This window comes from Sciurus vulgaris (genome assembly GCF_902686455.1).
Source record: "Sciurus vulgaris genome assembly, chromosome: 5".
NCBI classification, from domain to species: Eukaryota; Metazoa; Chordata; class Mammalia; order Rodentia; family Sciuridae; genus Sciurus; species Sciurus vulgaris.
This window is the reverse complement of record NC_136465.1, coordinates 69,095,090-70,188,144: the sequence shown is the minus strand read 5'-3', so window position 1 is coordinate 70,188,144 and position 1,093,055 is coordinate 69,095,090. Positions and strand designations below refer to the sequence as shown.

At 40.0% G+C, this 1,093,055-nt stretch overlaps 8 protein-coding genes, 3 long non-coding RNA genes and 11 pseudogenes across 25 annotated transcripts; 10 read left to right on the top strand and 12 right to left on the bottom strand.

The window, feature by feature from the left end:
• Positions 1 to 4,717: 4,717 nt before the first annotated feature.
• LOC306661378 (peptidyl-prolyl cis-trans isomerase FKBP4-like) lies at positions 4,718 to 13,947 on the bottom strand. Its single transcript, XM_079140356.1, is given in 11 exon segments — positions 4,718 to 5,818; positions 7,424 to 7,663; positions 8,136 to 8,321; positions 8,564 to 8,647; positions 8,731 to 8,821; positions 9,429 to 9,585; positions 9,841 to 9,961; positions 10,802 to 10,833; positions 10,836 to 10,944; positions 11,588 to 11,731; positions 13,698 to 13,947. Coding segments are annotated over 11 exon segments (1,377 nt in total). The 5' UTR covers positions 13,803 to 13,947; the 3' UTR covers positions 4,718 to 5,710.
• Positions 13,948 to 14,087: 140 nt separating this feature from the next.
• LOC306661359 (maestro heat-like repeat-containing protein family member 1) lies at positions 14,088 to 186,736 on the top strand. The gene is made up of 44 exons (XM_079140303.1): positions 14,088 to 14,147; positions 23,845 to 23,910; positions 24,236 to 24,272; positions 28,175 to 28,248; positions 94,082 to 94,185; positions 94,507 to 94,629; positions 95,534 to 95,696; positions 96,764 to 96,856; positions 97,261 to 97,415; positions 97,758 to 97,898; positions 108,991 to 109,089; positions 109,606 to 109,684; positions 110,219 to 110,329; positions 111,448 to 111,521; positions 112,518 to 112,634; positions 112,861 to 112,905; positions 113,765 to 113,909; positions 114,573 to 114,616; positions 115,352 to 115,511; positions 116,019 to 116,071; positions 116,651 to 116,755; positions 123,799 to 123,915; positions 132,089 to 132,211; positions 132,540 to 132,692; positions 133,453 to 133,575; positions 133,917 to 133,996; positions 134,597 to 134,732; positions 136,100 to 136,189; positions 141,675 to 141,779; positions 142,745 to 142,880; positions 143,325 to 143,422; positions 143,982 to 144,131; positions 145,093 to 145,247; positions 145,526 to 145,661; positions 146,618 to 146,811; positions 147,566 to 147,703; positions 147,911 to 148,028; positions 148,440 to 148,580; positions 149,015 to 149,188; positions 163,881 to 164,039; positions 164,305 to 164,427; positions 165,087 to 165,192; positions 166,539 to 166,604; positions 185,814 to 186,736. The coding sequence occupies exons 2-44, from the start codon at positions 23,865 to 23,867 to the stop codon at positions 186,035 to 186,037; spliced, it is 5,013 nt and encodes a 1,670-aa protein (XP_078996429.1). The 5' UTR covers positions 14,088 to 14,147; positions 23,845 to 23,864; the 3' UTR covers positions 186,038 to 186,736.
• Positions 32,031 to 33,534, bottom strand: LOC306662205 (protein phosphatase 1 regulatory subunit 36-like; annotated as a pseudogene). The gene is made up of 2 exons: positions 33,381 to 33,534; positions 32,031 to 33,294 (listed from the first exon to the last, which is right to left on the bottom strand). The product of its transcript is annotated as a protein phosphatase 1 regulatory subunit 36-like (transcript).
• On the top strand, positions 33,533 to 58,378 carry LOC306662204 (ribosome production factor 2 homolog; the record flags this gene model as incomplete). Its single annotated transcript, XM_079141747.1, has 4 exons — positions 33,533 to 33,608; positions 34,298 to 34,578; positions 34,624 to 36,386; positions 58,368 to 58,378. The coding sequence occupies 3 exons, from the start codon at positions 33,533 to 33,535 to the stop codon at positions 35,149 to 35,151; spliced, it is 885 nt and encodes a 294-aa protein (XP_078997873.1). The 3' UTR covers positions 35,152 to 36,386; positions 58,368 to 58,378.
• LOC306661405 (something about silencing protein 10-like) lies at positions 36,956 to 39,861 on the bottom strand (annotated as a pseudogene). The gene has a single exon. The product of its transcript is annotated as a something about silencing protein 10-like (transcript).
• Positions 49,282 to 52,167, bottom strand: LOC306662654 (RING finger protein 11-like). Its single transcript, XM_079142566.1, has one exon. The coding sequence runs from the start codon at positions 51,861 to 51,863 to the stop codon at positions 51,396 to 51,398; it is 468 nt and encodes a 155-aa protein (XP_078998692.1). The 5' UTR covers positions 51,864 to 52,167; the 3' UTR covers positions 49,282 to 51,395.
• Positions 186,737 to 221,294: 34,558 nt separating the features above from the next.
• On the top strand, positions 221,295 to 222,350 carry LOC306661373 (intraflagellar transport protein 25 homolog; annotated as a pseudogene). Its single transcript has one exon. The product of its transcript is annotated as an intraflagellar transport protein 25 homolog (transcript).
• A 16-nt stretch (positions 222,351 to 222,366) lies between these two features.
• Positions 222,367 to 234,043, bottom strand: LOC306662203 (interleukin-17 receptor A-like; annotated as a pseudogene). Its single transcript has 4 exons — positions 233,979 to 234,043; positions 233,773 to 233,784; positions 223,360 to 224,085; positions 222,367 to 223,220 (listed from the first exon to the last, which is right to left on the bottom strand). The product of its transcript is annotated as an interleukin-17 receptor A-like (transcript).
• Positions 234,044 to 321,101: 87,058 nt separating this feature from the next.
• On the bottom strand, positions 321,102 to 464,368 carry LOC306662202 (voltage-dependent L-type calcium channel subunit alpha-1C-like; annotated as a pseudogene). The gene is made up of 27 exons (XR_013766653.1): positions 464,251 to 464,368; positions 463,683 to 463,812; positions 455,132 to 455,158; positions 447,545 to 447,705; positions 446,309 to 446,571; positions 418,500 to 418,707; positions 417,448 to 417,568; positions 415,464 to 415,578; positions 414,608 to 414,723; positions 414,217 to 414,286; positions 408,310 to 408,521; positions 406,619 to 406,678; positions 406,412 to 406,471; positions 402,054 to 402,160; positions 401,554 to 401,629; positions 400,987 to 401,039; positions 400,560 to 400,693; positions 398,930 to 399,137; positions 397,186 to 397,338; positions 396,442 to 396,550; positions 366,874 to 366,957; positions 366,179 to 366,262; positions 333,363 to 333,465; positions 326,590 to 326,715; positions 325,984 to 326,119; positions 324,636 to 324,985; positions 321,102 to 321,863 (listed from the first exon to the last, which is right to left on the bottom strand). The product of XR_013766653.1 is annotated as a voltage-dependent L-type calcium channel subunit alpha-1C-like (transcript).
• Positions 456,976 to 465,761, top strand: LOC306662201 (putative UPF0607 protein ENSP00000381514; the record flags this gene model as incomplete). Its single annotated transcript, XM_079141746.1, has 2 exons — positions 456,976 to 457,835; positions 458,617 to 465,761. Exon 2 carries the CDS (start codon positions 464,505 to 464,507, stop codon positions 465,759 to 465,761), a length of 1,257 nt encoding a protein of 418 aa, XP_078997872.1. The 5' UTR covers positions 456,976 to 457,835; positions 458,617 to 464,504.
• Positions 465,762 to 475,588: 9,827 nt separating this feature from the next.
• LOC306661369 (WD repeat-containing and planar cell polarity effector protein fritz homolog) lies at positions 475,589 to 476,838 on the top strand (annotated as a pseudogene). Its single transcript has one exon. The product of its transcript is annotated as a WD repeat-containing and planar cell polarity effector protein fritz homolog (transcript).
• Positions 476,839 to 590,358: 113,520 nt separating this feature from the next.
• On the bottom strand, positions 590,359 to 1,038,372 carry LOC306661381. 4 transcript variants are annotated; one of them, XR_013763863.1, is made up of 6 exons: positions 1,038,279 to 1,038,372; positions 1,036,833 to 1,036,915; positions 630,009 to 630,157; positions 628,646 to 628,722; positions 605,666 to 605,794; positions 590,359 to 590,751 (listed from the first exon to the last, which is right to left on the bottom strand). It is a non-coding gene; the product is annotated as an uncharacterized lncRNA (long non-coding RNA). The 4 variants fall into 4 exon arrangements; XR_013763864.1 differs by lacking the exons at positions 630,009 to 630,157; positions 1,036,833 to 1,036,915; positions 1,038,279 to 1,038,372 and adding exons at positions 638,426 to 638,510; positions 640,240 to 641,250 and having other exon boundaries at positions 628,646 to 628,720; XR_013763865.1 differs by lacking the exons at positions 630,009 to 630,157; positions 1,036,833 to 1,036,915; positions 1,038,279 to 1,038,372 and adding exons at positions 638,426 to 638,510; positions 640,443 to 641,250 and having other exon boundaries at positions 628,646 to 628,720.
• LOC306661376 (voltage-dependent L-type calcium channel subunit alpha-1C-like) lies at positions 643,196 to 1,091,924 on the top strand. The gene is made up of 7 exons (XM_079140354.1): positions 643,196 to 643,481; positions 664,735 to 664,863; positions 1,072,408 to 1,072,473; positions 1,073,494 to 1,073,585; positions 1,090,263 to 1,090,429; positions 1,090,992 to 1,091,119; positions 1,091,791 to 1,091,924. Exons 2-5 carry the CDS (start codon positions 664,789 to 664,791, stop codon positions 1,090,336 to 1,090,338), a joined length of 309 nt encoding a protein of 102 aa, XP_078996480.1. The 5' UTR covers positions 643,196 to 643,481; positions 664,735 to 664,788; the 3' UTR covers positions 1,090,339 to 1,090,429; positions 1,090,992 to 1,091,119; positions 1,091,791 to 1,091,924.
• LOC306661258 (NADH dehydrogenase [ubiquinone] 1 alpha subcomplex subunit 5-like) lies at positions 687,182 to 688,012 on the top strand (the record flags this gene model as incomplete). The annotated part of the gene is made up of 1 exon (XM_079140115.1): positions 687,182 to 688,012. One exon carries the CDS (start codon positions 687,182 to 687,184, stop codon positions 687,527 to 687,529), a length of 348 nt encoding a protein of 115 aa, XP_078996241.1. The 3' UTR covers positions 687,530 to 688,012.
• Positions 816,162 to 817,435, bottom strand: LOC306663050 (lupus La protein homolog; annotated as a pseudogene). Its single transcript has one exon. The product of its transcript is annotated as a lupus La protein homolog (transcript).
• On the bottom strand, positions 827,754 to 828,448 carry LOC306661499 (prostaglandin E synthase 3-like; annotated as a pseudogene). The gene has a single exon. The product of its transcript is annotated as a prostaglandin E synthase 3-like (transcript).
• Positions 840,352 to 849,631, bottom strand: LOC306662200 (V-type proton ATPase 116 kDa subunit a 2-like; annotated as a pseudogene). Its single transcript has 3 exons — positions 849,496 to 849,631; positions 848,625 to 849,447; positions 840,352 to 841,258 (listed from the first exon to the last, which is right to left on the bottom strand). The product of its transcript is annotated as a V-type proton ATPase 116 kDa subunit a 2-like (transcript).
• Positions 866,447 to 879,778, top strand: LOC306661374 (uncharacterized protein). The gene is made up of 3 exons (XM_079140351.1): positions 866,447 to 866,688; positions 875,965 to 876,174; positions 878,921 to 879,778. The coding sequence occupies exons 1-3, from the start codon at positions 866,546 to 866,548 to the stop codon at positions 878,970 to 878,972; spliced, it is 405 nt and encodes a 134-aa protein (XP_078996477.1). The 5' UTR covers positions 866,447 to 866,545; the 3' UTR covers positions 878,973 to 879,778.
• On the top strand, positions 884,744 to 894,899 carry LOC306661380. The gene is made up of 3 exons (XR_013763862.1): positions 884,744 to 889,207; positions 891,899 to 892,046; positions 894,797 to 894,899. It is a non-coding gene; the product is annotated as an uncharacterized lncRNA (long non-coding RNA).
• Positions 954,823 to 955,815, bottom strand: LOC306662199 (histone-lysine N-methyltransferase SETMAR-like; annotated as a pseudogene). The gene is made up of 2 exons: positions 955,770 to 955,815; positions 954,823 to 955,616 (listed from the first exon to the last, which is right to left on the bottom strand). The product of its transcript is annotated as a histone-lysine N-methyltransferase SETMAR-like (transcript).
• Positions 982,746 to 986,390, bottom strand: LOC306662198 (NADH dehydrogenase [ubiquinone] flavoprotein 2, mitochondrial-like; annotated as a pseudogene). The gene is made up of 3 exons: positions 986,381 to 986,390; positions 984,058 to 984,095; positions 982,746 to 983,557 (listed from the first exon to the last, which is right to left on the bottom strand). The product of its transcript is annotated as an NADH dehydrogenase [ubiquinone] flavoprotein 2, mitochondrial-like (transcript).
• LOC306661382 lies at positions 1,039,093 to 1,046,662 on the top strand. Its single transcript, XR_013763867.1, has 4 exons — positions 1,039,093 to 1,039,206; positions 1,039,572 to 1,039,729; positions 1,041,036 to 1,041,266; positions 1,043,918 to 1,046,662. It is a non-coding gene; the product is annotated as an uncharacterized lncRNA (long non-coding RNA).
• Positions 1,091,925 to 1,093,055: the final 1,131 nt, after the last annotated feature.

The following is a 1,093,055-nucleotide window of genomic DNA, read 5'->3' as shown; positions in this document are numbered from 1 at the left end:
CTTCAATATGATTGAATATCCTGATACTTCCTAATTTCTGATTATGATTTTTATAATGTGTTTGTTTGAATAAGAATCCAAATAAAATTCCATTTTAAGGTTGTTCAACTTGTCTTTTATTTTATTTCATTTTTTTTTGGAGATGAGGTCTCTGTTGCCCAGGCTGAGCTCAAACTCCTAGGCTCAAGTGATCCTCCTGCCTCAGCTTCCCAGTAGCTGGGATTATAGGTGCAGGCACCATGACTGGCTTCATAGCTTTTGATTAACATATTTCTAAAAATTTTTTGAAGTTATAGATGGACAGAATGTCTTTTTTTTTTTTTGTGGTGCTAAAGATTGAACCCAGTGCCTCACACATGCTAGGCAAGTGCTCGGCCACTGAGCTACAACCCCAGCCTGAAATGAACATATTAATAAATAGTTCTTGGAACAAAATAAATAAGGATCACCCTGCTTCTCTCAATGCCCGGCCTGACAATTTCCTGAAGTCATACCCTGACCCAGCACTCCACAATGTCTTAGTTCTATCTTCCGCATCCCCACCTCCTGGCATGGCTGACCCTGGGCTGGGGAATGAGCCCAGGCCTTGTGCATGCTAGGCAAGTGCTGTACTACTGAGCTATATACCCTGCCCTTCATTTGGGCTTCTTGTTCTGGGTCTTTCTGTGCCAAGGCAGTTTTTGTTTGTAGATTGTTTACCATAAATTTCATGTCATTTTGATCACTACTTGGATGCCATGCTTTTGGTTTTTGCTAAAGCAAGCCAAGTAAAGTTAGAAAGGGAGGAAGGGTTTCCAGGTATTGGGGCATGTCTATGTCTCTCCCTGCCTTGCATCATTTAAGTGCATTGTTACCTTCACGATAGGTGGAATACATGAAAGGTGCTGTAGCAGTGAGGATAAAGGATAGACTCCTGCTTCACGAGAAGCACCCTTATTTTTGGCACCCTTCTAAGGGAATGGCTGGTGGGTTTCTATTGGCATTATCCAACTCCTATCTTGTCTAAGTCAAGCACTCTTTTAATGTTTTTTTGGCTTAAGAAAACAAACGCTAACTAGGTTGTCTTCCTGGTTAGGTGACATGAATACAGTTGTGTGGGTGGCATATTCACTCTTTATAAAAACAGTAGCTTTAATAGGAACTTCCATCAGAGGGGATGAAGGATTAAGTGGGAAGCATTTCTAGGAGTTTGACCATTCCAACCTCCGAGAGTAGATAGATTGGTCCTGCTCAAGGTGCCAAGAAACAGGACCTTCAAAATTCTTTCTACATGAGGCCCAGAGCACCCTAGAAGCAGGTTCCACAGCTTCCTAACTGGATGTTTTTGAAACTCATATGACTTTTACCTTTCTCTATAGTGTACCTTAGCATAATAAAGTTTGTGGAAAGTTATGAAGTACAGGAACCTATTTCTCAAACTTACTTAAGAAATCAGAACACTGGGCTTTCTCAAACTTACTTAGGCAATCAGGCAGAACACTGGGCAGCTCTGCTGAGTGAAATGCTATTACGCAGACTGCCCTCTTCCTCACAAGTTTGGTGCTATCAGAAATCACCAGTTCTGTAAAGTTGTGAATGCTAAAACCACTTTGGTTGCATATACAATTGTATTGAAGGATGAATAGTTCTCATTGTCACTTAAGTTCAAATGAGGAAATGGGCTTAAAACACAAAGGATGAGAAAGGTGTTTTGAAGAGAAGAGATGGTTACTAACACTGAATAGTCTAAATGCCACAGAGTTGTTCACTTTTATTTATTGCACTGGGGATTGAACCCAGGGGTATTTTGCCACAAATTCACAAAGGCATTGCTTTTTTCCTTGAAAATCCCTCCTTAGGACAAGTTTGGGAACCCTTCATTCTTTGTTTTTTGGTTTTTTTTTTTTTTTTTGGTACTGGGAATTGAACTCAGGGGCACTCGACTACTAAGCCACATCCCCAACCCTATTTTGTATTTTGAGACAGGGTATCACTGAATTGCATAGCGCCTTGCTTTTGCCGAGGCTGGCTTTGAACTCAAGTTCCTTCTGCCTCGGCCTCTGGAGCAGCTGGGATTACAGGTGTGGCCCACTGTGCCCAGCATTCTTTGCTTCTTAAATTGGCATACTGCCTAACACTTGCTAAATTAATGTGGATTCCTAGATTTTATAATGGGATAATTGGTGCATCAACATTTTCTGAGGTTGGCAAATAACTAGGGAAGAAGTATAGTCATAAATAAGCAATACTGATTTTCAGAAAATGTCTACTGACTTTATTCAGTAGTGCTCTTTAGCTGGTCATTTTGGCTTGAGTTACAAGAATCTGAGTCATTCTGAATTTGAAAAATTAGTTATGACAGAAAAAAGGAATAAATCAGGAAAAATCCCACTGATATTTTCCAATAATGATTTTCTCAAAAAGTATTACTTTTTCCTTTTCCTGCCTAAATGTCTTTCATGTGTTTTTTCTTCAGCTGAAATACACAGCTGGGTGTGGTGGCACATGCCTATAATCCCAGGTGCTTAGGAGGCTGAGGCAGGAGGATCACAAATTCAAAGCCAGCCTCAGCAACTTAGTGATGCCCTAAGCAACTCAGTGAGACCTTGTTCTTAAATAAAATGTAAAAAGGACTGGGGATGTTGCTCAGTGGTTAAGTGCCCCTGGATTCAATCCCTAGACCCCCCCCCCCCCCAAAAAAAAGGAAAGATAATGAGATACACAATTCACCTTCAGTATCAAAGCTGGCAAAGCTGGCAACTCACACCTTGTGGGCTATCATAAGGATTCTGATCTTAATCCCAAATGGGATGGGAAGCCATTGAAGGTGCCGGGACATGACATGGATGTAGTGAAGTGTATGTGGGGCAAGAGGATGCAAAGTAAGAACCTTTTGTAGGAGAGCAAGCCAGAGGGGCATGGTGATGTTAGGAGGTGGGTGGTGATGGAGACACTTAGGAGATCAAATTTATAGGATGGCAAGATTGTTAATATTTTGGTGATAAGACTTACAGAATTTTGGTATTTGAACCAGCAATAGGGTAAGATAAACCCCATTTTAGATTTTTCCATAGTGAGTCCACATGTAATCTGCATCAGTAACAATACTGGTTGCTACTAGATTTTCTGATTCAAACACATGCATAAAGAAAAGATGTACATGTAACTGTTTGGGAAACAAACTTGAGTGATAACCTAGACCAGAGTTGTGTGTGGTAGTATTTTTAGCTTTAAAGATATAAACTAAGGCTTATCTATCTCCAGTTTTTTTACTGGAATCCTACAGAAGCATTCAGAGCTGGACAAGACCTTAGGAGTCCCTTTTGTCCATCTACTTTTTTGGTACTGGGGATTGGATCCAGGGATGCTTTACTGAGCTACACCCTGCATCCTTTTTGAGGCAGCATCAGGCTAAATTGCTGAGGGTGTCCCCAAGTTGCTAAGGCAAACTTCAAACTTGAGATCCTCTTGCCTCAGCCTCTCCCGAGTTGCTGGCCTTACAGGTGTGCACTCCATGCCTGGCTATCCATCTACTTTTACAGATGAAGAGAGGCATGAGTTGGCCAAAGTCATATGTAGTTTGGATTATTTCAGAGACCTTCACTTTCCAGGCAGACCTTTTCATTTTTGTTTTTGAGCCTTGGTTTTTTCATTTCTAAAATGGGGAAATGCTTCTTTTGCAGGCTTGTTGTGAGGATCAAGGTTGACCTACCTATATGTGGCTCTTGATAGCGTGCTAAATAAGCTTAAAAGTGCTTACCAAGCTAGGCACAGTGGCACACGCCTGTAATCTGAGCTGCCTGGGAGGCTGAGGCAGAAGGATGGCAAGTTTTGAGACCAGCCTGGACAATTTAGCAAAACCATGTTCCCCCTCAAAAGGCTGGAGAGGTAGCACAGTGGTAGAGTTCCCCTGAGCTTACTCCCCATTACCATTCCCCTGCCAAATAAAGTGCTTAATAAGGGCTCACTCATATGGCTGCAGGGGCAAGAATCTGAAATTTTTAGTGATTTTTTTTTTTTGGTGTGTGTGTATGATACTGGTCACTAAAACTGGGGCTTCACACACACTAGGCAAGCACTCTGCCACTGAGGTACATCTCAGTTCCAAGAGTCTAATTCTGAAAAAGGATCCAGGTATACCTCCAATACAGGACTGTCTTAAACCCAGAAAGAAGCAAGCAGGACCTGGGGAGACTTGAACACTCGTGGCTGCAGCCAGCACCAACCACTTTATAACTAAACGAAGTATTTTTCACACATTATCTTTCATAATGTGCACGTGGCCAGATTTCTTCTGAAAGAAGTATATAGGCATGTGGGTAGAAAGACTGCCTTATCACTGTTTGGGAAGGACTGGACAGCTCACACAGGAGGCAGGTAAGGGCACAGATATATGTGAGTGTGTGTGTGTGTGTGTGTGTATATATATATATATATATATATACACATATACATACATACATACATACTCTGGACTGAAGCCAGGATCATCTGGAGGTAGCTTGGCATGACAACTTGTGTCCCCTGGCTTCTCCTAGGGTCCCAAGATGCTGTAGAAGTCAAGGATTAAGTGTAGAAAAGCAGCAAAAATGTTGTCTTAACATTAAGAAAACTGGGTATGACCACTGCTCCACACTAGGTTTTAGACCTTGTTAAGAAACCAAGAAAGTAAAAAGATGACTACCAGATCAGAGTGAGGTATAACAGAAGTCTAACTTCAGAACAAACAAGTAGGGTCCCAGACTTCTATGTATTTATTTACACTTTCCTCTTAAGTATCAACAAAGAAAACCAGAGGCACTGCTGGGTTTCTGCAGGGAAGCATGCTGAGAACCCACAGCAAGGCTACAGCATCGTCCCAGTCACAGCCTGCACAGGTCTGCAGTGGGGATGCTTCCTGTTCCATGGCTTTGTCTACATCACATGCTGCATTTAAGCTGGACTGGGAACTAGAAGGGTCACCCCACCCCCCTTCATTCTGCCCCTGCTCACAGCACACCCACGATACCCCACCCTTCAAAGCTGAACACAAAGGGTTGCCTGACACCAGGTTTTGTTTCCACTTTATTGCTCAAGCATGGGACTTGAGGCGTGCCTGGACCTTCAGCAACGTGCAGAGAAGAGGCTGGGGGGTGGGGGAGGGGCTGGGGACACAACCTGGCCAAGAAGGGACACTGAGACAGGGTGGTCATCATGACACCAGAAGATATCATTAGCCATACCATGTGGGGTGAGGAAGGGATCAGGGAAGAGGTAATGGGCACAGCAGTGGTTTTTCCCATGCCCCTAGCACCCACATGGAGGCCGCCTGTTTGGAAATAGACTAGAGAGGGAAAGGATGAGGAAAATGGCTGCCCAGTAATCTCCCTCTCCACCCTGGTTTCACTTTAGACTCCATGCCTGCCACTCACCCCCTTCCTACCATTTGGAAATGGACCTAACATAACAGAGGGAGCAAAATAAATTAACATTCTGATGCATATGTATGGATGGACATATGTTCATGTGTGATGGGGGAAGGGAAGGGGGGGCGATGCCACTTAAAATTATCCCCCACCTCAACCCCCTAGCCTATTCCTTTTCCCCTTCCCCCCCAAAACCACCATCCAACCAGATAGAAAAATAAAGGTCTAATTCACTCAAAATTCTTCAGTTTTTACAAAACTAACAGGGTGGAGTAGGGACAGGAGCAGGGGAGGCAGGCAGCCGTAGGAGTAGGGCTGGGGAGAGGCTATGCTTCCGTCTCCACCTGAGATTGGCTCCCTGCCACATTGTTCTTCTGTTCATCCTTCATCTCTGTGTCAGTGTGATGGTCTCCTGCAGCTACCTCTGACTTTGCCTGCATATACAAGAGAAAAGAACAGGCTGAATTCCCAAGTTAAAAACCATGCAATTTCAAAGAGTTGAACAAACACTGCAATTCTAGAACTGCCTTAAAGATATCTATACATATGCAAATTGTGAATGTGTAAGGTCATTCATTTTAATATTATTTAGAACTATGCTCATTGCCTAGCTAAATTAATGTGTTTTAAGTGCAAAATAACATTGTATTTTGAAGATTTAGTCTGGGGGAGGGCAGAAAAAGGGAAAACAACAACAACAAACAAATGCACTGGGTATGGTGGTGCACGCCTGTAATCCCAGTGGCCTAGGAGGCTGAGACAGGAGGATGGCAAGTTCAAAGCCAGCTTTAGCAAAAGCAAGGCACCAAGCAACTCACTGAGACCCTGTCTCTAAATAAAATACAAAATAGGGCTGGGGATGTGGCTCAGTGGTTGAGTACCCCTGAGTTCAATCCCCAGTAACCCCCAAAACAAAACAAAACAAAACAAAACACAAATGCATCATCATTAAGAAACTACAATGTTCCAAAAATTCAGATACCTAGAGTTAAGTATTATTAAAATCTAATTCTAAGCCTAGCAGGGATGGCACATGCCTGTAATCTCAGATTTGGGAAACTGAGATAGGAGGATCACAAATTTAAGATCAGTGTGGGCAACTTAGTGAGACTCTATCAAAAAAAAAAAAAAAAAAAAAAAAAAAAGGAAGAACTGGGGATGTAGCTCAGAGGTAATGGGTTCAATCCTCAGTTAAGAGAGAGGGGGAAAAAAAAAACAACCAACCATTTTTTTTAAAAACATTTTTAACATTTTTAAACACTGCTACTAAAAAAAAAAAAATTAAAATTAGCATGTTTGCATTATATTTCTGGAGTGTGCTGGTTTAGAATATCAAAGAAACTATGAAACAGGAATAGTGAACTGGTTAGTTTAAGATATGGTATGTTACACGTAGTGGAAATACTATGCATAAGGAAGAACGACAAAACTTGTAAGTATTAACGAAATTAACTTTCTGTTATCATTATGTGACAAAAACCACAGTATGGGAATATGTGGAGTGTGTTGCCTTGAAAGTAACATGATTGTCTGCCTATATATGTAAGCAACACAGTGGAATGATACAAGAACTGGCCGGATCACTTGCTTCTGGGGGGAGGCAGGTTTTTCTTACTACTATCCTTTTGTGCACTTTGAATTGAACTACATAAATGTATTACCTATTTAAAACCCACCTAGAGTTCAGTGGTAGGGCATGTGCTTTAGTAGGCTTAAAGCATTGGATCCCCAGCACCAAAAACCTCTGTACTCTCTAAAAGCATGTGGCTCTTTTTAGAGGCTCTAGGCCCAGAAGAGAATAGAAACTGGGAACTACACTAGTACTCCTGACTGGTAGGGACTGTGAGTGAATTTCCAGCCAGGCTCACCACCTGGACAACACACATGCTCCTTGCTGGTCCTGGAAAGAGGGCAACTTCTGGTTTCCAGAACTGGCAAAGACAACCACAGGCATGAAGAGCTCATACTAGATGAGCTAAGGAGCACAAGGAAATACTTCTTTTACTATTCATTCCAACTGTTCCCCACTTGATCCTCACCTTGCTCTCTTCCTCAGCTAGCCTCTCAAACATGTTGGCATAGAGCTTCTTCTCCCGGGCAAGCTGCTTGCGGATCCGCTGCTGGCACACAGTCAGCTGGGCCTTGGCAGCTTTGTTGTTAGGGTAGAGCTGTAGGACCTTCTGGAAGTCAGCCCGTGCCAGGTCAAAGTCGTTCACAGCCAGGTGGGCCTCCCCCCGGCGGAAGAGACCTTTTTCATTGTTGTTGTCCAGTTCTAGGGCCTAAGGGTGCAGACAGGAAAGCAACAGTGAGACTTCAGGTGCAAAACTCATACAGCCAAGGCTGGCTTCCAGCAGAATGAAAAGGATGAACAGCTGGTGCTACCTCAGAAAAAATAAGGATTTAAACTAGGAAGGACCTCATTTATAGTCCAAGAGAAAGAAAAGGAAGACAGCAGGTCCTTGGATGAAAGAAAGGCCTTTGATGTTTCCATTCTTTTTAGAATAAAGAAGGAAAGTAGGAGGGAGAGGCTAAGAACCAGAGTGAGAAATAATTCTTTAGTGCTCACTCCTTTTTCTGTGTCAATTGCCACCTACCACTAATGCCAAAGTGCTTGCAACTTGTTCCCAATGCCTCTGGGCCTGTGATTTCAGAGCACCCAAGTAACATATCCCACTACCCCTGGTCAGGTCACTGAGGGCAAATTCCAGATGTGCTGGAGCTTGCCCACGCCTGCCATGAAAGTTACCTTACCTTGTTACAGCTTTCAATGGCAGCTGAGAAGGCCTGCAGTTTCAGATGACACATGGCCAGGTTGAGGTGGGAGGCCAGTCGAAGGGCCTGTGCCTTCTGTATTTCCTCACTGGAGAAACTTGACTCGTATTCTAGCCAGGACACAATCTTCTTGTACTGTAGTAAGGCTTGCTTGTACTTGCCTTCCTAGAGTAGGAGGAAGGCTCAAGTACCCAGCACAGGTTCAGAAGACAACAGTGACCCATGGGTACAAAATTCCTGCTTGCTCCCCTCTCCCTCTCAAGACCAACAGGTTCAGATATACTATGTGACAACTGCAGATGCTAACTTGCCCATTTCTCGCAGAAAATGAGCTCAGTCATTAGGGAAGGGTGGGTCCAGAGCAGCCCTCCCTAAGGGTGTCTTATGAAGTGTAACTATCATCTCACCTTGAAGTACACAGTGCCCCGCTCTTTCACTATGGTGCTCTGCTCCAGTTTCTCCTCGGAATTCATCTCCCAAGACTCCTTGGCCTGCCCAGGGGAGAGAAATGGTCAGCTCTCTCAGAGACACTGATAGGGTGAATCTGACTCCAGAAAGTCATGATTAAACTCACCTTCTCAAAACTCTTGAGGTGTATTTCGTATCTCAGCTCAGCATATGGTGGAATCTGGAATTTTTCCTTTCCCGCACTGCCAAAAGCATAGCTGTAGGGAAAAAAAAAAAAAAAAAAAAAAAAAAAAAAACAACAACCAAAAAAAAAACCAAAAAAACTTTGGGTCATCTTGGTAGCCTTCACTTGCTCTAGGCTGAAAAAGTTTCTTGGCCACTTCCTGAAAAGTACCTCCTCATCTTTTGAGACTTGGTTCAAATGTTTCATGTTTGACAAACTCTTTCCTAACCTCTTTATACTCACTATTAGGTGGTCCTAACAGCTGTTTCTATAGCTTTCTCAAAACTCTAAATGGTACCTCAACAGGGGAGTCACTAGAAGGCAAAAATGACAGTCTACTAGTCTTTGTACCTCTAGGTATTTCTAAGCAGTCTCTGGAACAGAGAAAGTATGTTTTAAATAAATTATATTGATAATTAAATCAATTAATGGGAAATGAAAATCTTGATGCTAGCAAAGAAAGTACAACATAGACAACTGTGGCCACACTTCCAAATATAATGAAAAAGTTATAATGGCCTACATGTTTGGTGAACACAGCAACAGGAAGGGAAGAAGATACAACTTGCCAGTGTAACTGTGGTCATTCCGATCTCTGACTTTTGTTTGCCTACCTGCTCTATAAAGTATCCATGCCTCACCTGGACTTGAGGTACACAATGGAATGTTCTCCTTTTTCCATGCGCTGAATGGCCTTCTCCAGCCCACAGGGCAGATCAAGACTCTCCCCCTCACCAACCTCAAAGCGGAGCTCCCGCTGGTCAAAGAGCTGGTCCTGGTAGTACCCTTTCAGTATGACTGGAATGAAAAGAGAGACAATTACCAGGGTGTGAAAGGACTGTGCACTGAAGAAGGATGTCATCGGCTTCCCTACATATCTCCATCACTTCACCTCTTGCCCCTAACATAATTCATCATGTTTTTGGACCAAGAGGGATGCTAAGAGGGTATGGCCTAACCCCTCATTTTATGGATAAGGCAATAGGCTCAGAAAAAGGAAGTGACTTGCCTAAAACCACCCAGAATCAATATATCAAGATTATATTGTCTCACCTTCCACAATGGCGCCCTCATTGGGCCGGGCATAGCCTTCACCCCGAGTCCGTATTCTGCGGATGATTCCACCATCTTCATCTTCTGTCAGGTCTTCTCCCTTGAATTCAAACAGCTCAACCTATGGAAATAAGATACAAGGTGATTATGTATGTATATTCTGCCACAATACATTCTACAGTCATGCATAACCAGGGGAAAAAAAAAGTCTTAAGGTTAAGGTAACCATGCCTTCCTGCACTAACTTATTTGACATTGAAATACAATTTCCTTCTCATCAAGATGAGAAAGAACTATAACTGCCATACTAGATCTGACTATAGGGGCAATTAAGAAGTAGTGGGAGTGGATAAAGTAGTACTTCTGCCAAGTTCTCCGGAGCTGCCCTGGTCTCTCTTTTGGCAGAGGCACGTATGCTACACAGATTTCAGGAGATCAATTTATTTCCTATGCTTACCTAAAAAGGACATGAGAGGCCTAATCTGGCAGGTGTCAAAAGTGACCTGCCATTTCTCAGCAGTCTTCTGAATGTTCCCCAATGTTAACTGGTTTGCCATTTTCAGAGTCAACAGAGTCAGTTCTGTTTCCTCTGGGAAGCCCTTCCTCAACCCAACCTATAACCCTTCCATCCAAAGCCCTGTAGTGTCAATATGGATTGTTTTTTATAATTGTGCGTACCTTCCACTCTTCTGATTCCTTTCAATGAGAAGGCCTCAACCGATGAACCTATTTTCAGTCTGGAAAAGCTCTATGCTCCTCTTTTCCAATTTGAAGCCTCCCATCACTGATCACTTTCCGCCAGCAACAGAGCCAGCTGATCCCTCCATTTATCCTCCTAAGGCCAGGCCCTCAGCCTTGGCTACATTGTCTCCAAGAGGCAGGAAGGGCTGGAGGGCAGCCAGGCACTGGGCTGAGATAAGGGCCTGGCCCTTTGCCTGGATCTCTGTGGCCGGACACTCACCTCAAACACAAGTGTGGCATTGGAGGGGATCTTGGAGGGCTGCCCGCTGAACCATACGCATATTCTGGTTTGCAGGTGATGTGGCATACTTCCCCCACCTTCATGGTCGCTACAGCAATATCCCAAGCTTTGATGACCTCCCCCTGCAGGTAGAGGCAAACAGTACCCTCTTAGCTGGAGTATGACTCTGGGTCAAACAGTGCCCCAAAAAGAGAATGAATCACTGCACCCAAGGGGAAGCTGGACACCCTTTAGATAAGACAGGTGATAAGATTGTATTAAGTGCTGTCAGGTCTCAGAACGTTACTATCACTTAACCCTAGAATAGATGAAGCAAGATAGTTCACCACTGAAGAGGGAGGTGCTGAGAACTGAGAAGAGGGTGACAGAATCCATAGAGTTACAGAAAAGTAGAAGAAAAAAAAAAAAACCCACAGAATGAGTAATAGATTGTGATTAATGACCCCTCAAGAGTGGTTCTGAAGCTGGGCACGGTGGTGCACGCCTATAGAGCAGCTTGGGAGGCTGAGGCAGGAGAACTGTGAGTTCAAAGCCAACCTCAGCAAAAGCAAGGTGCTAAGCAACTCAGTGAGACCCTGCTTGTAAATAAAATACAAAATAGGGCTGGGGATGTAGCTCAGTGGTCGAGTGCCCCTCAGTTCAATCGCCCAGTACCAAAAAAAAAAAAAAAAAAAAAAAAAAAAAAGGTTCTGAGAAGAGTTTCTGCTTGTGACACCTTCTATCCATCTTAACATCTACCCCACAAGCCCAGTAACCATGCCTACCTTTTCCCAGATCAAAGGAGAACTTGTCCTTGCGATCCAAACTGGAGTCAAACTTTGTGCCATCTAATAGCCAGCCAGTGTAGTGGACAGTGACTCGGTCCCCAATCATGGGCGTCTCTGTGCCTGTACCCTCTCGCTTGATGACCTAGGAGCAAGAGGAGAAAGTGAGGACCTTAGGAATGGGGGCAAAAAGGGGCCCCAAATTTCCTACAAGTCTCCAAGAGGAACATAATGGGACTCTTCTGTGTTCCCCCTTCCCCAGCTTCCTTGTAAGCAGATTCAAGGGAACAATCCTCCTCTGATTCTGATACTAGCAGTTTGGCTAGGAGTCAGTTAACCCTCCCCATCGTTCTTGAAATGCAGCAAGACCTGGTTTGAAAAAACTGGACACAAAAGATTCAAGTTCAAGTTTTTGTTTTTGGTTCATGATTCCAGTTAAAGTCACTAAACTCTCTGGACCTTGATTATAAAGCAGTGATGACAATCTCCTAGAACTGCTAGAAGACCAAATCAATAAACAGTTGAATACAGTTTACAGTTACCAACAGCAAAGGGGGTAGTCTTTATGCTGCATTTCCTCATTCCTTTTAAATGCCAGTGGCCATTAGAATAGTCTGATTTGAACAGACGAGAGGAACATGAGTAATGAAGAGAACAGAACAGTTCAAATGGGGAAAAGAAAAAGTCAGATTACAGATGAGCACTGAAGCTGTCCATAAGCCTTAGACTCTGACTTGGGATACTGATCTTCCTGACTCAGACTTAGAACTGAGTCCTTTATTTCAGAACTTGAGTATTTACTAGGGACGTATAGGCTTCTGCCTTCTTTTCAGAATTTATAAAAGGGTGACCTCACAGGCCACCCGGTGTGTGTATATGTGCCCTCTGAGAAAACTCTACCATGACAGAATGTATAGGGGCCTCAGGGAAGAATAAAAGGGGAAATGACCCTTCCTGGAATCAACCTTGTGGAAAACAGCAGGATGCAGTAGAGAGAAGAGGAAGCCACATGTTCACAGGAGAGCAGCTGGAGCAAATGCTGCAAGTATCTGGGGCAAAGCCCAGATGCTGTTTTGGACCAGGTGAAAGCTTCATGAGGCCTCTGGCTTTGCATATGTCACACACGCGTGGGGTTGAGCAATGAGAAGCCGGGAGGAGAAACAATGGCCTGGAGAGCGCACACAACGCGGGTTAGAATTTCACGGCCTGGGAGTGCCAGCAGAACCGGCTCTGAACCATTGCGGGTTGTCCTGACCCGGGTCAAGATGTCCTCCCCCTCGCTCCTCGGGCTATTCGTAGTCAGGCGGTTGCTGAGGAGTCGGCTCCAGGCAAATTGCTTCCTTCCCGCCCGCACCCCTAAGCCCCAACTCTGGAAGGCGCACGGGGTGCGGGGGGCGGGGAACTACAGGTCCCGGCATGCACCGCTCCTGGTTTCCCGGGACTAAAGGAGGGGGCCCAGCATGGCCGGGCGGGTGACCTCGCTAGGTCCCCGCGTTGGGAAAGGAGGCCCCCGAGAGCGCCAGAACCTTCCTCGAGGCCAGGCCCGTGAGCCGAGTGGCACAAAGGGCTCTGGGACACGAAAGCACTCCCGGGAGTTGTTTCACGTCCTAGTTAATGTTTAACTCTAAGGGTGGGCGCGCTCTCGCACCACCGCCCAGGCTGCCAGGGACTTTCCGGCTACCGCCCGCGGGTCGCCAAGGGGCGAGGGCAGGGCGGTGTCGGGGCGGGGCAGGCCCGGTCCCGTCCCCAGCCCCGTGCGCACGCTGCTCTGGCCCCCTGGCTGCGACTCGCGTGCGCTGCGGCCGCCCCGCCCCTCTCCGCCGCACAGTGCACGCTGGAGTTGGCTCTGCAGTCCTGGCCCCCTCCCGGGCCCATACGCTGCGGGCTGGGGGGCTCAAACCGAGCAACCGGCTTCCAGGGAGCCGCGAAAGGGCCTCTTGGCACCTAGGCCGCCCTCCTACAGAGTGTACTGCCGCTCCCGCCACCCCCAACAACGCAGCCCGGTTCGGGAACACTATGCCACTGGCTGCACGACCCAAAGGGTCAAGGCCGAAAGGCTGCGACCGGGGGTTCCGGGTCTGGCCGATCCCCGACAGACCCCGGCCCCTCACCTTAAGCACGCCTTCATCGTGCTTGGGGCTGATGTCCACTCCCTCGAGGGGCAGAGGCGCCGACTGCGCCCCGCTCTCGGTTGCCTTCATCTCCTCGGCGGTCATCGCCGCTCGGCGCGCCGTTGGCTGTGGTAGCTGGGTAGGCGCGAGCCGGGCGCTGTGTCGCCAGGCCTGAGTGCCAGGAGTCGACGGAGGGACGGAGCGGCGGCCTCCCACCGCGTACGACTAGCTTGGAGGCTCGCGCACCTCTGGCTGCCGGCGCGTTCGCAGCCCGCGGCCGAGACCGGCGGGCGCGGAGGGGGCGGGCACAAGTCGGCCGTGGGGAGTGATTGGTCCCACCCGCCCAGGGGGAGGGACTGGGAGGAGCCGCTGCGCGAGCGCGCGACGGAGGGGTTGGAGCGGAGAACTTTCTAGAGACGCCGGCTGCGGAGCCGGTTCGGCCTCTTGTTGGTAAGGGAGCTCTTAGGATTTTTTTTTTTTTTTTTTCCTCGCACATTCCTCCCGTTGGCTGCCTACTCCCCTACTCTTGGGACCCTCCTGGGACTCTGGGGACCAGTCCCGCCTCCCAGCGCTCTCCCCAGGTCCTCCCCCGCCCCATTTCCCGGTCTAGCTGGATTCTTCCAGATCCTTCCCGGTCCCTAGAATCACTCCCAAGTCCCGGCCTGCGGGTCGCCCCCAACCCGCTCTGTGCACTGCAGCCGGCAGCCGGGTTTGACAGAGCCGCTCAGCCGAATGTGAGTGGCGCTTGTCCTCTTCCCAATCCGGACCGCAAATACCGACGGCATGGCCTCAACTGTCTTTACCGGGCATGGCCACTTGATGAGTGGCGGAAAAAGGGACCAAGGTAGTGGACGGGTGCTGGGTGGGCCTGGACAGCGGCTACCCGGATGCATAGAATTGGGAGAAGCAACCCTGATCTCCCCAGGACCCGAAAGCTCCTGCCACGGCCAGAAGATGTGCAGCTTTCAGCTCTTCAGAAGGCTAAGAGCTACCGATTTGCAAGAAATGACCAGTTGAGCTAAGGACTCCTAAATGGGGCATTTTATTAAAGGAACTTCCCCGACCACAATAAACGACCGGATGGGTTAATATTAAAAACAAAATGTTTTAAACTCAAGAAAGAAGCCATTCTTTTTTACTAAAGGTGCATAGGAAGGAATATTTTCTCAATGCCTGTCCCCAGGTGTTTATGGAGTGCCTTGGAGTTCAGAGTGTGTATGTTTGGGTCAAAACTCTTTGCAGCACCTAGTTACCTATACAATTCTGGTTTGACCGAAAGATCTATCCAGAGCGGGTTCTGATTTTGCTGTGCTGTTAACCTCAGTTTAGCACAGAACCTGGTGAGTGGTAGCAAATGGATATTGACTCCATGAATTTTATTCCAAAATAATAAACTTTTATTTGGGCACTCGGTTCTTGCCTGTCATTGTGTGGTGGTCGCAAATAATCATAGGTAGCTAAGATGAAATTTTAGTATCAATTTGATAACTCAGTAAAAGTGTTCATTCTAGCAATTTAATCTTAGTCGAGTCACAACTAAGAAATTTCTCAGGTGACTGGAGATACCCTCCAAAGATATGTGGGACGTTGCCTCTGTAGGAGTTAAATCTACTTTTTGCAAAAGCAGCAGTACCAAGGCCCACCAAGCCAACAGGAGACAGGATGTGGATACAGTTTGTGCACCTGCTGATTGTGTGTGGAAGTTAGCTAGGGCCCTTGGGTATAATCTCATAGAACAAGTTGGGATAGAAGAACCTTTAGAGCAACACTTTTCTGGTCATTTTCTTCGTTGGGAGCAGACAGCAGGTCTAGCTTCTTTTAGTCCATCCAACACACACTAATTTAGATGTGATTGCCATTGCATAAACATATGCTTAATAACATGGTGCATGACAGGTATATTGGTGCACATCTTTAATCCAGGCTACTTGAAAGGCTGAGGGAGGAGGATTATATATTCAAAACCAGCTTCAACAACTTAGGCCCTAAGCAACTTAGCTAGACTTTGTTGTAAAAATAAAAAGGGCTGGAGATGTGATCGAGTAGTTAAAAACCTCTGGGTTTATCCCTGGTACTAAATAAATAAATAAATAAATAAATAAATAAATAAATAAATAAATAAATAAGGTGGAAAGAGCATGTGGTTTGGAGTAAAGAGCAAACTGGGTCACTCACTTGTCAGCTATTTCAATTAGGGCAGATTACTTAATCTTCAAGCCTTAATTTCTTGTCTAAAAGGGAGATCGGAACGTCCAAAAGTGAGGGTGATTTAATGGTTCAGAGGGAACATATTTTTAGTATCTAGCACAGTGCTTGCCTCCAAAGAAAGGGTTAATAAAAAATGATCATTATTGTAATGTGAATGTGCTAAGATGGGTGAAGAGGACAAAGGATTGAGGAGACAGATCAGGAGAGGGAAGAGGGGGTGCAAGGGCATGAGGGCAAGGTTTTCAGTAAGCAAGCCACCTCCATGCAGTGTAGGAGTAATGAGGGAGCTGCACACATTGGGGTCTTGAATGCTAGAGTGAGACTTTTATTAATTCTAGAATTTTTCCTGTTTGTTTATGTTATAATTTTTTGATCATAAAACTTTCACATATTGTAGGAACTGCACAGGTGTTTTATTTTCAGTTCTCTTCCTCCTCACCCCTTTTCTAGCTCACTTAAATTAATATTTTCATTAAAAATGTTTACTGATATTACTGAAAATTCTTCCAAAATTTCCCCTTTTCACAAGAGGCAGAGAGCACACATTTTCCCTCCCTTTTCAGTACTGGGCATCAAACCCAAGGCCTTATGCATGCTAAGTAAGTGAGCCCCCAGCTCAAAGGGTGCACTTTTGGTCATCTTCCTTAACTCTGTAGATGGCAGCTTTGTTATTGCAGAATGAACCTCTCTGAGCTCACTTAGCTATGTTCCTAATTCTGGATCCTTGTTCTCACATGAAGATCTCTTATTTTTTACAGTTGATATTTTGGCCTTAGGCTGCCAGTTCACTTAAATATTTAAAAAAATTATATAATATCTGAATCATTTAAAAGAATTGAAGATGAATGTGTATACACGTATTCACACACATGTTGTATAGCATACTACTACAATGAAACTTGAGAATCTACCACCCAAAGTAAAAGAACATAATTTGTATAAAAAATGTACTGTCAAAAAATTTTAAAGACTCTTACATAATTTCTTGGTACCTTTTGTGTCTGTTGACTAAGAAAACAAATTATGCTGACCAAAAGAGCTACTACAACATTTATCTATGATTATAGCTCCTTTTTTTTGGTACCAGGGACACTCAACCCCTGAGCCACATCCCCAGCCCCATTTTGTATTTTTATTTAGAGACAGGGTCTCTTTTTTTTTCCCAAAGTTCTAATATTTTTAATATTTTTGATATTCAATACATTTTATTCAAATAAATTAATGTATATCACTAAAATAAAAGAATAGTTTTTTAAAAAATTTATTTTTATTGTGAACAAATGGGGTACATCTTGTTTCTCTGTACATGAAGTAGAGGTATACCGTTTGGGTAATCATACATTTACATAGGGTAATGGTGTTTGATTCATTCTGTTATTTTTTCCTCCCCCCCTCCCACCCCTCTATACAGTCCCCCCCTTCCTCCATTCTTGCCTCCCTCCCACCCCCCATTATGTATCATCATCCGCTTATCAGCGAGATAATTCATCCTTTGTTTTTTGAGATTGGCTTAGCTCACTTAGCATGATATTCTCCAATTTCATCCATTTGCCTGCAAATGCCATAATTTTATTATTCTTTATAGCTGAGTAATATTCCATTGTGTATATATATATACCACAGTTTCTTTATCCATTCATCAATTGAAGGGCATCTAGGTTGGTTCCACAATCTGGCTATTGTGAATTGAGCAGCTATGAACATTGATGTGGCTGCATCATTGTAGTATGCTGATTTTAAGTCCTTTGGGTATAGGCCAAGGAGTGGGATAGCTGGGTCAAATGGTGGTTCCATTCCAAGTTTTCTAAGGAATCTCCATACTACTTTCCAGAGTGGCTGCACTCATTTGCAGCCCCACCAGCAATGTATGAGGTGTGCCTTTTTCCCCACATCCTCTCCAACACCTATTGTTGCTTGTATTCTTGATAATCGCCATTCTAATTGGGGTGAGATGGAATCTGAGGGTAGTTTTGATTTGCATTTCTCTTATTACTAGAGATGTTGAACATTTTTTCATATATCTATTGATTGCTTGTACATCTTCTTCTGTGAAGTGTCTGTTGATTTCCTTAGCCCATTTGTTGATTGGATTATTTGTATTCTTGGTGTAGAGTTTTTTGAGTTCTTTATAGATTCTGGAAATTAGTGCTCTATCTGAAGTATGAATGGCAAAGATTTTCTCCCAATCTGTAGGCTCTCTCTTCACATTGCTGATAGCTTCCTTTGCTGAGAGAAAGTTTTTTAGTTTGAATCTGTCCCAGTTATTGATTCTTGCTTTTATTTCTTATGCTATGGGAGTCCTGTTAAGGAAGTCTGATCCTAAGCTGACATGTTGAAGATTTGGACCTACTTTTTCTTCTATAAGATGCAGGGTCTCTGGTCTGATTCCAGAGTCCTTGATCCATTTTGAGTTGAGTTTTGTGCAGGGTGAGAGATAGGGGTTTAGTTTCATTCTGCTGCATATGGATTTCCAGTTTTCCCAGCACCATTTGTTGAAGAGGCAAGGGTCTCACTGAGCTTTTTAGTGTCTCCCTGTTGCTGAGGCTGGCTTTGAACTCACCATCCTCCTACCTCAGTCTCCTGAGCCAGTGGGATTACAGGCATGTGCCACTGTGCTGGACTCGATTTTCATATAGTTTTAAAATAATAGTTGTCCAGGGCTGGAATGTAGCTCAGGGGTAGACTGGGTCCTTGGCATGCATCAGGCCCTGAATTCCATCCCCAGCACACCCCCATGCTCCCCAAATCAAATAAAATATGTGCCTGTGTGAAGTCTGCACATAGTGGAAAACCGTGTAAAGTTTTTATGCAGACGCTGGATTGGTTCATGTGGTTCAGATTCTTGCCCAGGTTCTCCATTGGGTTTATCTAGGTTCAATCTGATCTTCATCATTGAACAAATCATGACTTTTGGGGCAAGTTTTCCTCATCTCTAAAATGGCCATCATGATACCACATGATTATTAGGATTTTAAAAATTTGTTGATGATTGCCTAGTTATTCATGGGAGAAATACTTAAAATAGTGTGATGCATAGTCAGTACGCAAATGGTAATCTGTATGTGTGGCATGTTTTATAAAGCCTATTGATTGCTGGAATTTGAATATGGAGTTGAAGATGTGGAGGTCTCTAGCCCTGAGGGTGAGAGCCCCTGGTCAGTTTTTGTTTTGTCAACTCTGGAGAAGTGCTTCTCTTTATATGTTAAATCACATGGGTACTTTCTATTCTTTAATACTGGATTTGGAACTTGACTATCTAAGGTAACTTAAGGTAACTGTGAACTGATAATTTGTCTTTCCAGTGAGAATGGGAGCCTTTGAAGGTAAGGACTTGGTTTTAACAATTCCTTTGGCCCCACCATTGTCTTATTTTGAGGGGAGGGCAACAGGATATTTGGTGGTTGTCATGTTGAAAGTTTTTTCCCCTTCTTTTTTTTTTAATAAAATTGGATTTCATGCTTCATATAAATATATATTTTTGTTTTGCTCTTAGAAAAAGTAAAATGTAGCTAGTCTTCATCCTATTATATCTATGGATGCACTGAAATTGCCTTGGCCTTTTTATTTAGAGGGTTAAGTCACCAAATGCCTATTTCAGTATTCTAATTTCTTCATATTTGTGAATGATCAAGTATCAGATGTTTGTCTATATTATTGTCATTATTAATTAGAGTAATTAGAAAAAAGATTTTCTTTTAGGAAAAATGAAATCTTACCCTCCATCCTCTGTTGAAAGTAATGTAATATAAATGTAACAAACATAAACATGTAATATAAATATGAACATATCATATAAATGTCCATTGTAGAGACCACAGGAGCAGCTAACTCAGTAGCTCTCTCTACTGATAAATTAAGAAATTATTATTCCTTCAGTATCAATGACCAGTTGATGTCAAAGTTCTATGATTGGTCTGCTAGCATTTTAAAATGTTTGAACTGTAAGAGTAATAAAATTTTTAATGAGACTTCAAGTTTATTCTTGTATCCCAGAAATTTATTCTGTGTTGGTCATAGTTTTAGTCAAATACTGACTTTATTATTTTTTTGGTATTGAAGATTGAACCCAGGGGTGTTAATCACTGAGCCACATACCCAGTCCTTTATTATACTTTATTTAGAGACAGGGTCTCACTAAGTTGCTTAGGGCATGGCTAAGTTGCTGAGGCTGGCTTTGAACTCAAAATCTTCCTTCCTCAGCCTCCCAAGCAGCTGGGTTATCAGCGTGTGTTACCATGCCTGGCTAAATATTGACTTTAATACTTATTCTTTCAGCATTTAGCTAAAAATGCATATTAGAGCATTTCTGAGTTTAACCCTTCACATGGGCTCCACAAATGGATCACGTTAAGTAGCCCTTCTGTGCCTCAAGTAGCCTCCTCTGGGTGGATTATAGTTTTCCGGTATTTCTTTGGGTTTACTTCTTCACCTTTAATTTCCCCATAGGGAGAAAGTTTTCTGGAAAAAAGGGTGGGGATACTCATATAGATTCCTCGGCAGACCTGATTTTTTTTCCACTTATTTTTTATTGGTTCATTATAACTGCACATAATGGTGGGATTTGTTGTAACATATTTGTATATGCACACAGTATAACAATGTAATTTGGCTGGTATCATTCTCCAATATTTCCCCTCTTCCCTCCCTGGAAAGACCAGATTTATTCCTGCATAGACTTTTACCTTTGATTAAAAAGGGATATCTTTTTAAAATTTTAAAAATGTTTATTAAAGGGACTCTTGATTTGCCATAGGCTTCATTGATTGATTAGTTAACACCTCAAACATCCTCTCTATTCTTTCCCATGGGAAGGAAAAGAATGATGGAGAACATCCCTTAGCCCCTGTCCTCAAAGTTTGCTCCACTTATTGTAAATGATCAGTTAATGTAAAGTTATTTATTGAGCGCCTGCTAGGTACCTAGGTTAATGCGAGAAGCTGTGGGGCTCACAGTGTCTACAAAGGAATTAATTCCCTTTAAGGAGCTTGTGCATACAGGGAATTAGGGCAAAATTGAGGGCTAACCAGTGTGCCACAGTTTCAAAGTGCAGAATGGCAGCATTTACTAAGGGAAATGTTATGGTTGTTTTGTTTTGATATGGTTAGGGTTTTAAACATTCCCCAAAGACCCATATGCTAATGGCTTGGTCTTCAGCCTGTACAATATTGAGAGGTGGTGGAACATTTAGGAGGTGGGGTCTAGTGGGAAGAAGTTAGGTCATTAGGGGTATGCTCTCAAAGGGGATGTTGGGACCCTGGCCTCTTCCTCTCTTTCTCTGCTTCCTAGGCTACTGTAACATGAGCAGTTTATATCTACCACACATGTCTGCCATGATCTTCTTCCTACCGTGGACCCGAAAGCAGTAGGTCCAAGCAACCATTAGATTGAAACTATGAGCCAAAATAAATCTTTCCTCCTTTTAACTTATTTATTCCAGGTGTTTTATTACAGCAACAGATATCTTACTAACACAGATTATCCTGGGAAGGCTTCATAAAGACCTAGAACTTGAAAAAGATCTTGAGCTGGGTGTGGTGGTGGTGCATGTCTGTAATCCCAGCGGCTCCGGAGGCTGAGGCAGGAGGATTGTGACTTCAAACCCAGCCTCAGTAAAAGCGATGCATTAAGCAACTCAGTGAGACCTGGTCTCTAAGTAAAAATACAAAATAAGGCTGGGGATGTGGCTCAGTAGTTGAGTGTCTCTGAGTTCAATCCCCAGTAAACCACCCCCCCTCAAAAAAAAAAAAAAAAAAGATCTTGAACAAAGGATAATAAATATCTATTTACTTAAAAAATATCACATAAGGGTTGGGGATACTCGGTGGTAGAATATGTGCTGGGTTCAATACCACACCAAAAGAAAGAAAAAAGGATATTATATAAGTCTTAAATGTATAGTTTGATAAATTCTTACATACCCCCAAACTACTATGCACATCCAGATGTAGAAGTTTTCAGCATCCCAACAGGCTTTGCATGTTCCCTTCCAGTTGACATTCAACTCTGAGAGTAACCACTATTCTGACCTGTGTCATACTAAATTACTTTTGTTTCCATCATTTAAAAGGAATTCGTATGTACATTTTTGTGATTGGCCTTTTCCATATTGTGTTTGTGGAATTCATCCATTTTATTGTATATGGGAATAGTTCCTTACCTTTCATTTTTTTTTTTGGTGGTACTGGGAATTAAACCCAGGAACACTCTACAACTGAACTATATCCCCAGCCCTTTTAGAATTTTATTTTGAGAAAGAGTCTTGCAGATTTCCCAGGCTGGCCTCAAACTTGTGATCCTCTTGCCTCAGTCTCCTGAGACACTGTGTTTACAGGCCTGCCCAACTGCACCTTGCCCATTGTTTTATAATATTCCATAGTCTAAATATACCACACTGCCTTCATTCTGTTGTTGATGTAAAGTTGTTTCTAGTTTTTGACTATTATGAATAAAGAAACTTTTCTGAGCAATTCTGGTACATGACTTTTATGGACGTGAATGTTAATTTCAGTTTGATATATACCAAATAAATGGAATTGCTAGGTCATGAGGTTTCTTTCTATTTAGCTGTAGTAGATACTGACAATTTTCCAAAGAGGTGGTATCAAGTTAAACTCCAACCCAGAATGTGAGAATATTCTAGTTGCTTCACTTTCTTACAAAACATAGTATTGTCAGTCCTTTTAATGTTAGCTCATCTGGTGTATGTAGTACCATGTAATCTGTATTTTTTGATAGTTAATGCAACTGAATACTTTCATATTGGCTATCTGGATAGCCTCTTTTGAGAAGTTCTTGCTCAAATCAAACATTGGTCATGTGATGGTAAGAACACACTTAACTGTTGGAGTGCTTAAATGGTTCATAAGAATATGGAGGTGACTGGACAGGGAAGATATAAGCCTTGGGGAAAACAACTCTTCTGCCCCTTCCTCTCTGTTCTGATGGGCAGACAAATTTGGCATGCTGTTTGGTATGTTAGAATGGTATTACACAGTTCCCTGAACCCAGGGGATTAACGAGGGTTGGGGAATCAGAGCCAGGATCACCTCATCCCTCTGGTACCCAGCATGTCCTGTATCTCAATCTTATAATTGGTGCTTGCCTCACTGATGACCTGAGATGGTGCTGTCATCCTGGGTAACACTTTGGTCTAGTTTACCAGAACTTTATCCATCATTCTCCACCTTTTCAAGGCATGGAGTTTGTTGGAGGAGGGCCTTTTGCATAGAAAGCTAAAGTATGCTGTTTGGGATCTGGAAAGGTAGAGCAGTTGTGTTCTATTCTGCTCCTGCCTTGGTGGCACATCTCTCAACAGTGAGAACGGGTTGGGTGACTCACCACTTCACACCCATGTCCCTCTACCTGTAACCTCTGTCCAAGACTCTAGGCCTGGGGAACCCAGGATATCTCCCAAACCACTGGACAATAAATTTTCCATTCTCTTTCCTACTTTTACTTACTCTAAGGATGTTCAAATGCAGTCACCTTCAGAAAACCTGCCAATAGCCTCACCTAATTAAGTGCACTTGTTTTATATGCTGCACATTTTCAGTATTCATTGATTGCCAATTCAATATTTCATGATGCATGTTCCTACACAGATCTCTAATTCTAGAGAATTAAGTGTGGGATGGATGCCTTCTAGTGAGGTCACAAACTTCTCTCTCTATCTAGGCAGAGAACTATATTAACCTTTATTTCAAACTTTAGTCCCAGGTATCTTCAGCTTAATTAGCTGCAAAGAATGAATTGTGTATAAAAGAAAAACCTGAAAATAGTTTCATTGCTAAAGGGGCTTAAAATATTAGAGATCTATATTTTATTAGATTCATAAATAAAACAAATTTAAAACTATTTATCATAATGTAAAATAACAGCTCCCAAGAACTTCAAGTTTTATCTTCAGAAATTGACTCAATTCAATTTGCTTCATTCTTAGAAGCCTCATCAAAATGCTCCATGAGATCTGTGTCTTCATCATCATCATCCTCTCCAGGAACAAGAGGTACTTTTCCATCCACAGATTGTTTGGGTGCAGCTTCAGCTACTCTGCTTAAACTAGTCAGACTGTCTGCACCAAGCTGGTTTAAGATGCTGGGTAGCAACTCTGTCAGATGCTTTGTCTCAGTGTGCTCTGTAATGGTGACAGTTTTTTGACATAGATGCTTCAACTTTAGGGTTGTTAAAGTGACACCGTGCCTTGGTTTGTAAACATATTCACCTCCTCAGTACCAGAGATAGTGTTTACCCTTAACCTCTTTAAGAAGAACTAAAAGTTTTTTTTTTTAATCATCTGTAACTTCTGTGAACCACCTTCATTCTGCAAGCAGTTCCTTTCTACCACTGTGCACTTTTGCCTGCAGTTTGGTGAGTTTCTGGTTCATGATAGTCTTTCATTTTATCAAAGTGCAGATGGGACTGTGTGGCAGGGACTAGAGTTGGCACTCAAGAAGAGCAGACCAACTGTTGGGCACACCCATGCAGGGATGCAAGATGGTAGCTAGAGGGATGAGATCACAGACTTCTTGGGGACAGGAAGCAAACTTTCCTCGTTTGTTCAGTGTCTCACCAAATTATTATAAATCACTGGAGGACAGGTGTTGTTTTGTATGACAACATCTGTGGTGCCATTCTAATAATTGTTCAGTAAATTTCTTAGGGAAGGAATGAGTGGGATTGAAATAAGTAAGAGATAAGAAAAAGCGTCTTTGGAAGCCCAGGAGAGATTATTTGTTAATTGGAAAGGGTATTTCCTGCCTAATGTGGTGGATTTCTAAATTTAGGGCCAAACTTGTCAGGTGGCTCTAACTATTTTACATTATGAGAAGATGGTCTCTTTTGCTGCCTTTTTTTTTTTTTTGGTGGTATTGGGAATTGAACCCAGGAGCCCTCTACCACTGAGCTACATCCCCAGCCCTTAAATTTATTTATTTTGAGACAGAATCTTACTAAGTTGTCCAGGCTGGCCTCAAATTTATGATCCTGCTGGCTCAGTCTCCTAAGTAGCTGGGATTACAGGCGGGCCATTGCATCCAGCTCACTTTTGCTTTTTTTGTGTGCTCTGTCTTCATTTGTTCAGTAGACATCTAATGTTTACAAGTGCCTATGAGATAGAGATTAAATATTCAAAGGTGAACAATAGGCAGTCTATCTTAGCTGAGAAGAGGCTTTATCTCTGTGAATGTCACTCCAAATCTCTGTTTCAGTTCTTCCCCAAATTTGTTTCCTATTTAGATTTTAGACAACTTTCTCCATGTCAAGAAATGGACAATTAGGTCTATAAGAGGAGCTGAGGTAATGCTGCTTCTTGCCAGCAGAGGGCACAGGCTATCATATGACTTGCTGAAGCAGTGGGAAAGTTTGGAAGTGGAGGGATCCTAACTGATATTTGGAGTTCAGCAGAAAGTGGAGAAACTTGGAACATCAGAGGTAACCTCCTACCAGTAAGAAGCTGAATTAAAACCAGGAAAAACTAGCAGTTACATTCAGAGTTTTTTTTTTTTTTTTTTTTTTCACACAAGAGCAAAACATGGTTTATAACAATGGAAGAAAACATTAGTGATTATATACATAAGTAAATGAAAGTAGTGGTAGTAACAATGACAATAAGATATAGTGAGGAAAATGATATAATCCAAAGAGTTGATAGTTTAGTGCAGGAAGATAGACCCACTCCCTTTGAAGCACAGAGCTGGCTTCTGCCCTCACGGACACGGTAATGGTCTAGGAGCTGACAAAGGTATCTCACCAATATCTCAGACCAATTTGTGTCTTTAGACACCTTGTCAGTGCCCCCAGCTCCATTTTCTGTCTTGATTTCTTCCTGGCAAGGTGGGGAGATGTCTGTCTGACCAATGCCCCACATTGCCAGTAGAGGGCAGCAGATTATTTTCCCTGCCTCAGCTCTAACCTCAGTGTTATCTAGGATTACAATCGTTTTTTTTCAGTGATTACTGAGTGCCCACTATGTGTGAGATTCTCTGCTGGGCACTGGTGATACAAAGCTATGTGTATCTGTGTGGAAAAACTCATGATCTAAAAGAATGAGACAGCCATGGTAACAGTAAAGTGCCATGTGGTGGGGTGAGGTCCTACGGTAGGAGGCCTTTCAGGGTCTAGAGGCCCAAGGAAGTAAAAAATTGCCCCAAGGAGGAACTTCATCTTGAAAGATAGTAGTTTTCCCTCAGTGTAAAAGACCAGGAAATGCATCCCAGGCAGGAAAGTCAAGGTGAGCATGATACTATGTAGTGGACTCAAGCTTATTCAAAGGGTGCTGGGGAGGGGGCAAGAGAAGAGTCTCACGGAGTTAATGGAGCATGGAGGTCTGTCCTTGGAGCATGGAGGGCTGTCCTTGACTGATATGAATTAGAAGAGCCATGAAGTAAATGGAAAATCACTAAAGGATTATGGAAATAGCACTGTTCTTGAACAGTGCAGCCCTAGTGTATAAGGAGTGGCCCCAACGTGCCATGAGACAGACCAAAGAAAGAAAGGCAGACAGACCTGGCAATTTATTGGGAGTGCAATTTATCAGGAAACTTACTGATGGAAGTATGGTTCTGGATGGCAGTGAGACCAGTCAAATCCCTGCATTTTATGTCAGAAGGACTAGCATGTATATGGGCTAGGACTTCATCCTGGCTGAAATGTACCTGGTTTATCTTAAACTAGTATCAAAAAGTCAAGCACATTCTTAAAACCAGTTGGAAAACTTCACATGCCTCTATAATGATTTGTCTATAATTTACTGGGAAATTATGTAGGAAAAAAATCTAGGTTTATTCTGGGGCAGTCATGGTGGTTGTGATTGTAGGAAGGGCAGGTCTGAAAACTGATGGTCATTTGAAATTTGCTTGAGATAGGTAGAGTGAGAGGTGGTGGTAGTCTGAATTGAGGTGGGAACAGTAGAAATGAAAAGGAGTGGAGGTTGAGATGACAGATGTTGGTTTTTGGTCAGATGGGATGGGATAAGGGCTGAAGCCTCCCAGGTTTCTAACTTCAGTAGCTGGGGTGAATGTTGGTGGCATCTGGTTAGATGGAAAAACCAAGGAGAGGGGAAGAGAACTCTGGAGAAAGGCTGTAAGTTGTGGACAATTATGGGGTATCAGGTCCAGTCCTCTGTTTCATCTCCACTGCGACCCAAATCTAAGTCTTTACTACTTTTCACTGGTTCTGTGACAGTGGCTTCCTATTGGGTCTCACAATATTCAGTCTCTCTTCCTGTTGGAATAATGTATGCATTCTTTCACTTAATACATATCTACTAGCAACCTGTTATCTGCAGGCACTAGGATAAGTTCCTTCTTTGGTCTAGTGTAGCAGGTGGGGATGAAGGAAGACAAAGATGATGAAGCCAATAGTTGCAGTACAGTGTGAAAAATGCTTTCATATGTGGAGATCAGGATACATGAGAACATTCCAGGAGGGGCATGGAATCTGGATTTAGGAATACTAGGAAAAGTTTCCTAGAGGAATAATAAAGTAAGTAGGGGCTCACCCAGTGAGTGGGGAGAAGGTGTTTAAGTAAGATCAGGAGGGATAGGGGGTGCATTGCCTGGCTCTGAGATGTGCAGAACATGAGAAAACAATCTGTTTGAGAGGGCACAGGAAGCCATACCCTCAGATTTCATCAAGGAATGGAGATAAAGAGGGCATTCAAGGAAGAGCCTAGTTTGCATAGTGTGGAGTCTTTTCATAGGGCCTCCTGGAGAAGTTTGAGGGAATGGAACAGATAGGTATGTGGGGAGGAACACAATGAAATTTGCAAATCAGACATTCATTCATTGTTCAGCAAGCATGTGCTAAGTACATAATTTAGGCTGGACATACATTGATGAACAAGACCAACAAATTTCCCAATTTCAAGGAACTTATATTTTAGTGGGAGAAGACAATAAAAAATAAGATAATTTCAGATAATGGTAGGTGCTATGAAGAATGGAAAACAGGAGATTGTGATAGATAGTTCTAGGGAGGAGTTTCTTTAGTCTGGGGAAATTCTCTCTGATAAGGTGGTGTGTGAGTTGAGTGGGAGGTGAGTATTCTATATAGAGGGGACAGTAAGAGCCAAGGCAAAGAGAGTGGAAGGGAATGGATGTGTGGAGGACTTGTGTTTTGGGTGGTGAGCAAACATAATAGCAGTGGGGTACCTGATGGGTTTAGTTTTCACTATTTAGGCAGAGTTAGTCCTGCAAGTATTCCAGTGGGGGGATGGATCCTCAGGCCTGGAGGGATGATAGACCTGAAGGATCCTTCTTCTTCTTTGATAGGTGGGGCTTGGTCGGTGACAGGAGTTGTGTCTGGATTGGTCACTTGGACTTTGGGAAGAGGCTGCAAACTCTAGGTAAAGCCTTGGCAAACTGTGGCAAAGACACATACACACACACACACACACACACACACACACACACACACACATTCCTTCATTTATCAGTGTTGGTTTTAGCCAGTTGAATAGTTGCAACAGAGACCACATGAACAGCAAAGCCTGAAACATTTGCTCTCTGGCTCTCTATGGGGAAATTTTGCTAAGTCTTGCTGTCAACTGTGACAGGCAGCTTTCTTGGAGATAGTTCAAACTTGGTCAGCTGTGCTGAGAAGGTAAGGCCATACTCTGAATGGCCTTCAAAAAAAAGTCCTTCTCAGGTTAGGTAAATCTGTGGCTCATTAAACTTATTACATGATATAGTAATGTGCTGGGAGCTTGAAGGTACAGGTCCAGCTTAAATTGGCCTTCTATGAGTGGTCTATGATTCTGACACATGCTGCTAGAGGAATCTTCCCAAGTCACATGGTATTCCCTGCTTAGCAAAATTAAGGGGCTCTCAGTTGCTTACTAAGGAAATTAAGATGCCTTAACATGACCTTCTCCACATGCAGCTCTAGTGTGTCATTCCAGTCTTAATATCCACCTCTACCCACATACCTATTTAATGCTTCTGCTGCCTCTGGCTACTACCATTCTCCAAACATACTTTCTTCACCTTGGTCACCGAATCATTTTGGGACTACTAATCTCATTCAGTTTCCTGTTCTTGGTTATTTGGGTTTTTATATCATTGGGTAAATTTCTTTTCTCCACTCAACTACTACTACTACTACTACTTCTTCTTCTCCTCCTCCTCCTCCTCCTCTTTATTATTAACTCAGAGACAATCTTATTTCATGTATACTCTTACCTACTTCTCCTCTTCACTTATGATTTTGAAGCAAATCCCAGATGTCATAATTTTATCCATAAATATTTTAGAATATTTATGTAAAAGACAATGATTCTTTAAAAAACATGACCACAATGTCATCATCATACCAGCTGCCCCACAGAATTATTCTTCAATATGATTGAATATCCTGATACTTCCTAATTTCTGATTATGATTTTTATAATGTGTTTTGTTTGAATAAGAATCCAAATAAAATTCCATTTTAAGGTTGTTCAACTTGTCTTTTATTTTATTTCATTTTTTTTTGGAGATGAGGTCTCTGTTGCCCAGGCTGAGCTCAAACTCCTAGGCTCAAGTGATCCTCCTGCCTCAGCTTCCCCAGTAGCTGGGATTATAGGTGCAGGCACCATGACTGGCTTCATAGCTTTTTTGATTTATAGGTGTCCCCTTTCATCTCTTGTTTCTCCCTTGCAGTTTATTTATTGAAGAAACCAGGTTGTGCATGGTTTAGATTTTGCTACTTGTGTCCTCAGTAATGTTGTTCCTCTTTTACTTTGTTCTCTGTATTTACTATAAATTAGTAGTTTGATCTAAAGGCTTGATTGGATTCAGGTTAGAGGAGGTGGGAAGGGCAAAAAGACTGTGCCAGTTTCTACCATTAGAAGGTATGTGATATCTGGTTCCTTTCCTTCCTGTACTGGGAATTGAATCCAGGAGCATTTTGTCTCTGAGCTACATCCCCAGGCCTTTTTAAAAATTTTGTTTTGAGATGGGATTTTGATTATATTGCATAGGCAGGCCTGGAACTTGCAATCCTCCTGCCTCTGCCTCTTGAGTAGCAGGAATTATAGGCATGTACCATCATATTCTGCTGATTTTCTTTTTTTATGATAATGTTAGCAGCCATTGATCAATTGTCAATTAAAAATGGTAGTATTATATTATTTCTTTATTAGCCGGTATACTTTTATAAAGAGATATTGCCCATTATAAATTATTTTGTTACTCAGTTGTTTAACTTATATAGAAAACTCTAGAAAGTTACTTGATTTTTGTTTGTTTTCGCTGCTGGGGATTGAACCCAGGGCCTTGCTCATGCTAAACACATGCTCTATCAATGAGCTACACTCATAGTCTCTTTTTTAGAATTTATTGTTTTTTATTTACCACTTTTCAAAACAGTTGTTTTATTCATCTTTCAATGGTGATTACTTTTTTTTAAAGAAAGAATTATTATGAAGTCTGGGGGTATAACTCTGTGATAGAGTGTTCGTTTAGCATGTGCAAGCCTCTGGGTTCAATCCTTAGCAGTGCAAAATGTTATTATTAAGGCAGAGACTTAAACATATTTGACATATTTTAATCCATCATAATTATTATCCTTATTAATGTACAAAATGATGGTTTGGGAGGCTGAGGCAGGAGAATCACAAGTCCAAATCAACCTCTGCAATATAGTGAGGCCCTAAGCAACTTAGTGAGATCCTGACATCTGGTGATGGAACATCATGGTGGGGACCATGTGGTGCAACATAGTTACCTCATCCTGGTGTATCCTCATCCCCAGCCAGGAAGGGAAGAGAGAGAGAGAGGGATAGGTACTAGGGACAAGTCCATAATCCCCAGTGACCTACTTCACTTAACTAGGCCCCATTTTCTATAGTTTATACCACCTTCCAGTGGTGTCACCAGCTGGGGATCAAGCTTTCAACACATGAGTCTTTAGGGGGGAATTCCACATCCAAGCTATAGTATTTATAAATATTTTCTCCTGTAAGTTGTCTTTTCACTTTCTTCATTGTGTCTTTTTTTGGGAGGGGGCAGAGGGAATTGAACTCAGGGGCATTCAATCACTGAGCCACATCCCAGCCCTATTTTGTATTTTATTTAGAGATAGGGTCTCACCCACTTGCTTAGCACCTTGCTCTTGCAAAGGCTGGCTTTGAACTGGGGTTCCTCCTGCCTCAGCCTCATGAGCAGCTGGGATTACAGGCTTGCATCACTGTGCCTGGCTAAGAGTTTTATAGTTTAGTCCTTACATTTATGTCTGTGATATATTTTGAGTTAATTTTTTTAAACTTGAACAATTTAAAAAGTTTAATAATAATAACAACATATATCGATCCTGCGGGGGCGCCCGGCATATAGAACTCATGCCAAGGGAATGTGCCTGGCGGATAACAGCCCATGCCAGAGGTTGGAAACTTCCTCTGGAAGATGTTGGCAAGGACTCGTCGTAAGTTGGGCTCTGCTAAGGCCTTCCTTGGAAGACGCTGGCAAGGACTCGTCGTAAGTTGAGTAAAGCCGGAGCCCCTTCTTTAAAATATTGACTTTTTCCCTTTCTTGTTTTTCTAATGGAAGCTCACCTTGCTACAGTGAGTGATTATGCTCAATAAAGCTTCTCAGTTGAGGGATGGTAGGAACACAAACAATTCAAATCATTTCCAACAAAATAAGTTCAATTGATTACACTAAACACTAATTTTCCTATGGGGAACGCTGAACATTCTGAAGCAACATGTTTTGTTAGCTTTAGGTAAAGGTTAAATCTTAAAGAAAAATGTGCGTCAGCATATTCTGTAGGTTTCGGGTCAAGAAGAGCCCATTACGGAAAAATGTTAAGTGTCAGGTGGCACCAGTTGGCTGATTTTACAACCTAACTTCTGTTATCTATTGAAACTTTTAAAGAAGTGGGAGCAAGGGTATATAAGCTGTAAAGGAGTTCAATAAAGTTGTCAGCATTCCAACACTGACCCGAGTCCGTGTGGTTTGCTGTCCATCTCCGACGCTGCGCCGCTTAATTCTTTGGGGGCTTTTGCTTTTCAGGCCATCGAGGACCCTTGGACTCTGCTGCTAGGGCTGGTCCCCGGCACGATCCTATATCAGTTAAATCAAAATAGTTTACTTAAAGTGCAGGGACTTGATTACAGAAGTGGAATATACCAGGTTATTTAGGGCATATTTAAGAAGACAATGTTTTTATGACTAATTCCAGTGTCTCCTGAATTTGCGTATTATCTCTCTCTACCAGGGAAGGATGTCTTCCAGATATTTTTGCATTTTCTTTTGGATCAAGGGGGAGAGGGTATGAGGGTTGAACAGACATGGAGGCTCCCGCAAGATACCAACTACTGACATGGACACAGAGTCCACACTTTGCGTGTGTTTTTGCACCCGGACTGAGAGTTTGATGCCTACTGGATGATACTTTTTCTTAAAGATATTCTGAGCTTTTTCTCTGAGAGATGGCAGCAGAGTAGACCTGACTGGAAAATGCATGTTAATGGCTTTTTAAATTGCTGGGCATTTTGCCATCATTCTCCTGAATTGAACAAAAGTCATGTGCTTCTTCTACCCTCCTGATTCTTCATCCTCCTGTTTCCTTGAGGAACGTTGAACATATTGGTTCGGAAGAGTCTTCCTATTTCTTCCTCAATCTCTGTCAAGTGTTGGCCTTGGAAGACAATCCATGCTATATATGTACAGAAAGTGAAAAAGGACTCAAAGAATTTCCAGTCTTTTTGTGTGTCTGACATTGTCTCCTTTCCACAGCTCATGTGATGCTTTTCAGGAAGCCCAGCACAAGGACACAGTACTTCTGAGCCAAGTATTTCTGTGCTGCTTCCAACTTACTTAAAACCAGCTCCATCTCTTTTTTCTCTACAAGGCCCATCATATAGCTTCCGGGCTTATTTTCCAGTGAGTTTTTTTCCCCAAGTAATGAGATAAATAGTACAATAATGCCAGGAGGAAATTGTCAAGATTCTTATTTCTCAAAAGCGTAAAAGAACAGATCTTCTGCATCTCAGTATCTTGTAGCAAAAGCAAAGCAACAAACTTAACATCGTCCAATGTAACATTGCCCTGCTGACCTCTGTTTCTCCAAGGCTTTCGCTGATTTATCCTCTCTTGAAGAGAGCCTTTATCTGTCAGCCATCGGCAGCACTGGCATGGATAAGAAGTGAAACCACCTTTCTTTGAAGCGGGGCCATCAATTTCAGCAAAGTGAACGACTTAGTCTTTCTTTCCTTTTTCCTTGAGTTCTATGGCAGATATAAAACTTCTGAATTCAAGAGTTCTGGTTTCATCTTTCCAGTACCACATTCCTAACTGTAATCCTGATTGCTCTCTAGTTTTGTTTTTGTGGACAAATATACCGGTTTGTTTTTGAGAACCGCCGGTCGGGACGAAGGCGGCGACCCGCCTGTGGAGGAGGGTGCCGGGCGCTGCAAAGGACAAGGGCGTGCGGGTGCCGACGCGTTGTCAGCCCAGGCTCCCGCCAATCCTGCTACCGCGAACTGCCGACAGCCACCCGCGCCCGCGGCGGTGGGAGCGGTCTGGGAGAACAGGGCCGCCTTCACCGGCCCAGAGAGGGGGATAACACAGGCGGAATGCACTTCCTTCCGGGCAGAGGCCTGCTTGTCCCACTGCTTCTTCTTTGAATTCGACTCGGGCAGACTGTACATGGCCCCAACCTGGCCGCCTCAGAGCATCGCCCCAGCTACCGTCCGCCAGCGCCTGCACACTCGGCGGGCGCGGGGCGGGGCGGGGCCCTTGAGATAATTTTTGTGTATGGTATTAGGTAGGGACCCAGATTAATTATTTTGCATGTGGATATCCAGTTGCCCCAGCCACCATTACTTGAAAACACTGTTCCTTTCCCATTGAGTTTTCTTGGCATTTTTGTTAAAAACAATGGGATATAAATATAAGAGTTTATTTTTGAACTTTCAAGTATATTCTGTTGACTTATACACCTATATCATTATGCTAATACAATACTTTCTTTTTAGTTGTAGATGAACATGATGCCTTTATTTATCTAAGTGGTGCTGAGTATCCAACCCAGTGCCTTACAGGTGCTAGGAAAGTGCTGAACTACAACCTCAGCCCCTAATATCATACTTTCTTGATTACTTTGTTTCCATATGTAACTATTTTATAACAAGTATGAATTACTTTGCAAATCTTTTTAAGAGATAGTATTTTATCCTTAAGAAAACAGTTCTTAAAAAAACAGAAGAAAACAGTTCTTTTACCATTAGCAAAATATTGTATACAGAGGTAGTGAAATAAATTCATACACACCATATTATCAGTACATGAGACATCATGAAAAGTACACTAATTATCCAAAATAAGATTGTTTTTAACTTCAATAATGCATAGTAATTTAACCACTAAATCAGAATTTATAAAATTAGAAAGGCGGTTTCCATCTTTCAACAGTTTGGGGCTGCGGTAGCCATGGACGCCTTGGATCGAGTTATTATGCACTGAAAAAACCGTATGGCGTTCTGTATAAAAAGAAAAATATTACAAGACCATTTGAGGATCAGACATCACTGGAATTCTTTTCAAAGAAGTCAGATTGTTCTTTATTCATGTTTGGTTCCCATAACAAGAAGCGGCCAAATAATCTAGTAATAGGTCGCATGTATGACTACCATGTGCTGGATATGATTGAATTAGGTGTTGAGAAGTTTGTGTCTCTCAAAGATATTAAGATTTGAAAGAAGGCTCTTATAAGATCCCCATTTGGTCAGCTTCCTCAGAATAGTAAATGTCCCGAGGGAACAAAACCCATGTTAATATTTGCTGGTGATGCTTTTGATGCAACTGAAGACTACAGAAGATTAAAAAGTCTTCTTATTGACTTTTTCAGAGGCCCCACAGTATCAAATATTCGCCTGGCTGGATTAGAGTATGTTCTGCATTTCACTGCACTGAATGGGAAGATTTACTTTCGAAGCTATAAGTTGCAGTTGAAGAAATCTGGTTGCAGAACACCACGGATTGAATTGGAAGAGATGGGACCTTCATTGGATCTGGTTGTGAGGAGGACACACCTGGCATCAGATGACCTTTATAAATTATCTATGAAAATGCCAAAAGCCCTCAAGCCAAAGAAGAAGAAAAATATCTCCCATGATACTTTTGGTACAACTTATGGAAGGATTCATATGCAGAAACAAGACCTAAGCAAACTACAAACTAGAAAAATGAAGGGGTTGAAAAAGCGACCTGCAGAAAGAATAACTGAAGATCAGGAGAAAAAATCAAAGAAAATGAAAAGAAATTAGTGGAACTTAGCCAGCCCCTGCAGTTTTATTCTGTTCTCTTAAAAGAGTTAGTTGTCAAGCTTTAGTTCATTCAGTTTCTTACAAGATTTTATCATAGGGCTGGGGATGCAGTTCAGTGGTAGAGTATTTGCCTAGCATGCAGGAGGTTCAATTCCTAGCACCATACACACACACAAAAGATTTTATCATATATTTTTATAATATGATAACTTACTATATATTATTATGAGCAGTAATATAAATATAAATATACTTGTACTGTTAAATTCTTTTGTACTGTTTTCTCTCTGGTGTGATAGCCCCAGCCTCCCAAAACTTCTCTCTCAATGGGTGAATGAGGGAGAAGGGATCTCCCCCAAAAAATGGTGTTTTTTAAAAGTTTCTAGGTTGGGTATTAGATAAAGGGAGAAAGTCATGGAAAGCAGAAAGGAATCAACGCCATACATATACATTCTCAGTATGAGATACCTGGACAGTCATACCCCATCTCTGTGATTTTTATTTTTTACTTTTCTGTAATTTTTTGTCTGAAATTCACTTAAAATTTTAAAATATAGATCTTTGAGAGAGATGTCCATTACCTGATCATTGACACATTACTATGTAATTAATTATTTAACATGATTGTGGGACTGGGAGTGTAGCTCAGTTGTAGGGCAGTTGTATAATATGTGCAAGGCCCTAAGTTTGATTCCCAGCACCCCAAAATTAATGTTTTGACTTAAGTAGAGGACTGGGGATGTAGCTTAGTGATAGGGTGCTTATGGCATGTATGAAGTGCTGTGTTCAATTCCCGTAAAGAAAAAAAAAGAAGAAAAAAACCAGAAACGTTAACTCTAGAATGCTACTAGAGATGGAAATGATAGGCACTGTGTGTGTGTGTATTGGGAATTGAATGCAAGCTTGCTTTACCACTGAGCTACATCCCCAGCCTTTTTTAATGTTTTATATTGAGACAGCGTCTTGCTCAGTTGCTGAGGCTGGCTTTGAGCGTTAGATACTCCTGGCTCAGCCTCCCAAGTCCCTGGGATTACAGGCATGTGCCACTGTAATAGTCGTAATTTCTTGAGCTAAATACAGGAAATTCTCTTGATGTATGACAATGCTTAGTCTGGTATATAGTCTTGCTTCTCAGCGTAGCCTGACAGTTGCCTAACCCAAAAAGATATACACTGCTATTATGTGGAATCCCACCCCTCTTCTCTGAGACAAAGGAAGGTTTTTGGGTCTTTTTTGTGGTGCTGGGGATGGAACCCAGGGCTTTGTGCTTGCAAAGCAAGCACTACTGACTGAGCTATCTCCCCAGCCCCAAAGGAAGTTTTGAAAGGCAAGAACAGGTGAATGAGTTTTAAGGCACAGGCACTTTAGGGAACCAGGTAACCCTCAGTAGCTAAAGGTTGCTTGAGGGGCCTGGGTATTTATAGACAAAGTAGAGGTAAGTCGGAGCCTAACTGCTTGTGGTTTTTTTTGTGTGTGTGGTGCTGGGGATCAACTGAGCTATCTCCCCAGCCCCTAACTGCTTGTTTTGAAAGTTTCTTGAAGATCATCGCTCTGCCTAGACAAATGGGAAGATGCATTCTATGTCCTCCCTACTAGCATTGCATGCGTGTTATTCCAGAATGGGGAATTTAAGCTTCTTTGAGTCCTTTGCAAACAAGCTCCTTTATACAAGTACAAGCCAGTTATATTGTTAAAAAAAAAAAAAAAAAAAAATACATAAACTAATTGGTTACATGATAGACAAAAAAAAAAAAAAAAAAAAAAAAAAAAAAAAAAAAAATAAAATTAGAAAGGCACTGTATATATCAAACCTAATTATTTTCATGAAACTGGTGACAGTTTTTAAACAATTGTCTAGGTCAAATTGTATTCATACCTAAGATGTTTGTTTCCTTTCAAGTTTTCATTGCCATGGCAAATTCAGTTTTATGTTTTTTATAGTAAAACTATATTGAGTATTCCATGAATTTAACAACTTTATAACTTATAAACTTCGAGTGAAATCTTTATCACATGATTATCCTTTGAGAAGACTTTTGAGAATATTATTCATATTAATCAAAGTTTTCTTAATTAAAAAAATGAAGGTTATTGCTAATGACAGGTCTTTACAGGAACCTCTCATCGGGGTGTTCTCTCCATGTACACACAGCAAACCTCCATTATATCTGCAGTAGCTCTTCTGCAGGTAGTGTAGAAACTTTCTTATCATAAGAGAGTTCCCTTATACAAATACTTGGAGAATCATATACTAATTTAAATTCTAAAAATAAAAATGCTTCATGATAGGTGTATATGAAACATCTTACATATTCCTAAACATACATTAACAATCATTTGTTATTTTCTATTCCTGAAAGATGAGTTCACTGATTTGCACATCCTCTCATTTTTTTGTGTAAGAATGTCATTATTTATTTGTATTACTAGAGAGGACTTCAACACAGCTGTGTAAATGTTACAATAAACATTTAGTTTCTATTGTGTACCTGCCCTATTGTTCTTTGTTCTCCCTCTTTTCCCAAAAAAAAGAGACCTTTTCTACACGGGGGCCCGGGAGGTAGGAAAGGCAGCATCCTTTAAATAGACCACGAACCAGAGAGAGAAGCCATGTCTTCTAGTTATGTATATAGTTACCTTTTGTTATTATATTTTTTAGTAAAAATATTATTCAAATTATCATCAGTGTTATAGGAGACAAAGTACAGTTTTTTTTTTTTAAACTTTTAACCAAAGCTCTTTATTCCCATGCTTTTACCACACAGAATGTGCAAAATCCAGGTTAACATTAAACCCACATGTTAATAAGAATCCTACTCAAGAATTGTAGGTAGGTAAGTGAAATATACACCAGAACTATTTTACAGGTTATCTTACAAGATGACAGTCAGAGGTGCATTCTCTTAATGTGAAAAGTTATACAAATATTCTAGTTCCAGTAAAGCTCTGCAATTAGCTGGGAAATTTAGGCTAATACCTGACAAAATATTGGCGAACTTTTTTTTCAACATGATCTTTCCCTAAGCACCTTCATACTGCTCCCTCAGTTCCCTCAGTAAGACTTTAATGTAAATTGAAGGGCAAATAAGTCAATCAACAACCCAAGCAAAATTTCCCTGTTGACAAAAATTTTGAAAGATTAGGTAGCATACAAAAATACAATCACTTCAGTTAAAACAAAAATTTATTGATCTAAAATTATTCCAAAAACCTTATGTAAGTTCAGTGAAAACTTTACTTTAGCTTAATGCTCTTTTTAACTCCTGCACGAATGCCAGATAGTTCACCACTGTAGTGTTGCTCTTCTCTATGAACTTCATGAACCTGGCCTCTTCTTCGAATTTTGGCTCTTTTGAACTTCTCCCTATGTTTCATTCTGGGATTTTCATCAGTTTTCTTTCTTCTAGGTGTAAGTCCCCTATTTTTAGCAATCTGATAGGTAATGGCTCTCTTTACATTTTGATCTTCAAGAGACTGTTCTTTAATGCTATTTTCTTCTATCTTTCTCTTCAATTTTTGCCTGTCATCTATTTCTTTGTAGTGTTTCAATGCAGCTTCATCAAAATCAGAACCATGAGAGAGATCTACAGCCAAAGCAGAAGTCTCTGAAACAGCTTTGGCTTGGATTTGATGAATTTTTCTCTTGCATTCGGTTCTTTCTTTACAGCATCACCCTTGAGTAGATGACGAATTTCAGAGGACAGTCTCTGATCCACAACTGATATTGTTGATTAGATTTTGGTAGGTGACAGCCTTTCTATGACAGGATGTCCATGTACAGGGACTCTTCTAGCTTTTAGAATCAAATAAAAACTGATGTTGGAGCAATAGTTCAAGTAGAGGTTATACTTGGTTCTCAGGTATTTGCTTTCTTTTCCGGATGGAATGATCCATTGCTCCACCAACTGTAACAATGGCTCTAGCTCATCCTTCACTTCTGTGAACTTGACTTTCAGGTCTTCTATTAGCTCCAAGAGCTCTGGTGATTCCTTTCGCAACATCTTCAACTTCTCTTCCACTGAAACTTTAGTCAAATCTCTCACAACCCGTGTCTCAACCTCATCTACCTGAGGCACTGGTTTTGCAAAGGCCTCCACCTAGGCAACTCCAAAATCATCTTCTTGTAGGACCTGGGCTAGACGCCACTGAATTACCTGTGCCTCCTCCTTTTCCTCTCTTTCCTCCTCCTCTACTTGTTGACTCTGCCCACCTCGGGATTTGAAACCATAATCTGTGTCATAGTAAAGTTTTTTCCCTCTGACCCCACGACAAACTGGGACCCACTGGGTCCTCATTTTCAATCTGCACGGAGCTTCCACTACCATCATCATCATCGTCGCTATCCTCCTCATCCCCCGTACTCTCTCCATCTTTGTCGTTTTCATCGTCAATGTCTAAGGCCAGCACCTCCTCCTCCTCATTGCCATCCTCATCCCCACTCTCAACCTCGCTCCAACCTTTGGCCAAGGCTGCCAGAGGTCGTGCCTCATGAAAATCATCTACCTGATCCTGGTAGTAGCTGGAGTCTCTGGGTGAGGGTGGCGATTCTAAGTCTTCATTTTCATCTGCAGTGGTGCGACCTGCCTTGGCTCGCGCAGCTGCCCACTTGGCCACTCCGCGCCACTGGGATCTCCTAATCATGGCTCTCCCTCGGTCTCACGTTCTGCAGCAACGCCGGAATTTAGGCCACCCTGGCCTTGGCACACAAACAACGCGTCCAGCAGCAAGTCGCTTTAAACTTAGGCGCGCTCTCCTACCACACGACCATACCCGGCACCTGAGTCAGCTGGGGGAGTTATCACGCCAAAGCACAGTTTTATGTCATGATTAAATTAGGTTAAAGGGTAATGGACTCTCTAAAAGCAAACTGTGGGGGATCAGGAGCCCTCTTCAGTAGTCTTCCACTGTCCATGGTGAAGCTTACAGGCTTTATTTTGAAGGGCAGTTTTAACTTAGTGCTGGATTTCCTGAACAGTAGTACTGGCACCACATCCCTAAGTATTAGCCAAGATTTTAAATGCAGTAATCTGGGACCCATCCCAGATACAATGAATCAGATGGTAGGAGTAGGCATTTTTAGAAAACTTCCCAAATGATTCTTACACTAAGGCTTGTGCATTATTGTGAACTATTCATTGCTTAAAGGTTTGAGTCCTAGATAACCATTCAGGGGGTCAGTGATGTCAAAACTTTTTTTTCATAATGTTAAGGTATTATGTACTTGTTTTTCATTCTCTCATGAATGTACAGTGGTGTTTTTCAGAGGCTACATGATGTGTGCATCAGAGTGAATGTAGAAGCAGATATGAGAACCCATCTGGGACTGGGGATGTAGCTCAGTAGTAGAGTGCTCACCTAGTATGTGCGAGGCTCTGGGTTTGATCTCTAGGACTGTGTGAAAAAAACAAAACCTTCCCACAACAAAAAAGAGAGTACTGAGTTAGATGGTAAAGATTCAAGAAAATACATCACTTGTGTTTTGGAGGTTGTTAATACCATTATTTTTTTAAAAAATATTTTAAAGAGATAGTGCTTCACCATGTTGCCAGGCTGGACCTGAACTCTTAGGCTTAAGCAAACTTCCTGCCTCAGTCCCCTGTGTGACTGGGACTACAGGCAAGCACCACTGTGTCCAGGTGGGAAGTAATTATTTTTCAGTGAATAAATATTTTAAAATTTTGAATTTTTGGAGTCAGGTGCTATGGTGCATACTGGTAATTGCAGCCACTGGGAAAGCTGAGGCAGGAGGTTCCAATTCGAGGGCAACCTGGGCAACATAGAACTTGCCCCTGTCCTCTGGTGCTCTCTCTCATACACACAAAAAAAACCTTTGAATTTTAATATATTTATAATGATGTAGGACAAAAGAGGCTGGACACCTGAGGAATTTTCAGGAAGCAGTTTTATTGACTGCAGGGTTCAGAGGGGCTGTTGCTTAAATTTTCTTGGGCTTGAGTCTGGAAATTCTTAGAACTTTATACCTAAGGGGGAGAGGGGTTTGAAGGTTTACATGACAAGTGTTTTTCCATTTTTTTAGATGAGAGGTTTTGCAAGATTTTTTTTTTTCTGCATACCTGGCATTTACAACAAAGAGGAAGCTACAGACCACATTGCCCTCTACACAAGTTTTTGCTGATATCCTGTGTAAAAAGCTTTCTGAAGAGGAACTTATGTTACAAATATGGTGGTGGTTTCTGCTTTATTATGGTAAGGGTCTTCTGGGTAGGGGATCTCTGGTCTGCTTCAGTATAACCTATATAAACAAAAGATCTTGAGACCAAAAGCTTCATAGCATACATCTAGCACCCTGTGAATGTTCCTGCTGATATGGGCCACTTAAGCCTTGGTACACTCAATGTACACTTTTAATATGATTTAAAAGATCATTTGAGGGATAGTCAAGATGGTGATCTAGAGGGAAGCTGCATTCCTGGTTGCTTTGTTACCTGGGATTCAAGCAGCGGGAATATTGTTTCTCTGAGAGGTGTATGAAAGAGGGATTTCACTAAGACCCAATATTGGATATTCAGAATATCTTAGAGTCTCATAAATTTGGGTACATTAAATAAAGAAGACTCCATTGGAGCCCAGCTGGTAGCAGCAGCAATAGCAGTCATGGTTCTGGTTCAGTGCAGAACCATGGTTCTTCTGCATTCTCTGTTCACTTTGTGAAATTGTAAATTCTCTTCTACCTTCCTATCACATTTCCTTTTCTCTCAATTAACTGTATTCTTACCATCTTTTAGCAGTAATTATGTTATTGACATGGTGTCCAGTTAGGGTCCACGTCCTTGGTGTCCTGAACAAAGAATTGAGCAAATAAAGGCAAAGTACAGATTTATTGAAGGTGAAGGTGAAAATAGCATTTTCTAAGATGAAGCAGAAGGGACTGAGCAGGTAAGAGAGGCTCAAGGCCCTGATTTCTGGAAATTGGTCTTATATGCTGAGCTGTGAGTTGGTCTGTTCCCTATGTGGACCTGATTGAAGATCTTATCCCATTTGCATCTGTTGGTTACCTTATACCTGATTAGAATATTGTCCAATTTTCTGTATTGGTTAATTTAAAAAACCTAATTAGAATATAGCCCACTTTATCTCCATTGGTCATTTAAAAATACTGAACCTGTGGTGGGAGTTGTCATGGTGGTAAGTCTTCAGTGGCAGGAGTTATCATGGTAATGGAATTTATTGTAAACAGGGACAGGACTCCTTGTCTTCTAGCACCTTCTTTTTAATACTCTGTCTCCACCATCTTGGTGTCCCTGAACTCCTACCACAGTTGGTTTATATAATGCCTGCCCTCACTATTAATGTTGTTGCAATTATTAATGCTGTGGATGCCATAGTTAATACCTGTTGTTTGATTTAATGCCAAATGTAATACATGATTACTAATTTTTTAACTGATAGCAATTACTAACCCTGCCATTTCTTTTTTTGTTGTTGTTGTAGTTAACACTGTAGATATCATAGTAGGAACCATATTTAGCTTAATGCTGTAAGTTGTTTATATTAGTTGTTGCTATTATTTGTTTCCCCCTAATCTGTGAGGTACTGGAAACTTACAGGGACACTGCAAGTTCACAGGATAGAAATTCTGCTGCTGAACAAAACTCAACCAAACGACAGCTCACCTTGGTGCACATACAAATTAATGACACTGAATCTTCAGCTATACTTTAATACAAAGAACAGAAGAGACACAAAACCCAAACTAATGAGCACGCCTCAAGTAGAAATAGTTAGGGATGGGCCTCCAAGTCCCACCTGTGGATATCATTATTATAGTAGAAACAGAGTGAAATAACACAAAGGTGTTTGACAAAAGTTACAGAAAACTAAGAAAACATATCCATACTAATGCTGAATGTTAATGGTCTCAACTTCCCAATTAAAAGATGCAGATTAGCAGAATGCATCAAAAGACAAAAGCCAAATATATGCTGTTCATAATTGACCCATCTTGTAAGCAAAGACACTCACATGCTGAAGGTAAAAGGATGGCAAAAATTATTCCAGGCACATGGTCCAAGAAAACAAGCAGGAGTAGCTATTCTTGTATCTGACAAAGTAGATTTCAAGCAAAAATTAATCATAAGAGACAAAAAAGAATATTACATCCTGGTAAAGGGGACAATTCAACAAGAAGTTTTAACTATAGTTCATATTTATGCCCTAGATGTCAACTATATGGAAAAAATACTCCATGACATTAAATTCCACATTGACCCCAACACAACTATACTGGGGAATTTCAATACACCTTTAGCACTAATAGATCATTCAAATAAAAAATCAACAAAGATATCATAAACCTAAACAACACTATAAATCAAATTGACCTAATAAACAACTACAGAATGTTCCATCACCAAACAGCTGAACTTACCTTTTCAGCTGCACGTGGAACTTTTTCCAAAATAGATCATATTCTAGACCACAAATCAAATCTTAGAAAATATAAAAATCTTATATAATTCCATGTATCCTATTACATCATAATGGAATGAAACTAGACATCAATAGCAAGAAAAATAATAGAAACCATATAAACTCATGGAGATTTAACAGTATTCTCTTAAATGAAGAATAGATCAAAGAGGAAATGAGAACAGAAATCAATAAGTGCTTAGAAATGAAGGAGAAAAAAGACACACATATCAAAATCTCTGGGATACTGTGAAAGCAGTTCTAAGAGACAGACTTAGAGCACTGAGTGCCTACATTTAAAAAATAGATCAAAATAAATAAGTTTACTTTCCACCTCAAGGCCTTAAAAAGGCCTTGTTATTTGTTCTACAAACTAACCCTCAAACCAGTAGAAGACAGGAAATAATTAAGATCAGAGTCAAAATCAATGTCATTGAGAATAAGCAAACAATACACAGGATCAATGTAATAAAGAGTTGGTTCTTTGAAAACATAAATAAAATGAACAAACCCTTAGCAAAACTAAGCAAAAGAAAGTGAGAAACAGCAAATCAGTAAGATCATAGATGAAAAAGGCTATATCAGAACAGACCCCTTCTAAAATCTAGAGGATTATCAGATCCTATTTTGAAATTTTACTCCAATAAACTGGAAAATCTGGAAGGCATGGACATATTTTTAGACACATATGACCTGCCCAAATTGAACCAGGAAGATACAGAAATCCTAAACAGACCAATATCAAGTAATGAAATTGAAACAGCAATGAAAAACCTTCCATAAAAGAAAAGCCTTGGACCTGATGGATTTTCATCTGAGTTTTACTAGACCTTGCAGAAGAACTATCACCAATCTTTCTTTAATTATTCCCCAAAATTGAAAGAGTGGGAACACTCTTAAATAATTTTTATGAAGCTCCTGTAACCCTGATACCAAAACCAGATAAAGATGCATCAAGGAAAGAAAACTAGAGACCAATATCCCTAATGAACATGTATGCAAAAATTCTAAATAAAATATTAGTGAACACATTTAAAAACACAAGAAGATAATACACCATGATCAAGTGGGTTTCACTGCAAGGATGCAAGTTTGGGTTAACATGTGCAAATCAATAAATGTGATTCATCACTTAAACAAAATGAAGAAAAAAAAAAAAAACCCACACAATCATCTCAATAGGTGCAGAAAAGACCTTTGATAAAATCCCAACACCCATTCATGTTAAAAATCCTGGAGAATCTAGGAATTGAAGGAACTTCCCTCAATATCTTAAAGGCCATTTATGACAAACCCAAAGCCAACATAGTACTAAATGGAGAAAAACCTAAAAGCATTTCCACTAAATTCAGAAACAAGGCAAGGATATCCACTCTCACTTCTACTATTCAATATTATCCTTGAAATATTAGCCAGGGCAATCAGGCAAGAAAAGGAAATCTAAGGGATACAAATAGGAAAAGAAGAAGTCAAAATATCTCTGTTTGCTGATGATAGGATCATATATCTAGAAGTTCCAAAAAACTCCACCAGAAGACTTCTATAACTTATGAGTTTAGTGAAGTATCAGGATACAAGATCAACACCCATAAATCAATAGCTTTCCTATACTCCAACAGTGAGAGGAGGAAATCAGGAAAACGATTCATTCACAATAACCTAATTAATCAATGAGGTTAAAGAGCTGTACAATGAAAATTACAGAACACTGAAGAAAGAAATTGAAGACAATCTTAGAAGATGGGAAGACATCTCATGTTCTTGGATAGGCAAGAGTTAATATTGTCAAAATGGCCACACTACCAAAAGATTCAATGAAATTGCCATCAAAAACGTATGACATTCTTCACACAATTAGAAAAAACAATTCTTAAATTCATTTGGAAGAATAAGAGACCTGGAATAGCCAAACCAATACTAAGCAAGAAAAGTGAAGCAGGAGGAATCAAAATACCTGATCTGAAATTATACTACAGAGCTGTAGTGACAAAAACAGCAGATATTGGCACTGAAATACACATAAAATAGGATACACAGAAACAAACCTATAACCTAGAGCTGTCTGATATTTGACAGAGGTGCCAAAAATATACCTTGGACAAAAGACAGCTTTATAAATAAATGGTGCTGGGAAAATTGAATAGTTATATGTAGGAAAATGGAATTAGACCCCTATCTTTCACCCTGCACAAAACCTCAACTCTAAATGGATTAAAGACTTAGGAATTAGACCAAAAACTGCTAGAAGAAAAAATAGGGTCAACACTCCCATTATATAGGTACTGGCACAGACTTCTTTAGTAAGATCCCCAAAGCCCAAGAAATAAAACCAACAAGCAATAAGTGGATGCCATTAAACTAAAAATCTTCTGCACAGCTAAGGACATGATTAAGAGCATTAAGAGAGAGCCTACAGAATGGGAGAAGATCTTGACCAGCTACTCATCTGATAGAGGATTAATATTCAGAATGTATAAAGAACTCCAAAAACTTAGCACCAGAAAAAACAATTAACCTGATCAATAAATGGGCAAAGCAACTAAACAGAAATTTCTCAATAGAAGAAACAAAAAGGCCAACAAGTACATAAAAATATATTCAACATCTCTAGTAATCAGGGAAATGCAGATAAAAACTACACTAAGATTCCATCTCACTCCAGTCAGAATGGCAAGGGTCAACAATACAAACAACAGTAAATGCTGGTGAGGTTGTGGGGAGAAAGATATACATTTTTGGGACCTCAGACTAGTACAAGCACTCTGGAAAGCAGTTTGGAGATTCCTTGAAAAATGAATGGAACCACCATATGACATAGCTATCCCATGCCTGGGTATTTTCCCCAAAGATCGAAAGTCAGCATATTACAGTGACACTGCCACATCAATATTTATAGCAGCACAGTTCACAATAGCTAAGTTATGGAATCAACCCAGATGCCTGTCAATAGATGAATGGATTAAGAAATTGTGACATGCATGCACACACACACACACACACACACACACACAGTGGAGTTTTATTCAGTCATTAAAAAGAGTGAAATTATGGCATTTGCTAGCAGATGAATGGAAATGGAGAACATCATGCTAAGTGAAATTAGCTAAGTTCAGAAACTCAAAGGTCAAATATTTTCTTTCATATGCAGAAGCTAGGGTAAAATAAAGGAAAGGGTGTTATGGTTTGGATGTGAGATGTCCCCCAAAAGTTCACGTGTGAAATGGTGCAAGAAGGTTCAGAGGAGAAATGATTGGGTTGTAAGAGTTTTAACCCAATCAGTGAATTAATTTTCCTGATGGGGATTAACTGAGTGGTAACTAAAGAGGTAGGGTGTGGCAGGAGGAGGTGGCAGTTGGGGGAGTGGCTTTGGGTATATATTTGTGTCTGGTGAGGGTAATCACTCTCTGCTTCCTGATCATTATGATGTGAGCTGCTTCCATCTGTCACACTCTCCAGTGATGAAGTTGCCTCAAGCCCTGAGGAATGATGCTGGTCTTCTGTGGACTAAGACCTCTGAAACTTGAGCCCTCAACTAAACTTTCCTCCTCTATAGTTGTTCTGGTCAGGTCCTTTAGTTACAGCAGTGAAAAATCTGACTGAAACAGAAATTGGTACTGAGAAGTGGGGTCGTTGCTGTGACTAACCTGACCACATGGTTTATAAGTGTTTGGAGCATTTTGGAATTGGGGGGATTTTAAGATGCTTAGCAGTGCAAGTTGGAAGAACTTTAGATTGTTGTAAGCAGAGATTAATGGTTGATTCTGGTGGGAGCTCAGAAGACCAGATGGTGACAGGACTGTGGTCAGTGAAGGCCAGACTCAAGAGGGTTCAGAAAAGGAAGACTATAGGAATTTGGAGTAGAGGCTATTCATGTTAAGTTCTGGCTGAGAAGGTGTCTGCATTTTGCCTGTGTCCTGAGACTTTTTGAGAAGCTGATTTTAGAAACAATGAACTTTTTAATCTGGCAGAAGAAATTGCTCTGTAGTATAGTTTAAGGTCTCCTTAGTGTGATGCCTCCTGCTTCACTCTTCCTGCTAAGGATTGCCTTTGCTATTCTAAATGAATTTTATGATTGCTTTTTCTAGTTCTATGAAGAATGTCATTGGAATTTTAATAGGAATTGCATTGATTCTGTATAAAACTTTTGCGAGTATGGCCATTTTGACAATATTAATTCTGCCTCTCCAAGAGCATGTGAGATCTTTCATCTAAAGTTTTCTTCAATTTCTTTCTTTAGTGTTTTGTAGTTTTTACTGTAGAGGTCTTTCACCTCTTTTGTTAGATTGATTCCCAAGTATTTTATTTTTGTTGAAGCTATTATGAATGGGGTAGTTTTCCTAATTTCTTTTGCCGTGGATTCATTACTTATGTATAGAAATGCATAGAATTTGATTTATGGGTATTGATTTTATATCCTGCTACTTTGCTGAATTCACTTATGAGTTCTAGAAGTTTTCTGGTGGAATTTTTTGGATCTTCTAAATATAGAATCATGTTGTCAGCAAATAGTGATAGTTTGAGTTCTTTTCCTATTCATATCCCTTTAATTTCTTTCGCCTGTCTGATTGCTCTGGCTGGGGTTTCAAGGACAATGTAGAATAGAAGTGGTGAAAGAGAGCATCCCTATCTTGTTTCAGTTTTTAGGGGGAATGCTTTCAATTTTTCTCCACTTAGAATGATGTTGGCCATGTGCTTAGCATAGATATTTTTTACAATGTTGACGTATATCCTACTATCCTTAGTTTTTCTAGTGTTTTGAACATGGAGAGGTGCTGTATTTTATCAAATGTTTTCTCTGTATCTATTGAGATAATCATACGATTCTTGTCTTTAAGTGTATTTATGTTATTCTTTTATGTTGAACCAACCTTGCGTTCCAGGGATGAACCCCACTTGATCATGCTACACTACACTACCTTTTTAATAAAATTTTGTATGTGATTTGTCAGAATTTTATTGAAATTTTTTTGTCTATGTTCATGAGGGATATTGGTCTGAAGTTTTCTTTCCTTGGTGTGTCTTTGTCTGGTTTTGGTATAAGGGTGATACTAGCCTTATAGAATGAATTTGGAGGGGTTCCCTCCTTTTCTATTTCATGGAATAATTTGAGGAGTATTAGTGTTGATTCTTCTTTGAAGGTCTTGTAGAACTTGGCTGAGAATCCATCTGGTCCTGGGATTTTTTTTGGTTGGTAGGTTTTTGATGGCATCTTCTATTTTATTGCTTGAAATTGATCTGCTTAAATTATGTACGTCCTCCTGCATCAGTTTGGGTCGATCATATGTCTCTAGAAATTTGTTGATGTCTTCAAGATTTTCCATTTTGTTGGAATACATATTTTCAAAACAGCTTGTATTTTCTATTTCAGTAGTGTCTGTTGTGATATTTCCTTTTTAATCACAAATTTTAGTAATTTGAGTTTTTTCTCTCTTTCTCTTTGTTAGTGTGGCTAAGGGTTTATCAATTTTGTTGATTTTTTCCCCAAAGAACCAACTTTTTGTTTTATCAATTTTTTGAATTGTTTCTTTTGTTTCAATTTCATTGATTTCAGCTCTGATTTTAACTATTTCCTCTCTTCCACTACTTTTGGTGTTGCTCTGTTCTTCTTTTTCTAGGGCTTTGAGCCATAGTGTTAGGTCATTTATTTGTTGACTTTTTGTTGACACAATCAACTAAGGTTATTTAAAGATTTTTACTCTTTTTTTTTGGTGGTGCTGGGGATTGAACCCAGGGCCTTGTGCATGTTAGGCAAGCACTCTACCAAGTGAGCTATATCCCCAGCCCCATGCTTTTTACTCTTTTAAAAAGAAAAGCTTGTCTTTGTGTTAGGTTTCTGACATGAGATCTGTTTACAAGTATAGATAAGACCTTTTCACAGACCCCTGTTAATTGGACTAAGTAAAGAATGAGAGAAGAGAGAAACTCTTAAAACAATAATCTACTTTCATTCCAATAAAATAATTTCTTTTGTTGAGTTTTATTATTTAGAGAAACTAATCTTAAAGAAATTAAGATTTGTATAATTTTGGTTAAACAATAACTGTTAGAGTATCACATTACATTCCAGATTTCAAATTTTTTTCCTCCAAATTTGCTTTATATAATTGGATGGATATAAATTATCAAACAGAAATTTAAGCAAGATACATTAACATTTTAACAAAACTCGATAATCTAATTTCTTTCAATTTTTCTCAAATTCATTTGAGTGTTTCCATCATGGCGCTCATAAGGAAATTAAACAACATACGGCTACTACAGTTGAATGTCAAATTAAGTACTTATGACATACTAAATTCTTCTATAATACAGTTATGAAGAATCTTCAAGGAACTTATGTTTTGTATGTAGAAAAGTGTTAAGAGTCAAACATTCAACTCAATAAAAACAAGAAACATTTCTGATTCCTTTGTTAGGTGGAAACTGCTTCTCCTTTTGCTAATGAATGTTTTTGAGCTGTAATATCACTGAGCTGAACAGTTAAATCACCTTGAGTACATCAGGAAAAATAAACACACGCTAAATGGATAAACATTACTACTACATCTTTACTAGACCATCTCTACCTCTAACACTTCAGAAGCTTAGAGAGTTAGAGTATTACTTTAACTGCAAGAAAAATTAAAGGAGAAATTCCTTTTTTGAAATCACAACTATGAAGTCATGTGGTTATACAAATTCTGCATTTGTGTGCAAAACATGAAGCACATTTACCTTTATTCTCCCTACTTAGTCTTGTCAATCCTAGCCGGACTTAACAGATACCTTTCCAAGAAATAGAGACCAAGATATATTTATATAACTTCAATTACCTCATCACTACAGTAATGAGAGATGCAGTATCCTTTTGCTATGGTTCAAGACAACAGGGAAGGAGATCACAAGAAAGAGAAATCAAAATTATTACAACTGAGAAACTACTTCTCATTAAGTTTCACTGGGGTGCCACCTTCATTTTTACATAAGCATGGTGGCATAATTCAAACTCAATAAATCAGAAATTTTAACATTTAAAATTTACCTTGACTTTCATTTATCACATTAACAAACAAAAGAATTAGATAAAACCTATAGGAAAGTGTAATATTAAAACCACTCTGCTCAGTTGATTTATTGACACATTAACTCAATTTTTATAGAAAAGGGATAGTACATCTCAGTTTGCTTACAAGCTAGGCGATTACTTAAAATTCTGCATTTCCTAACTGCAAACAGAATATAGCAGTTACAACAGGTTATAAATAAACTGGTTTTCAAGCATAGAGCCAGGCCCAACGATAATACTCTATTTAAAAAGACCTAAGGCAATGAATTCCATTTCCAATGGAAAAAAAGAACTGTGCAAACAAGCTTAAAACTACTTTTTTGGTGCCAGTGTTATAAAACGTAGCTTTTAATAAAACCTTGACCCAATGCCAGTAACTTCAGAAAAGAATTTGGTGGAGAGAAGTTATTTCATTTAGGAAAAATAACCACTATCTTTTTCCTAATCTTCAACACACACACTTTAAACATATACAGCTGCTTTAACACTTCACACAGTTCCTATGTACTGGAGCAATAACAAGATCTAAATACAATTATATTTTTAAACACTGGGTCAAGGCTTTATATAAAAATACCATTCTACTCCCTCCCACCCCAAGTTTCTAAAATATCACATACTTTCCTCAACATCTGCAGCCATCCAGGAATTTTTAGGAAACTTTTGTGCATGATATTCATTCCTAATCCCTGGTTCTTTGGGCTCAGTGCCGAAAGATCAAAACCACCAAAAATGATGGTTCACTTGAAGTCAGATGAGAGACCCTGGCTCAATTAGTCTCATAGGATGAAAGCAGTGCTGCATCAACTGGCTCCATGCAGGAGGGGCACGTGAAGGATCTCATCAACCAGTCATCTATACAGGCCAGGTGATAGATGTGCATGCACGGCAGAAATAGAATTCGGTCACTATAAACAAAGTCCATCATATAGATCACACTCTCCCGGATCTTTTTTTCTGATCCATGTCTTCCAGGGTCATAAACTCCTTTAGGCAGATGCTGTATAAGGCCTATCCCTTGAGCTACCCTAATTTGTTCCTCTTCAGTCAGCTGAGTTGCTAGCTGAGTCTGGCTAGGTGTTGGATGATAAACTGGAACTGGAACTTGTTCCTGATATGGCAGCGGTGGATCCTGATCCGGCTCCGCCCCCTCGTCAAAGCTAGCCCAGTAGTAGGACTGAGACTCGTGAAGCAGGGAGATGTCATCCGAGGTGGGGGATTTGAGGCAGTTCCCCATCTTCCAGGGTTGGGGTGTGTGATCTGACTCTGAAACCTCTGGCCCGTCTCCCACACATCCACTGCTCCAACCTGGCTTAAGTCTCCCCTCTTACCTTTGCACTGTTCTGACAGTCTTCTCCTCAACGTTTTCTTTAAAAGCTAAACTTGGTTAGTATAAAAACATCAGTGTAATTGTGATAATGTTATTGATTTCTACATTTACTAAATAAATTTTTATTTCCAAAATATACACACCTTTAAAATCTAAAATTTTTAGGAACATTTTAGTAAGCTGATGCTCTTCAAACTAAAATTTTCTACAACAGTGGTCTCTTATAAACTTATATAAAAATAACAAATTAATTGGCAATTTGTCAGTTAATATTTTGTAATTGAATAAATATAAATTATAAAACTTTATGTTACTCTTTACACTGAGAAGTAAACTTAACTATATTTCTAAAAGACAATGAAGAGAGCTTGGCTTATTTAAAGGTTAACAATATGAGATATAAAAATCTTTTGCCACTTTTCCTAAAGAGGGGGTTCAAAGCTCTCTTAACTTTCTGTTTCATGTTTCAAATATATGGATAAATTATGTTAACGAATTTATATTGATTCAAAAATTTTATATTTTATATAAAAATTTTATAATATCCAAGTAAGAAACTAAGATTAATTTTAAAACTAAAACACCTTACCTAAGGTGCCAAGAGGTCACCTCACCTAAGTTAAGACTCTGCCTCTCATCTCATTCCAGGTTAAGATAACCATTCAAGTTCATTTAAATTAAGTTTAAAAGATAGCTTTTTGTTATAAAATCACTATATTCCTAAAATAAACAAAAATACTATATATACATAACTAAATAAAGGTTTAAAATGATAAATTCTGTTACTTGGTTCATAGCTATTACAAAAATGTAATGTTTTTACTCTTGTTAATTTCATTTTATATTTTCCTTACAAACTTTACAACCATTGTCTGTTAATGCCTTACATAAGTATTAATTCTAATATAACAACTTAATTTAATATAATAAGGCTATTGCCTTTAGGAGAAATAAGTTGTAAAACTGGCTTTCAGTATTTATACTGACCCTATTTTATTGCTCAGCCCATTACTAGACACAAAGTCAAGTCACACAACTGGTAAAAACTAGGCCTTCTTTTACTGTGATACCCTCTTCAGCTCAACAACATTGACTAACAATCCTCATATACTTAACAGATAACTTTTGCTAATTTTCCTGGCCAAATAAAAATATTTATTAAGTCACTTCTTTTAAAAATTAAAAAAAAATTGATGCACCTTTATTCATTTACTTATGTGTGGTGCTGAGAACTGAACCCAGTGCCTCACACATGCTAGGTAAGCACTCTACCACTGAACCACAATCCCAGTCCTTATTAAGTTACTTCTTACTGTTTAAATACTTTTATAATGCTGGGATATTCTGTATAATTTAAGATGATGCTAATGATGCTAATGATGCTAATGATGCTCTAGCTTAATATCAACTTTTTTCTACAATTTTTTTTAAAGTGGGAAACAGAACCCCACATAACCCCACAAAATTCCACAAAATTATTTTATCACTTAGCATGATATTCTCCAATTCTGTTCATTTACTTGCAAATGCCATAATATTATTCCTTTTTATGACTGAATAATATTCTATTGTGGGGGGTGGGGAGTGAGAGAAGAATGGAGGAACTTTAGATTATGTAGAAGGAAATGAGAGGGAGGGGAGGGTATGAAAAATCGTGCAGTGAGACAGACATCATTACCCTGTGTACATGTATGATTACATGAATGGTGTGACTCTACATTGTCTAAAACCATAGAAACAAAATTATGTACCCCATTTGTGTACAATGAATCAAAATGCAGTCTATAAAAAATAAAAAAATAAATGAATAATAAAAAAAGTCTCACTGCTGCTGAGTGACACATGGAGCCATAGAATGGACCACATTTAGTAATAATATAGCATAGAGGTTATGCTTGTGTATTTCCAGAAATCCAAACCTGTCATCATGGAGACAAAGGAAGGACCCAACACTTCAGGCTAAGCAGATAGTTCAACAGCAGGGAGGTAATAAGACTCCAACCACAATGTTTGTGGCCAAGCTAGCTGTTGTCAGGTAAGTGAAGTGCATGGAGAAACATATTGAACCTATTATCCAGATCCACCTTTAGTACATCCAGATTTGTGGACTGGAGGAACTATTCCAGTATTTACTAATGATGCTCATATGATGGGAGGTTTCACAGACAAACACCTTACACCTATTTATGTAACTGGATGTAATTATATTGGCTACAGTGGGAATTCACCTATATGTTGTCCCATGATAATTATGCTGGGAACATAATTAGGGGACCTAGACCAACAAATCAAACTGGACTTTGGGACTTAAGATCAAACATCCAGTTATTAAGATGGAACTTTCCTGTAACAGGCTAGATATTCCTATGGAACATCCTTATTGCCCTATTCAATCTGCAGTAGAATTTGGTGACTTTCCTAGGTGGACGTATTGTCTTGCCAGTACAGCATAAAATCTTAGAAGTGGTGGATATGTTTTGGATTGGTCTCCAAGAATTGATAAAAGACAACTACATCAGGATCCTATAACTCCTGGAGGAGTTATATCAATAATATCCTTTCAGTGAGACATAGGAAAAGATCTGTGACTTTTAATAGCTTCCTCAGATTTTCTCCATTTTACAGATGGTTGTCTGCCTGATTTTATAGCCAGGAATTGCAAGGAGGGTTACTGCTATGGCCTGCAGGTCTGTGTTCAATCTTCTTATGCCTTAATTTCTGGAAATGTGAGAGTACAGAGAAAAAGGGAGAAAAATATGTAACTTGGTAACAAGGTATAATCTAATGGTGTCACTAGATAAGAGAAAGGGATATTGGTCTCCGTTACCAACCCTCCTTTGTTTTACTCCAAGCTAACATTTCAGGTCATGGTATGCTGATGCTGAAATTCAGGTTTTACAACAGATGCATAACCAGATAAGTAGACCACAGTGAGCGATTGGACTTATAGTAGGAGTGGCTGTTTTAATTACTTTTATAGCTTCTACAGTCACAACTTCTATGATTTATCTAGAAATATTCATACTGCTCATTTTCTTAATAATTTGGCTCAAGATACTTCCAGAGCCCTGTACAATCAGGTAAATATTGATGAAAGAGTTGAGACTAAATGCTTTGGAAACTACTGTTATTAATATCGGAAATGAACTTACTGCTCTCAAATTTAAGCAAAGACTTAGATGCCATGCTGGTTACAAATATGTCTGTGTTATTGCAGCCAAGTATAATGCTTCCCATTAGGGTTGGGAAAAGGTAAAAAGATCATCTAATGGCATTTGACCTGATAATAACAACAACCTGGATCTTGTGGGGTTACATCATCACATCCAGGATATCCAGAAAAGCAATATTGACCTCATGGATCCTGAGTGTCTGGCTGAACAAATACTTCATGATCTAAAAGGCTTTAATCCTGGAAATCCTGGAAATGTATTGCATATTCTGCATGGTATACTTTTGGAATTATGTGTTTGCTACTAATTCTTTTTTGTGTTATGATAACAGGTTGTCATATCCTCAGAAATGAAACCTGGGAACTTCAAGTAACAATAAACCACTCGCACTTAAAAAACAAAGAGAGGGGAGATGTTGGAAGCCACAAATGAACTGAGGGCATGTCTAAGCCATCTTTAAGGTGTACCACTTGGAAAACTCTTGGTGTAATCTCACTGATCTGAAACTACTTTGTTGTCTTGGCAAACATCCTGCTCAAGAGAAATTCTGTGCTACCACAGAATTTATTGACTCAGACAGCCCTGGATTTAAATGCAACACCCCAGAGGTAGAGAGAGATACCAGTGCCCCAACTAGCCTTGTGGTGCCAGCTACCTGGAGGAGGAAGAATTACTGTGCAAGTGACAAGTCCCCCATCAGGCCAACTTCCCCACAGCCTCTGACTTCTTATTTACCTTGAAGAACCCCTCCTCACAATAAATTCCTTTGGTGTGTTCCACTATAAATAATTCACTGACTTTTTCCCTTTGCTAAGATCAGATCCATCAGGTCTTTTCCACCCATCAAGCCCCCGCTTTCAATATATATATATTTCTGTTGTTCTTTGTGTTGTTTCTTTTTTAAATTTATTTTTATTGTAAACAAATGGGATACATGTTGTTTCTGTTTCTACATGGGGTAACAGCATACCATTTGCATATTCATACATTTACATAGAGTAGATGATGTGTTGGTTCATCCCGTTATTTTTTTCCTCCCCCATCCCTCCCACCTCTCTTTTCCCTCTATACAGTCCCTCCTTCCTCCATTCTTGCCCCCCCCCCCCCCCCCATTAAGTGTCATCATCTGCTTATCAGTGAGATTGTGTTGTTTCTTAATACTACTTTTCTAGAGTTTTATTTCCAGCTGGCCCATACCTCCGAGGGTTACTTATTCCTTCCCCATGCAGGCTGTGACTGAGATTGAGTAGTGTTTATTTTTTTAAGTTGGGCTCACCAACCTTTAGAGTATGTCTGTATTTACAATCATTATACTCTCCTGCTGGATTGTTCTATTTATCAATATATAGTAAACCTTGACTGGGGTTGAAACCAGGGATGTTCATCCACCAAGCCACATCCCCAATCCTTTTAATTTTTTTGTTCTGAGACAGGGTTTTGCTAAGTTGCTTAGGACCTCACTAAATTGCTGAGGCTGGCCTCAAACTTGCAATCCTCCAGACTTAGTTGGTGGGCTGTGCAATGTAAGCATGTGTTCTCTCCACAGACCTCAGACTAAGAGGTTGGGGGTTGGTATTTGAAGTACAGCAAGTGACTTCTTTCTAGGTGAGCTTTGGCATTATGTGGGCTGTACTCAGTCAGCATGTGAAAATTCAGGCCTGTGGACTTCAGTGTTCCCCCTAGGGGCATAGCAAATGTCCAAGTGGGAGGTGCACACTGAGGATGATTCAGGCTGTGAGTGGGGGAAGTTATACCAGTGAGTTCTCTCCTAGAGAGGGGCAGCACAGAAACTCTTTTACCACCCTTGTTCCCAGTGCTCTTAGACTGATTCTTTGCCTTCCCATCTCTGACTGGTCTCATTTCCTTATTGCAGAGGAACTCCAGTGACTACTGTGTCCTTCATTCTCCATCCCAGCTTGTGCTCCCCAATGCTATACCACCTTAGTTGTTTTGTATATGTCTATCAAAGTCATAACTGTTTTATGTAGATATTTCCCACCCAGTTAATATGGTGGGTATCCACATGGGCCCTAAATTTTGATTTTGATTTTCTGCTCCCCCTAGTAGTCTTCCCCCAACAATAGGATCCTTCTCAAAGGTAGCTTCTAGTTTTAGGACTCAGAGTTTGCTGAGCAATGTATTGATTTTCTTCTCTAAAGTTAACTTGTGGTGCAGGAGGAAACACTTGTAGACCAGATCCCTGAACTGGATTTAATGGATTTAATGCTCCCATGAACCATGGATTTCTCTTGAAATTAGTACAGCCAATTTGCAGCTATTGACCTTATGCTTGCAATGACTGGTTCCTCTCACTTGACTCTGCCAATTCTCCATGCTGCGTAGATTTCCTTTCACTTCTCCAGAGTTTTCTCTTCCTTTCTCTCCTCAGAATATATTTTTTCTTTTATTGCTGTGGTTCTTCTTACAGAGTCACACAAAGGGAACTTCTATTCAGCCATTTTGCCTCCTCTCCCTCTTGAAATATATTTCTTAATCAGAAAATATTTTAAAAGTTGTAGTTCCATTATTTCTAGCTTAATTACACTGGAAAGAGAACATGTTCTTTAAAAATTTTTTTTTGTAATGCTTGAAATTGAACTCAGGTCCTTGTACATGTGCTCTCACTGAATTACACCCTCAGCCCAGTTTTCTTTTCTGAAAACTGAAAAAGTATGTAATAACCTTGTTTTTCTTTTAAGGAATATTCTGTCAATTTAAGGAATATTCCATCAATTTACATTGAATATAGCTACTAATATTTAGTGTTAAATCTACTATCTTTAAAAAAAACTAAATTTTTTGTGTCCCTAATTTATTTTTTCTGCCTTTTTTTCTTGAGTTATTTTAAAACCATTCCATTTCCACCTTTCATTGTCTTGGTATTTTTACACTTTTTCATACTTATTCAGTCATTTCTGTAGAGTCTGTAGAGAGTATGACATATATCCTGCACTTTCTGTTCTTCCTTTTTTTTTTTTTTTTATCAGTACTGGCAATTGAATCCAGGGCCTTGTGCATGCTTGGCAAGTCTTCTCATTAAGCTGTATTCAAAGCCCCTTATACATGTTTTTAATTTTGAGTCAGGATCTTACAAGTTGCCCAGGCTGGCCTCAAACTTAGGATCCTTCTGTCTCAGGCATCCCAGTCACTAGGATTACAGGGTGTGTGCCACCACTCTCAGCAATGTGATATCATTTTCAAAATAAATTTTTATATAAGGTGTGAGCTTTAGGTTGAGGTTGTTTTTTGCATATGAAAGTCCAAATGTTCCAAGCCATTTGTTGAAAGACTATGCTTATCTGCTTGTCTTTATCTTGTGTCATGAACTCAATTGGCTATATTGTGTAGATTTATTTTCCAAAGATGCCCCTGTTGTAGGCATTTGCAAAGTGCTTTACCCCCAGATTCAGCTCACCAACCTGGTGCTGGCAGCCATGGGGGGAATGACCATCATCAAGACCAAAGTGTCTCTGGTTGCAGCCCAGCTGATGAAGACTGTCATGAAAGAGTGAGGTGGAAGCATGATAAAGGTAGGGTGATGCTGTGGCAGGCTCCTGCAAACAGGAACAGTGGCTTCTCCCCTGACTCTGTTACTCACTAGCTGAGAGGCCTTGAGCAAGTTCCTTCTCTTCTGTGGGCCTACATGCACTCACCTATAACATGTAGCCTTGAACTAGATTTTGTCTATGGTCCCACTGATCTCCAACATCTGTATTCATGAGTTCATAACTGCCTCCTGTCTTGGGAGTGATCCTTAGTTAATGGGAGTCTAGACAGAAGGCCCAGTAGCTGGAGCATAAGGAAGCACAGTTGAGGGGATTTACCCTGGTTCCCTGGGGTGCTAAGGGGGGTATTAAACTGTGGACTGCAAACCAACAAGTTAGTGGAATGTCTCTGAAATTCAGACTTTTTATTTTTTAGGCTAACATGTATGAAGGAGAAGATTTTGTATATAAATCTATGTTTCCTTCTTCATTGAAAAGAACCGAGTGGCCACTGTTCCAATTCCTTTATATGGGCTTTATAGGGATGCATGGACTATATGGAAAGGGCTTTCCAGAGACCATGTATTAGGAATCTGAGGGCTAGGGTAGAGCCTGTGGTATCCCCATCTCCAATGCCAACCATTGCTGTAACTTTGAGGGTCAAAAGCTGGGAGAGGAACCCTGAAGTATCCCCATGTGTTTGCCTTTCCTCCCGGAGGGTCTGGTCCCTCCTGAGTAACCAAGGAGACTCCTGTGTGGGGTTTGGGCTGTGGACAGGCATCTGGCTTGGTACTTCTGAACTTCCTTCTGTGGTCCCTGCTGGTATGGTCCCTGACAACCCCAGAACTCTGCCTCAAGAGGGAGGCACTGGGCAGGATTACAATGAGGGGCCCCCTTGAATTTGGGGAAAACAAATAGTGGTAGGGGACTAGACTGAAAGGAAGCAGTTTATGAAGACTTCCTGCTCATCCCTGCAGATTGAGGGAGATTGTGGAGGGCATCCTTCAGTGGCTCAACTCTCAGCTTGGAGCCCAGCACAAAGGAGGAAAACCCTGCAGGCCATGTGCTCACTGCAGGCAGCAATCCCACACCATGGTGCCCATGCTGCTCAACAAACCCCTGCCTTGGGATAGGTACCTCTCCACGGCCCAGGGGCATAGTCTTCAGCTCACCAGCTCCCCTCCCCATCCACCCCAAACACAGAACGAAAATTACTGCTCCAGGGTGCTTTCTGTCTCCCTCCTTTCTGTTTGATCCCAGTCAAGCCTCATCTTCATGTTCTCTGTCCTGTTCCTCTTGGGTCTCACTCCCTCTGGCCCCTGAGAATTGGCTCTTCATGGGCCTGAGAACAGACTAGTCCTAGGAACGTGAGCACCAGGGACTGTGACATAGCTTTCCCTGGGTCCTGCAGAATCCAGCTGGCCCTGTGGAGGACATTTGGCACCCAGCGAGAGACCACAATCAATGTCCTGCAGCTGCTCATGGGCATCCTAGAGAAGAACAACCCCAGAGAAGAACAAGAAGAGATGGCCTCCCAGCCTGTGGCAGTCAGTCCAAAGGAGGGGAGGGGGCCCTGGGCTTACTGTCCTAGGAACCTGTGGGCAGAGCTGATGACCCAGGGGCTTGTCCTGAGGGGCCAAGCAGGCTTTGGGGAGGAGCAAAGAGGAGAGTGTTAGTACTGGAATCTTGATGCCGAACATCAGATTAGCCCTTTAGCCTCCTTTTTGTACCTTTATACCAAGAACTGCAGAAAGGCAGGGGTCAGTCACATTTTATGGACAAGGAAATTGACACGCAAGGTTAAGTAGCTTTTTCCAGGGCTGGGATTATTTTACTGGAAGCCTGCTATGGGGATATGGGATGGGGGATGGGAGACAGGAATTTCAGTTAATTGGGATTGGGATGGCCAAATTTTGCCTCAAATCATCTGCTGAGTAGGTTCTGTTCCCTCCCCTTCCCATTCCTTGTCCCATTTCTTCTTATTCCCTTATCTTCTCTCCCTTTCTCCCTTTTTTCTTCTGTATCTCTCTTCTTCCCTCTTTCTTTCTTCTCTTCCTCCCTCTGTTCTTCTCTCTTTCCCTCTCTCGCTTTTATTTCTTTTTATGGAAATGGGGTCTTGTTTTGTTGCCCCATACTCCTGGACTCCCCTGCTTTAGCTTCCTGAGTACCTGGGACTATGGGTATATACCACCAGGCCCCTTTCTTTTTCTTTTTTTCTTTTGGTACTAGTGTTTGAACCTAGGGGTACTTAACCACTGAGCTACATCCCCAGCCCTTTTACATTTTTCAAAAATTTGAGACAGGTTCTCACTGAGTTGCTTCGGGACTCACTAAGTAGCTGAGGCTCACTTTGAATTTGTAATCCTCCTGCCTCAGTCTCCCGAGTTGCTAGAATTACAGGTGTGTGCTACACACTACACTACACCTGGTCCCTTTCATTTTCTAATGTCAAGTGAGCAGAAAAGAAAAATGATTGCATGTGTGTGGCACCTCCTTTCCCTAGGGAGAATGTTTTGGTTTCAGCTTGGGGGTGTTTGTTTCCTACAAGGCTGAGTTACAGTGTACTGTTCACAGCAGGCAGTGGGAATGTGGGCAGGGCTGGTTTGCAGTCTGGGCTTTTGGTGTGGTTCAAGCTTAGTCATCCTGCCTCCCATCTCTCAGGTAGCACGTCATTTGTGTGAGATGCTCTCAGGACTCCTGTACCAGAAGGCTGTTCAGGACCTTTAACCACAGTTGTTGCTGTTGAGTGACTGAGCAATGTGCTTCCCAGAAGATGGTGGTTTATGCTAAGAAGGGGACCCCAGGCATCAAGAGCAAACGCTTTGACCCCACTATGTAAGCCTAACTTCCAGGTGATGGAGCAGTGGAACTAGTTAATTCCTGAGAGCTGCTTGGATGGGAGGAAGAGACCAACAGAGAGGGGAGGTAGACCATGGGTATGGGTACTGGAGCACGTACTCATGTACTGATTCACACAGCAGTTCATATCCATGAACGAGTCACTGCATATGAAGAGATTCAGTTTAGATGGCAAATGATGGGGCAAGACTATCATTTTCTTTATGTGAGTTGGGCCATTTCAGTCAGTCTGGTTAGTCTCTGTCTTGGCTTTGTCACCAGTTGTGTCATCTTGTACAAGTCACTGCTAGAATTCAGTTTCCTCATCTGTGAAATGGGAGTGGAACTCCTGAATGGATTGTTTTCATACTTTTTTCTTTAGCCTCGAAATATTTATTCAAATGAAATCTTATATGAAAATGAAACAAATATAGCCAATAAAGATGAGAACTTCTGAATTGAAAGATGTGGAGGTGAGGAGAGATCCTAACCCTGCTGCTGTGTCCTTGTAAGCAGAATTTGAAAATTCTCTATAGTCTAGAATCTATACAGTCTCTTTCATAAGACTCTGTAGTTGGATGGGGACCACAGTTGGAGGGGTGAGTGGATGAGCAATTGGAATTGGATTCTATAGAGCCATGAATTTTTATTACTTTTGGTGGTACTGAGGACTGAACCCAGGTCCTCATGCCTGCTAGGCAAGTGCTGTCCCTGAGCTACATCTCTAGCCTGGGCTGTGAATTATTGTTAGCAGGAAAGTAAAATCTAGCAACCTGAGCTGAGAACTATCTCCTAATTTACCCCTCCTAATGGAGGGGTATAGCCTGGGGCATCCATCTTCCAACCATCTGTCCCTTCATTTTCACAAACTCAGTGGTGGCCTTTAGTGTGCCCTGGTAGTAGTGAAGTTGGTGTTCACACAGCAGTGTATGATGACTTGGTGGTCTATGCCTATAAACATCACTGCTGGGACCTTCTGCCCAAACAGTATCTTACTACATAGGGATCATGGATCTGACTATGTAGAACCATTTCCCCAACACCCCTGCCACCATTCTATCCCTAACCCAAATCTTCCAGGTCTCAATAGTCAAATTACACAGTAAACTTTGGCCCTCTCTTCCCCAGCCTTCTGGTCTCCTGATTCCTTAGCCCTTGTGTTTTCTTTGCTCTGTGCACACTGGTTCTGGCCACTTTCTCTAGCAACTCCTGGCTTCCTGTGTCCCCTCTGAGTGGCATTGTAAAGAACTGTGAACCCTTCATCATGCACCAAATGCTGAACCACATCAGGAACCTACTCAATTGCTTGGATGATGATCAGAAGATCATAGCCAGGACCTTTTATGTGCCACTGAAAGCTGGGGATATGCCAAAAACTCTATAAACATTTCCTATAGTGGTGGAACTATGCACCAGAATGTACATAATTTACTCCAGAAAGGAGAGAAGAATAGAATTGAGCCAGTGAACATGGAGTTCCCTTCCTGGGTACTTCAGGGGTCTGGTTAAAGGGAACATGGAAAGCCTGGGGAGGAAGTTAGATCTAGAATGATTCAACAATCCTAGCATCTGGCTCAAAATTGCAACCTCATCTGCATCATCCCCCAAATCCTTACCCTTAATCTCCACTCTGTGTACAGATCAACCACTGCTCTAAATTGAACACAGTCCTCATTTGAGTACAGGGCCAGAAGGCATGCTTGGGGAATACCAGGTACCCATGAGCTTTTCTCCATCTATAGCTATGATTCTCCTTGCCTGCAAAGCTCCTCTGGCACTCATCAGTGGTACAGACAATGGGGAGAGACCTTGTGGGTGATCTGATCAGGTGGATCAAGCAGCCCAACATCATCATGAAGGAAATCAGTCTGCAAGGAATCAGTAACCTTGTACTACATCCAGAACATATGAGACGAGAGAACCCAGTGAATCTAAAGGTAGTCCCTGAAGCCTTTGATCAACCTCCCTTGGGTCAGCTACTTAGGCCTTTGTGAATACCCCAGTCCTTCACCCTAGGGCATCACAACATGTTGTTTTAGGACCTCCATCCACTTGTCCTCAAGCTGCCCCTGGCCCCCAAAACTTTCCTTTTCATTCCTTCCAAAAACTTCTAGATTTCACAAGGTTGGTGTCTTTTAGACACCATATATTTTCAAAAAACCCTGTCTACAAAGCATTGTGTGATTCCCCAGAGTTATGAGTGACCTCTACCATTTCAAATATTCAGATGCTCTTAAGAGCCCGGTTCCATTCTTGTGAGACTTCCATTCTTGAGAGTGGCAGTGCAGGTAGGGAGAGGTCTGCAGAACATCAGCTACCATGGGCAAGAGGAGGACACGAAGGTGGTCTTTCACGTTTCCTAAGCAATTGCATCCACTCATCAATGATGTGTGGGTCTAAGTTCCTGGGTCAGTTGGGAACAATATGGGCTGGGACTGAATATAAACCCTGGAAGCTGAACTAAGGGTTTTGGGTCTAGGCTCAGGAATGATGGTGGAACACTGAGCTAACTGGGGGGCAGAGAAAGGAGATTTGGCATAGGATGCACCCCAAATGCATTCCATTACTATCCACTTACTCTCTCACTGGAAGTTCCCCAAAGGAGCCACTGGATCAAAAATACAAGTGTAGCATACAGATGGTTGGTTCTGAGTCCCAGGGTCTCTTGCAGACTCCATTCATGACATGAAGGGAGGAGAGAGGATGATGACCCTACTCTCCTCCCAAACAATACAAGGTCTTTAGAATGCTAGGGTTCTCGTGGCAAAAAAAAAATTCAACTTATCAGACAAAAAGCAATTCACTCCACGTTTCATCCTCCTTACAGGTCATAGAAATGTAGAGCTGGGAGGGACTTTACATCCCTGAGACAGACACATGCTGACAGATACTCCTGTTCTGGCATTTATAACTTTTTCAATTTATGAATTTTGGATTTGAATTATGTATCATTAAATGCCAAGGTCAGTATCTGATTTATCCATCTTTCAGTTACTTTTTAAAATTCAGAATGTACACTTGACTTAACAAAACCTTAAGATCTCTTTTTCCTCCATCCAAGCAATGCAAGAATCTTATAATGCTTTAATTCTAACCACACCCTCCCATAGTATATATCCATATTGTAAAATATTTAGTTCCACCTCATATTTGATTATCCAGTTTTGTACTTTTTGTCAGCATCTTTGTGATTGTTATTATTTCATAAGTCATATATTTACATACGGGATTTTCACATATGTTTACAAATTTCTTTGCTTAGTCTACCTTCCTGCTGTTTTCTCCTTTCTCCTATATTCATTTTTTTCTCCTTACTTGTGGTTCCTTCATTGAGGAATGTTAGTAAAGAACATGTTCAATCTTCATCTGAAAATGTCTTCATTTTGCCTATTTGTCTTCATTTTTTAGCGGTTTCTAATGTGTCTGGTTATAATTTCTTTAATTTTAACCTTTTTGGAGTTTACTGAGCTTCTTGGATTTCCAAGTTTATGTCTCTCACCAAATAGGCAATGTTTTAAGCTATTATTTCTTAAAAAAAAATTTAAGTCCTATAATCGTTCTCTGATTCTTCTAGAATTCCAGTGACACAAATGTGCAATCTTTTTTATTGTCTCATTGTTCATAAGATTCTTTTTGCTCTCAGTAATATCTCTTAGTTCAGAGCAAATGATTTTTGTTGACCTGTCTTCAAGTTCATGGATTCTTTCCTCTAACATCACCATTTCATGAACAAGTCCATAAAAGTTTGTATTTCTCAGTTCAAAATTTTCCATAGTTCTTCTTTGTAGCTTCTATTTTTTTTTTTTTGCCAAGACTTTATTTTTCTGTATTCATTGCAAGAGTTGTTTGTTGTTGCTTTCTGGAACATTTAATATAATAACCACATTAAGGCATTTGTTTGGTACAGGGTCTTGCTGTATTATCCAGACTGACCTTGAACTCCTAGGTTCAAGTGATTCTTGTGCCTCAGCTTTCCAAGTAGCTAGGACTACAGGTATGTGGTGCTGGGTCTGACTTATTTTAAAGTTTTTATCAGATAATTCTAACTTCTGTTTTCTCTTGACTTTGGCATATACATTGTCTCTTTCCATATGAATTGAGATTTTCCTGTTTCCTTTCAGGCTGAGTAAATTTGATTTTGTCAAGCACATTATGGATTTTAGTGAGACTTGGAGGCTCCTCTGAGAGAATGCTTGTTTTTTCATTTTAGCAAATAATGGGCCTGTTTTAAATTCAGGCTGCAATCTGACCAGTCTTCTGTGACTTGTGACTCAATTTAAATTCTGAGTTCAGAGATTGAGTTTGTGCCACAGTGGCCAGAGTGGGATCTGGATGGGATTTTGTTCTCGAGGTCTATGGTGTGCTGTTTAGGAAACTTGTAATGAGCTCAGGAGTTTATAAACAACTTTACAGAATCACTTTCCTGAGCTGCTTCCCCTGTATAAAAATGCTCCTAGCACATCACAATTAGCCCTCTGGCCAGAAAGCTGGGACTTTAGTTATCCCACAATGCCAGGTGCTGCTGTGAAGGTACCACATCTGGTGCTAAGTGGCAGGGAGGCAGAGGAACTATAGCTTCCTTCCCCTAGGCACATGTTCCCTTGCAATGTGGAGTCCTTCAGAGTTTTGGCTCCTCTAGGTTCCCATTGATAACCTGTTTAGAGCTGCTGCAGGAGGGCCTGGAGAAGAAAAAATGTGGGATTTCTCCACTTTCTTTGAACATTTTTTGTTCCTTGCAGTCTCCTTGTCCTTCACTGCAGGGCTTCTCTTGAGCTATCTATGGCCCACTGTCCGGTGGATGCCTAGCCTGCAGATCGGGCTCCCAGTGGACATTAAAAGCCAAGGCCCCAGGGTTATTGAAACCAGTAATGCTCTCCTTCCACTGGGACATCCACTTCCATTTTGGCTCTGGTATTTTTTTCCTACTTTATTCAAGTCTCAACTATCCATTTAAAAAATATTTTTCATGCATTTTATCTAGTATTAAGCATGTTTATAATGGGAATGTTATCTTCTATATGCTGGACTAGGATGTCCAGGGATTTATACACTAATCAAGAAATATTTAAGTGGTCATCATCAGCACAATGGCAGGCTGGTGACCTGGGAAGTGTTCCTGAAATCTGTGTGCCAACTGTTGCTTGACCATTTGCTGAGTCATTTGAACTGAGACAAGTCAGTGAGGCAAAGCTGTCTAGTTCTATCATCCATAAAATTTTTTTTTAATTTTGTTTAGCATGTTCTCTTTTCTTTCTGTTCTATCTTTTGCAATGTCTTTGGACTTACTCTGCATGTTTCTTAATTTTTCTTTTATATTTCCTGTCTCTTTGTCCACTTTGGAAAAATTCCTGGACTTACTCTTCTCTTAAAAATTTACATTTTTAGCTATGGTTATTTTGCTTTCAACCCATTGATTGAATTTTTACTTATTATTTTTTTCAGGAGACAGATGCTCTAGTTGATGGTGTGATATCTCATAGTCATTCATTACCTTTCATTTGTCTATATAATGTCAAAGTTTGGATACCTAAGAACTTCAAAAATGAAGTCTTTTTTTTTTTTGAAAGACCCAAGACTCTAAAATTTTGTTCAGGTTATTATCTGTGTCCTTGTATTATAGATTTTTTTTATTGTTTCTCAAATGTGGTCCCTTTCTTCTGTGGTCTTGATTTCCCCAAATGTGTGCTGAATCTTCATAGTGATTTCTGGCATCTTTATCTGAGAAATTTTGGTGAAAGTGGTGCCTAGGGGTCCATCATGATTACAGTAATCATTGAGGCACATCCAGGGGCACATGGATAGATAGTATGCCAATCAATAGCCAGTGTTTTAACTAAGGTCTTCTTGCTCTTCCTGGGTGTTAATCAGGGAACTATCCTATCTCTCTGGTCTAGAAACTCCCTGCTCTTGGGGTGATACATGTCATTGTTGCTTGCTAGGTAGTAAATGGAGCTACTGCAGAAACAGACTGGAGAAACTCAACCTTCTGACTAAACTACAGCACCCTCCAAAACCCATTCTGTTGGCTTCCCAGAGTCACCTGTACTCACTATATCCACATCCTCCAAGCTCAGAGAATTCCCAGACCTATGGTTTCTACTTTTTTTTTGTATGTGTAGTTCTGGGGACAAACCTAGGGCTTCACACATGCTAGTAAGTGCTCTGCCACTGAGCTACATCCCAGTCCTGTGGTTTCAGCTTTAATTTGCTGTTTGTGTTTTAGGGAAAATGTGTGTCCTTCTGTGGTGAGGAAACACCTTCTAATATTACAGATCCATATGAAGTTAAAAATAGATCTCTACTATTTTTTGTAGAGATTTGGGACAAAAAGAGATGACTGAAGCCATCTTGTCACCCTTCTGGAGCCACTTTGCATGTGACATTTTTGTCTTTGGTTTTGCTTTATTTTTGCAGAGCTGGAAAATGATCCAGGGTTTCAGACATGCTAGGCATGTGCTGTATCAGAGACTCACATCCTCAACTCCTCTCTGCTTCTTCAATTAAAATTCTAACAGAATTATTTCTGTTTTGCCATTATATTATAATGTGTAATCCAACCTGTTAAATTGTCTGCTTTTGTGTCTGGGACTCTGTCCTGTTCTACCATGTCTCTATTATTTGACATTGTGCCTAGCTCATGGTAGGTACTTTTAAGATTGTTTCAATTTACATGCAGTATTATTTTAAAAGTATACAAAACTCAGCTGTTAGTGATTAGTGTTAGTATACACAAGATAAAGTAGATTTAAGCAATTATATGCATGTTACCTTGACATTATGTAACATAATGCAGAGGGTGTGCTGTGAATATGGAGAATGAGATGTGGGAGGAAGGAAGCCAGGCCAGGCAGGGCCAGGAAATCACTGCCACCTCATCTCCCTTTTGTGCTTCATGGCAGGAGAGTGACTAGGTGAGGCTATCAGTTACCTCTGCTCTGAGCGACATGTTACACTGAATTTTCAAATTCAAGTCAGGATCCTTCATTTGCAAAGAATGGTATACTTTTCTAGTCCTTTTGCTGCTTAGAATGCAGGACAACAATATTGAAGTAGTTAAGGTAGTAGTCACTTGTTTCTTGCCAACCCCAGGCCTGACTCATTCCCAATTTCTGCTGCAGCATACCACCTTTGCTCTTCCCTTTGTCTCCTTTGTCATGAGCCTGGCTTTGGCTGTCCATTCTACCTCCACCTCTTGGGCCTCACCGTCTTGGCTGGCTCTGGGCACTTGGACCTCTCCTCATAGTCTTCCACTCAGCCCCTAACCTGGGGAATCACTGCAGTGGAGTTTTGGGGATTCCCTTCTCTCCATCTTTCCAGTCTGTAGTGGGGCCCCTGACTGAGTGAACTAATGTGACTGGCTGGCCATCCCAGAATTACAGGCATACCACACTTAGGGATCACATTCAAGTAGTAGAAGAAACTTTCAAACTCCTGTTGAGAGTCCTTGAGGAATCTCAGTCAAAATGTCCATGTTAAGGGCTCAGCCATGTGTTGGGTGGTCAAAGCAGGGCAAGCTGACCAAAAGTGGCTTCCTTCTGTTCCTTGATTCTCATTCTTTATCATTGGTCAACTCAGAGAACTCATATTTAGGATGCCAGTACCTCTTTCTCTGTAGTTGATCCTGCCAGTATTATAATCTCTGCCTGCTAGGTTACTGGTTGGTGATAGACCAGAGGTCTTCTGATTGGATTTGGAAGAAGAGATGTGGGTAGTTGTCAAGACTTTAGCCCAGTAGTCATGATGTTAAGGGTCTATCTCTCATATGAAATCAAGCACAGGCCTGATATCAGGAATTTGTATTGAAAAATAAATGAGGGCTTAACAGACTGATTAGGAACTAAATTGAATAATGTGAATCCTTTACCTTGGCAGAGCACATTACAAAGCACTTTGCTATCTATTATCCCATTGAAGCCTTATAATTAGGGAGATTGGCAGGTTCTATTTCTTTTTTTCCTCTTCTTTCTCCTTCTTCTTTTTCTTTTTTCTTTTTTTTTTTTTTGAGTTGAACTTTGAGCAGAGTGAGAAATAAGAGATCTAATTTCATTTTTCTACATATGAATATCCAGTTTTGGGGGGCACCATTCGTTAAAAAAGCTTTTTTTTTTTCGGTGCTGGGGATTGAACCCAGGGCCTTGGGCTTGCAAGGCAAGCACTCTACCAACTGAGTTATATCCCCAGCCCAAAAAGGCTGTCTTTAATCTATGTTTTTGGCATGTTTCTCAAAGATTAGATAATTGTGTGGGTTTGTCTCTGTGTTCCAGTCTATACCATTGGTCTATGTGTCCATTTTTATGCAAATATCATGCCATTTTTGTTATGACAGCTCTGTAGTATAACTTTAAATTGGATAGTGTGATGACTTCAGCATTGCTCTTATTGTGTAGAATTGTTTAGTGTATTCTGGGTTTTATCTTCCATATCAACTTTTTTCTGGAATCTGAGATTGAACATAGGGGCACTTTACCACTGAGCTACATTCCCAGACTATTTTTAAAAATTTGAGACAAGATCTCACTAAGTTGCTGAGGGTCTTACTAAATTGCTGAGAGTGGCCTTGAACTTGCAATCCTCCTGCCTCAGCCTCCTTTGTTGCTAGGATGACAGGAAGGTGCCACTGAGTTCTAGTTCTAGCTTCTAGTTCTGTGAAGAATGTCATTTTGATGGGGAGTACATTCAATCTGTAGATTGCTTTTCATAATGTGTCCATTTTAACAGTAGTAATTCTGCCCATCCATGAACACACTCTTTCTGCCTTTCGGTGTCTTTTTCAATTTCTTTAGTGTTCTAAAATTTTCATTATAGAGGTCTTACACCTCCTTGGTTAGATTTATTCCTAGGAATTCTTTGAAGCTATTGTGAATGGAATTATTTCCTGATTCCTTTTTTAGTGGATTCATTATTATCCCACCATGATTATTTCATCAAAATAAATTTCACATAGAATTGCCAGACTAAAAAGGTATGCAAAATTTTAAGGATTTGAATGTTCATTGCCATACTGGTCTTGAAAAAGTTTGAGTCATTTTTTATTCCCACTAGTAGTATATGTAGTTATCCATATCTATAGGCATTTGCAATCCTGGGTAATATTTTAAAAATTACGACCAGTTTAATAGATGAAAACCTATACTTTGTCTTTTTTTAAAAATATTTTTTCATAGTTCATGTACCTTTATTCCATTTATTTATTTATATGTGATTCTGAGAGTCAAACCCAGTGCCTCACACATGCTAGGCAAGTGCTCTACCATTGAGCCACAACTCCAGCCCCCTTTGTTGTCTTTTGATTAATATATTTTTTTTTATCACAACCAGGTTAAAATTTTTTTCCTATATTGATTGGAAATGTACACTTTATCATTGGAAATTATGGCATGTTTCTTTTCCATCTTTCTATTGATACAGTACCCTCATGAAAAACACCCTGGGCTTATTTTCTGCTCACCACCTGTGGACAATAATTTTGGGTCACAGCTACTCTGAGAGAGTGGTTGTTTTACTAAGACACAGACATTGTGTTGTTTTACTAAGACACAGTAGTGTAAAGGACATTTTTAACCAATCTTACCCAGGACTATGTCTAAGAGAAGTTCTTGGTAACATTGGTTCTTGGTAATAGTGCAATGTCCTTTGCACTATTGAACCTATGGAAGGGATGGCCCAAATGTCCAGAAATTGTGCAAGGACTTCTGTCCTGTCTTCAAGATTAACAACTAGAATCATAAACACGAATCACATACATGAGAATGATGTACAGTTGATAGGGCATGGTGAGTTGGGGCCTTGCTCTGAGTTCCACCAGCGATGGGCAAGATCCAGTTGAGGATGGGAAAATTTCTTAAGGACATGTTTCATTTTTAAAGTTTATTTTTACCATGTAAATGTAGCATAGAACAGTGTAGAATGGAGAAAAGTAGGAAGAATCAAATTATTTGGTGCCCTTCTAGTAAGGGTATACCCTCTGCCCAGTCTTCTTCCCCTCTCTCCTTTGATGCCTGTGCTGTGTAACCCTGTATTCTTTCTCTGTATATATATTACACATATAGCATGTACACATACACACATGCACACACATATATTGTGTAAGTCAGTGTTCTGTGACTGTAACAAATACCTGAGATAAATCTTATGTGGTTTACGGTTTTGAAGTTTTCAGTCCATGAGTGATTATCTCTGTTGCTTTGGACTTAGGGCAAAGCAGCACTTCATGGTAGGGAGCACATATTTGAGCAAACTGTTAACCTCACAACACAGGAAGAGGAAGAGAAAGAGAAAGAAACAGAGGAAGAGGAAGAGACTGTGGTTTGATAATCCCCTTTGAGGACTTGCCTCCAATGACCTAACACTTCCTAATTGTGGCATGTCCCTTTTCCATTTTTCTACCTCCTAAAGGCGCCACCACCTCCAATAGCATGGAGCTAGGGGACAAACCTTTATTTTAACACATGGGTCTATAGGAAATATTGCAGCTACAAACTATAGCATACATACGCACATACATGCATGCCCACACACATACACATGCATGCACACATAGTAGTTTTTACAGCTTTTTTCCACTTAATATTTTGGCACATATGGATTTATTGCAAACCTAAACTCCCACATAGTTTTCCATAGTATTGATGTGTTATAGCTTATTACTCATTCCCCATATAGATGAACTTTTATTTATAATATTTTTATTGTTCAAACAATACTACCATGAGCATTCTTATATATGTCCCTGTATATACATTTGTAAATGTTTCTCCAGGCTAGATTATAAAAGGAAGACTTTTGTCATGCATATTTAGCTTAACAGAGTTTAGAAGGAAAACATTTTAACTTCTATTTTGACATTAGTTCCACTCACTAAGTTTTCTCATGTCAGTCATCTTTAAATCACTGTGAAAGAAAACCAGAGGTAATCAACTTATTGGGAGGAAAGTTTATTTTGGGTGAAGGTTTCAAAGGTTTCATTCCTTGGTTGCTTGGTAGTGTTGCTTTGGGCCTGTTGTGGTACAGAATATCATGGTAGGAGTAGGTGGCAGAGGAGACATGTTCACCTCATTGTGGCTAGGAAGCGAAGAGAAAAAGAGGAAGGGAATGGGCATGTTCACAATGAACTACTTAACTTCCACTAGAACCTAACTCCTAAAGGTTCCACCACTTTTTAGTAGCACCAAAGGCTGTGGACCAAGCCTTCAACACCTAGGCCTTTGGGAGAATTTAAAAACCAAATGAGATCTTATAGACATTATTTTTTTGTGATACTGGGGATTAGAACCTGGGTGCCCTACCACTGAGGTAAGGACCCAGCCCTTTTTAAAATTTTATTTTGAGACTGGATCTCAGTAAGTTGCTCAGGCTGGTCTTTTTTTTTTTTTTTTTTTTTTTTTTTTTGCATCACTATTTTGCCATTTTTTTTTTTATTGTAAACAAATGGGATACATGTTGTTTCTCTGCTTGTACATGGCATAAAGGCATACCATTTGTGTAATCATAAATTTACATAGAGTAATGTTGTTTGATTCATTCTGTTATTTTTTCCCTTCCCCCCACCCCTCCCTCAGGCTGGTCTTGAATCTGCAATCCTACTGCCTTGGCCTCCTAAGTGGCTGGAATTATAATAGCTGCAACACCATACCCAGCTCTCATGGGCTTTGTTAGTCAATGTTTTAGTTTTTTCTCTCTTTTTAAACCCAGAATTTAGATATTATGGTTATTTTTATTTTGTACAACCTGTTTAAAATTACTATAGTCCTTACCATTCTTTTTTTGCTTCTCTGACCATTCTTTGGAGACCATTTTTCTTCATTCTGGAGTACTTCTAGAAGTCTCTTTGTAAGAATTCTTTCTTACTGTTTTTTTGAATGATAATTTTACTGGTGAGCCATTTTTAAGCCACTAGTTATTTTTTCTGAACACTTTGAAGATATCACACTAGTGTTTTCTGATTTGCTTTTTAGTAAATTGGTTCTTCTTAGTTATGCATGACAGTAGAATCCACTTTGACAAAATTATACAAGCTTGGACTATATCTTATTCTAATATCCATTCTTGTGGGTGGACATGATGCTGGGATTCACTTAGGTATTTTCATATGTGTACATAAGAAGATTATGTTAGATTTATTCTACTGTCTTTCCTATTCCTATACTTCCTCCCTTCCTCCACAAAGATATTGTGTTCTTTGTCTAATCTACTAAACTTATCTTCTTTCCTTACCCCACCTGCTTCCCTTATAATAGTGGCTGCTATTATAATTCCAGCCACTTAGGAGGCCAAGGCAGTAGGAATTGCAGATTCAAGACCAGCCTAAGCAACTTACTGAGATCCAGTCTCAAAATAAAATTTTAAAAAGGGCTGGGTCCTTACCTCAGTGGTAGGGCACCCAGGTGGTTTAGCTTATGTGGTTTAGCTTCCACATATCAGCAAAAACATTCAGTTTTTTTGGGATTGGCTTATTTCACTTAGCATGATTGTCTCCATATTCATCCATTTAGTGGCAAATGTCATGAAGTCATTCTTTATGGCTAAATAATATTCTGTTGTGTATATATGCCATTTGTCCATTCATCTGTTGATCGGCATCTAGGTTGGGTCCATAGCTTAGCTATTGTGAATTGTGCTATAAATATTGATGTGGTGTGTCAATTATCAAGAATACAAGTAACAACAAATGTTGGTGAGGATGTGGGGAAAAGGGAACATTCATATATTGTTGGTGGGACTACAAATTGGAAAGCAGTATGGAGATTCCACAATACAGTAAGAATGAACCCACCATTTGACCCAGGTATCCCACTCCTCAGCATATATCCACAGGATTTGAAATCAGCATACTATGGGGTTGGGGTTGTGGTTCTGTGGTACAGTGCTTGCCTAGCATGTGTGGGGCACACATAAAATAAATAAATAAAATAAAGGTATTGTGTCCATCTACAACTAAAATATATTTAAAAAAGAATTGATATGTACTTAAAAAATCAGTATACTACACTGACTTGCTTTTTTTATGATTGAGTAATTTTTGCCTTATTTTTGTAGCTGCATTATACTTTGCCTCTGGCTATTTCTTTTTCTCTTGCAGTTTCTACAGAAATACAGAGAATAGTGTTGTCAATTCCCATGTATTCATCCTCCAAATACAGCAAGTATCAATTCATGACCAACCCTTTTTTCCTTATTTCTGTACCTATACCCATTTCCTGCCAGGATTATTTAAAATAAAATCCCACACCTTATATTATTTCATCTAAAATACATGTTTCTAAACAATTCTTTTAAAATTAATACATGAAAAAAGATAATGTACCATAATGGAAGAGAATGTAAGCCATCAATAAATTAAAAAAAATTTTATAGTTGTAGATGGAAAGAATGCCTTTATTTGCCTATTTTCATGTGGTGCTAAGGATCAAAGTCTGTCTCACACATACTAGGTAAGCACTTTGCCACTGAGCTACAGTCCCAGTCCCATTTTTTAAATTTTTTTTTTAGATGTTGATAGACCTTTATTTTATTAATTTATTTTTATGTGGTGCTGAGAATCAAACTCAGTGCCTTTCACTTGCTAGGCAAGTGCTCTACCGCCAAGCCACAACCCCAGCCCCAACCATCAATAAATTTTCAAAATAAAAGAAGTTTTAAGAATTTGAAAAAGGGGTTTGAGGCATCTTATCCAGGTCCCTGGGGCTACAACTTTATTCTTTTCTGCCTTTGAAGTTAGGAGCACTTCAGAGAAGCATTTACTGGTCCTAATTTACCACTCTCCTAACTTCAGAGACTGAATCATTTCTCCCAAGTTCACAGAAGTGAATTACTGGGGGAAACAGTATTCAATTTCTAATTCAGGGCCCTTTCCATGAACCCATGCTCCCACATGGTTTGGCAAGGTCCCAAGAAAGAAGAAGGGAATGGGAATTGGAGGTTTGAAGAAAGATGCTCCTGATATTTCCAGTGTATATCAGAAGAAAAATTTGATCTCATCTGTCAAAACACTTTGTTAGCCCCAACAGCCATGTTTTTTCTTTCAATACTTTTTTCTACATAAAAGGTATACATTTATGCGATGAAATATTCCATGATCCAATGTAAAATTCAAATATAAAAATATTAAAAATATAGCAATATCTATTTAAAATTAAGGATAATATCTATATTAAATTTTTTTAGTTTTATCTATTAACTATTATTTTCATTATAAGGATAAATGAGATACAGTATAATGGCTCAATATAGGTAATGTATTGTGTAATAATCAAACCAGGATAGTAAACTTTTCCATTTCCTTAAATATTTCTAAAAAGTTTTTGAGTCAGGCACAGTGACTCACACCTATAATCCCAGTGGCTGGAGAGGCAGGAGGATCACAAGCTCAAAGCCAGCCTCAGCAACTTAGCATGGCACTAAGCAATTTAGTGAGACTCCATCTCTAAATAAAACATAAAAAGGACTGGGGATATGGCTCAGTGGTTAATTGCCCCTGGGTTCAATCCCTGGTGCCAAAAATGTTTCCAATTAACATGTAATTATACATATTTATGTTTTATAGTGAGAACTTTCATTGCATACATGTAATATGTACTGATCTAATCAAGGTAAGTAGCATTTCCATTTTCTTTTGTCCCCCTTTTTATTGCTGTGTAGATGACTTTTTAACTTGTTGCTGTTCCATTTATTAATTCTTGGTATTATTTACTGAGGTTTATGAGTCCTGTTGAGGAAGTTGTTGCTTGTGCCTATATGTTGTAGTGTAGGCCCTGTTTTCTTCTATGGCAGTTGTAAAAGTTTCTTGTCTAATTCCAGAGTTTTGATCTGTTTTGAGTTGACTTTTGTGCAGGGTGATGGATAGGGATTCATTCTTCTACTTATAGATATCCAGTTTTCTCAGCACCATTTATTAAAAAGGCTGTTTTCTCTAATACATGTTTTTGGCACTTCTGTCAAGGATCAGGTGACTATATCTTTGTGGGTTTGTCTGTATCATCTTTATGGATCATTGGTTTATGTTTCTGTTTTTATGCCAGTATCATACAGTTTTTATTACCATAGCTTGGTAGTTTATATGATGTCAGGTATTGTGATGCTCCCAGCATTGCTTTTTTTGACTATTCTGGATCTTATGTTCTTCCAAAGTGAATTTTAGGACTGTTTATTTAGTTCTGTGAAGAACATAATTGGTATTTTGAAGGGGATTGCACTGAATCTGTAACTTGCTTTTGGTAGTATTATGGTTTGGATGTGAGGTATCCCACAAAATCTCATGTGTGAAACAATGCAAGAAGGTTCAGAGAAGAAATTATTGGGTTATGAGAGCCTTAACCCAATCAGTGAATTAATCACCTGATTGGATTAATTGAGTGGTAACTGAAGGCAGGGTGTGTGTGGCTGGAGGAGGTGGGGCATTGGGGGTATGGGTTTGAAGTATATATTTATATCTGGTGAGTGGACATCTCTCTCTCTCTCTCTCTCTCCCTCTCTCTCTCTGCTTCCTGATCATCCTGTGAACTACTTTCCTCTGCCACACTCTTCCTCTATGACGTTCAGCCTTACCTTGAGCCCAAGGAATGGAGTCTGCTACCTGTGAACTGAGTACTCTGAAACTCTGAGCCCCCAAATAAACTTTTACTACTTTACAGTTGTTCTGGTCAGGTCCATTAATCTCAGCAGTGAAAAAGCTGACTAAAACAAGTAGAATGGCCATTTTAACTATTAATTCTGCCTGTTTATGAACATGGGAAGTTTTTTCCATCTTCTGATGTCTTTTTCAATTTTTTTTCTTCAGTATTCTATAATTTTCATTGTATAGGTCTTTCACACCTCCTTAGATTAATTCCTAGTTATTTTATATTTCTTTGAAGTTCTTGTGAATGGAATTGTTTTCCTGATCTACTTTTTAGCAAATTCATTACCAGTATATAGGAAAGCTGTTGATTTTTATATGTTAATTTTATATCCTGAGTATTTCCATCTCCTTATCATAACGTTGTATTTGGAGCCTTTGAGCTCCTCTCTTCTAGTACTTCATAAAAGTATAATAGGTTATTATAGTGAGCTATATAGTCCCCCCACTGTGCTGTGGTGCACTAGGACTTATGACTCCTACCTGCGTTTGAGTTTCCTTATGACCTCACTCTGTCATTCTACTTCTCTGCCCTTCCCAGCTTCTAGCAGTTACAGTTTAGAATGTCCTGCTAACACCTGGTCCTTGCCAGGAGAAGGGGGGTCAAGGAAAAATGGATTTGTTGGTTGCATCTCCAGAAAAGCAGCCATGATACATCAAGGACACTAATAATTAGGTAGCAGTATGTGTCCCCTTTGCTCTAACTCTGGCTACAGTTCTGACCCCCAGCGTGTTGTATCTCAGATGTTTTGTCCTTGCTTTTACAACTGAGATTTCTACTGTATAATAGACCCCTATTCCCAGCCCACCAGCCATCTCAGGAAAATTATATCATGGATAGAATGGTAGACCCCTCTGTGTACCAGAGACCTTGCCTCCCTTATTGCACCCAGCCTCCAGCAATAGTGGCTTACCTCATCCAGGCAGGAGGATGCTTTTACAAAGGAAGGTAATTCTAGCTACACTTAATCCATACCTAATGCCCAGTACTTCTTGTGGCAAAAAAAAAAAAAAAAAATCATCTTTTCCAAATGGCTTTCATCTTTTCTGTTGTAATGTGGGCAAGCATAGCTCTTTCTGTTCCTGATATAAATGAAATCAACATGATACTGTAGACTTTGCTAGGTTTGAAGGCCTAATACTAAAACATTTTGTTTAATAAAGATTCTTTCTGTGTCCTTATCCTTTTCATGCTAGGAACTTTCCTGTCTCTACCTCCTCTGTTCCCATATTAAAGCCCCCCACCATTCCCTACTTTGGCCAAAGTAACAACCCCTAGCACCCTCTTTCTCTCTTCTACATGGCAACCAGTATCCCTTTAAAATGTGTACCTTGTTTCATGTCACCTCCTTGCTTAAGACCCTCAACAGGTTCCCACTGTTCTTAAGGTCAAATTCTGGTCTTGCATGATTTGGTTTCTGGCTGCCTCTCTAACTCTTAGCCATGTGACTGGCTGATCTTTTGATTTTCAGCTCAAGCCTCAACTTCTCCTATAGGCATTTACTGATGACCTATCTACAGGGGTTCTTTTTTTTTTAAAGTATTTTTTTTAGTTGTAGATGGATACCATATCTTTATTTTTATGTGGTGCTGAGGATTGAACCCAGTACCTCGCATATGTGAGGCAAGTGCTCTACCATTGAGTTACAGCCCCAGCCAGTACAGGGGTTCTTTCAGTATTTTTTCTCATTAATCAGTTCAGATTCCTTCTTTGTTCTGAATTTGTGTTTGCTTGTATATGTGTCTTTCCCTCAGTAGAATGTTAACTTCTTAAGGGTGGTAAATCTCTTGTTTACCACTGTATCTATAGCACCTAGCCAGAGTGTCTGATGACAGTAAGGACTTAATAAGTATGAATAAGTGAATGAGTGTTGTTTGTAACAGTGAAAAATTGCTATTTTTTCAGTAATGGGTGTTCATTAAAATATGATAGAATCATGTGATTAGATACACTGTATGGAAAAAATATATTTTAGTTGTAAATGGATGTAGTATCTTTTTTTAAAATGTATTTTTATGTGGTGCTGAGGATTGAACCCAGTGTGCCTCACACGTGCAAGGCAAGTGCTCTATGACTGAGCTACTGTCCCAGCTCTGGAAAATATTTTAAGGAAAGAAAAAATGTTAATCTTATTTTTGTAAAGCAAAATTCTATCTTCAGTATTTAAAAAAAACTGCAAGGATAGTTATCAAAATATCTGTGTTTTCTCTGAGTATGAGTAATTCCTCACCCTCCCCACAATTGGCTTTTTTTTTTTTTTTTTTTTTTTTTTTTACTTTGGTACTGGGGATTGAACTCAGGAGTGCTTAACCACTGAGCCACATCCCCAGTTCTTTTTTTTTTTTTTTTTTTTGCATTTTTTTTTTATTGTAAACAAATGGGATACATGTTGTTTCTCTGTTTGTACATGGTGTAAAGGCATACCATTTGTGTAATCATAAATTTACATAGAGCAATGTTGTTTGATTCATTCTGTTATTTTTTCCCTTCCCCCCACCCCTCCCACCCCTCTTTACCCTCTATACAGTAGTTCCTTCCTCCATACTTGCCCCCCTCCCTAACCCTAACTCTAACCCTTCCCTCCCCCCCATTATCTGTCATCCTCCACTTATCAGCGATATCATTCGTCCTTTGGCTTTTTGAGATCGGCCTATCTCACTTAGCATGATATTCTCCAATTTCATCCATTTGCCTGCAAATGTCATAATTTTATCATTCTTTATGGCTGAGTAATATTCCATTGTATATATATACCACAGTTTCTTTATCCACTCATCAATTGAAGGGCATCTAGGTTGGTTCCACAGTCTGGCTATTGTGAATTGAGCAGCTATGAACATTGATGTGGCTGTATCCCTGTAGTATGCAGATTTTAAGTCCTTTGGGTATAGGCCAAGGAGTGGCATAGCTGGGTCAAATGGTGGTTCCATTCCAAGTTTTCTAAGGAATCTCCACACTGCTTTCCAGAGTGGCTGCACTAATTTGCAGCCCCACCAGCAGTGTATGAGTGTACCTTTCTCCCCACATCCTCGCCAACACCTGTTGTTGCTCGTATTCTTGATAATCGCCATTCTAATTGGGGTGAGATGGAATCTTAGGGTGGTTTTGATTTGCATTTCTCTTATTACTAGAGATGTTGAACATTTTTCCATATGTTTGTTGATTGCTTGTAGATCTTCTTCTGTGAAGTGTCTATTCATTTCCTTAGCCCATTTGTTGACTGGATTATTTGAATTCTTGGAGTAGAGTTTTTTGAGTTCTTTATAGATTCTGGAGATTAGTGCTCTATCTGAAGTATGATTGGCAAAGATATTCTCCCACTCTGTAGGCTCTTTCTTCGCATTGCTGATAGTTTCCTTTGCTGAGAGAAAGCTTTTTAGTTTGAATCTATCCCAGTGGTTGATTCTAGCTTTTATTTCTTGTGCTATGGGAGTCCTGTTAAGGAAGTCTGGTCCTAGACCAACAAGGTGAAGATTTGGACCTACTTTTTCTTCTATAATCTGCAGGGTCTCTGGTCTGATTCCAAGGTCCTTAATCCATTTTGAGTTTAGTTTCGTGCATGGTGAGAGATATGGGTTTAGTTTCATTCTGTTGCATATGGATTTCCAATTCTCCCAGCACCATTTGTTGAAGAGGCTATCTTTTCTCCATTGCATATTTTTGGCCCCTTTGTCTAGTATGAGAAAATTGTATTTATTTGGGTTTGTGTCCGTGTCCTCTATTCTGTACCATTGATCTACCTTTCTATTTTGGTACCAATACCATGCCGTTTTTGTTACTATTGCTTTGTAGTAGAGTTGAAGATCTGGTATTGCAATACCCCCTGTTTCACTCTTCCTGCTAAGGATTGCTTTAGCTATTCTGGGTTTCTTATTCTTCCAGATGAATTTCATAATTGCTTGCTCTATTTCTGTAAGGTACACAATTGGGATTTTAATTGGAATTGCATTGAATTTGTATAGCACTTTAGGTAGTATGGCCATTTTGACAATATTAATTCTTCCTATCCAAGAACATGGAAGATCTTTCCATCTTCTAAGGTGTTCTTTAATTTCTTTCTTTAGTGTTGTATAGTTCTCATTGTAGAGGTCTTTCACCTCTTTTGTGAGATTGATTCCCAAGTATTTTATTTTTTTCGAGGCTATTGTGAATGGAGTAGTTTTCCTAATTTCTCTTTCTGAAGATTCATCACTTATGTATAAAAATGCGTTGGATTTATGGGCATTGATCTTGTAACCTGCTACTTTACAGATAGGGTCTCACTGAGTTGCTTAGGGCCTCACTAAGTTGCTGAGGCTGGCTTTGAACTCATGATCCTCCTATCTCAGCCTCCCAAAAGGCTGGGATTACAGGCCTGTGCCACCACATCTGGCCCCACTTTTTTTTTGAGGAGGGTCTTGTTATGTTACCCAGACTTACCAGGAGCTCCCTGGCTTAAACAATTTCTTTGTTTCAGTCTGCTGAGTAGCTGGGACTATAGGTGTGTACTACCACACCTGGTTTTCCTCTTTTCAAAAACAATTTGTGTTTCAAATATTTTATACAATGAAACAAGTGTTAATTTTACAGTGTCAAGAAAGATTCTAAATGGAATTATGCAATAATGACCTAGCATTGGGGAGGGCATGAGTGGGGCCAGGTAGACAGTTCTCAGGGATCCAGAGTCTGAGTTGATCTCCTCTGGTTTCAGCTTTTGAATGTGTGAAGAGTGATCCCAGGGAACCTATCAAGTTGATGGTCAATACTATCCTGAAAAAAGTGGATGATGATGTAAGGCCCAGTGTTCTCGTACTTCCAGACTGAGCCAAATTAGCATTAACTGCCTCAAAAATTTTGGCATTAAAGTAAGTCCCAGAGAGAAAGAAGCACCTCTTCAAGACTGTCAGATGGGAGCGGATAATGGTGACAAGCACTAATATGTAATCTGGAATTAATTCCAAGGTTGTCTAAATTCCTTTTGTAAATGGCACAATGGAAATGTGAAAAACACCCTGTTTATAATTGGCAATTTATATAAAACCTCAGTGGAGACAAGCACCAGTATCTAAAAGTCCAATGAAAGAAGCTAAGTCTGTCTACAAAGCAGCTACTTAGCAGTCTGTGACTATTTAAAGCTGGTAACTGAGGCTTTTTCCATTTGTTTGTGCACATGTTCATGCTTTTGTCCAGTGGAATGTATAATTTTGACCTTGGAAGATATGTTATGCTTCTTGTCCTTTATCTCCCTAGGGGATGGTTGGCTATGGACATATGTATTTGTAAATTTATTTTTGTACCTCAATGGGAGAGGGTTCAGAAGGGAAAGGATTGGGTTGTGAGAGCTTTAACCCAATCAGTGAATTAATCACCTGATGGAATTAACAGAGTGGTAACTGGAGGTAGGTGGGGGTGTGGCTGGTGGAGATGGGAACTGAGGGCATGCCTTTGGGGTATTTATTTTGTATCTGGTAAGTGGAATCCACTTCCTGATTATCATGTTAGCTGCTTCCCTCTGCCACAATCTTCCACCATGATATTCAACCTCACCTTGAGTCCTGAGGAATGGAACCAGCTGTCTGTGGATGGAGGCCTCTGAAACCATGAGCCCCCAAATAAATTTTTCCTCCTCTACAGTTGTTCTGGTTGGATCCTTTTCTCACAGTGGTGAAAAACCTGACTAAAACAATTAGTGATCTTCAGTATCTGTGTATGTGCTTCTGGACCATTTGTATATCTTCTTTGGAAAAATGTTCAAGCCTTTGCCCATTTTTTAAAATTTATTTATTTATTTATTTTTTAAATATTTTTTTAGATGTTGATAGAACTTTATTCATTTATTTATATGTGGTGCTGAGAATTGAACCCAGTGCTTCACACATGCGAAGCAAGTGCTCTACCACTGAGCCACAACTCCAGTCCCAAGACTTTGCCCATTTTTAAATTGATTTGTTTTCATATTGTTGAATTGTAGTTTTTTACATATCATAGATATAAACCTGTTATCAGATATATGATTTATAGATATTTTCTCCCATTGCAGAGTTGCCTTTCTGTTCTGTTGATAATGTTCTTTGACACACAGGATTTTTAATTTTGTTATTCCTATATTCATCTAGTTTTACTTTTGTTGCCTGTGATTTTGGTGTCATATCCAGGAAACATTGCCAAAGTTAATGTCATGCAACCCTCCTACCATATTTTCTTCAAAGAGTTTTATAGTTTCAGCTTTAACTTTTAGCTGCATTGTGGGTTTAGTTTGATATATGCTATAAGGCAAGGATCATTTGCATATGAACACCTCTGTCATTTTAAAAGTACTATTTACTTCATAAATCTTACTACTGCTTTTTAATCAAGGGTGATCAAATTAATATATCCAACTTTTACCTCTTTCCTGCATTCTAGACCCCCATTTTCAAATACCACTGAAAACCTCATGAAGGCACTATGAACATGGTAGCCTGAAAATTCAGTGTGGCTAATTTTATCTGTGGAAATGATGTGTCCTACACCCACCATAGAGTGACTTAATGAGCAGAAGTAGTACATCGACACACACATGGACACAGTAATAAAAATAACTAGGTTTCAGAGAAATGTTATTAGGGTACATCTTTTTTTGTTCTAATTGGTTATATATGACAGTGGAATGCATTCTGACACATCATTCTCATTCATTAGAGTACACTTTGAACTGCTAATGAGGAAAGGCACATGGGGTCTTGGGGACAGGAGCAAGGTCTTTAGACAGGTATTTTCTCTTATGGACAGACACATTTCATGGGACTTTCCCAGTACCTAGGTAACATGTCTCATTCAAATTACTATGGCTTCCTTGTTATGACTATGCTAAGCAATCGTTCAGGTCACACACACAAAAAATGAGCTTTTGCTAACTGGAAATAGCTTCTTTATGATGAATCCATTGCATGAATGCAAATTTAGCAATTTGCAGTGAGTCTGAGACTTTTTACTGAGATAATTTAGCTTCTGGATTGATATTCAGGTAATATTTGAATGAATGTGTACCAAGGTTAGGCTAGACCCCAAGAAAAGATGGCTTTCAGAGGTCTTAGTGCTGCCTGAAACATGGATGTTTCCTCTCCTTGCCCCCAATAATGTTCATCTATCGAACCATAAATATCTCAACAGTAGAATATTTATGTTTGCCTTTTTTATTTTCTACTTTCTTTAAAATTTTTGGTTCTTTTTAGTTATACATGACAGTAGAATGCATTTGATGTAATTATACAAGCATAGAATATGTCTTATTCTAATTAGGACCCCATTCTTGTGGATGTACATGATGGTGGGATTCACTGTGGTGTAGTCATATACGTACATAGGAAAATTATGTAAGATTCATTCCACTGTCTTTCCTCTTCCTCTTCCCTTCCCTTCACTTCATTCCCCTTTGTCTAATCTATTGCATTTCTATTCTTCCCCTCCTCCCTAATGTTTGCCTTTGAGATGTACTATTACTCTTGAATTCATTATATTTGCCCTTTCAGTTGCCAGAAGGACAGTCAGGAACAATTTATTACTATTATTAGCTTTTATTCATTTATTATTAGATTTATATTATAGCTGTATCCAAAAGACCTAAGAAAACATAAGAAAAAGCATAGGCAGCTAAACAAAATCCAGTTCATGAAATATTAGCCACAACTAACATTATTGAGCTTTTGTAATGTGGCATGCAATGTTTTAAGTGCTTTATAGGATTTCTCATTTTACCTCACAAGAACACTTTAAGGTAGGTCCTATCTGTCATGTCCATTTTATAAGACAGAATCTCAGAGGGCTTAAAGTCACCCAGCTGATTTAATAATGTGGGGATCTGAACTCCGGCAGTGTGATTTTATGCATGTACTTAACATTAGCAAGAAATAAAGGTGCAAACACAAAGTAAAAGAAATGCTGGCCAATGAATACTAAAAAAACTGCACAGAATTTAGCTTTGAGATTACTAGTAGTAAATACAAAGACATAATGGGTTTAAATAGCTCTGTGGATCTACAGAAAGCAGCTTTATACACTAGTAGAATAACTTTTCTTCCTAGTCATGAGTTCCAAAGGGGTTTGTTGAGGCGGTCTTTGAATTAATTCAACAAATTTCATCTGAGACTGTTTAGTAAGAAATTCACTGGTGGTCCCCATAGGGCTAGCTTCTGATTTTACATTTGAGTTGAAGCCCAGGATCTAATGTTAGGAATATGACTCTCTTACTATAAAAGCTTCTGAGGTAGGAGTGAGGGGAGCATAGAAGGATCAATCCAGGTTTACAGCCTAGTATTAATTGCCTTAATCCTCTCTATTCCTGTTGTCATTCTTATTTTGCATTACTGGGAATGGAATCCATGGCCTTGGGCATGCTTGGCAAGATCCACATCCCTGGTCCTCTGTTACCACTCTTGAAGTTCAAGTCCCTATGGCACTGTATGGTTTACCACACAACCCAATTTGTCTGCCTGCTTCTGATCTCTTTCCCTGCAAAATCATCCTTCACACAACTTCTGGCTTAATGTTTCTAAGCCATTTTGTCATTCAATTCCTTTGTTCAAAACCCTTGAGTAGCAAATTGCTTACAATATGAAGTATAATTTTTTTTAAAAAAATATTTTAGTTGTAGATGGACAAAATACCTTTGTTTATTTTTATGTGGTGCTGAGGATGGAGCCCAGTGCCTCACAGGTGCTAGGCAAGCACTCTTATCACTGAGCCACAACCCCAGCCCAAATTCTAAACTTTTTAGCTTGCTGTTTAGAACCTCCTACAACCAATCCGACTGACCTTCATGTCCTAATCACCTTCTATTTCTCCAATGGTTGTTCTTAAACTGGAGAGATGGGGAGATTTGAAGCAAAAGGGTAAAACCTAGTGTTTATTTTTCAGTGTAAATGAACAGTTACTTCAAAAAATTCTTATGCTGAAACAACAAATATGGATGAAATGTAATATTTCCATGATTTTTAAAGTTTTAAACTTTAAAGACCTTTTCAGGGTTTTCTTGAGCCATATTTCATGACCACAAAGAGTATAAGTTCCTTGCCCTCTCCTAACTCTTTCAGGGGGTGGTAACTGGAAGCAGACAGCAAAAACTGACCCTGACATAACCTTTTGAAAATTCCCACGTCCAAGCTTTTACACAGCTTGGAACACTGGCTTCTTTCCTCAAAAACCTTTCCTCCAGGTCCCAGCAATTCTTCCTGATATCCCTGCCCTGTCGGGAAGTCAGTTCAATTTCCAAAATCATCCCCTGGAACTCTAGCACAAAATACTCCCTGTTATAATTTTAAGAAAAATCTAGCCCAATTTCCCATTGAAAAAAGGAGAAACTTCAGGGACGTGAAGGGACGTGTCTTGTCGTAATTTGAAGGTGAGCCCTCTGAGAACAGGGTTGTGCTGTAGCTTCTTCCGCCTGGCGGTGCCAGGCATGGAGTAGAACAATTCCGGGGAACTGTCATTTACAGAGCGCGTTCACTTAGACTCATCTCTTCAGGCTGAAGATGCCGCACAGCTCTGTGGAGGTGGCAGGGCAGGGTTCCTCCCTTTTTGAGGCAAAATAACGAAACTCCAGTCATGGTGTGGACTGACAAGAGCCGGGACCAGAATGCAGGTTTCAGATTCTCGAGGGCAGCGCCTCGACCTTGGGGTGTTCAGTAAAATATAGGCCAGTTTGATCAAGCCAGGGACTGCCCAGCGCCAGGTACTTTTCAACCAAACACGCCGGCACCGGTCGGAAAAGCAGGGAGGCGGGCACTGAACCAGTGGTTGTGGTCTGAATTCCAGACCAGACCACTCCTCTCCTGGCCAGCGTTGGCGGACGTTGCGGAACGTTGGCCGACGTTGACAGTCGTTGGTGCAGAGGCGGGGCGATTCAAATGAGCTACCGGCCGCCGTGAGTCCTCGCGGGTCCGACCTGTTCCCGCGGTGACAGGCGGCGAGCGCAGCAGAGGACCAAAGGGACTCGAGAAAGTGCCGCCCCTGGAGACGCGCGCGTGGGACTGGCTTGGCAGTAGGACTTCTGTCTGTATTGTTTCAGTTATTCCGCATCAATTCTGGGGAGGCAGAGGTGAGGGCTGGGATATCTTTACTATTTCGGACATCGTATTTCTTTTCTTTTTCTTTCATTTTTTTCACCTCTTTTTTTCTTTTCTTTTTTTTCTTTTTTGAACTCAGGAATGCCTTAGCACTAAGCTATATCTTTTCCCCCCCCCCCCCCCCCTTTTTTTTTCCTGGTGCTTTTAATTTTTTTCTTTTGAGACAGTTTCATTAAGTTGCTTGAACTGGTGATCCTCCTGCCTCAGTCTCTGGAATCCTTGAGATTACAGACCCGCACCACAGAGTCTAGCCAGACAACGCATTCATCTGAGTTTTCAGCATGCATTTCTAACAAATCAGTACTTTAAAAAGTACATAATCACATCTAACAAATTATTTAAATCTTAATATCTGTGCATATCCAATAAATATTCAGCTGCCTCTTAAGACATTGTCTTAGAAACGTCCCTTCATAGTTTTTTTTTTTATCTGAATCAGCATAGTGACTAGGTTCAACTCTGCATTTCTTTATAATCACCCATTTTTTGCCCCCCTTTACAAGCTTCGTTTACAAAACTGGGTTACTTTTCCTATGCACTTTCCTATCTAGTGAATTTGGCTGAGTGCTTGTTTGTGATGTTTATTTTTTTTTCCAGTTTAACTTGTAACAGTTGATTTCACATAAACTGGTAGACCCAGAGGATTGATAGTTCCTGGGTGGTGCTTTGTGGCTTCTATTTCATTGCATCTAGACCCTGGGAAATTTCACTTGTAGTATATTCATGTTATCACTTTGACCCTGATAATAAAGTTCCATTAGCCTTTTACCTAATGGTTTCACTATTCATTGATGTTCAGTGTTAGATCCATAATTTCATTGAGGTTGAAACTGGTGATTTGATGACTTGCTCATTCCTTTTCCATTTACTAGCTAGAATTAAGTTGAGAACTTTTTTCAGTAATTATTTGGTTACTCTGTAACTTGTACAGGAAAGGTAGGAAAAAAGCATGATGTTTCCATTTATCAATTTACAAAGTAAGGATCTGGTATACTAGTAATCAATAATGGTGAAAAATGAGTAATATTCCATGGTATGGATGTATCACAGTTTGTCTAGCTGTTCACTTATTGAAGGGCATTTTGGTGATTTAGCTTTTGGCTATAACAAATAAAACTGCTATGCACGTTTGTTTTGCAGATTGCCTCCAGGCAAGGACAGTGGTCAAGGGGGTAGTATTGGTAAAAGAGTGTGCACCTCTGGGGTCCCACATATGTACCAGGCCATAGGAATGGACCAGAAGCAGGAAGATAAACCCCTTTTCCTGTACTTTCCCTCCAGTCCCCTCTACTAATAAAGGCTACCACTGTGTTAACTGGCAAATAAGAGATGTTCCAAAGTTTACTTTCAGGATTATGAAGTGAAGCATTGAAGGGCTTAAACATAGGGCCTCAGGTATGCAAAGCACATGCTTTACCACTGAGCTACATCTTTAGCTCTGAGATAGAGCAGTCTGAATTTGTATGAGTCTAATAACTTTAAATGTATAAAGCATAAAATTAACAGAACAAAAAATAGAAATTGGTAAACCCATACTACAAATAGAGATTTTAACTCCTCTTTCAAATAAAATAAAGTATAAATATATATATTTGAAAGGTATAACTAGCAAAATTGATAAAATGACAATATGTATTCTTCTCTAGCACACAAATATAAAAATGAATAATACACTGGGCACTAAGGCCAATCTCTATGGATTTTGAACAACTAAATTTATATAGAACACATTCTCTGTCTGCAATGTAGTTAGCTAGAAATCTGTGCTTTGCATACCTGAGTTCTTGTTTTTGAGCACTAGCACTAAATAAGGAGAAGGAGAAGGAGAAAAGGAAGGAGAAATTAATATGCTTTTTGGTGAATTAAATGTGAAATGTCCTTTGTAATGCTCTTTGCCTGCAGATCTATTTTATTTTCTGTTAAGCTACCTATGCTAGCTTCTTTTTTCTCCTCCTCCTCTTTTTTTTTCTGAGGATCAAACCCAGGGCCTCATGCATGCTAGGTAAGTGCTGTACCACTAGGCTACATTCCCAGTCCTATAGCAGCTTTCCTTTGATTAGTGTTTATATAGTATATTTTTGCTTTTGTATCCTTTTGCTTGCAAATAGCACATGGCAAGTTTTCTTTTTTATTGCTAGGAATTGAATCCAGGGCCTTGCCCATGCTGGATGAGTACTCTATTTCTGAGTTACATACCCATTCCTGTTTTCTTTTTAATGCAGTCTGCCAACAATCCTTTTCTTTTTACTTGGCATATTTACTCAATTTACATTGAATGTAGATGGTAATATTTGAATATGCTTGTACTATCTTTTTAAAAAAATTTTAAAAAATTTTGGTACTGGGGATTGACCCCAGGGGCACTTTACCACTGCTTTATATCCCCAGTCCTTTTATACTTTTTATTTTGAGACGGGATCTCTCTAAGTTGCTGAGGATCTTGTTGAGTTGCTGAGGTTGGCCTCAACTTGCGATCCTTCTTCCTTAGTTCCTAGAGTCATTGGGATTACAGGCATGTACACCACTCCTGGAACATCTTCCATCTTTTAAAAGCATTTTCTCAATGTCCCACTTGTTCTCTGTCCCTAATTTCTCTTTTCTGTCTTTATTCTTTGAATTGAGTTGTTTTTAAACAATTCAGTTTCTCCCTTTTTTTTGGTGGCTTTACATTCTTCATACTTTTTCAGCCATTACTGTGGAGTACCAAATACTTCCTACAGTTTCCTTACTTCCTCCTGGCATGTCTTGTTGCCCTTTACAAACTAGTCATCAGTATGGTTGCTATTCCTTTGTTAGGTGATTTGTATTTCATTCTCATGGCTTCAGGATTTTTCTTTTTACTTCTGATTTCTTAAGTTTTGCTAAAGCATGGGTTTATCTTTAGAGAATACCATTGTTGAACTTTAAATGAGAAGATTCTGGTCTTTTTTCACTTCTGGAAGTTCTCAATTACTTTTAGATACTGCCTTCCCTCCATTCTTGTAGAACTCCTCTATCTTCCACATCTGTTCATTGTTCTTTTATGAATAGTTATTGTGTTTCTCTGCTTTGTATAATGGATGAATTCCTCAGAACCATTTTCCAATTTGGTTATTCTCTCTTTAACTGTTTCCAATCTTAATTATATTCTGTTAAGATTTAAAATGTTAATGCCTACTTTTTTAATTTCTAAATTTTATCATCAGTTCCTTATCACATCCTATTTTTATTTTATAATATCTTAAATATTATTTAATAATATTTTATAATATCTTGCTCTTTTTTTAAAATTTATTTTTATTGTAAACAAATGGTATACATGTTGTTTCTGTTTGTACATGGAGTAACAGCATACCATTTGTGTAATCACACATTTACATAGGGTAATGGTGTTTGAATCACTCTGTTATTTTTTCCTCCCCCCACCCCTCCCACCCTTATTTTCCCTGTATACAGTCCCTCCTTCCTCCATTCTTGCCCCCCTCCCACCCTCCATTATGTGTCATCATCCTCTTATCAGTGAGATCATTCGCCTTTTGGATTTTTGAGATTGGCTTATCTCACTTAGCATGATATTCTCCAATTTCATCCATTTGCCTGCAAATGCCATAATTTTTTATTCTTTATGGCTGAGTAATATTCCATTGTGTGTATGTGTATATATATCACAGTTTCTTTATCCATTCATCAATTGAAGGATATCTAGGTTGGTTCCACAATCTGGCTATTGTGAATTGAGCAGCTGTGAACATTGATGTGGCTGTATCTCTGTAGTATGTTGATTTTAAGTGCTTTTGAGTATAGGCTGAGGAGTGGGATAGCTGGGTCAAATGGTGGGTCCATTCCAACTTTTCTAAGGAATCTCCACACTGCTTTCCAGAGTGGCTGCACTAATTTGCATCCCCATCAGCAAAGTATGAGTGTACCTTTTCCTCCACATCCTCTCCAACACCTATTGTTGCTTGTATGAAATAGCATTTTTTGTGTCTCTTTTACTTCCCCTCCCTCTCCTCCTTTGTGCTTAATCCTCTTTTATGGTTGTTTTGTGGTGGTATTACCTGCATCCCTACAACATGATCTGTTTTAAAATGTTTTAAAATGGCAATGAATACTACTGGGTATGGTGGCACATACTGTGGTCCCAGTGACAGGCAGGAGTACTGTCATTTCTAGGCCAGCCTTAACAACCTTAGCAAGACCCTCACCTATACCCTAGTTACTATAGTACATATATTGTTTCACATAATGCTCATAACAACTCTGTGAAGTAGGTAAAACTACAATATAATGATGATGATGATGATGATGATGATGATGACCACAAAGATGACCACATGCACTTTATAAATGAGTAAAGTAAGGCATGGCAAAGTTAAGTAATGTCTTTTTTTTTTTTTTTTGCATTTCCACACAGACTTTATTCATATGACTTAATTTCCATGAGATTTTTTTCTGTAGAGAAGCAAATATTATTTAAAAAAATATTTTATACCAATTAAAGTTTCTTCTTCAATTGTGGCCCTCAGTTTTAAATTTTACAAATATGGTAAAAGGCTACTTCACATTTTTTACATGTATTATATTTTTTAAAATCAGTGTAGACTGTGCTACAATCATAGAAGTTTTTCTCCACCATGGGTTTATAAATGCAGATATTAGGAGGTTATCTCAAACAGATGATGTTCCTACAGTTTATCTCCTATCAGTTCTCTCATGCTGTCTAACATTATAAGATTGAATGGTGCCATTGATGTGGTTTCTCTTGACTGAGCATTGGATTGTGTTTTCTAAGGTTAAGGTATTAAAATAGGCTTTCCCACATAGATGATAATCCAATGGTTTCTATCCAAAGTGAGTCATCTTCCATTTCTTAATAGTAGAGTGATGGTTGAGGACTGTGTCACACAGGTGGCAGGCATATTATTTTGCTCCAGTGCATGTTTTCTCATGAAATCTAAGGCCAGATGATCGACTGAAGGCTTTCCCACAAAGATGACATTCATATGGCTTCTCTCCAGTATGTGTTCTCTCATGCTGTTTCATGCCAGAGTACCGACGGAAGGCTTTCCTACACAGATGACATTTGTATGGTTTCTCTCCAGTATGTGTTCTTTCATGCTGCCTCAGGCCAGAGCACCTACTGAAGGCTTTCCCACACAGATAGCATTTGAATGGTTTTTCTCCAGTATGTGTTCTTTTATGTTGTGTAAGGCCAGATGATCGACTGAAGGCTTTCCCACATTCGTGGCATTCATGTGGTTTCTCACCAGTGTGGATTCTCTTATGTAGTCTAAGGTAGCATGATTGACTGAAGAATTTCCCACACAAGTGGCATTGATATGGCTTCTCTTCAGAGTGAGTGTTCTGATGACTTCTTAGGTAAACTGATTTACTGAAGGATCTCCCACACAGATGGCAATTGTATAGTTTCTCTCCAGTGTGTGTTCTCTGATGAAATCTAAGGTTAGATAAATCAGTGAAGACTTTCCCACACAAATCACATAGGTATGGTTTCTCTTCAGTGTGGATATTCTCATGTATTTCAAGTAGGTTGACTCACCAAAGGCTTTCCCAAGGTTACTCTTCTTGCATTTTCTAGGCTTTATACAATTCATATGCCCTTTCTAATATGCATGAAATTCACCTGATATGTTGCTGCAAATTTCCTTGTTTCCACTAAGGTACAAATTGTCACCAAGGGATCGTTCACAATGTTTCTTAACCCAGTGCTCCATTGCTGGGTGACTAAATAAATGTTGACTCCAAGCAGAGTTGTAGTTTAAATCATCTCCTAAATTATTCCATTCAAAAGAATCTTCTTGGATATGAGAGTTCATTGATATGATGATTGGCATGTCCTTCCTGCCAGTAAGTGGGTTATACACACTTTTACATTTTTGGTGTATATTTTCCCTACCTGGACTTTGGCATGGAGGAAACTCTGTTCCTGCTACCCTCCACAGAATTTCTCCTTCCTTCAAATGCAAAGTCATATCGGATTTACAAAATAGATACCCAACTGATACTAGATGACTGATGATTTCCAGCATCACTGATCTGTGCAGCTTTTTCTGAAGTTTGTCCAGTATGGCCCACTCTTCTTGGGTGAATCTTACAGTTACATCTTCAATGGTAATGGATTCCAGTGGATACATGGCCATTAATTTTGCTTCCTGCAATCTTCCTCTGTTTAATCACTTATATGAAGTCCAAATAATTCTCAGGCCTTGGGTCTAGCCAAGAGGTGGTCTTTTTCTTATGGTTTATTTAGTAAATTTCTCCATCCTGAGTCATGGCTTGTTCCCATCCATCAAGAAGAGGACCTGAGGGTGTGTTCATCAAATTCTGCTGCACTATGAAGATCCATGAGGGCTCAGATGAAAGTAATGTCTTTAATAAAGACAAATGAAGCATTTAAATAAATAAATTATCCTTAATAGTAGTAAATGGAGACCCAACTTATCAATTTGCTAAGTTATTTTCTTTCTGAATAATAGTAACCTAAGACTCAGGTTAATGTAACTGTAATTATATATAAACTGTAGTTTATATAATTATAACTTTTAGTTCTGTGGTTAAACACCCACCACCCTTAAAACTCACTGATCTCCTTAAAAGGCATGCATGACCTTAGGGGAAATGATGTGATACAACAGACTGGAATAAATTCAGAAAGTTGATACCTACCAACACATATCCCATTATTTTTGATTCTTATGTTAATTTTTATTATACTTATTTCATGGATGAAGAAGTAGAGGTTGCTGGTGTTAAAAATTGCTTAATATGTCATATTATGACAGAGTTGGAATCAGGAGTAAAACTTATGTCTTCTTATTCTTTAATGTCATTTTTTGTGTATTTTCTCCATACTATGTTGAAATACTTCCAAGGAAATACCAACCCCAACATGAAATAAACAGTTCCCTTCCTTGCCCTTTTTATTGTCTATAGAGATATTTACAGTTATGTTAGCTACCGCTGAAAGGGACTTGGAATGGAATATCTCAGGAAGGAACATCAGGAAATTTATGGAAGCCCTCCAAGTTGCTGGTGAGGTGAGGATGTCTTAGATACCTTCCTGGCTCCAGGTGGGACCACCTCCATCAAGGTAGCTGGTTGGGCACATAACCACTATACCAGGAGAATAGGGAGAATTTCTGTTCAGCAGAATGCTACATGGTCCAGTACAGTCACAGCTCTAGATCTGGTTTCCATGTCCCTGGTCTGACCCACACTTTCTCCACACAAACCCTGGCCCAACTTTAATTCACTCACTAGGTTCACTCTTCCTGTTCCTTTCTCTACTAGGTATTGTTATTCTTTTACTATTTCTACCCTTCAACATTATTTCTTCTTGAGTCCCGTCTTTCCTACAGGTGTCAGCAGATAATGTCTTAGAAACCCTCAAGTTACTAGAAGCCAAAATCTTAAATAATAAGATGTCAACTGCATTGTGCCAGAAGGTGACAGATACCATCATCACCTACCTGAAGATGTTGGTGAGGAGCCTATGCCTCTATGACAGGGGAAAGGAAAGATCTGATCCCTGGAGTTCTCTTTTGGTGGCTTATGGCATTTGGAGGCTAAGTGAGACCTGGAATACAAGTAACTCAAGTTTCTAAAAAGTTTATTTGAGCCCATGTCTTGTATCCTAGCACATATCTAGAACTGTGATCTAGGTAGTTTGAATATATAGCAATGGAGTGAAGGGATAGACAGGAGAAGTGAGATGGAAATGGGGAAGGGTTTGGGCTATTGACCTTGAAGTATGATCTTGTCCTCAGATTGTGACCTAAACCTCCTTCTGGGATGCTTTACACAGTCATATTTGTTACTGAAACTCAACTAATCATTTTAGGCTGTTTACTAACTAACCTATTTATAGCTGCCCAACTGTCTGCTAGCCCTTTTAGACTAAACTTTCATGTTGTTTACGGATCTATCGATTCACATTCATACTTTTGTATTTACTTTTATGATCCTGGGTTAATCCGTTGTCTTATTTTCTGAGTTAACTATCTACCTATGAGGTGTCCTCCTTTCAGGTAACCTGCCTTCCCCTGGCACACTTGTCTTCTGACCTAGACCTCAGATTTGTCAGGGATTTTCCAAAGTTGTTGGTTCTGTTCACTTTTATTGGTTCACTTACTGCCGCAGGGAAAGCTCTGTACTCTGGAAACCCCAGTCCCTACCCCACCATAGAGACAGAGACAGAGACACAGACAGAGACTGTGCAGACTTAAGAACATCACTAGAAGGATGCGTATTGGCTGAGGTGGGAGGTTGTAGGTGAGTTTCTGCCCTCTTGATAGAATTGGTTATTGACAAAAGCTGATTCTCAGAAACCTGAGGAATGTGTCTTGGTTGTTAGCCTTGGCACAGTTAGTTTTTCTTTCTTTCCAGAAGCCACATGGAGAACTGGAGGAGAGGTGTACTGCAGTCTTAATGGCTCTGGGGTCCCACTGCCCAGGAATGATCATTGTGAAGCTGTGGGACAGATCCGATCTGCATAGCCTTCCCCCGAGGAGCCTCTTGGTGGCAGTGGGGAAACTTAACCTCTACCACGGTATGGATCCCTGTGATGGAGGAGTTAGTTTGATTAGAAGGCAGGACATTGGGGTGTGGGGTACTGTTGTTTGGACCTGAGACTGTCTTCATCCCCCTAGTTCTTCTCACTGAACAGCTCCATCTGGGTCAGGCTGAGGCTGTATGCAGGGGAGGACAGGGACAAACCAACATCTCAGTAGGGTTATGGGAACATAGGAGAGTGTTTCTGGAGACCAGGAATGGCATAGAATGAAAGATGTTAAGGCCTGGGAGCCTGTGGGGCTGGGGAAGAGGCTTAGGAACAAAGAATGGAGTGAGTAGGAAGAGTAGAAAGTCCCCATTTGACAGTGGGAGTGGGGAGGTCATGAGGAATGCTTTGTATAGGAAAAACTGGTTTTGAATTTGATTAAAATCTCATAAGGTAATAGTGCCGTAGTAGGATGAGGGAAGAGAATCACCATAGAGTACAGTCTCCATCTCTGTGGCTCAGTAGCCAGTGGTGACTCTTACCCATTCCACTCCAACCTCAATAAAAAAATCACCAAGCAGGTGACACCTGCCCTTTATTTACCACTTGTATCTGAAGTCAAATACTGGGGGAAGTCAGCATTTCTTATGGGTACTGGCTTCAAAATGATAAGGCATGTGGGTTGGACTACCAGAAATCTCAGAAGACTTGGCAATGAAAACTGGAGATGTGCATTCTGATCTAATCCAGGCACATGCCTCATATTGACCTCAGACAACCCAGCTCTTTGTTGTTCAAGTTTCCTTGAAAGGGTGTGTTAGCAGGCTGTGTGGCATTATCTTGGATATATGTGCTGTAATATCAGCCATTATTAAGCTTTACCTTTCCTGTGAGTTTCCTTTGAGTTCTCTGTAACCACATCAGAAACTATAGTTCTGTCTCACAGTGGAAGAAACTTAAGTCCAGATAAATTGTATCTAGTTCTAGGTTTCCTGGACTCTTTGGATGTAGGCCTAGGGGCAGAATTCAGACCTTATGGCCCCTAACTTATGTTTTCTAAACTACATTTGGAAGGCTCACCTCCCTAGGATAGGCTCATCTCTCCTTATCCCTCCCAGGTACAGCCACCTACATTGGTGCTACGTGGAATTATATCCTACGCCTGCTGAGGATGGCTGAGGAGGAGGAGGACATGTTGGCCATGTGTCATGGTGAGGCTCAGATTTCCCTGGGGAAGGCTTTTGTTAGAGTCAGGATAGGAGGAAATAAGGGCAGGAAAAGGCCAGATAGTGTGGATCCAAGTAGTCTGGGGAAAGGACAGAAAATGGTGGGACTAGGACAGGATATGAGCAAATGCTTGCTATCCCCTGGTTGGGGACAAGAGCCAAACTTGATAGGAATGCTGTGGGTGAGTAAGAGCATCATCAATTTCCTTGTTGCTTCTGTGTGAACCAGCTGTAGTTGGAAGGAAAGATAATTGGTGAGGCAGTGAATGGGTTGGTGTTTGCTGCACAGGATCCCGGTGACCCTTTTAGGGTTGGGTATAGGAGGACTATATCCTTTTGTGGGAAATGAAAGTTCAATGGGCAGCTCAAGTTCTGTGCTCCTTTCATAGTGCTCAGCAGATTGGTTGTCAGTGCCCGGAAGCATCTGGAACTGGGCTCTAAGGACAATGAAGAGATGGACATAACCCCTGAGACAGCGTCCATCAAGGCCTGCCACACCCTTCGGGTTCTGTTCAACCGCTGGCCCCTGAAGAACATGAAGAAGGTGAGAGTGGGGATAGTTGGATTTGTGTTGATGGGCTGAAGGATTGATGCTGAAGCCCAAGCAGTGACATTAAGGAGCAGTGTCTGTCCCCCAAGAGGAGGGTGATGGTTTTCCTATTTCCTCTTCCTATTGTCCAGAAAAGGGAACAGTCAAAAAACACTCTACTGTCCATCCATTTTTTATTAATGTTGTAATTGTTACTTGCATTTACTGAATACCCTCAGTTTGCCAGTCACTTTGCTAGGCTCTGGGAAGACAAAGATGAATGAGGCAAAGCCACTGAGGACTTGTCCTATCTTCATCCTTGAACTGAGGCCAGCTTATTCATCTCCTTGTTCACAGGTGGCAGAGCAGGTACTGGTGATAACAGGCCATCTATTCTTCCTCATGTCACCAAACAAACTCAAGAACCAAGTGAACTGGTTAACTCAACGGTTAATGACTTTGTTGTCAGGAAACTTGAAGCCTTTCTATATTTCCCAGGTAACTGCATTGTGGACGAGAAGGAAATGTATTGAGTAGTGAATTTGGGCTTGGTAGAGCATGGCCCACAGGCTAAATCCAGGCTGAAGCCTGTTTTTGAAAATAAGGTTTTACTGGAACTTAGCTGTGCCCACTTATTATTTATTTATTTATTTATTTTACATATTGTCCATTGCTGTCTCTCTGTTAAAACAGCAGAGTTGAGTGGTTGGTTACAGAGACCCTATGGCAAATGTAGTGTGAAATATTTCTTGGGTCTGGGGGCTTGGATCAATGATAGAGTGCTTGCCTACCATGCACGAGTCCCTGGGTTTCATCCCTAGGATCATAAAAGGAAAATAATAAGACTATAAGAAAATATTTAAAAAAATACACAGATATTGCTTATCTGACCCTTTCCAGAGAAAATTTGCTGCCCTCTGTGTTAATGCTTTCCACATTTATTGAGACACTACTATATATACCAGGCTGTGCAAATGGAGGTGATAAATCACCTTCTGTGGGGAAAAGGAACTATGAGAACTACAATTTAGGTGATGAATGCTACAATTAGAGGTTCTATATAAAGATAGGACTGTATTAAGACCTTTTGGAGCATGGAGAAGAAGGGAATAGTTTTGCATGCAGGAATTTAAGGAAGGCTTCTCAGAAGAGATGACATTTGAATTGCACCTTGAAGAAGGTAGATAGATCAAATAAGGAGATTGAACCAGCAGTAAAATCTCCCATCAAAGAAAATCTCAGGACCTGATGGCTTCTCTGCTGAGTTCTACCAAACATTTAAAGAACTAATACCAAGCATTCTCTGATGTTCTCTCGCAAAAGAAAGTCAAAGGAGGGGGAATACTTCCAAAATATGATGTCACTATTACCTTGATACTAAAGCCAGGCAAGGATGTTACAAGAAAAGAAAGTTACAGGCCAAATCCCTGATAGTCAGAGCTACAGAAACTCTACAAAATACTTGCAAATCACTTTCAACAACATGTTAAAAGGATCATTCATCATTCTCAGGGATGCAGGGATGGTTCTACATTTATAAATAGTATGCAGCACATGTTAACAAAATGAAGAACAAAAACCTCTATGATCACCTCAATAGATGCAGAAAAAGCATGTGACAAAATTGAATGTTCTTACGTGATTAAAAACCCTCAATAAATAAGGTATAGAAGGAATATACATAAAGACCATATACGACAAAGTTCACAGTTACTATCATTCCATGGTGAAAAGTTAAAAGTTTTTTTCTAAGGTGCATGCCTGTGTTCATTGTAGCATTATTCATAGTAGTAAAGATATGGGATCAACCTATGTGTCCATCAGCAGATGAGTAGATATAGAAAATGTACATATACACAATGGAATATTTTCAACTTTGGAAAAAGGAAATCCTGCCATTTGTGACAAAATGGATAAACCAGGAAGACATTAGGTAAAGTAAATCAGACATAGAAAGATAAATACCACATGATGTCACGTGGAATCTAAAGAAATTGAACTTATACAGAGTAAAATAGTGGTTATCAGGGATAATCTGGGAGATACTGGTCAAAGGCCAGTATGTCATTTAGACAGGAGGAACAAGTTCAAAGAGATTATTGCATGACATGGTGATCATATATACATAGGTATGATAATAGTAATGTATTCCTGAAACAGCAGAGTGGATTTTAAGTGTTTTCTCCAGAAAAAAATAAGCATATTATACATATGTTAATTAGCTCAAATTAGGACTTCCCCAAGCAGCCCAGCCCCCTCCGGCGGGAAGCGCCTCTCTAGGCTAGCTTCTCGGAGCAGACTGCCCAGTGAGAGCCTTTTGACGCAGAGCCAGCCACAAGTCCCCAAGCCAGCGGACACCTCCGACCTGCAAGCAGCTTCTGGGACCAGGGCTGGGCAGCCAGAGACCTCTCCAGGCAGCCTTGCCCCCCTCCAGCTGCAGGCTTTTTCCACGGGGTGATCCAAGATGGCGGACTAGAGGGTGACTGCATCTCCAGTCGCTCCAGAACCCAGGATTCAAGAAGGGGAGGCACTGAGAGACTCGGACTAAAATAGAACCACGGGGTGAGTCTCCCTCACCCAGTGAAGCTCAGCTTGGAGGCAGGCCTGGATTCGAGCAGCTTATTAGAGTAGGACAGGGCAGATAGAGTCTCCCCCAGGCAGCTCTGAGCACTCTGGTGGTGGGCTCCTCCCACAGGGCCAGGTTCTCCAGCCTCGCGGAGCAGGCCCCCCAGTGAGAGCCTTTCTGCACAGAAGCAGCCCGGCCAGCTCTGGCCTGCCCCGCTGCCAGCTCCGGCCCGCCCGCAGGTTGCTTCAGAGACCAGCACAGGGCGCCAGGGACTTCCCCAAGCAGCCCAGTCCCCTCCAGCGGGAAGCGCCTTTCTAGGCTAGCTTCTCGGGGCAGACCACCCAGTGAGAGCCTGTCTACGCAGAGCCAGCTACAAGTCCCCAAGCCAGTGGAGACCTCTGACCTGCAAGCAGCCTCTGGGACCAGGGCTGGCAGCAAGAGACCTCTCCAGGTCTCCCTCCCTGGAACCAGTAGCGGGCTAGGGGCAGCGTTCTTTGGAAGCACTACATTATCAAGTTAATCCAAGACTTCAGGCTACTGAAGGCTGGTAGGTGATACACTGGAAATCTACGGGGACACTATAAGCCAATAGAGGAAATCTACAATATCAGAGTCCCACTGACATCTGACCAATATGAGAAAACAAGGGAAGAAAATGTCCGAAACAAACCTAGATACTATATCAATAAAACCCAATGACAGCACAGCAGAAGAAATGTCAGAAAGGGAGTTCAGAATGTACATAATTAAAACAATCAGGGAAGCAAACGAGGAGATGAAAGAACAAATGCAGACATTAAATGAACGCACCAATCAACAGTTAAAAGAGCAAATACGGGAAGCAAAAGAGCATTTCAATAAAGAGATAGAGATACTGAAAAAAAACCAAACAGAAATCCTTGAAATGAAGGAAACAATAAATCAAGTAAAAAACTCCATAGAAAGCATAACCAATAGGATAGAACACCTGGAAGACAGAACCTCAGATATTGAAGACAAAATATTTAATCTTGAAAACAAGGTTGACCAAACAGAAAAGGTGGTAAGAAATCATGAACAGAATCTACAAGAATTATGGGATATCATGAAGAGGCCAAATTTAAGAATTATTGGGATTGATGAAGGCTTAGAGAAACAAACCAAAGGAATGAACAATCTATTCAATGAAATAATATCAGAAAATTTCCCAAATCTGAAGAATGAAATGGAAATCCAAGTACAAGAGGCTGATAGGACTCCAAATAACAAAATTACAACAGACCCACACCAAGGCACATTATTATGAAAATACCTAACATACACAATAAAGACAGAATTTTAAAGGCCGCGAGAGAAAAGAATCAGATTACATTCAGGGGGAAACCAACAAGAATATCAGCAGATTTTTCAATCCAGACCCTAAAAGCTAGAAGGGCCTGGAACAACATTTACCAAGCCCTGAAAGAAAATGGATGCCAACCAAGAATTTTATACCCAGCAAAACTTACTTTCAGATTTGACGATGAGATAAGATCCTTCCATGATAAACAAAAGCTAAAGGAATTTACAAAAAGAAAACCAGCATTACAGAACATTCTCAGCAAAATATTCCATGAGTAAGAGATGAAAAACAACAATGTAAATCAGCAACGGGAGGAACTAGCCTAAAGGAATAGCCAAATAAAGGAGAAACCAAATCATGTCAAAAAACAAAAATTTGCAGGCAAATGGATGAGATTGGAGAATGTCATGCTAAGTGAGATGAGCCAATCTCAAAAAACCAAAGGACGAATGATATCGTTAATAAGTGGAGGATGACACATAATGGGGGGGAGGGAAGGGTTAGTGTTAGGGTTAGAGTTAGGGTTTGGGAGGGGGGCAAGTATGGAGGCAGGAAGTACTGTATAGAGGGTAAAGAGGGGTGGGAGGGGTGGGGGGAAGGGAAAAAATAACAGAATGAATCAAACAACATTACTTTATGTAAATTTATGATTACACAAATGGTATGCCTTTACGCCATGTACAAACAGAGAAACAACATGTATCCCATTTGTTTACAATAAAAAAAACAACAACAACAAAAAAAACAAAAATGAGTCCAATGACTAGGAATACAAATCATATCACAATAATAACCATGAATGTTAATGGCCTGAACTCATCAATCAAAAGACATAGACTGGCAGATTGGATTAAAAAGAAAAATCCAACAATATGCTGCCTGCAAGAGACTCATCTCGTAGAAAGAGATACCCATAGACTAAAGGTGAAAGGATGGGGAAAAAACATACCATGCACACGGACACAGCAAAAAAGCTGGAGTATCCATCCTCATTTCAGATAATGTGGACTTCAAGCCAAAACTAGTCAGAATGGATAAAGAAGGCCACTACATACTGCTTAAGGGAAGCATAAATCAGCAAGACATAACAATCATAAATATCTATGCCCCGAACATTGGCTTATCCATGTACGTCAAACAAATCCTTGTCAATTCCAGAAATCAAATAGACCACAACACAATAATACTAGGTGATTTGAACATACCTCTCTCACCGCTGGATAGATCGTCCAAACAAAAATTGAATAAAGAAACCATAGATCTCAACAACACAATCAACAATTTAGACTTAACCGACTTCTATAGAATATACCATCCAACAAAGAACGAATACACTTTCTTCTCAGCAGCACCTCTTTTGTGAGATGAGTTTGGGAGGCTTCCCTCCTCTTCTATTTTATGGAATACTTTGAGAAGTATTGGAATGAGCTCTTCTTTAAAGGTTTTGTAGAACTCGGCTGAGAACCCATCTGGTCCCGGACTCTTCTTTGTTGGTAGGCTTTTGATGACCTCTTCTATTTCATTGCTTGAAATTGATTTATTTGTGTATGTCCTCCTCGTTCAGTTTAGGTAATTCATATGTCTCTAGAAACTTGTTGATGTCTTCGAGGTTTTCTGTTTTGTTGGAGTATAGATTTTCAAAATAGCTTCTAATTATGTATTCTTCTCTAAAATAGACCATGTTTTATGCCACAAAGCTGCTGTTAGCAAATACAAGAAGATAGAGATACTACCTTGTACTCTATCAGATCATAATGGACTGAAATTAGAAATAAATGACAGAATAAAAAACAGAAACTTCTGCAATACTTGGGGAATGGATAACAGAAGACATCAGGAGGGAAATTAAAAAATTCTTAGAAGTAAATGAGAAAAAAGACACATCATATCAAAATCTCTGGGATACTATGAAAGCAGTACTGAGAGGAAGATTTATTTCATGGGGCACATTCAACAAAAGAAGTAGAAATCAACAAATAAACGACTTAACATTACAGCTCAAAGCCCTAGAAAAAGAAGAGCAGACCAATACCAAAAGTAGTAGAAGACAGGAAATAGTTAAAATCAGAGCCGAAATCAATGAAATTGAAACAAAAATAAAACAATCGGAAAAATTAACAAAATAAGTAGTTGGTTCTTTGAAAAAATAAACAAAATTGATAAACCCTTAGCCACACTAACAAAGAGAAAGAGGGAGAAAACTCAAATTACTAAAATTCGGAATGAACAAGAAAATATCACAACAGACACGAGTGAAATACAAAACATAATTAGAAGCTATTTTGAAAATCTATACTCCAACAAAACAGAAAACCTCGAAGACATCAACAAGTTTCTAGAGACATATGAATTACCTAAACTGAACGAGGAGGACATACACAAATAAATCAATTTCAAGCAATGAAATAGAAGAGGTCATCAAAAACCTACCAACAAAGAAAAGTCCGGGACCAGATGGGTTCTCAGCCGAGTTCTACAAAACCTTTAAAGAAGAGCTCATTCCAATATTTCTCAAAGTATTCCATAAAATAGAAGAGGAGGGAAGCCTCCCAAACTCATCTCACAAAAGAGGTGAAAGACCTCTACAATGAGAACTACAGAACACTAAAGAAAGAAATTAAAGAAAACTTTAGAAGATGGAAAGATCTCCCATGTTCATGGATAGGAAGAATTAATATTGTCAAAATGGCCATACTACCAAAAGTGCTATATAGATTCAATGCAATTCCAATTAAAATCCCAATGATGTACCTTACAGAAATAGAGCAAGCAATTATGAAATTCATCTGGAAGAATAAGAAACCCAGAATAGCTAAAACAATCCTCAGTAGAATGAGTGAAGCAGGGGGTATCGCAATACCAGATCTTCAACTCTATTACAAAGCAATAGTAACAAAAACAGTATGGTATTGGTACCAAAATAGAAAGGTAGATCAATGGTACAGAATAGAGGACACGGACACAAACCCAAATAAATACAATTTTCTCATACTAGACAAAGGTGCCAAAAATATGCAATGGAGAAAAGATAGCCTTTTCAACAAATGGTGCTGGGAAAACTGGAAAACCATATGCAACAGAATGAAATTAAACCCATATCTCTCACCATGCACAAAACTCAACTCAAAATGGATCAAGGACCTCGGAATCAGACCAGAGACCCTGCATCTTATAGAAGAAAAAGTAGGTCCAAACCTTCAACTTGTTGGCTTAGGATCAGACTTCCTTAACAGGACTCCCATAGCACAAGAAATAAAAGCAAGAATCAACAACTGGGATAGATTCAAACTAAAAAGCTTTCTCTCAGCAAAGGAAACTATCAGTAATGTGAAGAGAGAGCCTACAGAGTGGGAGAATATCTTTGCCACTCATACTTCAGATAGAGCGCTAATATGTAGAATCTATAAAGAACTCAAAAAACTCTATACCAAGAATACAAATAATCCAATCAACAAATGGGCTAAGGAAATGAACAGACACTTCACAGAAGATGTACAAGCAATCAACAGATATATGAAAAAATGTTCAACATCTTTAGTAAGAAGAGAAATGCAAATCAAAACTACCCTAAGATTTCATCTCACCCCAATTAGAATGGCGATTATCAAGAACGTAAGCAACAATAGGTGTTGGTGAGGATGTAGGGAAAAAGGTACACTCATACATTGCTGGTGGGTTTGCACATTAGTGCAGCCACTCTGGAAAGCAGTGTGGAGATTCCTCAGAAAGCTTGGAATGGAACCACCATTTGACCCAGCTATCCCACTCCTTGGCCTATACCCAAAGGACTTAAAATCAGCATACTACAGAGATACAGCCACATCAATGTTCATAGCTGCTCAATTCACCATAGCCAGAGTGTGGAACCAACCTCGATGCCCTTCAGTTGATGAATGGATAAAGAAAATGTGGTATATATATATACAATGGAATATTACTCCGCCATGAAGAATGATAAAATTATGGCATTTGCAGGCAAATGGATGAAATTGGACTATATCATGCTAAGTGAGATAAGCCAATCTTCAAAAAACTAAAGGACGAATGATCTCGCTGATAAGCGGATGAGGACATATAATGGGGGGTAGGAGGGGTTAGCGTTAGGGCTAGGGTTAGGTTTAGGGTTAGGGATAAGGAGGGTGGTAAGAATGGAGGAAGGAAGGACTGTATAGAGGGAAAAGAGGGGTGGGAGGGGTGCGGGGAAGGGAAAAAATAACAGAATGAATCAAACAACATTGCCCTATGTAAATTTATGATTTTTAATAAAAAAATGGAAAAAAATTAGCTCAATTTAGCCATTCCACAGTGTAGACATTTCAAAACATCCGTGTTACATACCATAACATATACAATTTTCATCAATTAAAAAAGAAAGCAGACATTCACCAGTTAGACAAGGTCAGGGAAGTGATTCAAGGCAGAGGAACCAGCATGAGCTTAGAATCCTTTTCTGGGCCAGTTGCTGTATGACATTTGGGGTAGATGAGAAGGTGCTTATTCTCATAAAGTGAGAGCTAATTCTTGTGCCTGGGAAATATTCCCTTGACTGGAGCATCATCATATTCCCCAGCTCCTGATGTCATCTGTTCCTAGAGAGCCCAAAAGAGCTGTTGCAGGAACCGGGATACAATATACCCAGAAGAACTTAAGAGCACTTTAGGGAAGCAATTCTCAACCTGTTTTGTGACTCAGACCTCTTTGAGATAAGATGAAATACACATATGCCCAGAACTTCGCATATAGACTTTCTGAAGCTCATCCCTAGTGTCTAGATTAAGAAGTCTTGTTTGGACTAGGCATGGTGGTTCATATCTATAGACCCATTTTAGAAACTGAGGGAGAAGGATCACTTGAACCCAGGAGATTGAGATCAGCAACACCTTGTCTGAATGAATGGGGGAGTAGCTCAGTGGTGGAGTGTGTCATGCATGAAGCGCATACACATAGAAGGACTCTTGCTTTAAACTGTTGTAATTTATGTCTTAGTAGGAAAGAAGGATCCATAAATGAGTGTGGTGGCGCACACCTGTAATCCCAACTAGTTGGGAGGCTAAGGCTGAAGAATCTTTTTTGAGCTCAGGAGTTGGTGGTTAGGGCATTGTGAAACCTCATCTCAAAAAAAAAAAAAAAAAAAAAAAAAAAAAAAGAGAGTAGAATTCACAACAAAGAATAAAAAGTTCATTTCATAATGATAAATGAATCTATTCATTAAGAACACACAGCAACTTGGTGTGGCTGAGACAGGAGGATTGTGAGTTCAAAGACAGCCTCAGCAACTTAGTGAGACCGTGTCTCAAATACAAAAAAAGGGGCTGGGGATGTGGTTTGGTGGTTAAATGCTCCTGAGTTCAATCCCTATTAAAAAAAAAAAAAACACGTAACAATTCTAAATGTTTGTATACTTGATAATAAAACTTCAAGATAACATTAGGGGAGCACTGATAGAACTGCTAGAAGTAGTAGACAAATGTATAATTGTAATCTGAAATTTTAACACCTTTCTTTTTAATAACTGATAGAACAAAATATGAGGTCAACCAATAAGCATATCAAAGATTGGAACAACACTAGCTAGCATTTGGACCTAATTGGCATATGCACTGAAAAGGAAGATATGCAACTGTATATGCAGGCAACATGAACATGTATATAAAAATATGAAGTACATAGTAATAAATCTTTAAAAAGACTTATTCTTTTTTTTTATTTAAAAGTAAACATGTTTTATTAAGTTTGAGTAGGTAAAGCTTATACATAATGATAAAAAAATCTTTAAACAATACAAAGCAAACATACTGAAAACTAAATCTCCTTCCCACTTTTGCCCCACAATTTCCTATCTTCTACATAGAGGCAGCCATGGTCATTAGGTTCCTGTTGGTTTCTTAGATATACTTTTGTTTTACATATATATATATATGTATATGTATATGTATATGTATATGTATATATACACATATATGTATAAATATATACATATACATATATATACATACATATACATACATATACATATATATATATATGCATGAGAAATAGATGATAGTTACCTTCAATATTTAGTAGCATATTAATGCACTTTCTTCTGTAACTTGTTTTTCTCATTTATCCTGAAAATATGCCAATATGTATCAAGTTGTTTTGTACTTAAACATACCCATAATATTTCATTTAATCAATTCCCCACTGATAGACATTTAGATAATTTCTAAAATTTAGCTCAGATGAAGTACTTAAGCAGTAAAATTTCCATTAGATAATGCCACCTCATCTTCCTGTGAGGTCCACTAATTTATACTTTTAATAACAATCCAAGACTTATTCTTTTAAAGAATAAATATATACAAGACCTGTTCATTGTTAACTACAAACCACTGCTAAGTTTAATTAAAGATTTAAGTAAATGGAAACATATGGTATGTTTGTGAATAAGAAGAGTAAATATTGCTAATGTCAGTTATTTCCAGATTAATATTTGCATTCTACACAATTCTATCTAGCATACCAAGTGGTTTTTTAAAAGTGAGCTGATATGAAATTCATATGGAAGTATACAAGACTCAACATACTCAAAATAATTTCAAAAAAGAGGAATGACTTAGAACTACAATAATGAAGATTGTGTGGAATTGGCATCAAGAGAGATGCATAGATCAATGGAACTGCACATGTATACTATCATTTGATGTTTGGTAAAGATGTAAAGGCAGTAAAGTCTCTTCAACAAATGGCATGGGTACATTTGGGTATCTGTGTGCAAAAAGATGAGCTTCAATTCATAACTCATGCCACAAAGAGCAACTCAAAATGAATCAGTAAACCCTCAAACTCAATGTTCTACATGAAAACATGGGGAAAATCTGTCTGAACTTGGATTGGTCAAAGATAACTTAGCAACAGTACTATAAACATAATCCATAAAAGGAGAAAAATGAATAAATTGGACTTTAAGCAATAACTTCTCTTTGAAGATACTATGAACAGAATGAAAAAATAAGCTTCTGACTAGGAGAAAATATCTGAAAATCACAAATACATCTATGCTATATAAAGAACTAACAAAACAGATAAAAGTTTTGAACTTATACTTCACAAAAGAAGATATGTGGATGGCGGATAAGTACAGAAAAATCACCCAACTTCATTTATACACTAGGGAATTTAAAATCACAGTGAGATACCACTACACACTTGTTAGAATAATTTGGTATAGCCATTTTGGGAGTTTATTTAAAAGTATGGAACAGATAAGTGACAATAGATCAGTGGTTACCTGAGGAAGGGCAATGTACTGGAAGGGAAGGGATGGAGGGCTTATAAAGAGGCTAGAGGAAACTTTTGGAGGAGGTGGGCAAAATTTTGAATATCAGAGAATAATAAAACCAATTATTGCTTTGCTTATGATTAATCTATCTCATTTCTTTGAAGTTGGGCAACACTCAGTATTGAGTTGCCCTAAAAGTTTCCATGGAATAATGGAGTTATTTGAATTCAAGTGTAGCTTCCTCGGTAAGATAAAAAGACAGGCTATGGCAGTACTTAGCTGTGGAAGAACTAGACCCTGAACCTGCCCTGAAAAGGTCCAAAAGGGCCATGTGACATTATGATGATTTAGACCATCCTTGAAGAGTTGAGGAAAGAGTATTTGCCTTGGGTCCGTGGAGAAGCTGAGAGTCTTGTTCTGACTGTCCCTGTGTACACAGTGTATTTGTCAACTCTTGGATGCTCTGGCTCTCAGTGGCTATGGAGGAGTCAACTTGCTGTCACAGCTGGAAAATGTTACAGGCATGCTGTTCAAGCTGGTAAGTGCGGTGGGGCTGAGAACTTCCTTGCCTTGCCTTGGACTTGCCTTGTCTCTCTTCTTTGGAGGTGATGACTTCTCCAGTGCAGGTCACCACCTCCACATGACCATTGTCTTTCATGTGGTGTCCGTACCTATCCATACCTTGGAGCAGGCAAATGCCTGGATTTGGGCACAACGTAGGATATTCTTTGTCAATAAATTGGACACATCTTATGTTTCTGGGAAAAGGGCAGAAGGCTCAAGCCACTCCATCATGCCTATGGGAAATGCCAGGCCTTCTGCCTTATGACCTAGGATAAGAAGACAACTGAACATTTGTAAAAGGGTGATACCTTCCAGAGAATTAATTTGTTGGCTGGTGTCTTCCCTCAGGAGCTAAGTATGAGTTGTATCTTCTTGTTTTCCTTATTGCCAACACCACACTTTCATGACTTTAAGCCTCAGTTTCCCCATCCATGTGTAGGGGTGCTGGTTTTCAGTTCTTCCAGGTCTGATGGTCTTGGTTCCCTCATAGGTGAGTGAAAAAATCACCAACATAGATCCTCATTCTGTGCAGAACCACAACCTTTCCCTGAGGGCTTTCTCCCTGCTGAGTAAGTGAACATATTTCCCTGGCCCCAGGTGTGTGTTCCTTACTTTTGTCTCTGGACTAGAGTTGGCTCCCAGGTTCCCATGGGGGGGGGGTGCTTCCATCCTTCTAGATAAGATACAAAGTTATTCATATAAGATTTGAAACTTAATCAATCTGAAAGGGCGTGGACCTTGCTCCACCTCCACCCCTTTCAATCCTGTTCCCTGGGGATAGGATTGAATTCCCTTTCTCCAATAGTGATCCCCAGCTCAGAAAGGGAATAATGTGATATATAGCACTGATGGGAGTTATTGGTTTGCTGATCTGTGGGGGGCAGGTGGTTGGCAGGAGAGGGACAAGGCATAGCTCTGGAAAAATATCTGCATGGCAAATCCTGGACAAATGCTTGTTTTCTTATGTCTTCCTTTCTCCATGGTAATGGGCCCTAATTTATTCATTCCATGTCATGGGGTTTGCTGTGAGTATGATTTATTCCTCCTTATAACTGACACTTAAATATACCCTTGATTATCTTGTATTTACATTCTTGTAATAGCCAAGTTGTACAATGATCAGATGGTATTTTTAATACGAAAGACCATGGAATCCAAGGATCCAGCCAGGGTTGTGTCAGCCCTTCAGGTCTTCCGGGATGTATTCCATGTTGGTGAGTGGAAATGGGGCATGGTCCTGGGACTTTAGGATTTGGTCTTTACTAGGAAGATCTTGTTTCTCAGGAGACTGTCTAGTGAACTAGCTACAAAGATGGTTTTAAATTCAAAGTAAACTTAGTGTTTTCAATCTTGGTTTTGCCTCTTACTAGCTGTGCAACCTTGGACAGATAACATTTCATTTCTACCTCTCTTTCCTCATTTTAAAAGTGGAGGTAAAAGTAATATCTGCCTTTGGTGTTTTTTAGTGAGGATTGAAGAAAAACAGGTGAGATGCTTAGAACAGTGCCTATCATGCCATTGGTTTGAGTGGTGTATATATGATTTTCCAAGAGAGTTTCCCCTCCTAGTGTTTTGTGAATCTTTCACTGTGTGCTTAGCACAGTGATAGACACTGAGAATATACATATAAAACATGTTCTGTGTTCCCAAGAAACTCACTATTGGACAGGTGTTATGGTTCATATATGGGGTGTAAAACAATGTAAGAAAGTTCAGAGGTGTAATGATTGGGTTATGAGACCCTTCATCTTATTAGTGCATTAATTCACTGGTGGATTAACTGGTTGATAACCATAGGCAGATAAGGTGTAGCTGGAAGAAGTAGGTCACTGGGGGTATGCTTTTGGCATACATATTTTGTCCCTTGCGAGCAGAGCTCTCTTTCTCTCTCTGCTTCTTTGTTGTTATGTCCTGAGCTGCTTTCCTCTGCCACATACTTCTGCCATGATATTCTACCTCACCTGGGGCCCAGAGCTACGGAGCTGAAGAACAAAAGTCAAAGTTCTAAAAGTTGAGGTGGAAGAGATGGGGGAGAACAGCTTGAGTGGAAAGATGAATTTGTGTGTTCCGCAACGGAAGATTAGAAGGAATGGGGCTTAGCTGCCAGCTGGATGAAAGTACTGTTTCAGATAACTTTCGAGTCTGGGCTAATCATTTTCAGGGTGCCTGGGAGTCAAGGGATGACTGAGATGCCTTTGGAGACTCCACCTAGCCTTTGGAGACCAGTACTGTGCCTGGAATTCTTTCCATCTGTCTGTCTTCTTATGTCTCTCCAGAAACAGAGAAGGAGGGAGGAAGCTGACCTCCTGCTGCATATGTGTGTTTTCTCTAGTGCCCCAGACAAAGAAACTGCAGAGTGAGGTGATAAATTCTGTCATCATCGTGATACAGGAGGATTTCAAGACGGTGAGCAGAGGATGAATGTTTGTGCTGGGAGGGCCATTGCTTTCTGAGTTCTTAAGGTGGTATAAAATGGAGAGGGGGAGGGCCATGGGAAATGAGGAAGGTTGGGTCCTACAGCCAGTCCAGTTCTGGTGTCAGACCTCAGTTCTTGGGTTACATTGGAGTTTTTCAGAGCCTGAGAAGAAGTTGAGAAATGGACAGTGCTTACAGCCTGTCTTTTTTTGGACCTTTTCTGCAGGAAGCAGTGTGGTGTCTCCAGTGGGGACGCAGCTCTAAGTGACATTAATTTAAGCCCCTGAGAACACATAATTGCTGTTTTGTTTTGTTTTGAGAGAAAATCTCCAATATCATATCTGGGGTAGGATCCTCCAAAGCTGTATTTTTAACAAGCCCACTGCCAGGGTTGGAAGCAGCGGAGACTCCCAGCTCTGGATTGAGCAGGACAGAGCATTGAGGTGCCTGAAACAGGGACAGTGGTTTTGAGTGCCAAGTGGAGAATAATGAAACCATCCTAAAAAAGAGAGACATAAAGAAGGTTAATGAAGAGGATGGGGTCTTGAGGGTTGGGCTTTCAGGAGTTACAGATTCATTCCTGGCTTTACCTTGGAAGGCCAGAACATAGGAACCTTTCTGGACTCAGATTCTTTCCCTCCTTAACTCTCCTGCCATTTTCAGTAGCTCTGGGGACAAAAAGTACCTAGCATTCTATAAGATGGTGACAGAATTGAAGTGGATTGAAACTTCAGGACAGAGTACTAAAGTGGTCAGTTTCATTGGTAGGTGGTCTGTCATGGCCGTTGAGTCAACAGAAGAGTCACGCTGGGCTTGGAGTGGGGAGATTTGTAAGTAGGGAGATCTAGAGTGGGGAGATCTGCATTCTTTGATGACCTCCCTAATCTTCCTAATCCTCTGTGTCCTCACTGGAACATGAAGGATTCTGCTGGCCATCCCTGAGATATCCTTCCCAGCCTTACCATGTGATGGTCTGTACCCCCACAGGTGCGTATACCCCTCCTGAACTTCATTGAGACCCTAAGCCAGTATGACTACTTAACTCTGTCCCAAGGGAACATCATCGTTGACTACCTCATCAAGCTCAGCCAGTCCAGTTCCTCAGTGAGTAGAGGGCAGGGGTGAGGGAAGACACAGATGGGGGGCAAGCCTCAAGAGGCAGAAGGCGAAAGGGCAGAGTTAAAAACAGCAGGGCAACAAGAGGGAGGGGTAGCTGGCATGATGTGGAGGGGCTTTGGCACCTAGGACCCTGAGCAGTGAGTAGGCAAGGAAAGGCTAGTAAAGGCCTCACATTGATTTCAAATTTTAAAATTTCCTTTTCTTATTCCAGAATGAAGAGGACATTCGAATAATGTGCTTCAAAATCCTACAGATGGTACAGCTAGACAGGATCAAAGGGGCTTTTTTCCTCTTCTGCTGGCTCTCAGATCGCTGCTCTGCCCTATCTTCCACTCACCCTCCATCTTATTCCTGGTTCTGTCTCTCCTATCCCTTGCCACCTCCATCTGTTTCCACTCAGGTGCTGGGGGCCCCTCTGAGCAGTAGCTTGGCAGAGTATAGGATGAGGACATTGGGCAGCAAGACTGGAGGCCTGAGCCTGAGTTTCATTGATGGTTTCCAGTTGTAAACTCTTGAATTAATTGTCCTCTGGACCACTTTCTCCTTCTGTGATAAAAGGGACGATCATGAGCCCAGCATGCTCACAGAACCTCCAATAATTCATGGCTGCTCTAAGGAGCTAACTCATGGATCAGAGCTGAGAAGGGGGGCCAGGAGGAAAAACAGCTGTGATTTATGCTCCTCCCTGGATTTGCAGTCATTCTTTTTCTTGAAAAGTTCTGTCTTCTGACCATTAGCATTTTTTTTTCTGCATTTGTAATGTTTCCTCATGAAGGCGATTAGAAGTCTCACAGTTCCAGATTTCACAAAGCCCCTCTATATAATCATTTCCTTCCTTGTATTATTTTAACAAGGACCTCAGTTACATTTCACTAATATGGGCTGAAAGGGGGAAGAAGAGAGGGTAAAAAGGAGAGAGGGAGTTAGGGAGGGAAGGGAGAGGGAGAGAGAGAGAGAGAAAATATGAATGAAGGGGAGGGATGCTAGATATGAAGTGAAGGTCTCAAATGCCCCTCTAGGAAACCAGGAAAGGAATACGAGATCATGGGTTGGAGAATGTATGATTGGGGCTGCCTTGCTTTTGGAATTGAAGCCCTTGGTACATCCCTTGCCAGGTGTCCTTGCCCATACTGATCACCTTGGTGTGTCATCCCAACAACATCTTGTCCTTTGTGACTCTAAGTAAGGCAGCCACAGAGGTAGCTCTGAAGGCACGGACCCTGGGCCGAGTCCCCTACCTCAGCAGCTTCCACCTCAAGCGTGAGTACAGGGGAGGGGCAGCCTCTGGACAGGTGGCAGCTGTGAGCATCCAGGCTGTGACAGACCTGGTATGGGAGTGTGAGGCAGTTGAGACCCTGTGGGGGTGGCAGGTTGAGGAGGGAGGGGTGCATTTCTATGATGTGGGTGAGGCTGCCATTGGGGACTTAGCCCAGGCATAAGTGAGAAGGCAGATGGTCAGGCAGCAGCCTAAGGTTACTTGGCCCCTTATGATATACAAGGGGCCTCCTGTGAAAGAGAAGCAGCCCTGGACACAGTTTCTTCCTGCCTATAGTCTTTATTTTAAAACTCTGGAGTCAAGACATGAAAACATTGTTGGTTAATTATAAAGTTGTCGGTCTGCAGGCATTCCTGAGCCTCTGTTTTTCCTTGGCCCCAGCTTGGAGCCTTGCTCCATACTTACCCCATCCCTGACCTGTAGTCTTGGTGGCATTAGCGATGGGGTAAGGGTGTCATTCAGCACTTTATTCATTTTTTTTAAACTGAAAATACATTGTTCGTTTTTTTTCTTTTTCTGAGTCAAGATGTCACAAGACACCTGGTACTGGTGTTGATGTTCCTTCTCCACTTTGCTTTTTCTCCTCCTGTGTGGTTCTGATGGTGGCTGCAGTGCACTGACTCTGTACCCTTCCTTTATCCTCTCAGCTGACCAGGTCATCTCCCCTCAGAAACTACTGACCCATCTTGTGGTAAGTGATGCTGGGATGAATATTCTTGTCTCCATCTGTCCATTCACACACCATCACTCGTCTGTCTGTCTGTCCATTTAATAATCCTTAAATAGTTTGAGAACTATTATTATTCTAAGTCTTATGCTGAATATGTAATAAGGAGGTAAGACTAAGGATCATGTCAGTCCTAGGGAGATGCAGTCTGGGCTAAAGAGCTTGGAGGAGGGAACTGTAGCATAAGTGGTAGGACTTGGAGCCTGGGATCTGAGTGTAAGATAGAAAATGCTTGACCTGCCTCCTGCGTGGTCTGATGGTGAACTTCTTTCTCTTGACCTTGGGTAAGTCCCCATGCCTTTCTGGATGTCATTTTTCTCAACAAGTGTGTTTTGTTTCTCTGTCTGCTCACCACTATGACAGATGTTACGAACACTTGGAGGGATGGAGAGACCTGAGATGTCCACAGTTGTAATGAGGGAAACAAGTAATCTAGTCACTACAGATCAATGTGATGAGTGTACTAACACAAGGTGCAGTGGGGTCTTAACGGAGTAATGGGCCAACTTGGTCCCCAGGCGTCATGAAAGGTGTGGCAGAAGAGGTGATGTTTGAGAGCATTTTGGAGAACGTGTTTAACAAGTGGAAATGAATGGGGAATGTCTAAGCTTCAGGTCTACCTTTCTGTGATTTTATTCTAATTTTCTTCATTCTTAAATTCTTTTTCTCTGCCTCCTGTTTGCTTTTCTTGTTTCTCAGATGCTTTCCCTGAAGCCTTACAGAGAAAAGGAGTTTGGTGTGAGCTCCTTAAGGCTCTTATTTGCCCTGCATCCTATCACTTCCCTGCATCCTGTTATCAACTCAAGCGTGGGTCAGGTTTGGAAGAAGGAGATCCCCCAGATGTTGCGGATCCTGGATGGTGAGGAGTGGGCTGGGAGGGTGGAGGGGAGGGATGGAGCTGGGGCAGTGGGGCAGACTCCAGAAGGGTTTGAGTCACAGGTATAGAAAGGATCTGGTTAGGGGTGAGGAGGTGTGGGAATATCTGCTTTCCCTTCTGGAATGCTCTTTGGAGGGGTCTGCTTATTTGGTTAATGTTCTATGTGAAGCAAATTCTCAGTCCAGAGCTCTGAGTCTCTATAATCCCAGAGTGACTATTGCCTATTCATGTGAGTTGAGGATTATGGGAGAATGTGAAAGGCTTTCAGACAGACCCAGGTTTGCATCCTTGCTCTGACACTGAACAGCTATGGGTATCTGACCTTTGGAATGTCACTCATCTATTGGGGCCTCATGAAGTGGGTTAGCAGTTGTCTTGCAGGGTTGTAGTGAGAGTGAGATGAGAGGGTAGAATGTTCTGGTGTTGGTTCTTTTTTCCCTGGATGGGGCCTTCTGATCTGGAGCATCTTCATACTGTTATCTTTTCCAGATCACACTGAGAAGACCCTGAATCAGAAGGAGTGGGAGGAGAGACTCCTCCAGGTGAGGCCATCCCTGAGAGATACCTCTCTCCACCCAGTGAGGTTCCCTCTTCAGCATGATAGGGGAAGAGAGGCTCTGGGAACCCCATGGTGAAGGCCATGATCAAGGGACCTTCTTGACCAAGGGAACCTTTGTCTGGGGACTTGTGACTCCTGGTCCCTGTATGGGGGGTCTCTGATGATACTCTAAAGATTTGACCTTTCACACCCATAAGGCCCAAACTGCAGTGGAGAGCAAGGAAAGATCCCTGGTTGTTATGTTCTTGGGCAAGCCATTTAGCCTCTCCAGACCACTGCCTCTTCATCTGCAAACTGAATGATCATTGTTATCTCACACAGTTCAATAGGATGATAAAGGAGAGGGCTTTGTGAGCTGAAAGGATCCTCTTCATACACGAGTTGGCATGACCATTATTCTAGTGTTGTTCTTGAGTCTCTGACCAAGCTGGACTCCATTTTTGGTCTTTCTGTATTTTCAGACAGTGTCCTTGCCTCTTGGTTCTTTCTTACTCCACTTCTATGAGGCAGAGAAACCCACCCACCTTTCCTTTTGGCTTTCTCCTCCCTTCCTTTTTCTCAGTTTTCAGGTCAGTCACTAATGGCCATCAATGATGATGATTGGCTGAAGCAACTCACCAAAGCCGTCCTGGAGAAGATAAATTACTTTAGTGACAATGAGGAGAAGGTATGGATGTGCGTGTGGCTGGGGTGGGAGTTGTAAGGGAAGCAGGTGGGGGCATGGAGTGAGGGTGAGGAAGGAACCTGGTGGGAAGGGTCATAGAAATGCTCATGAAGGACAGGTCTTGGGGGCAAGAGTAAAGTGGTGTCCCTAGGCCCTGAGGAATCGAGGAATGAGCAAGATCACTCTGGAATGGCAAGAGCATGAGAGTATCTCATGTTTGCATAGTGTTTTAGGCTTTCTCTATTTTCTGTTGTCTTAATGGAACCTCCCAGCAATTCTGTACAGAATATAGCTGGTACTTGGGTACAATGGAAAGATTATTGACCATAGAGTCAAACTTAAGCAAGTTAATTTAAACTGTTTGAAGATGTAGCATGGTTTGAGGACTGTGCTTGACATTAGGATCCAGAGCTGACTGAGATAGTGGGACACCTTTCTTCATAGTGTTTGTATCCATGATGACAAAGGCCTGGGTCCTCATTCTGGCTGTTGCAAGTGTTCTGGGCATCAGATGCCTTAGTCTGTGTTTAATCTAACTTGCCTACTTGGGAAATGGCAAAAATAACCTCTAGATCCTAGGAGGGTTGATGAGGAGCAAACACAGGGATCCTGTGAAGATGCTTTGTCAACTCAAAAGGCTAAACAACCCAGTATCCAGGGGTTTTACAGTCTTCAGCAGATTATTATACAATTGGCATTTGAATCCAGGTTCTTTGATTTTTGATCTTGTTTGCCTGTCCCTGAGCAATACTTTATTTTAGCTTAGGAATCTCCAGGCAAGAGGCCTTACTTCTAAGACCTTAAGTACTGGCAAATATTTACAAAGCACCTACGAGATGCTCTGCTTTGTAGATGGTGGCTTAGGGATGCAACATGACACGAGCAGGAATTGTTATCTTATAAATTCAGTTACTAGAAATATGTACTAGGTGCCCACAATGCAGCAAGTATTGTTAGTCCCAGGTTCATCATGTAAAAGACAGGCCCTGTCTTCAGGGAAATCATGTGTACCTGAGGGAGTAGTCTAAGAGATAGCACTGCAGAGGGGAACTACTTATGTGACCTGTGAAGGGGGACAAAGCAACTTTCATGGAGATGATTCACCATCTTGATTTTCTTGTGGTTGTCCCAGTTATATTTTTAATTGGTGTATTACAATTATACATAACAGAGGATTTTGTTGTTACAAGTTTGCACATAATCACCATAAAAATATAATTTGTTCACTTTCATAGAAGTTGTCCCAGGTTTAACACTAAAAGTCCAGAAAAGGCCTTGGTCCTGGGTACACTGGGAAGATGGCCCACCTTGCAGAGGAAGATTAGTAGTAATTGCCAAGTAAAATCAGTGCCTTAGGTCAGGTGGTAGAAGCAGAGTCTGAGGTGTGGAGAGTCTTGCTTAAGTGATCTATCATGTAGGTGGTGTTTGTAGTGCAAGTGATTTATCAAGGGAGTTCTCTCTCTCTGTCTCTCTCTCTCTCTGTCTCTCTCTCTCTCTCTCTCTCTGTGTCTCTCTCTCTTTTTAGATAAACAAACTTTATTTACAAAAGCCAGGGACCAGACTTGGCTCACTGTCTGTTCTACATATATGGAGAAGCATAGTGAGATATAACATATGCCAGGCACTATGCAGTATTTTCATTTAGTCACCAAAAAAAAAAAAATCACTGTGAAGTATGATAGAGAAGCCCACTTTATAGGTGAAGAAACTTATATTCAGAGAGATTAAGTAACTTAGTTAAGGTCGTATAGAATTCAACCTCAGATATGTGGTATTGACAGGGAACAGACAGGTGTGAATGGTGGGAGCATGAGGTTAAGGGAATAATTCTATAAAATGGGCCCACTGTGCTGATCCCCACATGCTTTCTTTTCTAAGAACCAATTTACTTGCAGCCCTGCCTGGCTTAAGCAGACAGGATATGTCACATTCCGCAGCAATCTATCTGTTATCTGCAGGAAAAATGGAGACCCAAAAAATATCTGTAAAAGGAACTCAAGTTATGCTGTAGGAGCTGGAAGACTTTTGTGACACTTTTCATAGAGCAGATCCCAAAAAACCTCCTAACAATACAATCTGTAAGAATTTATGGTGAAGAGTCCAGTTAGAGCTGGGATTGTGGCTCAGTGGTAGAACACTTCCTGGTATGTGTGAGGCACTGTGTTTGATTTTCAGCACCACATATAAATAAATGAATAAAATGAAGGTAAAAAAAAAAAAAGAAAAAAAAAGAATCCAATTAGAACCTGTCAGCATGAGCCAAAGTGATCTAGAGTTGTCATGGCAGTGAATACTTGAAAGTCTGATGTCATCCTGCTGTCAATCAAAAGTCAAGAGACATCCTTCCCTGCAACTGGGGTTGGGATTAATTATATCTAAACCACATGCCTGATTACCAGGGAAAGGTTACTAATTTCCCCATGATTAATCAGGGCTGTGTTGGAAACTTCTCTGGACTCTCCAATAAAACTGGAGTGCAGGAGAGGCATGCTGTCCCTCTCCTTTCTGAGAGGACCTACTCTTTCCCTAAAGAGTGTCCCCTTGTCCCTTTCCCATTCCTTCTAATATATTCATGCCTGTTCCTCTTTGCAACCTGTCTAAAATCTTTGTGACTTGAGTGCAAGAATTGGGGTTTGAGCCCTGCATAGTGGCCCACACCTAGAATTCCAATGACTCAGGAGGTCAGGGTAGGAGGATCCTGAATTCAAATCTAGCCTCGGCAACTTAGTGAGGCACTTAGCAATTCAGCAAGACCCCATCTCCAGGGGCTGGGGTTGTGGTTCAGTGATAGAGCACTTGCCTGGAACATGTGAGGCACTGGGGTCAAACCTGAGCACTACATAAAAATAAAGTATACATTTGTTGATTGGATTATTTGTATTCTTGGTGTAGAGTTTTTTGAGTTCTTTATATATTCTGGAAATTAGTGCTCTATCTGAAGTATGAGTGGCAAAGATTTTCTCCCACTCTGTTGGCTCTCTCTTCACATTACTGATAGTTTCCTTTGCTGAGAGAAAGCTTTTGTTTGATTCTTGCTTTTATTTCTTGTGCTATGGGAGTCCTGTTAAGGAAGTCTGATCCTAAGCTGACATGTTGAAGATTTGGACCTACTTTTTCTTCTATAAGATGCAGGGTCTCTGGTCTGATTTCAAGGTCCTTGATCCATTTTGAGTTGAGTTTTGTGCAGGGTGAGAGATAGGAGTTTAATTTCATTCTGTTGCATATGGATTTCCAGTTTTCCCAGCACCATTTGTTGAAGAGACTGTCTTTTCTCCATTGCATATTTTTGACCCCTTTGTCTAGTATGAGAAAATTGTATTTATTTGGGTTTGTGTCCATGTCCTCTATTCTGTATCATTGATCTACCTGTCTATTTTGGTACCAATACCATGCTGTTTTTGTTACTATTGCTTTGTAATAGAGTTGAAGATCTGGTATTGCAATACTCCCTGCTTCGCTCTTTCTGCTAAGGATTGCTTTAGCTATTCTGGGTTTCTTACTAAGGAAATGAACAGACACCTCACAGAAGAAGATGTACAAGAAATCAACAGATATATGAAAAAGTGTTCAACATCTCTAGTAATAAGAGAAATGCAAATCAAACTACCCTAAGATTCCATCTCACCCCAATTAGAATGGCAATTATCAAGAACACAAGCAACAACAGGTGTTGGAGAGGATGTGGGGAAAAAGGTACACTCATACATTGCTGGTGGGGTTGCAAATGAGTGCAGCCACTCTGGAAAGCAGTGTGGAGATTCCTTAGAAAACTTGGAATGGACCCACCATTTGACCCAGCTATCCCACTCCTTGGCCTATACCCAAAGGACTTAAAATCAGCATACTACAGAGATACTGCCATATCAATGTTCATAGCTGCTCAATTCACAATAGCCAGATTGTGGAACCAATCTAAATGCCCTTCAATTGATGAATGGAAAAAGAAACTGTGGTATATACATACAATGGAATATTACTCCGCCATGAAGAATGATAAAATTATGGCATTTGCAGGCAAATGGATGAAATTGGAGAATATCATGCTAAGTGAGATAAGCCAATCTCAAAAATCCAAAAGGCGAATGATCTCACTGATAAGAGGATGATGACACATAATGGAGGGTGGGAGGGGGGCAAGAATGGAGGAATGAGGGACTGTATAGAGGGAAAAGAGGGTTGGGGAGGGGTGGGGAAAGGGAAAAAAAGGGGTGGAGAAAGGGAGGGGAAGGGAAAAAAATAACAGAATGAATCAAACAACATTACCCTATGTAAATTTATGATTACACAAATGGTATGCCTTTACTCCATGTACAGAGAAACAACATGTATCCCATTTGTTTACAATTAAAAAAAAGGAAAGCCAATTCCCAGCTCAGTTCTTAGCTTATACATTGCCTCCCTATGACCATTCCCTCAAATTGTTAAGTACCCATTTTATATTTTTGTTTGAAATTTTTTTCATTCTCTAGAATAAATGAAGACCACATTAAAAAATATACAATTTGACTTTTTTTTAAAAAAGACCCTGTGTCTAAATAAAATAAAAAAAAAGGCTGGGGATGTGGCTCAGTCATTAAGCACCCTGGATTCAATTCCCCCCCAAAAATTCAATTCAATACCAAAATTCAATATAAAAAAAAAAAAGTCAGATCTTCATGCTGCCTGTTTCTCAGTAGGCCCTAGCCCTATGACCAAATCCCAAAGCCTGTACTTTGTGACTGTGGCAGAGCACTTGCCTAGTATAGAAGAGGCCCTGAGTTCAATCCACCAAAACACACATACACACCAAACCTGTGTGTTTTCTACAGAAACAAAAATGTGCAGAATACTGAAAATAGATGGGCCTCAAGATCTCACCAAATTCAACATCCTCATTTTGTAGAGAGGAAATGGAATAATGGGGCAAGAGCACACTAAATCAAACTTGTCTGTCTTTCCTAATGTCGTCACTTGGGGTATAGCATCTCCCTTCCTGGATAAGTGGTCTTCAGGGGAATTTCCACTCCCTGAGTGGACACTAACTCTTCCTTTAGAGTCTCATCTTCCTCAGCACTGATTTAAATCTCAGGGAAACTTTCCCTCATAGTTGCACAACAGGCACTCTTGAGGCTACATTTTTCCTTATTTGCAAACTTCCTCCAAAGAGAACTTTCTTAGAAACCCCTGTGATCTTTTCCTTGCTTCCTACTGATTTGAAGTACCCATTTTATCTTATTTTATTTTTTCTTGTGAGGGAGTACCAGGGATTGAACTCAGGAACACTCGACCACTGAGCCACATCCCCAGCTCTATTTCACTTAGCTCTATATTTCACTTAGAGACAGTGTCTCAATGCATTGCTCTGTGCCCTGCTTATGCTGAGGCTGTCTTTGAACTTGCCATCCTCCAGCCTAGAATCCCAAGCTGCTGGGATTACAGGCATTTGCCACCTCGCCTAGTTGATGTACCCATTTTCTTTTATTTTTTTAAAATTTCATTTATTTAAAAATTTTTTTAGAATATTTAGAGGATTCAAATACTTTTATTAATGTCTGAATAGACAATGTTTTTTTACAAACATAAACATCTCATCATTCATTTTTAATGATTTTTTAAATTTTAAAATGCATTTTGAAGATGAAAAAAAAATCAATGCTGCTAATTTAATTCAACCTTAGCAGAAGAAAGTGAAGCAAGCTGGAATGAAAGTGTGCATTCTGTTGGGCTTCTCCACAAGTCGTTTTTCTTTTTTGTATGTAATATTTTATTTATTTATTTTTTTATTTATACAGACTGCATTTTGATTCATTGTACATGGATGGGGTACAACTTTTCATTTCCTTGGTTGTGCACGATGCAGATTCATACCACTTATGTAATCATACATGTACATAGGGTAATGATGTCTGTCTTATTCCACTATCTTTAAGGGAGTACTCTTGGGAGAAGCTGGAGTAGCATGAAGGAAGGTAGATGGGGAAAGACAGAAGGCATATGAAGACCTGGTCTGACCCCATGAAAGTCCTTGGTGTAAATTGCACTGCAGAGTCTTTCCTGCCTAGAGACAATCAAGGGGGGCTTTTGCGCCTAGGTCTCTGCCTATCTGTCTGCCCTTAGCTTTAGGCTTCCATAGTTTGGTAGGAGGCTAGGCAGGAGGATGGAAGAATGCAACTCCAAGGCTCCCCTGGGCACAGAGGCCCAGATTAACCTGGGGAATGATGGGAGAAGTCTATAGGTGAAACTGGCCTGTGGCCAGTCACAAGGAAAGCGCTCTCAAGTCTGGACAGGGAGCCAACAGCACAGGACAGAGTGGGGAAAATGTTCTGGTAAAACATTTGTTCATCAAGGAGGACATCTGTATGTGTGCTGTTCAGGCTCTGCATAGGCACTGGTGATCAGCAAGATAAACAATGCAGCTGAGCTACATTCTGGGCAGAGATGTGGGCTGGGGAGAGTTGGGAATAAACCAAACAAATACATGAACAGAATCACTAGTGACGGATGAGATTCTGAAGGAAAGGAGCAGTGTGGTGTATTGGAGGGGAACTTAGAGGAGGTCATGGGAGGCATGGGGCTAATGTGAGTGAAAGAAGAATAGGGAAAGAGTGTACAAATAGAAAATAATAGGAAATGCAAAGACACTAAGTTGGAAAGTAGAGAAGTATATAGTAAGCAAGGATAAAGATCACTGGACTAAGGGAGAAAGACTATGTAAACATATCTACCATTATGCAATTTTGATTTAAACATGCAAATTTAAGGAACTGTATTTCCCAGGTGGAAGTGGGAAGTTTGTTTATCAGGGAATTTCTTGAGATGGGATGGTCCCTACCCTAAGAGACTGAGAAATGAGATATGCAACTTTCTCTTCCCTTTAGCTTTAGCTGCTATACTATGAGACTGCTACCTTATCCATACCCCCACCCTGACCCTGAGGACTAAGAAGGCTGGCGGGGAGGTTGAGACAGAAAGGAGACTGGTGGCTGACAATTCCTGTCTCTGAAATGACTGTTCCCTTGGCTGTCCCAACTTCATTCCAATCTATCTCATATTCCCATCTATCTCAGGCTTTCCTATATAAATTCTTCGGCTTCACCCTGAGAACCTCAAGGAATCTTCATCTGGTGAAGACCATGCTCTTATCCATCCTGAACAGTGCCCACGAGGAGCTGCAGGAGAGAGAGGTGAGGCAGAGGACCATGATAAAAGGGGAACATTTCTCATTTTAGAGAGGTTAAAAGCTCATATTTGACAAGCTGGACTTCCTGGGTTGGAATCTCAATTCTGCTCCTTACTAGCTATGTGCCCTTGGGTAAATTACCAAATCTTTCTGTATTTCTGTAAAATGAGGCTATGGTACCTTCCTCTGAGGATATTTTCTAAAAAACTTTTTATTTTGAAATAATTTCATATTTACAGAAAATTTATCAAAGAAAAACAAACAATAGTATAAAGAATTTCTGTATACCCTTCCTTCAGATTTCCCAAAGTGTAACATTTTCCTTTGTATTATCATCTCTCTCTTTTTTTCATATATGTGTGTGTGTGTATAAACATATATATTTATTATTTTGTGAATCATTTCAGGAAATTGTATGATGCTCATTTACCTCTAAGTACTTCAGTGTACATTACCTAAAAGCAAAAATTTTCTCATATATAGTCACAGTGAAAAACCTAAATCAGGAAATTAACTTTGCTATAGTATCATTATCTAATTTATAGGCCCAATTCAAATATTGCCAATTGTTCCACCACTATTCTTTTTGGTTTCTTTTTGAGACAGGGTTTCACTAAAATAGTGAGGTTGTCCTTGAACTTGTGATTCTCCTGCCTCAGCCTCCCCAGTTGCTTCACGGAGTAGTCTTAATAAAGGCTGCATGGTGGTGGCTGAAACTATTGCTACTTGAACTGGTGGAGACAGTATAGTTGGAGGAAGCAGTTCTTCCCACAGGATAATTTTCCCCAAGCTGAGACTGGAGAGAAGAGTAAGAACCTCGGGGCATGTCTGGAGAGCAATTAGTTTTCTGGTTGCCCTGGAATGCAGAGTTCTTTGACAGGGAAGTGAAAGTGATCCTCTGCCAGTACTTGGGAACAGACTGGATGCAGGGCAAGGCAAATGCCCTAGATGTTACCTGGGTTTCTGGTGTGCCTAGTCAGGAGGTTCATAGTGTTTTTGATGAGAGCAAGGAATTCAGGAGAAAACCGGGGAGCAAACTGATGCAGTTGACTTTTGACAGGAGGGGTTGGGGTCCCCATGGTACAGCCAGGTAGGAATGTCTAGTAGCCAAGGACATCTGGATCTCTGATCTGGGTTGGACATCTGGATTTGGGAGCCATTATACTTCCCTGTGTGTAAGATGGGGATGATAATATCTACATGAAAGCCTTAGTGTGAGGATCAGAGAGATAACATGTGTAAGGCTGGCACAAACTAAGTACTGATACGGGCAAGTAAGGATGATGATGATGACCATGATGAGTAGAAGCTGGTGGCTGAGGGAGGACCTGAGAAGACAGACTGAAGAGAACCCCTTCAATATGCTCAATTTGTCCTTCCTTAATAACTAGGAAAAAACTTCCCTTTATTTGCTTGGAGGCCAGTGATCTATACATCTCAATAATTCTTTCTTGAGGGTCTGTGTTCTGGGGAAATGGTTCCTCCTCTCAATGGTGACTCCAGCTTCAGGAAGAGCAAAATAACTAGCTAGTTGCAGCTGGCACCTGCAACTCTGTATTGGCAGTCTCTGTGCTCAGTGATCCTTGTTGAGTGAGACCTAGGGAAAGGCTTGGCATAAGACAGAGGGATTTGAATTAGACTGTGACCTCACAACTGACCAGTCACCCCCTTAAATCAACGTGGCCTCTTCCAACCTCCAGATAGCAACAAATTAAATCAGAGGGAGTACTCCAGCAGTAGGATCTCTTAAGAATCGATATAGAAATAACTTGTAGAGGGATTGCTACTGGTCGAAAGCTGTTAAAACCATTTCTCTGTACTGCAAACAAGGGTAGTGGGGTGGAGCAGACTGGCTTGGGAAGTATTCACCCAACCCAGCACTCTGCACAGCCTCTGTGGGAGCCAGGGAGCCTGGATGGAGACTGAGTAGAGGATACTTGCAATTTGTGAGAAGTGAGAGCCCCGATCCATGTGACAAGGCAGTTTTGGCCCCAGTAGAGGAAAGGAGAACAGTCAGGATTGCTGCCACCACTGAGTGCTGAAGTTGGGGGGAGGAATGGTGACATGTTGCCTGTGATTAGAAGCCTAGAGGGACTGTCCCCTTCATTGTGGCTGCAGTCTGCATGGGGCCTGTCTTGGAGGGAAACTGCCTGGATATCTAGTGGCATAGAGGGATGATTTCTGGATCATGGCAGCAGCCTGTAGAAGGCCATAGTGAAAAGTGGCTTGAGTACCCCAGAAGCTTAAAGGGAAGGGCCTGGATCATTACCATAGCCAAAGGAAGGTCATTCAAAGCAGAAGTTCCCTGGGTCCAAGGAAGCAGAGAGTGATGGCTTCTAGCTTGACTGGGCTCCTGGCCTGACCCATGGTGGCAACTGGTGAGTGTTAGGGCACTGTTTGGGACACTGATTGGACCCTATCTCAGTCAGTCAGTAGAGGAAATCAGCACCCACTGTTTACAATCTGGGGCAGTGGAAGCTGGAACCCAGGTGAACCAGTTGAATATCTTTACTCAGTACTAAGGGCAGTACCCCAGTGAGCTATGTTGGCCAAGAGGAATGTATCTACACCACAGATCACCTGTGTAGAATCCACAACTGCAGGACCTGTGCTTGTAGACAGCCATTAGGCTGTACCACAAAAAGGATCCTATAGAAGGGAATGGGTACACAGTGACCCACAGTAATCAGGACAGCTTAGAGCTCTGCATCCTGAACTACTTCACACAATAGAAATAACCAGCTGCACCCTCTGAGCAGCCATCCACAGGCCCCTGAGCTGATAAACCAGAACTAGCTGCTGAGAGGTTCATAGCAACTAAGGGAGTGGTCCCTGTGCCCCAGCACCTCTGGAGGGATCCAAAGTCAAACAATGACAAGGTGTCTTATAAATGTGCCAAATCCTAATGTAATACATATCAAAATTTAAAAAAGAACTTTCTTAACCTTGGCATGGTTAACTAAAAATAACTCTAAATGTCAACTTTAATCATATACATTACTCTTTATCTAGATTAATAGTTGTTACCTTAATAACCAACATTGTACCTTCAATCCATCTGAATGTGTTTCTTCTAATGCTTTAAAGCATTAATTGAAATTATTTTCTTTTTGTCTTCCTAGCTCTACTTTATACTTGCTCCTTTTACCCACTATTCTCCCTCTCTCTCCTTTTTTACCTGGACATGTATTATTCTATATTGTCTTTTTCTTTTTATCTCTCATTTATCAAATCTTTCTTCTTTCTCTGTGAGCCCCCATATAATATAGCAATTTTACTATACTTAATAATCTATTCCAAAACTTTATTACAAGTTTATACCTGGATTAGAGAAATGTGGAGAACAATATGAACAACTTTCTCACTTTTTATGAGGCTGAATATTATGTGTCTTGGCTTTGAAGTGATTGTAGTAAATAGGGTTCCGTGGCTCTTTCAAAGTGATGCTGATATTGGGATCAACAGAGGCCACATATTGAGTTAAAGTATCAATACCCAACTCAGGTCTCTTAAGAGAAAAAAAGCTCACAAAAGAGTCCCTTGCTTAAAAGAGGAAGTGATAACCATCCCAATAGATGGGCAAGAAATATGAAAAAGCAAGGGAAAAAAACCATCCCAAACAGCCCATAACACTTTAACAACTGACTCCATTGATATCACAGTGGAGAAATGTCAGAGAAAGAATTTACAAAGTTCACAGTTAAATTGTTCAGTGAGCTAAAGCATGTAAGGGATAAAATTAGAAAATACAGAATGTGAAAGATCACTTCAATAGAGATTCTGAAACAGACCCAAATGTAAAATTCAGTGGAAAGCATCACTAATAGATTAGACCATTTTCAAAATAGTTTTTCAAGTCTTGGAGACAAAGCATATAATCTTGAAAATAAGCTTGACCACAAAGAAAAGATGTTAAGAGAACCATGACCAGAATATTTAAGAAATCTGGAATAGCATCAAGAGATCAAACTGAAGAATCATCAGGGTAGATCAACTAAAGGGATGCATAATCTGTTTCAATGAAATATTATAAAATTTTCTAAATCTTAGGAATAAAATGGAAATTCAAATACAAGCAGCATATAGAAATCCAAATAGAATCAGAATAGATCTACTCCAAGACACATTATAGTGAAAATGCCTAATATACAGAGTACAGATAGAATTTTAAAAGCTGCAAGAGAAGAAAACTGGTCACATTTAAAAGTGAAGTAATTCAGATTTCTAAAGATTTCTCAACCCAGCCCTAAAAATCAGGAGGGCTTGGAATAATATATATTCAGCTGTGAAAGAAAACAGGTGCTAACCAAGATTACTATACCCAATAAAATTATCCTTCATAATTGAAGATGAAATAAAAACCCTTCATAGAAACTAAAAGAATTCATAATTGCAGAGCCTGTAGTACAAAACCTACTCCATGAAATATTTCATGAAGAATGAAAAATTAAAATGAAGACCAGTATAGGAATGAATTACACTAGAAGAATAGTCACAAATCTGAATTAAACATTAGAAGTAAATCAAAATGGCAGAAAGTAAAAATCATCTCTTTAAAATAACATTGAATGTAAATAGCATAAACTCTAATTAAAAGACATAGATTGGCAGATTGGATTAAAAAACAAGATCCAACAAGAGACTCATTGACAAACACTGAAGGTGAAACATGGGAAAAGATACCATGCAAATGGTAGCCAAAAGGAAGCAGGGATCGCTACTCTGTCATCAGACAAAGTGGACTTCAAGCCAAAATTAATCAGAAGAGACAAGGTCACTTCATACTGGTTACAGGAATCATCCAACAATAAGATATAATGATTGTAAATATTTATGCCTCAAACAGTAGTGCATCTACATACATACAACAAGCCCTTCAACACACTTCTCACTACTAGCTAGATTATCCAGACATAAACTAAGATTCTTAAGAACTAAAAAAATACTATTAATCGAATTGACATATAAGACATCTATAAAATATTTCATCCATCAATGACTAAATTTATTTTTAACAGGGCATGAAACATTCTCTAAAATAGACCAGAAGCAAATCTTAGCAAATACAGAAAAGTAGAGATAATTCTTTGCATCCTATCAGATCATAATGGAATGAAATTGAAAATCAATGACAAGATAAAAAAACAGAAACCACTCTAACCATAAGAGGTTAAATAATTCACTTTTGAATGATGAATGGATAGCAGAAGATATCAGGAGAGAAATTTAAAAAATGAGAATAGTTATACAATGTATTAAAATCTCTAGGACACTGTGGAGGCAGTTCTAAGTGGAAAGTTCATAGCATTGAGTTCATACATTAAAAAGAATAGAAAGATGCCAAATAATCTAACATTACACCTCAAGACACTAGAAAAAGAAGAAAAAACAAACACCCAAATTAGTAGAAGACAGGAAATAATTAAAATTAGAGATGAAATCAATAAAACTGAGAATAAAAACACAAAAATTGGTTTTTTGAAAGGATAAAGAATATTGATAAACACTCAAACTAATCAACAAAATTAGACATAAAAAAGGAAATATTATTGCAGATACCACTGAAATCCAAAGGATCATCAGAAATAATTTTGAAATTTTGACTCCAGAAAGCTAGAAAATTTTGAAGATCTGGATGAATTTCATGACCTACCCAAATTGAACTGTGAGAATACAGAAAACATATAGGACCTCAATTTATACTACAGAGCTGTAGTGACAAAAAGAGCATGGTACTGGAAACAAAACAGACATGAAAACCAATGAAATAGAATAGGGGACACAGAGGCAAACCCACATAAGTAGTTATCTGATACTAGACAAAGGTACCAAAACCATATATTGGAGAAAAGATAACTTTTTCAATAGATGGTGCTGGGAAAACCGAATATTCATATGCAGAAGAATGACATTTGACCTCTACACAAAATTCAACTCAAAGTAGATCAAAGACCTGAAAATTAAACTAGTAACTCCACAATTGCTGGAAGAAATTGTAGGCCCAAATTAAAAAGCTTCTGCACAGCAAAGGAAACAATGAAGAGAGAGCCTATGGAATGGGAGATCTCCATTACCTGCTCCTCAGATAGGGCATTAATATCAAGAATATTTAAAGAAATAAAAGAACACCAAAAAACTCCCAAATAAACCAGTTAATAAATGAAGAAAAGAACTAAACAACACTTCTCAAAAAAAGAAACACAAATGGTCAACAAATATATGAAAGAAATGTTCAATATCTCTAGCAATTAGAAATGCAAATTAAAACTACATTGAGATTTTACTTCAGGGTATTACAAAGAATACAAATGCTATTAAGTGTTGGTGAGTACATGGGGAGAAAGGTACACTCATACATTGTTGGTGAGAATTCAGTGCAACAACTCTGGAAATCAGTATGGAGATTCCTTAAAAACTAGGAATGGAACCACTATATAACCTAGCTATCCCACTCCTTGGTATATATCCAAAATATCTAAAATCAGCACACAGTGTTTGTAACACTGATGTGCAGCCACATCAGTGTTTATAACAGCACAATTCACAATAGCTAAGCTTGGAACCAATGGAGTACTACTCAGAAATGAAGAATGACATTATGGCATTTATTGGTAAATGGATGGAACTGAAGACTATCATACTCAGTGAAATAAGCCAAACCCCAAAAGTCAAAGGTAGAATGTTTTCTCTGATATTCAGAAACTAGTCCAAAATAGGGGGAAAGAAGGTAAAGGAAATAGAAGATAAATGGAGTAGATGAAAAGGACTGAGGGGGAGGAAGGAGAGGGTTTAAGGGAGAGCAGTGGAATGGATCTGACCTAACTTTCCTGTTTATGTATATGAATGTACCACAGTGAATCTCATCATCACATACATCCATAATATGCTAATAAAAAACTGTAAGTGAGTAGGAGAAAGATCAGTAGAATAGAGAAAGGGAACAGGGGGATGGGGGAGAAGAGAGAAAGGGCAACTTCTGGGGACTGAATTAGAGCAAATTATATTCCATGTTTTTATAATTTTGTCAAGATGAATCATAATGTTATATATGACTAAAAAGAACCAATAAAAATGACCCCTCCAAAGACTGTCCCTGGCTGAGCATGGTGGCATACCCTGTAATCCAAGAGACTCAGGAGGCTGAGGGAGAAGGATAACAAGTTCAAGGCCAACCTCAGCAACATAAGGAGACTCTCAGCAATTTAGTTAGACCCTGTCTCAAAACTGGGGATATAGTTCAGTGGTAAAGCACTCCAAGATTCAATCCCCAATAAATAAATATATACATATATACAGTTGCTGGCAGATACTAAAGAATTCCAAGTCTTTTCTTCATATTTCTGGTTGCCACTTACATGGTCAGTTCCCAGATAAATGCTTTCAGCCACAACATTTTCTCTTATTTGTCCTACCACTCTGTTGCATACAACATCCAGAATTCACTCCCTCCTCTCTTCCCTATTCCAGATGGGCCTCCTTTTCCCTCTGCCCATTTTGATTAGAGTGACTGCTATTTTTTTATTCTCCTACACTGGCCTGGAATTCTCTGAAAGCATTTTAAGGCTTCCCACTTCCATTTTTCTCTAATTAGCCACTAATCCTGTTGATAATGTACCTTGGGTTTGTACTTCCCCTCTACTCCCACCTCAGACCAATGCTTCTCTGACTTCCTAGTGCATAAAGTTTCCTCTGTTTTACAGTGTAGAACTTGATAATCCTCAAATTTTGTTAGCCAGTGACTCTAGTCGCTTTTTTTTTTTTTTTTTTTGTAGCAGGGATTAAATCCAGGGGTGCTTACCATTTAGCTACATCCTCAACCCTTTTTTGTATATTTAGAGACAGAGTCTCACTGTATTCTTTAGGGCCTTGCTAAATTGCTGAGGCTGACTTTGAACTTGTGATTCTCCTGGCTTGGCTTCTTGAGCTGCTGGGATTACAGGTGTGCACCACCACGCATGGCTTTAGTTGCTTTTTAAATTACTTCTTGCTATAGTGTTTGGCTCTTCACCTGGATTTTGAACAATATAAGTCCAAAGGACCACATTTCCCTTTTATCTCCTTTCTTTTTCTTTCCTGTCCCTTCCTTTCTGTCTAAATATCTGGTTCTGGAGAAGCACATTAGAGGTGCTCAGCACATGGTAAATTGTGGTGTGGGCTTGGGACTGTCCCTGCTTCAGGGCATTGCTGTGGCGCTTAGCATCGTGTCCTTGGAACATCTGAAGATAACTCTGGACCAGCTGGAGGAATATGGTACTATTCTCGTGGACCAAGACACATCATCCATCCTCAAATTGATGAAGGTGATGACATTCCCATGGGCTCTGCCAGCATCCCCCATCACCAGTCTCCCCACTTCTACCAGGCCTGTGACTCAACTATAAAGTGTCCTCTCTCATTGTATTAAACCTTAGGGCAATTTCATCATCCATGTCTTTTCCCTTGCTCTCTTATGGCTATGCTTCAGGATCTGCTATCACCACTCATCCCCACCATCACCAAGTTGACCCTTCTATAGCTCCATCTACCCTTTGGGGCTCTCTGCACAATCTTTTCCTCTCTGGGCCTCAATTTCCTCATGAAAAAAGAGGACAAGGTGAAGAGAAGGCAAGTTTCCCTTTTCCCCTACAGGAATATCAGCAAAAAGAGTGGGGGCTGGTCTGTAGCACTATCTACTTAAGTTATAGCAAGATTATGTCAGAGAGCAAGGGAGCCATCTTCCGTCATTTGAACACCATCTTTACTTTGGTCCTACAGCACTACCACAACTGCATTGTGGAAAAGGTACTTTCTGATTTCTTTCTTTCACCCACATCCTATCCCTCCCTTACTTCTCTCTCCCCTCTAAGGAACCTTTGCTTGGCTTACAGTGTAATTTAGTGGGTGGGGCGCTTATTGCTGTTTCTTTTCCATTTCAATCCTTTTTTATTCCTTTATCCTGCCACTCAGAAACTACTGGCTGGAGGAGAGTGCAGTCATTTTAGGACTGTTGAAAAGTTTCTCCTTCCCCACTGACATGCTGTGTGGCATGGTTATGGGCTTCTCATTGCCCTTTCCTTTGAAGGGAAAAGCAATGCCTAAATTCCCTAACACGTTCAAGGAAAGAAACATTTAGTGGTGTCAAAGGGTGTCTGGACAAACTTACTAACTTTGTTGTTTGTCCAGAGCATGTGTCCCTAGGGTAGAGAGGACAAACTCTTCCCATTCCCTGTCCATCTACCATCCAACTGGACAACCTAATATTGAAGACAATATTCAGTGGAAAGACAATCCCTTGAGAGATAAGAATACTACACTATTGAATTTAAGAGTTTCATGAAGAAGAGTTGCTTCAGGGGACTGGTGAGAGGGATGGCCCTTTCCCTCTAAGGGTGCATAGTCTTTGCCTCTTCTCAGCTGCCCTCAAGAGAACATGCATGGACTCATTGTAGAGAGGCTATGGAAGGCTTAGTTCATCATCCCCAGATTGTAGGTGGGTTTCCCTGGGCCAAGGACTATTCCTATCCTTGTGGGGAGTGGTCTGTGAGCCCGCTGCCTTGTTCAGGATAACAGTATGAAGCTGGATTTCTTGAATGCTCTGTCTCATATGACAATCATCCTGAGCAACCTGCCCATCACCTTACGTTTTGAGATTTCCCCAAAACCAGAAATCATAGCCTTCATGGTGGTAAGTAGCACTCAAAAAGGATGGAGGTAGAAGGGGAGACGAGGGTGTATGGGTTCACTGGAAATCATTGGAAGGCTCCTTGTTTAGACCTGTAGGATAGTAGTCTAGTTACTTTCTCCTACTTTCACCTTACCTTTCTGTCCTCCAGGTGGGAGTGAGTACTGTGGGGAGGTTGGGAGTTAGAGAGAGGTGCTGTCCCTCAGAGTCCGGTTATTGGAAATCCCTGAGGATTCTAGGTCCAACCCTCTTGTGAGTATGGCCCAGGATGGAGGAGGAAGAGAATGGTAAAAAAAAGCATTCATGATACTTTTGGTCTCTGTGGGTGGGGGTGGTTGTCACAGGAGCTAATCAGGGAGGAGCCAATGGATTGTGTCTCCAGCTCCATTAGGCAGATGGCCATGAACATCATCACTGACTTCAGGTAACAGTGTGCTATCCATTCTTTATTTCTTGATTTCTTGATTATTTCTTGATTTGATTTCAACTATTCACCTCTCCCCACCTCTCTCATTTTCTGCGTTGGTTTCCAGTATAGGGGTCCCCAGGCAGTAGTAGACAATGTAATTTTCTTTTGCTGAGATTATCTTGGGAGGGATTTTCTGAGCATCTGGCAGAGATTGCCTATTCCTCTTCTGTAGGTACTTGCTGTCACTTCTGCTGTAGACTTCCTTCTGCTTTCTGGGCTGGCCCTGACTAAACAGTTCCAGGTCTACTCCTAACCATTGATAGTCCCTCAGAACATCTGGGGGACAGAAAAGTGATGTTATCCCAAAACATCAGGTGCCCTTGCCTCCAACAGGTGTGCTTGCTGTCTTTGCTTTACTTTCCACTTCCTGGTCCTCTTCACCTTATCATTTCTTCCCTTTTACTCTTCTGATTACTTCTTCTTCTGGTATCTTTGTTTCCTTCTCCTGCCCATCCCTGTCTCTACCATCTCTCTCTGTACTATTTTATATTCTCTCCTTTAGCTGTCATGCCAGACAACTCACTGGTTACATCTTTTCTTCATCCTGGATCTTAGGAATTTCAAGCCCTGCTTAGAACCAGAAATCACAGTAGAGGTGCTTCAAACATGCTTCAAGAGTGTGTTCTGCCTACCATCCTCCAATACGATGTGGAAAGAAGCATCCAGTCCCCAGGAGGGCCAGGCCATTGTGGTAATTAGCTCTTTGTTCTTTCTTTTTTATTTTCAAGAGAGTGAGAGTATAGACTTTGGCATTTTATGAAAAGATCTGCCTTTAATAAAATGAAATTACTAAAAAGAAGACCTCTTATGAAGAAGAGACTAGAGGTCAGGCAGTCTGAACTCTACCCATGAAATTTACTTCCTCTTTTGGGGCACTCATTACTCACCTTTAATACTCTGATCCAAAGGTGGTTACTTGCTTGTTCCTTCCCTTTATAACTGTCATATGCGTGCAACCAGGTAGGAAGTTTCACACATGATTTACTAAAAGCCCTTAGCTAAATAAGTTCCTGGGAATCTCAGTAATAAAAGATCTGAGTTCATTTCCTACAGGGCCTTTGAAGAAGGAGGAAAAGGTTCATTGTTTAAATTTGCATTTTTAGGTTTCACTCCTAGGAACTCTGTTGTATTCTTTGATTGTTCTTTCATCTTGACTGGTTATTCTTATTTTATTGATGTCAGAGTCTCTTGAATTTTGGAGTGATAATAAGAATTTTTCTTTTTCTTTTTTTTTTCAGTGCTGAGAATGGTACCCAGGGCTTCACACATGCTAGGCAAGCACTCTCCCACTGAGCTACACCCCCAGTAGATTTTTTTTTGGATACCAGGGATTAAGCCCATGGGCACCTTACCCCTGGGCCGCATCCCAGTCCTTTATAATATTTTATTTAGGGGCAGGGTCTTGCTGAGTTGCTTAGGGCCTTGCTAAGTTGCTGAGGCTGGCTTAGAACTCAAAATCCTCCTGCCTCAGCCTCCCAAGCCACTGATATTACAGGCATAAACCACTGCACCTGACTAATAAGAATTGTTTTGAAAGAAAGTTTTCCTGAATTATTGTGGTTTCTTTTAGGATTAGTTGGTCTGTTTGTTTATTTGAGCCTTTTAAAAAAAAAAAAAACAACTCCCTCTGCCTCTCTTATATGGCCCCAGAGACCAAAACCCATGATTTCTTCCTTGTTTTTTTCAAGGAAGAGAATATCTGGAGAATATCTTTAGGTAACTTCTAAAATTAAACAGTGCATGAGAGTTAACATTAATGAGCCTTTACACATCTGAAAATGATATTCATTCTGTTCTCAGCCTGATCTCAGGGATTAGGCTATATTATCAGAGAACTTCCAGCCTACAAAGACAAATTGCACACTAGGCAGATATGTGCTCTTGTGAACATGACAGAGGAGTTATCCAAATTACAGGAAGTGGCACTTGGAAATGTGGGTAAACTTATAGGGCAGAACTGAGCAAGTAAAGCTTTCTGAGGGAGAAGAGTGTCAACTGGAAGTTAGAAGAGAGGAGCTGATAGCTCAGCAATGTTCTGAGTCCCTTTTCCCTCCTCAGGAGCTATACAAGGAGACCCTGCAGTCTCTTCGAAGGGTAATGGAAGCACTCATCACTGAGAAGCCCACTCAGATCCAGGTCTGCTTGGAGGTCAGTAGGAAGGAACCCTTGAACATTGATGTATTTGTTCCTATAGCTACCTTACAATGTACCTTAACTGGTTTCAAAGGGCTAAAAATCCAAAATCAAGGTGCTGGCAAGGTTGGCTTTTACTGGAAGTGCCAATACAGAATCTATTTCATGGCTATCTCCTGGCTTCTGGGTTTCCTGGGATCCTAGGTATCCCTTGACTTTGTACATATATCTTTCCAATCTCTTCCTCCATCTTTCCTTCACATGGCAAGTTCTCTCTCTCTCTCTCTCTCTCTCTCTCTCTCTCTCTCTCTGTGTATGTTTGTGTCTGTGATGTGTGTTCTCTTAATAAGGACAGCAGTCGTTGGATTAGGTAGGGCCTCACTTCAACTTGATCACATCTGCAAAGACCCTGTGTCCAGACAAGGTCACAATATGAGGTCTAGGTGGACATGAATTTTTTCAAGTCATTTGAGTTGGGAACAGAACTCTCGGGGGCAGTATAAAAGGTAGAACCAAGAAGGAAGGTGCAGAGTGTTGAGGGAAGGCAGGAATCAGGGCTACGGTCCAAATGATGTTAATCTTCCCCGTGGAGGAGAAACTTCCTTTTTCCTCTTCACCCACTGCCAGGACCACCTTCTCTGCTTCTTCATATAAAGGTTAGAAGTATGGGCTTTGAACTTTATATGCTGAAGTTCCAGATTCTGATTCTGTTGTTAGATATGTGGCCTTGGGGAAAGTTATTTAATTTCTCTTGGCCTCTGTTTTCTCTTGGAAAATGAGATGACAAACATACAAGTCATTTTGGTAATCAAGCAAGATAATGTTTATAAAATGCTTGGCTCTACAGTAATGTAACCACGTCAATGTTTATAGCACCTCAATTCACAATAGCTACATTGTGGAACCAACCTAGATGCCCTTCAACAGATGAATGGATAAAGAAACTGTGGTATATATATATACACAATGGAATATTATTCAACCATAAAGAATAATAATATTATGGCATTTGCAGATAAGTGGATGGAAATGGAGAATATCATGCTAAGTGAAATAAGCCAAGCCCCAAAAAACCAAAGGCCAAATTTTCCCTGATAAGTGGATGATGAAACATAATGGGGGTGGGGGAGTAGGGGGTAAGAGAAGAATGGAGGAAGAGGAACTTTAGATTATGTGGAGGGAAATGAGAGGGGGGAGGGAATGGGGGTATGAAAGATGGTGGAATGAGACAGACATCATTACGCTGTGTACATGTATGATTACATGAATGGTATGAATCAACGGTGTGCACAACCATAGGAACGAAAAGTTGTACCCCATTTGTGTACAATGAATCAAAATGCAGTCTGTAAAAATAAAAAAGCAAAATAAAAAATATATAAAAATACTTGGCTCAAAGGAGTAAAGTGAAAATTCAAGTAATTTGTCCAGTTTTCCTTTGGATTGTCTTTTTGTGATTGATATGGCTTATTTGATGTTAATGTTAATGTGATACTTTGGCCTTCTTTTGAATATTTTATTCCCCATTATCCCATGAGGTTTGAGTTCTTTTTCTAAAGTGTTTTCTTAGTTATAGATGGGCACAGTACCTTTATTTTATTATTTTATTTTTTTATTGTTATGTGGTACTGAGTATTGAACCCAGTGCCTCACACATGCTAGGTAAGCACTCTACCACTGAGCCACAACCCCGATTTAAGTTCTTTTTGTTGTCAGAATATAGAACACTGAGGGATATTGTCACAATATTTTGTTAAAAGTTATTTGAGGTAATTATTCATCTGTGTTTATAGAGCCAAATTGACAGAATTTTGATTTATTTGTATTAAACTTCAGGGTTTCTTTTTCATTTAATTGAATATTTTGATTATATAAACATTTACATAATAAATTATGTAATTTAAAGATTTACATAATTAAAAGATTTACATAATTTACAAATGAAGTTTTATTTGGAATAGTCTTGCTCCCATACCTGTCCTTTTACCTCATTCCCACTCACTCTGTAGAGATGACCATTTTCATTAGCTTCTGATTTTTTTTTTATTGTAAAAAGGAGCAAGTGTGTGATTGTGGTACATGTTTTTTTCTTTTCCGGTGTTGGGGATCGAACCCAGAACCTTGTGCACACAAAGTATAGACTCTACCACTGAGCAGTATCCCCAGCCCTATGGTACATTCTTATTTTCATTTTTCTCACATGGTAGGTAGTGCATTCTGTCTAGTTCTCTGCATCTTGCTCTTGTTTCACTTATCCACATCAGTTCACAGATTATTTTTTAAATTCTTAAATATACTTTTTAAATAATACATAGTGATTGTACATATTTATGCATTTATGAAATGCATATGTGGCATTTCAGTATGTGCATACTTGTATAGTGATCAGATCAGGGCAACACAACCATCATATCACCTCAGACACTTATCATTTCTTTATGTTGGGAGCACCTTATTTTTAATGATTACATAAAATTTGTAAATATACTATGGTTCATTCAGTCAGGTGGACATTACACTGTTTCCACTCTTCTGTCTGTTAGTTTTCTTTTTAAATTTTTTTTTTATTCATTGTATACAAATGGAGTACAACTTTTCATTTTTCTGGTTGTACACAAGAAATGGCCAAAAATATCATCTGGAGTTCTTGCATTCTCCTAGAGGTTACATCTTATATGGCATCAGTACCCTATCAAAACTAGGGAATTGGTATTGGGGCAATATCTTTAGACAACAGAACTTATTCAGCTCTGCACTAATTTTTGCGTGTGTCCCATGCAGTCTGTAGAAATGTGTAGCCACCACTATCGCCATGATGTAGAATTGTTCCCATCACTAAGATTGTGCATTCCTTTAACTTGTGTTACAGAGCCTTCATCCATCCTCATGAATCTGATATTTGGCCTTTTAATGTTATCCCAGATTTCTTGAATATTCTGTTCATGGTCTCTTAACATCTTTTCTCTATGGTTGGCTTTATTTTTAAGATTATATACTTTGACTTTGAGGCCTGAAAATCTGTCTTCAAAGTGGTCTTATCTATTGGTGAAGCTTTCCATTGATTTTTTAAATTTGATTTATTGATTCCTTCATTTCGAGGATTTGTTTGATTCTTCTTTAGAATCTCTATCTCCTTATTGAAGTAATCTTTCACTTTTTGTGTTTTTTCTCTGATTTCACTTTTTACATCATCTTTTACCTCATAGATCAGTTTAACTGTGAGCTTTCTAAATTCCGTCTCTGACATTTCCTCCAATGCAGTATAAATGAAGTCTGTTGTTGAAGCATTTTGGGTTGTTTGGAATGATTTGTTTCCTTGCTTTTTCATTAATTTTATCAGTGTAGTTCTGACTTGTTTTAAGTGAAGGACTACCATGTGAACTTCTTTTTCTTAAGAACCTTAGGTTGGGTGGATATCTAGATAATGATATTTAATTCAGCTTGTGCCCTCTGCTGATCACAATATCAATTCCACTGAGGCCTATTTACTGTAATCACTTCTGAGCCAAGCCTCATAGTATTCAACCTTGTAAGAACAAAAACTTGTTAAAATTATTCTCTGGGGTTCCTGAAATTCAGATAGATACCTGTAATAAATTTTTTGGAACAGGTCAAAATTAGTAGTCAAATTTAGTAAACTTACTATAACCTTAAGTGAGTTCTAAAAGGAGGGAGGAAGGAAATTTGGGTAAATGGGAGAGGCATAAAGGACAGAAAGAAAGATCAGGGAGTGAAAGTGGGAGAAGTTATACAAGGGTAATTTATACTGATGTAGAAAGGAGAAAAACAGTAAATGGGTATTATTTAAGGTAGTAGCAGATAGTGCAAGAAGATGAGTCAGGGTAAGAGAAGCAGGTATAGACTAGAGCTAGGAAAACAAAGATAGGTAGATTGATGCTTTAAATCACTAGATGAAATACATTCAGATGAATTGGAGGTACAATGTTAGCTATTGGGATAATGATTATCATTCAAGTTAAGGAATTAATTATATGATCAAAGTTGACATTAGAGTTGTTTATAGTTTCAGAGGGTGCATTGTTGTGAGTTGGCTAATTCTAATGTTGCAGAAGTTCAGGATGCAGGCTCTAAAGTGCCCCTGTGTTTTCTGTACCTGTTCCCACGTGCCAGACTCTTTTCATGGCAGTGAAGATCCTAGTAGTTGTCTCTGTGTGTAGGAACACTAGTTGTGGATTTTCTGTAGGTGTTTTGTCATGCAGGCGTATCCCCCCTGCTGCCTCTACTCTCTGAGGTACTGTAGTGAAGGGTCTCTGGTGGTTCATTTGGACTCTAGTTTCCACTGCCCCAGGTTGTAAATGGTGGGCATTGATTGCCTCTGCTTAATAAGTCTGGTGCAAGGTCCCAAAAGTATCAAACAATGCCCTATCACTTGCTAGTTGTGATCACAGTTCAGGCTGTGCCCCTGTTTAGGCTGGTATCTGGCCCTTTCTGTGGCATAGCCTCTGGCAATTTCCCACTGGTCTATATGTCACTGGATATTCAGGTAGTTTCCCTCTGGTATGGGTGCTTCAATTCTGGAGACTGTCCCTAGTCTTCTCATGGTGCCAGTGCCAGTGGTTAGGGACTGGTGAATCAGTTTTACTCTGCTGAGTTGAGCAAACCCATGCAGAGGCTTTTTGCCCTTGCCTAGGTTGCAGAGGCTGAGTGGGATTGCTGCATTTCCCTTGGCCTGGTTCCCTCCAGCCCGATCCATTCCCTTTGTTTGCAGTGAGGGGGATGGAGAGGGGTGTTTCTGAGATTTATGACTAGTGGTCGTCCTTCTAGAAATTCTTGCTGACTGAATTTTTAAGAGGGCCCATTGCAGGGGGATTCCTCTGGTTTAATTTGGAGTTGTCTGGGTGTGGGAAGATGCCCTTGTGACTGAGGAGAGTGACTTGTTGGCTGTGGGCTCCACAAGATGTCTGTCCCCTGGCAGCTTTCTTTTTACAATTTGGTTTTAAGTTGTTTATGCTGTTTTATGGAACCTTCTGCACTTAAAATTTTGTCTATCTTTACGACAATTTTTGAGTGGGTGACCTTAAGAGAATGTCTGGTCTCCTGCCCACTTTCTCTCTTTGTTGCCCCTCTCCCACAGGACCAGGTTATGGCACCCTGAGTTTTGTTTTCTTTTCTGGTAACCTATCTTCCAGACTTTCCAGGTCTCAGGCTATGTAGTATCAAGTCTTAGATCATTTATTTTGTCACCCAACTCTCAATTCTGCTTTTATTTGCTGCCTCTTTTCTGTGTTATGGGGAGATCTGGCTCACTTCTGTCATCTTCCTAAATCTACAAAGGGGAGATTTCTAGAATCTAGATCAAGAAAAAATTGGGAGCTGGGAAAATGAAGACCTCTCGTTCCAGACTCACATATCGGTCTGCTTCTAGGGAAGAGAAATCTGCTTTCAGAAGTATGGCTCTGATACTTTGTGGAAACCAAACTCCAAGTTGCTTCTGGGATGTAGCTGATCAGACCTCTCTTTCCATTCTCTTCCCCTGTAGCTACTGAACACATGGCTGAATTCTCTGAAGGATAATGAGCGGGAACGGGCCATGTGGTGTGCTGCCCGTGTTCTTGGCTTCACTGCAAAAATGAATAATTTTGAAGTGAGTGGGCACCTGCCCTGGACCCTGGGCCCTGGTGCTCCCTCTGGTCACCCCTATCCTAAAATTGATCACACATATCATCTGACCTCATTCACCGAGACTTGCCTTCCATCTCCTGACTCCACATTGTATGTTCTATAGTGCATCCATCTTGTTTTCTCCTTTCTCCCTGTTCCCTCTCCTCACCAACATAACTCTGCTGTTTTTTTTCCCCCTCCATCAACTCGTTTCCATTCTACCTGGTTCACTCTGCATTGATCTCAACAAGCAGTCACTGAATGCTCACCTTGTGTTAGGCACCATGCCTAGGTATTCCGGCGGATACATAGACGACCAGGGCAGTAGTCTGTCCTCATGAATCTTACAGTCCACTGAAAGGGAGAGGTGCGAATAGAACAAACTGAAATAGAAGGTGATGATGGGTGTGCAAACCAAATGCGGTGGGGAAAAACTATCAAAACACAAATGATTGTGAGGGAAATCAGGGAGTTTTACCGAGCAGGAAGCATTTGAGCCAGGCATGAGAGATGAGTGGGATGTCAAGAGGCAACCGAGGGGAAGAGTCTAAGAGCATTCCAAAACTATGATCCTGTATAGCCTTATAGCCCCAAATCACCTGTTGATTCCATTCATGTCATTTATATGTGTGTTATACACACACAAACACACATATGTGTATGTGTGTATATATATATGTATACACATATATACACATATATATCTGTCTCATATTTTTCATATGTATTCTCATATATTTCTTGGGTTGCTGGGAATGGAACCCAGGACCTTGTCATGCTACGCAAACACTCTACCACTGAGCTACACCTTCTATTCATGTTCATCTCACCTAGTACCGCCTCTTATATCTCTGGCACATGGATCTTTTCCTCCTAGTCATTTTCCTGGGATAACCCAGCCTAAAAGAGTGGCTGAGTTAACTTGTGACTTTCAACTCTTCTCCCCAGGTGGAAATTCAGTTCATCTGGCTGGGGTCCCTGGTAAGGCTGCTGGCCATACGTTGTCAGGACCCAGTGGACAACATCTGCTTCTTGTCTGCTCAGGCTGTCTACAACCTCTACTGTATCCTCCAGCAGCAAAAGCGTATGGGGAGCCTTCTCTTCCCACTCCCTCTCCAGTCTCCCACTTAGGCCTAGCTATCCTCACAAGCTCTGTTACTGAAGAGAGAGAGAGAGAGAACCAAGAATTCACCAAATTCCTAACTGAAAAACCTGCTCCGATACCTGTAGATGTTTTGCCCCTCTTGGGACAAAGTAACTGCTTAGGAAACAGTTCTTTTCAATCAGTGTCTACCTGATTCTATGTTTGTCTGATGCAGGCAAAGTGGGAATTTCTTTGATCTTAGCTTTTAGCATTCCTAATCTTAATGACCATTCCTCTTTCCCTGTCCCATGGGACATGTATCTCTCAAAGATGACTGTTTAAGTCAGTGTTGGAGGTTAGACTGGGATTCCTGAAAGGTGGGAAAGGGGAGCTTAAGAAGTCTTCTCAGTATCTGAGGGGTGGAATTGGGTTCCTTTGTTTCAGAGATGACAAGGAAAAAACAAGGCTTGTGGGAGGAAGAGGACAAGAATGAGGTCTATAGTGCCAATGTGTTCTATAACAACACCTATAGAATTGCCAAGGTAAGCAGGGGAGCAGAGACAAATTGGAAGAGCTTATGGCTCTCATTTACATCATACTATAAACTTCTTGGGTGGGACTCTCATTCTATCTACTTTCTCAATTGTTGGATATGAATTTTTTCTTTGGGGGAAATTACCTATGCAGTGTAAGGCACAGATCTGGAAGCTACAACATGCTCTCCTTGGAGCATCATGGGTCCTAATCCTTCTTGATTGCTCATCTCCCAGAAGCATTATTTTGATGCTCTGTGAGCAATATGTTTGCAAACATCAAAGAGATGTGACTAATGATATGACCACAAGCCTCTCTCTGCCACTGCTTGGTCTCTGCAGCCTCTACTTCCAAGTCCCACATTGCACTGGAGTTCAGAGTTTTCCCCCTCACATCCCCAAAGACTCTGTTCCCAGTTTAAGTGTCCTCTAGGAGCTAGATAAATTAACACAGGCCAAGGACAAAAGTACATCTTGCTCCCAAGAGGGGTTCTCCCTTGTCCCATAACCAGGAAGGACCTAACAGGCAGGAGACCTGGGCATGGCCAGATTGATGTTCTTGTTGCAGGCATTTGCAGAGTACTTCACCCAGATCCAGCTTTCCAACCTGGTGCTGACGGCCATGTGTGACCTAACAGACAGCAAGTCCAAGGTGTCTCTGGCTGCAGCCCAGCTAATGAATGCAGTCATGAAAGAACGGGGCAGAGACATGCTAAAGGTAGTGTGGAGCTGTGGCAGGCTCCTGAAAACAGGAACCCTGGTTTCCTTCCTGACTCTGTTACTATCTAGCTAAAGGGCCTTGGGCAAGTCCCTTCTCCTTTTTTGGCCTGCTTCACTCATGTATGACTTATAGCCTTGGACTGGATTTCCCTGTGGTTCCTCTGAGCTCTGACATTTTGACTTGGGAGCATGCAACTGCCTCTTCTCTTGGGCAAGCAAGTTCTGGTTCCACAGTTAAAAACAAAGATGTATAAGGTATAGGCATATGGAGGACTCAATAGCCATAGTACAAAGAATCATTTGGGAGCATTCACCTTGGTTCCCTGTGGTAAAGGAACTTAGAGAGTGGACTGCAGACTAGCAAGTTTGTGGAATGATTCCGACATTTGAATTTTTTTAGGCTATCATGTACAAATGGGAAGGTTTTACATATAAATCTGTGTTTCCTTCTTCATTGAATACAACTTTAAAATGGGGACACATAGGGAAACTCTCTGAGTGGCCACTGTTCCTTTTATATGGGCTTTATAGGGATGCATGGACTATATGGAAAGGGCTTTCCAGAGACCAAATATTAGGAATCTGAGGGCTAGGGTAGAGCCTGTGGTATCCCCATCTCCAATGCCAACCATTGCTGTAACTTTGAGGGTCAAAAGCTGGGAGAGGAACCCTGAAGTATCCCCATGTGTTTTGCCTTTCTCCCGGAGGGTCTGGTCCCTCCTGAGTAACCAAGGAACTCCTGTGTGGGGTTTGGGCTGTGGACAGGCATCTGGCTTGGTACTTCTGAACTTCCTTCTGTGGCCCCTGCTGGTATGGCCCCTGACACCCCAGAACTCTGCCTCAAGAAGGGAGGCACTGGCAGGATTATAATGAGGGGCCCCTTGAATTTGGGGAAACAAATTGGTAGGGGACTAAGACTGAAAGGAAGCAGTTATGAAGACTTCCTGCTTTCCCTGCAGATTGAGGAGATTGTGGAGGGCATCCTTCAGCGGCTCAACTCTCAGCTGGAGCCCAGCACAAAGGAGGAAACCCTGCAGGCCATGTGCTCACTGGCAGGCAGCAATACCCACACCATGGTGCCCATGCTGCTCAACAAACCCCTGCCTTGGGATAGGTACCTCTCCACGGCCCAGGGGCATAGTCTTCAGCTCACCAGCTCCCCTCCCCATCCACCCCAAACACAGAACGAAAATTACTGCTCCAGGGTGCTTTCTGTCTCCCTCCTTTCTGTTTGATCCCAGTCAAGCCTCATCTTCATGTTCTCTGTCCTGTTCCTCTTGGGTCTCACTCCCTCTGGCCCCTGAGAATTGGCTCTTCATGGGCCTGAGAACAGACTAGTCCTAGGAACGTGAGCACCAGGGACTGTGACATAGCTTTCCCTGGGTCCTGCAGAATCCAGCTGGCCCTGTGGAGGACATTTGGCACCCAGCGAGAGACCACAATCAATGTCCTGCAGCTGCTCATGGGCATCCTAGAGAAGAACAACCCCAGAGAAGAACAAGAAGAGATGGCCTCCCAGCCTGTGGCAGTCAGTCCAAAGGAGGGGAGGGGGCCCTGGGCTTACTGTCCTAGGAACCTGTGGGCAGAGCTGATGACCCAGGGGCTTGTCCTGAGGGGCCAAGCAGGCTTTGGGGAGGAGCAAAGAGGAGAGTGTTAGTACTGGAATCTTGATGCCGAACATCAGATTAGCCCTTTAGCCTCCTTTTTGTACCTTTATACCAAGAACTGCAGAAAGGCAGGGGTCAGTCACATTTTATGGACAAGGAAATTGACATGCACGGTTAAGAAGCTTTTTTCGTACCCTGATTCTATCCTGGGATCATTTTACTAGAGGCCTAGTGAGGGAATGGGGAGTGAGAAACAGGAATTTGATTACAAATTAGGGTTGACAAAGTTTGTCCTAAATTATCTTCTGCTGAATGGATTACCTCTCATTTCTCCTTTATTCTGTTTCTCCATCCCTTTCTTTCTCTCTCCCTCCCTTCCTCTTTTTTTTTTCTATGAAGACATTGGGTGTTGGTTTGTTGCCCAGCCTTTCCATGAAATCCTGGTCTCAAGTAATCCTGCCTCAGCTTCCCAATTAACTGGGACTATAGGTGTGCCTTATCACCTTTCATTTTTAAAAAAATGTTTTAAGTTGTTGATGGATTTTTATTATTTATTTATTTATTTATTTATTTATTTATTTATTTATATGTGGTGCTGAGAATTGAACCCAGTGCCTCACACGTGCCAGGCAAGCGCTCTACCCCTTAGCCACAACCCCAGGCCCACCTTTCATTTTTTAATGTCAGATGAACAGAAGATAAAGCAGATTGCATATGTATTGTCCCCTCATTTCTATAGGGAGGAGGTGTTGGTTTTCAGACTGAATCACAGTGCTCTGTGCCCAAGGGATAGGGCAGGGTTGGGCTTGCAGCCTGGGCATTCCAAGTGAAGGGTTTGAGTGGTTGTGGTCCAGGATTTGTCATTTACCCCACCCAGGTAGCATGTGCTTTGTGTGAGATGCTCTCAGGAACCATATGCCAGGAGGCTGTTCAGGAGCTATACCCACGGCTGTTGCTGTCTGTGCTGTGCCACCTCTACTGGGTGATTGAGCAATGTACTCCCCAGAAGATGGTGGTTTACATCAAGGAGGGGAACCCAGGTGGCAAGAGCAAGCCCTTCGACCCCACTAGGTAAGCCTAATCTCCAAGTAATGGAGCACTGGAACTAATCAATTTCTGAGAACCCTGGATAGATATATGCTAATCCCCTTGAAATGGGAAGAACAGAGTAGTAGAGAGTGGAGTTAGACCATGGGTGTGGGTGCTGGAGCATGTACTCTTGTACTGATTCACACAGCAGTTCATGTCCGTGAACCAGTCACTGTGTATGAAGAGATTCAGTTTATATGGCAAGTGATGGGGCGAGACTATGTTATTTTCTTCATGTGAGTTGGGCCATTTCAGTCAGTCTGGTTAGCCTCTGTCTTGGCTTTGTCACCAGCTGTGTTTTCTTGTACCTCATCTGTGAAATGGTGTTTGCAAACCCAAATATGTTGTTCTCTTATATGGAAATGAAAACAAATATAGCCAATAAAGCAGAGACATTCTGAATAGGTGAATGTGGAGGTGAGGAGAGATCCTAACCCTGCTTCTTTGTCCTAGAGAGCAGAACTTGAAAACTCTCTGTATTTCAGAATCTATATAGTCTCTTTCATAAAACTCTGTGGCTGGATGAGGACCACAGTTGGAGGGGTGAGTGGATGAGCAATTGGAGTTGGGTTCCATAGAGCCCTGAATTTTTGTCAGCAGGAAAGCGAAACATAGCAACCAGAGCCAAGAACTATACCCTAGCTTGCCAACAGAGGGTTTGGAAACCCGGACATAACACCTTATATATTTCTCTGGTTCCTTCTTTTTTAACAAACTCAATTGTGGTGGCCTTCAGTTGTGCCCTGGAGGTGGTCAAATTGGTGTTCGTGGCAGCTGCATATAATGAAGTGGTATTATATGCCAGTGAGCATCACTGCTGGGAACTTCTTTCCAGTCCCAAATCTTACTACATAGGCATCATGGACTTGACAAGGTGGGACCATTTCCCCAGCATCCCTGAAAACTCCAGACCCTGATAAGTCTCCCGGACCCTAGTAACCTTTTGACTCTACCTTCCCCATCTCCAAGCCCTCTGGTTTTCTGATCCCACAGCCCTCATTTCTTCCCTGACCTGTTTACTCTGGTCCTGGTCATTCCTCTCCACTCCTAGCAACTTCTGGTTTCCTTTGTCCCTTCCCAGTGGCATTGTGAAGAACTGTGAACCCTTTATCCTGCACCGAATCCTGAGCCATGTCAGGAACTTGCTCTATAGCTTGGACAATCATCAAAAGGTCATGGCCAGGACCTTCTATGTGCAGGTGAGGGGAGAGGTAACCAGCTCCACTCATTAATTTGCTACAGTTGAGGGATTATGTCACAGTGTTAAGTAATTTGCCCCAGAAAGGACAAAAGAATAGAATAGAATTAAGTCATTAAAATGGGTTCCCTTTCTGCTACTTCAGTGGCCTGGTTAAAAGAGGCATGGAAAACCTGAGGAGAAAGTTATCAGATCTAAAATGATCCATGGATCTGAGCATCAGATTCAAAATTCTAGCCTCATCTGCATCATCCCCTAAATTCTTAAATCTCTACCCCACATGTACAAACCTGCACTGCTCTCAACTGAACATACACCTGACCTGAGTATGGGACTTGAGGGCATACTGGGTGAGTATTGAATACTCATAAACTTTTCTCCATCCATACCAATAATCTCCTTGTCCCCACAGCTCCTCTGGCACTCATCAGTAGCACAGATGATAGGGCAAGACTTTCTGGGTGATCTAATCAGGTGGATCAAGGAACCCAACCTCATCATGAAGGAAATCGGTCTGCGAGGAATCAGTAATCTGGCACTACACCCAGGAAATGTGAGCCAGGAGAACCCAATGGATTCAATGCTAATTCTTTTTTAAAAAAATTTTTAAAAAATATTTATTTATATGTGGTGCTGAGAACTGAACCCAGTGCCTTACACATGCTAGGCAAGCACTCTACCACTGAGCTAGAACCCCAGCCCCTCAATGCTAGTTCTTGAAGCCTTTGATTTACCTTCCTTGGGTCTCTCAGCTATGCAGGACTTTATGAATTTCCCAGTCCCTCACTCCAGGGCATCACAACATATAGTTTTCAGACCCCCATCCACTTGTCCTGAAGCTGCCCCAATGCCATCAAGCCTTCCCTTTCTGTTCCTTCCAAATCACCTTTGATTTGCTTTTTGCACCATCTGCTTTCCCAAAACCTGGTTCCCAGAGTATGATTTGATCCCCAGGGTGATGAGTGATCTCTACCTTCTTCCAAATAGTCAGATACACTTCAGAGCCTGGTTCCACTCTTGGGAGACTTCCTGAATAATGAGGTGCGAGTAGCAGTGCAAGCAGTGAAGGGCCTGCGGAATATCATCTACCACGGTCAAGGGGAGAACACCATGGTGGTCTTTTGCAACATCTCCAAGCAACTGCGTCCACTCATCAATGATGTATGGGTCTAAGTTCCTGGATCAGTTGGGAACAATATTGGCTGGGACTGAATATGATCCTTGGAAGCTGAATTAAGGGTATTGGGTTGGTGTTCAGGGATGACGGTGGAACACTGAGCTAACTGGGGGGCAGAGAAAAGGAGATTTGTCATAGGATGTACCCCAAATGCATTCCATTACTATCCACTTACTTTCTCACCTGAGGTTCCCCAAAGGAGCTACTGGATCAAAAATACAAATGTAGCATACAGATAGTTAGTTGGTTCTGAGTCCCAGGGTCTCCTGCAGATTCCACTCATGACATGAAGGGTGGACAGAGGACAATGACCCTACTCTCCTCCCAAACAACACAAGGTTGTTAGAATGCTAGGGTTCTTGTGGCAAAAGGATTTTGAGACTCAGAGATTTCAACTTAACAGACAAAAAGCAATCTTCCCCACCTATTATCCTCCTCACAGATCATAGAACTGTAGAGTTGGGAGGGACTTTACATCCCTGAGACAGACACATGCTGATAATTACTCCTGTTCAGGCTTTTATAGCATTTTCAGTTTATGAATTTTAGATGTGAATTATGCATTTGTTTTACATCCTTTATGACCCTGGGTGTCTCATAATTTCATTCATCATTCAGTTACTTTTTAAAATTCATAATGAACATCTGACTTAACGAAATCTTAAGATCTCTTTTTCTTCCATCCAAACAATGCAAGAATCTTATAATGCTTTAATTCTAACCACACCCTCCAATAGTATATATTAATATTATATAGTGTTTTTCTTTCCTTTTATTTTATTTTTTGGTCCTGGGGATTGAACTGAGGGGCATTCAACCACTGAGACACATCCCAGTCCTGTTTTGTATTTATTTAGAGGCAGGGTCTCACTGAGTCACTTAGGGCCTCACTGAGTTGCTGAGGCTGGCTTTCAGCTTGTGATCCTCCTGCCTCAGCCTCCTGAGCTGCTGGGGTTACAGGCCCATTGCACTTGGCCTCATTTAATTTTTATTGTCGAGTTTTATTCCTTTTGTCAGCATCATCATCATTATTATTTCACCCTCAGTGCTTACTTGAATTTCCCCATTTGTTTACAGAATTCTTTGCTTACTTTTTCTTCCTGTAGTTTCCCCCTCCTTATTAGGTTCAATTCTCCCTTTGTTGTTTCTTCAGAAAGTGTTTGCAGGTAGAGAATGCTTTCAGTTTTCATGTGACAATGTCTTAAATTTACCTAGTTTTCAGTTGGTTATGTGTGTGTAGGCATGCATTTCTCTGATTCTTTTTAGCCTGTTTGGGGCTCACTGCTTCTTGTGTTTCACTAAAATTGGGAAAATTTTAGTTATTTTTTTTTGGTGTTTGTATTATAATGGTATAAATACATAATGAAGTATTCATTAGCCAAAGCCAAAAAGAATAATGAAATTATGTCATTTGCAAGAAAATGGATACAACTTGAGCATATTTTTTTGGTGTTTGCATTATAATTACATATGATAGATTCATTTTTCACATATTCATTCAGGCATATCACATAATTTGATCAATTTCATTCTATAATACTCTTTCTTTCTCTTCCCCTCTTCCCTATCCCTGGTCCCCTTCCTTTGCTCTACTTGTTATCCTGTTTTCATGTGATTTCTTCCCTCCTTTTTCTTTTATTCTCTCTAGATTTCACATATTAGAGTAAACATATGATCCTTAACTTTCTGAGGCTGACTTATTTTGCTTATCATTATATGCTCAAGTTGTATCCATTTTCTTGCAAATGACATAATTTCATTATTCTTTTTGGCTAATGAATACTTCATTATGTATTTATATCGTATTTTCTTTATCTGATCATCTGTTTTTGGACACCTAAAGCTGTTTCCATATATAACTTGGCCATTGTGAATTGTACTATGATTGTGGATATGCTGACACACTTTCTTTGTACAAATAATGTGGAGTGGTATAACTGCATTATCTGGTGGTTGCATTCCAATAATTTGAGGAAAGTATACTGCTCTCCATAGTGGTTATATGAATTTTACAATACCAGCAACAATATATGTTTTCCTTTTCCCCAACATCCTTACCACCATTTATTATTATTTGTATTTTTGATATTGTCATTGTAAGTAGAGCGTGATGAAATCTCAGTTTAGTATTGTTTTGCATTTCTTTGATTGTTAAAGATGTTGAACATTTCCTCTACATTTGTTAGCCAATTTGTATTTCTTCTTTTGAGAAATATCTGATTTTCCTGTTTATTGATTGGGTTATTTGTTTTTTGGAGGTAAGTTTCTTGAGTTCTTTATTCTGGATATTAATCCTCTGTCAGAAGAATAGCTGGCGAAGATTTTCTCTCACTCTGTAGACTCTCTACTCACACTCTTGTTTCCTTTGCTGTACAGAAGCTTTTTAATTTGGTGCCATCCCATTTATTAATTTTTAACATTATTCCCTGAGCTTTAGGAGTTCTACTGAGGAACTCGTTGGCTGTGCCTGTGTTAGAATGTTGATCCTATATTTTCTTTTAACAGTTGCAGTATTTTTTCCCAATTCCAGGGCTTTTGATTCATTTCGGGGTGACTTTCAAGCAGGGTGACGGAGAACTAGTTTCATTCTTCTACATATAGACATCCAATCTTCCCAAAACATTTGTTAACAAGTCTTTCATTTCTCTAACATGTGTTTCTGGCATCTTTGCCAAGGATCAGATGACCATATCTGTGTGTGCGTGTGTTTGTTTTCTCTGTCTTTTATCTATTCCATTGGACTGTGTGTCTGTTTTTATGTAAGTAAGTTCCGTGCTGTTTTTGTCACTGTAGTTCTGCAGTATGCTTTGAAATGGAGCATAGTGACACTTCTAGTATTGCCATTTTTGTTCAGTATTGCTTTGGCTATTCTGGATCTTTTATTCTTTCATATGAATTTTATGATTTTTCCTTGTTCTATGAATAGAACATTAGTATCTTGATGGGGATTTCATTAAATTTATAGACTGCTTCTGATAATATGACCATTTTAACAATAACAATCCTGTCTGTCCATGAATATGGAAGTCTTTCCATCTTCTAGTATCTTTTTCAATTTCTTCTGTATTCTGTAGTTTCTGTTTTTATTGGAAAAATATATTTGCATTACCCTTATACATAATTGTGGGATTCATTATGTTGTGGTTTGCATATGCATGAAACATAATTTGATTAATTTCATTCTCCTTTACCTGCACTTTCCCTCCCCTCCTCCTTTCCCTCTGGTTCACTTGCTCTATTCTACTGATCTCCCTTCTATTATTATTGTTATTATAATTATATATAAGTGTGATTCACACACAGACATGGAACAATTTGGTAGATTTTATTTCCCAGCACTTCCCCATTTCCTTTCCTTCTCCTTCCCTCTTGATCTCCATCCTCTACTCTGTTGGTCTCCCATCTGTTTACACAAGATCCCTTTTTTATTCTTTCATTTTTTTCTCTCTACCTTCCACATATGAAAGAAAATGTTTGACCCTTAACTTTCTGATCCCAGCTTATTTCACTTAGCTTGATGTTCTCTAGCTCCATCCATTTACCAACAAATGGCTGAAACTCCATTGTTTATATACACCACATTTTCTTCACCCATATCTGTTCATAGACAGGTAGGCTGGTTCAATAACTTGGGTATTATGAATCTCATTACCTTAAATATTGGTGTGTATGTATCACTGTATATGCTTAGTTGAGTTCTTTTGTATAAATACCAAGGAGTGGGAATAGCTAGGTGATTCCTAGTCTTTTGAGGAATCTCCATACCCCTTTCCAAGTGTTTTACTGATTTGTAGTTCTTTCAGTAATATAGAAGTGTTCCTTTTTCCACACATCCTCACCAGCAATTATTGTTGTTGGTATTCTTTATGATTGCCAGACTAACTGGATTGAGATGAAATCTCAGTGTAGGTTTGATTTGCATTTCCCTGATTGCTAAGAATGTTGAAGATTTTTTGTATATTTGAAGACATTTGTATTTATGTTTAGATCATTTGATTATTTTTATTGACTGGGTTATTTGTTTTCCTGGTGTTGTTTTTTTTTTCAGTTTTTTTATTCTTGATATTAATTCCCTGTCAGAAGATTAACTGGGAAAGATTTCTTTCCATTTAGTAGGCTTTCTTTTCATACTTATTTCCTTTACTGTGCAGAATCTTTAATTTAATGCCATTCCACTTATTGAATTTTTGTTTTATTTCTTGAGATTTAGGTGTCTAATTAACGAAGTTGATGCCTATGTCAATGTGTTGGAGTGTTGATTATTTTTTTTTCTGGTAGTTTCAGTGTTTCTAGTTTAATTGCTGCATCTTTGATCCTCTTTGAGTTAATTTTTGTGTAGAGAGATGGGGATCTCGTTTCATTCTTCTACATGTGGACATCCAATTTTCCCAACACCATTTGTTAAAAAGGATGTCTTTCCTCCAATATTTGTTCTTTGCATCTTTGTCAAAGATTGGATGACTGTATCTATGTGTATCTGTCTCTGTGTCTTCTATTATATTTCATTGGACTTCATGCTTGTTTTTATGCCAATACTATGCTGTTTTTGTTACAATAGCTCTGTAGTAGAATTTCAAATCAGATATTGGCATTACTCTTATTACTCAGAATTGCTTTGGTTATTCTGGGTCTTTTATTCTTCCATGCAAATTTCAGGATTTTTTTTTTCTTGTTCAGTAAAGAATGTCACTGGTATATTGTTGGGAATTGCATTGAATATATAGACAGTTTTTGGTAGTATGGTTATCTTAAAAATAACAACTCTGCATATTTGAGAACATGTGAGGTCTTTCCATCTTCTAAGGTCTTTCCTCAGTGGATTATAATTTTTATTGTAAAAGTCCTTTGCCTCCTTGGTTAGATTTCTTCCCAAGTTTTTAAAGGATACTGTGAGTGGAATTGTTTTTCTGATTTCTTTCTCAGCAGATTAATTTTTAGTGTATAGGAAAGCTGTTGATTTTTGTGTGCTGATTTTTTTTTTCTGAATTTATCAGCACCAGAAATCTTCTGATATAGTTTTTATTTTTTTGGTCTTCTAAGTATATGATCATGTCATTAGCAGACAAAGATAGCTCGACTTTTTCCTGATTTTACAGGAAATACTTTGTTTTTGTCCTTTCAGTATAATGCTGGTTTTGGGTTTGTTGCATATAGTCTTTATGATATTAAGATAAGTCTTTTTCTGTCCATAGTTTCTTCAGGTTTTTAGCATGAATGGGTACTGGATCTTGTCAAAGGTTTTTTTCTGCATCTGTTGGAATTGATCATATTGCCTTTTATTCTTAATCCCGTTTGTATGATGAATTATTTATTTGTTAATTTATTTTAGGATTTTTCAAATTTATTTGTAATTAAATTTCAATATTTACATGGGCATTGGTTTGCAATTTTCTTTCCTTGATGTGCTGTTGTCTGGTTTAGGTATCAGGGTGATCTGGCTTCATATTTGGAAGTGATTCCCCTTTCTATTTCATGGAATAATTTGAGGGCCATTGGCATTAGTTCTTTAAATTCTGTTAGAATTCAGATGAGACTCCATCTGGTCCTGGACTTTTCTTTGTTGGAAGGCCTTTTGTTACTACTTCAAGCTCATTGCTTTTTAGTGGTTTATTTGGCTTTTCTGTATCTCTTAGTTCAATTTTAGTAGGTCATATATCTAGAAATTTATCCATTTCTTCTAGATTTTTCTATTTATCGGGGTATACATTTTCAAATTGTCCCTAATTATCCCTTGGATTTCTCTGATATCTATAGTGATTTCTCCCTTTTTATACCTAATTTGATGAATTTGCATCTTGTCTTTTTTCCTTTTGGTCAGTTTGGCTTAGGGTTTATTAATCTTTATCTTTTCAAGGAACCAACAAGTTCATTAATTTTTTGTATTTTCTCTATTTTATTAATTTTGGATCTGATTTAAATTATTCCTTCCTCCTGCTGCATTTGGAATTGTTTTGTTCTTGTGTTTCTAGGGCCTTGAGATGCATTGTTTTTTAAATGTAGGCACTCATTGGTATAAACTTTCATCTTAGAATTGCCTTCATGTGTCCTGGAGATCCTATTCTTCTTTGATTCTAAGAATGTTTAGCTTTCTCCCCTGATTATTTTCTATGACTCATTCACTGTTTAAAAGTATTTTGTTCGATCTCCACTTGTTTGTTTCTTTATTTTATCTCCAGCCCTTGCTTTTGCTGAGGCTGGTTTTAAACTCTTGATCCTCCTGCATCAGCCTCCCGAGTCACTGTGCCAGGTTCGATCTCCATTTGTTTATATAGTTTCTGTAATTTTTCTTGCTGTTGATTTCTAATTTTGTTCCATTAAGATCTGATAAGTCATAAGGAATTCTATCAATTTTTAAAAATATTTGTTATAATTTTCTTCGAAGCCTGCAGTATGGTATATTCTGGAGAATATTCCATGAGTATTTGAGAAGACAATGAATTCAGTTTTGTGGATGAAATATTCTGTAAATGTGTATTAGGTCAATTTGATTTATAATACATTTTATTGCTGAAGATTCTTTTACTTATGTCTGTATAACCTATTGTTGATAGATGCAGAAATCATCCAGCGTTACTTGATTAGAGCCTGAGTTTTTATGTTGAATGGGGGTTTGTATTATGTAATTAGGTGCATTGATATTTGGGGTACAAATATTTACTGTTGTTATATCTTCTTGTTGGATTGTTCCCTTTGCCTGCATACAGTCACCCCCCCTCCCCTTTTTTTTTTTTGGTCTTTTCTGATTAATTTTGGCTTGACGTCTGCTTTTTTGGATATGAGAGTAACTGCTTGCTACTTTGGGGCTCCTCTTGCATGGAATGTAATTTCATCATTTCCCTTTTGGCCTTTGGCTATCTTTGTAAGATGATTCTTACCAAAAACATATGCCTGGGTCTTCTTTTTAATTCATTCTGTCAGACTATGTCTTAATTTAAGATTTGAGACAATTTATATTCAGGTTTTAGAGATGTTTATCAATTCCTGACATTTTGATTTATTTCTAATGTTTAATTTGGTTCTATTTCTCATTTGCTTATTTATTCTTCTAGTGAGATTTTATCCATTCTTGAACTTTAATTGTTTTCTCTGTGTAGTTTTTCTTTAAATATTTTTTTGTAGAGCTGGCATAGTGGTAATGAATTCTTTTAGTTTGTTTATTTTGGAAAGTTTATTTCTTCTCTGATTCTTAAGGAGAGCTTTGCTGGAAATATCCATAATGGTTAGCAGTTATTTTTTTTTTATAGGACTTAGAATGATGTGTTCCAAGCCCTCCTGTACTTTAGGATTTGTTCAGAGAAATCAGAAATAAATCTGATTCACCTATGTGTAAATATGACTTGTCTTTTTTCTCTTGAGGTTTTGAAATTCTATCTTGGTTCTGCATGTTAGGAATTTTAATTGTTAATGCATCATGGAGGGGTTCTTTTCTGATCTTGTCTGTTGAGGGTTCTGAATGCCTCCAGAATATGGGTGTTTCATCTCTTTCCTAAGGTTTGGAAACTTTTTAATTATTTTTTTCCCTGAAAAATTTCTTTATCATTAGCCCATATCTTTGATCCCTGTTGAAGTCCAGTGATTTTTAATTTTGATCTAATATGGTCCCAGAGTTCTTCTATATTCTGATTTTTTTTTTTCCATACTGGAGATTAAACAACCCATGAGCCACATCCCCAGCCCTTTAATTTTATTTTTGATTTTGAGACAGGGTCTCACTAAGTCGTTGAGTCTGGCTTTGAACTCTCAGTCCTCCTGCCTCAGCCTCCATTTTGTACTCCAGCTCTGAGGTTTCATCTTCTGTTTGATCTACCGTATTGAAGAAACTTTCAACCAAATGTTTTGATTCGTTATTCCTTTCATTTCCAAGATTTGTTTCTTTTTCAATATCTCTGCCTCTTTATTCAATTTCTCTTTCATATCCTGTACTGACATCTTTAATTCACTTAGTTGTTTTTTGTGTTTTCTTGGAATTCATTGATTTTTTTTTAAATAATCATTCTTTGGAATTATTTATCTGGTATTTTATCCACTTCAATATCTTTGGAGTCAGTTGGTGAATTACGAACCTTAGGAAGTACCATGTTTCCTGTTTTTTTTCATATATCTTGTATTGCTGTGTCAAGATTTGTGTATCTCTTGGAATCAAATTTTCTTCCACTTTTATGTGAAGGCCTTTTTTCAGGCACAGCCTTCTCTTTTTTTCTTTTTTTTCCCCTTATCTTTTAATTTTTTACAGACTGCATTTTGATTAATTGTACACAAATGGGATACATCATTTCGTTTCTATGATTGTACATGATGTAGATTCATACCATTTGTGTAATCATGCATGTACATAGGGTAATGATGTCTGTCTCATTCCACCATTTTTCATACCCCCTCCCTCTCATTTCCTTCTACATAATGTAAAGTTCCCCCATTCTTCTCTCACTCCCCACCCCTCCACCCCATTATATATCATTCTCCACTTATCAGAGAAAACATTCAGCCTTTGGCTTTTTGGGTTTGGCTTATTTCACTTAGCATGATATTCTCAAATTCCATCCATTTATTTGCAAATGCCATAATATTATTCTTCTTTATGGCTGAGTGGTATTCCGTTGTGTATATATACCAGAGTTTCTTTATCCATTCATCTGTTGAAGGGCATCTATGTTGATTCCACAATCTAGCTATTGTGAACTGAGTTGCTGTAAACATTGATGTGGCTGTGTTAATGTAGTTTGCTGATTTTAAGTCCTTTGAGTATAAACCAAGGAGTGGCATAACTGGGTCAAAAGGTGGGTCCATTCCAAGTTTTTTGAGGATTCTCCATACTGCTTTCCAGAGTGGCTGCACCAATTTGCGACTCCACCAGTAATGTAAAAGTGTGCCTTTTTCTCTACATCCATACCAACATCTATTATTGTTTGTGTTCTTGATAATAGCCATTCTAATTACAGTAAGATGAAATCTTAGAGTTGTTTTAATTTGCATTTCTCTAATTACTAGAGATGTTAAACACTTTTTTATATATTTATTAATTATCAGGCACAGCCTTCTCTTGCAGAAGTGTTCTAGGATATCAAATTGTTGTTCATTTTTTAACATATTTCCAAATGAATTTTGTAATATAGTATCCCTCTTAGTTCTTTAGTAATATTTTGTGTTCTTTAATACAGTGCATATATGTATAGGAGTTTGAAGATCCTTCTTTCTCTGCAGAGTGGGGTCAGGCAATTGTGTTGTACACGGCAGAGGATACACCCTCTGAGATTGATTTGCTAGACTTGATAACTCTATGTTCTAAAAGGCTATAGGAATGATCTATATTGAGGCCCTTATAAGTGTGGTGTCTACATTTTTTGTGTGTTTTCTCTTTGCCCTTGCTATGTGAGTAGGGCTAGTGAAACTCCCACTAGCCATTCCTACTTTAGATCTGGTTGTTGGTTTGGGGTTTTGCTGTCCCCCATTATTTCTGTGAAAGTATTGTGGAAATTTGAGGTGGATTAAATTGTGTGTGGAGCAAGGTTTGCTATTTCTTATCTGGATGGGGGTGTAGCTCAGCAGCATAGTATCTACCCTGTGACCCTGAATCCAGAGCTTCACATTGGATTCCCAGCACCTCACTGAAATAAGGAAAATAAACAACAAAAGCAGCATGTAATATGCAGCATTAGCATAAATACTAGGTGCTTACTATGACATTTACAACACCAATAATCACAAAAGCAGTAATAGTGGTGTAAGAAATTAATAATAGCAACAACAACAAACACAAACATGTGAATGAGATATAGCATTAAAGTAAACACCAGGTATCGACTATGACATCTACAATACTCATAACTGCAACAACATGCATGAATATTGGGGGCAGAAATTATATAAAACAATTCACTGAAATAAAATGCTGCTGGCTGGAATGTCCTAGACTTGAAGCTGTTTAAAGTGGCTCTCAGCTTTCCTGTTCATCAGTACAAGGTACAATGGAAAAGGAGGTACTGTCAGTTGGAGTTTTGTCTACACAGACTGGATCAGTGCACTCACAGGGCAGGGCTGATAAGAGTTCTAAAAGACAAGTTCGTATGCCTGAGGGTGGTACCTACTTTGAGGAGATTAGATCAACACACCTCTAGGGCTACAAAGAGGGCAATATCTGTTGAGTGTCTGAATCTCAGAGGCTTCACCAGAATTCTAGTAGGCTAGGGCAGCCAACTGTGCTGGGCAGAAGTGGTGTAACCAGTCTTGTGTGCTGCTCCATCCACAAATATGACCTTCCAAGGCTCAGTTCCTGAATGTAATTGCGCTTAGCAGTTTTCTGACCCTCTTCAACTGGTCACACGAGCCAATAGACTTCACAGGGACAGCAAGCTGTATTCCCATTCATATCTCTGACCTGAATCCTCCTGGATCCAATCTTCTCTGTGCCTGTTTCAATCATGTTCTGTCAGGGGTACCCAAGGCCACACGTAGGTGCTGGTTGGGACAGTGGGTCAATGTTTGCTGTGACTTCCTAGGTTCCCACTGGAGCAACCTCAAGCATGATTGCCACGTGATGGCTCCCTGCCTTAGGTCTCCACTCATAAGTTGATAAATATGGAGTACTTTTCAAACACCACCTTCCTTTGGAGCCTCTGAATCAGCTAAATTTAGATTGCCTTTTGTTATGGTTTGTATGTGAGGTGTCCCCCAAAAGCTCATGTGTGAGACAATGTAAGAAGGTTCAGAGGAGAAATGATTGGGTTGTAAAACTCTTAACCCAATCAATGATTTAATCCCCAGATAGGGATTAACTGAGTGGTAACTGAAGTGGTAGGGTGTGGCTGGAGGAGGCGGGAATTGGGGTGTGGCTTTGGGGTACATTTATTTGTATCTGTTAAGTGGAGTCTTTGCTTCCTGATCACCATGATGTAAGCTGCTTCCCTCTACCACCCTCTCCCGCCATGATGTTCAGTCTCACCTTGAACCCGGAGGAATGGAGCTGGCCTTCTGTGGACTAAGACCTCTGAAACTGTAAGCCCTCAAATAAACCTTTCTTCCTTTACATTTGTGCTGGTTGGGTCATTTAGTCACAGAAGTGAGATAGCTGACTAAAACAGTTTTGTATTGTACATGTGTTCCTGTGCCAAACTTGTCCACCATGTTTCTCATTCTTTTCCTTTGTGGAAACTTTTCTCTCTTTAGCACTCTTGCTACCACAGCTGGGCTCTAATATACTCTTCTTGTCTTCTGTTCAAAACACCAGAATTTATGGGTCTCTCCAAGTCTCTAACTGTCCATTATTGAATTTCAGTAAATTCCCTGCTAAGTAGTAGTCTCACTCTCTTTCAGTTCTGAACTCAGAACAACTGTAAGGTGCAGCATTCCTCTCCTGCCATTTTTGTTCCTTTAGTTATTCTTTCTTTTCTTTCTTTTTTTGTATTGGGGATTGGGTGCTTAAACCTTGAGGCAACTCCAACTCTTTATATGTTTTATTTTGAGATAGAGTCTCACTAAGTTGCTGAGGCTAACTGCAAACTTGCAATTCTCCTGCCTTAGGCTCCTGTGTCATTGGGATTACAGGCTTGTGACACTATGCCTGGCTTAGTTATTATTTCTAAAAACAAATTTAGATCCAAAGTATTTCTCCTGTTCTTCTAGGACCCTGATGACACAATTGTGAGATCTTTCGTTATTGTCTCATAAGTCACAAGATTCTTTTTTCTTCGAAAAAATTTTCTCAGTTCAGAATGGATGGTTTTTGTTGATCTGAATTGAAGTTCACTGATTCTTGCTTTCATGCTTTTATAAGATAATTCCAACCTCTGTTTTCTCTTGACTTTGACATATACGTTGGTTCTTTCCATATGAATTGAGATTTTCCTGGTTCCTTTCAGGCCGAGTGAATTTGATTTTGTCATATTCATTATGGATATTATGAGACTTGGAAGCTTCTCAGAGAATGATTTTTTTTTTTTTTTTTAATTTTAGGAGATGATGGGCCTGTTTAATTTCAGGCTGCAATTCTGACCAGTCTTTTGTGACTTGTGATTCATTTCAAATTCTGAGTTCAAAGGCTTTGAGTTTGTGCCCACAGTGGCCAGAGTGGGACCTGGATGGTTGTCTATACTGGAATTCTGTTCTTGAGGTCTATGGTGTGCTGTTTAGGAAGCTTGTGGTGAGTTTAGGAGTTCATAAACAACTTTACAGGATCGCTTTCCTGAGCTGCTCCCACTGTGCAGTGTCCCTAGTACTTCACAGTTCCCTGTGGCTCCTTTTCTCCAGCCCTCTGGCTGGAAAGCTGGGCCTTTGGTTACCCCACAGTGCCAGGCACTGCTGTGAAGGTGCCACATCTGGTGCTAGGTGACGGAAGAGTAGAGAGAAGAACTAGAGCAATGGGGGTTTTCCCTCCCCCTGGGTACACAGTTCCTCCCAGCAGAGAGTAAGTTTCCCCCTCTTCAGTTTTGGCTCTCACAGGCTTTCATTGAGAGCCTGCTGCAAGAGGGCCTGGAGAGGAAAAAAATCCAGGACTTCTGCACTTTCTTTGAGAATATTTTATTACCTTGCTGTCTCTCTAGGCATTCACTGCAGGGCTTCTTGTGGAGCTCTGTCTGTGGTACCTTGTCACTAGCTGCCTTTCCTGCAGGTGGGGATCCCAGTGGACATCAAAGCCTAGGCCCCAGAGTTAGTGAGACCAATAATGCTGTCTTTCTCAGGGACAACCGCTTGAGTGTTGGCCCCTGAGGATTTCTGCTTTCTTCAAAGTTCATTTACCCATTTAAAATACTTTTCATATATCTAGTACTTAAAGATATTTATAATGGGAAAGTTGTTATCTTCTATTTTGAATTTATAACCTAGCCAAGAATCATTAAGTTGTCATCTGCACAGTGTCAGTCTCTTAGCAAGGAAAGATTAGGGTGCAGGACCCTTAAGATAAGTGGTAGACTTTGTGTCAAGTCATTTGAACTGAGGTGGATTACTAAGGCAAAGCTTTCTAGTTTTATTATCCATACAATTTTCTTTTGTTTAGCATGTCTGCTTTACTCTTCTTTCTAATTCTTTGAAATCTCTATGTTTCTTAATTTTTTCTTTGTATTTCCTATCTCTTTTTCTACTTTAGAAGAATTCCTGGGCTGACTCTTCTCTTACAAATTAACCTTTTTAGCTGTGGTTTTTTGGCTATTAAATTCACTGAATGAATTTTTACTTTTTTTTTTTTTTTAATGACACAGGTTCTCTCTGTCTCTGTCTGTCTGTCTGTCTCTCTCTCTTTCTCCTGGTTGATGGTGTTATATCTCAATAGCTATTACATTACTTTTGGGGATATTGCCATTATCTTACAGGGATACTGCCTTTCCTTTTTCAGTGTTTATTGAAATGTCAGAATTTGAATTTCTAAGCACGATAAACATGAACTCTGTCTTTTTTAGAAAACCTTTCTGAAGAGTCAATTATACTCCTAATTTTCATTCAGTTATATTTATTAACTGTGTCCTTAAATGCTAGATTCTTTTGTTGTTTATCAAATGCGTTTCCTCTGTTTTGTAGTGTTGGTTTTCCTAGATGTGTGCTGAATCTGAGTAGTGATTTCTGGCATCATTGTATGAGAGATTTTGGTGAATGCAGTGCCTATGAATCTATCATGATTATGGTAATTGCTGGGGGAACATCCAGTGTTATTTGGAGAGTTGGATAGACCAGTCACTAGCAGTCTTCCTGCTCTTTCTGAGTGTTATTGCATACCTGGGAACTGTTCAATTTCTCTGGTGTATAAATCCCCTGTTCTCTTGGAGTGAAACATGTCTCTGCTCTTGCCATTTGGTAAAGACAGGCTGGAGGGAGAAATTCAACTCCCAAAACCCATTCTGTTGGTTTTCTAGAGTTTCCTATATTTCCTATATTCACAGCATCCCAGCTCAGAGTATTTCCAGACCCACTGCCAGCTGCTGAAGCAGCCCTGGGCTGTGATTTCTACTTTAATTCCAGTTCTTTCAGCTGCTTGTCTTTCCAAGAAATCATGCGTCTTCCTGGGGGAGGGTCCCTGTTTAGTACTCCAAATCCATTATAAACTTAAAAATAGATATCTACAATTTCTTGTACGGATTTGGGGTAGGAAGGGATGACTTCACATGTGATGCTTTTTCTGTTTTGTTATTTTTTGCCATTATGTTATAATGTATACATTCAGCTTGTTAAAATGTTTCTTTTGTTTTTTGTTTTGTTTTTGGTTCAGGAACTGTTGGTCTTGTTTTACTCTATTATTTAACATTTTGCAAATTTCATGATAGTTACTCAATAAAGATTTGTTTAATTAATATAATCCTAAAAATGTACAAACCTTACCTGTTTGTGGTCATCGTTAATGGACACAGCTAATGTATGTTTAAACACTTATTTACAGCATGAGTAGGATGACTCTATGTTTAGAAATTCGGCTTTCTTGAGTCACACCTTTAGAAGGGGACAGGGTTAGAAGCTGTAGATATATATGGTCCATGGCAGAATTGAGAGGATGACCTAACTTCCCTGACTTAATAGCTGCAGGTATCTAAAGAAAATTACTCAAACACTCAACTCACGTTACCTTGACATTATGTAACACAGTGCAGTGGGTGTGCTATGGACATGGAGAATGAGATGTGTGAGGAAGGAAGCCAGGCCAGACAGGGCCAGGAAACCACTGCCTTTTCATTTTTATTTTGTGCCTCATGGCAGGAGAGGGACCAAGTGAAGATCTCAGCCATCTCTGCTCTAAGCTACATGTTACGTCGAATTTTCAAATTCAAGCCTGGGTCCTTCATTCGCAAAGAGGTCTTCACTTTTCTAGTCCCATTGCTGCTCAGCATTCAGGACAACAATATTGAAGTGGTTAAGGTACCAGTCACCTCTGTCTTGCCGACCCCAGGCCTGACTCATTCCCCATTTCTGCTGCAGCACACCACCTTTGCTCTTCCTTTTGTCTCCTTGGTCTTGAGCCCAACTTTTGTTGTTCATTCTACATCCACCTCTTGGGCCTCACCCTCTGGGCTGGGTGGGCTGGTCTGGGCATTTGAGCACTCTCCACAGTCTTCCACTCAGCCCTTGGACTTGGGGAATCATTGCAGTGGGGTTTTGGGATTCCCTTCTCTCCATCTCACAGGCCTGTGGAGGGGCCCTGACTGAGTGGACTCATGTGCTTGGCTGGTCATCACTCACAGAGACATTCCGGCATACCACACTCAGTGATCACATCCAGGCCGTAGAAGAAACTTGCAAATTCCTGGTAAGTGAGAGTCCTTGAGAAAGCTCAGTTAAAATGTCCATAGTGGGGGCTTGGCTAGTGGGTTGGAATGACAAAATGGGGAGGACTTGCAGAAGACAGCTTCCTTCTGCTCTTTAGTTCTCATTCGTTTTCATCAATTAATCCTGAGATTCCACATTTAAGATGCTAATATCCTGGTGTCTGTAGTTGATCTTCCCACCATCACAATCTGGATTGCTGAGAGATCCTGCCAGGTTACTAGATGGTGATAGGACAGAGATGTTCTGGTTTAAGTGGGTGAAAGAGATGGGGGGCAGGACTTTAGGTTGGTAGTCATGATGTTTAGGGTCTGTGGCTCTTAAGAAATCAAGGACAGGCCAGAGATTTAGGAATCAGAATTCATGTTGAAAATTAAATAATTAAGGGCTTAGCAAGTTGGGTAGCAATTAACAACTGTGTCTTTTATTTCCAAATCAGTTGTCTTCTTCCTTATCCTCTTGGTTTCATGGAGTAGAATTCTCTTTATGAACTTTCAATTGAGTCTGCTGGGGTGGGAGGGGTTGGGATGATGGAGTCTGCAGGTTCTGTGGGCAGGGTGAGCAGGTGAGGCTGCCAAGCAGTCTGTAGTAGTCCCAGGCCTGCCCTCTCCTGCTCAGCACCACCCATCTGTGGCTCCACAGGTGGACCAGGGCAAATATCATCACCTTGGAGAGGTACTATACCAGAGCTTTGGCTTCCTGAAGAGACCACAACCCTTCCTAAGGGCAGCTGCAGTCAATTTCATAGGTAAGGCAGTGGCACCTGTCAACTTCTCTCTCCTCTTCAGCAGGGGATCACTCCTTGACCTTTTGCCAAAGGGCTAGGCCAGAACCATGGTGTGACAGAGCAGGGGACCTCCTTTTCTAGTCTTGACCTGATTGTATAGGTTGATGTGTGATCTGGCCCCAATTTCTGCTTTAGAAAGGCCTAGAGGAAGAAGAGGAGATTATGTTCCTGTGTCCCAGCATTGTGTGGGTCCCACCACACCATCTGGATTCAGCCTTGTGGATAAGAGAAGTGTCATTTGAAAGGGGAACAAATAATTGCTTCCACTAGGACCCCATGGACTTTCCAAAATATTTTTGCTTCAAGCCACAATAGCAGTATATGTTTAAGTAAAAAAAAAAAAAAAAAAAAAAAAAAAAAACCTATGTAATTTATATTGGCAAAAAGAATAATATAAATAATGCCAGAAATTCCACCATTTGTATTTAGTCACTTCTATGATTCTAGAGACTTTTACCTAAGAATATACTATATACCCATATCCTTCCCTATAACAAATACTTTTAAAAAGTGCAGTTTCGTATATTGTTTTTTTCCCTTGGTGTATAACAAGGCATACCATTATACAGCTTCAACAATATTTTAATCATTTCATAATATTAATTCTGTTGAATGGATTTATGGAAAAATTTAATCCATCTATACTTTTGAATATTGAGACTGTATATTTAAAAATACTTTTAAGCAGGGATATAGTGATAAAAATCTCTGCATGCCATCATGATTTTTTCATTAAGATAAATTTTAAGTGCAAGTGCTATATCCAAAGAGTATGTAGAATTTTGAGGATTTTGATGTTTATTGCTAAAATGCTCTCTGGAAAGCTCAAATAATTTTCAGCAGTACTATAGGTTAGTATTCATTTCTAACACAAGGTAATATTTTAAAAATATTTTTTAAATCACCAATTTGATAAGTGAAAAATAGTATCTTGTTTTTGATTAGTTATATTGTTATCAGCATCCAAATTAAATTTTTTTCTATGTTGATTAACAATGCATATCTCATTTTGATAAATTTGTTGCCTTGTGCCCCTTGTGAATCTTTCTGTTGGTGTAGGAATCTCATAAAGTTCAACACCTTCATTTCATGCTCTGCTTGTCATCTGTGGATGATTTTTGGGTCATAGTCACTCATAGCATTTTTCTTTTACTAAGACACTAACATCCAGGCTGCAAAGCTCCTCTTAGAAATATTATTTGATAACACTGGTTGTAATTATCTGTTTTTACCACTGATCCTGGGGAAAGGGACAACTCAAAGGCCTAGAAATTATAGAAGGACTTTTCTATCTGTCCTACCTTTAGGATTAACAACTAAGAGCATAAACATGAATCGCATACATGAAAATGATGTGCAGCTGATACGGGATGGTGAGTCTGGACCTTGTACCTGGGTTCTGGGTTCCAGTGGGGGTGGGGTAAGATTCAGTGGAGGATGCAGGACATGTCTTAAGTACATGTTTCATTCTTTTGAAATTTATCTTTACCATCTAAGTATAACATAGAATAGTACAGAATGAAGAAAAATAGGAAGAAGAAACAAATTATTTGCTGTCTAGTCCTAGTAAGACGGAAGCAAAGCTCACATTTTGGTGATATATCCTTGCAGTCACTGAACATTATGTGTTGTGGGTACTTTCACTGCAGTACTGTTGAAGACAGATTGTCTCTGACCCTAAAGAACTTGCAGTGTTTTTTCTTTTATATTACATTAAAATATTTTAGTGTGATTTATATTTAGAAGAAATACATGAATATATTCTTTTGCAGAGAAATGGAAGCATTATCAATAAGGATGAAATTCCATTTATCCTGTCCTGTCCATTCTTATTCTTCTCTCCTACTGTGTGCTGTATTGTCCTGTATTATTTTTCTAGATATATAGATACACACATACATAAGTACAAATATACATACACAACTTGTATACATATATACATAGAGTACACATATGTAACATATATACATATTATATTGTGGTAATCAACTTTCTGTTACTGTAATAAATACCTGAGAAAAATCAAGTTAATAAGGGGGAAAGTTTAGTTGGCTCATGGTTTTGAAGTTTTCAGTTCATGATTGATTATCTCCATTGCTTTAGTCCTGTGGCAAGGTAGCAGATCATGGTGGGGTGCACGTGGTGGAGAAATTATTCACTTCATAGTCATCAGAGAGGAAGAGAAAGAGACAGTTGTCACACAACCCACTTTGAGGGCAACATTCGGTGATCTAAGACTTCCCACTAGTCCCTACCTCCTCCCCACAGGTTCCACCTCCTCCCAATAATTCTATGTTAGTGAAGCAAAGAGAGCTAGGAAAGGGTTGGGTCCCAATGTATACTTCTAGGGTACACCTTCCTTCTACTGGGCTTACTTCCTGAAAGGTTTCACCACCTCTACCTGGGCCTTTTGGGACATTTAATATCCAAACTATAGTACCTAATTTCTATGCTTTTGTTAGCCAATATTTTTGTTCTCTCTTTTTAACCTAGAATTTAGATGCTATGATTATTGTTATTTTGTACCAACTGTTTCATGTATTCCTTTTCACTTCTCTGACCATCTTTTAAGGAACATATTTTTCTTTATCCTGGAGTAGATCTAGAAATTTTTTTGATGCTGATATTGAGACAGTGTGCTCTCTTGGTGTGTGTGTGTGTGTTTTTTTTTAATGTGAAGATTCTCTCTTCCTCTCATTCTCAAAGTGTAGCTTTACTGGTGACACAATTCTAGACCAACACTTACTTTCTCTCAGTACTTCGAGGATATTATACTAGTGTTTTCTGGCTTGCTTTGTTATGTGTGAGGAGCCTGAGGTCATTCTAATTTTTGTTCTTTGTATCTTAACTTTACATTGATAGAAGTACAGAGAATAGTGTCAACTCCCATGCACCAATTCCCCAGGAACAGCAAGTATCAACTCATGGCCAATCTTGGTTATGTTTTTTCCCCACCTATACCCTCTCCCTGCCAGGGTTATTTTGAATTAAATCCCACCCCTCATATTATCCCATCTGTAAATGGTATATGTTTCTAAATGATTCTTTTAAAAAATTAAAACATAAAAAAATGACAGTAGACATGTTAAGAAGTAGAATACAAACTATCCAAGAATTGGGAACTGGGTTGAGGCACTCATTCAGATCCCTGAGGCTACCAGTTTGTTTTCTAATGTCTCTACAGTTAGAAACACTTCAGAGAAGTATTTACTAGCCATAATTTACAATGCTCCTAACTTCAGATCTGAATCATTTATCCAAGGGCACAGAAGTTAATTACTAGGGAAAACAGCATGAGAATTTTCTGTTTCCCTTTCCATGAACCCATGCTCCTATGTGGTACTTTAATTGGAACCAAAGCCCCAAGAAAGAGGTAAGGAATAGGAGTTGGAGGTTTGTAGAAAGAGGATCCCATATTTCCAGTGTTAATCCGAAGAAAAGTTTGATCACACCTTTTAAAACTCTTGGTAAGCTTCAACAGCCAACAGGTATACCTATGCTTTTTTTGTTATGAGATAAAATTTATTTTTTCATCAACATTAATAAAAACCTTTTATATGCTTCAAAGGACAGCACTGAGAAAACAAAAAGATAAACCACAAAATGAGAGAAGACCTTTGTAAATTATGCAATAGATGATCTAGCACAGAGTACTAGAACATATAAAGGACTATTAAAACTTTCATCAAATTTAGGGGAGGCAATCGATTTGAATTAGGTTCCTGCACCAAGCATCAACAGATTAAATCAATGTAGAGTTATTTTTTTAAGCCAAATAAATTGTCTATCCTTCTTTTCTATCCTTTTTTTGTTGATTTTTTATGGCTTCATTTATTTATTTTATTGTAAACAAACGGGATACATGTTGTTTCTGTTTGTACATGGAGTAACAGCATATCATTTGTGTAATCATAAATTTACATAGGGTAATGTTGTTTGATTCATTCTGTTATTTTTTCCCTTCCCTCTACCCCTCCCATCCCTCTTTTCCCTCTATACAGTCCTTCCTTCCTCCATTCTTGCCCCCCTTCCTAACCCTAACCCAAACCCTAACCCTAACCCTAACCCTAACACTAACCCTTCCCCCATTGTGTGTCATCATCCACTTATCAGTGAGATCATTCGTTCTTTGGTTTTTTGAGATTGGCTTACCTCACTTAGCATGATATTCCCAAATTTCATCCATTTGCCTGCAAATGCCATAATTTTATCATTCTTTATGGCAGAGTAATATTCCATTGTATATATATATGCCACAGTTTCTTTATTCATTCATCAATTGAAGGGCAACTAGGTTGGTTCCACAATCTGGCTATTGTGAATTGAGCAGCTATGAACATTGATATGGCAGTATCTCTGTAGTATGCTGATTTTAAGTCCTTTGGGTATAGGCCAAGGAGTGGGATAGCTGGGTCAAATGGTGGTTCCATTCCAAGTTTTCTAAGGAATCTCCACACTGCTCTCCAGAGTGGCTGCACTCATTTGCAGCCCCACCAGCAATGTATGAGTGTACCTTTCTCCTCACATCCTCACCAACACCTGTTGTTGCTCGTATTCTTGATAATCGCCATTCTAATTGGGGTGAGATGGAATCTTAGGGTGGTTTTGATTTGCATTTCTCTTATTACTAGAGATGTTGAACATTTTTACAGTGTATCTGTTGACTGCTTGTAGATCTTCTTCTGTGAAGTGTCTGTTCATTTCCTTAGCCCATTTGTTGATTGAGTTATTTGTATTCTTTGTCTAGAGTTTTTTGAGTTCTTTACAGATTCTGGAGATTAGTGCTCTATCTGAAATATGATTGGCAAAGATTTTCTCCCACTCTGTAGGCTCTTTCTTCACATTGCTGATAGTTTCCTTTGCTGAGAGAAAGCTATTTAGTTTGAATCTATCCCAGTTATTGATACTTGCTTTATTTCTTGTGCTATGGGAGTCCTGTTGAGGAAGTCTGGTCCTAAGCCGACATGTTGAAGATCTGAATCTCCTTTTTCTTCTATAATCTGCAGGGTCTCTGGTCTGATTTTGAGGAACTTGACCCATTTTGAGTTTAGTTTCATGCACGGTGAGAGATATGGGTTTAGTTTCATTCTGTTGCATATGGATTTCCAATTCTCCCAGCACTATTTGTTGAAGAGGCTATCTTTTCTCCATTGTGTATTTTTGGCCCCTTTGTCTAGTATGAGAAAATTGTCTTCATTTGGGTTTGTGTCTGTGTCCTCTATTCTGTACCATTGATCTACCTGTCTATTTTGGTACCAATACCATGCCGTTTTTGTTACTATTGCTTTGTAGTAGAGTTAAAGATCTGGTATTGTGAATACCCCCTTCTTTGCTCTTTCTGCTAAGGATTGCTTTAGCTATTCTGGGTTTCTTATTCTTCCAGATGAATTTCATGATTGCTTGCTCTATTTCTGTAAGGTACGTCATTGGGATTTTAATTGGAATTGCATTAAATCTGTATAGCACTTTAGGTAGTATGGCCATTTTGACAATATTAATTCTGCCTATCCAAGAACATGGGAGATCTTTCCATCTTCCAAGGTTTTCTTTATTTCTTTAGTGTTCTGATTTCTCATTGTAGAGATCTTTCACCTCTTTTGTGAGATTGAGTCCCAAGTATTTTATTTTTTTCGATGCTATTGTGCATGGGGTAGTTTTTCTAACTTGTCTTTCTGAAGATTCGTCACTTATGTATAAAAATGCATTAGATTTATGTGCATTGATCTTATATCCTGGTACTTTACTGAATTCACTTATGAGTTCTAAAAGTTTTCTGGTGGAAATTCCTGGTTCCTCTAAGTATATAATCATATCATCAGCAAATAGGGATAGTTTGAGTTCTTCTTTTCCTATTTGTATCCCTTTAATCTCTTTGGTCTGTCTAATTGCTCTGGCTAGAGTTTCAAGGACGATATTGAATAGAAGTGGTGAAAGAGGGCATCCCTGCCTTGTTCCAGTTTTTAGGGGGAATGCTTTCAGTTTTTCACCATTTAGAATGATATTGGTCATGGGCTTAGCATAGATGGCCTTTACAATGTTAAGGAATGTTCCCACTATCCCTATTTTTTCTAGTGTTTTGAGCATGAAGGGGTGCTGTATTTTATCAAATGCTTTTTCTGCATCTATTGAAATAATTATGTGATTCTTGACTTTAAGTCTATTGATATGGTGAATGACGTTTATTGATTTCCGGATGTTGAACCAACCTAGCATCTCTGGGATGAAACTCACTTGATCATGGTGCACTATCTTTTTAATATGTTTTTGTATGTGATTTGCTAAAATTTTGTTGAGAATTTTTGCATCGATGTTCATTAAGGATATTGGTCTGAAATTTTCTTTCCTCGATGTCTCTGTCTGGTTTAGGTATCAGGGTGATATTGGCTTCATAGAATGAGTTTGGGAGGGTTCCCTCCTCTTCTATTTCATGGAATACTTTGAGAAGTATTGGAATGAGCTCTTCTTTAAAGTTTTGTAGAACTCAGCTGAGAACCCATCTGGTCCCGGACTTTTCTTTGTTGGTAGGCTTTTGATCACTTCTTCTATTTTATTACTTGAAATTGGTCTACTTAAATTGTGTATGTCCTCCTTGTTCAGTTTAGGCAATTCATATGTCTCTAGAAACCTGTTGATGTCTTCGAAATTTTCTATTTTGTTGGAGTATAGATTTTCAAAATAGTTTCTAATTATGTTTTGTATATCACTCGTGTCTGTTGTGATATTTCCTTGTTCATTCCAAATTTTAGTGATTTGGGTTTTCTCTTGTCTTCTCTTTGTTAGTGTGGCTAAGGGTTTATCAATTTTATTATTTTTGAAGAACCAACTATTTATTTTGTCAATTTTTTGTATTGCTTCTTTTGTTTCAATTTCATTGATTTCAGCTCTGAGTTTAACTATTTCCTGTCTTCTACTACTTTTGGTGTTGTTCTGTTCTTCTTTTTCTAGGGCTTTGAGCTGTAGTGTTAGGTCGTTTATTTGTTGAGTTTTACTTCTTTTATTAACTGCACTCCATGAAATAAATTTCCCTCTAAGGACTGCTTTCATAGTGTCCCAGAGATTTTGATATGATGTTTCTTTGTTCTCATTTACCTCTAAGAATTTTTAAATTTCCTTCCTAATATCTTCTGTTATCCATTCATCATATAATAACATATTGTTTAATCTCCAGGTGTTGGAGTAGTTTCTGTTTCTTACTCTTTCATTTATTTCTAATTTTAATCCATTATGATCTGATAGAATACAAGGTAGTGTCTCTATCTTCTTGTATTTGCTAACATTAGCTTTGTGGCATAATATATGGTCTATTTTAGAGAGGGATCCATGTGCGGCTGAGAAGAAAGTGTATTCACTCTCGGTTGGATGGTATATTCTATAAATGTCTGTTAAGTCTAAATTATTGATTGTGTTATTGAGATCTATGGTTTCTTTGTTCAATTTTTGTCTGGAAGATCTGTCCAGTGGTGAGAGAGGCGTGTTAAAATCATCTAGTATTATTGTGTTATGGTCTATTTGGTTTCTGGAATTGGTGAAGGATTTGTTTGACATACATAGACGAACTACCGTTTGGGAAATAGATGTTTATGATTGTTATGTCTTGCTGATTTATGGTTCCCTTAGGCAGTATGAAATGTCCTTCTTTATTCCTTCTGACTAACTTTGGCTTGAATTCCACATTATCTGAAATGAGGATGGATACTCCAGCTTTTTTGCTGAGTCCATGTGCATGGTATGTTTTTCCCCATCCTTTCACCTTTAGTCTATGGGTATCTCTTTCTATGAGGTGAGTCTCTTGCAGGCAACATATTGTTGGATATTTCTTTTTAATCCAATCTGCCAGTCTATGCCTTTTGATTGATGAGTTCCGGCCATTAACATTATTATTAACATTAACATTATTATTGAGATATGGTTTGTATTCTTGGTCATCTGGCTCATTTTTAAAATTTTATTTATTTATTAATTTTGACACGATTTGGTTCCTCCTTTTTTTGACAATTCCTTTAGGATAATTCCTCCCTTTGCTGATTTGCTTGTTTGTTTTTCATCTCTTCCTCATGGAATATTTTGCTGAGAATGTTCTGTAATGCTGGCTTTCTTTTTGTAAATTCCTTTAGCTCTTGTTTATCATGGAAGGATTTTAGTTCATCGTCAAATATGAAGTTAAGTTTTGCTGGGTATAAGATTCTTGGTTGGCATCCATTTGTTTCAGGGCTTGAAAAATGTTGTTCCAGGCCCTTCTAGCTTTTAGGGTCTGGATTGAAAAACCTGCTTATATCCGTATTGGTTTCCCCCTGAATGTAATTTGGTTCTTTTCTCTCACAGCCTTTAAAATTCTGTCTTTATTTTGTATGTTAGGTATTTTCATTATAATGTGCCTTGGTGTGGGTCTGTTGTAATTTTGTGTATTTGGAGTCCTATAAGCCTCTTGAACTTGATTTTCTATTTCATTCTTCAGACTTGGGAAATTTTCTGATATTATTTCATTGAATAGATTGTTCATTCCTTTGGTTTGTTTCTCTAAGCCTTCCTCAATCCCTATAATTCTTAAATTTGTCCTTTTCATGATATCCCATAGTTCTTGGAAATTCTGTTCATGATTTCTTACCATCTTCTCTATTTGGTCAACTTTGTTTTCAAGGTTAAATATTTTGTCTTCAATGTCTGAGGTTCTGTCTTCCAGGTGTTCTATCCTATTGGTTATGCTTTCTGTGGAGTTCTTAATTTGGTTTATTGTTTCCTTCATTTCAAGGATTTCTGTTTGGTTTTTTTCAATATCTCTTACTCTTCATTGAAATGATCTTTTGCTTCCCGTATTTACTCTTTTAAATGTTGATTGGTGCGATCTCAATGCCTGCATTTACTGTTTCATCTCGTCGTTCAATGCCTGCATTTGCTCTTTCATCTCATCGTTTGCTTCCCTGATCATTTTAATTATGTACATTCTGAACTCAGTTTCTGTCATTTCTTCTGCCATGCTGTCATTGGATTTTATTGATGTAACATCTAGATTTGTTTGGACATTTTCTTCCCTTGTTTTCTCATATTGTTCAGGTATCAGAGGACCGCTGAGATATTGCAGATTTCCTTTATTGACTTACAATGTCCCTGAAGATTTCTATATATATCCCCCCTTAGCCTTCAGTAGGCTGAAGTCTTGGAGGAAGTTGATAATGCAGTGCTCCACAAGGAAGCTGCCTCTCTAGGGGTGGTGGCTTTCAGGTGGGGTATATTCCCTGCTAGTGGGCAGAGGTGCCTCCACTTGTTGACCAATGGTCATCCAAAGGGGAACTAGGCTGTGGGCTGAGACAAGGCTTGTTTGGGACTGTGTCTCTGGTTTTACCGTCTTTGTGGGGAATCCTCACCCGGCAGCGAAGACTCACCTGGTGGGGAGGTCTCGCTGGTCAGTTCCCCTCCTAGAGGTTCCCCTCAATCCACAACTACTGCCTGGGCTGGGCTGCCTTCCTCTGCAACGTTTCCAGGGGCCACGACCTACCTCCTGGGTCTGGGAGCCTCACCCTTCGCAGACGAGTCTCTTTAGGCTGCCCATCCTCAGAGAATCTGCCCACAGTCCTGGAACCTTCGCTCCACCCCTAAGCGTGTGTCTGTGCGGCTCTTCCACCAAGAAGCCTCCTAGGTCCTGGGATCCTACTCTGCACCTAATCACCTGGCTATGCGGCCCCTCCTCTGAGCAGCCATCTGGAGCCCCGTACAATCGCTCCGAGCCCCAGCGACCCGCCGCACTCCTCTTCCTCTGGGCAGCCACCCAGTGTTCCAGTGTGGTCTCTAGGAGTCCAAGCAGCTCACTGTGCACCTCCTCCTCCTGACAGCTGCCCATAGCCCTCGTGCAGTCACTCTGAGTCCAAGTGACCCATCGTGCTTCTCGTCCTTCTTCAGGAAGCCCCCCGGTGTTCAGGAGCGGTTGCTCTGAGTCCAAACAGCTTGCTGCACAGCTCTTCCTCTGGGCAGCCGCCCGGAGCCCCGGTGGTTCGCTCCAAGTCCAAGCGCTGTGCTGAGCGGCCTCCTCTAAATGGTCCCCGTTGTCTGAGTTCACTGCTTCAGAGGGAGGAGGGGTGTCTCGTTGGGCAACTCTACTTCACAAAGTTCCCTGTGTTCTGGGACTACCGCCCCATCCGGGATGCCTCCCCAACGGGAGAGACTCACCCGGTGGCTTTGAGTTGGTCCCAAGTCTCTCAATATCTCCTCTTCTTGAATCCTGAGTCCTGGAGCAACATGAAATGCAGCCACCCTCTAGTCCGCCATCTTGAAAAACACCCCTGATTTTTTAAGTTATATGTGACAGCAGAGTGTTTTTAGACATATCATACATGGAGTTAAACTTTCCATTCTTGTGGTTGTATGAGATGTGGAGTTTCACTGGTCATGTATTCATATGTGAACATATGAAAGTTATGTCCAATTCATTCCACTGTCTTTCTCATTCCTGTACCCTCTTCCTTCCCCTTTTTCTCCCCTGTCCAATCTGGTGAACCTCTACTCCCTGCCCCTCCCCTGCTGTGTGCAGAGTACATTTGGCCTTTGGTTTTTTGGGATTGGCTTATTTCACTTAGCATGATAATCTCCAGTTCATCCATTTACTGGCAAATGCTATAATTTCATTCTTCTTTATGGCTGAGTAATATTCCATTGTGTATATGTACCACAATTTGTTTATCCATTCATCTGTTAAAGGGCACCTAGTTTGGTTCCATAGCTTAGCTATTGTGAATTGAGCTGCTATAAACATTAATGTGGCTGCTTCACTGTAGTATGCTGATTTTAAGTCCTTTGGGTATATGCCAAGGAGTAGGATAACTGTGTCAAATGGTGATTTCATTGCAAGTTTTCTGAGGAATCTCCAAACTGATTTCCAGAATGGTTTGAACCAATTTGCAGTCCCACCAGCAATATATGAGTGTACCTTTTTCCCCACACCCTTGCCAACATTTATTGTTACTTGTATTCTTGATAATTGCCATTCTGACTAGAGTGAGATGAAATCTCAGTGTAGTTTTAGTTTGCCTTTCTTTAATGGCTAGAGATGTTGAACATTTTTTTCATATTGATGGGGTTATTTGTATTTTTGGTGTTAAGTTTTTGAGTTCTTTATGTATCCTAGAAATTAATGCTGTATCCAAGGTGCACATGGCAAAGATTTTCTCCCTTTCTGTAGACTCTCTCTTCATGTTCTTGATTATTTTATTTGCTGTGAAGAAGCTTTTTAGTTTGATACCATCCCATTTATTGATTCTTGATTTTACTTCTTATGCTTTAGGAGTTTTGTCGAGGAATTTTGTTCCTAAGCTGACATGATGGAGGTTTGGGCTTACTTTTTCTTCTAGTAGGTGCAGCGTCTCTGGTCTAATGTATAGGTCCTTGATCTACTTTGAATTGAGTTTTGTGCACAGTGAGAGATAGGGGCCTAATTTCATTTTGTTATATATGAATTTCCAGTTTTCCCAGCATTTTTGTTGAAAAGGCTATCTATTCTCCAGTGTATGTTTATGGCATTTTTGTCTATTAGAGATAACTATATTTATGTGGGTTTGTCTCTGTGTCTTCTATTCTGTGCCATTGGTCTTCACGTCTTTTTTGGTGCCAGTACCATGCTTTTTTTGTTACTGTAGCTCTGTAGTATAATAAAGACCTGGTATTGTGATGCCTCCTGCTTCATTTTAATTGCTGAAGATTGCTTTGGCTATTCTGGGTCTCTTATTTTTCCAAATGAATTTCATAACTGCTTTTTCTATTTCTGTGAAGAACGTCATTGGAATTTTAATAGGAATTACATCAATTCTGTGTAAAGCTTTTGGTACTATGACCATTTTGACAATATTAATTCTGCCTATCCAAGAACATGGGAGATCTTTCCATCATCTAAGATCTTCAATTTCTTTTTTTAGTGTTCTGTAGTTCTAATAGTAGAGATCTTTCACCTCTTTTGTTACATTGATTCCCAAGTATTTTATTTTATTTTTTGAGGCTATTGTGAATGAGATAGTTTTCCTAATTTCTCTTTTAGTTGACCATCACTAATGAATAGGAATGCAATTGATTTATGGGTGTTAATTTTATATACTGCTAGTTTGCTGAGTTCGTTTATGAGTTTTAGAAGTTTTCTAGTGGAATTTTTTTGGGTCTTCTAAATATAGAATCATGTCATCAGCAAATGGGGATAGTTTGAGTTCTTTTTTTCCTACTCATATCCCTTTTATTTCTTTTTTCTGTCTAATTGCTCTGGCTAGAGTTTCTAGAACTATGTTGAATTGAAGTGGTGAAAGAGGGCATCCCTGCCTTGTTCCAGTTTTTAGAGGGAATGCTTTCAATTTTTCTGCATTGAGAATGATGTTCTCCTTGGGTTTGGTGAATATGGCTTTTACAATGTTGAGGAAAGTTCCTCCTGTCCCTAGTTTTTCTAGTGTTTTATACATAAATGTATACTATATTTTGTCAAATGCTTTTTCTGCATCTATTGAGATAGTCATATGATTCTTGTCTGTAAGTCTATTGCTATGATGAATTACATTTATTGATTTCCATATGTTGAACCACTTTTGCATTCCTGGGATGAACCCCGCTGGATTGTGGTATACTATCTTTTTATGATGTTTTGTATGCGATTTGCACGTAGTTTGTTAAGAATTTTTGCATTTATGTTCATCAATGATATTGGTCTGAAGTTTTCTTTCCTTGATGTGTCTTTGTCTGGTTTTGGTTTCAGGGTCATTCTAGCATCATAGAATGAGTTTGGAAGGTTTCCTCCTTTTCTATTTTGTGGAATAATTTGAGGAGTATTGATGTTAGTTCTTCTTTGAGGGTCTAGTAGAACTCAGTTGAGAATCTGTCTGGTTCTGGCTTTTCTTAATTGGTAGACTTTTGATGGTGTCTTCAATTTCATTGTTTGAAATTGATCTCTTTGAATTTTCTATGTTCTCCTGATTCAACCTGGGTAGGTCATAGTTCTCTAGAAATTTGTGGATGTTGTTTTATTACAGTATAAATTTTCAAAGTAGTTTGTATATCATCTGTATTTTAGTAATGTCTGTTGTGATATTTCCTTTTTCATCATGAATTTTAGTAATTTGAGTTTTCTCTCTTTTTCTCTTTGTTAGCTTGGCTAAGAGTTTATCAATTTTATTGATTGTTTTCAGAGAACCAACTTTTTGTTTTGTTGATTTTTTTTGATTATTTCTTTTGTTTCAATTTCATTGATTTCAGCTCTGATTTTAATTATTTCCTATCTTCTGCTGCTTTTGGTGTTGATTTGTTCTTCCTTTCCTAGGGATTTGAGATGCAATGTTAGGCTATTTATTTGTTGACTTTCTATTCTTTTAATGAATGAGCTCAATTCAATGAACTTTCCTCTTAGCACTGCCTTCATAGTTTACCAGAAATTTTGACATTTTTATCACTATTCTCTTTTGCTTCTAAGTATTTTTTAAAATTTCATCCCTGATTTCTTCTGCTCTCTGTTGGTCATTCAATAGTGTATTATTTAGTCCTCAAGTATTAGGGTAGCTTCTATTTTTTATCTTATCATTGATTTCTAATTTTATTCCATTATGATAGAACACAAGATATTATCTCTATTTTTTTGTATTTGTTGAGAGTTGGTTTGTGGCCTAAGATATGACCTATTTTAGAGAAGGATCCGTGTGCTGCTGAGAAGGAAGTATAGTCAGACATTGATGGATGAAATATTCTGTATATATCTGTTAAGTCAAAATTATTAATTGTATTCATTAGTTCTACAGCTTGTTTATTTAGTTTTTATTTGGAGGATCTATCCATTGTAGGAGAGGTGTGTTAAAGTCACCCAGTATTATTGGGTTGTGTTCTATTTGATTCTTAAAATTGAGAAGGATTTGCTTGATGTATGTAGATGTTCCATTATTTTTCCTGTTGATGTATAATTCCCTTAAGCCATATGAAATGTCCTTCTTTGTCCCTTCTGATTAACTTTGTCTTGAAGTCCACTTTACGTGATATGAAGATAGAAATCCATGTTTGTTTATGAGATTCATGTGAAATGTTTTTTTCCCATCCCTTTTCCTCAGTCGGTGGATGTCTTTGCCTAATAGGCAATTCTCAAATGTCATTATTGAAGAATTACTTTAATCCATATCATTTTGATTTATTTCTGGCTTTTAATTTGAATTAGTTTCCCTAATGATTCACTGTTCTTTTAATGCAGTTCCTCCCTTTGCTGGTTTTCACTTTTATTTTTCATTCCTTCTTCATGAAATATCTTACTGAGTATGTTTTGTGGTACACACTTTGTAGTTGTGAATTCTTTTAACTTTTGTTTATCTTGGGAGGTTTGTATTTTATTATCAATTCTGAAGCTTAATTTTGCTGGGTACAGTAATTTTTGCTGGCATCCATTTTCTTTCAGAGCTTGGTATGTATTATTCCAAGACCTCCTAGCTTTGAGGGTCTGGGTTGCAAGATCAGTCGAGATCTGGTTTGCTTTCCCTCTAGATGTGACCTGTAATTTTCCTCTGGCAGCCTTTAAAATTCTGTCAATCTGGGTGTTAGGGCATTTCATAATAATGTCCCTTGGTGGGAGTCTGTTGTAATTTTGTATATTTGGGGTCCTTTAACCCTCCTGTATTTGATTTTCCATTTCATTCTTTAGGTTTGAGAAGCTTTCTGATATTAATTCTTTGAAAAGATTGTGCATTCCTTTTGTTTGTATCTTGGAGCCTTCATCTATCCCCCCAAAATTTTAAATTTGGTCTTTTCAGGTTATCTCATATTTCTTGGAAGTTCTGTTCATGGTCCCTTAACATCTTTTCTCCACAGTCAACTTTGTTTTCAAGATTATGCATTTTGTCTTCATTGCCTAAAACTCTGTCTTCCAAAGCAGTCTAGTCTGTTGGTGATGCTTTCCATTGAATTTTTAATTCATTTCCTCAGTTCAAGGATTTCTGCTTGTTTTTTTCAGAATCTTTTGTGTTTATTGAAGTGATGTTTCACTTCCTTTATTTTCTCTCTGATTTCACTCCTTACATCATCCTTTACCTTGCAGATAAGTTTAACTATGTATGTTCTCAATTTCCTCTCTGACATTTGTTCTACTGTGGTGTCGATGGATTTTGTTATTGGAGTATTGGAGGTTTTCTTGGGGCAATTGGTTCCCTTGCTTTTCCATGTTGTGTGTCTGTACACCTAACAGTATGAATCTTAGGCAATAGGGTTTCTATCCTGTGGACTTACAGTGTCCCTGAAGGTTTCCAGTATCTCACCATTTAGGGGAACAAGTAATAACAATCACCAATGCAAACAATATAAAGCAATAAACCAAATAGTTCCTGCTATGATGTCTACAGTGTTAATTGTCACAATAAACAGAAGTGTTACGGTTCAATTATTGCCTACAATAAAAACAGTAAGTCTGCAATAGGGTTCATAATTTTGAATATGAAGAGGGAGAGAACAGAAGTGGTATAGGATGTGATGATTATGAGGGAGAATGAGAGAAGATAGAAGTAAAAAAGTTAAAGGTAGAGTGAAAGAGAACAATAGAGATTGACTGTTAGCAGAAGACAAGAGAGAAAGAGAATCATGGGAAACAGATACCTAAGAGAAAAATACATATATAAAGTAAAAGTTAAAAAAATTAAAAATAAAAGAATACAAATCCAAACTAATGTATACTAATCAAACATTCTAGTCCTTGAAAAAGCTGATCTATGAAAAATAACTGGCTTCAAAAGTGCTAGAAGTGGGGGGAAAACCCCAAATATGGGTATGTGTAAGTGTCCATGACCATTAAGGTCACAGTTAACCCAAGAGGGGGAAAAAGAGGAAAAAAGAATAAAAAGGAGATGAAAAAAAACTTGATGAAAAATTAAAGAATTTCCTTCCATTGGCGCTCAAATGATTCTCAGCATCTCATCTCTGCAGCTTTAGTGGGGTCATCTGGAGTATGATATTCCACCTTCCGGATTGATGGATTAAGAGAGGTAATCCTGTAGGCAGAATTCCTGGAGTCAGGGTTTAGGTTAGGTGAGCTCCACACTCTTTGCTGAATGCCAGTTGGTCTGGAGATTTTAAATCAGCCCACCTCCAGGGCCCAGCAATTGCTGGTCCACCTGGAAGACTCTATGCTGGGAATCTCCCCTGTGTTCCACTCACATGGTAGGGGAGCCAATTCTTAGTCCCCTGTCACCTGCAGACTCCACATTTCCTGATCTTGGGTTCAGTCTCCAAACTTAATTTCTTCCTTCCTTCCCCTTCTGAGTTCCCAGCCAGATGCATCTCTTCCAGCAGGTCCTGCAAGCAGGTGGATTGGAGTGGGAGGGGTAGAGCTGGGTGGGTTTCCATGACCAGTTGTCCCTGTGTAAACCTCTTTCCACTTTTGATTTTCTCCTGGTCACTTAGGTATGCTCTATGTCATTCAGTGTATGTTTACTGTGCCTGTATTGTGGGCCGAAATACAGGTTTGCCAGGAACCAGCTGCCAGCCCCTGTGCCATGGCACCTCTGCATGCCACCTGGAGAGATGGCAGCTTTTTCCTTCACAGGATATTGTGCGGAGCACCTTTCAGTTTAATCAGGCAATGTCCTTGATCTCCAAACCCTCTGTATCCAGACATGCCTCAGGCCTCCTAAAAATGCACACTCCTTTAATTTCCTTATCCCTCCACTTTGTTCACAGAGGGGCTGCTATGACTGGTGCTTCTGTGTCAGCTGTGGCTGCAGCTGTGGCACTAGGAATTTCTTCCTTATTTTATTATATTCACCCTCATGAGTCCCTGAACTGCTTCTTTGAATGTCCAGTTTTAAATTTCAATCATGTGCCTCCCCATTTTTTTTGTTCACCCACCTTGCTGAGAAGCTGCCTGTCTGCTTTTTTGGTTTCCCACCACAGAGCAGCCAGGAAAGTGACCTCCTCTTGTCTGCCATCTTGAAAACCCTCCTATACTCATGCTTTTCTTTCAGTATCCAAATGTGTGACATTTTCTACATAAACTATATATATTTATATGATGAAAGATTACATGATTCAGGTAATAGGCAAGTAGGAAAATATTAAAAATATAACAAAATATGTAAAACAAATGAAAATATATTAGATTTTGATTTTTTAAACTATTTTAATTGTATAGATTCATGGGATACAATATTCCATATATTTCAGTAAGTCAGTACATGTGTACAGTGTATAATGATGAAATCAGACTAGTTAACCTTAGAATCTTCTTAAACACTTAAAAAATTTTGATCACATGATTATACATATTTATGGGATACAGTGTGGCTTTAATTACAGATATATAATATGTACCCTGATCAAATCAGGGTAATATTTCTGTTTGGAACCTTCAAGTTCCTCTTTACCAGTTCTTCATAAAATTATATTAGGCTATTATGAGCTACAGCCCCTGCACTGTGCTGTGGAGCACCAGAACTTATTCCTCCTATCTATCTGTGTTTTGGTGCCCATTTTAACCTCCCTCTGTGATCTCCCTACCTCTTCACTACTCAGCCTCTAGCTGTCACTGTATAGAATGTCCTTCTGCTAACACTTGGTCCTTGCTCAATAATTAGTTTAACTATTGAGAACTGACTGCCAGACCTTTTTCTAATTCTGAACACAACGCACTGAATGAAACTGACAACATTCTCTTCCACGGGGCACATTCTAGTCAGGGAAAGGGAACAGGCCCTAAATACCCCATATATATATTAGATAAGCACCATGGAACTTCAGTCAGAGAAGGGGATAAGAAGCCTAAGAGGGAGGCAGCCTGGGGTTGGCCTCCCTGACAAGGCGACTGAAGGAAGTGAGGGAGCCAGCCATGTGGCAACCTGAGGGAAGAGAGCTTGGTGTGTTAAAGGAACAGAGAGTCACTGTGTTTGGCAAGGAGTGAGGAAAAGGGAGAGCAGGAGATAAGATTAGAGATCAGCAGTGAGGCGGAAACTGTGCTGGGCATTCCAGCTGGTAAAGATGGCAGATTTTACTTTGAGCATAGCAGTGCCATTAAATGCAGTTCTTCACTCCTCTGAGAGGCAGAGGGGACTAGGGATGTTTGTGATAGTTGGTGAGGTTGTTCAACTCATTCTTGAATCAGATGAAAATGATTTTTCAGTGATTTGTTGTTCACTGTGTTCATTGTGTGCACAATCTCCTTCCTTTGATGCAGAGATAAAATTAAAATAATGTTTGCTGTTATAGGTCATGCTTCTAAGTGCTTTTGTATTTGAGACTGTGTGTGTATATTTGAGTTCCTCAGGTTTGCATTGCTGTTTTAGTGTTGAAATGCTTGTTCTCAGGTGTTTGCCTTCTGGTTTTGAACCTAGTTAGAGAACCTGCTAAGAGAGATATTTTGAATGTGCTGCTTTGGGATGTAATACCTCAGAAGAAAAGCATAGCAGACAAGTGGAGATGGACAAATCCTTGGTTCCCTTATGGTTTGTGCACAGTTCTGTATCTAGAGAATAAAGTATTCAACTAAATGACCTTTAAGGGTCTTCTCATCCTTCAAGTCAGTGATATAATGAAAATCATGGGCCCCCATATCAGTCAGACCAGTGTTAATTCTTGGCTCTATCAGGAACTGGCTATACTAGTTCATATCATACTTCATGCCTCAGTTTCTTCTTCTTCATCATGAGGATAATTGTGCTTACCTTAACTGATTTTAGGTATTGAATTAAAATTCTTGTCAAGCACTGAGCTTTGATTGGCACATACATGTTCCACAATAAATATTTATTGAATTGTTTCAGCTTTCTGTGCCTGGGTGTGGGATGGTGTTAGGGTTGACAGGTAAGGAATATACCTGGAGCTGTGGCAAGGAAATATGAATTTGTTGGAGTGCAGCCATGGTACTAACTAGGGAGCATTATCTGTCTACTTGCTCTAACCCTGGCTGCAGTTCTGACCCCCAGCATGTTGTACCTCAGATACTTTGTCCTTGCTTTCACAACTGAGATTTCTGCTGCATAACAGACCCCCATTCCCAGCCCACCAGCCATCTCAGGGAAATTATATCAAAGATAGAATTGTAGACCCCTCAGTGCACCAGAGACCTTGCCTTTCTTATTGCACCCAGCCTCCAGCAACAGCGGCCTACCTCATCTAGGCAGGAGGATGCTTTTCCAAAGGAAGGTGATTCTAGTACACTTATATCCTACCTAGTGCATAGCACTTCTTGTGGCAACAAAGCAAAACAACACAAAACATAACAAACTTTTCCAAATGGCTTACATCTTTTCTGTTATAATGTGGGCAAGCATATCTCTTTCTGTTCCTGATATAAATGAAATCAATATGATACTGTAGGGCTGGGGTTGTAGCTCAGTGAGTGGTAGAGCACTTGTCTAGCATGGGCGAGGCACTGGGTTTGATTCTCAGCACCACATAAAAATAAATAAATAAATAAATAAATAAATAATGTCCATTCACAAGTAAAAACAATTTTTAAAAACCTTAAACTCTCATGGGTTTGAAGACCTAATACCAAAACATTTGTCGAATCAAGATTCTTTCTGTTGTCTTCATCTTTTTTATGCTATGGACTTTCTTGTCTCTACCTCCTCTGTTCCCATATTATAGCCCCCCGCTATTCCCTATTTTGGGCAGGTTAATAGGTCCTAGCACCCCCTTTCTCTTCTCTATATAGCAACCAGCATCTCTTTAAAATGTGTGCCTTGTCTCATGTCACCATCTTGCTTAAAACCCTCAGCACATTCCCACTGCTCAGTTCAGTTTACTTTTTTGTACTGAATTTGTGTTTATTCATTTATTTGTCTATCAGAAAAAATGTTAACCTCTCCAGGGTGGGGAATCTGTCTCTCCTGTTTACTACTGTATCCATAGCACCTAGCACAGTGCCTGGTGATACTGAGAACTGAATGAATTAATAATTCTTATTTATAACAGTGAAAAATTGGAGACTATTTATTCAGTAATGAGAGTTCATAAAAATTATGACTATCCTTGATTTGATCTTATATTACATACAGGTATATCTTATGGGAATAAACACTGTTATTCTTATTTTTGTAAAATAAAATTCTATCTTCAGTAATAAAGTCCTGTAAGGATAGGTATCAAAATAGTAGCAGTATTTTTTCCAAGGGTGTTTGATTCTTCTTCCTCCTCCCCACATTTTTTTTGAGATGGGATCTTGTCATGTTGCCCAGGCTGACCAGAACCCCTCGGCTTAAGCAATGTTCTGCCTCAATCTGATAAGTAGCTGGGGCTATCGGAGCTCAGTATCCTATCTAGCTATCCTTTCCTTTTTCAAAACAATCTGTGTTTAGTATATTTTCTATAATGAAACCAGTATTACTTTTTACAATGTCAAGAATGATCCTAGGGCTGAGGTTGTAGCTCAGTGGTAGAGCGCTTGCCTGGCACATGTGAGGCACTGGGTTTGATTCTTAGCACCACGTAAAAGTAAATAAATAAGATAAAGGCATTGTGTTCATCTACGTCTAAATTTTTTTTAAAAGAATGATTCTAAACGGAGTTGCATGATGATTATCTAGCATTTGGGGAGGGCATGAGGGGGGCTGGGTACACAGTCCTCAGGAATGCAGAGTCTGAGTTTGACCTCCTTCTGGTTTCAGCTCTTGAAAATGTAAAGAATGATCCCAAGGACTCTATCAAGGCGATGGTCAATGTTATCCTGACAAAGGTGGATGAAGATGTGAAGATCCAGGGTTCCCATACTTCGAGGCTGAGCCAAATGAGCAATAACTTCCTTAAAGGGTTTGGCATCAAAGCCCCAGACAAAAAGAAGCGCCTGTTTAAGATTGTCAAACGGGACATAGAAATTGATGAAAATCATTAAAACCCAATCTCAAATTGGTTCCAAGTTTCTTAATTCCTTCTGCAAACAGAAATTCAGATGAAAGGGCAGCAGAGATTTAAGTATTAAAGTCTAAACATTCAACTAAATAAGTTGAGTCTGTCTAAAATGCAGCTGCTTAGGAATCACTATGAGTATTTAAAGCTGGGAACCAATGCTTTTTCCAGTTGTTTGTGCACATGTCAGTGCTTTTGACCAATGAGTTGTGCCATTTTTGATCTTGGAAGACACATTATGCTTTTTGTCCTTTATCTTCTTAGGGAATTGTTGGTTATGGGTGTATACATTTGTCAGGCAAATTTATTTTCTCATCCCAAGGCTAGCTGACTTTCATCCAAATTTTTGGGATCTGAAGGTAAGCAAGAGTGACTAGAACGACTTTGGAAGTATGTCCTTCACCATTTGGGAAAGGTTCCCCATGAAAAAAAGGGAGGCACAGGGTGGCAGAACATTATGAGACTTAGTTTTCAATCTTTTCCTATACCTCCACACACTAGATGTAAATCCTATGTGAACTTTCCATGGCTGTGACCAAAATACCTACAAGGACACCTTTAAAATTTGGGGGCTCACAGTTTCAGAGGTTTTCTTCATGGTCAGCCAACCTGACTGCTTTGGGCCTGAGGTGAAGCAGAACATTATGATAGAAGGGTGAAGGAAGAAAACCACTCAGTTCAACAGCAAGGAAGTAGAGAGAGATGAGAGAGAGAGAGAGAGAAGGAGGAGGAGGAGGAGGAGGAGGAGGAGGAAGAGGAGGAGGAGAGAAAGGGATAAAAATATAGAATCCTCAAGACATTCCCCCTGTTTAGTTAACTTTTTTTTATTACTGTGATCTGACAAAAATTAGAAGTGGAAAAGTTTATTTTGGCTCATGGTTTCAGAGGTCTTAGTCCATAAATGGCTGACTCCATAGCTCTGGGCCTGAGATGAGGGAAAAATCATGGCAGAGGAGCAGCTCAGGATATGGCCAGCAGAGAGTTATGCTCACCAGGGACAGAATATAAACCCCAAAGGTATGCCTGTCTCCTCTAGCCACACCCTACCTACCTGTAGTTACCACCTAGTTAATTCATGTTAATGGATTAATGTAGTGATTATATTAAAGTTCTCATAAATCAACCATTCCATCTGAAGATCCCTACATTGTCTCACATACAAGCTTTGGTGAACACCTAATATCCAAACCATAACATAACCCAAATTCTCATGCCCACCTCACAATTCAAAATGTATTTAGTCAATTCCAAGCATCCCCATAGTCTTTTAGAGTTCCAGAATTGCCCAAAAGTTCAAGTCCAAAATCTCTTCTGAGATTAAGGCAAACTTTTAGCTCTTTTCCCCTGTAAAGATCAACAGCAAGTTAAATAAATTCAATGTTCAATGGCACAGCATAAACATTTCCATTCCACAAGGGAGAAATAGGGGCATAGAAAGAAGGATGGGATCAAAGCAAGACAAAATTCCAGCTGGGCATATAAGTCCTATAGCTCTGTTTTCAGCATCTGGGGCACATGACATAATGATGTTCTCTCCAAAAGGCTTGTGTAGCTCTGTGCCTGTGGCCTTGCTGGTTGCATCTCACATGGCCTCCTCTCTTGATTTATCTCTGTTCAGTTCCTTGCGGCAGACATCCCATTGTACTGGCATGGCTTAATTTCAGGGGTTTCCACTGCAGCCTTGGCTTCCTTCTTTCTTCATGCATCGCCCTCTCAGAGACAGCCCCACAGTGACTCTGACCCTGCTACACTTTGTCTGGCCTCCCATTGAAATTTCAGTGAAAGCCTCCATGACCTGCAAACTCCAACATCCTGCATTCCTGCATTACCAGCACCATGTGGTTGATTTCAATGTCTGCCACCATTTGGAGCAGTATTCAAGCCTCTTAGTACTCGGTTGCTCCAGCCTCCGAATACCTGAGAGTCTGTACACCATAAAACAGCTATCTAGGGTGATCCAAGATGGCGGACTAGAGGGTGATTGCATCTCCAGTCGCTCCAGAACCCAGGATTCAAGAAGGGGAGGCATTGAGAGACTCGGACTAAAATAGAGCCACGGGGTGAGTCTCCCCCACTTGGTGAAGCGCTGCCCGGGCGGCAGGCCCGGATTCGGGTGGCTTATTAGAGTAGGGCAGGGCAGCTAGAGTCTTCCCCAGGCAGCCCTGCACACTCCGGTGGTGGGCTCCTCCCACAGGGCCAGATTCTCCAGCATCTTGGAGCAGGCCCCCCAGTGAGAGCCTTCCTGTACAGAACCAAGCTTCAAGTCCCTGAACCAGGGCGGCGAGTTCCTGCCCGCAGGTTGCTTCAGGGACCAGGACAGGGCAGCCAGGGACTTCCCCAAGCAGCCCGCAGCCCAGCCCCCTCCAGTGGGAAGTGCCTTTCCAGGCTAGCTTCTCGGAGCAGGCCCCCCAGTGAGAGCCTTTATACACAGAGCCAGCTTCAAGTCCTGGAACCAGTAGTGGGCTAGGGGCAGTTTTCCTTGGAAGCACTGCATTATCAAGTTACTCCAAGACTTCAGGCTACTGAAGGCAGGAAGGTGATACACTGGAAATCTACAGGGACACTATAAGCCATTGGAAGAATTCTGCAAAATCAAAAGTCCCACTGACATCTGACCAATATGAGAAAACAAGGGAAGAAAATGTCCCAAACAAACCTAGATACTATATCAATAAAAACCCAATGACAGCACAGCAGAAGAAATGTCAGAAAGGGAGTTCAGAATGTACATAATTAAAACAATCAGGGAAGCAAACGAGGAGATGAAAGAGCAAATGCAGGCATTGAAGGAGGAGATGAAAGAGCAAATGCAGGCATTAAATGATCACACCAATCAACAGGTAAAGGAGCAAATATGGGAAGCAAGAGATCATTTCAATAAAGAGTTAGAGATATTGAAAGAAAAACAAACAAATCCTTGAAATGAAGGAAACAATAAACCAACTTAAAAACTCCATAGAAAGGATAACCAATAGGATAGAACACCTGGAAGACAGAACCACAGATACTGAAGACAAAATATTTAATCTTGAAAACAAAGTTGACCAAACAGAAAAGATGGTAAGAAATCATGAACAGAATCTACAAGAATTATGGGATATCAAACAATCAACAGATATATGAAAACATGTTCAACATGTCTAGTAATAAGAGAAATGCAAATCAAAACTACCCTAAGATTTCATCTCACACCAATTAGAATGGCGATTATCAAGAACACAAGCAACAATAGGTGTTGGCGAGGATGTGGGGAAAAAGGTACACTCATACTTTGCTGGTGGGGTTGCAAATTAGTGCAGCCACTCTGGAAAGCAGTGTGGAGATTCCTCAGAAAGCTTGGAATGGAACCACCATTTGACCCAGCTATCCCACTCCTTGGCCTATACCCAAAGGACTTAAAATCAGCATACTACAGAGATACAGCCACATCAATGTTCATAGCTGTTCAATTCACTATAGCCAGATTGGGGAACCAACCTAGATGCCCTTCAGTTGATGAATGGATAAAGAAACTGTGGCATATATATACAATGGAATATTACTCTGCCATGGAGAATGATGAAATTATGGCATTTGCAGGCAAATGGATGAAATTGGAGGATATCATGCTAAGTGAGATAAGCCAATCTCAAAAAACTGAAGGACGAATGATCTTGCTGATAAGCGAATGAGGGCATATAATGGGGGGTAGGAGGGGTTAGCGTTAGGTTTAGGGTTAGGTTTAGGATTAGGGATAAGGAGGGTGGTAAGAATGGAGGAAGGAAGGACTGTATAGAGGGAAAAGAGGGGTGGGAGGGGTGGGGGAAGGGAAAAAATAACTGAATGAATCAAACAATATTGCCCTATGTAAATTTATGATTTTTAATTAAAATAAATAAATAATAAAGTAAAAAAAAACAGCTATCTAGGCCCCCATGCAAGCACTGTGCCCCCACTTGTTTCTTCTTAAGGAATTTTTACTTTTACACCCTTGAGCCTGAGATGGGCGTGGTATGGTTGATCCCTGAGATAACCTCAAGCCATCTTTTCCTTTGTTTTGGGGTAGTTCTTTTTTGTTAAATTTTTTAATTAAAAAGAATTTTTTTTTTGACCAGGGATTGAACCCAGGGACACTTAACTACTGAGCCACATCCCTAGCTCATTTTATTTTTTATTTCAAGACAGAGTTTCACTAAGTTGCTTAGGGTCTTGCTAAGTTGCTGAGACTGGCTTTGAAATTGTGATCCTCCTGGCTCTGCCTCCCGAACTACTGTGATTACAAGTGTGCACTACTGTGCTTGGCAAGTTAGTATTTCTTTAGTGGCTATAATCTCTATAATAACTATATCTTCCTTAGCCCCAGTTTTACTTGTTCTTTTCTGACTAAACTGCAAGTTTTTCAAAAGATCAAAAGCAAGTTACCTATAGCCAACATATGACAGCACAAAGTAAACATGCCTAAAAAAAGAGGAATGGGGCATAGAAAAAAGGGGTGGATCCAAAGAAAGAGTGAAATCCAGCTGGGCAAACAGGTACTGTAGCTCCACAACCAGCATCCAAGGCAAAATGCTGGTAAGATGTGATCACCAAAGAGCTTGGGCAGTTCCACCCCCATGACCTTGCCAGTTATAGTCCACATGGTTTCTCTTAGAGCTGACAGCGTTTCTTGGCAAACATCCCCATAACTGGCATGATTTTTGACACCTTTACTGACACCTTTTGATCCCTGGGGTCTCTGCTGCAGCTTCAACTTCTCATTCACAGCTTTACACAATGCCCTCTCAGGGGCTGCCCACAGGGATTCCAACTCTCCTATACTCTGTCTGCCTTCCCAGGTCTTCCTTTGAAATTGAGGTGGAAGCCACAATGACCTCGACATCCTGCTTTGCAGAACCAGCACTGCATGGATGATGCCAAGGTCTGTTGCCAGCTTGAGCAAAAGCCAGGACTCCTTAGGTCATGGTTGCAGCAATATCTGAGCATAGCAAGAACAGGTGGGACCAAAATAGGACCAAAGTCCAGCCAGGCCAGCAGGTTCTATAACTTGGCATACAGTGTCTAGGACACATTGTGGTGAGATAGTATTTCCAAAGGACTGGGGCAATCCTTCCCCTTTGGCTTTGCTGGTTACAGTGTGCATAGACTTTTTTAGCTTGGCTCTATTTGCAGACAGCAGTTTTGCTCCATGTAACTGTCATCTCAAATCTTGGAATCTTCATTCCAGTATTCATTTCACCTTCACAGCTTCACACATCACCCTCTTAGGGTAGCTTTCAGGGACTTCGACCCTGATAATTTTGTATAGTCTTCCAGGGTTTCATTTGAAATTGAGTTGTAAGCCTCCATGACCCCCTAACTCTCCAGCATTCTGAATTTCTGCAGAACCAGCACCACATGAATGATGCCAAGATCTGCTGCTAGCTTGTGCTATAGAGGAACTCTCTGGATTTATAGCTTCCATGGCCTCTGATGTCTAGGTAGCTGAGTATGGTGATACAACTTCTAGTCCACCTTCCATGAGCAGGGTGTCTCCACAATCTCTTTTCCAAAGGCATTTTCCCTTCTAGTCCCTTGAGCTCTGCAATAGCTGTAGTCTTGCAAATTCCTGAGTTGCCCTCAAGCCATCTATTTTTTTTTTTTAAATTAGAGCATTACCGTTACACATGGTAGTTGGGTTTATTGTGACAAAATTATACATGCATGGAATTTGATTTCTATTCCTGTTTCCCATGTTCCCTCACCTCTTCCCTCCCCCATTCTCCTTCCTCTATTCTACTTCTCTTCATTTTGCTTGTTTGTTTGTTTACGTGGTATTGGAATTCCTACTTTTATTAATTGGCAGCATAGTTGATTTACATAGTACATAAGCTTTTATACCTAGCATATGTATATACTGCTGTCATCATTACATCATTTCTTTTTGATAATATATTTGTCTTTGATTGGTACTTCGATTGGTACTACATATACCCACAGGTGAGAATCCCTGTATACAATTTGTTGTGGTTTAGATATGAGGTGTCCCCAAAAATCTCATGTAACAATGAAAGAAAATTTAGAGGTGAAATGATTGGGTTACGATAGTCTTAACCTAATCAGTGCATTAATTCTCTGATAGGGATTAACTGGGTGGTAACTGTAGGCAAGTAGGGTGTGGCTGGAGGAGGTAGGTCATTAGGGGCATGCCTTTGGGGTATGTATTTTATCCTTGTTGATCAGAACTTGCTCTCTGTTTCCTGGCGGCCATGTCCTGAGCTACACTCCTCCTCCACTCTCTTCTGCCATGATGTTCTGCCATATCCTGGGCCTAGAGTCATGGAGCCAGCCATCTATGAACTGAGATCTCTGAAATTGTGAGCACCAAAATAAACTTTTCCTCCTTTAAAATTGTTCTTGTCAGGTCGTTTGGTCAGAGCAGCAAGAAAACTGGCTAAAACACAATAGTTTGCTCCTTTTTAATTGCTGAGTAGTATTTCAGGGTATGGATGTACTGCAGTTTGTTTATAGCCATTCACCTATTGGAAGACATTTTGTTGGCTTCGCTTTTGACTATGACAAATGAAGTTGCTATGCATACTTGTTTTTCTGGTTACCCTCAGTTTAAGGACAGTGATCAAGGAACCATGGACTGAAACTTGCAATAAAGTATGCTGGAAAGTGAGCACTTCTGGAGTTCCACAAATGCTCTAGGCTATAGGAATGGAACAGAAGCAGCTGGAAACAGGAAGTAAGTCCCTTTTCCTGTCCTTTCCCTCTAGTCCCCTAAACTGCTGAAACTTAACATTATGTCAGCTGACAAAGAAGAAATGTTCCAGGGTTCAGTTCCAGTATTATGAAATGAAAAGCTGAAGGGGATTTAGAACAGAGGATCAGTAAATTGATAGCTGGAATACAGGATTAGATTTTTGTTTATTATTTATTTTTTATGGTTATTTTTCTTTTACCCTTAGATATTGATTGAGATAGGGTCTTACTCTGTTACCTGAGCTGGTCTTGAACCCTTGAGCTCAATCACCTGAGCAGTCAGAACTATAATTGCAAACCTCTGTGCCAACACCTTTTTGGAGTTTTAATCTCTCCTTTTTCTCTTAGGATAAAACTACTCTCTCTATATATCTATATCTGTATGGCTATATACATATATTTTTCAGCATAATGCACCAATATTTTCAGTGAGACTGCTGAATGTAGCTTAAGATTTTCTTTTTTCTTTTAGTCCTTAGAATGTATACTATTAGAATTGTACAGTCAAAATAAGGTATTTGAAAGTCACCTGAAATAATTTCTCTCTGATTTCACAAACAATATCCAGTGAGGTTTATTTGCCTGCTGGTTTTCACTTTTTAGGGCTTTCTTTCCTTCCTTCCTTCCTTCCTTCCTTCCTTCCTTCCTTCCTTCCTTCCTTCCTTCCTTCCTGTACTGGGTATTGAACCCTTGGCCTCAGTCATGCTAGGTAAGTGCTCTTCCACGAAGCATCAACCCAGGCCCTTATATAATCTCTTATTATGAGATAGAGTCTTGCTAATTTTCCCAGGCTATCCTTGAACTTGTGATCTTCCTGACTCATTCTCCTGAGTAACTGGGATTAGAAGCATGCAACAGTAACTTTTAATTACACAAAACATTTATTTCATTCCAAATGAATTCTATTGTTTGTCTTAGTTCATTCATGTTGCTGTATATACCTGAACATGAGTAGTTTAAAATAATAGAAATTTCTTTTTCACAGTTATGGAGGCTGAGAAGTCCAAGATCAAGACTGCCAGTTCTGGTGCCTGGCGAGGGCCTGCTCTGTGCACCAAAGATGGTAGATTGTTGCTGTGTCCTCATATCGTGGGAGGCAGGAAGGCAAAGTAGGCCTATCTGGTTCTCTCCATCTCTTTTATAAGGCATTAATTCACTCATGAGGACAGAGCATTCATAACTTAATCATCTCCTAAAGGCCCCATCATTTAATACTATTGTACTGTGGATTAAGTTTCAACATGAACTTTGGAGGGAGCACGAACACTAAAACACTAGCAGTATTTAATGCTGTAAATTCCTCTATGAGCACTGTGTATGCTGTATCTCAGTGATTTTGTTATGTAATATTTTTACCCTTCATTTGAAATATTTTCTAATATTCATTGAGAATTCTTTGTCTCATCAATTGTTTAAGAAATGTTTCTGAATTTTCAAATGTATAATGATTTAAAAATTATAGTTCCTTTATTTCAAATCTAATTAGGACATGTTCTAATGTGGGAAGAGAACATGTTTTATATGAACTTAGTTGTTTGAAATCCGTAGAAACTGGCCTTAGCACTCAGGATGTTTTGTTTTTTTATATGTTGGTTTGTATTCTAGAGGAGAATACATACTCTATAGTTACTGGATGTAGTGTTCTATGTAAGTCTGTTACATCAATTTTGCTTGTCATATTTTTCAAATATGTATTATTAGTGACTTTTTTGTTTTATTCATTCTGAGAAGGTGCTAAAATCTTCCATTTGAGTTTGGGTTTCTCTTTTTCTGTTCTATCAATTTTATGCTTTTAAAATATTTTATGGTTATGTAATTAGACTCATACAAATTGTGTATCTTGACCAGAAATGTAGCTGAGTGGTAGAGGGTGTGCTTTGCATACCTGAGACCATGGGCTTGATCCCCAGCACAGGAGAGAGAGAGAGAGAGAGAGAGAGAGAGAGAGAGAGAGAGAGAGAGAGAGAGAGAGAGAGAGAGAGAGAGAGAGAGAGAATGAATTAGCATACCTTCCTGGTAAAAATTAAATCTTTTATTTATGTGAAGTGTTATCCATAATAAGGCTCTTTCCTGTAGCCCTGTTTTCTCTGCTGTTTAGGTGATTATGCTAGTTTCCTTTCTCCTCTTCCTCCTCCTCCTTCTCTTCCTCCCCTTCTCCTCTTTCTTGTATGTTGGGGATTGAACCCAGGGCCTCCTATGTGTTAGGCAAGTGTTCTGCCACTGAGCTACATTCCCAAATCTATGATAGCTTTCTTTTGATTAATGTTTGCATAGTATATCTTTGCCCTTTCTTTTCTTTTAATCCATCTGTATTTGTTTTAGATTTGTCTTCCTGTAAATAGCATATGATTGATTTTCTTATTCCTTCTCGTCCTCTTCCTCTTCTTATTCCTCCCCTCCCCTTTACTCCTCTCCCTTTTGTAGTTCTGAGGATCCAACCCAGGGCCTCATGTATGCTAGGGAAGTGCTCCTACTGAACTACATTCCCATCCCAGATTTTTAAAAATTATTCTAACATTTTTTCTTTTAATCAAAACATGGCATGTAATCAATTTACACTGAACATAGGTAATACTATTTAGACTTACATCTATCATCTTTTCAAAGCATTTGCTGAATATGGCATGTTTTCTATGTCCCCAATTTCTCTATTTTCTGCTTTTTTCTTCCAACTGAGTTGTTTTAAAATAATTCCATTTCTCCTCTTTATTGTTTTTCTAGTTTTATATTTCTTCACACTTCTCTAGTCATTACTGTAGAGTATGACATAATTCTACTATTTCCTTACCCCCTTTGACATCTCTTGTTGCCCTTGACAAACTAGCTGTCAGTCGGATTGTTATTCCTTTGTAGGTATTTCATTCTCATGGCTTTAGAATTTTTTTTTTTCTTGATTTCTAAATTTTCATGAAAGCATGGATTTATCTTTAGTGAATACATAAAGGGCACTTTTCATAGGAGAATTCTGGTCCTTTTTAAAATTCTGGAAATGCTCAATTATTTTAAAATATTGCCTGCATTCTATTCTTCTCTCTTCTCAGTCTATCTTTGAAGTATCAGTTCATTGTACTTTTATGAAAAATTATTGTTTCTTAGAATTAAATACTGGGTGAATCCTGAGAACTATTTTCTAATTTGTTTATTCTCTCTTTTAACTGTTTCCAGTCTTGATTATATAATGTTAGTTGAGATTACCAACATTTTTAATTTCCAATTTTTCTCACCTGTTCTTTATCATATCTAAAAGTTCTTGTTTCATTCTGCTTTTATTTTATGATGTCTTGCTCTTTTGAAATGGAAATGATGTCCTTATTTTAGCTTTCTAAACATTTATTTGATGATGAAGATTGGCATTATAATTACTTTATTAAAGTCTTTGAGAGAATGTTTTATAAAATTAATAATTTTAATTAGTCTCCTCTAGACTAATTGTTGATTTTGTTGACTTTCATATCATGTTTCTATATGTATTTGGGGTCTCAAGTTTGCTTGTTTCAAGTGTCATCCTTCTGTGTAGCTCTACTTTTCTTCTCCTCCTCTGTGCATATACCTCCTTTCTTATTGTTTTGTGGTTGTCTCATGTGTACCTTACCCCTTATCTAATGTCCAGAACCTGGTCTTAAAATGGTGATGAAAGACTCCTTGCCTTCAGAGACAATGGTGGTGCTGTGGATTTAGGCACTGTACCCACATTTTGTAATTGAGAATAAATTACTAGTAAGCAATTTATTGAGTTCTTACTATAGGCTCGGCACTGTTCCACATATATTATCTCACATAATAACACAATGTCACAACAACTCTGTAAGATAGATATTATCACAACCATAATGATGGTGTTCTCATGAATGACCACATCTATCTTACAAATGTACAAGGTGAGTCATGGAGAGGTTGAATAATTGATTTAATAAGCACAAATGAAGCATTTAAATAAATAAATTATACTTGCTAGTATGAAGCTGAGCCCTGCATAAATTAATTTGCTGTTTTTTCTTACCAATCACTATTAACTAAGACCCAATTGTGTTAAGTGTTGCAGCTTATACTAATCAATATTTCATAAAATTGTGGAGAAGCATTACCCACCCTTACAACTCATTATTTCTCTTAAAAAACATGTAAGATCTCAGTGGCAGGGGAGGATTACATAATCCAGTGGGCCAGGAAAGATCCTGAAGGTTAACACGTAATAGCATATATCTCATGTTTTAATTCTCATGTTAATTTTTTTAAAACATACTTTTAGTTGTAGATGGGCACAATATCTGGTTTTTTTTTTTTTAATGTGGTGCTGAGGATCGAACCCAGTGCCTCACATGTGTGAAGCAAATGCTCTACCACTGAGCTATAGCCCCAGTCCTCATGTTGATTTTTATTATACTTATTTCACATATTCATAAATAGAGACTCCAGGAGTTAAGGAAATTGCTAAAGGACATGTTCTTAGGTAAGAGTAGAGTCTGAATCAGGACCTAAACTTATGTCTTCTTATTCTTAAACATTGTTTTTTGTACATTTTCTTCATAGCTTAATGAAGTACTACTAAGGAAACACCCAACAGATTAGAAACAGCCCCTCCTTACCCTCTTTGTTGTTTACAGAGATATTTACAGTCATGTTAGAGAATACTGAAAGGGACTTGATTTGGGATATCTTGGGATGAAACATTAAGAAATATATGGAGGCCCTACAGCTTGGTGAGGTAAGGATATCTTAGGTTCCTTCCTGACTTCTTCCACAACGGGACCACTTCTATCAAGGTAGCTGGTTGGGCATATACTCACTATGCTCGGAGAAATTCCAGAGCAGTACTTTGTCCTGTCCATTCACACTCCATGGTTTCCAAGTCCCTTTCTGACCCATACCTTCTCCACCCAAGTCCTGGCCCAGCTTTAATCCTCTCCCTAGCTTTACTTCTGTTCCTTTCTCTACCAGGGATTGTTATTCCCTTTACTATCTCCTCCTTCAACTTTCCTTTTTTTTTTTGATTCTCCTCTCTTCTGCAGTTGTCAGTGGGTAATGTCTCAGAAACCTTCAAGTGATTAGAGATCAAATAACAAGATGTCAACTCCAGAAATATTTGGGAATGAAATGGAGCAAACTGTGTTATGTGTATCTGTGAATACATCAGAATGAATCCCACTATTATGTAGAATCATAATGTAAAAAAATAAGTCATCAACTGCACTGTGCCAGAAGGTGACAGATATCATTGTCATCTACCTGAGGACATTGGTGAGGAGCCTATGCCTGTAGGTCAGGGGAAAAGGGAAAGGAAAGGCATAAACTGAGCCCAGGAGTTCTCGTGTAAAAGGTGATGACATTCAGAAACTAAGTAGAACCTGGGAAATTCTCACTGAAGTTTCTGAACAGTTTTGTGGAGCTCATGTCTTACATCCTAGCACATGTCAATAACAGTGACCTAGAGGCTGGGAATGTAACTCTTTCTTAGTATGTATGAGGCCATGGATTCAATCCCCAGTACCACAAAAGTAAAAATAAAAAAAATATAAAAAGAAAAAAAACCGTGTGATCCAGGCAGGTTGAACATACAGCAGTGGAGTGAATGGATAAGGCAGATGAAAGAAGATGGAAAGGGGGAAGAATTTAGTCTTTTGGATTCAAAGTCTGACTTTGTCTTCAGAATGTGACCCAAACCTCCTGGGATGCTTTAGGCAGTTATCTTTGTTACTGTAATTCAACTAATGACCTCAACTCATTTACTAACCTTTTTACATCTACCTACCTGTCTGATAGCTCACATTTAAATATTCATATTATCCACCTGTCTATCCATCCACATGCTTTTGTATTTACTTTCCTGACACTGGATTAATCTGCTGTCTTATTTTCTTAGTTAACTATCTACCTATGAGGTGTCCTTCTTTCAGAATACCTGCATTTTTCTCTAACAAAAACCTTTGATCTATCAGGGACTTTCCCAAGTTGCTGCTGCAGTTTCTGCCCATATTTTTTTGTTGGCTCACTTGCAGGGGAACTCTGTGTACTGGAAACTCCAGTCCCCATCACCGTCTAAACAATCTAGAGACTCTGCAGACTAAGAACTTGTCCCTCCTTGTCCTCTTGCATGCTTTAGGAAACTCTTGTCATCCATCACTGGAAAGCTGCCTATGACTGGAGTGGGAGGTTGGTGTAGATGAGTTCCTTTCCTCTTGATAGAATTGGTTATTGATCAAAGCTGATTCTTAGAAACTGAGGAATGTGTCTTGGTTATTAGCCTTGGCACTCTTTTTTTCTTTCCAAAAGCCATGCAGGGAACTGGAGAAGAGGTATACTATAGTTTTAATGGCTTTGGGGTCCCACTGCCCAGGAATGGTCATTGTCCAGCTGTGGGACAGATCTAATATGTACAGCCTGCCCCTAAGGAGCCTCTTGGGGACAGTAGTATCCTCTGCCAGGATATGGATCCCAGTGATGGAGGACAGGACACTGAGATGTGAGGCACTGTTAGGATCTCACTTTGTCTTCATCCCCCTAGTTCTTCTCACTGAACAGCTCCATCTGGGTCAGGCTGAGGCTGCATGCAGGGGAGGACAGGGACAAGCCAACGTCCCTGTAGGGTAATGGGAACATAGGAGAGGGTTCCTGGAGACCAGGAATGGCATAGAAGGAAAGATGTTAAGACTTGGGAGACTGTGGGGCTGGGGAGACTTGAGAACAATGAGGGAGCCAGAAGCAAACTAAAAATAAGACAGAGGAAGTTGTGAGGAATACTTTGTTTAGGGAAAACTGTGGTTTCAAATTTATATAGAGGCTTGTAAATTAATAATGTAGTAGTATAGTGGGGCAGAGAATTATCATATAGTCTCCATATCTGTTGCTCAGTATCAAGCAGTGACTCATTCCACTACTTCCTCAATCAAAAATAATAAGTCACCTGGCAAGTGACACCTGCCCTCTGTTTACCACTTGTGTCTGAAGTCAGAGTGCTATTGGGGGAATTCAGGTTTTCTTATGGGCATTCACTTTGAAATGACAATCGAGATGTATGTTCTGATCTAATCCAGGCAGATGCCTCACATTGACCATAGACAGTCCATCTCTTTGGTTGTCTGTTTACTTAAAAGGGTGTGTTTATGCAGGCTGTGGTGATATCTTGTATTTTTATGGTGCTAATAACCATTTTTGAGTTTTACCTTCTCTGTGAGCCCTGTGAGGGAGCCATATCAGAAAATGTAGTTCCACTTTGCAGTGGACAAAACTGAAGTTCAGATATATTGTATCTAGTTCCAGGTTACCCAGACTTTTTGGATGCAGGGCAGGATCATTAAGTGGGTTGGTCTTTTCTAGCACAGGATCCCAGAGACCTTCTTATGCTTGGCAATGGGAAGACTGTCCATGTGTATGTGTGTATGTTTTCTTTTACAGGATGATGGATAGCTTCAATTTGCTGACAGTGTTCAGTGGGTTGGTTATCAGTGCCAGGAAGCATCTGAATCTGGGCTCAGGATGGTGAAGCAATGGACTTTACCCCTGACACAATTTCCATGAAGGACTAACCATACCCTCTGGGTTCTCTTCAAAAAAGAGTATAAGAAACATGGGGATGAGGCATCTGGGGTTGGGTTTATGGGATGAAGGATCAAGTATTGAGCCAAAGTTGTGTGTGTGTGGAGGGCAGTGCCTGCCCCCAGAGTGCAAGATGACCCCCTTCAATCACTTCTTCCCATTGTCTAGGAAAGGGGATAGTCAGAAATTACTCCACTGTCCGTGTATTTGTTCATTATGTAATTATAGCCTTTGCATTTACTGAGCACCCTCTATTTTCCAGGCCCTGAGAATGCAAAGACAAAGGAGAAAAGTCACTGATAGCTTGTCCTGCCTTCATCCTTGAAGTGAGGCCCACTGTTTCTTTTTGCACAGATGACAGAGCAGGCTCTGGTATTAATTGGTTATTCTTTCTTCCTCATGTTACAATCCAAACTCAAGAATCACTGTCATATATAACTAAAAAGAACCAGTTAAAAAAAAGTCAAGTGATCTCATTAACCCAATGATTAATTACTTAATATTGGTGAAACATCTGCATTTCTACATCTTCCAGGTGACTTTGGTGTGAAAAGGAAATGTAAATAGTCCTTGTAGTCTGTGTTTTTAAAAAACTTATTGGTACATTATAATTATACAAAATAGCAGGATTCATTGTGATATATCATGCCTGTACATAACATAATTCATTCCTGAGTACACACCTTTTCCCTTTCCCCTCTTTCCTGCTAACTTTCACATGTGAAAAATGGGAGACATTAGAAATCAGCTAATATCAAGCAGTTAATGCAATAACTGTCATATAGATATATTTTTTTAAATTTTAATTAAAAATCATAAATTTACATAGGGCAATGTTGTTTGATTCATTTTGTTATTTTTTTCCCTTCCCCCATCCCCTCCCACCCCTCTTTTCCCTCTATACATTCCTTTCTTCCACATTCTTACCACCCTCCTTATCCCTAACCCTAAACCTAACCCTAACCCTAACACTAACCCCTCCTCCCCCGCCCCCCCGGATGTCCTCATCCACTTATCAGTGAGATCATTCGTCCTTTACTTTTTTGAGATTGGCTTATCTCACTTAGCATGATATCCTCCAATTTCATCCATTTGCTTGCAAATGCCATAATTTTGTCATTCCTCATGGCGGAGTAATATTCCATTGTATATATGTGCCACAGTTTCTTTATCCATTCATCAACTGAAGGGCATCTGGGTTGGTTCCACAATCTGGCTATAGTGAATTGAGCAGCTATGAACATTGATGTGGCTGTATCTCTGTAGTATGCTGATTTTAAGTCCTTTGGGTATAGGCCAAGGAGTGGGATAGCTGGGTCAAATAGTGGTTCCATTCCAAGCTTTCTGAGGAATCTCCACACTGCTTTCCAGAGTGGCTGCACTAGTTTGCAACCCCACCAGCAATGTATGAGTGTACCTTTTTCCCCACATCCTCGCCAACACCTATTGTTGCTTATGTTCTTGATAATCACCATTCTAATTGGTGTGAGATGAAATCTTAGGGTAGTTTTGATTTGCATTTTTCTTATTACAAGACATGTTGAACATTTTTTCATATATCTGTTGATTGCTTGTACATCTTCTTCCGTGAAGTGTCTGTTCATTTCCTTAGCCCATTTGTTGATTGGATTATTTGTATTGTTGGTGTAGAGTTTTTTGAGTTCTTTATAGATTCGGGATATTAGCGCTGTATCTGAAGTATGATTGGCAAAGATATTCTCCCACTCTGTAGGCTCTCTCTTCACATTACTGATAGTTTCCTTTGCTGAGAGAAAGCTTTTTAGTTTGAATCTATCCCAGTTATTGATTCTTGCTTTTATTTCATGTGCTATGGGAGTCCTGTTAAGGAAGTCTGCTCCTAAGCCAACGAGTTGAAGGTTTAGGCCTACTTTTTCTTCTATAAGATGCAGGGTCTCTGGTCTGATTCCGAGGTCCTTGATCCATTGTGAGTTTAGTTTTGTGCAGGGTGAGAGATAGGGGTTTAATTTCATTCTGTTGCATATGGTTTTCCAGTTTTCCCAGCACCATTTGTTGAAGAAGCTATCTTTTCTCCATTGCATATTTTTGGCCTCTTTGTCTAGTATGAGAAAATTGTATTTATTTGGGTTTGTGTTCGTGTCCTCTATTCTGTACCATTGATCTACCTGTCTATTTTGGTACCAATACCATGCCATTTTTGTTACTATTGCTTTGTAATAGAGTTGAAGATCTGGTATTGCGATACCCCCTGCTTTGCTTTTTCTACTGAGTATTGCTTTATCTATTCTGGGTTTCTTATTCTTTCAGATGAATTTCATAATTGCTTGCTCTATTTATGTAAGGTACATCATTGGGATTTTAATTGGAATTGCATTGAATCTATATAGCACTTTTGGTAGTATGGCCATTTTGACAATATTAATTCTTCCTATCCATGAACATGGAAGATCTTTCACCTCTTTTGTGAGATCGACTCCCAAGTATTTTATTTTTTTCAATGCTATTGTGAATGGGGTAGTTTTCCTAATTTCTCTTTCTGAAGATTCATCACTTATGTATAAAAATGCATTGGATTTATGAGCATTGATCTTGTAACCTGCTACTTTACTGAATTCACTTATGATTTCTAAGAGTTTTCTGGTGGAATTTCCAGGTTCCTCTAAATATATAATCATGTCATCAGCGAACAGGGATAGTTTGAGTTCCTCTTTTCCAATTCGTATCCCTTGAATTTCTTTGGTTTGTCTAATTGCTCTGACTAGAGTCTCAAAAATGATGTTGAATAGAAGTGGCCATGGGCTTAGCGTAGATGGCCTTCACAATGTTAAGGAATGTTCCCACTACCCCAATTTTTTCTAGTGTTTTGAGCATGAAGGGATGCTGTATTTTATTGAATGCTTTTTCTGCATCTACTGAAATAATCATGTGATTCTTAACTTTTAGTCTGTTGATATGGTGAATGACATTTATTGATTTCCAGATGTTGAACCAACCTTGCGTCCCTGGGATAAAACCCACATGATCGTGGTGCACTCTCTTTTTAATATATTTTTGTATGTGATACGCTAAAATTTTGTTGAGAATTTTTGTGTTGATATTCATTAAGGATATTGGTCTGAAATTTTCTTTCCTTGATGTGTCTCTGTCTGGTTTAGGTATCAGGGTGATATTGGCTTCATAGAATGAGTTTGGGAGGGTTCCTTCCTCTTCTATTTCATGAAATACTTTGAGGAGTATTGGAATGAGCTCTTCCTTAAAGGTTTTGTAGAACTCAGCTGAGAACCCATCTGGCCCCGGACTTTTCTTTGTTGGTAGGCTTTTGATGACCTCTTTATTTCATTGCTTGAAATTGATTTATTTAATTTGTGTATGTCTTCCTCGTTCAGTTTAGGTAATTCATATGTCTCTAGAAACTTGTTGATGTCTTCGAGGTTTTCTGTTTTGTTGGAGTATAGATTTTCAAAATAGCTTCTAATTATGTTTTGTATTTCACTCATGTCTGTTGTGATATTTCCTTGTTCATTCCGAATTTTAGTAATTTGAGTTTTCTCCCTCTTTCTCTTTGTTTGCGTGGCTAAGGGTTTATCAATTTTGTTTATTTTTTCAAAGAACCAACTATTTATTTTGTTAATTTTTCCGATTGTTTCTTTTGTTTCAATTTCGTTGATTTCAGCTCTGATTTTAACTATTTCCTGTCTTCTACTACTTTTGGTGTTGGTCTGCTCTTCTTTTTCTATGGCTTTGAGCTGTAGTGTTAAGTCGTTTATTTGTTGATTTCTACTTCTTTTGTTGAATGCGCCCCATGAAATAAATCTTCCTCTCAGTACTGCTTTCATAGTGTCCAAGAGATTTTGATATGATGTGTCTTTGTAGTCATTTACTTCTAAGAATTTTTAAATTTCCCTCCTTATGTCTTCTGTTATCCATTCATCGTATAATAGTGTATTATTTAATCTCCAAGTATTGGAGAAGTTTGTGTTTTTTATTCTGTCATTTATTTTTAATTTCAGTCCATTATGATCTGATAGAGTACAAGGTAGTGTCTCTATCTTCTTGTATTTGCTAACAGTAGCTTTGTGGCATAAAGCATGGTCTATTTTAGAGAAGGATCCATGTGCTGCTAAGAAGAAAGTGTATTCGTTCTTTGTTGGATGGTATATTCTATATAAGTCGGTTAAGTCTAAATTGTTGATTGTGTTGTTGAGATCTATGGTTTCTTTATTCAATTTTTGTTTGGACGATCTATCCAGCGGTGAGAGAGGTGTGTTCAAATCACCTAGTATTATTGTGTTGTGGTCTATTTGATTTCTGGAATTGAGAAGGATTTGTTTGACGTACATGGATGAGCCAATGTTCGGGGCATAGATATTTATGATTGTTATGTCTTGGTGATTTATGCTTCCCTTAAGCAGTATGTAATGTCCTTCTTTATCCCTTCTGACTAGTTTTGGCTTAAAGTCCACATTATTTGAAATGAGGATGGATACTCCAGCTTTTTTGCTGTGTCCGTGTGCATGGTATGTTTTTTCCCATCCTTTCACCTTTAGTCTATGGGTAGCTCTTTCTATGAGATGGGTCTCTTGCAGGCAGCATATTGTTGGATTTTTCTTTTTAATCCAATCTGCCAGTCTATGTCTGTTGATTGATGAGTTCAGGCCATTAACATTCACAGTTATTATTGTGATATGATTTGTATTCCTAGTCATTGGACTCATTTTTGTTTTTGACATGATTTGGTTTCTCCTTTATTTGGCTATTCCTTTAGGCTAGTTCCTCCCGTTGCTGATTTACATCGTTGTTTTTCATCTCTTCCTCATGGAATATTTTGCTGAGAATGTTCTGTAATGCCGGCTTTTTTTTGTTTTTTTTTTTTTTTTGGGTTTTATTTTTTTTTTTATTTTTTATTTTTTTTATTGTAAACAAATGGGATACATGTTGTTTCTCTGTTTGTACATGGCGTAAAGGCATACCATTTGTGTAATCATAAATTTACATAGAGCAATGTTGTTTGATTCATTCTGTTATTTTTTCCCTTCCCCCCACCCCTCCCACCCCTCTTTACCCTCTATACAGTAGTTCCTTCCTCCATACTTACCCCCCTCCCTAACCCTAACTCTAACCCTTCCCTCCCCCCCAATGCCGGCTTTCTTTTAGTAAATTCCTTTAGCTTTTGTTTATTGTGGAAGGATTTTATCTCATCGTCAAATCTGAAAGTAAGTTTTGCTGGGTATAAAATTCTTGGTTGGCATCCATTTTCTTTCAGGGCTTGGTAAATGTTGTTCCAGGCCCTTCTAGTTTTTAGGGTCTGGACTGAAAAATCTGCTGATATTCTTATTGGTTTCCCCCTGAATGTAATCTGATTCTTTTCTCTCGCGGCCTTTAAAATTCTGTCTTTATTTTGAATGTTAGGTATTTTCATAAAAATGTGCCTTGGTGTAGGTCTGTTATAATTTTGCTTATTTGGAGTCCTATCAGCCTCTTGTACTTGGTTTTCCATTTCATTCTTCAGATTTGGGAAATTTTCTGATATTATTTCATTGAATAGATTGTTCATTCCTTTGGTTTGTTTCTCTAAGCCTTCCTCAATCCCAATTATTCTTAAATTTGGCCTCTTCATGATATCCCATAATTCTTGTAGATTCTGTTCATGATTTCTTACCATCTTCTCTGTTTGGTCAACCTTGTTTTCAAGATTAAATATTTTGTCTTCAATATCAGAGGTTCTGTCTTCCAGGTGATCTATCCTATTGGTTATGCTTTCTATGGCGTTTTTAACTTGGTTTATTTATTTATTTATATATTTATTTATTTTTCTCCACCACCAAGATGAGCTAAGAGATTTGTTTTATTTCAGTAATAATTAAGGGAATACTAATTTGTCTATTTCAAGATAATACTGAACTATTTTAGATATACCAATACAATAGTCATACAGTGAACTGGGGCAAGACAGGAGCCAGTACACTGGGAGACACACCTGCATACACATCAAAATCACCGATAAACGCTTCTCCAATTATTAAGGGAAAAATACCCAATTGACAAAAAGCTGCAAAACTGTTAAAAATGTTCATGTACAGAAGCTTAGACCTTCAAAAACCAGATAGAAATCCACAAAATAAAACAAAGAAAAAGCAATTGAATTTCACTATAGCAAATATATAGGCATTTTAGCAAAATAAAGCATTAAACTGTACTTAGTAGACTCATTCATTACGTTTATTGTAGTAACTACTTTGTCACAGGGTTGACTCATCTATTCGGACAAAGATGATCTGAAAGTGAAGCTCACTGAGTTGGGTAAAGAAAGCAAACATTCCCAGCCATTTTTTTGCACGAACATGGATGACATTGTTTAATGCAGACCCAAGGCCACACGTTTTTGGAGAGTAAATTTTACTGGTAGTACAGAGTCTTTTCACGAAAGATCATAAAAACACAACACAGTGTGACGAGCCCAACTTAAAAATGACATGCAGCAGTCCACATCCACACACGGCTAAAAGAGGACGAGAGAAGCCGTCTGGTGTCCACTAGGGCTCATTTCGGGAGGTAATCGGGTGTAGGGAACTAGAACAGGTTGGAACTTGGGACTGAAACCATGCCCAAGTTCCAACAGTCACATAAAGGTAAACGATCATCTCCATGACCAAAGAACCCATATGAAACCCTCACCCAGCAGGGGAAGAGGTCAGCGTCCTGTGCTCGGGCAGACTCCGAGCTCCGTGGTGGGACACAGAAAACATCAAAGGGACAGAGAATCTGCTTTCATGGGTCAATGGACACTTCTAAAGGCTGGCATTTGACTCTTTAAAATGAAATTTAAAATTAAGCACAACCTAGAGAAGGATACACTGGAAGTGATTATAGTGTAACCTTGGTTGTCCAGTAGGTATAATTTAAAAACTCAAGATTTTAAGAGCATTCCAAAATTATGACACAGAAGAGCAATCCTGAAACAACTTGACCTAAATGAGATTCCAGTGGCATGTACTGAGTCTGCTGCTGCCTGGAGCTGGCCTGCAGTGGGTGAGACTCACAGCCTGAAGACCCCACTGTCCTTTGACTCTGGGCTCCAATGTTTCTCACTTCAGTAGGAAAGGCGAGGGAGTCAAAGTGAAGATGAGGGCTATTCTTTCACCACCTTCAAGGTATTTAAGGTCATTCCTTTTACCTGTCATTTTGGCTGTTTAAAGTGACATTTTCCCTGCACAGTTACAAAATCAGTATCTCTGAAACAGATCCCCAAAAGGTTCAAAAGATGTGCCTTCAGAGGATCATCCAGTGAAAGGTGACCAGAGAAAGCAGTCTGACAGGCACTGCAGAATTTGGGGGAATCCTTTTGCCCACATTAGCAAGCACCTGTAAAACTGGATCCTCAGAAAGTATTTATTAAAATAGTCCCTTTGGCAAAGAAAAACACTTCATGCCTGATGGATTATAATAGTTCTTTCAGGCATTAGAGAAATCCCCACACGTGTTACTGTTACGAAGGAGTCCAGCAGGTACCAGGGCAGCCTTCAAGTGCCCCCAGGTGCAGGCGGCATTTAGTGGGCTGGTAGCAGCAGTCAACTTCCTCTGACAAGCTATGCACACCTGGTCCTGCTGGGCCACTGAGACCCTGCTCTGATGTTCTGAGATGACTGAGGGTCTACCAAGCTTGTCTTTTTACAGCCTTGACTCACGGAAGTCCGACATGGGCTGCAGGTACTTCGGCTCAGTTTTAGTGCAGCCTGATGTTGGTAAACAACTCCAGCTTCATTCTTTACAGGTATGGGTATCACCTTTTATTTTAGAGGTCAACTAGTTTTTCTTTTTTATGCTCCCTTCCTTACTAATCGCTAAGGAAAATCTTAAGATCAGATCTTACATACAGAAATGACTTGAAGGTATCGATGTTGCTTTGTCCCTTCTCTGGTGCAGTCTCAAAAGGTCTTTTGGTTGTTAGTTTTCATAATTTTCTTGTGCTGCACAAAAATAAGACTCACTTTCTTATAACATACAGAGTATGGGGGAAAGCAGACACTGTTCTTTGAATAAAAATGTTCGTGAAAGGAACAATATAATAATAAAAAAACCCCACCACATTAAACTGGGTGGGACCAATCCTGCTTTATATTTTTTTAAAAAATCCTCTGGTTCATTTAGTATAATAAAAATTATTGTTGTACTGCTTTTGTGCTAGGACTTCACTCCCACTTAACAAATTCCCGTCTCATAATTTCCCTAGTATAAGGTTCCATCTAGGCTGGAGCAGTGAACGCGGACAGCTGGGAGCGCCGTAAAGGAGGCCGCTCGGCACAGTGCTGGGACTCGGAGCAACCACTGGGGCTCCGGCGGCTGCCCAGGGGAAGAGTGGCGAGGAGAGCTGTGTGGACTCAGGACACCGGGGCCTGCCCTGAGGAGGAGGAGGAGGAGGAGCGTGGCCACTTGGATTTGGAGTGACTGCACCAGAGCTACAGGCGGTTGCCAGAGGAGAAGCTGCGCGGCGAGCTGTTTGAACTCAGAACGATGCTTCTGAACCCCGGGGCCTGCCCTGAGGACGAGGAGGAGGAAGAGGAGCGCGGCCGCTTGGATTCGGGGTGACTACACCAGAGCTACAGGCAGTTGCCAGAGAAGGGGCTGCGGGGTGAGCTGTTTGGACTCAGACCACTTCTGAACCCCGGGGCCTGCCCGGAGGAGTAGGAGGAGGAGGAGGAGGAGCGCGGCGGGTCCTTTGGACTCGCAGTGACTGCATTAGCGCTCCAGGCAGCTGCTCAGAGGAGAAGGCGAGTGGTGAGTTGTTTGGACTTAAAGTGACAGCTCCTGAACACAGGGGGGCTGCCTGGAGGAGAAGCGTGGTGGGACGCTTGGTCTTGAGTGGCCGCACCAGAGCTCCGGGCGGTTGCACAGAGGACGCGTGCAGCGGGTCACGTGGATTCAGAGCCACTCAGAGCGACCGCTCCTGAACATCCCGGGGGTTATCTGGAGAAGGAGGAGGAACGGGGAGGGTCACTTCGACTCGGAGTGATTGATTGCCCAGGGCTACGGGTGGTTGGTGGAGGTGGAGGCACGCAGTGAGTTTCTTGGACTCCTAGTGACCCCACCGGAATACTGGGCGGCTGTCTGGAGGAAGAGGCGTGTGGCGGGTCTCTGGGATTCAGAGTGATTGTACAGGGCCCCAGGTGGCTGCTCAGAGGAGGGGCCGCATAGCCAGGCGATTAGTTGCAGAGCAGGGTCCCAGGATCTAGGAGGCTTCTTGGTGGAAGAGTCGCACAGAGACAGGCTTAGGGCGGAGCCAAGGTTCCAGGCCTGCGGGCAGATTCTCTGAGGAAGGGCAGCCTAAGGAGAGTCATCTGCAAAGGGTGAGGCTCCCAGGCCCAGGAGGTAGGGCCGGGCCCCTGGGAAATTTGCAGAGGAAGGCAGCCCAGCCCAGGCGGTAGCTGTAAATTGAGGGGAACCTCTAGGAGGGAACTGACCAGCGAGACCTCCCCACTGGGTGAGTCTTCCCTGCTGGGTGAGGTTTCCCCACAAGGACGGTAAAACCAGAGACTCAGGCCCAAACAGGCCTTGCCTCAGCCCACAGCCTAGGTCCCCTTTGGATGACCATTGGTCAACAAGTGGAGGCACCTCTGCCCACTAACAGGGATTATACTCCACCTGAAGGCCACCACTCCTAGAGAGGCAGCTTCCTTGTGGAGCACCGCATTATCAACTTCCTCCAAGACTTCAGCCTACTGAAGGCTAAGGGGGGATATATATAGAAATCTTCAGGGACATTGTAAGTCAATAGAGGAAATCTGCAATATCTCAGCGGTCCTCTGATACCTGAACAATATGAGAAAACAAGGAAAGAAAATGCTGCAAACAAATCTAGATGTTACATCAATAAAACCCAGTGACAGCATGGCAGAAGAAATGACAGAAAAGGAGTTCAGAATGTACATAATTAAAATGATCAGAGAAGCAAACGATGAGATGAAAGAGCAAATGCACGCACTGAATGATGAGATGAAAGAGCAAATGCAAGCATTGATTGATCGCACCAATCGACAGTTAAAAGAGCAAATACAGGAAGCAAAAGATCATTTCAATAAAGAGTTAGAGATATTGAAAAAAAACCAAACAGAAATCCTTGACATGAAGGAAACAATAAACCAAATTAAGAACTCCATAGAAAGCATATCCAATAGGATAGAACACCTGGAAGACAGAACCTCAGACATTGAAGACAAAATATTTAACCTTGAAAACAAAGTTGAACAAACAGAGAAGATGGTAAGAAATCATGAACAGAATCTACAAGAACTATGGGATATCATGAAAAGGCCAAATTTAAGAATTATTGGGATTGAGGAAGGCCTAGAGAAACAAGCCAAAGGAATGAACAACCTATTCAATGAAATAATATCAGAAAATTTCCCAAATCTGAAGAATGAAATGGAAAATCAAGTTCAAGAGGCTTATAGGACTCCAAATATGCAAAATTACAACAGACCCACACCAAGGCACATTATAATGAAAATACCGAACATACAAAATAAAGACAGAATTTTAAAGGCTGTGAGAGAAAAGAACCAAATTACATTCAGGGGGAAACCAATACGGATATCAGCAGATTTTTCAATCCAGACCCTAAAAGCTAGAAGGGCCTGGAACAACATTTTTCAAGCCCTGAAAGAAAATGGATGCCAACCAAGAATCTTATACCCAGCAAAACTTACCTTCAAATTTGACGATGAAATAAAATCCTTCCATGATAAACAAAAGCTAAAAGAATTTACAAAAAGAAAGCCAGCATTGCAGAACATTCTCAGCAAAATATTCCATGAGGAAGAGATGAAAAACAAAGAAGCAAATCAGCAAAGGGAGGAATTATCCTAAAGGAATTGTCAAATAAAGGAGGAAACAAGTTGTGTCAAACAAATAAACAAATAAAATTTAAAAAATGAAACAAATGACCGGGAAACCAAATCATATCTCTATAATAACCCTGAATGTTAATGGCCTGAATTCATCAATCAAAAGACATAGACTGGCAGATTGGATTAAAAAGAAAGATACAACAATATGTTGCCTGCAAGAGACTCACCTCATAGAAAAAGATACCCATAGACTAAAGGTGAAAGGATGGGGAAAAACATACCATGCGCATGGACTCAGCAAAAAAGCTGGAGTATCCATCCTCATTTCCGATAATGTGGACTTCAAGCCACAGTTAGTCAGAAGGGATAAAGAAGGTCATTTCATACTGCTTAAGGGAAGCATAAATCAGCAAGATATAACAATCATAAACATCTATGCCCCAAACAGTGGCTCATCCATGTATGTCAAACAAATCCTTCTCAATTTCAGAAACCAAATAGACCATAACACAATATTACTAGGTGATTTTAACACGCCTCTCTCACCACTGGACAGATCTTCCAAACAAAAATTGAACAAAGAAACCATAGATCTCAATAACACAATCAATAATTTAGACTTAACGGACATTTATAGAATATACCATCCAACCAAGAGCAAATACACTTTCTTCTCAGCAGCACATGGATCCTTCTCTAAAATAGACCATATATTATGCCACAAAGCTAATGTTAGCAAATACAAGAAGATAGAGACACTAGCATGTATTCTATCAGATCATAATGGATTGAAGTTAGAAATAAATGAAAGAGTAAAACACAGAAACTATTCCAACATCTGGAGATTAAACAATATGCTATTATATGATGAATGGATAACAGAAGATATTAGGAAGGAAATTAAAAAATTCTTAGAGGTAAATGAGAACAAAGAAACATCATATCAAAATCTCTGGGACACTGTGAAAGCAGTACTTAGAGGGAAATTTATTTCATGGAGCGCATTTAATAAAAGAAGTAAAACTCAACAAATGAACGACCTAACACTACAGCTCAAAGCCCTAGAAAAAGAAGAACAGAACAGCACCAAAAGTAGTAGAAGACAGGAAATAGTTAAACTCAGAGCTGAAATCAATGAAATTGAAACAAAAGAAACAATACAAAAAGTTGACAAAATAAATAGTTGGTTCTTCGAAAAAATAAACAAAATTGATAAACCTTTAGCCACACTAACAAAGAGAAGACGAGAGAAAACCCAAATCACTAAAATTCGGAATGAACAAGGAAATATCACAACAGACAGGATTGAAATACAAAACATAATTAGAAGCTATTTTGAAAATCTATACTCCAACAAAATAGAAAATTTTGAAGGCATCAACAGGTTTCTAGAGACATATGAATTGCCTAAACTGAACGAGGAGGACATAAACAATTTAAATAGACCAATTTCAAGTACTGAAATAGAAGAAGTCATCAAAAGCCTTCCAACAAAGAAAAGTCCGGGACCAGATGGGTTCTCAGCTGAGTTCTACAAAACCTTTAAAGAAGAGCTCATTCCAATACTTCTCAAAGTATTCCATAAAATAGAAGAGGAGGGAACCCTCCCAAACTCATTCTATGAAGCCAATATCACCCTGATACCTAAACCAGACAGAGACTCATCAAGGAAAGAAAATTTCAGACCAATATCCTTAATGAACATCGATGCAAAAATTCTCAACAAAATTTTAGCAAATCGCATACAAAAACATATTAAAAAGATAGTGCACCATGATCAAGTTGGTTTCATCCCAGGGATGCAAGGTTGGTTCAACATGAGGAAATCAATAAACGTAATTCACCACATTAATAGACTTAAAGTCAAGAATCACATGATTATTTCAATAGATGCAGAAAAAGCATTTGATAAAATACAGCACCCCTTCATGCTCAAAACACTAGAAAAAATAGGGATAGTGGGAACATTCCTTAACATTGTAAAGGCCATTTATGCTAAGCCCATGGCTAATATCATTCTAAATGGTGAAAAACTGAAAGCATTCCCCCTAAAAACTGGAACAAGGCAGGGATGCCCTCTTTCACCACTTCTATTCAACATCGTTCTTGAGACTCTGGCCAGAGCAATTAGACAAACCAAAGAGATTAAAGGGATACGAATTGGGAAAGAAGAACTCAAACTATCCCTGTTCGCTGATGACATGATTATATATTTAGAGGAACCTGGAAATTCCACCAGAAAACTCTTAGAACTCATAAGTGAATTCAGTAAAGTAGCAGGTTACAAGATCAATGCCCATAAATCCAACGCATTTTTATACATAAGTGATGAATCTTCAGAAAGAGAAATTAGGAAAACTACCCCATTCACAATAGCCTCGAAAAAAATAAAATACTTGGAAATCAATCTCACAAAAGAGGTGAAAGACCTCTACAATGAGAACTATACAACACTAAAGAAAGAAATTAAAGAACACCTTAGAAGATGGAAAGATCTTCCATGTTCTTGGATAGGAAGAATTAATATTGTCAAAATGGCCATACTACCTAAAGTGCCATACAAATTCAATGCAATTCCAATTAAAATCCCAATGATGTACCTTACAGAAATAGGGCAAGCAATTATGAAATTCATCTGGAAGAATAAGAAACCCAGAATAGCTAAAGCAATCCTTAGCAGGAAGAGTGAAACAGGGGGTATTGCAAGACCAGATCTTCAACTCTACTACAAAGCAATAGTAACAAAAACGGCATGGTATTGGTACCAAAATAGAAAGGTAGATCAATGGTATAGAATAGAGGACACGGACACAAACCCAAATAAATACAATTTTCTCATACTAGACAAAGGTGCCAAAAATATGCAATGGAGAAAAGATAGCCTCTTCAACAAATGGTGCTGGGAGAATTGGAAATCCATATGCAACAGAATGAAACTAAACCCATATCTCTCACCATGCACGAAACTAAACTCAAAATGGATTAAGGACCTTGGAATCAGACCAGAGACCCTGCAGATTATAGAAGAAAAAGTAGGTCCAAATCTTCACCTTGTTGGTCTAGGATCAGACTTCCTTAACAGGACTCCCATAGCACAAGAAATAAAAGCTAGAATCAACCACTGGAATAGATTCAAACTGAAAAGCTTTCTCTCAGCAAAGGAAACTATCAGCAATGTGAAGAAAGAGCCTACAGAATGGGAGAATATCTTTGCCAATCATACTTCAGATAGAGCACTAATCTCCAGAATCTATAAAGAACTCAAAAAACTTTACTCCAAGAATTCAAATAATCCAGTCGACAAATGGGCTAAGGAAATGAATAGACACTTCACAGAAGAAGATCTACAGGCAATCAACAAACATATGGAAAAATGTTCAACATCTCTAGTAATAAGAGAAATGCAAATCAAAACTACCCTAAGATTCCATCTCACCCCAATTAGAATGGCGATTATCAAGAACATGAGCAACAACAGGTGTTGGCGAGGATGTGGGGAGAAAGGTACACTCCTACATTGCTGGTGGGGCTGCAAATTAGTGCAGCCACTCTGGAAAGCAGTGTGGAGATTCCTTAGAAAACTCGGAATGGACCCGCCATTTGACCCAGCTATCCCACTCCTTGGCCTATACCCAAAGGACTTAAAATCAGCATACTACAGAGACACAGCCACATCAATGTTCATAGCTGCTCAATTAACAATAGCCAGACTGTGGAACCAACCTAGATGCCCTTCAATTGATGAGTGGATAAAGAAACTGTGGTATATATATATACAATGGAATATTACTCAGCCATAAAGAATGATAAAATTATGGCATTTGCAGACAAATGGATGAAATTGGAGAATATCATGCTAAGTGAGATAAGCCAATCTCAAAAAGCCAAAGGACGAATGATATCGCTAATAAGTGGAGGATGACACATAATGGGGGGGAGGGAAGGGTTAGTGTTAGGGTTAGAGTTAGGGTTAGGGAGGGGGGCAAGTATGGAGGAAGGAAGGACTGTATAGAGGGTAAAGAGGGGTGGGAGGGGTGGGGGGAAGGGAAAAAATAACAGAATGAATCAAACAACATTACTCTATGTAAATTTATGATTACACAAATGGTATGCCTTTACGCCATGTACAAACAGAGAAACAAAATGTATCCCATTTGTTTACAATATAAAAAAAAAAGGTTCCATCTATTCCTAGCTTGTGAAATTTCTGCATGTTATACTTGTACAACCCACTTAAAAACTTACAAATGCTGTCTTTATCTCATGTTCTGAATAAAAACACACAAAACAAAATAAACACAAATCAAACAAACCACACCACATCGTTTGGATAATGATCCAAATGGAAAAGTTAATGTGCTGTAATGACATTTGTTTTGCAACATCAAGAGCAGCAGAGATACTGAATATAATTTGCTTAAATCATAAATACTGAGATTGAGATATGCATGTATAAATCACATATAGGCTCCGTGAACTGAAAGCTCTCTATAAATACATAGAAGTCTATATAAAGTGCAAAACCATCAAAATCAACCTGAGATCTCGGGCATTTTAGTACTCCCACTCATCAGATTTCAGGTCGAGATAGCTGAGGATGTTCTGAGCGAGCTTCACGGCCTGTTTCCTGGCAGCCTTACACTTCTCTTCTCCCTGCGGGTCCACAGCATCCAGGGCCAGCAACTGCTTGGTCAGCAGCTCCTCCAGCCGAATATAGTTCTTATCAGATCGATTTCCGTCAAATGAGAGGACTTCTCCCTGGATCTCAGACAGGTTTCCAAGAACGTTCCAGACCGCCTTATGTGATGGGTGCTCCTCACAAGCAAACAGCTTCCTTTTTTCAAGGGCTTCCTTCAGGTCAACATAAGTGATCAGAGTTTGCACTTCAATCACTGCAAGCGGGGCGGGCCGGAGCTGGCCCCCGCTGCTTCTGTGCAGAAGGGCTCCCACTGGGGGGCCTGTTCCGAGAGTCTGGAGGATCTGTCCCTGTGGGTGGAGCCCACCGCCAGACTGCATAGAGCTGCCTGGGGGAGACGCTATCTGCCCTGTCCTACTGTAATAAGCCACTCGAATCCTGGCCTGCCACCCAGCTGAGCTTCGCTGGGTGGGGGAAACTCACCCCGTGGTTCTATCTTAGTCTGAGTCTCTCAATGCCTCCCCTTATTGAATCCTGAGTTCTGGGGCGACTGGAGATGCAGTCACCCTCTAGTCCGCCATCTTGGATCGCCCCGTGGAAAAAGCCTGCAGCTGGAGGGGGACAATGCTGCCTGGAGAGGTCTCTGGCTGCCCAGCCCTGGTCCCAGAAGTCGCTTGCGTGTCGAATATCTCCGCTGTCTTGGGGACTTGTGGCTGGCTCTGCGTCGAGAGGCTCTCACTGGGCGGTCTGCCGGGGGAAGCTAGCCTAGAGAGGCGCTTCCCACCGGAGGGGGCTGGGCTGCTTGGGGGAGTCCCTGGCGCCCTGTGTTGGTCTCTGAAGCAACCTGCGGGCGGGCCGGAGCTGGCAGCGGGGCGGGCCGGAGCTGGCCGCGCTGCTTCTGTGCAGAAGGGCTCTCACTGGGGGGCCTGTTCGAGAGGCTGGAGGATCTGTCCCTGTGGGCGGAGCCCACCGCCAGACTGCACCGAGCTGCCTGGGGGAGACGCTATCTGCCCTGTCCCACTCTAATGAGCCACTCGAATCCGGGCCTGCCGCCCAGCTGAGCTTCGCTGGGTGGGGGAGACTCACCCCGTGGTTCTATTTCAGTCCGAGACTCTCAATGCCTCCCCTTCTTGAATCCTGGGTTCTGGGGCAACTGGAGATGCAGTCACCCTCTAGTCTGCCATCTTGGATCGCCCCGTGGAAAAAGCCTCTCATATAGATATTTGATTTTCTTCTTCTTGAAGTTTTTGACATAAGAGTTCTTTCTTTCTGGGGTTTTGATTTTTGCTTTAGCTTCCCAAGTAGAAATTGAAGGAATTATAGGAATTATAGGCTCATCTCTGTTATCTGCCAAAGGTACCATGATGTGCACCCATGATTGAAGGCTGTGTGTGCCAAGTTCTTATTTTCCACTCTGCTCCGTGTGGGTGGCTGTGCACCTACATGTCCCACCAACCCATCCACAATTTGGCACCAGTTGGCATGACTGAATCTCACACCATGAGGTCTGTTAAGCTCAACTTCAAGGACCAATTCTCCTAATGACAACAACTTTGCTCCTTGGCACTGATGGAAATGCAGAGCTGTAGGGGAGCAGAACTCTGAATGTGGCCTCAGGAAGGAATCCAGCTCAGATAGCAGCCATTGGGGACCCATACTATGGGTAAATGCCCCCTGGGAGGCTAAGATGCGAACTGAGCAGAATTATGGTACCACTAGCTACCTTTAACTGAGTATATACTCTGAACCATAACCTGGGCCAACCTCCTTGCACACATGATCTCTCAATACTCACAATAACCCATTTAATGTAAGTTTTAAACTGAGGCTCAGGTAAAATAACTGGGATAACATCACTCAAACAGTTAAATGGCAGAGTTGGGGCTCCAATCCACTTGCTCTCATTCTTACACCTGGCTTTACCTTGTGTGACTAGACATAGAACTTTTCAAAGGTTGCCTGCACCAAGGAGAAAGGGAAATAGTGCAGGTCAAGAGTTCTAAATCCCGACTCTACCATGGATTAGTTGTGCAGACTGATCTCCAAGAGGCTAGGCAAAGCAGATTTGGATGAAACTGATCCTTATTCAAGAGGCAGAAACTGGGCAAGTAACCACTGTGGTCCCACTGCATTACTTCTCTTGTGCTGAGTAGTGTTACCAAGATGAATCCAGTGGCCACAACTTTAAAATAATGAAACCAGGGCAAGGAACAACCTGGAGGATGTGGAGGAGGAGGAAAGCACAGGCAAGCTTCCTGCCTAGCTTCAATTGGGCTTGTATAGGAGCCCCAGATCTTTCTTGAGACCCAAATGTTCTAGTCATTTCCTTCCCCCACAACCCCTAAAGGCAGCCATACCTTCTTCCTTCTCGAGTTGCTGCCTGGATATGTAGCCCCTGCCATGACTGATGCCCATGTGGGTAAGTCAGTATGAACTCCTGAACTTGTTGGTGCAGGGTGACTAACATGGTCCATTCATTGTTCCTTCTCTCTGCTTTGGCAGGCTGTATCATTCCCTGGCTTCCACATTGAGCCTTGGTTTTTATTCAGGTGCCCATGTGTCTTAATGACCCTTTGTTTTCTCTCTGCTGGATACATCTTCCTATTACTTCCAACTCCTGCTCAAAACCTTTAAGAATAGATTCCAAAAGACCTATGTCACTGGGGCCTCTTGACCAATCCTTTCACTCATTCTCTCTTCCCAAGCAATTATATTCAGGTCACTTCCTGATCAACTGGTAATTGGAACTTCCCTGAGGATGACTCAGAATCCAATGCTGGGTGCATGAATGTGTAGAACATATGTCTGGGGCTGTGTTTAAAAAATCTGTATTGCCTGACTGTTCCATGTGTTTTTGAGTGCTTTAAGGAGAGGCAGGATGGCCCAAGGGAAGGGCAATGATTGGAGTGAGGGGCGAGCAGCTGTCTTGCTGCTGACTGCAATGGGAGCTGCACTGAGCAGGTGCAGAAGCCTGAATCTGTCACTTGAGCCTGATGCTTGGAGGTTCTGTCTACAATGAGAGTAAGGCCATCCAGCCACTGATGTTTCAGGGATTCAAGTGGTGGAACTCCAGGTGCTTTAGGAATCCGGTGCTCCCTTATGTCCTCCTGGTGTCAACCCCAACCTGATCTGTCCTCCTCATTCTGGCAGCTACCTGCTCCTTCCTTCCCATCCTTGGGTCCACAGAGCTCTCCACCCCAACTCTGATGCCTCATCACTCCCCTTTTCTTTTTTTCCTGCTGATCCACGTAGCCAGACTTTCTCCTCTTCTGATATCTCCTCCTCTCCCCTTTGAATCCAGTCCTGGTTTCCCCGCTGCCAGCTCGCTTTTTGGGTTCGCTCCCCACCACCACGGTGGGCTCAGTTCCCTGCCTACCCCAGCTCTCAGCCATCCAGGACTCAATTCGCCCGGTCGAGGATCTAGTTGGGATCTTGCCGCGCCACCTGAGCCTGACAGGTGTTAGAATCCTGGCCGCTGGGGAGGAGGCGGCGCGGCTGGATTCTCCCCTCCACTGCCTAGCCCGCGTTAAGTTTTGTAGGGAGGGAGTAGCTGGGCAGCCCCCGCACCGAGCCTCTCAGAGGGCAGTATATTCTGTGCTCCACTAACCTCGCTGGATCTAGTCCTCACCTTGCTCCTTCTTTCCCACCGCCGCGTGGCTGCAGTCCCCATTAAGTTGGTGGGGATTCACTCAGGCCAGATTCTCGGGTGGCAGCAGCACCAGCACCAGCTGGGGAGTTAGGCGGCGACTTGGGTTCCCCGAGCAGCAACACAGGCTCAGAACGAGAGGACGAAGACCAGAGCATCAGTATCTGCAAGCTGCTGTCACTGGCCACCGCCACCGAGCTCCTGGGGCCCCAGGCTCAGGGAGACGTCCGGGCGGGTCACCGGTTGCCGGGCCACTGGCGTTGCGGTCTCCTCCTTCACTCCTTTCTGAAGCACGACAGTGGCAGACTTCCGCTGGAGCTACGCGACTGGGAAACCGGGACACGTTGGCAGTGAGTGCAGTCTGAGCGGTGAAGGTCTGCGGTGCCCCCTGCTTTTTCGGTTGCTGCTGCTGCAGCTGCTGGAGCGGTTGTGCCCTCAGCCCTTCTTGTGGCGGGGCTACAAGGCGCTGTCCATGGTGGTTGTGCTGGCGCAGGGCAGTCGGCTGAACCTAGACCTTACTGATGATCCTGGATCGCCACCGCCCTGGTGGTGGTGGTCTATTCTTTGTCAAGAACAGCTAGAGGCCGCTACCATCAGCACCACCACCATACCTCAGCCACCTCTACATCTGCCCACCATCTCCTCAGACTATGGGGGCGTGGCCAAAGTCAAGATGTGTGGCTAACTAGGGGACCCTGGTCTAGCTTGGCTCATCTTGCCTTCACACCTAAGGTAATGCGTATCCTGGGCACGTCCATCATAGACCTCCTCCAGTTGCTTGCTCCTGTCGACACCACGGGTTTCCCTCTTACCAAGGCGCTGTTGATCCCCTGCTCTACAGCATGGTGTGGGCCATTAGGGAGGCTATGTGCCCTCGGGCTTGGCTGGACCCCTGCTGTTGTGACCTCAACAGCACCACAGCCACTGGTTACTTCCTGGGCATGTGTCTGGACATATTGGAGAGCTTCACCCTGGTGGAGCTGAGGCTGGAAAGCCATGGTGCTGCTACTTGAGCACCTGCTTACTCGCTTTTCCCAGTCTACTTCCTCACCCTATCTTCATCAGTGGCTCCCTCACTGTTTACTGCTATTTCCCTCCAAAGAGTTTTTTCCAAAGGGGTGCAGAAGGATGCACCTGCCTTCAGACCTAGTGAAAGTTTCCTCTTCCCAACAGAGCTTTTCAAATGGTTGGGGGTAGGGGGAGGTCAGAAGGCCAAGGGTGATGGAAACTCTCAACCCAAAAGCAAGGTCCCCTCTCCTTTGCCTCCTCAATTCAGGAGGTCACAGCCAGAGTGTTGACAATGCTAGGGCAGGACAGGGCCTCCAATTCTTCTGATTTATTTAGGATGGGAAGATCCTAACTTCAAAGTCTATACATTATAGAATTAAAACCACCCACTGAATCCTAACATTATCATCCTGCTTGTGCCCTATTTAATTTTTAAAGGTAAGCAGGAACTAAATAAAATGCATTGTACTCTCACTTTAGGGATCTCAACTCAGACTGTCAGGTGATGTTTCAGTGACTAAAGAAAGCTTTTTAAGACCTAGGGCTGAGGGTGTAACTCAGTGGTAGAGCATAGGCCTAGCATGCATGAGGACCCTGGGTTCCATCATCGCTCCCAAACCTTGGGGTGATGTGTTTCATTTTAGGTAATAAAAATGTTTTAAAATTGATTGTATTGATGGTTGCCAAATTCTGAATATACTAAAAGTCACTGAGTTGCACAGGGTCAATTGTGACTTGTGTGGTACATGAATTATAGCTCAATAAAGATGCTGGAGGATAAGCAGGATGGTCCATTTGCCAGAAGTACCCTGAGACCCAGGCAAGAAGGTTGGCAGGGCAGTTGGCCAGAAAATGGAAGGCTAAACACTTGAAGATGAGAAAAGTTGATCTCTGTGGAGCTCTGAAGGGGCTGAAGTGATTTTGCCACATCACTTGATGAAAAATATTATTGATGGGAATCCAAAAACATTTTGGACCACTACCAGAATGTTCCCCTGGAGGTCTTTGTTTTTGAAAACATGTAAAGATTGAAAAGTTTAAAATCTAAAAGTTACTTAGTATGGACCTTGAAGATTGAAAAGAGCATATCTAAAGAGCCAGTTGAGTTTGATCAGTGTATTGTAAATGATTTTGTACAGAGGAGCCATTTAAAATGAAGAAATTGTGGCTCATGATGGCTTCTCTACTTATCTGAGATTCATAATTACATCGGCCTTCAAACATTTTGCATGGTGCATAGCATTTCTGCAGAGCGAATGGTAGTCTCAAATCTTTCTTAGTAATTATAATAAAATGCTGAAGCTGGGAGGGACATGAGGGTCACCCAGAGTGGAGAGCACATGTGGCCACGGTTGGAGGCTTCTCTGTGTGTTATTTAGCTCCTGCCTACCCCAAAAATGTCTTCAGGAACAATGCCTTCAAACTCAGTGCCTGAGTTTCTCCTCAGATGTTCTCTTGAACCTTAGACATTTAAGTACACAGTGGCACACATTCCCTGCTCACAAAGGGCCTGTCTAGATTTTCACTGCATCCCTCTGGCCCACACCTCACCTCACTCTGCCCCACTCCCCAGTACTTCCTGAGCTCAGGGGGCTTCAGCCCCAGGGTCCAGCCAGCCAGCCCTGAGGAATGCTGGACCCCAGCCCTCCCACTGACTGACTGCCAGAACATGAGCTCTGTATTTTCAGTGTGGGCAGTTCTCTATTTAGTCTTTATACCTTGTTTGATCATCCCCAGTCCCTGTTTGCTAATTTTTGTTCTCACTAGATGTCAAGCTCCTTGGTGACCAAGGTCATGGCATGTGCAATATACTTTTTTATCCCAAAGGCCTGACACATAGTAGGTGCCAAATAAATGCTGAATGACTCAGTCATGAGCTCCTGGGAATGGGTTGTGGATTCTTGTGGGGACACAGATGACCAGATGGTCACATAAAGGAAAGCTAAGGAGGGGTACTAGGATCAGAATCAGGATGACTACGTTTTATTTTACTTAATTTATTTTTGAGATAGGGTCTTGCTATGTCACCCAGGTTGGTCCTGAATTCCTAGGCTCAACTGATCTTCCCATCTCAGACTCCCAGGTAGCTGGGACTATAGGTTCATGACACCACGCCTGATAAGATACCTGCATTTTAAAGCAGACTCTTCACATACACACATATACACATCCATGTACACATGTTACACCCACATGCACACACATACCCTTTCAAGGTTTGGGACCTGGGAGGCCTTTGGAGGTGGCCTGCTCTTCCGTAGCCAGCCTCTCTGACTCCACACTGTCTCAGTCAGAGTTCTTCTGGAGATCCTGGAAGAAAAGTTGCTGCTGGAGGCTCCTCTGATCCTGCAAAAGCTCAGGAGACAGCTGCTCAGCTGACCTCCCCAGGTCCTGCTCTTCCTCCTCCATTTCCCAGAGGTCACACTGTAGTTGGAAAGTAGGTTCATCTTATCCCAGAGTGAACTGCCACTTGGTCTGACTGCACAGGTTGCCGCTGCTCCTCCTCCCTGGGTATGGAGGGGTCCTTGAGGACCAGTGCAGGACCTTCCCAAGCACCCTGGGCCTGGCCACTCAGACTCTGCTGCAGAAGCGAGAGCATCAAGCCCTCTGCCTGCTCCCTCACGTCATCCAGGAGGTGGCCAGGTGATGCCACTGGACTGCTGCAGAGAGGTGAGTCCTCAGGGAGGAAGGGGGCGCTGTTTCTCTGGACGCCATGGTCCTCCTGCAGCAGGAAGGCCTTGCCCTCCTCCACCAAGGCCAGCCGGCTGGCTACACTGCTCCCATCAGCAGGAGGAACCAGCTCAGGACTGGAGATGTGGCTCAGTGGTAGAGCACTTGTCTGGCATGTGTGAGGCCCTGAGTTTGATACTCAGCACCACAGATAAACAAAAGATTCATTGACAACTAAAAATATATACATTATATACATGAGGAACCAGCTCCACTGCACAAGCAGCAGGAATCTGCTCTCCAGGCAGCACCACTGTCTGAATGGCCTGGGTTGCCAGCTCCCCCTGGGGCTGCAATTGGGGTCCCAGCCTTGTTATTCCCCTTCCTTCCTCACCCATGCGTACATCTACCACCAGGCAGCCCTCAGAGCCAGGTTCCCGCACCAGGGGCTTCTGCCTGACAATCCCACTCCCTGATGGCAGCAGCGGCTCTTCAAACACCTCTTCATCCAGGGATGGGAGGTCCTGGTCATCAGGGGAGCAAAGGTTCTCCTGCTCATCCAGTCAGGACACTGAGTCTGCCACTCCCGGAACTTCTCCATGGCCTCCTTGAGCTGCCAGCCACTGGGGCTCTGCAGGTAGTTTTCCCCTGTGAGCTCCTGGAGGCGGTGCATCCGGCCAGGTTCAAACATCTCCAGGTCCTGGATCCGGAAATAAACCTCCTCAAGCTTGTCCATAAGCAGGTACCTGGAGGTGATGTTGAAGAGGTTGGGGACATCGCTCTCACTGCTGATGCCAGTGAAGTAGCAGATGATGTAGGTGCCAAAGCAGGCTGGCTTCTTGAAGTCTGGCAAGATCATGTTCACGGCTGCAGTGACAAGGTCCCAAGTAGGCTTTCAGAGGTCACACTGTAGTTGGATAGTGGGTTCATCTCAGCCCAGAGTGGACTGCCACTTGGTCTGGGTGCTTCAAGAGCATGGAATTATTTTTTCAGTGCTGAAGACTCAACCCAGGGCATGATGCATGATAGGCAAGAGCACTACCACTGAGTCACATAATTTTTTAAAAAATATATTTTGAGACAGTTGGTCACTAAGTTGCTGAGGCTGGCCTTGAACTTGCATTCCTTCTGCCTCAGCCTCCTGAGTACCTGAGATTATGGGCATGCATCACCATGCCAGGCAGAATGATGACTGTGGATTGCCCTCCAAGATCATGACCCCTACTTCTGAGATGACTTGTTTTCCAGGAGGTTGAGGGCCATTTCAGTACCACAGGGGTTGATCAGAAACAGTGAACTTTCTTAATTTATTTTTCAGCTCTTTTTTTTTTATTGGTTCTTTTTAGTTATACATGGCAGTAGAATTCATTTGATAAAATTATATAAGCATGGAATATATCTTATTCTAATTAGGATCCCATTTTTTTGGGTGGGCATAATTGTGGGATTCTCTTAGGTTTTTCATATGTGTACATAGGAAAATAATGTTAGATATATTCTCTTTCCTATTCCTACCCCTCCTCCTTTCCCTTCATTCCCCTTTATCTAATCTACTGAACATCTCTTCTTCCCCAACCTCTTAATTGTGGTTTAGCTTCTACATATCAGTGAAAACATTTGATCTTTGGTTTATTGGAATTGGGTTATTTCACTTAGCATCATAGTCTCCACATCCATCCATTAACTGGAAAATATCATAATGCCATTTTTTATGGCTGAGTAATATTCCATTGTCCAAAATTTCTTTATCCATTCATCTGTTGAAGTGCACCTAGGTTGGTTCTATAGCTTAGCTATTGTGAATTGTACTGCTATAAACATTGATGTGGCTGCATCACTGTAGTGTACTGATTTTTAATTCATTGGATATATACTGAGGAGTGGGATAGCTGGGTCATATGGTGGTTCCATTTTTAGATTTTGAGCAATCTTCATACTGCTTTCCAGGGTGGTTGTACTAATTTGCAGTCCAACTAACAACGTATGAGTGTACACTTTTCCCTCACATCCTCACAATATTGCTGCTTGTATTCTTGATAATTGCCATTCTGACTTCAAAACATATTTGTTGATCATCGATATTTCTTTGTGAAGTGTCTGTTTAGTTCCTTTGCCCATTTATTGATTGGGTTATTTGTTTGTTTGTCTTTTTTTTTTTTTGGTATTATTTTTCTTGAGTTTTTTGTATATCCTGGAAAATAATGCCCAGAGTTCAGGTGTCAAAGATTTTCTCCCATTCTGTAGGCTCTCTTATCATGCTCTTGTTTCCTTTGATACAAAGATGTTTTTTCAGTTTGATGCTGTACCATTTATTGATTTTTAAATTTTATTATTTTGTGATTTAGGAGTCTTGTTAAGGAAGTCAGTTTCTGAGCCAATATGTTGAAGTACTCAACAACAGACTCCACTGACACCACAGTGGAGGAAATGTCAGAGATGGAACTTAGAAAGTTTATAGTTAAACTGATCTATGAGGTAAAAGATGGTTAAGAAGTGAAATTAGAGAGAAAATACAAGCAGTGAAAGGTCACTATAGTAAGAAAATAGAGATGCTGAAGAAGAATCCATTGGAAATCCTCTAAATGAAGGAATCAATGAACCAAATTAAAAATTCAGTGGACAGCATCACCCGTAGACTAGATCACTTCAAAGACAGTTTCAGAAAATGAAGACAAAATATGTAATCTAGAAAACAAGGTTGACCATGGAAAAACATTTTCAAGAGATCATAAACATAATTTTCATGAAATACGGGATAACATTAAAAGGTCAAACTTAATATTCATCAGGATACATGAATGTTCTGAAATATAAACTAAAAGGGATGTATAATCTTTTCAATGAAATAATATCAGACTATTTCCAAAACCTTAAGAATGAAATGGAAAATCAAGTACAGGAGGCATACAGAACTCCAAATATACAAAACTAAAACAGACTCACTCCAAAACACATTACTATGGAAATGCCTAACATACCGAAAAAGAACAGAACTTTTTTCCCATTTTTTTATTAAAAATCATAAATTTACATAAGGCAATGTTGTTTGATTCATTCTGTTATTTTTTTCCTTCCCCCCACCCCTCCCACCCCTCCCACCCCTCTTATCCCTCTATACAGTGCTTCCTTACTCCATTCTTACCACCCTCCTTATCCATAACCCTAAACCTAACACTAACCCTAACGCTAACACCTCCTACCCCCATTATATGTCCTTATCCGCTTATCAGTGAGATCATTCGTCCTTTACTTTTTTGAGATTGGCTTATCTCACTTAGCATGACATTCTCCAATTTCATCCATTTGCCTGCAAATGCCATAATTTCATCATTCTCCATGGCAGAGTAATATTCCATTGTATATATATGCCACAGTTTCTTTATCCATTCATCAACTGAAGGACATCTAGGTTGGTTCCACAATCTGGCCATGGTGAATTGAGCAGCTATGAACATTGATGTGGCTGTATCTCTGTAGTATGCTGATTTTAAGTCCTTTGGGTATAGGCCAAGGAGTGGGATAGCTGGGTCAAATGGTGGTTCCATTCCAAGCTTTCTGAGGAATCTCCACACTGCTTTCCAGAGTGGCTGCACTAATTTGCAAACCCACCAGCAATGTATGAGTGTACCTTTCTCCCCACATCCTCGCCAACACCTATTGTTGCTTGTGTTCTTGATAATCGTCATTCTAATTGGGGTGAGATGAAATCTTAGGATAGTTTTGATTTGCATTTATCTTATTACTAGACATGTTGAACAATTTTTCATATATCTGTTGATTGCTTGTACATCTTCTTCCGTGAAGTGTCTGTTCATTTCCTTAGCCCATTTGTTGATTGGGTTATTTGTATTCTTGGTGTAGAGTTTTTTAAGTTCTTTATAGATTCTGGAAATTAGCACTCTATCTGAAGTATGAGTGGCAAAGATATTCTCCCACTCTGTAGGCTCTCTCTTCACATTACTGATACTTTCCTTTGCTGAGAGAAAACTTTTTAGTTTGAATCTATCCCAGTTATTGATTCTTGCTTTTATTTCATGTGCTATGGGAGTCCTGTTAAGGAAGTCTGATCCTAAGCCAACAAGTTGAAGGTTTAGGCCTACTTTTTCTTCTATAAGATGCAGGGTCTCTGGTCTGATTCCGAGGTCCTTGATCCATTGTGAGTTGAGTTTTGTGCAGGGTGAGAGATAGGGGTTTAATTTCATTCTGTTGCATATGGTTTTCCAGTTTTCCCAGCACCATTTGTTGAAGAGGCTATCTTTTCCCCATTGCATATTTTTGGTACCTTTGTCTAGTATGAGAAAATTGTATTTATTTGGGTTTGTGTTCGTGTCCTCTATTCTGTACCATTGATCTACCTGTCTATTTTGGTACCAATACCATGCCGTTTTTGTTACTATTGCTTTGTAATAGAGTTGAAGATCTGGTATTGCGATACCCCCTGCTTCGCTCCTTCTACTGAGTATTGCTTTAGCTATTCTGGGTTTCTTATTCTTGCAGATGAATTTCATAATTGTTTGCTCTATTTATGTAAGGTACATCATTGAGATTTTAATTGGAATTGCATTGAATCTATATAGCACTTTAGGTAGTATGGCCATTTTGACAATATTAATTCTTCCTATCCATGTACATGGGCGATCTTTCCATCTTCTGAGGTTTTCTTTAATTTCTTTCTTTAGTGTTCTTTAGTCTCATTGTAGAGATCTTTCACCTCTTTTGTGAGATTGACTCCCAAGTATTTTATTTTTTTCAATGCTATTGTGAATGGGGTAGTTTTCCTAATTTCTCTTTCTGAAGATTCACCACTTATGTATAAAAATGCATTGGATTTATGAGCATTGATCTTGTAACCTGCTACTTTACTGAATTCACTTATGATTTCTAAGAGTTTTCTGGTGGAATTTCCAGGTTCCTCTAAATATATAATCATGTCATCAGCGAACAGGGATAGTTTGAGTTCCTCTTTTCCAATTCGTATCCCTTGAATTTCTTTGGTTTGTCTAATTGCTCTGACTAGAGTCTCAAAAATGATGTTGAATAGAAGTGGTGAAAGAGTGCATCCCTGCCTTGTTCCAGTTTTTAGGGGGAGTGCTTTCAGTTTTTCACCATTTAGAATGATTTGGCCATGGGCTTAGCGTAGATGGCCTTCACAATGTTAAGGAATGTTCCCACTACCCCAATTTTTTCTAGTGTTTTGAGCATGAAGGGTTGCTGTATTTTATTGAATGCTTTTTCTGCATCTACTGAAATAATCATGTGATTCTTAACTTTTAGTCTGTTGATATGGTGAATGACATTTATTGATTTCCAGATGTTGAACCAACCTTGCGTCCCTGGGATAAAACCCACATGATCGTGGTGCACTATCTTTTTAATATATTTTTGTATGTGATACGCTAAAATTTTGTTGAGAATTTTTGTGTTGATATTCATTAAGGATATTGGTCTGAAATTTTCTTTCCTTGATGTGTCTCTGTCTGGTTTAGGTATCAGGGTGATATTGGCTTCATAGAATGAGTTTGGGAGGGTTCCTTCCTCTTCTATTTCATGAAATACTTTGAGGAGTATTGGAATGAGCTCTTCTTTAAAGGTTTTGTAGAACTCAGCTGAGAACCCATCTGGTCCCGGACTTTTCTTTGTTGGTAGGCTTTTGATGACCTCTTCTATTTCATTGCTTAAAATTGATTTATTTAAGTTTGTATGTCCTCCTTGTTCAGTTTAGGTAATTCATATGTCTCTAGAAACTTGTTGATGTCTTTGAGGTATTCTGTTTTGTTGGAGTATAGATTTTCAAAATAGCTTCTAATTATGTTTTGTATTTCACTCGTGTCTGTTGTGATATTTCCTTGTTCATTTTTAATTTTAGTAATTTGAGTTTTCTCCCTCTTTCTCTTTTTTTAGTGTGGCTAAGGGTTTATCAATTTTGTTTATTTTTTCAAAGAACCAACCAATTAGTTTATTAACTATTATTTGTTAATTTTTCCAATTGTTTCTTTTGTTTCAATTTCGTTGATTTTGGCTCTGATTTTAACTATTTCCTGTCTTCTACTACTTTTGGTGTTGGTCTGCTCTTCTTTTTCTAGGGCTTGGAGGTGAAGTGTTAAGTCGTTTTTTGATTTCTACTCCTTTTGTTGAATGCACTCCATGAAATAAATCTTCCTCTAAGTACTGCTTTCATAGTGTCCCAGAGATTTTGATATGATGTGTCTTTGTTCTCATTTACTTGTAAGAATTTTTTATTTCCCTCCTGATGTCTTCTGTTATTCATTCATCATATAATAGCATATTATTTAATCTCCAGGTATTGGAGAAGTTTGTGTTTTTTATTCTGTCATTTATTTCTAATTTCAATCCATTATGATCTGATAGAGTACAAGGTAGTATCTCTATCTTCTTGTATTTGCTTACAGTAGCTTTGTGGCATAAAACATGGTATATTTTAGAGAAGGATCCATGTGCTGCTGAGAAGAAAGTGTATTCGTTCTTTGTTGGATGGTGTATTCTATATAAATCAGTTAAGTCTAAATTGTTGATTGTGTTATTGAGATCCATGGTTTCTTTATTCAATTTTTGTTTGGATGATCTATCCAGCGGTGAGAGAGGTGTGTTCAAATCGCCTAGTATTATTGTGTCGTGGTCTATTTGATTTCTGGCATTGAGAAGGATTTGTTTGACGTACGTGGATGAGCCAATGTTTGGGGCATAGATATTTATGATTGTTATGTCTTGCTGATTTATGCTTCCCTTAAGCAGTATGTAATGTCCTTCTTTATCCATTCTGAGTAGTTTTGGCTTGAGGTCCACATTATCTGAAACGAGGATGGATACTCCAGCTTTTTTGCTGTGTCCGTGTGCATGGTATGTTTTTTCCCATCCTTTCACCTTTAGTCTATGGGTATCTCTTTCTATGAGATGAGTCTCTTGCAGGCAGCATATTGTTAGATTTTTCTTTTTAATCCATTCTGCCAGTTTATGTCTTTTGATTGATGCATTCAGGCCATTAACATTCAGGTTATTATTGTGATATGATTTGTATTCCAAGTCATTTGACTCATTTTTGTTTTTTGACATGATTTGGTTTCTCCTTTATTTGGCTATTCCTTTAGGCTAGTTCCTCCCATTGCTGATTTGCATCATTGTTTTTCATGTCTTCCTCATAGAATATTTTGCTGAGAATGTTCTGTAATGCCGGCTTTCTTTTTGTAAATTCCTTTAGCTTTTGTTTATCATGGAAGGATCTTATTTCATCGTCAAATTTGAAGGTAAGTTTTGCTGGGTATAAGATTCTTGGTTGGCATCCATTTTCTTTCAGGACTTGGTAAATGTCATTCCAGGCCCTTCTAGCTTTTAGGGTCTGGATTGAAAAATCTGCTGATATTCTTATTGGTTTCCCCCTGAATGTAATTTGATTCTTTTCTCTCGCGGCCTTTAAAATTCTGTCTTTATTTCGTATGTTAGTTATTTTCATAATAATGTGCCTTGGTGTGGGTCTGTTGTAATTTTGTATATTTGGAGTCCTATAAGCCTCTTGTACTTGGTTTTCCATTTCATTCTTCAGATTTGGGAAATTTTCTGATATTATTTCAATGAATAGATTGTTCATTCCTTTGGTTTGTTTCTCTAAGCCTTCCTCAATCCCAATAATTCTTAAATTTGGCCTTTTCATGATATCCCATAATTCTTGTAGATTCTGTTCATGATTTCTTACCATCTTCTCTGTTTGTTCAACTTTGTTTTCAAGATTAAATATTTTGTCTTCAATATCTGAGGTTCTGTCTCCCAGGTGTTCTTTCCTATTGGTTATCCTTTCTATGGAGTTTTTAACTTGGTTTATTGTTTCCTTCATGTCAAGGATTTCTGTTTGTTTTTTTTTCAGTATCGCCAACTCTTTATTGAAATGATCTCTTGCTTCCCGTATTTGCTCTTTTAACTGTTGATTAGTGTGATCATTTAATGCCTGCATTTGCTCTTTCATCTCCTCCTTCAATGCCTGCATTTGCTCTTTCATCTCCTTGTTTGCTTCCCTGATTATTTTAATTATGTACATTCTGAACTCCCTTTCTGACATTTCTTCTGCTGTGCTGTCATTGGGTTTTATTGATACAGTATCTAGGTTTGTTTGGGACATTTTCTTCCCTTGTTTTCTCATATTGGTCAGATGTCAGTGGGACTGTGTGATATTGCAGGTTTCCTCTATTTGCTTATAGTGTCCCTGTAGATTTCCAGTATATCACCTCCCAGCCTTCAGTAGCCTGAAGTCTTGGAGGAACTTGATATTGCAGTGCTTCTGAAGAATGCTGTCCCTAGCCTGCTACTGGTTCCTGGGAGAGAGACCTGGAGAGGTCTCTGGCTGCCCTACTCTGGTCCCAGCAGCTGCTTGCGGGCTGGAGGTCTCCGCTGGCTTGGGGACTTGTGGCTGGCTCTGTGTAGAAAGGCTCTCACTGTCGGTCTGCTCTGAGAAGCCAGCCTAGAATGTTCTTCCCGCCAGGGGGAGCCGGGTTGCTTGTGGAAGTCTCTGGCTGCCCTGTCCTGGTCTCTGAAGCAGCCTGTGGGCAGGCCGAGGAGCTGGCCGTGTGCTGCTTCTGTGCAGAAAGGCTCTCACTGGGGGGCCTGCTCCGTGAAGCTGTAGAATTTGGTCCTGAGGGAGGAGCCCACCGCCAGAGTGCTCAGGGCTTCCTGGCGGAGACTCTATCTGTCCTGCCCTACTCTAACAAGCCGCCTGAATCCGGGCCTGCCGCCCAGCCGAGCTTCATCAGGTGGGGGAGACTCACCCTGTGGTTCTATTTTAGTCCGAGTATCTCAATGCCTCCTCTTCTTTAATCCTGGCTTCTGGAGCGACTGGAGATGCAGTCACCCTCTAGTCCGCCATCTTGGATTGCCAAGGATAGAACTTTAAAAGTGGCTAGAGAAAAACAACTGATCACATTTAAAGGTAAACCAATCTGTATCTTGGCTGATTTTTCAACCCAGATCCTAAATGCTAGGAATAATATATATAAGAGCTGAAATAATATATATCAAGCTCTGAAAGCAAATGGATGTGAACCCAAAATAGTATATCTAGCAAAATAAAGCTTCAGATTTGAAGTGGTGGGCTCTGTGGGCTAGGGCAACTAGTAGAAATGAACTTTGGGAGTACAATCATGTAGAGTAGATGGTGGGCTGTGCAGATGGGCCAGACTTTCCTGGGCTTCAGGGGTTGGGAGGGTCAGGTCATGGGCAGATACAACGTCTAGGAGAAACAAAAGAAGCAAGACCACATGCACTTCAGGAAAGAGTCAGAAATGCCATACTAGCTGGGAGTGTAGCTCAGACACTTGAAGTATGTGCTCCCTCCTTGAAGTAAAACCAAACCAAGGGGCTGGGGGGTAGTTCAGTGGTAGGGAGCTTGCCTCACAAGTGTGAAACAGCTTCCCAGATGAAAGAAGAAACAGCCTGGAGTCACAGAGGTGCAGGGAGAAACCAAGTCCCCGAACCTGATGACCCATGTTCTCCCTGACTAGCACTTGACCAGCAGAGGGGTGCAGAGGGAGAAAGAACTACTATTTGCTGATGCCACCAGCTTGCACCTTCCTGGCATCTCATTTAATTCCACTACAGAGAGGCATTACTATTTCATTCTACAGAAAAGAAAATGGAACCTAAGATTTGTTAAGTCATTTACCTATGACTGCAAAGCCTGTGAGGTACAGCAGGGTCTACGGCTGTGAGTTCCGGGTTCAGAGTCTGAGACATCTCTATCATACCCTGCTGTTTCTTGTTATTCTCCCTGACCTTCGGTGTACAAGTTTGGAGGCTTCAGGATGGGGTTATACAGGCTGTTCCATCTGCCTGGTTGATCATTCCTGATGCAGGGGAATTTTCTCTAGTTTCTTCAAACCCATTGATTTTTAATAATACTAATTTTAATGACTAATTTAATATAACTGACTAATAACTCTTAAGCAAATATCATGTGCCAGGTTGTAGGCTAAGAATTCATGTGCATTATTCCACTTAATCCTTATAATAGCCTAATGATGTGAGTATCATTAACATTGTCATTTTATAAAAGAGAAATCTGAGGCACAGAGAATTAAGTAACTTTCCCATGTAGTCTGTGGTGAAGCTGGTCTTTGGGCCCAGGTCAGCCAGACATCTTATTCTAGGTTCCTGACAACTGGAATCACTGTCTGGTTTAAGAGAGGCAACTATGGTTACCTAGGTTGAGATTACAGAGCTGGATTGAAAGGTATCCTCTGAGCCCAGACTTACAGAGAAGGACTAGGGGTAATACTGAAGCAGGAAGGAGAAGGAAGGATATAGGAAAAAATTAAGGATCACAGGGGAAGTCCCATGCCTGCCCCAGAGCCTCTGATCCTTACTATGTGGCCTCCAAGTCATGTAGATGATCAGCAGGATGATGAAGATCAGCAGGATGATGGAGCACAGCAGGATGGAGATGCCTATGATAAATCCATGCCCCCACAGGGTGATATACTCTGGTGAGTAGGACAGCATGAGTGACAGGTAGGGGTCTCCAGCCCTATTTCCCAGTCCCTGGCTCTGTCCTCTCTGGCCTGCACCAGGACACACTGAGTCTCAGGTTCAGCTGTGTCTGCCTGGCTGGGTATGTCTCAGTCAGGAACTTCTGTGACCCCTGGGGAATGTCCCCTGACACATGGGAAGGGGTCTGAGCTTACCTGAAATTGAGACTGCAATGAGAAAAAGAGGGAAAAAGAGAAAACGGTGTTCTTCATTATTAGCAGTAATTACAAAACCCATCACTTATGTCCAGAGGGCCTTAAAGACCTTGACCCTGCACCCAGCACTTTAGGTATGGGTCAAAGTTAATGCAATCACCTACACGAAGCACACTCAGTTGTTGGTCTAAGAAGAGGTGCCTCACCTCCCACCTGGGAGGCTGGGTTCTTGTCTAGCCCTGGGCCACATCTGCTGCTGTGCAGTCAGCATGGTGATGGAAGTTTGGAAGGGGGCTAGGGAACACACGTTTCTAACAAGTTCCCAAGGGCTTTACTGGTGGTCCAGGGAACATGCTTCAGTAGCCCCTGCTTTCAGTTAACTAAATAAGATAAACATTTTATCTGCCAGCTGTGAACTGCAAAACAGCAAACTCTTAAGACTCATCTGCTTGCACCCCACCCACAGCAGGGCTTTGGCCTGGGCAGTTTTTCCCTCCTGGAGGCAGACCCTGAATCAATTCAAGTTACAGACCCAGGAGGTAGGAACAGCAGTCCACTTCACCTTTTGAATATAACCCTTGCTGCTTATTTAAAAGGGCTATATTTTCATTTCCTCTTCTCTCCTCTCCCCTTTCCTTACTGGGGGGCAGGGCAGAGAACAAGATTACCTTGAGTTGTCTGTCCTCCACAGGAAGGAGCTGTCATTGAAAGATCTAGGAAGTGACTATCTCCCAAACAAGTGAATTTCAACTCACCTCAGGGAACATCTGGGAGCCCCTGCCAGGCATACTTGGAGTGCAACCGTTGAAGAACTTCTTTAAAAGCCCTCTGTTTTCCCTGATGGGCAGAACCACAGCATCTGGGACTAGAGTCTCCTGTGTTTCTTCTTTGCTAGCAAAGCAATAAACCTTCTTCTTCCCTTTTTCTCAAAACTGTGTCCTCATTATTAAATTGACATGAACTGGTATTGGGGTCGAGCTTTCAGTAACAGTAGGGCTGTGGAAGTGGTCTTCCAATTCAACTTCCTTTAAGAATGAATAGCTAAGGGGCTGGGGCAGCTCAGTGGTAGGGAGTGTGCTTAGCATGCACAAGGCCCTGTGTTCTAACACCAGCATCAAAATAAAATAGAATAAAATGAACAAATAAAAAACAATGAATAACTGGGTACAGAAGGAGAAAAAAGCAGGGGTGGGAACATCAGGATCTGTCCCCAGCATGGCTCATAGCAGACACCACATCCTCCCTGGAGGCAGCGATCTTGAATTCCTCAGACCCCTTTCCCCCCCAGTACCTTCTCATACAAATTTGGGGACAAGTAGGTTCTGGTATCATCAGAACACAATCTACTCAGGAGCTGTCTTCTTACCTGCTTGTAATGTTTTAGTTTGGACAGAAACTCAAACTCTCCACACAAACATTCATTGGTGTTCAGCTGCAGACAGACAACTTTGCACCCTCAGGGGAGAAGAGGCCAGCTGAAGTTAGAGGGAGGAGAGGAGACAAACAGACGCAGCTGCATGAACAACTGGGCATGCCACTTCCCTATGTCCTATACATGCTACTCCTAAAGGAAGACCTGTCCATCTCACCTTACCCCCCACTTCCTGTTCCCTTCAGTTCACTCTCTGGCCTCAGCCCACTGTCTTGCAGACAGCTGTGACCCAGCTAGATGAGGACAAGTGGCACTTTACAACAGACCAGCAGCAAAGGCTTTGCTGTGGCTGGGGCAGCTTGGTGCTGCATCTCACAACTGTCCTGGACATTCTTGCAGAGAAGGAGCAGCAAGCACCTGGGCTGGGGACTCAGAGAGTACCAACCCCATGCAGGGGCTGGCTGTGTTTAGCCCCCAGTTTTCCAAATCTGTAATCAGACTCTCTAACCCTGAAAAGGTTTGGGGGATGTTTTAATAAGTTCTGGCCTCTAAGTTAAGGGAAAAACATTGGCAAATGTGCTACCATTTTTCCAGTAAACATTTGGAATTTTTCATGAAATTAACCACTTGCCTTTATTTTCTGGGTAATAAAAATTTAGGCAAAATAACAGAATGAATCAAACAACATTACCCTATGTAAATTTATGATTACACAAATGGTATGCCTTTACGCCATGTACAAACAGAGAAACAACATGTATTCCATTGGTTTACAATAAAAAAAATTTAGGCAAAAGAAGGTCTTTCACAAAGGATAGTGTGATGAAAGGATTGGTGGATCCAGCTGTCATCCAGGCAGGTACTGGTCAGCCAGGGAGAAGCAATAATCAGAGATGGCATCCTTCCTATCCCCAGCAGGCCCAGAGAACTAGCTCCGGAACAATTCAGGGCCTGTTACCTTCCAGCTCATAATCAGCTTGGGACCCTCCTAGGGTCCTCAACTCTACTGTTCAATTGATCTTTTCTAAGGTTGATCTGGGGTAACCACAAAGCTGTGAGTCTAAAGGGCAATTTGGGGAGATGGGTTTTGAGGAGAAAGCAGGGGTTGGAAATGGAGCACAGGACCATGGGCAGTAGTAAGAGCTGATTTGTGCATGTCAGTGTCCCTAATCAGCATAGACACACGAAATATTTGCCTCCCCTTTGCACTGAAACCAAACGAAGGGGCTGGGGTTGTGGCTCAGTGGTAGAGGGTTTGTTCAGCATATGTGAGGCCCTGGGCTCCATGTCCAGCACCAGAAAACAAAAACCAAACCAAACCAGGCATCGTGATGCACTCCTGTAATCCCAGCAACTCAGGAGTCTAAGACAGGTGGATCACTAGTTCCAGGCCAATCACAGCAACTTAGTGAGACACTATCTCAAAAACAAAAACAAAAACATAAAAGCAAACAAACAACAACAATGACAACAGCAAATTGTACTGAGATGTAGCTCAGTGGTATATGCCCTCTGGGTCCAAAACCCAGTACCAAAACCAAAACCAAAACCAAAACCAAATCAACCAACACCACAGACCACAGATGTCTCACTTCACAGTGAAATCCATGGCAGATCAAATTGCCTTGAAGGTACACTAGGGCAGCACATCAGAGAATACTTTCAAAATCCAGATGACAGCAGGGTTTCTCACTTCCCAACTTCTGCATGTGAATATTCTCCATAGGAAGCACAGGTACTCACACATTCTCCATAGGAAGCACAGGTACTCACACATTCTCCATAGGAAGCGCAGTTACCCACACCTGGGATGTGCCTGGGTCCACTACAGCCTGAACTTGCAGAGGGGCTACAGATGTGCTTCCAGAAATCAGCACAAGACTATCAAAGTATTCACAAGGCAACAAGAGGAACAAAAGAGAGGATTTACTCTTCTTTACTCTGCAGTCTAGCCCCTGTGGAAAGAAAGAAGGTGGTAATAACAGCTGAGAAAGAGCTTAACTCATGCACTCCTGGGCTCCAGGCACCTTCCCAGGCTCATTTGTGAGAGTAAAACTTACACAGCCCTCCCTTTCCACCTTTGGGGATGTCTCTGGGGGATCTTCCCACCCTTCTTTCATCCTGTCTAACCAAGGGGAAGGGGTGTGGTAGATGGCAAAATGAAAGTGGAGATTTTATGAGTAACTGTTACAAGCTGGAAACTTTACAACTTTAAAAGACACTGAGAGGTTTGAAGGAGAACTCAGTAAATGGTATTTTCATTATAATGTGCCTTGGTGTGGGTCTGTTATAATTTTGTGTATCTGGAGTCCTATAAGCCTCTTGCAGTTGATTTTCCATTTCTTTCTTCAGATTTGGGAAATTTTCTGATATTATTTCATTGAATAGATTGTTTATTCCTTTGGTTTGTTTCTCTAAGCCTTCCTCAATCCCAATAATTCTTAAATTTGGCCTTTTCATGATATCTCATAATTCTTGTAGATTCTGTTCATGATTTCTTACCATCTTCTCTGTTTGGTCAACTTTATTTTCAAGATTAACTATTTTGTCTTCAATGTCTGAGGTTCTGTCTTCTAGGTGTTCTATCCTATTGGTTGTGCTTTCTATGGAGTTTTTAATTTGGTTTATTGTTTCCTTCATTTCAAGGATTTCTGTTGGTTTTTTTCTCAGTATCTCTAACCCTTTATTGAAATGATCTTTTGCTTCCTGTATTTGCTCTTTTAACTATCGATTGGTGTGATCATTCAATGCCTGCATTTGCTCTTTCATCTTCTCGTTTAATTCCCCGATCATTTTAATTATGTACATTCTGAACATTCTGTACTCCCTTTCTGTCATTTCTTCTGCCATGCTGTCATTGGGTTTTATTGCTATACTCTCTAGGTTTGTTTGGGACATTTTCTTCCCTTGTTTTCTCATATTGCTCAGGTATCTACCCCTCTGGTAGTGAAACTCTGGGATATTGCATATTTCCCATATTTCCTCTATTGACTAATATTGTCTCTGTAAATTTCCAATAACTCACCTCTTAGCCTTCAGTAGCCTGAAGTCTTGGAGGAACTTGATAATGCAGTGCTCCACTAGGAAGCTGCCCCTCTAGGGGTGGTGGCCTTCAGGTGGGGTATATTCCCTATTAGTGGGCAGAGGAGCCTCCACTTATTGACTGATGGTCAGCCAAAGTGGGACTAGACTGCAGACTGGGGCACGTCTGATCTGGGCCTGTGTCTCTGGTTCTACTGCCCTGGTGGGAAAACCTCGCCCAGTGGGGAAGACTCACCTGGTGGAGAAGTTTCGCTGGTCACCTCTGCTCCAAGAAGTTCCCTTCAGTCTAGAACTACCACCTGGACTGGGAAGTCCTCCTATGCGATGTTCCCAGGGGTCCTGACCTACTGTCTGAGCTGGGGAGCCTGGCCCTGCAAGGGACTCCCTTGCTGAGCGGCCCTCCTCTGCTCCATTCCCTGGGGACCGGAGCAACCACCTGGGTCTCAGACCCTCACTCTGCATCGAAGCCTCTGGCTGTGTGGCCCTCCTCTACAATGCTCCTGGTTGACTGGGTACTCGGCTCCAACAGGGGAGTCCCACTGGGCCACTCTACTCCATGAAGTTTCCTGCGTTTTGGGACTACTGCCCCATCCAGGGAGCCTGACCAGTGGGAGAGACTCACCCAGTGGCTCTGAGTTGGTCCTGAGTCTCTCAATACCTCCTCTTCTTGACTCCTGGGTCTTATCAAAGGTCCTCTAGTCTCCTGTAGGTGTCTCAGGAAGGGAGCTGCCCTTCCAATGATGATGGTCACACTTTCAGGAATAATTCAAAATGCCTGCACCAGCCTATAAAGAAACCTCTGGCTAGCTCCACGATGTAGGCGGGCTGGCTCGTTTGCCGGCTTGCTACGTGATGGCGACAGACCTCGGCGTGGTGGTTGGGAGGGGTCGCTCAGTGATGGTCACCATACATTTTTAATAATGTAAAATTGTCTTTGTATACTAAGACAGATCTTGTTCTGTCCAATAAATTCCTCCCTATCAGGCATTCCTAATTTCTTCACTTCAAACTTCCAATTATTGTGACTGGGGATATCATTCAGTAATAAAGCATGTGCTTGGAATGCTGAGCTTGGGTTTGATCCCCAGTAGGAAGGAGAAGGAGAAAGGGGGAGACGAAGAGGGAGAGGGAGAGAGAGAGGATGGAGAGAACGAGGGATAGGATGAAAGACAACAGCAGAAAACCAAGTCCCATTCTTCAAAAATACCAAGACAAGCCAGGTGCAGTGACACAGACCTGTAATCCCAGCTGCTTGGGAGGCTGAGGCAGGAAAACCACAAGTTCAAAGCTAGCCCCAGCAATTTAGCAAGACCCTAAGCAACTTAGCTAGACCCTGTATCTAAATAAAATATAAAAAGTGCTGGGGATGTGGCTCAGTGGTTAAGTGCCCCTGGGGTTCAATCGTTGGTATCAAGAAGAAAAAAAAAGCAAGAGAAGAATATTTATCAGCTCCTTGCTGTAAATGGCTTTATGTTATATATCTTGTAGAAATCAGAGGAGCATGTGCACGATGGTGCAGATGATGATTTTTTTTTGTGGGGGGGCGGTTACCTGGATTTGAACTCAGTGGTACTCAACCACTGATCCACACCCCCAGTCCTATTTTGTATTTTATTTAGAGACAGGGTCTCACTAAGTTGCTTAGTGCCTCACTCTGAGGCTGGTTTTGAACTTGAGATCCTCCTGCCACGTCTTCTGAGGCCCTGGGATTACAGAAGTGCACCACCACACCCGGCTCAAGATAATGATTTTTGATAGCAGCTAATAACTTACTGATGTCCTTGTTTGTGTCAGGCAGCATGCTAAGAACTTTATACACACAACTCATTTAATCTTGAAAACATTCCTATAAAGCAATTGTGGTCATGAACTTCAAAATGACATTTTGGTCCCAGTGGACATCAGTGCGCATCGATCTTTGTGCCCAGGTTCCTGACCCCTGCTGACATTTCAGCACAGAGTTCCTGATTCCCCAAACCCTGCTGGCCCTAGTCCCAAGCTGTAGTCCTCTCCTCGCCCTGCCCCCGCAGCATCCTCACTGTGGCGCCGACTGCGGGACGCCACCGGACCTCACCTCCTGCCAGCAGATGGGCACCGGGTAGTCCAAGAGCCGCAGGTAGGCACGACCTGGAGTTGGCGTGCTCAGGAGCTGGAGCAGGGGCAGCATCAGCAGCCAGAAGCTCCAGTCCCGACCTGGGAACTACGAGCGGTCTGAGAAGCAGAGTCTCCATGACCCTGGCGCTGTGACCTAGGATCCGAGGCTGGGGGATGAAAGCCACCTGTGCCACCATACCCATCACCTTGCTCTACAGTTAACGAATCTCCACTGCATTTGCAGCAGCCCACATCTGATTAAAACACTCCATTTCTCAGCCTTCCTAACACTTATGGGGCCAATGAGAACAGAAACCCTTGGTGAGATTTCTGGGAGAGATTTTAATCTCCAAATTTAAAAGTTGTGCTAAAATGTATATAACAAAAAACGATCATCTAAACCATTTTTAAGTGTACATTTCAGGGGTATTAAATACACTCATAATGTTGTGTCAACACCACTACCATCTCCAGAACTTTTCATCTTGTAAAAATGAACTTTGTACCCACTTTCCTTTCCCTTCTGTCCCCCGCACTTGCACTCACTCTTCCACTGTCTGCCTCTATGGTTTGACTACTCCAGGTACATGAGGTAAGTGGAGTCATGCAGCATTTGTCTATGACTGACTTATCTCACTCATACTTATCACTTAGTATGATGTCCTCAGTGTTTATCCACAGTGCGGCACATTGCAGAATTTCTTTCCTTTTTATGGTTGAAATATTTCACTGTATACCTACACCACATTTTGTCTATCCAAATATTGATGGACATTTGTGGTGTACGGACCTTCTAGCTCTTGTGACTAATTCTGCTATGAACATGGATGTTGAAATATCTTTTTGAGATTCTGCTTTCAATGCCATTGGGTATATACCCTGAAGTGGAATTACTGGATCATATGGTAATTCCACTTTTAAATTTTTGAGGTACTGCTGTACAATGACCGCACCATTTCACACTCCCTCCCACAGTGCACAATGGTTCCAGTTTCTGCATATGCTCCCCAACACCTGTTAGTTATTTTTAAACACTATCCTTTCTAACTAGTGAGTCTGGGAGAGATTCTTGAGTGTAAAGAAGTGACTCTGAGATTGGGTTCTCCCTTTTGCCCCTATTTTTACTTCCTGCCTTGACTTTGAACATGATGGCTCATCTTCAGAAGCCATCTTGTGACCTTGGGGTGGAATCAGCACAAGGCTGGTGAAGGAAAGGTCAGAGGAGACTGGGTCCCAGTCACCTTGGTGGTCCACTTTTTAGTTTTTATGTGACTGAATCCCTGATTGACTTCAGGCACTAAGTTTAGCCCCTGGTGTTAGCAACCTACAAAATTTCTAAACAACGTATCACCCTAATGACCCAAAGCTCCTCTCTGTTGCATAGGAGCTGAGGTCAAACCCTCCCAGATATAGCAGCTGTTCTTCCACCCAGGCCTGCCTATATCCCCTGTCTTCTGGAAAACTTCTCTGCAAGCCTATTTCCAAGGGAAACTGAAGCATCACATACCTTGTGATTTTAAATATCCTCAGTAGCTGGACACATCTCAGCACAGAGATGCCCAAGGGAGACATGATGTTAGTCTCCACTAGGATGGTCTCCAAGATGCCCCCACACACGATGAAACGGTCAAACCGATTGAAGAGGGACACAAAGTAGGCCTGCAGGCCCAGGCTGTACATCGTCAGGAGCATCTCTGCAAGAAAAAGGGCCAGTAGAGCCTCATTGGCTGTGTCTGACAGTTTCAGGAGAGAAGTGGGGTCCAAGCAGGGTTGAGAGGGGAGCAGAGAGGGAAGAGGAGAAAGAAAACAGTAATTATCACATCTGGAGATAAAAGACCCAGCACTCCCTCACTCCCTTGACACTTCTTCCATCTACTCCTTCCAGAACGATTAGGGCCAATCCTACAGGAAAGATATCTAATTAAATCATAATAAACATTTATTGAGCATCTACTGTGCTGTGCATGCATTATCCTGTTTACCCTTCACAGTAATTCTGTGAGACTTGGTATTATAATGGTCAAGCTGATTTTGTAGATGAGGAAGGATGTTCAGAGACCAGTAATCTGCCCAAATCAACCAGCCAAAAGTGGAAGTCAAGTTATTCAAGTCTGATCTTTTAACCACCCACCAGACTAATTGCCTCCCAGGATTCTGGAATGCAGCTTCCTCCCCAGGAAATATGCTGCATGGTGAACCCCCTTCTAGTGGTACAGAACAGGGTGATGGGTCCTAACTAGCCTTTGGGGACTAGTCTTTTTTTAATAATGGCATTATTATAAACAGTATTGCAAATATCAAGAGGAATTAGTAATAGTGGTTGGTGGTGATAGTGATAGGACTAGTAAAGGTTACCATTAACGAAACCACCAATATGCCCAATACCACCTTAGGTGCTTCTCAAGACTTCTCTGCAATTCTTTAAATAACTCTGCAAAGCAGGCATTATTCCCCTATTGTAGAAGAGAAAACTATGGGCCATGGAATTAGAGCAGGTTGACCAGTGTTCTAGGAGTGAGAGCCAGGCTTGGCTTTCTCCCCAGCCTGGTATCATGGCCCTTACTTTATGCAGCCTTACCATTCAGAGCAAGGATTACCTGCATTAGAGACTCTTGGCTTTTATGGAGTCATGTAGTCTTGTGGGGATCTGATGAATATTTAGACCCTCTGTTTGAAAATGGACACACACCCATGCACACACATTTACATAAAAGTTCATGCAGTACACAGATCCCTTGAATTTCACCCATTGTCCATATAGTGTTCCCAGTCTCTTGATTAGGAGCCTTTGTCAGTGATTCTCAAAACTGCCTATACCTAGGATTACCTGGAGAAGTTTTAAAAACCATCTGACACCCCTAGTTCTCAGACCCCAACAACAAATCTGTTGAATTTGATTTTCTGGGGGCTGGGTATTTTAGAATAGTCCCCAAACACCACTGGCATTTTTACAAGTTCTCCAGCTGGTTCTAACAGGTAACTATGATTGAGAAGCATGAAGTTGGATGGTCCCAAAGACACTTTTCCATTTATGATTCTGTGACAGAGGGGCTTACAACCTGTTCTTAGTTTCATTTTCTTCATTCACTGAAAACACATAGCTACATAACTAACTCAGTAGATGATGTAGTTAATAAGCGCCTACACTGCACCCAGGAGAGAAGGAAGGGGATGCTGAAGACGTGTTAGGAGTCTTATTGAAGGATGAATTTCACTGTAATTTGCCAGATTTTGATACATTCCAACACTTCTGATCTTTTTGCAATTGTGATTATTAATATTATAGAGAAATGTGAATTTTGGTGACCAAGTCATATTTGATCTTAAATAGCTTATATTATATTTGCAAAGAGTATATTTTAAATAGACACAATCTCATAATATAGAACTCAGAGATAATTGTTATTCAGAGTCCAAACTTATCAAGGTTGCTTTCTTTTGTAGTATGTAGAAACTAGCTTGGAGTCAGTTTAATACTAGGAACTGGACCAAGCCCCTCTTTTCTCTAGTTTGTGGGTAGCAGCTGTGGGGCATTATTAGGTCAGACTTGTCACGTGGATCTGGGACTGCTTTGCCCCAGTCCCATTAAATCAGGTTGCTCCTGCGCAGAGCTGTTCAGGAGAGTCATGTGGATTAGGGCTGGAGTGGGGGTGGGGGTAATTACTATCCAGAGAAAGTATTTAAAGATAATTATACACCTCCCACTCTTGAAAATATAGCTTCACTTGACAACTGGTTTCCTGGCAACACTTCTTACTGTATAATAAACCTAATGGTTTATTAAATGTGTAAATTTATTTGTGTGTTTACATATGCATGAAGGATATAGAAATTAAATGATAAAATAGGGAGGAGAAATTTGCCTGCTATTCATGTTCCTTTTGCATTAACTGCAAGTCATTTAGTCGAGAAATAGAAGCTCCCTATGTAGACATAGGAGAAAAGGATGGATGAGAACATGTTGAAACTCCCTCTCTAGACATCCATACTGTTGCACTCTGCTCCCTCGACCCTGGCTTACCTTGCCTTCTCCCAGTACTGGGCCTCACTCCTGCTCTCCAGCCACATAGAACACTCTCCCAGGGCTTCCACCTGCTGTCTCCATCCTCTAGGCCCTGCCCATCCTTTAAGGCTCAACTTGAGACTTAGCTTCTCATGATGAACTTCCTAGTCTTCCCAGCCTTGGCACCCCTGTAGTACTTGTCTGCCTCACTCACTTATGCAAGAAATGTTTATTAAACACTTACTATAGATTAGATACTCAATAGTTAATACTGTAGACACAGTCCACATCTGCATGAAACCCATGCAGGGGACAGAGAAGTAAGTGAGGAGGCAACACAGCATGCCACATGCTGGGGACTCTGCAAATATGCCACTGAAGCACATAAAGCACATCCCAGCCAGCCGTGGAGCTAGGAGTGTTCCAGAGGAAATAACTTGCCATGACCTTGTATTGTCAGTTAGTTTATATGTGTATGGTTCTTGCCTATACAATGAGAGTAAAAGAACCAGAAGAGGAAGGGACAGTGCTTACACTTTGTTACAGACACCTAGTACTTAGCACAGCCTGTCCCATTAGAGGGACATACAGCTGACAGACTGCATGAGCTGCAGAGACAAACAACATAGATCTACTAATTCCCTGAGGAAGACAAGGCTTAAGATCACTGAGCCCCTGTGACCCAGGGAACAGGGTGGAGTGAGGAGAGTTCAATACTCCAAAAACAGTTTCTCAGCATGTAATTGCTGACAGCCATCTAGAAGAGCAGATGACATGAAAATAATGAACATGTCAGGCTCTCTCTAGTGGCCAGAGTAAGTTCCCATCTTTTCTTTATCAAGAAGGAGAACGGACCGCAGAGGAAATCATTACTTTGAATTTTTTTGTGAATTAATAACTTCAAAATGGACAGAGATTGGGGCAAATTTGGGTTTGTGCCTTGTTGCTTATGGCATGGCAGAAGTACAGGGAACCCTGGAGACAGGGCAACACAGTCCTCAATGTTAGAAACCCATGAGGTTCACTTCAGAATTCTGCAGAGTTGAGGTCCAGAACTCCAACAGGTCATCTGAGGCACACCACCAGGTTGCAAAAGACTGAATCATATGATTGTTCCAGATCTGTTCGCATCCTTTGCTGAACTGTAAGCCCCACATGTTGCTCATTCTTTATTTATCTAGTTCCTTTCAGTGGAAACCTGGATTACCAAGGGAATACCCTAGTATTGCCTTAATACGATAAGTCTGCTAATTTGCCAAATTTTCCCTAAAAGCCCAGTTCTAATAATTCTTTTAAATAAACTGTGACTTTGTATCATTCAGTCTTGCATGTGGACCAGGCCAGTTTGAAGCTCAAGTTCTATGTCACTGCTAAACTCTTCCACCCAACCGAGAGAACTATTTAAGACACTGATAATTTTGGAGGCATTTCCAATCTATTGCTGGCCTCTGCTCTTCCCCAACTGGACACCAACAAGAGGCTTCAGAACCTAAATTACGTGACTGCCCTTTGATATTTACTCAGAACTTCTAGGGTCACATTGTCTGTGGCAGCCCACAACATGTGTCTATGTTGTACTTGAAAATGTGGCCAATTCAAACAGAAAAGTGCAGTAAATGTAAAATACACACCGGATTTCAAAGCCTTAGCATGAAAAAAAAAGAAATGTGAACACTCTCACTAAAAAATGTGTTGAATTAATTACATGTTGAAATAATAATGTTTTAGATACACTTCTGGTTTAAACAAAAGGTATTAAGACTAATTCCTCCTATTTCTTTGTACTTTTTAAACATAGCTACTACAAAAGCATGTTTAAATTTCCTCTGTGGCTTGCCTTATCACTTCTCTAGCACAATCCACTTCATACCCAGGAAACAATAAGCTGTGCGGGGACAGGGTTTAGTATTTCTGGGCAGACCTGACCAGCAGGATGGCACAGAGACTTATGATGTGGGGCTCCTGCATCAGAACTCATGTGGCCATATATGAGCTGTGTGACCCTGTGCCCCTCTAAGCCTCAGGGTCCTTGTCTGCAGGCAGACTTAATGACTGTACCAAGCTACCAGTAATAGGCTATATGGGAATATAGAGTCCTTTCTCTGTGTTTTACTTGTGTTGAGAGTGTGGTCACAGAGGGACATATCCTTCAGGGATTAGGGCCCACTGGCTGGTAGAAAGCAGACTGAGCAAAGCCTCAAAGTAGAGCAGAAATTCCCTCTTTTTCAAAAAGCATATGTTTCATGCTAGATCACTGGATTAACAAAATTGTTCCCAGAGTCCACCAAAATATTTATTTTCTCTTCCATTCTCCAGATCACATTCATTCATTATTCATTCATTCATAAATTCACGATTCATTCATTCATTCATTCATGATTTGCATGTAATAAACAATGACATTTTAGAAATATTCTTTTTCCCTTTACTCTTATTGTGTGGGAGCTTTGGAACTGTTAAGAGCACAATATGTTGCTCAACTTTGGCTATTAAATTAGCTCTTTTGTTTGAAAATGTGTCAAGTCTCTTGTCTTATTTAGGCATCATTCACTCACTCACTCAGCAAAGATTTATTAGGTCCTTATTATGAATCAGCAACTGCTTCTCATGCTGGAGATAAAGCAGGAAAAATCCATGCATTACTGAAAAAGAAATTTAAAAAAACATTTTGGAGTACTCCTTCATGTAATAAGAGCCAGATTCAATAGAGTTGACCTTAGATTTCTAAATAAAGGAGGTCTTAGTTTTAGAGAAAGAGGGAGTAGAGGAGAACCTGCATTTTTCAGTCTCAGTAACACATGGGAAAAAGAAGTCGTCAGAAGGAGAGCAGAGAGTGTGACACCAGAGTCCTCATTAAATCTTACCCCTGGATACTGAGACCCAGAAAGATAAAGGGGTTTGTTTTCCAAACACTGAGAAGGCAGGGGGAGGCCCAAGGACATTAGGGCTGGTGGGTAGGCTCTGCATGGAGAATGTTGGCCTTTGGCTTAGAGCTCTATCTGACTAGGACTCAGGTGTGTAAAGGACTTGCTACAGTGCTTCTGGCTCTCCACAGGACATTCATGGAGTTTTAGGGACCGTGAAGTATCTGTGAACTCAGATGAGGTGTGCAGGTGTTTAAGGCAGTGGAGCAATAGAGCTAGGGGTCAAAGGATGGAGGTGGTGACTTCAAGGCTGGATCCAACAGGATGGGGTGTGTCCTCCACAGGTAGATGCTCAAACCAGATGAACCTGCCCAAACTCAGTGGGTGCCAGCTTAGAGCAGCTCAGACTAGCCTCATGAAGCAGAGCAAGCAAGGACCCAGAGGACTCAAGATGAGTCCTCACCAAGACCAGTTTCGGGATCTGGAATCCTCTTGCCCCCATGCATCCAGATCTGCCCTAGAGAGGAGCTGAGTCAAAGGAAATGTGAGTGACTACACATGTGATTTCAGGGAACTAGGCTACACTCACCCAGCTGCCTTTAACTTAGCATCACTGGCACTCCTGCTACATAGTAGGTGATGCTAGGGAAGCAAGATTAGGTTGTGAAAAATAAGGATGAATAATTTTGGTCCATGTAATATTTGCAGGAGTCAGTTTGCATTCTCACTGCACATGTCCATCCATTCAGCACACATGGGACAGGCACTGAGTTAGACTCTCAGGAAATAATAGCTCTGAGGCATGCAGACAGGGCCCAGAGGAGCAACAGGTCTCTGAGCCAGTAACTGGTAAACGTGGTGCTAGAGGCATCTGCAAAGCACTGTGAGAATGGGGGAAGGTGAGGCAGTCTCCTCTGGGAGTGTGCAGAGGGTCACAGATGCAGTAACCTTGATGGTTCTTAACCAAAGTTTGAGTTTTACAGCTGAGGATATGGACAATTGATTTAGGTGGAGGAAAAAATTATGCAAAGGTCTTAATGTGTAAGAGGACAGAGAACACTTGGATATCTGCAAGAAGTTGTATGTGATCAAACAAAGGGTGTTTGCCGAGGGATACAGAGGGTGAAGCCAAAAGAGAGATCACAGCCTGAAGACCATGGGTCCTCTGGAAGGTTCTGATATTGTTAAGAACAGTGATTCAGACCAGATTCATAATTCTCCTTGCTTTTCACAATTCTCAAAGTTCACATCTCACCATATTTCATAACATAAAGTAGGTCAAGAGAGTAGCAAGTGCTCAGGTGTTTATTTTAACTGGGCTTCATCTTATAAGGGAGAGAGACACATTTGAGCTCAACCTCTCAGGGACAGCAGTACTCAACAGTCCCAGAGCATTCAACAAATCCCAACCCTGAATTATTTGCCTGATCTGATCCATGAGCCTTTTCTTGATAACCCCACAAAAAGAAAACATTACCCCTTAGAAAAATACCTCTTGCCCATACCTGCCAACTGGCAGTGGTTATCTTGGACCACCCAAAATGGTAGCTGAGGACTAAGCTGGTGGGCAGAAGGAAGGAATCGCAGTATGTTTCTCACTCACCTGAACTTCGATTTTGAGATCCGGTGGCTGAAAGAGACAAAGGAAACATTACCAAAGGACATACACTCACTTTTTTCCATGCAGAGGATATTCTACAATCACAGAGGAGTTTGGTGTCCCCAGGTAACTCTATATGGGCACTGGAAGGATGTGTGGGTGTGAATTATAATTTGAAAGAAAGAACACTATTTGGGGCATTTGTATGTGGAGACTGAGGGCTGACCCAGATGACACTAGTGTCTTCTAAGTACAGATGATCCTCCCTGGAAAAGGAGAGTACCATGTCCTCAGATCATCACGATATGCCCAGTAAGTTCCATGAGGAAAGGTTAGGAAGAGCTACCACTTCCTAACAAAAGAAAAGCGACAGAGGACAGGAAGCCTCTCCTGCACATGGAAGAAACCTGCCCCCAACAGAAAAATCACAGGCAGGACACATCGGCACAGACCTCAACAGTGTTTGCCAGAAGACCTGCCAAAGCTGGGTTATGAAGTAAAGACCAGAAAATGAGCCAGCTTGAGGTGGACAGGCTGCTATGAACCTGTTAAGCAGCTGTAAGACCATATGTGAATAGCCATGACTTCTGAGGATAAATCCAGAATGCTGATAGTCATGTGCAGCCCTGAAGACTGGGGCAATTTGGACAGAAGCCCAGAGTAGGTATGCTGCGATGGCTGCCTTGAAAGATCATATGAGGGGAGTTCTATTGAAAAGTGGGATCCTGAAGGAGATGACAAAGAAAAAGAGTCCAGGGGTCACTCGGAGAAGACAGGAGGCAGGGAGAAGAATGCAAGAGAGAGATGGTAAATAAGCAGCATGGAAGAGAGGAGAAGGAGAGGCAGAGGGGCAGGAGGGGGGTGATGAATGAGAATATGAAGGAAGGACAATGTAGGCATTTATGGCCAAAACTTCGAAGGCACATGTCAGCTTAGCTTGATGCTAAGAGAAGGGAGTGAACAACAGCAAGACTGTAGGTGGACTTACACTCAGATGGACAAACAGAAAGATGGTGCAAATGAAAGACAAAAAGATGGAGACAGTGGTAGGAGACAAGGAGCAATCATGTGGGGAGAAAACAGGAGAGGGGAGTCTGGGAGGCTATTGCTTTAAGTTGGTGCTGTCCCACCCTGGCACAAAGTGAGCTAGGTCACATCACAAGAAAACACCAACCCCTCTCCTTACTTTTTATTAACAAAAATTAAACCAGAAGATGTGACAGGTGGCAAACTCATCGTGTGTGAGATAATTATATCTCTGGGGCACTGAGAATCAGAGTCAAATGCTTTTATTGATTGGAACCATTAGCTAATAACGTTTTCCCACCCCAAAGACTGCCTGCTAGGACTGGAGGGTTTAATCACATGTTAGCAAAGGCATGGAAGGGAGACCAGGAGCCAAGGGCAGCATTTTCATTTAGAGTCACAGTTTAATAGGGGAAACAAATGTTTTCCAGCTGTTAATAGGGTGATGGGGAATGCAGGGCACTGTTGTCTCCATGCTGAGCTTGGGATCTTGAGCATCTTTCTCAGGCTTGCTTTTAGGCAGCTGCCTCTCCTTGCTATTAAATAAAGGTCAGTGTGTGACCATGGCCTTCAGCCTTAAGACTCTCTTTCCAAATCTGATCCTGGCTTTCCTGCAGAAGGGTCTCTGAGGTGTCTCTGGCATGTGTGCAAATGCAGACCACTTGCCTTCCCTGTAAGTCTCCTCCTCACTTTTAGTCCAACTGAGTCACAAGCAAAAGTGAGTTCTTAAGAGCTATCATATGGGGAAACCTACATCTGAATGTCCACAACTCCCAAGGAAATGACCCTGGGACATGGACTTAGGGGAGGATCAGGGATGGGGTGGCTATTTGCAATGTGGCCCCAGTTCATACACAGTCATTGACTGTGGGTACTTGCCTGGTTTCCTGGTGTACTTAGAACAAGAGGGGTAGAACTGGACTTTTTTTTGCACACTTAGTTCCAAGTCCTGATGTAGAAGCCTGGATACCAACTTGAAGACTGGTTTTCTTCTTGCTGTTGCTTTCAGGGGGTTGTGAGAATTATTTTAGGGTCTGTGAGTCTGCAACCTTTACCCTTTTTATAGACTGGCAAATTTTATAATTGATCGTTAGAAACACTGAGCCCCAGGTTACTCATGCGCCTGTGCTGAGGAAGGGGAGGGTACTGCTCAAGGGGCATTTGTCTGGACATGAAGGAAAACTTCAGCTCTTGGAGAGCTGAACTTAGAACTCTTTGAAAATCTAAGGGCCTTGATTACTCTGTACTCCCTCTGTTCAGAGGCAGTTAAACATAGAACCTCAGTTCATGAAAACAGAGGGACCCCACTGCTTGGCAGTATTCTGGCTCCTGCGTGATAGCCATGGGCTGGGTGTTTCAACAGCTGCTTTCTTTGTGTGGGTAACTGAGCTAGGGGCTGTGGGTGCCCTGGAATCTCTGTGCCACTCCACACCCTAGGCTGGTATCCCTGTGGCAAGGCTGCCTCTTACTGTCTCCCCAGGTTCCAAACAGTCCTCTGAACAGTAGAAGACTCCAGCTTCTCCAAACTCCAGAGGGATAGGTGATGTGCTTAGAAGACTTGTTGATCTCTCCATCTTTAATAGTCTAGTGAGGAGTATCTCCAGTCTCATGTTTTCAGTGGATTTGTGAAGAACAAAGAACAAAGAGGTAGAGGAAGTCAGTAACTTACACATGAGACCAATACTCCACTGGATAGAAACTGTAGTCCATTCAATCCAAGATACTTGCTCTGCTCAGGCCTCCAAGAAAAATCTTCTAGGAGACCATGATTTTCTTCTCTGGTTTTGAGGTTCAAGATTAGAGACAAATCCCAAACATTTTCTCTCCACCTACCTCTGAGTTTAGTCACTGAGTTTGCATTTGTCATTATTTGGCAAATATTTGAACTTCTCAGGAACTATGTATATTTCTATCCTCTCTCCCTTTCTTTGAGTGATGAGCTACTTGGTGTGTGAAATACTGTTTCCCCGAATCGTCCCCAATTTGCCTTTAACTCAAATCAGATGGCACATACACGTCATCCACATGGATGGAACTCTGACTAAGCCTCCTTAACTCCACAACTTTGTCACCAGCACAGCTATTATTACTAGAAGGTGCACACCTTGGACCTTATGCGCTCGGAGCATTGCTTCAAATACTGGATGCTGAATTCAGTAACACCACATCTCAGGCCTGTGCCTCCTCCCTTTTCTCCCTCCTGCCCTTTCATACCAACCTGGCTTGCCCCATTGTTCAACCTCTTCCAAGGCTCCCAGGTTGATGCCAGACTTGACTTCTTGTGTTCAGTTTCACATCCATATCACCCTCAATATAAGGACAATATCACAATGCCTGGCCCTTGGCCGAGTCTGTGTGGCTAAACTCCCAACCTGGTTCACCCCTCTCCCTTGGTGTTTGTAGGCTACCAAGTCGGCCAAAAAATATGTGGAATTATTTTGTGAGGCCAATTCTGTATTGATGATATTTGTCTTTACACACACACACACACACACACACATGTTGATTTGGATTTTTACAAGGACTCACAACCACGAATTTGACTTCAGACTCAAAGGAGACTTTTCACTTGAAGTTTTTGGCAATGATAGCATTGTTAAGATTAGGGGACTCTTGGAGATGCAGTGAGTGTATTATGCATGGTGAAGTGGACATAACCTTTTGGGGACCAGGTTGGCATGTGTAGGTTTGGAGAATAGGTGTTCCTCAAAATCTCATGTGAACTAATGCAGAAATGTTCAGAAAGTTTTTGATTATGAGTATGGTGACCTGATCAATCAATCAATAAATCCTTTGGGTGGGTTAGTAATTAGAAAGGACTACTGTATCAGGTTGTAACTGTGGGAAGGTGGGGTATGGCTGGAAGATGGAGGGCACTAGTGGCATGTCCTTGGAGAAAATATTTTCTCTTTCTTACTTTCTACTTTGTGGCTGCATGAGGTGAGCAGCTTTCCTTCAAAATGACCTTGTGCCATGGTCTTCTTCTTCACCTCAGGCCTAGAGCAATGGGGCTGGGTCCCATGGACTGACACCTCGGAAACATGAGGTGTTCTGCATCATCTTGGGCCCAGAGCAATGCAGTCAGCCACACATGGTCTGAGACCTCTGAGAAGTGTGATGCTAGGCAACAGGCAGAACACTGCATACCCTCAATATGGTTTAGAGAAATGGATATACATATGTTTTAGGAGGAAAGGGCATTCTTCCCAAACAAAACATTTTACCTGAAGTAATATTTTAAAAAAAATTTTTAAATTTTAATTTATTTTTATTGTAAACAAATGGGATCCATGTTGTTTCTGTTTGTACATGGAGTAACAGCATACCATTTGTGTAATCATACATTTACATAGGGTAATGATGTTTGATTCATTGTTATTTTTTCCTCCCCACCACCCCTCAAACCCCTCTTTTCCCTCTATACAGTCCCTCCTTCCTCCATTCTTACCTCCCTCCCACCACCCATTATGTGTCATTATTCGCTTATCAGCGAGATCATTTGTCCTTTGGTTTTTTAAGATTGGCTTATCTCACTTAGCATGATATTCTCCAATTTCATCCATTTGTCTGCAAATGCCATAATTTTATTATTCTTTATACCTGAGTAATGTTCCATTGTATATATGTACACAACAGTTTCTTTATCCATTCATCAATTGAAGGGCATCTAGGTTGGTTCCACAATCTGGCTACTGTGAATTGAGCAGCTATGAGCATTGATGTGGCTGTATCTCTGTAGTATGCTGATTTTAAGTCTTTTGGGTATAGGCCAAGGAGTGGGACAGCTGGGTCAAGTGGTCATTTCATTCCAAGGTTTCTAAGGAATCTCCACATTGCTTTCCAGAGTGGCTGAACTAATTTGCAGCCCCACCAGCAATGTATGAGTGTACCTTTCTCCCCACATCCTCGCCAACACCTATTGTTGCTTGTATTCTTGATAATCGCCATTCTAATTGGGGTGAGATAGAATCTTAGTGTAGTTTTCTTTTTTTGTTGTTGTTGTTGTTTGATTCATTCTGTTATTTTTTCCCTTCCCCCCACCCCTCCCACCCCTCTTATCCCTCTATACAGTCCTTCCTTCCTCCATTCTTACCACCCTCCTTATCTATAACCCTAACCTAAACCTAACCCTAACGCTAACCCCTCCTCCTCCCCATTATATGTCCTCATCTGCTTATCAGCGAGCTCATTCGTCCTTTAGTTTTTTGAGATTGGCTTATCTCACTTAGCATGATATTCTCCAATTTCATCCATTTGCCTGCAAGTGCCATAGTTTTATCATTCTTCATGGTGGAGTAATATTCCATTGTATATATATGCCACAGTTTCTTTTTTTTTATTTTTTTTATTTTATTATTTTATTGTAAACAAATGGGATACATGTTGCCTCTCTGTTTGTACATGGCGCAAAGGCATACCATTTGTGTAATCATAAATCCACATACAATAATGTTGTTTGATTCATTCTGTTATTTTTTCCCTTCCCCCCACCCCTCCCACCCCTCTTTACCCTCTATACAGTCCTTCCTTCCTCCATACTTGCCCCCCTCCCTAACCCTAACTCTAACCCTAACACTAACCCTTCCCTCCCCCCCATTATGTGTCATCCTCCACTTATTAGCGATATCATTCGTCCCTTGTCTTTTTGAGATTGGCTTATCTCACTTAGCATGATATTCTCCAATTTCATCCATTTACCTGCAAATGCCATAATTTTGTCATTCTTTATGGCTGAGTAATATTCCATTGTGTATATATACCACAGTTTCTTTATCCACTCATCAACTGAAGGGCATCTAGGTTGGTTCCATAGTCTGGCTATTGTGAATTGAGCAGCTATGAACATTGATGTGGCTGTATCTCTGTAGTATGCTGATTTTAGATCCTTTGGGTATAGGCCAAGGAGTGGGATAGCTGGGTCAAATGGAGGGTCCATTCCAAGTTTTCTAAGGAATCTCCACACTGCTTTCCAGAGTGGCTGCACTAATTTGCAGCCCCACCAGCAATGTATGAGTGTACCTTTCTCCCCACATCCTCGCCAACACCTGTTGCTTGTATTTTTGATAATCGCCACTCTAATTGGGGTGAGATGGAATCTTAGGGTGGTTTTGATTTGCATTTCTCTTATTACTAGAGATGTTGAACATTTTTTCATATGTTTATTGATTGCTTGTACATCTTCTTCTGTGAAGTGTCTGTTCATTTCCTTAGCCCATTTGTCGATTGGATTATTTGTATTGTTGGTGTAGAGGTTTTTGAGCTCATTATAGATTCTGGAGATTAGTGCTCTATCTGAAGTATGATTGGCAAAGATATTCTCCCACTCTATAGGCTCTTTCTTCACATTACTGATAGTTTCCTTTGCTGAGAGAAAGCTTTTTAGTTTGAATCTATCCCAGTTATTGATTCTTGCTTTTATTTCTTGTGCTATGGGAGTCCTGTTGAGGAAGTCTGGTCCTAGGCCGCCATGTTGAAGATCGGGACCTACTTTTTCTTCTATAATCTGCAGAGTCTCTGGTCTGATTCCAAGGTCCTTAATCCATTTTGAGTTGAGTTTTGTGCAGGGTGAGAGATATGGGTTAAGTTTCATTCTGTTGCATATGGATTTCCAATTCTCCCAGCACCATTTATTGAAGAGGCTATCTTTTCTCCATTGCATATTTTTGGCGCCTTTGTCTAGAATTAGAAATTTGTATTTATTTGGGTTTGTGTCCGTGTCCTCTATTCTGTACCATTGATCTACCTGTCTATTTTGGTACCAGTACCATGCCGTCTTTGTTATTATTGCTTTGTAATAAAGTTGAAGTTCGGGTATTGCGATACCCCCTGCTTCATTTTTCCTGCGAAGGATTGCTTTAGCTATTCTGGGTTTCTTATTCTTCCAGATGAATTTCATAATTGCTTGCTCTATTTCTGTAAGGAACGTCATTGGGATTTTAATTGGGATTGCATTGAATCTGTATAGCACTTTTGGTAGTATGGCCATTTTGACAATATTAATTCGGCCTATCCAAGAACATGGGAGATCTTTCCATCTTCTAAGGTTTTCTTCGATTTCTTTCTTTAGTGTTCTGTAGTTCTCATTGTAGAGGTCTTTTACCTCTTTTGTGAGATTGATTCCCAGGTATTTTACTTTTTTCGATGCTATGGTGAATGGGATAGTTTTCATAATTTCTCTTTCTGAGGATTCCTCACTTATGTATAAAAATGCATTGGATTTATGAGCATTGATCTTGTAACCTGCCACTTTACTGAATTCACTTATGAGTTCTAACAGTTTTCTGGTGGAATTTCCTGGTTCCTCTAAGTATATAATCATATCATCCGCAAATAGGGATAGTTTGAGTTCTTCTTTTCCTATTCGTATTCCTTTAATTTCCTTGGTCTGTCTAATTGCTCTGGCTAGAGTCTCAAGAACGATATTGAATAGGAGTGGTGAAAGAGGGCATCCCTGTCTTGTTCCAGTTTTTAGGGGGAATGCTTTCAGTTTTTCACCGTTTAGAATGATATTAGCCATGGGCTTAGCATAGATGGCCTTTACAATGTTAAGGAATGTTCCCACTATCCCTATTTTTTCTAGTGTTTTGAGCATGAAGGGGTGCTGTATTTTATCAAATGCTTTTTCTGCATCTATTGAAATAATCATGTGATTCTTGACTTTAAGTCTATTGATATGGTGAATTACATTTATTGATTTCCAGATGTTGAACCAACCTTGCATCCCTGGGATAAAACCCACTTGATCGTGGTGCACTATCTTTTTAATATATTTTTGTATGTGATTTGCTAAAATTTTATTGAGAATTTTCATGTCAATGTTCATTAATGATATCGGTCTGAAATTTTCTTTCCTCGATTTATCTCTGTCTGGCTTGGGTATCAGGGTAATATTGGTTTCATAGAATGAGTTTGGGAGGGTACCCTCCTCTTCTATTTCATGGAATACTTTGAGAAGTATTGGAATGATCTCTTCTTTAAAGATTTTGTAGAACTCGGCTGAGAACCCATCTGGTCCTGGACTTTTCTTTGTTGGTAGGCTTTTGATGACCTCTTCTACTTCATTACTTGAAATTGTTCTATTTAAATTGTTTATGTCCTCCTCGTTCAGTTTAGGCAATTCATATGTCTCTAGAAACCTGTTGATGTCTTCGAAATTTTCTATTTTGTTGGAGTATAGATTTTCAAAATAGCTTCTAATTATGTTTTGTATTTGAGTCCTGTCTGTTGTGATATTTCCTTGTTCATTCCGAATTTTAGTGATTTGCGTTTTCTCTCATCTTCTCTTTGTTAGTGTGGCTAAAGGTTTATCAATTTTGTTTATTTTTTGGAAGAACCAACTATTTATTTTGTCAATTTTTTGTATTGTTTCTTTTGTTTCAATTTCATTGATTTCAGCTCTGAGTTTAACTATTTCCTGTCTTCTACTACTTTTGGTGCTGTTCTGTTCTTCTTTTTCTAGGGCTTTGAGCTGTAGTGTTAGGTCGTTTATTTGTTGAGTTTTACTTCTTTTATTAAATGTGCTCCATGAAATAAATTTCCCTCTAAGTACTGCTTTCACAGTGTCCCAGAGATTTTGATATGATGTTTCTTTGTTCTCATTTACCTCTAAGAATTTTTTAATTTCCTTCCTAATATCTTCTGTTATCCATTCATCATATAATAGCATATTGTTTAATCTCCAGATGTTGGAATAGTTTCTGTGTTTTTCTCTTTCATTTATTTCTAACTTCAATCCATTATGATCTGATAGAATACATGCTAGTGTCTCTATCTTCTTGTATTTGCTAACATTAGCTTTGTGGCATAATATATGGTCTATTTTAGAGAAGGATCCATGTGCTGCTGAGAAGAAAGTGTATTCGCTCTTGGTTGGATGGTATATTCTATAAATGTCCGTTAAGTCTAAATTATTGATTGTGTTATTGAGATCCATGATTTCTTTGTTCAATTTTTGTCTGGAAGATCTGTCCAGTGGTGAGAGAGGCGTGTTAAAATCACCTAGTATTATTGTGTTATGGTCTATTTGGTTTCTGAAATTGAGAAGGATTTGTTTGACATACATGGATGAGCCACTGTTTGGGGCATAGATGTTTATGATTGTTATGTCTTGCTGATTTATGCTTCCCTTAAGCAGTATGAAATGTCCTTCTTTATCCCTTCTGACTAAGTTTGGCTTGAAGTCCATATTATCTGAAATGAGGATGGATACCCCAGCTTTTTTGCTGAGTCCATGTGCACGGTATGTTTTTCCCCATCCTTTCACCTTTAGTCTACGGGTGTCTCTTTCTACGAGGTGAGTCTCTTGCAGGCAACATATTGTTGGATCTTTCTTTTTGATCCAATCTGCCAGTCTATGTCTTTTGATTGATGAGTTCAGGCCATTAATATTCAGGGTTATTATTGAGATATGATTAGTATTCCCGGTCATTTGGTTCATTTTATTTATTTATTTATTTATTTTGAGACGACTTGGTTGTTCCTTTATTTGACAATTCCTTTAGGATGGTTCCTCCCATTGATGATTTGTTTCTTTGTTTTTCATCTCTTCCTCATGGAATATTTTGCTGAGAATGTTCTGTAATGCTGGCTTTCTTTTTGTAAATTCTTTTAGCTTTTGTTTATCATGGAAGGATTTTATTTCATCATCAAATTTGAAGGTAAGTTTTGCTGGGTATAAGATTCTTGGTTGGCATCCATTTTCTTTCAGGGCTTGAAAAATGTTGTTCCAGGCCCTTCTAGCTTTTAGGGTCTGGATTGAAAAATCTGCTGATATCTGTATTGGTTTCCCCCTGAATGTAATTTGATTCCTCTCTCTTGCGGCCTTTAAAATTCTGTCTTTATTTTGTATGTTGGGCATTTTCATTATAATGTGCCTTGGTGTGGGTCTGTTGTAATTTTGTATATTTGGAGTCCTGTAAGCCTCTTGTACTTGATCTTCCATTTCATTCTTCAGATTTGGGACATTTTCTGATAGTATTTCATTGAATAGATTGTTCATTCCTTTGGTCTGTTTCTCTAAGCCTTCCTCAATTCCAATAATTCTCAAATTTGGCCTCTTCATGATATCCCATAGTTCTTGGAGATTCTGTTCATGATTTCTTACCATCTTCTCTGTTTGTTCAACTTTGTTTTCAAGGTTAAATATTTTATCTTCAATGTCTGATGTTCTGTCTTCCAGGTGTTCTATTCTATTGGTTATGCTTTCTATGGAGTTCTTAATTTGGTTTATTGTTTCCTTCATTTCAAGGATTTCTGTTTGGTTTTTTTTCAATATCTCTAACTCTTTATTGAAGTGATCTTTTGCTTCCTGTATTTGCTCTTTTAACTGTCGATTGGTGCGATCATTCAGTGCCTGCATTTGCTCTTGCATCTCATCGTTTGCTTCCCTGAGCATTTTAATTATGTACATTCTGAACTCCCTTTCTGTCATTTCTTCTGCCATGCTGTTGTTGGGTTTCATTGATGTAACGTCTAGATTTGTTTGCAGCATTTTCTTTCCGTTTTTTCTCATATTGTTCAGGTATCAGTTGACCGCTGTGATATTGCAGATTTCCTCTATTGTCTTATAATATCCCTGAAGATTTCTATTATATCCCCTCTTAGTCTTCAGTAGCCTGAAATCTTGGAGGAAGTTGATAATGCAGTGTTCCACAAGGGAGCTGACTCCCTAGGGGTGGTGGCCTTCTGGTGGGGTATATTCCCTGCTAGTGGGCAGAGGTACCTTCACTTGCTGATGAATGGTCATCCAGAAGGGAAGTAGGTTGTGGGCTGATGCAAGACCAGTTTGGGCCTGTGTCTCTGATTTTGCGGTCCTTTTGGGAGAACCTCACCCAACAGGGAGGAGTCACCCGGTGGGGAGGTCTCGCTGGTCGGTTTTCCTCCCAGAGGTTCCGTTCAATTCACAACTACCACCTGGGTTGGGCAGCCTTCTTCTGCAATGTTCCCAGGGACCCGGACCTACCTCCTGGGCCTGGAAGCCTCACCCTTCGCAAACGAATCTCCTTCGGCTGCCTCTCCTCAGAGAAGCTGCCTGCAGTCCTGGAGCCTTCGCTCCGCCCCTCAGTTTGTCTGTGGGGTCCTTCCACCAAGAAGCCGTCTAGGACCCTGCTCTGCACTTTACGCCTGGCTATGCGGCCCCTCCTCTGAGCAGCCACCTGGAGCCCCTTACAATCGCTCCGAGTCCCAGTGACCCGCCACACGCCTTTTCCTCCGGCAGCCACCTGTTGTTCCGTGCGGTCGCTCTAAGACCAAGTGACCCACCACGCACCACTTTCTCCACCAGGCAGTCACCCAGAGATCTGGTGCGTCACGAGTCCCAAGAACTCACTGTGCACCTTCTTGTCCCGACTGCTTCCCGTAGCCCTGGTGCAGTCACTTCGAGCCCAAGCACCCCGCCGCGCTCCTCCTCCTTCTCTAGACAACCCCCCTATGTTCAGGAGCGGATGCTCTGGGACCAAACCACTCACCACGCTGTTCCACCGGATAGCCACCCAGAGCCCTGGCGCAGCTGCTCCAATTCCAAGCGACGTGCCGAGCCCGTATTTCTCCTTCTCCTCTGGGCAGCCCCCTGTGTTCAGGGGTGGTCACGTTCAGTCCAAACAGCTCACCAAGCACCTTCTCCTTTGGGCAGCCTCCCAGAGCGCGGGTGGGTTGCGCCGAGTCCAAGGGCTGTGGTGAACAGCCACCTCTCCAATGCTCCCAGCTGTCTGCGATCACTGCTCTGGCGGGGGGAGGGGCGCCTCGCCGGCAGTTCTACTTTGCAAAGATCCCTGCTTTCGGGGCTACTGCCCTGTCCGGGGGCTACCGCCCCGTCTGGGATGCCTGCCCAGTGGGAAACACTCACCCGGCTGCTTTGAGTTGGTCCCAAGTCTCTCAATATCTCCTTTTCTTGAGTCCTGAGTCCACGCTGCTCCTCCGGATAGCCGCCCGGAGCCCTGGCGCAGCTGATCCAATTCCAAGCGACGTGCCGAGCCCGTATTTCTCCTTCTCCTCTGGGCAGCCCCCTCTTCAATGCTCCCAGCTGTCTGCGATCACTGCTCCGGCGGGGGGAGGGGCGCCTCGCCGGCCGTTCTACTTTGCAAAGATCCCTGCTTTTGGGGCTACCGTCCCGTCCAGGACTCCTGCCCCATCCAGGACGCCTGCCCAGTGGGATACTCTCGCCCGGCTGCTTTGAGTTGGTCCCAAGGCTCTCTATATCTCCTCTTCTTGAGTCCTGAGTCCTGGAGCAACACGAAACGCAGCCACCCTCTAGTCCGCCATCTTGAATCCCCCCACAGTTTCTTTATCCATTCATCAACTGAAGGGCATCTAGGTTGGTTCCACAATCTGGCTATGGAGAATTGAGTAGCTATGAACATTGATGTGGCTGTATCTCTGTAGTATGCTGATTTTAAGTCCTTTGGGTATAGGCCAAGGAGTGGGACAGCTGGGTCAAATGGTGGTTCCATTCCAAGCTTTCTGAGCAATCTCCATACTGCTTTCCAGAGTGGCTGCACTAATTTGCAACCCCACCAGCAATGTATGAGTGTACCTTTTTCCCCACATCCTCGCCAACACCTATTGTTGCTTGTGTTCTTGATAATCGCCATTCTAATTGGGGTGAGATGAAATCTTAGGGTAGTTTTGATTTGCATTTCTCTTATTACTAAAGATGGTGAACATTTTTTCATATATCTGTTGATTGCTTGTACATCTTCTTCTGTGGAGTGTGTTTTTTTCCTTAGCCCATTTGTTGATTGTATTATTTGTATTCTTGGTGTAGAGTTTTTTGAGTTCTTTATATATTTTGGAAACTAGCTCTCTATCTGAAGTATGAGTAGCAAAGATATTCTCCCACTCTGTAGGCTCCCTCTTCACATTACTGATAGTTTCCTTTGCTGAGAGAAAGCTTTTCAGTTTTAATCTATCCCAGTGGTTGATTCTAGCTTTTATTTCTTGTGCTATGGGAGTCCTGTTAAGGAATTCTGCTCCTAAGCCAAAAAGTTGAAGGTTTGGACCTACTTTTTCATGTATAAGATGCAGGGTCTCTGGTCTGATTTCAAGGTCCTTGATCCATTGTGAGTTGATTTTTGTGCAGGGTGAGAGATAGGGGTTTAATTTCACTCTGTTGCATATGGTTTTCCAGTTTTCCCAGCACCATTTGTTGAAGAGGATATCTTTCCTCCATTGCATATTTTTGGCACCATGGTCTAGTATGAGAAAATTGTATTTATTTGGGTTTGTGTCCATGTCCTCTATTCTGTTCCATTGATCTAACTGTCTATTTGGTGCCAATACTATGCCGTTTTTGTTACTATTGCTTTGTAGTATAGGTGAAGTTCTGGTATTGAGATACCCCCTGTTTCACTCTTCCTGCTAAGGATTGCTTTAGCTATTCTGGGTTTCTTATTCTTCCAGATGTATTTCATGATTGCTTGCTCTGTTTCTGTAAGGTACACCATTGGGATTTTAATTGGCATTGCATTGAATCTGTATAGCACTTTTGGTAGTATGGCCATTTTGACAATATTAATTCTGCCTATCCAAGAATGGGAGATCTCTCCATCTTCTAAGGTTTCCTTTAATTTCTTTCTTTAGTGTTCTGTAGTTCTCATTGGAGAGATCTTTCACCTCTTTTGTGAGATTGATTCCCAAGTATTTTATTTTTTCGAGGCTATTGTGAATGGGGTAGTTTTCCTAACTTCTCTTTCTGAAGATTCATCACATATGTATAAAAATGCATTGGATTTATGAGCATTGATCTTGTAACCTGCTACTTTACTGAATTCACTTATGATTTCTAAGAGTTTTCTGGTGGAATTTCCAGGTTCCTCTAAATATATAATCATGTCATCAGAGAACAGGGATAGTTTGAGTTCTTCTTTTCCAATTCGTATCCCTTTAATTTCTTTGGTTTGTCTAATTGCTCTGGCCAGAGTCTCAAGAATGATGTTGAATAGAAGTAGTGAAAGAGTGCATCCCTGCCTTGTTCCAGTTTTTAGGGGGAATGCGTTCAGTTTTTCACCATTTAGAATGATATTGGTCATGGGCTTAGCATAGATGGCCTTCACAATGTTAAGGAATGTTCCCACTACCCCAATTTTTTCTAGTGTTTTGAGCATGAAGGGATGCTGTATTTTATCGAATGCTTTTTCTGCATCTATTGAAATAATCATGTGATTCTTAACTTTTAGTCTGTTGATATGGTGAATGACATTTATTGATTTCTGGATGTTGAACCAACCTTGCATCCCTGGGATAAAACCCACTTGATCGTGGTGCACTATCTTTTTAATATATTTTTGTATGCGATTTGCTAAGATTTTGTTGAGAATTTTTGCATCGATGTTCATTAAGGATATTGGTCTGAAATTTTCTTTCCTCGATGTGTCTCTGTCTGGTTTAGGTATCAGGGTGATATTGGCTTCATAGAATGAGTTTGGGAGGGTTTCTTCCTCTTCTATTTCATGGAATACTTTGAGAAGTATTGGAATGAGCTCTTCTTTAAAGGTTTTATAGAACTAGGCTGAGAACCCATCTGGTCCCAGACATTTCTTTGTTGGTAGGCTTTTGATGACCTCTTCTATTTCATTGCTTAAAATTGATTTATTTAAGTTGTGTATGTCCTCCTTGTTCAGTTTAGGTAATTCATATGTCTCTAGAAACTTGTTGATGTCTTCGAGGTTTTCTGTTTTGTTGTAGTATAGATTTTCAAAATAGCTTCTAATTATGTTTTGTATTTCACTCGTGTCTGTTGTGATATTTCCTTGTTCATTCCGAATTTTAGTGATTTGAGTTTTCTTCCTATTTCTCTTTGTTAGTGTGGCTAAGGGTTTATCAATTTTGTTTATTTTTTCAAAGAACCAACTATTTATTTTGTTAATTATTCTGATTGTTTCTTTTGTTTCAATTTCGTTGATTTTGGCTCTGATTTTAACTATTTCCTGTCTTCTACTACTTTTGGTGTTGGTCTACTCTTCTTTTTCTAGGGCTTTGAGCTGAAGTGTTAAGTCGTTTATTTGTTGATTTCTACTTCTTTTGTTGAATGCGCCCCATGAAATAAATCTTCTTCTAAGTACTGCTTTCATAGTGTCCCAGAGATTTTGATATGATGTGTCTTTGTTCTCATTTACTTCTAAGAATTTTTTTATTTCCCTCCTGATGTCTTCTGTTATCCATTCATCATAAATAGTGTATTATTTAATCTCCATGTATTGGAGAAGTTTGTGTTTTTTATTCTGTCATTTATTTCTAATTTCAATCCATTATGATCTGATAGAGTACAAGGTAGTATCTCTATCTTCTTGTATTTGCTTACAGTAGCTTTGTGGCATAAAACATGGTCTATTTTAGAGAAGTATCCATGTGCTGCTGAGAAGAAAGTGTATTCGTTCTTTGTTGGATGGTGTATTCTATATAAGTCGGTTGTCTAAATTGTTGTTTGTGTTATTGAGATCCATGGTTTCTTTATTCAATTTTTGTTTGGAAGATCTATCCAGCAGTGAGAGAGGTGTGTTAAAATCACCTAGTATTATTGTGTTGTGGTCTATTTGATTTCTGGAATTGAGAAGGATTTGTTTGACGTACGTGGATGAGCCAATGTTCGGGGCATAGATATTTATGATTGTTATGTCTTGCTGATTTATGCTTCCCTTAAGCAGTATGTAATGTCCTTCTTTATTCCTCCTGACTAGTTTTGGCTTGAAGTCCACATTGTCTGAAATGAGGATGGATACTCCAGCTTTTTTGCTTTGTCTGTGTGCATGGTATGTTTTTTCCCATCCTTTCACCATTAGTCTATGGGTATCTCTTTCTATGAGATGAGTCTCTTGCAGGCAGCATATTGTTGGATTTTTCTTTTTAATCCAATCTGCCAGTCTATGTCTGTTGATTGATGAGTTCAGGCCATTAACATTCAGGTTATTATTGTGATATAATTTGTTTTCCCAGTCATTTGACTCATTTTTGTTTTTTGACATGATTTGGTTTCTCCTTTATTTGGCTATTCCTTTAGGCTAGTTCCTCCCATTGCTGATTTGCATCATTGTTTTTCATATCTTCCTCATGGAATATTTTGCTGAGAATGTTCTGCAATTCTGGCTTTCTCTTTGTAAATTCCTTTAGCTTTTGTTTATCGTGGAAGGATCTTATTTCATCGTCAAATCTGAAAGCAAGTTTTGCTGGGTATAAGTTCTTGGTTGGCATCCATTTTCTTTCAGGCCTTGGTAAATGTTGTTCCAGGCCCTTCTAGCTTTTAGGGTCTGGATTGAAAAATCTGCTGATGTTCTTACTGGTTTCCCCCTGAATGTAATTTGATTCTTTTCTCTCGCGGCCATTAAAATTCTGTCTTTATTTTGTATGTTAGGTATTTTCGTAATAATGTGCCTTGGTGTGGGTCTGTTGTAATTTTGTATATTTGGAGTCCGATAAGCCTCTTGTACTTCGTTTTCCATTTCATTCTTCAGATTTGGGAAATTTTCTGATATTATTTCATTGAATAGATTGTTTATTCCTTTGGTTTGTTTCTCTAAGCCTTCCTCAATCTCGATAATTCTTAAATTTGGCCTTTTCATGATATCCCATAATTCTTGTAGATTCTGTTCATGATTTCTTACCATCTTTTCTGTTTGGTTCACTTTGTTTTCAAGATTAAATATTTTGTTTTCAATATCTGAAGTTCTGTCTTCGAGGTGTTCTATCCTATTGGTTATGCTTTCTATGGAGTTTTTAACTTGCTTTATTATTTCCTTCATTTCAAGGATTTCTGGTTTTTTTTTCAGTATCTCTAACTCTTTATTGAAATGATCTCTTGCTTCCCGTATTTGCTCTTTGAACTGTTGATTGGTGCGATCATTTAATGCCTGCATTTGCTCTTTCATCTCCTCCTTCAATGCCTGCATTTGCTCTTTCATCTCTTTGTTTGCTTCCCTGATTGTTTTAATTATGTACATTCTGAACTCCCTTTCTGACATTTCTTCTGCTGTGCTGTCATTGGGTTTTATTGATACAGTATCTAGGTTTGTTTGGGACATTTTCTTCCCTTGTTTTCTCATATTGGTCAGATGTCAGTGGGACTGTGTGATATTGCAGATTTCCTCTATTTGCTTATAGTGTCCCTGTAGATTTCCAGTGTATCACCTCCCAGCCTTCAGTAGCCTGAAGTCTTGGAGGAACTTGATAATGCAGTACTTCTGAAGAAAGCTGTTCCTAGCCCGCTCCTGGTTCCAGGGCTTGGAGTTGGCTCTGTGTGGAAAGGTTCTCACTGGGGGGCCTGCTCTGAGAAGCTGGCTGTGTGGGAGGAGCCCATCGCTGGAGTGCCAAGGGCTGCCTGGAGAAGTCTCTAGCTACCCTGCCCTACTCTAATAAGCACCTGAATCTGAGCCTGCCACTCGGGCCGAGCTTCACTGGGTGGGGGAGAGTCATCCTGTTTTTCTATTTTAGTCTGAGTCTCTCAATGCCTCCCCTTCTTGAATCCTGGGTTCTGGAGCGACTGGAGATGCAGTGACCCTCTAGTCTGCCATCTTGGATTGCCCTGTGGAACAAGCCTGCAGTTAGAGGGGGGCAGGGCCGCCTGGAGAGGTCTCTGGCTGCCCTGCTCTGGTCCCAGAGGCTGCTTGTGGGTCGGAGGTCTCCGCTGGCTTGGGGACTTGTGGCTAGCTCTGTGTAGAAAGGCACTCACTGGGTGGTCTGCTCCGAGAAGCTAGCCTAAAAAGGCACTTCCTGCTGGAGGGAGCCGGGCTGCTTGGGGAAGTCCCTGGCTGCCCTGTCCTGGTCTCTGAAGCAACCTGTGGGTGGGCCGGAGCTCGCTGTGCGCTGGCTCAGGGACTTGGAGCAGGTTGTGTGCAGAAAGGCTCTCACTGGGGGGCCTGCTCCGAGAAGCTCCATGGTTCTATTTTAGTCCAAGTCTCTCGATGCCTCCCCTTCTTGAATCCTGGGTTCTGGAGCGACTGGAGATGCAGTCACCCTCTAGTCCACCATCTTGGATCACCCCTCTTCCTGTAGTTTTGATTTGCATTTCTCTTATTACTAAAGATGGTGAACATTTTTTCATATGTTTGTTGATTGCTTGTAGATCTTCTGTGAAGTGTCTGTTCATTTCCTTAGCCCATTTGTTGATTGGGTTATTTGTATTCTTGGTGTAGAGTTTTTTGAGTTCTTTATATATTCTGGAAATTAGTGCTCTATCTGAAGTATGAGTGGCAAAGTTTTTCTCCCACTCTGTAGGCTCTCTCTTCGCATTGCTGATAGTTTCCTTTGCTGAGAGAAAGCTTTTCAGTTTTAATCTATCCCAGTTGTTGATTCTTGCTTTTATTTCTTGTGCTATGGGAGTCCTGTTAAGGAAGTCTGCTCCTAAGCCAACAAGTTGAAGGTTTGGACCTACTTTTTCATGTATAAGATGCAGGGTCTCTGGTCTGATTCTGAGGTCCTTGATCCATTTTGAGTTGAGTTTTGTGCAAGGTGACAGATAGTGGTTTAATCTCTTTCTATTGCATATGAATTTCCAGTTTTCCCAGCACCATTTGTTGAAGAGGATATCTTTTCTCCATTGCATATTTTTGGCACCTTTGTCTAGTATGAGAAAATTGTCTTCATTTGGGTTTGTGTCCATGTCCTCTATTCTGTACCATTGATCTACCTGTCTGTTTTGGTGCCAATACTATGCCGTTTTTGTTACTATTTCTTTGTAGTATAGGTGAAGGTCTGGTATTGTGATACCCCCTGTTTCATTCTTCCTGCTCAGGATTGCTTTAGCTATTCTGGGTTTCTCATTCTTCCAGATGAATTTCATGATTGCTTGCTCTATTTCTGTGAGGTACATCATTGGGATTTTATTTGGAATTGCATTGAATCTGTATAGCACTTTTGGTAGTATGGCCATTTTGACAATATTAATTCTGCCTATTCAAGAACATGGAAGATCTTTCCATCTTCTAAAGTCTTCCTCAATTTCTTTCTTCAATGTTTTGTAGTTTTCATTGTAGAGAACTTTTACCTCTGTGGTTAGGTCAATACCCAAGTATTTTATTTTTTTTGAGGCTATTGCATATGGAGTTGTTTCCCTCACTTCCCTTTCAAATGTTTCATTGCTTGCATGTACAAATGCCTTAGATTTATGCATGTTGATTTTATAGTCTGCTATTTTGCTGAATTTATTGATGAGGTCTAGAAGTTTTCTAGAGGAGTTTGTTGGATCCTCTGAATATAGAATCATGTCATCAGCAGATAGTGACAGCTTAAGTTCCTCTTTTCTTATTCATGTCCCTTTAATTTCTTTATACTGTCTAATTGCTCTGGCTAGAGTTTCGAGGACAATGTTGAATACAAGTGGTGAAAGAGGACATCCCTGTCTTGCTCCCATTTTTGAAGGGAATGGTTTCAGTTTTTCTCCATTAAGAATGATGTTGGCCATGGGCTTAGCATAAATAGCCTTTACAATGTTCAGGTATGTTCCTACTATCCCTATTTTTTCTAGTGTTTTGAGCATGAAGGGGTTTGTATTTGTTGAACGCTTTTTCTGCATCAATTGAAATAACCATATGATTCTTATCCTTAAGTCTATTGACATGATGGATTACATTTATTGATTTATGGATGTTAAACCATCTTTGCATTCCAGGGATGAACTCCACTTGATCGTGGTGCACGATTTTCTTAATATGTTTTTGGATATGGTTTGCCAATATTTTGTTAAGGATTTTGCATCTATATTCATTAAGGATATTGGTCTAAAATTTTCTTTCCTTGATCCATCTTTTCCTGGTTTGGGTATGAGGGTGATATTAGCTTCACAGAATGAGTTTGGTAGGGTACCCTCCTTTTCTATTTCCTGGAATAGTTTGAGAAGTATTGGTATGAGTTCTTCTTTGAAGGTCTTGTAGAACTTGGCTGAGAATCCATTTGGTCCTGGGCTTTTCTTGGATGGTAGGTTTTTAAAGGCTTCTTCTATTTCATTGCTTGATATTGATCTGTTTAAATTGTGGATGTTCTCCTGGTTCAGTTTGGGAGAAGCATAGGTCTCTAGAAATTTGTCAATGTCTTCGGTCTTGTTGGAATACAGATTTTCAAAGTTGCTTCTCATTATGCTATCTCAGTGGTGTCTGTCCTGATATTTCCTTTTTCATCACGAATTTTAGTAATTTGAGTTTTCTCTCTCCTTCTCTTTGTTAGTGTGGCTAAGGGTTTGTCTATTTTGCTTACTTTCTCAAAGAACCAACTTTTTGTTTTGTCAATTTTTTGAATTGTTTCTTTTCTTTCAATTTCATTCATTTCAGCTCTGATTTTTAACTATTTCCTGTCTTCTACTACTTTTGCTGTTATTCTGTTCTTCTTTTTCTAAGGCTTTGAGCTGTAATGTTAGGTCATTTAGTTGTTGACTTTTCATTCTTTTCTGGAATGCACTCCATGCAATAAATTTTCCTCTTAGTACCGCTTTCATAGTGTCCCAGAGATTTTTATATGTTCTATTGTCATTCTCATTGACCTCTAAGAATTTTTTAATCTTCTCCCTGATGTTTTCTGTTATCCATGTTCCATTCAGTAGTATATTATTTAGTCTCTAGGTGTTGGAGTAATTTCTGTTTTTTATTTTGTCATTGATTTCTACTCTCAGTCCATTATGATCTGATAGAACACAAGGCAGTATCTCTATTTTTTTGCATTTCCTAAGGGCTGCTTTGTGGCATAACATATGGTGTATTTTTGAGAAGGTTTTATGTGCTGTTGAGAAGTAAGTGAATCTGCTCATTGATGGATGGAATATTCTATATACGTCTATTAAGTCTAGGTTATTGATTGTGTTATTGAGTTCTATGGTTTCTTTGGTTGGTTTTTGTTTGGAAGATCTATCTAGTGGTGACAGTGGTGCATTAAAGTCACCCAAAATTATTGTGTTGTGGTCTATTTGATTCCTGAAATTAAGAAGGATTTGTTTGATGTACAGGGATGCACCATTGTTTGGGGCATAAATATTTACTATCGTTATGTCTTCCTGATTTATGGTTCCCTTAAGCAGTATGAAATGTCCTTCTTTATCCCTTCTGACTAACTTTGGCTTGAAGTCCACTTTATCTGATATAAGGATGGAAACCCCCGCTTTTTTACTGAGTCCATGTGCTTGGTAGGTTTAACCCATCCTTTCACCTTTAGTCTGTGGATGTCTTTTTCTATGAGATGAGTCTCTTGCAGGCGGCATATTTTTGGGTCTTTCTTTTTAATCCATTCTGCCAGTCTATGTCTTTTGATTGATGAGTTTAGGCCTTTAAGGTTCAGAGTTATTATCGAGATATGATTTGTATTCCCAGTCATTTGGGCTTGTTTTTAGTTTTTAATTTGGCATGGTTTCTCCTTTTAGTGGTTTTTCTCTAAGGTAGTTCCTCCCTTTGCTGACCTACATTGTTGTTTTTCATTTCCTTCTCATGGAATATTTTGTTGAGAACATTCTGTAGCGCAGGCTTTCTATTTGTAAATTCTTTTAACTTTTGTTTATCATGGAAGGATTTTATTTCATCTTCAAATCTGAAGGTTAGTTTTGCTGGGTATAGGATTCTTGGTTGGCAACCATGTTCTTTCAGAGCTTGAAATATGTTGGTCCAGGCCCTTCTAGCTTTTAGGATCTGGATTGAGAAGTCTGCTTCTCTCCGTATTGGTCTCCCCCTTTATGTAATCTGATGCTTTCCTCTCGTGGCCTTCAAAATCCTAACTTTATTTTGAATGTTAGGCATTTTCATTATAATGTGCGTTGGTGTGGATTTGTTGTGATTTTGTGCATTTCGTGTTCTGTAAGCCTCTTGTGTTTGATTTCCATTTCATTCTTCAGGTTTGGGAAATTTTCTGATATTATTTCATTGAATAGGTTATTCATTCCTTTGGTTTGTATCTCTGTGCCGTCCTCAATCCCAATAATTCTTAAATTTGGTCTTTTCATGATGTCCCATAGTTCTTGGAGATTCTGTTCATGCTTTCTTACCATCTTCTCTGTTTGGGCAACTTTATTTTCAAGATTCAATATTTTGTCTTCATTGTCTGAGGTTTTGTCTTCCAAGTCGTCTAGTCTTTTGGTGATGCTTTCCATTGAGTTTTTTATTTGGTTTATTATTTCCTTCATTTCAAGGATTTCCATTTGGTTTTTTTTTGAGAATATCTCTTTGTTGAAATGATCTTTTGCTTCCTGCACTTGCTCTTTCGGCTTATTGGTATCATCATTCTTTGCCTGCACTTGCTTTCTTATTTCATCCTTTGCTTCATGAATCATCTTAATCATGTATAATCTGAAGTCCTTTTTTGACATTTCTTCTAATATACTGTCATTGGATTCTATTAATATAGAATCTAGATTTTTTTGGATCATTTTCTTTCCTTGTTTTTTCATGTTCTCATGTGTCTTCTACTCTAGCAGTGCAGATCTGGGGTATTGCAGATTTTTCCCTATAGACTTATAGTGGCCCTATAGGTTTCCAAACCTTTTCTTTAAGGGGAGATCAATATTAGCAGTGCCCAATTCAGAAAGTATGCAATCCTAGACCAAATAGCCCCTATGAGGACAATAACAATATTGTCATAATAAACAGAATGAGTTCAAATATTATCTTCAGTAAAACAAACAGATTTGCAATAAGGTCTGCAGTTTCCAATGGAGGACAAAGAGGATGCAGAGGGATGTAGAATATAGCTATTAATGGGCAAATGGGGAGCGCAGCTCAGAGTGTGGATGTGGTCAGCTGGAGGTCCTGGAGGCGGGGTGCAATCAGTCAGTCTGGGGTCCTGGTGGTAGGGCACAGTCAGGTGGTCTGGGGGTCCTGGCAGCAGGGAGTAGTCAGTCGATGTGATGGCCCCAGAGGCAGGTAGAGATTGGTCAGGCTGAGGGATCCTGGAGAAAGGGCTCAGTCAGTCTGGCCAGGGATCCTATGGGGCCTGGCTGTTGTCTCAAAATGGTGGCAGCCATGTGTAATCAAACCTGCAGGTACTGTAACAGTGAACTTCCAGGCAATAGCAGGCAGCTGGTGCTCCACTGGATGTCGGTGATCAGTTTGCTGACTGTTGTTGGAAGTTCAGGAGGTGAATCTCGTGCATTGGGTGATGGATCGGTGTAAGGCAGGTGATGGACAGGTGAGAGGCAGGCAAATGGTGGATGATAGGTGTCTGACAGTGAGCAATCTGCACTAAAAAAAGGCGTCAATATGCTGGCAGACTGCAGGTGATCACAGCAGACAAATGGGGTAAACAACAGTGGATCCATAAGCAGCAAAAGCTGTCTCACCAAGAAACAGATATCCTCTGCTTGAAACTGGAGTTACGGAGGGACAAGGAATGCAGCCTCCCTCTAGTCGCCATCTTCCTGAAGTACTATTAAAGAGTCAGGCACTGGTAGTGGCTCAAGAATCCTGTGGGACAGTTCCAGGGCCATTCTAATCATTTTCCAAATTGATAGTATGGTGGGAAACTGTGGAGGAAAAATCAACTAGAGCTATTTGGGGGCAACTGATGGTGGTTTCACTCTAGATATAATCATGTTAAGCAGAATCAGTACAGATAGTATTTGGAGTCATGTAGAATGACTATCCAAATAACCAGAAGGAAAGCAGCCTCAGAATAACACCCTGAAGTGGTGAGAACAATTGTGTGACAGGTGTGAGAAAAGAAGCAGCAGAGTCGAGAGGAGGGCTAAACAGACCAGCAGCAGAGAGTCAAGGTGGGGCGGCCTTCCTTTGACCACCCCTTGGCCCCAAGTCCTTTCTCCGTCATGCATTCCAGCCTGACGTCACAAGGGCTAAATTCAACCGTGCACCTTTGGTCTTGGCCCAGCTTCTCTGGTCGCCTGACTAGTGTCTGATTGGATGAGCAACAGGTGCCCAGAATGGGCAGCTTTTTCAGTAAACGAGGTCCCGGGCCTCACCACCTGACCCTGATGGGCCATCAGGCTCCCATCCGCCTATGCTGCGATGCTCCCACTCCTTGCAGGGACCACCCTGCTGCTCCTGCCTCTGCTATCTGGCCTGCCTGCAAGAACTTCCATCAAGATCCTCGACCTCGGGTGCTCACACAGCTGGCTGCCAAAGAAGGCTGCCCCTGCAGGCAGTGTGCTCCGGTATGGGGATACTGCTGGCAGCCTCCTGCAAGAAACCAGTGTTATTATCTAGGAACTCACGGATGTTTGGACCCTCGAGAACCTTCAGGATCCCTCCTCCTGCTAGGCACAGACCAGTCCTCCTACCTTCAGTTGCTCAGCAGTTCCACCAGGCTGAAGAGCCTATGACACCAGCTCATTTCCTTGTAGTTCCTTCGGAGGAAATAGAGCTCAGGGCCCAAGAACAACTTGTAGAAGACGTGGTCCACCAAGAGGAGGAGGAGTAGGAGGAGGAGGGAGAGGAGGAGGGGGAGGGGGACGTGGAGGAGGAGGAGGAGCAGTTGGAGGAAGAGGAGGAAGAAGAGACCGGTGATCTGCAAGAGAGCCTGGAGGAGCAGGAAATGGGTGCCCTGAGCAAAGGGGAAGTAGCCCCAGCAACTCTTCTGGAGACTCAGGGAGACCTCAGTGCCCTGGACCCCAGTTCTGGGCCTCTGGAGGAAAACACCATTCCAGAGAGGGCCCAGGTGTCTCCCCAGAACTTGTCTTGTGGAACCCTGCCACCAACAGCTCCCAGTGCCCTGCGCAAGGAGTCCTGAGCCTGTTTAAAGCTGAGGCAGAGGCAGACCTGGGCTGTTTCTCAGTGCCAGACAAATGGGCAGATGAAATTCCTCTAGGCTCTCCTTGGCCCATCTCAAGAGTCTCCCAGGCATCCACCAAGGGAGTGTGGGGCCAAAAACCATCCTGTGGCCCACCCCAGAGCTGTCTTCCACAAAGAACTGCTACCTGGAGGACCAAGAAAAGAAAAAAATTGATGCCACTGACCCTGCCATTGTTGATCTCTGGACATGAAGATGGGCTGCCCCAACCTGCGAAGTGGCCACATCTGTGTTTTGAGGGGAGCTCAGGCACCCTGAAGACGGAGGTTCAGGATGCAATGAGGAAGAACTCGGGGGATGATGCAGGGGCCTTGGAGGGTAGAAGAGAGGCTCTGGGGGACCACACCACCACTCAGTCTGTCCATTCTTTCTTCCCACCTACAGCTGCTGCCTGTAATGAACACTCAGTGACCCCACCCAATGACCCCTCCCAGATGCCTGATATTCTTTCCACCCACCAGATGGAATTCCAGCTTACTGGGCCCCTGAACCAATCTGTCCCTCTACCTTCCCCTGTGCCAAATAAAGGTGAGGAGGCAATCCCAAGTTCAATTCCTCTGCCTCTTCCCAACCCTTCTCCTCTGAAGCCCAATATCAAGGTGGGAGTTGCCTCTGAGTTTCACCAACCTACACATCTGCCAAGACCTGTGGTACCTCCCAATTCCCACCTCCCACACCTCACATCCAGGCCCCTTTCCCCTCCAACCTTGCCCCCTACAGACTGACATCCCCAATCCCCATGTGTATTGATTCTCCACCACCACCTCCTCCTCCTGCTCTTCCTCCTCCTAATGCTCCTCCTTATTTCACTGCTCCTCCTGCTTCTCCTCTTCCTTCTCCTTTTCCTCCCCTTCCTCCACCTCTTCCACCTCTTCTTTCTCTTCCCCCTCCTACTCTTCCTTCTAATTCCCCTTCTAATTTCACTGTTCCTGCTCCTCTTCTTTGTCCTCCTCTTCCTCCTGTTCTTTTTCCTCCTCCTCCATTTCTTCCTCCTCCTAATGCCCCTTCTTCTTTGGCTGCTGCTCCTACTCCTCCTGCTGCTGCTGCTCCTCCTCCTCCTCCTCCTCATTCCTTCCCAAGCCCTACTCTCATCCCTTCCACCTGCAACCTTGCTAGCCAGGGCCAGAATTTAACTGCTACAAGCGTCTCTACCACCACCATAGCCAAGTCATTGGCTCACCTTACCCAGCATCCCACTGTGCATCCTGAGGACCTTGAGGACCTCTTCTATGGCAGTGATTGTCCCATCTTCTCCTGCTTCCTGTGACAGCTCCTGCCCACACCGCAAGGTCCATGGCCCTAGGCAGCACAGGCAGCCAGCTAGGGGAACTATCTCCACTGGCAATACTCAGGTCACCCACCCCAACTCCAATCTGTACCCTTCTATTGTCCCACAACCCACCCCTCAGGCTGCATCTTGGAGCCTTAAGCAAAGCAGAGCCTCTCTTAATGCCCCCATGCTTTTCATGCTGCCAGTTGTGAACCATTCACTGGCCTCCACCTTGGCACAGAGGGCCTCTGCACCTTCAACCTCCAAGGCTGCCAGCAAAGAACCCATGGGTACCACCCTTCCTTTGCAGGCTGTCCTCTTCTAGTCACCTCCTGCCTGCCAAGCTCTTATACTCAATTTGGTAAGCATGGCTGACACGTTGACAGCTATTTCTATATTGTAGACCTGGTGGCACATATTTCACATTCTGATTTCTCCCAGCATTACTTTGGAGGTTAAATGTGTTTTTGCAAATGCTGGATTTTGACATAATAGCTGGACATATAATCACCAACGAAGCAGCATGCATGCACACACACACACATACACACACGAATGCCACAGTCTTTGACTCTAAATTTCAGAAGTAGGCAAACTTGAAAAATTTCTAAAACTATAAAGGAGACTAAAGAGATGTGATAAGTGTATGAACTAGGTGACCCTGGATTTACACCAAGCATGGAGGATGCAAAATATTGTTGAGGATTTTCTTAAGACAACTATGAAACCTGGGCTGTACAGGTTTTTATGTCAATGTGTCATATCTATGCTAGTTTCCTGAATTTAGGAATGTTCCAGGGTTATGAGAGAGAATGTGTTTTCCTGGACAATCACAGCAGAATAAAGGCATTATGGTGTTCAGGGGTATAAGACAAAAGTATTCTGTTTGAACTGTTCAGAAAAATTGAATTAGGGAAAGAGGTAATGATAAAGGATATGTGACAAAATGTGAAAAGTCTGTGGCTCATCCTAGTCATTCAAAATAATTCTCATGGAGAGTCACTAAATAAATTTTGTCCAGGCAGTTTCAATGGTCTTCCCTCCCCAGCTATGAAGAAAAGTTTTGCATTCATTTGCAAATTCACTTCAATATTTCACATGTATAGATGAATCTTTCAACTATTATAATATATACCTGTCTCCCTCATTAATGATGTGTTAAAATCTTTAAAAGCTGTTTGTTCAACAAGATGGGTTTGACAAGATTGATTAGACCAATTAGGATAGGCCACATAGGAGTTCTGTTTCCCAGTCCTCTGCCATTCCTATAAGTTTAAAATTACTACAGAGTAAAAAAATTTAAAAATACTACAAAGAACAAATAACAGTGATTAGAACTTATATAAGAATGAATGCAGGTTATGTGTATTTATAAAGCAGCATTGAGCTTTATAGGAGGATATATGGCCAGTCCAGAAACAGGGCTGCAATGAAGTTATGGAAGTCATCAGGAGTCTGACAGCACCATGACTTTGATCACAACATAGCATCATGATGTGTGGCCTCATGAGAACCCTGAGGTGTCCATTTAGATGCCCCTGTACACGATGCCTCAGTTTTCTTCACATTCTTTATATTTAAGAAACCTGAAGTAGAGCAGCTTTACAATTCTCAAAAAGATTAAATTAATCCCAATTGGAGTAAGATATTTCTAATATGTGGCACATGAGATGCCACACTGGGTCTGGCCTAGTGACCCCAGTTGGGGATATTTGTCAGGAAACATACCAGTTGTCCTTAGGGAGGCTCAGTATTCAGGGGCAAGCAGAGAGAATTTAGCCCATCACATGTGGAAGCAGAGCATTGCAGCACCCAGGAAATAAGGACCCTGCAGTACTCTCTTTTACATCCACACCCCTACACTTTTCATTCTAAACAGGATTGCTTAAGTATGACTGATTGCATGTTCTTCCAACAGTAATATCAAGTTTTTCTTTCTCTCAAGAGCAATGCATACCAATTTTAGGATAAAAACAACTGTTTTGCCAATAGTCCTTGTATTACATTGAGACTTTATAGTGTGTCTTATGCTCTGTGCAAAACAACATAATCATTTTCTGTAAGTTTCACAATTCTCTGAACCAGATATTATAAGCCCCATTTTAGGTTTGTAAAATGAGCTTTATGGAGGCTTACTTGCTTTTCCAAGATACCCAGTGATAAGAAACAGCAGAGGTGATTTCATATGAATTTAAATCTGATTCAAATCATGATTAACCTATATACTAAACAAACTCTACAACATGGACGTGTGAAAAGAAGTTTTAAAACTGCTTTATTAAGAGTGTGTTGTAGGAAAATCACTAATTAGGTGTTCAGAATGTGGTTCCATCCATGTGGTGATCACATGAGCCAACTGTTGTATAGTACCCTGACCATAAGATAACTAGTTGAAATAAATCATGCAAGTTATTGAGAGTAAAAAGTGGAAACCAGGGTTATTTTCACAGATTGTCTGAAGTTACTAAGGGAAGAAAACCAAGAAACTACTGTTTAATAATTCCTTCTGTAAATGTAAAACTCTTGGCAAAATGCATAGTTCTTAAGACTATAAAATGAAGTTCACTGCCAAATTGTGATAAATTTTAAAATGCAAGCTTTCTGTCCTGTTTACACTTAGAAATTCCAGAACATTACATCTAAGTTTTCTTTCCAAATACAATAATTTTTATGAGGAAAATTTTTTAACTTGTTATTGCTAGTCAGATCATAACTTCATTTGGGGTCAGATATTTCAAAGTAGCTGGTTGCATCTTAAAAACTAATCCTGTCCTTTCCTTTCCTGATTGCATCTTAAGCAGTAACCCTGTCCTTTCATTTAAGGAAAGTTCAATTTCCCTAAATTAATGAAAAATATCAAGTTTCACTAATGGAGTTTTGAAAGGTCTGAAAGAACATTTGTTCGATAACATGCTGACCTTGGTTTCTGTTTCACTCATCATCTCCATGAAGATTCTTTACTCAGCTAACTGTTGTTGCATTAGGCTCAGACTGGTTGACATTTGATGATACTTGCCCTCAACAAGCTTGGAATTAAGCATAAGATATACATGAGCGGCTAGCTCTGACTGAGGGCAAGATGAAAGCACTCAACAGAGATTACAATGAATCAAATGTACCTTTCCCTGGAAGTGTCTTTCTGACTCTAAATGATTTTTTTTTCTTATTATTACCTGACTCTACCTCCTTTGCCTTAGGAATAGGCTTGCCACCTACATGGGTCAATCAAATAACTCAAACTTTCCCAAGGTAACAAAGGGCTCAAGGTGGAGACATGCTCCACAGGGAGACTATCCAAGTCCTGCAGTGGCTGACTGCTGCAAAAGACAATGATCTCTCCTTCTGAGATCAAGAACTTAACACACTGTGAAACCTGGAGTTCCTGAGAACTGCTTTTCCACCATGCTTGTGTGGAGTGTTTCCTTGAGACTGAATCAACATGGAGGAAGTCAGAGCCAAGACATCAAATGAGAGAGAGATCTTTGAGGACATTTGTCCCAGCACTGTGTTCAAGTAGCTCAAGTAATGAGTTTCAATTACATGAGCCAATTTTTTTTTACTTTAAAAAATTCTCCTTTAATAATAAAGTAACCCTAGTTTATTATAACATGTTTGCTTTGAAAGTTTTTTGCCCTTTTGATTCTTTTAGCTTAAAACATAAATACTATGTACTGTTGTCAAAAAATTTTTTTTACATTATACATTTATTTGGTAGTTTTTAAAATTGTGTTTTTATTTTTACTTTTGAAAATGTCTGTTAAAAACTAAGAAAAAACACATGTGAGTCAATAAATATTTCTTTTCTTTACCCTAATTTGTCTGCTTTATTGAATCCTAAATTACCTCTAACATCAACATGATCCCTGAATGGATTTGGTTTGGAGAGTAAACCTTTTTCCATATATGAATTTGCTCGATTTGAAGGACAGAGAAGAAGATAATCATCTTTAGCTGGGAACACACCCAAGTTGTCATGAAGGGAGCTGAGCTTGCACTGTACTAGTGTTTCCAAACCTGTAAAGGACTAAGGACTTTCCAGAGGAGGAAAGAGCAAGAACAGAGACAAATGTGGTAGTACCTGGTGCATCCCTACAACCCATTGGTACAGGAATACCATACACAAGGATTGTGGAGAAGCAGCTGGGGCTAGAAGATATTTGGGAGGGACTGTTAAGTCCCTGCAGGTTTGCCGGTGGCCTAATGCAGTATTATGCAAAGAAATTACAATCATCAAAGATTTTATAAGAAAAAAGTCAAGATTTCTCAGTTTTTGGTAATCCTGTTAACAGCCTAAAGAAATAATTAAGTTAGGAAAGATGGGAATAGAAAGCAATGTAGGATTTGTAGGACTGGTGAGAAGTCTTCACAATATGAAAACTACAGTAGGAGCTTGGGAAGGGATAAAAGCTCTGATACCCATCTTGGAAATCAGGATCAGTTCCTTCTTCCCCATTTGAAGATTAACACCTGAGAAATGCTGAGGCAAGCGATTGGAGTCACCTTTTTCACTCCCCTGACTAAATGTCCCAACAAGAACAATTTTAGAGGAGAAAAAGTTTGTTTAGGGGCTCACGGGTTCAGAGGTCTCAATCCATTGGCAGCCCCTTGCATTCCCAGGGTTCCAGGTGAGGCAGATCATCATGGTAGAAGAGTATGGCAGATGGAAGTAGCTCACATGATGATCAGGAAGCAGAGAGACACTCCATTTGCCAGATACCAAATATATACCCCAAAGGCACACCCCCAATGACCCACCTCCTCCATCAGACCCTGCCCACCTTCAGTTACCACTCAGTCAGGGGAGTCACTGTTTTAAGGCTCTTATCATCCCAGCATGTCTGTTTTTAACCCTCTTGTATTGTCTCACACAATGCTTTTGGGGGATACTCACATCCAAACCATAACACAAGCATAGAAAACAAGTTTTTTTTTTTTTTTTTTTTTTTTTTTTTTTAATAAAGAGAGCAGAGGGGGCAGACTTATCCAGTGGGAAGTAGGGACCCACAGTTGGGTGCCCGTGGAGGTGGTCTGTCTTAATTTTTTCTAGATTCCAGATTTCCTTTCCTCTCCCCACCTTCTCCCTCTTCCCTGTGTACAGGCTAAAGTCAGGAAGGAGCAGCCCCAGGGGTAATCCCTTGTGTTGGAAAGTGCAGATCTGGGAGGTGTTAGCAACTGGTTGAGTGGTCTTTTTCTTTTATGATCAACCCTCATCCTTCACACCTGATCATTTACTCTCTGTCTTTTGCTCCTGTCTCATTCCTCCTCTGTTAAGGGAGCCCTTACTGCTGTAAGATGAAATGGGCAATGACTGTTCTGGCTGCTTCAGGATGAAATGGGGTGACAGGGGACAAGTACTTTGGGTTTCCATTTTAGAAATGTTTTGGGTGGGTTGAGGGGTCTGAGGTATAAGTCTAGTTTGGAAAAAAAACAGGTTGTAAAGTTACCTGGGAAGAGGGTGCCAATGAGATAAAAAAGAAAACACGAGTACTGGAATGAGATCAATGCAACAATAAATGTTGCAGCATCCAAACTTGTCAGTGAATATAATGATGATGATGATGATGATGATAGAGACCAGCATTTCTTCTCCCCAGGAGAAGCCAGATACCCAAGAGCTAAGAAGTTCGACAAGGTTGGTGAGGACATAGCCTCTATTTGGAATGTAAATCTTTAAGTATATTAGTTACATTGCCACAGTTGTCAGGAATGTAAACAACATTTAGTTTTTATAATGCCACAGATTCCCCTGTAAGATGTAGTTAAGATATCTAATGCCACATGATTTTTGTAAAATTCCTTTTTATTGCATAACCTCTGTGTTTAATAGAGATCCCTTTATTTCTGTCACTTAGGGCTAGATAATCATATTAGCAAACACAGATCAAGCCTCCCTATGTAGGAGGTTAGGAAGATTTATAAGTCTCAAATTGACTGCTGTCATATATATCTAAGAGGAACAAATAAAAATTAAAGTTAATTTAGGAAATCTTATGTGAGAAGTAGTGGAATGCAAATGGCAGGCCTCTACCAGAGCAGTTTAAAATTTCACTCCTGGTGGGATCTTAGTTTACTCTTATGTCAACCCCAGGTTCCCTGTCTCTCTAGGAACTTAATTAGGTGTATTGCACAACAAGTCTGAGTATCTGCTTTAGAAAAACAACTAGAAGATTTTGTGTGAAAGTAGAAATTATAATTATAAGGAGGTTCCAGAGGAAGTTTCATATGATATTCTCAATGGGGCTTTAGGGAATTGTCTTTCTTTTGAGCACAGGTTCACATGCTTCCAATGGACACCTTAGGGCCAGTGCACTACACGGCCAAATATATGCTTGCTGGAAACAACTAACTGGAGCATCAGAGAAATGCAAGTGGCAGGAAGTGTCCTGTGGCAGATTTAAACAATTCACAAAGGGTTCTTACAGAATTAACTCCTGCTGCAACCAGGTTCACTTTCTTCCTAGGGGCTTATTAAGTTCAGTGCTCATCAAGGTCAGATGTCTGCATTTGGATAACAGCAGGAGTCAAAGGGTATGACCCCAGAGTTTGCACAAGAAGGATCAGACTGAATTCTCAATTGGGAGTCATCCCTTGATGAGCTTCAGAATCCCATTTCTTAATTGTGCTTTTTAAACCCGGTCTAAGATTTGAAGCCGATGTGCAATTTGTGGCAAATGATAGTTGTAGGGAGGTTCCAGTGGAGGAGTGAAAGTGCAGAAGCGAAGCAGTAAAGACTGGCAGGTCTCATGAGCTGGATCAAACTGGATTCTCAGTTTGGGTATGGGAATTGTCCCTTTATGTGCTGTCAGGTTTCCATTCTTCGCATGGGCACATGCGGTTCAGTCATCAGTTTTGCTGTAAATCTGCAATTTGTAAATTGCCTTCTGTAGGCCATGGGAACTGCCATTCATAGGGAATTTCCTGAGGACGTTTCAAGCATAAATCTCAGTGGGGTCTGAGGGAACACAATTTCATTTCAGTACTAGGTTCCAATCCTACGTAGGGTCAGTGCTCACCAAGATGAGCATGATACTTTTACAATGACTTATGGAAACAGCAGAGAAATTCAAGTTGCATGGTGTGTCTCCACTGGTTTCAATTTACTTCACAAAGGGTCTTACAGAGTTTACTCCCACTTCAACACCAGGTTCACATTTTCCCTCTGGCCCTCTTAAGTGCAGTACGCAGCTGAACCTACTATCAGCATTTTAAAAACAGCTTGAAAGAAGAGGACTGAAACAGTTACAGGCAGGCAGATTCCACATGCAGAACCACCCTGAATCCTCAATTTGGGAATGAGAAGTGGTCCCCTGGTCTACTGCATGGATCCCATTCTTCCCTGGGCCCATTAGGGCCAGTTCTCAGTTTTCTGTTTATTTTCAAATTTCGAGTAGCTTATCATAAGAGACATGGAAATAGAGTTATAGGGAATTTTCTGAGAAAGTTGAAAACAGATCACAATGGGGATTTAGGGAATAGTGTTTCGCTGCAGTACCTCATTCCCGTTCTTCCTATGGACACCTTAACAGTCAGAGCTCACAAATGTTACTTTGGGAACTTGCTAATAGGTGCATCAGATCAATGCAAGTGGCATGGACTTTCCAGGGGCAGATTTCAACCTACTTCATAAAGCAGTCTATGTAACTGACTCCCTTTACAACCCCAGGTTCACATTCTTCCTACTGTCCTGTTATGTACAGTGCTCCATAGGGCATGACATCTGCATTTAGAAAACAGCTTGAAAGATCAGGAGTGAAAAGGTACAGGCAGGCAGATTCCATGTGCAGAATCCAACTGAATTTTCAATTAGGGTTTGGAGAGTCTCCCCTTGATGCACAGTGAGGATTCTGTTCTTCCTTTGGCCAATTTGTACCAGTTCTCAGTTTTGTTGTTTATGTACAAGTTGTAAACTGCTTATCATAGGAGATGGTAAATGGTAGAGGGAGGGAATTTCCAGAAGATGTTTTAAAGATAACTCTCCATGGGGTTTCAGGGAATAGGCTTTTACTGAACTACCAGATTCCCAATCTTCCTATGGGCATCATAAATTTCAGTGCTGACCAAGGTAGAATATGTTACTTTCAATGCCTTACAGGAGCCACAGAGAAATACAAGTGGCCTGCTGTTTCCAGGAACTGTTGAAATTAATTCACAATAGTCTTAGAGAACTTACTCCCTCTGAAATTCCTGGTTTGCATTCTCCCTATGTTGTTCTTAGATACAGTGATCAGCAGGGCCTAATTATGGCATTTTGAGGGTACAGTCATCCCCTCATCTGCAGTTTCACTCTTCCAGGTTTCAGTTACCTGTGGTCAACTGTGGTTCAAAAATACTACATGGAATATCCCCAAATAAACAATTCATCACTGTAGTATGTTCATTTTAAGTCTTATGGTCATGTACAACTCATTAGTACAAATAAAATTTAAAAAATTAAAACAGTTCATCAGTTTAAAATAATTTTCAATAAATTGTTTAATTTTATTATTAGTTATTGTTAATCTCTTACTCTGCCTTATTTTTTTGTTAATTTATTTTGCAGTGGTAGCGACTGAACCCAGGGGCATTCCACCACTAAGTCACATCTCTAGCCATTTACATTTTTTATTGTGAGACAGGGTCTTACTAAGTTTCTTATGCTGGCCTTGAACTTGTTTTTCTTCTGTCTCAGCCTCTCAAGCACAGGAATGTGCCACCACACCTGGCTTATTTAATTTCTAAACTTCCTCATAGGTATGAATTTCTAGGAAAATACAAGGTACACATAGGATTAATACCATCCGAGGTTTCAGGCATTCACTGGGGTTCTTGCAACATACCCTTCAGAAGACCTAGAAGGTAGACACATCACTTCTACTCACATTCTTTTAACCAAATGCAGTGGCTTTTATAGCAACTGTGGAAGTGGCCTTATTCGGGGCAACCATGTGCCTAGCTTATTATTCTGGAAAAGGGCAGGATGGCTGTCTCTGCCATAGGCCAATTCCATGGTGTGGGGAGCTCCCTTTCCACAGAGCTCATAGGCTCCCCTCATTGAAAAACAACAGTGCCACCTCCTCCTGACAGTCTGGATGCCTCCCCTCCCACAAAGATTCTCTCTTTGACTAAACTCTAGCCAGGTCCCTCTGAGCCCCCTTCCCACTGGGCCTTAGCTTGGTCTATGAGGATTTGAATGAGCATTAATGGATTCACACATCCCTAGGAGATGGAGATAGTGGGCAGGACTCTAGTGAGCCCCTGCTCAGTCCCTCCCTGCTTCCTCATTCTCTCTTCATAGTCTCCAGAAACTTCCTTAGAGGTCAAAGTTGGGTTCAGTTCATGCGGAACTCTTTCCTATTGCAACAGTGTATTGCTGGTTAAAATCTGCCCTTATCACTTTAGGGCCCAGCTTTATTCATATTTGACACCAACCACCATCCTTCCCTTGGTGGGACTGGATTTCAAGATTCCCCCAACCCTTCCAGAGGGAAGGTGACTTTGAGGCTGTGGGATGCCTAAGACTGTCCAGAGTCCACTTGCCTCAAATGGGGCACAGAGCCCCAGCTTCACAGATTCCACAGCCACTGCTGCAAAATAATTGAAAAAGAATTGAATGGAGTAATGTCCACATTCAGCCCCCCGTGTACAGGCACTAAGGCGAGGCTGAATTGACACCGCCCCTTTACCTCCTTGTGTCTCCTGTCTGCTCCTCCTGCTTTAGTTAGAATGTGTGTCTCCTGGTTTAGGTGGGGGTGGCGCTGTGTGTTTTCTTCTCTGGAAGTAGTCCATCTTCCACTGACTCCTGCTGCCTCCTACAGATGGTATAATGGGGAGGAAGTCCAGAATGAGTCCTGAGAGAGGCCAATCCTGCCCTTCAAGGAGGGTGGATTGTTTCTTGAGCAAAGCAATAGCTGCAGTTTTCCACATGCCAAGACACAGTGGTTGGCAAAGACCCCCATGATTGTAGCAACAGTACCCATTCAAATAAGGCAGTGACCCTATGACATGAAAAGGTCTCTGGGTTATGGTGTGCTGTTTGTGTGGCCATTTCAGGCATAGTGTTGCTCATGCCTAATATACACTTGTGAGGCCCACATGTTACCCAGGGTTCAGATGAAAGTCACTGGGCCTCATTGGCTGTTGTATCTAGGATGTGTTCTGGTACTGCTGCTGGCTCATCCTTTGGTGTTGGATTCTGATCATATCCCCAGGGCAGTGTGGGGACATGACTTTGGTGTCTTGATTCCTTATAAGATCCTAAGTCCACCAGATGAGATGATTGGCTGGATCATTTCTGAGGCTGGGTGGGCATCCTTCTTAGGGGAGGACTGACATGATCTTAAGTTTAGGGTACTCATTAGCTTTTCACAGTTTCCACCCCATAAAGAATGAAATTAGCTTCATGGATTTGGGAGAAAAAAGAGGGATTTCCCCGATGGCAATTCCGTTTTTTTTTTTTTTTTTTTTTTTTTTCAGTTAAAAGCCTGAACGAACATGGTTGAAAACCTACAGATTCTGCTTATTGAATATGCTTAGTCTGTTCCAGGTTCAGACTGTTGGGACATCTGGATCCAAGAGTGCAAGAAAGAAAAAGGGCAGATCCAGGAAGGAATGTCACCAGGGTTACCCTTGGCCTCGCCCCTCCAGAGCAGGGCTTAACCCCAGGAAAATCCCCCTTGGTAAACTAGAGGAGGCCAGATCTGAATGTTCTCCTCCCTCTGCTGTCTCAGCTTGGTGATTTGTAGAGCCCATAGATTGACAGGTGGTCCAGCCAATGGGGCAGCCCTCTGAGAGATTCGAAGGCAGGGAGCAGTTGGTGGGAAGGGAAGAGCTTTCCAGTTGAGGGCCTGGAAAGGAGAGAAGTGGGACTCAGCTCTGGCCACATGTGGTCCAGACTGGATCCAGTCCTGGCGAAATTGGGCTGTGTCGTGAGATCCCAGATTTGTATTCACCACTAACCCGTGGTATTGGAACTTTTGACTGCACTTCAACCTAACTGGCGTTTTCAGCCACAAAACTGTTGTTGAAAGAAGAAAAACAAAAATCGTTGGAACACCAACGAGTTCATTGTCCATGAGAGCAGGCAGGTGAGGGTAGGAGGGTCCAGTGTGGTGGTCCCCCTTTTTCCCTGTGGTTGTTGTGCCATGGAGAGGAGTCATGACCATGTAAAGCAGGAGAGGTCCCACATTCCGGCTGCTGAGTTAGACAATTCTGGTTTCTAATCTTGGTACCTGTGTTCACTCAATTGTATAATTGTGGAGGAGTTACTTAACCATTCTAAATCTCTATTTCCTTATCTGTAAAATAAGAATAATTAAGGACTGGATGTGGTCATAAGCTCACAAATATCAGTTTGTAGAAAAGTGCCTGGCACCTAGTAAATACCTAATAAATGTATTGCTTCTGCCCTGTCCCCATTTATTTCTTTGGCACTTTTCTCTGGTCCTCTACCCTCTTGGCAGGTGGATAGGGTAGTCCTGCTCTCACCAGTTCACTTTGAAGGTTTCCTCTCACGGTTCCTATGTATGATCTGCTAGAACGTGATCTGATCCTTAGGTGGTAATTTAAAAATATTGCTGAGAATGTACCTTCAAAGAAACTCTTTGGCACTTAGTGTGGCTTATTTTTTCAATCAAAACATTATTTTAAAAAAATCCACAGCATAATCAGAAAACATCCAAGTATTGACAAGGATGTGGAGAAACCAGAATCCCTTGCATGGCTAATGGGAATGTGAAATGGTGTAGCTGCTCTGGTAAAGGTTATGACAATTCCTCAAGAAATGAGACATGGATTTACTATTAGCCAGAAATTTCATTTCTGGTTATATACCCCAAACAAAAGCAGGGACTTGAACATATATTTGTACTCTCATGTTCATAGGAGCTATAATAACCACAATAGCCAAAAGGTGAGAAAAATTCAAGTATCCAGTGACAGATGAATAAGGCAAATAGACAAGTAGAATGTGATCTATTTATACACTGGAATATTATTCAGCTCTTAAAGGAAATTCTGAACCTTGAAGATATATGAAGTGAATAGTCACAAAAGAACAACTGCTGTATAATTTCATTACATGATGTACTAGAAATAGTCTAATTTTTATTTTGTGTTCTATTTAGTTCTATATGACAGCAGAATGCATTTTGATTCATTGTACACAAATGGAGTACAACTTTTCATTTCTCTGGTTGTATACAATGTAGAGTCACACCATTCCTGTAATCATACATGTATATAGGGTAAAGATGTCTGTCTCATTCCACCAACTTTCCTTCTCCCACTCCCTCCCCTCCCCTCATTTTCTTCTACATAATCCAGCTTTCCTCCATTGTTCTCTTACCCCCCTCTTCACCCTCATTAGGTATCAGCATCCATTTATCAGAGAAAACATTTGGCCTTTGGTTTTTTGGGATTGGCTTATTTCACTTATCGTGATATTCTCCAACTCCATCCATTTTCCTGCAAATGTCATAATTTTATTCTTCTTTATGGCTGAATAATATCTGAAATGTGTGTGGTAAAGATCTCCTTCTCTGTAGGCTCTCTTCACATTATTGTTTCCTTTGCTGAGAAAAAGTTTTTTAGTTCGAATCCGTTCCCTTTATGGTTCTTGCTTTTATTTCTTGTGCTTTGGGAGTCTTGTTAAGGAAGTCTGGTCCTAAGCTGACATGATGAAGATTTGGGCCTACTTTTTCTTCTGTTTGTTGCAGGGGCTCTTGTCTAATTCTGAGGTCCTTGATCCATTCTCATTCGACTACTAGATACAGAATGGTGGTTTCCAGGGGCTGAGAAGGGAGGGGGAATGAAGAGTTGGTATTTAATGGGGACAGAATTTTCATTTGAGAAGATGAAAAATTTCTAGAGATGAATGGTGGGGATGGTTATGTACTTATTGCAACAGAACTGTACATTTTAAAATGGTTCAAATGATAAATTTTACATTCTTCTCATTTTACCACATTAGAAAAAGAGCACTTATTTAAAGTACTCTAAGCTTCATCTTTAATCACTGGGTCCTATCTTATATAAGAATGTGTGTAAGAGAGGACACATTACCCAAATTTAGCTAATAAACAAATTGCAAAGGCTTCCCCTTCTGTAGAGATGGTCTATCTAATCCACCAGCACAAGCCTTGCAGTATCTCGGCAGTCCACAGTGGTCAGCATTATTAATACTGTAGATGAAGAATGGTCATGGTCCACTCTGAAGAGCTGTACGTGGAAGTATTGTGCACTGTCAAGAAAGACGAGGGGATTTTCCGCTTCTTTTCTCTTCATGGTTAGGAAATTTCCTGGTAAAGATGCAAAGTATAGACTGCCATAGGACACCTAGAAGAACCAGACAAAGGAGAATTTAAAATTTGTTTGTTCCTTCCATCCTTCATTTGTCACATATAATTAGGTTCTTTCTAAATGCAAGTCTCTTGGCAGGCTAATATGGATTTGTGAATGTGAAGAAAGTTTAATTCTGAATCTCTGGAAGCTCATCTCATAAGAAGAGGTGAGATCTACACTTGTAATTTTAACAAGTTGGGCTGTGTGGTTTCCAGAGGTGAACAGACTTTACCAAGGGCTGCCCCAGAGAGGCAGGAAGAACCACATCATGGGGCTGAAGCTGCTGCCTGTCCAGGGCAGTTGTAGACTTGAACCTGAGAGCAGGGGCAAGGATATAGAACCTGAGCAGACTTAGGATTCCTGGCAAGTCTTCTCACCTTCTGACCTGTCTTCTCCTTGCTTTGCTTTCTTCCCTAGGGTGCTGTTACAGTCCTGGTTTCAGATTCCATCGGTGCCCTAAGAGTCTGAGGACATGTCTACAGCAGTGGTGGCTGGACTGATTCCCGTGCTATACTCTGTGGCTGGCGACAAATCTGGCTACTACATTGGGCGGCAGCTATGGTTTGGCCTAATCGCCATGTATGGAGTGGTGGTGTATGTGGTCCGCATGCCCTGGGGCAACATTCGGAAAGATTTCTGGTGCCAGAGCAACATCACCTATCCGTGCTTGATTGAGTGTTTTGAAAAGAGTTTTAGTGAAGCTGTAACGGGGACTTGGTACTTGTTTTATTTCATCTTCCTAACCCTCTTCTTCCTTATGGAAATCTTTTTGGCTCAGATTCGTCATAAGCATGTCAAGGAGAAATCTGTGGAGTCAGATGCAAGGGAAGTAGAGGAGGGATCTATTGTGGGAATCCAGGAGAAGGTCACCTATTCAAAGAAATCCACCCTGAACTTCCACCGGGAGAAGATGCTGTTGCTGTTGTACCTCCTTCACTTCCTCCTACAGATTGGCGTCCAGTGTGTGTTTTTATTCTTTCTCATGAATCACCACCTGCCCATGGCAAGGAGAAACATCATTTACTGTGCCTCTGATAACTGCCCTGGCCCCTATCTCTGTCTGATCAGGGCGACCATAGACAAGCAGATGTCCATCTACACCCTCTTCACCTTGTCCATGGTGATCATCCTTCTTTGCTTAGGTTTCTTCGTGTACAGTATTCACCATTACCTGCTGAAGGGCCTTTCCATTACCAAGCTTTGGCTTGATTAACGTTTGGGAGAAACAGCGCTCTTCTCATGTAAAGCTGTTTCTCCCTCCTTTAAAGTTTATATTTGAGGCAGACCCAAATCCCCTCCTGTTAAATTTCTTGGTTTTCTTTTGTAAATAATAAACATTTGCTGTTCTTATTTCCTCTCTCTACATCCAGGCTGAGGCTAACTATGAGGTGGGTGGTGGTATGCAACTAATAACGTTACAGAGATCTTTAGAATTTGCTGTCTAATTGGTCCTCACCCAAAGCCTGACAGTGAATTGGGGACTTCATTCTTCATCTTCTGATGGCTTTAGCTTAATTTATTTGTACCCCGGCCTCTCCAGTATTGCTTCTTCTCTAAAGGAAAATTCTTAGTTGGACTTGCAGGGTGAGTCAATGCTCACCAAGCTCCTAGCTCAGTTCTGCCACCTTACACTGCTTTCCAGTGAGAAAAAACTTGGATGATTTCTATGGAAGAGAGGACAGGTGTGGTCATGGTGGGGTCAATTTTGACGGGAGCAATCCTCTGGATTTCAGTTTACTAGAATTGTGCCTTCCTTCCAGACCTGGCCCACCTATCTAGAGACATCAGGTCAGCCCACATGGGCACTATTAACCATCTATAGGGTTCACTGATGTGTCCAGTTGTTTGCAAGCACAGGGGTTTGACAAGACCCAGTTAAAGCTCTTCTCATTTGGGGGAGGGCAAAGATGGGGATCAGAGTGAGGACTCTGCAGTGTAGATATGGTTGGTTTCCTTGTCCTGTGCTGAGTGTATCAACCCAAAAGTTCCACAAACCCTACTGGGCACAAGGCTCAGCATTTGGAACCTCATGTTGCCACCTTTAATGCTCATCCTGTGATGGGCCTCTTTATGTAGCAAATCACCTGCACAATTGTGTGCAGGACCCTGTGAGTTCTGCTTTTGAAACTCAGTCAGGTTTTCAGGAAGGCCAGCATCCTGTGGGACCCAATGCACTTCTGGAGATATGAGGAAGAGGGGTTACCTCTCAGATCTGAAAGGCATTTTAGGGGTGAATCATAGCCAAGTGTTGCTGTATACCAGGGCCTATGAAGTGTTGTTGGCTCAGTGAACACTTTGGGGGAATAAAGAGTAGAACCATATGCTTCTAGGATAATCTGTTGACAAATACCAGCATCAAGTCCTCTGGCAAAGGAGAAATGTTTATTGAATTTAGCTCCATTATCCAGAACAGGTGGAGAAAGGGTGGATTTACAGCCGAGAACCAATAAATTGATAATTGGCACAGTCTACCCTTTTGGCTACTCAGTTTTCATATTAATCCTTATAAACATATTTGAGTTTCCAAATGACAATGAAACAAGTCTATGTTTCCACCTTGCATGCTGCAGGTGTCCTTACTACATGTGACAAAACCCTTGCATTCTCCCAAAAAGGAGATAAACCAGTCCCAACCGACCTTGCAGTATTGCTGGCTGTATTCAGTACCTTCAAGTTTAGTCAAAGTCCTATTGAAAACTTTGTTAGCTAATAACTATTTCAAAGTTCATCTTCAACAACTTGTCTATAAAATAATAAGGGAAAATAGAGAAGAAAATAGTTACTGTGTAAAATACACATGTACAAACAAAAAGCATGCAAAGCTTCTACCATCTTTGTAATTAGTCTTAAGGTCGTAGTGGATCTCTACATTTTCCTTCTCTGCTCTCCAATTTGCTCTTTTCCTCAGTCTGAAGCTTAACTAGATGGGGTTCTTATTTTGGTGGTGTGATTCAAGCCCTCATTCTGAAGGGTCTAAATCCTCAAGTCTTGACTTTTCCAGTGGTTTATTTGCTGTAGTTTTCAATTAGACTTTACCATTAGGCATGGGAAGCCTGTGGGGTTCCAAATGCATTTCTCCTTGCTTCCCACCTGTAGCACAACACAATGACCCATCGTGGATCAGTCACTCTTGCCACAGGAGTAACTCCCTTCTGCCTGGTGGTTTGATAGGAGCCCCACGTGGCCAAGTGATGATCTCAGCTTCCACATACATAGAACCATTGTTGTGTCCTTCAGTTCCCATGGGGAACTATGACCTCCCAACCAGAAGAGTTTAAGGCGGCTGGGTGGGAAGAAAAAAAATTCTGCTTATGTCTTATTAGGTATAATAGTGAGAGGAGCTTCTCTGACTTTCACCCTTTTATTCCCAGAAAAATATATTCTGATTATAATAAAAATACATTCAGTTACCATATAGTCATCTCTGATTCAGAGCATATGCTGAAGCCCATAAGACAGACTCTCCATTCTTCCAGGGTACTGTCTTACACACTGTCACAGTACTTTCAATAAGCCAACCAGTACTGGCTTCTAGGTAAGGGGGATTGTGGTAAGATTCCATGGGCATGAACTATTTCCACACTTGCTTTGTTGTAAATATTTTTCCTTGATTAGACCTGATTCTATGGGGAGAACTGTGATGGCGAATGGGACAGTCCATGAGTTCACTGAGAGTACTGGCAGAAACATTGTAGGCAAGCCAAGGAAAAATTCATGTTCAGAAAATGCATCTGCTCCCCAATTAGAATGGCGGTTATCAAGAACACAAGCAACAACAGGTGTTGGCGAGGATGTGGGGAAAAAGGTACACTCATACATTGCTGGTGGGGCTGCAAATTAGTGCAGCCACTCTGGAAAGCAGTGTGGAGATTCCTCAGAAATCTTGGAATGGAACCACCATTTGACCTGGCTATCCCACTCCTCGGCCTATACCCAAAGGACTTAAAATCAGCATACTACAGGGATACAGCCACATCAGTGTTCATAGCTGCTCAAATCACAATAGCCAGACTATGGAACCAACCTAGATGTCCTTCAATTGATGAAAGGATAAAGAAACTGTGGTATATATATACAATGGAATATTACTCCGCCAGGAAGAATGATAAAATTTGGCATTTGCAGGCAAATGGATGAAATTGGAGAATATCATGATAAGTGAGATAATCCAATCTCAAAAATCCAAAAGACAAATGATCTCACTGATAAGTGGATGATGACACATAATGGGGGGGTGGAAGGGGGGCAAGAATGGAGGAAGGAGGGACTGTATAGAGGGAGAAGAGAGGTGGGGGGGGAAGGAAAACAATAACAGAATGAATCAAACAGCATTACCCTATGTAAATTTATGATTACACAAATGGTATGCCTTGACTCCATGTACAAACAGAGAACCAACATGTATCCCATTTGTTTACAATAAAAAAATAATAATAAAAAAAGAAAAAAAAGAAAATGCATCTGCTTCAGAACAGAGGCAAATCTCTGTTCTCTCAATGATGAAAGAGGTCCAATAAAATCAACTTGTCAGTGGCGAGGCCCATATTGTTGGGTCCATAAGTAGTCAACAAAGTGAACCACGGCCACTTTGTTCATGAGACCACTGAGCAATTAATGGATACCTGGGAAAAGAAACTGACATGCATAAAGTGTGTCATTTTGTCCACTTGATTACTGAGAATTTTGCAGTGTATGGCCTTTGTTGTGCCTCCATGTGGGACAATGTCTGTGCCAATTCTGAGAGGGCCTTCCATATCCTGTTCCTCCCAAGTCCCTGATCATCCATCCAGACTGTTAACAACTGCTTATGAGACATATAAATCTTTACTTTGGATGATCTCTCAGTCTTGCTAAGTGGACAAATATACGAGTTAAAATCCTGCCCACTTGAAGATTTAGTTTTATCCCTTCTCTCTCTGCCCACAGGGTCATCCCTGAATGAGCCTCTTATGCTATAGGTGCCTACTTTTGTGTGGTCAGTATATCATACAAACCTATCTGTCTCTAGTTCTTCATCCCTTAGTAAACAGGTCTTAGACCTGAATTGAAGGAGAAGACAATGTAGGAGGTGTTAGTGTTCAAGGAATCAGTCATTGGCTCATATAACTTACATGTATTGCATAGCTCCTGCGCTTAGACTTTTATATAACATCTCCACTTGATAGATTGCTGCAGTGCACACCCAATCTTATGACTAACATAAGATGACACAGAGTTTCTCAGGGAAGCTCAGCCTGCGTGTCCACCTATGCTTTGACTGGATGTTTAATCTCTTCCAAGAGCCTGTAGCAAGCCAGAAAGTGTTCTCAAAAGGAGATTCACTATCTGCATAAAAGGATATAAAGGTACATTTGTAAAAATCTAAGAGGATTACATAGTAATTATCCTACTGGTGCATGATGGAGACTCTAAGGACATTATCATTTTCCATAGACACTTAAAAAATCATAATATCAGCAGGAAAATAAGTGGAAGAGTAGATTATATTGCAACCTGAATTTCTACAGGACTCTTCCTTAGTCTAATTCTTATTCAATCCAATAATGTTGACTTTATGGACAACTTGGATAAGTCAGGACACATATTGCCTCCAAAATACAAAAGCAGACTACCACAATTAAGCCTCTTCTCTGTGTATGTGTGGTTAAGTGTTACAAAATGAAGGAACTTGCCTTTAATCATGAAGGGGATGTCTCAATATTGCCCAGACCATTAGTCACCATAAACTTCACCAAGTTGGTGGGCTCTTAACTTTTGTGATGCTTATTTTCTACCTTCTGAGTCTCACATGCCTTACTAAGGCATCTAAATTGCTACTTCCTTATCATATTAAATCAGCATTATGTAATAATGTTAAAAATGTAGTATACCAGTGTGATGTCTTATGAATTGTCAACATGATTGGGATTACTCTAGGCTGTGTTATGGTAGAGAGCAGGAGAGTCGATGGAGCTCTGAGACAAGTCTGTGAAAATGTTCCTGTGGCTCTTCTAGGTCAAAGCAGTGTATTTCTAGCGAGCTTTTGCAAATTTGTGTGGGGGGAAAAAAGCATTAGCTAAGTCTGCTGATTTGCTCCAGTAAAGATACCACATCTGGGATTAACAACTACAATCATATAACAACTGATTAACTTTATGATAGCCCCTAGTCATTCTCTAAGATACATCCCACTTTCTACAAGGCCCCAACAGACTTGTTAAGTGGAAATATGATAGGTATTACCTCGTTTGTATCTCTCAAGTTTTTGATGTTGATGCTGACTTCTGCATTTCTTCTAGGGATGTGATATTCTTTGTAGCTTAATATCTTGGTAGAGGGTGGAAGTTCTAGGAGTTTCCACTAGGCTCTTACTATCAAAACACCTTTGTTATAGGGGTCTGAGAGCTAAGATGAGGATTATTCCAGTTTTTAAGTACATTTATTCCTCTTATATGTTCAGAAACTGAGTTAATAACCACAGAATGAGTCTATAGACCAACTAGGGTGTCTTGAAGTGGGACTGGAAGTAACGTCATAAGCTCAACAAGTCCCCAGTTTGGTGGGAATATGTGGTGTCTTGTATTCTTAGAATTAGTATTAATTCAGAGCCAGGGTCTAGTAATTTCTTAGTAGTCTGAGTGGTTCTTTTTTCTCAGAACCTGTACACTGTACTAAATGACTACAGATCTCTTCAGGGAAATCTTAGAGGAATATTTATTGTATATACTTTGGCAATGCTGCATAGACCTGGCCCTCAACCAAAGCACTATCAGTCTGTAAACTGGCTTAGGTCTGGCTACTGGGTGAGAGGACATAACTCTTCATTGCAGTGACTCAAACCAGGTCTTTAACCACCCGACCGGAACATTTTTCAGTTATATAAATCAGTTTATATAAATCAGTTTGGCAAATCTTTCCTGTAAAAGGGCAGATAGTGACTATTTGGTCTATGTTGCAATTTCTCAGCTTTCCTATTGTTGTAGAGAAGTAGCCATAGACAATCTGTAAATAAACAGGCACAACTGTGTTCCAGTAAAATGTCATTTACAAAATAAGCAGAGGGCTGGACATGGGATATAGTTTTTTCCTTATACAGATCCAGCAATATTTTAGTAGGCTCCCAATTTATTTTATTACTTCATGATCAGTTAACCACTATATGAGATCCACGTGAGCCAAAGCAATCTGATTATCCACATGTTTATGCTGATCTTGATGGTAAACTTCTTTCCTTAGGACACTGTATCTTGGCTATGTTTTAGCCTCTGTTACTCTAGGATTAACTCTACTGCAATCACAATAGTAGTTTAGCAAGTATGTTATACATATTTGCTAAATGAGAGTAACCATAGAGTTTTGAAGTATGCAGGTGGCCCTTCTCTACTTTATTTTCAACATCTTACTGAAGGAGAGCCTTTTGATCCTTCCCAGAGGATGTAGATGGGAGATAGGTATATATTTGACACAGCAGGATTTCCATGTGCCTAAGCCTTTGAATTTCTTCCTCCACACCATGCCATGGAAACTCTATCATCTCATCCCTGTTAAAAGAAGGGTGATGCTGAGTCCAAATTTCAGCCAATGAACCAACTGGGATCTTATAACCACTTCCAACTGCACAATATATAATATGGCATGTGGAATTTCTCTTCACTTTACCCACATAAATGAATCTGGCCTGACAGGGATATATTGCACTCTCCTTAGTCTAACTCCCTTAAAATCCACTCAGACCCACATTTCCAAAGTTTTCTGTCACCATATATATTAGAAAAGTTTTGCAATGAGCATCTATTTCTAGAAATCTGCCCAGATGAAATTATCACTGAACTTTCAAGCAAAGAAAGTCTAGTCATGCCCTACTTCCAGGGTTGGAGATTTGGGATTTTTCAATTTCACTTGAATCCTACCAGATTTCCCAATTTCAAGTTTCTTGGTTTCATTATTTTTCAATCCTGCCCTAGCATTCACATAAAAAATCTTGTAAAACCTGTGATTTTGACTGCTGTTTTAACACAGTCATTTGTAGAGTTAGATCTTGTGTTTAATTTTCAGCAATACTTCCCTGTGGTTATAAGAAATGAGATATCAGGGTTGACACTGAAACATCTGATTCTCAGATTGTGAACTTGAGCTTGTCTTTTCCTTTTTAGAAGTGCTGCAATGTACTCATAAAAGCTGATTCTACACCACAGTCCTTGTTGCCATCACTATTGCCATAACAAAGTTCAGCAGCCATTGGTACTGCCAAGGCATTTACTTTAGTTAGCGCTTTATCATGGTCAACCACAAATGGTAATTTAATTGATTGGAATGTTACTGTATGTCACATATAACTAGCATCTGGTTTCTTATTGGCAAGGAACTTAACACTACCTTCAAACTCAAACACATGACCAAATCCATTCCCAAATCTCACCTCTGAGAGTCATCTCTTTATAACACTCCTAGTACCAATTCTGTATCAGGGTCCAGGATCATGCAACCTGGGTGGTAAAGAAATTTGTCAGAGAGGATGGGCCAGAGTTTGCCACAGTAGTGGCGTACTGGGTGGAGGAGAAATTTATTGGAAGGCATTATAGGCTGGAATTGGCTGCAAGTTTTACTGAGAAGAGCATGACCAGGATTTTCATACAACACTCCTCTGCTACCTGCCTAAAAATAGCACACCTACATTGGGAAGGAAGTCCTTTATTCTCCAATGGCCTTGCAGTGTCCCTTCTGTATTCTGTATTGATGAAGCCCCTATTAATAATGAGCTGGCAAAGGAGAAATATACATAGGGTCAAACTCTGGTATCACAAAGCAATGGAAAGCATGGGTTTAGAGTCAAAAAGCAATAAGCCAATAACTGGCATGAGTGAATAAATTTGTCAACTTAATGGATGGTAAGTCCACTGTAGCTGGGGTAAGGAATGGAACAAGGACAATGTGGGAAATTAAGTCTGAGGGGCTGAGAAGTAGACAGGGTCAGATCACTTAGGGCATGATGGATCCAAATGCGATTGCAACACAAGGAACAGTGTAGAGAAGGGGTGCAATGTGATTCTTTCAAAAAGGTCAGTCTGATAATTGTGTGGATTCTTGACTTTAGGGGATCAAAGGGGAGAAAGGGGGCTTCTGAATACCAAGTGCTAGTGCACATTCTTTCCTCATCTCTAACCAGGGTGAATGTGCAAATGTCTTAGTTGACTTGGGACAACAAAAGGCCAATGCACTCTTACTCTCAAAAATTCTAGGTTGAGACAATATATTATATTGTCACCCTAGTTCTAACACGATTCCAATTCTCTCTTTTCTTGAAAACAAGCCTGAAATTTGAAGATTACTGGTAAAACTTCTAGATGTGAAGGTATGTCATCGCTATCTTTGGAGAAAGTTGAAGTACAGGGAATGTCTCAGGTCCCTTTCCTACCCCCAAAACTAAGAATTCTCTCTTCCTTTCTTTCCCTATGTTGTCAAGTCCCAGCCCAAGATGCTCTGGAGGACTGGGGGAGTGTCCCACTGGCAATAGTCCTATTCTGCAGAGCCTGAAACCCTCAAGGAGTTTGTAGAAGTCCTTGCAGTTTTCTAATAAAATACCCAAGATGGCAGCCATGTGCAGAAGATGAAGTGGTCTTTTATTTCCTTTGGACCTTGGAACAGAGACCAGATCATCCACCTCAGCTGACTTCATTGCTTCCCTGCCAAATCAAAACTTCTAGGTAGGTGATACAGAAGAAGCTTGTTTTGTGATGCCTCTGGCATTGTGCCTAACCCACTGCCCTCTTGCATCTTTTGTCATACTCCCTCCCTTCTCCATGTCTCTCCCAGTGCTGTGTGATAGCTTTTGCCCCATTTCCCATCAAGCTTTGCTCTTGAATCTTTTATTTATACCAGAACTTTGGTGGCCACTATAATGTTATGAAGTCATAGAAACATTCTCTCTCTCAGTGACCTTTGCATTTTAACAGGAGTCAAAGTCTAATATCTCTGCTTCCCAATATTTGCTGTGCAGTTTGAGTAAAATGCACAGTGATGGGCTTCAATCTCCATGAAGTGGATTTAATCATCTTGGGCCCAGGGCTCTGTGTTTTATTTTTGTCCAAATGTTCATTGGTGCATTATAATTATACACAGTACTGGGATTTGTTATTACATATTGATGCATGCACATGGGGTAAGGATATAATTTAGGTGATATCATTTCCCGGTATTTCCCATTGCCTTCTCCTCCTATCTCCCCCCTAGTTCCTTTCCTCTATTCTGCTGGTCTCCCTTCTATTTTCCTGAGATTCCCTGCCACCACCATTTTTTTGTTTGTTTTGTTTTTCCTTTCTCCTCTCTAACTTCCACAGAGAAAACTTGACCCTTAACTTTGAATTTGACTTATTTTGCTTAGCATATTGCTCTCAAGTTTCTTTCATTTTCATACAAATGTTATAGTTTCATTGTTTTTTTATGGCAAAATAAAACTCCATTGTGTGTGTGTGTTGTGTGTATATGTATTCCATAATTTGGCTATTGTGAATTGTTCTGCTATAAACACAGGAATACAAGCTTTGCTATAATAGGATGACTTCAATTCTTTACGATAAATACCAAGGAGTGGTATAGCTAAATCATATGGTGGTTCCATTTCTAGTGTTTTGAAGAGACTTGATACTAATTTCCATGGTGGTTATACTAATTTAAAATCCCACTAAAAATATAAAAATATTTCTTTACCCCTACATCCTCCCCAGTATTTATTATTATTTGTATTCTGGATGATTGCCATTCTAACTGGTATGAGATGAAATCTCATGGTAGTTTTTATTTGTCATTCCCTAAGTTCTAAAAATGTTAAACACTTTTGTAAGTAAAAATAATGGAGGATGGGAGCAGACCTCAGATCAGCAAGCTGTCTTTATTAAGCAGGAGTGGAATGGCATATTTTCAGGGGAGAAAATGGCAACTTGTTACAAGAGGGGTCTGTGTTTTATAGGTCTTAATGAGAGATAATCATAGCAGAATGTTTAGTGTGACTTAATCATTAGAGACTTAGGATGTGCTGGCTGGGCAGTCAGGAAACTAGTTGTACAGGTTCAAAGCTTCAATCAGGAAAACAGCTGTAAAAGCTTAAACCCATTAATACTGGGATCAAAGTCCAGCGCCCAGAGCCCATCCTTTGCCTTCTCCACCCAGAACTCATTGTTACTGGGAAAGAATGAAAACCAGGAGCCCAGGGCCCATTGTTTGCCTTCCTCTGTTTCCATCCTGGATTACACTGTTCAACCTTTCTCCCTGGGGATTGCCATTCCCCTTTTCTTGGGGGATGTTATTTTCCATGTCCTTCAATTTTTGCATATATTTGTTGACCATTTTTACTTCTTTTGAAACTCTTTAGTTCATTTGCTCAATTATTAATTGGATTGTTTGTGGTTTTGTTATTAAGTTTATTGTGTTATTTATATAATCTGCATATTAACCCTTTGACTGAAGAGAAGCTAGAAAAGATTTTCTTCCATTCTGTAGGTTCCTTCTTCACATTTTAAATAGTTTCTCTTGCTGTGCCATTTATTAATTAATTTTATGCCATTCCATTTATTAATTTTTGGTATTATTTCTCGAGCTTTAGGGGTCCTATTGAGAAAGTCATTGCTTATGCCTAGGAGTTGCATAGTTCCTGGTCAATTTCCTAGTCCTTTGATCCATTTTGAGTTGACTTTTTGTGCAGGATGAGAGTAGAAATCTATTCTCATTCTTCTACATATGAATAATCAGTTTTCCTAGCACCTCTTATTAAAAAGTTTATCCTTTCTCCAACATGTGTTTGGTATTTATTAAGGATCTGATGACGGTAGATGGGTGGACTAATCTCTGTCTTCTATTCTATTCCATTGGTTTATGTGCCTGTTTTTATACTCTGAAGTATAATTTGAAGTCAGGTATGGCGATGCTTTTTAGCATTTTTTTTTTTTTTTTTTTTTTTTTGCTTAGATTTACTTTGGCTATTCTAGATCTTTTATTCTTCCAAATGAATTTTAGGACTCTTTTCTAGTTCTGTGAAGAATGTCATTGAATTGGATGGGGATTGATTAAATTTATAGATTGCTTTTGGATATATATATGTATTTATATATACATATATATTTTATATATGTATTAATATGTATATTAATTTATTATAAATTAATATATAATAAATATTATATATTTATATATTATTTAAATATATATTATTATATAATATAATATATAATGATATTATATTATTATTAATTATATAATATATAATAATATTATATTATTATTAACATATAATAATATTAATATTATAATGTACATATATATGTATTAATTTTGTCTCTTTGTGAACATGGGCGGTCTTTCTGTCTTTTGAGGCATTCTTCAATTTCTTCAGTGTTCTGTAATTTTAACCAATTCCTTGTTTAAATTTATCACTAGATTTTTATTTTGTTTTATTTTTGTGAAATTATTGTGAATGAGATGGTTTTCCTGATTTCTTTCTCAGCAGACTCATTATTGGTGTATAGAGAAGCTATTGATTTTTCTGTTTATTTTATTTTCTGTTACTTTGCTAAATTTGTTTATTAGATTTAGTAAACTTCTGGTGGAACTTTTTGCATCTTCTAGGTATAGGATTATATCATCTGCAAACAGTGAATTTTTGACTTCTTTTTTCATATTTATATTCCTTTTATTTCCTTCTCTTGCCTAATTGCTCTGGTTAGAATTTCTAGTACTAAATTGAATAGGAGTGGTGGAAGTGCACCTCCATGTCTTGTTTCTGATTTTAGTGAAAATGTTGTTAGTTTTACCCTATTCACTGTGATGTTTGTCTTGGGTTTGTCTTACACAAGCTTTATGATGTTGAGGTAGGTTCTTTATATCCTTAATTTTTTCAGCGTTTCATTAATAGGAGCTGAATTTTGTCAAATGCCTTCCCTGCATCTATTGAGATGACTACATGATTTTTTACTTTAATTCTATTTATGTGGTGAATTACATTTACTTATTTGCAAATGTTAAATCATCCTTGCATGTCTGAAATAAAACCAATTTGGTTATGGCATTCAATATTCTCAATATTGTTGATGAATATGATTTGCTAATATTTTATTAAGGATCTTTGTATTTGTGTTCATCAGGGTTATTGGCCTGTAGTTTTCTTTCCTTAATGTGTTCTTGTCTAGTTATTAGTATCAGGGAGACACTGGCTTCACAGAATGAAATTGAGAGTGTTCTTTACCTTTGTATTTAAGGAATAATTTGGGAATCATTGACATTACTTCTTCTTTAAAGATAATGGTAGAATTTGACTAAGAATCCATCTGGTCCCGGACTTAATTTTGTTGGATGACTTTTTATTATTACTCCAATCTCATTGCTTGTTATTGATATGTTTAGGGTTTCTATATCCTCATGATTCATTTCTGGAAGGTCATGTTTGTCCATTTTTAGTTGGTTTTCCAAGTAATTGGGATATAAGTTTTCAATATAGTCTCATATGATCCTCTGAAATTCTGTGATATCTGTGGGGATATTTTCCTTTTTCATCTCTAATTTGAATAATTTAGGTCTTCTCTCTGTTTGGGGGTTAGGTTGCCAAAAGGCTTATCAATCTTATCTTTTCAAAGAACCAATTCTTCATTTCATTGATCTTTTGTACTTTTAAAATTATCTATTTTATTAATTTTGTCTCTGACTTTAATAATTTCCTCCTTCTACTAGTTTTGGAATGAATTTGTTCTTGTTTGTCTAGGGCCTTGAGATACATCAATAAATTGTTTATCCGGAATCCTTATGCCTTTCTTATGTTGGTACTCATAGCTATACGCATCCTTCTTAGAACTGCCTTCATAGTGTCCCAGAGGTTCTGGTATGTTGTATCACTATTCTGTGTGCTTCTAAGAATATTTTAATTGTTCCCCTGATTTTTTTCTTTTGCCCATTTATCATTCATAAGTGTAGTGATCATCAACAATATGCTGTCTCCAAGAGACTCACCTCATAGGCAAAGACATCCACAGACTGAAGGTGAAATGATGGAAAAAATATGTCATTCACATGGATCTCATAAACAAGCAGGGCTTTCTATGCTTATATCAAATAAAGAGAACTTTGAGCCAAAGTTAATCAGAGGGACAAAGAAGGACATTTCAGACTGCTTAGTGGAATTATACAACAACAAGACATAAAAATCATAAATATTTATGCCCCAGTCAATGGAACATCTATTTACATCAAATAAACCCTTCTCAGTTTCAAGAAGCAAAAAGACCACCACACAATAATATGGATAATAGGGGAGGACTATAACACAACTCTCTCACCGCTGGATAGATTCTCCAAACAAAGGCTCAATAAAGAAGCTATAGAGTGAAAAAATACAATTAGTAATTTAGCCTTGACAGACACATAGAGAATAATTTATCCATCAAAGACTGAATATACATTTTTTTCTCAGAAGCACATGCCTCCTTTTCTAAAATAGACCATATCTTAAGTCACAAAGCAACTCTTAGCAAATACAAACAAATTAGAAATAATATCTTCCATCCTATTAACTCATAATGAAATGAAATTAGAAATCAAAAATAGAGGTTACTCTAACACCTGGAGACTAAACAATATGCTATTGAATGATGAATGGATGGCAGAAGAAATCAGGGATGAAATAAAAAATACTTAGAGGCAAATGAGAATACCAATACAATATGAAAACCTCTGGGAGACTATGAAGGCAGTGCCAAGAGGAAAGTTCAATGCATTGAGCTCATTCATTAAAAGAATAAAAAATCAACAAATAAGAAACCTAATGTAACACCCCAAAGCCCTAAGAAAAGAACAAATAACACCAAAAAAAAGGAAAAGGCAGGAAATAACTGAAATTAGAGTTGAAACCAACGAAACTGAAACAGAAGAAAAATATCCCAAAAATTGACAAAACAGAAAGTTGGTTCTTTGAAAAAATAAATAAAATTGATAAACCTTTAGCCAAGCCAACAAAGAGAATGAGAGAGAAAACTCAAATTACTAAAATCCAGAATGAAATGGAAGTATCACAATGGACACTACTGAAATATAGATGATAATCAGAAACTATCTTGAACATTTATAATCTAATAAAACAGAAAAACTTGAAGACATCGACACATTTCTAGAGACATAGCATCAACCCAAATTGAATCAAGAGGACATTGAAAATTGAAACAGATCAATTTCAAGCAAAGAAATTGAAGATGCCATCAAAAGCCTACCAAAAAGGAAAAGCACAGGACCCAATGGATTCTCAGCTGAGTTGTACCAGACCTTCAAGGAAGAACAAACACCAATGAAATAGAAAAGGAGGGAACCCTTCCAAATTCATTCTATGAGACCAGTATTACCCTGATACCCAAATCAGACAAAGACACACAAAGAAAGAAAACTTCAGGCCAATATCCCTGATGAAGATTGATGCAAAAATTCTCAATAAAATAATGGCAAATCACATACAAAAACATATTTAAAAGATAGTGCATCATGATCAAGTGGGATTCATCCCAGGGATGCAAGTTTGTTCAATATAGGGAAATCAATAAACATATTAATCACATCAATAGACTAAAGAACTAGAATTATATGATTATCTCAATAGATGCAGAAAAAACAATTGACAAAATACAGCACCCCTTCATGTTCAAAACACTAGAAAAATCAGCAATAGTAGGAACATACCTCAACATTGTAAAAGCTATGTATGCTAAACCCAAGGCCAACATAATTCTAAATGGGGAAAAATTGAAAGCATTCCCTCTACAAACTGGAACAAGGCAGGGATGCCCTCTTTCACCACTCCTATTCAACATCACCCTTGAAACTCTAGCCAGGGCAGTTAGAAGAAAGAAATTAAAGGGATATGAATAGGAAAAGAAGAATTCAAACTATCACTCTTTGTCAATGATATGATTCTATATTTAGAGGACTGAAAAAGATCCACCAGAAAACTTCTAGAACTAATAAATGAATTTAGCTGGTTTCAAGATGGCGGACTAGAGGGTGGCTGCAGGACTCAGGATTCAAAAGAGGAGATATTGAGAGATTTGGGACCAACTCAAAGCAGCCGGGTGAGTCTCTCCCATTGGGGAGGCGTCCTGGATGGGGTGGTAGTCCCAGAACAAAGGGAACTTTGTGAAGTAGAGCTGCCCAATGAGACACCCCTCCCCCCTGCTGGAGCAGTGAACTCGGACAACTGGGAGCATCGTAGAGGAGGCCATTCAGCACAGCGCTTAGACTCAGAGCAACCAATGTGGCTCGGGGCAGCAGCCCAGAGGAGGAACTGTGAGAAGAGCTCTTTGGACTCAGAGCGACCACTCCTGAACACCGGGGCCTGACTGGAGGAGGAGGAGGAGTAGCATGGCGGGTCGCTTGGACTCGGAGTGACTACATCAGAGTTCCAGGCAGCTGCTCAGAGGAGGAAGCGAGTGGTGAGTTGTTTGGAATCAAAGTGACCACTCCTGAACACCGGTGGGCTGCCCGGGGGAGGAGTGTGGTGGGTCACTTGGTCTCCAAGTGGCCACACCAGAGCTCTGGGTGGCTGCTCGGAGGAGGTGTGCAGCAGGTCGCTTGGATTCAGAGCGACTCAAAGCAACTCAGAGCGACCGCTTCTGAACACCCGGGGGCTACCTGGAGGAGGAGGAGGAATGGGGCGGGTCATTTGGACTTGGAGTGACTGCCCAGGGCGACTGGCAGTTGGCGGGAGGAGGAGGCACTCAGTGAGTTGCTTGGACTCCTAGTTACCGCACCGGAACACCAGGCAGCTGTCCAGAGGAAGAGGCATGCGGCGGGTCGCTGGGACTTGGAGCGATTGTACGGGGCTCCAGGTGGCTGCTCAGAGGAGGGGCCGCATAACCAGGCGATTAGGTGCAGAGCAGGGTCCCAGGACCTAGGAGGCTTCTTGGTGGAAGAGCCGTACAGAGACATGCTTGGGGTGGAGTGAACGTTCCAGGACTGTGGGTAGATTCTCTGAGGAGAGGCAGCCTAAAGAGACTCATCTGCGAAGGGTGAGGCTCCCAGGCCCAGGAGGTAGGTCTGGGCCCCTGAGAATGTTGCAGAGGAAGGCAGCCCAGCCCAGGCGGGTAGTTGTAGATTGAGGGGAACCTCTAGGAGGGGAACTGACCAGCGAGACCTCCCCACTGGGTGAGTCTTCCCTGCTGGGCGAGGTTTTCCACAAGGACGGTAAAACCAGAGACACAGGCCCAAACAGGCCTTGCCTCAGCCCGCAGCCTAGATCCTCTTTGGATGACCATTTGTCAACAAGTGGAGGCACCTCTGCCCACTAGCAGGGAATATACCCCACCTGAAGGCCACCACCCCTAGAGAGGTGGAGCACCACATTATCAACTTCCTCCAAGACTTCAGCCTACTGAAGGCTAAGAGGGGATATACTAGAAATCTTCAGGGACATTATAAGTCAATAGAGGAAATCTGCAATATCTCAGCGGTCCACTGATACCTGAACAATATGAGAAAACAAGGGAAGAGAATGCCCCAAACAAATCTAGATGTTACATCAATAAAACCCAATGACAGCATGGCAGAAGAAATGATAGAAAAGGAATTCAGAATGTACATAATTAAAATGATCAGGGAAGCAAACGATGAGATGAAAGAGCAAATGCAGGCACTGAATGATGAGATGAAAGAGCAAATGCAGGCATTGAATGACTGCACCAATCAACAGTTAAAAGAGCAAATACGGGAAGCAAAAGATCATTTCAATAAAGAGTTAGAGATATTGAAACAAAACCAAACAGAATTTTTTGAAATGAAGGAAACAATAAACCAAATTAAGAACTCCATAGAAAGCACAACCAATAGGATAGAACACCTAGAAGACAGAACCTCAGACATTGAAGATAAAATATTTAACCTTGAAAACAAAGTGGACCAAACAGAGAAGATGGTAAGAAATCATGAACAGAATCTCCAAGAACTATGGGATATCATGAAAAGGCCAAATTTAAGAATTATTGGGATTGAGGAAGGCTTAGAGAAACAAACCAAAGGAATGAACAATCTATTCAATGAAATAATATCAGAAAATTTCCCAAATCTGAAGAATGAAATGGAAAATCAAGTTCAAGAGGCTTACAGGACTCCAAATACACAAAATTACAACAGCCCCACACCAAGGCACATTATAATGAAAATACCTAACATACAAAATAAAGACAGAATTTTAAAGGCTGTGAGAGAAAAGAACCAAAATACACTCAGGGGGAAACCAATGTGGATACCAGCAGGTTTTTCAATCCAGACCCTAAAAGCTAGAAGGGCCTGGAACAAAATTTTTCAAGCACTGAAAGAAAATGGATGCCAACCAAGAATCTTATACCCAGCAAAACTTACCTTCAAATGTGATGATGAAATAAACTCCTTCCATGATAAACAAAGCTAAAAGAATTTACAAAAAGAAAGCCAGCAATACAGAACATTCACAGCAAAATATTCCATGAGGAAGGGATGAAAAACAAAGAAGCAAATCAGCAAAGGGAGGAATTATCCTAAAGGAATTGTCAAATAAAGGAGGAACCAAGTCATGTCAAAAAAATAAATAAATAAAATTAAAAAATGAACCAAATGACTGGGAATACAAATCATATAACAATAATAACCCTGAAATTTAATGGCCTGAATTCATCAATCAAAAGACATAGACTGGCAGATTGGATTAAAAAGAAAGATCCAACAATATGTTGCCTGCAAGAGACTCACCTCATAGAAAAAGATACCCATAGACTAAAGGTGAAAGGATGGGGAAAAACATACCATGCACATGGACTCAGCAAAAAAGCTGGAGTACCCATCCTCATTTCAGATAATGTGGACTTCAAGCCAAAGTTAGTCAGAAGAGATAAAGAAGGACATTTCATACTGCTTAAGGGAAGCATAAATCAGCACGATATAACAATCATAAACATCTATGCCCCAAAGAGTGACTCATTCACGTATGTCAAACAAATCCTTCTCAATTTCAGAAACCAAGTACACGATAACACAATAATACTAGGTGATTTTAACATGCCTCTCTCACCATTGGACAGATCTTCCAAACAAAAATTGAACAAAGAAACCATAGATCTGAATAGCACAATCAATAATTTAGACTTAACAGACATGTACAGAGTATACCATCCAACCAAGAGCGAATACACTTTCTTCTCAGCAGCACATGGATCCTTCTCTAAAATAGACCATATATTATGCCACAAAGCTAATGTTAGCAAATAAAAGAAGATAGAGATACTACCTTGTATTCTACCAGATCATAATGGATTGAAATTAGAAATAAATGACAGAATAAAAAACAGAAACTACTCCAACACCTGGAGATTAAACAATATGCTATTATGTGATGAATGGATAGCAGAAGATATTAGGAAGGAAATTAAAAAATTCCTAGAGGTAATTGAGAACAAAGAAACATCATATCAAAATCTTTGGGACACTATGAAAGCAGTACTTAGAGGAAAATTTATTTCATGGAGTGCATTCAATAAAAGAAGTAAAACTCAACAAATAAACGACCTAACACTACAGCTCAAAGCCCTAGAAAAAGAAGATCAGACCAGCACCAAAAGTAGTAGAGGACAGGAAATAGTTAAACTCAGAGCTGAAATCAACGAAATTGAAACAAAAGAAACAATACAAAATATTGACAAAATAAATAGTTGGTTCATCGAAAAAATAAACAAAATTGATAAACCTTTAGCCACACTAACAAAGAGAAGACGAGAGAAAACCGAAATCACTAAAATTCGGAATGAACAAGGAAATATCACAACAGACACGATTGAAATACAAAACATAATTAGAGCTTTTGAAAATCAATACTCTGACAAAATAGAAAATTTCGAAGACATTAACAGGTTTCTAGAGACATATGAATTGCCTAAACTGAATGAGGAGGACATACACAATTTAAATAGACCAATTTCAAGTAGTGAAATAGAAGAAGTGATCAAAAGTCTACCAACAAAGAAAAGTCCGGGACCAGATGGGTTCTCAGCTGAGTTCTACAAAACTTTAAAGAAGAGCTCATTCCAATACTTCTCAAAGTATTCCATGAAATAGAAGAGGAGGGAACCCTCCTAAACTCATTCTATGAAGCCAATATCACACTAATACCTAAACGAGACAGAGACATATCAAGGAAAGAAAATTTCAGACCAATGTCCTTAATGAACATTGACACAAATATTCTCAACAAAATCTTAGCAAATCGCATACAAAAATATATTAAAAAGATAGTGCACCACGATCAAGTGGGTTTTATCCCAGGGATGCAAGGTTGGTTCAACATCCAGAAATCAATAAATGTAATTCACCATATCAACAGACCTAAAGTCAAGAATCACATGATCATTGCGATAGATGCAGAAAAAGCATTTGATAAAATACAACATCCCTTCATGCTCAAAACACTAGAGAAAATAGGGATAGTGGAAATATTCCTTAACATTGTAAAGGCCATCTATGCTAAGCCCATGGCCAATATCATTCTAAATCGTGAAAAACTGAACGCATTCCCCCTAAAAACTGGAACAAGGCAGGGATGCCCTCTTTCACCACTTCAACATTGCCCTCGAAACTCTAGCCAGAGCAATTAGACAGACCAAGGAAATTAAAGGGATACAAATTGGAAAAGAAGAACTCAAACTATCCCTATTTGCTAATGACATGATTATATATTTAGAGGAACCAGGAAATCCCACCAGAAAACTTTTAGAACTCATATTTGAATTCAGTAAAGTACCAGGATATAAGATCAATGCTCATAAATCCAATGCATTTTTATACATAAGTGATGAATCTTCAGAAAGAGAAATTAGGAAAACTACCCCATTCACAATAGCTTCAAAAAAAATAAAATACTTGGGAATTAATCTCACAAAAGAGGTGAAAGACCTCTACAATGAGAACTACAGAACACTAAAGATAGAAATTAAAGAAAACCTTAGAAGATGGAAAGATCTCCCATGTTCTTGGATAGGCAGAATTAATATTGTCAAAATGGCCATACTACCTAATGTGCTATACAGATTCAATGCAATTCACAATTAAAATCCCAATGCTGTACCTTACAAAAATAGAGCAAGCAATTATGAAATTCATCTGGAAGAATAAGAAACCCAGAATAGCTAAAGCAATCCTTAGCAGAAAGAATGAAATGGGGGGAATTGCAATACCAGATCTTCAACTCTACTACAAATCTATAGTAACAAAAACGGCATGGTATTGGTACCAAAATAGAAAGGTAGATCAATGGTACAGAATAGAGGACAGGGACACAAACCCAAATAAATACAATTTTCTCATACTAGACAAAGGGGCCAAAAATACGCAATGGAGAAAAGATAGCCTCTTCAATAAATGGTGCTGGGAAAATTGGAAATCCATATGCAACAGAATGAAACTAAACCCATATCTCTCACCATGCACCAAACTAAACTCAAAATGGATTAAGGACCTCAGAATTAGACCAGAGACCCTGCAGATTATAGAAGAAAAAGTAGGTCCAGATCTTCAACATGTCAGCTTAGGACCAGACTTCCTCAACAGAGCTCCCATAGCACAAGAAATAAAAGCAAGAATCAATAACTGGAATAGATTCAAACTAAAAAGCTTTCTCTCAGCAAAGGAGACTATCAGCAATGGGAAGAAAGAGCCTATAGAGTGGGAGAAAATCTTTACCAATCATACTTGAGATAGAGCACTTATCTCCAGAATCTATAATGAGCTCAAAAACCTCTACACCAAGAATGCAAATAATCCAATCGACAAATGACATGAATAAGGAAATGAATAGACACTTCACATAAAAAGATCTACAAGCAATCAACAAACATATGGAAAAATGTTCAACATTTCTAGTAATAGGAGAAATGCAAATCAAAACTACCCTAAGATTCCATCTCACCCCAATTAGAATAGCGATTATCAAGAATACGTGCAACAACAGGTGTTGGCGAGGATGTGGAGAGAAAGGTACACTCATACATTGCTGGTGGGGCTGCAAATTAGTGCAGCCACTCTGGAAAGCAGTGTGGAGATTCCTTAGAAAACTTGGAATGGAACCACCATTTGACCCAGCTATCCCACTCCTTGGCCTCTATCCAAAAGACTTAAAATCAGCATACTACAGAGATACAGCCACATCAATGTTCATAGCTGCTCAATTCACAATAGCCAGATTGTGGAACCAACCTAGATGCCCTTCAATTGATGAATGGATAAAGAAACTGTGGTATATATATATAATGGAATTTTACTCAGCTATGAAGAATGATAAAATTATGGCATTTGCAGGCAAATGGATGAAATTGGAGGATATCATGCTAAGTGAGAGAAGCCAATCTCAAAAAAGCCAAAGGACGAATGATATCGCTAATAAGTGGATGATGACACATATTGGGGTAGGGAGGTTTTAGTGTTAGGGTTAGAGTTAGGGTTAGGGAGGGGGGCAAGAATGGAGGAAGGAAGGACTGTATAGAGGGAAAAGAGGGGTGGGGGGTGGGGGGAAGGGAAAAAAAACAGAATGAATCAAACAACATTACCCTATGTAAATCTATGATTACACAAATGGTATGCCTTTACTCCATGTACAAACAGAGAAACAACATGTATCGCATTTGTTTACAATAAAAAATTCTCTCTCTCTCTCTCTCTACCCCCCCTTTTTTTCCTTTTCCTCTCCTCCCTCTCTCGCTCCCTGCCTCCCTTCTCCCTTCCCCCCTCAGAAGATACATGGCAAAAACTAAACACACTTGGCCCTTCTTGACCCAGTTAAAATAAATCTAATTCAAAGTCACTGCCAATTTGAACAGCTTAATATGAAGATATAAGGTATTCTATGCTTTCTTTTCCACTGTCATCCAGTGCAGACTTCTTCCCCACAGCAGATTCTTTCTCCTCTGACCGAAGAAGCACAGTGATGTTAGCTCCCTAACACTGAAATAAATAAGCCTGGAGCTTGTACCTTAAAAAAAAAAAAAAATATATATATATATATATAAATAAATGAATTCAGTAAAATAGCAGGATATACAATTAACACCCATAAATCAATTGTGATCCTATACATCAGTGATGAATCAACTGAAAGAAAAATTAGCAAAACTATTCCATTCACAATAGCCTCCAAACCAAAACAAAACAAAACAGCCTTAGGAATCAATCTAACAAAAGAGGTGAAAGACCTCTATAAATAAAACTACAGAACACTAAAGAAAGAAACTGAAGAAGACCTTAGAAAATGGAAACATCTCCCAAAGTGCTATACTGATTTAATACAATTCCTATTAAGGTTCCAATGACATTCTTCATAGAAATAGAAAAAGCAGTCATGAAATTCATTTGGAAAAATAAGAGTTCTAAAATAGTCAAAGTGATCCCCAGTCAGAAAAACGAAGCAGGAAGCATCACAATACCAAACCTTAAATTTTACTATAGAGCTATAGTAACAAAAACAACATGGTATTGGCACCAAAACAGGCATGAAGACCAATGGTACAGAATAGAAGACACAGAGACAAAACCACATAAATACGGTTATCTTGTAATAGACAAAGGTGCCATAAACGTACATTAGAGATACGATAGCTTCTTCAATAAATGGTGCTGGGAAAACTAGAAATCCATATGTAACAAAATGAAATTAGAGTGCTTTCTCTCACTCTGCACAAAACTCAACTCAAAGTGGATCAAGGAACTAGGCATTACAGTAGAGACGATGCACCTCTAGAAGAAAAAGTAGGCCCAAATCTCCATCATGTCAGCTTAGGAACAAAATTCCTTGACAAGACTCCTAAAGCATAAGAAGTAAAATCAAGAATCAATAAGTGGGATGGTATCAAACTAAAAACCTTCTTCACAGCAAATAATCAAGAACATGAAGAGAGAGTCTACAGAATGGGAGAAACGCCACATGCACCTCGGTTACAGCATTAATCTCCAGAATATACAAAAAATTTACCATCAAAAATACAAATAACCCAATCAATAAATGGGCAAAGGAACTGAACAGACACTTTACAGAAAAAGAAATATGATTAGACAACAAAATATTAAAAAATGTTCAACATCACTAGGAATGAGAGAAATGGAAATTAAAACTACACTGAGATTTCATCTTACTCTAGTCAGAATTGTAACTATCAAGAACGCAAGCAACAAGGATGGCAAGGATTTGGGGGAAAAGTGAACTCATACACTGCTGCTTGAATTGCAAATTAGTGCAGCCACTCTGGAAAGCAGTATGAAGATTCCTCAGAAAACTTGAAATGGACCCACCATTTGAACCAGTTATCCCACTCCTCTGTTTATACTTAAAATCAGCATACTACAGTGATACAGCTACATCAATGTTTATAGCAGCTCAAGTTACTATAGCTAGATTGTGGAACCAAGCTAGATGCCCTTCAACAGATGAAGAGATAAAGAAACTGTGGTATATATACACAATGGAATATTACTCAGTCATAAAGAAAAATGAAATTATGGCATTTGCCAGTAAATGAATGGAACTGGAGACTACTATGCTAAGTGAAGTAAGCCAATCCTACAAAACCAAAGGTCAAGTGTTTTCTCTGTTAAGTGGACCCTGACTCACAATAGGCAGGGGTGAGTGAAGAATGGAGGGTCACTGGATTGGGTAGGGAGAAGTAGGGGGAAGGGAGATGGAATGGGAATGGGAAAGACAGTAGATTGAATCAGATATAAATTTCCTCTGTTCATATATGAACATGCGACCATTATAACTCCATATCATGTACAACCACAAGAATGGGAAGTTATACTCTGTATGTATGATATGCCAAATACATCCTACTGTCATGTAAAACTAAAAGGAACAAAGAAAATATGTGTAGTGTTCAATTTCCATATGTTTACATAGTTTCTGTAGTTTTTCTTGGTGTTGATTTCTCATTTTGTTTCATTTAATCTAATAAAATGCAAAGGATTATACTGACTTTATTTTTTACTTTCTCAGAGTGTGCTTTTTGGCTTAAAATATGGACTACTTTGGAGAAGGTTCCATGAACAGCTGAGAAAAATATGACTTTAGCTCTTGTTGGATGAAATCATCTCTAGATGTTTGTTTTTATGTCTCAAGAGTCTTTACTGAGTTTATGTCTGAATGATCTAATTGTTGGTAAGAGAGGTGTGTTATAATTACCCTGTATTAATGTACTGGGATCTATCTGTGTGTTTAATTCAAATAGTGTCTTTTTTATGTAATTGATCCAGTGACATTTAGGACATGGATATTTACTATCATTACATCTTCTTGTTGATTTGTTCCCTTTACTGGTACAAAGTGATCTTAGTGTCTTCTGATTAATTCTGGCTTGAAGTCTGCTTTGTTGCATATGAGGATACCTACTGCTGCTTGTCTTTAGGCTCCATTTGCATTAAATATAATTTTCCATCTTTTGTCTTTCAGTCCCTGACTGTCTGTGACTTCAAGGTGAGACTTTGCAAACAATATAACCTGGGTTTTGTTTTTCAATGAATCTGGCAGCCTGTGTGTGTGTGTGTGTGTGTGTGTGTGTGTGTGTGTGTGTGTGTGTGTTTCACACCAGGGATTGAACCCAGGGAGCACTTAACCTCTGAGTCACATCCCCAGCCCTTTTTATTTTTTTATTTTGAGACAGGGTCTCACTAAAGTTGCTCAGGTCCTCTCTAAGTTGCTGAATCTGACTTTGAACTGCAATCCTTCTGCCTCAGCCTCCCAAGATGCTGTGATTACAGGCATGTGCTACAGCACTTGGCAGCCTGTTTTTTTTTTTTTTTTTTTAGGGGGATGGAGGGTACAGGGATTGAACTCAGGTACACTTGGCCATTGAGCCACATCCCCAGCCCTATTTTGTATTTTATTTAGAGACAGGGTCTCACTGAGTTGCTTAGTGCCCCACTTCTGTGGAGGCTGGGTTTGAACTCACTATTCTCCTGCCTCACCTTCCTGAGCAGCTGGGATTACAGGTGTGTGCACAATGCCCAGCAGCATGTGTTTTGATAGTTGAGATTTTTAAATTAATTCCTGCCATTTTGATATATTTTTCTGTTTCATTTCTCACTTGCTTAGCTATTCTTCAAATGTGACTTGTTCATTTGCATGCTCTGAAGTTTTTTTTTATTTTTTTACTTTTTCTGTGTGTAGGGTTTAAGTATTCACCATAGTGCTCACATAGTAGTAAGGAATAATTCTTCTTCTTCTTCTTCTTCTTCTTCTTCTTCTTCTCCTTCTCCTTCTCCTCCTCCTCCTCCTCCTCCTCCTTCTTCTTTCTTCTTCTTCTTATTATCACCAGGGATTGAACCCAGGGGTGCTTAGCAACTGAGTCACATTCTTAGCCTTTTGTATTTTGAGATATGCTAAGTTGCTAAGGGCTTCACTAATGAATTTCTCTTCCCCTTTTATGTGTGGGCCTTTTGAGGGCATAGAATTCTCTTGGTAAACTATTCTGGAACATCAGGTTGCCATGATTTTTTTTCAACATATTTCCAAGTGGGTTTTTGGAGTATAGGTTCCCAGTTAGCTCTTTTGTGATGATTAGTACATTTAAAAAATATTTATTTTTTAAATTAAATTAAATTAAAAAAAATTTTACAACCTGAATTTTGATTCATTGTACACAAATGGGGTACAACTTTTTGTTTCTATGATTAGTAAATTTTGTTGTCAGAGCTTGAGGATTCCAATTTCCCTGGAGGTCTCATCAAAGTGGGGTCATTTTTGTAGATCGGGCAATTGTGTTGTATATTGCAGGGTATGTGGGATACATCCTCTGTGATTGATCTTATAGACTAAAACTCTGTTATGGGAGTGGCCTAGAGGCATAAGGAAGTGACGTATACTGAGATCTCTCATAGGTGTGAAGTCCCACAACCTTTGTGTTATTTCTCTTTATTTTGTTGTGAGGCAATATCTATGAGTAGGACCTGAGTATCCCACACACACACCAGACATTCCTACTTGTGGCCTGATTGTCAGTTGAGGATTTTTTTCCTACCCTATTCTTTTTAATAAAGTGTAATTGAAGTTTGAGTGTAGTCAGTGTGTGGAATTGTGAGTGAAGCTCATCAGTGGAATCTCTACTCTCTAAACTCACAATATCCCAGTGGATTCCCAGTGCCCCACAGAAAAGGGGAAAACAAACAATAGTAACAACAGCAGTGAACAGCATACAGCATTAAGATGAGTACCTGGTGTCTACGATGTCATCTACAACCCTACCACAAAAACAGGAATGGAACCGTCAGCAATTGCCAATAGCAACAATAATAAACTGCTGTGAACTAGACTGGTATTAAGTATGTTGCAGCAGTTATCAACTTTGCCATCCACAGCACTAGTAACCACAACATGAATGGTGGGGGCAGGAATTATGTAAACTAAATAGTTCTAAAAGACGTTGAAAATATGTTTCATTAAGAGAAAAGAAAATGGGGTAGCAAGTAAAAGAATGTTCAAAATGTGAGCAGAGAGAAAGCACAAGTGATGTAGTAAGTGATAGCCATAGAAGAAAAGTTTAAGTAAGAAAAAAAAATGAGAAAGCAAGAGACAGAGACAGAGAGACAGACAGAGTCCTTTGAGACAACACTCATCTGGACATTCCAGTCTGGGCCACTTTCATTGCTCCCTGACTTGGCAGGTTCTGGGGAATGGAAAGGGGTGTTTCAGGGACTTGGTATTTTATTGTCCTTGTTTCTTTCAAGGATGACACATGGGGAGACAGATTTCTGGTACTGCCTACTGTCAGAATCCCCTGGAACAAATTATTATTACATGGAGAACTATTCTGGAAACTGTCTGAGTCAGTTTAAATTATAAGAACAATAACAAAAGTATGTTGCATTTTGTAGACTTCAAAGCACTTTATACATTATCGTATCTCCTTCTTCTTTTCTTCCCAGCCTCCTGCCTTCTTTCCTTCCTTCATTCAAACCAGTTTAGTTTTCCCAGCTCTCCCATTCTATGGATCATCCATTTCATTCCTCTTGTTCTGCCCACTTGTCAGTCTTTGGCCAGTTTTCCATTAACACTTTCACTGCAGGGAGGAAGTGGATAGTAAGATTAAATGCTGACATGAAGTGAGGTGTTATCATTGGATTCAGATTTCCTGTGTTTGCTCCAGCCTTCCTTCCCTTTGGAGGATCTGAGACAATTGAGAATTAAAATATTTTCGTGAACTCTAGGAGCCAGGAATAAAGAAGGAATATGGAAAAAGCAAAGGCCAAATGTTTTCTCTGATATGTGGATGCTAATTCACAATAAGGCGGGGGATGGAAGAATAGAGTTCCTTGAGATTAGGTAGAGGGGAGTGAAGGGAGGGGAAGGGGTATGAGGGTAGGAAGGACAGCAGAGTGAAACAGACATTACTACCTCACATACACATGTGGCTGCATGACGAATGTGATCCCACAACATGTACAATAAGAAAAATGAGAAATTATTCTCTATGTATGATTTATCAAAATTAACAAATGTATTCTACTGTCATGAATAACTAATTAGAACAAATTAAAAAATTAATAAAAAAGCAGATTGATAAATTAAAAAAAGAAGGAGCAATACAAAAGAGGAAAGGAAACAAACCAAGATAGACATTGTTAAGAAATTTATTTGTAATTATTTTTTAAAAAATAACATTCTATAGATAAAAATGCAATCTTACAGGAATATACAAGAGCTTCTCACACAGAGATGACCCTGAAGCTCTTCTGGAAAGGTTTCCCCTTCTAGATCCTGGCCTTGTTCAAGGGCGAGAAGGCGTGGCGGGCGAGACCTTTAACAAGGGGATGGTCTGATTACAGACTGTACAGCAATATTTACCCCAGGCAGACTGTGAAGTCCTTGAGAGTGGAGGGGCAGGAGTGGGGGTGTGCAGGTGTGTGTGGGATGGTGACACAGAGGCACTGTCCACCTCTCGGCACACCTCCCTCTGAGAACAGGTATGATACAGTTTGGGTTGGGGGCATGAAGGTGGTCCGAGCAGGAGGATGTGAGGACAGGATGAACGGGCTTCATCTGGACCCTCTTACATGGGGGACATTTTGCTCAGTAGCTCTGGCATGTTGAAGTAAAGGAGCAATGTTACGAAGGTGATAGTCATCCCAGTGCTTCACCCACTGGGATGTGTCACCCCAGATCTTAATGGACTTGTTCATGTTTTCACTGGTTTTTCCAGATGATTACCATCACAGATATTTCCAAACCTGGTTATTCCTTTGTCACCCCTGGCCTATTTCAGTGCAGAACCTCTGTCCCACTATGGCATGGGAGAACAGCATGTGTTCTGGGAGGGCAGGACTCAGCTACAGAGTGCTGCATAGACCATGGGTAGGGAAGCTGAGGGATGGAGTCTGAGCTCGGGTGGTGGGATGCAGCTGACGCAGGGTCGGGATGGTGTGGGGAAGCAGGGAAGTGCCCACAGCATTTGGACCTCTGAGATGCCTTCTCAAGGAGCCCTTTGCACAGCATTGTTAATTTACAAACCATCTGTCTTTGATTCTCAAGTCCCTGCCCAACTTTGTGTAGTTTCTCCATGTTGGGAAGTCTTGGGGGAGCATTTGGTGATCTATCCTTTTTTGTCCCTTTTATGGTCTTCAGAAAGGAGACTTCTCCCTTCTCCTCTCGACAATTCGGGAGAGACTTCTTCAAGGGGGTCTGAAACCTGCACTCTCAGGTTCCATGATAATTGAACCCCTGCTTACCCGGTGCCTGCTCACCCTCCTCTTCCTTAACCTCCTGCATATAATCCTGAGGACTCTAAGAACACCAGGCAGGAATTCTCCAGGCCCACGGAGTCACCAAGAACCATTCAGTCCATTTCTGCATGTCTTCACATAGAAATTACCTCTCTTAAAACCTACACCCTCTTCCACCAGAGCTTCCACCAGATAATGACCTTGAGGAAGTCCATGAGTGACTTTAGATGGAAAGTTGATATGAATGGCACGTTACCCATTCTGGAAGATTCATGCAAGTCAAATTGTTCATATTCTGAAAACTGGGGTGCACAGGATGCCCCTCAAAGGGGACACACCCCTGAAGGAGCCTGTATCTGATCTGAAGGGAGAGAATTTGGCTCTGGTGACATGACATATGAAACTTCTCTCTAATTACCAGACCTTTGTCCTGTGTTCTTTTTTGTTAGCAGAAACTTCAGAGAATCTTCCTGGGAAATCCCAATTCTGACTCCCCTTGAGGTTGCACTGCTTTGTCATGCTGGGCACATCCAGCTGCAATTTTCACTCCCACTTCAGAGACGGATTAAAAGGTTTTTCTGATATACCAGAGTCCCAAGTCTTTACCAGCTCAGGTGCTGTGGGACAAACCTCTTCAGGTAACTGCAGGACAAAGTATCAGTTCTAGGAGTGTTAGTATTTTCTCCGTGCAGATAAACGACATTTATTCCATGATAACAACAGGTTCAAATGGCACCATTTCCACCCAAGGAAGTTGCTCTGGTTCTCTCAGTGTCCCCTCTACAGGGTCCTCAGCCTTCTATGGAAAAGTCACTGATCAGGAGCTTAACCTCAGGCTGATGCCTTATGGTGTGTGTGTGTGTGTGTGTGTGTGTGTGTGTGTGTGTGTGTGTGAGAGAGAGAGAGAGAGAGAGAGAGAGAGAGAGAGAGAGACATTGATTCAAGTGTCTCCCAATATTGTGGGAATCTGATATAAACCTGTTTAATTGTTGTGTTGGTAACTGGTGCCATAAAGCAATGTTTCATTGCTTTGAAAAATAATAAATGAATAATATAGAAACTATATATTTATTTATTTGTTTATTTATTTTGTGGTGCTGGAGCATGAACCAGGACCTTTCATGTGTTAGGTAGCACTGAGCCTCCAATACCTCTCACATCTGGAGGGCAGAGACTGCACAGCCCTTATTTTCTTTGAATCCACTCCTCTTCCTAGCACAGTGACTATGACCCCTTGTAGATGTACAGGGAAGTCTGTTGAAGGAAAATCTCAGTTTCCTTTTTTTAAAATTTATTTTTATTGTAAACAAATAGGATACATCTTGTTTCTCTATGTATGAAGTAGAGGCATACCATTTGTGTAATCATACATTTACCTAGGGTAATAGTTTTTGACTCATTCTGTTATTTTTTCCCTTCCCCCTTCCCTCTTTTCCCTTCCCTCCCACCCCTCTTTTCCCTCCTTCCTCCATTCTTACCCCTGTCCCACCCCCCATTATGTGTCATCATCCGCTTTCAGCGAGATCATTCGTCCTTTGGTGTTTTGAGATTGGCTTATCTCACTTAGCATGATATTCTCCAATTTCATCCATTTGCCTGCAAATGCCATAATTTTATTATTCTTTATGACTGAGTAATAGTCCATTGTATATATATATATATACCACAGTTTCTTTATCCGTTCATTAATTGAAGGACATCTAGGTTGGTTCCACAATCTGGCTATGGTGAATTGAGCAGCTATGAACATTGATGTGGCTGTATCTCTGTAGTATGCTGATTTTAAGTCCTTTGGGTATAGGCCAAGGAGTGGGATAGCTGGGTCAAATGGTGGTTCCATTCCAAGTTTTCTAAGGAATCTCCACACTGCTTTCCAGAGTGGCTGCACTAATTTGCAACCCCACCAGCAATGTATGAGTGTACCTTTCTCCCCACATCCTTGCCAGCGCCTATCTTTGCTTGTATTCTTGATAATCGCCATTCTAATTGGGGTGAAATAGAATCTTAGGGTAGTTTTGATTTGCATTTCTCTTATTACTAGAGATGTTGAACATTTTTTCATATATCTGTTGATTGCTTGTAGATCTTCTTCTGTGAGAAAATCTCAGTTTTTATACCTCTAAACCCTTCTCTCATTCTCAACTAGGTAAGCCCTCCTCCTCACATTTTCTTCTTATCCAAATCACCCCCACTCTTGCAGACAGATCTCTGTTTGACCTATGTATGGTGCATGTTACAGTCACCCAGCCCTTGACCTTCTCTGAATGCCTGTATCCCTCACATTTGAACTACTCTGTGGGCAGTTAGTTACAAAACCTCCATGTTATTTCCCTCTTCTGAGATCCTCTGAGTTTCCTAACTGGTTGGTTAGCTTGAGTTCCAAGCTGGTTTTCATGGCCAGTAGAGCAGCCAGATGTACACAGCACTTAGTAGGAACCATAGGGATTAGAGAAATTGCTTTTCCTGATCTCTGGGGTAATTGGTCATGTATCCATTTGCATTCTCTAAAAGTCAACTTAGAGAATGATATCGCTCAAGGAGCTTCTGGTTATTTCTTTAGGTTTTATACCTTGTGCTATTGAGTCAAAAAAGCAGAAGGCATCTCACTCCCCACCCCAAATTTGCTGAGGGGGCCATGAAGGTGTAGGGAGGTTAACTGATTAGCCAAGTCACTAATCTTGACCACTACTTCCATGTTCTCTTTACTCCTTAGATCCTTCTATTAGCCAGGGAGAATAGGAGAGAACTTTGCCACTGTTTAACACAGTTCTCTGGACAGAAAGTCCTGGAGCCCAGGAAGCCACACAGGGAGCTGGCTGTGCCTGTGCCTATTTCAATGTCCCCTAGGGGCTGCAACCCCTTCCACTACCTGTCTCTTCAGCCACAATTTGCTGTTCTTCAAAACCCTAAGAGGCTAGTCCTTCCTCAGAGTAAAGTACTTTCAGGAAAGTTTCTAAGACAGGGGATGTGAAACTGTTCAGAATGCAACCCACAGTCCCCAAAACACTTTACAAGGAGACCTGGTAGATACATGCATATCTAGTTAAGGAAATGTTTCACGAAATAATACTTACCCTCATGACATTTGATATATGCTATTATCTATATTAATGCTATTATCTATGCCAAGCTATCCTTTTATTTGTACTTATTTTTGTTTATTATTATTTTAATTTGCTCATATTTATGTGATAATTTGACACATGTACGGAATGTGTAATGATCAAATCAGGTCATTAATATTTTCTTCTCCTTAAACATTAAAACTTTTTTCTTGATTGATATGCAATCATTGTACAAATTTTGGGGGCCCAGTGTTCTATTTCAGTACATGTGTACGGATGTACTGATCAAATCGGGATAATTAATTTTTCCATCTCCTTAGCATTACTTGTTTGGAGACTTCAAGTTCCTCTCTTCTAGTTATTCATAAGTGTATTCACAAGTGTATAATTAGGCTATTTTTCTAAAAGAGAAGGACATTGCAACCTTCTAATGGATCTAGATCTGCATTTTTAAAGCCCTGCTCCATACATCCCAGCAAGGGCAAACCCAGCAGCCCTAGATTTGCCAAAGGTGCCCTCTTCTGGGCAGCTTTATTATAAACAGTTTCCTGAAACATTAAAGTGTCAATATACGTTTGTGTGTACCAAGTCTCACTAGAAAATACATTTATGACTGCTGGTTGCAACCAAAAAAGCTTAAGAAAAAATGTTGAGAAGTTCTCTTGGAAGTATTTTATGGTGAGGAAAGGCCAAACTGAAAGGGCTTCTGTGCGTGGGAGATGTGGGGCTTCCTGTCCCTATGCTGAGATGACAGATGCTGTGCAGATGTTTGACTGATGTGCAATCTCCTTCCCTCCCCAAATAATGCCCACAGGAGAGATTTTGGTGACCTGTCCTGTATCCCTGGATTCTTCCCTCCACTCAGGGTGGCTGGGCAGGAGACATAGGGCTCACATCTCTGTGGAGAGGAGGCTGGGCTCGCTGCAGTACTCAGCGTCTTCGCTCATCTTCACGCTGTAGGTCTCATACCGGGACACCTCCTCCTGACACACCATGGCTATCTGGCTCTCCTGGGAGGGGCATCTAAGTGTCCAGGATGGAGAAAAGTATGAGGAACTGTCACCCTCCTCCTCTGATCTCAGCAAGCGAGGTGTCACTCATGCACATGCAAGCACATAAACACAACAGCTGGGGCCTCTGCTTCCTGCAGCTGCTGCTGAAGGCTTTTAAAGAAGGCCTTGGGCTGTACTATACAGGGCCGGGAGGGCCAACTATAGATGGCATGTCCCCGGCTCCGTGGAGTAAAGGCACAGAAAAGAAACCTCATGTAGAGAGGTTTGTTCTCTTGAGCTAAGGGGAATGGGCCTGAGTCTAACTCCTGCTGAGGCTCAGTCCCTGCTGAGTTTGAGTCCCTACTGGGTGTGGGTCCTTCCTGAGCTCCACACCCTCCCACACCTGGATGTGCCTTGGATTAGAATACTTCCCCCTCTGGGTCAGGGTTTTCTGCTTGTTAGTCACACCTCTTATAGCTCTGGACTAAGTGCTCTTTCTCTTCTGTATGTATGTAGCTCAGTACTTCCTGCCAGTTCTCTTCCTATGAACACTGCATGCTAGGATCAGTCTAGCATCAGACCCATAAAGTCACCTGGGAAAGATCCCACTTTATACTCTTAGAATTCAGAGCTTCTTGCTTTGACCCTGACCCTGGAGCAACACAGGCAGGGCTGGGACAGAGTCACCCAGATTGCTGCCGATCCCCCAGTCAGAGATAACAATGAAATGCTGGATGATTTCCATGGAATAGGGAAAGAGGAGTGTGGAATGTGCTTTGGAGTTTGATGGGATGGGCTGAGGGAGGAGAATGGTAGCAGGCAGGCAACACTGCTCCTTTCAGGTCTTGTGTGCAGGACATGGGGGCCTGTTCTTGGCAAAAGCAATGCCAGAACTGTGGCTGCCCTTAGCCTTGTGCTGAGACATAAAGGACAGGGCCCAGAGCTGGAACTCTGGATGTGTTTACCTCTTCATCTGGTTAAGGTTTAACACCTGTGGTTTTTATCAACTGTCATGGGAAAAGAGGCAACTGACATTTATGAGCACTTACTATGTGCTAGGCACTGTGTGTGTGTCATACGCCATTGATAGATACATCAGGGGGAGAAGAAAACCCCCTGATGACTGCTCCACAGCTCCTCTCTAAAAATCTCCTCCAATTTAATCTGTATCAAAATTTCATATGAAAATACTCTTCAAGGGAGGTAATTTAGTTTAGACTGGGAGGCCAATGATGGAAAAATGAGCCTCTTCAAGAAGAGGTTGAGACAAGGTGCACAGGGGAGAATATGGTAGTCCAACTGAGTCCTTGAAGATTGTGGAGGAGGAGCTGGGAGGCAGAAAAGGGAGAGGGCCACCAAGTCAGCTCAGGTAGGCCCTTAAACTTGATCTTCTATGCAAAGCCAGCCTTTCAGGTCAGCACACATATGCAGTGCTGGGCACCTGAGCATAGAAGGTGTCGGTGTGTCTCCTGAGCCCCAGGACACACCCAACATTGCTGTTGGGTGGTAAAAGCAGTCAGTCTTCCAGAGAGTACAGTAGATTGGATGGATGGCCAATGCAACCTGCCTGCATCAGACACTACTAAGTGCCCAGATCAAGTGGCCACTTGACCTTTTTTTGTACTGGGGATTGAACCCAAGTGCACTTTATCACTGAGACACATCCCCATCTCTTTTTATATTTTATTATGAGACAGGGTCTCAATAAGTTGTTTAAGGGTTGCTAAGCTGCTGAGACTGGTCTTGAGCTTGTGATCCTCCTGCCTCAGCATCCCAAGTTGCTGGGATTTCAAGGTGCGCACCACCATGCCTGGCTGCATGGTCACTTGAAAATGGGTGTTATGAGGGACAGGAAAACCAGTGGGCAAGTATGCTGCTCCTTGTGTGGAAGCAGCTTCAGGACACGTCCAGAGGTTTAGCTAGAAACTCACATTTCTTGATGAGTATGTGAGCTGGAGGGCAGGAAAAAGGTGATCTGCCCAAGAACCTGGCATGCTGGGGACCTGTCCACCCTGCTGGGGCCTCACTATACTGCTCTGGAAGAGCAGCACAATCAAGGATGACGTGGCAAGATGCAGAGCAGTGTCCTCTCCCTCCCTGGCCCTGGGGAGCCTGGGCTGCAGATGGAAGCAGGCAGGAAACCTGCACAACCCAGGCTGCACTTCTGGGGCCCAGAGCACAGAAGCAGGCACCTACCATTCCAGTGTTTCATAGCAGTGCGTCCTACAGCACAGGGCCAGGTGGGGAGAAAAGGGAGAGTCAGGAGCGGGGAGTTGCAGTCAAGACCTCCAGGAGTGATTCTACCCTGGGGCAGATAGGTTGGTGCTACAGAAAAGGGTCACCTGCCCCCAGAAAGCTCCCTGCCCAGGGAGAAGAAGAAAAGGTGGTCATACCTTTCCTGACTCGAGTGGGTAAAAGACCAGGTTTGGGCAGAGGTTTGGGAAAGGGCCGAGGGGATGGTTTCAGTCACATAGCCTGAATTCACATGTCTCAGAAGACCACAGGCATTCACTCAGGAAGAATGAGGGGAGAGGGGCTCTGTCAGAGGCTTGACACCTTAGGACACAGCTGGCCCATTGGGTGATGCTGACTTATCCTGCGTGTGGCTGCCATGTTGAATCAAGAACTCAACTTGGGTGGAAGCCTGGCTTCTACCTCTCTCACTGAGTTCTGGGGTAGCATCCTCCACTGAAGCCTGAAGAGTGGGTGGTGGCCTGAGGGCAAAACTCGTCTCTGTCCAGTGTGCCCTAGGCTAGGGTGCATGAGACCCATCATGGGCTGGAGTACCCACCCTCCTGCTTACCAACTAGAGTTGAGCTTCCACGTGGACTCCTGCGCCCCGATGGCAGGAGACAAGGGGGGCCCATGGCCCTTCATGGTGCTGACAGTGCTGGGGTAGCTGGTGGAGTGGGGGAAGTAGCCCAGGGCTGTGTTGTTGGCATTGTTGATGTTGGCATTGGAGCCAGTGGATGAGTAGCTGCTGGGAGTGAAAGTGGAGTCCACCATTTCTCATGGGAGGGCGATTCAGTGTCGCCTTGGTTGTTACCAGCTTTGTTGATATGCAGTGGGTGTTGGGTAGTGAAGGTCTGGGGGAAAGTGCTCTGGCTGTCACTTTGGTAGTAGTTGATGTGGTTGATAAGCAGGCCTCCTGCCCTGTAGGCAAGATGGGAGAGAAGGTGGAGGAAAAGACCCCTGACTACCTCTCCTTCTTTGAGGGAGAAGCACTGGACAGGTGGGGCAGAGAAGCACTGGACAGGTGGGGCTGCCAGAACATTGTCTGCCCATTATAGAGTCAATGTTTCTGGGTCTTGGTGGGGCAGTGTTTACATGGCCCTGTGTTCCTGATGCCATTCGGTATGTGACGAGAGTGAGGTTAACAAGTCATGGGCCAGATGGGATGATTTTAGCTCACTGTGTGCTCTACAGCCTAAGAGATGGGCATGGGGCCAGGAGACAGGTGGAGCAGGGACCTGGTTCCACAATGGTTGGTAGCTTCCTCTTTGCTATAGAAGGAATTTTAACCAAACACTTTTGGGATGAGGCAGGTAGCTCAAATGACTGAAGAGAGCCCAATGCAAGAGTTGTGGTCTTCTGGCCTAGCCGGGTTTAATTGCTATTGATGGTCAGCTTTCTTCTTTAGGAAAGGAGAGATAGGCCTAGAGGGGACCTGGTGACCTAGACAGCACATGCCCATCTCCACAGGACAGCCAACACCTATTCTAGCCTCTGCCACCATGTGGGAGCACAAGCACAATATAGTCAGGTCTTCTGACTTTTTCCATGAAAAGCCAGAAGTCCAGATTTTTACTTGGACATGCAAGATGTTCAAGTATCAGCAAGCAAGAGGGGTCAGCTTTTTGTGACCCATTGGCTACCACTCTTCAACTCTTACTGTAGAAGTTCTTTCCAGGAAACATTTCTCTTAAGAACATGTCTTCTTCCCAGTTCCCTGAGAGACAGTGACACTCAGAGCTGCCATGTCCTGGGAAGACTGATGTGACAAGGAGTCAGGCTTGCAGAAGGTGGAGAAGGAGGAGACAGCTAAGCAGAGGGGTTTGGAGCCATCACAGAGTTAAGCCTTTCTTTCTGGTTTTTCTTGGAAGAACCCCAGTCCGTTCCTATTTTGCTTCAAACTGAATTTGGTAAAGAACAACCTGAAGATGTCATCTTTGGAGGCAGTGGACACAGACTCCCTCAGGCCTTGTCCAGCTCCTCCTTGGCAGTCAGGTCTCCAGAGATGGTTTGTTGGATCTCAGGCCCAATATCACGCAGTGTACGCAAGCCAGCCTGGAACCCAGAGGGACATATGAGGACCCTGGTCCTTTTCCACTGAGCTTCACAGTTAGCCATAACCCTAGTTCTCCACCCGACCACTCTACCCACTAGGTGGACCTCTGAACCAGAGGATGGGCTTCCCTGGACCCCTATTGTCACCTAGCATGGAAGATTCCATTCATCTATCTGGGAGGAGTGGAGTCATGCTCAGAAGACCACCAGGGATCAGGGGCTGCCTGGAACTCAGCAGAGTGCATGGGGATGCTGGGAAATCGGGCAGGACAGTGGAGGGCAGGATGTGGGGAAGAACGCTGGGAGGGAAAGGGGTTTGTCACCCCCCTCATATCTGCCTTCAGAAAGGCTTAGCACTCTCAGGAAGTTTCCTGCTAGCCCCCTGGTAAGAGATCTGGGCCCTGACCAGGGCCTGAGGAGGGAAACCAGGACCATCCTTGGGGTGAGGATCCTTCCCACCAGCCCCGCTCCTGCAGTGACAGGGTGTTCTTCTGGGAGTGCTTTCCCATGGGCCCCTGCTCTGCACTTCTTGAATTTCTGAAAGTATTCTTGGATCAGGAAAGTGGCATAAAATTTGGCAACTGTGACCTCATCATCTGAGACACACAGAGAGAGGAGAATTGGGGGGAAATGGAATTCAGTTAAACTTCATTAACTTGCTTTTCAGCATCCAAAATTTCTTCACTTTTTCAATTTATTTATTTGTTTATTTTTGGCGTAAAAGAGAAAAAAAAACAATAAAAAGGAATATGGTGAAAAGTCTCTCTCCCACCTCATTCCTATCTACTTAGTTACTTCTTTTTAGTAGCTAACAATTTTTATTAGTTTTTTGAGTATTCTTCTAGAAATTCTTCATGCAAATAAGCAAATATATTCTTATTCTTTTTTTTTTAATGTAAACAAATGGGATACATGTTGTTTCTCTGTTTGTACATGGCGTAAAGGCAATCCATTTGTGTAATCTTATTCTTATTATTATATCTCTCTTTCTTTTTTGGAAACAAGATCTCACTATGTTAAAACCAGACTGATCTTGAATTCCTGGGCTCAAACAAACTTCCTGCCTCAGCCTCCTGAGTAACTGGACTACAGATGCATACCACCACATCTGGATGCTACCCATGGTCCCCTGCCTTATTATTATTATTATTATTATTTATAGAAAAAGTAGCCTATTGTCAAAATTGCTTCCCACCTTGCTTTTATTTTTTTCCCTTGAACTGACATTGCTAACCCTTATTTGATTCAATCCATGATTGAATGGTGTCTCCTAAATCCAAATAGTTCTGTTTCAAGATTGGAGGGGGGCGGTTATTGGAAGCAACACCTTCCTCTTGATGAAGTTTGGGTTTTTCTTTAAACCAGACTGACTGCGTTCAAAGCCAGGTCTGAAGCCACCCAGGAGAGGAAGCAGATGTGGCCATAGGAAGTGAAGGCTTCTGAATTCTTTGTTGGAATGTCAGATTCCAACAGTAGCTGAAGCCAGAGGACAACTTCTGGGTTTCTGATGGAGGCCATCAGTTTCCTTCATAGTGAAAGAAGTCAGAGGTTTTGATATACACAATCTGAGTCCTAATTAAAACAATGCTCAAATAAACTACTGTACTGGGTTGAAAAGAATCCCCCTGGAATTCATGACTACCTGGCTCCTTGGAATGTGGACTTAGTTGGAAAAATGGTCCTCACAGATGTGACTAGTTAAGATGAGGTCATACTGGATAAGGGTGGACCTTAGGTCCAACATGCCTGGTGTCCTTATACAAAGTGGAGAGGCATATAGGGACACGTGGGGGAAGGCCACGTGAAGAGGGAGGTAGAGATGCAGTGACACAGTTGTGAGCCCAGGAGAACAAGCATCACTGGCCACCATCAGAAGCTCCTCCCAGCCTCCAGCTGGAACCCACCTGCCCGCATGTTACTTTTAGAATTCTGGTCTCCTGAACTGTGAAGGAGTAACTTTCTCATGTTTTGAGATGAGATGCCACAGGAAATGGAGGATAGGAAGGAAGTACAGTGCAGGGGCACATCTGGTTCAGTGGGAACTCTGCCTCCCGAGCCTCCCACAGAGAGGAGGTGGCAACACCTACCAGTGGAAGCAGATATCAGAAAACATTGGGTTCTGCAGTTCTGCATTTTCTTTGGGCTTACTTTCTTCACTGGTAAAACAGGCTTGATGAGATGCCTCTGGGACAAGGGACTTCTTCTCCTTTCTTCTCCTTCTTCTTCCAGGAATTGAACCACCTGGTTTGTGATCATTTGTTATGGAAGATGCAGAAAACAAGTATGACTTCCAAAAGGATCTTTCATGTATTTATTTTCAGGCCTTCATTTATTCTCATAATGATCTATGTAGCTGTGCAACATTACTGGCCATTGCTTTATAGCATCGAAGTATTTTTTTTATATATATATATTTTTATTGTAAACAAATGGGATACATGAATTGTATTATGCCCTGTGCTTTGGTTAGTCATTTTAATACCCTTTTTTTTAATTTTAATTTTTATTTTTTTAAATTGTAAACAAATGGGATACATGTTGTTTCTCTGTTTGTACATGGCATAAAGGCATACCATTTGTGTAATCATAAATTTACATAGAACAATGTTGTTTGATTCATTCTGTTATTTTTTCCCTTCCCCCACCCCTCCCACCCCTCTTTTCCCTCTATACAGTACTTCCTTCCTCCATACTTGCCCCCCTCCCTAACCCTAACTCTAACCCTAATACTAACCCTTCCCTCCCCCCCATTATGTGTCATCCTCCACTTATGAGCGATATCATTTGTCCTTTGGCTTTTTGAGATTGGCTTATCTCACTTAGCATGATATTCTCCAATTTCATCCATTTGCCTGCAAATGCCACAATTTTATCATTCTTTATGGCTGAGTAATATTCCATTGTATATATATACCACAGTTTCTTTATCCATTCATCAATTGAAGGACATCTAGGTTGGTTCCACAGTCTGGCTATTGTGAATTGAGCAGCTATGAACATTGATGTGGCTGTATCTCTGTGGTATGCTGATTTTAAGTCCTTTGGGTATAGGCCAAGGAGTGGGATAGCTGGGTCAAATGGAGGGTCCATATCAAGTTTTCTAAGGAATCTCCACACTGCTTTCCAGAGTGGCTGCACTAATTTGCAGCCCCACCAGCAATGTATGAGTGTACCTTTCTCCCCACATCCTCGCCAACACCTGTTGTTGCGCATATTCTTGATAATCGCCATTCTAATTGGGGTGAGATGGAATCTTAGGGTGGTTTTGATTTGCATTTCTCTTATTACTAGAGATGTTGAACATTTTTCCATATGTTTGTTGATTGCTTGTAGATCTTCTTCTGTGAAGTGTCTATTCATTTCCTTAGCCCATTTGTCGACTGGATTATTTGAATTCTTGGAGTAGAGTTTTTTGAGTTCTTTATAGATTCTGGAGATTAGTGCTCTATCTGAAGTATGATTGGCAAAGATATTCTCCCACTCTGTAGGCTCTTTCTTCACATTGCTGATAGTTTCCTTTGCTGAGAGAAAGCTTTTTAGTTTGAATCTATCCCAGTTATTGATTCTTGCTTTTATTTCTTGTGCTATGGGAGTCCTGTTAAGGAAGTCTGGTCCTAAGCCGACATGTTGAAGATCTGGACCTACTTTTTCTTCTATAATCTGCAGGGTCTCTGGTCTGATTCCGAGGTCCTTAATCCATTTTGAGTTTAGTTTCGTGCATGGTGAGAGATATGGGTTTAATTTCATTCTGTTGCATATGGTTTTCCAGTTTTCCCAGCACCATTTGTTGAAGAGGCTATCTTTTCTCCATTGCATATTTTTGGCACCTTTGTCTAGTATGAGAAAATTGTATTTATTTGGGTTTGTGTCCCTGTTCTCTATTCTGTACCATTGATCTACCTTTCTATTTTGGTACCAATACCATGCCGTTTTGGTTACTATTGCTTTGTAGTAGAGTTGAAGATCTGGTATTGCAATACCCCCATTTCACTCTTCCTGCTAAGGATTGCTTTAGCTATTCTGGGTTTCTTATTCTTCCAGATGAATTTCATAATTCGAAGTATTTTTAAGGCTCGCTACTGTAAAGAGCACTGGTTCTCTGAAGTTGATGGGAATTTCTCTCATTTCCTTCCACTCACAAAAGCCTGAAGGGCCAAGGCTGCGATAAGTTTCATCCTCACGGATTTATGTTTTCTCACATTTCTTTCTTATGTCACCAAGTCCTATGATTTTAGCAAGTCCATGGAGAGCCTGGAGACTCACCCTCCACTGGGGCATTACAGGTGCTTTGGTGGCTATTCTGAAATGTCTGGTTGCAAAGATTTTCTTGAATTCTTGACTTGCCTATCATTCCCAGAGGCTGGCTTTCCCCCTTATCTCTGGACAAGTTTGGCTACAGCAGACTCACTGCTATTGCTGGTGGTACTTTGTTGGAACCTGGTTTGCTTGGACAGTGCAGCTTCAACATTGCTCAGTCAGTAGGTTTTGCTTCTCTATGGAACCCAAACTTATGTCCTTGGTTTACACCAAGGCTTTAGTATCACAGTGTATTCCTTCCAGCAGTCATAGTGTCTTCCCTTCTTGGAAGAGAATACCCTTCCCCTGAACATAAATGAACTAATAGACATGGTAGAAAATTTGGAAAGAATAAAACCAAAGAAAGAAGATTCCACCACTCAGTGATATTCCATATTAATGCACTAACAAATTTCCTTCTGATTTTTTTCTGTTGTACATACACATGTGCATTACATGCCTAAATAATTCTTTTTTTTTTCAGTTTCCTCATTTTTATTTTTATTTTATTTTTTTTTTATTGTAAACAAATGGGATACATGTTGTTTCTCTGTTTGTACATGGCGTAAAGGCATACCATTTGTGTAATCATAAATTTACATAGGAGTGGGAGAATATCTTTGCCAATCATACTTCAGATAGAGCACTAATCTCCAGAATCTATAAAGAACTCAAAAAACTTTACTCCAAGAATTCAAATAATCCAGTCGACAAATGGGCTAAGGAAATGAATAGACACTTCACAGAAGAAGATCTACAAGCAATCAACAAACATATGGAAAAATGTTCAACATCTCCAGTAATAAGAGAAATGCAAATCAAAACCACCCTAAGATTCCATCTCACCCCAATTAGAATGGCGATTATCAAGAATATGAGCAACAACAGGTGTTGGCGAGGATGTGGGGAGAAAGGTACACTCATACATTGCTGGTGGGGCTGCAAATTAGTGCAGCCACTCTGGAAAGCAGTGTGGAGATTCCTTAGAAAACTTGGAATGGACCCTCCATTTGACCCAGCTATCCCACTCCTTGGCCTATACCCAAAGGACTTAAAATCAGCATACTACAGAGATACAGCCACATCAATGTTCATAGCTGCTCAATTCACAATAGCCAGATTGTGGAACCAACCTAAATAATTCTTTTTAGTGAGAAATAGGCCTATTGACCACCATTTCAGATTGAGATATTGCCTTGATACTCTTGGCATACTTTTTAGCTTTTGTTTTCTTTTTTCATTTTATCAACAGAACTTGACCTGTGTTTATTTTTAAAGATTAGCTCATAATTTTGACTGGCATCTTGTTGGACAAGTTCTTATTTCCTTCCTTTTGGAGGTTTCAGCTATTCTCTGGAAGGACTTAGCTGAAAGGAAACAACTCTCCTGGTTATGCAGTGAATTAAATTCCAAGATGTCATTACTTTTCTTTATTTTAGAAGTGAAGAGACTGAAGTGAGAAAGAATAAAGACTTACATGCATGCTGGTGAGAGAGCTGGGACACAGACAGGAATCTCCTATCTCCCTGTCTAGTGCTCCTTCTGTGCACCAAAGGAAAACACTGGCTGGCAGCCTGGGCTCCAGGGTGAGATGTAAGAAGAGGAAAAAAGCACACTGCTCATCTTGTGTGTATTTTCTCCTGTTACTGTACCAGTGGATGTCAAACTCCAGTTCACACATCAATCATCCACACAGCTGGTTCACAGTGCAGATTCCTGGCCCCACACTCAGACACTTAGGATTGGTAAATTTGAGCTGGTACCAGGACTCAGCCTTTTGAACAAGTCCCAAGAGCTGATCCTGTGGCTCATGGTCTTTTGATCACACTCTAAGAGCACTATGAATGTCTAGAAGCTCTTGGAGAGCAAGGTCATCTTCTGAGGCATGTTTTATACAGACTTTTGCAGAGTGGTGCAGAGATCCTCAGTGATAAAGACAGCAGATGACCTGAGATGGGGTCACTGTGAACCCACAAGGTGCCTTTGTGCAAACTAGAAGGGATCTGTGCTAAGTAATGTAGCACAGGTAGGACCTTAACCCTACATCAAGGGGCTTATTACCTGGTGTCAGGTGTAGCATGTACAATGGTATGTGATGACCTCCTCCATAGTCACCACCTGTCGTTTGTCCCCTTCCCAATATGGGTTCTTTTAATTTCAAATGAGAGTTGAGCATTTGAGAGACCCACCTGTAGTCAGGCAAATTTCTCGAGATGGGCCTGCTTTAGGTAACAATCATCCCCTTCTGTGTTTTGAATTATACCCTATGACTTTAAGACAACACCCAGAATAACTTCTAGGCTTCGATGGAGAGGGAGAGTTCCAAATAAATAAACTAGAGGCCGGGAGGTCATTCAAGAAGCAAAGAGAGCATGAGTAAGCAGGGCTTCTTTAAGACCCAGTATATGGTATGAATGTGAGGTGTCCCCCAAGATCATGTGTGAGAAAATGGAAGAAGGTTTAAAGGACAATTGATCAGCTTATGAGAGCCTTAACCCAGTCAGTGAATTAATTCCCCTGGTGGGATTAACTGGGTGGTAACTGAGGCAGGTAGGGTATGGCTGGAGGAGGTGGGCAGTGGGGGTGTGCCTTTGGGGTACATATTTTGTATCTGGCAAGTGGAGTCTCTCTCTGCTTTCTGATCATCATGTGAGCCACTTCCATCCACCACAATCTTCTTTATAATGTTCTGTCTCTCCTCAAGCCCCAAGGAATAGAGCTGGCTTTCTATGGACTGAGACCTCTGAAAACATGAGCCCTCAAATAAACATTTTCTCTTTTACAATTGTTGTGATCAGGTCTTTTAGTCACAGAGATTCAGAATGTAGATTATCATGTCTTGCTGCTCTGTGCTATACTGAGCACTTTGCACGCTGCTGAGCGCCCCTCTGGTCAGTCAGCTGGATCTTCCAAGTGACTTTTCCCGTGGTCCATGGATGATTCCTACCTTCTGTTTTGATCCTCAGGGCTGTCCTGACCAGGGCAAACAAGGTGGCATTGAACATGACTGTCCCATTGCTGTTCAGAGACATGTTCATGGAGATCAGATGCTGGAGGGGAGGGGAGGCAAAGCCAGAGATTAGAGGATGGTTCTCAAAGGCCCTACACAACCACCATGGCATGAATGCTGGGTGCCTGGTGACTTGTGTGGGTGTTGCTGGGAATCAGTGGGTGTGAAGTGTGGGTCACTGCAATGTACTCAGAACATTTTCAGGAGAGAATCTGGACTTTGTTGTGAAGGACACTTGCCCTTGTCCACAGAGTGGGCAACAGATAGAATTTGTCCTCCTTGGACCCTCACTTCCACAAAATGATGTTAAGCCCATCTTACCTGCCATCCCACCCAGTGTAGCTCAGTTCTATGGGTGTGCTTCTGCTGGCCATGAAGAACAGGTGTGTGTCAGGCACTGCTGAGTGGCCACCTGCTAGATAGAGAGCATCCATCTAAATCCCAGGAAAGAGAATGATGAGGGAAGTTTGCTTGGGGGAGATGCAGAGCATCCTCTTTCTGTGTGTTGAAAATTTTATCTCTTCATCAAGCCAGAACAGAAGCTTGCTGACTCCAGATAGGATGGTATTACCTCTTCCCTCCCACCCACTTCAAATGTGCCTCCATGGTCCTGTGCTTGTGTGCAGAGCTGTCAGTACACATTATGAGAAAGAGCAGCGTGATGCTCATCATGGTGTCTACACTAGGGTGTGGTCAGGGAGGCTGCTTCTCAGACCACATGGGGTTCTCCTATTAACCTTGTGCCAGGAAGGGTTGTCCTTTGCTGAGATACTGGTTCTTTTTGAATCTCCTGGGCAGTATGAATTGGAAATTTACAAGCCTAGTACTCAGTCCTCCCAGTCCTGTCTGGAGGTTTCCATGGGTGCATTTCAGCCTCCTCTTGGCACATTCTTTTCCCATTATGCTTCTACTTTACTTTTGATTTGTTCTTGTTATGGTTTGGATCTCAAAACTCCCAAAGGCCCATGTGTTGAAGGATTGTTTGCAAGTCTGCAGCACTATTGGGAAATGGCAGAACTTTTAGGTGGTGGGACCTAGTGGAAGGAAGTTAGGTCATTGGGAACTTGCTCTTGAAGGGGATATTGGGACCATAGCACCCTCCTCTCTCTGTCTTTTCTTCCTGACCACCATGAGTTGAAGAGTGTTCCTCTTTTGTGGGCTCCTACCCCAATGTAATGTGCCACCACAGGCTGAAATTATCAAGGTCAAGGGGCCACAGACTGAAACTGTGAGCCAAAATAAAATTTTCTTTATAATAAAACTTCTCTCTGTTATTTTGTCACAGTGATAGAAAGCTGACTAACAGAGTGCTTTTTATCTCTCATATTTCCTATAATATGAATAAAACACAGCAAAGCAGGTTTTAAGAAATAAAAGCTAGAATCAACCACTGGGATAGATTCAAACTAAAAAGCTTTCTCTCAGCAAAGGAAACTATCAGTAATGTGAAGACAGAGCCTACAGAGTGGGAGAATATCTTTGCCACTCATACTTTAGATAGAGTGCTAATTTCCAGAATATATAAAGAACTCAAAAAACTCTACTCCAAGAATACAAATAACCCATTCAACAAATGGGCTAAGGAAATGAACAGGCACTTCACAGAAGAAGATCTACAAGCAATCAACAGATATAGGAAAAAATGTTCAACATCTCTAGTAATAAGAGAAATGCAAATCAAAACTACCCTAAGATTTCATCTCACCCCAATTAGAATGGTGATTATCAAGAACACAAGCAACAATAGGTGTTGGCGAGGATGTGGGGAAAAAGGTACTCGTACATTGCTGGTGGGGTTGCCAATTAGTGCAGCCACTCTGGAAAGCAGTATGGAGATTCCTCAGAAAGCTTGGAATGGAACCACCATTTGACCCAGCTATCCCACTCCTTGGCCTATACCCAAAGGACTTAAAACCAGCATACTACAGAGATACAGCCACATCAATGTTCATAGCTGTTCAATTCACTATAGCCAGATTGTGGAACCAACCTAGATGCCCTTCAGTTGATGAATGGATAAAGAAACTGTGGCATATATATACAATGGAATATTACTCTGCCAGGAAGAATGATAAAATTTGGCATTTGCAGGCAAATGGATGAATTTGGAGAATATCATGCTAAGTGAGATAAGCCAATCTCAAAAAACTAAAGGACGAATGAGCTCGCTGATAAGCGGATGAGGACATATAATGGGGGGTAGGAGGGGTTAGCGTTAGGGTTAGGGTTAGGTTTAGGGTAAGGGATAAGGAGGGTGGTAAGAATGGAGGAAGGAAGGACTGTATAGAGGGAAAAGAGGGGTGGGAGGGGTGGGGGAAGGGAAAAAATAACAGAATGAATCAAACAAGATTGTCCAATGTAAATTTATGATTTTTAATTAAAATAAATAAATAATATAAAAAAGAAAGAAAAATACAGTTAAAACTTATTTCAGTTTGCTATAGTGTAGAATAACTGAGTTATATACAGATTTGCTGAACTTTCTTCCTAGTTTCAACACTTTATCTGTAGTTTCTGTCTTACTTTCTGCACAGGCAAATTTTGGCTTTTTTTTTTTCTTCTCAGTCTTACCCTTCAATTTATTCTTCTTATTGCATTGAATAAAACTTGAAATATAATATTATTATAAAGAGTGATAGCATAGGATCATATCCATGATATTTACTAATTAGCTATTTCAAGTATAAGATAGTCATTCTTTCTCTTTGTTCATTTCCCACCTGACTGATCCTATTCATTTTTACAGAGGTTTGTAATTGATTGGCTTGGATTTTCTACCTGGATTAGCCTGTTGTTTTCAAACAATGGCGGTTATATCAACACATTTTCTCTTCTCTTCTTTTCTTCCTGTTCTGGGGATTGAATCCAGGGATGCACCCATACCAGGCAAGCACTCTATCACTGAGCTACATCCCCAGCCCCATTCATATTTCCAATTTTATAACTTTCTGTTTCTTTTCTTTTTCTCTTATTAGTATTAACTTAATGTTCATATTATGGAATGAATGTGGAGGTTCCCCACCTTTTTCTAGTCCTGAAAAGTTTTTATAATAATAGGAAAGATTTATTCTTTGATAGTCTGTTAGCACTCACAAATAAAAATATTGAATCTTGGCCTTTTTGAAGCCTAAAATTTTGACTACCTCTTCAATTTCTATTGTCATTAATGCTATTTATTTATTTAGAGCATTTCAATGTTACAGTGGCACAAACCTACATCTTACATGAAATGGCTATGCTCATGTCGAATCTATATTGAATCTGTGACAGTCCAGAAAACTGTTGTTTTATTTATGGAACACTTTTTAAATGAGTATTTTATTTTTTAAGATTGCATTTTTTCATTGATTAATGTATAAAAGAATTATTTTCTTAGCAGTTTTTATAATTCATATTTTCCTCTATAAAAGCATTGCCTTTACTTAGATTTTCAAATATGTTGACATAAATTTGCTCATAATATCCACATCCCCTTTTCAAGGCCTAATTTTATTTGTTACTCTTAGAAAATCTTGTTTGTGACTGGATTTAAACTTAGAGGTAGACAGTCTTAGAGTACAACCCCTACCATTTGGAAAGTCTGTTCCTGGCATTTTTCTTTGACTACCTTCATTTTCTTGGCTCAGAATCTAGCATATTCTTGGCCTCTTGCTTATTTTTCTTAGCATCCTGTTTCTTTAAGATGACATGTAGTGTCTGTGTTGCAGCACAGGTGGAATAACAAGAAGCTGAATTGTGGACACTTTAGTTCCAGGTTTCTGACATTCTTTGTTGAGGCCTTTGCTGTAGTTCAGGTCAGGGATGTCCTCAGAGGGCACACATGTTGAAGGTTTGGTCCCTAGTCTGTGTCTCTGTTGGTAGATGGTGGAACCTTGAGGAGGTGGGGCCTAGTGGAAGGAGTTAAGTCACTGGGGAAGTACACTTGAAGAAGATATTGGAACATTGTTCCCTTCCTCACTTCCTTTGCTTCCTGGAGACTTGAGGTGAGCAGCTGTGCTCCACCATGAGCTTCCTATCATGGTGTTCTGCCTCGCCACAGGACCAAAGAAATGAAGTCAAATAACCCTGAACTGAAGTCCCTGAAACCCTGGGCCAAAGAAAACCTCTTTCTCCCTTTTTAAAAAACTTTATTTATTTTTATGTTGTGCTGAGGATTGATCCCAGTGCTCCTACATGCTAGGCAAGTGCTCTACCACTGAACTACAACCCCAACCCCTTTACTCATTTTAAGTGAATTTTCTCAGATATTTTGGCACAGTGATGAAAATCTAACTAACATGGGTTTACACACACACACACACACACACACACAACTGGTGAATCTCATATGCTTTAGAGACATTTGAAAATTTGTGGGTTTTGCTAGCTTTTTTGAGTCCCAGGTGATGAAGCACAGTAGTATCAGCCCAACCAAGAAGATTCTTTCTTACATTAACTAAATGGAGAACATTCAACACCATGCAACCCTGAGTAGAGCAGCACTTGTTTTCCTCCAGTTCCCCTTGGTCTGGAACAGGAATGGGCCTTACCCAGTTGGAGGTGCGCATAGCTGTGCTTCATAGGGAAACCTCCTTGTCATTCCTACCACTGAATCAAAACACATAACCCTTCCATCCTCTTCTCAGAGGGCAGGAGTAACTTCTGTGGCCATTCACTTCTCATAAAAGGTACCAAGTTTGTGTTCATGGTCTGCTTTAATGAGTTTCTAACAGTTAGTGGCTGGAAAGATGTTTAGCATCTTCAAGTAGCTAATCACCTCTGAGGTGCCCTTTTAAAAAGCATAAAACTCTCCTATCATTCTAAAAATCACTTCTGTGTCCATAATTATGTTGCTTTTTGTATGCCTGATATTGTTGTGTCTTTTTAAAAAAATCTGGATTTGATAAAAGTCTTATTTATTGTTTTTATCAAATCAGCGTCAGTGTTTATTGATAAAATCTATTTTTCTTTCATATTTGGTTGATTATGGTTTTATGAACACGTCTTCATTTTTTTGTTATTCTTTTGCTATTAGTTGACTTATTATAATTTTTAAAATGAATAAATTTTACATTTTGAATTTTCCTTTGGTATGGATGGGTCATCTCACATGTGTCAGATACAACGCTATCACTAATTGCTATGTATCTGTAGTTTCAACTTTGAGTTATTTAGAAGAATGAATTAAATATTTTAAGTGGAGAGGTTTCAGAGGGGCTATTGCTTTTAGGGTTAATTTCTAATTTTGCTATATTGAAGTCAGAGAGGTTTTAGGATTTGTTAAATTCTGCTTGGTGACTTAAGTTATGGCTAATTTTTGTGAATGTTTCTAGGTGCTTATAAAGGATGTGTCTTTTGCCAATTATTGAGTAGAAATTTATTAATCTGTTAACTGTGTTATTTGTTTTTTCTTTACCCTTTCTTCTACTTTGACCTGTCTGATCTGTCACTTTCTGTAACCTGCATTCAGCTCTCACTGTGTGTGTGTGTGTGTGTGTGTGTGTGTGTGTGTGCGCGCGCACGTGCGCAGGCATGTGTGTTAATTTTCTCCTTCAAGTTCTATTCGCGTCTACTAGACACATTACCAAACTGCACGGTTAGGCTCCTGTGGTTTTTGTGACTGCCATATGGTAGAACAACCTTGGTGGATTATTCCTTTTTCAATGCCAAACATGCCCCTTTCTCTCTTACCATGCCTTTCCCCTGGGATTCTGTTTCTTCTGGTACTACTGTTGTCACATCAGCACTTCAAACACTGCTTTGCGTGCCTCTGCTAGCCCTTTATTTTCATCCTTTTTTTTAACTGTCTCTCTCAGAAATAGGCTACAGCTAGAATTTCTTTTTTGTTTTTCCCCATACTGAGGATTGAACCCAGGGGCTTAACCCCTGAGAAACATCCCAAGCCCTTTTCCCTTTTCATATTTTGAGACAGGGTCTTGCTAAATTGCTTTAGGGCCTCACTAAGTTGCAGATAATGGCTTTGAATTCGTGATCCTCCTACCTCAGCCTCCCAAGGCACTGGTTGATTTCTTAAGGCTAGCATTAGAGTATTGATCTTTTACTGTAGAAATCTAACTCATTTAAGTTTTAGTGATCATTAATATCCTTGTTCTTATTATCTTCTTTCCACCTTCTTATTTTATTTTCCCAATTTCCACATTTTATTTTATTTTTGGTATTTTTGTCCTTTCTTCCTTTTCATAGATTGTTAAGGTTTTCTTTGTCCATTTTTTTCCATTTGTGGCTTGGGGTGTACACATTTCATTTCCATTTTTCTAGTTTTTGACCTTTCAATATTTATTATATGTGTTTGTACACACTTTCCCCTTAGTTGCATAAAAAGCCACACAGTATCCACTTCTGCTGATACAAGAGAAGAATCCTGGCATGGTTTCATGGTTCTCAATTTTCTACTATCTTACTTCCTAACTTGTTGAGATAATAAGGGATTTTACTTCCAAATTGTTATTAAGATTTTGGATATTTCCTCTTAACAATAATTTTGGCTCAGTCTCCTCCACTGCAATTTCTATGTTTATAAGTCATAACTATAAATGTTACAGGGTTTTTTACTCATATCTTGATTCTGCTCATTCTCTTTTTAGGTTATTGTTCATTCTGTGGATGTACATCCCTGTATAATTGTGATGAGGCAGGGTTATGTGAGAGAGTAAACTTTTGAGGTTCTTATATTTCCAGAAATGTTGATTTTTGTATTGCTACTTGAATACTGACTGGACTGCATATAGGAATCTCAGTTCAAAAGTACATTTTCCTTATAGTTTTGAACACATTATTCCTTTAGCTTTGAGAGTTCACTTTTGTTGAAGAGAAGTCCAAGGCCAGTTGATGCTTTGCAAAACAATCTTTTTCCTTTTTGGCAGCACCATTCACTGGAGAGAGTATTCTTTCTCCATTGTGTGATCTTGACACTTTTGTTGAAAATCTATTGACCAAAAGTGTTGGTTTTTTTCTGGGATCTCTGTCCTGCTCCATTTGTCAATGTGTCTGTTTTTATGCGACTACCAGGCTGTTTGATTACTGTAACTTTGCAATTGTTTTGAAGTCAGGTAGTGTGATGCCTTTAGCTGGGCTGTATTTTTTCCTCCAGATTGCTTTGGCTATTCAGGGTCCTTGGAGGTTCCATAGATATTTTGTTTCTAGTTCTGTGAACAATGACATTGGTATTTTGATAGGGATCACATTGAATTTGTAGACTACATTGGGTAGTATGGACATTTTAACAATATTAAATCACCTAATCCATGCACATGGGATACCTTTCCATGCATTTGTGTTGCCAACTATTTCTTTCATCAGTGTTTTATAGATTTCAGTATACAGATGTTTTCATCTCCTTGTTTAAGTTTACTTTTATTTCTACATGCTATAGTGCATGGGATTGGTTTCTTAATTTCTCTTCCAGATAGTGTACTGTTAATGCAAAGAAATGCTACTGATTTTTGTGTGCTAATTTTGTAGTCTGAAACTTTACTGAATTTATTTATGAATTCCAACAGTTTTGTTTTTGTTTTCATTTTCTTGGTGTGGAATCTTTAGGGTTTTCTGTACAAGACCATGTTATCAGCAAAGAGATACTTTTACTTTTTCCTCTTCTACTTGGTTGTCTTTTATTTCAGGCTAGAACTTAGAAGACTACATTGAATGGAAGAGCTAGAGCAAGCATCCTTGCCCTGTTCCTGATTTTTTGCCTATTGAGTAGATGTTAACTGTGGACTTTACATACATGGCATTCATTGTGTTGAGGTACCTTACTTTTGTGCCTGTTTTGTTGAAAGTTTTTATCGTGAAAGGAGGTTGAACTTTTTCAAATGCTTTTTCTACATCTATTCAGAGGATCATATGGTTTTGCCCTTCTTTTTGTGAATGTGCTGTATCACATTTATTGATTTGCATATGTTGAACCATCCCTGCATTCCAGTTTTAAGTCTCACTTGATCATGGGAAATGATGCTTTTGATGTACTGTTTAATTTAGTTTGCTAGTATTTTGTTGAGGATTTTTGCATCTATCCTCAACAGGAGTATTGATCTATAGTTTTGGCTTCTGTAACATCTTTTTCTGACTTTGATATTGATAATGCTAGCCTTGTAAAACTTCAATTTGTTGATGTTTTTCCACTTTGTAGGATTTTAGGACATTTTATTTATTGTTGGTATTCTTAAAAGTAATCATAATGTGTCTAGTTAAGGATTTTAAAAATTAACCTATTCTGCACTTAGTAGGCTATTTCAAACCGAAGTTTCATATTTTTTCCAAAATTTTATTTGAACATTTCTTTATTTCACTCTCTCCATTCCTTCTGTTCTTTTTGTCTGGAATTTCTCTTACAGAGATAGAATTTTTCTGGTTTTACCCTTCATGTCTTAACTTTCATTTCATATTTTCTTCTTATCTTTTGGATATATAAAAAGAGAATCTTCTTGTTAATCTTTCAGTGCATTAACCATTCATCAGCTGTGTCCCCTCTGCTATATATCCTACTTTAAAAAAATTTCAACCATTGTATTTTTCTTTTTTTAGTACACTCTTTACTTCTCCTCCCCCCGCCCCCCCCCCTCTCTACTTTGGATTTGCCCAGGGGGCACTTTACCCCTGAACTATATCCCCAGCCCTTTTTGTATTATTTTATTTTATTTTAAATTTTGATACAGGGTCTCAATTAACTTGCTTAGGACCTCACTAAATTGCTGAGGTTGTCTTTGAACTTGTGATCCTCTCCTTCAGGCTCCCAATTATAGGCATGCAATAATTTGCCCAGATTACTTTGCTCATTTTAATGAGGGCTGCTGTTGCTGCTGCTACTTTTACTTCTTCTAATTTAGCAAGCAGGTTGTGTTCTCTAGTCTCTTGAAAGATATTAATTATATTTATTGTATTTATATTATACATAAGAGAATTATATTTATTTCATAAGTAGAACAAATTCTATTTATTCCTTTTCCTCATTCATCTGTGAGTCAAGTGTGAGGCCTCTCTTTCTTGATGTAGGTTTCTCCTGAATACTTTGGGATTATTGTTGATTTCTCTTTGTGATCGAGAACTCAGTTCACACCTCTGGATAAAGCCCTCCTCCCAGGATCCTCTCTGGGAATCAGGAAAGAAAGATAAGATGTGCTGCAGGTAGACTGGGCAGGTGGCATCTTTTCTGGTGTGGGTTCCCTGAGGAGAGAGGCATGCTCTGCCTCTCCAGACTCCAAAGTCCAGGGTTGAAACGTCAAGAGCCACTGCTTCCGGCTTGCAAGAACTAGCAAATTATCTCCAATAGAGTAAGTCCCTGATGAACCAGGGGTCCCAGGCTATGGCCCCAGATCTCTCCTGTGCCTTGCATCTGTTGACCCTGAGCTTTGAGACTCCCTGGGCTGCTCACTTCTCCATAATCTCACCCTGTCTGGAGGTGTGTGCTCCTCAGGTCTTGTTCCTTTGACAGTTGAATCCCACCTCTTTCTTCCATTTAAGACTCCCCTAACATTTCTGATTCACCTAAGGAATTCTTTCATCTTTGTTTATGATTTTTCCATCCTCAGCACTGTTATGAATTTATTTTTTTAAGAAGTATCTTCTGTCATCATGAACTTTAGGAAAGGAGAGGAGAAGGGCCCAGGTTGATCATTCTGAGATCTGTTTCCAACTCTGTATTTAAATGTGGCATGGGTTTGAGTGCTGCTGTTGAGTTTACCACAGCCCTTGTGCTCTGATAAATTATAATCAGGGAGGTGGTGATGTCAGACTGATATTTAGGGAATCTGTTAGTGTGATATAATGCATTTTTGGGCAATTATGATACTTGGGCTTGGGGAATGGGTTATGTGAGACAAGGTAAAGGCGGATTATCTGATAGAGGGTCCCTAGACTCCTTGTGAAGGGAACTCCAGGGCTCACTACCTCTCCTAGAGCCACATGTAGAACAGATGAGCTATCATAGACTTTAGAAATCATCTGGAATAGGGATTGTCATCGCCCAGATGAGAAGAAGAAGCAGGCTGCAGGATGGAGTCACTCAGGGGCACTGTGAGAAACACCCGCTTCCCCAGCATTCCAGAGGCGGTGGCCTTCCAAGAAGTGTGGAGGCTGAAAGCTGACGTTAGTGAGGATAAAAGTAAGTGCACATATAACTGCTCGACGAGTGGTATTCTACATCATGAAGAATGAGAAATTATACTACATTATATATGATGTATGAAAGTGCATTCTACTGTCATGTATAACTAAATAAAACAAATAAAAAAAAATTTAAAAAGTAAGTGAAGGTGGACATAACCACCTAACTCAGCAGATGGCACACACACTAGCATAGTGATCAACATCTGTATTTGTTTTATGGGGAAACTGAGGCTCAGAGAAGGTAGATGTCCTGCTCTAGGTCACAAAGCCAGCATGCTGCACACTTGGCTTTGAAGCTGTTCAGATTTCAAGCGAGGGTGCTTTCAGTATTTGACTTTGATCCCATAATGGCTTTGGGTAGTAACCAGCAGGTGTCAGTGTCCAACACGTTGCTCATGAAAAGTTAATAGGAAAAACAATGAAGCCAGCGGCTTCCTACTCAGGGAGGGGTAGTGAGGGGAGCACCCACTCTGTCCTTTCCCTCTCCCTACTCACTTCACTCTACTTCTAACCCAGGCCACAGGTCATCATGCAGGTGTGTATGCGTGCACCTGTGTCCTCGGACACCTACCTGAAGAGCAGCAGCACGGCTTGGGAAAGGTCTGAAAATTGTTGTTCGGTTGATCTCTGTGGTGTCATTCAGGGCAATTTTTCCAAACACCTAGCAGAAGAAAGGAGGAGAAATTTCGGCCACCTGTGAGAAGAAGACCCTGATTCCCAACACTTTTTCAATGGTCTCTTTACAGAACAAAGTGACTCAGGGATTGCCTGACCTGTACCCCAAACAGAGTCTCCTGATGTGACCTGGCCAGCACCTTTGGCCACACCCATTCTTGGTCCCAGTTCTCCATGGACACGTGTAAACAGAATTGTGCCCTTGGACCTCAGCAAAGCTCCCCACAGCCAGCAGGAGCTGTGGCTGAGAGCAGTGGAGGCTGTGACCAGGACCTGCTCCTGTGCAGGGATGCAGGGCTCACTGCCTTCTTCCCTTTGCCATTTTAGCTCCTATGTCCAAATATAGGTTCTTGGACTAGAGTGATATTGAATGGATGATCGGGAGCTTGGACAAGCTTCATTGATTCCCCCCAAGAAGAGGCTTTCTCTTTTATTTTATTTTTCCTGGCCGTTTAAAGCTATGCCAATCCTGGAAACCGGCCCCTTTAATCAGGAGTCAGGGGAGCTAGCTCTTTTCATCACAAAGGTTTGGACCCATGAACCTTCAGTCTTTCTGCAGTGAGCAAGTGGGGAGTGTGCTTAGGCTCCTGGCCAGTGTGCAGTGCTGGGCTGGGGAAGTGCTGCCCAGTCTGAAGGGGACTCAGCAGGAACTCCAAAGAGGCTGCAGAAGTCTGGATTGGGGAAGGAGAAGGAGCTGTGGGCATCTGTGAGGGAGGCCCCAGGAACTGCTGCACATTCGAGGAGACACTACCTTCCTCCCTTTCTCCATTCCCTCTCTCTTCTTGCCTCTCAGTCCTCAGTGTGTGGATGCCATTGGGCAGAGGGTAATTCTCAGGCTCTTCCGACATGGGCAAAGCAGGGGTTGCTGGTCAGAGGCCTTCTTGCTGTTTCTGAGAAGGGGCTGTTTTTTGATGAGGCCAACTGCCTAAGTATGAGTTTCCCTTACCAGTTGTAGAACCCAGACCTGGGACCCTGGTGGAGGAGCCGAGTGAGGCGCTCTTCCTACCTGCATCCCAATAACTGCGTAGATGAAGAACAGCATCACTATCAGAAGGGCCTCATAGGGCAGGGCCTGGAAGGAAGAATAGAGCACACCAATTAGGCCCAGGGCAGAGGCAGGCTGGATCCCTGTCCTGGGAGCACTGGGTCCCCATCTCTGCAGCCATCAGCTGCTGCCTGACTTGGGGCAGAGGGCACTTATACAAGGGCCCTACAGAAGAACTGGGCACCTGGGAGAGAGCTTGAGAAATGGGCACTGACGTCCCATTTTAGTTTTTTATTTACTTTTTGTGGTACTGGGGATGAAACTCAGCAGAGCTGAAACTCAGTAGAGTTCCATCTGGGCTCCTAGCTTTGTTTTAAAAGCAGGCTGCAGTATGATGGATGCAGTGTGATACTGCTTAGGTAAGAAGAGTCGAGGTGGAGCAGAACCTCCTCCAACTGTGCCTAAATATTTGCACGAGGAAGGAGAGAGTGGTGGAAGATGCAGGCCACACTGGCCATTGACACCCATGGAGAGGTGGAGGAGGCAGGTCGGGCCCCTCTTTTTTCAGCTGACTTTTGGTCCACTGGTTGTGGGAGCAGGTTTTACTGTTGTAAAAATACTTTCCAGATCCCTGAGCTTGGGCAAGTTACCAAACCTCTCTGAGCTGCAGTTTTCTCATCTGATGTGTGGAAACAACAATGGCTTCTTGGGACTTTGTGGCATTTAAATGACTTAAGTCTTACAGGGTGCTTAGTGCACTACCTCACAGAATCATGTGCCACACATTTTTTCCACTCAACATGTTATCTGACGACTTAATTTTCTAGAACTACAGCCACTTCTCCGGCGAGGCACCATGGGCCTCTGCACCAATTCTTTTGGTGGGATCCTGTAGCCCACCATGCAGGATCCTAAGGAAATGCGTTGCTAGTTGCCCTGCACCACTAGAAGGCACTGCAAGATCACTCAATGCTTTTCCCACCAAGCCACACTGGGCTCCTCATCAAGTGCCATTCCTCATAGTCAATCCAGCCTGTTTCTTCTTTCCAGGAGATGCCCTTGGAGTTCCTGGCTCTGCTCTGTCTGGCTCTGCTGAGGGTCCTAAATCCTGACTGGGTTTTGATGCTCTGCCAGGCAGTTGGGTGGTAGCTATTCCCATGATTGTATTCAGGGGTCCTGGTGGGTGGGGTGAGCTGCCCACTGAAGGGGTTTCAAGCTCTGGCTGCTTTGGACTCCAGTTGTTCTCTTGTGTCACCTCCCCCTGCTTCCCACAGCCCTTGCCCCTGAGTCGCTACAGGGGAAGGGACTGGGGAATGGGGTGTTGTCTTCCTCACAGGAAGGAAGTTGGTGGCCTTCTACTCCTCTCTTCCCTGGGGCTTCTGGGAGGCTTCAAACCTGTCCAGGCCATTGGAAGACCCTGGAAGGGGTGAGGGCACAGGACAGGGGAGGTAGGAAGGTGTCACTTGCAGTGAGCCCTGGAAAAGTCTGGGCCTTGCTCTGCAAAGACCAAGGGATCTGTTTAGGTTAGATCATCTCTCTCCGTGGAGTCCTGGAGTGAAGGGGAAGAGAAGGGGTCGGCCTCAAGGCCAACAGAAGCTGGGGTGGGCTTATGGCACTTGGGTTGCTGGGGGCTCGACTGGTTGAAGGCTCACCTTCAGCTGTGGGTCCTGGAGGAACCTGAAGGTGTGGGTACATGCATGGCCAGGGCTCCAAAGACAGGCCAGGGCTCCAAATCCTGTCCAAAGACAGGACAACTACCCTGCCTCTTTCTGCCTCCAGACCAAGAACAACAGAAACTGACCTCCCCCTTCCCGTAACCCCCTACCCAGAGTAGCAGTAGGCTGGGCTGCAGAGTCTGGAGAGCTGGTGCTGGGCAACCCTCAAGCGAGCCACTTCCCACTTCCCAGAGCTAGTGCAGCTCACCCAGCCCTGCCAGCACCAGGAGAGAACCGGCCCTCGAGTTTCCTGTTACTGTTCCCATTCCAGGTTCCCCTCAAGGAAGGAGGGGTCTCTGGTGGCCCCCTCCACCTTCCTTTTCCTCTTCCTTTATTTTGTGTTGTTCCCCCAACATCATCCAAGCCCGATTGCACTCCCTGAACATCCCACTAGCCCAAAACCCTTGAGGGCTCCATAGGTCCTTCCACTCCAGCCTGACCTGGCAGGATAGCTTCAGGAGCCACCCATCTCCTACTCAGATCTGGAGATCCAAGGGACAGGGAAATTCAGAGGCAGATTTTATAGCACGCCCATTTCCACCCTGGGGGTGCTGCACAGAAACCAAGCCAGAGGGTCTGTCCTGGCTCTTGGTCCCTCCAAATAGGAGAAGAGTCAAAATATTTCTTAGGTTTCAAAATCAGAGCTGTGTTGGTTCCTGCTCATGCTCCTGCCTCCTTCAAGGCAGGCGGCAGACAGTGGGTGTTGGGGGCTTGCTACATGGGCTCTCAGAGGGCCTGGAGAGGGACCTGCAGGAACTAGTCCTTGTCCCATCCCTAGGCCGGCCCCTGCCTGTGTATTTTGAGGTCTTTGATGGTCTCCACCTCTATTTCTATCACCTGTGTATCTGCTTGAAATTCTATTTCTCTCCTTAGAAGGATTTGTTGCCCCAGAGGAGCACACGGAGGAGGCTAGGGTTTTATAACCCAGCAGTCAGTTCCACTGTGTTTGGGAAAGGAGAAAAAGAAGAAAGAACAAGCTTAAGTGGGAAACTTCAGCTGTGGGTATCAAGAGTTTGAGAAGTTGGTGCCACCAGGCCGGCTGGATCTGATGAGTTAAAACCACTGGGACCCCAAAACCCAAGCTTGCCATTTGAATTCCACTCTAGTTAACCAGGACATCTGGTTCTATTGGGGACAGTGTCATGGTGTGGCCAAAGAATGAGTGGTTGGGGTTTCGTTGGTGAGAACCAGAGGTCACCTAGGGCAGAGGACAATAATTATGCTATACACAGAGAAATGAGCATGTGGTAATGGACATCATGTTCATGGCCAGGAGTCAGGAAGTGCTGGTTTGGGGTGTGTGGGGTTTCTTACTCTCTTTTTGCCTCATTTTACACCAGGAGACTTGCACACCCCAGTAACTAGAGTGTGATCTGCCAGCTGTGGAGGAGTCATGAGATGCTGAATCTCAGAGGCACTGGAGATGGTGAAGGAGGAAGGAATTTTAAGGAGGTCAAAGTGAGCCTAATAAAGACGAAAGGACAGGTTACTTGTCATGGAGATGCAAAGTTCCAATAAGAACAAGTCAACTGGGATATACAGAAGCTGAGGGCAGGTGTCAGTGGTTTTGATATTTAAGAACAAATGAAGGAAATATGGTTCCTTGAAAGCAATTTTGTCACAGAATTCCCATTTAGGTTCTGGTGTGAATGGAGAGGTGGACATGGATCTGTGGAGGAGGAGTGCTGGGCAAAGGAAGATGAGGGGAAAGGACTGGCAGGAAAGGGCAGAGGGCAAGTAAGGACAAAGTAAAAGAGGGGGGAAAAGGGAGGGGAAGAGCAGCCCCCACCCTGTCCCCACTGCCAGTCCACAAAACCCAGCAGCTTCCTCTTCTGTCCCCAGAGTGGAATTTCAGCGAGAAGGGCCCTTGTATTTTTGTGGTGACTGCATGCAGCTGAAACGGCCCTTCAGGAACAGAGCATGAGTACATTGCTGGTTTCTGGCTCTCCCCGTCTTTTCATGATGAACGAAGGAAAGGGGACAGTTGTGACTAGCTTGTGCTATTAGCTGTACAGTGGACAGCTTAGGCGACTGGAGGCGACTTAAGCCAGGAGTCGCCCTGTTATTCATCTGCAGCCTGATGGCTCCCTGAGTGCCATGACCTGCCAGAAACACACACCAAACAAGGCTGTTTGCCAGGGCGGTTTTATCCCCACTGAGAAGGACAGCCAGTATCCAGTCAAACCAACAGTCCCGGTAAGAATGAATGAATTCAATCAGCTCAGCAGTGTTACCAGTGTCAAAGCATTAGAGAGAGAGAAAGGTGGAAGAAGAGAAGGAGGTGGTAGGGAGGGAGAGAGATCAGAAGGATAGAGAAGGAAGGGAGACAAATAGCAGTACAACAGGAAGGCAGAGATTCAATAAAGAAACAAAGACAGGTGATTCACAAGTATGGAACACTAAGTGTGAGGGTAGATGGGTGTCAACAGAAGTGGCTACACTTGAAGGTGCCGTGGACATTTCTGAGCCTGTCCATGATCAGCTCTCCTCACTACTAGCTCATGAAGTCTTCTAGGTCCTGCTTTAGAGAGTGCTGGCAAATGCACTGGCAGTAGCTTACTGAGCCTGCAATGACTAAATGACAGGCATTGGTGAGGCAAAACCAGGGAGGCTTCCTGGCGTCACTGAGGGCTGTGGGTGACCGCTTCTCTCCACTCTTCTATTTTTTTGGGGAAGGAGAGCATAGAAGTCAAAACAACGAGAAGAGGGAAGGAAAGGAAATAAAACGAGAAGGGTTCTTGACAAGAAGGCAGAGGGTAAGGGGAACAACTGGCAAGTCACGCCTGTGTCAGGACACTCAGGCATCTAACAGTTGAATTAAGAACCCCAATGAGAATGTACATAAAACACATGTTCCCAGGAACCTTTCAGGTCAAGCCTGCAGGATACTTCTCAAAACAACAGCTTTGGGGACAACTTCCTGTATCAGGCCACTTTATCAGGGCCATCTCTGTGTCCTTCTTCTCTGTCTGACCTCATAGTGCTCCAAAGCTGCTGCCCACGCAGCAAGCCTCACCCTAGAGAGGCTTGGAGGTTCTTGCTTCCTCCATTTCCAACTGAACCACTGATGATGAGATGCATTGTCTCATTTCTAGCACTGAGTGTGGCTCTGCTAAATCCATCACGGGCCAGCTTTGTTTCTAAGCTGAATAGAAAACTGCCTTTAGGAACTCCTAGAAGGGTGGAAGATGGGTAAATACCCAAATAAAAACATCCCACCCACTCTGGTGTCATGTTGCTGGTATTATCTTTGTTAGATGTGCTAACAATTCAACCTACAGGTCGAACATGACTTTCCTCTCTTTAAAGGTAAAATTATTTTTGGAAAGGCAGCTTATTGAGTCACTACCACCTTAGTATGAATTAGTGTGCTGGAATCACTTCCTTTTAAAACAAAACACCTTGGTGGCATTTGTCTGTTGGAGGGGCCACGGATGGTGCTGAAAGTGGCAGGAAGTTGGAAGGGAGCCTTAAGGGCAACAGAAGGAGGGATCCAGCATTGGGAAAAAGGAGATGTAGGGAGATGTCCCAACCTACCAAGCTGTCCTGAGAACACCAATCTTTACTTAATCCAGAACTAGCTCAAGTCACACCGAACACTGGTATCTAGACAAAGTCTGGCAATGGCACCCTCTGAGTCCTCCACTAAACACAGGATTGGGACTCAGGGCCAGGATCTAGGTGGCCTTGCTATGAAAATAAGCAAGGTATTTCCTGCTTTTGGTTTTGCATCCTTACCTATAAAATTATTCCCAGGCTTAAGTGCACAGTACGTTCTCAAGTCACAGGTGAAGAATACATAGTTGGTATGGTTTGGACTAGATCTAGGCCTCCAAAGTTGCTTCCAGCCCACATTGGGATGAGCCCACTTTCTCATAATCTTTACCACCTTTGGTCCTCGTGATAGGTCTGGGGACCCCTGCTCAGTCTTGTCCTCCTGGTGCCTGTTCTGACCCCTTTCTCTGCTCTGACAGGGATAGAGAGGGGTGGTTTGGGCCACAGGCAGGCTCAGAGATGGCAGGGCCTGCTGCCCCACATCAGCATGGAGGATGGGACACAGGACTGGAGCAGTGAAGACTGAGTCTCCTGACTCAGTTCTGAGTGGGTGGGTGTGCAGGCAGAAGCAATTCTGACTCAGGATCCACCACTTTTCTCCATTATTGCAGGACCCAAAGTCAGGGCAGGAGTAAACTGGCTCTCTGAATTTTATAGGGAGCCAGTAAAGGACAATTAATTTTGCCTACTGGTGCATGGTAGAAAGATGCCAAGGTGGAAAGGGGTCAGGGATGAGGGTAAGGGAGATTTGGGGCCAGCACCTGACATGTCTATCCTTGAACACTTCCTTGCAGCAGAGCCCAGTGTGCGCCTGCCTCATTATTGTCCCCTCCATGTTATCCCTCCTCCCAATATCATTCTCAAGCTACAGTTATCAATCAGGCAAGGGGAGTCCATGCTGCCTTATTCTTCTTTGGCCCTTGTCTCCTGGACCCTACCGGTCAGGCACATGGGTGCTGGCTCAGAGTGCTTTCTCTCTGAGCCTTCCAAGGGCATCTGATCTTCTTTGGTTCAGTATTAGCAGCATCAATAGACTCAGAGAAGTTAAGACAAGCAGCTCTGACTAGTCAGACAGCATTCAGGAGGACCTCTGAGGGGAAGGAGCCACTGATGCCTACCCCTTGGCAATGCCACGCCTCGGCCAGCTTGGCTTAGGGATTTAGTCAATGGGCTCTGTGGAGATGCAAGAGTCAATTCTCTGACAGAAATGGCTTTGTCATCCATTAGCTGTATGATTTTGGGCAGATAGCAAACCCTGTCTGTACCTTGATTTCCTGGTGCATAGGGTCAGTCAGTCCTGAGGATTTAGTCCCATTTCGTGTGTCATGTCCTGGGCATGATGCCTGATCTGAGGTCTCTGAGCAGAGACTAGCTCTCATGTTGCCCTTCTCCTCTTCCTCATTCTTCTAATCAGCTGAAGTCACAATACCATAATTATTTAGCTTCATTTTCCTGTTCTGGTCACTTCCATGCCTAACACCTTGTACTTAAGTAAATCTTACAGTGTTTCCTCCTTTGAATTTTCCCAGAAGCCCCCTAGAGGTAGTGTTCTTTCCACTTACAACATCTCTCTGCCTGCCACACTCCCCATGGTTCTTCCCTGCCCCTTCTCTCTGATCCCCACATGAGCCACATCAAAGCCAAGGGATCTGGTCCCATAGGTATCAAAGCTCTAGGAAAGGAGAAAGGAAACATCCACCTGAAGCTATCAGAAAATGCCCACTCAGTGCTGGCATTGCAAGAGACCTGTCTTTCTTCCATCCCTTGGCACCCTCCTCCCATGCCATGGCTTGATGCCATCTATTTGCAAATAACTCCATGAAAGAGGAGATGAGTTTTGATGTAGGAAATATTTGGAGGAATATTGGGATAAATGAGGCATCTGGAGAGGGAAATGGAGTTGATTCCTAAGGCTTAAAGGAGTCAGAGATGATGGGTCACTGGTGAAAAACCCTCATGAATTTCCCTGAAACTCAAGTGTGGATAAGTATGGATTGCTTGCCAATAGAACACAAGTCTGATAATCCATGTTTCGTGATGACTGGATGTCTAGAAAAATCTGGGAGGGCCTGGAGCAGAACCCAGGGGTGCAGGAATTTCTAAAGGATCCTGTGGGACTAGGAAGAAGAACCTAGAGCTACCAACAGCTGCTAATAAACTGAAAGCAGAAGGATGTGGGTAGAGGGAGCTACCTCCAGGACGAGGAACTATTGCTCACATAACTTGCCATCTGTAATATTGGCTGTTATCTGAGTGTAGAGTTACACCAGAACTCTGCTTCTGGCATAGGCCTGCTGAAGCTTCAGAGCTGTGGGCCATGGTCAATAGCCTGTGCTTGCTGTCATTGGGTTGTTCCTATTGGTTGTTACCATGAGCCTAATCATATCTGGGAACGAGTGCTTTAACAATGTCTGTGGGCTGTGAGTTACAATTGACTAGGGAGATGGTCTTGGACAGAGGTTAGGTCCTCCAAGTTATCCCAGCAGGGGTTTTAGAAAGAATGTCATTGGTTTGGGTGCCACATTTGTCTGATCTTCCACAGGACTTTACAGTTTACACAGAGCTTACGAATAGATGCTCTTACGTGAGCTTCAAAAGCCACTGCTGGAAAGGTCATATTTTTCTGAAAGATGAGAAAGTTAAGTCTTAGGGCATTTTGGTAACTGAAGAAGCAAGACTCAAACACTTGCCAGTTTTCTGACTTCAAGTCCAGCTCTTACTTTCCCCAATCACCCTTGGGTGATGTTACATTTGCTCTTTCTATTCAAAGACATTATTTGTGTGGGAGAAGGGAGAAAGTAACCCAGAAATAAGTGTTGTGTTTTGGACATCCTCTCTGGCTCTGCATCACTGACACTACTGCCATCTTCTCATAGAGGATCCTTCAGTGTGACTTTAAACACCCAAGGTCCTCAACAAGGGAGCAAGCAGAGCATGTCAGTGTGGGAGGGAGGCTGGGAGCAGAGAGAGGTGCACAAGGGTTCTGAGAAGTAATACCTTATTCAGAAAATGAAAAAATGTTTCAAGATGGTGGACTAGAGGGTGGCTGCCTTTCATGTTGCTCCAGGACTCAGGATTCAAAAGAGGAGATATTGAGAGACTTGGGACCAACTCAAAGCAGCTGGGTGAGTCTCTCCCATTGGGTAGGTGTCCCAGATGGGGCAGTAGTCCTGGAACACAGGGCACTTTGTGAAGTAGAGCTGCCCGGCAAGACATCCCTCCCCCCGCTGGAGCAGTGAACTCGGACAACTGGGAGCATTGTAGAGGAGGCCGCTCAGCACAGTGCTTGGACTCGGAGCAACCACTGGGGCTCCAGGCGGCTGCCCAGAGGAGGAGCTGTGTAGCAAACTGTTTGGACTCAGAGAGACCGCTTCTGAACACCAGGGCCTGCCCAGAGGAGGAGGAGGAGGAGGAGCGTGGAGGGTCCCTTGGACTCGGAGTGACTGTACCAGAGCTACAAGTGGTTGCGAGAGGACGAGCTGCGCAGCGAACTGTTTGGACTCAGAGAGACTGCTTCTGAACACCGGGGGTTGCCAGGAGGAGGAGGAGGAGCGCGGCGGGTTGCTTGGACTTGGAGTGACTGCATCAGAGCTCCAGGCAGCTGCTCAGAGGAGGAGGAAGGTGGTGAGTTGTTTGGACTCAAAGCGACTGCTGCTGAACACTGGGGGGCTGCCCGGAGGAGGAGCATGGTGGGTCACTTGGTCTCGAAGTGGCCACACCTGAACTCCGGGCGGCTGCCCGGAGGAGGTGTGTGGCGGGTCGCATGGACTCAGAGCGACCACTCCTGAACACCCGGGGAGCTACCTGGAGGAGGAGGAGGAACGAGGCGGGTCACTTGGACTCGGAGTGACTGCCCAGGGCTACGGGCAGTTGGCAGGAGGAGGAGGGACGCAGTGAGTTGCTTGGACTCCTAGTGACCGTACCGGAACACCAGGTGGCTGTCCAGAGGAAGAAATGTGCAGCGGGTTGCTGGGACTCGGAGCAACTGTACGGGGCTCCAGGAGGCTGCTCAGAGGAGGGGCCACATAGCCAGGCGATTAGGTGCAGAGTAGGGTCCCAGGACCTAGGAGGCTTCTTGGTGGAAGAACCGCACAGAGACACGCTTAGGGGCGGAGCGATGGTTCCAGGACTCTGGGCAGATTCTCTGAGGAGAGGCAGGCTAAGGAGACTCATCTGCGAAGGGTGAGGCTCCCAGGCCCAGGAGGTAGGTCCGGGCCCCTGGGAATGTTGCAGAGAAAAGCAGCCCAGCCCAGGCGATAGTTGTAGATTGAGGGGAACCTCTAGGAGGGGAACGGACCAGCGAGACCTCCCCACCGGGTGAGTCTTCCCTGCTGTGTGAGGTTTTCCCACAAGGATGGTAAAACCAGAGACACAGGCCCAAACAGGCCTTGCCTCAGCCCGCAACCTAGTTCCCCTTTGGATGACCATTTGTCAACAAGTGGAGGCACCTCTGCCCACTAGCAGGGAATATACCCCACAGGAAGGCCACCACCCCTAGAGAGATAGCTTCCTTGTGGAGCACCACATTATCAACTTCCTCCAAGACTTCAGCCTACTGAAGGCTAAGAGGGGATATACTAGAAATCTTCAAGGACATTATAAGTCAATAGAAGAAATCTGCAATATCTCAGCGGTCAATTGATACCTGAAGAATATGAGAAAACAAGGGAAGAAAATGCCCCAAGCACATCTAGATGTTACATCAATAAAACCCAATGACAGCATGGCAGAAGAAATGACAGAAAGGGAGTTCAGAATGTACATAATTAAAACAATCAGGGAAACAAACGAGGAGATGAAAGAGCAAATGCAGGCATTGAAGGAGGAGATGAAAGAGAAAACGCAGGATTGAGATCGCACCAATCGACATTTAAAAGAGCAAATACAGGAAGCAAAAGATCATTTCAATAAAGAGTTAGAGCTATTGAAAAAAAAAAAAAGAAATCCTTGAAATGAAGGAAACAATAAACCAAATTAAGAACTCCATAGAAACATAACCAATAGGATAGAACACTTGGAAGACAGAACCTCAGATACTGAAGTCAAAATATTTAACCTTGAAAACAAAGTGGACCAAACAGAGAAGATGGTAAGAAATCATGAACAGAATCTACAAGAACTATGGGATATCATGAAAAGGCCAAATTTAAGAATTATTGGGATTGAGGAAGGCTTAGAGAAAAAAACCAAAGGAATGAACAATCTATTCAATGAAATAATATCAGAAAATTTCCCAAATCTGAAGAATGAAATGGAAAATCAAGTTCAAGAGGCTTATAGGACTCCAAATATACAAAATTAAAACAGACCCACACCAAGGCACATTCTAATGAAAATACCTAACATACAAAATAAAGACAGAATTTTAAAGGCTGTGAGAGAAAAGAACCAAATTACATTCAGGGGGAAACCAATGTGGATCAGCAGATTTTTCAATCCAGACTCTAAAAGCTAGAAGGGCCTGGAACAACATTTTTCCAGCACTGAAAGAAAATGGATGCCAACCAAGAATCTTATACCCAGCAAAACTTACCTTCAAATTTGACGATGAATTAAAATCCTTCCATGAAAAACAAAAGCTAAAAGAATTTACAAAAAGAAAGCCAGCATTACAGAATATTCTCAGGAAAATATTTCATGAGGAAGAGATGAAAAACAAAGAAGCAAATCAGCAAAGGGAGGAATTATCCTAAAGGAATTGTCAAATAAAGGAGGAACCAAGTCCTGTCAAAAAAATAAATAAATAAAGATCAATGGTACAGAATAGAGGACACGGACACAAACCCAAATAAATACAATTTTCTCATACTAGACAAAGGTGCCAAAAATATGCAATGGAGAAAAGATAGCCTCTTCAACAAATGGTGCTGGGAGAATTGGAAATCCATATGCAACAGAATTAACCTAAACCCATATCTCTCACCATGCACGAAACTAAACTCAAAATGGATTAAGGACCTTGGAATCAGACCAGAGACCCTGCAGATTATAGAAGAAAAAGTAGGTCCAAATCTTCACCTTGTTGGTCTAGGATCAGACTTCTTAACAGGACTCCCATAGCACAAGAAATAAAAGCAAGAATCAACCACTGGGATAGATTCAAACTAAAAAGCTTTCTCTCAGCAAAGGAAACTATCAGCAATGTGAAGAAAGAGCCTACAGAGTGGAAGAATATCTTTGCCAATCATACTTCAGATAGAGCACTAATCTCCAGAATCTATAAAGAACTCAAAAAACTCTACTCCAAGAATTCAAATAATCCAGATGACAAATGGGCCAAGAAAATGAATAGACACTTCACAGAAGAAGATCTACAAGCAATCAACAAACATATGGAAAAATGTTCAACATCTCTAGTAATAAGAGAAATGCAAATCAAAGCCACCCTAAGATTCCATCTCACCCCAATTAGAATGGCGATTATCAAGAATATGCGCAACAACAGGTGTTGGCGAGGATGTGGGGAAAAAGGTACACTCATACATTGCTGGTGGGGCTGCAAATTAGTGCAGCCACTCTGGAAAGCAGTGTGGAGATTCCTTAGAAAACTTGATATGGACCCTCCAGTTGACCCAGCTATCCCACTCCTTGGCCTATACCCAAAGGACTTAAAATCAGCATACTACAGAGATACAGCCACATCAATGTTCATAGCTGCTCAATTCACAATAGCCAGACTGTGGAACCAACCTAGATGCCCTTCAATTGATGAGTGGATAAAGAAACTGTGGTATATATATACAATGGAATATTATTCAGCCATAAAGAATGACAAAATTATGGCATTTGCAGGCAAATAGATGAAATTGGAGAATATTATGCTAAGTGAGAGAAGCCAATCTCAAAAAGCCAAAGGACGAATGATATCGCTAATAAGTGGATGATGACACATAATGGGGGGAGGGAAGTGTTAGTGTTAGGGTTAGAGTTAGGGTTAGGGAGGGGGGCAAGTATGGAGGAAGGAAGTACTGTATAGAGGGAAAAGAGGGGTGGGAGGGGTGGGGGAAGGGAAAAATAACAGAATGAATCAAACAACATTACTCTATGTAAATATATGGTTACACAAATTGTATGCCTTTACGCCATGTACAAAGAGAGAAGCAACATGTATCCCATTTGTTTACAATAAAATTAAAAAAGAAAAAGAAATGAACCAAATGACTGGGAATACAAATCATATCTCAATAATAACCCTGAATGTTAATGGCGTGAATTCCTCAATCAAAAGACATAGACTGGCAGAATGGATTAAAAAGAAAGATCCAACAATATGTTGCCTGCAAGAGACTCACCTAATAGAAAATGATACCTATAGACTAAAGGTGAAAGGATGGGGAAAAACATATCATGCACATGGACCCAGCAAAAAAGCTGGAGTATCCATCCTCATTTCAGATAATGTGGACTTCAAGCCAAACTTAGTCAGAAGGGATAAAGAAGGACATTTCATACTGCTTAAGGGAAGCATAAATCAGCAAGACATAACAATCATAAACATCTATGCCCCAAACAGTGGCTCATCCATGTATGTCAAACAAATCCTTCTCAATTTCAGAAACCAAATAGACCATAACACAATAATACTAGGTGATTTTAACAGCCTCTCTCACCACTGGACAGATCTTCCAAACAAAAATTGAACAAAGAAACCATAGATCTCAATAACACAATCAATAATTTAGACTTAGCAGACATTTATAGAATATACCATCCAACCAAGAGCGAATACACTTTCTTCTCAGCAACACATGGATCCTTCTCTAAAATAGACCGTATATCATGCCACAAAGCTAATGTTAGCAAATACAAGAAGATAGAGACACTACCTTGTATTCTATCAGATCATAATGGATTGAAGTTAGAAATAAATGAAAGAGTAAAAAACAGAAACTATTCCAACACCTGGAGATTAAACAATATATATCATATGATGAATGGATAACAGAAGATATTAGGAAGGAAATTAAAAAATTCTTAGAGGTAAATGAGAACAAAGAAACATCATATCAAAATCTCTGGGACTATGAAAGCAGTACTTCGAGGGAAATTTATTTCATGGAGTGCAGTTAATAAAAGAAGTAAAACTCAACAAATAAATGACCTAACACTACAGCTCAAAGCCCTAGAAAAAGAAGAACAGACCAGCAAAAAGAGGTAGAAGACAGGAAATAGTTAAACTCAGAGCTGAAATCAACGAAATTGAAACAAAAGAAGCAATACAAAAAATTGACAAAATAAATAGTTGGTTTTTCGAAAAAAGAAACAAAATTGATAAACCTTTAGCCACACTAACAAAGAGAAGATGAGAGAAAACCGAAATCACTAAAATTCAGAATGAACAAGGAAATATCACAACAGACACGATTGAAATACAAAACATAATTAGAAGCCATTTTAAAAATCTATACTCCAACAAAATAGAAAATTTCGAAGATATCAACAGGTTTCTAGAGACATATGAATTGCCTAAACTGAACGAGGAGGACATACACAATTTAAATAGACCAATTTCAAGTAATGAAATAGAAGAAGTCATCAAAAGCCTACCAACAAAGAAAAGTACAGGACCAGATGGGTTCTCAGCCGAGTTCTTCAGAACCTTTAAAGAAGAGCTCATTCCAATACTTCTCAAAGTATTCCATAAAATAGAAGAGGAGGCAACCCTCTCAAACTCATTCTATGAAGCCAATATCACCCTGATACCTAAACCAGACAGAGACACATCAAGGAAAGAAAATTTCAGACCAATATCCTTAATGAACATTGACCCAAAAATTCTCAACAAAATTTTAGCAAATTGCATACAAAAATATATTAAAAAGATAGTGCACCATGATCAAGTGGGTTTTATCCCAGGGATGCAAGGTTGGTTCAACATCCGGAAATCAATAAATGTCATTCACCATATCAACAGAGTAAAAGTTAAGAATCACATGATTATTTCAATAGATGCAGAAAAAGTATTTGATAAAATACAGCACCCCTTCATGCTCAAAACACTAGAGAAAACTCGGGTAGTGGGAACATTCCTTAACATTGTAAAGGCCATCTACGCTAAACCCATGTCCAATATCATTCTAAATGGTGAAAACCTGAAAGCATTCTCCCTAAAAACTGGAACAGGCAGGGATGCCCTCTGTCACCACTTCTATTCAATATCGTCCTTGAAACTCTAGCCAGAGCAATTAGACAAACCAAAGAAATTAAAGGGATACGAATTGGAAAAGAAGAACTCAAACTATCCCTATTTCCTGATGATATGATTACATACTTAGAGGAACCAGGAAATTCCACCAGAAAACTTTTAGAACTCATAAGTGAATTCAGTAAAGTAGCAGGTTACAAGATCAATGCTCATAAATCTAATGCATTTTTATACATAAGTGATGAATCTTCAGAAAGAGAAATTAGGAAAACTACCCCATTCACAATAGCATTGAAAAAAATAAAATACTTGGAATAAATCTCACAAAAAAGGTGAAAGACCTCTACAATGAGAACTACAGAACACTAAAGAAAGAAATTAGTGCAGCCACTCTGGAAAGCAGTATGGAGATTCCTTAGAAAACTTGGAATGGAACCACCATTTGACCCAGCTATCCCACTCCTTGGCATACTACAGAGATACAGCCACATCAATGTTCATAGCTGCTCAATTCACAACAGCCAGACTGTGGAACCAACCTAGATGTCCTTCAATTGATGAATGGATAAAGAATTTGTGGTATATATATACAATGGAATATTATTCAGCCATAAAGAATGATAAAATTATGGCATTTGCAGGCAAATGGATGAAATTGGAGAATATCATGCTAAGTGAGATAAGCCAATCTCAAAACACCAAAGGACGAACGATATCACTAATAAGTGGATGATGACACATAATGGGGGGTGGGAGGTGTTAGTGTTAGGGTTAGAGTTATGGTTAGGGAGGGGGCAAGAATGGAGGAAGGAAGGAATGTGTAGAGGGAAAAGAGGGGTGGGTGCTGTGGGGGTAAGTGAAAAAAATAGCATAATGAATCAAACAACATTACCCTATGTAAATTTATGATTACACAAATGGTATGCCTTTACGCCATGTACAAAACAGAGAAACAACATGTATCCCATTTGTTTACAATAAAAAAAAGAATGAACACAAAAAAAAATGAAAAATATTCTCTATGATTATTTAAAGTATAAATTAGAGAAAGTAAAATTTGAATAAGTCCTGGCAGGTTGAAGGAATCCATGGGGGCATGTAAGATTTGTATCAAAGGGTACCATGAGTGGAGAAGATGGGAGGGAAGCAATTGCAAAAGTTATTATATGTTAGTGTGTTCATACTTGGGACATTTTCAGACATCAATTTTCTTTGTTTCGTGCATTTTGTTTTGCTGTGTATATAGTGTATATAATGGGCAAATGAGTCCCAGTTTTGCAACATCTAGTCTCTAGATGTTAAAGAGGTTGCCAGTGTATGACCAAGTAGTTAGTAAAATTAGCACATTTTGTACACTTTGTGTTGAAATTCATAGGGAAGCTTGTCTTCTGTAAATGACTTCTGAATATGAATTTGTTCAGCCATCTCTAAGTATTACATATGCCTGTAATTGTCCATTGGACTGAAAGAGAAAAGGATGTGAGGATAGAAAGGTTCAAGGACAAAATGTTCATATTAGAAAATACCTTAGATTCTAACCATTGCTACGTGTGCAATATTATTTACCAGTGCTGTGTACATAGTGGACAGGTTCTTATGTGGAATATCTAGTCCTTCTATATATTTAGAAGTGCTTGATATATTTAAAAGTAGAAGTGGTAGAATTAAAACTTTGTAAATAGCTTTTAAAAAGTGATGGGAAATACTGTTTGAAATTGTTAAGCCACCTCTGAACAGAATACTGTCTGTAGTTGTTGACTGGGTTGAGGGAGGTGGGAGGGGAGAAATTGCAAGGGTGTTTTGTTAAGAGTGTGCTAGCAAACTTCAGCTTACCCATTGCCCTGTGACGTGCATTTCATTTAACTTTGCCGTGCTGTATATATTGTATATATACTGGACAAAGGAGTCCTAATTTTATAATATCTAATCTCTAGATATTAAAGGAGTTGCCAATGTATGACAAAAGTAGAGTTAGTAAACTAACACATTTTGTACACTTTGTGTTAAAATTCATAGAAAGACCGTCTTCTGAAAAGGACTTTTGGAAGCGAAATTATAACATCATATCATGTGACACTCAGATGTGGCACATGTGACACAGGAGAAAGACGTGGAAGAAATGAAGGATTCCAGGCCAGAGTGATGCTACGTAGAAGACACTTTCAGATGTAACCATTGTTAGATGTGTGTAGTTTTTTTAACACTACTATGTACATAGTGGACACACTTAAGGCCTTATTTGAAATATCTAGTCTTTCTAGATGTTTAGAAGTGCACAAAGTAGAGGTAGTAAATAAAACATTTTGTAGATATCTTTTTGTTAAAATCCATAATGAAATAACTGTCTTTTAGAAATGGAATGATCAAAACAGTTCTCTGAGCAGTATACATTGTATTTGTGCTGTTCAGGGAGGAAGAAGGAAAAGAAAATGCAAAGGGCTTTATACCAACATATTTTCTATGAAGCAAGATTGACCATTGTCACTTATATCTGAGTTTTGTTTTACTATGTAAATAGTGTATATAAAGGACACAAGTCCTAATTTACATCTAGTCTATCTAGATGTTAAAGAGGTTGCCAGTGTATGATAAGTAGAGTTAGTAAACTAACACATTGAGTACGCTTCATGTTAAATTCATAGGAAAGACTGTTCTTAAAACCACTTAGGAAGTGAAATTGTTAGTCATCTCTCAGAATTACAGATGCATATATCTGACCCCTGGGTTGATAAGAGACTAGAAGGGGAAGGGTTCTAGGCCAGAATGTTCTTGTTTGGAAGACACTTTCAAATTCTAGACTTTAAAAAAAGGGGGTTTTGCTTCAGAGTGTAACCTTTGTTCAGTAAGTGTTGCAGTTTATTCAATGCTACTGTATGTATAGTTTAAAACTTAGGTCCTCCTTGGAAACATCTAGTGTTTCCAGATGTTTAAAGGTGCACAACACATGGTAAAAGTTGAGGACTAAAGTAATGCATTTTAAGTATTTTTTGTTACTATATAGGAATGGTTGCCATGTAGGAGAATGGAATTGTTGAACTTGATGTCCTGGAGAATAGGTGGAAGATTCACTGGGTGGTGGGTGGGGGAATGAGAAAGTATGCATAGAGAAACACTCTGTGCCCTTAGATTAGTTCCGATTGTCTAGCCATTGTTATATGTGCATTTTAGTTAGCATTGCTGGGTATTAAAGGATAAGTCCTAATGCCTAAAGTTTGTTAGAAGTAGCAAAATAATCCCTATATAAATATCCTTCTGTTAGTTTTTAGGAGGAACTGCCTTCTGGGAATGACCCTTGTTAATCCACCTCTTGGAGCTGGGGGTAGTCCTGAATTTAGTCACTGAATGGTGCTGAGGGAGAGGAGGAAGGGTGAGGGGACGTGCTCTTTGCCAGTAGCTCCGTATCTGGAAGGCAGGTCTAGATTATAACCATAGATCTATATGCATTTTGGTAAAGTACTTGTGTTTATTGTGCACAAAATTCATACTTTATTTCACAACATCTAAGCTTTCTAGATGTCCTGAGGTGACAGTTAATCATAAAATGTAGAGCTAGTGAATTAGCCAATTGGTAAATAACTTTTTGTTACAATTGATAGAAAACATGCATCTGGGACATGGAATTGCTTTGTCTCTGGGCAGTGTGTATCAGGACTTGCTCATTAGGCTGGCAGCAGAGGGGCACAGGGGTGCACACAGGGAAAGACGGGAGCAAGTGCTCAAGGATTGACATTTCCATGTGAGCCACTGGTGTGTGCATCTTCTGGCTGTACTATAGGAATACTTTAATTCACTGGGAACATGCATTCTTGCTAATACTTTAGTAGAAATCTGGTAATGAAACAAGCTTGGTGTATCCTGTTGCTTTGTCTCATTTTAAATTGAGCATTAAGGGAATGCATTATTTTAATTGTAACTCTGCCAATATGTCTATCCTAGAGGCCTGTTGCCATTTCTGTCTTCAGTGAAATTTTTGTCCCCAAGAAAGGATAACAGATTGAGTTGGTATAGTGTATTCCTGGTTATCAAAAATACTCATGTAGCTTTGGGATTTTGAATTGGTGAATATTCATGATGTGTGGAAAAGCATGATACACGCTACAATCTCAGTCACAAAATGGGATATTGTGTATGTATATGCACGACCTGGAGGGACACGTCCAACTAAGCTGCTTGTGACTGGATGACTTTGTTCTTTGCTTGTGTTTTTTTTTTCCTGTAATGCACCATTAACATTTAAAAAAAATGCTATTTTTTTAAAAAAAGGGGCACCATGAGCTTAGAACTAACGGGACTCTGGCTTATGCCCAGGTGAACTGGGCACACACAGGAGGCCTGGATTCCAGCTCGGGGCCGCAAAGAGACTAAATATCTCCATTATGACCATTAGCACCAGCGACTTGGAGATGAGATTTCTTTTACTTTTTCTTTTTTGCCTGTCAGATCCACAGTGTAGTTAAGAATTAAATGAGATAAATGCGAAAGTGAACTGTAAATAGAAAACCACTGTACAAGTGGAAGGATTTGCTTCGTGGTTTCGGGCTCCTCACTTCTCCTGCACTGTACTTCCATGCTCCCCAAATATAGTCACTTTTCCTATAGAAATTGTATATCCTAAGGCATGCACACACACACACACACACACACACACACACACACACACCCCACATATATTTACCTTTTGTTTTTCCTTTGAAAGTATGAATAGTTTGAGATAGCGTGGCAGTATTTTACTCCACAAAGGAGCCCCTGGGACTGCAATGGGTTTTCTTTGCCATCCTGGGAAGTAGCTTGCTGTCCTTCCTGTATTTTCCTGTCATGGGCTCTGGGCCCCTCTGCATAGACTTTTGTATGGGTCTATAAAAGACAGAGGCCACCACTGCTATTTCTTTCCTATTGCTGTCCCCCAATCCTTCCAGTGTTAAGCACTTCAAGGCACAAGCTTTGGCTTTTGAACTCATGGTCTGGAATAGCACCAGGGATAAAACTTAGGGCTCATCAAGCCTGTAAAACGGGGAGTACACTCAAGAAGGGAGAAGGCTAGCAGAATTTGTAAGAAACCTGATTTAAGAAAAATGATCTGAAGATTTACTGAAAGAAGTCAAGGTGAAGCGTTCACAAACACATGCACACATGCACACATGTACACATACATGCATGATAAAGACAGTCTACAGTGCTTGGAGATAAAGGGGCAATCATTCTGGAGCTATAGGGTGAGCAGGGCAGGGGTTAGAGGTTATGGTAGAGGATTAGGGAAGTGTAACAGCATCCTTCCAAATCCACTGGCTGGAAGGGAGCAGACAGAGACTTCTAATCTGGGGGAAGCAGGCCAATAAAATAACACATCAATTCAACTGATAGGGAGAGGGTAAGGATACATGGGGGATGGGGCCTGGAGGGACTGAGTTTTAAACTCCTTACATCAAAACTCAAGAGCATCTGCTCTGTGCTGCTATTCAATGGTTCAGAACATCAAAATTTTATGCAAACATTATCAATTCTTTTAATTAAAAAAAATAACAAAAAATTTAAACAATACGTTAAAGACTGACCACAAGGGGGCTTGCCTATGGATAAAGAGAGAAGATTTAAACATTCCAAGTAACAAAAAGACATGTGCAGGAACTGGTAGGACCTGCATAGGAGGAGGCAACTCTTGGGAGGAGTCTGCGGCAGGAGGCCTTACAGTGCAGGGGCCGGAGTTCTGTCTGAGGCCAAGGAGCCAGGGCAGGTTATAAGAGGGGGTGATTTGAAGAAGGAAAAATCAGGCAGGTACACAATTCAGTTCTCTTGTAGGCTCATGTGGGAGTGAGATGCCCACACGCAGCCTGCTTCCACTGCAACCCAGAGAAAGTCTACCCAGAAGGGCTCTCAGTGGATCACCCAACCACCTGGCTCCTTAGTTTTTCCAGAGAAGTGGGTAACAGCAAGCAGTGGAATGTGATTGGTTCTCTTCTCCCAAACGAGCCTGGAGGGGACCAGGCTGGCTGCATGGGCTGCTCATGTTAAATGATAACAGAATCCATTCAACATGAAGATAAGCAGGTGGTCTTGGGAGAAGGCAGGCATGGTTGACAATGCAGGCAGAGTCGTAGCCCCAACTTGGGGTGCTCTACTTTGATAGAGCTCCTTTCCAAGATGCTAAAAGGATGGAAAGGAGAAAGCGGATGCAGTGGTCTGGAGGTGAGGATGGGGGTTAGAAGAGGTTTGGGTCCTGGCCCAAGCAGCTACCCGGAAGTCATAAACAATCCTTCATTTTCTCACTCCATGATTCACATAGCTGCATCCTCCTATACAGTGTGAGGCATGCCAGGCTGATTGTAAAGGGAGAGAGAAAAAGATGCAGCAATCAACACTTAAAAGGAAAGGGGAAGTCCTAATGCATTCCAAAAAGAAAAAAAAAAATCAAAGTAACAAGAAAAAATTCTTTAAACAAATTTAAATAAATAAAAATGAAATAAAAATAAGGAGGTGGGGAGGAGAAAATAAAAATGAAGGACAAAACAAACCAGGGAGAGACAAATGGATGTTAGAGCAGGCACGGACAGTTAGGTTACAGACGCCATGTACTTACGTTTACCTCGGTGATTGCTATATCAACAATGCTACCCACAACAATCAAGGCATCAAATGTATTCCATGCATCACAGAAATAGTGCTGCATGGGGCAGAGAAGCCGAGGAAAAGAGAGAGAGGAGGGGGAAAAAAACAAACCAACAACAAAGGAGAAAAACAAAACAAAAAGGGAAGAGGGAAAATGAAAAAAAAAAAAAAAGGTATGAAAGAAAGGAGAGAAGAGAAAAAAATGAGAAAAGAAAGAGGTTACGTGGGCATATTAAATACTCTCTTACCACTCTATAGTTCTGGCGGATCAAACCTGGGCAACCTGGTTTTCACGGGTGGAGAGGCCTGACAGAGCTGGGTTAGTTCCAGGGTGACGCAGGCTGGGGCCACCTGGGAGGGGAGCTGGGAGGTGCCTTTGGCCACACCACCTGCTCCCTCCACTCAGCTTGCTCGGAGCTCTCAGGCCCAGCACAGCCAGGCAGAGCTGGGACCAGTGGAAAAAAAGGAGGACAAACTCCCACTTTTTTCCCCCACAGGACGACGGCAGTTTCAATAAAAAGCATGACTGGAGGCAGGTAAAAACAGGGAATTAAAAAAAAAAAACATAAAAGGAGGTAGAGAGTAAGAAAGAGAAAGACAGAGGAACAGAGGAGGCAGAAGAGGTGGAAGGAAGAGGTTTCCTGGGGAGGGCAGAGTAATACTCACATTAGTTTCACTGAGAATGACATCAATTATGCTCCCAATCATGATGAGGAAGTCAAAAACATTCCAGGGATCACTAAAGTAACCCTACATGAGGATGGGGATTAAAAAGGAATATTAGACAGACAAGAACAGAGCAACATCACCATCAGAATCATTGTCCAGGCACCTCAGTGTCGCTGCTGTGGGTTCTGAACACCCTCACTCTGGCCAGAAACCCAGGAGCCCAGCAGGGGAGGAGCATAAAAAAGACATCTAGACTACCTTTCTGCCCCACCTTCCCTTGGTCACAGAGTACATCCTACAGTTATCCACCTCTTGGCCTTCTTCACAGAGGCCTTCCCACCTCCCAGCAGGGGCAGGAGTGGGCATGGGCAGCAAGACCTTGCAAACCACAGTGGTGCAGTGACATGGCCAGACCCTTTTCAGTCCCTGTTTCAGCCTTTCCTGCACCTCTGTTTCTTTCTATTCAAAGGGTCTGTTGGGAGGAGGGGACATAGGCGTGTGCCTCCTTAGAGGGGAATGGGCCAATGGGCCTATGTTCCTGTGGTGATAATGGACATGAAAAGCACCCTGAAAACCTCAGTAATCAGTGTGGCCAAATGAGTGACCAGGTTATCTGGGCTCAGACGTGACTCATGGAAAGCTCAGGAACAAATCATGAAAACAATATCTACAGTAAGCTGGCCTCTATGGAGATCAAATCTGGCTAACCTTGTTGCTATGTTGGACATGCCCAAGGTCTCCAGGGGCAGTTCTGCCCTGGCAAAGGCTTAACTAAGTGGAAGGAGACAGAGCTGAGATCAGTCGTACAGTCCAGAAATGTCCTACACGGCTCTAGACAGTGCTACTAGGGCTGTCTCCTGAGGACCTTCCCAGGTTCCTTCCCTAATATTAGCATTCTGATATAACATTCCCCTTAAGTAAAATACCACTCACAGCGAGTGAAGTTACCAAACACTTTCCTTGCAACAGGTTTGATAGGGGTGGACTGGGTAGCAGCTATGGGGACACTGGCTTCTTAGAAAGGGAAGAAAGGCATTACAGCCATGGAGGGGAGATCCTTTCACGGAAGGTGAAGATCAGTGTCTCAGCTTTACCACTTCATCCTGTTGACATGATTTTTAGGGAAGGAAAACAATGAATATATATGAAAGACCATTTTGAGGAACTGGGGAAACTGGGTTGACCAAGGAATAGGTCATTTCAGATGCCCTAGAATGTCATAGGTGAGCATTTTTAAAAGACCAGAAGAGGTTTGTGGGTTTGTACCATTTACCCCTCTGGGGCCTAGAGAGCAATGCATGATCTGTGACTTCAGGGGACATACAGCCACAGTTCAGGAAGCTGCAGGAATGGGACAGTCATGTACCCCAGGGGTGGAGTGTAAAGGGCCTGGTACTGAAGAGATCTGTCTTCCTTAAGAAGGGACATTTGCTCCTTTCATTTTGGGGGGGATGTTCTGTAAAAGGAAAAGACATGGCTGGCCACATTTTTTCAGCAGGCCCAGCATTTCCCTATTCTCTGGGCTTCCAGGAGAGAGAAATCTGGAGTTTGATTGGTGAGAGGGTATGAAATAGGAAGTATACTCTGAAGGGTTCCCAGATCTTGCCCCATCTCTCTTGAAGGCTGTCAACTCTCCCTTTTTATTTTTCACACACAAGAGCCAAGCCTCTGTGTTCTTCTGTTTCCTCCTGACTCCATCCAGTTCCCTTAGTGTCTCCACTTCCCAGCTGTGCCCTCTGTCCTGAGGGATGGCAAGGCAAGCTGGCCTAGAGCTGTAATTCTTAGGTCATGGGGAAAGTAGCCTCTTTGTTCCCAGGCTTTTCTGCCAAAAGAAAATAAACTCCACCTCAGAGATTTTGGACAGCTAGACCAGGAAGTAGAGGCTGGCCAGGGCTGGGTAAAGGAAAGGTTGGCTTGAGTTTGTGGTTTTCTTGTTGGCTTTCCAGAGTGTTTTCTGAATACATAAGGGCCCTTGAGGCAGACAAGGACTTCTCTCTCTCAGATAAGTCATATGCTATGAGCAGGAGCAACCAAGTCCCTCCCAGGTTCGCAACTATCATTCACAGGGCAGAAGGGAAACACTGAATTTTTCTCAAAGGGAGATTGAGAGTTAAGAACCCAAATAAACTAGACACAAATGTGTGTTTTAAAATTAGGTTTTGGAAAACCCTGGGGACTATCTCTAGATGTGAATGCCATCTTTGTGGGTAGAGATGTTTCAGAAGAGAGAGGAGAGAGGTCAGGAAAAAGAAGGGAGAGAGACAGGAAAAAGAGCAGAATCCAGGGATGCTCAGCACCAATCTAGAAAATGTTGTAACCAAATGTTATTGGGGTGCAGGGGATGGAGGAGAGTTAGGAGGGTGGAAATCTCAGAGCCTAAGGAAGGAGGATGAGTTGGAGACTTTTCATTCACTAGAGAGACCTGAAACAAAATGGGTAAATTGGCCATGGTCTGCAGCATCTCTGAGAGAGGAGAGAGGGGAGGAAGAATGGCAGAGAACACAGCAAAAGCTACATGTCAAAACCAGATACACACATAATTAATCTGCTGGTGCATACCAGAGGGAGTGTCCAACATGTAAAGGGACCCTGTCAACCTCCAGGCTCTGCACCCCTTGGATTTCTTTGTATATGTGCAGACAGAAGTAAACATGAGACTTCAAATCCTTCTTGATCAGAACCCTCTCCCAACCATGGACCCAGGCCAGATTCCATGAATCTGCTGGAATCCACTGGGATCAGTGTTTCACGGTCACCCTTGCCCTCCCCAGGCTGTACCACTGTAGTTTTTGATTGACTTCTCTGTCCTGTGGCAGACTACCTGGTGACACTCCACTGGCAGCAGAAACCAATCAGTTCCCTTGTTGCTAAGGGTTCCTCAGGGACACAGCTCTGATGAGAGTCACACAGCTGAAATTTTTGGGTGGGAAACATGTCTAGGAGGGTGAACAGAATCGCTTTAAGAGGCAGCTTTTCACCTGGACCCATCCACCTACCTTCCCATCCCTCATTGCACAGCCCATCAGTACTCCAACATGGACCTTAAAGAGGATTCAGATCCAGTTTTTAGGTCTCTGTTCCTTTTGTCAGTCTCTTCCTCCCACTATTCACTCTTCCACACCCAATTCCAGAAACAAACCCATGCCCACCATTTTGTTCAACAGATTGTCCAGGGACGACACCTGGCCAACTCCCTTTGGTTGGGGCCTGAGAGAATATTTTTTCCCTGTACTCTGGAGTGTAAGAGCCTGATGTCTCTCTCATTCTCTGTCACACACACCCATACAAACACACACACAAGCACATTCACACAACTCGCCTGTTTTGGCCTGCCCCCTCATTTTCTGGAAAGCACTGGTAATTGGGGTTTGGGGTCTAATAGAGAAGGGAGGGTGGGAAAAAACATAAGACTTTTTCTTTTATAAAATCAGTGTGAAAACTTGGGTCTTGGTATCCCCTTTTCCTCGGGTGACTGGGTTCCAAACAGTTGGGAAGTCAGGAATGGTTAGAAAAAGTTTTTCCTGAGTTTCTTTGAAGTGGTAAAACAAACCATACTGTTCAACTCCTCTGAACTCAGAGCCATGCAGGGCCGGTCAGTTAGCAGGGATGGTGTTTATCACAGCTGGAAGCCTTCCTCTTGCCATTCTCAATCCTACTGATTGAGTGGATTTCCCCTTTCAATCCCCAGCCTCTGGCCTTGCTAGGTAAGGTCATAACCACCCAGGTTGACAAGTAACCACCACCAGGTCAGAATCCATTTTCTGTTTGAGGCTGAACTTTTATTCACTGACTGGTGTGGGCTGAGAAAATGTAGAACAAAATGATATTAACTGCACAAAATAATTATTAGGAAAAATATGGCTGAAAAACATCCTATGATGCATTTCACATGCATAAGGATTTTGGATTTTCCTCTTCTATTTTTGGGAATTTGTGCCTGGATTTGGCTCTGTCATTGGAGATATACCAAGTTAAAAGAGGCAGTATAGTGGTTAACAGTATTACATTTGGAGGTAGATTGGTTTAAGTCCTGCTCTGCCACTTACTAACTAGGTAACTGTTAGTCAGTTTTCTGTTACTGTGACAAAATACCAGAGATAATAAGCTTAATGAGGGAAAATATTTATTTGGACTTTTGCTTTTAGAGGTTTCAGTCCATGGTTGCTTAGTTGTGTTGCTTTGGTCCTGTGGTGTCACATTGATCATGGTGGAGAAAGCCTGTTCACCTCATGGCAGCAGGGAAGTAATGGGGAGGGCAAGGGATGGGGTTCTAGTATTCCCTTCAAGGAGACACCTTCAATGGCCTAACTTCCTTCCCCTATTCCCCCACTTCTTAAAAGTTTCACCACCTTCCAATAACACCATGGGTTCCTGATGGAGCCTCAACATGTGCGACTTTGGAAAATATTCAAGATCCAAATTATAGTAGTCAATTTGAGCAAGTAACTTAGCCTGCATATGCCTCTGTTTTCCCAACTAGAAAATGGGGTCAACCATAGGGTTAAGGTAAGGATTACATAAGGTCATACATCCAAGTACTTAGAACTGAGCCTAATCTGAAGTAAGCTTTACATTAAGTATTAGCTATGGTTGTGATTAACTAGAGTTGATCTGCCTCCCTCCTAGTTAAGTAAGATTCACAGTTCCAGTTTGGGGTATGGGATTGAGCAAAGGGAAAAGGAAAACCAGGTGGATGAAAGAAAGAGGGATGAGGTTTTAGGTTCTGGAATCTCGAACTCTCCTTTAGTCTGTCCCTAAGGACTTTTTTTGCCTATTCTCTGGGTCACTAGCAGTAGAACACTCTTGAATGAATTCTGGCTGGTACTACTGGAGACAGATGATGATCTGCAGATTGTCATGGGTAAATTTTGTTAGGTTTGAGTTCGTGTAGATGGTTAACTACTAGGTTCATAGAAATGCTATTGGACCAGGGAAAACATGAATTACTCTCCCTTTGGTTAGAGTGCTGGGAAGTGGGTGGGCTGTCAGGGGTTCCCCCTTTCCATCTCTGATGCCAGAGAGCAGAACTTCTGTGGGAGAGGTTATGGGCATAGGCTCCTTCTCTGCCTAGAGCAGAAGCTTCCTCTAAGATGGTCTCAGAAGCAACAGGAGCCTTACAGCAGTTTGGCTGAAGAAAATCTGCACACAGTTTCATTTATAGCCTGGATTTGTGTGGTTTACTCTTAGGAATTTCAAAGTGAAAAGTTATTTCCCTGCCATTATCCATTTTTGTTTTTCTCTGTTCCTTCCTGTCCACCTTCATTATCTATCCAGATGGTTCTGACAAAGAGAAAGAAAAGGAAGGAACAGGAGAATGGGACACTTTTTCTGGCCCCTAAAGGGGAAGCTGACTCAACTTTAAGTCTGTCCAGGGCACCTGTCCTGGGTTCTTCTTTGCCCAGGCTACACAGAGCATCAGAGAACTGAGGGGTAGTTGAGATTAGATGTGGAGCTGCTCACATTGAGACAGAGAAGGGGAAAGCAGAGAGACAGGCAAGGGAAGGCCGAGTCTATGAGAGGGAGAGAAGACCCAGCTTCCAAGGAATGGAGATGGCAGAGATGCAAAGGAATGACAGTTATTGATGAGAGGAAGAGATGGGGAAGGGAATTTGTGAGAAAGGCTGCTTAAGGTAGATGGCAGGAGAAGAGGAATTGGAGGAGGAGAGGGTGAAGAGGGGCAAAGACAGAGGGTGTAAAGTGGGGAGAAGAAGAGAGGGGAAGATAAAAGGGGTGGGGTGGGGGAGAGAATGGGAGGAGGACAAGCAGGAAAAGAAACTGGGAGTGGGGCAGGGACATCAACTCCCCAGAGTTGGGTCCCAGGCCTCTAAAGTGAACCTGCAACTTAGGAGGAAGAAACATCAGCCATCATGAAAGGAGAGGAAGTGACCACAGCCTCCTGGTGGAGGGAGGCCCTAAATGAGAGGGGACAGAGATGGCTTGTGCTCCACCTAGGACAGGGGTCCCTGAAAGAAAGCCAACCCTGACTTGAACGAGCATGCATCTGAGAGCAGGTCTGTGAGGCTGGTGCAGAGCAGAGATGGTTGGTGGTGAAGTGGAGTGGGAACCCTGATCTTTCCTGGGTTTCCAGGCTGCGGAGTCAGAGGTGGGAGCTGAATGAGCAGGAAAGGCACTGAGTCTGCTGGCAGCAGCAGAGGCAGTGAAGAAGCTGGAGTGTGTGTGTGAAGAGTTGATCCCATGGAACATCATGAACACAACGGTAACTGACACCAAGCAGAGATAATATCAATTGCATTACTTAGGATGCCATTTAGACAACAGCAATCATGGAAATTAGTGGCGTCTAGAGGGAAGGCATAACTGGGGAGCAGAGCTTCTTGCAGCCCAGTTTGGTAGGCAGTGCAGACTTCTGCCTTCACTCAGCCCATTCTGTAATATGTTAGTTCCTCGGCCTGGAGCAACATCCTGCACAGATAGCTAGGGACGGTGGCACAAAGAGCAGCAGCAGGCAGGGGCCTGGGCCTTGTCCTAGTGAGAGGAGGCCCCAGGCAGTGGGAGTTCTTTCATGATTGTTGGAGAAATGCACTTGTGTGTGTGTGAGAGGGAGAGATCCTGGGATGGAACCCAGATCCTTGTGCATTTTAGGTAAGTGCTATATATATATCCTTGTGCATTTAGGTAAGTGGTATAGTGAGCTATATCTGCCACCCCTGCAGAATATTAACTGGATACTTTTCTGCTCCCATTTTTCTTTGGAAATAAGTTTTTTTCCTGATCTGGGACACTTTTGCATGACTTCATTTTTGTATTCACATATTAATGTATTTATCTCACCAACACTAGGATCCTGGAACCGTGCAAGGCTGGGGTACACAGACCCAAATCAAACCTCCTGAAGCCTGGAGACCTGCCGAACAGAGTAGATGAAACCTGGGTCAGGTCTGAGCTAAGCTCCTTTGGGGAGCCTCAGGAAGCTCTTTCTCTGCCTCAGTGTAGCTGGGCAGATTGGGGGATCTCAGTAGCTGCTTCTCATTACTTATGCTGTAATAAATGAGCTAATTTCTCAAAGGACTCCTCCTGGACTAGGGATTTGATGGATATATCCCTGGATCAGGGATATGTGTTGCCATGTAGTCAAGGAACTTCAAGTTCAAATGCACATCACCATGTAATCTTTGAAGAAGGGAAAGCAGGAAACAGGGAGGGTTGCAAGTGGGTGGAACAGGAGGAATAGGTTCACACCTTCATTATGGGAATGAGCTTGGACCTGTGGCAACCCTCTGCTAGGCCCTGGAGGGAACATTCCAACCAGATCAGACAGGTCCCTTCCTGCTTGACACATGTCAATTGCTCCCACTACTCATCTTTTCATTCCCTTGTTTCTGACCCCATGTCCTCCCCGACCTCACCAGTTGCTCCTTTGCTAAGGGGCAAGTAGGACCCACCTGAGGTCATTAGAGTCAGTTACCTGCACCACTTCCATGAATAAGATGTGAATGAAATGATTGACTGCTCTCACTTCAAGGAGGAACCTTGAGTAGCACAGGCAAATTACCTAACCTCTCTATGCCTTACCTGCAAAATGGGAATAATAATAGAACATGTCCTTGGGGGTGTGAGGATCATGTGAGTTCATATGTGAAAAATACCTGCAGTTTCTGGCACTGAGGAAATACTCAGTGCCTTCTGTCTGCTGTCATTGTTACTATTACTGTGGATGTTTGAATCATCACTGGGACGTCACTTGGTCCTGGCTTTGCTGGCTGCCTTCCTGCACTTCCTGGCAGCCCCTCACATCACAGAAGGCTCCTGCTCCTAAAACAGTCAGATCCAGTGCAGTGGCAGGGTTTCCTGGCAATGCCTCTGGTTTGAGTGGGTTAATGACATAGCGTCCTAAAGACTTGGGAATCCCTCTTTTCCCTACTGAACGCTGAGTGTTCCAGTTTCTTTCCCAGTGGCAGGGACAAGGTCAGGGAACCACAATGTTCTTTTCCGCCAGGCTTTTTTACATAGAGTGAATGATTTTCCACATTAAATAATTAAATGTAATAGCTAATACTACCCTTCCCACATGAAGGCTTCATGCAAGTCATATAATTATTTTTTATCATTTATGGTAACTTTAAAGTGCTCAAGCATCAGATAGGAAAGAAACCTGTCACAATGTTGTAACAATATGCAAATCTCTGGGTGTAGGAGCTTCAGTGAGGAGGACTGTCCCCGACAAGGGACTGTCTGCTCTGCACTGTGTGCTTCCTGTACCCTGCAGGCTCTCTACATATAAATAACCAGGACTCTCCAATCAAGTCCTAAGAAAATGGCAGGAGCTGCACCCACACAGCACAGGCCTCCTGGTTCTGCGCTGATGTTGGAGTCACTGAGGGCTGGGAGGAGTAGCTGTGTCCCATGCCCAGGCACCTCCCTTCTTTTCTGCTTCTATTAAGTGACATGTGTGGTAAGCTTCTGGGCCCAGGGGGTTCTGTTGATGGTGGGAGATACGGTGGTTTCTTAATAGTTTCGGGAAGCAGGTTTCAACTGATTCTGTAGGAGGCTGAATTGAAGTTGCACTAAGGCAGTGCTTGCTGGTGTGGGGAGAGTACTGGCCACGAGGGGGCGTCTTGGAGCTCACTAGGAGTACCAGTGATTCCTGGAGGCAAAACTAGTATTTAGTGTTCAGTGGGTCGGGACGAGGATGCATGCTGTATGTCCTGTAATATGTGGGGCAGCTGTGTGTGTGTGTGTGTGTGTATGTGTGTGTATGACTTTGCAAGACATTTATGTAGGGTGCCATATGTAAATAAGGTTCACCACAGGCTGGCAGCATAGGTGAATGGCCTGAGGAGATCATTTTGACTGCCACTCCTCATCTTGGAGTGTGGGAGCTTGGATTCACGAAAATGGCCCTGGAGGAGCCCCAAAGAATAATGTGTGTTTATGGTGAAGCCCCAAGACCCTAGAGCACAGCAGGCCTTTGAACTCAGTGGTGGAGTGCTGGCCTACCCACTGTCAGGCACTAGGTTCCCTAAGTAGCTTTACAAATTAAAAAAAGAAAAGAAAAACATCATGGACTAATTAATGAAAGTGCAGTGCTGTGTCCATGAACAAGTAAAAGAATGTCAATACATTTCCAAACATTTGGGGGCCTAGTGCACTTATACTCTTCCTTGGTCTCCCATCCCACACTGGGACTAGGATTGATCTTGCTTAGCTTACCTGAAGGACTGAGACCTAGCAAGATTTTGGTGTTTAGGATGCAGTCAACTGGGTTTTCAGGAAGGCCTTAAGAAGCTCTGGCCTGAATGTCTCCTGCACCCAGGCTCCAGTGGCAAACCAAAGTCCCCTCCCTGCATGCTCCTCTGGGGCAAGCACAGATAGTGTAGAGTCATCCCCTGGGTCCTGTTTCTTAGTGATCTCTTGGCTTCTCCATTGCCCAAGTGCAGAGGGCCCGGTGAGTGTGGTGGCTATCACAGCATGCAGAATAATGTGAAATTGAGCAAGGAGCTAACTTACCTGCCCTATCCCGACTCACCCTCAGGCTGGCTGGATTACTGGGGTTTGAACCTGTAAATAGTCTCTAGGTGGGAAGGCCCAAGGTGTCCTGGGAGAGAGAACTGCTCTCTGACTGAGGGCACTCTCCACTCATGGTGACCCTGGAGATGGCTGTGTTCTGGGATGAGGGCCGCCTCCGGATGCCCCTCACCGCATGGGTTCACCCACTAGAAGCCTGGAGAGCGCCCACGGGACACCCTTTTTCTTCTTATTCTTCTGTACTTTCCTGCCTGTTCTTCCCATTTTCCAACTTCTGCCCTAGGACAGGAGGCTCATGGACAATATTCTCAGAGTTGGACTCCTAAATAGATCTCCAGTGTAGGCTGCCTATCTGAACTCCAACTTTTAACAGGTGATGTCTCTTTTAAAAGAAACAGATCTCCAAACTCCCCCTTTATGTTGGTTTCTTTCTAGTCTCTCAAATTCAGCAAATTTAGGCACAAGTCCATTCACCAGGGGCAAGTTTGGGGTCTTTGAGCCCTCCTTGATATCCCTTCTCCATCCCTGTATCTGATTCTCCATCAAATAATGTCACCACAGTGTCAACCTCTCTTCATCTCTACAGCTCCCCTGTTTCTACAGCAGGCTTCTATCAGCTTTTCCTCAACTTGGCATCCTTCCCTAAGCAGCCATCATGTTGGTTCAAAATGCAAATCACACTATTTAAGTCCCCCACACACTGCAGATTCTGCAGGCAGGCAGAGTCAATCCACATCCCTTCCTTTGATCCTGAAGGACCTCTGCCCACTCTCCTTCCTCACTCATTGTTCTCAATTCCCAGAAATAATAGAGTTGGTCTCTACACTGGGGCCCTTACTCTTACTTCTGCCTGAAATGATCTTTTTCTCATTCCTTCCAGATCTGCATGGCTCAAACTAGTCTCCATTCCTCTTCAGGGTTATCCCGTTTCCCCATCAAAACACTTATCCCATCTATAACTTCTTGGTCATATCTCCTCTACAGGGCACCTGGTATTGTGAGCCCTAAAAAGATGTTGCCATGTCTCAACATTATCATTGAGGTGCTCAGAAATGATTTATAGAAAGAAAAGATGAGAAAAGAAGAATGGATAAGTAGAAGTACACAGGGGCACATGTCAGTTTTGTATAAAGAAAGATTTCCAACAGAGCTGCCTCTAGAAATAAGGAGTCTCTTATGGCAGGAGACAGGATTTTGTGTAGGAATTTCTGCATTGATGAAAGATTAATGGTCTTAATGTTTTTGACATTAATATTCTGAATCTTTTCATTATTTTCCAGTTCTTTAGTTCTCATTCTTTCATTCATTTATGTGTGCATTAAACTTTCACTGAATGGCTCTTATGGGACAGAAAATGGATATAGAGGGGCTGGGGAGATAACTCAGTCGGTAGAGTGCTTGCACCCCAGCAACCCCCCCCCCCAAAAAAAAAAAAAAAGAAAATGAATATAGAACAGTTTCTGCCTCCAAGGTACTCAGCAATTTGATCTTTGTTTCTATGACTTGTAAGTCTTCCATTGTAAGTGTTTGTATGTGCTTGCACATATGAATATGAATGACTCTGTGTTAGACTACTGCCTCACTTTCTGGAGCCCCCTATCAGGTGACTGCCTTTTCTGTCCTGAAAGTACCTGCCAATGCAGATTTAGAAAGGGAATCCAGAAGGTCTCTGCTGATCTAGCAAAACAGGGGCTAAAGCCACATCTATGCAATGAGAGGTAAAAGGGCGATAAGGGATCTTTGAGGAGGTGGAAAGACACGTATTAAATTCCATATAGTTGTCATTTGATCATGACTTGCTTTCATGTCTCTCATTTCCTTAGAAGGCAGAAAACTAACATTTGGTGAGGACCCTCAGAGTGCAAGCAATGACTCAGTCTTGCCACATTCCTGGTTTCAATGGAAAGAACTCAGCTTTTGAGTCTTTTATATCTGCATTAAAATCTCAGAGTTTTTGTGAAGATTACATGAATTAATATTTATGTTTGTGTTTTATCACATACAAACAACAACAACAACAAAACTACCCCTGCAATCATGGGGATGTTACAAAGACTATCTCTGACCTTTTGCTTCCTTAGATGTAAAACGGGAGACCATCATACTTGTCTTGTGGATAGAATGAGATAAGGGAAGTAAAGCATCTAGCTCAATGTCTGGTTCTTCATAGACACTTAGTATATAGTACTTCCTTTCTTAGCTTCCAAATGCCACTTAACCTCAGGCATAGAAACTGACACAATATGAGTCAATATGTTTATTAATGGTTTCTTTTTAAGTTGGACTATGAATGCTGGGTGGGACAGTAAATTTTCTAGCAATGAATGAGATGGTAAACTGGGGAGTCTAAAAGATACAAGAGTGACCAAAGTCAGAAATGTCTATTCTTCAAAGTCAATCTGGGCAAGTCTGGGCTCACCAGCCTGCCTTGTATTCAATCGTGCATTCCTGGTACCAAGCACACTGCCTAGCATGTCAGGTGCTCAATAAATATTTGTTAGGTTTTGGTAATTTTGGTGTGCAGCAAAACATTAGCCAAACTCCACCTAGGTAAATTTTCTTGAAATTAATAATATGAAGAATGATAAGGCATAGGAGACTGAGAAAGAGAAGAAATGGTGACAAACTGAGCTGAAATCTGGTGGAGCCCAGTAATGAGTTGCATTAGCTACAGGAAAGGGTGGTGATCATTTGAGATGGTTGTAGTATGGTTGATGCTATGTCTGACACAATCCAATTTCACAGATGCTTTAAAATGAACCCCAAATTTACATTAAGATGTGCTGTAGTTTGAACCTTCAGTGTGTCTCAGAGGACTGTGTGTTAAAGGCTTGGCCCCCAGCCAGTGGCACTATTGGGAGATGGTGGAACCTACAGCAGGTGAGGCCTAGTGGGAAGAAGTAAGGTCAGTGAGGGTGTGCTCCTGAAGGGGATATTGGGTCCTAGTCCCTTCTCGTTTTGTCTTCTGCTTCTCAGTTGCCACAAGGTAAGCAGAATCCTCTGTTCCATGCTCCTGCCATGATGCACAACCTCATTACAGGCCCTGTTATGGTTTGGATAAGAGGTGTCCCACAAAACTACTGTGTTAATGCATGAGCTTAATTAGATTGCCAGAGCTGTAACTTAATCAATCCACTCTCAGTTGAATGGACTAACTGTGTGGCAACTAAGGAAGGTGGGACATGACTAGAGGAGGTGGGTCATTGGAGGTGTGCTGTGGAAGGGTTCATCTTTCCCACAGCCTCTTCCCTTATCTCTCTGCTTCCTGAATGTCATGAACAGAGCCACATTCCTCTGCCATGCCCTTCCACCATGATGTTCTGCCTCATCTCAGGCCCAGAGTGATAGAGTTGTCTGACCTTGGACTGAAACTTCTGAATCTGTGATCTCCAAATAAAGTTTTCTCCTCTAGGTTGTTTTTTTTTTTTTCAGGTGTTTGGTCACAGAAACATAAAAGTTAACTAACATAGGCCCAAAAGCAATGAGACCATTAGACCATAGACTGAAGAAACCTGCAAAACTGTGAGCCAAAATGAACCTTTCCTCTTTTTAAGTTGATTGCCTCAGGAATTTTATCACAGAGATGGTAAGTGGCCTAACACATGGCATCAGGCAGAAATCTGGGTGAAAGAATAGAATAAATGAACTCAGGATAGGAGATGAAAGAACACCAGAACAAATAAGAATCCATTTAAAAAGGAATAAGGGCCAGAGCAGTGATCGCAGACAGCTGGGAGCATTGGAGAGGTGGCTGTTCACCACAGCGCTTGGACTCGGCTCAACCGACCCGGGCTCTGGGAGGCTGCCCAAAGGAGAAGGTGCTTGGTGAGCTGTTTGGACTGAAAGCGACCACCCCTGAACACAGGGGGCTGCCCAGAGGAGAAGGAGAAATACGGGCTCGGCACATCGCTTGGAATTGGAGCAGCTGCGCCAGGGCTCTGGGCGGCTATCCGGTGGAACAGCGTGGTGAGTGGTTTGGTCCCAGAGCATCCGCTCCTGAACACAGGGGGCTTGTCTGGAGAAGGAGGAGGAGCGCGGCGGGGTGCTTGGGCTCGAAGTGACTGCACCAGGGCTACGGGAGGCAGTCGGAACAAGAAGGTGCACAGTGAGTTCTTGGGACTCGTGACGCACCAGATCTCTGGGTGACTGCCTGGTGGAGAAAGAGGTGCGTGGTGGGTCACTTGGTCTTAGAGCGACCGCACGGAACAACAGGTGGCTGCCGGAGGAAAAGGCGTGTGGCGGGTCACTGGGACTCGGAGCGATTGTAAGGGGCTCCAGGTGGCTGCTCAGAGGAGGGGCCGCATAGCCAGGCGAAAAGTGCAGAGCAGGGTCCTAGACGGCTTCTTGGTGGAAGGGCCCCACAGACAAACTGAGGGGCAGAACGAAGGCTCCAGGACTGCAGGCAGCTTCTCTGAGGAGAGGCAGCCGAAGGAGATTCATATGCGAAGGGTGAGGCTTCCAGGCCCAGGAGGTAGGTCCGGGTCCCTGGGAACATTGCAGAAGAAGGCTGCCCAGCCCAGGCGGTAGTTGTGAATTGAACGGAACCTCTGGGAGGAAAACCGACCAGCGAGACCTCCCCACCGGGTGACTCCTCCCTGTTGGGTGAGGTTCTCCCAAAAGGACTGTAAAATCAGAGACACAGGCCCAAACTGGTCTTGCATCAGCCCACATCCTACTTCCCTTCTGGATGACCATTCATCAGCAAGTGAAGGTACCTCTGCCCACTAGCAGGGAATATACCCCACCGGAAGGCCACCACCCCTAGGGAGTCAGCTCCCTTGTGGAGCACTGCATTATCAACTTCCTCCAAGATTTCAGGCTACTGAAGACTAAGAGGGGATATAATAGAAATCTTCAAGGATATTATAAGACAATAGAGGAAATCTGCAATATCACAGCGGTCAACTGATACCTGAACAATATGAGAAAACAAGGAAAGAAAATGCTGCAAACAAATCTAGATGTTACATCAATGAAACCCAACGACAGCATGGCAGAAGAAATGACAGAAAGGGAGTTCAGAATGTACATAATTAAAATGCTCAGGGAAGCAAATGACGAGATGCAAGAGCAAATGCAGGCACTGAATGATCGCACCAATCGACAGTTAAAAGAGCAAATACAGGAAGCAAAAGATCATTTCAATAAAGAGTTAGAGATATTGAAAAAAAACCAAACAGAAATCCTTGACATGAAGGAAACAATAAACCAAATTAAGAACTCCATAGAAAGCATATCCAATAGGATAGAACACCTGGAAGACAGAACCTCAGACATTGAAGACAAAATATTTAACCTTGAAAACAAAGTTGAACAAACAGAGAAGATGGTAAGAAATCATGAACAGAAACTCCAAGAACTATGGGAAATCATGAAGAGGCCATATTTAAGAATTATTGGAATTGAGGAAGGCTTAGAGAAACAGACCAAAGGAATGAACAATCTATTCAATGAAATACTATCAGAAAATTTCCCAAATCTGAAGAATGAAATGGAAGATCAAGTACAAGAGGCTTATAGGACTCCAAATATACAAAATTACAAAGACCCACACCAAGGCACATTATAATGAAAATGCCCAACATACAAAATAAAGACAGAATTTTAAAGGCCGCAAGAGAGAGGAATCAAATTACATTCAGGGGGAAACCAATACAGATATCAGCAGATTTTTCAATCCAGACCCTAAAAGCTAGAAGGGCCTGGAACAACATTTTTCAAGCCCTGAAAGAAAATGGATGCCAACCAAGAATCTTATACCCAGCAAAACTTACCTTCAAATTTGATGATGAAATAAAATCCTTCCATGATAAACAAAAGCTAAAAGAATTTACAAAAAGAAAGCCAGCATTACAGAACATTCTCAGCAAAATATTCCATGAGGAAGAGATGAAAAACAAAGAAACAAATCAGCAATGGGAGGAACTATCCTAAAGGAATTGTCAAATAAAGGAAGAACCAAGTCGTCTCAAAATAAATAAATAAATAAATAAATAAATAAATAAATAAATAAAATGAACCAAATGACCGGGAATACTAATCATATCTCAATAATAACCCTGAATATTAATGGCCTGAACTCATCAATCAAAAGACATAGACTGGCAGATTGGATCAAAAAGAAAGATCCAACAATATGTTGCCTGCAAGAGACTCACCTCGTAGAAAGAGACACCCATAGACTAAAGGTGAAAGGATGGGGAAAAACATACCGTGCACATGGACTCAGCAAAAAAGCTGGGGTATCCATCCTCATTTCAGATAATATGGACTTCAAGCCAAACTTAGTCAGAAGGGATAAAGAAGGACATTTCATACTGCTTAAGGGAAGCATAAATCAGCAAGACATAACAATCATAAACATCTATGCCCCAAACAGTGGCTCATCCATGTATGTCAAACAAATCCTTCTCAATTTCAGAAACCAAATAGACCATAACACAATAATACTAGGTGATTTTAACACGCCTCTCTCACCACTGGACAGATCTTCCAAACAAAAATTGAACAAAGAAACCATAGATCTCAATAACACAATCAATAATTTAGAGTTAACGGACATTTATAGAATATACCATCCAACCAAGAGTGAATACACTTTCTTCTCAGCAGCACATGGATCCTTCTCTAAAATAGACCATATATTATGCCACAAAGCTAATGTAAGCAAAGACAAGAAGATAGAGACACTACCTTGTATTCTATCAGATCATAATGGATTGAAGTTAGAAATAAATGAAAGAGTAAAAAACAGAAGCTACTCCAACAACTGGAGATTAAACAATATGCTATTACATGATGAATGGATAACAGAAGATATTAGGAAGGAAATTAAAAAATTCTTAGAGGTAAATGAGAACAAAGAAACATCATATCAAAATCTTTGGGACACTATGAAAGCAGTACTTAGAGGAAAATTTATTTCATGGAGCGCATTCAATAAAAGAAGTAAAAATCAACAAATAAACAACCTAACACTTCAGCTCAAAGCCCTAGAAAAAGAACAGACCAACACCAAAAGTAGTAGAAGACAGGAAATAGTTAAACTCAGAGCTGAAATCAACGAAATTGAAACAAAAGAAACTATACAGAAAATTGACAAAATAAATAGTTGGTTCTTTGAAAAAATAAACAAAATAGACAAACCCTTAGCCACACTAACAAAGAGAAGACGAGAGAAAACCCAAATCACCAAAATTCGGAATGAACAAGGAAATATCACAACAGACACGATTGAAATACAAAACATAATTAGAAGCTATTTTGAAAAACTATATTCTAACCAAATAGAAAATTTTGAAGACATCAACAGGTTTCTAGAGACATATGAATTGCCTAAATTGAACGAGGAGGACATACACAATTTAAATAGAACAATTTCAAGTAATGAAGTAGAAGAGGTCATCAAAAGCTTACCAACAAAGAAAAGTCCAGGACCAGATGGGTTCTCAGCCGAGTTCTACAAAATCTTTAAAGAAGAGCTCATTCCAATACTTCTCAAAGTATTCCATGAAATAGAAGAGGAGGGTACCCTCCCAAACTCATTCTATGAAACCAATATTACCCTGATACCCAAGCCAGACAGAGATAAATCGAGGAAAGAAAATTTCAGACCGATATCATTAATGAACATTGACATGAAAATTCTCAATAAAATTTTAGCAAATCACATACAAAAATATATTAAAAAGATAGTGCACCACGATCAAGTGGGTTTTATCCCAGGGATGCAAGGTTGGTTCAACATCTGGAAATCAATAAATGTAATTCACCATATCAATAGACTTAAAGTCAAGAATCACATGATTATTTCAATAGATGCAGAAAAAGCATTTGATAAAATACAACACCCCTTCATGCTCAAAACACTAGAAAAAATAGGGATAGTGGGAACATTCCTTAATATTGTAAAGGCCATCTATGCTAAGCCCATGGCTAATATCATTCTAAACGGTGAAAAACTGAAAGCATTCCCCCTAAAAACTGGAACAAGACAGGGATGCCCTCTTTCACCACTCCTATTCAATATCGTTCTTGAGACTCTAGCCAGAGCAATTAGACAGACCAAGGAAATTAAAGGAATACGAATAGGAAAAGAAGAACTCAAACTATCCCTATTTGCGGATGATATGATTATATACTTAGAGGAACCAGGAAATTCCATCAGAAAACTGTTAGAACTCATAAGTGAATTCAGTAAAGTGGCAGGTTACAAGATCAATGCTCATAAATCCAATGCATTTTTATACATAAGTGAGGAATCCTCAGAAAGAGAAATTATGAAAACTATCCCATTCACCATAGCATCGAAAAAAATAAAATACCTGGGAATCAATCTCACAAAAGAGGTAAAAGACCTCTACAATGAGAACTACAGAACACTAAAGAAAGAAATCGAAGAAAACCTTAGAAGATGGAAAGATCTCCCATGTTCTTGGATAGGCCGAATTAATATTGTCAAAATGGCCATACTACCAAAAGTGCTATACAGATTCAATGCAATCCCAATTAAAATCCCAATGACGTACCTTACAGAAATAGAGCAAGCAATTATGAAATTCATCTGGAAGAATAAGAAACCCAGAATAGCTAAAGCAATCCTTCGCAGGAAAAATGAAGCAGGGGGTATCGCAATACCCGAACTTCAACTTTATTACAAAGCAATAGTAACAAAGACGGCATGGTACTGGTACCAAAATAGACAGGTAGATCAATGGTACAGAATAGAGGACACGGACACAAACCCAAATAAATACAACTTTCTAATTCTAGACAAAGGCGCCAAAAATATGCAATGGAGAAAAGATAGCCTCTTCAATAAATGGTGCTGGGAGAATTGGAAATCCATATGCAACAGAATGAAACTTAACCCATATCTCTCACCCTGCACAAAACTCAACTCAAAATGGATTAAGGAACTTGGAATCAGACCAGAGACTCTGCAGATTATAGAAGAAAAAGTAGGTCCCGATCTTCAACATGGCGGCCTAGGACCAGACTTCCTCAACAGGACTCCCATAGCACAAGAAATAAAAGCAAGAATCAATAACTGGGATAGATTCAAACTAAAAAGCTTTCTCTCAGCAAAAGAAACTATCAGTAATGTGAAGAAAGAGCCTATAGAGTGGGAGAATATCTTTGCCAATCATACTTCAGATAGAGCACTAATCTCCAGAATCTATAAAGAACTCAAAAAACTCTACACCAACAATACAAATAATCCAATCGACAAATGGGCTAAGGAAATGAACAGACACTTCACAGAAGAAGATGTACAAGCAATCAACAAACATATGGAAAAATGTTCAACATCTCTAGTAATAAGAGAAATGCAAATCAAAACCACCCTAAGATTCCATCTCACCCCAATTAGAGTGGCGATTATCAAAAATACAAGCAACAGGTGTTGGCGAGGATGTGGGGAGAAAGGTACACTCATACATTGCTGGTGGGGCTGCAAATTAGTGCAGCCACTCTGGAAAGCAGTGTGGAGATTCCTTAGAAAACTTGGAATGGACCCTCCATTTGACCCAGCTATCTCACTCCTTGGCCTATACCCAAAGGATCTAAAATCAGCATACTACAGAGATACAGCCACATCAATGTTCATAGCTGCTCAATTCACAATAGCCAGATTATGGAACCAACCTAGATGCCCTTCAATTGATGAGTGGATAAAGAAACTGTGGTATATATACACAATGGAATATTACTCAGCCATAAAGAATGACAAAATTATGGCATTTGCAGGCAAATGGATGAAATTGGAGAATATCATGCTAAGTGAGATAAGCCAATCTCAAAAAGCCAAAGGACGAATGATATCGCTAATAAGTGGAGGATGACACATAAAGGGGGGGAGGGAAGGGTTAATGTTAGGGTTAGAGTTAGGGTTAGGGAGGGGGGCAAGTATGGAGGAAGAAAGTACTGTATAGAGGGTAAAGAGGGGTGGGAGGGGTGGGGGGAAGGGAAAAAAATAACAGAATGAATCAAACAACATTACTGTATGTGGATTTATGATTACACAAATGGTATGCCTTTGCGCCATGTACAAACAGAGAGGTAACATGTATCCATTTGTTTACAATAAAATAAAACAACAACAACAACAAAAAAAAAAGGAATAAGGACCAAAAAAAAAAAAAAAAAAAAAAAAGCACAATAAGGCTGGAGGTGAATTTACTTTTGTATTGAGTTAGAGGTCTGGGTCCCCAGGTTATAGGATCCTGCTGAGTTTCATCTGGGTGAACCTGTCCTGAAGTCTTAGTTACTTTGTAGGCACAGCGTTGCTCAGGATCACCAAGACTTGCTCAGTCAGTCTTCCTATTTTATAGAGAAACTGAGAAAGGGAAGGAGTAAGTGCTTCCATTAGCTTCTTATCCCCTTCCCACTCACTCATTCAATATGAAGTGGGGGAGAGATTTAGGCTCCCCAGGTCTCAATCAACCAGAATCTTCTTTCATTGTGGGACCTGGCAGCAACAGATGTTTAAGCAAAGAAATAATGCAAATTTTCCTTTGTAAAAATTAAAACCTCACAAAATTAATGCATCATGCAGAAATGTACAGTTAACATTGTTAGAAGAAAGTGATTATTGGTGAGTGGTACAATTATAGGCAGAAAAGAAGTTGGAAAGAAAGTAGATTTCAGCTGGCAATGCCATTATCTGGTAAAAACAAACCAAATTTCTAGAAGAGTCTCAACTTCATAAAAAGAAAATGCCCCAATTTCATCCTTTTCTGTTGGTCATCTCCTTTCCCTTTCCTTCTTTTGGTCCTTTACTGGACTCTAAATACAGAGTCTTGAAATTTCTTTCAACAATCCATGGAACAGTGTGGAAATCACTCTCCTGCCTTCCAGGAAGGCTGGCCCAGGCCTGAAAGCATCATGCCAGCAGCGTCCTCCTAGCAACAGATGCAGAGAGAGGAATGGCAGGGCCAGAGTTCCACTAAATGCACTATGGTAGGACAAAATGGAAACTTTGGCAGTTTAAGAACTGACAGGCTGTGCTTTTGCACACTGACACACAGCAGCTCTGCAACAGTATGGCAACTGAGAGGCCAGGCTCCTGTGAGCTAGCTTAGAGCCTTGGTGGCACTTGCTAGGCTTCTCCTATGCTGACCTGCAGCTTCTGTAACACAGGCTCATGCATCCTCTTCTCCCATTGCTCTGTATCTGTCACAGTGCCAACATGTAGGATTCTGTCCTTTGGCATGCCCTCCACTTGCCACCTCTGAAAGACAGAGAACATGTCTGATCTTGATACCTTGGCCTGAGTAGTAAAGTAGGTCTCATTCTCAAGTCAAATGGCAAATGTGCTATTTGACTTGGACTTGAGTTGTCTATTGAGGTTGCCCTCCCAACTTCTTTACTGCAGATAAATGTTGGAAACTTGAATCCTTTCCTGGGAACAGCTCACTCCTGGAGACAAGAATTCCAACACCTAAGCCAGTGTGACCATACCAAACAATGTGGACCCTCAGGCTCAGAAGCTGCCTTTGCAGCTACAGAGCATGGAGACCCCTGAAGAAATGGACCACAAAATTCTCAGGTCATGCTAGAAAAGCTATTTGCCAAGAGGAAAATAGATGCTGGCCCTTTAAGGAAAGAATTGTCAAGACATGGACAGATCTGTCAAAGTAGATGGGGAAACTGGGTTGCTGAGTGTTCTTGCCAAGTAAATGCCTACCACAGGTACTCCCTCTGGTGAACTCAGAGCCCCAACCAGCTTTTATGAGTCCCTTTTGAAACAAACCTGTGAAAAGAAGTCAGATTGTGGGAACACTTTTCATTTTGACCACATCATCAGGGTATCCACAAACACTTCTCTTGATATGCCCTGTGTCCCCTCATGTCAGTGCAAACAGTCAGTCTCCAGAGCAAAGTCTTATTTGTAAGAACAAGAAAGAATACAGAGAAAAGATGCTCTGGAAGCCACTAGAGACTTGGGAACCCCCTGCACCACACAAATGTGCTTGGATGCTTACATGTAAGAGGAAGGCTGCTTTTGTGTGTAGAAAATTCAAGGTCACCAATACTTTCTCTCAGGCTCAGACACTTTCAAGAGCATATTGGCTGTATCTCTGTAGTATGCTAATTTTAAGTCCTTTGGGTATAGGCCAAGAAGTGGGATAGCTGGGTCAAATGGTGGTTCCGTTCCAAGCTTTCTGAGGAATCTCCATACTGCTTTCCAGAGTGGCTGCACTAATTTGCAACCCCACCAGCAATGTATGAGTGTACCTTTCTCCCCACATCCTCTCCAACACCTATTGTTGCTTGTGTTCTTGATAATCACCATTCTAATCGGGGTGAGATGTAATCTTAGGGTAGTTTCGATTTGCATTTCTCTTATTACTAGAGATGATGAACATTTTTTTTCATATATCTGTTGATTGCTTGTACATCTTCTGTGAAGTGTCTGTTCATTTCCTTAGCCCATTTGTTGATTGGATTATTTGTATTCTTGGTGTAGAGTTTTTTGAGTTCTTTGTAGATTCTGGAAATTAGTGCTCTGTCTGAAGTATGAGTGGCAAAGATATTCTCCCACTCTATAGGCTCTCTCTTCACATTACTGATAGTTTCCTTTGCTGAGAGAAAGCTTTTTAGTTTGAATCTATCCCAGTGGTTGATTCTCACTTTTATTTCTTGGGCTATGGGAGTCCTATTAAGAAAGTCTGATCCTAAGCCAACAAGTTGAAGTTTTGGACCTACTTTTTCTTGTATAAGATGCAGGGTCTCTGGTCTGATTCCGAGGTCCTTGACCATTTTGAGTTGAGTTTTGTGCAGGGTGAGAGATAGGGGTTTAATTTCATTCTGTTGCATATGGTTTTCCAGTTTTCCCAGCACCATTTGTTGAAGAGGCTATCTTTTCTCCATTGCATATTTTTGGCCCCTTTGTCTAGTATGAGAAAATTGTATCTATTTGGGTTTGTGTCCATGTCCTCTATTCTGTACCATTGATCTACCTGTCTATTTTGGTACCAATACCATGCCGTTTTTGTTACTATTGCTTTGTAGTAGAGTTGAAGATCTGGTATTGCAATTCACCATAGCCAGATTGTGGAACCAACCTAGATGCCCTTCAGTTGATGAATGGATAAAGAAACTGTGGCATATATATACAATGGAATATTACTCCACTATGAAGAATGATAAAATTATGGCATTTGCAGGCAAATGGATGAAATTGGAGAATATCATGCTAAGTGAGATAAGCCAATCTCAAAAAACTAAAGGACGAATGATCTCGCTGATAAGCGGATGAGGACATATAATGGGGGGTAGGAGGGGTTAGCGTTAGGGTTAGGGTTAGATTTAGGGTTAGGGATAAGGAGGGTGGTAAGAATGGAGGAAGGACTGTATAGAGGGAAAGGAGGAGTGGGAGGGGAGGGGGGGGAGGGAAAAAATAACAGAATGAATCAAACAACATTGCCCTATATAAATTTATGATTTTTAATAAAAAAAGAGAGCATATTGGCCTTCAGAACTCCACAATGTCAGTCATTAGGAAGTCCATTTGAGAGTCTTCTGGCTCTTTCCTCTCATAGCTCAGGTGTTGGGTATGTGGGTCAGACCAGAGCAATGCTGTGCCCAGCAGACAGTGCACTTGACCTCCTCAGTCCTGAGTCGCTCTGATTCTGGTAGCCAGACCTCCTTCTAGTTATGACTCATCTCACTCCCAACCAGCTGAAGCCAACTGTTGGACTCCTCAGGACAAGAGACTAAGGATGGGAGTAAAGGGAACATTCCTCAACCTTATCTGACAGCAGTCGCTGACACCATGGTCTAAATAAACCAAACAGCCTGGACAGAGAAACTGAGGAAATAGTAAAGACTTGCCATGGATTGTAGGCTTTTTGAAGTTACTGAGGCTGATGAGCTGAGGGGAAGCCTTGCTCATCAAGCATCCCAGCAAGCTGTGATGTGAGCTCGCATGTGCTGCCTTGCCTCATGCTGTGTGCTGGAGCTTACCCTTCCCCCAGTCCTTTGTCTCAGACTTGTTGCTGGACAGAATCGCTTAGGGATACTTGGTTTGTGTACATTAGTATGACATATAGCTTACCTGTAGGTTGGTTCTGTTATGTTTTAAGAAGCATCTTAACCTGATTGGATAATTTGCCTATATATGTCTTGTACAATCCTAAGTAAAATTAGATCTGTGCCTTCCAAGCCTAGTCTCCTGGGAGGAGTTACCTTTTTTGTCAGTGTTCACCATCACTACCCACCTTACCTCTTTCTGTCCTATGAGAAGTGGAAAGTCTTCATTGCCATCTTTTCCTTTTTCCTAAAGGATAACCAGGGTTTCAAGTAAGCCCCCAAAGCAGAGAATATATAGTAGCAGCTGAATTACTGCCCCATGAGCAGCTCTGGAAATGTCAGCCAAGTCCTCTGTGTTTGGGGGAGGCAGGAGTCACAGCTCCAATTTAGAGGGCCTTCTGCAAGGCAAGCTGGGGCCTAGGCAAAGAGGCAGTGGCAGGGTGAGGATGCCAGGTGCAGCCAGGCTGGAAGTACATACAGTAAGAAGTTCCTTCCACTCTGGAAGTGGCATCAAGGTCATCTGGCAGCAAGTCTCTGACCAACAACTGGGATGGAAAAGGACAAAGTACTGTGCCTAGGGGAAAGGGTCAGTAAGAACCAGGTATGTGATTAGGGCTCTCAGATTTCAGTGTTACTAGGGTACTAAAATACTAATTAGAAGTCCTGTGACCTGGGAAAAAGAGTAGCTTGTGTCCACCATGGACAAACCCTGTAATGGACTACAGAAGCAAGACAAATTTCAGACCATATCTGTAAGTATGGGTCTCCTAAAGCACTTGGCCTTCAATAGGAACAGTTTAGGGTCTGGGTAGGACAAAGTCTACAGGGAAAGGACCTTGGTGCTTGCAACTGTCTCAAGACTGGGGAAATCCAGGGATGACAGCATGAACTGACAGAGTCAAAACAGCCACACTGGAGGATCTCAGGGAAAGAGATGGTCTTACCAATCACAATAGCTTCCACTACTTCTGAGTCAATTTCTGTCAGAAAACAGTCAGATGGAAAGAGAGTGAGGAGGATGAGCTAGAGCACCTGGCTTCATGAAGCTGGAGCAGCTGGGATAACGATGCCAGGAGAGATAGAGGAGAGCAGAACCTGGGATGTCATGGGAAAGAAGCAGGACCAGAGCTTGGCTACCCAACATAGCAGCTGGTCACATATGGCTCTATAAATGTAAACCTAAATTAGTCTAAATGAAAAAAATTTAAATGAATTCTTCAGTACAGTAGCCACATTTCAAGTGTTCAATGGGCACAGGAGGCTAGTGGTTACATCATACATGGTGTGTAGAGAACATCTTTATAGTTGTGGAACATTATATGAGATAATGCTGCTAGAGGTTTTATTTCACCATTTTTGTTTGAAATGCCTTTGGGTTCTAATTTTTCTTGAAACATGAAAGTGAACTCCAAGGCTTAAGTTGCTTTTATTCAAGAAAGTTGGAGCCAGGAGGGCCATGATTATCTTCACTTTGTTTCCATTGCTCTCTCTGGACTCTTCTTAGGCTAGGAGAAAACTGAAGGTGAGGCCAGGGTTTTGATAACAGAGAGCTGCCAGGGACAAATCCCCTCTGGTGTCTTTCCATTGGGGAGGTAGTGAGAGTCAATGGGTAAGTCCCTGTGTGGGCAACAGCCCAACAGGATGTCTCTAACCAAGGGAGATGAGATGACTCTTAGAAGTAGCAACACTTGTTTCCCCACCCCTCCATGACCCACATGGGAGTTCAAGGGAAAGGGAATAGTTTGGAACCTTCCATTTGGAGTGATCTCCTGCCTTCCAGGGAAGATCCACTTTGTGTAAGTGGGAGAAGCATGTAGCCAGCCCCACCACTAGTTCATCATCAACTCCACTCTTCCTCTCTTTGCTGTTTTTGCTGAGACATTGTCAACAACAAATTATAGGCAATTAAGTGACATCATCTTGCCTTCTGGTACCCAAACCTGTGAGCTGAGAGTGCATAACACTACTGTGGCTAACACTACTTGCTCTACCAGGCTCCTGCACTCTTCCTCCATGGTGACCTCAGAGCTGCCAAAATGGGCAGAAACCTTGGGACCATGCAGGTCATCTTATTGACCTAAAGTATCTGCTTGTGGCCCCTTTTCTCCTCCCCTTATCACCTTGGAAAAGATCAATTTGGGAATTTTAATTTGGATTATCTTGAATCTATGGGTTAGTTTGAGGGGAAATGAGATTTTAATAATATTTAGTTTTCCAGTCACAAACATCTCTCTCCCACTTCAGTTTTTCTTTATTAGTTCTCTGTAACATTTTCTCTATAGAGAGCTCAGCCACTTTTTGTTAGCTTTATTCCTCAGACTAGAAATTTTTCAGTGCTTATATAAAAGGTATCTTACATTTTTTTCCCTGTCTTTGATGATAAATTTCAGCTCATGACAGGATGACAATTTATCTTGTCCAACCATTCCAACCCAACCTTTTTCCATGCTGACCAGCTTGATCTTGATAATCATGTAGGGCCCAGGTATCATCCAGGTATCTCCAGCTAATTATCTTCTACTTCTAGGAAAGGAACTTCCTCTGGCTTGCTATGAATTATCAAAATCAATACTAATATTATCCACTTTCTTCAGACCATTTCCACAGATTCCTAACATTTGTGGGGGCTGAATTTTTCTATACTAATTTATGTTCTCTATTTTTTTTGAGAAATTTTTCTAGCATGAACAAAGTATGGATTTAAAGAGTTGGTCAAATGGAGTTAGGGCAGGGATTTACTTGATTAAATTCACTTTCCAAGGAGTGGTGGAGTTGGTCAAATGGAGTTAGGGCAGGGATTTACTTGATTAAATTCACTTTCCAAGGAGTGGTGGAGATAATATGTAGAAATGAAGAAATTGGGAACATCAACCACTGTGAAGACAATAAAAGATGGAATCAATCATACAAACTGCTCTACTGATAGATCAACCCACCAACCAGGCAGAGAGACAGAAAGGGTAGAGATGAAAATCCAAGCATTCACCCCTCAGACAATTTTCCTCTGACTATGATTAATGTCAACTGCAACAGTTTGAATATTGAATGTCCCCTAAAGATTAAGTGTTTAATACTTAGTCCCCAGGGTGAAACTACTGTTGGCTAGTGGAATCATTGGACTTAGTGGGAGGTCCTTAGATCACAGGGTTGTTCACTAGAAACGGACTATGGGAGCCTAGCTTGTTCTCCCTCTGCATTCTGGCTGCACATGTGACTATTTTGTTCCTATATGTCCTCCTGCCATGATATGCCACCATCTACCACTCTTACCAGATTTAGGCATCCTGCCTACACTTCCAAAACTATAAATAAATAGCTCCTTTTCTCTTTATCAATTAGTTGCTTCTGGTAGTTTGTAGTAGTATTGCAAAGCTGACTAATTTCTACTTCTTACTGCTTAATTATCCTTTCACAGTGAATATTTGAAAGTACAAACTCATTTGTATGATATATAAATAATCATGCCATGTGAAATAGGAAGTTCAGAACAGAATTTTACTTAATGGTGGGATATGAAAGTTGTTATGTATTTCAGGTACACTATTAGAAGCCACTAATCATTAAACAAGAGCCAGCTAGATATTTCTATCAGTTTCAAGAGGTTTCTGTTTTTTTTTTTCTCCTAAAAATTTGAGGATACTCTTCCTGGAATATATTCCTTAATGAAGAACATTGCATAGAGAGGATTCAGGGACTTGATACACCTCAATCCCGCTCCCAACTCGTCACCTCTGTGTGGTTTGAGCCAGTGGCCTTTTCCCCTCTATTGTTACAAGTCCCTTTAGGGGAATTTATAGATTCATTCTCTTTCTTTCCTTCCTGTATTGAAGACTCACACTAAGCTATATCCCTAGGCTTTTCTTTTTCTTTTTCTTTCTTTCTTTTTTTCTTGGTACTGGGGATTAATCTCATGGGTACTCAAACACAAAGCCACATACCTGGACCTATGTTTTTGTATTTTATTTAGAGATGGGATCTCACTGAGCTGCTTAGCACCTCATTATTGCTGAGGCTGGCTTTGAACTCACCATCCTCCTGTCTCAGCCTCCTGAGCCTTTGGGATTACAGGTGTGCACCACTGCACATGGTTCCTTGCCTCTTTTATTTTATAATGAGACAGGGTCTTGCTAAGTTGCCTAGTCTGGTCTCAAACCTGCAATCCTTCCTCTTCACACTCCCAAATAGCTGGGACTACAGATGTATACAATGATGCCAGGCTCTTTTCTCTCTATACCACAGATTGACCTTGTCATGTGTGAAATTCAAAGGGTTCCAAGATGCTTTCTTCCTTCTCTGGGAATAGTCTTTCATATTTTTCCATGTCTTTTCATGATAGAAAACCAGGGGATGAGGAAAGTAGGAGACACTTTATAATTTAGGTTGCCAGATAAAAACAATGCCAGTTTCTCGACTAAGAGGCTATCATCTGAGACTGAAGCTCAGTTTGGCAGTGATCCTATATCTCAGCTTTACCCTGTCATGCTGCTGTGATAGTGAACCTGTCAGTGCTCTTGGGCCCCCAGGCTTGGAATAGGGTCACATGTGGGCAGAGATACTGTGGGCCCCACAGACGATAGGGCAATTTTCTGGTTATTTCTAGGTTAGGATATACTTTATCCCCTAAATGGGACTGAACTTGGAAGTCAAAGTGATCAAGAATACAGTTACTTCTTTGAAAGAGGTAGGGAACACTATTACCAAATGATGCTCATTAGGAGTCTTGTTCTCTGAAGATTAGCCAAGATCCCTGGGAATTCTTTGAATAAAAGAAGAATCAGCACTGCAAGAATATTGTTGGTCTTATTTTTTTAAGTGCCTCAAAGACTATTTCTTTCTTTCTGAAAAGTACTCAGTTTAACACTTGACATGGAAAAATGTGTGTTCACAGTTTAGAAAACACCAACTCTAAAGTCAGAGGTGCTAGATTCCAATAGCAGTTCTGCCACTTAAGAGTAGTACAACTGATATTGGGCACATTGTTTCCCTCCTCCCTATGTTGGGTGTGTTAATACCTATGTTATGGGGATGCTTTAAGGACTACATACAATGATGTGTATGTAGCACTTGGGACATTATAAAAAATGTTAGGTGACTTAATTCAAAGAAGGTTATGGATATCTTGTTAATGAACATAGATCTAATAACAAAATTATTAGTGAATCCTGGAACAAGTAAAAATTTGAATAAACATAGAGGATATGGGCAGAGACTCATTCTTTTTGCTCCTGTTGATCTGTGAAAATTAGTGAAGAGGGAAAGAGAAGGTTCTGAAAGCTGGAAATATTTTTCTCAAGTTTGTAATTCTCCAAACTTTCCTTCTCATCATTCTCCAAAAGCTGTTGGTGGCCATGGGAGTCCCTAAGCTGCTGGTAGAGCCTCCCTCAGAAATAGCTGCCCAAGTGGTGTAGCCAAGGCCAGTGAATGCCTGTGATTCTGACCTGTCTACAGAGGCCAAGGATGGAAGGCACTGCTCACACCAACCTGTTCCTGTAACTCTCAGGACAATGGGGGTGGTACTGGCTAGAAAGAGCACATAATCCAAAGTGGCAGGTAATCCAATTTTGCCTATGATGTCCATTCAGACAATGGTTCTAACCTTCTGTTACTTTTAAGGAGCTTCCTATTAGAGTAACACAGAAATTTATAGATAACTACCCTTTCTATGCTGAAGGACATAAGGGAGCAATGATATAGCCTCTGAGGGAGGGAACAGGAGGTGTCTGTAGGCTGGGACCCAGACTCCTGAACAAATTCATCCCTGGTTGAATTTTTCACATGAGGTTGAATTATATGGTCAAGAAATGGGAGAAGGGCCATGGCTCAGTTCATGGAGGAATCTGCTTCCTGTGCATCCCAGTCATGGCTGAAATCCTGGTTCAACTCCTTGCAGTCATAGAACTTGAGGCACTTATCATTGAGAAAAAATGGTTCTTCACTGACAATTTCTGTCTCTCACTCTCCTCTTTTAAGCATGTGTGCCCCCACACCCCCTTTTCATTCTCTCCCTGATGCCTGTCAACCAGCCTTTTCTCAGAGGCCTACCTGGGTTTTAAGGCCATAAGTTTCAGGATCATCTCCACAGTGAAGAGGCCAGTGAACAGCTTGTTGAGAATGTTCATGGTGACTTTGATAGGTAGCTCTGGTCATAGTGCTGAGTGAAGGGAAGACAGGAGGAACTAGAACATGAGAAAGGAATCTACTGCCTCTTCACCCTTTTGGCCCAAACTTCCTGGAAACCCTCATCTCATCAGAGATCATCCTTGAAACAACCCCCAGAAGACCATCCACCTTTCCTTGGGCAGCCAGGTGGATTCAGGAGAGCCTATAACTTCTTCTGTTCTCTACCGTCTCTGAAAATAAGGGTTGGCAGAGTTCTGCACCAATTTGAATTGGGTGTGATGACTTTGTGGGGGCTTCTGGCACTCAAGAGCCCTGGCATGAGCTGATATCCTTGCAGACAAATGGGTATAGAATTCAACTCCATATCCATGCCTTCGTAATAACAATGATACTTCAAGCTCACTTTCTTGGTTCTTAATTTCCTTCACTCTTCATTTTATAAACCTAGGGCCCCATGGATTCTTTCATAAGGTCCCTGAGGGGAGCTCATCCTTGGGAAGGGATACTTTTCTATGTTCACATGGGAGAAGAGGATAGCTCTTTTGCTCTTTCTGTTTCCCTTGGATACTAGGAAGGTGACAAGTGAGAAAGTATGCAGTTCTTTTACACTTTACTTCCTCTAATACCATTCTCCCTGTGCAAGATCAGGTTCGCCTTTGGATTGATCTTCATGGCCAAGCAGATTGTGTTGAGCAGGATGAGGACAAATATCAGGTACTCAAAGTAGGTGGAGTTGATCACATACCACAGTTTGTACTTGTGCTGGTTCTTGGGGATGTACCTCTGCAGGGTCTGGGACTTGAGCTCATATTCCACACACTGTCACTGGGAGTGGGCACAGTGACGAGAGGGATGAAAGTGGGGAGAGAGTGGGATTAGTTACCTGAATGATGTGGGGGTGAGGGAAGAGGATGGTGGGAATGTACATTAAACCACATGCCCTACAGTGGAGTTGTTCTCAGGAAGTCAGGGAAATAATCTATTGCTCTAATTCACACACAGATTTCAGATGGAATTTGGGGAATTTTTGGATTTTCCATCCAAAATCATCCCCTAATCAAGGAGAGTCCCTTCTTGTCAAATCTGTCTAGAGCATAAGTTTTTTTTTTTTTTTTTTCCAATCTAGTAATGGCTGGTATACTGCTTAGCAGATGGTTGACACCTGATAAACACTGATTTACTCATTCTTAATTTTCTCCTTAATCATTTCCCATACCACAGATTCTCACTTCCACTTTTATTTCCTATCCTAAATCCATCTTCCTTATTTTCCAATGTCTAAGAATCAGAAGACATAGTTCACTGATGCGGAAGAGATTCTGGGCTAACTAGGTTCTTAGGATTCTAGCAAAGATCAGTGCACTCCTCCACATAGATTTCCAAATCAGGAACCAGGAAGTCACTTCAACCTCAACCCTCAGTCACCATGTCTAGTCCCCATGCCTTATAACTTTACCTCCTTCTACTCTTCTCATCTCTACTATCATTAACTAATACTAGGTCAGGCTCTAAGCATCTCTTATCTACATTTTCTAATTGGCCTCCTGCCTTCCTTTCCTCCTCTCAATCCAAAGTCTACACAACCACCAGAATGATGAGTTTAAACCTAAAATGTGGACATTAAATCCTATGAGGGGTCCAACTCTCCTAATTGGGGTAAAGCTAACCATGCTGTTCTTTCTGAGCTTCTTCCTGTAAGCAAAAACAAGGATGTATTTTCATGGTCCTGTTCCCACTGGGAACAATGGTAAACTGACCTTGGTGGCTATACCTATTTCCTACCTTAACAACCTCATTACTCACCAACAGAGCAGCCAGCTAACAGAACAGGTCTAACTACTTGGCATCACTATCTCACTCCCATGTAGCCTATTTCCTGTCCCCACCTCCTGCACAGCCCTCTGTGTTTCATTTAAGAAAACATTTGAGTGGTTTCCTAAAACTGTTCTCTTGTTCATCCCAAAAGCTCTAGCTGCTTCATTGTTTTAGTTTCTCTTCTTTTTTATCAATGGGACCACCCACTTGGGTACCTTCTAACTTGTCAGTTTCTATATAGGGCATAAGACATTTTTCACCGCACAGGGCTTAACATGCATTTGTTGACTGTATGTCTGTCCTATCTGAGATGGGCAAGGATTTGCACTCCCTTTGCATAGACTCCCTCAAAATGGAAAGCCATGTTCTTATTGGCTGAATACTTTTTCCAGATCTGGAATTTGCAGGGATCTGCATTTCTTTGGCAAGAAGAGCAAAAACTGCACTGGTTGAGGAGAGGAAGAAGGCCTTGGTACCACATAGATCTACCCCTGAACTTTCACCTCTCTTCTGGGTAGGTCACAGGCTATCACTTGCTGCCATCCCTTACCTGGGCCGTACTTCCCTCCTTGCATTTCTCCTTTCCTTCCTAGAAAGCTCCTTGGTTCTTGTCCAGCTCACAGTTCTTGTAATCTTGTTCTGCCTGCTCCTGGAAGGTGACGATGACAAAACCAATGAAGAAATTCATGATGAAGAAGGCAATGATGATGATGTAGGTGATGAAAAAGATGGAGATCTCCACGCGGTAGTTGTAGATGGGGCCCTTGTCTTCTGTATGGGAGTCAATGGAGCGGTACAGCAGCCTGCAGGAGGGGCAGATCTCACAGAGGGAACTAGAGAAGCAGTGTCACCTCTGTGGAATGATGGCACTGCATTTCCTAGGAATCCCTGGGATCAAGGGTAATGACTCTGGGCTGGAAGCCAGAGGGTCTGGATTCAAGTCTCTGTTATGCCACTTCCTGGTCATGTGGCCTTGAATAAATCACTTAATCTCTTGAGACTCAGATTCTTCATCTGTAAAATGGAGACAATAATTCCCAATTTTCCTAACTTGTTGGGTAATTGACATAATGTATATGAAGGTGTGGTGAAAGTGTCAAGAACTATTTAAATGTAACATGAATCATGGATATTGATTTCAAATTCAAAAATATGGGTAAATATTAAAACAACTTTGCAAACTGGCATGGACTCAGATGAGGTTAGAGTGAACATAAAATAAATTGAAGAGAAAATATTCAAATAGATAAAAATACTAACATGAACCATGCTTCAGATTATCCAGAATGGTTTGGTTTTATACTTAAGTGGTTTACACATGTATGCCATTCATTTGCACCTGGGCAATATGTCTCATTAAGTTTGTATTCTGTGTGGACAGGGATTATCTCCTTCCCTTCCTTTGTAACCCTGTGAGTACTTGGTTCTTCTCTAGCTCTTACCTACATTTTGCCATATAATAATGGGGACTCTTGTCTAAGACCCATGTACCACAGGAGGGAGGTTTGAAGGCATCTATACAAAGATGTATGGAGCACCTGATGGTCAAGCTGCCTGCCAGAGGGGATGTAGAATAAAAGGCCAGCAGGTGGGTCTAGGTGTGAAAGATCTGCCTCTGCAGAGGGACTAGGACCCAGGTTCTCATCTTTTTCTTACTTTCCACTGTAAATGTCACCAAGACTTCCTCTAAGAGACTGGAGTAGAGCCTAATAAACAGAGACATCTCAGATACATTTACCTACACTGGGAGTAGTAAAGTGGAACTCCATGGTGAACAAAGGGAGCATACTTGGAGAAACTCTCCCAATATCTCACGAGGGTAATGCCAGACTCCTGACCTTGCAGCTCATGCTGAGGTTGGGAAAGGGGGGCTATTAAAACACTCATTTTTTGTTGGAGTTTCTAAAATTTTGACTTCTTGAGCTGTGACTGTAGCTCACTGGTAGAGTACTTACTTAGAACATGCTAGGCCCTGGGTTTGATTCCCACAACCATGAAATAAACAAAATAAAATAAAACATTGACATTTTGTAGATGAGTCTATGTTTCAGCAGTGACTATGGCTTACAGATTATTCTAGAAACACACCCTTATTTCAGGGAGAGGACACAAGTATGATCTCTGGGAAGGAATGAGGGACATTAACAAAACTTGTGTTATGGGTAGACAATCAATGTCTAGGGCCTCCAGTATCAGGGAGGATGGAAATTGGTTTTCATACTCACTCTGGCCATCCCTCAAAGGTTGAGACAGTGAAGAGAGCCATCATGGTCACCAGAACATTGTCAAATCAAACTTGCTGTTCTCCCAGCTGGGGGGCTGGATGATAGGGTGGTCCTTGTACATGATGTAGTTACCCCTGAGAGAAGAGGATAAAAAGTGATTCAGCTTCTCCAACTCCCTTCACGCTTGACCTGCTGCCAATGACTCCTGGCATACTGGGTGGAATGGAACTATGTAGAATGAAACCACACAATTCCAGTTATTGGGAAATACTTCAGTGGGTAGAACCTTCAGAAAGAGATACTATCATTTGTCACATCAGAATCAGATTACATGTGGGTAATAGCCTAGCTGTCCCTCCTGAGACCAAGTCCCCCATCTCTCCAAGTTAGGCAGCCTGGGCACCCATTGCCCTCCAGTCTATATTACTTGCATTCTGCCTTAGTCTGTTTTGAACTATCTGAGCAGGTATAGAGCTTTTCCTAGAAGGCATAAGAACAAGGCGATTAGAAATGTTCCTTAATCGATAAATCCATCACAAAATGATTAATGAGCATCTCTTTAGCCTAGCACTGAGCTAGAAGCTGTGGGGTAAAAAGTTCAAGATGAGCAGAATCCAAAGGGGCAGGTGTGACATACATACACAGAGCAGTCAGAGAATAGAGACACTCAGTTCTGCAAGTACCACTGGAATTCAAAAATAGGAAACTCCCATCCAATAAAGCTGAACTGTCAAGGAAGGTCTTGAGAGGAAGAAAGAAGTGGAGCTGGGGTTGGAAGGGGGAGTTAGATGGGAGGAAATCAGTGAAAGTTTATGCGCTGGGTGGGGAAGGGCAAGGGAAGAATCCTTGGTGTGAGAAAATAGAAGAACTAAAGAGATGAAGGCAGAAAAGAGAAGAAACTGTGGGGGACCCTGGCCTAGAACTAGGGGGTAAAGTTCATATGTGATGCTACTGACAATAAGTACCTGCTGTAGGGTCTCAGCAAGTGACTGACTCCGTTTCCAGACAGTGAAAAGTCCCTATTTTGTTCTGGCTGGGAAGAAGGGCAGTGAACTAAGGAGAAGGCAAAGCTGAGAGGGCAGGAGGCCTTTAGTCTGGTGGAGTGATGCCTCCTTCCAGTTCCTCCCTCCTCTATTCTGGGAAGCTTGAGTGGTAGCTGAAGTGTAGCCAAGAGTCCTGGGCACATGGTGGAGGAGGTAGGAAGGTAATGGGGACACTTGTTTCTCTATAATGGAACTGGATCTACCTGATGTGGCAAAATCTAGACATTTAAACATATTTCTGAGTATCAGCATACCCTCAAGTGTCACACCATTGAGCATATGGACACCAGAAACCAAAGCCACCATGTTGTGTGACGTCAGAGACCCTATGCTATTCACATCATAGTCCCACTGTGGTGGCCCTGCAGAAAGACTCTCCAGGATTTGATGTCTTTTCTGACACCCATTCCTAGGTTCATGTCCTCATGTGGGCTAAGAGAGCTCTACTCACTGAATGCCAAAGGAGATGAGGGACACGCTAACCATGAGCAGGTCCAAGATGTTGAAGTAGTTCTGGCAGAAAGAGCCCTTATGTAGGAGAGCCCCATAAGCAGTCATCTGCAGGAAGGGACAGAGAAACAGGGGTGTGAGTGACCTTAGCTCAGATTTCACAGACCACCCACATGCTTTATCACCCTTTCGTCCCACGGTATGCCTTGAGCAGGTCCCAAGCACTGCACAAGGGGAAGAGGAAGGACTGAGGAAGGACACTTGTTGGCCAGAAATGGTTCTGCAAACATTCACTCCGCCACCAAACAATCTCCCAGCATAGGCTGTGTAAAGGCTTCTTCTTCTACCAGGCATCAGACTCTTCACTATGGTGCTCAAAGCCCTTTCAAATGACCCACCATCCCTCTCTGATTTTCCTCTTCCTCATCAATAGTCCACAATGGCTCTAGCACTTTAGGACCCCTGCCTGATGCTATTTAGGCCAGGTTTACTCTATATGCACATTTCCATCCTCTTAACTTCAGAGTCATCTAGAATACTAGTTATCTAGGAGAAAAAGGGAGCATGTACAGAAGGGTGAACAACTGTTCTGGTTTGCCTGAGACTTAATCACATCACTAAAAAGTCCTGCATTCTAAACAAACTGGGACACTTGGTCACCCTAGTGCCCAGAGAAATGTTCTACCAATAATTCTGGCCATTAGCATCCTTCTCCTTGGCCCTCAATAGTGCTTAGGATCTATGTCAAATGTTCTAAGCACAATGTGACTGTTTCCCTTCTAGATAGAATCCGGAGCACTTTAAGGAAGGGCATGAGCCATGTGTTCAGAGGCCGTAATGTAGGACAAGGGTGAAGAATGCAAGTTCTGGAGCCAGACAACCTGGTCTGAATCCTAACCCTCCTGAATTTTATTTGTGTGGCCCTGAACAAGATTCTTAACTTCTCTGTTCTTTACCTTCCTCATCAAAAAATGAGGATGATGATAACATGTACCCCACTGTGTTGTTAGCATCAACTGAGTAAATATATAAACATTACTTAGGACATTCTCCTACAGATTCTCTGCTCCATATATGTCAACTGTCAGTGTCTTGGACTTGAATTCTGGATTCTCCCTGTTAAAGGAAGTTGAGTTTCCTTATCTATAAAATGGGGATGTGAGTCCCTTGTCTTTGTGAGGTTCATATAGGAAAACAAGGCAGGTCTTTGAACACTTTGAAAAAAGAGAACACATGAGATAATGATTATCATTTCAGGACCTGGCTATGATTACCTCCCTCAGAGCTGGAAGAAAGCTGTTCACTGTAGGTGCTCAACCAACAGCTTTACCAATTTTTGACTTGAATGAAGGGCCTGTGGATATCCAGGATGAGGGCTGTGAAAGGCCATGGGCCATGAAGCATCAGCCAAAGAATAAATTTGGAGGTGATGGCCGTGAGGCCGAGAGCAGCTCCCTGGTCATCTGGGGTCCAGTTTATCTCTTTGGAGTCAGAGCATGCCCAGGGTGGCATGTCTGCAGAGCAATTCAAAAGCAAACACTGGGTGAAATTGGCAAAAATAGCTCTTGCGACCTTGTTCTTTCTATTTATCTCCTGCAGCAGGGGATCACAGGGGATTCTGGCACCTGTGTTCTGCAACAGTTTTTAAGAAGTAGGGAGATTATTTAGAAGGTTGCAGGGGAATACAGTTGCCCCTCTCTCCTGAAGGCCTGCCATCTGGAAGGCACACTTTGTCTTGGTGAAGCCCTGGGACCACAGAGATTGAACGCAGGTGACTCCTGTAGCTCACATTCACCAAAGAGACCCATGTGCCTGCAGAAGGCTGAGCACCTTCCTCACCAACCTTACTTTTAGTCTTAGATAATGTGCCAGGTTTCTCTTTGCTCTGGTTCTACCAGAGCCCTCTGCATGTGAGAAAAAGCATTCTTATATAGGTGGGAAATAGGGCTCAGAACGCCAAATTTTGTCCTTTGGATTTGGGCTTCTGTTTTGTCAGAGGACCCTTAGAAGGAGAGCAACCTCTTGGAAAGTAAGAATGTGCATATGCGTGTGATTTGGGGACAGAATGAGAGTAGCTGTGGGTCAAAAGACTATAGGGTCCTAGAGAAAGGGAACATTTATCTGAAAGCCATGTGTGGCATTGAGGACACAAGAGAAGCCAGGTTCTGGGATTCAGTGCAAGCCGTCCTTCCACCCTGATTTACTAATTGCCCTCATCCTAGTCCCTGGCTTCTAAAAGTTCTAAGTCATTAACCAGGAAAGGCCTCTTGCCAGGTAGTTCCACCCTGAGGAGGGAAAAGGGACAGCATGTAAGCTCACTAACTCTCTGAGCTGGAAGGGCAGCAATACCCTCCTCAGTCACAGGCAATTGCTGGCTCTCTAGGCAGCCCTTCCAGTAACTAAATGTATCTTCTCTCTTCTCATTCCTATGCACTGGTTCTGGTTCTATTTTCTATCTCTTCTCTATGACAGTCCTTTGCATTATCAAGGCAGCTGGTGTGGTTTGACATATGTTTTGTTTTTAAGGCCAAATCATCCTAGGCGCTCCCTGGTTCCTTAAGGTAAATGAGCCTCATGGATGGCCATCACAGCCATGGGTTGATGCAATGCTGGGCCTTCAGGCTGGGCAGAGAGACCCAGTGAAAGGGAAGTGCAGGAAGTGTACTGGGCATGGGGGTCGGTCGATACTCGAACCTGTGAGCATAAAAGAGACCAGAAGAGGAAGAAAGAGGAAGGGGAAAGAAGGTTGCCATGACAAAGCTTGCAGAGAGACTTTCAATTCTGCTTGTATGGCAACTTTGAAGGAGAAATGGGACCATTGAAATCCATGAGGGAAACTCTGTGGGGTCTGTAGGTCATGAGAATGGGGGTCTTGGGTTTTTCTTGACCTGGGAAAGAACTTTGGGTGTCTGTGTGCCTCTTTGTGTCTGAAGTCCAGGAAAAGAGCAACTCTCCATGGGGATATGGTTCCCAGCAGTGTCTTAATGCTGCACTATGACACTTGGTTCCTACTCCCTGACTCCAGGAACTAGGGCCCATCCAGATCTATTCTCCCAGAGCAGAAAGAAAAATTCAGAGTAACTTTCTTGGTGAGAAACAGAAGTGGCACAACCGTGCTACCAGAGGACAAGGACACCATGGCAGGCACACAGAAACCACCACACTTCAAATTGTATCAGGACATGACAAAATGTAAAAGGGTTGTACAGGATGGACCTTCATCAGGAAAGGAAGGTCAGCAGCTGTCAGAGGCACACTGCTGGGGTGGATGTCTGTTGTGTCAGCTATATTGATAGATTGGAAAGGGGCCTGAGCTCCTTGGGAGGGACACCCCAGATCAGCCTCCCAGAAAAATGATCCTCTAGCTGAAGCTCAGAGTCTATAGTCCTTCTATTTGGGGTGAGGGTCAAACTGGCCCCTTGCTCAGAGAGAAGCACACCTTACTCAGAGGTGTTAGTACTTACAGCCGTATGCCAGGTAAATTGGCTTGGCAAGGCATTGGTTTAGAGGCTCTGAAGTATACTGTGAAAACTTAGAAATAACCTTGCTCATCCTGGTGTTGTTCAGACATGGGCTCTATGTGTTTTGGGGGTAACCAAGTAGGAGCAGCTCCACAGATTTCAGCTGGGCCAGCAGGAGGCAAGGATGGGACCAGGCTCCTTCCAACATTGGTTATCACTCCTTGTACTTTGCTCTATAAGACAACTCTCACTCTCCTGTGCTTCAGTGAGGGCATTGTAACAAAAACTTTTCAGTGGTTCACTAAAGGGTCAGAAGTAATCTACAGCTGTCTGCTGAAAGGCCTTGGCTGGGAGACTGGCTCCCAATCTTCATAATTTATGTGATCCAACTCCAGCTTAGCCCTGATGCCTGCTGCAAATACTGAGGAAGGTCTTGATGACTGGCATCCAAAGAGAGCATCCAACATGACTTCTTTATGCCCCAGAGCATTTCCACTTTTGGATTTTGTGCTGGCCTTTCTGCTGGGCAGGAGGAGGGTGGGAGAATTCTAAGCAGGTCTAAGTCACCAACTGACTGGAGATGGTGCATGTGAGCATGTGTAGGGGCACTGGTGATGGCCACAGTGCCAACCAGTGAGGAAATGGTACCAGTGGTGACACAGCCAGAACTGCTTATTGGTGGTAAGAGAGGGGGCCAGCCTAGTGGTGGTAGGGGGTCTTCTTCTGGTTTCTGAAACTGGGTAAAGTGCATGGCACAAAGTGAGAGGCAGTAATTCTTCCAACTGCAGGCTTGACAGTCAAAAAGGGAGAGTGAAGGAAACAGAAGAGAAAAGAGTCAGCCAGGGCAGAGGTAGATAAGGAAAGAAATGGACAGAGTGCATTGCTCAGGGTGCATTACCTTAAGGATAATTTCTAATGTAAAGATACTAGTGAAGACATAGTCTGCATTGCCTAGGATCTGAAAAATAAGCAGAATAGGATTAGTGGCTCTGAGAGTGAACCCAAAACCAACAGGAGCATGTGTGTTAGCAGCAGATAGCAGCAGAGAACAAAGGCAGGCCAAAGGGAGGGAGGAAGAGGAGGAAAGAGGGCCATGGGCCTTTACCTTCAGAGCGATTTCAATGGTGAAAATGGTAGTAAAAACAATATCAAAATAAAACAGCATCTACAAAACAAAAAGAAACAAGGATGGATGGGGAGGGGGTGGGAGAAAAGCAGGATGGTGGCCAGGTCAGCAGATGTTCATTCACCAGAAAGGAACCACACTTCAAAATGAGGTGCACTGCATGGAGCCTTTCCACACAGGGACAGATGCAAGGACTTGTGGGGGAACGAGTGGCACAAAGTTAACACTGCATCTCAATGTGGGGCTAGCAGGTGGCTCAGGGTGGAGACACCAGGCAGGTGAAGAGAGCTTCAGGGAGTGGTCTCAACTGGTACCAGGTCTAGGCAGTTTCTGGCTGAACATTTTTCTCATTAACCCAACTTATTTACAAACCCAAATCCAACCAATAGGATGTTTGTCAAAAGAGCAGAGAATGGGGTACCTTTTTTTTTTGTAGGGGGATTCAAATGCTTATCTCACATTGGTGTGAATGAACTTGCTAGCTTCCTACATTGGTGGAAATTTGTATGAGCAGCCTCCCTTTGGAGTATGGGAGGGTGTCCCCCAGGTCTACCCAGGCCACAGGATTTCATGCTTTATTACATCTCAGGGGATGTCTTGAAAGCAAGAAAGAGCCGGGCACAGTGGCGCATGCCTGTAATTCCAGCAGCTCAGGAGACTGAGGCAGGAGGACCGCAAGTTCAAAGTCAGCCTCAGCAAATTTGAAGCACTAAGCAACTTAGTGAGACCCTGTCTCTAAATGAAATATAAAATAGGTTCGTGGATGTGGCTCAGTGATCGAGTGCCCCTGAGTTCAATTCTAGGTAACCTGCACGCTCCACAAAAAGGAAGAAAGAAAATGTTTGCAGATTAGACTGACATGCATAAAAATGGTCAACAAATGAAATGATAAGCTATATGTAAATCTAAATACAATCTATGTAAATAATAATAATAATAATAATAATAATAATAATCCCTAATTTGTTGGGTTCTAAATAAAGTCAGGACAAAACAATAACATGTAAATCAGGAAGAAATTAGTGAGTTAAAATACTCTAAAGTCCTTCCATTGTTCAGGAGGAGACTTAAGATATTGATTAACTTCACATTTTGTTAGGTTAAACATAGTAAAGTGTCAAAGGTGACCATCAAAAGAATAGTAATAGGGTTTATACATTTCAAAACCTGGAGAGAGTTCTGCATGGTGGTGCACACCTCTAAGCCTAGAGACTTGAGAGACTGAGGCAGGAGGATAGCAAGTTCAAGGCCAACCTTAGTAATTTAGTGAGGCCTTAAGAAACTTAGAGAGACCCTGAGACCCTGTCTTGATATAACATAAAAAGGGCTAGGGATGTAGCTCAGCCATAAAGTACCCCTGCATTAAATCCCCAGAACCAAAACAAAAACAAAACCTGAAACAAACAAACACACAAAACCTGTGAAAAACAATAAATGCAGAGACTTGGAGTGCAGCTCAATAGCACAGCATGTGGTCAGCATGTATGAGGCTCCAAATTCAATCTCCAGCACCAACAAGTAAATAAGTCAAATAACATAAATATAGATATGCAAATATAAATAAAAAATGTAGATATCTGATATAGAGTCCAGGACTTTCTTCCCTAACTCAGAGTCTGTTTACACAAGTCGAGGGAGTTGGGAGAGTCCCAGGCTCCATGCACAGGTACAGGTAAGACATAGGCGTCTCTTCCGAAAGCAGAGGGAGCAGAAGGAGCAGAGTCCGTCCTCCCCACCATTCCCACACACCTGTTGTTGGGACTGAAGATGAAAAATGCACTGGCTTCTGGCATGGGCACTGCCTTTTCCTTAAGGTGCAGCTCAGAGAGTGGTCGTGGGCATGGCCCAACAGGCATTTCAGACTCCTCCTCATCCTCTTCTCCTGTAAGAAAAAAAAACATCATTCTAAATAACTACCACTTCCACTGATTCTTATGACTGAGCACCTCTTTCCAGAGACCTTCCTACTGGCAGGAATCAAGTCTTCACTTGTAGCTCTGAAAATGCACAGTGTCAATCAAGACAGACATTCTGGAGACTACTGGAACTCAGGTCTGATAGGGACAGACTTCTCTGGCAGTACTTAATAAGAGGGGTGTAAGTAAAATAGCCAACTTGCCCTAGTTTGCTTCAACTGTTCTGGTTTTCGAACTGAAATTTCCACAGTCCAAGAAACCACCCCAGTCTTGTGCAAATGGTCATGCTTGGTCCTTCTGGTTGAAAGGCACCCCCTTTCTCACATGGCAACCAGAGTGAGTCCTTGAAAGAATAAGTCCTCCTCTGCCCGAGACCCCTTGGTCTCAGGCACAGGATCAGACTGAACTTCTTGCATGGTCTTTGAGGCCTGCCTGGTGTCCCATCTCATCTCCTAGTGCTCTCCCTCTGTTCTGTGCCAGGTGCACTAGCCCACTTGGGAGTCCTCTGTGGCTAAGGGCATGCCACCTGAGAGATCCTGCACCCACTCCTCCCTCCACGCAGAGGACTCTTCCCTCTGACTTCCATGTTCAAGTCCTTTGAGTCATTCAGATTTCAGCCAAAATGGCACACCCCGAAGATGCCTTTACTGACCATACAATGAAAGCAGCTCTACCCAACCCAGTCACTCTCTTACATAATCCTTGGTTTTATTGTCTTTGCCTCACCTCACATTACCATTTGGGTTGGTTTGCTTTCTTGTCTGCCTCCCCACTGAAATGTAAACTCCAGGAGGGCAGAGCCCTTCCCTGGCTTCCCTCTGCATGTATCCCTGGGTCCTGGAACAGTGCCTGGCATACAGTAGGTGCTTGATAAGTAGTTATCAAGCAACACATTATCTCCAAGTTTCCTTCCAACTCCCATTTTCTATGACAAGAGTATGGCTCTGATATGACCTCTTTAACCTTTCCAACTCCCCCCATAAGTCCCAGTCAAGGCTCCCCTTTACCAAGAATCTCCCACTGACTTGACCACATCTCGCTGCCTTTTCTTCCTTGGCCCCCTTACAATGATCAGAGCCTCCCTGAAAATCTCTGATGCTGTACTACATGATTTCTGGTATCTCTTGCTTTTTTAGAAAAGCAATGTGTACTTGTTCATTTTAAGTTCTTAGAAACATCTGTGTTTTCATGCAAATAAATTAATAAATTAAAGGCAGAATGTTGTGGTTTAGATATGAAGTGTCCCCCTAAAGTTCATGGGTAAGACAATGCACGAGTTTTCAGAGGTGAAATGATTAGATTATGGGAGGCGTAACTGATCAGTAGATTGATCTTCAGATATAGATTAACTGGGCAGTGACTGTGGTAGTGTGTGGCTGGAGGAAATTGTCAAGGGGGTTGTTACTTTGTGGTTTATATTTTATCCTTTTGTGAGCAGAGCTCTCTCTCTGTTGCCATGTTTGGATCTGTTTTCCTCTGTGCCCTTCTGCCATTATGTTCTGTCTCACCTCAGACCCAGTTACAGAGCTGGCTGGTCATGGAACTTTTGAAACCATGAGCCAAAATAAACTTTTCCTCCTTTAACTTGCTCTTTTCAGGTCTTCTGGTCATGGCAACACAAAAGCTGACTAAAACACAGAATTATCTATTTATCTTGGCACAAAGTTTTTCTTTGTGTATGAATGGATGCATCTCTCTACTATAGGTTGAGCATCCATAATCTGAAATCTGAATCCTGAATTTGAATGTTGGAGTATTTCAGATTTCAGATTTTCAATTAGGAGTTGTCAGCTGATAAAGTTTATGCAAACATTCTGAAATCAAAAATACTGTGAAATCTGAAACATTCCTTCTCCCTGGCATTTCAGATAAAGGATAATCAACCTGAAGTAGTGTATGCTAATCTTGAAGATGAAAATCAACCAATAATGCTTTCAATGCTGAACAGAGAGGGGAAGACTAGGGTCACTGGAGGCCTCTAGGGTTCCTTTGTGTGATTTAGAAACAGACCTTCTGTGTGTAAACAGTCTGGATTTCAACTCCCATTCAAGCTCACATTGCATGCATTTGGGTACAGCTGGACTTGCAAATGCAGCAGACCTGGTGAGAGGGTGAGTGAGGGGAGGAGGGATGGAGAAGAGGGAGGTCAGCGTGGAAGTGCTCCAGGACTGGCCTTTGCTCTCTAGCAGTTGGGCTGAGTCTCCCTTCTGGGGATATCTGCATGACTGGGTGCAAAAGCAGCCAGCTGCCCAGAGGCTCTAAAAGCAGGAGGGGGCATGGTCAGGGACCAATGGTTCAGAAGAAAGAAGCAACAGGAAGGAGAGACTGACAAGAACAGACAGCAGGCCAACCGACCTTTTCTGCTGCACATGGCACAAAATAACCCAGGAGATGATCTACAGAGCCATGAAAAGGAGGAAATAGAGGAGGTAGAGCTGGGAGATACAAGTTGACTTGGCCTTCAAGGGGTCAGGGGATGTGTGGAATCACCAGCTTCAGGAACAGTCTGTCATTTGAGCCTCCTGGGCAAGAAAATGAAAGCCAGGTATGGAGAACAAGCAAGGGGCCTGGGACTTGTACCCCCTGAGCAATAGTAGTAGTGGGGTGAGGCAGGCAGCCTCAAGAGTCTATGGACCAGAGGTCTCACACTTAAGGTGCTATATTTTGTATATAGAATGTCCCTCAAAGACCCATGTGTTAAAGGTTTGATCCTCAGCCTGGCATTTTTTGGAGATGGTGGAACCTTTAGGAGATGGGGCCTAGTAAAAGTAAGTTAGGTCACTGGATGGGGTGTCCTTGAAAGGGATATTGGGACCTTGGCCCTTCCTGTATATTTTTCACTTCTTGGCTACCGTGATGTGAGCCACTTCCTCTGCTGTGTTCCCCTATGATGTACTGCCTTATTACAGACCCAAAGCAATAGCACCAACTGCTCATGAACTGAATTCTCTGAAACAGTAAGCCAAATAAAGCTTTCCTCCCCTTAAGTTGATTATTTCAGGTATTTTATCATAGCAATGGAAAGCTGAGTAATAGAAAAGGTAAAGAGATGCATGGAACTAAGAGAAATGAAGGCAAAGCTCTGTAGGAGATTAGAGAAGAGTGGTCCTATAATTATTCCAAAAAGTAAAAAAGAATCCTGAGGAATCAGCAGAGTGTGGGAACAGCTTTTCAGTTCCAAAGCAAAAGTATCCCAAGAATCTGCAAAGTCACCTCAGACAGTGTCATGCTGGGTCAGCAGAGAGACATTTCTATGATAGCCCACTTAGTGACAGTGTCCTCATTAGTCTTTTTTCTCCTTGATATTTCTGCTTTGATTTCATTAGGGCAAGAAAAAAGAAAAACCAGGAGTCTATTTAGAACAGCAGAACTTGAGGTTATTTTCAAGTATTCTCTCTCTGTCTCTCTCTGTTTCTTTTTTCTTTTTTGCAGTGCTGGGGATGGAACCCAGGGCCTTGTCCATGTTAGGCAATTGCTCTACCACTGAATTGCATCCTCAGCCCCTATTACTGTCTTTCTTTTTAAACCTTTAAAACACAAAAGTAGATTTGCCTGTTTTACAAAGATTTTGCTCCATGTTTTGCCCAGATCATATATATGCTCATTAGCTGGTAAACCAAAATGGCTTTTTCTGCTATCAGGTCCCCTTCTCCCATGGTGGAAGTCCTATCTCATCTGTCTTAAATAAATCCTGCTCCTTTTTTACTTTAAGAGAGAGAGAGAGAGAGAGAGAGAGAGAGACAAAGCAAAACAAAACAACAAATCCACAGGAGTAGAGACTTGCATAGGGAGCCTCCCTATGCCCAGTTTCAATATCTATTGCCATTTCACTGGTTTTGTTTCACTTGCGTCTTCTCCCCCTCTTTGGGGGGCATTTTAAAATCAATTTCTAAATATTACAGACATAAACATCTGAGTGTTTTAAAAACAGAACTACCAAAATATTTTTATACCAACATGATTAACAAAATCTATTCAATATCATTTAGTTCCCAGTCCATATTCTATTTCCCTGCAATTATCTTTAAAAAAAAAAATTTCCTTTTAAAATTTAAGCTGCTTTTTCAGGATTCAGAAAAGACTCTCCCATTCCATTTATTAATGCTTCTAGTAAGTTTCTGAAATTCTGTGAAAGCTCTCATCATCTCCCCTAGGAGGGTTTTAAGATTTCCAAAAGCTAAGTATCCCAACAAGAGACACTCTACTGACCTTCGTGTCTAAGCCCCAAGACACCGAATCTTACATCCCCTGAAGGGAGCAGAATGTGATGGCCTGGTGAGCAGGGAGCCTGCTTCGAGGATTAATATAAAACACCTTTAGTCTCTTTGCAGATCCATTAGGGAACCAGTGGAGGGAAAGCAAAAGGAAAACCTAACTACTCAGAATTGCAGAAGGTTTTCAACTCCCCAATTTGGTTACCAACCCCAATACAGTCTAACCCAAATAGAGAAAGATCAGTAAAAGCCACTTTAGTTGTGTGTGCTGACCTCCAGCTTGAAGTTCGTGATCAATCTGCAGCTCTAGGTTATAGGAAGTGAAGTCCAAAAGCTGTCCAGGGACTGGGCTTCAGGAAGCAGGAGATATACTTCAGAAAGCATGGGAGGGAGAACCTAGGATTTTGACATTGGAACCCTCCGTAAGGAGACTGCCTGCCAGTTCACACATCTGGTAGATGCACAAGATGACATTGTCTAATGTCAGCAAGAGCTCTTTTTATGATAAGAGAACTGAAAGAATCTTACAGAGCAACAAGTGGGACATCTGTGGTGACAGCTGTCTTGGTACTCAGCAATATCTCCTGAGCAAGGGAAAGGTGGATTTGGGATTGGCTATTATTATTAGGCCAGCATAACACTGCCACATATGCTATACCAATAAATTACATGAATTAATAATGGTCACATAGCACATTATATAATAAAACCTTAATTGCTCATAGAATCTAGCTGCTGAAGGACAAAAAGAGGAGCATATAGAGAGATGGGACAACAGCAACCCAAACTCACGTAGAAGGAAGAAGTACTATCATTCTACAGGGTAGCAATGGGGGATGGGAGGACTACAGATCATAACCTGTTATATATTTTGTGAAGAACTGGAAGAGATTAACTCCGAGGCTCCAAACACAAAATAAAGCTTAGGAGATAGAAATGCTAATTACCCTGACTTGATCACTTCATATTGTAAAAAAATATATATATATTATCAAAATAATAACACTGTGCCCCATAAGTATGCAAAATTATTACATGTTAATAAAAATTTAAAAAGCATTTAAGGAGATAGAAATGTTAATTACTCTGAGTTGATCATTACACACTGCAGGCATTTATTGAATTGTTGCTTGGTACCCCATGCATTTGTACAACCAAATAATAACTTTAAAAATAATTAGAAATGATTAAAATTTTCAAAAAAGCACTGCTCAAATGTGTTCTTATTTAACTGGATATTACTATTACAAGGAAACCAGTATTAAAGTTTTCCCCAAGATGGCAATGGTAATGCTTCAATATACAGCCTAGAGAGTTAGTAGTGCAAGGAACTTGTAGAGGGAAACTAGACCATGGGTCCCCAGGGCACAGACATTCCGCATGGCTATAGGGTTTAGATCTCTTCCCCCAGTTTCCCAATCTCAGGGTTGGGCAGTGTGACTTTTACCTGCAGCCTCTGGTTTTGGGTAGGGATTTTCGTCCTCATTCTCATTGGGTGGAAGGTCATCCATGTTGATTTATGCAAATGAGGGAATAAGGAGGAAGAATTAAGTCAGATATATGCCACAGTTTGTGGGGCTCAAAACAGCCTTGATATTGCATTATATTCAGTGAATGATATCATATATATGTCCTTGTCACACCCCCTTAACATCAGCAGAAGGCTGGTTCAACCATCGTGCCTTCTCATCACCCCCTGTCCCCAGCACTCCGGCTCCACCCTCAAGGATTCTCTGTCTCTTCTGGGTGACTTCTTCTTTCTCCGTTTCTTGGGTGACTGTCCTTCCTTCCTTCCTCAGTGACAGTCTCCAAGCTCCTGGAAGGAGGCAGCTACTCACCCTGGTGATGGTGGGGGACTCTCCATCAGCAGTAATGGATTTTAGCTCCCTTTTCTCCTCCTTGGTCTCTTCCACCGCTGGCTTCTCTACCACCTCTTGTTTCTTCTCTGGCAGTCCTGGCCGGTCAGCAGGAGAAAAAAAAACAAAAATGGATGTTTACTGCAATGACTGGAGACAGCATAGACAGGAACTACCCTATGGTCAGTTAGGATCATTGGGTGCAGAGCCCCTGGATCTACATTCATTGGTCTTTTCCCAAGGTTTCCTGCAAGCATGGCTTAATCCCAAGTGCCACTAAGCTCGATCATGCCTGGTTCTGTCTGGCATTCTGGAGGCCTCTTATGGCTACTCAGCTGCTTCAGTGCCTAAATCAGAGAATTATTCTGGGTCTTGTTTAGGATTGGTTCTGGGGAAACTCTACTTGGTACCAGCAGAGGCATGGCCGAGGACAGTCCTATCTAGACAGCAATGGAATACAGTGTGGGGCCCTGTCTTGCCTCCCCAGCACTGCAAATGGTACAAAATAGTGAGGAAGCACTGCTCCTTAAGCTGGAGCTATTCCCCCTCTGAAGGCTGTCTTTCTCCCCTTCCACCCTATACTCCCATGGCTTCTGCTCTCAAAAGCAACGCCCCCAACTTCCTAGACAGGTGGGGAAAGGCAGCAGCTTTGCAGAGACTATCATTCATGATGGTCCTTGCTTCTGAGCAATGCACAGGCATTAGGGGAGGGAACTGACTTATTGCAGGAAGCCCTAGACCCTGTCCCTTCCAAGAGGATGGTTCCTAGTGATTGGTGCCATGCCCCTTTCTCACCAGTGGGATGGTATTCCTGAACTGGGTGAGCTTAGAGGGTTACCTGGCCAACCTCTTTCTTTCCTTCTCTTCTTCCTCTTCCTTTTGGGCAGAGGTGAGACTCTTGGCATCAGCCAGGTTGTCCACAGCAATGGCCAAGAATACGTTCAGTAGGATATCTGTTTGTGTCCATTCTTAAAGAAAATGACCTTGGCCTTGGGGTGTTTGATGGGCACAGGGAGCAGGGAGGGCGTACGGCATGCACGCCCATGTCTCTGCTGGAGAGTTCCCCAGCAGAGACTCATGTTGAGGGGTTCAGAGCCCAACATGTCTCTTTATCTCTTTCTTCCCCATGACCCTGCTCACTGGAGTTTTCTAGGTGGTTGAGATCAGGATAGCTTGCAGGCTGGAGCAGGGCTGGGAGTGAGGAACAGGTCCTTCCTTGCTCTTTAATTGCTGGGTTTCATTATTGGTTTCCCCACTGAGATGACTGGCTGTAATTGACATTATAAGCAGTATTGTCTCTAGCAGAATGCAGAATGCTCATAAGATCTGTTCATTATAACTGGGAGCTGAGGAGGTGGCCTGTATCTCTGCCAACTCTTAATGTGAGCTTGTACATACAAAGACCCTTGGAGGGTCTGGCTGGTGCTGGCCAAAAGCTTGGGAATTCCTAATTGAAGCAGTCATTTGTTTCTCCCCAGCCTGCCTCCCCACTTCTTATCAACAGAAACACTGTGGGTCAGAAAACTGCTAAGGAGGTATAGCTTAAAGGTCTTAAAGTTAATTAAGTCTGACCTTCACCCCCTAGTACTGAGAAACTCACACCAAGGAAACTGAAGCCCAGGAAGGTGAAGGGCTTGTTCAAAAAGGTTACTGAGGACCTCACCCTTGGGCCCTGGAACATGATAGGGGCTTTGCATGCATCATCCTGTTCAAATTCACAATCACCCCTTAAGTAGCAGTTACTGTTATTCTATTACAGGCTGAGTATCCCTTATTTGAAATGCTTGGGACCAGAAGTATTTTGGACCTTAAATTTTTAAATTTTTGTAATATTCACATATACATAATGAAATTTCTTGGTTATGGGACCCAAGTTGAAACACAAAATACATTTTTTATAAATGCCTAATGGCAATTCTATATAGTAACAATTTTGTACACAAGATTTATGATGTGGAGTATTCCATTTATGGTGACATGTTGGTCAGAACGTTTTGATTTTGGATTTTGGTCTCCACGGTGATCCACCTGTACTGCAGTTTTCAGATACTGAGGTAGTGCTAATTTGCTGGAGCCTTGAGCTGGTAAAATGGGAACCTTTATCTGTAGTTTTAGTGTCTGTGTTTTCTGCATTAGCTGAAGGTGGGGTTTGATGCCTGAGACTTAGGCCAAAGCTGTTTCTATTTACCACCCAGGCTCTGGACAAAACTCCCATGGGGTTACAACCAGGGGTAGAAAAGAAGGACCTGTGTTTGAGACCCTGGGACTTGCCCATGGTCAGGATCAGGAAGGATCCACTGGGTCTGCCTGTGACTAAAGTCCTGGAGAACAAGTTCAGAGACAGGAGTGCTGACCAAAAAGCAGAGAGGAGAGATGAAATTCATTTCAAGGATGATGGCTCAGTCCTCCTTCTCTGAGCAGGTGTGACAGCCCCAGGACTGCCAGAGCCCCCATCCCCAGGGGCTTTGTATCCTGTCTGTGAGAGTGGCTGCACACATCACTGGGCCAGGGGGCACCATTCACCTAGCTTAGGATCAGAACATGCCTCCCAGAGCTGGGTGAGGAACATCAAGTTCAGAAACATCAGTGTACACCCTCCCCTATGCCAAAGCTGTGGGCTTCCATCCAGACCCTTCCCCACAATAAAGTGATTCTAGGCTGGGCCATGTTTTCTTCCCAGGGCAGCCTACACCAGCTCGCCTGGGGCCCTGTGGCTGGCAATCAGTGTTCAGCCCAAGCCAGGGCCTGCAGATGACACCGGTGTGGCATCATGCTGCACGCTGAGTGTGGGTAGCAGGGGTGGGGGCAGCAACAACGGATACAATTTCCACAGATGAAGAGGATGATGAAGTAAATACAGACTAACATCCCTGGAAAAGAGGGGCCGCCATAAGCCATGATCCCATCATACATCACCGAATTCCAGTCCTCCCCGGTCAGGATCTGAATGACACATTCCCACCAATAAGGGACACAGTGTTAGACCAACAGCAAACCCCAAAACTCCCCTGCCCTGCCCCACTATGTGAACACAAATCTCTTTTCCATTTGTATCCCTCCTTCAAGCCCCCAATTCTCCTCCCCAGTGTTTCTACACTATTGACCTGAGCAAGTTTGACTCTATCCTTAGACAAGATGCCTGGCCACTGGCAAATATTACTTGAGAAGTGCTGAAAAGGCCCCTACTGTCTATGTCCAGTGCACGAGATGATCACCATTAGCTCCTCCTTGGGGGAAGGGGTCAGGGTCCCTTTACTGTGTCTATGGAGATGATGATGTGCTACAGTCATTTGTCCCAAACATCAGTCATTGGGCATCATCCTTATATTCTGGCAACATACACATATTATTTATTTTTTCTCTAGGAGTCAAACTACTTTTAAACTTAAATAAGTGCTACTTTAGCCTTGATTTAAGCTGAAATATCTATGAAATCCCAAATCTCTGAACTACTTAGGTCATTTCCAGGGGCAAGCATGGTGGAAAGGAAAAACACAACTCCATCACCCTCCATTCCCCAAAATGAGAAGATCATTTTTCTTTTTACGGTTTGGGGCTTTCATGTAGATTTTATTTGACAGCTCCACATGGAGCTGTGTCTTTCCCCTAGGGAAGCATTTTTAAACCACTTAACTAGATTTCTTCCCCACAATGGTTTCCCCACCAGAAGAATTCCAAGGGAGTTGGATGGAGGAGAAACTACAGAAAGAATTGGAGACACCAGGGTCATGGACCTCCCATGGCTGAGCTAGGCTGGCCTTGTTCCCAGTGAAAGGGAGACACTTTCCACCACCCTTTCCGAGTCTCCTTCCTCCCCAACTCCCAAATCCTTCACCACAGAACCACCCTCAGAATCCCATAAAAGAGTCCATACCTGAAATACAGTGAGGAGGGACTGGGAGAAGTTATCAAATGTGCTCCCCCGAGTCTGCATCTCATCAAAGTTGAACTTTGCTTCAAAGAGCTGCATCCCCAGGAGGGAGAAGATGATGATAAAGAGGAAGAGAAGCAGAAGCAGGGAGGCAATGGACCACACAGAGTTCAGTAAGGATGCCACCAGGTTGCTTAAGGAGTTCCAGTACCTGAGGACCAGATGAGGGAGGTCAGCCTGCTTCCCTCTGCCTTCTTTCCCATCAATCCTCATCCATGTGCCCACTTAAAGTTATAAGATGAATCTCACTACCTGCTCTTTTTCCCTTTCCTGGGGTAGGGGTGGTGGTGGTGGTGTGAACTGAACTCACAATTAGAGTGCAGAGCTAGTAAGTTCAGGTTCCAACATCAGTAATGTGTAATGATGAAGAGATGGGGTGCTGGAGTCAGAAGCCTGAGTTCCTATCCAGCTGGGTCAGCTGCTGGCTGCAAGTACCTTTGGACAAGCCACTTAGTTTCTCTATTTTCTGCCTCCCCATCTGAAAAAAAAATGGAGATAATAGTAGCATGTACTTCATTACATAACTGGGGAGTTTGCATGAGATAATCCCCTCATCCCCAAAGGTCCACAGTACAGTGCCTGGCCCACAGTTGATAAAAGTTAGTAATTATTGTTATTATCACTGTTCATGGTTAGTTTTTAAATAGAAGAAAAAAAAAACAGAAAAAAAATTCTTTTTTTCTCCCAACAATATCAATCTGAGTCAACTGCCTTACAGAGGTATGAATTAGACCACCTCTGGATAAGAGAGGTTGCAAGGTTAGTGCAGTTTCCCAGACTAACCCTGTACTAAGGATTACTATTTATAAAGCCATGCCTTTGGAAATTCTGATTCAGTAGCTGTAGTTAGGGTCTCAGATATCTGTATTTTTAACAAGCATCCCACAAGACATTGATAAGCAGATAAGTTTGGGGAGCACTTATCACAACAGTCCCATCATACACATTGGGGACAGTTCACAGCAAGTATTCTCTGTGAGCAGGGTTGGGGAGGTCTTCCTTGAGCAGAGGTGGGTGTTGGGTGGGATACCTGGAAAAGAAGCCCCACTCCTCATGGTCATGAGCCCCTCCGTGGTTTGTAAACAGGCCCTGCATGGCCCAGAGAACCCTGTTCTCTTGGAAAAGTGTGAGGATGGAATCTACCAATGGCTCCTGGATGTGACTTGGGCACTTTGCAATGGTTAGTTCAGGATCAGGAAATTCACATTAGCAATAGGGACACAGCTCCACATGGGGCTGTGCCTTTCCCCAGAAGCTCTGCCTCTGGCCTGCCTGCCTTCCAGAGCAGTATTCTGATGTCCTCTAAAGAGAGCCCCAGCTTATCACCAACCTCTTCAGGAAACTACTTCAGTGCATGACATGTCAACCACCTCATGGCTACCCCACAGCTGCACCCAGCCCATGAACTACTCTCCAGAGAATGGTTCCATGTTATGTGACAGAAGTAGATGGCTGTAGGAGCTTCAGGCCAGTCAATGTACAGAGAAGCAAAGTTCTTCGAGTCTGGCAAAGTCCTCAAGACAATAGGCCTGCTGTTTGAATGGTTTAGAAATACTCTGCAACTCTGTCCTTGAGGCCTGCAGACATTATCTTATTATAAAAACATTTGGTACTAATGGACTCTGAGAAGCAAGCAAGTCATATGTTCTGCACATGTGCAAATTTAACTGCACAATGTAACCTAAAGTAACTTGACATTACCCTGGAATAGATAATAAAACTGGATTGGCTTTCCCACAGAAGGTACTTCTTGCTGTTCACCATCCTGTGTGCTTGCCGTTCTATTGCTCTCCCCTTAACCTTTATAGCTGGACCCCAGTTAACCTTAGAGATGGGCCAACAATTTGGATGTAAACATGAACTTCGTCCCAACCTGTGTCTTCAATGCTTCTCTCTGGCCATTTTGACAATATTAATTCTGCCTATCCAAGAACATGGGAGATCTTTCCATCTTCTAAGGTTTTCTTTAATTTCTTTCTTTAGTGTTCGGTAGTTCTCATTGTAGAGGTCTTTCACCTCTTTTGTGAGATTGATTCCCAAGTATTTTATTTTTTTTGATGCTATTGTGAATGGGATAGTTTTCCTAATTTCTCTTTCTGAGAATTCATCACTTATGTATAAAAATGCATTGGATTTATAAGCATGGATCTTGTAACCTGCTACTTTACTGAATTCACTTATGAGTTCTAAAAGTTTTCTGGTGGAATTTCCAGGTTCCTCTAAGTATATAACCATGTCATCAGCGAACAGGGATAGTTTGAGTTCCTCTTTTCCAATTTGTATCCCTTTAATTTCTTTGGTTTGTCTAATTGCTCTGGCTAGAGTCTCAAGAACGATGTTGAATAGAAGTGGTGAAGGAGGGCATCCCTCCCTGTTCCAGTTTTTAGGGGGAATGCTTTCAGTTTTTCACCATTTAGAATGATATTGGCCATGGGCTTAGCATAGATGGCCTTTACAATGTTAAGTAATGTTCCCACTACCCCAATTTTTTCTAGTGTTTTGAGCATGAAGGGGTGTTTTATTTTGTCAAAGGCTTTTTTTGCATCAATTGAAATAATCATATGATTCTTATCCTTAAGTCTATTGATGTGATGGATTAGGTTTCTTCATTTATGGATGTTAAACCATCCTTGCATTCCAGGAATGAACCCCACTTGATCGTGGTGCATGATTTTCTTAATATGCTTTTGGATATGGTTTGCCAATATTTTGTTAAGGGTCTTTGCATCTATATTCATCAAGGATATTGGTCTAAAAGTTTCTGTCCTTGATGTGTCTTTTCCTGGTTTGGGTATGAGGGTCATATTAGCTTCATAGAATGAGTTTGGTAGGGTACCCTCCTTTTCTATTTCCTGGAATACTTTGAGAAATATTGGAATGAGATCTTCTTTGAAGGTCTTGTAGAACTCGGCTAAGAATTCGTCTGGTCCTGGGCTTTCCTTGGATGGTAGGTTTTTGATGGCTTCTTCTATTTCATTGCTTAATATTGATCTGTTTATATTGTGTATGTCCTCCTGGTTCAGTTTGGGTGGAGCCTATGTCTATAGAAATTTGTCAATGTCTTTGGTAGTTTCTATTTTGTTGGAATACAGATTTTCAAAGTAGCTTCTGATTATGTTCTGTATCTCAGTGTTGTGTGTCATGATATTTCCTTTTTCATCACAAATTTTAGTAGTTTGAGTTTTCTCTTTTCTTTGTTAGTGTGGCTAAGGGTTTGTCTATTTTGTTGACTTTCTCAAAGAACCAACTTTTTGTTTTGTGAATTTTTTGAATTGTTCCTTTTGTTTCAATTTCGTTGATTTCAGCTCTGATTTTAATTATTTCCTGTCTTCTACTACTATTGCTGTTATTCTGTTCTTCTTTTCTAGGGCTCTGAGCTGTAATGTTAGGTCATTTAGTTGTTGACTTCTCATTCTTTTCTGGAATGCGCTCCATGCAATGAATTTTCCTCTTAGTACCGCTTTCATAGTGTCCCAGAGATTTTGATATGTTTTGTCGTTGTTCTCATTGACCTCTAAGAAGTTTTTTTATCTCCTCCCTGATGTTTTCTGTTATCCATGTTCCATTCAGTAGCATATTATTTAGTCTCCAGGTTTTGGAGTAATTTCTGTTTTTTATTTTGTCATTGATTTCTACCATCAGTCCATTATGATCTGATAGAACACAAGGCAGTATCTCTGTTTTTTTTTTTTGCATTTCCTAAGGGCTGCTTTGTGGCATAACACATGGTCTATTTTTGAGAAAGTTCCATGTGCTGCTGAGAAGAAAGTGAGTCCATTCATTGATGGATAGAATATTGTATATATGTCTATTAAGACTAGGTCATTGATTGTGTTATTGAGTTCTATGGATTCTTTGATTGGTTTTTGTTTGGAAGATCTATCTAGTGGTGACAGCGGTGCGTTAAAATCACCCAGAATTATTGTGTTGTGGCCTATTTGATTCCTGAAATTGAGAAGGATTTGTTTGATGTACAGGGATGCACCATTGTTTGGGGCATAAATATTTACTATCGTTATGTCTTCCTGATTTATGGTTCCCTTAAGCAGTATGAAATGTCCTTCTTTATCCCTTCTGACTAACTTTGGCTTGAAGTCCACTTTATCTGATATAAGGATGGAAACCCCCGCTTTTTTACTGAGTCCATGTGCTTGGTAGGTTTAACCCATCCTTTCACCTTTAGTCTGTGGATGTCTTTTTCTATGAGATGAGTCTCTTGCAGGCAGCATATTTTTGGGTCTTTCTTTTTAATCCATTGTGCCAGTCTATGTCTTTTGATTGATGAGTTTAGGCCATTAAGGTTCAGGGTTATTATTGAGATATGATTTGTATTCCCAGTCATTTGGCTTATTTTTGGTGTTTAAGTTGACTTGGTTTCTCCTTTGAGTGGTTTTTTCTAAGGTAGTTCCTCCCTTTGCTGAACTACATTGTTGTTTTTCATTTCCTCCTCATGGAATATTTTGTTGAGGACATTCTGTAGTGCAGGCCTTCTATTTGTAAATTCTTTTAACTTTTGTTTCTCATGGAAGGATTTTATTTCATCTTCAAATCTGAAGGTTAGTTTTGCTGGGTATAGGATTCTTGGTTGGCAATCGTGTTCTTTCAGAGCTTGAAATATGTTGGTTCAGGCCCTTCTAGCTTTTAGAGTCTGGGTTGAGAAGTCTGCTGCTATCTGTATTGGTCTCCTCCTATATGTAATCTGATGCTTTTCTCTCGCAGCCTTCAAAATCCTATCTTTATTTTGAATGTTATGCATTTTCATTATAATGTGCCTTGGTGTGAATCTGTTGTGATTTTGTACATTTCGTGTTCTGTAAGCCTCTTATATTTTATTTTCCATTTCATTCTTCAGGTTTGGGAAATTTTCTGATATTATTTCATTGAATAGGTTGTTCATTCCTTTGGTTTGTATCTCTATGCCTTCCTCAATCTCAATAATTCTTAAATTTGTTCTTTTCATGATGTCCCATAGTTCTTGGAGATTCTGTTCATGATTTCTTACCATCTTCTCTGTTTGGGCAACTTTATTTTCAAGAGTAAATATTTTGTCTTTATTGTCTGAGGTTCTGTCTTCCATGTGGTCTAGTCTTTTGGTGATGCTTTCCATTGAATTTTTTATTTGGTTTATTGTTTCCTACATTTCATGGTTTTCCATTTGGTTTTTGTTGAGAATCTCTATCTCTTTGTTGAAATGATATTTTGCTTCCTGTAGGTGCTCATTCAGCTTATTGGTATTATCATTCAAGCCTGCATTTGTTCTCTAATCTCATCCTTTGCTTCACGAATCATCTTAATCATGTATAATCTGAAGTCCTTTTCTGACATTTCTTCTAACATACTGCCATTGGATTCTATTAATATAGAATCTAGATTTGTTTGGATCATTTTCTTCCCTTGTTGTTTCATGTTGTTCATGTATCTTCCCCTCTAGCAGTGCAGATCTCGGGTATTGCAGATTTCCCCCTATAGGCTTATTGTGGCCCTATAGGTTTCCAAAACCCTTTCTTTAAGGGGAGATCAATATTAGCAGTGCCAAATTCAGACACTATGCAATCCTAGACCAAATAGCCCCTATGAGGAGAATAACAAAATTATCATAATAAACAGAATGAGTTCAATTATTATCTCAGTAAAACAAAGAGATTTGCAATAAGGTTTGCAGTTTCCAATGGAGGACAAAGAGGATGCAGAGGGATGTAGAATGTGGCCGTTAATGGGATAAGAAAAGAATATACAGAAGTTCTATATAATAGAAAGGGTGAGAGTGTAATCAAAAGAACTTGGATATTAGCATGCAAAAAAGGGAGAAAGAGACTCTGAGGGAACAGGTAAACAAAAGGAAAAGAGAGCAAGAAAATTAAAGAAATAAAAACTTAAATTTTTTCAATAAGGAGAAAAAAGAAAATCTACAGTATAACAGTCATCTAGTAATGAAACCTCCCAGTGTTCAGTAGCCTGATGCATGAGAGGTACCTGACAATGTGCTTCAAGCCTCCAGCAGGTGTCTCAGGATGGGATTTGCCCCACCTAAAGATCAGAGCTACGGCTTCCATGATTATCCAACATGGCTGCTCTTGCTTTCAAATGTGTTGGCAAATGGGGAGCTGCAGCTCTGGGTGTGGACTTGTTCAGCTGGATGTCCTGGAGGCAGGGTGCGCTTGTTCAGGCAGGGGTCTTGGAGGTATGGTGTGTTTGGTGTGCTTGTGGGATCCTGGAGGCTGGGTGCAATCAGTTGGTCTGGGGTCCTGGTGATAGGGCACAGTCACTTTGTCTGGGGGTCCTGGCAGCAGGGAGCAGTCAGTTGATGTGAGGGTCCCAGAGGCAGGGAGTGATTGGTCGGGCTGAGCGATCCTGGAGATGGGGTTCAGTCAGTCTGGCCAGGGGTCTTATGGGGCTTGGCTGTTGTCTCAAAATGGCAGCAGCCAGGTGTAATCCAACCTGCAGGTACTGTGACAGTGAACTTCCAGGCAACAGAGGCAGCTGGTGCTCCACTGGCGTTCGGCAATCAGTTTGCTGACTGTTGTCGGATGGTCGAGAGGTGAACCTCATTTGTTGGGTAATGGATAGGTGTAAGGCAGGAGATGGACAGGCGAGAGGCAGACAAATGGCGGATGATAGATGCCTGACAGTGAGCAATCTGCACTCAAAAAAGGCGTTGATGTGCTGGCAGACTGCAGGTCATCACAGCAGACAAATGGGGCAAATACCAGGGGACGATAAGCAGCAAAATCTGCCTCACCAAGAAACAGATATCCTCTGCTTGAAACTGGAGTTACGTAGTGACAAGGAATGCAGCCTCCCTCTAATCCACCATCTTGGATCTCCCCTCCTATTTGTTTAGCTTCCCTAAACCCATGAATAGGGAGCTCCATCCCAAGATTGTTCCCTCTCAAGACCATGTATCAAATTAATATGGATCAGTTTTCCTATAGAAAACAGGATGGCCATGGTGTTGAGATCCTTGGATAATATCCCTGGAAGAGCACTGTGAACACATGCTCTTGGAGAAGAACTTGCATTCTGGTGAGCATGTGCTATCTCTGATTAGGAGATGACTATAGCCAGGTACACAGGCACCAGCATGCCCACCACATGAAGGACACCTGGGCTCAAAAGATACTGCACTTTGGACCAGTAATGTGGGAAGACAAGGTTAAGACAAATGGAAATCATGGTTGTTCATACTGTTTGGTCTTCAATGGAGAGTTGCTTCCTTTCAATCATGTGTCCGGAGCCGGCAGGTCACGTGCCCTGCCTTGCCTCAAAGTCACGCCCCCTGCTTGCCTCATGGTCATGCCCCCTGCCTCACCTCATGTTGAGCTAAGATGGCGCCTGCCAGATGCTGGTGGGGCGTGCCTCTACCTGTACACACAACTGTCAGACTATACCAGGTGCATCAGACTAGATTGCATGGTGCTTCACGACTGGCCAACTACACTTCCTTATTCGAGTTCTGGCGCGAGGACTAGTCTTGCCTTCACGCGCTTTCCCCTGATTGGTTTTTGTACTTTATATTAATTGTGTTTATTCCCCTAATAAACGAGACTTGATCAGGCTTTTGTCTTGTCTCCATTTCCCATGTCTCTTGTCTCTCCCAATCCCTGCTCCCCCCTCCAGGTTCCTGTTGAAGTCCTGTGGGTCGGGACAATTGGTGCCCAACGGTTGGATACGGGGGAATTTGCGAGGGAAGAGGCGTGTAATTGTTCGGCAGAAGAAGAAAAAAAAAGTGAAAGTCAGTTCGACAAAGATCGCTGTGGGAGCCTGCCGCGCTGTTCTTAAAGGTACAGTAGCGCCTAAGTATGGGACAAGAATTAAGTAAGCATAAAGTTTTTGTTAAGCAATTAAAAGAAGCTTTAAAGACACGGGGAGTAAAGGTTAAGAGTAATGATCTTTTTAAGTTTTTTGACCTTATTAAGGACACCTGTCTGTGGTTCTCACAAGAAGGAAGCATTAATATAAGAAGTTGGAATAGGGTGGGAGATGCTTTGGGAGATTTTCACAGAATGTTTGGCCCAGATAAAGTTCTTATTACAGCTTTTGCTTACTGGAGTCTCATAAAGGAACTTTTAGAACATACAACAAATGATTCTGATATAGCAGCAGCAGTTACTCAGACAGAGGCCATTTAAAAAGCAGCATCAAAACAGGAGAGCCCTCCGAGGATAAGGGAGAGGGAGATCTTAGTTCCCTTGAGAGTGAAGATGAGGAAGTTACAAGTCCTTTTCCAGATGCAGGCAGCACAGGTGTTAAAAAGAAAACTCAACATCAGAACGAAGCTCCACCTAAGATTTATCCTTCATTGACTTGTTTTAAAGACCCTTCAAACGAGAATAAAATAGATGATGAGGAAGTTGATTTGAATCTCATAAATGAGGAAGCCTCAAAAAATCATAATCCCGACTGCCCGCTTAAACAAGGACAGTCCGTTTTCTCATATCCACATCCCTATCGCACACCCTCTGCTCCTATGGCAATGGCGGTGATAGATCCAAAGGAAGACCTTAAAGAAAAATTAAACATTTGGAGGAACAAATAAATCTAGAGGAACAATACCAAGCTCTGATTACCAGGTTACAAAAATTAAAGACAGGCAATGAGGCAGTGCCTAGTCCTGATGGATTTAAAAGGGATATTCGCCCTCAAATTCTATCTGGACAACAGTGTCCAAGAGGAGGAGTTCCCTTAATCAACAGAGATTTAAGGCCCCCTCCGCTAAGTGCTTTCCCTGTTACTGAGACAAGGGATAACCAGGGACAACCCTGGAGGCACCACACTGGCTTTGATTTTACTATCATAAAAGAATTAAAAACTGCTGTTTCTCAGTACAGAGCTACAGTGCCATACACCCTTGCTATTTTAGACTCCATAGCAGAAAATTGGTTAACACCACAGGATTGGAATACTTTAGTTACAGCCACCCTGACTAGAGGTGACTTCTTGCTTTGGAAGTCTGAATATTTTGAAAATTGCAAAGAGATAGCTAAAAGAAATCAACAAGCAGGAAATGGGTGGACTTTTGATATGCTCACTGGAGTAGGTGATTATGAAACCACAGACAATCAGATGTAGTATGACCCTGGAGCGTATGCTCAGATACAGGCGGCAGCCACTAAGGCCTGGAGAACATTGCCTGTTAAGGGAGACATCAGCATGTCTCTTACAGGAGTCAAACAAGGCCCCAATGAGCCCTTTGCTGACTTTGTTCACAGACTTATAACAATGGCTGGTCATATTTTTGGCAGTTCTGATGCAGGTCTTGACTATGTCAAGCAACTTGCTTATGAAAATGCCAATCCCGCATGCCAAGCCGCTATAAGACCATACAGAAAGAAGACAGATTTAACAGGATATATTCGTCTGTGCTCAGATATAGGACCTTCTTATCAACAGGGTTTAGCAATGGCAGCTGCTTTTAGTGGACAGACAGTGAGGGACTTTCTTAATAATAAAGACAAAAACAAAAGGGCCTGTTTTAAATGTGGCAAGGGCAAACACTTTGCCAAAGACTGCAGATAAAATTTACAAAAAAAACTCTTGAGGCCAAAATACCTGGACTCTGCCCTAGGTGCAGGAGAGGAAAACATTGGACTAATGAATGCAAGTCCAAAAGAGACAATCAGGGAAATCCCCTTCTGTCACATCAGGGAAACGGGAGGAGGGGCCCACCTCAGGCCCCGAAACAAGCATATGGGGCAATCAGTTTCATTCCAGCCAACAGCAGCAACAACAATCCATTTCAGACCTCAGTAGAGCAACCCCAGGGAGCGCAGGATTGGACCTCAGTTCCACCTCCCGTGTCGTATTAACTCCTGACATGGGCCCTCAAGCCGTGAATACTGGAATTTTTGGCCCATTGCCCTCAGGTTATTTTGGCTTAATTTTAGGAAGTAGTAGTTCTACCATGAAAGGTTTACAAGTACTCCCAGGAGTTGTAGATCAAGATTTCTTGGGAGAAATTAAGATCATGGCTAAAACAGATAACAAAATTATTACTGTTACTCAGGGAGAAAGAATAGCACAGCTGATACTGTTACCATTAGTTCCAACCAAACACCCAGTTCAAAATCCTAGGAGAGGAAATGGAGGTTTTGGATCCTCTAATGTATATTGGGTACAACACATAACTGATCAAAAACCTTCTTTGACCTTATGGCTAGATGGCAAATCCTTTACAGGTCTAATAGATACAGGAGCAGATGTGACCATAATTAAACAAGAGGATTGGCCTTCTTCTTGGCCTACCACAGAAACTATGACTAATCTTAGGGGTATTGGTCAAAGTACAAATCCAAAGCAGAGTTCTAAATACCTCACTTCGAGAGACAAAGAAAACAACACAGGTCTCATTAAGCCTTATATCATACCTCATTTGCCTGTTAATTTGTGGGGAAGAGACCTATTATCTCAGATGAAAGTAAAATGCTAACTCAGGGATATACACCAGGAAAAGGGCTAGGAAAGGCTGAAAATGGTATTTTACATCCCATTCCCAATGTAGGACAGATAGACAGAAAAGGCTTGGGAAATTTTTTATTTTGGCCATTGACATGCCTGCACCCCAACTGTGTGCAGATCCAATAATTTGGAAATCAGATGAACCAGTTTGGGTTGATCAATGGCCGCTAACTTCTGAAAAACTTGAAGCTGCTCGAATGTTAGTGCAGGAACACCTAACAGTCGGACATATCATAGAGAGTAATTCTCCTTGGAATACTCCTATATTTGTAATTAAGAAAAAATCTGGTAAATGGAGATTACTACAGGACTTAAGGGCTGTCAATGTCACTATGGTGCTCATGGGAGCCCTACAACCAGGGCTTCCATCTCCTGTAGCCATACCTCAAGGATATTTTAAGGTAATTATTGACCTCAAAGACTGTTTTTTACTATCCCTCTACATGTAAATGATCAAAAAAGATTTGCTTTTAGTCTACCATCAATAAATTTTAGAGAACCTATGAAAAGATATCAGTGGAAAGTATTGCCACAAGGAATGGCTAATAGTCCAACCTTATGCCAAAAATTTGTTGCTCGTGCCTTACAGCCTATTAGAGATTCTTGGAAACAAATGTATATTATTCATTATATGGATGATATACTCATAGCAGGACAATCAGGAGAACAAGTATTACTATGTCTCACACAGCTTAAACAGCAGCTGAGTGCAGTAGGATTACAAATTGCTCCAGAAAAAGTTCAGTTACAAGACCCTTAAACTTACCTAGGTTTCCTGCTCAATGGGCCTAGGATTATTAATCAAAAGGCAACAATCAGGAGAGATCATTTAAATACACTTAATGACTTCCAGAAGCTTCTAGGCGATATAAATTGGCTTTGACCATATCTTAAATTAACCACAGGGGAGTTAAAACCATGTTTGAGATATTAAAAGGAGACCCTAATCCACAATCATTCAGGACTATATCTCCTGATGCATTAGCTGCTCTTAAAAAGGTGGAGGATGCTATTGCAGGTCAATTTGTTACCAATATTGATTATTCTTTTCCCTTAATGCTCATTATATTTAATACTTCCATCACTCCAACGGGTCTTTTCTGGCAAGATAATCCTATTATGTGGATTCATCTTCCTTCCTCACCCAAAAAGGTGCTATTGCCTTATTATGATGCAGTAGCTGATCTGATTCTCATGGGGAGAGAAGATTCTAGAAAATATTTTGGAATAGAACCATATAAGATTATTCAACCCTACACCCGATCTCAGGTCAATTGGCTGTTACAAAATACTGACACCTGGCCTATAGCTTGTGCCTCATTCACCGGTGATATAGATAATCATTATCCACCAAATAAATTGGTTCAGTTTTGCAAACTACATCCTTTTGTGTTCCCTCGTATTATTAGAAGGGAGCCCTTACACAATGCTCTTGTCTTTACTGATGGGTCATCCACAGGAACAGCTGCTTACACCTTCCTTGATAGAACTGTCACTTTCCAGACGAAATGCACATCTGCCCAACTTGTTGAATTACAGGCTCTTATTGCAGTTTTATCTGCCTTTCCCAATCAACCCCTTAATATCTACACAGACAGTGCCTACTTAGCGCACTCGGTGCCACTCCTTGAAACTGTCTCTCAGATCAGATATGTTTCTAAAACAGCATCACTGTTCCTTCAATGTCAGACATTCATCCATAATAGAGGGGAGCCTTTGTTTATTGGACACATCAGAGCTCACTCTGGCCTTCCGGGGCCATTGGTTAAGGGCAACAGAATTGCTGACACAGCCACCAAAATGGTTGCAGTAGCTTTTTCAGATAATATTAAGCAAGCTCAAGACACTCATAACCTACATCATTTAAATGCCCGCTCTCTTAGGTTACTCTATAAAATCACTAGGGAACAAGCAAGGCAAATAGTAAAAGGCTGTACCACATGTGCTACTCATCTACCAGTTCCATATCTAGGAGTTAATCCAAAAGGCCTTGTTCTTAACATGGTGTGGCAAATGGATGTAACCCATTTTTTAGAGTTTGGTAATCTAAAATATATTCATGTTTGCATAGACACATTTAGTGGATTTATATTGGCTACACTTCAGGCTGGAGAAGCAACGAAACACGTAATTGCCCATCTATTACATTGTTTCTCAGTCTTGGGCATACCTAAACAAATTAAAACAGATAACGGCCCTGGATATACAGCAAAAACCCTCCAAACATTTTGTGAAAAATTACAAATTCAACATGTCACCGGAATTCCTTATAATCCTCAAGGCCAAGGAATGGTTGAGAGAGCACACCTCTCTCTTAAAACTACTATTGATAAAATAAAAAAGGGGGAATGGTACCCAATCAAGGGTTCTCCCCGTAATATACTCAATCATGCTTTACTCATTCTTAATTTTTTAAAAATGGATGATCATGGGAAATCTGCCACTGATCGTTTCTGGCACCTGGAATCTCAAAAGCATTTTGCCATGGTAAAATGGAAAGATTCACTGGATAGTTCATGGCATGGTCCAGACCCAGTCTTAATCTGGGGTCGAAGTTCAGTCTGCATCTTCTCTCAAAAAGCTGATGCAGCCAGATGGCTGCCAGAGCGCCTTGTACACCAAGTTAATGAAGTTACCTCCTCCAGGGATAAAAATCATCCCTGAGAGTCCTTTCTTTTCCTTCCACAGGAATGAACAAAACATTTCTTCTCTGGATGATGGCTGCCTGTTCACTGCTCTCCTACAGCCATGCAGGGTTTGAGAACCCTGCTAAGGCTCAAGAAGTGCTGTTTCTATGCCAACAAGTCAGGAATTGTTAAGGACAAGATCAAACAGCTGCAAGAAGACCTAGAAAGACGCCGACGAGCACTGGCTGATAATCCACTATGGACTGGATTCAGTGGACTCCTTCCCTATCTCCTTCCTTTCTTAGGTCCCCTCCTTTGCTTGCTGCTTGTCGTATCTATAGGTCCTTTGATATTCAACAAGATTATGGCTTTCATCAAAGCTCAAATTGAGGCTATACAGGCAAAACCTATTCAGGTTCATTACCATCGACTGGAGATGATGGATTGTGATGGTGCAACATTTGATCAATATTAGATCCTAATAGACCATCACCCCTGCATGCTGAACTGGTCAGCCAATGACGGGTAAGGTTCGTGGGAGCGCATACCAACCTAAGACAGGAAATGAGGGCTAGAGCCTCATTATCCAATGACGGGTAAGGATGCTGCTCTGGCACGGACAACCTAAGACAGGCGCAGTTCCCGAGGGATTGTCACTCCAGCTCTATAAAATAAAAAAGGGGGACCTGTCCGGAGCCGGCAGGTCATGTGCCCTGCCTTGCCTCAAGGTCACGCCCCCTGCCTTGCCTCATGGTCACGCCCCCTGCCTCACCTCATGTTGAGCTAAGATGGCGCCTGCCAGATGCTGGCGGGCGTGCCTCTACCTGTACACACAACTGTCAGACTATACCAGGTGCATCAGACTAGATTGCGTGGTGCTTCACGACTGGCCAACTACACTTCCTTATTTGAGTTCTGGCGCGAGGACTAGTCTTGCCTTCACGCGCTTTCCCCGATTGGTTTTTGTACTTTATGTTAACTGTGTTTATTCCCCTAATAAACGAGACTTGATCAGGCTTTTGTCTTGTCTCCATTTCCCATGTCTCTTGTCTCTCCCAATCCCTGCTCCCCCCCTCCAGGTTCCCATTGAAGTCCTGCAGGTCGGGACAATCATGTAAGATGGAGTTTTGCCCCAAGGCTGGCCTGCCACCTGTACTTTCTCTTGCTTTGGAAAAGAAGTAAAAGAGACAAGCTTGAACCAGTGGCTCTGCATTGTGAAGGGTATCCAGTTTGCTGGACTGTCATCTCTAAGTATGTAGGAAAGCCCTCTCCAGGAGACAGACAAAGGCATTGCTGAAAGGATATTGTGGCAAAGAATGCTAATAGGATCCAGAGCTTCATTAGCATCTGTACAGATGAGATCTGCAGGTGCTCAGGTGGCAGCTTGGTGGAGGGGAGGGTGAAGAAAGACCATTTAGACAAAATGGCTAGCAGCCTTGTGGTCTGCAAACTCTCCCCTCCTTATTGGCAGTCTGACTCTCCATGTTCATTACTGCCATGACCTGAAGATGGGATGATGTCTTCAGGTCTCAGAATCACCCTTCTTTTCAGAAAGAGTAGCTGATGGTAAATGAGTTGATGGTGTATTAGCAATCAATATAGGCTTTTATCCTTGATTAAAAATATAAAATGTACACACTCACACACCAAAAAAGGTAGAGCTCTGGAGAAAAGTGAGAAGAATCAAAACAAAATACTCAGTGTCTCTGGCCACAGACTTTGTAGGGAACTTGAGGACACCTGAGTATCAATCTTCAGAACAAGGCACGTGCACTTCCCCAACCACAGTGGCTCACATGCAGCACCCAGAGATCCAAGGCCAGCCTGGGGACTCCTGGTGCCCTCCCCAGACACACCACCTGCCCCACCATCCCTGGCATCAACTCTCCTTCTCTGTTCTCCTGCCACTCTGGGTCAGCTTCTCCAAAGTGTGAGTCTTTGACTACCCTGTTCCCCATCCAACTCTCAACTTGCTGTTTTCTCTATAATCTATGGTACATTTGAAGACTTTGGACTAGACCAAATGTTCTGCTACCTACGTTCTCTCCTTTCCTTTCCTCTTCTCCTCCCCAGCCTTCTTCAAGATCTCTGATTTGTTGATTATCCAATTATCCATTCCCTATGTTTACCTCATCCCTCTGAAGCCAGAATTGGGTACAGGCAGTTAGTGTAGAAATAGGGAATGGGTCAAATTGAGGAAATGAAGGCCATGAAAGCCATCTGCCTCTGGAAGTTGGAGACTGCCCCTGGGAGAATGGAATGTCAAGGATCTCCGGAGCTCATTGATTACAAAATTCACCTGCCTTTATCAAGGACTGCAAGCAAGGAGCTGCTAATTAATGCCCCCTAGGCCCTTGCCTGGCTGAATCACTTTGGCTTTCCCCCTGCCCATTCACTGCTCACTTTTTACATCTCACCTGCAAAACCAGGCCTAGTAGGCAGGAAGGACAGAGCTAAGTGGGGAGAGAACTGGAGTAAAAAAGAGACTTTAACCTATAAAAGATGTAGGGTGCGCACACTTCTTGGGACTTTAGAACATCAGCCATGGCCCCCCCTCCCTCCTGGGAGAAGGCTATATTATTACCTTTAAATAAAACCTGCTTAACATGCTTGCCTTGGCGTGCTTCTCTAGTGTTCAAACTTCAACATTACAGGGAGCACTGTTTGTCACCGGCAAACGGCATTATCACCTCTATCTCTCTTGGTTTAAGTTACCACCCTCTGTTCAGGGACACTTTGATCTCTATTTGTTTCCCTCTGGGGATCTGTGTTTGCATTTGGGGCCCTGTGGAATTCTTCTTCCTCTTCTACATTACAGAGTAACCCAAACCTTCCTTGAACTGGAACTTTCATCCAGCAAACCTTTTACTTTAAACAGTTCAGGACTGGCCTCTTTACCTTTCTTTATTCTGGTATAACACAGAATCTTGCTATTAAAAAAAAGAATTTCTGAACAACAGTACCAATTGCTTGGATGCTTTGCTAATGCCCCACATTACACCCTCTCTGTTCCTGGGAGAGTCATAACTAAATTTATACCTGTCCCAACCATTTTCATCTTGAGGGGTAAGAAAAAAAATCCTCTTAGTTTTGGTGCCAAGTGATCTATTATTAAGAATATTTATAAAGCAAACATCATCTGATAATCCTGTGTGGTGCAGGGCTTTGGGAAGGTTCTGGAGTGAAGAAGGAAAGGTAGCTAGGTAAGCGCCTGGTGAAGCAGGTAGAATTCAGTCAGTGAGCAGATTCAGCCTGGCCCTCTCCACTCCCTGGAGCAGCTACAGAGATGCAAGGGGTGGGTGTCCTTGAATCAGAGCTTCAGTGAAGTCGAGCTCTGTTTCTTGAAGAGACAATGGGGTTGGAGGAATAAGTGTGACAGGAGGATGAAGGGAGGTAACTTGAGCCTGGAAGAGCCACAGAGAATTCTAGACTATCTTGGTCAGGGTCTGGTACAGCCTCAGACCCAAGGCTTTCTCTACATCTTCAGTTCCTGCTGGTACCTGCCCCGGGCCCCTCCGTCCTAGCAAGGCTGGGAAGCCCATTTTATAATTTTCACTTGGCTAACAAGTTAAAAGGGCTTGTCTTCCCTGTTTGCATCAGAGGCCTTGGTCACACTGAGGAAGGAACCTGCATGGGAAACATAACCTGGCCAGGATGGCAAAGCAGTCTGACCTTGTCTTTGGGATGGCCTTGGGAGGGTGCATCTCAGAGCTTCCGGACCTTGTAGCTACTCAGTGTTACCTCAGGGTTAGGGAGGATTAAACACCTGTGCCTTGTGTGGGGGAGGGGAAGAAGAGAAGCTGCTACATCTCTTCCAGGTATTTTTTTGTTTGTTTGTTTGTTTCAGATGAAGTCTTCAGGTGAAGACCACAAGGAACCAGTTTAACCAGCCAAATTACCCCAAATCACTCTTCTGGGTGATCCAGTGTGACCTTGTTCATTATAATCTCATTATCATGCTAAATTCTCTAGCCAGGATGTGTTCCCACCCACCATTTTCAAACAAATATGCAATAAATGAAGACACATGATCTCAGAGCACACATGTGCAGAAATATGTCATCCCCCACCTCTGATAGTAAGTCTCTACAGTATGAATATGCGTGTGTCTCCCTGATAAAAGCCCCTGCTTTTTTTGTTTGGGAAGACACTCTGTTTTGAGAAATATCACCAGTGCACTCCTTACTTGCTGCAAATTATAGACTTTCCTTTACTCTTTTATCTCATGATTATGTTTAATGACTTTGCACTTGGCAAGGGTGAACCCATTTTGCATTCAGTTACATAATCTTGACAAGGTTAGGGACTACAGTACAGAGGAGACAGAGAGGCAAGGATCAAAGTTTTTGATTGCATATCCAGGGCCATATTTTAAGACAAACATGTGGACAAAGTCTAGCTAGCAGTGGGAAATGAGGCCAGAGGTTTTTCAAGTAAATTCACTGGATTATCAGCACAGGGCTCTCCAGGAGTTGCTGACCAATCTGTAGAGGTGAGGTCTACCATGAGCTCTCTAAGGAGTTCATCAGGTTTGACAATCATAGTTGCTGGTTTAGGTTACATAGTAAAAATTGCTTCTACAATAGTAGTGAGACCACTAACAAAGAGAAGATGAGAGAAAACCCAAATCACTAAAATTCTGGATGAACAAGGAAATATCACAACAGACATGATTGAAATACAAAACATAATCAGAAGCTATTTTGAAAATCTATACTCCAACAAAATAGAAAATTTCAAAGACATCAACAGGTTTCTAGAGACATATGAATTGTCTAAACTGAACGAGGAGGACATAAACAATTTAAATAGACCAATTTCAAGTAATGAAATAGAAGAAGTCATCAAAAGCCTACCAACAAAGAAAAGTACAGGACCAGATGGGTTCTCAGCCGAGTTCTACAAAACCTTTAAAGAAGAGCTCATTCCAATACTTCTCAAAGTATTCCATGAAATAGAAGAGAAGGGAACCCTCCCAAACTCATTCTATGAAGCCAATATCACCCTGATACCTAAACCAGACAGAGACACATCGAGGAAAGAAAATTTCAGACCAATATCCTTAATGAACATTGACGCAAAAATTCTCAACAAAATTTTAGCAAATCGCATACAAAAACATATTAAAAAGATAGTGCACCATGATCAAGTGGGTTTCATCCCAGGGACGCAAGGTTGGTTCAACATCAGGAAATCAAAAATGTAATTCACCATATCAATAGACTTAAAGTCAAGAATCACATGATTATTTCAATAGATGCAGAAAAAGCATTTGATAAAATACAGCAGCCCTTCATGCTCAAAACACTAGAAAAAATAGGGATAATGGGAACATTCCTTAACATTGTAAAGGCCATCTACGCTAAGCCCATGGCCAATATCATTCTAAATGGTGAAAAACTGAAAGCATTCCCCCTAAAAACTGGAACAAGGCAGGGATGCCCTCTTTCACCACTTCTATTCAATATCGTTCTTGAAACTCTAGCCAGAGCAATTAGACAGACCAAAGAAATTAAAGGGATACGAATTGGAAAAGAAGAACTCAAACTATTCCTATTTGCTGATGATATGATTATATACTTAGAGGAACCAGGAAATTCCACCAGAAAACTTTTAGAACTCATAAGTGAATTCAGTAAAGTGGCAGGTTACAAGATCAATGCTCATAAATCCAATGCATTTTTATACATAAGTGATGAATCTTCAGAAAGAGAAATTAGGAAAACTACCCCATTCACAATAGCATTGAAAAAAATAAAATACTTGGGAATCAATCTCACAAAAGAGGTGAAAGACCTCTACAATGAGAACTACCGAACACTAAAGAAAGAAATTAAAGAAAACCTTAGAAGATGGAAAGATCTCCCATGTTCTTGGATAGGCCGAATTAATATTGTCAAAATGGCCATACTACCAAAAGTGCTATACAGATTCAATGCAATTCCAAATAAAATCCCAATGATGTCCCTTACAGAAATAGAGCAAGCAATCATGAAATTCATCTGGAAGAATAAGAAACCCAGAATAGCTAAAGCAATCCTTCACAGGAAAAATGAAGCTGGGAGTATCACAATACCAGAACTTCAACTATACTACAAAGTAATAGTAACAAAACTGGCATGGTATTGGTATCAAAATAGACAGGTAGATCAATAGTACAGAATAGAGGACATGGACACAAACCCAAATAAATGCAATTTTCTCATACTAGACAAAGGTGCCAAAAATATGCAATGGAGAAAAGATAGCCTCTTCAACAAATGGTGCTGGGAAAACTGGAAATCCATATGCAACAGAATGAAACTAAACCCATATCTCTCACCCTGCACAAAACTCAACTCAAAATGGATCAAGGACCTTGGAATTAGACCAGAGACCCTGCGTCTTATAGAAGTAAAAGTAGGTCCAGATCTTCAACATGTTGGCTTAGGACAAGACTTCCTCAACAGGACTCCCATAGCACAAGAAATAAAAGCAAGAATCAATAAGTGGGATAGATTCAAACTAAAAATCTTTCTCTCAGCAAAGGAAACTATCAGCAATGAGAAGAAAGAGCCTACAGAGTGGGAGAAAATCTTTGCCAATCATACTTCAGATAGACTACTAATCTCCAGAATCTATAAAGAACTCAAAAAACTCTACACCAAGAATACAAATAACCCAATCCACAAATGGGCTAAGGAAATGAACAGACACTTCACAGAAGATCTACAAGCAATCCACAAACATTGAAAAAATGTTCAACATCTCTAGTAATAAGAGAAATGCAAATCAAAACCACCCTAAGATTCCATCTCATCCCAATTAGAATGGCACCTATCAAGAATACAAGTAACAGGGGCCCACTCGGCTCACAGCCGAACTCAGCGCGGGTCTCTGGGGCTGCTCTCCCAGCAACTAGAGCCGCCTCTGCCCCCGCTTCTGAGGGCTCACGCCGCACTCCGGGCTTGAGGGACCCGCCCCGAGCTCGTGCCACCTTGGGAGCCGCGGCCCGGCCAGTGACCCACACTAAGTTCATGGGGCCTCAGGAAGCTTGCGCGTGGTCCTGCCCCGCCAGGACAACACATGGGATGAGGACAGCCTGCTTTGGGGCGCCCTGAGGCTGCGGCTGCCCGCCGAGGTTTTCTCAGTCTCTGCACTAATCCTTCTCCCCAGTCCTGACCATCAAAGCTGTCTCCAGTCTTGGCCGGATGTTCCCCAGGGAGCAAAATCACTTTCAGGATACATGACCTCCAATAGGACTTGGAAATAATTTGGAGGCTACTGTTATGCTTGGAACAGCTAAACAACAATGAGAAACTCACTCAAGAGTAATTGGGAACCTCAATATCTAGAAGACATGAAGAAAGCCACCCAAATATTCACACACAGTGTTTATGAGACCACAAGCTTGATTTTTCTGGCTTCATTACTTGGAAAGCAGATTGTGGGTCACAGGTCTGTTCCTGCCATCTATGGAACTCTAGCATTTCCGAATGGCCACCCACTGCTATAAGCAGCTACACTCCAGTTGTTTGGTTTCATCTTCTGGACAGGCAGGAGATCCAGAACTGTGAAGACATGGAGGAAGCAGTCATCAGAGGAGCAACACATGGAAAAGCAGACAGGCCTTTGTGATATACTTCTAATTGCTCAGATATTGCTAAAGCTTACAACTATTAAACCATAGCTTCACCACCACAACATAACTCCTGTCATCATCCCAAGCACCCACAATCACCTGGTTGTTTGACACCCCTCTAGAGAGCCTGAAATATCTCTTCAGTTGGCTTTCTGAGGTTAATAAGTCTTATTCCAATCACCCAAGTGGACATCTCACCCAGTGAATAAAGGCCTGGCATCAGAACACCTGAACCAGGAAGAACAAAAACAGAAAACTCACTTTTGTTCTGTAACCTAGGAAAACATTCATTCTAAGATGTAACATATTCTTGAGTGATTTGTGGCATCCTGCTTTGAAAAAGGAAGAGGAAGTGTTGAGTACATCTCTTCCCTCTTTTAGGAATAGGGTTGTCAGGAGCCTATTTTCCATGTGAACATGCAAAGTTCATCAGATTTTAGTTCTAAAGAATAACTCAAATGCTTCCAATTTGTGGGCCTATATATATGGAGTTTTGCGGTCATCACACTTATCCTCATGATCCTCCAAGAGCGGAACAAACTGAAAATGACTCCTCTTTTCAACCTCATCAGAGGATTGAGGTCAAAGGGTCAACCATAGCTCCCCAAATTGGTGTGGCTGGAAAATCTAGACCATTAGCTTAACCAAGCAGGAAACTCTGCTGGAGCCTGTAGTTGGGTAGGAAAACTGACACTGTCATTGGAAATGACTGGAGGTGCAGTGCTGTCAAGCTGAACAAATAAAAGGCCCCAGGGAAGAGCCAGTCTTGTGGACCTCTTCATACTTTCACACATTTACTTCAGTTACCCTACTAGCTTTTCAGGATGAACATCAGAAAAAGGTAGCCTCTTGCTTCCAGTTGGGAAAGAAAAAAGTGAAAGCATTAGGATCTGTGTCCATCTGGCTCTGTTCTCCTTTTTATGAAAAGAACATACGCCCACAGGAGAAACCTCCTGAGCAGAGAATAACCAGTTTAGATTGTGACAGGGTCTCCTTGGACTGGGGAGTGGAAAGGATCCAAATCCAGCCTCTCTAGACTTTCACCTGGGAGAAGGGAAATATCTAACTCCAGTTCCCTTTGTACTTCCTGTCACACCAGAGGAGGAGGAATAAGAAGGACTTGTGGAGTCACAGTCCAGGGTTCCAGGCTCACTCATTGACTAGTCACAGGATAAAACAAGACTTTCCTCACTCCGCACCGCACTCTTCGTCCCTAGAACCTCCGTATACTAACAGCAGTTTTCAACAGAAGGAATGGGGAATATCAGATAGCATGAAAAAGAAATCCCTACGGGAAAACTAAAGTCACAACTAAATTAAAAGAAATACACCACAAGCTAACACACCTCAATTCTGAATCAGAAAAATTAAAAAAAAAAAAATCACACTAAAAAAAAAAAAAAAAAAAAAAAAAAAAGTAACAATAGGTGTTGGCGAGGATGTGGGGAAAAAGGTACACTCATACATTGCTGGTGGGGTTGCAAATTAGTGCAGCCACTCTGGAAAGCAGTATGGAGATTCCTTAGAAAACTTGGAATGGAACCACCATTTGACCCAGCTATCCCACTCCTTGGCCTATATCCAAAGGACTTAAAATCAGCATACTACAGAGATACAGCCACATCAATGTTCATAGCTGCTCAATTCACAATAGACAGATTGAGGAACCAACCTAGATGTCCTTCAATTGATGAATGAATAAAGAAACTGTGGTATATATATATATATATATATATATATATATATATATATATATATATATATATACACAATGGAATATTACTTAGCCATAAAGAATGATAAAATTATGGCATTTGCAGTCAAATGGATGAAATTGGAGAATATCATACTAAGTGAGATAAGTCAATGTCAAGAAAGCAAAGGATGAATGATCTCACTGATAAGTGGATGATGACACATAATGGGGGGTGGGAGGGGTTAGTATTAGGGTTAGAGTTAGGGTTAGGAGGGTGGCAAGAATGGAGGAAGGAAGGACTGTATAGAGGGAAAAGAGGGGTGGGAGGGGTGGATGGAAGGGAAAAAGTAACAGAATGAATCAAGCATTACCCTATGTAAATTTATGATTACACAAATGGTATGCCTTTAGTCCATGTACAAAGAGAGAAACAACATGTATCCCATTTGTTTACAATAAAAAAAATGAAAAAAAAAATAGTAGTGAGACATTGTTAAGTATTCTCAAGGGGTTTTAAAAGAAGAAGAGAAATGCACCTATTTGATGGCATGATCACAAAGGTGACCCATGTCAAGGCTGTTTAATGAAACATAGTGTCCACTCATGGCCTGCACTGTGGACAGTCCCTGGGTCACTACAGTGAGTTTTGTTTACAAGTCTGGGTTGGGACACAAGGTTCGGAGGAAGCACAGGCTTCTCAGCACGAACAACATCTTTGTTGTTTTCCAGAAGTCTCCACAGAGTTTGGAGACTTCAAAAGAGGAAGATGACAGCCTTTGCCCAAATAACTTCCAATTGAATAATGGAATCATTCTGTTTAAAAACTTTCTAGAGATTTGAAAATACTACTAATCTTCCTTGTGGAAGGGCTATGAAAATCTCTCTGATCAAGACAGATTTTGAAAAACAGTTCCTTGGTCATATTTTTGAATTAAGAATGGATAAATTAGTGATCCAAATAGAATGAATGCTCAGTCTTGTCAAGATACTCTGAAATATCTAGCAGCAATATTTATTTTCTATAGGAGGAAAAAATCTCAAGATGTAGACTTTTGAGCATTATTTAAAAGACATTGAAAAGTCCAAGTTAAAATTGGATTTTACCAGACTGCAGGAGCAGTTATCTAACAAGAACCCATGTGCAAAAAATTCTTTAGTTACCATCTCAGGATGCAGAAAGCAAGGCAGTTCAGTGCATCATGGTGGGGTCAGGAGTACACACAGTCTGAAAGAGGACCTGATTTTTACTCCCAGTGTTACCCATGAGTAGTTGTGTAACCTCAGGCAAGTGTCTTAACTGTCTTAAGTCTCAGTTTCCTCATCTGCAAAATAGTAATACTAATAATTATAGTACCCTTTCCTCATCCTCTTAGAGGTGTTTGTGAGGGTTATTGGAGCTACTGGGTGTCAACGTTCAGATCACCATTTCTGGTACACAGTGAGCCCTGATGAGGGCTTGTGGTTATTACTATTGGTATCTCTACTACTTTTATTATAATCCTGGGATTTTCAGTAGTGCTTATACATTCAGGATGGTCAAGAAGACTCTTCTGGGTGGAGAGAGGAAAGGAGGTTGTTGTACTAGAGTGTTAAACATGTGGGTTTAAATTCTTCATGTCCTTGAAGTCCCTCACGTGATATTAAACCTTCCTCAGGGACTTGCCCCTGTACCCAAGTTCCCATAGCAGTTGTTTTCCACACACGTACTGTTTTAGATTTTCCTTAACATTTTCACATACACAATCTTCGCCTCCCAACCAGACTATAAATTTCTCCTGGGTTCACTTCATACCATCTTTTTTTTTTTTAAACCTCTCAGAAGTCAACACATTGTGTTCATGAATCACATAATGATGTTTCGATCAAGGGATGGTATTAGCGATAGTGCAGTAGTCCCCTAGACAATATGTCCTGTGACATCATGGGCCTTCTATTTTGTGGGTTCTCTCTATGATGTGCATGTAATGGTGAAACTGCAAAATGACAAGAGTTCTCAGAACATATCTCAACCACAAATGACAAAGGGCTGCATGTATGGTGGATAAATAAATGAGTATAAGCATGTGTATGTTACATTACCTTTGGACCTTTTGTCATTCTTTTTCTCCTGATAAGAGCAAGGAGACTCACTGAACTAATCACAAAAGCTCTGTGCTTCCTGTGCCTGGCAGTGAACGCAACATTTAAAGGCCTTGTCTTGCTGGAACTGGCACATTGAATGGTTGCTGAGAGAATTCTGAAGAGAAGAGGAACACTCAGGGATGCTTTGCAGGGCCCTGGTGACTCACTCAGTCAAGTTTGGAATACTTTGAGCCAGGTGTGATGAGCTCAGTTCTTGAAGTGGAGACACCAGACTCCGTTGCTTTCTTCCAACACAAATCAGTTGGTGGATTTAGTGCTCCTATTATCAAAGTTTCCGCAGAGCAAATATCAGGGGAGTGTCTCAAAGAGATTCTTAAGGAGAGGGGCTTCTGACTTGGGGGCGTAGTTTGAAGGGCTTCCTCCAGGTGTTCCTGACATGTCCTTCTTAGTGGACCACAACCCACATTAAGAGAGCATAGTATACATATATCAGATATATATCTCAAAGGGTTTTATGAAATAATGCACATGTTAGGGGATGCCCTCTGATGTTTTCCCATTCTATTTCATTCTTTCATTAAAAATGATGATTGTGACAGGAAGGAAGGGAATCCTGTCATTTGTAGCAACATGGGTGGAACTGGAGGACGTTATGTTAACTGAAATGAGTTAGGTATAGAAAGGCAAGTACTGCATAGTTTTACTGATATGTGGAAGCTAAAAATTTGTTCTCAAAGAAGAAGAGAATAGAATGGTGGTTACCAGAGGCAGGAAAGTGTGTGGGGGAGAAGGGGATGGAGACAGGATGGTTAATAGGTAAAGGGGGCAGTTGGGTAGGAGGAATAATTTATAATGTTCTGTAGCACAGTAGGATAACTATGGTTGACAACAATGATTGATTGTTTCAAATAGCTTATAGAGAGGATTTTGAATGTCTGCAACACAAAGAAACAGTAAATGTCTGAGATGCCAGATGTGCCAAGTAGTCAAATGTAATCATTACATGGTGTATACATGCAATGAAATGCCATACTGTACTCCAAAAATATGCACGATTACTACATGTCAATTAAAAATAAAAATATAAAGTAACTAAAAACAAAGCAAATAAATATGAATTATCATTGTGATAATGTGGAGAAATTGGAGCCCTGATACTGTGTACTATTGGTGGGAATATAAAATGACCAGTCTGTGAAAAAAAAAAAACTTGGCAGTTTCTCAAAGTCTTAATCACAGAGTTATCAAATGACATGGAAACTTCATTCCTCGGTATACACATCCAAGAGAAATGAAAACATACAATTTATACAAAGCCTTGAATATGACTGTTCATAGCAACATTATCACAGTAGCCAAAAATGCTAACAAACTGAATCTCATCACTGATGTATGAATAAGCACAATGCGATATATCCATACAATGGAATACTATTCAGCAATACAAAAATCTTATACATGCTACAACCTGGATGAACCCTGAAAATATTACACTAAGTGAAAGAAGCCAGTCGTGGAAGACCACAAAATGTATGATCTCATTTATATGAATAGTTCACAACAGGCAAATCTATAGACCTAAAGTATTAGTGGTTGTCTAGGGCTGGGAAGGAAGGCAAGAGAAATGAGGAGTGATGGACATGTCCTGAGACCAGAATGTGGCGATGGTTGCAAACTCTGTGAACAGACCAAAACCCTCTGAATGATACATTTGAAAGGGTGACTACATGGCATAGGAACTATATGTCAGTACAGTTATATAAAATGATGGTTGTGATCCAATGAGTTGGTTTCACCTCTCCAGATGGACCACAGCACAGCCGAAAACTGTCTTGGAGTAGGCTGCCCACTCCTGTCCCCCTGTCCCGACCTCCTCATGAGAATCACACCTGCCCTGGAGAGTGAGGGAGACTTCAGTCTCTGGGTGGAGGGGCTCAGCGTGTGGGAGAGGGATGAAAGCCACCTGTGCCACCACACCCATCACCTTGCTCTACAGTTAACAAATCTCCACTGGATTTGCAGCAGCCCACGTCTGCCTAAAACACTCCATTTCTCAGCCTTCCTAACAGTTGTGGTGGCCAATGAGAACAGAAACCCTTGATGAGATTTCTGGGAGAGATTTTTAATCTCCAAATTTAAAAGTTGTGCTAAAATGTATATAACAAAAAACGATCATCTAAACCATTTTTTAAGTGTACATTTCAGGGGTATTAAATACACTCATAATGTTGTGTCAACACCACTACCATCTCTAGAACTTTTCATCTTGTAAAAAAAAAAAAAAAACTTTGTACCCACTTTCCGTTCCCTTCCGTACCCCGCCCCTGCACTCACTCTTCCACTGTCTGCCTCTATGGTTTGACTACTCCATGTAAGTGGGGTCATGCAGCATTTGTCTATGACTGACTTATCTCACTTAGTATGTTGTCCTCAGTGTTTATCCACAGTGCAGCACATTGCAGAATTTTCTTCCTTTTTAAGGTTGAGTGATATTCCATTGTAGGAATACACCATATTTTGTCTATCCAAACGTTGATGGACACTTGGGGTTCATGAACCTTCTAGCTGTTGAGGCTAATTCTGCTGTGAACATGGATGTTGAAATATCTTTTTGAGAGTCTGCTTTCAATGCCATTGGGTATATACCCTGAAGTGGAATTACTGGATCATATGGTAATTCCACTTTTAAATTTTTGAGGAACTGCTGTACAATGACCACACCATTTCACACTCCCTCCCACAGTGCACAATGGTTCCAGTTTCTGCATATGCTCCCCAACACCTGTTAGTTATTTTTAAATACTATCCTTCCTAACTAGTGAGTCTGGGAGAGATTCTTGAGTGTAAAGAAGTGACTCTGAGATTGGGTTCTCCCTTTTGTCCCTATTTTTACTTCCTGCCTTGACTTTGAACATGATGGCTTATATTCAGAAGCCATCTTGTGACCTTGTGGTGGAATTTGCATAAAGCTGATGAAGGAAAGGTCAGAGGAGACTGGGTCCCAGTCACCTTGGTGGTCCACTTTTTAATTTTTATGTGACTGAATCCCTGATTGGCTTCAGGACTAAGTTGAGCCTCTGGTGTTAGCAACCTACAAAATTTCTAAACAACGTATCACCCTAATGACCCAAAGCTCCTCTCTGTTGCATAGGAGCTGAAGCTAAAATCTCCCAGAAATTGCAGCTCTTCTCCCACCCAGGCCTCCTGGTATCCCCTGCCTTCTGGAAAACTTCTCCCAAAGCCCTATTTCCAAGGGAAACTGAAGCATCACATATATTTGATTTTAATTATCCTCAGTAGCTGGTCACATCTCAGCACAGGGATGCACTAGGAAGACATGATCTTGGTCTCCACTAGGATGGTCTCCAAGATGCCTACAAACAAAATGAAGCAGTCAAAGTGATTGAATAGGGACACAAAGTAGGTCTGTACATCTGTACAGGAGCTGCATCTTCAGGAGCATTTTCAGGAGGCTGTACATCTTCAGGAGCATCTCTGCAAGAAAAAGGGCCAGTAGAGCCCTATTGACTGTGTCTGGCAGTTTCAGGAGAGAAGTGGGATCCAAGCAGGGTTGAGAGGGGAGCAGAGAGGGAAGAAAATAAAGAAAAGAAAGAAAGAAAACATCTGGAGAAAAAAGACCCAGCACTCTCTCCCTCCCTTGATGTCTCCCATCCACTCCTTCCAGAACAATTAGGGCCAATCCTATAGGAAAGGGATATCTAATTAAATCATAATAAACATTTATTGAGCATCTACTGTGCATCAAAGACTCTGCATGCATTATCCTGTTTATCCTGTTTACCTTTCACAGTAATTCCGTGAGACTTGGAATTATTATCATCAAGCTGATTTTCTAGATGAGGAAGGATGTTCAGAGACCAGTAATCTGCTCAAGCCAACCAGCCAAAAGTGGAAGTCAAGCTGTTCAAGTCTGATCTTTTAACCACCCACCAGACTAATTGCCTCCCAGGATTCTGAAGTGCAGCTCTCTACTCAGGAAAGATGCTGCACGGTGGACCCCCTTCTAGTGGTCCAGAACGGGGTGATGGGTCCTAACCAGCTTTTGGTGACAGTTCCTTGGGTTCAGTTGTTATTTTCCTCTTGCCCATCTTTTTGTTCATCTCATCTCATGTGTTCTGGGTGAGGCCACCTGGAGGCTGTAGTAAGGCCTGATGAATTCAAAATCCACTCTGGGAAGTTGGCAGCTGAGTGTCTCAGAGAGTTAAACAAGCTGCAGCTTGTGTCTTTGTCACCCAGGCCCAACAGTGACTGTGAGGGCAGGCAGATGGTATGGGCCTGGTGAGGTGAGCCATGTCTGTTTATAACAGGGTTGTGTATTTGACTGTGTGACCTGCGAGATGCCAAACCTTGGTGGCTCCAGCAGCACACCTGCCAAGAGCCATGGTCATTGGCAGATTTCCCATCAACCTTTTCCCTGTAATTATCTCAGGACACAGTGCTGAGTTAGCAAGAGTCAACTGGGACAGAGCCAGGGGCTGTCACTCACCTTGCACTTCTGTGAGCCAGCGAGGCTGATTGTAATGTTCTGAAGCAATGGTGAGTATATTGAGGAACAGCAGGAAGATCACAAGCCAGTAGAAGACATTAGACTTGACTGCAGCACGGCACTTTCTTCTGCAGAACCAATTCCATCTGAGACAGTAGTGACTAGAAAGGGGCCAAGGAGAGAAGGATGGGGCTGGCTGTGAAATGCAGATTTCTGTCACTGTAAAGCATACCACAGTGGCTTCTGTTCACTCTTAACTGGTGTAGTCTCACTAGAGTAGAAGAGCCTGGTGGCAAGGAGACAAGATCTCCATCGAGTTCCTGGGCTCACTGCTTAGTTGTGAGACCCTGAAAATGCCCTTGAACTTCTCTAAGCTTTGGTTTCTCATCTGTGAGATGGGGACAGGGCCAACCCCACAGTGCTGTTGTGGGCATGGATAGAATGCCATGTAAGGCATCTAGACCAAAGCTGAGGTGCTCCATAAATCAAAGTGACTTTGTTTTCTAAAAATGGCATTAATAGAAACAGTATTGTAAATATCAAGAGGAACTGGTAATAGTGGTGGTGATAGTGATAGAACTAATCATGGTTACCAATTCCATCTTAAGTGCTTCTCAAGACTTCTCTGCAATTCTTTAAATAACTCTGCAAAGCAGGCATTATTCTCCTATTGTAGACGAGAAAATTATGGGCCATGGAATTTGAGCAGGTTGATCAGTGTTCTAGGAGTGAGAGCCAGGCTTGGCTTTCTCCCCAGCCTGGTATCATGGCCCTTACTTTATGCAGCCTTACCATTCAGAGCAAGGATTATCTGCATCAGAGGCTCTTGGCTTTTATGGAGGCATGGAATCTTGTGGGAATCTGATGAATATTTAGATCCTCTGTGAAAAGTGGACACACACCTCATGCACCCACATTTACATAAAAATTCATGAATCACGTGGATCCCTTGAATTTTACCTATTGTCTATATAGTGTTCGTTCCCAGTCTCTTGATTAGGGATCTTTGTCAGTGATTCTCAAATCTCACTATACTTAGGATTACCTGGGGAAGTTTAAAAAACATGTGACACCCCTAGTTCTCAGACCCCAACAACAAACCACTTGAATTTGATTTTCTGGGGGCTGGTTATTTTAGAATAGCACCCAAACACCACTGGCACTTTTACAAGTTCTCCAGTTGGTTCTAATATGTAACTATGATTGAGAAGTGTGTATGAAGTTGGATGGTCCCAGAGACACTTTTCCATATATGATTCTGTGACGGAGGGGTTTACAACCTGTTCTTAGTTTCATCCTCTTTTTCTTTTTTTTCTTAATTTTTTTTTAATTGTACACAAATGGGATACATACTGTTTCTTTGCACATGAAGTAAAGGCATACCATTTGTGTAGTCATACTTTTACATAGGATAATAGTGTTTGATTCATTCTGTTATTTTTTCCTCCCCCCCCCACTCCTCCCACCCCTCTTTTCTCTCTCTATACGGTTCCTCTTTCCTCCATTCTTACCTCCTTTCCACCCCCCACTATGTGTCATCATTCACTGATCAGGGAGATCATTCCTCCTTTGGTTTTTTGAGGTTGGCTTATCTCACTTAGCATGATATTCCCCAATTTCATCCATTTGCTTGCAAATGCCATTATTTTATTATTCTTTATGGCAGAGTAATATTCCATTGTATGTATATGTATGTGTGTGTGTGTATATATATATATATATATATATATATATATATATATATATATATATATATAAAATCACAGTTTCTTTATCCATTCATCAATTGAAGGGCATCTAGGTTGGTTCCACAATCTGGCTATTGTGAATTGAGCAGCTATGAACATTGATGTGGCTGTATCTCTGAGGTATGCTGATTTTAAGTCCTTTGGGTATAGGCCAAGGAGTGGGATAGCTGGGTCAAATGGTGGTTCCATTCCAAGTTTTCTAAGGAATCTCCACCCTGCTTTCCAGAGTGGCTGCACTAATTTGCAGCCCCACCAGCAATGTATGAGTGTACCTTTTTCCCCACATCCTCGTCAACACCTGTTGTTGCTTGTATTCTTGATAGGTGCCATTCTAAATCGGGTAAGATGGAATCTCAGGGTAGTTTTGATTTGCATTTCTCTTATTACTAGACATGTTGAACATTTTTTCATATATCTGTTGATTGTTTGTGACTCTTCTGTGAAATGTCTGTTCATTTCCTTAGCCCATTTGTTGATTGGGTTATTTGTATTCTTGGAGTAGAGTTTTTTGAGTTCTTTATATATTCTGGAAATTAGTGTCCTATCTGAAGTATGAGTGGCAAATTTTCTCCCACTATGTAGGCTCTCTCTTCACATTGCTGATAGTTTCCTTTGCTGAGAGAAAGCTGTTTAGTTTGAATCTATCCCAGTTATTGATTCTTGCTTTTATTTCTTGTGCTATGGTAGTCCTGTTGAGGAAGAAATTAAAGAAACCCTTAGAAGATTGAAAGATCTCCCGTGTTCTTGGATAGGCAGAATTAATATTGTCAAAATGGTCATACTACCAAAAGTGCTATACAGATTCAATGCAATCCCAATTAAAATCCCAATGACTTACCTTACAGAAATAGAGCAAGCAATCAGAAATTCATCTGGAAAAATAAGAAACCCAGAATAGCTAAAGCAATCCTTAGCAGGAAAAGTGAAGCAGGGGGTATCACAATACCAGAACTTCAACTGTACTATAAAGCAATAGTAACAAAAATGGCATGGTATTGGTACCAAAATAGACAGGTAGATCAATGGTACAGAATAGAGGACATGGGCACAAACCCAAATAAATACAATTTTCTCATACTAGATAAAGGTGCCAAAAATATGCAATGGAGAAAAGATAGCCTATTCAACAAATGGTGCTGGGAAAATTGGAAATCCATATGCAGCAGAATGAAACTAACCCCTATCTCTCACTGTGCACAAAACTCAACTCAAAATGGATCAAGGACCTTGGAATCAGGCCAGAGACCCTGCATATTATAGAAGAAAAAGTAGGTCCAAATCTTTAATATATTGGCTTAGGATCAGTTTCATCCTCTTCATTCTCTGAAAACACATAGCTACATGGCTTATGCAGTAGATAATGTAGTTATTAAGTGCCTACACTGCGCCCAGGAGTGCAGGATGGGATGCTGAAGACATGTTAGGAGGGAGACTGCAGAGAGCCATGCTGAGGGCTTTTCAGAAAACCAAATGTCCAACTGACACAACTACACTGTCGACTTCTTCAGGGATGGTATGAGGAATGCTCTTCCAGTTGTCTGGGTTGGAGGTGATGAACACAGAAGCTTTATTGAGGGAAAAGATACTGAGTTGACAGTAGTGTTGAAAGCAGTACCAACAGGTGAGGGAGGGAAGAATTAACCAGAGTGGTTGAATGCCATCTCTAGTGAGCAGCCAGCCTGGCAGGTAAGGAGGCACTTACCTCCTACACTAGAGAGAAGAAACACCTTGAGAAAATTAGCCTCCAGTGCACTTTGGGATGCTTGCAACCTCTAGACCAACCACCTTGGATATGAGTGAGGATATAGAGAGGGACAAAGGTATGGGACAATGAGTCCCAGGCAATCAGAGTGAAGGGTGAATTTCACTGTAATTTGCAAGATTTTGATACTGAGAAGTGCTAGCATTCCAGGGCACACTTCTGCTTCTTTTTGCAATTGTGATTACTAATACTATAGAGAAATGTAAATTTTGGGGACCAAGTCATATTTGATAGTAAATAACTTATATTTGCAAAGACTATATTTTAAATAGACACAATCTCATAATATAAAACTCAGAGATTATTGTTATTCAGAGTCCAAACCAATCAAGGTTGCTTTCTTTTACAGTATGTAGAAACTAACTTGGTGTCAGTTTAATACTAGAAACTTGACCAAGTCCCACTTTTCTCTAGTTTGTGGGTAGCAGCTGTGGGGCATTATTAGGTCAGACTTCTCACGTGGATCTGGAACTGCTTTGCCCCAGTTCCATTAAATCACGCTGCTCCTGTGTAGAGCTGTTCAGGAGAGTGATGTGGATTAGGGCTGGGGTGGGGGTGGGGTAATTACTATCCAGAGAACGTATTTAAAGATAATTATATACCTCCCTCTCTTCAAACTATAGCTTTGCTTGACAACTGGTTTCCTGGCAACACTTCTTACTGTATAATAAATGTAATGGTTTATTAAATGTGTAAATTTATTTGTGTGTTTACATATGCATGAAGGATATAGAAATTAAATGATAAAATAGGGAGGAGAAATTTGCCTGCTATTCATGTTCCTTTTGCATTAACTGCAAGTCATTTAGTTGAGAAATAGAAGCTCCCTATGTAGACATAGGAGAAAAGGATGGATGAGAACATGTTGAAGCTCCCTCTCTAGACATCCATACTGTTGCACTCTGCTCCCTCGACCCTGGCTTACCTTGCCTTCTCCCAGTACTGGGCCTCACTCCTGCTCTCCAGCCACATAGAATACTCTCCCAGGGCTTCTACCTGCTGTCTCCATCCTCTAGGCCCTGCCCATCCTTTAAGGCTCAACTTGAGACTTAGCTTCTCATGATGAACTTCCTAGTCTTCCCAGCCTTGGCACCCCTGTAGTACTTGTCTGCCTCACTCACTTATGCAAGAAATGTTTATTAACCACTTGCTATAAATTAGATACTCAATAGTTAATACAGTAGACATAGTCTGCAGGGGACAGAGTAGTAAGTGTGAAGGCAACATAGCATGCCACATGCTGGGGACTCTGTAAACATGCCATCAGAGGACATAAAGTACATCCTAGCCAGCCATGGAGAAGCGAAGAGAAGTTTTCCAGAGTTATAACTTGCCTTGACCTTGTATCATCAGTTAACTTTTATTTGTGTGGTTCTTGCCTATGCAATGAGATTATAAGACCCATAAGGGGAGGGGACTGTGCCTTACACTTTGTTTCAGACACCTAATCTTAATACAGTCTTTCCCACATAGAGGGACATTCAGCAGACAGACCACATGAGCTGAAAAGACAAACAACATAGATCTACTAATTCCCTGAGGAAGACAAGGCTTAAGATCACTGAGCCCCTGTGACTCAGGGAACAGGGTGGAGCGAGGAGAGTTCAATGCTCCAAAAACAGTTTCTCAGCATGTAATTGCTGACAGCCATCTAGAAGAGCAGATGACATGAAAATAATGACTATGTCAGGCTCTCTCTAGTGGCCAGAGTAAGTTCCCATCTTTTCTTTATCAAGAAGGAGAATGGACAGCAGAGGAAATCATTAATTTGAATTCTTCTATGAACTAATAACTTCAAAATGGACAGAGATTGGGCAAATTTGGGTTTGTGCCTTGTTGCTTATGGCACGGCAGAAGTACAGGGAACCCTGGAGACAGGGCAACACAGTCCTCAATGTTAGAAACCCATGAGGTTCACTTCAGAATTCTGCAGAGTTGAGGTCCAGAACTCCAACAGGTCATCTGAGGCACACCACCAGGTTGCAAAAGACTGAATCATATGATTGTTCCAGATCTGTTTGCATCCTTTGCTGAACTGTAAGCCCCGCATGTTGCTCATCCTTTATTTATCTAGTTCCTTTCAGTGGAAACCTGGATTACCAAGGGAATACCCTAGTATTGCCTTAATATGATAAGTCTGCTAATTTGCCAAATTTTTCCTAAAGGCCCAGTTCTAATAATTGAAATGCAAATCAAAACTACCCTAAGATTCCATCTCACCCCAATTAGAATGGCGATTATCAAGAACACAAGCAACAATAGGTGTTGATGAGGATGTGGAGAAAAAGGTACACTCATACATGGCTGGTAGGGTTGCAAATTAGTGCAGCCACTCTGGAAAGCAGTGTAGAGATTCCTCAGAGAGCTTGGAATGGAACCACCATTTGATCCAGCTATCCCACTCCTTGGCCTATACCCAAAGGACTTAAAATCAGCATACTACAGAGATACAGCCACATCAATGTTCATAGCTGCTCAATTCACAATAGCCAGATTGTGGAACCAACCTAGATGCCCTTCAATTGATGAATGAATAAAGAAACTGTGGCGTATATATATACAATGGAATATTACTCTGCCATAAAGAATGATAAAATTATGGCATTTGCAGGCAAATGGATGAAATTGGAGAATATCATGCTAAGTGAGATAAGTCAATGTCAAGAAAGCAAAGGATGAATGATCTCGCTGATAAGTGGATGATGACACATAATGGGGGGTGGGAGGAGTTAGTATTAGGGTTAGAGTTAGGGTTAGGAGAGTGGCAAGAATGGAGGAAGGAAGGACTGTATAGAGGGAAAAGAGGGGTGGGAGGGGTGGGCGGAAGGGAAAAAGTAACAGAATGAATCAAGCATTACCCTATGTAAACTTATGATTGCACAAATGGTATGCCTTTACTCCATGTACAAACTGAGAAACAACATGTACCCCATTTGTTTACAACAAAAAAAATTCTTTTAAATAAACCTTGACTTTGTAAACTTTGTATCATTCAGTCTTGCATTTGGACCAGGTCAGTTTGAAGCTCAGTTCTATGTTACTGCTAAACTCTTCCACCTAACCACTGAAGACCCTGATAATTTTGGAGGCATTTCCAATCTATTGCAATCCTCTGATATTCCCCAACTGGACACCAACAAGAGGCTTCAGAACCTAAATTAGGTGACTGCCCATTGATATCTCCTCAGAACTTCTAGGAGCAGCAGCCACCCACAACATGTGTCTATTGTGTACTTGAAATGTGGCCAGTTCAAATGGAGAAGTGCAGAAATGTAAAATACACACTGGATTTCAAAGGCTTAGTACAAAAAAGAAGGAATGCAAACTTTCTCAGTACAAATGTTGAATTAATTACATGTTGAAATAATAATGATTTAGATACACTCTTGTTTTAAACAAAAGATATTAAGACTAATTTCTCCTATTTCTTCATACTTTTTAAACATGGCTATTACAAAAACATTTTTAAACCTCCTATGGTCTTGCCTTATCACTTCTCTAGCACACTCCACTTCATAATCAGGATACAATAAACTGTGTGGATACAGGGTTTAGTATTTCTGGGCAGACCTGACCAGCAGGATGGCACAGAGACTTCTGATGTGGAGCTCCTGCATCAGAACTCATGTGGCCATATGAGAGCTGTGTGACCCTGTGCCTGTTTAAGCCTCAGGGTCCTTGTCTGCAGGCAGGCTTAATGACTGTACCAAGTCACCAGTAATAGGCCAGTTGGGAATATGGAGTCCTTTCTCTGCATTTCGCTTGTGTTGAGAGTGTGGTCACAGAGGGAGAAATCCTTCAGGAATCAGGGCCCACTGGCTGGTACAAAGCCAACTGAGCAAAGCCTCAAAGTAGAGCATACATTTATTAACAAATCTCAACCCTGAATTAGTTGCTTGGTCTGATCCATGAGTCTCTTCTTGAAAACCCTAAGTGCAGGGGGAAGCATTACCCCTTAGAAAAACAGTTCTTGTCCTACCTCTCAACTGGCAGTGGTTATCTTGGGCCAACCAAAATGGTAACTGAAGACTAAGCTGGTGGGCAGAAGGAAGGAATCACAGTATGTATCTCACTCACCTACACTTCGATTTGGAGATCTGGTGTCTGAAAGAGACAAGGGAAAAATTACCAAAGGACATACACTCACTTTTTTCCAAGAGAAGAGGAACACTCAGGGATGCTTTGCAGGGCCCTGGTGACTCACTCAGTTAAGTTTGGAATACTTCAAGCCAGGTGTGATGAGCTCAGTTCCATGCAGAGGATATTCAACAATCACAGAGGAGTTTGGTGCCCCAGATAACTCTATATGGACACTGGAAGGATGAGTGGTGTGAATTATAATTTGAAAGAAAGAACACTATTTGTGGTATTTGAATGTGGAGACTGAGGGCTGACCCAGATGACACTTAGTATTGTCCTCTAAGTACAGGTGATCCTCCCTGGAAAAGTAGAGTACGATGTACTCAGATCATCATGATCTGCCCAATAAGTTCCATGAGGAAAGGTTAGGAAGAGCTACCCCTTGAGAAAAGTGACAGAGGACAGGAAGCCCTCTCCTGCACATGGGAGAACACTCCCCCAACCCCAGCAGAAAAATCACAGGCAGGACATGTCAGCACAGACCTCACCACTGTTTGCCAGAAGACCTGCCAAGCCGGGTTATAAAGTGAAGACCAGAAAATGAGCCAGCTTGAGGTGGACAGGCTGGTATGAACCTGTTCAACAGCTGTAAGACCATATGTGAATAGCCATGACTTCTGAGGATAAATCCAGAATATTGATAGTCATGTGCAGCCCTGAAGACTGGGGGAATTTGGACAGAAGCACAGTGATGGCTCTGTGATGGTTACCTAAGAGAGAGATAGTAAATAAGAAACATAAAGTAGAGAAGATGGACTGGTGGTGGTCGTGAGAGAGAGAGAGAGAGAGAGAAAGAGAGAAGGAGAGGGAGAGCGCGGAAAAGAGAGAGAGAGCGAGACAGACAGACAGAGCGAGCGAGAGAGAAAGAGGGAGAGAGAGAGATGAGGGAAGGACAGTGTAGAGAGAGAAACATGAGGGAAGGACAGTGTAGACATTTAAGGCCAAAACTTTGAAGGCACATGTCAGCTTAGCTTGATGCTAAGAGAAGGGAGTGAACAACAGAAAACTGTACGTGAACTTACACTCAGATGGACAAGCAGAAAGATGGTACACATGAAAGACAAAGAGATGGAGGCAGTGGTAGGAGACAAGGAGCAATCATGTGGGATAAAACAGGAGAAGAGAGTCTGGGAAGCTATTGCTTTAAGTTGGTGCTGTCCAGCCTGTCACACAGTGAGCTGTGTCACATAGCAAGAAAACACCAACCCCTCTTGTTACTTTTTATTAAAAAAATTAAACCAGAAGATGTGACAGGTGGCAAAGTCATTGTGCATGAGATAATTATATCTCTGGGGCACTAAGAATCAGAGCCAAGTGAATTTACTACTCAGAACCATTAGCTAATAACATTTTCTCACCCCAAATTCTGCTTGCTAAGACTGGAGGGTTTAATCACATGTTAACAAATGTACAGAAGGGGGACGAGGAGCCAAGGGCAGGATTTTCATTTAGAGCCACATTTTAATGTGGGAAAGAAATGTTATCCAGCTGTTAATAGGGTGATGGGGAATCCAGGGCACTATTGTCTCCATGCTGAGCTTGAGATCTTCAGCATTTTTCCCAGGCTTGATTTTGGGCAGCTGCCTGTCCTTGCTATTAAATAAGAGTCAGAGAGGATGGCCATGACCTTCAGTCTTAAGACTCTGTTTCCCAATCTGACCCTGGCTTCCCTGCAGAAGGGTCTCTGAGGTATCTCTGGCATGTGTGCAAATGCAGACCACTTGCCCTCCCTATAAGTCTCCTCTTCACTTTTAGTCCAACTGAATCACAAGCAAAAGTGAGATCTTAAGAGCTATCATATGGGGAAACCTACATCTGAATGTCCACATCTCCCAAGGAAATGACCCTGGGACATGGACTTAGGGGAGGATCAGGGATGGGGTGACTATTTGTAATGTGGTCCCAGTTCATGCACATTTATTGACTATGGGTCCCTTCCTGGTTTCCTGGTGTACTTAGAACAAGAGGGGGTAGAATTGGATTTTTTTGCACACTTAGTTCCAAGTCCTGATGTAGATGCCTGGACACCAACTTGAATATTGGCTTTCTTCTTATTGTTTCTTTCAGGGGGTTGTGAGCATAATTTTAGGGCCTGTGATTCCCAACATTTGCCCTTTTTAAAGACTGGCACATCAGTAGAAATGCTAAGCCCCGGGTTACACATGCACCTGTGCTGAGGAAGGGGAGGGTACTGCTCAAGGGGCATTTGTCTGGACATGAAGGAAAACTTCAGCTCTTGGAGAGCCAGACTTAGAACTCTTTGAAAGTCTAAGGGACTTGATTACTCTGTACTCCCTGTGTTCAGAGGACAGTTAAACATAGAACCTCAGTTCATGAAAACAGAGGGATACCACTGCTTGGCAGTATTCTCCCTCCTGGGTGATAGCCATGTGTTGGGTGTTTCAACAGCTGCTTTCTTTGTGTGGGTAACTGAGCTAGGGGCTGTGGGTGCCCTGGAATCTCTGTGCCACTCCACACACTGGGATGGTTTGCCTGTAGAAAATGCTGCCTCTTACTGTCTCCCCAGGTTCCAAACAGTCCTCTGAACAGTAGAGGACTCCAGTTTCTCCAAACTCCAATGGGATAGGTGATGTGCTTAGAAGACTTCTTGGTATCTCCATCTTTAATAGTCTAATGAGGAGTGTCGCTGGCTCTTTGCGGTACAAAATCCATGGATATTTGTCACCGCTTGCAGCAACAACTTGGGTGGTGGACTGGAAACTGAGCTACTTCTATCTTTCTCTTTAGTGCACTGCTTTCTTGCTTGTTTATAGAGGATAGAGGAAATGAGGCTTACTTGCTTTGAGAGGAGAGAGAGAGAGACTTTGCTTATCAGAGAAAAAGAGACTTTGCTTAAGAGAGACTTTGAGAGAAGCACAGGCTTTGCTTAGAGCTTAGAGGAAGAGAGACTTGCTACGCCTCACTTAAGGTCTGCTGCTTCTTACTGGTGCATCCTGTATCTTGTGAACTAAGGGTGCGTCTACCTAAGGTGCTTTAGTGATGCGTCTCAGTTCTCTGCTCTGCGATCTGCCTTCTGCTGCTTTCTGCTAGCTGCTGTTTCTATCTGCTAGCTGCTGTGCTTCTTCTTCCTGCTAATGGCTTCTCTGCCCTTCTTTCATGCTAGCTGCTGCTGTGTGTTTTCTTCTAGCTGCTGCTGCGTGTGTCTTGCTGCTTCCGTGTGTCTCGTTCTGCTTACGCTTATATCACTCCAGGAGGTGGAGAGCAGGGCCACGCCTCTTATGCAAAGATTAGCAAGACGCTAGATGTCCGAGCAGGCACAATTAGGAGTGCTTGAGAACACATGCGCATACATTGTGTGCGTGGATGATAAATCACCTGAGTGTGCTTATGTCAATTAACCTCCTTGCTACCGATGTGATCAGGCGCCGCGCCATCAACATGGCACAGCCCCCAACAAGGAGTATCTCCCCGCTCAGGTTTTCAGTGCATTTGTGAAGAACAAAGAGGTAGAGGAAGTCACTAACTTACACATGAGACCAATACTCCACTGGATAGAAACTGTAGTCCGTTCAATCCAAGATACTTGCTCTGTTCAGGCCTCCAAGAAAAACCTTTTGGAGACCATGATTTTCTTCTCTGGTTTTGAGGCTCAAGATTAGAGACAAATCCCAAACATTTTCTCTCAACCCACCTCTGAGCTTGGTCACTCAATTTGCATTTGTCATTATTTGGCAAATATTTGAACTTCTCAGGAGCTATTTATATTTCCAGATTCTCTCACTTTCTTTGAATAATGAGCACCATATGTTTACTACCTGCTGTGTGAAATACTATTTCCCTGAATTGTCCCCAATTTGCCATTAACTTAAGTCAGATGGCACATACACGTCATCCACATGGATAGAACTCTGACTCAGCCTCCTTAACTCCACAACTTTGTCACCAGCACAGCTATTATTACTATAAGGTGCACACCTTGGACCTTATGCCGAGCATTGCTTCAAATACTGGATGCTGAATTCAGTAACACCACATCTCCTTTCTCCTGCCCTTTCACACCAACCTGTCTTTGCCCCATTGTTCAACCTCTTCCAAGGCTTCCAGGCTGATGTCAGACTTCTTGTGTTCAGCTTCACATCCATATCACCCTCAAGGCAAGGCCAGTCCCACACTGCCTGGCCTTCAGCTGAGTCTGAGTGGCTAAACTCCCAACCTGGTTCACCCCTCTCTGTCTCTAGTGTTTGTAGGCTACCAAGTCTGCCAAAAATACGTGGAATTGTTCTGTGAAGCCAACTCTGTATTGATGTTTGTCTTCACCATGACTTTGGTGCGACTCAGTAATGTCTTAGTGATCCCTCCACAACTCACAAGTTTGAATCTTCTACACTGTCCTTAGGTCCTACAACACATAACCCCCACTCTGTGATGAGATGGTGGAGACTATTTGGTGGAGACCCCCTCACCAACCCTCTTCATCAGAGCCTGTTTCTGATTCTATAATCTTTATAGAACCTCAGGCTCTCAGGGCTAGAAGGAATCTTTGCTGCCACATGGACCTCTGGTGTGTAATTTATCATCTGTGGAACTTTATTCATGTGAGATTTTTCAGGGAACACCAACTTGTCAGAGAAATGAAAGCAGACCCTGCAAAATGATGAAGTCAGCCCTTTACTTTCTATCACAGCCTCTTTTTTTTACTCTCTTGTCTTCCTCTCTTCCTTTCATGGCCTCACTTCTTGAGTGGGTGCCCCATGCTGGCACATTTCTGCCCTTCCTTCCCTGAGACCAACTCCCATCATCAGTGCACCCTCAAACCCTGTAGAGCAGAGCTCCTGGACACCTTGACCACTCTGACCACCCACCTCTCTTTGCATCTCCACATTAGGACCCTGGCCTGACCCACCATCTCCTGGCCCCTGTGTAGCCATTATGATCACTTCATTGGACTCGCTCTTTCCTGTTATTTTCCTAACACTGAAGTGAACATTCAAGAATGAAGAACTAAGTCAATTAACCTCCCCACCCCAAAACCACATTCCTAAAATCCTTCAATGACTTTTCACACTCTTGTGACAAAGACCAAACTCATTAAGGGTTCTACTAGGCCCTGCCCTATCCCCTGCCTTGTCCACACTTCTTGTCCTCTTCTGTCTTCTCACATAGGCCATGGCCATGCCCCAGGACCTGGGAACATGCCTCTGTTGGAACAGTCCTTACCCTTTATGTTCACCCTTGCGTTCTCAACTTAAATTTTTATTGAAAAAGTTTTTCTTATCCTTCTACTCTAAATCAAGCCCATCTGTTATTGAACCTGCCTTTCTTTTCCTTCTTAATATCCCAATTTAGAACCACCCATTTATTTAGTGTCCTTTATACACTAGATTGTCAGTTCCAGTGAGGTGGCATCAATATTTTCTGTGGCTACAGATCACCATTGCCCAGCATTATGCTGTACACACTGTCAGGTAAAGGTTCGCATAGACAGCTCAAATACAAATAGGTCCTCAAATTCCTCCCCCATCGGCTCCCAGGCCAATGCTGTTGCCTGTTCTAATGCAAAAATGCCCATTTTGTTTTCTTCTTCCTATTCTGTTGCTCAAGGTTCAGCCTTGGCCTCCTGCTTTCTACTCCTTTGTGAACCCCTGTCCTATAACCTCACTGCTAGCTTTACACTAATAACCTCAAATGTGTGCCTCTAGCTCTGCTCAGGAACTAGGCACACATCCTGCTGTCTATGTGATACCTGCAGATCTTTTTGGCCCAGGCTCCTGCTCCAAATTTTATTTCAGCCTCATTATGTTTTCTTTTCAAACTCTGATAGCTCCATTCTCTTTTCCTCCCTTGCTCACTGGTCCCTCCCCACCAAAGTATCATCTCACAGTTCTTTTCTCTGTCCATTTGTCCCCACAGTGTCTGTCTTTACTCAGCCTTCTCTCCACATAGAATTCCTCATCCTGACCTCATCTAATTACAGGAGACTTAGCTTTAAAAATGCTGGGCTGTCTCTATCTCTACAGCCTTCTGCCACTCTCATATCATTTCTTCCAGAGTCTTACCCCAATACTGTGGTGGGATGGGAGGGGAGGCAGAGAGATGGGAAAAGACCATAATCTATTAAGTGCATATTTTAATTCTGGCACTGTGCTTGGGTATTTTGTATTCGCAGAGTAGATGCCTTAATGTGAACATGCATAGGAAGAGCAGCAACCATTTCTACAGAGCTCTTGAAGACTGCCGAGTGCATCCTCCAAGGATGTGACAGGCTAGAGATTGCCAGCCTCCCTCTCTGGGGGATAACAATGTTCTCCTTCAACAGAGCCTCACATGCTCTGTACATGAAATGTACTGTCAAATGACTTCCTGGTGTCAGCTTCCTGGTTTCTCCTGGTCTGCTACCTGGGCCATGCCCAAAACCCAGAGTTGCAGGGTCCTTGATCATCTAAACTTTCTCTTGATGTCCAGATAACAAAGATCTGGACACCAAACCCTTTCTCTAGGGTTGCTATCTGGGGCCCACTTCAAAAGACCCAAGTGCTCTTTTTTGTATGATTCCAAAAGGAGAGAAAAGGGAAAAGGCTTGGACTGCTGCTTAAAGTGCATAATTAGCATCTTACCAATATGTTCACTGAGATCAAAGTGAGTTCCTGCAAGTTGAAGATGGCAGCACAAACTGCTTCAATCATGCATTTCCAAGCCATTCTGGGACAGCACATTCAGAACACATTTCATGCCCAATATGAAGGTCTGCTTGCGGGAGAGCCCTTGTAGCTAGTATCACCAATGTTGAGGAAGGAATTGGGATGGCTGAGGACATCAATTCCCCAATGTGTTATGGAAATCCATTGGTCAAAATGCTACAGAAAACTCACTTGAATTGCAGTGCCTGCTTGGAACCAATTGCCATATACCAAAGGCAAAGATGCATCCAAGTGAAACTAGGCCTGAGGACAAAGTGAGTTCCTGCAAGACAAAGTACAAACTTCTTCAGTTCTGCATTTCCTGGCTTTTCTAGAAGCAGCAGCATTGGGCATGGGATTACTACTTAATCTAGAGGGAAAAACTTCAAGGCATCACGACATTCAGGCAGTGGTATGGATATTGCTAGCAGCTTTTATCCTGGTTTTCTGTAACCATGAGAGCAGACAGCAGAGGGTAAACTTTTTAGGTCAGAAAAGTTGGGAGTAAAACTGGGTCTCAGGGAGTTGTGGTTGATAAAGCATTACAATCACCAAAGAGATGCTAAACCATTTACTCAGACAATAGGAGAGATGGCTTGAGGACATCTCAGGAATTGGGGACACCAAAGCCAACTCAGGCTCAAAGTGTATCCAGGTAAAAATTCCTTTGAGAAGTGAGCATGGAGGCACCCTGCTGACACAGGATTCTGAGGAAGTGGTTTTCCATGCTCAGTATAGCCGGCATGCAAATGCAACAGTAGCCATGGTCCCCAGACACTTGGCTACTGCTGAGATGGTGGCCTATCTTAGTTTAAACCATGGCGTTCTGGTTCCAACCATGGGGTTCTGGTTCTGCAGGAATGCATGATGCTGGTGTTAGGCAGTCATGTATGCTTCCACCAAGATTTAGAAATTAAGGACCCAGCAGTTCAAAGAATTACAAGATTAGAATCCCTATAAGTAGGCCCTGACAGGGTAATGTGAGAAGCTATGAGACAGAAACTTAAGCTGCCATGGAGACCCCTGGGCTTAAGAGATGCCAATAACTGTGAATCAATGTTGCTCGCTGGGGATAGAGCGAGGCTATGGGAGAGGCCATGGGACAAGGCTACCCAGGTCCTTCAAAGCCCACTGTGCAAAACCATGTATCCCAGATGCTGTACACAGAGGTACAAGACTTGTTGGCTCAGCTGGGTTTTAGTTTTGATTTTGACCCATTTCTTCTGTGTGCCTTTTGAAATGGAAATATTTACTGTGCCACTGTATATTGGAGATATGTGTATGTGTGTTTGTGCATACATATATATATATATATGTATGCACAAACACACATACACACACATGTTGATTTGGATTTTTACAAGGACTCACAACCAAGAGTTTGACTTCAGACTCAAAGGAGACTTTTCACTTGAAGTTTTGGGCAATGATAGCATTGTTAAGATTAGGGAGACTCTTAGAGATGCAGTGAGTGTATTATGCATGGTGAAATGGACATAACCTTTTGGGGACCAAGTGTGGCATGTGATGGTTTAGAGATTAGGTGTTCCTCAAAAGCTCATGTGAGCTAATGCAGAAATGTTCAGAGGCAAAAGTTTTTGATTATTTGAGTATAGTGACCTAATCAATCAATCAATAAATCCTTTGGGTGGGTTAATAATTAGAAAGGACTACTGTATTAGGTTGTAATTGTGGGAAGGTGGGGCATGGCTGGAAGATGGAGGTCACTAGTGGCATGTCCTTGGAGAAAATAATTTTCTCATTTGCTCTTTCTTACTCTCTGCTTTGTGGCTGCATAAGGTGAGCAGCTTTCCTTCAAAATGACCTTGTGCCGTGGTCTTCTTCTTTACCTCAGGCCTAGAGCAATGGGGCTGGTGCCCATGGACTGACACCTCGGAAACATAAGGTACTCTGCATCATCTTGGGCCCAGAGCAATGCAGTCAGCCACACATGGACAGAGATCTCTGAGAAGTGTGATGCTAGGCAACAGGCAGAACATTGCATACCCTCAATATAGTTTAGAGAGATGGATATGCATGTTTTAGTTAGGAGAAAAGGGTATTCTTCCCAAACAAAACATATTTTACCTGAAGTACTATCAAAGAGTCAGGCACTGTTACTGGCTCAAGAATCCTGTGGGACAGTTCCAGGGCCATTCTAATGGGTTTCTAAATTGATAGTATGGTGGGAAACTATTGAGAGAAAATCAGCGAGAGCTACTTGGGGGCAACTGATGGTGGTTTCACTCTGGACGGATATAGTCATGTCAAACAGAATCCGTACAGATAGTATTTGGAGTCATGGAGAACGACTGCCTAAATAACCAGAAGGAAAGCAGCCTCAGAATAAAACTCTGAAGCAGTGTGGCAGGTGTGGGATAACAAGCAGCAGAGTCCTGAGGACAGCTAAGCTCAGACCAGCAGTGGAAAGTGGGGGTGCGGTGACCTTCCTTTGACCACCCTGCTCCGCCCCACGTCCATTCTCCGTCACGCGTTCCAGCCCGACGTCACAAGGGCTAAACTCAAAGGTGCACATTTGGTCTCCAGAGGAGCTGGTGTCTAGGCTGAGCTCCTCTGGTCATCTGACTAGTGTCCGATCAGACGAACAGAATGGGCACCTTTTTTAGTAAACGAGGTCGCGGGCCATCAGGCCACTATCTGCCTGTGCCGCGATGCTTCCAGTTCTAGCAGGGATCATCCTGCTGCTCCTGCCTCTACTATCTGGCCTGCGTGCAGGAACGCCCACCAAGATCCCCGACCTCTCGTGCCTCACGCAGTTGGCTGCCAAAGAGGCCCTCTCCTGCAGGCAGTGTGCTCCAGTGTGGGGATCCTGCAGCCGGTGCCCTGGGGAGTCCTCCCACAAAAAGCCAGTGTTATCATCTAGGGACTCGCGGATGTTTGTACCCTCGAGTACCGTAAGGATCCCTCCTCCTGCTAGGCGCAGACCAGTCCTCCCGCCTTCATTTGCTCAGCAGTTCCACCAGGCTGAAGAGCCCATGACACCAGCTCATTTCCCTGTAGTTCCTTCGGAGGAAATAGAGCTCAGGGCCCAAGAACAACTTGAAGAAGGCGTGGTCCACCAAGAGGAGAAGGGGGAAGTGGAGGAGGAGGATGAGCAGAAGGAGGAGCAGGAGGAGGGCGAGAGCGGTGATCCACAAGACAGATGGGAGGAGCTGGAAACCGGTGCTCTGAGCAGAGGGGAAGCAACCCCAGCAGATCCTGTGGAGACTCAGGGAGACATCAGTGCCCTGGGGCCCAATCCTGGGCCCCCGGAGGGAAACACCATTCCAGAGAGGGCCCAGGTGTTTCCCCAGAACTTGTCTTGTGGGACCCCTGCCACCTGCAGCACCCAGTGCCCTGCGCAAGGAGTCCTGACCCTGGTTAAAGCTGAGGCAGAGGCAGACCTGAGTTGCTCCTCAGTGCCAGAAAAATGGGCCAAGGAGAGCCTAGAGGAACTCCATCGGCCCATCTCTCAAGGCTTCCAGACATCCAGCAAGGGAATTCAGGGCCAAAAACCTTCCTGTGGTCCACCCCAGAGTTGTCCTCCACAAAGGGCTGCTCCCTGGAGGCCCAAGAAAAGAAAACAATCCATGCCGGTGGCCCTGCCATTCTTGATCCCCTGGCATGAAGATGGGCTGCCCCCACCTGCTGAGCGGCCACTTCTGGGTCTTCAAGAGAGCTCAGACACTCTGCTGAGGGAGGTTCAGGGTGCAAAAAGGAAGAAATTGGAGGACAATGCAGAGGTCTCCCAAGCATCCAGCATGGGAGTTCAGGTTCTTACGACTTCCTGTGGTTCACCGCAGAACGCACAAAGGGCTGATACCTGGAGGTCCAAGAAAAGAAAACAACCCATGCTGACGGCGCTGCCATTGTTGGTGCCCACCTGCAGCCCCTGCCTGGAATGCACACTCAGCGACCTCACCCAATGACCCCTCCCAGATGCCCAATATTCCTCCCAGCAATCAGATGGAATTCCAACTTGCTGGACCCCTGAACCTATCGTTCCCTCTACCGTCCCCTGTGCCAAATAAAGATGAGGGGCCAATCCCAAGTCAATTCCTCTGCCTCTTCCCACTAACCCTCCTTCTCCTCTGAAGTCCAATACCAAGGTGGGAGTTGCTCCTAATGAGTTTCACCAACCTACACTCTCCCAATTCCCACCTCCCGACACCTCACATCCAGGTCCCTTTCCCCTCCAAACCTACCTTCTGCAGATTGACATCCCCAATCCCCATGTGTATTGATTCTCCTCCTCCTCCTCCTCCTCCTCCTCCTCCTATTCTTCCTCTTCTTTCTCCCAATGTCCCTTCTCCTTTGGCTACTCCTCCTCTTCCTATTTCCTTCCCAAGCCCTACTCTCATCCCTTCTGACTGCAACCTTGCTAGAATTTAACTGCTACAACCATCTCTACCACCACCCTAGCCAAGTCATCAGCTCACCTTACCCGGCATCCTACTATGCAGCCTGAGGATCTTGAGATGGACACTACGCCCTCTTCTATGGCAGTGATTTTTCCATCTTCTCCTGCTTCCTGTGACAGCTCCTGCCCACACCGCAAGGTCCATGGCCCTAGGCAGCACAGGCAGCCAGCTAAGGGAACTATTTCCACTGGCCCCCCCCAGTACCTCAGGTCACCCATCCCAACCCCAATCTGTTGTCCCACAACTCACCCCTCAGTCTGCATCTAGGAGCCTTAAGCAGAGACTCTCTTAATGCTTCTCATGCTGCCAGTTGTGAACCATTCACTGGCCTCCACCTCGGCACACAGGACCTCTGCACCTTCAACCTCCAAGGCTGCCAGCAAAGAACCCATGGATACCACCCCTCTTTCATGGACTGTATTCTTCTAGTCACCTCCTGCCTGCCAAGCTCTCATACTGACTCAGTTTGGTAAGCATGGCAGACATGTTGACAGCTATTTCTATATTGTAGGCCTGGTGGCACATATTTCATGTTCTTATTTCTCCCAGTGCTACTTTGGAGTTGAAATGTGCTTTGCAAATGTTGGTTTTTGACATAACAGCTGGATATATAATCACCAATGAAGCGTACACACACACACACACACACACACACACACACATACACATGGGTATGCCACAGTATTTGACTCTAAATTTCAGAAGTAAGCAAACTTGAAAAATTTCTCAGACCATAAACTTTACTATAAGCTTTAAAATAGATTATTTCTCTTTAATATTTATGCCTGTAGCACTTTTCGTCACATGATCAATTATAGAATTTTCAATATGATACATACATTCAGACCCCTATATCAACCGCTTTTTCAAATATCTCTTAATATTCCTAATTACAATAATAATAATTCTTGTTACATCAAACAATCTATTTCAATTATTTATTGGATGAGAAGGAGTTGGAATTATATCTTTCCTCTTAATCGACTGATGATATGGACGAACTGACGCTAACACAGCAGCCCTGCTGGCTATCCTATATAATCGAATTGGGGACACTGGATTTGTCCTAACCATAGCATGATTTATACTTAACTCAAACTCCTGAGAACTTCAACAACTCTTTATAATAGAAATCCCCCTTCTACCCCTCATAGGCCTCCTCTTAGCAGCAACAGGAAAATCAGCCCAGTTTGGACTCCATCCCTGACTCCCCTCAGCAATAGAAGGACCTACTCCAGTGTCAGCTCTACTCCACTCTAGTACTATAGGTGATGCTGGACTTAAACCAAGCATGGAGGATGCAAAATATTTTCTTAGGACAACTCTCAAACCTGTGCTATACATTGGAGAAATGTTAGTTTCCTGAATTTAGGAATGTTCCAGGGTTATGAGAATGTGTTTTCCTGGACAATTCACAGAGTAAAGGCATTCTGGTGTTCAGGGGTATAAGACACAAATATTCTTCTCAAACTGTTCAGAAAAATTGAATTAGGGAAAGAGGCAATGATAAAAGGATATGTGACAAAATGTGAAAAGTCTGTGACTCATCCTAAGCCATTCAAAATAATTCTCATGGAGAGGCACTAAATAAATTTTGTCCATGCAGTTTCAGTGGCCTTCCCTCCCCCACTATGAAGAAAAGTTTGCATTCATTTGCAAATTCACTTCAATAGTTCACATTTATAGATGAATCTTTCAACTATTATATAGACCTTCTCCCTCACTAATGATGTGTTAAAATCTTTAAAAGCTGTTCAACAAGATTGGTTCAACAAGATTGCTTAGACCAATTAGGGACCATATAGGAATTCTCTTAACCAGTTTTATGACATTCCTATAAGTTTAAAATTACTGCAGAGTAAAAATTTCTAAAATTACTAGAAATAACAAATAATAGTGGATTGGAACTGATGTAAGAATGAATGCAAATTATGTGTATTTATAAAGCAGCATTGAGCTTTATAGGAGGATATATGGCCAGTCCAGAAACAGGGCTGCAATGAAGTTATGGAAGTCATCAGGAGTCTGACAGCACCATGACTTTGATCACAACATAGCATCATGATGTGTGGCCTCATGAGAACCCTGAGGTGTCCATTTAGATGCCCCTGTACACGATGCCTCACTTTTCTTCACATTCTTTATATTTAAGAAGCCTGAAGTAGAGCAGCTTTACAATTCTCAAAAAGATTAAATTAATCCCAATTGGAGTAAGATATTTTTAATATGTGGCACATGAGATGCCACACTGGGTCTGGCCAGTGACCCCAGTTGGGGATATTTGTCAGGAAATATACCAGTTGTCCTTAGGGAGGCTCAGTATTCAGGGGCAAGCAGAGAGAATTCAGCCCATCTCATGTGGAAGCAGAGCATTGCAGCACCCAGGAAATAAGGACCCTGCAGTGCTCTCTTTTACATCCACACCCCTACACTTTTCATTCTAAACAGGATTGCTTAAGTATGACTGATTGCATATTCTTCCAACAGTAATATCAAGTTTTTCTTTCTCTCAAGAGCAATGCATACCAATTTTAGGATAAAAACAACTATTTTGTCCATAGTCCTTGTATTACATTGAGCCTTTATAGTGTGTTTTATGCTCTGTGCAAAACACCACATCATTTTCTGTAAGTTTCACAATTCTCTGAACCAGATATTATGAGCCCCATTTAGGCTTGTAAAATGAGTTTTTAAGAGGCTTAATTGCTTTTCCAAAACACCCAGTGATAAGAAACAGCAGAGGTAATTTCATATCTGATTCAAATCCATGATTAACCTGTATCCTAAACAAACTCTATAACATTAACTTTGTGAAAAAAGCTTACGAATTGCTTTATTAAGAGTTTGTTATAGGAAACATCACTAATTAGGTGTTCACAATATGGTACCATCCATGGGGTACCTTATAATATTTGCTTATAATATTTCCCAAAGTCTTGGTACTGTCTACATCTTCACTCTCTGTAGGTGGAGCTAACTTCTACTTTGGAACAACAACAACAACAAAGTCTTTCATGCTGCCACTAGCACCCAGAACTTAACTGTCTGCTTAAACGAATACTCCTTCCTGCTCCAACCATTACCAACGTCTTTCTTTTCTGTTATAACCAGAGCCTGGAGCTCTGTATATGCATGCCTTGTACCATTAGGTGCATACTTCTTAAGACTAAAAAATGAAATTCATTGCCAAATTGTGATAAATTTTAACATGCAAGCTTTAAGTCCTGATTACACTTAGCAGTGCCAAAACAAAGTGTTCTTTCCAAATACAATAATTTTTATAATTTTTACCACAGCTTTATTTGGGGTCAGGTATTTCAAATTAGCTGGTTGCATCTTAAAAACTAACCCTGTCCTTTCCTTTCCTGATTGCATCTTAAGCAGTAACTGTGTCCCTTTATTTAAGGGAAGTTGAATTTCCCTAAATTAATGAAAAATATCGTTTCAGTAAAGGAGTTTTGAAATGTCTGAAAAAGCATTCATTTGTTCAACATGCTGACCTTGGTTTCTGTTTCACTTGTCATCTCTATGAAGGTTCTTCACTCAGTTAACCATTGTGGCATTAGGCTAAGACTTGTTGGACATTTGTTGATACTTGCCCTCAATAAGCTTGGAATTAAACATAAATATACAGGAGCCCTCTGACTGAGGGCAAGATGAAAGCACCCAACAGAGATGACAATGAACCAAATGTACTTTCCCTTGGAAGTGTCTTTCTTACTCTAATTGATTTTTTTCCCTTATTATTATCTGACCCTTCTCCTTTGCCTTAGGAATAAGCTTACCACATAGCCTAGCCAATCAAATAACTTAAATTTTCCCAAGGCGACAAAGGGCACAAGGTGGAGACATGCTCCATATGGAAACTATCCAAGTCATGCAGTGGCTGACTGCTGCGAAAGAAAACTTCTCTCCTTCTGAGATCAAGAGCTTAACATACTGTGAAAATCTGGGGTTCCTGAGAACTGCTTTTCCACCATGCATGTGTAGAGGGTTTCCTTGAGACTGAATCAACATGGAGGAAATCAGAGCCAAGACATCAAATGAGAGAGAGATCCTTGAGGACATTTGCCCCACCACTGTGTACAAGCAACTAAATACTGAGTTTTCAGTTATGTAAGCTATTCTTTTATTTAAAAAATTCTCCTTTTAATAATTTACTGTAACATGTTTACTTTGAAAGTTTTTTGACCTTTTGATTCTGTTAGAATAACCCTCAGTTTAAAACATATGTATATGTAGAGTGGTAAAAAAACATTTTTTCATTGTACCCTTGATAGTTTTTTAATGATTTATTGTTATTTTTACTTTTGAAAATCTGTTAAAAAACATCCATGAGCCAATAAATGTTTTATCTTTACCCTAATTTATTTGTTTATTGAATCCTAAATTACCTTTAACATCAACATGATTCCTGAATGGATTTGGATTGGAAAGTAAACCTTTTTTCATCTCTCATATATGAATTTGCTCCATTTGAAGGATAGTAAAAGGGATAATTACCTTTAGCTGGGAACACACTCATGGTCATGAAGGAAGCTGAGTTTGTACTGTGCTAGGGTTTCCAGATCTGTGAAGGATTAAGGACTCTCCAGAGGAGAAAAGAGCAAGAACAGAGACAAATGTGATAGTATCTGATGTATTCCTACAACCCATTGGTACAGAAATACAATACACAAGGATTGTGGAGAAGAAGCTGAGACTGGAAGATATTTACGAGGGACTGTTAAGAGCTTTAAGGTTTTCCAGGTGGCCTAAAGAAGTATTATAGGAGGAGATTTTAATCATCAAAGATTTTGTAAGAAAAAAGTCAAGATTTTTTTTTAGATAATCCTGTTAACAGCCTAAAGAAATAATTAACTTAGGAAAGATGGAGATAGAAAGCAATGTAGGATCTTGTTGTAGGCCTGGTGAGAAGTGTTTACAAGTGAATATAGTAAGAGATTCTCAGAAAAGGGATAAAAGTTCTGATACTCATCTTGAAAATCAGGATCAGTTCCTTCTTCCTGGGTTTGAAGATTAACACCTGAGAAATGCCAAGGCAAGCCACTGGAGTCAACTTTTTCACTCCCCTGACTAAATGTCCCAACAAGAACAATTTTAGAGGCAGAAAAGTTTGTTTAGGGGCTCACAGGTTCAGAGGTCTCAGTCCGTTGGCAGCCCCTTGCATTCCCAGGGTTCCAGGTGAGGCAGATCATCATGGTAGAAGAGTATGGCAGATGGAAGTAGCTCACATGATGATCAGGAAGCAGAGAGACACTCCATTTGCCAGATACCAAATATATACCCCAAAGCACATCCCCAATGACCCACCTCCTCCATCAGACCCTGCCCACCTTCAGTTACCACTCAGTCAGGGGAGTCACTGTTTTAAAGCTCTTATCATCCCAGCCTGTCTGTTTTTAACCCCCTTGTATTGTCTCACACAATGCTTTTGGGGGATACCTTACATCTAAACCATAAAACAAGAATAGAAAACAAGTTTGTTTGTTTGTTTGTTTGTTTTTCAAATAAGGAGAGCAGAGGTGGCAGACTTATCCAGAAGGAAGTAGGGATCCACATTTTGGTGCCTGTGTAGGTGGTATGTCTTAATTTTTTCTAGATCCCAGATTTCCTCTCCCTTCCCACCTTCTCTTTCTTCCCTGTGTACAGGCTAATGTCAGGAGCAGCAGCCCAGGGGGTAATCCCTTGTCTTGGAAAGTGCAGATCTGGGAGGTGTTAGCAACTGGTTGAGTGAGGAAGTACAGTTGGAGCAGCCCATTTCTTTTTCTTTTATAATCAACCCTCGTTTTTCCCACCTGATCATTTACTCTGTCTTTTGCTCCTGTCTCATTCCCCCTCTGATTATGGGAGTCCTTAATGTTGTAGGGTGAAATGGGCAATGACTGCTCTGGCTGCTTCAGGCTAAAATGGGGTGACATGGGACAAGCACTTTGGGTTTCCCTTTTAGAAACGTTTTGGGTGTGTTGAGGGGGTCTGAGGTATAAGTCTGGTTTGGAAAAAAACAGGTTGTAAAGTCACCTGGGAAGAGGGTGCCAATGAGATAAAAAAGAAAACATGAGTACTGAAATGAGATCAATGCAACAATAAATGTTCCAGCATCTGAACATGTCAGTGAATATGATGATGATAATTATGATAGAGACCAGCATATTTTTTTCACCAGGAGATGCCAGATAACCAAGAGCTAAGAAGTTATTACCATGACAAGGCTGGTGAAAGTTGAGAGCAGTGATGGAGGATGGGAGAGCAGTTACTGAGATCAGGGGTCTCTGATGCCTTCATGACTGTGGCATGCCTCGTTCCTGGGAATGTTTCTGTGCAAAGGCACAGGATACCTAGCTGCTGTAGCAACGCTCTGCATGAGGAGTTTCTGTGTAAGAGCCCTATCAGTTCTAACCTTGATCTCAGGCACACAGGTCCCAGGAAGGAAGGAATTCTTATGCTAGACAACCGCAGTGTTCCACCAGCTCCACTTCTCTAGTTCCTGCCTGCCTTACAGTAACTTTAAACAATGGACTTTCTTGAGAGCTACACAAAGCTCCTAACATTGCACTTTGAAAATATGGATTGCAACTGTGGAAAAGCTACATAGGATGTCCTAGTTTCTGTAACTTTCCTGAATTCAAAGAATAATAGTTGCATAGTCTTTAACCGGATAAGGAGATGTATATAAACGAAGATAGCTGGTGTAACTCTATAGACCTGCATCTCAGATCATCAGAGAGCAGGCTTCGACCTGATCCCAGTTGAATTTTGAAGATCTGTGTCTGTGAATCTTTATTTTCCAATCCCCCTTTGCTCCTTGCTGAACCCGGGAAAGACATTGCCTCTATTGGGAATGTAAATTTTTAAGGACATTAGTTACATTGCTCGAGTTATCAGGAATGTAAACACCACGTTTAGTTTTAATAATCTCACAGATTCCCTTGTAAGATGTAGTTAAGATACCTAATGACATTTGATTTTTGTAAAATACCTTTCTATTGGCATAACCTCTGTGTTTAATAGGGATCCGTTTATTTCTGTCACTTAGGGCTAGACTGGAGCATCAGAGAAATGCAAGTGGCAGGGAGGCTCCAGTGGCAGATTTAAACTTAATTCACAAAGGATTCACAAAGGATTCACAAAGAATTAACTCCTGCTGCAACACCAGATTCACTTTATTCCTAGGGGCTTAATAAGTTCAGTGCTTACCAAGGTCAAATGTCTGCATTTGAATAACAGAGCAGGAGTCAAAGGGTATGACCCCAGAGTTTGCACAAGAAGGATCAAACTGAATTCTCAACCGGGAGTCATCCCTTGATGAGTTTCAGGATCCTATTTCTTAATTGTGCTTTTTAGACCCAGTCTCAGATATAAAACCGATGTGCAATTTGTCAGTTTCTTTTCATTAAAAGTGGCAAGTAGTTGTAGAGAGGTTCCAGTGGAGGAGTGAAAGTGCAGAAGTGAAGCAGTAAAGACTGGCAGGTCTCATGAGCTGGATCAAACTGGATTCTCAGTTTGGGTATGGGAATTGCCCCTTTATGTGCTGTCAGGTTTCCATTCTTCGCATGGGCACATGCGGTTCAGTCATCAGTTTTGCTGTAAATCTGCAATTTGTAAATTGCCTTCTGTAGGCCATGGGAACTGCCATTCATAGGGAATTTCCTGAGGACGTTTCAAGCATAAATCTCAGTGGGGTCTGAGGGAACACAATTTCATTTCAGTACTAGGTTCCAATCCTACGTAGGGTCAGTGCTCACCAAGATGAGCATGATACTTTTACAATGACTTATGGAAACATCAGAGAAATGCAAGTTGCATGGTGTGTCTCCACTGGTTTCAATTTACTTCACAAAGGGTCTTACAGAGTTTACTCCCACCATGTTCACATTTTCCCTCTGGCCCTCTTAAGTGCAGTACTCAGCTGAACCTAATATCAGCACTTTAAAAACAGCTTGAAAGTAGAGGACTGAAACAGTTACAGGCAGGCAGTTTCCACATGCAGAACCACCCTGAATCCTCAATTTGGGAATGAGAAGTGGTCCCCTGGTCTACTGCATGGATCCCATTCTTCCCTGGGCCCATTAGGACCAGTTTTCAGTTTTCTGTTTATTTTCAAATTTCGAGTAGCTTATCATAAGAGACATGGAAATAGAGTTATAGGGAATTTTCTGAGAAAGTTGAAAACAGATCACAATGGGGATTTAGGGAATAGTCTTACACTGCAGTACCTCATTCCCGTTCTTCCTATGGACACCTTAACAGTCAGAGCTCACAAATGTTACTTTGGGAACTTGCTTATAGGTGCATCAGATCAATGCAAGTGGCATGGACTTTCCAGGGGCAGATTTCAACCTACTTCATAAAGCAGTCTATGTAACTGACTCCCTTTACAACCCCAGGTTCACATTCTTCCTACTGTCCTGTTATGTACAGTACTCCATAGGGCATGACATCTGCATTTAGAAAACAGCTTGAAAAATCAGGAGTGAAAAGGTACAGGCAGACAGATTCCACGTGCAGAATCCAACTGAATTTTCAATTAGGGTTTGGAGAGTCTCCCCTTGATGCACAGTGAGGATTCTGTTCTTCCTTTGGCCAATTTGTACCAGTTCTCAGTTTTGTTGTTTATGTACAACATAAGATGTTTTAAAGATAATTCTCCATGGGGTTTCAGGGAAGACTGGTTCCCAATCTACCTATGGTCACCGTAAGTTTTAATGCTGACCAAGGTAGAATATGTTACTTTTAATGCCTTACAGGAGCCACAGAGGAATACAAGTGGCATGCTGGTTCCAGGAACTGTCAAAGTGAATTCACAATAGGGTCTTAGAGAACTTACTCCCTCTGAAATTCCTGGTTTGCATTCTCCCTATGTTGTTCTTAGATACAGTGATCAGCAGGGCCTAATTATGGCATTTTGAGGGTACAGTCATCCCCTCATCTGCAGTTTCACTCTTCCAGGTTTCAGTTACCTGTGGGTCAACTGTGGTTCAAAAATACTACATGGAATATCCCCCAAATAAACAATTCATCACTGTAGTTTGTTGATTTTAAGTCCTTTGGTCATGTACAACTCATTAGAACAAATAAAATTAAAAATTAAAAGAAAGTTCATCAGTTTAAAATCATTTTCAATAAATTAAATTATTTACTTTTATTATTAGTTATTGAGTTATTGTTAATCTCTTACTCTGCCTTATTTGTTATTTTGTAGTAGTAGCCCTACTAATTAGAAATATATTTCTGGTAAATAACTTATTGATAATTTTGGAGATAGGAAAGGTGGAGGTGGAAAATAGCTAATCCTTTAAAGTCCTTTTATTTATTCTTCCTCCTCTTCCTCCTTCTCCTTCTTCCTTTCTCAGTACTGGGTATTGAATTCATGGGTGCTGTACCACTGAGCTGTACTCCAGCTTTTTAAATTTTTTTTTTATTTTGAGACAGCATCTTGCTAAACTGCCCAACTGGGCTTGAACTTGGGATCTTCCTGTCTGTTTCTCAAGTATCTGGAATTACAGGTGTGCATCACCACATACAGCCTAACTTCTAACTTTTAAAGATATTCTGCTAGCCATATTATGATTCTTCTAACAGCCTACTTTGTTTTTATATGTTGTGGGACATATTTAACTTCAAGTACTTACAGATTTCCTAAAATCAAGTGTTAAAGTTAAAATCTTAATTGCTTAATTCCTGTAACTCTACTATATAGATATATTTAGCCATGTACTCTATTTGAGGTATATATGTGTTGTATGTGCTATGCTGATGGTTAAAGTGGAAATTGATGGTCTTTATTGGCTTCTGGATTAAAATGGTGGCCTTTAAATGACAGCTGAAGAAAAACCAAGATCAGTCTGATGTTCTTGCTGCATTTCTTACAGGTTCTGAGTTCTGTTCACACAAAATGGGATTCACTGGATGTTCGTTTTGGCACCAAACAGCCTTATCAGGTGTTCATAATGGAGCAATCTGTCAGTGTAGACAAAGAGCCCATGACTGACAGCTGCATCTATGAATGTGTTGGGAACAAAATTCATTGTGTGTCAGTCACTAGAATATCATTAAGATTGAAGGCCATCAACTGCTACAGGAACATTACTTAAGACAAACTGATTCTGGGCTGTCAAGATTCTTCAGTAATTCTTTATGAAACTCACTGTAGAGTGACTCTCTTGGCCCAGGCTGAACTTTTGCCTTCATTAATTAGCTGCCACCAAAATGGTGTCATTTTGCTAGATGGCAGCAATCAAGAGGAACTGCAAATTTTTGATATGGCTCTAGCCCCTATTAACATCCCGCTCTTAGCTGAAGACTGCTTACCCAGGGAAACTGCAATTCTTTGATGTTTCCAGCAGTCTTGTTCAAATGAAGTGGATAGCTCCCCTAGTTTCTCAGAAGCCTGAAAATAGGAACATCTATGATGTTCTCTTCCTCAGGTTTGACAGAGGACCTTTGGGTGTGCTTTTGTTTAAACTTGGTAAGTCAAGGAAGTTGGTAAGTACAGTGTTTATGATAGTGACATAACTCAGGCAACTAAAACTATTCTCGGAATGTAGATTTTTAAATTTTTCATCCCATAAATATGTTTGCCTTTCAAAGAGTTTCTTAAAAGGCTTTGTGGATGATTTTCTAAATGTCAAATAAACGTTAGATATTGAAGAATTTGAGTATTTCATTAATTATCCTTTATGATGATTAAAAAGCCTAAACTTTCACATTTGATACTCTCTGAAATGTTCTATTAAAACATTCCTTAAGATATAGATAGGTGAATATTTAATAAGTACTTCCTATGCTCATTGAAAAAGTCTGTGTTGTAGAAAAGTAATAATTTTTCTGAAAATGTTATATTAGATTATCCATATATTTTGCTTCCCAGCCTGAAAATTTGTGAAACAAATAAAGAACACAGTTATTTAGTTAAAATTTGCTAATGATATTTGTGTAAGTTTTTGTTTTTGTTTCTCTTTTGGACTGAATATATTCAAAAGGATTTATCATTATCTACAAAATTATATATTAATATGGCATATTTCAACCAGGAAACTTTAAAGTCAAAGTTTTATAACAGTTGCCTATTATAGTTTTGCATTACTGTGTATATCCTGAACTAGAAAAACTACTTCAGGTAGTTTTGTATAATTTAATGTTCTTGAGAGAAACTCACATAGGTTAAGAAAACAAATTTTATTTAATATACATTATGACTACTTATAAGGTTAGAAAAGTGAATACATTTGAAAATCTCTTGGAAGACTTGGCTTCAGGATACAATGTTAAAATTTTAATTAATTAATTTATTTAAAAAATTTATTAATTTCATATTTGTACTAATTAGTTCTACATGAAAGTAGAATGCATTTATACATTTTGATAAATCATATGTAAATGAAGTGTAATTTCTCATTTTTATGATTGTACATATTGTAGAATTCCATCAGTCATGCAGTCATATGTGCACATGAGGTAATAATATCTGTTTCACTCTACTCTCCATCCCTTTCTCACCCTTTACTCCCCTCTACCCCTCTACCTGATATAATTTTAAAGACATTGTAGTGTTTGTTAAAAATTTTTTTATTTACTTTGTTTTCATATAGGTGTACTTGTCTCTGAAATTGAACACATGAATTAAATCTAATAAAAATGACTAGATTAATATTAAAGATATAATGCATATAATGTGGGGCCTATTTTCCTTCTACAAAGTAAAAATGTAAATAAATGTATTCAAAGTGTTAATATTGTCTATGGAAAAATGTTTGGAATCTCATTTGTTGAGATAATCCAGTTACACTTTGCCTGACTTCATGTTTAACAGTTTTATGTCTCCATACACAACAATAAAGTGGATGTTTGATGTTTGCATGTCTTGTAAAAACCACACTCTCTCCCTCTCTTCCTCCTGTTTCTCCTCCTCCTCTCTCTCACCCACTTTTTCTCTCCTTTCTCTCTCTCTCCCTCTCTCCCTTTAAATCACTGTTATCTGTCAAACAGAAGGCTGTCTGCCCAAGTCTACATGACTTTTCTTCAGTCCTCCCTCGTAGGCCTAACAACAGCTTTGCAAAAAACACAGCTTTTCCTTCCTGTCTCTAGCACATTTTCCTTCTTATCAAAGTACACAGGTTCTTAATGTAGGGATTTAGAGGACTTCTTGCTAATTTCCAGCTTGTAAAATTAATTGTACTGCCTCCCTGGGCACTGATCCTAAATCAATTAGACAATGAGTTGACTATCACCTCTTTTCCCCCAAGAAGTTCTCTTCAAATAGAACTTCTATTTGAAGTTGACTTCAAATAGAAGTCAAACATTCAAATAAAAAGGTGAAAACTTTGGCAACTGATAATTCTCATTTAAATTTTATTTTCAATATAACTTAAGTTTGTAGGATAGGGACAGTGTACAGTCTTAACAGGATCTTTCAGAGATCTAAATATGGAATTTCTAAGGATTTTTGAAAACTTTATTTCTCATTTTTTAATGTAGTGGAATATTAACATTTATATTAAATTATTTTTCCTGGAAGAGTAGATTCCTTGAAATAGTAGATTTCAATTAACACAACACTTAAAAGAAAACCCAGTTTAAAAGGACAGATTTTTCTCACGATCTGCTACTAAATACATCCAAAAAAATTAATATACTTCTTGAATTAACACAGTGCCGATTCTAGGCATCTATGTGGAATTTTCATGCATAATTCAAGTAACTGCATATGTAAACAGGTAGTGGCATGTGCAGTTCCCCACTAGGAAGCATTTATGAGATTTATCTCAGATACTTGTTATGCAAGTCTTTGGAAAATTCAACATGAAAGTTGTAGCTTACAATTTAAAATTGTAAAGATAGATCATAGATCACAGTTTAAAATACAGTGCTGTTATATATAAATGTGGCTGTTGCTGATGCCAATATGCTAAGGTTTTTGCAGTCTGACTCTTAGGTTAGGTAAATTAGTGTAATATTGAAGGAAAACTCTGTTCCAGGGGTAGAGTGTCCATTCTTAATCCTTACAGTGATTGTACAAAAAATTGAGGTTATTAAAAGGCCATCTCTACCGATATTAGAAGAATTCCAAATACATGTCTTCCTCAGGAAGCAGCTGGAAGTATCATGCTCCCACAAGGAAGCCAAGAAATATTTCTTATGTAATGCAATAAGTACAGTATTCAAAATTTCTTTATGTGACGGTCAGTACCTCATATTTCCACATAGACTGATATTAATTTTAAGAGGAGGAGAACCCAATTATGCTCTTGGAGTCTTAAAGCTTTTCCATTTTCATAACCTTTTCTAACCTTCATTGCTGTCTTTAATAATCCCACATGATCAGCTCTGTCTCCCCTCAACAGAGAATCTCAGCTTTTAACTGGCATTTCATTACATTTATCTGTTCCTCACCACCCACCCAACACTTACCTAAATGCTTGTGAATCCTTCTCTGGCGATCCAAAGAAAAAGGAGCCCTTCCTTTAGTCCATGACCAGTTCTAACACTACTTCCACTATGGATCCCACATTACCCTTGACACCTTTACCTTGTCACCTTTTCCATTCCCCATGAATTATGCTACATCAGCAGATAAATAGGCCCAAACCACAACATGAAAACAAGTTCTTCCCTAAAGGTGTTTCCCATTATTGATCAAACATTCATTTTCCTTTCATAGCCAGAGTCACTGAAATACTTTGTGCTTCCTTACTTCTCATTCACTCCTCAGAGCACTGCATCCTGGTTTGTGTCTGTAGTGTCCTCTTACAAATGCTCTTAGAAAGATCACCTGTGTCTTTCCCCAGGGTAAATTATGGTTCTCGTGTTACTTGATGACTCTTCAGTGTTTCATGGCTGCTGAACACTCCCGTTGTCATAGAATTCTTATTCTGTTTGCCTCTTATGACACTGAATGCAACTTTTTGTCACTTTTACACTCTCCTTCTGCCTATTCATGAAAATTTTGGGGGCTATCTGGGGTTCCATTTATAGTTCTTGATTCATTTTATACAGATTGTTTATTTTTAATTTAGCTATGTGCTATGGTTTGAATTTCCTCTTCAAACTCATAGTGAAATTTAATTGCCATTGCAACTGTGTAAAGAGGTGAGATCTCGCTGATAAGTGGATGATGACAATAGGGGGTGGGAAGGGGGCAAGAATGGAGGAGGGACTGTATAGAGGGAAAAGAGGGGTGGGGGGATGTAAAAAATAACAGAATGAATCAAACATCATTACCCTATGTAAATGTATGATTACGCAAATGGTATGCCTTTACTCCATGTACAAACAGAAACATGTATCCCATTTGTTTACAATAAAAATAAATTAAAATTTAAAAAAAGGAGGTGAGATCTTTAAGAGATTAGGTCAGGAGGGTTCTGCCCTTGTGACTGGACTAATGCCATTACTGAGGGAGTGAGCTAATTATTTTTATTTTGAGGTTGTGTTTGCTACCAGTTCAACCCCACCCTTCCTCTCTTGTGCGCATGCTCAATTTCCTTCCACAATGTTATAACACATCAAGAGAGCCCTCATCATATGCAACCCTTCCATCTTGATCTCAAACTTCCCAGCCTTAAGTACTGTGAGCTAAATAAACTTGTTTATAATTTACCCAGACAGTAATATTATTGTAGCAAAAAATGAACTAAGATGCTTCTAATCTCTAACTCCAGTGCAGACCACTACTGACTCCACATCCATACATTCACCTGTCTTGCTGAATACTATCTCAGTCTCATTGTGTACAGACATTCATGAAGTTAACTTCTCCCCAATTCCACTTTTCCTCTTGTATTTTCCATTTGGAAGTTAGAATGATTCAGATGGAACCTCCAAGTCAGAAATCATCATAGAATTCTCCCTCACCCCTAAAATAATGGACTTCCCTCACTGTGATTGTTAGTGACCAAATCCCATCAATTCTGCCTTCTAAATACAGTCAAGAGTGTCTCATTCTGTTCAATCTCACTGTCATTACCTTAATTTAGGCCTTGTCTGTGACCAATAGAGACCCTCGTCTGCATCTTCTGACTACCCTTCCCACCTTCCAATTAATTCCCTGAACTGCACTGGAATGATTATTCTAACAGTGCAGCTTTGGACGTGGCTGCTCCAGCTGAAATATTCCAGTGATGGATCAGCCCTCATCTGCCTCTTGGGCTTCATTGTCCCAGTTGTGCTGCACCAGAGCTTCCTAGCCAAGCCATGTGCTGTCCTACTTACCCCTTCCATTGTGGTGGTGATAGTAGTTCACCTGTGTGGAGTGACCTACCATGCCCTCTTGCAGCCTAAAAAGTTGGGAAAAGGTTACTTATTCAAGTAATAAGATTAAATAAAATACAATTGAAGTTAACTTCGTCTCATACAATCTTGAAAATCACAGGCAGTTTTTGAGTGTGTGTGTGTTTGTGTGTCTGTCATACTCCCCACAAAGGAAGGAATATGATTTTTCTCTTAAAGACTTTATAAGTGTATTTTCTACAAAACTTATTTTTAACTAGTTATTTCAAAGTTATACTTTACCCAAGAGGCAACTGACATTAGTTTGTTGCTGGAAAGAAATGCTGGATACTTTATTAAATACCAATCTTAAAACTGGATCTTATATTGCTTGAAGTGAACTTATATTCCAGACAAAGTTCTACTTTTTCTACTTTTGTCACATTAAAATGATAATTTTTTTTTTTTTTTTTTTTTTTTTGCGGTGCTGGGGATTGAACCCAGGGCCTTGTGCTTGCAAGGTAAGCACTCTACCAACTGAGCTATCTCCCCAGCCCGATGATGAATTTTTAAAATCAAATTTATTCAGGTATAACCTACATAAATAAAAATTTATTTGTATAGTTTAATAAGTTTAAATGTATGCATTACCATGATTACTACCATAATCAAGATACATAACATTTCCATCATCCCCCAAAATTCTTCGAAGGCTCTTTGTAATTGATCCCCATCTCTCTCAGAGGTGACAGTGATCTACTTTTTGTCATTATGAACTAGATTTGTTTTTATAAAATGTCATAGAAATCAGATCCTATAGTGGATATTACTTTGCATTTTTATATTACCACTCAGCATTAATCTGTGAGAGTCTTCTATTACTATGTGTATCTGTAAATTTTTATTATCACTGAGTAGTCTTCCATGATACAGACAACATAATTTTTTTTTATCGTGTCACATACTGACAGGTGTAAAATAAAGGACTAAAAATTGTATGTGCTTTCATGTAAGAATCTTTGTATGGATACATATTTTCATTTTTCTTGGGAAAAACCTAGGAGTAGACAATGTCTAGGTCAAATGCCACTTTAGAAGAAACAGGCTTTTTGCTAAAGTGATTGAACCATTAATATGTTGTTATGGTTTGGATATAAAGTGTCTCCCCAAAGCTCACTGTGAGAGTGTGCAAGGTTTGGAGAAGTAATTGAGCCATCCTCCAACCTAATTGGTGAATTAATCTCTGCTGGAATTAACTAAGTGGTAACTGGAAGCAGGTGGGGTGTGGCTGGAGGAAGTGGTTCTTTGGGGGTGTGGCTATGGGGTATACATTCTGTATCTGGAGGGTGGAGTTTCTCTCCTCTGCCACACACTTCTGCCGTGATGTTCAGCTTCACTTGGAGCCCTGAGGAATGGAGCGGCCTTCTATGGACTAAACCCTCTGAAACTATGAGTACTCTACATTTCCTCCTCTGCGATTCCTCTGGACAGATCTTTTACTAACAGTGACAAAAAAGCTGACTAAAACATGTCCACCAGCAATTTCTGGGGGTGCTGGTTGCTCCACATCCTAACAGTTGATATTAATGATCTTAAATTTTCGTCACTATTGAGTGTGAGGGAGTTAATAAGTTGAATAGCTTTTCATATATTTATTGCTGTATATTTTCTCTGATGAAGTGTACCTTCAAATCTTTTGCCCAAATTTAATTAGATTATTTACTTAATGATTTATGAGTTCTAACATATATTCTAAATAGAAGACTTGTAAGACATTTGTATTGTGAATATTTTCTTCTAGTTTATAGTTTGCCTTTTCATTTTCTTAACAGTATGGTTTGAGTTGTAGAAGTTTTTATCTTTAATGAAGTCCAATTTGTAAATTTCATTATTTGATGGTTTCGGTTTTTCATGTCCTAAGAATACAATCCCAGGATCACAAAGGTTTTTGATATTTTGTTTTAGAAGTGTTATGGTTTTAGCTCTTACATTTAGGCTTCTGGTCTATTTCAAATTAATATTTTGCACATTATATAAGGTATGGGTTGAGATTAATTCTTTATTATGAATACACAGCTGTTCACATTTGCTGGAAAGAATATCTTTTCTCCATTGAATTACCTGACCATATGTGTATGTGTGTTCATCATGAGTCTGTTCTTTTCCATGGAGCTACCAGCTACATATCTATACTGAAGCATAGTGACTGTGATTTTATAGGAGATCTTGAAATCAGGTGCTGTTAGTTCTCTAATTCTGTTTTTCTTTTTCATATTGTTTTGGCTACTGTAGATCCTTTGCCTCTCTGTATACGTTTTAAAGCTAGCATCACAATTTCTTCAAAAAGACCTGCAGGGATATTGGTTTAGTTTGTGTTGAATCTATGTATCAATTTGAGTAGGAATAACAGATTTATAATATTGAGTTTCTTTCCATTTATTTAGGCCTTCATTAATTTTTCTCTGCAATGTTTGGTAGTTTTAAATGTAAAGACCTTGTACATACTGTTAAATTTATCCTTAAGTATTTCATGTTTTTGAAAGCTGTTGTAATAGTATTTTTAATTGCAGTTTTTAATTGTTTTCTGGGATTATGTAGAAATCAATTTTTAAAATATTGACCTCGTGTTCTGGAACCCAGTTAAATTCATTCTTAGTTGCAGTAACTTTTTTGTAGATTCCTTGGGATTTTGTACATAAATGATCATGACAACTGGATTAAAAATCACTTTATATTTTATCTTATCAGCATTCTTTTATTTGATTTTACTAGCTTATTACACTAGCTATGACATCGAGTACAGTATTAAATAGAAGTGGTGTAAGATGACATCCTTTGTTTCCTATCTTAGGTGGAAAACATTGTCTTTCATTCTATGTTACTAGGTTGAGAAATTCTTCTTCTGTTTATAGCCTGCAATGACATATTTTGTCGAGTGAATTTTGAAACTTTTTCAAGCACTTTCTGCATTTGTTCAAATGTTTTTTTTTTCTTTTTAAATGATCATGTGGTGAACATATTGATTGGTTTTAAGATGCTTAAGTGACCTTACATTTGTGGGATAAATTTCATTCATGACATCTGTTTTGTATATGTCAAGATTTGCTAATATTTTGCTAAGGAATTTTATGCTTGTTTGCGAGGATACTGATGAATTGAAAAGTATTTGTTTCTCTTTCATTTTGAGTTAATGCAGAGTATGTAATTTCTTTTAATGTTTGATAGAATTCATCAGTAAAGGCATCTGAACATATGCAGAGTTGAAGGTGTGTGTAAAGGTTTTTTTTTTTTTTTTTTTTTTTTTTAATAATAAATTGAAATTTAAATGGCCATTCAGGTTATCTGTTCTTTCTTTTTGGGGGAACTGGTGTTAGAGATTGAACACCAAGGTCTCTGAATTACAATCCTAGCGCCTGTTTGTTCTTGAGTGAACTTTGACAGTTTGGGTCTTTCAAGGAATCCATTCAATTTAAACTGTATTTATATGAAGTTACTTATACTCGTCACCTGTTTTTAAATGTCTGTAGTTTTGTAGCACTTATTTTTGATATTGATAATTGTGTCATTGCTGCTTCTCAGTTTACTGATTTTTTTTCCAAACAGAAAGCTTTCAAGTTCATTTCATTTTTATTATTCTTTATTATTTTCTTTGTATTGTCTTTATTATTTTCTTTCTTTTATTTAAATTGGATTTAATTTTCTCTTTTTCCCCTAGGTTCTTAATGTGGAAACTTGGACTATTCTTTTCTCACTAACACAGTTCTTTTTTTTTGTGGTGCTGGGGATTGAACTCAGGGCCTCGTGCATATGAGGCAAGCACTCTACCAACTGAGCTATATCCCCAGTCCAATATATATATTTTTTGTTTATTTTTATTCCAAGTATATTTTTAAAATCATAAATGGGGTTTTATCATCCAAAGCTGAAACATTTATTCTTCATCACTTTAGAATCTGACAAGCAATTCCAGACCATGCTTTCCAAATTCAGTCTTCTTTGCTGTTTTTCAGACTACTGAGACCGAGTATTTATACTACTCCATCCTAAATGTACAATTTTAGATAACTACTGTACACTTGTTGGTAAGAATTTTCTGAGAACAGTCCATCAAATATAAAGAATGGTTTCTGTCCAACGATCAGTAGTGAGGGGAAAATATTAAGCACCCTTCAAGAAATTATTTATTCATTTAAAAAAATAGAACCAGTGAGTTCTGTGTCACAAAAGAGAAAATATAAAATTAATCTAAGCTATTTTTGTAGACTTTGGTAATATCTGCCCCCCCCACCTCAATCCTACTTAATTTTTTATGCAAAGTCAGCAGTGGAATTTAGTGGGGGGGGGGGGGGAATCCCAGGTATTATTTTAAAGAGGAACAGGTTACTTCTATGGAAAAGAGTTGCCCTGGCAATTTCTCTCCAATGATCATTTTAAATAAAAACAGTTAATGGAAATATTTTTAAAACCAACTTTGGGTACTATGCAGCATTACACAAAATAGGAAATCAAAACTTCTCTTTTCTAGGAAAATTTCTACCTTTAAAGATTACAACTTATTCATATTTTTTCCCCTTCTGACTGCCTAATTCAATATTTAAATATTTGAAATTCTGCATTTCAGTGTAGCAAGAGTTCTTTTTCAAAAGTTCTTCACAACACAGAACACAGACCAGAGCAGCGTTTCCAAGTCACATTGTTTAACTACAATGAAGTGAGAAATGAAAATGGAAGGATATCTTAAGATAGGTATCCTCTCTCTGAAGAGGAGCAAACTTTTATCAAGAGACACAGAACTCCATCCTCGGCAACTCCCTCAAACTAATATTTAATAATATATTATTTAAAAACATTAAAGTTTGGTCACTAGGAAAGAAAGAACAAAAATTACTCCCTTCTCCCCACCCACCCACCCAAACAGTTCTAGTCACTCCCTCCCTCTACTCCCCACAAAACAGGGAAGTAGTAGGGGCCCAGAGCTTTACATCAGAAATCTCAGATCCTAAAACATTGCTGCTATTTTGCTCAAAGTTGTAGGTCTACGTATTTCATTCTCCAATACTCCCCCCATTTATAAGTTTATTTCCGTACACATACACATGCACACACGCACACAACCATACACTCACTCTCAAGTAAGATACTTTTTTGTGTTTGTTGATAAATTATGAGGACTATGAACTAGGTGTGCCCAGGGTTTCATAGGTACTTTGTAAACAGTGTCACTTGGATCCTTTTCACCAAAAACCTGAAATCAAACTATGCAGCCAGGGATCACTACTTTCCCAGCCCTGTTCCCAGATTGCATATTGTCGAAGGGCAGAGAAAAAGTCCTCATAACTGATGTTTAAGGTGGGAAGACAAAGAGACAATCTCAGTCAATCTGATTTGCCAGGGAAGAAAGCCTAATGTGCTGTCCACAGGACCAAACTTCAGTACTAAATCAGGATCAGGGAAACCATTTGAACCAAGTAAACTAACATATATCTAAATCTGTACATCTCTCTTGCTGTTGGGCTACTAACTGGCAAAAGTCCTGAGCAGCTCTCACAATATCTGCTTTTCCTTCTTCTGGGGACAGCACCTTCACTGCCAAATGGCAATTTAAAACTTGATCATTTTTGCCATTACTGTTTGCAAACTCTGGTGAGTATTTGGAACAATCTAGGCCCAGAAGTCCCTGCTGCTGTTTTAAAATTTCATCCATCAATGTGGAATTATTTCTTTCAAAAATACCTTGGTGGTCTTAGAAGCTAAAGCAGGAGATACCGACGGCCACACACCACACCACGATGCTTGCGATGTCAGAGAAGCTGGGCTCCTGCTCCTCGGCGGTGATCGGGCGCGTGTACTGGCAACTTCGGGCAACCGTCGTCCGCGCGCTAGCGCAGTCCGGTAGGCGGTAGCCAGGATCTGACCTCACGCGGGTGCTGGTGGTGAGGCGGTTCCTGCCTACCGGCTGCTTACAGAGCGTGAAGCCGGGCGGCGCTAGGACCGCGGCGGAGGCGGCACGGTAGCGGCGCCTCCAGATCCAGTTCCAGGTGCCCCAACGGATAACGGAGCCAGGCGGTGAGGGTGAGCGCGTGGTGCCGGCAGAGCAGCGCGTGCGGCACCCGCCACAACGGCTCACCGCCCCGTTCCCCCCACCCCGCGCGGCGTGATGGCTTTTATCCTCCCTGCTGCCATCGCGGGCCGTCGTTTTGTGTGCCCCCACCCTCCGGACCGAACCCCTTTCCACCACCACCTCCTCACCTCGCCCCCGCCGCCATCTTCCTCCTCCCTTAGTACAGGACAATCCTCCCGAGTTTTTTTTATAAACTCTACTGTAGCTACATTTCACAAAGTTTTGTATTTTATATTTCTATTCAATTCAATATAATTTCTAAATACTTATATAATTTTCTATAAGTTTATTTTCTATAAATATATTTTATTTCTATAAATTTCTATGATTTCTGTATACTTTGTTTCTCCCCCCCGCCCCCGTCATTAAATATTTGGAAATTTTCCAGATGTATTTCTGTTATGATATCTGATGTATTTCTCTTGTGGTCAGAGAACACAACCTGTTCCATGATCATGATTTCAAAACATTGAAATATATTAAAGCTTCTTTTATTATTTAGAATATGCTCAGCTTTGTTAACGTTCAGGGTGCCCTCAAAAAGAATGTATATTCCACCGTTGGGTGAAGTGTTTTTTCAAATGTCAGGTGAAATTCATTGTTTTGCAAGTATTTTAAATTTTTCCTTAATTTGTTTACATGTTCTCTTGATTTATAGAAGTACTGAAATCTCTAACCATAATTATATATTTTATCTTTTTTTTTTTTAGTTCTGTCAGGATTTGGTTTATTGTTTCAGAGTTCAATTATTAGGTGTACTTAAGAATTGTTATGTTCCTTCATACATTTTGGACTCTTTATTATAAGGGTATAGAATTTTAGGTTAATTTATTTTTTATTTCTCAGCACTTTAAAAATGTCTTCCTGTTTTCTAGTTTGCATAGTTTTAGATACAAAGTCTGTAATCATTCTTTATTTCTCTATACATCCTGTGCATATTTTTTCTCACTTTTTAAAACATTTTGTCATCTTTGAACTATTTGATTAAAATTATATTAGCCCCCCCACCCCAACAGATTAATCTTTTCTTTGCTTAGGGATAAAATCAACAAATCTCAGGTATTTTCAGCTTCCTGCAAAGTTCTGTGCATTAATATCTACTGCCAAGGAGCCGCCTTCATTTATGAAGACTTCCAGTGCTTGACTGCAGGCTCATAAAGACTTGGATAGTCACATTTGTTGATTGAACCAACACAGAAGGAATAGTAAGGTTTTACTGCTTAGTATAGTTAGGGCAATTCCCCAGATTTCCTATCAAGGTAGGTTCTGTTAGATATAGCACAAGTGTTTATTTTGATGGCATCTGAAGTTGGTATGAAGAAGTTCAGCATCTTTCTCATTAACAAATTTTTTTAAAAAAATCCTATGACCTATAGCCCTGTTAAAGTGATGATGATAGTAAGAAGAATTGCAGTGATATTTTATAATACTTTATAACTTACAAAGTAATTTCACACACATTTTCTCATTTAGCTTTTACGATTATTTGTACCGAGAAGCTTTTGTAGACTTAGTAAACACTGAAGAAAAAGATTTTATAGCTAGCCATTTTTAAAAGATGAAAAACAAAACAGTAACATGCTTTAAAAACCTTGTATTATATTCTCATTTAACACTCAGAAATTGTTAGTTTCAAATGAGATCAGTGTTTTTTTAAAGACCATAGAAGACTACCAGAACAGAAGTTCTTCCCCTGAACTTTGATTTTATATTCTTGGTCCTCTAAGGTTAAAAGTAGATTTTCTTTCATTTTAAAAGGATAAATGTGTTCCTGTTGTACCAAGATATTTTATAGAAAGTATTGATTGAGAAGGGGACCGATCCCCCATACTAGCACTTGATGCAAGTAATAATTGATTTTTTTTAAAAAGTTTCCTTTATGGAAAAGTTGTTTTTCTTACTCTGTATTTTGAAAGATTCACCTAATTTTATATGTTTTGTGGCAGGTAGCCTCACAGAAAACTGCAGGTAGTAGACATCATCTGCCAGTGCATTCACCGTGATGAGATCTACAAAGCAATAAACATCCTGAGCAGCAGGAACCAGGATACTCTGGGCCTGCAGTGCTTTATCAGCATGAGTGCCACTGTGAACCATCTCCTTAGACAAAGGCTTACTCCAGAGAGAGAAGGTCAAACATAAATATGTTTCATAAATTGGTTTTGTATATACATGAAGTCCTTTTTTGAGTCATATTTTTTTAGGATGTTTTTGAATGATGTTATTGGAGATTGAAAGGAAAAAATTGTTAGAATTCTGTATTAAAACTGAAAGGAATAAATAGCAGATACTGCTCTTGTATAGTACTTACTGTGTAGTATTTGTCAACATAAAGAACAACTTTTCTGTATACCTTGTGTTGGTACTAACAATGCAGCCATTGTATAATTCAGTCTGTTGTGCCCAGCGGCTCGAGACCCCACAAAGACCACCAGAGACCATGATCAATGCAAGCAACAAAGAGTCATTTATTAGCAAGCTCGAGCCTGGTCCTCCGCACACTCGGTAACCAGTGACGCTAAGAGGCCCTGAGCCTTTGTTCAACAGGCCTTTTATAATGAAAAGCAAACAGTTTTACAGTGTTCTTTTTAATTGGTTAACACTTGAACAGCTAAACATTAATCCTCCTCTGGTTGGGTCCTGCCAATCTATTTGATTCTCATTGGGTCCCACCAGAACTGAACGGTCCTAGAGGAAGAAGGGAGGAGGGAAGGGGTGAACTATGTAGGAGATGAGTCGGAGTTAGGCCCCCCGTCCTTGATAGATAAGGTTTCTAGGCAGCTGCACATTCCTCAGACAAATGTCTCTTAACAACCTCAATAAGCACGGGGGCCCAGCAGTCCTGTTTGCGCTGAATTGGCTTTTGAGGGTGCAGTTGCAACTGCCTGCATCCTGGTGATTAAGACAGCTGCACAGATATCACCCTGTTCTCAACAAGTCTAAGGGTGAAATAGGCTCAGATTTCAAACTTTGATCAGAAATTTCATGTACTTGGGTCTGTAGACAAAGGGCCTCAAACAAAGACCTTTATTACTCCTTCACATTAGACATCAATATATATTTTTTTCACATCCAAGTTCTCTGTCCAGACAGTAGTCCTTAACACTCACTTTTTGTGTGTGTCAGAATTGTAGTCCAGGTTGCTGCTGCTTATTTTTGTTATTCTAACTTGTGCTTTTGATACCTCTCTCCCTTCTGTCTGCTTGAATTTACCTTTACTCAATAAGTAATTTTGCCTACAGGGATACTAGATATTTATTGTCAAAAGAGAGATAAGACTGTTAAAAAGAAAAAAAAAAAAAACAACACAAGATATATCACATACAATAATGAAATAAATGTTTTGTGAAATAAATGAAATAAATAAATTCACTTATGTAATGTAAACTGCATCAAAACATTTGCAACTTCATTTTGTATATTTGTGATTACCATTGATATTAATGGTGGGAAATCATGGCCAGCAAGAAATTGACCATAGGTAATAAGATAGAAAAAGCAAGATATGTCAAAAGGTCCTTTACATTTTCTTTCATAGTATTTCTGTGCATTTTTACAGATTTTCTTAATACATTTTTTTTTTTTTTTTTGAGATTGAACTTGGGGGCACTCAACCACTGAGTTCCATTCCAAGACCTATTTTGATTTTTTTATTTAGCGATAGGGTCTCACTGAGTTGCTTAGCTCCTCACCATTGCTGAGACTGGTTTTGAACTCTTGATCCTTCTGTCTCAGCCTCCTGAGCCACTAGGATTACAGGCATGTGCCACCGCACCTGACCTTACTACATTTTTATTACATTTCCAAAGTAAGCAAGTTGTTTTGATAGTGTTCTGTAGATAATCTTCATTTTAGTAATTTTAGAGAAGAATAATCAGTAATAACATGCTCCTTCAGAAAGTCTGTATCATTGGTTTTGGCCCAACTCATAGAAATCCCATAATAATGATTTATTTGATATTGAGTGAATTTTTAGAGGTAGTACAAACTCATACATGAAGATTTCAGTGTTTCTACACTAAGAAAATGCCTTCCACAAGCCAGTTGAGATGGTCCACACCTGTAATCTCAGCTACTGGGGATGCTGAAGTAGGAGAATTGCAAGTTTGAGGCCCTCCTGGACAATTTAGCCAGATCCTGCCTCAAAACATAATTTGACAAAAAGGCTGAGGATGTAGCCCAGTGGTAGAGTGCTTGCTTGTGTGGCACGTGTGAGGCCCTGGGTTCCATCCCTGCACAGCTTCCCCGCTGCCCCTTGCCCCTGAACAGGTGCACTCTCACTGCCTTCTGCAATGTTTGGTCTGCAGTAGATACTCAATGAATATTGGTTAACAATAAAAAGAAAGTTTAACTCCAAGTTTATTAAAGTATAATATATTGCTGTAATATTTCTGCCTGCAGAACTCTCTCAAGTAATTATTTGTTAGTATTGATACACTTAAGATCTCAAAATTGGGTACATACCCCAAAATAACAAAAACAAAAGCAGAGTCCCTAAAGAAAGCCTATAATGATACATAAAATCTACATAAGAGATCCTAAATTTATACATGAAGAAGAAATATAGAAAAGATGAAATATTGACTTTCAGGACATTGAGAAATTGTTACCACCTTAGTGAATTTGTATTGTAAGAAAGTGTTAGGGAATACACAAATGTGCATTATCAGATTTTTGCTCTTATTAATAAAGGATGTTTTCATGGAACCATATTGAGGAGAAGGGGAAATAAAAATAAAGTTTTAATGATAGTAGCCTATTAAAATGCTTGCATGGTGCTGGGTTATCAGAATATGTGCATTTTAAGTAGACATGTGCATCCCCCCTGCCAAATAACTGCAAAACATATTTCTAAAACATTCAGAGTTCTTCTCTGTTGAGATTTATTCTATCTGATGCTAACAAATTTGACATGGTAATTTGTTTTCCTTCTATTAGTGGAACTCAGTGAGCTCTTTTATTTGTAGCCATGTTGTGGTTATCTTTGAGATATTCATTTCTGCCTTAAACATCAAACTGGGCTATCTAATGAATCTATAACTGTGCTGGGAGATATGAGTGTTCCATGTAAGTTGGAACATTTCAGATGAATGAAACATGCTGTCAAGAAAATAAGCAATGGCAAGAGAATCTGGCTTGTTTTCACAATAGCATTGCTATATTTGATTTTAATCTAAATTGACTGCTGCTTTGATTATACAGGAAACACTAATTCAAAGTGTGATACTTTGATGAGTCACTGTTTTCATTACCCATTTGTGGTGAGAGTTGGTTCACTATGAATTTCTTCAGTATTGACAGCTTGTTGCTCAGTCATTGTCAGCTTTACCTCAAGTGGAAGTTTATACACGGGTTTGTTTTTCTACCAGCTCTCGTAGTTTACTTTCATCTTTCCTGCAACAAGCTCACATGTGATCCAAGTTTGCAAAACCTGACTGACTGCAAAAAGGAGTATTCTGTTGTAATTGAAGGAGTTTCTCTTGTTTTAGTGCTGCTATGTGTGAATTCCATAGCCCAACTTGAGGCGAGCTCTATGCTCTAACATGACCACTGCTGGATACAACTGTTTTGGAATATAGAGACCAGATCAGCAGATGTGCAAAGAGAGTCTTCCACCCTTGCTCAGGTGAATGATACATTTGTACTGATTTTTATCAGGCTGATTACCAATTTCAGGAGCCATCTTCTTTAATTAGAACATTCTATAATATGGCTATTTTCTGACAGTCCATCTCTTAAAAGAAAAACACTTCTCTTGATATCATTTATTTAATCTGTTCTTATTTTCCTTTTAAGGAAATATTTGAATATTGTTTGGAATTTTTACAACATCAGTATTCCTTAAATTTCTTTCCCCTTTGATACTGAAGCAAAAAATATCAGCTATGTAAAATCAATATAAAAATATTAACTGATTTTTTTCCTAGCACTAGAGAAATGTTTTCATTTAAATTAAAACTAAATCTATGAATATACTGTAAAGCCCTAAGACAGTTATTGTTTGATTTACTTTCAGAATGACTATAGAAAAATCCATTCATTGTCCAATAATGGGGCTAATTAGTAACTTTACCTCATTTTCTCTGCTTACTCTGGATATTATATGTTCCTTTAACCTTGAGATATGTTACAAATTAGACGATAATGTGAAAAAATTGCTCTGAGAAAAATACTGTAAAGTTGAAGGACAAATATATTTAGTATTATATATATGTATATATTACACACACATAAAAATATATATACATATATATACATATATTTCAGAAAACAGAATGGATGGATAGAGAAGGGATTAGACCACATGTAAATGTAATACTATAAATAAGGAAGTGATTGCCAGAAAATTTAGAATGGTGTAGAGTAGAAAATAAATGTGGTAGAACAGGCACGCACATGGGATCCTCTAAGGTTTTAGTAATGTTCCATTTCTTAAGATGAATGGTACATATCAGAGTCTGTTAAAAATGATAACTCCTTTGTATGTGTGTGTGTGTGTGTGTGTGTCTATATATGTATGTATATTTATATATCCATATATAGTATAGTTTTGTACACAATATGTTTTAAAATAGAACATAATAGAATTTTCAATTCTGTGTACCAAAAGGAAGATTATATCAAGGGATTTATTTTGGAGTTTTAAAATTTTACTAATAATGTAATCTGTTATAGTGCCTTTTACTCTTTCAAAGACTTTGCTACATAGTCTCTTATTTTTTCCCTCAGAACAATCCTGTAAAGGGAGTATTATCATTTGACAAATGAATAAACGGAGTCAGAGATGGTAAGTGGTTTGATTAGATCAAATAACAGGTTGCTGATGGTGCCAGATCTTGAACTGGTTTTCTTGATCCCCTGCTCCTTAAGATCATTTTTTCTGTCATTTGCTGTGTATATTTTAGATGCTACCTTGTAAAATAACTGGAAATGGTCATCCACTCAAGAGTAGGATGATTGATAAATATGCTTGACTGCCCAAAAAGGGAAGAAACTTCAGATTGGTCAGAGCTTGAGGAGTTGTTTTGTTGTGTATATTCATATTGTATAATTAATTTTCTATATATAAAGTAACACTTTTTTTGAACTTTACAAAGCAGTTAAGACTTTGGAAACAGTATTTTTAGACGCTGAAGTGTAAATTGCAAGAGTTATATCTGTAATTGAATCTTGCCTTTTAATCTGAATAACTTTCAGCATATTGGAGAGGTTCTTCACCCTGAATGAGGCTGGCTTCCATGAATGAGCATATGCCAAAACTACTGTGGCTGATGTCACATTTATTTGAACTTAGGACTTTGCTCTTATTGCTATTTTGTTTTTCCCATTTCTGGGTAATTTTAATTAGTTAAGCTGTTGCCTGAAGAGTCTAAATAGATGAATATGAATGAAATAGAAGTTTTAGAAGCATATTCTTGATGGCCTTATTGTTTTTGACCTTTGACTTATGCAGTTTGGTTTTTGCCTAAACTTCCTATTATTATGCAACCATATGGCTGGCCCTAGGGTGCTCATATTCTACAAATGTGCAATGTTTTTGTTCATTGGTTTTTCCTCAAATGCAGTTTTCTGATTTTTTTTGAAACTACGTTTGATAAAGTGACTTAATGCTGTCATTATTATTAGACTTTAGCTTTCTCTGTGGTTACATCTGAAATCGGATGTTTTCCCTTGTACACTAGCTTTTTCATGTTTCTTTTTTTTTAATGCTTCTCCACTATTTCATTTATAATATTTATCAGTTTTTCTTTTGATACTAGGCTCTACATAGCATTATGAGAGAAGTAAATTTAGGAGAAGTTAAATGAGATAGCTTAAGTTGAACCCATTCTTTTGTTTAATCTGCTATCAAGAAGTTCTCCTGCTTACGGGTAGAGAAACAGACCAAAGGCCTTTCTGTATTTGTGAAGGACTAGAATTGTATTACGCCCTGTGCTTTGGTTAGTCATTTTAATACCTTTTTTTTTTTCTTTTTTCTTTTTCTTTTTCTTTTTTTTTTATTGTAAACAAATGGGATACATGTTGTTTCTCTGTTTGTACATGGCGTAAAGGCATACCATTTGTGTAATCATAAATTTACATAGAGTAATGTTGTTTGATTCATTCGGTTATATTTTTCCTTCCCCCACCCCTCCCACCCCTCTGTACCCTCTATACAGTACTTCCTTCCTCCATACTTGCCCCCCTCCCTAACCCTAACTCTAACCCTAATACTAACCCATCCCTCCCCCCCATTATGTGTCATCCTCCACTTATTAGCGATATCATTCGTCCTATGGCTTTTTGAGATTGGCTTATCTCACTTAGCATGATAGTCTCCAATTTCATCCATTTGCCTGCAAATGCCATAATTTTATCATTCTTTATGGCTGAGTAATATTCCATTGTATATATATACCACAGTTTCTTTATCCACTCATCAATTGAAGGGCATCTAGGTTGGTTCCACAGGCTGGCTATTGTGAATTGAGCAGCTATGAACATTGATGTGGAAGTATCTCTGTAGTATGCTGATTTTAAGTCCTTTGGGTATAGGCCAAGGAGTGGGATAGCTGGGTCAAATGGAGGGTCCATTCCAAGTTTTCTAAGGAATCCCCACACTGCTTTCCAGAGTGGCTGCACTAATTTGCAGCCCCACCAGCAATGTATGAGTGTACCTTTCTCCCCACATGCTCGCCAACACCTGTTGTTGCTCGTATTCTTGATAATAGCCATTCTAATTGGGGTGAGATGGAATCTTAGGGTGGTTTTGATTTGCATGTCTCTTATTACGAGAGATGTTGAACATTTTTCCATATATCTGTTGATTGCTTGTAGATCTTCTTCTGTGAAATGTCTATTCATTTCCTTAGCCCATTTGCCGACTGGATTATTTGAATTCTTGGAGTAGAGTTTTTTGAGTTCTTTATAGATTCTGGAGATTAGTGCTCTATCTGAAGTATGATTGGCAAAGCTATTCTCCCACTCTGTAGGCTCTTTCTTCGCATTGCTGATAGTTTCCTTTGCTGAGAGAAAGCTTTTTAGTTTGAATCTATCCCAGTGGTTGATTCTAGCTTTTATTTCTTGTGCTATGGGAGTCCTGTTAAGGAAGTCTGATCCTAGACCAACAAGGTGAAGATTTGGACCTACTTTTTCTTCTATAATCTGCAGGGTCTCTGGTCTGATTCCGAGGTCCTTAATCCATTTTGAGTTTAGTTTCGTGCATGGTGAGAGATATGGGTTTAGTTTCATTCTGTTGCATATGGATTTCCAATTCTCCCAGCACCATTTGTTGAAGAGGTTATCTTTTCTCCATTGCATATTTTTGGCCCCTTTGTCTAGTATGAGAAAATTGTATTTATTTGGGTTTGTGTCCGTGTCCTCTATTCTGTACCATTGATCTACCTTTCTATTTTGGTACCAATACCATGCCGTTTTTGTTACTATTGCTTTGTAGTAGAGTTGAAGATCTGGTATTGCAATACCCCCTGTTTCACTCTTCCTGCTAAGGATTGCTTTAGCTATTCTGGGTTTCTTATTCTTCCAGATGAATTTCATAATTGCTTGCTCTATTTCTGTAAGGTACGTCATTGGGATTTTAATTGGAATTGCATTGAATTTGTATAGCACATTAGGTAGTATGGCCATTTTGACAATATTAATTCGGCCTATCCAAGAACATGGAAGACCTTTCCATCTTCTAAGGTGTTCTTTAATTTCTTTCTTTAGTGTTGTGTAGTTCTCATTGTAGAGGTCTTTCACCTCTTTTGTGAGATTGATTCCCAAGTATTTTATTTTTTTCGAGGCTATTGTGAATGGGGTAGTTTTCCTAATTTCTCTTTCTGAAGGTTCATCACTTATGTATAAAAATGCGTTGGATTTATGGGCATTGATCTTGTAACCTGCTACTTTACTGAATTCACTTATGAGTTCTAAGAGTTTTCTGGTGGAATTTCCAGGTTCCTCTAAATATATAATCATGTCATCAGCGAACAGGGATAGTTTGAGTTCTTCTTTTCCAATTCGTATCCCTTTAATTTCTTTGGTTTGTCTAATTGCTCTGGCCAGAGTCTCAAGAACGATGTTGAATAGAAGTGGTGAAAGAGGGCATCCCTGCCTTGTTCCAGTTTTTAGGGGGAATGCTTTCAGTTTTTCACCATTTAGAATGATATTAGCCGTAGGCTTAGCATAAATGGCATTGACAATGTTAAGGAATGTTCCCACCCTCCCTATTTTTTCTAGTGTTTTGAGCATAAAGGGGTGCTGTATTTTATCAAATGCTTTTTCTGCATCTATTGAAATAATCATGTGATTCTTGACTTTAAGTCTATTAATATGGTGAATTACGTTTATTGATTTCCTGATGTTGAACCAACCTTGCATCCCTGGGATGAAACCCACTTGATCATGGTGCACTATCTTTTTAATATGTTTTTGTATGCGATTTGCTAAAATTTTGTTGAGAATTTTTGCATCGATGTTCATTAAGGATATTGGTCTGAAATATTCTTTCCTTGATGAGTCTCTGTCTGGTTTAGGTATCAGTGTGATATTGGCTTCATAGAATGAGTTTGGGAGGGTTCCCTCCTCTTCTATTTTATGGAATACTTTGAGAAGTATTGGAATGAGCTCTTCTTTAAAGGTTTTGTAGAACTCGGCTGAGAACCCATCTGGTCCCGGACTTTTCTTTGTTGGTAGGCTTTTGATGACTTCTTAAATTTCAGTACTTGAAATTGGTCTATTTAAATTGTTTATGTCCTCCTCATTTAGTTTAGGCAATTCATATGTCTCTAGAAACCTGTTAATGTCTTCGAAATTTTCTATTTTGTTGGAGTATAGATTTTCAAAATAGCTTCTAATTATGTTTTGTATTTCAATCCTGTCTGTTGTGATATTTCCTTGTTCATTCCGAATTTTAGTGATTTGGGTTTTCTCTCGTCTTCTCTTTGTTAGTGTGGCTAAAGGTTTATCAATTTTGTTTATTTTTTCGAAGAACCAACTATTTATTTTCTGAATTTTTTGTATTGTTTCTTTTGTTTCAATTTCACTGATTTCAGCTCTGAGTTTAACTATTTCCTGTCTTCTACTACTTTTGGTGCTGGTCTGTTCTTCTTTTTCTAGGGCTTTGAGCTGTAGTGTTAGGTCGTTTATTTGTTGAGTTTTACTTCTTTTATTAAATGTGCTCCATGAAATAAATTTCCCTCTAAGTACTGCTTTCATAGTGTCCCAGAGATTTTGATATGATGTTTCTTTGTTCTCATTTACCTCTAAGAATTTTTAAATTTCCTTCCTAATATCTTCTGTTATCCATTCATCATATAATAGCATATTGTTTAATCTCCAGGTGTTGGAGTAGTTTCTGTGTTTAACTCTTTCATTTATTTCTAACTTCAATCCATTATGATCTGATAGAATACATGGTAGTGTCTCTATCTTCTTGTATTTGCTAACATTAGCTTTGTGGCATAATATATGGTCTATTTTAGAGAAGGATCCATGTGCTGCTGAGAAGAAAGTGTATTTGCTCTTGGTTGGATGGTATATTCTATAAATGTCCGTTAAGTCTAAATTATTGATTGTGTTATTGAGATCTATGGTTTCTTTGTTGAATTTTTGTCTGGAAGATCTGTCCAGTGGTGAGAGAGGCGTGTTAAAATCACCTAGTATTATTGTGTTACGGTCTATTTGGTTTCTGAAATTGAGAAGGATTTGTTTGACATACATGGATGAGCCACTGTTTGGGGCATAGATTTTTATGATTGTTATATCTTGCTGATTTATGCTTCCCTTAAGCAGTATGAAATGACCTTCTTTATCCCTTCTGACTAACTTTGGCTTGAAGTCCACATTATCGGAAATGAGGATGGATACTCCAGCTTTTTTGCTGAGTCCATGTGCATGGTATGTTTTTCCCCATCCTTTCACCTTTAGTCTATGGGTATCTTTTTCTATGAGGTGAGTCTCTTGCAGGCAACATATTGTTGGATCTTTCTTTTTAATCCAATCTGCCAGTCTATGTCTTTTGATTGATGAATTCAGGCCATTAACATTCAGGGTTATTATAGAGATATGACTTGTATTCCCAGTCATTTGGTTCATTTTTTAATTTTATTTATTTATTTTTTTGACATGACTTGGTTCCTGCTTTATTTGACAATTCCTTTAGGATAATTCCTCCCTTTGCTGATTTGCTTCTTTGTTTTTCATCCCTTTCTCATGGAATAGTTTGCTGAGAATATTCTGTAATGCTGGCTTTCTTTTTGTAAATCTTTTAGCTTTTGTTTATCATGGAAGGATTTTATTTCATCGTCAAATTTGAAGGTAAGTTTTGCTGGGTATAAGATTCTTGGTTGGCATCCATTTTCTTTCAGGGCTTGAAAAATGTTGTTCCAGGCCCTTCTAGCTTTTAGGGTCTGGATTGAAAAATCTGCTGAAATCCGTATTGGTTTCCCCCTGAATGTAATTTGGTTCTTTTCCCTCGCGGCCTTTAAAATTCTGTCTTTATTTTGTATGTTTGGTATTTTCATAATAATGTGCCTTGGTGTGGGTCTGTTGTAATTTTGTGTATTTGGAGTCCTATAAGCCTCTTGAACTTGATTTTCCATTTCATTCTTCAGATTTGGGAAATTTTCTGATATTATTTCATTGAATAGGTTGTTCATTCCTTTGGCTTGTTTCTCTAGGCCTTCCTCAATCCCAATAATTCTTAAATTTGGCCTTTTCATGATATCCCATAGTTCTTGGAGATTCTGTTCATGATTTCTTACCATCTTCTCTGTTTGTTCAACTTTGTTTTCAAGGTTAAATATTTTGTCTTCAATGTCTGAGGTTCTGTCTTCCAGGTGTTCTATCCTATTGGATATGCTTTCTATGGAGTTCTTAATTTGGTTTATTGTTTCCTTCATGTCAAGGATTTCTGTTTGGTTTTTTTTCAATATCTCTGACTCTTTAGTGAAATGATCTTTTGCTTCCTGTATTTGCTCTTTTAACTGTCGATTTGTGCGATCATTCAATGCTTGCATTTGCCCTTTCATCTCATCATTCACTGCATGCATTTGCTCTTTCATCTCATCGTTTGCTTCTCTGGTCATTTTAATTATGTACATTCTGAACTCCTTTTCTGTCATTTCTTCTGCCATGCTGTCATTGGGTTTTATTGATGTAACATCTGGATTTGTTTGCAGCATTTTCTTTCCCTGTTTTCTCATATTGCTCAGGTATCAGTGGACCGCTGAGATATTGCAGATTTCCTCTATTTAATTACAGTGTCCCTGAAGATTTCTATATATTTCCCCCCTTAGCCTTCAGTAGGCTGAAGTCTTGGAGGAAGTTGATAATGCGGTGCTCCACAAGGAAGCTGCCTCTCTAGGAGTGGTGGCCTTCAGGTGGGGTATAATCCTGCTAGTGGGCAGAGGTGCCTCCACTTGTTGACCAATGGTTATCCAAAGGGGACCTAGGCTGCGGGCTGAGGCAAGGCCTGTTTGGGCCTGAGTCTCTGGTTTTACCATTGTGGGGAAACCTCACCCGGCAGGGAAGACTCACCCGGGGAGTTCTCGCTGGTCAGTTCCCTCCTAGAGGTTCCCCTCAATTTACAGCTACCTCCTGGGCTGGGCTGCCTTCCTCTGCAAAGTTCCCAGGGGCCCAGCCCTACCTCCTGGGCCTGGGAGCCTCACCCTTCGCAGATGAATCTCCTTAGGCTGCCCCTCCTCAGAGAATCTGCCCGCAGGTCTGGAACCTTCGCTCCGCCCTAAGCCTGTCTCTGTGCAGCTCTTCCACCAAGAAGCCTCCTAGATCCTGGGACCCTGCTCTGCACCTAATCGCCTGGCTATGTGGCCCCTCCTCTGAGCAGCCACCTGGGACCCCGTACAATCGCTCTGAGTCCCAGAGACCCGCCACACGCCTCTTCCTGCAGACAGCCGCCCAGTATTCCGGTGCGGTCACTAGGAGCCAAGAAACTCACTGCGTGCCTCCACCTCCCACCAACCACCTGTAGCCTGGGGCAATCAATCACTCCGAGTCGAAGTGACCCTCCCCGTTCCTCCTCCTTCTCCAGATAACCCCCCGCGTGTTCAGGAGCGGTCGCTCTGAGTGGCTCTGAATCCACGTGACCCGCTGCACGGGTCCTCTGGGCAACCGCCCGGAGCTCTGGTGCGGCCACTCAAGCCCAAGCGACCCACCACGCTTCTCCTCCCGGCAGCCCCCCTGTGTTCAGGAGCTGTCACTTTAAGTCCAAACAACTCACCACTCGCCTTCTCCTCTGAGCAGCCGCCCGGAGCGCTAATGCAGTCACTGCGAGTCCAAATGACCCGCCGCGGTCCTCCTCCTCCTCCTCCTACTCCTCCGGGCAGGCCCCGGTGTTCAGAAGTGGTCTGAGTCCAAATAGCTCGCCACGCAGCCCCTCCTCTGGCAACCGCCTGTAGCTCTGGTGTAGTCACTCCGAATCCAAGTGGCCACGCTCCTCCTCCTCCTCCTCAGGGCAGGCCCCGGTGTTCTGAGTCCACACAGCTCTCCTCGCCACTCCTCCCCTGGGCAGCCGCCGGAGCCCCAGTGGTTGCTCCGAGTCCCAGCGCCGTGCCGAGCGGCCTCCTTTACGGTGCTCCCAGTTGTCCGAGTTCACTGCTCCGGCGGGGGGAGGGGTGTCTCGCCGGCAGCTCTACTTCACAAAGTTTCCTGCGTTCCGGGACCACCGTCCCATCCGGGACGCCTTCCCAACGGGTGAGAGTCACCCGGCTACTTTGAGTTGGTCCCAATTGTCTCAATATCTCCTCTTTTGAATCCTGAGTCCTGGAGCAACATGAAATGCAACCACCCTCTAGGCCGCCATCTTGAAACCTCTAAATTTCATATATGGAGGAATGAATACTAGATTTTCTCGGAGACTTCCTAGTATAGGGACCTCAGAATGCTGAAGTGGTTGAAAAGGAGAGCCTTACTTTGGTAAAATCTTTAATAAGTACTCTGATTACATGTGGTTATTTGTGTGCAAGGACATACTTGTCTTTTACTTTGTGTTTGTCTTTTGGTTATTGATTTTATAAATACAAGTTGTTGAAACCCAGAGCCTTCCCATTAGTTTAAGTTTTCCTGATCCTCATACTATGCATGGACATTACCATTTTTAGAACATAAAGCTGCATTTTCTTCAAAACAAAAATAGCTTTCTGATTGTAGACATACCACATGTGTTTCTTCCTACAATTTAGATATCATGGCCCTCTTTTCATGTTAATAAACACAGATATACATCCTCCTGTAAACATATATGAACTATTTCCAATTTTTTGCTATTATAACCATTGCTTAAAGAAACATTTTATATACATAGTTGATATATTTATACCATGCACACACTATATATATACCACATATATTACAAACTTATCTTGATGCATTTTGAAGATTCTTGATACTTATTGTCCAATGTTCCTGACCTTCTGTACAACCACTAATCTCATCCTATTTGTAGTGGAGATAATCAGTTTCTTAAAACATTAACAATTGAATAGGTGAAAATTGGCACCTAATGGCTTTAATTTTTTTAAGTATGAAATTTTTGTGGCTATTAATTGTTTTATAATTAATAAACTTTATTTTTAGGTTCATAGCAAAATTGAATGGAAAGTACCGAGTTCCTATATACTCCCTCTTCCCAGTTGTTTTAGTTCCTTTTTTAAAATTAATGATTATCATGTACATTTGTAGAGAAGACTATTTGTGTCACTATGTGAATAGCTCTTATTTAATGTGTACTATTCAAAGCTAAGGGCTCTTTTAAGCAAGATCACATTTAATCCTCACATCCCAGTATGAAGACATTTTTATTCTTGTTTTCTAGATGAGAACACTTAGATTAATTAACTTGCTCGTAAACAATAGGAGGTGGGACAGAATTCTCATGTGGGTCCAGCTGACCTTAAAGTCCTTTCTCTTCACCTTTACAGTATAAAATAAACTTCCTCAGGAGATAAGGAGTTCTTCTCCAGAGGTATTTTGTAAAAGGAGGGGTGCATACTACAGCCTAATATAGGGAATTACAAGAAAGTTTGAACATGGACATCTTCTTAGTATCCTTTAGCTTCCATTTCTTGATTTATAAGTAAGGATAATCATGGTACTTACTACACTAGCATATTATGAGAATTAATGTAATAATGCATGTAACTAGAGCTTAAGGTACAGTTTGGCACATTGTTAGTAAGGGCACATTGAGTGCTTAATGATTCTGATTATGATATTGTAGAGATTAAAAAATTAGATAAAGGTGAACTAAGTGGTCTTTCTTTAAAACTTTATTTCTTGACATTTTTTTTTTCAAAAATTAAAAAGAATTTTTCATTCCTGTAGTCATTAGGACCAGGAACTAAAACCAGAGTCTTTCAATCTCTTAAGGACTGACTTTCTTTGGGTAGCCCTTTTTTCCTTATGGAAGGACTAATTGAGAGTTCCTGACTATCAGCTCACTCAGTCCAAAGTAAGAGAAAATGGCCTGGAGCAGACACTGGGTAACTTTGGCAGTGGCTTAATATAGAGCGGCACCTTTAATTGACTTAAGATCCTGAATTCATCTAACACTCCCAGAATAAGTTTCACTGTAAACAATGTAAGGTCCTTTATACCTAGTACATTACCAGACAGTGGTTGTGAATATTACTAACTGAGTCACATAAACATTGTGCAAATATTATTTGAACCTACACTAAACTGTTTTGTGTGCCATTCTTTATGATATACTACTGATATTTCATAATTGTTCCCTTACGCTTGGAAGATGTGGAACCCCCTAAGTAGGAATAGTTTAGCTTAGGGAACAGAGATTTGAATCTTCATTTAAAGGATCCTGGGAAACAGTATCATGGAAATTCAGGGTTGAAAAGAACCTAAAAATATAGGGAAATCTCACATGCCTGCACTCACTCCCCCAAACCAGGAAGATTATCCTCCTGGTTTGATGATTGGGTATTTGTTTAATTTTAAGAAAGCATCTCCTTCTAAAAATGCATTTTTAGTGGGGAAATATTGCAAAAGTTCATTTTTAGGGATTGAAAAATATATTAGATGTAACAATGATTTGTGGCCTTCCAAGGTTCAACCTTACATGGCAAATTTTATTCCTTACTATTTGATTTATCTTGTTAAGTAATTTAACCTGAATTTAAACATAATATTTAATAACATTGTATTAATTACTTCAGAGATGAGAGTCCGTTGAGTAATGTACTTCATAGATCCTAGCAATAACAAGTTGGGAGTTAGGAGTTCCTATTATACTGAATGGGAGAAGCAGTTTCTGATATACCAAACACCATGGAGATGGGACCAACCCAGGTGTGCCAACACAGTGGTGGATTTGGGTCTACATATGATACCACTGAGCTTCTGTGACAGTGGGGGAAGGGATAGGGAAGGGTAACTGTGAATAAAGAGCTTCACAGCAGTGTACAAGATATGCCAAAAAGGCAACTTTATCTTCCAGGCTCTAGGTCATCCTTTGAACAGCAGCAACCCTCAATCTTACAACAGAGTTAACATTTTTAAAAATTAAACTTAATTTTGAGAAAATTATAGACTTATGCAAATGTGAGAAATAATAGAGAGATCCTAGTACACCAACACAGTTCCTAAGATCTTACAAAATGACAGTACTATATCACACACAGCAGATTGACATTAATGCAGTCAAGGTAACAGAGCATTTTTATCAACATTGGATTTCTCATTTGCCCTTTTATAGCCACACCCACTTTCCTCCTGCTCCACTCCCTTTCAAGTCCCTGGCAACCATCAATTTGTTCTTAATAATTTTGTCATTTCGAGAATCTTATATAAATGAAATTATGTAGTGTGTAAGCTTTTGGGATTGTCTTTTTTCACTGGGCACTAATGCTGTAGAAATTGATCCAAATTGTTACATGTGTCAGCAGTTCACTCCTATCACACTGTTTAACCATTCACTCACTAAAGGTTATCTGGATTGTTTCCAGCTTTTACCTATCGTAAGTAACACTGCTATAAACATTCATGTACTGGTTTTTATGTGAACAGAAATTCTCATTTCTCTGGGACATGTTCTCAGGAGTGTAGTTGCTGGGTTATAAGATAATCACATGTTTAGTTATTTTGTTTTTTTTTTTAAAAGAAAATTCCAAACATTTCCAAAGTGATTATATTTGATGGTTCCACCAGAAATGTGTGAACAATCCTATTTCTCTACATTTGTGCTGGTATTTAGTGCTGCCACTTTAAAAAAATTATTTTTGCCATTCTCAGAGATGTGTAGTGATATTTCAATATGGTTTTAATTTCCACAACCCTAATGAATAAAAAATGTTCAATATCTTTTAATACAATTATTTGCCATTAATATATCCTTTTGGTGAAATATTTTGATAACTTTTGACTGTCATTCAGTATTCATTGATGAAAAATGCTAATGAAAATTTTATTTTTGCATAATATTTCAATATTATGCATAATAATTAATCAGAAATAGTTTATCTTTGGAAAGAATTCATATAGAAAGAGATCATCCAAGGGTTAAACTGAAACAATACAGGATAGAGGGAAATTTCAGTTGGGTTTCAAATTAACTAATGAAATTATAGGAAACTAAATGTTTAGTATTTTTGACAGAAGTAATAAAATTGCATTTGTATGCATTTAAAATAATATCTAAATTATTTTAGTTTTGAAATTTATACCCTACATATAAACCCTCAGTTATGATTTCCAGTTAAGCACCAGGCACTTCTGATAAACTCATGGCTCTAGAATAAATGAGGAACATTGAGCTAGGTCATTATTACTACTTATACTTCACAGGTAAAATTATTTCCTCATTACTTTTGAGGTACTGGGAACTGCAAATTGCAGTACTGATCCACATCTTCAGCCCTTAAACTAATAATCTTTTCTGCCTTAACCTCTCAGTTTTCTGGGATTATGGGCATGTGCCACCACACCTAGCATGAGTAGATTTTTAACCCATTGTTTATTAATTACAAAATTTCATCCCTATGCCCAAAATATAGGTATACAGACTTCTCTGTATTCAAGGAGAAACTAGAGGCAAACTTAGTAGTTTCCAGGAAGTGGCCCTAAGAAACATTTCTCAATCCTTTCATAGACATCTCGGGTTCTCACCATGCTTTCAGTGCCACAATTTATATTGATATTTCATTCATTTACCTTTAATGGAAAGTCCCGATATCCCTAGAGCTGGATTAGGTCCACATACATGTAATTCAATATCCTGGCTGATGCGTTTTCTCTGGAGTATCCTGGATGAAACAGCACTGTTGAACCGCTCCATCAGGCCCCATCTTTTCACCTGTACTCTTAATTTAAAAACACCTGTTGCTAATGAGTTTGGGGTTTTGTATTTCAATTTATTTTGGACTAATTTATTGGCATAGAATTATTCTTCAACAGTATTATTTTTATGTGACTATGATGTTAGTATTTTGCAATATAACTACTATCATCAATACCCATTTAAGTGAAATTACACATATCTGAATGACTTTTACCACTCTGTTATGGTGATAGGGTCATGCGGTTACCAGTTTACTCATTGAAGATCTTAAAAATAATAGCTTTAATTAATATAATATAATGAATAATCAGTTATCAGCAGTAATTATGATGAATAATCCCTCTACTAAATATTAAGAAGGATGTGCTAGTTCTGAATCCTTCCCTAACTCAGTTGACAGCTTTATCATTTGAGCAGTTATCATTTGAGGCTTAGTCAAGTCTTGTGTAGGTAGTATGCAAGTATTTTTGAAAAGCCTATCCTCTGGAATCAAACAGGACTAAGTTTGAGTCCCAGCCTCATAATTTAACTTTGGGCACATTATTTAAACCTCTACTATTATTTCTATTTTACATATGGAATATTCACCAATCTTGATTTATAATGTCAAGATTATAATAAGTATGAAGTAACTAACATGACTTAAATACCACTGTGTTTATAATGGTCTCGTCTATAGATTGTGAGGTACATAAGGTCAAAGACTCATATCATAGGGTTTGTCTCCTTGTTAGTCCTAACACAGGACCTCAAGTAATAGAGGTATTCTGAAAGCACCCCGTAAAAGTAGGTATAGTTACAGCTAACAGTCTGACTGATGATAACTTTTGATATTGATTTTTAAAACTGGGAGGGTCCAAAATGATGGAATTGTATCACTAACATTATTGTGAGTGAGCTTGCTTACTTCCCTCTTCTCTGGTATAACATGGGAGTCACCTGATCATTTCCTTTTAATGAATGCAGCATGGCATTTTTAATCCTGAATTTAGAAAACCTGATTTGAAGAAAGTTCTACAAGTCTATAGCAAGTAGTTAATCTTTTCTAATGATAGAGCATCCCTATAATAAAGGATGTGAGTTTTGGAGTCAAACTGCTGGTTTCCAAGTCCTTGTATACAAGTGAGTAACTGTGGGACCTTGGGCAAGTTTAGGTGGCCAGAATTAGCAAAAATATAAGATAACAATTAAAATTGAATTTCAGATAACAGTTATTTAGTATAAGTATGCCCCAAATATTGCATATGATATGCTTATACTACAAATTATTACTTATCTGAAACACAAATTATATTGGACATTCTGTATTCCATCTGGCAACCATTATTTAACCTCTCTAAATTTGAATTTTCTCATCAGTGAATGGGATAATAGTAGTATCAGCCTGATAAGGTTGTTGTGAACATTAAGTGACTTAGTACATGTAAAGTACTCTGATTAGGAAACAGTGTAGAGTAATGTTAATTACTCTTATTAATACTACAAATGTTATTGGTAGGGTTATAAATATTTCTTGATATTATTTCTGGAATTTCCTGCTATAAGCTCTGATGATTGGCTTGTAACAGATTGAAGAATTTAGATAATAGTTGTCATAGACAACTATTGAACTGGACAAAATGCATTTAAATTTGTTTTTAGAGATTAAATGATTGTACAGGATTTGTTTTAGTCACTTTTTATTCCTGTGACCATAAGATAACCTAGGGGAGGAAAGGTTTATTTTGGCTCACAGTTTCAGAGGTTCAGTCCATGGTTGGTTAACTGTGTAGCTTTACTCATCAAGGACAAAATATAAATCCCAAAGATATACACTCAGTGATATAATTCCTTCCTGCCTACAGTTACTGCCCAATCAGTTTTTATCAGTGGATTAATTCACTGATTAGGTTGTACCTCTAATAATCTAATCATTTCATCTCTGAAAACTTTTGCGCTGTTTCACACTTGAGATTTGGAGGCCTAACTCATATCTAAACCAAAATGGGACACTAATCCCTGAGGGTGAAAAACAAATGAATTCAACCTTTGATCTTCCAGTTTTCTGAGGAAAGGTACTTTTTAGACTAGACAGCAAGGAAAGGGAACCCACACAAATAGGTCAATTTGTTGAGTTAGCATTCAGGGCAGCTGAGGCAGCTGAAATTTGTGGATTTGTGTATTGGAGACGCAGGCGCTATGCAGAGAAACAACTCCAGAAATCTGCATAAGTCGCCTTGAATCTTTGGGTGAACCCTAAACTATGCATGCATAGAGTGAAATTCCACCAGTCTGGAAAGAGAACAATAAGGGACAGTTCCATGGTTTACATGAATGGACCTGCCTTAGAATTTTTACTCCTCCACTCATTGGCTGGGAACAGCATATGTGCAAAGTATCCTCAATGCAGATGTTGTAGTGAAAAGTGCAAACTGTCAGCCTGTTTTGTTCTTGGAAGACAGAAATCTGAGAAATCATAGAAGTACATTCTTATGATCACCATAATCCAGTTATCAGCTGCATATAAAAGGGCCCTTGGAAGCTTTGGGAGTTGATGAAAAATACATTTGTATCTTGATTATGGTTAGGATAATGTTCCAATATACACTTGTTTAAACTCTTTGGACTACTTGCTTAAAATGAGTGAATTTTACAATAAAATTTATTTACAATAAAATACCACCTCAATAGTGGTAAAAAGATTAAAGATATCTTTCCTGGAATAAATGACTTAAATTTATATATTCAGAGAGTTCACAGTTACAGAAAATATTCTAGTAAAATAGACTTTCAAGATAAAGCATCCTCTGAGCCTCAAGGCAAAAACATTTAATCATTTTCAAAGGGCCTGTGGGTATAGTTCAGAGGTAAAGTACTTGTCTAGCCATGAGCAAGAACCTGGGTTTAATTCCTATAACTGCGCATATAGAAAGTAGCTAATTAAACAGATTAACAGCAGATCTAGAAATTCAATGCAATTCCTATTAACGACATTTTTCACAGAAACAGAAAAAACAATCCTAAAATTTCTGTGAAACCAGAAAGATTCCAAATGGCAAAAACAACCTTGAAGAAGAAAAAAAGTACAAGAAAAACAAAGCTATAGGTATCTTACTTGCTGGTTTCAAATTATATTACAAAGGCAAAATAATAAAAATGAATGATTCTTGTATAAAGATAGACACATTGACCAACAGCACAGGATTGAAAGCTGAGAAATAAATCCACTCATACTTACATGACTAACTAATTTTCAAAAAAGATACCCAGAATACAAATTGGGAAAGGATAGTCTCTTGAGTAAATGTCGACAAAACTGAATGTCCACATGCAAGAGAATGAAATTGGATCCTTACATAATACACAAGAGTCAACTCAAACTGGGTCAAAGACTCAGATACAAAACCTGGTACTGTCAAACTCTAGAATAAAATAAATAGGTAAATCTCCTCGACATTGATTTTAGCAATGGATTTGACATTAGAAGAACAGGCAACAAAGGAAAATTAATCAAATGGGACTACGTCAAACCCAAAACTTTTTGTACTGCAATGGAAAAAACCAGAAAAATGAGAAGGCAACTTATTGAATGGAGAAAATATTTTCAAAGCATACATTTGGTAAGGTTTTAATATCCAAAATATATATGGAACTCATTCCAACTCAATAGCTCCCCCCCAAAATTAATGGACAAATGAAAGGCTGCTGAACATCACTAATCATTAGGGAAAGGCAAATTAAAACTACAGTGAGATACCACCTCAGGAGTTGGCAAGAATTTAGATAAAAGTACATTTCAGGGTGGGAATGTGAGTTGTGATAGCCACTGTGGAAAATAGTATGATAGTTATTCAAAAAAGTAGGACTAAAACTACTCTATATTCCAGCATCCCATTTCTAGATATAAGTTTAAAGGAAATCACTATCTTGCAAAGACAATATTATAGCCAGGATATGGAAATGATCTAATTGATAACAAATAAATTAATAAGGAAGATTTAAACTATACATATATAGGAAATGTAATATTATTTGTCCTTTAAGAAGAAAAAAAATCTTGCCATTTGCAACATGGATGAACTTGTAGAGCATTATTCTAAGTGAGACTGAGAAAGAATATGATCTCACCTGCTGTGAAACCTTAAAAAAATCATAATAATAAAGAGTAGAATGGTGTTCACCAGGGGCCGAAAAGTAGGGGTAAAAGATGTTGGTTAAAGGGTGTCAAAACATTTTTTTAGCCAACAGTTAAAAATTTGGAGAGTTCATATTTTAAAAAAGTTTTTTTTTTTTTTTAAATGGAAATGTCCTCAAGGGGAAGAGGGAAACAATGAAAAAAAAATTGCAAAACACTGCTACAGAAACAGCACATGAATATCTCTAAAATTCACAGTACCAGGCTCATTTACAAAGCAAATTAGGAAATTATGAAGATTATTTGATCTCTATTTTTTTTTCCACATAAGGGAATTTATTAAGCAAACAGTGTCTCCCTGCAGGGTAAGAGAGAAAATGAGAGGAAAAGAGAAAGGAAAAGAAAGGGCGCATGCTAGAGACAGTGGAAAGCCAGGAGGATAGAGAAAAGTGTGTAGGACAGACAGAAGAATGGGAAAAGATGGTGGGGAAGCTACAGTAAATTCTGCTGGGCTAACAGGGGACCAATATCAGAGGATACTTGCAAGCTGACTGATGAACCAATAGCTACCTAGGATGTTCACAGATTGACAAGTGGTTGGGAGGTGGGGAAAATGACTGCACCTGATGGGCGGGGGAGCAGCTTTATACATTACATTCCCCCATTTCTTTTTTTTTTTTTTTTTTATTGTAAACAAATGGGATACATGTTGTTTCTCTGTTTGTACATGGCGTAAAGGCATACCATTTGTGTAATCATAAATTTACATAGAGCAATGTTGTTTGATTCATTCTGTTATTTTTTTCCCTTCCCCCCACCCCTCCCACCCCTCTTTACCCTCTATACAGTAGTTCCTTCCTCCATACTTGCCCCCCTCCCTAACCCTAACTCTAACCCTTCCCTCCCCCCCATTATGTGTCAACCTCCACTTATTAGCGCTATCATTCGTCCTTTGGCTTTTTGAGATTGGCTTATCTCACTTAGCATGATATTCTCCAATTTCATCCATTTGCCTGCAAATGTCATAATTTTATCATTCTTTATGGCTGAGTAATATTCCATAGTATATATACCACAGTTTCTTTATCCACTCATCAATTGAAGGGCATCTAGGTTGGTTCCACAGTCTGGCTATTGTGAATTGAGCAGCTATGAACATTGATGTGGCTGTATTTCTGTAGTATGCAGATTTTAAGTCCTTTGGGTATAGGCCAAGGAGTGGGATAGCTGGGTCAAATGGTGGTTCCATTCCAAGTTTTCTAAGGAATCTCCACACTGCTTTCCATAGTGGCTGCACTAATTTGCAGCCCCACCAGCAGTGTATGAGTGTACCTTTCTCCCCACATCCTCGCCAACACCTGTTGTTGCTCGTATTCTTGATAATCGCCATTCTAATTGGGGTGAGATGGAACCTTAGGGTGGTTTTGATTTGCATTTCTCTTATTACTAGAGATGTTGAACATTTTTCCATATGTTTGTTGATTGCTTGTAGATCTTCTTCTGTGAAGAGTCTATTCATTTCCTTAGCCCATTTGTTGACTGGACTGTTTGAATTCTTGGAGTAGAGTTTTTTGAGTTCTTTATAGATTCTGGAGATTAGTGCTCTATCTGAAGTATGATTGGCAAAGATATTCTCCCACTCTGTAGGCTCTTTCTTCGCATTGCTGATAGTTTCCTTTGCTGAGAGAAAGCTTTTTAGTTTGAATCTATCCCAGTGGTTGATTCTAGCTTTTATTTCTTGTGCTATGGGAGTCCTGTTAAGGAAGTCTGGTCCTAGACCAACAAGATGAAGATTTGGACCTACTTTTTCTTCTATAATCTGCAGGGTCTCTGGTCTGATTCCGAGGTCCTTAATCCATTTTGAGTTTAGTTTCGTGCATGGTGAGAGATATGGGTTTAGTTTCATTCTGTTGCATATGGATTTCCAATTCTCCCAGCACCATTTGTTGAAGAGGCTATCTTTTCTCCATTGCATATTTTTGGCCCCTTTGTCTAGTATGAGAAAATTGTATTTATTTGGGTTTGTGTCCGTGTCCTCTATTCTGTACCATTGATCTACCTTTCTATTTTGGTACCAATACCATGCCGTTTTTGTTACTATTGCTTTGTAGTAGAGTTGAAGATCTGGTATTGCAATACCCCCTGTTTCACTCTTCCTGCTAAGGATTGCTTTAGCTATTCTGGGTTTCTTATTCTTCCAGATGAATTTCATAATTGCCTGCTCTATTTCTGTAAGGTACGTCATTGGGATTTTAATTGGAATTGCATTGAATTTGTATAGCACTTTAGGTAGTATGGCCATTTTGACAATATTAATTCTTCCTATCCAAGAACATGGAAGATCTTTCCATCTTCTAAGGTGTTCTTTAATTTCTTTCTTTAGTGTTGTATAGTTCTCATTGTAGAGGTCTTTCACCTCTTTTGTGAGATTGATTCCCAAGTATTTTATTTTTTTCGAGGCTATTGTGAATGGGGTAGTTTTCCTAATTTCTCTTTCTGAAGATTCATCACTTATGTATAAAAATGCGTTGGATTTATGGGCATTGATCTTGTAACCTGCTACTTTACTGAAATCACTTATGAGTTCTAAGAGTTTTCTGGTGGAATTTCCAGGTTCCTCTAAATATATAATCATGTCATCAGCGAACAGGGATAGTTTGAGTTCTTCTTTTCCAATTCGTATCCCTTTAATTTCTTTGGTTTGTCTAATTGCTCTGGCCAGAGTCTCAAGAACGATGTTGAATAGAAGTGGTGAAAGAGGGCATCCCTGCCTTGTTCCAGTTTTTAGGGGGAATGCTTTCAGTTTTTCACCATTTAGAATGATATTAGCCATGGGCTTAGCATAAATGGCCTTTACAATATTAAGGAATGTTCCCACTATCCCTATTTTTTCTAGTGTTTTGAGCATGAAGGGGTGCTGTATTTTATCAAATGCTTTTTCTGCATCTATTGAAATAATCATGTGATTCTTGACTTTAAGTCTATTAATATGGTGAATTACGTTTATTGATTTCCTGATGTTGAACCAACCTTGCATCCCTGGGATGAAACCCACTTGATCATGGTGCACTATCTTTTTAATATGTTTTTGTATGCCATTTGCTAAAATTTTGTTGAGAATTTTTGCGTCGATGTTCATTAAGGATATTGGTCTGAAATTTTCTTTCCTTGATGAGTCTCTGTCTGGTTTAGGTATCAGTGTGATATTGGCTTCATAGAATGAGTTTGGGAGGGTTCCCGCCTCTTCTATTTCATGGAATACTTTGAGAAGTATTGGAATGAGCTCTTCCTTAAAGGTTTTGTAGAACTCGGCTGAGAACCCATCTGGTCCCGGACTTTTCTTTGTTGGTAGGCTTTTGATGACTTCTTCTATTTCAGTACTTGAAATTGGTCTATTTAAATTGTTTATGTCCTCCTCATTCAGTTTAGGCAATTCATATGTCTCTAGAAACCTGTTGATGTCTTCGAAATTTTCTATTTTGTTGGAGTATAGATTTTCAAAATAGCTTCTAATTATGTTTTGTATTTCCATCCTGTCTGTAGTGATATTTCCTTGTTCATTCCGAATTTTAGTGATTTGGGTTTTCTCTCGTCTTCTCTTTGTTAGTGTGGCTAAAGGTTTATCAATTTTGTTTATTTTTTCGAAGAACCAACTATTTATTTTGTCAATTTTTTGTATTGTTTCTTTTGTTTCAATTTCATTGATTTCAGCTCTGAGTTTAACAATTTCCTGTCTTCTACTACTTTTGGTGCTGTTCCGTTCTTCTTTTTCTAAGGCTTTGAGCTGTAGTGTTAGGTTGTTTATTTGTTGAGTTTTACTTCTTTTATTAAATGCGCTCCATGAAATAAATTTCCCTCAAAGTACTGCTTTCATAGTGTCCCAGAGGTTTTGATATGATGTTTCTTTGTTCTCATTTACCTCTAAGAATTTTTTAATTTCCTTCCTAATATCTTCTGTTATCCATTCATCATATAATAGCATATTGTTTAATCTCCAGATGTTGGAATAGTTTCTGTGTTTTACTCTTTCATTTATTCCTAACTTCAATCCATTATGATCTGATAGAATACATGCTAGTGTCTCTATCTTCTTGTATTTGCTAACATTAGCTTTGTGGCATAATATATGGTCTATTTTAGAGAAGGATCCATGTGCTGCTGAGAAGAAAGTGCATTCACTCTTGGTTGGATGGAATATTCTATAAATGTCCGTTAAGTCTAAATTATTGATTGTGTTGTTGAGATCTATGGTTTCTTTGCTCAATTTTTGTCTGGAAGATCTGTTCAGTGGTGAGAGCGGCGTGTTAAAATCACCTAGTATTATTGTGTTGTGGTCTATTTGGTTTCTGAAATTGAGAAGGATTTGTTTGACATACATAGATGAGCCAGTGTTGGGGGCATAGATGTTTATGATTGTTATATCTTGCTGATTTATGCTTCCCTTAAGCAGTATGAAATGACCTTCTTTATCCCTTCTGACTAACTTTGGCTTGAAGTCCACATTATCGGAAATGAGGATGGATACTCCAGCTTTTTTGCTGAGTCCATGTGCATGGTATGTTTTTCCCCATCCTTTCACCTTTAATCTATGGGTATCTTTTTCTATGAGGTGAGTCTCTTGCAGGCAACATATTGTTGGATCTTTCTTTTTAATCCAGTCTGCCAGTCTATGTCTTTTGATTGATGAATTCAGGCCATTAACATTCAGGGTTATTATAGAGAAATGATTTGGTTTCCCGGTCATTTGGTTCATTTTTAAAATTTTGTTTATTTATTTGTTTGACACAACTTGTTTCCTCCTTTATTTGACAATTCCTTTAGGATAATTCCTCCCTTTGCTGATTTGCTTCTTTGTTTTTCATCTCTTCCTCATGGAATATTTTGTTGAGAATGTTCTGTAATGCTGGCTTTCTTTTTGTAAATTCTTTTAGCTTTTGTTTATCATGGAAGGATTTTATTTCATCGTCAAATTTGAAGGTAAGTTTTGCTGGGTATAAGATTCTTGGTTGGCATCCATTTTCTTTCAGGGCTTGAAAAATGTTGTTCCAGGACCTTCTAGCTTTTAGGGTCTGGATTGAAAAATCTGCTGATATGCGTATTGGTTTCCCCCTGAATGTAATTTGGTTCTTTTCTCTCACAGGCTTTAAAATTCTGTCTTTATTTTGTATGTTAGGTATTTTCATTATAATGTGCCTTGGTGTGGGTCTGTTGTAATTTTGTGTATTTGGAGTCCTATAAGCCTCTTGAACTTGATTTTCCATTTCATTCTTCAGATTTGGGAAATTTTCTGATATTATTTCATTGAATAGGTTGTTCATTCCTTTGGCTTGTTTCTCTAGGCCTTCCTCAATCCCAATAATTCTTAAATTTGGCCTTTTCATGATATCCCATAGTTCTTGTAGATTCTGTTCATGATTTCTTACCATCTTCTCTGTTTGTTCAGCTTTGTTTTCAAGGTTAAATATTTTGTCTTCAATGTCTGAGGTTCTGTCTTCCAGGTGTTCTATCCTATTGGATATGCTTTCTATGGAGTTCTTAATTTGGTTTATTGTTTCCTTCATGTCAAGGATTTCTGTTTGGCTTTTTTTCAATATCTCTAACTCTTTATTGAAATGATCTTTTGCTTCCTGTATTTGCTCTTTTAACTGTCGATTGGTGCGATCAATCAATGCTTGCATTTGCTCTTTCATCTCATCATTCAATGCTTGCATTTGCTCTTTCATCTCCTCATTTGCTTCTCTGATCATTTTAATTATGTACATTCTGAACTCCTTTTCTGTCATTTCTTCTGCCATGCTGTCATTGGGTTTTATTGATGTAACATCTAGATTTGTTTGCAGCATTTTCTTTCCTTGTTTTCTCATGTTGTTCAGATATTAGTGGACCGCTGAGATATTGCAGATTTCCTCTGTTGATTTACAATGACCCTGAAGATTTCTATATATATCCCCTCTTAGCCTTCAGTAGGCTGAAGTCTTGGAGGAGGTTGATAATGCGGTGCTCCACAAGGAAGCTGCCTCTCTAGGAGTGGTGGCCTTCAGGTGGGGTATATTCCCTGCTAGTGGGCAGAGGTGCCTCCACTTGTTGACCAATGGTCATCCAAAGGGGACCTAGGCTGTGGGCTGAGGCAAGGCCTGTTTGGGCCTGAGTCTCTGGTTTTACCGTCCTTGTGGGAAACCTCACCCAGCAGGGAAGACTCACCCGGTGGGGAGGTCTCGCTGGTCAGTTTCCTCCTAGAGGTTCCCCTCAATTTACACCTACTGCCTGGGCTGGGCTGCCTTCCTCTGCAAAGTTTCCAGGGGCCCGGCCCTACCTCCTGGGCCTGGGAGCCTCACCCTTCGCAGATGAATCTCCTTAGGCTGCCCCTCCTCAGAGAATTTGCCCATAGGCCTGGAACCTTCGCTCCGCCCTAAGCCTGTCTCTGTGCGGCTCTTCCACCCAGAAGCCTCCTAGATCCTGGGACCCTGTTCTGCACCTAATCGCCTGGCTGCGTGGCCCCTCCTCTGAGCAGCCACCTGTGGCCCCGAACAATCGCTCTGAGTCCCAGAGACCCGCCACAGGCCTCTTCCTCCAGACAGCCGCCCAGTATTCCGGTGCGGTCACTAGGAGTCCAAGAAACTCACTTCGTGCCTCCTCCTCCCACCAACCACCCGTAGCCCAGGGCAATCAATCACTCCGAGTCGAAGTGACCCTGCCCGTTCCTCCTCCTTCTCCAGATAACCCCCCGGGTGTTCAGGAGCAGTCCCTCTGAGTGGCTCTGAATCCACGTGACCCACTGCACGGGTCCTCTGGGCAACCGCCCGGAGCTCTGGTGTGGTCCCTCAAGACCAAGCGTCCCACCACGCTTCTCCTCCAGGCAGCCCCCCTGTGTTCAGGAGCTGTCACTTTAAGACCAAACAACTCACCACTCGCCTTCTCCTCTGAGCAGCCGCCTGGAGCGCTAATGCAGTCACTGCGAGTCCAAAGGACCCGCCGCGCTCCTTCTCCTCCTTCTCCTACTCCTCCGGGCAGGCCCCGGGGTTCAGAAGTGGTCAGGGTCCAAACAGCTCGCCACGCAGCCCCTTCTCTGGCAACCGCCTGTAGTTCCCGTATAGTCACCCGAATCCAAGCGGCTGCTCCTCTTCCTCCTCGTCCTCAGGGCAGGCCCCGGTGTTCAGAAGCGTCGTTCTGATTCCAAACAGCTCGCCGCGCGGCTTCTCCTCTGGCAACCGCCTGCAGCTCTGGCGCAGTCTCTCCGAATCCAAGTGGCCACGCTCCTCTCCTCCTCCTCAGGGCAGGCCCCGGTGTCCTGAGTCCACACAGTTCTCCCCGCCACTCCTCCCCCGGGCAGCCGCCGGAGCCCCAGTGGCTGCTCCGAGTCCCAGCGCTGTGCCGAGCGGCCTCCTCTATGGTGCTCCAGCGGGGGGAGGGGCGTCTCGCCGGCAGTTCTACTTCACAAAGTTTCCTGCGTTCCGGGACCCCCGTCCCATCCGGGATGCCCCCCCAGGGGGTGAGAGTCACCCGGCTACTTTGAGTTGGTCCCAAGCGTCTCAATATCTCCTCTCTTGAATCCTGAGTTCTGGAGCAACACGTAATGCAGCCACCCTCTAGGCCGCCATCTTGAAAACCCCCCCCCATTTCTTTTTTATAAGAAAATCTTTTGCCCTCCAGTTCTTTTTGATGCTTTCTCTCTCCTTCCTACCTAAGTGACTGGAGTTGGTTTTGCAGGTGAGATGTAAAAAGTCCATCCTCCTTCCAGACTTCCAAAGGCAGATGGTTTTCATGGACTTCATTTCCTTGATTTGACTGATCCCCTATTTCTACACTAACTGCCTGTCCCCAATTCTGACTTCATTACCCCTCTAATTCTAGGAACTCCTTCACTGCCGTAGGGAAAGGGGATGATGACCAATGTGGCTTCTTTGAGCTGGAAGGGGGCAGCGTGGGGCGAGCAGTTTGGAGTTCCCTTTTTAGAATTCGGGTCAATTGAGGAGTTCATGGTAGAAGTCCAGTTGGGAAGAGCAGGTTGTAAAGGCATCTGGGAATGGGTGCTTCTATGAGAGAAGAACAAAAAGACATGGGTACTGAAATGAGATTGATACAATATAAATGTTGCAGAATCTGGAACATGCCAATGCATATCATAAAGATGACAGAAGTCAATAATTCCTCACCAGGGGGTGGAAGAACTGAGAAGTTGTTCCCATAACAAGGCCTAACAAAGGCTGGAGAGGACAAGGCCTTTATTTGGGAACTTTAACATTGTCTAGGTTATCAGGAATGTAAGCACAACATTTAGTAGAGATACTAGCAAACATAGATTAAGCCTACCTGTGTCTGTAGGCCTTAAACTGACTAAAAACTTCTGACTCTGGCAGTTTCTCTTGATAGTTATTAGGCACATTTGCCTAAGAATCTCTCTTTTGTAGCTTTTAGTCTTTAGCCTAGTGGGCTAACACAAGTGTACAACTTAAGTTACATTTAAGTATTATTTCTTTTAAATGCCCAAGAATGGCTATATTTTGGTTTTAACTGTTTTGCTAGGTGTTTAAGATCAAGCTGTCAAAGTGACCTGTTCCTGTCTGTTAAAGAGTCAGCTGAGTTCCCACAGGGGTCACTCATAGAGAACTTAAGAGCAGCTTCTTAGCTCCATTAGTGCCATTGGTTAGGCAGTGTCTTCTCAATGAGGTGGCTCCCCTTGGAAGCATTAGGGGTGTCTCCCTTTTTCCATGACCCTCCTCTGCAGCAGGTGCACTGAGTGGCTTTTCCTCTAGTGGTCTCATCAATCTCCTTGGTCAGGAGGTTGTGTGACCCAGAGTTGCAAAGCTCTTTGGAGAAGTCCTCTTGTTCCCTGGGTTCAGGCTGACTTTGAGGGCAAGACCCAAATATGGACTTTTCTTGACCTCTGTATTTAATCTCAATCTCTAAGTTTGATCTTAACCATCAAGCAAGTCAGTCTCACCAGTCATAAAGCAAGAGTACTGGGCTTTAACTTCAATGTCTATGACCTTACAGTTATTTACCCCCTTTTATATAATTGGAGTTTATATTATCTGTCCTATAGCTGATGGCTTACTATTCCAAGTTAATTTACGGTGTTCGCTCTTGAAGCAGTACTTCTGCAAAATATGGATTAGGCAACAATTAGAGTTTACAAGGAAAATACAAAATGGAATCATCAACAGTAAAACATTCAGTTTGTGCAATAGCTATCTTGAATTTTGCTGAGTTCCCATTTGAGATAACAGTAATCTTTACAACAAACATCAGACATTTGAACACAACTTTAAATGAGTTAAAGTCTGGCTTACTTTGGAGCCATTCTGACGTGCAGCAGAGTTGTGAGGCAGAGCCTTATCTCAGGTAAGGCGGGGCTTTTCCTAAAGCTAATTTTTCCTCTTTTGCTATGACCAGCATGACCAAATTCTCAAATTCAGTGAGGGGCAACGAAATATTAGAAAATAAAGGTTTATAAGCACAGATTTTGAAGATTAAGCTGAGATCAGATGGAACTCTGTTCTCTGATGGAAATGCAGATCTGAAGAGTTATGTCAGGGGCTGGGGAGATAGTTCAGTCGGTAGAGTGCTTGCCTTGCACAAGGCCCTGGGTTTGATCCCCAGCACCAAAAAAAAAAAAAAAAGAGTTATGTCAGCAATGTTTATATATGTATATAAGCATTAATATAAGCATTAAAGAAAAGCTGAGAGAGCTTTTAGCTGTCCTCTCAATAACTTTTAGAAATACATTTAACAAAGTTTATATGTACCCTATTGATGACAGGTCCTATAATAGAACATTAAATGATTGGTTTACCATTATAGACAAATTTAATTTGGAGAATAGCAGCTTGATAAATTTTCTGCTTTAAAGGCTTATATACTTAGAAAATATGAATACATTTAATATACAAAGAATAATGTTTTTAAGTATGTTACTCCATGGAATAACTTTATAAATTAATCAGATGTCTCTAACAAACACATTTGAGTAATCCCATACATGTCGACTCTAATTCACTCATCTTATTGTAGAAAAACCAAGATATAAGACAAGTGTACCAACAGCATTTGCCATCTCTTTCCTGTTGAAGAAAAGTCCTACAAAAATTAATGTTAGACATTTTATAAACATCAACATTTTATTAGTTTGACCACCTAGAGACTTGTGAGTTAATTTTAAGGACATTTTACTTCTATTAGTTTACCCAATTTAAATTGAACCTCTTTAAATCATGTGAATTAAAAATATTTGGATCCATTTTTAAAACTTTAATTTTTATGCACACTTATATTTAACACAAAAGTAAAGGCCTTGTAGTATTTATCTCCATTGCAATGTAACAGATGTTCAAAAATAATTCTAGAGTTGGATAAAAAGAACTAGGTATGTAGGATCAAAATTGTGAGCTCAAAAATACAGCATTTAAGAAAAACAAAAGTCCTAGAAGAAAAATGATAATGGTCATTAATTATAGCTTGAGAAAATGAGAAGGAAAGAAAAGGTGAAAGGGAGAAAAGTATTCTGAGTTGTAGCCCAGGAGAAATTTTAAATGGACACTTTTTTTCCCTTGGGCTTGAGACTGGTTTCCCACAGCCTTCCTCCATTTACATTTCAATGTAAGCCTTGACTGAGATCTGAATCTGAAAGGGGCTAAAATGTTCTAGCAGAAGCTTGATGCTTAGGTCCTTTTAACTTAGTAATTAATTTAGGTTTGGACACAGAAAATTGTTAAACAATTATCTCCCACTACTTGGCGAATGGGGCTGCTTATATTACATGGGGAAGCAGGGGAAGACCGAGAAGCAGGGTTTGGAGGTGCTTGAGCCTGCAGGAAGAGCCAAGAAGCGAGAAAGAAAAGACTTGAAAATAAGGAATCCCTTTCCATCTGCCCGCTCGCTAACTGAAGCTGTGTGCCATTACACAAACGGATTTTGATGGCTTTAAGTACCAGGGGTCGGGCGAAGGGTTCCCAGGGTGGAATCTGCCAGATTGGAGGACCCAGATTCCATGGTGGGGACTGATACAGTCGAGTCTGTGCCCTGGCGTCCCGAGGCCACAGACTATTTGACTGGAGACTAGAAGGCGGCACACAGATGGTGTCGTCACACAAACATCCATGTGGGCTAGGCAAAAGCCGAGAAGAGTCGAGGACCTGATATCAGGGTTTTTTCAAATGCGAATGCGAGTACGAGATGAGCTTCAACCCTGAGAGAGATCCCCACCGTAAAATCAGGAATCTACCCAGCAGATAAGACCAACTACAGGGGCCAGCCGTAGGGGCCAGCCGTAACTATAAATCGGCCTAGGGGAATCGGCCTACTCACCAACCTGAAGTCTGGTGATAAATGCAGAGCAGAGCAACTGGGCAGAATGGAAGGTGGAGACGTGTCCAGGGGCACTGGGACGTCAGATGGGGTTCCACTCTCTTAAGAGACAGTGGAAGATCCCATCCGAATCATGGCACCTCTGTAAGGGAATATCCATGAAACCACGCCAGACACGGGAAATCACATAAGGGAATTTATTAAGTAAACAGTGTCTCCCTGCAGGGTAAGAGAGAAAATGAGAGGAAAAGAGAAAGGAAAAGAAAGGGCGCGCGCTAGAGAGAGTGGAAAGCCAGGAGGATAGAGAAAAGTGCGTAGGACAGATAGAAGAATGGGAAAAGATCTGATCTCTATTTCTTAATAATTAAATAAGAAAAAATGAAATACCTCTGAAAGTTTTAATGTCATCTGCATCATTCATTACATTGCAGTATGATGAATAAAACTGACTTACTTGCCAAGAAAGTGTAATATTTACTTAACAATGGAACGTCATTTTTCTTTGGAGTGGGAGAGGAAGATAGATATATTGAGATCCTTCCTTTGACAACATGGATGAATCTGGAGGGTGTTACACTAAATAAAATAAGCCATACAATAGGACTAATACTACCTATCATTCCACTTTCAGTAATCTATAGTCAAACTCAGAAACATGGAGTAGAATGGTTGCTGCTGGGCCTAGGGGAGAAGAGCAGGAAGTATATCAAAAGTATAAAATTTCATATGTGCAGGATGAATAAGTCCTAGAAACCTAATATACAGCATTGTGTCTATTGTTTAAAATACTGTATTACATATAAAGATTTGCTAAGAGCATAGATTTTATATTAGTGTTTGTATCACAAACGTAAAAAAAGAGGATGCATGAAAATAAAGGATGTGGAGCTCAAGAAAGTGATGCATCCTAGAGATACAGTTTTGAGAGTCATTGATATAATTGGTTTTCATTGTCATGGTAGTGATAAGACTTTTGAGGAGATTGGAGTGTGTAGAAATTAGGACAACCATAGAACACCAACTTCAATGGGAGGTAGAGAAAGTTGAACTAGAAATGAAGACTAAGAAGATTTCATCGAAGAAATGGGAAAGCCAAGGAAGTAGAGGGGTGGTTTATGGGATTAGGTATGACCAAAGAGTATATAAGGTGAGAACTTATGTTTAAGTCTAATCATTTGAAGGAGTATGATTACTGTTGCCAGAATAGTTACAGTAGAGTAGGTCAGTGCAAAATGGCAGGGAAGGCATGACCAAGTAGCATTGCTGGCTGATTCTCTGACCTCTTCCTTGCTAAATTTCACCTCCCCTGAGTACATGATAAATCAGTAAGCTTCCTGGTACAAAACAATCTTTTGTTTGTACAAAATATACAAAAATAAAAGTAATTTTTTCATGACCTTGAACAGTTGAGTGGCATTCAGGCAAACATTGGAGGTACTGGGAAGAATGAGCAAGGAGGAGATGGGGTAACAGTCGTCAGATACAATATGGAAATTTTACCCTTGTTGCAGGTTTTGGACTTAATGACATATATAATATTAACAAGTCTTATTTATTTGAATATTAGTTATTCAACTAAGAATATACATATAATCTATTAATAATAATTAATATTCAATACTTATTTTTATTTGAAATCTCATCTTTTCTACCTCTGTATTTTAAAATATAACATTGAGAGGAGAATAACTTATGTACCTGCTTGTTCCTACAGTCAAAGAAAGTGACAGTTAAATTTATATAAATCTTAGGACTTAGAGAAAATAAAGACCACCTTTCATTGAAACCTGTGCAATGTACGCATTTATGACGTACTTTTTGTTCTACAACTTAAATTTTCTGTAGAAATAATTCAATTACACTTTCTGTAGAAATCATTCAAATGTATATTAGCCTAGAATTAAATTTTCACAAAGAAAATTATCAAAATTTTACTTTAGGGAAATTATGATTATGGAAAAGTGTAGAAAAGTAATGTATGTTTTAAAAATTTAGAAAATGTTTATGTTGCTCTTTTATAACAGCCTGCAATTTCTTTTCAAATATGAAGCTTTTGGATAATGCAACATTTAACTTCCCAACTTTTACCTAAAAAACACAAAAATATGATGATAGGATTAATTGCTTTTACCCTGCTTTATTCTCTATATCCCTGTAATTTTCTTTTATAAAACACAATGCAGTAAACCAGACGTGGTGGCACATGACTGTAATCCCAGCATCTTAGGCTGAAGCAGGAGGATCACTAGTTCAAAGCCAGCCTCAGCAACTTAGTGAGGCTCTAAGCAACTTGGCAAGACCTTGTCTCTAAATAAAATATAAAAAAAGCTGGGGGATGTGGCTCAGTGGTAAAGTGCCCTGGGTTCAATCTCTCACACCAAAAAAACACAAAGAAATAAAAATTATGAAGATGTGTTTTCTAGACTGTCATTTTCCATATTCAGCAATGTCTGCTTGAGCTTGTGCTTCATTTCATAAATGGAAGATCCTAGCAGGCCAAATCCCTTCTCATTGAAAATATTTTTTCCTTTAGAAAAATGAAAACAATGTTGAATAAATACATTAAACAAACAACTCTCTCTTTTTATAAGTTTTGTTCACAACTAACACACCTTTCTTTTCTTTCTTATAGATACCAGAGATTTGTAAAGGCCCTTTCTCCTAGCTGTTGACATTGGTGCTTGAGACCTGTTTATGGTGAGTCATTCCCTGAGATGATTTTGTGCCTTCAGTTCTAAGGCTGAGTAAGTTGTCAACTTTTGTGACCATTAAAAAGCATTAGTGTCAATTGCAGTCTTAGACATATCATGGAAAAGCATTATTCCATATTGACTGGTAGCTTTGTCTTCCTGAAACTGGTCAATAGCCATCTAGTACATTTTGACTTGTTGATATTTTCCTTACCAGGGCCCAAAGGATCTTTTATGTTTTCTAAGAATTTATAATTTTTGAATTTTTCTCATCATGCACCTTGATGTGAAGGTATGACACCTTTCTATATAATGAGCTTAAATGTCTTTGTAACCCACTCTCTGAAGAAGTGGTATACAGCTACAGAAGAAAGGACACAGGACAAAAGAAAAAATCCCATAGATCTTGAATGTGCTCATATGTCCCTTAGGTTTTAGTGAAGAGTAACAAATTATAAATTTTCTCACAGGTATTTTTGAAAATAACCACAGTACAAAGCGCATCTAAGAAGTTATAAATTCACATATACTGCAGTTCTTTCATTTATTAGTACAGAGCAGTAAAATTGACCAGGATTTCTTTCAGATCCTTGTGCTCTGTGAAAGATTTCCTTGTTTTGTAAGATCTTGTGTCACAGTTAGTTCAGGTGAACAAATCCTTTCCTGATTTCAAAGCATATTCTACCCCACAGCAATTTCATTGTTATCAAAGAAACAAAAGAGCAAAAGCTTCTTGAAAACAAGAAAAAATTCTGGAAGACTTTTACGTGAATCTTTTATACTACGAAGACATTTTGTAGTTTAAACTTTGTGCTCTTTTTGTTTTGTTTGTTTGTTTGTTTTGGTACTGGAGATTTAACTCAGGGGCACTGTACCACTGAGCTACACCCCAATCATTTTTAAAACTTTTTGTTTTGTGACAGAGTCTAAGATGCTTAGGTGCTTGTTAAACAGCTAAGGCTGGTCTTGAGTTTCTGGGATTACAGGTGTGCACTGCTATGTCTGACTAGCTTTTACTTTTTATGTTTCTATGGGTTCATCACGTTATCTTACTTGTATTGAGTTTGATAATTTAACTCTAAATTAACATCATTCAGTTACACTGTATTTTTGTTGATCATGAAAAGAAATCTTTCCAATTTCAAAAGTATGGACGTTCTGACATTTGTCATTTGTATTTTGTTATGTCTAATGAGCCAGCAAAATATTAATATTAGTATATTGAGGGAAGGTTTTATTATTTTTATTAAAATCTATTCAGGCAGATATCAAATATTAGAAATTATAACACATTTTAGGATTTCTTGACTTCATTTATTTTCCTTCCTTATTTCTGCCTTCTCACCTCTGCTGATTACTCATTCCAACAAAGGTAAATTTTCTTAATTTTTTTCATGTCTGCAGTCCCAATTTTTTTCTGACCAAAATAATAACTAAGAGGTACTAAAATGTTTGGTGCCTGGCAGAATTTCTCTGTCAAGGTACTATATTGTTCGTAATTCTGATTTTATTATTAATTAATAAACACAAACATCAAGCCACTAAACTTTTTTTTCAAATTATACCTCTTTTAGAATTTAGTTTGGTTAACCCTCCAGTACCAATATAAAGTCTCCATGTTAGTTCAAATTTCTTTAATTCAAATAGACTGCTGACAGCTGAACCTAACTCTAACCCTAATCCATAGGATTTTTTGTGTGAAAGATAAAATATTAAAAAGGAGAGAATGGTTTTATTTTCCTTTGTAAAAACAATTTTTAATTGTATGTATCTTTATTTTTTATTTATTTTTATGTGATACTGAGGATCAAACCCAGTACCTCACACATGCAAGGCAAGCTCTCTCCCACTGAGCCACAACCCCAGCCCTTACTTCCCTTTTGATTTGCAGAAATAATTAGTTATTATTCAGAGTGCTGCATCCTTATTCTCCATATAAAACTTTGTTCATTATTCAAGGTCGTCTTTAAGAATGCTCAATGCTCAGAGCATTGAGGCTTCAGAGTTGCAGGTTTATGAACTTATCACATCCATTTGAGGCGGATATGAATATGCCACAATAAAACCCATTATTCATATAATTGATATGTACTAAAAATAAAAGTGAATAGGTGCAAGTGAAAAAACAAATTTCATTTATCCAGAGACCTATAGCCTATATTCTCGGAATTCTTATCTTTTTGAAAATAAAAAGTTTGTAAAATAAACAGGATTATCCCTACTTAAAAATGATTTTCTGTGCTTATGATATCTCTTCCTTAAGGACTAAAAATAATATTAAAGAGGTCACAAAAAATGACAGTTAACCTGAACATAGTGCTTTTTGCATTAATGTCTATCAGTGATAAAGAGGTTCAAGACACATAACATGACAAGAAAGTTGATGTGGAATCGTGATTTAACATCTAAGATCATATTTGCAAACAGAGTTTTAGTCTTTCCTTTATAACTTAGATGACTTTTATTTTTCTTGCTTAATTATTCTGACTAGAATTTTCTAGTACTTTGTTGAATAAAAGTGTCAAAAGTGGGCATGCTCCCCTTGTCCCTGATCTTCGGGGAGAAGCTTTGAGTTTTTCACCATAAAGTGTGATGTTCACTATGGGGTTTTCATGTGTAGCTTTTGCACATTATGTGGAAGTAGGTTCTTTCAATCCTAATTTGTTAATTTTTTTTTTGTCATGAAAAATTGGTAAATTTTGTCCAATATTTCTTCTACCTCAATTGAGACAATTATGTAGTTTTCTGCCCTTCCTTCTGTTTATATGGTGTATTATACTGATCAGTGTTGATGTGTTCAACTATCCTTGCATTCCAGGAATGAATCCAGTTAGACATGGTGCATACTCCTTTTACTATGCTGGAAAATTTAGTTTTCTGTTATTTTTGTTGAATGTTTTTATATCAATGTTGATAAGAGGTCTGTAGTTCTCATGTGTTTTTGTCAAGTATTAGGGTAATGCTGGCCTTCAAGAAGCTAGGAAAGGTCCCCTCTTCAATTTTTTAGGATGATTTCAGGAGGATTGGCATTATTTTTTCTTTAAATGTTTAGTGTAATTCACCAGCAGAGCCATTAGTTGGAAGCCTTTTCTTTGTTAGGATTTTGATTGTTGTTTCAATCTCTTACCACTTCAGGTCTGTTCAGATTTTCTGTTTCTTGATTTAGTCTTGGTAGGCTTTGTTTCTAGCAGTTTGTCCTTTTCATGTAAGTTATCTAGTCTGTTGGCACACAGTCGTTTATAGTCCTTTTCATTTCTTTAAGATTACTAGTAATAATATCCCCATTTTATGACTTTAGTCTTCTCCCTTTTATTCTTGATTAATGGTTTGTTAATCTTACTGACTTTTAAAAATAATCAACATTTGGTATCATTGATCTCTATTTCATCTCACTCTAATCCTCATTAATTTCTTCCTTCTGCTGGCTTTGGGCTTATATTGTTGTTGTTTTTTTCTATGTTAAGTCAGGCTATTGATTTGAGATCTTTCTTACTTTTTAATGTGAGCATTTGTAACTTTCACCCACAGTGCTCCTTTCACTATATCCTATGTTTTGGTACTGCAGAGTTTTCACCTCAATATTTCTCCAGTGTTTTCTAATTCCTCTTGTGATATCTTCTTTGATCCATTGGTGGTTTGAGTTTTTAATTTCCACAGATCTGTGAATTTTCTGGTTTTACTTCTATTACTGATTTATAACTTCATTCTGTTGTGGTAGGAGAAGATGCATTGTATTATATCTGTCTTTTTAAACCTATCCAAACTTAGTTTGTGACCTGACATATATTGTGAAAGATGTCTCATATACTTAAGAAATAAGATCTTTTTTGTTATTGAACAGAGTATTCTGTATATGTCTGTTAGATCTAATTTGTTTAATGGGTTAAGTATTCTATTTCTTTCTTATTTTTTTCTGATTATTCTGGCAATAATTCAGAGCAGGATATTGATATCTCTATTACTGCAGAACCATATCTCTTTGAATTCTGCAAGTTTCTGATTGATGCATTTTGATTATTAGATAAATCTTATTGTATCTTTTGCTGCATTGATTTTTTATTAACAAAGAATGTGCTTTTTTATTTTTTATAAACTTTTTCAATGTAAAGGCTGTTTTGCCTGTTGTTTGTTTAACCATACTGCTTTTTTGGGGTTACTATTTTTTAGTCTATTTGTGTCTTTGGATCTATAGTGAGTGAGTCTCTTGTAGATTGTATATAGTTGGGTCATATGTTTTCATCTTTATCTGTTTTGATCGGAAGTTTAATCCATTTACATTTAAAGTAATTTCTGAAGGAAGGAATATCTGTTATTTTTTTGTTTTCGATATGCCTTATAGCTGCTTTTTTTTCTTTTTTGTAGTGCGAAGAATGAACCCCGGGTCTCATATAATACACTAAGCAAGTGCTCTACTACAGAGCTACATATCCAGCCTGCCTTGTAGCTTTTATCACTTTGATTTCCTGCATTATTGTCTTATGTGATTAGTTGATATTTTTGTGGTTGAAAACTGGACATTTGAATCCAATAATGTGATAACTCTGGTAATCCAGGATTTTCTATTTTATTATATTTTCAGATTTTATATAAAAAATGTTTTAGACTGTATGTCAAGGACCATAATAATGTACAAAATTAAGGTCTTCTCATGTTTTTTCTAAATCTGTGCCTTTTATTCACTTGGTATATGTGGCCATTTTATAATTTTGTTCTTATATGCAGTTGCTTTTGAGAGTCCTAGTTTTTAATGTTTGATTTACAAGAGAAAAATTAAGGAAAGAGATGAGGGTGCCAGCCCTTTAAATCTTCTGGCAGTCACTTCAGTCGAGAGGGGCTGTCCCCAATGAGATGAGTACATCAATGGCCCCCTACATCAATTCATAATAAGAGCACATATTCCTGGGTTTGGAGGGTCAGAGTACTTTTAGAACACCCAGTCAGTTGGCAGTGAACTACTCTGGGTAGCTGCTAGTTTGCAGGAACTGAAATTCACCAAAATAAATAGCACTTTATTTTGTTAAACATTTACCCAAAACTTTCAAGCCTTTGATAGACCCCAGAATTCTCAGACATTTTATCAGACAGATTTTGCCATTGCAGTTGTTGACTACATTGAGAGACAGATTCCTGGTGCTTCCTACTCTTCTATCTTTCACAATCATCCCCTGCCTTGCCTTCTGTTGTAAATTTATACTCTTGCATTTATGCCTTTCATTCCTTGTTAGTTTTGGTATTTTCTTTAATTTTTTTTATTAATCTCTGTCCTTCTAGTTGGTATTTTGCAAATGTTGTTTTTGATCATTTCATCTTATTTCTATATTGTTTTTTGTTTTTAGTTGAAAGTTGAATATACATTAGAAAAACAGGGATAATTTGAGGCTCTTTACAATTCTTTTTTAAAAATTTTTATTGTAAACAAATGGGATACATGTTGTTTCTGTTTGTACAAGGAGTAACAGCATACCATTTACATAATCATACATTTACATAGGGTAATAGTGTTTGATTCATTCTGTTATTTTTTCCTTCAGCCTATCCCTCTCACCCCTCTTTTCCCTCTACACAGTCCCTCTTTCCTCCATTCTTGCGCCCCTATTACCCCCCATTATGGGTCATCATCCGCTTATCAGAGAGATCATTCGTCCTTTGATTTTTTTTTGAGATTGGCTTATCTCACGTTGCATGATATTCTCCAATTTCATCCATTTGCCTGCAAATGCCATAATTTTATCATTCTTTATAGCTGAGTAATATTCCATTGTATATATATACCACAGTTTCTTTATCCATTCATCAATTGAAGGACATCTAGGTTGGTTCTACAGTCTGGCTTTTGTGAATTGAGCAGCTATGAACATTGATGTGGAAGTATCTCTGTAGTATGCTGATTTTAAGTCCTTTGGGTATAGGCTGAGGAATGGGATAGCTGGGTCAAATGGTGGGCCCATTCTAAGTTATCTAAGGAATCTCCACAATGCTTTCCAGAGTGGCTGCACTTATGTGCAGCCCCACCAGCAATGTATGAGTGTACCTTTTTCCCCACATCCTCTCCAACATCTATTGTTGCTTGTATTCTTGATAATCGCCATTCTAATTGGGGTGAGATGGGATCTTAGTGTAGTTTTGATTTGCATTTCTCTTATTACTAAAGATGTTGAACATTTTTTCATATGTTTGTTGATTGCTTGTAGATCTTCTTCTGTGAAACATCTGTTCATATCCTTAGTCCATTTGTTGATTGGGTTATTTGTATTCTTCGTGTAGAGTTTTTTGAGTTCTTTATAGATTCTGGAAATTTGTAGTCTATCTGATGTATGAGTGGCAAAGATATTCATCCACTCTGTAGGCTCTCTCTTCGCTTTGGTGAGAGTTTCCTTTGCTGAAAGAAAGCTTTTTAGTTTGAATCTATCCCAGTTATTGATTCTTGCTTTTATTTCTTGTGCTCTGGGAGTCCTGTTAAGGAAGTCTGATCCTATGCCAACATGTTGAAGATTTGGACCTACTTTTTCTTCTATAAGATGCAGGGTCTCTGGTCTGATTTCCAGGTCCTTGATCCATTGTGAGTTGATTTTTGTGCAGGGTGAGAGATAGGGGTTTAGTTTCATTCTGTTGCATATGGATTTCCAGTTTTCCCAGCACCATTTGTTGAGGAGGCTATCTTTCCTCCATTGCATATTTTTGGTTCCTTTGTCTAGTATGAAAAAATTGTATTTATTTGGGTTTGTGTCCGTGTCCTCTATTCTGTACCATTGATCTACGTGTCTATTTTAGTGCCAATACCATGCCATTTTTGTTACTATTGCTTTGTAGTATAGTTGAAGTTCTGGTATTGCGATACCCCATGCTTCACTTTTCCTGCTGAGGATTGCTTTAGCTATTCTGGGTTTCTTATTCTTCCAGATGAATTTCATGATTGCTTGCTCTATTTCTGTAAGGTATGTCATTGGGATTTTAATTGGAATTGCATTGAATCTGTGTAGCACTTTTGGTAGTGTGGCCATTTTGACAATATTAATTCTGCCTATCCAAGAACATGGGAGATCTTTCCATCTTCTAAGGTCTTCCTCAATTTCTTTCTTCAATGTTTTGTAGTTTTCTTTGTAGAGATCTTTTACCTCTTTGGTTATATTGATGCCCAAGTATTTTTTTTTTTGAGGCTATTGCAAATGGAGTTGTTTTCCTCATTTCCCTTTCAGCTGTTTCGTCGCTTGCATATAAAAATGCTTTAGATTTATGTGTGTTGATTTTATAGCCTGCTGTTTTGCTGAATTCATTGATGAGACCTAGAAGTTTTCTGGAGGAGTTTGTTGGATCCTCTAAATATAGAATCATGTCATCAGCAAATAGTGACAGCTTAAGTTCCTCTTTTCCTATTTGTATTCCTTTAATTTCTTTAGTCTACCTTATTGCTCTGGCTAGAGTTACAAGGACAGTGTTGAATAGAAGTGGTGAAAGTGGACATCCCTGTCTTGTTCCCATATTTAAAGGGAATGGTTTCAGTTTTTCTCCATTAAGAATGATGTTGGCCATGGGCTTAGCATAAATAGCCTTTAGAATGTTAAGGAATGTTCCCATTATCCCTATTTTTTCTAGTGTTTTTAGCATGAAGGGGTGTTGTATTTTGTCGAATGCTTTTTCTGCGTCAATTAAAATAACCATATGATTCTCACCCTTAAGTCTATTGACATGATGGATTACGTTTATTGAGTTACAAATGTTGAACCATCCTTGCATTCCAGGGACGAACCCCACTTGATTGTGATACACAATTTTCTTAACATGTTTATGGATATGGTTTACCAATATTTTGTTAAGGATCTTTGCATCTATATTCTCAAGGATATTGGTCTAAAATTTTCTTTTCTTGATGTGTCTTTGCCTGGTTTGGGCATGATGGTGATAGTAGCTTCATAGAATGAATTTGGTAGGGTACCCTCTTTTTCTATTTCCTGGAATACTTTGAGAAGTATTGGAATGTGTTCTTCTTTGAAGGTCTTGTAGAACTCGGCTGAGAATCTCTCTGGTCCTGGGCTTTCCTTGGATTGTAGGTTTTTAATGGCTTCTTCTATTTCATTGTTTGATATTGATCTGTTTAAATTGTGTATGACCTCCTGGTTCAGTTTGGGAGGAGCATATGTCTCTAGAAATTTGTCAGTTTCCTCGGTAGATTCTATTTTGCTGGAATATAGATTTTCAAAGTAGCTTCTCATTATGTTATGTATCTCAGTGGTGTCTGTCATGAGATGTCCTTTTCCATCACGAATTTTAGTAATTGAGTTTTCTCTCTCCTTCTCTTGGTTAGTGTGGCTAAGGGTTTGTCTATTTTGTTTACTTTTTCAAAGAACCAAATTTTTGTTTTGTCAATTTTTTGAATTGTTTCTTTTGTTTCAATTTCATTGATTTCAGCTCTGATTTTAATTATTTCCTGTCTTCTACTACTTTTGATGTTATTCTGTTCTTCTTTTTCTAGGGCTTTGCACTGTAATGTTAGGTCATTTAGTTGTTGACGTTTCATTCTTTTCTGGAATGTGCTCCATGCAATTTTCCTCTTAGTGTACCGCTTTCATAGTGTCCCAGAGATTTTGATATGTTGTATCGTCATTCTCATTGACCTCTAAGAATTTTTTTATCTCCTCCCTGATGTTTTTTGTTATTCATGTTTCATTCAATAGCATATTATTTAGTCCCCAGGTTTTGGAGTAATTTCCCTTTTTTATTTTGTCATTGATTTCTACTCTCAGTCCATTATGATCTGATAGAACACAAGGCAGTATCTCTATTTTTTTGCATTTCCTAAGGGCTGCTTTTTGGCATAACATATGGTCTATTTTCGAGAAGATTCCATGTGCTGCTGAGAAGAAAGTGAATCCACTCGTTGATGGATGGAATATCTATATATGTCTATTAAGTGTAGGTTTGATTATGTTATTGAGTTCCATGGTTTCTTTGGTTGCTTTTTGTTTGGAAGATCTATCTAGTGGTGACAATGGTGCATGAAAGTCACCCAGAATTATTGTGTTGTGGTCTATTTGATTCCTGAAATTGAGAAGGATTTGTTTGATGTACAGGGATGCACCATTGTTTGGGGCATAAGTATTTACTATCTTTATGTCTTCCTGATTTATGGTTCCCTTAAGCAGTATGAAATGTCCTTCTTTATCCCTTCTGACTAACTTTGGATTGAAGTCCACTTCATCTGATATAAGGATGGAAACCCCCGCTTTTTTACTGAGTCCATATGCTTGGTAGATTTAACCCATCCTTTCACCTTTAGTCTGTGGATGTCTTTTTCTACGAGATGAGTCTCTTACAGGCAGCATATTTTTGGGTCTTTCTTTTTAATCCATTCTGCTGGTCTATGTCTTTTGATTGATGAGTTTAGGCCATTAAGGTTCAGGGTATTATTGAGATATGATTTGTATTCCCAGTCATTTGGCTTATTTTTGGTTTTTAAGTTGGCTTGGTTTCTCCTTTGAGTGGTTTTTCTCTAAGGTAGTTCCTCCTTTTGCTGACCTCCATTGTTGTTTTTCATTTCCTCCTCATGGGATATTTTGTTGAGAACATTCTGTAGTGCAGGCTTTCTATTTGTAAATTCTTTTAACTTTTGTTTATCATGGAAGGATTTTATTTCATCTTCAAATCTGAAGGTTAGTTTTGCTGGGAATAGGATTCTTGGTTGGCAACCATGTTCTTTTAGAGCTTGAAATATGTTGTCACAGGCCCTTCTAGCTTTTAGAGTCTGGGTTGAGAAGTCTGCTGCTCTCCGTACTGGTTTCCCCCTATAGGTAATCTGAAGCTTTTCTCTCGTGGCCTTCAAAATCCTATCTTTATTTTGAATGTTAGGCATTTTCATTATAATGTGCCTTGGTGTGGATGTGTTTTGATTTTGTGATCATTTTCTTCCCTTGTTTTTTCATGTTATTCATGTATCTTCCCCTCTAGCAGTGCAGATCTGGGGTATTGCAGAGTTCTCCCTAAAGGCTTATAGTGGCCCTATAGGTTTCCAAAACCCTTTCTTAAGGGGAGATCAATATTAGCAGTGCCCAATTCAGACACTGTGCAATCCTAGACCAAATAGCCCCTGTGAGGACAATAACAAAATTGTAATAATAAACAGAATGAGTTCAACTATTATCTTCAGTATAACAAACAGATTTGCAATAAGGTCTGCAGTTCTAAAGGAGGACAAAGAGGATGCAGAGAGATATAGGATGTAGCTGTTAATGGGATAAGAAAAGAATATACAGAAGTTCTGGATAATAGAAAGGGTGAGAGTGTAATCAAAAGAAATTGGATGTTAGCATGCAAAAAGGGAGAAGGAGATTCTGAGGGAACACGTAAACAAAAGGAAAAGAGAGCCAAAAAAAGTAAAGAAATAGAAACTTAAAATTGTTCAATAAGGAGAAGAAAGAAAATCTACACTATAACAGTCATATAGTGTTCATACCTCCCAGTCTTCAGTAGACTGATGCATGAGAAGTACCTGAGAATGAGCTTCAAGCCTCTAGCAGGTGTCTCAGAATGGGATTTACCCCACCTAAAGACCAGAGCTAAGGCTTCCAGAATTATCTAAGATGGCCACTCTGGCTTCCAAATATGTTGGGAAATGGGGAGCTGCATCTCGGGGTATGGACGTGGTCAGCTGGATGTCCTGGAGGTGGGGTGCATTTGTTCAGGCAGGGGTCCTGGAGGTCGGGTGTATTTGGTGTGGTTGTGGGATCTTGGAGGCAGGGTGCAATCAGTTGGTCTGGGGGTCCTGGTGGCAGGGAGCAGTCAGTCGATGTGAGGGCCCCAGAGGCAGCGAGTGATCAGTGGGGCTGAGGGATCCTGAAGATGGGGCTCAGTCAGTCCGGTCAGGGGTCCTCCGGGGCCTGGCTGTTGTCTCAAAATGGTGGCAGCCACGTGTAACCAAACCTGCAGGTACTGTGGCAGAGAACTTCCAGGCAATAGCAGGCAGCTGGCACTCCACTGGCAGTCTGGGGTCAGTCTGCTGGCAGCTGTTGGATGATCAGGAGGTGAACCTCAGGTGGTGGGTGATGGGTAGGTGAAAGGCAGGTGATGGACAGGCAAGAGGCAGGCAAATGGCAGGCAAATGGCAGATGAGCAATCTGCACTCAAAAAAGGTGTGGATATGCTGGCAGACTGCGGGTGATCACAGTAGACAAATGGGGTAAACAGCAGGGGATGGATAAGCAGCAAGAACTGCCTCACCAAGAAACAGGTATCCTCTGCTTGAAACTGGAGTTACGGAGCGACAAGGAATGCAGCCTCCCTCTAGTCAGAATCTTGTACAATTATTTCTCCAGGAAAATTTTACTTTTCCTTTTGGCAGGTAGTTAGGGTAAAGTTTAGACCACCTTAATCTCTTCTGAGATTAAGTTTACTTGAAGTTGATTTTCAGTCTCAGAGCTATTTTTTTTTATACTTATTTAAAAGTGTAACCCCTTAGAAGTCCCTGATAAAAGCCCTTTCTTGTCAACAGACCCTAATGTATATCCCATACCTGTAGCCCAGTGAATCTAGCTAAAGTTCTATACATTTTCTTAGCTTCTCACTCACTACTTTCTGTTAACTTTCAAGTCCGCTTGGCCACCAATTCTAAGTTTGCAAATGTTTTTTTTTTTTTTTTTCACTTTTCTTTCCTTTTCTCTCTCTTTTTTAATTTATTTACTTTAATTAAAAATCATAAATTTACATAGGGCAATGTTGTTTGATTCATTCTGTTATTTTTTCCCTTCCCCCACACCCCTCCCACCCCTCTTTCCCCTCTATGCAGTCCTTCCTTCCTCCACTCTTACCACCCTCCTGATCCCTAACCCTAATGCAAATGTTTTGAAAAGGTAAAGCAGGACCAAATGTCAAGCTTAGCTCTCTGGGTTTCACTTCTTTCCAGTATCTTGCTCCCCAAAATACTCCCTGCCTTAGCGGTTCTGAAACAGAACTAAAAGGAAAAAATAATCATCCAGAATTCATAGCTGCTCTTAACAGGAGTATAACCTTATCTACTGTGATTGGAACCAAACATTCTGCAGTATGGTTTTGGAAGGTGAGTGAGGAGTTAAACTTGGCATTAGCTTCTTTCTCATTCTGGATAACTCCCTGAAGTGTGCTATTATGTTTGAACTCTTAATCACTACAAGCTTTGAATGTCACAGATTCTGCTTTTAATCATGTTACATCATCAATTTTATATCCAAAATGAATCAAATTAAATATAAAATATTGCCTATATTCAGGTTTATCACTCAATTATGGAAAAAACACTAGAGGAAAAACTCATTAAAAAAAAAGTTTCTCCTTTTCAAGAATGAAAAATAAAATTTTGGCTCTACTAGCAATTTAAGAATTCTTTGAATCCTTTAATAATGCATGTCTTTACTCTTAATAATATATGATGTTTATATTTATACCTGATTAATTTTATAGACTGTCTTACTAAAGGCCATGCCAAGTACTTGATGGTTATCAGCAACAAAATCACTACATCTCCCAAAGTTAAAGGAGATAATTTTTAATGGTCATCTACTATATACCAGAGGCTTTATTTAAGTTATCTTATTTAATTCCCACTAGTAATTCTAACCAGTAGGATTATTATACCCATTTTGTTGTTGATTATAAGGAAAACTAAGTAAAAACTACTCAAAGCTGTGATTCAGACCCAGGTGTGTTTGACTCTACAATTCATGCCATTTCTATTTATACCAAAGGTCATTCTTATAGAAACTAATGATATGGACTTTCCCTAAAGCTTAGTGATTTTTTTACTTGACCACCTGGTAAGTCCAAGAAAGCTATTGTTTTCCTTTCTTTTACACTGAAATTATAAAAATATTTCAATAAGACTATTGCAGATTGACATTTGATCTAGCTTGAATGATTTACAGACCCCCAGTTTAATGATAAGACCCCAAATTAAGGATAAGATGTCCATTGCACAGAGCAACAATAAAAAGGAACAAGTAAATTGTCACTAATTGTCTATATCCCTGTTTCTACACTCCTGGCTTCAGGGAAGAATACTTTCACATATTTATGCATGATTTTCTTTGAGGTAGAAAAGAATATACCAGACATCATAGGGATGAATCTTCTGGGACTATGAGTTTGATCTTTGTGCATTCATCTATCTTGGGAGGTATACTAAAGAGTTGGGTCTTAAGAGTGTTATGTGAACCAGAGAAGTATTACACTTTTTAAAATGTTTGTCCAACCTGCTCTTCTTTAGTGAAGTTTCAATTTCTCATTGATCCCTATGGTTCAAAAGTTGTTTTCTCCTAAGACCCAAGAAAAGAGGAATGATTGTATAATTAATAATGATTCAACTGCTTTTAAAATATCATTGGTGAGGAAAGGGGAATCTTCCAGTCCAGCTAATGGACAAATTGGTTTCAGACTTGTTCTCCCACTGTAAACTGCTCTAAAATAGACAAAATATATTAAGCAACTCTATTTGGCACAGACAATAAACAGTGCAGGATGGTATTTCTTAAAAAAGTGTGTGTGTGTGTGTGTGTGTGTGTGTGTGTGTGTGTACCAGGGAGACTACACACAAGTCACATATATGATTTACAAAGCACATACCAGTGATGTCACTCAACCAAAAATAAAAAGAGATCAGTGTTCAGAATTCAAAAATGATGGGGATCTAGTTTGTGGGAAAGGATACCCAGAAAGGAAAAAAAGAAAGACCCAGAAGTCTTTATAGTAGATTCCTTTAGGTCCTTGATGGACCCAAAATGCTAGATCACATTTAGATAAAGCCTAGAAGAAAACCACTTCTGTGAGAGTGAGTGCTGAATAGAAATACTGGAGATTTCATAGTCCTGAGAGAGAGCAGAATTCTGACTCGAGAAAACTGCAGCAACCATATTAGGTATTTATATGAAATGCCAGAAATGCTTTAAGAATAAGGACCATATCCTAATATCATGTTCAAAACTACCTCTAAAAATTGTAAAATAAGGCAGAATCAAAAGGATTCACCACTAATTTAATGCCCCAATAGAACAAAATTCAGTGCCCTTTAAAAGAAGGTATAATCCAGACCTAATTCAGTGTAGCACTCACAATGTCTAGCATACAATTGGACGTTGCTAGGCACATAAAGTAGAAAATTATGTTCTCTAAGGAATATAAAAGGAGCTAACAGTAATGGATCCTCATGTGATGTCAATGTTGAAACAACCAAGTAAGAAATTTGGAGCATCTGTTACAAAGATGCTCAAGATTTTAAGGAAAAAGATGAAGGTAATGATTGACTAGATGGGGATTCTCAGAAAAAACATAGAAGTATGTATAAATAGAACTAAATATAATTCTAGAATTTTATTTCAAGTTTGTTGGAAAAATACAAATTTGAAATGAAAAGTTTACCAGATGGGCTATGGATACTATGTAATAAAAATGCCAGTGAATTTGAAGAGAGATCAATAGAAATCAATCTGAAGAAAAGGAAGGGAAGATCCTGCAAGAAATGAACAGTCTCAGTGACTTGTGGAATCAAGCCAAATAGTCTAAAATATATGTAATTGAAGGTTAGTAAAAAATATTGGTCAACAGATTAGAGAATCTCAGTGGACTCCAAATATAAGAAAGTAAAATGTAGGCACATTTTATCAAGGTACAACATAGATTACTGGAAATTGATGACAAAGAAAATATTAACAATATCTAGAAAAGAAAAAATTACACATAAGGACCAAAAATTAATATGAATTAGTCTCAAATCAGAAATGATACCTAAAGATAATGGAACATCTCTGACTTGCTGAAGAGATTAAGCTCCTAACACAAAATAGTATATCTGGTGAAAATAATTTTTAATAAAAACAGAAGAACACTTTTAAATAAATGAAAGGTGAGACAACTCAGCACTAGCAGATCTACACTACAAGGAAAGTTAAATGAAAAAAAAAAAAAGAAAAGTTAAACGAAGTTTTTTTTTGTATAACAAAAATGAAACTGGATAAAAACTTGTATCTATAGAGAGAAATGAAGAGTCCTGAAAATGGCCAACTTGAAGATTAATATTGTCTTTTCTCTTCATCTTAAAAACTTCTTCAAATGATAATTGCCACAAGGAAATTTTAAATGTTTGAGACAAATATGTTTATCCTGATTTGAACATTACATAATGTATGCATGTATCAAAACATCACATGGTATCCTATAAATGTGTATATAGTTTGTATGTGTCAATTTTAAAAAAGACTAGGTTTTAGAGATACACATTTTAAAAAAGATAGTTGTTTAAAACAAAAATAATAAGTACATTGCGGTATTAAAAACTGTTATAGACATGAAATCAAAGTAACACCTCAGTATGGAATAAATGGAATTATATTGTTGTTGGGGTTGAACCTTTTACTTGAAGTAGTATAATAATTTAAAGTGTTAAAATTTTCAAGCAAAAGGAAGGCAGGAAAAGAGGACAAATTGAAAGATAGTAATCTTAAGCTCAGACATAAAAATAATCACATTAAATTCAAATTGACTAGATACTCCAATTAAAAATAAACATTAAATTTTTAAAGTCAGGATTTGAGAGTGGATAAAAAGATATGATTATATTTAGTGTATAAGGGAAACACTAGTTGTTATGAAACAAATAGAAAGTAAAAATGTGTAAAAAGATACTATCATACAAAGACTAAGACAAAGTAAACTTCAAAACAACAGAAGTATTTGAGATAGATTTTTATAATTATAAAAGTTCAGCAAGAAGTCAAAACAATACTAAATGTTTATATATACATTAACTGAGTTTCAACTACATGAAGCAAAAGTTGACAAACCAAAAGCAAATTAACAAATGTATTAATTCATAGAACAAATGAATTATTTCATTTGTTCACATATACAATATGTGAACCAACTGGACCTGACTGACATTGTTTAAAGCTAGATCCAACAACTGCAGAATATATACTCTTTTCAAATGTACATGGTGTACTAGACCAAACATAAACTGCATGCTGGTTCATCAAATAAGACTCTATACATTCTAACACATTAAAATATGATACTAATGGAATTATAAGTTAGTTACATTCAGAGAGCTCTAAAGTTCACATATATTTGTAGATTCTCTAAAATTCTCTAAATATTCTTTTAAAAAATCTCATGGGTTAGGGTTAAAGGAGAAATCACAAAAGAAATTAGGAAATATTTTGAATGAATTTTAGTGAGAACACAGTATGTCAAAATGCACGGGATAATTACAACACATTGTGTGGATATCAGGTGTCCATACTGATACAGTAATTAAATAAAACCAACTAATATAGAAATAACAATAGAATTGGAAGATCACAATCTGACAAAAATCATAATTGAATAAGCAAGAATCATTAATGGATGCAATGACTAGTGAGAAAAAAATTTCACAAGAAACAATGTCTTTACATAGTCTCAATGTATTTCCCCATAAGATGTATATTATTTACAAACAGAGTGTAGAAGCATGGCAGATACTGTGTTAATCAGATAATCACAATGACTATCATCAATAATGTAATAAATCAAAATAATTTACCACCGTATATTTACAACAAGAATACAATAAGACTATCCCTTGTGTGAATTTCCTGCAAAAAATTTATATAACCTGATTCTAACCATAAGGAGTATCACTTGAGCCGAAATCGAGGTATATTTCAATAACTAGCCTATATTCTTAAGGTGGGAAAAGGAAAGCGAAAGGAGAGGTACTGGGATCTGAATTCGAAGAAGATATATTCCATGCTTGTATAATTATATCAAAATGGATTCTACTATCATGAATAACTAAAAAGAACTAATGAACGTTTTTAAAATGTCAAGTTCATGTAAAGAAAAGAAGACTAAAGAAATATTATAGAGTAAAGGAGACTAAAGAGACATAACAACTAAATGTGTTGAGAAATGCATCTTTGTGAGGTGAAGAACAATTATTAGGAAAATTGAAAGTTTAGTGTTTTATAAATAGGAGTAATGTTATATGTGTTTTTTATTGTGGTTTTGTAGGTAATAAACACTGAACTATTCAAAGGTATGTTGGCAGTTTACTCTCAAGTGTTTCCGAAAAAAAAAAAAAAGACCTTTTTACTCTGCTTGAAACTTTTCTGTAACTTGGGAATTGTTTTAAAAATATAGATTTCAACTTATTGTCACAGCTATAGACTCTGTACTGTCTGTGTAATTTTGGTCATCGCAATTTTGCTTTTAATTGTTTAGGAAATTATTCCTTTTTTGAAAATTCAGGTAAACCTCTCTAAGCTAATTATTGCTGTGGCACAAAAGCTACTCATGTTGTTTTACCCATTGGGACATAAAAACCACCAAAGTTGGCTTCCCTGGGCCATGTTGGATGGCAGGAGGATGAGTATGCTTCTGAATGTTCTCATGTAGGCATTCATTACTACCTTGGCGATTGGCACAGAGATAGTTGGAATGTCAACTTTGCCATCTGATAATACTATGAAAAGACCTCTGGCTGGTGCTCTCCAGCCATCTGTGCCTTCCCTTGGCATGATAATGTTGGGTAATTTGTCTGTTATTGGCATGGTTTTTGTGGGGTGGCTTACATCTGCTACTCCTAGGCACTTGTTTGGTGATCGAGTTGACACAGAACTGCTTCCTTGACATTGTTTTTATATAAAGGAATCTTATACCTGCTAACTTCTAAAATAAGACTTACCATTTTATTACATATGTTATAATTGCAGTTTAAAATAGGATGAACATGCATGTCCTTTTGGACTCTAAGGACTCAAGTCTAGTTTAGATTATCAAGTTTAACTTCCCCCAATTAGAAGTCTGCACTCAGAAGAATTAACTAATAAATGAAATGCACCTCTATTGTTTTAGTAAATTGAGCATACATCTAAATCTTTCCCATCTGCATCAAATCTCTAGAAATGATGGAAAACTCATGGGTATATTTGTGCTTTTTAAAAAAGTTTGTAACTGGAATTCAAAATAAGAATGCCTGATAGACCTGAGTTTGCAAGAATCCACTGAAAACTGTGCAACAGAAAGAGATTGGAGGAAGAAGGCAGTTTCAAAAATGTCAAGAGAAGACTGCTACCAAAGTTGGTTGAACATCAAAAGTTCTCCATGCCCTGAAGAAGGGAATACTGGAAAGGGATAGTGTACTTAGGCAAGCAAGGATGAGTACTTCAGAATGAGTACTGCAACAGGAACAGCAGGGTGAAAAGTCCGAAAAAAAAAAAAAAAAAAAAAAAAAGGTACTGATTAAACTCTGGATGTTTTTAGGAGAAAAGATGATATGAGCATGTTAAGAATTTAAGCCGAAGAAAAATGTATGATGTTATGGACTGAATTGTGTCCTTATTTGCCACTAAATTCACATCCCAAACTTTTAACCCCGATGTGATCATATATGGTTATAGAACCTTTAAAAGAAATAAATGAGTCCATTAGGGTGAGATTTTCATCCAACACGCTTTGATTGTCTTCATAAGTAGAAGAGACACCAGGGATATATGTGCACAGAAGAAAGGCCATTTGAGGATATAGCAAGAAGGTAGCCATCTGCCAGCCAAGGAAAGACCTCAGGAGAACCATACCTGCTGAAAGATTGATGTTGGACTTCCAACTGCCAGAACTGGAGAAAATGATTTTCTATTGAACTGCTCAGTCTGTGGCATTTTGTTATGGCAGCCTTAGCAGACTAATGCACAATGTATAACTTTAGAAACAGTAAAGAAGAAAAATGCAACAAAGATTTTACAAAGCAAATGGAAAATAATGAAGGAGATAATTATGGTAAATGGAAAACATAGAATAAGGTGGAAGAAATATTTCAACATTAGTAGATACAGTGACAAGAGGGGAAGAAGAACAAAAAAGGCACTAGGATGTTCCCTTCAACCTCTTATAGCAGAACACTAATCCATTTATGAGGACAGAGTTTTCACATCATAAGTCACTTCTCTAAAGACACCACCTAATAACATTACCACCTTGTGGTAAGTTCCAAACTATCAATTTTGAGGGGACACATATGTTCAACCCATAGCATATAGACAAACAAATCCTTACACGTGTCAGATAAAATACCTGAAGACAAAAAAATTTAAAGGAAAAAGAGGACTTTTAAAATATTTCCACAAATACTTTGATGCTTCTCTTTTTAAAAGGTGATGACTCTTCCTCATACTCTTGAGTATAGACTGACTTTTAGTAACTTGCTTCTAATTAATAGAATATGGTGGAAGTTCTGGTACATGATATCTGAAAATAGGTACTAAAAGGTAGGATGACTACTGCTTTGCCCCCTTTCATCTTGGATTGCTTGCTGTCGGGGAGGGTAGCTGCCACATTGAAACAACTCTGTGGAGAGGTCTGGGCAGTGAGGATCTGATGCATCCTCTGAAAAACCAGGAAGGAACTGAGGTGTCCAACCAAAAGCCTTGTGGACGAGCCAGCTACAAGCACATTGTTCACACCCAAACTTTCATGATTGCAGCTCTGGCAAATGTCTTGACTCTAACTTCTTGAGATCCTGAGTCACAATCACCTAGCTAAAACTTCCTGGATTCCTGACCCTCAGAAATTGAGGAAATAATGTGTATTACTTTAAGCTGCTTAATTTGGGTGTAATTTGTTATGAAGCAATACATAACTAAAATTGAGAGATACTTAATAATAATATGGTTGGTAATAGAAGTGATCCATCAAACTGGGCGTGGTGGAGCTCACCTCTAATCCCAGTAGCTCAGGAGCCTGAGCCAGAAGAATCATGAGTTCAAAGCCAACCTAAGCAACTCGTCAAAGGGAAAAAATGGCTGGGGAAATGGCTCAGTGGGTTCAATCCCTGGTACAAAACAACAACAACAATGAACAACAACCAGAAGTGATCCATCAAATAGACATAGCACTATTCATTTAACCACATAGCACCAAAGCGTATTTTGTAAAAAGCAAAGCTTTCAAGGAAAAATTGAAAAAAAATTCTGTAGTCATAGTGCAGGATTTTAACATACTCTTCAGAAAACTAAACACAAAGGAAGAAAAAACTTAATAATGTTGAAAGAATTTGAAAAACATAATTACAAAACTTGAGATAGTTGAAGTGATATTTAATAAAGAATTCATATAATTAATAAAATCACAAAATCAAACAAACATAATGATCATATGTAAACCATCAAAGAAATCAGCAAATTCAAAAAGGTTGCAATTATGGAGACTACATTCAGTGACTTCTGTACAATAAAAGTAAAAACGAATTACAAAAACATTGCCCTTCTTAAAACTAACATGTACCTTAAAAATTGGAAGCATACTTCTTACTAGCTCTTCAGCTAAATGTGACATCAAAATGGAAATTATTAACTATTTGGGCTTAATGACAATGAAAATATTACACATCATGATATGTGGCTTGAGAGGAATGAGAAGTGTTGCATTCTACCGCCATGTATAACCAGTTACAACAAATAAAATAATTAAATTAAACCCCTCAAAAAATCTGTAGCTTGTTGTCAAAGCAATAATACTCAGAAGAAATTTCATAGTCTTAATTTTTAAAAAGATTGAAATTAAGTGACATATGCTTTTATCTCAAGAGGGAAGAGAAACCCAAGGAATATGTGGAAAAAAAGTAATTAGGAAAGATTAAAAAAAATAAATTAAAAAATTTATGTGCCATTTGAGCTTGGTGCATAATTGTAGTTCCAGGTGATTGGGAGGTAGTAGGAGGAGGATCACTTTAGCCCAGGAGTTTGAGATCAGCCTCATCAATATAGTAAAACCCTGTCTCAAAAATAAATTAAAGAAACAAAGAATTTCTCAAAAAAGTTGATTCCTAGAAAAAACCTGCTTGTATTTGGAGAACTAGGATCTATATTCATAGAAAAAGATATAACTAAGATTAAGATAAATGACATAATTTATAGACACAGGAAATTATTTTTTAAATGATAGTGTTAATTTTACTTTGGATTTATTTTTTAAATTGTGCATAGAAATAGAATAAAATGAACAATCACCATATATCAGTCACCTACCTTCATCAATTATCTATACATGAACTAAACACATTTATTTATTTCCCATCACCTTACATCCTGATTTTAAAAAATGTATCATTTTATTTTTCTTCTAAATCCTTTGGTATTTGTCTCTAAAAGGTCTCATTTGTTTAGCTTTGCTTTTTGTGGTGCTAGGGATTAAACCCAGGCCTCAAGCATGCTAGGCAAGTATTCTACTACTGAGCTACCTCCTCTGCAGGTGTATAATTTTTTTTTTTTTAATTTTGGGAAAGGTTATTGCTAAATTTCCCAGACTCCTTAGAACTTGTGATCCTCTTGCCTCAGCTTCTCTAGTAGGGGGCTTGTGCCATCATGCCTAGCTCAAAAGTTCATTTATTAAAGACCATAATTGTATAGTATCATCACACACAGAAAAATTCACCATAATTTCTACATATTACCAAATATCCAGTTGATGTTCAACTTTCCCTTGTTATCTCCTGAAGTATTTGTTAGAACTTTAAATAGCTGGGTTCTCTCTCTCTCAGGTTGCAAACAAGCTCCACCATTACATTTGATTCAGATTTCCCATATGTCTATTTTAATCAGAGTGTCAGGTATCTCCCTTTTCCTCACTTGTTTTGCAATTTCTCTGTTGAACAAACTGAATCTTTTACCCTGAACATTGTTCCATGCTCCGAATCATGCTGATTGAATATCTTCAGAGTTTTTAGCATGTTTCTCAGTCTTTTGTGTAGCCTGTAAAGCAAAAGTTTGTGTATCTGTGTTTGTCTGCATGCATGTATGTATATATGCTTGCTTCCTTTTGGCAAAAATGTTTCATAAGTACTGTTGTATGCCACTATCAATAGATAAAAAGGGTTTGAGTACAGTGGCACATGCCTATAATCCCTACAACTCAGGACTGAGGGAAGAGGATCACAAGTTCAAAGCCAGCCTCAGCATCTTAGTGAGACCTTGTCTCAAAATAAAAAGTAAATAGGGCTGGGCATGTGACTTAGTGGTTAAGTGCCTCTGGGTTCAATCTCCAGTACCAAAAAAAAAAAAAAAAAAAAAAAAAAAAAAAAAAAAGAGAGAGAAATAATGAAAAAGAATAGAGAAAAGAAACAAATAATATTCATTTTTTGTGACATTAAGGTTGATTAGTAAATTTAGGACTATTCAACATAATGTAGTCATAGTAAAGATCTCCTAAGCCTTCTGCATTATTGATTTAATAGAAATTTATGATTATTGCCTATATTCATTTGTTTTATTAAGGCTAATAAATAATATTCTATCTTTTCTTTTCACTTGTTAATTAGAATTGCAATTTTTCCCTCATGTTTGGAAAATGTTTGATTCTTTATCTGTATTTACTAGATAACAGTAAGTTATCTCTGTAGCATTCTCCAATCTTTACCAATTAGATTTATTAATGTTATTGTTAATTAACTTTAAAATAGTTAAGATGTTTAAACTTATTTAATATGTGATCTTTTATTCTTTTTAGACATATTTGACAATAGAATGAATTTTGATATACTATACAGACATGGAGTATAACTTATTCTAATTAGGATCCCATTATTGTGGTTGAACATAATATGGAGTTACACTGGTTATGTATTCACCTATGAATAATGCTATTTTTAAATATATAATGTCAAATTATCTATTTAGTTCATTTCCCCATTTATTGATTTGGTTATTTAGTTTTTTGAGACTTTTTAGAAGTTTTTAAAAATATATTCTGGATATTAATCCTCTCTTAGAGGACTAAATGGCTAGAAAAGATTTTCTCCCATTCTGTAGGCTCTCTTTTATATTCTTATTTGCTTTGCTGTGCAGAACCTTTATAAGTTAATCCATTCCATTAATGAATCTTGGTTTTGTTTCTCCAGGTTTAGGAGTTTTAACTAAGGAAGTCACTACATGTGTCTATGCATAGGTATATTGACTGTACGTTTAGCAGCTACAAACTTTCTGGTCTAATTCCTAGTTTCCAGTTAGAGTTGACTTTTGTTCAGGAAGATAGGTAGAGATTTAGTTCCATTCTTCTGCATATAGATGTTCAGTTTTTCAAGTGTTATATCTTAAAAGGCTGTGTTTTCTCCAACATGTTTTTGACAAGGACAAGAATACTTTATCTTTGCTGGTTTTTCTCTGTGACTTCTATTCTGTTCCACTGGTCCTCATGTCCATTTTTATAGTCAATACCATGGTGGTTTTTGGTTATTAAAGTCCTGTAGTATAATTTGAGGTTGGGTAGTGTGATGCCTCCAGCCACATTTTGTTGCTTAGAATTGCTCTGATTATTCTGAGTCTCTTATTCTTTTTTTGTCTTTTTTTTTTTCTTGTAAACAAATGGGATACATGTTGCTTCTGTTTGTACATGGAGTAAAGGCATACCATTTGTGTAATCATAAATTTACATGGGATAATGTTGTTTGATTCTTTGTTATTTTTTCCCTTCCCCCCACACCTCCCACCCCTCTTTTCCCTCTAAATAGTCCTTCCTTCCTCCATTCTTGCCTTTCTCCCCCCCCCCCCAATTAGGTATCATCATCCACTTATCAGCGAGATCATTCGTCCTTTGATTTTTTGAGATTGGCTTATCTCACTTAGCATGATATTCTCCAATTTCATCCATTTGCTTGCAAATGCCATAATTTTATTCTTTATGGCTGAGTAATATTCCATTGTATAAATATACCAGTTTCTTTATCCATTCATCAATTGAAGGACATCTAGATTGGTTCCGCAATCTGGCTATTGTGAATTGAGCAGCTATGAACATTGATGTGGATGTATCTCTGTAGTATGCTGATTTTAAGTCCTTTGGGTATAGGCTGAGAAGTGAGATAGCTGGGTCAAATGGTGGTTCCGTTCCAAGTTTTCTGAGGAATCTCCACACTGCTTTCCGGAGTGGCTGCACTCATTTGCAGCCCCACCAGGAATGTATGAGTGTACCTTTTTCCCCACATCCTTGCCCACACCTATTGTTGCTTGTGTTCTTGATAATTGCCATTCTAATTGGGGTGAGATAGAATCTTAGGGTAGTTTTGATTTGCATTTCTCTTATTACTAGAGATTTTGAACATCTTTTCATATATCTGTTGATTGCTTGTAGATCTTCTTCTGTGAAGTGTCTGGTCATTTCCTTAGCCCAATTGTTGATTGGGTTATTTGTATTCTTGGTGGAGAGGATTTTGAGTTCTTTATATATTCTGAAAATTAGTGCTCTATCTGAAGTATGAGTGGCAAAGATTTTCTCCCACTCTGTAGGTTCTCTCTTCACATTGCTGAGTTTTCTTTGCTGAGAGAAAGCTTTTTAGTTTGAATCTATCCCAGTTATTGATTCTTGCTTTTATTTCTTGTACTATGGGAGTCTTGTTAAGGAAGTCTGATCTTAAGCCAACAAGGTGAAGATGTGGACCTATTTTTTCTTCTATAAGATGTAGGGTCTCTGGTCTGATTCCAAGGTCCTTGATCAATTTTGAGTTGAGTTTTGTGCAGGGTGAGAGATAGGGGTTTATTTTCATTCTGTTGCATATGGATTTCCAGTTTTCCCAGCACCATTTGTTGAAGTGGCTATCTTTTCTCCATTGCATATTTTTGGCTCCTTTGTCTAGTATGGGAATATTGTGTTTATTTGGGTTTGGTTTCGTGCCCTCTATTTTGTACCATTGATTTACCTGTCTATTTTGGTACCAATACCATGCTGTTTTTGTTACTATTGCTTGGTAATATAGTTGAAGTTCTGATATTGCGATACCTCCTGCTTCACTCTTCCTGCTAAGGATTGCTTTAGCTATTCTGGGTTTCTTATTCTTCCAGATGAATTTCATGATTGCTCGCTCTGTATCTGTAAGATACGCATTGGGATTTTTTTTTTCTTTTTTTTTTTTTTTTTTTTGCGGTGCAAGGGATTGAACCCAGGGCCTTGTGCTTGTGAGGCAAGCACTTTACCAACTGAGCTACATCCTCTGCCCTGTCATTGGGATTTTAATTGGAATTGCATTGAATCTGTACAGCACTTTAGGTAGTATGGCCATTTTGAAAATATTAATTCTGACTACCCAAGAACATGGGAGATCTTTCCATCTTCTAAGGTTTTCTTTAATTTCTTTCTTTAGTGTTCTGTAGTTCTCATTGTAGAGGTCTTTCACCTCTTTTGTTAGATCAATTCCCAAGTATTTTATTTTTTTCGCAGCTATTGTGAATGGGGTAGTTTTCCTAACTTCTCTTTTCTGAAGATTCATCACTTATGTATAAAAATGCATAAGATTTATGAGCATTGGTCTTGTAACCTGCTACTTTACTGAATTCACTTATGAGTTCTAAAAGTTTTCTAGTGGAATTTCCAGGTTCCTCTAAATATATAATCATGTCATCAGCAAAGAGGGAAATTTTGAGTTTTTCTTTTCCTATTCATATCCCTTTAATTTCTTTTTTCTGCCTAATTGCTCTGGCTAGAGTTTCAAGGACAATGTTGAATTGAAGTGGTGAAAGAGGGCATCCCTGCCTTGTTCCAGTTTTTACGGGAAATGCTTTCAGTTTTTCACCATTTAGAATGATATTAGCCATGGGCTTAGCATAGATGGCCTTTGCAATTTTAAGGAATGTTCCCACTATCCCTATTTTTTCTAGTGTTTTGAGCATGAAGGGATGCTGTATTTTATCAAATGCTTTTTCTGCATCTATCAAAAGAATCATGTGATTCTTGACTTTAAGTCTGTTGATATGGTGAATAACACATATTAATTTCCGGATGTTGAACCAACTTTGCCTCCCTGGGATAAAACCCACTTGATCATGGTGCACTATCTTTTTAATATGTTTTTGTATGCGATTTGCTAAAATTTTGTTGAGAATTTTTGTGTCAATGTTCATTAAGGATATTGGTCTGAAATTTTCTTTCCTCGATGTGTCTCTGTCTGGTTTAGGTATCAGGGTGATATTGGCTTCATAGAATGAGTTGGGGAGGGTTCCCTTCTCTTCTATTTCATGGAATACTTTGAGAAGTATTGGAATGAGCTCTTCTTTAAAGGTTTTGTAGAACTCGGCTGTGAACCCATCTGGTCCTGGATTTTTCTTTGTTGGTAGGCTTTTGATATCTTGAGATTTTCTGTTTTGTTGGAGTATAGATTTTCAAAATAGCTTCTAATTATGTTTTGTATTTCAACCGTATCTATAGTGATATTTCCTTGTTCATTCCGAATTTCAGTAATTTGAGTTTTCTCCCTATTTCTCTTTAGTGCAGCTAAAGCTTTAACAAGTTTATTTTTTCAGAGAACCAACTATTTATTTTGTTGATTTTTGTATCATTTCTTTTGTTTCAATTTCATTGATTTCAGCTCTGATTTGAACTATTTCCTGTCTTCTACTATGTTTGGTGTTGGTCTGTTCTTTTTCTAGGGCTTTGAGCTGTAGTGTTAAGTCATTTATTTGTTGATTTTTTTCTACGTTTGTTGAATGCCCTCCATGAAATAAATCTTCCTCTAAGTACTGCTTTCATAGTGTCCCAGAGATTTTTATATAATGTGTCTTTCTTCTCATTTACTTCTAAGAATATTTTTATTTCCCTCCAGATGTCTTCTGTTGTCCTTTCATCATATAATAGTGTATTAATTAATCTCCAGGTGTTGGAGAAGTTTCTGTATTTTATTCTGTCATTCATTTCTAATTTGAATCCATTATGATCTGGTAGAATACAAGGTAGTATCTCTATCTTCTTGTATTTGCTAACATTAGCTTTGTGGCATAAAGTATGGTCTACTTTAGAGAAGAATCCATGTGCTGCTGAGAAGAATGTGTATTCGCTCTTTTTTGGATGGTATATTCTATAAATGTCTGTTAAGTCTAAATTATTGATTGTGTTATTGAGATCTATGGTTTCTTTGTTCAATTTTTGTTTGGAAGATCTATCCAGTGGTGAGAGAGGTGTGTTAAAATTGCCTAGTATTATTGTGTTGTGGTCTATTTGATTTCTGGAATTGAGAAGGATTTGTTTGATGTACATGGATGAGCCAATGTTCAGGACATAGATATTTATGATTGTTATGTCTTGCTAATTTATGCTTCCCTTAAGCATTATGTAATGTCCTTCTTTATCCCTTCTGACTAGTTTTGGCTTGAAGTCCACATTATCTGAAATGAAGATGGATACTCCAGCTTTTTTGCTGAGTCTGTGTGCGTGGTATGTTTTTTCCCATCCTTTCACCTTTAGTCTTTGGGTATCTCTTTCTATGAGATGAGTCTCTTGCTGGCAGCATATTGTTGGATTTTTCTTTTTAATCCAATCTGCCAGTCTATGTCTTTTGATTGATGCGTTCAGGCCATTAACATTCAGGATTATTATTGTGATATGATTTGTATTCCCAGTCATTTAACTCATTTTTGTTGTTTTACATGATTTGGCTATTCCTTTAGGGTAGTTCCTCCTGTTGCTGATTTGCATCATTATTTTTCATCTCTTCCTCATGGAATATTTTCCTGAGAATGTTCTGTAATGCCGGCTTTCTTTTTGTAAAATCCTTTAGCTTTCATTATGGAAGGATCTTATTTTGTTGTCAAATCTGAAAGTAAGTTTTGCTGGGTATAAGATTATTGGTTGGCATCCGTTTTCTTTCAGGGCTTGGCAAATTTTGTTCCAGACCCTTCTAGCTTTTAGGGTCTGGATTGAAAAATCTGCTGATATCCGTATTGGTTCCCCCCGAATGTAATTTGATTCTTTTCTCTCACAGCCTTTACAATTCTGTCTTTATTATTTTTTTTAAGTTAAACTTTATTTAATGTTGGTATTAATGATTCTCCTGTGTAGCATTAGGTAATATAGACTGTTGATAAATAAATCTAAACTATTTGAAAAGCCAAGAAAAATAGAGTAAACTCTTACTAAGCTAAATGATTAAAAATACCCAAAAATATAAATTAGAAAGAGGATACAATTAAATATGTGAGACAGACTTACATCATTTTTAAAACATAAGGCAAAGATATAAAATTTAATAAGTTTTGAAGATCTCGAACTTTAGTATTCCAATCATCTACAGAGTTCATATAGATAAAACTTTCTGACTCAGTAGGTGTAAGATGGTATGACCTAAATTCTCATCTCTAACAAGACCCCAGCTGATGTGATATTGCTGATCTGAACACTGTACTTTGAGAACCACTGATTTAGGTAAAGTGGAGCTCCTTCTGGGAAAATAATTAAATAAATGACTTAAGAAATGAAAAGTCTAAAAAATTTCAAAAAATGAATGAGACATTAGTTTTTTTTTTTTTTTTGGTAGCAGGGATTGAACGCAGGGGCACTTGACCACTAAACCACATCCCCAGCCCTATTTTGTATTGTTTTATTCAGAGACAGTGTCTCACGGAGTTGCTTAGCATTTTGCTGTTGCTGAGGCTGAATCTGAACTTGCGATCCTCTTACCTCAGCCTCCCAATTCACCACACCTGGCTGAGACATTACTTTTTTTTTATGGTAAACAAATGGGATACATGTTGTTTCTCTGTTTGTACATGGCGTAAAGGCATACCATTTGTGTAATCATAAATTTTACATACAGTAATGTGTTTGATTCATTCTGTTATTTTTCTCTTCCCCCTACCCCTCCCATCCCTATTTTCCCTCTATACAGTCCTTTCTTCCTCCATTCTTGCCCACCTCACTAACCCTAACTCTAACCCTAACACTAACCCTTCCCTCCCCCCATTATGTGTCGTCATCCACTTATTAGCGATATCATTCGTCCTTTGGCTTTTTGAGATTGGCTTTTCTCAGCATGATATTCTCCAATTTCATCCAATTGCCTGCAAATGCCATAATTTTATCATTCTTTATGGCTGAGTAATATTCCATTGTATATATATATACCACAGTTTCTTTATCCATTCATCAATTGAAGGACATCTAGGTTAGTTCCACAGTCTGGCTATTGTGAATTGAGCAGCTATGAACATTGATGTGGCTGTATCTCTGTAGTATGCTGATTTGAAGTCCTTTGGGCATAGGCCAAGGAGTGGGATAGCTGGGTCAAATGGTGGTTTCATTCCAAGTTTTCTAAGGAATCTCGACAGCTTTCCAGAGTGGCTGCACTAATTTGCAGCTCCAGCAGCAATGCATGAGTGTACCTTTCTCCCCACATCCTCACCAACACCTGTTGTTGCTTGTATTCTTGATAATAGCCATTCTAATTGGGGTGAGATGGAATCTTAGGGTGGTTTTGATTTGCATGTCTCTTATTACGAGAGATGTTGAACATTTTTCCATATATCTGTTGATTGCTTGTAGATCTTCTGTGAAGTGTCTATTCATTTCCTTAGCCCATTTGTCGATTGGATTATTTGTATTCTTGGTGTAGACTCTTTTGAGTTCTTTATAGATTCTGGAAATTAGTGCTCTATCTGAAGTATGATTGGCAAAGATTTTCTCCCACTCTGTAGGCTCTTTCTTCGCATTGCTGATAGTTTTCTTTGCTGAGAGAAAGCTTTTTAGTTTGAATCTATCCCAGTTATTGATTCTAGCTTTTATTTCTTGTGCTATGGGAGTCCTGTTAAGGAAGTCTGGTCCTAAGCCGACATGTTGAAGATCCGGACCTACTTTTTCTTCTATAATCTGCAGGGTCTCTGGTCTGATTCCGAGGTCCTTAATCCATTTTGAGTTGAGTTTTGTGCATGGTGAGAGATATGGGTTTAGTTTCATTCTGTTGCACATGGATTTCCAATTCTCCCAGCACCATTTGTTGAAGAGGCTATCTTTTCTCCATTGCATATTTGTGACCCCTTTGTCTAGTATGAGAAAATTGTATTTATTTGGGTTTGTGTCTGTTTCTTCTGTTCTGTACCATTGATCTCCCTTTCTGTTTTGGTACCAATACCAGGCCGTTTTTATTACTATTGCTTTGTAGTAGAGTTGAAGATCTGGTATTGCACTACCCCCTGTTTCACTCTTCCTGCTAAGGATTGCTTTAGCTATTCTGGGTTTCTTATTCTTCCAGATGAATTTCATAATTGCTTGCTCTATTTCCGTAAGGGACATCATTGGGATTTTAATTGGAATTGCATTGAATTTGTATAGCACTTTTGGTAGTATGGCCATTTTGACAATATTAATTCTTCCTATCCAAGAACATGGAAGATCTTTCCATCTTCTAAGGTGTTTTTTAATTTCTTTCTTTAGTGTTCTGTAGTTCTCATTGTAGAGGTCTTTCACCTCTTTTGTGAGATTGATTCCCAAGTATTTTATTTTTTTTGATGCTCTTGTGAATGGGGTAGTTTTCCTAATTTCTCTTTCTGAAGATTCATCACTTATGTATAAAAATGCATTGGATTTTTGAGCATTGATCTTGTAACCTGCTACTTTACTGAATACACTTATGAGTTCTAAGAGTTTTCTGGTAGAATTTCCAGGTTCGTCTAAATATATAATCATGTCATCAGCGAACAGGGATAGTTTGAGTTCTTCTTTTCCAATTCATATCCCTTTAATTTCTTTGGTTTGTCTAATTGCTCTGACTAGTGTCTCAAAACCGATGTTGAACAGAAGTGGTGAAAGAGGGCATCCCTGCCTTGTTCCAGACTTTAGGGAGAATACTTTCAATTTTTCACCATTTAAAATGATATTAGCCATGGGCTTAGCATGAATGGCCTTAACAATGTTGAGGAATGTTCCCACTATCCCTATTTTTTCTAGTGTTTTGAGCATGAAGGGATGCTGTATTTTATCAAATGCTTTTTCTGCATCGATTGAAATAATCATGTGATTCTTGACTTTAAATCTATTGATATGGTGAATTACATTTATTGATTTCCTGATGTTGAACCAACCTTGCATCCCTGGGATGAAACCCACTTGATCGTGGTGCACTATCTTTTTAATATATTTTTGTATGCGATTTGCTAAAATTTTGTTGAGAATTTTTGTGTCGATGTTCATTAAGGATATTGGTCTGAAATTTTCTTTCCTCGATGTGTCTCTGTCTGGTTTAGGTATCAGTGTGATATTGGCTTCATAGAATGAGTTTGGGAGGGTTCCTTCCTCTTCTATTTCATGAAATACTTTGAGAAGTATTGGAATGAGCTCTTCTTTAAAGGTTTTGTAGAACTCAGCTGAGAACCCATCTGGTCCCGGACTTTTCTTTGTTGGTAGGCTTTTGATGACTTCTTCTATTTCAGTACTTGAGATTGGTCTATTTAAATTGTGTATGTCCTCCTTGTTCAGTTTAGGCAATTCATATGTCTCTAGAAACCTGTTGATGTTCGAAATTTTCTATTTTGTTGGAATATAGATTTTCAAAATAGATTCTGTTTATGTTTTGTATTTCAATCCTGTCCGTTGTGATATTTCCTTGTTCATTCCGAATTTTAGTGATTTGGGTTTTCTCTCGTCTTCCCTTTGTTAGCGTGGCTAAAGGTTTATCATTTTTGTTTATTTTTTCAAAGAACCAACTATTTTGTCAATTTTTTGTATTGTTTCTTTTGTTTCAATTTCATTGATTTCAGCTCTGAGTTTAACTATTTCCTGACTTCTACTACTTTTAGTGCTGCTCTGTTCTTCTTTTTCTAGGGCTTTGAGCTGTAGTGTTAGGTCGTTTATTTGTTGAGTTTTACTTCTTTTATTAAATGCGCTCCATGAAATAAATTTTCCTCTAAGTACTGCTTTCATAGTGTCCCAGAGATTTTGATATGATATTTCTTTGTTCTCATTTACCTCTAAGAATTTTTTAATTTCCTTCCTAATATCTTCTGTTATCCATTCATCATATAATAGAATATTGTTTAATCTCCAGGTGTTGGAGTAGCTTCTGTTTTTTACTCTTTCATTTATTTCTAACTTCAATCCATTATGATCTGATAGAATACAAGGTAGTGTCTCTATCTTTTTGTATTTGCTAACATTAGCTTTGTGGCATAATATATGGTCTATTTTAGAGAAGGATCCATGTGCTGCTGAGAAGAAAGTGTATTCACTCTTGGTTGGATGGTATATTCTATAAATGTCCGTTAACTCTAAATTATTGATTGTGTTATTCGGATCTATGGTTTCTTTATTCAATTTTTGTTTGGAAGATCTCTCCAGGGGTGAGAGAGGTGTGTCAAAATCACGTAGTATTTTTGTGTTATGGTCTATTTGGTTTCTGAAATTGAGAAGGATTTGTTTGACATACATGGATGAGCCACTGTTTGGGGCATAGATGTTTATGATTGTTATATCTTGCTGATTTATGCTTCCCTTAAGCAGTATGAAATGACCTTCTTTATCCCTTCTGACTAACTTTGGCTTGAAGTCCACATTATCGGAAATGAGGATGGATACTCCAGCTTTTTTGCTGAGTCCATGTGCATGGTATGTTTTTCCCCATCCTTTCACCTTTAGTCTATGGGTATCTTTTTCTATGAGGTGTCTCTTGCAGGCAACATATTGTTGGATCTTTCTTTTTAATCCAATCTGCCAGTCTATGTCTTTTGATTGATGAGTTCAGGCCATTAACATTCAGGGTTATTATTGAGATATGATTTGGATTCCTGGTCATTGGATCATTTTTTCAATTTTATTTGTTTATTTATTTATTTTTTTGACATGACTTGGTTCCTCCTTTATTTGACAATTCCTTTAGGATAATTCCTCCCTTTGCTGATTTGCTTCTTTGTTTTTCATCTCTTCTTCATGGAATATTTTTCTGAGAATGTTCTGTAATGCTGGCTTTCTTTTTGTAAATCTTTTAGCTTTTGTTTATCATGGAAGGATTTTATTTCATTGTCAAGTTTGAGGTAAGTTTTGCTGGGTATAAGATTCTTGGTTGGCATCCATTTTCTTTCAGGGCTTGAAAAATGTTGTTCCAGGCCCTTCTAGCTTTTAGGGTCTGGATTGAAAAATCTGCTGATATCCGTATTGGTTTCCCCCTGAATGTTATTTGGTTCTTTTCTCTCACAGCCTTTATAATTCTGTCTTTATTTTATATGTTAGGTATTTTCATTATAATGTGCCTTGATGTGGGTCCGTTGTAAGTTTGTGTGTTTGGAGTCCTATGAGCCTCTTGTACTTGGTTTTCCATTTCATTCTTCAGATTTGGGAAAAATCTGATATTATTTCATTGAATAGATTGTTCATTCCTTTGGTTTGTTTTTCTAAGCCTTCCTCAATCCCAATAATTCTTAAATTTGGCCTTTTCATGATATCCCATAATTCTTGTAGATTCTGTTCATGATTTCTTACCATCTTCTCTGGTCAACTTTGTTTTCAAGATTAAATATTTTGTCTTCAATATCTGAGGTTCTGTCTTCCAGGTGTTCTATCCTATTGTTGATGCTTTCTATGGAGTTTTTAATTTGTTTTATCATTTCCTTTATTTCAAGGATTTCTGTTTGTTTTTTTTTTTTTTCAGTATCTCTAACTCTTTATTGAAATGATCTTTTGCTTCCTGTATTTGCTCTTTTAACTGTGGTTTGGTGCGATCATTCAATGCCTGCATTTGCTCTTTCATCTCATCATTCAGTGCGTGCATTTGCTCTTTCATCTCATCGTTTGCTTTGCTGATCATTTTAATTATGTATATTCTGAACTCCTTTTCTGTCATTTCTTCTGCCATGCTGTTGTTGGGTTTTATTAATGTAACATCTAGATTTGTTTGCGGCATTTTCTTTCCTTGTTTTCTCATGTTGTTCAGGTATCAGTGGACGGCTGAGATATTGCAGATTTCCTCTATTGACTTATAATGTCCCTGAAGATTTCTATATATCCCCTCTTAGCCTTCAGTAGGCTGAAGTCTTGGAGGAAGTTGATAGTGCTCCACAAGGAAACTGCCTCTCTAGGAGTGGTGGCCTTCAGGTGGGGTATATTCCCTGCTAGTGGGCAGAAGTGCCTTCACTTGTTGACCAATGGTCATCCAAAGGGGGACTAGGCTTTGGGCTGAGGCAAGGCCTGTTTGGGCCTGTGTCTCTGGTTTTACCGTCCTTGTGGGGAAACCTCACCCGGCAGGGAAGATTCAGCCGGTGGGGAGGTCTCGCTGGACAGTTCCCCTCCTAGAGGTTCCGCTCAATTTACAGCTTCCGCCTGGGCTGGGCTGCCTTCCTCTGCAAAGTTCCCAGGGGCCCAGCCCTACCTCCAGGTCCTGGGAGCCTCACCCTTCACAGATGAATCTCCTTAGGCTTCCCCTCCTCAGAGAATCTGCCCGCAGTCCTGGAACCTTAGCTCCGCCCCTAATCATGTCTCTGTGCAGCTCTTCCACCAAGAAGCCTCCTAGATCCTGGGACCCTGCTCAGCACCTAATCGCCTGGCTATGCGGCCCCTCCTGTGAGCAGCCACCTGGGGCCCTGTACAATCACTCTGAGTCCCAGAGACCCGCCGCACGCCTCTTCCTCCAGACAGCCGCCTGGTGTTCCGGTGCGGTCACTAGGAGACCAAGCAACTCACTGCCCACCTCCTCCTCCCACCAACCACCCGTAGCGCTGGGCAATCACTCCAAGTGTAAGTGACCCGCCCGGTTCCTCCTCCTCCTCCAGGTAACCCCCCAGGTGTTCAGGAGCGGTCGCTCTGAGTGGCTCTGAATCTACGTGACCCATTGCATGCCTCTGGGTAGCCGCCTGGAGCTCTGGTACGGCCACTCGAGACCAAGTGACCCAACACGCTTCTCCTCTAGGCAGCCCCCCTGTGTTCGGGAGTGGTCGGTTTAAGTCCAAACAACTCACCAATCGTCTCCTCCTCTAAGCAGCCGCCTGGAGCTCTAATACAGTCACTGTGAGTCCAAACGACCTGCCACACTCCTCCTCCTCCTCCTCCTACTCCTCTGGGCAGGCCCCGGTGTTCAGAAGTGGTCGCTCTGAGTCCAAACAACTCGCCGCACAGCCCCTCCTCTGGCAACCGCGCCTGTAGCTCCGGTGCAGTCAACCAAATCCAAGCAGCCATGCTCCTCCTCCTCCTCCTCCTTCGGGCAGGTCCCGGTGTTCAGGAGCGGCTGCCCTGAGTTCACACAGCTCTACTCGCCACTCCTCCCCTGGGCAGCCGCCACAGCCCCATTGGTTGCTCCGAGTCCTCTGTCTTTATTTTGTATGTTAGGTATTTTCATTATAATGTGCCCTGGTGTGGGTCTGCTGTAATTTTGTGTATTTGGAGTCCTATAAGCCTCTTGTACTTGGTTTTCCATTTCATTCTTCAGATGGGAAATTTTCTGATATTATTTCATTGAATAGATTATTCATTCCTTTGGTTTGTTTCTCTGTGCCTTCCTCAATCCCAATAATTCTTAAATTTGGCCTTTTCATGATATCCCATAATTCTTGTAGATTCTGTTCATGATTTCTTACCATCTTCTCTGGTCAACTTTGTTTTCAAGATTAAATATTTTGTCTTCAATATCTGAGGTTCTGTCTTCCAGGTGTTCTATCCTATTGTTGATGCTTTCTATGGAGTTTTTAATTTGTTTTATCGTTTCCTTCATTTCAAGGATTTCTGTTTGTTTGTTTTTTTTTTTCAGTATCTCTAACTCTTTATTGAAATGATCTTTTGCTTCCTGTATTTGCTCTTTTAACTGTCGATTGGTGCAATCATTCAATGCCTGCGTTTGCTCTTTCATCTCATCATTCAATGCCTACATTCGATGAAAATCTCCTTGTTTGCTTCCCTGACTGTTTTAATTATGTACATTCTGAACTCCCTTTCTGACATTTCTTCCGCCATGCTGTCATTGGTTTTTATTGATATATCATCCAGGTTTGTTTGGGACATTTTTCTTCCATTCTTTTCTCATAATGGCCAGATATCAGTGGGACTCTGAGATATTGCAGATTTGCTCTATTGGCTTATAGTGTCCCTGTAGATTTCCAGTATATCAGCTTCCAGCCTTTAGTAGCCTGAAGTCTTGGAGGAACTTGAGAATGTAGTGCTTCTGAAGAAAGGTGCCCCTAGCCTGCTGCTAGGTCAGGGCTGGGTGTTGGCTCTGTGCAGAAAAGCTCTCACTGGGCGGGCCTGCTCCAAGAAGCTGGCTGTGGACTGGGCCTGCTGCCAGAGGAGCCGGGCTGCTTGGGAAAGCCTCTTGCTGCCCTGCCCTGTTCCAGGAAGCTCCTCACAGTCCCAGCCTGCTGCCCAGGCCGAGCTTCACCCAGTGGAGAGACTCACCCAGCAGATCTGTGTTGGTCAGAGTCTCTCAATACCTCCCCTTCTTGAATCCTGAGTTCTGGAGCTCCAGGAGATGTGGTCACCCTGTAGTACACCATCTTGGATCCCACCTGGGTCTCTTATTCTTCTATGTGAATTTTAGAACTATTTTGTGTAGTTCTGTGAAGACTGTAATTGATTTATTGATGGGGATTACATTGAATCTATAGATCACTTTTGGTAGAATGGTCATTTTAAGAATATTAATCTGCCTATCCAATTGCATGGGAGTTCCATTTTCTAATGTCTTCTTCAGTTTCTTTATTCAATTTTCTAAAGTTTTCACTGTAGGGGTCTTTTCACCTCATTGGTTAGATTTATTCCCAGGCACTTTGGTTTTTGTTGTTGAAGCTCTTGTGAATGGAGTTGTTGTCTTGATTTTCATTGGGTTTCTTATTGGTATATAGAAAAGGTATTGATTTTTGTGTGTTGATTGTGTATCTTGCTAATTTGCTATTTTCTTTTCAGCTTTTTCTTACTGCCTTAATCTCATTGGTGGCTATTGGTCTACTTAAGTCTCTATACTCTCTTGTTTCACTGTGGACATGTCATATATATCTAAAAATTTGTTAGTATCATCTAGATTTTCCAATTTTTTGGAATATAAAAGTTCAAAATAGGCCCTCATCACCCTCTGGATTTCAGAAATATCTTTAGTGATATCTCATTTTTTATTTCTAATTTTGTTGATTTGGGTATTCTCTTTTTATTAGTTTGGCTAAGGGTTTATCAATCTTAGTTATTTTTTCAAAGTACCAATTATTTCTTACACTGATCATTCAATTTTTTATTATGTATTTTATTAACATTGGCTGTGATCTTAATTTTTTCCTGTCTTCTATTAAATTTGGAATTAGTTTGTTCTTGCTCTTCTAATGCCTTGAAATTATTTGAAATCTATCTGTTGTTGTTGTTGTTTATTAATGTAGGAACTCAATGCTATTACCTTTCCTCTTAGAACTGCTTTTACAGTATCTCAGTGATTCTGACATATTGTGTCTCTGGTTTTGTTTTTTAAGAACTTTTTATTTCTCTGAATTTCTTCTATGACCTGTTCCTCATTCAGAAGCATATTATTCAATTTTCATATATGCTGTTGTTTGCTAATTTCATTCCATTATGATTTCTGATAAGATGCACAAAAGTATATGTTTTTTTGTTTGTTTGTTTTTGTTTTTTTTAATTTGCTAAGACTTGCTTTGTCTCCTGAATTCTACTTTAGAGAATGTTCCATGTGCAGCTGAGAGGAAAATGAATTCAGTTGTTGATGAATGAAATATTATATGGATGTCTGTTTGGTCAACTTGATTTTTTTTAGGTCTGAAGAGTCTTTACTTAGTTTATGTCTGGGTAACATATATGTTGGTGAGAGAGATGTGTTGAAATTACCCAGTATTATTTTATTGGAATCTATATAGATCTTTATGTCAAGTAGAAGTTATTTTATGTAAGTCGATGCCCAGATGTTTGGGGCACATATATTTATAATCATTATGACTTCTTGTGGACAGTTTACTTTACCAGTATTAAGTAACCCAATTTGTCTCTTCTGATTATTTTGGCTTGATGTCTGCTTTGTTGGATGTGAGATATCTACTCCTGCTTGCTTTCAGTTTTCATTTGCAATGGTATATCTGTCTATCTTTTAACCTTCAGCCTGTGAATGTCTTTGTCCATTAGGTAAATCTCTTGTGAAGAACATATATTTTTATCTTGCTTTTTAATCCACTTGGTCCATGTATGTTTTTAATTAGAGAGTTAAGACCACTTCCATTCAGTGCTATCATAGAAAGATGATTATTATGTCTTGCCATTTTGATTTATTTCCAATATTTAATTCAGACTTGAGTCTTCTGTACTTGGCTAGTCTTCAGTAACATGCTTCCATTTGCTAGCTGTGATATTTTTTTTCATTTCTTCTGTGTGTAATATTTTTTTACATTATTATACTTTTTATTGTTTTCATTACATTATTTTATGTAGTTCTGGCTTAGTAATCATAAATTCTTTTAGTTTATGCTGATCCTGAAATTTTTAAATTTCTTCTTAAATTCTGAAGGACAACTTTGCTGGATATAGCAATCAGGGTTGGCAGTTTTTTTCTTTCAGGTCTTTGTAAATATTGTTCTAAAACTTCCTGGCTTTTAGAGTCTACACTGAGAAATTGGCAGTAATTCAAATTGGCTTACCTCTCAATGTGACCTGCTGCTTTTCTCTTGAAGCTTGTAAGAGTCTATCTTTGTTTTGTTTAGACAGTTTAGTTATAACGTCTTAGAGATTATCTTTTTTGATCTTGTCTATTTGGGATTCTGAAACCTTCTGCATTTGGATTTCTGTCACATTTTCTGATATTATTTCAGGTTATGGATGCTCTTAAAACTATCTTGGTGCCCTCTTCAATGCTAGTGATCATCAGATTTAGTTTCTTAATGTTGTCCCAGATTTCCTGAATATTCCGGTCATGGTCACTTACTATCTTAGCTTAGTGTTTGGGTATTACAAATTTGTGGGGAAATGTTTGCTGTATTTTGAAGGTTATATTCCATTTCTTCAGAGTCTGAAAATCTGTCGTATATATAATCTGATCTGTTTTTCATGATTTCAACTAAATTTTAAATTTGTTTTATTATGTCTTTTATTTCTAGTAGTTGTTTCATAATCTCTTTATTGAAGTGTTCTTTCACTTCTCATGTTTACTCTGAGTTCATTCATTAGATCTTAAGTTCATTAGTCATTTTAATCATTGATTTTCTAAATTTATTTATTTAATTTTGTTGGTACCCAGGATTGCGCCCAGGGGCTATTAGCCACTAAGCCACATCGCCAGCCCTTTTTATTCTTTTATTTTGAGACAGAGTCTCACTAAGTTGCTTAAGGTTCACTGGAGTTGTTGGGGCTGGCTTCAAACTTTCAGTCCTCCTTCCTCAGCTAACTGAGTTGCTGGGATTACAGGCATGTACCACCATGCCCAACTAGGGATGCAGTTTTAAGTGTGGACTCCATAAGGTGGCTGCCTGGCATAGTTTTCCTGTAGCAATTTGAGATAAATTGTGTGCTTCTCCTTCACTAATTGTCTTTGCCGCTCCTGTCTCAGTTGAAATTAGACTGGGTTTCTTTTCTCCTGATAAAGAAATTAAATGTGTGATTTTCCTCTCCATCTTTCTTCTTTGTTACCCCTCTCTCCTGATCTGCCCTGGTCAGAGTTCAGGAAATAATTAATTATTTCCTGTTTTCTGGACAATAACCAATTTCCTAACCAGTTTGGGAGTCCCTCAAGTCTCCAACTGAGTAGTATCGTATTTAAGAGTATTCCCTGCGATCCCCACTTTTTGTTTTCTTTTTGTTGCAAAGGCTAATACCTGTGACCCAATATTAAATAGAAGTGGTGAAGTGTCCTTGACTTGTTCCTGATCTTTAGAGGAAAACCATTCATTCTTTTACCATTAAGTTTGGCATCAGCTGATGCCAGCCATCCAGCGGAGTCAATTTGGCGTGGGAGACAAATGGGTAGCAAGACTCTTGAATTGTGTAAAGCAGTTTATTGATGATTCAGAAACGCGCTCAAGGAGAGCCAGCTTATATTCCCTCCAGGGGGCAGAGGGTAGGGCCAACGCTAGTTAAACAAAGATCAGGCGAGGAGCTAGCTGTCCAATCACAGTAAAGGTCAAAAGGAGCAGGTACCAGCAGGAGCACTCGGGAGCATATGTGCACGCTTGTGTGCATGACTTATTTGAATACGGCCAGTGATAAAGCACCTGGGTGTGTTTATGTTAACCGACTTCCTCACCACCTATGTGATCAAAACAACTTCTGACTGGTTGCCAGGTGCCATCTTGGCATAGTCCGCATGGCATAGCCCCCAACAATCAGCTATAGTTTTGTTGTTGTTGTTGTTGTGTTGTTTTGCTTTTTGTTTTTTCATAGACCTTATCAGTTTGAGGAAGTGTGTTGAAAACTTAATCAATAGATGCTGAATTATGTAAAATATTTTCAGCATCTATTGAGATAACCATATTGCTTTTTCCTTTATTCTGTTAATATGACCAGGTACATTGATATTTTATTTATTGCTTGGGGGGGGGGTTACTGGGGATTGAACTCAGGGGTACTAGATCACTGAGCTACATCCCCAGCCCTATATTGTATTTTAATTTGAGCAAGGTCTTACTGAATTTCTTAGCACCTCACTTTTGCTGAAGCTGGCTTTGAACTTGCAATCCTCCTTCCTCAGCCTCCCAAGCAGCTGGGATTACAGGTGTGTGCCACCATGCCTGACTGCAATGATTTTTTTCAACAGGTAAACTTTGCATTCCTGGGTAAAGCCTAACTGGTCATGATATATTTTCTTGCATTGTTTATGTTCAAGAGTGATATCAATATTTTTGTCTTGTTCTAATTTGGGTGTCATGTTATACTGGTGTTATAAATTGCATTGCAAGGTGTCCTTCTTTCTTTTCCTCCTCTTCTTAACTACCTGAGCAACTGATCAATTTTCCCTCATTTTTCCCCCACATTCAGGAAAGTATATGTATGAAATACAGTAGTAATTCGTCCATATTAAAATTCTTCATTAAAGAAGCCATCTAGGCTGGAACTTACTTTGTGGGAAGTTTTCTCTTTTGAATTTAATTTTATACATTGATAATATGGCTATTCAAGTTTCCTATTTCTTCTGAAATTAATTTTAGTAGAAATTTGTCTTTTGAGCTTGCATATAAATTAGTGCTTAAGCACTTGCCTAGCATGCTTGAGGCCCTGGCAATTAAATAAGAAAAAAGCCAGGGTAACTATTTTAGAGTTTTCAGGCCATATGTTCTCTGTTGCTATTATTCATCTCTGCTGTTGCAGCATGAGGTAGTCACAAAAGAATACGTGAATGAATGAACATGACCACGTTCCATTACATATTGTATTTTTGTGTCATTGAAGTTGAATTTCATATATTTTCCTTTATATTCTTGTTTGAATTTTAAAAGTGTAAAACTCTTCTAAGCTCATAGGCCACACAAAGACAGACAATGTACCAGAACTGGTACTTTAGCCTGTTTTCCTAACATCTACTCTACTTCATTGATTTCCATTTTAATCTGTGTTTCTTCTACTTAACTTTCATTAAATATGCTCCTTTTTGTTCATAAGGGGAAAGCTTATGTTGTCAATTTAGATCTTTCTCCATTATTAGTATAATCATGTAAAGCTAGAAGTTTCTCTATAAACACTGCTGTAGCTTAATTTCACTGTATTGTGTTTTCATTTCAATTCAGTTCATAATATTTTCTAATTTCCCTTAAAGTTCTCTTGGCCCATAGGTTTTTTTTTTTCTTTCTTTTTTTTTTTTTAAATGTGTTAATATCAATATGTTGGGATTTTCCAGACACCTTTTTAATACTTTTATAAATTGATTTCTAACTAAATTCATTTGTGCACAAAATGTATTCTGTATGACTTCAGTCTTTTAAATTTATTGAAAATTATTTTATGGCCAACATATAGTTTGTCTTGCTGAATGTCCATATGTACTTGAAAAATACATAGTTTACTCTTGCTGGATGGTATTGTATGAATGGTAATTAGGTCCACGTGTTGATAGTGTTAAGTTTTTTATGTACTACCGACTTTGTTCTGTCAATCACTTAGAGTGTGTAAATTTCCAGCTTTGATAATGTTTCACTACTCTAAGAAATCAGCATCAAATATTTTAAGTTATTATCCTTCTTTATCATGAAATACCCCTTTTCCCTAATATTATTATTCTGTTTTTCTCATCTTCCAGTAATATAAACAATTCAGCTTTCTTGAGATTAGTGTATAGACTGTATATTTTTCTATTTTTTTATTTCTAACCTATCTGTATCGTTAGTGTGGGTTTCCCATATTCAAAATGTAGTTGATTCTTGCTTTTTCTGTCAGTGTAACAGCCTTAGTTCATTTTTTAAAATATTTGACTCAGGCCATTTTTTGTTTAATGTAATTATTGATATAGTTAGATTTAAATTTGTTATTTTTTGTCATATTTGTTCTTTGTCTTTTTCCTGTATTCATGCTTCTTTCAAATTAAGGGCTTCTTCTGGTATTACAAAATTGTGTTATTTTCTGTCTTATTAGCTTTGCCTCATTTTTTTCTTATTTGGGCATGTCAACGTGCACCCATTTGTTCTGGGGTTTACACTATGCATCTCAAAGAGCATCAGCTTTCAAATTATGTTACTTCATACATAGTATAACAATAGTGTGTATTCATTCCTTCTGTCTTCTGTTACTTTTTTTTTTTTGTTCCTTGTTTTTTTTCTCTCTGTTCTTTTCTTTTTTTTTAAATTTATTTATTTTGATTCATTGTAAACAAAAGGGAGTAAAACTTATTCTTGGTGTACATGAAGTAGAGTCATACCATTTTTGTAAACATACATGTACATAGAGTAACGATGTTTGTCTCAATCTGTTATTTTTTTCTGTTACTGTTATTCATTTTACTTCACTAATAATACATGCCATAATATGTCATTAGTGTTTTGCTTTGCTTCTTTTTATCAGTGCTGGGGATCAACCCAGGGTCTAGGCATGGTAGACAAGAGCAACTTTCTCAGCCATTTTAATTTTATTTTTAGATAGGGTCAAATAATAAATAGTTCAGGCTTTGCAGGCCACAAAGTCTTTGTCACAACTCTTCAACTCAGCCATTATATTTCTAAAGTAGCTGTAGTTAATATGTAAACTAATGAATAAAACTTTATTATAAAAACTAGTCATAGCTGAATTTGGCTCACAGGCTGTTCTTTGATGACCTCTATATTTGCCGTAGTATGTTTACTGATGCTAATAACAATTCCACAGACTGGGTAAGTTATAAAAAAGTTTATTTTGGCCCATGATTCTGTGTAAGATTGAAGGTTGCATCTGGTGATGTCCTGCTTGCTGGCAGAGTCCCACGGTGATGCAAGCTATCACAAAGCAAAAGATGGGAGTTTGTGCATATATTCTCTTGTCTTTCCCCTTCTTACAAAGCTACTAGTGTTAAATCAAGGGGTCCCACGCTGATAACTTTATCTAATTGAAATCACCTCTGAAAGGCCCCACCTCTAAATATTATAGCTGGATTACATTCCTACTCCCTTCACAATGGGGAGTAAGTTGCAACATTGGTTTCAGAGGAGACAAATCATAGGAGATACATATTTATATAAAATGACTTCAGAATAATTCTACAAACATTATTTCTTCTAGAATAATCCTGAAAACAGTCTAAGATTTCATTACATTTCAACGGGGATAAATCATATCAATATTTTAAAGTGACTTGAAATAATTGTTTTACCTAGTTATGCCACTGACTTGATACATTATTAAGTTCATTTATTTAATTTTGATTTTGATTTTTGAGAACTACTTATTATTTTTATTTAATTTTGCTTTATAATTGGGTAAAAAATTTACATGTTTGTAAAGTCAGATCTTAAGAAAGTTACTTTCAGAGAGGCCCAGCTGCAATCTATGATTTATTCACAGTATTCTTTCTCCTTTAGATTATCACTTCCATTTGCTCTTGGCCTACGCTTTACTTATATATATATAAGTTCAAATATATATATATATATTTATATATATATAAGTTCAAATATATATAAGTTCAAATATATATATATATATATATATATTTGTACATACACACACATGCATAAACACATGGACTTTGTATCCCTGTTCTTAGATAAGATATATAATACTAAACACAGTGGCAATGTAAGTTTTGAACTTTAGTGTATCCTAGATATCCCTCAAAGCAGTATATAGAAATTTCAAAAGAATTTTAATGCTTATAAATACTATATATAGCCAAGTATAGTGGCGCACACCTGAAATCCAAACTACTTGGAAGGCAGAGGCAAGAGGATCAGAGTTTGAGGCCAGTCTGAGAAACAGCAAAGCCCTGTCTCAAAATTTTAAAAAGAACTGGGAATGTAGATCAGTGGTAGAGCACCCCTGGGTTCAACCCATAGTTCCTCTGCACTAATATTTATTAGTATTACACATGATATAATATACATAATTTTTTTTCCATGAACATGAAATTTAATGTCAGTCTTTTTTGTGCCACTTAATGGAATACCTAAAATGGAAAAGTATATAACATAAGAAATTTATTTGTCATAGTTCTGGAGGCTGAGAAATTCACAATCAAGGGGCTGATATCTGGTGAGTCTTCCTGCTGTATCATAACATGCAAGAAGGCATCATATAAGCCAGTGAGAGAGTGCTTATGAGAAGGATGCTGAATTCATCCGTTCTAAGGACACTACTCCCATAATGATGACATTAATCCATTCAAAGGATTAACCTAATCACTTAACCTAATCACCCCATAAAGATTCCTTGAAAATCTGTTGTTCTAGGGATTAACTTTCTAGTATATGAAACAGCATTTCATCCCTGGACCCTCAAATTCATGTCCTACTCACATGCAAAATGCATTCATTCCATCCCAATAGCTCTCAAAATTTTAACTTGTTCCAGCATGAACTCAAGAGTTTACTGTCTGGAGTCTCATCTTAATCATATGTGGTTGGAATGGAAGGCACATTCATTCTGAAGCCAATTCCCTCCAGATGTGAGTCTGTGAAATTAAAGAACAGAACTTATGTACTTCTGAGTGTATACGAATGCTACTGATATTTGTATGTTGATTTGTAAAACATAATGGTGAGACATAGAATAGACATTTCCATTGCAAAAAGGGAAAAATGAACAAGAAGAAAGGAGGAGTGGGTTTCCAGTAAGTCTTGAACGCCAAGAGGGAAAACAATACTAAACCTTAACATGTCAGCATAATCTCCTTTGACTCTGTCCTGTATCCTGGGCATACTGGAGTTGGGGTTGGGGTTCCAAGACCTCATTGAGTCCCACTCCATGACTTTGCTGGGCTCAGTCCATCTAGGAGTTCTCACTAGTTGGTGTCTCTTACTTTCAGTCTCCTGAAAGTGGAGATGCATGCTGGAGGCTAAATGTTGGGTATTTCAGAGGTGTCCCTCCTCCATGGTTCTGCTAGGCATTCCTCTAATGGGGATGTTCTGTGGTGACTCCATCCATGACAACTTTCTGCTTGGGCCCCCAGACTATCTCTGACATCTTTTGAAATTTAGGTAGAAGCTGCCGTGGTCACATGGGTTATGTATTCTGCACATCTTCAGAGTTAGCAACACATAGATACCAGGTTTTGTGGCTTGTATCCTCCACAACAGTGACATAAGTCACATCTGGGCCTACTTGAGTCACAGTTGGGGCAGGTGAGTGCTGCACCAGATGCAGGGAGCAGAGGCTTGAGGCAGTGCAGAGCAGTGAATGCTCACATCCTGTTGATGCCTTTTTCAGTTTTATTCATCAGTGTGTCATATCACGAATTTTCTACCTCCTTGGTTTAATTTCTAAGTATTTTATTTCATTTTTTTGGTGTTACTGTAAATGGGATTTTTTTCATATTTTTTTCTTTTTGGGTAGTTCATTAAGAGTATATGCAGACACATAATGGGGGGTGGGAGGGGTTAGTGTTAGGGTTAGAGTTAGGGTTAGGGAGGGGGGCAAGTATGGAGGAAGGAAGTACTGTATAGAGGGAAAAGAGGGGTGGGAGGGGTGGGGGAAAGGGAAAATATAACAGAATGAATCAAACAACATTACCCTATGTAAATTTATGATTACACAAATGGTATGCCTTTACTCCATGTACAAACAGAGAAACAACATGTATCCCATTTGTTTACAATAAAAAATACAAAAAAAGAGTTTATGCAAATGCTACTGATATTTGTATATTGATTTTGTACTGAAACTTAACTGAATTTGTTTATTAGTTCTAATGGTTTTTTGGTAGAGTCTTTAAGGTTTTTTAGTATGAAATCATGCCACTTATTCCTTTCCTGTATGAGTGTATTTATTTCTTTTTCTTGCCTAATTGCCTGGATGGCACTTCAGTGCTTTGTTGAATAAAAGTGAGAGTAAGTATCCTTGTATTATTACCTTCTAAACTTTTCACCTATGAGTATGAATATGATAGTTGCAGACAGTTTGTCATCTATGGTCTTTATTGGGTTGAGGTATATTCATCCTATACCTATATTTTGAGAGTTTTTGTCATGAAGGGATTGAATTCTGTCAGGTGCTTTTTCTGTATCTATTAATGTGTTCATGCAAGTTTGGCCCCTCATTTGGGTAATGTAGTATATCGTGTTTATTAATTTGCATATGTTGAACATCCTTACATTTCTGGATAAATTCCACTTGACCATGGTGTTAATGTCCTATTAGACTACGTTTGTTAGTACATTTTTAAATTTTATAACTTTATTTATTTGTTTTTTGTGTGGTGCTCAGGATCAAACTCAAGGCTCCACACTTGCTAGGGGAATGCTCTACCACTGAGCCACAACCCCAGTCCATGTATGTTATTATTTTGTTGAGGATTTTGCATCTGTGATCATCCAGGATATAGGTTTGTAATTTTCTTCTCTTGTAGTTTTCTTGCCTGGTATTGGTATCTGGATAATGTTGGCCTCATAAAAAGAGTTTGGAAGTTTCCCTTCTTTTCAATTGTTTTTTTGGATGAGTTTGAGAAGGATTAGTATAAATTCTTCAAATGTCTGGTAGAATTCAGCGGGGAAGCCATTAGGTCCTAGACTTTTCTTTGATTGGCTACTTTGGCAGGGGGTTACTGGAGATCAAACCCAAGTCCTCATAAATACCAGGAAAGTGCTCTAAAACTGAACCACATCCCCTCCTTCATGGGATACTTTCTATTACTCATCCAGTGTCATTACTTTCTACTGGTCTGTTTAGATTTTCTGTTTTTTTCTGATTCAGTATTGATAGGATGCATGTTTCTAAGAATTCATCTATTTCTTCTAGATTCTCTAATTTGTTAATGTATAGTTTTTCAGAGGTATTTCATGATCATTTCTGAAGTATTCATTGTAATACATCCTTTTGATTTCTGATTTTATTTGAGTCTTCTTTCTTTTTCTTAGTCTAGCTAAAGGTTTGTCAATTTTATCATTTCAAAATAATCTTTTTGTTTTATGGGTCTTTGCTATTGTTTTTCTAGTCTCTATTTCATTTCTCAGAACTACTTTTACAGCATCCTGTAATTTTAGTGTATATGTTTACATTTTCACTTATTTCAAGCTATTTTAAAGTTTCCTTTGAATTTAGTTTTGGACCCCTTTGTTGTAAAGGAGCACGTTGCTTAATTTCCACATATTTGTAAGTTTTCCAAAATTTTTCTTGTTAGTGATTCCTGGTTTTGTCTTTGTGGTCAGAAAACATTCTTAGTACTTTTCAGTATTCTTAAATTTATTAAAAATAAATTATTTTGTGATCTAACGTGATCTATCCTGGAGAATGTTCTATGTGTACTTGAGAAGAATGTATATTCTGCTGCTGTTGGATGAAATGTTTTGTAACTATTCATTAGTTTCATTTGGTCTAAACTGTAGTTCAAGTCTAATGTTTCCTTCCTTTTCATCCTAGTCAATCTGTTCAATGTTGAAAGTTGTATGACAGCCTATTTCCTACTTCAGCTCTAATAATATTTTTATATATTTAAGTGCTGCAGTGTTATGTGAACAGGTGTTTACAATTGGTAGAACTTCTTGTTGAACTGACCCTTTTAGCCTTATATTAGGACCTTCTTTGTCTCTTTTTTACAGTTATTAGAATCTATTTTTGTCTAATATAAATATTCCCATATTCTCTCTCTCTCTTGATTTCCATTTGCATAGATATTTTCCATTTTCACTTTTACTCTATTTGTATCCTTAGAGATGAAGTGAGTCACTTAGAGGCAGCACATAGTTGGATCTTCCAGACACAGGTCTAAATAACTAAGCATGTGGTTAACAGTCCACTAAGCCTTGATGGCTAGGTATCTGGCTAGGGGTAGATACATGTTTTATAGGTTCTGAAGCTTATATAATTTGAGGAATTCTTTTTAAGAAGATAAATTTAAAAATTTAAACACAAAATTCGGTACTGGAGAGGACCTATACAAGGAAGTACTAACAAAGCTTAAGCTTCATTAGTTTCATGGTAAATTTAACATAGTAATAAATATTACATAATATTATGTGATAATAAATGTTCCATTATAATTTATTGAATATTTTGTTAATAGCTATTAAATTTGAAGTTGGGGTAAGTGTGACTACCCTGGTGATGGTCTCTTGCTTTTATTCTCTTTATTCAGCTTTAGTCTGACCCAGCTTCATTTCATGTTCTTTTATTCCTGTAAATTTTACAGCCTAATCAGGTAAAAGAACTGCAGATATACAGTCATGTGTACTTTATTTTCTTGATTCCTTTAGAATATAACCATTTCCCACAGGTTTATGAACACAATATAATAGTATAAATCCAAAATTTAAGCTAGATTCAACAGCTAAAACTATCTGAAAATAAATAAAAATAAAACCTGAAGATAACCAACTGGGAGATGATATAGATAACTGTAAATATCTTGCACCAGACTGTAAGGATTCCTGGACCCTATCAGACTAAGGAACATGGAAGTATAGATATCTACTCTCTACTGCATTTTGCTGAAGGCCACATTCAGATATGTGAGTAGTGAGGAGCAAAGTAGATTAGCAAGTAAATATACTAATGTTTCCAAACAGTAATAAATTAACTCTTTTATTGTGGAGTCATAATATTGATCTAAGAACTATTAAGGTTTTATCCTTTTCAAATTAATGACCTCAGTTCCCTGTAAAATTTTTACTAAAATAAAGAGGAGAATCACATAAGTAATGTAGAATGAGAAAGTCAGAGACAGAAAATGTTCTGAAACAATTTGTGAGGGTCATACCTTAAAACCAACATTTCTAAGACCACTACCCACCAAGTACTCACAATAAGAGCCCACAGGTAAAACCATAGGTGTATGGGTGTGTTTCTTTTTCTCTAGTTTATATCCCTGTACATCAGTGCTTTATAGTCTTTATTAAGAGTAAGTTTTGGGTATATACTACATTATTTGTTTTGAGATAAATTTTAAGATCAACTTGTCAAGTTCCATGAGAAACTTTGAGGGAGTTTGATTGGATATTCCATTGAATTTTACAGATTATTTAGGGCCACAGTTACTGTCTTTATGATGTGTAGTCTTCCTAATTGTAAGCAGGTCTGTTTGTATTTTAATCAGTGTTAATTTTTGTCCTTCAGCAACGGTTGATAATTTCTTCTTAAATGTGTCACATATGCATTGCTTATTTTCAGTGAAGAATCAAAAACAAATTTCACTGATGAACCAAAAACAGAGAAAACTTCCTAACTTATTTTATAAAGGTAGTATGACCCTGATACCAGATATGGGCAGTCTAAGTCATAGAATATTCTTAAGAATCTAAATGTGTTTTGAATGTAGATGTAGCAATCTTAAATATTAGCTAACTGAATACAATAATGTATATTTTTAGATTATTCCTAATTTGTCCAATGAATATAAGGGTCTGCTGAAAGTATCATGCCATTCTTGAATTAAATAGGAAAGCCACATGATTATTTCAGTTGATGTATGTTTAAGTTGCTTCCAATTTTTCATTGTTATAAACAATGCTGTAATCACAATTTCCTTAAGATTTTCCAGAAGCAAAACTGAGTACCACATGCCTATAATCCCAGTGTGGCTCAGTGGTTGGATATCCCTGGATTTAATCCCCAGTAACCACAAACCTCCCCAAAAAAGATTTCCTAAAAGTCTATGTGAATTTCAGAGTCTAACGTGTTGTTGAAATATGGGTTCAGAAACCTTCTGTAAAAGACTACAGAGCAAATATTAAAACCTTGCAGGTCAAGAGGCAAAACTGAGATTATTGTATAGGTACTTACATAAAAAGAGAGAAAGCAAATTTCCATAATCTTTATTGATGTAAGTTAAAGTATATAAAAGTTGAGCATACTGAGTATAGTTTTTTATAGTCCAGGTCTATACCTATGAAGAACAGAATTCTTTTGAGAGGAATAACACTGTTTCCTATCACCAGTCAATTGAAATGTCCATTTTTAAATGCTGATCTTCAATGAGATTTTCCATATTTCACATTTACAAATGTTTTTACCCATACATAGATTCTGCAAAATACTGATATCAACCTATGAGCATATGGTTTTAATTGAACATATTGACAGATTGGTGGGCATTTTTAGAATTCTGTTACCTAAAAGGCTAGAATGCATTGTGGCATATCATTACACTGCAAATCACTTCCAATTAAAGTTCCTCAATTGCACAGTTAAATGGATTTTGGAATATGGAAATTTACTTTGTACATTCATAGAGGTCTGAAAAACACTGCTGTAGTTCAAAATTAGCAAATATATTTCTGGGAATGGAGCTACCACTTTTTTTTTTTAAACTTTTGACAGTGAAGACCTGACATTACTTGCAATTCAAACATTAGTTGTCATTGAAATGACTTTATCATAGTATGTTTTACATGTAAGTTTCACATATAAGCACTGTTTTGCCTTATAACTTTGGCTTGAAATATTTTCAAGTCTGTAGCAAAAGCTTAATTCCAAGGCCATTCAAAGTTTAATACCAGTGGGTGAGGTGAGTGTAGTTCTTCCATTCACTTCAAAATGTAAAAATCATTCTTGAGGATTCTGTAAACACAAGGTAGATTTAATCCATTGGCCATAGTTTGCCTACCTCTGCTCTATAAAGTCTTTACCACTTATATTACCAGTAAATATAAATGACTGTTTTCCCAAAATTTTGTAACCATTGAGTATTATTAACTTTTCAAAATTTATCCAATTTTAATCTCAACTACCCTGATCATTCTATACTGTATTACATGTACTGTACTACACTGTATATCTTTAATTTGTAAATGATTTAAAATAAATTCATTTGGCATTAAAAAAAAGGTAATAAGAAAGGTTTTCTTTGTTATCTTTGTTTACCAAATTATACAGTTCCCAAGTGAGTACTTACATCCCCTGGATAGCACAGTGCAAGAAAGTAGCTTTGAGCACTGTCTCATGGTCTCTACAGTACCTTGTGGTGGATGGCTTCCTGTAGTGTGGTGAAATGATGGGTTATTAATACTAATGTGGAAGTAGATGTTTTTTAGTATAGATCTTGGGCTAAGCAGTTTCTTTACTTCTAAAATAGGAAACTCAAAAAATTTTAGAACTAAAGGAATTTTAGTGCACTGGATATTTTTATTCAAAGCTATAATAAAATAGGACAGAGGATTAATCATTGATTTACTAAATTTGCTTACAAATTTAGCTAAATAGTTTACATTGAGACAATGGTTGTGTGTGTGTGAAGTGATTATTTTTTTCTCAGTCAGAAAAATTCTTTTTTCCTACCTTATCTGAATCTTTCTGAATGTCACTTCATGTTGCCTCAGTAGCAACAAATAAGTGTTTGGAGCTGTTCTGGGTCATTCAGATCTTCACTTTCATAACAAATGATATGTCAACTTATGTTCCACTAATTCTTCTTGGGTAGATTTTCTTAAATTTTCATTCATTAGATTTTATTTTCTAGCTAAATTCTATTTACTAGATATTTACCATGTTCCTTGTAAGACTGCTTCTAAGAAGGAAAACAAGTTTGTGTAAATACATTCATATTCAAAGACAAGAGAGAACAATGTGAAAGGGAAACATGCTATTTCTAGGCAAACTTTTTCCTTATCTAAAATTAGGTGTACTCACGAGTGTATGTACTATAGTAACATGTAGAGATGACTATTTTATTATTTTATAAAACTTAGTTTTTCCAAGCTAATAATCTAGGTATTTGAAATGCATTCATTTAAAGCAAACAAAATAGCTGGCAAATATTTTTGTGTCAGGTGGATATGCATGCTAAGTTTTTATAACTTTCTGTTTATTCAACAAAAGGTAACTTGATGTGACAGGGTATGACACATCACAAAGATGATTCAGGTCAGGAATGTCAAGAAATTTCTGAAATTTTCTTGAATGCAATACATTTTCAAAGGACTTAAATAAGTAGTATTTTAAAGGTTTATAGTCTTCCTGTTACTTTACAAAGAATTGATTTCAAGTGCTTAGGAGAGTCTTTTACTGGTGGAGGGGAGAAATATCTTACAACTGGGGTAAGGGGACAGAATCTGGGTTAGAGTATCTTCCAATAGATGCAGCTATTTAGAGTTCACACATCTCTTTGTTGATCAAACAATTCAAATGGAAATTTTTTCTATTCCAGATGTTCTGTGGTATATTTAGCTGTCCTCACAAACTCCCATCCCAAAGTATGGTTTTCAGCAATAGGTATGGGCAAATGTGTTAATCACAAAATTTGCTTCTGGGGAGCCAAATTTTGTTTGTATCATAGGAAAATAAGTGTTAAAGTAAATGCTAACGTAAAACATACATTTGTTAAGTGTTCAACCCAAAAAATTTTGACTAAGTGAACATACCAGCAACCAGGCATCCAGATTATGACACTAAATTTACCAACATCCTAAAAAGCTCCTTTGTTCCATCTTCTCAGACCTCCAGAGGATACTCACTCCTGCCTTAAGACTATGAATCAGTTTTACCTGGTTTTGGAATAGAATCATATATCCTTATCTAGAAATATATCATAAGTGATGTACTGTAGGATGTATACAGATCACTATGTAGGTCTTTTTATGGAATGGGGGGGTCTGAATTATCACTTAATGTTATGTTTTGAAGTGGCATCTATAGTGTTAGGTATATTTTTCTATTATATTCCAAGTTTTGTTTATTCTTGTTGTCACTGATAGACGTTCAGGTTGTTTCCATTTTGGGGCTATTGTAAATGTTCTTCTATATATGCCCACTGTGAATTTATATACCTGTTTCTTTTGGGTATAGTATCTAGGACTTGAATTGTTGGATCTTAGGACAGTCATACATTGTATGTTACTGGAAGATTGTTTTAGAGTAAGTGTAGCAGTATATTCTCACTACCAGGACATGAGAATTCCATTTCATTTCTATCCTTGCCAACACTTGGTGATCACCTTCCAACCATTATTGATATTTTTCTTATTCTGGAAAGTATATAATGGTATTACACTGCCAATTTTCCCAATTACTCAAGAAATTGATTATTTTTACATGTTTATTGAAAATTTTGATTTTATCTTTTGTGAAGTTCCCTTTCCAAGACTTTTGCTCATTGTTCTTTTGCGTTATCATCCTTTACCTATATTTTCCAGATGTTTTTCATTTATTTCTTCCACAAATGTTTTGTTGGATATATGCACTGCAAATATTTTTTCTACTCTTGGTTTATTTATTTATTTACTTTTAAAATATTATCTCTTACTGAACAGAGTTTTATATTAAATATTCTAGTGTGCCTATTTTTGATTATTATTTTGGACATTTTTTATAAAAACTTACTATGCTCCAAGGTCATGAAGACATTTCTTTGTGCTTTTTTAAAAGATATTTTGTCTTTCAAACTCAGATCTTGAATGACTGTGAAAGTGACTTTTGTACATTTTATGAGTCAGGGTTTTAAACATTATGTTTTTACCACATGAATATCCAAATAACCTGGAACCAATTACTTTAAAAGATTATCCTTCTCATTCTTCACTATAGGATCATCTTTGTCATAAGTCAGGTGGCCACTGTGTATGTGTGATGTTTCTGGCTTCCTTGGTCCATTACTTTATTCTTTAACCAATATCAATTGCTGTAGATTTGTAAAAAGGTCTTGTATTGAGTACATTAGGTCTTTAAGCTTTGTGCTTCAGAATTGCTTAGGCTATTCTTGGTCCTTTGAATTTCCATTTCTATTTTAAAAGCAATTATCAATTTACACAAAAAACACAGGTATAGTTCCAAACAGACATGTTACTAAAGAAGACATAACTGATGACAAGCATATGAAAAATGCTCTGTATCATATGTTATCAGGGAAATGCAAATTATAAGCAAGGAAATGTTACCACACACCTATTCATCATGGTCAAAATCTAGAACACTGACCACCAAATATTACTGAGGATGTGGAGTAATAGGAATTTATGTTCATAGCTGATAGGAATGCAGCATGCAAAAATCAGTTACTTACAAACTGAACATGTTTTTACCATAGTGTCCAACCATTGTGCTCTTTGATATTTATTTAAAGTTCCATGAAAATTTACATGCACATCAAATCCTGTACACTGTTTTTCACAGCCTTATTCACAAATGACAAAATTGGAAGCACCAAGTTGTCCTTTAGTAGATAAATGGATAAATGAACTGCTATACATCCAGTGAGAGGGAATCTTATTCAACACTGCAAGCAAATGAGCTATCAAGTCATGAAAGACATGAAGAAATCTTTGATGCATATTCCTAAGTGAAAGATGCCAATCTGAAAAGCTACAGGCTGCATGATTCCAAATACAACATTCTGGGAAAAGCAAAACTATGGAGAAAATAAAATATAAGTGATTGTCAGAGATGAGGGGGGAAAAGGAGGCAAATGGATAGAACTCAGAATTATAGGGAAAATGCTCTATAGGATACCAGAATGAAGACATGCCATTGAACATTTGTCAAAACTCATAGAATATACAATACCAAGAGTAAACCCTAATATAAATTATGATACTGAGTGACACAGATGTAGAAATATAGGTTCATCACTTTTAATAAATGACATGCCAGTGGGGGATACTGGTAAGGGGGGGGAGGCTATGTGGTATATATATATTTTATATACACATATGAATATTATTCATCCTTAAAGAAGAATGAAATTATGGCATTTGCTGATAAATGGATAGAGTTAGACTATCATGCTAAGTGAAATAAGTCAATCCCCAATAAACCAAAGACCAAATGTTTTCTTTGATATGGAGATGGTAATGCACAATAAGGTGGGGAGGCTAGAGAAGAATAGTGGTGCTTTGGATTAGGCAGAAGGAGAGTGAAGTAGCGGGAGAGGGTATGGGTAGAAAAGATAGGAGAATGAATCAGACTTATTACCCTATGTGCATATATGACTACAGGACCAGTGTGATTTTACATCATGTACACCAGAAGAATGAGAAGTTATACACGTATATATGATGTGTCAAATGCATTCTACTGTCATGTATAACTAATTGAACAAATAAAAAATATTGGAAATGAAAAAGTACTATTAGGTCTTTAGCTTTGCATGAATTCATAAAACAATTTATAGAGAACTGTCATCTTTACAACATTGAACTTTCATGTGTTTTATATTTTATTTATTTGGTCATCTTCTTAATGTTTCATAATGATCCATGTCTTAACATATTTCCCTTAAATTTTTAATAGGTATTAAGACATCTATCTATTGTAAATGGTGTATCTTGTGGTTTGTTTTCTATCTACAGAATAATTTTTGCATATGGATTTGTATGCAGTGACAAAATAAGGAGGACCCTGAAACAAATCCATGAAACAGAAGTGCCCCTCGGGAGAGAAGTAAAGGATGGCTCATGAGAAAGAGGCTGGACGAATCCTACTGAGTGTCAGTTCCACAGGTTCCTCATAGGAACCCCATTATTTTCTGAGGTACTTGAAAGACTCTGTGCTTCTGAAACAAAACATTAACCAAGCCACAGTCATCTTAGACTATAATTACCTATACATGGACCCACTTGTGAATTAATTGTATTTATTCTATTATCTGTGAATTCCCTTGTTTCTCTGTGATACAGTGCCATCTCTTATGATTTCTGATTAAATCTGCACCTTGCATCCAAACTATTATAGAGGCCCCTATGTGCCATATTCTTTCATAGAGGATTTACCTTTTCTCTGTAAGTAGAAAGAACTCAACCTCTGTTAAGCAGAAAGAATTCAATCAGAGGCTAACTAAACGGAGACTGGGTTGTAGTACTGGTACAATTCAGTCTACTTCTGACTCTTCCTCTAGTACTCAGGTATAGTATACATACATCGGTATAGTCAATAATATATGTATTATACATAATTCATATTTAATTTAAAATTGGATAATTTTAAAATTCTATCCAGATTTCTGTTTATACTCAAAGGAAGCACTGATATACTGAAAATTCTTCCATCCTACCTGAAAGAATTTAAGGTATTATCATTTATATTCCTTTCTTTTTCTTTTTTCCTTAAAGTTTTTAATGAGAAATAATACTTATTCATTTTATAGGATACATTATAATTTGAGTCATGCATATACTGTGTAATGATCCAATCAGGATAATAAGTACTTCCACCCAACATAAATCATTTTTATGTGTGGGGTATTTTGTATTCTTCTTGTCATTTTGAAATATAGATTATTTTAACCCTACTGTGCCATAGAAAATCAGAACTAATTCCTTCTCTTTGTGATTTGGTGCCTCTTATTTAACTTCATTTTGTCCCTCTTCTCCTTTGACCACTGTTCCAGTTTGTTCTACAGAGTTTCCAGAAATGTGTGAGAACATGTGGTGTATGTTTGTCTTTGTGTCTGGCTATTTCAACTTAACATTTGATCTCCGTTCCACTCATGTAACTGCAAGTGATAGAATAATAATAATTTTTCCTGGTTGCAATTCCATCTGTGTATATTCATCCAAGATTTTATCCAATCATCCACTGATAGCCCTTATGAATAGTGCTGCAATAAACATGGCGAGTGACAGTCTTCTTTGTAGAATGATTTTATCTTCTTTCGACCTTTTCCCTCAGTAGTAAATTGCTGGATTATATGGCAGTAATCTGTTTTTAAAGAAATCTCCATACGTTTTCTAAAATCTCTATACTGGTTTCTGTTAAAAGGCTGCACTAATTTATATTTTCACCAACAATGTATTTCTCTGCATTCTCCCTTCTCCCTCCTCTGCATCTCACCAACATTTGTTATTTTTTGTCTTTTTAATGACACAATTCTAACCTGGGGTAAGATGGACATCTCATTGTTTTGATTTACATTTGCCTGATACTAAGACTGAGTATTATTCATATACTAGTTGGCCATTATTTGTTTTGTCACCAATGTTTTAAACCATTTCCCCTATGTTTTCTTGTAGTAATTTCATAGTTTTAAGTTTTATATATAGGTTTGTTCCATATTGATGAGAGGAAGGGATGTAGTTTCTGTCTAGATCCAAATGTGCTAGCACAATTTATTAAAGTAACTATTTCGTCTCTACTATGTGCTCTTGGTGCCAGTTGGCCAGGGCTAGAGCACTTGCCTAGCGTGCATTAGATGCACAAGACCCTTGGTTCAATCCATAGCAGTGCCAAAAAAAGTATACACACATATATACACAAGTGTATATATATATATATATATATATATATATATAGTTGAGATATACATATATATATGTATATGGATTAATTCCTGGGTTTTCTGTTCTGTCCCATTTGTATGTGTTGGTTTTATTGGCAGTAACATGCTATTGCATTGCTATAACTTTGTAGAATGTTTTGAAATCAGGTAAAAAAAAAAGCTCCAGCTTTTTGTTTTTTCCTCAGGATTCTGCTTGACTTATTTTGGGCTTTGTTATTCCGTATATATTTTTTGGATTACTTTTCCTATTTCTGTGAAGAAAGTCATTGGTATTTGGGAATTAATTTGAATTTGTAGATCGCTTTGGGTAGTATATGATCATTTTAATTACATTCTTTCAACTCATGAACACAGGCTTATCTTTCCTTTTGTGTATTTTATTTGTTTCAGCAAGTTTCAGATACTGATTTTTCTGTGTTGGTTTTTTGGATCCTATACTGAATTTATCAGTTCTAACATATTTTTAGAGGGTTTAGGTTTTTTCTATATATAAAATCATGTCATCTGCAAATATGGGTAATTTAACTTCTTCCTTTCCAATTTGATGCCCTTTTCTCTTTCCCTTGCCTAATTGCTCTTGCTAAGACTTCCAAAACTTATCAAACTAGTGGTGAAAAGTGTTACCCCCTTGTTTGAAGATCACAGAGGAACACTTTCAGCTATTCCTCCTTCAGAATGATATTGGTGTGGTTTGTTATATATAGCCTTTGGTATTCTCAGTTATGGTCCTTGTATAATTTGTTAAATGCTTTGATCATGAAGGGATGTTGAATCCTATCATATACATTTTCTGTTTTTATTGAGATAATCAAATTGATTTTGTCCTTCATTCTGTTGGTTTGTTGTATCATAATTGGATAGTTGAACTGTCTTTGCATCCCTGGAATGAATCCCACTTGCACATTGTATATGATCTTTTTGATGTACTATTGAATTCAATTTTCTGGCATCTTAAGAATTTTTGCATCTCTATGTCCATGGATTTACTTTTCTTTTTTGTTGCATTCTCTTCCACTTTTGGGTCAGAGTAATGATCTCATAAAAAGAGCTTGACAGACTTCCTTCCATTTCAATTTTTTGGAATAGTTTAAGAAGAACTGGATTAGTTCTTCTTTTAAATGTTTTGCTAGAACTTGGTAATAAAGCCATCAGGTCCTACATATCTTTAAAATGGGAGACTTTTAATTGCTGCTTCAAAGTCATTGCTTGTTATTGGTCTGTTTAGATTTTCTATCTTCTTGATTCAATTTTGGTAGATTACATGTGTTCATGAATTTATCCATTCCCTCTAGGCTTTCCAGGCATTTTTAAAATATAATGTTCATAGTAGTTTCTTAAGATCCTTTGTAGTTCTGTGGTATCAGTTTTAATGTATCCTTTTTCATTTCTGATTCTATTTATTTGGGTCTCCTATCATTTAGTCTAGAAAAGGTTTAACAATTTTGTGTACATTTTTTTAAAAAATCAACTGATCTTTTGTTTATTTAGTTTTGATTTTATTTATGCTCTGACATTAACTATTTCTTTCATCTAACTAATTCTGGGTTTGTTTTGTTCTTTTCTATCTTTTAAAGGGTGTATTGTTAGTTTTGAGATATTTCTGTTGTTTTAATGTACACTTCTATCGCTATACATGTTCCTCTCTACCACTTTTGTTGTATACTACAAATTTTGATATATTAGGCTATCATATTCATTTTGTTTCAAGAAAGTCTTTGGTTTCCCTTTTAATTTCTTCAATTACCCACTGGTCTTTTAGGAGCATGTTGTTCAATCTCTATATATTTGTATATTTTGCCATTCTCTTATATTGATTTGTAGTTTTATTCAGTTGTGACCCAAGATAAGTGATATAATTTCTATTTTTGACTGAAATTTATTCAGACTTGATTTATGCCCTAGCATATGATCGGTCCTGGAGAATGTTCCATGTGCTGATGAAAAATGTGTATTTTGCTGCTGCTGGATGAAATGTTCTATAAATGTCTGGTAGGGCTACTTACTCTGTAGCATGGTTCAACTAAGGCTGTTTCTTTGCAGATTTTCTGTCTGAATGATTTGTCCATTAAGGAAAGTGGAGTGCTAAAGTCCCCAACTATTATTGTATAGGAGTCTATCTTTATTTTATAATAATATTTGCACATATTTGGATTTATATATTAGGGTTATCCCATGTCCAGTGCATATACTTTTTTTGAATTGTAAACAAATGGGATACATGTTGTTTTTCTATTTCTACATGGAGTCAAGGCATACCATTTGTGGAATCATAAATTTACATAGGGTAATGTTGTTTGATTCATTGTTATTTTTTTCCCTTCCCCCCACCCCTCCCACCCCTCTTTTCCCTCTATACAGTCCTTGCTTCCTCCATTCTTACCACCCTCCATATCCCTAACCCTAAAACTAACCCTAGCCCTAATGCTAACACCTCCCACCCCCCATTTTATGTCCTCATCCGCTTATCAGCGAGATCATTCGTCCTTTAGTTTTTTGAGATTGGCTTATCTCACTTAGCATGATATTCTCCAATTTCATCCATTTGTCTGCAAATGCCATAATTTTATCATTCTTCCTGGCGGAGTAATATTCCATTGTATATATATGCCACAGTTTCTTTATCCATTCATCAACTGAAGGGCATCTAGGTTGGTTCCACAATATGGCTATGGTGAATTCAGCAGCAATGAATATTGATGTGGCTGTATCTCTGTAGTATGCTGGTTTTAAGTCCTTTGGGTATAGGCCAAGGAGTGGGATAGCTGGGGCAAATGGTGGTTCCATTCCAAGCTTTCTGAGGAATCTCCATACTGCTTTCCAGAGTGGCTGCACTCATTTGCAACCCCACCAGCAAAGTATGAGTGTACCTTTTTCCCCACATCGTCACCAACACCTATTGTTGCTTGTGTTCTTGATAATCACCATTCTTAGGTGACTCTTAGGTGAGATGAAATCTTAGGGTAGTTTTGATTTGCATTTCTCTTATTACTAAAGATGTTGAACATTTTTTCATATATCTGTTGATTGCTTGTACATCTTCTTCTGTGAAGTGTCTGCTCATTTCCTTAGCCGAATTGTTGGTTGGATTATTTATATTCTTGGTGTAGAGTTTTTTGAGTTCTTTATAGTTTCTGGAAATTAGTAGTCTATCTGAAGTATGAGTGGCAAAGATATTCTCCCACTCTGTAGTCTCTCTCTTCACATTACTGATAGTTTCCTTTGCTGAGAGAAAGCTTTTTAGTTTGAATCTATCCCAGTTGTTGATTCTTACTTTTATTTCTTGTGCTATGGGAGTCCTGCTAAGGAAGTCTGATCCTAAGCCAACAAGTTGAAGTTTTGGATCTACTTTTTCTTCTATAAGATGCAGTGTTTCTGGTCTGATTCTGAGGTGCTTGATCCATTTTGAGTTGAGTTTGTGCAAGGTGAGAGAAAGGGGTTTAATTTCATTCTGTTGCATATGATTTTCCAGTTTTCCCAGCACCATTTGTTGAAGAGGCTATCTTTTCTCCATTGCATATTTTTGACCCCTTTGTCTAGTATGAGAAAATTGTATTTATTTGGGTTTGTGTCCATGTCCTCTATTCTGTACTACTGATCTACCTGTCTATTTTGGTACTAATACCATGCCGTTTTTCTTACTATTTCTTTGTAATAGAGTTGAAGATCTGGTATTGCGATACCCCCTGCTTTGCTCTTTTTACTGAGGATTGCTTTAGCTATTCTGGGTTTTTTATTCTTCCAGATGAATTTCATATTTGCTCGCTCTATTTCTGTAAAGTACATCATTGGGATTTTAATTGGAATTGCATTGAATCTGTATAGCACTTTTGGTAGTATGGCCATTTTGACAATGTTAATTCTGCCTATCGAAGAACATGGGAGATCTTTCCATCTTCTAAGGTTTTCTTTAATTTCTTTCTTTAGTGTTCTGTAGTTCTCATTGTAGAGGTCTTTCACCTCTTTTGTGAGATTGATTCCCAAGTGTTTTTTTCGAGGCTATTGTGAAAGGCGTAGTTTTCCTAATTTCTCTCTCTGAAGATTCATCACTTATGTATAAAAATGCGTTGGATTTATGGGCATTGATCTTGTAACCTGCTACTTTACTGAATTCACTTGTGAGTTCTAAGAGTTTTCTGGTGGAATTTCCAGGTTCCTTTAAATATATAATCATGTCATCAGCAAACAGGGATAGTTTGAGTTCTTCTTTTCCAATTCGTATCCCTTTAATTTCTTTGGTTTGTCTAATTGCTCTGGCTAGAGGCTCAAGAATGATGTTGAATAGAAATGGTGAAAGAGGGCATCCCTGCCTTGTTCCAGTTTTTAGGGGGAATGCTTTCAGTTTTTCACCATTTAGAATGATATTGGCCATGGGCTTAGTGTAGATGGCCTTTACAATGTTAAGGAATGTTCCCATTATCCCTATTTTTTCTAGTGTTTTGAGCATGAAGGGATGCTGTATTTTATCAAATGCTTTCTCTGCATCTATTGAAATAATCATGTGATTCTTGACTTTAAATCTATTGATATGGTGAATTACATTTATTGATTTCCTGATGTTGAACCAACCTTGCATCCCTGGGATGAAACCCACTTGATCATGGTGCACTATCTTTTTAATATGTTGTTGTATGCGATTTGCTAAAAGTTTGTTGAGAATTTTTGCGTCGATGTTCATTAAGGATATTGGTCTGAAATTTTCTTTCCTCGATGTGTTTCTGTCTGGTTTAGGTATCAGGGTGATATTGGCTTCATAGAATGAGTTTGGGAGGGTTCCCTTCTCTTCTATTTCATGGAATACTTTGAGAAGTATTGGAATGAGCTCTTCTTTAAAGGTTTTGTAGAACTCAGCTGAGAACCCATCTGGTCCTGGACTTCTCTTTGTTGGTAGGCTTTTGATGACTTCTTCTATTTCATTACTTGCAATTGGTCTATTTGTGTATGTCCTCTTCGTTCAGTTTAGGCAATTCATATGTCTCTGGAAACCTGTTGATGTCTTCGAAATTTTCTATTTTGTTGGAGTATAGATTTTCAAAATAGCTTCTGATTATGTTTTGTATTTCAATCATGTCTGTTGTGATATTTCCTTGTTCATTCCGAATTTTAGTGATTTGAGTTTTCTCCCTCTTTCTTAGTGTGGCTAAGGGTTTATCAATTTTGTTTATTTTTTCAAAGAACCAACTATTTATTTTGTTAATTTTTCCGATTGTTTCTTTTGTTTCAATTTTGTTGATTTCGGCTCTGATTTGAACTATTTCCTGTCTTATACTACTTTTGGTGTTGGTCTGCTTTTTCCTAGGGCTTTGAGCTGTAGTGTTAAGTCGTTTATTTGTTGATTTCTACTTCTTTTGTTGAATGTGCCCCATGAAATAAATCTTCCTCTAAGTACTGCTTTCATAGTGTCCCAGAGATTTTGATATGATGTGACTTTGTTCTCATTTACTTCTAAGAATTTTTTTATTTCTCTCCTGATGTCTTCTGTTATCCATCTGTTATCCAATGCCTGGAGATTTAATAATACACTATGTGTATTAATACACTATTGGATAATTTTCTGTTTTTTCTTCTGTCATTTATTTCTAATTTCAATCCATTTATTTCTAATTTCAATCCATTATGATCTGATAGAGTATAAGGTAATATCTCTATCTTCTTGTATTTGCTAACAGTAGCTTTGTGGCATAAAACATGGTCTATTTTAGAGAAGGATTCATGTGCTGCTGAGAAGAAAGTGTATTCGTTCTTTGTTGGATGGTATATTCTATATAAGTTGATTAAGTCTATATTGTTGATTGTGTTAGTAAGATCTATGGTTTCTTTATTCAATTTTTGTTTGGAAGATCTATCCAGCGGTGAGAGAGGTGTGTTAAAATTGCCTAGTATTATTGTGTTGTGGTCTATTTGATTTCTGGAATTGAGAAGGATTTGTTTGATGTACATGGATGAGCCAATGTTTGGGGCATAGATATTTATGATTGTTATGTCTTGCTGATTTATGCTTCCCTTAAGCAGTATGTAATGTCCTTCTTTATCCCTTCTGACTAGTTTTGGCTTGAAGTCCACATTATCTGAAATGAGGATGGATACTCCAGCTTTTTTGCTGTGTCCATGTGCATGGTATGTTTTTTCCCATCCTTTCACCTTTAGTCTATGGGTATCTCTTTCTATGAGATGAGTCTCTTGCTGGCAGCATATTGTTGGATTTTTCTTTTTAATCCAATCTGCCAGTCTATGTCTTTTGATTGATGAGTTCAGGCCATTAACATTCAGGATTATTATTGTGATATGATTTGTATTCCCAGTCATTTGACTCATTTTTTGTTGTTTTACATGATTTGGCTATTCCTTTAGTGTAGTTCCTCCCATTGCTGTTTTGCATCATTATTTTTCATCTCTTCCTCATGGAATATTTTCCTGAGAATGTTCTGTAATGCCGGCTTTCTTTTTGTAAAATCCGTTAGCTTATATTATGGAAGGATCTTATTTCGTCGTCAAATCTGAAAGTAAGTTTTGCTGGGTATAAGATTATTGGTTGGCATCCGTTTTCTTTCAGGGCTTGGTAAATTTTGTTCCAGGCCCTTCTAGCTTTTAGGGTCTGGATTGAAAAATCTGCTGATATCCATATTGGTTTCCCCCTAATGTAATTTGATTCTTTTCTGTCACAGCCTTTAAAATTCTGTCTTTATTTTGTATGTTAGGTATTTTCATTAGAATGTGCCTTGGTGTGGGTCTGTTGTAATTTTGTATATTTGGAGTCCTATAAGACTCTTGTACTTGGTTTTCCATTTCATTCTTCAGATTTGGGAAATTTTCTGATATTATTTCATTGAATAGATTGTTCATTCCTTTGGTTTATTTCTCTAAGCCTTCCTCAATCCCAATAATTCTTAAATTTGGCCTTTTCATGATATCCCATAATTCTTGTAGATTCTGTTCATGATTTCTTACCATCTTCTCTGTTTGGTCAACTTTGGATTCAAGATGAAATATTTTGTCTTCAATATCTGAGGTTCTGTCTTCCAGGTGTTCTATCCTATTGGTTATGCTTCCTATGGAGTTTTTAACTTGGTTTATTGTTTCCTTCATTTCAAGGATTTCTGTTTGGTTTTTTTTCAGTATCTCTAACTCTTTATTGAAATGTTCTCTTGCTTCCCGTATTTGCTCTTTTAACTTTTGATTGGTGTTATCATTTAATGCCTGCATTTGCTCTTTCATCTCCTCCTTCAATGCCTGCATTTGCTATTCATCTCCTCGTTTGCTTCCCTGATTGTTTTAATTATGTACATTCTGAACTCCCTTTCTGACATTTCTTCTGCTGTGCTGTCATTGGTTTTTATTATAGCATCCAGGTTTGTTTGGGACATTTTCTTCCGTTCTTTTCTCATAATGGCCAGATATTAGTGGGACTCTGAGATATTGCAGATTTCCTCCATTGGCTTATAGTGTCCCTGTAGATTTCCAGTATATCACCTCCCAGCCTTCAGTAGCCTGAAGTCTTGGAGGAACTTGAAAATGCTGTGCTTCTGAACAAACCTGCCCCTAGCCCGCTACTGGTTCCAGGGCTTGGAGCTGGCTCTGTGCAGAAAGGCTCTCACTGGGGGGCCTGCTCCAAGAAGCTGGCCCTGTGGGAGGAGCCCACCACCGGAGTGAGTACGGTTACCTGGGGAAGACTCTAGCTGCCCTGCCCTGCTCTGATTAGCCGCCCCATTCCCTGCCTGCCACCCAGGCCGAGCTTCACCCGGTGGGGGAGACTCACCCTGTGGCTCTATTTTAGTCTGAGTCTCTCAATGCCTTCCCTTCTTGAATCCTGGGTACTGGAGCAACAGGAGATGCAGTCACCCTCTAGTCTGCCATCTTGGATCCTATGTTTTAAGCTAAGGATTATTCTAACAATCAAAAGATCAAAAAACTTTCAAAGTAAACATATTATAGTGAACTGAGATTACCTTATTATTAAAAGGAGAATTTTTTAAACTAAAAACAATTAGCTCATGTAATTGAAAACTCAGTACTTGAGCTGCTTGGACACAGTGCTGGAGCAAATGTCCTCAAGGATCTCTCTTTCATTTGATGTCTTGGCTCTGATTTCCTCCATGTTGACTCAGTCTCACAGAAACCCTCCACACAGGCAGGATAGGAAAACAGTTCTCAGGAACCCCAGATTTTCACAGTATGTTAAGTTCTTGATCTCAGAAGGAGAGAAATTTTCTTTTGCAGGAGTCAGCCACCACAGGACTTGGATAGTCTCAATATGGAGTATGTGTCCACCTTGAGCTTTGTTACCTTGGGAAACCTTGAGTTATTTGATTGGCCGGTCTAGATGGTAATCTCATTCCTAAGGCAAAGGAGGTAGGGCCAGGTAATGAGAAGGAAAAAAAAAATCATTTAGAGTCAGAAAGACACTTTTAGGGGAAAGTATATTTGATTCATTGTCATCTCTACTGGGTGCTTTCATCTTGCCCTCAGTCAGAGCTAGCCGCTCATGTATATCTTATGCTTAATTCCAAGCTTGTTGAGGGCAAGTATCAACAAATGTTCAACAAGTCTTAGCCTATTGCAACAATGGTTCACTGAGTGAATAACCTTCATGGAGTTGATGAGTGAAACAGAAACCAAGGTCAGCATGTTATTAAACTAATGTTCTTTCGGATCTTTCAAAACTCCACTAATGAAACTTGATATTTCTCAATACTTTAGGGAAATCAAATTTCCCTTAAATGAAGGGATAGGATTACTGCTTAAAATGTGATCAGGAAAGGAAAGGACAGGATTAATGTTTCAGATGAAACCAGGTAATTTGAAATATCTGACCCCAAATGAAGCTATGATCTGACTAACAATAATAAGATAAAATTTTTCCTCATAAAAATTATTGTTTGGAAAGAAAACTTTGATAAATGCTTTGGCATTCCTAAGTGCAAACAGGACTTAAAGCTTGCATTTTAAAATCTATCACAATTTGGCAGTGAATTTCCTTTTTTAGTTACAAAATATGCATACTACCAAGAATTTTAAATTTTCAAAAGGGATTAGTAAATTATATTTTCTTTTTAAATTTTCTTTCCTTAGTAACTGTAGATAATCTTTGAAAATATCTCTGCATTTTCTGCTCTCAATATATTGAACGATTTATTTCAACTATCTATTTTATGGTTACAGTAAATACATTTGGCTCATGTGATCAACACATGGGATGGTACCTAATTAGTGATGTTTCCTATAACAAACTCTTAAAAAAGCAGTTTTTAACTTTCTTTTCACCAAGACAATGTTGTAGAATTTGTTTAGTATACAGGTTAATCATTATGGATTTGAATCAGATTTAAAATCATATGAAATCCACCTCTGCTATTTCTTATCACTGGGTGTCTTGGAAAAGTAAACCTAAAATGGGTCTCATAATATCTGGTTTGGAGAATTGTGAAAATTACAGAAAATGATGTGATGTTTTGCACAGAGCATAAGACACAGTATAAAGGCTCAACATTATACAAGGACTATTGGCAAAATAGTTGTTTTAACCTAAAATTGGTCTGCATTGCTCTTGAGAAAAAGAAAAACTGGATATTACTTTATTTGAAGAATATGCAATCAGTCATACTTAAGCAATCCTTTTTAAAATGAAAAGTGTAGGGGTGTGGATGTAAAAGAGAGCAGTGCAGAGTCCTTATTTCCTGGGTACTGCAATGCTCTGCTTTCACATGTGATGGGCTAAATTCTCTCTGCTTGCCCCTGAATACTGAACCTCTCTAAGGACAACTGGTATATTTCCTGACAAATATCCCCATCTGGGGTCACTAGGCCAGTCTCAGTGTGACTTATTCTTTTCCACATGTTAGAAATATCTTGCGCCAATTGAGATTAAATTTAATCTTTTTGAGAAAAGTAAAGCTGTTCTACTTCAGGCTTCTTTAACAATGTGAAGAAAAGTGAGGCACTGTGTACAGGGGCATCTAAATGGACATCTCAGGGTTCTCATGAGATCACACATCATGGAGCTGTATTATGATCAAAGTTATTGTGTTATCAGACTCCTGATGACTTCCATAACTTCATTGCTGCCCTGTTTCTGGACTGGCCATATTTCCTCCTGTAAAGCTTAATGCTGCTTTATAAATACACATAATTTACATTCATCCTTATATAGTTCTAATCATTGTTATTTGTTCCTTGTAGTATTTTTAAAAATTTTTTACTCTGCAGTAATTTTAAACTTATAGGAATGTTAGAAGACTGGGAAAGAGAATTCCTATGTGGCCTGTCCTAATTGATCTAATCAATCTTGTCAAACCCATCTTGTTGAACAAATAGCTTTTAAAAAGATTTTAACACATCATTAATGAGGGAGATAAGTCTATATTATAATAGTTGAAAGATTCATCTATACATATGAAATATTGAAGTGAATTTGCAAATGAATGCAAAACTTTTCTTCATAGCTGGGGAGGGAAGACCATTGAAACTGCCTGGACAAAATTTATTTAGTGACTCTCCATGAGAATTATTTTGAATGACGAGGATGAGCCACAGACTTTTCACATTTTGTCACATATCCTTTATCATTGCTTCTTTCCCTAATTCAATTTTTCTGAACAGTTTGAGAAGAATATTTGTGTCTAATACCCCTGAACACCATAATGCTTTTACTCTGTGAACTGTCCAGGAAAACACATTCTAATAACCCTGGAACATTCCTAAATTCAGGAAACTAACATAGATACGATACTTTTCTCCAATGTGTAGCCCAGATTTGTTAGTTGTCCTAAAAAAATCCTCGACAATATTTTGCATCCTCCATGCTTGGTGTAAATACAGGATCATTTAGTTCATACATTTATCACATCTCTTTAGTCTCCTTTATAGATTTAGAAAAAATTCAAGTTTGCCTACTTCTGAAATTTTGAGTCAAAGACTGTTGCATTCTTGTGTGTGTGTGTGTGTGTGTGTGTATGCACCCTGCTTCACTGGTGATCATATGTTCAGCTATTATGTCAAAAGCCAACATTTGCAAAGCACACTTCACCTCTGAAGTAATGCTGGGAGAAATCAGAACATGAAATATGTGCCATCAGGCTTACAGTATAGAAATAGCTGTGAACATGTGGCCATGCTTACCAAATTGAGTCAGTATGAGAGCTTGGCAGGTAGGAGGTGACTAGAAGAGGACAGCCTGCAAAGGAGGGGTGATATCCATGGGTTCTTCGCTGGCAGCCTTGGAGGTTGAAGGTGCGGAGACCCTGTGTGCCGAGGTGGAGGCCAGTGAATGGTTCACAATGGCAGCATGAGAAGCATGGAGGCATTAAGAGAGTCTCTGCTTTGCTTAAGGCTCCTAGATGCAGCATGAGGGGTGAGTTGTGGGACAACAGAAGGGTACAGATTGGGGTTGGGGTGGGTGACCTGAGGTATTGCAGGACCAGTGTAGATAGTTCCCTTAGCTGGCTGCCTGCGCTGCCTAGGGCCATGGACCTTGTGGTGTGGGCAGAAGCTGTCACAGTAAGCAGGAGAAGATGGAAAAATCACTGCCATAGAAGAGGTCCTCAAGGTCCTCAGGCTGCACAGTGGGATGCTGGGTAAGGTGAGCCAATGACTTGGCTATGGTGGTGGTAGAGACGCTTGTAGCAGTTAAATTCTGGCCCTGGCTAGCAAGGTTGCAGGTGGAAGGAATGAGAGTAGGGCTTGGGAAGGAATGAGGAGGAGGAGGAGGAGGAGCAACAGGAGGAGCAGGAGGAGCAGTCAAAGGCAAAGGGGCATTAGGAGGAGGAGGAAAAAGAACAGGAGGAAGAGGAGGAAGGGGAGGGAGAGGTAGAAGAGGAGGAAGAGGAGCAAGAGGGAGAGAAGGGGGAGGGAACAGAGGGGGAGGGAACAGGAGGAGGAGGAAGAGGAGGAGGAGGAGGAGGAACAGGAACAGGAGGAAGAGGAGGACAAAGAAGAGGAGCAGGAACAGTGAAATTAGAAGGGGAATTAGAAGGAAGAATAGGAGAAGGAAGAGAAAGAAGAGGTGGAAGAGGTGGAGGAAGGGGAGGAAAAGGAGAAGGAAGAGGAGAAGCAGGAGGAGCAGTGAAATAAGGAGGAGCATTAGGAGGAGGAAGAGCAGGAGGAGGAGGTGGTGGAGGAGAATCAATACACATGGGGATTGGGGATGTCAGTCTGTAGGGGGCAAGGTTGGAGGGGAAAGGGGCCTGGATGTGAGGTGTGGGAGGTGGGAATTGGGAGGTACCACAGGTCTTGGCAGATGTGTAGGTTGATGAAACTCAGGGGCAACTCCCACCTTGATATTGGGCTTCAGAGGAGAAGGGTTGGGAAGAGGCAGAGGAATTGAACTTGGGATTGCCTCCTCACCTTTATTTGGCACAGGGGAAGGTAGAGGGACAGATTGGTTCAGGGGCCCAGTAAGCTGGAATTCCATCTGGTGGGTGGAAAGAATATCAGGCATCTGGGAGGGGTCATTGGGTGGGGTCACTAAGTGTTCATTCCAGGCAGCGGCTGCAGGTGGGAAGAAAGAATGGACAGACTGAGTGGTGGTGTGGTCCCCCAGAGCCTCTCTTCTACCCCGCAAGGCCCCTGCATCATCCCCCAAGTTCTTCCTTATTGCTCCCTGAACCTCCATCAGCAGAATGCCTGAGCCCCCCTCAAAACACAGATGTGGCCGCTTTGCAGGTGGGGGCAGCCCATCTTCATGCCTGGAGATCAACAATGGCAGGGCCAGTGGCATCAATTTTCTTCTTTTCTTGGTCCTCCAGGTAGCAGTTCTTTGTGGAAGACAGCTCTGGGGTGGGCCACAGGATGGTTTTGGGCCCTGCACTCCCTTGGTGGATGCCTGGGAGACTCTTGAGATGGGCCAAGGAGAGCCTAGGGGAATTCCATCTGCCCATTTGTCAGGCACTGAGGAACAGCCCAGGTCTGCCTCTGCCTCAGCTTTAAACAGGCTCAGGACTCCTTGCGCAGGGCACTGGGAGCTGTTGGTGGCAGGGTTCCCACAAGGCAGTTCTGGGGAGACACCTGGGCCCTCTCTGGAATGGTGTTTTCCTCCAGAGGCCCAGAATTGGGCTCCAGGGCACTGAGGTCTCCCTGAGTCTCCAGAGGAGTTGCTGGGGTTACTTCCCCTTTGCTCAGGGCACCCATTTCCTGCTCCTCCAGGCTCTCTTGCGGATCACCGCTCTCTTCTTCCTCCTCTTCTTGCTCCTCCTCCTCTTGGTGGACCACGCCTTCTTCAGGTTGTTCTTGGGCCCTGAGCTCTATTTCCTCCGAAGGAACTACAGGGAAATGAGCCCGTGTCATGGGCTCCTCAGCCTGGTGGAACTGCTGAGCAACTGAAGGCGGGAGGATTGGTCTGCGCCTAGCAGGAGGAGGGATCCGTAAGGTACTCGACGGTCCAAACATCAGTTAGTTCCTAGATGATAACACTGGCTCTTTGGCGGGAGGACCCCCAGGGCACTGGCAGCAGGATCCCCACACTGGAGCACACTGCCTGTAGGAGAGGGCCTCTTTGGCAGCCAGCTGTATGAGGCACGAGAGGTCGGGGATCTTCGTGGACTTTCCTGCAGGCAGGCCAGATAGCAGAGGCAGGAGCAGCAGGGTGGTCCCTGCGAGGAGTGGGACAATCGTGGAACAGGCGGATGAGGGCCTGATAGCCCAACAGGGTCAGGCGGTGAGGCCCGCAACCTCGTTTACTAAAAAAGCTGCCCATTCGGGCACCTGTTGCTTGTCAGATCCGACATGAGTCAGACGACCAGAGGAGCTCCGGCAAGACTCCAGTTCCTCTGGAGACCAAAGGTGCACCTTTGACTTTAGCCCTTGTGACATCAGGCTGGAACGCGTGAAGGAGAAAGGACTTGGGGCGGAGCAGGGTGGTCAAAGGAAGGCCTCCCCACCCCCACTCTCCACCGCTGGTCTGAGCTTAGCCCCTCCTCCAGGCTCTGCTGCTTCTTTTCCCACACCTGCCACACAGTTGTTCTCACTGCTTCAGGGTGTTATTCTGAGGCTGCTTTCCTTCTGGTTATTTGGACAGTCATTCTACATGACTCCAAATAATATCTGTTCTGTATGGATTCTGCTTGACATGACTATATCCGTCTCGAGTGAAACCACCATCAATTGCCCCCAAATAGCTCTAGTTGATTTTTCCTCCATAGTTTCCCACAATACTATCAATTCGGAAAACAATTAGAATGGCCCTGGAACTGTCCCATAGGATTCTTGAGCCACTACCAGTGCCTGACTCTTTGATAGTACTTCAGGTAAAATGTTTTGTTTGGGAAGAATGCCCTTTCCTCCTAACTAAAACATATGCATATCCATCTCTCTAAACTGAATTGAGGGTATGCAGTGTTCTCCCTGTTGCCTAGCATCACACTTCTCAGAGGTCTCAGTCCATGTTTGTCTGACTGCATTGCTCTTGGCCCAAGGTGATGCAGAACACCTCATGTTTCAGTGGTGTCAGTCCATGGGTCCCATTGCTCTGGGTCTGAGGTGAAGAAGACCATGGCACAAGGTCATTTTGAAGGAAAGCTGCTCACCTCATGCAGCCACAAAGCAGAGAGTAAGAAAGAGCAAATGAGAAAATATTTTCTCCAAGGACATGCCACTAGTGACCTCCATCTTCCAGCCATGCCCCACCTTCCCACAGTTACAACCTGATACAGTAGTCCTTTCTAATTATTAATCCACCCAAGGATTTATTTATTGATCAGGTTACCATGCTCATAATCAAATACTTTTGCCTCTGAACATTTCTGCATTAGCTCACATGAGCTTTTGAGGAAAACCTATTCTCCAAACCATCACATGATACACCTGGTCCCCAAAAGGTCATGTCCATTTCACCATGCATAATACACTCACTGCATCTCCAAGAGTCCCCCTAATCTTAATAATTCTATCATTGCCAAAAACTCCAAAAAAAAGTCTCCTTTGAGTCTCAAGTCAAACTCTTGGTTATGTAAAAATCCGAATCAACATATACCTCCAATACACATTGGCACCCAGTAAATATTCCCATTTCAAATGGGAGAAATAGGCACATAGAAGAGATGGGACCAAATCAAGACTAAAACTCAGCTGGGCCAACAAATCTTGTATCCGCATGTTCAGCATCTGCGATACATAGTTGTGCACAGTGTGCTCCAAAGGACCTGGACAGCCTGATCCCATGGCCTCACTCTATCCAACATTCCTGAGCACATGATTTACAGTTGCTGGCATCTCTTAATCCCAGGGGTCTCCATGGCAGCTTAAGCTTCCATCCCACAGCCTCCCACACTACCCTGTCAGAGTCTACTTTCAGGGATTCTGACCTTGTAATTCTTTGAACTGCTAGGCCTCTATTTCTAAATCTTTGTGGAAGCATACATGACCACCTAACTCCAGCATCTTGCATTCCTGCAGAACCAGCACCCCCTAGTTGAAACCAAGGCCAGCCACCATCTCAAGCAATGGCCAAGCATCTGGGGACCATGGCTTTTGCAGCATTTGCATACCTGTTATATGGAGCAAGGAAAACCACATCCTCAGATCCCTGTGTCAGCAGGGTGCCTCCATGCTCACTTCTCAAAGGAATTTTTACCTGAATATACTTTGAGCCTGAGTTGTCTTTGGTGTCCCCAATTCCTGAGATGTCCTCAAGCCATCTCTCCTATTGTCTGAGTAAATGGTTTAGCATCTCTTTGGTGATTGTAATGCTTTAACAACCACAGCTCCCTGAGACCCAGTTTTACTCCAGCTTTTCTGACCTAACAGTTTACTCTCTGCTCTTTGCTCTCATGGTTACAGAAAACCAGAATAAAATCTGCTAGCAATATCCATGCCTGAATGTTGTGATGCCTTGAAGTTTTCCCCACTACATCAATTAGCAACCCCATGCACAATGCCACTTCTTCTACAAATGTGTCGAAGTGAAGAACTTAAGCAGTTTGTGCAGGCAGCTTCATCTTCCAGGAACTCACTTTGTCCTCAGGTCTGGTTTCACTTGGATGCATCTTTGCCTTTGGTATATCGCAGTTGGTTCCAAGCAGGCACTGCAATTCAAGTGAGTTTTCTGTAACATTTTGACCAATGGATTTCCAAACTACATTGGGGAATTGATCTCCTCAGCAGTCCCAATTCTGTCCTCAAAGTCGATGATCCTAGCAACAAGGGCTCTCTTGCAAGTAAACCTTCATTTTGGGCGTGAAATGTGTTCTGAATCTGCTGTCCCAGAACAGCTTGGAAATGCACGATTGACGCTGTGTGTGCTGCCATCTTTAACTTGCAGGAACTCACTTTGATCTCAGTGCGCGCACTGACAATTGTCCCTGGGTGAACTAACATGAAGAAGAACTGCTTCTCAGAGCACGCTAGCCTGGTTTAAATTTGAAGCATCGGTGTCATTGTTAAAAGGCAGTTCATTCCAAGTGGGCAGCCACACTTCCAGTGAGTTTTCTGAAAAAGTTTGACAGATTGATTCTCATGAAACTTTGGGGAATTTATCTACTCTGGCAATGCTCTGAACTTGGGGACTGTGAATACAGGGAGTACAGGTGACTCTGGACAGCCAACGGACTGGGTTTTAGGGGTACTATAGTTCAACTCCAGGGATGAGTTTCTTCCTGTACCCTACCTTTACCAAGGAACATGCAGTAAGGCCTGTATCACACCAGTAGAACAGGGAGTTTCTTGAACACAGAGAGAGGATAGTTCTTTAGGTATCTACAAACATCCAAGAAGAACAGGAAGACCTTAGTCCAAAATTGGCTATTGGCATATCCAACTAGCCACATATTCCTGGATGCTCCCCCATAATTACTGAAATGATGTTACAGTAATATGCACTGCTTTCTTGGGAGTGATTTCTGTCATCTTTGGGAGTGCAGTACAAAAGTGACTCTTGTACAAAGATGCCAGAAATTATTACCATGATTCACACACATCTAGGAAATCCAAGACAGAATAAGAAATGAAACACATTTGAGAAACAAAAAAATTCTGCATCTAATTATATTGGAATCTAGCATCTAATGACAGAGTTAATACAACCTGAACAAAAATATAGGGAGAATATAATTGAATCCTCAGAAGGTTTCTTTTGGGGGCAGGGTAACAGGGATTGAACTCAGAGGCACTGGACCACTGAGCCACATCTGCAACCCTATTTTGTATTTCAGGGTATCACTGAGTTGCTTACTTCCTCACTGTTGGTGAGGCTGGCTTTGTGATCTTCCTGACTCAGCCTCAAGCTGCTGAGACAGAAAGTATCTTTAAAAATATATTGAGTTCATTTTTTAAAGTACTTACAAGTTTAAACACTCATAATATAAAATCAATCAATATAGGCAAGAGGAATAGGGACGTCCCCCGAAAGGTAACATAATAATGACTGATCAGGAGAGAATAGCCTTCAACCAAAAGAAAGAAAGAAAGAGCCTTGTTTTATTAAAAAAATAATTAAGTAGATAAACATTCAATTTATGGGTTGAATAGTATAACTACAGCTAAAAAGGTGTGTAAGAGGAGAGTCATCCCAGGAATTATTCCAAAATAAAGAGTTGGGATATATATATATAATATATATATATATATATATATATATATATATATATATATATATATATACACACACACACTGAAAAAACAAACCCTGGAGAATAAGTTCAAAGATATTAAAGATACTACAAAGAACAAAACAAAAGAATAGAAAAGAGGACAAACTAAACAAAAAAATAAGAAAATTTTATGGATGATAAAACTAAACAGCATTGCCACATTGACTTGCCTCAGTTCAAATGACTCGTCAAACTGTCAAGCAGCACCAGGCATGCAGATCCCAGGAGCCCAGCACTCACTCTTCCCACGTCACCAGGCTGCCACTCTGCTGATGATAATCATTTAATATTTCTTGTTCAGGGTATAAATATGAACATACAAGTCTGGCATTATCCCATTATAAATGCATTTAAGTACTACATGAAATATTCCAAAAATATTTTTAATTAGTAGTTGAGTTTTGAAGAAAGTAGGAGAAATCTCCAGGGGTCAAAAAGTGAGTTGCCCCAGGGGAAGGAGCGCATTACTCATCTTAATGACCCAGGGTCCTGCACCTCAGTGTCTACTGGGATCCCCATCTGCAGGCAAGGCAGTCAGTGACAGGGGACCACAAATAGCTCCAAAAGAATCCCTGCAGGGAACGAACACTCAGGAGACAGCAAGAGAACCCAAAATGCTCAAAGTGGAGAAATTCACATTTCTCTTCTTTCCAGTCTCTCCTGAAGTAGCCTCTAAAAAGACCCCTGGTTAGAGTTATAGGAGCCCAAATTTTGAAGAATGGGGAAACCTTATTCTAGTTCTTTCCTCTCTACCTCCCTGCCACTAAGCACCAGATGTGGTACCATCATGAAAATGCCTACCTAGCCAGAGTAAATAGAGTTCCAGCTTTCTGGTCAGAGGGCTAGAGAAAGGGATTCCTGGGAAACTGTGAGGGGCCAGGAGGTTGCACACCAACAGCAGCTCAGGAAAGTGACTCTGTAAAGTCATTTATGAACTCCTGCGCTCACCAGAGTCTCCCTAAACAGCACACCATGTCCTTTAAGAACTGAAATACTGACCAGGCCACAGAATAGACTGTCCACTGGGGGCACAAACTCTATAGCAAAGACTTTGAACCAGATCTGGTATTGAATCACAAGCCACAGAAGTCTGGTCAGAATTGCAGCCTGAAATTAAACAGGCTCATCAGCTGCTAAAACAAAAGCATCAGAACTCTTTTATAGGAGCTTTGAAGTCTCATGATATCTATAATGCCCATGATACAGTACAAAATCACTCATTATGCAATTCACATGGTATATGGTCTTCAGCACAATTGTGCTAGGGCAGGAGGACAGACTGCAAAAATACTAAAGAAAATATCTCCCAAAAGTGTAGAAGACATAAGTTTTGCTGAAACTTTCTTATAGAAAAGATCCAATGACAATGAACTGGACAAGTCATGCCTCCATCCCTCACAACACTTCACCACAAAGACCAGTGGTGGATGACTGGACAAATAGCACCTGTCCTTTCCACTGTGCTCTGTTGTGTGGCAGTTGCCACAGGGATAAGGGTTTTATAGGTTAAGCTACACAGTGACTTCATTAGCTTGCTTTGTTCTGTTGTAAGACCAGCATTCCAAGGAACAACTAACTGTCTTGGTGTATATGCAACAAACCAGTTTCTACAGATAACACCAGCTTTCCATAGTTTCTAGTATGCCAGAGAGAAAGAGGACCAGTGTCCTCTAAGATTATACTTATCTGGACATTTCAGTCTGGGCCCACATTCTTTGTTCCCTTGACTAAACCATGGAGATTTGAAGTAATATGTGCTAAGGTTACATAGTTCCAAAGGAGCCAGGATTCAAAGTCAGGTCACCTAGCTCAGAGTCCATGCTCCTAAGCATGCTGCTCTGCTTCCTGCTCTTCCTGTCTTCTGAGAGTCACTAGCAAGGAGGCCCTGGACAGGATTATTAAATAAGGGGAATCTTTCCAGGACTGCAACCTTCAATCTGTGCTCTTCTTTTCTTAGTGACCCTACCACATTCTCAGTTCTCTTTCATTCCCTCCTTCTCTCTTGTGATTAGAAAAGGGCTTTATAAATTTGTCCAGTATAGAGACAGGGATCTTCTGGTCATGGGCTGTGGTGGTTTTTCTGTTCAGGATTCCTTGGGAGCCCAATTTTTTAGGCATAGTACTATTTTTAGATTGGAGAGGGAACATTCTTTTAGCTCCCAAGGTTGATGTGTGTCCCTAATCCCTCTCCAGTCCAGCTCAGTCATTTAAAATCTTGTCCCCTCAGAGTGTATAACAGTATTATCAGACATTTATACCTTAATAATATTAATATTAATAATAGTTTTGTTTTTGATTATTCACTACATGTGCCAGCTACCCTCTCATGTAATTTACATAATTAACTGACTTAACCCCATGAGGGACATAGTATATGTGCCCATTTTATGATGATGAAAACAAGCAGCTAACAAGATCCAGGATCTGAATTCACGTATACCTGATGCCAAGTCTACTCTTTTATTATAATATATTATATACATATAATATGATATGTAATATAATAATATATAACATATATAATATAATAATAAATAGGAATAAGTTCCCATGCTGTTTTTTCTGCAAGAGAAAAGTAAAGCAGATGGAACATACCATAGTTCCTCCTAAAAGAGTCTCCTGAGACAGTAACTACAATCAGAATGTCTGATTTCACCTGCCACAGGGCTAAGGCAGCCCTGTTGTAGTACCTACATCATCAGTTATCATTAGCCCTACAGATATGGGCTTGAGCAAAGCTATTTCAGAAGTTGCCTGATGAGGCTGGAGAGCCCTGGACTCAAGACTAGTCCTTCTCTGCCGTGTTAGCACTATCCCTTGGCCAGCCCCAGCAGGAGGCCCAGTGAAGGGGAATTCCTTGATAGGGGTTACAGAAGTCAAATCTCAGGGTACCAGGTATGGTGGTGAAGGATGGAGATTGAGGAATGCCATAAAGAGAGCATATGCACACTTAAAACTTCCCAAAGATAAAAAGTGTGACTATATTTCCATAGGATCATAATTGGAATCCACAGAATTCTAATAAAGCCTCTGAACTTGAGAAAGGTAAAATTTAGTCAGGGAGACAAACCTAATCCTTCTGAAATAAAACAAAGTTTAAGAAAAACAGTTTAAATTTTGTTTTGATATTAGCATATTTATATGCTTACAATTTTGCAAAGTTCTTTTTACATTTATTATTCCCCTTACCCAAAGCTCTTTGAGTGAATAATATCATTGTCTTTTGATAGGTGAAGAAACTTGGCTCAGAAATTTTAAATATTACCCAGAGTCATTTGGCTGGGATAGAGTGGATCTAAAACTTGAATTCAGGTTTTTACTCAGTCACAGTGTTGCAGGAGATCAGAAAAGGGAACTTGGTGGGCAGTTGAGGGTCCTGGAAGCCTCCAGGAATGGATGAGATTTCCATGGATCAGGGATTAGCTGCCTCTTTCTATGAAGGGTCAGGCAGTAAATATTTTAGGCTTGGCAGGCACCACATGGTCTCTCCTGCAGCTCGGCTCTGTAACATGGAAGCAGCCACACAATGCCACATGGATGGCCATGGATATGCCCAGTAAAACTTTATTTACAAAACTAGAGGGCAAGCTGGATGTGGCTTAAGGTCTGTGCTTTGCTGACCCCTGAGAGGTGAGGGGGGGGGAGGTCTGGCACTACAGGGAGAAGGCACCATGTGGACCAAAGCCCAGAGTTGGCATAAAGATGGCACAGTCAAAGGACAATGAGGAGTGCAGCCTGACATGGTTGGAGAGTTTCTGCAGGAAGCAACAGGAAATAAGGGTGAAGGGATAACATTTTGGTCCCCTGGGGCTGCCTGACACAGTACAACAGACTTCAACAACAATGATTTTCTCACAGTCCTGGAGGCAGAAGTCTTAGATCAAGGTGTATAGATGAGGTTGGTTCCTTATAAGCCATGAGGGAAGGATCAGTTCTAGGCCTGAGTTCTTGACTTGCCGATGACTGCCTTCTTCATGTGGTCTTCCTTCTATATGTGTCTCTGTCCAAATTTATTCTTCTTATAAGGATACCAATCAGTTGTACTGAATTAAGGGCCCACCCTCATGACCTCATTTTAGTTTAATTATTTCTTTCAGACAATATCTTCAAATATAGTCATATTCTGAGGTACAGGGGTTTAGGACATCGACATGTGAATTTCTGGAGGACATAATTCAACCCATAGTAGGATAGCCAAATAATAGGGAGTTTTAGATTCTAGATCAGAGTCAGGGAGTTAGGAAATAAGAATTTTTTGGTTTGTTCATTATAATTCTGATTAGTAATTTGAGAAAAATTCTAGTTATACCATTCATATAAAATGGGCATCTGGCCAATTAAACAACAGTAATGGAAGTTCTGAGCCTGGGTAACAGGCTACCACATATGCTGCATAATGAAAGGTGGGCATTTCTCTTAGCAAATCTCATTAAGAGGCCAGCTATTCCTGCTAATTGTCCCAGGAAGACCTCCCAATGGCCCCATCTGGGACAAAGTCAAAGCTGTTTTAGGAAACCAAAGGATTCAGAACAAGGCAGATTTGACCACCTCTCCTCAAATTCATTCCTCCTTTTCACACATGGAACTTTGGTGTGATGCCTCTCAGTGAGTCAGGATACAGAAAGATAGGGCAGGCCCAGATTTCAGATGTGGATGATTCTCTACTTATCTCCCCCAGCTTCCGGCATGGTATGAAAGAAAGGGTGGAAGGGAAAGATAAGGGAGGATTGCCTAAGAAGATTCTGTCTGCTATTTCCTTTGTGGATTTATTGCCAGGTAAACTTGTAACCTTTTCTTCATTATCAAAACTCAAATTGCCTGATTCTCAAATGCTTACCAAAACCCTTCTAGAGTCATTTGTTATTCACAATGGGTTCGACTGTCTTTAGACACACACCTTATATCATGTGGGCCTCCTGGGGGTTAAGTGAGACCTCTTTTATTTTTAAGGAAAACATGAGTGTTGATGTACTGGCCCAGCCTGGAGCAGATCCATGACATGGGGATTTGTTTTAATAGAAGAAGCTGTCCAGAGACAGTCTTTAGTTTTATAGAGAGTTCAGTTCCTTTGGGGAAAAAAAGGATGGTGTTCTGTGAGAATGTCTGGTGACCACAGCTGCAGACAGCCAGTCCAACTGAGCTCTCAAATCATTACCTGGTGTTTCATGGCAGATGCCCACAATTGGATATATAAACCCTCAGGAATTACAGACTGAAATATACCAAGGAATGCCAAACTTGACCATGCCTAGAGCTAATGCTCCTCCTGCAGGGTGATTTGTGTGGTTTCTAGTGTCAGGAGTGTCATTTGTAACCACACGAATGCTCTCCAAGTAGGACAGTAGAAGAGATGAAAGTTGTGCACCCCTGTTTCTGTAGCAATAGCCTTAACTCAGCAAGATTCAAGCAAGAATTGTCACAAAGTGTAGATGTTTGGGGGAGAGACAAAGAGGGAGAGAATTAATTTAAGGATGTAATCATCTGTTGGCAAGATGGAGTATCAATTAAGCATGGAATATGGGGCCAGCCTGGGCAACATAGGAAGACCCTGTTTGTTAAATAAAAGAGGAAAGAGAAAATGGGAAAAGATAAAATACATACAACTCATTGTAGTCATGGATATGACTAACAGCACAATGTTATCTATCCCTTGCAATGTTATTTGTTACTTACTCTTTCAAAGGAATTCCTCTCTATCTTTTTTATTTTTATTTTATATTTTTTTGGTTTGGACTTTTGGAATCTTCTCATCAGAAGTCAAGGGGCAGGACAGCCCACAGACCCACATTTGGTCCTTAGTTCCTGGAAAGAATGAAACCAGAAAGTCAGAAAACAAGCTTCCTGTCTACTTCTCTTCCTCAGCATTCTCCTTCCAAAATCCATCTCCTTCCAAAATCCACAGAGGCATGTTATCCTGACATTGCCTGCAGATAAGCAGACAATCAGCCTTCATTTCCAAGGGCATTGCAGTAGATAGTCTTTAGGAAAAAGGTGCCCTCAGGCACCTGAATTCTTTGTCATCTTTCTGCCTTTGTTTCCAACCAATTCATCAGTTGAGTGGCCAAAGGGGGAGCAGGCTTTCCATCTCATCCATAGGATAAGCATCCAGCATTTATGATTTCAAACTTTCAACAATTTGACCATTCAGTTTCCCTAAAGAATCAGCTATGGTATTGCTATCCAATCCCTTAAGGGATTGCTATCCAATCCCTTAAACAGAAAGTTCATTTTCATGTATTTTGTTCCTGCATGTGCTCATGGGACTTGGCACTAACATGTTAACATATTGCTTTTCCCAAGGAGATAATCTTCATTTCAGCAGGAACCTTAAGATGAGTAACTTGACCCAAGAAGCAGATTTAATGGAGACATTGAGGGTAACAGGGAGATGAGTGAGAGGGTCTTCAGATCACTGGGCACACAGGCAGCTGCAGCTCTGCCCACATGAAAGACCAGCCCTGGCCAAACTCAGTTGATTCTAAATGGCCATGTATATAACAAGCTCTTCCTGTTGCTTTAAAAATTACCATAGTTATTTCACATGGAGCAAGAGGAAGCACTCTTGATGTTAAAGCCAAATACTGTACAAAAGGCCTCAAGGTGTCCTGGCCTCCATCAGTGACTAGAACTCCTGACCCCATAGAAAAATGGCATGGACAGACAGGCTTGTGTTTACCCTTTTACACCTCCAAAGAGAAGATCCCATTTGAGTGACTGTCTTCCTTCTTAATTGAGTCATGCTGCTTTCTAGATGGGAAACTTGAACCAAGTTGTTCATTTCTGATTTTGACTCTTGGTGCTTTTTAGAACTTGTAAAAAGAAAAAAAGTGTACTTTACTGATTGTGAAGTTTCTATTTTTTCCTCACTCTCTATTTTAAAGATGAGTGTATTTGAGTCATGGCTCTTTACATGAGTTAAAATAAGTCTCACCTCTTCCTAACATGAACCAATCTTCAGATTTCTCACTAACAAGCCACATTCAAGGAAGAGTTCACTGCACATAATCTGAGTTCCAGAACAGGATGGAAGAGAAAAAAAAAATCCCTAAAATTTGGGTTGACTTTAGACCCTTCCTTGGAGGTGCAGGGGCCCCCTACCCACTTCTAATTGGTACATGTGCTTCCTTGCTGGGCTGGAGGATGATTTACCATTTCCATTGGCTGCTGATCCTCATTAATAAACTGGGATTATGCCATGTCCATCACAGTTCCCAACACCCTCCTCTGTGGCCTCACTGAGGTGCCACTGCTGTTGGTTTTATTGACTGAAATGGGGAAAATCTCTTTCTGAGGAATCAGCTAAAGCACTGGCCATCTAGAACTCAAGGCCATTGCAGAATGCAGAACACCCGCTTCCTTTGCAGCAGATTGTCTTGACAGCTCCTTCCATTCCCTCCTCTTCAGCTATGGTCCAGATCTGGCAGAAGTGTACAGAATTTTCTTCTCCCTTATTTCCAAGCATCCTCAAAAACCACACATTGGCAGGCAGCTTCACATCTGCTGTGCCCGTTTATGCTTATTAAAAGTAGATACAAAAGCTAGTATAGCTACTTTATACCAAGCAGACTCTCAGATTATCTCCCTTAAAGAGGAAACAAGAGGTAAAATGCACTGCGTGTTCAAAAAGTGTGTAAAATGAACACATATTGCTCAATGAATATATGTGCAAAGAAAATAAAGCAGATAAATATGTTTTTGAAACACTAAGGACTGAGGCAATTGATGATCTTCATTGAAGGGAACAGAGTGATTTAATTGGATGAGGGGGCAAGAAGTCAACTGGTTGTTTTTCCACCTGCAAGTGACACATCCAGCTGTGGGTGGTGATGGTGCCCTTCAATTCTTCATAGGTGGGAGTTTCACAGCATGGTCCCGGTGGAGAAGACAAATCACCTGGCCATGGGGGCGGTGGGCAGTGTGAAAGTGGATGACAGTGCCACAGTTTGCTGTTAGCTGTTGCCCCACTAGAGCTTGTGAGAGGCACCTCCCTAAGCAGGCAGTGGGGGTGAGTGGCAGCCCCCTCCCAGGAAGTTCTTACATTCAATTTACTTATTAGATGTACCAGTGCAGACCACTCTCCAGGTAGTACGTATGAAGGCTATCATTTGTTTTGTGTTGTTAATTCATATGATTTGGAGTTTTGGTTCTATTTTGCTGTATTACATGTTTTGGTTTATTGTTTTTATTTACTTATTTATTTTTGGATAATTTTTGGAGATGCAAATGGATGTTCTATGTGAAAGCTGAGTTCCTTGTTTCTTGTTTTTGCCCATGACTGACTGCATGTTCTCTATTGATGTGTTGTTCCTGGTTCTTGACACTGATCATCTTGTCTGTGAAAGGAGGTACTCAGGCATGCCTGCTTGATCAGAAGAAAGCGAGGTTTGCTTGGTTTAGTCACTCCATGGAAACCCATGGTAATGTGCCCCTGTGCTCTGTGTATGTAAGTGTGTGTTGGTCCATATCAGAATGGATGGGAGGGTGTGTCTCTTGATGTCTTGTGATGTGGTAGTTGTGTGTGCACACATGTGTATATGTGTTTGTGTGTATGTGTTTGTACATGCATATGGTTTTGTGAAGGGACATTTACCTGTCCCTCTGAAAGTCACTGCCTCATCACCTCTTCCTGTGTCTATAGTCAGCAGATGCTCAGTAGCAGCAATTCCTCAGTGGAACCAGCCCTTCCTTTGGATAGTGTCATCCAAGATCAAGGTCACTACAAATGCAAAGTTGATCCTCTTGTAGGCAGTGCCTTGATTTAGAAGATGATATGCTTATTCCTAAGGCCCAGGACTGCCAACTGCTATTGTTGTTGTCTTTCCAAGCCTAGCAGCACCATTGCACATGTACATAAGGGGTTCTCTGGGAGTGAAGTGCCACAATGTCAGGTATCTTTCTACACACAGCTTAATCCTTCCAACAGTGAAGCCTGGATGTTGAAGGAACCTGTGCTTAGAGATGGCTGGAGATAAATGGATAGAAAGACTGGAGGCTCCTCAATTTTATGACTTCTTCCTAAACTTGGATCAAGCTCCTCAATTTTATGACTTCTTCCTAAACTTGGATCAAGCTCTGAAGGTCTGTCTTCCAAGCTCTCAGTTGTAAAACCAGACCTAAGATCTACTTCCACCAGCTCCCCCAGACTTGGTGAATATAAATGCTTTACAACACAGCACTACTGTGGCATTATTCAGTGCTAGGGCGTGGAGTAGGGAGTTGGTCAACTCTGGGGCAATCAAGATGAGGATGATATCAGGGCATCACACCTGTGCCCTTTTCCCATTTCTGGCCCAAACATACCAGGTGACCTTGGACATCAAATTTCTCCTCTAGGCCTCATGTTCCTCTCCTGTTAAGTGAGGGGGATGTGTTAGAGCTGAATAATTTCTAAAACCCCACTCAGCCTTGGATTTCCTTTTACCTAACTTTAGTTTTATAGAGAGTTCAGTTCCTTTGGGGAAAAAAAGGAAAATGTTCTGTGAGACTCTCCCTCTAATGACCACAGCTACAGACAGCCAGGCCAACTGAGCTCTCAAATCATTGCCTAGTGTTTCATGGTGGATGCCCACAATTGGGTGTATAAATCCTCAGGGATTACAGACCCAAATATACCAAGGAATGTTATACTTGACCATGCCTAGAGCTAATGCTCCTCCCACAGGGTGATTTGTGTGGTTTCCAGTGTCAGGAGTGTCCTAAGTTGGAGAAGTCTTTTCTAGTTGATAATCAAGCATATGATGAGCATAGACTTTGTATCTTCCATGTTCTTGAACTGAGTCTCTTCTCACACATCTGGCTTGTCTTCATTCAAAAGAAAAAAACTGACAAAAGTCCATCCCTATTGTATTATCTATATAATCACCAGAAGTCATTTCCTGGTCTGTGGAAGGCCTGTGGGAGATTTGTCACACAATGCCACACTCTCACTAATTTCAGATTCTGTGACTGTGAAGGCTAGTGATTTTCTCAGCAGATGAGAAAATCTGGAAGAGCTAAACCAGTTACCCTAATGAACAAGCACTGGCTAAAATAAGAAACGTGTCATATTAAAAGGGTGACAGAATTCTTTGACTTAAACTTTTATTTAGAATAATAAACAACAACAAAAGAAATTGCTTCTTCTAAGCCACCAAGCTGGGCTCCAAGCTGGAAGACTCTCTTTTTGGAAATGCAGCCCACTGTTACCTTGGGAAGAGGCTGGATATTGAGTGGACAGGTTGGCTCTTGTGGAATTAGATGGTTTATGTCTAAGTCAACCTGTTGAGATTGGGGATATCAGGATTGCTGAAAGCAGGGTGGGGGATGGTATCCCTGCAGGCTGTCCTCAGGCCACACTTAAACCTAATTTGGTAGATTTCACAATCCAGAGCCTCCATTCCTAATGTCTACAGTGCTAGTGTGAGTCTCAGCACGTGACTGGTAGTGGCCATACACTTAAAGTTTGCCATTTCAGGTACCATCCTAAGTCTCATTGAGTCAGGGCCAGTGTGCACTGCCAGAATGAGAAAGTCCTCAGATCCATCTGGTAGTTCATGTAGGGCTGGGCTTGTGGCTCAGTGGTGGTACACTTGCCTAGCATGTGTAAGACCCTGGGTTTGATCTTCATAAAATAAAATAAGTGTATTATGTTCACCTACAACTATAAAATAAAAAGAGTGGTATGGGTGGGTTATCATCTAAAAAAAAAAAAAGTCCTTTCTACAAATAAAATCTGGACCCTGATCTTGAATGGCATCCCTTAGAATCGGTGGGTGGAAAGTAGAGTATTAAAGCCTTTTCATGAAAACTCTTTTTATGGTGAGTAACAGATGCCAATGGAAAGCTTCCACAGCTTTTCTGGGGCCACAGGGTTGAGGGTAGAGAAAAGACTCAATGGTCAGTTTTTTCCAGATGTGTCTTATAAGGTAAAATGATTGCCAGATGGCCTTCTACCTTCCCACTAGTTTACTATGTCTTTGGCAGCCAAATACTCTCCAGATAGTCAGTCAAGGAAAGTCCTGCACCTGGCCTGGATCCCACAGATGGGCCAGCAGAGGCTCTGGTTACTTCATCCCAACCAGCACTCAGTACCAGGATTGTGGGTCACACACTAATGTCTTTTGTTCCCCTTTCTCTTCCCACCCCCAATGCCTTGCCCAGTGTCTTGGTCTCTTTCAGTGAGCATGCACACAAGTAAGACCAAATCTGTCAACACTGAAAATGTGGCTGGAGTTGCATGGAAGGAGAAAACTGTGGGGCCACCTGGCATGAGTAGGCATGGCAAACCCAGGTGCCTGCAGCTGTTCCTGGGGCAGGGCAGGGAAGCTGGGTCCTGAAGTCAGAATGGATGGGCTCATCACTGGAGGGGCAGATACCAGAAATAGAAGCAAGAGACCTGAACCTCATGTGACAGCCTATGTGGAAAGAAGAGGTCCCTGGGATGGAGTATGGCCCCAGACATGGGTTGAATCCTAAAATTGAAGCAAGTTTCAGCTCAGCTCTGAGACAGGTTCGCTCTAAGATAATCAGCCCCATCTCATCCTCTTATAGAAAAGTAGAGGATGTGAGGTGGGGGAGAAGTCTGTTTCTCCCTGTTCACTCTCATTCCCTTACACAGAGATGGTAGTTTAGGTTTCCTGGGTCCCCCTGGCTACCCTTTCCATTCTGATAAATGTGGCCTGAAAGAAAAGCAAAAAGGTAAACTACCCAGATAAATGATAAACTTATTGGTCCTTATGTGCAATGCTAAGTTATCCTTCTAATGAAAGGAAACAGGTGCCTGAAGTACCACCTTGAGTTAGTAAAATCTGACCTGTGCTTGGCCTAGACTGCATCCAGATCCGCCTCCAACACAAGTCCATACTTAGATGTTCTCCTACTCTCTTCCTGGGTCAAAATCTCAAAAATAGAAGTCAGTTGTCCTCTGTAATGTCCCTCCATAAAAAGATGAAGGGGAAAATGTTTTAACTATTGAAAATAGGCAAAATGATGGTTTAATTACCAATGTCTCAGAAAGCAAATTCTGAAGATTAAATATGCACCATTGACCTTGAGCATGAGGCTTAAAAGAGAGATCATTCAAACTTTGCTTTGGGAGATGGAGGCTGCTTTTTATGTTACCTTGAGGTTTAATAAACTAATCCTGGTCACCAGAAGGAACTGCACACTGAAGCCTCTCAGAAAGACTAGTCCCAAATAACATGTATTTCTAAACTGCTGCATTTGTGGAACAGCACCCTTCCCCTCTGGTATAATTCAATAGCTGGGCCAAACCCAGCCTTTTGAAAAAGGTATTATGGTTTGAATATGGAATGTTCCAAAAGGCTCATGGGTTGAAGACTTGGTTCCCAATGCAGTAATGTTCAGATGTGGGACTTCAGAAAATTGACTATATCATGAGGGTACTAACTTCATCAGTGGATTAATCCAATGATGGGTTCATTATTTGATGGCATTATTGCAAGGTGGGAGGTGGGGTCTAGTTAGAGAAAGAGGAAGTAGGTCACTAGTTATGTGTCTTGAAAGGGCTTATCTGTCCCAGCCCCTTCTCCTCTCTGTCCCTCCTTCTTCCCTCTAGGTTCTAGCTGCCTTGAGGTAAGCAGCTATGTTCAACCACACCTTCTCCACCATGATGCTATGCCAAACCATAGGTCTAAAAGCACTGAAACTAGCTAAGTATGAACTGAAACAATGAGCCAAATAAGTGTTTCCTTCTTTAAGTTGCTTTTCTCAGGTATTTTGCCACAGCAAAGATAAGTAATGTAAACCTGTGAATAGCAATGTGGTCTTGAGAATAGCCTGTGGCCAAAGTTGAGGAAGATGAAACAAGGTTGGGGAACAAACCAGCTCTGCAGCATCTTTCAAGGGTATTCAGGCTTTAGGACAGTGCCAACCTACCAATCTGCATGCCAAACTGCACTGCAGATTTCTCTGCATTGCTATGTAACAATTATGTCAAATATTGTTAAGATATGATGCTAATTAAATTTTTAAGCAGTGTCCTAGGCCTGTGGTCAAGGCCTTTACCTTTTTCACTTCTTTTGGAATAGTATAAAATAAACAGTCAAGTTTCTGGATGTGGGTACAAGACAGGAACACATGAGAAGGCATGTAGGAAGAAAATCCATAAGTTCTAGGCCTTTCTGTTATCTGGCCATCAAGAGGAGGGTTGGAGAGAAAATAGTCAATGCAGGGTCCATTTTGCAGACCAGGAGGGACCAGGAAGCCAACACTAGAAAGTACTTTGACAACATTTTAGGAATATGTAAGGCTCTGCTGGAAAGAGAACATGATTATACCCCATAGAGAGAGGCTGGCAATCTCTAATCTATCCTTAGAGATCCACTCCACAGACTTTGAGACCTCTGTGGAAATGGTTGCTGTGGGATTAAGATGGTGAAATGAAAGTATCCTTTGCATGACTTAGTAAGAGGTTGGACAACAAAGAAGAAACTATGTTCCAAAGAGAGAAAAAGAGGAGGAGCTCCAAGGATCAAGAAAGAGGTGGGAAAGATAAAAAGCATGAGAAAAGTACTCAGTCTGCAACTCCACCCCTGACTCTCTGGGGAGGTAGTGAGTCCGGAGAGGCATGTAGTTCCAATGACAATGAACCATCCATCCTAGCCACAACAGAAACCCACAGTTAGTGTAAGTTTTAAGTCCAGTGTGGGAATTTAGGCTGCAAGTAACTTCCTGTGTGACAGGCTAGCTTTGGGGAAGAAATCCACTGTATCACACACCATATCTCAGAGTCCTATAAACAGGGGCCACCTCAACAGGAGCCCTACTGTTTGGGACTGAGTTACTCTGGAGATCAGAAATGCAGAACTATGACCATTCAGTGTCCCTGGGGACATACTGACACAGTGGGTGAGAGATGGTCCTGAGTCCAATCATAGAGAGGAAGAGGGTCAGTGAAGTCACAATGAGAAGTTTAAGCAGTTAGGAGTTCAGGCTGTGGAGGGCACAGCTGTTGGTGACACTGCCCTCTGTAGTGAAGACAAAGGGTGGGGATCTGATAGTGCCAAGACCAAGGTTGGCACATTTCTTGTTTCCTGAAACTGACCCCCTCAAGTGCAGAACTCAGTCATCTGTTTGCTTTCCCTATTCTCTGTCACATTTAAGGATACACCCGAGTTTGTACATTTGCTACACTCATTGGTGCACAGACTGAGAGATCTCCCTCCCTGGCCCACAGGCTGCAAAGCTAATCACAGGTTGCTGTGGATCTGGGTATGAAAATGAAAAGGAAAAAGGCCTCTGGAGTGAATATGCTAAGCTGTGGACAACCAACCGTTAACTAGATGACCCAGCAGGAAATGTGCTTGTAGGGTGGTAGCAGAGAGAAATTCCAACAGGCTCCAACTGCCACTACTATTCCCCTACCCCACACCAGAGGAATTCCAATATTAGAAAACCCAGAAAAAAAAGCTTCTCCAATACACCTCAGCAAGAAGTAATTTCTTTGACTTTTCTTTCTCTTCCCTTTTTAAAATAGTCTTCTTAATTTACATCTAATTTTATTTACCTTTTTATTCTTTGAATTTTTATTTTTCCCCTTTCTCATTTTCTTTTCCTTTTATCTTCTTTTCTCCCTTTATTTTTTCTTGTTTTATTATTACTTTTGCCTTTATTATTTTTTTATTGTATATTGTTTTGGCCTTCTTTCTTTTCTATTGCTTTTAGTGGTGTCATTGTTGGTCATACTGTTTTTACTGTATCTCCATGTCTGGTTTGTCTTTACTTCTCCTCCTCCATCCCCCTGGTCCCTTTCCTCTGTCTTCCTGATCTCCCTTCAGTTTTCCTGAGGTACCCTCCACCACCTTTCTTGTCCTTTTTCCTCTCTAGTTTCCATACATGAAAGAAATCATATGACCCTTGACCTTCCAAGTTTGGCTTATTTTGCTTAACATATTATTCTATCCATTTTCCTGCAAATGATATAATTTCATCCTTTATAACTAAATAAAAATTCTGTGTGTTTACATACCACATTTTCTTCATTCATTCATCATATCTTGACTATTGTGACTTGTGCCGCTGCAAACATGAGTAAGCATGTAGTATGATGACTTAAATTCTTTAGGATAAATACTAAGGAGTGGTACAGCTAGGTCATATGGTGTTTCCATTCTTAGTCTTTTGAGGAGCCTCCAATATTGACTGCCATAGTGGTTGTTTTAATTTAAAATCCCACCATTCCTTTTTTACAATATCCTTTCCAGCATTTATCATCATTTGTATTCTTGATGGCTGCCATTCTAACTGGTATGAGATAAAAATCTCAGTGTAGTTTTGTTTGGCATTTTCCTAATTGCTAATGATGTTGAATTTTTTTTTTCGTGTATTTGTTGATTGTATTTCTTTCTTTTGAGAAGTATCTGTTCAATTCATTTGCCCATTTATTAACTGGGCTATGTGATTGTTTTCTTTTCTTTGGTGTTGAGTTTTTTGAGTTTTTTATATATTCTACATATTATTCCTCTGTCAGAGTAGCTAGCAAAGATTTTCTCCCATTGTTTAGCTTCTTTCTTTACATTTAAAATTGCTTCCTTTGCTATGAAGATTTTTACTCATTTATTAAACTCTTGGTATTATTTCTGAGCTTCAGGGGTCCTATTGAAAAAGTTGTTGCCTGTGCCTATATTCTGGAAAATTGGTCTTATATTTTCTTTTACTAGTTGCAAGTTCCTGGTCTAATTCCAAGGACTTTGATCCATTTTGAGTTGATTTTTGTGCTGAACTAGATGAGGGTCTAGTCTCTTTCTTCTACACATGGATAACCAGTTTTTCCAAAGCCATTTATTAAAGGCTATCTTTTCTCCAGTGCATACTTTTTGGCACCTTTATCAAGGATCAGATATGATGACTGTGTCTGTGATGTTTGTCTCTGTGTCTTCTGTTCTGTACCACTGATCTATGTATTTTGAAAAGACATTTTTTCAAAAGAAGTACAAATGGTTAATAAACATGAAAAAATGTTCAACAACTTTAACTGTCAGGGAATTGCAAGTCAAAGCTTCATTGAAATTCCATTTATATATCCATATTCCATATCCCAGTCATAATGGCCATTATCAAGAAAATGAAAAGTAACAAGTGCTGGGGATGATAGAGGGGAAAAGGAACTGTTGGTGGGATTGTAAATTACTTCAGTCACTATGGAAATCAGTATGAAACTTCCTTAAAAACTAAAACTAGAACTACAACATGATCCAGGTCAGAATTCCTGCAGGCTACTCCTGAGTCCAAAGCTGGAAATGAAAACCCTAGGAATTAAGAGATGTCAGTAATGTGGACAATCTGCTGAGAGAGTCAGGTATGCACCACAACCAGCAAGGCCAAAGGGGTGGAATTGCCCATGCCCTTTTGAGAGCATATCTCACCATGTGTACTACAAGCTATATGTAGAATTGCAGGACCTATTTACCCAGTTGAGTTTCTGTATTGTTAAGACTATGAGACTATTGGAAATGACGTAAATACACTTTTCATTGTGAGATGGACATGAGTTTTGGGGACCAGGGGTAGGATGCTATTGTTTGAATATGAGATATCCCCCCAATCCATCCATCCTATATGAATGGACTAACTGTAGGCATGTGGAGCATGACTGAAGGAAGTGGGTTACTGGGGGCATGCCCTGGAAGGGTTCTGGCTGCCAATAATGGAGCAGCACTACTCCACCATGTTCTTCCACCTACCATGTGTTGCCTCACATTAGACCCAAAGTCTAAACTGACCATCTGTGGACTGAGACCTTGGAAGCCATGAGTGCCCGATAAACTTTTCCTCCTCTAAGTTGTTCTTTTCAGGCATTTTAGTCACAGTGATGAAAAACTGACTAACATACCATGATACCTAGTGATATCATTCAAACATCTGTATGAGTATTTATGAAGTTATATGTTATTTAAAAAGTATTTTGGCCTAAGTTTTTTAAGAAGTATGTTGAATCAAAATTTTTTAAAAATCCAGGTTGAGTCACAGTGGCCTAAGTTTTGGGGAAGAGAAATTCATAGGTGAGAAGTTCTTCAAAGACCTGATTGGGGTAATTGGCTCAATTTCAGTGCTTTGTGGCTACATATGGTTTATAGGCTGCTTTATGTTGCAAGTGAGGTACACTTCCAGACTTGTTTGAGGCTGAAATTGGGCCAACAGACTCTGCTGCTGGCCCCCTTCATTCTCATCCTCTTCTTTTTTTTTTTTTCACTGCTGGGGGCCTCCTGCATGCTAGGCAAGTGCTCTTGCCACTAAGCCATACCCCCAGTCCCTCATTATCTATCTCCTAAGCTCACCTCTTAAAGTGTTTATTTTCTTTCTTCTGAAAATGCACAGCTGTGCGCTACACTATGGCAATTCTGCAATCTTGGAAACTCATATAAGTTCTTTGGTTAAACCTCCAAAGTGAAGTGATGATGGGGGAGTAGAAGAAAGCTTTGCTCAGTTATTACTAAACACAAACTGTGTATAAAGAATAATGATAACAGAATAACACACACACACACACACACATACACAAATTCAAACTGATCACATCACATCTTAACCTCAATAAGTGTTCTTCTTAGTACAAAGGATTGCACTAAGAGAACAATCACATAACGTGGGTCATAAAAAGCATAATTATATGCACAACTCCAAAAATCATTTATCATAGCCATTTCTGTTCGTAAATTAGGTATTAAAATATTATTTTTCTCTCCGTTAAATCCTGACTAAATGCATCACCCCATTCCAGGAGATATGGCTGCCAACCCTTCTTCCTTCTCTGTGGGTTTTTAAACTAGTTCACACAGAGAGTTAAGCAGTTTGTTTCACCCTGATGTTGTGTTCAAGTGGTGAAAACCTATATGTTCCCTACAGACTTGATATAACAGACATATCACATCATGCAGTGACATGCTTTTCTTCTGGAATGGTTTTAAGTGCTGCCAATGCAGTGTTCAAAAAAAGACCTTAGAGGTGATTCATGCTGACATTTTCTATCAAAGAACACATCTGTACTGATTAGCAGAAACACAGTATCTTGGTTTTAAATGAAAACAAATGGATAGCTTAGACTTAATGTGAAAAACAGATTGGGTATAGCTAAAAACATTTTAAATATTGATGAACTTACTATTCATACAGTAGCTCTTTGTTTTTAGCACAAATATTTGAGTTGAATCAAATAATTACTTTCTAACAAATTTTAATCACAAAATTTAAAGCACTACATCATAATAAAACAATAAAGAAGAAAACACCTAACATTCTTCTGAGTTTTTCTTCCTTTTTTGTAAACCACCATACAGGCTAAGTGGCTATTGATTTGAGGAGTCTCCTGGCTGTCACACAAAACAACTATATTGGCAAAGGGAAAATAAAGCACCACAATAGGAAAAAAATAGTTTTGATTTTATGAATAGTGTAAAAAATATTTTTATTTTCCTACAGATGCTCAGCATTTCATTCATTAAGCATTTACCAAATAGATAACAATATACTCTACATTAGCTCACATATTACTTCTCATTTTTTTTGCTGATTCAAATCCTTACATTCACAGTGGCTAAAAAGCAAATATACATATTTTATGAAAAGCATTTTCACTACAAAATCACTAAGTATTGGATAAATTATGACAAACAGCTTTTTCAGAAACAGTGTTTTCAAAAATTATTTCTAGGGGTTTGCAGGTGTGGCCTAGTGATAAAGCACAGGGTAGCAAACATAAAGCCATGGGTTACATCCTCAGTACCACCTCAAAATCAAAAAGTCAAAATGCAAAATGCAAAAAACCAAAAACTAAAAACAGAAAAAAAAAACAATTTACAAGCTAAAAGAATGAGAAAACTCTACTTGTAGGGTAATTGTAGGGTAAGAATGGAAAAGAGAATATGGCAATAAACAGTGAAATGAAACCAGGAGAGAAGCAATCTTTGCTGAATTGGCATTTTCTCAGTGAGGTCTCTTGATTAATATAAAAATGTCAAGCATGTAGATTTTCCTGTCTTACTTTTTATTCACAGTATGTAACTACCAAACAAACTACATCTTAATTGTTTGTCTAATTCCATTAGAATTTAAATTCCTTTGGGTCAAGGACTTTCTTCATTCATAGCAATCTACTCTAGAATAGAGCATGGTGTGTAATAAGAAATAAATATATATTTGAATGATGAATAATTGCTTGGTACAACCGGATTGAATAAAAAGAAAATTCAGAGAAATGCTAGGACGGACAATTTTTATTTTCAATACTGCAGAGTAAACCCAGGGCATCATGCATGCTAGAAAAGCACTCTACTCCTGAGCTATACCCCTAACCCAGGAATCTTTATTTGCTGACAGAATACAAGTTGTCCTCCAGTGCAAACATCTTCAGTATTCACATCTATGAATGTTAGAAATGTATTTACCATTTGATTCAGTACTCCCAGTTCAAGGGATTCAATCCACACAAAACCCTCTACATTTCACACATGGATAGTGTTATTCACCACAGCTTTCTTTAGAGCAAATGCTAGAAACAACCCAATTTCCTCATGTAGCTGTGTGGTTAAATGAAAGATGACCATCCACATGATGGGAAGCAATGAAGTTGAGGGAGAAAGATCTGTGGTAGTCCCCGATTGTTCACCAAGCTGAACCACTGCTGGTCTGTGAAGTCATATGACCAGTTCACTGTCAATGCCCGGATCATCATGGCCACTGAGGATTGGACTCAGGACCCACACCCAGATTAGCCATTGTCCAGAAAGGGGGTCCCTAGATAATCTCTGGGGACACAGCCCTATTGCCTGGGTGAACTCAAACCCTACTCTACAGGGTTATCTAGAAAGAGACAAACCACAGGGAGTTCTTTGTCTATTAGAGTCCACACCAACTTCATTAAGGAACCAAGGGAAAGATTTTCCCATGAGAACATTTCACAGATGGGAAAACTGAGGACAAGTGAGGAGAAAGTCAAGGGGGATCATGAGAGCAGGGACATTCAGAGCATGAATCCCATATCTGGTCTTCCACGGGCCCCACCTGGGCTGGTCATAAGCTGCTGGACATGAACTTCTGCATGACCTTCATCCAAGCACCTGCTCCCAGCTGTCAGACCACATGCCTGTGACCTGCATTCCCTCACTTAATCTTTTCTTAAGTCAACTTATTATGAAGGAGGCCTGTGCATGTTCAGTGCTGCATTTCCAAGTTTCTAGAACAGATCCTGGCACTCAGAAAGCACTTACTGTTTACTGCATAAATCAGTGTGATCCTCCCAAAAGCTCAACAAGTCAGGTGATCTTATATTACAAGAAAATGGAGACACAAAGAATTTTAGGTTTATCTACCCATGCATTCATTCATTCCTCAGGCTCCTGTGTTCTCCCTGTTGCATGTTAGAATATAACCATGAACCCCTGACATGTTCCCATTCCTCAGAGCTCACAATCCAACAGGTGGGACAGCATCTCACCCCTGGGCCATGGTGGGGCTTTAAGATGGAGCCTCCTCATCTAAGATCTAGTACTGCCACAGACCCACAGGCACCTCCACCTCCAGAGCCAAAGATTCCTCCATACAGCTGTACTTTCTGACACCAAACTGTAGTGAGAATCAGTCCCAGAGAAGGAGTTAATTCTAGAACTGCCCCAACACTACGGGGTGAGATAGAGCCAGTTCCAGCACTTTCCCAGACACCATCTTTTGTTCTAATTCCACAGCTAGAGCACCAGATACTCTAGCATCCCCCACGGCACCAGTCCCAGAGCTACAGACAACCAGTGCACCCTTCAGTACCGGCCCCCGAGTTATCACCAGGGCCAGATCTAGCACCAGAGACTTATAGCCATTCCTTTGACAGCAGCCTTTTTGCTTTAATTTTCTTTTTCTCTTTCATATTCTTTATGGCTTATTATATTTTATGCTTAAAATGTAAATAAAAATTTAGTCTTCAAGTCATTTTAAATAACTTCCAATTATACCATTCATGGGTATCACTATATTAAAAAAGCTCTGTGCTGTCATCAGTTCTATCCCCAGCATAAGTTCTGGAAAAATTTCAAAAGTCAGATTCAGCTAGAAGTAGTGACAGAAAAAATAGTCACATTTTTTCTAGAGACATTTTTGTCATTAGATGTGGTGCCAAGTGTCAGCAGTCACAGAGCTGTCAGCAGTCACAGACAACAGCAGTGTATAGCTGCAAATCAGGACAGGAACCAGCTCTGTAGCAGCTTCAGAAGATAGCTAGTGCCAGCACAGGATCATCTGTCTCCTATGGAGCTCAAGTCAGCTCTGCTCCCAGCATCCTTGCTAGAGGCAGCACCACCTATAAAGCTAGAACCAAGTCTAGCACCAGCCATGTCAGCAGCTGTGGAGCTCCAGTCAGCTCTGCACCAACTGCACAGGAGTGCCGGTTCCCCTACCACTTATATTCTTCCCTTCCCCTAAAACTTGTCCTGTTAATTTTTTTCTTACACTCCTTTTTTCCCCATGCTTTAAGTATTCTTAATAAAATTTAATCATTTTCTCGTTTTAATTTGCATCCTAAATACTTTCAGCACACTGCATAACACCAACACTGACTGCAGCCTGGGCCCTAAGCAGAGCACATGGGTCTTGTGGAGAGGACATGCATAGGCCTAGTGGAGGAGATGAGACGGAAACTCCTTTATATGGGGAAGACACATGTCAGGGTGGCCTAGAGGCAGGTGTCAGCACTCAGGATAGTTAATATATGTGACCATGTCAACTACTGTGTCAAAAATCAAGCAGCTAAATGCACTTTTTCCAAGGACTGAAGGCTTTGATAACAACTATAAGTTTATGGAATGCCAGATGCCACTGAGTATGTCCTATTAATAGCCTTATAGTTTCAATTTTTACATACATGCACCCAACTCATCCATACCTGGAATCTGCCTCAGAATAAAACAGGCCTCTGGGCATAAAGATGCTCGCAGAGGGAGAGCCAAGATGGCGGTCTAGAGGGAGGCTGCGTTCCTTGTCCCTCCGCAATGCAGATTCAAGCAGAGGATATGTGTTTCTCGGTGAGGCAGTTTTTGCTGCTTATCAATCCCCTGCTCTTTACCCCATTTGTCTGCTGTGACCACCTGTGATCACCTGCAATCTGCCAGCATATCGAGGCCTTTTTCAAGAGCAGATTGGTCACTGTCAGGCATCTATCATCTGCCATTTGCCTGCCTCTCGCCTGTCCGTCACCTGCCTTACTCCTATTCATCACCCAATGCTCGAGGTTCACCTCCCGATAGTCCGACAGCTGCCAGCAGACTGACCGCGGACCACCAGTGGAGAACCAGCTACCTGCTGCTTCCTGGAAGTTCACTGTTACAGTACCTGCAGGTTTGATTACACGTGGCTGCCGCCATTTTGAGACAACAGCCAGGCCCTGTAGGACCCCTGGCCGGACTGACTGAGTCCCGTCTCCAAGACCCCTCAGCCCGACCAATCACTCCCTGCCTCTGGGGCCCTCACATCAACTGACTGCTCCCTGCCACCAGGACCCCCAGACCAATTGACTGTGCCCTATCACCGGGAACCCAGACCAACTGATTGCACCCGGCCTCGTCCACCCCTGAGCTGCAGCTCCCCAATTGCCAACACATTTGGAAGCCAGAGCAGGCATCTTGGATAATCCTGGAAGCCATAGCTCTGACCTTCGGGTGGGGCAAATCCCATCCTGAGACGCCTGCTGGAGGCTTGAAGCTCATGTCAGGTACCTCTCATACATCAGGCTACTGAACACTGGGAGGTTTCATTAGTATATGGCTGTTATACAGCAGATTTTCTTTTTTCTCCTTTTTAAAAAAAATACTTAAATTTTTATTTCTTTACCTTTCTTGCTTTCTTTTCCTTTTGTTTACCTGTTCCCTCAGAGTCGCTTTCTCCCTTATTTACAGGCTAACATCCAATTTCTTTTGATTACACTCTCACCCTTTCTATTTTCTAGAACTTCTGTATATTCTTCTATTATCCCATTAACAGCCATATTCTTCATCCCTCTGCATCCTCTTTGTCCTCCATTAGAAACTGCAGACATTATTGTAAACCTGTTTGTTTTTACCAAAGATAACATTTGAACACATTTTGTTTATTATGACAATTTTGTTATTGTCCCCATAGGGGCTATTTGGTCTAGGATTGCATACTGTCTGATTTGGGCACTGCTAATATTGATCTCCCCTTAAAGAAAGGGTTTTGGAAACCTATAGGGCCACTATAAGCTTATAGGGGGAAATCTGCAATACCCCAGATCTGCAGCGCTAGAGGGGAAGATACATGAACAACATGAAAAAATAAGGGAAGAAAAGGATCCAAACAAATCTAGATTCTATAGTAATAGAATCCAATGACAGTATGTTAGAAGAAATGTCAGAAAAGGACTTCAGATTATACATGATTAAGATGATTCGCAAAGCAAAGATGAGATAAGAGAGCAAATGCAGGCAATGAATGATAATACCAATAAGCTGAAAGAGCACCTGCAGGAAGCAAAAGATCATTTCAACAAAGAGATAGAGATTCTCAAAAAAAAATAAACGGAAATCCTTGAAATGAAGGAGACAATAAACCAAATAAAAAACTCAAAGGAAATCATCACCCACAGACTAGACAACTTGGAAGACAGAACCTCAGACAATGAAGACAAAATATTTAATCTTGAAAATAAAGTCGCCCAAACAGAGAAAATGGTAAAAATAATGAACAGAATCTCCAAGAACTATGGGACATCATGAAAAGACCAAATTTAAGAATTATTGGGATTGAGGAAGGCACAGAGATACAAACCAAAGGAATGAACAACCTATTCAATAAAATAATATCAGAAAATTTCCCAAACCTGAAGAATGAAATGGAAAATCAAATACAAGAGGCTTACAGAACACCAAATGCACAGAATCACAACAAATCCACACCAAGGCATATTATAATGAAAATGCCTAACATTCAAAATAAAAATAGGATTTTGAAGGCCGCGAGAGAAAAGCATCAGATTACTTATAGGGGGAGACCAATACGGATAGCAGCAGACGTCTCAACCCAGACTCTAAAAGCTAGAAGGGCCTGAACCAACATATTTCAAGCTCTGAAAGAACATGGTTGCCAACCAAGAATCCTATACCCAGCAAAACTAACTTTCAGATTTGAAGATGAAATAAAATCCTTCCATGATAAACAAAAGTTAAAAGAATTTACAAATAGAAAGCCTGCAATACAGAATGTTCTCAACAAAATATTCCATGAGGAGAAAGTGAAAAACAACAATGGAGGTCAGCAAAGGGAGGAACTACCTTAGAGAAAAACCACTCAAAGGAGAAACCAAGCCAACTTAAAAACCAAAAATAAACCAAATGACTGCGAATACAAATCATTTCTCAATAATAACCCTGAACGTTAATGGCCTAAACTCATCAATCAAAAGACATAGACCGGCAGAATGGATTAAAAAGAAAGACCCAACAACATGCTGCCTGCAAGAGATTCATCTCATAGAAAAAGACATCCACAGACTAAAGGTGAAAGGATGGGAAAAAATCTACCATGCACATGGACTCAGTAAAAAAGCAGGGGTTTCCATCCTTATATCAGATAAAGTGGACTTCAATCCAAAGTTAGTCAGAAGGGATAAAGAAGGACATTTCATACTGCTTAAGGGAACCATAAATCAGGAAGACATAACAATAGTAAATACTTATGCCCCAAACAATGGTGCATCCCTGTACATCAAACAAATCCTTCTCAATTTCAAGAATCACATAGACCACAACACAATAATTCTGGGCAACTTTAACGCACTGCTGTCACCACTAGATAGATCTTCCAAACAAAAACCAACCAAAGAAACCATAGAACTCAATAACACAATCAATAACCTAGACTTAATAGACATATATAGAATATTCCATCCATCAATGAGCGGATACACTTTCTTCTCAGCAGCACATGGAACCTTCTCGAAAATAGACCATATGTTATGCCACAAAGCAGCCCTTAGGAAATGCAGAAAAATAGAGATACTGCCTTGTGTTCTATCAGACCATAACGGACTGAGAGTAGAAATCAATGACAAAGTAAAAAAAGGAAATTACTCCAACACTTGGAGATTTAATAGTATGCTATTGAATGAAACATGGATAACAAAACACATCAGGGAGGAGATTAAAAAATTCTTAGAGGTCAATGAGAATGATGATACAACATATCAAAAACTCTGGGACACTATGAAAGCGGTACTAAGAGGAAAATTCATTGCATGGAGCGCATTCCAGAAAAGAATGAAAGTCAACAATTAAATGACCTAACATTACAGCTCAAAGCCCTAGAAAAAGAAGAACAGAATAACAGCCAAAGTAGTAGAAGACAGGAAATAATTAAAATCAGAGCTGAAATCAATGAAATTGAAACAAAAGAAACTATTCAAAAAAGTGACATAACAAAAAGTTGGTTCGTTGAGAAAGTAAACAAAGTAGATAAACCCTTAGCCACACTAACAAAGAGGAGAGAGAAGACTCAAATAACTAAAATACATGATGCAAAAGGAAATATCATAACAGACACCACTGAGATACAGAACATATGAGAAACTACTTTGAAAATATGTATTCCCACAAAATAGAAAGTAACAAAGACATTGACAAATTTCTAGAGACATATGCTCCTCCCAAACTGAACCAGGAGGACATACATGATTTAAACAGATCAATATCAAGCAATGAAATAGAAGAAGCCATTAAAAATCTACCATCCTAGAAAAGCCCAGGACCAGACGGATTCATTCAAGTTCTACAAGACCTTCAACGAGGAACTCATTCCAATACTTCTCAAAGTATTCCAGGAAATAGAAAAGGAGGGTACCCTACCGAACTCATTCTATGAAGCTAATATCACCCTCATACCCAAACCAGGAAAAGACACATCAAGGAAAGAAAATTTTAGACCAATATCCTTGATGAATATAGATGCAAAGATCCTTAACAAAATATTGGCAAACCTTATCCAAAAACATATTAAGAAAATTGTGCACCACGATCAAGTGGGGTTCATTCCTGGAATGCAAGGATGGTTCAACATTCCTAAATCAATAAACGTAATCCATCATATCAATAGACTTAAGGATAAGAATCATATGGTGATTTCAATTGACTCAGAAAAAGCATTTGACAATATACAACACCACTTCATGCTGAAAACACTAGAAAAAATAGGGATAGAACGAACATACCTGAACATTGTAAAGGCTACTTATGCTAAGCCAATGGCCAACATCATTCTTAATGGAGAAAAACTGAAATCATTCCCTTTAAAAACGGGATCAAGACAGGGATGTCCTCTTTCACCACTTCTATTCAACATTGTCCTTGAAACTCTAGCCAGAGCAATTAGGCAGACAAAAGAAATTAAAGGGATACGAATAGGAAAAGAGGAACTTAAGCTGTCACTATTTGCTGATGACATGATTCTATATTTAGAAGATCCAAAAACCTACTCTAGAAAACTTCTAGACCTCATCAATGAACTCAGCAAAATAGCAGGCTATAAAATCAACACGTATAAATCTAAAGCATTTTTATATGCAAGCGATGAAACAGCTGAAAGGGAAATGAGGAAAACAACTCCATTTGCAATAGCCTCAAAAAAAAAAAAATAAAATACTTGGGTATCAATCTAATCAGAGAGGTAAAAGATCTCTACAATTGAAACTACAAAACACTGAAGAAAGAAATTGAGGAAGACCTTAGAAGATGGAAAGATCTCCCATGTTCTTGGATAGGCAGAATTAATATTGTCAAAATGGCCACACTACCAAAAGTGCTATATAGATTCAATGCAATTCCAATTAAAATCCCAATGACGTACCTCACAGAAATAGAACAAGCAATCATGAAATTCATCTGGAAGAATAAGAAACCCAGAATAGCTAAAGCAATCCTTAGCAGGAAGAATGAAACAGGGGGTATTGCAATACCAGAACTTCAACTATACTACAAAGGAATAGTAACAAAAACGGCATGGTATTGGCACCAAAATAGACAGGTAGATCAATGGTACAGAATAGAGGACACAGACACAAACCCAAATAAATACAATTTTCTCATACTAGACAAAGGTGCCAAAAATATCAATGGAGAAAAGATAGCCTCTTCAACAAATGGTGCTGGGAAAACTGGAAATCCATATGCAACAGAATGAAACTAAACCCCTATCTCTCACCCTGCACAAAACTCAACTCACAATGGATCAATGACCTTGAAATCAGACCAGAAACCCTGCATCTTATAGAAGAAAAAGTAGGTCCAAATCTTCACCGTGTTGGCTTAGGATCAGAGTTCCTTAACAGGACTCCCATAGCATAAGAAATAAAAGCAAGAATCAATAACTGGGATAGATTCAAACTAAATAGCTTTCTCTCAGCAAAGGAAACTATCAGCAATGCGAAGAGAGGGCCTACAGCGTGTGAGAATATCTTTGCCACTCATACTTCAGATAGAGCACTAATTTCCAGAATCTATAAAGAACTCAAAAAACTCTACAGCAAGAATACAAACAACCCAATGAACAAATGGGCTAAGGAAATGAACAGACACTTCACAGAAGAAGATGTACAAGCAATCAACAGATATATGAAAAAATGTTCAACATCTTTAGTAATAAGAGAAATGCAAATCAAAACTACCCTAAGGTTCCATCTCACCCCAATTAGGATGGCAATTATCAAGAATACAAGCAACAATAGGTGTTGGAGAGGATGTGGGGAAAAAGGTACACTCATACATTGCTGGTGGGACTGCAAGTTAGTGCAGCCACTCTGGAAAGCAGTGTGGAGATTCCTCGAAAACTTGGAATGGACCTACCATTTGACCCAGCTATCCCACTCCTTGGCCTATACCCAAAGGACTTAAAATCAGCACACTACAGAGATACAGCCACATCAATGTTCATAGCAGCTCAATTCACAATAGCCAGACTATGTAACCAACCTAGATGCCCTTCAATTGATGAATGGATAAAGAAACTGTGGTATATATATACAATGGAATATTACTCAGATATAAAGAATAATAAAATTATGGCATTTGCAGGCAAACGGATGAAATTGGAGAATATCATGTTAAGTGAGATAAGCCAATCTCAAAAATCCAAAAGAGGAATGATCTCACTGATAAGCGGATGATGACACTTAATGCTGGGTGGGAGTGGGACAAGAATGGAGGAAGGAGGGACTGTATAGAGGGAAAAGAGAAGTGGGAGGGGTGTGGGGGAAGGACAAAAATAATGGAATGAATCAAACATCATTACTCTATATAAATATATGAATATGCAAATGGTATGCTGTTACTCCATGTACACACTGAAACAACATGTATCCCATTTTTTTACAATAAAAATAAATTTTAAAAAAAGATGCTCACTTTGTTAGTGGTTCCCCTTCTGAAGAACATACTCAAAATAAATACAGGTTGTGTCAAATCCAGCTCACTTAGCTAGAACCAAAACAAAGAAGGAAAAGCTTCAGTTTAGCAATGACATAGTACTGACCTGTTCTCACATGGAAACTACTGCCTAGGGCTTCAGTTCAGAAGTGTGGCATTGGGTGTTGAGTCCGTGTTCCATGTGTCACTTTGAACAGTTCTTGTGACTGTGAAAGTGATGCTTTGTGCTGGGCATGCTAGCACATACCTGAAATCTCAGCAAGTTGGGAGGTTGAAGCAGGAGGATCACAATTTCAATGCCAGCCTCGGCCACTTAGTCAGACTCTGTCTCAAAATAAAAAAGAAAATGTATGGAGGAGTAGCTCAGCAGGAAAACACCCAAATTCAATCCCCACTACTGGAGAAAAATAAAAAAAAACTTAAAAGAGTTGGGACTGCAGCTCAGTTTAGAGCACACTGACTTTAATCCTTACTACCTCAAAAGAAAACAAAACAAAACAATGTGATGCTTTCTGGGAATCCCTTGCATAAGACAAATTGTGGTACTAACATATAATTTCTTCTTACCAAAATACTTTTCTGTTCCTTAAGAGTTAAATTCATCAGAAAAGAAAAACCTCTCTTCATTGGTCAACATTTAGAACATATCATTCTAGAGCTGGGTATCATTTTGATGTGGGCAAAAGTTACAAACACTAAAACTAAATGGAAGTTGACCACTGTATAAAGGTTGCCATTTAAAATAAATCTTTCAGTGACCTTTTGGAGTGGACTTTTTAAAAATAAAGACACATATCACAGTGGAAACAAGTTGAATCACACATACACCTACATCTACACTCACTCAAACATGCATTGATGATTACAATCAGGTTCTCACCAGGGGAGAGAGTGTCATGCAAAAAGACTATTTGAATACAATAGTGAAATCTAAATGAAAAAGACATCTCAAACAGCAAGTAATCCCAAACTATTTTTTATCATACATGTAATAATTCATGGCATCTTTACCTTCCACTGTTAAATGAATATACTCAACTGCCATTTTGATACAGCTCATAACGGCCTGACACATTCTCTTGAGTTAAAAGCAGGTTATCACTCCCTTTCTCCAAGCCAACCTGAAAATAGTCCACTGTATCAAAAACAAAGTTCCCAATGTTGAACACATCCTAGCCATGGGAACTGGGCAAACCCTGGAAGTTGGTGGATTTTACTCAAACATAGTTCAAGTGTGGATATAACTGAGGGGTGACTTCAATTCAGAGGATGTTTCCCCATTGTTTTCAAAATGTTTGTTGTGAGTGATAGAAATGCCTCTGCTAAAAATGAAAAGCTTCCTCCTCTAAAAGACACTTGGCACATCAAGATCTCATGGAATATTCTCATGGAATATGAGCAGGTCTGCTCCTCCCTGCCCTCAGGTCTCAGGATCCAGCATCACCTGCTAAGGTGATTCAGGATGCCTCAGAGGGCCTCAGTTCCCATTCCTGCGTTCATTTCCAGCAGCATCATTAGCTGTGTTGACTGGGACCCAGAACATGGAGTGTCCTTTCAATGTGATGATCAGGTTTGCAGAACCTGGAACAAATCAAATAGTGTGTACTTACAAAGATGATAAGGCTGATGATCTGAAATGATTCCCCTGAATCAAATTCATCAGGTTGCCATGTGAATAGGAAGATGAGTAGATGCTTATCTTTGAGTCTCCCTTTCTTGCCCCCTTCAATATGTCCTCCCCATCATGTATGTGTTGCTTCTGGAGAAAAGCACAATTCATAGACCTGAATTTTGGTCCTCTCCCCTGATGCAGAGTAGATTGGCTGAAAGGTAGACAACAGGAAGGAAAAGGAGGAGCCAGAATGGTTCACAATGATAAGCTGAGCAAACCGCAGCTTGTAGCAAGCAGAGCTTAAGTGTAACAGGTCCAATTCTTGCTTTGCATAGAACCCTTGCTGATCTGCCACTGCAGCTTATTTTAAAATTGACTTGTTTTTTTTTTTTTCTTTTTCTTTCTTTTCTCTCTTTCCCCTTCCATAACCATGGGGAAGGCAAGATTAACCTTCTTTCCATCCTAGGCCAAGTTATCTGTATTTTGGCTCACAGACCAGAGGAATGAAGAAATCCAGACTTCAGGGTCAACATTTGCAGATCCAAGAAACAGCTATCTCTCATGGCTACAAATGGATGACTCCCAAAAGGGCACAGCTGGAGCATAGCCTTTGAATCCCCTCTTTAAAACTCATTCCTTACACCACCTGTGAAACTCCACATCATGTAAAACCACAAGAATGGGATCCTAATTAGAATAAGTTATACTCCATGTATATATAATATGTCAAAACACACTTAGCTTTATATCTAAAAAGAACAACTTAAAAAAGAAAAAAATGAAATAAAAGCCCATTCTTCTCCTCTGACAGAATTACAGCAGCTGGGACAGGAGAATCCTGTGTTTCTCCTTTGCTAATAATACAACTTCTTTCTCTTCAACTCCCCTCTTTTCTGTGTGTGTGGGGGGTACTAGGGATTGAACCCAGGGGTACCCTACCACTGAGTTACATCTCTAGTTCTTTTTATTTTTTGAGAAAGTTCTCGCTAAGTTGCCAGTCCTCAAATTTACAATTTTCCTGCCTCAGCCTCCAGAGTCACTGGGATTACAGGTGTGCACCACCATATCCAACTTCTTTTTCCTTTTTCTCAAAACCTTGTCTTCCTTATTGGATAGGTGTGGGCAACAAGGACTGAGTTTTCATTATCAAAACGGACTTCATTTGTAAAAAGGAAATACTTGCTGCTTAATAAATGTTTATGTTTACTTAATTATCATTTAATTACATATGGCATTTGGGGGTTGAGAGCATTAGAGCCATTAATAAGTTGAACTTAGTCAAGGAATGAGTTAGATAGAAACAGATACTATACCATCAGCACTGACGATTACTGTCAGGTGGTTTCAAAGCACAATGTCATAAGTTAAATGACTGGCTTGAAGTGCAGCATTTATGACAACATGTACATCTGGAGAACCTGTGAAGGTTGATGCTTCTCATAACCTTCATCAGGCCAGCAACAGGCAGTCAAGCTGCAGAAAGATGGACCTGGGCACAGGAAGCTTTTCTAATTTCAGGAGGGAAACTTAAGCCCATTCCTTCATGAGAGATTGGGCCATACTCAAGGGATACCTCAGGAAACCCTGCTCTGTGCTGCACTGGTAATCTGTCCACCTAGTCTACACTGGAGCAGGCCAGAGCACAGGCCAGTGAACCCTCCTAATCTTTCCCCTTCTTCCCCCCACTTCTATCACTGCTCCTCCTAGTCCTACCACAATGGGGGGGGGGGGCACAGGCTGCCCAAACCAAAGACTCCTTGAAAAAGGAACTTTTAATCTGAAGGAAGAAAGAAATGGAAAATTACAATAGCAGGAAAAGTGCTATTGTAACAATCAATTCTTTCTTTTCCTTTGGTGCTGGTCAAAAACTCATATGCATAATACAATTCTCTTTCAAGAAATCATCAGAAACAAGTGCACTTTAAAAAAAAAGAAACAAATGCATTACTCCAAACTCTGCACAGGGAAGATATTACTTCCTTTTTCTGGGGAAAGAGGCAGCAAGCCAGTAACATTAAAATGTCAAAAACTTTATTGAAATTGAACATGGTTTATTCTACTGGTGCAAACAACAACCACTGAATTGAGCAATATCACTATAAAAGATCCCCTTAGGAGAGGTGGAATCATCTGAGCATCTGCTACTCTGTACCTATGACAAGACCTTACAAACATCCCTGAGAACAACTCCCATCTGAGCTGCAATCAAACTGCTCTCTGGTTGGAGTCCTGTGGAATAAACATCAGCACAGACCTAAGAACAGGGTCCACTTTGGGTGGAGTGAATGTAGAAAACTTACAAGCCATGTGCACACTAAATAGTCTTGTGTGGAGAAGGGAAGGTGGGATGTAGTGATATTTTAGAAACATGAGTTTCAACTATCCAAGGAGCCTCTTGATAAAGGAGGTAACTACAACACAGCAACTGAATTTCACTCTTCCCTGCCATAGAGTCAGACTGTATTAGTAAGGCAAGGATTAACATGCCATATTGTCATGAATGGCAAGGGAAGGGTTTATACTGGGAAGCCATGAGTCAGCTAAGCAAGATGTGCCTGGTCAATCCTACTGATCATGACATCTGAGTGTAGAGAGGCCAAGCCATGCCAACAGGTATTCCCCACCGTGCTCCACATCCACACCAAAGGCTGATGCCCTAAGCACGGTAGAAGGAACAGAAAGGACCAAAGATGTGGAAGAGTAAAAATGTGTCATGGTGACACATGTACTCAGCACTTGGTGATGATTACAAGCATAAACCTTCATTAACTAAGAAAGCTAAAGTAAGATTACCAGCAGTGATAGCTATTCTGCACCCACAAAGCATCTCAGTCAGTATCTAAGGGGAAGACATCAGCTACAATTAGAAGCCTCTGGATTTTACAATTCTTATTTTTCAGAGGTAGAACTTATTTGTTTCTCAGCCAAGCCTATACAGTACCATTATATAAATTAGAAAAAGATTGTGGTGAGCAGAGTATATGTGGCCATATGTGGCCTACTGCCCCAGTCTGCCCTTTTGCTACAAACAACTGACATAACCGTGTGCTGAGAGCCTGTTGAGACTATTTTTCAGGGTCAAAAAAAAAAAAAAAAAAGTAAGAAGTTGGGAAAAGCACTAGATGTGGAGTCAGAAAATTCAAATTATTGTCTTGCCTCTCATAAACGAGACTTTAGGAAAGTTATAAATTCTGAAAAGGTTTTCACAATTGATAATGGGGAAGCAATAGATACAAAAAGCCATTAGAACTATTGATGGCACAGGAAGGAACATGAGGGCACTGGAACAAGCTCTGATATGTTGCAAAAGCTCAACTACTATTTGCAAAAACTATGGCTACCCATGCAGTTTTTTTTCCTTAGCAAAAGTGTTGGGGGCTGTGCCATGTTGATCACATCGGCAGCGAGGAGGTTAATTGACATAAGCACACTCAGGTGATTTTATCGTCCACGCACACAATGTATGCGTATGTGTTCTCGAGCACTCCTAATTGCCTGCTCAGAGCGTCTGGCCTAATCTTTGCGTAAGAGGCGTGGCCCTGCTCTCCGCCTCCTGGAGGTGATATAAGCGTAAGCAGAACGAGACAACACGGAAGCAGCTAGACACACGCCCCGCAGCAGCGGGTAGGGGAAACAGCGGAAGGCAGATCGCAGAACTGAGACGCATCACTAGGGCACCTTAGGTAGACACACCCTTAGTTCACAGGATGCAGGACGCACCAGTAAGCTGCAGACCTTAAGTGAGGCGTAGTGAGTCTCTCTTCCTCTAAGCTCTAAGCAAAGTCTGTCCTTCTCTCAAAGTCTCTCTTAAGCAAAGTCTCTCTCTCCTCTCAAAGCAAGTAAACCTCATTTCCTCTATCCTCTATAAACAAGAAAGCAGTGCACTAAAGAGAAAGATAGAAGTGCCTCAGTTTCCACTCCACCACCCATAAGACCCGTGCAAGTTGTTGCTGCAGGCGGTGACAAATATCCACGGATTTTGTACCGCAAAGAGCTAGCAACACAAAAGGACATTCTAATCTGAAAAATACACTTTCTACCTTCATGGATCTCACAGTTAGCGATGATGCTAGGTCTCAATTCTGGCATATAGCATACTACTGAAACTTCAAATGAGATACCTTGGGTGAAGATTTGTTCATGAGCTGAGAGCTGATCTTATTAGTGATCCAACAGCCTCTGGCCTTCTTGTTGCATATGATCATATCATAAGGGAAGTTTGTGTGAAAAGACATAAAGAGGAAAGAGAGAGGATGAAGTTTCTTACCTATAAAATCATTTCTTTATAACAGCTCTCAAAATTAGAAAAGTCAAATGTCCAAGTGTCAAACTTATAGGGAAAAGGTCAAAAAGGCAGTATTTCATAGTACTGAGGGAATTAACACAAAGACTGAGGAAATTAGTGGCAGTTGTGGCTCAAATGTGTCTCTGGTTTCATTGTTTTTTATGACAAACCTAGGGCTGCATTTATATGAGATATGACAGGAACACAGGCAAGAGGAGGAATCAGGATGACTTTGGGTGGGGAATGCTCAATCAGGTCAGTAGGGTATTTCTTTATCTAGAATATTCTCTACAGGGCAGGAATTATTGTTCACAGCCTAGACCAGAGATCCTGTCTAGATCTTGGCTAGCTGGATTCCACCACCTGCCTGCATAATAAAATGGGATGGAAAGAGAAAAAAAATAAATTGTATGCAATTTGGTGAAACTGGGGAGAAGCAGCTACAATTCTTCCCCTGCTGGTCCCACAGAAACTCTTACAATTCATAAACCAAAGCAGGTACTACACTCACATAGGTCTAGTAAGCCTGTGTTAGACAGGTGGGGGCAGATGTTAATCTGCACTCCCAACTTCCTTGGTGTTCCCAGGCTGGGGGTGGGTACAAGCCCTTCAGTGTTTACAAGAATGTGGAATGCAGAAAGTTGTCCTTAATATTAATATGTTTCATAATGATCATGAGAGTCCAGAATTAGCACACAAGTAGAAAGAAATAAGTTGGCATTCTTTAATTCTCAATTTTTTTTCCTCATGAAAACTTCCCTGGCTTTTGGCCAAGTGATTAGAAATCATTGCATTCAATACAGCAGTTAAGAAGAGCTCTACATGGAGCATGTACATGGGTTGACTCTTCAATTGGGGGCAGGGGAGTTATAACCAGGACTTATGACCAGGTGCAGCAGTGCCTTTCTGTAATCCCAGTAACTTGGAAGACTGAAGTAAGAGGATTGCAAGTTTGAGGCCAACCTGGGCACCTAAATGAGATCCTGTCTAAAACTAACACAAAATAGAAAGGACTGGGGTGTACCTCAGTAGTGGAGCACTTGCCTAGGATGCCAGGAAATGCTCCCCCACCACACCAAATAAAACCAACAAAATAAAATATCATCTAGAATATAAAATGATCCCAAGTAACTATGAGAGTCCATGGAGGAAAATAATCATCATTAATCTCACTTTCCAGTCCTCCGACCTCCAGCAACATTAATCGAATTCCAACAAAACACAAATATACCTCCCAAAATGGCACCCTGAAAATCAGAACATAAAGACACAGGGCAGAATCAGTGGTAGAGCATTGCTAGCATGCTCCAGTCTCTGGGATCAACCTCCTGCACTGCAAAAACAAAACAATGATACAGTCCATGATAAAGCTGAAGACACACAAACACACTTGGATCTCTTCTTGACCAATTTCTAAAGATATTTCTTTCACAAGATTTTATTTTACAAAAGAAACTTCAAAAAAAAAAACACATTGAAAACATCAGATCCCAACTAGGCATGGTGGCACACACCTGTAATCCCAGCTACTTGGGAAACTGAGGCAGTAGCTTAAACTGCAAGTTTAAGATCAGCCTTGCTAACTCAGCAAGACCCTGTCTAAAAAAATAAAAAAGCTGGGTTCATTTCCAGTACCACAAAAAGGGGGGGGGGGAGAAAACAAAACAGATTGGTGAACAGGGTAAAATATTTTTATTGTAAATTTCCTTATTTAAAAAATAATTTCTTACATTGACTGAGGTAAATCTAAGATTACTTCTCATCAGCATGGGAGCCCTGCAGAGTGACACTGTGGCCCTCAAGCATGAGAGGACACAGTTGCAACCCAATCAGCCTGAAAATGATGCCGATTCTAGACTGGCACCACCTGCTTTGGGTCCTTCTGGTTTCTTTCCCTGGCACTTGGGTTGTGAGGAAATCAGGTGAAGAAGCCTCCATTCTTAACCTCTGAAGGCCAAACTAGAACCTCGACGGTATCCTCAGTCTTGAGAGCTTCCTTTTCCAATTTTTTATTTCAGTGACATTTAGGATTAAGTGATGATATGTAACATTTTATTTCAGTGATAGTGTACTTAATAGGAGATATGACTCAATTGGTTCTGTAAGCCCAAGAGAGATGATCCTCACCACAGGGCAAGAGATACACAGTGGAGCTGGATGATCACTGTGAAGACTCAAGTCAGATATTGGAAAAAAATGTACCAACCTAGGGGAATACAGTGAACTTGTTTTGAGAGGTGCTGCTGGCAAGTCACCACAGGGAAGCAGGGTGACCACTAACTAAACAGCCATCCTCCAGTATCCAGTTACCTGCATTGCACTTCCAGGTTAGGGGACCCAAGGTCTCTGTGATGTATTTTCAAAGGTGCCTAAAAGTAGCATCTCTGCAAGCAGGAGCTGTGGAAGCTTCAGGGGATTGTCAGAGGTGGCAGGAGCTTCAGGGGTGCCCTTCCCTTGGAAATGGGATCAAAGAGAGTGTGGGAGAGAGAAGTGACAGTTTGATACCTGGGAGGTGGTGGGATGAGAGGAAGGGAATGGGGGTGCAGACTGAAGAGCCAAAAAGGAGCAGCTCTGAAACATCATGGCCATTTGGAAAGAGTAAACTCCATCAGGATAAATGGCTGAAAAGCATGCAGCAGTGGAGCCCACAACTAAGCCCTCTGCACTGGAATTTTCTACCCCTCCATTTTCTAAATGAATCCTCTCTTCCTACAGTCATTGCTTTCAGTGGAAGTTGATGTTGCCTACAGTGGACATCTGGCAATGTCATAGGCATTCTGAATTGTCCTCACTGGGAAGGGTGCTCCTGGGCATCTGATGTGTGGGGACTGGAATGTTGCTGACCATCCTACCATGCACAAAATGTCCAGAGCACCAAGGCAGAGAAACCCTGTTAGAAGGCATACTTTACTCACAAGAGTCTGAATCTAGCATGAGACTAGGTCCTTGGATGACAATCAGACCAAGGTGAATGCCCCCTATGTCCAGCCCTAACAAGTGGATCCCTCTGCTGCCTAGTTGAAGGGACACCCCCAATCTTCCCAGAGTGTTCCACAAATGTCCCATTGGCAACTTCCAGTTCAAATTCCAGCAAGAACAACTCAACCTTAGACCCTCTTTTCTTCTTTCTCTTCTGAAGCAGCAGTCACTTGTTTTTCAAAGTCAGTAAGACACCAGCTGCCACTGCCAGCATGTCCACAGCAGCAGCCCCTTCAAACAGTAGCACAGACTTGCCCTCAGATGACAGGGCAGTCACTGCTTTTGCAGAGTGGGTGGAGAGCTCCTTGCTAAGATTCCAATTCCTCACAGGGACCTCCTTGTCACTTGGCAGTGCAGAAGGCATCCCCTCCTCTGCTTCACTAGGTTCCATAGCTGCTGCTCTCACCTCTTCTTCACTGAGTTCCAGGAACAGCAATGGAGCAGGGCTGTTTTTCTCAACTGCAATTGTTACTGTATCATGTTCCCTCATCTCCAGTTAAAAAGGGGCAGGGCTGTGTGGAAGTCAGGGAGCAGGGGCTCCAGGAAATGCCTCTTGCAGCTCCCTGATGGCAACGCAGCTCTGGCCACCTCTTCAGTACCCTCAGCTATCTCTTCTTTCTCCATATGCACAATGTCAAGGGAAGAGTTGTTCGCTCTCCTCTCAAGCTCATTGCTCTCTCAGCTTTTGACTTCTTCAGGATAAACTGAGCTCTGATGCCAGGTTTCAGGCCTTAGAGACACTGGTAGGCTTTCTGTGTGCCTAATCTGGCTAGCTGACAGTGACATGGGTAGGTTCTCTGCCAAGAAGTTGTCACAGTTGGAGCCTCTGGGGGACTAACATGTCCAGAGTTGTCACTGGGCAGGATATAAATGCCATGGCTATCTTCTCACTGTATACTACAACTTATCTCTGAGGAGCTTAAAAAACACCGTATACATCACCAATTAAACTTTAGAAAATTCTTATAAAAAGAGCAGATAATATTATTGATTTAATTAGTAAATCAGAGCTTATAATCTGAAGAATATGTGGGAAAGTGATATCTCTAAGACCATGTCATTTGGTAAAAATAAACTCTAGTGTGTCCCTTTCTACTTAAACAGGAAAAGGAAGAGAAAGAATATGAGTTGGGCTGGATGGGGTATTACACATCTATAGTCCCAGCTAGTCAGGAGGCTGAGGTAGGATGATCACTTGAGCCCAGGAGTTCAAGACCAGCCTGGGCAACATAGAGGCTCCATGTCAAAAAAAAAAAAAAAAAAAAAAAAGAAAGAAAAAGAACATGACCAATCACTACTCCATAAACCAGAACTCCACCTTTGATAATCCACACAGATGTTTAAAGGGCATACAGAACTAACTCACCCTCATATGACAGGGGAAGATCAGTGGTTATGACTGAGATGCTTTCAGACTTAAAATATAGAGTTGGAACTATAACACCAAGTTCAAGTTTGATGGATAGTGTCCATGGTTAAAGTAAACAGGGCAAATTAGGATAAAATAACTTTTCTTTCATTTGTTTCCATTTTTGGTATTGGGGATTGAACCCAGGGACACTATGCCACAGAGCTAAAAACCCAGCTCTTTTTTTTTTTAAATTTTGAGATGGGTTTTTACTAAGTTGTTTAGGGTCTTGCAAAGTGGTTGAGGCTGACCTCAAACTTGTGATCCTCCTGGCTTAGCCTCCCAAGTCATTGGGATTACAGGTGTGTGCCACTGTGCCCAGCAAAAAAAGTCAAGATGCTTATACCAGTTATCTCAAATGAGATAAGGCAAAGCAATTCAGTATGTATAACAGGCATTTCTTCCCTTCAGTTTTAACTACTTCATACAATACCAGAAAATTGGTTGGCATCTCCACGATTGGAAAATGTCATCCCTTTATGAAAACAACATGCAGGACAGTATCTACATTGTCTGCCAGTTAATTTACAATAACCACTTATTTTCTGCTTTTTATTTGGGAAGCACATGGAACTGAAAAATTTAGCTACACAGTTTTATTCAACTGCTTCCCAAATAAGCACAAATGCCTGTCTCAAAGTGCTGCAAACTTTGAAATAGGAGACATTATTTGTTATCTTTAGCAGAGTCAGTTATTTACAGTCTGAAAATGTGGGCTTTTTCTCTTAAGAGAGGTAAATTTGGGTAGGGCTTTTCCTCAAACTTTGCTGTTGTGAGTTCCAGAGAAGTGAAGAACACTTCCTGTGAAATTTAAAAGTAAAACTGTAAAGTACTCTGTTGGATTATACAAATGTTTGCTAGTTGCATAAACACAGTTTGTTTGCTAAATGACACTTAAGAAAATCTGACCCAAGTGGCACTACTTACACCAATTGTTTCTGATGAAAGAAAATTATACAACAGTATTTAGAGGTTAACTATTAAGAGATGGTTGATACTAACACTGTACATTTTTTACGTGTCAAATACATAGTCCAAGAGTTAATAAGCTAAGTTCATTCATTATTACCTCTAAGAAAAGCATTACAAGGTAACCCTCTCCAAGTTACTTGTCACAGCGTGTCAGGTGAAAGCAATCTTGTAAACAAAATAATCCAATTTCTGTTAAGAATATAAGTTCAGGAAATTTTAGAGTACTGAGAAAAAAAATCTTAGTCTTCTGGTGAAAGTGTCAATTTGTGGGACTTAAAAATGTTTCTTTAAAAAAAAAACACCCAAATAAATACCTACAAGAAAAGTGTGAAAAGTTTGGATCATCACTTTTGTTCACACTATATAAATTAGCATGGAAGGTCATTGGTTAGACAAATTTTCCTAATTTACTTATTCTGTTGAAAGTATTCATTTGTGAACGTTTGTATTTAGCTCAGCTGCGTTTACGCAGACCTCATTTTCAAACCCGCACCCATCTTCCCGAAGCGTAAGAATTCAATTTTAAAGGTTAACAAATTATAGAGCAAATGTTTTAACTGCACTTCTTTTCTACTTTATACTTACCAGTTACAATATTAACAAAGGGCTAATGCCTACGGGAAAGGTGATCCTTCGCTTTTCCCCTCCCCGTTCATTTCTGACCTCCCAGACCAGGTATTACAGACGTCTGCGATGGGAGGCCTGATTTTAAGTGGGTATAAATACAAGTGGAAGATGCAACAAGGCTTAGTTCGGGCAAAGGACGGGGCGGGGTCCTGACGCCTCACCTACAGCTCCGCCCCTCCCGGGTCCTCTCTGCCCTGCGCACCGGCCCCGGGGGGCGGAGTCAGGCAGGAAAGGCAGAAGCCTCAGCGCCAGGGACTGGAGGGAGGCGTGAGGTTCCGCCCGACTTCGAGCTGCAGCCATCTCGGCCGTCCGCTCCCAGTGAATGCGGCGGCCGTTGGAGCCGCTGCCGCTTGCGCAACTACCACAACCGCTGCCGGAGCAGCCACCACGCGCCGGGCGCCCGTGGCGTCATCACGCCGCGCCTCCCAGACCCTCCCCCAGACCCTGCCGCGCGACTCCGCCTTCCGGCTTGGGAGCGGGTTCCAGGTCCCGCTTCCTCACTGTGCTTCCTAAGGGGCGCCAGTTCAGAGCCAGAGCGGGATGACTCGGAGCTACGGTGGTAACTCGGTGCCCAAGCCTAGTGGAAGGCGCGGAGCGAGGCACAGGCCTGCGGTGGGAGAGGGGAGCGCCAGGGCCGCTCTGGCGAGGGGACTGTAGGTGAGAGTGAGCAGAGTCGCTTGGACTTCTGCTCGCCCTAGGAAGTGGACTGCTGGAGACTGGAGGGGCGGAGTCGCCTCCTTCCCAAACCTTAGTTTTTCACCTTCTCCTCGCTGCGGGTTATGGAAATCAGACGAGGGCCACCGCCATGGGGAGTACTTGGTGTGGTCACTGGAGTGGCGGATGCAGTGGGCACCCTTTCTCGGAAGTTAGGTTGAATTTTCCTCTTGCCCTTAGCTTTGCGAAGAAATGTGGGCGAAAGGCAGCACTTTGATCTAAAACACTGTGGCTGCCCACAGAAGTATCGCAAAAGCCCTCTGCCACTATAGGTGGTTTTTCTATGGAGATTATAACAGGACAGGAGAAAAAGCATGTTAATGTCCGCACGCAGTCCGTTTGCTGTGCAAGGCGAATCTACCGGACGACAGGCCCAACTTTCTCCTTCTGAATTGCAGTCGAGTTTCTTTTTGTCAGAGCCCTGAAAAGAGGGTAACAGCAGCCATTCAATTAAGGATATAGATAGACTGTCTCTGAATGGAGAAAAAGTGGTCTGAATTATCTTTAGTTTTGAATGCCTTCGAAATGAAAGGAGTTGGAAGTTATCATTGTGCAAACACTAACTTCCCACCACCATAATTAAACAGTTTACACTCCCTCACAATCCCATTAACGTTTTCCCTGTCTCTATTCAGTATTCACCTTCACTCATTCAGGAAATTCCAAGGTTTCATCCTGCTCAGGTTGTCAGTTTTTTCCTCCCAGGATACATTTGGATCATTGCAGCTCCTGAGACTGCTGTACAGTCTCCCCCTTTGTACTTCCAATATGATGACCAATTCTTAGAGGATATGCTGCCAGACAAGGTGACTATATAACCATCATGAGACAAACACCCTGAAATATTTCATTTCTTGGAAATCCAGGTATGTACCCAGGAAAAGCCATTCTTTGACTATTTTTCAAGACCTCTCTCAGCTCAGCCTTAAAGTCAAATGAATATTCCTTGCTAGATTCTGGACTTGCTTGGGACCTGTCCTTTCTTCTTTCCAGTCTCACTTTTGTAATGGAAGTATCTGTATTGCACAGTGATTGTTTCTGGAAGCACATAATTTGCCTCACAGGTGGAGAGGAATCATGGAAGTGTCTTACCCCACTATGCTCACTGAAGTAATTCATATGACTAAATCTTACACATGCAATGTCATGTTAAAAAATACAGAAATATGTAGAATATGATTTCATGAATACACAGTTCAAAAATCAGTAAAACGGTATAATGTGTACAGGGAGGCACATATACATGGTAAAACTAAAGAAAATGAAGGACATTACCATAAAATCCAGGGTGAAGTCCAGCATTGTGGTGTAGACTATAAGCGTAGCTCCAGTTACTAGAGAGCTGAGGCAGGAGAAACTCTTCAGCCCAGGAATTGGAGCCTAGCCTGGACAATATAGCAAGACCCCATCTCAAAAAAAAGTAAATAAATTCAGGGCAATGCTTCACTAATAGGATTGGAAAGGGATGCATGCTAGTCTTCTGGGGTCACATCATCTGTTGCTTCTTGATTTAGGTGATGAATACATGAACAGTAATTTCACAAACTATTTATGAACTTGCAGTTACATGTTTTGTGCACCTTTCTTTCCCTCCTTTTCCCTCCACCCCCTCCTCCCTTCCTGCCTTCCTTTCCCTCCTGTCTTGTGCTGGGTATGGAACCCAGGGCCTTGCCCATGCTAGGGAAACACTCTACCATTGAGCTGTACTCCAAACCCCCCATATACCTACCTACCTCTTTTTTTCCTTTCCTTTCCTTTTCTTCTCTTTCTCATTTCTCTCTCCTCTCTCACCCTCCCTTCCTCTTCCCTCCTCCCTCCTTCCCTCCCTCCCTCCCTCCCTCCCTCCTCCTCCTCCTCCTACTCCTCCTCCTTCTTCTTCTCCTTCTTTTCCTCCTCCTCCTCCTCCTTCTTATTCCTCTTCCTCTTCCTCCCCCTCCCCCTCTCTCTGAATAGTGGGGATTGACCCCAGGGCACTCGATCACTAAGTTGCATCTCCAGCCCATTTTATTTTTCTTTTAAGAAAGGATCTTGCTAAATTGCCCAGGAAAAACCAAAACAGGAGAAGGAGGGGGGAAAGAGGGAGAGAGAAGGGAGAGAGAGAGAGAGAGAGAGGGAGAAAGAAAGGAAGGAAAGAAAAAGAAAGAAAGGAAGTAAAGGAAAACAGGAGGGAATGTGCCAGAAAGAAATCAGACTTTGCATAATTCAAATCTTTGGGTTGATATCCCATGACTTTTGCTGATTTCTGTTCCTCAGAAGCCACATGTGAGTCCAATCCCCATAGATGAGCAGGGGCTACAGGATTTAGGCACCAGGAGGCTGCAGTCACTAGGACATTTGTAGGCTGTCCATCTCATGAGAGGAGGCACTTGGGCCAATTCTAAATGTCCTAGGGAGTCATTAGAAGATTTATACTGGAGGAGGACAATCTCTGAATCTCAGTCACTTCAAACTTCCTGTGATGCAGAGTGAGAAAAATAGCCAAGAGCGTAAGTGACTTTCCCTAGATCTCACTGTGATCCAGGGTTGAATTGTGTGTCAGTATTTATCTTTCCCATTCTAATGACTATTTCATCCCTAAATTTGTGTGTTAGGGACTTGTGACTCCAGTCTTAGGGTTTCACAGGTGATACAGGTACTTATGGGCATGTACCCCTAATGATATCCTTGGATATGCTAGAAGGATCCCCAAGAAGCAGGCAGGGAGACTGGGAAGAACCTGAGAGGTACAATGAGGGGCCTAAGGTCACACACCTGGAAAGAACAAGGGGGTGGGTCTGAACCCAGTTGTGTTTCCCCGAAGGTGCACCCAGGACTGTTGGGGGGAAAGTGGGCCAGGCGTAACAGTGTCCACTTATGCATGTTCACGGGGAGAGCAGGGCAAACCAGCATCCTAGGAGTCCTTTGGGGGCAGTCTTGTGTGAGGAAGAGGATCAGATAAGGGGACCCAAAGAAATAACCTCACTTCTTTGACAGTGAACCAAATAGACTTGGAACCTTGGCAGCCAGACATCCCCATTGCAGAGCCAGACCCAACTAGCTCACTTGTCAGGACAACAGAGGGTGATGATCTCTTTTTGGCTTCCAAATCACCAAGGCTCAAGCCTCAGAAAACCATTAAGGGGGGCCTCAGCCATATTGAGTACTGGGTCAGCCCTTGCCTGCGATACCTCTAGAAATTTTCCTGGAGGAGCCCAGAAGTAACACAGAACAGCCCAGGTCAGGTCAGCACAGGCCAGCCTACCACTCTATTTCCTGCAACTGTCCCTGAGCCATTCCAGGTGTGTGTGTGTGTGCAAGTGTGTGATTATGGACAAAACATTTTGGTGCTATTTTCACTTCACTAGCGTTTTGTAGTTTGCTGCTGTTTACATGGTAGAGCTATCCCTTCTTGGTCCTACCCTAGGAAAAGAACAAATCAACCCCAACCCTGGTTGAGCCTATCAGGGTAAGGGTCCTGGAGGCAGGTGTGGTGGAAAAGATTGCGAACCTCCTGGTACCTAAGCTCTGGATCAAGGACCCCTTCATCCCTACTTCCTGAATACCTTCTGAAGATTCACCATTACCCAGCAGGTACTAGACCTGCTGTATAAAAGGTGCACACTGCCTCCAAGCCCAGGAGAATTTGCCCCCTCCTGACCAGGTCTTGGCAAAGCCCTGTAGTGCTTGGAACCCCAGTCAACTCTGTGGAAACTGAAGTTTCAGAGGAATACCATTCAAGGGTGTTTTCAGTACTCTCCAAGTGGGATGAGTCCTGCAAGTTCTTGTCCCAGGCCTAGCTAGCCCTATGGAATGTGCTCTCTGGGCTGTGTGGGCTTCTCTGTGTGCCTGTCCCCTTACCTGCTCTGTAAAGCCTAAAGCACAGAGCTTCCCCAGTTGTAAAGAAGGTTGGAAACTCCCTCTGGAAGGGACCCCAACCTAGTTGTAGCCAGAACAGGGATCTCTGGGGTGAACCAAGAGGCCCTGGGCCCAGTGACATATCTGGGAAGGAGCTGGTTGACTTCACAAATATATATGAAGCACCTACTATGTGCAAACACATTTCCAGGCACCTAGTATATCATTCAGGGAGGAGTACAACTATACTGCCCGGCACTCCTAGGTTTCCATTCCTGTTAGGGAGTCAGCCAGTCTCACTAGGCATCCTGGCAGGTAAGGGGCAGAGGACATTCAAGGTGACACTTCTGGTCTCCTCTAGGTATGGAATGTTCCACCAAAATTGTGAGGAGGAAGATGAATAAGTAAAGCAGTGGATGGACTTGGAGTCAATAGGGAGGGCTCCTGTCTCAAGACTTTGCACATAGAAAATAGCATGCATGCATATGAAGCTGTTTACATAAGTGGAATGTAAGTCATGTAGGTTAATTGCAATGTGCACATTCATTAATTTTGATATTTGCTGACTTTAATAATTTTAGATGAAATTAAGTCCAAAGATGATTGTATTTAAAATATTTTTGGAATGTGGGAAAATAATTAAACATGTAATCTAATCTAGTAGAACTTTTTTGTTTGTTTAATCATTATGGTGGCCTTAACTGGACAATTTAGTTACAAAAACAAAATTATTCTATAAATAAGCTAAGAGAAAGTATAATAATGACAAGAAAAAATTATTCAGTTTTCAGCATTAGAGTTCAAATTGACTTTATTTGCATTTAGAAAGATTAATCCATTTTTCTTAGTTGTGGTAGAATTTAAGAATAAAATTGTTTTATTTTATCTAAATTAACATTGATTTGTAACTATTTTTATCATAAAACAATGAGAGCTGCAGTAGTTGTGATGGGTGCAATTCTTTTTTAAAGAAGGAAATCTTCATTGCTTTTCAAAACATTTTCTAAACTGGGGGAAGAACATTTATAGACTTTTCGAGCATATCTATGTTTTTTCAGTAGTTATTATGTTTTTAAAAAGAAGTAATTTAATTGTCTTTTTGTAAGAATGTAGTAATGGAACACGACACTAACTGACACCAAGTGGAGATGATATCAGTTGCGTTACATTAGGGTGCCATTTAGACAGAACAGCAATCATGAGAATTAGTGAAGTCTGACAGTGAAGGCATTAATGGTCACACAGCTGGTTGAGGCTCCATAGCCTGGGAGTCAGCGCAGACTTCTTTTTTTCTGCTTCTTCTCTTTATAGGCAGCACTCTTAACACCCAGGGGAAGAGGCTAGGCTACACGGCCTGCTACTTCACAAATATTTGGAGTCTAATTGGCAGGAGAATAAGTTTTTTTCAAAGCCAGCTTTCCATTTTGTAAGATGAATACTTCAGGGAGAGATTTATATGAAGTGTGAGAAATGATGATGAAGGTTTGTTGGCATATCTTAGGGGATGTGAGTTCCTAGATGAATTTAACAGTATGGGTGGGCTTAGGAACTCTGCCAGAGCATCCTGCAGTGGAAATGTGGAGTCCATAGGAGGTCATTTTAGCAGCAGCTATGACTCAGAAGGTAAAATGCTTTTGAGGTGACAGAATAATTTGTAATCTATGTGAACAAATAAGAGTGAAACAATAAAATGTGGTCAATATAGACACCAGGAAGCAGCTACTTGCACATTTTGAAATTGGTCTTTGAATGATTGCCAAGGCGTTTTTTACTTACCTCCTACCACCAAACCAAAGTTGCATTTTAATTTTATTTTTAAAAATTCTCTTTCTATATCTGCTTCTTCTCTTTTTTCTATTTTAACTGGAGTTTCATGCACAAATCTTCATGTGTTTGTTTGAAGAAAACAAGAATTACCTGTTCTCCTGCTTCTGGTCATAAACTTTAGAGATGCAGTGATTGTGGGGCAAGCAGCAGAATGGGGATCTAGGGACTTCAGCAGATGAAACTTGTGAAATTTCTGTTTCTCTTATTTTGGCTCAGAGTCTTAAAGCCCTTGTTTCTGATAATTTAAATTCTTAACGTTTTTGTTAGGGGTAATTTTGTTTTTGTTCTTGCTTTTTAAATCAGTTCTTGCTATGAGATTTTCCATTTTTAAAAGTGCAGGTAAGGTTAGAGTTCCTATTAGTGAGCACTTAAGACATCTTTGACCCTTGAATGCCTGTCTATATGGAGAACTGTCTAAGACTACATCTTCTGAAATGGTACGAAGGCAGATGACAAAACTTGCAGAGCACGGGCAGAACGTGAGAGCGAGACTAAGACTATACTAAAACATAGTCTAACAGAGCAAGACTAGGAATAAGAATATACAAAATTACCCTTCTTGTCTCCAAATAACTCACTTGGGAGGTGGGAGTGATTAATGAACATTTTTTTGTAAAAAGTTTTAAATGTGCTTGAAAGACTAATTGTAATACACTGCCTTAAGTCATTTTTAGTGAGGTAACTAATATTCTTTGACTATAAAAATTTGTTAACACAACTCTGATATGCAAATTGTTAGAATGATCTTACTTGTTCTTGGGGTGTTAGACTGATAGTTATTGAGTATTGTATTCTTTTCAGCTTCTCCAACTTTCTTCTCTTCACTTAACAAAAAGTCAGTCCAGTTTTTAAATGTCCAAAATTTATATGAATGAAATAATGTTAAGCTTCAGCAATGCATCATTGACTTTCCTTTTAGCTCCATTGCAGGGATTGGAAGATAGAGGACTATATAGCTGATAAACCATTTTATTAGTACCTCATCCAGAGATTTCAAGAGAGAAAATAAATACTAAAATAAAAGTAACAAGGAACAAATAGGAACATGGTGCTACTTTATACTCTTACTACCTTTCTCTTACTACTCTTACTACTGCTCTTCCTGCCTTTCTCTTCCTTCTTGTAAAATCATTCTGCACATGCATCTGTCTTTCTGACCTTCACCAAGTGGCACTCCTTGAAGAGAAGTTTGGAAAAACAGATAAACATTTGAGTATAAGTTATGTGACACCGAGATAGCCCTTTGCAATAGGTGTTGAGATCTATATAACTAGTTAGAATTGTGTTCTGGCAAAAAGGCATAACATAACTTCATAGGACAATTGTTACCTTGGTGGCTAAATGTTGACCCTCCAATCTTTCAAGAAAATTACAGAACTGGTTTCCTGAGTAATCAGTAGCTGTTTTCATTTATCTTTCTTACTGCCATTCTTCATTATTAGTGATTTACCAAGAATAGGAAAGTTTACCGTTAGGTCGGAATTTGGGCGACTGTAGGGGGCAGAGCAGAGCAACTGAGACAAAGGGCAGCGTGCCAAACAGGGACGATCAAGTGGGCTGGAAAATTCCTCTGACCTTAACATCCACCTGTTAAGGTAAATCCCCCCCTCCCATTCTGGCCTATAAAGACCCTGGGCAGCCGGGGCCACGTCCGATTGATTTTCTCAGGCTCCCTACCTGACCTGTACCCCAGGGGTGGGGGAGCGTGCTGGGAGTTTCCCCCGAGAGCCAAATTCCAATAAAGCTTGCTTCGACTGCTTTCTGTCTGATTTTATTTGGCCGCTAATTTTATTTGACCACTAAGGGTGCCCCTGAGCTTACACTTCTGATATCACTGATTTGATTGTAAGTATTAAGGGAATGAAGTGATTACCTATGCAATCACCAAAAATTCTCAGTCACCCTCCCTCTCCCTGGCCAGTGTTCTAGAGTCTGTCTGGGATTTGGGTGCCATAAAAAATGTTGATTGATTACAACAGAGTTGTGCCCTTCTAACATGTAGCAAGATGTGATACCCAGGTCCTACCTTTATTAAAAATTACCATTTAGCTGTTTGGGGTTGTAGCTTTAACATAGAAAGTCTTAAAAGTTCCACAGGTGATTCTAATTAGGCAGCAAAGTTTGAGGACCCTGCAGCCATATAATCTCACCAACAAGATTACAAAAATCTTGGAGATTATAATCTTAAACTTCTGTGTTCAACATAGAATTTATTAGAATGCTCATTATATGACACTTAATGGTTAAACACACCCTAACATAAAGGAGTGAATAATCAGTTGTTCAGATTAAACAAATATCAGGAAAGCTGTGGCCAAGTAAAGATATCCCTAGTCATTGTTGAGAATACAAAGAAAAGAAACAGTTGTGCAGTATAGTAGGCATCTCAGGAAGGGCTTCTTTAAAGAAAGAAGCGAAGGATCTTTGTTGCAAAGCAGCAGGGATTAGGAAGATGAGTTTGGGGATCCAGTTTAGGTAGCTGGAAGGGGCCATGACTCAGGATCAAGAGACCTCTGCTAGGACATGGAAAGTGTTTGTTATGTTCTGACTCTTCTGTGTTGGAGCCAGTTTTGAGATATCCTAAAGTGAGCTTTGGTTATGAGTTCAGTTTTGTTCAGATCTCCACTGAGAATCTTTCTTTTCTGTTTACAGTAGAAGTTGGAAAACAGATGTGTTTCCTCTTCAGAGAGAGTAGCAGGTCTAGAACAGCTGGTGGTGGCATGTTATCTTGCACATCCTGAGAACATCCATTAGGGGATGGTGCTTGCAAGGCAGCAGTCATGCAGAAAAGGGTGCCAGCTATGTCAGTGAAATAGACCCCAGAGCCAAGAACTGAACCAACTTGTCCAAGTTCCAAAGACTTTAATGTTAATTATTATATTAATGTAGTACTAACTTTACACAATATGTAATTATAATATATACAGTAAAAACATGGAATCCTATAATACACATGAGAAAAGTGGGGTAGATGCATACTATTTACTGTATATTTTGAAGCTAAGAGTAACAGGTAAATCCTGGGAATTCAGAGGTAATGAGAAGGATTCAGATAGCAAGAATTGAGGAAAGAATACTTTCTCTCCTTAAGTATTTAAGGAGAGAAAAATATAGATGACTCCTGAATTATTAAAGTAGACCCCAAAAGACCCTTACCATAATTAAGCTTCTCCAGGGACACCATCCTATAATTAAGCTTCTTGTCAGCAAGATTTTACAACGAGTGTCAACAGGATTTCACAGGAGTCCTGCTGAGAACTGTAAATGCCAAGTTTGCAGACAAAACTTGTGAAACCTCTATCTGACCTAAGAATAAGGGACAAAGAGTACCTGCCATGTAACTACCACTGTTATGTAATGCCCCGCCCCTCAACACTGGGCATAAACCTCAAAGAATTTCCAGACCCATGGTCCAGAGATTTTTAGGTATTAATCCCTCTAGATTACTGCAGCTTAAATAAACCTGCTTCCCAAAAATTCCTTGGTGTCCAGCCTCATCTGTCCTACATCATTATGTTTGATTTGTGATTCTTTGACTTTTTTGATGCATGCATGTGGATGCAAAGTATATCCATATTTTCAGAGCAGTATTCAATAAATTTGGTGTGAGGTATTCAACATTTTATTATAAAATAGGCTTTGTGTTAGATAGTTTTGCCAGCTGTAAGCTAATGCATGCGTTCTGAACATGTTTAAGGTAGATGAGGCTAAGCTAAGTTGTTCAGTAGGTTAGATGTGCTAAATGCATCTTCAACTTAAGCTATTTCCAGCTTATGGGATTTATAAGAATGTAACCCTGTTGAGGAGAATCTGCAGTTGGGGAGATCTGAAAGTATGGTACAAAATGTATCACTATGGTACTTTGTGTGGCCTAGACTCAGAGCTACCTAGGTGTTCAGGAAAAATAAGAGAAGGGATACAGTGCTCCAGAGGTGATGGCATTTAAGCCAGAATCTGCTGGAGGCAGATTACAGACCTTAGAGTTCCTGAATAGGCTTCAGGGAGCCTGAAATTTCTCCTTAAATAGTATTCTGCTTTGTTTTTTCTTTTTATTTATTTATTTATTTTTTATTGTAAACAAATGGGATACATGTTGTTTCTCTGTACATGGCGTAAGGCATACCATTTGTGTAATCATAAATTTACATAGGGTAATGTTGTTTGACTCATTCTGTTATTTTTTCCCTTGCCCCCACCCCTCCCACCCTTCTTTTCCCTCTATACAGTGCTTCCTTCCTCCATACTTGCCCCCCTCCCTAACCCTAACTCTAACCCTAACACTAACCCTTCCCTCCCCCCATTATGTGTCATCATCCCCACTTATTAGCGATATCATTCGTCCTTTGGCTTTTTGAGATTGGCTTATCTCACTTAGCATGATATTCTCCAATTTCATCCATTTGCCTGCAAATGCCATAATTTTATCATTCTTTATGGCTGAGTAATATTCCATTGTGTGTGTGTGTGTGTGTGTGTGTGTATATATATATATATATATATATATATATATATATATACATACCACAGTTTCTTTATCCATTCATCAATTGAAGGGCATCTAGGTTGTTTCCACAGTCTGGCTATTGTGAATTGAGCAGCTATGAACATTGATGTGGCTGTATCTCTGTAGTATGCTGATTTTAAGTCATTTGGGTATAGGCCAAAGAGTGGGATAGCTGGGTCAAATGGTGGTTCCATTCCAAGTTTTCTAAGGAATCTCCACACTGCTTTCCAGAGTGGCTGCACTAATTTGCAGCCCCACCAACAATGTATGAGTGTACCTTTCTCCCCACATCCTTGCCAACACCTGTTGTTGCTTGCATTCTTGATAATAGCCATTCTAATTGGGGTGAGATGGAATCTTAGGGTGGTTTTGATTTGCATTTCTCTTGTTACTAGAGTTGTTGAACATTTTTCCATGTTTGTTGATTGCTTGTATATCTTCTTCTGTGAAGTGTCTATTCATTTCCTTAGCCCATTTGTCCACTGGATTATTTGTATTCTTGGAGTAGAGTTTTTTGAGTTCTTTATAGATTCTGGAAATTAGTGCTCTATCTGAAGTATGATTGGCAAAGATATTCTCCCACTCTGTAGGCTCTTGATTCGCATTGCTGATAGTTTTCTTTGCTGAGAGAAAGCTTTTTAGTTTGAATCTATCCCAGTTATTGATTCTTGCTTTTATTTCTTGTGCTATGGGAGTCCTGTTAAGGAAGTCTGGTCCAAAGCTGACATGTTGAAGATCTGGACCTACTTTTTCTTCTATAATCTGCAGGGTCTCTGGTCTGATTCCGAGGTCCTTAATCCATTTTGAGTTTAGTTTCGTGCATGGTGAGAGATATGGGTTTAGTTTCATTCTGTTGCATATCGATTTCCAATTCTCCCAGCACCATTTGTTGAAGAGGCTATCCTTTCTCCATTGCGTATTTTTGGCACGTTTGTCTAGTATGAGAAAATTGTATTTATTTGGGTTTGTGTCCGTGTCCTCTCTTCTGTACCATTGATCTACCTGTCTATTTTGGTACCAATACCATGCCATTTTTGTTACTATTCTTTTGTAGTAGAGTTGAAGATCTGGTGTTGCAATACCCCCTGTTTCACTCTTCCTGTTAAGGATTGCTTTAGCTATTCTGGGTTTCTTATTCTTCCAGATGAATTTCATAATTGCTTGCTCTATTTCTGTAAGGTACGTCATTGGGATTTTAATTGGAATTGCATTGAATCTGTATAGCACTTTTGGTAGTATGGCCATTTTGACAATATTAATTCTTCCTATCCAAGAACATGGAAGGTCTTTCCATCTTCTAAGGTGTTCTTTAATTTCTTTCCTTAGTGTTCTGTAGTTCTCATTGTAGAGGTCTTTCACCTCTTTTGTGAGATTGATTCCCAAGTATTTTATTTTTTTTGATGCTATTGTGAATGGGGTAGTTTTCCTAATTTCTCTCTCTGAAGATTCATCACTTATGTATAAAAATGCATTGGATTTATGAGCATTGATCTTGTAACCTGCTACTTTACTGAATTCACTTCATAGTTCTAAGAGTTTTCTGGTGGAATTTCCAGGTTCGTCTAAATATATAATCATGTCATCAGTGAACAGGGATAGTTTGAGTTCTTCTTTTCCAATTCATATCCCTTTAATTTCTTTGGTTTGTCTAATTGCTCTGGCTAGAGTCTCAAGAACGATGTTGAATAGAAGTGGTGAAAGAGGGCATCCCTGCCTTGTTCCAGTTTTTAGGGGGAATGCTTTCAGTTTTTCACCATTTAGAATGATATTAGCCATGGGCTTAGCATAAATGGCCTTTACAATGTTAAGGAATGTTCCCACTATCCCTATTTTTCTAGTGTTTTGAGCATGAAGGAGTGCTGTATTTTATCAAATGCTTTTTCTGCATCTATTGAAATAATCATGTGATTCTTGACTTTAAGTCTATTGATGTGGTGACTTACATTTATTGATTTCCTGGTGTTGAACCAACCTTGCATCTCTGGGATGAAACCCACTTGATCATGGTGCACTATCTTTTTAATATGTTTTTGTGTGCGATTTGCTAAAATTTTTGTTGAGAATTTTTGCATCGATGTTCATTAAGGATATTGGTCTGAAATTTTCTTTCCTTGATGAGTCTCTGTCTGGTTTAGGTATCAGTGTGATATTGGCTTCATAGAATGAGTTTGGGAGGGTTCCCTCCTCTTCTATTTTATGGAATACTTTGAGAAGTATTGGAATGAGCTCTTCTTTAAAGGTTTCGTAGAAGTCGGCTGAGAACCCATCTGGTCCCGGACTTTTCTTTGTTGGTAGGCTTTTGATGACTTCTTCTATTTCATTACTTGAAATTGATCTACTTAAATTGTGTATGTCCTCCTTGTTCAGTTTAGGCAATTCATATGTCTCTAGAAACCTGTTGATGTCTTCAAAATTTTCTATTTTGTTGCAGTATAGATTTTCAAAATAGCTTCTAATTATGTTTTGTATTTCACTTGTGTCTGTTGTGATATTTCCTTGTTTATTCTGAATTTCAGTGATTTGGGTTTTCCCTCGTCTTCTCTTTGTTAGCGTGGCTAAAGGTTTATCAATTTTGTTTAGTTTTTCGAAGAACCAACTATTTATTTTGTCAATTTTTTGTATTGTTTCTTTTGTTTCAGTTTCATTGATTTCAGCTCTGAGTTTAATTATTTCCTGTCTTCTACTACTTTTGGTGCTGGTCTGTTCTTCTTTTTCTAGGGCTTTGAGCTGTAGTGTTAGATCGTTTATTTGTTGAGTTTTACTTCTTTTATTAAATGCGCTCCATGAAATAAATTTCCCTCTAAGTACTGCTTTCATAGTGTCCCAGAGATTTTGATATGATGTTTCTTTGTTCTCATTTACCTCTAAGAATTTTTTAATTTGCTTCCTAATATCTTCTGTTATCCATTCATCATATAATAGAATATTGTTTAATCTCCAGATGTTGGAATAGTTTCTGTGTTTTACTCTTTCATTTATTTCTAACTTCAATCCATTATGATCTAATAGAATACATGGTAGTGTCTCTTTCTTCTTGTATTTGCTAACATTAGCTTTGTGGCATAATATATGGTCTATTTTAGAGAAAGATCCATGTGCTGCTGAGAAGAAAGTGTTTTCGCTCTTGGTTGGATGGTATATTCTATAAATGTCCGATAAGTCTAAATTATTGATTGTGTTATTGAGATCTATGGTTTCTTTGTTCAATTTTTGTCTGGAAGATCTGTCCAGTGGTGAGATAGGCGTGTTAAAATCACCTAGTATTATTGTGTTATGGTCTATTTGGTTTCTGAAATTGAGAAAGATTTGTTTGACATACATGGATGAGCCAGTGTTGGGGGCATAGATGTTTATGATTGTTATATCTTGCTGATTTATGCTTCCCTTAAGCAGTATGAAATGACCTTCTTTATCCCTTCTGACTAACTTTGGCTTGAAGTCCACATTATCGGAAATGAGGATGGATACTCCAGCTTTTTTGCTGAGTCCATGTGCATGGTATGTTTTTCCCCATCCTTTCACCTTTAATCTATGGGTATCTTTTTCTATGAGGTGAGTCTCTTGTAGGCAACATATTGTTGGATCTTTCTTTTTAATCCAATCTGCCAGTCTATGTCTTTTGATTGATGAATTCAGCCCATTAACATTCAGGGTTATTATTGAGGTATGATTTGGTTTCCCGGTCATCTGGTTCATTTTTTAAATTTTGTTTATTTATTTATTTGACACAACTTGGTTCCTCCTTTATTTGACAATTCCTTTAGGATAATTCCTCCCTTTGCTGATTTGCTTCTTTTTCATCTCTTCCTCATGGAATATTTTGCTGAGAATGTTCTGTAATGCTGGCTTCTTTTTGTAAATTCTTTTAGCTTTTGTTTATCATGGAAGGATTTTATTTCATCATCAAATTTGAAGGTAAGTTTTGCTGGGTATAAGATTCTTGGTTGGCATCCATTTTCTTTCAGGGCTTGAAAAATGTTGTTCCAGGCCCTTCTAGCTTTTAGGGTCTGGATTGAAAAATCTGCTGATATTCTTATTGGTTCCCCCCTGAATGTAATTTGGTTCTTTTCTCTCACAGTCTTTAAAATTCTTTCTTTATTTTGTATGTTAGGTATTTTCATAATAATGTGCCTTGGTGTGGGTCTGTTAATTTTGTGTATTTGGAGTCCTATAAGCCTCTTGAACTTGATTTTCCACTTCATTCTTCAGATTTGGGAAATTTTCTGATATGAGTTCATTGAATAGAGTGTTCATTCCTTTGGTTTGTGTCTCTAGGCCTTCCTCAATCCCAATAATTCTTAAATTTGGCCTTTTCATGATATCCCATAGTTCTTGGAGATTCTGTTCATGATTTCTTACCATCTTCTCTGTTTGTTCAACTTTGTTTTCAAGGTTAAATATTTGTCTTCAATTTCTGAGGTTCTGTCTTCCAGGTGTTCTATCCTACTGGATATGCTTTCTATGGAGTTCTTAATTTGGTTATTGTTTCCTTCATGTCAAGGTTTTCTGTTTGTTTTTTTTCAGTATCTCTAACTCTTTATTGAAATGATCTTTTGCTTCCTGTATTTGCTCTTTTAACTGTCGATTGGTGTTATCATTCAATGCCTGCATTTGCTCTTTCATCTCATCATTCAGCGTGTGCATTTGCTCTTTCATGTCATCGTTGCTTATGTACATTCTGAACTCCCTTTCTGTCATTTCTTCTGCCATGCTGTCATTGGGTTTTGTTGATTGTAACATCTAGATGTGCTTGGGGCATTTTCTTTCCTTGTTTTCTCATATTGTTCAGGTATCAGTGGACCGCTGAGATATTGCAGATTTCCTCTATTGACTTACAATGTCCTTGAAGATTTCTATATATATCCCCTCTTAGCCTTCAGTAGGCTGAAGTCTTGGAGGAAGTTGATAATGCGGTGCTCCACAAGGAAGCTGCCTCTCTAGGAGTGGTGTCCTTCAGGTGGGGTATATTCCCTGCTAGTGGGCAGAGGTGCCTCCACTTGTTGACCAATGGTCATCCAAAGGGGACCTAGGCTGCAGGCTGAGTCTAGGCCTGTTTGGGCCTGTGTCTCTGGTTTTACCGTCCTTGTGGGGAAACCTCACCCGGCAGGGAAGACTCACCCGATGGGGAGGTCTCACTGGTCAGTTCCCTCCTAGAGGTTCCCCTCAATTTACAGCTACCGCCTGGGCTGGGTTGCCTTCCTCTGCAACGTTCCCAGGGGCCCAGCCCTACCTCCAGGTCCTGGGAGCCTCACCCTTCGCAGATGAATCTCCTTAGGCTGCCCCTCCTCAGAGAATCTGCCCGCAGTCCTGGAACCTTCGCTCCGCCCCTAAGCGTGTCCCTGTGCGGCTCTTCCACCCAGAAGCCTCCTAGATCCTGGGACCCTGCTCTGCACCTATTCGCCTGGCTATGCGGCCCCTCCTCTGAGCAGCCATCTGGCGCCGCACGCCTCTTCCTCCAGACAGCCACCCGGTGTTCCGGTGCGGTCACTAGGAGTCCAAGCAACTCACTGCGTGCCTCCTCCTCCCACCAACCGCCCATAGCCCTGGGCAATCACTCCGAGTCGAAGTGACCCTCCTCGTTCCTCCTTCTCCAGGCAGCCCCCCTGTGTTCAGGAGCAGTCGCTTTAAGTCCAAACAACTCACCAATCGCCTCCTCCTCTGAGCAGCTGCCTGGAGCTCTAATGCTGTCACTGTGAGTCCAAACGACCCACCGCGCTCCTCCTGCTCCTCCTCCTACTCCTCAGGGCAGGCCCGGGTGTTCAGAAGTGGTCTGAGTCTAAACAGCTCGCCACACAGCTCCTCCTCTGGCAACCGCCTGTAGCTCTGGTGCAGTCACTCTGAATCCAAGCGGCCACGCTCCTCCTCCTCCTCCTCCTCTTCCTCAGGGCAGGTCCTGGTGTTCAGAAGCGGTCGCTCTGAGTCCAAACAGCTCGCTGCGCAGCTTCTCCTCTGGCAACCGCCTGTAGCTCTGGTGCAGTCACTCCGAATCCAAGCGGCCGCGCTCCTCCTCCTCCTCCTCAGGGCAGGCCCCGGTGTTCTGAGTCCACACAGCTCTCCTCGCCGCTTCTCCCCTGGGCAGCCACCGGAGCCCCAGTGGTTGCTCCGAGTCCCAGCGCTGTGCTGAGCAGCCTCCTCTGTGTCGCTCCTAGTTGTCCGAGTTCACTGCTCCGGTGGGGGGGAGGGGTGTCTCGCCAGGGAGCTCTACTTCACAAAGTTCCTTACGTTCCGGGAATACCTTCCCATCCGGGACGCCTCCCCAACGGGAGAGACTCACCCGGCTGCTTTAAATTGGTCCCAAGTCTCTCAATATCTCCTCTTTTGAATCCTGAGTCCTGGAGCAACATGAAATGCAGCCACCCTCTAGTCTGCCATCTTGAAATGCCAGTCTGCTTTGTATGAATAAAGACTTAACAGAGATATATTTTACCTTTTTTATATTTGTAAAATATTTTCTGTATGCTGAAATCCCCATTGTCTACAAAAATAAGGTGAACAGGGCTTTGGAAATTTAGTACAGCACTTGCAGGGAACAATGAATACATTCACCAAGATAAGACTTCCCTCTTATGTGGAGTTTAAAAAGTGATGAAGACAAATTTGGGCTAGATGATGGTTTCTAGGAATAGAGGAAAGATTGGGCCTTATTCCCACTCATGCTTCTCTAATGCTGTGGCCTTTTAAATTTTAATATTTGCTTTTCCTGGGAAAACATTAATTTGTTCCAAAAGGGGGTGATATATTCTAATGTTGTATGACTTTGCCCTCTTGCTTTTTTAACTAGAGTAGTGAGATAATTAGAAATACATTTTAAAAGTAGGGTTAACTCTATTTTATAAAATTCAACTGAGCCTTTTTCTAATGGCCGGATGGTAACCTCAGAGTCATCTTTTGTGATCTGAGATATTGATGGGGTGTAAGAGGGACTTATTGATGGGGTGTAAGAGGGGGCAGAAAGTTGAGTTCAGTTTTCAATAGAACTCAGACCTTTTTGAGACTCATAAAAAGTGAGATAAATCATATTTTATGAGATGAGGCAATGTTTTCTATCCAGGTAGACATTGACAATTGATTCTCCATGCATCAGCATCTAACCTCATCTTTCCTCCTCCTTCTCCAGCTCTTTCTTCCTTCCCTATTTAACACTTTGGAATACTGAGGATCTAGAAGCCTGCATACTCTATTTATGTCAGTGCCTTGTTTTTGTTGATGGTTTTCCCGCTGACTGGAGCATCTCTCTCTGAATATGTTGGTTCTTACTTATTCTTGAAGATACATTCTTGAAAAAAGAGCAATCTTTCTTCCAGGAAGCCTTCCATAAATCTGAAGAGTGCTGTTTTTCTCTCATTAGGATTTAAACACATTTTAAAACTCTGGTTATTATCAAGAATACAAGCAACAATAGGTGTTGGCGAGGATGCGGGGAAAAAAGTTACACTCATACATTTCTGGTGGGTTTGCAAACTGGTGCAGCCACTCTGGGAAAGCAGTATGGAGATTCTCAGAAAACAAATTACTTTTTTAAATAAGGAAATTTAAAATACAAATGCCTGCACTGATCAGTAGCCTGATTTATTTTTATTTATTTTTTCTTTTTGCAATAGTGGGCCCTGGACTCAGGAGCACTGTCAGCTGTCTCAGCCACTTTCATTTTTTATTTTCAGTCAAAATTATTAAGGTTGAGCTGGGCACTATGGCACATGCCTGTAATCCCAGCAGCTTGGGAGCTAAGACAGGAGAATCACGAGTTCAAAGCTGGGCACTCAGCAACATCAGTGAGACCCTGTCTCTAAAATACAAAATAGGACTGGGGATGTGACTCAGTAGTCAAGTGACCCTAAGTTCATTCCCTGGTACCCCCCCTCCCAAATTAGTATGGGTTGACCTTAAACTTGCAGTCCCCTTCTACCCTCAGTTTCCCAAGTAACTGGAATTACAGGTGTGTGCCACCATGCCAGGCTGGGACCTGATGTTTTGAATGTGCTTTCTTTTGAAGTTTCTTTTTTAAAATAAAATCTTGTGAAAGAAATACCTTTAGAAGTTGGTCAAGAAGAGATCCAAGTGTGTTTGTGTATCTTCAGCTTTATCATGGACTGTATCATTGTTTATTTTTGCAGTAGAGGAGGTTGATCCCAGGGACTGGAGCACGCTAGCAATGCTCTATCACTGAGCTGCAGCCCCAGCCCCATGCACTGTGTCTTCATGTTTCTGATTTTTACGGTCCCATTTTGGGAGGTATATTTGTGTTTTTGTTGGAATTTGATTGATGTTGCTGGAGGTTGGAGGCTGGAAATTGAGATTAATGAAGATTATTTACCTCCATGGACTCTCACAGTGCTTATGATTGTGATAATTCTATATTCTAGATGCTATTTATTTTATTGATATTATTGGGGGGCAGTTACTGGCATTTAAGTCAGGGCCATGCCCATGTTAGGCCAGGGCTCCACTACTGAGTTACAACCCCTAGCCCTTTCTATTTTGTTTTATTTGAGATAGGATCTCTCTTAGCTGCCCAGGCTGACCTAAAACATGGGATTTTCCCTGCTTCAGCATCTGAATAACTGGGGTTGCAGACCTGTGCCATTGTGCCCAGCTCTAATTGCTATACTTATGTTGGCATAGAGCAGAGAAACTGATGAGTTATCGTGATTGATTTCTTTCTTTCTTTTTTTTTTTTTTTTCCCTAATAAAACATTTTACTTCTGGCATTATTACTTTTGAACTCTGCATCCTCACACCCCTGGGCTGCTTGCATTGGGAAATGACAGGAGCCAGATTTGTTTCTGAGCTGCTAAGAGGCAACTTGTGGCTTGAGATATTTGGGCCTGTGTTCTCCACAAAGGCTAGAATAAAGAAGAGGTGTGATTTTGACCTGGTTCCTTGCTGCTTTACTTGCCCAGCTATTGAATATTGCTCTAAGGTAGTTAGGTCAAGAGTGTTTTTTGGGTAATGGTAAATAATGTTTCTATTGGCATTCTCTCTCTAGATTGAGTCTTTGCTCTTTGCTGAGTAATTGGATGTGTCCTTATTAGTGTCCCTGTCCTTTCTCACTTCCTGGTTCTCTGCTGCTGTCAGTGGGAGGGAGTAGCCATAATGAGGGCTGCTTCTTATCATGGTCCCTTGTTTTCGCAACTGTAGTTTAAACAATATTATTTCTCAAATCTCCCCTCCTATTTTGGGGGGACAGATTGTAGGAGGTCATTCCTTCTTGTCCTCCCAATTTACATGACAAAGCTAAAGGAAAGATTTAGAATCCATCCAAATTCTTTATGGGATGCAAGTGTAGAATTAAGAATATCACCCTATTTGTCATCCCTCATTCTTTGTGAACTATAGAGGAACAGCTTTTTTTAGTTCTATAGAACTTTTCTAGTTCCTCCAGTGGGAGATGAAACCCATGTCCTTGAGCATGTTAGATTAATGCTCTACCATGGTGCTATGTCCCCAGCCCTATATAGAACTGCTTTTTACTCAATCATGGTCCTTGGAAATGTTCTGTGTAGAGCTCTTAACTGTTAATGATTTCTGATCACTTGGCCAAAAGCCATGGATGGTTTCCTGAGAAAAACACAAGAATTAAAGAATACAAATTTATCCTGTCTGTACCAATATGCTAATTCTAGGTTCACAGAAATCAGTTCCTACTTTGTGCCATAGCAGGACTCTCATGATCAATATGAACCAGACTGAATTAAGGACAAGAGAAAGAGAGAGAGCACCCTGAAATCATTTTTCTTCTAGTGTGGCAGCCAGGGAGAAGTTAAACTGACACTTTTAAAAAATCCTGTTGACAGCTGTTTACATTTAATGCAAGCATTAGTGAGCAGGATTAAAAACCTTTAACAACCATTTTTTCAGGTTGGTAATCAGGTCCAGATTAGGTTTCCCATGTCAAGGCTAACAAAAACAACAGCACAAACAAAACAAAGATTAAAGATAAGAATTTTGGTGAGTCTTGCTAGGGCAAACAGTTAAAATAAACACTAGAAACAAACCGAGATGGAGATTAACAGAAACAAAGGGTGAAAGAAAATACCAAACAACAAACAGATCAAGACAGACATTCTCTTCACTTAATCCCAGTCTCAGACCATCATCACAGTTCTTTTACCTGGAGCTTCTGGCCTTGCCCCAGGGGTCTCATCAGACTCCCAGTCACTTGATACATCTTTAAGCATTACATCAAGCACTTGATACACTTTGAAAGATTTACAATCAAGCACTCAGAACCTCTAAGGTATTACAATCAAGTCAAACAGAGAGAACAATGAGGTACCATCCCAACACATGGCAGTTCCATCCTTAAATCTCTGGGATTACAGAGTGAGTCACACCAGACTCTAGAATTACAGGCATGAGTCACACTAGAATGCTCTTTCACAGGCAGGCTCAAATCAGTTGTCACAGGGCACCCTGACCCTCCCAAAACAGAGAAACTTCCACAACTAGAGAGGGAGAGCACCTCTCTCTGTATCAGAGGATCCAGGACTCCCGTGCACCCAAGAGCTACAGCCTTAATTTAGATGACCATCTTGCTGGGGCCTCCAAAATTTTATGGTGAGATTGCAATAAATTACCAAGTTGATCTTAAAGTAGGAGATGGAACATCTTTATTCATCAGCTGCAGTCTGGATTCACTAGCTGGTGGGATGGAGGGGCAGGTGCAAGTCTATACCTTCCATCCCCTCCAGGGGTTAGTGAAAAGAGAGCTAAATCACGACCATGACAGGCTGCATTTAGGGCATGAAGATTTCAGGCCTAGATAGCTGATTCCAGGAAGGCTACTAGATTAGGACTGGCCTTTGGCAAACAACCAATCAGGAGCTAACAAGCCAATGCCTAGCATTCCAAACCATATATGTCAATATGTTAAGACTTGGGTACCCTAAGCCAATGGAAACATGCCAAACCACACATGTTGGAAGATCAGCCAACTGTGTACTTTGTTCTATTTTTAAAATAATGGGCCAGGCACAGTAGTACATGCCTGTAACCCCAGCAACTCAGGAGGATAAAGTAAGAGGATTGCAAGCTTGAGGTCAGCCTTGGCAACTTAGTGAGTCTCTTGGCAACTTAGCAAGATGCTGCCCTAAAAAAAAAAAAAAAAAAAAAAAAAGTTGTAAAAGACAGTATGGCCAAGCATGGTGGTGAATGCCTATAATTCCAGTGGCTCCAGAAGCTGAGGAAGGAGGATCAAGTTCAAAGCCAGCCTCAGTAACTTACCGAGGTCCTAAGCAACTCAGAAAGACCGTGTCTCTAAATAAAATATTAAAAGGAACTGGGGATTTGGCTCAGTGGTTCAATCCTGGGTTCAATTTCCAGCACATAAAACAAACAAACAAACAACAACAAAAATGGGTATGTAGTTCAGTAGTAAATTGCCCCTACTTTCAATTCCCAGTACCGAGAAAAAATAATAATAATCAAGATGACTAGGATTAAAGATAAATCTTGAAGTAAAATATGATTTAAATAGATGAGATTTTAATGGGAGCTATAAAAGACCAACAGCAAGAACAAAACAAGAGAAAAGATAGCTAAGATGAAAATTTACAAATTTAACCTAAGGATTCTAAATAATTAAGAGATAAAAATAAAGTTGTTTTGTTTTTTTAGTGGCTCAGTGGGGCCAGGTGAACTAGTAGGTTCTCTGAATTGTCTCCATTTTGGTCCTATTCAGGAAGGAATTGCCCAGAGTTCTTAGCACCTGTGTTGGTTTTCAGGTAAATCTAAAAGGAAGCAAAAGCCCACACCTTCTGGGAACTCTGCCTTATCCCCTGACACTATAGGTAGTCCAGAATACTTCCCTCTGCTCTCTCAGTTCCCATCTCACTGGATTCCAGAAACACAGAACTCCTTATTTATCAATACAAGGAATCCTCACTAGACTAGCTGGGAGTGCAGGAAGATGCCAGAAGATACCTAGACCTGATCACAACTGTCACACACCTAGGGAAAAGGAAGTTAGGTGTTTGATGAAAAATTTCCTGTGTGTGTGTGAGAGAGAGAGAGAGAGAGAGAGACTCTGCCTGTCTACCTGTGTTTCTATGTCCACTAGCCAAATCCTAGTGACCCCACTCCCTCCAGGCATGAAGACTGACCCAGCAGCTGGTAGTCTTCATGAAACAGAAGCTGAGATTTAGAATATTTTTGTAAATGACTAGAGGAGCATCCTTTGCTTCCTCTTCCCTAACCTCACCCTATAAAACCACCATTTCCCCAAAACAGGAAATTCTACTAATTTCTATGGGAAATTTTAAAAAATAATTTACCGAGAAATCTGTTACCAGGGAAATAGTTTCAGGTTGCAAGTAAATGTCTATTTAATACATATTTTTGTTTTTCAAAAACTTAAGAGGAAAAGGGAGGTGGAGGGGGCCACCAGAGACCCCCCACTTCCTTGAGGAGAACCTGGAATGGGAACAGTAACAGGAAACTCGAGGGCCGGTTCTCTCCTGGTGCTGGCAGGGCTGGGTGAGCTGCACTAGCTCTGGGAAGTGGGAATTGGCTTGCTTGAGGGTTGCCCAGAACCAGCTCTCCAGGCTCTGCAGCACAGCCTACTGCTACTCTGGGCAGGGGGTTACGGGAAGAGGGAGGTCAGTTTCTGTTGTTCTTGGATCTGGGGGCAGAAGGAGACAGGGCAGTCTGTCCTGTTTTTATAGCCCTGGCTAGGCACATGCCCACATCCTCAGGTTCCTCCAGGTCCCACAGTTGAAGGTGAGCCCCCAGCAACCCAAGTGTCAGAAGCCCACCCCGGCTTCCCTTGGCCTCCATGCTGACCCCTTCTCTTCCCCTTCCCTCCAGAACTCCACGGAGAGAGATGATCCAACCTAAACAGATCCCTTGGTCCTTACAGAGCAAGGCCCTGACTTCCAGGGTTCACTGCAAGTGACACCTTCCTACCTCCCCTGTCCTGTGTCCCCACCCCTTCCAGGGTCTTCCTCAGTCAGGGCAGGGTTGGAGCCTCCGAGAAGCCCCGGGGAAGAGGGTAGTAGAAGGCTGTCAGCTTCCTTCCTGTGAGGAAGGCAAGTTCTGCAAGCCAGACCCTTGCCCAGCACCAGCAGCACCCTACTCCACAGCCCCTTCCCCTGTATCCACTCAGGGGCAAAGGCTGTGGGAAGCAGGGGAGGTGATGCAAGAGAAAAGCTGGAGTCCAAAAAAACCAGGGCTTGAAACCCCTTTAGTGGGCAATCCACCCCACCCATCAGGACCCCTGAATGCAACAATAGGGACAGCTACCACCCAGCCTCCTTGCAGATATCATTCAGGATTTAGGACCCTCAGCAGAGCCAGACAGAGCAGAGCCAGGAACACCAAGGGTAGCCAGATGTGGGCCTTGATTCCAAAGTATATAGTAGCTCCTTCTGGAAATTTCTGTTGCTACATGCAGGGCATCACGAACTAGGAATAAAGGGGAAGAGAGAGGGATAGAATATCAGGACCACAGGCTCAGGGCCTAGGCACAGCCTGGCTCTACAGAGTCCACAGTCAGAGACTGTTTCTTAGAGTACCCCCTCCTGTCCCACACGTCTCTTACTGTGTTAACTGTACCTCCTGTTGCCAATGGCTTCCAGAATGCCGAAGAAAACTACTGCATCTCCATCACCTTCTTCCACCTCTTCTGGATCATGCACCTGGTCAAGTTGCTGAGCTGTGGGAAGGGAATCTGGACCCTGCTGTGGACCTTCATCAAGTCCTTCCAGGTAGCCAGGCCACCTTCACAATACAGAGGAAAAAACCTTCTGGGATCCTGGGCTGAGCTGGTGTCCCCTGTCCCCTCCTCTGTGACTCCCTGGACCAGAGCTGGCACAGGAAGCGAAGAACTGGGGTTGGTCCTTCCTCTGCTACTCAGCAGCTATGTGAGCACAACTTCCCATGGGGTGCCTTGCTCTCATTTCTGAAATGAAGGATAAAACTAGATATGCAGTTTTCAAAAGCCAATGCCTGGGTCTCCACCTTTCCCTGAAGGCCAGGTACAGAGGGTGGGAGGAGAGAGGAGGTTGAGGTGGTTCTGCTCTCTCCTCTCATTTATGTATTTCTCTTCAAGAATTTCCTGGACAAAGGGGTTCTGTGGGATGGAACAAATAAGAAAAAAACAGGCCTAGATCATCTGCTAACCTCTCTGGTCCCCTCCAATTCTTGCAGTTGCAGAATCTCCTAGTCATGTCTGCTGACCCTCCCTGGTTATGTCCCTGTTAGGGGACAGACAGATGAGGATGGTGGGAACACAAGGTTAAGAGAATATTCTATAAAATGGGCCCACTGTGCTGATCCCCACATACTTTCTTTGCCAAAAAAAACAACTCTCCAGCAGCCCTGGGTGGCCTAAGTGGACAGCGTATGTTGCATTTCTCAGCAAACTGAACAGAGGCAAAGGTCAGGCAGTCAGTGTAGATAACGAAGGATGAGCGAGGATGAAGACGAGTTATCAAAGAGAGAAAAATGGGTTGCTACCAACCTCTGTGCTCCTGCTCCTTCTTGCTCTCAATGGTGTATATGGGGGAAGAAAGGGAAGATAATAATTAAAGCGAGGGATTCTGGGGTCTATTAAAAAAAAGCAAGTTGCACCCCTACCATAGACTTTTGGCTTGGAAGTCCCACTTCTCTTCTGAGAAATCTGTCTCTATTGCTTTCTTAAATAAAACTTGCTCTCTATGCTTTCCTTGGCATCTCCAGGGTGTTTAATCTTCAACACTGGGGAATAAGAACCCATTCTCAATCTCCAATAGACCAGTATCTTCCCTAGCCAAATTCTAAGGGACCCTGGTGTCACTCCACTCCAGGAAAGTAGCCACCTTGAAGGGCCCCAGGATTGCCTAACTACTACAAGGTTAATTTCCTTTCAGTCATCATCCACCTGTAAAAACAGGCTCCCAATCACCCCTGGCAGCCCTGAGGAGTGTTATGTAAGTGTGAAGTTAAAGAGAAGCAAAGTTGTTAGTCCCCTTGCCGGGGTCCAGCCCTAGCAGGAGTCCATGCGTTCCACACTGGTAAACGGGGCGCGGGGAGACAGCGTCGGTGATGGATGGAGAATGAAAGACACAGACTCTAGTTCTGGTGCAATCAATCCCACTTTATTCTGGGGAAGGCTGGGTTTATATACATTTTTCTTCAGGCTTTTATGACAGGCTTGTGATTAATAAAATCAAAGAAATTTCCAAAGCATAGGCAGAAATTGTTTTTACTGAAGGATTATGAGAAAACAGTAACCTTACAGATCATCCTTACCTAATCACAATTGTTTTAAGCATATCTAACTATGTCAATGAGCTAATACAATGTTTATTTCCTTAATATCTAAACTCTATGTGACCTAAGACTATTATTATTCTCGTGGTTAAAGCGATAGACAAATAATCTCATGTGACCATTTCTACTAGGTCCATCTGGTTAATATCTAAATTGCTGAGTTAAGGGCTACAGGAGGGCAGAAGTCCCAATGGTTATTATGTACCAACGTTTATTATAGGGGTGACATATTCTTTGTAGGAAGGAAGGAATGTTGTGAAACCTTATTCTTTTACCTTACCACCACACATAAACAAAACCATCATATGGATTAAACCACCCTGTAGGAGACAGGGGGAGATCTATATCTACCTTCTCTAAGGGCTTGCCATAGATAAAATAAACTAGTCCACATCTAGTAGCTACTGTGGGAGGTGCTTTGTGCTTAGAACTTGGGGAAACATTGTTATCTATAAGTTTCTGTGCCCCAACAGGTTCTGGCTGTGCCAGTAAATGCAGTGTTTGATTTTTTAACATAATAAAAACATTCTCCTGTAGTGAGGTTAACATCACAGGGTTTCAACATGTGTTTTTGTCTCCATGATGTTTTTCTGGAAATTTGTAGAATTATTCCCATCACCTCTAGCAAGATCCTCAGACTGAAGTGAGTAATATATCATTAGGAAAACTCCACAAAATAACATCCAAGCTAGGGAGGCATACATCTGGCATACAATCCTTTTAGGATGAGTCTCTGCAATCATTCTTCAGTGGAACTCTGTCAAGCACTGCAAGGAGAGCCAGGCGCCCCCGCAGTCCCTGGGATTCCTTGGAGATGATTGCAAAAGTCCCTAACTGTGCTCCCCTGGCCTGGCACAGAAGACAGGCCTCTCTCCTCCTGTGCCAGTATCACTCTCAGAGTCCCCAGGATATGGAGAAATATCATCTCCAAAGAACTATCTCCATGTCCCCTGTCCTGGCCAGTCCAGGCCTCAGATAGGACCTGAGGTTGATCTCTGGTCCACGTGTGTCTCTAGCCCAGTGCTTCCTTGCTTTGGAGTCCCCTTCCAAAGTCACTCCCCTCTAGGCAGGGCCACAGAGACCATCTGCTGGACCAGCAGGCAAGGCCCCGCCTTGCACTCTGGGAACCACTGCTCCTCCAGCCAAGCCCAGGCTGACTCCCCACCTAACAAGGAGCTGGGGGAGGGGCAGTTCTCTGGGGACTTGAATCATCAGTCCTAATGCAAGCAGAACTGGGGGCTGATCTGGTCGCTGATCCCTAGGGTAAAAAGCTGGAAGTGCCCATATAGCACAACCCCCTCCATTCGCCCCTCCCCCATTTCCCTGGGCTGGAAAGAGGCAACAGGCTGGGGTGAGTGTGAGGAATGGCAGTTGAATGAGGAACCCAGTGTGGCTTGGTGGGAAAAGCATTGAGTGAACTCGCAGTGCCATCTGGTGGACCGTGGCCACTGGTGATGCATTTCTTAGGATCCCACATGGTGGGCTCCAGGATGCCACAAAAGGAATTGGTGTGGAGGCCATGGTGCATCCCCAGGAGAGGTGGCTGTGATTCTGGAAAATTAAGTTGTCAAATAATATGTTGAGTGAATAAATGTGTGGCACGTGACTCCGCGAGGTAGTGCACCAAGCACTCTGTAGGCCTCTAGTCATTTAAACACCATAAAGTTCCAAGAGGCCATTGTTGTTCCCACATGTCAGATGAGAAAATTGTGGCTCAGAGACTTTCGGTAACTTGCCCAAGCTCCTGTATCTGGAAAGTGGCAGGATCAGGACTCAAGACCAGGAGCTTTCACATTTCTCCTTGTGCAGTGTTTTCACAGCAGTAAAACCTGCCCCAACAAACTGGTGGAGCAAAAGTCAGCTGAAAAAAGAGGGGCATGACCTGCCTTTCTCCACCTCTCTCCCCTGGTGATAATGGCCAGTGTGAAGTGCATTCTCCACCACTCTCTCCTTCCTCATGCAAATATTTATGTGCAGACAGAGGAGGTTCTGCTCCACCTCGACTCTTCTTATGATAGCAGTATTGCACTGCATCCATTTACACAAAAGCCTGCTTTACAGTCAAGCTAGGGACTGGGATGGAGCTTAGTGGCAGAATGCTTGCCTAGCATGTGTGAGGTCTGGAGTTCCAACCCCATCACTGCAAAAGAAAAGAAAAAAAAAAAAAAAAAAAAAAAAGAAAAAAAAAAAGAAACAAAAATTAAAAAAAAAAAAAAAAAAGAAAGAAAAAAAGCTACTGCGGTGGGGATGAGAGACGGGCTGGGACTGAATTAGAGCAAATTATTCTCCATGCTTTTGTGATTATGTCAAAATGTATCCTAATGTTTTATATAATTATATAACTAAAACAAATCATAATTTTTTTTTAAATTGGTAGAATAAGAAATCTATGCCCATTTCTCAGTCTGTCTCCCAGGTGTCCAGTACTTCTGGCTCTTGGAAGTGCCCCTGCCCAAAGTCAGGCAGCAGCTGATGACTGCAGAGATGGGGACACAGGGCTCCTTGGGAAGGGATCCAGCCAGACTGTCCACTGGACCTAATTGACATCCTCTGTGCTTCCTTCCAGGCCCTGCCCTACATGGCCTTTCTGATTGTCATGCTGTTCTTCATCTATGCAGTTACTGGGATACAGGTAGAAAGAGCTCCCCTCCCCCAGCCTCCCCCCACTCCACATCCTCTGCCCCCTACTGCATCTCTTCCCTGCTCCCAGAACCACATTCCCAGCCACGCTGCTCCCTCTCCTCTTGCTCTTGCTCTTGACTGGTCTTCAGAGTTGCAGGAATTGGAATGTCACCCAAAAGAATTCCCTCTGTGCTTCAGAGTGATTGGTCATGGGCAGGAGACACAGCTCAAAATGTTTTCCTTCTCAGGGTCCAAGACTAGGTTTTTGTGACTCTAAGGGCCTGTGAATTATCCTCCACCCAATGGCATTCAGAAACTAAGGACCCAGAGGCAAGAAGAGAGAGGGAAGGGAGAAAGGGAGGAAGGTAGTGTCTCCTCGAATGTGCAGCAGTTCCTGGGGCCTCCCTCACAGATGCCCACAGCTCCTTCTCCTTCCCCAATCCAGACTTCTGCAGCCTCTTTGGAGCTCCTGCTGAGTCCCCTTCAGACTGGGCAGCACTTCCCCAGCCCAGCACTGCACATTGGCCAGGAGCCTAAGCACACTCCCCACTTGCTCACTGCAGAAAGACTGAAGGTTCATGGGTCCAAACCTTTGTGATGAAAAGAGCTAGCTCCCCTGACTCCTGATTAAAGGGCCCGGTTTCCAGGATTGGCATAGCTTTAAATGGCATGGTGGAGGGAGCGGGGAGGCCTCTGATTTCAGGGATGAATTAAGTTTGTCCAAGTTCTGGATCATTCATTTTTACAGCATTCCAAAACTCCCAGAACTGGGGCTGGGGTTGGGGCTCACATGGTAGAGCACTTGCCTGGCACGTGTGAGGCACTGGGGTCCATCTTCAGCACCACATAAAAATAAATAAAATGAAAGGCATTGTGTCCATCTACAACTAAAAAAATATTAAAAATATTTTTAAAATAAATTTGGAAGTTTGCTTGGACATAGGAGCTAAAATGACAAAGAAAAGAAGACAGTGAGCCCTGTGTCCCTGCACAGGAGCAGGTCCTGGTCACAGCCTCCACTGCTGTCAGCCCCAGCTCCTGCTGACTGTTGGGACCTTTGCTGAGGGCCAAGGACACAATTCTTCTTATGTGTGTCCACAGTGAGGTCAGAGGCTGTGTAGGGCCACAGGTGCCAGCCAGATCACATCAGGAGACTCTAGGTTATAGGTCAGTCAATCCCTGGGTCACTGGAACCCCAACCACTGAACAATGGTTGGAAATTGGAATCCTCTTTTCATGGGTCACTTATTTCCTCTTCCTTTCCTTTCCTAGGTGTTGGAAAAATTGCCCTGAATGACACCACAGAGATCAATTTTTAGATCTCCTGACAAGAAGTGCTGCTGCTCTTCAAGTAGGTGTCTGAGGACACAGGTGCACGCATACACACCTGCATGATGACCTGTGACCTGGGTGTAGAAGAACGTGAAGTGAGTAGCGAGAGTGAGAAAGGACAGAGTGGGTGCTCCCCCCACTACCCCTCCCTGACTAGGAAGCTGCTCATTTCATTGTTATTTTTATTAACTTTCCATGAGCAATGTGTTGGACACTGATACCTGCTGGTAACCACCCAAAGCCATTATGGGATCAAAGTAAAATCCTGAAAGCACCCTGTCTTAGAAACTGAACATCTTCCAAATCAAGTTTGTAGCATGATGGCTTTGTGGTCTTGAGCAGGACATCTACCTTCTCTGAGCCTCATTTTCCCCATAAAACCAATATAGGTGTTGATTGCTATACCAGTGTGTGCCATCTGTTGTGTTAGGTGGTTACATTCACCTGTACTTACTTTTATCCTCACTGAAGTCAGCCTTGAGCCTCCACACTTCTTGGAAGGCCACCACCACCTCTGGAATGCTGGGGAAGGAGATGTTTGTTATAGTGCCCTGAGTTGATTTTGAGCCTGTTTCTCCTTCTCATCATGTTTTTGATGATAATCTCATCTGCCTCCAACTTCTTACTTTCCTGCTAATCACAGCCTAGCATTCTGGGGCTCTACCTAGTCCCTGGTGGTAAATAAAAAAAAATTTGTCTTTCCTTGTCTATTTCAGTTCTTTTCATTTACATACCAGGCACAACCTTTTTCTGTTCCCTGGGGTCCCTTTCGTGAAGGTCTGGGACCCTTTATCCAATAGCCCCACCTTCACTGTGTTCTGCAAAACACCTTCCATAAGCCTAAATCTAGTTGTTTTTCAAAATGCATTATATCACACTAGTACAATCCCTAAATATCAATCTGACATCACCACCTCCCTCAGATTATAAACCATCAGAACACAAGGGCCAGGGTAAGCTGCCACTCAACAGCAATCCTCAAGTCCATGCCACATTTAACTACAGAGTTGGACACAGATCTCAGAATGATCACCTGGGCCCATCTCCTCTCCTTTCCTAAAGTTCTTCATGACAAAAGATAATTTTTTTATTTTTGGCAGCACTGGGAATTGCCTCTTGCATGCTTGATGAGCATTTTACCACTGAGCTATATTCCAGGCCAAGGTATATTTTTAAAAGAATAAATCCATACAACCGCTGGGGATAGGAAAACAAACAAACCTGAAAGAGTCCTTAAAGTGAACCAGAAATGTTGAGGGATTCCTAAATAGAAGAAACCAGGTGGGGATCAAATGACAAAGGAACAAGCCCTGAGGAGTGCAGATCTCCAGATGGGGTGAGATATGAGGAAGTGAGAGCAGCCCAGGGAGTCTCCAAGCTCAGGGTGAACAGATACAAGCCACAGGAGAGACCTGGGGCCACAACCTGGGACCCCTGGTTCCTTAGGGATTTACTCTACTGGGGATCATTTGTGAATGCTCACAACTAAGAAGCAAGGGCACTTGATATCATGCTCTTTGGCTTTGGCTATGGTTTCTGGGAGGCAGAGCACCCTCCCTACAGGGACGTACGCCTCAAAAAGAAGCCACCTGCCCAGTCTACCTACAGCACAACTTGTCTTTCTTTTGTGATCCCCAGAGAGGCCTCTAGGAGGAGGACTTTATCCAGAGAGGTGTGAACTGGGTTCTCTATCACAAAGAAAAATCAACCATAATCCCAAAGTATTTGGGAGAAACCAGCATCAAGAAAGAGAGGCTGGAGAGCCAAGATGGTGGACTAGAGGGAGGCCGCATTCCTTGTCGCTCCGTAACTCCGGTTTCAAGCAGAGGATATCTATTTCTTGGTGAGGCAGTTTTGCTGCTTATCGATCCCCTGATGTTTACCCCATTTGTCTACTGTGATGACCTGCAGTCTGCCAGCATATCGATGCCTTTTTTGAGAGCAGATTCCTTACTGTCAGGCGCCTATCATCCGCCATTTGCCTGCCTCTTGCCTGTCCATCGCCTGCCTTTCACCTACCCATCACCCACCACCCAAGGTTCACCTCCCGATTGACAGCTGCCAGCAGACTAATCGCCAATCACCAGTGGAGCGCCTGCTGCCTGCTGTTGCCTGGAAGTTCTCTGTCACAGTACCTGCAGGTCTGAATACACGTGGCTGCCGCCATTTTGAGACAACAGCCAGGCCCCTTAGGACCCCTGGCCGGACTGACTGAGAAAGGTCTCCAGGATCCCTCAGCCTGACTGATCATTCCCTGCCTCTGGGGCCCTCACATTGACTGCTCCCTGCCACCAGGACCCCCAGACCAACTGAATGAGCCCCATCACCGGGACCCCAGACCGACTGATTGCACCCAGCCTCCAGGATCCCACAACCACACCAAACACACCCGACCTCCAGGACCCCTGCCAACCGCATCCCGCCTCCAGGACCTCCAGCTGACCATGTCCACACCCTGAGCTGCAGCTCCCCATTTGCCAACACATTTCGAAGCCAGAGCAGCCATCTTGGATAATCCTGGAAGCCATATAGCTTCGATCTTTAGGTGGGGCAAATCCCATCCTGAGATGCCTGCTGGAGACTTAAACTCATTGTCAGGTAACTCTCATGGATCAGGCTACGGAAGACTGGGAGGTCTGAATACTATATGACTATTATAGTGTAGATTTTCGTTCTTCTCCTTATTGAAAAATTTTAAGTTTTTATTTCTTTACTTTTCTTGCTCTCTTTTCTCTGTTCCCTCAGAGTCTCTTTCTCCCTTTTTGCATACTAACATCTAATTTCTTTTGATTACACTCTCACACTTTCTATTATCTAGAACTTCTGTATATTCTTTTCTTATCCCATTAACAGCTACATCCTACAAGCCTCTGCATCCTCTTTGTCCTCCATTAGAACTGCAGACCTTATTGCAAATCTGTTTGTTATACTGAAGATAATAGTTCAACTCATCCAAATGATCCAATATAATCATATCCTTTAATATTCTGTCATTGGATATTAAAGGAATCCAATGACAGTATGGTAGAAGAAATGTCAGAAAAGGACTTCAGATTATACATGATTAAGATGATTCGCAAAGCAAAGGATGAGATAAGAGAGCAAATGCAGGCAATCAATGATAATACCAACAAGCAGTTGAAAGAGCAACTGCAGGGAGCAAAAGATCATTTCAACAAAGAGATATTCTCAAAAAAAAAAAAAAAAAAACCCAAATGGATATGCTTGAAATGAAGGAAACAATGAACCAAATAAAAAACTCAATGGAAAGCATCACCAAAAGATAAGACCACATGGAAGACAGAACCTCAGACAATGAAGACAAAATATTGAATCTTGAAAATAAAGTTGCCCAAATATAGAAGATGGTAAGAAATCATGAACAGAATCTCCAAGAACTATGGGACATCATGAAAAGACCAAATTTAAGAATTATTGGGATTGAGGAAGGCACAGAGAAACAGACCAAAGGAATGACCAAACTATTCAATGAAATATATCAGAAAATTTCCCATGCCTTAAGAATGAAATGGAAAAAATCAAATAAAAGAGGCTTACAGAACACCAAATGTACAAAATCACAACAGATCCACATCAAGGCACATTATAATGAAAATGCCTAACATTCAAAATAAAGATAGGATTTTGAAGGCCATGAGAGAAAAGCATCAGATTACACATAGGGTAAACCAATACAGATAGCAGCAGACTTCTCAACCCAGACACTAAAAGCTAGAAGGGCCTGGACCAACATATTTCAAGCTCTGAAAGAACATGGTTGCCAACCAAAAACCCTATACCCAGCAAAACTAACTTTCAGATTTGAAGATGAAATAAAATCCTTCCATGATAAACAAAAGTTAAAAGAATTTACAAATAGAAAGCCTACACTACAGAATGTCCTCAACAATACATTCCATGAGGAGGAAATGAAAAACAACAATGTAGGTCAGTGAAGGGAGGAAATACCTTAGAGAAAAACCACTCAAAGGAGAAACCAAGCCAACATAAAAACCAAAAATAAGCCAAATGACTGCGAATACAAATCATTTCTCAATAATAACCCTGAACGTTAATGGCCTAAACTCATCAATCAAAAGACATAGACTGGCAGAATGGATTAAAAAGAAAGACCCAACAATATGCTGCCTGCAAGAGACTCATCTCATAGAAAAAGACATCCACACACTAAAGGTGAAAGGATGGGAAAAAACCTACCACGTACATGGATTCAGTAAAAAAGTGGGGGTTTCCATCCTTATATCAGATAAAGAGGACTTCAAGCCCAAGTTAGTCAGTAGGGATAAAGAAGGACATGTCATACTGCTTAAGGAAACCATAAATCAGGAAGACATAACGATAGTAAATATTTATGCCCCAAACAATGGTGCACCCCTGTACAGCAAACAAATCCTTCTCAATTTCAGGAATCAAATAGACCACAACACAATAATTCTGGGCGACTTTAACGCACTGCTGTCACCACTAGATAGATCTTCCAAACAAAAACCAACCAAAGAAACCATAGAACTCAATAACATAATCAATAACCTAGATTTAATAGACATATATAGAATATTCCATCCATCAAAGAGCACATTCACTTTCTTCTCAGCAGCACTTGGAACATTCTCGAAAATAGATCATATATTATGCCCCAAAGCAGCCCTTAGGAAATACAAAAAAAATAGAGATACTGCCTTGTGTTCTATCAGATCAAAATGGACTGAGAGTAGAAATCAAAGACAAAATAAAAAACAAATTACTTCAACACCTGGGGACTAAATAATATGCTATTGAATGAAACATGGATAACAGAAAACACCAGGGAGGAGATAAAAAAATTCTCAGAGGTCAATGAGAATGATGATACAACATATCAAAATCTCTGAGACACTATGAAAGTGGTACTAAGAGGAAAATTCATTCATGGAGCTCATTCCAGAAAAGAATGAAAAGTCAACAACTAAATGACCTAACATTACAGCTCAAAGCCCTAGAAAAAGAAGAACAGAATAACAGCCAAAGTAGTAGAAGACAGGAAATAATTAAAATCAGAGCTGAAATCAATGAAATTGAAACAAAAGAAACAATTCAAAAAAGTGACATAACAAAAAGTTGGTTCTTTGAGAAAGTAAACAAAATAGACAAACCCTTAGCCACAATCATGACAGACACCACAGAGATACAGAACACAATGAGAAGCTACTTTGAAAATCTGTATTCCAACCAAAGAAACTACCGAAGACATTGACAAATTTCTAGAGACATATGCTCTTCTCAAACTGAACCAGGAGGACATACACAATTTAAACAGATCAATATCAAGCAATGAAATAGAAGAAGCCATTAAAAACCTACCTTCCAAGAAAACCCCAGGATCAGACGGATTCTCAGTCGAGTTCTACAAGACCTTCAAAGAGGAACTCATTCCAATACTTCTCAAAGTATTCCAGGAAATAGAAAAGGAGGGTACCCTACCAAACTCATTCTCTGAAGCTAATATGACCCCCATACCCAAACCAGGTAAAGACACATCAAGGAAATAAAATTTTAGACCAATATCCTTGATGAATATAGATGCAAAGATCCTTAACAAAATATTGGCAAACTGTATCCAAAAATATATTAAGAAAATCGGGCACCACGATCAAGTGGGGTTCATCCCTGGAATGCAAGGATGGATTTACGGATGATTTACATCCGTAAATCAAAAACATAATCCATTATGTCAGTAGACTTAAGGATCAGAATCACATCGTTATTTCAATTGATGTAGAAAAAACATTTGACAAAATACAACACCCCTTAATGCTCAAAACACTAGAAAAAATAGGGATAGTAGGAACATACCTGATCATTGTAAAGGCTATTTATGCTAAGCCCATGGCCAACATCATTTTTAATGGAGTAAAACTGAAAGAATTCCCTTTAAAAACGGGATCAAGACAGGGATGTCCTCTTTCACCATTTCTGTTCAACATTATCCTCAAAATCTAGCCAGTGCAATTACACAGACTAAAGAAATTAAAGGGATACGAATAGGAAAAGAGGAACTTAAGGTGTCGCTATTTGTGGATGACATGATTCTATATTTAGAGGATCCAAAAACCTCCTCCAGAAAACTTCTAGACCTCATCAATGAGTTCAGCAAAATAGCAGGCTATAAAATCAACACGTATAAATCTAAAGCATTTTTATATGCAAGCGATGAAACATCTGAAAGGGAAATGAGGAAAACAACTCCATTTGCAATAGCCTCAAAAATAAAATAAAATACTTGGGAATCAATCTCACGAAAGAGGTGAAAGACCTCTACAATGAGAACTACAGAATACTAAAGAAAGAAATTGAGGAAGACCTTAGAAGATGGAAAGATCTCCCATGTTCTTGGATAGACAGAATTAATATTGTCAAAATGGCCATACTACCAAAAGTGCTATACAGATTCGATGCAATTCCAATTAAAACCCCAATGATGTATCTTACAGAAATAGAGCAAGCAATCATGAAATTCATCTGGAAGAATAAGAAACCCAGAATTGCTAAAGCAATCCTTAGCAGGAAGAATGAAACAGGGGGTATCACAATATCAGAACTTCAACTATACTACAAAGCAACAGTAACAAAAACGGCATGGTATTAGTACCAAAATAGACAGGTAGATCAATGGTATAGAATAGAGGACACAGACACAAACCCAAATAAATACAGTTTCTCATACTAGACAAAGGTGCCAAAAAATATGCAATGGAGAAAAGATAGCTTCTTCAACAAATGGTGCTGTGAAAACTGGAAATCCATATGCAGTAGAATCAAAATAAACCCCTATCTCTCACCCTGCACAAAATTCAACTCAAAATGGATCAAGGACCTCGGAATCAGACCAGAGACCCTGTATCTTATAGAAGAAAATATAGGTCCAAATCTTCAACATGTCAGCTTAGGATCAGACTTTCTTAACAGGACTCCCATAGCATAAGAAATAAAAGCAAGAATCTATAAGTGGGATAGATTCAACCTAAAAAGCTTTCTTTCAGCAAAGGAAACTATCAGCAATGTGAAGAGAGAGCCTACAGAGTGGGAGAAAATATTTGCCACACATACTTTAGATAGAGCACTAATTTCCAGAATCTATAAAGAACTCAAAAAACTCTACACGAAGAATACAAATAACCCAATCAACAAATGGGCTGAGGAAATGAACAGACACTTCGCAGAAGAAGATATACAAGCAATCAACAGATATATGAAAAAATGTTCAACATCTCTAGTAAGAAGAGAAATATAAATCAAAACTACCCTAAGATTCCTTCTCACCCCATTAGAATGGTGATTATCAAGAATATAAGCAACAATAGGTGTTGGCAAGGATGTGGGGAAAAATGTACACTCATATATTGCTGGTGGGTTTGCAAATTAGTGCAGCCACTCTGGAAAGCAGTGTGGAGATTCCTTAGAAAACTTGGAATAGACCCACCATTTGACCCAGCTATCCCACTCCTCGGCCTATACCCAAAGGACTTAAAATTAGCATACTACAGAGATACAGCTACATCAATATTCATAGCTGCTCAATTCACCATAGCCAGACTGTAGAAGCAACCTAGATGTCCTTCAATTGATGAATGGATAAAGGAACTGTGGTATATATATGCCATGGTATATTACTCAGCTATAAAGAATAATAAAATTATGGCATTTGCAGTCAAATGGATCAAATTGGAGAATATCACGCTAAGTGAGTTAAGCCAATCTCAAAAAACCAAAGGACTAATGATCTCACTGATAAGCGGATGATGACACCTAATGAGGGGTGGGAGGGTTAGTGTTAGGGTTTGGGTTAGGGTTAGGGTTAGGGTTAGGGTTAGTGAGGTGGGTAAGAATGGAGGAAGGAAGGACTGTATAGAGGGAAAAGAGGGGTGGGAGGGGTGTGGGGGAAGGGAAAAAATAACAGAATGAGTCAAACAACATTACCCTCTGTAAATTTATGATTACACAAATGGTATGCCTTGACTCCATGTACAGAGGAACAACATGTATCCCATTTGTGTACAATAAAAAAAGAAAAATAAATATTGGGATTTTGATGAATATACAATTATGTTTAAAGAGCAGTTCTTTTTAAAAAGATATTTACATTAAAAATGCTTATTATTTCTATTATTTACATCTTCCCAATTTACCACAGTCTATCCTGAGTCTGAAAACCAACAACTAAAATTTAAATTTTGTATTAGTCAATTTCAAACTTTCTTTACTGTTATTTACAATTTTAAAAACATAAGAGACATCAGTATGCAAATACATTCACACTTTACCCTCACAAATACACTTATTTTGCTGAAATACATCTCACTAAACATTTGTCCTTCCTGTTTGTAATGAATGTAATACTGTCCTATTTCATCATAGTTCATTAAAGAATAACCCATTAAATTGATCCCAAAACCCACCTGTGGGTTCTCTTCCTAGGTGGTAGAGTATGACATGCTCCGAGGGCCACAACACATCAGCCGTAACAACTGCATTTTACACGTGTGCATCCCTACACACGTGAGTGTGTGTGAATGTGTGGTGTGCGTGCCTCCAGCTAGACATAAGACTCTGTAGCATGTGCAGGCCGTGGCCATTTCCAGGTGCAGTGGTTGCTGCCACATGTATTCCCATATGGGGATCCAGGGCACAAGTTCTAAGTCCTGATGTGACCCAGCACATGGGCACCCCACTCACCACACTGCCCTGTTTCCCCGTGAACACTATGGGGTTTTCCTGTTTTGATCAATCTGAGGTCAGACATCCAGGAATCACAACTAGAGAAGAAAAACAAGAGCCATGTGTTCTGAGAACATACCCAGGCAGCCTCCAGTGAAGCTACTGGGCTGCCAGGAAGGGTTTGAGCCTTCAGAAAACTTCACTGTTCATTGGAAAAGGCAAAGCCTTTAAAACAGGAGGCAAAATAGTTCACCTCCCATCCCTGAAAATTATTAGCAATTGAACATGGACAATTTAGGTGATTTTACTTGGAATGAGTTTCTCCACTCTAAGTGGAAATAACACTACTTAACATACAGATTTTACAACACTGATCTCTTACGGAAGTAAAAAACTAGTATATAAAAACCACCTAACACTATGCCTGGCAAAAGATAGGTATTTGAGTATTATTTCTTCCTTCATGCTATCTGGGCTGGATAAGGTAGCCCTAAAACCAAATAGAACCCTAATAATCAATTTCTTGTCACAAAGGTTCCAGAACTCCCAATCAAGAACACTTGACAGATGATACTAGAGTTTTATACCAAAAATATAAAAGCTTTTGTCTCTTACACCAAGTTATTTAACTTTATTCTGCATACTGATATCAATGCTACTTTGATTTTTAAGACTATTTCTGTAGAGTGGAGTGGCAAAAACAGCCATCTGGATCCTGCCCACTGGTGTACTTGTTTCCTCAACAAGTACAGTTCTGGGCCCTTTCTTCAGGATGCCACTATATCCCCAACTATGGCCCCTAAGTATTGTGGGCACCCATAATCTTTCCAGTCTACTAATCCACCTGGCTACCAGAGGAATACACATTGCTACAGATTGATTGTGCCCAGGGCCACCACTGATTGATACAGGATCTCTACTTAAGTCAAACTGAGCCAATAGGACTTCCTTACTTGAGATCAACTGAGTATAAAGCTCTGATAATATCTGTGAACTGCAGCAATGTATACATAAAATAGAGAAAATCTGTAGTTAAACCAATAAATACTAGAAAGAACCAGAGAAAGGAGATAAACAGGAGACCCCAAGAATCCTTTGGCTATCCACATGCCTGCACTGGGTTCCTTGAGTCACTCTGGAACCCTTATAATAAATTCTCTTTTGCTCAATCTAGTTCAAGTTGTATTTCTATCACTTGCAACCAAAAGAATATTAAAATATGCTCACCATTCATCAGTTTGCAATGATAGTTCTAAATGTTAGCTAAGCATTTTTGTCTCTTGTACTTTTTCCATATATTTTGATTCATTTAGTAATTATTTATTGAGTCTCAGCTATGTGCCAGATACTGTCTCCTTTAATCTTCACAACACCATGAATTAGCCTTTATTATTACTGTTTTATAGCCAGGAAACAAAGACTAATGGAGTGAACAGTCCAGTCACACAGCTAATATGTAACCCTGTCAGCCCTAAAGAGCTTGTTTCCTTTGTAGGCTGTCTCTCGCCTGTAAGGAGCAGCCTTTGGTCTATCTCAGCTCTCCAAGAGCCCTGCCATGGGGCCTGTCACTTCCTGCAGTTTCTGACTCCTGAACCATGCACTGACCTTCTTTGGTTTTAGAACATCTTGCTTCCACACAACATTTTATTCCAACAATGTTTGACCACACAGACATGTGATTTCTATCCAATGCTGTTCTATACACCCTGTCTTGAGTCTTATGAGAAACTAGAGAAAAATGTCATGAAGAGGGAAAAAATCATTTCTCTGGTATTTTCCTCCTATCCAGTATTATTCACCTGCCCAGACCCCGGCACTGGGGAAAAACTCCACTAGGGAAGGAAGAGGGCCACACCCAGCATGGCTGTGAAGCCATTCCCAGAATCTGTAGCTCCCCAATCTCTCTGGAGGGAAGTTACATGTGTGGCCAGAAAAGGAAGACAGAGAATGTGGAGTTTGGAAGGAAGCGTGTGAAATGTACTTGCAACTAAGACACTCCACACTACTGACATTTGGGAATCGACACTTTCTTTAAAACTGCCTTCCCTGGGAATATCTTCTTCAATAGTTGCACATCCATAAAGAAAGACAATCACCCCAATTACAGAAGATGGGATGAGGAATGACGTATATAACTCCAGTCAGACAAAATACAGCCCATTTTTTTTCTCCAAAGTATTTTCTAGGAAAGAAAGAAAGAAAAAATGAAATGCATATTAAGAACATCATATACTTGTTTTTATTCTATATCTAACAGTGATCAGTGTAAATACACATTTGTTCTTATAATAAACACAAAGGGATGTAGGTTACTTGCAAAAGGGAGAACCTTGGTGCTCAGAATCAACAACTGGTCCATCTTTTCTGAAATTAACTGTATTCCATGGGAATCACATATAGACGCCTGTCTTGGCTGTTCCTGTGAAATAATATAGCTGAAAGAAGAAACCAGCTTTAATGGCAAACTAAAAATATACCGTCCTTATTTTATGTTTTGATTACCTATCTATTGGTGGGAGAGGAATGTTGAAATCACCTGATATTATTGTATTGATGGGGAAAGGGAAGAACTGTGGAATGAAATAGGTCAAATTATGTTATGTGCATATATGAATATTCCATAGTAAATTCCACCTTTATACATATCTATAAAGCACCACATAAAAATGATAGATAAATAGAAGGAATACCAGTTAGTTAGAAGAAGAGAAATAGGAGGGGAAGGAAAGAGGAAGTACTGAAGAATGCATATTATATTTCATGCATGTATAATTATTGAAAATGAATTCCACTATTATACATAACTATAATGCACTTATAAGAACATTCAAAAGTAAAATCAAGTTATTTTACACACACACAAACACACACACACACACACACACACACACACACACACCCTGCAAATAATGGCATTTTTACCAAACAAGAATAATATCTTTTTTTTCTTCATTTCAACCTACAGAAAACACACTTTTTGGAATCAACTTATATAAACAAAACACACAAACTGTGTATTTGGGCATGCATACTTATAAACACAAACATACACACACTCCTCAGAAAATCATTACAAGAAATTCAATAAAGTATTGGTTATGGTTTCTAAGGATGATAAACTTATGTGTGATGATTTTGGTTTATTTTTGTAACTTCTTTACTGAGGTATGATTGGCGTACAAAAAAACCTACATATTTAACTTACAGAGTATGCTAAGATAACAATCAGAACAATCAGACCATAAATGTATCCATTGCCTCCAAGTTTCCTTCTGCTTCTGTTCCTTTTTTTAAATTTTATTTTTTCTTCTGTGTTAAGAGCACTTAATGTAAGATTTATCCTATTAGCATGATTTTAATTACACAATACACTATTGTTAACTACAGGCTCTATGTTGTACAAAGAACTCTGTAACTTGTACACTTGGCACAATGAAAACTTTTTACCCTATGTCTGACATCCTTCTGTTTTCCCCTCCTTGCAGACCCTGGTAACCACCCTTTGGTTCTATGAGTTTGATAATTTAAAATTTCTCACAGATTATGCAATTTTTGGTTTGTTTTTTTTTGTATCTGGTTTATTTTACTTAACATAATGTCCTCCAAGTCTGCCCATATGGCCACTAATGGCAGGATTTCCTTCTTTGGTAAGGATGAATAGTTTTCCACTGTATGTATAAACCATCTTTTGTTTACTCATGTATCTGTGGATGTACACTTGGGCTGTTTCCACATTTTGGCAATTCTGAATAATGAGGCTGTGAACATTTTTTGTTGTTTTTCACTAATGACTTGTAGGAGTCTCTTCTATTTTTGGACAAAATCCTTATCACATGTATGGTTTACAGATATGTCCTCCTATTCTTCATGTTGCTTTCAGTCTTGATTGTTTCCTTTTCTGTTTAGAAGGTTTTCAGTTTGCTATAATCAAATTTATCTATTTGTACTTTTTGTTACCTGTGCTTTTGATGTCATAGCCAAGAAATTATTCCTATTTACAATGTTTACTAGTTTTCCCTGTTTTCTCCTGAGTTATATCATTTCAGGTTTTTGTGAAGTGATGTAATATTGAAAGTAGAATGTGACACATTAAAGATGTATTCTGCCATGCTTGTACAATTATATCAAAATGGATTGTACTATCAAATATAACTAAAATGAACCAATAAAGTGGAAAAAAAAGATGTATTTTGTAAAGCCTAAAAAATCACTGAAATAATTTTAAACTGTATATAATTAGTAGACCAATATTGGAGATAAAACAGAATCACAAAATATAATCAATTCAGAAGAAGGAGGAAAAGAAGAAGAGAGACAAAGAACAGATGGGAATAAATGGAAAACAAATAGTAAAATAGTAGATTTAAAAATCAAATATATTAATGATTATATTAAATGTAAATGATCTAAATACTTCAATTAAAAGGCAGAGGCTGTGAGATTAGAAAAGAAGGTAAAACTCAACTATATGGTTTTCACAAGAAACCCACTTTTTAAAAAAACGATTCATTGGCATTTCATTTAATTTATGCTAATTTGAAGAGACCTTTTCTACAGTAAAATTTTCTTCCAATAAATAAGAATCCCATCTTAAATATAAAGACATATTCAGAATATAAGTAAAGGATTAATCAAAAGAAAGCTGAAATGATGTCGACTTCAGAACAAAGAACATTACCAGAGACATAGGAGGACACTGTAAGCGGTCACTTCAGTGAGAAGATCTAATAGCCTTGTAATCTTAAAGTGTGTGTGAGCATTTTCAAAACCATTCAGTAAAAACTACTAGAACTAAAAGAATAAACAGATAGATCTTCAAGAACAAATTACAGCTGCTACTTGATTTGTGATGGTCATAACCAAATAAACCTATCGCAAGTTAAAAATATTATAAGTTGAAAAAGTACTTAATATACCTAACCTATCAAACATCATAACTTAGAAACAACACAGGACATTGTAAAATATTAGTTGTTTGCCCCCATGATTGCATGGCTGATTGGAACTTTGCTCCTTGCCACTCTGCCACATGACAAAATAATATTAATGATATATACTACTAGCCTGAGAAAAGATCAAAATTCAAAATTTGAAGTATGGTTTCCACAGAATGAATATCATTTTCACACAATCATAAGCTCAAAAAATCATTAAGAGACATTAATACTTTTAGTAATTTAGAGAACAAGTAGACATATAATCAAAAAAGATATAGAAAGTACTGCAAACCAACTCATCCAAGAATACTCCAATAAGCAACAGAAGAAAATGCATTCTTTTCAATACCCTTGCTCAAGATAGACCATATTTTGAGCCATAAAACAAATTTAACAAATTTAAGTTGTTTAAAAGGACAGAAGTAATGCATATTTTACTCTCTGACTACAATTAAACTAAAAATTGAAGTTACCTGGGAAAATTCCCAAACATTTGCAAATTAAACTGTGTCCTTCTAAACAACTCATTAATTAAAGAAGAACCATCAAGTAAATTAGAAAGTATTTTCAACTGAATAAAAAAAAAGTGAAAACCCAACAAACCAAAATTTGTGAGATGGACTTGAATCCAGGCTTATGGGAAAATTTATAACATTAAATACTTATATTAAAAAACAAGAGAGTTTTGAATTAGTAATCTAAACTCATACTGTAACTGGAAAATAGGGAGTAAATTCAATCCAAAGCAAGCAGAAGAAAGGAAATAATACACATGAGAGCATAAATCAATAATTTTAAAAAATTGGCAACTAGTTCAATTGAAAAATATTGTGCAAGTTAATCAAAAGATGTGCAAAAACTGAATACTGTCCCTGGTACAGATACTAGCACCTTCTGTGGTATAGCAAAAACCATAGAACACAGCTCTGGAGCAGAAGGGCTGGATATGAAACTAGCCTCTGCTATTTCCCAACTTGGAAAAGTTTCTCAACTTCTCTAATCTGCATTTATTCCCATTTAACATTTTATTAGTGTGAAAATTAAATGAGCAAGGTTTATGAGAACATGGTAAACTAACATTAAATGTTAACTGTTATTGATCATATTATTCTGAAATTCTATTAACATGAAGAACTTCTGTTTCACCAAACACTAACACCATAACACCATAAGTGAAAAAAGGACTACCCAATGACAAGATATTTGCAAACAGCTATTCAACAAAGGTATTGTTTCCAGAATATCTGAAGAATTTCTTCCACCTAGAAATAAGCATATAACCCAATGGAAAAGTGGGGAAAAGATTTAAATCAAACTTCACAAGAAAGGTCCAAGTGAACAATACATACAAAAGTGCTCAATTTACTTAATTAATCATCAGGGAAATGGCATCAGGGCATAATCCTGGGGACACAGCCCTGCCAGCTAGAGGGGGCAAGTTGTGCTCTCAACTCTTACCAAGCCTACATTAACCCGGTAGGATGGCAAACACATACCTTTCTTCTTGTCCTTACAAAAAAAAAAAAAAAATCAGGTTTTCCTGTCCCTGCTGGAGATGGACTAAAGGCAGATTTGGTGACCTCAATGGTGTTGTAAGCAGGTACAGGGACTTTGAAGAATATGTTCTGAGTCTTTAATTAAATTTCTTAATCCCTGGTTCTCTGGAAGGCAGCATGGAAATTCCCAGCTATAGTAGAAGCCAGGGAAGGCAGCGAAAAGTTCTCCCTAGTGAAGTAAGAGATGGGCCAATGTGGGTTTTATATTCAAAATTGTAAATGTCATTTTTCTCTACTCTCAGTTCTTTGAGATAATATATGCAGACTATAATTGATAAGGAATCAGCATTGGAAAGAAAAGGAGAAATTGTAACATTTATTTAGCTTGTATCACGTGCCCAACCCTGAGTGAAGGGCTTTCTACATAACATTTCATTCAATGCTTCCTGAAAACTGACTAGTTAAAAATTAATGTTAAGATTTAATGATGGTTAGATTCAGACATGCAAAACAGTTACAGTCATCTTGATCTCCTTATGTTTTTAAAAAACATAAGAATATGTTGGATAAACCCAATCCTCATTAGTATCTTAATGAAGTCTTTCCTGATCAAGGTCTTTCTACCTGTTTATATGTTCTCATTAGTGAGCGGAAGGACCTGTTAACAGCCATGCCTCCACACTAGGAGAGACAGGAATGGAATTGAATCAAATCAAATAGAATGGAATGGACTAAGATGGGGTGGGATGAGATGGGATAGAATAGTTATAAATAAATAGAATAAAATAAAGTAGGTCTGTTTATTAGTGCCTGCTTCATTTCTGGTATTCTGTTGAATATTTCACATGTATTATATCTGATGGTCTTCACAAGAATCCTACAAAAGGATGTAAGTTATGGCAAGAAAATAATGTTCTTGCATCCTTGTGTGAATGAAAAAGTTCATTTCACAGGAATACACAGTCCCATATAGTTCACAGGTTTGGGGAGTGTGATCTGGATTTCAGCCTCCACATACTCCCTCAACCAGGCATGTATGGGTAAGCTACAAAATACACAAGCCTGTGTGTAAACCCCATAATTAGAATTATATCCACCATTTAATAGATGAGAGAATGGACCTTAAAGGTAGATACCTTGCCCCAGTTAATGAAGCTCCTGGATTGAATTCAAATTGTACTCCTGAGGACCAAAAGACCTTGCAGTTCACTAGTATGCCACACCACAGAGGCAGGCAGGAGTATTTTACAGGTCAGCATTAAAACTGTTAGCAGCAATGATTGTAGGTTCTAAATGACCCCAAATAGTACAGAAGCCTTATTTTCTAATTATTCACAGGAATGGAATGATAGGGTATCACAGTAATTCATATTCTTCCAGATTATTGGCTTCTAGTCTCATGGTTCCACCAGCCTACTCAATATTTCCCTGTAGATGGCTAGGTTAATGAGTCTGAAATAGAACTCTTGATATCTTGGCCACTTAAACCTGGACTTAAACTCTTTCCCATCAGGCTTCCAGATACTGGGTATGCAGAACCACAATCCAGTTGTTCAGGATAAAACCATTGAAGTAATAATCCTTTTCTCTTTTATCCAATTATACTACCAGTACTTCAGGAAACCTGTAAACTTGATTTTCAAAAATGCATCAAATCCGTCGGTGCTGTTATGGTGGGTGTGCTGAAGACCACTGGTCTTGTGGGGTTGGCTGTATGTGAGAATCCACACGAGAGGCTAAGAATATTGTATGCAAAGATTCTTGATGTTCTTGAGCATATCCCTAAAAATGCAGCACATGGAAAATATACAGAACAGATTACAAATGAGAAACTGGGTATGGTTAAAGCGGAATCAGATGTTAAAAAATTAGAAGACCAACTTCAACTTGGCCAAATAGAAAAGGTGATTCTTCAGGCTGAAAATGAACTAAGTCTGACAAGAAAAATGCTGCAGTGGAAACCATGGGAGCCATTAGTGAAAGAGCCACCTGCCAACCAGTGGAAATGGCCAATATAATCACTATATGTCTTCTGCGGGCTGATGGGAAACTGATGTAATTAAATGTTCTGTTATTTTAAAAATGTCTCCATGTTCTTGACATAATCAAGAAAACTGACACAGGACATATTGAAGAGACTAGTGTTTAGGATCTTATGAATCAGTTTTTGATTTGTAGAGTATTTGTCCAGATTATTTCAAAGATGGTATTTCTTTAAACAGAAAGATTGTGGGAAGATCTGAAAGTTAATTAGAAAAATTCCTACAGATCTTTATTTCAGAGGCCAAAATCAGAGGCTTAAGTCTCTTTAGTAGTATCCTTAGCATGTTACTTAATTTCATTTCATTATCCTGAAAAAAAAAAGAGAAAAAGTACTTTATTATTATTGTCTAAACAACTTCACTGGTCACTGTTTGAGATGAAGTAGTAAGCATGAAAATGTTCAGTTATGAGAATAATGGCAAAAATAGTTTGTGATAAAATTTTAAATTGTGGACCTCCTTGGCTATGATCTTATGTGTGAAGTAAAATTTAAATATATAATTCTATAATGACTTTCAAATCCATTACAAATATCATTTTATTTTAGGCTGCATTTGAATTATTTACTTTATTTTCTCTATTTCCATATTTTATTCATTTTGTCACATTTTGTTGTTACTTCATTAGCCTTGAAAACCATCTGATTAGAATTCATTGTACAGTTGAAGTGATTGATTTTTAATACTTGAAAAATTTCTTATTGTTACAGAGGTGGTTGGAAAAACCTTTTCTTTTGTTTATTTAAGGAAGTTAGCTTTCTGGCCCTTAGCCTTTAATTTTATTGATCAACCCAACTACCTCAGGATAGAGGTAGAATTTCTTTTAAAAAAGAGAGGAGTTTCTGAAGTTTACCTGGCACACATGGACTTATATTCAAAACATCTTAGTTTTATGGGTATAATTTCAGAGTGGAATCGCTAAGTAGTTTTCACTGTTTCTAGTATGGATGCAGCTAGGTATCAAGTCGAAGACAAATGCTGTTCAAGGAAGGAAGGTGGCAAGCTCATGGTTTGACAAAAATCAGATTACTTTGCATCCATCTTCACTTTTTCTTCCTAGCTCCCCATTATTTCCAAATACCCAGTTCAATTTATTTTTTTCCTTCATAGATGGATAGTTCTTCTTTCTCAGTCTGGGTTTTTTTTTTTTTTTTTTTTTTTTTAATGTATGGGTTGTCTCTTCTGAGTTGTTCAAAAAGAGAAAAAAAATAGTATTTTTCCTTTTTCCTGATATATTTCTCCCTCATAAAGCTATATTCTATATGCTAGATTAATATTAGGTAGTAGGTAGATTGGCTTACTTCTTAGCAGTCAGATGGAAAAGGGAGAGCCTTGTGGAGGGGAAGCAGAAGTGTCAAAAGGGAGTGTCAAACCCAGGGCTCTCATTCCTGCAGTGCAGCACCATTGTGAGTTCAGTGACTAAAGTGAGGAAAGTTGTTAACCTCTCAGATGGCCTATTTTCCCCTCTGTAAGAGAAACAGCATTGATGATTTATAACTTCCTTTTCCAGTTCTAACATTTACCTAAATATACAGTGTATTTGATAAATTCAGAATATATAACCCTGAAGCATGTGTGCATGGATGCTTTTAAGCTAATTTTCTAACAAACATTTTTACATAAAAAAATGCATCAAATCCAACCATACCTCATCATTCCCACCACCAGCAACCTGGACGAACTCCTTCCTCTCTCTTCTCTTCTAAGGCTAATGATTGACATGATCTATCCCCTGATTCTATCCTTGCCTTGTAGTTTCTTTACTACAGAGCATCTGGAAGAATCCTTTTACACTTTTGTCAGATTTAATATTTCTGTTCACAAAATGATTGCCTGATTTTATATCACATGAAGACTGAAACCAAAGTTGAAGTGAATGTCTGTATTTCCAGTTATTCTGTGGCTTGAGCTTCAAGCAGTGGGAATAATTCTTACCAGTAAGGTAAGTAAAAGAGGAAATTCACTGAAATTCCATATTGGAAAGCGTCTCTTAGAGATTCAGAAATTCATGTGCATTGAAAAAAGAACAAGTGAGAGTACACTGGAGTTGAGTTGGTTGTGACAGCAGTGGTACTGGTTAACTGCAGAGGGCAAGAATAACACACAGAGAGAAGCATAATGGACAAATTTGGCTCAGAAAAAACCTGAAGATCAGAAAAGCATCCTGAACATAGCTAGAGACTGCACAGTGAACTGGTGTTTGAAAAGTGCTGTATTTCTAAACTGGCAAATGGAGAGCCAAGACAGGATCCAACTTGAGGAGGACATGCTGGAGTTTGCTGCTACAAAAGCCCAGGAGATCATAGCAAACATTGACATACAGTTCTTGCAAATACCTACTGTGTGGCCTAGGGTGTAACTAGTAGAATGTGTATGAAACAGGCACAGAGAAGATTGTACCAGGGAATTCATGTCAGAAAAATGGAGGAATGTGCTACTCACTTTTCATTTGAGTCTAGGGGCTCATGTGAGCCAACACGGGTCTGGAAATTGAACAGACAGGTGTGTGATACACTGGGAACTAAGCCTGGAAATGCTGTATTTGGAGGTAGTAGAGCGTATGGAGAGTTGGCTCCCCTGCCTGTGAATAGAAATCTTGGGAGGCTGCTGAGATCCAGATTCTCAACAGAGATTGGTGCTGCGTCTATTTCCTGCCACTCCAACACTTGACACGGTCTGTTGGAATAAAGGACTCAACACTTGACGTGGTTCTGTTGATCATCCTCCCTCTTGGGGAGGCGTGGCATGACTTCATGTGTAGTTGCTTTTAATATTAATAATCAATATATCATTTAGAAACTTACTGGAAAAACATTGGGAAAGTTTTACTGTATTGGGACACAAAATAGTGCCAATAAAAATTTGGCAGAAGTACATAGATAAAATATATGAAAATAAACAATTGTAGCTGTGTCCAAGTTAAAAGGAGCCTGTGATTGCTTTAGTATAATAATAGATGGATAAAGAGGCATTCCTCTGAGCTTGGATGCGGTGTTTAGACTTTGTTGCTTTCTTAGTTTCAATAGTTGATTCTAGAGATACTTTGCATAATAAAAACATTTAGGTTAGTCATAAGTATAATTCATGCTTTTCCTATGTTTAGTCTAATTCTTTAAGAATCAGAATAAGATTGTGGTCTGCTACTATATGAAATTAGAATAGACTAAATATTAATTATAAGTTGATTTCTTGCCCTTTAATAATAGTAAAAGTTTCTCACTGTTAAACACTGGAGTTCATGGTGGGGGGAGTCTCAGAAAATCTAGTGATGTGTTTGTTCTGAAGGTTGAAGGCTGGCAGATCATGATGCCCTCAGTTTAGCTGGGACACAAGTTTGTTTCAGTTTAGCTGGGAGACGAGGTTGTTTTAATCTAGCTGAGAAATAAGGTTGTTTTGGTCTGAGCTGTCATACAGAGAGAATGTGTACTTTGAGAAGAAGCATAGATTGTACTTTTGAAGGTTTTTCTTATTTTAAACTAACTGTAAAATGATATGATCATTAGTAAAGAAAAATATCTATAAAAAGGCTGACAGAAAAAATAAAGACAGATTCAGCCTCAGAACGTCTGGTGTCTCTGTGTGCTGTTTTTCCACGGTGCCAACGCCTCCCATCCACCTAGGACCCCCGATCATGCTAGGGCTGGACCCCGGCAGATTGGCAACTGCCTGGCCATAGTGGTCTGTTGTTCTAATATCTCTAGAGCAGATAACACCCAACAAAATCTTTAAGGTCTGCTTAGACATAATCCCCAGCTTCCAGAACTCTCCTCACAGAACCCTCTAGCAGCACCACCCTGAGAGTACACAGGTCTGGTCTACGCAGACAAATCTTTAATTGAAGTACTTCTCATTTGATCATACCTTATATTGGTGAGAAGAGAATCTGAGAACTATTTCAACCAACTTCAAATTTCAGGCTATTCCAACTGGCAGGTCAGTGAGCAACATAAAGAAAAAGGGGTTAACAATCCCTACCCCTAATTCAGATTCATATCGCCACCCTCAATTTCTCTCTCCACAGCCCAGGAAGAAATGGAAAGAACAGGATAGTCAGGAATAGGCAATAACCAACCTGATCAACTGTTTTGATCAGCACCTCAGCAGAGACAATTCTTTTATTAAGATTTTTTTCCCTTTATTTTAGTGTTCTTATTATGGTGATTGGTTCAAGGATATATAACTATATATGTATTTTTTTCTCAATTTACCACTTTTTTAATGATAGTTATTTTTCCCTATCTTGTTTTTGAGAATTAGAATTTTTGGTTTGCTAGTTTTCATCTTACCTTGTTTTGTTTATGTGTGATTGTTTCTTTTATTTTTCTTTCTCTCCATTCTACTGATAACAGACAAATTCTCTTGTAACATGCAAGGTAACATAATGCTTCCCAAAGTTCATAACTCCCCAGTAACTGACTCCAAAGATATTGAAACAAATGAATATCAGATAAAGAATTCAGAAGGATGATTATAAAATGATCGATGAATTCCAAGAGAACACAGGTAAAACAACTATATGAATTAAGGACATAATTATCAAATATGAATGAGAATTTTAAAAAGGAAATAGAGATATTGAAAAAGAACCAAACAGAAATCTTGGAAATGAAAGACATAATAAATCAAATAGTGTTCAGTTAAAAGTATATCTAATAGAATAGACCCCAATGAAGACAGAATTGCAGAGGTGGAAGACAAAGTTGCCAGCCTTGGACATTCAGACAGTATTAAAGTAAAGAAAATTAGTAACCATTATCAGAATATACAAGAACTCTGGGACAATATTAAAAGACTAAATTTAATAATCATTGTTAAATAAAGAGGGTATGAGATGCAGGCTAATGGAATGAATAACCTCTTTGGTAAATAATAATAACAGGAAATTTTCCCAACCTTGAGAATGAGATGGACATCTAGATACAGCATGCATTTAGAACCACAAATAGATAAATTTTTAAAGAAAGAACCTCTCCACAACACATTAAAATGCGTAACTTCTAGAACAAGGATAGAATTTCAAAAGCCTCAAGGGAAAAATGTCAGGTCACATTTAGAGGCAAGTCAATCCGAATTACATATGATTTCCCCTCACAAACTCTAAAAGCCATAAGCGTTTGGAATATGTCTAAGTCCCGAAAGAAAATAACTGTCAACAAAGATTACCATATCCAGCAAAACTATCCTTCAGAATTGAGTAAGAAACAAAACCTTTCCAAGATAAGGAGAAACTAAAATAATTCATGATGACTAAGCTGGCAGTACAGAAAATACTTAAGGAACTACTTCACACAGAAGAAATTGAAAACAAACCCAGAGCTCACAAATGAACCAATCTCATGTGAAAGAGTGACTAAGAAATGAGAAATGGGACCAAATTGAACATTAGAAATAAATCAAAATGGCAGGAATTAATTAAGAATAGTGTTTAATAACATTGAATGTAAATGGTCTGAACTCTCCAATTGGAAACATAGGCTGGCAAAATGAATTAAAACAAGACCCAAGAGACTAACTTTGTTTGCAAGAGACTAACCTTATAAGCAGAAAGTCTCAGGTTGAAAGTGAAAGGATGGTTGATATACTATGCAAATGGAGCTGCAAAATGAGCAAGAGTAGCAACTCACATATCTGATTAAGCCAATTTTGAGCCTTCAGAGAGACAAAGGAGTTCAAAAAATGCTAGTAAAGGGACAAATTCAATAAGAGGATATAATAATAGTAAATATTTATGTCCCAAATATCTGTGAACCTAATTATATAAAACATATACTACTTGAATTAAAAACTCAGACTCAAATACAATAATACTGTGTTATTTCAACAAACCTCTCTCATCAATAGATAGGTCATTGTTTTAGTTAGCTTTTGCATCATTGTGACCAAAAGACCTGACAAGAACAATTAGAAAAGGAAAGGTTTATTTTTGCTTAGAGTTTCATAGTTTCAGTTCAAAGTTGACTGATTCTATAGCTCTTGGCCTGAGGTGAGGCAGAAGAACCTGGAAGAAGGGCATGATGAAGGAAAGTAGCTGAGGACATGATAGTCAGGAAGTAGCAAGAAGACTTGGCTCACTAGGGACAAAATATTTACCCTAAAGTCACTTTTGAATAATGAATGGGTATTAGAAGTCAGGTAAGAAATTCAAAAATTCTTAGCATCAAATAAGAATTGTAACACAATATACCAGAACTTCTTTTGGGACATTATGAAGAGAATTCTAAGAAGAAAATTTATAGCGAGTGCCAATGTAAGAAAATCAGAAAGATCCTAAATAAACAACCTATGGTGCATCTCAATATCCCTGATAAAGAAAAATAAAACAAATCCAAAACCAGTGGAAGGAAGGAAATAATTAAAATCAGAGCTGAAGTCAGGGAAATTGGGAAGAAGAAAACAATATAAAGTATCAAAAAAGTTAAAGAGTTGGTTCTTTGAAAAGACAAGGAAGCCATTCTAGTTGGAGTAAGATGAAATCTTGGAGTTGTTTTAATTTGCATTTCTATAATTACTAGAGATGAACACTTTTTCATATATTTATTAATTGCCTGTGTGTCTTCTTCTGTAAAGTGTCTGTCCAGTTCCTTGGCCCATTTATTGACTGGGTTCTTTGTATTTTTGTTGTAAAGTTTTGTAAGTTCCTTATAAATTTTGGAGATAAGTGCTCTATCTGAAGTGCATGTGGAAAAGATTTTCTTCCACTCTGTAGGCTCTCTCTTCACATTCTTGATTGTATCCTTTGCTGAGAAAAAGCTTTTTAGTTTGAGTCCATCCCTTTTATTGATTCTTGCTTTGATTTCTTGTGCTTTGGGAGTCTTATTGAGGAAGTCTAATCCTAAGCCAACATGATGAAGATTCAGGCCTACTTTGTCTTCTATTAGGTGCAGGGTCTCTGGTCTAATTCCTATGTCTTTGATCCACTTTCAGTTCAGTTTTACACGAAAGGTATGAATCTGCATTGTGTACAACCACAGAAATGAAATTATGTACACCATTTGTGTACAATGAATCAAAATGCAGTCTGTAAAAAATTAAAAACTAAATAAAAATAATAAAAAAGACAATATCTGATATATAATGAAATAAAGTAAAAAAAAAAGACAAAATAGATTTGTAAGCCCTTAGCCAAACTAACCAACAGAAAATGACAGAATACCCAAATTAGTAAAATTAGAGATGAAAAAGGAGAAGTCACCACAGACATCACAGAAATCCAAAGGGTCATTAGGGATTATTTTGAAAATTTGTACTCCAACAAACTGGAACACCTAGAAGAAATGGATACATTTTTAGACACATATGATCTGCCAAAATGGATCAAAAGGATATAGAAAACCTAAACAGACAAAAAACTAGCAATGAGATAAAAGCAGTAACAAAATTTCCAACAAAGAAAAGCCCAGGACCAAATGGATTTTTAGCTGAACTCTACCAGACCTTTAATGAAGAATTAGTACCAATGCTTCTCAAATTATTCTGTAAAATGGAAATTAAGAAAATACTTTCAAATTCATTCTATGAAGCCAGTATCACACTCAAACCAGATAAGGACCAGTTAAAGAAAGAAACTTCACACCAATATCCCTGATAAGCTTATATACATAAATCCTTAATAAATTATTAGCAAATCATATTCAACAGCATATTAAGAAGATTGTACATCATGATCAAGTTGGCTTTATCTCAGAGACACAAGGATGTTTTAACATATACAAACCAGTAAATGTAATTCATCACATAAACACAATTAAGGACAAAATTACTTAATTAATAGATGCAAAGGATGGCCTTCAACAGAATTCAGCACTCATTCATGATAAAATCACTGAAGAAATTAGGAACAGAAGGAAGCTACCTCAATATCATAAAGACTATATGTAACAAACTCAAGGCCAACATCATGGGGAATGTGGAAAAACTGAAAGCATTTCCCTTAAAATCTGGAATGAGACAAGGAAATTCACTCTTACCACCCCTATTCAATATAGTACTAGAAATTCTAGCCAAAGAAATTAGGCAAGAGAAGTAATTAAAAGGGATAAATGTAGGAAAGGAAGAAATCAGATTTCCATTGTTCATAGATGATATTATCCTTTACTTTGAAAATCCAAAAAGTTCCAGAAAAGAATGCTAGAGCTAATAAATAAATTCAGAAAGGTGACTGATTTCAAAATCAATATACAAAAATCAACAGCTTTCTGTACAGCAATAATTAATCTACTGAAAAACACTTCAGAAAAATAATGCCATTAGTAATAGCCTAAAAAAATAAAACATCTAGGAATAAATCTAAACAAATAGGTGAAAGACCTCTATGATGAAAACCACAGAACATCAAATAAAGAAAATGAAGAAGACACAAGAAGATAGAAATACTGCCCATGTCCATGTACAGGCAGAATTAATATTGTTTAAATGGCCATATTACTGGAAGAAAGATACACATTCAATGCAATCCCCCTAAAAATACCAATGATGTTCTTCACAGAACCAAGGGAAAAAACAGTCCTAAAATTCATCTGGAAAAATAAAAGACCCAGAATAGCCAAAGCAAAGAAAACAATGCTGGAAGCATCACATCACCTAACTTCAAATTATACTAAAGAGCTATAGTAACAAAAAGTGTACTACACTAGCATAAAAACAGATATATAGACCAATGGTGCATAAGAGAAGACAGAAAAAAACCCACACAGGTTCAGTCAACTGATCCTTGACAAAGGTGCCAAAAACATACATTGGAGAAAAGATAGCCTTGTTAACAAATGGTTATCCATATGTAGAAGACAAAACAAAACTAGAGCTTCATCTCTTACCCTACAAAAAAGTCAACTCGAAATGGATCAAAGACCAGAAATTAGACCAGAAACCATGTGACTTCTAAAAGAAAATGTAGGGTCAACACTCCAACATAGGTAGGCACAGGCCATGACTTTCTCAATAGAAACCCTAAGGCTCAGGAAATAATACCAAGGATTAATAAATGTGATGGCATCAAATGAACAAGCATCTGCATAGCAAAGTGAACAATTAAGAATGTGAAGAGAGAACCTACAGTATGGATGAAAATCTTTGCAAGCTACTATTCAGACAGGAATGATACCCAGAATATATAAAGAACTCAAAAAACTTTAAAAAAAATTAAAAATGGACAAATGAACTAAACTGACACTTCTAAAAGAAGAAATATGAATGACCAACAAATACATGAAAAAAGGTTTGTCAATTAGGGAAATATAAATTGGAACTATACTGAAATTTCATCTCACTCCAGTCAGAATACCAGTCATCAAGAATACAAACAGTAAAAAGTGCTGGAGAGGAACACTTTTACACTGTTGGTGGGACTGTAAACTAATACAACCACTATGGAAATCAATATGGAGGTTCCTCAAAAGACTCAGCATGGAACCACCATGCAACCCAGCTATACCACTCCTTGGTACTTATCCTAAAGAATTAAAGTCCTATGTTCATATGTGAATACATGACCAGTGAAAGTACACATCATGTGCAACCACAAGAATGGGATCCTAATTAGAATAAGTTATATTCCATGTATGTATAATGTGTCAAAATATACTCTACAGTTATGTATATCTAAAAAGAACATTTTTTTAAAAAAAGAAGGAAGAATAGAAATCATTGTACTAGTGATGCATGCATACTCATGTTTATAGCAGCACAATTCACAATAGCCAAACTATGGAACCATCCTAGGTGCCCATCAGTGACTGAATGGATAAAGGAAATGTGGTACATATAAACAAGGAGTTTTTTTCACCCATAAAGAAGAATGAAATTATGTTTGCAGGAAAGTGGATGAACTTGGCACATTTTATTAAGTGAAATAAGTCAAACTACAAAAGTCAAAGGTCATGTGTTTTCCTTCATATATTCGAGTTTGAGAGGAAAAGAAAGGTTGTTGGGGGTGAGAATCTTATGAAAATCAAAGGGAGAGCAGTAAAGTAGAGGAAAGGGACTGGGGGTGGGAGGAGAAGGAAAGAGGAAAACCAGGAAATGACACTGGTCAAATTATTGTTACATTGAATACAAGTGTGCATATGTAACAAGAAATCCCACCATTCATTATGTTCAACTATAATGTACCAATAAAAAATGGAAAAAATAACAGTAAAGAAATTAAAAAAAAAACCTCGCATGATTTTCATAACCTGCAAAGTCCTATTTGTCCTGGTCATCTTTGGCTCTGTAGCTCTATTAGGGCCCCTTACCATTCCTCAAACATGCTACATCTTCTCTGGCCTGGGGGCCTTTGCCATGGCTGTGCCCTCTGCTTAGAACACCCTTCTTTAGGCCTCCCCATGCTTGATTCCTCACTTCACTGTCTGCTCCAATATTACCTCCCCAGAAAGGCCTTCTGTCATCACCCCACCCCAAATGAAACCAATCTCACACCCTGCTTCATTTTTCCTCATAAAATTTATCAGTACCTAACATGGTTTTCCACATGTGTTTGTGCTTTGGTCCACCTCCACTGGCAGAGTGCAAGTTCCATGAAAGCAGACACTTTCCCTGTCCTGTTCACTGTTGTTTCTCAGAGCCTAGAACCTGCCTAGTACATTGCTATGGATTAAGAAGTATTTGTTAAGTGAAAGATTAAATTCTCACAGAAACCCCACAAGGGGGTTTTTAGGCTCATTCCTGCACCGCACATGAAGTAAGTACAGCTCAGAGAAACAGTAACCTATGTAAGACCACATCACTACAAGAGAAGAATTCAGGCTCCAAACAAAGCTGTCTGATTTCGGCTTATACTTTACCTATGACGTGTGTCTTTTAGGTGACAGTGTAGATGATAATGTAGATTGGAGCTTCCAATCTTAAAAGGTATTGTCATCTAGTTTCTATTTTAATAATAAAAAAAAACTGGAAAGAACTCTCAGGACCACCTAAAATTAAATTCTTCATCCCATGGTTTATAAAACCCTGTGACTTCCGGAATAGAGTTTACATCTGGAAAGACAGTGATGGTATCCTTTCCAATTTCGATTTGTAAAAAGTCAATAGAGAAAGTGTTTATTTAAACAGTTTATTAGCAAACAGCATGAGAGATTCCACACACATGCCAAGGGGTGACTGGGGACACATGCTCATGCCTAGTCCTGTGAGCATTTGTTGCCTGGTGGTTTGGGCCATTTTACATTGTTTTTATTCTCATTCTTAAATAAGGTTTATTTCTTACCCACAATGGACTTTCACATAGATGAAAACAAAACACTCATGGTGAGATATAGAATGTTAATATATAATATAAAAATAATGAGAAAGAAATTGGCCTCTAGATGATATCACACAATCCATAAATTGCAGTGCTGCAATTTGGACCTCAAGTGTCCCCCAGTGATCCGTGTGTTAAAGGCTTGGTCCCCAGCATTATGAGGTGGGTCCTAGGGAGAGGTCTTTGGATCATTGGGGGTATGTCCTTGAAGGGGACTTGGAACCTTTGTCTCTTCCTTTTTTCCTTATAATATGATTAGCTTAGGTTTTTGTTATAATAATAGAAAACTAACACATCCATCTATTATCAGACTTAGATATGACAATTAAAGACATTCCCATTACCAAAAACAAAGCTTAAAGGGAAGGGAACTATCATTATTGACTGTATCCAAATGGCTTTTCATTTACTGGGAATTAAAGACTGACCCCACTACAAGTATGATCTATGGCAAGTCCTTATAATAGTAGCCTAAAGTTCATCATGTGGAAATGAAAGACAATTATTAGTTAATAAACGGTTAAATGTTTAACTCAAAGGGAAAACATATCAAATTTCAGGTTACGAAGGGAGTTTTTTGTTTTATTTTGAGGTTATATTATTATGATAAATTTTCATTGATTGTTTTATAAGCATCATTCCCCAAACCAAAGATGATTTACTCTGCTACTTTAAAAATTTATTTTTAGAACATCTTCAGTTTTTCTTACATAATTTAATGTGATAACATAAACAGCGTATGCCACCTTGGCTAGAAAGGAAAAGGTTAAGTGCCTTTATGTAGAGTGAGTAGTACAAAACATTATATGTAAGTGAATTTTATAATAAAATATGTATACATACATATATATATATATTTCTACATAAACTCATGTCTTCATAATATACCACATAATATTAACTTAAAAATAATTCCTGAGGGAGTTCAGGGCACTATGCCTGTTTTGCAAATGTGGCTGTGTGGACCCCTTCTCTACCCTGCTGCCTCTATTACTCTTGCCCTAGGAGGCTGACATCTGTGGATTACATTAATGGGCCCCTTGGCTCTTTGGCTTCTGGATTGACCAACAGGAGGTCTGAGTGGGAATCAGAGGGTGAGAGAAGAAAGACAGTGAGGCATTTATTTCCCTCCAATTTCTGGCCACAGAAATTGGTCAGAAATTCTGGCCACAGCTCCTATCAGAGGTCTTCCCCTATGTGACAGCCCCGTCAAGTTTCCTCTGGGTTCCTTCCTTCCTCCTCACCTTTGAGTTTATGGGTGCTAACAACTGCTCCCCTTTCCCTGATCTCTGGGATGCTTCCAGTTTCTTTAGTCCTCAATTAACAATTTGAACATGTCATCTCTTTTCTGCCAGGATCCTAATAATACAAGGCTCAAAAGTCAAAAGGAGGGGTGGATGTTGTTGGAAGTTACTGGTCTGTTCTAATCCTCTCACTTTACAGACTAGGGAACAGAGGCTAAGGGAGATTACGAGACTTGTCCAACAATAAGGCAGAGCCACAACAAGAAAACACATCTTAGATTGTTAGAGATTTATATGAGTTAATTTATACATTAAATGCTCAATATAGCACTTGGTAAAACTCAGAAATTTTAACAGCATCATTATCACCATGTACTAATTCCTATTCTAATTAAGGAAAAAAGGAAAACACACTTAAAACACCACAAACTTTATAGCATGAGGATTCAAAAATTAATAATACTGGATAGATGGAAAAATCAAAGCCCAAAAAGGTTGTGTCCAAGGCAGGTTCACAGACTTTATAGCATGAATGAGAAAGAGATACCAAGGTTCAGAACTTGGAAAGTGAGCATGTATACATGCCAGTTCCCTTCGGCCCCATCAGCCAGGAATCTTGCTCAGTGAACAACCTGCACAGCTGTCATATTCTGGCTTTGGTTCATATTCCCAGCAAATTGGTGTCACTATTAAACAAAAATAACTTTATCTCATTGAATTGTTGTGAATGTCCACTGAGAGCCTATGAAAAGTGCTTTCGAAACTTGAAAGCAAATGGGTCAGAAATTAGCTGGTTTAGTCAGCTTTTGTATCTCTGTGGCCAAAATGCTCAACAACAACAGCTTAGAAGAGGAAATGTTTATGTGGGCCTCAGGATTCCAGAGATTTCATTCTATAGGCAGCCTACTGCATTGCTCTGGGCTCAAGATGAGACATCAATTCTTGGAAGAAGGGACCAGCAGAGGAAAACTTCCCAGCTCATGGCAGAGTCAGAAAACAGAGAGAGAGAAAGAGAGGAGAGAGAGAGAGAGAGAGAGAGAGAGAGAGAGAGAGAGAGAGAGAGAGAGAGAGAGAGAGAGAGAGTAGATAAAGTAGGAAGAACAACCCTTTCATGCACACAGTCAGTGACCCACCTCCTCCAGCCATGCCCCACCTGCTCACAGTGGCCATTAGCCCATTCAAACTAAGATAGACTGATGAGGTTACAGCTCTTGTAATCTAATCATTTACCTCTGAATATGTCTGCATTAACAGGAGCCTCTGGGGGACACCTCGCATCCAAACTATAAACCAGCTCTCTCAGGGACAGAGCTGCTCTTCATTAATATATTCTGAGCTTCTACAGCCCTTTTCCCTTCCTCCATGTTCATCCACATGAAACTGCAGCTGAGACCTGGTTGTTTCTCTCTCAAACTCAATGTGAGTTTCTCACATCACAAAAAGCTCCCCCAGTTCTGTCCCTGGGCACTGCACCTCTGCTTTGAAGTAAATGAGTATCTTACCACCAGTAGATGCTTAGGACCTATGACTATGGTTATCTTGAACCAAGACCAGTTCTACATGAAAGCATAATGCACAATATGGGCCAGTGAACGTCAAATGCCAGGTAAGGCACACTGTCTTAGGAGACCAAGTGAGAGTGGGAGGAAAATTATTTAGAGCCCAGAAAAGTCCAAAAACAGTAGTGGGATCAACTTTAGATTTAAAGGCTAATACGACTTTGATGGGGATTTGGGAATGGTTCACTGAGGGATCTTTCAGGTAAATGCACTTATCATAAAGGTAGGAATCACATTTTTTGTCTGTTTTATTCCCCATGTTCCCAGTTATGCTTGTTTGTTTGTTTATTTATTTATTTATTTTGCGGTGCTGGGGATTGAACCCAGGGCCTTGTGCTTGCAAGGCAAGCACTCTACCAACTGAGCTATCTCCCCAACCCCCCAGTTATGCTTTATGTGAGGAAGAATGGTGGCATCTCCCCTCTGAAAGCACTGTTGTAAAGTCCCACACATCCGACATTTCTGGTGATTCCTGCCCAAGAGGGAAAGGGTTGAATCAGTGACCTCTGGCAAATCCTTCTAGGCTCAGGATTATGCATCTAAAATGTGGAAGCTTATTCTCGTCTAGTCTGATTCATCAGCCTGTGCATTGACAATGCCAAATCAAGACCCCAGCCATGAGGAGACTTTGCTCACTCGCTTCCATCGAGTCAAGCTTCTCTCTCCCCTTTCCACATTCCCCTCTGCTCCCTCTGAAATACACACAAACACTGTCAGTTGAAGGTAAATTATCTCCCTCCTCTATTTTTAAGTTAAATCATCCAAAAAGCCTATTTTCTCTAGGAATGCTCCATAGTTCAAGGGAACAAGAAAAGAGCCTTTGAGAAAGAACTCCTCCAAACTTTCTTCCTTTAAAATCTTGTCCCAATAAATACAATAAACTCTAAATAATTACTGTATGCCTAAAGTAATAGGTAAAAGTCTACCAAGAAACAGAATGGTCCCATAGTCTCAAAGACTCTTCTCATGAATTGCTTAATAATTTTGAAGGAAAACCAGTGACCTCACAGTGGGAGAATCTAGCAGGTACCACCATAATCCAGTGACCAAAAAGGGACTTACAGACAACAGGAGCCTCCTGCTGTGATGCACACGCATGTCACTTGGGTAGGATCCCTGCTGGGGATGTGCAATCTGAGCCCACTGTAGAGGCAATATCAGATAAGTCCAAACTGAGAGATCATCAATAAAATATTCCTCTATTCTTCAAAAGTTCAGTGTCATGAAAGACAAAGGAAGGATTCCAGATTAAAGGTACTGCAGTGCAGTGTTGATCCTAGCTTGGATTGTGGATTGGAAAAAAGTACATTTTAATATAGGACATTGTTGAGGCAACTGAAATTCCTATATGAATTGTAGAATAGATCATGATATTGCATTGATGTTTAATTTCCTGATTTTGAAAAAATTCTTGTTTTTAGAACTGATATATTTTGGCATGAAGGGTGTGATGTCTGCCATATACTCTTAAGGATTTAATAATAATGTGTACATATTATTTATTTATTATTATTCATGTACATAGAAGTAAGCATTCTTATAGATTCATATATAATATCCAAATATATATTCATGTGCATCTAGAATAATAAATATGGCAAATTAAACAACTGCTGAATCTGAATGCTAACAACGCAGAGTTCTTTGTATAAATTTTGGAGTATTTCTCTGAGTTTGAAATTGTTTCAGAATGAAAAGTAAAAAATAAAATAAAATAAAAACAACTTGTTGTAAATAAAAACAACTTGTCATATTTTACAGAAGCCATTTAGCCCATGTCCTGGCCCTATGCAGTGGTGTCTGATTTCTTAGGCTCCAAAATCAATCACAGAACAAAACAGAGAAGCTTCCATTAGCACACCTAAGCTATTAGCACATCAGTAGAAACTACAAGTGAACAAAGTAGTAGTTGGAAATAATTGTCTGAGCACAAAACAATAGCAGGACAACCACAGAGAGAAAGTTAATAGCCATGTACATGGCAGCAGGACAATCCTTCCCTTATAAACACACCAACTATGAAACTTGGCCAAACCCACTCTGCCCAGCCCACTCTGCCCTCGGGAACTGCAAGTCTTAAAGTTACAAGGAAGGGCAGGCAGAAGGGCTGTGCACATTTTGAAAAAGTCTCTGAAAATAAGAATAAATCTGTTCCTGGAAACAGTTCTGGAAGGGAGAGAAGGAAACCGTGATGACTGTAAGATACTGGAATAGGTTGCAAGGGGAGGCCAGCGGGCATCCTTCCCTGGACATCTTTAAAAGAGGAGAACACCGTTTAGGAAAATATTATGATATGTAGAATTTTTCTTTCAAATATTTCATCATAAAGTGCAAGAGTATTGTCTTACTTGACTGAAGCTATAGCTCAGGTGGCAATCAGTCATGCCCAGGGCCAGGTTTCAGCTCACTCTCCATCTACCAGGCCCATGTTCAGAGCAGCTACTACAAGTATTTCTGCTCTAGTGCTATCAACAATCAAAACAGGGGCTGGGGTGTGATTCAGCATGCCTAGCACACACAAGCTCTGGGTTTAATCCCCAGCAAAACAAATAAAATAAAAATGATTAATTACTATGCAGAGGTCAGAAATGTATTTTGAATGGCATGTTGAATGTTAGGAAAGGGCTCTCACATGTGAAATGGCAAGTATGGAATGATATGGACTGTCTTGACATGCTCCCTCCCTTGCTTATAAGTGTCTATGGAGGCCTCAGGGACAATGCCTTAGACTATAAGCCCTATATGGCCCTGTGGCCAGCTGAGTCTCTGATTCTACTTTCTGACACTAATTATGAGAATGACAAAGTGCTCTAAAATTGAAGTGTCCGCTAGAATTAAATCTTTCAAACAAGGAGATAGCTGGAGAATATAAAAGAACAGTAAGTTGGGAGTTGGGGTGTCCTGAACAGTTTCATGAACTACTTTTTCACACATGCCAATAAAATATTTAATTAATAACTCACTATTTCAAAACTTCTTCTGAAGTCACAATTGTCAAAATAAAGATCTGTGCATTACTGAATTGACTTGAGGTCAGCTTATAGCAGAGCATGAAGTGTGGTTCTGCATAAATATAGGAACAGCTGGCAATATGGTCTGTGGGGGTCCCTTTTAGTTAATGAAGTCCAATTTAATTCTGCTATGTTCTGAGAAGAAATGCTGTATGGTCTCAATTCTTTAAAATTATTGGAACTCATTTTGTGGGCTAGAATATAGTCTACTTGGGAAAAGGCTCACATTCACAAGAGAACAATGTATTTGCTACAGTTTGACAGCCGTGTTCCATAAATCATCACGAATTCATTAATAGATGTTGTTCAAGTCTACCATAGCCTTACTGATTGTCTACTGATATATAAATTACTAAGAAAGTTAAAATCACCAAATAAATTGAATTATCTATTTTCCTTTTGTCAATTTTTTGAAGATATATTAATAAGTATACACATATTTAAGGTTATGTCTTTTTATTGAATTAAATTTTCAGTCAATATAAATATTATCTGTATCTCTGATAATACTCCTATCCTGAAACCTTATTTATTTGACATTAAATAAACACCCAATTTTCTTTTAATTAGTGTTGACACTAATATATAGTTTTCATCCTTTTAACATGTCTTTACCTTTATATTTAAAGACATGTTTCTAGTAGGTAGAATATAATTGGGTATTGCATTTTTATTGAACCTGACAATTTCTAGCTCTTAATTTTGATGTTTAGGCCACTTATACTTAATGTAATTAATATGGTTGAGTTTAAATCTACCATTCACTGTTTAATTTTGTACTTGTTTAGGGCCACTATAGTGCCAAACTTGTTCTTCCAGAGATTACACTTGCATGTGTTCTAATATCTAAAAAAAATTACACACACACACAAACACACACATACACCATGTTTCTAGTTGTTTTGACAGAAAAGTAGTTCTACACCAGTCACACTCCACCATGGCCAGATGTGGAAGTAGGGAATCTGTACTTAAAATGCTTCTCAGGTGATTCTGTTGTACTGCTAGAGTTGGGAACCATTGCTTTAACCCAAGTGTCACAAATCTAAATGGAATATTGGAAATGTGGGTTGCAAGATTGGCTATAAGGCAATAAGGGATGTTAGTAGCTGTAGAGAAACTAAAGAATCTGAGATCCAACTGAAAATTATTACATTTAATGTTTAAAATACTTGGATCCAAATTTTAAAACATATCTATGGGCTGAAATGTTCCCTAGATCCACCCATTTACAACATCTGTGAATCTTCTCTAGAGTCAATTGATCACTTAAAATAGGGTTCCAGAATTGAGCACCATCTTCTTTGGTAGACTGACAGCTCAACATGCTGCTTCACCATAATTATCTATAATCTGTATCCCCTAAGTCCCTTACTTCAGTGTAGGACAAGTTTATGTTTTGGCAACAGAGAGCTTATGTTTAGCTGTGTTCCCTCTCTCTCACACAAATGCCCACACAACCAGATCCCTCTGCCCTGCATGGTATTAACAGACTTTACATCTGCCAGTACTAAATTTCACTTTGTTGGTTTGGGCTCAAGGTTTTGTCCTGCCAAGAACATTTTGAATCTTGGTTCAGTTATCTTTCAAGGTAACCACGTTACCCAGATGTGTACCAATTGAAAGTCTGGGAAGTATGCCTCCTGTTCTCAAGTGCCCAGAGCTGGTAAGTAGACCCCAGGACACAGACCCACTATCACTGGCCAATCAGTCCTACTTTTGTTGTTTATAGTCTCCACTCCCAGGGAACAGAGAACAGAAGAAGATGAAATACAAACCAGCAAACCTAGTTCTCAGGAAGTATTATGGCAAAATGCCAGGGTGATGGTGAATTTGTAGTCTGCATGTGCATTTTGAACAAACATTCGTGTGAATATTTTTGTCACTTATTTCCACAGGTAATAGATAATTTTATATGGAGAGGACAGGGACACCCTTGAGCAATGTAGAGAGATCCTTCTTTCTGTTTGGCTCTCACCAGAAGACCCAGCTCTGGCACTAATTAAATGCATAGTCTTGGCCTATTGAGTTTTTGTTCCTGAGCCTCAGTTCACTAATTTGAGGTTTCTCTCTGAAGAAGTCATTGTCCTCTTTGCCTGGCACTCTCTCCCCTGTAGGGGTCCAATTACTCCTCTCTCCACAAGGCCTTGCTTTTCAATCCAAGACATTCTTCTGGGAAAAGCAGTTAGAGGGAACTTTTCCCCCTCTAACTTTACCCCTCAAAATTTATCCTACCACTTTCTTACTTAAACGTGTCCACTTTAAGTAGCTCAGTGGTCAGGCTGACTTTTTAATCTTACTCTTGACCCCATCCCATCCTCACACATACACCTCATTCCAGCTGCACTCAGTAACTTCAAATCCCTTTGTTTAAAAAAAAAATTGTGCTTTTCTACCCCTTCATGCCTTAATTCATGCTGTCATCCCTGCCTGGAATGTCCACCCTTTCTTCTACTCCCAACTTATATCAATTCATGGCTAAAAACTCAACTCAGCCAAAGCATCCCCCAGGAGACCGGTTGATGGACTCAGAAGCTTCTTTGGTACCTTCAAGATCTCACTGTCCATGCATCTGTGGGTTTTAACTGACTTATCTTTTTCTCCTACTTGACTCTAAGCTTCTTGCAGGTCAGGATTTTTTTGTTTACCATGGTCTGAACCAGTTTCTGTTGAAGTATAGGTGCTCATTGAATCACTGAATAGACTGAATGTCAAGTGAATTAATGAGTGAGCCAGTCTCACCACACAGGGTGCTATCCATTTCCTCACCAGAGCGGCTATGCCACGCATGACTGAGCCCTCCTCACAACATCCTCAACTCAAACTCAGACACTTGGAATCTGCTCAAAGCAAGAATCTAAATGTCAGACGTTTCCCTCATGAGACTGCAGTTATTCACTCAATTCTCCATCTTCTTTATAAATTCCCTCCCTACGCAGGGCAAATTAAATGGAAGAAAATTAGGAAATCTCCTTTCCTCTCTTTTCTTACCACCTCACAACCACGGGGAGCCACACTCCAGAAGTGCTGCCCTGGAAGCCAAGAAGTCAAGGAAACCTCTGGAAATACATCAATTGGAAAAATCCACTGCTGGCCAGCCCCGTACCAGACATCTCCCCTGCTGAATTTTCTCATTGCTTGAAGTCTACAACTAATTCACTTGTTTATGTTCCTAACCCCAAGTTCAGGGCATCTGCAATTTAATTTGAGCCATGGATAGATGAAGCTATAACTCTGCTGAGTTGCAAGAGCATAAACACCTTCTGGGCTGAACTCTGCTTGGCATTCCACAGCATCAATCCTACCCGGACCTATAAATGTGTTTTTACTCACTTTCCAAGACCACCTTCAGCAGTCCCAGATGGTAGTGACTAGTCTCCAAGGCTGGAAGATGTCACTCAGGATTGAATGGGAACAGAGTGGCTAGAATGGATAGGGTAAGGAAGAATGGAGAGAAAAAGGATTACTGAGGAGAGAGGAAGAGAATGTTTAAGGGGAACAGGGAGAGGCCTTGAGGTAAACTGGAGATGAATTCTTCAGGCTCTGGAGGGTGTGGGAAGGGTTAAGCCAACCTCCGAAACACTTCTCCAGACAAATACTTGATTGGGTCCTCCTTCACCATCCTCCCATCCACCAAAATGAGAAATAAATAGAGTAGGGCAAGTACACATCAGAATCACTCAAGAGTTTGTACGCTTCCACTGTCCATCATGTTCCTGCCAAAACCATCTTTGCCTTTGTAGATTTACCCTGGACTCCATCCCTTCCATCTCTGTGGACACTGAGGAATGAATACCCAACATGGGCGAGGGAGATAATGAGGGACAGCAAAACAAGCTCTGATCAGGGAATGCCAGGATGCGCCTATGCCCAGTGAAGCTCCTGTGGGAAGCCCACTTTGCATCTCATCTCTCCTAACTGCTTACTGGTCCTGCCACCCCACATTCATTGACCACTGTCCACCTACAGGTGATACACTTTTGGTGTATGTCACTGGATACAGAGATAAGACCCCTGTTACCATGAAGAGCAGAATCCATGGCAATAAGGCAGAGGAGCTATTCCAATAAGTACACAAATACCCACACGCATGCACACGACACGCACACACACACACACACACACGGACACTCACATACTCTTCCCACACACTACCCTCACCTGATAACTCAAGTTACTTGGAGTGGCAGTCTCCATGCTGGACCTCTGGGCCTTCCCAGGGAGTCAGCTGGCCCTCATGCTAGGTCCCTGCCATGCAGCTGCCACCCACACTCCAGGCCAGCAGCCTCTGAAATGCCATGCAGACATTTCCACTCGTCCAGAGCTTCTTAAGTGCCTCTAATATACACCATGTGTCCCAACAGGAAAACACATTCATCAACTCTACAAAATGTGATCAAAGCTACAGAGGCTAAAGAAAACAGAGATGGGGGTTTAGGGGAAGTGGGCTGGTCAGAGAGAAGAGAGAAATCCAGGGACCTGGGTGGAGTTGACCAACATGGGGGTGAGTCCAATGGAAGAAGTCCAGAATAGGATCCAGACTTCTGTGCTCCAATCCCTGTTTCAATTGGCCTCCCTTGGGTTGTCTCCTCAGATCAGTTTCAGGATTGAGATTTCATCTTTGTAGAACCAAAAAACATTAGTTCTGGGATACTATATATCACCTGGCTACCCTAATTTTATAGGTAGGTAATGCATACGTCTACCTGTCTAAAGCACCATCCATCACCTTTAATCCTACATGTCTTTCTACCTAGGTCACCACTGTCTGCATTAATTTGAGCAGGTTCCACCTTTAATCCTACATATCCATGCTTCTCCCAGGTAAACTGTTTGCTTTACATCTGAGCAGGTTCTAGGGACACAGGTGAAAGATCCCTCATTTGGAAGAGGACTTAGACATGACACCTCTGTCTCCTAGCCTCCTGAGTTCTGTTAGAGAATTTTAGTTCCTCTTGTTATAAACCAAGGGGTTGAGTCTGAATGGTTTTTCAAGAATGCCGTCAGACCTAAGATTCCAAGCTTTCATAATCTACAGCAATCTGGTTCCTTAAGGTACCAGATTCATTTTGTCCTAAAAGCTCCTAGAGTCTTCACTATCACATCTGAATGTCTGACCATACTCTCCCACAACACCTCCTCAGGGCAGAGTGTATGCATCTCACCACAGCAGTTGTCCTTCCTGAAAGCATAGCAAACTGGGTAAAGTACTGGGCTCTAGTGCCACACTTACTAGGATTGGGGGAAAGAGACTTGTCTGCTCTGTGCTAAAGTATCCTCATCTTGAAAATGGCAGTGATTGTGCTAAGTTCATAGGGTTTCCTGACACCACTGAACTGAATCCAAAATAACAGAGAGAGGGGGGGGGGGGGGGAGAGAGGGAGAGAGAGAGAAAGAGAAACTTGGGTGAGATGGGTAGAAAGATATCAGCTGTAGATACCTCAGAAGATTTCAGGGAACAAAGGTGGGCCTAAATAAAAGAGACTTAGATTCTATTCCCAGATCCTGCAGTGACGTTTTTAAACATTTGACATCAACCTCTCCATATAGTAAAATCAAAGTTGTGCAGCATGGTAAATTAATCCTCAAGTGAACCATAGAAGAAAACCACCTTCCTTGGGGCTGAAATCAGGGTTCAGTGGTAGAGCACTCACGTAGCACGTGTGAGGCACTGGGTTTGATCCTCAGCACCACATAAAAATGAATAAATAAAATAAAGGTATTGTGTCCATCTACAACTAAATATATGTATAAATATATATATATATATTATATATATTAAAAACAAGAGAAACACCTGCTTGTCTAAAAGGTGGGCTCTTAAAATGCAGGGCTGACTCTTTTCACACCCTTTTCAGTGGGTTACTTCTCTCCTAGAGAAGACTGCTACATGCAAAGGCTAGAAACCTAGAACCAAGGATTTTTAGAAGCTCACACATTCCAATGTGTGGATAAGGAAGTCACAGAGAGCCTTCAGAGGCAAGGCAGCTCTCAGAAGATGGTAAAAGTCACTTCTCTGGGGTCCTCCAGAAAGCTAGGCAGCTTAGGCAGATGTAGAACTAAGCAGATGCTGGAGGCCAGAAGGAATCCACCTGACCCAGGTGCTCCGCTCCTGCTGCTCGGGCTCCTAGGAAGGCAGAAAACCCCTTTTCTCCAGAGGGAGGGAGCCTCTTCTTAATGACCCTCCAGGAGGAGAGAGGGAGACTTCCAGCCCCTCCCTGGAGCTGAGCCATGTGTCTGCACATTTTCAGTAGGCAGGTGGAGGGGAAGGGCCTCCAGGGCTCCAGGCTTGCCTAGAGTCTGCCTGAAAGAAGCCTTGGCCTTGGGAATCATGGGAGACCCCACAAAATTGCAAGGAAAGAATGAAGGAAAAGATCCAGGCACTGGCAGGGTGGAAACATTGGGATACCTGTGCAATCGTCTAAAGTCCCCAGAGAGGCTATCCTACACTGCCAGTCCCAAGGCTTCTCCACAGCCTCCTCCTCCAAATGCAGAGACCCTTCTCATGTACCTAACCAAAATACTTCCTGCAGCCATCTCAAAGAGCATTTGACTATGGTAATACCATAAAAACAAACAAATATGCTCTACATATTCAGAAGATTTTGCTCTTCTTCTTAAGACACACTGTGAGCACTATCCATAATGACATCCACAGGACTAAAGAAGAGTGGTTGGGATTTGGACACCAAGGTTTTAGTTTTCTTCTTCTTTTTTAATTGTAAACAAATGGGATACATGTTGTTTCTCTATTTGTACATGGAGTCAAGGCATACCATTTGTGTAATCATAAATTTACATAGAGCAATGTTGTTTGATTCATTCTGTTATTTTTCCCTTCCCCCACCCCTCCCAACCCACTTTTCCCTCTATACAGTCCTTCCTTCCTCCATTCTTACCACCCTCCATATCCCTAACCCTAAACCTACCCTAACCCTAATGCTAACACCTCCCACCCACCATTATATGTCCTCATCCACTTATCAGAGAGATCATTCATCCTTTAGATTTTTCAGAATGGCTTATCTCACTTAGCATGATATTCTCCAGTTTCATCCATTTGCCTGAAAATGCCATAATCTTATCATTCTTCATGGTGGAGTAATATTTCAATTGTATATATATGCCACAGTTTCTTTATCCATTCATCAACTGAAGGGCATATAGGTTGGTTCCCCAATCTGGCTATAGTAAATTGAGCAGCTATGAACATTGATGTGGCTGTATCTCTGTAGTATGCTGATTTAAGTCCTTTGGATATAGGCCAAGGAGTGGGATAGCTGGGTCAAATGGTGGTTCCATTCCAAGCTTTCTGAGGAATCTCCATACTGCTTTCCAGAGTGGCTGCACTCATTTGCCATCCCACCAGCAATGTAGGAGTGTACCTTTTTCCCCACATCCTCGCCAACGCCTATTGATGCTTGTGTTCTTGATAATTGCCATTCTAATTGGGGTGAGATGGAATCTTAGAGTAGTTTTGATTTGCATTTCTCTGATTACTAGAGATGTTGAACATTTTTTCCTATATCCGTTGATTGCTTGTACATTTTCTTCTGTGAAGTGCCTGTTCAATTCCTTAGCTCATTGTTGATTGGATTATTTGTATTCTTGGTGTAGAGCTTTTTGAGTTCTTATATATTCCTGGAAATTAGTGCTCTATCTGAAGTATGAGTGGCAAAGATTTTCTCCCACTCTGTAGGTTCTCTCTTCACATTACTGATAGTTTCCTTTGCTGAGAGAAAGCTTTTTAGTTTGAATCTATCCCAGTTGTTGATTCTTGCTTTTATTTCTTGTGCTATGGGAGTCCTGTTAAGGAAGTCTAATCCTAAGCCAAAAATTTGAAGAGTTGGACCTACTTTTTCTTCTATGAGATGCAGGGTTTCTGGTCTGATTCCAAGGCCCTTGATCCATTGTGAGTTGAGTTTTGTGCAGGCTAAGAGATAGGGTTTAATTTCAGTCTGTTGCATATGGTTTTCCAGTTTTCCCAGTACCATTTTGTTGAAGAGGCTATCTTTTCTCCATTGCTATTTTTGGCACCCTTGTGTCTAGTATGAGAAAATTGTATTTATTTGGGTTTGTGTCCATGTCCTCTATTCTGCACCATTGATCTGCCTGTTTATTTTGGGTACTAATACCATGCCCTTTTGGTTACTATTGCTTGTAATAGAGTTGAAGATCAGGTATTGTGATACACCCTGCTTCGCTCTTTCTACTGAGGATTGCTTTAGCTATTTTGGGTTTTTTATTTTTCCAGATGAATTTCATAATTGCTTGCTCTATTTCTGTAAGGTACATCATTGGATTTAATTGGAATTGCATTGAATCTGTATAGCACATTAGGTAGAATGGCCATTTTGACAATATTAATTCTGCCTATCCAAGACCATGGAGATCTTTTCCAATCTTGTAAGGTTTTCTTTAATTTCTTTCTTTAGTGTTCTGTAGTTCTCATTGTAGAGGTCTTTCACCTCTTTTGTGAGATTGATTCCCAAGTATTTTGTTTTTTTCGAGCTATTGTGAGTGGGGTAGTTTTCCTAATTTCTCGTTCTGAAGAGTCATCACTTATGTGTAAAAATGCATTGGATTTATGAGCATTGATCTTGTAACCTGCTACTTTACTGAATTCACTCATGAGTTCTAAGAGTTTTCTGGTGAAATTTGCAGGTTCCTCTAAATATATATCATGTCATCAGTGAACAGGGATACTTTGAGTTCTTCTTTTCCAATTCATATCCCTTAAATTTCTTGGTTCGTCTAATTGCTCTGCTAGAGTTTCTAGGATGATGTTGAATAGAGTGGTGAAAGTGGGCGTCCCTGCCTTGTTCAGTTTTTAGGGGGAATGCTTTCAGTTTTTCACCATATAGAATGATATTGGCCATGGACTTAGCGTAGATGACCTTTACAACTTTAAGGAATGTTCCCACTACCCCAATTTTTTCTAGTGTTTTGAGCATGAAGGGATGCTGTATTTTATAGAATTTTTTTCTGCATCTATTGAATAATCATGTGATTCTTAACTTAAGCCTGTTGATATGGTGAATGACATTTATTGATGTCCAGATGTTGAACCACCTTGCACCCCTGGGATAAACCCACTTGATCATGGTGCACTATCTTTTTAATATATTTTTGTATGCGATTAGCTAAAATTCTCTTGAAAATTTTTAGGTTGATGTTCATTAAGGATATTGGTCTGAAATTTCCTTTCTTGATGTGTCTCTGGCTGGTTCAGGTATCAGGGTGTTATTGGCTTCATAGAATGAGTTTGGGAGGGTTCCCTACTCTTCTATTTCATGGAATACTTTGAGGAGTACTGGAATGAGCTGTTCTTTAAAGGTTTTGTAGAACTAGGCTGAGAACCAATCTGGTCCCGGACGTTTCTTTGTTGGTAGGCTTTGATGACTTCTTCTATTTCAGTGCTTGAAATTGATTATTTAAGTTGTGTATGTCCTCCTCGTTCAGTTTAGGTAATTCATATGTCTCTAGAAACTTATTGGTATCTTCCAGGTTTTCTCTTTGTTGGAGTATAGATTTTCAAAATAGCATCTAATTATGTTTGTATTTCACTCGTGTCTGTTGTCATATTTTCCTTGTTCATTCTGAATTTAGTAATTTGAGTTTTCTCCCTCTTTCTCTTAGTGTGGCTAAGAGCTTAGCAATTTTCTTTATTTTTTCAAAGGACCAACTATTTTATATTGTTAATTTTTCTGACTGTTTCTTTTGTTTCAATTTTGTTGATTTTGGCTCTGCTTTTAACTATTTCCTGTCTTCTACTACTTTGGGTGTTGGTCTACTCTTCTTTTTCTAGGGTTTTGAGCTGAAGTGTTAAGTCGTTTAGTTTTTTGATTTCTACTTCTTTTGTTGAATGAGCCCATGAAATAAATCTTCTTCTAAATACTGCTTTCATAATGTCCCAGGGATTTTGATATGATGTGTCTCTGTTCTCGTTTACTTCTAAGAATATTTTTACTTCCCTCCTGATGTCTTCTGTTATCCATTCATCATATAATAGTGTATTATTTAATTTCAGGTATTGGAGAAGTTTCTGTTTTTTTCCTTCTGTCATTTATTTCTAATTTCAATCCATTATGATCTGATAGGTACAAGGTAGTATCTCTATCTTCTTGTATTTGCTAACAGTAGCTTTGTGGCATAAAACATGGTCTATTTTAGAGAAGGATCCATGTGCTGCCGAGAAGAAAGGTATTCATTCTTGGTTGATGGTTATTCTATATAATCCCGTTACGTCTAAATTGTTGATTGTGTTATTGAGATCTATTGGTTTCTTCATTCAATTTTTGTTCGGAAGATCTATCCCAGTGGTCAGAGATGTGTGTTAAAATTGCCTAGTATTATTCTGTGTGGTCTATTGATTTCTGGGATTGAGAAGGATTTGTTTGATGTACATGGATGAGCCAATGTTTGGGGGCATAGATATTTATATTTTTATGTCTTACTGATTTATGCTTCCCTTACTGCAGTATGTAATGTCCTTCTTTATCCCTTCTGACCTAGTTTGGCTTGAAGTCCACATTATCTGAAATGATGATGGATACTCCAGCTTTTTTGCTGTGTCCGTGTGCATGGTATGTTTTTTCCCATCCTTTCACCTTTAGTTCTATGGGTATCTCTTTCATGAGATGAGTCTCTTGCAGGTAGCATATTGTTGGATTTTTCTTTTTTAATCCAATCTGCAGTCTATGTCTTTGATTGATGAGTTCAGGCCATTAACATTCAGGGTTATTACTGTGATATGATTTGTATTCCCAGTCATTTGACTCATTTTTGTTGTTTGACTGATTTGGTTTCTCCTTTATTGGCTATTCCTTTAGGCTAGTTCCTCCCGTTGCCTGATTTGCATCATTGTTTTCATCTCTTCCTCATGGAATATTTGTCTGAGAATATTCTGCAATGCTGCCTTTCTTTTTGTAAATTCCTTTGCTTTTGTTTATCATGGAAGGGTCTTATTTCGTCGTCAAATCTGAAAGTAAGTTTTGCTGGGTATAAGATTCTTGGTGGCATCCCATTTTCTTTCAGGCCTTGGTAAATGTTGTTCCAGGCCCTTTCACCTGTTAGGTTCTGGAATGAAAAATCTGCTGATATTCTATTTTTTTCCCCCTGAATGTAATTTGAGTATTTCTCTCGTGGCCTTTAAAATTCTGTCTTTATTTCGTATGTTTTAGGTTTTTCACAATAATGTTCCTTGGTGTGGGTCTGTTGTAATTCTGTATATTTGGAGTCCTATAAGCCTCTGTACTTGGTTTTCCATTTCATTCTCAGATTTGGGAAATTTTCTGTGATATTATTTCATTGAATAGATTGTTCATTCTTTTGGTTTGTTTCTCTAAGCCTTCCTCAATCCCAATAATTCTTAAATTGGCCTTTTCATGATATCCCATAATCTTGTAGATGCTGTTCCTGATTTCTTACCATCTTCTCTGTTGGTCAACTTTGTTTTCTAGATTAAATATTTTGTCTTCAATGTCTGAGGTTCTGTCTTCCAGGTGATCTATCCTATGTTTATGCTTTCTATGGAGTTTTACCTTGGTTTATTGTTTCCTTCATTTCAAGGTTTTCTGTTTGTTTGTTTTATTTTCAGTATCTCTAACTCTTTACTGAAATGATCTCTTGTCTTCCCCGTGTTTGGTCTTTTAAATGTTGATTGGTGCGATCATTTAATGCCTGCATTTGCTCTTTCATCACCTCCTTCAATGCCTGCATTTGCTCTTTCATCTCCTCGTTTGCTTCCCTGATTGTTTTAGTTATGTACATTCTGAACTCCCTTTCTGACATTTCTACTGCTGTGTTGTCATTGGGTTTTATTATATAGTATCTAGGTTTGTTTTGGACATTTTCTTCCTTTGTTTCTCATATTGGTCAGATGTCAGTGGGCCTCTGTGATATTGCAGATTCCTCTATTGGCTTATAGTGTCCCTGTAGATTCCATTGTGTATTACCTCCCAACCTTCAGTAGCCTGGAAGTCTTGGAGGAACTTTGATAATGCAGTGTTCCGAAAGAAAGCTGCCCCTAGCCCGCTACTGGTTCCAGGGGCTTGGAGCTGGCTCTGTGTGGAAAGGCTCTCACTGGGGGGGCCCTGCTCCAAGATGCTGGCTGTGTGTGGGTGGAAGCCCACCACTGGAGTGAGCAGGGCTCCCTGGAGAAGACTCTAGCTGCCCTGCCCTGCTCTGATAAGCGTGTCCCTATGCGGGCCTTCTGCCAGGCTGAGGCTTCACCCCATGGGGGAGGACTCACCTCATGGCTCTATTTTAGTCGAGTCTCTCAATGGCCTCCCTTCTTGAATCTTGGGTTCTGGGTGCGACAGGAGACTGCTTTCACCCTATAGTCTGCCATCTTGGATCACCCTGTGGAAAGACCCTGCGGCCGGAATGGTGGCAGGGCCACCTGAAGGAGTCTCTGGCTGACCTGTTGTGGTCCAGAGGCTGCACTGGCAGGTCGGAGGCTTCCCCTGGCTTGGGGACTTGTGGCTGGCTCTGTGTAGGAAAAGCTCTCACTGGGTGGTCTGCTCCAAGAAGCTCGCCTTGAAAGGTTCCTCCCGCAGGAGGGAGCCGGGCTGTTTGGGGAAGTCCCTGGCTGCCTTGTCCTGGTCCCTGAAGCTGCCTGTGGGCCGGAGCTTGCTGCGCTGGCTCCAGGACTTGGAGCTGGTTCTATGCAGAAAGTCTCTCACTGGGGGGCCTGCTCTGAGAAGCTGGAGAAGCTGGCCCATGTGGGAGGAGCACACTGCTGGAGTGCGCAGGGCTGCCTGGGGAAAGACTCTAGCTGCCTGCCCTACTCTGATAAGCCACACCTATCTGGGCCTGCTTGCCCAGGCCAAGCTTCATCTGGTGGGGGGAGACTCACCCCGTGGCTCCATTTTAGTCCAAGTCTCTCAATGCCTCCCCTTCTTGAATCCTGGGTTCTGGAGTGACTGGAGATGCAGTCACCCTCTAGTCTGCATCTTAGATCGCCAAGGTTTTTAGTTCTTACTTCACAATAATTTATAAACATTGCAACCAGTCCCCTTTCCTAGCTGGCATCAGTTTCCCAACTGAGATGAACAGAAACAAACTCACTTTCTCCCTTGTAGCTAATCCCCCACCGTGACAAAGCTCACTCCTTGAACTGTTCCCTGAGCAAAGCAAAAGCAATAGCAAACTCAAGGAAAAGCCACAAGAAAAGGTTCTCTTGATTTTCAATTTCACTTGTTCAAGGAGCATCCTTCTGACATCAGCTTTGAGAATTTTCCAAGATGCAACTCTATCCTGGTAGCTCCTTTGCTACCTCTCAGCTCCAGTCTACTCTACCAAGTAGGAGCATTTGGTAGAGTACAAATGTCATTATATTAGCCTACACAAAATGTTTCTAAAAGGAAAATGTTTTGTTAAAATGTTTTATTGTTTTTAATAATAATATCATTCCAAAGATAAGTACACATACATTTGGATAGTTTACAATTTGCTTCTGTCCACTAGTGCAGATAACAGAGGGCTGTCTGATTTCTCCTAGGAGTTACTATGTGTTCCTGGTCTCTGCAATGTTCCTGAACAGGCTGGGGTCACCACTACCCAGCAGGAGATTTTTTAGGTGGGCAGTGGGTGGGGGAGAGACATGACATTTGAGTATGGGACAGAAAATGGTTGGGTGAAAGAAGTGAGAATTGCTTCCTCCTTTTCCTTTAAATCTGATGCAAGACTTTTCAGGAAATTAAACACTGAAACTATTAGCATCAGATAGAAAACAGATGAGGTTAAGACACTGAAATACTACAGCAGATACCCTGGGCAGGCAAAGAGGGGACAAGTGTAAGCAATCACAGCAGCATTTCCGAAAAAGATCTTTTATGCTTTTAATACTTAATACTTCATAACAGGGACTAATAAGCAGGATAAGAAGAAGTCTGCTCAAAAGGCAGAAGTCTTTCAAGACTTCTTATTTACTCATTGCTGGTATTGAGAGCCGTTACCAGATTGAAACTGCATATTATTACTAGAAATGTTTGGTTAAAGACTGAATCCTAGTAGTAGAAAAATGGTTGAAAAAATTACAATGTATCTACTTTAAGTAGTACTATGTAGCTATAAAACACAAAGTTTAAGTAGTTCCTAAAATCAAGACAAACCTTTTTACAGTAGGTTTTTAAGTGTAAAAGATTGTTAACATAATATACTCACAACCATGTAAAGATTCTAATATTAGAATTAATTTTTTCTTATCCTTTTTTTTTCTTTTTGCAGTGGTGAGTATTAGGCATTTAACCCAGAGATGTTTTACTACTGAGCTACATTCCCAGATCCCCTCCTATTTTTCTTTTTAAAAGACAGGGTCTCACTAGGTTGCTTGGGGCCTTGTTGGGTTGCTGGAACTGGCTTCAAACTTGCAATTCTCCTACCTTAGCCTCCTGAGCTGCTAGGAGTATAGGCATGCACCCAGCTTTAAAAAATTGTTAATATTATTTTTAGGGGTGGAACTTTTTTCTTTACGTTTACTGTACTTTTCAAACTTTCTATCATAAGCATGTTCATCTTTATCAAAGTAAAATTCTCTAAACTAGTGTGGTAATACCAGCTACCCCAGAGACCGAGGCAGGAGGCTGAAGCAGAAGGATCAAAAGTTCAGGGCTACTCAGCTATCCCACTCCTTGGTTTATACCCAAAGAACTTAAAATCAGCATACTACAGTGATGCAGCCACATCAATGTTCATAGCACCTCAATTCACAATAGCTAGGACTGTGGAACCAACCTAGATGCCCTTCAATTGACAAATGGATAAAGAAACTGTGGTACATATACACAATGGAATATTACTCAGCCATAAAGAAGAATAAAATTATGGCATTTGCTGGTAAATGGATGAAGTTGGAAAATATCATGCTAAGTGAAATAGGCCAAGCCCAAAAAACCAAAGGCTGAATGTTTTCTCTGATAAGTGCATGACAATATATAATGATGGGGGGTGGCGGGGGGAACAGAAGAATGAAGGAACTTTGGATGCTGTAGAGGAAAAAGGGGTGGGAGGAGGTGGGGATGGAAAAATAGAATGAAGCAGACAGTGTTACCCTATGTATATGTATGATTACATGAATGGCATGAATCTACATTGTGTACAACCATAGAAATGAAAAGTTGTTCCCCATTTGTGTACAATGAATCAAAATGTGTCTGTAAAAATAAAAAAAACTATTTAATAAAAAAAAGTTCAGGACTAGCTTCAGCAATTAAGCAGGGTCCTGAGCAGCTTGGCAAGACCCTGTCTCTAAAGGAAAAATAAAATGTCTGGGATGTGGCTCAATGATTGAGTGCCTCTGGGTTCACTCCCTGGTACAAAAAAAAAAAAAGCTCAAGGCTAGGAGAACCAAGATGGTGATGGTGGACTAGAGGGAGGCTGCGTTCCTTGTCGCTCTGTAACTTGGGTTTCAAGCAGAGGATATCTGTCTCTTGGTGAGGCAGGTTTTTTGCTTATCGATCCCCTGCTGTTTACCCATTTGTCTACTGCGATCACCTGCAGTCTGCCAGCATATTGACTACTTTTGTGTGCAGATTGCTCATTGTCTGGCACCTACCATCCGTCATTTGCCTGCCTCTTGCCTACCCATCACCTACTGCCTGAGATTCAACCGCCAATTGTCCGACAGCAACCAGCAGACTGACCACAGACTGCCAGTGGAGAACCAGCTGCCTGCTGTTGCCTGGAAGTTCACTGTCACAGTACCTGCAGGTTTGATTACATGTGGCTGCTGTCATTTTGAGACAAGAGCCAGAATCTATAGGACCCTGGTCCAACTGACTGAGCCCCATCTCCAGGATCCCTCAACCTGAACAACCACTCCCTGCCTCCAGGGCCTTCAGACTGACTGCTTCCCACTGCCAGGACCCCCAGACCGACTAACTGCACCCTGCCTCCAGGAAAAAAAAGGCAACTTGGGGGATGAATTATTTTCCAGACAACAGAGCTGGAGGAGGGAAACTTCTTGAGCTTCAGTTCCTCGGCCCTCCCAACCTGCACCCACCCTCCTCTGCTCACTCACTCTGCTGAAGGCTGGGCAGGAGGATGGCATGAAAAGATGTGTCCCCATTAAAGAGGCTGAATCTCCTTTAGAGTGCTGGGCCACGGCTGAGGAGGAGGTACAGCCATGACCCCAGTGTAACAGCAAACAAAATAAACAGATCTAGGTGGAGGTCTGGCAAGAGTGCTGCACGGTCAGGAGCTGTGACTGCCACTGGAAGGACCCTCTGAAGGGGCCATCTCTGTCTCCTAACTGTAACCTCTGATTCCTAGATTCTTGGGCATATGCCAACTTGATAAGCTGCCTCCTCCTCCACTTTCTCATTCTGTTATGGGAAGTGGGCATATTCCACTTACCTGCCTAGTGCATGAGAACAAATAAAGATGATCAACCCCCCCCCCCAATAAAAGGAGCAAAAATGGTATGGATATCATGCCTTTTGGGCAGGGACACTGTATTGAGAGGCAATGGTGTTGTGAGCCTCCTCTGTGCTGTGTGTGGCAGTATGATCCCTGGGCCAAGTACTCAGTCTGTATCTCGGTTTCCATATTTATATAATAAGGAATTGGACCATCACTGTTCTCCCCTGGTGACCTATTGTCATTGGAGCGTAAGATGAGGGCCTAGTGGAAGAACTGATGGATATACTTCAGGATGTTGGCATCTCTGGTCCCCAGGCACTACTATGCAGGTGTGTCTTTATAAAACAAACGGTGCCCTAAAGTGTCCCTCAAATTTTTTAATGCCCAGAGGCCGGCGGCTATGGAAAAACTGTTGAAAAATAGATAAATGGGTAAAGAAAACATCAAGGACTCTATGGGAAGTTCCTTACCATCTAGTTTTACATGCCTGAGGCCCTCACGAAGCACAAAGCAGGCTTACCTTTCTGTCATTCATGTCATCCCCTGGACTATCATATTCACCCTGTAGGAGAAAAAGGGATGCCAGATAAAGCCAATGGAATTATCAACAACAGATGCCAAATGAGAACAGGTTTTTCTTCTTTTCATTTTCTAATGTCATCTCTTTCTTTCATTTCCATTTAGGGAAGTTTGAAAATATGGCACAGTAAGGGGCCAACCTTCCACTTTCTTAGTCACCAACACTTGCAATGTTTACCCAGATAATGTTTCACATGAAGAATGATCCCCCTATATGCTTTAGAGGGTGGGCCTGCACCTACTCACAGCAAAGGCAACTGCCTGTGGAAGGGTTAGCACATCATGTGAAAGCACCTGGGCATGACATGCCCACTCTGTTCACAACGGGCAGAACTGAGTTTTGTATACACCACAGCAAAGGTGTCAGGAAAAAGGTGCCCATCTGAGAACATCTTGCCTCACCATCTCATTTGGGACCATATCTCAACAGTCTCACATTGGCCCTACTGTATGACAGATGCTAAAGACATGACCAATCAGGTGGCCAGTGAAACCAAGAGGCATTTAGTTCAAGGGCCAGTCGAGTTCTAATGAACTGTCTTCACAAATATCATTGTGCTACATCATGGGATGTTCATAACATTATCCCCACTAAGAGCAGTCAGTGACAGTTCAGTGGCAGGCCTTTGAGTCTCCTTTCATGGCCATTCACCCACCTCCACCAATATCTCCTCCCCTTTAATCAATCTATGTGCTGAGTTGTATTTTCACACTTTTCACCAAAAACCAAAGGCAGGGAGGTTAAGGAATGTTCAAACAAAAACCACTTCCTTTTCCACCTGGAGGACGTAATGGGAGAGACAGTTTGAAACCGTGGACAAAACATACTGGGCATTACTGTCAGCAGTTAGTGGAACAGAGGCAGCCAAGATGTTTCAATGCCATGATCCTCTCCTGCCTTGCAGATATTCACCCACTACCTGGCATGTGGTTTTCAACTTGTGGAAGATTAGAAAGTCGTCAGCCCTATGGCTATGGTTCTCGCATCTCTTCTTGTTTATCAAGGGCACTGCCCTCCTCACTACTTTGTTTGGCATCCTATGCTGATGAGGAGGAAACACTAGACTCCAGTTGATTAGTCTGCCTCCTAAGACAGGAAGTTCAGGTAAATGGTCCTTTGCCTTGGAGCAAAGATTCAAGGTATGAAACCTGAGTTGTCCAAACTTCAAACTCCAGGGCCTCAAATGATATAACTGAATGTCTCTCTCACCCGTGGCTGTGGACCTCCAGCATGATACCTAGGTGGTTTCATATGGGCGATCCCAATCAGTGGCTGGGGGAAGAGAGGGAGAGTACATGAAAGGAAGGGGGGCGGGGAGGAGAGTTGAAAAGCAACTACTCATCCACAGCTTCATTGGAGCGGGATTGCTTTGGCCTCTTGCTTCACCCTCAGACTTCAGAAACCAAGATTCCACCCCAAACAAGCATGGAAATCAGTTTGAAAGGAGAAGAAAATAATCAAACTTTTTAAATAATTTATTTTATTGTAACAAATGGGATACATGTTGTTTCAGTTTGTACATGGAGTAACAGCATACCATTTGCATATTCATATATTACATAGAGTAATGATGTTTGATTCATCCATTATATTTTTGCTTCCCCCCACCCCTCCCACCTCTATTTTCCCTCTATACAGTCCCTCTTCCTCTTGTCCCCCTCCCACCCCCCATAAGTGTCATCATCCACTTATCAATGAGATCATTCCTCTTTTAGATTTTTGAGATTGGCTTATCTCACTTAACATGATATTCTCCAATTTCATCCATTCGCCTGCAAATGCCATAATTTTATTTATGAATGTTGAACAAACTTGCATTCCAGGAATGAACCCCATTTGATCGTGGTGCACAATTTTCTTAATATGTTTTTGGATAAGGTTTGAAATATTTTGTTAAGGATCTTTGCATCTATATTCATCAAGGATATTGGTCTAAAATTTTCTTTCCTTAATGTGTCTTTTCCTGGTTTGGGTATGAGGGTGATATTAGCTTCATAGAATGAGTTCGGTAGAGTACCCTCCTTTTCTATTTCCTGGAATACTTTGAGAAGTATTGGAATGAGTTCTTTTGAAGGCTTGTTGAACTCGACTGAGAATCCGTCTGGTCCTGGGCTTTTCTTGGATGGTAGATTTTTAATGGCTTCTTCTATTTCATGCTTGATATTGATCTGTTTAAATTGTGTATGTCCTCCTGGTTCAGTTTGGGAGGAGCACGTGTCTCTAGAAATTTGTCAATGTCTTCGGTACTTTCTATTTTGTTGGAATACAGATTTTCAAAGTAGCTTCTCATTATGTTCTGTATCTCAGTGGTGTCTGTCGTGATATTCCTTTTGCATCATGTATTTTAGTAATTTGATTCTCTCTCTCCTTCTCTTTGTTAGTGTGGCTAAGGGTTTATCTATTTGTTTACTTCTCAAAGAACCAACTTTTGTTTATGTCACTTTTTTGAATAGTTTCTTTTGTTTCAATTTCATTGATTTCAGCTCTGATTTTAATTATTTCCTGTCTTCTACTACTTTGGCTGTTATTCTGTTTTCTTTTTCTAGGGCTTTGAGCTGTAATGTTAGGTCATTTAATTGTTGACTTTTCATTCTTTTCTGGAATGCGCTCCATGCAATGAATTTTCCTCTTAGTACCGCTTTCATAGTGTCCCAGAGATTTTGATATGTTGTATCATCATTCTCATTGTCCTCTAAGAATTTTTAATCTCTTCCCTGATGTTTTTGTTGTCCATGTTTCATTCAATAGCGTATTATTTAGTCTCCAAGTGTTGGAGTAATTTCCTTTTTTTACTTTGTCATTGATTTCTACTCTCAGTCCATTATGATCTGATAGAACAGGCAGTATCTCTATTTTTCTGCATTTCCTAAGGGCTGCTTTGTGGCATAACATATGGTCTATTTTCGAGAAGGTTCCATGTGCTGCTGAGAAGAAAGTGTATCCGCTCGTTGATGGATGGAATATTCTATATATGTTTATTAAATCTAGGTTATTGATTGTGTTATTGTGTTCTATGGTTTCTTTGGTTGGATTTTGTTTGGAAGATCTATCTAGTGGTGACAGCAGTGCGTTAAAGTCGCCCAGAATTATTGTGTTGTGGTCTATGTGATTCTTGAAATTGAGAAGGATTTGTTTGATGTACAGGGATGCACCATTGTTTGGGGCATAAGTATTTACTATCGTTATGTCTTCCTGATTTATGGTTCCCTTAAGCAGTATGAAATGTCCTTCTTATCCCTTCTGACTAACTTTGGCTTGAAGTCCACTTTACCTGATATAAGGATGGAAACCCCTGCTTTTTACTGAGTCCATGTGCATGGTAGGTTTTTTCCCATCCTTTCACCTTTAGACTGTGGATGTCTTTTTCTATGAGATGAGTCTTTTTCAGGCAGCATATTGTTGGGTCTTTCTTTTTAATCCATTCTGCCAGTCTATGTCTTTTGATTGATGAGTTTAGGCCATTAACGTTCAGGGTTATTATTGAGAAATGATTTGTATTCCCAGTCATTTGGCTTATTTTGGTTTTTAAGTTGGCTTGGTTCTCCTTTGAGTGGTTTTCTCTAAGGTAGTTCCTCCCTTTGCTGACCGCCATTGTTGTTTTCATTTCCTCCTCATGGAATATTTTGTTGAGAACATTCTGTAGTGCAGACTTTCTATTTGTATATTCTTTTAACTTTTGTTTATCATGAAGGATTTTATTTCATCTTCAAATCTGAAGGTTAGTTTTGCTGGGTATAGGATTCTTGGTTGGCAACCATGTTCTTTCAGAGCTTGAAATATGTTGGTCCAGGCCCTTCTAGCTTTTAGAGTCTGGGTTGAGAAATCTGCTGCTATCCGTATTGGTCTCCCTCTATATATGTAATCTGATGCTTTTCTCGCGGCCTTCAAAATCCTATCTTTATTTTGCATGTTAGGCATTTTCATTATAATGTGCCTTGGTGTGGATCTGTTGTGATTCTGTGCATTTGGTGTTCTGTAAGCCTCTTGTATTTGATTTCCATTTCATTCTTCAGGTTTGTGAATTTTCTGATATTATTTTATTGAATAGGTTGTTCATTCCTTTGTTTGTATCTCTGTGCCTTCCTCAATCCCAATAATTCTTAAATTTGGTCTTTTCATGATGTCCCATAGTTCTTGGAGATTCTGTTCATGATTTCTTACCATCTTCTATATTTGGGCAACTTTATTTTAAAGATTCAATATTTTGTCTTCATTGTCTGAAGTTCTGTCTTCCAAGTTTCTAGTCTGTGGGTGATGCTTTTCATTGAGTTTTTTATTTGGTTTATTTTCTCCTTCATTTCAAGGATTTCCATTTGGTTTTTTTTTGAGAATCTCTATCTCTTTGTTGAAATGATCTTTTGCTTCCTGCAGGTGCTCTTTCAGCTTATTGGTATTACCATTCATTGCCTGCATTTGCTCTCTTATCTCATCCTTTGCTTTGGGAATCATCTTAATCATGTATAATCTGAAGTCCTTTTCTGACATTTCTTCTAACATACTGTCATTGGATTTTATTACTATAGAATCTAGATTTGTTTGGATCATTTTCTTCCCTTATTTTTTCATGTTGTTCATGTATCTTCCCCTCTAGCGCTGCGATCTGGGGTATTGCAGATTTCCCCCTATAAGCTTATAGTGGCCCTATAGGTTTCCAAAAACCCTTTCTTTAAGGGGAGATCAATATTAGCAGTGCCCAAATCAGACACTATGTAATCCTAGACCAAATAGCCCCTATGGGGACAATAACAAAATTGTCATAATAAACAAAATGAGTTCAAATGTTATCTTCGGTAAAACAAACAGGTTTACAATAATGTCTGCAGTTTCTAATGGAGGCAGCAAGAGGATGCAGAGGATGAAAGATATGGCTGTTAATGGAATATAAAAGAATATATAGAAGTCTCGAAAATAGAAAGGGTGAGAGTGTAATCAAAAGAAATTGGATGTTAGCATGTAAATAAGGGGAGAAAGGGACTCTGAGAGAACAGAGTAAACAAAGGAAAAGAAAGCCAGAAACGTAAAGAAATAAAAACTTAATTATTTTTTTTAAAAAGGAGAGAAAAAGAAATCTACTGGATAACAGTCATATACTAATTAAACCTCCCAGTGTTCAGTAGCCTGATGTATGAGAGGTACCTGACAATGAGCTTCAAGCCTCCAGCAGGCATCTCAGGATGGGATTTGCCCCACCCGAAGATCAGAGCTATGGCTTCCAGGGATTATCCAAGATGGCTGCTCTGGTGAACTTCCAGCAGCAGCAGGCAGTGGTTCTCCACTGGCAGTCTGCGGTCAGTCTGCTGGCAGCTGTCGGACGATCGGGAGGTGAACCTTGATCATTGGGTGATGGATAGGGGTAAGGTAGGCGATGGACAGTTGAGAGGCAGGCAAATGGCGGATGATAGACACCTGACAGTGAGCAATCAAGAAACAGATATCCTTTGCTTGAATCCGGTGTTGCGGAGCGACAAGGAACGCAGCCTCCCTCTAGTCCGCCATCTTGGATCTAATCAAACATTTTTTAAAAAGAGTCTTTGCTTTGAAAATTGAAATTCTGATTTTTTTTCCTTCCTTCTCAGCAAAAATGGCTAATTGGTTCCATCATGTGCCATTCATCTGGCCATAATGGCAAAGCTTTCTTCTTTGGGGATCATATCTATATTCTTTCTTCCCAGTTCTAGACACAAAGAGAAAAAGAAAGGGAAAGACAGTGAAAGAGAAAGGAGACTTAAACTTTTTTCCTATTACTCCCAGAATGGAGGCCATGGAGAAGTAGAAAGTTCCAAGGATATTTTCCTTTTCCCCGGTCCCCAAAAAGACACAGTGCCTCAAATCAAAGTATAATCTCTGAGGGTCCCTTGCTCATTCCAAAAATCTCCATGTCTATCTCTCCTTCAAATCTCCAGGTACATCACACTGTTGCTTTGAACTCTAACCTCTAAAGAAAAGAAGTTGTGGTTCCTCATTGCCGGGCAATGAAACTACCTCTAGGCAGCCTGATACAACGTGACCCAGCATCACTGTCTACATCCAGAGGCAATGCAGCCAAGAAACATGTCCTTGGTGGGTTCAGGCCCAAGTACTGGTCCCTGAAAACACATACTCGTCATCCAAAAACCGAAGTTAACATTCAGCTTAGAGACATCTCTGTTTCCTGGACACAAAGGAACAACCAAAGCACAGGAGTTAATGGTCTGCCTCCCAAAGCGAGTCTCATTAATCTGCAAGTGCTGCTGGTGACAGAGACTATGGCTCTACTCCCTGCAGTCCAAACTCAAAAGAAACTTTCATCCACTGGGACAGGCACTTAGAGGAATGGTGCCTTACTCCTGAAAACCCATTTGGTTTGATTCCTCCTAGACACAGGGCCCAGTCCTCCTGGCATTCCGCTTTCATCCTGCACTCCAGCTGGACGTAAATCTAAACCAGAACCCTAGACGGTACATTTAACAGAGATTATATTTACCCATCACCAAATTGTCTTGATGTGTGCTTAATTACTTAAATGCCTTTAATCCCAAGCCTTTTCTTCTAGCAAAATAGAAACCAGTTCAGCTGGATGAATGATAAACCAGATGTTTACAACACACAACATGGTCTGGCTTCAGTCAAAATAATTAAGACATCGTCTCCTGAGTGGGAGGGGGGATGCCCAAAGCATACCTTTGTTAAATGCTCTGACACCACAATGCCATGAAAATGTAGCTCCATCAATCTGTAATAATCTGTCCATGAAAAGGCAATAATAACTTCCATATGAAGGCAACAAGAAGGTGTTTGTCCTCATCTGATATGGTCAAGGAGGCTTGGATTTCTTTCCATGGAAAAACACACTTAAAGTCATTTTATGATGAAGTAAACTTCCAGGGCCCTAAAGGCTGACCTTAGGAAACATGACATGACCTTAGGAAAACATTGATTAAGGAGGCATCACAGGGCTAGACCACGTTTACAATCACTCACTTGCGTTCACCACCAGCAGAACCTGAATTGCAAATATTTTAGTTTCTGAACAGTGTGTGTTGGCCATTAACCTATAATCTCTCCTTATCCCTTCTTTAAATAAGAAGTTAAAATATCCCTCCAGAGGGTTATGGAAGAATCCTAGAAAATTAAAATACGGTCATCACCAAACAACAGTCCACTGCACCCTTTCAAGGTCAGCTCCTCTTGCTTTGTCCTTTGTACACTATTTAGCATCCCCATCCCCAAAGAGAGGAAGGAAGAGAGGAGGGAGATAGGGAGGGAGGGAGGAGTTGAAGAGTCTTAGCTGATAGTGGCTGTGACATTAAAGGGGACTGAATGCTGTATGTTTGTATAAACAAATTTTAGAAAAGCAACAGCAAAAACTAAACCCTTTACATGGTGACAGACTTGGGTTATCCGCTTCGTACCTTCAGAAACAAATGGTACAGATCCTCAAGAGGCAAAGCACTTTGAAATACTCTTGAAACTCCCATAATGTAAGTAGGTCAAGCAGTCTGCAACTGTACCTTATCTGTATTTTTATGTTTATTTTTTCTTTTAGCTAACTTAGAATACCATACAGAAGCACCTGGTAGATGGTTAAAAATGCAGATCTGAGGGACCTTGCTTCTACAGATTCTGATTCAGCACATCTGGCATGAGATCACAGCAGCTGAACTTTAACCAATGCACCCGGTGATTCTAAGGCCAATTGAGTGCACCACACCTGAACGACCTATGGTCATATTATAAAGAATCTATACAGGAGTAACAAATATTTCTTCAACCATCCTCATCTGAACCTCCTCATTTGAATTTCCCTCCCAATGTAATTGTCTACTCAATCCTCTCTGAGGTCTGAAGATATTTGAACCCAGGTCCAGGTCACAGCCTGGAATCTCCTCTCTGTGAACTTACAGGAAAGTGTGTTTTTCTCTATGGCTTCCTGGGCTTATCTGTAAAGAGATCACCAGACTCCTCTGAATCATAGAAACTATCAGATAAAAAGGAACTTCAAGAGAATTAAGAAGCCCCCAATGTTTGATGGAGAAACAGGTCCACAGAGGGCGTGTGACTTGGAACAGGCACCTGCTTCTCTAACCTCACCAGGTTACTACCATTTCCCCTTCTAGATATACTCCATGCCCTCTCCATCTCACATGAGTGGGCTTCCACGGTCTGTGGCTGCCTCCTGTGCTCAGCAGGTCAAGGGGAAATAAGAGAGTATTTAGACCCCCAGATTCTGCTTAATCACTTACACAAGGCCACTCATCTACCCAGTTCCCTCCTTCCATGTCCACTGACCTCTCTCTCCTTATGGTCCTAGGGGTGGTTAGAGGTCTGCTATCATCAATTCCAGATTACCACACTGTTCCTGGAATTCTTCAGCTCCACACCTGGACCTTTGAAAATGGTCTCTATATATATAACCACCTTGAATCATCCTGAGTGTACTATTTGCTACTATTGGGACCCTGACTCTGGAATTGCTACCATTAGATCTTCTGGCTTAGTTGCTATCCTTGCACATCTCTATCTTTCTAGGCAGCATGTGGCTTATGCCCCCTTCTCAAATATCACCTCACCCGGAAGGCTTTCTCTGGCTACACCTTTTTTTTTGGGGGGGGGGGGTTCTGGGGATTAAACCTAGAGGCACTTAATCGTGAAGCAACAACCCCATCCTTTTTATTTTTTTATTTTGAGACAGGATCTCACTAAATTTCTCAAGCCCTCACTAAATTGCTGAGGCTGGCTTTGAACATGCAATCCTCCTGTCTCAGTCTCCTGAGCCACTGGGATTACAGGTGTACACCACTGTGCCCAGCTGACTACACTACTTAAAAATACCTCACTCCCATTTTATCTCTAGCTCCTTTCCTTGCATTATTTTTCCCTTCTATTATATATCCCTACATGACATATCTTCCATCTTATGTTTTTGGTTTATTTTGTGTCTCTCATCACTGGATGGCAAGCCCCATAACAACAAGGGTTTTTATCTGTTTAACAAAATTCTCTATTCCCCAGTTCTAGAATAGGAGTGACACAGAGTAGGTGCTTGATAAATAGTTATTGAATGAATGAACGGGTAATACACTGGGAAGAATTCAGTTTCCACCTCCTCTGGGAAATCTTTTGCAATAACTTCATCCATTTACCAACTGATAGACCTACAGAGCACTGAAGAGGAGCCAAGAAACCGGGTTCAAAATCTGGCCCTGAATATGCCACTGTGTGCATGCCAGTTAATCCCTCTGTTGTGAAATTAGTTAACATCTGTTGAGCCTACTTTGCATGGTGATTTAAAGAGCAAATGAGATGAGTATGAAAGTGCTTTGAAAAACACACAACCATATGCAAGCAAGGAGTCATTATTTTGGTACAGGAATATCTTATTTGTAGAGAAATATCTTACCTGATTATCTCAGTTCTCATAACAGAACACACAGAAGCAAGAAAAAAATCTGTAAACGGTCAATACAGATTTCATGAAAGCTGCTCTCCCTAATGTTAAATCCACCTTAACCACAGCAGAATCCTCAGACCGTCCCTTAATGCATTTTCACTTTCTCTTTACACAAAATTCTAATTATCTTGTTTTTCTGTCTCCCAAACTGCAAAACTGCAAAGCAAAACCAAAATACAAAGCTTGGAAGTGAGACTTCCAGAGTTAAGAATCGAAAAAAATCAGTTGGTGCACACCTATAATCCCAGCAGCTTGAGAGGCTGAGGCAGGAGGATCTCGAGTTCAAAGTGAGCCTCAGCAACAGCAAGGCACTAAGCAACTCAGTGAGATCCTGTCTCCAAATAAAATATACAATAGGGCTGGGGATGCAGATCAGTGGTCAAGTGCCCCTGAGTTCAATCCTTGGTACCTGCCCCCCCCAAAAAAAGAATTGAAGAAATCAGAGCAGTATGGGGCAATTAATTCTAATGACACACTGATCACTCTGATAATCCTTGAAGAAACATTAAAAAATACTTGTTCTCGTTGATGATGCTGAATTATCCAGAAAAATTTACATAATTCCTTATACAGAGAATATACAAAGACACATTTAACATAGAAAGCAGGGACTTGTGAGATAGATTTTTGGAAGGATTTCTATACAAGATGTTATTGCAAAAAGGAAAAACTACAAAACTGACTGTATTTCCCTTTCTCTTTAGGTCAGGGTTCAATTTTCAACTCAAGGGTGATCCAAGATGGCAGACTAGAGGGTGACTGCATCTTCAGTCACTCCAGAACCCAGGATTCAAGAAGGGGAGGCACTGAGAGACTCAGAATAAAATAGAGCCACAGGGTGAGTCTTCCCCACTGGGTGAAGCTCGGCCTGGGTGGCAGGCCCGGATAAGGGTGGCTTATCAGAGTAGGCCAGGGCAGCTAGAGTCTTCCCCCAGGCAGCCCTGCACACTCCACGGGAGTGCTCCTCCCACATGGCCAGCTTCTCCAACTTCTTGGAGCAGGCCCCCCAGTGAGAGTCTTTCTGCACAGAACCAGCTCCAAGTCCTGGAGGCAGCTTCAGGGACCAGGACAGGGCAGCCAGGGACCAGGACAGGGCAGCCAGGGGACTTCCCCAAACAGCCCGGCTCCCTCCTGCGGGAGGAACCTTTCAAGGCGAGCTTCTTGGAGCAGACCACCCAGTGAGAGCTTTTCTACACAGAGCCAGCCACAAGTCCCCAAGCCAGGGGAAGCCTCCGACCTGCAGGCAGCCTCTGGGACCACAACAGGTCAGCCAGAGACTCCTTCAGGTGCCCTGCCACCTCCGGCCGCAGGGTCTTTCCACAGGGTGATCCAAGATGGCAGACTAAGGGTGAAGCATCTCCTGTCGCTCCAGACCCAAGATTCAAGAAGGGGAGGCATTGAGAGACATCGGACTAAAATAGAGCCATGAGGTGAGTCTCCCCCATGGGGTGAAGCTCAGCCTGGGCAGAAGGCCCGCATAGGGACAGCTTATCAGAGCAGGGCAGGGCAGCTAGAGTCTTCTCCAGGGAGCCCTGCTCACTCCAGTGGTGGGCTCCACCCACACAGCCAGCATCTTGGAGCAGGCCCCCCAGTGAGAGCCTTTCCATACAGAGCCAGCTCCAAGCCCTGGAACCAGTAGGCGGGCTAGGGGCACCTTTTCTTCAGAAACACTGCATTATCAAGTTCCTCCAAGACTTCAGGCTACTGAGGTTGGGAGGTAATACACTGGAAATCTACAGGGACACTATAAGCCAATAGAGGAAATCCGCAATATCTCAGAGTCCCACTGACATCTGACAATATGAGAAAACAAAAGGAAGAAAATGTCCAAAACAAACCTAGATACTATATCAATAAAACCCAATGACAGCACAGCAGAAGAAATGTCAGAAAGGGAGTTCAGAATGTACATAATTAAAACAATCAGGGAAGCAAACGAGGAGATGAAAGAACAAATGCAGGCATTGAAGGAGGAGATGAAACAGCAAATGCAGGCATTAAATGATAACACCAATCAAAAGTTAAAAGAGCAAATAGAGGAAGCAAGAGATCATTTCAATAAAGAGTTAGAGATACTAAAAAAAAAAAAAAAAAAAAAAAAAAACAGAAATCCTTGAAATGAAGTAAAATGATAAACCAAGTTAAAAACTCCATAGAAGGCATAACCAATAGGATAGAACACCTGGAAGACAGAACCTCAGACATTGAAGAAAAATTTATTTAATTTAGAAAACAAAGTTGACCAAACAGAGAAGATGGTAAGAAATCATGAACAGAATCTACAAGAAATATGGGATATCATGAAAAGGCCAAATTTAAGAATTATCGGGATTGAGGAAGGTCTAGAGAAACAAGCCAAAGGAATGAACAATTTATTCAATGAAATAATATCAGAAAATTTCCCAAATCTGAAGAATGAAATGGAAAATCAAGTTCAAGAGGCTTATAGGACTCCAAATACACAAAATTACAACAGACCCACACCAAGGCACATTATAATGAAAATACCTAACATACAAAATAAAGACAGAATGTTAAAGGGTTGAGAGAAAAGAATCAAATTACATTCAGGGGGAAACCAATACGGATATCAGCAGATTTTTCAATCGAGACCCTAAAAGCTAGAAGGGCCTGAAACAACATTTTTCAAGCCCTGAAAGAAAACGGATGCCAACCAAGAATCTTATACCCAGCAAAACTTACCTTCAAATTTGACGATGAAATAAAATCCTTCCATGATAAACAAAAGCTAAACGAATTTACAAAAAGAAAGCCAGCATTACAGAACATTCTCAGCAAAATATTCCATGAGGAAGAGATGAAAAACAAAGAAGCAAATCAGCAAGGGAGGAATTATCCTAAAGGAATTGTCAAATGAAAGAGGAAACAAGTTGTGTCAAACAAATAAATAAACAAAATTTAAAAAATGAACCAAATGACCAAGAAACCAAATCATTTCTCTATAATAACCCTGAATGTTAATGGCCTGAATTCCTCAATCAAAGACATAGACTGGCAGACTGGATTAAAAAGAAAGATCCAACAATATGTTGCCTGCAAGAGACTCACCTCATAGAAAAAGATATCCATAGACTAAAGGTGAAAGGATGGGGAAAAACATACCATTCACATGGACTCAGCAAAAAAGCTGGAGTATCCATCCTCATTTCCGATAATGTGGACTTCAAGCCAAAGTTAGTCAGAAGGGATAAAGAAGGACATTTCATACTTCTTAGGGAAGCATAAATCAGCAAGATATAACAATCATAAACATCTATGCCCCAAACAGTGGCTCATCCATGTATGTCAAACAAATCCTTCTCAATTTCAGAAACCAAATAGACCATAACACAATAATACTAGGTGATTTTAACACGCCTCTCTCACCACTGGACAGATCTTCCAGACAAAAAATTGAACAAAGAACCATGGATCTCAATAACACAATCATAATTTAGACTTAACGGACATTTATAGAATATACCATCCAACCAAGAGCGAATACACTTTCTTCTCAGCAGCACATGGGATCCTTCTCTAAAATAGACCATATATTATGCCACAAAGCTAATGTTAGCAAATACAAGAAGATAGAGACACTAGCATGTATTCTATCAGATCATAATGGATTGAAGTTAGAAATAAATGAAAGAGAAAAACACAGAAACTATTCCAACATCTGGAGATTAACAATATGCTATTATATGATGAATGGATAACAGAAGATATTAGGAAGGAAATTAAAAAATTCTTAGAGGTAAATGAGAACAAAGAAACATCATACCAAAATCTCTGGGACACTATGAAAGCAGTACTTAGAGGGAAATTTATTTCATGGAGCGCATTTAATAAAAGAGTAAAACTCAACAAATAAACAACCTAACACTACAGCTCAAAGCCCTAGAAAAAGAAGAACAGGAATAGCACCAAAAGTAGTAGAAGACAGGAAATAGTTAAACTCAGAGCTGAAATCAATGAAATTGAAACAAAAGAACAATACAAAAAATTGACAAAATAAATAGTTGGTTTCTTCGAAAAAATAAACAAAATTGATAATCCTTTAGCCACACTAACAAAGAGAAGATGAGAGAAAACGCAAATCACTAAAATTAGGAATGAACAAGGAAATATGACAAACAGACAGGACTCAAATACAAAACATAATTAGAAGCTATTTGAAAATCTATACTCCAACAAAATAGAAAATTTCGAAGACATCACAGGTTTCTAGAGACATATGAATTGCCTAAACTGAACGAGGAGGACATAAACAATTTAAATAGACCAATTTCAAGTACTGAAATAGAGAAGTCATCAAAAGCCTACCAACAAAGAAAGTCCGGGACCAGATGGGTTCTCAGCCGACTTCTAGGAAACCTTTAAAGAAGAGCTCATTCCAATACTTCTCAAAGTATTCCATAAAATAGAAGAGGAGGGAACCCTCCCAAACTCATTCTATGAAGCCAATATCACACTGATACCTAAACCAGACAGAGACCTCATCGAGGAAAGAAAATTTCAGACCAATAGCCTTAAAATGAACATCGATGCAAAAATTCTCAAGAAAATTTTAGCAAATCGCATACAAAAAACATATTAAAAAGATAGTGCACCATGATCAAGTGGGTTTCATCCCAGAAATGCAAGGTTGGTTCAACATCAGAAATCAATAAACGTAATTCACCATATTAATAGACTTAAAGTCAAGAATCACATGATTATTTCAATAGATGCAGAAAAAGCATTTGATAAAATACAGCACCCTTCATGCTCAAAACACTAGAAAAAATAGGGATAGTGGGAACATTCCTTAACATTGTAAAGGCCATTTATGCTAAGCCATGGCTAATATCATTCTAAATGGTGAAAAACTGAAAGCATTCCCCCTAAAACAGGAACAAAGGCAGGGATGCCCTCTTTCACCACTTCTATTCAACATCGTCTTGAGACTCTGGCCAGAGCATTAGACAAACCAAAGAAATTAAAGGATACGAATTGGAAAAAGAGACTCAAACTATCCCTGTTCGCTGATGACATGATTATATATTTTGAGGAACCTGGAAATTCCACCAGAAAACTCTTAGAACTCATGAGTGAATTCAGTAAAGTAGCAGGTTACAAGATCAATGCCCATAAATCCAAAGCATTTTTATACATAAGTGATGAATCTTCAGAAAGAGAAATTAGGAAAACTACCCCATTCAAAATAGCCTCGAAAAAAATAAAATACTTGGGAATCAATCTCACAAAAGAGGTGAAAGACCTCTACAATGAGAACTACAGAACACTAAAGAAAAAATTAAAGGAACACCTAGAAGATGGAGAGATCTTCCATGTTCTTGGATAGGAAGAATTAATATTGTCAAAATGGCCCATACTACCAAAAGTGCTATATAGATTCAATGCAAGTCCAATTAAAATCCCAATGACGTACCTTACAGAAATAGAGCAAGCAATTATGAAATTCATCTGGAAGAATAAGAAACCCAGAATAGCTAAAGCAATCCTTAGCAGGAAGAGTGAAACAGGGGGATTGCAATACCAGATCTTCAACTCTACTACAAAGCAATAGTAACAAAACGGCATGGTATTGGTATCAAAATAAAAGGTAGATCAATGGTACAGAATAGAGGACATGGACACAACCCAAATAAATACAATTTTCTCATACTAGACAAGGGGCCAAAAGTATTCAATGGAGAAAAGATAGCCTCTTCAACAAATGGTGCTGGGAGAATTGGAAATCCATATGCAACAGAATGAAACTAAACCCATATCTCTCACCATGCACGAAACTAAAACTCAAAATGGATTAAGGACCTTGAATCAGACCAGAGACCCTGCAGATTATAGAAGAAAAAGTAGGTCCAAATCTTCACCTAGTTGGTCTAGGATCAGACTTCCTTAACAGGACTCCCATAGCACAAGAAATAAAAGCTAGAATCAACCACTGGGATAGATTCAAACTAAAAGCTTTCTCTCAGCAAGGAAACTATCAGCAATGCAAAGAAAGAGCCTACAGAGTGGGAGAATATCTTTGCCAATCATACTTCAGATAGAGCACTATCTCCAGAATCTATAAAGACTCAAAAAACTCTACTCCAAGAATTCCAAATAATCCAGTCGATAAATGGGCTAAGGAAATGAAAAGACACTACACAGAAGAAGATCTACAAGCAATAAACAAACATATGGAAAAATTCTCAACATCTCTAGTAATAAGAGAAATGCAAATCAAAACCACCCTAAGATTCCATCTCACCCCAATTAGAATGGCGATTATCAAGAATACGAGCAACACAGGTGTTGGCGAGGATGTGGGGAGAAAGGTACACTCATACATTGCTGGTGGTGCTGCAAATTAGTGCAGCCACTCCGGAAAGCAGTGTGGAGATTCCTTAGAAAACTTGGAATGGACCCTCCATTTGACCCAACTCTCCCACTCCTTGGCCTATACCCAAAGGACTTAAATCAGCATACTACAGAGATACAGCCACATCAATATTATAGCTGCTCATTCACAATAGCCAGACTGTGGAACCAACCTAGATGCCCTTCAATTGATGATGGATAAACTGTGGTATATATACAATGGAATATTACTCAGCCATAAGAATGATAAAATTATGGCATTTGCAGGCAAATGGATGAAATTGGAGAATATCATGCTAAGTGAGATAAGCCATCTCAAAAAGCCAAAGGACGAATGATATCGTTAATAGTGGAGGATGCACATAATGGGGGGGAGGGAAGGGGTTAGTGTTAGGGTTAGAGTTACGGTTAGGGAGGGGGGCAAGTATGGAGGAAGGAAGTACTGTATAGAGGGTAAAGAGGGGTGGGGAGGGGTGGGGGGAAGGGAAAAAATAACAGAATGAATCAAACAACATTACTCTATGTAAATTTATGATTACACAAATGGTATGCCTTTACGCCCATGTACAAACAGAGAAACACATGTATCCCATTTGTTTACAATAAAAAAAAAAGAATTATCGGATATCATGAAAATGCCAAATTTAAGAATTATTGGGATTGAGGAAGGCTTAGAGAAACAAACCAAAGAATGAACAATCTATTCAATGAAATAATATCAGAAAATTTCCCAAATCTGAAGAATGAAATGGAAAACCAAGTACAAGAGGCTTATAGGACTCCAAATATACAAAATTACAACAGACCCACACCAAGGCACATTATTATGAAAATACCTAACATACAAAATAAAGACAGAATTTTAAAGGCCACGAGAAAAAATAATCAAATTACATTCAGGGGGATACCAATACGGATATCAGCAGATTTTTCAATCCAGACCCTAAAAGCTAGAAGGGCCTGGAACAACATTTACCAAGGCCTGAAAGAAAATGGATGCCACCAAGAATCTTATAACCCAGCAAAACTTACTTTCAGATTTGACGACGAAATAAGATCCTTCCATGATAAACAAAAGCTAAAGGAATTTACTAAAAGAAAGGCAGCATTGCAGAATATTCTCAGCAAAATATTCCATGAGGAAGAGATGAAAAACAATGATTCAAATCAGCAACGGGAGGAACTAGCCTAAAGGAATAGCCAAATAAAGGAGAAACCAAATCATGTCAAACAACAAAAATGAGTCAAATGACTGGGAATACAAATCATATCACAATAATAACCCTGAATGTTAATGCCTGAACTCATCAATCAAAGAACATAGACTGGCAGATTGGATTAAAAGAAAAATCCAACATATGCTACCTGCAAGAGACTCATCTCATAGAAAGAGATACCCATAGACTAAATGTGAAAGGATTGGAAAAAATATTCCATGCACATGGACACAGCAAAAAAGCTGGAGTATCCATCCTCATTTCAGATAATGTGGACTTCAAGCCAAAACTAGTCAGAAGGGATAAAGAAGGACAGTACATACTGCATAAGGGAAGCATAAATCAGCAAGACATAAAAATCATAAATATCTATGCCCCAAACATTGGCTCATCCATGTACGTCAAACAAATCCTTCTCAATTCCAGAAATCAAATCCACCACAACAGATTAATACTAGGTGATTTTAACACACCTCTCTGACCACTGGATAGATCTTCCAAACAAAAATTGAATGAAGAAACCATAGATCTCAATAACACAATATGCAATTTAGACTTAATGGACTTATATAGAATATACCATCCAACAAGAATGAATACACTTTCTCTCAGCAGCACATGGATCCTTCTCTAAAATAGACCATGTTTTATGCCACAAAGCTACTGGTAGCAAATACAAGAAGATAGAGATACTACCTTATACTCTGTCAGATCACAATGGATTGAAATTAGAAATAATTGACAGAAGAAAAAAACAGAAACTTCTCCAATACCTGGAAATTAAATAATACACTATTATATGATGAATGGATAACAGAGGACATCAGGAGGGAAATAAAAAAATTCTTAGAAGTAAACGAGAACAGAGACACATCATATCAAAATCCCTGGGACATTATGAAAGCAGTACTTAGAGGAAGATTTATTTCATGGGGCGCATTCAACAAAAGAAGTAGAAATCAACAAATAAGCGACTTAACACTACAGCTCAAAGCCCTAGAAAAAGAAGAGCAGACCAACACCAAAAGTAGTAGAAGACAGGAAATAGTTAAAAGTAGAGCCAAAATCAACGAAATTGAAAACAAAAGAAACAATCGGAAAAATTAACAAAATAATAATTGGTCCTTTGAAAAAATAAACAAAATTGATAAGCTCTTAGCCACACTAACAGAGAAAGAGGGAGAAAACTCAAATTACTAAAATTCGGAATGAACAAGGAAATATCACAACAGACACTAGTGAAATAAAGTAGAGAAAATAGGATTGGGACAAGGACACCCAAGTTCTAGACCCACTTCTGATGACTGTGACTCAATATTTGACCCTGAACAATTTACCTCTGCTCTTCATGTCCATTTATATTTGGAGATGATAATTCCTGACATACCTGCTTTCCCTGGGAGCAATGAAACTAATACTATATATTTTCTGTTGAAACCTAGTGGCATACATGGAAGTTAATTGTTTTCTGCTCTTAACCCAATTCCACTTACCTGCCACATTATCTCATAATTACCTGTATGCAAGTCTGTCTGCATGGCTACAGTAAGGGTCTCTCAAGGGTAAAAAATAGTCAAATTCATCTTGGCATCTCTGGGTTTCTGTAACATCATTTGACACATAACAGGTACTCAATGAATGTTTTTCAATGTCAAAAAGAAAATCTTTAACAATTTTTGAACATTACTCAACAATGACAAAATCCTAATGATGTTTGACTTTGAGACACACACAAAAAAAGCTTCAGATCCTCAAAGGAAAAATACCACCTTTTAAATTAAAACTGAGGATTCGAGTGACTTTGTGACAGCCTGGAGACTAACCCCCCAAATAAACTTTACTTTTTAAGGACTTGCCAGTTTACAAAACGAACTAGCAGCTGCCTATTTAATCTTTGCAAAGACTCCTCAAGGTAGGTATTATAGATAAGAGTTCTTGGTAGACGCTGGAGATCATGCCTGCCCAACCCCCTGTGCAGACTCAGTATACCTGCACCCTCATAGGCACTTGGAATAACTATGCTGTGGCTCCCCAGCTTCATTGGAGGCTTGTGCAGACATTTTGAATTATTCCTGAGGATATGGCCACCATCATTGGAGGGGTGATTACCTTTCAGAGAAACTACAGGAAGTAACTGGAGGCCCTTTGACAGGTACTGCACTCACAATGAGATACTGACTGGGAGGTTTGTGTGGTGGATGACTATGAACCATAGATTATTTTTGTTTTGTTTTTAATTTTTAATTTTTTATTTCCTCTTTTTTTCTCTCTCACTCTGTTTTCCTTTTATTTACCTATTCCCTTGGAGTCTCTTTATCTCTTTTCTTGTGCTAAAAACCAACTTCTTTTGGCCTCACTCTCACTATTTCCTTGACCAAGTACCTCTATTCACTCACATCCTACACCCCTCTCCATCCTCTTCGTCTACCACTAGAAATACTGAAGATAATAATTGAACTTATCCAGTTTATTATAATAATGTTAAAGTCTTTATAGGGGCTATCTGGGTTAGGGCTGCATATTGTTTTTATTGGGTGCTGCTAATATTGATCTCCTTCTAGAAGGAGAGGTACTGGAAACCTGCAGGGTCACAATAAGCCTGCAAGGGGGGAACCAGTACCTCAGATATTCACTGCTAGAGGGGAACATACAGAAACAATATGAAAAAATAGGAGAGGAAAGTGTCCCTAACAAACCAAGATGCTATTTTGGTAGAATTCAATGACAGCATGGCAGTAGAAATGAGAGAAAAAGAGTTTAGAAACTGCATAATTAAAAAGACCCACAAAGCAAAAGATGAGATAAGAGAGTAAATGCAGGCAATGCATGATTACTACATGAAACTGTTAAAAGAGCAAATACAGAAAGCAAAAGAGCACTTCAATAAAAAGATAGAGATTCTGAAAAAAAAACTCAAACAGAAATACAATAAAAGAAACTATAAACCAAATTAAAAAACTCAATAGAAGCATCACCAACAAGATAGATCTTGTGGAAGATAAAATCTCAGACATGAAACAAAATATTTAATCTTAAAATAAAGCTAACCAACTGAGAAGATGAAAAGAAATCATGAACAGAACTCCCAGAATTATGGGATATCATGAAAAGATCAAATTTAAGAATTATTGGGATTGAAGAAGGCACAAACCAAAGGAATGAACAACCTGTCAAACAAAATAATTTCAGAAAATTTCCCAAACATGAAAAATGAAATGAAAAATTAAATACAAGAGGCTTACAGAACACCAAATGCAGAAAATTACAACAGATCCACAACAAGACACATTATAATGAAAATACCTCACATACAAAATAAAGATAGGATTTTAAAGTCTGCAAGAGAAACCCATTAGATTACTTATATGGGGAAATCAATACAGATATCAGCAAACTTCTCAGCCCAGACCAAAAAGTAAGAAGGGCAAGGAATAATATATTTCAAGCTCTGAAAGAACATGGAATCAACCGAGAATCCTATACCCAGCAAAACTAACCTTCAGATTTGATGATGAAATAAAATCTTTACATGATAAACAAAAGTTAAAAGAATTTACAAAGAGAAAGCCTACATTACAGAACATTCTCAGCAAAATATTCCAGGAGGAGGAAGTGAAAAACAAGTCAGCAAAAGGAGTAACTACTCTAAAGGAAAAGTCAATCAAAGGAGAAACCAACTCAAGTTAAAAACCAAAAATAAGCCCAAAATGACCAGGAATACAAGTCATACCACAATAATAACCCTGAATGTTAATGACCTAAACTCATTAATCAAAAGACATAGATTGGGAGATTTGATTAAAAAGAAAGATCCAACAATATGCTATCTTCTAGAGACTCATCTCACAGAAAAAGACATCCACAGACTAAAGGTGAAAGGATGGGGGAAAACATACCATGCACGTGGACTCTAAAAAAGTAGGGGTCTCCATCCTCATATCAGATAAAGTGGACTGCAAACCTAAGTTAGTCAGAAGGGATAAAGAAGGACATTTCACACTGCTTAAGGGAACCATAAATCAGGAAGACATAATGATAGTAAATATTTATGCCCCAAACAATGGAGCATGTATGTACATCAAACAAATCCTGCTCAATTTTAAGAATCAAACCAAAACACAATAATAGTGGATGACTTTAACCACTGGATAGATCCTCCAAACAAAAAGTGAACAACAAAAGTATACAACTAAATAATACATCAATTATATGGACTTAATGGACTTATACAGAGTAGTTCATCCATCTTTGAGTGAATACACTTTCTACTCAGCAGCTTATGGATCTTTCTCCAAAATGGACCATATACTGTGCCACAATGAAGCCATTAGTAATTACAAAAAAATAGAAATACTACCTTGTATTCTATGAGACCATAATGGAATGCAATTGGACATCAATTATAAAATAAAACACAAAAACTACTCCTACACCTAGAGACTAAATAATATACTATTGAATGATGCAATGATAACAGAAGACATCAGGGAGGAAATAAAAAAAAATTCTTAGAGGTAAATGAGAACAAGAACACAACATATCAAAATCTCTGGGACACTCAGAAAGCAGTACTAAGAGGAAAGTTCATTGCATTGAGCTCATACATTAAAAAAATAAAAGGACAACAACTAAATGACCTAACATTACATCTCAAAGCCCTAGAAAGAAGAATAAATCAACATGAAAAATAGTAGAAGACAGGAAATAATTAAAATCAGAGCTGAAATCAATGAAATTGAAACAAGAGAAACAATTCAAAAAATTGATAAAACAAAAAGTTGGTTCTTTGAAAAAGTAAAAAATATTGATAAACACCTAGCCACATTCATGAAGAGAAAGAGAGAGAAAATGCAAATTACTAGAATTTGTGATGAAAAAGGAAAGATCACTACAGACATCATTGAAATACATGACATAATTAGAAGTTACTTTGAAAATCTATACTCCAACAAAATAGAACATATAGAAGACACTGACAAAATTTTAGAGATGTATGATCCTCCCAATTGAATCAGGAAGACATATACAATTTAAAGAGATCAATTTCAAGTACCAAACTAGAAGAAGCCATCAAAAGCCTACCAACCAAAAAAAGAAAAGAAAAGAAAAAAAAAAAAAAACCCAGAACCAGAAGGATTCTCATCCAAATTCTATAGCAATTTTAAAGAAGCACTAATACCAATACTCCTCAAAGTATTCCAGGAAATAGAAAAGGAGGGAACCCTTCCAAACTCATTCTAGGAAGTTAATGTTACTCTGATATCAAAATCAGACAAAGAAAGAAAATTTTAGATCAATATCCTGATAAACATAGATGCAAAAATCCTTGACAAAATTCTGGCAAAATTTATTACAAAACAATTTATACAAAAACATATTACAAACATAGTGCCCCATGATCAAGTGGGGTTTATCCTAGGAATGCAAGGTTGGTTCAATATCTGGAAATCAATAAATGTAATTCAATAGACTTGAAATTAAGAATTGTATGATTATTTCAATAGATTCTGAGAAAGTGTTTGATAAAATATAGCACCCCTTCACGCTCAAAACACTAGAAAAAATAGGGAGAGTAGGAACATACCTCAACATTGCAGAGAATATCTATGCTAAGCCCACAGGCAACATCATTCTAAACAGAGAAAAACTGAGAATATTCCCTCTAAAAGTGGAACAAGTCAAGGATGCCCTCTTTCACCACTTCTATCAACATTGTCCTTGAAACACTAGCCAGAGCAATTAGACAGACCAAAGAAATTAAAGGGATATGAATAGGAAAAGAAGAACTCAAGCTGTCACTATTTGCTGATGACATGATTCTATATTTAGAGGATCCAAAAAACTCCCCTAGAAAACTTCTAGAACTAATAAATGAATTCAGCAATGTAGCAGGATATAAAATCAATATACATAAATCTAATGCATTTCTATTCATAAGTGATGAATCCTCTGAAAGAGAAATTAGAAAAACCACTACATTCAGACTCAAAAATTATAAAATACTTGGGAATCAATCTAACAAAAAAGGTGAAAGTCCTCTACAATGAAAACTACAGAACACTAAAGAAGTAAATTGAGGAAAACCTTAGAAGATGAAAAATCTTCAATGTTCTTGGATAGGCAGAATTAATATTGTCAAAATGGTCATACAAAGGTGGTGTACAGATTCAATAAATTTCCAATTAAAATCCCAATTACATTGCTCATAGAAATAGAGAAAGCAATCATGAACTTCACCTGGAAGAATAAGGGACCCTAAATAGCCAAAACAATCTCAAGCAGGAAAAGTAAAGCAGGAGGTATCACAATGCCAGACCTTAAACTATACTACAGAGCAATAGTAACAAAAATGGCATGGTATTGGCATCAAAATAGGTAGGCAGACCACTGGTACAGAATAGATGACACAGAGAAAAACCCACATAAATACAGTCCCTCATACTAGACAAAGGAATAAAAAACATACAATGGAGAAAAGATAGCCTGTTCAACAAATGGTGGTGAGAAAACTGGAAATCCATATGCAGTAAATAAAAGTAAAACTCTGTTTCTCACCCTGCACAAAATGCAACTCAAAATGGATCAAGGACTTAGGGGATTAGAGCAGAGACCCTGCACAAAGGAGAAGACAAAGTAGGCCCAAATCTTCATTATGTTGGCTTAGAATCAAATTTCTTTAACAAGACTCCAAAAGCAAAAGAAATCAAAGCAAGAATCAATAAATGTGATGGATTCAAATTAAAAAGTTTTTTCTCAGTAAAGGATACAATCAATAATGTGAGAAGAGTGCCTACAGAGTGGAAGAAAATCTTTTACATACGCACTTCAGATAGAGCACTAATCTCCAAAATTTATAAAGAACTGACAAAATTTTACACCAAAAATACAAAGAACCTAATCAATAAATGGGCCAAGGAACTGGACAGACACTTTACAGAAGAAAATACACAGGCAATTAATAAATATATGAAAACATGTTCAACATCTCTAGTAATTAGAGAACTGCAAATTAAAACAACTCTAAGATTTAATCTTACTCCAATTAGAATGGCTATGATCAAGAACACAAACAATAATAGATGTTGCCATGGATGTGGGGGGAAAGGCACATTTTTACATTGCCTTGGAGTTTAAATTGGTACAACCACTCTGGAAAGCAGTATGGAGAATCCTCAGAAAATTTGGAATGGACCCACATTTTGACCCAGTTATATTACTCCACGCTTTATACCCAAAGGACTTAAAATTAGCATACTACCATAATGCAATGTTTAGAGCAGCTCAATTCACAATAGCTAGATTGTGGAACCAACCTAGATGCCCTTCAACAGAGGAATGGATAAAGAAACTGTGTTATATATACACAATGGAATATTATTCAGTCATAAAGAAGAATAATATTATAGCATTTGCAAATAAATGGAAGGAATTGGAGAATAACATGCTAAGTGAAATGAGCCAATCCCGAAAAACCAAAGGCCAAATAAATGATAAATGGATGCCTGATAAATGGATGATGATACATAATGGAGGTTGGGGTCGGGGAATGAGAGAAGAATGAAGGAACTTTAGATTAAGTAGAGGGAAATAAGAGGGGGGGTATGAAAAATGGTGGCATGAGATAGACATCATTACCCTAAGTACATGTATGGTTACATGAATGGTGTGAATTTACATTGTGCACAACCATAGAAATGAAATGATGTACTCCATTTGTGTGCAATGAATCAAAATGCAGTCTGTAAAAATAAGAAAAAATTAAAAAGGAAAAAGGTAGTTTAAAATTGGCACATATACAGAAAAATTGAGAACAACTACTGAAGGTCTCAAGGAGAAATGGGATCCTAAGAGTGCAGCAAGAGACCACTGCCTATACCCAAAATAAAATTGTTTGATCCTCCATGCCTTCTGCTGTGTTTTCACTCTTGCACCTTTAATATCTTTTTAAATGCAGCCATCATGCCATAGTCAACACTTTACCTAACAGGACCACTGGAAGAAGGTAAACCTGGTGTTGAAGCAATAGTCAATTCTGTAAACCACATTTGAATTAAGTTTGAAATTGCCATTGGAACCTGTGTTATTGGCATTTCTCTGTTGTTGCTATAAGCCATCTCCAAAAGTACAATATTCTTTCTAGGTGAGCACTGTTCCTTGCAATAAAAGGCTATTCCCTAAAAACCCAGTGAGAGTTATGCTTGAAAGTACCTCAGGAAACTGCCTACCACTACTGTCTCCCATTTCCACTATAAAATAAGTTTAGAAATTGCAGAAGAGAGAACTGGCCCTAATGGGCCCATGCAAAAAAGGGGTCCTGACCCATCAAGTCATCCCATAAAGGGACCACTCCCCATACCCAAATTGAGAATTCAGTTTGGTCCTGCAAAAATAACCTGCCTGTATGTTCCCTTCCACTCTTGCACTTTCAATTTTTAGATACTATGCCATATTGAGCACTGTAACAGGATCATAGGAAGCATGTGAACCTGGTGTTGAAGTAGGAGTCAATTCTCTAAGAACCCTTTATGAATTAAGTTTGAAAATGGCCTTGGAGCCTTGATAATTCTTGCATTTCTTCACTGCTCCTATAAACCATTTTCAAAAGTAACAAACTGCTTTGGTGAGCACTAACCCTTAAGGTCCCTCTAGGGAGAATGGGAAACTCATACTGCAACAAAATACTATTCCCAAGAACCACATTGGGATTTGTGTTTGAAACTTTCTTAAGGAATTCCATACCATCACTGTTTCCTGTGTCCTATGAAAAGCAGTTTACAATTTGCACATACACAGAAGTGAACTAGTCCTAATGGGTCCAATTGAAGAATGGGATCATGACAGTACATCAAGGGGCTACTCACATATTCAAACTAAAAATTCAGTCTGATTCTGCTTGTGGAACCTGCCTGCATGTACTGTTTCACTCCTGCACTTAGAAACTGTTTTCAAAATGCCATAATTAGGCTCTGTGATCACTCCGTGATCACTGTACCTAAGAACACCATTGGAAGAATGTAAACCAGTTATTTCAGAGGGAATAAATTCTATAAGACCCCATTGTGAATCAAGTGTGGCAGTTCCTGGAACCAGCATACCACTTGAATTTCTCTGTGGCTCCCATAAAGCCTTGAAAGTAACATATTCTGCCTTGGTCAGCACTGAAACTTATGTTGCCCATAGGAAGTTTGGGAACCTGGTAGTTCAGTGAAAGCTTATTTCCGGAAACCGCATGGAGAGCTATCTTTAAAACATCCTCAGGAAATTTCCTACCTCAACCATTTCCCATCTCCTATGATAAGCAGTTTACAAATTGTACATAAACAACAAAACTGAGAACTGGTATAAATTGGCCAAAGGAAGAATGGGATCCTCACTGTGCATCAAGGGGAGACTCCCCAACCTAATTGAAAATTCAGTTGGATTCTGCATGTGGAATCTGCCTGCCTGTACCATTTCACTCCTGATCTTTCAAGCTGTTTTCTAAATGCAGATGCTATGCCCTATGGAGCACTGTACATAACAGGACAGTAGGAAGAATGTGAACCTGGGGTTGTAAAGGGAGTCAGTTACATAGACTGCTTTATGAATTAGGGTTGAATCTGCTACTGGAAAGTTCATGCCACTTGCATGTATCTGATGCACCTATAAGCAAGTTCCCAAATTAATATTTGTGAGCTCTGACTGTTAAGGTGTCCATAGGAAGAACGGGAATGAGGGACTGCAATGAAAGAATATTCCCTAAATCCCCACTGTGACCTGTTTTAAACTTTCTCAGAAAATTTCCTACAACTCTATTTCCATGTCTCCTATGATAAGTTAATCAAAATTTGAAATAAATAGAAAACTAAGAACTCACCCTAATGGATCCAAAGAAGAATGGGATCCTTACAGAACATAAAAAGGACCACTTCTCATTCCCTAATTGAGGATTCAGGTTGATTTTGCATGTGGAAACTGCCTGCCTGTAACTGTTTCAGTCCTCTACGTTCAAGCTTTTTTAAAATGCTGATATTAGGTTCAGCTGAGTACTGCACTTAAGAGGGCCAGAGGAGAAATGTGAACCTGGTGTTGAAGTGGGAGTAAACTCTGTAAGACCCTTTGTGAAGTAAATTGAAATCAGTGGAGACACACCATGCAACTTGCATTCTCTGCTGTTTCCCTAAGTCATTGTAAAAGTATCATGCTCATCTTGGTGAGCACTGACCCTGCGAAGAATTGGAACCTAGTACTGAAATGAAATTGTGTTCCCTCAGACCCCACTGAGATTTATGCTTGAAACGTCCTCAGGAAATTCCCTATGAATGGCAGTTCCCATGGCCTACAGAAGGCAATTTACAAATTGCAGATTTACAGCAAAACTGATGACTGAACCGCATGTGCCCATGCGAAGAATGGAAACCTGACAGCACATAAAGGGACAATTCCCATACCCAAACTGAGAATCCAGTTTGATCCAGCTCATGAGACCTGTCTGTCTTTACTGCTTCACTTCTGCACTTTCACTCCTCCACTGGAACCTCCCTACAACTACCATTTGCCACTTTTAATGAAAAGAAATTGGCAAATTGCACATAAACTTCAAATCTGAGACTGGGTCTAAAAAACACAATTAAGAAATGGGATCCTGAAGCTCATCAAGGGATGACTCCCAATGCCAGAATTGAGAATTCAGTTTGATCCTTTCTACTAGTGTGGTTTCACCTCTGCTCTTCCACCTACTTTACTAAAGCAGACAATTGGTCCTGTTGTGTACTACACCTAATAAGACCATAAGAAGTACCTGCAGCTGCATTTGAAGCAGGAGCCAATTCAGTAAAATTCATTTGTGAATTAAGTTTGAATCTGCATCTGGAAGCTACCTGGGATTTACATTTTACTCCTACTCCTATAAGCCATTTTTTTTTGTTTTTAAAATTCTTTTTTGTTCTTATTAGATACATATGACAATATTGTCTATTTTGACACTTTCATACAAATTAGGAAGACATTTAGGATCCCAGATTTTAGGATCCAGATACTCAACATCAGGATGCACATGATGTTGAGTGATTCACTGTGATTTTTTCATATGTGCACATGGGAAATTTCTGTCAGATTCATTCCACTTTCTGTAGGGAACATTCCTTAAGCTTATCTGATGGCAGTTGCTGACACCATGATCTAAGTAAGCCAAAGAGTCTCAACAGAGAAACTGAGGTAATGGTAAAGACTTGCCATGGAATGAAGGTCTTTGTAGCGGTTTGAGGCTGAGTTTGAACTGAAGGGAGGCCTCGTTCTGACATGGACCACAGAAAGCTGTGATGTGAGTTCGCCCACGCTGCCTTGCCTCATGCTCCTGCAGGAGCTTGCCATTCCCCCAGTCCTTTGTCTCAGACCTGTTGCTGGGCAGAATTGCTTAGGCATACTTGGTTTGTTTACACTACCTGGACCCTCGACGTATTATAGTTCACCTACAGGCTGACTGTTATACTTTAACAAGCATGTTAACCTGATTGGATAATGTGCCTATATATGTCCTGTGCAACTCTAAATAAAATTAGATCCATGCCTTCACAGCACGATCTCTGCCTGGGTAAGCGCGCTGGGTAAGGGTAGGCATCGTCCTCCTCACCCTCAGCAAACCCGTCTCTGAACATCTACAACTTTCTTTCCTTTTCCTATTTCTATCCCTCTTCCTTCCTTCCCTCCCCATTATCTAATCCACTGATCTCCTGTTCTCTTTATCTCCCAACCCAGTTGTGTGTTAGCATCCATATATCAGAGAAGACATTTGACCTTTGGTATTTCGGGGATTGGTTTATTTTTCTTAGCATGATAGCCCCTAGGTCCATCCATTTTCTGGCAAATGTCATAAAATCATTCTTCTTTATGACTGAGTAATATTTCATTGTGTATATAAACCACATTTTCTTTATCCATTCATCTGTTGATGGGCACCTAGGTTGGTCTGTAAGCCATTTTAAATATGCATACATTTGTCTGTATTGAGTAGAAGCTCTATGGTGCCCTTAGGGCAAATGTGAAGCTTGTACTGCAATGAAATTCGATTCCTTAAAGTCCCATTGAGAATTATCTATGAAATGACTTCTGTACCTGCCATACAACTACCATTTTCTATCTCCCACAAAGGCAGTTTCCAAATTGCACAGGAACTTTAAAATTGTGCCCTTGGACTAAAGGGCACAAGTGAGATTTGGGACTGTTAAGACTTAGATATTAGCTGTCCTCCAAAAGCTCATGTGTGAGACAATGCAAGAAGGTTTGGAGGTGAAATGACACCCTGGTAGGGATTAACTGGTAACTGAAGCCAGGCATGGTGTGGCTGGAGGAGGTAGGTCATTGGGGGCATGTCTTTGGGGTGTACATTTTGTGATCTGATCTCAGTCTCTCTGCTTCCTAATCATCATGTCCTGAGGCTCTTTTCTCCACCACACACTTCTGCCATGATGTCTTCCCTTATCTCAGGCCCCAAGGAATGGAGATGGCTGTCAATGGACTGAGACCTCTTATGTTTTATAAGCCCACAAATAAAATTTTCCTCCTCTGATTGTTCTTGTCAGGTCTTTTGGTCACACTGGAAAAAGAGTTGAAAAAAACAGGGAAAATTATGTCACCAAGGGATAACTCCCAATAATAGAATTGAGAATTCATTTGGATCCTGTACATGGAACCTCTCTCTATTAGCATGATTTCACTTCTGTCAGTCCTGCTGTGTACTACAGCCAATAAGCCACTAGGTAGAAAGTGAACCTGGGGTTGAAGCAATACTTAAATCAATAGGGACCTTTATCAAATGAGTTAGAAACTGCTCCTGGAGGCTGCCTTCCACTTGCATTTCTTTCCTGCTCCTGTAAGCACACATTCTCTTGTACGGAGTACAGGACCTAAGGTCCCTTAGGACAAATAAGAAACTATTGCTGCAATAAAACTGAATTCACTAGGGTCACATGGAAATTCATGTTTGACATTAAAACTGGAACCACTGTACAACTTCCATTTTATGTTGCCTTCAAAAAGCAGTTTCCAAATTGCACATAGGCTTCACCTCTGAGACCTGGGCCAGTGAGGTATGGGAATATTATAGTGTTTCAAGAGATCTCTCCCAATAAGAGAATTGAGAGTTCAGTTTGATCCTGCATGTAGATATTTTGTAGTGCCATATCACTTCCCCTCTTATGTAAGTTGTTTTCCTAAAGCAGATACTTGTCTCTGTTGTACATTACATCTAATAAGATTGAGGAATAATGCTCCTGAGGTTGAAAGAGAAGTCATTTCAGGAAAATCTATTTGTTGATTAAGTTTAACCTACTGCTGATTGTTGTCTCTCATTTTTATTTCACTCCAGATCCTGTAAGCTGTTTGAAATATGCAAATACTTGGCTGTATTAAGTAGGCCCTAAGATACACTTAGGGTGGATGTGAAACTGGGACTGCAATGAAATTCAATCCCTTAAGGTTCCATTGAGAACTACATATAAAGTTCCCTCTGAAACCACCAAGCAATAATTGTTTTCCATCTCCCATTACAGTATTTTAGAAACTGCACATAGACTTTCAATATAGAAAATTGCCTAAAAGGTTAAAGTGAGGTATGGGTATATAATAGCTCATCAAGGAATGAATCTCAAGGACATAATTTTCAATTGTTTGATCCTGATTGTAAAGATTTTCTACTAGTACCATCTCACTTCTGCTGCTGCTAGTCATTCTCCTAAAGCATGTACTCAAATCAATTTTGCACTATTGTTAATAAGGAATTCCTAGAAACAATGTCAACTGAGTTTGAAGCAGAAGTCAAGTAGGTAAGATGTCCTTGTGAATTAACTTTGAAATTGCTTCTGGAACCTATCTGTAAATTGAATCTTACTCCTGTTTCTGTACACCAATTTAATGTGCACATATTCTTCTCCATTGAGAACACACGCTGAGGTGATCTTATGATTAATGTGAACCTAGTGTTGTTGTGAAATTCAATACCATAAAACTCTGTTGACAATTATGTATGAACTTATCTCCAGAAGTACCAAAAAGCTACAATTTCCTATTTTCCACACAAAGGGGTTTCCTAATTTCACATAGTCTTCAAATCAGAGACCCTGGCCTAATGGGCCTATGTGAGGTATGGGTACATTATAGTTCATCAAGACATGAATCCCAGTAACAGAATTGGGAATTCAGTTTGATAGTGCATGTCGAACTATTCTTCTATATCATTTCACTTCTGCTGTTCTCATAAAGCAGACATTCAGCCCTATTGAGCACTATACCAAATAAGCCCATAAAAAGAAAGGGAACATGCTCTTCAAAGGATTCAATTTAGTAAGATACTTTTGTGAATTAAGTTTGAAACCACATCAGGTAGCTGCCTGCCTCTGCATATCACTCTAGTACCTCTAAAACATCTTCAATGTGTAAATACTTGACTATATTGAGTACAGGCCCTACATTGTCATTAGGAAGAATGTGAACCTGATGCAGCAATAAAACTCATTTCATTAAAAGACCATTGAGGGCTGGGGTTGTGGCTCAGGGGTGGAGCACTAGCCTAGCACATGTGAGGAACCTGGGTTTGATCCTCAGCACCACATAAAAGTAAATAAATAAAATGAAGACATTGTGTCCATCTACAACTAAAATATATATTTTAAATATCATTGAGAATCATGTGTGAAATTACCTCTGCAACATACCTACAATTACTATTTCCCATCTGCAGTAAAAAGTGATTTTCAAATTACACATAGGTTTAAAATCTGAGATGTTGACCTTAAGGATCAGAGGGAGTTATGGAAAGATCATTGATCATTAAGGGATGTCTCCCAAAGACAAAATTGTGAGTTCAGGTTGATTCTACATTTGGAAGCTTGTTACTAGTACCATTTCACCTATGTTTTTCTAAAGCAGATATTCATACCTGTTGTGCAATATACATAATAAGTTTCTAGATAGAATGTGAACCTGAGGTTGACATAAGAGTAAACTAAGATCACATCAGGAATGAAATTTGAAACTGCCTCTGGTAGAGGCCTGCCATTTGCATTCCACTACTTCTCACATAAGATTTTCTAAATTTTACGCCATGTACAAACAGAGAAACAACATGTATCCCATTTGTTTACAATAAAAAAAAAGAAAAAAAAAGATTTTCTAAATTAAATTTTAATTTTTTTTGTTCCTCTTAGATACATAAGATAGCATCAATTTGAGATCTATAAATCTTCCTAACCTCCTACATAGGCAGGCTTGATCTGTGTTTGTTAATATGATTATCTAGCCCTAAGTGACAGAAATAAAGGGATCTCTATTAAACACAGAGGTTATGCCAATAAAAAAAATATTTTACAAAAATCAGGTGGCATTAGATATCTTAACTACATCTTAGAGGGGAATCTGACATTTCCAAAAACTAAATGTTGTGTTTACATTCCTGACAAGTCTGGCAATGTAACTAATATCCTTAAAGATTTACATTCCCAATAGAGGCAATGTCCTCACCAGAATTGTCATGGTAACAACTTCTTAGATCTAGGTTATCTGGCATCTCCTGGTGAAAAAAAAATGCTTATCTCTATCATCATCATCATCATGATCATCATCCTCATCATATTCACTGAAATGTTTGGATGCTGCAACATTTATTGTTGTATTGATCTCTTTCCATTACTCATGTTTTCTTTTTTCTCTTACAGAGCACCCTCCTCCCAGGGGACTTTATATCCTGTTTTTTCAAACCAGACTTATACCAAAGATCCTTCAACACACACACAACATTTCTAAAAGGGAAATCCAAAGTGCTTGTCCCATGTCACCCCATCTCAACCTGAAGCAGCCAGAGCAGTCATTGCCCATTTCATCTTACAGCAGTAAGGGCTCCCTTAATCAGAGGGGAAATGAGACAGGAGCAAAAGACAGAGAGTAAATGATCAGGTGGGAAAGATGAGGGTTGATTATAAAAGAAAAAGAAATGGGCTGCTCCAATTGCACTTCCCCACTCAACCAGTTGTTAACACCTCCAAGATCTGCACTTTCCAACCCAAGGGTTTATACCCTGGTCTGCTCCTTCCTGACATTAGCCTGTACACAGGGAAGAAAGAGAAGGTGGGGAGGGAGGGAAAATCTAGGATCTATTAAAAAGTATGACACACCACCTACCTGAGCACCCAGCTGTGTGTCCCTACTTCCCTTTGAATAAGTCTGCCACCTCTGCTCTCTTTATTAGAAAAAAAAAAAAAAAAACTTGTTGTCTATGCTTGTGTTATGGTTTGGACATGAGTTATCCCCTAAAACATGTGTGAGACAATACCAGATGATTTAAAACAGACATGTTGTGCTCATAAGAGCCTTAACCCAAACAGTAAATCCCCTGACTGAGTGGTAACTGAAGGTGGGTAGGGTCTGATGGAGGAGGTGGGTTATTTGGGATGTGCCTTTGTGGTATATATTTGGTATATGGTGAATGGAGTTTTTCTCTGCTTCCTGATCATCACATGAGCTGATTCCCTCTGCCATACTCTTCTGCCATGATTATCTAACTCACCTGAAGCCCTGGGGAATGGAACTGGCTGCCTATGGGCTGAGATCTCTGAACCCATGAGCCCCCAAATAAACTTTTCCTCTTCTAAAATTGCTCTTGTTGGGACTTTTATTCACAGCAGCAAAAAAGGTGACTGTAACAGCTTGCCTTGGCATTTCTCAGGTGTTAATCTTCAAACAGGGGGGACAAGAAACCTATCCTGATTTCCAAAATGGTTATCAGAGCTTTCAGCCCTTTTCCCAAGGTCTTACTGTATTTGCATTGTAAACACTTCTCACCAGGCCTACAATAAGATCCTACATTATTTTCTATTCCCATCTTTCCTAATTTAATTATTTCTTTAGGCTGTTAACAGGATTACCTAAGTAATAAGTGAGAAATCTTGACTTTTTTCTTACAAAATCTTTGATTATTAAAATTATATAATACTTATATAATACTTCTTTAGGCCACCTTGCAAACCTTCAAGCTCTTTTAACAGTCCCTCCCAAATATCTTCCAGCCTCAGCTTCTTCTCCACAATCCTTGTGTATTGTATTTCTGTACCAATAGGTTGTAGGGATGCACCAGGTACTACCACATTTGTCTTTGTTCTTCCTCTTTCCTCCTCTGGAATGTCCTTAGTCCTTTTACAGGTTTGGAAACCCTAGTACAGAGCAAACTCAGCTCCCTTCATAACACTTTGGGTGTGTTTACAGCTAAAGGTAATTATCCTTTTTATTACCCTTCAAATGGAGAAAATTCATGTATAAGAGATAGAAAAACATTCACCCTCCAATCCAAGTCCATTCAGAGATCATGTTGATGTTAGAGGTAATTTAGGATTCAATAAAGCAAACAAATTAGGGTATTTAAGAAATATTTATTGGATCATGTGTGTTTTTTTCTGTTTTTAACAGATATTTTCAAGAGTAAAAATGAAAATAACAATTTAAAAAACTGTCAAATAAGGGTATAGAGGAAAAAATGTTTGTTTGCAACAGTACATGCATTTATGTTTTAAGCTAAAAGAATCAAAAGTGTGAAAAACCTTCAAAGTAAATATGTTATAGTAAACTATGGTTACTTTATTATTAAAAGGAGAATTTTTTAAGGTAAAAAATTAGCTCATGTCATTGAAAACTCAGTACTTGAGCTGCTTGAACACAGTGGTAGGGCAAATGTCCTCGAGGATCTCTGCCTTATTTGATGTCTTGGCTCTGATTTGCTCCCTGCTAATTTCAGTGTCAAGGAAACCCATCACACATACATGATGGAAAAGTGGTTCTCAGGAACCCCAGATTTTCACAGTATGTTAAGCTCTTGATCTCAGGAGGAGAGAAATTGTCTTTTTGTAGTAATCAGCCACTGCAGGATTGGATAGTCTCTGTATGGAGCATATCTCCAATTTGAGCCCATTGTTACCTTGGAAAAGTTTGAGTTATTTGATTGGTTGGTCTAGGTGGTAAGCTCATTCCTATGACAAAGGAGTTAAGGCCAGGTAATGAGAAGGAAAAAAATCATTTTGAGTAAGAAAGACACTTCCAGGGGAAAGTACATTTGGTTCATTGTAATCTCTATTGGGTGCTTTCATCTTGCCCTCAGTTAGAGCTAGCTGCTCATGTATATCTTATGCTTAATTCCAATCTTGTTGAGGGCAAGTATCGACAAATGTTCAACCAGTCTTAGTTTAATGCAACAACAGTTAGCTGAGTGAAGAGCCTCTGTGAAGATTATGAGCAAAACAGAAACCAAGGTCACCATGTTCTTAAACTACTGTTCTTTGAATCTTTTCCAAACTTCATTAATGAAATTTGATATTTTCAGTAATTTAGGGAAATTGAACTTCCCTTAAATGGAGGGACAGTGTTACTGCTTGAGATGAAATCAGAAAAGGAAGGGACAGGCTTAGTGTTAAAGATGCAACCAACTAATGTGAAATATTTGAACCCTAATGAAGCTATGGTTTGAATAACAATACCAGTAATAAACCAAAATTTTTCCTCAGAAGTTATTGTATTCAGAAAGAAAACATTGGTATAATTTTGGGGCATTGCTAAGCACAAACAGGACTTAAAGTTTGAATTTTAAAATTAGTCTAATTAGGCAGTGATAAGAAGTATGCACCTTACCAAGAGTTTTAAATTTTCAAAAGGAAATCTTAAAGAATACTTCCTTTTTAAATTTTCTTTTCTTCATAAATTTAGATAATCTGTGAAAATGTCCCTGTCTAGTATTTTTTGCTCTCAATAGATTGCATGGTATATTTCAACTAGTTATTTTATGGTCAGGGTACTACAAGACAGTTGGCACATGTGATAACCACATAGATAGTACCATAGTGTGAACAACTAATTAGTGATGTTTCCTATAACAGACTCTTAATAATGCAGTTTGTAAGCTTCTTTTCACAAAATCCTTGTTGTAGAGTTGGTTTACTATACAGGTTAATCATTCCAGATTTGAAATCAGATTTAAAATCATATGAAATTCTCTCTTCTATTTCTTACTGCTGGGTGTCTTTGGAAAAGTAAGACTCCATAAAGTTCATTTTATGAACCTGTAAAATGGGGCTCATAATATCTGGTTCAGAGAATTGTGAAACTTACAGAAAATGATGTGATGTTTGGAACAGAGCAAAAGACACTATGAGGCTCAACATAATACAAGGACTATTGGCAAAATAGTTGTTTTTATCATAAAATTGGCACACATTGTTCTTTAGAGAAAGAAAAACTGGGTATTACTGTTGGAATAATATTTAATCAGACATTGTTAAGTATTCCTGTTTAAAATTAACTCTGCTGCAGTGTGGATGTAAAACACAGAGCAGTCCTGGGGGCTGCAATGCTCTGCTTCCATGTGTGATGGGCTGAATTCTCTGCTGCTTGCCCCTGAATATTGATCCTCCCTAAGGACAACTGGTATATTTCCTGACAAATACTGGGGTCACTAGGCCAGACACAATGTGACTTCTCCTCTCCCACATGTTAGAAAGATCTTGCTCCAATTGAGATTAAATTTAATATTTTTGAGAAATGTAAGGCTACTCTATTTCAGGGCTTCTTAAAGAGTGTGAAGAAAAGCAAGGCATAGTGTACAGGAGCATCTAAATGGTCGCCTGAGGGTTCTCATGAGGTCACACATCATGGAACTGTGTTATGATCAAAGTCATTTTGCTGTCAGACACTTGATGACTTACATAACTTCATTGCTGCCCTGTTTCTGGATTGGCCATATTTCCTCCTGTAAAACTCAATGCTGCTTTGTAAATACACATAACTTGCATTCATTATTACATCAGTTCCAGTCCATTGTTATTTGCTCTTTGTATTAATTTTAGAAATTTTTACTCTGCACTAATTTCAAACTCATAGAAATGTCCTATGACTGGGTAGGAGAATTCTTATATGGCCTCTCCTAATCAAGATTAGATCAAGATTGATCTAATCAATCTTGTTTAACAAACAGCTTTTAAAGATTTTAACACATCATTAATGAGGGAGTCGGGTCTATATTATAATAGTTAAAAGATTCATATATACATGTGAAATATTGAAGTGAATTTGCAAATGAATGCAAAAATTTCTTCATAGTGGGGTAGGGAAGACCACTGAAACTGCCTGGACAAAATTTATTAAATGCCTCTCTATCAGTATTATTTTGAATGGCTAGGATGAGTCACAGACTTTTCACATTTTGTCACATATCCTTTATCATTGCTTCTTTCCCTAATTCAATTTTTTTGAACAGTTTGAGAAGAATATTTGTGTTTCATATCCCTGTACACTTTAATGCCTTTAATGCTGTGAATCGTCCAGAAAATTGCATTGTTTCTCATAACCCTGGAACATTCCTAAATTCAGGAAACTAACATAGATACAATACATTCCTCCAACCTATAGCCCTGGTTTGTTAGTTGTCCTAAGAATCCACAATAATATTTTGCATCCTTCATGCTTGGGATGAAGTCTAGGGTCACCTAGTTCATACACTTATCACATCTCTTTAGTCTCCCTTATAGTTTTAGAAAATGTTCAAGTTTGCCTGCTTCTGAAATTTAGAGTCAAAGACTGTGGCATTCCTGTGTGTGTGTGTGTATGTGTGTGTGTGTGTGTGTGTGTGTGTGTGTGTGTGTGCGCTGCTACTTTGGTGATTATATTTCCAGTTATTATGTCTAAAGTCAACATTTACAAAGCACATTTCACCTCCAAAATAACACTGGAAGAAATCAGAATATCAAATTGCCACCAGGCCTACAAAATAGAAATAGATGTCAACGTGTCTGCCATGCTTACCATATTGAGTCAGTATAACATCTTGGGAGGCAGGAGGTGACTAGAAGAGGAATGGCCATGAAGGAATGGTGGTATCCATGGGTTCTTTGCTGGCCATCCTTGCAGGTTGAAGGTGCAGAGGCCCTCTGTACCTGGGTGGAGGACAGTGAATAGTTCACAACTGGCAACATGAGAAGCATGGGGACATGAAGAGAGGCTCTGCTTTGCTGAGGGCTCCTAGATTCAGCTGGAGGGATGGGTTGTGAGACCACAGAAGGGTAGAGATTGGGGTTGGGGTGGGTGACCTGAGGTACTGGGGGGGCAGTGGAGATAGTTCCCTCCGCTGGCTGCCTGTGCTGCCTAGGGCCACGGACTTTGGGTTGTGAGCAGGAGCTGTCACTGGAAGCAGAATATGGAAAGATCACTTCCACAGAAGAGGGTGGTAGTGTCCATCTCAAGGTCCTCAGGCTGCACAGTGGGATGCTGGGTAAAGTGTGCCAATGACTTGGCTATTGTTGTGGTAGAGATGCTTATAGCAGTTTATTTCTGGCCCTGGCTACTGCAGGTGGATCAGATGAGAGTAAGATTTGGGAAGGAATGAAGAGGAGGAGGAAGAGGAGCAGCAGGAGGAGCAGGAAGAATTGAGATATTGAATCAGGTTTACATTTGGGAGATGGCAAGGCGGTAGCAAAGCAGGACCCCACATTCTGCAACCATCTTCCATTGACTCTAGTGGTGAGAGAGTCTCTTGCTAGAGTTATGGGCTGATGGATAATAACAAGGTTGCTTTTGGGACCAAAGGAAGCTGGTGCAAGGAAGAAGAGAAGGAGGAGGAGGAACAAGAGGAAAATCCACACATTTGAGGGTTAGATTCCATTCTTCAGGGGACAGGCTTGAAGGAAAAGACTCCAGAATAGGTGGTGTGGGGAGGTAGGAAATGGGAGGCGCAGCTCTTGCCAAGTGAGTAGAATATTGATTTTCACTAACAAGAATTCCCACATTGGATCTGGGTCTCAAGGAAGGAACAGAGCTAGTGGGAGGAAGACAACTAGGATTCCCTCCTCTATTCTTGCCGCCTAAACAACCTATTCCTAAGTCCCTGAATGTTTCTTTTAATGGTACTTCTACAGTAGTTACTCACCAAGATACTATCAGCTTAATTGGTGGAAAGGGAAGCAGCTGTCATAGCCCTTGTAAAGTTTAAGGAGCAACAAATGAATCTCTTTACTGATAGTAATTACATTGCTCAGGTGATTCTCAAATTAGAATTGGCTGGACCCATGGCCCCTCATGTTGGTATCAACCCTAAAAGGCTTTTGCCTAATCATTTATGGCAAATGGATGTCACACACGACCCCAGTTTTGGTAAACTTAGATTTATTCATATGTCTGTTTGTGTTAGCATTTTATTGCATGTGTAAGATGCGCCTATGCCAACAACAGGATAAGATCATTGTAAAAAATGCACTTGCTGCCTTAGAAGCTGGAAATGCTTGGTTGTCTCAAATGGACAGCTGGTAGTCAAAGACAGGAAAGTCTCCTGTGGTTGATATCAACCTAAGACAGGAGCCAAGACGATAATATCAAGCTTCTTGGTTATCTGATGATGGGTAAGAATGTCAGTAAGACATGTGGAAGCCTAAGACAGGCACAGTCAATCCAGATGTAGTGATAGCTATCACGCATCTATTAAAGTTTTCTTCACCTTTTAAGACTAAAAAGGGGGAGATGTACAGACATGTTTAAGTAGCTCTAAGATGGCAGCTGGCTTTGGGTCAAGAGGTGGCGCATAATTAGTGTTAACATGGCGTGATCTCTCATGACCTTTTGCTTGATTGGTTGATGTCTCTTCCACGCTCCTGGTCAACAGATGTTCCTCATTCTTTCTTGATTGGTACTGTGGCACGTGCTCCAATTGTGCTACTTAATCCTAAGCTGATTGGCTGCCTTAGTGTATATAACACATTCTCTTCACCTGGGAGGAGGACACACCTCTAAGAAGCAGCAGACCTCTAAGAAGCAGGCCCTCTGAAAATGTAGCCCCTCTGAAAGCATAGCCCCTCTGAAAGCAAGCTAGCCTTTCTTCCTCTGGAAGCAAGCAAGCCTTTCTCCCTCTATAAACTGGAAGCAAAGCAAGCCTTTTTCCCTCTATAAACTGGAAGCAAGCAAGCCTCTCTCCCTCTATAAACTGGAAGCAAGCAAGCCTCTCTTCCTCCATAAACTGGAAGCAAGCAAGGAAGCAGCACAAAAAAGATAAAGAAGTAGTTCATTCCCAGTCTGCCTCCGATAAATTCCTGTTGTCTCGTTGCTGCAGGCGGCAACAAATGGTGGCCCATACAAGGAAGCCTTTTTATCGGCACGGCGGGGAAACACTGAGGAACCTCGCAGGAGTCTCTGACCAGAGCGGTTTAAGGGAGAGGGATAGTAAGAAGAAATGGGGTCGGGAATTTCAAAGACCCAAATGACTAAGGTCAAAAAAGATGTATTAAAAAGTAATGACATGGCAGTGAAGGAAATCACTGCATGAAAAGCCCATGGTTTATAGAGGAAGGGCTGCTCACTGTGCCACAAGGGGATCTTCATAAACAGGATCTAATAGCAACAGAAAAACAGGGGGCTCTTCTTTCTAAAGGAACGTTTCATATGTGGCAATTAATTAGGGAATGTTTAACTTCATCTAAACCTAGCGTCCAGGAAAGTCTAAGAAGCAGCAGACCTCTAAGAAGCAGCACCTGAAAGCATAGCCTCTCTGAAAGCGTAGCACCTCTAAAAGCAAGCAAGCCTCTCTTCTTCTATAAACTAGCGAGCAAGCAAGCAAGGAAGCAGCACAAAAGGGATAAAGAAGTAATTCATTCCCAGTCTGCCTTCGATAAATTCCTGCGGTCTTATTGCTGCAGGCGGCAACACTCTATAACTGGTGTGGGGAAGAATACAGGGAAAGACAGGATCAGGGATGAGCAATCTCATATGCCAATAGGGTGGTGTCAAGAATAAGTGAGATCTGAGAAGTATCCATGGGTGGACTCTTGGGTCTGCAGTCCCCACAGAGGTCACATGTCAGGAGAAATAAGGGGCAGGCAAGGTATGTTGCAGGTGCTGCTTTGTCTGTTTTTACCTTCCAAGGCCTCCATGTCATCTTCCATGATACTGCTTTTCTTCAGAGTCAGAACCTTCTTTGCTGGGTGCCTAAGTCTTCCTCCATGGAAACAAGAGGATTCTTTGGAGCTGCAGCAACTCAACTCAATGTCACCAGCAGTGGCAAATGTAGCTACAGGGCCATTGGTGTGGGCCTCCTTCTGTTGTGGGGCCTCTGGCTAGCAGCTGTGGGTGGAGGAGTTTCCTGATATATTAGTTGAAGACTTTTCCTGCCACACTGGGTCTCCTTCCTGCTGGGAATGTGAAGAACTGGTTAGATGGTCTTCAGTCAACCCTTGCTTTACCTACTCTTCAGGACCATCGGGCAGCCTGGGGCTGGAGAGCACTGTTGCCTCTGCATCAGACTGCACCAAAATCAGCACACCTGTGGCAGGACTTTCCCACTTGGGGACAGCATGGCTGTCAGAGGAGAAGTTCACTGAGGACACCTGGTTCCTCTGCTGCATGGTGTTTCCCTCTTGAGGACAAAGAATCTGTTCCACCACAGCGAGATCTTCCTGTATCTCTAGGGGCTTGGAGGGTGTTTCTTCCCCATCAATAGGAACACACGTTTCCTGATAGGAATTTGTGTCTGTCTCTTTGCTACCCTCTTCCTCCTTCTCCTCCTCCCCTCTGCTTCCTGTGCCAGAAGAGTTGCTGCCACTGCTGCTGCCATCAGTTCCCATGGCTGCTCTTGGGCTCTCACCTCTGTTTGCTTTTCCAAGGAAAAGGGAGGTAGGAGACCAGGTGTTGTGTGCTCCTCAGCATGGAAGACTGCTTTGGTGATGAAGCCTGGAGGTTTGGTCTACATCAGGGAGGAGGCATCCTTAGGTTCTGGAAGGTTTGAAACTCCCCGCATTGCTAGTGGAGAGCGTCGGTTTGTTCATTTGATGAACTCAGGACAGCTGTGGGAGTATCCTCAGAGAGGAGTGCGCCGCCCGCAGGAGATGGCCTCTGTAGCAGTCAGCTGAGTAATGCACAGGAAAAGGGCAATCATGGTGGAAATGTCTGTGGACAGGGCTGATGGCAGATGCTGGTACAGCAGGGTGATCCCTGCCTGGTTACTACTAGATCATGGCAGGTCAGGTCAAAGGGCAGATGATTGCAGACAGAGCTTGATGGTCCCCAACTGCCCATGCTGAGGAGACTGCCATTCAGAGCATGTGGTGTGGGTCCAAAGGAGAGGAAGAAAAGACAGCAGGAGCTGGGCTTGGACACAGCACGGCAATCCATTTGCCCAAAGTCCACTGCTGAGTTCAGTGTAGTGATGTCGGTCTGGAAGACTTGATGTAGAAAGGGCACGCAGGGAGCTCGCAGGGAAGCTGGGTTGGTCAGTAGAAGGTCCCTAGTGGAAAGAGTGTGGTGCACTGTCCATTACTAGGCTGCACTTTTTAGCTCCTGTGGACTCCTGCATTCCTTGAAGGTGAGTGGACTATTGGGACTGTGGCCAGATCCCACATTACACCTGGGGCCTGAGTTCTTGTTCTTAAGGTTCCATGGTGCCTCACCCAGAGCACTAGCTTGGACACCCACCATCCCTGTGTCACCAGCCCTCTCCTCTGGGGCATCGATGGAGGCAGGAGTGATGTGTGGGGGATGCCAAGACAGGAAGAGCAGTGCAGGTGCTGCTGAAAGCCCAGCCCCTGGACAACTCAGATTCTGCCATACCCTTCAAGTGACATCTCCAGTTCCTGACTATCTACCTTACCTATTGATGTATCTTCTCTCAAGGCCAGTGCCTTACTTGCTACACCTGGGCTTCCAAGGAGAGAGAAGCATGCCTTCAGGGTTGCTGCCAGTTGCCCCAACCCTTCTTGCTGATCAGATTCCATTCACTTCTTTGAAGATATTTTGTCAGAGCATACTGAAGTCCCACACCTTTTCTGAGGCCAGTCACTTGGTTCCTTGATTCTTTCTGTGTGACTGCTACTCCCTGGGGCTTCTTTAGATTATATATGCAACACAAAGTACCATTATTTTTCTGTAGTCTTTGGGTCTGAACACCATGTCCAGCACATGAACCACTGCCCAGGAAGAGTTTAGCTCATGAGTTGACCAAAACACACACTGAACTCCACTCTGCTCAGAAGATGTAGGATGGCAGTTGTCAACAAAACATCTTCCCTCCACGTCTCTTTCAGTAGAGCCCTGAATCCCAGATTTCTTCCTGACTGAGTTAGAGGAATTCAAGTATGGAAGAGTTGTATCCTAGATCCATTTTGATTCATGCTGAAGTAAACTCAGCAGTGCTTTATAGATAAGTGTTTTTGTAGTTAAAACCACACCAGTTGGTGTGGCCTTCCTGGAATAAGTCTAGGAAACAAACACATCATGGATTTTTCAAGTTGGTAAGGGAGCAATGTGTTGAAGTCAAGTGAGATTCACAAAATTTGATCTTTTTGAGCATGCCAGCTGAGCCCACTCTTCTAATAATGAACCATTCATAGTAGAAATGAAGGACCATTCTCCAATTGGCTATGGGGCAGTTTAATCCAAGTCTGAGGTCAATCCTGAGCCCTTTAGTTGGACTTCCTGTTTCTCAGGCCATACAGAAAGTGGCTGTATGTTATAAACTGAAAAAAATAGGAAGTGAGGTAATACAGAATATATCCGAGAAGGTGGAAATACAAGATGCCAAAGGCAATACAAGAGGTCCAATGAAGAAAAGCAAGAACAATGTGCTTTTCATGTGGGAAGGGCACAAATGGACTTAGTTCTTCCACAAGGGTTGGAAGTTTTGTTGTTTAGTTTTCTGTTTTTGTTTTTGGTCCTGGGGATTGAATTCAGGGGCCTCAACCACTGAGCCACATCCCCAGCCCTATTTTGTGTTTTATTTATAGACAGCATCTCACTGAGTTGCTTTGTACCTCACTTTTGCTGAAGCTGGCTTTGAACTTGTGATCCTCTTGCCTCAGCCTCCCAAGCTGCTGAGATTACAGGTATGAGACAGGCATGAGTCACCATGCCTGGAAGGGTTGGAAGTCTTGAATGTTTTGAGTACTTTATATATCATAGAGATTAATGCTCTGAGGTGCATGAGGAAACCCCATTCGGTTTGCTCTCTCTTCATATTATTGATTGTTTCCTTTGTTGACAGGAAGCTTTTCAGTTTGAATCCATCCCATTTATTGATTCTTGATTTTACTTTTTGCTCTTTAGGAATCTTGTTAAGGAAGTCAGTTTCTAATCCCACATGAATGTTTGGGCCTATTGTTTCTTCTATTTGGTACAGGGTCTCTGTTCCAGTGCCTACATTTTTGATCCACTTTGAGGTGAGTTTTGTGCAGGGTGAGAGTTAGGGGTTTATTTTCATTTTGCTACATGTGGATTTCCATTTTTCCCAGCACCATTTATCAAAATCACTCTAACCTTCTTTACTCGCAACTTTCTTTTCTGACAATTTCAAATCTGGAGCTTGCTATACTTAATACATATTTATTTTTGGATCACCCCTGTATATAACCAAATTCTCATCTCTTTCTGTATCCTCCCTACAGGGACCATACTTTTGATCCTACTACTCACCACCTAGAAACTATTGTAAAATCCCCTGGGCTCTGATGCCCAGGCTTCACCAGCTGCACCTTCTCCATGTGTGGATTGACTTCTCACTCCATTCATGGAGGTTCTGACACCCATGATGAGCAGCTCACCTTGTGTGTGTGTGTGTGTGTGTGTGTGTGTGTGTGTGTGTGTTTGGTACCAGGAACCCAGTGGTGCTTAACCACTGAAGCACATCCCCAGTCCCTTCTATTTCTTCTTTTGAGACAGGGTCCCACGAAATTGGTTAAGGCCTCCCTAAGTTACTGAGCCTCCAGAGCTGCTTGGGATAATAGGATGTGCCACCACACTTGGTCCTCCTGCATTGATATTCGCTATGCCCTGCATAGGGTCTGGTACCCTGCTTTGGGCCACTGTGAAATTTCACTACATGGACCCACACTTTACTGAGCCAATCTAATGGCTTTAGCACTAAATTGCTCAGCAGGGTAAGAGAGGGGAGGGTTGGGAGAAGAAGAGCCTCCACGATAATTATAATGGATCCCTTTATTCTGTAGCTCAGTTTCCAGTCCCAAGATTGACCTTTATCGTTTCTGCACTGCGTAGGAATGCCAATTATTTTGCTCCATTGGAGTATCAAGATTCAAATAGAATCAATCAATTAACTAAAAGTTGCTGTCTGGTAATAATCACTGGGAGCAAATAGAGTTTGTTCCTTAGAACTTTACAAGCTTAAATATTTCACAAACTGTATTAGCCTTTGCAATATCTTCTTGTTCCTCTCTTTTCAGAGTTTCTAAGTTTCCTGCTTATGGACAAGGCTTAATGGGTATATGAAACTAGTCATATACCTAATAGGTCAGAAAATATTGAGAACTTACTCTGTGCTCACCATTATGTGCTACCTAAGTACCATGTTGTACACTCTCAACCAATGTTCCAGAGAGACTATACTGCACTGTGCACTAGACTGATTTCTTTTGCATAAAGGCAAAGAGGACTCTTAACTTATCATGGACATACATGTGTAGCACATAATGTGTCTGTGCTCATGCTTTTAAAGCACAGACATGAACACAAAAATTTTCTTATTTTTGCAGTATTCAGGATTGAATACAGGAGTGCTCTATCAGTGAGCTACATCCCCAATTGTTTTTAGTTTCAAGGGTCTAGATAAGTAGTCCAGACTGGCCTTGAACTTGAGATCCTCGTGCCTCAATCTTCTGAGGAGTGGAAATTACAGATGTGTGCAACTGCACTAAACACGGACATATTATATGCTTTATATTTTAAACAGAACACATACCTTCCTGCAGACCCTAATGGCATTCTAAGGTCCTGGTGGTTTTGGATTTACAGGTATTTCACCCTAACATTAATCCCATACATGTGGCTGACTTTCAGAAAGAATAAGCACTTGTGTAGGTTTCATTTTGGTTTCCTACACAAATTTGTCACCCTTCAGTAGCTGCAATTTGAGGTCCTTGGAAGAGAATCCTTCTGTTTCTCCATCCTCATGAGTCTACATACAAGAAATACATCTGCAAAGAGGGGATAAACATTTCAAGTATACAAATTCCAAATCCGTTAAGTTTATCTGTACCTTCCTTCCCACCTGGTGAACTCCATTTACAATGATCTGTTATTTTCTATGAAAGGATGAAATTAAAGTTGGAGGCGGTAGCAATGGTGATTAAGACTGAGGGTTCTGGAGTCACATCCCCTTGAGAACCTTGGCATAACTACTGATGATCTAATCACTTGGAGCTGATCACTTCACTTCTTTGAAATTTAGTTATTTTTCTCCTATAATATTGGAATTAAAAATAGAGCCTCAACAGAAAGTTGTGTAGATAAAATTAAGTTTTGCACTTAATGGAGATCCTGAAAAACAGCATGGACACATTAAATCTAAAAGGCATTAGATCTAAAAGGCAGAGCTTACCATTATAAACTCTAAATTTAGAGAGTTAACTGGTTCACTTTCTTTTCTTTTTTTGTAATTTATTTTTATTGTAAACAAATGGGATACATCTTGTTTCTCTGTACATGAAGTAGAGGCATACCATTTGTGTAATCATATATTTACCTAGGGTAATAGTTTTTGATTCATTCTGTTATTTTTTTTCTTCCCCCCCACCCCTCCCACCCCTCTTTTCCCTCTATACAGTTCCTACTTCTTCCTTTCTTGCCCCCCTCCCACACCCCCTCCCCATTTCACTTTCTTTTCTACTTAGGCTAAACCATTCAATGCAAATTCTCCACTCCTGGCTCCAAAGACCTATGTAACAATAGAGTAATGGCTATACTTGGTGTATTTTATTGAATCTACAAGCCATGGATTTTACTACATGCAATTTAAGAAATCATAGTACAACAGAAAGGAAGACCAAAAGCATGGGGTGGATAGTTGCATAGCTGTTTGTTTTGTGATAAATCAAGACTGTAATATGTTCATCTATGCAATGTTCTTTACATATATTATATTTCACATTTTTTCCCAAGTGGCCCGGGCATCTACCACATTGGCATGTGCCAAAAAGACCAGCTTCTGTGATTTCTGTAGTTGAAAGATAGTTTGTCAACAACAGAGAAGCAGCATAAAGGGATGGAAACCATGGTCCAGTTATTTCCAATGAATTAGAGTTGTCCCAAGAGATATACGGTTGGATTGTGAGGCCTCATTTGGACCAGAGAGACAGAGGCCATAATCAATAGCAACATCCTCCCTGTTAGAGTCAAGGGGCGGGAGCATAGTGCAGCAGCATGTTGGCCATTTTTGCCTGTATAATTGCTAAGGAGTGGCTTCAGCTTCACCATTTACTAGATGAATAGCCTTAGACAAGTTATCTGTTTTGCATAAACTTAAATTCATTTATACTTATAGTTAGAGAATTCCATGAAATGATGTATGTTGACTGCTTAACACAGTACCCCGCATGTGCCAAGTCCTCAAGAAGTGGTACCTAACTTATTGTTGTTTACTTCAAGTCAGCTTTTCTCTATTTTGCCATATTTAATTTTCTTCTAAAATCTGATTTTTATCTTTTTCTCTGAGCTTCTTTTGCCAACCCAAATTGCTCACACTGAACAAAAATTAATTCAACCTGAAGATGAATACTTTAATTTACTCTTAATTTTTTAAATGCATTAGGAAGCTGAGTATCCACCCTTCATTCCCTAGGACAACAACTCTTTAGTGTTCATCGTACCACTTTGTGGATTGCTGAAATGTATTAATATGGAAGGTTTAGATTAAAAATAAATGAAATTCTCTGAATAAGGCATTCAAAAAAGAACATGCAAAAATCATAAAACTTGATTACAGCAGGCAAGAGTCCTTCTCCCTTTAAGAGGAATAATTTTTTTCATTTAAAAAAATGCTCCAGACATCCCAAAGCTCACTGTGACAAACTCACTTCTTAGCCCAAGGGAGAGCTTCCTGCCTTTTAGTTTTAGACCTATTTTCTTTCAATAGCCATTAGGCTTGTGAGACCATTAAAAATGCTTATTGCTCCATTAGCCAAATGAAGTCGCAGAATGCAATCTGTGAAATCCATTATGTCTCCATTTTATAGCTATTGCAAAAGTAAGGTCAGATGTAAGGGTAGGCCAATAGTTGCAGACTGATGATGATGATGACGATGATGATTGCTGCAACCACAAATGCTGGTAGCAGCATTTACTTTTATGCTCAGGTAAGCCCTGTGAGATGAGGACTTAGACTTGGCTAGTGAGTTACAGTCAGGGGATGTTTATCTGGTCACCCTCTCTGGGGGAGATCTGTTGATTCACAAATACCCTCCCAATAGGGTAACTCCTCCTGGCTCATTGGGATGATGATGGTGGCACATGGAAGCCAAAGATACACACTGTAGCTCATTGTCCTGTCTGCCAGGTGACTTCAGTTTGCCCCACCTGGTGGACTCTCCACCCTTTCCCACTGGGTCTCCTCTCTAGTTGGGGGAGCTGACCATATGGACTATATCAAAAGCCTGCCTTGCTCTCCAGCTTCTGCATGGGTTCAGTTGATGGAGAGCCCAGAAGGAACTCATCAGGAGGGAAGAGGGGGAGGTCAGGGTGTTGTGTACCCAGATCCTTCCCTGTAGTTGTCTTGTGCTGGCATCCCCACTGCCTCTGCAGAAGGTTCTCTCCTCCCTTCTCCCTGTAACTACTCCCTGCATCCAATTCTTCAGGCCTGAGGATGGTGAGAGATCACTCTTGTTGCCACCTGTAGACCATTATACTCTCACTCCTTTACGATTCTCCTTATACCCCCATTCCTTCATATAAACCACCAAGTACCTTGAATGAACTTAGTTTGGGTATATTGCTGGTTTCCTACTGGAACTTACTATTGTGATATTAAAAACCTGCTTTCATTTTTCCTGAAAATAAATTTTGACTACCTACCATGTGCAGATCATATATGAGGGGATTTTTGAGTCTACTCTCTATGATGAAAATTACTGCAGCTTTCTGAGCTGTGCAGTATGATGAAAGCAGCATTTAAGGATGAGTAATGGAGTGATGGTGCAGAAGGGTTGGAGATAAGGAAACAAAACTCAAGAAACCCCACCTACCAACCAGGCAGGAGAGGTAAGGACAGCAATAGCTGCAGGGGATGCAGCTGATAAGCTGGATGTTATGCTTGAAGAATTGTTTGCATTTGTTGAAGATGAAACAAGAGTGATTACAGGGTTTTATTCTTACAGGGATTGAGAAGAGATGGATTAAGGTTGAAATTTCTTGTGTGTGATGAGATGGTGGGACAACCTGGTAGAAATATGGAGTAAGCACATGGAGGACTATGGCTTGAACTTAGAAGAGAGGGCAAAGGAAATGTCAGTGCAGATTTTGACTCACCTACTTGGTAATAATATTGAACTCTTAGGAGGGAGTGAAGTGATGAATTTTCTGACAGAGAGAGAGAGAGAGAGAGAGAGAGAGAGAGAGAGAGAGAGAGAGAGCACAAGCAAATAAGTGAGCAAGCTGATTTAGAGAGTTGCACAAGGGGTAGAAGACTAACCAAATAAAAAGACAAAGAAATTTCCCCTATGGACACAGTTCACATGTCCATTCCTCAGGGACCTATTTTTGTGTTTTCCCAGGCTAAATTAACTTATCTATCCTTTATGCTTCTGCAGTTCTTTGGGTATAATTCTTAGGAATATAATTCCCTGATATTACAATATCTGCCTCCTCATTTAGCTGAAAGTTCCTCATGGGTAGGGACTGCATCATTTTGTCTCTGTAGTATTCCCCAGACTAAAAGAGGTCCAAAAGCAAGGGACAAAATAAAGGAGGCAAAGAATTAATTATGAGGGTGAAAGAGAACTAAAATTGTACATTGTCACAGAGACAAGAAGAAAGTTTCAAAAAGAAAGGGCGTAATCAAGAATGTCAAATACATCAAGGAAAAGGATGGTGGAGAAAAAGGCATGGATCAACCAGTGAGAGGTCATAAGTAACCTTGAGGATGCAAGTTTTAGTAAGCATGGTAATGATGGAGGCCACACTGTCAAAGAGGAAATTCATGCTTAGCTACTCATACCTGTAAAGGCAGCATTGGATCATAGTCGTCAATCTCCATAACTCTGTTGAATAGCTTCTATTGCTGCTGGAAGGAGCAGCACCAGCATACATCACTTATGCTCCCTGATGGGGCAGCATAGGTATGTCTCCCTGTCTTGCTCTTTGCAGTGAACACATGTTCATAAAAATTAATAAATAGATAAAAATTTTGAAAATAACCCTGTAGTACGGTCAATCCAGTTAGCATGTGGCATTTTCTGCATGTAATTTTGGCCTCACATTCTTTTTTTTTATTTTAAGTTTTAGTTGTAGATGAACACAATACCTTTTTTTAATTTATGTGGTGCTGAGAATCAAACCCAGTGCCCCATGCATGTGAGGCAAGCACTCTACCACTGAGCCACAACCCAAGCCCTTTGGCCCCACATTCTTTACTGATTAAAAATTATCCAAGTGATGTGACCAGGATCACACCAGGAACAAGAAAATCCACTAAGTGCTTAAGAGTGGCTCGGAACCCAGCCAGGATGGCTAGGTGCTCTGGGGGTCTTGCTTCTCAACGTGGTGGGTGGACAAGCAGCATTGGTATCATCTGGGACATGGTTAGGAATATAGACTCACATGCTGCCCCAGATGGATTGAATCAATCTTCATTTTAACAAGATCCTTGGTGACCAGTGTGTATATTCACCTTAAAGGTTCCTAATGAGATCCTAAACATATGACAATAATAGCCATCACTGTTATAGAGTTTACTATGGGCCAGGCTTTACAAGAATGAACATGCAGAAACCTCACAACCTTATGGGGCAGGTACTATTATCATCCCTACTTTAATATGAGGTCAGATATGAGGCCAAGGACACATGGCCGAAAAGTGCAGAGCCAGGACTCAATGGGGTCATTTGATTCCAGGGTCTCCTTCTTTAACCACTGCTCTGCCCCTCCTCTCCCACCTGCCAGAGCAATTGGCAGGGTGCTTCATATGTGTTCAGTATGTTCACAGGTGGGGGACAGAAGAGCTGTTCATGGAAGCCTGGAGAAAGGCAACCTCGACCCTAGGGAAGAGCTTTCTATACTATAGAGATATCTGTTTATCTCCATTAGGAAGGGAGCGCTCCTCCAATAGTATTTTCCTGAAAAAGGATGCAACTGATGATGGAATCTCTTACTCCAGATTCCTCTCCTTGGAGAGACTGGTGTTTCACCTACACTTTCTTTAAGTTTGGGTCACAAGTCCAAGGTGACTAAGGCCAGAGACAGTATGGGTTTGATGGACATGGTAAGGGCAGCACCCTTTACCTGAGCCTCTGTTTTAAGGAAGATCTGTTCCTTCTGAATGACATTCAATGCTGAGCTGAAGGAGTCATAAGGATTCTTAGAATTTGCTCACCACCTAGGGACTCTCTCATTTTGTTTGAATTTGGTTAAAAGTTTGTTGGAAAATGCAGAAGGCATAACTTACTTTGGTGGGACAAGCCTCTCACCAGTCATCATGCAGCTAATCAGAACTCTGATTAAAAAGTATGGTTTTCTGTTCCATTCTATGAGGACCTGACAGCCAACTTATAGCAAGGAGTTGTTTTCTAAAAGTCCAGGGGAAACCCTAGGGTAGGAGTGATGTGTCATCTTCATGCTGGCCCTGAGACACAGCAGGGTCCTGAGTCAGCAACCTCCCTGGACACCCCTGACTGCATCTTGATGGGGCTACAACATTTAGAAGAATATTCTCTGCATTCAGGGTTGACTGCTCATTTCTTTCCACGTGGGCTTTCTGTACTGTGTGTATCTACATGGTGCCATAATTCTTTATTGAGTTGGATTTAATTTGCTGGAAGCTTGTTGTCAAGGTTGCCCTAAAAATGCCAGCACAGGAGTAGAAGAATTTTAGCCTCACTATTTTCCTTCCTGTGGCCTAAAACAGGGATAATTTCCTCCATTTTACAAATGAGGATGTTGTTGGGAGGGCCTTTGTCATGTGCTTCTTGAATTGGTTCCCTGAAAATGAAAGTGATTTATGTTCCCTCTGACTTCAAAGAGACGCCTTGACGTGGTTTCCCAAGTCTCCACCTGGTAATTCCCTTTAAGAAGCAGAGGCAGAAGGCTGAGATGTCCTTCCCAGCCATCCAGGTTGCCTTGCTCACCTGGATTCCCAGGCACCTCTTCAGGGACTCAACCACCTGCACTTACCTGACCACATCCTCTTCTGCATTCAACCTTTTGTTAAAGTTTCAGCTCCTGAAAGAGCCTTCCTTAACCACTCTGCAAAAGGAAGACCCTCATGATTCCCTGTTCTGTTCTTTAAAGACTCCTGCACAGTTTGTAATTATTTATTGATTGTGTGATTTTTTTGATTAATGTTTGGCTTCAATTATGAGTTCTGTGAGGGAAGTGCTGAGTCTCCTATTCACCACTGTGTCCCCCATCCCTAGCATGCTGGGTGGCCTATAGAACATAGCTCAGTAAATACTCTTTGTATGAGTGAAAATTGTGGCAGTGATGATGATCTGAAAGTCCTCTTCCTGTTCTGACCAATGTTGTCTATCCATGAGAAATTTGTACCCACCACCACACTAAATACCAGCATTCTCCTTTTTAGTTCAGTAAATCTCAGCATTGTTTCCCCTTGGATTTTGTCACCGAGCCTCCTAGATCATTTTTATTGGTTTCAAGCCTAAAGCTGAGCTGGAACCATTGAGTCTGAAGAGTTAGGGACGTGAACATTTCTTCATTCCTATCACCAATGAAAAAGTTACGAATCAATAATGAATTCAAGCAACATTAGTATAGATTTCCAATGTGAGGGTCTTCCACTATTTCTCCCTTTCCCCCTTTCATTTGATCTCAGAGTGACTTGAAATATGAATTCAAAAGAGGGAAGCATGGGTGTAGAGTTTACATGGAAAGGGCCTGTAAGCTAGCTCTTGCATCTAGTTCTGGAGCAAGTGGCACTTGTGCACATTACCTCTCAGCCACAGCTAGTCTTCATTTTCTTCTTTTCTCAGACTTTTGCTTATAAAGTAATTTTCAAACTCCTTGATAGCACCCCTGGAGCCTTGTGCAGAACAATTTATCACCAAGGCAAGGCTTAGTAAGATTCTCTATTACAAAAGAAAAGAACATGTGATCCATCCTCGGCCTTGTATGCATCAGTGGACTGCTACAGACTGTTAGAGTCAATAACAGGTTGTGGAGGCACCAACTTTAGCCAAACTGAGCATCTGCAGGCTAATCTCAACACCAACTTAATGAAAGGTTTCAGTCTTGTCTTCTATAGTTGATGATTTCTCTCAGTCTTTTAAGGAAAGATAGGAGGTGTATATATGCATATCATCTCAACCTTTCCTAAAATGGAATTTTCAAGTTAAACCCTAGAAAGAATGCAGGCATCTCTCTGTCCAGCACTTCACAGTTACATAAGACGAAGTCAAAGAAAAGCCACCTATGCTAGCTAAATCCATCGCTATCCTCTTCCTAATCACAGCATTTATTGGTGTCATTTTCCAAAGTCCTGTCTCTCTGAAAAGTATTTCTTGCAGTCAGGTAACTTGGGACTCTCTCTATCCACCAAGAATAGGTCACCTGACATGAACTGTATATTAAGCATTAGATTTCTGGATCATATGTTATTTGATCTTGTGTGGAACTTCATGTGCCAATTTTTCCAGTAATTGTTTTCATATTACATATTCTATCCTGTTGTCACCAGAAGTACACATATATTGGTCAGATCTCAGATCCTGATTGAGGCAAGGAAAATAGGTTAATCCTACACTGGGTCCAATGATAATCATGTGATTACAGGGTATTCTATAGTAGTTGCTTCACAAAGTTATCTAGGGCCCATTTTCTTCCACCAGCATGAGCTGCCAGTTTGAAAGAAGATCTCAGCATTTGCTTATCAGCCATAAGCAAGGCCTACCTGGGAAACACACCTGGGTCAAGAAGTGTCACTGTGTTTTCCAAATTAGGATGTGAGCTGGGGGAGTTGTTTTTCAAGACAGCTGTGAGCCAGTCCGAAGAAGAAGCTATTAAACATCCAGGCCCTGAGCACCAAATTCTCAGGAAAGAAGGAATGGAAAGAATGGATTTTGGCCCCATGCCTTCATACAACAGCCTGTTTTATGCCATTCCAGGGAGGCCAGGAGAAGGCAAGAAGCATCTAGGAGTCTTTCCTGGACCAGCCTTGGAAACTTCTGGACTTTCCTGAAAGCAGAGACTTCACACTTGGGACCCTCATCTTCCCAGCAGATGCCAGAAGCATTCGGTAGTGTTTTATGAACACAGATTCTGAAGGGGGATAGGGAGGTAGCATAGTAGTGAAGCCTATAGCTCCAGAGCCAGACCACTTAGCATGGAGACCCATGCTGCCACTCACTAGCTGTGACCCATGGATAGGTCATTTCTTCTCTCTGGACTCATTTTTCTCACCTTTAAACTGTGGTTAATAACAACACCTACATCATAAAATTGTTGCCAAGAGGAAATGGAGTAATCTAAGTTCAGAGCATCAAGAACTGCACCTGCCCATGGAGAGTCTTCAGAATATGAAAGCTAATGTGGTTATTGGGCTTCAATGTCCTGGACCATCCTTCACCCAATGGCTGAGTCCCCACCAAGGCCCTTCCTCAAGAGCTGTCCAGTCAGTGTACAAATATCCCTGAAGATGAGGAACCCACTACCTCTTATGACACCTCGGTCTTCCTTCAGGTAGGTCTGTTTCTTGGACAGCATTTATTTGTGTTGAACTTAAATCATTCCTGGATACTTCCTAGTTGATACTAGTTTCATTTCTATGGTTGTAGAGAAATCAGTGAAATGACCCCTTCCTCAAAAACGCAGTTTAATATCCAATGAAAACTGTTGGCTCACTCTTCCTGCCTGTATCCTTCTTCTTTTGCATGAGCCTTATCTTTTCCTAACAAAACACCTTCAGTTTCTTCTAATGATCATCAAATGACAGTCTCCAATTCCTTCATTATTGTTGTTTCTGTCTTCCAAAGGCATCTGGTGCTTACTGATGTGATTTAGATTCATGTACATTGATTTCCTGCTGTGTGATTGAGATCAAAGAAGAAAAGACATGGCAAGACTCAAGAAGCTCATGGGCAGGCAGGGCGTAGCATTCTACGCAGGGAGGACGGTGTGTGCCAAGCTACAGAGGCCAGAAGCCAGAGACCTCCAGATCGTCAAGCCCATTGCTAGATGTAAGGTGGAAACTGGACTCGTAGGAGATCAGACCTGGGAAGGAGGAGGTGAGTTTGACCTGTAGGTGACAACCACTGGATCACTTTCAGAAGTAACACTTTCCAAGTGTGTACTTTAGTAAAAGAACTCTAACTCCAGCATAAAGACAGGACAAACCTAAAAGTAGGGAGGCTGCTTAACTGAATGGCCAGCACCAAGAGGATACAGGGAGAAAACAAATCATGGGCCCAAATTATATACCAAAATCCACAGTGGGACAATGAATGACTGCTCATTTCTCTCCCTTTGTGTTTTCTAATTTCTCCTTAGTAAGTATTTTCTATTTTCTATATAATTAACATGTACTATTTATGTAGTAAAAATTTATGCACGTGTGAAGATAGTTTAAAATCAAACTGGCAGGATTTGGTAACTGACTGGAGGGAGGGATCTAAGGAATTTTTTTTCTTGCCCGAATGCTCAGGTGGGTGGTGCAGCCACCAGCCCAGATGGAGACATAAGGAACGGAGCACTGTGCAGGAACTCGGTGGCATCACTGACAGCTGCAAGGAAGCCCACAGCTGCCTTGAATTCCATTTAGCCTCTTTGAATCCCTCTCCAAAGCCTCTGTCCTACCCTGCAGGTCCTAAAACTCACCTGTCCACTCTCCACTAATTGGTAAAGCAGACTTTATTGCAGCAAATCCCACCCATGCTCCATAGTAGCAACATTTATTTAAATAAGTTTTGTCATTTTTTTCAGTAAATATTTACTGAGTGCTCTCCACCCAACCTCCTTAGTGATAAAACCATGAGAAGAGCAAGCACAGTCCCCATCTTCACAAAACTCAGCCTCATGTGAGAGACAGATATCAATATTTTAAAATCACTGTAATAAACATACCATTTCAAACCAAGGTGAGTGCTCCAAAGAAAAGGAAATGATTCCAAGAAGACATAGAACCAAAGAAACATATCTGGTCTGGGAATTGAAGGAAGGATTCCTGGGGAAGGAGATGGTTGGGCTGAGAGCTGAAGGATATAGAGGAAGGAAGTAGGCAAAGGAGTTCCAGACAGAGGGAACAGCATGTGTGATGGCCCTGTGCAGAAAGTACAGTACCACATCACTTAACCAGGAGGCTGCATTCTGAGAAATGTGCCCTTATACGATTTTGTCTACATGTGAGCATCCTAGAGTGCACTCACACAAACCTAGATGGCACAGTCAGTCACTGTATGTGGCCTCTCTGCTGCTGCCAAGAGCACACAGCATACTATTTACAGTGAACTTCCTTTGTAAGTGGGAGTAGACCCTAAAATAGCAATGCAAAGTACAGTTTAGTAAATACATAAACCAGACACATAGCCATTTATCATTATCAGGTATTATGTACTGTACATAATTGCATGTGTTTAAGCTTTATATGACACCAGTCACCAAAGACATGAGTAATGGCTTGTGCTACAATGTTATGACAGCCACAGTGTCACTAGGCAATAGGAATTTGTCAGCTCCATTCTAATCCTTTGGGATCACCATTGTATATGAGGCCCATCATTAACTACATAAAATCTGTGGTGCATAACTATATAGCATATTTGCAGCTAAGACAAAAATAAAAACATAAAACCAATGCTGTATTACCCAGAGAGAGGAGCAGGAGCTGGGGATGGTGGAAAGGTGGGTGGAGAGGTGGGTAGGTCTGGGCCCTACAGGATCTTGTGGGGCACAAGACAATCCTGGTCTTCATCCTAAGAGCAAAGGAAGCCTTTAGACATCTCAGAAGCCTGAGGTGGCAGTACGACCAAAGCCTCTGGCTGCAGCCTGAAGGGGAGCTCCTTGCCCACAGCTCCTTTGTCTACTACTTTGCCTACCACTTGTTGCCCTTTCAGAGTTGGCACTTGTGTTGACCAGCTTCTGTCATAAAATGCCTGAGGTCAACAACTTAAAAGGAGGAAAGATTTATTTTTGCTCACAGTTTCAGTCCATGGTCAGCTGGCTCCATTGCTGTGGGCTTGTGGTGAGGTACTTCATGGTGGGGGAGGGGAGTGTAATGGAACAAAGCTGCTTCCCTCATGGTGGCCAGGAAGCAGAGAAGCAGAGAGGCCAGGGAGAAGATATACCCTTCCAGGGGACACCCCAGTGACCCACTTCCTCCAACAAGGTCCTAGTGTTCTCACCAGCTCCCAATAAAGCCATCAGCTACTGATGAGGTCAGGCCCCTCATGATCCAATCATTTCTCCAGGGCCCCACCTCTGAATATTGGTGAACTGGGGTCCAAGCCTCTGGGCGACATTCCAGTTCCAATCCATAATAGCACTAAAGTCCTAATAAAGCACCACCCTCATGGCCTGGGCATCAGGACTTGGGGTTTTCCTCCCACCGTGGTGAGTAGCATTTGGAAGGCTCTCCCCACAGCAGCCACCTCTCAAAGTTGCTCTGCAGCTCAAGTTTCTTCGTGGCTTTGCAAACTTTAACACTAATGTGTGTACAACTTGCTAATTAATGGAATCATTTGGATCTGAAAACATCTTGTTCTAATGGGAGGCTGCAAAGCACTCTCATTAATCCACAGGTAAAATTATTCCAGCTTTTCTCTTTTTATTTTTTTCCCCTCTCCTCAGCTTGGTTTAATAGCTGGGAAGAATTCTTCTAATTAGCCTTGTGAAAACCACTCCACCAGAGCTCAAAGCACCAGCAACTGCCTTGGGGTCTGAGAGAGGGTGACAGACTTGGTTTATCCAGTGAAGGGGGCAGTGGGTAAACACAAAGGTGGACTCCCCAGACCTCGAGAAGTGGAGTAAGACCTCTGTGGCTGGAAGAGAACATTGGGGAGGTGGGAAAGTCAGTAAGAACACTAAAGGGACTCCTGTTTCAGATTCAGAGGTGTGCATACTATTGTACATGAGTCAGAAGAGACCTACAAGGTGATTTTCTGTACAACTGTCCTATGGAAGGAAGGGAAGCTGCCCTTTCCACCCTTCTCCCCTGGGTCTTGAAGATTTGGTGCACTTGCTGTAGGCAGAAAGTCTATGAGTGACTGTTGGGTTGAAATCAGGGGGTGACCTACCAGTAACCACCTCTCCACCATTGGAAAATGAAGCCCATAGCATTCCCTTTAAATGAAAAGCACTACAATAAGGTCAAGCCTGTAAGTAAGTGGGTCCTCCTTCTCCCGAGACAGCAGAACAAGCCTACAGACCTCGAGGACACTGACAAGACCCAGGTGTTCCATGGGGCTTTTTGTGTGTTCCCCACCCTCTTGGTATCTGGATACTTTTTGGATTTTTTTAAAAACTGTGGTAGTAAGTACATAATGTAGTTTACCATTTTAGCCATTTTAATTATACAGGTCAGTGGCACTAAATCTATTCACATCCAGAACTCTTTTTATGTCCTCCCAAACTGAAACTCCATGGAAAGTACCTTTCTGTGGGGCTTTCAAAGGGAAGGCACAACACCCTGAGAGCTCCCTTTGCAAATGCAGCCTGATTGAATTCCCTATTGGAGAGTGGTTCGTCTATTCACTCATTCCAGAGAAGGTGCCTTCCAAGTTCTTTCCTCAGTCCTGTCACAAAGGTCTCACAACCCAGATGTACCTTTTAGTGAGTCACTTTTAGTACTGGAAGTTTTACCCTCTGGATGCCTGTGGTCAATAGCAGATAGGTCATCAATAGGCTCAAGTAATCCCATGATGAAGAAACCTGGGGAGATAAATAAGTCCATAGCTGTTCATGGAAAAAGCAAGTCCTCACTGCACTGAACTTGGCTCTGAGAGGGAAAGGTGCTAGGTTGTCTCTAAGATGGGATATTAACAGATTTCATAGTAATGGATGAAAATAATGTGTTCTTCCACTTGGCGGTACAGCATCTGCAAGTCCTTTCATTTGGACATGCCTCCAGGACACATTTGGAGTCATGCCAACCTGAATTTAAATTCCCACTCTGTGACCCACTGACTTTATGACCTTGAGTCTCCATTTCTTCATTTTTTTTTTTTTTTTTACAAAAAGGGGGCTTGTGATATTCTACTCACTGTGCTTCTAAGAAAATTGTGTGAGATTGTGTTCCTGTGGCATCTGAGGAATCACTGGGCTCAGTAAGTAGAGGCCAGCATTCTCAGTATCACAGTTGATGATCCTGCCCTTACAGGCCTGCAGGTGGTCCTGAACTCCATCATCAAGACCATGGTGCCCCTGCTGCACAGTGCCCTGCTAGTGCTGCTCATCATCATCATCTACACCATCACTGGCCTGAAACTCTTCATGCATAAGATGCATAAGACATGCTACCACCAGGAGGGCATAGCAGGTAAGTTCCTGCTTGGGTGGCAAGTTCCTAAGTGGCTGTTCATTTTCTTGTAGCTATTTAGTGTGCAGTTGGATGCACTGCTGTCACCTGTCCAGCCAAGCTGGAGGATATCCCCTTCATTCAAACACCCATGTTCCAGACCATGGCTAAGAGAAAAACAGTGATCCTGATTCTTTTCCTCTTGTGTCCAATTTCTGTTTTCACTGAAAGAGATCTGTTAAAACAGCCAAATGCAAGCTTTGTCCAGCACATGTTTAAATGAACTATACAATTTGAGAAACACAGAATTAAGAACCTACCCTTGGTCAATTTTTTACTTTTGAAACTGACTCTGAATACTTTAAGAATCAGTATTAACCTGTGTGTCTCTGCTCCATTAGTATGTCAGTATGACTCCTCATCAAAGACCTTTCCAGAAGGCACTAACACCCTCAGTCAAAACCCTCACAGCCCTGTGATATTTTCACCCTCTTGGGGATGATCCTGGCTTTTCTGTGATTAATGTTTCCTTCTCACTTTATAGGCAAAAGCCCCTGAGCCCTTATGCCAGGTTGAATGAGAGGGCATGTGTAGAATAGTACCCCCTTGCCAGCAGCCAAATTTCTATTCCTCAAGGAGGAAGTTTTAGCTTTATCTCATGGCTATCAGTGTTTTCCTTCTGAGACTTCTCTAATTGTGTTCCCTCCATAAATAAAATATATTTAAAAAGAAAGACTGATTCATTAAGCACTTCTATGAGTGGCACCAGAGTTTTGGCTCATAGGATATGCTACAAACTGCCATCTTACATTACTAACATCTCAGCTTGACCTTTTAAAGAATATTTAAATAGACATTACCAAGGCTTAAAACAGATATATAAAGCAGTTTAACACAAAGACCTTGTTGAAAAAAATACTCCCACCCCAAAATGGTGAACAGTGTTTCTTCAAACAATATGTCATCTTAGTATTTGGCATCTTGGTGGAGAGAGGAAGACATCTGCCTGGATTATTGAGGGACACCTTCTCCCTCTGCACCTAAGCTGCTTCTCCTTCTCATTCAGCCCAGGCATTAAGTTAAATTTTGCCCACTTGCCTTGGGGAGTGAGGTTGGATAGCATCTATATAATTAGCAGTGAATAAAACCAAAATAACATACTTGGCATGAATTATCTGCTTTGATTGAATGGGTTGACCTAGGTCATTGCCACACGGTCGCAGTGTCTCCAACAAATAAAACAAACCAGACTGGAAAACCATATGCAACAGAATGAAATTAAACCCCTATCTCTCACCCTGCACAAAACTCAACTCAAAATGGATCAAGGACCTCGGAATCAGACCAGAGACCCTGCACCTTATAGAAGAAAAAGTAGGTCCAAATCTTCAACATGTCAGCTTAGGATCAGACTTCCTTAACAGGACTCCCATAGTACAAGAAATAAAAGCAAGAATCAACAACTGGGATAGATTCAAATTAAAAAGCTTTCTCTCAGCAAAGGAAACTATCAGTAATGTGAAGAGAGAGCCTACAGAGTGTGAAAATATCTTTGCCACTCATACTTCAGATAGAGCGCTAATTTCCACAATCTATAAAGAACTCAAAAAAACTCTACACCAAGAATACAAATAATCCAATCAACAAATGGGCTAAGGAAATGAGCAGACACTTCACAGAAGAAGATGTACAAGCAATCAACAGATATATGAAAAAATGTTCAACATCTCTAGTAATAAGAGAAATGCAAATCAAAACTACCCTAAGATTTCATCTCACCCCAATTAGAATGGTGATTATCAAGAACACAAGCAACAATAGGTGTTGGCGAGGATGTGGGGAAAAAGGTACACTCATACATTGCTGGTGGGGTTGCAAATTACTGCAGCCACTCTGGAAAGCAGTGTGGAGATTCCTCAGAAAGCTTGGAATGGAACCACCATTTGAAAATTATGGCATTCGCAGGCAAATGGATGAAATTGGAGGATATCATGCTAAGTGAGATAAGCCAATCTCAGAATACTAAAGGACAAATGATCTCGCTGATAAGCGGATGAGGACATATGGGGGGGGTAGGAGGGTTAGCGTTAGGGTTAGGGTTAATTTTAGGGTTAGGGATAAGGAGGGTGGTAAGAATGGAGGAAGAAAGGAATGTATAGAGGGAAAAGAGGGGTGGGAAGGGAGGGGGGAAGGGAAAAAATAACAGAATGAATCAAAGAATATTGCCCTATGTAAATTTATGATTTTTAATTAAAATTAAAAAAAACTATGCTCATAGGTTGATATCAGTATTTCACAGAATCTATGTATGGGTAAAAACATTTATAAAGGTCAAATATGGAAAATTTCATTGTATCAGCATTAAAAAATGAACATTTTAATTGATTGGTGATAGGAAACAATGTTATTCCTCTCAAAATAATTCTGTTCTTCATAGGTGTAGACCTGGACGATAAAAAACTATACTAGTATACTCAAAATTGTATACTTTAACTTAAATCAATAAAGTTCAATGGCAATTTGCTTTCTCTCTTTTAGGTAAGTACCTATACAATAATCTCAGTTTTGCCTCTTGACTTGCAAGAGTTTTAATATTTGCTCTGTAGCCCTTTACAGAAGGTTTCTGAACCCATATTTCAACAATATGTCAAACTCTGAAATTCACATATACTTTTAGGAAATCTTTTTTGGGGGCGTGGTGGTTACTGGGATTGAACCTGGGGGCATTCAACCACTGAGCCACACTGGGATTACAGGTATGTAGTACTCATTTTTGCTTTTGAAAAATCTTAAGGAAATTGTGATTACAGCAGTGTTTATAATAATGAAAAATTGGAAGCAACTTAAACGTACATCAACTGAAATAGTCATAAAGCTTTCCTGTTTAATTCAAGAGTGGGATGATACTTTCAGTAGACTCTTATAGTCACTGGAATATTTAGGAATAATCTAAAATATACATTATTGCATTCAGTTAGCTGATGTTTAAGATTGCTGCATCTATATTCATAACACATTCACATTCTTAAGAATATTGTATGACTTAGACTGCCCTTATCTTGTATCAGGGTTATACTAGCCTTATAAAATAAGTTAGGTAGTTTTCTGTTTTTGGTTCACCAGTGAAATTTGCTTTTGATTCTTCACTGAAAATAAGCAATGCACATGTGACACATTTAAGAAGAAATTATCAACCACTATTGAAGGACAAAAATTAACACTGATTAAAATACAAACAGACCTGCTTACAATTAGGAAGACTACCCATCATAAAGACATCAACTGTGGCCCTAAATAATCCGTAAAATTCAATGGAATTCCAATCAAACCCCCTCAAGGTTTCTCATGGAACTTGACAAGTTGATCTTAAAATTTATTTCAAAACAAATAATGTAGTATACCCAAAACTTACTCTTAATAAACACTATAAAACCCTGAATGTACAGGGATATAAACTAGAGAAAAAGAAACATACCCACACACCTATGGTTTTACCTGTGGCTCTTATTGTGAGTATTTGGTGGGTAGTGGTCTTAGAAATGTTGGTTTTTAAGGTGTGTCCCTCACAAATTGTTTCAGAACATTTTCTGTCTCTGACTTTCTCATTCTACATTACTTATGTGATTCTCTTTATATTAGTAAAATTTTTACAGGGAACTGAGGTCATTAATTTGAAAAGGATAAACCTTAACAGTTCTTAGATCAATATTACAACTCCACAATAAAAGAGTTAATTTATTACTGTTTGGAAACATTAGTATATTTACTTGCTAATCTACTTTGCTCCTCACTACTCACATATCTGAATGTGACCTTCAGCAAAATGCAGTAAAGAGTAGATCTATTTCCATGTTCCTCAGTCTGATAGTGACCAGGAATCCTTACAGTCTGGTGCAAGATATTTGCAGTTATCTATATCATCTCCCAGTTGGTTATCTTCTGGTTTCATTTTTATTTATTTTCAGATAGTTTTAGCTGTTGAATCTAGCTTAAATATTGGATTTATACAATTATATTGTGTTCATAAACCTGTGGGAAATGGTTATATTCTAAGTGAATCAAGAAAATAAAATCCACATGACTGTATATCCGCAGTTCTTTTACCTGATTAGGCTGTAAAACATACAGGAATAAAAGAACATGAAATGAAGCTGGTTCAGGTTAAAGCTGAATAAAGAGAATAAAAGCAAGAGACCACCACCAGAATAGTCATATTCATCCCCAACTTCAAATTTAGTACCTATTAACAAAATATTCAATAAATTATAATGGAATTTTTATTATTACATAATAAATATTATGTAATATTTATTACTATGGTAAATTTACCATGAAACTAATGAAGCTTAAGCTTCTTTACTGCTTCCTTGTATAGGTCCTCTCCAGTACTGAATGTTGTGTTTAAGTTTTTAAATTTATCTTCTTAAAAAGAATTCCTCAAATTATATAAGCTTCAGACCTTATAAAACATGTATCTACCCCTAGCTAGATACCTAGCCACCAAGGCATAGTGGACTGTTAACCACATGCTTAGTTTATTTAGAACTCTGGAAGATCCAACTGTGTGCTGCCTCTGAGTGACTCACTTCATCTCTAAGGACACAAATATACTAAAAGTGAAAATGGAGAATATCTATGCAAATGGAAATCAAGAGAAAGAGAGAATATGGGAATATTTATATCAGACAAAAATAGACTATAAGTAAAAAACTAAAAAAGAGACAAAGAAGGTACTAATATAAGGCTAAAAGGGTCAGTTCAACAAGAAGGTCTACCAATTGTAAACACCTGTTCACATAACACTGCAGCACTTAAATATATAAAAATATTATTAGAGCTGAAGTAAGAAATAGACTGTTATACAACATTCAACATTGAACAGATTGACTAGGATGAAAAGGAAGGAAACATTAGACTTGAACTACAGTTTAGACCAAATGAAACTAATGAATAGTTACAAAACATTTCATCCAACAGCAGCAGAATATACATTCTTCTCAAGTACACATAGAACATCCTCCAGGATAGATCACGTTAGATCACAAAACAATTTATTTATTCTTAATAAATTTAAGAATACTGAAAAGTCCTGAGAATGTTTTCTGACTACAAAGACAAAACCAGGAATCACTAACAAGAAAAATTTTGGAAAACTTACAAATATGTGGAAATTAAGCAACATGCTCCTTCACAACAAAGGGGTCCAAAAATAAATTCAAAGGAAACTTTAAAATAGCTTGAAATAATTGAAAATATAATCATAAATACTAAAACTTACAGGATGCTGTAAAAGTAGTTCTGAGAAATGAAATAGAGACTAGAAGAACAATAGAACAGACCCATAAAACAAAGATTATTTTGAAATGATAAAATTGACAAACTAGACTAGACTAAGAAAAAGAAAGAAGACTCAAATAAAATCAGAAATGAAAAGGAGATATTATGATGAATACTTCAGAAATGATTATGAAATACCTCTGAAAAACTATACATTAACAAATTAGAGAATCTAGAAGAAATAGATGAATTCTTAGAAACATGCCTCTACTAATACTGACTCAGAAAGAAACAGAAAATCTAAATAGACCAGTAGAAATTAATGACACTGAATGAGTAATAGAAAGTAACCCATGAAGAAGGGGATGTGGTTCAGTTGTAGAGCCTTTCCTGATATTTATGAGGACTTGGGTTTGATCCGCAGTAACCCCCTGCCAAAGCAGGAAATCAAAGAAAAGTCTAGGACCTAATGGCTTCCCCGCTGAATTCTACCAGACATTTGAAGAATTTATACCAATCCTTTTCAAACTCATCCAAAAAAACAATTGAAAAGAAGGGAAACTTCCAAACTCTTTTTATGAGGCCAACATTATCCAGATACCAATACCAGGCAAGAAAACTACAAGAGAAGAAAATTACAAACCTATATCCTGGATGAACACAGATGCAAAATTCTCAACAAAATAATATCATACATGGACTGGGGTTGTGGCTCAGTGGTAGATCATTACCCTAGCAGGTGTGGAGCCTTGAGTTTGATCCTCAGCACCACGCAAAAAACAAATAAATAAAATAAAGTTATAAAATTTAAAAAATACTATCATACTTAGTCTAATAGGACATTAACACCATAGTCAAGTGGAATTTATCCAGAAATGTAAGGATGTTCAACATATGCAAATTAATAAACACAATATACCACATTAACCAAATGAGGGGCCGAACTCGCATGAACACATTAATAGATATAGAAAAAGCACCTGACAAAATTCAATCCCTTCATGAAAAAACCTCTCAAAATATAGGTATAGGATGAATATACCTCAACACAATAAAGACCATAGATGACAAACTGTCTGCAACTATCATACTCATACTCATAGGTGAAAAGTTCAGAAGGTAATAATACAAGGATACTTACTCTCACTTTTATTCAACAAAGCACTGATGTACAATCCAGGCAATTGGGCAAGAAAAAGAAATAAAATACACTCATACAGGAAACAAATAAGTGAAAATTTCTCTCTTGGTTAATGATTTTATATTAGAAAACCTTAAAGACTCCACCAAGAAACCATTAGAACTAATAAAAAAATTCAGTTGATTTTCAGTAAAAAATCAATATACAAATATCAGTAGCATTTGCATATACCCACAATGAACTACCCAAAAAGAAAAATTAAGAAAACAATCCCATTTACAATAACACCCAAAAAAAAAAAAAGAAATACTTAGAAATTAAACCAAGGAGGTAGAAAATCCGTGAGATGAAACACAGATGAATAAAATTGAAAAAGGCATCAACAGGATATGAGCATTCACTGCTCTGCACTGCCTCAAGCCTCTGCTCCCTGCACTCTGGTGCAGCATTCACCTGTCCCAACTGTGACTCACGTAGGCCCAGATGTGGCTTATGTCACTGTTATGGAGGATACAAGCCACAAAACCTGGTAACTATGTGTTGTCAATTGTGAAGATGTGCAGAATACATAACCCATGCGGCCATGGCAGGTTCTACCTAAATTTCAAAAGATGTCAGAGATAGTCTAAGGACCCAAGCAGAAAGTTGTCATGGATGGAGTCACCACAGAACATCCCTATAGGGGAATGCCTAGCAGAACCATGGAGGAGGGACACCTCTGAAATACCTGACGTTTAGGCCCCAGCATGCATCTCCACTTTCAGGAGACTGAAAGTAAGAGATGCCAACTAGTGAGAACTTCTAGATGGACTGAGCCCAGCAGAGTCATGGAGTGGGACTCAATGAGGTCTTGGAAACCCAACCCCAACTCCAGCATGCCCAGGATACAGGTCAGAGTCAAAGGAGATTATGCTGGCATGTTAAGATTTAGTATTGTTTTCCCTCTTGGGGTTCAAGACTTACTGGAAACCCACTCCTCCTTTCTTCTTGTTCATTTCTCTCTTTTTGCAATGGGAATGTCTATTCTATGTCTCACCATTATGTTTTACAAATCAACATACAAATATCAGTAGCATTTGTATACACTCAGAAGTAGATAAATTCTGTTCTTTAATTTCACAGACTCACATCTGAAGGGAATTGGCTTCAGAATGAATGTGCCTTCTGTTCCAACCATATAGGATTAAGATGAGACTCCAGACAGTAAACTTTTGAGTTCATGCTGGAACAAGTTAAAATTTTGAGAAATACTGGGATGGAATGAATGCATTTTGCATGTAGGACATGAATTTGGGGGGCCAGGGATGAAATGCTGTTTCATGTACTAGAAACTTAATCCCAAGAACAACAGCATTTCAAGGAACATTTATGGGGTGATTAGGTCAAGAGGGCTCTACCCTATGAATGGATTAATGTCATAATTGTGGGAGTGGTGTCCTTAGAAAGGATGAATTCAGCATCCTTCTTGTATGCACTTTTTCACTAGCTTATATGATGCCTTCTTCCATGTTATGATACAGCAGGAAGACTCACCAGATGTCAGCCCCTTGATTGTGGATTTCCCAGCCTCCAGAACTATGACAAATAAATTTCTTGTTATAAACTATTCAATTTTAGGTATTCCATTAAGTGACACAAAAAAGACTGACATTAAACTTTCATGTTCATTGAAAAAATTATGTATATTATATCATGTGTAATACTAATAAGTATCAGTGCAGGGGAACAATGGGTTGAACTCAGGGGTGCTCTACCACTGAGCTACATCCCCAGTTCTTTTTTAAAATTTTGAGACAGGGATTTGCTGTGTTTCTCAGGCTGGCCTCAAACTTTGATCCTCTTGCTTCTGCCTTCCAAGTAGTTTGGATTATAGGTGTGTGCCACTATACCTGGCTACATATATTATTTATAAACATTAAAATTCTTTTGATATTTCTATATATTGCTTTGAGTGATACCTAGGATACAATAAACTTCAAAATTTACATTGCCACTGTGTTTAGTATTATATATCTTATCTAAGAACAGGGATACAAAAGTCCATGTGTTTGTGTGTATGTGTGTGTGTGTGTGTGTGTGTATACACACATACAAATATATATACTTGTATTTATATTTGATCTTATATATATTTTCTATAAGTAAAGGCTAGGCCAAGAGCAAATGGAAGTGATAATCTAAAGGAGAAAGAAATGAATAAATCATAGATTGAAGCTGGGCCTCTCTGAAAGTAACTTTCTTAAGATCTGACTTTAGAAACATGTAAAATTTTTATATAATTATAAATAAAATTAAATAAAAATAAGTCATTTTCAAAAATTAAAATCAAAATTAAATAAATGGACTTAATAATGTATCAGGTTGGTGGCATAACTACTTAAAAATTATTTCAAGTCACTTTAAAATATTGATATAATTTATCCTTGTGGAAATGTAATGAAATCTTAGACTGTTTTCAGGATTATTCTAGAAGGAATAATGTTTGTAGAATTATTCTGAAGTCATTTTCCATAAATATGTAACTCCTATGGTTTGTCTCCTCTGAAACCAATGTTGCAACTTACTTAGGCAAATGGTTGAGCACTAATTTATATTCCCAGCTCAAAAGACAAATTTCTACTAAAATTAATTTCAGAAGAAATAGAAAACTTGAATATATCAGTGTATAAAATTAAATTCAAAACAGAAAACTTCCCACAAAGTAAGTTCCAGCCTAGATGGCTTCTTTAATGAAGAATTAGAATACTGAAGAATTACTAATGTAATTCATACATATACTTTCCTGAAAGTAGGGAAAAAAGGAGGGAAAATTGATCAGTTGCTCAGGTAGTTAAGAGGAGGAAGAAAAGAAAAGTAAGAAGAAAGGACACCTTGCAATGCAATTTATAACACGAGTATAACATGATACCCAAACTAGAACAAGACAAAATATTGCTGTCACCCTTGAACATAAACAATGCAAGAAAATATATCATGATCAGTTACGCTTTATCCCAGGAATGCAAAGTTTACCTGTTGAAAAAAATTCAATGCAGCCAGGGTGGTGGCACACACCTGTAATCCCAGCTGCTTGGGAGGCTGAGGCAGGAGGATTGCAAGTTCAAAGCCAGCTTCAGCAAAAGTGAGGTGTTAAGAAACTCAGTAAGACCCTGTCTCAAATTAAAATACAATATAGGGCTGGGGATGTGGCTCAGTGGTCTAGTACCCCTGAGTTCAATTCCCAGTATCCCCCCAAAAAAATAAATAAAATATAAATGCACCTGGTCATATTAACAGAATAAAGGAAAAAGCAATATGGTTATTTCAATAGATGCCAAAAATATTTTACATAATTCAGCATCTATTTGTTAAGTTTTCAACACACTATAAATAGAAAGACCCTTCCTCAAACTGATAAGGTCTATGAAGAACAAAAAGCAAAACACAACAACAACAAAAAAACTATAGATGATGCCAAACTTAATGGTCAAAGAATGAATGGTTTTCCTCAGGAACAAGTCAAGAACAGTCACTTCACCACTTCTATTTAATACTGGGTCACAGCTATTAGCCATTGCAGTAGAAACAAAACAAAAAGTGGGGGTCGCAGGGAATACTCTTAAATACAATACTACTCAGTTGGAGATTTGAGAGGCTCCCAAACTGGTTAGGAAATTTGTTACTGTCCAGAAAACAGGAAAGAATTCATTATCCCCTGAATGCTGACCAGGGCAGATCAGGAGAGAGGGGTAACAAAGGAGAAAGATGGAGAGGAAAATTACACATTTAATTTCCTTATCAGTAGAAAAGAAACCCAGTCTAATTTCAACTGAGACAAGAGTGGCAAAGACATTTATTGAAGAAGCACACAATTTCTCTCAAATTGCTAGGGGAAAATTATGCCAGGCAGCCACCTTATGGAGTTCACACTCAAGACTGCATCCTTAGTGGGCATGGTGGTACATGCCTATAATCCCAGCAACTCAGGTAGCTGAGGAAGGAGGACTGAAAGTTTGAAGCCAGCCCCAACAACTCCAGTGAGGCCTTAAGCAACTTAGTGAGACTCTGTCTCAAAATAAAAGAATAAAAAGGGCTGGCGATGTGGCTTAGTGGCTAATCACCCCTGGGCTCAATCTTGGGTACCAACAAAATTAAATAAATAAATTTAGAAAATCAATGATTAAAATGACCAATGAACTTAAAGAAGATCTAATGGATGAACTCAGAGTAAACATAATAAGTGAAAGAACACTTCAATAAAGAGATTATAAAACAACTACTAGAAATGAAAGACATAATAAAACTAATTTACAATTTAGTTGAAATCATGAAAAACAGATCAGATTATATATACAACAGATTTTCAGACTCTGAAGACATGGTATATAACCTTCAAAATACAGCAAATATTTCCCCCAAAATTTGTAATACCCAAACACTTAGCTAAGATAGTAAGTGACCATGACCAGAATATTCAGGAAATCTGGGACAACATTAAGAAACCAAATTTGATGATCACTAGCACTGAAGAGGGCACCAAGATAGTTTTAAGAGCATCCATAACCTGTTTAGTGAAATAATATCAGAAAATGTGACAGAAATCCAAATGCAGAAGGTTTCAGAATTCCAAATAGACAAGATCAAAAAAGATAATCTCTAAGATATTAAAACTAAATTGTCTAAACAAAACAAAGATAGCATCTTACAAGCTTCAAGAGAAAAACAGCAGGTCACATTTAGGGGGAAGACAATTTGAATGACTGCCAGTTTCTCAGTGTAGACTCTAAAACTCAGGAGGTCTTGGAACAATATTTACAAAGATCTGAAAGAAAAAAACTGCCAACCATGATTGCTGTATCCAGCAAAGTTGTCCTTTAGAATTTAAGAAGAAATTTTAAAATTTCAAGATCAACATAAACTAAAAGAATTAATGACTACTAAGCCAGATTACATAAAATAATGTAATGAAAACAGTAAAAAGAGTGTAATAATGTAAAAAAAAATTACACACAGAAGAAATGAATAACAAATTTCAGAGCTAGCAAATGGAAGAATGTTACTAGAAAGTAGCCAAGTATAGAAGAATCAAGTCTGAATTAAACATTAGAAATAAATCAAAATGGCAAGAAATAATAATCATCTTTCTATAATAACACTGAATGGAAGTGTTCTTAACTCTCTAATTAAAGACATACATGGACCAAGTGGATTAAAATGCAAGATAAAAATATATGTTCTTCACAAGAGATTTACCTAATGGACAAAGACATGCACAGGCTGAAGGTTAAAAGATGGATAGATATACCATTGCAAATGGAGACTGAAAGCAAGCAGGAGTAGCTACTCTCATATCCAAGCCAAAGTAATTAGAAGAGACAAATTGGTTTCCTTAATACTGGTAAACTGTCCAACAAGAAGTCATAATAATTATAAATATTTGTGCCCCAAACATCTGGGCATCAACTTACATAAAATAACCTCTACTTGACATAAAGACCTATATAGATTCCAATAAAATAATACTGGGTAATTTCAACACATCTCTCTCACCAACATATGTTACCTAGACATAAACTAGGTAAAGACTCCTCAGACCTAAGAAAAATCAAGTTGACCAAACAGATATCCATATAATATTTCAATCATCAACAACTGAACTCATTTTCCTCTCAGCTGCACATGGAACATTCTCCAAAGTAGAACTCAGGAAACAAAGTAAGTCCCAGCAAATACAAAAAAAAAAAAAAAAAACCAAAAAAAAAAAAACAAAACCAAAAAAAAAAAAACCCAAAAACAAACAAACAAACAAAAAACCCAGATACTGCTGTGCATCTTATCAGAAATCATAATGGAATAAAATTAACAAACAACAGCATATATGAAAATTGAATAATATGCTTCTGAATGAGGAACAGGTCATATAAGAAATTCAGAGAAATGAAAAAATTCTTGAAAAAAACAGACACATTTCAGAATCACTGAGACACTGTATAGGCAGTTCTAAGAGGAAAGGTAATAGCATTGAGTTCCTATATTAATAAACAACAACAACAACAACAGATAGATTTCAAATACTTTCAAGGCCTTAGAAGAGCACAAATGAACTAATTCCAAGTTTAATAGAAGACAGGAAAAAATAAGATCACAGCCAATGTTAATAAAATACATAATAAAAGTTTGAATGATCAGTACAAGAAATAATTGGTTCTTTGACAAAATAACTAAGATTTATAAACCCTTAGCCAAACTAATCAAAAGAAAGAATACCCAAATCAACAAAATTAGAGATAAAAATGAGATATCACTAAAGATATTTCTGAAATCCAGAGGGTGATTAGGTCCTAGTTTGAACATTTATATTCCAAAACATTGGAAAATCTAGGTGATACTAACAAATTTTTAGATACATATGACATGTCCAAAGTGAAACAAGAGGGTAAAGAGAACTTAAGAAAGCCAATAGCCAGCAATGAGATTGAGGCAGTAAGAAAAAGCTGAAAACAGCAAATTAACAAGATGCACAATCAGCACACAAAAATCAATAACTTTTCTATATACCAATAACAAACCCAATGAAAATCAAGAAAATAACTCCATTTACAAGAGCCTCAAAAAAAAAAATCTAACCAATGAGGTGAAAATCCATTACAGTGAAAAACTATAGATCCCTGAAGAAAGAAACTGAAGAAGACATTAGAAGATGGAAAGAACTCCCATGCACTTGGATAGCCAGATTAATATTCTTAAAATGGCCATTCTACCAAAAGTGATCTACAGATTCAATGTAATCCCCATCAATATATCAATTACAGTCTTCACAAAACTACACAAAACAGTTCTAAAATTCACATGGAAGAATAAGAGACCCAGAATAGTCAGAGGAATTCTGAGCAACAAAATGTGGCTGGAGAAATCACTACACCCGACCTCAAATTATACTGCAGGGCTTTAGTAACCAAAAACCACCATGGTATTGACTACTATGGTAGTCAAGAAATAAAACCAAGATTCATTAATGGAATGGAATTAACTTAAAAAGATTCTGCACAGCAAAGCAAATAAGAACCTAAAAGTGAGCCTACAGAATGGGAGAAAATCTTTTCCAGCCAATTAGTCCTCTAAGAGAGGATTAATATCCAGAATATATTTTAAAAGACTTTTAAAAAAAATCTCAAAAAACTAAATATCCAAATCAATAAATGGGGAAATGAACTAAATAGACAATTTGATATTATAGATTTAAAAATAACATTATTCATAGGTGAATACATAACCAGTATAATGCCACATTATGTTCAATCAAAAGAATGGGCTCCTAATTAGGATAAGTTACACTCCATGTCTGTATAATATATCAAAATTCATTCTATTGTTCCATATATCTAAAAAGAATAAAAAAATCACATATTAAATAGGTTTAAACATGTTAACTATTTTTAAATTAATTCATTAACAATAACATTAAGAAATCTAATAGGTAAAGGTTGGAGAATGCAACAGAGATAACTTACTGTTATCTAGTAAATACAGATAAAGAATCAAACATTTTTCCAAACATGAGGGAAACATTGTAATTCAAATTAACAAATAAAAGATAGAATATTATTTTTATTAGCTTTAATAAAATAAGTGAATATAGGCAATAATCACAAATTTCTATTAAATCGATCATGCAGAAAGCTTAGGAGATCTCTATTATGACTACATTATGTTGAATAGTCCTAAATTTACTGATCAACCTTAATGTCACAAAAAATGAAAACATAACATTATTTGTTTTTTCTCTATTCTTTTTCATATTTCTCTCTCTCTCTCTTGTTTTTTTTTTTTTGGTACTGGGGATTGAACCCAGGGGCACTTAATCACTAAGTCACATGCCCAGCCCTATTTACTTTTTATTGAGACAAGGTCTCACTAAGTTGCTGAGGCTGGCTTTGAACTTGTGATCCTCTTCCCTCAGCCTCCTGAGTTGTGGGGATTATAGGCATGTGCTACTGTACCCTTTTTATCTATTGATAATCTTTTATCTATCTATTGAAACCCTTTTTATCTATTGATAGAGGCATACAATGGTACTTATGAAACATTTTTGCAAAAAGTAAGCAATATTTTTGTTTGTATACATACATGCATGCAGACACACACAGATACACAAATTATTGCTTTACAGGCTACACAAAAGACTGAGAAACATGTTAAAACCTCTGAAGATATGCAATCAGCATGATTCAGAGTATGGAACAATCTTCAGGAAAAAAAGATTCAGTTTGTTCAACAGAGAAATTGAAAAATAAGTGAGGGAAAAAAGAGGTAGCTGATACTCTGATTAAAATAGACATATGGGAAATCTGAATCAAATGAAATGGTGGACCTTGTTTGCAACCTGAGAGAGAGAGAGAGAACACAGCTGTTTAAAGTTCTAACAAATACTTCAAGAGATAACATGGGAAAGTTGAACATCAACTGGATATTTGGTAATATTTAGAAATTATGGTGAATTTTTCTGGGTGTGATGATACTATACAATTATGGTCTTTAATAAATGAACTTTTGAGCTAGGCATGATGGCACAAGCCAGCTACTAGAGAAGCTGAGACAAGAGGGTCACAAGTTCTAAAGCAGCCTGGGAAATTTAGCAAGAACCTTTCCCAAAATTAAAAAAAAAATTATACACCTGCAGAGGCTGTAGCTCAGTAGTAGAATACTTGCCTAGCATGCTTGAGGCCTGGGTTTAATCCCCAGCACCACAAACAGCAAAGCTAAACAAAGGAGACCTTTTAGAGACAGATACCAAAGGATTTAGAAGAAAAACAAAATGATACATTTTTAAAAATCCAAAACAGGATGTAAGGTATTGGGAAGTAAATATGAAATGTCTTTAGTTCATGTATAGATAATTGATGAAGGTAGGTGACTGGTATACGGTGATTGTTTATTTTATTCCACTTCTATGCACAATTTAAAAAATAAATCCAAAGTAAAATTAATACTATCCTATTTTTAAAATAATTTTATTTGTCTATAAATTATGTCATTTATCTTGACTTTAGTTGTATCTTTTTCCATGAATGTAGATTCTAGTTCTCCAAATACTGGCAGGTCTTTTCTAGGAACCAACTTTTTGAGAAATTCTTTGTTTCTTTCATTTATTTTTGAGACAGGGTCTTACTATATTGATGAGGCTAATCTCGAACTCCTGGACTAAACTAATCCTCCTTCTACTACTTCCCAAGCAGCTGGAACTACAGTTATGTGCCAGTTGAGCCTGGCACATAAACTTTTTAATTTTTTTGAATCTTTCCTAATTACTTTTTTTCCACATATTCCTTGGACTTTCTCTTCCCTCTTGAGATAAAAGCATATGTCACTTAATTTCAATCTTTTCAAAAATGAAGACTATGAAATTTCTTCTGAGTATCATTGCTTTGACAGCAAGTCACATATTTTTTAGGGGTTTAATTTAATTATTTTTGTTCTAATTGGTTATACATGGCAGTAGAATGCATTTTTGACACATTGTACACAAATGGAACAAAACTTCTCATTCCTCTCAAGCCACATATCTTGATGTGTAATATTTTCATTGTCATTAAGCCCAAATAGTTAATAATTTCTATTTTGATGTCACATTTAGCTGAAGAACTAGTAAGGAGTATGCTTCTAAATTTTAAGGTACATGTTATTTTTAAGAAGGGCAATGTTTTTGTAGTTTGTTTTTACTTTTATTGTACAGAAGTCACTGAATGTAGTCTCCTTAATTGCAACCTTTTTGAATTTGCTGATTTCCTTGGTGGTTTACATATGATCATTATGTTTGTTTGTTTTTTGTGATCTTACTAATTATATGAATTTTTTATTAAATATCACTTCAATTATCTCAGGTTTTGTAATTATGCTTTTCAAATCCTCAACATTATTAAGTTTTTTCCTCCTTTGTGTATACTTCTCTGAGGAATATGTTAAAATCCTGCACTATGACTATGAAATTTTCTTTCAATTCTTCCTTGAAACCTTTGCTTTTTTACAAAATATGCTTTGGAGCTATGTGGTTAAATGAATAGTGCTATGTCTATTTGATGGATCACTTCTGGTTGTTGTTCATTGTTGTTGTTGTTTTGCACCAGGGATTGAACCCAGGGGTTCTTACCCACTGAGCCACATCCACAGCCCTTTTCTCTCTTTAACAAGTTGCTGAGGTTGGCTTTGAACTCATGATCCTCCTGGCTCAGCCTCCTGAGCTGCTGGGAATAGAGGTGAGCTCCACCATGCCTAGCTTGATGGATTACCAACTATATTATTATTAACTATCTCTCAATTTTAGTTATGTATTGCTTCATAACAAATTACACCCAAATTAAGCAGCTTAAAGTAATACACATCTATTTCCTCAATTTCTGAGATGATTGTGACTCAGGATCTCAAGAAGTTAGAGTCAAGATGTTTGCCTGAGCTGCAGTCATGAACATTTTGGTATGAACAATGTGCTTGTAGCTGGCTCATCCACAAGGCTTTTGGTTGGACACCTCAGTTTCTCCCTGGTTGTTCAGAGGATGCATCAGATCCTCACCGCCCAGACCTCTTCACAGAGTTGTTTCAATGTGGCAGCTACCCTCCCCGACAGCAAGCAATCCAAGATGAAAGGGGGCAAAGCAGCAGTCATCCTATCTTTTAGTACCTATTTTCAGATATCATGTACCAGAACTTCCACCATATTATATTAATTAGAAGCAAGTTACTAAAGGTTAGTCTACACTCAAGAGTACGAGGAAGAGTCATTGCCTTTTAAAAAGAGAAGCATCAAGGTATTGTGGAAATATTTTAAAAGTCCTCTTTTTCCTTTAAATCTTTTTGTCTTTAGGTATTTTATCTGACACATGGAAGAATTTGTTTGTCTATATGCTATGGGTTGAACATATGTGTCCCCTCAAAATTGATAGGTTGGAACTTACCTTAAGGTGATAATGCTATTAGGTGGTGTCTTTGGTGAAGTGATTTGTGGTGTGAAGATTCTGTCCTCATAAATGGATTGGTGTTCTGCTACAAGAGGTTGAAGGGAACATCCTAGTGCCTTTTATGCTCTTCTGCCCCTCTTGTCTCTGTAACTACTAATGTTTAAACATTCCTGCCAGCTTATTTTGTGTTTTCCATCTACCATAATTATCTCCTTGATTATTTCCTATTTGTTTTGTAAAATCTTTGTTGTGTTTTTCTTCTTTACTGTTTCTAAAGTTATACCTTGTGCAATAGTCTGCTAAGGCTGCCATAACAAAATACCACAGACTGAGCAGCTCAATAGAAAATCATTTTCTCCAGTTCTGGCAGTTGGAAGTCCAATATCAATCTTTCATCAGGTATGGTTCTCCTGAGGTCTTTCCTTGACTGGCAGATGGCTACCTTCTTGCTATGTCCTCAAATGGCCTTTCTTCTGTGCACATATAACCCTCATGTCTCTTCTACTTGAAAAGATAATTAAGAATATTGGTTGAAAATCCCACCCTAATGGACTCCTTTACTTTTTTAAAGGTTCTGTAACCATATATGATCACACGGGGGTTAGAAGTTTGGGATGTGAATTTCATGGGAAATAAGGACACAATTCAGTCCATAACACTGTGCATTTTTTTTTCAGCTTAAATTCTGTACATACTCATATCAACTTTTCTTCTAAAAACAACCAGGGTTTAATCAGTACTGATTTTTTTTTAACTTTTCGCCACTCATTCACCCTGCTGTTCCTGTTGCAGCACCTGAAGTACTCATCCTTGCTTGCCCAAGTACACTTTCGCTTTCCTAGTATTCCCTTCTTCAGGGCATGGAGAACTTTTGATGTTCAACTAACTTGGGTAACAGTCTCTTGACGTTTTGCAGCAGTCTGCCTTCTTTCTCCAATCTCTTTCTGTTTTACATTTTCAGTAGATTCTTGCAGACTGTGGTCTATTAGTCCATAGAGTCCAAAAGGACATGCATGTTCATCCTATTTTAAATTGCAATGATAACACATATAATAAAATGGTAAGTCTTATTTTAGAAGTTAGCAGGTATAAGATTCCTTTATATAAAAACAGTGTCAAGGAAGAAGTTCTGTGTCAACTTGATCACCAAGCAAGTGCCTAGGGGTAGCACTCCACAAAAATCATGCCAATAAAAGACAAACTACCCAACAGTATCTTGTCAAGGGAAGGCACAGGTGACTGGAGAGCACCAGCTACTGGTCTTTTCATATCATTATCAGATGGCAAGATTGATATTCCAACTGTCTCTGTGCGAATGCCTGCATGAGAACATTCAGAATCATACTCATCCTCCTGTCATCCAACATGGCCCAGGGAAGCCAACTTTGGTGGTTTTTATGTCCCAATGGATAAAACAACATAAGTAACTTTTATGCCACAGTAATAATTAGCTTGGAGAGGTTTACCTGAATTTTCACAAAAGAATAATTTCCTAAACAATTAAAAGCAAAATTGCTATGACCAAAGCAATAGACTACCAAACCACAGTGCTGCTACCTGGAGGAAGCACATACAGTATAGAGTCTAGAGCTGTGACAGTAAGTCAAAATTTATATGTTTAAAACACTTCCAAGTTACAGAAAAGTTCCAAGCAGAGTACAAAGATTTTTTTTTCTGAATCACTTGAGAGTAAACTACCAGCATACCTTTGAATAGTTCAGTGTTTATCATCTACAAACTACAATCAGAAACACATACAACATTACTCCTATTTATAAAACACTAAATTTCAATTGTCCTAACAATTGTTCTTCAGGTCACAAAGATGCATTTCTTGACATATTTAGTTGTTATATCTCTTTAGTCTCCTTTACTCCATATTTCTTTAGTCTTCTTTTCTCTTACATGAACTTGACAGTTTAAAATCCTCATTAGTTCTGTTTAGTTATTCATGATAGTAGAATCCATTTTGATATAATTATACAAGTATGGAATATATCTTCTTCGAATTCAGACCCAAGTACCTCTCCTTCCCCTTTCCTTTTCCCACCTTAAGAAAATAGGCTAGTTATTAGAATATTCCTCAATTTTGGATCAGGTGACACTCCTTATGGTTAGACTCAGGTTATACTTTTTTTTTTTTGCAGGAATGCCAAAGGAGGGATGGTTTTATTGTATTGTTGTTGCAATGTATAAGGTGGCAAATTATTTTGATTTGTTATGTAATTGATGATAGTCATTGTGACAATCTGATTGATGCAGTAGGTGCCAGCCTTCTCCACCCTTTGTTTGTAAATAATATATACCTTATGGGGAAATACATTGAGACAATGTAAAGACCTTGTTTCTTGTAAAACTTTTTCTCAGTAGTCATTGCATCCATTAATGATTCTTGCTCACTCAATTATGATTTTTGTCAAACTGTGATCTTCCAATTATATCATTATTTCTATGTTTATTACTGGGTTCTATTTACTTACATGTATCAGTATGGACACCTGGTGTCCACACAATGTGTTGTAATTATCCCATGCATTTTGACATACTATGTTCTCACTAAAATTCATTCAAAATATTTCCTAATTTCTTTTGTGATTTCTCCTTTAACCCACGAGATATTTTAAAGAATAGAGTACTTTAGATAACCTACAAACATATGTGAAATTTAGAGTTCTCTGAATGTAACTAACTTATAATTCCATTAGTGTCATATTTTAATGTGTTAGAATATATTGAGTCTTATTTGATGAACCAGCATGCAGTTTATATTTGGTCCAGTATACCAAGTACATTTGAAAAGAATGTATTTGTCTACTGCGATCACCAGCAGTCTGACAGCATATCAACACCTTTTTTGAGTGCAGATTGCTCACTTTCAGATGCCTATCATCTGCCATTTGCCTGCCTCTTGCCTGTCCATTGCCTACCTTTCACCTACCCATCACCCTCCACCCGAGGTTCACCACCCAATCGTCGGACAGCTGCCAGCAGACTGACCGCAGACCACCAGTGGAGCGCTAGCAGCCTGCTGTTGCCTGGAAGTTCTCTGTCACAGTACCTGCAGGTTTGATTACACATGGCTGCCGCCATTTTGAAACAACAGGCAGGCCTAGTAGGACCCTTGGCTGGACTGACCGAGCCCCTTCTCCAGGATCCCTCAGCCTGACAGATGACTCCTTGCCTCTGGGGCCCTCACATTGACTGACTACTCCCTGCTGCCAGGACCCCCAGACCAACTGAGTGCACCCAGCCTCCAGGATCCCACAACCACACCAAACACACCAGACCTCCAGGACCCCTGCCTGACAAACTGCACCCTGCCTCCAGGACCTCTAACTGACCACATCCACAGCCCGAGCTGCAGCTCCCCATTTGCCAACATATTTGGAAGCCAGAGTAGCCATCTTGGATAATCCTGAAAGCCATAGCTCAGATCTTTAGGTGGGGCAAATCCCATCCTGAGATGCCTGCTGGAGACTTGAAGCTCATTGTCAGGTAGCTCTCATGCATCAGGCTACTGAAGACTGGGAGGTTTGAATACTATATGACTATTATAGTGTAGATTTTCTTTCTTCACCTTATTGAATAATTTTAAGTTATTATTTCTTTACTTTTTTTGGCTCCCTTTTCCTTTTGTTTACCTGTTCCCTTAAAGTCTCTGTCTCTCTTTTTGCATTGATCACATCCAATTTCTTTTGATTACATTCTCACCCTTCCTATTATCTAGAACTTCAGTATATTCTTTTCTTATCCCATGAACAGCTACATCCTACATCCATCTGCATCCTCTTTGACCTCCATTGGAAACTGCAGATCTTATTGCAAATCTTTTTGTTATACTGAAGATAATATTTGAACACATTCTGTTTATTATGACAATTTTGTTATTGTCCTCATAGGGGCTATTTGGTCTAGGATTGCATAATGTCTGAATTGGGCACTGCTAATATTGATCTCCCCTTAACAAAAAGGTTTTGGAAACCTATGGGGCCACTATAAGCCTATAGGGGGAAATCTGCAATACCCCAGATCTGCACTGCTAGAGGGGAAGATACATGAATAACATGAAACAACAAGGGAAGAAAATGATCCAAACAAATCTAGAGTCTATATTAATAGAAATCCAACGACAGTATAGTAGAGGAAATGTCAGAAAAGGACTTCAGATTATACATGATTAAGATGATTCGTGAAGCAATGGATGAGATAAGAGAGCAAATGCAAATGCATGCAATGAATGATAATACCAATAAGCAGATGAAAGAGCAACTGCAGGAAGCAAAAGATCATTTCAACAAAGAGATGGAGATTCTCAATAAAAAAAAAATGGAAATCCTTGAAATGAAGGAAACAATAAAACAAATAAAAAACTCAATGGAAAGCATCACCAACAGACTAGACCACTTGGAAGACAGAACTTCAGACAATGAAGACAAAATATTGAATCTTCAAAATAAAGTTGCCCAAATATAGAAGATGGTAAGAAATCATGAACAGAATCTCCAAGAACTATGGGACATCTTGAAAAGACCAAATTGAAAAATTATTGGGATTGAGGAAGGCACAGAGATACAAACCAAAGGAATGAACAACCTATTCAATGAAATAATATCAAAAAATTTCCAAAACCTGAAGAATGAAATGGAAAATCAAATACAAGAGGCTTACAGAACACCAAATGCACAGAATCACAACAGATCCACACCAAGGCACATTATAATGAAAATGCCTAACATTTAAAATAAAGATAGGATTTTGAAGGCCGTGAGAGAAAAGCATCAGATTCCATATATATAGGGGGAGACCAATACAGATAGCAGCAGACTTCTCAACCCAGACTCTAAAAGCTAGAAGGGCCTGGACCAACATATTTCAAGCTCTGAAAGAACATGGTTGCCAACCAAGAATCCTATACCCAGCAAAACTAACCTTCAGATTTGAAGATGAAATAAAATCCTTCCATGATAAACAAAAGTTAAAAGAATATACAAATAGAAAGTCTGCACTACAGAATGTTCTCAACAAAATATTCCATGAGGAGGAAATGAAAAACAACAATGGCGGTCAGCAAAGGGAGGAACTACCTTAGAGAAAAACCACTCAAAGGAGAATCCAAGCCAACTTAAAAACCAAAAGTAAGCCAAATGACTGGGAATACAAATCATATCTCAATAATAACCCTGAACCTTAATGGCCTAAACTCATCAATCAAAAGACATAGACTGGTAGATTGGATTAAAAAGAAAGACCCAACAATATGCTGCCTGCAAGAGACTCATCTCATAGAAAAAGACATCCACAGACTAAAGGTGAAAGGATGGGAAAAAAACCTACCATGCACATGGACTCAGTAAAAAAGCGGGGGTTTCCATCCTTATATCAGATGGATATAAAGTGGACTTCAAGCCAAAGTTAGTCAGAAGGGATAATGAAGGACATGTCATACTGCTTAAGGGAACCATAAATCAGGAAGACATAATGATAGTAAATATTTATGCCCCAAACAATGGTGCATCCCTGTACATCAAACAAACCCTTCTCAATTTCTGGAATCAAATAGACCGCAACACAATGATTCTGGTGACTTTAACTCACTGCTGTCACCACTAGATAGATCATCCAAACAAAAACCAACCAAAGAAACCATAGAACACAATAACACAATCAATAACCTAGACTTAATAGACATATATAGAATATTCTATCCATCAACGAGCAGATACACCTTCTTCTCAGCAGCACATGGAACGTTCTCAAAAATAGATCATATGTTATGCCACAAAGCAGCCCTTAGGAAATGCAAAAAAATAGAGATACTGCCTTGTGTTCTATCAGATCATAATGGACTGAGAGTAGAAATCAAAGACAAAATAAAAAACAGAAATTACCCCAAAACCTGGAGACTAAATAATATGCTATTGAATGAAACATGGATAATAGAAAACATCAGGGAAGAGGTAAAAAAAAATTCTTAGAGGTCAATGAGAACTACAATACAACATATCAAAATCTCCGGGACACTATGAAAGCGGTACTAAGAGGAAAAATCATTGCATGGAGCTCATTCCAGAAAAGAATGAAAAGTCAACAACTAAATGACCTAACATTACAGCTCAAAGCCCTAGAAAAAGAAGAACAGAATAACAGCCAAAGTAGTAGAAGACAGGAAATAATTAAAATCAGAGCTGAAATCAATGAAATTGAAACAAAAGAAACAATTCAAAAATTTGACAAAACAAAAAGTTGGTTCTTTGAAAAAGTAAAGAAAATTGACCAACCCTTAGCCACACTAACAAAGAGGAGAGAGAAAACTCAAATTACTAAAATTGGTGATGAAAAAGGAAATATCAAACAGACACCACTGAGATACATAACATAATGAGAAGCTACTTCGAAGATCTGTATTCCAACAAAATAGAAACTACAGAAGACATTGACAAATTTCTGGAGAGATATGCTCCTCCCAAACTGAACCAGGAGGGCATACACAATTTATACAGATCAATATCAAGCAATGAAATAGATGAAGCCTTTAAAAACCTGCTATCCAAGAAAAGCCCAGGACCAGACGGATTCTCAGCTGAGTTCTACAAGACCTTCAAAGAGGAACTCATTCCAATACTTCTCAAAGTATTCCAGGAAATAGAAAAAAGAGGGTACCCTACCAAACACATTCTATGAAGCTAATACCCAAACCCTCATACCCAAACCAGGCAAAGACACATCAAGGAAAGAACATTTTAGACCAATATCCTTGATGAATATAGATGCAAAGATCCTTAACAAAATATTGGCAAGCCATATCCAGAAACATATTAAGAAAATCATGCACCACAATCAAGTGGGGTTTATCCTTGGAATGGATGGTTTAACAACCGTAAATCAATAAATGTAATCCATCATGTCAATAGACTTAAGGATAAGAATGATATGGTTGTTTTAATTGATGCAGGAAAAGCGCTCAACAAAATACAACACCCCTTCATGCTCAAAACACTAGATAAAATAGGGATAGTAGGAACATACCTGAACATTGGAAAGGCTATTTTTCCTAAGCCCATGGCCAACATCATTCTTAATGGAGACAAACTGAAAGCCCTCCCTTTAAAACCTGGAACAAGACAGGGATGTCCTCTTTCACCACTTCTATTCAACATTGTACTTGAAATACTAGCCAGAGCAATTAAACAGACTAAAGAAATTAAAGGGATACGAATAGAAAACGAGCTGTCACTATTTGCTGATGACATGATTCTCTATAGAGGATCCAAAAAACTCCTCCAGAAAACTTCTAGACCTCATAGATGAATTCAGCAAAATAGAAGGTTATAAAAGCAACATGCATACATCTAAGGCATTTTTATACATAAGCAATGAAACATCTGAAAGGGAAATGAGGAAAACAACTCCATTTGCAATAGCCTCAAAAAAAAAAAAAAAATACTTGGGCATCAATCTAACCAAAGAGGTAAAAGATCTCTACCAATGAAAACTATAAAACATTGAAGAAAGAAATTGAGGGAGACCTTAGAAGATGGAAAGATCTCCCATGTTCTTGGATAGGCAAGAATTAATATTGTCAAAATGGCCATACTACCAAAAGTGCTATACAGATTCAATGCAATTCCAATTAAAATCCCAATGATGTACCTCGCAGAAATAGAGCAAGCATCTGGAAGAATAAGAAACCCACAATAGCTAAAGCAATCCTTAGCAGGAGGAGTGAAGGAGGGGGTATTGCAATACCAGAACTTCAACTATACTACAAAACAGCAACAAAAACAAAACAAAAACAGCATGGTATTGGCACCAAAATAGACAGGTAGATCAATGGTACAGAATAGAGGACACAGACACAAACTCAAATAAATACAGTTTTCTCATATTAGACAAAGGTGCCAAAAATATGCAATGGAGAAAAGATAGCCTGTTCAACAAATGGTGCTGGGCAAACTGGAAATGCTTATGCAGCAAAATGAAACTAAACCCCTATCTCTCACCGTACACAAAAATCAACTCAAAATGGATCGGAGACCCTGCATCTTATAGAAGAAAAAAGTAGGTCCAAATCTTCAACATGTTGGCTTAGGATCAGACTTCCTCAACAGGACTCCCATAGAATCAGAAATAAAAGCAAGAATCAATAACTGGGATATATTCAAACTAAAAAGCATTCTCTCAGCAAAGGAAACTATCAGAAATATGAAAAGTAAACCTACAGAGTGGGAGAAAATCTTTGTCACACATACTTCAGAGACAGCACTAATTTCCAGAATCTATAAAGAACTCAAAAACTCTACACCAAGAATACAAATAGCCCAATCAACAAATGGGCTAAGGAAATGAACAGACACTTCACAGAAGATCTACAAGCAATCAACAGATACATTGAAAAAATGTTCAACATCTCTAGTAGTAAGAGAAATGCAAATCAAAACTACACTAAGATTCCATCTCACCCCAATTAGAATGGCAATTATCAAGAATACAAGCAACAACAGGTGTTGGTGAGGATGTGGAGAAAAGGGTACACTCATACATTGCTGGTGGGTTTGCAAATTAGTGCAGCCACTCTGGAAAGCAGTGTGGAGATTCCTTAGAAAACTGGGAATGGAACCACCATTTGACCCAGATATCCCACTCCTCAGCCTATACCCAAAGGACTTAAAATCAGCATACTACAGAGATACAGCCACATCAATGTTCATAGCTGCTCAATTCACAATAGCCATATTGTGGAATCAACCTAGATGTCCTTCAATTGATGAATGGATATATAAACTGTGATATATATATATATACACACACAATGGAATATTACTCAGCTATAAAGAATAATAAAACCATGGCATTTGCAGACAAATGGATGAAATTGGAGAATATCATGCTAAGTGAGATAAGCCAATCTCAAAAAACCAAAGGACGAATGATCTCGCTGATAAGCGGATGATGACACATAATGGGGGATGGAAGGGGGACAAGAATGGAGGAAGGAGACTGTATAGAGGGAAAAGAGGGGTGGGGGAAGGAAAAAATAACAGAATGAATCAAACACAATTACCCCATGTAAATGTATGCAGTTACTCCATGTACAAACAGAAACAACATGCATCCAGTTTGTTTACAATAATAATAAATTTAAAAAAGAATGTGTATTCTGTAGTTGTTGGATCTAGCTTTAAACAATATCATTCAGTTCCAGTTTGTTCACATACCATATATATTCACTTGTTCTATGATTTAATACAGTTATTTTTGGTTTGTCAGCTTTTGCTTCATGTGTTTTAAACTCAACTGATATATAAACATTTAGTGTTGTTTTGACTTATTGCTGAACTTTTATCATTATAAAAATCTATCTCTAATACTTCAGTTGTTTTGAAGTTTACTTTGTCTTAGTCTTTGTGTGATAGTATCTTTTTACACTTTTTTACTTTCAATTTGTTTCATAATAGTTTTTTCCCTTATACACTAAATACATCTTTTTATCCACTCTGAAATTCTGACTTTAAAAATTTAATGTCTAATTTTTAATTGGCATATCTAGTCAATTGGAATTTAATGTAATTATTTGTATGTCTGAGCTTAAAATCTTACAATTTGTCCTCTTTTCCTGCCTTCCTTTTGCTTGAACATTTTAAAACTCTTTAAATTTCCACTATTAGATACACGTCTATTTAAATAATATGCAGTCTTAACATATCACAGTCTATTCAGAATTAGTATTGTACCACTTCAGGTAAAAGGTTCAACCCTGATAACAGTATAATTCATTTATTCTCTCCTGAAGTGTTACTTTCTTTGATTTCATGTCTATAACAGTTATTATCTTTGTTTTAAACAATTATCTTTTTTAAATGTATATCTCTAAAACCTAGTCTTTTTCAAAATTGACACACACAAACTATAAATATTTATAGGATACCATGTGATGTTTTGATACATACATATATTATGTAATGTTCAAATCAGGATAATCATACTGTCTCAAACATTTAAAATTTCCTTGTGGCAATTATCATTTGAAGATATTTTTAAGATTAGGAGAAAAGACAATATTAATCTTCAAGTTGACCATTTTCAGGACTCATTTCTCTCTGTAGATACAAATTTTCATCCAGTATCATTTTTGTTATACAAGAAAAAAACTTCAACTTCTCTTGTAGTGCAGATCTGCTAGTGCTGAGGTGTCTCATCTTTAATTTATTTAAAAGTGTTCTTCTAGTTCCATTTAAGAATTATTTTCACTGAATATACTCTTTTGTGTTAGGAGCTTAATCTCTTCAGCAAGTCAGAAATGTTCCATTATCTTTTAGTATCAGTTTGATTTAATGTGAGAAATAATTCATTTTAATTGTTGGTACTTTTGTGTAATTTTTTTCTTTTCTAGGTATTTTTAATATTTTCTTTGTCTTCAGTTTCCAGTAATCTATGTTTTGCCATGATGTGATGTGCCTACATGCTGCTTTCTTATATTTGGAGTCAACTGAGTTTCTCCAAAATGTCAAAATGTTTACTAAGCTTCAATTCATATATTTTAGAATATTCGGCTTGATTCCACAAGTCACTGAGACTGTTCATTTCTTGTAGGATCTTCCCTTTCTTTTCTTCAGATTGATTTCTATTGGTCTCTTTTCAAATTCACTGGCACTTTTATTACAAAGTGTCTATAAGCCCATCTGGTTGATTTTTCATTTCAAATTTGTATTTCTCCACCAAATTTGAAATAAAATTCTAGAATTATATTTGTTTTTCTTTTTACATATAACGTCTATGTTTTTTTTCTGAGAATCCCTATCTACTCAATTGTTATGTTCATCTTAAAATCTTGAGCATCATTGTAACAATTGCTCCAAATTTCTTACTTGATCATTTCATCATTAGTGTCACCTGAGGGGCCATTACTGTTAGCTCCTTTTATATTCCTTAGGGAGCGTAATTTTCTACTTTATGTGCCTAGCAATGTTCAATTGTATGCTAGACATTGTGAGTGCTACACTGAAAAGAGTCTGGATTATATCTTTTTTTAATGGGCATTGAATTTTTTTCTATCAGGGCATTAAATTAGTGGTGAATCCTTTTGATCCTGCCTTATTTTACAATTTTTAAAGGCAGATCAATTTCAGTTTTGTACATGGTCTTAGGATATGGTCCTTATTCTGAAAGCATTTCTGGCATTTCATATAAATGCCTAATATGGTTGCTGCAGTTTTCTCGAGTCAGAATTCTGCTCTCTCTCAGGACTATGAAATCTTCAGTATCTCTATTCAGCGCTCACTCTCACATAAGTGGTTTTCTCCTAGGCTTTATCTAAATGTGGTCTAGCATTTTGGGTCCATCAAGGACCCAAAGGAATCTACTATAAAGACTAATGGGTCTCTCTTCTTCTCCTTTCTGGTATCCCACAAACTAGATTCCCATCATTCTTGAATTCTGAACACTGATCTCTGTTTGTTTTAGTTGAGTGACATCATTGCTTTCTGCTTTGTAAATCATATACATGACTTGCCTGTAGTCTCCACAGTGTGTACTTCCCATACACACACAGTTTTTTTTTTTGAGAAATATCATCCTGCACTGTTTATTGCCTGTGCCAAAATAGAGTTGCTTAATGTATTTTGCCTATTTTATAGCAGCTTACAGTGGGAGGACAAGTCTGAAACTAATTTGTCCATTAGCTGGACCTGGTAGATTCCCCTTCCCTCACCAGTGATATTTTAAAAGCAGTTTAGTCATTATTAATTATGCAATCATTTCTTTTTTATTGGGTTTTAAGAGAGAAACAACTTTTGAACCATAGGGATCAATGAGAAATTGAAACTTCGCTAAAGAACAGCAGCTTGGACAAACATTTTAAAAAGTGTTATACTTCTCTAGTTTACATAACACTCTTAAGATCCAATTCTTTAGTACACCTCCCAAGATACACGAATGCACAAAGATCAAACTCATAGTCCCAGAAGATTTATCCCTATAATGTCTGGTATAAGCCACATCTACCTCAAAGAAAATCAGGCATAAATATATGAAACTAATCTTCCCTAAAGCCAGGAGTGTAGGAATAGGGATATAGGCAATTAGTGATAATTTACTTCTTTCTTTTTTATTGTTGCACTATTATATGGACATCTTATCCTTAATTTGGGTAAGTCATACTACCAATAAACTGGGGTGCTATAAATCATTAAAGCTACATAAAATATCAATCTGTAATAAATAGTCTTACTGAAATATTTGTGTAATTTCAGTGTAAAAGAAAGGAAAACAATAGATTTCTTGGACTTTTGAGGTGGTCAAGTAAAAACATCACTAAGCTTTAGGGAAAGTTCATATCATTAGTTTTCATAACAATGAACTTTGGTATAATTGGAAATGGCATGAATTGTAGAGTCAAACACATATGGGTCTGAATCACAGCTTTGCATAGTTTTTGCTTACTTTTCCTTATAGTCAGTTTTGTCAACTATAAAATGGATATAATAATCCTACTGGTTAGAATTACTAGTGAGAATTAAATAAAATAATTTAAATAAAGCCTCTGGTATGTAATAGATGACAATTAAAAAGAATGAACTTTGGTATAATTGGAAATGGCATGAATTGTAGAGTCAAACACACCTGGGTCTGAATCACAGCTTTGAATAGTTTTTGCTTTGTTTAGCTCCTTTAATTGTAGGAGATATAGTGATTTTGTTGCTGATAACCATGAAGTACTTGGCATGGCATTTAGTAAGACGGTCTATAAAATTAAGCAGGTATAAATACAAATATCTATTATTAAGAGAAAAGACATGCATTATTAAAAGAGTAAAACAATTCTTAAATTTCTAGAAGAGCCAAAATTTTATTTTCTTTACATTGGGGTTTTCCTCTAGTACTTTTTCTATAATTGAGTGATAAACCTGAATATATGGAATATTTTACATTTAATTTGATTCATTTTGAAAATAAAACTGATGATATAACATGCCTAAAAGCTGAATTTGTGACATTTAAAGCTTGTAGTGATTATGAGTTCAAACATAATAGCATACTTCAGGGAGTTACCCAGAATGAGAAAGAAGCTAATGCCAAGTTTAACTCCTCACTCACTTCCCAAAACCATACTGCAGAATGTTTGGTTCCAATTACATTAGATAAGGTTATACTCCTGTTAAAAGCAACTATGAAATCTGGATGATTATTTTTTTCTTACTCACTGCTAAAGCAGTGATTATTTGGGGGACCAAGACACTGGAAAGAAGTGAAGCCCAGAAAGATAAGCTTGACATTTGGTTCTGCTTTTCCTTTCCAAAACATTTGCAAACTTAGAATTGGTGGCCAAGTGGACTTGAAAGTTCACAGAAAGTAGTGAGTGAGATGCTAAGAAAATGTATAGAACTTTAACTAGACTCACTGGGCTATAGGTATGGGGGTATACATTAGGGCCTATTGATGAGTAAGGGTTTTATCAGGTACTCCTAAGGGGCTACACTTTTGAAATAAGTATAAAAAAAAAAAAAACAGCTCTGAGACTGAAACTCAACTTCAAACAAACAATCTCAGAATAAATTAAGGTGGTCTAAACTTTACCCTAACTACCTGCCAAAAGGAAAAGTAAATTCTTCCTGGAGAAAGAATTGTAAACAGTCTCAAATTGTCCCTGTTTTTCTAATGTTATATTCAACATTCAACTAAAAACAAACAAACAATAAAAACTGTGTACAGAAATAAAACCAAATGATCAAAGAAAATACCAAAACTAACAAGGAATGAAAGGCATAAATGCAAAAATATAAAGTTATAGCAGGAGGCAAGGCAGAGGAGGATTGTGAGAAGATGGAAGAGTAGGAAGCACCAGGAAACTGTCTCTCAATCTAGGTAACAACTACAATGGCAGGATCTGTCTGATAACATATCTGAGAATTCTGGAGTCTATGGGAGGTATGAAAGTTCCAGGTAATTGTTTAATAAAAGGTGAATTTCAGTTCTTGCAAACTAGCAGCTACCCAGAGCAGTTCACTGCCAACTGACTGGTGGACTAAAAGTACTCTGACCCTCCAAACCCAGGAATCTGTACTCTTATTATGAATTGACGTAGGGGGCCATTGATGTACTCATCTCATTGGGGACAGCCCCTCTGGACTGAAGTGACTGCCAGAAGATTTAAAGGGCTGGCACCCTCATCTCTTTCCTTCATTTTTCTCTTGTAAATCAAACATTAAAAACTAGGACTCTCAAAAGCAACTGCATATAGGAGAAAATTATAAAATGGCCACATATACCAAGTGAATAAATGGCACAGATTTAGAAAAAACCTGAGAAGACCTTAATTTTGTACATTATTATGATCTTTGACATACAGCCTAAAACATTTTTATACATAAATTAAAATAATAACAAAATAGCAAATCCTGGATTACCAGAGTTATCACATTATGAGATTCAAATGCCCAGTTTTCAACCACAAAAATATCAACTAAGCACATAAGACAATAATACAGGAAATCAAAGAGATAAAAGCTATCAGACAGGCTAGAGATGTAGCTCTATAGTAGAGCACTTGCTTAGCATATATGAGACCTTGGGTTCATTCTTTGCACTACAAAGAAGAAAAAAAAAAGGCATCTATAAGATATATGGAGAACAAAAAAATGGATATTCCTTCTTACCAGAAATTACTTTAAATATAAATAGGTTAAACTTCCAATCAAAACAGATAAAGATTAAAACACATGATCCAACTATATACAATCTCCAAGAGATTCCACTCACTATAGATCCAAAGACACAAATAGTCTAAAAAATAGTAACCCTAACAAGCAGGTATGCTTATACAAATATCAGACAAAAAAGACTTTACATTTTAAAAGGTTATAAAGGATAAAAAAGCACATTCTATGTTAATTAAAAAAAATCAATGCAGCAAAAGGTATAATAACATTTATCTAATAATCAAAATACTTCAGTCAGAAACTTGCAGAATTCAAGGAGATATGGTTCTGCAATAATAAAGATATCAATATCCTGCTCCAAATTATTGCCAGAATAACCAGTTAAAAAGTAAGAAAGAACACTTAACCCAGTAAACAAATTAGATCTAACAGACATATACAGAACACTCTGTCCAATATCAAAAAATATCTTCTTCTTCTTTTTTTAAATATTTTTTTAGATGTTGATGGACACTTATTCTATTCATTTATTTACATGTGGTGCTGAGAATCGAACCCAGTGCCTCACACAAGCCAGGCAAGCACTCTACCACTGAGCCACAACTCCAGGCCCATCTAATTCTTCTTAAGTACATGATACAGCTTTCACAATATATGTTAGGCCACAAACTAAATTTAGATAGGATTAAAAAGACAGATATAATATAAAGCATCTTCTCCTACCACAACAGGATAAAGTTATAAATCAGTAACAGAGGTTAAACCAGAAAATTCACAAATCTATTGAAATTAAAAACTCAATCGCCAATCAAGGGATCAAGGAAGACATCACAAGACAAATTAGAAAACACTGGAGAAATACGGAGGTGAACACTCTACAATCCCAAAACATAGGATATAGTGAAAGGAGCACTGTGGGTGAAAGTTACAAATGCTCACTTTAAAAAGAAAGAAAGATCTCAAATCAATAGCCTGACTTCACATAGACAAAAGAACAGCAATCTGAACCCAAAGTCAGAGAAGGAAGAAATTAACAAGAATTAAAGCAGAGATGAACAAAATAGAGATCAAAGATACCAAATGTTGGTTATTTTTAAAAATCAATGAGATCAACAAAAATTAACCAAGAAAAACAGGGAGAAGACTAAAATTGTAAAAATTGGGATATTATTACTACTAATTCCACAGAAAATAAAAGGATTATTGGAGTATTATAAACAACTTGTGTGCCAACAGACAGGAGAACTTATGTGAAAAGGACAAACTGCTGGAAACAAAGTCTACTAAAACTAAGTCAAGAAACAAAATCTGGACAGACCTGGAAGTGGTAAGAGATTGAAACAATAATCAAAAACCAGACAAAGAAAAAGACTCCAACTAATGGCTCTGCTGGTGAAATATACCAAACATTTAAAGAAAAACTAATGCCAATCCTCCTCAAATCATCCCAAAAACTTGAAGAGGAGACCTATCCTAGCTCATTCTTTAAGGCCAGAATTACCCTAATACCAAAGCTAGACAAAAACACAAGAGAACTACAGACCATTATCTCTTTATCAACATTGATACAAAAATGTTCAACAAAAATAATAGTAAACTGAGTTCTGCAGCATAATGAAAAGAGTATGCACCATGTCTAAGTGGAATTCATTCCTGGAATGCAAGGATAGATGAACATATCAACATTGATCAGTATAATAAACCACATAAACAGAAGGAAGGGTAGAAAACTACATAATTGTCTCAATTGAGGTAGAAGAAATATTGGACAAAATTTACCACTTTTTCATGACAAAAACTATTAGCAAATTTGGATTGAAAGAAACTACTTCCACATAATGTGTAAAAGCTATACATGAAAACCCCACAGTGAACATCATACTTTATGGTGCAAAACTCATAGTTTTTCCCCTAAGATCAGGGACAAATCAGCATGTCCACTTCTATGCTTTATTCAACATGGTACTAGAAAGTTCTAGTCAGAATTATTAAGCAAGAAAAATAAGAGACATCCAAGTTGTAAAGAAGAACTAAAACTGTTTGCAGATATGCTCTTAGACATTAAAAACACAATTCCACATCAACTTTTTTGTCATGTTATATGTCTTAAACCTCTTTATCTCTGATAGACATTAATGCAAAAAAGCACTATGTTCAGGTTAACTGATATTTCCTTTTTGGAGACCTCCTTGATATTATTTTGTCCTTAAGATATATCATAAGCATAGAAAATCATTTTTAAGTAGGGATAATCCTGTTTATGTTACACACTTTTTATTTTCAAAAAAGAGATAAGAATTCATAGAATATAGGCTACAGGCCTCTGGATGAATGAAATTTGTTTTTTCACTTGTATCTATTTATTTTTATTTAAAAATAAATAAAATAATAAAAACTAAAGTACATATTAATTATACAGAACAATGGGTTTTTTTGTGGCATATTCATATATGCATATATTTTGATCATTTCCACCCCCATGAAATTCAAATTGTGAGAATCAAACTATAAAAAAATAATAAATGTTTTTAGACAATTTGAATCCAAAGCCTCAATGCTCTATCTTTTGAGCATTCTTAAAGAAGATATTGGACAGTAAACAAAGTTTTATATGGAAAATAAGGATTCAGCACTCTGAATAATAACTGTTCATTTCTACAAATCAAAAGGACAGTAAGGGCTGGGGTTGTGGCTCAGTGGTAGAGTGCTTGCCTTGCATGTGTGAGGTACTGGGTTTGATCCTCAGCATCACATAAAAATAAATAAAAAATAAAGGTACATAGACAACTAAAAATATTTTTTTCTTTTTATATAGTATATATTTTATTAGTTTGTACTAATACATTCTCATATTACAAAGGCAATTTAGTGGAAAAATCTTCCTTTTGATATTTGAATCTTCTGAACACAAACAGAATGAACTTTGGACTTTGTTAAACTTTAAACTTTGAACTTTTGTTAAAAAACAAAACAAAACAAAACACCCTCACTTGGATATCACGAAAAAAGACAAGTTAAACAAAATTTTTCTTTTTTTTACAAGTGGACTTTGAAGTGGACCTAATTTTGTTTTCTTTTTAAAAGTTTCCAAAGACAAAAGCAGCTTAAAATCTAACTACAATGAATTAAAAAAAAAATATTTACTAAAACTACTGGTCTCCGGCACCATTTTCTGCTTTCTGCTGCTTTGATGCAGGCTCTTCTTTGTTTCTTCTCTTGCTCTTTTCACTGTTCCTGCTGCACCATTTTCATCACGGTCTTCATCATTATTAAATTTCATTTTCTTGCCCTGAAACTGGACTTTTCCTTTAGACCCAGGCTGGGCAGCTTTATTACCCTTTTCTTTTCCTTTAAATCTGTGACCTTTTGACTTCCATTTGTTTAGGGATTCTTGTTGGTCTTTCATGATTTTTTTCAAAGCTGCCTTTTCCACCTCTCCTTCTAGTACTTGCCAAGTCACTTCATTGTTCCTTAATTGTAGATTACCATTGTTTGCATCTTTGGCTTTATCCAGTGCTTCCTTGACTTTTTCTTTAAAAAGAATAAATCCCTCTTTTGCTTCTCTAACAAAGTCTATCCATTTTATTTCACCATGATTTGAAAAAAGGATATGCAGATCTTCTCTACAGGTCTGATCATCCAAGTCACCTGAAAAATTCAGCAAACATCAGATCTTTTCTTCTAGAGATTTCATTTCAGCATTTTCTGCTAACTTTTGTTTTTCTTCTTGCTCTTGCTTAGCTCTTAACTTAGCTTCCACTTTATTTTGCTTTCTTTCTTCATTTTTCTTTGCAAAGTAATCTTCCTTAAAAAGTATTAGCAAATCTCTGTCTTTGTACTTTGGGCCAGGGTTCTCTACAAACTTCTTAGCAGAGTCAACGCTATCAAACACAGCAAATATTGATCCCTTAAATGCTTTGTGCAATGTCCTTCTCATCTGAATATTCAGTACCTGACATTTATCTTCTAGCCATTCTTTTATGTCATCAAGGGTTGCATCAGTTGGAAAGCTTTTAATATAAACAGATCTGGTTTTTACATTATTTTTATACTCATCAGTCACTTCTGAGAGGGGTTTGCTTCGAGATCTTCTGGTTTTAGTTTTTTCTTCACTGATTTCCATAAGTTCTGCCTTAGATTTACTCAATGCTTCCACAATTACATTTAAGTCTGTTGTTAGGTGGTTTAACTTGTTGAATTTTATCATTATTTCCAAGGATACCGAGACGTCGTCCAACTTGATCTGTTCCTTTAAAAATTTGTCTCGTGCCAAATTGAAGTCTCCAAAATAATACTCAATTTGATGACAGACTTTGGCCTTCAGAGCAGCCATTTTTTCATTATCACCATTTTCAGCCATTGTGGCTATCTTTAAGGTCCAGGCCCCACAAGTGCACCACAAGCTCACTAACAACAACCTAACGTCTCCACTTTGCAGCACTGTCTTAAAAAATATTTTTAAAAAAGGAAAGTAAAACTGTCCTTTCCTTTTTGATATTTTATCTTCTACAACATAAAAATCCTATGGACGATAGGGTAGGGTTAGTTTTGCCCATCAGCATTCTATTTGGATTAAGGAAATTTGAGCTAACATGGAGACTTTATATTGATACTTGAAGACTAAACAAACTAAATGCTAAAAGAGGTCTAATTTGAAAAAAAAAGTTTAGTAGCTTGATGTTTACATTTATTAATTATTAATAAAATCAGAATCACAGAACAATATAGTACCTTAACAGAGAAATTCTTCCAGACACCAAACATTTAAGTACCACTGAGTTGTTATCTTGGCCAGAAAAAAAAAATCAGGACTATAGACATGAAAAAAATTAGGAACATTTAGCTTTATTGGGATGAATAATCAGCAAAGGTGAGAGGGCAGAAATAAGAAAGGAAAGTAAATGAAGTCAGAAAACCGAAAACGTGTTATAATTTCTAATATTGTGATATCAACCTGTGTAGATTTTAATAAAAATAATAAACCTTCCTTCAGTATACTAATATTAGTATTTTGCTGGCTCATTAGACATAACAAAGTACGAATGACAAATGTCAGAATATCCACACTTTTGAAATTGAAAAGATTTTTGTTTTCATGATCAACGAAAATACAGTGTAACTGAATGATGTAAATTTAGAATTTAATTATCAAACTCAATACAAGTAAGCTAATGTGATGAACCCGTAGAAACATAAAAAATGAAAGCTAGCCAGGCATGGCAGTGCACACCTGTAACCTCAGCAACTCAAGACCAGACTTAACTGTTTAACAAGGACCTGAGCATCTTAGACTCTGTCTCAAAACAAAAAGTTTTAAAAATGACTGGGGATGTAGCTCAGGGGTAAAGTGCCCCTGGTTAAATCGGCAGTACCAAAACAAACAAAACAAAAAGAGCATAAAAGCTTAAACTACAAAATGTCTTCATAGTACAAAAGAGTCACATAAAAGAGCCTTCCAGAATTTTTTCTTCTTTTCAAGAAGCTTTTGCTCTCTTGTTTCTTTGATAACAATGGAATTGCTGTCAGGTAGAATATGCTTTGAAATCAGGAAAAGATTTGTTCACCTGACCTAACTGTGGCACAAGATCTTCCAAAACAAGAAGAATCTGTTACAAAGCACAAAGATCTGGAAGAAATCCTAGCCATTTTTACTGTTTTGTATTAATAAATGAAAGAATTCCATTATATGTGAATTTATAACTTCTTAGATGTATTTTATACTATAGTTACTTTAAAAATACCTGTGAGAAAACTACCCTAAGATTCCACCTCACCCCAATTAGAATGGCGATTATCAAGAATACTAGCAACAATAGGTGTTGGTGAGGATGTGGGTAAAAGGTACACTCATACATTGCTGGTGGGTTTGCAAATTAGTGCAGCCACTCTGGAAAGCAGTGTGGAGATTCCTTAGAAAACTTGGAATGGAACCACCATTTGACCCAGCTATCCCACTCTTTGGCCTATACCCAAAGGACTTAAAATCAGCATACTACAGAGATACAGCCACAACAATGTTCATAGCTGCTCAATTCACAATAGCCAGATTTTGGAACCAACCTAGATGCCCCTCAATTGATGAATGGATTAAAAAAAAAAAAAACTGTGGTGTATATATACAATGGAATATTACTCAGCCATAAAGAATTATAAAATTATGGCATTTGCAGGCAAATGGATGCAGTTGGAAAATATCATGCTAAGTGAGATAAGCCAATCTCAAAACACCAAAGGATGAATGAGCTCACTGATAAGCGGATGATGACACATATAGGGGGTGTAAAGGGGGCAAGAATGGAGGAAGGAGGGACTCTATAGAGAATAAGAGAGGTGGGAGGGGTGGGGGGGAGAAAAAAATAACAGAATGAATCAAAACTATTACCCTAGGTAAATGTATGATTACACAAATGGTATGCCTCTACTTCATGTACAAACAGAGAAACAAGATGTATCCCATTTGTTTACAATAAAAATGAATTTAAAAAAACCAAAATGTATATATACACAATGGAATATTAGTCAGCAAAAAAAATACCTGTGAGAACATTTATAATTTGTTACTTTTCACTAAAACCTATGAGACATACTGAGGACATTCACAGTCTATGACTTTTTTTTTTCTGTATCCTGTATTCTGTAGCTGTACACCACTTTTTCAGAGAATGGATTAGAAAGACATTTAAGCTCATTATATAGATTATATTGTACCTCACATCAAGGTACATGAGGAGAAAAATTCAAGAACTATAAATTCATAGAATACATAAAAGATCCTTTGGACCCTGGTAAGGAAAATGTCAACAAGTCAAAAGATACTAGATGGCTATTGGCTATTGGCCAGTATCAGGAAGGCAAAGCTGCTAACAAAGATGGAATGACGCTTTCCCACCATGTGTCTAAAGCTGCAAATGACACTAATCCTTTTTAATGGTCACAAAAGCTAACAACTTAGCCTTAGAATTGAAGGCACAAAATCATCTCATAAACAGGTCTCACACACCCATGTCAACAGCTAGTAGAAATGCCTTTTCAAATCTCTGGTAATTATAAGGAAGAAAATAAAGGTGTGTTAGTTGTGAACAAAATGGTCATTATGAAAGAGCAATATAAATGTTTTCTAAATTTTTAAAACACATATTACTTTTCTGCACTTTTCTATAATCATAATTTTCCTGAAGTAAAATTTTGATAATTTCCTTTGTGAAAGTTTAATTCTAGGCAAATATATATATGAGAAAAACTTACAGTTTAATTGAGTTATTTCCACAGAATGTTTAAGATCTAGAAAAAAAAGTATGTCATAAATGCATACATTGCACAGGTTTTTGGAATGAAAGGTGGTCTTTATTTTGTCTAAGTCCTAAAATTCATATAGATAGAACTGTCAGTTTATTGACTGTAGGAACAAGCAGGCACGTAAGTTATTTTCTGTTCTCTATTTTATATTGTAAAATACAGAGTAGAAAAGATAATGAGATTTCAAGTAAAATAACAAGTATTGAGTAGTGATTATTATTAATAGATTACATATATTTTCTTAGTTGAATAACTAAAATTCAAATAAATAAGACTTGCTAATAATAAGACTTGCTGTATATGAGCCATTAATTCCAAAACCTGAAACAAGGGTAAAATTTCCATATTGTATTTGATGACTGTTATCCCATCTCCTCCTTTTTCATTCTTTCCAGTACCTCCAGTACTTGCCTGAATGCTGCTCCATGTTCAAGTTTATGAAGAAATTACTTTTATTTTTGTGTATGAAGAGTATTTTATACCAGGAAGTTTATTGATTTATTATGAACTCAGGGGAGGTGAAATTTGGCAAGGAAGAGGTCAGAGAATCAGCCAGCAGTGCTACTTGGTCATGCCTTCCCTGCCATTTTGCACTGACCTACTCTACTGTAACTCTTCTGGCAACAGTAATCATACTCCTTCAAATGATTAGACTTACACATAAGTTCTCACCTTATATACTCTTTGGTCAAATCTAATCCCATAAACCACCCCTCTACTTCCTTGGCTTTCCCATTTCTTCGATGAAATCTTCTTAGTCTTCATTTCTAGTTCAAATTTCTCTACCTCCCATTGAAGTTGGTGTTCTATGGTTGTCCTAATTTCTACACACTCCAATCTCCTCAAAAGTCTGATCACTACCATGACAATGAAAACCAATTATATCAATGACTCTCAAAACTGTATCTCTAGGATGCATCACTTTCTTGAGCTCCACATCCTTTATTTTCATGCATCCTCTTTTTTTACTTTTGTGATACAAACACTAATATATAAAATCTATGCTCTTAGCAAATCTTTATATATAATACAGTATTTAAAATAATAGACACAATGCTGTATATTAGGTTTCTAGGACTTATTCATCCTGCACATATGAAATTTTATACTTTTCATACACTCCCTGCTCTTCTCCCCTAGGCCCAGCAGCAACCATTCTACTCCATGTTTCTGAGATTGACTATAGATTACTGAAAGTGGAATGATAGGTAGTATTAGTCCTTTTGTATGGCTTATTTTATTTAGTGTAACACCCTCCAGATTCATCCATGTTGTCAAAGGAAGGATCATAATATATCTATCTTCCTCTCCCCCTCTGAAGAAAAATGACATTGCATTGTTAAGTAAATACTACACTTTCTTGATAAGTAAATCAGTTTTTTTGATCATACTGCAATGTAATGAATGATGTAGATGACATTAAAACTTTCAGAAGTATTTCATTTTTTAATTCTGTTAAAAATAGAGATTGAATAATCTTCATATAACTTCCTAAGTTGCTTTGTAAATGAGCCTGTGAATTTTAAAGATATTCATGTGCTGTTTCTGTAGCAATGTTTTGCAAATGTTTTTCATTATTTCCCTCATCCCCTTGAGGACATGCCACTTAAAAAAATGTGAACTCTCCAAATTTTTAACTGTTGGCTAAAAAATAGTTTTGGTACACTTTGAGCAACATCTTTTACCCCTACTTTTCATCCCCTGGTGACCACCATTCTACTCTTTATTATTATGTTTTTAAGGTTTTATAGCAGGTAAGATCACATTCTTTCTGTGTCTCACTTAGCATAATGTTCTACAAGTTATTCCATGTTGCAAATGGCAAAGATTTCTTTCTTCTTAAAGGCCGAATAATATTACATTCCATATATATGTATAATTCAAGTTTTCCTTATTAATTCTTCTGTTATCAATTAGATCATTTCTATATCCTGGCTATAATATTGTCTTTTCAAAATAGTGATTTCCTTTGGACTTATATCCAGAAGTGGGATGCTGGAATATAGGGTAGTTTTATTTCTAATTTTTTGAAGAACGATCACACTATTTTCCACAGTGCCTGTAACAATTTACATTCCTACCTGAAAGTATATTTAGAAAGTATCTAAATTCTTGCTAACTCCTGTTATGGCTCAGAATTTCTGATAAAGAGATATCCTAAAAGACTTTTGGTGATATCAGATTGTGGTTTTAATTTGCAATTCCCTAATGATTAGTGATGTTAAGCACCCTTTCAAATACTTATTAGCTATGTGTATATCTTCTTTGGAAGAATGTCTATTTAAGTCATGACCATTAATTTGTGGGGGGGTATTGAGATGTAACGAGTTCTATATATATTTCAGATATTAACCCCTTACCAAATATATGGTCTGCAAATATTTTCTCTATTCAAAACATTGCCTTCTCATTTTGTTGGTTTTTTCCCTTTGCAGTACAAAAAGTTTTGGTTTTGATGTAGTCACATTTAATTATTTTTCCTTTATTGCCTATTCTTATAATGTCAAATCCATTGCTAAGTAAAATGTCAAGAAGATTTACCTATTTATTGTATTCTAGGGTTTGACAGTATCAGGTTTTATATCTGAGTCTTTGACCCAGTTTGAGGTGACTTTTGTATATTATGTACGGATCCAATTTCATTCTCCTGCATATGGAGATTCAGTTCCCAATTTGTATTCTGAGCATCTTTTTTCAAAACTAGTTTATCATGTAAGTATGTGTGGATTTATTTCTCAGCTTTCAATTCTGTTCTGTTGGTCCATGTGTCTGACTTTATACAAGGACCATTCTATGTTTATGATTTTGCCTTCATAATATAATTTGATACCAGGAAATAAGATACCTCTAGCTTTTTTTTTTTTGTATTTATTTTTCTTTTTCAAGGTTGCTTTCGCCATTTGGAATCTTTCTGGTTTCACAAGAAATTTTAGGATTGTTTTTTCTGTTTCTGTAAATGTCATTAGGATTTTAATAGAAATTGCATTAAATCTCTAGATCTATTGTTTACCTGATTAATTAGTTAATTTGTATATTTGCTGTTATGGGGATTAAACCCAGGGCCTTGCACATTGCTAGACAAGTATTTTACCTCTGAATTATAGAATCAGACCCTTTTAAAATGATTAAATATTTTTGTCTTAAGGCCCAGAGAATATTTTATCTTGAAAGTCTATTTTACTAGGATATTTTCTGTAACTGTGGGCTCTTTGAATATGTAAATTTAAGTCATTTACTCCAGGAAAGATAGCTGAAATATTTTGTCTTCCAATAGTTTATTAGAAAGAATGTAGACATGTAAAAAAATCCCCACTCTCATGAACATAAATTGAGATATAAATTCAGATGTAAGCTGAATCGGAAAAAAAAAAGAAAATAAAAAAAAACAATAGTGTATTAATATTTTTTCACCTATTTGCTATACTGACAATGCAAATACAAATCTGGTCTAAATGTACACACTCTCAAGCAATAATGTACAGCTTTCTTTGTCCTCCACGCTAAGAGATGTAAAAGCTTAAGGGCCAAACAATACCAAATGTATAGGCTTCAAAAACCATCTAAGTTAAGGGCATTCACTAGTTTTTTTTTTTAATTCATTTTTATTGTAAACAATGGGATTCATTTTGCTTCTCAGTTTGTACATGAAATAGAGGCATACCATTTGTGTAATCATACGGATCCAATTTCCAAATGTAATCATACCTAGGGTAATAGTTTTTTATTCATTCTGTTATTTTTTTTCTTCCCCCCACCCCTCCCACCTCTCTTATCCTTCTATACAGTCCCTCCTTCCTCCATTCTTGTTCCCCTCCCGCCCCCCATTATGTGTCATCATCTGCTTATCAGCGAGATCATTCATCCTTTGGTTTTTTGACATTGGCTTATCTCACTTAGCATGATATTCTCCAATTTCATCCATTTTCCTGCAAATGCCATGATTTTATTATTTTTTATGGCTGAGTAATATTCCATTGTATATATATACCACAGTTTCTTTATCCATTCCTCCATTGAAGGACATCTAGGTTGGTTCCACAATCTGGCTATTGTGAATTTAGCGGTTATGAACATTGTTGTGGCTGTATCTCTGTAGTATGCTGATTTTAAGTCCTTTGGGTATAGGCAAAGGAGTGGGACAGCTGGGTCAAATGGTGGTTCCATTCCAAGTTTTCTAAGGAATCTCCACACTGCTTTCCAGATTGGCTGCACTAATTTGCAGCCCCACCAGCAATGTATGAGTCTACCTTTTTCACCACATTCTCTCCAACACCTATTGTTGCTAGTATTCCTGATAATCGCCATTCTAATTGGGGTGAGATGGAATCTTAGTGTAGATTTGATTTACATTTCTCTTATTACTAAATGTTGAACATTTTTTCATATATCTGTTGATTGCTTGTAGATCTACTATGAAGTGTCTGTTCATTTCCATAGCCCATTTTTTAATTGGGTTATTTGTATTCTTGGTGTAGAGTTTTTGAGTTCTTTATATATTCTGGACATTAGTGCTCTCTCTGAAGTGTGAGTGGCAAAGATTTTCTCCCACTCTGTAGGCTCTCTCTTGACATTGCTGATAGTTTCCTTTGCTGAGAGAAAGCTTTTTAGCTTGAATCTATCCCAGTTCTTGATTCTTGCTTTTATTTCTTCTGCAATAGGAGTCCTGTTAAGGAAGTTTGATCCTAAGCCAACAAGTTGAAGATTTGGACCTACATTTTCTACTACAAGATACAGGGTCTCTGGTCTGATTTCAAGGTCCTTGATCGATTGTGAGTTGATTTTTGTGCAGGGTGAGAGATAGGGGTTTAGTTTCATTCTGTTCCATATGGTTTTCCAGTTTTCCAAGCACCTTTTGTTGAACAGGCTATCTTTTCTCCATTGCATATTTTTGGCACTTTTGTCTACTATGAGAAAATTGTATTTATTTGGGTTTGTGTCCATGTCCTCTATTCTGTACCATTGATCTACCTGTCTATTTTGGTACCAATACCATGCTGTTTTTGTTACTATTGCTTTGTAGTATAGTTGAAGTTCTGGTATTGCAATACCCCATGCTTCACTCTTCCTGCTAAGGATTGCTTTAGCTATTCTGGGTTTCTTATTCTTCCAGATGAATTTCATAATTGCTTGCTCTATTTCTGAAAGGTACATCATTGGGATTTTAATTGGAATTGCATTGAATCTGCACTTTTGGTAGTATGGCCATTTTGACAATATTATTTCTGCCTATCCAAGAACATGGGAGAGCTTTCCATCTTCTAAGGTTTTCTTTAATTTCTTTCTTTAGTGTTCTGTAGTTCTCATTAGAGGTCTTTCACCTCTTTTGTGAGATTGATTCCCAAGTATTTTATTTTTTTCAAAGCTATTGTGAATGGGGGTAGTTTTCCTATCTTTCTGAAGATTCAACACTTATGTATAAAAATGCATTGGATTTATGAGCATTGATCTTGCAACTTGGTACTTTACTGAATTCACTTATGAGTTCTAAGAGTTTTCTGGTGGAATTTCCAGGTTCCTCTAAGTATATAATCATGTCATCAGCAAACATGGATAGTTTGAGTTCTTCTTTTCCTATTCGTATCCCTTTAATTTCCTTGGTCTGTCTAATTGCTCTGCCTAGAGTTTCAAGGACAATGTTGAATAGAAGTGGTGAAAGAGGGCATCCCTGCCTTGTTCCAGTTTTTAGGGGGAATGCTTTCAGTTTTTCACCATTTAAAATGATATTAGCCATGGGCTTAGCATAGATGGCCTTTACAATATTAAGGAATGTTCCCACTATCCCTATTTTTTCTAGTGTTTTGAGCATGAAGCGATGCTGTACTTTATCAAATGCTTTTTCTGCATCTATTGAAATAATCATGTGAATCTTGACCTTTATTCTGTTGATATGGTGAATGACATTTATTGATTTCCAAATGTTGCATCCCTGGGATAAAACCCACTTGATCATGGTGCACTATCTTTTTAATATATTTATGTATGTGATTTGCTAAGTTTTTTTGAGAATTTTTGCGTCAATGTTCATTAAGGATATTGTTCTGAAATTTTCTTTCCTCGATGTGTCTCTGTCTGGTTTAGGTATCAGGGTGATATTGGCTTCACAGAATGAGTTTGGGAGGGTTCCCTCCTCTTCTATTTCTTGGAAAAGTTTGAGAAGTATTGGAATGAGCTCTTCTTTAAAGGTTTTGTAGAACTCGGCTGAGAATCCATCTGGTCCTGGACTTTTCTTTGTTGGTAGGCTTTTGATGACTTCTTCTATTTCATTACTTGAAATTGATCTATTTAAATTGTCTTTGTCCTCCTGGTTCATTTTAGGTAATTCCTATGTCTCTAGAAACCTGTTGATGTCTGAGATTTTCTATTTTGTTGGAGTACAGATTTTCAAAATAGCTTCTAATTATGGTTTGTATTTCAATTTTGTCTGTTGTGATATTTCCTTGTTCATTCCAAATTTTAGTAATTTGAGTGTTCTCTCTCCTTCTCTTTGTTAGTGTGGCTAAGAGTTTATCAATTTTGTTTATTTTTTCAAAGAACAAACTATTTAGTTTGTCAATTTTTCTGATTGTTTCTTTTGTTTGAATTTCATTGATTTCAGCTCTGATTTTAACTATTTCCTGTCTTCTACTACTTTTGGTGTTGCTCTTTTCTTCTTTTTCTAGGACTTTGAGCTGTAGTGTTAGGTTGTTTTTTTTTTGTTTTTGTTTTTTCTTCTTTTATTGAATGCACTCCACGAAATAAATTTTCTTCTAAGTACTGCTTTCATAGTGTCCCAGAGATTTTGATATGCTGTTTCTTTGTTCTCATTTACCTCTAAGAATTTTTAAATTTCCTTCCTGATGTCTTGTGTTATCCATTCATTATACAATAGCGTATTATTTAATCTCCAGGTGTTAGAGTAGTTTCTGTTGTTTACTCTGTCATTTATTTCTAATTTCAATCCATTATGATCTGATAGAATACAAGGCAGTATCTCTATCTTCTTGTATTTGTTAACAGTGGCTTTGTGGCATAATATATGGTCTACTTTAGAGAAGGATCCATGTGCTGCTGAGAAGAAAGTGTATTTGCTCTTTGTTGGCTGATATATTCTGTAAATGTCCATTAAGTCTAAATTATTGATTGTGTTATTGAGATCTATGTTTTCTTTGTTCAATTTTTTTTGGAGGATCTGTCCAGTGGTGAGAGATGTTTGTTAAAATCACCTAGTATTATTGTGTTGTGACCTATTTGATTTCTGGCATTGAGAAGCATTTGTTTGAGGTATATGGATGAGCCACTGTTTGGGGCATAGATGTTTATGATTGTTATATCTTGCTGATTTATGCTTCCCTTAAGCAGTATGAAATGTCCTTCTTTATCCCTTCTGCATAAGAAGAGCGCTTTAGCTGACTAAATTTGCCCCATACAATGGTACAATATCACCCCTTAGTGACACCCTTAAAAAAAAGGGGAAGGAAAAAAAAGGTCGAAAAATGGGTTAAAGGAGGCAAATAGAGCATCTGCCATTACAGCTATAAACTCAGGAATTTTCTCGATTATGAAATCTTGTGGAGAAGTAATTTTCTTTCTCAAAATCCAGGTGAGGACAATATTCCTTACTCCAGATCTGGCATTTTCTCATCATCACTGTTTTGTGAATCATCAACTGCTCCATCTACTTCTGGTAAATCTACATCCTCATCACCACCCATATTGTTCATCATCTCAGAGAAACGATCAAAATTAGCCATGTCTTCATCTGAATCATCTTCCCAGTCTTTCCAATTATTGAAGTCCACACTAAGGCAATTAAGCTTTGCCCTTACTTTTGTTAACCTAGGTCATGATTGGCCAGAGTCTCCTTTTTGTAAACAACATAAATTGATCTGTCCATTCTTTTATGCTTGGAATTATTTGGATCAATACAGTGAAAAAGATCAATTTCATTTAAATGTTTAAAATTATCACTTCCTCCAAGACAACTGAAAGTAAGTTTGGATATTTCAAAATTTACATTAACATCTTTACTGACTTCAACACAAAATTCAATGAAGACACAGTCCCTTGTATCATACCACTTTGCAGAAGCAGGCTGCATTGTGAACGGGGCAGGGGGACAGGCGAACAGGTGGGCGCCCCTCTCTAGCGGAGGCTGCTGGGGAGTTGGTCCTCTCCGATGGCGACTCTGGCTTTTCTTTCAGGTTCGTGGCCTCTAGTTGCTCCTGTTAGGTGACCATGGCTGCAGGCTGGACCTAGATTCCCAGAATGCACCTCGCAGAGAGAGCAGCTCCTCGACCAAAAAGAGGAAAGTGTAGGAAAAGGGGTGCAAGGTGGGAGGATGAACGTGCGTGCCTGTATGCAATGGAGGAGTGGTGAGCTCTCTAATGTTTTTACCATTATTTACAATAGAATTCACACATTTTATGTAGGTAATCCAAAGAATTTAAACAAGTGTGTACTGCAACATTACCCTAATCATAATCAAGATACATACCTACCTTTCCTCACCTCCCAAAGCTTCCATGGGCCCTTTTATATGCAGCTGATACTAGGATAATGATGATCATAAGAATGTACTTCTCAGATTTCTGACTTCTGAGAACAGAACAGGCCTACAGTCCTCACTTTTGTGATCTGAAGTTCACTTCTACATCTGAATTGAGGTTATATTACCCACATAGACTGTTCCCAGCCAATGAAGGGAGGAGTAAAAATTCTAAGGTCCATTGCTGTAGAACATGAAACTGTCCCATTATTGTTCTCTGTCCAGACTGGTGAAATCTCACTCTATGAATGCATAGTTTAGGGTGCACCCAAAGATTCAAGGTAACTCATGCAGATTTCTGGAGTTGTTTCTCTGCATAGCACCTGCCTCTCCAATACACAACCCACAAATTGCAGCTGCCTATTTGTGTGAGTTCCCTTTCCTTACTTTCTACTCCTTCCTTCAGAAAACTGGAAGAAGATCAAAGGTTGAGTTCATTTTTTTCACTCTCAGTGATGAAAGTTCTATTATGGTTTAGATATGAGTAACCCCCCAAATCTCATGTGTAATACAGTGCAAAAGTTTCTAGAGGTGAAATCATTAGATTACTAGAGGTGTAACCTGATCATTGAATTAATTCACTGATGTACTCTAATTGGGAAATAACTGTAGGCAGGAAGGAAGTATATCACTTGGGGTATATCTTTGGGATTATATTTTGTCCCTGGTGAATAAAGCTATCTAGTCAGCCAACCATGGACTGAAACTCTGAAACTGTGAGCCAAAATATAATCACATCTAAACCATAGTAGGACTCTCATCCTGAGAGTATAGAAACAAATGAACTCAACCTTTGACCTTCCAGTTTTCTGAGGAAAGGTACTTTTCCTCCTCTAGGTTGTCTTATCAGGTCTTTTGGTCACATTAATAAAAACTGACTAAAACAAATCCTGTACAGCCCATCATTTAATCTCTATAAATTTTAAATGCATTTTGTCCAGTTCAATAGTTGTCTATGACAGTATGTTCAATCTGTTTCAAGCTAATCATCAGAGCTTATAGCAGGAAGTTCCACAAATAATAGCAACAAATATTTATAACCCTACCAATAACACTTGGAATATCAATAAGAGTAATTAATATTTATTGAGATTCTCTCTACACTGTTTACTAACCAGAGGGCTTTACATGTACTAAGTCACTTAATCTTCACAACACCTTATCAGGTTGATAATATTATCCCATTCAACTAATGAGAAAACTCAAATTTAGAGAGGTTAAGTAATGGCTACCAGATGGATTGTAGAATATCTAATTAAATTTCTGTTTCAGATAAGTAATAATTTTTAGTATAAGCATATCATATGCAATATTTGGGACATACTTATACTAAATAATTATTTTCTGAAATTCAATTTTAATTGTTATCTTATATTTTTGCTAATTCTTGCCATGGTAAACTTACCCAAGTTCCCACAGCTACTCACTTTCATATGAGGACAGAAGTTTCCAAGTGACTCCAAAACTCACATCCTTTATTATAGTGATGCTCTATAGTTAGAAAAAATTAACTACTTGGTATAGCTTATAGATCTTTCTTCAAATCAGGTTTCTAAATTCAGGATTAGAAATGGCTTGCTGTATTCATTAAAAGGGAATGATCAGGTGGCTCCCATTTTATACCAGAGAAGAGGGGCATGATGAGGCTCACCCATAGTAATGTTAGTGATACAAATTCCATCATTTTGAACCCTCCCAGTTTTAAAATTAATATCAAAAGTTATCATCAGCCAGAATGTTGGCTGTAACTACACATGCTTTTACAGGGTGCTTTCAGAATTCCTCTAATACTTGAGGTCCAATGTTAGGACTAAAAAGGAGGAAAAACCAATGACATGAATCTTTGACCTCACACACCTTACAATCTATAGACGAGACAGTTATAAACACATGATAATAGCCATAGCAGTATTTAATACATGCTGGTTACTTCATACTTATTATAATCTTGACATTATAACTATTTACATATTCCATAAGTAAAATAGAAATAGTAGTAGAGGTTTAAATAATTTGCCCAAAGTTAAATTATGAGACTAGGATTCAAACTTAGTTCTGTTTTATTCCAGAGGATAGGCTTTTCAAAAATAATTACATGCTGCCTACACAAAACTTAACTAAGCCTCAAATGACAACTGCTGTAGCAAAGCTGTCAACTAAGTTAGGGAAACATTCAAAACTAGCACATCCTTCTTAATACTTAATAGAGGAATTATTCATCTTCATTACTGCTGATAAGTGACTATTAATTGTTGATGTTGTATTTATTAAGGCTATTATTTTTAAGATCTTCTGATGAGTAAACTGGTAACAGCATGACCCTATTACCAAAACATAGTGGTAAAAGTCATTCAGATATGTGTAATTTCATTTAAATGGGTATTGATGATAGTAGTTATATTGCAAAATACTAACATCATAGTCACATAAAAATAATACTGTTGAAGAATAATTCTAGCCAATAAATCAGTCCAAAATAAATTGAAATACAAAACCACAAACTCATTAGCAACAGGTGTGTTTTAAATTAAGAGTACAGGTGAAAAGATGGGGCCTGATGGAGCGGTTCAACAGTGCTGTTTCATCCAGGATATTCCAGAGAAAACACATCAGCCAGGATATTGAATTACATGTGTGTGGACCTACTCCAGCTCTAGGAATATCAGAACTTTCCATTAAAGGTAAGTGAATGAAATATCAGTATAAATTGTGGCACTGAAAGCACAGTGAGAATCTGAGATGTCTATGAAAGGATTGAATACAGAGGAGAAGTTTGTATACCTGTATGTTGGGCATAGGGATAAAAATTTGCAATTAATAAAAAATGGGTTAAATATCCACACATGCTAGGTGTGGTGGCACATGCCTATAATCCCATAAAATTGAGAAGTTGAGGCTGAAAGATTACAAATTTAAGGGCTGAAGATGTGCATCAGTACTGCAATTTGCAGTTCTCAGTACCTCAAAAGTAATGAGGAAATAATTTTACCTGTGAAGTATAAGTAGTAATAATGACCTAGCTCAATGTTCCTCATTTATTCTAGGGCCATGAGTTTATCAGAAGCGCCTGGTGCTTTACTGGAAATCACAACTGAGTGTTTTTATGTAGGGTATAAATTTCAAAACTAAAATAATTTAGATATTATTTTAAATGTATACAAATGCAATTTTATTACTTCTGTCAAAAATACTAAACAATTAGTTTCCTATAATTTCATTATTTTAGTTAATTTGAAACCCAATAAAATTTCCCTCTATCTGTATTGTTTCAGTTTAACCCTTGGATTATCTCTTTCTATATGAATTTTTCCCAAAGATAAACTATTTCTGATTATTACAGCACAAAATTGTAATATTTTACAAAAATGAAATTTTCATTACCGTTTTTCATTAATCAATATTGAATGGCAGTTAAAAGTTATTAAAATATTTTACCAAAAGGATATATTAATGGCAAACAATGGTGTGAAAAGATATTCCATTAGGGTTGTGGAAATTAAAGCCACATTGAGATATCATTACACATCTCTGAGAATGGCTGAAATAATTTTTTTAAATTGGCAGCACTAAATACCAGCACAAATGTAGAGAAATAGGATTGTTCACACATTTCTGGTGGAACCATCAAATACAGTCACTTTGGAAATGTTTGCAATTTTCTTAAAAAAAAAAAAAAAACAACTAAATATGCAATTATCCTATAACCCAGCAACTGCACTCCTGGGCATTTATCCCAGAGATATGAAAATTATGTTCACATAAAAACAAGTACATGAATGTTTATAGCAGTGTTATTTATAATAGGTAAAAGCTGGAAACAACCCAGATAACCTTCAGCGAGTGAATGGTTAAACAAAGTGTGATAGGAGTGAACTACTGATAACGTGTAATAATTTGGATCAATTTCTACAACATTAATGCTGAGTGAAAAAAGCCAATCCATAAAGGTCACATACTTTATAATTCCATTTATATAAGATTCTTGAAATGACAAAATTGTAAAATGAAGAACAAATTGGTGGTTGCCAAGGACTTGGAAGGAGGTGGAGCAGGAGTAAAGTGGGTGAGGCTATGAAAGGGCAAATGAGAAATCCCATGGTGATAAAAATGACCTGTACCTTGACTGCATTAATATCAGTCTGCTGAGTGTGATATATTACTGTCATTTTGTAAGATCTTAGGAACTGGGTTGGGGTACTAGGATCTCTTTATTATTTCTCACTTAATTTTCTTAAAATTAAGTTTAATTTTTTAAAATGTTAACTCTATTGTAAGTTTGAGAGTCACTGCTGTTCAAAAGATACCCTGGAACCTGGTAGACAACGTTGCCTTTTTGGCATCTCTTGTACATCACTGTGAAGCTCTTTATTACCGGTTATCTTTCCCTCTCCCTCCCCCGACTGTCACAAAAGCTCAGTGGTATCATATGTGAACCCAAATCCAACACTGTGTTGGCACACCTGGGTTAGTCCCATCTCTATGGTGTTTGGCATATCAGAAATTGCTTCCCCCCTTCCAGTATAATAGGAACTTCTAACTCCCAACTCGTTATTGCTAGGATCTATGAAGTATATTATCCAACAAACTCTCATCTCTGAAGTAATTAATACAATATTATTATTAAACATTTGTTTAAATTCAGTTTAAATTTCTTAACAAGATAAATCAAATACTAAGGAATAAAATTTGCCATGTAAGATTGAACCTTGGAAGGCCACAAATCATTGTTATATCTAATATATTTTTCAATCCCTAAGAATGAACTTTTGCCCCTTTAAGGGCAATAATGCTCCTGCAAAAATGCATTTTTAGAAGGAAATGCTTTCTTTTAAAATTAAACACCTGATCATCAAACCGGGATGATAATCTTCCTGATTTGGGGGAGTGAGTACATGCATGTGAGATTTCCCTATATTTTTAGGTTCTTTTCAACCTTGAATTTCCATGATACTGTTTCCCAGATTCATGAAGATCCAAATGAAGATTCAAATCTCTGTTCCCTAAGCTAAACTTTTCCTACTTAGCAGGTTCTACATTTTTCAAGCCTAAGGGAACAATTATGAAATATCAGTAGTAAATCATAAAGAATGGCAAACAAAACAGTTTAGTGTAGGTTCAAATAACATTTGCACAATGTTTATCTGACCCAGTTAGTAATGTTCACAACCACTGTCTGGTAATGTACTAGGTATAAACGACCTTACATTGTTTACAGTGAAACTTATTCAGGGAGTGTTAGATGAATTCAGGATCTTAAGTCAATTGAAGGTGCAACTCTATATTAAGCCATTGCCAAAGTTACTCGATGTCTGCCCCAGGCCATTTTCTCTTACTTTGGACTGAGTGAGCTGATAGCAGGAACTCTCAATTAGTCCTTCCATTAGGAAAAAAGGGCTAACAAAGAAAGTCAGTCCTTAAGAGATTGAAAGACTGGTTTTAGTTCCTGGTCCTAATGACTATAGGAATGAATTTTTTTTTTTAATTTTTGAAAAAAAAAATGGTCAAGAGATAAAGTTTTAAAGAAAGATCATTTAACTCACCTTTATCTAATTTTTTAATCTCTACAATACCATAATCAGTTTCATTAAGCACTCAATGTGCCCTAACTAATAATGTGCCAAACTGTACCTTAAGCTCTAGTTACATGTATTATTACATTAATTCCCACAATTATTATCTTTATTTATAAATCAAGAAATGGAAGCTAAAGGATACTAAGAATGTGCCCATGTTCAAACTTTCTTGTAATTCTCTATATTAGACTACAGTTGTACCCCTCCTTTCACAAAGTACCTCTAGAGAAAAACTCCTTATCTCCTGAGGAGTTTTATTTCATAGTGTGATAGTGAAGAGAAATGACTTTGAGGTCAACTGGGCCCATGTGAGAATTCTGTCCTACCTCCTATTGTTTATGAGCAAGTTAATTAATCTAAGTGTTCTCATCTAGAAAACAAGAATAAAAATGTCTTCATACTGGAATGTGAAGATTAAATGTGATCTTTCTTATAAGAGCCCTTATATTTAAATAGTACACATTAAATAAGAGCTATTCACATAATGATACAGAGAGTATCTCTCTGCAAATGTACAGGATAATCATTAATTTTAAAAAAGGAACTAAAACCACTGGGAACAGGGAGTAAATAGGAACTTGGTCCTTTCCATTCAATTTTGCTGTGAGCCTAAAAATAAAGTTTATTAATTATAAAACAAATAGACACAAAAATTTCATACATTAAAATAATTAAAGCCACCAGGTGCCAATGTTCACCTATTCAGTTATTAATGTTTTCAGAAATTGATTATGAGTAGGATGAAATTAATTATTTCACAGAATATCATGAACATTGGACAATAAGTATCAATAATCTTCAAAATGCATCAAGATAAGTATATAATATATGTGATATATATATATACATATTTGTATGAGTGTGCATGGTATAAATATGTCAACTATGTACATCAAATGTTTCTTGAAGCAAGGTTTATGATAGCAAAAAAAATAGAAATAGCCCATATCTGTTTACAGGAGGATACAGAACTATATTTATAATATATGAAAAGAGGATCATGATATCTAAATTGTAGGAAAAAAGACATGTGTATATCTACATTCAGAAAGCTATTTTTGTTTTGAAGAAAATGCAGCTTTATGTTCTAAAAGCAGTCATGGCCATGCATGGTATGAGGATCAGGAAAACTTAAATGAATGTGAAGGCTTTGGATCTAAACAACTTTTATTTATAAAATCAATAACAAAAAGACAAACACAAAATAAAAGACAAGTATGTCCTTTCACTGCAATAACCACATGTAATCAGAGTGCTTCTTAAAGATCTTACCAAAGTAATGCTCTCCTTTTCAACCACTTCAGCATTCTGAGATCCATAAACTAGGAAGTCTCCGAGAAAATCTAGTATTTGTTCCTCCATATAAATAATTTAGATAGAAGATCCTCAATTTCCCAGAAACTGAGGTATTCTTTTTCTATAAAGTGTAATGAGATAGATAATCAGAACCTACAGCAAACTGAATCCTTCATTATTTGAACATACTTATCTGTGGGGAAGGAAAAGGCATTGGGGCATAGTTCAAAAAATATCAAATGATACTTTTCCCTCTCTAGGAGGCAGGTATTTGAGGGCTATCTATAACTAGAAATGAGGTTACCTCATCAGTTCATAGTTTTTGAATAGAACATAGTTCCTTTAAATTTAAATACATAATAAAATGAGTAAAGGATTATTGTTTCTACACTGTAAAAACAAATACATCTCATAGAGGTAGACACAGTCTAAAACTTCATTACAGATGCTCATGTTTTATGTATCATGATCGTTCCTTGAGCTCTGATATCTGCAGATGTAATGAATTTGCCTGATAAATTATTTATGGTATTTTCTCTGAAGGTAGACTACTAGATGCACACAGTTTGGATACCGTGGGTCCCCCCTGCTGTTGCCACCACCCCCATCCTCAAGATCACACACCTTCAGGATTTTTAAAGATATTAAAATTCTACATATTCAATGTTTACAACTTTGTGAAAAGTACATTCACAAAAAAATGGACTAAATAAAAAACCAACAAAGAAAACAATTGTGTAAAATATACAGATGGGACTTTCTAAAATTATCTCAGGACTATAGTGTATTTTGGGGAGAAACAGTAATTACAAGTTTTTTAGTGATTATATGGCTATCAAATCTTCAATTTCTTTTTCAGTCAGTTTTGGTTATTTTTATTTTTCTAAGAATTTCCCAAGATTTCAAGTTTTGTTGTCATGAAGTTGTTCCTCATATTTCCTTCACTATGTTTCTGTTTTATTAATTTTGTCAAAGAACGAATATTTAATGATATTATTCATTTATAATTTTAGTTTTTATTATATTAAATTGTAAATATATATATATATATATTCCCTTCTACTTGCTTCATTTTATTGATTTTTAAAACTTAAAAATTGTATGGCTCATTAATTGAGTTTTCTTTTCCAATGTAAACATTTTAAGGATATAAAATTCCCTTTTTACTTCTGTCCCAAAACTCATTTCTGAATTATACTTAAACTTAACATGCCCCCAACCTGGATCTTTTCCCACATATCTTTTTTGCAGTCACTGGTCTTACCAATCGGGACCAAACACTTGAAGCCATCCTTGACTTTTTTTGACTTTTCACTCTCCCTTCCACTCTATCCCCTTTCTTTCTGGGAATTGAATCCAGGGGAACTTTACTGTGGAGATTCGTCCCCAGCCCTATTTATTTATTTGTTTATTCATTTATATTTTGAGTCTGGGTATCACTAAGCTACTAAGAGTCTCACCCAGTTTCTAAGGTTGGCCTCAAACCTGCAATGCTCATACCTCAGACTCCTGAATTGCTAGGATTATAGAAGTATGCCACCAAGTCCAGGCTTGACTTCTCTGTCATACCCTTTCTCCAATCAAGCCACAAATCCTATCATCAAAACCTTCAATTAATACAAACCCAACCACTCTCTCCTCACATCATTTGCTAGCACTCTGCTCTACATGGCCACCAGTTCTCACTCAGGTACTGCAATAGCCTCCTAACTGATCTCCTTATCTTTAACCCTTTAAAGTCTGTCTATTTTCAACACAGGATCAGAGATATCCATTCACTACTTGGTGTCAAATAATCTATTGACTTCCCTTAATATTCAAGAGAAAAATCTCAATTCTGTAGAATGGTCTACAAAGTCCTGTCTGACTTAGCCACTTGCTACTTCTCTGACTCATTCTCTTACTCCTCTGCTCCAGTCAAATTGCTGGGATTTAACTCACATTTCACCTTTTTAGCAAGGCCTTTCCTGATAGTTTGTTTTACAATTGCAGTCCACATACCTCACCACCCAATACTCCCTGAGCCCCTTCCCTGCTTCTTCTCCTTCATGGTACATATCATTACTTGACATAGTTTACCTACTTATTTACATATTGTTTCTTTCATTCTAATGTAAACCCTATAATGCTATGGATTTTTGTGTGTGTGCATATGTCTGTTTCATTCATTGCTATCTTTGTAGTTATAATGATAGTGCATGTGGCATTTGGTAATTAATTGTGGAGTAAACAAAATTAACCCTTTGAAATCCTCATGAATTTTGTGGCCTAGAATATGGTCAATTTACATAAGTGTTTATTCATGAAAGAAAATATGGTCTACACCTCTTGTATATGGAACTCTATATATGTCCATTGCACCACTGCCTCTGGAAACAAACTTTTAATTATTTTGTTCAAATCTTTTATTTCTTTATTGATATTTTATTTGCTCAATCTATCAGTTACTATACAAAAGGAATTAAAAATCTCTTAACTATGACAGCAGATTTGTCAGTTTTTCCTTTGTGTATATTGAGCTATGCTATACACATTTAAAATTGTTATATTTTTCCACTGAATGGGCTTTTCTGTCAATATTTATCTCCAGTAATCTCTACTAATGATTCCTTAAAGACCATTTGCATAACATTACTAGAACTACATTAGGTCTCTTTTGAGTATTCATTCTCATCTGGCATAAATTTTTTTCTCTCTTCTCTGGTTGTTAACTTTCTGTATTTTAGGTGCCTTGTAAAAACTTAAGAGGAAAATCTGTTACAATAATTTAATATTTTGCAAAAGAAAAATCAAGCACACTTACATTGACAATAATTATTGGCTTTGGAGTTTGACTTTTACTTCCTCTTTTAATGTTAACTATTTTCCATCTCTTTTTTCCATCCCTCTTCCTCTACATGCTGCACCTTTCCCTAATTCTTGCCATTCTGGGGGGTATGTTTTTCCTTAGCAAACATTTTCCCTCTACTTGTATGAAAGTTATATACGCTATTTCTTTTCTTTTAGTGATTATCCCAGAAAGTCTACCACATTTATTTTACTTAATAAAATCTAGAATTAGTATTTTTATCTTCCTCTTCAAAAATATAAGAACCTTCTATACTTTACCTTTTTTTTTTTATCTCACACTTTCCTTCTTTCTGTTTTTATCAGAAAGGATGCTGCCCTTCAAGGGTCCAGGTTTCTATAGGATCACTGATCCAAACTCCCCCTTTGCTTTAGCCTTCAGTTTGGTCTCCTGTCTTCTGAGTACACAATCTTTGTACACCAAGCACCTCATAGACAGGTGCCAGCAGTGCCCTAAGACAAACCTGGAGTTTACTCACACTTATGGAATCAAGCTTCTTTAACATTTCAACCTCTGAGCATGTTTCTTAGTTTCCTAAGAGATCAACCATGCTTTAAATAAATATTTTAAATGTATTATTTAGGAAGTTTTTCTCTGTAGATCATTCTATGTTGTTGCCTGACTGTCCTTAGTTAACACTGTATTCATATTCTTTGAATTGATTTCATACAAGTATTCCATTTACCAGGAATGTTCCACTAGAGCAAAGTGTAAGTGAAAATGCCTTCTAGAAATGGAGTTGGTTAACAACATTTTTAGTCACATTTTTTTTTTGGCCTATCATACACTTCACACAAGCTGAGAGCCATTTCCAAAAGACTACTCTTAGTTTCTCCCAACAACGTATTATTAAAATTTTCAAACATGTAGCAAAGACAACAAAATAGATACATACTTCTGGATTTTATCATTATATTTTACAATATTGTTTCATCACATCTCTCCACCTATCTATTCTTCTATACATCCATCAGTTCATTTGTATTGTTTTTACATTGCAAAAGAAAATGTAAACATCAGTACATTTTCCCATAAAGATTTCATAAATATAACGTTTTTAGTTCCAGGTAACAAAGCTTCCTTTCCCAAAATTTTGCCTACTATTTTCTAAGCATTTTAAAAGCATGATTCTCTATGCCACAATCATGTAACACCATTGTGTCAGAAAACTATAATCTTATAGTTAAGGAAAAAATAAATTTAAATCAGTTAATTACTAACTTTATAATATTTTGCTTTCATGTGAGTAATATAAGCTTCATATGTGGCACACTCATTTGAGATGTTTGCTCTTTCATCAAAACTTACACATTTTCATTATAGTTCCTATTTATTTATGATGAAAAACTCTAGCTGTTTAGTACTTTGGGGATACTATTCAATTTAATTAAAGAGGAAAGGTGAACAATTACCTTCTACACTTATTTCAAACAAAGAAGGCCTTCTGTATTGTGTTTTTCAGCTTAATAATTTTTTAAAATCAGACTACTGTATCATCTCTTTACATTTGATTATAATAAACACTTTACCATATCAAGGCTTTGCTTTTGCTGCTTTCTATCTTTAATGTTAAGAACAAAGATTTACATATCTAGGGAACATTTTTTTTTCTGAAACTGATAAACTTCACAAAATATTTAAAATGAGGAAGAGGTATATCTTACAGAATTATTTAGCTATATCATAAGGCAATCAAAGAAGACAGAATTTTTCCTATCATAAATTTGACATATAACATGACACTCTCCATAAATCTGAAAGCTCGTTGGTTATAGCAATATGATCATGCCATGTTGTCACTGTCACTGAACTTCAATGAGTAGATTGAATGAGAAAGGAACAAATTTGGTGCTTGCACCAATGTAGAATTTGTCCTGAAATTCTACCAAGTGAAGGCATATGGCATGAAGAAACGAAGAAAGCCCTTCCATGATCAAAAGGATAAAAATCATCAAAACTGCAGAGAGCAATTACCAGGAACAGCAGCAGGCTGCAGTAGGTCATGTCCACTTGCAGGCCCACTCATCTGTATGGCCCATGGGACATCAGAGAGCTGTGCATGAGCCAAACTGAGAGCTCAGAGTCACAGGTTGGATGCAGTATTTAATGGAGTGAATCACTTGTGTCATCAGTATATCTCCAAAATTAAACTCTTCACAGGTCATTTCTCAGCATCCATCTTCCATTTGGTTATTTCCCTCTTCTATATCCTGGTTTCCCAGAAGAGAAACTTCTTCTTTGCTATCTTTCCTTACAAGTGTGTAACCACTCTGGTTTACTCCAAAGCAGCTGTGCCCATTGTGCAACCATAACAAAAACAGGGGTTTTCCCAAGAAAATAACAAGAACAGACAACACTGTGACAACCAGCAGCACTTTCTGCATGAACTCCTGCCCTGGGTAGAGGCCACTTTGCTGGGAATATAAACATGTTGATGAATTCAATCAGGGTGCTGAGAGCCTCCCTGGAAGTTTCTGCCAAAAACATGAACCACTTATAGACAATAATGAGGATAAGGTATCTGAAAATGCAGAGCATGAAAAGGAACTCAGGGATGGAAGCCAGGAAAATACTGAATTTCTTTCTGAGGTGCTGTGTTGCCACCCGCAGCAACAATCCTGCGGGAATGTATCGGAGGTGGACATGAACTACTTTTATTATCTTTATCTGGGCTACTTCCTTGCTTGTTTGCTTGTTCGCTAGTTTATAGAGGAAGAGAGGTTTTGCTTAATTTTAGAGGTACTACTCTTTCAGAGAGGCTACGCTTATCAAAGGTCTACTGCTTCTTAAAGGTGGGTCACTTCTTGGAGGTGCGGGGTGCGGTGTGCAGTGTGCATCCAACAACCTGCAACCTAGAGGTGTGTTCTTAATCCCGCGTTCTGCGATCTATCAGAGGTGCTGCTTATCCTCCGTCCTGCAATCTGCGATCTACGATCCAGCGTTGTCTACTTAGTTCTGCGTTCTGCGATCTAGAGGTGTGCCCTCAATTCTCCATCCTGCGATCTGTGGTCTGCGATCTCCTCCCAGGCGAAGAGAATGTCTTATATACCCTAAGGCAGCCAATCAGTTTAGGATTAAGTAGCACGGTTGGAGCATGTGCCATGATACCAATCAAGAAAGAATAAAGAGGAGATTCAAGATGGCGGACTAGAGGGTGGCTGCGTTTCGTGTTGCTCCAGGACTCAGGACTCAAGAAGAGGAGATATAGAGAGCCTTGGGACCAACTCAAAGCAGCCGGGCGAGAGTCCCCCACTGGGCAGGCGTCCCGGACGGGGCAGGAGTCCTGGACGGGGCGGTAGCCCCAAAAGCAGGGATCTTTGCAAAGTAGAACGGCCGGCGAGGCGCCCCTCCCCCCGCCGGAGCAGTGATCGCAGATAGCTGGGAGCATTGAAGAGGGGGCTGCCCAGAGAGAAGGAGAAATACGGGCTCGGCACGTCGCTTGGAATTGGATCAGCTGCGCCAGGGTTCTGGGCGGCTATCCGGAGGAGCAGCGTGGACTCAGGACTCAAGAAAAGGAGATATTGAGAGACTTGGGACCAACTCAAAGCAGCCGGGGGGCTGCCCAGAGGAGAAGGAGAAATACAGGCTCGGCACGTCGCTTGGAATTGGAGGAGCTGCGCCAGGGCTCTGGGCGGCTATCCGGTGGAACAGCGTGGTGAGTGGTTTGGTCCCAGAGCATCCGCTCCTGAACATAGGGAGGTTGTCTGGAGAAGGAGGAGGAGCGCGGCGGGGTGCTTGGGCTCAAAGTGACTGCACCAGGGCTACGGGAGGCAGTCGGGACAAGAAGGTGCATAGTGAGTTCTTGGGACTCGTGACGCACCAGATCTCTGGGTGACTGCCTGGTGGAGAAAGTGGTGCGTGGTGGGTCACTTGGTCTTAGAGCGACCGCACGGAACAACAGCTGGCTGCCAGAGGAAAAGGCGTGTGGCGGGTCACTGGGACTCGGAGCGATTGTAAGGGGCTCCAGGTGGCTGCTCAGAGGAAGGGCCGCATAGCCAGGCGAAAAGTGCAGAGCAGGGTCCTAGACGGCTTCTTGGTGGAAGGGCCCCACAGACAAACTGAGGGGCAGGACGAAGGCTCCAGGACTGCAGGCAGCTTCTCTGAGGAGAGGCAGCCGAAGGAGATTCGTATGCGAAGGGTGAGGCTTCCGGGCCCAGGAGGTAGGTCCGGGTCCCTGGGAACATTGCAGAAGAAGGCTGCCCAGCCCAGGCGGTAGTTGTGAATTGAACGGAACCTCTGGGAGGAAAACCGACCAGCGAGACCTCCCCACCGGGTGACTCCTCCCTGTTGGGTGAGGTTCTCCCAAAAGGACCGTAAAATCAGGCCCAAACTGGTCTTGCATCAGCCCACAACCTACTTCCCTTCTGGATGACCATTCATCAGCAAGTGAAGGTACCTCTGCCCACTAGCAGGGAATATACCCCACCAGAAGGCCACCACCCCTAGGGAGTCAGCTCCCTTGTGGAGCACTGCATTATCAACTTCCTCCAAGATTTCAGGCTACTGAAGACTAAGAGGGGATATAATAGAAATCTTCAGGGATATTATAAGACAATAGAGGAAATCTGCAATATCACAGCGGTCAACTGATACCTGAACAATATGAGAAAACAAGGAAAGAAAATGCTGCAAACAAATCTAGATGTTACATCAATGAAACCCAACGACAGCATGGCAGAAGAAATGACAGAAAGGGAGTTCAGAATGTACATAATTAAAATGCTCAGGGAAGCAAATGACGAGATGCAAGAGCAAATGCAGGCACTGAATGATCGCACCAATCGACAGTTAAAAGAGCAAATATAGGAAGCAAAAGATCACTTCAATAAAGAGTTAGAGATATTGAAAAAAAACCAAACAGAAATCCTTCAAATGAAGGAAACAATAAACCAAATTAAGAACTCCATAGAAAGCATAACCAATAGAATAGAACACCTGGAAGACAGAACATCAGACATTGAAGATAAAATATTTAACCTTGAAAACAAAGTTGAACAAACAGAGAAGATGGTAAGAAATCATGAACAGAATCTCCAAGAACTATGGGATATCATGAAGAGGCCAAATTTGAGAATTATTGGAATTGAGGAAGGCTTAGAGAAACAGACCAAAGGAATGAACAATCTATTCAATGAAATACTATCAGAAAATTTCCCAAATCTGAAGAATGAAATGGAAGATCAAGTACAAGAGGCTTATAGGACTCCAAATATACAAAATTACAACAGACCCACACCAAGGCATATTATAATGAAAATGCCCAACATACAAAATAAAGACAGAATTTTAAAGGCCGCAAGAGAGAGGAATCAAATTACATTCAGGGGGAAACCAATACGGATATCAGCAGATTTTTCAATCCAGACCCTAAAAGCTAGAAGGGCCTGGAACAACATTTTTCAAGCCCTGAAAGAAAATGGATGCCAACCAAGAATCTTATACCCAGCAAAACTTACCTTCAAATTTGATGATGAAATAAAATCCTTCCATGATAAACAAAAGCTAAAAGAATTTACAAAAAGAAAGCCAGCATTACAGAACATTCTCAGCAAAATATTCCATGAGGAAGAGATGAAAAACAAAGAAACAAATCAGCAATGGGAGGAACCATCCTAAAGGAATTGTCAAATAAAGGAAGAACCAAGTCGTCTCAAAATAAATAAATAAATAAATAAATAAATAAATAAATAAATAAAATGAACCAAATGACCGGGAATACTAATCATATCTCAATAATAACCCTGAATATTAATGGCCTGAACTCATCAATCAAAAGACATAGACTGGCAGATTGGATCAAAAAGAAAGATCCAACAATATGTTGCCTGCAAGAGACTCACCTCGTAGAAAGAGATACACATAGACTAAAGGTGAAAGGATGGGGGAAAACATATCATGCACATGGACTCAGCAAAAAAGCTGGGGTATCCATCCTCATTTCAGATAAGGTGGACTTCAACTCAAAACTAGTCAAAAGGGATAAAGAAGGACATTACATACTGCTTAAGGGAACCATAAAACAGCAAGACATAACAATCATAAACATCTATGCCCCAAACAGTGGCTCATCCATGTATGTCAAACAAATCCTTCTCAATTTCAGAAACCAAATAGACCATAACACAATAATACTAGGTGATTTTAACACGCTTCTCTCACCACTGGACAGATCTTCCAAACAAAAATTGAACAAAGAAACCATAGATCTCAATAATACAATCAATAATTTAGACTTAACGGACATTTATAGAATATACCATCCAACCAAGAGCGAATACACTTTCTTCTCAGCACCACATGGATCCTTCTCTAAAATAGACCATATATTATGCCACAAAGCTAATGTAAGCAAATACAAGAAGATAGAGACACTACCTTGTATTCTATCAGATCATAATGGTTTGAAGTTAGAAATAAATGAAAGAGTAAAAAACAGAAGCTACTCCAACACCTGGAGATTAAACAATATGCTATTATATGATGAATGGATAACAGAAGATATTAGGAAGGAAATTAAAAAATTCCTAGAGGTAAATGAGAACAAAGAAACATCATATCAAAATCTTTGGGACACTATGAAAGCAGTACTTAGAGGAAAATTTATTTCATGGAGCGCATTCAATAAAAGAAGTAAAAATCAACAAATAAACAACCTAACACTTCAGCTCAAAGCCCTAGAAAAAGAAGAAAAGAGCAACACCAAAAGTAGTAGAAGACAGGAAATAGTTAAACTCAGAGCTGAAATCAACGAAATTAAAACAAAAGAAACTATACAAAAAATTGACAAAATAAATAGATGGTTCTTCGAAAAAATAAACAAAATTGATAAACCCTTAGCCACTCTAACAAAGAGAAGACGAGAGAAAACCCAAATCACCAAAATTCGGAATGAACAAGGAAATATCACAACAGACACGATTGAAATACAAAACATAATTAGAAGCTATTTTGAAAATCTATATTCTAACCAAATAGAAAATTTTGAAGATATCAACAGGTTTCTAGAGACATATGAATTGCCTAAATTGAACGAGGAGGACATACAAAATTTAAATAGATCAATTTCAAGTAATGAAGCAGAAGAGGTCATCAAAAGCCTACCAACAAAGAAAAGTCCGGGACCAGATGGGTTCTCGGCCGAGTTCTACAAAATCTTTAAAGAAGAGCTCATTCCAATACTTCTCAAAGTATTCCATGAAATAGAAGAGGAGGGTACCCTCCCAAACTCATTCTATGAAACCAATATTACCCTGATACCCAAGCCAGACAGAGATAAATCGAGGAAAGAAAATTTCAGACCGATATCATTAATGAACATTGACGCAAAAATTCTCAATAAAATTTTAGCAAATCGCATACAAAAATATATTAAAAAGATAGTGCACCACGATCAAGTGGGTTTTATCCCAGGGATGCAAGGTTGGTTCAACATCCGGAAATCAATAAATGTAATTCACCATATCAATAGACTTAAAGTCAAGAACCACATGATTATTTCAATAGATGCAGAAAAAGCATTTGATAAAATACAACACCCCTTCATGCTCAAAACACTAGAAAAAATAGGGATAGTGGGAACATTCCTTAACATTGTAAAGGCCATCTATGCTAAGCCCATGGCTAATATCATTCTAAACGGTGAAAAACTGAAAGCATTCCCCCTAAAAACTGGAACAAGACAGGGATGCCCTCTTTCACCACTCCTATTCAATATCGTTCTTGAGACTCTAGCCAGAGCAATTAGACAGACCAAGGAAATTAAAGGAATACGAATAGGAAAAGAAGAACTCAAACTATCCCTATTTGCGGATGATATGATTATATACTTAGAGGAACCAGGAAATTCCACCAGAAAACTGTTAGAACTCATAAGTGAATTCAGTGAAGTGGCAGGTTACAAGATCAATGCTCATAAATCCAATGCATTTTTATACATAAGTGAGGAATCCTCAGAAAGAGAAATTATGAAAACTACCCCATTCACCATAGCATCGAAAAAAATAAAATACTTGGGAATCAATCTCACAAAAGAGGTAAAAGACCTCTACAATGAGAACTACAGAACACTAAAGAAAGAAATCGAAGAAAACCTTAGAAGATGGAAAGATCTCCCATGTTCTTGGATAGGCCGAATTAATATTGTCAAAATGGCCATACTACCAAAAGTGCTATACAGATTCAATGCAATCCCAATTAAAATCCCAATGACGTACCTTACAGAAATAGAGCAAGCAATTATGAAATTCATCTGGAAGAATAAGAAACCCAGAATAGCTAAAGCAATCCTTCGCAGGAAAAATGAAGCAGGGGGTATCGCAATACCCGAACTTCAACTTTATTACAAAGCAATAGTAACAAAGACAGCATGGTACTGGTACCAAAATAGACAGGTAGATCAATGGTACAGAATAGAGGACACGGACACAAACCCAAATAAATACAACTTTCTAATACTAGACAAAGGCGCCAAAAATATGCAATGGAGAAAAGATAGCCTCTTCAACAAATGGTGCTGGGAGAATTGGAAATCCATATGCAACAGAATGAAACTAAACCCATATCTCTCACTCTGCACAAAACTCAACTCAAAATGGATTAAGGACCTTGGAATCAGACCAGAGACTCTGCAGATTATAGAAGAAAAAGTAGGTCCCGATCTTCAACATGTCGGCCTAGGACCAGACTTCCTCAACAGGACTCCCATAGCACAAGAAATAAAAGCAAGAATCAATAACTGGGATAGATTCAAACTAAAAAGCTTTCTCTCAGCAAAGGAAACTATCAGTAATGTGAAGAAAGAGCCTACAGAGTGGGAGAATATCTTTGCCAATCATACTTCAGATAGAGCACTAATCTCCAGAATCTATAAAGAACTCAAAAAACTCTACACCAAGAATACAAATAATCCAATCGACAAATGGGCTAAGGAAATGAACAGACACTTCACAGAAGATGTACAAGCAATCAATAAACATATGAAAAAATGTTCAAAATCTCTAGTAATAAGAGAAATGCAAATCAAAACCACCCTAAGATTCCATCTCACCCCAATTAGAATGGCGATTATCAAAAATACAAGCAACAGGTGTTGGCGAGGATGTGGGGAGAAAGGTACACTCATACATTGCTGGTGGGGCTGCAAATTAGTGCAGCCACTCTGGAAAGCAGTGTGGAGATTCCTTAGAAAACTTGGAATGGACCCTCCATTTGACCCAGCTATCCCACTCCTTGGCCTATACCCAAAGGATCTAAAATCAGCATACTACAGAGATACAGCCACATCAATGTTCATAGCTGCTCAATTCACAATAGCCAGACTATGGAACCAACCTAGATGCCCTTCAATTGACGAGTGGATAAAGAAACTGTGGTATATATACACAATGGAATATTACTCAGCCATAAAGAATGACAAAATTATGGCATTTGCAGGCAAATGGATGAAATTGGAAAATATCATGCTAAGTGAGATAAGCCAATCTCAAAAAGACAAGGGACGAATGATATCGCTAATAAGTGGAGGATGACACATAATGGGGGGGAGGGAAGGGTTAGTGTTAGGGTTAGAGTTAGGGTTAGGGAGGGGGGCAAGTATGGAGGAAGAAAGTACTGTATAGAGGGTAAAGAGGGGTGGGAGGGGTGGGGGGAAGGGGAAAAAATAACAGAATGAATCAAACAACATTACTGTATGTGGATTTATGATTACACAAATGGTATGCCTTTGCGCCATGTACAAACAGAGAGGCAACATGTATCCCATTTGTTTACAATAAAATAAAAAAAAAAAAAAGAAAGAATGAAGAATATCTGTTGACCACTAGCACAAAGGAGACATTAACTAATTAGGTAAAAGTAGATCACGCGTGTTAACACTAATTATGCGCCACCTCTTGGCCCAATGCCAGCCGCCATCTTAGGGCTACTTTAACATGTCTCTGCAGTGCTGGGTCAATCCCAAAGGGCTAAGGGCCTCAGAACGCTCCAGGAATGGCTGGGTCCAACTGCAAAATACTGTTGTGCCTCACAACACTGTCATTCCAGAGCATTATCTTCTCATGCTCTTGAGGAGTGCTACTGGAGATGTATATGGCAGGTCACGCAGATCCACCTCAGGACAGCAGACCTCGGCGATGAAGCACTTGTTGGTGACATCAAAGCTGCACATGTTCAGCATATGGTAAATGCCTTTCATCTTCACCTGGATGACGTGGCTGTACACCAACTCAGCAGCTTTACACAGCACTTGCCATCAATAATCCTCAGTTTTGTGCAGCACAGTGTAGAGATCCTGAATCTGAGTATTCAGCCCCTGCTGAATCTCTTTTCGCTCCTCAGCAGTGTTTGGATAGGAGTAGATGTGGCAGTGTTAACAGTCACATATCTTCTTGACCGTGTGGTCAATCTGCTCTCCCCAAAAGGATATGAAGAACATGTAACATTTTATGACTTCTTCTGTTTCAGAATCCCCAAGGGACTCGTGCAGCTCTGCATGGTGTACCCTTTGTAGACCCTCCATAGCTTTTCTTCAAATGCATCCACTTTTCCTTGGAGAATTAGGCCAGACACAATACCCTGCTTTACCCCCAGCCTCTGCATACTGCTATATTCCAGGGAAGAGTCATTCTCCAAGGACAGGAATTCTTCACAGGTGGGCTCAAACTCGACATTTTATTTAAGGAAGGTCCTTGTCACCCACAGCATGTGAGTGTACTCGATCAGTTCAAGCAATTTCATTCTCAGTTTCTCCCTGTTCTTGGTGACTTCTTGCAGGTCAACCTTGAGCTTCTGCAACTGCTCCTACATTTCTAGAACCTGTTTTGGAGTGGGTGCAGGAGGACTGGCCTCTCCCTCAGGCAGGGGAATATTAGCTCTAGCAATTTCCTGCACCAGATAACAGTCTCAGAACTAGACCAGGTGCTTCTCACCCAGCGTGCTGAGGCACTCACAGGTCACAGGTCGTACCCGACTGCAGAAGAGCTGCACTAGGACATGGGCTCCCTCAGGTACAGAGACCCCATGGCCTGCAGCCTGTGGCTGGAGAGACCCGGCAGAGGCTGCAGCTCTGGCCCCATGAGCATGCATGGTCAGCCTGGGAGGCCCAGGCCTCTGGCTCCTCCTGTAGCCTGGCCATGGCCAGTCAGCATGGGCTGAGCTACAGGGGCCACCTGTGTCCTGCCACTGCGGCCACCATGGCCACTGCTCCAAACACCACCCTAGGGAACTTTTCTTTATGAAAATCAATCACTTTAAAAAGATTTTAGGGAAAGACATGAGAAGTAAGTTTTAAAGTTCAGATTTGTTTGAATTTGGAGGAAAGCTTTCAGGTAAATTTTTATACTTGCTAAAACAAAAGAGGTCAAAAACCATAAAAACATGCTTGTGGAATTCCTTTACTATCACAACAAAACCAAAACTATCTTCAGAACACATACTTTAATAATCTACACAATATACTTGACCATTATCACAAATTCATACTATGGCTTTACCCTTTCCATTCTGAATGAAATTAATATCAATCTTCTTCCTTATCAGAAGAGTCCGGTTTGGACTCAGGCAATATGAATCCCATGTGAGTGGTCCTAGGTACCTCCCCAATCTCCTGAGGCTCCTTTTCTTCACCTTTAATTCCATATTCTCTATGATAATCTTTACTGATTAGACTTATTTCATCATTTAATAACCTTTTAAAAAGGGTATTAAGGGACTGGGGTTGTACTCAGTGTAGACCAGTTGCCTGCCTAACATGTGTGAGGCACTGAATTTGAACCTCAGCCCCACATATAAATAAGTAAAATAAAGGTTCATTGACAACTAAAAAAAATATTTTTTCAAAAGGTATTAAAATGACTAATCAGAGTAACTGGAGTAATACAATTCTAGCCCTTCCCAAGTACAAAAAAGCCTTTGGTCTGTTTCTCTACCTGTAAGCAGGAGAACTTCTTGGCAGCAGATTAAACAAAAGAATGAGTCCAACTTAAGCTATCTCATTTAATTTCTTCTAAACTTTGCTTTTCTTTTCTCATAATGCTATGTCTAGCCTACTATCAAAAGAAGAAATTATAAATATTTATTATAAATGAAATAGTAGAGAAGCATTAAAAAAATGAAACATGAAAAAGCAAGTACACCACAAGGGAAAACATCTGATTTCAGATGTAACTACACAGAAAGCTAAAGCCTAATAATACTGATAGCATTGAGTCACTTTATCAAAAGTAGTTCCAAAAAACAATTAGAAAACTGCATTTGAGGAAAAAACAGGAAACAAAAAAATTTCACATTTATAGAAAATGAGCATCCTTGGGCCAGCTGCATGGTTGCATAATAGAACATTTAGGCAAAAACCAAACAACTGCATAAAGTCAGAGGCCAAAGATACAGTAAGGCCATCAAAAACATCTCCAAAATATATGCTCCAAAAACATCTATTTCATTCATGCTCATCTTTTTAGACTCTTCAGGCAACAGCTTAACTAATTAAAATTACCCAGAAATGGGAAAAACAAAATAGCAATACAAGCCAAGTCCTAAGTTCAAATAAATGTGACATCATCTCCAACAGTTTGGGCATATGCTCATTTATGGAAGCCAGCCTCATGCAGGTTGAAGAATCTCTCGAATATGCTAGTTATACAGATAAAAAGGCAAGATTCAATTACAGATATAACGCTTGCAATATATTTATACTTCAGCATATAAAAATACTGTTTCTAAAATCTTAACTGCTTTGTAAAGTTCAAAGTGTCACGTTATACATAGAAAATTAATTGTAGAATATGAATATGTACACAACAAAACACCTCCTCAAGTCCTGACCAATCTGAACTTTCTCCCCCTTAGGGCAGTCAATCATATTTATCAACCATTTCCAGTTATTTTACAAGGTAGCATCTAAAATCTACATAGGAAATGACAGAAAAAAATGATCTTAAGAGTAAGGAGCAGGGGATCAAGAAAACCAGTTCAAGATCTGGATAATCAGCAACCTGTTATTTGATCTAATCAAACCATTTACCATCTCTGACTCAGTTTATTCATTTGTCAAATGTGCTGAGGGAAAAAATGCGGGAATATGTTTCAAAGTGTTTGAAAGAGTAAACGGCACTATAACAGATTCATTATTAGTAAAATTTTAAAACTCCAAAATCAGTCGCTTGACATAATCTTTTTTTTGGTACATAGAATTGAAAATTCTATTATATTCTATTTTAAAATATACTGTATACAAAACTATAATATATATAGATATATATACACAAACACACACACATATATATGCATATGTATATAGGCACACACACACACACACACAAAAGAGTAACCATTTTTAACAGACCCTGATATGTACCACTCACCTTAAGAAATGGAACATTACTAATACCTTAGAGGATCCCCTGTGCCTGCCTTTTCTACCACATTTATTTTCTACTCTACACCATTCTAAATTTTGTGGCAATCACTTTCTTTCTTTTATTTATGGTATCACATCTATATGTACTTTAATCTCTTCTTCCATATGCATCCATTTATATTCCTTCCATCCATCCTTTCTGTTTTTGAACTATATATATATGTGAAAAATATATACATATTATACTAAATATATTTGTCCTTCAACTTCTACAGTATTTTTCTCAGAGCAATTTTTTCACATTATCATCTAATTTGTAGTATATCTCAAGGTTAAAGGAACATATTACACCCAGAGAAAGCAGAGAAAATGAGGTACAGTAAAGTTAGTAATTTGCACCATTATTTGACAATGAATGGACCTTTCTATAGTCATTCTGAAAGTAAATCAAACCAATAACTGTTGCAGAAATTCTTAGTATATGCACATATTTTAATTTAAATGAAAACATTTCTCTAGTGCTAGGAAGAAAATTAGTTAATATTTTTATATTGATTTTACATAACTGGTATTTTTTGTTTAATATTGAAGGGGAAAGAATATTAAGGAATACTGATGATGTAAAAATCCCAAACAATACTCAAATATTTCCTTAAAGGAAATTAAGAACAGATTAAATTAAAAATATCAAGAGAAGTGTTTTCTTTTAAGGGATGGACCATCAGAAAATAGCCATATTATGGAATGTTCTAATTAAAGAAGATAGCTCCTGAAATTGGTAATCAGTTTGACAAAAATCAGTCCGAAAATATCATTCACCTGAGCAAGTGGTGGAAGGCTTTCTTTGCACATCTGCTGATCTAGTCTCTACATTCCAAAACAGTTGTATCCAGCAGTAGCCCCATTGGAGCATAGAGCTCGCCTCAAGCTGGGCTGTGGAATTCACGCATAGCAGCACTAAAACAAGAGAAACTCCTTCAATTACAACAGAATACTCAGTTGCAGTCAGTCAAGTTTTGCAAACTTGAATCACATGTGAGCTTGTTGCAGGAAAGATGAAAGTAAACTATGACAGCTGGTAGAAAAACAAACCTGTGTATAAACTTTCACTTGAGGCAAAACTGACAATGACTGAGCAACAAGCTGTCAATACTGAAGAAATCCATAGTGAACCACCTCTCACCACAAATGGGTAATGAAAACAGTGACTCATCAAAGTATCACACTTTGAATTAGTGTTTCCTGCAAAATCAACTTGCAATGTGCTCAACTTTTACTCTCTTCAGCTGAAAGGAGAAAACTAACCTTTTCACATGGGAAATTGAAATCAGTTGGGTAGAAATGTTTTTTAAAATGATACAAATAAAAATAGCTACAGGGGAGGAAGCATCTCTACAGCAATTTTAAGAGGGCAGTGAAAGTCCCTATATCTTTCTAAATCCTTCCCTAAGCAACAAGATTCTTGGTTTTGTCAATATGTAAAAGCTAACACCCTGGGAGAATAAAAGAGGACTGAAAAGCAGGTTTTGATAAACAAGTGGGATTGAGATGAGGGGGAATGCAAAAAACGTCTTGGTCTTCTGTGGAGACATGCCTATGGGAGGGTGCTTCAGCCCAGAAACACCTGAAAGTTAAGCAGTTACCAATATGGTAAGAGTATGCATATGTAGGAGAATACTACAGTCCATAGTTAGACTCCTCTGGTTTTTATGCTGCCAGTACTGGGTTGAATAAACAATTCATTATTTAGCAAAGCTCTTTAGTTGTAGGCACATTTGGGTTTGGAAGTATTAAATTCCTCATCAAAGTAATTGCTATGGACTTGGCTAAGCTGTTAGTAATTTTTTTAATCATAAATATAGACAGTAAAGTAAGATTAACTTTAGAGGCATTTTCTTTCAAAGCAGCAATTTAGATTAAAATTGAGTATAGCAATGCTATTGTGAAAACAAGCCAGATTCTCTTGCCATTGCTTGTTTTCTTGACAGCATGTTTCATTCATCTGAAATGTTCCAACATACATGGAATACTTATAACTCCCAGCACAGTTATAGATTCATTAGATAGCCCAGATTGATGTTTAAGGCAGAAATGAATATCTCAAAGATATCCACAACATGGCTACAAATAAAAGAGCTCACTGAGTTCCACTAATAGAAGGAAAACAAATTACCATGTCAAATTTGTTAGCTTCAGATAGAATAAATCTCAACAGAGAAGAACTCTGAATGTTTCAGAAATGTGTTTTGCAAGGGGGATGCACATGTCTACTTAAAATGCATATATACTGATAATCTAGCACCATGCAAGCATTTTATTTTAATAGGCTACTATTATAAGAGCTCTTTTTATTTCCCTGTCTCAATATGGCTCCTTGAAAATATCCTTTATTAGAGCAAAACTCTGATAATGCTCATTTGTATATTCCCTAACAGTTTTCTTACAACACAGTAAACTTACAACATAAATTCACTAAGGTGCTAGCTATTTCTCAGTGTCCTGAGAGTCAATATTTCATCTTTTCTATACTTCTTCTTAATGTGTAAATTTAGGATCTCTTATATAGATCTTATGTATCATTATAGGCTTTCTTTAGGGACTCTGTGTTGGGGGCTGTGCCATGTTGGCGGCACCGGGATGGCGCCTGATCACATCGGCAGCGAGGAGGTTAATTGACATAAGCACACTCAGGTGATTTTCTCGTCCACGCACAAAATGTATGCGTGTGTGTTCTCGAGCACTACTTGCCTGCTTGGAGCTTCTCGCCTAATCTTTGCGTAAGAGGCTGGCCCTGCTCTCCGCCTCCTGGAGGTGATATAAGCATAGGCGGAGTGAGACAGACACACAGCAGCCATTAGCAGAAAAGCAGGAGAAGAAAGATACACGTGCAGCAGCAGCCAGAGGGAAAAACGGTGGCAGCTAGCAGGCGTAGCAAGTCTCTCTTCCTCTAAGCTCTAAGCAAAGCCTGTCCTTCTTGCAAGGTCTCTCTTAAGCAAAGTTTCTTTCTCTCTGATAAGCAAAGTCTCTCTCTCTCTCCTCTCAAAGCAAGCAAACCTCATTTCCTCTATCCTCTATAAACAAGCAAGAACGCAGCGCACTAAAGAGAAAGATAGAAGTGCCTCAGTTTCCACTCCACCACCCATAAGACCCGTGCAAGTTGTTGCTGCAGGTGGTGACAAATATCCACGGATTTTGGAACCACAAAGAGCTAGCGACAACTCTGCTTTTGTTTTTGTTATTTTTGGTTATGTACCCAATTTTGAGATCTTGAGTGTATCAATACTAACAACTAATTACTTGAGAGAGTTCTGCAGGCAGAAATATTACAGCAATATATTATACTTTAATAAACTTGAAGTTAAGCTTTCTTTTTATTGTTAATCAATATTCATTGAGTATCTACTGTGTGCCAAGCATTGCAGAAGGCAGTGAGAGTGCACCGGTTCAGGGGCGAGGGGCAGCAGGGAAGCTGTGCAGGGATGGAACCCAGGGCCTCACACATGCCACACAAGCAAGCACTCTACCACTGGGCTACATCTCCAGCCCTTTTGCCAAATTTTGTTTGAGGCAGGAACTGGCTAAATTGTCCAGGAGGGCCTCAAACTTTCAATCCTCCTACTTCAGTATCCCCAGTAGCTGAGATTACAGATGTGGACCATCTCAACTGGCTTGTGGAAGGCATTTTCTTAGTGCAGAAACACTGAAATCTTCATGTATGGGCTTGTACTACCTCTAAAAATTCACTCAATATCAAATAAATCATTATTATGGGATTTCTGTGAGTTGGGCCAAAACCCATGATACAGACTTCTTGAAGGAGCATGTTATTACTGATTACTGTTCTCTAAAATTACTAAAGTGAAGATTATCTACAGAACACTATCAAAACAACTTGCTTACTTTGGAAATGTAATAACAATGTAGTAAGGTCGGGCATGGTTGCACATGCCTATAATTCCAGCAGCTCAGGAGGCTGAGAAAGAAGGATCAAGAGTTCAAAATCAGCCTCAGCAATGGTGAGGAGCTAAGCAACTCTGTGAGACCTTATCTCTAAATTAAAAAAAAAAAAATACAAAATATGGCTGGGGATAGGACTCAGTTGTTGAGTGCTCCTGAGTTCAATCTCCAGTACAAAAAAAAAAAATGTAATAAGGAAATCTATAAAAAGGCACAGAAAATATACAAAAGAAAATGTAAAGGACCTTTGGACATATATCTTGTTTTTTTCTATCTTATTGCCCATGGTCAATTTCTGGCCATGATTTCCCATCATTAATATCAATGCTTATCTCAAATATATAAAATGAAGTTGCCAATGTTTGGATGCAATTTACATTACATAAATGAATACCTCACAAAAGATTTAGTTGCATTATTGTATGTGATATATCTTGTGGGTTTTTTTTTCTTTTTATCTCTCTTTTGACAAACATGTAGGATCCCTGTTGGCAAAATTACTTATTGAGTAAAGGTGGGAAAAATCCAAGTAGACAGAATGGAGAGAGGTATCAAAAGCACAAGTTAGGATAATAAAAATGTGATGGACTGACAGATCTGGCTCCATGAGAATGTTATAGGCCAGACTCTAAGGGAAATGACTAAACAGACTCCAGTTTGCTCTGAGACTCCATGTTATGTAGGAAATCAGCTTCTCCCATGGGAACACCCCGCCTCTGTGCCCATCATCAGTTACTTGGTGTGACATGTTTAATAATATACAATGGCAACTCCTATGTAGTAAAGAATTGCTCTCTTTTGATTCCTATTGTTCCTAAACAATGTACCATGTGAACAGTGACTGTGTGGATGTTAGCAACCATTCTTTAGTTTGTACCTAGGTAAGGGTCATTCTGACCCACTTCCCCCTCTGTCGATGATCTCATGATGTTAATGTGTAATTTCGAATCATAGCAACAGACACTTATGATTAATGTGATTTTTGGTATACGAACCCCTACAACCCTGTGGTCAGGACTGTTCTCCCAATAGCCATTTTTTGGGGGCATTGTGTGAGACAGTCAGCTGGCCAGCTTAATAAAGCCTCTCAAATTTGGATTTCTCAGTGGTGATCAGTCTGTTCTTAAGTTGTGCCCCATAACAGAAAACAAGAAGCAGCAACCTAGACTACAATTCTGACACGCACAAAATGTGAGTGTTAAGGACTACTGTTTGGACAGAGAACTTGGATGTGACAAAAAAGGTATTGATGTCTAATGTGAAGAAGTAATAAAGGTCTTTGTTTGAGGCCCTTTGTCTATAGACCCGAGTACATGAAATTTCTCATCAAAGTTTGAAATCTGAGCATATTTTACACTGGCTGAATTGTACAATGGCCGCATTGTGAATTCCAACACAAGTTATACTGAAAAGTTGTTCTTTATGTTGACAAACACTACACAATAAGCACTATATGAGCAATTATCTGCTATCTGTTAACAGAGCATTAACATTTTTGCCTTTCAATCTCCAATAACATCATTCAAAAATATCCTAAAAAAACTGACTCAAAAAAAGTACTCATGTATATACAAAACCAATTTATGAAACATATTTAGGTCTGCCCTTCTCTCTCTGGAGTAAGCCTTTGTCGAAGGAGATGGTTCACAGTGGCACTCATGCTGATAAAGCACTGTGGGCCCAGAGTGTCCTCATTTCTGCTGCTCAGGATGTTTATTGCTTCAAAGATCTCATCACAGTGAATGAATTGGCGGATGATGTCTACTATCCCCAGTTGTTCCTGAGTGAGGCTAACTGCCACAAAACATATAAAATTAGGTGAATCTTTCAAAATACAGAGTAACAAAATCAAACAACTTTTCCATAAGGGAAAATGTTTTTTTAAAAAACAATTATTACTTGCATTAAGTGCTAGTATATGGGTTTGGTCCCCTTCTCAACTAATACTTTCTATAAAATACCTTGGTACAACAGGAACACATTTATCCTTTTAAAATGAAAGAAAATCTACTTTTAATCTTAGAGGACCAAGAACATAAAAAGAAAAGTTCAGGGAAAGGCCTTCTCTTCTAGTTGTCTTCTACAGTCTTTAAAAAAACACTGATCTCATTTGAAACTAACAATTTCTGAGTGTTAAATGACAATAAATATGAGACCTTTAAAGCATGTTTTTCATATTTTAAAAATGGCTAGCTATCTTTTTTGTCTTCATCCAGTGTTTACTGAGTCTACAAAAACTTCTCAGTACAAATAATCATAAAGCCAAATGGAATTACTATGTAAGTTATAAAGTACTATAGAATATTACTGCAAATCTTTTTATTACCATCATCATATATATTATATATTACTATCATCATTATAACCTTTTCATAGTTTATAGGATTTTTAAAAAGAAATTAGTTAATGAAAAAAATGAAATTCTTCACACTGAAGCCAGAATTGGGGATGGCAATTAATGTAGAAATAGGGGATCGGGTCAAATCGAGGAAACGGAGGCCATAAGAGTCATCTGCCTCTGGAAGTTGGAGACTGCCCCTGGGAGAATGGAATGTCAAGGATCTCTGGAGCCCATTGATTACCAAATTTACCTGCCCTTGTCAAGGACTGCAGGCAAGGAGCTGTGAATTAATGCACCCTGGGCCCTTGCCTGGCTGAATCACTTTGGCCCTCCCCCTGTCCCATCCACTTCTCACTTTTTAATCTCACTTGCAAAACAGGGCCTAGTCACATAGGCAGAAAGGAGAGATAAGGGGGGAGAGAACTGGAGAACAAAAGAGACCTTAACCTATAAAAGATGTAGGGCGTGCTCACATCTGGAGAGTCTAGAACATGAGCCATGGCCCCCTTCTCCCTCCTAGGAGAAGTCTGTCTTATTACTGCCTTTAAATAAAACCTGCTTAATATGCTTGCCTTGGCATGCTTCTCTAGTGTTCAGACTTCAACATTAGAGAGAGCAGAACTTGTCACTGATAAATAGCAGTATCAACATCAACTTCGGGTGCCATCAAAATAAATACTTGTGCTATATCTAACAGGATTTAAGTTGATAGGGAATCTAGGGAATTGCCCTAACTATAGTAAGCAGTAAAACCTGATTATTTCTTCTGTGTTGGTGCAATCAACAAAAGTGACTATCCAAGTCTTCATGAGCCTACAGTCAACACTGGAAGTCTTCTCCTTGGCAGTAGATATTAATGCACAAAACTTTGCAGGAAGCTGAAAATATTTGAGATTTGTTGATTCTATCCCTAAGCAATGTAAGCTCAAGGGCAGGACTGGTGGCCCAAGCAAAATGGACAGAAAGCTGCAGAAGCAAGCTTTATTGGAATTTGGCTCTCGGGAGAAATTCCCAGCCCCCCAGGATACAGGTCAGGGTGGAGAACAGGAGAAAACTGCACAGGGCCCAGGCTGCACAGGGTCTTTATAGGCTGGAATAGGTGGGGGTCCTGCTGAGTGATAGGTGGACGTAAGGGTCTGCCCCCACTTGATTGGTTGCTGTTTGGCACACTGCCCTCTGCCTCAGTGTTTTTGTTCTCCCTCATATAGCAGTTCAAATTCCAACCTAATATCCCGACCTTTTTGTCAATAGGGCACCAGAGTCCATCTGGCTACTTTCTGCATGTTAGGGGATATTGTGGAGAAAAAAAGGTTAGGGCTCTAGGTTGGTGGGGAGGAAGGTATAAGAGTGTAGGAGCATCTGGTTGTATGTCACCCTGGCAACCTCACTCATGCAGTTCCAGACAAACCTGAGAAGACAGGGAGCAATCATTAGTAGAAATCCTATCATAAATAGGGGAGTAAGGATAGGGGTCAGCCAGGTACAAGAGTGGAGTTCAGTCATTCTGGTCAGGGGTCATTTTATTCTTGTTGCTTCAACCTTTCATTATTTAGACATCTGAGAATTTTGACATTTTTTTCATCAGATGGGTTTCACTGGTGTAGTAATAACATTCTTAAGAACAGACATGTTCCCCCTGTGTCCACTGTCAGAAGATCTAGCGCTAGGTGGTTCTGTAAGGAAACTTGAGCAATAAATGTTCTCTGTCTTTGTATGGATGCGGTGGGGGGGGGGGGGCAACAGATGCCTCTACTGCCTTCTGAAGTTGCTGTTCTAGCTTTTGGGTAGCAGTGATTGCATAACCACGTCCTCTTACTAGTATAACCTGTGTTTAGTACAGATCTATATATTTCTGTGATTTAGGGCTAGATAATCATACTGGCAAGCATACACTAAGCCTACTTGTGTAACTTAGGATGATCTTTAGATCTTAAAATAATTAAAAACTGCTAACTCTGGCATTTTCTTTTTATAGTTATCAGGTACATTTGCCTAAGAATCTCACGTTTGCAACTTCCAGTCTTTATTTATTCTATGGGGTTAACACAGTACATCTTAGGTTGCATTTAACTATTGTTTCTTTTAAATGCCCAAGAATGGCTATATTTCAGTTTTAACTGTTTTGCTAGGTGTTTAAGACCAAACTGGTCAAATTGACCTCTTCCTGTCTGTTAAAGAGTCAACTGAGTTCTTGCAGGGGAAACTCATGGGGAATTTGAGAGCAGCTTCTTAGCTCTGTTAGTCCCGTTCATTAGGCAGGGTCTCCGTGATGAGATGGCTTCCCTTGGAAGCATCATGGATGTCTTCCTTTTCCAATGACCCTCCTCTGCAGCAGGTACACTCATTGGCTTTTCATCCTCCAGTGGTCTCATCAATCTCCCAGATCAAGAGGTCATGTGGCCCAGAGTTGCAAAGCTCCTTAGAGAAGTTCTCTTGTTCCCTGGATTCAGGCTGACTCTGAGGGCAAGAGCCAAATACTCGTTTTCTTGACCTATTTGTTTTAATCTCAGTCTCGAAGTTTGATTTTAAACATCCAGCAAGCTAGTCTCACCAGTCATAAAGTAAGAGTACTGGGCTTTAACTTCACTGTCTATAATTTTACAGTTATTCATCTAATTGGGGTCTATATTATCTGTCCTATTGGTGATGCTTACTATTTCAAGTTAATTTACATTGTTTGCTCTTGAAGCAGTACTTCTGCAAAAAATTAATCAGGCAACAGTTATAGAGTTTATAAGGAAAATACAAAATGGAATCACCAACAGTAAACCATTCAGTTTGTGTAATAGCTCATAGTAATCTTTACAATAAACATCAAACTTTTGAACACAACTGTAAATGAGCTAAAGTCTGGCTTATTTTGGAGCCATTCTAACATGCAGCAGGGTAGGAGGCAGGGCCTTATCTCAGGCAAGGTGGGGCTCTTCACAATGCTCACGTAAAGTGTTCTAAATCTGAAGATGATTTTTGCCTCTTTTGCCATGACCACATGACCAAATTCTTAAGTTCAGTGAGGGGCAAAGAAGTATTGGAAAATAAACATTTATAAACACAGATTTTAAAGATTAAGCTGAGATCAGATGGAGCTCTGTTCTCTGAAGGAAATGCAGATCTAAAGAGTTATGTCAGCAATCTTTCTATGTCTTATTATCAGGTTAAAGATTATGTAAGCATTATTTTTTTTTTCAGGAAAGTTACACAGACTAGGACATCTATGCAACTTTTCCACAGCTGCAAAGTGCAATGTTAGGAGCTCTGTGTAGCTCTCAAGAAAGTCCACTGTCCAAAGTTACTGTAAGGCAGGCAGGAACCAGAGAAGAGAGCTGATGAAACACTGGTTATCTAGCAAAAGAATTCCTTCCTGCCCAAGAGCTGTGTGCCTGAGATCAAAGTCAGAGTCGATAGGATTCCTGCACAGAGCCTCCCTAGGGAGGGTACTGCCACAGCAGTTAGGAATCTTGTGCCCCTGTACAGGAACACTCCCAGGAACTAGGCATGCCACAGCCATGAGGTCATCAGACTCCAATCTTGGTCACTGTTGTCCCATTTTTTGCTGTTGCCCTTCACACTCTTTCTTAAATGTCATTTTAAGAAGTTTCTAAAGAATAAAACTTAACAGACACAATGTCAAGAGTAAATTAGTGTTTTTAAAAGAATCCTTGTCATTTTCACATATAAACTTTGGTTTATATCATTACCTTAGTATTTGACCTTAAGGAAAACCTTAAATAGCTTTAACTGATTGTCTCATGTACATATAACCAACTTAGTTACATGCAAACTTGTTGAAATTTGCTCTTTGCTTACACACAGGGTTTAAGTGTTAAGAAAGTCTGTGTGTAAGCAAAGGGCAAATTTCAACAAGTTCTATCACACAAAGACTTTCTTACCCAGAAACATTTTCTTTTCCCTTCTACTGAATTATTTCCATACTTAGAACACTCTAGTTTTCTTTCCTCTCTGGTGACCCCTTTGTGGTGAGAAATTTGTGCTTCTTCCAATTAGGCAAATGTGAGCAAGCAATCAAGAAGGCATATTTGGAATTGTGTAGATGTTAACCTGGTTACCATTGGATAGAATTAGGACCCTAATCAGAGCAGAGTTTGGCCTTTTGGGAAGTGGTCCCTTCTGGAAGGCAATTGGCTTCCAAAACTGTGACTACTGCGTAAGTGGCTCTATGGTGTCCATTGGGACCCAGCACAGAACTGCCACCTACAAAAATGGTTGGGTCAAGTGAGAGGAGTGGGTAATCAAAGAGGTCTTCACAATGTGACTATAGGACCTCCAGCACCTGTGGACAGGAATGGCTGATGGTTGAAGGAGGAGGGTACAGTGGGAGAAGTGTAGTAGGGTTCAGAGAAGAAGAAGAACAGAGTAATGGTTGAGTTTTCTATAAAAAGGAGATGAAATTCTTGAATCTCTGATGGGCTCAGGAGTGGAAGGGATTTATGGCTTAAGAGGCCCTGTAGTTGATGGGTGGAGAACACAGTTATTGGTTTGAGTAGGGTGAGTTTTAGAGCTTCCTTAGTTAATTCAGTTTCTGCCACCAGTCCTCGGAGACATGGTAGCTACTCATGAATGGTAGAATCAAGCTGCTTGGAGAGATATGCCATGGGTCTGTAGGAAGGTCTGGTTGGTTGCATGAGGAGACCAGTGGCAACACCTTGTAAATTAATTAGATGTTTCCAAGAAACACATTTGAGTAATCCCACACGTTAAATCCTTATTTTACTGTAAAAACCAAGATAATCAGATAGGTATACTGAACATTATTTGTGGCCTCTTTTTCTGTTGGAGAAAAGTTCTACAAACAATTGATTAATATCAATTAACATTTTTAAACTTGACCACCTGGAGACTTCTGAGGTAAGTCATGATATTATGTACACGATTTATGAACCCACAATAGACAACACGATATACACAGAACACAAAAACAAAGGCCTTGTAGTTTTTATAGGTGAAATTTCCATTGCAATGTAACAGATGTTCAAAAACTGGAGTTCAATAGGACTGATCAAAACATCAATTTTATAAGTTCAAAAAATATAGAATTTAAGAAAAAAAAAAAGAATCCTGGAAAAATGACAGGGCTATTAATTATTACTTTGTTGGAGTTCTGTGGAGTTCTGATAAAAGGCTTTTTTTTTTTTTGGACCTGTGGGGACAGTCATGAATGTTACGTAGAATTGGTCAGCAAGATCTTGTGGTACCTGTTAGATGCAGGGTCGTTAGTCTGGGGTGAGAGCAGAAGAAAGACATGCTGAGTGAGATTATAAGTCGGGGAAAGATATCTAAATTCCTTAATATAAGCAGAGGAGTCAGCAGAAAAAGACTCTAAGCATTTCTCTATCTGGGAAAGATCCTGGAGTGAGAATGGAATGTGGATAGGGAAGTCAGTAGAGAAAGACCCCCTAAAAGTTTCTCAATCTGGGAAAGATTCTGTAGTGAGAATAGAATGTGGATTCACACAATGCCCTCTGCACCAGCCACCTCAGGAGGAGAAAGAAGCTCTGGGATAGATTGTAGAAGGGTCTGATGAGACTAACAGGGGAGGAGGGAATGGAGTGGGTGGAGGGACGTTCTGGAGAAGGAGGGGAGGTGGGAGAGCTCTGAGGAGGAAAAGGAGGAGCAGCTGCACCTGCAGGAAGAGGGGGTGGGTTTGCAGGAGGAGGGCAGAAAGAGGAGGCAGAATTCTGGCCAAAGCATGGAGAAGGTGGGGTTTGGAACTGGCCCCAGTGATGATAACTTGGGTGGTGGAACAGGTAGAAGAAAGGGCAGGGCGAGCACCAAATTCCAAAAAGAAAAGCTTGCAAATGGTTGTGAGTGCCCTTTGGTGGCCATCTTGAGATCTAAAACATTTGGTGCCAAAACCCGAGGTGCTGAGGCCAGGCCATGGTTGAATAAAAAACTAGCTGTTTACGGCTTAAGTCTTGGGGGAGTCCCAGTTTAGTAAAATTACGTCAGAGACAGCCCAAAGGAGTTTTGGGGTCCAATGAGCTACTGGTATTTCCCATTAGCCATCCAACTTTACCCAGATAGATGTACAGAAGCCAGAAAAAGGCTTGTGTACACTCGAAAAACAGCGGACAGGCCAAAAGCCAAAATGTCTTTAGACTTGGGGGTCCAGAACAGAAACGGAGGGCTAACTGGAGGCCAGAACGTCTCCATGGCAACCAGAGCCGAAAAGCAACAGATGCGGGGGGGGGGCGGGGGGGGGGGGGTCTGTGGTCCGTGCAATGGACAGACCCCGTCTCAATCAGATGGTAAAGATTAGGAAGATCAACAGGAAAAACCCCAGGGAACTTACCATCTGTTGCCATATAAAGGGAAACCCGATGGAGAAGAACAGAGCAGAGCTCAGCAGAATGGAATGGAATCTCCTGGTTTGCCTGAGGGAAGGTGTGGACCTCAACTCCAGTGGGGGAAGCCCAAAACACCTCCTGGGTTTCAGCACCAAATGTAAGCTCCGGGGCATGGTTAGTGGCCAAATAAAATCAGACAGAAAGTGTCTGAAGCAAGCTTTATTGGAATTTGGCTCTCCGGTGAAATTCCCAGGCCCCCGGTGTACAGGTCAGGGTAGGGGAGCTGGAGAAAATTGCACATGGCCCCGGATTGCCCATGTCTTTACAGGCCGGAATGGGCAGGGGTCCTACTGAGTGACAGGTGGAGATAAGGATCAGTGGAGTTTTCCTGCCCATTTGATTGGTCGCCCTTGTGGCACGCTTCCTTTGCCTCAGTTGCTCCACTCTCCCTCATATAGTCGCCCAAATTCCAACTTAACAAGACACTTCCATGATTCCTATCCACCTGTGAGGCAGCCAAATTATGTGCTTCCAGAAATAATCACTGTGAAATATAGACACTTCCATTCCAAAAGTGGAAAGAAAGAAAGACAGGTCCCAAGCAAGTTCAGAATCTAGTAAGGAAAATTCCATTTGACTTTAAGGCTGAGATGAGAGAGGTCTTGACAAATAGTCAAAGAATGGCTTTTCCTGGGTAAGTACCTGGATATCCAAGAAATGAAATATTTCAGAGTGCTTGTCCCATGGTAGCTATATAATCACGTAGTCTGTCAGCACATCATCTAAGAATTGGTCATCATATTGAAAGTACAAAGGGGAAGACTGTACAGCAGTCTCAGGAACTGCAATGATCCAAGTGTATCCTGGGAGGAAAAAATTAGAGAACCTGAGCAGGATGAAACCGTGGAATTTCCTGAGTGAGTGAAGGTGAATACTGAATAGAGACAGGGAAAACGTTAATGGGATTGTGAGGGAGTGTAAACTGATTAATTATGGCGGTGGGAGGTTAGTGTTTGCAAAATGATAACTCTCAACTCCTCTCATTTCAAAGGCATTTAAAACTATGTTAACAAACACTAGGAGGAGGGGAATGAAGATAATTCCTACCACTTTTTCTCCGTTTAGAGACAGTCTATCTATATCCTTAAATGAATGGCTGCTGTTACCTCTTTTCAGGGCTTTTACAAAAAGAAACTCTACTGCAATTCAGGAGAAAGTTGGATTACCTGAAACAAGGTGCCGGTTGTCCGATAGATTCACCTTGTACAGCAAACGGATTGCATGCGGATATTAACATGCTTTTTCTCCTGTCCTGCTATAGTCTCCATAGGAAAACGACCTACAGTGGCAGAGGGTTTCTGCGATACTCCTGTGGGCAGTCACAGTGTTTCAGATCAAAGTGCTGCCTTGCACCCACATTTCTTCGCACCATTTCTTCACAAAGCTAAGGGCAAGAGGAAAATTCAACTTAACTTTGGAGAAAGGCTGCCCACTGCATCCGCCACTCCTGTGACAACATCAAGTACTCCCCATGGCGGTGGCCCTCGTCTGATTTCGATAACTCGCAACTAAGGAGAAGGTGAAAAACTAAGATTTGGGAAGGAGGCGACTCCACCCCTCCAGTCTCCAGCAGTCCACTTCCTAGGGCGAGCAGAAGTCCAAGCGACTCTGCTCACTCTCACCTACAGTCCCCTCGCCAGAGCGGCCCTGGCGCTCCCCTCTCCCAGTGCAGGCCTGTGCCTCGCTCCGCGCCTTCCACTAGGCTTGGGCACCGAGTTACCACTGTAGCTCCGAGTCATCCCGCTCTGGCTCTGAACTGGCGCCCCTTAGGAAGCACAGTGAGGAAGCGGGACCTGGAACCCGCTCCCAAGCCGGAAGGCGGAGTCGCGCGGCAGGGTCTGGGGGCGGGTCTGGCAGGCGCGGCGTGATGACGCTACGGGCGCCCGGCGCGTGGTGGCTGCTCCGGCGGCGGTTGTGGTAGTTGCGCAAGCGGCAGCGGCTCCAACGGCCGTCGCATTCACTGGGAGCGGACGGCCGAGATGGCTGCAGCTCGAAGTCGGGCGGAACCTCACGCCTACCCCCTGTCCCTGGCGCTGAGGCTTCTGCCTTTCCCGCCCGACTCCTCTTCGCCCCCGGGGCCGGTGCGCAGGGCAGAGAGGACCCGGGAGGGGCGGAGCTGTAGGTGAGGCGTCAGGACCCCGCCCCGTCTTTTGCCCGAACTGAGCCTTGTTGCATCTTCCACTTGTATTTATACCCACTTAAAATCAGGCCTCCCATCGCAGACGTCTGTAATACCTGGTCTGGGAGGTCAGAAATGAACGGGGAGGGGAAAAGCGAAGGATCACCTTACCCGTAGACGTTAGCCCTTTGTTAATATTGTAACTGGTAAGTATAAAGTAGAAAAGAAGTACAGTTAAAACATTTGCTCTATAATTTGTTAACCTTTAAAATTGAGTTCTTACACTTTGGGAAGGTGGATGCGGGTTTGAAAATGAGATCTACCTTAAACGCAGCTGAGCTAAATACAAACGTTCACAAATGAATGCTTTCAACAGAACAGTAAATTAGGAAAACTTGTCTACCCAATGACGTTTCATGCTACATTATATAGTGTGATCAAACGTGATCATCCAAACTTTTCAAATTTACCGCTCTTATGAGAAAAAGCCCACATTTTCAGACTGTAAATAGCTGAATCTACTAAAGATAATAAATAATGACTCCTAGTTTGTGGGACTGGCATTTGTGTGAGGCAGTTCAATAAAATTTTTCAGTTCCATGTCTTTCCTAAATAAAAAGCAGAAAATAAGCGGTTATTGTAAATTAACTGGCAGACAAAGTAGAAACTTTGCAAATACCTGCATGTTGTTTTCATAAAGAGATGACATTTTCCAACCATGGAGATGCCAGCCAATTTTCTGCTATTGTATGAAGCTGTTAAAACCGAAAGGAAGAACTGCCTGTTACACATACTGAAGTGCTTTGCATCACCTCATTTGAGGTAATTGGTGTAAGCATCTTGACACTTTTGCTGGGCACAGTGGCACACACCTATAATCCCAGTGATTTGGGATGCTAAGGCAGGTGGATCAACAGTTCGAGGCCAGTCTCAACCACTTTGAAAGACCCTACCAACTTAGTGAAAACCCATCTCAAAATTTTTTAAAAAAAGAGCTGGGGTTGTAGCTCAGTGGCTAGTGCCCTAGGGTCAGAGGACTGGAAAGTGATATCAATAAAGATTATTTACCTGCATGGACTCTAACATTTGCTTGGGATCATTTTCTATTCTAGACGCTATTGTATTTTATTGGTTTCATTTGGGGGGGGGTGCGGAATTTACTGGCATGCTAGGTAAGTGCTCCACTACTGAGCTATACCCCAGCCCTATTTTGTGTTATTTTTAGACAGGATCTCACTTAACTGCCCAGGCTGACCTCAAACTTGTGATCTTCTTGCTTCAGTCTTCCAAGTCACAGGGATTACAGAAAGGCACTACCACACCTTGTCATAACTCCTGGTCATAACTACCCCACCCTCAATTGAAGATTCAACCCATGTATCATGCTCCATGTAGAGCTTTTCTTGACTGCTGTTTTGAATTCAATGATTTCTGATCACTTGGTCAAAAGCTAGGGAAGGTTTCATGAGAAAAATACCAGAATTAAAGAATGTCAACTTATTTCTTTCTACTTATATGCTAATTCTGGACTCATGATCATTATGAAACAGATTGAAATTAAGGACAACATTCTGCATCCCACACCCTTTTAAAAACTGAAGGGCTATACCCACCCCCATCCTGGGGACACCAAGGAAGTTGGGAGTGAAGATTGCCCTCTGCCCCCACCTGTCTAGCACAGGCTCACTAGACCTATGTGAGTGTTAATACCTCGTTTTGGTTTATAAATTTTTAAGAGTTTCTGTGGGACCAGCAGGGGAAGGATCATAGCTGCTTCTCCCCAGTTTCACCAAATTGCATACAATTTATTTTTTTCTGTTTCCATCCTATTTTGTTATGCATGCAGGTGGTGGAATCCAGCTAGCCAATATCTAGACAGGGTCTCTGGTCCATTCTGTGAACAATAATTCCTGCCCTGTAGAGAATATTCTAGATAAAGAAGTACCCTACTGACCTGATTCAGCATTCCCCACCCAAAGTCATCCTGATTCCTCCTCTTGCCTGTGTCCCTGTCATATATCAAATGCAGCTATACGTTTGTCATAAAAAACAAACCAGAGACACATTTGAGCCACAACTGCAACTAATTTCCTCAGTCTTTGTGTTAATTCCCTCAAAACTATGAAACACTGCCTTCTTGACCTTTTCCTTATAAGTGTGACATGTGAACATTTGACTTTTCTAATTTTAAGAGCTGTTGTAAAGGAAAGGTTTTATAGGTAAGAAACTTCATCCCCTCTCATTCCTCTTTATGCCTTTTCTGAGAACCTTCTCTTATGATGTGGTCGTATGCAGCAAGAAGACCAGAGGCTGTTGGATCACTAATAAGATCAGCTCTCAGCTCATGAACAAATCTGCACCCAACAGATCTCATTTGAAGTCTCAGTAGTATGGTATATGCCAGAACTGAGACCTGCCATCATGGCTAACCTCCCAACAGTGAGATCCATGAAGGTAGAAGGTGTATTTTTCAGATTAGAATGTCCTTTTCCTAAGGATAAAAACTGCATGGGTAGCCATAATTTTTGCAAATATTAGTTGGACTTTTGCAACATATCAGAGCTTGTTCCAGTGCCCTCATGTTCCTTCCTGTGCCATCAATAGTTCTAATGGCTCTTTGTATCTATTGCTTCCCACATTATCAACTGTGGAAACCTTTTCAGAATTTATAACTTTCCTACAGTCTTGCTTGTGAGAAGCAAGACAATAATTTACATTTTCTGACTCCACATCTAGTCATTTCCCAACTTCTTCCTGTTCTTTTGATCCTGAAAAATAGTCTCAACAGGCTCTCTGCACGTGGCTGTCAGTTGTGTGTAGCAAAAGGGCAGACTGCGGCAGGAAGCCACATGTGGCAGGATATGTCCTGTACTTAGCTCAACACAATCTTTTTCTAATTTCTATAAAAATTCCATATAGGCTTGGCTGAGAACCAAGTATGTTCCACTTCTGAAAAATAAGAAATTTAACATCCAGAGGTTTCTAATTGTAGCTGATGTCTTCCCCTTAGATACTGAGATGTTTTGTGGGTACAGAATAGGAATCACTGCTCATAATCTTTCATTAGCTTTCTTAGTTAATAAATGTTTGTGCTTGTAATCATCACCAAGTACTGTGCACATTTTTGGTCCTTTCTGTTCCTTCTACCCTTCTCAGGTCATAGGCCTTAGAAGTGGATGTGGACGCATGGTGGGGAATACCTGTTGGCATTGCTTAGCATCTCCACACTCAGATGTCCTGATCAGTAGGATTGACCAGGCATTATCTTGTTTAACTGACCCATGTCTTCCCAAGAGGCTCCATGGAGAGTTGAAAACTGTCATCTTCCTCCCTTCTCCACATGAGACTATTTAGTGTGCACCTGGCCTGTGTATTTCCTGCATTCTCTCCACCCAAAGTGGACCCTGTTTGTGGGTCTGTGCTGATGTTTATTCCACAGAACTCCAACCGGACAGCAGTTTCATTATAGCTTGGGTGGGAGTTGTTCTCAGGGATGTTTGTAAGGTCTTGTCATAGGTGCAAAGTAGCAGCTGCTCAGATGGTTCCACCTATCCTAAGGGGATCTTTTATAGTGATATTGCTCACCTCAGTGGGTGTTGTTTGCACCAGTAGAGTAAACCATAGTTCAGTTTAAACAGAAGTTTTGACATTTTAACATTACTGGTTTGCTGCCCCTTTCCCTAGAAAAAGGAAGTTGAAGTATATCTTCCCTGTGCAGAGTTTAGAGTAATGCATTTTTTTAAAAGTGCAATTGTTTCTGATGATTTCTTGAAAGAGAATTGTATTATGCATATGAGCTATTGATCAGCACCAAAGGAAAAGAAAGAATTGATTGTTACAATAGCATTTTTCCTGCTATTGTAAATTTCCATTTCTTTTTTCCTTTAGATTAAAAGTTCCTCTTTCAAGAAGACTTTGGTTTGGGCGGTCTGGGAGCCCCACCCTTGGTAGGAGGACTAGCAGGAGCAGTGATGGAGATACGGGGAAGAAGGGGAAAGATTAAGATGGTTCACTTGCCTGCTGCCCGGCCTGCTGCAGTGTAGTCTAGGTGGACAGATTCCCAGTGTGGCAGAGAACAGGGTTTCCTGAGGTGTCCCTTGAGTATGGCCCAGTCTCATGAAAGAATGGGCTTAAGATTCCCTCTTCAAATGAGAAAAGACTCCTGTGCCCAGGTTCCATCTTGCTGCTGCTTGACTGTCTGTTGCTGGCCTGATGAAGGTTATGAGAAGCATCAACCTTTGCAGGCTCTCCAGATGTATTCTTTGTCCTAAATTTGCACTCCAAGCCAGTTATTTGACTTATGCCATTGTACTTTGAAACCACCTGACAGTAATTGTCGGCGCTGCTGTTATGCACCAAACAGCATCCTTTAAGCCATCTGGATATATATCTTACTTTCACAATTCAGTGGTAATCCTTTCTTCTTTTAGATACTTGGAGTGTTAGGCTATTGAAATTGCAATATAAATTCTTGAGATTTTTTAGATATTTTAGGTGCTTGTCTGCTTCAGTTTACATGCTTTATTACATCATCTTGTTTGTGTTTACCAAGAATATTACAAGAATATGTAATGTCTGATAAAACAAATAGGATGTGAAGTAAAAGTATCTGACTTGTCTTAGCCTAACACTGCTTTTCCCCTATCAGTCATACCCTTTAAACTTTTAATGGTTAACAATTACTTGGAGTCCTGTTTTCAGGAAACTGAATAACCAATTCATTTGATGGAGACAGTTTTGACTAAGCTGGTATGTTTTTATACCAGTTTTCCCTGAAGCTGTTGAGCATTTAGAGATATAAATTTGAATAAATAGAATATTTATGGATCTCAGTATGAGAGTTGTAAAAAATGACTTGTGAGATCAGTTACTATGACATACTTAGGATAAATTTGATTGTTTTCTTTTAAAGCAATTAAGTGGCAGTAAGTCTTTCTAAATAGTGTAAGAGCTGGTTGAGATGATGCTTGTAGTTTGCTATTATATCTTGCCAATCTTGTTTCACAATTGGTAAAACAGGGAAAGAGGGATGTTACACAGGCCAGTTGGAATATGTGGATTCTATTGCAGGATCAAAAAACAAATAGTCAAGAGAAACCACTTGATTTACCCTGGGTCTGAAGTACTTTTGAACTTTAAAACCTTTTAATTTAAGTGATTTTAATGATTTTCCCAGTCACTTTTGTATCTTATTCTGTTGAAGTTGGTGTTTTTGATGGTTTATCAGAATTTGTCAGATTGTTCTGGTTTTATAGATAATTATGCTGATTTAGTGGGAGGAGGCTGGGGATTTTAAAACAGTTGCTTTCAAGTAGTGTTGCTAGAGGTTTGAAATATTTTTAAAAAATATTTTAAAGGTTTTGTAGGTAGATGACATAATGCACACTTTACTGGGATGTGATTAAACTTTTAGTACTCTTGTGCTTATTAATTGAGTGAGTTCAATACTACTCCCTCATAGGAATGTTTGTGGGCCCATAATTAGGGTCAAGCCAAATAGTAGTAGTTGTCATGTTGACATTTCAGTTTAGGAACTGACTGGTATTTCAGATAATCCCTGAAAAAGTGTAGGTAGAGGTGCATGTGTTCACTCAGTGTTTGTTGTGAGCTAACCACTGGGCTGATCTCTTTAATTACAATCTCATTCTCCCATTACTCCTAAGAGGTAGGTGCTGTTCTGTTCTTCTAACTACACAGGAGGAGTAGGAGTCACACAGGTGTTGCCATTGCTGTGAAGCATGGAGTCAGGATCTGAAGCCAACAGTCTGATGTGGAGCCTGTGTCCTTAACTCTTCCTCTAGACTGTCTGACATCTGGACATGCTCAGGGGTTTTTGGGTGTTGTTGAAGTTCAGCCCTGCCCAGTGTTGATTTTAAAAGTCAATTGACCAGCCTAGTCCTGAGGAAATCTTCCTGTCCCTCATTCTTTGACTCCCTAGTAGACCCACTCCCCAAGAGTGTTCTTGTGCATGTTTAGTCTGTGATTCACCTCTTATTTTGTTTACCATGGTCACGCTCTAAACACACCAATTGGTGTTCTTGATGGACCATAGATAATGGCCAAATGGGCTGGTGGTTTTAAAAATACTACATTTAATATAAGAGAAAATATGGGGTGGGTTCACTTCCTCTCGGAGCAGTGGATTTGGGGGCTAAGGTGGGCAGGCCTCAGAGACAGGATGAGTGGTTTTAAGAACTCTCCATAGCGTTTTGCTCACTTTTAATCCTTGCAGATAAAATCCCAATCTGAGAGATACAATCACTTTCTATAGTTGAATTTAAAATATTTATCACCTTGTGAAGTAACTTTATGTTAAAACCTACTGTTAGTCTCTAATCTGTGGCTTATGGCTAAGATCAGATGTTCAGCAACCTGTACCTGCTATTTAGAAAAAAAAAAATCCTGGGGGATGGGGAGAGTGAGAATGAGGAGGCAGGGTGTATACAAGCTGAGTGTGTCATTGCTATCAGAGTTCACTTTTGGCTCTCCATACCCAGTTTGTGTGAAGAATGTTACTAGGACCTGAGAATCCTAATGTGTTTTTTTTCAAAGTCAAATTAAGTAATTTTGATCAACCTAGTGCTAATGTATAAACTCCTCAGGAGTCCTAATTGCTTAGTATTGCTTCTGTATCATTGTATGTAGTAGATGTTAAATGAATGCTGGTTAAGTCAGTAAATCTCCATTTTGTTAAATTAATGAAGCTACTCTATTTCCAATATCTTACTGGACTTTCAAAACATACCCATAACCACCAACTACTAGAGACAATCAGTTTTTCAGTTGAGTTAAAAATAACAAGAATTGAGCTGTTACATTTTGAATAACAGTATAAAAAGTGACGTACTTATGACAGCAAAGGAAACAAAATTATGTTGATAGTCCCTAGTCTTCATCATAACTGCCATGGTCATACATTGTCAGAACCTGTTTCTTGTAGGCTCAGAGTCTGGGTGCTAGGTGAATGTGTTCAGTGATTTTGGTTTTAAAAGTGTTGGGAAGTTGTTAAAAGAGGTGTTTAGGGCTGGGGATATAGCTCAGCTGGTAGCCTGCTTGCCTTGTAAGCACAAGGCCCTGTGTTCAATCCCCAGCACCACCAAAAAAAAAAAAAAAAAAAAAAAAGAGGTGTTTAAAAAGTTCTTTTTTTTTTTTTTTCTTATTCCCTCTAGGTAGCACTGATTGAAACTAAACTGTACTGTCTTCCCAAAATTCCTAAAGAAATCTTGTCTGCACAGTTTACTCTAATGCTGCTGGAGTAAGCAGTGGTTGCTTAATACACTTGAATGCCTAAGATCTCTTCATTAACTTTAATCATTTATAGCTTGCAGTTTAATTTTGTTATAGGTCTTTGGACAATAGTTGGTTTTTTCCCAAGAAAGATTATTATTTGTTAATGTGTTCAGCCATTGTGACATGTGGCCTGCAAGCAAACCAATATTTAAATGTAATAAGAGTAAGCCCTGGTGCACTAAGTGTGGAAGGTCCTTCAGGCCCTGCAGAGCCTTGTGAATGGCACTTGTATACTTGTTTGGGTAAATTTCTGTAGAAAATAAGACTACCTCTATAGGGGGGCATGGCCAGCTTCATTTTGGTTATGTGGGAGTTATTGAAATAGCAGCAAATGGTGTGAACCCTAAATGCAGTGTCAATTCCTGGAGGGCCTGAGTCTCTGCATTGCTGGTCCTATGAACTTGAGTGAAATTGGTTGAATTTTGGACTAATTTCTTAATCCCTTTCTGAAACTCCTGTTATAGGAAAAAAAAAACTATCACAGAAGTATGTGGGACAGGAAAGGGATTTTTAAGGGCACAATGTATATATGTATTAAATTGTGAGCTAAAAGTGATTTGCCAAAATAGGGGTTCATAATGTTTGTAGTGTCTTCAGTGCTTTTTCTCAGTTAAAATTTTTATTGAGATAAAGTATCAATATGGAAATTTATAATTTTAACCATTTAAAAGTAGACAATCCAGTGGTTTTTAGTATATTCACAATGATATGCAACCATAACTGCTATGTAATTTCTGAACATGTTTATTGTCCCACAGATAAACTTCATACCCATTAAGTAGTCACTTTTCAATCTCCTCCCTCCTCTGAAACCTTTGGCAACCACTAATTTATATCTGGACTTGTCTACTCTGGATGTTTTATGTAAATGAATAGCTTAATAAATAAATAGCATCTGTTCCTATCGAACTCATTCCTTGACTAAGATGAACATATTAATGGGTCTAATACTCTCATTAATCCCCCCAAATGCTGTATGTAATTAAATGATAATTAAGTGAACATAAGCATTTACTTAAATAGCAGGTATTTCCTTTTTCCAAATGAAGTCCTTTTTGATAATGAAAACTCAGTCCTTGTTGCCCACACCTATCCAATAATGGGTACAAGATTTTGAGAAAAAGGAAAAAAGTTGGGTGTAGTGGTGCACACCTGTAATCACAGTGACATGGAGACTGAGGCAGAATTGTAAACTAGAGGACTAGCAACTTAGTGAGACCCTGGGTTCAATTTCTAGTACTTCTCCCCACACACACAGAAAAGAGGGGGATTGGAGGGAAAGAAGTTATTGTTAACAAAGGAGAAACACAGGGTTCTCCTGTCCCAGCTATTGTAATTCTGCCAGGGGAGAAGAATGGGTCTTTATTTTATTTCTTTTTGGTTGTTTAATTTGTTCTTTTTAGTTATAAATTAAGTTTTTTTGATATATTATATATATATATTATATATATTTTTATATATATTATATATATATACTCCATATATATATATATATATATGGAGTATAACCTATTCTAATTAGGATCCCATTCTTTCTTGTGTTGTACATGATGTGGAGTTTCACAGGTGGTGTAAGGAATGGGTTTTTAAAGAGGGGATTCAAAGGCTATGCTCCAGCTGTGCCCTGTTGGGAGTCATCCATTTGTAGCCATGAGAGATAGCTGTTTCTTAGATCTGCAAATGTCAACCCTGAAGTTTGGATTTCTTCATTCCTCTGGTCTGTTAGCCAAAATACAGATAACTTGGCTTAGGATGGGAAGAAGGTTAATCTTGTTTTCCCCATAGTTAGGGAAGGGGAAGGGAGAAAAGGAAGGAAAAAACAAGTCAATTTTAAAATAAGTTGCAGTGACAGAGCAGTGAGGGTTGTATGCAAAGCAAGAGTTGGACCAGTTACACTTTAGCTCTGCTTGCTACAGCTGTGGTTTGCTTAGTTTATCATTGTGAGCTGTTCCAACTCCTCCTTTTCCCCTCCTGTTGTCTACCTTTCAGCCAATCTACTCTTCATCAGGGGAGAGGACCAAAATTCTGGTCTATGAATGTGCTTTTATCCAGAAGCAACACACGTGATGGGGGAGAACATATTGAAGGTAGCAAGAAAGGGAGACTCAAAGATAAGCATCTACTCATCTTCCTATTCACGTGGCAACCTGATGAATTTGACTTCAGGGGATCATTTCAGATCGTCAGTTTTATCACTTTGTAAGTACAAACTATTTGATTTGACTTCAGGTTCTGCAAACCTGATCATCACATTGAAAGGACACTCCATGTTCTAGGTCCCAGACATCACAGCTAATGATGCTGCTGGAAATGAACGCAGGAATGGGAACTGAGGCCCTCTGAGGCATCCTGAAGCACCTTAGCAGGTGATGCTGGATCCTGAGAGCTGAGGGCAGGGAGGAGCAGACCTGCTCACATTCCATGAGAATATTCCATGAGATCTTGATGTGCCAAGTGTCTTTTAGAGGAGGAAGCTTTTCATTTTTAGCAGAGGCATTTCTATCACTCACAACAAACATTTTGAAAACAATGGGGAAACATCCTCTGAATTGAAGTCACCCCTCAGTTATATCCACACTTGGACTATGTTATTTGAATGAAATCCACCAACTTCCAGGGTATGCCCAGTTCCCATGACTGGGGTGTGTTCAACGTTGGGAACTTTGTTTCTGATACAATGGACTATTTTCAGGTTAGCTTGAAGAGAGAGAGTGATAACCTTGCTTTTTACTCAAGAGAGTGTATCAGGCTGTTATGGGCTGTATCAAGATGGCAGTGGAAGGTAAAGATGCTATGAATGATTACATATATGATAAAAAATCATTTGGGAATACTTGCTGTTTGAAATGTTTTATTCATTTAGATTTCACTATTGTATTCATGCCCTGCACCCCACCATGGCCAGGTGACTTGTCTTCTCCATAGGGACCATGCTCAGAAACTAACACCTGTGATGGATTCAAGGGTGCCCTCACCATTCACAGCTGGATTTGCCACTTGCAGGTGGAAAAACAACCTATTGTCATCCTGCCCCCTCATCCAGTTAAATCATTCTGTTCCCTTTAGTGAAGACCATCAATTGTCTCATTTACTCATTGAGCAATATGTATTCATTTTATGCAGTTTTGGAAACAGTGCATTTCAACTCTTGTTCCCTCTTTAAGGGAGATAATCTGAGAGTCTGCTTAGTATAGAGAAGCTAAACTACCTTTTGTATCTACTTTTAATCAGTTTAAATGGGCACAGCAGATGTGAAGCTGCCTGGCAATGGGTGGGTTTTGAGGAAGCTTGGAAATGAGAAGAAAATTCTGTACAGTCTGGCCAGATCTGGGCCATAACTGAAGCGAAGGGAGTAGAAGGAGCTGTCAAGACAATCTGCTGCAAAGGAAGCGGGTGTTCTGCATCCTGCAATGGCCTTGAGCTCTGGATGGCCAGTGCTTTTGCTGATTCCTCAGAAAGAGATTTTCCCCATTTCATTCAGTAAAACTAACAGCAATGGCACCTCAATGAGGCCACAGAGGAGGATGTTGGGAACTGTGATGGACATGGCATAATCCCAGTTTCTTAATGAGAAGCAGCAGCCAATAGAAGTGGGAAATCAGCCTCCAGCTCAGCAAGGAAGTACATATGCCAATGAGAAATGGGTAAGGGACCCCTGCAGCTCCAAGGAAGGGCCTGCATGTCAACCCAAGTTTTAGGGCTTTCTTTCTTTCTCTCTTCCATCCTCTTCTGGAAGTCTAATTATGTGCAGTGAACTTCCTTGTATGTAGCTTGTTAGTGGAAAATCTGAAGATTGGCTCATGTTAGGAAGGGGTGAGACTTATTTTAACCCATGTAAAGAGCCATGACTCATATACACTCATTTTTTAAATAGAAAGTGAAGAAAAAAACTGAAATTTCACAATCAATTAGCGGAGGGCATTATTTTTCCTTTTTACAAGTCCTATATGAATAAAGCACCAAGAATCAAAGGTGGAAATGAACAACTTGGTTCAGGTTGACTTTCTAGAGAGCAGTATGCCTCAGTTAAGAATGAAAACCATCATGCAAATAAGCATGTCACAAAGTGGGGTCTTCTGTTTGGAGGTGTAAAGGGGTAAGTACAAGCCTGCCAATCATCAAGTCCTGTCTGTCTGTGCCATTTTTCTGCAGGGTCAGGAACTCCTGTCAGTGATGTAGGCCAAGACACCTTGAGACCTTTAGTACAGAGGCATTGACAGTATTTGACTTTAACATCAAGAATGCCTCCTCTTGCTTCATGTCAGAAATAAACATATGGTAATTTTTAAAACAACAGGAAGAGCTTATATACATGGTTATTTAGCATCAACTGAATTTGGCCAGGTCTGGTCTTTCATGTGGGCAGAGCTGCAGCTCCCTGTGTGCCCAGTGATCTGAAGACCCTCTCATCTCCCTAATACCCTTATTGTCTCCATTAAATCTGCTTCTTGGGTCAAGTTATTCATCTCAGGTTTTCCACTGAAATGAACATTATCTCCTTAGGAAGAATAATGTGTTAACATGTTAGCGCCAAGTCCCATGAGCATATGGGGGAACAAAATGCATGAAAATAAACTTTCTGTTTTGAATAGTAAGGGATTAGGTAACAATACCATAGCTGATTCTTTAGGGAAACCGAATGGCCAAATTGTTGAACGTTTGAAATTATAAATGCTGGATACTTATCCTATGGATGAGATGGAAAGCCTGCTGCCCCACTGGCCACTCAACTGAGGTGGTTGAGGTGTCCAAGGGCAGCTTTTCCCTAACGACTACTACTCCAGTACCCTTGGAAATAAAGGCTGATTGTCTGCTCATCTGCAGGCAATGTCAGGATAACATGCCTTGTGAATTTTGGAAGGAGATGTATTTTGCAAGAAGAATGCTGAGTAAGAGAAGTAGACAGGAAGCTTGTTTTCTGACTCTCTGGTTTCACTGTTACCAGATACTATGGACCAAATGGCGGTCTGTGGACTGTCCTGCCCCTGGAGTTCTGATGAGAAGATTCAAAATGACCAACCCCCCCACCACCAAAAAAGAAAGAGACAGATTTCTTTGAAAGAGTAAGTAGCAACTATCATTGCAAGGGATAAATAACATTGTGCTGTTAGTCATATCCATGATTACAATGAGTTATATTTGTTTTATCTTTTTCCATTTTTTCCTCTTTTATTTAACAAACGGGGTCTTGCTATGTTGCCCAGGCTGGCCCCATATTCCTGGGCTCAAGTGAGCCTCCCTAATCACTGGGAGCCACCATGCTCAACTGAAACTCCTTCTTGCCAAAAGTTGATTACATCCTTAAATCAATGCACCCCCCCATCCCAAACATCTACCTTTGTGACCATTCTTGCTTGAATCATGCTTATTTAAGGCTATTGCTACAGAAATGGGGGGGCACAACTTTTGTCTCTTCCCCTGGCCTGCTTGGAGAGCATTTGTGTGGATACTACTGATCTCCAGACACTGAAAACCATACAAATTACATCGTGGGAGGAGCATTAGCTCTAGGCATGGTCAAGTTTGGCATTCCTTAGTATATTTTGGGTCTGTAAGTCCTGAGAGTTTATACACCCAATTGTGTGCATCTGCCATGAAACACCAGGCAATGATTTGAGAGCTCGGGCTGGCTGTCTGTAGCTGTGGTCACCAGAAAAAGAGACTCACAGAACACCATCCTTTTTCCCCCAAAGGAACTGAACTCGCCATAAAACTAAAGACTATTTCTGGACATCTCCTTCTATTAAAACATCTCCATGTCATGGATCTGCTCCAGGCTGAGCCAGTATGTCAACGCTCAGTTTTTCTTAAAAATAAATCAGGTCTCACTTAACCCCTAGGATGCTCACATGATATAAGATGTGTATCCAAAGACAGTCAAACCCATCTTGTGAATAACAAATGACTCTAGAAGGGGTTTTGGTAAGCATTTGAGAGTCAGAGCAATTTGAATTTTGATAATGAAGAAAAAGGTCACAAGTTTACCTGGCAAAAAATCCACAAAGGAAATAGAAAACAAAATCTTCTTAGGCAATCCTCCCTTTTCTCTCCCTTCCTCCCTTTCTTTTTTATCATCCTGGAAGCTGCGGGGAGATAAGTAGAGAATCATCCACATCTGAAGTCTGGGCCTGCCATGTCTTTCTGTATCCTGACTCACTGAGAGGCATCCAGCAATGTTCCATTTGTGAAAAGGAGGAATGAATTTGAGGCGAGGTGGTGAAATCTGCATGGTTCTGAAAGCTCTGGTTGCCCTAAACACCTTTGACTTTTTCCTAGATTGGGCATTAGGAGGTTTTCCTGGGACAATCAGCAGGAATAGCTGGCCTCTTAATGAGATTTGCTGAGAGAAATGCACAATCTTCATTATGCACCACAACTGGTATCCTGTTACTCAAGCTCAGAACTTCCACTACCATTTATCTTTTATCTCCCCTGTTGGGAGGGGGTTGAGGCATCAGGACCAGGCATCCCATGGCAGCAGCTGGAGTTGGATGCTGAAGGAGATAAAGGTGTTTCTGACACAATATGTACATCCATGGTGTGTGATAGATGCTGTAAGAAATCAAAAGCTAAGTCCTGGACACCCAGCCTGCTGGGACCCTATTGCCTAGACTGCTGAGCACTCCTGATGAAATCTTGGCCAGATATCCATTTTATATGAATGGTATAACTAGTATTTTTTCTCAAATTACTAATCAGAAATATGACCAATAAACAGAAAAATTCTTATTTCCTGCCTCCCTGACTCTGATCTAGAATCTAAAACTCCCTATAATTTGGCTATCCTGTCTGTTTTGGGTTGAATTATGTCCTCCAGAAATTCACATGCTGATATCCTAAACCCCTGTACCTCAGAATGTGTCTGTATTTGAAGATAGTGTCTGAAAAAAAAAAATAAACAAAAATGATTTCATGCAGGTGGGCTCTTAATTCAATACAACTGATTGGTATCCTTATAAGAAGAATAAATTTGGACAGAGACACATACAGAAGGAAGACTACCTGAAGACGACAGCCATCTGCAAGTCAAGAACTCAGGCCTAGAACTGATCCTTCTCTCATGGCTTATAAGGAACCAACCTCACCTACACCTCAATCTCAGATTTCTGCCTCCAGGACTGTGAAAAAATCATTATCTGTTGTTGAAGTCTGTGGTACTGTGTCAGGGAGCCCCAGGGGACTAAAATGTTATCTCTTCACCCTCATTTCCTGTTGCTTCCTGCAGAAACTCTCCAACCAAGCCAGGCTGCCCTCCTCATTGTCCCTTGACTGTGTCATCTTTATGCCAACTCTGGGCTTTGATCCATATGGTGTCATATACTGTGCCTTCTCCCTGGAGTGCCTGATGATCTCCCCTCATCTATCAGGGGTCAGCAAAGCACAGTGCATAAGCCAAACCCAACTTGCCCTCTAGTTTTTAAATAAAGTTTTACTGGGCATATCCATGGCCATCCATCTACCATCGTGTGGCTGCTTTCATTTTACAGAGCAGAGCTGTATACCTGCAAAACTGCAGAGTTGCAGAGCTGCAGGAGAGACCATGTGGTGCCTGCAAAGCCTAAAATATTTACTATCTGACCCTTCATAGAAAGAGTCAGCTAATCCCTGATCCATTTAAATGTCATCCATTCCTGGAGGTTTCCCGGACCCTCTACTGCCCACCATGTTTCCTCTTCTGATCTCCTTCAACACTGTGCCTGAGAATTTTTAATAAAAACCTGAATTCAAGTTTTAGATCCACTCTATCCCATGTCTCTGGGTAATATTTAAACTTTCTGAGCCTACTTTCTGAGCCTATAAAAAGGCAATGATATTATTCACTCAAAGAGTTTTGGGGGCTGGGGAGATAGCTCAGCTGGTAGAGTGCTTGCGAGGCCCTGAGTTCCATCCCCAGTACCGCAAAAGAAAAAAATGCTTAAAAAGGAGTTTTGGGTAAGGGTTAAGTAGAATATTTGTAAAGAAAATTTTGTAATATGGTAAATATATAAATATACTAATATCAAAATTAATTTTAAACTGTTTTTCTTAAACTTTGGTTTATTTCACAAGTATTAGGCTTATCTCCCTGACTAAACTTTAAGTTTCTCAAGTCCACAGGCTTTACCTTAGAATTCTGTGGATTCCTTTTCTGATCCTATGGAACTATCAGCACAGTTATCTTTGGGAAGTTTTAAGTGTGCTCCTATATGCTCTCTTTATGTCTTTCCTCAGTCTACATCCTTCTTTACCATGCCCTGTACCCTGAGATTTGACTTCTGTAAACTGTTTCAAGGAATACTCCTTCACTGGGCCTCCTGCTGGGGCTAGCCAAGGAGTAGCACTAACATGGCACAGAACAACTAATCTTGAGTCCAGGGCTCTTCTAGTCTCATCAGGCAACTTCTGAAATAGTTTTGCTCAAGCCCATATCTGTAGGGCTAATGATAACAACTGGTGATGTAGGTACTACAACAGGGCTGCCTTAGCCCTGTGGCAGGTGGAATTAGACATTCTGATTGTAGTTACTGCCCCAGGAGACTCTTTTAGGAGGAACTATGGTATGTTCCATCTGATTTACTTTTCTTTTACAAAAAAACCAGCATGGGAACTTATTGCTCATTATTTATTTTTATATTATATATGTTATATAATATGTTACATATCATATGTATATAATGCTAAATATACTATATGTATATTATACTAAAAGGGTAGACTTGGCATCAGGTATACCTGGGTTCAGAACCTGGATCTTATTAACTGCTTATTTTTAAAAAAGTCAATGAATTCTCCAAGTCTCAATTTCATCATCATAAAATGGATGCATATAATATGTCCCTCATGGGGTTAAGTCAGTTAATGTATGTGAAGTACATGAAAGAGTAGCTGGCACATTTAGTGAATGATCAAAAAAAAACCTATTTTTAATATTAATATTATTACTATTAAGGTATAAATGTCTGACAATACAGTTATACACTCTGAGGGGACAAGATTTTAAATGAATGAACTGTACTGGAGAGGGATTATGGACATGCATCAACCTTGGGAGCTAAAAGAATGTCCCCTCTCCAATCTAAAAATAGTACTATGCCTAAAAAATTGGGCTTCCAAAGGAGTCCTGAACAGACAGACCACCACGGTCCATGACCAGAAGATCCCTGTCTCTATACTGGACAAATTTATAAAGCCCCTTCCTTATCACAAGAGAGAGGAAGAGAATGAAAGAGAACTGAGAATGTGCTTGGGTCACTAAAAAAGGAAGGACACGGATTGGAGGTTGCAGTCCTGGAAAGATTCCCCTTATTTAATAATCCTGTCCAGGGCCTCCTTGCTAGTGACTCTCAGAAGACAGGAAGAGCAGGAAGCAGAGCAGCACGCTTAGATGCATGGACTCTGAGCTAGGTAGCCTGACTTTGAATCCTGCTCTTCCCATTTGGAGCTATGTGACCTTTACATGTTACTTTAATCTTCCATGGTTTAGTCAAGTCAAGAGAAACAAAAATGTGGGCCAAGAGTAAAATGTCCAGATAAGTATAATCTTAGAGGACACTGGTCCTCTCTCTCTGACATACTAGAAACTATGGAAAACTAGAGTTATCTGTAGAAACTGGTTTGTTGCATATACGTCAAGAGAGTTCCTTGGAATGCTGGTCACACAACAGAACAAAGCAAGCTAATGAAGTCACCATGTAGCTTAACCTATAAAACCCTTTTCCCTGTGGTAACTGCCACAGAACAGAACATGGTGGAAAGGACAGGTGCTATTCGTCCAGTCATCTACCAATGTACTTTATGGTGAAGTGTTGTGAGGGATGGAGGCATGACTTGTCCAGTCTATTGCCATTGGACATTTTCTATAAGGAAGTTTCAGCAAAACTTATGTCTTATACATTTTTGGGGGGATATTTTCTCTGGTCTTTCTGCAGTCTGTCCTCCTGCCCTAACACATGTTTTTTCAAAGACCATATACCATGTGAATTGCATAATGAGTGATTTTATACTGTATCATGGTCATTATAGATGTCATGAGACTTTGAAGATCCTATGAAAGAGTTCTGATGCTTTTGTTTCAGCAGGTATTGAGCCTATTTAATTTCAGGCAGAAATTCTGCCCAGACTTCTGTGGCTTCTGATTCAGTACCAGTTCTGGTTCAAAGCCATTGCTATTAAGTTTGTGCCACCAGTGACCAGTCATTTATGTGGTCTGTTCTGTATTTCAGTTCTTAAAGGACATTGTGTGCTGTTTAGGGAGACTCTGATGAGCTCAGGAGTTCATAAATGACTTTATAAGGTCACTTTCCTGAGCTGCTCTTGGTGTGCAGAACCTCTAGTCAGAAAGCTAGGGCTCTCTTTACCTTGCAGTGGTAGGAATTTTCATGATGGTACTCCATCTGGTGCTAAGTGGCAGGAAGGCAGAGAAGGAAGAACTAAAATAGAGGTTCCCCATTCTTCATAATTTGGACTTCTTTAACTCTCATCAGTGGTCTTTTTAGTGACTACTTAAGGAGAGCCTGGAAAGTAGAGAAATGTGAATATCTCCACTTTCTTTGAGCATTTTGAGTTCTCTAGCTGCCTCCTGAGTGTTCATTCACTGCAGGGCTTTTTTGGAGTTGTTTGTGGCCCACTTTTTCACTGACTGCCCTGCAGATGGGGACTCCAGTAGACACTTCTCAAGCCCCTGGGTTATTAAGACAAGTAATGCTGTCCTTCCCCAGAGACAACTACTCCCTTTTGTATTTGCATCCAAATACTTAGATGTCAGTATTTATACAGTAAACAAGAAGTGTTAAATGATTATCATCAGCAGAGTGGCAGCCTGTTGACATGGGAAGAGGGAGTGAAGGGCTCCTGGGATCTGCATGCCTGGTGCTGCTTGACCATTTGCCAAGTCATTTGAACTGAGGCAAGTCAATGAGGCAAAGCTGTTTAGTTTTATCATCCATAAAATTTTCTTTTCTTAGTTTTTTGTTTAGTTTGTCCTCATTTCTATTCTTTTATTTTTTCTTCTTTATAATATCTTTGCACTTATTCTCCAGGTTTCTTTTTTTTTCAGGCCATATATATATATATGATATATATATCCACTTTTTTATCCATTGTGGATGAATTCCTGGTATGACTCTCCTCTTACACACCCTTTTAGCTGTAGTTATTCTTTTCAACCCATTGACTGAATGTTTACCTACTATTGTTTTTATAATAAAACAAGACTTGTTATTTATTTGTTTTGGTTGAAGGCTATTCTCTGCTGCTCAATCATTATTAGGTTACCTTTTGGGGACTATTATCATTCCTTTGTCTATATTGATTTATTTTACAATATCAGTGTTTAAATTTGTAAGCACTTTAAAAATGAATTCAATAAGTTTTTTAAGAAACCTCCTGTTCCAGCAACTTGGGAGACTGAGTCAGGAGGTTCACAAGTTCAAAGCCAGCCTCAGCAACAGTAAAGCAGTAAGCAACTCAGTGAGACCCTGAAATACAAAATAGGGCTGAGGATGGAGCTCAGTAGTTGAATGTCTCTGAGTTCAGTCCCTGGTACCCCAGCCCCAAAAGAAACCATCTAAGGATTCAGTTATAGTCTCCCTATAGTTTTGTTCAGGTTGTATTAACTGTGTCATTGGATGCTAGAATCCAGTATCATTGAATGCAGAATTTTTTTGTTTGTTTCTCAAATGTGGTTCATTTCTTATTCTGTCTTGGATTTCCTAGATGTGTGCTGAATCTTGATAATTTCTGGCATCTTTGTACAAGAGCCACTTTTGTACTGGGCTCTGATACAAAGATGCCAGAAATCTCTACCAAGAAAGCAGTGCATATATACTGTAACATCATTTCAGTAATTACTGGAGAGCATCCAGGGAAGTGTGGCTAGTTAGATATGCCAATAGGCAGTCTTTGGACTAAGGTCTCCCTGTTCTTCCTGGTTGTTAGTAGATACCTAGAGAACTATCCTCTCTCTCTGTTCAAGTAACTCCCTGTTGTGTTGGTTTGATACAGGCCCTACTGCATGTTCCTTGGCAAAGGCAGGGTACAAGAAGAAACTCATCCCTGTCGTTGAACTACAGTACCCCCAAAACAGAGTCACCTGTACTCCCTAAATTCACAGTCCCCAAGTTCAGAGCATTGCCAGAGCAGATCAATTCTCCAAAGTTTCATGAAAATCCACCCATCAAACTTTTTCAGAAAAATCACTTGAAATGTGGGTACCCGCTTTGAATGAACTGCCTTTTAACAATGACACAGATGCTTCAAATTAAAACCAGGCTAGCATGCTCTGAGAAGCAGTTCTTCTTCATGCTATTTTACCCAGGGACAATTGCCAGTATGCTCACCGAGATCAAAGTTAGTTCCCGCTTATTGAAGATGACAGCACAAACTGCTTCAATTGTGCATTTCCAAACGGTTCTGGGACAACACATTCAGAACACATTTCACACCCAAAATGAAAGTCTGCTTGGAAGAAAGCCCATGTTGCTAGGATCACCGATTTTAAGGAAGGAATTGGAACTGCTGAGGAGATCAATTCCCCAATGTAGTTTGGAAATCCATCTGTCAAAATGTTACAGAAAACTCACTTGAATTGCAGTGCCTGCATGGAACCAACTGCCATATACCAAAGGCAAAGATGCATCCAAGTGAAACCAGGCCTGAGGACAAAGTGAGTTCCTGCAAGACAAACCTGCCTGCACAAACTGCTTCAGTTCTGCACTTCTACACTTTTCTAGAAAAAGTGGCATTGGGCATGGGTTTACTAATTAATGTAGTGGGAAAAACTTCAAGGCATTACAATATTCGGGCAGTGGTATAGATATTGCTAGCAGCTTCTATCCTGGTTTTCTGTAACCATGAGAGCAGACAGCAGAGGGTAAACTTGTAGTTAGGTCAGAGAAGTGGGAGTAAAACTGGGTCTCAGGGAGTTGTCTCTGTTAAAGCATTACAATCACCAAAGAGATGTTAAACCATTTACTTAGAGAGATGGCTTGAGGGTTTCTCAGGAATTGGGGACACCAAAGCCAACTCAGGCTCAAAGTGTATCCAAGTAAAAATTCCTTTGACACATGAGCATGGAGGCACCCTGGTGGCACAAAGGTCCTAGGAAGTGGTTTTCCATGCTCAGTATAACAGGCATGCAAATGCTGCAACAGCCATGGTCCCCAGATGCTTGGCTACTGCTTGAGATGATGGCTGACCTTGGTTTCAACCATGGGGTGCTGGTTCTGCAGAAAGCAGGATGCTGGAGTTAGGTGGTCATGTATGCTTTCACCAAGATTTAGAAATAGAGCTCTGGCAGTTCAAAAAATTACAAGGTCAGAATCCCTGTAAGTAGGCCCTGACAGGGTAATGCAGGAGGCTGTGGGATGGAAGCTGAAGCTGCCATGGAGATCCCTGGGATTAAGAGATGCCAGTAACTGTGGATCATGTGCCCAGGAATGTTGCTGGCTGGGGATAGAGTGAGGCCATGGGACCAGGCTGCCCATGACCTTCAGAGCACACTGTGCGCAACCTTATGTCCCAGATGCTGGATACGCAGATACAAGACTTGTTGGCCCAGCTGGGTTTTAATCTTGTTTTGGTCCCATCTCTTCTTTCTATGTGCCTATTTCTCCCCTTTAAAATGGGAATATTTAATGTGTTCTGATGTATATTGGAGATATATGTTGATTTGGATTTTTACAAGGACTCATAACCAAGAATTTGACTTGAGACTCGAAGGAGACTTTTGAAGTTTTTGGCAATGAAAGCATTGTTAAGATTAGGGGGACTCTTGGAGATGCAGTGAGTGTATTATGCATGGTGAAACAGACATAACCTTTTGGGGATCAGGTGTGGCATGTGATGGTTTGGAGATTAGGTGTTCCTCAAAAGCTTATGTGCAGAAATGTTCAGAGGCAAAAGTATTTGATTATGAGCATGGTTACCTAATCAATCAATCAATAAATCCTTTGGGTGGGTTAATAATTAGAAAGGACTACTGTATCAGGTTGTAACCATGGGAAGGTGGGGCATGACTAGAAGATGGAGGTCACTAGTGGCATGTCCTTGGAGAAAATATTTTCTCATTATCCTTTTCTTACTCTGTGCTTTGTGGCTGCATGAGGTGAGCAGCTTTCCTTCAAAATGACCTTGTATCATGGTGGTGTTCTATACCTCAGGCCCAGAGCAATGGGACTGGGGCCCATGGACTGACACCTCTGAAACAAGGTGTTGTGCATCACCTTGGGCCCAGAGCAATACAATCAGCTAAACACGGACTGAGCAATGTGATGCTAGGCAACAGGCAGAACATTGCATACCCTCAATATGGTTTAGAGAAATGGATATGCATGTTTTAGTTAGGAGGAAAGGGTATTCTTCTCAAAAAAACATATTTTACCTGAAGTGCTATCAAAGAGTCAGGCACTGGTAGTGGCTCAAGAATCCTGTGGGACAGTTCCAGGGTTATTCTAATGGTTTTCCAAATTGATAGTACAGTGGGAAACTATGGAAGAAAAATCAAGTAGAGCTATTTGGGGGAAATTGATGGTGGTTTCACTCTAGACAGATGTAGTCAGGTCAAGCAGAATCCATACAGATATTATTTGGAGTCATATAGAATGACTGCCTAAATAACCAGAAGGAAAGCAGCCTCAGAATAACACTCTGAAATGGTAAGGACAATTGTGTGGCAGGTATGGGAAAAGAAGCAGCAGAGTCCTGAGGAGCCTTAAGCTTAGACCAGTAGTGGAAAATGGGGGTGGTGCGGCCTTCCTTTGACCACCCTGCTTGGCCCCAATTCCTTTCTCCTTCACATGTTTCAGCCTGATGTCACAAGGGCTAAAGTCAACAGAGCACCTTTGGTCTCCAGAGGGGCTGGTGTCTCTGCTGAGCTCCTTTGGTCGTCTAACTAGTGTCCGATCAGACGAGCAACAGGTGCCCAGAATGGGCAGCTTTTTTAATAAAAAAAAGTTTTGGGGCCTCACCATCTGGCCCTGTTGTGCCATCAGGCCCCATCTGCCTGTGACGTGATGCACTTACTCCTCACAGGGACCACCCTGCTGCTCCTGCCTCTACTACCAGGCCTGCCTGCAGGAACTTCCACCAAGATCCCCAACCTCAGGTGCCTCACGCAGCTGGCTGCCAAAGAGGCCCTCTCCTGCAGGCAGTGTGTTCCAGTGTGGGGATCCTGCCGCCAGTGTCCTGGGGGTCCTCCTGCCAAAAACCAGTGTTATCATCTAGGAACTCGCGGATGTTTGGACCCTCGAGAACCGTAAGGATCCCTCCTCCTGTTCAGCGCAAGCCCAGTCCTTCTGCCTTCATTTGCTCAGCAGTTCCACCAGGCTGAGGAGCCCATGACACCAGCTCATTTCCCTGTAGTTCCTTCGGAGGAAATAGAGCTCAGGACCCAAGAACAACTTGAAGAAGGCATGGTCCACCAAGAGAAAGAGGAGCAGGAGAGGAGGGGGAGGTGGAGGAAGACTAGAAGGAGGAGCAGGTGGAGGTGGAGGAGCAGCAGGAGGAGGAGCAGGAATAGAAAGAGGAGGAGGAATAGAAGGAGGAGGGAAAAAGCTGTGACCCACAAGACAGACTGGAAGAGCAGGAAACAGGTGCCCTGAGCAAGGGGGAAGTAACCCCAGCAGATCCTGTGGAGACTCAGGGAGACCTCCATGTCCTGGAACCCAGTCCTGGGCCTCTGGAAGGAACCACCATTCCAGAGAGGGCCCAGGTGTCTCCCAAGAACTTGTCTTGTGGGAGTCCTACCATCTACATCTCCAAGGGCCCTACATCTCCCAGGGCCCTGACCCTGGTTAAAGCTGAGGCAGAGGCAGACCTGGGCTGCTCCTCAGTGCCAGACATAAGGGCCAAGGAGAGCCTAGATGAACTCCATCAACCCATCTCAAGAGGCTCTAAGACATCCAGCAAGGGAGTTCAGGGCCAAAAACCTCCATGTGGTCCACCCCAGAGCTGTCCTCCACAAAGGGCTGCTACCTGGAGGTCCAAGAAAAGAAAACAACCCATGCCTGTGGCACTGCCATTGTTGATTCCTTGGCATGAAGATGGGCTGCCCCCAACTGCAAAGCGGCCACATCTGTGGTTTGAGGAGAGCTTAGGCCCCCTGTTGAGGGAGGTGCAGGGTCCAAACAGGAAGAATTTGGAGGATGATACAGATGTCTCCCAGGCGTCCAGCAAGGGAGTTTTGGGTTAAACAACTTTCTGTTGTCCACCCCTTAGCTTTTCTCCACAAAGGGCTATTACCTGGAGGCTGAGGTAAAGAAAACAACCCATGCTGAGGCACTGCAATTGTTGGTGTCCTGGCCTCAAGATGAGCTTCCCCCACCTGCGAAGTGGTTACATCTGTATTTTGAGGAGAGCTTATGCAGCCTGCTGAGGGAGGTGCAAGGTCCAAATAGGAAGAACTTGGGGGATGATTTGGAGTTCTCTCAGATATCCAGCAAGGGAGTTCAGGACCAAAGCCTTCCTGTGGCCCACCCCAGAGCTGTCTTCCACAAAGGACTGCTACTTGGAGGCCCAGGAAAAAGAAAACAACCCATGCAGGTGACCCTGCCATTGTTGATTCCCTGGCATGAACATGGGCTGCCCCCACCTGCTAAGCAACCACATCTGTGTCTTGAGAGGGGCTCAGGCACCCTGCTGATGGAGGTTCAGGGTTTAAAGAGAAAGAACTTGGGGGGTAGAAGAGAGGCTCTGGAGGTCCATACCACCACTCAGTCGGTTCATTATTTCTTCCCACCTGCAGTCCCTGCCTGGAATGCACACTCAGTGACCCCACTCAATGACCCCTCCCAGATGCCCCATATTCTTTCCAGCAACCAGGTGGAATTCCAGCTAGCTGGTCCCCTTAACCTATCTGTACCTCTACCTTCCCCTGTGCCAAATAAAGATGAGGGGGAAATCCCAAGTTCAATTCCGCTTCCTCTTCCCACTAACCCTCCTCCTCCTTTGAAGCCCAATACCAAAGTGGGAGTTGCTCCTAATGAGTTTCACCAACCTACACACCTGCCAAGACCTGTGGCACCTCCCAATTCCTACCTCCCCACACCTCATATCCAGGTCCCTTTCCCCTCCAACCTTGCCCCCTGCAGATTGACATTCCCAATCCCTATGTGTATTGATTCTCCTCCTCCTCCTCTTCCTATTCCTCTTCTTTCTCCTCATCCTCCTCCTCCTCCTATTCCTCCTGTTGTTCCTTTTCCTCCTCCTCTTCTTCCTCTTCTTTCTACTCCAGCTGCTCTTCTTCATCCTCTTCCCATCTTTCTCCTCCTCTTCTAACTCTTCTTTCTCTTCCTCCTCCTGTTCTTCCTCCTCCTAATGCCCCTTCTTATTTGATTTAATCTCCCTCCTCCTCCTCTCCCTCCTCTTCCTCTACCTCCTCTCCCTCCTCTTCCTCCTCTTTCTCCCCCTCTTCCTCCTCCATATCTTCCTCCTGTTCTTTTTCCTCTTCCTTCTGTGCTCTTTGTCCTCCTAATGCCCCTTCTCCTTTGGCTGCTCCTCCTGCTCCTCCTATTCCTCCTCTTCCTTCTCCTCATTCCTTCCCAAGCCCTACTCTCATCCCTTCCACATGCAACCTTGCTAGCCAGGGCCAGAATTTAACTGCTACAAGCGTCTCTACCACCACCATAGCCAAGTCATTGGCTCACCTTACCCAGCATCCCACTGTGCAGCCTGAGGACCTTGAGGACCTCTTCTATGGCAGTGATTTTTCCATCTTCTCCTGCTTACTGTGACAGCTTCTGCCCACACCACAAGGTCCATGGCCCTAGGCAGCGCAGGCAGCCAGCTAAGGGAACTATCTACACTGGTCCTGCAATACCTCAGGTCACCCACCCCAACCCCAATCTGTACCCTTCTCTTGTCCTGCAACCCACACCTCAGGCTGCATCTAGGAGCCCTCAGCAAAGCAGAGCCTCTCTTAATGCCTCTATCCTTCTCATGCTGCCAGTTGTGACCCATTCACCTGGCACAGAGGGGCACTACACCTTTAGTCTCCAAGGCTGCCAGTGAAGAACCCATGGATACCACCCCTCCTTCATGGGTTGTTCTCTTCTAGTCACCTCCTTTTCCCAAAGCTTTTATACTGACTCAATTTGGTAAGCATGGCAGACACATTAACAGCTATTTCTATATTGTAGACATGGTGGGGCACATATTTGATATTCTGATTTCTCTCAGCATTACTTTGGAGGTGAAGTGTGCTTTGCAAATGTTGGCTTTCAAGGTAATAGCTGGACATATAATCACCAATGAAGCAGTGGGTGCACACACACACAGAGGAATGCCACAGTCTTTGACTCTAAATTTCAGAAGTAGGCAAACGAAAATTTTCTAAAACTATAAAGGAGACTAAAGAGATGTGGTAAGTGTATGAACTAGGTGATTCTGGACTTAAACCAAGCATGGAGGATGCAAAATATTATCGAGAATTTTCTTAGGACAACTAACAAACCTGGGCTATACATCGGAGGAATGCATTGTATCTATGGTGGTTTCCTGAATTTAGGAAGATTCCAGGGTTATGAGAGACAATGTGTTTTCCTGGACAATTCACAGCAGAGTAAAGGCATTAAAGTGTTTGGGGGTATGAGACACAAATATTCTTCTCAAACTGTTCAGAAAAATTGAATTAGGGAAAGAGGCCATGTGACAAAACGTGAAAAATCTGTGACTCATCCTAGCCATTCAAAATAATTCTCATGGGGAGACACCAACTAAATTTTGTCCAGGCAGTTTCAATGGTCTTCCCGACTACGAAGAAAAGTTTTGCATTCATTTGCAAATTTACTTCAATATTTCACATGTATAGATGAATCCTTCAGCTATTATTATGCATGTCTTCTTCACTAATGATGTGTTAAAATCTTTAAAAGCTGTTTGTTCGACAAGATTGGTTTGACAAGATTGATTAGAGAATTTAGGACAGGCCATATAGGAATTCTCTTAACCAGTCTTATGACAGTTCTATAAGCTTAAAATTACTGCAGAATAATAAATTTCTAGAAATTTCTAAAAATACTATAATGAACAAATAACAGTGGATTAGAATTGATGTAAGAATAAATGCATATTATGTCTATTTATAAGGAAGCATTGAGCTTTACAGGAGGGAATATGGCCAGTCCCGAAACAGGGCAGACATAAAGTTATGTAAGTCATCAGGAGTCTGACAGTACCATGACTTGGATCATAATACAGCTCCATGATGTGTGTCCTCATGAGAACCCGAGGTACCCATTTAGATGCCCCTGTACATGATGCCTTGATTTTCTTCACATTCTTTATATTTAAGAAGTCTGAAGTAAAGCAATTTTAATTTTCTCAAAAAGATTAAATTTAACCTTATTGGAGTAAGATATTTCTAACATGTGGGAGAGGAGAAGATACAGGGCATCTGGCCTAGTGACCCCAGTTGGGGATATTTGTCCCAAAATATACCAGATGTCCTTAGGGAGGTTCAGTATTCAGGGGCAAGCAGCAGAGAATTCAGTCCATCACATGTGAAAGCAGATCATTGCAGCACCCAGGAAATAAGGACCCTGCACTGCTCTGTCTTTTACATCCACACCCCTACACTTTTCATTTTAAACAGGACTACTTAAGTATGCCTGATTGAATTTTCTTCCAACAGTAATATCCAGTTTTTCTTTTTCTCAAGAGCAATGAATACCATTTTAGGATGAAAACAACTATTTTGTCAATAGTTCTTGTATTATGTTGAGCCTTTATAGTGTATCTTATGCTCTGTGCAGAACATCACATCATTTTCTGTAAGTTTCACAATTCTCCAAACCAGATATTATGAGCCCCATTTTAGGTTTGTGAAATGAGCCTTATGGAGGCTTAATTACTTTTCCAAGAAATACCAGAAGTGATTTCATTGGATTTGAAATCTGACTCAAATCTATAATTATTAACCTGTATACAACAAACTCTACAACATGGACTGCTTTATTAAATGTTTGTTATAGGAAACATCACTAATTATGTATCATCCATGTGGTGATCACATGAACCAACTGTATTATAGTACCATGACCATAAAATAACGAGTTGAAATAAATCATTCAATCTATTGAAAGCAGATAATGCAAAGCAGAGATATTTTCACAGATTATCTAACCTTACTAAGGAAAGAAAATACACTTTAGAAATCCCTTTTGAAAATTTAAAACTCTTGACAGGGCATATACTTCTTAAGACTACAAAAGGAAATTCACTCCCAAATTATGATAAATTTTAAAATGCAAGCTTTAAGTCCTATTTGCCCTTAGCAATGCCAAAACATTATATCAAAGTTTTCTTTCCAAATACAATAATTTTTATGAGGAAAAATTTGAACTTGTTATTGTTAGTCAGATCATAGCTTCATTTGGAGTCAGATATTTCAAATTAGCTGGTTGCATCTTAAACTGTACCCCTTGTCCCTTCCTTTCCTGATTGCATGTTAAGCGGTAACCCTGTCCCTTCATTAAGGGGAAGTTCAATTTCCCTAAATTATTGAAAAATATCAAGTTTCCTTATTGGAGTTTTAAAAGGCCCAAAAGAACATTAGTTTAATAACATGCTGAACTTGGTTTCTGTTTCACTCATCATTTCCATGAAGGTTCTTCACTCAGTGAACTGTTGTTGCATTAGGCTAAGACTTGTTGAACATTTGTTGACACTTGCCCTCAAAAAACTTGGAATTAAGCATAAGATATACATGAGTGGCTAGCTCTGACTGAGGGCAAGATGAAAGCCCCAACAGAGATGAAAATGAACCAAATGTACTTTTCCCTGGAAGTGTCTGACTCATTGATTTTTTTTTCCTGCTCATTATCTGGCCATGCCTGCTTTGCATTAGGATGAGCTTACAACCTAGACTAGCCAATCAAATAACTCAAAGTTTCACAATGTAACAAAGGGCTCAACGTGGACACATGATTCATTTGACTATCCAAGTCCTGCAGTGGGGACTGCTGCAAAAGTCAATTTCTCTCCCTCTGAGATCAAGAACTTAACATACTGTGAAAATCTGGGGTTCCTGAGAACTGCTTTTCCATGATGCCTGTGTGGAGGGTTTCTTTGAGACTGAAACAACATGGAGGAAGTCAGAGCCAAGACATCAAATGAGAGAGAGATCCTTGAGGACTTTTGCCCTATCACTGTGTTCAAGCAGCTCAAGTACTGAGTTTCCAATTATATGAGCTATTTTCTTTTGTTTTAAAAATTCTCTTTTTAATAATAATGTAACTCCAGTTTACTATAACATGTATACTTTGAAAGTTTTTTAACCTTTTGATTTCATTAGAATAACCCTTACAGGATTTTCAAGATGGCAGACTAGAGGGTGACTGCATCTCCTGTCGCTCCAGAACTCAGGATTCAAGAAGGGGAGGTATTGAGGGACTCAGACCAACTCAGAGGAAGCAGGAAGAGTGAAGAAGGGGGGTATCGCAACACAAGATCTTCAACTACACTACAAAGCAATAGTAACAAAAACGACATGGTACTGGCACCAAAATAGACAGGTAGATCAATGGTATAGAATAGAGGACATGGGCACACACACAAATAAATACAATTTTCTCATATTAGACAAAGGGGCCAAAAATATGCAATGGAGAAAAGATAGCCTCTTTAACAAATGGTGCTGGGAAAACTGGAAATCCATATGCAGCAGAATGAAACTAAACCCCTCTCTCTCACCCTGCACAAAAATCAACTCAAAATGGATCAAGCACCTTGGAATCAGACCAGAGACCCTTCATCTAATGGAAGAAAAAGTAGGTTCAAATCTTCAACATGTTGGTCCAGGATCAGACTTCCTTAACAGGACTCCCATAGCACAAGAAATAAAAGCAAGAATCAATAATTGGGATAGATTCAAATTAAAAAGCTTTCTCTCAGCAAAGGAAACTATCAGCAATATGAAGAGAATGTCTACAGAGTGGGAGAAAATCTTTGCCACTCATACTTCAGATAGAGCACTCATGTCCAGAATATATAAAGAACTCATAAAACTCTACACCAAGAATATAAATAATCCAGTCAACAAATGGGCTAAGGAAATGAACAGACACTTCACAGAAGAAGATCTACAAGCAATCAACAGGTACATTGAAAAAAATGTTCAAATTCTCTAGTAATAATAGAAATGCAAATCAAAACCACCCTATGATTCCATGTCACCCAATTATCAAGAATACAAGCAAAAATAGGGGTTGGTGAGGATGTGGGGAAAAAGGTACACTCATACATTGCTGGTGGATTTGCAAATAGTGCAGCCAATCTGGAAAGCAGTGTGGAGATTCCTCAGAAAGCTTGGAATGGAACCACCATTTGACCCAGCTATCACACTCCTTGGCCTATACCCAAAGGACTTAAAATCATCATACTACAAAGATGCAACCACATCAATGTTCATAGCTGCTCAATTCACATTAGCCAGATTGTGGAACCAAATTAGATGCCCTTCAATTGATAAATGGATAAAGAAACTGTGATATATATATATATATATATATATATTTACAAGTACCTCCAATGAGAGTATATGAAGTAGCAACTTTTTTTAAATTTTAATTTCTTTTTATTGTGAATAAATGGGATACATGTTGTTTCCGTTTGTACATGTGTATATATATATATATATATATAATATATATATATACACACACAATGGAATATTACTCAGCCATAAAGAATAAAAAATTATGGCATTTGCAAGCAAATGGATGAAATTGGAGAATATCATGCTAAGTGAGAAAGCCAATCTCAAAAAAACCAAAGGAAGAATGATCTCGCTGATAAGTGGATGATGACACATAATGGGGGGGAGGCAAAAATGGAGGAAGGAGGGACTGTATAGAGGGAAAAGAGGGTGGGAGGGGTGGGGGAAGGGAAAAAAGAACAAAATGAATCAAACAACATTACCCCATGTAAATATACGATTACACAAATGGTATGCTTTTACTACATGTACAAACACAGAAAGAACATATATCCCATTTGTTTACAATAAAAATTAATTAAAAAAAGAATAATCCTTAGCTTAAAACATCAATACATGTACAGTTGTAAAAAAACATTTTTTGATTATACCCTTATTGGTAATTTAATTAAATGTTTTATTTTATTTTCATTTTTACTTTTGAAAATTTTCTGTTGAAAACCAAGAAAAAGTAGGGAAAGGTGAAGAACAAGAACCATGTTCTCCTTGGTGTTCTGGACCTGGGTAGCAGGTGTCAACAACCTGTGAGGAAGACATATTAGCAATTTTCATAAGACAGCTGTGCAGAGTGTTGCTGGAGGAACCTTGTTTGTGTACAGGGATACTCCTCAGTATAACACAGATATCCCATTTGATTTCACAGCAGAAAACTATAAGAGAATAGAGGTGATTATAAAAAAACTATCCAAAAGTGCATAAAGCAGCAGCTGTGCTTCCAGTCCAGGATATGGCTCAAAGGCAGAATGGGTGGTTGCCCATTTCTGCTCTGAACAATGTTGCAGAAGTTTTACAAGTACCTCCAATGAGAGTATATGAAGTAGCAACTTTTTTTAAATTTTAATTTCTTTTTATTGTGAATAAATGGGATACATGTTGTTTCTGTTTGTACATGGAGTAACAGCATACCATTTGCGTAATCATACATTTACATAGGGCAATGATGTTTGATTCATTCTGTTATTTTTTCCTTCCCCCACCCCTCCCACCCCTTTTCCCCTCTATACAGTCCCTCATTCCTACATTCTTGCCCCCCTCCCACCCCCCAGTATGTGTCATCATCCGCTTCTCAGTGAGATCATTCACCTTTACGAATTTTGAGATTGGCTTATCTCACTTAGCATGATATTCTCCAATTTCATCCATTTGCCTGAAAATGCCATAATTTTTTTATTCTTTATAGATGAGTAATATTCCATTGTGTGTGTGTGTGTGTGTGTGTGTGTGTGTGTGTGTGTGTGTGTGTATATATATATATATATATATATATATATATATCACAGTTTTTTTATACATTCATCAATTGAAGGACATCTAGGTTGGTTCCACAGTCTGGCTATTGTGAATTGAGCATCTACGAATATTGATGGGGTTGCATCTTTGTAATATGCTGATTTTAAGTCCTTTAGGTATAGGCCAAGGAGTGGGATATCTGGGTCAAATGGTGGGTCCATCCTAAGCTTTCTAAGGAATCTCCACACTGCTTTCCAGAGTGGCTGCACTAATTTGCAACCTCACCAGCAATGTATGAGTGTACCTTTTCCCCCACATCCTCTACCACACCTATTGTTGCTTGTGTTCTTGATAATCACCATTCTAATTGGCGTGAGATGGAATCTTAGTGTAGCTTTGATTTGCATTTCTCTTATTACTGAAGATGTTGAACATTTTTTCATGTTTGTTGATTGCTTGCAGATCTTCTGTGAAGCGTCTGTTCATATCCTTAGCCCATTTGTTGATTGGGTTATTTGTATTCTTGGTGTAGTTTTTATGAGTTCTTTATAGATTCTGGAAATTAGTGCTCTATCTGAAGTATGATTGGCAAAGATTTTCTCCCACTCTGTAGGCTCTCTCTTCGCATTGCTGATAGTTTCCTTTGCTGAGAGAAAGCTTTTTAGTTTGAATCTATCCCAGTTATTGATTCTTGCTTTTATTTCTTGTTCGATGGGAGTCCTCTTAAGGAAGTCTGATCCTAAACCAAAAAGGTGAAGATTTGGACATACATTTTCTTCTGTTAGATGCAAAGTCTCTGGTCTGATTTCGAGGTCCTTGATCCATTGTGAGTTGATTTTTGTGCAGGGTGAGAGATAGGGGTTTATTTGATTCTGTTGCATATGGATTTCCAGTTTTCCCAGCACCATTTGTTGAAGAGGCTATCTTTTCTCCATTGCATATTTTTGGCCCCTTTGTCTAGTATGAGAAAATTGTATTTATTTGGGTTTTTGTCCGTGTTCTCTATTCTGTACCATTGATCTACCTGTCTATTTTGGTGCCAATACCATGGGGTTTTTGTTACTATTGCTTCATAGTATAGTTGAAATTCTGGTATTGCGATACCCCCTACTTCATTCTTCCTGCTAAGGATTGCTTTAGCTATTCTGGGTTTCTTATTCTTCCAGATTAATTTCATGATTGCTTGCTCTATTTCTGTAAGGGTACATCATTGGGATTTTAATTGGAATTGCATTGAATCTGTATAGCACTTTTGGTAGTATGGCCATTTTGACAATATTAATTCTGCCTATCGAAGAACATGGGAGATCTTTCCATCTTCTAAGGTCTTCCTCAATTTCTTTCTTCAATGTTTTGTAGTTTTCATTGTAGAGATCTTTTACCTCTTTGGTTAGATTGCTGCCCAAGTATTTTATTTTTTTTGAGGCTATTGCAAATGGAGTTGTTTTCCTCCTCACTTCCCTTTCAGATGTTTCATCGCTTGCGTATGAAAATGCTTTAGATTTATGCGTGTTGATTATATAGCCTGCTATTTTGCTGAAATCATTGATGAGGTCTAGAAGTTTTCTGGAGGAGTTTTTTGGATCCTCTAAATATAGAATCATCTCATCAGCAAATAGTGACAGCTTAAGTTCCTCTTTTCCTATTTGTATCCCTTTAATTTCTTTAGTCTGCCTAATTGCTCTGGCTAGAGTTTTGAGGACAATGTTGAATAGAAGTGGTGAAAGAGGACATCCCTGTCTTGTTCCCATTTTTAAAGGGAATGGTTTCAGTTTTACTCCATTAAAAATGATGTTGGCCATGGGCTTAGCATAAATAGCCTTTACAACGTTCAGATATGTTCCTACTATCCCTATTTTTTCTAGTGTTTTGAGCATGAAGGGGTGTTGTATTTCGTCCAACGCTTTTGCTGCATCATTTGAAATTACCATATGATTCTTATCCTTAAGTCTATTGACATGATAGATTATGTTTATTGATTTACGGATGATAAACCATGCTTGCATTCCAGGGATGAACCCCACTTGATCGTGGTGCACAATTTTCTTAATATGCTTTCGGATACGGTTTGCCAATATTTTGTTACGGATCTTTGCATCTATATTCATCAAGGATATTGGTCTAAAATGTTCTTTCCTTGATGTGTCTTTTCCTGGTTTGGGTATGAGGGTGATATTAGCTTCAGAGAATGAGTTTGGTAGGGTACCCTCCTTTTCTATTTCCTGGAATACTTTGAGAAGTATTGGAATGAGTTCTTCTTTGAAGGTCTTGTAGAACTCGGCTGAGAATCTGTCTGGTCCTGGGCTTTTCTTGGAAGGTAGATTTTTAATGGCTTCTTCTATTTCATTTCTTGATATTGATCTGTTTAAATTGTGTATGTCCTCCTGGTTCAGTTTGGGAGGATCCTATGTCTCTAGAAATTTGTCAATGTCTTCGGTACTTTCTATTTTGTTGGAATACAGATTTTCAAAGTAGCTTCTCATTATGTTCTGTATCTCAGTGGTGTCTGTCATGATATTTCCTTTTGCATCATGTATTTTAGTAATTTGAGTCTTCTCTGTCCTTCTCTTTGTTAGTGTGGCTAAGGGTTTGTCTATTTTGTTTACATTCTCAAAGAACCAACTTTTTGTTTTGTCAATTTTTTGAATTGTTTCTTTTGTTTCAATTTCATTGATTTCAGCTCTGATTTTAATTATTTCCTGTCTTCTACTACTTTTGCTGTTATTCTGTTCTTTTTCTAGGGCTTTGAGCTGTAATGTTAGGTCATTTAGTTGCTGACTTTTCATTCATTTCTGGAGTGCACTCCATTCAATGAATTTTCCTCTTAGTACCGCTTTCATAGTGTCCCAGAGATTTTGATATGTTGTATCGTCATTCTCATGACCTCTTTAAGAATTTTTTTATCTCCTCCCTGATGTTTTTTGTTACCCATGTTTCATTCAATAGCATATTATTTAGTCCCCAGGTGTTGGAGTAATTTCCCTTTTTTATTTTGTCATTGATTTCTACTCTCAGTCCATTATGATCTGATAGAACACAAGGCAGTATCTCTATTTTTTTGCATTTCCTAAGGGCTGCTTTGTGGCATAACATATGGTCTATTTTCGAGAAGGTTCCATGTGCTGCTGAGAAGAAAGTGAATCCATTCTTTGATGGATGGAATATTCTATGTATGTCTATTAAGTGTAGGTTATTGATTGTGTTATTGAGTTCTATGGTTTCTTTGGTTGGATTTTGTTTGGAAGATCTCTCTAGTGGTGGCAGTGGTGCATTAAAGTCACCCAGAATTATTGTGCTGTGGTCTATGTGATTCCTGAAATTGAGAAGGATTTGTTTGATGAACAGGGATGCACCATTGTTTGGGGCACAAATATTTACTATTGTTATGTGTTCCTTATTTATGGTTCCCTTAAGCAGTATGAAATGTCCTTCTTTATCCCTTCTAACTTTGGCTTGAAGTCCACTTTACCTGATATAAGGATGGAAACCCCCACTTTTTTACTGAGTCCATGTGCATGGTAGGTTTTTTTCCCATCCTTTCACCTTTAGTCTGTGGATGTCTTTTTCTATGAGATGAGTGTCTTGCAGGCAGCATATTGTTGAGTCTTTCTTTTTAATCCATTCTGCCAGTCTATGTGTTTTGATTGATGAGTTTAGGCCATTAACGTTCAGGGTTATTATTGAGATATGATTTGTATTCCAACTCATTTGGCTTATTTTTGGTTTTTAACTTTGCTTGGTTTCTCCTTTTAGTGGTTTTTCTCTAAGGTAGTTCCTCCCTTTGCTGACCTCCATTGTTGTTTTTCATTTCCTCCTCATGGAATATTTTGTTGAGAACATTCTATAGTGCAGACTTTCTATTTGTATATTCTTTTAACTTTTGTTTATCATGGAAGAATTTTATTTCATCTTCAAATCTGAAAGTTAGTTTTGCTGGGTATAGGATTCTTGGTTGGCAACCATGTGCTTTCAGAGCTTGAAATATGTTGTTCCAGGCTCTTCTAGCTTTTAGAGTCTGGGTTGAGAAGTTGGCTGCTATCCATATTGATCTCCCCATGTATATAATCTGATGCTTTTCTCTCACGGCCTTCAAAATCCTATCTTTTTTTTGAACGTTAGGCATTTTCATTATAATGTGCATTGGTGTGGATCTGTTGTGATTTTGTGCATTTGGCATTCTGTACGCCTCTTGTATTTGATTTTCCATTTCATTCTTCAGGTTTGGAAAATTTTCTGATATTATTTCATTGAATAGGTTGTTCATTCCTTTGGTTTGTATCTCTGTGCCTTCCTCAATCCCAATAATTCTTAAATTTAGTCTTTTCATGATGTCCCATAATAGTTCTTGGAGATTCTGTTCATGATTTCTTACCATCTTCTCTGTTTGGACGACTTTATATTCAAGATTAAATATTTTGTCTTCATGTCTGAGGTTCTGTCTTCCAAGTGGTCTAGTCTTTTGGTGATGCTTTCCATTGAGTTTTTTTATTTGTTCATTGTTTCCTTCATTTCAAAGATTTCCTTTTGGTTTTTTTTAGAATCTCTACCTCTTTGTTGAAATGATCTTTTCCTTCCTGCAGTTGCTCTTTCAACTGCTTATTGGTATTATCATTCATTGCCTGCATTTGCTCTCTTATCTCATCCTTTGCTTCGCAAATCATCTTAATCATGTATAATCTGAAGTCCTTTTCTGACATTTCTTCTAACATACTGTCATTGGATTTTATTACTATAGAATCTAGATTTGTTTGGATCATTTTCTTCCCTTGTTTTTTCATGTCGTTCATGTATCTTCACCTCTAGCAGTGCAAATCTGGGGTATTGCAGATTTCCCCCTATAGGCTTATAGTGGCCCTATAGGTTTCCAAAACCCTTTCATTAAGGGGATATCAATATTAGCAGTGTGCAATTCAGACACTGTGCAATCATAGACCAAATAGCCCCTATGACGACAATAACAAAATTGTCATAATAAACAGAATGAGTTAAATTATTATCTTCAATAAAACAAACAGATTTGCAATAAGGTCTGCAGTTTCTAATGGAGGACAAAGAGGATGCAGAGGGATGTAGAATGTGGCTGTTAATGGGATAAGAAAAGAAATTGCAGAAGTTCTAGATAATAGAAGGGTGAGAGTGTAATCAAAAGAAATTGGATGTTAGCATGCAAAAAAGGGAGAAAGAGACTCTGAGGGAACAGGTAAACAAAAGGAAAAGAGAGCAAGAAAAGTAAAGAAATAAAAACTTAAATTTTTTTAAAAAGGAGAAAAAAGAATATCTACAGTGTAACAGTCATATAGTAATGAAACCTCCCAGTGTTCAGTAGGCTGATGCATGAGAGATACCTGACAATGAGCTTCAAACCTTCAGCAGGTGTCTCAGGATGGGATTTGCCCCACCTAAACATCTGAGCTCGGGCTTCCAGGATTATCCAAGATGGCCACTCTGGCTTTGAAATGTTTTGGCAAATGGGGGAGCTGCACCTCAGGGTGTGGACGTGGTCAGTTGGAGGTCCTGGAGGCGGGATGTGGTTGATCAGGCAGGGGTCCTGGAGGTCGGGTGTGTTTGGTGGTGTTGTGGGATCCTGGAGGCCGGGTGCAAATCAGTCAGTCTGGGGTCCCGGTGGTAGGGCGCAGTCAGTTGGTCTGGGGGTCCTGGTGGCAGGGAGCAGTCAGTTGATGTGAGGGCCCCAGAGGCAGGGAATGATTGGTTGGGCTGAGAGATCCTGGAGACGGGGCTCAGTCAGTCTGGCCAGGGGTCCTATGGGGCCTGGCTGTTGTCTCAAAATGGCAGCAGCCAGGTGTATTCAAACCTGCAGGTACTGTGACAGAGAACTTCCAGGCAACAGCAGGCAGCTGGTGCTCCACTGCCGGTCGGCGATCAGTTTGCTGACTGTTGTCGGATGATCAGGAGGTGAACCTCGTGCATTGGGTGATGGATATGTACGTGTAAGGCAGGCGATGGACAGGGGAGAGGCAGGCAAAAGGCAGATGATAGGTGCCTGACAGTGAGCAATCTGCACTCAAAAAAGGCATCGATATGCTGGCAGACTGCAGGTCATCACAGCAGACAAATGGGGTAAACATCAGGGGATTGATAAGCAGCAAAACTGCCTCACCAAGAAACAGATATCCTCTGCTTGAAACCGGAATTACGGAGCAACAAGGAACGCAGCCTCGCTCTAGTTCGCCATCTTCGAAGAAGCAGATTTTTATACAATGTAAATCAAATGCCAGTTGGAAAGTTTGTATTACCAAACCTTGCATGCATGTTTAGCAGACTATGTAAATGCATGAGTAGTTCAAATAAATGACAACTACTATGAGAATCTGACACCATAGAAAATTGGAAAACTTATTGATGAGCTCAACGTGGGTAAATTTCCAAAACCTGAGCCAAGTAGTGGATGTTTCTATTATGAGCCAGCTGGATGCCTTACCTCTTTGACCAAACCACCCAAAGGACCTGGCTTTGGTGTGCAAGCAGACCCTTAATTTATGTTAAACTGTAAAAATGTTATTGCAGGAATAAAATATTATCTACATAAAAAAAAGAAAAAAAAAAGAAAACTTGAAGCAATAAATATTTCTTTATCCTAATTTGTTTGCTTTATTAATCCTAAATTATCTCTAACATCAACATGATCCCTGAATAGATTTGGATTGGAGGATAAACCATTTTCTATCTCTCAAATGTAAATTTTCTCCACTTGAAGGACAGAGAAAAGGATAATTACCTTTAGCTGAGAACACACCCAAGGTGGTATGAGGGGAACTGAGATTGTACTGTGCTAGGGTTTCCAAATCTATGAAGGACTAAGGACTTTCCAGAGAGGGAAACAGCAAGAACGGAGACAAATGTGATGGTATCTAGTGCATCCCTACAACCCATTGATACGGAAATACAATACACAAGGATTGTGGAGTAGAAGCTGAGATGGGAAGATATTTGAGAGTGAGTATTGAAAGAGCTTGAGGGTTTGCCAGGTCGCCTAAACATATTATAGAAGGAAATTTTAATCATCAAAGTGTTTTTTTTAGGTTTCTTTTTTATTTCATTTTTTAAATTCATTTTTATTGTAAACAAATAGAATGCATCTTGTTTCTCTACATGAAGGAGAGGCATAGCATTTTTGTAATCATACATTTACATAGGGTAATAGTTTTTAATTCATTATATTATTTCCCCCTTCCACGCCTCTTATCCCTCTATACACTCCCTCCTTCCTCCATTCTTGCCCCCTCCCACCCCCCATTATGTGTCATCATCCGCTAATCAGTGAGATCATTCATCCTTTGGTTTTTTGAGATTGGCTTATCTCACTTGGCGTGATATTCTGCAACTGCATCCATTTGCCTGCAAATACCATAATTTTATTCTTCTTTATGGCTGAGCAATATTCCATTGTATATATATACCACAGTTTCTTTATCCATTCATCAGTTGAAGGGCATCTAGGTTGGTTCCGCAATCTGGCTAATGTGAGTTGAGCAGCTATGAACATTGATGTGGCTGCATCACTGTAGTATGCTGATTTTAAGTCCTTTGTGTATAGGCCAAGCAGTGGGATAGCTGGGTCAAATGGTGGTTCCATTCCAAGCTTTCTAAGGAATCTCCACACATATATTTCCAGATTGGCTGCACTAATTTGCAGCCCCACCAGCAATGTATGAGTGTACCTTTTTCCCCACATCCTCGCCAACACCTATTGTTGCTTGTGTTCTTGATATTTGCCATTCTAATTAGGGTGAGATGGAATCTTAGGGTGGATTTGATTTGCATTTTTCCTATTACTAGAGATGTTGAACATTTTTTCATATATCTGTTGATTGCTTGTAGATCTTCTACTGTGAAGTGTCTGTTAAATTCCTTAGCCCATTTGTTGATTGGGTTATTTGTATTCTTCATGTAGAGTTTTTTGAGTTCTTTATAGATTCTGGAAATTAGTGCTCTATCTGAAGTATGATTGGCAAAGATTTTCTCCCACTCTGTAGGCTCTCTCCTCGCATTGCTGATAGTTTCCTTTGCTGAGAGAAAGCTTTTTAGTTTGAATCTATCCCAGTTATTGATTCTTGCTTTTATTTCTTGTGCTATGGGAGTCCTGTTAAGGAAGTCTGATCCTGGGCCAACATGTTGAAGATTTGAACCTACTTTTTCTTCCATAAGATGAAGGGTCTCTGGTCTGATTCCAAGGTCCTTAATCCATTTTGAGTTGATTTTTGTGCAGGGTTAATTTCATTCTGCTGCATATTCATTTCCAGTTTTCCCAGCACCAATTGTTGAAGAGGCTATCTTTTCTCCATTGCATATTTTTGGCACCTTTATCTAGTATGAGAAAATTGTATTTATTTGAGTGTGTGTCCATGTCCTCTATTCTGTACCACTGATCCACCTGTCTATTTTGGTGCCGATACCATGTCGTTTTTGTTACTATTGCTTTGTAGTGTAGTTGAAGCTCTTGTATTGCGATACCCCCTGCTTCACTCTTCCTGCTAAGTATTGTTTTAGCTATTCTGGGATTCTTAATCTTCCAGATTAATTTCATGATTGCTTGCTCTATTTCTGTAAGGGTACATCATTGGGACTTTAATTGGAATTGCATTGAATCTGTATAGCACTTTTGGTAGTATGGCCATTTTGACAATATTAATTCTGCCTATCCAAGAACATGGGAGATCTTTCCATCTTCTAAGGTTTTCTTTAATTTCTTTCTTTAGTGTTCTGTAGTTCTCATTGTAGAGGTCTTTCACCTCTTTTGTTAGATTGATTCCCAATTATTTGAAAAAATTCCCAAGCATTTTATTTTTTTCAAAGCTATTGTGAATGGGGTAGTTTTCCTAACTTCTTTTTCTGAAGATTCATCACTTATATATAAAAATGCATTGGATTTATGAGCATTTATCTTATATCCTGTACTTTACTGAATTCACTTTTGAGTTCTAAAAGCTTTCTGGTGGAATTTCCTAGTTCCTCTAAATATAAAATCATATCATCAGCAAATAAATAAATAAAGTCAAGAGTCATTGATTTCCAAATGTTGAACCAACTTTGCATCCCTGGGATAAAACCCACTTGATCGTGGTGCACTATCTTTTTAATATATTTTTGTATGCGATTTACTGAGATTTTGTTGTGAATTTTTGCATCAATGTTCATTAAGGATATTGGTCTGAAATTTTCTTTCCTAGATGTGTCTCTGGTTTAGGTATCAGGGTGATATTGGCTTCATAGAATGAGTTTGGGAGGGTTCCCTCCTATTTCATGGAATACTTTAAGAAGTATTGGAATGAGCTCTTCTTTAAAGGTTTTGTAGAACTCGGCTGAGAACCCATCTGGTCCTGGACTTTTCTTTGTTGGTAGGCTTTTGATGACTTCTTCTATTTCATTACTTGAAATTCATCTATTTAAATTGTGTATGTCCTCCTGGTTCAGTTTAGGTAATCCCTATGTCTCTAGAAACCTGTTGATGTCTTCGAGGTTTTCTATTTTGTTGGAGTATAGCTTGCTCCGAGATGGCAACAGACCTCTGTGTGGTGGTCAGGCAGGGTTGCTCAGTGATGGCGTCTGTCTTTGGTCTGGTGGTTAGGCGGGTTTGCTGCCCACTGCCTAGCTCCGCAAGGCAGGTGGGTTGGGTGCCCTCCGGCTACCTCCGTGATGCAGGCAGCCTGACTCACCCGCCAGCTTGCTCCTCGACTTCGACCAACCAGTGATGGCACTGTCCTGGGTGCAGGGGTCAGGTGGGGTCGCTTTCTTGGGCAGGTCTTCAAATCCTACCACGTGGCACCAAATCTTCCTGCAACCCACACACTTCAAATCCAGGCAGGTTGTTTTGTGTGATTGATGAAGACTTTTTTTTTAACATAAGAATTTAATTACAGGATAACTTTCCAGAGGGTCTGTCAATTGAGGTCTCACCATTTAGATGTACTGACAATCTCTGGCAGACTAGGGGACTTCATTAACTGAGCAAACAATGGGGAACAGACTGGCAGAGCTACCCGGGGTGGCATTTTCCAGTAGGTCCTCTTGCCACAGACACACAGTGCAGGTACCGGGACATCAGGTGAGTGGCTACACTGATGATACCCCATACTGTTGACTCTCACTACACTGTTGTAGAGTAAATCAGAAGCCAAGAAGGGGAAGGTTGTGGCCCTGGGACATGGGAGATTGTTTTGCGTCTGGGGTGAAGGCCACACATTGCAGTCAACACATTTCTGAGTGAGGTCACAGAGAACACAGCAGATTACCCAGGTCTGCTGCATTGTGCAGACAGAAAACTCTGATGAAACGGGAATCCTGGCTTCTGTTTTCAGACCTTTCTAGAGCCTGTGTCCTGTCAGTTCCTTGCCCCAGTTTCTTGGTTGGATAATTTCTGGACTCAGGGTGTGTGGGAAATTTGGTAGGCATGTATTTGGGGGTACCAGCGAGGAAAGGGATCATTCAAGGGAACAAAGAACTGCAGATCCTGGATGGAAACATGCCTCTGGACATTAAGCCCAGTCAAAAACACATCCTGTGTTCATTCTGCACTCACCCGACGAAAACAGAGGATCACTGCAGACCAGCTCTCCAGAAAGGATAAATGGGAAAGAAGGCTTTGAAAATCACCAGCCCCACCATTTTGTCTTCACGATTGCATCAGCCTTCCCAGAGAAGAGGAGGAACAGAGGGGCAGAACCATTCTTGAGAGGGTCGCCACAGAAACGAACCTGCGTCTGAGGCCAGGCAAGTTACTGAATGAGCAAACATGATTCCCAAGATGATTGTCACAGCAAGAGACCCAAAAAGAAATCCTGGAAACTCAGACATCCTGGGGCTACCCTTTTTTCCTTCCTCTTTCTTCCTCTGGTCCTCTCTGAAACCACCACATCCACACATATCAATTCATGGAAAATTATCTTTATTTCTGTGAATGACAAAGTGAATCACAAATTTCCAGACTCCTAGTCAAAATGGCAATATCTTCAGAGCACCACCGTATGCAGAGCCCTTTACAAAGGGTACTTTGTGCCAGGAACCATGCAAGACATATTACCCTCATTCAACCATCCTTTCCCCAACCTCTGGATGAGGAAACAGAGGCCCAGAGAACCAGAGTGGCTCAAGACTCCAAAGCCACTGAAGCAGAGCCAGGATATAAAGCCATGTCTGTGTGTTGCTGCACAACTCTTCCCAACCCTCCCCAGGACCCTCTGCTACATCCAAGCCCCACCTTTCCCAACCATGGTGATGCTAAGAACAGAACTATGGTTTCCAAGTGGAGGAGAGCAGCATGGAGGTATGGGAGCCTGTCTTCCCTTGCCTGATGTACCCCTACTAAAGATACTCCCAGCCTGGCAGAGTCAAGAATTTTATTGCCAAAAGTTTATTCCTTGTAAGTCCTTCCATTTTTCTACTTAACTCTAGGGAAAAATAAAGATTACATTAATACAGTCCTGGGGTATCTGCCTGATAGCCTATTGAAAGCTTGTATACAGTTACAACTCAGCCCAAACCATTTCCATATCCCCAAGCAGCTAAGAGCCATTTCCCAAACCAAGCTGCAGACCCCACAGGACAACGGAGCTTCATTTGGTTGTACCTCCATCCTGAGGGCATTTTCATTTTACCCTAGCAATGTTTTCCCAATCCCTGGAAACATTCTATTAGAGGAAACCAAGTCAGCACTCTAGAGCATTGGCCCTGGTATTGAATGGCTGTGTGACCTGGAGTGGGTCACCATCATTTCTCTGGGTCTCAGTTTCCCCATCTGTCAGGTAAAAGGACTGGATAAGATAACTCACAGTCTTTTCTGGGACCACCATCGTTCAATGCAGTGTGGGTTGAGGAGCAATCATTTTCATCACTGTTCTGAGTTAACTCAACTCCAAAGCATAATACTGGCAGATAATACCTGTCTCTAAAAGGAATTCCATTGTTGAGGCATTTAGAAACTGGGTTGACTTCAAAGGAAGCCTTTTCTGCTGGAATCTGAATGCTGACATTACTGGGTCACATCTATCCACATCCCCACCTTTTTTTCTTTTCGTGGTGCTCAGGATGGAACTCAGGGCCTTCACAGGATAAGCAAGTGCTCTACCACTGAGCTGCACCCCCAGCCCACCTTATCCTGAGAAGTTCACACCGAAACAAGCTTAGGAGCAATTCCACAATGTTACCCGGTTCCTGAGAAAGGAGGCTTCTCCCTGAGACACTCCCAGAATTTCTCCAGGGCACCCCACATTCTGTGTCCCTCTGGGAGAAATCTTCAAGTGTGGCAGGCAGACAGAAGCATGAGTTTATATTCAGCAGGCCAAACATTCTCTGGATGACTTCTAAACATAACCAGGCCTTAATATAGTGCCTCTTCTTGTGCTGACTACTCACTTGAAATCCTTGCACACTCGCCTCCTGAGCCCCATTCCTGTGGGGAAAACTATTTGTAGCCCTAAACCAGGTGTTGTGGCTCAGTGAGAAGTCACCATACTCACCAACAAGAAGGGGATTCTTAAATGTGTCAATCACCTCCATTTTGAATTGTCTGACTAACTTGTTGAGAAGCTGCATGACTGAGTCATGGGTTGCAAACCACTGGGATAATTCACAGTGGGGAGGCACCTCACTGAAATTTCTAGAACATTCTTTTCTCCATGACACCTCACTGAGTTCCCACTGGGTTTTTCAAAGGGCACCAAAATCTGTTTCCAACAACCCCCCCTCTCACTCCAGACCCCTTCTTTTGGGGTCCAGCCCCCTCTTTTAAATTTGGGGTGAGACTGGAGACCTCACACCACTCTTCCAAGTACTCAGTCCCCTGGAACAGGTGAGAAGGTAAGATGGGTTCTGGAAACTGCTCTAAGGTGGAAACTTGTCCTGTAGCAGAAGCTGTCCAGGGAAATCACTGGGGAGATCTGTCCCAGCTCAAAACTCAGGCACGAATCAATGAGAAAATGGGACTGGTCATGTGAGTAGGGACTAGAGAATGGGATGCCATAAGGCAAATCCTCCTTGGGATTCCAAAGGTATGAGCTGGGAGGCTGGTCCAGTGTTCCTGGGTTCCTGTCCTCTGAAATCTCTTGTCTAGGACCCTTCTAAGGTCAGAGAAATCCCTGGGAGAGCAGCACCAGAGCATCAGGCCCATAGCCTGCTGACTTCTGTGACCTGAGCTGGCTGCACTCACAACCTCTCTTGAGGTTTGCACTGGACTCACATAAACATGTGGGAACTAACTTCCTGTCCTCATCCATCTCCAGAGAGTATAAGTTATGCAGATGGCTGATGGCTGTCTTCAGGATGAAACACAACAATGAATTCTGTTAATGTGCCCAGCTCACAGCTCTCAGATGCTGGCTGAAATTCAAATGAAAATAAAATGATCTGGAAGACAGGTTACATGGGTGCTTATAAATCTCACTTCATTCATTCCTCACTGATACATGTGGAAAAAGCACAGCTTGTGGGGAGGTGAGAAAGGGTGCATTCTTTCATTCATTTGTTCTTTCATTTACTCTGATACTAACTGCCACCCCCTGGCAGACTCTCACATACCTAGAGAAAGCACAAGGAACAAGGCCTGGTCACAGCCCTTGGGGAGTGCAAGGGAGTGAAGGATCACAGGTGGGAGATGGCTAAGGTAGGGGTGAGATCCTTCACAAGCAGAGGTACCCACTCATCTAACCTGGATGGCATGGGGCCACTCCAAGGCCTGTAAGGTTTGTGGAATGAGCTAGAGGAAGTACAGCACCTAACGGACTAGTATTTTGAGAAGGGTGTCACAAGAAAAAAAATCCAGAGGTGAGCTGGTTAATCATGGGCATCCCCTGCAATCCTAGACAGTGTATGAGAAGTCAAAATGATTGTCACACCCACACTGCTTAGTGTATATTTGAGAACATGCCTGTATGTTCTTCCTATAAGGTAGATACGAACTTAAGTTTCATTGTTCACATCACATTTTGACTCCTGGCTTCTAGATGTTACCTTTTAAGGTCTTCCTATCACCTCCTGCTGAGCCCCAGCCAAAATTGCACTTTGTTATATTGTTAGATGGAAGGAGTCACTCTCAAGATTTGGGGGTCAGTGACTATGTTTCAAGGTACACACTGTGACATCTTTAGAAAACCAAGGAAGGATTTGGCAGAGCCACAGTCACTGACCCAGAGTCAACTTCTCTTCCTGGAACCACAAATTTAATCATAATAATAATAATCACAAGCCCAGTGTTCCAAAGCCCAGACAGTGGAAACATTTTCTCTAGGACCTGTGAGATGTTAGCTTGTCCCAGGCCTAGGGAGCACAGGTATGTCTACACAGACACACGGAGACACACACATGTGCACACATGCACACCCCTGTCTTCCTCAGCTCCACCCACAGACAACCAGGCCCTGGCTATCACGTGGCAGGGGAGCCAGGCTTTGGAGAAGTTTTTGCCGGAGACCTCCCCAGTGGCCCCTGAAGTCACTCTGGTAATTCTAGATGGAAAACAGAGGCAGGCCATGCATCTTACACACTCCCTTAAATTTCCTCCAATGGCCTCCAGGTGACTGAGGTTCTATAAGACTAAGCCCAGCTATCAGAGGTGATTGATGGAGGTAGCAGGTAGCTGGGAAGGATACTAAAGGGGTAGATGGGATTCTACTTTCCTCCCTACAGACCCTAGAGCTTGGAATTTGACCCAGGGAAGATGGAAAAGTTCATGAAATTTCAAACATATCAACATCACACTTTGCTCCTTTTAGGGCCTCAGGATAGGTAATCACAGGGCACAATATGACCCAACCTGCACAATCTCCTCTGTGTCATTGTTTTGAAGTGAAGTATTTCTGGTGGCCAGTCTAGCTCAACCTTCAGGGAGAGTAGCAGGCGATTTGCATAAGGACACAAAAGTCACCTTGTAATTAAGAGCAAAGTCTTCAAAATTAAGCTGACAGCTCCAGCCCAGCCTTGGCATTTTCTAGCTGGGATCTTAAGGAAGTTACCTGATCATTCTTTGTGCCTCCCTTTCAACATCTGGGACTATTTGTGAAGGTTTTTTAATGGGTTAAAATATGTAATCAAGCATTTAGTATAAAACTAAGTACTTTATCAAAATATTTTGGAACAAGATGGTTAATAGCCATTGCTCTAGGTCCCCCAAGAATCTCTCACACCTTTGGCCCAGCCTCTGGGGTCCTAGGACCTCTCCATGATCCAACTACTTAGGTGTTAATACCTGGAAGGCAGGTGGAGCTTGCCTGTGCCTGCAGTGATACCTGGGTCACAGCGCTGTCCCATGTTTGAATGTCACCCCTGCCCTGTAGACTCACATAAATTCTTTCTTAACCTCAGGACACTCAGAAGCACTTTCAATAACACTGTCCCCAGTGGATGGAGCCTTCTACTGAATGTTAGAGTTGCTCACAGTTTACTGATGAGAAGGGGACCTGCTCAGCTTTCTCCTGGTTCTGAATGCAGACTATTCAAACTCAGAGCCACACAGGCTCACAGCCAGAGAACTTGACCTTGCATGATCCCCAGCTTCATTTCTAGGCCAGAGATGTTTGGGAAAACTTAAATCAATGTCTACACTTCTGTGAAGCTAGGAAAACCCCAAGACCAGTAGTCCCTTGAGACCACAGCATATGCTCATCAAAGTAAATATTTCTTAAACAAACAAGAGTTAAATCCATTTAATCCCCCCACTACCATACACCACCTGCTCTCCCCTGTTCAATAACCACTTGTTTTGGTGGGGTAGGTAGATATCATGGCATTTAAGTCAAAAGATGTGAGCTTGAATCTCGCCCCTCCTGCTATTACTGGTGGGCCATCAGGCAAGTCCCTGAAGCCCCATCTTTCAAGTGCAGTGTGCTGGAGGAATGAAGAAGATGAAAGCCCCTCAGGGGGAGCTGCAAAGCCTGCACTTGAGAATCAGATGATAAGGGGATTTGGACTGTGCACCTTCTCATATACCTGGTATATAATCAGCATGTAAGAAAAATTAGTCAAATGTCAATTTTAAAAGGACGTTGCTTGGTTTGTGAATTTTTGATGTAAATGCAATTCAAAAAAGAAAAGAGATAGAGAAGATACTCAGACAAGGGCGCAGGGCACATCCTTACTTCCCTGGTGGGGAAAAGGACTCAGAGCAACCTTTACATAGATTCTGTAAAAACCTGGAGTGTGAAACACTTGCTCACCTGAGAAGGTGCTCAGAAAGGATGCCCTTTCTTTCTATATCATTTCATTTCACAAGCTGGCAATTTTCAGCTTATCCCACAAACTTCCTCCACTGGGGACCATCATAGACACATTCCCTACAAGCAGGTACCAATCAACCTTTAAAACACGACTTGTGAGATCTCACAAAGATGTTCTGAGGGGAAATGATAACTTAGATTTCAAGAAATTCTGGATTGCCTAGCAGATGTCGTTAGTAACCTAATTCTCTGTTCAAGGCAGGGATTCTCTTTAAATTTATTGCCTGAGGGAACTGAATATTTTCAAACATTCTCTATCAGGTCAACTTGAGTGTGAGGGGAAAGTGGCATGGTTCTCTCCACTTCCAGTACAGAAACCAAACTGATCATTACATGAAGCAGGCAATGCAATCTTGCTCTATTCAAAAAATGGGTAATTTTAGTGGAAGTTTGATTTGTGCAAGTGTCTCTGAGCCTCAGCCTTTATTCAGTTTACTGTTCTTTTTTCAGAAGAATAACCTTATTTAAAAAAATATTTTTATTAACATGTTACTTGTATACATTATTGAAGTTCAGCATGATAATTCCATACAAACATGTGGTGTGCATGGATCAAATTCAATCTCTTTTCCCATTCCACCTGCACACACTTCTCAATCCCTAGCTATCACTAGTCTACTTTCAGGTCAACTTTTTTCCTTAGTTTCCATATATGAGAAAGAGTTGTATTTCTCTTTCTGTATGTGGCTTATTTCACTTAACATAATGTCCTCTAGTTTCATGCATTTTCCTGCAAACGACAGAATTTCCTTCTTCTTTATGGCTGCAAAATACTCCATGTTTGTAAATACCACATTTTTTTTAGTTATTCATCTGTTGATGAGTACTTAGGCTGATTCAATATCTTAGCTAGTATGAGTACTGCCAAAATAAACATATGTGTACAGATATTTCTTTGGTATGCTGATTTCATTTCCTTTGAATATATACCCAGAAATGAGATGTTTGGATCATGTGGGAAGTCTAATTTTAGTTTTTTGAAGAACCATCATACTGTTCTCCAGAGTGGCTGTACTAGTAGCTTCTTTTCCAGTTAGTTAGCAGCTCCAAACCAGCTTCCTACTGCTGTGTAAATAGCAGCTCAAAACCCATCTTTTTTAGGAAGCATAATCTAATTAACACCTAGAATCTTCAACCCTCCAATGTATAGCCAGCCCCAACTCTCCCTCAAAGCAGTGTAGTCATTATAGCAGATTTCAAGAAATTTTGGACCACTCACCCAGCTAGAGTACTGCTACTAGGGCTGTAAATAAAACAAAGGACACCTTCCCAGATGTTCATTTTAGGTGGACAACAAGTACTTTTTATAATTATGTCCCAAATATCACATGGGATATAATTATACTAAAATTATTGATTCTCTGAAATTCATATCTAACTGGGCATCTTGTGTTTGGTTTGGTTTGATTCTTTGTTTTCTTGCTGACTTTGGCAGTTCTATCTGCTATCTACCTTCTTCACTTACACATAGGAGAAAGAAGGAAAAGATCTATGAACAGCCAACTAGAGAGGTGGCAACGTCCATGCTAAATAAATCTCAAACACTCTCTCCAAAGGAAAGTCTCTCAGACCTTTACCCATTTTATACCCCATTTTACCAAGTTTTGTGGCAGATTACCAGCACCAAACTAGAAAGAAGGTAAACATTTACTAAAGGGAGGGAAGACATTGGAACAGAAATCAGAAAACCTGGCTCTGTGCCTACTGACCCCCTTTTGGCCATGTGGCCTCTGACATGTTTCTTAGCTTTTACAACTCTTTAGGTTATCTTTTCCTTCACTCTCTTTCAACCAACAAAGTAGAGATGATCCTATCTACTTTGCAGAGTTAATGTAAGATTAAATAAAACAACGCCCATGCAAAGCACTAAATAAATATGTAGGTTATCACCAAGACCTACGGACAGAATAAGAAATAAGCACCCTTTGTTTCACTGCTAGGAAGGAAAAAACTATTAAAATCAAACAAAAGAATGTATAAAGACAACACCCTGGTCTTATATGATGTAAGAACAAAGAACTCTGGATATATTGATAAAACAGAGGTGTCACAACACCCCACCATAGCACTGATGTTCAAAATGACAGCACTGAGGTATCAGGAAAAGATTATACACCATGTACTCTTTTTAAGAAGGCAGCAGAACTGCTTCATCCAGGCAAATCTATGGGGCTTCAATCTATAACACAATATTTGGGATAAAGAACCCTTAGAGTTACTTTTTAAGAATGTATTCAGTACCTCCAATGTGCCAAGCACCTTGCTAGACATTTTCACATCCGTGAGCTTAGAGAGAGACTCTTTGTTCAAAGCCGCTGGCTATTGTCCTGCTGAAACATATTTGTTGATTGAAAGAGAAAGTGGATGAACAATTCTCCTGTGGTTAATTTACAAAGTGCTAGAAACACAAAAAGGATTCAGGATATTCCTGTGCTCAGCTTAACTCTCTTATAAGTGACAGTTCAGATCAGGGAAAAGAAAAGGTGCCAGGGTGCGCATGAAATGGAAACTCAGAAAGAATGCTGCTCCATCACTGATGGGCATGAGTTAAGACGTAGGTAATGTGGTTGGAATTACGACTCAGCAATCACAGGCATACTGTAATACATCAGATGTTACTGCTTGATGGAACTAGCAATAAAATTATCATTCCTAAATAAAATTTAAGTAATTAATATTTAATGACATCCTACTTCTCTAATATTTGGAAATAATCTGTTTGGGTTTTTTTCCCCTAATGAATGACTGAGCCTCTTCATTCTCACTGTATGAACCCATCAGGGCAGGTAGAAACCTGAGCAGTATGGGATGGATCCCTCCCCAATTACCCCAGGGAGAGTTAAATGCAGCTATGAGGGGATAGGGATGTGAGGGATTGCACAAATGAGCTTCAATAAAGTAATGCCAACCTCTAAGACTAGGACTTCACAGCCAGGAGCAGAGAGGCTGGCCCACTGGGACAGTCTCTGTCAGTCAAACTCCTTATCAACCAATTAGGTACCCCTTAATGTGCATTCATCACTCCCAGATACACTGGTTAGAAACTTAAGAGGACAGGGGTGTATCAAATGACATGATAGACATGGTCTTACCTTAGGAAAATCACTTTCTAAACCATAGGACAAACCCTACAAAGGCAAGGAGAAAACTCAAACATCTGCCAAAGAAATATGTGGATGATGTCACAGTAGAGCAAGCTATGCAGGAAATCATCTCCCTGGGAACCCCAGGTGTCCCACAAAAGCTCATATGTGAGACAATGCAAGAAATGATTGGGCTACAAAATGATTGGGCTATGAAAGCCTTAACCCAATCAGTGAATTAATTCCTTGATGGGATTAACTGAGTGGTAACTAAAGGTAAATGAAGGGTGTGGCTAGAGGAGGTGGACACTGGGGGTGTGACTTGGGGTATATATTTTGTATCTGGCAAGTGCATTCTCTCTCTGCTTTCTGATCATCATGTGAATCACTTCCCTCTGCCGCACTCTTCCTCCATGATGTTCTGCCTCACCCTGAACCCCAAGGAATTCATTCCCGTCTTCTAGGACTGAGACTTCTGAAACCATGAGCCCTCAAATAAACTTTTCTTCCTCTAAATTTGTTCTTATCATGTCCTTTGGTCACAGCAATGAAAAAACTGACTAAAACACTACCTCTGCAAAGATGCAAAGTGCAAAGCCAGAAAAGTATGACTCCCTGAGCAAAGACTCTATGGCTCCCTGGAAATTTACATTTCCAAAGGCAGGTCCTCAGGGGTGTTGACTTGGAATGGAAGAAAATTGTATCCAAAAGGGTTCTCAGAGATCAGATAAATGAATCCCTCATTTGAACAGATGAAAAAGGGAAAGGGCAGAGGAAAAACCATGACTCTGTGCCAAGCTGGTACCGTGTTGTCTAATCCTCACGATAATTCCTAGGAACAGATAGCATAAGCACCTTCCAGATCACTTGCCCAAAGTCACACAGCTAGTACAGTGGAGGAGGAACTCAGGACTGGTGAACCAGCACCCAAGCTCCTTCCAGCTGCTGAAAACCACCTCCTGCTGGGAGAATGCCCTGGTCCCAGGTGACAAAGGGAAGGAGTGGCACATCTTGGTCTCTTGACTGAATCCAGGGTGCTTCCTACTTCACATATACTTCTCCTGACAGGGTTCTGAGGCACCTAAAGCAATATTTCATTAAAAGTCCCCAAGGCATAAATTAAACTGTTGAGCATTTACTGTGATCTCTCTTTACAAAAAAATCTCAGATACGAATCATATCAACCCCCTCTCACTACATTTCCAGGTATTCTCCAAATTCCTCTGTTGCATCAGAGTTGTGTTTGTCTTAACCACAGGTAGACAAATACAAGGCTCAGGTCTGGTCATATTTTGTTAGAGATTTCACAGGCAGCTTTTGGTTCATTCTTTTAAAGAATGAGGGTTGGTTCAGTAATACACCTGTGTGTTTTTTCCTTTTTCAGATGTATAAAGGTAATGCTCAGCCAGTTGGCATTGGTGTGAGGGACCAAGAACTCTTATATTCTGCTGTTCAGAATCAGGATTCTTAAACACCTTTTGGCAAAATACAGCAAAAAGCATGATTTTCACCTATAAATCCCACAACTATAATTCATCCTCAGGAATAATATTTCCAAAAAGGTGTATGTAGAATGAAGTTATTTATTATGCATATGCTACAAGGGTATATGTAGAAGAATAAAGTCATTCTTCACAATGCTATTGAATAACAGGGAATGTGACCTCAATGCACTTAAAATAGGGATTTAATGATGGTGTCTTCATAACACTCAGTAAGTATTACTGAGCAGATCCATATTTAATACTATAGGAGTATATTTGTGGTATATCATTAAAGAAAAAGCAGACTACATAGTTGTATGTTAAGTAACAGTATTTTTTAAAAGTATACACTTCTGTATTTCTATATCTGCATTGTAAACACAGGAAGAATATACACATGAAAGACATAGTGTCCCTGACATCTGAGATTGTAAATGATTTATTTCTTTTTTCTCTTTTGCTTTTAAAAATCTTCTTTTTAATTTTTCTATAATGATTATGTGTGATTTGTATAATTTATGATTTCAAAATCATTCTTTAAATTAAAGCAAAAGTTATTACTCATATCCAGGGGAGAAACAATGGAAGAAAGCATTTTTTCATAAAATGATTTATAACTCATAGTCAGATGATCAGGTTAGCCCATAAAACCTGTTAAAGAGTTCAGAGTGATCAGTGTACTAGCTCTGTGGAAGGGAAGAGACAGGCAGAGGGTGGTCCCTGTCAAGTCTTTGGGCCTAGGATGAGCCCTCAACACCCCAATTTCACTTCACGAGGACCCCCCAAGGCCTCGTACTCTCATGCCTTCCTGACCCTGGCCCCCATACAGGTGCACCACATCAAAGCTACCTATTTCAAGCTCCCCTTCCCAGCCCAAACCCTATGCCCTCAGGCCTCACCCAGTGTCTGAGGACAACAGAAATGCATCTGCCAGGAGAACAGCTCAGAGGAACCATCTGTGGTCACTGAGGAGACTGGTGGAAGAGTGACCATGTTCCTGCTGTACTAACTCCCATGGGGTGGAGTGGGGCATGTCTGGCACACAGGTCATTTTGGGCTCCAAGGTACCCTGAGCATCACAGTCAGGACCCACTGACAGACATTCTTTTTCCCCCTTGGCATCTATTTCAGACTGTTCCTATCCTGCAAGGTATTCGTGATGGAGCCTCTTCTTGCTTTTGGCTTCATGGTAATGCTGTTATGTCCACACAGATGCCCACTTCACTCATTTACAGACCCTGAAATCCAAATTCAGAAGGGGGTTGCTGCCAACTTAACTAGTCCCTTGAGAGATATCTTAGAGTCTACAATAGGAAAAAAAAAAAAAAGAAAAAAAAGAGTTGTGCTTTTCCTGCTTTCCATCTGGCCAAGCAATCCCTGGACATAAAGTCAGTCAAGGCATGCTTGAATCAAGTCCAGCCTTGCTATAGAGAAGAGAATGTATGTTGGTGGTAGTGAAGGAAGGTGGGATGGTGAGAGGACCAGGCTGTGCAGAGGGGACTTCAGGCAACTTAGCCCTGGAACAGCCATTCTAGGTGCTAAAGTGGAGAAGTGGCATGATTAAAGAGATTTAGCTTTGTGGCTCATATGGGACATACTACAGAGAGTTAAGACCAGAAGCAGAGATCAAACCAGGGATCAAAGGATGAGTGAACTCATTGAAGAGAATTTCAGGACCTGGAATCAAAAGAACTACAATTGGCCTTCTTCACCTGCTGTGGGTCCTGGAGAATGTGGTTTAGCTCTTCTAGGTAGCCTGTGGTTTCTGGGTGACACAGCCATGATAACCCTGTCCTCAGATTTCAAATGTCTGCTGCCATGAGCCATGAGACTGGGTGCATTAAAAGTGCTTTGTTAAACTGTAGAGTGCTATACAAATGTTAGCTATTATTATTAAGTGGGTGAGACAGTATTTTGTCAGCAGCTTAGTTCCACTCGGTTGAACACTGTGCTCCGAACATTTCACCAAATACCAAACAGGACTTTGTTATTTAGGGAAGAGATTCAGGAGCTTTCATGGAACACTGGGAAATCTAAACAGCAACTAAAAGCACAACTATCATAGCTTCTGTGATAAGCATCTTCACTCTGGTGGGGTTGGGGAGTTAACAATCACTGGGACCCTCAGGCCCATACACCAGGAGGACTTGACTCCAAAAGAAGTCTAGGTCTAAAGGGAACAGCAAAGGAAAAGGAGAGTGCTCACATGGCCAAAACAAAAATCCTGACTTTGTGTGTTGTTTCTTGTGGTATACTCTGAATGCTCATCTACCTCCACAGGAGGCTACTGTGAAGAAGTACTGGCTCATTGCAATCATGAGACCTTAACCTTGGAAGGGATCTTGTAGCAAGATTGTCTATCTGTCTTCCTCCTGCCAGTCTATAGGTTTCTTGGGAGTGGGTAGTATTCCCCTAGTATCTAGCAAAGGCCCTCATGCATAGTTAGCCTTCTATACATATATTGGATGTTTTTATGGATGGATGAATGAATGATGGCTGGCTGGATGGACAGGTGGATGGGAAGGATGGGCAGGTGGGTGGACAGATAGATAGGTAGTTAGATGGTGAATGAATAGAACATTTCTGATCCAATCTCTCATCAAGAAAATACCAACTTTTGCTTCCCCACTTTCAGAGGAAGTCACCTTTCCTTCCAGTTTCTTACACCAAAAGAAGCAAAATCTCCTCCTTGTATCCCTCACCTTTCACAACACATGCTCTCCATTGACTTCTCTGATCCATCATTTCTGCCCTTGAGGAGGTTGTTATGCTAATTCTTAAGGCTGACCCACCCAGAACCCTCTCTTGCAGAATGCCTTGGATGGCTCTTAAAAAGGAGGAAATGGCTAATGAGTTGGCCCTGTTCCCATTTCAGCAGCACCAGCTCCTCCCTGGGTATAAGATGAAGACTTTCAGGGAAGAGAGGAAAGACCTTTCCATAGTTTTCTATTTAAAGATTTGTTTTCATTTACTTTTTCACTGAGCACAAAAGCTCCCCTTTAAGCCCTCCTCTCCTGGTGAACAGACTATTCCTGCCCATCAGGGTCACATATCTCTGGGCAGCAACTCACTGGGGGTTGAAATCTCAGATTCACAATACCACAAAGCTGCTAAAAATAGGAATCATGTACCTGGGCCCCAAAACAGAACAGAGACAAGGCTCTTTAATAGAACCAGTGCCCTATCTATCACACAAAAATCAAATAGGGGCTGTCCTTGTCCTCATTCATTTTGTCTTCAACTTATTAAAAACATCCTTAATCCTTTGGAAATTGGCAAGGAAGCTGAACAGATGCAACACACAGAAAGACAAAGTCAGAATAATCATGCCTAACACATTCTGGTTGTTTTTATTAGAAAATCCTATAGCTTAAAATTAGCATAAGGGTATTTTCACAGCAGTGGTAGAGAATGAAACATCTCCATCCTTGCTTTGGTACTGGTTTCTCCCTTGAGAATCAATGTAGATTAGAATAGTTTGGGAAATTGTCACTGAGAAACAAAGAGCTTAAAGGATTTTTGTGTTTTTGTTTTCTTGGAGTGGTTTTGTATTTCCTTTCAAAGCTTTTGAGGTCTTCTTATGTTAAAGTTTGAAAACCTTTTCCGGTACTTACAAACTATTTCTATTTGAGCAGCCTTAAGGATCAGTCTTGATTTTTTTTTTTTTTCAGCCTTACTTTTTTTGGGGAAAAACATTTCCATGACTGACAAGTATTCTTTTTGGTAAGAACTGTGAGAACTCATTTCGTTCTGAATCTCCACTACAGAATTTACCATGAGATTCTACTTGTGATGCCTCATGACCCCAAAAGGAGCTTAAACAAGGTGGAGCAGATATTTTCAGGTGAGACACTGGGGCTCTAGGAGTAAATGCTCTGAGACAGTAGGTCCCAAGCAGACCCTCACCCAGGATTTCTGACTCCTTGCCCTGTCATACATGTGGAGAGGCCAGGAGGAAATGTATCTGAAAGAAGAGACTGGGGCTGACATGCTTTCCAGGGACAGGAGGCAGACCAAGGCGTATATCCCCATTTCATCTCATGTACTGATAAACTACTAGTCACAAAAAAATACCTGTCTTCTATACCTAAACATTGTTCCACATTTCAGATGATATTTAGCTAATCTGCTCAACATAGAGTATATGACCTGAAGAAAAATTATGTCTGGGGTTGGGGTTGTGGCTCAGTGGTGGAGGCAGGGGGATTACAAGTTTGAGATCAACCTCAGTCACTTAGCAAGACCCTCGGCAACCTAGTGAGGTAACTCAGTGTCAGAGCACACCTGGGTTCAATCTCCAGAACCACCACCCCTGCCAAAATAAGAAAAAATAAAAAAGATTGAAGGTCTCTAATCACAGTGTACTTTCAGTAGAATTGGGGGGAAGGGAGTACTTGGGATGAACCCTGGGTGCTTTACCACTGAGCTACATTTCCAACTCTTTATTTCTCATTTTGAGAGAGGGTCCTACAACATTGCTGAGGGTCTCCCTGAGTTGCTGCTGCTGGCCTTGAACTTTAATCCTCCTATCTCTGTCTCCTGAATTACTGAGCTTACAGGTGTGCACCACTATGCCTGATGACACTAGGAATTTTAAACAAGATTCAAAATGCCCTTCCTTCTAGAAATTTTTACAATTTCTATTAAACAACTCAGGTAAAAGAGAAAATATAACATGAAATTCTAAAAGTAATATTTAAAATAACGAGTTAATAGAGGAAAACTGATGGTGCTAAGCATTTTTTTTTAAGAAGCCAACACCACTTCCATTGGAACTTTTATTTTATAAAATTAGAGCTTTATAGTTACACATAGCAGTTGGGTTCATCTGAACAAACTCATATCTACATGGAAATCAATAGTGCTAAATATTTTTATCAAGAAACAAATGAAAGAATAAATGAAGTGCAACTCAAAGACCTTAAAAATCATGAAACCAAACTAAAATAAATCACAAGGAAAGAATTAATAATGATAAAGGCAGAAATTAATGAGACAGAACAAGGACTGGCAAACTTTTCCTAAATGACTAGTGTAAATATTTTAAGGTGTGAACCATATGTTCTATGCAGCAACCACTAAACTCTTCTGTACCACCAAGGCAGCCAAGGACAATTTATAAATGAACAGATGCAGTTGTGGGTCAATAAAACTTTATTTACAAAAACAAGCAACTAGTCTGTCAGCCAGAGTTTACTAACATATTAGGTAGAAGACAAACACAAACAAAAAAGCTATAGACCTGACTATCAAATAGAGATGTTTTTGAAATAACATTAGTACCTTGATAGAAAATATAAATACTAAAATGCAGAAAAGGAAATGGCATAGGGAAAGTAATTAAACATTTAAACCACAGAGTTTTAAAAAATTATGAGACTACTTTTAAAATTTCTTTGCAATTAAAATAATGTCCTAGGTGAATACATATTTCCCAAAGTGGCTACTATTCAATTTAGAAATCAGAAGCACATGAATTTCCACAAATTAATCAACAAAGTTATTTAGGAATTACCCTGTGAAAAAGCAACTGGCCCAATTGGTTTGATAGGAGAATACTACCAAGCCTTCAAAGATCAGGTGTTCCCAATATTCCACAAATTATACCAAAGGATTGAAAATAAAGAACTTTTTATAATACAGAAAAACTGAAAAACAATATCATTCATGAATACCAGTGGTGAAACATTAACAAACAAAATCTAACACCTGAATCTATCCTGGGAATACAAAGTTAGTTCATTTTATCAAATCCATTAATGTCATACATCAAACTAAGGATCTAAAATGAATAAAATCCAAATGATTATAGATTTGTTTAAAACATTTTGACAAAATTCAACACCTATTCCTTATTGAAATACTCAAGAAAATGAAACTGGAGGATACTTTCTTAACATAAGAAAAAATATATAACTTATTCTTAATACCAGTATCACTCTTAAAGGTACATCGATGAGACCATTTCCACTAAGATCAGAAAGAACACAAGGAATCATTGTTTCTACTATTTTCATTGCTGCACTAGAGGTATTAGTCAATACAACTTGATAAATCAACTGAAGCAAGGGTTGGCAAACAATGCCCCATGGGCCAAATTAAACCTGCTGCCTGTTTCTGTAAATAAAGTTGACTGATTATTGTCTAATTGTCTATGGTTTAATATAGTCAGATTGTGATGGGCTGACAGATCTGGCTCCATGAGAATATTACGGGCCAGACTCTAAGGGAAATGACTAAACAGACTCCATTTTGCTCTGAGACTCCATGTTATATAGGAAATAAGCTTCTCCCATGGGAACACCCTGCCTCTGTACCCATCCTCAGTTACTTAGCATGACATGTTTAGCAATACAAAAATGACAATTCCTATGTAAAGAAAAATTGCTCTCTTTTGATTCCTATTGCTCCTAAACAATGTACCTACCATGTGAACAGTGATTGTGTGAATGTTAGTAACCATTCTTTAGTTTGTACCTAAGTAAGGATTATTTTGACCCATTTCCCCCTCTGTTGATGATCTCATGATGTTAGTTTGTAATTTTGAATCATAGCAACAGACATTTATGATTGATATGATTTTTGATGTAAGAACCCCTACAACCCTATGGTTGGGGCTGTTCTCCCAATAGCCATTTTTTGGGGGGCATTGTGTGAATGCCAATCAGCTGACCAGCTTAATAAAGATTTTCAAATTTGGACTTCTCACTGGTGATGGGTCTGTTCTTAAGTTGGGCCCCATAACACGGATCATATGGCCTGCAAAGAAATGTTTCATATCTATCCCTGTGTAGAAGAAATTTGCTACTTTCCGAACTTAGAGGCATAAAAGCTAATAAGGAAATTAAACTATCTCCAAGCCAGGCACGGTGGCACATGCCTATAATCCCAGAAACTTGGGAACCTGAGGCAGGAAGATGGCAAGTTTGAGGTCATCCCCAGCAACTTAGTGATATCCTGTCTCAAAAGTAATAAATAAAAGAACTGGAGATGTAGCATGGTAGTAAAATGCCTCTGGGTTGAAAACAGTGCTTAGCAACAAGAAAACAACAACAAAAACAAAAGCTATCTCCATTTTGCAGAAAGACAATGATAAAATCAATAATAATACAATCAATGATAAAACTAATTCAAATATTTTAGAAGTTTAGTAAGGTGGATAATATAAAATTGACACACAGAAGTCAATAACATTCACATACACAAGCAATAATAAGTTAGTGGACAAAAGTGTTAATGAAAAAAAATTCCCATTTACAATCTTAATAAGATGAAAATTGAATACTTAGGATTAAACATAACAAACTTGTAAAATTTATATGCCAGAAACTTTAAGACACTGAAACATAAAATAGCCTTGAACAAGTGGAATTCTTAGATCACTCAACATTATTAACATGTCAATTCTCCCTATATTAATTTATATCTTTGGGCTGGGGCTGGGGCTCAGTGCTGGAGTGCTCATCTCACTTGTGTGGGGCACTGGGTTCAATCCTTAGCACCACATAAAAATAAATAAATAAATATTGTGTCCATCCACAACTAAAAACATATATATTAAAAAATTTATAAGTTTAATGTAATCCCAATAAAAATGCATGCTTTTATGGAGTTAGAAAATTTGATATTAAAGTTCATACATAAAAAAGCATATATAAATATCCAAGGGAAACACTAAAATAGAGAAACTATAGGGAGGTACTAATTCCAATAGATGCTAAATACACTACAAAGCCTTTAAAATTGTCACATTTGTAATTTTATTACATGATTATTTGATTAATATCTGCTTTCTCATTAATCTGTAAACTTTGTGAAGGTAGGAACACCATGACTATCTTAGACATTATAATTTCTCCAAGCCACATCACGATGCCTGTGATGGTGAATGATGTAGTTAACACGTAATAGGTAGGCAATATATTGGAGTACCAGTCCCACTGTTCTCTTGGAGTTCTCACTTGTGTTGGGAACAGAAATGATATAGATAAAAAATAAGCAAAATGATGTGAAAAAGTCTTTTGATTAATGGTAAATATTAATAAAAATGTAAAGAGATGGTAAATCATGGAAATCTGCCCTGGAAGGTTGTATTTGAGACCAGAGGGACAAGGTTAGTCATTTATGTGAAGATATTGTAAGGTGACAGAGTACTCCGTGGGAAGTAAACTGTACATACAAAGGCCAAAGGGTGGAAACAAGTTTGAGAGGTTCAGGTAAGAGACAACCAATATAGATATACTGTAAAAGGGGTCAGCAGGGGAAGGAGTTTTAATTATGTAGAACTTTAGTAGGCCATGCAATTAGGTCTTCATTCTAATTGTAGATAGAAGCCATTTTAGGGATTAGAGTGTATGGTAGGCAGAATGACCTTTAAGAGATGTCCATGTCCTAATCTCTAGAATTTATGAATATGTTAAATTACATGGCAAAGGGGGAATTAAGGTAGCAGATAGAATTTAGACTGCTAATCACATCACTTTGAAATAGGAAATATTAACCTGGATATCAAGGTAGGTCTAATATAAGCCTTAAATGTAGATAACAGAGAAAAACTGAGGTCAGAGTGATTCAGTGTGAAAAGGACTGAACTCACCACTGCTGGTTTTGAAAATGGACGAAGAAGACATGATCCATAGAATATAGGTGATCTCTAGAAGTCTGAAAAGGGTGTAAAGTAGGCAATGGACATACAAAAGAATTAGGAGTTCCAAAATAAAGCAGTTACAACACCTAAGGGTTTAAATGAGATTTTTATACCATTATGTGAATGGACTAGCAATTATGTTTTTAGACTTCATTCTTTTAATTTCATTAATAATTTAAATGATCGGTTTTCATCTTTTCAACTTGGCTGACTGAGACTTTATTTGTTATATGTCATTAATATTTATTCAAATGTCTGGCTTCTTATATAAAAGCTACACAACTCAAAGCACAACTTACAAAAAAATTCACTCAGAATGAGAAGGGCATAATTACCTTTGGACTTGGTACTACCCTAAGCTAATTGTTATATTTCCAATAAATTAACTTCTCTAGTTGCCTCAATTTTCTCATTTGTGTTAGATTCTATATATTCAAGGTCTAAAATTCCTTATTGTAGAGCAACTGAAGATTGTACTTACAGCAAATTTATCTACTTTGATGTTTACTATCATAAATTCTTCATAATACTGATAAGTTTGCTATTTATTTTATCTGAGTTCATATCTAAAAAACTCCAAATGAAATACTATCCTGTTAAAAGTTGTTAAATTTTGACTTGATTTACTTGATTCTCATCTAAGCAATTTTCCTTTAAGTAGGAGCAAGAGAAAAAATATCCATGCATTCAGAATCTTGTGCGTCTGTAAAAAAAATATAACTGAATAAAATTTTCAGGGTTTATAAAACAAAGAAATTGTCAACAGAATGCCTGGCAAGAGACCTACCGGAAAAAAAAAAATTACAGCCTATATTATGTGAAGATTGGTTCAAAACGAACTGTCCCTGCCAACAGAAAATCTGACAATTATTCTGTTGTCTAATTTGACTCAGCCTAAATTGACCTTATTTATTCATCTCAGTCTTTTAATTCTTGTTAACTTGGCCTGAGAAGAAAACATATGGCACGTGTGTAGGAAGTTCACTTCTGTATCTTACTGAAATAAATATAGAGTAGACTGAGCATTTACATGTGTTGAGCTCTTAAACTAGATTTAGGTAGAACTGGTTAAGTTCAGATTAGGCCCACCAAATGTTTTCTGTTTCCTGCCTATAAACTAGAAATTCCCTAGAGACACATTTTTTTTTTCTAAGACTTAGTCTATGACTAAAATCCACCAATTTTAAATATTTCCAATGAAGATAGTTTTAAGCTCATTTAGAACATGAAAATGAAAATGTTATTAGCAACTTGGTAACTGAAGATATTTACAGGTTTTCACTGAATTTAAGGTTATGATTAAGAAAGCTAATGGAGATAATTTGAGATAGATAATACAAGTGGAAGAACAAAAAGTCTATTTCCATTGTCTCCATCCTAACATAGTCTACTTTTTAAAATTTTTTTTCTAACCTACTGATGCTTATTGTGAAAGAAAAATTATATTTTATTATGGCTTTATGTGTCAAACATTGTGAGGAAATAAGTTCTTTATATATTCATAGCTCTTTTATGGAATTATAGTTCTCTAGTACCAGAACTAATAAAACATAAACCTTACAAAATTCAGAATCCCAAAGTGTATGTATTTTAAGGAATAGTGTCTGAGCAAGGAGTATGATTTTCTTAACTAAGTCAAATTAAAAAACACCAAAGTATAATTTCATATATAAAGATTTATTCATATTATATCTTCTGAAACCATTAAATCTTTATTAATGGACTTTATGTGGCATTACTGTTTGCTTGGTATCTGTCCTGTTCAAAGCTCAGATCATTCACACTTTATAAATTGTGACCAAAGATAAAATTTCAGGTATAGGAAGTTCTTATCAACCAAATACTTACTATGAGAACTGAAGTTATGAGTTTACATGGAGCAAACAAAATCTTCATAACATAAAATATTTTTAAGAATTAGTTAACTATTGTAAACTCAATCCTATTTAAATACCACTCTCCAGAGAATAACTAGCATTTATTTCCATCTATGAAGTGCTAGTTTGTCAGTATTTCCACTGATGATCAGCTAGCTAAATATTCAACACATTAATACAAACATTTCAAAACTGAAAATCATACCAAATTTTTTTAATGAAATTGATAAAAAGATGTTGGAAAAATGTTCAGATGTCTGAAAACCACTGATAAATGAAAATATGACATTTATACCAATTAATTGAAAAAGAAATTCCATGAGGACAATGAAATAAAATGAACTGCAAATGAGTATATCAAAGTATTAGTAGAAGTCCTCAAGAAAAATGAGGAAGATTTTGTATAATTATTTTTTTAAAAGTGACCATGAATACTGTGAAATTAAATAAGAAGGTAAAGATACCACATCATGCTATTAAACAATTTGGTCAGGAAAACAAGGACTACTCCCTACTCCCTACTCCCCAAATCAAGTAGATTTACTCTTTGTTCCTTGTAAGAATTTACATTGAGTAGAAATTTTATGTAGAAAATAAGTGTGTTTACTTATTTATTTTTGCAGATGCTGGGAATTGAAACCTGGGTCTCATATATGCTAAGCAAGCACTCTACCACTGAGCTATATTCCCAAACTCATATTTTATTAGTATAAGATAAAATTAGCTTTTCCATTTTTATCTTTTATTTTTTTTCTTTTTATTTTTTCTTTTTTTTTAAATTGTAAACAAATGGGATAAATGTTGTTTCTCTGTTTCTACATGACATAAAGGCATACCATTTGTGTAATCATAAATTTACATAGGGTAATGTTGTTTGATTCATTCTGTTATTTTTTCCCTTCCCCCCACCCCTCCCACCCCTCCCACCCCTTCCACCCCTTCCACCCCTTCTACCCCTCTTTTCCCTCTATACAGTCCTTCCTTCCTCCATTCTTGCCCCCCTCCTTAATCCTAACTCTAACCCTAACACTAACGCCTCCCTCCCCCCATTATGTGTCCTCATCCACTTATTAGCAATATCATTCGACCTTTGGTTTTTTGAGATTGGCTTATCTCACTTAGCATGATATTCTCCAATTTCATCCATTTGCCTGCAAATGCCATAATTTTATCATTCTTTATGGCTGAGTAATATTCCACTCTATATATATACCACTGTTTTTTATCCATTCATTAATTGAAGGGCATCTACGTTGGTTCCACAGTCTGGCTATTGTGAATTGAGCAGCTATGAACATTGATGTGGCTGTATCTCTGTAGTATGCTGATTTTAAGTCCTTTGGGTATAGGCCAAGGAGTGGCATAGCTGGGTCAAATGGTGGTTCCATTCCAAGTTTTCTGAGGAATCTCCACACTGCTTTCCAGAGTGGCTGCACTAATTTGCAGCCCCACCAGCAATGTATGAGTGTACCTTTTTCCCCACATCCTCGCCAACACATGTTGTTGCTTGTATTCTTGATAATCGCCATTCTAATTGGGGTGAGATGGAATCTTAGGGTGGTTTTGATTTGCATTTCTCTTCTTACTAGAGATGTTGAACATTTTTCCATATGTTTGTTGATTGCTTGTACATCTTCTTCTGTGAATGAATACATTTCCTTAGCCCATTTGTTGATTGGATTATTTGCATTCTTGGTGTAGAGTTTTTTGAGTTCTTTATAGATTCTGGAGATTAGTTCTCTATCTGAAGTATGATTGGCAAAGATTTTCTCCCACTCTGTAGGCTCTTTCTTCGCAATGATGATAGTTTACTGAGAGAAAGCTTTTTAGTTTGAATCTATCCCAGTTATTGATTCTTGCTTTTATTTCTTCTGCTATGGGAGTCCTGTTGAGGAAGTCTGGTCCTAAGACGACGTGTTGAAGATCTGGACCTACTTTTTCTTCTATAATCTGCAGGGTCTCTGGTCTGATTCCGAGGTCCTTAATCCATTTTGAGTTTAGTTTCGTGCATGGTGAGAGATATGGGTTTAGTTTCATTCTATTGCATATGGATTTCCAATTCTCTCAGCACCATTTATTGAAGAGGCTATCTTTTCTCCATTGCATATTTTTGGCCCCTTTGTCTAGTATGAGAAAATTGTATTTATTTGGGTTTGTGTCCGTGTCCTCTATTCTGTACCATTGATCTACCTTTCTATTTTGGTACCAATACCATGCCGTTTTTGTTACTATAGCTTTGTAGTAGAGTTGAAGATCTGGTATTGCAATACCCCCTGTTTCACTCTTCCTGCTAAGGATTGCTTTAGCTATTCTGGGTTTCTTATTCTTCCAGATGAATTTCATAATTGCTTGCTCTATTTCTGTAAGGTACGTCATTGAGATTTTAATAGGAATTGCATTGAATCTGTATAGCACTTTTGGTAGTAGGGCCATTTTGACAATATTAATTCTTCCTATCCAAGAACATGGGAGATCTTTCCATCTTCTAAGGTTTTCTTTAATTTCTTTCTTTAGTGTACTGTAGTTCTCATTGTAGAGGTCTTTCTCCTCTTTTGTGAGATTGATTCCCAAGTATTTTATTTTTTTCGAGGCTATTGTGAATGGGGTAGTTTTCCTAATTATTCTTTCCGAAGATTCATCACTTATGTATAAAAATGCGTTAGATTTATGTGCATTGATCTTATATCCCACTACTTTACTGAATTCACTTATGAGTTCTAAAAGTTTTCTGTTGGAATTTCCTCGTTCCTCTAAATATATAATCATATCATCAGCAAATAGGGATAGTTTGAGTTTTCTTTTCCTATTTGTATCCCTTTAATTTCTTTGGTCTGTCTAATTGCTCTGGCTAGAGTTTCAAGGATGATATTGAGTAGAAGTGGTGAAAGAGGGCATCCCTGCCTTGTTCCAGTTTTTAGGGGGAATGCTTTCAGTTTTTCACCATTTAGAATATTAGCCATGGGCTTAGCATAGATGACCGAAATGTTAAGGAATGATCCCACTATCCCTATTTTTTCTAGTGCTTTGAGCATGAAGGGATGCTGTATTTTATCAAATGCTTTTTCTGCATCGATTGAGATAATCATGTAATTCTTGACTTTATGTCTATGGATATGGTGAATTACATTTATTGATTTCCTGATGTTGAACCAACCTGGCATCCCTGGGATGAAACCCACTTGATCATGGTGCACTATCTTTTTAATATGTTTTTGTATGCGATTTGCTAAAATTTTGTTGAGAATTTTTGCATCGATGTTCATTAAAGATATTGGTCTGAAATTTTCTTTCTTCGATGAGTCTCTGTCTGGTTTAAGTATCAGGGTGATATTGGTTTCATAGAATGAGTTTGGGAGGGTTCCCTCCTCTTCTATTTTATGGAATACTTTGAGAAGTATTGGAATGAGCTCTTCTTTAAAGGTTTTGTAGAACTCGGCTGAGAACCCATCTCAAAAAAATAAGTCCTGGACTTTTCTTTGTTGGTAGGCTTTTGATGACTTCTTAAATTTCAGTATTTGAAATAGGTCTATTTAAATTGTGTATGTATTCCTCATTCAGTTTACGGAATTCATATGTCTCTAGAAACCTGTTGATGTCTTCGAAATTTTCTATTTTGTTGGAGTATAGATTTTCAAAATAGCTTCTAATTATGTTTTGTATTTCAATCGTGTCTGTTGTGATATTTCCTTGTTCATTCCGAATTTTAGTGAATTGGGTTTTCTCTCGTCTTCTCTTTGTTAGTGTGGCTAAAGGTTTATCAATTTTGTTTATTTTTTCAAAGAACCAACTATTTATTTGTCAATTTTTTTGTATTGTTTCTTTTGTTTCAATTTCGTTGATTTCAGCTCTGAGTTTAACTATTTCCTGTCTTCTACTACTTTTGATGCTGGTCTGTTCTTCTTTTTCTAGGGCTTTGAGCTGTAGTGTTAGGTTGTTTATTTGTTGAGTTTTATTTCTTTTATTAAATGTGCTCCATGAAATAAATTTCCCTCTAAGTACTGCTTTCATAGTGTCCCAGAGATTTTGATATGATGTTTCTTTGTTCTCATTTACCTCTAAGAATTTTTTAATTTCCTTCCTAATATCTTCTGTTATCCATTCATCATATAATAGCATATTGTTTAATCTCAAGGTGTTGGAATAGTTTCTGATTTTTACTCTTTCATTTATTTCTAACTTCAATCCATTATGATCTGATAGAATACAAGGTAGTGTCTCTAGCCTCTTGTATTGCTAACATTAGCTTTGTGGCATAATATATGGTCTATTTTAGAGAAGGATCCATGTGCTGCTGAGAAGAAAGTGTATTCGCTCTTGGTTGGATGGTATATTCTATAAATGTCCGTTAAGTCTAAATTATTGATTGTGTTATTGAGATCTATGTTTTCTTTGTTCAATTTTTGTTTGGAGGATCTGTCCAGTGGTGAGAGAGGTGTGTTAAAATCACCTAGTATATTGTGTTATGGTCTATTTTGTTTCTGAAATTGAGAAGGATTTGTTTGACATACATGGATGAGCCAGTGTTTGGGGCATAGATGTTTATGATTGTTATATCTTGCTGATTTATGCTTCCCTTAAGCAGTATGAAATGTCCTTCTTTATCCCTTCTGACTAACTTTGGCTTAATGTCCACACTATCTGAAATGAGGATGGATACCCCAGCTTTTTTGCTGAGTCCATGTGCATGGTATGTTTTTCCCCATCCTTTCACCTTTAGTGTATGGGTATCTTTTTCTATGAGGTGAGTCTCTTGCAAGCAACATATTGTTGGATCCTTCTTTTTTATCCAATCCGCCAGTCTATGTCTTTTGATTGATGAATTCAGGCCATTAACATTCAGGGTTATTATTGAGATATGATTTGGTTTCCCCGTCATATGGTTCGTTTTTTAAATTTTATTTATTTATTTATTTGACACAACTTGGTTCCTCCTTTATTTGACAATTCCTTTAGGATAATTCCTCCCTTTGCTGATTTGCTTCTTTGTTTTTCATCTCTTCCTCATGGAATATTTTGCTGAGAATGTTCTGTAATGCTGGCTTTCTTTTGTAAATTCTTTTAGCTTTTGTTTATCATGGAAGAATTTTATTTCATCGTCAAATTTGAAGGTAAGTTTTGCTGGGTATAAGATTCTTGGTTGGCATCCATTTTCTTTCAGGGCTTGAAAAATGTTGTTCCAGGTCCTTCTAGCTTTTAGGGTCTCCATTGAAAAATCTGCTGATATCCGTATTGGTTTCCCCCTGAATGTTATTTGGTTCTTTTCTCTCACAGCCTTTAAAATTCTGTCTTTATTTTGTATGTTAGGTATTTTCATTATAATGTGCCTTGGTGTGGGTCTGTTGTAATTTTGTGTACTTGGAGTCCTATAAGCCTCTTGAACTTGATTTTCCATTTCATTTTTCAGATTTGGGAAAATTTCTGATATTATTTCATTGAATAGATTGTTCCATCCTTTGTTTTGTTTCTCTAGGCCTTCCTCAATCCCAATAATTCTTAAATTTGGCCTTTTCATTGATATCCCATAGTTCTTGTAGATTCTGCTCATGATTTCTTACCATCTTCTCTGTTTGTTCAACTTTGTTTTCAAGGTTAAATATTTTGTCTTCAATGTCTGAGGTTCTATCTTCCAGGTGTTCTATCCTAGTGGATATGCTTTCTATGGAGTTCTTAATTTGGTTTATTGTTTCCTTCATGTCAAGGATTTCTGTTTGGTTTTTTTTCAATATCTCTAACTCTTTATTGAAATGTTCTTTTGCTTCCTGTATTTGCTCTTTTAACTGTCGATTGGTGCGATCATTCAATGCCTGCATTTGCTCTTTCATCTCATCATTCAGTGCGGGAATTTGCTGTTTCATTTCATCGTTTGCTCTCCTGATCATTTTAATTATGTACATTCTGAACTCCTTTTCTGTCATTTCTTCTGCCATGGTGTCATTGGGTTTTATTGATGTAACATCTAGATTTGTTTGGGGCATATTCTTCCCTTGTTTTCGCATGTTGTTCAGGTATCAGTGGACCGCTGAGATATTGCAGATTTCCTCTATTGACTTATAATGTCCCTGAAGATTTCTAGTATATCCCCTCTTAGCCTTCAGTAGGCTGAAGTCTTGGAGGAAGTTGATAGTGCGGTGCTCCACAAGGAAGCTGCCTCTCTAGGGGTGGTGGCCTTCAGGTGGGGTATATTCCCTGTTAGTGGGCAGAGGTGTCTCCACTTGTTGACAAATGATCATTCAAAGGGTAACTAGACCTTGGGCTGAGGCAAGGCCTGTTTGTGCCTGTGTCTCTGGTTTTACTGTCTTTATGGGAAAACCTCACCCGGCAGGGAAGACTCACTTGGTGGGGAGGTCTCGCTGGTCGGTTCCCCTCCTAGAAGTTCCCTTCAATCTACAACTACTGCCTGGGCTGGGCTGCCTTCCTCTGCAACGTTCCCAGGGGCCCTGCCCTACCTCCTGGGCCTGGGAGCCTCACCCTTCGCAGATGAGTCTCCTTAGGCTGCCTCTCCTCAGAGAATCTGCCCGCATTCCTGGAACCTTTGCTCCACCCCTATACGTGTCTCTGTGCGGCTCTTCCACCAAGAAGCCTCCTAGTTCCTGGGACCCTGCTCTGCACCTAATCGCCTGGCTATGCGGCCCCTCCTCTGAGCAGCCACGTGGAGCCGTACAATCGCTTCGAGTCCCAGAGACCCGCCGCACGCCTCTTCCTCCAGACAGCCACCTGATGTTCCGGTGCGGTCACTAGGAGTCCAAGCAACTCACTGCGAGCCTCCTCCTCCCGCCAACCGCCCATAGCTCTGGGCAGTCACTCCAAGTCCAAGTGACCCGCCCCATTCCTCCTCCTCCTCCAGGTAGCCTCCCAGGTGTTCAGGAGCGGTCACTGTGAGTCACTCTGTATCGCTCTGAGTCCACGTGACCCGCTGCACGCCTCCTCTGGGCAGTCGCCCTGAGCTTTGGTGTGGCCATTGGAGACCAATCGACCCACCGTGCTCCTCCTCCAGGCAACCCCCCGGTGTTCAGGAGCGGTCGCTTTAAGTCTAAACAACTCACTACTCGCCTCCTCCTCTGAGCAGCCGCCCGGAGCTCTGGTATAGTCACTCCGAATCCAAGCAGCCACACTTCTCCTCCTCCTCCTCAGGGCAGGCCCTGGTGTTCAGGAATGGTTGCTCCGAGTCCAAACAGCTCGCCGAGCAGCTCCTCCTCTGGCAACCGCCTGTAGCTCTAGCGCAGTCGCTCCAAGTCCAAGTGCCTTGCCACACGGCTCTTCCTCCTCCTCCTCTTCCTCCTCCTCCGCGCAGGCCCCGGTGTTCAGAAGTGGTCGCTGAGTCCAAACAGCTCTCCTCGCAGCCCCTCCTCTGGGTAGCCGCCGGAGCCCCAGTGGTTGCTCCGAGTCCCAGCGCTGTGCTGAGCGGCCTCCTCTACAATGCTCCCAGTTGTACGAGTTCACTGCTCCAGCGGGGGAAGAGGTGTCTTGCCGGGGAGCTCTACTTCACAAAGTTCCCTGCGTTCCAGGACTACTTCCTCATACAGGATGCCTCCCCAACGGGAGAGACTCACCCGGTTGCTTTGAGTTGGTTCCAAGTCTCTCAATTTCTCCTCTTTTGAATCCTGAGTCCTGGAGCAACATGAAATGCAGCCACCCTCTAGTCCACCATCTTGAAAACCTCTTTTATTTTTTAATCAACTTAAGTTTTTTCTTTTTCTTCCTGAAAGTAATTATCCTCAGATATGGACCTTCCATAAGTTCTTTAAGATGTCATTAATGTGCATTTTCAAAATCATGATATATATTCCATTGTGAACCAGGCAGAAATATCTATTTACATTTACTGTTCTTCACCATTTCCTTGGTCTAACTTTAATCTCTCTGACATATTCTTTCAAACTAGATTTGTACAATTTTCTGTGTTAAGAAAGAAAGTAAAACGTTAGGAAGTGAAGACTTTCAGGAGCTGGGAATATAGTGGTGGTAGAGCTTAGCATGCATGAATCTCTGGGTTTGACCCCCAGTACCATGAAAAGAAAAACTGAACAACTATGCTAATTTTGGACAAAGTAGATTTCAGAGCAAAGTAAATTAACTAACAAAGCACACTGAACAATGATAAAAGAGATAATTTTACTGAGTAGGCATAACAATTCTAAACATGCATGTATCTGACAACACAGTGCATGAATCAAAAAAATTATGGAAGACACAATAGAAATATACAAATCCAGTTTGAAACTGTATCACACTCTTCTAAGAATTTCTAGGAATATTGTGCATGCTAGCACTAGTGCACTCTCTCTTTCTATAACTTCTGGGTGATCTAATCCAATTGTAAGGCATTAATTCTTAATTGTATCCACCTGACTTTTTTTTTTTTTTTTTTTGGTTTGGAGGGGTACTAGGGATTGAACTCAGGGGCACTCAATCATTAAGCTACATCCCCAACCTTATTTTGTATTTTATTTAGAGACAGGGTCCACCTGAGTTGGTTAGCCTCTAGCTTTTGTTGAAGCTGGTTTTAAACTCTCCATCCTTCTGCCTCAGCCTTACAAGCTGCTGGGATTACAGGCATGTACCACTGCACCCAGCTCTACCTCCAATTTTCTCTCCACCCAAATCATATTATAACTGCCTCCAGCAATTTCTAACTTTCATGTGATGGAAAATAACCCAACCCAAAAATCTCAGTGTTCTCTCTTGACTTGGGATCTGTATTTGGCTCTTCTTCCCTTTTTAAAGAGCAGCAATACAACACATGATCCTCACATACTTGTGCAATTGAAGAATTTTTATGTTCTTTTAAGACACCTCTAAAACCTAGGTTAGAGGATATCCTTTCTGTTGTAAGATAAATTGCTCTTTGTATTTATTTATTTTGATTCATTGCACACAAATGGGTTACAACTGTTGTTTCTCTGGTTGTACATGAAGTAAAGTCGCACCACTTGTATAATCATACATGTACATAGGGTAATGTTTGTCTCATTCTGTTATTTTTCCTTCACCCCCCACCCCTCTTTTTCCTCTATACAATCCATCCTTCCTCTATTCTTGCCTCCCTCTCATCCCCCATTATGTGTTATCATCCACTTATCAGAGAGATCATTCCGCCTTTGGTTTTTTGAGATTGGCTTATCTCACTTAGCATGATATTTTCCAACTGCATCCATTTACCTGCCAATGCCATAATTTTATTATTCTTTATAGTCAAGTAATATTCCATTGTGTATATATACCACTGTTTCTTTATTCATTCATCAATTGAAGGGCATCTAGGTTGGTTCCGCAATCTGGCTATTGTGAGTTGAGCAGCTATGAACATTGATTTGGCTGTATCTCTGTAGTATGCTGATTTTAAGTCCTTTGGATATAGTCCAAGGAGTGAGATAGCTGGGTCAAATGGTGGTTCCATTCCAAGTTTTCTAAGGAATCTTCACACTGCTTTCCAGAGTGGCTGCACTAATTTGCAACCCCACCAGCAATGTATGAGTGTACCTTTTTCCCCACATCCTCGCCAACACCTGTTGTTGCTTGTATTCTTGATAATCGCCATTCTAATTGGGGGGAGATGGAATCTTAGGGTAGTTTTGATTTGCATTTCTCTTATTACTAGAGATGTTGAACATTTTTTCACATATCTATTGAGTGCTTATAGATCTTCTTCTGTGAATTGTCTGCTTGTTTCCCTAGCCCATTTATTGAATGGGTTATTTGTATTCTTGGTGTAAAGTTTTTTGAGTTCTTTATAGATTCTGAAGATTAACGCTTTACCTGAAGTTTGTGTGGCAAAGATTTTCTCTCACTCTGTAGGCTCTCTCTTCACATTTTTGTTAGTTTCCTTTGCTGAGAAAAAGTTTTTCTGTTTGAATCTATCCCAGCTAAATGGTTCTTCAAGGAAGGGAAAATAGAGTGAATCAGAGATGATTTCTACTTCAGATCCAGTGTCTACTCATTCCATTATACCACTTCTGTGAAATGAAAACCAAAAATCATTAATTTTTTTAACCTAAAGAAATTTGCACATAGCAAATTGTTCCACTAAACAACAGAATATATGTCCTTTGGAAGTGCACGTGAACATTCATCATGAGAGACCATATCCTGGGTCACAAATTTAACATCTTTCATGGAATTAAACTAAGAATCAGGGGAATAAAAACAAAAATCTCTGAACACATGTAGATTTAAAACCACACTTATAAATAATCCACTGGTCAAAGAGGGAGTCTGAAGGAGATCAGAAAATATTATAAACAACAACAAAAATCACAACTTATCAAAATTCATAGGATGCACCTTAATGCTTAGTGGAAATTTTTTATTAAATGCACACGTTAGAAAAAAGAGCTGTGTCTCAATCAATAATCTAAGCTTCTCGTGAAAACTAGACTAAGAAATGCAAAATAAACTTATAGCAAACAGAAGGAAATAATAGGAACATACATAATTGAATTTGAAACCAGAAAAATAACATCATTGAAAGTAAAAGCTTATTTGAAAAAAATCAGTGAATATTATAAAACTAGTGAGACTGACAAAGAGAAAGAAGACAGGTTATTGATATCAGCAATGAAAGGGGATGTCATAATAGACCTCATAAATGTTAAATAGATGAATAATGTGAAGTACTCTGTATATAAATTTTATAAAGTTAGGATGAAATAATTCTTTGAAAAACCACAAACTTCAAAACTTGCCAAAAATTAAATAGATAACTTAAATACTTCTGTGACTATTAAATGGGGTTTTTTTTGTTTCTGTTTTTTTGTTTTTTAACGGGGCTGGAGATGTAGCTCAGTGATAGAGCACTTGCCTAGCATGGAAGAGGCCTGGATTCAATCCCCAGCACCATAAAAATAAAACAAAAAACAGTTCAGAAAAAAATATCTTTGGGTCCAGATGATTTCACTGATTAATGCTTCCAAATATTTAGAGAAAACAATACCATCAATCTCTTTCAAGAAATATAAGGCAAGGACATGTACCCTACCCTATTTTCTGAAACTACCATCACCCAAACAATAGAATACAAAAATAGAAAATTAGACTGCTATCTCTCAAAAATATAGGAGCAAAAATACTACACAAAAGATTAGGAAATCTAATTCAGTAATAAATGTTGAACATTCCTAATCCACATATTTGAATTTCAAATACTCCAAAACACAACACTTTTTGAGTGTCAACATGATGCCACAAGTGTAAGATTCCACACCTGACCTCATTTTGGCAAGTCATGGTCAAAATGCAGGCACACTGAAGATATTTTATAAAATTACCTTTGTTCTATGTGTATGAGGTATATATGAAACATAAATGAATTCGGTTTAGCCTTGTGTTCATTCTCAAGATATCTCATTATGTATATGCAATTATTTTAAAAACTCCAAACACTTCTAATATTTTGGATAAGGAATATTCAATCTGTGTATAATAATAATAATATACCACAATCAGTTGGGGTTTATCTTAGGAATGCAAGGCTCAGTAATTATTCAAAAAAATCAAAGCAGTGCACTGTATTTTTAATCTAAAAAGAAAATTCAACTGATGAGATTACCTGGTACACAAAGAACATGACAAAATTTAGTACCCAGACATGGTTTAAAAAAGAAACTCAGAAAACTAGAAATACAAGGGAAATTATTACAACCTTTATAGAGGATCTACAAGAAAGAAAAACAAAATCCCTATAGCTACAATCATTCTTGATTTCTTGATAGAAAAAACTGAATGCTTTCCTCCTAAGATTGGAAACATTGTAAAAATGTCCTTTGTCACCATACTTATTTTCTTCTATTACAGTCTGCATTTTGATTCATTGTACATAAATGGGGTATATAGTTTCATTTCTATGGTTGTACATGATGTCGATTCATACCACTTGTGTAATCATACATGTATGTAGGGTAATCATCTCTCTCTCATTCCCCATACTTATTGAACACCATAATGAAAGTCTTTGCCAATGCAGTAAGGCAAGAAAAAGAGAAGAAAAACATACATTTCAAAATATAAGAAAAGAAATGATACCAGTTTGCAGACAAAATGCTTTTCTCATAGAATATTCCAAGGAATCTACAAGAAAAAAAGAAAAAGAAACACTCCTACAGTCAGTGAGTTTAGCAAAGTTATAAGCTCAGGACAGAATAATCAACTATTTCTATATAATAGTAATATGCAATCGAAAACCAAATAGTTCTTTTAAATTACACTAGTTCTAAAATAAATGAAAGCAGTTAGGAAAGGAGCACTCTGAATCATTAGATTATATTATTATTATGTTAATTTTAGGTTTTCTACATTAATAGCAGATTATTTTTTAAGTTAGGAAAGTAAAGCTTATTTGATAAGAAACTTTTACCACTCACATTAATTTCTTAATACCCAGGAGTACATAGCATCACATTTTGTTTCCATGAGCATTTCTCTTTAAAACTATAAATATAAAATATATTTTCTGTACAATAAAGTTTAACCTTAGTGCTTTTCAAAATGTCTTACAAAATACTTAATGGTGGAATACTTGAAAGTGACTTTCCATGTTTTTAAAATACTGGTATTAAAATTATTAGGTTGTTGAAAGTGTCCAGAGAAATTTTTAATTACATTTTTAAACTTAGAAATTTGAAATATTTAATATTTTGCTCATATTAAGCTTTATAGTATTATATCCACAACTTTCATCTAACCTTGAAAGTTTCTTTCTTAATTACTTGACTCATACCCTACAGACAAGACATTGACAGAAGGAATGAACCTGAAAAAAGGCATCTGTGCTGGACCTTTGATGACTCCTGCCTGTAAAGCAGAAGGCAATATTATTCAAGGTACCTAGAACATTCAAATTATAAGCCCTCAAAAAAGATATAATCCATAAGAGTTTTCTACAAATGAGTGAAAATAAGAAAACCCAGAGCATTTCAAAACTCAGTATATGACTGCTTTTTGTTGATGTGATATAAAATGCCAAGCCACCTGATTATAACTGTCTATTTTTTAATAAATATACAAATTCATACAGATGGATTTGAGAATCTTGTTAAAATGTTGATTCCTCCTTAGTAGATCTGGAGTGGGATCCTTGATTCTGCATTTCTAATAAGTTCTCAAATTAATACTCAGCTAATCTGGAGACTACACTTTGGGCAAGCTCTAAGGATCACTGATAAAAATGGCATGATTCTTGCTCTGTTTAGTGGAAAATAAAGAAATGTACATATAAGTACTATAATTCAAGACAGTAGTATCCTTCTCACTCTCCTCTAGAGATGAATATGGCATGGTACACTCTTTCTTTTCTAATCCCTTGAAGAAGGGGTTACTCTGATAAACTATTACATTAATTCATGTTCTGTTGCTCTAAACAGAATTCCTGAGACTAGGTAACTAGCAAAGGAAAGATGTTTATTCAGTGCCCAGTTCTGGAGGACAGAGTTTCAAAATCCAGCAGCTACATCTGGGGAGGGCCTCATGCTTCAAGGGGTAGTCTCACTTGATAAAACCTGCTTTCATGGTAACTAATCCAGTCCCAAGCAAAAACTACATGAATCCATCTTAACAACCTGATTACCTTTTAAAGGTCCCACCACCTCTCTACACTGTTATCCTGAGCACCAAATTTCATTATGAGTTTCAGAAGAGACAAACCATATTCATTTTGAAATGCAAAATGGGGAAGACAGATGGAGAAGGACAAGGGAAGCAGGTGAAATTAAGATGTATTGTGTGGACTTTTTCTTCTGGAGAGTTTAGGAGAGAAATATATGAAAGCAACTTCAGCATCTGAAGCAGATAGCAGAGAAAATGAATTTTAAGAAGTATCATATAGGGACTGGGGTTGTGGCTCAGTGGTAGAGTGCTCATCTAGCACGTGTGAGGCACTGGGTTCAATCCTCAGCACCTCATAAAAAATAATAATAAAGTTATTGTGTCCATGTACAACTAAAAAATAGTTTAAAAAAGAAGTATCATATAGTACCAGGCATAGAATGACTAATCATATTTTTTCCCTTAAACTGAGGTCTACCAACTATTTGTCAGAAAGCCTATATACCATAGTCCCTACTGTGACCTAAAATATTGTCACTTCAACTTCTCAGATAATCCTCACGTGTAAAATCAAAATTTCACTAGAATGATTCTTAATAGGATAGGCACGTAAATGAACAATTAAACAAATTTTTTAAATTACTACTTTAAAATTTTTAATTTTTAATAATTTAAAAATATATGATAATAAAAAATGATATTTTACCTTTTTGAGTTTCTATTTTTCCTTGAGGAAAATAAGGAGATCATAGGTCAACAGGAAAGTTGAAATTAGAAAGTTAGTGGTGCCTATGATATAACCAGAAGAATTACCTTCAAAAAGAAATAAAAATGAAGAAGAAAAAGCATCAGTGTGGTCAATATAGTTTCCTTCATGGTATTTAAGAAATGTGATTGAAAACCTGAGTTATTTCAAAACTACTTTTGGTTACTGGGTTTTGTCTTTTTCACAGAGACAGTCATTGCACTGGATCACAGGTTTAAATGTTGTATAAGGCTAAAGGTGCTAAGTTATAAAAAAGGTAGTGGAAGATGAGGATTGAAATGAAGGTTATGGGCCAGAGTGTGAACAGGCTTTGGTGTAAGGCTAAAGAGTTTATATTTAGGGAGGTTTCAAGATGGCGGCCTAGAGGGTGGCTGCATTTCATGTTGCTCCAGGACTCAGGATTCAAAAGAGGAGATATTGAGACACTTGGGACCAACTCAAAGCAGCCGGGTTAGTCTCTCCCAATGGGGAGGCGTCCCGGATGGGACGGTAGTCCAGGAACCCAGGGAACTTTGTGAAGTAGAGCTGCCCGGCGAGACACCCCTCCCCCCGCTGGAGCAGTGAACTCAGACAACTGGGAGCGTCTTAGAGGAGGAGGCTCAGCACAGCACTGGAACTCGGAACAACCACTGGGGCTCCGGTGGCTGCCCAGGGTAGGAGCGGCGAGGAGAGCTGTGTGGACTCAGGACACCAGGGCCTGCCCTGAGGAGGAGGAGGAGGAGCGTGGCCGCTTGGATTCGGAGTGGCTATACCAGAGCTATAGGCGGTCGCCAGAGAAGAAGCAGCATGGTGAGCTGTTTGGACTCAGACCACTTCTGAACACCAGGGCCTGCCTGGAGGAGTAGGAGGAGGAGGAGGAGCGCGGCGGGTCGTTTGGACTCGCAGTGACTGCATTAGAGCTCCAGGTGGCTGCTCAGAGGAGAAGGCGATTGGTGAGTTGTTTGGACTTAAAGCGAGCGCTCCTGAACACAGGGGGGCTGCCTGGAGGAGAAGCACGGTGAGTCGCTTGGTCTCGAGTGGCCGCAACAGAGCTCCGGGTGGTTGCCCAGAGGACGCGTGCAGCGGGTCATATGGATTCAGAGCCACTCAGAGCGACCGCTCCTGAACACCCGGGGGGTTACCAGGAGGAGGAGGAGGAACAGGGAGGGTCATTTCAACTCAGAGTGATTGATTCCCCAGGGCTACGAGTGGTTGGTGGGAGGAGGCACGCAGTGAGTTGCTTGGACTCCTAGTGACCGCACCGGAATACTGGGCGGCTGTCTGGAGGAAGAGGTGTGTGGCGGGTCTCTGGGACTCAGAGCGATTTGTACAGGGCCCCAGGTGGCTGCTCAGAGGAGGGGCCGCATAGCCAGGTGATTAGGTGCACAGCAGGGTCCCAGAATCTAGGAGGCTTCCTGGTGGAAGAGCCCCACAGAGACATGCTTAGGGGCGCAGCGAAGGTTCCAGGACTGCAGGCAGATTCTCTGAGGAGTGGCAGCCTAAGGAGATTCATCTGCGAAGGGTGAGGCTCCCAGGCACAGGAGGTAGGGCCGGGCCACTGGGAACTTTGTAGAGGAAGGCAGACCAGCCCAGGCAGTAGCTGTAAATTGAGGGGAACCTCTAGGAGGGAACTGACCAGCGAGACCACCCCACCGGGTGAGTCTTCCCTGCCGGGTGAGGTTTCCCCACAAGGACGGTAAAACCAGAGACACAGGCACAAACAGGCCTTGCCTCAGCCCAAGGTCTAGTTCCCCTTTGGATGACCATTGGTCAACAAGTGGAGGCACCTCTGCCCACTAGCAGTGAATATACCCCACCTGAAGGCCACCACTCCTAGAGAGGCAGCTTCCTTGTGGAGCACCGCATTATCAACTTCCTCCAAGACTTCAGCCTACTGAAGGCTAAGAGGGGATATATATAGAAATCTTCAGGGACCTTGTAAGTCAATAGAGGAAACCTACAATATCTCAGCGGTCCACTGATACCTGAACAATATGAGAAAACAAGGAAAGAAAATGCCGCAAACAAATCTAGATGTTACATCAATAAAACCCAATGACACCATGGCAGAAGAAATGACAGAAAAGGAGTTCAGAATGTACATAATTAAAATGATCAGGAGAGCAAACGATGAAATGAAACAGCAAATTCCCGCACTGAATGATGAGATGAAAGAGCAAATGCAGGCATTGAATGATCGCACCAATCAACAGTTAAAAGAGCAAATACAGGAAGCAAAAGATCATTTCAATAAAGAGTTAGAGATAATAAAAAAAAAAACCAAACAGAAATCCTTGACAAGAAGGAAACAATAAACCAAATTAAGAACTCCATAGAAAGCATATCCACAAGGATAGAACACCTGGAAGACAGAACGTCAGACATTGAAGACAAAATATTTAACCTTGAAAACAAAGTTGAACAAACACAGAAGATGGTAAGAAATCATGAGCAAAATCTATAAGAACTATGGGATATCATGAAAAGGCCAAATTTAAGAATTATTGGGATTGAGGAAGGCCTAGAGAAACAAACCAAAGGAATGAACAATCTATTCAATGAAATAATATCAGAAATTTTCCCAAATCTGAAGAATGAAGTGGAAAATCAAGTTCAAGAGGCTTATAGGACTCCAAGTACACAAAATTACAACAGACCCACACCAAGGCACATTATAATGAAAATACCTAACATACAAAATAAAGACAGAATTTTAAAGGCTGTGAGAGAAAAGAACCAAATAACATTCAGGGGGAAACCAATACGGATATCAGCAGATTTTTCAATCCAGACCCTAAAAGCTAGAAGGACCTGGAACAACATTTTTCAAGCCCTGAAAGAAAATGGATGCCAACCAAGAATCTTATACTCAGCAAAACTTACCTTCAAATTTGACGATGAAATAAAATCCTTCCATGATAAACAAAAGCTAAAAGAATTTACAAAAAGAAAGCCAGCATTACAGAACATTCTCAGCAAAATATTCCATGAGGAAGAGATGAAAAACAAAGAAGCAAATCAGCAAAGGGAGGAATTACCTAAAGGAATTGTCAAATAAAGGAGGAACCAAGTTGTGTCAAACAAATAAATAAATAAAATTTAAAAAATGAACCAAATGACGGGGAAACCAAATCATATCTCAATAATAACTCTGAATGTTAATGGCCTGAATTCATCAATCAAAAGACATAGACTGGCAGATTGGATTAAAAAGAAAGATCCAACAATATGTTGCCTGAAAGAGACTCACCTCATAGAAAAAGATACCCATACACTAAAGGTGAAAGGATGGGGAAAAACATACCATGCACATGGACTCAGCAAAAAAGCTGGGGTATCCATCCTCATTTCAGACAATGTAGACTTCAAGCCAAAGTTAGTCAGAAGGGATAAAGAAGGTCATTTCATACTGCTTAAGGGAAGCATAAATCAGCAAGATATAACAATCATAAACGCCTGTGCCCCAAACACTGGCTCATCCATGTATGTCAAACAAATCCTTCTCAATTTCAGAAACCAAATGGACCATAACACAATAATACTAGGTGATTTTAACACGCTTCTCTCACCACTGGACAAATCTTCCAGACAAAAATTGAACAAAGAAACCATAGATCTCAATAACACAATCAATAATTTAGACTTAACGGACATTTATAGAATATACCATCCAACCAAGAGCGAATACACTTTCTTCTCAGCAGCACATGGATCCTTCTCTAAAATAGACCATATATTATGCCACAAAGCTAATGTTAGCAAATACAAGAAGATAGAGACACTACCTTGTATTCTATCAGATCATAATGGATTGAAGTTAGAAATAAATGAAAGAGTAAAACACAGAAACTATTCCAACATCTGGAGATTAAACAATATGCTATTATATGATGAATGGATAACAGAAGATATTAGGAAGGAAATTAAAAAATTCTTAGAGGTAAATGAGAACAAAGAAACATCATATCAAAATCTCTGGGACACTATGAAAGCAGTACTTAGAGGGAAATTTATTTCATGGAGCACATTTAATAAAAGAAATAAAACTCAACAAATAAACAACCTAACACTACAGCTCAAAGCCCTAGAAAAAGAACAGACCAGCACCAAAAGTAGTAGAAGACAGGAAATAGTTAAACTCAGAGCTGAAATCAACGAAATTGAAACAAAAGAAACAATATAAAAAAATTGACAAAATAAATAGTTGGTTCTTTGAAAAAATAAACAAAATTGATAAACCTTTAGCCACACTAACAAAGAGAAGACGAGAGAAACCCAAATCACTAAAATTCGGAATGAACAAGGAAATATCACAACAGACACGATTGAAATACAAAACATAATTAGAAGCTATTTTGAAAATCTATACTCCAACACAATAGAAAATTTCGAAGACATCAACAGGTTTCTAGAGACATATGAATTGCCTAAACTGAACGAGGAGGACATAAACAATTTAAATAGACCAATTTCAAGTACTGAAATTTAAGAAGTCATCAAAAGCCTACCAACAAAGAAAAGTCCGGGACCAGATGGGTTCTCAGCGGAGTTCTACAAAACCTTTAAAAAGAGCTCATTCCAATACTTCTCAAAGTATTCCATAAAATAGAAGAGGAGGGAACCCTCCCAAACTCATTCTATGAAGCCAATATCACACTGATCCCTAAACCAGACAGAGACTCATCAAGGAAAGAAAATCTCAGACCAATATCCTTAATGAACATCGACGCAAAAATTCTCAACAAAATTTTAGCAAATTGCATACAAAAACATATTAAAAAGATAGTGCACCATGATCAAGTGGGTTTCATCCCAGGGATGCAAGGTTGGTTCAACATCAGGAAATCAATAAACGTAATTCACCATATTAATAGACTTAAAAGTCAAGAATCACATGATTATTTCAATAGATGCAGAAAAAGCATTTGATAAAATACAGCACCCCTTCATGCTCAAAACACTAGAAAAAATAGGGATAGTGGGAACATTCCTTAACATTGTAAAGGCCATTTATGCTAAGCCCATGGCTAATATCATTCTAAATGGTGAAAAACTGAAAGCATTCCCCCTAAAAACTGGAACAAGGCAGGGATGCCCTCTTTCATCATTTCTATTCAACATCGTTCTTGAGACTCTGGCCAGAGCAATTAGACAAACCAAAGAAATTAAAGGGATACAAATTGGAAAAGAAGAACTCAAACTATTCCTGTTCGCTGATGACATGATTATATATTTAGAGGAACCTGGAAATTCCACCAGAAAACTCTTAGAACTCATAAGTGAATTCAGTAAAGTAGCAGGTTACAAGATCAATGCCCATAAATCCAAAGCATTTTTATACATAAGTGATGAATCTTCAGAAAGAGAAATTAGGAAAACTACCCCATTCACAATAGCCTCGAAAAAAATAAAATACTTGGGAATCCATCTCACAAAAGAGGTGAAAGACCTCTACAATGAGAACTATACAACACTAAAGAAAGAAATTAAAGAAAACCTTAGAAGATGGAAAGATCTTCCATGTTCTTGGATAGGAAGAATTAATATTGTCAAAATGGCCATACTACCTAAAGTGCTATACAAATTCAATGCAATTCCAATTAAAATCCCAATGACGTACCTTACAGAAATAGAGCAAGCAATTATGAAATTCATCTGGAAGAATAAGAAACCCAGAATAGCTAAAGCAATCCTTAGCAGGAAGAGTGAAACAGGGGGTATCGCAATACCAGATCTTCTACTATACTACAAAGCAACAATAACAAAAACGACATGGTATTGGTACCAAAATTGACAGGTAGATCAATGGTACAGAATAGAGAACACGGACACAAACCCAAATAAATACAATTTTCTCATTCTAGACAAAGGTGCAAAAAATATGCAATGGAGAAAAGATAACCTCTTCAACAAATGGTGCTGGGAAAACTGGAAATGTATATGCAGCAGAATGAAACTAAACCCCTATCTCTCACCCTGCTCAAAACTCAACTCAAAATGGATCAAGGACCTCAGGATCAGACCAGTGACCCTTCCTCTTATAGAAGAAAAAGTAGGTCCAATTCTTCAACATGTTGGCCCAGGATCAGACTTCCTTAAGAGGACTCCCATAGCACAAGAAATAAAAGTAAGTATCAATAACTGGGATAGATTCAAACTAAAAAGCTTTCTCTCAGCAAAGGAAACTATCAGCAATGCGAAGAGAGAGCCTACAGAGTGGGAGAAAATCTTTGCCAATCATACTTCAGATAGAGCACTAATTTCCAGAATATATAAATAACTCAAAAAACTCTACACGAAGAATACAAATAACCCAATCAACAAATGGTCTAAGGAAATTAACAGACACTTCACAGTAGAAAATCTACAAGCAATCAACAGATATATGAAAAAATGTTCAACATCTCTAATAATAGGAAAAATGCAAATCAAATCCACCCTAAAATTCCATCTCACCCCAATTAGAATTGCAATTATCAAGAAATCAAGCAACAATAGGTGTTGGATAGGATGTGGGCAAAAGGTACACTCATACATTGCTGGTGAGGTTGCAAATTAGTGCAGCCACTCTGGAAAGCAGTATGGAGATTCCTTAGAAAACTTGGAATGGAACCACCATTTGACCCAGCTATCCCACCCTTGGCCTATACTCAAAGGACTTAAAATCAGCATATTACAGAGATGCAGCCACATCAATGTTCACAGCTGCTCAATTCACAATAGCCAGATTGTGGAGCCAACCTAAATGTCCTTCAATTGATGAATGGATAGAGAATATACAATGGAATATTACTCAGCCATGAAGAATGATAAAATTATGGCATTTGCAGGCAAATGGTTGAAATTGGAGAATATCATGCTAAGTGAGATAATCCAATCTTAAAAAAACAAAGGACAAATGATCTCTCTGATAAGTGGATGATGACACATAATGGGGGGTCAGAGGTGGGCAAGAATGGAGGAAGGAGGGACTGTATAGAGGGAAAAGTAGGGTCGTAAGGGTGGGGGAAAGAAAAAAGAGCAGAATGAATCAAACACCATTACCCTATGTAAATGTATGATTACACAAATGGTATTCTTTTACTTCATGTACAACCAGAGAAACAACATGTATCCCATTTGTTTACAATAAAAAAGAGAGAGAGAAGACAAAAATAAATAAATAAATAAATAAATAAATAAATAAATAAATAAATAAATAAATAAATAAATAGAAAGGAAAAAAAAAAGAAAAAAAGAAAGATACCTAAAACTGCTGAACTTGCCAGCACACAAACAGAAACTGGGGCAGTATTAAATTATTCATTCTTCATGTTACTTGCTTTTCCAGGGTTTTTTTTTTGGGGGGGGGGGTATGTGTACCTTAGCATCTAAAGAGCTCCCACTGTGCGTGCAAACACACACACACACACACACACACACAAATACACATGGCTCTCCTACTTTCCACTCCATACCCATTTTCCTTGAGCTGTGACCATGTAAAATAGTATGAATGCAGACTTTATGAAGGTCTTCTTAGAAAAAAGAACTTTAAAGATAAAACTTAAGAAATACCTTTTTTTAAGTGGTGGTAGGGATCAAACCCATATATGTTAGGCATGCACTCTACCACTGGGATTCACACCCAGCTTTATATTATTTTAAATATTCCAAAACAATCACAAAAAAAATTTTTAGATAAATTATTTTCACCTATACTGTAAGAAAAATATGTCCAATTAGAACATGAATGCCTACTGTTATCTCCTCTCTCTTCACCTTTCATCTGTATGATTTCAGCTGCAAGTAGGCTACCCTCAAATTTTCAAAAAATGTTTGTATTGTATTATTTTTTAAATTATATTACTGTTCTTTAGTCTTGCCTCTAAACATACTCTAATTTCATTATTAAATCTGGTTTTTCTGTACCTGATGATACTGATGTTGATACATGGGAGGTTTCAAACATGGAAAGAATAACAAATGGGAAACAAATGAAGTTCTTGTTAATAGTTCTTTATGCCTCCATAACATGTTATAAGAGGCTTATGACAGTATAAATCTTTTCTATTTGATTCTTACCTCAGGAGTCACTATCAATTATTTGGTTAAAAAAATTTAAGACATGCATTTTATTTAGAACCTTTTAGAACACATAGTATTTTAAAATCTAATAAGGCAGAATCACAATTAACTGAAGTTTGTCATTTTTTGTTGTACAAGTCCTCAGATGCTTCCATATTTCAACTATTATCTTGTCCTTCCTTCCTTGCCTTTTTATGCTTCATACATTTCTTGATTAATTTTTTGAATACTATATAAGAATTTTAATAATGAATGAAGATATAAATCTTGTTTATATATGTACAGTACATTTTAAGTAATTTTATTTCACTCTTTATATACTTGAAAATAGTAAAGATTTAAATGTGAAGTCTACATTTTGCTCTGCTTAAACATGATTTCAATTTAACTTAATTATTTTTGTCTATATACTTGCAGGACAGTGGAGATGGTGATTCTCTCAGAATGGTTCACTATTCTACTTTCTGGTCAACTTCAAATATTTTCCAGAGGAGAGAGAATATGTGATATTTTTCTTTCTGTGTCTTGCTTATTTCACTTCACATGATGTCTTTCGGTTTCATTAATTTTCCTGAAAATGACAAAATTCATTCTCCAATGTGTATATGTACCATATTTCTTTATTGAGTCATCTGTTGAGAGGCACCTAGGCTGATTCCATTCCTTAGTTATTGTGAATAATGCTGCAAAACATGAGTATGCAGGTATCATATTTGTATGCCAAATTCATCACTTTCAGATGTGTACCAATGAGTGATCACAGATCATATGGTAGTTCTATTTTTAGGTTGTGAAAAACCTCCATAATGTTTTCCATAGCTGCTGTGCTAATTTATTTTCCCACCAATAATCTAGTTTTTATTTTTATTTTTCACAGTCCTGGGGATCAAACCTAGGCCCTCACACATACTAGGCGATTACTTTGCAACAGAGCTATATTCTTAACATCCAACCAACATTTATAAATGTTCCTTTCCTTGTTTTTAACTTGCTTGCCATTTTAAAAATTCATTCCTTTTCCCTCCTTATTTTGCTCTAGCATAGGGAGAAAATATTTTACCCTTGACATTCTAATTCTGGCTTATTTCACTTATCATGATTTTCTCCAGTTCCAACCACCTACTGGCAAATGCCGTAATTTCATTCTTTTATTTTTAGAAATATTGATCATGTTTAATAACACAATGATTTCATAATTCAACATGAAGCATTTTTGAAAACATACGAACATATATGGAGTTTCTTCTGAACCCAGAACTGAGAACTTCTAATGAAGTAGGGCAAGCCTATAAGAAACCATTTCAGACCTGAGGACTCTAAAATGAAACCTGAGCCTCACTCACCAATAGGGTTACCAGCTCATATTAAAAGAACTCTCTGATGGATCAGTGATGTTTATAAAAGAAATAATAATTTCATTCTTGCTTATGATTGAGTAAAATTCCATTGTGTACATAAATTAGATTTTCTTAATCCATTCATCTGGGCACATGCTGCCCTTTCTTTTCCATTTTGTGGGAAGGGCTACTGCAGATTGAACCCAAGGGAACTTTACCACTGAGCTTTGTCCCCCATCTACAAACACACACATGAACACACACACACACACACACACACACACACAAACTTACATATTTTTATTACACATTTTTAATTATGCATAGCATTTGCATTCACCCAACAAACTCATACATGCATGGAAGTCAGTTCACGATTCCCCCTTTTCCCACGCCCTTTCCCTCTCATTCTCTCTCCCCTCCTCTCCTATTCTCTTTCCTCCACTAAACTTTCTTTCACCCATCTATTTGTTTATATTTGATTGGTTAATTTTACTTATGCATAAAGGTGAAATTCCCTGGGGTGTATTATATATGTATACAACACAATTTTTTAAGAATTCATTCTGCATTGGCTCCCCTTATCTAGCCTCCACTCTTCCTTGACCTCCTTCTACATCACTGATCTTCCCTTTATTTTTAGGATATCTTATACTTACCTCCCCCTATTCTTTATTTTAATCTAACTTTCACATATGAGAGAAAACATTTGACCTTTGGTTTATTTTACTTAACATGATGTTCTCCATTTCCATTCATTTACCAGTAAATACCATAACTTCTTTTTTTATAATGGAGTGGAATTCATATATATAAATATATAGGCATATAGCTATGTGTATATATATCTATACACACACACATATTATACAATTTCGGAATCCATTCTTCTATTGAAGGGAACCTGGGTTGATTCCATAATTTAGCTATTGTAAATTGTGGTGCTGTAAACATTGAGGTGTCTGTATCACTGTAGTATGCCTATTTAAGGTCACTTGGGAAACTACCAAGGAGTGATATAGCTGATTCTGATGGAGGCTTCAGTATGGAGGACTCTCCATTCTGCTTCCAAGAGTGTTGTAGTAATCTGCACTCCCATCAACAATGTACAAGTATACCTTTTCCCCTACTACCTCAAAAGCATTATTATAGTTTATGTTCTTGATCATTGACATTCTGACTGGAAATTAAGAGAAGATCTTAGTGCAGTTTTTAGTTGCATTCCCTGATTGCTAGAGATGTTGAACATTTTCAAAAAACTATTTTTGGGGCTTTTATATTTCTTATTTTTTTCAGATAGGGAAAAATCAGCAGTTATTGCTGATACAATTGGTTGGAAAGGACCAACTTTAGATTCTAGGGCCTTAGGAGTGTACATACAAGGTTTGTCCTGATTCATGATTAAGTTTGGTGCAAGTACACAATAATAGTAGCTTAAACAAAGGCAAGACTATTTCTCATCTACAAATGCAAAGGGTCATCTTAGAGTACAGGATGGCTTCCCCTGCCCCAGTCATCATGAATACATTCCAGCTTAGAGGATAAAAGGGGGAAGAACAGGATATCTCCTCTTAAAGACACACCATTTTTACTTTTATTCTATTATCTAGAACAGTCACTTAACTATATATAAGTAGGAAGAAAAGTATTCTGGTCAGTTTTGTACCTAGGTAAGAGTGAGAATTCTATTACAAAAAGAAAGGACAACTTACAGTCTCTGACACAATCCTAAATTAAACTCATTACAGCCAGGCAGACAACCATTGGCCTTGCCATAGGGAGGGGCGAGTTGCTTAACCCTGAGCAGACTTATTCAAGCCTAAATTGCTTGCAGGAGGGGAATGTAGAAGTAGGGTCTGCGAGCCACACATGCTTGGTGCCCTCTGATTCCTCCCACAGAGAGAGGCCAGAGAGTAGGAGCTACCTTCTTAATTGGTGTCTGGCTTTTCTAAGGGACAGTACAGTGAACTGTCATAAGGTAAGAAGGCAGTACATGACTTGGTGCCACAGTAACAAGGTTTCTGAGCCTCTCACCATCTAGTCTTTCTTTATCTTTACAGTTCATTAGATGAAGAAATCTTCCTGAATAGTCATAAAAGAGCTCTCCTGGAAAAATGTCTTTGGCTGCAAAAAGTGCCAACTTAGGTACCACTGAGTCAATCTGGAAGAGAATCAACAGGTTTGGCTTATGAGAATGATGAAGGAACCTATCAGCATTCCCTACATAGGGAGGACTAGGGTAGGTCTCCATTACCTTCCTATTATAAACATGTTCACTGATGGCTATAATGTAATTTGAGTCCTGTATATTTTGTAAGTGAACTCTGTACTTCAGAAAATCCTAAAATCTCAACAGCATACTCATAGACAAAACTTCATTTTGGTATAAATTCCAAGGTACAAAGTCCCCAGCCTTTTTTCTCCATCCTGAATACCTGGAAGAGGAACTGAAGACCCCCCTGTATCACTGTTTCTGCAGTGGTCACCATGCTGGCACAGGACATTACACTAAAAAACAGGCATGGCATACTTGGTTTCTGATCCCATGTCTCTAAGATACCAACTGTCATCATATTTATCATGGTGGAGACAGAAGCAAGTGCCAAAGAAGAGAGTTTTGACACAAGGTCAAAACTCAAGGAAGGTTATTCAAGTGGGATCAGTGTCTGCTCCAGGTCTGACTACATGACAGGAATATACTGGAAGGCTGCTGGCCCTGCCTCTGGGGGTCATGCACTGACAGGCAAGTTTTCCAGGTTGTGAGCCACATCCAGCTATTCTGTCTAGGCCTCAGTCTCTTCCTCAGACTCTGCGATCCCAACAGGCCTCTTCTCCATAACTTCTGTGAACACTTAACAGCCTCATTCTGAGCTACCTGCACCAACTGTGTTTCTTCCTTTGAAAAATTTATGTTCAGTCATTTTGTCCATTTATTGGTCATATTCTTCTCTTTTCTTTTCTTTCTTTTTTTTTGTGTGTTAAATTTTTTGTGCTCTTTATATAATCTAGCTATTAATCCTCTATTGTCAAATGACTAGCTGGTCAAGACTTTCTCCCATTCTGTAGTCTCTTTCTTTATGATCTTAATCATTTCTTTTGCCATTAAGAAGCTTTTTAGTTTGGTTACATCCCATTTATTTCTTCTTGCTCTTGTTTCTTGCATTTTGGGGTTCTTGCTAAACAAGTTGGTGACAGCACATATATGATGGTGTGTTGAGGCTGTTTTCTTTGATACATTTTTAATTTATTTTTAAAATTTTTTTTTAGTTTTTACAGATGGCATTTTGATTCATTGTACACAAATGGGACACAACTTTTCATTTCCGTAGTTGTACACAATGTATATTCACACAATTCGTGTAATCATACATATACATAGAGTAATAATGTTTGTCTCGACTATATTTCCTTCCCCACCCCCTCATACCCCATTTCCCTTTATACAATCCAAAGTTCCTCCATTCTTGTATTGCACCCCACCACTTTCCCTCATTATGTATCATCATTCACTTATCAAAGAAAACATTTTGCCTTTAGATTTTGGGGACTTGACTTATTTCACTTAGCATGATATTCTCCAACTCCATCCATTTACCAGCAAATGCCATAATTTTATTCTTTTTATGGCTGCATAATATTCCATTGTGTATATGTACATTTTCTTTATTCATTCATCAATTGAAGGGCATCTATGTTGGTTCCATAGTTTAGCTATTGTGAAGTGAGCTGCTATAAGCATTGATATGCCAAGTCACTGGAGTATGCTGATTTTAAGACCTTTGGGTATAGATCAAGGAGTGGGATAGCTGAGTCAAAAGGTTCCATCCAACTTTAAGAATGTGATCATTTTATTGCAATGAAACAGAGTTCCCTAAATATCCAGTGTACTTCCTCTGGAACCTCCCTAAAACTATTATTGCTAACATTTTAAGAAAAGCAGTTTACATGTTGCACATAATCTTCAAACCTGAGATCTAGGTCTAAAAACACCAAGTGAAAAATGGGATGCTGACAGTTCATTAAGGGATGACTCCCCTCCAGAATGGAGAATTCAGTTTGATTCTACATGTGGAACCTGTCTAAATTCCATTTAAAAAGAATTAGTTGTAGATGGACACAATACCTGGATTTTATTTATTTATGCAGTGCTGAGGACTGAATCCAGTGTTCCACACATGTGAGGCAAGCACGCTACTACTGAGACACAACCCCAGCCCCTATAGGAAATTCTTCACTCCTTTTCTTTCTAGATGCATTCCCAAATCAGATACTTGACCCAATTGAGCAGTGCACCTAATAACTCCTAGGAAGATAATGGACTTTGTGGTACAGCAGGGGTCAATTCTGTAATAGGACTTTGTTCCTCTGGAACCTCCCTGCCACAATACTTTCTGTGCTGCTCTAATAAGCTGTTTCCAATAATACACATATTCTCCCATGTGGTGCACTGGCCCTAAGCTGCACATGGGAAGAATTTGATCAGGGTTCTGCAATGAAAAACAATTCCTATAAACCCTTGTGAGAATTATATATGAAAATTTATCTGGAATTCCTTAAACCACTATTCCCCTTCTTCTGTGAGAAACAGTTTGCAAATTGCACATAGGGTAAATATCTGAGAAATGGGCCTAAAAACCCAAGGGAAAAGTGAGATCCTTGGAGTTCATCAAGTCATGGCACTCAATGACAAAACTGAGGATTCAGTTTGATCATGCATGTGGAATCTGTCTGCAGAAACTGTTTCACTGCTGCTTTTTCTGCATGTTTTCCAAATGCAAATATTTGTCCTTTTTGAGAACTGTACCTATTAAACCCTTAGGTAGAAAGTGAACCTGGTGTTGCAGCAGGAGTCAATTCTGAGAAGCCTCTTGTGAATGAAGTTTGAATCTGCCACAGAAAGCACCCCGCCCCTTGTGTTTCTCTGCTGCTTCAGTAAGCTGTTTCCAATAATCACATATTTCACCTTGTTGTGAACCAGCCCTTAGCGTCCCATATTAATAAATATAACCCTGGTGCCACCACGAAAGGCAATTCCCTAAAGTAACATTGAGAACTATGTATAAAACATCCCCTGGAAGATTGCTGCAACTACATCTTTCCATTTCCTATGAAAAGAAGTTTGCAAATAGAACATCAGTTTGAAATATGAGAACTTGGCCTAAGAAGCCCAAGTGAAAAATGGGATCCATTTTTAATAGTTCATCAAAGGAGAACTCCAAAGCAGAACTGAGAATTCAGTTTGATCCTGTGTGTGGATATTCTGTGGCTGTACCATCTCATTCCTGCTTTTCCTGTTTTCCACTATGAGATATTTATCCCTCTTGAGAAATGTACCTAATAAGGAGCTAGGAAGAAAGTGAACCTGAAGTTTCAACAGGAGTCAATTCCATAATATCCTCTTATGAATTAAGTTTGAATCTGCCACAGGAACTTCCCTGCCACTTGCCTTTAACTGGTGCTCCTATCAACCATTTCCAATAGGCACATATTCGACCTTGTTATGCACTGACCCATAGAAAGAATGTGATCCAGTTGCTGCAATGAAGGATTATTCCCTAAAATTCCATTGAAAATTACAGTTGAACCTTCCTTGGAACCTCTCTACAACTATTGTTTCCTGTCTCCTACAGAAAGAAGTTTACAAATTGCTCATAGTCTTTAAAGGCAATAACTGGAACAAAAAGTCTGAATAAAAGATATGATACACATGGTTCATCAAGGGATGACACCCTATGACACAACTGAGAAATCAGTTTTGTTCTGTTTCTTGAACCTGTTTTCAAGGACCCTTCCACTCCTGCTCTTTCCATTTTCCAAATAAAGATATTTGCCATCGTTGGGCACTGCACCTAATAAGTGTCTAAGAAGAAAGTGACCTGGTGTTTCTGGGCATGGTAGCACATGCCTGTAATCCCAGTGACTTGGGGGGCTGAGACAGGTGTATCACAAATTCAAAGACATCCACAGCTACTTAGTGAGGCCCTAAGGAACTTAGTAAGACCCTGCCTCAAAAATAAAGATGGGCTTGGAACGTGACTCAGTGGTTAAGTGCCTCTGAGTTCAATCTCTAGTATCACTGTTCACCCCAAAAGAAAGTGACCTTGTTTTGTAGCAGAAGTCAATTCTGTAAAAGTTCTATTTGAGGTAAGTTGGAATCTGCCACAGGAACCTCCTTACCACATGCTTTCATCCGAGACCCAGTAATTTGTTTCCAATAAGCACATATTTGGCCTTGTTGTGTACTGGACTAAAAATGCCCAGAGGAGGAATGTGACCATAATGCAGCAATGAAAGACAGTTCCATAGTTCCCTGTTGCAAATTATGGATAAAAATTCCTCTGTAGCATCCCTAAAATGACTCTTTTCCATCTCCTTGAAAAGCATTAAATAAAAAAAGTGCACAGGCTTCAAATCTTAGGACTGGGTGTAAAAACCCCAAGTGAAAAATGGGATCCTGATATTTCATCAAGGCACAATTCCCAATGCCAGAATGGAGTTTTCAGTTTGATCCTAAATGTGGAATCTATCTGCAGGAACCATTTCACTCCTGCTCTTTCTAGTTGTTTTCCAAATGCAGATATTTGGCAATGTTGGCCACTGTACATAATAAGCCCCAAGGAAGAAAATGAACCTGGTGTTGCCTCAGAAATCAGTTGTGTAAGAGCCCTCTGTGAATTAACTTTGAATTGCCAAAGGAACCTCTCTGCCTCTCGCATTTCTCTGCTACTGCCATAAGCTGTTAACAAGAAGCACATATTGGGCCTTGGAGTACAATGTCCTTAAGTTGCCCATATGAAGAATATGAGACAGATGCTGTCATGAAAGGCAGTTCTCTAAAGTTTGAGATTTATGTGTGAAACTTCATAAACTACAGCTTCCCATCTCTAAGAAAAGAAATTTACAATTTGCACATAGGCTTCAAATCTGAGAATTGGGCTGAAAAAGCAAGGGAAAGTGGGATCCTTATATTTCATCAAGGAGTAATTCCCAAAGCCATAACTGCACATTCAGTTTAATCCTGCCTGTGAATATTCTTTGTACCATTTCACTCCTGCTCTTTCTACCATTTGAACAATTTTAGATATGGGGCCTGTTGAGCACTGTAATTAATCAAGCCCCTTGAAGAAAGTGAGCTTGGTATTTGAAATGGAGTTAATTTTGTAAAAGCCTATTGTGAATCAAGTTTGAATCTACCTCTGAAACCTCACTGTGACTTTCATTTTTCTGTTGTTTCAATAAACATTTTCCTACAGGACATATTCAGTCTTGAACTACATTGTTCCTAAGGCACCCATAAGAATATGATTCCTGGGCTACAAAGAGAACAATTCCCTAAAACCCCAATAGTATTTATGTATAAAACTTCCTCTTGATCTTTCCTCTAACTACCATTTCCTATGTCCTTTAAAAAGTAGTTTTCAAATAGCACATAGGCTTCAAATCTGAGAACTGGGCCTGAAGATGCAAGTAAAAGATGTGATCCAGAGAGTTTATTGAGGGATGACTCACAAAGTCAGAATTGAAAATTCATTTCAATCCTCTATGTGAATACTCTGTGGCTGTACCAGTTCACACCTGCTCTGTTTTCTAATGGTGAGCACTGTTGAGTACTGTACACAAAAAGCTCCTACATACAAAGTGAACCAGGTGTTGCAGTAGGAGTCATTTCTGCAAGAGCCCTCTGTGAATTAAGTTTAAATCTGAAACTTGAAACTCTGCCACTTTCACATCTTTATCCAGTAAGCCTTTTCCAAAAAACACATATGCAGCCTTGTTGTATACTGGCACTAAGGTGCCCATAGATATAATGGGACCCTGGTTCTGCAAGAAAAGATGAATCCCTCAGGCCCCATAGCAAATTATTTATAAAACTTCCTCTGGAACCTCCATACAACTACATTTCCTGTCTCTATGAAAAGCAGTTTACAAATAGATGTGCCCAATCTACAAATAGATTTGAAGACCATGTGGTCTTCAATTATGATAACTGTGTCTAAGAAGTTCAATTAAAAAATGAACTCCTGATAATCAAACAAAAGACAACTCCAGATGCCAGAATTGAGAGTACAGATTGATCCTTCATGTGAAAAATCTGTAGCTATACCATTTCACTCTTGGTCTTTCTAGCTATTTTCCTATTTCATATGTTGGGCCCTCTTGTGTACTGTAACTAATAAACCCCTAGGAAGAACATAAACCTGGTGCTACAGCAGGAGTCAATTCTGCTAGTGCCCTTTGTGTATTAAGTTTGAATTTTCCACTGGAAACTACCTGCCACTTGCATTTCTCTGCTGCTCCCATAAGCCATCTCTAATAAGCATGCATTCACAAAGGTGCATTGGGTCTCAGATGTCCATAGGAAAACTGTGACCCTGGTGCTGCAATGAAGGACAGTTTCTAAAGATCCATGGTGAAATGGGTATAAAACTTCCTTCAGTACCTCCCAACAACTATTACTACCTGTCTCCTGTGAAAATCAGTTTAGTAACTATACAGGTATCAAATCTGGGAACTGTGTCAAAAAATACCCAATGAAAAGTGGGATCCTGATAGTTCATCAAAGGACCACTCCCATTGCCAGAATTTAGATTTCAGTTGATCATAAGTGTGGAATATATCTGCAGGAAGCATTCACCACTGATGGTCTTTCTAGGTGTATTCCTAATGCATATAATCAGTCATGTTGAGTTTGTACCTAATAAGTCTCTAGGATAAAGGCAACCTGGTGTTTCAGCAGTAGTCATTTCTATAAAAGCCCTTGGTGAGTTAAGTTTGAATCTGCCTGTCACTTGCATTTGTCTGTGTCTCCAATAAGCTATCTCTAATAAGCACATATTCAGCCTTATTGTGCTTTGTGCACTGGTCCTAAGGTGCACATACAAAGAATATGAACATGATTCTGAAATGATAATCTATTCACTAAATTCCCATTGTGAATTATGTAGAAACTTTCATCTGGAACCTCCCTACCACTTCCAGTATCCTATGAAAAACAGTTTACAAATTGTGTGCAGGCTTCAAATCTAAGGACTCAGCAATTCAAAAAAGTTCAATTCAAGAATGGAGTCCTCATATTTCATCAAGGGGTGACTCTCAATGCCAGAATTGAGAATTCAGTTTGATCCTGCATGTGAAAATTCCGTGACTGTACCATTTCTTCCTTTTCTTTCTAGCTTCCCAAATGCAGATATTCTTCCAGGATGATCAGGTACCTAAAAATCCCCTAGGAAGAAACCAAACATTGTGTTGCAGCACAAGTCAATTCTGAAAAGCCTTTTGTGAATTAAGTTTTAATATGCCATACCACTTTCAATTATTTGCTTACTCTGTAAATTTTTGCAAATAGCCCATATTCAACCTTGTTTGGCACTGCCCAGGTTCCCATAGAAGGAATTTTACCATGGTGATGCAAGGAAATAGAATTAGCTAATGTCTCCCTAAGAATTACAGAATCTCCCTAAAACTATTATTTTCCATGTCCTATTAAAAGCAGTTTATGTAGCGAGCATAGGCTTCAAATCTGAGAACTGGATCTAAAAAGCCCAACTGAAAAATTGAATCCTAAAAGTTCATTAAAAACTACTCATGAGGGTGTTTCAAGATGGCAGACTAGAGGGTGGCTGCATTTCATGTTGCTCCAGGACTCAGGATTCAAGAAGAGGAGATATTGAGAGACTTGGGACAAACTCAAAGCTGCCAGGTGAGTCTCCCCATTGGGGAGGCGTCCCGGATGGGGCGGTAGTCCTGGGATGCAGGGAACTTTGTGAAGTAGAGCTGCCCAACGAGACACCCCTCCCCCACTGGAGCACTGAACATGGACAACTGGGAGCATTATAGAGGAGGCTGCTCAGCATGACGCTGGGACTCGGAGCAACCCACCGGGGCTCTGAGCGGCTGCCTAGAGGAGGAGCTGCATGGCGAGCTGTTTGGACTCAGAGTGACCACTCCTGAACACCCAGGGGCGGCTGCCCGGAGGAGAAGGAGGAGCGCCACACATCGCTTGGACTCGGAGTGACTGCACCAGGGCTATGGGTGGTTGTCAGGAGGAGGAGGTGCACAGTGAGTTGCTTGGACTCCTAGGAGGGCTCACATAGCCAGGTGATTAGGTGCACAGCAGGGTCCCAGGACCTAGGAGGCTTCTTGGTGGAAGAGCCACACAGAGACAAGCTGAGGGGTGAAGCAAAGGTTCCAGGACTGAGGGCAGATTCTGTGAGGAGAAGCAGCCTAAGGAGACTCATCTGCAAAGGGCGAGGCTCCCAGGCCCAGGAGGTAGGTCCAGGCTCCTGGGAATGTTGCAGAGGAAGTCAATCCAGCCCAGGCAGAAGGTGTGGATTGAGGGGAACCTCTAGGAGAGGAAACTGACCAACAAGAACTCCCCACCGGGTGAGTCTTCCCTGCCGGGTGAGGTTTTCCCACAAAGACAGTAAAACCAGAGACACAGGCCCAAACAGGCCTTGCCTCAGCCCGCAACCTAGTTCCCCTTTGAATGACCATTGGTCAACAAGTGGAGGCACCTCTGCCCACTAGCAGGGAATATACCCCACCTGAAGGCCACCACTCCTAGAGAGGCAGCTTCCTTGTGGAGCACCGCATTATCAACTTCCTACAAGACTTCAGGCTACTGAAGACTAAGAGGGGATATACTAGAAATCTTCAGGGATATTATAAGTCAATAGAGAAAATCTACAATACCTCAGTGGTACGCTGATACCGAAACAATATGAGAAAACAAGGGAAGAAAATTCCACAAACAAATCTAGATGTTACATCAATAAAATCCAATGACAGCATGGCAGAAGAAATGACAGAAAAGGAGTTCAGAATGTACATAATTAAAACAACCAGGGAAGCAAATGAGGAGATGAAAGAGCAAATGCAGGCATTGAATGAGGAGATGAAAGAGCAAATGAAGGCATTGAATGACTGCACCAATAGACAGTTAAAAGAGAAAATGTGGAAAGCAAAAGATCATTTCAATAAAGAGTTTGAGATATTGCAAAAAAACCAAACAGAAAACCTTGAAATGAAGGAAACAATAAATCAAATTAAGAACTCCATAGGAAGCATAACCAATAGAATAGAACACCTAGAAGACAGAACCTCAGACATTGAAGACAAAATATTTAACTGTGAAAACAAAGTTGACCAAACAGAGAAGATGGTAAGAAATCATGAACAGAATCTACAAGAACTATGGGATATCATAAAAAGGCCAAATTTAAGAATTATTGGGATTGAGGAAGGCTTAGAGAAACAAACCGAAGGAATGAACAATCTATTCAATGAAATAATAACAGAAAATTTCCCAAATCTGAAGAATGAAATGGAAAATCAAGATCAAGAGGCTTATAGGACTCCAAATATGTAAAATTACAACAGACCCACAACTTACAAAACTAACTAACATACAAAATAAAGACAGAATTTTAAAGGCTGTGAGAGAAAGAAACCAAATTACATTCAGGGGGAAACCAATAAGAATATCAGCAGATTTTTCAATCCAGACCCTAAAACTAGAAGGGCCTGGAACTACATTTACCAAGCCCTGAAAGAAAACGGATGCCAACCAAGAATCTTATACCCAGCAAAACTTACTTTCAGATTTGACAACAACATAAGATCCTTCCATGATAAACAAAGATAAAGGAATTTACAAAAAGAAAGCCATCATTACAGAATATTCTCAGCAAAATATTCTATGATGAAGAGATGAAAAACAATGATGCAAATCAGCAATAAGAGGAACTAGCCTAAAGGAATAGCCAAATAAAGGAGAAACCAAATCATGTCAAACAAAAAAACTGAGTCAAATGACTGGGAATACAAATCATATCACAATAATAACCCTGAATGTTAATGGCCTGAACTCATCAATCAAAAGACATAGACTGGCAGATTGGTTAAAAAGAAAGATCCAATAATATGTTGCCTGCACAAGACCCACCTCATAGAAAGACATTCCTATGGACTAATGGTGAAAGGATGGGGAAAAACATACCATGCACATAGACTCAGCAAAAAAGCTGGGGTATCCATCCGCATTTCAGATAATGTGGACTTCAAGCCAAAATTAGTCAGAAGGGATAAAGAAGGACATTACATACTGCTTAAGGGAAGCAAAATCAGCAAGATATAACAATCATAAACATCTATGCCCCAAACATTGGCTCATCCATGTATGTCAAACAAATCCTTCTCAATTTCAGAAACCAAATAGACCATAACACAATAATACTATGTGATTTTAACACACCTCTCTCACCACTGGACAGATCTTCCAAACAAATATTGAACAAAGAAACCACAGATCTCAATAACACAATCAATAATTTAGACTTAACAGACAAATATAGAATAGACCAGCCAACAAAGAATGACTACACTTTCTTCTCAGCAGCACATGGATCCTTCTCTAAAATAGACCATATTTTATGCTACAAAGCCACTATTAGCAAATACAAGAAGATAGAGTACTACCTTGTATTCTATAAGATCATAATGGATTGAAGTTACAAATAAATGAAAGAGAAAAAAACAGAAACTACTCCAACACCTGGAGATTAAACAATATGCTACTATATGATGAATGGATAACAGAAGATATTAGGAAGGAAATTAAAAAATCCTTAGAGGTAAATGAAAACAAAGAAACATCATGTCAAAATCTCTGGGACACTATGAAAGCAGTACTTAGAGGAAAATTTATTTCATGGAGCGCATTCCATAAAAGAAGTAAAACTCAATAAATAAATGACATAACACTACAGATCAAAGCCCTAGAAAAAGAAGAACAGACAAACACCAAAAGTACTAGAAGGCAGGAAATAGTTAAAATCAGAGCTGAAATCAACGAAATTCAAACAAAATAAACAATACAAAAAATTGACAAAATAAACAGTTGGTTCTTTGAAAAACTAAACAATATTGATAAACCTTTAGCCACACTAACAAAAAGAAGATGAGAGAAAACCCAAATTACTAAAATTCAGAATGAACAAGGAAATATCAAAACAGACACAAGTGAATATCAAAACATAATTAGAAGCTATTTTGAAAATCTATACTCCAACAAAATAGAAAATTTCATAGACATCAACAGGTTTCTAGAGACATATGAATTGTCTAAACTGAACGAGGAGGACATACACAATTTAAGTAGACCAATTTCAAGTAATGAAATAGAAGAAGTCATCAAAAGCCTATGAACAAAGAAAAGTCCGGGACCAGATGGGTTCTCTGCCGAGTTCTACACAACTTGTAAAGAAGAGGTCATTCCAATACTCCTCAAAGTATTCCATGAAATAGAAGAGGAGGGAACCCTCCCAAACTCATTCTATGATGCCAGTATTACCTGATATCTAAACCAGACAGAGACTCATCAAAGGAAGAAAATTTCAGACCAATATCCTTAATGAAAATCGATGCAAAAATTCTCAACAAAATTTTAGCAACTTGCATACAAAAACATATTAAAAAGATAGTGCACCACAATCAAGTGGGTTTCATCCCAGGGATGCAAGGTTGGTTCAACATCAGGAAATCAATAAATGTAATTCACCATATCAATAGACTTAAAGTCAAGAATCACATGATTACTTCAGTAGATGCAGAAGCATTTGATAAAATAACGCACCCCTTCGTGCTCAAAAAACTAGAAAAAATAGGGATAGTGGGAACATTCCTTAACATTATAAAGGCCATCTATGCTAAGCCCATGGCTAATATCATTCTAAATGGTGAAAAACTGAAACCATTCTCCCTAAAAAGTGGAACAAGGCAGGGATGTCCTCTTTCACCACTTCTATTCAATATTGTCCTTGAAATTCTAGCCAGAGCAATTAGACAAACCAAAGAAATTAAAGGGATACAAATTGGAAAAGAAGAATTCAAACTATACCTATTTGCTGATGATATGATTATCTACTTAGAGGAACCAGGAAATTCCACCAGAAAACATTTAGAACTCAGAAGTGAAATCAGTAAAGTAGCAGGATATAAGGTCAATGCACATAAATCTAATGTATTTTTATACATAAGTGATGAATCTTTGGAAAGAATAATTAGGAAAACTACCCCATTCACAATAGCTTTGAAAAAAACAAAATACTTGGGAATCGATCTCACAAAAGAGGTGAAAGACCTCTACAATGAGAACTACAGAACACTAAAGAAAGAAATTAAAGAAAACCTTAGAAGATGGAAAGGTCTCCCACGTTCTTGGATAGGCAGAATTAATATTGTCAAAATGGCCATACTACCTAAAGTGCTATACAGAGTCAATGCAATTCCAATTAAACTCCCAATGATGTACCTTACAGAAAAAGAGCAAGCAATCATGAAATTCATCTGGAAGAATAAGAAACCCAGAATAGCTAAAGCAATCCTCAATAGAAAGAGCGAAGCAGGGGGTATCGCAATACCAGATCTTCAACTGTACTACAAAGCAATAGTAACAAAAACGGCATGGTATTGGTACCAAAATAGAAAGGTAGATCAATGGTACAGAATAGAGGACACGGACACAAACCCAAATAAATACAATTTTCTCATACTAGACAAAGGGGCCAAAAATATGCAATGGAGAAAAGATAGCCTCTTCAACAAATGGTGCTGGGAGAATTGGAAATCCATATGCAACAGAATGAAACTAAACCCATATCTCTCACCATGCACAAATCTAAACTCAAAATGGATTAAGGACCTCAGAATCACACTGGAGACCCTGCATATTACAGGAGAATAAGTAGGTTCAGATTTGCAATATGTTTGCTTAGGACCAGACTTCCTTAAGAGGACTCCCATAGCCCAAGAAATAAAAGCAAAAATCAACAACTGGAATAGATTCAAACTAAAAAGCTTTCTCTCAGCAAAGGAAACTATCAGCAATGTGAATAAAGAGCCTACAGAGTGGGAAAAAATATTTGCCAATCATACTTCAGATAGAGCACTAATCTCCAGAATCTATAAAGAACTCAAAAAACTCTACACCAAGAATGCAAATAACCCAATCGACAAATGGGCTAAGGAAATGAACAGACACTTCAAAGAAGAAGATGTACAAGCAATCAATAGATATATGAAAAATGTTCAACATCTCTAGTAGTAAGAGAAATGCAAATCAAAACTATCCTAAGATTCCATCTCACCCCAATTAGAATGGCAATTATCAAGAATACAAGCAACTACAGGTGTTGGCGAGGATGTAGGGAGAAAGGTACACACATACATTGGAGGTGGGACTGCAAATTAGTGTAGCCACTCCGGAAAGCAGTGTGGAGATTCCTTAGAAAACATGGAATGGACCCACCATTTGACCCAGATATCCCACTCCTTGGCCTATACCCAAAGGGCTTAAAATCAGCATACTACAGAGATACAGCACATTAATGTTCATAGCTGCTCAATTCACCATAGCCAGATTGTGGTACCAACCTAGATGCCCTTCAATTAATGAATGGATAAAGAAACTGTGATATATATATATATATATATATATATATATATATATATATATATATATATATACACATACATACACACACACACACAATGGAATATTACTCAGCCATAAATAAGAATAAAATTATGGCATTTGCAGGCAAATGGATGAAATTGGAGAATATCATGCTAAGTGAGATAAGCCAATCTCAGAAAACCAAAGGATGAATGAACTCACTGATAAGTGGATGATGACACATACTGGGGGGAGGGAGGGTTTATGGTTAGGGTTAGAGTTAGGGTTAGGGAGGGAGGTAAGAATGGAGGAAGGAAGGACTGTATAGAGGGAAAAGAAGGGTGGGAGGGGTGGGGGGAAGGGAAAACTTACAGAATGAATCAAATGACATTACCCTATGTAAATATATGTTTACACAAATGGTATGCCTTTACTCCATGTACAGAGAAACAACATGTATCCCATTTGTTTACAATAAAAAAAAACTACTCATGAGCCAGGCACCATGGATTACACCTTTAATCCCAGTGACTTGGGAAGCTGTGGCAGGAGGATAGAGAGTTCAACCCAGCCTCATTAATGGTGAGGTGTTAAGCAACTCAGTGAGACCCTGTTTCTAAATAAATATCAAATAGGGCTGGGGATGTGGCTCAGTGTTTGAGTACCCCTGAGTTCAATCTCTGGTACCAAAAAAACAAATAAACTAACAAAAAGCAAAACAAAACAATCAAAAACTACTCATGACATTTGCTGGTAAATGAACGGATCTGGATACTCCAATGCTAAGTGAAATAAACCAATCTCAAAAAAACAAAACTTGAATGTTCTCTCTGATATGTGATGCTAACGCACAACAAGGAAGGTGGGAAAGAGAAGAATAGAAGTTCAGTGGATTAGGCCAAGAAGAATGAGGGAAGGGAGGAGAAAAGGAATAGGAAAGACAGTGAATTAAATCTGTGATGTAACTTTCCTGTGTACTTATATGAATATATAACAGTGAATCACCACATCATGTTCAATCACAAGAGGGATCCTAATTAGAATAATATACTCGAATTTGCAATCCAAGATGGCGGACTGGAGGGTGATTGCATCTCCTGTCACTCCAGAACCCAGGATACAATAAGGGGAGGCATTGAGAGACTTGGACTAACATAGAGCCACAGGGTGAATATCCCCCACTGGGTGAAGCTCAGCCCGGGCGGCAGGCCCAGACAGGGGCGGCTTCTCAGAGCAGGGAAGGGCAGCTAGAGGCTTCCCCAGGCAGCCCTCCTCCCACCAGCGCAGGCTTCTTTCATGAGCAGCTCCTCGGAGCAGGCCACCCAGTGAGAGCCTTTCTGCAAGGGCCAGCTCCAAGTCCCAGAGCCAGCGGCGAGCTCTGGCCCACAGGCAGCCTCTGGGATCAGGGCAGGGCAGCCAGAGACTACTCCAAGCAGCCCTGCTCCCTCCGGCGGCAGGCTCCTTCCAAGGCCAGCTTCTCAGAGCAGACAGCCCAGTGAGAGCCTTTCCGCACAGAGCCAGCTCCAAGCCCTGGAACCAGTAGTGGGCTAGGGGCAGCTTTCTTTGGAAACAGTGCATTATCAAGTTCCTCCAAGACTTCAGGCTACTGAAGGCTGGGAGGTGATATACTGGAAATCTACAGGGACACTATAAGCCAATAGAGGAAATCTGCAATCTCAGAGTCCCAATGATATCTGAAAAATATGAGAAAACAAGGGAAGAAAATGTCCAAAACAAATCTAGATACTATATCAATAAAACCCAATGACAGCACAGCAGAAGAAATGTCAGAAAGGGAGTTCAGAATGTACATAATTAAAAAAATCAGGGAAGCAAATGAGGAGATGAAAGAGCAAATACAGGCATTAAATGATCGCACCAATCAACAGTTAAAAGAGCAAATACAGGAAGCAAGAGATCCTTTCAATAAAGAGTTAGAGATACTGAAAAAAAAAAGCAAACAGAAATCCTTGAAATGAAGGAAACAATGAACCAAGTTAAAAACTCCACAGAAAGCATAACCAATAGGATAGAACACCTGGAAGACAGAACCTCAGACATTGAGGACAAAATATTTAACCTTGAAAACAATGTTGACCAAACAGAGAAGATGGTAAAAAATCATGAACAGAATCTACAAGAATTATGGGATATCATGAAAAGGCCAAATTTAAGAATTATTGGGATTGAGGAAGGCTTAGAGAAAAAAAACCAAAGGAATGAACAATCTATTCAATGAAATAATATCAGAAAATTTCCCAAATCTGAAGAATGAAATGGAAAACCAAGTACAAGAGGCCTATAGAACTCCAAATATACAAAATTACAACAGATCCACACCAAGGCACATTATTATGAAAATACCTAACATACAAAGAAAGACAGAATTTTAAAGGCCGCAAGAGAAAAGAATAAAATAATATTAAGGGGAAAACCAATAAGAATATCAGCAGATTTTCTAATACAGACCCACAAAGCTAGAAGGGCCTAGAACAACATTTACCAAGCCCTGAAATAAAATGGATGCCAACCAAGAATCTTATACCCAGCAAAACATACTTTCAGATTTGATGATGAAATAAGATCCTTCCATGATAAACAAAAGCTAAAGGAATTTACAAAAAGAAAGCCAGCATTGAAGAACATTCTCAGCAAAATATTCCACGAGAAGGAGATGAAAAACAACAACGCAAATCAGCAATGGAAGGAACTAGCCTAAAGGAATAGCCAAATAAACGAGAAGCCAAATCATGTCAAAAAAAAAAAAAACTGAGTCATATGACTGGGAATACAAATCATATCACAATAATAACCCTGAATGCTAATGGCCTGAACTCATCAATCAAAAGACATTGACTGCCAGATTAAAAAGAAAAATCCAACAATATGCTGCCTGCAAGAGACTCATCTCATAGAAGGAAATACCCATAGATTAAAGGTGAAAGGATGTGAAAAACCATACCATGCACATGGACACAGCAAAAAAGCTGGAGTATCCATCCTCATTTCAGATAATGTGGACTTCAATCCAAAACTAGTCAGAAGGGATAAAGAAGGACATTACATACTGCATAAGGAAAGCATAAATCAACAAGACATAACAATCATAAATATCTATGCCCCGAACATTGGCTCATCCATGTACGTCAAACAAATCCTTCTTAATTCCAGAAATCAAATAGACCACAACACAATAATACTAGGCGATTTTAACACACCTCTCTCACCACTGCACAGATCTTCCAAATAAAAATTGAATAAAGAAACCATAGATCTCAATAACACAATCAACAATTTAGACTTAACCGACTTATATAGAATATACCACCCAACAAAGAACGAATACACTTTCTTCTCAGCAGCACATGGATCCTTCTCTAAAATAGACCATATTTTATGCCACAAAGCTACTATTAGCAAATACAAGAAGATAGAGATACTACCTTGTACTCTATCAGATCATGATGGATTGAAATTAGAAATAAATGACAGAATAAAAAACAAAAACTTCAACAATACCTGGAGATTAAATAATACACTATTATAGGATAAATGGATAATGGAAGACATCAGGAGGCAAATAAAAAAATTCTTAGGAATAAACGAGAACAATGACACATCATATAAAAATCTCTGGGACACTATGAAAGCAGTACTTAGTGGAAGATTTATTTCATGGGGCGCATTCAACAAAAGAAGTAGAAATCAACAAATAAATGACTTAACACTACAGCTCAAAGCCCTAGAAAAGGAAGAGCATATCAACACCATAGTAGTACAAGACAGGAAATAGTTAAAATCAGAGCTGAAATCAACGAAATTGAAACAAAAGAAACAATCGAAAAATTAACAAAATAAATAGTTGGTTCTTTGAAAAACTAAAAAAAATTGATAAATCCTTAGCCACACTAACAAAAAGAAGACGAGAGAAAACTCAAATTACTAAAATTCGGAATGAACAAGGAAATATCACAACACACACGAGTGAAATACAAAACATAAGTAGAAGCTATTTTGAAAATCTATATTCCAACAAAACAGAAAAACTTGAAGACATCAACAAGTGTCTAGAGACATATGAATAACTTAAACTGAACAAGGAGAATATACACAACTTAAATAAATCAATTTCAAGCAATGAAACAGAAGAGGTCATCAAAAGCCGACCAACAAAGAAAAGTCCGGGACCAGGTGGGTTCTCAGCTGAGTTCTGCAAAACCCCTTTAAAGAGCTCATTCCAATACTCCTCAAAGTATTCCATGAAATAGCAGAGGAGGGAACCCTCCCAAACTCATTCTATGAAGCCAATATCACCCTGATACCTAAACCAGACAGAGACACATTGAGGAAAGAAAATTTCAGACCAATATCCTTAATGAACATCAACGCAAAAATTCTCAACAAAATTTTAGCAAATCGCATACAAAAATATATTAAAAAGACAGTGCACCATGATCAAGTGGGTTTCATCCCAGGGATGCAAGGTTGGTTCAACATCTGGAAATCAATAAATGTCATTCACCATATCAATAGCTTAAAATTAAGAATCACATGATTATTTCATAGATGCAGAAAAAGCATTTGATAAAATACAGCACCCCTTCATGCTCACAACACTAGAAAAAATAGGGATAGTGGGAACATTCCTTAACAGTGTAAAGGCCATCTACGCTAAGCCCATGGCCAATATCATTCTAAATGGTGAAAAACTGAAAGCATTCCCCCTAAAAACTGGAACAAGGCAGGGATGCCCTCTTTCACCACTCCTATTCAATATCGTTCTTGAGACTCTAGCCAGAGCAATTAGACAGATCAAAGAAATTAAAGGGATATGAATAGGAAAAGAAGAACTCAAACTATCCCTATTTGCTGATGATATGATTATATACTTAAAGGAACCAGGAAATTCCACCAGAAAACATTTAGAACTCATAAGTGAATTCAGTAAAGTAGCAGGTTACAAGATCAATGCTCATAAATCCAATGCATTTTTATACATAAGTGATGAATCTTCAGAAAGAGAAATTAGGAAAACTACCCCATTCACAATAGCTTTGAAAAAAATAAAATACTTGGGAATCAATCTCACAAAAGAGGAGAAAGACCTCTACAATGAGAACTACAGAACACTAATGAAAGAAATTAAAGAAAACCTTAGAAGATGGAAAGATCTACCATGTTCTTCGATAGGAAGAATTAATATTGTCAAAATGGCCATACTACCAAAAGTGCTATACAGATTCAATGCAATTCCGATTAAAATCCCAATGACGTACCTTACAGAAATAGAGCAAGCAATCATGAAATTCATCTGGAAGAATAAGAAACCCAGAATAGGTAAAGAAATCCTTAGCAGGAAGAATGAAACAGGGGGATCACAATATCAGAACTTCAACTATACTACAAAGCAATAGTAACAAAAACAGCACCAAGTATTGGCACCAAAATAGACAGGTAGATCAATGATACAGAATAGAGGACACAGACACAAACCTAAATAAATACAATTTTCTAATATTAGACCAAGGTGCCAAAAGTATGCAATGGAGAAAAGATAGCCTCTTCAACAAATGGTGCTGGGAAAACTGGAAATCCATATGCAACAGAATGAAATTAAACCCCTATCTCTCACCCTGCACAAAACTCAACTCACAATGGATCAAGGACCTTGGAATCAGACCAGAGACCCTGCATCTTATAGAACAAAAAGTAGGTCCAAACCTTCTACTGTTTGCTTAGGATTAGACTTCCTTAACAGGACTCCCATAGCCCAAGAAATAAAAGCAAGAACCAATAACTGGGATAGATTCAAACTAAAAAGCTTTCTCTCAGCATAGGAAACTATCAGTAATGTGAAGAGAGAGCCTACAGAAAGGGAGAATATCTTTGCCACTCATACTTCAGGTAGAGCGCTAATTTCCAGAATCTATAAAGAACTCAAAAAACTCTACACCAAGAATACAAATAATCCAATCAACAAATGGGCTAAGGAAATGAACAGACACTTCACAGAAGATTGTCAAGCAATCAACAGATATAGGAAAAAATGTTCAACATCTCTAGTAATAAGAGAAATGCAAATCAAAACTACCCTATGATTTCATCTCACCCCAATTAGAATGGCGATTATCAAGAACACAAGGAACAATAGGTGTTGGCGAGGATGTGGGGAAAAAGATATACTCATACATTGCTGGTGGGGTTGCAAATTAGTGCAGCCACTCTGGAAAGCAGTATGGAGATTCCTCAGAAAGCTTGGAATGGAACCACCATTTGACCCAGCTATGCCACTCCTTGGCCTATACCCAAAGGACTTAAAATCAGCATACTACAGAGATACAACCACATCAATGTTCATAGCTTCTCAATTCACAATAGCCAGATTGTGGAACCAACCTCGATGCCCTTCAGTTGATGAATGGATAAAGAAACTGTGGCATATATATACAATGGAATATTACTCTGCCCTGAAGAATGATAAAATTATGTCATTTGCAGGCAAATGGATGAAATTGGAGAATATCATGCTAAGTGAGATAAGGCAATCTCAAAAAACTAAAGGACGAATGATCTCGCTGATAAGCGGATGATGACATATAATGGGGGATCGGTGGGGTGAGCATTAGTGTTAGGGTTAGGTTTAGGGTTAGGGATAAGGAGGGTCGTAAGAATGGAGGAAGGAAGGACTGTATAGAGGGAAAAGAGGGGTGGGAGGGGTGGGGGGAAGGGAAAAAATAACAGAATGAGTCAAAAAACAGTGCCCTATGTAAATTTATGATTTTTTAATAAAAAAATTTTAACATTAAAAAAAAAGAATACAAATAATCCAATCAACAAATGGACTAAGGAAATTAACAGACACTTCACAGAAGAAGATGTACAAACAATCAACAGATATATGAAAAATTTTCAACATCTCTAGTAAGAAGAGAAATGCAAATCAAAGCTACCGAAGATTCCATCTCACCCCAATTAGAATGGCGATTATCAAGAACACAAGCAACAATAGGTGTTGGCGAGGATGTGGGGAAAAAGGTACACTCATACATTGCTGGTGGGGTTGCAAATTAGTGCAGCCACTCTGGAAAGCAGTATGGAGATTCCTCAGAAAGCTTGGAATGGAACCACCATTTGACCCAGCTATCCTACTCCTTGGCCTATAACCAAAGGACTTATAATCAGCATATTACAGAGATACAGCCACATCAATGTTCATTGCTGCTCAACTCACCATAGCCAGATTGTGGAACCAACCTAGATGCCCTTCAATTGATTAATGGATAAAGAAACTGTGACATATATATACAATGGAATATTATTCAGCTATAAAGAATAATAAAAGTATGGCATTTGCAGGCAAATGGATGAAATTGGAGGATATCATGCTAAGTGAGATAAGCCAATCTCAAAAAACTAAAGGATGAATGATCTCGCTGATAAGCGGATGAGGACATATAAGCGGGGTATGAGGGTTTAGCGTTAGGGTTAGGGTTAGGTTTAGGGTTGGGGTTAAGGAGGGTGGCAAGATTGGAGGTAGGAATGACTGTATAGAGGGAAAAGAGGGGTGGGAGGGGTGGGGGGAAGAAAAAATAACAGAATGAATCAAACAACACTACCCTATGTAAATTTATGATTACACAAATGGTATGTCTTGACTCCATGTACAGAGAAACAACATGTATCACATTTGTTTACAATAAAAAAAAATAAAAAAATAAAGCAACAATTTCTGGAACATGTTTTCTCCTACTAGCTATGAACAGGAAGGACATAAGAATGAGCCTCTTACTCCCTGTTTTGCTTTGTGTATTAACAACTTAAAAGCAATAAACAAAAACTGGATTTCAAAAGACTACATGGGAGACCATGTGCGGTGAAGAAGAAAAACACTAATTTAAATCAAGAAAGGAAGTAATAGCCAAGGAACAAGGAAGGCTCATTCTCAGAACTTGGGAAAGCTACAAAATGATGTTGACTCATCCAGGAACTGGTTCAAGTCAGGGGCCCAATTCTGCTCAGGATTCCTTATGTTCTATCTCATCCCTGGAACTCTATCCGAGACCTCATTTCACCTTTGAAACAAGCCTGCATTCCAACTGTCTAATAGGTAGAGGTAGTGGGGAGAAAGAGAATCCCAAACCCTGTGGCCATCCAGAAAGACATGTTTCCACAATAAAAACTTTCAGTTCTAAATGGTTTCTTCCCAAAGAAACACATGAAAATTCTAATTCCAGCATTAGATATGACATTATACTTCAGTTAATTTTGAGGCAGTATTTTTGAGTAAGCAGCCAAATAAAAGTGGTACTATTTACAAAATAAATAATAATAATAATAATATGCTCTCGTATTAAAAAGTTCAAATATACTCTACTGTCATATATAACTAAAAAGAGCAAAACATTAAATTAGAAAATTACTCATAGTGGCAGATTTGAGAATTCAGTTTGATATTTCATATGAAAACTGCAGGTTTTTGAAATGCAGTCATTCAGCACTGTTCATCACTATAACTAGTAAGCAAAGAAAGAAAGTGAACCTGATGCTGAAGCAGAAGTCAGTTCTGTACGAGCCCTTTTTGTATTAAGCTTGAATCTGCTACTGGAACTTACCTGCCACTTGCGTTTCTCTGCTTCTCAAGCTGTTTCCTACAAGCACATATTCAGTCTTCTCATGCAATATCTTTATGGTACCCATTGGAAGAATATGACATCTGTTTGGCCATGAAAGACAATGCCCTAATGTGTTAAAAGTTCTCTGTGCCCTGGCCCTACGGTGTCCATATGCAGAATGTGCTCATGGTGGTGCAATGAAAGTTCCCTATCCTCACTGTGAATTATGTATGAAACTTCCACTGTAACTTCCCTAAAACAACTGTTTCCTAAGAAAAGCATTTTTTAAATGCATCAAATATGAGAATTGGGCCTATAAAGCCCATGTGGAAAATGGGAGTCTAATAGTTCATCAAGGGATGACTCCTAATGCCAGAAATGAGAAATCAGTTTGATCCTGCCTCTAGATGCTTTCGTTTAACCATTCAGTGCTGTTCTTTTAAAATAAAATATATTATACTAGGACTATTGATACTTACTATATGTCAAGCATTGTTCTAAATACTTTGCATGTAGTGTTTCATTTACTTTTCATAATAACTATATGAGGTGTGTACTATTACTATTTTGATTTTTCACTTTTGGGAAATCTTTCAAGCTGTTTTGAAAATGCTTTAATTAGACCCTGTTGAGCACTTTACCTCATAGGACAGTAAGAAAATATGAACCTAGTGTTGCAGCAGTAGCCAATTTTGGAGGGTACTGATATGCTTAATTTTAGAAGAAAGAACTATTTATTATAAAGTACTAGCTGTAAAATTGAAATTCAAAATGTATTTTCCCCTTTATTTTTTAAAATTTTTATTTGTTTTCAGTTATACATGACAGTAGAGTCTACCCCATTTCAAGTGTGTAATTGCCAATTGAACCTCCATACGACTTCCATTTTTATGTTGCTGCCATAATCTTTTTCTCCCTTCGTGAGCACTGATGCTTAAGCTACCCAAATCAATAATGGACACCTGTTCCTGCAGTGAAAGACTACTTCCTAAAACCCATTGAGAGTTTTGTTTGAAACTTCATTGGAAAAATCCCTATCACTACCATTTCCTGTCTTCTTCAAAAAGAAGTTTTCAAATTGCACATACACAGCACAATGGCCCTAAATGGCCCCAGTGAAGAATGGGATCCAGATAATGTTTCTAGGGAATACTTTCCGTATTCAAACATTTTTTAATTTTTTTTTTTATTTTGAAAGACTGCATTTTGATTTATTGTACACAAATGCGGTACAACTTTTGTTTGTATGGTTGTGCATGATGTAGATTCATACCATTCATGTAATCATACAGGTACATAGGGTAATGATGTCTGTGTCATTCCACCGTTTTTTATACCCTCACCCCCTTTCTCTCATTTTCCTCTATGTAATCTAAAGTTCATCCATTCTTCTCCCACTCCCAACCCCATTTTATATCATCATCCACTTAGCAGTATGGAGATTCCTCAGAAAACATGGAATGGACCCACCTTTGACTCAGTTATCAATACTCAAATTTTGAATTCAGTTTGGTTCTGCCTGGGGTATCTGCCAGCCCTTCTGTGTATCACTCCAGTATTTTCAAGCTGTTTTTAAAATTTCAATATTAAGTACCATTGAGCACTGTACCTTACAGGACCACAGTACAAATGTGAACCTGATGTTGCAGATGGCGTCAACTCCATAAGACCCATTTGTGAATTCAGTATCACAGTGTCACTGGAACCACCATGCCACTTGAATTCATCTGCTGCTCTTATCAGTCATTTTAGAAAGTAACATATACTGCCTTTCTGTACACTGGCCCTTAAAATGCCCAGGGGAAGCATGAGAATCTTGTATTGCAATGAAAGACTAGCCTCTAAAATCCTATTGGGAGTTAAGTTTGAAACTTTCTCAAGAAACCCCAACCACTGTAGTTTTCTATATCCTATATAAAGTAGTTTACAAATTGCCCATATATAGCAAAACTGAGAACTGACCCTATCGGGTACAAGTGAAAATAGGATTCTGAGAGAGCATCAGGGGAACACTCCCCATACCCACATTTGATCATCCATGTGGAATCTCCCTGTGTATATCTCCTCACTCTTGCAATTTAAAACAGTTTTCAAAATGCCAATATTAGGCCCTGTTGAGCACTAGACCTAACAGGACAATGGGAAGAACATGAACCTGGTTTCACAGTAGGATTCAATTCTATAATACCCCTGTATGAATTAAGTTTGAAATTGCTACTAGATCCTCCGTATCACTTGCCTTTCTATGCTGCTCCTACAATTCACTCCCTTAGGTAACATTATCTGACTTGGGGAGCAATGACCCTTATGTTGCCCATAGGAGGAAGGGGAACCTGGCGCTGCAATAAAATTTTATTCTCTGAAACCACATTGAGAGTTATGTTTAAAACTTTCTTAGAAAACTCCCTACTACGAGTACTTCCCACCTCTTATGATAATCACTTTACAAATTTCACATATACAGCAAAATAGATCTGGCACCAATGGGCCCAAGGAAGAATGGAATGCAGACAGTGCATCAAGGGACCACTCTCTATACCCAAGTCGAGAATTCAGTTTTATCCTGCATGTGTAACCTGCTTGTCTGTGCTATTTTACTCCTGAACTTTCAAACTGTTTTCAAATGCCAATAATATCCTGTTGAACCCTGTACCTATCACACCACAGGAAGAATATCAACCTGCACTGACAACAGAGTCAATTTCAAAAGAAAATGGTGATTTAAGTTTGAAATCACCACAGAAACATCCATGCAACTTGTATTTATTCGCAACTTCTATAAGCCAATTCAAAAAGAAATATATTCTGATTGGTGCTGTCACCAATTTCACCAAGTGGTGCAAATAGGAAGACTTGGAAACTGGTGTTGCAATGAAAGACTATTCCATAAAAACCCAGTGAGAGGTATTTTTGAAGTTTACTCAGGAAATTGTGTACACAATCATTTCCTGTCTCCTGTGAAAAGCAGTTTAAACCCACACTTATACTGCAAAACTGAAATGTGGTACTAATGGACCCAAGGAAGAATGGAATCCTGACATTGCATCAAGGGAATAAGCCCTATGTCCAAATTGAGAATTCAGTTTGATACTAATTGTGGAACATGCCTGCCTCTCCTGTTTCTCTTGTGTACTTCCAGGATGTTTTCAAAATGGAGCACTATACCTAACAGTATCATAGGAAAATTGTAAACTTCATGACAACATGAAGGAGGAGTAAGTTCTGTAAGACTACCTTATGAATTAGTTTGAAACTGGCACTGGATCCTCCATGTCACTTGCACTTCTATCCTGCATATATAAGGCATTTTCAAGAGTAACATATTCTGTCTTGTGAACACTGAGACTTAAGGTACTCACAGGAAGAAGGGCACTTCAATGCAGGACTGTGCTTTAAGGCTAGTCAGACTTACGTTTGAAATTTCCTCAGAAAACTCTATCATTTTCTATATATTTTATGAAAAGCAGTTTATAAATTGTACATATATAGCAAAATTTGAAACTGCTCTGGTAGAGGCCTGCCATTTGCATTCCACTACTTCTCACATAAGAATTTTTAAAATTAATTTTCAACTTTTATTTGTTCCTTTTAGAAAAACATGACAGTAGGGAATTTGAAACCTATTAATCTTCCTAACCTCCTACATAGGCAGCATTGGTCTGTGTTTGCTCATGATTATCTAGCTCTAAGTGACAAAAATAAAGGAATCTCTATTAAACACAGAGGTTATGCCAATAAAAAGGTATTTTTTACAAAAATCAAGTGGCAATAGATATCCTTGCATCTTATGGGGTCATCTGTGACATTATAAAAACTAAATGTTGTGTTTACATTCCTGAAAACTCTGGCAATATAATCAATATAAAGATTTACTTTCCCAATAGAGGCAATGTCCTCACCAGCATTGTCATGGTAACAACTTCTGAGATCTTGGTTATCTGGCATCTCCTGGTGAAAAAAAAAAATGCTGGTCTCTATCATCATCATCATCATCATCATCATATTCACTGACATGTTCAGATGCTGAAACATTTACTGTTTTGTTAAACTCATTCCAGTACTCATGCTTTCTTTTTTATCTCATTGGCACCCTCCTCCCAGGTGACTTTACAACCTGTTTTTCCAAACCAGACTTATACCTCAGATCCCTCAACACACCCAAAACTTTTCTAAAAGGGAAACCCAAAGTGCTTGTCCCATGTCACCCCATTCATCCTGAAGCAGCCAGAGCAGTCATTGCCCATTTCATCTTACAGCAGTAAGGGGTCCCTTAACAGAGGGGGAATGAGACAGGAGCAAAAGACAGTCATAGAATAAATGATCAGGTGGGAAAAATGAGGGTTGATTATAAAAGAAAAAGAAATGGGCTGCTCCAATTACATTTCCCCACTCAACCAGTTGCTAACACCTCCCAGATCTGCACTTTCCAACACAAGTAATTATCCCCTGAGCTGCTCCTTCCTGATATTAGCCTGTACACAGGGAAGAAAGAGGAGGTGGGGAGAGAGAGCAAATCTGGGATCTACAAAATGACATACCACCTACATGGGCACCCAGCTCTGTGCTCCTATTTTCCTCTGGATAAGTCTGTGTCCTCTGTTCCCTTGCTTTAAAAAAAAAAAAAAAAACTTGTTTTCTATGCTTGTGTTATGGTTTGGATGTGAGGAATCCCTCAAAAGAATGTGTAAGACAAGAAAAGAAGGTTTAAAACAGACAAAATGGAGTGATGGGGCCTTAACACAGTGACTCCCCTGACTAAGTGGTAACTGAGGTGGGCAGGGTCTGATGGAGGAGGTGGGTCATTGGGGGTGTGCCTTTGGGGTATATATTTGGTATCTGGCAAATGGAGTGCCTCTCTGCTTCCTGATCATCATGTGAGCTACTTCCATCTGCCATACTCTTCTGCCATAATGATCTGCCTCACCTGGTACCCTTGGAAATGGAAGCAGCTGCCAATGGACTGAGACCTCTGAACCCATGAGCCCCTAAATAAACTTTTCTGCCTCTAAAATTGTTCTTGTTGGGACTTTTAATCACAGCAGTGAAAAGGGTGACTGCAATAGCTTGCCTCGGCATTTCTCAGGTGTTAATCTTCAAACAGGGGGAGCAAGGAAACTATCCTGATTTCCAAGATGGGTATCAGAGTTTTATCCCTTCTGAAGCTCTTACTGTATTTGCATTGTAAACATTTCTCACCAGGCCTACGAGAAGATCCTAATTTGCTTTCTATCCCCATCTTTCCTAATTTAATTATTTCTTTAGGCTGTTAACAGGATTATCTAAAAACTAAGTGAAAAATCTTGACTTTTTTTCTTGCAAAACCTTTGATGATTAAAATCTTCTTCTATAATACTTCTTTAGGCCACCTGGCAAACCTTCAAGCTCTTTCAACAGTCCCTCTCAAATATCTTCCTGCCTCAACCTCTCGACAATCTTGGGTATTGTATTTCTGCACCAATGGGTTGTAGGGATGCACCAAATACTATCACATTTGTCTCTGTTCTTACTCTTTCCACCTCTGGAAAGTCCTTAGTCCTTCACAGGTTTGGAAACCCTAGCACAGTACAAACTCAGCTTCCTTCATGACAACTTGTGTGTGTTCCCAGCTAAAGGTAATTATTCTTTTCTCTATCCTTCAAATGGAGAAAATTCATATATGAGAGATGGAAAAAGATTCACCCTCAAATCCAAATCCATTCAGGAATCATGTTGATGTTAGAGGAAATTTAGGATTCAATGAAGCAAACAAATTAAAGAAAAGAAATATTTATTGGCTCAAGTGTTTTTTTTCTTGTTTTTTAATGTAGATAATATTTTATTCCTGCAATAATATATTTACAGTTGAATATAAATTAAGGGCCTGATTGCACACCAAAGCCAGGTCCTTTGGTTGGTTCAGTCAAAGAGGTAAGACGTCCAGCTGGGTCACAACAGAAATATCCACTCCTTGGCCCAGGATTTGGAATTTTGCCCACTTTGAGCTGATCAATAATTTCTTCAATATCCTTTAGTGTCAGATACTCATAGTAGTTGTCATTTATTTGAACCATTGGTGCATTCACACAGGCCCCAAACATCCCAGGTCTCTAAGGGTGAAACGTTTGTCAGGTGTAGTTTCACCAATCTTTATTCCAAGCTTATTCTGAATGGCCTCCAGTATGCTGTCAGAGTTTTGAAGCATGCAAGGTGTGGTAGTGCAAAACTGAAAGTGATACTTTCCAACTGGCTTTTGATTATATATTGTATAAAAAGTTGCTACTTCATATACTCTCATTGGAGGTACTTGTAAAACTTCTGCAACCTTGTTCACAGCAGAGATGAGCAACCACCCATTTGGCCTTTGGGCCAAATCCAGGACTAGAATTACAGCTGCTGCTTTATGCCCTTCTGGATAGATTTTATAATTGCCTCTATCCTCTTATAGATTTCTGGTGTGAAATCAAGTGGGATATCTGGTTTATTCTCAGGAGTATCCCTGTGCACAAACAAGGCTCCTCTAGCACCATTCTGCACAGCTGTCTTATGCAAATTCCTTATATGTCTTCCCCACAGAGTGGTAAGGGCTGCCACCCAGGCCCAGAACACCAAGGAGAAGAGCTTGGCAGACTAAATTGTTCGCCTTTCCCTGTTTTTTCTTTGTTTTTAACAGAGATTTTTTCAAAAGTAAAAATCAAAATAAAACATTTAACAAAACTATCAAATAAGGGTATAATGAAAAAATGCTTTTATACAACTGTACATATATTTATGTTTTAAGCTAAGGGTTATTTTAACAGAATCAAAAGGTCAAAAAACTTTCAAAGTAAACATGTTATAGTGAACTGGGGTTACCTTATTATTAAAAGGAGAATTTTTTAAACTAAAAAAAAATTAGCTCATGCAATTGAAAACTCAGTACTTGAGCTGCTTTTACACAGTGCTGGGGCAAATGTCCTCAAGGATCTCTCTCTCATTTGATGTCTTGGCTCTGATTTCCTCCATGTTCACTCAGTCTCAAGGAAACCCTCCACACAAGCATGGTGGGAAAGCAGTTCTCAGAAACCCCAGATTTTCACAGTATGTTAAGTTCTTGATCATTTATGAACTCCTGAGCTTACCAGAGTCTCCTTAAACAGCACATCCTGTCCTTTAAGAACTGAAATACAGAACAGACCACATAAATGACTGGCCACTGGGGGCACAAACTCAATAGCAAAGGCTTTGAACCAGACCTGGTGTTGAATCACAAGCCACAGAAGTCTGGTCAGACTTGCAGCCTGAAATTAAACAGGCTCATCACCTGCTGAAACAAAAGCATCAGAACTCTTTCATAGGAGCTTCAAAATCTCATGACATCTATAATGCCCATGATACACTTCAAAATCACTCATTATGCAATTCACATGGTATATGCTCTTCAGCACAGTTGTGTTGAGGACAGACTGCAAAAAGACTAAAGAAACTATCCCCCAAAACTGTAGAAGACATAAGTTTTGCTGAAACTTTCTTATAGAAAAGGTCCAGTGGCAATGGACTGGATAAGTCATGCCTCCATCCCTCACAACAGTTCACCATAAAGTCCAGTGGTGGATGACTGGACAAATAGCACCTGTCCTTGCCAATGTTCTCTGTTGTGTGGCAGTTGCCACAGGGAAAAAGGTTTTATAGGTTAAGCTACACAGTGACTTCATTAACTTGCTTTGTTCTGTTGTATGACCAGCATTCAGCAACTGTCTTGGTGTATATGCAACAAACCAGTTTCTACAGATAACACCAGCTTTCCATAGTTTCTAGTATGGCAGAGAGAAAGAGGACCAGTGTCCTCTAAGATTATACTTATCTGGACATTTCAGTCTGGGCCCACATTCTTTGTTCCCTTGACTTGACTAAACAAACCATGGAGGTCTGAAGTAATATGTGCCAAGGTTACATAGCTCCAAAGGGGAAGAGCCAGGATTCAAAGTCACCTAGATCAGAGTCCATGCATCTAAGCGTGCTGCTCTGCTTCCTGCTCTTCCTGTCTTCTGAGAGTCACCTGCAAGGAGGCCCTGGACAGGATTATTAAATAAGGGGAATCTTTCCAGGACTGCAACCTCCAATCTGTGCTCTTCTTTTCTTAGTGACCCTAGCACATTCTCAGTTCTCTTTCATTCCCTCCTTCTCTCTTGTGATTAGAAAAGGGCTTTATAAATTTGTCCAGTATAGAGACAGGGATCTTCTGGTCATGGACTATGATGGCCTGTCTGTTCAGGACTCCTTTGGAAGCCCAAATTTTAAGGCATAGTACTATTTTTAGATTGGAGAGTGGACATTCTTTTAGCTCCCAAGGTTGATGTGTGTCCCTAATCCCTCTCCAGTCCAGCCCAGTCATTTAAAATCTTGTCCCCTCAGAGTGTATAACAGTATTATCAGACATTTACACCTTAATAATATTAATATTAATAATAGTTTTGTTTTTGATTATTCACCACATGTGCCAGCTACCCTCTCATGTAATTTACATACATTAACTGACTTAACCCCATGAGGGACATAGTATATGTACCCATTTTATGATGATGAAAACAAGCAGCTGACAAGATCCAGGATCTGAATTCAGGTATACCCAATGCCAAGTCTACCCTTTTATTATAATATATTATATACATATAATATGCTATATAATATAATATTATATAACATATATAATATAATAATAAATAGTGAGGAATAAGTTCCCATGCTGTTTTTTCTGCAAGAGAAAAGTAAAGTAGATGGAACATACCATAGTTCCCCTTAAAAGATTCTCCTGGGGCAGTAACTACAATCAGAATGTCTGATTCCACCTGCCACAGGGCTAAGGCAGCCCTATTGTAGTACCTACATCACCAGTTGTTATCATTAGCCCTATAGATATGGGCTTGAGCAAAGCTATTTCAGTAGTTGCCTGATGAGGCCAGAGAGCCCTGGACTCAAGACCAGTCCTTCTCTGCCATGTTAGTGCTACCCCTTGGCCAACCATAACAGGAGGCCCAGTGAAGGAGAATTCCTTGATAGGGTTTACAGAAGTCAAATCTCAGGGTACCGGGCATGGTGGAGAAGGATGGAGATTGAGGAAAGACATAAAGGGAGCATATAGGAGAACACTTAAAACTTGCCAAAGATAAAAAGTGTAACTATAGTTCCATAGTATCAGAATCAGAATCCACAGAATTCTTAAGTAAAGCCTCTGGACTTGAGAAACTTAAAGTTTAGTCAGGGAGACAAACCTAATACTTGTGAAATAGAACAAAGTTTAAGAAAAACAGTTTAAATTTAGTTTTGATATTAGCATATTTATATGCTTATAATTTTGCAAAGTTCTTTTACAAATATTATTCCTTTTACCCAAAGCTCTTTGAGTGAATAATATCATTGTCTTTTGATAGGTGAAGAAACTTGGCTCAGAAATTTAAATATTACCCAGAGTCATTTGGCCGGGATAGAGTGGATCTAAAACTTGAATTCATGTTTTTACTCACTCACAGTGTTGCAGGAGATTGGAAGAAGGAATTTGGTGGGCAATAGAGAGTTCTGGAAGCCTCCAGGAATGGATGAGATTTCCATGGATCAGGGATTAGCTGCCTCTTTCTATGAAGGGTCAGGCAGTAAATATTTTAGGCTTTGCAGGCACCACATGGTCTCTCCTGCTGCTCGGCTCTGTAACATGGAAGCAGCCACACAATGCCAGATGGATGGCCATGGATACGCCCAGTAAAACTTTATTTACAAAACTAGAGGGCAAGCTGGATGTGGCTTAAGGTCTGTGCTTTGCTGACCCCTGATAGGTGAGGGGAGGAGGTCTGGCACTTCTGGGAGAAGGCATGGTATGTGACACCAGGTGGACCAAAGCCCAGAGTTGGCATAAAGATGGCACAGTCAAGGGACAATGAGGAGTGCACCCTGACATGGTTAGAGACATTCTGTAGGAAGCAACAGGAAATAATGGACAGCTATTCCTACTAATTGTCCCAGGATAACCTCCCAATGGCCATCCAGGACAACATCAGAGATAACATTTTAGTCCCCTGGGGTTGCCTGACACAGTACCACAGACTTCAACAACAACAATTTTCTCACAGTCCTGGAGGCAGATGTCTTAGATCAAGGTGTATAGATGAGGTTGGTTCCTTATAAGCCATGAGGGAAAGATCAGTTCTAGGCCTGAGTTCTTGACTTGCAGATGACTGTCTTCTTCATGTGGTCTTCCTTCTATATGTGCGTCTGTCCAAATTTATTCTTCTTATAAGAATACCAATCAGTTGTACTGAATTAAGGGCCCACCCTCATGACCTCATTTTAATTTAATTATTTCTTTCAGACACTATCTTCAAATACAGTCACATTCTGAGGTATAGGGGTTTAGGATATTGGCATATGAATTTTCTGGAGGACATTATTCAACCCATAATAGACAGGACAGCCAAATAATAGGGAGTTTTAGATTCTAGATCAGAGTCAGGGAGGTAGGAAATAAGAATTTTTTGGTTTGTTCTATATAATTCTGATTAGTAATTTGAGAAAAAGTACTAGTTATATCATTCATATAAAATGGGTATCTGGCCAATTAAACAACAGGCCAGATTTCACTGGGAGTGCTTAGGAGCTATGCAATAAGGTCCCAGCAGGCTGGTTGTCCCAGGACTCAGCCCTTGGTTCCTTACAGCATCTACCACACACCATGTATGTTCAGGTTGTGTCAGAAACACCTTCATCTCCTTCAGCTGCTTCCAAGGATGCCTGGTCCTGATGCCTCAACACCTTCCCAACAAGCAAGATAAAAGATGGACAGTAGTGGAAGTTCTGAGCTTGGGGAACAGGCTACCACTTGTGGTGCATAATAAAGACTGGCATTTCTCTTAGCAAATCTCATTAAGAGGCCAGCTATTCCTATTAATTGTCCCAGGATAACCTCCCAATGGCCCATCCAGGACAACATCAAAGCTGTTTTGGGCAACCAAAAGATTCAAAACAAGGTAGATTTGACCACCTCTCCTCAAATTCATTCCTCATTTTAACACATGGAACTTTGCTGTGATGCCTCTCAGTGAGTCAGGATACAGAAAGACAGGGCAGGCCCAGATTTCAGATGTGGATGATTCTCTACTTATCTCCCCCAGCTTCCGGCATGGTATGAAAGAAAGGGAGGAAGGGGAAGATAAGGGAGGATTGCCTAAGAAGATTCTGTTTGCTATTTCCTTTATGGATTTATTGCCAGGTAAATTTGTGACCTTTTTCTTCATTACCAAAACTTAAATTGCTCTGATTCTCAAATGCTTACTAAAACCCCTTCTAGGGTTATTTGTTATTCACATGATGGATTTGGCTGTTTTTGGACACACGCCTTATATCATGTGGGCATCCTGGGGGTTAAGTGAGACCTCTTTTATTTTTAAGGAAAACATGAGTGTTGATGTACTGACCCAACATGAAGCAGATCCATGACATGGGGATTTGTTTTAATAGAAGAAGCTGTCCAGAGACAGTCTTTAGTTTTATAGAGAGTTCAGTTCCTTTGGGGAAAAAAAGGAAAATGTTCTGTGAGACTCTCCCTCTAATGACCACAGCTACAGACAGCCAGGCCAACTGAGCTCTCAAATCATTGCCTAGTGTTTCATGGTGGATGCCCACAATTGGGTGTATAAATCCTCAGGGATTACAGACCCAAATATACCAAGGAATGTTATACTTGACCATGCCTAGAGCTAATGCTCCTCCCACAGGGTGATTTGTGTGGTTTCCAGTGTCAGGAGTGTCCTAAGTTGGAGAGGTCTTTTCTAATTGATAATCAAGCATATGTTAAGTCATAGACTTTGTATCTTCCATGTCCTTGAACTGAGTCTCTTCTCACACATCTGGCTTGTCTTCATCCAAAAGAAAAGAAACTGAGAAAAGTCCATCCCTATTGTATTATCTATATAATCACCAGAAGTCCTTTCCTGGACTATGGAAGGCCTGTGGAGACTTTTCATCCAATTTCAGATTCTGTGACTGTGAGGGCTAGTGCTTTTTCTCAGCAGATAAGAAAATCTGGAAGAGCTAAACCAGTCACCCTTATGAACAAGCACTGACTAAAATAAGAAACTTATGTCATATTAAAAAGGTGACGGAATTCTTTGACTTAAACTTTTATTTAAAATAATAAGCAAAAACAAAAGAAATTGCTTCTTCTAAGCTACCAAGCTAGGTTCCAAGCTGGAAGACTCTCTTTTTGGGAAATGTAGCCCACTGTTGCCTTGGCAAGAGGCTGGATATTGACTGGACAGGTTGGCTCTTGTGGAATTAGATGGTTTATGTATAAGTCAACCTGCTGAGATGGGGATTATCAGAATTACTGGAAGAATGGTGGGGGATGGTATCCCTGCAGGCTTTCCTCAGGCCACACTTAAACCTAATTTGGTAGATTTCACAGTCCAGCGCCTCCATTCCTAATGTCTATAGTGCTAGTGTGAGTCTCAGCACATGACTGGTAGTGGCCATCCACTTAAAGTTTGCCATTTCAGGTATCATTCTAAGTGTCATTGAGGGAGGACCAGTGTGCACTGCCAGAATGTCCTCAGATCCATCTGGTAGTTCATGTAGGCATCAAAAATATTCTTTCTAGATCTGGGCTTGTGACTCAGTGGTGGCACACTTGCCTAGCATGTTTGAAACCCTGGGTTTGATCTTCAAAAAATAAGTGTATTATGTCCACCTACAACTAAAAAATAAAATTTAAAAAAGAGTGGTATGGGTGGGCTATCATAAAAAAGTCCTTTCTACAAATAAATCTGGACCCTGATCTTGAATGGCATCCCTTAGAATTGGTGGGTGGAAAGTAGAGGGTTAAAGCCTTTTCATGAAAACTCCTCTTTTTATAGTGAGTAAGAGATGCCAATGGAAAGCTTCCACAGCTTTTCTGGGGCCACAGGGTTCAGGGTAGAGAAAAGACTCAATGGTCAGTTTTTTCCAGATGTGTCTTATAAGGTAAAATGATTGACAGATGCCCTCCCACATTCCAATTAGTTTACCATGTCTTTGGCAGCAAAATACTCTCTAGGTAGTCAGTCAAGAAAAGTCCTGAACTTGGCCTGGATCCCACAGATGGGCCAGCAGAGGCTCTGGCTACTTTGTCCCAGCCAGCACTCAGTACCAGAATTGTGAGTCACACACTAATGCTCGTCTGTTCCCCTTTCTCTTCTCACCCCCAATCCCCTTGCCCAGTGTCCTTTGTCTGTTTCAGTGAGCATGCACACAAGTAAGACCGAATCTGTCAACACTGAAAATGTGGCTGGAGTTGCATGGAAGGAGAAAACTGTGGGGCCACCTGGCATGAGTAGGCATGGCAAACCCAGGTGCCTGCAGCTGTTCCTGGGGTGTGGGCAGGGAAGCTGGGTCCTGAAGTCAGGATGGATGGGCTCATCACTGGAGGGGCAGATACTAGAAATAGAAGCAAGACACCTGAACCTCATGGGACAGCCTAGGTGGAGAGAAGAGGTCCCTGGAATGGAGTATGGCCCCAGACATGGGTTGAATCCTAAAACTGAAGCAAGTTTCAATGAGAAGTTTAAAAAGTGGGGAGCTCAGGCTGTGGAGGGCACAGTGGTTGGTGGCACTGCCCTCTGTAGTAAAGACAAAGGGTGGGTCTGATAGTACCAAGGCCAAGGTAGGCATGTTCCTATTTGATTTTTTTCTTTCGTTCTTTCTTTCTTTCTTTCTGGTGTTGAGTTTTTTATATATTCTACATATTATTCCTCTGTCAGAAGAGTAGCTAGGAAAGATTTTCTCCCATTGTTTAGCTTCTTTCTTTACAATTTAAGATTGTTTCCTTTGCTATGAAGATTTTTTTCTCATTTATTAAACTCAGCATTATTTCTGAGCTTTAGGGGTCCTATTGAAAAGTTGTTGCCTGTGTCTATATTCTGGAGAGTTGACCTTATATTTTATTTTACTAGTTGCGTAGTTTCTGGTCTAATTCCAAGGACTTTGATCCATTTTGAGTTGATTTTTGTGCTGAACTAGATGAGAATCTAGTCTCATTCTTCTACACATGGATAGCCAGTTTTTCCAAAGCCATTTGTTAAAGGCTGTCTTTTCTCCAGTGAATATTTTTTGGTACCTTTATCAAGGATCAGATGTGACGACTGTGTCTGTATGTTTGTCTCTGTGTCTTCTATTCTGTACCACTGATCTATGTATCTTGAAAAGACATTTCTCAAAAGAAGTACAAATAGCCAATAAACATATGAAAAAGTGTTCAACATCTTTAACTATCACAGAATTGCAAGTCAAAACTTCATTGAGATTCCACATTACCCCAGTCATGATGGCCATTATCAAGAAAACAAAAAATAACAAATGCTGGGGAGGATACAGGGAAAAGGTAACTTTTATACACTGTTGGTGGGATTGTAAATTAGTACAGTCACTAAGGAAATCAGTATGGAGCTTCCTTAAAAACTAAAACTATATAACTACAACATGATCCAGTTATACCAATCCTGGGTATGTACTTGAAGAAATCAAAATCAGCATGCAATATAGATACATACATAGCCATGTTAATGAAGTACTATACACAATAACCAAGTTATGAAATCAGCCAATCAACAAATGGATTAAGAATATATGATATATATACATAATGGAGTATTACTGAGTCATAAGGAAGAATAAAATCATGACATTCCCAGGAAAATGGATTGAACTAGAGATCTTCATGTTAAGTAAAATAAGCCAGACTCTAAAAGACAAATATTGCATGTTTTCTCTCATATGTAGAATCTACGAAAAAAAAAAAAAAACAGATGGGGGACTATCAGGAAAGAGAGAGGGGGAGGAGAGTCAAAAAAGGGTAATAAGGAAGGTGGATATGGTCAAAGTATATTATATGCATGTATGAAAAATGTCACAAAGTAGCTCATTATTTTATAAAACTAATATTCACTAATAATTATAATTTTAAAGGACTGTGTAAGTTGAAAAATAAAAAATGGTTGCTGTTATTTCTATCCATGCTGTTATGCATATCCATGTTGATGCATCTACTCTGTGCATACAAAATAACATGCCTAATCACAGTGCTAGTATTATAATAGGCACTAAATATATTATGATCTTTCCCCATCCCCTGCCTCCCCAACTCATCCCATACAGTGTTGGCATATGGGAGAAACAACATGGGTAGGAAGTTGAAGAGACCGTGAGAGACCAGCATTTTAAAAACTTAGAGTTAAGTCTCATGTAATAAGATGAGATCAGGAGGAGATATTCTATGTGGTGAGAAGGCCTGGGTAAGGAAGGGGGGGGGGCAGACAGAAAAGAACTGCAAAACTTTATTGGGAAGGAACCATTGAGCAAGGGAGTTGATGAAAGGAAAGAGCCATCAATCTTTGAAAGGAAAAAAATGATAATAAGGCTGGATAAAATAGAAATTAACATATCAAAATTTTAAAAATCAAAATAGAAAAAATTTTAAAAGGATTGGATATGTAGTTCAGTCGTAAAACACCTCTGGGCTGCAACCCCATCTCAAATAATTAATAATAATAATAATAATAAAGCTTCTTTAGGTAATTCTATGTATAGCCAGGTTTGAGAATCACTGACAAAATATCCTAACCAAGAAACCAAAGGAACACAATTACAAATGAACCAGAGATGAGCTTCAAGGTGTCTGTGTACTGCATGAACTTTTATGTAAATGTGTGTGCATGTGGGCTGTGCCCATTTTCTATACATAGGACTTAAACATTCATCAGATTCTTAAAAGATTCTATGACCCCATAAAAGCAAAGAACCTCTGATCCAGAGTGGTCCTTATACTGAATGGTAAGGCCACATGGAGTAAGGGGTCAAACTCTTAATATTTGGGACATTCAACATTCAAACTACAGAAATTGACTTAAATCATAATCAGAGGCAAGTTATCTGAAGTCACTGCTTTTATTTTCTTCTCTATCCTTTCTGTCTCTGACTGGTTGGTGGGTCGATCTTTCTGTTGAGCAGCTTTGCTTTTTCATTGTGGTTGATGTCCCAACTTATTCATTTTTGTTTCCCTCACATCTCCATGGAAAATGAACTTACTCAAGTAAATCCTTGCACTAAAATCAATGTCCAACCCCTTAAATTCATACTCTATTCACATACACACAAAAAAAATTTCACAAAAAACCTAGAGATGAACATAAACTAGTTTAGAAAAATTCAGCACCCCACAAATGTTAAGAATCTGTGGGAATGTTCTGAAGAAGGTGGGATGGATAACAGTAGTATTTATTTGAATATCTAATAGAAGCCAGAGGAAATTCCTTTCTTAGAAGTAGAAGATAGAGTACTAGGTAACATGGTACTTGGGCTCTACAAAATTAGGGAAGACCAAAAGCTGGTCAGCATGAAAAAGGTTGGGTTCAACTAATCTAAAAGTAACTAAATAGATAGCCCTACCAACATGAGCTGGAGTATATCAGCAAAGATGGGGAAAATTAATATATCTTTTATGATACACACTGAAAAATGTCCACTGCCTAGAAATAAAACTTATAAAAATTGACTGAGATCTCTACAGAGAAAACTAAAATTTTATAGAGAGGAAGTGAATATAAACTAGAGGGGTATTTCATGAATTAGAAAACTCAGCATTATTCAGATGTCATTCCTCCTCAAACTGATCCATAAATTCAATACAATATTGAACTGAACTAGAATTCAAATTAACTTTACCCAAAGTGAGAAGTGAAAAAAGTTACCTGTTTTATAGATTAGATGGTAGGGAAGGCACTAGTTTGAGCCCTGGAGATTGAAAAGGAACCAGAAGAAGATTATTTCAGACAGGAAAGAGCAAAGGTCCTAGGGTAGGGACCAACTGTTTTGGGAACTGACAGTAATGAATGAGAAGGGGGAGTGGGCAGAGGCCCTTCAACATCAAAGGATGGGATGTAGATTGACTCTGACTGCCCTTGGAAGCTGCAGAGAACCAGGAATTAAGTGGGGGACTTATATAATCTGTGAATCAACATGTTGGCTGCTTACTGAAGGATGCTGTGTTTTGGGGTAAGAGAACAAGCTGTTAGGAACTTGCTAGAAAAACAGGTGAACAGTAGAGATGAAGAGAGGTTGACATCATGGTGACATTATTTGATGGTGAATCAGATTCAAGGATAGAGAAGGGGTATCCATGATGGCTCAAAGGCTCTAGGCTTGTCCCTGAGTGGATGCACTGATGCTGAAATTTAGGAGGCTAAGAAGAAACCAGCCTAATGGGGGAGCTAGAAGATCTATTTGGTTTTAAACTATCATGTAGGCTATTAAAATCTGGAGTTCATACGGGACATATATTTTAGTGCCATATATTTCCCTCTGAAGTATAAACTCCAAGAATATTGTCCAAAAGCCCCCTTGTCCTGGGAGAGACATTGAAAAATGGGCAGAATAGGCAGGAAAGTGGAGAAGGGAAGAAACAGGAAAGGAGTCTGGAGGTTGAGATCCAGGAAAGGCCAAAATGAGAAATGAATAGGCAAATACTATTTTTTAGGATGACAATCTGAGTAAGCAAATCCCAGCTGTGGAGAAGAAACAGAGCAAGGATAGAGACAGGTCAGAATGCTACCCTGCCATCCAGGGAGGGAGAAGAGTTCTGAAATGTGTTTGATTTTTCCCGTATTTACATCTCATGAGCAGTACAGAGGATTGCATGGTTTTGTATTTCCTCACTGACCTGGAAAATCCAACTTACCAAAAAACCCTCAAGATTGGAAAGCAAGAGTATTTCCTTTTAAAAATTGTATGTGGGGAGGCTGAAGAAGGAGAATGGCAAGTTCAAGTTCAGCCTCAGTAAATTAGTGAGACCCTAAGCAACTAAGTCAGACCCTGTCTCAAAATAGCACTTCTGGGTTCAATTCATAGTATCAAAAAATTAAAAATTAAAATTAAAATTATATGAAGGTTTAGACATCTTTTTAGGCTAGTGGTCTGAAATCCTTTCTGGACCCAAAGTCCCCATTTTTGCGACAAATACTTTATAATACCTCCTTAATTTTCCTGACATAAAATTTACAATTATGCACATATTACAAAAATATGTAATTTCTTAACTGCAATGCAATTGGAAAAGTTTATGTTTAGTAGGAGTAAGACTTCATTTCCCATAAAATTAGAAGACAAAGAAAGAACAAAGATAAGAGATCTTATACTAAAAGCTAAATATTATGAGTGAGCTATGCCGTTAAAATAAACTGGACATGTTTGTGTCTTTCCACAATGTTGAAGCTTATTGATTAATATTTCGTCAGCTTTAATTCACTGAGTATTCATGAGTCACTTGGCAGCCATGAGCATAGCAATTACAAGTTATTTATTCCATACCAACTTTAATTGATAATGTCTATATCACTCAAGTCACACCTCACAGTTTAAACAATGATATATAGGTTATAAAACAGCTCAGAAAATGTTAAGAGAGGCCACAGAATTTAAAGAGGCAGAACTGAAAGCCAAAGGAGATAGTTGTTACATATAATAAAGAGGAAAGAGTCACAGCAGGTGGTCAGAGAAGATTTTAAAACCCCACAGAACATGTTTGAGGTGTGAACTTGTTCAAGGCAAGGCACTGTTCAGGGTAAGGAGCCATTCCAGGTGAGGGTTCCAACAGCAGGCAGTTTCAAAGTGGGCCAGGTCAACCAGGAAGACCAAGGAGCCCTGGAGCCTGGGAAGTTAGTTAGGTACCTCTCCTTTTATGCAAGAGGTTTGCATCATTTGTTGGCCTGATTTCCCTGACATGGGTTTGATATACCAATGCATCCATATGTTTCCAATTTAATTCAATAAGTTCAGAGATGATAATTTTTATTAGTATTATTTATTCATTTTTCTGTTTGTGCCTTATGATAGTGTTGTGAATGTTCTTTTTTTAAAGGCACTATCTATTTTTTTAATTGTAAACAAATGGGATACATGTTGCTTCTCTGTTTGTACATGGAATGTTCTTTTTTATATGGCCTTAATGTTCAACATATCGTTGCTATTTGCCCAGATAAATAGGCAAATCATTCTGCCTTAGAGCTTACACTCAAAATGGAGTATCTCAGAGAAAACTTTATAAAATGGGGCAACTCAGGACTACTCACAGTCTGAAAGCTGCTATTCTATAAAATATGGAGTAACTTAGAGCAGGTCACATCCTGCTCTCCATGCTGAAATTATACCCAGTAAACCTTATTTGCCTTATAGCACCCTACATAAATATCTTTCAAAAGTCATATGGGACACACCACACTTCACTGGGCAGAGCTGTCCCACATACTGCAAGACATACAGCACCCTTGTCCCTGCCCACTAAACACTAAATGCCAGTTTTTTCCTCAAGGAATCATTGCAGTGCTTCTATTGAGTTCCAAGACGCCCCCTGGAGGCCAGTGCTATCCCCACACTGGGAACCACTGTCTTAGGCTAAAGTGCAACTTCAGATTCAGCTTCCTACTGAATCTTAGTTAAAACCTACTTATCTAATTATTAGGATACCACAATGTCTCTCAGAAACCCCTTAGGCCCAGAAACTCACCACGCAAGTTAGTTAAAAGAAGCAGAAAAGAGAAGGAAAGGAAGTGCCTGGGCAAGGGACACAGCTACTCCTCCCACCCCTCAGGGACTCCAACATCAGCACAGAACCAGGAGGCCTGTGCTGTGTGGGTGCAGTTCCTGCCATTTCTTAGGACTTGATTGGAGAGTTGGCATTGCCCTGATGATTATTTATTTGTGGAGGGCCTACAGGGTACAGGAAGCACATAGTGCAGAGCAGACAGGCACAAATGTGTACGTCGAGGACAGTCCTCCTCACTGCAGCTCCTACACCCAGAGATTTGCATATTGTTACAACATTGTGACAGGTTTCTTTCCTGCCTGGTGCTTGAGCACTGCAGAGTTACTATGTATGATAAAAGAATAATTATATGACATGCAGAAAGCCTTTGTGTGGGAAGGGTAGTATTAGTTACTACATTTAAATATTTAATGTGGAAAGTTATTCACTTTGTGTGAAAAAGCCTTGTGGGAAAGTAATGTGGTTCCCTGACTCTGTCCCTGCCACTGGGAAAGAAACTGGAACATACAGGGTTCAGTAGGGAAAATAGGGATTCCCAAGTCTCCAGGATGCTATGACATTAACCCATTCAAATGAGAGGCACTGCCAGGACACCTTGCCACTGCACTGGATCTGACTATTTTAGGGGCAGGAAGAGTCTTTTGTGATGTGAGGGGCTGCCAGGCAATGCAGAAAGACAGTCAGCAAAGTCAGGACCGAGTGACTTCCCAGGGATGGTTCAAACATCCACAGTAAGAGTAACAATGGCAACAGACAGAAGGCACTAAGTACTTCCTCAGTGGCCAGAACCTGCAGGTGCTTTTCATATGTACTCACATGATCCTACTCCTGTTTTTCAGGTAAGGAAGCTGAGGCATAGAGAGGTTAGGTAACATGCCTGTGCTACTCAAGTTTCATTCCTTGAAGTGAGAGCAGTAGATCCTTTCATTCACATCTTAGTCACAGAAGTAGTGTAAGTCACTGACTCTAATGACTTCATTTGGGTCATACTTGCCCCTTAGCAAAGGAGCAACTGGTGAGGTCAAAGAGGACATGGGATGGGGAACAAGGGAACGAAAAGGATGGGTAGTGGGAGTTGCTGAAAGTGTCAAACAGGAAGGGACCCATTTGATCTGGGTTTGGAATGCTCCCTCCGGGGCCCACAGGACCAAGTTCATTCCCATAATGAAGGGGTGAGCCTGTTCCACCCATTCACAAACACTCTCTGTTTCCTGCTTTCCCTTCTTCAAAGATTACATAGTGATATACATTTGAACTTTAAGTTGCCTGATTCCTTCCATAGCAACATGTCTGCCCTGGTCCAGGGCATACATCTATTCAATATTCTAGTCCAAGAGGACTCCTTTGAAGAAATTAGTTAATTCATTACAGCATGAGTAATGAGAAGCAGCCACTGAGATCCCCCAATCTGCCCAGCTGCACTGAAGCAGAGAAAGAACTTCCTGAGGCTCCCAAAGTGATCTTGGCTCATATCCCCCACCCAGGTTTCTTCTGCTCCAGTGGGCAGGCCTCCATGTTTCAAAGGCCTGAAGGTAGGGAATCCCAGTGTTGGTGAGTTAAATAAATGAATGTGTGAATAAATAAGTGAAGTTCTTCAAAACTGTTCCAGAGCAGTAAAAAGCTTATTTCCAAAGAAAAGGGTAGACCAAATTTATCCAGTTAAGTGTACAGGGCTGGGGGTGTAACTCAAAGGTTTGGCACCTACCTTGCATACCCAAGCATCAATTTCTTGGATGGATTTCCAACATCACCAAAAAAAAAAAAAAAGTGCATTGTTCAAAATCATGAGTTCAACCTACACCGCCACCATCTACCTGGGGCTTCCCCCAGTCTTTGTCCCAAATTCCCCAAACTGTCTCTCTTGCAGAATGTTCCTCCAGATGTTTCTGGATTAATACATCAGAGAATGGGACAGACTGAAATCAAGGGCCCTTGGTTAGGGTCCAGAAACCTTATCTTTGTAAGTTAGTCAGATATTCTTTCTATATTGTAGTTGATGGCATAGCTCAGAAAAGTTAAATGATAAACTTTGAGGTGATAAAGGACATAAAGTAAGAAAGATCAAGAACCCATGCAGGACTGGGAAGATGCTAAACATCCCATACTCTCCTATGACCTCAGCCTTGTGTCTCTAGTCCCAGTGTTTGCTCCTCACAAAGGGAAGCTACTGCAGGGATAGTACACCATCTGTTTAAAATCAGGGTGGGAGCCAGGCATCATGGCACATACAAATAATCCCAGTGACTGGAAAGGCTGGGGCAGGAGGATTCCAAGTTCAAGGCCAACCTTGGCAACTTAGACCCTGTCTCAAAATTTAAAAAAAAAAAAAGGGCTGGGGTATGGTTCAGCAGTAGAGCACTCCTAAGTTCAATCCCCAGTACCACAAAAAATAATTAATTTTAAAAAATTTCTGGGCAGGTAAGTCCAGGAGTAGGACTTGAAGGCTGGATCAGGAGGAAAAGTGGTCCTGGTCATGGGGGCCAGAGCTGCCTTGGTAGATGAGAAAGCAGAAGACAAAGAGGATGTCCCTGTTTTCTCTACTCACCTAAACTAGAGCCCAAGGTTCAAGTCCTTCAGGTCCAGTCCCCTTGACTCTATCTAATTGGGAGCTGGATTTTTATACTACAGATTTTATAACTTTTTATATACTTCAAGACTATCAGAGTTAGAAGGGATCCTGGAGGTCACTAGTACCATCCTTCCTCCTTTATAGGTCAAATTCTGAGGACCCCAAAAACTGAAATAATTACATAGTCAGATAGAATCAGGACAAGAACTAGAAGAAAAATCTCGACTCCCAAATTCAGTGTTCTTTGCATTATACCACACTGCCTCTCAATCTCTGGTAAATTCTTAAATTTTCTCTCATCATTAGCTCTATTGAGGGTTGGCATGTTTTGGGTACTGCAGGCTGTCACAGTCACAGTGCACTTGTAATTCCTGAGCACTGGACTTCCTTGGAATGGGGTGCTGAGCTCTTGGAAAGGTGCAGTTCTCTCCACTACAGGCCTCAGCTGGGAGGTACACGCTACAGCTTCCTCATCAGACCTCAAGGTGGACCCACTGCTCCTAGCCCAAGGACTCCCCAGAACAAGACTCTGGCTTTGTGTACTTTGTTATTGAGACCATTAGGAATTTGGCATGGGGCTGTCCATGACCAAAAAGTGAATTTCCAGTGAGTTTGGCCTTCCAGAATTTTTGAGACAGTATAAAAATATTGAGAACAGAGATAATGGATGACGGCAGGCTGGGCAACTGCCATTCTTTTACTCTCATTTCTGAATATTGTTTTCAAACCCCAAATAAGTATTCTACCACTTTTTCTACACTGTCTATTCAAAAACAGTAGGCAAATTGGGTTAATTGATTATAATCACTCAAGCCCACTGCTAAAATTCAGATAAGTCAGGGCAGAGCGCAGGCTAGGAATGGTTCTCCCACCCCTTAAAAGGCAGAAAGAGACCTCAGGACAGGAGCGGATGTCTTCTCTAAGGCAGCCCTAAGCACTCAAGACCCCAAGGCTTCCAAAGTGTGGCCCCCAAATCTGCATCATCTTAGGCATTTGCTAGAGATATAAATTTGAGAGCCCATCCTGGGCTTGCTGGATATATCAGATACTGGGGTTGGACGCATTTTGATAAGCCTCCAGTGATCCTGATGCAACTGGAGTACTGATGCCATGATCTGGGAAGTGTCACTACAGCAATTCCTACTAAGACGAGTAAAGGGTTCACAGAAATTGATACTGAGAAGTGGGGTCCTTGCCACAATTAACCTGACCATGGTGTTCAGAAGCCTCTGGAGACAGTTTGTGGGAGGAGTTTAGAAAGGTTTAGAGGTGCAGGCTGGGAAAGCTTTAGCATGTTATAAGAGGAGCTTAGTAGACAATTCTGGTGGGAGTTCAGAAATCTAGAATGCTGATAGGAATGCAGGTGATACTCGTGGTGTTTCCCTAATGGAGGGAATTAAGTATTCTATTGGCGTGAACTAGAGTCATTTGTTACTTTCTGGCAGATGAAATTTCAAGGCTGAACAGCATTTAGGAGGTGGCATAGACATTGCTATCTTTTAGCAGCTTTACTGTGAGAATCAGGAGCAGAAAGAAGAGCTGAAGGATTATAAAAACTTTGTCCAGAAAAGTGCATGTAAAACTGGGGCCAAGAAAATTGTGATTATAGCCACTAAAGAGACATTAAGTACTTTGCACGGAGATGAAAGGAAAATAATGGCTTCAGGGTATCTCTCAAAATTGCAAGACCATCCCCATTTGAAAGCTCAAGGATGTAAAAGGGAAAATTTCTTTGAGAAAAGATTGTGGGGCATCTTGCTCATTCAGGGGGCCTAGGAAGTTGCTCAGCTGCACAGGCCCCCATGATTTCAGGGGGCTCAGCTACTGTGTGAGTTGGCAGCAGATATTAGAGTCACTGACATGGTGATGATTCTGCAGGAATGCAGGATGATAAGGTAAGGGGACATGAAGACTTCCACCAAGATTTCAGGCAAAGTGCACCAAGGTCAGAATTCCTGCAGGCTGTCCCTGAGGCCAAAGTTAAAAATGGAGACCCTGGGAATTAAGAGATGTCAGTAATGTGGACTGTCTGCTGAGTCAGGTTGAAAGAAAGCTCATGTGTACCACAACCAGCAAGGCTAAAGGAGTGGAATTGCCCATGCCCTATAGAGAGCATATCTCACGACCATGTGTCCTACATGTTGTATGTGAAGTTACAGGACCTATTTGCTTGGTTGGGTTTCTGTATTATTTTGGTTCCAGTCTTTCTTTCTATCATCCTATTCCTCCCTTTTGGAATGGGAATATTTACTCTATGCCATTGTATACTGGGCCTATGTAACTTACTTTTGATTTTATAGGAGCTTAGAGTCAAGAATTTGCCTTGAGTCTCAGATGTTACTTTGGACTTGGATTGTGGGGTAATCCTGAAACTGTTAAGACTATGAGACTACTGGAGTCTACTAAATACATTTTGCATTGTGAGATGGACATGAGTTTTTGGGGACCTGGGGTAGGATGTTATGGTTTGAATATGAGATATCTCCCTAAAAGTTCCTGCTACAATGCAGGAATGTTCAGAGGTGAAATGATTGGATTGTGACAGCTGTAACCCAATCAGTCCATCCTAGTTTGAATGGACTAACTGTAGGCATGTGGAGCATGACTGAAGGAGGTACGCTACTGGGGGCATGCCCTGGAAGGGTTCTGGCTGCCAAGAATGGAGCAGCACTACTCCACCATGTTCTTCCACCTACAATGTGTTGTCTCACATTAGACCCAAAGTCTAAACTGGCAATCTGTGGACTGAGACCTTGGAAGCCATGAGCCCCAGATAAACTTTTCCTCCTCTATGTTGTTCTCAGGTATTTTGGTTACAGTGATGAAAAGCTAACATACCATGATACCTAGTGACATAATTCAAACATCTGTATGAGTATTTATGAAGTTATATGTTATTTAAAAAATGTTTTGACCTAAGTTTTTTAAGAAGTACGTTGAATCAAATTTTTTTAAAAAATCCAGGTTGAGTCACAGCAGCCTAAGTTTTGGGGAAGAGAAATTCAGAGGTGAGAAGTTCTTCAAAGACCTAATTGGGGTTATTGACTCAATTTCAGTGCTTTGTGGCTACATATGGTTTATAGGCTGCTTCTTGTTAGAAGTGGGAAACACTTTCAGACTTATTTGAGGCTGAAACTGAGCCAATAGACTCTGCTGCTGGCCCCCTCCATTCTCATCCTCTTCTTTTTTCAGTGCTGGGGACCTCCTGCATGCTAGGCAAGTGCTCTTGCCACTAAGCCATACCCCCAGTCCCTCATTATCTATCTCCTAAGCTCACCTCTTAAAGTATTTATTTTCTTTCTTCTGAAAATGCACAGCTGTGCTCTACACTATGGAAATTCTGCAATCTTGGAAAGTCATAAGTTCTTTGGTAAAACCTCCAAAGTGAAATGATGATGGAGGGAGTAGAAGAAAGCTTTGCTCAGTTATTACTAAACACAAACTGTGTATAAAGAAAAATGATAACAGAATGACCACACACACAGACACACAAATTCAAAGTGATCACATCACATACCACATCATGTAGTGACATGCTTTTCTTCTGCAATGGTTTTAAGTGCTTGCCAAAGCAGTGTTCAAAAAAGGACTTTAGAGGTGATTCATGCTGACATCTTGTATCAAAGAACACATATGTACTGATTAGCAGAAAAACAGTATCTTGGTTTTAAATGAAAACAAATGGACAACTTAGACTTAACAATGTGAAAAACAGATTGGGTATAGCTAAAAACATTTTAAATATTGATGAACTTACTACTCATACAGTAGCTCTTTGTTTTTAGTATTAATATTTGAGTTGAATCAAATAATTACTTTCTAACAAATTTTAATCACAATAAAACAATAAAGAAGAAAACACATAACATTCTTCTGAGTTTTTCTTCCTTTTTGTTAAACCACCATACAGGCTAAGTTGCTATTGATTTGAGGAGTCTCCTGGCTCTCACATAAAATAACTATATTGGCAAAGGGAAAATAGAGCACCACAATAGGAAGAAAATAGTTTTGATTTTATGAATAGTGTAAAAATATTTTTATTTTCCTACAAATGCTCAGCATTTCATTCATTAAGCATTTACCAAATAGATAACAATATACTCTACATTAGCTCACATATTACTTCTCATTTTTTTTTTTGTTGATTCAAATCCTTAGATTCATAATGGCAAAAAAGCGAATATACATATTTTATGAAAAGCATTTTCACTACAAAATCACTAATATTGGATAAACATAGCTTTTTCAGAAACAAAGCTTTTTCAAAAATTATTTCTAGGGGTTTGCAGGTGTGACTCAGTGATAAAGCACAGGGTAGCATACATAAAGCCCTGGATTACATCCTCAGTACCACTTCAAAGTCAAAAAGCCAAAATGCAAAAAAAAAAAAAAAAAAACAGAAAAAAAAATCACAAGCTAAAAGTATGAGAAAACTCTACTTGTAGGGTAATTGTAGGGTAAGAACGGAAAAGAAGAGAATATGGTAATAAACAGTGAGATGAAACCAGAAGAGAAGCAATCTTTGTTAAATTGATATTTTCTCAGTGAGGTCTCTCTTGATTACAATAAAAATGTGAAGCATGTATATTTTTCTGTCTTACTTTTTATTCACAATATGTAACCACCAAACATATTACATATCTTATTTGTTTGTCTAATTCCATTAGAATTTAAATTCCTTTTGGTCAAGGACTTTCTTTATTCATAGCAATCTACTCTAGAATAGAGCATGGTATGTAATAAGCACTAAATATATTTTTGAATGATGAATAATTGCTTGGTACAAAACCAGGAGGAATAAAAAGAAAATTTAGAGAGGTGCTAGGATAGACAATTTTTCTTTTTCAATACTGCAGAGTGAACCCAGGGCCTCATGCATGCTAGAAAAGCACTCTATTCCTAAGCTATAACCCTAATCCAGGAATCTTTATTGCTGACAGAATACAAGTTGTGCTCCAGTGCAAACATCTTCAGTATTCACATCTATGAATATTACAAATGTATTCATGCTTTGATTTGGTAGTCCCAGTTCAAGGGATTCAATTCATACAAAAACCTCTACATTTCACACATGGATAGTGTTATTCACCACAGCCTTCTTTAGAGCAAATGCTAGAAACAACCCAATTTCCTCATGTAGCTGTGTGGTTAAATGAAAGATGACCATCCACATGATGGGAAGCAATGAAGTTGAGGGAGAAAGATGTGTGGTAGGCCCCAAATGTTCACTGAACCACTGCTGGTCTGTGAAGTCACATGACCAGTGCACTGTCAATGCCTGGATCATCATGGCCACTGAGGATTGGACTCAGGACCCACACCCAGATTAGCCATTGTCCAGAAAGGGTACTCTAGCTAATCTTTGGGGACACAGCCCTGTTGCCGAGTGAACTCAAACCCTGCTCTACAGGGTTATCTAGAAAGGGAAAAAACACAGGGAATTCTTTGTCTATTAGAGTCCACACCAACTTCATTAGGAACCAAGGGAAAGACTTTTCTCACAAGAACATTTCACAGATGAGAAAACGGAGGACCAGTGAGGAGAAAGACAATGGGGATCATGAGTACCAGGGCCATTCAGAGCATGAATTCCATATCTGGTCCTCCACAGGTCCCACCTGGGCTAATCATAAGCTGCTGGACTTGAACTTCTGCATGACCCTCATCCAAGCACCTGCTCCCAGCTGTCAGACCACAGGCCTGTGACCTGCATTCCCTCACTTAATCTTTTCTTAAGTCAATTTATTATGAAGGGGGCCTGTGCATGTTCAGTGCTGCATTTCCTAGCCTCTAGAACAGATTCTGGCACACAGAAAGCACTTACTGTTTATTGAATAAATCAGTGTGATCCTCTCAAAAGCTCAACAAGTCAGGTGATCTTATATTACACATAAGAAAATGGAGACACAAAGAATTATTGGGTTTATTCACCCATGCATTCACTCATTCCTCAGGTTCCTGTGTTCTCCCTGTTGCATGTTAGAATATAACCATGAACCCCTGACATGTTCCCATTCCTCAGAGCTCACAATCCAACAGGTGGGACAGCATCTCACCCATGGGCCATGGTGGGGTTTTAAGATGGAGCCTCCCCATCTAAGATCTAGTACTGCCACAGAACCACAGGCACCTCCACCTCCAGAGCCAAAGATACCTCCATACAGCTGTGTACTTTCTGACACCAAACTGTAGTGAGAATCAGTCCCAGAGAAGGAGTTAATTTTAGAACTGCCCCAACACTACGGGGTGAGATAGAGCCAGTTCCAGCACTTTCCCAGACACCATCTTTTGTTCTAATTCCACAGCTAGACCACCAGACACTCTAGCATCCCCCACGGCACCAGTCCCAGAGCTACAGCCAACCAGTGCACTCTTCAGTACCGGCCCCTGAGCTATCACCAGGGCCAGATCCAGCACCAGAGACTTACAGCCATTCCTTTGACAGCAGCCTTTTTGCTTTAATTTTCTTTTTCTCTTTCATATTCTTATGGTTTATTATATTTTATGCTTAAAATGTAAACAAAAATTTAGTCTTCAAGTCATTTTAAATCACTTCCAATTATACCATTCATGGGTATCAACTATATTCAAAAGCTCTGTGCTGTCATCAGCTTTATGTCTAGCATCAGTTCTGGAAAAATTTCAAAAGTCAGATTCAGCTAGAAGTAGTGACAGAAAAAACAGTCACATTTTTTTCTAGAGACATTTTTGTCATTAGATGTGGTGCCAACTGTCAGCAGTCACAGATCTGTCAGCAGTCACAGACAACAACCATGCCTAGCTGTAAATCAGGACAGGAACCAGCTCTGTAGCAGCTCCAGAAGATAGCTAGTGCCAGCACAGGATCATCTGTCTCCTATGGCGCTCAAGTCAGCTCTGCTCCCAGCATCCTTGCTAGAGGCAGCACCACCTATAAATCTAGAACCAAGTCTAGCACCAGCCATGTCAGCAGCTGTGGAGCTCCAGCCAGCTCTGCACCAACTGCACAGGAGTGCCCCATGCCAGCAGAGTCTGCTTTGGGAAGGAACCCAATATCATGGGGATCCCTGTCTGCCCTTCCATGTGGGGCCCTTTCCTCTTTCACTTACTAGATCCATTCAGAATACAATGTCACAAACACAAACACACAACAGTGACTTGCTGAGGGAGGAGTTCAGAGGAGAAAAGGATACTGGGAAGGTGATGGGGAAACAAGGAAGATGTATTAGGCAGCTCTGCCGTGGGGTAGGGGAGTACACTCTCATAGCAACAAGCCCAACAACAAGGGCATTGCATGAGAGAAGGGATATGCCAAGCTCATAGTGTGGGACCACCAGGTTCCCAGGGTCTGATAGGGTTGGGGACAACCCCAGAGCACCCTCAAGAGGATGGACTGTGGGGTTTGGTGCTTACCAACCTAGTAAAAAGAAGTAGGATGAGACATCCTTTGTGTGGAGGGGGCCATCACCTCTCAGGAACCTCAATTTCCTGCTCTAAAAATTAGAGTTCTTGGATTGGGTAACCTAAGGGTCCCAAAAGCTGCTGGCAGTTTCTGGTGTCCTGTTTTTCATTGATGATCCATGGCCCACCAACATCCTTGGAAGATGCTATGATCTCTGCACATCTTCTGAGTAGAGAGCAGTCTAGGTCTTAGGGCACTGGGAACCTGGGTCTTGAACAGCAGGAAGAGAACTGGACCACTCCTCTAGGGTCAAGGTAAAACATTAACCTCATTGGAGCTTTGGGGTCCTCATTTGGAAATGGGGCCTGCATCATTGCCCTGGCTGAGATGAGTAACTTGGACACCCCAAGTCCAGCCAAGTGTGGCAGGGGTACAAACTTGACTCTGCTGTCCCTCCATTCCCCCTGGAAATGGAAGATATGGCTTCTTTGCTTCCGGGGCCCTGGGACCCACAGTATATCTGCACAACTTAGGTGAGGGTTGTGACACTGTTTCCTGCATGGGTTAGTGTTAACATTGGCCACTGGGGGCAGTAGTGCCCACCATGCTCAATGGAACAAGTGGAACCAGGGAACAGTCCCCAGGGTCATGCTGTGTGCCCTGCCTCCCACCCAACCTCCCATCAATAGCATCTTATACTGCACACAGTACAAGCTGTTCAGGGGTGGTAATCAACTCTCAACTCTCCATTCAGCACTACGTCCTAGCACTCACCCAGCAGGGACCGTACTGGGCCCAGGTATGGCTCTGGAATTGACCATAGGCCCCACCTTCCAGGAGTTGCCAGTCTGTAGGTGGAGATGACCAAAAGATCAAATCAAAAGTACATTAAAGAGCCAAGTACAGTAGTGAAAATATAGCCTGTTGGTCAAGGTAACCCTGGGTTCACTACGTATGGATCTGAGAATCTCAGTGAGGTGGCACTTCTGTTGAAAGCACAATAACAAGAGGGAGCCAGTCTTTCTCAATTCTTGGAGCAATATTCTTGGAAAGGCTTAGCAGTGCTAAGACCAGCAGGCAAAGTGAGTTTGACCACAGAGAAGATAGGTGTGGTTGGAGAAGACCAGTGTGGCTGGAGAAAGCCTGGAAAGAGGGAGGAGGGGAAGGGCAGATGCTAGGGCCTAGACACCTCAGGAGCTACCCATTGCTGCAAGACAGCATTCACCTAACTCAACGCTGACATTCACAGACAGTAATGATGTCACAGTTTCTGGCACCTGATCCAAGCCTGCTCAGCTCATGCCTTTGCCTCCAGGCCTGTCAAAATCCTGCAGTGAGGCCCAGCTGAGGTTATTGTCCTCCTAGCTAACCCCTCTGCTAATGGCAGGATCCAGTTTGGCTGAGCCCCAGTGATTTTTTTTTTTTTTTTTTTTTGTGGTCCAGGATATTATAGAATCTTTACCCCTGGGGTTATCCATAGGGCAGCTCAAAATATCTTAGCTTGGTTCCCTATGAGGATGAGAGAGAGAGAGAAAGAGAAGGAGAACACCAGACAGAAATCAGACTTTCCATGATTCATTCTTGGAAATGATATCCCATGACCTTTGCTAATATTCATTCCTTAGAAGCCAGACACCAGGTCTAATCCACCTAGTTGGGAGGGAACTAAAAGCCTTGGGTACCAGGAGGCTGTGGCCACTGGCAGCTCTTGTAGGGTGCACAATTTATGAGAGGAGACACATGTTCAGGGAAGCCATTAGAAGATATATATCAGAGAGGAGCAATTTCTGAATCTCACTCCTTCAAACTTCTCTTGGTGCAGAGTAGGAAATGTGGCCAAGAGGGAAAGTGACTTCCTTTAGACCTGTGTGGGAGCCAGATTTAACTGTGTTATGATGTCAATCGTTTCCCCTCCCCTTCTACTGACTGTCCCTTCTCTAAATCTCTGTTTGTGCATTACAGACATGTGATTCCAGCCTTAGGGTTTCATGAATAATAAAGGTACTGATGGGCCATATATACTTGATGACATCCTCAGAAGAAGATGCTAGAATGACCCCCAGGGAGCAAGTGGGAAGCCTGGGGAGGACCTGAGAGGCACAATGACTTGTCCAAGGCCACAAAACTGGAGAAAGGGGGCAAGGTCTAAACCCAGCTCTGTCTACCCAAAGCTGGGTAACTGGGTATATCCAGGCTGTCTGAGGGATGATGGGCCAGGATGTGCTGGTTTAACTGTGTCCACTTGTGCATGTATCATGGTGATACAACCAGCATCACAGGTGAACTTTGGAACAATCTTGTGTGAGGAAGAGGATCTGGTAAAGGACCCCATGAAGTAACTTCATTTCCTTGACACTGGACCAAACAGAACTTGGGACCATGGCAGCCAGGCACCCATATTACAGAGCTAGACCCAGGGAGTTCAACTTTCTGGAGACCTCTGAGAAAGAGCGAAGATCTCTTATTGTCTTCCCAATTGCCAAGGTTCAGGCCACAGGAAACTACTGAGTAGGGACTTCACCCATGTCTGGAGATACTAGGTAGGCCCTCTCCCCCATTGCCTCTGGAAATTTTCCTGGAAAAAGCCAGACGTGACACAGGACAGCCCAGAGCAGGTTAGCATGATCTAGCCCACTACTCTGATCACCCCATACCATGGACAGTCACAGTTGCTCACACAGTGTGTGTATGTGAGCAACTATGGAGGAAAATACTTTTGGAGCTCTTTTACTTCACTGTATGGACATTAGTCATTTTGCCCCTTCTTGGTTCCATCCAAGGGCAAAAATGAGTCAGTCCAAACACTGAATGAGTATAGCAGGGTGAGGACACTGGAGACAGGCTTGGTGGAGAAGCTCGTAAACCACCTCGTACCTGCCCTGTGGAGTGGGAACCCCTTCTTCATCCCTGCCCTCTTTCATACCTACCAGTTTCATTACCACCCAGTAGGTGCTAGACCAACTATACAAAAGGTGCACACCACCTCCAAGCCCAGGGGCACTTGCCCCTCCTGTCTGAGTCTTGGGAATGCCCTACAGTGCTCTGAGCCCCAGTCAGCTCTGTGGAAACTGGGGGTTTCAGAGGAAGATCATCCTAGGGTGTTTTGAGGATCAAGTGGGATGAGCCCTACAAGTGCTTGCCCCAGGCCTTGCTCTGTGCAATGGATTGCCTGGGGCTGTGAGCTTCTCTGTGCCCCTCCCCTATGAAGCAGATCTCTGCCTTAGGCCTTACTTCCTTGAGGTCTTGGGCAAAGCAGTTTCCCCAGTTGGGAAAGAGGTTGAGGACTACCTCTGGGAGGGGCCCCAATCTAGATATAGCTAGATATAGCCAGAGCAGGGCCCTCCTGGGGTGAACTGAGGGGATCCTGGGTCACAGTGAGATACCTGGGAAGGAGCTGGTTGGCTTAATTCATTGCACAAACATATGAAACACCTACTATATGCAGGCACATTTCTAGGCATTGAGCATATCATTCAGGGATCTGGGTAGACAAATCTCCCAGCCCTCCTGGGCTTTAATTTCTGTCAGGAAGTCATCTAGTCCCTCGAGGTATCCTGGCAGGTAAGGAGCACAGGATATCAAAAGAAACACCCTCCTGTTCTCCTCTAGGTGTGAGGAGGATGAACAAGAAGTGGGTAGGTTTTGGGTCCTCCAGAACGGGAACACTTGGGAGTCTCGGGTAGAGGACAGCTGGGTTGTTTGGATTCACACTAGAGGGTTGAGTTCTTGGTCTTCACCTGCAAGAGGAGGAGAGACAGCTGTAGGTGGGATCCTGGGCACCCAGGGTGAAGCAGAGGGGAAGCTGGTGGCTCAGACCAGGGGCCCTGTGAGGATTCATCCCCACCACAGCCCATCCCAGTGAGATTTGGACAGGATATGTCGGAGAAAGCCTGTCCACACATGGAACTCACAATTCTGCTCTCTGTGCCCATCTGCACATGGATAGTGTTACCCTGTAGGGGGCCTTGGAAGTGTCTAAGGGAAGGCCAGACCAGGTCCCTGATTGTTGTTTGCCTGCCTGCCCCCAGTGCTTCATCCTGCAACCATGGCTGAACAAACACCCTGAGAATTTCTGTGGTTCCCCAGACCTGACAAGCTTAAGACAACTCATGGCCTATTTGCTACCCAGTTCACTATTTGCTCACTCCAAGTTCACAGACTCCTGACCAAATAGGAGGACCTATATTTCAGTTAGGCTGAGCCGTATGGTGGGGAGGCTCAGGATGGGTGACTAAAAGCATGTGAGAAAGGGGTCAGTGCTGGGCCCCAGAAGGAGTAAGTTTCAGGAGTTGACATTTGGTTAGGAACAGGACCACCCTGGATCCTGTAGAGAGGGGATCCTAGTCTGGGAAGACATCCTGTTGTGGGGACGGGGGCTAGGGCTTCTCTTGGGGGCAGGGGCCTTCTAGGAATGGGAAAGACTCAGGGAAAGGCAGTCATGTTTGAGATATAGAGCTGTCTCTGTCAGCAGCTTTCCTAATTCAATCCTTAGATTTGGGGTAGCCCAGAGACAGAGCCCCTCATCTTCACGAAGAGGAACAATCAGTGCTATCATCAACACTGAAGGAAAGGTCAGCTCCAACACCATCACGAGAGAGAACCATGAAGCACAAGTCCAGCTACAAAGTAGGAGAAGCTCAGTCCCAAGAAGACAGATCCGAGAGGACATTCTACCTCTGGCAGCACATATTCCAGCTGTAGATATGTGGCAGCTGGGGCCACCTCAGTGGAGGTACATCCACCTCCCCTTCTAGCAGCTGATCTTCAAGTCATGGGGCATTTAGAGCTTGCAGGTCCAGGAGCCAAACCAGATTCCATTCCAACTCTGACAGCACATAGTCTGGATGTTCTAGATCCTGTGGTAACTGTGACAATATTTATTGGGGTAGAGCCCCCTTCTCCTGGGACAGCAGACCTTCCAGCCAATATGAAACAAGAGCTGGCAGGTTTCCACCTTTGACAGCATGTGGCCCAGCAACTAAGGATCCTGGACAGGATGAGGCCACATCTGTGGAGATACAGACATCTTGCCTTGTGGCAGCAATTCCTCCAGTCATTGGGAATCTAGAGCTTGCAGGTCCAGAAGCTGTTAAGCTACATTCCAACTCTAGCATCACATAGTCTGGATTCTGTGGATCCTGATACAGTTGGAGAAACATTCATTGGGGTAAAACCCTTACTCCTGGGGCAACAGACCTTCCAGACGATATGGAATAAGAGCTGGTGGGTTTATGTGAGGCTGAGTCAGAACTCATTTCACCTCTGGTAGCACACGGTCCAGCAGCTGAGGATCCCAGGAAATGGAGACACAGCCATCTCTCTTTCTGGAAGCTGATCTTCCAGTCATGGGAAATCTAGAGCTTGCAGGTCTAGAACCAGTCAAACTAGACCAAATTCCACTGAGGGAAACATACCTTCTGGTAGCCACTGATCAAGAGACCTTTCAGGCATCTTCCTCAGTGTCAGTTCCTGATATTCACTCAGTGCCGGTTCTCTACCACTTATATTCTTCCCTTCCCCTAAAATTTGTCCTGTTTATTTTTTCCCGATGCTTTAAGTATTCTTAATAAAATTTAATCATTTTCTCATTTTTTGCATCCTAAATTTGCATCCTAAATCCTCTCAGCACACTGCATAACCACCAAACTGACTGCAGCAGAGCACATGGGTCCTGTGGAGAGGACATGCATAGGCCTAGTGGAGGAGATGAGACAGAAACTCCTTTGTATGGGGAAGACACATGTCAGGGTGGCCTAGAGGCAGGTGTCAGCACTCAGGATAGTTAATATATGTGACCATGTCAACTACTGTGTCAAAAATCAAGTAGGTAAATACAATTTTTCCAGAACTGAAGGCTTTGATAACAACTATAAGTTTATGGAATGCCTCATGCCACTGAGTATGTCCTATTAATAGCCTTATAGTTTCAATTTTTACACACATACACCCAACTCATCCATACCTGGAATCTGCCTCAGAATAAAACAGGCCTCTGGGCATAAAGATGATCACAGAGTTAGTGGTTCCCCTTCTGAAGAACACACTCAAAATAAATACAAGTTGTGTCAAATCCAGCTCACTTAGGTAGAACCAAAACAAACAAGGAAAAGCTTCAGTTTAGCAATGACATAGTACTGACCTGTTCTCCCATGAAAACCACTGCCTAGGGCTTCAGTTCAGAAGTATGGCATTGGGTGCTGGCTCCATGTTCGTGTGTCAATTTAACTGCTCTTGTGACTGTAAAAGTGATGCTTTGTGCTGGGTATGCTGGCACATACCTGAAAACTCTGCAACTTGGGAGGTTGAAGCAGGAGGACCACAATTTCAATGCCAGCCTCAGCCTCTTAGTCAGACTGTGTCTCAAAATTAAAAAAAAAAAAAAAAAAAAATGGATTCAGGAGTAGCAAAGCAAATTCAATCCCCAGGACTGGGGAAAAATTTTTTAAAAACTTAAAATTTTTTCACCATTTAGAATGATATTGGCCATGGGATTAGCGTAGATGGCCCTTACAATGTTAAGGAATGGTCCCACTATCCCTATTTTTTCTAGTGCTTTGACCATGAAGGGATGCTGTATTTTATCCAATGCTGTTTCTGCATTTATTGAAATAATCATGTGAGTCTTAACTTTTAGTCTGCTGATATGGTGAATGACATTTATTGATTTCCAGATGTTGAATCAACCTTACATCCCTGGGATAAAACCCACTTGATCGTGCTGCACTATCTTTTTAATATATTTTTGTATGCGATTTGCTAAAATTTTGTTGAGAATTTTTGCATCGATGTTCATTAAGGATATTGGTCTGAAATTTTCTTTCTTCAATGTGTCTCTGTCTGGTTTAGGTATCAGGGTGATATTGGCTTCACAGAATGAGTTTGGGAGGGTTCTCTCCTCTTCTATTTCATGGAATATTTGAGAAGTATTGGAATGAGCTCTTCTTTAAAGATTTTGTAGAACTCGGCTGAGAACCCATCTGGTCCCAGACTTTTCTTTGTTGGTAGGCTTTTGATGACCTCTTCTATTTCATTGCTTGAAATTCATTTATTTAAGTTGTGCATGTCCTCCTGGTTCAGTTTAGGTAATTCATATGTCTCTAGAAACTTGTTGATGTCTTCAATGTTTTCTGTTTTGTTGGAGTATAGATTTTCAGAATAGCTTCTAATTATGTTTTGTATTTCACTCGTATCTGTAGTGATAGTTCCTTGATCATTCTGAATTTTAGTAATTTGAGTTTTCTCTCTCTTTCTCTTTGTTAGTGTGGCAAAGGGTTTATCAATTTTCTTTAGTTTTTCAAAGAACCAACTCTTTATTTTGTTAATTTTTTTGATTTATTTTGTTTCAATTTCATTGATTTCAGCTCTGATTTTAACTATTCCCTGTCTTCTACTATTTTTGAGGTTGGTCAGTTCTTCTATTTCTAGGGCTTTGAGCTGTAGCGTTAAGTCATTTATTTGTTGATTTTGTCTTCTTTTGTCAAATGTACTCCATGAAATAAATCTTCCTCTAAGTACTGCTTTCATGGCGACCCAGAGATTTTGATATGATGTATCTTTGTTCTCGTTCACTTCTAATAATTTTTTTATTTCCCTCCTGATGTCTTCTGTTATCCATTCATCATGTAATAGCATATTATTTAATCTCCAGGTATTGGAGAAGTTTCTGTTTTTTATTCCATGGCCAATATCATTCTAAATGGTGAAAAACTGAAAGCATTTCCCCTAAAAACTGGAATAAGGCAGGGACACCCACTTTCACCACTTCTATTCAACATCATCCTGGAAATTCTAGCCAGAGCAATTAGAAAAACCAAAGAAATTAAAGGGATACAAATAGGAAAAGAAGAACTCACACTATCCCTGTTCGCTGATGACATGATTATATATTTAAAGGAACCAGGAAACTCCACCAGAAAACGTTCAGAACTCATAAGTGAATTCAGTAAAGTAGCAGGTTACAAGATCAATGCTCATAAATCCAATGCATTTTTATACACAAGTGATGAACCTTCAGAAAGAAAAGTTAGGAAAACTACCCCATTCATAATAGCCTCGAAAAAAATAAAATACTTGGAATCAATCTCACAAAAGAGGTGAAAGACCTCTACAATGAGAACTACAGGACACTAAAGAAAGAAATTAAAGAAAACCTTAGAAGATGGAAAGATCTCCCATGTTCTTGGATAGGCAGAATTAATATTGTCAAAATGGCCATATTACCAAAACTGCTATACAGATTCAATGCAATTCCAATTAAAATCCCAATGATGTACCTTACAGAAATAGAGAAAGCAATCATGAAATTCATCTGGAAGAATAAGAAACCCAGAATTGCTAAAACAATCCTTAGCAGAGAGCAAAGCAGGGGGTATCGCAATACCAGATCTTCAACTCTACTACAAAGCAATAGTAACAAAAACGGCATGATATTGGCACCAAAATAGAAAAGTACATCAGTGGTACAGAATAGAGGACATAGACACAAACCCAAAAAAATACAGTTTTCTCATACTAGACAAAGGGGCCAAAAATATGCAATGGAGAAAAGATAGCCTCTTCAACAAATGGTGCTGGGAAAACTGGAAATCGATATGCAACAGAATGAAATTAAACCCCTATCTCTCACCCTGTACAAAACTCAACTCAAAATGGATCACGGACCTTGAAATCAGACCAGAGACACTACATCTTTTTTTTCTTTGTTTGTTTGTTTTCTTGTATAGGCAGTTTTTACTTTTTTTTTGCATGTTTATTATTATTATTATTTTTAATTTATTTTTATTGTAAACAAATGGGATACATGTTGTTTCTGTTTGTACATGGAGTAACAGCATACCATTTGCATATTCATAAATTTACATAGAGTAATGATTTTTGATTCATTCCATTATTTTTTTCCTTCCCCACCCACCACTCCCACCTCTCTTTTCCCTCTATACAGTCCCTCCTTCCTCCATTCTTGTCCCACTCCTACCCCCCAATTAAGTGTCATCATCCGCTTATCAGTGAGATCATTCCTCTTTTGGATTTTTGAGATTGGCTTATCTCACTTAACATGATATACTCCAATTTCATCCATTTGCCTGCAAATGCCATAATGTTATTATTCTTTATAGCTGAGTAATGTTCCATTGTCTGTGTGTGTATATATATATATATATATATACATATATATATATATATATCACAGTTTCTATATCCATTCATCAATTGAAGGGCATCTAGGTTGGTTCCATAGTCTGGCTATTGTGAATTGAGCCGCTATAAACACTGATGTGGCTGTATCTCTGTAGTATGCTAATTTTTAGTCCTTTGGGTATAGGCCGAGGAGTGGGATAGCTGGGTCAAATGATAGGTCCATTCCAAGTTTTCTAAGGAATCTCCACACTGATTTCCAGAATGGCTGCACTAATTTGCAGTCCCACCAGCAATGTATGAGTGTACCTTTTTCCCCACATCCTCTCCAACACCTATTGTTGCTTGTGTTCTTGATAATCGCCATTCTAATTGGAATGAGATGGAATCTTAGTGTAGTTTTGATTTGCATTTCTCTTATTACTAAAGATGTTGAACATTTTTTTCATATATCTGTTGATTGCTTGTACATCATCTTCTGTGAAGTGTCTGTTCATTTCCTTAGCCCATTTGTCGATTGGGTTATTTGCATTCTTGGTGTAGAGTTTTTTGAGTTCTTTATATATTCTGGAAATCAGTGCTCTACCTGAAGTATGAGAGGCAAAGATATTCTCCCACTCTGTAGGCTCTCTCTTCGCATTGCTGACAGTTTCCTTTGCTGAGAGAAAGCTATTTAGTTTGAATCTATCCCAGTTATTGATTCTTGTTTTTATTTCTTGTGCTATGGGAGTCCTGTTAAGGAAGTCTGATCCTAAGCCAACAAGGTGAAGATTTGGACCTAGTTTTTCTTCTGTAAGATGCAGGGTCTCTGGTGTGATTTCAAGGTCCTTAATCCATTGTGAGTTGAGTTTTGTGTAGGGTGAGAGATAGGGGTTTAATTTCATTCTGTTGCATATGGATTTCCATTTTTCCCAGCACCATTTGTTGAAGAGGCTATCTTTTCTCCATTGCATACTTTTGGCACCTTGGTCTAGTATTAGAAAATTGTATTTATTTAGGTTTGTGTCTGTGTCCTCTATTCTGTATCATTGATCTACCTGTCTATTTGGTGCCAATACAATGCTGTTTTTGTTACTATTGCTTTGTAGTATAGTTGAAGTTCTGGTATTGCGATCCCCCTGTTTCATTCTTCCTGCTAAGGATTGCTTTACCTATTCTGGGTTTCTTATTCTTCCAGATTAATTTCATGATTGCTTGCTCTATTTCTGTGAGGTACGTCATTGGAATTTTAATTGGAATTGCATTGAATCTGTATGGCACTTTTGGTAGTGTGGCGATTTTGACAATATTAATTCTGCCTATCCAAGAACATGGGAGATCTTTCCATCTTTTAAGGTCTTCCTTAATTTCTTTCTTCAGTGTTTTGTAGTCTTCATTGTAGAGATCTTTTACCTCTTTGGTTAGATTGATACCCAAGTTTTTTTTTTTTTTTTTTTTTTTTTAGGCTATTGCAAATGGAGTTGTTTTCCTCATTTCCCTTTCAGCTGTTTCATCGCTTGCATATAAAAATGCTTTAGATTTATGCGTGTTGATTATATAGCCTGCTATTTTGCTGAATTCATTGATGAGGTCTAGAAGTTTTCTGGAGGAGGTTTTTGGATCCTCTAAATACAGAATCATGTCATCTGTAAATAGTGACAGCTTAAGTTCCTCTTCTCCTATTCTTATCCCTTTAATTTCTTTAGTCTGCCTAATTGCTCTGGCTAGAGTTTTGAGGACAATGTTGAATAGAAGTGGTGAAAGAGGACATCCCTGTCTTGTTCCCATTTTTAAAGGGAATGGTTTCAGTTTTTCTCCATTAAGAATGATGTTGGCCATGGGCTTAGCATAAATAGCCTTTACAATGTTCAGGTATGTTCCTACTATCTCTATTTTTTCTAGTGTTTTCAGCATGAAGAGGTGTTGTATATTGTCAAATGCTTTTTCTGCGTCAATTGAAATAACCATATGATTCTTATCCTTAAGTCTACTGACAATATGGATTACATTTATTGATTTACAGATGTTAAACCATCCTTGCATTCCAGGAATGAACCCCACTTGATAGTGGTGCACAATTTTCTTAATATATTTTTGGATACGGTTTGCCAATATTTTGTTAAGGATCTTTGCATCTATGTTCATCAAGGATATTGGTCTAAAATGTTCTTTCCTTGATGTGTCTTTTCCTGGTTTGGGTATGAGGGTGATATTAGCTTCATAGAATGAGTTCGGTAGAGTACCCTCCTTTTCTATTTCCTGGAATACTTTGAGAAGTATTGGAATGAGTTCTTCTTTGAAGGTCTTGTAGAACTCGGCTGAGAATCTGTCTGGTCCTGGGCTTTTCTTGGAAGGTAGATTTTTAATGGCTTCTTCTATTTCATTGCTTGATATTGATCTGTTTAAATCGTGTATGTGCTCCTGGTTCAGTTTGGGAGGATCCTATGTCTCTAGAAATTTGTCAATGTCTTCGGTACTTTCTATTTTGTTGGAATACAGATTGTCAAAGTAGCTTCTCATTATGTTCTGTATCTCAGTGGTGTCTGTCATGATATTTCCTTTTGCATCATGTATTTTAGTAATTTGAGTCTTCTCTCTCCTTCTCTTTGTTAGTGTGGCTAAGGGTTTATCTATTTTATTTACTTTCTCAAAGAACCAACTTTTTGTTATGTCAATTTTTTGAATAGTTTCTTTTGTTTCAATTTCATTGATTTCAGCTCTGATTTTAAGTATTTCCTGTCTTCTACTACTTTTGCTATTATTCTGTTTTTCTTTTTCTAGGTAGTGCTTTGAGCTGTAATGTTAGGTCATTTAATTGTTGACTTTTCATTCTTTCCTGGAATGCGCTCCATGCAATGAATTTTCCTCTTAGTACCGCTTTCATAGTGTCCCAGAGATTTTGATATGTTGTATCATCATTCTCATTGACCTCTAAGAATTTTTTAATCTCCTCCCTGATGTTTTTTGTTATCCATGTTTCATTCAATAGCATATTATTTAGTCTCCAAGTGTTGGAGTAATTTCCGTTTTTTACTTTGTCATTGATTTCTACTCTCAGTCCATTATGATCTGATAGAACACAAGGCAGTATCTCTATTTTTTTGCATTTCCTAAGGGCTGCTTTGTGGCATAACATATGGTCTATATTCGAGAAGGGTCCACGTGCTGCTGAGAAGAAAGTGTATCCACTCGTTGATGGATGGAATATTCTATATATGTCTATTAAGTTTAGGTTATAGATTGTGTTATTGAGGTCTATGGTTTCTTTGGTTGGATTTTGTTTGGAAGATCTATCTAGCGATGACTGTGGTGCATTAAAGTTGCCCAGAATTATTGTGTTGTGGTCTATGTGATTCTTGAAATTGAGAAGGATTTGTTTGATGTACAGGAATGCACCATTGTTTGGGGCATAAATATTTACTATTGTTATGTCTTCCTGATTTATGGTTCCCTTAAGCAGTATGAAATGTCCTTCTTATTCCTTCTGACTAACTTTGGCTTGAAGTCCAGTTTATCTGATATAAGGATGGAAACCCCCGCTTTTTTACTGGGTCCATGTGCGTGGTAGGTTTTTTCCCATCCTTTCACCTTTAGTCTGTGGATGTCTTCTTCTATGAGATGAGTCTCTTGCAGGCAGCATATTGTTGGGTCTTTCTTTTTAATCCATTCTTCCAATCTATATCTTTTGATTGATGAGTTTAGGCCATTAACATTCAGGGTTATTATTGAGATATGATTTGTATTCCCAGTCATTTGGCTTATTTTTGGTTTTTATGTTGGCTTGGTTTCTCCTTTCAGGGGTTTTTCTCTAAGGTAGTTCCTCCCTTTACTGACCTACATTGTTGTTTTTATTTCCTTCTCATGGAATATTTTGTTGAGAACATTCTGCAGTGCAGGCTTTCTATTTGTAAATTCTTTGAACTTTTGTTTATCATGGAAGGATTTTATTTCATCTTCAAATCTGAAGGTTAGTTTTGCTGGCTATAGGATTCTTGATTGGCAACCATGTTCTTTCAGAGCTTGAAATATGTTGGTCCAGGCCCTTCTAGCTTTTAGAGTCTGGGTTGAGAAGTCGGCTGCTATCTGTTTTGGTATCCCCCAATATATAATCTGATACTTTACTCTCACAGCCTTCAAAATCCTATCTTTATTTTGAATGTTAGGTATTTTCATTATAGTGGGCCTTGCTGTGTATCTGTTGTGATTCTGTGCATTTGGTGTTCTGTAAGCCTCTTGTATTTGATTTTCCATTTCATTCTTCAGGTTTGGGAAATGTTCTGATATTATTTCATTGAATAGGTTGTTCATTCCTTTGGTTTGTATCTCTGTGCCTTCCTCAATCCCAATAATTCTTAAATTTGGTCTTTTCATGATCTCCCATAGTTCTTGGAGATTCTGCACATGATTTCTTACCATCTTCTCTGTTTGGGCGACTTTATTTTCAAGATTAAATATTTTGTCTTCATTGACTGAGGTTCTGTCTTCCAAGTGGTCTAGTCTGTTGGTGATGCTTTCCATTGAGTTTTTTATTTGGTTTATTGTCTCCTTCATTTCAAGAATTTCTGTTTAGTTTTTTTTTTTTTTTTTTTTTGAGAATCTCTATCTCTTTGTTGAGATGATCTTTTGCTTCCTGCAGGTGCTCTTTCAGCTTATTGGTATTATCATTCATTGCCTGCATTTGCTCTCTTATCTCATCCTTCGCTTCGCAAATCATCTTAATCATGTATAATCTGAAGTCCTTTTCTGACATTTCTTCTAACTGTCATTGGATTCTATTACTACAGAACCTAGATTTGTTTGGATCATTTTATTCCCTTGTTTTTTCATGTTGTTCATGTATCTTCCCCTCTAGCACTGCAGATCTGGGGTATTGCAGATTTCCCCCTATAGGCTTATAGTGGCCCTATAGGTTTCCAAAATCCTTTCTTTAGGGGAGATCAATATTAGCAGTGCCCAAGTCAGACACTATGCAATCCTAGACCAAATAGCCCCTATGGGGACAATAACATCATGTAAATAAGGGAGAAAGCGACTCTGAGGGAACAGGTAAACAGAAGGAAAAGAAAGCATGAAATGTAAAGAAATAAAAACATTTTTTTAAAAAAAGGAGAAAAAAGAAAATCTACTGTATAACAGTCATATACTAATGAAACCTCCCAGTGTTCAGTAGCCTGATGTATGACAGGTACCTGACAATGAGCTTCAAGCCTCCAGCACGCGTCTCAGCATGGGATTTTCCCCACTCGAAGATCGGAGCTATGGCTTCCAGGATTATCCAAGATGGCTGCTCTGGCTTCCAATTGTGTTGGCAAATGGGGAACTGTAGCTCAGGGGTGGACGTGGTCAGCTGGAGGTCCTGGAGACAGGATGCAGTTGGTCCGGCTGTGGTCCCGGAGTTCGGGTGTGATTGGTGTGGTTGTGGGATCCAGGAGGCCGGGTGCAATCAGTTGGTCTGGGTTCCCGGTGATAGGGCACAGTCAGTTGGTCTGGGGGTCCTGGCAGCAGGGAGCAGTCAGTCGATGTGAGGGCCCCAGAGGCTTGGAGTGATCGGTTGGGCTGAGGGATCCTGGAGACAGGACTCGGTCAGTCCGGCCAGGGATCCTACAGGGCCTGGCTGTTGTCTCAAAATGGCGGCAGCCACATGTAATCAAACCTGCAGGCACTGCAACACTGAACCTCCAGGCAGCAGCAGGCAGCTGGTTCTCCACTGGCGGTCTGTGATCAATCCGCTGGCAGCTGTCGGACGATAGGGAGGTGAACCTCAAGCGTTGGGTGATGGATGGGGTAAGGCAGGTGATGGACAGGCAAGAAGCAGGCAAATGGCTGATGATAGACGCTCAACAGTGAGCAATTTGCTCTCAAAAAAGGCGTCGATATGCTAGCAGATTGCATGTGATCACAGCAGACAAATGGAGTAAAGAGCAGGGGATCGATAAGCAGCAAAAACCACCTAACCAAGAAATAGACATCCTCTGCTTGAATCCGGCACCACGGAGCAACAAGGAACGCAGCCTCCCTCTAGACCACCATCTTGGATCCCCCCCTTCATCTTATAGAAGATAAAGTAGGTCCAAATCTTCAACCTGTCAGCTTAGGATCAGACTTCCTTAACAGGACTCCCATACCACCAGAAATAAAAACAAGAATCAACAACTGAGAATGATTCAAACTAAAAACCTTTCTCTCACCAAAGGAAACTATCAGTAATGTGAAGAGAGATCCTACAGAGTGGGAGAATATCTTTGCCTCTCATATTTCAGATAGAGCACTAATTTCCAGAATCTATAAAAAACTCATAGAACTCTACACCAAGAATACAAATATCCAATCAATAATTGGGCTAAGGAAATTAATAGATACTTCACAGAAGAAGATCTACAAGCAATCAACAGATATTGAAAAAAATGTTCAACATCTCTAGTAATAAGAGAAATGCAAATCAAAACTACCCTGAGATTCCATCTCACCCCAATTAGAATGGCGAATATCAAGAACACAAGCAACAACAGGTGTTGGAGAGGATGTGGGGATAAAGGTACACTCATACATTGCTGGTGGGGTTGCAAATTAGTGCAGCCATTCTGGAAAGCAGTATGGAGATTCCTGAGAAAACTTGGAATGGAACCACCATTTGACCCAGCTATTCCACTCCTCAGCCTATACCCAAAGGACCTAAAATCAGCATACTACAGAGATACAGCCACATCAATGTTCATAGCTGCTCAATTCACAATAGCCAGATTGTGGAACCAACCTAGATGTCCCTCAATTGATGAATGGATAAAGAAACTGTGGTATATATATAGAATGGAATATTAGTCAGCCATAAAGAATGATAAAATTATGGCATATGCAGGCAAATGGATGAAATTGGAGAATATCATGTTAAGTGAGATAAGCCAATCCCCAAAAAAAAAAAGGACAAATGATCTCACTGATAAGCAGATGATGACACATAATGGGGGGTGGGAGGGGTTAGTGTTAGGGTTAGTGTTAGGGTTAGGATTAGGGAGGGGGGCAAGAATGGAGGAAAGAAGGACTGTATAGAGGGAAAAGAGGGGTGGGAGAGGTGGGAAGGGTGGGGGGAAGGGAAAAATAACAGAATGGATCAAACATTATCCCATGTAAATGTATGATTACACAAATGGTATGCCTTTACTCCATGTACAAACAGAGAAACAACATGTATCCCATTTGTTTACAATAAAAAAAAAACCTAAAAGGGTTGGGACTGCAGCTCGTTTAGAGCATCCTGACTTCAATCCTTACTGCCTCAAAGGAATAAAAACAACAGAACAATGGGATGCTTTCTGGAAATCCCTTGCATAAGAGAAATTATGGTACTAACATATTATTTATTTTTACCAGAACAGATTTCTGTTCCTTAAGAGTTTAAATTCATCAGAAAAGAAAAACCTTTCTGCATTGGTCAGCATTCAGCACATACCACTCCAGGGCTGGGTATCATTTGATGTGGGCAAAGGTTACAAACACTAAAACTAAATGGATGTTGACCACAGTATAAAGGTCGCCATCTAAACTAAATCTTCCTGTGATGTACTATTTTCAATGTTTTGGAGTAAACGTTTTAAAAATAAAGACACATATCACAGGGCAAACAAGTTGAATCACACATGCACCTACAACTACACACACTCAAAGATCCATTGATTATTACAATCAGGTTCTCACTAAGGGAGAGAGTGTCATGCAAAAAGACTATTTGAATACAATAGTGAAACCTAAATGAAAAAGACATCTCAAACAGCAAGTATTCCTGAACTATTTTTTATCATACATGTAATTATTCATGGCATCTTTACCTTCCACTGTTAAATGAATATACTCAATTGCCAATTTGATACAGATCTTAACAACCTGATACATTCTCTTGAGTAAAAAGCAGATTATCACTCCCTCTCTCCAAGCTAACCTGAAAATAGTCCACTGTATCAAAAACAAAGTTCCCAATGTTGAACACATCCTAGCCACGGGAACTGGTCATACCCTGCAGGTTGGTGGATTTTACTCAAATAACGTAATCCAAGTGAGGATATAACTGAGGGGTGACTTCAATTCAGAGGATGTTTCCCCATTGTTTTCAAAATGTTTGTTGTGAGTGATAGAAACGCCTCTGCTAAATATGGAAAACTTCCTCCTCTAAAAGACACTTGTCACATCAAGTTCTCATGGAATATTCCAGGCACTGAGAAGATCTGCTCCTCCCGGCCCTCAGCTCTTAGGATCCAACATCACCTGCTAAGGTGCTTCAGGATGCCTCAGAGGACCTCAGCTCCCACCCCTGGGTTCATTTCCAGCAGCATCATTAGCTGTGCTGACTGGGACCTAGAATATAGAGTGTCCTTTCAATGTGATGATCAGTTTTGCAGAACCTGGAGTCAAACCAAATAGTGTGTACTTACAAAGATGATAAGATTGATGATCTGAAATGATCCACCTGAAGTCAAATGCATCAGGTTGCCATGCAAATAGAAAGATGAGTAGATGCTTATCTTTGAGTCTCCCTTTCTTGCTACCTTCAATATGTTCTCCCCATCATGTGTGTGTTACTTCTGGAGAAAAGTACAATTCACAAACCTGAATTTTCGTCCTCACCCTGATGAAGAGTAGATTGGTTGAAAGGTAGAAAACAGGAGGGAAAAGGAGGAGCCAGAATGGTTCACAATGATAAACTGAGCACACCACAGCTGTAGCGAGCAGAGCTTAAGTTTAACAGGTTCAATTCTTGCTGCTCTGCCACTGCAGCTTATTTTAAAATTGTCTTGTTTTTTTTTTTTTTCTTCCCTTTCTCCCTTTCCCCTTCCCTAATCATGGGGAAAGCAAGATTAACCTTTTTCTCATCCTAGGCCAAGTTATCTGTCCTTTGGCTAATAGACCAGAGGAATGAAGAAACCCAGACTTCAGAGTAGACATTTGCAGATCCAAGAAACAGCTATCTCTCATGGCTACAACAGGGCACAGCTGGAGCATAGCCTTTGAATCCCCTCTTTAAAAACCCATTCCTTACACCACCTGTGAAACTCCACATCATGTACAACACAAGAATGGATCCTAATTAGAATAGGTTATACTCCATATATATATAAAATATATATATATAAAAATATACATAAATATATATAAGTATAAATATATATAAAATATATATATAAAATATGTCAAAACACAATTTACATCTAAAAAGAACAAATTAAAAAAGCAAAAAATAAAGTAAAAACCCATTCTTCTCCCCTAACAGAATTACAGTAGCTGGGACGAGAACCCTGTGTTTCTTATTTGCTAACAATACAACTTCTTTCCCTCCAATCCCCCTCTTTTCTGTGTGTGTGGAGGGAAGTACTAGGGATTGAACCCCGGGGGGTACCCTACCACTGAGTTACATCTGTAGTTCTTTTTATTTTTTGATAAAGTTCTCACTAAGTTGCCAGTCCTCAAGTTTACAGTTTTCCTGCCTCAGCCTCCAGACTCACTGGGATTACAGGTGTGCACCACCATATCCAACTTCTTTTTCCTTTTTCTCAAAATCTTGTCTTCATTATTGGATAGGTGTGGGCAACAAGGACTGAGCTGTCATTATCAAAAGCTCATCATTTGGAAAAAGGAAATACCTGCTGCTTAAGTAAATGCTTGTATTCACTTAATTATCATTTAATTACATAAGCATTTGGGGGGGTTAATGAGAGCATTAGACCCATTAATATGTTGATCTTAGTCAAGGAATGAGTTAGATAGGAACAGATGCTATTTATTTATTAAGCTATTCATTTACATAAAACATCCAGAGTAGACAAGTCCAGATATAAATTAGTGATTACCAAAGGTTTCAGAGGAGGGAGGAGAATGAAAAGTGACTTTTTCTGGGTATGAAGTTTATCTGGGAGACAATAAACATGTTCCAAAATTGCATAGCACATATGGTTGCATATCATTGTGAATATACTAAAAATCATTGAATTATCTATTTTTAAATGGTTAAAATTGTGAATTTCCATGTTGATACTTCATCTCAATAAAAATTTTAACTGAGAAAAACCACTGAAGACACTACAAACATTATGAACCTCTATTTTGATAAATCATTTGTAGCTTACAATTTAATATATACATTGTGTCCTTAAAAATCCCTTTCCTGTCCCACATACTTCTGTGATAGTTTTTTCCTGTAACAGGAGTTTCAGAAAGGGATTAAGAACTTAAGAACGGGATTGAGAAATTCAACGAATTTCACTCAAGTTCATAGGATCAGCAATGCAGAGACTCAGGCCCTTCAGGAATTGACACTGCATTTAGGGCTCACACCATTTGCTGCTATTTCACTAACTCCCACATAACCAAATGAAGCTGTCCATGCCCATCTATAGAGGTAGTCTCATTTTCTACAGAAATTTACCCAAAACAAGTATACAAGTGCCATTCACAAGGCTCTGCCGGACCCAAAGGACCTTCTACACTTAGTGCACCAGGGCTTCCTCTTATTACATTTAAATACTGGTTTGCTTGCAGGCCACATGTCACAATGGCTGAACACATTAACAAATAATAATCTTTCTTGGGAAAAAACCAACTATTGTCCAAAGACCTATAACAAAATTAAACCTCAAGCTATAGATTATTAAAATCAATGAAGAAATCTTAGGCATTCAAATGTATTAAGCAACTACTGCTCACTCCAACAGCATTAACAGCATTATAGCAAACTGTGCAGACAAGTTTCCTTAGGAATTTTGGAAAGAGTACAGTTTAGTTTCAATCAGTGCTACCTAGAGGGATTAAGAAAAAAAAAAAAAAAAGGAACTTTTTTAACACCTCTTTTAACAATCTCCCCACCTTCTAAAACCAAAATCACTCAATACATTCACAGCAATCACCTGGCACCCAGACTCTGAACCGGATAGAAAGAAACAGGTTCTGACAATGTATGACCATGGCAGTTATGATGAAGACTAGGGACTATCAATATGATTTTGTTTCCTTTGCTGTCATAAATACTTCACGTTTTATACTGTTATTCAAAATGTAACAGCTCAATTCTTGTTATTTTTAACTCAACTGAAAAACTGATTGTCTCTAGTATTTGGTGGTTATGGGTATGTTTTGAAAGTCCAGTAAGATATTGGAAATAGAGTAGCTAAACTAATACTCTTCCATTAATTTAACAAAATGGAGATTTACTGACTTAACCAGCATCATTTAACATCTACTACATACAGTGATACAGAAGCAATACTAAGCAATTAGGACTCCTGAGGAGTTTATACATTAGCACTAGGTTGATCAAAATTACTTAATTTGACTTTGAAAAAAAACACATTAGGATCCTCAGGTCCTAATAACATTCTTCACACAAACTGGGTATGGAGAGCCAAAAGTGAACTCTGATGGCAATGACACACTCAGCTTGTATACACCCTGCCTCCTCATTCTCACTCTCCCCATCCCCCAGGATTTTTTTTTTTTCTAAATAGCAGGTACAGGTTGCTGAACATCTGATCTTAGCCATAAGCCACAGATTAGAGACTAACAGTAGGTTTTAACATAAAGTTACTTCACAAGGTGATAAATATTTTAAATTCAACTATAGAAAGTGATTGTATCTCTCAGATTGGGATTTTATCTGCAAGGATTAAAAGTGAGCAAAACGCTATGGAGAGTTCTTAAAACCACTCATCCTGTCTCTGAGGCCTGCCCACCTTAGCCCCCAAATCCACTGCTCCGAGAGGAAGTGAACCCACCCCATATTTTCTCTTATATTAAATGTAGTATTTTTAAAACCACCAGCCCATTTGGCCATTATCTATGGTCCATCAAGAACACCAATTGGTGTGTTTAGAGCGTGACCATGGTAAACAAAATAAGAGGTGAATCACAGACTAAACATGCACAAGAACACTCTTGGGGAGTGGGTCTACTAGGGAGTCAAAGAATGAGGGACAGGAAGATTTCCTCAGGACTAGGCTGGTCAATTGACTTTTAAAATCAACACTGGGCAGGGCTGAACTTCAACAACACCCAAAAACCCCTGAGCATGTCCAGATGTCAGACAGTCTAGAGGAAGAGTTAAGGACACAGGCTCCACATCAGACTGTTGGCTTCAGATCCTGACTCCATGCTTCACAGCAATGGCAACACCTGTGTGACTCCTACTCCTCCTGTGTAGTTAGAAGAACAGAACAGCACCTACCTCTTAGGAGTAATGGGAGAATGAGATTGTAATTAAAGAGATCAGCCCAGTGGTTAGCTCACAACAAACACTGAGTGAACACATGCACCTCTACCTACACTTTTTCAGGGATTATCTGAAATACCAGTCAGTTCCTAAACTGAAATGTCAACATGACAACTACTACTATTTGGCTTGACCCTAATTATGGGCCCACAAACATTCCTATGAGGGAGTAGTATTGAACTCACTCAATTAATAAGCACAAGAGTACTAAAAGTTTAATCACATCCCAGTAAAGTGTGCATTATGTCATCTACCTACAAAACCTCTAAAATATTTTTTAAAAATATTTCAAACCTCTAGCAACACTACTTGAAAGCAACTGTTTTAAAATCCCCAGCCTCCTCCCACTAAATCAGCATAATTATCTATAAAATCAGAACAATCTGACAAATTCTGATAAACCATCAAAAACACCAACTTCAACAGAATAAGACACAAAAGTGACAGGGAAAATCATTCAAATCACTTACATTAAAAGGTTTTAAATTTCAAAAGTACTTCAGACCCAGGGTAAATCAAGTGGTTTCTCTTGACTATTTGTTTTTTGATCCTGCACTGGAATCCACATATTATATTCCAACTGGCCTCTGTAACATCTCTCTTTCCCTATGTTACCAATTGTGAAACAAAACTGGCAAGAAATAATAGTAAACTCCAAGCATCATCTCAACCAACTCTTACACTATTTAGAAAGACTTACTGCCACTTAATTGCCTTAAAAGAAGACAATCAAATTTATCCTAAGTGTGTGATAGTAGCTGATCTCACAAGTCATTTTTTACAACTCTCATACTGAGATCCATAAATATTCTATTTATTCAAATTTTTGTCTCCAAATGCTCAACAGCTTCAAGGAAAACTAGTATAAAAACATACCATCTTAGTCAAAACTGTCTCCATCAAATGAATTGGTTATTCAGTTTCCTGAAAACAGGACTCCAAGTAATTGTTAACCATTAAAAGTTTAAAGAGTATGCCTGATAGGGGAAAAGCAGTGTTAGGCTAAGACAAGTCAGATACTTTTACTTCACATCCTATTTGTTTTATCAGACATTACATATTCTTGTAATATTCTTGGTAAACACAAACAAGATGATGTAATAAAGCATGTAAACTGACAAGCACCTAAAATGTCTAAAAAATCTCAAGAATTTATTGCAATTTCAATAGCCTAACACTCCAAGTATCTAAAAGAAGAAATGATTACCACTGAATTGTGAAAGTAAAATATATATCCAGATGGCTTAAAGGATGCTGTTTGGTGCTTAACAGCAGCACCGACAATTACTGTCAGGTGGTTTCAAAGTACAATGGCATAAGTCAAATAACTGGCTCGGAGTACAAATTTATGACAAAGAATACATCCGGAGAGCCTGCGAAGGTTGATGCTTCTCATAACCTTCATCAGGCCAGCAACAGACAGTCAAGCAGCAGCAAGATGGAACCTGGGCACAGGAGTCTTTTCTCATTTGAAGAGGGAATCTTAAGCCCATTCTTTCATGAGACTGGGCCATACTCAAGGGACACCTCAGGAAACCCTGTTCTCTGCCACACTGGGAATCTGTCCACCTAGACTACACTGGAGCAGACCGGGCAACAGGCAAGTGAACCATCCTAATCTTTCCCCTTCTTCCCCGCATCTCCATCACTGCTCCTGCTAGTCCTCCTACCAAGGGTGGGGCTCCCAGACCGCCCAAACCAAAGTCTTCTTGAAAGAGGAACTTTTAATCTAAAGGAAAAAAGAAATGGAAATTTACAATAGCAGGAAAAATGCTATTGTAACAATCAATTCTTTCTTTTCCTTTGGTGCTGGTCAATAGCTCATATGCATAATACAATTCTCTTTCAAGAAATCATCAGAAACAATTGCACTTTTAAAAAAATGCATTACTCTAAACTCTGCACAGGGAAGATATACTTCAACTTCCTTTTTCTAGGGAAAGGGGCAGCAAACCAGTAATGTTAAAATGTCAAAACTTCTGTTTAAACTGAACTATGGTTTATTCTACTGGTGTAAACAACACCCACTGGGGTGAGCAATATCACTATAAAAGATCCCTTTAGGAGAGGTGGAACCATCTGAGCAGCTGCTACTTTGCACCTATGACAAGAACTTACAAACGTCCCTAAGAACAACTCCCAACTCAGGTACAATGAAACTGCTGTCCGGTTGGAGTTCTGTGGAATAAACATCAGCACAGACCCACAAACATGGTCCACTTTGGGTGGAAAGAATGCAGGAAATACACAAGCCAGGTGCACACTAAATAGTCTCATGTGGAAAAGGGAGTAACATGACAGTTTCCAACTCTCACTGGAGCCTCTTGGTAAAGGAGGTTACTACAACACAGCAACTGAATTTCACTCTTCCCTAATAGAGTCAGACTGTATTAATAAGGCAAGAATTAACATGTCGTTTTGTCATGATTGTCAAGGGAAGGGTTTATACTGGGAAGTTGTATGTCAATTAAGCAAGATGTGCCTGGTCAATCCTACTGAGTGTGGAGAGGCCAAGAAATGCCAACAGGTATTCCCCACTGTGCTCCACATCCACACCAAAGGCCTATGACCTGAGAAGGGTAGAAGGAACAGAAAGGACCAAAAATGTGGAAGAGTAAAAATATGTCATGATGACACATGTACTCAGCACTTAGTGATAATTATGAGCATAAACACTCATTAACTAAGAAAGCTAAGGTAAGACTACCAGCAGTGATAGGTCTTCTGCACCCACAAAACATCTCAGTCAGTATCTAAGCGGAAGACATCAGCTATAATTAGAAGCCTCTGGATGTTAAATTTCTTATTTTTCAGAGGTGGACCATACTTGGTTCTCAGTCAAGCCTATACAGTACTTTATAGAAATTAGAAAAAGATTGTGAAGAGCAGAGTACAGGACATATCCTGCCACATGTGGCCTCCTGCCGCAGTCTTCCCTTTTGCTACAAACAACTGACACAACCATGTACAGAGAGCCTGTCAAGACTATTTTTCAGGGTCAAAAGAACAGTAAGAAGTTGGAAAAAGCACTAGATGTGGAGTCAGAAAATTCAAATTATTGTCTTGTTTCTCATGAGCAAGACTGTAGAAAAGTTATAAATTCTGAAAAGGTTTCCACAGTTGAAAATGTGAGAAGCAATAGATACAAAGAGCCATTAGAACTATTGATGGCACAGGAAGGAACATGAAGGCACTGGAATAAGCTCTGATATGTTGCAAAAGCCCAACTAATATTTGCAAAAATTATGGCTACCCATGCAGTTTTTATCCTTAGGAAAAGGACATTCTAATCTGAAAAATACACCTTCCACCTTCATGTTTCTCACTGTTGGGAGGTTAGCCATAATGTCAAGTCTCAGTTCTGGCATATACCATACTACTGAGACTTCAAATGAGATCTGTTGTGTGAAGATTTGTTCATGAGCTGAGAGCTGATCTTATTAGTGATCCAACAGCCTCTGGTCTTCTTGTTGCATATGATCATATCATAAGAGAAGTTTCTCAGAAAAGGCATAAAGAGGAATGAGAGGGGATGAAGTTTCTTACCTATAAAAAGTTTTCTTTAAAATAGCTCTCAAAATTAGAAAAGTCAAATGTTCACATGTCAACTTATAAGGAAAAGGTCAAGAAGGCAGTGTTTCATAGTATTGAGGGAATTAGCACAAAGACTGAGGAAATTAGTGGCAGTTGTGGCTGAAATGCATCTCTGGTTTCATCATTTTCTATGACAAACCTAGGGCTGCATTTGATATGAGATATGACAGGGACACAGGCAAGAAGAGGAATCAGGATGACTTTGGGTGGGGAATGCTGAATCAAGTCAGCAGGGTATTTCTTTATCTAGAATATTCTCTACAGGGCAGGAATTATTATTCATGCATAGACCAGAGACCCTGTCTAGATCCTAGCTAGCTGGATTCCACCACCTACATGCATAACAAAATAGAACAGAAACAGAAAAAAATAAATTGTATGCAATTTGGTGAAACTGGGGAGAAGCAGCTATGATCCTTCCCCTGCTGGTCCCACAGAAACTCTTAAAAATTTATAAACCAAAACGAGGTATTAACACTCACATAGGTCTAGTGAGCCTGTGCTAGACAGGTGGGGGCAGAGGGCAATCTTCACTCCCAACTTCCTTGGTGTCCCCAGGCTAGGGGTGGGTATAGCCCTTCAGTTTTTAAAAGGATGTGGGATGTAGAAAGTTGTCCTTAATTTCAATCTGTTTCATAATGATCATGAGAGTCCATAATTAGCACATAAATAGAAAGAAATAAATTGACATTCTTTAATTCTGGTATTTTTCTCATGAAACCTTCCCTAGCTTTTGACCAAGTGATCAGAAATCATTGAATTCAAAACAGCAGTTAAGAAGAACTCTACATGGAGCATGATACATGGGTTGAATCTTCAATTGGGGGTGGGAGAGTTATGACCAGAATTATGACAAGGTGCAGTAGTGCCTTTCTGTAATCCCTATGTCTTGGAAGACTGAAGCAAGAGGATCACAAGTTTGAGGTCAGCCTGGGCAGTGAAGTGTCTAAAAATAACACAAAATAGAAAGGGTTGGGGAGTAGCTCAGTAGTGGAGCACCTGCCTAGCATGCCAGTAAATGCCCCCCCCCCCAATGAAACCAATAAAATACAATAGCATGGAGAATAGAAAATGATTCCAAGCACATGTGAGAGTCCATGCAGGTAAGTAATCTTCATTAATCTCACTTTCCAGTCCTCTGACCTCCAACAACATGAATCAAGGTCCAACAAAACACAAACATACCTCCCAAAATGGGACCCTGAAAATAAGAATGTGGAGACACAGCGGATGGGCTGGGGCTGCAGCTCAGTGGTATAGCACTTGCTAGTGTACTCCAGTCCCTGGGATCAACCACCTCCACTGTTAAAAAAAAACAAAGATACAGTCCATGATAAAGCTGAAGACAAAGAAACACACTTGGATCTCTTCTTGACCAACTTCTAAAGGTATTTCTTTCAGAAAATTTTATTTTACAAAAGAAACTTCAAAAAAAAAAGAAACCCATTGAAAACATATGATCCCTACTAGGCATGGTGGCACACACCTGTGATCCAGCTACTTGGGAAACGGAGGCAGTCCCACTGCAAGTTTAAGATCAACCTTGCTAAGTTAGCAAGACTCTATCTAAAAAAAAAAAAAAAAAGCTGAGATAGATGAAGGGATAAAATCCCCTGGGTTCATTTCCAGGACACAAAAAGGAGGGAAGAAAAACAAAACAGGTTAGTTAGCAGGGCAAAGTTTGTTTGTTTGTTTTTTTATAAATGTCCATATTTACAAAGTAATTTATTACATTGAGGTAAATCTGAGATGACTTCTCATCAGCATGGGTGCCCTGCAGAGTGACACTGTGGCCCTCAAGCATGAGAGGACACAGTTGTACCCCAATCAGCCTGAAAATGATGCTGATTCTCAACTGGCACCACCTGCTTTGGGTCCTTCTGGTTTCTTTCCCTGGCACTTAGGTTGTGAGTTATTCAGGTGAAGAAGCCTCCATTCTTGACCTCTGAAGGCAAAACTAGAACCTCGACAGCATCCTCAGTCTTGAGAGCTTCCAACTTTTTATTTCAGTGATATTTAGGATTAAGCAATAATATGTAACATTTTATTTCAGTGATAGTGTACTTAATAGGAGATGTGACTCAATTGGTTCTGTAAGCCCAAGAGCAATGAGCCTCACCACATGGCAAGAGATACACAGTGGAGCTGGATGATCACTGAGAAGATTGAGGTCAGATATTGGAAAAAAATGTGTCAGCCTAGGCGAATACAGTGAGCTTGTTATGAGAGGTGCTGCTGGCAAGTCACCATAGGGAAGCAGGGTGACCACTAACTAAACAGTCATCCTCCAATAGCCGGTTACCTGCATTGCACTCCCAGGTTAGGGGACCCAAGGTCTCTGTGATGTATTTTCAAAGGTGCCTAAAGGTAGCATCTCTGCAAGCAGGAGCTATGGAAGCTTCAGGGGCTTGTTAGAGGTGGCAGGAGCCTCAGGGGTGCCCTTCCCTTGGAAATGGGATCAAAGAGTATGGGAGAGAGAAGTGACAGTTTGATACCTGGGAGGTGGTGGGATGAGAAGGCGGCGGTGGGGGGGAGGGGGGCGGGCAGAGCCAAAAAGGAGCAGCTCTGAAACATCATGGCCACTGGGAAAGAGGAAACTCCATGGGATGAACGATTGAAAAGTTTGCAGCAGTGGAGCCCACAGCTAAACCATCTGCACTGGAATTTTCTACCCCTCTGTTTTCTAAATGAATCCTCTCCCTCTACAGTCATTGCCTTCAATGGAAGTTGATGTTGCCTACAGTGGACATTTAGCAATGTCAGAGGCATTCTGAATTATCCTCACTGGGAAGGGGCATCTGATGCGTGGGGACTGGAATGTTGCTGACCATCCTACCATGCACAAAATGTCCATAGCACCAAGGCAGAGAAACCCTGTTAGAGGGAATACTTTACTCACAAGACTCTGAATCTAGCATGAGTCTAGGTCCTTGGAATTGACAATCAGACCAAGGTGAATGCCCCCTATGTCCAGCCCTAACATGTGAATCCCACTGCTGCCTAGTTAAAGGGACACCCCCAATCCTCCCAGAGTGTTCCACAAATGTCCCATTGGCAGCTTCCAGTTCGAATTCCAGCAAGAACTCCTCAACCTTGGACCCTCTTTTTTTCTTTCTCTTCTGAAGCAGCAGTCACTTATTTTTCAAAGGCAGTAAGACTCCAGCTGTCACTGCCAGCATGTCCGCAGCAGTAGCCCCTTCATACAGCAGCACCAACTTGCCAGATGACAGGACAGCCACTGCTTCTGTAGAGGGGGTGCAGGGCCCCTTGCTAAGATTCTGCTTCCTCACAGGGATCTCCTTGTCACTTGGCAGTGCAGAGGGCTGACTGGCAAGCAGTTATCACGGTTGGAGACTCTAGGGGTCTGACCTGACCAGAGTTGTCACTGCACAATATATTGCTATCTTCTGCAATGACTCCAGGGTATTCCTTCTCCTCAGACTCAAGACTAAAGATGGTGCCGTAGGAAAGGAGAAAAGTCATTACAAAGAATGGTCAATATTGTAAAAATAGATGTCAAGTTGGAAAATAAATTATTTCCTGAAGTTTCCAGGAATAAATACGTTGTATATATCTGCACAGTTTACGGACTGAATGCATTTATTTGTAGGCCATGCTGAGGAAGAATGTTTGACAGTCCTCTGGAGGGTTTCCTGAAAACTATGAACTACAAGATCACATACATTCAGTGTGATTCATATAACTGTTTCATTGATTAATGCAGGACAGCAGAAGAAACAAGGCAAGTTCCTGTACTCAGAACCTATCACTTTGTACAGTATGAAAATAATGTCATATTCAAAAGGCTACTTAAGACTTCAGATGAGAAGAATGAGTTCTTTTGGTGCAGGTGAGAGAACATGGGGGATAAACGAAAGCTTCACAGAGGAACCAGCACTTACACTGCACTCTGGAAGGTGGGAAGATTTTTTTGATTATTTATTTGTGGTACTGGGGACTGAACCAGGAGCATTCCCCCTGAACCATGTCCCTGGCCTGCTTTTTGTTTTGAGATAGGGTCTCACTAAATTGCCCATGCAATCCTCCTTCCTCAGTCTCAAAAGTCATTGAGATTATAGGATTTGTACCACTACAGCCCAGGAACTATCATATGAAAAGGGTGGGAAGATTTTGATGGCAAAGGTCATGTGGAAGACACAATACCAGCAAAAGCATAGAGCTGTGGAAAAGTGGGGAGTGTAAGTAGACCTGTTTAATTACTGCAGAAGTGTATATGAAGTGTAGAAAGCTCAGCTCAGACAGGACCACAGAGGAAACTGAGTGACAGAAGCTAAATCTATGAGACTTTATTCCATAGTCAATGGTTAGTCACTCAAATCTTTGCAGTACAAAAGTAAAACATAGTACTTACCTGGCATGTACAGGCACTGAATTCCATCCCTAGCACCCAATAACCCAAAACAATTTTTAAAACGAAGAAAATGTGTATGGTTTTCTGATAGGCAAACAGGTAGGAACCCATAGACCCAGAAGGCATGAGGATCATTTGGAGGATCACTTGAGCCCAAGAGTTCAGGTAACAGAGACAACCTATCTCAAAAATTAAATAAAAATGAAATAAACTTCAAAAATTTATTTTTTAAAAAATAGAACAATCAAAAAATAAAATTTTAACCAAACTTTTTTTTTAAGTACTGGGGAAGGAACTCAGTACTTTGAACATGATAGGCAAGTGCTCTGGTCCTAAGCTACATCCCCAACCCTGCCCCACTTTTTAAATTTTATCATGGGGTCTAAATTGCCCTGAGTTGCATAGAACTCTGAATCCTACCTGAGCCTCCTGACTAAATGGGTTTACAGGTGTGCTATTTTGTCATTCTAATGCCAGAAGTACAATGTCACAGAGTTACACACCACTCTTAGCTCTGAAATGCTAATTATATTTAAGATGTGTATTCCTAATTCAATCAATATTTCTAATCGCACATCAATCATTCCCTTCTTCTGCCTTCTCATTGCGCTTTGAACATAACCTCCATCACTGATTGCACACAGTTATTCTCTTCATATAGGTCTGAAGCTTAAAAGGGCCTATATTTTATTCAATGTGTGTATACTCAGCATCAAGCACGGTGCATAACACAGCAAATACCATCAATTAAGGCTCACTGTATACTACAACTTATCTCTGAGGAGCTTAAACAAAAGTATATGCATCACCCATTAATCTTTAGAAAACTTTTATAAAATGAGCAGATACTATTACTGATTTAATTAGTAAGTTAGACCATATAGATAATCTGAAGAATATGTGGGAAAGTGATTTCTCTAAGACTATGTCATTAGGGAAAAATAAACACTAGTTTGTCCCTTTCTACTTAAACAGGAAAATGAAGAGAAACAATATGAGTTGGGCTGGATGGAGTAGTACACCTATAGTCCCAGCTACTCAGGAGGCTGAGGCAGGATGATCACTTGAGACCATGAGGTCAAGACCAGCCTGGGCAACATAGAGACTCCATGCCAAAAACAGAAAAAGAACATGAGTTTGTGCTACCAATCACTACTCCATAAACCAGAACTCCACCTTTGATAATCCACACAGATGTTTAAAGGGCATACAGAACTAACTCACCCTCATATGACAGGGGAAGATCAGTGGTTATGACTGAGATGCTTTCAGACTTAAAATATAGAGTTGGAACTATAACACCAAGTTCAAGTTTGATGGATAGTGTCCATGGTTGAAGTAAACAGGGCAAATTAGGATAAAATAACTTTTCTTTCATTTGTTTCCATTTTTGGTATTGGGGATTGAACCCAGGGACACTATGCCACAGAGCTAAAACCCCAGCTCTTTTAATTTTTTTAAATTTTGAGACGGGTTTTCACTAAGTTGTTTATCTTGCAAAGTGGTTGAGGCTGGCCTGGAACTTTTGATCCTTCTGCCTTAGCATCTCAAATCACTGGGATTACAGGTGTGTGCCACTGTGCCCAGCAAGAAAGTCAAGATGCTTACGCCAATTACCTCAAATGAAATGATGCAAAGCACTTCAGTATGTATAACAGGCATTTCTTCCCTTCAGTTTTAAATACTTCATACAATAGCAGAAAATTGGCTGGCACCTCCACGGTTGGAAAATGTCATCTCTTTATGAAAAACAACATGCACGGCAGTTTCTACTTTGTCTGCCAGTTAATTTACAATAACCACTTATTTTCTGCTTTTTATTTAGGAAGGACATGGAACTGAAAAACTTAGTTACCCAATTTTATTCAACTGCCTCACAAATAAGCACAAATGCCAGTCTCTAAGTGCTGCAAACTTTAAGATAGGAGGCATTATTTACTATCATTAGCAGATTCAGCTATTCACAGTCTGAAAATGTGGGCTTTTCCTTTTGAGAGCGATAAATTTGAAAAGTTTGGATGATCACGTTTGACACACTACATAATGTAGCGTGAAACGTCATTGGTTAGACAAGTTTTCCTAATTTACTCATTCTGTTGAATGAGTATTCATTTGTGAACGTTTGTATTTAGCTCAGCTGTGTTTACGGCAGATCTCATTTTCAAACCCACACCCATCTTCCCGAAGTGTAAGAACTCAATTTTAAAGGTTAACAAATTATAGAGCAAATGTTTTAACTGTACTTTTTTTCTACTTTATACTTACCAGTTACAATATTAACAAAGGGCTAACGTCTACGGGAAAGGTGATCCTTTGCTTTTCCCCTCCCCGTTCATTTCTGACCTCCCAGACCAGGTATTACAGACGTCTGCGATGGGAGGCCTGATTTTAAGTGGGTATAAATACAAGTGGAAGATGCAACAAGGCTTAGTTCGGGCAATGGACGGGGCGGGGTCCTGACGCCTCACCTACAGCTCCGACCCTCCCGGGTCCTCTCTGCCCTGCGCACTGGCCCCGGGGGCGAAGAGGAGTCGGGCGGGAAAGGCAAAAGCCTCAGCGCCAGGGACTGGAGGGAGGTGTGACCTCCCGCCCGACTTCCGAGTGGCAGCCATTACGGCCGTCCCACACTCCCGCGAACGCGGCAGCCTTTGGGGCCGCTGCTGCCGGCCTGCAGCCACCACGTGCCGGGCGCCCGTGTCGTCATCACGCCGCGCCTGCCAGACCCGCCCCCAGACCCTGCCGCGCGACTCCGCCTTCCGGCTTGGGAGCGGGTTCCAGGTCCCGCTTCCTCACTGTGCTTCCTAAGGGGCGCCAGTTCAGAGCCAGAGCGGGATGACTCGGAGCTACGGTGGTAACTCGGCGCCCAAGCCTAGTGGAAGGCGCGGAGCGAGGCACGGGCCTGCGGTCAGAGAGGGGAGCGCCAGGGTCGCTCTGGCGAGGGGACTGTAGGTGAGAGTGAGCAGAGTCGCTTGGACTTCTGCTCGCCCTAGGAACTTATGCTCGCCTTGGACTGCTGGAGGTTGGAGGAGCCGAGTCGCCTCTTCCCAAACCTTAGTTTTTCACCTTCTCCTTCGCTGCGAGTTATTGAAATCAGTGGACGGCCACCACCATGGGAAGTATTTGGTGTTGTCACTGGAGTGGCGGATGCAGTGGGCAGCCTTTCTTGAAATTTAGGTTGAATTTTCCTTTGCCCTTAGCTTTGCGAAGAAATGTGGGCGCAAGGCAGCACTTTGGAACACTGTGGCTGCCCACACAAGTATCGCAAAAGCCCTCACCACTGTAGGTCGTTTTCCTGTGGAGATTATAAGAGGACAGGAGAAAAAGCATGTTAATGTCCGCATGCAATCCGTTTACTGTGCAAGGTGAATCTACCAGGCAACCGGTACCTTGTTTCAGGTAACCCAACTTTCTCCTTCTGAATTGCAGTCGAGTTTCTTTTGGACACGGCCCTGAAAAGAGGGTAACAGCAGCCATTCAATTAAGGATATAGATAGATTGTCTCTAATAGGAGAAAAAGTGGTCTGAATTATCTTCATTCCACACCTTCTAGTGTTTGTTAACATAGTTTTAAATGCCTTCGAAATGAGAGGAGTTGAGAGTTATCGTTTTGCAAACACCAACCTTCCATCACCGTAATTAAAGTTTACACTCCCTCACAATTCCATTCACGTTTTCCCTGCCTGTCTTCAGTGTTCACCTTCACTCATTCAGGAAATTCCATGGTTTCATTTCGTTCAGGTTCTCTAATTTTTTCCTCCCAGGAAACAGTTGGATCATTGCTCCTGGGACTGCTGTACTGTCTCCACCTTTGTACTTCCAATATGATGACCAATTCTTAGATGATGTGCTGCCAGACAAGGTGACTATATACCTACCATGGGACAAGCACCCTGAAATATTTCATTTCTTGGATATCCAGGTACTTACCAGGAAAAGCCACTCTTTGACTATTTTTCAGGACCTCTCTCATCTCAGCCTTAAAGTCAAATGAAATTTTCCTTACTAGATTCTGGACCTTCTTGGGACCTATCCTTCTTTCTTCTTTCCAGTCTCTGACCTTTGGAATGGAAGTATCTATAGTGCACAGTGATTGTTTCTGAAAGCACGTAATTTGTCTGCCTCACAGGTGGAGAGGAATCATGGAAGTGTCTTACTCTACTATGTTCATTCATTGCATGAATCTTACACATGCAGTGTCATGTTGAAAAATACAGAAACATGTAGAATACGATTTCATGAATACATACTTCAAAAATCCAATAAAACTGAATAATGTGTACAGGGAGGCACATATACATGCTAAAACTCTAAAGAAAATGAAGGACATTATTACCATAAAATCCAGGGTGAATCCAGCATTTTTGTGTGGACTGTAAGTGTAGCTCCAGTTACTAGAGAGCTAAGGCAGGAGAAACTCTTGAGCCCAGGAATTGGAGACTAGCCTGGACAACATAGCAAGACCCCCATCTCAAAAAAGGAACTAAATCCAGGGCAGTGCTTCACTAATAGGATTGGAAAGGGATGCATGCTAGTTTTCTGGGGCCCCATCAACTTTTCATTCTTGACTTAGGTGATGAACACATGAACAGTAATTTCACAATTTGTGAAGTTGTAGTTACATGTTTTGTGAATATTTCTTGCCCTCCTTTTCCCTCCACCCCCTTCTATTCCTGCCTTCCTTCCCCTTCCATCTTGTGCTGGGTATGGAACCCAGGGCCTTGCCCATGCTAGGGAAACACTCTACCATTGAGCTGTACTCCCAACCCCCATGTACCTACGTTTTTTTCCTTTTGTTTTTCTTTTTTTTTTTTTTTCTTTCTCTTCACTTCTCTCTCTCCTCTCTCTCCCCTCTCCTCTCCCCTCTCTCCTCTCTCCTCTCTCCTCTCTCTCCTCTCTCTCCTCTCTCTCCTCTCTCTCTTTCTCTCTCTCTCGCTCTCTCTCTCATGGGGATTGAACCCCAGGGCACTCACTCTACCACTAAGTTGCATCTTCACCCATTTTATTTTTCTTTTGAGAAAGGATCTTGCTAAATTAATTGCCCAGGGAAAACCATAACAGGGGAAGGAGGAGGGAGAGAGAGGGAGAGAGAAAGGAAGGAAAGAAAAATAAAGGAAGGAAGGAAGAAAAGGAAAGCAGGAGGGAATGTGCCAGAAGAAAATCAGACTTTGCATAACTCAAATCTTGGAGTTGATATCCAATGACTTTTGCTGATTTCTGTTCCTCAGAAGCCACATGTGAATTCAATCCACATAGATGAGCAGGGGCTATAGGACTTAGGCACCAAGAGTCTGCAGGCACTAGGACATTTATGGGCTGCCCGTCTCATGAGAGGAGGCACTTGGGCCAATTTTAAATGTCCTAGGGAGTCATTAGAAGATTTATACTGGAGGAGGACAATCTCAGAATCTCAGTCACTTCAAGCTTCCTGTGATGCGGAGGGAAAAACAGCCAAGAGGGTAAGTGACTTTCCCTAGATCTCACTGTGACCCAGGGTTGAATTATGTGTCAATCTTTGTCTTTCCCATTCTAATGACTGTTCCATCCCTAAGTTTGTGTGTTAGAGACTTGTGACTCCAGCGTCAGGGTACAATGACTCGCCTAAGGTCACACACCTAGAAAGAACAAGGGGCTGGGTCTGAACCCAGCTGTGTTTCCCCAAAGGTACATTCAGACCGGGAGAGCAGGGCAAACCAGCATCCTAGGAGTCCTTTGGGGGCAGTCTTGTGTGAGGAAGAGAATCAGGTAAGGGGACCCAAGGAAGTAACCTTACTTCTTTGACAATTGACTTGGAACCTTGGCAGTCAGACACCCCCATTGCAGAGCCAGCCCCAACTAGCTCACTTGTCAAGAGGACAGAGGGTGATATTCTCTTTTTGTCTTCCGAATCACCAAGGCTCAGGCCTCGGAAAACCATTGGGGGGGACCTCACCCATATTGAGATACTGGGTCAGTTCTTGCCTGTGACACCTCTAGAGATTTTCCTGGAGGAGCCCAGAGGGGACACAGAAGAGCCCAGGGCAGGTCAGCACAGGCCAGCCTACCACTCTATTCCCTGCAACATCCCCAGAGACATTCTAGGTGTGTGTGTGCAAGTGCATGATTATGGAAAAAACATTTTTGGTGCTATTTTCACTTCACTAGCGTTTTGCAGTTTGCCACTGTTTACATGGTAGAGCTATCCCTTCTTGGTCTTACCCTAGGAAAAAGACAAACCAACTCCAACCCTGGTTGAGCCTATCAGGGTGAGGATCCTGGAGGCAGGTGTAGTGGAGAAGCTTGCAAACTTCCTGGTACCTGAGCTCTGAATCAAGGACCCCTTCTTCATCCCCAACTTTCTGAATACCTTCTGAAGATTCACCATCACCCAGCAGGTGCTAGACCTGCTGTACAAAAGATGCACACCACCTCCAAGCCCAGGAGAATTTGCCCCCTCTTGACTGGGTCTTGGGAAAGCCCTGCAGTGCTTGGAGCCCCAGTCAACTCTGGAAACAGGTTTCAGAAGAATACCATTCAAGGGTGTTTTCAGTATCCTACAAGTTGAATGAGCCCTACAAGTTCTTTTCCCAGGCCTAGCTAGCCCTATGGAATGTGCTCCCTGGGCTGTGTGGGCTTCTCTGTGTGACTGTCCCCTTACCTGTTCTCTGAGGCCCAAAGCAGAGAGCTTCCCCAGTTGGAAAGAAGGTTGAGAACTCCATTGAGGGACCTAACCTAGATGCAGCCAGAACAGGGATCTTTGGGGTGGACTAAGAGGCCCTGGGCCCAGTGAGATATCTGGGAAGGACCTGGTTGACTTCACAAACATATATGAAGCACCTACTATGTGCAAACACATTTCCAGGCACCTAGTATATCATTCCAGGATGAGTACAACTATACTGCCCAGCACTCCTGGGTTTCCATTCCTGTTGGGAAGTCAGCCAGTCTCAGTAGGCATCCTGGCAGGTAAGGGGCAAAGTACATTCAAGGTGACACTTCTGGTCTCCTCTAGGTATGGAAACTTCCAACTGGATTGTGAGGAGAATGATGAATAAGTAAAGCAGTGGATGGCCTTGGAGTCAGTAGGGAGGGCTCCTGTCTCCAGAGTGGAGAATACTTGGGAGGCTGGGTTGAAGGACATCTGGGCAAACCCAGGGGTCCCACACTTGTTCAAATTCATACTAAGGGGCTGAGGTCTGAGGCTTCACCTGCAGGAAGAGGAGAGAAACAGCTATAGGTGGAGTAAGCAGAGTGGAGGCTGGGGCTCAGAGCCATGCCCTGTGAGGATCCATCTCCACCATAGCCCATCCCAGCCATGCTTCCTCACATCATCCTGTTGAGGCTGGATAGGAGATACAGGCCTCACACCTCTACCCTCCATGATGTCCTCCTATAGGGATAGGGTTTGGGGCTTCTTTGGGAGGCAGGGGTCTTCTGTAAATGGGAAAGGCTAAAGGAAAGTGAATTATGTTCAGGACCTTTTCTTATGCAGCTCTAGTGCCACATCCAGATATAGAGCTGCCTCTGACAGCAGACTTCCCAATTCAATTTCAATTCTTAGATTTGAAGCAGCCCAGAGACAGAGCACTTTAGCTTGAGAAAAAGGAATAGTCATTGATACCAGCAACACTGGAGGAAGGGTTAGCTATGGCACCATCCCCAGAGGGACAGCATGAGCCACCAGAGGCCATGAGGTCACCTGTGAATCAGGCAGCTCAGTCCCAAGCAGCCAGGCCAGAGGACATGCCACATCTGGCAGCACATATTCTAACAGCTGTGGATAAAGAAGCAGCTGGGGCCACCTCTGTGGATACAGCAGTTTCTCCTTTTGGTAGCTGATCTTCCAGCTATGGGGGATCTAGAGCTTGCAGGTCTAGAAGCACCCAAGCCAGAGCCATTTCCACCTAGGGCAGCACTCCTGGATGTAGAACCCTTTCAGGTGCCTCCCTTGGTGTTGGTTTCTGATCTTGGCTTAGTGCTAACCTCTTCACCACTGCTGTCCTCCTCTCCTGTAAAATTGTATTTTTAATTGTTTTCTTATGCTCCTTTTTCCATGCTTGGAATATCCTTTTAAGTATTCTTAATAAAATTTAATTATTTTCTCATTTCAATTTACATCCTGAACCCTCAGCATGCTGTGTCACCACCAGCACTGTCTAACTGCAGCCTGGAGTCCCAAGAAGAGCACATGGATTCTGTGGGGAGGACATGCACAGGCGTCCTGGAGGAGATGACACAGAAGTTCCTTTGTATGGACAAGACACATATCAGGGTAGCCTAGAGGCAGGTGTCAGCACTCAGGATAATTGATGTCACAGGCCTGAGAAAGTGAGCTGCAGGTCCTGTGCAGTCCCAGAGATAGGGGGTCTGGATGGCAGGTTGATGGACTCCCCATACCAACTGGGGGAAGAGACAGGCTTCCTGAAGAAACTTCCTGAAGAGTGCAACTTGGACCTGCCCATCATAGGGAACAGAGTGGACAGAGGCCAGAGCCCATAGCAGAAATGGGCTGGTAGCATGGTTACATGAGCAGGAATGACTCATGAAAATGACATAGGGTCGTTTTCCCTGCAGCAGCCTCTGTTCCCTGCCCCCATGTGACTTACAGCATTGAGTCTTCTGAAGACTCTATAATAAAGATGGAATGAGCACCCCATTACACTGATGGAGAAACTAAGGGTTTATGAAAAACCCTCCTCTGCCCTATATGGTGGCAGAACCAGGATCTGAACTCAAGCCTGTGAGACTGTGGAGCCTGCATGACAAGTGGGATGCACTGAATGTCATGGGACTGACTTCTTGACTGTACTTCCTGAACCTTTGCTTCTGATGCCCAGAGAAAAGCCTTTTCCTGCCCACAGAGAGGCTGCTGTTGGTACTGGAAGAGTCCAGGACCTAGGACCAGCCTTTTCCCACCCAGCTCTCAGTTCAGGCAGTGGGGATGGCTCTGTCCCCTGAGTTCACTGAGTGCAGAAGAAAAAATACACTAGTGCTCTTTTGTTAATGAAAAAAATACAGTTTTTTCTTTAACAAAATACAGTTCATTAAAGTACACCCTTGGAGCATGGTGTTTACAGCAAGCAGCATCCTGTTTAAGAAAGGTTTGGTAGAGAACTACATGTATCCCATGGGTGTAAAAACTTCCACTCAAAACGGGACTTCTTAATACCAAGGAAGTAAGTTTGTGCAAAAGCCTGGCTAAATGGCCCAAAGGTTCTGGTCTAAGGTGCTGTTCTCAGACTGTGGCAAACTCTCGCCTCAATACATAGGTGTTTAGCTTTTTCAATGTGATTTCCTTTGTATTTGAGTCAAGAAGAATCATAAGCAATTAAAAGGTATGATGGTGACATAAGGGCCCATGTCAACCATTGTGACCAGAATCAAGTGGTTAAATGCACTTTTCCTCTTTCCAAGAAGTCAAGGCTTTGATAAAACTTGGAAGTTCATGAAATTCCAGAAGCCACTGCATATGTCCTATTAGTAGCCTTCCCCACTGAGCTCACACATGCCTGGAATTGGCCTCAGGAAAGAACAGACATCGGGGCATAAGACATGAATACACAGACTTTTAAAATTCAGCAAATGAAGTGGTTTCCCTTTGGAGGACATGATGAAAATAAATACAATTACTGTCAACCAAACTCACTTAGGTAGAACTAAAATAAGGAAAAATTGCAGATTATCAATGGCTCAACACTGGTCTGTTCTCACCTGAAAGCCATTGCCTGGAATAGTTTGAAAGTGTGGTGATAGGCATTGGGTCCATTTCATTTAGAACAGTAACTATACTATGGTTGCAAATGTGATGTTTTTTGCTGAGTAGAGTGGTGCACACCTGGAAACCCAGCTACTTAGGAGGCTGAGACAGGAGGATCTCAAGTTCAAGGCTGAACTTAGTTTGAGGCCAGCCTTGGAAACTCAGCAGGTCCGGTCTCAACATAAAATATAAAAAGAGCTAGGGATGTAGCTCAGTGGTAAAGTAACCCCGAATTCAATCACCAGTACCAAAAATAATAAAGTGCTGCAATTGCAGTTCAGTGGTGGACCATTCCTGGTTTCAATCCCTCCTACCTCAAAAAGAAAATGAAAAAATAAATAAATAAATAAAAATAAACCTAATGTGATGCTTTGGGGGAATCATGTACACAGAACAATAAGATACTAACATACATATAATTTCTTCTTACCAAAACAGATTTCTGTTCCTTAAGAGTTTAAATTCATCAGAAAAGAAAAACTTCTCTGCATTGATCAGCATTCAGCACGTGCCACTCCAGAGATGGGTATCATTTTGATGTGACCAAAATGTTGCAAACACTAAAACTAAATGGATGTTGACCACAGTATAAAGGTTGCCACCTAAAATAAATCTTCCAGTGATGTATTATTTTCAATGTTTTGGAGTGAACTTTTTAAAAATAAAGACACATATCATAGGGCAAACAAGTTGAATCACACATGCACCTACATCTACACTCACTCAAAGATGCATTGATTATTACAATCAGATTCTCACTAGGGGAGAGAGTGTCATGCAAAAAGACTATTTGAATACAATAGTGAAATCTAAATGAAAAAGACATCTCAAACAGCAAGTATTCCCGAACTATTTTTTATCATACATGTAATCATTCATGGCATCTTTACCTTCCACTGTTAAATGAATATACTCAGCTGCCATATTGATACAGCCCATAACAGGCTGATACACTCTTGAGTAAAAAGCAGATTATCACTCCCTCTCTCCAAGCTAACCTGAAAATAGTCCACTGTATCAAAAACAAAGTTCCCAATGTTGAACACATCCCAGCCATGGGAACTGGGCATACCCTGCAGGTTGGTGGATTTTACTCAAATAACGTAATCCAAGTGTGGATATAACTGAGGGGTGACTTCAATTCAGAGGATGTTTCCCCATTGTTTTCAAAATGTTTGTTGTGAGTGATAGAAACGCCTCTGCTAAATATGGAAAACTTCCTCTAAAAGACACTTGTCACATCAAGTTCTCATGGAATATTCCAGGCACTGAGCAGATCTGCTCCTCCCTGCCCTCAGCTCTTAGGATCCAACATCACCTGCTAAGGTGCTTCAGGATGCCTCAGAGGACCTCAGCTCCCACCCCTGGGTTCATTTCCAGCAGCATCATTAGCTGTGCTGACTGGGACCTAGAATATAGAGTGTCCTTTCAATGTGATGATCAGTTTTGCAGAACCTGGAGTCAAACCAAATAGTGTGTACTTACAAAGATGATAAGACTGATGACCTGAAATGATCCACCTGAAGTCAAATTCATCAGGTTACCACGTGAATAAGAAGATGAGTAGATGCTTATCTTTGAGTCTCCCTTTCTTGCTACCTTCAATATGTTCTCCCCATCATGTGTGTGTTGCTTCTGGAGGAAAGCACAATTCATAGACCTGAATTTTCTTCTTCTCCCTGATGAAGAGTAGATTGGCTGAAAGGTAGACAACAGGAGGGAAAATGAGGAGCCAGAATAGTTCACAATGATAAACTGAGCAAACCGCAGCCGTAGCAAGCAGAGCTAAAGGAACTTCATCCAGAAAAACCTGATGCTTAAGTAAAATGCTTATTTAACTTAATTACCATTTAATTCCAGCATTTGGGGGAGATGAAAGCATTGGAGTTGATAATAAACAGCTTAATCAAGGAATGAGGTATCAGTGTGCACTTTTAATCTGAATAAAAAAGAAATGGAAGGCTACAAAGCAGAAAAAATACAGCGCTAAGCAAGAGTAAATTTTCCTTTGGATCTTCTCCATGGTTAATGTGCATAACACAATTTTCTTGCTAAAAATCATCAGAAACAAATGCACTTACTCCAGACCCTTTACAGAGAAGACATACTTCAACTTCCTTTTCCTGGGGAAGAAGGCAGCAAACCAATAACCTTAAAATGTCAAAACTTTTGTTTAAAATGCAAATTCAGTTTCTTCTAGTGGTACCAAGAATACCCACCTAGGTGACCAGTATCACTATAAAAGTTCTCCTCAGGAGATGTGGGAACAGGGTAAGACTCATCTGAGCAGCTGCTACTCTGAACCTATGACAAGACCTTGCAAATATCCCTGAGACCAATCCCACTGGGGCTGCAGTGAAGCCGCTGTCTGGTTGGGGTCCTGTGGCATAAAATCCCCATGGGAAGGACTCCAATGGAGTGAACCAAGAAACATGCAAGCCAGGTGGGGGCCAAATAGTCTCATGTGGAAAAGGGAAGATGGGATGCAGTGATATTTTAGGAACGTGACAATTTCCAACTCTCCATGGAACCTCTTGGAAAAGGAGGGAACTACAATACAGCAACTGAATTTTACCCTTTCTTGCTATAGAGCCAGACTCTATTAGCAAGGCAAGAATTGACATGACATTGTGCTGTGGATGGAAAGGGAAGGGTTTACACTGGGAAGTCATAGGTCGGCTGAGCAAGATTGCACCCAGTCAATCCTGTTTATGACCTCTCAGTGTGGAGAGGCCAAGCAGTGCCTACAGGTATTCCCCACCTTACTCCACATTCCCAACACAAGGCTGATGGTCTCAGCAGGTGAGAAGGAACAAAAACTAGGGGACAAGGAAGAGAAAAATGTGTTATGGTGCCACATGGCCCTGGCTCCCTTAGCACTGGTCATGACTCCATGTCATGTTGCCAACCTTGCTTATGAGCAAAACTACTCAACACATTAACCAAGAAAGCCAGTGAGAGGCCAGCAGCACTGACAGCTCTTCAGCACCCACAAGGCATCTCATTCAGCACCTAAAGGAAAGACATCAGCTGTGATTAGAGGCCCTGGACATCACCCTCCTTATTTTTCTGTAGTGAAACATGCTGGGCTTTCAGAAGAGCCTGCACAGTACCTTAGAGGAATCAGAAAAGGACTGTGATGAGCAGAGCATAGGCTGCCCTCTAACATTTTCAGCCTCCTGCCACAGTCTGCCCTTGTGCAGTAAGCTACTGATAAAACTGTGTGCAGAGAGCCTGTCAAGACTGCTTTGCAGGATCATAAATCAGAACTTGGAAAAAAAACACACTAAACTTTGCATAATTCAAATTATTGCCTTGCTTCTCACACAGAAGACTTTAGGAAAATTACAATTTCTTATGAGTTTTCCACAATCAGTAACATGGGAAGCTGGGCATATGAGTAGCCATCAGAACCATGATAGGGTTTGAAGGCACCTGAGGGCACTGGAACAAGCTCTGGCATGTTGCAAAAGCTCAATTAATATTTGCAAAAATTATGGCTATGCAAAGTGTTTTTGTTTTCATTAGGAAGCAGACATGATAATATGGAAAACACACCTCCTATGCACATAGACCTCACAGTTGGGAGGTTATCAGTAATGCTAAGGTTATCAGCATTACTTATCTTTTTGTTTTCTTTGTTCTGACATAGAGCATTTTGCTAAGACTTGCTGTGAGATAAGGTTGGGTGAAGGTTTGTTCATGGTCTGAAAGTTGATCCTTTTATTGATCAGATGGTCTCTGGCCCTCTTGCTGGGTATGACTGTCATGGGTCAGGCTATATGGGCAATGACCAGACTCCATTTTACCCTGAGACTCCATATCATGTAAGAATGCTGCTTCTGTGGGAAAACCCACCTCTGTACACACCAGAAATTGCTTAGCATAGCATATTAGCTACAAAAAGTGGCAACATTGTTCCTTCTGTTCTTATACACTGTATTTGTGCAATGTACTCAAACTGCATAGAATGTTAATGTTTGTATAGATGTTAGTAACCATTCTTTAAATTGTACTCAACTAGGGTCATTTTGACCCACTTCCCCTCTGCTTATGATTTTAGATCTCATGATTTTTGTTTATGGTTTTGAATCATAGCAATAGCCACTTATGATTCGTGTACTGATATGCCTTACTTGTGGTATAAAAGGTGTGCTCTAACCCTGGAGGGGGTCGAAGGGTGTAGACTTGCAGCCTGCCCCTGAGTCCCACCAGCTAGTGAATCTAGACTGCCAGGTGGTGAATAAAAATGTTCCATCTCCTCTTTAAGATCAACTTGGTCTTACTTTTCTCTCTCCTACTCACTTGCTTTCTCTCTCCTCCCTTTTCCACTCTCTCTAGTGCACGCCCTTTCTCTTTCCTTTCTCTTTTCCTCTCATTTTCTCTCTTAACCTGTAGGGAGTCACTGTTAGCTTAATAAACCCTCTTATGTGATTTCCCGTGTCTGGCGTAGTTTTCATGGGATTTCTTACATTGGTGCCAAAACCCGGGATGGGCTCTTCCACTGTCTCTTAAGCAAGTGGAACCCCATCTGACGCCTCAGTGCCCCCCGGACACAGCCTCACCTTCCATTTTGCCTGGACGCTCTGCTCTGCATCCATCACTGGACTTCAGATTGGTGAGTCCCCTAGGCGGGTTCCCCAGGCCAATTTAAACACTCCTCTGCCGGCCTGAGAAGCGACCATTGATCTGGGACCCTTGAGGCAGCTGAGGGGTGGGGGTACCCCAGCCACAACTTTTATAGTTACAGCTGGCCCCTTAGTCGGTCTTATCTGCTGAGTGGATTCCTAATTTTATGGTGGAGATTCTCTCTCAGGGTTAAGAATCATCTCACGCTCGCACTCACACTTGCACGCATACTCGAAAACCCTGATATCAGGTCCTCAACCTTTCTCAGCTTTTGCCTGGCCCCACATTGATGCTTGTGTGACGACACCATCTATGTGCTGCCTTCTCATCTCCAGTCAACTACTCTGGCCTCGGGAAGCCCTGGTCACAGACTTGGCTGTATCAGTCTCCACCATGGGATCTGGGTCCTCCATTCCAGCAGATTCAGCCCTGGGAACCCTTCACCTGACCCCCGGCTTAAAGCCGTCAAAACTTAATGATATTTAGCTACAGTACCCTTTAGATAATCAATCCAAAACGGCTGTGTAATGGCACACAGCTTCCATGAGCGAGCAGGCAGATGGAAAGGGATTCCTTATCTTCAGGTCTCTTCTTTCTTGCGCTTCTGTTCTCTTCCTGCAAACTCAAATGCCTCCTTCTTCTCCCCCTCTTAATCCCTCCTCCTCCTCCAACTTCAACAGCTGTTTCTGCTTCCATTCCCCGGCCCAGCCCACCTAGTCCTCCTACCACAAGGTCCCACATATGTTGGTGTGGAGGGAGTAACCAGCCCAACAATCAGTGGAATGTCCCAGTAAGGAGTATGATATAGCAGCCCCATTCCTCACAAGTAGTGGGAGATAACGTTTCACAGTTTTCTGCATCCAAACCTGAATTGATAACTAACCAGGAAAAAGGGTTGAAATGCCTTAAGCTTCAAGTTTCTGCTAGAACCTGTTAGCTCCTTTCAGATCCAGATCCCAGTCAAGGCTTACATTGAAATGTAAATGGAGGAAGCCAGAATGCTCAGTGGGAGACCAGTCTCAAACCCAAGGCAAAAAGTGTCCATTTTAAATTTCTCCTGGGGTGCAACTCAGAATTCTTTTTCTCTCCCTTTCACCTCTTCTCTCTTTCTCATTTTCTCATGCTATAATTAATGGCCATTATCATTTTTCTTCTAGAACTCTTGTTTTTCTTAAATGCTATATTTTTGAGCTCACAATTTTGATCCTACATACCTAGGTTAATGATTTTTTGATCAGTTCTTTTTATCCAACTCGAGTTATTTTTGAACATCTGTTACATCGCAATGGAGATAAACATTACAAGGCCTTTGCTTTTCTGTTAAATATAAGTGCACATAAAATTAAAATTTTTTAAATGGATCCAAATACTTTTAATTCACATGATTTAAAAAGGTTCCATTTAAATTGGGTAAACTAATAGAAGTAAAATGTCTTTAAAATTAACTCACAAGTCTCTAGGTAGTCAAACTAATAAAATGTTGATGTTTATAAAATGTCTAGCATCAATTTTTCTAGGACTTTTCTTCAACAGTAGACAGCAAATACTCTTGGTACACTTGTCTGATATCTTGTTTTATTTACACTTGTCTGATATCTTGGTTTTTTTTACAATAAGATGAGTGAATTAGAATTGACATGTATGGGATTATTCAGATGTGTTTGTTACAGACATCTGATTAATTTATAAAGTTATTTCATGGAGTAACATACTTAAACTTTATTCTTTGTATATTAAATGTGTTCATATTTTCCAGGTATACAAGCCTTTAAAGCAGAAAATGTACCAAGCTGCTATTCTCCAAATTCTTTAATTCATGTTTAAGATATAATGTTAAATTGTTTTAACTAATGTTCATATAGACTCAGGCGTCAATATATGTAAACTTCTTAAAATGACATTTAAGAAAGAGTGTAATGTTCAGTAGCAAAAATGGGACAACAGTAACGAGATTGGGGTCTCTGACCTCATGACTGTGGCATGCCTGGTGCTTGGGAGTGTTCCTGAGCAGAGACACAAGATACCTAACTGCTGTGGCAGTACCCTCCCTGGGGAGGCTCTATACAGGAGTCCTATCAGCTCTGACATTGATCTCAGGCACACAGCTCTTGGGCAGGAAGGAATTCTTTTGCTAGATAACCAGTGTTTCATCAGCTCCCTTCTCTGGTTCCTGCCCACCTTACAGTAACTTTGGACAGTGGACTTCCTCGAGAGCTACACAGAGCTCCTAACATTGCACTTTGCAGCTCTGAGAAAGAAAAAAAAAAAAAAAGTTACATTAACATCCTAGTCTCTGTAACTTTCCTGAAAGTAAATAATAATGCTTACATACATACATAAAGATTGCTGACATACCTCTTTAGATCTGCATTTCCATCAGAGAACAGAGCTCCATTTGATCTCAGCTTAAACTTCAAAATCTGGTGTTTATAAACCTTTATTTTCTAATACTCCTTTGCCCCTCACTGAAATTAATTTGGTCGTGCTGGTCATGGCAAAAGAGGAAAAAATTGGCTTCAGGATTATAACATTTTACCTAAGATCTGTGAAAAGCCCTGCCTCACCTGAGATAAGGCTCTGCCTCACAACCCTGCTGCACATTAGAATGGCTTCAAAGTAAGCCAGACTTTAACTCATTTAAAGTTGTGTTCAAAAGTTCAATGATTGTTGTAAAGATTACTGTGATCTCAAATGGGATATAATGAATAACTCAGCCAAAATTCAAGATAGCTATTGCACAAACTGAATGTTTTACTGTTGGTGATTCCATTTCATATTTTCCTTGTAAACTCTAGTTGTTGCCTGATCAATATTTTGCAGAAGTAGTGCTTCAAGAGCATACACCATAAATTAATTTGAAATAGTAAGCCATCATCTGTAGGACAGATAATATAAACCCCAATTAGATAAAAGGGGGTAAAATACATACATAGACATTGAAATTAAAGCCCAGCACTCTTACTTTATGACTGGTGAGACTGACTTGCTGGATGGTTAAGATCAAACTTAGAGATTGAGATTAAATACAGAGGCCAAGAAAAGCCAGTGTTTGGGTCTTGCCCTCAGTCAGCCTGAATCAGGCAACAAAAGGACTTTTTGTTTGCAACTCTGGGTCACACAACCTCCCCACAGGGAGATTGATGAGGCCACTAGAGGATGAAAAGCCAATCAGTGCACCTGCTGCAGAGGAGGGTCAAGGAAAAAGGGAGACATCCCTGGTGCTTTCAAATGAAGCCACCTCATTGAGGAAACCCTGCCTAACGGACAGCACTAAAGCTAAAGCTCTCAAGTTCTCTACGAGACCCCTGTGGGAACTCAGCTAACTCTTTAACAGACAGGAACAGCTCATTTTGACCAGCTTGATCTTAGACACCTAGCAAAACAGTTAAAATCTATCCATTCTTGGGCATTTAAAAGAAATAATAGTTAAATGTAACTTAAGATGTACACTTGTGTTAGCCCACTAGGATAAAGACTAAAATCTACAAAAGAGAGATTCTTAGGCAAATGTGCCTGAAAACTATCAAGAGAAACTGCCAGAGTCAGAATTTTTTTAGTCAGTTTAAGGCCTACTGACCTTCCTAAGCTACACAGGTAGGCTTAATCTATGTTTGCTAGTATGATTATCTAGCCCTAAGTAACAGAAGTATAGAGATCTCTACTAAACACAGGTTAACTATATTTTCTGGGGACATCAATGACATTACATTTACATTCCTGATAACCTGAACAATGTTAAAGTTCCCAAATAAAGGCCTTGTCCTCTCCAGCCTTTGCTAGGCCTTGTTATGGGAACTTCTCAGTTCTTCCACCCCCTGCTGAGGAATTATTGACTTCTGTCATCTTTATGATATGCATTGGCATGTTCCAGATTCTGCAATATTTATATTGTATTAATCTCATTTCAGTACTCATGTCTTTTTGTTCTTCTCTCATAGAAGCACCCATCCCCACATGCCTTTACAACCTGCTCTTCCCCAACCAGACTTCTACCATGGACCCCTCAATTAACCTGATTTCTAAAAAGGGAACTCCAAACTGCTTGCCCCAGATGTTCCCCTTTCAGCTTGAAGAAGCCAGAGCGGTCATTGACCCCCTTTCCCTACAGCAGTAAAGGAGTTCCTAAAATTAGAGGAGTGAATGAAGCCAGAATTGGGGACAGGCAGTTAGTGTACAAATACGGGATCAGTCAAATCGAGGAAATGAAGTCCATGAAAACCATCTGCCTCTGGAAGTCTGAAAGTTGAAGACTGCCCCTGGGAGAATGCACTTTTTACATTTCACCTGCAAAACCAGGCCTAGTCACGTAGGCAGGAAGAAGAGATAAGCGGGGGAAAGAACTGGAGAAAAATAGATTTTCTTATAAAAACAGAAATGGGGGAATGTAATACAAAGTTGCTCCCTCTCCTTTCCGCTGCATCACAACCTAGCTTGTCAGTCTGAAAGCTACTCTCCCCACCCTTTCTACTGCACCCATATCCCCGCCTCCCAACTACTTGTCAGTCTGTGAACATCCTAGCTGGCTATTGGTTCATCAGTCAGCTTGCAAGTATCTTTCTCTGTTATTGATCCCCTGTTAGCCTGGTGGAATTAGACTGCTTAAGGATAGCTTCCCCACCATCTTTTCTCTTGCTTTTCTCTCTCCTAATCACTTGCTTTCTCTCTCCTCCTCACTTTTCCACTCTCTCTAGTGTGTGCCCTTTCTCTTTTCCTCTCATTTTCTCCCTTACAGAGACACTCTGTTCGCTTAATAAACCCTCTTATGTGAAAAAAAAATAAAAGATCAACTGGGTGAGGTGATCAACAAATATATGAAAAAGTGCTCATCATCCCTAGTAATGCATATTAAAACCACCCTAAGATTTCATCTAACTCCAATTAGAATGACTATTATAAAGAACACAAGCAATAATAAGTGTTGGCATGGATGTGGGGAAAAAGGTACACTCATACATTGCTGGTGGGGCTGCAAATTGGTACAGCCACTCTGGAAAGCAGTATGGAGATTCCTCAGAAAGCTTAGAATGGACCCACCATTTGACCCAGCTATTCTACTCCGTGGCTTATACCCAAAGGACTTAAAATCAGCATACTACAGTGATGCAGCCACATCAATATTCATAGCAGCTCAATTCACAATAGCTAGATTGTGGAACCAACCTAGATGCCCTTCAATTGATGAATGGATAAACAAACTGTGGTATATATACACAATGGAATATTATTCAGCCATAAAGAAGAATAAAATTATGGCATTTGCAGGCAAATGGATGAAGTTGGAGAATATCATGCTAAGTGAGATAAGCCAATCCCAAAAAACCAAAGGCTAAATGATCTCTCTGATAAGCAGATGATGATACATAATGGGGGGTGGGAGGGAGGCAAGAATGGAGGGAGGATGGATTGTATAGAGGAAAGAGGGGTGGGAGGGATGGGGGAAGAGAAAAATAACAGATTGATTGAGACAAACATCATTACTCTATGTACATGTATGATTACACAAATGGTATGACTCTACTTCATGCACAACCAGAGAAGTAAGTTTTACCCCATTTGTTTACAATGAATCAAAATAAATTATAAAAAAAGAAATTACCCAATCCAAGAAGTAGAGTGAAAAATGGATTTAAAAAAACAAACTCAATAATGAGTAGGACAATACAAATGATCAAAAACATACAACAAAAATTCATTTTTGTGCTTTATTAGATCATTGGACATGCAGAGGTAAATTTTCCATCTATAAGTTGTTTCATTCATTTAAAAATATTGTTGTTGACATAATCATCAGATTTTTACCTATGAATAAATATGTTTCATACCAAAAAAAATGAATACACCCATCACAACTACTGCAGCTATCATTGTTTTATGATAAAAATAGTTACAAATCAGTGTTAATTTAGATAAAATAAAATGATTTTGTTTTTAAATTCTACCACAATTAGGAAAAATGGATTAATCTTCCAAAATGCTAATGCAAATTAGAGCCAATTTGAGCTCCAATGCTGAAAACTGAATAATTTTTTCTTGTCATTATTAATTTTTCTTAGTTTATTTATAGAATAATTTTGGTTTTGTAACTAAATTATCCAATTAAGGCCACCATAATGATTAAACAAACAGAAAACTACTAATACATTAGATTACATGTTTAATTATTTTCCCACACTCTGAAAATATTTTAAATACAATCACCTTTTGACTTAATTTTATCTAAAATTATTAAGGTCAGCAAATATCAAAATTAGTGAATGTACAGATTTCAATTAACCTACATGGCTTACATTCCACTTATATAAACAACTCATTTGCATGCATGCTATTTTCTACATGCAAAGTCTTAAATGAAAAATAAAGTATTTTGGGCAAAATTTTTTGAAAATATTTTTTCATCACTAAAGGACAGACGAGATATCTTTCAATATCTATCCTATATTTTCATACTGAGGAGGAATTGTTTATTGTGACCATAAATTTTAAACATTTTAAAACTGTATGACACAACACTATGACAGAAATACACTTTAATTCAAAGCAATTAAAGTAACGCCCTTGGAGCTACAATCCAAATTGAAGTTGAGTTAATCCAGTACGTAGTCATTAAATTAATTGGGGACATAGGGAGAGTAAGAAATACCAGAAACCCCTGTTATCAAGACCCCCCAAGTTACAACTCCTCAGATGCTTTCAACCCATTTTTCACTGTTTAAAGATAATAAAATAAAACATAAAGCACCGTATGAAGTTGCATCATTTGCCTTCAGATATGAGTTTCATATCAGTAGGTTCATCCTAAGCAGTATTCCTTTTTCAGTCCAGAAACATGGGATTGAACAGTTAACTTAAAATTCTATCATGCTCTCACTGGATTCCTCCTTCACTGGCCTTTCCAGGGAAAGATGTCCTGATTTGTTCTCTTTGCTCCATTTTAAATCTCACTTGAAAGCCAACTATTCCCTTGAGTTGTTACAGTGGCAAACTTGATTAAGCATAAACTTAATATGAAAGTAAGCATGACAATGATGAACAGCAAAGTGTCAGGATGATCCATTATATTAGAGATTAAATCTTCTGACTAATCACTGTCATTCCTCAAAAGCATTTCTTTTTTAAAAAAAATTTTAGTTGTAGATGGACACAATACCTTTTTAAAATTTTGTTCTAATTAGTTACATATTACAGTAGAATGCATTTATGCATTTTGAGATATCATAAATAAGTAGAGTATAATTGCTCTTTTTTCTGATTGTACATGTTGTAGGATCACATAAGTCATGCAGTCATACATGTACAAAGTAAATAATGTCTGTTTCATTCCACTCTCCTTTCTACCCTCATATACCCTCCCCTCCTTTCACTCCCCTCTACCTAATCTAAAGTAACTCTATTAGCATGCATATCAGAGAAAACATTTAGCCTTTGGTTTGGGGGGATTGGCGTCTTGCACTTAGCATGATGTTCTCCAACTCCATCCATTTACTGGAAAATGCCATATATTCATTCTTCTTTAAGGCTGAGTAATATTTCATTATATATATATATATATATATATATATATATATATATATATGCCACATTTTCTTTATTCACTCATCTCTTGAAGAACACCTATGTTGGTTCCATAGTTTAGCAATTGTGAATTGAGCTGCTCTAAACATTGATGTGGCTGCATCACTGTAGTATGCTGATTTTAAGTCCTTTGGGTATAAACTGAGGAATGGGATAGCTGGGTCAAATGGTGCTTCCATTCCAAGTTTTCTGAGGAATCTCCATACTGCTTTCCAGAGTGGTTATACCAATTTTCAGTCCCACTGGCAATGTATGTGTGAACATTTTCCCCCAAATTCTTGCCAACATTTATTGTTACTTGTATTCTTGATAATTGCCATTTTGACTGGAGTGAGATGAAAGCTTAGAGTCCTTTTGATTTGCATTTCTCTAATTGCTAGAGATGTTGAATATTTATTTTTCCCATGTATTTGTTGATCAATTGTATTTCTTCTGTGAAGTGTCTGTTCAGTTCCTTAGCCCATTTATTGATGGGGTTATGGGTTTTTTTTTTTTTTTTCTTTTTTCTTTTCTTTTTTTTTTTTCTTTTGTTGAGTTTTTTAAATTCTTTATATATCCTGGAGATTAGTGCTCTTTCTGTGATGTGTGTTTTAAAGATTTTCCTTCTGTAGACTTTCTCTTCACATTATTGAATTTTTTTTTAGTTATAAATGGACACAATACATTTATTTTATTGATTTAATTTTATGTGGTGCTGATGATTGAAGCCAGTGTCTCACACATACGAGGCAAGCACTCTACCTCTGAGCCAAAACACCAGCCCTGCATTTATCTCATTTAATTCTTAACTACCCTATAAATTTAACAGGTCAAAAAAAAAATCTCACTCCCAAGTTGCTGATGCTAAAGGTAGTAATGGAGAGATTATATATTTTTCCTGCCCCAGAGCTGGAATCCAGGCCTCTTATGTGTGGCCAGTTCACCTTGGCATAGTCCAGAGTTCCTCTATTTCTTAGTTCATGGTGCCCTTTGTTAAACATACAAATTTCACACATCTCCCCTTGGGTCCTCCCACTACCCATGCTCTGAATCTAAAGGGGTATTTCAACTGCATGTGGGTTACAAAAATACAAGAATGGCCCTTCTCACTAAAATTCCACTCTGGAGAACAGGGAGGAGGCCAGTGGGCTTTGTGGACTGGCTGTGGGGACAGGCTGCTATTCCCCTTCCATCTCTCCACACTTTGGCTTTGTCCTTACTTGCTCTTTGCCTTTTCCTGCCCAGTCCTTTCCCCTCGTCTCTTCCCACCATTCCTCCTCCACAAATCCATGTCCATCTCCCTTTGCACCAAAACCAAAATGGAAATTCTGTGACAAAATTACTTTCAAAAAACAATATTTCCTTAATTTGCTCTTAAATCTGAAAACCACTGACACTTGCCCTCAGCTTTTGTATATCCCAGTTGACTTGTGCTTATTGGAGCTTTGCACCTCTCATGACAAGAAACCTCTTATTTCATCTTTATGAGGCTCACTTTGACCTCCTTAAAATTCCTTCCTCCTTCACCATCTCCAGTGCCTCTGAGATCTGGCTTCTGATGACCCCTCCACAGCTGGCAGGCCACACTATAGTTACTGGGATGTGCAAATCTGGTGGAAAAGGAGACAAATAGAGAGTAAGAACCCTACATACCTGGAACCTGACATCCTAGCTCTTGGCCATGAACTTGGTGTCCAGAATCCACATGCTCATTTCTCTGTGCATAAATGATATTGTCCTCTGCCCTAGGTGACCTCCAGCTCTCCTCACAAAAACCCCAAACTCTCAGTCTTCAGCCACACCATGACATTGTCCCAACAGAACTAGCTGTCCTGTCCTGAGACCAAAGAGAGATGAGACAGCAGGAGGAGAAGGCAGAGAAGCAGAGCTTGAGTGGGCAAAGGGAGCTGCCAGCTGGACCTGGACCTTCAGGTGGCTTTGAGTGGAATTTATATCATGTCCTCCTACTAAGTTCTTGAAGAGAGATTAAAAAAAAAGAGTAAGTGTTCCTATGGCAGAGCAGCCAGTAAAATATTCATATATCCCCATGACATTTCTTTGACCCCTGTTTCAAAGGAATAGGAAATCTCAGTGACCCTGTTGTCATGGTCATTATCTCAATGGCAGTCCTTGGGATGCAGCAGTCCTTATCTGCACAGCCAAGGGTCAGACTTCCCTGGAGGACATCAGAAGGCCATCTGCCCCTTTCAAAGTTGTTCAACCCTGTGAATCACCAAAGCCCCATCATATTCTTTTCTGATACTAAAGATAGAACTTGGAGGACTCAACAGAGGTTTTGGTGTTTTTATTAGTCACACACTCCTGGGCAACAGCAGGCCAGGAAACAATGGACGGCCTCACCATACCCACAAGCAGGGGAAATACATACTGGATAGGTTGCATGCTCACTGGGCAGGTAGATTTCTTCAGATGTTTTATGAGTACATTCTTTGACTTTACAACATGGTCATTCTGCTTGGATTCTCACATAAAATTGGAGATAAAGAAAGTGACCAGCTTAGCCTCTCTTTTTCCTTCATTATCACATTCTTTAGAGACCTTCTTATCTTACTACAAGCTTTCCTAGGTATTGGTCAGTGTTTGCCCAACAAAAGTCAACATGTTAAGGAAAGTGCAGCTATGAGCCATGACCTCTTCAAAATGCTAACACCCTGATCTCAAGTGGATGTCCTGGAAGACAACTGGCTGCTATTCTAGCCTACCTACCTGCTGCTCAATCCTGAATTCCTAGTAATCCTTGTCTCCTGACTATGCTTTAAAAATAACTTTTTAAAAACTTTTTTATATTATGAAAAGCTATTTTTCAACTACCTCTTAACTCTCCATAGAGTGTGATGTGACAAATGGGAAAAAATTGCATGGATCCTCACACCATCCTCCTGGGAAAAATCCCCTCCACCTAAGAGAATCTTTCTCCCTGGCCTCTGGCATTCCCTGGGCTTCATCCCTCAGCCCCCTTGGTGAGGTTAGAGCTTGTACTCAATGACAAGTAAGAGTGGATAAATCCAGAAACAAAGACTTCATCTACTGAGTTGATGCTTCCAATATGACCCTGAACTTAATTCAGAAAAGGTTTTCCAGGGAAGATCTCCTGTTAGCAACCCAGAGCCATTCCATCATCCCTGCCAGTTACACCACACCAAGGCAATTGGAATGAGGATACTGAAATGTGGTATTGGCTTTTGTTTTCTCTTTGCCCTGAGCCTGGTACCATTTGTGGGGACTCTGAAAATGTCCCACCTCTGCCTCAGCTATGAAAAAATTATCTCCAATTATACCAACTGCACAAACAAATTGAGTTAATTGCTCCAATATTTTGAACCCTTTGAATTACCAGATCATTGTAAAACCAAGCTGAACAAACTGGCTGCTCAGAACTTTACTGCTTGCCTCTCATTCGTGCAGACAGTGTCAAAATGTGGGAAAAGCAGCTCTGTTGGCTCACAAAAGTGGAATGCTGGAAGGGTCTGCAACCCTATATGGTGAGTCTTCAGGGAAACTTACCAGCCCTTTCTTCCTCAGGAAGACCACAGTTAGAAAAACTATAAGCTAATCCAAAGGAACTGGGAGAAATTCAGGAGAGTGTCAGGGATTTGATGCACAAGTATTCCAGGCTGCCAAGTGAGGCAAATGTAGATTAAAAAGCAGAACTCCTGTGGGGTAACTTCTCAGAGCACAGTCCCAGGTGCTCATGAAGATAAACAGTGCAAATCCTTCCCTGGTCCAAGCTTGAACACACTGATGCCCAGTGCCAGTGAGTCCAAGCTCCCCTTCAGCTCACCAAGGAATCCCACTTGCAGGTAGGCAGTCAGCAAAGACTCACATGACTGTAGAGATCATCTAGGAAGTGTCCTGCAGGGCTGCCTGGGGATCAGCAGATGGGGGTTCTCAGAGGACAAGGGCTGTCTAGGCTTCTTCATTGTTCCCACATAGAACTCACACAGTGCTTGCCTTCTGAGTGACTAGGAATGGCTATTTATTTCTGAGACCATGGATCTTGTAAACAGTTTGTGTGAGATGTTAAAGGTAACAGAGCTCCAGCAAGTCAAAAGTCCTCTGAACTGCATGGTTTTTATTTTAATCTATGAATTTCTAGATTCTTCCAAAGCGAGGCTCTTTGTAAAATTGTCCCTACTACCTCTCAGCTGCCCTTATCTCCTCCTGACTCTTCTTGTCTTCTATTACAGAGACACTCATAAGGATTGTCCACTAATAAATATTTTTAAAATAATGGACCAGGCACAGTAGTACATGCCTCTAACCCCAGCAACTTAGGAGGATAAAGAAAGAGGATTGCAATCTCAAGGTCAGCCTTGGCAACTTAGTGAGATTCTTGGCAACTTAGCAAGATGCCATTTTAAATTAAAAAAAAAAAAAAGTTTGTAAAAGACAGTATGGCCAGGCATGATGGTGAATGCCTATAATTCCAGTGTCTCCAGAAGCTGAAGCAGGAAGAACACAAGTTCAAAGCCAGCCTCAGCAACTTATCAAGTTCCTAAGCAACTCAGAAAGAACCTGTCTCAAAATAAAATATTAAAAGGGGCTGGGGATTTGGCTCAGTGGTTCAATCCTGGGTTCAATTTCCAGCACATAAAACAAACAAACAAACAACAACAAAAATGGGTATGTAGTTCAGTAGTACATTGCTCCTAGTTTCAATTCCCAGTACCAAGGAAAAATAATAATAATCAAGATGATTAGGCCTAAAGATAAATCTTGAAGTAAAATCTGATTAAATAGATGAGATTTTAATAGGAGCTATAAAAGACCAACAACAAGAACAAAATGAGAGAAAAGATAGCTGAGATGAAAGTTTACAAATTTAAATTAAGGATTCTAAATGTCTAAGAGATAAAAATAAAGTTTTTTGTTTTGTTTTGTTTTGTTTTGTTTTAGTGGCTTAGTGAGGCCAGGTGAACCAGTAGGTTCTCTGAATTGTCTCCATTTTGGTCCTATTCAGGCAGGAATTGCCCAGAGTTCTTAGCACCTGTGTTGGTTTTTCAGGTAAATCTAAAAGGAAGCAAAAGTCCACACCTTCTGGGAACTCTGCCTTATCCCCTGGCACTGTAGGTAGTGCAGAATTCTTCCCTCTGCCCTCTCAGTTTCCATCCCACTGGATCTCAGAAACACAGAGCTCCTTATTTATCAACACAGGGAAGCTGGGAGTGCAGGAAGATGCCAGAAGATACCTGGACCTGACCATCATCTGTCATACCCCTAGGAAAAAGGAAGTTGGGTGCTTTGATAAACAATTTCCTGTGTGGTGTGTGTGTACACATGTTTGTGTTTGTGCATGTGTGTGTGTGTGTGTGTGTGTGAGAGAGAGAGAGAGAGAGAGAGAGAGAGAGAGAGAGAGACTTTGCCTGTCTACCTGTGTTTCTATGTCCACTAGCCAAATCCTAGTTACCCCACTCCCTCCAGGCAAGAGAACTGACCCAGCCCCAGCAGCTGGTATTCTTCATGAAACAGAAGCTGAGATTTAGAATATTTCTATAAATGACTAGAGGAGCATCCTTTGCTTCCTCTTCCCTAATCTCACCCTATATCACCACCATTCCCCCAAAACAGGAAATTCTACTAATTTTCTATGGGAAATTTTTTAAAAGAATTTGCCGAGAAATCTGTCACCAGAAAAGTATTTTCAGGTTGCAAGTAAATGTCTATTTAATGCATATTTTTGTTCTTCAAAAATTTGATTACACATTTTCCTTGTTTGTGCCTTAAAACAGAAATTCAAGGGGAACCAGCTGAAAGTGGGTGGTAAGAGAAGAATGAAGGCTCTGAAGAAAGGGAGTTCAGATGGTCAAGATCAGAAGGGGTTGGGCTCTGTGATGAATCCCAAGAAGCAGGGTCATCTTCCCAGAGATAGGCATAGGGAAACTGGAAAGTGGCCCAGCCTGGGATAAGAACATGAGCTTCTGCCCCCAAATGGGCTCAGCAGTCAGACCCAAGAGGGCAACTTCATTCTTGGGTGTTAATAATAATGTCCTAAATTGTGAGCAATTTAACACTAATTATTTCATGCCGGTTACCAAGGTTCTCCACACCTATGGACCTACAGTCAAGCAAGGCCTCTGCCTTGAGAACAGCCCCTGCTGGGGAGAGGGCTGAGAGCCACCTCCTGGGTCCTCCTTCATGATAACTAGAGCTAGTCTTCACCTAAGGCTAAGAGCCTCTTTACTTAACCGAGATGGGCAAGACAGGCAAGGGGTGTAAGTAGGTGTTGCCTTGAACCAGCACTGCCCTGCATGAGCTGAAGTGCAGAAGGCAGAAGGTAGAAACCCTTGGAAGTTGTCTTAGAATACAAGGCAGATTAAAACGCAAAGTCCCAACACAAAGTTCAGAAAACTGCATCTGCTCATCTATTCTGGGTGTAAGTTGTCTAGATCATGCAGAGACAAATGCCTTGTGGGACCCTGTTAGGCAATAGGTCCAGTAATGCACAGCCTGCATGCATTGTGGTGTCCCAGAGCCTTCCAGCCCATGCTTTTCTTTCACTTGTTTCCTTGTACCCTCTCCTGCCACTGTGTCGCTCCTGTGTTAGCCAAGACCTAGAACACCAGGCATCTTCATTTTTGACTCATTACAGCTTATCTCTGTCTGCCTTTCTTTAAAGTCAGCTGAACATACCCAATGCTCTCCCTCTGTGGGAAGACCCACCCTCCAGACCATGTGCCCAGTTTCTGTGAACCCTCTAACTCCCCCACTCTTACCCACTCCAACCTCCAGAGTCTCTGGGAGCCTAGCCTGCATGTAACCACTGTGTTCATCATGTGCCTTACCCTGCCTATGCTGACATAAACTGGGAAAAGTCTATGTTTGTAATGATGTTCTGCCTCCCTGAGCTTCCTTTGGGAAGCTATAAATAAGCTTAAGTGGGTAATTTCAGCTGTGGGTGTCAAGAGTTTGATTTTCTCTATCTAACTAGCCATGGGGAAAGAACTGGGCCCATGGGCCATTTCCTGTTAAACACCCTGAGGACTAAGATGAAGCTTAATCTGACATGGGAAATTTGCAGAGTGCACCTGTGAGGACCACCATACAGATTCCAGGAAACTGGGAAAGAGACATATGATCTAGCCAAGAAACTGAGAGGAGGAAGATGAGTTCCTACTATCCAAGTCTGCAACTACAAGCCTCCCTTGGCTCTGAGTGTCAGGCCACTGTAAAAGCTTTAGTTTTACACTGGCATTTATGCCTGAGAGGTCTGTTGATCTTCCAGTCACTCCAACCATGGTGCCCCTCTCATCTTTCTAAATTCCTGACGTTCATTTCTATCAAGCTAAACCCACATTTCTGCAGCAGACTGGATGCAGAAAAACAAACTCAGTTAATTGGACCACTCCTGATGTAGGAGTCTATGATCCTCTTTGGTTAAAGTGGAGGAGATGCCACTCGGTGTGACCTTGAAGTCTCCCTGTACAGCCCCTTCTCAAAGGCTGCCATCAAATGCTTCAAACTGAGCCAAGTGTGAGTTTTTTGAAAGAACAGTGCATAGATTCCACAAATCCCAAATGTCAGCAGACAGGAGGCAAGGTTGAGTGGAGTGGTGGTGCCCCCCATGTAGCCCATCAGAACCTGGCCAAAGGCTGCCAGGGAAAGGCTGAGCCGTGGACATCCTGCCCCATTTTGCAGGGACAGAACTTGGATCTGCCTTCTCATTGCCCTATCATTGCATTTGCTATGGGAAATTGTCCTGACCTGAAGGCAATGTGTTTATCCTTCTAGAGCAGCATTGGGAAGCTGCAGCTCAGGGGCAGGCTCTGATAATCTCAGTGGAAATCAAATGGCAAGCTTGGGTTTTGGGGTCCCAGTGGCTTTGTTTTAACTCATCAGATCCAGCTGTCCTGGTGGCACCAGCTTCTCAAACTCTTGACCCCCACAGCTGAAGTTTCCCACTTAAGCTTGTTCTTTCTTCTTTTTCTCCTTTCCCAAACACAGTGGAACTGACAGCTGGGTTATAAAACCCTAGCCTCCTCTGTGTGCTCTTCTGGGGCAACAAATCCTTCTAAGGAGAGAAATAGAATTTCAAGCAGATACACGGGTGATAGAAATAGAGGTGGAGACCATCGAAGACCTCAAAATACACGGGCGGGGGCCGGACTACGGATAGGACAAGGACTGCTGCCTGCAGGTCCCACTCCAGGCCCTCTGAGAGCCCATGTAGCAAGCCCCCAACACCCACTGTCTGCCCCCTGCCTTGAAGGAGGCAGGAGCATGAGCAGGAACCAACGCAGCTCTGATTTTGAAACCTAAGAAATATTTTGACTCTTCTCCTATTTGGAGGGGCCAAGAGCCAGGACAGACCCTCTGGTTGGTTTCTGTGCAGCACCCCCAGGTTGGAAATGGGCGTGCTATAAAATCTGCCTCTGAATTTCCCTGTCCCTTGGATCTCCAGATCTGAGTAGGAGATGGGTGGCTCCTGAAGCTATCCTGCTAGGTCAGGCTACAGTGGAAGGACCTGTGGAGTCCTCAAGGGTTTTGGGCTAGTGGGATGTTCAGAGAGTGCAATCGGGCTTGGACAATGTTGGGGGAACAATTTAAAATAAAGGAAGAGGAAAAGGGAGGTGGAGGGGGCCACCAGAGATGCCCCCTTCCATGAGGGGAACCTGGAATGGGAACAGTAACAGGAAACTCGAGGGCCGGTTCTCTCCTGGTGCTGGCAGGGCTGGGTGAGCTGCACTAGCTCTGGGAAGTGGGAAGTGGCTTGCTTGAGGGTTGCCCAGCACCAGCTCTCCAGGCTCTGCAGCACAGCCTACTGCTCCTGTGGGCAGGAAGTTTGGGAAGGGGGAGGTCAGTTTCTGTTGTTCTTGGGACTGGAGGCAGAAGGAGACAGAGCAGTCTGTCCTGCCTTTGGAGCCCTGGCCATGCATGTACCCACACCCTCAGGTTCCTCCAGGTCCCACAGCTGAAGGTGAGTCTTCAGCCAGTTGAGACCCCAGCAACCAATGTCGGAAGCCCACCGCAGCTTGCCTTGGCCTCCAAGCCAATTCCTTCTCTTCCCCTTCCCTCTAGGACTCTATGGAGGGAGATGATCCAACCTAAACAGATCCCTTGGTCCTCACAGAGAAAGGCCCAGATATTTCCAGGGTTCACTTCAAGTGACACCTTCCTACCTCCCCTGTCCTATGTCCCCTCCCCTTCCAGGGTCTTCCTCAGCTTGGGCAGGGTGAGAGCCTCCTGGAAGCCCCAGGGAAGAGGGGAGTAGAAGGTTGTCAGCTTCCTTCCTGTGAGGAAGGCAAGTTCTGCAAGCCAAACCCTTGGCAGCACCAGTAGCACCACACTCCCCAGTCCCTTCCCCTGTATCCACTCAGGGGCAAGGGCTGTGGGAAGCAGGGGGAGGTGACACAAGAGAATGACTGGAGTCCAAAGAAGCCAGGGCTTGAAAACCCTCTAGTGGGCAGCCCACCCCACCCATCATGATTCCTGAATGCAATGATAGGGACAGCTACCTCTCAGCCACCTGGCAAGCACCAAAACCCACTCAGGATTTAGGATCCTCAGCAGATCCAGACAGAGCACAGCCAGAAACTGCGAGGGCAGCCAGCTCTGGGCCTAGATTCCAAAGTACGTGATAGCTCCTTCTGGAACTTTCTGTTGCTCCAATCAGAGCATCACAATGTAGGAATGAAGGGGAACAGACAGGGATGGGATATCAGGACCTCTGGCTCAGGGACTAGGCACAGCCTGACTCTGCAGAGACCACATGACTGGCTATTGACCCAGAAAGCTGGACACTGACCTCCCACTTGTGACCAGGGAGTGGGAACCTCAGGGAAGAGTCCAGTGCAGCTGACCCACCCTGCCTGCCTCCCCTCAGTCAGACTGTTCCTCAGAGCACCCGCTCCTGTCCCACATTCTCTTACTGTGTTAACTGCACCTCCTGTTGCCAATGGCTTCCAGAATGCAGAAGAGAACTTCCGCATCTCCATCACCTTCTTCTGCCTCTTCTGGGACATGCACCTGGTCAAGTTGCTAAGGTGTGGGGAGGGAATCCCGATCCTGCTGTGGAACTTCATCAAGTCCCTCCAGGTAACAAGGCTACCTTATCAATGAGAGGAGAAAACCTTCTGGGATCCTGGGCTGAGCTGGAGCTATCCTGCCCTCTCCTCTAGGGCTCCTTGGACCAAAGTTAGCACAGAAAGCTAGGAGCCTGGGGCTGGCCCTTCCTCTGCGCTCAGCAGCTGTGGGAGCACAATGTCCCATGGGACACCTTGCTCTCCTCATTTCTTTTCTTTTTTCTCTTTTAATTTATTTTTATTGTAAACAAATGGGATACATGTTGTTTTGTTTCTACATGGAGTAACAGCATACCATTTCCATATTCAACATTTAAAGAGTAATGATGTTTGATTCATTCTGCTATTTTTTCATCCCCCCACCCCTCCCACCTTTCTTTTCCCTCTATACAGTCCCTCCTTCCTCCATTCTTGCCCCCCGCCCACCCCCCAGTATGTGTCATCATCTGCTTCTCAGTGAGATCATTCACCTTTACGAATTTTGAGATTGGCTTATCTCACTTAGCATGATATTCTCCAATTTCATCCATTTGCCTGCAAATGCCACAATTTTATTCTTCTTTATAGCTGAGTAATATTCCATTCTATATATATACCACAGTTTCTTTATCCATTCATCAATTGAAGGGCATCTAGGTTAGTTCCATAGTCAGGCTATTGTGAAATGAGCAGCTATGGACATTGATGTGGCTGTATCTCTGTAGTATGCTGATTTTAAGTCCTTTGGGTATAGGTCAAGGAGTGGGATAGCTGGGTCAAATGGTAGGTCCATTCCAAGTTTTCTAAGGAATCTCCACACTGCTTTCCAGATTGGCTGCACTAATTTGCAGGCCCACCAGCAATGTATGAGTGTACCTTTTTCCCCACATCCTCTCCAACACATATTGTTGCTTGTATTCTTGATAATCACCATTCTAATTGGGGTGAGATGGAATCTTAGTGTAGTTTAGATTTGCATTTCCCTTATTACTAAAGATGGTGAACATTTTTTCATATGTTTGGTGGTTGCTTGTAGATCTTCTTCTGTGAAGTATCTGTTCATATCCTTAGCCCATTTATTGATTGGGTTATTTGTATTCTTGGTGTAGAGTTTTTTGAGTTCTTTATATATTCTGGAAATTAGTGCTCTATCTGAAGTATGAGAGGCAAAGATATTCTCCCACTCTGTAGGCTCTCTCTTCACATTGCTGATAGTTTCCTTTGCTGAGAGAAAGCTATTTAGTTTGAATCTATCCCAGTTATTGATTCTTGCTTTTATTTCTTGTGCTATGGGAGTCCTGTTGAGGAAGTCTAATCCTAAGCCAACAAGGTGAAAATTTGGACCTACTTTTCTTCTATAAGATGCAGGGTCTCTGGTGTGATTTCAAGGTCCTTGATCCATTGTGAGTTGAGTTTTGTGCAGGGTGAGAGATAGGGGTTTAATTTCATTCTGTTGCATATGGATTTCCATTTTTCCCAGCACCATTTGTTGAAGAGGCTATCTTTTCTCCATTGCATATTTTTGGCACCTTTGTCTAGTATGAAAAAATTGTCTTTATTTGGGTTTGTGTCCGTGTCCTCTATTCTGTACAAAATCAGATGTTAGCATGCAAAAAAGGGAGAAAGAGACTCTGAGGGAACAGGTAAACATAAGGAAAAGAGAGCAAGAAAAGTAAAGAAATAAAAACTTAAATTTTTTTTAAAAAGGAGAAAAAGAAAATCTATTCTATAACAGTCATATACTAATGAAACCTCCCAGTGTTTAGTAGCCTGATGCATGAGAGGTACCTGACAATGAGCTTCAAGCCTCCAGCAGGCATCGCAGGATGGGATTTGCCCCACCCAAAAATTGGAGCTACGGCTTCCAGGATTATCCAACATGGCTGCTCCGGCTTTGAAATGTGTTGGCAAATGAGGAGCTGCAGCTCAGGGGTGGACGTGGTCAGCTGGAGGTCCTGGAGATAGGATGCAGTTGGTCAGTCAGGGGTCCTGGAGGTCCAGTGTGTTTGGTGTGGTTGTGGGATCCTGTAGGCCGGGTGTAATCAGTCGGTCTGGGGTCCCAGTGATAGGGCACGGTATGTTGGTCTGGGGGTCCTGGTGGCAGGGATAGTCAGTTGATGTAGAGGGCCCCAGAGGCAGGGAGTGATTGGTTGGACTGAGAGATCCTGGAGACGGGGCTCAGTCAGTCTGGCCAGGGGTCCTAACGGGCCTGGCTGTTGTCTCAAAATGGCGGCAGCCACTTGTAATCAAACCTGCAGGTACTGTAACAGTGAACTTCCAGGCAGCAGCAGGCAGCCGATGCTCCACTGGCAGTTGGCGATCAGTTTGCTGATTGTTGTCAGATGATCGGGAGTTGAACCACGAGGATTGGATGATGAATAGGAGTAAGGCAGGTGATGGACAGGCGAGAGGCAGGAAATGGCAGAAGATAGACGCCTGACAGTGAGCAATCTGCTCTCTAAAAAGGTGTCGATATGCTGGCAGACTGCAGGTCATCACAGCAGACAAATGGGTAAACACCAGGGGATCGATAAGCAGCAAAAACTGCCTCACGGAGAAACAGATATCCTCTGCTTGAAACCGGAATTATGGAGCAACAAGGAATGCAGCCTCCCTCTAGTCCGCCATCTTGAAATGCCACTCTCTTCATTTCTGAGATGAGACGATGAAACTAATCTGTGGTTTTCAAAAGCTGACTCCTGGAGCCCCACATTTCCCTGAAGGCAGGGTACAGAGGGTGGGAGGACAGGGGAGATTGAAGTGGTTCTGCTCTCTCCTCTCATTTATGCATTTCTCCTCAACAGGACAAAGGGGTTATGTGGGATGGAACAAATCAGAAAAACACAGGCCTAGATCATCTGCTACCCTCTCTGGCCCCCTCCAATTCCTAGAGTTTGGGAATCTCCTTGCTGTCCCTACCTGGTTATGTCAGTAACCAAATTCTAAGGGACCCTGCTGTCACTCCACTCCAGGAAAGCATCCCCCTTGAGGGACCTCAGGATTGCCTAACTACTGCATGGTTAATTTCCTTTTCTCGATCATCATTTTCCACCTGTAAAAACAGGCTCACAATCACACCTGGCAGCCCTGAGGAGTGTTATGTAAGTGTGAAGTTAAAGAGAAGCACAGCTGTTAGGTCCCTGGGATTCCTTGGTGATGACTGCAGAAGTCCCTAAGTGCTCCCCTGGCTTGGCACAAGTATCACTGTGCAAGTACCACTCTCAGAGTCCCCAGGATGTGGACAATCATCATCTCTAAAGATCTATCTCCAGGTCCCCTGCCCTGGCCAGTCCAGGCCTCAAACAGGACATGAAGTTGGTCTCTGGTCCACGTGTGTCTCTAGCTGTGGTTGCAGCCAGAGGACAGGTGCTCTGGGGCCCAGTGCTTCCCTGCTTTGGAGTCCCATCCCAAAGTCACTCCCCACCAGGCAGGGCCACAGAGACCATCTGCTGGACCAGTAGGCAAGGCCCCAGGCTGTTGCGCTCTGGGAATCACTGCTCCTCCAGCCAAGCCCAGGCTGACTCCACACCCCCCAGGTGGGGGAGGGGCAGCACCCTGGGAATTTGAATTATCAGTCCTAATGGGAGCAGGAACAGGTCTGACCAGGTCACTGATCCCTGGTGTCTGACCTGGTCACTGATCCCTGGGTTCCAAAGCTGTGAGTGGCCATACATCAACCCCACCCCCACCTTTCCTTGGACTAGAAAGAGGCAACAGGCTGGATTGACTGTGAGGAATGGCACTTGATGAGGAGCCCAGTGTGGCTTGGTGGGAAAAGCATTGAGTGATCTTGCAGTGCCCTCTAGTGGTGCGCGGTGGCTGGCGATGCATTTCCTTAGGATCCTGCATGTTGGGCTCCAGGATCCCACAAAAGGAATTGGTGTGGAGGCCCATGGTGCCCCCCACTCCTCCCGGAGAGATGGCCTTTGCTCTGGAACATTAAATTGTTACATATGTTGAGTGAATAAAATGTGTGGCGCGTGACTTTGTGAGGTAGTGCACTAAGCACTCTGTAAGCCTCTAGTCATTTAAATGCCACAGAGTTTCCCAGAGGCCATCATTGTCCCACACATCAGATGAGAAAACTGCAGTTTGGAGAAGTTTGGTAACTTGCCCAAGCTCTGGGATCTGGAAAGTAGTTTCACAACAGTAAAACCTGCTCCCACAACCAGTGGACCAAAAGTAGACCAAATAAAGAGGGGCCCGACCTGCCTCCTCCACCTCTCCATGGGTGTCAATGGCCAGTGTGGCGTGCCTCTTCCACCACTCTCTCCTTCCTCGTGCAAATATTTAGGCACAGTTGGAGGACGTTCTGCTCCACCTCGACTCTTCTTACCTAAGCAGTATCACACTGCATCCATCACACTGCAGCCTGCTTTTAAAACCAACCTATGAGCCCAGATGGAACTCTACTGAGTTTCAGCTCTGCTGAATTTCATTCCCAGTACTACAAAAAGTAAATAAAAACTAAAATGAGAAGTCAGTGCCCATTTCTCAAGCTCTCTCCCAGGTGCCCAGTTCTTCTGTAGGGCCCTTGTAAGTGCCCTCTGCCCCAAGTCAGGCAGCAGCTGATGGCTGAAGAGATGGGGACCCAGTGCTCCCAGGACAGGGATCCAGCCTGCCTCTCCCCTGGGCCTAATTGGTGTGCTCTATTCTTCCTTCCAGGCCCTGCCCTATGTGGCCCTTCTGATAGTGATGCTGTTCTTCATCTACGCAGTTATTGGGATGCAGGTAGGAAGAGCGCCTCACCCGGCTCCTCCGCCAGGGTCCCAGGTCTGGGTTCTACAACTGGTAAGGGAAACTCAGATAAATGCAGTTGGCCTCATCAAAAAACAGCCCCTTCTCAGAAACAGCAAGAAGGCCTCTGACCAGCAACCCCTGCTTTGCCCATGTCTGAAGAGCCTGAGAATTACCCTCTGCCCAATGGCATTCACACACTGAGGACTGAGAGGCAAGAAGAGAGAGGGAATGGAGAAAGGGAGGAAGGTAGTGTCTCCTCGAATGTGCAGCAGTTCTTGGGGCCCCCCTCACAGATGCCCACAGCTCCTTCTCCTTCCCCAATCCAGACTTCTGCAGCCTCTTTGGAGCTCCTGCTGAGTCCCCTTCAGACTGGGCAGCACTTCCCCAGCCCAGCACTGCACACTGGCCAGGAGCCTAAGCACACTCCCCACTTGCTCACTGCAGAAAGACTGAAGGTTCATGGGTCCAAACCTTTGTGATGAAAAGAGCTAGCTCCCCTGACTCCTGATTAAAGGGGCCGGTTTCCAGGATTGGCATAGCTTTAAACGGCCAGGAAAAATAAAATAAAAGAGAAAGCCTCTTCTTGGGGGGAATCAATGAAGCTTGTCCAAGCTCCCGATCATCCATTCAATATCACTCTAGTCCAAGAACCTATATTTGGACATAGGAGCTAAAATGGCAAAGGGAAGAAGGCAGTGAGCCCTGCATCCCTGCACAGGAGCAGGTCCTGGTCACAGCCTCCACTGCTCTCAGCCACAGCGCCTGCTGGCTGTGGGGAGCTTTGCTGAGGGCCAAGGGCACAATTCTGTTTACACGTGTCCATGGAGAACTGGGACCAAGAATGGGTGTGGCCAAAGGTGCTGGCCAGGTCACATCAGGAGACTCTGTTTGGGGTACAGGTCAGGCAATCCCTGAGTCACTTTGTTCTGTAAAGAGACCATTGAAAAAGTGTTGGGAATCAGGGTCTTCTTCTCACAGGTCGCCGAAATTTCTCCTCCTTTCTTCTGCTAGGTGTTTGGAAAAATTGCCCTGAATGACACCACAGAGATCAACCGGAACAACAATTTTCAGACCTTCCCCCAAGCCGTGCTGCTGCTCTTCAGGTAGGTGTCCGAGGACACAGGTGCACGCATACACACCTGCATGATGACCTGTGGCCTGGGTTAGAAGTAGAGTGAAGTGAGTAGGGAGAGGGAAAGGACAGAGTGGGTGCTCCCCTCACTACCCCTCCCTGAGTAGGAAGCCGCTGGCTTCATTGTTTTTCCTATTAACTTTCCATGAGCAACGTGTTGGACAACCTGTTGGACACTGACACCTGCTGGTTACCACCCAAAGCCATCATGGGATCAAAGTCAAATACTGAAAGCACCCTCGCTTGAAATCTGAACAGCTTCAAAGCCAAGTGTGCAGCATGCTGGCTTTGTGACCTAGAGCAGGACATCTACCTTCTCTGAGCCTCAGTTTCCCCATAAAACAAATATAGATGTTGATCACTATGCTACTGTGTGTGCCATCTGCTGAGTTAGGTGGTTATGTCCACCTTCACTTAGTTTTCATTTGTTTTATTTAGTTACACATGACAGTAGAATGCACTTTGACATATCATATACAATGGAGTATATTTTCTCTCATTCTTCTGATTATACATTATGTAGAATACCAGCATATATATTTAGATTTATATACACTTTTATATATATATATGTACATTATATATATGTACTTTTTATAAATATGTACATTTATATACACATATAGATTTATATATACTTTTAACCACACTGAAGTCAACCTTAGGCCTCCAGACTTTTTGGAAGGCCACCACCTCTGGACGTCTGGGGAAGCGGTTGTTTCTCACAGTGCCCCTGAGTGACTCCATTCTGCAGCATGCTTCTCCTTCTCATTCAGGTCATGACAATTCCTGGACCAGATGATTTCTAAAGTCTGTGGTAGCTCATCTGTTCTACATGTGGCACTAGGAGAGGTAGGGATTCCTGGAGTCCCCTTCCCAAGGGGTCTGGGGACCCTTTATCAGATAATTCTCCCTTTCCATCTCTCACAGGACCCATTCCTCAAGTCTGAGTATCATAATTGCTCAAAATGTAGTATAGCATACTAATGGAGTCCCTAAATATCAGTCTGACATCACCACCTCCCTCAGAGTGAAAACTATCAGAATAGAAGGGCTGTAGTAAGCTGCCACTCAATAGTAGCACTCAAGCCTGTGCCACATTTAAAGGCAGAGTTGTACACAGATCTCAGCATGATCAACCTCGGCCCTTCTCCTCTCCTTTCCTAACGTTCTGGAAGACAGAAGACATTTCTTAAAAGAATAAATCCATAACAGTACTGAGGTTAGAAAAATAAACATAAACATGAGTTGCTTAGGTTCACCAGAATGTTAAGGGATTCTTAAATGGAAGAAAGCAGGTGGGATTCAACCGACAAAGGAACAAGACCTGAGGAGCACACACCTCCACATGGGTTGAAACCATGGAGAAGTGAGAGCACCCCGGAGAATCTCTAAGCTCAGGGTTATCAAATACAAGGGGTTATGGCCTTGGACTCCTGGTTCCTTAGTGACTAACTCTATTGGGGATAATTTGCTACTTCTTGCAAGCTGGAAGCAGTGGCTATTCATATTTCATCCCTGAACTTTGGAGTCTGTGGAGGCAGAATGTGCCTCTCCCCTCAGGGAACCCACATCAGAAAAGATGCCACCTGCCCAGTCTACCTCCAGCACATCTTCTCTTTCTTTCCTGATTCCCAGAGAGGATACTGGGAGGAGGACTTATCCAGAGAGGTATGAACTGAGTTCTCGATCACAAAGAGAGATCAACAATAATCCCGAAGTATTTGGATGAAAACTCCATCAAGAAAGAGAGGCCTCACACTTGACCCACAGATGAATGAGGAAAAGGAATAAATGGAATTTGTTCTATTTATTGAAATAAATATAATTCTCTGATGTCTAATATAATTACAATAAATATAATTAATATCTTTCAAGAGATCATAGAACACAACTCATCTGTTAAACTAGAAGTAGTAGCAGGAGCAGGAGCAACACCCAATAGCAGCCCTCACGAAAAAGAGCAAAATCAGCTGGGCACAATGTAGTGTGCCTATAATCCCAGTGACATGGCATGCTGAAGCAGGAGGATCACAAGTACAAAGATGATCTCCGCAATTTAGTGAGGTCCTAAGCTAGTCAATGAGACCCTGTCTCAAAATTAAAAAAATTAAAATAAAAGTAAAAAGGACTGGGGATCTAGTTCAGAGGTAAAGTGCCCCCTGGACAAATCCAAAGTGGAGAGAGAGAGAAGGAAAGTGTGTACTAAAAAGAGAAAAATACAAAGGTTGAAATATTTTTAAAAAGTAGGATGCATAAAAGAGGGGACACAGTTGAAGAATAAATTAATACACTGGCAGATTAACCAGAGCACTCTCTTCTAATATATCCAAAGGATAAAGAAAATATGAAATGACAGTTAAAACATGAAGGGTAAGACCACAAAAATTCTATCTCTGTAAGATAAACTTCAGACAAAAAGAACAGAAGGAATGGACAGAGTGACATAAAAAATGATCAATTAGAATTTTAAATAAAACTAGGCACCTTCAGTTTGAAATGGCCTACTATTTGCAGAAGAGGGTAATTTTAAAAATCCTTAACTAGACACATTATGATTACTTTTTAGAATATGAACAGTAAAGAAGATGTTCTAAAATCTTACAAAATGGGAAAACATCAACAAATTGAAGTTTCACAAGACCAGCATTACTCTGATATCAAAGTCAGAAAAAGATGCTACACGGAACCAAAACTACAGATCAATACTCTTGATAAGCATATTTGCAAAAATTCTCAACAAAATATAAGCAAACTGAATTAAACCATACATGAAAAGCATCATTCCCACAATCAAGTGGGATTTAAACCAGCAATGCAGGGTTGGTTCAACATATGCAAATCAATAAATATGATAGAGCACATTAACAAAATGAAGGACAAAAACCTTCTGATGCTCTCAACAGGTGCAGAAATAGCATTTGACAAAGTTCAACCTCCATTCATGATGAGACCTTTCAACAAATCATGCATAGAAGTAAGTTAGTTACCTGAACCCAATAAATGCCGTGTGTGTAAAGCCCCAAGTTACATCTACTCAGTAGGCAAAAGATCAGGAACAGGGCAAGGATGCCTCCTCTTAGCTCTTCCATTCAACATAATCTTCTAAGTTCTAGCCTAAAATAAAACACATTCAGGTAGGACAGAGAGAAGTGAAAGTATCCTTTGCTGATAACATGATCTTGTATAGAAAACCCTAAAGATTCCACACCAAACAAAAACAAAACAACACTGTTAGAACTCATAAATAAATTCAGTAATTTTCAGGCTACAAAATCAACACACAAATATCAGTTGCATTCTTTGCACTAACAGTACTCTACCTGAAAAAGCAATAAACAGCCAATGGCATTCCCTAAGCATGCAGAAATAAAAGTAAACTTAAACTAGGAATTGAAAGATCTGTGTACCAAAAACTATAAAACACTGATGATAGAAATAGTTGCAACACAAATGCATGGAAAGTTCCCGTGTGCATGGATTAAATGATTTAATATTTTTAGTGTCCATACTACGCATGCAATCTGCAAATTCAATGCAATCCCTATCAAAATGCCAATGTCATCGTTCACAGAAATAGAAACAAAATGTCTATGGAACCCCCAAGGACCCTGAATAGCCACAGCAATCTGGAGAAACAAAAACAGCACAGCTGGGGGCATCACACTACCTGACTTCAAAACCATTACAAAGCTACAGTAATCAAAACAGCCTGGTGGTCACATAAAGACAGACAGATGGACTAATGGAGCAGGACAGAGATCCCAGAAGTAAACCCAACATTTATGGTCGATAGATTTTTGACACAAGTGCCAAGATCACTCAATGAAGAAAGAAGAGTCTCTCCAGTCTCTCCAGAACTGTGTTGCCAAAGAGAAGGAAGACTGCTTTGAAAAGCATCCACTGGTCTTGGACTTCTCTTCAACAGAAATGCACACTTGAAGCTAAAGGAATAATGTGTTCAAAACTATAAGGAAAATGTACTTTTGAGTTGAGACTCCTATATGCAGTCCAGTCAGTATTCAAGTAGCAATACAAAATCAACATTTCCGAAAATATAAATACCTCAGAAGTTTACTCTCTTGCATAAGCCTGCCTCATGGCAATTATACAAGGATGTACATTCACAGAATGAACAATAATCTAGAAAGAGAATGAGCAGAATCAAGATATGAGCTGTAACATTTATAGTTATGACTTATAAACATAGAAATCGTAACATTTATATGAAGATTTTTGCAGTGCTGGAGAATGCGCCAAGAAAATTGATAAAGGGAAATGTTCAAAATCTTAATTACAACTTGGAGTAAATTTCCATAATATCTCAACAAGTTAGGAATGAGATACTAGAAAATTGAGAACCATGAAACCATGCCAGGATTCTTCTCTGGTATTAGAAGTAGATACTGTGTGACTCTTTATACAACTAAGGGGAAAGTGTGTACAAACATATATAATAAATATTGAAAGGTCAAAAACTAGAAAAATGGTACATTCCAAGCCACAAATGGAAAAAATGGACAAAGAAAACCTTAGCAATTTATGAAAAGGAAAGACGGGCAAAAGTACCAAAAAATAAAGTAAAATGTGGAAATTGAAAAAATAAAATAAGAAGGCCAAACAAAGACAATAAGAATAAGGACATTAATGATTACTAAAAATTAAATGAGTTAAATTTCTCCATAAAAGAGCAATACTCTACTATTCACTTTAAGAAATCAACCAGTGCCTTGGGAGGCTGAGGAAGGAGGATCACAAGTTCAAAGCCAGCCTCAGCAACTTAGTGAGGCCCTAAAGCAATTTACAGACAACCTGTCTCAAAGTATAAAAAAGGGAAAAGGGCTGGGAATGTGGCTCACTGGTTAAGGGCTCCTGGGTTCATCCCCAGTACAAAAAACGGAAAATGAAGAAAAAGAAATTCTAGCTGTAGCCTATTTCTGAGAGAGACAGTAAAACAAAATGATCTAAAGAGGATGAACATAAAGGGATGGAGGAGGGATGCAAAGCAGTGTTCAAAGTGCTGGTGGGATAACAGCAGTACCAGAACAAACAGAATCCCAGGGGAAAGGTATGGTACAAAAGGGGGTCATTTGGCATTGATAAAGGAATGATCCACCAAGGTTGTTCCACCATATGATATTCACAAAAACTACAGGAGTCTAAGCTCAGGGTTAACAAATACGAGGCATAGGAGAGACCTGGAGTCATGGCCTTGGACGCCTGGTTCCTTAGTGACTAACTCTATTGGGGATAATTTGCTACTTCTTGCAAGCTGGAAGCAGTGGCTATTCATATTTCATCCCTGAACTTTGGAGTCTGTGGAGGCAGAATGTGCCTCTCCCCTCAGGGAACCCACATCAGAAAAGATGCCACCTGCCCAGTCTACCTCCAGCACATCTTCTCTTTCTTTCCTGATTCCCAGAGAGGATACTGGGAGGAGGACTTATCCAGAGAGGTATGAACTGAGTTTATTTTCTTGAAGGAGAAAATAAGTACACACACACACACACACACACACACACACACAGAGTGAGAGCTGAATGCTGGTCACAGAAAGTGACAGATCAGACAGGTCAAAGTAGAAGAAGGGTAAAGAAAAGCCAAATAATGCAGTTAACAGATTAGTAAATTCTACTATTTAAATGGTGAAATAAACACCTTTATAAACACCTAGAAATATTCACAAAAATTAGCCATAACTTGTCACAAAGCAGAATTTAACAAATGCTAAAATTTCTCTGACTTCAATATAGAAAATTAGAATTTAACCCTAAAAGCAATAGCCCCTCTGAAACCTCTCCATTAAAATATTTAATTTATTCTTCTAAATAACTCAAAATTGAAACTACAGCTACATAGCAATCATTGGTAGTGTTGTATTCAATATATGAGATGACCCCTGGATACCAATGGAAAATTCAGAATGTAGACTTTATTCATTTTAAAAATTAAACTGATAGATGCCAAAAGAAAAGTGAAAAAATAGGAAGACTGCATTCATAAAATAAAAGCATAAATCACTGAAATATGAAATGAAAATAGATTTTATCAATAAACACTAAAGTTGAATTGCAACACCCAATAAGTAAGACCTTTATCAAACCCAGATTTTTGTAAAAAGACACAACAATATCAGGCATACAAAAAGCAACATAATTATGGACACAGAAGTGATTTTTAAAATAAGAGAGTTTTATGCTTTTTAAAAGGGCACCTCAGAGGTGATCAGCTACTTGAAGATGCTGAACATCTTTCCAGCCACTAACTGGTAGAAACTCATTAAAGCAGACCATGAACACAAACTTGGTACCTTTTATGAGAAGTGAATGGCCACAGAAGTTACTCCTGCCCTCTGAGAAGAGGATGGAAGGGTTATGTGTTTTGATTCAGTGGCAGGAGTGACAAGGAGGTTTCCCTCTGAAGCACAGCTATGCGCACCTCCAACTGGGTAAGGCCCATTCCTGTTACAGACCAAGGGGAACTGGAGGAAAACAAGTGCTGCTCTATTCAGGGTTGCACGGTGTTGAATGTTCTCCATTTGGTTATTGTGAGAAAGAATCTTCCTGGTTGGGCTGATACTACTATATTTCATCACCTGGGACTCAAAAAAGCTAGCAAAACCCACAGATTTTCAAATATCTCTAAAGCATATGAGATCCACCAGTTTGTGTGTGTGTATGTGTGTGTAAACCCGTGTTAGTTAGATTCATCACTTTGCCAAAATACCAGAGACAATTCACTTAAAAAGAGAAAAAGGGGTTGGGTTGTAGTTCAGTGGTACAGTGCTTGCCTAGCATGTGTGCATACTGGGTTCAAGCCTCAGCATCACATAAAAATAAATAAATAAAATAAAGGTTAAAATATGGGAAAAAGAAGGTTAAATATGGCCTGGGTTTTCGGGGATTTCCATCCAGGGTTATTTGATGCCATTTCTTTGAGCCTGTGGTGATGCAGAACATCATGATAGGAAGCTCATGGTGGAACAGAGTTGCTCACCTCGAGGTTCCAGGAAGCAAAGAAAGTGAGGAAGGGAACATGTTTCCAATATCTGCTTCAAGTGTATTTCCCCAAGGACTTAACTTCCTTCCACTAGTCCCTACCTCCTCAAGGTTCCACCACCTCCCAAAAGAGACACAGACCTGGGACCAAATCTTCAACACGTGTGCCCTCTGGGGACATCCCTGACCTGAACTATACCAAAGACCTCAACAAAGAATGTCAGAAACCTGGAACCAAAGTGTCCACAATTCAGCCTCTTGCTACTCCACCTGTGCTGCAACACAGACACTACATGTCATCCTAAAGAATCAGGATGCTAAGAAAATTAAGCAAGAGGCCAAGAATATGCTAGACTCTGGGTCAAAAAAATAAAGGTCATCAAGAGAAATTCTAGGAACAGATTTACCAAATGATAGAAGCCATATTCTCTGAGACAGTCTGACTCTGAGTTTGAGTCCAATAAAAAAACAAAATTTTCTAAAAGTAATTAATAAGATTAGACCTTAAAAAGGGGGAATGGATATTATGAGCAAGTTTATGTCAATATATTTGAAAATCTAAGTAAAGTCAATGCTTTTATATAGGAAAATATGAATTACAAAAGCTGCTAAGAAAAAACATTTTGAAACAATACCTGATAAATGTATTAATCAGAGAAAATGAAACTTTAGAAAATGAAATAGTCATTTAAAAAGTTTACCATGAATAAAACATCTTTCTGGACTGTCACAGATTCAATATAGATTTGACATAAGCATAGCCATCTCATATAACATGTAGGTTGGCATCACTGCTACATTGAAATGCTCTAAATAAATAAATAAATAGTATTAATAACAATAGAAATTGAAAGGGTAGTCAAAAATTTAACCTTCAAAGGAGGCCAAGCTTCAATATTTTTATTTGTGATTTCTAACAAACTTTAAAAGAATAGAATGTTCCTATATTATAAAAACTTTTCAGGACTAGAAACAGGTGGGGAACCTCCACACTCATTCCATAATATGAACATAAGGAGAAAAGAAACAAGAAGTTATAAAATTGAAAATATGAATGGAGCTGGGGAGGTAGCTCAGTGATAGAGTACAAGCCCAGAAGGAGTGCATCCCTGGGTTCAATCCACAGAACAGGAAGAAGACAAGAGGAGAGAAAATGTGTTGACATAACTGCCATTGGTTGAAAACAACAGGCTAATCCAAGTAGAAAAACCAAGCAAATCAATTAAAAATCTCTATAACAATGAATAGGATTAGTTAGGTGGGAAATGAATGAAGAGAAACAATTGCTATCTTGTAATGAAATAACTAATTAGTAATTATCATGGATAAGATCCTATGCTATCTCCCTTTGTAAAACATATTGCAAGTTTTATCCAGTGCAATAAATAGAATAAACTGAAGGGTAAGACTGAGAGCAGAAACAAAAAATTCAAAAAACTTGCCTGTGTAAAATGTACAAGAGAAACTACAGATAATTTGTTATAACTAGAAAGAAAGTTCAGCAAATCTGTATATAAATCACATATTCTTTTTTTTCATTTTAATTGAAAATCATAAATTTACATAGGGCAATATTGTTTGATTCATTCTGTTATTTTTTCCCTTCCCCCCTGCCCCTCCCACCCCTCTTTTCCCTCTATACAGTCCTTCCTTTCTCCATTTTTACCACCCACCTTATCCTTAACCCTAAACCTAACCCTAACCCTAACGCTAAACCCTCATACCCCGCTTATATGTCCTCATCCGCTTATCAGCGAGATCATTCGTCCTTTAGTTTTTTGAGATTGGCTTATCTCACTTAGCATGATATCCTCCAATTTCATCCATTTGCCTGCAAATGCCATGATTTTATCATTCTTCATGGTGGAGTAATATTCCATTGTATATATATGCCACAGTTTCTTTATCCATTCATCAACTGAAGGGCATCTAGGTTGGTTCCACAATCTGGCTATAGTGATTTGAGCAGCTATGAACATTGATGTGGCTGTATCTCTGTAGTATGCTGATTTTAAGTCCTTTGGGTATAGGCCAAGGAGTGGCATAGCTGGGTCAAATGGTGGTCCCATTCCAAGCTTTCTGAGGAATCTCCACACTGCTTTCCAGAGTGGCTGAACTAATTTGCAACCCCACCAGCAAGGTATGAGTGTACCTTTTTCCCCACATCCTTGCCAACACCTATTGTTTGCTTGTGTTCTTGATAATTGCCATTCTAATTGGGGTGAGATGAAATCTTAGGGTAGTTTTGATTTGCATTTCTCTTATTACTAGAGATGTTGAACATTTTTTCCTATATCTGTTGATTGCTTGTACATCTTCCTCTGTGAAGTGTCTGTTCATTTCCTTAGCCCATTTATTGATTGGATTGTTTGTATTCTTGGTGTAGAGATTTTTGAGTTCTTTATAGATTCTGGAAATTAGTGCTCTATCTGAAGTATGAGTGGCAAAGATATTCTCCCACTCTGTAGGCTCTCTGTTCACGTTACTGATAGTTTCCTTTGCTGAGAGAAAGCTTTGTAGTTTGAATCTATTCCAGTGGTTGATTCTAGCTTTTATTTCTTGTGCTATGGGAGTCCTGTTAAGGAAGTCTGATCCTAAGCCAACAAGTTGAAGGTTTGGACCTATTTTTTCTTCTATATCTGCAGGGTCTCTGGTGTGATTCCGAGGTCCTTGATCCATTTTGAGTTGAGTTTTGTGCAGGGTGAGAGATAGGGATTTAGTTTCATTCTGTTGCATATGGATTTCCATTTTTCCCAGCACCATTTGTTGAAGAGGCTATCTTTACTCCATTGCATACTTTTGGCCCCTTTGTCTAGTATGAGAAAATTGTATTTATTTGGGTTTGTGTCCATGTCCTCTATTCTGTAGCATTGAACTACCTGTCTATTTTGGTACCAATACCATACCGTTTTTGTTACTATTGCTTTGTAATAGAGTTGAAGTTCTGGTATTGTGATACCCCCTGCTTTGCTCTTTCTACTGAGGATTGCTTTAGCTATTCTGGGTTTCTTATTCTTCCAGATGAATTTCATAATTGCTTGCTCTATTTCTGTAAGGTACATCATTGGGATTTTAATTGGAATTGCATTGAATCTATATAGCACTTTTGGTAGTATGGCCATTTTGACAATATTAATTCTGCCTATCCAAGAACATGGGAGATCTTTCCATCTCCTAAGGTTTTCTTTAATTTCTTTCTTTAGTGTTCTGTAGTTCTCATTGTAGAGGTCTTTCACCTCTTTTGTGAGATTGATTCCCAAGTATTTTTTTTTTGATGCTATTGTGAATGGAGTAGTTTTCCTAATTTGTCTTTGTGAAGATTCATCACTTATGTATAAGAATGCATTGGATTTATGAGCATTGATCTTGTAACCTGCTACTTTACTGAATTCACTTATGAGTTCTAAGAGTTTTCTGGTGGAATTTTCAGGTTCCTCTAAATATATAATCATGTCATCAGCGAACAGGGATCGTTTGAGTTCCTCTTTTCCAGTTCGTATCCCTTTAATTTCTTTGGTTTGTCTAATTGCACTGGCTAGAGTCTCAAGAACGATATTGAATAGAAGTGGTGAAAGAGGGCATCCCTGCCTTGTTCCAGTTTTTAGGGGGAATGCTTTCAGTTTTTCACCATTTAGAATGATATTGGCCATGGGCTTAGCGTAGATGTCCTTTACAATGTTAAGGAATGTTCCCACTACCCCAATTTTCTCTAGTTTTTTGGCATGAAGGGATGGTCTATTTTATCAAATGCTTTTTCTGCATCTATTGAAATAATCATGTGATTCTTAACTTTTAGTCTGTTGATATGGTGAATGACATTTATTCATTTCTGGATGTTGAACCAACCTTCCATCCCTGGGATAAAACCCACTTGATCGTGGTGCACTATCTTTTTAATATATTTTTGTATGCGATTTGCTAAAATTTTGTTGAGAATTTTTGCATCGATGTCCATTAAGGACATTGGTCTGAAATTTTCTTTCCTTGATGTGTCTCTGTCTGGTTTAGGTATCAGGGAGATATTGGCTTCATAGAATGAGTTTGGGAGGGTTCCCTCCTCTTCTATTTTATGGAATACTTTGAGGAGTATTGGAATGAGCTCTTCTTTAAAGGTTTTGTAGAACTAGGCTGAAAACCCATCTGGTCCCGGACTTTTGTTTGTTGGTAGGCTTTTGATGACCTCTTCTATTTCGTTGCTTGAAATTGATGTCCTCCTGGTTCAGTTTAGGTAATTCATATGTCTCTAGAATCTTGTTGATGTCTTCGAGGTTTTCTGTTCTGTTGGAGTATAGGTTTTCAAAATAGGTTCTAATTATGTTTTCTATTTCACTTGTGTCTGTTGTGCCATTTCCTTGTTCATTACGAATTTTAGTAATTTCAGTGTTCTCCCTCTTTCTCTTTTTTAGTGTGGCTAAGGGTTTATCAATTTTGTTTATTTTTTCAAAGAACCAACTATTTATTTTGTTAATTTTTCCAATTGTTCCTTTTGTTTCAATTTTGTTGATTTCGGCTCTGATTTTAACTACTTCCTGTCTTCTACTACTTTTGGTGTTGGTCTGCTCTTCTTTTTCTGTGGCTTTGAGCTGTAGTGTTAAGTCGTTTTCTTGTTGATTTCTACTTCTTTTGTTGAATGCGCCCCATGAAATAAATCTTCCTCTAAGTACTGCTTTCATCGTGTCCCAGAGATTTTGATATGATGTGTCTTTGTTCTCATTTACTTCTAAGAATTTTTTTCTTTCTCTCCTGATGTCTTCTGTTATCCATTCATCATATAATAGTGTATTATTTAATATCCAAGTATTGGAGAAGTTTCTGTTTTTTATTCTGTCATTTATTTCTAATTTCAATCCATTATGATCTGATAGAGTACACGGTAGTATCTCTGTCTTCTTGTATTTGCTAACAGTTGCTTTGTGGCATAAGACATGGTCTATTTTAGAGAAGGATCCATGTGTTGCTGAGAAGAAAGTGTATTCGTTCTTTGTTGGATGGTATATTCTATATAAGTTGGTTAAGTCTAAATTGTTGATTGTGTTATTGAGATCTATGGTTTCTTTATTCAATTTTTGTTTGGACGATCTATCCAGCGGTGAGAGAGGTTTGTTAAAATCGCCTAGTATTTTTGTGTTGTGGTCTATTTGTTATCTGGAATTGAGAAGTATTTGTTTGGTGTATATGATGAGCCAATGTTTGGGACATCGATATTTATGATTGTTATGTCTTGCTGATTTATGCTTCCCTGAAGCAGTATGTAATGTCCTTCTTTATTCCTTCTGACTACTTTTGGCTTGAAGTCCACATTGTCTGAAATGAGGATGGATACTCCAGCTTTTTTGCTGTGTCCATGTGCATGGTATGTTTTTTCCCATCCTTTCACCTTTAGTCTATGGGTATCTCTTTCTATGAGATGAGTCTCTTGCAGGCAGCAAATTGTTGGATTTTTCTTTTTAATCCAATCTGCCAGTCTACGTCTTTTGATTGATGAGTTGAGGCCATTAACATTCAGGGTTATTATTGTGATATGATTTGTATTCCCAGTCATTTGACTCATTTTTGTTTTCTGACATGATTTGGTTTCCCCTTTATTTGGCTATTCCTTTAGGCTAGTTCCTCCCGTTGCTGATTTGCATTGTTGTTTTTCATCTCTACCTCATGGAATATTTTGCTGAGAATGTTCTGCAATGCTGGCTTTCTTTTTGTAAATTCCTTTAGCTTTTGTTTATCATGGAAGGATCTTATTTCATCGTCAAATCTGAAAGTATGTTTTGCTGGGTATAAGATTCTTGGTTGGCATCCGTTTTCTTTCAGGCCTTGGTAAATGTTGTTCCAGGCCCTTCTAGCTTTTAGGGTCTGGATTGAAAAAATCTGCTGATATTCTTATTGGTTTCCCCCTGAGTGTAATTTGATTCTTTTCTCTCGTGGCCTTTAAAATTCTGTCCTTATTTTGTATGTTAGGTATTTTCATAATAATGTGCCTTGGTGTGGGTCTGTTGCAATTTTGTATATTTGGAGTCCTATAAGCCTCTTGTACTTGGTTTTCCATTTCATTCTTCAGATTTGGGAAATTTTTTGATATTATTTCATTGAATAGATTGTTCATTCCTTTGGTTTGTTTCTCTAAGCCTTCCTCAATCCCAATAATTCTTAAATTTGGCCTTTTCATGATATCCCATAATTCTGGTAGATTCTGTTCATGATTTCTTACCATCTTTTCTGTTTGGTCAACTTTGTTTTCAAGGTTAAATATTTTGTCTTCAATATCTGAGGTTCTGTCTTCCAGGTGTTCTATCCTATTGGTTATGCTTTCTATGGAGTTTTTAACTTGGTTTATTGTTTCCTTCATTTCACGGATTTCTGTTTGGTTTTTCTTCAATATCTCTAACTCTTTACTGAAATGATCTCTTGCTTCCTGTATTTGCTCCTTTAACTGTTGATTGGTGCAATCATTTAATGCCTGCATTTGCTCTTTCATCTCCTTGTTTGCTTCCCTGATTGTTTTAATTATGTACATTCTGAACTCCCTTTCTGACATTTCTTCTGCTGTGCTGTCACTGGGTTTTATTGATATAGTATCTAGGTTTGTTTGGGACATTTTCTTCCCTTGTTTTCTCATATTGGTCAGATGTCAGTAGGACTTTGTGATATTGCAGAATTCTTCTATTGGCTTATAGTGTCCTGTAGATTTCCAGTGTCTCAACTTCCTGCCTTCAGTAGCCTGAAGTCTTGGAGTAACTTGATAATGCAGTGCTTCCAAGGAAAGCTGCCCCTAGCCTGCTACTGTTTCCAGGACTTGGAGCTGGCTCTGTGTGGAAAGGTTCTCACTGGGGGGCCTGCTCCGAGAAGCTAGCCTGGAAAGGCACTTCCCGCCGGAGGGGGCCAGGCTGCGGGCTGCTTGGGGAAGTCCCTGGCTGCCCTGTCCTGGTCTCTGAAGCAACCTGTGGGCAGGAACTTGCCGCCTTGGTTCAGGGACTTGAAGCTTGGTTCTTTGCAGAAAGGATCTCACTGGGGGGCCTGCTCCGAGATGCTGGAGAATCTGGCCCTGTGGGTGGAGCCCACCGCCGAAGTGCACAGAGCTGCCTGGGGAAGACTCTAGCTGCCCTGCCCTACTCTAATAAGCCACCCGAATCCGGGCCTGCCACCCGGGCAGCACTTCACCGGGTGTGGGAGACTCACCCCGTGGCTCTGTTTTAGTCCGAGTCTCTCACTGCCTCCCCTTCTTGAATCCTGGGTTCTGGAGTGACTGGAGATGCAGTCACCCTCTAGTTCGCCATCTTGGATCACCCCATGGAAAAAGTCTGCGGGGGGGTGGGGGGGGGCGCCGGGGGGCAGGTCCGCCTGGAGAGGTCTCTGGCTGCCTTGCCCTGGTCCCAAAGGCTGCTTGCGGGCTGGAGGTCACCGCTGGCTTGGGGACTTGTACCTGGCTCTGTGTAGAAAGGCTCTTACTGGGCGGTCTACTCCGAGAAGCTAGCCTGGAAAGGCGCTTCCCACCGGAGGGGGCCGGGCTGCGGGCTGCTTGGGGAAGTCCCTGGCTGCCCTGTCCTGGTCCCTGAAGCAACCTGTGGGCAGGAACTCGCCGCCCTGGTTCAGGGACTTGAAGCTTGGATCTGTGCAAAAAGGCTCTCACTGGGGGGTCTTTTCCGAGATGCTGGAGAATCTGGCCCTGTGGGAGGAGCCCACCGCCGGAGTGCGCAGAGCTGCCTGGGGAAGACTCTAGCTGCTCTGCCCTACTCTAATAAGCCACCTGAATTCGGGCCTGCCACCCGGGTAGGACTTCAGGGTGGGGGAGACTCACCCCGTGGCTCTGTTTTAGTCCGAGTCTCTCAATGCCTCCCCTTCTTGAATCCTGGGTTCTGGAGCGACTGGAGATGCAGTCACCCTGTAGCCCACCATCTTGGATCCATAAATCACATATTCTACACTATAGCAAACCAATAAAATTTTTAAAGCATACCACTTTTTTAAATTAGTCTTACTATATTGCTCAGGTTAGCATCAAAATCCAAGGATTATGTGATTATCCTGCTTCAAACTCCCAAGTGGCTGGGACTGTTCACTTATAATGCCATGCCAGGCAAACTACCATTTTAACTATGCAACAAAAGGTAGAAGGTACATAGAAATAATGTAAAAAAAATGTATGTGGGGAAACCATAAAATTTTACTAAAGACATTAAATAAAGACTACATAAATGGATGCCCTGTTGATGGTTGAAAGAATTTGTATCCTAAAAATATCAAGATTTTTCCATGTAAATTTTAATGCAGTTTCATCAAGATTCTCAATAAAACTATTCCTAGAACTTGATGAAGCAATCCTAATGTGTCTAAGGAATAGAAAAGGAAAGTGAACAATAAAGAAAAAGGAAGAAAAACAAACTGGAACTCACTTCCCCTGAGAGGGCAAGACTCACTATCAACTATAATAATTATGACAATGTGGTTACCAATACTCCTAGGCAAGTAAACCTACATAATAGAATGAAAAGTCTAGCACAAGACCCACACATCTAGGAAGCAGAATTTGTCAGAAGGTCTCTTTCAAATCAGTAGGTAAGTAACATGAAGAAAATTTGTTATCTCTGCAGAAAAAGATGAAAGCATAGTCCTATCCACAACACAATAAAATTCAGATTCATGCAATATTGTGAAAAAGGAAACTTAAGATGCTTGAGGAGGAGAAAATCTTGATGCATAGAACAGGAAAGAATTTATTAAATGAGATGCAAAGAGCATAAAACATAGCACAAAAATTATAAATTTGACCAGACTAAAGTCAAACACTAAGATTTATCAAAATATACCATAAAAAAAACCTAGAGACAAGCCCCAGGCTGGAGGAAGATACTTCCAATGCATATGAAAAACAAAGGATCTTGATAAAAACCATCTACAGGAGCCAATAAATGAACAGGAAGACAATTCATGAAGCAAAAAGCAAAAACATGAAGTACAATTCAACATAAGGGAAAAACTTCTCAACCCACTGACCATGTTAAAACTAAACAAAAACAGCAATGAAATATCATTTCAACCCATCATGTGGACAACACTCTTTAAAATTCACTAAACACTAAGTTTTGATGCATCTGAGGGGAATGACATTGCTCCTACATGGATGAGAGGGGTCTGAACTGGACAACACTTGGAGAACATGAGCCACCTAGTAAAAATGAAAGAAGAGTCATCTGGCAATTCCACCTCTTGGGCAGATATCCCAGATGTGGACGTGCCTGGTCATCACAGTGTTCATTGTAATAGAAAAAAAATTTAATTGAAAAATAATTGAAAGACCTAGATGTCCCTCAAGAGCACGGTGATTTTTGTTAATGGCAGATTCATGAAATGTACTCCTGTATAGCAGTTAAAATAAACTAGAGCTGAAATATATCCAAATGGTTAAATCTCAAAGCATTGCATGGATTACAAAACAGCAAGTTTGCAGAGAGGGTACCATTTGTTACTCCTTTGTATAAATCTTTAAAACTTTCAAAATGATGCTGAATGTTTTCATATTTATGTCTGAGCACTCAGGGAGTGATAAATACCAAATTTGTTTTACTAGTTCCTTTGGGGGAAGGATGCCAAAAGAGTTTCAGTTGCATGTGTGAGATTGGCTACATGGGTGCTGGGGCCTCTCATCTCTCCTCCAGGTGTGCCACGGGGGAGGCCTGGCAGGACATCAATGCTGGCCTGCATGCCAGGCAAGAAGTGTGCCCCAGAATCTGAGCCCAGTAACAGCACAGAAGGAGAGGCGCCCTGTGGCAGCAGCTTCGCAGTCTTCTACTTCATCAGCTTCTACATGCTCTGTGCCTTCTTGGTAAGGTGCGGGGACTTGCTGGCCACAGGGAACTAGGACAGTTTCAGGGCAGACAAAGATCTTGACTGCAGCTCACTGTCAGCTGTCAAGAAACTGACTTAGGGAGACTGAGTCAGTGGTAATGTCCAGCCACACTGAGAGAAGAGCAGCAAGGCTGGGCCAGGGCACACTCAGCCATCCTCTTTCTTGTCCACATCCCCAGAGGACAAAGGGGATGTGTTGAGGCTCAGCAGAAACTTACACATTTGGCACCTTGCTGAGGAGTGAGAGAAAGGTGGCAGATAAAGCCGCCCTCTGTCCTGGGCAGCCCTTCATGGCACCTTGGTACAAGGGATACTGTCCAGCCCACATGTAGGGTTCACCCACACAATGCTCAGGGCAGTGGAGTCATGCTCATATGCAAGAGACCCAAGTTCTTGGAGCCAGTATTTTAAATGCTGACATATTGCTGGTATTTAGGAATGTTGGCTTCTGCCATGCCTGGGCTAAACTGTGGGTTCAAGTTGCAAGTGTGCAAGAAAGTTCTTGTGGAGTTCCTCATGGTACCAACTGTTCCCTGCAGATCATCAACCTCTTTGTAGCTGTCATCATGGACAACTTTGACTACCTGACAAGGGACTGGTCAATCCTTGGTCCCCACCACCTGGATGAATTTAAGAGAATCTGGGCCGAGTATGATCCTGAGGCCAAGTAAGTTGCCACAGGGAAATATTGACTCCCTGAGCTGAAAGGGGCATGTGTGACCATACCTGTGGAAGAGGTCATGATAGGTCAGCATCGGGTGGATCAGAGGGAAACACTGAGCTGTAGGTGCCAGACCACAGGATAAAGGGTCGAGAGCCTGCAAGAGGAGACCAAAACCATTTGACTAGGTTGAGAATTTGTCAGTGGAATGGAAGTACATGACAGCCCAGCATCAGGAATAACTAGTAAATACTCACTTTAGGATATTTAGAGCCAAGACAACCTTGACTCTATCCTGACTTAGGTCTAAGATACCCTCATCTGTTGATCATCTTTGATTGACATCCCATAAATTCCTCTTGGTCAGATGGTTAGTGTGTTGAAGCAGTAAGTACATATTGAGAATTTAATTGCAGTACTAAAATCCCTTCCACCTGGAACATAGCACTGACAGAAAATTGGCCATTAAAATCTGAACAGGTGCATATTGGTTTTGATACTGTTTTTGAAATTTTACCTTGTGATTCTAAGGTCTGCCCTATTTGACCAGCAGGGCCACCCTACGGAGAGTACCCTCTGTAGGTGGATGACTCCCACCTCCCTGGTACATGAATCCTGGGCTGCAGACAGAAATTGTGGCCCTGAAGTTCCCGCCCCTCCTCTCCTTCCTCCTGCAGGGGTCGCATCAAACACCTAGATGTGGTGACCCTTCTCCGGCGTATTCAGCCCCCACTGGGGTTTGGGAAGCTGTGTCCTCACCGTGTAGCCTGCAAAGCAAGAGAAGATCTAGGTTCTGGGTCGTGGGAGAAAGAGAAACTATGGGGGACAAGATGCCTGTTTACTTTGTGACGTTAGTCAGGCCAGAGATCCGTAAGGGAATAAAGATAGTAATGTATGTGCCTAAAGAAATGAGCCTGAGCAGATCATCTTGTAAGTATCCATCCAGATCTAAGTTCTCAGATTCAGTAAAGAACAACAGGGTGAAGCCTCATGTCCTACTGAGCCCTGAGCCCTGTCTGAATAAAGGACTTGCTCCACCCAGCAGGCTGTAGCACCCTGGTCTCCTACAGAACTTCCAGCTTGGGGTAATGGGTAAGGAGATCTTTCCCAGGAGCCAGGGGCCAATAGAGGCCAGGCCTTGGTTTTAGGGATCTGCAAAGCCCTAATATTGTAAGTCAAATTACTCAAACACTCACGAGGAGAGGCTCTGTCACTTTTACTAGATTTCTAAGTCAGTCTATGAAATAAGGTAAGACAAAAATGCTAAATTCTGTCAGACACACCTCCCATTTGACCCTGAGAGTGAGCATTCCCTACGTTTGTGAGCTCCTGACCCTTCTCTTACCTCATTGTAGCTCCAACCATGCAGCCCAGCAATTGCTGAGGAATGTCACTCCCACTCTTATCCCTCTTATTTCAACTCCCTGGACACCACCACTCTCACCACTCTGTATTCCCTGCTGGAATAATAAAGAGCTAAGAAAGATCTGGAGGGAAATGAGGTCATAGAGCTGCAGAGAGGAAAATCACAAATGGCAGAAAGATTCAGTTTTGTGGATAATCTGCTCATAGAAAATGGAAAAGAGAGAGATTATAGAAATTTCTGCTTTGCTGGGTTTCATTCAGATTATACAAAATATGAGAGTTAAAGAGCCCTCTGTTAGTCTGTTTCCCATCACTGTGACAAAATAACAGAGAAAAGATTTATTATGAAGAAAATTTTATTTTGGCTCACAGTTTCTATCTGTGGTCACTTGGCCTTAATAACTTTGAACTGTGGTGGCACAGTACATCATGGCAGGAGCCCATGGTGGATGAACATTCTTTACCCCATAGTGGCCAGGAAGAAAAGACCAAGACAGGAAGTTGCTAGGGTCCCAATATCCCCCAATGACTTAACTTCTTTCCCCTAGGTCCCACATCCTAAAAGTTCTGCCATTTC

Bases quoted from the DNA above. Each gene is read 5' to 3' on its own strand.
- LOC306661359 (XM_079140303.1), top strand. From the start codon at position 23,865: ATGAGATCTGTGTCTTCATCATCATCATCCTCTCCAGGAACAAGAG. The intron at 109,090-109,605 runs GTAAGTGCGGTG...GTTCCCTCATAG, and splicing joins CAGGCATGCTGTTCAAGCTG to GTGAGTGAAAAAATCACCAA. The intron at 111,522-112,517 runs GTGAGCAGAGGA...GTACCCCCACAG, and splicing joins TACAGGAGGATTTCAAGACG to GTGCGTATACCCCTCCTGAA.
- LOC306662654 (XM_079142566.1), bottom strand. From the start codon at position 51,863: ATGGGGAACTGCCTCAAATCCCCCACCTCGGATGACATCTCCCTGCTT.
- LOC306661376 (XM_079140354.1), top strand. From the start codon at position 664,789: ATGCACCTGGTCAAGTTGCTGAGCTGTGGGAAGGGAATCTGGACCCTG. The intron at 664,864-1,072,407 runs GTAGCCAGGCCA...TCTTCCTTCCAG, and splicing joins CCTTCATCAAGTCCTTCCAG to GCCCTGCCCTATGTGGCCCT. The intron at 1,072,474-1,073,493 runs GTAGGAAGAGCG...TTCTTCTGCTAG, and splicing joins ACGCAGTTATTGGGATGCAG to GTGTTTGGAAAAATTGCCCT.
- LOC306661374 (XM_079140351.1), top strand. From the start codon at position 866,546: ATGGCTGCAGCTCGAAGTCGGGCGGAACCTCACGCCTACCCCCTGTCC. The intron at 866,689-875,964 runs GTGAGGCGTCAG...TCTACCTTTCAG, and splicing joins CGGGAGGGGCGGAGCTGTAG to CCAATCTACTCTTCATCAGG. The intron at 876,175-878,920 runs GTAAGTACAAAC...CACTGTTACCAG, and splicing joins ATCGTCAGTTTTATCACTTT to ATACTATGGACCAAATGGCG.